This window comes from Odocoileus virginianus, chromosome 21, assembly GCF_023699985.2.
Source record: "Odocoileus virginianus isolate 20LAN1187 ecotype Illinois chromosome 21, Ovbor_1.2, whole genome shotgun sequence".
Lineage (NCBI taxonomy): Eukaryota > Metazoa > Chordata > Mammalia > Artiodactyla > Cervidae > Odocoileus > Odocoileus virginianus.
Genome location: NC_069694.1, coordinates 6035318 through 7132961, shown reverse-complemented (window position 1 = coordinate 7132961; position 1097644 = coordinate 6035318). Strand labels below are relative to the sequence as shown.

At 42.4% G+C, this 1097644-nt stretch overlaps 9 protein-coding genes, 6 long non-coding RNA genes, 3 other non-coding genes and 1 pseudogene across 56 annotated transcripts; 11 read left to right on the top strand and 8 right to left on the bottom strand.

The window, feature by feature from the left end:
- Window positions 1-33444: 33444 nt before the first annotated feature.
- Window positions 33445-41078, top strand: LOC139030257 (uncharacterized). The gene is made up of 2 exons (XR_011482564.1): window positions 33445-33643; window positions 39691-41078. It is a non-coding gene; the product is annotated as an uncharacterized lncRNA (long non-coding RNA).
- A 19619-nt stretch (window positions 41079-60697) lies between these two features.
- Window positions 60698-76890, top strand: LOC139030186 (uncharacterized). Its single transcript, XM_070451928.1, has 6 exons — window positions 60698-60839; window positions 61064-61124; window positions 61233-61688; window positions 66330-66393; window positions 74813-74895; window positions 76757-76890. The coding sequence occupies exons 1-6, from the start codon at window positions 60698-60700 to the stop codon at window positions 76788-76790; spliced, it is 840 nt and encodes a 279-aa protein (XP_070308029.1). The 3' UTR covers window positions 76791-76890.
- N4BP2 (NEDD4 binding protein 2) lies at window positions 76784-128314 on the top strand. 3 transcript variants are annotated; one of them, XM_020878971.2, is made up of 17 exons: window positions 77008-77096; window positions 79548-79640; window positions 81038-82178; window positions 86038-86162; window positions 88380-88468; window positions 91909-91985; window positions 96301-96453; window positions 98120-100479; window positions 101089-101174; window positions 101670-101715; window positions 103129-103325; window positions 106749-106867; window positions 111400-111538; window positions 115947-116135; window positions 117081-117249; window positions 123425-123548; window positions 124929-128314. In XM_020878971.2, exons 3-17 carry the CDS (start codon window positions 81049-81051, stop codon window positions 124972-124974), a joined length of 5049 nt encoding a protein of 1682 aa, XP_020734630.2. In that variant the 5' UTR covers window positions 77008-77096; window positions 79548-79640; window positions 81038-81048; the 3' UTR covers window positions 124975-128314. The 3 variants fall into 3 exon arrangements, with proteins under 3 accessions (XP_070308093.1, XP_070308094.1, XP_020734630.2); XM_070451992.1 differs by lacking the exon at window positions 79548-79640 and having other exon boundaries at window positions 76784-77096; XM_070451993.1 differs by lacking the exons at window positions 77008-77096; window positions 79548-79640 and adding an exon at window positions 76785-76806.
- Window positions 128315-141696: 13382 nt separating this feature from the next.
- Window positions 141697-166024, bottom strand: LOC139030199 (uncharacterized). 2 transcript variants are annotated; one of them, XR_011482482.1, is made up of 4 exons: window positions 165820-166024; window positions 162985-164998; window positions 162140-162195; window positions 141697-143804 (listed from the first exon to the last, which is right to left on the bottom strand). It is a non-coding gene; the product is annotated as an uncharacterized lncRNA (long non-coding RNA). The 2 variants fall into 2 exon arrangements; XR_011482483.1 differs by lacking the exons at window positions 141697-143804; window positions 162140-162195 and having other exon boundaries at window positions 162312-164998.
- On the top strand, window positions 162799-212564 carry RHOH (ras homolog family member H). 3 transcript variants are annotated; one of them, XM_070451994.1, is made up of 3 exons: window positions 162799-163120; window positions 208232-208352; window positions 208652-212564. In XM_070451994.1, exon 3 carries the CDS (start codon window positions 208868-208870, stop codon window positions 209441-209443), a length of 576 nt encoding a protein of 191 aa, XP_070308095.1. In that variant the 5' UTR covers window positions 162799-163120; window positions 208232-208352; window positions 208652-208867; the 3' UTR covers window positions 209444-212564. The 3 variants fall into 3 exon arrangements, with proteins under 3 accessions (XP_070308095.1, XP_020734635.1, XP_070308096.1); XM_020878976.2 differs by lacking the exon at window positions 162799-163120 and adding an exon at window positions 168960-169419; XM_070451995.1 differs by lacking the exon at window positions 162799-163120 and adding an exon at window positions 186789-187068.
- Window positions 212565-231646: 19082 nt separating this feature from the next.
- Window positions 231647-231717, bottom strand: TRNAG-GCC (transfer RNA glycine (anticodon GCC)). Its single transcript has one exon. It is a non-coding gene; the product is annotated as a tRNA-Gly (tRNA).
- Window positions 231718-263250: 31533 nt separating this feature from the next.
- LOC139030198 (uncharacterized) lies at window positions 263251-272660 on the top strand. The gene is made up of 2 exons (XR_011482481.1): window positions 263251-264776; window positions 270992-272660. It is a non-coding gene; the product is annotated as an uncharacterized lncRNA (long non-coding RNA).
- LOC139030197 (uncharacterized) lies at window positions 267998-329633 on the bottom strand. Its single transcript, XR_011482480.1, has 3 exons — window positions 329526-329633; window positions 325569-325676; window positions 267998-269616 (listed from the first exon to the last, which is right to left on the bottom strand). It is a non-coding gene; the product is annotated as an uncharacterized lncRNA (long non-coding RNA).
- On the top strand, window positions 278694-298397 carry CHRNA9 (cholinergic receptor nicotinic alpha 9 subunit). The gene is made up of 5 exons (XM_070451991.1): window positions 278694-280765; window positions 281085-281230; window positions 282134-282288; window positions 289791-290323; window positions 293911-298397. The coding sequence occupies exons 1-5, from the start codon at window positions 280534-280536 to the stop codon at window positions 294450-294452; spliced, it is 1608 nt and encodes a 535-aa protein (XP_070308092.1). The 5' UTR covers window positions 278694-280533; the 3' UTR covers window positions 294453-298397.
- On the bottom strand, window positions 328232-328335 carry LOC139030292 (U6 spliceosomal RNA). Its single transcript, XR_011482596.1, has one exon. It is a non-coding gene; the product is annotated as a U6 spliceosomal RNA (small nuclear RNA).
- An 11909-nt stretch (window positions 329634-341542) lies between the features above and the next one.
- On the bottom strand, window positions 341543-516979 carry RBM47 (RNA binding motif protein 47). Of its 13 annotated transcripts, XM_070451985.1 has the most exons (9): window positions 516843-516978; window positions 516536-516692; window positions 446107-446191; window positions 388650-388753; window positions 377311-377432; window positions 353204-354363; window positions 352170-352376; window positions 348985-349184; window positions 341543-344320 (listed from the first exon to the last, which is right to left on the bottom strand). In XM_070451985.1, the coding sequence occupies exons 6-9, from the start codon at window positions 354330-354332 to the stop codon at window positions 344081-344083; spliced, it is 1776 nt and encodes a 591-aa protein (XP_070308086.1). In that variant the 5' UTR covers window positions 354333-354363; window positions 377311-377432; window positions 388650-388753; window positions 446107-446191; window positions 516536-516692; window positions 516843-516978; the 3' UTR covers window positions 341543-344080. The 13 variants fall into 13 exon arrangements, with proteins under 13 accessions (XP_070308086.1, XP_070308091.1, XP_020734618.2 ...); XM_070451990.1 differs by lacking the exon at window positions 388650-388753 and having other exon boundaries at window positions 352170-352373; window positions 516843-516979; XM_020878959.2 differs by lacking the exon at window positions 388650-388753 and having other exon boundaries at window positions 446050-446191.
- On the bottom strand, window positions 361420-362793 carry LOC139030185 (nascent polypeptide-associated complex subunit alpha, muscle-specific form-like). The gene is made up of 2 exons (XM_070451927.1): window positions 362717-362793; window positions 361420-362626 (listed from the first exon to the last, which is right to left on the bottom strand). The coding sequence occupies exons 1-2, from the start codon at window positions 362791-362793 to the stop codon at window positions 361420-361422; spliced, it is 1284 nt and encodes a 427-aa protein (XP_070308028.1).
- Window positions 516980-566512: 49533 nt separating the features above from the next.
- On the bottom strand, window positions 566513-634844 carry LOC139030196 (uncharacterized). Of its 2 annotated transcripts, XR_011482479.1 has the most exons (3): window positions 634411-634844; window positions 612712-612836; window positions 566513-566618 (listed from the first exon to the last, which is right to left on the bottom strand). It is a non-coding gene; the product is annotated as an uncharacterized lncRNA (long non-coding RNA). The 2 variants fall into 2 exon arrangements; XR_011482478.1 differs by lacking the exon at window positions 566513-566618 and having other exon boundaries at window positions 611681-612836.
- On the top strand, window positions 594314-661277 carry NSUN7 (NOP2/Sun RNA methyltransferase family member 7). 5 transcript variants are annotated; one of them, XM_020878956.2, is made up of 15 exons: window positions 594314-594401; window positions 614741-614802; window positions 615697-616788; window positions 617089-617487; window positions 625968-626026; window positions 626409-626539; window positions 632991-633143; window positions 633472-633655; window positions 635762-635972; window positions 641097-641240; window positions 644485-644586; window positions 646819-646936; window positions 651718-651841; window positions 652356-652987; window positions 661082-661277. In XM_020878956.2, exons 4-14 carry the CDS (start codon window positions 617178-617180, stop codon window positions 652983-652985), a joined length of 2166 nt encoding a protein of 721 aa, XP_020734615.2. In that variant the 5' UTR covers window positions 594314-594401; window positions 614741-614802; window positions 615697-616788; window positions 617089-617177; the 3' UTR covers window positions 652986-652987; window positions 661082-661277. The 5 variants fall into 5 exon arrangements, with proteins under 5 accessions (XP_020734615.2, XP_020734610.2, XP_020734613.2 ...); XM_020878951.2 differs by lacking the exon at window positions 661082-661277 and having other exon boundaries at window positions 652356-653730; XM_020878954.2 differs by lacking the exon at window positions 661082-661277 and having other exon boundaries at window positions 615697-616839; window positions 652356-653730.
- Window positions 655989-1061658, bottom strand: APBB2 (amyloid beta precursor protein binding family B member 2). Of its 17 annotated transcripts, XM_070451963.1 has the most exons (19): window positions 1061503-1061658; window positions 1031482-1031711; window positions 941050-941205; window positions 906305-906410; window positions 874001-874119; window positions 846579-846647; window positions 836490-837299; window positions 768765-768973; window positions 759963-760025; window positions 759498-759583; window positions 759343-759403; window positions 725614-725760; window positions 722963-723090; window positions 668696-668810; window positions 668023-668110; window positions 667186-667269; window positions 665347-665462; window positions 663051-663230; window positions 655989-659402 (listed from the first exon to the last, which is right to left on the bottom strand). In XM_070451963.1, the coding sequence occupies exons 6-19, from the start codon at window positions 846595-846597 to the stop codon at window positions 659223-659225; spliced, it is 2286 nt and encodes a 761-aa protein (XP_070308064.1). In that variant the 5' UTR covers window positions 846598-846647; window positions 874001-874119; window positions 906305-906410; window positions 941050-941205; window positions 1031482-1031711; window positions 1061503-1061658; the 3' UTR covers window positions 655989-659222. The 17 variants fall into 17 exon arrangements, with proteins under 17 accessions (XP_070308064.1, XP_070308068.1, XP_070308067.1 ...); XM_070451967.1 differs by lacking the exons at window positions 1031482-1031711; window positions 1061503-1061658 and adding an exon at window positions 1015380-1015646 and having other exon boundaries at window positions 667186-667266; XM_070451966.1 differs by lacking the exons at window positions 1031482-1031711; window positions 1061503-1061658 and adding an exon at window positions 1015380-1015642 and having other exon boundaries at window positions 768765-768970.
- LOC110128261 (uncharacterized) lies at window positions 671631-672677 on the top strand. Its single transcript, XR_002311099.2, has 3 exons — window positions 671631-671804; window positions 671941-672139; window positions 672269-672677. It is a non-coding gene; the product is annotated as an uncharacterized lncRNA (long non-coding RNA).
- Window positions 698092-698944, top strand: LOC110128260 (large ribosomal subunit protein eL8 pseudogene; annotated as a pseudogene).
- TRNAE-UUC (transfer RNA glutamic acid (anticodon UUC)) lies at window positions 804452-804524 on the top strand. Its single transcript has one exon. It is a non-coding gene; the product is annotated as a tRNA-Glu (tRNA).
- Window positions 1061659-1061843: 185 nt separating the features above from the next.
- Window positions 1061844-1073539, top strand: UCHL1 (ubiquitin C-terminal hydrolase L1). Its single transcript, XM_020901998.2, has 9 exons — window positions 1061844-1061953; window positions 1062083-1062094; window positions 1062562-1062690; window positions 1065440-1065590; window positions 1067507-1067592; window positions 1067670-1067717; window positions 1068540-1068606; window positions 1069513-1069571; window positions 1073108-1073539. Exons 1-9 carry the CDS (start codon window positions 1061921-1061923, stop codon window positions 1073192-1073194), a joined length of 672 nt encoding a protein of 223 aa, XP_020757657.1. The 5' UTR covers window positions 1061844-1061920; the 3' UTR covers window positions 1073195-1073539.
- The last annotated feature ends 24105 nt before the right edge of the window (window positions 1073540-1097644 follow it).

Genomic DNA, 1097644 nt, shown 5'->3' with positions numbered 1-1097644 from the left:
CGACCCGGACCCGGACGCCCCTCGCAGCGGCGCGCGCGCGGCCGTCCGTGCTCCCGGCAGCCGGCGCCTCTCGCACACACCGACCGGTCACGCGAGCGGCGCGAGAGCACGCGAGAGCAGGGCGCGCGCCTCGCTCCCGCCCCTTCCTCCGCCGGCCTTGCCTCCGCCTCCCTCGGGCCTCAAGCGGCGGCGCGCGGAGCAAACAGCGCCGCCACCCGGTTGGCGCCAAGACCTGCCGCACCGAGCGCTTTCGGGAGGACCGGACCCAGAAGGCGAGCAGAGGAGGAGCCTGGCTGGCGGGAAGCGACCCGGCGCCCGCGGCCTTTTGGGGCCAAGTTGGATGAACGGAGTTTTTTCAGTGTTTGCCGTGGAGATGAGTTCATGCCTTTTGGGGTTCATCCTAAACGACGTGGATGGACACGGTTGGAAAATGGTTAATTTGTCGGTGATAATGAACTGATTTCCTCCCTAGGGACAGAAGATCTGCAACCTGAGGAAAAGTTTTGCAAAATGGCACAAGGCGTGCTGCTGATTCTTGTTTCTTTTGACAGCCACCAGAGTTTGCCCTCTCCTCTTTAGATCTCTAAAGTTAATATTTTGAAAACTGCAAAATATGAAAATTGCACTGAGTCCAGTAGTTCTCAAAGAATAGACGAAATTTCCTGGACGGCACTCCCAAACCTAGAAAATCAGGATTTCTGAGACTGGACTTCAGAAATAAGCATGTTTACAAATTGGATAGATAGGTCTTATGAATATGGAGTAACTCGTTAAAAAAATTTTTTTTTAAATATACCAAAGGATAGCTTTTTCTTTCATCCAAAGGAAAACCCGATGCAGTGGTGTTTGAGCAGTTTAAAATAAAAAGCTGAAGCAAATGAACCTCGGGAGCACATATATAATTTCCAAAGATGAAGTTAAAAAGAGAAAATAATTTGAAATAGTCTGCAGCTCTTGAAACTGATCGCTACTGTAGTTTAAAATGATATTTGATTATTTAAATTCTTGATGGATATTAATTGATCTTTTCCACATCCTTTGTTTGATCTTAAAAATATTATAGGGGCTGCCCTCACTGAACTGTTTTTCAAGTAATATACAAGGAAGCAATTATCTCAGAATCTAACACACCACAGTTGCTGATTTGCTAGAACTCTGCCCAAAAGTCAGAACTTTGTTCTTAGACATTTAGAGTAGCAGGCAGAATCCATTAAAGCTTCATCCAAACTATTAAACTGACAAAAACCTACACTGTTTTTAGGCTCTTTCTCTCCCATATGATTTTTAAAAATCTGTCACATTTAAATAAAGAGGGATTTTTATTTTCATTCTTGCCATTATTAATTTACCCATTACTAAATGGAGTTTTGTATATATCCATAAAATTGTAATTTTAACTACCTACTTCGTTAATAATGTTTGATTTTATAAACACTCAAAAGATAGTAAGCCCTAAGGATCGTAACACATCAACAGGTTGAACTTGTAAATTCTAAATTGTAGGAATTCTGAAATTTCTGTTTTTAATTCCTTTTGAAAAAACATTTCCACTTAGAGTAAATGAGAAGTGATACATTCATTTGTGAATAATTATGTGAAGAGGGCCTACTATACAGGGCATTGTTTTGAGCACTAAGAATAAAATCTGTAGTGGGAAAGAGAACATAGATCTCTGCCTGTTGTGGTAGAGCTTAATTTATTGGGGGAGAGATAGACAAAAAAATTAATAAATTGCTATGGAAGAAAATGAAGTAGAAAAGAGGGAGGATGCAGACCACATACAACCTTTTAGGCCTTCTACCTTTGGAAAGACTTTGGCACATACTCTGAGAAGGAAGTGCTTTAGAAAGAGAAGTGATATGATTTATGTTCTATGATCTAGGCAACCTTGGACAAACTGCTTAATCTTTCTGTGCCTCATTTTCCTCATCTGTAAAACAGGGATAATTGTTTTTATTTCAGAGTCATTGTGAGGGATAAATAAATGAACATTTGTAAAGTGCCTAGAACAGTAACTAGTACATACTAAGCTCTACATAATTTTTTAATATATGTAAAATGAAAGAGTAACTAGCTGCTAGGCTGAAAATAATGAGGAGATGCAAATGTAGAAGTAAGATAACCAAGTATAAGACTATTGCAAAAATTCCAAACAGAGATGGTAGGACTGGGTAATAACAGTGGATATGATGAAAAAAATTAAAAAAAAAAAAAAGAGTTAAGAAAATAAGGTGACTCCAAAGTTTTTGGCCTGTGTAGTGAAGGATGAAGTTATCTTTAACTGGGAAGGGGAGGAGTGTGCTTGGAATAGCTTTAGTCAGGATGTCTTTTAGAATATAAGCTATTTAAAAGTTAATTTAGCAAACAGTTCCTGAGCTCCTGAAGGCATTGTACTAGGCACTGGGCAAATATTTAGAAAACAAGAAGACAAAGTTCCTGCTCTTGACAGGATCAGAGTCTAATGGAGGAATCACAGACATATGTACCATAATTGAGGCAAGGCTGTGATTTATTCCACAATAGGGATTTAAATTGTATTGTCTAAGAGCCTAAGAAAGGAATGCTATGGGAACTTCCCAAAGGGAGGTCTATTTGAGGCTCGGCGTTGGAGGGTGAGTTGTTACTGAGTTGTTGTGGGAAGAGCAATAGCTAATAGAGATAACCACAAGGTGAAAAAAGGCTTGGAGGTAATTAAGTGCAATTTCTTTTTGAGGAAAAGACTTTGGTGTGATTAGAACAATAATTGTATAAAAGAGTGGCTTGACTTTGTGAGCCTTATTCTACCCTCATATAATTTCCATTCTGCCCCCCTCCCATAGACACATGTACAAACATACAATCTATGTACAAAATGACATCCAATGCAGCTTCAGGACAAACCCCCAACCCCCTATTTCAATCACCTTACCAACCATAAACTCTTCCTACATAGAAATTCTAGATCCAAACTCTGGGCCACCACAACAATGGAAATGTTTCACACTTGCTTTGTCCAGTAGGTCCTAACCACATGCAACTATAAAATGCCTGAAAAGTGGCTGATGAAATGGAGGAACTAAATTTTTAATTTAAAAAGTCTAAACAGCAATATGTGGCTAGTGGTTGCTATATTGGACAGTGCGGTTCTAGAGAACAGAGTTTGTAGGAGTGATTGACAGGAGAGGGTAGAGGATAAACTGTGTTCACACTAAATACTGCAGAGGTTGGACAGAGTGGCAGCTTCAAAGGATGAACTGGGGTAATAGGAGACTAAAGCCATTTATAGTGAAAGTGAGTGAAGGTAAAAATACCAACAGAAAAAATGCAAAAATATCTAAGATATTTAAAGCAGATTTTATAAATATGTGTTTTCTATTTATCTGAAATTCTTTATTTGCTTTTCAATTTAAAATGTATCTAGCTAAGTTTATCCTGAGTAATTTCACAAATTACAAATTTGAAACTTCCATGTACCTCTGGTCCCAGAGAAATTTTAATGATATGTCATAATTAGTGAAACTAAAAAAATGGTATTTTATTTTAGAGTCTTTCCAGATATCACTGACAGCTTGGCTAGAACAAATATATGTAGGCACAGGATAATACCATATCTATCTGTGGTGAATGAAATGAATTTTACATGTTTCACTGATGACTAAAAATATAAAGTCTGAATCATTTTGGCTTAGTATGATCAAGATGTTAATGATTAACTTGTTTGTCATGGTAATTTAAAGACTTTATTTGAATCCTGTCTGATATCTTTGACTTAATGCACATCTCTTTTCAATTTAAAGTGTGAAAGCTGACCTGCATCATTAATTGTATTAGCTTTCTTAAAATTGTTTTGATCAAAATTAAGTATTATTTAGCAAACTAAGACTAAATATTTTCAAATACAAAAGAAACTACAGATATAAACAACTTGGGTAAATCTTAGTGACATAATATGATAACCTGTTTATAAAGTTCAAAAGCAAAGCTCAAGATGTTGGTTACCCCTGAAGCACAAGGGAAAGCAGAGAACACAGGAAGACCACAGGGGAAATGAATATATAGATAGATATGTTCTTGTCAAAGCTTTCTTCTTCGGTGTAGTGGTGGCTTCATATATGTTCATTATGTGATGGGTGAATGGAAGGATAAGTGAATGAGGGCAATCCATGGGCCAATAAGGGACGTGTTTAGAACCCAAGTAATGTTCAGTCGCTCAGTCGTGTCTGACTCTTTGCGACCCCAAAGACTGCAGCACACCAGGCTTCCCTGTCCTTCACCAACTAACCTGGAGCTTACTCAAACTTGTGTCCATTGAGTCGGTGATGCCATCCAAACATCTCATTCTCTGTCATCCCCTTCTCCTCCTGCCTTCAATCTTTCACAGCATTAGGGTCTTTTCTAGGGAGTCAGTTCTTTGCATCAGGTGGCCAAAGTATTGAAACTTCAGTTTCAGCATCAGTCCTTCCAATGAATATTCAGGACTAATTTCCTTTAGGATTGACTGCTTCGATCTCCTTGCTGTCCAAGGGACTCTCAGGAGTCTTCTCCAACACAACAGTTCAAAAGCATCAGTTCTTTGGTGCTCACCCTTCTTTATGGCCCACCTCTAACATCCATATATGACTACTGGAAAAACCAAAGCTTTGACTAAACTGGCCTTTGTAGACAAAGTAATGTCTCCACTTTTTAATATGCTGTCTAGGTTTGTCATAACTTTTCTTCCAAGGAGCAAATATCTTTTAATTTTGTGGCTACAGTCACCATCTGCAGTGATTTTGGAGCCCAAGAAAATAAAGTCTCTCACTGTTTCCATTGTTTCCCCATCTATTTGCCATGAGGTGATGGGACTGGACGCCATGATCTTCATTGTTTGGATGTTGAGTTTTAAGCCAGCTTTTTGCACTCTCCTCTTTCACCTTCATCAAGAGGCTCGTTAGTTCTCTTTTGCTTTCTGCCATAAGGGTGGTGTCATCTGCATATCTGAGGTTATTGATATTTTTCCTGGCAATCTTGATTCCAGCTTGTGCTTTATCCAGCCCTGCATTTCACATGATGTACTCTGTGTATAAGTTAAATAAGCAGGGTGACAATATGCAGCCTTGAGGCACTCCTTTCCCAATTTGGAACCAGTCCGTTGTTCCATGTCCAGTTCTAACTTGCTTCTTGACCTACATACAGGTTTCTTAGGAGGCAGGTGAAGTGGTCTGGTATTTCCATCTCTTTAAGAATTTTCCACAGTTTGTTGTGATTCACACAAAGGCTTTAGCATAGTCAATGAAGCAGTAGATGTTTTTCTGGAGTTCTCTTGCATATTCTATGATCATTGGCAATTTGATCTTTTGTTCCTCTGTTACCAAATGTTATGATTAATCTTATTCAGGGAAGCTGAGATCCAGAGAGAAAAAAGACAAGCATGAGAAATTTTATATTACACCTTAATATGAAAAAGAAATTATATCCCCCCCCAGGGCTTACCTGTGGGTTCAATGATAAAGAATGCACCTGCTAACGCAGGAGATCCCAGTTCCGTCCCCTGGCCCTGAAGAACCCCACATGCCTCAGAGCAACTAAGTCTTGTGCAATTACAGCTCCTGAGCCAGTGCTCTAGAGCCTGTGAACTGCAACGACTGGGCCCACTCGCCGCAACTCCTGAGGCTGTGCACCCTCAAGCCCATTCTGTGTAACAGGAGAAGCCACTGCAAAGAGAAGCCTGCACACCACAGCTCGTACATTTTAAGAAATAATTTAAAAAATGATAGCCCCCAAAGTCAAAGAAATTCTGTCCCCGTGATAATTTTTTTCTAATGGTGGTAGTAAAATGAAAAATAATTTGGAATTATGTCTTACATGAATGCCACTTTGCAGCCCTTCCTTAAATTGCTAGTATTTGGATGATAGGTGATTAAAAAATGGAAAGAATTGTCAAGGTAATTAAACTTTCAATAATCACCTTAAAGTATATTTTTACTATGAAGTCTGGGATTCCAGCCTCTTAATGTTATATATGACTAAAATATACAGGAAAGTAAACTTATGACAAATACTTCCTTATGGTAAAGGCAGAAGAGATTCATTTCTGGAAATATGTTAGAGAGGATAATCATGGCCTCCCTCCCGCAAACTCTTTTAAGAGTTGTTCTGATCGTAGTCCTATATATTTCCTCTCTTTCTCTTTCCCTCCCTCTCTCTGCGCCCTGCCCCGCCATGCCCCCCTGCCCCACAGCCGACTGAGCCTGCAGTGGCTGAGCTGAGCCAAACAAAATATCACGAGAGGCTGTGAACTAAAACTCAGCAACAGATGGAACTTTTAGCTGAATTATATCAATGTAAAACAGTAAAGGTCTTCAGCTTTCTACACAGGAGAACAGAGCTGTCTTAATTTTTGTCCCAACTGTTCCATTTTTCCTGGACTCCACATAAGCGTTGTTTCTTTACAGTAAAATCTCTTTCACTTGCACTAATGTGAGTAAATTCCTGAACTTTAAATACCAAATATAACCTGATTTAGAAATAGCAATTGGACTTCATGAAATCTTAACCATGATCCAGGAAACTAGCTTGGCTGGGTCAATTTTGTCATTTAGTCCCGAAGTCGTGTCTGATTCTTCGCAGCTCCATAGACTATAGCCTGCCGGCCTCTTCTGTACATGGGATTTTCCAGGCAAGGATACTGGAGTGGGTTGCCATTTCCTTCTCTGGGGATCTTCCCTGGACAAGGGATTGAACCTGCGCCTCTGCGTTGGCAGGCAGATTCTTTACTACTGGGCCACCAAAGCTCAGACTGGGTCAAATAGTGCCCTCCAAATTAATGTCTACTTGGAACCTCAGGTCATGACCTTATTTGGAAGTAGGGATTTTGCACGTGTAATTAGTTCAGAGGAAGTCATACTGGATTAGGGTGGGCCCTAAATCCAATGGCTGGTGTTAAAAAAAGACAGACAGTGAACAAGCCCAGGGGATTAAAGAGGCAGAGATTGGAATCAGGCAGCTGCAAGCCAAGGAATGCCAAGGATTTCCAGCAAACACCAGAACTAAGGAAAGAGGCAAGGGAAGACTCTCCCCTTGAGCCTTCAGAAGGAGTATCACCATACTGACACCTTGATTTCAGACTTCCGGCCTCCAGAACAAGAGGAGAACGAATTTCTGTTGTTGTAAGCCACTGCACTGATGATGCTTTGTTACAACAGCCTTAGGAAATTCATACACCAGCCACATGTAAAACCTGTCCTAAAGTGGATTAGTAGCTATAAAGAAGTTTTACCTTCAGTAAGAAATTTCATCACTCTCATTTTTGGACCTAACATTTGCTTATTTGTGAAAGAGAAAATTTGTAGAACATTTATATATAAATGTTATATAGATAGATAGATGTTTATATATAATTGTTCTATATATGTTGTTCCCTTGCTAAGTCATGTCCAATTTTTTGCAACCCCATGGATTGCAGCACACCAGGCTTCCCTGTCCTTCACTTTCTCCAGGAGTTTGCTCAGATTCATGTCCATTGAGTCGGTGATACTATCGAATCATTCATGTCGCCCCCCTCTCCTCCTGCCCTCAATCTTTCCCAGCATCAGGGTCTTTTCCAGTGAGTTGACTCTTCGCATCAGGTGGCCAAATTATTGAAGCTTCAGCTTCAGCATCAGTCCTTCCAATGAATATTAAGGGTCGATTTCCTTCAGAGTTGACTGGTTTGATCTCTTTGCTATCCAAGGGACTCTCAGGCGTCTCCTCCACCACCACAGTTCAAAGGCATCAATTCTTTGGCACTCTGCCTTTTTTAAGGTCCAACTCTCACATCCATACATGCCTACTGGAAAAAGCATAGCTTTGACTATATGGACATTTGTCAGCAAAGTGATGTTTTTGTTTTTTAAAAGTGATGTCAGCGTTTTTTACGCATATATACAGAATCTAGAAAAATGGTTCTGAAGAATTTATTTGCAGGGCAGCAATGGAGAAACAGACATAGAGAATAGACTTATGGACATGGGGAGAAGGGAGGGGAGGGTGAGATGTATGGAGAGAGTAATGCGGAAACTTACATCACCGTATGTAAAATAGAGAGCCAGCGAGAATTTGCTGTATGTCTCAGGGAACCCAAACAGGGTCTCTGTATCAACTTCGAGGGGTGGGATGGGAAGGGAGATGGGAAGCAGGTTCAAAAGGGAGGGGATATATGTGTATCTATGGCTGATTCATGTTGAGGTTTGACAGAAAACAACAAAATTCTGTAAAGCAATTATCCTTCAGTTAAAAAATAAATTTAAAAAAAGTGATGTCAGTGTTTTTTAATACACTGTTTAGGTTTGTCATAGTTTTTCTTCCAAGGAGCGAGCGTCTTTTAATTTCATGGCTGCAGTCCCCGTCTACAGTGATTTAGGAGCCCAAGAATATAAAATCTGTCACTGTTTCCACTTTTTCCCCATCTATTTTCCATGAAGAGATGAGACTGGATATCATTATCTTAACTTTTTGAATGTTGAGTTTTATGCCAACTTTTTCACTCTCCTCTTTCACCTTCATCAAGAGGCTCTTTAGTTCCTCTTCACTTTCTGCGATTAGAGTGGTACATCTGCATATCTGAGGTTGTTCATATTTCTCCCGGCAATTTTGATACTGGCTTGTGACTCATCCAGCCCAGCATTTTGCGTGATGTACTCTGCATGTAAGTTAAACAAGCAGGGTGACAGTATACAGCCTTGTCATACTCCTTTCCCAATTTTGAAACAGTCAGTTGTTCCATGCGAGGTTCTAACTTGCTTCTTGACCTGCATACAGGTTTCTCAGGAGACAGGTAAGGTGTCTGCTATTCCTATCTCTTTAAAATTTTTCCACAGTTTGTTGTGATCCACGCAGTGAAAAAACTTTAGCTTAGTCAATGAAGCAGAAGTAGATGTTTTTACGAAATTTTCTTGCCTTCTCTATGATCCAGCGGATGTTGGCAATTTGATCTCTGGTTCCTCTGCCTTTTCTAAATGCCACTTGTGCATCAGAAAGTTCTCGATTCACGTACTGCTGAAGCCTAGCTTGAAGGATTTTGAGCATAAGCGTGCTATCATGTGAAATGAACGCAGCTGAACAGTAGTTTGAACATTCTTTGGCACGGCCCTTCTTTGGAACTGGAATGAAAACTGATCTTTTCCAGTCTTGTGGTCACTGCTGAGTTTCCCAAGTCTATATGTGTGTGTGCATATATATATATATATACACATATATATATATCATATATATGTGTATATATATGTAACATATATATATAAATGTTCTATGTCTTATACATGTAAATGTAGAACATTTGAAGAACATTTATAAAGCCATAAGTGCATTTTTCTCAATTATATTAAGTTTATGAGCCTCAATTTACCTGTGGAATCTGCATTTCCATTTTCCCATTTTCTCACATTCTTAGGAAATAATAATATGCTAGCAAATATTTAAGTAATTATACAACTAAGATGGAGAAACTGCAGAAATGGAACTTTTGCTTGGCAGACAGCTCCACCAAGCTTTGGCTCAAAGTATTCGTTGGCTAACACGGAAATGTACAAAATTGAAATTTTAAAAGGAATTCAGGAATGAGAATATATAATGTACTAAATGAAGTTATACAAAAGTGAATGGACTAAAGTTAATGCCTGGTTGTTTAATAATCAATTGGTTCTTTTCATTATGTTCACTTTATTAACTAAGAATTTTCATCAATGCAGTATTTTCTGACTTACAACCATCAAATGTCATTACTATAATAATTGGCAGAGTGTAAGAATAAGTAACTGAACATCAAATTTCTAGTTTAACTGGAACTGTAACCACATCAGAACTGGTAGCCAGCACCATTTTACTTGTCCAAGGAATGTGTCAAGAATTTGCGTAACTTTTGCCTTCTGAATTTTTCCAAGTAGTTCCAGAAACTGAACAGTTTTTGGAATGTGGACTACCTAGATAAATACTGTTTTGGAAAAACTCTTTAGAGTTCAATTATGCACAGACTTGTCCAGAGATTAAAGAAAATTAAACAGTGAATCTGTAGAAAATTTAATAAGAGCTGTTTTACCTTCTAATAATACAGGTTTATTATGATTTCCAGGAGATAGGAAGTTTCTTGTTAATTGAATTTTTTGACAAATTGAAACTTAATCAGAAAACTCCTTTCCATTCAATTAACTATATTACTAGAATACAACAGTTTAATTTTCATTCTTTAGGAAGAACAGGATACTGAACATAATGGAAAATATTTGGTATTTGAACATAACCCCTAGTGCTTCAGTGTTGAAAATCTGAAAAACACTTGAATTTGCAAAATGTGGGTATAGAATTAGAGACTGATTGAACCAAACGTGTGTGATAAAATCCACACCTAATCAGATAAAGTACCTGAACTGCTTGTCACAGTACCCAGCACATGGTGTACTGAGACTAGAATTTTCCATGAAAGTTAGTTTCATCTCTGTATGTATTGAGGTTTTTATTTGACTTTGCTTTGAATACAACAGGGGAGGCCAGTTAGGAACCTCTGTCAAATTGGATTTTGCTACCTTGATCCACTTAGCGCTTACTGTGTGCAGTTCTAATACTAAATGTTGGGGATGCAGAGGTGGATAAGATACAGTCCCCAACTTCAACAGGCAATTTGAAGTTTCCCTGTGTTATTATTATGTTATTACTATATTTGCATGCTTTTGTGCTATCTTAACTTACTAATTTGGAAAGCAGAAGTCTGTACAAAAGACAGAATGAAACTGGGGAGATGGTGGGGAGTGAAGAATTTTCTTAGGTATAAGCAAGGAGAAAATATTAACCATTATTGTCTCCTGTTAATGGGATTATGGGATATGGCTTTCTCTTTCTTCATATTTTCACATACTTGTCAAAATTTCTGAAAGTATGTTCAGAAAAAAAATAGTTTCAGAATGCTTAAGACTGGAAAATGAATTTATTTTTAAAACATGACAGATAAAATCTGCACCTAATGAGATAAAGTACCTGACGTGCTTAGCACAGTACCTGGCACATGGTGTATGATTAATAAATGTTAGCTACTATTGTTAATGTTATTATCATTATTGTTGTAAGTTAGTTCACTTGGTTGCAAGGAATGAAAGAAATTAACTGAAGCTAGCTTCAGCAAGAACTAGAGAGAGAGGCAGACAGACAGACAGATAGAGAAACAGGGTGGTACCCCAGGGAACCCAAGAGCAAAATTACAGCTAGGCTTCAAGAAAGAAATGGAAGTAAGAACTGAGGAGCTATCAGGATGCTATCTACTTTCCTCTGATATCTGCTTCATTCTCTGCTCTTTGAAGAGGGTCCTTTCTTCGCTTTTTAGTTCACATGACTTGAGAACCATCCATCTTCTTTACAACTCCTTCATCTTAGATCAGCCCAGACTAAACTAGCAGCTGTTAGTTCAAATTGCAAAAGCTAAGGACAATACATTTAATTCTTTTTTCTTTTCCCTGTAGCCCTTATCATCTAGCATACTAAATAATTCATTACTTATTATGTTTATTGTTTATGCTTTGTCTCTCCAGGTGCCCATAACTGGTCTCATCGGCTGGGGCCAGGTGGGCAGGGTCATGTCTAAGACATACTTCTAGATGAGCCACCACTAATGGATTGGGAGACCAACAGCAATTTCCAGAGAAAGGAAAGATTATTGAAAGGAAAGGAAAGGAAAGATCTCCTTCAAAGGTTTATCTTGTTGAAAGTAGTACCAAAGCAGTGTTCTTTATATTTATACACTTCTCTCTCCACACAAACACAAAGTTCCCAAGGTATCCGCCAACTTGTTGAAAAATAAAAACCTCTCCATTAGCATCAGCACTAATTATTTAAATGTAATTTTCAAAGGTTTGGCTTTTTTAATCTTAAAAATCAAATACATTCACATTTTATTAAATAACATTTAATATATAGTAATAAGTTCAAATTTTACAACACAGTATCTTTTTTCATATAATAAAACAGAAAACTATTATCTTCTGGATACTTAATTTCTGTACTCTATCTGCATCTCGGATTCTCTCACTGTTAGTGTGACAGGATAGACATCCTTTCCTCCCTGTAGGCTGTTCCCTTCTTGGGGCAGAGCACATACCATGGGGAACAGAAGGAGCATTTGGCAGTGTTACTGAATGCAGAGGAAGAGACAGAGACCCCCTCAGAATATTAACACATGAGGGAGTTCCGTTTTTGCAATGTGAAGTCTGATTGTATATACTCCACTGATAGGATTTGACACAGCCCAGGTCTCATCTAAAGGGGAACAGTCTGTGCCAGAGATAGAGAAGAAGACAGAAGATCATGGGGAAAGGGTGCAAGTGTCATGAGAGGTTATGAAAAGAAAGGGTGGGGCTAAATGGGAGGATTGGGTTTCCCAGGTGTTGCTGGTGGTAAAGAGCCTGCCTGCCAAAGAAGTAGACATAAGAGACACTGGTTCAGCCCTGGGGTTGGGAAGATCGCCTCTCCCAGGAGGAGGAGGAAATGCTGGAGGAAATAGTCCAGTATTCTTGCCTGGAGAATCCCATGGACCGAGGAGCCTGGCAGGCTACAGTCCATGGGGGTCACAGAGTCAGACACGGAAGTGACTTAGCACACAGTGGGGAGGATTTTCTTCTTTATTGATACGGTGCTTCCGTGGACTTAGATGGGAGAATCCCTGTCCACTCAGCGCTGGAGAGGCTGACGTGAAAAGAGTGCATGCTCAGTCTCGAGAGATTCTTTGAGACCCCACGGATTGTAGCCTCCCAGTCTCCTCTGTCCATGGGATTTCCCAAGCAAGAATACTGGAATGGGTTGCTATTTCCTTCTCTAGGGGATCTTCCTGACCCATGTCTAGGGATCCAACCCATGTCTCCTGAGTCTCCTGCACTTGCAGGAAGATTCTTTTATTACCACTGGGCCACTTAGGAAGCCCTAGTGAAAGGAGTTAGAGGGACCCTTCCCAAACCCTTACTCTGTTGTGAGTCTGGGGAGATGACACTAACTTGAAGCAAGGTACTGTTATGTACATTCTGCTAGATTACAAGCCACGTGAGGGCAGGAATCTGTGTTCATATTGTTCATGATGTATCTCAAATGCCTAGATCTGTGCCGGGCATCTGATGGCACTCAATAAATACTTGTCCAATTGATTAAAAAAATTCTGAATTATGTGTCTATGCCTGACTGGCTAACAGTATAGATATTTAATCTTGGGCTATATCACTGCTGTCTTCCCTAGGCATGGTTCTGCTGTTTCACTAGAAGTGAGCCCATACATTTGTCAAGTGATGTGCAGAAATAGAGGAGCAGAAGGAGACACTTTACAGGCCACAACAAAGTCTTAAACTTTTCACACTGTTGTATCTGACACCATTCCAGATATAGGAGAAATTAAGATCAACAATGTGGCAGAATTAGATGTTTACAATATTATTAAAAAAAAAATTTAAATACAGAATCAGTTGCTCTCTTCTTTCATTTTCCCAGTATTTATCCAGTCACGTCAACTCTGAAATGGATTGCCTCCACATAAGACCCAGGAGAAATGGGAGAGTGTTACAAATTGACCAAAAAGAAAAAAGGTTTTTATAAAAGTGTCATTGCTTCGGTCATGCATCACAATATAAAATATATGTAAATAAATAGCTTCTTTGGTTTCCCTGGTGACTCAGTCATAAAAAATCCACCTGCCAATGAAGGAGACATGGGTTCCATCCTGGATCCGGGAAGATCCAACGTGCCGAGTAACAGTTAAGCCCGTGAACCACAAGTATTGAAGCCTGAGAACCCCTTAGAGCCTGTGCTCCTCAATAAGAGAAGCCACAGAAAGGAGAAGCCTTCCCATCACAACTAGAATAGCCCCGGCTCGACACAACTAGAGAAAAGCCCAGGCAGCAATAAAGATTCAACACAGCCAAATATAAATAAATAAAACTATATAAAATTATTTAAAAAATAGCTTCTTATTGTATTTGGATGTGAAACTGCATAGGCAGAATTAAAGGTATTTTATTGGCTGATTCATGTGAATGTATGGCAAAAACCATACTTGACAATATTGTAAAGTAATTAGCCTCCAACTAATAAAAATAAATGAAAAAAAAAACTCATAAAAAATAAATATAAATAAAGGTATTTTATTATTCGGTCAACTGACCTGTTTTAATATTTGAGGCCATTGCTCTAAATTTTAAAATGTTGAGTTCTGGACTGAAGTTTTGGAAAGTTTTCTAATAAAATTTCCTTGGCTCAATGACTTGCAAGGTTATTTCACTGAAATAGACACTTTAGTACTTATTCATGATGCACCCCTCAAATGACTCCCACAAAGGGATGAGACATGGTGCTCATGGCTAGACAATAATCACCTCTTACTGTAGTCATCAAGAGCTTTGTTACTGAACCAAATATGTCAATCCTGCTTTTCACTTAGCATAAATTTTCTCACCAGGAACTCCTTCTGTTTCTGGCAAATGGGATTCTTTCAGCTCTTCCCATCAGGCTACTAGGCATCTCCAGACATAAATATAGTGGACAAAGCTTAGACTGAGGCTAAGCTAATACATTATTGTCATCATTTTACCTATGTGTAGTTATTTATAGTTTTCACCCCCAATATCTTGTTTACTGCTGTCAATAACTCAGAAAGGTAGGTAGACATGGATTTACTATGAAACTAATGAAGTTTAAATTTCAGTACCCGCTGGGAAGGACCCTAGTGAAGTCACACAGTCATAAGAGTTTGTAAAATTTGCAGTTTTTAACCACAGTAGATTTAGACGATTGCCTCTATCCACTGTGACTACACTTCCATACCACTTTTCTGAGAGACACTGGAGTGTCCTTAGGCATTCTGGGGGATCTGACTGAGGGGAAGTTGGATTTGGTACATTTAATTTGGATTTAGCAATGGGGAATTCCCTGGAGGTTCAGTGGTTAGGACTCTGTGCTTTCATTGTGGAGGGCCTGGGTTCCATCCCCGAGTGGGGAGCTAAGATCCCACAAGTTGCATGACGTGGTAAGAAACAAAACAAAATGAAGACAAAGTCAGACAAACCAAACCAACCAAACAAAAAAAAAAAAAGTAATTTGGGTTTAGCAAAATACGTTTATGTGGTTTGCAGTCACTTTTATGTACAGTTAACTTATTGCCAACTGTCTCAGTGTGGGAATGGCTTCCTGGAACTCTCCCTCTGCAAACTGTTGATGAATGTTGACAATGCAAAGTTTTCAAGGTTTGTCACTGAACAAGGAATCTTCAGATGCTTTGTGATCTTGCATTACATACACGAAAGAAACCTGATGGGTGCTTCAAGAATTTGACAACAATCGTAAAAGTTTATATGACATTGCTAAAACCCATTGTGGAGCTGAAATAAACTTTTTAAAAGCTAACAGGAAGTAACAGCTAACTTTTTAAAACAACAGGAAGGAACTTCCCTGGAAGTCCAGTGGTTAAGACTCTGCACGTCCATTGCAGGGGGGCACAGGATCCACCCCTGGCTGGGGAACTAGGATCCCACGTGCTGTGCAGCCAAAAAGTAAATGAAAAAATAACAAAACAACTGGCAATAGGAAAAAAAATTGCATAGCCAGATTGCTGTTGTTTAGTTGCCCAGTCATGTCTGACTGTTTGTGACCCCATGGACTGCTGAACTCCAGGCCTCCCTGTCCCCCACCATCTCCCGAGTTTGTCTAAGTTCATGTTCATTGCATTGGTGATGCTGTCCAGCCATCTCATCCTCTGATGCCCTCTTCTTCTGCCCTCAATCTTTCCCAGCATCAGGGGCTTTTCCAATGAGTCAGCTGTTCACATCAGATGACCAAAAAACTGGAGTTACTTCAATTTTAGGACGATATCTGTGCCTTGATTTATTTTTTAAATTGAATTATAATTGATTTTCAATATACTAGTTTCAGATTTACATCATAATGATTCAGTATTTTTACAGATTATACTCCACTTAAAGTTACTACAACGTAATGACTATAATTCTCTGTGTTATACAATATATCCTTGTTGTTTATCTACTTTATATACAGAATTAAATAGTTTGTGTCTCTCATTCCCATACCCCGATCTTGCCCCTCTTCCTTGGCCCCCTCACTGGTAACCAGTAGTTTGTTTTCTATGTATGTTTTGCTAAGTACATTTGTTTATTTTTTTAGACTCCACATAAGTGACATCATACAATATTTGTCTTTCTCTGACTAATTTCACTAAGAATAATATTCTCAAGGCCCATCTACATTGCTGCAAGTAACAGAATTTCAGTCTTTTTAATGGCTAACATTCCATTATATATATATATATATATATAATATATATATATATAATACCTCATCTTTTTTTTTTATCCATTTGTCTGTTAATGGATACTTGGGTTGCTTCCATATCTTGGTTATCATGTTAAATAAATAGTACTGCTGTGAATACTTGGGTCTGTGTATCTTCAAATTAATGTTTTCATTTTTTCCCACACATTTTGGAATGAAATTGCTAGATCATATGCTGGTTCCATTTTAGTTTTCTGAGGAACCTCCATACTGTTTTCCACAGTGGCTACATCAACTCACATTCCCGCCAACAGTGTGCACGCCTTCCCTTTTCTCCACACTCTTGCCAACTTTTATTATTTGTAAGCTTTTTGATGATAGCCACTCTGAAGGTATGAGGTGATATCATGTTGTTTTGATTTGCATTTCTTTAATAATTAGCAGTGTTGAGCTGCTTCTCACGTGCCTGTTAGCTATCTGTATGTCTTCTTTGAAAAAAGGTCTATCCAAAACTTCTGCCCATTTTTTTTTATTGGATTGTTTCTTTTTGATTTTCAGCTGTAGGAGCTGTTTATATAATTTGGATATTAACCCCTTGTTGGATATATCATTTGCGAATATTTTCTCCCACTCCCATAGGTTGTCTTTCATTTTGTTGATGATTTCCTCTCCTGTGCAAAAGCCTTTAATTAGGTGCTATTTGTTTATTTTTACTTTTATTTCTTTTGCCTTAAGAGAGAGATCCCCCAAAAATATTGCTCCAATTTATGTCAAAGAGAGTTCTGCCTAATGTTTTCCTCTAGGAGTTCTATGGCTTCAGATTTTACATTTAAGTCTTTAATCCATTTTGGGTTTATACAATTTTTTGTTTATGGTGTGAGTAAATGTTCTAATCTCATTCTTTTACACGTAGCTGTCCAGTTTTCCCAGCACTACTTATTGAAGTGATTGTCTTTTCTCCACTGTATATTCTTGCTTCCTTTGTTATAGATTAACTGACCGTGTGTCTGGGACTTTAAATTGAAGAACTGCACTGTATAAACATGACTGTGTGAAGAATATCAGTCTTCAGTGAATTTTTATTTCTCTCTCTCTCTTTTTTTTTTTTTTTTTTTTTTGCTGAATAGAGAAGTATCTTTCTTGTAGGAATTTTCTTCTCAGAAAGTATATTTATGGCCTTGAGTATTTTACAGTCTTTTTGTTTCAGCTATACATCTTCTTTATTTTCCACTTTTTTTTAGTTCAAAGTCAACACTCCATCCCAGCCTCCTAGGTAATTCATTCTTTTCATACATTTAACTGTACTTACTCTCCCATCATCTTCTCTAACCGTTCTCTCGATTTTTCTCAAACGAGTCTTTCTGGGCTACCCACCGGCAGGGATTTTCTTTTCAGCCTTTCCTTGTTAGCCTCTACCACGCTTGAGACTGTACAGTAATTGATAAAGATAGATTCTTTCTTTGGTAATACTGTGAACTGATAACTGGAAAAATCCTCCTATAAAATATGTAGAAGTGCTGGATAAAATAAAACAGACATTCTTTTAAGTAAAGATCTGTGGTTTAATGGCCATAAATTCCTCTTATCCCAGTATGCTTTTTCCTTTGCAGTGCGATTTTGTTGCTGTTTATGCAAGAGATGATCTTATACCTCACCCTTTATACCTAGACTGCTCTTGTCTTCTGACACCAACTGGTGTTCTTCAACACAGTTCAATTCTAATGCTAATTATTTGGCATTATGGTCAGAATCCACGGCTTAAAGGTCGCATTCTCCAAAAGACTACTCTTGGCTTTAGATACCAGCTGCAAGTGGGGTCCTCCAGCCATCTGCATTTCTGACCAACTAGTTACAAATATGAAGGGTTCCCATGAGCTCTCAGATTCAGTAATTCATTAGTATGACTCTTAAGTTCGAGAAAGCTCTATACTTGCAACGACAGTTTGTTATGAAGGATACAATTTAGAACCAGCCAGATGAAGAGACACAAAAGACGTAGTCTGGGAGGGATCTGAACACAGCACTTTCATAACTTCTCCTTGTAGAATCAGGGTGTCTTACCCTCTTGGCACATCAGTGTATTCACCAACCAGGAAGCTCAACTGGGATTTGATGTCTAGAATCTTCACTGTGGTTTCTTTATGTGAGCATGATTGACTGAATCATTAGCCTTGTGATTAAACTCAATGATCAGCCCCTCTCTCCTTTCTGGAGATTGCACTGGCTCAAAGCCCCGACTTCTTAATCATGTAGTTGGGTCTTTTTCATGACTTGTCTCATCCTGAGTCATTTTATCTCATAGCAAAGACTAAGATGGTCTATGCTATGAGAAAAAAGATAAGACTAACATGGGGCTTCTCGGGTGGCTCCGTGGTAAAGAATCTGCCTGCCAAAACAGGAGATGCAGGTTTGATCCCTGGGTTGGGAAGATTCCTTGGAGTAGGAAATGGCAACCCAGGCCAGTATTCTTGCCTGAGAAATCCCATGAACAGAGGAGCCTGGTGGGCTACAGTCCATAGGGTTGGACACGACTGAGCACACACACACCAGTTTTTTCATAGATTAAGATGGTATCCAAGGAAGTCACAAATAACAAAAACATTAGTACTTAGGAAGTACCAAGGATTTACAGCCTCTCTCCTAGGAACCAGGGACAAAGACTGGTCAAATCCTATATTATATAATGCCATGTAACCAATAGGATATAGTGAAAACGTATTACACAACTTCCAAGGTTAGGTCTTAAATCTTATAATACTTTTTGTACTTTTTTTTAAACACTGCTCTAAGACTGCCATGTAAGAAAATGGGTCTAACCTGGTGGAGGATGAGAAGTTGAGACGTAGGACTTCCCTGGCAGTTCAGTGGTTAAAAATCCACCTGCCGGTTCAGGAGGCACAGTTTCGATCTTTGGTCCAGGAAGATCCCATGCCACGGGGCAACTAAGCCTGTTGCAGCTCTGTACTGCGACTACTGAATCTCGAAAGCCGAGAGCGCGTGCTCCGCAATAAGAGAAGCGCCCCAATGGGAAGCCCAAGCACCACAACTAGAGAATAGCCCCAGGTCGCCACAACTAGGGAAAGCCTGTGTGCAGCAACAAAGATTCAGCGCAGCCAGAAAGGAAAAAAAAAAAACAACCCTGAAATGCACAAACCAATAGCCAGCACTGACTTGTTAATCATGTGAGTGAGAACATTCTGGACCCTCCAGCTGATTCATCATTGACCCCAGGCAAAATGAGCAGGGGGAACCCTCATTCAACCCACTGAAGTGTGAGATATAATCAATCATAGCTTCATGAAGCCATTAGTTTTAGTGTTGTTTGTAATGTAGCAATCAGTGGATAACTGATAGTTGGGAGCCAAAAAAAAAAGGTAAAACCAGAGCTGTAAGCAAGTAAGCTCTTATGCAGGCAGTCCTATGCTAACGTTAGAGGTGGTTTTCCCACTCTGGTAACAATGGGCTTAGGTTTTTAACAAGGACTTCACATCTCATGAGGTAGGGAGCTGGAATTAAGTCTGGTAAATAAAGTCAAGACTTCCAAAGGCTACTGTAAGTGACAGGTGAAGTAAGAAAAATTCCTCTGGCATAGGGAAGGGACAAGAAAGCTTGTCTGTCTTGGTCTGGGATCTGGAAAGTAAAAAGGAACCATTCTTTTTTAAATTTATAACTAGTAGCCTGAAATGATTCCACTTAGATTTGGAGTTTGAATGTGTACCACTAATATATTAGTATCTGTCTGGGAACTCCAAATTAGAATTTAACATAAAAAGTGATCTATGAGTAACATAATCATCTATGCCAAAAATCCTAAGGAATCTAAAAAAGTACTAGTTCTATAGGTGATTTCAACAAGCTCTCAGGATATAAGATCAATACACAAAAATTAGTTGTATTTCTTATTACCAATTGGAAATTAAAATTTTTAAATATAATTTACAATAGAATAAAAGTCATGAAAGGGAATTCCCTGGCAGTCTTGTGGTTAGGACTCTGTGCTTAACAAAATATGTGCAAGATTTTGTACTCTGAAAATTATAAAAATTGTTCTAAGAAAAACTTAAGATTGTTTAAGTAAATAGAGAGATATACTTTGTTCATAATAAATTAGAAAAGGCTATATTGTTAAAATTTAACTCTCACTAATCGATCTATAGATTCAATGTTATACCAAACAAAATCTCAGCAAACTTTTTTCCTTTCGGCCCCACTGCATGCAGAATCTTAGTTCCCAACCAGGGACCAAACCCATATCCATACCCCCTGCATTGAAAGTGTAGAGTCTTAACTGCTGGACCACCAGGAAAGTCCCTCAGTAAACTTTGTGTAGAAACTGGCAAGCCAGTTCTTAAATTAATAAATAAATGCAAAGGATCCAGAATAGCCAAAACAATCTTGTAAAAGAACAAACTTGGAAGAGCTCATGAGACCTGATTTTGAGATTTATTATAACTAAATTAATCAAGAGAGTGTGATATTGCTATAAGGATAGATGTATAGATAAATAGAACAGACTAGAGAGTTCAGGAGTAGACCAACACATACATGGTCAACATTCAAAGGTCAAAATTCCAATAGTCAATAGAAAATTAGAATCTTTTCAACATATGGTGCTGAAACTGTTGGATATCCATAAGCAAAAAATAAAGCTTCCTTCTCATGTCATATCATTAAAACAAAATAGTGACATTTAAAAAATCAATGGGGCTTCCCTGGTGACTCAATGGTAAAAAATCATGCCAGTGCAAGAGACGTGGGTTCAATCCCTGATCTGGGAAGATCTCACATGCCGTGTGACACAACTATTGAGCCTGTGCTCTAGAGTCCATGAGCCACGACTACGGAAGCCCGTGAGCCCCCGGAGCTCACGTCTGCTGCAGGAGAAGCCGCAGAAATGAGAAGCCCAAGGACCACAGCTGGAGAGTAACCCCCTGCGTGCCACAACTAGAGAAAAGCCCACGCAGCAGTGAAGAGCCAGCGCAGCCAGCAATAGATCAATACAATTCTATATGTTTAAAAAGTAGTTTAAAAAATAAAAATAATAAAAATCAGTGGCTGCTTTGGTATCAGGTGTGGGGGAAGAAGATTGACTTGAAAGGAGGCAGAAATAAACTTTCTGAGGTTATGAAATATTCTGTATCTTAATTTTGGTGATTATTACACAACTGTTTACATTTTTCAAAACTCATTGAATGCTACACTTTAGATGACTGAATCTTATTGTATGTAAATTATACCTCGGTGAGGCTGATGGAAGAAAGTGGCCTGCTCTTTGTGTGTTCCTAGCAAACACAAAAACTTCTCTGGAGGTACATACTCTTAACTCAGGCGTCAAAGGATTCTCAGAGATGAAGCCTGGTTGAACACGAGATAACTACACAAAACTCACAGGGATTCTAGCCTCAATTGATAGAGAGAAACAATAATCAACAAAATGAGATCCCCAAGATCACAAATACCTAGGCTATTCAGTAGGCAGTATAAATTAAGTGTACATTAAAATAATAAAGGCATATAATAAGGAATTGAAAGCATTAGAACAACAAAAAAAAAGACATGATTAGAAAAAGACAAAGAGCTTTAAAAATAACACTTAACCTTCTATGGAAGAAGAATAAGGAAGAGGAGAAGAAGAAAGAGAAGGAAAAAGTCACAAATAGAATTTCTAGAAAAGAAAAATGTAGTATCTGGAATTTTAAAAAATATGGACAAGTTTAACAGCTGATTAAAGCATCTAAGGAGAGAGTTGTGAAACTGTTAAACTGATATGGAAAATACACAGAATATGGTGTAGAGAGCTAAAGAAATAAAACATAAGAATTTGAGACATACAGAATAGAACAAGAAGACCTAATACATTTCTAGCAGTGGTTCAAAAGCAGAGAATAGAATGAAATAGAATATTCAGAAAGCTAATGACTCAGAATTTTCCAGAATCAATGGATGACAATGAATGGACATTTTAACATAACTTGCAAGACCTCAAATGATAGCCCCTCTAAAGCTTTCAAATTTTTTTCTGACATCACTTTTCCAATTTTATACTTCATTTATTGATGAGGATAAACAATACTAGAGAAGGAACAACTTGCTTGTGGAAGTATGAGGATATTATTAGTTTAATTAGTTTCAAATCAGTGTTTTCTTTTGAACCCTGAATTTTGTGCATGCTGTTCTCTCTGCCTAAAATATAACCTTTTATTGATGTTCCACTAAGCTAGTCACATTTCCCTCCCACCCCCCACCCCCCACCCAGTATTGCAATTAAATGCTGGAGCTTCCATTCTGTGGTGAGAGTTTCCTTACTCATGATATATCCAACACCCCCAAGGGTTTACTCAGGCCTGAGAACAATGGTCTCAAATAAACCAGAGAGCCTGATCCATTTGCTGTTTTTGGGTTGCTTGGTGAGCCGTGGCGGGATCCTGACCACTGAATTTCCAAAGGAACCTGGTGGGCTGAAGTTCAAATGTGTACCCTTGAAACTGAAGGTCCGCTACCACGGCCATAACGACCTCTGTGCCCTCTACCGTGGATAAGCAGGAAGACACTGGAGGTTCAGCATAGTGTTTACCTGGACCTGTGCCCAAAGATATGTCGCTTCTGTTTCTCCTCCCACAGTCTCAAGACCTGCTCCCCACAACCTCTGTCTGCATTTCCTGTATGACTGTGTGTCTGAAGGCTGACAACAAAATGACAGGTCTCTTTCACTCATAATAGATGGCCCAAATTGCCACCGAGATTCCTAACACTTGGTTCCTCACACACTCACAAAGCACAGAGCCAGTCCCCTTGCCATGGCATGTCCCCAGAGCTAGGACTGAGGTCACCAAATCACTGAGGTCAATGATAATTCTGTTTTCTCTTTTTTTCCAGAATCCCTTCTGCAATCACTGTGGCTTAGATCCTAAACATCTCTTTTCCAGAACACCACAGTAGTCTCCTAATTAGTCTCCTTGCCTTCACTCGTCATTCACACCTCTCTGCTTACCCCCTTGTCCCTGCCATACTCTTATTCTCCTGAATTCCTTTCATGCTGTCACTAGACAGATCTTTCTAAATTTCAAAACTGATTATTTTCTTCACATCATGGTAAGTTAAAAAGAGCCAGCAAATCCTGTTTCCATAGCTTACTCACTACTTAGCATTTCTGTGTTTTAATTTCCTCCCCGATAAGAGAGAAAAATATTAGTATCTGTCTCATAAGATTGTTTTGAAGATTGAATTATATAATGTGTTTAAAGTTCCTAGCACAATGCCTGGCATTAGTTAATACTCAAAATAACAGTGTCTCCATTTTCTCTCTTTTCCTTCTCATCACCCATCAGTTCAGTTCAGTCGCTCAGTCATGTCTGACTTTTGCGACCCCATGAATCACAGTATGCCAGGCCTCCCTGTCCATCACCAAATCCCGGAGTTTACCATGTCCATCGAGTCGGTGATGCCATCCAGCCATCTCATCCTCTGTTGTCCCCTTCTCCTCCTGCCCCCAATCCTTCCCAGCATCAGAGTCTTTTCCAATGAGTCAACTCTTCACATGAGGTGGCCAAAGTACTGGAGTTTCAGCTTCAGCATCAGTCCTTCCAATGAACATCCAGGACTGATCTCCTTTAGGATGGACTGGTTGGATCTCCTTGCAGTCCAAGGGACTCTCAAGAGTCTTCTCCAACACCATGGTTCAAAAGCATCAATTCTTCAGCGCTCAGCTTTCTTCACAGTCCAACTCTCACATCCATACACAACCACTGGAAAAACCATAGCCCTGACCAGACGGACCTTTGTTGGTAAAGTAATGTCTCTGTTTTTTAATATGCTGTCTAGTTTGGTCATAGCTTTTCTTCCAAGAAGCAAGCGTCTTTTTAATTTCATGGCTGCAATCACCATCTGCAGTGATTTTGGAGCCCAAAAAAATAAAGTCTGACACTGTTTCCACTGTTTCCCCATCTATTTCCCATGAAGTGATGGGACCAGAAGCCATGATCTTAGTTTTCTGAATGTTGAGCTCTAAGCCAACTTTTTCACTCTCCTCCTTCACTTTCATCAAGAGGTTTTTTAGTTCCTCTTCACTGTCTGCCATAAGGGTGGTGTCATCTGCATATCTGAGGTTATTGATATTTCTCCCAGCAATCTTGATTCCAGCTTGTGCTTCTTCCAGCCCAGTGTTTCTCATGATGTACTCTGCATATAAGTTAAATAAGTAGGGTGACAATATACAGCCTTGACGTACTCCTTTTCCTATTTGGAACCAGTCTGTTGTTCCGTGTCCAGGTCTAACTGTTGCTTCCTGACCTGCATACAGGTTTCTTAAGAGACAGGTCAGATGGTCTGGTATTCCCAGCTCTTTAAGTATTTTCCACAGTTTATTGTGATCCACACAGTCAAAGGCTTTGGCAAAGTCAATAAAGCAGAAATAGATGTTTTTCTGGAACACTTTTGCTTTTTCTGTGATCCAGCAGATGTTGGCAATTTGATCTCTGGTTCCTCTGCCTTTTCTAAAATCACCCATGGTTAGGTCTAAATGCTTCATGACATAAAAGATGTCTGCAACATCTCTAGCTCTAAAGCAGAGCTGACTCAATTCATACACAGTTCATCTGTGAGCATTAAGCTCTTGTCTCTGGTGTTCACTCAGAACATTTTTGTTTTTGCTGTCCAGATTTTTACATTTTTGATTCTTATTTACCAAATTTACATCAAACCTCTGGGTCTTTTGATCTGTTAAGCATCATTCCACCACCAAGCTGGGCTTCCCTGGTGACTCAGATGGTTAAGAATCTGCCTGTAATGTTGGAGATTTGATCCCTGGGTGAGGAAGATCCCCTGGAGAAGGCAATGGCTACCCACTGCAGTACCCTTGCCTGGAGAATTCCATGGACAGAGGAGGCTGGCGGCCTACAGTCCATGGGGTCGCAAAGAGTCGGACACGACTCATCGACTAACACTCACTTTCCACCACCCAGCTAGTCTCAGGCCAACTTTATTTGATTTTAAATTTAGACTCTCATGTGATTTTGGTGTAGTTGAAGCTTCAGATAGAGGCATCTTCATCAACCATCCCTGTCCAGGTATGGTCAAGACTGAGTTCCTCCCCCTTCTCCTGACTCCCAACCTCCACAGCCCCCAGAGTCTCCCTTCAGTTTCGGGGACTGCACACAAAGTCCTCCAGTGTCCTCCCCCGCCTCCCTAACTACTATGTCTCCCCTACATGCCAGCCATCATTTTTGGCATCTTTGCATATTATTCATGCTGTTGTCTCCTTGATCCACCCAGCAAACCCTAACTTAAAGCCTGTTTCAAGCCTTTCTTCTTTGGTTAAGGCTTACTTGACCTTCTTCCTTTCCCTCCCCTGAAGGAGAAGGATAGTGTTTGAGTGTACTGGGCTCAGGGTGGTGCCAGGCTTGTAGTTGGAGTTTAGTGAATATTTGTTGAAAGGCAGCCCTTGAAAGTATTGGTCATTTAGTTCCAGGTTCCAGGGGCTGCCCTTGCTGCTATCTTTTCAGATATTCATGTCTTCAGTTCTCTCTTTGATTCTGTGAACAACTCTGACACATTTCTGATAAACTTTTTTTTTTAAAGAATTTAAACAAAATTTGTATTATGCTGTTTGCAATTACAGACTCCAATTGGTGCAAGCATGCATTGCTTTCTTAACAAGAAAAAAAAAAGTTTGTTTTCTACATAGAAAGATAAACAGACTCTAATTTAATCAACCGTTCTTTAGCAGCTGTTTTTGAGTTAAGTGAGGATCTTCACATTCAGCTAGTATGGGAGAGCTGAAATGTGATGAGGGTTTTCAATAATGAAGTTGAGAACATGAGAGATAGAAAGCACAAGACCTCTGGCCAGGACACTGTGCCACAAAGCACAAAAACAGTACTGTACTCGGATCCTCTCCAGAAAGAGTGCAGTCAACTTAGTTTGAATTAAAAACTCTCCAAAAAAAAAAAATAATAATAATAAATAAATAAATAAAAACATCCTCCAGTAGGCATCATTAGACAGGTAACTCTCCCTGAACTCACTGGACATATGTCCAGAGAGAACTTTAATTTGAAAAGATATATATACCCCAGTGTTCATAGCAGCACAATTTATAATAGCCAAGATATGGAAGCAACCTAAATGTTCATCAACAGATAAACAAGTAAATAAGATATGATATATAGATACAACCAAATACTACTCAGCCATAAAAAGAATGAAATAATGCCATTTGTAGCAACATGGATGGACCTCAAGATTATCATCCTAAGTGAAGTAAGTCAGAGAAAGCAAATATCATATAATATCACTTCTATGTGGAATCTAAAAAATGGTACAAATGAACTTATTTATAAAACATAAACATACCCACATTCAGAGAAGACAAATTTATGGTTACCAAAGGGGGAAGGGGAAGGGAAGGGATAAATAAGGAGTATGGGATTAGCAGATACACACTAGAGTTGGACTGTAAAGAAAGCTGAGGGCCAAAGAATTGATGTTTTTGAACTGTGGTGTTGGAGAAGACTCTTGAGGGTCCCTTGGAATGCAAGGAGATCCAACCAGTCCATCCTAAAGGAGATCAGTCCTGAATATTCATTGGAAAGTCTGATGATGAAGCTGAAACTCCAATACTTTGGCCACTTGTTTCAAATAACTGACTTATTGGAAAAGACCCTGATGCTAGGAAAGATTGAAGGCAGGAGAAGGAGGAGACGACAGAGGATGAGATGGTTGGATGGAATCACTGACTCAATGGACATGAGTTTGAGCAAGCTCTGGGAGTTGGTGATGGACATGGAAGCCTGGTGGGCTGCAGTCCATGGGATCGCAAACAGTCAGACATGACTGAGCAACTGGACTGACTGACTACTATATGTAAAATATATAAACAGTAAGATCCCACTGTATAGCCCAGGGAACTATATATCCTGTAATGAACTAAATGGAAAAGCATATATGTATGTATGTATGTATGTATATATATATATATATATATATATATAACAGATTTCCTGCTTGCTAAAAGCCAGTGATGGTGACTAACTACTTTGCCATTACAAGCTCTGAATAAATAGTCTCTGACTGTTTTCATTTGGATGATCCTCATTAATATCTTGAGCAGAAAGGTTGAATTCATAATTTTAAAGGTGTATTTATAAACCTCTGAATGAGAGACTGAGGTGAAGAAAAGAAGTCTGTTCAAAGATTGGGATGTCAAGAAACTGCAAAGACAAATTTTTGATGAGGACTTCCTGGTGGTCCAGTGGTTAGGACTCTGAGCTCCCAATGCAGAGGGCCTGGGTTTGATCCCTGATGAGGGAACAAGATCCCACATGCCCCAACTAAAGATCTTGCATGCCACAACTAAGACCTTGCGCACCCAAATAAATATTTTAAAAATTTTTTGATGGATTCTGACATGTCTGTGTACATGTCAAAGTTCAGAAAATTTTCTGGCTTTAGGAGAAAATGACTACGGTCAGAACTGATGAAATCTTCAATAAAGGAGGGAAAGAGGCTGCAAAGTCCACAGTAGTTAAGACATTGGCGAGGTGTGGTCAGGATAGTATCTTTATATCAACTTCGAGGTAGCACTTTAAGTCCTCCCTTAAAGGAAGGCTTCCCTTGTGGCTCAGACAGTAAAGCGTCTGCCTGCAATGCGGGAGACCTGGGTTCAATCCCTGGCTCGGGAAGATCTCTGGAGAAGGTAATGGCAAACCACTCCAGTATTCTTGCTTGGAAAATCCCATGGTCGGAGGAACCTGGTAGGCTACAGTCCATGGGGTCGCAAAGAGTAGGACAAGATTGAGTGACTTCACTTCACTTCACTTCAGGAGGCTAAGGACCAACAGTGGAAAAGAGTAATTGTCTCTCTCCTAACAGAGAGACAGATAGGGAGACAGATATTGGAGAGAATGTGTTAAGTTCTGTGATGGAGAAGTAAGAGTGCTAACTTCTTACTTGTGGAAGCACCATAAGATGAAACCTAGTCGAGACTGTGAGGGAGGGGCAGTCAGAGAGTCTCCAGGGGCAGCTGCAGTCAGGTAGTATCTTGAGGGATGACCTCCTCTTCTGAGGGTGGCTCAGACAGTAAAGCACCTGCCTACAATTCGAGAGACCAGGGTTCAGTCCCTGGGTCGGGAAGATCCCCTGGAGAAGGAAATGGCAACCCACTCCAGTATTCTTGCCTGGAGAATCCCATGTATGGAGAAGCCTGGTGGGTTACAGTCCATGGGGTCGCAAAGAGTCGGACACGACTGAGCGACTTCACTTAGCCCTTAGCACTTAGTATCTTCAGGATGAGTAGGAAAGCACAGAATGCAGAGAGGGTTTCGTTGATCTGATGTTATTTCTGTGCCACAATCATAGGTCTTAATTATTAGAGTTTTAAAATAGGACTTGACAAGACAACTTTCTCCATCCTATTCATCTTCAAATTGTTCTGGGTCTTCTTGATCTTATTCTTTTAGAATGCGCTTGTCAAAAAAAAAAAATAAATAAATAGAATGCGCTTGTCAAGTTTCATGGAAATCTCTGATAAGCTTTTGGCTAGAGCTGCAGAGCATTTAAGCCTTTTCCTTCCTCTCAAACTCTTTTGTTATAACCCTTAAGTGGCAGCTTTAAATTTTACCTTTCTCAAGATCTTATTTGACTTCCTATGTAAGATTAGATTTCTTTGCTATTTCCACAGCACCCTGTACTCCCTGTTATGTAACAGATCAGATTTTAAATCTTAACTCAAAGTCTGAATTCTGGGAAAGTTCACGGGTGAAAGTAACTCAGTCGTGCCTGACTCTTTGCAACCCCATGGTCTATACAGTCCATGGAATTTTCCAGGCCTCTGGAGTGGGTAGCCTTTCCCTTCTCCTGGGGATCTTCCCAGCCCAGGGATCGAACCCAGGTTTCCCACATTGCAGGTGAATTCTTTACCAGCTGAGCCACGAGGGAAGCCATATCTGTCTAGTTCACCACAATACTCTCCAGTACACAGGCTAAAACAGTTTGTGTTTAAGACATACTTTTCTTTAAAAAAAATTAAAATTAAAAATTTTAAAGGATGTTGGGAATTCCTTGGCAGTTCGGTGGTTAGGACTCTGTGGTCTCACTGCCAAAGGCCTGGGTTTGATCCCTGGCCCAGGAATTAAAATCTCACAAGCTATGCATGATGCCAAAAAAAAAAGGTTAGCTGGTGGGGTGAGCCTTCAGCAAGTATAATCATATATAAGAGAGGAGCACTGTAAAAGAATTAGCCTCAGATAAGGGAAGAGATGTCTGTCTTGTTAATAGGAGAAGAAGATCAAAGAATGTTTAGCTAAGAGTTAACAGAGTTTTATTATTTTTATTATGTTTCTCCTCTATTGTTATTTCTAACAGCCTTTACTATTATTGGGGTTCCCTTGTGGCTAACTGGTAAAGAATCTGCCTGTAATGTAGGAGACTTGAGTTCGATCCCTGGGTTGGGAAGATCCCCTGGAGAAGGGAAAGACTACCCATTCCAGTATTCTAGCCTAGAGAGTTCCATGGGGTCACAAAGAGTCAGACACGACTGAGCGACTTTCACTCACTAGCACACTCTACTATTATTACCACTTCCATTTTCTTTCTATTGTAATCGACATGGAAATTTGGTACTAGTGATGGAGAGGCAGTAGGATTGGAGATGTGAGAAGAGTAAGGAAGATTTGTGAAGAATGGGTGTGCGAACAGGATGGGGGAGTCAGAGAATTCCTGGACAGTGTTATAAGGGCCCAGTGGAGACCAGAAGCCATGAATTCATAGCGGTGCTGGTTTTGTCCAGGTGTTCACAGCCGCACAGGTACTCAAACGGATAATAGGAACCATAGGGCTGATTGAGGACTGGGATTTTTGCCAGCCTGGTGCTGGAGAAGGACAATTGAGCCAGCAAGTTTGAAATCAAGCCAGAACTACTTGATATTTGTAAACCACAGAGAATTTTATTCAGTAAAATGGAGGCGGAAGTGTGGAAGGGGTATGTTTCTCTTAAGAAAAAGCAAGCTGAGCAGGAGACAAAACTGCCTCTCCAGGTTTGCCCGTGGGAGGGGGAGGGAAGAGGATGAAGCCCACCCAAGGACAGGACAGAGGGAGAGACTTGAGGGGAGGGAAGAAAGGCTTAGAGAGACAGGGAGGGAGGGAGGATGTAAGGAAGGAGAAAGGCACAGGCAGACAGACTAGAGACTAAGAGGGCGTTTGGGTTTGTTTGTGACAGCTTTCCATTCTTGGTTTCCTGGCTATGTTTCAAATCTGTGGGTTCAAGAGATTTCCTCTGTATCCTTACAGGGAACTTCTACTTTCTGACTGCAGTTTCTATCTCAACACTAGTCTTAACTAAGACAAGAAAATGTAATACAGACTCCTGTACTCTTGGAGTGGTTTTGTTTGTCCTGTTTTGGGGGTGGGGGTGGGGAATGCAGGGCCAAAGTCTTCAGTTTTTCAAGCCCTAAAGGGCCCTGCTGTTGAAGCCATCTAACAGTCATATTGCATAATGCTCCAAGAGTTGGGGCAGATGACTCCAAGAGTTGGAGCTTCTGGGGCTTGTCATCATCCGTAGGTTTACCCAGGGTCCCTGCTTCCTTGCCTCACTGATCCTATTTAGAAGCAGCCAGGACTTCATGCCTGGAGTTGCTGGGGAAGAAGGGTAGCTTTTTTGATTGGCTGAGGTTCTTGTCCTAGGAAAAGGGGAATGTGAGTCCTCTAATCTTGGATGTATCCAAGACCTTTCCCCAGTAATTTCCCATTGCACAGTGAATGAGGTCACTCCTGAGGTAGGCTGACATTGCTCCTGTCATCCGTCTTGTTCCAGGTGATGCAATTTTGAGTTCATGGTATTACTAACCCTCCTGTCTTTCTTCCCAAAGCCATCAGATACAGGTTTACCAAAACATCTACCTTCTGTTTCCTACTTCCTACCAACAATACTTAATATTAGCCACGTGGGGGCTCTGAGGCTGCCTGTTTGGGGATTTACTTGACTGACTGATCTTCCTGCAGGCATTTAATTTTAGTTTCCCACAATAGTAATAAAACACTTCACCTCAGATTGGGACTCGAACCCAGCCAAAACCCTACTTAGGGCTTGAAACCATAATCTCTTTATCGCTTACCTGTTCTCTAGATTTACTGAGCCTCAGGCTCTTTGTGTTTCAGTGCGGAAGGAATCCAGTGAGGGGCAAAGTGATAGGCAAGAGATAGATTTATTAACATAAATCTTGTAAGAAATGCAAGCAGGCAGGTGAGGGAGCTCTGCCCCAAGGATTAGTGAAAATGAAAGTTACTTCAGTCGTGCCGACTCTTGAGACCACATGGACTGTAGCCCGCCAGGCTCCTCTGTCCATGGGATTCTCCAGGCAAGAATACTGGAGTGGGTTGCCATTTCCTTCTCCAGGGGATCTTCCCAATCCAGGAATCGAACCCAAGTCTCCTGCATTGCAGGCAGATTCTTTACCGACTGAGCTATGAGGGAAGCCCACCCCAAGGATTAAGTGGGCTACAATTTTATAGTCAAAGGGGAGGGGAAGAGACTGCCTTCTTCAAGTAGACATAGCCTTGAGGCTTATACATCACTTGCTTCTTCAAATCAGGCAGGAGAGTGTCTGACCCTATGAGGTCAAACTAGGATTATCATATTAGCAGAAGAGTGGTAACATTTTCCTTTCACCTAATGGCCTGGGGCACATCTCATGCTTTTATTTATGGCTTTAGAGTTAAGCAAGTCTGCTTAATTCACCTTCCAAAAGCTTGAGTGATCATTAACTTAGAGTGGTCTCCCAAATTTTCCGAAGTTTCCCTCCTCATCTGCTGTTCCCTGCTGGGACGCCTACAACTACCTGTATAACTCTCCTATTCTATCCCTATCAGTAGCACACACAGCAACCCTCCTTCCCTTCTCTGTTCTATAACGTAAGCTGCTCTCAAGGCAGGTTCTATAAGGAACTGTTGCAATGAATTTATTAATTTAAATTCCATGAAGCGATAAGTCACAGTTTATTTAACTATTCCCCACTTGTTGGACATTTAGATTGCTTTCAATGTTTGATTTTATAATTAATTACTGTAAAGCATATCTTTATGCCTAAAATTTAGGCATATGTTTAGGAAAATATGAGATTCCTCCTTAATTTTCCAGTTTTCAATACAACTAGCATATTAATGTTTTACACATTTATGCTGTTTACTTCTTAGCCTGAGTATAGAATGATGACATTAACCTCCCCCACCCCACGTTTCCCCCTCCCCCCAGCTTAGTTTTCTTTGAACTTCTAGCTAGGTTTGAAGAATTTCCTTCCACTTCCTTCCTCTGTAAAGTGCCTGTGAATTCCATTTTTCACACTTTCATTGCCATTTCCTCTCCCTGTAGACCTCTCTCCTAGAGAGAAGTCTGGCCTCAGACTTGGATCTGTACTGATTTCTTTCTAGACCTATCACACAGCAGTCATCCTTGGACAACCCAGAGTCCTGAATCTGATGGCCTACGCTTTCTTGGCTTACTCTTTTATTTGCTGGAGTGCATCCCCCAGTAGCATCTGGAGCAAGGGTAAAAAGAAGGTAAACATTTTGATACTATACATGTCTAAATATATCTAAGTTAAAAATTTCTTTTCTAATTCTGAATTTTGATGACCATTATCCATTGTCTTCTAGCATCCATTGTTGCTGAGAAATTTAATACTATTTAATTTCCATTTTTTTGTATGTGATCTTTCTTTGAAAGCGTCTAGAATCATTCTCTTGTTGCATTCTGAAATTTCAAGTTCATATGTATTTGAGTTACTATTTTTAAAATTATAATGAGCACTCAATGTGGTCTTTTTTTCCTTAAAAAATGAGATATAATTGACACATAACATTATATTAGTTATATTAAGTGTACAACATAATGATTCCATATCTGTATATTCAATATACTCTTAAACTGGAGACTTGGGCTCTATTTCTGGGAAATGTTCTTGTGCTATTTCCTTGATAATTTTGTTCCGTTCTCTTTTGGGAACTCTTGGTTAAATGTTGAACTTCCTGGCTAAACTTTTGAATTTTCTTATATTTTTTACTCCACCCTCATTTTAATTTGCAAAAGCACCTTTTGTTCTCTAATGTCTTTTCCCTCTCCCTGTCATTTCCCTTCCTTCTCTCCCTTCCCTTCCTTCCCGAGAGAATTTCAGTCTTATTTCAGGAGCACAAAATCTTCTCTCCCTGAGAATGCTAATTTGCTTTTTGAAATGTTTGGCTACCTCTGCATTATCTGTTCCCCTGAGTTTTTCTTTACCCACTCTGGGTTTATTTGCTTTGGGCTCTGTCTGTGTTGTTGGAAACTTGCCTCAAAGATCTGGTGATCCTTGGATGTTTGTTCAGATTTTCAAATGAATGGCTGCAAAGCTGATTGGAAGCTCTGTGTGAGTAGGTAGGTCTTGTCAGTTTGTGGGCTTACTTTTAGATGAAGGAGATAGCCAGCGAGCTTGTGGGTGTGGGTGTGGTCCCCCAAATGTCAGCGTGTGTAGGTACTTTCTCTGGAGCAATTTAGTTTATCAAGAAAGAGTGCCTCTAATCCTCCGGGAAGGATGAGCTTGGCTGTTGGCAGCTGTAGCACAGTGAGGTTAAGAGGACTGGGGAATCTCAGTTCAGAATGCAGACTTTCATTTTCATTAAATCCTCACCTCTGCCCTCTTTCCGCCTGTTGCTCCCCAGAAAGCCTCCCCCCCGCCCCCCGACCCAGAAAGTACTGCGGGCGCGGGGGAGGGGTGGTCCTGGTGGACGGAGTGAGGCTTGTATCGCTAACTGCTTTTTCAGTCTTTTCAGACACCACTCACTGCTTTCAATTCCCTATTCCTTCCGCTACCTTCCAGAGTACTGCAGGTTTCAATCTTTCCCGAGGTAGTCTTGCCTCTTGAGAGTATTCTGCAAAATTCTGCTGACCATTCCACCTGCTTTTTGTCTTCCTATATTGGGGTTTGGGGATACAAATATATCCTAGCTTTATTGAAGATGAGGTTTATATTTCTGGGGTTTTTTTGGCCCCAGTGCGTGGCTTGCAGGAAGTTAGTGCCCCCATCAAAGCTTGACACGGGGACCTCTGCAGTGAAAGCAGAGTCCCAGCCTCGGCACCGCCAGGCAATTCTCTGTAGCAGATTTTCAAAAGAAGAGGTTAGAAAGGTCAGTGATCAGCCATCTTAATCCTGGGAATTGTGGAGGTGACTTCCAAGAAGTTGCTTTGATCATGACTATCCAGATTTTCTTGAGAAACAAAAACCAAACAGGAAAACCAAAAAGAAATAGTTTTCTAAACTATTTTCTAAGTTAGCTCTGTCTTCAGGTAATCTTGGTTCAGCGGTAGGACCAAGCAGTGATAATGCCTGTCTATACTGGTGCCTGAAACAAAAGAGCAAATTAGTAAAATTGATCCTATCTTTACAGTATGATATTTTGGTTTTTTTTTTATGGGAGTTTTTGCACCAATTTTTATTTTTTGAGTATTATATTAAATAGTATTCATCTTGATTACTGAGTTTTCTGGGCACCACTTAAATTTTACCCCCTAAAGGAGTAACTTACTTGCTTCACCTTAAATCCTGACCCCGGAGGAACATCACATTCTTCATCAGCTACCCTTGCCTGTGTGTGTCTGACTCTTTGTGATTCCCACGGAGGACCATAGCCCAGCAGGCTCCTCTGTTGGTGGAATTTTTCCAGGCAAGAATACTGGAGTGGGTGGCCATTTCCTACTCCAGGGGCCCTTCCAGATCAGGGATCGAACCCATGTCTCTTTCATCTCCTGCCTTGGCAGGTGGATTCTGTACCATTAGAGCCACTTAGGAAGCCCCACCCTCACCCCCATCAGCCACTGCAAATAAACATACAATCCAAGTAAACGTGGCCTATTCTTGTGCCATCTTTCAGCTTCAGGACAAATTCCACAGTAACACTTCCAATCAGTTTGCCTTTGTAAGAACACTTCTTGTAGGTATTCCTGAGTCTGTTCATAGCAAGTGTTGGTCTCTTTCTAGGAAATACAGGATTGGGTCAAATTAAATTTCTCCCAGTATATTTGAGATGCTTGAGCTCTATTGACACATGTTGCAAAAAGGACACGCGTGGCACTGCCATAATAATGAGTTCCACAGCTTTTCTTACTGAGATGATGTCACACCAACAGAATCAGAAGCATTTCCTCTAACCTCTTGTGTTGATTTCTCTCCTAAAACCTTGAGATAAAGTAAGAGTCTGGTCTGAGTTTGCTGGGTCCTCTGGTCAAGGTCTTGATGCTTGAACAGAATTGATGCCTTTGAACTGTGGTGTTGGAGAAGACTCTTGAGAGTCCCTTGGGACTGCAAGGAGATCCAACCAGTCCATCCTAAAGGAAATCAGTCCTGAACATACAAGTCCCTTGGGACTGCAAGGAGATCCAACCAGTCCATCCTAAAGGAAATCAGTCCTGAACATACATTGGAAGGACTGATGCTGAAATTGAAACTTCAGTACTTTGGCCACCTGATGCGAAGAACTGACTCATTTGAAAATACCCCATTGCTGGGAAAGATGGAAGGCGGGAGGAGAAGGGGATGACAGAGGATGAGATGGTTGGATGGCCTCACCAACTCAATGGACATGAGTTTGAGTAAGCTCCGGGAGTTGGTGATGGACAGGGAAGCTTGGCGTGCTGCAGTCCATGGGATTGCAAAGAGTCGGACAGGACTGAGTGACCGAACTGAACTGAACTGAACTGGTCAAGGTCTTAGCAGGCTGAAATCAAGGTGTTGTGCGCTTGCTAAAGCAGGAGACCCAGGGGACACAGTTTGATCCCTGGGTTGGGAAGATACTGTGGAAGAGGGCATGGCAACCCACTCCAGTATTCTTGCCTGGAGACTCCCTTGGACAGAGGAGCCTGGTAGGCCACAGTCCATAGGGTCGCAAAGTGTCACACACACATACACCAAATATAATCTTTTTGCTTGTTTGTTTAACCAAAAGGCCACCGATTAGTAATCTAATCACAGGAATAATATTCTGTCATATTCACTGGGCCCACACTTAAGGGGAGGGGATTATATACAAGGCATACACATCAGAGGGCAGGAATCTTTGCAGTCATCTCCCCTTTGTTGAAAGTCAGCAAATATTTTTCAGGATTTGTGGTGTAAGATAACCTTAAGTGGGGAAAAAAAATTATGTGTTTTTTTTTTTTTTTGTAGCAAAGAACTCTTTTTTTACTTTTGGTGGGGAGTGTAGTTGATTTACAATATTATGTAAATTTTAGGTGTAAAACAGTGATTCACAATGCTTAAAGAATATGCTCTTATAGTTATTATAAAATATTGACTATATTCCCTGTGCTGTAGCAAATAATTTCTCACATACAAAAAATTTATTTTTTTTTCTCAACTCAAAACAATAACATATATTTATATTCTTCTAAGACTATTTCTTTTGTTCCCATAAGTCATAAATTTATATATTTTAGGTTTGGTTTAAAGTACCAACTATACAAGGAAAATCCACCTCCAGTGTTCCTTATATTATAGCTGCAATGTGCCCTGGAAATGATACAATTTCAATATGATAGAAATAATAGTAAAGTTTAAGTATGTGACTAGGAACTCTTAAAACTATTTCTTTATTGGAAATTTTAAAGAAGTAAAAATTTAATGCTACAGAAGGCAATATTGTAAAACAAAATGTATGACTTTCATAGCATATATGTTTTGTCACATTATATAAGAGAAACCTATAATATAATAATAATAGTAGTAGCCAGGTAACAAAATAATAGGTTGGAAAGAGTATTGGCTTTTTAATAAAAAGACATACTTTGAGATATCATTCACATTACCATAAAATTCAACCATTCCAAGTGTACAATGGTTTTAGTATAATCAAAGAATTGTTCAACCATCACCATAATCTAAGTTCAGAACATTTTTGTATTCTGGAAAAGAAATTCCTTATGCAGTAGCAGTCACTCACTATTCCACCTGAACCTAGAAAAAGTCTTATCAACCACTAATCTACATTCTATCTCTTATTCTAAACTTTACTTATAAATGAAATCATAACGTGGCCTTTTATGCCTGGCTTCTTTCATTTTGCATAATGTTTTCAAGGTTCATCTATGTTGGAGTGTGAATTAATATTTCATTTCTTTTTATGGGCAAATTTTGTGATTCCATTGTATGGCTGTACCACATTTTATCTGTCCATTCTTCAATTCTGGACGTTTGGTTGTTTCCACTTTTTGTCTGTTATAAATAATGTTGCTACCAATGTTCATGCACATGTTTTTGAGAGGACTGATTGTTTTCATTTCTCTAGGGTGCATTCCTGGTAGTGGAACATCTGGATCATGTAGCAACTCTGTTTAACTTTTTGAGGAACTGCTTGCCTGTTTTCCAAAGCAGCTGCCTATTGTACATCCTCAATGGTGATGCATGCTGGTTTCAATTTCTCTGAATCCTTGTCAACACTTATTATTGTCCATCTTTTTTATTATAGGCATTCCAGTGGGTGTGAAGGTTGTTGATTTTAAAGTTAATTGGAATAGTATATTCAAAATGCAAATATAAGCACTCTCTTTCCATGGTCCTAATTTTTTTTAGAATTCCAAAAGCATGATATAACATAGGGAGTCTTCCATGTGACTAGCCCTTCCTCCCATCTCCAGCCTCACGTTCTGCCATTTCCCTTCATTGCATTTTATACTCTGGTGATACTGAATTGCATGGAGTTTTCTACATGCACTTTGCTACTTCTAACCTCTGAAACTGTTTCTGCTTTTCTCTCTGCCTAGATTTCTGACCCCCGCCCCCCACTTTTTTTGCCTAATTTTTATTCATGCTTTAAGACTACCCAGGGCCTTCCCTGCTGGTCCGGTGGTGAAGAATCCTCCTTGCAATGCAAGGGACATTGGTTCCATCCCTGGTCTGGGAAGATCTCACATGCTGCGGAGCAACTAAGCCATGTGCCACAACTACTGAGCTCACACGCAGCAACTACAAAAGCCTTGAGCCTGGAGCTGTGGTTCACAGGAAGGGGAGTCACAGCGATGGGAAGCCAGCACGCCACAGCAAAGAGTGGTCCCCGCTTGCCACAACTAGAGAAGGCCTGAGTGCATCAATGTAGACCCCACACAGCCAATAAATAAATAAATCTTAAAAAAAAAAAAATCTCTACTGAGATATTCATTTCTCACGGAGCTCTTTTCTAAATTCCCAAGTGTTATTATCATTTCTTTTTCTACTAGGTATTAGCTTATGAGTACAACCCTATGAGGCAGGAGCTATATCCTAATTTTATGCATAAGGAAGCTGTCCCTTAGAGAGAGAGAGAGATTAGGAACTTGCCAAAAATTCACACCAGAAGGTAGTGGTGTGATTAAATGCCATTCCTCTGTACTGTCACAGCAGCTTCTGCACACATGGGTTCTTTATCTCATTGCATTTATATTATCTCCTTATATATCCTCATCCAATCACTCATTCATTTAACTATTCACTCCTCAAATATTTACTTATAGTTTACCACATATCACGCATTGTGGCAAGTGCTAGTGACATAATATTGACAAGAGAGACCCCATATGGGACCTCATTAAACTTATATCTGTCGGAGTGTATAAATGATTTAACTCATGGATGTACGCTATGGTAGCAAATAGCAGAGGGAACTAATCAGTCATTAAAAAGCCCATTAAAAATGATTTTGAAAGTGATAAAGCTGAGAATGACTGGATATTAATGAAGTAAACATCTCATGATGTTTGGCTTTGAGGTGATAGGTAGCATACCGTGTTGTATTAGTTATCTCTTAACAAGAGATATCTTAACAAGATACAAGTTAAATGTGTCCAGATAGAAGCCAAATTCTGTGAGCAAGTTTATGATCTTGAAGGAAAGTATGCCTCTATCTGATAAGCCATTTGAGATCATTAATGAACCTACATAAGAAGAACGTGAATGGGAACCAGATGAGGAAGATGAAATTTTGGAGGGGCTAACAGTAAGTCAAGATTGAAGATGAGAAAAAGGATAAAGAGAAAGAGGACCCCAAGGGAATTCCTGAATTTTGGTTGACTGTTTTTTAAGTGTTGATTTGCTCAGGGTATGTTTCAGGAAAATGATAAACCTACGCTGAAGCACTTCCAAGGTACTCAAGTGAAGTCCTTAGGTACAGGCCAGCCTATGTATTTTGTCTTCAGATTTCACTTTGAACCCAATGAATATTTCACAAGTGAAGTGTTGACTAAGACACATAATATGAGGTCAGAACCAGATGACTCGGATCCCTTTTCTTTTGATGGACCAGAAATTATGGGTTACACAAGATGCCACGTAGACTGGAAAAAAGGAAAGAATTGTCATTTTGAAAACTACGAAGAAGCAGAAAAAAGGGACTTGGGTCTGTTGGTACTGTGACCAAAACGGTTTCTAATTTTCTTTCTTTCGTTTGTCCCTCCTGAAGTTCCTGAGAGTGGAGCTCTGATGCTGCTGCTGAAGCTATTCTTCCTGCACACCCTAAAAGTCATCATTTTTTACATGAATATATAATCCCAAGATCAGTATTATACTTGACTGGAGAAGTTACTGAAGAAGACGATGATGATTATGATAAAACAGTAGAGACGAAGACGAGGAAAGGGGAGAAGAAGGAGATGAGGAAAATGATCCAGACTATGACTCAAAGAAGGATCAAAACCCAACAAAGGGCAAGCAGCTGTAGCAGGATGTACATGGCCCTAGGGATAACCTACACTGGTTTACCCTCTGCTTCCTTGGAAAGGAGGAATTCACATAATTTGAAAAGCCTATTTTCAAAAGCAACAGAACAGGACAGGGACCAACAAACTGGTTCCAAATCGGAAAAGGAGTCCGTCAAGGCTGTATATTGTCACCCTGCTATTTAACTTATATGCAGAGTACATCATGAGAAACGCTGGGCTGGAAGAAGCACAAGCTGGAATCAAGATTGCCGGGAGAAATATCAATAACCTCAGATATGCAGATGACACCACCCTTATGGCAGAGAGTGAGGAGGAACTAAAAAGCCTCTTGATGAAAGTGAAAGAGGAGAGTGAAAAAGTTGGCTTAAAGCTTAACATTCAGAAAACTAAGATCATGGCATCTGGTCCCATCACCTCATGGGAAATAGATGGGGAAACACTGGAAACAGTGTCAGACCTTATTTTTTTGGGCTCCAAAATCACTGTGGATGGTGACTGCAGCCATGAAATTAAAAGATGCTTACTCCTTGGAAGGCAAGTTATGACCAACCTAGACAGCATATTAAAAAGCAGAGACATTACTTTGCCAACAAAGGTCCATCTGGTCAAGGCTATGGTTTTTCCAGTGGTCATGTATGGATGTGAGAGTTGGACTGTGAAGAAAGCTGAGAGCTGAAGAATTGATGCTTTTGACCTGTGGTGTTGGAGAAGACTCTTGAGAGTCCCTGGACTGCAAGGAGATCCAACCAGTCCATCCTAAAGGAGATCAGTCCTGGGTGTTCATTGGAAGGACTGATGCTGAAGCTGAAACTCCAGTACTTTGGCCACCTCATGCGAAGAGTTGACTCATTGGAAAAGACCGTGATGCTGGGAGGGATTGGGGGCAGGAGGAGAAGGGGACGACAGAGGATGAGATGGCTAGATGGCATCATCGACTTGATGGGCATGAGTTTGGGTAAATTCCAGGAGTTGGTGATGGACAGGGAGGCCTGGCGTGCTGCGATTCATGGGGTCTCAGAGAGTCGGACACGACTGAGCGACTGAACTGAACTTGTTTGTTTGTTTTGGCTTGATTTTGTTTTTGCAGACTAAAATGAAATTATCAAATTAAAAAAATTATCTCACCGTTTCTGTGGTCAGGAATTTGGAAGTGACTTACTCGTGTAGTTGTGGCTCAGTGTCACTCATGAGGTTGCATCGAGATGTGGGCTGGGGTTGCAGTCATCTGCAGGCTCGCTGAAGTCTGACTGGAGGATCTGCTCCCCGAATGGCCCACTAACATGGGCAGAAGGTCTCGGTTCCCCATTATTATGCATGAGTCTCTCCAGGGGGGGCTGCTGGAGTATCTCTGAAATATGGCAACTTCCCCAAAAGAGAGCAAGGAGGCCACAGTGCCTAATGACCTAGTCTTAGAAGCCATGCAAAATCACTTCTACCACTTTCTACTCATTAATGAGTCACTGAGTCTACTCTATATTTAAGGGCAGGAGAAGTATAGCTTCAACTTTTTAACAGGATGAGTGTCAAAGATCTTGTAGACATATTTTAAAACTACCAAACTTATTCAGGGAGATGACAAAAAAATTCAGCATGGCTAGAATTAGTGTAAAAGAGGAGGGTAATGACTGATGAAAAGGCCTTGTGAGTGATGACATTAGAAAAATTAGCTGGAGCTAGATTCCTTATTGCCTATTAATCTAAGTGATTTAGATTTTATTTTAAGGGCAGTGGGAAGCCATTGAAAAGTTTTCCTTTTTCAAAACTTTATTGAAATATAATTCATTAACCATGCAAATCACTGTTTAAAGTTCAACAAATGGCTTTTAGTATATTCACATAATTGTACATTTCTTTCTACAATCAATTTTAGAATATTTCTATTACCCCAAAAAGAAAGGCTTAGTTGTTACTCCTTACTGCCTGTCCCTAGGCAACCACCAATCTACTTTTTATCTCTATATATTTACCTCTTCTGGCCTTTCATGCAAATGGAATCATCTAATATATGGTACTTTGTGACTGGTTTCTTTTACTTATCATGTTTTCAAGATTCATTTATGTTGCACCATGTATCAATACTTTTTTTTTAAGAAACATTTTATTTACTTTTTGACTACACAGTGTGGCTTGCAGGATCTCAATTCTGGACCCGGGATTGAACCTGGGCCATGGCAGTATTATAAAAAAGCACCAAATCCTTACCATTAGTGTGTGCATGCGTGCTAAGTTGCTTCAGTCGTGTCCAACTCTTTGGCACGCTGTGGACTGTAGCCTGCCAGTCTCCTCTGTCCGTGGATTCTCCAGGCAAGAATACCGGAGTGGGTTGCCATGTCCTCCTCCACATGATCTTCCCGACCCAAGGATTAAACTCACATCTCCTGCGTTGGCAGGTAGATTCTTTATCACTAGCTCCACTTGGGAAGCTCCCATTCCTTTTTATGGATGAATAATATTCCATTGCATAGATATACATTTTACCTATCAGCTGACAGACATTTGGCTTGTTTCTACTTTTTGGCTATTGTGAATAATGTTGCTGTAAACATTCATGTACAAGATTTTGCATATTTTCTATATACACAGGAGTAGATTTCTGGGTCATGTCATAACTATGTAATGTTTTGAGGAACTGCCAGGCTGTTTTCCATTCATCTGCACCATTTTACATTCCTACTAGCAATGTATGAGGATCCCAATTTCTTCACACCTTTGCCAACATATGTGTTGTCCATCTTTTTGATAACTGCCATCCTAGTGGGTGTGACAAGGCATTTCATTTTGCTTTCAATTTGTATTTTTGTTTTAAAACATAGGTTTTATTCTTATTCAGGTATGAAAGGTCAACAGGTCAGATTGTCATTGAAAAGACAGCTGTAATGCTCAGAGATCTCAAGAGGAGGGGGCAAGCCATGTCATGGCAGAAGGAGCCCCCAAGCTCAGTCAGGCAAGGAGGGGAATGCAGGCCAGAACTTTTACTGTGATTTCTGTGAGAATGAGCAGGTGAGGTGGAGTAAGCAGGTTTAAGATTGGCTAGGTGGATAATTCCCACAGGCCCCAGGATAAAGGGGCTGCTCCCAGCTTGTCTGGTTCCTGGACCTGGACCTCCAGAGAAATAGTAACTTGGAGTATAAGAATCTGATAAAGAAGATGATTGAGGGTTTGGGCTGTAGATTATTTAGTCTGCAGATGAAAGGCATGCCTTACTATCTATAAATATTGGCTAACCCCAGGAGGGGCAGTTCTTCAGGATCAGCCAGTCCCCAAAATGTCAAATCATCAGAAACACAGGGTTAATACAATTCCCTTGATAGTTAATATTGTTGAGTTCCTTTTCATATGTTTATTGGCCATCATGGGAGAAGCGTCTGCTCAGATCCTTTGACCATTTATTTTAGTTTTTAAATTTTAAATGTGCTGGGTTTTCATTGCTGCATGCAGGCTTTTCCATGAGGTGCTCAGCTTTAGTTGCCCTGTGGCATGTGGGATCTTAGTTCCCTAACCAGGGATTGAACCTGAGTCCCCTGCATTGTAAGGCAGTTTCTTAATCACTGGTCTAGCAGCGTAGTCCCCTTTACCCATTTTAAAATTGGGTTATCTTTTTATTATTGAGTTGCAATTGTTTTTTGTACATTCTAGCTATAAGTCCCTTACCAGATATATGATTTGCAAAAAATGTCTCCTGTGGGGTTTTTTTCCCCCCTCACTTTCTTGATGATGTCATGAAGCAAAAAAGGGAGAGTTCTAACTGGAAAGTGATCAAAACAGATTTACATTTTAGAAAGAGTGCTCTGTTTGTGGTGTGGCTAGTTGTATGTGGGTAAGCAAGACTGAGGAAGTGAAATTAGTTAGGAGTCAGTTGCAGTGATCAAAGAAAGAGATGAAGATGCCTGGAAGACAGCAGTAGTGCAAGACCAGAGAGAACTGGGGCTTATACGAGCTGGAATGTCTGGGACTTGGAACTTTATCAATGAGAAGTACAAAGAATGTAATAAAGAGATAAAAATCACAAATGAAGTCTGAATATCTTTGGCTTTTGAAACTTTGGGACTAAAGGAGTACTAGAGGTGGATTTTCCTCATTAGTTGCTACTTTAAACAAAATTGAAATACACAAATGTCTAACTTTTGGAACTGAAAGGAATGCAATCTAAATGGAACATGTTGTTGTTTAGATACTAAGATTGAGGGCAGGAAGAGAAGGGGGTGACAGAGGAGATGGTTAGATGAGATGGTTAGATGGCATCAGCAACTCAATGGATGTGAGTTTGAGCAAACTCCGGGAGATAGTGATGCACAGCGAAGCCTGGCGTGCTGCAGTCCATGGGGTCACAAAGAGTCAGACACGACTTAGCAACTGAATAACAGTAAAGTTGTGTCTGACTCTTGTGATCCCAGGGACTGTAGCCTTCCAGGCTCCTCTGTCCATGGGATTTCCCAGGCAAGAATACTGGAGTGGGTTGCCATTTCCTCCTCCAGGAGATGAAGTTTAGATGCAAGGAGTTCATTGCTATAACAGTTTTTTTGTTTAAATTTTAGACTAATACAATTTAAATACTAAAAATTGTGTTGTTTTTAGCAATAGGTATCACATTTCAGAATTATGTTTGAACAAAGTATGAAACACAGATAATGACACATATCATATGAAATCACTTAAACCTATGTGGAACCTAAAAAAATTATACAAATAAACTAATTTACAAAGCAGAAATAGACTCACAGACATAGAAAACAAACTTATGAGAATTCCCTGGTAATCTAGTGGTTAAGACTTCAAGCTTCCACTGCAAGGAGCATGGGTTCCATCCCCATAAGGGGAACTAAAGTCCTGCAAGCTGGGCAGTGCATTAAAAAAAAAGAGAGAGAGAACAAGAAAAAGAAAAAAGAAAATAGACTTATTATTACCAAAAGGGATGGGGGGTGGGGCATAAACTAGGAGTTTGTGATCAACATATACATACTACTATATATAAAATAGGTAAACAACAAAGACATGTTGTGTAGACAGGGAACCATATTCAACATCTTAACCTATAATGGAAAATAATCTGAAAAAGAATATATATATACACACATATATATGAGAATCACTTTACTATACACCTGAAACTAACACAACATTGTAAATTAATTACACTTCAATAAAAAATGGTTAATAAAAATTTTAAAACAAATTATGAAAAGGATTAATTTCTTTATATCTGAAAGACTTGGACTAAGTGAAGGGAAAGAGACTTTTCAAAAGATTTTGAAAATAGGCTTATTGAAGAGAAGCCGGTCTAAAGTCAGGTTGATAATTGAACATGTTGAATCTGAAGTTCCTATGATATATTCAGATGAAGACTGTCTAATAAGCATTTGAATATATAATTCTGGTACTCCCTGGGAATGTCTAAATTGCAGTTCTAAATTTTAGAGTCATTTTCATACAGATAATAATTATAAATCATTAGATATATTGAGATTATTCAGGAGCCAGACGGTAAGAATCGAAGAGGATGCTGAAAGAATCAGGGAAGCATCAATGTTTAAGATCTAAAAAGAAAAAAAAATCCCAGTGCAGCCATAAATAAGTAAATAAGAGGGGGAATAAAGAAAGAAGAGGAACTTGTAAAGAACAACAAGGATCTGCCAGATAAGTAGTGGGAATACTGAAGACTTCTTACCATTGTTGTCAAAGAGAGAGCTCAACAGTGTAGTTTTGTTTGTTTTTTTTTTGAGATGTCAAGCAAAAAACTTCTAACAGAGGTTAGAAGTGATTGAAGTAGGAGGAGATTCTGGGGAGTAGTGAAGATGGAAGTCAGAGTGCAGTGACTTCAAGAGTAAAGATAAGAGGAAACGGTGATAGGGAATATAGAATTATTCAAGTGCTTTCAGAACTAAGGACAAAGTGGAAGGAGAATGAAGTCTTTTCATATAGAAGAGGGTTGACATGTTTAAATGCTGATAAGACGGCAATAAAAAGATATTAAAAATACAAGTGAACAATATATAGATTACATACTCCAAGACTGAACACAAAAAAATGCACAAATATTGCATTCTACTTAGTAAATCTATCTCATACTTTTTGTGGGTTAGCATTTTCTAATTACTTTATGTGTACACTAGGATTCAACAGATGTCTCTATTGTAGACAATGAGAGCCAGGCTTCCTCACTGTTAGAGAAAAATGTTATAAATAAGGAGAGGGGAAAGGCTAGAGTTTTCTGACACTAGATGACGTCAGAATAAACTCATGTCAAATAAACTCATACACAGATATAAATATAAAAGTGTGTGCATTAATACACATTCATAGGATCCCTTAGCTCTGTTCATTAGAAGGGCCTAGGAGCAATAATATCCAGTAGCAATGAGCACATCTAGCATCCAGATGAATTCCTAAGTAACATTCTTTAATAACAGGAACCTTGGGCTCCTCAGGGAAGTGCTTAATTCTAGGGCTGGTGCAGGATGAGTCTGGGGTATCTTGGGATACCAAAAAATAAGGGAGTGCTTGAAAAAGGAAGTGGACACATCAAAAGGACACAGAAACTAGCCTGAAGGAGCACCCAATGACAAAAGTAACTTGAATAACTTGAGAAACAAAATAAATAATGATAATATTGAGCTATAACCCATAAATTAAAATAAATATCCATGAGTTCATATTGACATAAATATAATTAGATAAATTAGAAAGAAGGAACAACTATTCCTTGCAGAAAATTTTCACTTAATAGGTGTAGAATGAATGAGGGAAATAGCCAATCTATATTAGACAAATACAACAGTAATTGTTGCAGGCAAGATCCACCGATAGACAGTAAAGTCAGATGGTGAAAGTTTGAGGAAAGACAGAATTTTTGCATAGTCTCAAAGTAACTTCCTCAAGATATTTATCAATATAAAGGAAAGAAAATGGTAATTTTTACTACCTGGTAGATATCAACTTAACCAAGTGATCAAGATTAATAGCACCAGTAATAAGATGTACTGATATCATGCATCTTCTGATAGGTGTTGAGAACATACTATGGCCTATGTGGTGGTGGATGTTATTAAGCCACTAAGTTGTGTACAACTCTTTGTGACCCCATGGACTGTAGCCCGAAAGCTTCCTGTGTCCATGGGATTTCCCAGGCAAGAATACTGCAGTGGGTTGCCATTTCCTTCTCTAGGGGATCTTCCGGCCCAGGGATGGAACCTGGGTCTCCTGCATTGCAGGCGGATTCTTTACGGCTGAGCCACCAGGGAACCCCATCGATGTGGTATTTTTGCTCAAAATGCACAACTTTAATTATTAGAAAATATCAGAGAAACCCCCGCCCTGGTGGCTCAGACAGGAAAGAATCTGCCTACAATGCAGGAGACCCAGGTTTGATTCCTGGTCGGGAAGATCCCCTGGAGAAGGGAATGGCTACCCACTCCGGTATTCTTGCCTGGAGAATCCCATCAACAGAGGAGCCTGGCAGGCTACAGTGTGGACTTGCAAAGGAGTGGGACACCACCGAGCGACTGAGCACACATCCACACAGTTTAGTTAACAGTACTATAGCAGAGTTAATGTCCAGTTTTGTTCATTGAACTGTGGTTATTTAGATTGTTAATATTGGAGGAAGCTTGGGTGAACTCTGTTCTATTTTTGTAATTTTTCTGTAAGTCCCAAACTATTTCAAACCAAAAAGTTAAAAAATAAATAATGATGAGTGGTGGGGTCTACAAAACAAGGGGAAAAGTAGCCTTGGAGGTAAAGCTATGTTGTTCCCATGGAACCAGAAGGGCTGGCAGATAGCACGAGTGGCCATGTAGGTAGGTTTACTGGCCTGCTGGCAGGAAGCTGATGGAGTTCTTCAAGGGAAGACCACCGCTGTATCCTCAATACCCATCACCAGCTTGCGTGTGTGCATGAAAGCTCAGTTGCTTCACTCGTGTGGGACTCTGCGACCCCACAGACTGTAACCTGCTAGGCTCCTCTGTCCATGGGATTCTCCAGGCAAGAATACTGGAGTGGGCTGCAAGAATAGAGGAGTGGGCTCCTCCTCTAGGGGATTTTCCCAGTCCAGGGGTTGAACCTGTGTCTCTTGCATTGCAGGCAGATTCTTTACCCGCTGAGCCACCGGGGAAGCCCCTATCCCCATCACAAGGCCTGCCATAGAGTAATGACTTATATATATTTAGTGAACTGAACAGGCTTAGGTTTCAGTCATGATTGCATCATGATTATATCACAATTTCTAGATATGAGCTTAGGAAAATTACTTCTCTCTGTGCCTCCATTTCCTGTGAAAATGGGGACAATAATCCCAGTCATTGAGTCAGAAACTAATATATATTCACAAAAATCTTTTCCTTTTCTTCCTGGACATGCAGCTAGATAATCCTTTGCAGTCTCTGGTTATATTAGGCACATATTGACTGGCACATCACTGGCTCTCAGTATGTGTTTAATGAGAGAAATATAACTGCTGACATATTCCATTATAAATTTTGTTGTGTCACCAGTTCTTTCTTTTCTTTATCCAGGTTGACATCTTGTCTGGCCACAGAGGTGGTTAAGACCAAAGGAAAATTTCCTGTGGATGATTGTTGTAAAGAATATGATTTCTCCTACACAGAACTAGTAATAATTTCCCCCTAATTATAAGCCATGAAGAAAAGCAAACATTCTTAATCCCATGACATTGGATAGAACTAGTGGAAAACAATATTTGTGGAAAAATTTGCCAGAGTATTTCTTCCTCCGCCCCCCATTTATTATAATTTTAGAATACACTATTATTAGTAGTGTGAAGGATGTTGTGATTAGAGAATGGGGAAATTGAACTGCAGCTAACAAAAACTTGCTGACTACTGAGGTGGAGTCCTCTAGGGTTGCCTTATAAACCATCAATGATTCAGATTTTTTTTGCCACGTCGAGAGGCATGAGGGATCTTAGTTTCCTGAGTAGGGATGGAAACTCTGTGCCCTGCAGTTGAAGCTCAGAGTCCTAACCACTGGACTGCCAGGGAATTCCCAATGGTTCGGATTTTGAACCTCAACTTTTCTAGTTCAGTAACATAACACAGTCAAGTCAGTTAAATGAATGAGTTAAATCCATGAATTCTCATGCCAACAAATTTCTTGTGAGAATAACATGTAAACCAGGATGCTTTAATTTACAATGATAACTGTAACCAGAGAGCAGGTTGTATGCCTTATCAGCTGCTTGATACACTCTTTCTTGGTAGGAAAATATGGAAGGCCATATAGCTATAATTGGTCTTCCCAGGTGGCGCTCGTCATAAAGAACCCTCCTGCCAATGTAGAAGATGCAGGTTCAATCCCTGGGTGGGCAAGATCCCCTGGAGGAGGGCATGGCAACCCACTCCAGAATTCTTGCCTGGAGAATCTCACGGAAAGAGGAGCCTGGTGGGCTGCAGTCCAGAGGGTCGCACAGTGTCGGGCATGACTGAAGCAACTTAGCAGGCATGCACACATAGTTAAAATCAGAAAGCTTCCGGGTAAAATGAAATCTGGAGCAAGAAGAATTAGATGAGTAATCTTCTAGTTTTTGCTCTAAGAAACGTGTTTATTTTTGGCTGCACCGGGTCTTCGTTGCTGTGCTCCGGCTTTCTCTAGCTTCGGTGCTGGGAGGCTACTCTTCATAGCAGTGCGAAGGCTTCTCACTGCAGTGTCTCCTCGTGTGCTGGAGATCAGGGTCTAGGTGTGAGGGCTCGGTACTGTGGACCACTAGCTGGCCGGAGGCATGCAGAACCTTCCCAGCCCAGGGACCCAACCCTGGCGGGTGAACTCTTAACCACTGGGCCACTAGGAAAGTCCTAGATGGGTAATCATACAGGCCAGGATTATCAGATTATAGTAAGTGAACATAATCATTTCAGTAGTAAGAAAATGCTTTCTAAGAGAGGTCTGCTTTTCTCTATCAATATTTCCTTTTATATGAACTGAACTGAGAAAGGTGTAACTCCTAGCTTCTTATTCCTTTACCCATCCAGGAGTGGAGAAAGTAACATCTCATAGGTAAATTCAGGAAGAATGACTGAAGCATGGTTGCCTGATTTCTTGTCTTCTCTCCTGAAAGTAAGGCTGCTCAGAGAGTACATGCTTCTTCCAGGATTTAAGATTTACTTCATCCAGTGTGCTTCCCAGGGCTAATTTCTCCATTAGGCACAGAGGGCCCAGTGTCCAGGAGTCAGGATAGTTTCAGGGGCCCTGAAAATGCTTTGATTCAATTTAAAATGGGAAGGAAAAAAAATGAACTTGTAAGCCAATGAAAATGTTTTAATACATAGTATTAATATATTTTTATCTACATCAGTGCAGTCCCTTGGACTGCAAGGAGATCCAACCAGTCCATCCTAAAGGAAATCAGTCCTGGGTGTTCATTGGAAGGACTGATGCTGAAGCTGAAACTCCAATATTTTGGCCACCTGTTGCGAAGAACTGACTCATTTGAAAAGACCCGGATGTTGGGAAAGATTGAGGGCAGGAGGAGAAGGGGACGACAGAGGATGAGATGGTTGGATGGCATCACCGACTCAATGGACATGAGTTTGGGTAAACTGTGGGAGTTGGTGGTGGACAGGGAGGCCTGGCGTGCTGTGGTTCATGGGGTCACAAAGAGTCGGACACGACTGCGAAACTGAACTGAACTGAACTATATCAGTGCAGTCATAAAATATGGCTTTCTTTTTTTTAATGATAGAAGGTAGCCATAAAGGCAGGAATTCCGTGCAAGACCCTTTGTAGCCCTGTGCTGTCTGTGCCACAGAGTAGGGAATTCTACCTAACTGAGGGGTTCGCGTGACAGGTCAGTCTGGTTCTCATGAGCTGCAGCCTGCAGTTGGTCCTTATCAGCTCAAGGAGATATTTGATCCCTCATCTACCTTACACTTGACCTTTATCCTCAGTTTAGACAGAGGAGAGCAATGATATTTACTGAGCTCCCTGAAGACTCCAACATCAATCACAGGAATATATATTTATTCAATTAAGTGAAAGCAGACTGGGGAATTTGTGTACTGAGCAGGGTTACTCTGATCAATGTTGGTCAGTTTCTGAGAAATTACTGTTACTTAACTTCCCATTTCTATGTTCTATGCAAATCAAATTCTTCTATATTTTGGAATCAGTCAAAAGAAAATGAAGAAACTCCTTGACATCATCCTACAAATTATCCTGATTTGGAACAGGCTTTTTGAGCTATCCATCAAAGCAAATAATGAGAAATTACATGAACAAATGTCCAATATAGGGTATAGTTTGAAATACTCGCATATATTCTGTATGGAACCCCAAGTAAACTCTGGAACTATTTTATAAATGGAGAAGTCACTTATGTGAGGTGATATTACATTCAGAGAGCAAGTTGGAATGACAAACTTTTCCTAGGAATGATAATGTTTTTTCTAGGAAAATAATGATATTTATTTATTTTTCCTTCTCTAGTTTACTTGATTAAAACTCTAGATATTGCTTTAAGTTTTAAAGTGATTAGAGTTTTGGTTCTCAAAATGATTGAAATTTTTAGCTAACTACAATTTTATTTTTATTTTTTATTTATTTATTTTTACAATTTTATTTTTAAAAATTTATTTATATTAAAATTTTTCTTCCTTTTTTGGTTTAAAAATTGTTTAAATTTTCATTTATTTATGCTAACTTCAATTTTAAAATTCACTGAAGCTTATTATAAATGGATCAAAATGAGAAAAATAGATAATCCTTTCAAGTTCAGTTAAAGAATAAACTAATAGTTATCAAGCACCTGATACATATTAAGCATTTACTTAACAATTTTCATTCATATTGTCTAATTTAATTCTTAAAATGGTCCTCTAAGGTTATGATCCTTATCCTCACTTTACTAATCGAGGAAACTGAGGTTGGGAGAGTTAAATGTCCCTGTAGAGCTCATGCATTAATGGCATGGCAGAACTGACAATGGGAATCTAGTTTAAAAGCCCATATTGCCAGTAGATGTTTACAGATGGCCATCCACGTGTCAGTCTGGGGATGCCCCCTGCGAGTCGCACTGGGGACAGGATGGGGTGAGGAACCAAGATGCTTGGGATCACAACCTTCAATTCCTGTGGGGGTTTCAACTGCAGACTTTCAAAATTGCTCTTTAATAATAAAAAATAAAGTAAGCCCATATTATTTTCCATGTCATCATGCTACTCCTCCTAGTGGAAAATAACAATGATGATGCTTTATGCCTGTCTGTCTTACCTCGGCAAGATTACAACAAAACTCCTTAAGGACAGGGCCTGTGTCTTTTATTTTTACAATATCTCAGATAATAAATTCTCAAGAAATATTGAGAAAGAATAAAGAATAGCTCCTGGTAGTTAAATAATAGTATTTAACTTTTCAGTGGGATTTTAATGATGGAAATAAACTGTGCTCTTCTACATCTTAGTATTTATATGTAATTATTTTGACATTTTACATGAGAGATAATTTCATCATCCTGTTTAAATTCACCCTATATAAAAGGTACATAAACATTTGTGAAGCTTCTATGCTGCCATCCCTGGAATGTGCATTATGACACCATGCTCAGATAAACTGTATTTAGCCTCATTTGCAAGCTGTTGAACTCTAGGAGTTGCTCTATATATGCATTCTGGGCCTTCTATGAATTTTCTGAAGTATTTCCTAGTTTCGCAGTACTAGGAAGAATGATATAAAATAAATAGTAAAATGATAGTTCTATCTGTAGATTTGAAAACGTGAACAAAGAAACGGACGCTGCTTTCTGAAAGGGTGAGTGGCGATGTATTAACTGGCCCTAAATCTTGGAAACTCGTATTTGAATGTGCTCAAATGACACCCACGTCTCTTCACCACAGGATTGATGCTCTTGCCCTGGTCCCCAGTCCCTTATCTATCAAAATATAAATCAGCCTAAACTAAAAATGTTCTGCAATCTTCAAACTCCATCCTAACTAGAAAAAGTTAAGAACTTATCTTTCAGGCAGGCTATCATGAAACACTAACTGAGACGTCTCAGTTCTCAGGCAGGGAACCGAGAGGAAAGTCTAGCAGGTCGAATGTGTTACTTGGCTTCAGGCCTAGTTTATATTTTCCATCAGCAAACACCACCTTAGCTTAGGGTGAAGGTCTTTCAGAATGTCCCTGAACTTGTTCACTTATCCTGTTTCAATTTGAAAGATTTAAAGAAAACAGTATAAACTTTGAGAGCCCAGATGGATTTCATTATAAAGAACTTCACATTTCATTTTAACAAAAATTTACAGAAAACCTACTATGATAGTTAAACTCTTTTTGATGCCACTTTAATAATTAAACTCTTTGGATCAGAAAACAACTTAGGTTAGCTTAGGACAAAAAAAGATTTATTATAAGAATATAGGAAAGTTGAAGGTATCACATTCCCTGATTTCAAACTATAAATATATAGTAAACAAACAGTATAGTTAACAATATACTGGCACAAAAACAGATGCATAGATCAGTGGAACAGAATCAGAGAGCCCAGAAATGAGCCCACACTTAGATGATTAATTCATTTACGACAAAAGAGACAAGAATATATAATGGAGAAATGACAGCTTCTTCAGTAACTGGTGTTGGGAAAATGGGACAGCTGCTTGCAAAATAATAAAAATGATTTGCTTTATCACACCACATTAAAAAAAAAACCTCAAAATGGATTAAATACTTAAATTTAACACCTGAAACCATAAAATTCCCAGAAGAAAACATATGCAACATGATCTTTGACATCGTCTTACAAATATTTTTTTGTATCTGCCTTCTCAGGCAAGGGAAACAAAAGCAAAAATAAACAAATGGAACTATATCAAACTAAAAAGTCTTTGCACATTGAAGGGAACTATCGACAAGAAGAAAAGGTCAGCTACTGAATGGGAGAAGTCATTTGTAAACAGTATATCTGATAAGGGGTTAATATGCACAATATTCAAAGAGTTCATAAAACTCAACATCATAAAACCAAACAACCTGATTAAAAAATGGGCAGAGGACCCGAGCAGACATTTTCCCAAAGACAGATGACCAGCAGGTACATGAAAAGATGCTCAACATCACTAATCATCAGGGAAATGCAAGTCAAAACCACAGTGAGACATCACCTCACACCTGTCAGAATGGCTATTATCAAAAAGAACAAATAACAAATATTGGCAAGAATGTGAAGAAAAGGGTGGTTGGGAATGTAAACTGGTGCAGCCACCATGGAACACAGTATGGAGGTTCCTCAAAAAATTAAAAATAGAACTATCACATGATCCAGCAATTACACACTTCTGGATATTTTGCCAAAGAAAACAAAAATCCTAATTCAAGAAAATGCATCACCCCTATGTTAATTGCAGCATTATTCACAATAGTTAAGTATGGAAGCAACCTAAGTATTCATGGATAGATGAATGGATACACTACATGTGTTTGTATACATACAATGGAATATTACCCAGAAAGAAAAGTGAAATCTTATCATTTCCTGCAATGTGGATGGGCCTTGAGGGTATTATGCTAAGTGCAGTAAGTTAGATATGACTTCACTTATTTGTGGACTCCAAAAAGCAAAACATATTAACAAATACAACAGAACAGAAAGACTCATCGATACAGAGAGCAATAGGTGACTGTCTGAGAGACTGAGGATGGGGGTGGGGGGGTAAGTGAAATAGGTGAGGGACATTAAGAGATACAAACTTCCAGGGACAAAATAAGTGAGTCACGGAGATAAAATTTAAGTATGGGGAATACACTCACTACTGCAATATCTTTGTGTGCTGATCGATGGTAACTAGAATTACTCTGGTGAGCATTTTGTAATGTAAAGAAATATCATACCACTATGTTGTGCACCAGGAACTAACACTGTTATTAAGTCAATTATGGGGCTTCCCAGGTGGCACTAGTGATAAAGAATCTGCCTGCCAATGCAGGAAACTCAGGTTCTATCTCTGGGTCAGGAAGATCCCCTGGAGTAGGAAATGGCAACCCACTCCAGTATTTTTGCCTGGAAAATCTCATGGACAGAGGAGCCTGGCGGGCCACAGTCCATGGGGTTGCAAAGAGTCAGACACACACACACATATGTCAATTATACTTAAACAAACAAGCTCATAGAAAATAAGACCTAATTTGTGGTTACCAAAGGCAGGGGTTGGAGGAAGGAAGAACTGGATGAAGGCAGTCAAAAGGCACAAATTTCTAGTTGTAAGAGAAATACAACAGATATGATGTACAACATGATTAATATAATTAACATTGGTGTATGTTACATGTAATAGTTGTTATGAAAGCAAATCCTAAATTCTCATCACAAGGAAAAAATATTTTTTTCTTTTATTTTGTATCTATAGGAGGTGATGAATGTCTGTTATATTTACTGTGGTAATCATTTCATGATGTCAGTCATTATGCTGTACACTTTAAATGTATACAACTATATCTCAATAAAACTGGAAGAAAAAAAAGGAATATAGGAATGTTTTAAAAGAAACCAAGTGGAGGGATGCAGCTGGCTCCAGGAAAGACTAGAACCAAATTGTTGCGAACCCAGACAATATTTTCTCTCCAATCCCTCCTCTCTGCATATCCCGTCCCTCTTGTCTGCTTATCCGCTTCAGTCTTCTTTCTAGGTCAGCTTCCTTTGCTCCCCAGGCTTCATGCAGAATGTAGTTGCCCTCAACTCCTGAGTTAACCCCACACTGGCTTAGCTGCACAAAGAAACTGCGTCTCTCTAGGACCCCAAATATCTTACTCCAACTTATTTTCTTGAATAGCAAATAGATTCTTTTGGTTCAAAAAAGGTACAGTGAAAACTCTTTCCAGCCTCTTCCCTCCAGCTGCTCAGTTCTCTTTCTCAAGTCTGCTCCATCTCCTCCCAGAGAAATTTTATGTATATGTGATAAAATCTGCCTATCTATTCTCTTATTCCTATTTTTTTATGATGGCAGTATAGCATACACAAACTTTTTTCACTGAGCAATTTATCCTGGAGATTGTACAGAATCAGCACTCAGAGAATGCCATTCTTTTATAGAATTCCAAAATTTGGAATTTAATGCTGCAATAGAAAATCAGAAGTATGTTTATAAAGTGCATATAGTACATAATCTCCAGTGTTCTTGCCTGGAGAATCCCAGGGATGGAGGAGCCTGGTGGGCTGCTGTCCATGGGGTCGCAGAGTCGGACACGACTGAAGCAACTTAGTACCAGCAGCAGCAGCGGCATAGTACATAATACATATACATATATACATTTTTAGGAGCCTTCTTTATGCTTTACCCAGTTTTTTTTTTTTCTGTTGGGTTGTTGGTCTTTTTAAAATTGGTTTCTAAGTGTTTGTATATTAGAGGAAACAGTCCTTTGTCTCTGATATGAATTGCACTATTTTTATTCATCATTTTCCTTTTGATTTTACTAATGCTAATTTTTGATTTTGTCTCAATCCTAAAATTTTCCAGGAAGGGGCTGTTAGATTAAGATACCCACCCCTGGTTCATTAACTATGGCCAGGGAAGTGAAGTCATTTTTTAATACCCTGAAGTCCACCCTATGGAATGAGGGCAGGTAAAGCTAAAGGGGAAATTGTGAGCTAGGAGGTACGCTAAAAGGGATATATATATTTCAATGTATAGAGGACATTCTCTAGTCACTGGAGTTATTTCTTATCTAGAGGAAAAGTTTACAGTTTTGATGAAGATGTATACCAACAGTCATCACTGGGACTGTAAAAGAGAGATATATACAAATTGCTGTGGTCTTAGAGGAAGAAGTAGTTCATTATATTTGAGGTGCCTTGGAAAACCACAGGAGAAAAGACACTTAAACTAGATTTGTAAAGAATGTGCAGCTGTCCTCAGTCCTCAGTTGTGTCCGACTCATTGTGACCACATGGATCATAACCCATCAGGCTCCTCTGTCCATGGGATTCTCTAGGCAAGAATTCTGGAGTGAGTTGCCATGTCCTCCCCCAGGGGATCTTCCCATCCAGGGATCAAACCCATGTCTTCTGCACCAACATTGCAGGCAGATTCTTTACCATGGAGCCACCTGGGAAGCCCAGAAGTGACAATGAATAACGAGGTTACCCAATGACTCAACATCATTGGAAGTTGGATGTGTGTGATTGTCACAAGTGGAAAAGTAATGCAATTGACAGAAAGATGTCAACAGGTATGATTATAGGATGTAACACTTCCTTACTGGTAAATGATATGAAATTTCACAGTTACATAAAGCTAGAGCTACCACAATACGCTTCTGGACTGAAGCGTGGCTTCCTATGAAAATTACTCACAAAGCCACAGTACAGTGGTTACCATCACATTTACAGAAGGATTATCCCAGGCACAAGGAAGCTATCTTTGCCATCTATTCTGTAGTTCTTGTTCTTTTTAGGTGTTTTTTTTTTTTTTTTTAATCTTCTCTTTTGCCAATTCCTTTTCTACCTTTCCTTGTAAGTCTGGAGACCGCCTGACTGGTACTCTGGCCATCCACTTATGGAGAAACTAGGTAAAGCAAAGGTACAGTTCTTGAGAGCATCTGTCACTGGATCTAGGCTCGAGGTCTTGAAGCCCATTTCTGTAGGAGGGCAGAATTTGGAAGCTACACTAAGGGATTTGGTTTTTCTGTTTGTCGGTTATTATTTTATCAACAGAGATTGATTTCTCCCCCACCCTCCTTACCTCCCCACTTACTATAGCTTGAGGTATAGTATGACTGGCAAAATTGTACAGAAAGTGTACAACATAATTTGATATAGGTGTATGTACACTGAGAGATACGTTATCACAATTAATACATCCCTTTACTTCTCATAGTTGTGTGTGTGTGCTGAGAACACTTAAGATCTATTCTCTTGGCAAATTTCAATTCTTAAAAGTTATCTCCTTAGTTCTTAGTATTTTATTCCTTCCTTTAAGATATGTTTCCTCACTATTTTTAAAGCCGCACTTTATGCCTGCCTTTTTATACATAAATTATTGCACAAAGAAAATTACTTCTTTTCATGATTGAATCCACCAATATCTGCAAGTAATAACTATCATCTTTTGAGCTTTTACTTTTACATGCTTTCATTATTTTAATCAATCATAAAATAGAAATGAGTGAATGTATTTGACAGATGTGAAAACTGAGTTTTAGAGGGTTTAAAGTAATTTTCCCAAGGTCACAGAACTTGTAGCTCCCGTTTAGTGTGGTAAAGAAATTTTTTTATAAAGATAAGCCCATTGATATTATTTACTTTAGATAATGGCAATATAACTCACTATCCAGTTTCTATCAGATTTAAAATGGAAAAACACAGGAGTTCCAGCATACGTTGGTTTTTACTTGTTAGTAAAATTCTTGCAAAGTGTTATTCTGTTTAACTGGGAATGAAAACAAGTATTTGTCAGCCATTACATAAAAAAGGAAAAAAAAATCCTGAGACCGACTTTCTTTTGATTTGCCATACGCTGTGCCATGGAGTAATGCTCATTCTTTTACTCATCAAATGTCCAAGAGGTGCTCTGTATAAGGGTCTGAGTTTGGTAATGAGGAATACAAGGCTGAATGGGAAACAGAACCTATCTTCAAGAGATTGATGACCTACTAAGCGAGATTATAAATATGCTGTGCTGTGTTGTGGTTAGTTGCTTGGTCGTGTCTGACTCTTTTCGACCCCATGGACTGTAGCCTGCCAGGGGGATTCTCCAGGCAAGTATACTGGAGCAGGTTGCCGTGCCCTCCTCCAGGGAATCTTCCCAACCCAGGGATCCAACCCAGGTCTCTCACATTGCAGGCGGATTCTTTACCATCTGAGCCACCAGGGAAGACCACAAATATGCAAATAATTATAATTAAGTAGAATGCTCCCAGTCAAATTCAAAGCATAGAAATACAAAGGTGGCATTGATTATTTGTGACTGAGATGAAATCACACTTAAGTTCTAAACATAAGCATGCTTAGAATTTAGCCATTAAACAGACCAAAGATGCTTTAGATAAATATTAAATACTCATTTATAATAAATTAAAAAATTTATTACAAAATTTGAGAAATTAAAAAAAATGTAAATTTTATTATTTCCTTAAAGGCCAGTCTTTCATCTAAAGAAATGCCAGGGTTCATCTTATTTATTTAAAAGGTTAAGCAGTAGCACTTTGCCATTCTTCATATTCACCTGGCATTTTAGAGAATTAAATATTGTAACAAAACCAACAGGAAGATTACAGAGAGCAGAATGTGACCAGTAGTAGCACCTTGCTATTTAAGTTACATCAAGATACTCAATAATTCAAAGATTCTTAAATTTCTTCTTTAAAATTAAAAGATACACGATCTGAAATGAGAATAGCATGATAAACAATCCGTTTATCCAATGTTTTAACCTAATGCTAATGTCTCACTCTTTAAAAGATGTGTTGTACTTTTCCTATTGGCTTAGAATTTAAACCAATAAGGAAGGAGGGAATCTTTATAAATACTCACAAACGAAGGCTAGCATAGTGAATGTTGAGTAAAGATTGCTTTGTTCCTTATTAGAGTCTGATTTTCAGAACTTTTATTTATGTTTTTTTTCCCCATTGATATACTAAGAAAACACTCCCCCCCCCCCTCCTTTCTTCCTAGGTGATGTCTTGCTGGCTTGAAATATATTTTCCAGTGTTAAGAATACTTTACCTCTTATTGTTCAGACCTAAGAATGTGATAAATCCTTAACAATGACCAAAGGAAAAATCAAGAATTTAAATGCCAGTTTTTAGTATCGTGCTGAACATATTTCATATGAACAAAATTAACTTTCTAGATTTGTTTTAAGTTTATAATTACTAGGATTCTTTCATTCCTCAAGTGGCATATAACACTGTTATTAGTCTCTTTTAATGGCTGTTAGGCAACATAATGTTAAGGTTATGTAGCTCTTGCGATTTGGGGTGCTTTGTTAACATTTTTGTGTTTCGAAATTAATAAAAGCGTTAATAGAGGTATTTGCATTGTAATTTCTAAACAGGGGCTCAAGGAAACTTTTCAAAAATACAAAATCACACAAAGGGGGGTAAAAAAAATCCTCCTTCCCAGTGTGGTTGGTTTCATTAGAAAATTGACCATCACGAGATCTCGGCTTAAATATTTCGAGATTATAAAAAAAAAAACCCTAGAATGTTTTCGTGAGTTAAGTGTTCCAATTAGACCTAAATGAAGAGAAAAAATTCACTTACATTCCCCCCTACATTTCCATTCAGTTTAAAGCAATTACTATAACAACATCGACAGACTGTCTCTTCTACGTCTGTCCGGGGACTATTTCGTTTCTCTACGAAAAACACTGATGACGGAGCAAAAAGTAATTTCAAAGGGAGGGGGACAGAGGGAGGGGCAAAAAAAGAATATAACCACAATCAGCACTACCAGAAAACAAGGGGGGGGGGGGGGAATTCGTGTACCTGAAAACACTGGACATTTCATGATAGAACACAGAAGCAGGGAACCAAGGAAGGTAGAATTTAGGAGAAAAAAAAAATGGAGCAGGCTTGGGTGACGGTCTAACAACACAGTGATGGCAAGAGCGAAGAAAACCTCGTTGCTTTTTCTCGGCACCTGAAGCTCTAAGCAGGGCAAAGGTCAGCGCCTGCGGTCCTACGTTGCCAGCAGGCTGTTTTTTTGTGCTTCTGTCAGCTCGTTCAGAAGGTACAGGGTTGGTACGAGGCAGACCTCCGTCCGTGCCCCGGCCGGCGCCGACCTCTTTGTCTCCCAGCTCCACAGCGGCCATGCCGCGTCCGCCTCCCGAGCGCGCAGAGGGGCGGCGGGCCGCGCGCCCGGAAACCTCCCGCGGACGGCGCGGCGCGCGCGGAGGCGGGGTTCGCGCGCCAGCCGCCGCCGCGGCCTCGCTCGCCCAGAGGCGACTGCCCAGTTAGGGCTACGCCGAGGCCGCCTGGTCCGCCTCGCGGTCGTTCTCAACTTGCCGCCGGGACCCGCCACCTGGCGGGCTCGCCCCGCCCAGCCAGTACGACCTTGCGTTTTCTGTTTTTGCTTTGGGGGAATTGGGAGAGAGGGAAAGTGGCTTAGGCACGGCTGTGGTTATCGCGCCGTTTATTTCCGCAGAAATTTCAGGCCCCTATCGCTACGTTCACTAGCTCACGACGACTCCCGCCTTCCTCGAAAACCCGACACATTGCAAAGGGCTTGCTCCTCCGTGTGACCCCACGACAGGGGAAGGGGGAAACACGTCAGGCTTTCGCTCGAGGCGGGGGAGGGCGGGCCCGATGCGGCAGAGCGGGCCAGGCCGGGACCCGCTCACTGAAGGGAGACGGACAGGCGGGAGCCTGGGGCCGGGGTCACCGGGGCCGGCAAGGCGGGGCGGGCCCACGCGCCCCAGCTGAGCCCGGGGACGAACCAGAGGTCGCGGCCCGAAGCCGGCGGGGGCGGGGGAGGCGGGGAAGGCGGAGAGCGGCAATCCACCTGGGCGACGTGGCAGCCATTCCCTGCTCGGCGAGACCCCTCCCCATTCGGCCGCCCACCCGCCCTCTCGCGGCTGGCTGCTGTGAGGCTGCTCTTCCCCGGCCGGACGGAGAGCGGCAGTGTCTCCCCGCCAGGCGCCCGCCGCGCGTCTCCCCCCGGCGGCCGTCGCGCTCGCCAGCCCTGCGCCGCGCCGGAGAGCGCTGTGGTGGCGGCGGGAAAGGGCTGCGGACCCGCGGCGCCGCGTCGCACACTCGACGACGCGGCCCCGGCCTCGACGCCCTCCGCCTGCTTCTGGAGCAGGTAAGGGCGGCGGGTGGGAGGCGGAGCGGCGGGGCTGGGCTGAGGCTCGGGAAGAATGGGATCCCGGGGGTCCCCAAGCCTGAGCGGAGGGCCTGAGGCAGCGGCGGGAGGCGCTGCGACCGAGACCCTAACCCCCGGACGTGGAGGTCCGGCGCGGCCGTCTCCAGTCCGGCCCGCGGGCCCGGTCGCCCGGACGGAGGGGAAGTGAGGCGTCGGTGAGAGGCGGGCCCTGGCTCGCCGCCCGAGGTCGGGCGAAGGCGGAGGCAGTGGCCGCTTTCCTGGCCTCCCAGTCCCAGGCGGGCCTCCGGGCCCTTGACACACCCCTCTCGCCCCCACGGGGCTTCCTCGTCAGTTCCCGCTGGGACTTGACCTGGCGGCCCTCCGAGCTCCTTCGGCTTTCCCAGGCGGAACCTTCTTGGAACTTGGGGCCACCCTCCGGAGCACGTAGTCCTAGCACAGCCTTTTTATTTACTCACTTCAAATCCAAACACAGCCTCTCCTCACGTTCCGATTGTGGGTACTGTGGGGAGGCATTCCCGGTTACTGGTATCTGTGTCTCTTTGATCATCGTCCATACCACCCTCCCCCACGGCAACTTTGATCCTACTGACTCCCTCCTTGAGCCCCGCTGTGATCCGGACTCTCTAGAGAGGTCCCTTTGAAAATCCGTCTTCGGTAGAGTAAGTCATCCGACACGGGGCAGTTTATTCCTTAAGCTCTTTTGGTTAAAACGTGGTATTTTTACTTTTATTCTCTCTCTCTCTCTTAGAGTAATTTAAAAAAATGTAAATGCCAGATCACGCTCAGTGTTGGCTTGGAAAAATCTTCTTTTCTGCCACAGTCTTTAGAACTAGGATCTGATATTTGTGGCACGGACAGGTTTGTACACATTCTCGCCATGCAGTGGTTGTAATGTCTCCATATCACAGTTCTGACTTCAAGGCAGGATTGGCTGGTTTTTCTACTCGGCATCTTTAGGCCAATCAAGAAGCGCTGCTTGCCTGGAGACTGGATAACTCAGAAAAGGTGGGGATTGGTTGAGCTCAGAGAAGAAAATCTTGGAGATAAACCTGGCTTCTCAGAAAACAGTGACTGATTTGCAGCTGCCTCTCGCCCCCCTCTTAAAAAAATTAAAAAAAAAAAAAAATCTTAACAGCAGCCTTTTCATTCTGTTTTTATTATTTCCATTGTTTTTCTCTCAAACGCCTGGTTCTCTTTTGTAACTCATTTTAACCCTCACCTTTCGATTTTCAATGAAAAAATTTTTTAAAAAGCGTTAAGAAATGTAAACGTCATGTGTTTGTGTTTTGATAGTCAGCGTGGTTCAATTTTCTTACTTTGCCCGTTTTGCAAGGTCAGAAATTAAATAAACGTTTTTTTGTTCCTTTGCCAGAGCTTTATTATTCAAGTGGCTGTGCCAGGACGGCGGGGTGTGGGGGGCTACAGTGATGGAGAGGGTGAAAAGAATAGGAAAGAAATGGCTGCTTTTCTATAAGAATACTACACTGTAGTTCATGAAAAGACTAATGTAAAACAAAACACGGGACAAATCAGCGTTTAGAACTTAACGAATGTCTGTGCACCTGTTGACTTTAGCTGCTTTGAAGGGGGTAGTAAAGAGGACTAAATACTGGACTTCATAGAAAAAGTGGGCTTAAGTTATGGAATGTTTTCCCTTTATTGAAGTAGGCATAGTATCTGTACATAATAGAGGCTAAATAGTATCAGTGAAGGGGCATTTTTAAAAAATACTATGTGAGGATTTTCTCTTAAAATCTCCCTTTTCTTCATGATTATCTATGGCTATGCATCTTTTGATATGCAAAGCAGTAACCATTTATAAGTCAGTGTGAATTTTAGAAAAGAGCTACCATCTTTGCCTTTCTTCTATTCAGCTTTTTATATGCAAACTCACATTGTAAGTCTTGGGAAGAATTTCAGTTTGTCAGATCAAACATTGGATTTTAGCAGATTAAATGCCTGTAGTGGTAGTTTTATTAGGAATTAAAGAAGAGATTGAATTTTTTTAAAATATATATTTACCATGCCAGACAATGAGTAAGCCAAATGTCATTAGGATTATATCTGGACTCTTAATAACGATCCTTCCATCCTTTATTGGATTTTTGTAGCTGTATCATTTAATCTTACAATGTTACTTAAACATGATATAGTATTTAGTAGAATGAACTTCCTCCATGTGTCCTTAAAATTTTTAAAAAATATGTTCGCTCTACTTATTAAATTTAAGAATTAGCTTGGGACTGACATGAATAATATTTAATTTTTCTGTTCTGAAGCAGGCTGTCTTTAAAAAAATTTTTTCTTTTGTCTTCAAATTTGTTTCTTCTGGCTGTAGTGTCTTTACTGTTCTCCCTGCCTTACCCACCTTAAACTCTCTGCTGACCTACTTCAAAATTTAGGTGGTATATGTTGTAAAGTTTGCTTTGCTTTCTTCCCCCAGCAGAGATAATCACATACTCATCATATTAGCTCTGAATGTTTAACATAGTATTTCCACTGTCCACTTACTGCTATATGGAGCTACCTCCTCCCTATAGTACCTGTGAGTTTCACTGAATTTTACTCAGTTTTTTTCCTTTAATTCTAGTTCCAAAGCTATAGTTGTGTAGGTATTAAATAAATATTGGCATGAATAAAGGAGATTTTTTTTCTTTTCTTTTTTTTGACTTTGCTGCATGACATGTGGGATCTTAGTTTCCCAACCAGGAATTGAACCCAAGCCCCCAGCAGTAGAAGTTCAGAATTAAAGAAGATATTTTGCTCTTAAAAAAATATTTCTCCCAGTTACTATCTGTATGTTGATAATTGTTACATCTCCAACCCAGAGCTTTTTTTTGATAAATTGACTCGGTTTATTATCTACCTTCATAACACATTCATTTGTATTCTCTCACAGGTGACTCAGACTGAGTGTATCCCAAACTATAGTTATTATCAACCTTCCCTTTCCCAGCCTCAAACCAAAAATATGAAAACAAACTACCTCTTCTTCCTAGGGGAAGATTATGAGATAATGCATATGTGGTAAGAATTTGGTAAATAGTAGGCACTGCTGACAATAACTTGGCAGAAACCTGGGCTGTTTCTGTCCTCCTCTTCATTTTCTCATAGATCACTGAGACCTGTTGGATTCTTGCTCCTTAGTATCTCCAAAATTTTTTGGCCACATTGTGAGGCCTACAGGATCTTCATTCCCTGACCTTCATGTTCCCTGCAGTGGCAGCTTGGAGTCTTAACTACTGAACTGCCAGGGAAGTCCCGTCTCCTTAATATCTCCTGAATCTGTGTCTTTTTTCCACTCCCCGGCTGCCATCCTACTCCGTAGTTAGCATCATCTCTTACCTGGATTGCCACAGTAGCCTCCTAAGTGGTTATCCCTGCTTCCAGTCTTGCCTTCCCATCATCCACTTTAGCCCACTGTAGCTGGAGTCATCTAACACATTTAAACCCTTGACTCCTCAGCTCAAAACCTTTTGTGTGTGTGTGGCTTTTCATTGCCTTCAGGATAAACTCCGAACTTCTTAATTTGGCTTTCAGGATCATGACCTGGCATCTGTTAACGTCTTCATCCTCTGTCACTTTTTCCTTTTGCCCTCAATATGCTAGTTACTCAGTTACTTCATTTCTCTCTCAAGATGCCAAGTTTGTTCAATCTAGGCTTGCGTACAGAAGCTGTCCTCTGTCTGGAATGCCTTCCCTTGCTCCCTGCTTCCCTCCCCTTTGGTTTTGTTAACGCATACTTAGCTTTCAGGTCCCCATAGAGGTGATGCCTCTCCTGGGAAGCCAGTCCTCTACTTTCCTTAGCATTCTACATTCTCCTTGAAATTGCTCATTGTCATCTCACCATGTCCTGGTTAGAGTGTAACAAAAGAAAGAAGTAAATTGACTACCTTAAACCATGACGTGAGGAATTCCCTGGCTTTCCAGTGGCTAAGACTTCTCCCTTCCACTGCAAGGGCCATGGGTTGGTTCCAGATCTTTGAACTAAGATCCCACATGCTGCAGCCACGAAAGAAAAGAGATGTGGTTTGCGGAGAGTGTATTCAAAGCGAATTAAATAGTAATATTGGGGTTTACCTAGTAGGGAAGAGAAAGACATATCTGACAGATGCAAGTTTTCTAAGTAGGAAAGGCATACTATTAGGTCCTTTTACAGCTTTAATTAACTATAACTTTACATATAAAGATGCAGATCTTAGTTTCCTGGCCAGGGTTGAAGTTGGCAGTGAAAGCGCAGAGTCCTAACCACTGGACTCTCAGGGAATTCCCAGTTCTTCCTGTGCTTATCATCTGTGACTCTGGCACCATCTCTCCTACTGCGGTATGCTTCTCCATATGCTGGGACCTGGTTCCTGAGCACAGACTTATCTACTTAGCTGCTCCCGTCAGAGGCTCTAGATAGATTTGGTCACTTGCCTGTCCCTTGACCAATTCCTGCAGCTGAGGGGATGAGGTATATGCCTAGTTCAGCCTAAATCATGTGATGTGCTTACTTATATGGCCAGGGTCTGTTAGCAGAAATTAGGCCCCTGCTGGAGTAGGGGAGAAGGAGTTTTGGGCAAAGAATATTCATTCTGAATCTTAACCACCCTTCTGATTTCAAATTTATTTTCCTAGATATTTTATTCATGGGAAAGAGATGCCGTGTATTATGGACCTGAGTAGTCTAGCTACTGAAATGGTAAGTCCCATATTTTAAAGAACTAAATTGACTTTTTGGTTTGTGCTGGCATATAACAAATATTTATTAATCTCTTGTTTGCTAAATAAGAACATATTGTGAGATGCTTATAGACTAGCAGTCTAAACAAATAAGTACACAGATGCTAAGATAGAGGTACATTTAAGGTGCAGTAGCAGCTCTGTGTAAATCAGGCTTCGGGATAGTGGAAAACTTTCTAGAAAGAAAGTTACTTGAGCCAAGAAATAAGGATTGGGTAGGATAGGGTAGAGGGACTTCTGCATGGATCATGTGTGAGGCACAGAGATGTGAAGTGGTCTACTTTGGGAAACAAATAATTAGATAAGGGAGAAGCAGAGAGTACCTGGGGAAGAACAGAGAAGGGTAGGGGTAGGTAAGAGGCCAAATCATAGAAGTCCTTGAATGCTTTACAGTTGGAAAGTCGGAACTTGGCCTTGAGAGCTGTAGCGACATTGAAGCATTTTAAGTTGAACTCTCACGACTGAAGTGCCAAAGTAGTGTCCAAGTAGATATGTCTGTGAGGCTGAACTCACAGGGACATCAGTGAGAAGTCCTGAAGAGAGATCTTAGTTCCCTGCCTGAGAAGGGAACGTGGGCAGCCTGGATGAAAACCAGGCTAGGAAACCTCTAGACCACCAGGGCTTGGTGTCTAGAAGCAAAATGGCCCTGACTGTTGCTTCTGTGTGAAAGCAAGGATGTTTCAAGGAGGCAAAAACTGTAAAAAACAGACGAAAGTTTACTGTTAGAGACAGCACCACACGTGGGAGAGCACACTTGTTTATTTTAAACTTGTTGATATAGGACTGAAGTAAGACCGAGCGCGCACACAAGGCAGAAATGCGCGTTGGGAGAGGAAGTGTGTGAGGGGAGCACAGTGAGGAGGTGATTTAAATCACTTGCACAGGATGGTCTTTCAAGGCCTTTGTTTGCCTTTGGCGAATTATCATCTTCCTTTTCCCCCTCTGCCCTGTCCCAGGCCCTTCTCCAACGTGTGTGTGCAGCTTCTTGCTAAAGTTGGATTCTGCCTCAGAGGCCTGTGGGGGTGTGTCCACACTTACTAAGGGGTGGTGCGCTCTCCTTTTTTGACCCCCAAGGAGCCTTCCTACTCCTGTGCAGACCGGGAAGTCTCCTCGACTCAGGAGTGGTTATCTTATCTGTTTACTTCAGCAGAGCTCACTTTTGCTGGTAGCCTTTATCCTTGGTTTGTCTGGGGGTAACAGAGCTTCAGTCTTACTGTGCTTGACAAACACCAACTGCCCAGCCCAAGGGCCTGTCTTATCTCCTACCTCAAGGCAGTTAACTATTGGAGTTTGGGAGAGGATTCTTAGCTGGAGTCATAGGTGTTGAAGCAGTGGGTTTGAGTGGACCTAGAAAAAGGTGACGGAGCAGATGGTTGGGAATAGAACCCGGGGTAGCAATGATACTTGAAAGAGTGAGCAGAAGAAAAGAGATCAATGATGGAAACTGAGAAGGGGCAGCCAGAGAAAAACTGCGAGATGTAGGGGACAGATTACATTGCCTCAAGAAGTCAACAGAAAGTGGGAAGTTGAAACAGTAAATGTAAACTACTTTTAAGAAACAAACTGCTTAGGAAATCCTGGGAGTTCAGATAGTCTGAGTTAAGAATTCTCCTATTAACTCAGTTAAGAATGCTGAGTTAATAATTCAGGGTGCATTGAGAAATCAGATTTCAAACAGTTTTTCCAGTACAGGAATTTGAACTTTTTAGAATTAGTATTTTTAAAGGTAGGAGAGGATAGAGACTTTTGGTGGGAGGTAGTTGGTAGGAAAGAAATGATTGAGTGGGGCTTAGATACGGTTTATGTACAATCAGTCATATTGGGATGTACAGAGTACATAGGGTATTTTGCATATAGTTTCTGGAGCTATAAAAATTCAGTAAATCTATTTTAGATCATTGTTTTTTTTAGCCTTTCTTTTCTAATATATGCATTTGTATACTCTTCTATGCATGACTTTAATTGTATCTTACAGGTATGGATGTATAATGTTTTTATTTGTTTAAAATATTTTATAATTAATAATTATTTTAAAATCAGTATTAATACGTAATTTGCATAATGAATTCATCTTTGATGTATTGATGTATGTTTCTCAATTTTCATATAATTGGGTTTTCTAGTTATATTTTTGCTATTGATTCTAGCATAATTCCATGTGACCTTGAAAATAATATTCTGTGGTTATTGGATCTGGTGTTATTTAGATGCTAATTCAAGTTATACTTACATGACTCAAATCTTTCATGTCATTACTGCTTTTTCTCTCCCTTTTCTTTCTCCTTCCTCTCCTCTGTGTGTGTGTGAGGAGCGGGTTAGTGGCTGAGGGTGGGGACCTCCTTGTTATAAAAGTTACAGAGCGGGAGCTTCTACTAGTTGAATACAACCTTAGACTTGCTTTATCTTCCTGGCAGAGCAGACCTTTTATCTCTGACTCCTGTCATTGACATTGGTTACTAGTGATACAGACATGAGCGATTTTTAGGATAGTGGTAGAAATGGTGGGGCAAAATCATGTTTAAGAGAGGATGAAGGGGGAGAAATTGAAAACAGTTACTCTGTGTTATACATGTTTTAACTTTTTTCTTGATATACATGTATTTTATATTTAAATGTGGCTAGATGTGTTTAGTACTTCTTTTTCTTTATGGCCTTCAGATTGTACTTTCTGTAAATAAAACTTCTTAACTTTCTAAAACGAGGTATTCATTTGCTTCATGGAACTTAATTCTAGAGCAGTGCTTACGGAAAAGTTCATATGTGACTTGATAGTCATTAACTACATGTAGCTATTGAGCACTTGAAATGTAACAAGGATGACTGAGAAACTGAATTTTTAGTTTTACATACTCTTTTTCAAAATTAAACTTTTTGAGATTGTAGAGTCACATAACTTTTTGTTGAGTCACACAACTTTTTGAGATTGTAAAGACATACCCATTTGAATGCAGATTTCCAAAGAATAGCAAGGAGAGATAAGAAAGCCTTCCTCAGTGATCAGTGCAAAGAAATAGAGGAAAACAATAGAAGGGGAAAGACTAGAGATCTCTTCAAGAAGATTAGAGCTACCAAGGGAACATTTCATGCAGAGATGGGCTCAATAAAGGACAGAAATGGTATGGACCTCTAACAGAAGCAGAAGATATTAAGAAGAGGTGATAAGAATACACAGAAGAACTATATAAAAAAGATCTTCATGACCCAGATAATCACGGTGGTGTGATCACTCACCTAGAGCCAGACATCCTGGAATGTGAAGTCAAGTGGGCCTTATGAACAAAGCTAGTGGAGGTGATGGAATTCCAATTGAGCTATTTCAAATCGTGAAAGTGCTGCACTCAATATGCCAGCAAATTTGGAAAACTCAGCAGTGGCCACAGGACTGGAAAAGGTCGGGTTTCATTCCAATCTCAAAGAGGGGCAATGCCAAAGAATGTTCAAACTACTGCACAGTTGCACTCATCTCACATGCTAGCAAAGTAATGCTCAGAATTCTCCAAGCCAGGCTTCAACAATACGGGAACCGTGAACTTCCAGATGTTCAAGCTGGATTTAGAAAAGGCAGAGGAACCAGAGATCAAATTGCTAACATCTGCTGGATTATCGAAAAAGCAAGAGAGTTCAGAAAAACATCTATTTCTGCTTTGTTGACTATGCCAAAGCATTTGACTGTGTGGATCACAATAAACTGTGGAAAATTCTTCAAGAGATGGGAATACCAGACCACCTTCCCTGCCTCCTGAGAAATCTGTATGCAGGTCAGGAAGCAACAGTTAGAACTGAACATAGAACAACAGACTGGTTCCAAATTGGGAAAAGAATACATCAAGGCTGTATACTGTCACCTTGCTTATTTAACTTCTATGCAGAGTACATCATGTGAAATGCCGGGTTGGATGAAAAACAAGCTGGAATCAAGGTTGCTGGGAGAAATATCAATAACCTCAGATATGTAGACGACACCACCCTCATGGCAGAAAGTGAAGAACTGAAGAGCCTCTTGATGAAAGTGAAAGAGGAGAGTGAAAAAGTTGGCTTAAAACTCAACATTCAGAAAACTAAGATCACCGTGTCCGGTTCCATCACTTCATGGCAAGTAGATGGGGAAACAATGGAAACAGAGACTTTATTTTTTTGGGCTCCAAAATCACTGCAGATGGTGACTGCAGCCATGGAATTAAAAGATGCTTGCTTCTTGAAAGAAAAGCTATGACCAACCTAGACAGCATATTTTAAAGCAGAGACATTACTTTGCCAACAAAGGTCCCCCTAGTCAAAGCTATTGTTTTTCCAGTAGTCATGTATGGATGTGAGAGTCGGACTATAAAAAAAGTTGAGCACCAAAGAATTGATGCTTTTGAATTGTGGTGTTGGAGAAGACTCTTGAGAGTCCCTTGAACTGCAAGGAGATCATACCACAGTCCTAAAGGAAATCAGTCCTGAACATTTATTGGTAGGACTGATGCTGAAGCTGAAACTTCAGTACTTTGGCCACCTGATGCAAAGAACTGACTCATTTGAAAAGACCCTGATCCTGGGAAAGATTGAAGGCAGGAGGAGATGGGGACAACAGAAGATGAAATGGTTGGATGGCATCACCGACGTGATGGACATGAGTTTGAGCAAACTCTGGTAATTGGTGATGGACAGGGAAGCCAGTTGTGCTGCAGTCCTTTGGATCGCAGAGAGTCAGACACGACTGAGCTCCTGAACTGAGAGTCACATGCAGTTGTAATAAATAACACAGAGAAATCTGTGCTCTTCACCCAGTTCCCCCAATGAAAGAAACATGTGCAGAATGACTTATGGCATCTCAACCAGGGTATTGATATTAATACAGTCAAGATATAGGACACTTCTGTCACCACAAAAATCCCTCAAATTTCATTTTCATAGCCACATCCACTACTCCCTCTTCCTTCCTCCTCCTTAACCTTTGGCAACTGTTAATCTGTTCTCTATTTCTATATTTCTGTCATTTCAAGAATGTTAAGCAAATAGGGATCATTCAATACATAGCCTTTTGGATGGGCTTTTTTTACTCAGCCTAATTCTCTGCAATTTCATCCAGGTCTTGTGTGCCAATAGTAGGTTTCTTTTTATTGCTGACTGTTAACTTCATGGGATGGAAGTAACATAGTGTGTTTAACTGTGTACCCATTGAAGGACATCTGAATTGTTTTCTGGTTTCTGGTTATAATAAATAAAGCTGCTGCAAATATTTATGTACAGGTTTTTGGGTAAACATAATTTTCCATTTCTTAGAAATGTCCATAAGTGCAATTACTTAATTGTATGGTAGTTGCAGATTTAGTTTAAGAGACTGCCAGACTGCTGTCCAGAGTGGTTTTATCATTTTGCATTCCTGTCAGCAGCATATGAGCCATCCCGTTTCTCTGTATCCTTGCCAGGATTTCCTACTGTCATTATTATTTATATTTGCTAACTTAAGAGATGTGTAAGTATTATAGTATCTCATTGTAGTTTTAAACTGCATCTACTTAATGGCTAATGATATTGAAATTCTTTCTGTACCTGTGTGCCATCTGTATATCCTTTTGGTGAAATCCCCCCCGCCCCCCACACTTTCTAGTTGAATTACTTGGTTTTTGTTTGTTTTTTTTACTTTGAGTTTTGATAAAGTTTGTTTATATATTTTGGATACTAGTCCTTTGTCAGATGCATGGTATGCAAATATTTTCTTTCCGTCTGTTGCTTTTCTTTTTATACTCTTAACAAGATGGTTCACAGAGTAAAAGTTTTAAGTTCGGATAAAGTACAGTTTAATCAGTTTTTCCTTTTATGGAACATACTTTTGGTGTTTTTGCCTAGCCCTAGATCCTTAAGATTTTCTTTTTTTTTTTTTCTAAAAGTTTTATAGTACTATGGATTTAAGTCCTTGATCCATTTTGAGTTGTTGTTGTTCTTTTTTTTTAAATAAAGTGTGAGACTTAGGCCAAGGTTTTTCTTTTTCTATCTGTGGGTGTCTATTTGTTCCATTTGTTGAAAGTTCTATTTGTTGAAAGGTTATATTTTCTCCATTGAATCGCTTTTGCATTTTTGTCAGATGTCACTTGGGCGTATTCATGTAGGTCTCTTCTGTTTCCTAATCTTTATGTGTTGTCAGATGTGTATGCCTGTCCCTCCACTGATACCATATAGTTTTGATAAGTGTAGCTTTTAAGTCTTAAAATGGAAGCAACTGAATCCTTTTACTCTTTCAAAGTTGTTTGAACTATTCTAGTTCCTTTGTCTTTCCATTTAAATTTAGGAATAATCTTGTCCATATCCACAAAAATTCTTGCTGGGGTTTTGATAGGAATTGTGCTAAACCGTGTGTCAATTTGAGAAAAATTGACATCTTTACTATATTGAATCTAACAGCTCATAAATCCATTCATCTACGTTTTCGAAAATTTTCATCACTATTTTGTATTTCTAGCGTATGTCTTATATATGTTTTGTTAGATTTATTCAGAATATTTCATTATTTGAGCATTTGTGAATAATGTTGTATTTTTAATTAAAATATTCATGTATTCATTAGTAGAATATATAAATACAGTTGCTTTTGTGTATTTATCTTGTATCCTTTGCTGAACTCATGTTGGAGATTTTGTTGATTCCTTGGGATTTTTCCCACATAGATAGCTATGTTATTTGCAAATAGGAAAGTTTTATTTTTTCCTTTTGAATCTGTATATCTTTTATTTCCTTTCCTTCCTTTACTTCACAGGCTAGAACTTCCAGCATTGTATTTCTTAAGAGCGGTGAGAGTGGACATCTTGCTTTGTTCTCAATCTTAGGATGAAAGCATACAGTATTTTACTATTAAATGAAATATAATCTGTAGGGTTTTGAGGAAGTTCTCATATATTCCTATTTTTTGGGTAGTTTTTATCATGAATGGGTATTGAATTTTGTCACTTTTTTCCTTCATTTATTCATGCAACTAAGGTTTTTCTTCATTAGCCTATTATAATGTGTTATACTGATTTTTGGATAATGAAGAAGCCTTATATCTCTGGGATAAACCTCATTTAATAATGGTGTATAATTCTTTTAAAATAAATTGCTGATTTCTGTTTATAATATTTTCTAAGGATTTTTATGTCTGTATTCATGAAGGATATTGGTTTGTAGTTTTTTTTTTTTTTTCCTCTGGTACTGCTTTGTCTGATTTTGGTATCAGGGTAACAGTACTGACTTAATAAAATGAATTAAGAAGTGTTCCTTCTATTTTTGAAAGAGACTATATATGGCAGACTTCTCCATTGAATGTATTTAGGCCTGAAATTTCTTCTTTGGCAATTTGTAAATTATGAATTAAATTTCGTTAAAAATCATAGGGCTTTTATCTATTTCCTGTTGGGTAAGTTATGATAATTTGTGTTTTCTGAGAAATAAATATTTCATATAAGATGTCAGACTTCTGTATATACGCTGGTTTATAGTATTATCTAAGTGTTTTGATGTCTGCAGGGTCTAGAGTGATTGTTTTTCTCTTTTCAGTTTTATTCATTTCTGCTCTGGTCTTTATTATTCTCTTCCTTCTACTGGCTTTGGGTTTATTTTGCTGTTCTTTTTCTAGGTTCTTGTAGTGGAAAGTTAAATCATTGATTTAAAATGAAAATCAAGATTTTCATCTTTTCTAATGTATGAATTTATATTTATAAATTTGCTATAAATTTTTGCCATTGCTGCTTTAGCTGTATCTTACAAATTTTGATATGGTGTAGTTTCATTTTCATTCATTTTTCTGTATTTTAAAATTTTCCTTTAGACTTCCTCTTTGACCCATAGATTATTTAGTATATTACTTACGTTCTAAGTGTTTGGAGATTTTTGTATTATCTTTTTGTTATTGATTTTGAGTTTGATTTCATTGTGGTCAGAGAACATACTTCATATGATTTCAATTCTTTCAAGTTTGTTGAGGTTTGTTTTATAGTCTAGGATATGGTCTATTTTGGTATATGTTATTTGGGTTCTTGAAAAGGATATGCATTCTGTTGTTGTTGAATGGAGTGTATAAGTGTTGATTAGATCCTTAAATGATGGTGTTAGTGAGTTCTTCTGTATCCTTGCTGATCTTATGTCTATTTACTCTTATTGAGAGAGGGGTGTTGAAGTCTCTAATTATAAGCTTGTCTATTTCTCGTTTCAATTCTGTCAATTTTTGTTTCCCTTAATTTAGTAGCTCTGTTTGGTGCCTACACATTTAGGGTTGCTCTGAATTCTTGTCAGACTGATCCTTTATAATTATATAGTGTTCTCTATCTTTGCTGATTTTTTTTTTTGCTCTAAAATCTACTTTATGTGATATTTATATATAAAATGTAATTTTACTTAATTTTAACTAATTTAAATTTAAATAGGCACATGTGGCTGGTGGCTGCCATATTGACATTGCAGTCCTGGAAGATGGAGAGAGCTATGACACAATAAATTTAATTAAAAGGTAAATTTTATAGAATGTAGAAGGTGTTAAGGGCAATGGGTGGTTAACAGAAAAGGGAGATTGGGAAAGAAAAAGTGGGGAAAATGACTTTAAATTAGATAATCAAGGAAGAAATCATTGAATGTGGTACTTGAACAAAGAGTTGAAGGGGTGAAAGAGTTAGCAATGCAAGTATCTTGGGAAAAAGTATATTAAAGGCCAAAAGTGGAAGTGGGCCATAGTAAGAAATGTAGCTTTCACTGTGAGTGATACGGAGAGCCAGTTGAGAATTTGAAGCACACTGTGACTCATTCTGACTTACGCTGTGCGAAGACCGTTTTGGCGGTGTATTGAAGATAGACTGTAGGGGACAAGAAGTGTGGAAACACGGAGACCGTTTAGGAGACAGGAATACAGATGGAGGATGACTGCAGCCAGACAGACTGTTTAGAGCAGGTGTCAGAGAAGACATCAGACAGCCGGTTTTAGATCCTGTTACATTTGCATTGTTCATCAGATAGATCCAAGTGGAGAAAGCAAGTAGACTGTCAGAATTCTCCAGATCTCTGAGTCCTTGCCCTGTGGAGCTTACACTTTGCTGGAGTGTGGGTGATAATGAAACAAGTGGGTGGAACACATGCACTGTTTTAGAAGGCAGGTTTTATGGAGAGAATTCAAGGAAAGAAGGGTAAGCGGTGTTGGACACCTGACTTCTGAGAAGGTAACAATTAGGTAATGATAGGAAAGACATCTTTTAGATACCTGGGATAATAGTAGTTTAGGTGAAGTGAAGTGAAGCCGCTCAGTCGTGTCCGACTCTTTGCGACCCCATGGACTGCAGCCCACCAGGCTCCTCCCTCCATGGGATTCTCCAGGCAAGAGTGCTGGAGTGGTTGCCTTTCCTTCTCCAGGGGACCTTCCCGACTCAGGGGTTGAACTCAGGTCTCCTGCACTGCAGGCAGACGCTTTAACCTCTGAGCCAGCAGGGCAGCAGAAGGGACCAAATATAAAAGTTCTAAGATGGAGCATGACTGATGTTTGAAGGACAAGGAGATGAAGTATGGCTCGAGTGACATGAGCAAGGGAAAGAGGAATAGGGATGACTGCACCAAAGTAAAAAATGTCTGGGTTTTAGGCCATTTTAAGGGTTCTGACTTTTATTATGAGTGTAATGGGAACCTAGTGGATAGTTTAGCAGTAGAGAGGTGTGATCTGACCTGTGGTTTAACTGAGTCACTCTAGTTGTTGTGCTCAGTAGACTGAAGGGGCAAGGGTGGAAGCAAGGAGATTAAGAGACTTTTATACTAATCCAGGTGAGACTGTTGTAGTCATGGAAATGGTGAGGAATGATCATATTCTGGATACATTTTGAGGGTTGCATTGACAAAATTAGCTTACTGATTGGATGTGGGATGAGAGGAGTCAAGAATTATTCCAAGGTTTTTGACCTGAGCAGCTGGAAGGATAGAGTTGCCTTAACTGAGATGGGAAAGACTAGGAAGAACAAGTGTGAAGTATGTAATAAGGAGCTCAGTTTTGGACATGTGACGTTTATGATGCCTGTTGGACATCAAAATAGGTGTTCAGTAGGCATCCTCATTATGAATATTGTGTTGTTGTTTTTTTAAATGAAGTAATTGTGCTAAAATAGTGTACTCACCATTCTGAAACTATATTACATTTGTTAATATCTTAATTTTTAACATGTTCAGTCCTGAAAAACTTGAATGTTTTGGAGAGGGAAATTGTTTGACTGCTCTTGGGCTTTGGTGCCCACCAGAGTTGATGGTACTTTCTTAGAGTTAAATAAAGATGTCATTCCAGTTTTAGATCTGAAACTATTAACTATAGTCTGAGTGTTTCAACTTGCTTTCTATTTTAGGTCCTTTTACTACTGGATTGTGCAAGATATTTAACCCTATTTTCTTTGAGGTATGACTTAAATATCAAACATCTTAAATAAGAAAAGGGAAACATTTTAGTTTTGGAAGTCAGAATGCCAAGGAGAAGGAAAAATCTTGGGGGAAATCCTTTTCGGAAGACCACAAACTCTAAGGAAGTTGTATCCAGTGTTACTAGTCATGAGGAGCCAACCACTACTCTTCCTTCCGTGTATGAGACAAAGGTTGATCAGGAAGAACTCTTCACCAGTGTCTCAGAGATGTTTTCTGATCTGGATCCTGATGTAGTGTATTTGATGCTTTCTGAATGTGATTTCAAAGGTGAGAAAAGTTTAGTTTGAACCCTTTACATTTTATAAAAAGGTTTTATGTACTATGCCATGACCAGTAGTAATATAGAAAATGACTACATTATTTCTATTTTGTTCATCACTTTTTGAATATCTGCTGTGGGTAAGGTACTAAGTTTAGTATTATGAGGGATATAAAGAAGAATAAAACATTGTTTCTTCTTTCAAGAAATGTATAGTTCTAGGTATAGGATGTATGTGTAGATTTCATCTTTTATGTTTTATTTCTTTTTATTTGCCCTCTCGAAAAGGTTGGCATTATTGACATTTTGGACCAGATAATTCTTTGTTGTGAATGACTTTCCTGGGCATCATAGGATGTTCAGCAGCATCTCTGGCCTGTACCCATTAGATGCCAGTGGCACATCCCCTATCCCACCCCCGCAGTTGTCACAATTAAAAATGCCTCTATATATCATCTTATGTTCCCTGGGGAAAATCATTCCCAGTTGAGAGCTGCTGACCCAGAGTACTCTATTAAAGAGAGGGTAAAAAACTGTTTTGTTGTACTGCTGTATCTCCAGCCCCTAAATACCAAATGACTCGCGAGGACCCCAGTAAATATTTATTGAGTGGAAAGGTAATTATAATTATGGAAATGAGAGCTGATTAAGAGTTGAGGCTAATAGATCAGTGTGATTTTAAATTTTCTTTGGAGTCAAAAAAACTAGGTTGATTTTCCAGCTCTACCTCTTAACCTCTCTGGGTTTCAGTTTTCCTATCTGTTAAAGAGAAAAGTAATAGTATATACCTCCCAGGACTTTTTCAGTAAGGACTGAGTTTTTGTTTTGTTTTGATAAAGTCTGCAGTGTAGTAAATTATTAATGACTTGTAATAGATTGTTTAGATATATGTTTGCAGACAGGGGAAAATATCAAATTTAAATGGATGAGTAAGTTAAATATTGATGTTTAGTATTGCTCTTGGCCATGATTAGTGTAAGTAAAGTTATTCTAGGTTTGGGGAATTGTGGTAATGGGGTAAACTTCAGTTTTTTGGGTTTTTTTACATTCCACAGTCTGTGATGTGAGCCTGTCTTACCTGTCCTATTACATATGCAGAAAACCAGTTTTCAGCAGTCTATATGATGCTCAGAAATAATAGTGTTTACAGTGTTACTTGTGGCTTCAGCATATATTTCTTAATTTTGGTGTGTTTAAAATTTACTTTTGCACATACACTAATAGCAGTGAAGAAGTACAAGGAAGATATCAGTATGTTACCTTTACATCCTAACAAAAAGCATTTTTCTTTTCCAGGATCTTCTCTATACCTTGTTGATAAATACTGATGTTTTGAGTAGTTTGAATAATAACATTTATGACGTTGTATATTTTACTTTTAAAACTTAACCTAATATAAGCATTTTTTTCAGTTTGGCTGCAGTCTTTATATTTTTTAATAGCTTTCTAATATTCTATTGGGTTATTATGCTCTAATTTATTTAATTATAGCTGTGTCTTACATGAATAACTAATATTGCAAAGAACATCTTGGTATGAATAACCTTTTCCGTCTTTTGGCTTTCTCCCAATTCCGAAGTTTTACTTGCTTCTATCACAGGGTAAGGACAGTTTTTGGCTCTTGGAAACGTATTGCTGAACTGCCTACTAAAGAGGTGTGGCAGTGGTTATCAGGGGTGAAGGCAGGAGGATGGATAAATTCGGAGACCTAGTTGACACATACACACTGCTCCGTGTGAAATAGTAACTGATCAAGACGGGCTGTGCCGAGCAGGGGACTCTTCTCAGTACCTGGGAGGACCTGTGCTCGAGAAGGATTAAATAGAGTGGATGTGTGTACATGTGTGACTGCTGCGCTTTGTCCTGCAGCAAAAACTGTAACCAACGTTGTAGGTCAACTACACTCCAATAAAACTTAATTAAAAAGTAAATTTACCTTATACAATAAAGAAATGTGCCAATTTGTAATGACACTAGCACTGTATAAGGGTTTCACTACAGCCTTATCAGCATTGAGTGGTATTCTTTTAAGATTTTAAGAATAAGGTTTTACCTTTTCTTTCATGGTTTTTTTTTTTTTTAAGATGAAGAGAAATTTTAACATTTTTATGTATGATTGTTTATTCGTTCTTGTATTGTGTGAATTGTTCATATGTTTTTCATTGTTTTATACCATTGTTTTAGTTTTTCTCAACACTGTAGAAACTTCGGTGTTTTATGTATATAGTTTGATCTTTTACTTCTTTTTACATATACTGTTTTTCATTATATACACATTAATTTTTTTGGTTGATCTTTTGTGATTTTTCTATCATGTAGTTTTTTCTTAGAAATTCTTCTTATATTTGCTTCCCCCTCCCCTTTTTTTTTCCTTTTTTCCGTGTTTATTGCTATAGTCTTCTAACTGGTCTCTCTGCCAGGCTTGCCCCCTCCAATCCCTCTTTGTTTTTCTTCTTAAGGGAACACTAATTGGGTGCTTACTAAGTGCCAGCCCTTGTGCACAGCCCTTTTTCATGGATTATCTCATTTAATCCTCACAACAGCCCTATGAGGTAGGTACTTTCGTTATCCACACATTGCAAATGAGGAAATCAAAGCCTAGGAAAGTTAACTAACTTGTTCAAAGTGTTCATGCCAGCAAGTAGGGATTTAAATGTCATTCTGATTCCCCACCAGAGCTTTTACCTACTGTGCTGTGCTGTTTCCACTTTTATCTTCCTTAAGATAATACACAAAAATAATATGAAAAAGCCTCAGATTTCAGATGCTTAACAATTGTAATTTCTCTGTATTTATGTTCTAACGGAAAGAGCTCAGCATTGGAGTCGACACACCAGTCCTGACTCTGACACTTATTATCTGTGTGACTTGGGCTAAGTTAGTGTACTTTCTAAACTTCATTGTCTTTGTCTCTGTGCTGGGAATACTGTAGCTTGTAGTATCATTTGAACATTCAGTGAGACGACAAAACATCTAGCCCAAATGCTGTGACAGGTAGTTTCCCTTCAAGTCCCCTTAGAAAATAAAATTAGTATTTCTTACCATGAAATAGAGGACCCTTCCCAATTTTACTTGATTTCCCTTTCCATTTTTATCTCCTTCTCTTATCTGCCGTATTACTGTGTACTCGAATTCCAAGAAACTCAATAGCTTAAACATGCTGTGTGTTTTCAGGACTGGGTTTGCCTTTCCCTTCTGTATTGACGAGTTTATTTTTGATCTTCAACTCCCAGTTTACATATCACCTCATGTGAAATCTTTCCTTACTTTCCTATAAGGCTGCTTAAACATTTGTATATTATTAAGAGTGTTTAGTATTTAATCTATATTATAGTATAATTGTTTCCTAACATCTTCAGCTGTTTCCATTAGACTGCGAAAATCATTTGAGTGTAGTAAAAACTATATCCATTCATCTTTGTACAAAGTATGTCTGATATGTAGTACATGCTCATGCATATTTTTTGTGTTAAGTGAAATTCATAGTATGGACCATATAAACAGATTAGATTTATTAGAATACTTATTAATAAATAAAATACTTCATACTTAAAGTAGCATGTAGTAGGTAAGTACTTGTTGATTAAATCAACTGGTTTTAGGATCTTGATAAACAACCCTAAAGTATACAGTTCCAGATATTTTTCTTTTACTCAATAAATTCATCAGAGAATATCTACTTGATGGCAGTTTATTGGCCTAGTTTATTACTGTTTGTCTGAAGGTAACAACATTGCATGTTTCCATTATTCAAACCTTTCACTATACAGACTTAAATATTAGTAAAGTGTGAAGTTAAAATGACTTGAATATTTATAAATTTCTTGACATTTCATTCAATGTAAAGTCAGTATAATTTTATATGAATTTTAATTAAATTATATTTTACTATTTTCAATCCATATAGATATATTTTATTGTTGTTATTGTTGTTCTTATTGTTGTACAGTTGAAAATGCCATGGATTGTCTATTAGAATTATCAGCCACTGATGCTGAGATAGAAGAATTGTCTTCAAAAACCTCCGTTGCTTCTGAGAAACAAGTAAATGCAGTGGAATGTGAAATAATGGAAAAGTGTCCTCCAGAAGAAGAGAGTGAAGATTCAAAAATGGATTCATTTTTGGACATGCAGCTAACTGAAGACTTAGATTCCTTAATACAAAATGCTTTTGAGAAATTGAACTCTTCTCCTGATAACCAAGCATACTCATTTTTGCCTTTGCAAGATGTTAATAATTTTAGTGACCTGAGTTCATTTATAAGTTCAGATTCAAGTAATATGACTCCCATTCTTTCTACCCAGAATGTGGATTTGAACAGTGAAAATTCAGAGCATTCTGTCTCTGCATTAAGTTCAAATACCTTAACTTCACATTCAGTTTCAAATGGGTCCAAAAGTTTTACAAAAGATAACACATTGGCATTGGAAGATTCTCATCTCAGTAGTTCTTTAAATGCAGATAATGACACTGTGATGGATGGCAGGAACCAAATTCAGGAAGAGCTTTCGGAATCTGAGTGTGTTAAGACTCAGTTCTCTCAAGCCCCTGTAGATTTGGATGCCAATGAGCTTCAGGCTCCTCTAAACCTTGCTGTCCAAAATCCAGGGCTTGGTTTAATAGGTACAGGTGGAGATCAGAAATCCACGCCTGTCCCTGATGTTTTTGTACCTCCTGAAGAATTCAGTTTCCCGCCACACAAACATGCTGAGCTGCCGCCGCAGGGGAAGGACGTGAATTACTGCCCGGTACTCACCCCCCTCCCTTTGCTGCTGCCTCCCCCCGCCCCTCCCCCAGTGTGGAACCCAGTGATTCCTGCTTTCGACCTCTTTCACGCAAACCATGGCTTTGTAGCTCCTGTTGTAACCACAGCTGCACACTGGAGGCCTGTCAGCTACACGTTTCCACCCCCAGTTATTTCTCATACTTCCCCAACAAAGGTATGGAGAAGTAAAGAGGGAACAAGTGCTTATCAGGTACAAGAAACTCCAGTTTCTCAGGTTGTAAGAAAGAAGACATCATCTTATGTTGGACTAGTTCTCGTTCTTCTCAGAGGCCTTCCAGGATCAGGAAAATCTTTTTTGGCAAGGTATGAGGTTTAATTGAGTTTAAAAAATGAGTGTAATGTGTGAACTTGAATATTTTCTAACAGCTTGAATATATGAAATGTTTTTACTTCATAGAGATGTTTACTAATTTTTTCTAACTTTGTAGCTAATAGCACTGTTTTCTCCAGAAGTTTTTATTGAATTCTTTTGTCTCAGAATATAATTTTGAGAGACAGAATAGAAGAAAAAAATTAAAGATGATTTCAAGATTGTGAACTTGTAAAATCAAAAGAAATAAGTTCATGTGGAAGAGAACTAATTTGAGTGGGAGAAAGATGAATTCAGCTTTGAGTATGTAGATAAAGGGCCATAATTGATTTTGAATTCAAGGAAGTCAAGAATTCTGCTGGTAGTTGGAAATTTGGAATTGTAGCATGTTGTTAAATAAGGTTTAGAAATGTATAATTTCATGGCTGATTCATGTCAATGTATGACAAAACCCACTGAAATGTTGTGAAGTAATTAGCCTCGAACTAATAAAAATAAATGAAAAAAAAAAAAAGAATGTATAATTTGAAGGAAGAGAACATAGGATGAACCATTGGTAATCAGAGAACTTCAAATTTTCAGTGATTTTTTTTTTTTTTTTCTTGCAAATGTGGTACCCTCAGTTTTATCCTGTGTATCCCATCCACGTGCTTTTTGTAGTTAAGATACATTGTGGATGTCTTCGTCCGAGAGACCAGAGTCAGTGTTAGAGGCAACTTCATTATACTTTCAGTGATACTTGCTAAAGGGCGTTGTTTTCAAAGTTTCTTCAATCCTTTTCTTTAAATTCCAGAATATTTGCATCTAATTTATTTTATTTGCCAGTTCTTCCCTTTTCCTTCTAAGTTTTATCTGTTTTCTCTCATGGTTTGCTGTTCTCAGCCGAGTCTTCTATTTGATCCTAGGTATATCTAGTCTTTGGGAATACTCATGTATGCCTTGATAAGCTCATTTTCAGTTGTTTTTAAAATGTCCTTTCTTAGTCTGGATTTATCTTCCAATAAATTTCCACATATTCTACTCATGTATTTATAAATATATTCTTCTGTAGACATAGGCTTTCTCTTTGATTTAATGACCACAGGATTGGAAATAATAATATAGATATTACAGTCACTTATGATACTTCATTTTGTGAAAGATTGAAACAAAGGGGGGTACCTTAAGAGATAGTAGAGCTGTGACACAGGTTTGAAGAAGTAGGTTTCAGAGGCCTTAGAGCCAGAAACAGCTACAGTAACAGATTAGGAAGAGAAAGAAATGCTTGTCACAAAGGTTGGAGCTTGCTAAAATTTGAATGAAAACAGAGAAATAACTGGCAAGTGCAGAGATAGGCAGCTGATTTTTCTCAGAGAGAGTGGACCACAGTGTTAAGCTGTTGTGCCCAAGGAAAATGAAAGATGAAAAAAGACTTTCAGATTTACTGGAAAGAAGGTCACAAATGGCTATCTTGAAAAACAATTTTGTTGCCCTGGAAAGGTGGAAGACCTTAAAACCTTAAAAAAGCATTTATACTAAAGCAGTTAAGGAGAGAAGTTGGGTAACAGTTGAAAAGGGATCTTTAAAGTGTGGTTAAAAATTCAAAAGATAGCTGAGATAGATGTGAAGTGTCAGAGGGGAAAGCTTAGAGATAAAAGAGAAGATAAATATAGGAGTCTTAGAAAGTGAGATCAAGTGAGCATTCACTACATTGCGAGCTTCATGAATGCAATTTACTGTTGGATACTCAGGGATTAAAACAGCACCTCTTTCTCTCTCTCTTTTTTTTTTTTCATTTATTTTTATTATTTGGAGGCTAATTACTTCACAACATTTCAGTGGTTTTTGTCATACATTGACATGAATCAGCCATGGAGTTACATGTATTCCCCCTCCCACCTCCCTCTCCACCCGATTCCTCTGGGTCTTCCCAGTGCACCAGGCCCGAGCACTTGTCTCATGCATTCCACCTGGGCTGGTGATCTGTTTCACTATAGATAATATACATGCTGTTCTTTCAAAACATCCCACCCTCGCCTTCTCCCACAGAGTCCAAAAGTCTGTAAAACAGCGCCTCTTTCTCTTAAGTGAGAGTGAAAGTCGCTCAGTCGTGTCCATCTCTGCGACCCTGTGGACTGAAGAGTCCATGGAATTCTCCAGGCCGGAATACTGGAGTGGGTAGCCTTTCTCTTCTCCAGGGGATCTTCCCAATCCAGGAATTAAACAGGGGTCTCCTGCATTGCAGGCAGATTCTTAACCAACTGAGCTATCAGGGAATCCCGTTTTTGCTTAGTAGATACTAATAAAAATCAAATTCAAAAGACATATTTTAATATGAGAAAAGAATCTAAGAGTGGATATATGTATATGTATAACTGATTCACTTTGTTGTACACCTGAAACTAATACAACATTGTAAGTAAATTATACTCCAATACAATAAAATTAATAAAATAAAAAAGATTTTTGTTGGCATATAATTGTTTTACAATTTTGTGTTAGTTTCTGTTGTACAGCAAAGTGGATCAGTTGTACATATACATATATGTCAAGAGGGTAGCACTGTTATGTCTCTGTGGATTCTCTTTGCTTATTTTTTACATGTATCTCAATTATATAGAAGATAAATTCCAGAGTCAAGAAAGAGAGATGGGGTACTTTCCTGGCAGTCCAGTAGTTAAGACTTCACGCTTTGGATTCTGTCTTTGGTTGGTGAGCTAAGATCCTGCAAGCTAATGTGGCCAAAAGAACGAGGGGAGTCAGAAAACCCCTATAAAACTATCTTTGCATTATTTACTTATTAAAATTTTTTAAAAGTTAAATTTATTTTTGGCTGCATTGGGTCTTCATTGCTGTGTGCTGGCTTTCTCTAGTTGCAGTGAGTGGGGCCTACTCTCCAATTGTGGTGCATGGGCTTCTTATTGCAACGACTTCTTATTGTAGAGCATGGGCTCCAGGGCCTTGGGACTTTGGTGGTTGTGGCACATGGGCTTAGTTGCCCTGTGGCACATGGAATCTTTCTGGACCAGACCAGGGATTGAACCCATGTCCCCGCTTTGACAGGTGGACTCTTAACCACTGGACCACCAGAGAAGTCCTTCAGTTCAGTTCAGTCGCTCAGTTGTGTCCGACTCTCTGCGACTCCGTGAACTGCAGCACGCCAGGCCTCCCTGTCCATCACCAGCTCCCGGAGTTTACTCAAACTCATGACCATCGAGTTGGTGATGCCATCCAGCCATCTCATCCTCTGCCACCCCCTTCTCCTCCTGCCCCCAACCTCCCAGCATCAGGGGCTTTTCCATTGAGTCACCTCTTCACATGAGGTGGCCAAAGTATAGGAGTTTCAGCTTCAGCATCAGTCCTTAACTTTGTATAATTGAGCAGATTAAATTAATAGTCTAAGACGTTCTTCTACTTTTGAAGTAGAATTGAATATCAAGGTACTCACCTACCTGGAAGTAACCTTCAGCTTAGAACGGGTAAGGTAGATCTGTGTGTATCAAGTGACCAGATGAGGGAGATGCATGTGATTGATGAGAATTTTGAATCATTGTTAGTTACTGGTTCTCTTGATATTTAAAATTGTGTTAATCTTCATACCTTTATAGTAAGGACAAAGGACTTCATAATATTTTTTAAAAGTTTCCAAAATAATAATTTACATAAAGCGAAGTAGACTTGCCTCAGATCGGTTTTCTTGGGAGTCAGGCTTCTGCTTCGAGAATTTCAGTGTGATTTGTTTGAGAAATAAAGTATCTTTATTCTTTTAAATAATGATACTTGAACTTTTAATTTGGATTATGACCTTGCAAAAATCAGGAGAGAGAATTTAGAAGAAAAATTAATGAAAATAATTATATTTATCATTCACAGGACTTTGCAAGAAGATAATCCAAGTGGAGTCATTCTTAGTACTGATGATTATTTTTACATAAATGGACAATACCAGTTTGATGTAAGATACTTAGGAGAAGCACATGAATGGAACCAGAATCGTGGTAAGGATAGACATCAGGTGATGGGTAATATTAAAGCAATATAAAGGAAAAAATCCACCGAGTGTTTTTGAGTGACATACAACTTTTAAGTTGTAATTAACTTTCATTCTAAATTATAACTAATAATATAGATAAAATTATAACTATAGCAATTATTATTACATAATAAGTGGAAGAGGTAGTCTCATAGATCTGTGATGAGGATTAAATGAGTTAATTTTTGTAAAATAGCTTAGAACATTGCCTGAAATGTTTAAGTTTTATTTAGTCAATGGAGATCTTGTCAGAAGTAAGTCAGATTTTTCTACATTGGTCTGGAAATAGCTCGAGATGGTTACAGTTGTCTGGCATGCTCTGGTTCCAGTTTCCTAAAATAGAATTTGCATTGTTAACCACTAGTCTTCCCTAGATTGGCTTAATTTTTGTAGAGGATTGTGTGAGAGTGGAAAATGACTTTCCTCAAACTGAACCTGCGGGAAGGTTATCGGTGAAACCTTAATTTCCCTATTAGTGCAACTGTTCACTGAAGATGGTTTTATCATGAAATGTTTAGTTATGAATAGTTTGAATTTTATATGGGAAATTCTTGTTAAGACATATAGACAATATTTTACTTAGCCTTTCTTTCGTGATAAATGCACTATGAAGGCTATTCTTGAGTTTGTCATCTTTAGACATGGTTAAATTTTTCTATATTCTTTCTTGAACTAAATATTAAAGTGAAAATCAGGAATATGAAACTACCAACACAAAAATAAAACAGTCTGATGTGATCAAGTGCAGTCTTGGATTTGCCAGTTACCAGCTGTGTGACCTTAAGCAAGTTATTTGTACTCTCCAGGATCCTGTGTCCTCATCTGTAAAAGAGTTTAATAGTACTAATCCCCCAGAATTCTTATAAAGGTTAAATGAGAATGAAGAGTGCTTATCAGTAGTTCAACTTGCCTTTCTGTAACAAAAACTGCAGCAATAATATTGAAATTAATTGGCAGAACTTTTTAAAAAGTTTGTTGAGATAAGAGTCAGATAGTTTTAAACATGTTCCTTGTTGTACAATCATCACCACAATCAAATTTAGAACATTTTTATCACTTCAGAAAAACCCTGTACCCAATAGCAGTCCCTCCTCATTTCTCCTTAACTCTCTCCCAACCCCAGGCAACCACTACTTTACTTTCCAGAGGTTTATCTATTCTGGACATTTTATCCAAGTAGAATCATATAATATGTGGTCTTTTGTGAATGGCTTTTTTTCACTTAGTGTAATGTTTTCAAGGTTCATCTGTGTTGTAGAAAGTATCAGTAGTTTATTCTTTTTTATGGTTGAATAACATTCCATTATGTGGATTTGCCACATTTCATTTATCCATTCATTAGTTGATGGACATTTGTATTGTTTTTATTTTTTGGCTATTATGAATAATGTTGCTATGAACATACCTGTCTGTGTTTTACCTTTCTAGGAACTGCCAAGCTATTTTCCAAAGCAAGAGCACCATTTTACATTCTCAGTAGCAGTTTATGAGTTCCAACTTCTCTTCATCTTTATTGACACTTGTCTTTTTTTTTAATTAAAAAAAATTTTAAAAATCTTATCTTTTGAACTATGGCTCTCCTGATGTGGTGGGTGTTAAGTGGTATCTCATTGTGGTTTTGATTTGCATTTCGCTGATGGCTAATGATGTTGACCATTTTTTTGTCTGTTTATTGGCTGTTTGTTTATCTCCTTTGGAGAGCTTTCTATTTACATCTTTTGCCATTTTTAAATTGAATTATTGTCTTTTTATTGGTTTTAATGAAAACTTTCCCCCATTTATGCTGTCTGTACATTTATTATACACATCAAACTTAGACCAGTTTTTAATTTATGATTATAATTTTAGTATTTAGGATTTATTATTCAGCATTTTCCTGTACTTTAGTTTTTCATATACTCAAAATAGTATTTAGAAGTAGTGATGGTTTAGTTGCTAAGTCGTATCTGACTCTTGTGACCCCGTGGACTGTAGCCCGTCAGGCTCCTCTGTCCATGGGATTTTCCAGGCAAGAATACTGGAGTGGGTTGCCATTTCCTTCTTCAGCGTATTTAGAAGTAGAATTGTGAGTAAAATTAGCACATATCTATGATTTTCAAATTATGAAATTTCAAATCTAATCAATAAGATTAGGTTTTAAAATATTGTTAATAAAAGTGGTTTCTCATTTTCTGTTTTTCAGCAAAAGAAGCATTTGAGAAGAAGGTGTCTCCTGTAATAATAGATAATACAAACCTACAGGCATGGGAAATGAAGCCATATGTTGCTTTGGTTTGTACCATAAATTGTCATAAGTCTTTAATAGTGGGTTTGGAATTTTGGGGGGATACTAATACTTAGGTGAATTCAAGAAAACAGTCCTGGGTTTTTAGTAAGTTCATTCACTTACTAAAAAGCTGACTTGGGCACTCTTCTTTCATGGCATCCTGGCTTATTTCTGTTATAGCACTAAGTACATTGTTTTTATCAGTAGGTTATGAGTTGAATAATTTTTGTCTAGAAAACACCAGATAGTCAATATTTTAGGTTTTGCAGGCCACAGTCTGTTGCATATTCTTTTTAAGCAATCCTTTAAACATAAATACATATATCTATTCCTTAGTTCCTAACCTGTTCAAATACTGGCTGATGGGCTGACTTTGGCTTTAAGCATCTGTTTTTCTTGAGGGTAGGGCTATTGCTTTCTTCGTCACTGAGTCTACAAAGTGTAGCACTGACAGATACTGAATATGTATTTGTTGAGTAAACTGATGAGTGGAGCTTTTGTGAGTGTGTGTGTTTGTTTTATTCTCCCAAGATGAGCCCCTGTCTGGCACATTGCAGCTCAGCCTGTTTCTTTAGTCAATGAGTGTTATCCTTGCTGTTCTGTGTTTTAACACATCCAGCTTATCCCCCTTTGCTGTGCCTGGTGTGTTGTACTGTTTTGAGGTGGTGATTCTTTACTTTGCTAAAGAAAATTATGTTTCCTTTGAAAGCCAGTGAGATTTTACTTCTGTGCAGCGTGGTAGAGGAAACAGACTTCTTTGGGAGCTGAAATTCAGTTCACTTTCTGGCCTTAGGAGTTCCTAATTTCTAGACTACGGGACGTGCCTCACCCTTAACCTTACTTGACTCCTCTGTAGGTTTTTCTTAGCTTCCTTCTGTCATCTTAGAAAATTTTTTAACACTTTATTTTCAGGTGTAGAAAATAAAGAAGTCCCCAAATTATGTGTTTCTGATTTTCATTTAGGCTTCAGCCTTCTATAATGTTATCTTTTCCCTTATTTATTATATAATAATTAAAAATGTGAATCTTTTTTCCAATACTGATTCCGTGACTCTTTCCAACTCTAGTTAGAAATATACAGGACTCCTGCTTATCTTAGATGCAGAATGCTTTTGTCTTCATAAAGAAGTAGATGCAGGAATTACTGTAGAGAAGAGGATCACCTTTTGCTTCTTTTGTCATTAAGATAATGAAAGGTGTAGAAGAATGGGATAGATTGGAGATAATAGTCTATTACCATCTTGACTGTCATTCAGAAAAGTAGCTAAAATAGTAAGTTAGGGATAAAGAGGGAGCAGTCAAGTATGCTTAGTTTCTACTGGTTAAACATAAATATATGTGTGTGTGTACACACACACACACACACACATAATAATGCATGGCAAAGTAGTATCTTCCCTCTGTGGCTGTCATATAGGTTGACCTAAGTCAGAATCCTCTTAAGTAATATAACTTATTGTTGAGATTTGTCCATTAATATGGGTGTTGAAAAAGTCTTTCAATGCTTAGTCTCTTTTTCTCTGTGTGTATGTGTGCATTTAAAATTAATTTGATTCTAAGAGCTAAATGTACCCCTTTAGGCGATTAGAGACCTGGACTATTGCCGGCCGTTGAATAAGGTACAGAAGTTTGGTGCTGAGGTGAGGAGATGGAAGTGAGCAGGCTCACTTAGGGTATCATGTCACTGCCTGCCTTGGTGTCTGGGTTGATCTTCCGACTTTTCTGTCAGGATGACAGAAAATAGCAGTGACCACTGTTGGCATCTTGTCATAAAACTGAAGGGATCAGTAGTGGGAGGTGAGGTCAGAGATGTAATGGTGGACAGGGAGATGGCAGGGCAGACTTAGGTAAGGGCTTATACATAGGTCTCTGTGAGGACTTAGGATTTTACCTTGCGTGACATGGAAGATACATTTGTCTGCTCAGGTTGCCATAAAAATCACTATAAACTGGGTAGCTTAAACAAGAGGAATTTAATTCTCTCACAGTTTTGGAGAGTGGATGTCCCAGATCAAGGCCCAGGAGGGTCCAGTTCTGCTGAGAGTTCTCCTCTTGCGTCCCAGATGGCCGTCTTGCAGGGTTCTCACGTGGTAGAGAGAGCAGGTTCTCTGGTGCCTCTTCTTACAGGGACACTAATCTTAGCAGATCAGTGCCCTCAACTTTTGACTTCATTTAACCCTAATTACTTCCATAAAGGTCCTATCTCCAAACGCAGCCACATGGTGGAGTGGGAGTTTCCACATATAAGACTTGAGGGGATAAATTCGTTAGTTCCTAAGACGGTTTTGAGCAGAATAGTGACATGATCTGACTGTTACAAGGGTCACTATAGGGCAGTGTTGAGAACAGACGGGAGTGGGGGAGAGTGGAAGCAGGAAGGAGACGTGTTAGAGGGCTGTCGTGGTAGTTAAAGTAAGAGACGTGGATCAGACCAGCACGGTAGCATGAAGGTCATGGTGAGTAGAGATTAAATTCTGGATATATTGTTAAAGTAGAGCCAATTGAATTTCTTATTGGATTGATACAGTTGTGAAAGAAAGAGAGGCATTAAGTATGGCATCAAGTTGGGTTTTGGCCTGTATAACTGAAGATTGACATCAGTTGAGATGGAAAAGTTCAGGTAGAATAGTTTCTCTCCTTTGTTTTTTTTGGCATTGCTGTGCCAAAATACTAGAGTTTTGAAAAATAGTTTCCCAGTAGCTGTCATTGGGAATTCCATGATTCCCTGGCAGACCAGTAGTTAGGACTTTTTGCTTTCACTGCCGAGCGTGTGTGTTCAGTCCCTGGTTGGGAAACTAAGATCCCTCAAGCTGTGCAATGTGGGCAAAATAAAAAAAAGAATGCGTTGTCATTTAAAATAGTTTTAATACTGTGAAAGTCATGTATGTATTCTGATAGGTAGTCAAACCATAAAAAAGAAAGCCTAAAGTCCTATTCCCTTGAGGTAGATGCTTTTCGTAGTGTTTTTGAGACTCCTTCCAGAAGTTTTCTATACCTATGCAAATGTGTGATTAATCTTTTTTTATTCTGGTGAAAATTCTGTATCTTACTTTCTTAACAATTTATATTAAGAACATTTTCTTATTAACACAGAGGATTTTAAAAGCCACTGTATGTATTTTCATTGTATGACTATATCTTCCTTTATTTAGCCAGTTCCATATTAATAGACACTGAGTTGTGAATATTCTTTTGCTGTTACAAATAATGATGAACTAGATATTCTGCTGTATATATAATTTTGCACTCTGACATAAGTTTTTATCAGTAGCATAAATTTCTAGAAGTTCGTTGTTGGATCAGAGACCTGATCTTGCCAGGTAACACACTCATCAAGATAGATAATCTTTTATATTCTTTCAGTTTTAACATGCTGTGAATTTGGGGAAGATTTAATTCCATGGAAGTAATTATTTAACAATGCATTTGTCTTTTTTGTATGTAGTCTCAAAAACATAAATATAAAGTCCTTTTCCGGGAACCGGATACATGGTGGAAATTCAAACCGAAGGAACTTGCAAGGTAAAACCTGGAACTTATATAAAATGTTTTAGTTTTGTGAGAGTGATAGAAAGTCCACCTAGATTATTTTCCTCTTGTAAATAATGAATAAAACAAAATGGATTAGATTGTGGTTTTGCCACTTAAAAATCGACAAATTTTGTTTTGCCTGTAGGTTCTCTTTTTCAGTTTATGAAGAATTTGTTTCTTTTTGTTCTGAAATTGCGTTAATAAACAGAAAAATTCCAGTTGTCTTATTTAGCTAGTACTTTGTTACTTATTAAAAACATAATGTCAGTATCTGAAGCTAGAAGAGACTGCTGCTGCTTAGGGTTTGGCAAACCTGAGCTATGTGCCACTGGAAGGAGCAACTTGTTGTAGCTGCCCGGTGACTTACAGTGCTGGAGGGACGTGAGAGCGTGTAAACAGAAAAGGTAGCAAATGCTCGCTGTCCGGGTTTTTCACTACTCACTCTGCTTTTCCCCATAAGATTATACGCTTTTCTTTAATTGTTTAATTTGGATGAAAATGTTACGCAGGACATGGACAGTATAATTTGTTTTTTGCTTTGTATTCCCATAGAGGTAGCCCTAAATTAATTTTGGTCAGGGTATTTTCTTCCTGGTAATTTGAACTGATTTCAGTACTAACTGAAGGACAGCTTATCTTCAGGATGTTTACAACATTGTGCAACCATCACGACTATCTAATTAACGAATGTTTTCCTCGCCTCAAAGAGAAACCCTGTATCTGCTACTGCTAGTCACTCCCAGCTCCACTCTACCCCTTGGCAATCACTAATCTGCTTTTCTGTCTCTGTTAATTTGCCTGTTCTGAACATTTCATGTAAGTGGAATCATATGTGAACTTTTGTGTCTGGCAGCTTCATTTAACAATGTTTTCAAGGTTCACCCATGTTGTAGCATGTATCAGTACTTTATTCCTTTTTATTATCCTCTTGTTACATTACTAGATTTGGTTTTCTAATATTTTGTTTAGGATTTTTGCATCTGCATGAATGAGTGAGATTGACTTAGAGTTTTTATTCTTTGCCCTGTCTTGCCGGTTTTGATATGATGGTTTTAGGTTCATAGAGTTAGTTGGGAAGTATTTTCTTTTTTTCTCTTTTCTGAATTTATGTAAGTTTGAATGTTTGGTAGGATTTACTTATGAAACTGTCTGTATTATGTGTTTTCTTTGTAAGAAGTTTCAGTTGGAATTTGTCCATTACACCAAAGTTTTCAAATTTGTTAAGACTTTTTATTAAGATGATTGATATTCTCTTAAAGTTTAAATCTCTGCTATATCTATACTTAGTTCCCCTTTTTAATCCTAATATGTTTATATGTATCTTCTTTTTGTCTTGGTTATTCTCACCAGAGATCAGATTTTTTATTAGCATTTTCAAATAAACATCTCTGCTTTGTTGAGCTTTCTAAGTTTGTTTTATGTTTAATTTCATTTCTGCTTCTCTTTTTTTCTACTTTCTTTGCTTTTTAAAAAAGAAACTATCTTTGCTTTTTAAAAAAGAAACTACTTTGCTTTGTTTATTGTTATTTTTGTAAGGCTTGAACTGAAAGTTTAGGTCATTTTCTAGTGTGAGCATTTAATGCTATAAATTTCCTTAAGTACCATGCTAACTGCTCCTAGAATTTTATTTTGTAATATCTTCTTTTAATCATTTGTTTTCTAGTTTGCATTACTGTTACTTTTATTCTTTAACCTTTGGATTGTTTAGAACTATATTTTGAATTTTTGAGTAGAAGGATATAAAATTTATTTTCTCAAAAAATCGATTTTAAACTTTTCTGCAGTAGATAAGATTGTGTGGTTTGTATCATACTAATTCTCTGATATTTTTAAAGATGTGTTTTACTAGTTCATTATCATTTGTTATAAAGTTCATATTTGCTTGATAAGAATGTATAATGGTTATAGTATATTAATATATCATTAAATCATGCTTATTAGTTTGCTCACATTATATAAAACTTTACTTTTTTGAAAATTTGCTTAATGTGTTAATCTTTAAGAGAGGGATGAGAAAAGTCTACCGTGAGAGGTGTGTTAAAATCTTCCTCTACCACTATTATGTTGATTATATTAGCCTTTCCCTATAATTCTATTTTTGTTTTAAATATACTGAGGATATTTTTTGAAGTCCATATAATCTTAAGACCTTTGTATCACTCTAATTGAAGCTTTTATCCTTGTCCACTGATTTTCTTTTATTAGTATTAATTTTTGTTATAAAATCTAATTGTCTAATATAAATAGAAATATACCAGCTTTTTTTAGTTAGTATTTGAGTGTTATTAATTTTTCTATACTTTTCCTTTCAACCTTTCAGTATCTTTGTGTTTAGGTGTATTTCTTATAACCAGTGTGGCTGGGTTTTAAAAAATTTACTGTGTCTTTAGCTTTTAATTATACTTTGGTTTTTTTTATAGTTATTTTGGTTATTCATATAATTGGTCTTGTTTCTTACTGTCTCATTCTATGTACTTTTTATTTATCTCACATTTTTTGTGATTGTTTTTTCCTATCACAGAAAATTAAATATTTGATTTTTTCCTCCTATCTTGCCTTACTTTGGATTTTTTAAAATTGAATGCAGATTTGCTTGCTCATTTTTTTCCTTTTCTGCTAGTTTGGAGATTACATATACTAAGTCTTTTAGTGGTTACATTAAAAGTTGTATCATGCAGACTTTTTTTTTCCAGACTTTTAAGTTGAACTATTTTCTTAGCTTTCCTCCTCCCACATACAAGAACTTTCAAACATATTAACTCTGATAATTAACCTCCCTTCTAGTTTACAGGCTCTGTCTAGAATGTACAGTAGTATTTGTTTTCACTCATTTAGTTATTGCTTTGTGCTTAATTTTTCTTTCATCATAGGCCTTTCATCTAAGAGTTTTCTTCTGCCTGACATTTATCTTTTAGAATTTTCTTTACAATTTAGGCATGCTTTATGTCAAACTTTTAAAAAAAAAATCTGGAAGTTCTTTTATTGTGCCCATTCTTGTAAGCTTTTGCTGAATGTATATATTCTAGATTTACAGTTTCTGTTATTGATAACATTTAACTGTCTTCTGGATTCCATTACTGTTGTTGTCAGGTGTAATTCTAATGGTTGTTTTCTTTTTAGATAATTCGTTGATCAAATTTCTATTTGCTTTTAACATGATTTCTATCTTTGGTGAATGACAGTTTCAGTACTGTGTTTCTAGTTGTGGATTTCTTACTTATCTTGCTTGGTATTTGTTGAACTTGTGAGATTAGGAGATTGATGTCTTTCATCAGTTCTAGAAAATTCTTAAACTATTTTTCTTTAAATTGTTTCTGTCCCACATACTCTCTCTTCTCTTTCTGGGACTTGGATAGATACATACTAGACCTTTTTGGTCTGTCCTCTATGTCTATGCCTCTTAACCTCTCTTTCATATTTTCTATCTCTTTGCTTCTTTGTGATCTGAAACCAGACAAGATGGAGGTATGTAAATATGAAAGCCAGATTTGCCCAGCTGGCAAATACTGATACTAGCCCCAGGATCCAGACACTAAACCTTGGATCCAACCTGAGATAGGAGAGTTGCAATTGAGATGTTTTCATTAAGATAAAACCCTTAAAAAACTAAAGCATACCATCTTGCCTCTTGGCAGATGCAACTCCTGATGATATATGAATGAAAGCAACCTCAGTTTCAGGCCTAAGGATTCCCATATATTAGATTCAGCTAAGTATATGAGCTTATAAACAAAAACAAAGGAATAAGCTACAAGAGTGAAAGCACAAATATAGCAGATTTCACATTTGGACATCCAGAAACTTCAAATACGATTTTTTTTCTCTTTGCTTGAACTTAAGATGTATTAAAGTGTGTGTTTAATTTATATGGGATCCAATTCTACTGTAATAGGAGAGTCCTTTGGGACATCTTGTCTGCTGTGCTGGTGTAAGTGAGAGCCTCTGAGTAGAATTTTTTTAGTCACTAGTTAGTAATTAATTAATTAAAATGATGGCCATATTCTTATGAGTTTTTTTTTTAATAGCACTTGCAAATAAGTTCTTTTAAAGTTATTAAGATTTGCTGGTTTTTTTCCAACTTGATAAAGGATGTTTGGAAAAGATTGTGTGGCATGATTAAGAAAATAGTAATTTAGGACATCCTGAATAAAATTAAAATCAAATAGTTTACATTGTGTAATAATAAACCAGTTTTGATATTTTTACATGTTAGAAATGTTTGTTTTTTTGACATTATATGAGCTGATTTTTTTAAAATGTCATCACTGATGTTCCTCCTTCCCTTTTTTCCCCCTGGAATTTTTAGGCGTAATATTCATGGGATAAGCAAAGAAAAAATAACAAGAATGTTGGAACACTATCAACGTTTTGTTTCAGTGCCAATAATCATGAGTTCTTCAGTTCCAGAGAAAATCGAACGCATTGAGTTGTGTGCATATTCTTGTGACAGAAGTACTAGGTAGGTTAAAGTCTCTATGTACCAAAGTTCAATTTAAAAACCTAATTTAAAACGTGTGATAATTTTTAAGGAATTCCCTGGTGGTCCAGTGGTTAGGACTCTGTTGTCACTGCCATGGGCCCAGGTTTGATACCTGGTCAGGGAACTAGATCCCATAAGCCCAGAAAAAATAAATTAAAAAGATAATTTTGAAACTTCTAAAATCACTGTGAAATAGCTTTAAAAATAAGTTAGGCATTTGTTGTTTATAAGGTTTAGGTATAGTTTTACCTAGAGCAGGATACTTAACAGTTAACAAGAGAAGTAAAAGTTTATGTGAGCGATGACATATGTGGGAGTTTCATTGTCTTCTGATTTATATAGGTCCATCTTTATGCTATGAATATTCCTGTCTTCTTTATTTAACTTGCTGCTATTGCAGTATTTATCTGTTACCTTATCCACCCTCTGTTGTTATTTTGTAGTTACATTACTTCTTAATTCTCTTAGATGTTAATAAAAATATTTTCAAACTATCATAAAAATTTATTATTCATGGTATACTTTGATTAAATAATACAAGTCATAGCCTTTGGAAGTTTGTAGTTCAGGATAGTACTGATTCTGTTAAAAAATATTTAGGGCACATAAACAATTGAATAAGTAGGTGAGGAAAGAGGAGCCTTAAATATGTAGAAAGGTCTGAATGCTCACATTTTTTTGATGGTAGGGGATGAGAGGCTCTGTTGAAAAGGAGTTAGGAAAAGAAGATTTGTAAATGCTGCACTGTTGCAAAATGGATAAGAATATGGGCTCCTTAGCTGTATTTCCTGGCTTCATATCCTAGAACTTAATCTTTACAGATTATAAGATCTCTGTATATTTCAGCTCCTCATTTGCAAAATGGCAATATCACTTTGCTTATAAGGATCTCGTAAAGATTATGAATTAATACTTGTAAAGGACTTATAGTAGCATCTGGATGTAGAAAACTGGCTAGGTGTGGTTTCACTTAGGAAGGCTTCATGGGAGAGGTGGGCCTTTGAGAACTGCAATAAAGAAAGCAAGATGAGTTGACAAATAAGGAAAATGCACTGAAGTTGGAAGTATTAATATGATGATTTGGCAAAAGTGCTCTGAGTCTGAAAATAACATTGACGGTGGTTTAAAAAAAAATTTAGCAAGTGACATCTCAAATGAGAGCTGTCCTTCCTTTCTCTCCTTTGACTTAATTGTGCAAATCATGCTGATTGGCTCTTTGTGACTTTGTAAATCAATCTTACGCATTTTCCTCGGTGGCAAATGACAGGTGGTACAGAGGCAGACCTAGTTTCTTATGTATTAAGCTTAAGTAAGTTGGAAAGGAGCCCAGGAGGTATCCTGTCCTGGGAACAAATTTAGAACCTTAACTTTAATATTTAATGCATAATAAACAACTTAACTGAAAATCTCCTGTTAATTATTCAATTTGAAAAAAAGTTTGAGTGCTTCTTGTATGCCAGATTACAATAAAGGGGTGTGTTCACCATGTATTAGGGAAAGATCAGGTATCTTGTCTTTCAGTTGAAAGATTCTTTAGTTTAAATCATAATGTTTAATGTTCTTTAGTTTAAATATTAACAGTATTAATATTACTAATCATAATAGTAAGAGATTTCGTTATAATACTTAAAAAAAAATCTTACAGCCCAAGAGACAATGAAGATATTACTTCTGAAAAAGAAGAAAATGTTTTATCCTCGTCTTTGAAGCATCTAGAGTTAACTGAAGAGAAGACACTCGATGTGACCAAAGAAAATATGTTACCTGAGAATATTGCATATCTCCCTAATGCAGATTTAAACAAAGGAAAAAAAGAAATAAGTGATATGAATCCAAGTATTCAGAATGCTTTCATTCAGGAAGCTCCAAACACTTACTTTCCTGATTCTGAAAGCGAAGTACAAGTTACAGACAAAAGTGAAAAACAAGAGCCAGTAGAAATGGCTCTTGAAAAAGAGTGTAGTGAAACCAGTGCAGATATTTTGTTAGAGAGAACATCACCAAGTAGTTGTTATGGTGAAAATAATCAAGGAGACTGTGGTCTTTCAAATCCTGTACCCCATCAAAATGAAAAATCTTCATCTAGTGAAATATTGGAAGAAAGAGTGGCAGTAAAGAAAAAAGCCTTTGGAAAACAAAAAAGCAAATCAACTTTGGAAAAGTTTCCAAGACACGAGCTGTCTTTTGTTGGTGACTGGCCAGTTGATAAGACTATTGGTCAGAGGACAAAAAGGAACCGAAAAATGGAAAAAGCTTCATCTGTACAAAATGACAAAAAGTATAATCGCCCTCAGTCACATAAAGATAATAGTTTATCTGTGAGTGTAGATTGTATCCAGCCACAAGGATCTCCATATGAAAATAGAGAGGATGACAGCAGCTCACAGTATGATGATGCCTCAGAATCTTTCAATAGCTGTAAATATGATACTTATAAAAACACTGAAAGAGATTCATTCAACATTGTGGGTGACTGGCCTTCCCCTGATTCTTTAGCTCAGAGAGAGCACAGATCAAGAATACCAAAGGCTGGCTTAAATGAACCCAACCTAGAATTTGGAACTAACAACAGTGTGAATGAAATATCCTTATACTCAGCACACGAGGTCTGTTGGGGCAGAAGCCCTGAAGAGCTGAAAACATTGGGTAGCTGTACTCGAGGAAGTTCTGAAATGTTGCCCAAGGAAATGACCTATGAGAGTAAGACTTGTCCAGGTAAAAAGATTCATAGGGAACATACATTGTCTCTTCCTTATATCAATAGTGTGCCAACTGTCCCTGGAGAAGTAGGACCACAAACTTTAGCTGAATTTTCAGAAGAAGAGACTAAAGGAGTCCCTGGAATAGAAGTAGGCATGTGTACCCAGACTGAACCACAGGATTTTGCTCTCTTATGGAAAGTAGAAAAAAATAAAATTAGTATTTCCGATTCTCTGAGAGTATTAACAGGAAGATTAGATGGATTTAAACCAAAAACTTTCAATATTAACACAAAATTGGATGTTCAAGAAACAATTCCATATAGGGTAATGTATGACAAAAGCACATATGTTGAAGAAAGTGAGCTTACCAATGCTGATGAATCTGAAAATCTTAACATTCTTTGTAAACTATTTGGATCTTTTTCATTAGAAGCCCTAAAAGACTTATATGAGAGGTGTAACAAAGATATTATTTGGGCCACAAGCCTTTTATTGGATTCTGAAACCAAATTATGTGAGGATACTGAATTTGAGAATATAAAAAAATCATATGATGAAGCACAAATTGGGCCATTTTCTCTGGGACTGAATTTGAAGGAAATTATTAGCCAAAGAGGAAGCTTAGAGGATTCTAATTTTTCTGTGCTAGAATTTAGCCACGGAATTGATATCAGTAACACTAGTGTACCGTCTGCCTGTAATTCTGAAAAGGAAAACTTAGAGCAGGCAGAAATAAGAGCTATAACTACTGAAAAACCTGGATTAATAGCAAGTATACTTCCTACTGTAGAGCTAAATAATAGTAATGAAGTACTTCCTAATAGTCAAACAGAACTTGCAGGTTTATATAATGTGAAGCAGTTTTTTCCGGATACTCTAAAAGCTACTACCGCTAAAAATGTGAGTGAAATGGAAAAGAATTTAGAAATTGCCGAGACTGGAGATCATACATCTTCTTTGAATTTGTCTGATATTTTGAACTCTGTATCAGGCACTTCAAATCTTGAATTACATGAAGAAACTTACTTTACTAACTCTTCTGAAATAAATAAAAATGAAAATCTTCCAAAGGACTATGTGAAATTTCCAAACACAGAAGAATTTATGATTGAAGAGGAGCAGGAAATGGAGACAATTCTAATGGGAGGGAGTACTTTGTCAGCTGGAGAAGATAAAGCTGAGACACTGAATCCCACTCCAGTGACAACCAAATCTCTGACCATAGACTGTCTTGAATTGGCATTGCCCCCTGAACTGGCTTTTCAGCTCAATGAATTATTTGGCCCTGTTGGTATTGATTCAGGTAAGGAAAAAGTAAATTATTACCTATACGTGCATCTTTCTGTGACTAGAATATAGATAGTTTCAGTTCAATTTTAAAATTATTTTGTAAGTTAACAAATGTAAAAGTATGTTGACTACATTTTTTGGCACCATGTGTTTGTAGAAGATTTTTAAATATATAATTTCAAGAAGCAGAGAGTATAGAGTTTGTGTTCATCCCATGCATATATTGAAAATTTTCTCTGGTATTTACCTCATACTGTTTGCACAGATACACCTTTTTAATCCTTTGATGCTACTCCAGATACACTTAAGGCAAGATAATTCCTTAGGACACATTTATTGAAAAGTCTTAACTTAATGAAGTAAACATACTAAATATATTTAGTGTAATGGACATGAATAACTTAAATATATGAAACATTGTATAATTGCATCTGCCAAGAAGTGTGACTACAATGACGTGTATTACATAAAAATATTCCAAGAGTTTTAAAACTAGAGACATAGGTTAGTAATTAAAAATACAGATTAGTTTTATGATGTGTAAGGTAGTTGAATATGTTTTCTGCAGATGTATAATGAGTAATGGGCATATTTTCTTTTCTTTTTTTCCTCTCCTCACAAGGGTCCCTAACAGTTGAGGATTGTGTGGTTCATATAGATCTGAATCTGGCTAAAGTGATTCATGAGAAATGGAAAGAATCTGTAATGGTTGGTAGGCTTCTTTTTATAAAGAGCTCCTTTTGTGTCCATTTTGTCTCCTTTGCTCTTCATTACAATCTGTTATGTTATATGAAAGAGTCTATTGAATTTTTAGTTTGAGAGAAAATGAATTTTACCAGTTAACAGATTACTGATTTTTTTTCTCTTTCCAGTATTTTAGATTATATCCAGATTGACCAAACTTTATAATAAATGATGGAGCTCAATATGATTGATTTTTTACTTTAGGGAAAAAAATCATAAATAGTTTTTTGCTCCTTAAAGACTTGAAATGATAACAAGTTTCATAAATAGTTTTTAAAAAATTACAGCATAAGAGCTCTATAAGTGGAAAAGATACATAGATATAATCATAATTTATATTTATCTAGATTTATTAGATTTAGCGAGAATGATTAATAGTTTTATAAGGTGAAATGAAGCATAAGCTTGTTTTCTAATGCACCCTTCTTTGCCAATCCCCTATTCTGCCTTTGTATTTAGGAGCGGCAAAGACAAGAAGAGGTATCTTGTGGCAAGTTAATGCAAGGTAAATCACATAGTTTCACTTCTGATGTTCTTATCTTGATGTTGAAACTTGGTGTGTGTGTATGAATTTCAGCTCATTTTAAATATACTTCCACAAAATATGTTACCAAAGAATTTTGATTTGTAGATAAGTTTTAAAAAATTTAACATTTTATATTGATATAAAACTTAAAGAAGAAAAAGTCCCTGTATTACATTTAACTTTCAGGTTATAACTGAAAACTAACACAACATTATATATCAACTATACTTCAGTTGAAAAAATTTTTTTTCAACTATGAGGCTATGAAACACCTAGGTGTACTCTAATGCATATATTCAGAGTGTTTCCTGTTAATGATTTTGTTCTGAATGATAGAAAACTGTTCTGAGAGCAATAAAATATTCCTGTCTTTGATAGCATCATTGAAATATTACTTTGGCTATTAAATTTTTATTGATGTTAATATGATTAGAGCATAAAAGTCAGCCTGCTTTTTGGGTATATCTGCCAAAATGAAAATATTTGAGTGAGTTTTGCACTCGAGTTTCCTCTAGATGTTTCTGTCCACTTCATACTAGGACTCCAGACTGAAGATTGTTAGAGTGAAGATTCTTAACTTTAATCCAGACCTGTATTGTAGCTTCAAGAACCAAAGTTGTTTGAGAGCTGGAGGTTCCTAAATAGTATCAGTTATTCAGATGACAGTATTAGCTATTTCTTCACTTTCCAGGAGAGCAAAAGTATGTATCAGAATGTGTTGCTTTTAGAAAAGCTGAAATATATGTTGTCTTACTGTTATGAACTTCTTAGAATGTTCAGTTCCTTCTTTATCTTGAATATCAATGTTCAGTATTTATTGTGTGCCTCCAGTGGGTTACAGATTTGCAAGGATATTTATCCTTTCAGTTCTTGGAGTGGCCAGGCAGAGCTGCCAGCTGCTCTCGCTGGTCGCTCCTGGCTGGCTGCAGCTCCCTCTGTTTATCAGTGTCTATGTGTGTTACTGTTTTCTCTGTTGAAGGGATATGAAAAAGAGTGGGAAGCATTGAGTTGATTTACAGTGATACTCAGATTGTTGGAGAAGGAAATGCAACCCACTCCAGTGTTCTTGCCTGGAGAATCCCAGGGACGGGGGAGCCTGGTGTATTACTGTCTATGGGGTCACACAGAGTCGGACACGACTGAAGTGACTTAGCAGCAGCAGCAGCAGATTGTTGCTCATTTGAAGTGTTCCTACATTTGTACATATTTCATACTTGTAATTATGTAAAGATATATTTTGAAATTTGCAAACTGTATTATAAGCAAAGAGTAAAAAGTCATGTTTTCTGGGCCTGAGGTAAATATAACAGAATGAATTGTGTTACATCAGAATAATTGTTAATTTGTACATTTATTATTCATGGTCTGACACTACTGATACTGCTTTTGTAGATCCTTCCCTGGTTGGGCATGTTGGTCTTGATAATTCAGAACAAAAATCATCTCAGAGAACAGGCAAAAAATTGCTGAAGACTTTAGCAGCACCTGAAATGCTACCCTTATTGGATCATTGGAACACTCAAACTAAAAAAGTATCACTCAGAGAAATAATGTCAGAAGAAATTGCCTTACAGGAAAAGCATGATATGGTATGAGTTAGTTTCTTACTCTAGTTTGATTATATGTTCAGTTTGTGATTTTCATTTGAGTCTACTTTTTGTAGTCTGGAATCTGTTTTAACCTGATTGAAGTTAGTGTTAAAATTGAAAAATATTTTAAATGTAGTTTGAAGTTGGAGGTTTTTACTTCTGGAAAATTAGTTGATATTCTATAACAGTAAGCCAGTTATGTTAAATCTGTTGTTTTGGATTTAATTTTGCAGATGTATATTTCTTGTCTATAATTTTACTTCTGTAATTTTTTCATTCTAGAAAACATGAAAGAAATATTTGATTTGAAGATAATTTAATTCATAAGTTACTAATAAGAAATAACTATTTTGCTATTGAAGAGTTCATATTTGAAGCAGAATTTTTTAGAGAAAAATTTTAGAAACTTTCAAATCTTAAATACTCTTCTTTTCCTATCTAACTTTTCAATAAGACAAGTTCAAACAGATAACTTCACTTTGCTCTGAATTTAATTTTTGTTCTTTTTCAACCTATCTAGCTATATGAAGTCATAAGAGAATATGGTTTCTTTTGCATTTCTTTTTCTTAACTTTTTTTGGAATTCTGAAAATTAGTATTAGAGAATTTCAAGATCAAAAGGGAAAAGACCTTAGAGATTATTAGTTCAATTCTCAAGGAAAAAAAAAATTCTTAGCTGGTGATCTTATAACATTTTACCTTCTTTTTCTAGTCATTTGACTGCTCAAAGTAACACCTTTATATTGGTTGAAATATATTTGATAGAATGGGGGCATAGAAAGAATGATGGGATTTTTCCACTTTCATGTTTATTTTCCCCACTTGTCTTGTTAATTAAGTTGGAAATATGCTACCGTTACCATCTTTACATGTTTATATAATCCAAGGAACAGTCTCTTCAGTAGGATCTTATAATTTAGTGTTGTTTCAGATATCCTCTTCAATTTACATATGTAATTAATTGGAGAAATAGATTTTCTTAAAAAATAAGGAAAGCCTAGAACTTAGGCTCAAATGATGAGACACTTTTTGTTGAAATGCTGTTTTCTGCTGAAACTTCTCTTTATGATTCTAACCTGCCTTTTTATCTCTTAGTATACCTGGGTTGGGAAGATCCCCTGGAGAAGGGAAAGGCTACCCATTCCAGTATTCTGGCCTAGAGAATTCCATGGACTGTATAGTCCATGGCGTCTCAAAGAGTCAGACACAACTGAGCAACTTTCACTTCACTTCACTTCACATAATGATGAACAAATAAGTTTCTTTGACTTTCCAACATAATTTTTTTTTTCTGTCAGTGATTTTTCTTGTCTTTCTGTGAATTTGATAATAGAAGCTATACTCTTTTGATCCTAAAGATATTCCTGCTTAAGTAGAGCCTCAGTAAGAGAATTTCTGGAAAAATTTCTCAGTAATTTCTCAGAATTTTCCAAAGGAGAAATACACTTTAAATTCTTTTAAAGCAAAGAATATAAAATAAACATTAGGCATAATGCATGAAGAGGATAATTAATTGTAAGATGATTATTGTTCAGTCGCTAAGTCATGTCTGACTCTGCGACTTCATGAACTGCAGCATATTGAGCTTCCCTGTCCTTCACTCTCTCTTGGAATTTGCTCAGACTCTTGTCCATTGAGTCTCTGATGCCATCCAACCATCTCATCCTCTGTCTCCCCCTTCTCCTTCTGCCCTCCATCTTTCCCAGCATCAGGGTCTTTTCCAGTGAGTTGACTCTCTGCATCATGTGGCCAAAGTCTTGGAGCTTCAGCTTCAGCATCAGTCCTTCCAATGAGTATATTCAGGGTTGATTTCCTTTAGGATTGACTGATTTGATCTCCTTGCTGTTTTCAGTTAATTGATAAGACCTTAGAATTTGTAGTTTAGAGATACTCTATGACCTGGCAGATGCTAGTAAACCTGATCACTGAGGTTTAAAAAAAAAAAAAAAATCACTGAATTTTTTAGTAAGATCAGATTATAATGTATATCTTAAAATAAGATGTGAAATATTTAAAATTCTTGAGGTAGCTTGTTTTCATCACTCTTGTGGTATTTGATATATTTGACTTCAGTGTTTTTGACTGGTCAGGTTGTTGCCTATTGTGATTCTTTTTTTGTTGTTGTTTGGTATTATAAATGGCCTAAATATGGCTAGGTTTCAAAACCAATAGCTATTCTAGGATTATCCTAAATTATTGTAATTTTTAAATTTTCAGAGACCCTTTGAAATTTTATAGGAAGTTATTTTTTAGATACTAGGACTTTTGGAATAAACTAAAATATTACATAGTTAAATCACAATGTCAACAAGTTGTCTTAGAGTTAGAAATCCCTTTACAGATGATTACTATAATCCTTAATTAGAATTAAATTAGCCCATACTAGAAAAACCTGTTTGGTTTGGCAATTTAAACAATCCAAATATAACTTTGAAAAAATAACAATTAGCAATTCTCATATAATTCTTTGGAATAAATAGTTTGTGAAAAAAATTTTTTAATGTGGATTTTTCTGTCAGCCTGAATTTGCAACTCATTTGTACATTGTAGTTTCTGCCCATTGAGGAGAATATGTTTCTAAGGCCGTTGTTCACAGCATGGACCCATGTGAGAAATTTCTCTCAGGTCTCAGTACCAGAAAAAGCTGTTCTTCTAAGCAGCCGGTTTGTTTTTATTTCATGGACACTGAGAATCTTTGTTTCCTCCTTTGCTTTGGCCATTGAGAAGCTCAGAACTGAATTTGTGACCTTTAGCAATTGTACAGGATTTTGTAGCATGCATTTATTTATACTAATTTTCTTGCTAGCTTTATCCTATAGTCTTACCTTTATTTTCTCTACTCTTTGATTTGTTCATTTATTTATATCCTGTTTATATGTATATACTTCATCCTTTTAATATGTGTAACATATGATTGAATGTGGGCTTCCCTGGAGGCTCAGACGGTAAAAAATCCACCTGCAATGCAGGAGACCTGTGTTCGATCCCTGGGTTGGGAAGATCCTCTGAGGAGGGCATGGCAACCCACTCCAGTGTTCTTTCCCGGAGAACCCCATGGACAGAGGATCCTGGCAGACTGCAGTCCGTGGGGTCGCAAAGAGTTGGACACGACTGAGTACTCAGCACATGTGTTAGATGTGTCTCGTGTGGGAGTGTATATGTACAAACGCACACAGGTGTATATGTGTGATTATGTGTGTGTGTTAATAAGCAGCTTCAAATACTTAGTGAAAAGTGGGATATAAATGAACAGTGCAAGAATACTTATATTGCTAATTTCAGCCTTTAATCAATGAAGAAAGTCTGTGGTTGCTTTTAAATTATTAGTGTTTTTGCAATGAAATAACCGTGCTTTTGGATCAGCATAACTAGTATTGTAAATTCCATCATAAGAATGAGTTTTGTCTTTTTTGTTTGTTTTAGAAAAGGGAGACGCTTATGTTTGAGAAAGATTGTGCCACCAAGCTAAAGGAGAAGCAACTCTTTAAGATATTTCCAGCCATTAACCACAATTTCCTGGTGGACATTTTCAAGGACCACAAGTGAGTACTAAAAGGATCGTCTGCAGTTTCTGTTGTGACGTGATTGAAAGTGCATGTCATACATTTTAGTTTCTTATTTTTATGTTTCTGATAACAAAGATAATATAGGTGTATTATAAACCATTTAAATGCAATAATGTAGAAAGTGAGGAGTTTTTGTCAATTTGTTCACATTCCTCCTCAATTTTTTCTCATGTTCATATACTAAGTATGTGTACACATGTATACCTATTTGTTTTGGTGACTATATATATAGTTACCAAAATAGATTATGTTTTATGTACTATTTTGTAGTTTTGTTATTTATTTTTTCTGTCCATACTTTGTGACAGAATAAATACTCTTTTCTTTTTAATGTCTACAGAGTATTCCATAGTACTCTGAAAGTGATTTCTTAAAGTACTGTAGTTTGATTAAACATTCTCTGTTTATAGGCTCTTTGACTATAAGAAAAGTTGGAAGCCATGTTGTACTGAGCAACATTGAACATACATTTTTGTGTGCATGGGCGAATGTTATCGAAAGCTAGTTTCTAAAAGTGAAATTTTCAGAGTAGGTACCCTAGAAATGTTTATAGCTAATGCCAGATTTCCTTTTATAAGGGCTTTCCATATTACTTCTGTGCACTGATTATGTAACTTGCCCTGAACATTAAGAATCTTTAATTTTTTTGCCAGTCTGGTGGGAAAAATATTTCATTGTTGCTTAAATTTTTATTACTAGTGAGGTTGAGCTTTTTTCCCATTGATCTCTTTTTCTATTAAATTTCTTGCTTTTTGCCTGTCGTCTTATGGCTCTTTGTATTTCTTTTTACATGTATGAGAATTCTTTATATATTATGTGTAGTTATCTTTGTTAATATAGATTATAATAAATTTTCTTGATAAAATCTCATTGGTCATATGCATATTTTAATTCGTGTTTTATCAGAAAATTGTTTCCCTTATTGGTTCAGAGTTAACTCTTTTTGAGAAAATCTGTCCTACCCCAACATTATGGAATTTATTTATTCCAGTATTTATTTTTAAATTTGCCTTTTTTTTAAAGGAAACTTTTTTATATATAATTCTGTTTATTTATTTATTTTTGTCTGTTCTGTGTCTTTGCTGCTGCTCAAGCTTTTCTCTAGTTGTGGCGAACAGGGGCTGCTCTCCAGTCTTGGCATGCAGGCTTCTCATTGCAGCGCTTCTCTCGTTGCAGGGCACAGGCTTCAGTAGTTGCGGCCCTCGGGCCCTAGAGCACGGGCTCAGTGTAGTGTGGCCCATGGGCTTAGTTGCTCCGAGGCATGTGGGATCCTCCCAGGCCAGGGGTCGAGCCTGAGGCTCCTGCACTGGCAGGTGGATTCTTTACACTGAGCCACCAGGGGAGCCCTTCATTTATTTTTATTTATTTATATTTTTGACTGCAGCAGGTCTTCGTTGTAGCACACAGAATCTTGGACCATCGTTCAGTATTTTTAATAGTGAAATTTAAAAAATTTACCTTTTTTGTGTGTTTAGTATGAAGTAGAGATTTAACTTAATTTTTTTGTGAATGATAAACTGGGTAGATAGGTTATCTTTACACCCTGATATAAAATATAATCACTAGTATTTCCTACATTCTCAAATATACATTTTCTTTTATTGACTCTTTGATTCCATTGAGCCATTTGGTCCTAAATTTTATTTTCAATATTGTAATGTAATAATGTGTTTTGATGTTCGCTATGTTAGGTATGCTTCTGGTTTGAGTAATATATAGTTTTGATCTTAATGTATTCCTTAAATTTCTATTTTAGCAAGAGTTGTTTTAAATAAATGCCTTTTTAGGCTCTTTGGAGAATCTAATACAGATTTTTTTCTTTAGTTTATTAGTATATTTCATGTCAATCACCATTAATTTCTAGAATAAAAATTCTCTCATATTTTTGTTTTTTTCCTTTAATGCAGTATCAGAATTGATTTCAGGCTTTTTGCAACAGTTGTTAAGTGAGATTAGTCTGTAATTTTCTGTTTCTTTGTTATCTTTGTCAGATTTGGTTTTAGGATTTTATTTGGTATTTGGCTTAATAAAAGGGTTTCCCTGGTGGCTCAGTGGTAAAGAATCTGCCTGCAATGCGTGAGATGCAGGTTTAGTCCCTGGGTCAAGAGGATCCCCTGGAGAAGGAAATGGCAGCTCACTTCAGTATTCCTTCCTGGAAAATTCCACGGACAGAGGAGTCTAGAGGGATACAGTTCATGGGGTCACAAAGAGTCAGACACGACTGAGCAACTTGCTCTGGAAAATTTAAATAAATTAGTACCTTGAAGGTTCTGGGGTTGTGCCTTTTTAGGGAAGTCTTTTAGAACTTTTCACTACCTTTTAAGGGCATTGCTTTATTCAAATATTTGCCTTTTTTTTTTTTCTTGTGAGTCTTTTCTGGTGGTTTGTCTTCTAGAAAACCATTAGTTTTACCTTGATTTTCAGGTTTATTGTTGTTAAGTTGTATATAATATTCTGTGATAATTAAAACTATTGTTTTGTATTTGATCATATCCTTTTTTCCTTTCCTAATATATATTTTTTTTCTGTTTTCTTTGTTTTTGCTATTTGTCAGAATGGCCCTTTTAAAGAGCAAGCTCTTGGTTTATTGATCAAAGTCTGTTTTATATTCTCTAACCATTTATTTTTGCTTTTATTTTTGGTAATTGCTTTTTATCTTTGTTGGTTCCTTTCTCTTTAAATTTGTTGACATATTTTCAATTCTTTGGTTAGTTTGTTTCCTTTTAGTATTTAATAACATATTTAAGGGTATGAATTTTTCTCTATATTATGTTTTTGATATGTATATGTAATAGTTTGACTTTGATATGTAGTACTTTCATTTTTCTCTGTAATAATCTAATTCAGTTTGATTTTCTCATTCATCCAAGAGTTTGAAATTTTCTAAATGGATCGATAGTTTGGTGGTGATGGTAGTGGTGGTGGTGGTTACTGTTTATTTTGTTCTGTTGTGTTGGGGTATAAGAATGCAGCCTGAAAGAGTCCTGCTTTTGGGAATTTGAAATTTTCTTTGTGGTTTAATACATGATCAGTTATTATAAATATTACATGAATGTGCTTTTGAAAAAGAATATTCTCTACTGAATATGCAGAGTTCTAAATATGTCACTTGAATCAAGTTTTTCATGGTATTATTTCAGTCCACAAATTTTCTATTTATTTTTGTTACCTGAGCAGCTGTTTTCTTAGACTTATGTGTTAAAATACCCCAGGCATTGGGGGTTAGGAGGGCTGTTGCTGGCATATGGCAACTGTCTTCTATGGGAACCTAGCGCAAGAAGGTCTGATGTGAAACTACCCTTGGTTGTGGGTCCCAGGTGAAGTTAGAGGACTGAGTACTTCATTTCAGTGCTCAGAATGATTGATCAGTCAGGTCCCAAGGGTGGGTATTATGATATTCAGTGATCCTCCATTTGTCTGACAACAGCTGGATACTTGTCTCAGCAGTAGTGTCTGCTTCACCCTGATAAGAAGGGTAGGTTCAGTCAATTACTCCATTATATGCCTGCAGTATAATCTTCCAGAGCCATATACTGTTAACAACACCTGTGGTGGAGATTGGCTTCCAGCCCTAGAAGTGGGCAAACTATGTGATTTTAAAGACTAGTTAGGATGTGGACAATTTCTAGTAGTTTCTAGCCCCCAAGAGACTCCTATTTGTTGAGTGTATGTTAGGCAGTAAGATGGGAGTGCTCAAGTGGAATTGGTAGTCCCAAATGATTCCCCTTCAGGGGTTGCTTTAATAAATTGAAGAATAGCAAAATATCACAGTATTTTGAGTAAGTATTGCATTTCAAAAACAATCCTTTGTGGTCAGCTTTTCATTATCTAACCTTTGGAAGAGATCAGAGCCATAAAAATAAGTATAAAATCATTTATAATTTGCTTTGGAATGAGTTTCTTTGGCTATGGGAACATGAGTGTTTCAGGCTTTTGTCAATTTTTGTAGAATTTCATGTTCCACATAATATGGTATCACCATGAAAATATGCCTAAATAATGTAGTGGTGGGAGGTAGGATAGTTTTTTACTTTTTCCTTTCTATATCTCTGCTTAGAATTTCTTTGACTGGAACCCCATGGTTTAAGTAAAATGTGAAATTTGACAGAATACAATGTCAGCGTAAAGATTTATTGTCTGTTTTTGATGTATGAAGGAAGCTGAAACGTGTGAATTCAACAAGGGGACTAAGTATGGGTGATAGATGAAAGAAAGAGTTGTGGAAAATCTATCTGGAATAAAAGATAAGAAAATGAATTAATTATTAATATGTTGCTTTTGGGTATTCATTTTAAAAATTAATTTTTGAGAGCCTCTAACTTTACACTTTCTGTTCATTCTTGAGTCTTAAGATGCACAATGAGCATTTAATTTTGATGTTTAAAACTAAGAAGTGAGCCAATTTTTCGTATTCTTCTAAGATGTTTTAAAGATTGCCTTTGTTAATATTTCCACATAACTTTTATTTTCATTCGTTGACCTCATATATGTACTTCAACTCCCTGCAGCTATTCATTAGAACACACAGTGCAATTTCTAAACTGTGTTCTTGAAGGAGACCCTGTAAAAACAGTGGTAGCACAAGAATTTGTTCACCAAAATGAGAATATCACTTCTCACGCTGCACAGAAGTCTAAGGAGAAAAAGGTATAGAGCTTCTTAGTTTTTACAATAATGGTAAATAATAGTTATGTATGAAATATAATTGATTTGTTAATGTTTATTTCTCACCATTTTTTGTAGACTAGAAATTTAGCCAATGATAGCATATTTGGTTAATAATATCTGCTCAAAATAATGAATTTATAGCTGATTATATTTTTTTCTTCAGTGTCTTTGTCCATGACAAACATTTGAATTTCTTTAACTTTTCTTGTGTAGACTACACATGAAACGTATGAGGTTTAATTGAGTAACTATGGAATGCAATATGATGGGTCTTAGAGTATAACTGTGTCAGACCTGGGTCTCCTGGATTGCGGGCAGAGCCACTGGGAAGCCCAGAAACGTTTAGCCGTTTGAGGAACTGCCAAACGCTGTCCCCAAATGGTTACATTCTTTCACGTTTCCATCAGCAGTGTATGAGGGTTAGACTCTCTCTACATCCTCTATGACACTTTGTTATCATCTTGTCTTTTTGATTAAAGCCGTCTGGGCAGATGTGAAGTTGTTTGATGGATACCTGGGATTTGTTTTAGTCAGGTAATGTAAGACACCAGGCATGGAAATGACACGAAGGAAGAAGTTTATTACAGTTACAGAGGCAGGAGGTATGGCCCACCACCCAGAGCCCCATGAGGAAGCACCAGCGTCAAGGAGACAGAGGGAAGGGGAAATGTGCACAAGAGTCTTTTTTCGTGGTTTCTATGAGGAAGACTTGGCAGAGCAGGGGAATAAGTATGCTCAGGATTGGCTCGTTTGAGTAATGTCAGCAGGCTCTGGGGCATAGGAACTGTGCCTAGTTCCTGGAGCCTGGCTTCGGTGATCAGGGGGTGTGAGTGGTGGCCAGAGGGTGAGAGCCCATGAGGGAAGTGGTTGTGGGTGTGGGTTCTAGGTCGGATGGTTTGCATGTGTAAAGTGTGCCAGCAGGCGGATTGTTTCCAGTCTCTAGGAATTAGCTAACCCCAAGGTGGGGGCTTTGTCTCTAGGCCTCATGTCAAAGCATCAGAATATAAGAAATAAAAGACAGTTAATACGGAAGTGGTATCTCATTGTGATTTTGATTGGCATTTCCCTGATGGCTGGTGATGTTGAGCATCTTTTGATGTACTTATTGGCCATTTGTATTATATCTTTTTTGAAGAAATGTCTATTAATATCCAAAGCCCATTACAATTAAAAAAAATTTCTTTAGTCGTATGAGTTTTTATATAGTCTACATGCAAGTCCCTTTTCAGACATATGACTTGCAGACTTTTCCCCATTTCATGGGTTGTCTTTTCACTTTTTTGCTGATGTCCTTTGAAGCACAAAAGTTTAAAAATTGATCATGTGCAATTCACTTCTTTTGTTGGATGTACTTTTGGTGTCATATCTAAGAAACTATTGCCCAATCCAAGGTCACCAAACTTACACCCAAGTTTTCTGTTCTTTCAAGATTTTTATAGTTTTAGTGCTTACATTTAGATCTTTATATATGGTGAGATAGGGGTTCAGGTTTATTCTTTTGCATATGGATATTAAGTTATCACAATACCACTTGTTGCAAAGATTATTTTTCCCACATTGAATTTTCTTAGCACCCTAGTTGGGAATGAATTGACTATAAATTTTTTTTACTAGACGCTCAATTTCATTCCATTGTTCTGTGTGTCTGTCATTATGCCCGTACCATAGTCTTGACTGCTGTAACTTTGTAGTAAGTTTTGAATTTGAGAAATGTGAGTTTTCAACTATGTTGTTTTTTTACCCCCAAGATGATTTTGGCTATTCTGGTCCCCTTGCAATTCTGTGTGATTTTTAGGATCAGCTTGTCAGTTTCTGCAAAGAAGCCAGTTGGAATTTTCATGGGGACTGTATTGAGTCTGCAGATCAATTTGAGGTGTATTGCCATCTTACCAATAGTGTCTTCCAATTTGTGAATGTGGAAGTACCTTTCAATTTATTTAGTTCCTCTTAAGTTCATTCAACAGTGTATTGTAGTTTTGAATATAAGTTATACATGACTTTTGTTAAATTTATTTCTAGGTATTTTATTTTTTTTGATGCCATTGTAAATGAAATTGTTTTCTTAATTTTATTTTTGGATTGTCCACTGCAAATAGAAATACAATTGATTTTGTATATTAATCTTGTATTAGTTTTAGACTTTTTTTTTTAAATAGTCCTCAGTCATCCTGCTTTCCTTGTGAATAAGACCACTCATGGATAAACCCGTGTGCTCCTTTTTTCCTTTGACTGTTTCACCAGAATTTAGCTGATAGGACTTGGGTAATTTTGGTGTTCATGTGATCTGTTAGTATGTACACAGAGCAGGAAGTATCTGGTACAGCTGATGCCTGTGTTCATCCTGGATAGGTGTGGTATGTTATCTATTAGTGTGTGCACGGAGCAGGAAGAGTATGGTACTACTGTTGCCTGTGTTCATCCTGGATAGGTGTGGTATGTTACAGGAGTCAAAGAATACAAGATGATGGTGAGACCTTCAGTGCCAGACTGGGAATAAAGATTCCTTTTTCTCCTGGTAATAGAGCCAGGCACTCTTGGTCATTATGGCAGAAGAGGAAGCGATTGGGAAGTGTGCTTGCTGAAAGTGGGAGATGGTTAGAAGATGTTAGAATCAAGAAAGGAGAGTTTGTGAGTTGTATACACTGGCCAAAACATAAGTTTGATTAAGTTATACCGGAGATAAGTTATACTTAGCCTTTCTCAAAAAAGTGTAGGCAGATGTCACAACACTGATACAAATATTGTTAAGATTTGTGAACAGAATAGTCTGTCTTTGATATCCCCGGACCTTAAAGGACCAGAGATACTAAAAGAGAGTATCGTGATACTGGTAACATTCTGGTTTCCCTGTTTTGTTCAAGAAACTAACATTTATTTAAAACTGTGTTTTGTTAATACTAGTACCTTTTCCCTTTAAGTTGTTAATGAAATTTGCAGGTTTGTTACCTTTGGAAATGGTTTTAATATTACAGTACATCATGCTTTCAAGAGAATAAGTGATACTAATTATGTGAATTCTTAGGAAGCATGTGTTTCACTTGGCCCTAGTTAATGAAGTTATAGTAAACCATATCACTGTGAAAGGGATATAAAAATAGATTTTGGTTTTATTTTAAAATGAGAGTAGCTCTTATTATATACTTTTTTTTTTCTTTTCTTGTTTTGGGCGTTGCCACGTGGCTTGTGGGATGTTAGTTCCATGAACAGGGATCAAACCCAGGCCTAGGAAGTGAAGGCACAGAACCCTAACTATTGGACGGCCTGGGAATTCCCTGTTTTTTTTTTTTCTTTTTTAAAAATAAGAAGTTAAGGGTCTCTTCCCAGAGAACCAAGTGTGATTTGCATTTTTTAGTATGAATACCAATAGAGACTTTAAGGCTATGAAATATTTATGTTTGTAATATTAGGCACTATGACTTTTCAAAGGTCATAAAAAGTGTTTTCTTTTTTTTTTAATCCCCTCTCTGCAAAATCTTTGGTTTTATCCAGAATGCAAGCTATATACTCATAGACTATTTAAACATTAGTATGAAATAGTTAAACAGTATGATTATTAGTGAGCATGACATAAGGATGTAGGGCCTATGAATATTCTTAGGTAAGGGAGAGTTGTGGGTATTGGTTGCAAAAATAAAAATATATTTATAGATTTTTGACTATAGTAATGAGTTAGGAATGTGGTGATACATTTATGTTATTCTTTTCTATTTGGTTTAGTGTTGAAGCTAATTTGCATAATTTCATGATCTCATGTTTTAAATTAGAGTTATTTAGTTTCTTTAAGTTTCCATATGGGTAACAGCTACTTGATCATATTTCAGAAAGCTCAAAAAGTCAACACTACCATAGTGGCTAGTTGGTTGAATTGATTGAAAACTGCCCTATAAACCTCCTTATGATTTTTACCTACTATCAGGCATGGTCATTCCATATGCTCTTCTGTTTTCAAAAGAATATTTTTCAATTATTTTATTGATTGGTTTTTTTAAAATATAAATTGCAATATGCCATTACTTCCTTCAGTGATTGGACTGACACTATGAATGGGTTTGCAAACTAAAATTTGGAAAATATTGCATTAGATAAATGAGTGTTATTTGAATATTTTCTCTCTTTTGGTTTGATTTTTTTATTTCCATAGTTTTAGAGAACTTTTTAACATCTCCTTAGATAAGAGTGGTTAAAAATGGAGTACCCTTATGGTATGAAAAAGTTAATGATGGTTGACAAGTGCATGACTTACTAGGAAGACAGTAGGGAAATACTGTGTTTTTTTAAGAAGAAAGATAAAAATTAGTAGAACCCAGTTTTCACGTACAGACTCTGAAGGTAAAGTTTGTGTGTTCTCCTTTTCTTTGGGTTGTCCTTATTGTGTAACACCTTGCAGGCAAAGAAATTGAAAGAGACTGAAGATATACCAAGTGAACCATCTTTCCAGGACTTTGAGTACCCAGAGTATGATGACTACAGGGCAGAGGCTTTTCTGCACCAGCAGAAGAGGATGGAATGCTATAGCAAGGCCAAAGAAGCGTATCGGATGGGGAAGAAGAACGTGGCCACGTTTTATGCCCAGCAGGTAAAGAGGAAGGCCAGTTCTTTTTTTCTTTGTCATTTATGATGTCTGAATAATCCTGAAGGAGATAATGCTCATATGTGACTGGATGAAGTTATTCTGGGGAATGTAGATGATATTCTGTAAGTGGTGTAAAGTGGCCTACTCCATAAGGACTGTGTGGCCTGAGAATCCCAGCAGTCCCGATCTCTTTTAGGCTGGGTTCCCTCGTTCAGTACTGCTTCTAAACAGTTACACGTTTTATGGAGGAAACGCAGCGGGATGTTAGTAATGGCCTTCCCAGGTGGGATTACAGAGGACTTGTGCTTTCTATCATGCTTGAATTTTTAGTTAGGTATCACTTTTCCTAGTTAGAAAAAGAAAGTTGCTTTGATATCTTCCAGCGAAATAGACTTTCTACCGAGGCTTATTTGGCATGCATGTGCTCTGTCACTTCAGTTGTGACCCCATTTGGCATATTGTTAAAAGAAATCTGATTGATTGACTCTTTGTTTTCTTGTGGTTCCACGTAGCTTACTTTTTTATGACTGAGCAGAAAAAGTATCAAACTGGTATTACCTAGTGAACAACAATAGCAGACCTTAAGGGATGACTTCAGGGGTAACTCTAAGTTGTTAAGAGGGTTGAGACTCAGGATTATCAAAAGGTAAACCACTGGATTCCTTCTTGAGATGGATGTTGTTTATTTGTCTCCCTCTTCTATGATTTTTGGGTCAGAGAATGTATTAAAAATGATGATCCAGTAGTTTAAGAACTATGTTATTAGTTCACTGAAATCCACCTAAATTTTTGGTGCATTTTTGCATATTAGCCCATTGCATTAAAAATTTTAGGTTAATTTTTCCATTTTTTTTGTTCTTCTTTTTACTAGGGCACTATTTGTTTTCTCATTGCCTGCTAAGTAGCAGATATGAAAAGTGATCACTGGTGATATGTTTATATTTAAAGGGTAGTCTCCATGAGCAGAAGATGAAAGAAGCTAATCACCTTGCTGCCGTGGAGATATTTGAGAAAGTCAATGCCTCCCTACTGCCACAGAATGTTCTAGACCTCCATGGGCTGCATGTGGATGAGGCTATAGAACATTTGACGACAGTTTTACAGCAGAAAACTGAAGGTAGGACTGTAGTCATGACACGTTTTTAATAGAAAGTATATCTTTGTTTATATTGATATAACTTGCAAATTCAAGGGAGTCTGAATGTGCAGGCTAAGGATATGTGTGCCACACTGATAGATGTTTGTATTAGACTCATTCTTCAAGAAAACCTTGGGAAAGAATTCTAACTGCCTTGGCCATTAACATTTTTATTTTCCTGCTTCAGTCTTGTTTGTATTCCTTTGTTATACTGGGCATGTATATATATCAAACCAACTTTTGGGCCTCAAAGGGAGGGCATGATGTAATCTGAGAATTCTCTGGACCTTTCAGGGATATTACACTTCTTTGTTCGTAGACATTTACTAGAGCTATTAGATACTTATTAGATGTCAGTTGCTCAACAGATATTTAATAAAATACAGAAGGAAATAAGGTGATAGGATTTTTATAGAATTATCATAAATTCAGGATTTCTGAGTGTTGGCATTATAATGGTGTGCCCTTCTCCCTTTCTGCTTGTATTTAGTCTTTGCAGGTCAATAGGAAAGCTACTGCCTGCCTCTTAAAATTGTGTCATGTAGTTTATATGCATTAAAGCATCTTGTTGGTTTATTATCTTGTTTCCTTTTCATCACCATATGGTAGCACTTACAAAAATTCAATCTCTGTAGTACCCAGACTAATACTAGGGAATCATCTAATACTAGGGAATCATCTCCTTTTACCACTGCTAAGATATTTTGAATTCTCAACTTGACTTTCTTTTTATCTTCCATTTTATTGTGGAGGCATAAAATCCATGCCTCAGTTATTCTTTGTGGTTCCATCATACTGCTCTGTCATTGATAGCTGTATTCTGGTTAATTAGTTTATATATATTTTAGAAAGTTGTATACTATACGTTATATACGTTTATCAGTTCAACACATATCAGTTGTATTATTAGTTAAATACTTGCTTAAATATAATTGATATAAAAGGTTGAGAATTCATCTTTTTATCATGCAAACCATGTGGAAAGATTGCAGAGTAAAATAAGAACACCTCTGTACCCATGAGTGTAAAGTAACAAGTGGTAACATTTTACTGTATGTGCTTCTTTATTTATTTTTTTTTCTCTTACCTTCCTGGTGGAAATAAACACCCTTCAGTTTGCATTCATCATCAGTCTATTTATAGTATTCCTTTTGTGAGTTTTAAAAATGAACATATATGGTGTCACACTGTATCATCAGCCAAGTTCCTTATTTTCACCCAATCCCGTTTTCAAGATCTACTCATCTTACTCATCTTAATGGATTTTTTTAAAAATTATAACTGCTGTATAGTATTATGTGACCATGTCATAATGTGCCCATCTCTCTATTGATGGGCATTTTTATTTTGCATATCAACATACATGTCTACTCTTATTACTATCTTTTTTTCCTAGCTTTTTATATTGAAAAATTTAAAACCCACAGAGAAGTTGAATGAATTGTATACTGATCAGTCATCAACATTTGGCCACATTTGTTTCTCTCTCTAAAATTGCTTTCTGCTGAACCATTTGAGAATAAGTTTTAAACATTGTGGTGCTTTGTTTTTGAACACCTCAGCATGTTTGTCACTTGAGGACAAATTCATTTTCCTACATAATCACAATACATTATCACTTTTAAGGCATTTGACATTGTTAACAAAGTATTGTCTAACATACCGGCCATACTTAGTGATTTCCAGTTGAATGGAAAGGTCTTATGTAGCTGTGCCATTTTCTACCCCCAATCCAGGATCCAGTCATGCATTGCATGTTCCAGTTGATGGTCCCAAGTCAGTAGCCTCCTGTAATATAGAGTAGTTCCTTTGTCTAATTTCTGTTTCCCATGTCATTGACATTTTTGAAGATTCCAAGTCAGTCGTTTGGTAGATTGTCGTACAGTTTTAATTTGTCTGGTTGTTTCTTTGAGGCTAGATTCAGTTTAGAATTTTCTTGGTAAAAATGCTGCATAGGTGATGTTAGGTCATCCTTGGTGAACTCATTAGAAGACATATATGGTCAGTTTTCCCTTATTGGTGGTGTTAAATTTGATTTCTTAGCTGAGGTGTGGAACTCTATCATATCAGATTTTGCTTTGTAAATGTACTTTTTCTCCCTTTGTAATCAGTAAATTTTGGTGATTGATTCTTTGTGACTGTGTGAATAACTGTTTTCATACAGCTGTTCTCATTTTTCCTTACGATTTTAGCATTCATTTATGATCCTTGTCTGAATCAGTTATTTTATTGGTGGTTCCATGATGGTGTTTTATAGTTTGTATTCCTTCTGTGTTTATTAGCAGACATTCTTTATTGATAGAGGATTTACCTCCCCCACTTGTTTTTTAAATATAATTTTGAAAATCTTGGAGAAAATCTAGAAAACAGCAACAAAGATTAGAAGAGAAAATTTAAGAGCAGCTTAAATACATTATTTAATCTGGAGAAAAGAAAAATTCCTATATAGAAGTATTATAAGGGAATATTTTGTCTACAGAGGATGAATATTTCATTTACTCAATAAAAACTTGATCATCTTCTATATTCTTGACATCAAAGATAAAGCAGTGAAAAAGACACACAATTTCCGTCTTTATGGAGTTTGCTATTTAGTAGAATAGATGATAGTGAATGACTAGTTACATAAGTTACATAATTAGCACTGTGATAAGGTTGCCATGTTTCATTTAGCATAATTCCCCACACCCCTACAAAGTTGTTTCTGCCCTGCGTCTTCATCCTTGTCTTGTGTTTGGCTTCTCTTCGATTTCTTTATGTTTATCTATGTTACCACTTGTTGACTTCAGACTAAATTAGGCTGCCTGTTAAAAACCTCTGCTAGTACTCTTGCGTATCACAGTATTTATAAGAAGCTTCTTATAGAGTTGACTTTTTGCATGGGGGCTGTGCTGAGTCAGAGCTGCATGTGAGCTTTCTCTAGTTGCGGCAAGTGGGGGCTACTTTTCCTTGTGGTGTGCAGGCTTCTCGTTGTCTGCTCATTGAAACGGCTTCTCTTCTCGTGGGGCACGGCTCCAGGCGTGCCGACTTTAGTAGTTGTGATGCCCGGGCTTAGGTGCTCCATGGCATGCGGGATCTTTCTTGACTGGGAGTCAAACCTATGTCCCCTGCATCGGCAGGTGGATTCCTAGCCACTGAACCATGAGGGAAGTCCCTGTAATTGATTACTAAATGTCCATCTTTTTGGCCGAAAATTGAGTCAAAGATAATTATTGAATCATTATTGTATATTCTGCTTTCCACTCAACACTTTAAAAACCTTTTGAGTAAGTGACTGAATAAAGAGTAGGTATTCCTCTCATTTTATAGATAAGGAAACTGATGACTTAGTAAGTTTGATAAAATGGAAAATAATAAGTGTTATTAAGGATTCAGAGAATTGGAACCCTCATATATTGCTGGTGGGAATGTTAAATGGTGCAACCTGTGGAAAAGGTTGACATTCCTTGAAAGGTTAAGCATAGAGTTACCATATGACCCAGCAGTTCTGGTCCCAGGCTTGTACACAAGAGAATTGAAATCATAATTCATCCACACAGAAACTTATGTGTGTTCATAATAGCCAAAAGGTGGAAACAACCCAGATGTCTATTCACTGGTGAATGGACAAAATGTGGTATATCGATACAGTGGAATATAATTAAGCCATAAATAGGAATGAAATGCTGACACATGCTGCAACACAGATGAACCTTGTCAGGATTGTGCAGTGTGAAAGAAACCAGATACAGAGGGCCACATGTGATATAATTTCCATTTACATAGATTGTCTAGAATAAGATCCATAGAAACAGAAAGTTCATTATTGTTTTCTGGGACTGGAAGGCCAGGGATGGAGACTGAATGCTAACTGGCACAGAATTTCTTTTTGAGATGATGGAATGTTCTGGAATTAGATCATGTTGATGGTTGCACAACATTGTAATGTACTAAACCGCACTGAATTGTACATTTTAAAATCGTGAATTTTATGTTAGGTGAATTTCATTTCAGTAGAAAAAATTATGAGAATGAAAGCGTTAAATAACTTACTTAAGGTGTTGCTTGGCAAGACCCAAGATACAAACCTTCTCTGGAAGCCAAAGCCCATCTTGTGCACGCTACCTGTGGTGACCTGTGGTTATGGTTGGCTACCACCAGATGGTAGTGTTTTTGAACAGAAATGTGTCCAGGGGAACAATCTGTGGCTCTGTCCCACATTGCTTTTAGTTGTAAAAGGTGATGGTCAAAATTAGGGATGGATTATTAAAAAAAAAAAATCTGACCCTTTTGTGTCTTCTGATTGAAATATATACACCACAACCACCCATGAAGGTTTTTGCCCCCAAATAACCAGAAGCAGATAAAGCCTTTAGATCTGACTACTGCTTTGTTCAGATTTGTAGGGAATAGAGGAACATGTTAGATGACACCATGGGGATACTAAATCCAGACTTTAAATATTTAGGATAAATGATCTTATTTTTCCAACAAATTGAAAAACCCCATCACACAGGGGGAAGAACCTTTTAAAAGTTAAGAGGTATATCAGCCAAATACACAGGGATCAAACCCTGGTCTCCTGCATTGCAGGCAGATTCTCTACCCTCTGAGCCACCAGGGATGCCCTTTGAAATATATCAACCAAATACAATGTGTGGACATGTTTCAACCCTGATTCAAACAAATCAAAGTAAAAATATGTTTTTGAGACTATTGGGGGAAATTTTTAGCCATTTTTAGAAACATTAAGGAACTACTTTTAACTTTGTAAGATGTGATTGTGACATTGTGGTTATGTTTTTTTTAGAGAGTCTTTATCTTTTAAAATACATACTGAAATATTTACAGTTGAAATGATAAGAAATCTGAGAAATGCTTTAAATGAGTTTAAACAGGAATTATAAATACAAGAGCAACATGTCCACTTTAATTCCAGACTAAATGTTGCCTTGGAGATATGAGACTTCAAAAACAATGTTTGTGGATCTGCTAGAGTCTTACGGCTGGAGAAGGCAATGGCACCCCACTCCAGTACTCTCGCCTGGAAACTCCCATGGATGGAGGAGCCTGGTGGGCTGCAGTCCATGGGGTCGCTAAGAGTCGGACACGACTGAGCGACTTCACTTTCACTTTTCACTTTCATGCATTGGAGAAGGAAATGGCAACCCACTCCAGTGTTCTTGCCTGGAGAATCCCAGGGACGACGGAGCCTGGTGGGCTGCCGTCTATGGGGTCACACAGAGTCGGACACGACGACTTAGCAGCAGCAGCAGTCTTATGGCAACTTAATGAACAGAGTAGGAGTATTTATGGGCGTATGTATTTTATGCTAAAGGTCATAACCTGTGCTGTTTAAAACTGAGGAGTGAATACCTACTGAAGTGTTAAATCAATTCTTATTATAAACAGGTTTTTTGTTGTTGCTATTTTATTGTAACTGTTACTTTCAGATTTACATACTTGATTTTCACAGGCTCATTTCCAAAGCAGGAGCTATGGTCTTTTAAGAGGCTCAGGTTCATTTGATATTTTAAAATCATCTATTTGGAAGACTTTCTTATGTTAATAATTGATTATCTTTAACAGTAAGACTGCAGTCCATCCTATAATTAGTGGGTTTGCTAATGGCTATTCCTGAGGGTGATAGCCTATAAAGCAGTTGCCTCATACCTCATTTTACTGACAAGAAAATAGGCACAGATAGGCTAAGAAACTTGTCCATGGTCCCAATACACAGTCATTTAGTGGCAGAGCTGCTTATAATAAAGATCAAAGCTGTCTAGCTTCGTAGAGTAGAGTTGTTGTAAAGATTCTTAGTTAATAAATGTGAGTCACTTAAAGTGATGCCTGATTCCATGTGTGTAATAATTGTTCAGTATCGTTAATATTATTGTTGTCATCACTGTTTCAGAGAGAAATTCCGGTAGCACATGCATGTCTCTCTCCCCACTCAAGTCCCACCCAAGTCTTTAGGTGGATCAATTGCTGTGAAGCTTCCATACTTAAAAGTATAGATGAAACATACATTTAAAAACATCGGTGTAGGACTTTTTGAAGTAATAAATCTTTAAATCCTCATGAAAACGATTTCGTATGTGTTTGAGTAAAGTTTGTCTTCTGTTGAGAATGTAAGATAAATAAATTTTAACTGTTCCAATTCCTGTTGTAACAGAATTTAAGCAGAATGGCGGTAAGCCCTATCTCTCTGTGATAACGGGGAGAGGAAACCACAGCCAGGGAGGAGTTGCTCGCATCAAACCAGCTGTCATTAAATACCTCACAAGCCATAACTTTAGGTGAGTATAGATTTCTGTTATCGATAATGACAGTTGCCCATATGCAGATAGTAAACACTAATAGTATGCTCAGAACAGTTGTTAAGATAGTTTACTAAATTTAGCCATCTGATTTTAGCCACAAATTTGTGATTAAATTATGATATGTAACATCCCTTCTGGATTTATGATGTCTAGTAAATCAGAAATGAAAGACAAATTGTTTGTTGTTTAAGTAGTCATTTGAAAAAGCTATTTCTATCATAAATTTAAAATTTAAAAGAAAATATTCTTTTTTTTAATATATAATTCAAAATAGATTATACATATCATCAGTTTAGTTCAGTTCAGTCGCTTAGTCGTGTCCGACTCTTTGCGACCCCATGGACTGCAGCATGCCAGGCCTCCCTGTCCATCTCCAACTCCTGGAGTTTACTCAAACTCATGTCCATTGAGTTGGTGATGCCATCCAACCATCTCATCCTCTGTCATCCCCTTTTCCTCCCACCCTAAGGTTATTGTTTAATTCTTTTGAAAAGAAGTACATATTTGTGGGTTTGGGAAGAATTTGGAGCTCCTGCTAAAATGTGATTATAATTTGTATGTATTTAAACTTTAGTGGAAATCTCTAGTCAGTTATGAATTTACACATCTTCATAAATTAAGTGCCGCTATTGGTCTTAGCTGGCAAATACTAAATGTCCTTTTTCATTAAGTGATTATTATTCAGTAACAGCCAAGAAGAAAGTCCAAGAAGAAAGACTTGTTGATGGATAGTTTCCCTGAGGAATCCCAGTGCCCTCCTTCCCTTACTTCTGGTTTCAGTTATTGTGGCCTGTTTTATTTATGTCATGTAATAAAATGTTGGCTATATTATAGAAGATGGTAGCATTAATTCTGAGCATGAGAACAGATGACATTTTAGGGTTACTTTTACAAAAGAAATAGGCTAGAACATTATCATATTGGAATTAATCATCTGTTTTAGAGACTGGTGGTATTTCTTTAAATTTCACACTGAGGAAGTTTCGTGTTCTGATAAATCATACTTAGCTATGGAAGTTTCTTCTTGGTACTGTTATAATGCAGAGAGAGAATGTAATTCAGACATCATCATATCCTTCATACAGCTTCATTAACGTCAAAATCAGGCTTGAGAATTTTTAAAAATCTTAAATTGTAATAACTGTTGTTAGGAGTAATCCCCAGCCTTAGTCATGTATTTATTTTGACAGTAGATTAAAAAGAACACAAACATAGATGTTAGTCCTTGATTTAACTTAAAGGAGAGTGCTTTGATGGTGAATATTATGTTTGGTATAGGCACTTAGAATTGGTTACAAGATATATTTCTTAGTCGGTTTGAAATTTTTATCTTTAACTCTTTTTTCATTTTTGCAGGTTCTCTGAAATTAAACCAGGGTGCTTGAAAGTCATGCTAAAGTAAAATAAACATCCTTGACTAAAAAGTGTGATGGTTTGTAGCTTAAAATTAGTTTTATTTGCAGTGATTTTGTCAATTTTACGTAAATGTATGTTTTATTAGTAGTGATGTCCAGTTATAAACAGAAAAACATGTTTTTCAAAATTCAAGAGAAGTTTAATTTTTACTGAATCAAATGCCAAATATATCATCTATTGAAGATATTAAAGAGAGTTTTTATTGATTACCAGATGTCTAAGAAAATTATCAGCTGTGGTTTTAAAGATTGAAATGCTCTGATACTTTCTCAGACAGAAAATTTTACCTTTATATAAATTGTTTGACATTTTGTAAAGTCTTAAAGGCTTCAATGAGAGGTATTTAAAGTGCTTTGAGATCTGGTGGTAGTAGCAGTACTGAAAGAAAGGAGATCTAACAGAAACCTTTGAGTGCTGTTTGATTTCAGAACGATACAAACAGTCATTTTGCCGTATTCTGCAGGAAGGAAGACACTGTTGCCCTTCTGCTTGGTATGTGGTTGTGATCGCTTACCTTTGTTCCTTCTTTCTGGGTGTGTACATTTCCTGGAAGTGAAGTTGGGGTCTGAGATTATGTTTCAGGTTTATACCTTCCATAGGCAGACAAGTTTTCAAAGGCGTGCTGCTGTCTTCTAGAACTACTCCTAGTCTTATAGCACTGCCTGTGTGATATTTATTGAAGACCGTACTAGAGAGCTATATTTTGTATTTGAGGCATGTAATTTCTAAACTAGAGTAGGTAAAATCCTATTAACTTAAAACAGATACAGAAAACATTTTTGATAAAGTCATAAAAGCAATTCTTACAATTTAAACGTTTTTTACCTTTATTTTTAAAAAGAACCAACTTTCTGAAAGGAAACTTTCACTGACTTCTTTTTTCTTGGTCAGCTGAAAAAGCCCTGTTAGTATACTTGTCAGTTATAACTTCCTTTACACAAGTTTAGTGTGATAAAGTATAATTTTCCAATATGAGACACTCGCTTAAATAAATCTGACTTTGAATATGAAGGGTATTTTCAACATACGTGGTTTTAGCAAAAGACTGTATTGATTTTTGATAAGCTTAAAAATTATTTGGACTAGAGGTGATAGGATTTAGGAATGTGCTATTACTGAAAGAATTCCCAGACGAGTAGACATTTTAATGAAAATAAAATTCAGAAACATGTTTTTATATATCATGAAAGCATGCTTGTAAAAGAAGAGCCATATCATTGAATTTATTTCCATAAAAATATATGTTTATTATTTAGAAATAGTGACTGGTGTTGAAGTTTTATTCACACTGTTACATTTGTGGTAATTTGTTAAAAAAATGCCAACAGTTTGGCATATGTTTTTTGTGAGGTCTAGAAGAGTTGTATACATTAAAAATAAAACAATTCCTTTCAACACATTTAATTATAAAACTACAACTGTTAATGGAATAAAACCTTTCTGTGTATAAATTGATATGATTTAAGAAATGTGTATAACAGTACTAAAACCTAGAATTATTTGAGCGTATGCAGCTGCATACTCATTTTCTGTGTTTCTATATTTCCTCATCCCAGTTTAAAAAAAGACATTGCTTTTGAGTGCTTCAACTAGACTTTACTTCAATATTAATTATTATAATTATGATTAATATGGGAGCAGTCAAAAAGAATAAGAAGTGAGGTATTTTGTGGGCAGAAATCAAATGAAAGAACCTATGTTTTGAACTGTACCAACTCTGATTTTATGCTTTATTTTGGTAAATCTAGGGCATTTCTTCTTAATCATCATTCATAAAATATATGGAGAAATTTTGAGCATTATAAATGTTTTTATAAAGTTGTTTTGTACCAAACTGGCTTCTAGCCCACTATCTAGTATAGTTTAAGCAACATGTAATTATGAAAGAAAATTTTATAATGGCTCTTTTCTTGTTTTGCGTGTTTCTAAATCCTGTATGCCAAAGGTAAACAGAGTTTGAGGATTATCAAATTTTTCTCTTTTACTCATTTCTAAATCCTGTGTGTCAAAACTAAAGATAATGTGGGGCTTATCAGAGTTTTCGTGTATGTTTTGGCATATTCGTTCTAATACATGACTTACTAGAATGGCTCTTTGCAAAGTTATTAATATTTTAAAAGTATAACAGGTCTGTAATTTTGGAGGATTTTAATAACAGTTATATTCTTTCGATAGTCTCTTACCAGTATCTCCCAGGGGAAGATGAGCACTAATGTCGAAACCACAGGGAAAGTGGGGTTGGACAGAGCGGACTCTGAACAGTATTTTCAGTCTGTTCATTTCCTTCCTTAAACATGAGAAATGGAAGTATTTTGTCTTACATTTATTGGCTGTTCACGTATCTCTATATTATTTCAAGATGAGGTTTCTTTATATTAGTGTTTCAATACTGCCTGTAATTTTAAGGCCTTTAAATGTGGGACATACTGTATAGTAGAAACCCCAACATAACACTTTAAAGTGTCTTGTGTATTATAACACATTTTGGAGAGAAATGCTTTATTTTGTCCTTTTTAAATTCAAGGGTTTTGTATGCTTAGAAAAAAGACATGTATAATAATAGCAAGATTGGTTATTTCTGAGCTGGAAATTGGAAACTTTGAAACTCAGGAAATTGCTCTGACAATGTTTTGACTGCTCTCAATTTAAGAAAATGACACAGTGTATAAAAAAGACAAAAATAACGTGTGCTGTTTTCTCCAATTGCTTTTTCATTGTGCAGTTGAGGTGAAGTTTGATAATTTTTCTGTGTTGTGGTTAAATATTGCTTATTTTTATTTACATGGTAAAGAAAACAGATTTAAATGTTTGTGTGGCCAAAAAACCTTGTCATTTAAAAGGTAAAGTAAGTTTAGGTAGAATGTATGTAAATGGTGCTTATTTTTAAATGTAATTCAAGTTTACAGTGTTACTTAATGTCTCTTTGCAAAATTTGTTAGAGAAATAAGGCTAGAATACATCTACACCCTGAAGAGCTTTTTATAACTTCACATTATATGGTGACAAATTTTACTGTTTTCCTTAAAGTTGAGCAAATGACTTTTATGGTCCAAATGATGAACCCATTTATTAACATATGATTGAGAATTAACCATGAGACTTCTCATTAAAATATAATATTGCAACTGTCTGTTGGAGAATATATTATAAGATTTTCAGACAGTCTGTTAGAAACAAAATCCTTTTATTTGTACTATAAAGAAAATGTAATTTTGCTGTTAACTCTGTACTTTTTTATTGAAACTGTTTTATAACTTTGCTTTTAAAATTTCTTATGAAACCATTTGCAAATTGCATACTTAATTTAATAAAATACTTTAACCACTGCTCAGTGTGAGGATATCCTTTATTTGGTGCAGTGGGGTTAGTGGTTTAAATATTAAAGTACATTTTTATGTGTAACTTAATATTTAATATTTCATATGGTCACAATCTCCACTTCCCTCCTCCTCCCCTCCATTCAAGCAGTTCGGCCTTTATTCTCCCATTGCTTCAGGGGAAGGATGTGACCAGCAGAAAGGAAAACCAAAGGAGTGTTCCTAACTTTCATTTGCAAAAGCATACACTCTTAGGGACCAGTAAAGACCAGCAGGACAGACAAAAGGATGAGACAGAGGACTTCTGTCACTCCACTCCACCCCATCCTCAACACAAAGACGTTTCGGATGATACTACTCTTATGGTAGTGAAAGTGAAGAGGAACTAAAGAGCCTCTTGATGAAGGTGAAAGAGGAGAGTGAAAAAGCTGGCTTAAAACTCCGCATTCAAAAAACTAAGATCATGGCATCCTGTCCTATCACTTCATGGCAAAGAGATGGGGAAACAGTGGAAACAGTGGCTGACTTTATTTCTGGGGGCTCCAAAATCACTGCAGATGGTAACTGCAGCCATGCAATTAAAAGATGCTTGCTCCTTGAAAGAAAAGCTATGACCAAGCTAGACAGCATATTTAGAAGCAGAGACTTTACTTTGCCAACAAAGTTCCATCTAGTCAAAACTATGGTTTTTCCAGTAGTCATGTATGGATGTGAGACTTGGACTATAAACAAAGCTTAGCACCGAAGAATTGATGCTTTTGAACTGTGTTGTTGGAGAAGACTCTTGAGAGTCCCTTGGACTGCAAGGAGATCCAACCAGTCCATCCTAAAGGAAGTCAGTCCGGAATATTCATTGGAAGGACTGATGCTGAAGCTGAAACTCCAATACTTTGGCCACCTGATGCAAAGAACTGACTCATTGGAAGAGACCCTGATGCTGGGAAAGATTGAGGGCAGAAGGAGAAAGGGACAGCAGTGGATGAGATGGTTGGATGGCATCACCGACTTGATTGACATGAGTTTGAGCAAGCTCTGGGAGTTGGTAATAGACAGGGAAGCCTGTCATGCTGCAGTCCATGGGGTTGTGAAGAGTTGGACAATGACTGAACTGAACTGAACTTGTAATTTCAAGGGAAAAGTGTCAAAAATTTTTTATTTTTATACCACAACTTTTATTCTAATTTAAACTATTTTGCTGTCACAAAAAAGGGCTTCCCTATAGCTCAAATGGTAGAGAATCTGCCTGCAGTGCAGGAGACCTGGGTTCAATCGTTGGGTCGGGAAGATTTTCTGGAGAAGGGAATGGCAATCCACTCCAGTATTCTTGTCTGGAGAATCTCATGGACAGAGGAGCCTGGTGGGCTACAGTCCTTGGGGTCACAAAGAGTTGGACACCACTGAGCAACTAACTACTACTACTGTAGCAAATAGGGGTCTGCCATAGAACACTTCCACTTACATCTTACTAGCCAGAACTCAGTCATGTGGTCACATCTAGCTGCAAGAGAGGCTGGGAAGTTGTCTTTATTTCATACTACCATATATTTTGCTAAAATTTGGGCATTCTCTCAAAGGAAAAAAATATATGAAGAGAATGAAGCCTAGTCTCTGCCACATTATTTTTGATTATTGAGTATAAATAATGTGAAAATTCTTATAAATTTTTTCAACAAGTCTTTGTTGATTACTATGTGCTAGAAATAACAAAGGAACTCACAGTTGTATGTATTTTAACTTAAATATTCAAATAGCAACCAACATTGCTGATGGAATGGGTTTTCAGTTGATGACTTAACTGCTAATGGGATCACTTTTGATCTAATGACTCAGTTGTGGCAACTAGATTAAGTATGTAAGTTATTTCTAGTGATACTGTTTAGTTAATATATTTGTATAGTGACATTTGTGTTTTCTTAAACATTCTTTAATCCATCCATGTATACAAGCTCAGTACTTGGTACAGGTGATGTAAAGCCAAGTAAACTGGGGTGCATGTGTACGCGCTTAGTCGCTTTAGTTGTGTCCAACTCTTTGCGACCATATGGGCTGTAGTTTGCCAGGCTCCTCTGTCCATGGCATTCTTCAGGCAAGAATACTATAGTAGATTGCCATGCCCTCCTTCAGGGGATCTTCCTGATCCAGAGATCAAACCTGCATCTCTTACGTCTCCTGCATTAACAGATGGGTTCTTTACCACTAGTTCCACCTGGGAAGCCCAAACTAGGATAGGGGGATATAAGTATGTAAATGTCCTGAGAATTAGAAGCTATGTATAAAAAATTGTGCAAGCATAGAGGGGAAATAAGTAATTCTTTCTAGAGGTGGTAAGCTTGAACTTTATTCTCTTGATTTTTTTTTTTTTTAATGACTGTAGGAAAAAGGTTAAATACTGCAAATTCATGACTTTTGTCCATGTATAACCATACAGTTACACCATTCATAGGTTCTGGAGCATTTCTCTGGGTAATCTTGATTTAAATTTAATTATGTGACTGGTGTAAGATAGGAGTTCCATTTCATTGTTTTGCAAGTGAATATACAATTTTTCCAGCACCATTTATTGAAGAGAGTATCCTTTTCCCCTTGCCTATTCTTGTCGGGTGTCATTGGGTTTATTTCTGGGCTCTCTGTTCAGTTCTGTTGGTCTGTGTCTGTTCTGATGATTACTATTGCTTTGTTATTTTAAATCGGGAAGTGTGATGTCTCCAGCTTTGTTGTTTCTTAAGATAGCTTTGGCTCTTCAGGATCTTTTGTGGTTCTATACAAAATTTAGGATTGTTCTGTTTCTATGAAAAAATTCCACTGATGGAGATTATATTGAATCTACATTGGTTCCTCCCTGTAGCTCAGACGGTAAAGAATCTGCCCGCAATATGGGAGACTTGGGTTTGATCCTTGGGTCAGGAAGATCCCCTGGAGAAGGGAATGGCAACCCACTCCAGTATTCTTACCTGGAGAATCCCACGGACAGAGGAGCCTGGTGGTCTTCAGTCCATGGGATAGAAGAGAGTCAGACACAACTGAGTGACTGACCCTTACTTCCTTACATTGAATCTATAGATGATTTTGGATAGTATGGACATTTTAATGTTAACTCTTCTGATCCATGAGCATGAAATAGTCTTTCCACTTGTGTCTTCAGTTTCTTTCATCAGCCTCGTGCAGTTTTCATGGTATATGCCTTTCACTTCCTTGATTGAATTTATTCCTAGGTTATTTATTGTTTCTGATGCTGTCTTAAGTGGATTTTGTTTGTTTGTTTTTGTGTTCTCTTCGGTTGCACTGGGTCTTCGTTGCTCTGTATGGGCTTTCTCTAGTTGTGTGCGAGCAGTGGGGGCTGCTCTTCGTTGTGGTGTGTGGTCCTCTCATTTTGGTGGTCTCTCTTCTTTCAGAGCACGGGCTCTAGGCCTGTGGGCTTCAGCAGCTGCAGCCCGTAACCTCAGGAGCTGTGGCTCACGGGCTCAGAAGCTGTGTGGCACAGGGCTGAGCTGCTCTGCAGCGTGTGGAGTCTTCCCAGACCAGGAATTGAACCCATGTCCCCTGCCTTGGCAGGCAGATTCCTGTCTACTTTGCCACCAGAGAGGTCCGTAAATGGGGTTGTTTTATTTTTTGGTGAAATAGTTCATTGTTAGTGTAGAGAAACACACCTGCTTTTTGTATGTTGATATTGTATCCTACAACTTTACTGAATTTGTTTATTAGTTCTAACAGTTTTTGTTGGAGTCTTTAGAATTTTCTATATGTAAGATGATATCATCTGCAAACAGACAATTTAGCTTCCTTCTGATTTGGTTGCCTTTTATTTCTTTTCTTGCATAATTGCTCTGGCTAAGACTTCAGTCCTGTGTTGAGTAGGAGTGGTGAGAGTAGGCAGTGTTGTCTTATTCTTTTTTTCTTTATTTTTTGCCACCTATGTTTGACTTGTAGGATCTTAGTTCCCTGACTGCTAATTGAACTCCAGCCTTTGGCAGTGTGAGATTTTACCGTTGAGCATGACATCAGCTGTTGGTTTGTCATATATGGCAAGAGTGATGACTAGTAGAGACAAGAGAACAGAAACAGATCTTTACAAACTATCTTTGTTGTAAAAAATTGATTAAAACATAATCATAAAAATCATGAAGGATCATAAAACATGGTCCTATGTTCTTAAGGACCATATATGCAGAAATCTTAACAAAATGTTAGAAAAATAAATCCAGTGGTATATAAAAAGGTTAAAATCACAACTAAGTGAATTTTTCAGGAATACAAGGATATAATTTACCACATTAACAGAAGGGGGAGAAAAAAGGAAAACATATTTATGATTAACTTCCTAGATACAGAAATGAGATGTGATAAAATTCAATACTTATCATGGTAAAATATTTCAGATAATTAAGAACAGAGAAGAATTACTTTAGTCTGATGAAGAGTATTATGTTAAAAGCACAAATATACTTAAATGTAAAATACTATAATCTTGCCTTCTGAGATTGGGAAACTGGATCTATATGAATTAAGATCAAACTGAATTCCTGTCTAACAATATACATATGTGGGCTCCAGAAGGATTAAAGACGATTGTGACAGTTGAAGTTATAAAGTTGTGCATGATATCAATTTTAAGAATTCTGATTTATTATTTCTGAAAATGGGATGAGCCTTACCATAGACTTAATTTTTATAATTGCCATTGGCCATTATTTTCTACAGTTAAGCATCTCTGAAATCAGTATGCATCTTCATATGGTGCATATGAGGTTTCATTAAATATCATAAATAGTTTAGAAAACATCTTTGTGACGTAGAGATGGAAAGGAATTTAAAGCTCTAGAAACAAAAGTTATAAGGCAAAAATATAGTGCATTTGATAAAAAATTAAAGTTTTCTGCCCAATGAAGAACATCATTCTCCAAGCGAGGCTTCATTAGTATGAGAACCAAGAACTTCAGATGTTCACTGGATTTAGAAAAGACAGAAGAGCCAGAGATCAAATTGGCAACATCTGTTGGATCACAGAAAAACAAGAGAATTCTAGAAAAACATCTACTTCTGCTTCATTGACTAGGCTAAAGCCTTTGTGTGGATCACAACAAACTGTAAAATTCTTAAAGAGATGGGAATACCAGACTATCTTACCAGAGCATTCTGGTAGTGCTTAGTTGAGTTAAAATGTTTATATATCCTGTGGCACAGCAATCATACTTCTGGGTGTATCCCAAAGGGATTTCTCCACAAGTTCACAAGAATGCTGGAATTTGGAGGTAATTTGGGTCTTTGTCACCAGGGGAATGTGAAAGTGATGGATAATACACTATTGAGGACTGTGAAGGGTTTAAAAGCAGTGGGCATGATGTACACACAGCAATGTGGACAAATCTTAAGAACAGTGGAGTGCGAAAAAAAGCTATGCATCACAATACTGTTTAAACAGTGTTATATAATACTGTGTAAATTAAAAATACATATAAGCAACAATACATGTGTTACAGCAGCAGATAACAGTGATACACATGGAAATAGAAAGTTTGCCTGGCGGTGAGGAAAGGATATGAAAATGAAGGCAGCAGAAAAGAATTAAATCAATAATATGTAGGGGCCTTACACAGATCAAAGATGATAGTGTGCCATGAACTAGGGAGAATGACTAACTGAACCCTCTGCTATAAACCCACTAAATACGTAACTTGTAACAGTGGGAGGAGGTCAAAGTCTGCTTATTTCTAGAAACTCATGCTTAGACATCTGCTAATGCTAACGTGGCATGGTGGGGTCAATGGTTACAGTAATTGAGATGTCTTTCTGAAAAAATACCTGGAATTGTTTTTGTTCTGTGACCTGAACCCTGACTAATAATACAGTGAGGTTGCTCAAATTCCTTAGCCTGGTTAGTAAAATGAAAAAAAGTTATCCAGGATCTTAAGCTATTTAAATTTTACTGGAAATGTCATGCTTCCCAGAAACAAGGAAAACAGTAAAACGTTTATCTCTTGAGAGACTTGTGCTTGGCCATAGCAGTCAACAATGAAATTAGACTTTTGGGTATAGTTACACATGTAATTTTGACCAGTTATGGAAACCATTATCCAAATGGCTTTTGGGAAGTTTTCTACTCTCAGCTTTATATAAGCTAAAATCAACAATCAAGGGAGTCTAGGAAGCTCGGACTTATAGTTTATCAAGAGAAAAACAAGACACATTTTACCTGAACTATCATAATAAGCTAATGAATTGGCTTCTTTTTAGGTGGGTCTTGGTAATACCATCTCTTTAGAGTATAGTGAATGAAAAGATCAATTGGATAATACTGTAAGGAAAGATTTACTGCCTTTGATATCCCAATGATGGGTCAGTTTGTTTATCCCCATTAACTTTACAGTTGTGGTCCCAATCTGATTGAATGCAGAATGTTCCGGTTTTTGTTTGTTTTGGTGACTTCTACTATCCCAGAAAGATATCTAATACTTAGAATCTGGTGCTCAAAAATAAGTGGAAATTACCATATATTGCCAAAAACAAACCCAGATACTGGTTCAAGCCTGTAGTTTATAGGGATTACAGAGGGTTGTGTCAACACTGTGGATGCAGCCACCAAAATACAGGCTGGGAGACAAACAGTCTCTTCAAAAATAAGAAGGGACCACCTCCCCACAAATGGAAAGGGAACCTATACATTGAGATTTAAGATGCACATTGGCCAGTCACAATTTGTAGTCCTTATTTGGGTGCTGGTTCAGAAAAGAAGTATAAAAATTTTTATGACAATAATAAGACAATTGGCAATGTGAAGATTGATTGGATACTTAATTATATTAAAGAACCTATTTTTAGAGATGATGTTACTGTGGTTGGTGTAGGAAAACCCAGGCTTTCTTTCTGTGTGTCTCTTTTCTGTGTGCCTCCTTCACCATTTGCATAGAAGGCCTAACTTCTGCTCGTCAAGTGTGTGGTGTTTCCCCCACACCGAGCGACTGTCTGGGACACCAGCAGGTGTTCTGCCGTTCAACTCAGTTTGACACTATCTACCCATAACTTGGCTTTTTAGCAGAGTGAGCAATAGCAATAAACACATGGCTTTCAACTTACTTCTGCCTGCCAGATTCATAAGAGTATATCTAATTGGTGGAAACTCTTTTATATTAAAAATTTTATGAGCAAGAGGGGTTTAGGAAATGTAGTTTTAGACTTTCCAGCCTCTACTACTAAAAGTCTCAAAGTGGAGCTGGAGGGTGAATGGTTAAGTGTACATATTTATAACACTGATGGTACTAGTCAAATCATGCACGAGAAATAAAGTAGGTCGATGTGTTTATAACAAAAGCCTTGTGTGTCAACTAAGATACATAGAGATATGCCAGGGGTTACCACAAACCCAGGGTAAACTTAGCACGTCTTTCAGGAGCATTAATTTTACTCGATGGCAAATAATGCACATTATTATATAATGTACCTTATTTGTATATTAAAACAAAAATGGATAAATTATGGAGAAGAATGGAAAACTCTGCCTTAATTTTAAAAAGTATAATATTAGGGTTCAATGAGATTAATCTTTAGGCCATTTACCTGGACTCCCTTTCCCCAAAGTAGCTTCTCAAACTTTAGATACACAATGTGTCAGTCATGTCAGACTTTGTGACCTGATGGACTGTATCCCACCAGGCTCCTCTGTCCATGGGATTCCCCAGGCAAGAATACTGGAGTGGGTTGCCATGCCCTTCTCCATGGGATCTTGACCCAGGTGTCAAACCTGGGTCTTCTGCATTGCAGGCGGATTATTTACTGTCTGAGACGCTAGGGAAGCCCCTTAGATACACAATAATTATCCACAAAATGCTCAGTTAAAATACAGAATTTTGCCTTCCTTCAGACTTCCTGAATCAGGAAGCTGGGCTCTGAATTTTAAATCAATACCACAGATGATTATAATGCAGGTAGGCCATACCTTAAGAAATGCTACCCTAGTTGAATAGCCTCTCATGAACAGTTTACTCTTTTCTTAGTTACTCAAGGTAGTGTTTCTTGGCTTCTATTGCAATCCTGGTTTGCAGGTCCTCAAACATAATTAACTCTGTCTTGGGACCCAGAAAGAAATAGGCGCTCTTTTTTTTTAATTTTAATTTTTTTTTAATTGAAGGATAATTGCTTTACAGAATTTTGTTGTTTTCTGTCAAATCTCAACATGAATCAGCCATAGGTATACATATGTCTCCTCCGTCTTGAACCTCCCTCCCATCTCCCTCCCCATCCCACCCTTCTAGGTTGATACAGAGCCCCTGTTTGAGTTTGCTGAGACATACAGCAAATTCCCATTGGCTATCTAGTTTACGTATGGTAATGTAAGTTTCATTTTACTCTCTCCATATATCTCACCCTCTCCTGCCCTCTCCCCTATGTGTGTGTATGTTAGTTGCTTAGTCGTGTCCAACTCTGCAACCCCATAGACTGTAGCCCACCAGGCCCCTCTGTCCACGGGATTCTCCAGGCAAGAACACTGGAATGGGTTGCCATTTCCTTCTCCAAAAGGAGCTATAGAAAGAAAGAAAGTGAAGTCGCTCAGTCGTGTCCGACTCTTTGGGACCCCATAGACTGTAGCCTACCAGGCTCCTCCATCCATGGAATTTTCCAGGCAAGAGTACTGGAGTGGTTTGCCATTTCCTTCCCTTCCTCTCCCCTATACTCTTTTAAATTTATATAGAGTAGCTTACTTAATTCCTATAACAATCCAGTGAGGGAAACTGAGGAACAAAGAGGTTAAGTGACTTGCCTAAGATTACACATTCAAGAGGTGATGGGACCGGGATTCACACGAAGGCAATCTGGTTTCAAAGCCTGTGTGTTTAACTGTGATGCATATTACCTCCCAGCAATGGTCCAAGAAGCTCAGACTTCAAATTTATCGAGGAGAACACCAAGATACACATTACCTGGACTGGCATAGTAAGCTGTGAACCTCTGCCCTCTCTGGCAGTCTCCTCAGAGCTCAACAGGCTTCACTAACAGTCTCTTCAGGACCCTTTAACTTTTCATTGATTTTCTCCTCAAGGTTCTTCCAACTTCTTCCAGATGCTAAGTTCCAAAACTACTCTTACATTTTAGATTTTTGTTATAGCAGAACCCCCTTTTTGGTACCAAAATTTGTATTAGTTGTCTATTGCTGCCTAAGAAATTATTCTAAGACTTAGTGGCTTAAAACAGCAAAAACACTTATTATCCTTAGAGTTTCCTAGGATTATGAGAATGGTCTATCTTGGGGATTCTAGGTTGGAGTCTGTTATGAGGTTGAAGCCAGCATGTTGATTGGGGCATCAATCATTTGAAGGCTTGTTTGGGGTTTGCAAGTCCACTTCCAAGGTGGTGACTCATTCACCACCTTGGTGAGTTGGTGCTGGGTTCTTGGCAAAAATCCTCAATTTCTGCCCATGCAAGCCTCTCCACCGGCTGCTTAAATGCCCTTATAACATGGCTGCTGTCCCCAGAGTGGACAATCCATGTGAGCAGACAGAAGCTGCAATGACTTCTGTGACTTAGTATTGGAAGTCTCAGGCTTCCCTAAGTGGCTCAGATGGTAAAGACTCTGCAGTGCAGGAAATACAGGAGACTGAGCTTCAGTCCCTGGTGGGGAAGATCCTCTGGAGAAGGAATGGCAACCCACTCCAATATTCTTGCCTGGAGGATTCCATGGCCAGAGGAGCCTGGCGGTCTACCATGCATGGGATCACAAAGAGTTGGACACGGCTGAGTGACATACAAATACACTGTTGGAAGTCTCACGTCATTATATTTTTCTTTTCCATTAGGTCTACTACAGGAGATTGAATATAGTTCCCTGTCCAATACAACAGGACCTTGTTTATCCATTCTACATGTAATAGTTTGCATCTGCTAACCCAAAAATCCATTTCTCCCTGAGCCCTGCCCCTTGACAAGCACAAGTCTGTCCTCTATGTCTGTGAGTCTCAACACCCTTATCTTTGCCAAATTCTATTTGTTAGAAGCAAGTGACTAAAAATAGACTCCATCCAAAGGTAGGGGAATTAGTCTACTTTTTGAAGGAAAGTTTGTCAAAGAATTGGTAGATTTCTTTAAAGAACATCATGTCTACCTTGTGCTAGGCACCATTAGGTACTTTGTAGATGTAGCCAACATAATCTTTATAACCATGCTCAAGGTAGGTATCATTACCCATGTGGCAGAAGTTGTTAGCCTAACAGCTATTCTTTGTTCTCATTATCCTGACTCTTTTTACTCAGGTATGTGGTGGCAATGTACTCAGGAAAGACTGGCCCCTCTGTAGCCCGAGAGGGTGAATCATGATTGGAGGGAAAAGGCCATCATGGCACTGCCATTTCCCTTTGTTGATGACTGGTTAGAGGGTGGATCCACTCCAGTGCTCTTGCCTGGAAAATCCCATGGATGGAGGAGCCTGGTGGGCTGTAGTCCATGGGTTTGCTAAGAGTTGGACACAACTGAGCAACTTCACTTTCACTTTTCACTTTCACGCACTGGAGAAGGAAGTGTTAACCCACTCCAGTGTTCTTGCCTAGAGAATCCCAGGGACGGGGGAGCCTGGTGGGCTGCCGTCTATGGGGTCGCACAGAGTCGGCACGACTGAAGTGATTTAGCAGCAGCAGCTTTCCAAGGCCAAACTCTGTGAGGTACGCATGGTAGAGCTTAAAGAGGAAAGACTTTGTCCTTTTTTTTTCTTTTCAAACTTTAAACTTGTTATTTTGTATCGGGGTACAGCCAATGAACAGTGTTGTGGTAGTTTCAGGTGAACAACAAAGGGACTCAGCCATACATATACAGTATCCACTCCCCACCAAACCCCCTCCCATACACACTGGCACATGGCATTGAGTGGAGTTCCATATGCTATACAATGGGTCCTTGTTGGTTATCCATTTTGAATATAGCAGTGTGTGCATGATCTTCCCAAACTCCCTAACTATCCCTTCCCCCCAGCAACCATAAGTTTGTTTTCTAAGTCTGTGAGTCTCTGTTTTGTAAGTAAGTTCATTTGTATCATGTACTTTTTTTTATTCCACATATAAGGGATGTCATATGATAGTTCTTCTCTGACTTACTTCACTCAGTGTGATCCTCTCTAGGGCCATCCATGATGCTGCAAATGCCATTTACAGGAACCTTTGTTTTCGATGACATCCCTGAGCCACTGAATTAACTCCAGAATATATCTTTTTTTTTTTAAGTTAATTTTTGGCTTCGCTGGGTCTGCGTTGCTCCCTGTGGGCTTTCTCTAGTTGCAGCGAGCGGGGGCTACTCTCGAGCTGTGTTGTGGAGGCTTCTCATTTTGGAGCCTTCTCTTGTAGCGCACAGGCTCTAGGTATGTGGGCTTCAGTAGTTGTGGCACAGCATCTTAGTTGCCCTGAGGCGTATGGACTCTTTCCAGACCAGGACTCAAACCTCTGTCCCCTGCATTGGCAGGTGGATTCCCACCCCCTGGACCGCCAGGGAAGTCCCCAGTCTTTTTATTTTTCTCCAGCAAAACAGAACTTTTACTATATTATCATACACTTTTGAAATCTAAATGATGAGGAAATAATGGTAGAATTTTAAAAAATAATATTTATTGGAGTGTAGTTGATTTACTGTGGAACAGATCTTAACCACCTTGTTATGGGAAGCAACATAGGTTGGTTGGGTTTTCTTTTAAGCTGAAAGCATTGTAATGGATGCACCCCATTTTACAGATTAGAAAACAGATGTTCAGAGAGGTTATGTCACTTGCCCAAATTTTCCCAGGTAATAAATAGCAGAACCAGGTTTCAGATTGAGATCTGAATATCCCCCAAACCTGGTATTTGTATGTTGTATTGATTAAGTGATTTTTTTCTAGAAATTCTTAGGAGTTGAGGAGAAACAGAGACATCATTTGGGTTAAGTAGAGTCAGTGGTTGGTAAGCAGGTCTGGTAGGGGGTCAGTGTGGGAAGGAAAGGAGAAAGAATTTAGAATGCTATATACGTGAAGTCGAAATGGCCAACTGTGAGATACAGACCGGGTGAGGAGTCGAGTGGCCCCCAGAGGGGACTGGCAGACTGGGGGAATGGAGCTGAATAGAGAAGATTAAAGAACAAACTCAGAGCATGTGAGGGAAAGTGGAAGGACATACAGGTAGGGAGAGAAATTTCGGAGAACAAGATATGAGGGATGCAAATATGTGTTGCCAACAGAGTTTGATTTGTGGCTGAGAATGGAGATTATGGTTATCAGAGTGGAGAAGGTCATAGAACTGATATCAAATTCCTGGATCATCTATTTAATATGCACGTTTCCCAGGAAGATGACAGGCAGTGGAGGGTAAAGGAAGATTGAAAGCCAATCTGCTGAAAATATGGATGGGTTAGAAAATATTTTCTTTATTTGCATGGTCCCCATCCTTCACACTGAAAGGATCTGACTCAACACAGCCACACTTTGCAGAAAGATTTGTGAGGATTATTCAGCTTTGATCTGCTGTTTTGCACCAAGTAAAGAGATGAGATGGATGGGGTCATTGGGAGGAGCTGAGAAGATTGTGGGAAATGGATAGTTTCTCCGGCCTTTCTTTTTTCTTTTTTTTGTGGGGAGGATCTTTCTGAAATAATTCTTTGCAGTAGGATTTCATGGTTGTGTTTGAAGCCACTCTTGTTCATTTATCCACAGAATATATGAAAACCAATGAAATATACTTTAAAAATCACTTGCTATTTTGGATTATCTCAGCTTCCCTGTTTGTATAAACAACTGAGAATTAATGGCACTCTCTTGAATCTCTGCTCAGACTCTGGAGCAGGTGGAGATGTATGGTAAGAAGTATTGTCTCTTGAAGGTCTGGGCTAAGTTTCTCTTTTCATTGTTCTGTCTTAGGTAAAATTAATTTCTTCCCTTTAAAAATAATGTCTGGCATTTGGTTACTTAAGAATCTGTTTTTAAAGTACCTTATTAATTTTTTATTACACTCATGAAATGATTTCATTCTGAACTTTCTGAATATACTGTCTCCCTTAGCCCTTGTTTTCTTGTTTCCGTCCTTGGAGTAATTTTAACAGTTTTCCGTCATGTGCCTGTGATTTCACTGTGAACTAACTCAGATCTTTTCAGAAAACAGGCAGGATATAAATAAATACATCTGTATGTTTAAAGGGAAAAGAAGCAAGGTGCAAAAGGGTACTTACAGTATGATCCCATTTGTGTTTAAAAATTTTATTTTTAATTGAAAGATAATTGCTTTACAGAATTTTGTTTTCTGAAAAGGATATATATAGATTCACTTATATTGTGTGCTGCAGTCCATGGGGTCACAGAGTCAGACACAACTTAGCAACTGAAAAACAAGAGAAATCCACTTATATACTATACCTCGCTTTCTGTGTACACACACAAACATGCACACACACACACACGAATGCAAACTCACACATAGAATGAAGGGAATAGAACCTGGGACTTTAATGACTCAGCCTCAGAGTGTTACTGAAGAAATGTGTGTGTAGGGTCCGGCTACGTGTCACTCGAAAGCCAATAAACAGGTCAAGTTTGTGTAAAGGAAAGTTTGCTTTGTTTCAGATGCCAGCAATTGGAAGGAGGAGGGTAGCGGACATCTGTCCAAAGCCTGACTCCTCCTCCCCTGACAGAGTGGGGGAGGCATGGGGGGCTACGTGTAGAAACAGCAGTCAGCTCAGCAGTCATATTCAAATTGGTCATCAGTGGTCTGGCCAGCATCATCTTGGTTGTTTTAGGTACAGTTAATCATCGGTTCCAGGGTCCATTTGTTCCCATTTCCTTGCGGCCATTTTTCGGAACTGTGGCAGCTCACGTCCTGGGTATAGTCTGATCCTCATGTAGTTACATTCTCCACTTGGTGTTCTAGTATCTACAAGACAGCTCACAGGTTTGGCTCAGAATGTTATCTGTCCCCTTGAGAAAGAACAAAAGGCCCTTGACTGTGCTTGATGGCTACATTATTGTTATTTAGTCTCCTCTGACTGTTTTCTTTGTTTCCCCTTTCTCCTTTCTCTGATCTTATTCTTTGACTAAAGTTTAACACAGGCAAAGGCAGGCAGAAGACATGGTGGGGGGCAAGGACCGTAGGATTCTACTCCGTTTCAAGAGGGTAGCATGTTCAGAAGATAGTAAAAGTAATTCCAATTTTTATTTGTATTCTTCAAAGAACTTACAGGAGCATCACTAGTATTTTATATAATGTGTTATGTAACTTGTATGAGCACCTCTTTAAGTCTGCATTCCTGTTGCAGATGGGGAACCCCCTTCCAGGGCCTAAGAGTGGACTCTTGTCTAACAGTTGGAAATGAACTGTCCGAGGAGACACATGTGCTGACAAAGCAGGAGACTTTATTGGGGAAGGATGCCTGGACAGAGAATAGGAGGCTAAGGGAACCCAGCAGAACTACTTGGCCATGTGGCTTGTGGTCCCCGGTCTTAGGGCGATGGGATTACTTTCCAGGTTGTCTCTGGCCAATCACTTCTGGCTCAGTGTCCTTCCTGGCAACTCATGCACCGCTCTGCCAGGATGGATTCCAGCGAGGAGGATTCTGGGAGGCTGGTAGGATAGATGGACTGGTGTCTCCTCACTCTTTTTGACCTTTTCCCAAATTCTCCTGGTTGGTGGTAGCTTGTTAGTCCTGCGTTCCTTAGCAGGACCTCCTCTTGTAAGATAACACACGTAAGCGCTTACCATTGTGTCTAGCCAGGGCAGGCGGTTTCCATCACTGGTCCCCTATACACTACCACAGAATTTCTTTCTGTCTCCCCTTCTCTCATATCCCATAGATACCCCAAAGCCTCTGCCCCATATTTCTTATTCTCCCTCTTTCGCCAAACCCTTTGATATCTTTGCCAGTACTAGGCCTCATCTGTTACCCTCCTTCTTTCTCTGCTTTTCCTTTCTTTCCCTCCACACAGAGAATAGGACAACTTCATAAAAATAAAATTAGAGTAGATTTTTATCATACATTTTCCAGAACTAGACAAATCTAGTAGACAAAAAAATAAGGCCATGCAAAAACTAATATAGTCAACATATGTGCATTATTAAATATGTATAAATCTTACATTCTTCAGAGAACACATATAATTTCCAGATGGCCATTGACCATATACAAAACCTGGCCATAAACTGCCACACACACACACACACCCACAAAACCAATGAGAAAATTTAAAAGTAGAGATTTTTACAGATCACATTATCTGATGAAATCAGAAGTAACTTGTCTGTCCGTTTGTTTAGTTTTGGCTGCACCGGTCTCCGCTGCTGCGTGCAGGCAGCCTCTGGTTTCAGCAGGCCAGACAGCTCTCCGGCTGCAGTGGCCTGGCTTCTCTTGTGGTTTCACCTGTCGCGCTGCGCCGGCACTAGGGCAAGCAGGCTTAGCAGGTGTGGCGTGCAGGCTTAGCTGCCTCCAGGCATGTGGATCTTTCCAGACCAGGGGCTGAACTCAGGTCTCCTGCGTTGGCAGGTGAATTCTTAACCACGGGATCACCAGGAAAGTCCTAGAAGTAAATTAATGAAATTGAAATAAATTTGTAAAAGATAACTTAATTATTTGAAATGTAAGACTACCATCCTGTAATCATTTCACAAGATACAGGTCATATCATTGTGATGTACCCTTGAAACTAATGTAATAGTGAATGTCAACTATACCTCAATGAAAAATATTAAAATGGAAAATAGTCCATCCAAAAAAAAGAAAGACTACCCTCCTAAATGGGCTTCCCAGGTGATGCTACTGGTAAAAAACCTGCCTGCCAACGCAGGAGACATAAGAGATGTAGGTTTGATCCCTGGTTCAGGATGATCCCCTGGAGGAGGGCATGGCAACCCACTCCAGTATTCTTGCCTGGAAAATCTCATGGACAAAGGAGCCTGGCGGGCTACAGTCCTTGGGGTCATAGAGTCGAACGATTCTGAAGTGACTTAGCATGCTCACACCCACCCTTCTAAATAACCTTTGCATAGAACTAGAAACTAAAATTGAAATTGTGAACTCTAGAGTGAGAAAGGAAACCCCAACAAAACCAAACCGACAAGACCCGACGAAATCTGTGTGCAAAGATGAGAAGTACAAGAACTCAGTATTCATCTTTAAAAATTAGAAAAAGAACCAAGAAGACAGTAAGAGAGGGAATTAATAAAAATAAAGACTTAATTTTGTGAAATGTAGAAAATAGTAGAAAAGATAAATCGAAAGCACCCCTCCCAAAATTAACCCCTTATGAACCAGAGGGTAAAAAAAAAAAAAAACCTAGTAAAAACTAAAATGCACATTTAACCTAGCAATTCTACTCTACAACTCTTATGAGAATAAAACTTAAATCTCAAGAAATATTATATATTCAAAGATATTTACTTAGTAATGTTCATAGTGACCAAAGTTTAGCTTCCTGATGGCTCACATGGTAAATAATCCCCCTGAAATGCAGGAGACCTGGGTTTGATCTCTGGGTTGGGAGGATCCCCTGGAGAAGGGAATGGCAACCCACTCCAGTATTCTTGCCTGGAGAATTCCGTGGACAGAGGAGCCTGGTGAGCTGAAGTTCATGGGGTCACAGAGTCGCCACGACTGAGCAACTAACACACACATAGTGACCAAAACTGGAAACAAAGTGTCCTCGAGAAGGCACTGCTTCAGCAAACTGTCACAGCCACCCTACAGAAACACTATAGAGCCATAGGAAGGATGAGTTCATCCTTTCCTGGTTATCCATTGCTGTGTAACATGATTCCCTGAAACTTCCTGATATAAAAAAACAATTTTATCATGCTCATGAATTGGGTGCAATTTGGACAAGGTATAGCAGAGCCTATAAGCACAATGGAGATGGTTTGTTTTCTGTGGTGTCTGAGGTCTCATTCAGAAGACGCAATAGCTGAGGATGACTTGATGGAAGAGATCTGGAGTTTCCTGAAGGCTCATTCACTCGCATGTCTGACTGTTGGCTGAGACTTCAGCTAGAACTGTCAGTGAGAACTTCTACACATGGCCTCCCAGGGTCGCCTGGGCTCCCTCACAAAATTGTCCTGGTTGAGAGAGAGAGAGACAGGGAGACAGGGAAAGGAAGAAAAAGAAGAGAGAGAGAGAGAATAGGTGGAAGATGTGTCATCTTTTCTAACTTAGTCTTAAAAGTCATACTGCATCAACTTCTACCACATTTGTCAAGATGCTCACAGGCACAGCTGGTTCAAGAGAAGGGGAAATAGAGTCCACATTTTTATGGGACAGCGGTAAGGTCGTGGAAGAGCATGTGGAACAGGATATACCATCGTGACTATTTTTGGAAAATAAAATATTCTACAGATCCTTACCAGTTAGGGCATCCCATGATGTATTGTTAAGCGAACAAACAATACAATCAGAAAAGGGTATACAATTCTATTTTTGTAAAACAGTTAATGGCAACTTGCATATGTGTGTGTACTTATGATTATATGAACAGGAAGAAGGCTATGTAAAGATTAAACAGTAGGTAGTTAACTTTGGCTGCTGGGTGAGATGGAGGGGAGTGGTAAAAAAAGAGAAAAAATACACTCATGAGATTTCCGTGGTGGTCCAGTGATCCATGCTTCCAATGCAAGGGGGCAAAAGTTATATCCCTGGTCAGGAAACTGAGGTCCTACGTGCCGTGCTGTGTGGCCAAATATATGTATATATCTACCTACATATGTATAAATATGAGAAAGTTCGGGTAGTAGAGATAACAGTTTGTAGAGAGGGTGTGGCAATGTTGGATGAATATGTAGGTTCTGAAGAAAAAATTTAGAACAGTAGAAGGAACTGTAATATAGACAAGATGCCATGAGCTTCTCAAGCAGCACTGGTTCTCAATCATAATTAAGATTGAGAGATTTGCCATTTTATTGCCTATGCTAACAGAAATAGATTTGAGTCAAAGTGATCACCCTATTATCTTAAGGGAATATAATTTGGGTTTTCCTGAAAAAGAAGTTTCTTCTCAAATTTTATATTTGCACTATTATTTTTTTTGCACTATTATTTTAATAAGAATATTGTGTCAATATAATTTTTGACCTATAGGGCCAGTGTTTGAATAGTTACATCCATCTTATGGTTTCAAAAAGTTTAGATTTAATTGGTTATAAATGATAGTGGAAGAATTACTTTCTGATGTCTAAATGTTGTCTTCCCTTTGGAGTATCATTATTGCTTTCTATTCTTGGAAACACCTCATTCAATGTTATGTCTGCACTTGTGCGCACTTACATGGTTATTGATTATCCACATCTTTCTTTCCTTCCTCTGCGTGCTTGTTTTTGGGTTTTCTACTAATCACTAGTACTCTAAAGTGGTTGGGGAGAGGAAAAGAGCCTGAAAATAAACCGAAAGACTGTTGCTTTGTCTGGAGTTCTTGGGTAATGCTTGTTTGCATGAGGCTTAAATCAGTGTTGAAATATAAGTCAGTCAACGAGTTTGCTAACATACTGAACGACCTGGAGTCAAAGAGGCCAGTGCCCGAGATTGTGGGTGACAGTCTTCCTCTTAATCCTTTAGAGATGGTTTCTCTCCACAGTGGTACCTGTAATTCCGAGTAGTGTATGATTTGAGGACCTTATTAAAACTTTACCACTAGGGGTCAGAATTTAGCCCGTGAATCCTACATGGTTTCATCAAGAGTATGCTGGTAAATAATGCTTTATGTATTTTTCCTTTGTTTCTTACTTTTGAGGAGGCTCAGAACACTAATCAGATAGGTTTGAGGTTTAAAGGGAACCCCTGTAACTTTTTTACACCATATTTTAGCAACTAGATTACTTGGAGTCTTCACTCTAATCTTACTCATTGAACACACTTAAATATACCATCCCAACATAAATGAACTATGTAGTCCTGAATATTCATTGGAAGGACTGATGCTGAAGCTGAAACTCCAATACTTTGGCCACCTGATGTGAAGAACTGACTCATTGGAAAAGACCCTGATGCTGGGAAAGATTGAAGGTGGGAGGAGAAGGGGACGACAGAGGATGAGATGGTTGGATGGCATCACCGATGCGATGGACATGAGTTTGAGTAAGCTCCAGGAGTTGGTGATGGATAGGGAAGCCTGGTGTACTGCAGTCCATGGGGTTGCAAAGAGTCGGGCGCGATTGAGCAACTGAACTGAACTGAACTGAGACTTCTAATAAGGAGCTCAGCAAACCTCATCCATTTTTTATGCTCTGATTGGAAATTGTTGACTCTCTATATATTTTCAGCTGTATCTTTTTGGCCAGATGCTACCAATGAGACCATTTCCTGCTCAATAGCTATATTGAGTTATGCATTAACTTAAATCATTGAGTTAATGTGTCATGGGTCATTTAACACAGTGCAACTGTATTTCAGATATCCTCCTTTTGTTCAATGATGTCTTTTCTACTTTGGTTCCTGTTTGGTGTTTGGAAAAGAATTGAAACTAAGAAACAGATTGTCACGGCAGTCCGAGCCTGGGTTGGAAAAAAAATTCCAGACACAGAGCATTTCAGAAGGGAGTAAGTTTATATGAAGAGCAAGGAGCAGAGATAATGAAGGCGCTGCAAATGCAGGGGTCTGACCTCCTGACAACCAGGCAGAGCAGACACTTTTCCTGGGCTAGTGGCCAATTTTTATAGCCTCAAGACAATGAAAACTCCTCCTGGAAGGTTGGCATTGGGTGATTGGTTAGGGCACTATAAGGTGAGTACTGGGTGGCATTTTTGCCTAATATGGGGTCATAAAGCTGTCTGGTAAGTATCAGGGGCACTTTTGGCAAGGTTACAAAGGGGGCTTAGTCAGCTTTGGAGGTGACCTTGGTTCTGGTCTGTGGCCTTGGTTCAAGGCCCTAGCACTTGTGACCTTGGGATAGGACTCCACACAAATAATATGAAATACATATTTTCCATGTTGACAATTGAGAGATGTAATTGTTTTTTTGTAACTTGTTTGAGAATTCAGCTTTCCTATTTCAGTGAACTCAGATTGGCATATTTTACTTAGTGATGTACAATTTAATGATTTTCTCATTTACGCCGGGGTTTGGCAGAGGCATCTGGATGTGTTGGCCTGTCTTGCTGAGTTGCATACATAAAAGACTGAGCTTCGACTTTTCTCAGGCTGTCTTCTGACCCTGGCAGAAGCCTCCGAAATGAAGAGCCAGAGCATGCTGCCACTGTCCTTGTTTGCTGGGGGCCTCTCCCTGCCGCCAGGGAAGAGAGCCAGGAAAATAGGATTTAAGCTGCGTGAGAAGGCTGCCAGCCCTTTGGCGAGATGAGAGAGCTTCTTGTGCTTTACCTGCTGCTGCTGTGACTGGGGTCCCTGCCGCCTTTGTCTCTAGTCCGGGTGCTAGTCCCCATGCAACACGGCCAGAGAGGCAGTTCAAGGCTATCTGATGGCGTTTGGCTTTACCTCTGGATTGTCGCCTAAGATGTGGCTGGGTATTACGGGTTGAATAGTATTCTCCCAAGAGTCATACGTTTAAGTTCTAAGCCCCAGTATCTCACAGTGTGGTTGTATTTGGAGATGGTGTTTTTACAGAGGTAACTGAGTTAAAATGGGATCCTTTGGAGAGAAGTTGGACACAGAGATATGCAGAGAGGGAATATAATGTAAAGAAACACAGGGAGGAGAGGGCCCTCTGTAACCAAGAGGAGAGGGGTCTGGAGCAGACCCTTCCCTTGCAGCCTCAGAAGAAATCAACCCTGCTGACACCTAGATTTTGGACTTCTGGCCTCCAGACCTCGAGACCATAAACTGCTGCTGTTGAAGCCACTCAGTCCATGGTCCTCTGTTAGGGCAGCCCTAGCAAACTATCAAGTTTAGAGCAGTTCAGTTCAGCTACGTTTGTTTAAGTCTGTGAGAGTGACCACTTCAGCACAACCGTCTCAACAATATATGTTAATCTCTCAACATCCAGCACACAGTGTGTATGGATGTTTGATGACAAAATGAAAAAATGATTATGGTAAATCTATGATGTTTCCAAGCCAAGAACTTTTTTGTCTTTTTGCAGAAGCACCACCAAGTTCCCCCTGTACATATCTCTGGGAGTAGGTACAGTTGACACTTCCCTGATGTTGTCTATTTTCTCCCCCACTCCCCACCCCAGTTGCTACATATATCTACTGCTCTCACCATCAGTAGAGGGCATCCCTTGCAATCAGGCCAACTTTCCCATGAGCCCCTTATCTCAGAGGAGAGGGCAGTTTAGCAAACCTGTCTGTTATCCCACTCAGTAGATTGCTCAGATCCTGGGTGTGAACAAGTCCACAACCCCAAATCGCAAGACAAAGTTGGCTGCCGTAACTCTGGGACCTCTTTGGAAGGTACCCTATGACAACAAAGGGTCCTTGCTTAGAAAATAGCTGGATGAGGACTTAAATGTGAGATCTCCACCGTGTTAGGCGCTGTGGGGATATGGAATAGGAGAAAAGACAGTAGGACACATAATTGCTATACTACGGGGCACCACTATTATGATAAATACTATGGGAAAAGGCCACAGAGAAAGATAAATTTACTTTGGGACAACCTGGAAAGTGTTCATGGAAGATGGAACAGCTAAGCAGGGTCTTGCAGATGGAGCTGGAGCTAAATGTGCTCTGTTCAAGGAGAAAGACTCAACGTGATGGTCAGGATATCCCCAGCAACACCTTGCCTAGTAAAGTAGCCTGAAATCAGGCTGATGCTCAGTGAGAATACATCAGTATGGGTGGATCCGTCAGTTACCGTTAAATTGTGTTCTCATGGTGTGGTGCCTGGGCTGGTCTCCAGTTAAATACTTTGAGTATCATTCCTACTAGCAAACCAACAATATTTCCTTTTCTTGTGTTGTAACTTCTCCTCTCCTCCCCTCATCTCCCTTTTCTTTTTCCCAGAACTAATTTCAAGAAATGGAAGGTACAGATTTGAAGTTTTACACATAAACCATTCTTGATTTATTTATGATTATAAAAGCAATGAAACTCGTGATAAAGAAACTAAACAAACAAAATTAAAAAGGACTTCCCTAGTGGTCCAGTGGTTAAGAATTCACCTGCCAATGCAGGGGACAGGAGTTCAGTTCCTGGTCTGAGAAGATTCCACGTGCTGAGGAGCAACAAAACCTGTGTACCACAGCTACTAAAGCCTGCGTACGCTGGAGCCTGTGCTCCCCGAGAAGGGAAGCCGCTGCGGAGAGCGGCCCTCACACCACGGCGAAGAGTAGCCCCTGATCGCCACAGCTGGAGAGAGCCCTAGCACAGCCAAACACAAACAGATGGACTTAGGTTTGCAGGGCTCTTATAAAGTTTCTCACCTCAAATTATAAGTAAAAAAAAAGAAATTTAAAGCTCTCCATTAATCCTATTCAAAACAAAGAACGGCTAGCATTTTGGTGATTTTCTTCTTCCAACTTTCTGCTGTGTATATAAATATTTAAATAGTTGAAATCACACTTTGCGTATGTTTTTGTATCCTGCATTTTACAATGAGAAGCCATGCATCTTTTTTTAACGTTATTAAAAGTCATGATAATGGTTATAAACATATTCTGTAATATGGGCTACTTAGCATAATATGTTGTCCTGTGTTTGACATGGAAGCAACCTAAATGCCCATCAGCACACGAATGGATAAGGAAGCTATGGTACATATACACAATGGAATATTACTCAGCCATTAAAAAGAATTCATTTGAATCAGTTCTAATGAGATGGATGAAACTGAAGCCCATTATACAGAGTGAAGTAAGCCAGAAAGCTAAAGACCAATACAGTATACTAATTATATATATACAGTATATATATATGTTTATATATATAATTATATATTATGTGTTTATATATATAATTATATATTATGTATATATATATAATTATATATGCAGTATACATATACTATATATATGGAATTTAAAAAGATGGTAACGATAACCCTATATGCAAAACAGAAAAAAAAAAGAGACAGATATACAGAACAGACTTTTGGACTCTGTGGGAGAAGGCGAGGGTGGGATGATCTGAGAGAACAGCACTGAAACAAGTATACTATCAAGGGTGAAACAGATCGCCAGCCCAGGTTGGATGCATGAGACAAGTGCTCGGGGCTGGTGCACTGGGAAGACCCAGAGGGATGGGATGGGGAGGGAGGCGGGAGGGGAGATCGGGATGGGGAACACATGTAAATCCATGGCTGATTCATGTCAATGTATGTTAAAAACCACTACAATATTGTAAAGTAATTAGCCTTCAACTAATAAAAATGAATGAAAAAATAAAAAATAAAAAAAAATGTTGTTCCGTGTTTGGACAGTTAGATCTTGTTTATCCTCCCAGGAGTGGAGTGTATAATTTCAACAACAATAAAACCCTCTCAAAGTGAGGGTTCTCATAGGCATAGCCTACCTCTCCCCGAGCTCCTTAACTGCAGGATTAAGGCAATGAGATCACTCTGTGGTGACTGTAGAGAAAATATGACAAGAGGCACTATAATAATGGCCCCATTAACTATGACATGCCTTTTTTCACCGAATTTCTTTAATTATTCAAGCTCCCTGTGTTTGCATCTAAACTTTGAAGTCAAAGTAGATGTCACCAACAGGCAGTGTCCTGCCTTCCAGGATTTTTCTCCAGGAAGGGAGGAGAGGGCTGGGGCCGTGCCCAACTGAAGCTCGACTTTGAAAACAGGATTGGCACAGTATGGACTTAGGGTGCTTATGAAAGGAAATGGTTTACTAGGTCCATTGTGGACTTTTAGGTGGTCTGGTATCATGCAGAGAGAAGGAAGGGAGGGAAAGACCATAGTTGTTCCTTGCTTTGCTTCTTAAGACTTCTTGCTCAACTAGAGCACAGACTTAGTGTGAGGATATCTGACTTTTTAATGTCAGACAAATTATCTCATTATCTGTCATCTGAGCCCTCATTTGTACCTGTGTAAGATCTTGGCTCGCCTCAAGGCTACTTCCAGTTCTATTATTTTTTTTCCAGCCTGTACACAGGTCTTTCTTATGTGTGTGAGAGCAGGTTTTAGTTTTATAAATCACATGTAGCCTAGATGTCTGTTGGGGTCACCCTGTCCTTTGAAATTCAAATAAAATTGCCACAGCTAAATGTTTTTATTGTGAAGTGAGAGTAACTGAAAAAGAGTTTAAACATTTAACTTAAGCAACTGAAGGAAACAAAGAACAAAATAAATCAAAGTAACAGAAGACTGAACTGTTTACTCAGAAGTGAGTACAATCGAAAAGCAGTCTACTTTTCTGTTGCCTGCCAGTGTCAATACAAGTGAAATAGATAGAATCAGAAATGAATGAAATAGAAAATGAAAATATAGCAAGAGTTGGTAAGTTAAACCAAAAGCTGTTCCTCAAGATACGTAAATGTTATAGAGAAAATTCTGGCAAAACTCACCAAGAAAAAGAGAAGAAAAAAATAATTCAACTTTAGGCATAAAAAAGATACTCACAGATATGGGAGAGAGAAAGGCATTACAAGAAAAACTAATGGGACCTGGTACTTGGGAACATGTGCCTTTTTAGCAGATTTTCGTGATTATTAACAAACATGGACACACTTTATCACTGTAAAATCAAGGAACAAGCTTGATCTTTAGCTACAAATTGTAACAAGAACAGTGATCAAACTCTCTAAATAGCATAGAGTTGCTCAAGCTAAACAAAGGTTTGCAGACAGGATCATCGCTGAGACTTGCTCAGTATATTAATATAGTATATTAAATGTGTAGGAAATAAGATTCCATTGCCTGTTAAGGGCACATTTGTCTCAGATAGGGTAAGACTGGTTTGTGCAGCTGCTGTCTGAGAGTCCTGCCTGTCAGGGCAAGACTCATAGTTAAAATATATAATTCCTACCGTAGGCTCTTCTATTTGCTTCTGACTTGTTGAGCGTTTGCAGCTGTTACTTCTATTTGATTTGTGTGTGACACTGATTTTCTCATTTGCAGTCTTCAGTTTTCTGTCTGCAGTTACAGAGTTTCATTTTACTGATCTAGGCAGGTGGTAGAAAGTTTAAGACCATTTTTAAGGGTTGGATGTGTTCTGGAGCATTTATTTTATGGGGTGTATCAGATATTAAAACATTTTGGAAAACTCTTGTTATCAAGACACAGCAAAATAATAGTAACTAACGTTGATTGAAACTTTATATGTTGCAAGGAATGTCCCAAGCATCTGGTATGTACTAAATCATTTAATGTTCACCAAGTCCTGTGACATATAGATACTAGTATTATCTCCATTTAATAGTCGAGGTAACCAAGGCACATAGAAATTAAATAAGTTTCCTGAGTTTACACAGCATAATCAGGCCTTGAACTCAGGCAGGTTTGTACAAAGGATTGTACTCTTAACTATTACATTATTGTCATGTAATTTTGAAAGAATGATCAATCATAACTATAGGAAAATACTGTTTACATTTTGGAGTGGTAAATAGTCTAATCAATCTTGGAAATTAAAAACTTGGGCACAGCCAAAGGCACCATAAACAAAACTAAAAGATAAGTAACAGACCTAGAGATATTTTTGTAAAATATACAGACAAGTTATTGACATCTTTAGCATATAAATAATTTTTCTAAATTAATATGAAAATAATAATTCAATATAGAAAAATGAGCAGAGGATATAGACATGCATTTCAGAGAAGAAATAGAAATGACCAGTAAATACGTGAGAAGATGTTGAATCTCACTAATTAATTAGCATGATACCACTTTTCAGCTGATGAAAATGAAAAAGATTTATAATACCTAGTATGGTGAGAGTACAAGGAAATAGGTGCTCCCATTCATCATTGGTGGACTTCTCTGGAATGTAATTTGATAGTATCTGCTACAATAAAAATATATCTGTCCAGCAACCCTGCAAAGTCTCTTCCTGTCATTTATTCCACAGAAGTACTTCATTGCTTATGCACAATTGCATTGAAGTGTTACATGTTTTGCACAAGTATAGCACTGTTTGCAACAGCAACAAAAAACAGACTAGTTAATTATGGTACTTCCATATGAAGGAATACTATGCTTTTATTAAAGGATGAGGTGCATCTATTTGAAAAGATGTCTGTGGCACATTGATTGGTTAAAACCCAGCCAAACCAAAAGAAAATATGTTGCAAAACAATATGTCTAGCATGGCTGTTTCTGGTACAATGAAAATTGATATGCAAAGTATATGTAAATATGTCATTAAAATTTGCTATTATATGCAAAATATTGACCCTAAAAATCACTCCATGTTGAATGGGAAATATAGCATTTATACCTATTTTTCTGGGGATTTGAGAAAGCTTATGCTTTATTGTAAGCTCTAATTTCCAGCTTCCAGTGAATGAACAGCTTTTCGGTTTTTTTTGTTTCTGCTGTTGTTTTTTCTGCCTTGAGCCCTTTGCCTTGATTTCCAAAAAACCCTGCTCACAGCAGGCTACTGTGTACACTAGATTTTTACTGAGCATTTGGTGGTGACATAAGGAATTACATCGTAGCAGAGGACACTAGGTGGCTCAATGTTTACTGTTAGTCATCTTTATTAAAATTACTTTAGTCAACTCTTTACCCTTATCGTCTCCCCAAGATAGTCATTGGTGGCTCTGGTTTTCACCATATTTCTAGTCCTACCACCCGCTTCTTCAGCCTTTGTTTTCCTTTGCGTGCCAGCCCCAAACCTCCAACTTTCAGTTCATGTCTTCTGGGTAGTGATTCAGTGATATTGTTGTCATTCCTCTTCTAGTTTTGTCAGGAGCTTCTATCATAAATTAATATATCAGTTAGGATAGGTTGTATATGACAGAAAACTCAAAACCAGTAGTGGGATATGCAAATTCTCTGTTTGTCTGTCCTGTGGAAATGAAACTGAGAGCTAGGCAGCCCAGGGCCGGAGTGGCAGTGACAGGCTCATCAGGGACCTAGCCTTCCGGTTCCTCCAAGCTCAGCTCAGGGCTTTCCTTCCACGCTCCAAGTTGCTGCCCAAACGTAAGCATCTAAGAAGGAAAGGACAAAGACGAGAGCAGCTTTCCTATTAGGGACATTCCTGGAGCTTGCCCACACTTCAGTAGCCAGAACAAAGTCATTTAACTACGACCAGCTGAAAGGAAGGCTAGGACATGTTGCCTTTATCTTTGGCTATGATGTGCTCAATTGAAAATCATTCTCTATTGAAGAAAAGGATTTGAGGGAATAATCAGCAGTCTCAGCCACATCTGGCAAGGTTTACCTTGCACAAAAGGAAAGACTTTTCAGCCCTGAATTGGTGTTAACTGTGGCTGGAACTGGACGTGTAGTGGGAGATGGGGCTAGAGGAATAGGCAGGGGCCAAGTTTGGAAGGGCTTTGAAAGTCAAGCTGGGAAGTTCAAGTTTGACAATAAGGAGTCAAACATATTCTTATGTTGATATAAATTTTTCCAGGGGTATATACTTCCATACCTCATTTTATTACACTTCATTTTACTGTGCTTCAAAGATACTGCATTTAAAAAAAAAATAAATTGAAGGTTTGTGAAAACCCTGCATTAAGCTAGTCTGTTGGTGCCATTTTTCAACAACATTTGCTTACTTCATGTGTCTGAGTCACATTTTGGTAATTCTTACAATATTTCAAACTTTTCATTGTTATATTCATTACAGTGATCAGTGATGTTACCACTATGACTTGCTGAAGGTTTAGATGATGGTTAACATTTTTTAGCAAAAAAGTATTTTTATTTTATTTTATTAATTTGTTTCTTGGCTGCTCTGCACGGCATGTGGGATCTTAGTTCCCCAACCAAGGATAGAACCTATGCCCCTCGTAGTAGAGGCGTGGAGTCTCAACCACTAAAATGCCAGGGAAGTCCCAGAAAGTATTTTTAAATTAAGCTATATACATTGTTTTCTAGAGACAATGTTATTGCCCACTTAATAGACTATAGTATAGACATAACATTTATATGCACTTTCAGTTTAGTTCAGTCGCTCAGTCGTATCCGACTCTTTGTGACCTCTCATGGACCACAGCACGCAAGGCCTCCCTGTCCATCACCAACTCCTGGAGTTTACCCAAACTCATGTCCATTGAGTCGGTGATGCCATCCAACCATCTCATCCTCTGTCGTCCCCTTCTCCTCCTGCCCTCAATCTTTCCCAGCATCATGGTCTTTTCAAATGAGTTAGTTCTTCACATGAGGTGGCCAAAGTATTGGAGTTTCAGCTTGAGCATCAGTCCTTCCAATGAACACCCAGGGCTGATCTCCTTTAGGATGGACTGGTTGGATCTCCTTGCAGTCCAAGGGACTCTCAAGAGTCTTCTCCAACACCACAGTTCAAAAGCATCAGTTCTTCAGCGCTCAGCTTTCTTTTTAGTCCAGCTCTCATATCCATACATGACCACTGGAAAAACCATAGTGTGTGACTTTATTGTGATACTTGCTTTATTGTGATGGTCTGGAACCAAACTCGTAATATCTCCTAGGTATGCCTATCTATATGAGTTAACTTTATTTTATATTTTTAATGTAAAGATTGTAACCTGTGAGGTCCAGTATTTAAAAAATAGAGGAATTGATAAAAACAATATATTGGTAATTCTATCCCCCAAGACAATTCCTGATAGTTATTTGGGGTTGTTTCTTCATAATCTTTAAAAACATTATTGTAATCATAGCGTATATACAATTCTAAGTCCTGTTTTTCTTTTTCCCCCCACATAATCTTACAGCATGTAACCACATGATTTTCCCACATGTTATTTTTAACTAACTTTGTGATATCCCAGTAAAATAATCTACCTAACCACTGTTTTTCTTTTCCAGATTTATTGAGACATATATGACATATGATGAATATCTAACCACATCTCTATGACATTCTGCACTGTTGGCCATTTAGTTTGGCTATTTGCTAATTTTTTTTTACACTTTGTAAGATTTGATAGCTTCAATTGGAAAAATTTTTGTATGTTATTACATCATTAGAAGACATTCAGTTGCAAATTTAGAATAACAAACTGTGGTTTAGATAATACACGCATTTAATTATCTCGTATAATAAAAATTGAGGGGTAGCAAGTGGGTCAACAGCGTTCTGGCTCTGTATCGCTCGGTGTTTTGGGGTTCCCCTCTTGTCCTGAGATGACTGCTGTAGCCCTCACAACGTCGAATTCTCATGTGACAACAGTCAAAGCATGAAAGGAGCATGGGCATTTTTTGGATGTTTCTCACTGTTCTAACCAGTGAAGAATACTTTTTACTGGAACAGCCAAAAAAACTTTCCTGAGTATTTCATTGAGTAGAACTGGGTCACATGGTTACCCATAGCTGCAAGGGAGGTCGGGAAGCCAGAAACCAGAGGCATCTCTCACACTGCCTTCAACTGGACATCATGATTCACGCCCTGATTCGGGACACTTTGCCTATCACCAAATGGAGATTCTTCTCCCAAGGAAGAAGAAATGGCTTTGGGAAGGCAGTCATCCAAGTGAACAATAAACTTTGGGACTTATTGCAGACACGAAGAAAACTGCAGAATTGGTTTTTCAGGTTGAGATCTCAAAAACCTGCCCTATATTGCTATATGGGCTAGAAGAGAGAACCAACTCTTCAGAATGTGGCACTGTGATTTCACATTACTTTTTAAAAAAAACTGCAACCACATATGCTTTTTTTTTTAATTAAAAATTCCTAGCAAACCAAAAAACTGAAGTGAAACCACATAGAGAATCACTGATGTCAATAAACTCTATGTTTAGATCACTTTATTAAAGAAAGCTGGTAATGTTTGACAGATTATAGAGTTAATCCTTACTTATAGCTAAAAATTTGAAGAATACAAAAAATTAGAGAAAAATAAGTGAAAAAATCTCTCCAATTTCACCGTTCAGAGATAATCACTATTAATTTTTGATATAATTATTCTCAGTCTTTTAGACATATGAATAATTTTTTCATATAAAATTAGGATTTCATTGCACAGATACTTTATTTTTGTATCTTCTTTATACTAGTAAATCTATGACCATATAAAAATAACAGATTTTCTGGATTTTTTTTTGCATATCTCTCTTCAATGTGAAGGACAGGGAAGCCTGACATGCTGCAGTCTTTGGGGTCACAAAGAGTTAGATATGACTGAACAACAACTTCAATATTTATTTCGTATAGTATTTTAATGAATCAATTGGTAAAAGTAATTTGCTTTTTGGCAGGGAAAATACTATAGAAGTGAATCGATCTAGAGAGTTCTCTTACTGACTGGTTGCGTGGTTTTATACACATTGTTTAATCTGTTTTAAGTTGCAGTCTTCTCATTTATAAAATGAGATTCCTGAGAATAATATTAATACTGGTTTTGCTATTTTACAGTGATCTTGTGAGGACCAAATACAGTAATGTACATAAAAATAGTTTGTAAGTTGTAAGTTGAATCTGAAAGACAAAGATTCAAAGTTATAAGAAACCTTAGCATTTTTCTTCCAAAGCATTAAAAAAACTCATTTTTATTTTGAAGGTTATTTTAAAAGATAGGAATTATAGAGAGCAAAACAATCTTATTTTATGTTTTGAATAATAAACATACCCTAGAAATAGGTTTGTTTAGAATTATTAAAACCATTTTGTTTCCAATAAATCTGAGAACTTAAAATTTTTATTTGGAAAAAATATTTTAATAGAAATTTTGCCTTTTTAAAGGTTTTTGTGGTAAAAAGAAAAGTAAAGGAAATAGACATTTGTGTAGGACTAATCTTGAAATTTTATGTATAATTTTAGGTGTCATTTAAACAGAAAATACTCATTAATGAGAATTTACAAAAATATTCTCTTTTCTCCAAAATGGTTAAAAAATGCAGCTATAATAATTTAGGCAATAATAGTCAAAAGAAAACAGCAGGTTTAGTTTGAAACCAAATCTTGCAATCGTTCACTGCCCTTGTCACAAACATGTTTACCTTTCGAAAGCACCAAGCATTTCCCACTACCTCTTTCTTTTTGAGCTCAGACACTGAATAAATTTCCCGGAAACCTCACTTTTATTTCTGAGTACTCCTTTATCTTTCCCATGAGAAGATAAAGTTACTAAATAGCCTAGGATCTTTCCCAGCTTTGATTCCTATTTTAAGGGAAATTTAAGATAGGATTTCTAAGAGGTTTAATGTGAAAGCCTTTAGAATCCCTTGTTTTTGAGTCTGTGTGGAAGTGGAATTTGCATTTGGTTGGAATCATTTAAATGTGACCCTGTATAGGCTGAGCAATGAGGAAGATGACTTTGCAAGGTTCAGCTTTGGTTTGATGATTCTCCTCTGGGAATCAACTGCTATAAAATCACTGGTTATTATGCAAAACATACTGCGACGGAAGCAGTAACAAGGGTTTATGGAGAAAAGTTAGGTAGACTTTCTCAATGCAATTAAAAAATCCAATACTTTCTATATGGCTCATATAGTTGTTTTTCATAATATAGAAAATTTGAGAAATACAGAAAAGGAAAACATAAAAATTAGTGGTGTCTTGTCACCTAGAGGGTTACTCTACTAATATTTGCATATGTGTGTATATGTGTTAAATTTAAGTTTTGTCCTGTTTTTCTTTAAATTAACAATATATTGTGTGCACATTTCCATGTTATTAAGCACTTTTTGATTCACAGTGAGCTGAAATTGCTTGCTTGTTAGGACTGAGTCACCATCAGCCAAGAGATGAAATCAGTGACTTGCAGAAGCAAGTAGTTGTCTCTACTGCCTACACCAGCCTCTCTTTCATTGCATCCAAAACTATCATTTCTAATAAGCAATGCCAACTGCTGTCAAGTCTCAGCTGAATGACATGATGCTTTGTTTGATCTATCGACCTGATAAATATTCTAAATAAAAACTTTTGCACATATGTTTCAAGCTAGTTCTCTCCCTGAAGGCTGCATCAGTAATAAAGTGAATAGAATTCATAATTTTACTTCATTGAGTCAACATTTATCATTTAAACAAGTGGGTATTTCCAACACAGGAAGTTGACTGTTAAGGAAGAAGAGTTAAGCTCATTTGAATCTGGCTTCCCAAAACTCAGGCCACATTATTCCAGATTTACCAAACAAGTCAAAAATAAATTTTCTGTTGAAGAAAACATAGGCTTAAGAAGTATTGCTACTTTCTAGTGAGCTTAAAGAGATCATGAGCTGGTTTTCTTAACCATTTGTAATACTGTAAACAGCATCTTAAACAAAAAACATTCATCTAAGGCCAAAAATCTACATACATTTCCGGTATTTGTGCAAAAAATGTTTAGACTGCTATATGTAATGAAAGCATCACTGGTCATCTTTTTTTTTGACTCAATATACCCTGACAAGCCACATAAATTCTAGTTTTATGTGCTTTTAAGACTAGTGAATTGCCTCTTCCATAAATCAGCATATATCTGTAACAGCTTCCAGAACTTTATTCAGGAGAACTTATGAGCGCCATTTTTACACATATTCTTCATGTTATCAGCATAACTTTCAGTAGTGGGCGAAATTCCTCTTACTTACTGGTATAGTGGCACTAACTAACAAAAATAGGACCTAAAAACAGAAGTGTCCAACATTCATGCCTATACATTGAGTCATCTTAGAAAAAAAAAAAAAGACAAAAAAGGGGCAAAGAACTATTCTTTAAAAGTAGAAAAAAACAATATATTATTTGAATGAGCGTAATGACAGCTTTTGAAATTTAAAGTCAATCTTCATCAACAAGCCATGTGAAAATTCAGGATCAGGCAAACAGGTTTGGGATGTTGATGTACCTGCTGTGAGAGACCCAATAAATAACATTTAAACGATATAACTGTATCCTGTAGTTAGGTTACCAAAGATATTGGCAAAATTCAACAGGCTACCGTCATAAAGAAATGCAGATGGAGTATGGAATCCAGATGTGCCATTTACTGCTTTGAGATCTTGAACAAGATTCATGACCTCTCTTGCCTCAAGTTTCCCTCTCTGCAAATGAAGATAATAATGCTACCTACCTCATAATTATTGGGATGATCAAAAAATGCATATAAAGTGCTTGATTGGCACCTGTTAAACGTGCAATAAATGGCAAGCCAGTGCGACTTGTTACTATGACTTGGTTAAAAAGATCAAGGGGGGAGAGAATAATAGCAAGTTGAAGGACAAGGCAGCATTGAGCCACTGTATCTGAAAAAACTCTTACTACTCTGGAATCTTCCACTAGGTACTTAGTTCTGGTCATGTATCTTTGGAGTTATTAGCAGTCTGTCATGAAAATGACTTACGAAGTTTCAGAGAAGAGAGAGTCAGAAAGGACTAGGAAAGGAAGAGAAGTGAGCGGTTAAGGGAAGGCCTGGGGTTGACAGGTGAGCACGCACAAGTTTCCCTTTCAGTCGAGGAAGGAAGGGGAGCTGCCCCCCTGAGGTGGGTGTTTGGCTCCTCTCTCCCAAGTTTGAGCAGAAGAGGAAGCAGATCTTGCATCACTGAGAAGGCCGATGATCATCAAATCTAGGGATGTATGCTGATGTTAAGGACCACAACCCATTAAAGTGGTTATTGGACCTTGAAAGACTTCACTTCCTTCATCTTCGCACCCAGGGTTTTCCTGAGACATCCTGTTTAAATATGCATCTCACCCAAGCTTCCTGTCCTTCTTCCCTGCTTTATTTTCCTTTTTTGTAATTAGCGCTCTGTAACATTTTATATTACTGAATTATCTCGTTCATCACTTTTCTCTCCAGTAGATATAAACATACGAGAGCACGCTGTTTTATTTTTGTGGTTGTTATTATTCACGTCTGTCTCCCTGGTGCCTAACACAGAGCTCAATAAATATTACAGCAAGGGTTCAATAAGTATTTGTTGAATGAGAAAGGAAAGAATAAATTCTCACTTACCTTAAGATGTTTGTAGGGTGGTGAGCAGATGACTTCAGAAGACGTTTCTGAAGATTCTGTGATTGTTCAAATTGTGCAAAAGGAATAAATTACCAGTAACAATTTGTTTTAAAATTTTCTAGACCCTTTAAAACTGTTGAGACAAACAACATAGGACTTAGAATCCTGTGCGTGATATATAAGCTTGTACAACTTTATTCAACCAGAATCTGGCATTAGCAAAGCTTCTCAAATTCTGAAAGTCAACAGTTGTCATTTAAACAGGGAGTAGGAATTGAGGGAAAAAACTCCAGCAGGCAAAAGTCCAAAACAGGATAGATTATGAATAGACACCACGTACTGAGCGTCTACTATATTCCAATGACTCAACAGCCATTTTGCAAAATCTTTCCCAGGGAGGTGTAATTACACCTATTTCTCAGTTGGGAAGATGAGGGCCTCCTCCTTGCTCATAAGTGGGGCTGAGATTTGAATCTTATTTTATCTGAATCCAAATTTATAGCTCTCCAGAATTTCAGACTGTTTTGAGTACAGGTTTTAACCTGATCCCTCTAGAACTGTGCAGGAGATCTGTTATTTTGAAAAGATGGCAAGTTAGTAGTCATGGCCCTGCCTTTTAACTGAAACATCTGCAACCCCCACTCAGCAGGTGTGCGGAGATGCAGTTACCCTGTGATGTCTGTGCCCAAACTGAAGATCCCTATCAAGACAACGAGTTAAATATGAATGCGAGAAGAAGCAATGATAGCCTTTTTCTTTTTTTTAATGAATCAGATATTCTACATCCGAAGAGGAACTCCCCTGGGAGTTCATGCATTTGACCCAACGACGCTCCTCTTACTCACATTACTTTGCAAACTCCTCTCCAGGATTTGCTTTCAAAGCCCGAGGCACATTCTTTCAAGTTTCTTCAATGATAGCCCATCTTTGTCCTTTTTGGGTGGATTTGATTTTGATTTGGACCTGTATCCAGTGAATAAGGTAGGTGAACAAACTAGATTATAATCTGAGTCAAAGGCAAGTTGTAAATAGAATGTAATACTACTGGTTTTCTCTTATAGTTTATTAAGCTGTCTCTAAAAGTTCTAAAAAGGTCTGAAAAGTGCCTTGCTTGATGTCAGCAGGGTTGCAAAAGTGCATTAACTAACCAGGGATGACTTTGAAGGGTAATGGGCATTAGATGATATTAACTCTGTTCTGACACTTAAAAAAAAAAAGAAGTTACACCACAGCTCGAATGATTACTTTGAATGCTATCATCTTTTGCAACAAGACCTTGCATTGTTATGAATTATGGCTCTGCAATAAAAAGAACCAGGATGTAAATTTTCGCTCAATAAATAGTTATACACAGCAAACAAATCAGGGTTAAAAAGGCAGTTGAGAATCCTGAGAACCTGACATTCACTGAAACAAAAAGCAATACATTATGTTACAGTAAAACAGTTAAAGAGAAAATAGATGATGAGAATCACAGCAAGGGAAATGGTTTTTTTATAGCTATGGCTAAAAGAGGGAAGCTAAAAGATGTTTGAAATGATACTCTTATCTGGTTAGGGAGGCTGATGTTTATAATGATTCAAAGTGCATAAGGCAGTAATCATTCATGTGATTTCTAGCCTGAAGCATTTCTAGGATATTTTAATATTTGGAATTTAATGGGTATTTTATATGAATGTATTTTTACACTGAAAGTGACACATACTAGTTAACCTTTTTCTCTTCTATAGAGCTAACATTTTACAATCCCCATCATGAAATTTCTCAATCAGAAGGAATGCATGTTTTGGTTTAATACAGTTGCTTATCACATAATGGGGAGCTGGGTAAAAATAATTACAGTCTGTCTAATGCGCTAGGTTTGAAACTCAAAACAGTCAAAGTTTTGGTACATCTTCAGAACCCACTGAAATATTTTATTTTATTGGGTGGCATATTGTGAATGAAGGTCTGTGTAAACATTGAAAGCTACTCACTAAATCTAAATCATTTCACTAACAGTAAGAAGAAGGGGGAGGCATCTTACTGACTCAGGGTTAAAAATAATTTGGTAAATGATTGGTATCACAGTTTCCAAGGTTTGCTATTCATGACAATTAACACTGCCATGAAGAGTTCTCTCTGGTATAAAAGGCAGAGACCTTTGCAATGGACAAAAATATTACTTATGTGTGGGTTCAGAGTACTCAGTTGTTATATTAAAACCCTCAATAAACGACGTGCTCATTCTAGGGGACTATTAAAGAGAAAATAAGCCATTGGTCTGCCATATCAGAGGACATCCCTTTTTTAAAATAATCAGCTTTTGGCTGCAGTCGGTCTTCACTGCTGTGTGCGGGCTTTCTCTAGTTGCAGAGTCGGGGCTCCTTTCCAGTTGCGGCGCGCGGGCTTCTCCTTGCCGTGGCTTCCTTTGTTGCTGAATACAGGCTCCAGAGGGCTCAGGCGGCAGAAGTTTGCGGTCCCCGGGCCCTAGAGCACAGGCTCAATAGTTGTGGCTCAGCGACTTTGCGGAATCTTCTTGGGCCGGGAATTGAACCCGTATCCCCCTGCACTGGCAGGCGGACTCTTAACCACGGGACCACCAAGAAAGTCCAAGACATTTCCAATGAAGATGTTTTGAGAAAGCAAGTCTTGACCTTTAGCCAACTGTGTTTGGCAGAGACTCTCAGGGGAAGGGTGCTCAGAAAACAGAAAATGGACCTGTGGCTCAGGGCTGAGGCTGCTTCCCCATCCCCGCTCTCCCCCTTGGGAGGCAGGGTGAAGAGCCACAACGGATGGATGGGTTGGGCGGGGGTCTTCTTCCACTTTTGTGGTCATGTACTTTCATGCAAATTGCTTAGCCCGCTGAGGTCTTCTTGGCTGTAAAAAATATATTAAAATATGCCTACCATGTAAGACTGTTGTGAAGATCCGATGAGAGAATCAATCTGTGGATCAGCAAATGGTTGTCAGTGGCTGACTGTGAGGTGCCTGAGATGCACCAGCGAGCAAGGCCAGGCCCTGGGCCTCAAGGAGGTGACAGGGCTGTTTGGTGAGTGCCTGACAGTTAACAGAAGGTGCTGTGGGAGCTTACGGGGGAGCGCTAGTCCAACTCACAGTGTGGTGAGTGCTTGTCATGGAAGCTTCCCGCATATGGCTTAGGAGAGGCCAGATCCTACTGGGAACTCCACCCCCAGGAGCTCCTTCCTTCCCACCACTCTGAACTCCCCAGGGTTTCCCCTCATCTCTGTCCCAAGGCTGGGCCTCATCTCTGTTCTGAGGCCTATACAGCCTCAGAGCTCACGTACCCACAGGGGTGTGTGTGTGTGAGCATGTGGCGCATACATGGATCTTAGGTTATCTGCTTCCTCCCCTCACCACCGCCCCTGTCTGTTAAAAGAACGAGAGAGCGAGCTAGAGTGAGACAGAGAGAAAGAAAGAAAGATTTCCAGAAGAGGGAGAAAGTTAGATAGCTGTCTCCCAACCTTCTCCCACCCCCCTTCAGAAGATCTCCTCTGACATTAAAATATCTAAGTGAAGAGTTTTATATATTGTTATATATATACATATATATAATAAATATGTTTAGTGAAGACTAAAGATATGTAAGAGGCAAGAGGAAAAACCGTTTCTTGCTGTCAGAAGCAAGAGGCTGCACAAAGCCTGACCCTACGAGGACATCTAAAACTACAATTACTCACGCAGAGAGGGCAAGGCCATCAGGAGAGACAGTGGGGGGAGCCGGGGAGCCAAGAAGGAAAGGAACATCTCCCAGCCAGCCGGCAGTACTCCTCCCAGCACTGGCCAGAGCAGGTGGGAGCTCTTGGGCCTTCGGACACACCCCGATTCCCCTGCCCCGGAGTGTGTGTGAAGGAAACGCACAAGGCCCAACGCCCTGAAACTACAAAGCACACTGTGGTGCCTTTTGCTTTGTTTCCCAAAGGGCAGAGTCTTGCCTTCTCCTGGAGGTGAAGCGGGGCTACCCCTGGAGGCAGCTGTCCTTGCCCAAGGACATGCCTCTGCTTTTTCAAGGGGCACTGGGGCACTGGGAAAACCACTGGATCTCTTCCTGGAGGTACTACCGATTTTCAGCTCCTTGCTGCCTTCAGTGTTTTAGAAGGTCAGATGAGAAAACGATTTTATCCTGAATTTGCAGAAGCATTTCTGAAGTCTAGTTTCATCTCTGGATTAAACTGGCATATCGAAGCGGACCTTCTCTGATGTGCCCCTGGGATTGCTTTTAGTCAACTTTTCCATGAGATGAAATCAACCTATTTTACACTGAGGAAAAATGTGAGGAGCCATCTCTTCAGCTTGGGGCTGGCTGTGTTCAGTCTAAGGCTGGTGCTTCACTTCGGTTGTGACGTCCTTCTGTGAGAAGGCAGGTGCCAAGTTTCTCTTAGCACCATCGAGCCAGGAAGCCCTCCTCATCCTGAGCAATGTGCTCAGTTTTCTGCGTGGTAGTGTTTACTGCTTCACACCAGTTGCTTAAATGCTTAGAACAACATGGTATTTTCATTTTCTCATTCAACCTTATCCCTGGCTTTAGCTTAATTTTTGTCTTCATTTCTTTTGGCTTCATCTTTCTTGTTTTCAATTTGCTTTATTTTGCTAAGGTGTATGTATTTTTATATGCTGCCCTAAATCTTTTGATGACCCAAACTAGAGGTAAATAAAGTATCCACCAACCATATGTTCTGCTTACCTAGTGACATTATGATGGTGATCTGACTTTTCTGGGAAATTTTTCTAAAAGGAGATATGTGCTTATGAGAGGGCTCAAGGCTCTCACCTCCCAGACTGAGTTCTTACTGCACCATAAAAACTGATGCCTGGTTTCAGGGGTTAATGAGTCTCCTATGGAGTTGTATGAGCATCTCTGAGAATGCTCATTTTTCACCACTTACTCCTGTCATCATTACACACCAGACACATCAATCCTCTTTTACTTCCTTGAACATGCCAAGCATTTTCCCATCTCAGGACCTTTACACATATTTTTGCCTCTGCTTGAAATGTCTTTCCTTCTACTCCCCTTAGTAGAGTACTAAGTATTAGAAAGTAGTACTACTCCCTACTTTCCTCCTCGTTTTCAGCAATAGAGAGGTAACTTCACATTATAATAATGGGGGGAGTTTATATTGATGCCCAAGCCCCAAATCAGACAAATCAAACTGGAGTCTCTGGCGATGGGGCCTAGGTACTGATATGCATATGTAGTTTTTTGCCTGTTGGTACTGCATTAGAGTTCTTAGTTCCCCGAGCAGGGATTGAACCCATGCCCCCTTGCAGTGGGAATGCCAAGGCCTGACCGCTGAACTGCCAGGGAATTCGCTAGGTACCGGTATTTTTCAAAAGCTTCTCAGTCAGGGGTGAGATCTATAGCTTCAGGTCTGACTCTGACTGTCAGATACACAAACAGGCCCTCCTTGACCACCACCCCTGGGGTGTGACACATCTTGTCTTGCTCTCTAGTTCAATTTCTTTTCTGATTCCTTCGCGGTGGTTATTACTGTCTGTCCTGATTGCATTTGTATGAGTATTTCCATCTCCCCTGACTAGGATGTAGGTGCTGAGAGCGCAGGGAATATGTCTGTCTCAGCCTTGGTGTTTCTCTTCAGCTCAGGGTATCAGGCACATGACAGAATTCTGAGTCTGCAACGCTGAGGGCATGAGGGTGGCCCTCGGACGATGCGTGCAGATCTGAGTGGCTCTCTGAAAGTCGGTCGAGGCTCCCTGGAATATTGCGAAAGAATCCGTGTTCACGTTCAGCAGCTATCCTAACTGGCTGAAAGGTTGTACACACTTTCCTTTCAACTGACTCTGGTGTCCCAGGACTTTTTGAGTGAGATTTTTTTTTTTCCTTTTGGCCGTGCCTTGCGGCATTTGGGATCTTAGTTCCCTAACCAGTGATTGAACCTGTGTCCCTGCAGTGGAAATGCGGAATCCTAACCACTGTCAGCCCAGGAAGTCCCTGGAGTGAGATGTGTAAATAGATCCTGACTCATAGCATTTCCTTTGTGTCCGCGCCTTTCCCCTTCACTTGAGTTTGACCATTCTGAGTGAGAGATTCCATCTTGGTGTACCCTCCCTTACCCTAGCACTGGACTTTGCACGCAGTAGGGGCTCTATAAATGCCTGTTTACTTGAGTGGAGTTGATTTTATCCTTTTGGCATGCAGGAATTTTGACCAAGACTTCACCCTGGGAGGTAGCACTTGTGATTAGTTAGGGATTTGAGGCGGGTTGGGGGGGGGGTGTAGGGGGGAGACTGTGGCCACATCATGAAAGTTTAATGTGTTGGTATAGGCAACTCAGTCACAATCTAAGTATGTGCAGATCGTCTCTACACCTGGACTGCCCTGGAGGACAGACCGTGTAAATTTGGGTTTGGAGGCAAGTAGTGAAACTCTGAGGAGTCTGAAAACAACTCTTGGTCACATATCTCATAACACAGGTGTGGGTCCATCCAAGGGTAAATGTGTGGCGGGGCTGTCTGAGCTCTCGCTAGGGCTGAGTCTGTCCCTTCCAGATTGCTGTTTGGTAGTTATTAATAAAACAAAGTGAATCACCCACCTACCGCTTTCCCTTCATAGTCAGTATGTTCACCAAGTTGACGTGAAGATCTAAGGTGCTTTTTCCTAAGCTTCAGTTAACCAAGACCAGTCTGTGGAGTGGCCCTGTGGCCCTTGTTTCCCCCCCTTGGTTTGTTTCACTTCCTTAAGGAATCATCTTGGTGTTTCACTTTTCCTTTCCACAATTTTAAGTAGGTGATTTGCTGGTGGGAAATGGGGGGAAGGGGAGAGGGAAATGGTCCCCTGAGAAGTGATAAATTCAACACAAATCTGCCATGCAGCAAAGGTCTTATTCTGTCTCTCATCTGGGGAAGTTTTCATATTGTCATGGAGGAAAACACACGTGCTCACACACATACACACATCACTAAACCCACACAAATGAAACCCTCTCTTCGGAGAAGCCAGCTACAGGAAACTGACTTATGCAGAGGAACTTGCTAATCTCTTTTGTCACATTCGGATCGTTCCTACGGCCTCAGTCACCGCTCACACCAAACCAGTCATCCTGGGTTTGATTCTCCACCAGCCCAGCTCTCAAAACTTTAGATCTTCCAATGCGAGAATGTTACACTCTTGGGGAGGAAGGAAAGATAGATCCTAGAAGGAATTCATAGCAGTGAAATGACTTGGGCTGCTTTTGTTTTTACTTACCTGCACTGAACAAATTTGACTTCCGGAGTCAGTCATTTTAGTGTCAAGAGATTTCTTCAACATTCTACAACAGGTAAGACTTTGACTTCTTTAAAAATATTTCTTCACTGTCAAAAATCTTTCTGATTTTATTTAGCTTTTATTATAGATTCAACATAGTGATTACTCTGTTCAACCTGTTGTGAAGTATAGAACCGTGTTACTCAGACAAAGGGAGTTAGTCTGATATCCAACTACTCCCCATGCCTGCCCAAGTCTTACAGGATATTAGTTTCTGAAACATTAAACATTATAATAGCTGGCTTTTTGGTTTTCCAGATAGTCTCCTAGGGAATTCATATGCTTATAATTGGCTATGATTGAGCTAAAATATTTCGGTGGTTTAAATATCATCCTATGTTTGATGAAGTAAATCCAAAGATCCTCTAAACTGTGCAAATATGAGTTTAAAAATTGTCTAATTCAGAAAAGAAACAGAACCCAAATCCAAATGATGTAGATTCATATCTGAAATTCCTAGCTTGTTGGTTTCACCTATTCCTAATGCTAAAGTCCTTTTTTTCTAAAAGTGATATTTGATGTGTAAGTACATATTTTTAAATGAAATCAAATTTAGTTTTTTGAAGTGGTCTGATTTCGAGATACGCTGTGAGGTACCACTTGGTAGCCTGGGTTGTAACTAAATAAAGTTAGAGAAATCACTGGTTTGGGGTTCTTTACTAAATTAAAGCTAATATTGAAATATTCAAGAAAGCAGCAAGTAGTTGATTATCACTTGTTGATTCTAAACTGGCGTTCTTACATTCTAAGGATATAAGAGAAATGTAAAGAATTCTGTGTTTTGAAGGATCTAGTAGATGTGATAAGAACTAAAATACAGGAAGCAGTGCAAGATGGGAATTACGGGATGGATGGAATGACCACAGTTTGTGAGAGTTACAGGAGTTCTGAGGGAAAGCTGGAGTGGTCTGAAAGACACGGGCCTTGGAAAGATGAGAGATTTGAGCAGGTGGAAAGGGGAAAATTGTGTGGGCAAAGGCACAGAAGTGAGACTGATGAGAAGATGGCCATCCCGCTTAAGGAGACTGCCCTGAGAAAAGATGAAAGCTTGTTTTACACTTTGGCGGGAAATAAGGTTGGAACATTAAGGTGTAGATGGGTTATGGAAGACCTAGAGAGGCAAGGCCGCTGAGGAGAAGAGTCTACTCCATTCAGTGGCTGTCTAGTATCCTCAGGCCTTTGGGCACTTCTTTCTCAGCACTCACAGCTCGAACAATTCCACGTGCGAGGCTGCCTCGGGATCCTTGCTTCTTCATGCTCCGGGCTTCCTCGTGTATCTCCCACATCTGTGATTCTCCACTTGCCCTCCCTCTGCTGTTTCCCCTTGTACATTGTTAATGCAGAGAAAGGTTTGTGTGGCTTACGGTACCTATAAGACCTCCATTTTTGGTTACTACCTGCTAAGAAGACCCTTCAGTCATTTGGTAATTGAAGTAGACTTCCTCTTGGGCGGACAAGCTGGTTGTTGACTAATTATAAGCAAGTCTCCATTCTTCAACAGTCAGACCCCAAATCTCATGAACTATCTGTTACTTTCTTCGCGTGTCTGCATGATATGTTGTGGACATGCTGCTGTTCTTTCCCTAATGATTCCAAATACTTTTTCCCCTGGACTATGAAATATCTGCATCCACATAATAATGAAAGCAGCTTCCAGAACACAAACCCAGACTTTGCCTTGTGTCAAATCCTGCTGCTGTTGCTTCTCACCTATGCGAACCTCAGACACATTACTTAATTTCTTTAATCCTCGTTAAAAAAAAAATATGTAAAGTAGCTCTAACAATAAATTAAAACATCTACTTCAGAGGGTGGTTGTAGGGATAAAAGAGATAAAAACATGTAAAGCATTTAGCCTAGTGCCTGGGATAAAATAAACCCTCAGTAAATGTAGCTATTACAATTCTTAGCTAGAATGGGGACGCTAGAATGAAGATGGCATGGTCCCTGGCTTAGGAACAACATATCTGTAACGTTACTTTTTTAATGCCAGTATTCCTTTCAGAGGAAAGTGCGAGTGATAGGTAGAGGCTGAGTTTAACATTTTTTTTGAGCACCAAGAATAGACTCGTCACAGGTTTAGATGTATTATAGTGGTAATGTACATGAGAAAAGGGAAACAAGATTAGAAATAGATTTTTTAAGCCTTTCCCTAGCAAATTCTCAGACTTATAAGACAACTCTCTGAGTGACTGCTGTACTGTTTGTGGGCATCTATGGTTCATGCTCATTGAATGCTTTCTGTGGAATTATAGAGTACTTGGAATTAGAGATAAATGAGTAACTTCCTTGGGCTGTTTAAGTGAAATTATGTATTTTATGATATATTTTAATTTTAGTGCTGAGAAGACACTGCTAAAAATCCATTTCTATTTAGGAATCAGGACCATTTTGACAATGAATGCCCATAGTGCTCATTTAAATTCTGGATGCTTGGATCTGGACAAAAGCCAAGATTAAAAAACATCCTGCTTTCCCATTCTGCTCTCCAGATCAGAGATTCTTTTGGCTTTAGTGAACGCCCTTTAAAAATGTGTATATGGCCAGTATGCTCATTATGCAGGAGATTCTCACCTGCACATGTAGATTACATTGGCTTTATTATATTATTATCTTTTTTAACAGAGCTCCACCACATTCTAAGGGAGGAACTTTGGGGGCTTTGTGTGTGTAAAGGGGGGACACAAGTCCGGATGGATGCCAAAGTGGAGCGTGCTATAAAGCAGCCCCACAGTATCGAGTGCTGGGCTGGGCAGTGAGGGCTGGGGGTCAGAGAAGGAAAGGATGGACAGAGGGATGTGGAAGGTGCCAGGATTAATGCTCCTTCTCTGAGGCTTTTCAGTCATTTGACTCCAATAGCTGCCTGAATGCCCTAAGCAACTGCTTGATGCCTCGTGTAGAAAAAGTCGTCATACTGGTCCCAGATTTGGACCCTTGTTCAGAGACGATTTGATTTGTCTGGTTCTGGCATGGAATCATAGTTCCTCAAGTTGGCTGGACATCAAAACCCTTTGAGAAGATTTTCAAAAATAGCGATTCTCTTGTATCATACCCCAGTCCTGGAGTGGGGTCCAGGAATCTGTGTGATAAAAATACACATTTTTTTTTCCCACTCAAGTGACTTAGAGACAGTTGTTCTGTAGGTGAGCATTTGGGAGCCATTGATCCAAAACCCTCCTACCAGGGCCCCAGCACCGAGATGGTAAGTTGATTAAGAGCTGAAAAGAGGTAAAACCATCTCCCCTCTATTGTGAATCATGTGCGTGTATGTTAGCCATTTAGTCATGTCCGACTCTTTGTGACCCCCATGGACTATATAGCCTGCCATGCTCCTCTGTCCTTGGAATTCTCCAGGCAAGAATACTAGAGTGGGTAGCCATTCTCTTCTCCAGAGGATCTTCTTGACCCAGGGATTGAACCCAGGTCTCCTGCATTGCGGGCAAATTCTTTACCATCTGAGCCACCAGGGAAGCCCTTGTTAATAACACATAAAAGCGTTTTCCTTTGTTTTGAATTTATTTCTTAGGAGGATTTCTGGAAGTGGGATGATTTGGTCAAGTATGTATGCTTAGAGTTTTTGTCGACTGTATTCACATGTTAACTTGCAAATGTAGGGTGCTACTTGAAAAATCCTGAAGTGTTACAGACCTGTAGAGGCTATTCTGTGTCACTCACGGAAAGCCCAGAGACAGGAATTTGCTTTCACATGAGATGGTGCCAAATCACTCTCCCACTTCTCTGTTCCAGTAAGACACAATACTAATAAATTACTTTTGGAAGAAAATTTCAGAGCATTACGGAATGCTCGATTGCTTCTTTGAGCGTAAGTTGAAGTCTTCTAATCACTACATTAATTTCTTGTGAAACTGAAGTCAGCAGTGACCTCTTCCCCATTTCGTAGAAAAGAAAACCGATGAAGACAGTGGTTAGGTAACATCAATATGGTTCTCATAATATGTGCCATGAGAACTACATATATTCATCCAGTCCTTGTTCGAGGAAATAAATGATTGAGTGCTTTTTAATAGGTGACCCATGGAAAAACACCAGTAAAATGAATGGATGAAGAGAGTATTACGCAAATTAGGGGAGAGTGGGCAGAATGAATTTACTCACATAGACCTCCTGTTCTTCTCTCTCTCTCTTTTTGATTATGTTTTATTCATTATGCATTATCATAATTTGCTAACTTGAAAGCATGGCACAGGTGGAATCAGGTGAATTTTCAATGGCTTCCATGAAAAAAACGACGTGCTTTTGCAAAATTTCTAGTGAGATATAGGCAGGAATGTGTGGGAGCCTGTACTTGCTTGCAAGAACTGATTGTGTTATTCCAGAAAACTTGCAAACCAGTTGTTAAACAGTCACTATTAAAAAATTAAATTCTATAAATCCCAGTTCAATAAATTATATTAAAAATAAATGTAATACTCAAAACTTATTACCCCGATTATTTACAATATTTTTCCGTCATCTGTGCTTTTGAAGTTATCATCCCCAATTTATCTGTGTGATAGCAATATTATAATGATGTGATATATATATTATATCAGTATATCATACAATGATGCTATGAAACATCTGTATTCAGTGATATCATGTTCATAACTTGAAATTGGACCCGATAGGTGTATTTACACCATAAAATGGGCGAATGCTATAAATCAAACTCTCCACCCTTTTTTCTTTTCCTCTGAGAAAAATCTATTAAATAAACATTTACCAGCATATTGCTGAGGAAATGTATAAAATACAACCATGGCAACTTGGCAATATGTGGCAAGAGCTATCCAAATGTTCATACACTTTGATCCATTAACTCTACCTCTGGGGATTTATTCTAGATAAATAATTCAAAGAAGGAAAAAAGTAACATGCATGAACTGTATTGTTCATTATGTATTGTTATTATGACACTGTATTGTTATTATGACAGAATGATCAAAAATAGCCTAAATAATAACCAAAAGTGATCTGGCAGCTCTAGTATCTGTGCAATATTTTATAGTCTTAAAGGTCATGTTAACAATAGTTATGAAAATATATTTGATATGGTGTTAAATTAGAAAATCAGGATTACAGTTTTCATGTCACATTCTGGTTTTGTTATGAATAAGGATGAAATGTGAACTTAAAAAAATAAAGCATTTGTGTTAGAATGGTGAGATACTAGAATTTTGTTCTTAGTTCATGTATCGTAGGAGTGGTGTGTGCCTTAAAAATGCGGAGAAAGACTGTAAATAAGTGGTTTTAAGTAGTCTTAATATTTAAGGGCAAGGCTAAGGGGAGTTTTGTGGGCCAGATGGGGCTTGCTTTTGACATGCAAATATGTACTGTGAACCCCAGGTAAGGTATTGTAAACAGTGTTAGGATCCAGGCAGTCTGAAGTGGTGGATGCTAAGGAGGTTTCCTTAGGGCAGCTCTGGAGGAAAGAAGCCACTGGCTGCCTGCGGAGATTGAGGTAGAGACCAGAGAAAAGCTACTGACAAAGGCAGGAGAGAGGGAAGAAGATTTCTTAGGAAGAGACAGAGAGATGCTGATCTCAGAGGTGAGTCAGATGAATATGCAAGTAGTTCCATTTAGATCTCAAAACAAGAGGGCTCAAATCAGGAAGAAAATGATTCTTGTAAATCATGGGTTCTCTAATCTCAGCTGGATGGATGGGGGATGTATTAACAAAAGCAGTTTTTACCTCCATGGATTCTGATCCAGTTGGTCTGGAGGTTGGCAGGAATATTTTTAACTAGTCCTCTGGCCTCATAAACATTCTGAAACAAATGGTCCGCACAGATCATACTTTGAGAAATGCTAATGGATTAAAGGTGATAGTTTGGGTTGGCTTAGAGAATGTGTATGTATGTGTGTGTGTGTTTGGGAGCAAGCCTACTAATACCTTAAGGCTTAGGATCAAAAAGAGGTGTGACAACAGAGAAAAAGCCCCAAAGGGACAAGCTCTTGTGCTGAATCTATAGAAACAAGCTAAAGACAGGAGACCACACTCATGATACTCCTTAAAGGGGAATGTAGATGATGCCATAAAATTCCCTCCTATAGGCATTTGGATCAACTGAAAGTAACTGAACGGGCGAACTACAAGAAGGGAAACACAGAGAAAAATGGTCAAATGGAGAGCCGAAGACCCATGAATATTCTATTTCAAATCATTGGGGAGTGCTCATCAAGCATAAACCTGGGGAATACACACTGCTATGTTTAGAAAATGCTTGAGCTGTAGTGTACAATAATATCACACTAAAGAAGTAAAGAAAGCCTGATGTTTGAGGAAATGTAGTATTTTATACAGAGAGCTATAGCCCTCAAAGTAATAACATCAGACATTGTGCCATAATAACAATGTATGTATCACAAAATAAACATGTTAAAGTAAATGACATTGCAGTAGTAGAAGCCATTGGTACTGAGATTATTGATTTCACCGGGCTTTAAAACTTTAGTGACAGTAATAAGCTCTCAAACCATCTTTACTATTTTGTGTTTTTTCTACTTTATGCTGACAATTCTTCAATTAAAAAAAAAATTCACATTCCCTATCATCGGGGCACTAGTCTCTCAGGACATTCATTAATTCCTTAGAGAATCTGATGAGAACCAAAGACCATATCCCTGAGAAAAAAGCCCATGTATAGAAACTGCATATTTGTCATGCACTTTTAGGAGATTTAGGGATATCCTCTAGAGTGCATCCTTGGTGATTCAGATGGTAAAGAATCTGCCTGCAATGTAGTAGAGCCCGGTTTGATCCCTGGGTCAGGAAGATCTCCTGTAGAAGGGAATGGCAACCCACGCTAGTATTCTTTGTCTGGAGAATTCCATGGACAGAGGAGCTTGACAGGCTACAGTCCATGGGGTTGCAAAGAGTCGGACACGACTGAGCAACTAACATTCAGAGTGCATCCATGGAAGATCAGTAGTCCAGAGGCCTCATATTAAGAAATCCTGCCTCAGAGACTGTCAACGAAACAGAGGAGGCCTTGCAGAAGGTGTGAAAGTCCTGGTCACTGCTGATGTTGGGCTTAGCTGCTAGAGAGAAAAATTGATAGTAAAAAGAAGACAAGAGGGCAGGTGCATGTACATTTTTATAGCGCTGGATCCTTAAGCTGGGTAAACATGTGGGGCTAGAGCTGGTTCTTGTCAGAGTGTTTATGACCAATGTTCTAAGTCCTTAATTCTAAATTCTCTTATGTGAGGCCAAGATCAGTAGCATTCAGGAAAGCCGTCTCTAAGCTTCTACTTTAATGTCTGACTGACTGTCATGTGGTACCTACTTGGCACAAGAAATGCAGGCAGGTTGCAAATACCGATCTAGCCAACTCCAGAGTGTAGCGAGTGGTCCTCAGTGAGTACTGGATACCCAGCCAGGCTACTTTTAGAGGCTAAAGGCATTATTAGCTGTGTGTAACGTGATCACTTCGGAGTGGGAAATGTTGGTTTTCCTATCTGAAGCCGAACATTTGTTAGGGCCCTGATGATTTTGGAGATAGTACTTTTCCTGTGTGGCCTCTAGACCACAGAAGCCCAGTTGGCCATTTTCTGTTAATGGGTACCTGACTTGCAATTTGGGGAAGTAGGTGTTTTCGGCTGAAAGCTCATGCCTTTGTAAATGTACTGTCCACTTGGACGGTGATAGGGAGTTAGGCAGGGTATGGAGACTTACCCCAAATTCATCTGTTTAAACTAGTCAACTCTGTTGATAGTGATAAAACCATACTGTCATGTCATGCTAAGAGAGCAGGGGAGATACAGGATGGGGAGGGGAACTGCACCATCTTCAACCCTCCAGAGAAAAACTATGTACAATTGGCTTAACAAATTGTGAAATTTGTGAAATTGTGATATTGAGTCAGGCTTCTCTTGGTCTAGCATAATGTAAGGATTATACATCTTCCTTTGAGGTAGAATAGGAAAATCTGTGACAAATACCAATATATACTTAAGTAATTAGTGTACTTCACCTTCTACAATCATCTTAATTATTGCAAACCCATGACTACAGCTTCTGCCAATTTCAACTCAGTGTATTCAATGTGTTTTTTGATGTATTCAGTGTATTTTATTATTATTATTTTTGGCCATGCCCACAGTGTGCAGGATACAAGTTCCCTGACTAGGGATTGAAACCATGCCTTCTGCATTGGGAGCATAGAACCTTAGCCACTGTACTGCCAGGGAAGTCCTCATTAAGTGTATTTTAATTTAATACTTATGTGTGCCTGGTCAGTCGCTTCAGTTGTGTGTGACTCTTTGTGACTCTATGGACTGTAGCCTGCCAGGCTCTCCTGTCCATAGGATTCTCCGGGCAAGAACGCTGGAGTGGCTTGCCATGCCCTCCTCTGGGGGATCTTCCTGACCCAGGGACTGAACCCAAGTTTCCTGCATCTCCTGCATTGAAGGTGGATTTTTTTCACCTACTGAGCCACCTGGGAAGGCCCTAATATATTTAATGCATTTAAATAATAATATTGCATCATAGCAGTCTCAGTTACAGCTCAGAAGACAGAAACGTCCCATGTGCTCCAGAGGCCACTGGCAAACTCTTCTTCCTCTTTTCTCCTGCAGATTGCTCGCCCCGCTCCAGCATTCTGCCTAGCAACCTAATTGCTGACGTGGGAAACTGACTGACATTCGTCTTTTTCTCCATACGTTTCCTTTCTTTTCAGAGGCTCCTTTGAAAAGTAGAATCCGTGCTTTTCCTCTGTTTTCCCTAGTACTATTCCACCTGCCTCCTTCTTGAGCACTTCTAAATACATATATCTTATCATGAATCTTTTTCTCAGTTGCCACAAAAATTTCTACCTGTCTTTGTTCCAGTCTTGAGCTGAAAATGATCTCAACCATGATTGAGAAGTATAATAATGCCTGTGATTAATCCTTCTAACAAAAGAGGGCCAGGTATTGGGATTCAAATTTAAATAATGTAAGACCATTGTCGTCTGCTGCAAATACCCTTAAAGAGTTCAGAAATCCCTTCTGGTGTACTTTTTGGGGGGATAAAACCTGACTTTCCTCAAGGTCCGGTAACTTTGGATTGTAACTTGCTGTAATTTATTATCGATAGTCACTCTCTCTGTTCGTCTGGCTGTAATAAGGAAGTAGAAGAGGGTGTTGGATGTATATACAGGAAATAGGAGGGGAAAGGCAGAAAAACCTTATATGTTGACAATACCACAATTTCCTATATTTGTTGATATGACAAATGATACTGTCACTCTATTCCTATACACAAACTATCTGGTAATATTAGAAATATCTGTAATGATGTTGACTTTGAAAATATAATGGGCTTCCCTGGTGGCTCAGAGGTAAAGAATCTGCCTGTCATTGCAGGAGACATGGGTTCGATCCCTGGGTTGGGAAGGTCCCTTGGAGAAGGAAAATAGTAACACCTATTTGTAACAAATGTAGCATATGCTTTAAACCTAAATATACATGTATATATTTTATTTATGAGTATTTAGGTTTATGAGTATTTAGGTTTATGAGTATTTGGTATCATTTATTATTTATTAGGATTAGTATTATCTATTATTTATTTATGAGTATTTAGTAAATATTATTAGTATTTATTTAGTATTTATAAATATATTTTATTTATGAGTATTTAGGTTACCGTAATGATAGTATTAAAAACACCATCATGCTAGTGCTTTCCCTCCAAAATGTGCAGAAACTATAGAAAGCCGCTTAAACGTTGCTTCTTAACATAAGAGAAAAATAGCAGATGATTAAATGGATCACGTGAATTAATGAAGGGCAAACAACTTTGCTGACTCCATTAGGTATTTTTCTTCCTTTTTGCTCTCTGCATCTCAGGAAAAGAGATTTCAAGATGTAGATTATGGTAATGTTTCTGTTAAATGCTAGAACCATGAAAACACACGGGTAGTTTTGGCATTGTGACGGGGAAGTTCTACGTAAACTTGGACCAAACATTGAAAACCCAAACCAGTAGTTTTGGATTTCCCCAAGGGCTACCCATTTGATATGTCATCCAGGAAAGACCCAACACACACAAATATGGAAGGAAAAACAAAAGCTTTGTCTTCCAACAGGGGCTAGACTGTTGTGGTTTTCAGTTTAGAAACTAAATTGTGCAATCGCGCTCATGAAAAAAAGTCACTAGCCTTTTCAGCTTAAGCTCATGTTCAACTTTTTCTTCCGACCTGTGACCAGTCAATCTTATGAAGTTATATTATCTTGAAGCTCTCTCGGATTTATTGTTCTTTTCTTTAGAGGACTTAAGTGATCATATTTAAAATTTTTCCTACATTTACCCTATTTGGAGTTTTCAGTGTTAGTGCTCCTTTGTATATTTGGTCGTGACTGGTTTTATTTCTCAACAGGTATGTATTTCATTATTTTACCTACCGATTATAACTACTTGCTTCTTTTGCCAATTTTGAGAGCACTTAACGATTCTTACATACTAGATCTTTAACAAAATAATTACAAAAATGTAGGGTAAATAGCAAAGCAAATTCACTTGCCTTCAAAGTGTTTAAGAATTTGATGAACTTTTAAATTATTATCAAGTTTTTCCTTTTCTTATAAAATATTGGCCAAAATACAATTTATAAATAATATCTCCAGTCAGGGAAAAAGAGATGAATGATACTTCTACTCACCATGTAATATGCTCTGTTCTAAATTATTATTTTAAATTACTTTAGGTGGCTATGGAAAGGCCATTCTTTTAAGAAAAATTATAAGTAACTGGGCAGTCTGAAGGAATAGCCTTAAAATGTTCCTATCCTGTGACTGCTTCTAAGAATTGTTCCTAAGAAAACAGCAAGTGTTTTACTATAAAAGCAAAGCTTTTAAACACAATAATTTTTTGAAGAGTGTTTAATAAGTGAGAAAAAAATTAGAGTTTAAAATCATATATTTTTATTTATAAAGGCTTATATATTCTTACATGAAGTCAGAATATGAAGTAGATAAACCAGTATGTTAAAAGTTATTATCTAGTGTATGACAAAATTATATATGATTTTTATGTTTCCTATATTTTCTGTGATTTGCATATATTATTTTTATAATAAAAAGGAAAAAATCTTTTTAAAAGAAAATCAATTTATGGTGTGAGGTTAATAGTGAAACTAGTAAAATGATTTTGATGTGAGAATTATTTTGACATCTTGAAGAAAACCTAATGCTTGATAGTCCTAAGCCTATAATTAAATTTTATCTTTTAAGATTTAAAGTATCTTTAGCTTTAAAGGGATTTCAAGCTTCTTTTATCTTGAACCTTGAAAATCACTTTTATGAGAGATGTTAGAGTTATTAAATAGGTTTATGTTTTTAAAATAAAAGAATTAGCTTTAACTAGTATCAGAATTTAAGTAAAATGCACAATGTTCAAGTGATGAATATAGATGATTATCTAAAAATTTTTTAACATGGGAAAAGATTCCCAGAGGGATCCTTTAAGAAGCACATATTCCTTATGTATCTTAAATATTTAATTTAGAAATAATTAACTTTCAAATATTTTGAAAGATGCTGCTGCTGCTGCTAAGTCGCTTCAGTCGTGTCCGACTCATAGCGACCCCATGGACTGCAGCCCACCAGGCTCCTCCGTCCATGGGCTTTTCCAGGCAAGAGTGCTGGAGTGGGTTGCCATTGCCTTCTCGGATTTTGAAAGATAACCTATTAGGCAAATCATTCGTTATAAAGTAGCAAAATTATCTTGTAGCCTTTCATGACCATTTTCTGCACAGTAACAAATATCTTAAAGTTTGTTAGTTTCAAATGCTAAATATTATTTCAAATGTATTAACATTTGTTTGAAAAGTTGATAAGTGAAGGAAAGCATTTTCCTTTAAAACAGGAACAAAATCTCCTGTTTGACGGCTTAATATTTCCGATCACATTTTTGTTTGCTTTTGTTTGTGCTTCTCTCTGGCTTTGGTTTAACAGTAATTCATGGTTATGTTAGACAAGTTATGGTTCATAAGACACATAACATTATCAGTTAGCAGAGCTTTCAGCTGCAAGTTGCATGATACCTAACAATAGCTTACAAAAGCTCTGGCTTCACTTCTCCCTCCTAGCCAGAAGTCTGGAGGTCTGCGCCCCTGCCCCTGGTTCAGTGGCTCAATGATATCGCCTCTGCAGTTTTCCTGGGGGTCATCACGGCTGCGGGACGGCTCCTGCCGCTTCCAGGCTTGGGCCTCCACTGAGAGTCGTAGAGTAGGGTGAAGGTAAAAAGGAGGCTGATCTGGCAGTGGCTGTTGCATTTTCTAGGAAAACAAGAGCTTTCCCAGAGATCTCCTAAACAGATGTCAACTATCTTGTCATTGCTAGGATTTGGTTACATGCCCAGCCCAGTCATGAGGAAGGTGAGGAAACAGGAAGTAGAATTGTTACATAATTGTCTTAGGCTATTGGAAGGACTGATGCTGAAGCTGAAACTCCAATACTTTGGCCACCTCATGAGAAGAGTTGACTCTTTGGAAAAGACCCTGATGCTGGAGGGATTGGGGGCAGGAGGAGAAGGGGACGACAGAGGATGAGATGGCTGGATGGCATCACCAACTCAATGGACGTGAGTTTGAGTAAACTCCGGGAGTTGGTGATGGACAGGGAGGCCTGGCGTGCTGCGGTTCATGGGGTCGCAGAGAGTCAGACACGACTGAGCGACTGAACTATACTGAACTGAATGCATTCCCAACAGGGAGGCAAGTGAGGAGTGTAGTAGGAATGAGGTATGGGTAGGGATGGGGTGAGGGTAGATGGGATGATGATGATGATAACTCCTATGGGGGAGAATTGTTTATTGGTGAGGAGGAGAGGCAGAAAAAAGATACTGCTCTTTTTATGTATGAAGCACAGGTATGCATACAATACATAGAGTACATTTATGATATTAAATTTTATTTATTTATTTATTTAGGTATATATATATCCACTCCCTTTTGTCTTTTTTTTTATTATTTGGAGGCTAATTATGATATTAAATTTTAATGAGTGACATGATTAGGAAAAAAGTGTCTAAAAATGCTTTGAGGCAAATGATAATGAAAAAAAGGGTGAGGAATGGTGGCTTGGGCCAAGCATGGTCCATTGCCTAAGGTCTTGCCCATTGTCTTACAACAAAATTGAATTCTATTTTTAAGAAAATATTATTTATATATTTGGCTGCACCAGGTCTTAGTTCCGACACGCGGGTACTTCGATCTTCCTTGTGGCATGTGGGGTCTTTAGTTGTAGCGTATGGAGTCTAATTTCCTAACTAGAGATTGAACCCGGGCCCCTTGCATTGGGAGTGCAGAGTCTTAGCCACTGGGCCACCAGGAAAGTCCTGGATTCTATTATTAATGACAAAGAGAGGCTCAGATATTGAATAGAAAACTAGTAATGCCTGCTACAGGTAATGTCATAAATTAAGGAACAACTTACATTACCTTGTAATTGGTGATCTTCTCTCACTGGATTGGCAATTTCCTAAGAATGGGAACTGTGTTCTGTTCATCTTTGTGTATTAGTATATAGACCCCCCAATATATATATTTTGTATGTTGAGTGGAAAAAACCGTTTTACCTGTTTTAAAGCTGGACCAATCACCCTAGGCATTAATTTGAACTTATTTCCCCACCCAAAAGCCTTCAGTAGCTTCCAGTTTCTTACAGGCACAAGGTTTACCTTCTCATTCTCTTTTCCTATCATCTCCTCAACTCTGGTCCAGGGTCCGGGCATGCTCATCTACTTTGTCCTTAAGCTCATCTTTGCTGTCAGTCCTCTGTGCTTTTCTGCAGGCCAGTCCCTTCCTTGTTACCCTCCCACTTCCTCTCCCCTTGAGACTCTGTTCTAGCTCACCTCCCCGGGAGTCCTTAGGCAGTTCCACTCGCCTCGAAGACCTTTTCCTTCATCTCCAACCTTTTTAATCCTTCTCAAAACCTAGTTTAAGCCCTGCTTTCTTACAAGTTCTTTTTTTAATTAAAAAAATTAAAAAATTAGAGGGTAGTTGCTTTACAATGTCATGTTGGTTTTTGCCATACAACAAGGTGAATCAGCCATTATGAGAAGGAAATGGCAACACTTGCCTAGAGAATCCCATGGAGAGAGGAGCCTGGTGGGCTACAGTCCACCAGGTCGCAAATATATATATATATATTATATACATATATATATGATTTACCAACTGAGCTATGAGGGCTTCCTGTCCGACACGACTAAACCACCAACCACCACCATATATATATATATATATCCCTTCCCTTTGCAAGTTGTTTACAGTGCCTCCAGCCCATGCACATTTCCATCCTTTTTTCTTTTTTGCCCCTTCCCTCCTTTTCTTTTTTAAAAAATAATTCCTATTCTTTTAAAATCCTATAGTGTTTACGATCTGTTTCACTCTTGGCGTACTTAATTAATGTGTGTGTGTGCATGTGAGCACACGCATGTGTGCTCAGTCCTGTCCAACTCTTGTGGCCCATGGACTGTAGCCTGCTAGGCTCCTCTGTCCATGGAATTTTCCAGGCAAGAATACTGGAGCAGGTTGCCATTTCCTACTGCAGTGGATCTTCCTGGCCCAGGGATCGAACCTGTGTCTTACATCTCCTACACTGGCAGGAGAATTCTTTACCACTGTGCCACCTGGCAAGCCCCAATTAAGTAATTAAGTGTAGTGGTGAAGAACCCGCCTGCTGATGCAGGAGACATAAGAGACTCAGGTTCTGACCCTGGATAGGGAAGATCCCCTGGAGAAGGAAATGGCAACACTTGCCTAGAGAATCCCATGGAGAGAGGAGTCTGGTGGGCTCTAGTCCATGAGGTCGCAAAGAGTCAGACATAACTGAAGTGGCCTAGCACACACACACATAATGTCTTTAATGTTAGTTACCTGACTTGAGTATCTATATCTTGTCCTCACAATGGGCTAAATTCCAGGAGAGCAGGGAATCTCACAATGTCCACTGTAGTGCTGTGCGTCTAGAAAGCAATTGCTAAAAGCTGGTTATAGTAGCTAAAAGGGACAAGTGTCAATAGATGAGAGCCAGTAAGTAGCTAGACATGGTTTTCTTTGCAGTTCTAAAACCCACTGTACACTATTTGTGTTTTAACATAAATAACCAACATCGTGGAAATTCACTTATAAGAGACAAGCCTAAAGGCAGGTTTAGGAGCTGGAAACGGTTCATTAGCTCGATTCTGCCTTCCATTTGCTGATCCACTCTGCATGAGAGAATTGGAGGTTTGGAGGCAGAGTGTAAAGCTCAGGATTTTGGAGTTAACCACGGTCAAGTTATTTAATTTCTCTGGCTCTCAGTCATCACATTTGTAAAATGAGGATAGTACTATTTTCCTTGTGGGACTGTCGTGCGGATAAAACGAGATCAGGTATGAAGGTGCTTGCCTCGGGCACCATGGCAGTCAATAAATGGAGCTGTGGATGGCTTGGTTTATCTACCTGATGCTTCAGGGGCAAATATGTCTCTGTTTTACTGAGTTTCCCTCTCAGCATTCCCCTGAAGAGAAATAGTCGCTTAGGTACACTTAATTAAAAGGTATTTCTACTTAAGGAGTTGGAATAGGAGTAGTATCTACATTTCATAACATTTCAAGCTGGAATGAAACCCTCCTATCTTATACTCAATGAAAGAAACACCGAGAGGTGAGTGGTTACTTCTGGTTACAAGGCCAATGACCGAGATGAAATTGAACCCAGATCTCCTGACTCTTGATTAGGGCTTTCCCCTCTAGGCTAGGGTTTTGTTTTGGGGGGAAAATTTGTGTGTGTGTGTGTGTGAGTGTGAGCCGAAGCTGCTTCACGTGTAACCTGGGGATGATAATATAATGACACTATTTTCCAGATGGTGAAGGTCGAATGAAAAGCTGTGCTCAGCTGTGTGACTGTTTCTCCAAGTTGTGCTTCTGAGTCACCCTCGTACTTTGAAAATAGCCTCTCTGGCTATTTTCCAGACCTGTTGAATGTGAATGTCGCCGTGAGGGGCCCAGGAAAACATTGTAAACCACCTCTGATTTTGCGGATGCTCCCATTTGGGGGTCTCTGTCCTCCTGGACGTTGATCGGTTGGCCTGTAAACCGAGGGAGCTCCCTGGTGGTGCAGTGCTTAGGACTTGGCGCTCCACTGCTGTGACTGCTGTTTCGATCCCTGGTTGGGGAACTAAGATCCTAAGTGGCATGACCAAAAAAAAAATTTCTTTTTAATCTGTGAATTGAGAATAATGATACTTCCCAGGGCTAATGGTACATCACATCACTGTAGGGCAAGTGCAGTGAATAAATACCAAGTTTTTCTTTAATACTGTAGTCAGTATTGTATTATACTGCCTCTAATATGGATCAGTATTATAAACCCAGTGATCCTCATCTATGGGTTGGACACTTGACTTTGAGATGGATTAGAATTCCTCAGCTTTCTCTATTCCCCGTGGAGCATTTAGCATAGTGCCCAGCACGTAGTTAGAGTGCAGTACCTATTGGAGGAATGAGCACATGAATGGTGTTATTGAGAATTGAGATCAATGACACTTCAGATTATCAGTCTGAGACAATACAGGAAACTGGTAGGCCACCAGTTTAGGAAGAGCCTGGATGTAGAAGGGAATGACCCAGAGAATGAGATTAATGACCAATAAAAGATATCTTCCAGTGTCTTACTTCTCTTTGTATACAGTTTTTGCTTTTTTTGTAAAAATTTCTCCTCCTTCGACCAAAAGTGGCTTTGACAATAGAATAAGACTTGAACACATTCTTATAAATATGAAAACTGTAAAAAGGGCTTTACTGGATATTTGCATTCCGACAAAGCACTGAACCTCTGGAGAAAGGACTGTTTCAATGGTGGGAGGATGCACAGGAGGGAGGGGAATCCCCATCGCCCAGATGTCCCCTGTGGAGGCGGTACCTTCTGGTAAGGCTGTCCCCCGAAGGGCGTGGACTGTACCTGCTGAACCAGCTGCTTGGGAAGCCCACGTGTCAGACTTTCTTGCTGGGGATCCTTATCATCCGGATGGCAGCTACTCCTGATAGACTGGGAAGCTGCTTCCTTTGCCATCTCCTTGTGGCTCGCTGAGCTGGGCCTCTGGATGATCCCAGATGGAGAGTTGTGCTGGGGGGATGTCACAACATGCTTCTGAATTACTGTCCTCCTTAAAAATGAGGAGCCCAGAACTGTCAGTTCTATGCACGAGAAGCAGTGATGACTCATAGTTGAAAAGACACTGGAATTCAGCCAGGAGAATATCATTAAAAGGAGAAGATGGGATAACAGATCTTGCATGTGGCACAGAAAGGAAGTCCTCTGTCTGTTTCTGTGCCCCATGATGCAAAAAAAAAAAAAAAAAAAATTACCTACTGATAGTTAACTCTGTGGTAGTCAAGTTTCCCGGGACGTGACTTTAGAAAAATAACAAGTGTGGGGAATTCCCTTGCAGACCAGTGATTAGGGTTCATGCTCTGACTGTCAAGGGCTGGGGTTCAGTCCCTGGTTGGGGAACTAAAATCCCACAAGCTGATTGGTGCAACAAAAAGTTAAAAAAAATAGCAAGTATGAGCCTCACTCTTCTAGTTCCTGATCGCATACTTACACACACACATGCGCCAGGCTAGTACAGCTTCATAGCAAATGGAATACTGAAGAGTTCATGAGGAGGCTTTTGAATTTAATCTTACAAGGTAAGCACTTTGGGCATGATAAACCCCAAAGAAGTGTTCTGATGGATGTCTGCATGAGATACGTGAGTGTTGTAAGATACAGACATAATGTACAAGTGAAGAGGTGGTTAGAGGAAGACGGAATGAATTGTTGCATTTCAGTTCACTTTGGAATTATGAACTTGAGACATTGGCTAATGCTGATATCCTGGGGTTTCTTTTGGAAACTTATTTTGTCTCTTGTAAGTAATTTCAGGTAGGCTTGTATCATTAAGGCAAGGCTTGGGTAGACTAGTACAAGAAGATGACTAGACAGTCATCTCCTGAGAAGATGGATTTATACAAAGAGATATAGACCAGAAAAAAAAGAGTTGGTGACCCATGGAAACATACAAAACAAGCGAGTCTGAGAATTGTACGCTGGCAGTGACCTTCCATGCACTGTCAAAGGACAGAGAATCGCAGCTAACAGACTTCCTGTATTAGGATCCATTCACAAGACCATGTTTTCCCCTGGTGGCTCAGAGGGTAAAGCATCTGCCTGCATCCAGAAGACCCAGGTTCGATCCCTGGGTGGGGAAGATCCCCTGGAGAAGGAAATGGCAACCCACTCCAGTAATCTTGCCTAGAAAATCCCATGGATGGAAGAGCCTGGTAGGCTACAGTCCATGGGGTCACAAAGAGTCGTACACGACTGAGAGACTTCACTTTCACTTTCACAAGACCATGGAGATGAAGTGAGCCTTAGGATAAAGCATGCCCTCCACCTTTCTGATACTCAGTAACAAAAAGAAATACATTCCCATGAATCCTAACAGTGGTAATCATCTCCACTACACCAGAAGCCTCTTCTCCTAGAATCTGAGTTCCCCCCCCGAGATTTTTCTGCCATGCTGAGCAGAGCAGTCTGGGCACAATCCACATATCACTGGAATATTCCAAAGTGTGTGTGTGTTTGCTTGCTTTGTTTTCACTTGAGTGGCATCTGAAAGAGGGCTGAGGACTTCCAGACTGAGTAAGAAAGGAACTTACAGTCTCAGTGAGACCCGCTCATCTGACAGATGAGGTCACTGTGGTGGTGGGGGGGGGAGGTCCTGGACTGGTTCCGGGTCATTTCATTAGTCTGATTCTGACCCAGGATCTGGGTCTCCTGTGTCATACTTTGTTGAAAGTGACGACAGTGTCTGGTGATACTAGCAAATGCTGTTTCTATCCAGGAAGATGCGTTTATATTTGCAAGATGCATGTATATTTTCTCTTACACAAAGAGTCATGAGTTACTTTCACAACTCCTTCTTGTTACAGAAGAAGTATATAGGGGTGTGTGTGTGTGTTTTTTTTACTGCACCATGTGACATGTGGGATCTTAGTTCCCTGACGAAGGGTCAGTCCTGCATCCCCTGCAGTGGAAGTTAAGAGTTTTAACAACTAGACTATCTGGGAAGTCCTTGGAAGCAGTATATGTTTTTAAAGGAAATTTGTAAAACATAGATAAGCTCACAAAAATCTGTGATTGCACCAATCAGTGCATCACTAACATCTGGATTTAGCTTCTTACTCCTTTCTCTAATTTTACTGAAAAATCAGGATCGTGTTGTACACACTGTTTTGAATTTGCTTTTTTTTACAGTGTTGTCATATACTTTTCTCCACATTATTAAACATTTTTCTAGAATCATAAGGAATTCAATAATAAGAACCTGTGTGTACTCCTCCTTTGAAAAGTTATCCTTTGTGACAAGTTGTCTTGTATTAGTTAAGACAAATGAGGGCGAAAATGAGTAGAAATGCAAGTCCATTCTATAGGGAGTGTTTTCTGGAAGTCTTTGCTATTAGAAACAGATTTAGGATTAAGCCTCCTCTCATGCATGTCGATAGTACCTGTGTGGAGGTGGGAGAGTCGGCCTAAAGGATGAACACCAAACTCCAGGTGGGAGCTCTGGATAATCTAGAGAGAGCCACAAGTTACCACGCCAAGAGAGGATGGTTACCCAGTCCCACTCCCTGCGAGGACCTGGTCATTTTGCTGTCACGGGGACCACGTTCACAGGGCCTGGGAACTTCTCAGCGTGGAGATTTGGGAGGTGAATGAGTGACGTGGCCAATGGCTGCTTTTTGTGCCGAGAAAAGCCGTGAGGATGCCTTAGAGAACGGCGGGGTTTTGTGGGATCTAGGTGACATTCCACCTTGGGTCTTTCTGACACCTTGCCTACCTCCTTGTTCTGCTGCTGTGGTCTGTAAACGGGCTGGGCGTTTCCTCCAGTCAGTCTCTGGAAACTGTCTAGAGTGCACAATGTTAACAGGTTCTTTGTGTTACAAGTTAGGCCAGTGGACACTAAATTGGACTGGTACCTGTTCCCAGGAAAAGAGGTGCAAATTCTCTTCCCATCTTGTGCACTGCTAAGGCGGGTGTCACTGAACACTGTCCTGAAATCAGACACCTGCGAGGGCCCCGCGTGCTTTGTTTGGCAAATGTGCCGGGGCTGAAGGCTTTTCAGGGCCTGTGTCTCTGCATCACGGGTGGTTTCCCGGGCGGCTCAGCGGTGAAGAATCTGCCTGCCAGTGCAGGAGACTCAGGAGACACAAGGTGGGTCACTGAGTCAGGAAGATCCCATGAAGAAGCAAGCAGCAACCCGCGCCCGTATTCTTGCCTGGAAAATTCCATGGACAGAGGAGCCTGGTGGGCTACAGTCCATGGGGTCACCAAAGAGTTGGATGTAATTGAGCATGCGAGCCTCGGTGTCAGGGTAGGAGATGGAAAAGGAAAGACAGTCAAAGACAGGTGAGAAGAAAAGTCGGGAAAGGCTATCAGAGGCAGGAAGGTTGAACCATCTGCACCTCGTGCTTTTCTCTACTAACATTTGCTCTCAAAGCAACCGCAGGGTTTAAAAGTGTTGACTCCAACTTTGAGAGAAGTTCTACTGTAGGTAAAATGTTATCAAACAGCACTGCAGGCTACAAAGAGATTGTTCGTGAAAGGAAGAGCCCATCCACGTGGCAGACTTCATTTTTGTCTTATTTTAAGAAACTGCCACAGCTACCCCGGCCTTCAGCAACTACCACCTCAATCAGTCAGCAGCCATCAACGCCGAGGGAAGACTCTCTGCCAATAGAAAGTTTATGACTTGATGGGGGCTCAGATGATGGTTAGCATCTTTTAGCAATACATTATTTTTTGATTAAGGCATGTGCATTACTTTTAGACATAATGCTATTGCACACTTAATAGACTTACAGTATACTGTAACTTTAAAATGCAATGGGAAACCAAAAAATTCATGTGACTCACTTTATTGCAATATTTGTTTATTGTGGTGGTCTGGAATCCAAATCCATAGTATCTTTGAGATATTGCCTGAAAATCTGCTGATAAAGAAAAAATTAATTGAGAAAAGCATCAGGGAGTAAAGAATAGTATGCTATAGTTTGTATATTAAGAAAAAGAGTGAATATGTGTCATAATTACACATATTCATACATAGATGTTTGTGAATACATGTCATAATGTAATAGCTTTGGGAAAATGCATAAAAAACTTCATATAATAGTTGTCTCTGGGAAAATGGCCTGGAGCCCCGGAAGGCAGGCAGAGGAGGGAGATGTATTTTTCACTTTTGTCCTCTTTGAATTTTACAATAAACATGTATTAAGTATTCAAAAGGTAAACATAGAAACACTCAAAGATTACATGTGAGCTCAAATAAGGGAGAAATACAATGCCTATGAGGAGTTTGAGGAAGGCCTCCTGGAGGAGGTGGCGTCTGAGCTGGGCTCGGGACAGGCAGAATTTTACTAGGAAGAGTCAGCAGGGAAGGTGTTTCAGGAGACGAGAGCAGCACACTTAGGATTGAAAGTGAAAGTAAAAGCTGCTCAGCTGTGTCTGACTTTGCGATCCCTTGGACTATACAGTCCATGGAGTTTTCCAGGTTAGAATACTGGAGTGGGCAGCCCTTCCTTTCTCCAGGGGATCTTCTCAACCTAGGATTCGAACCCAGATCTCCCACATTGCAGGAGGATTCCTTACCAGCTGAGCCACAAGGGAAGCCTACACTTAAGATTACTGAGTCAGGAAAGGCAGGGAGAGTTGGGGGATGTTACACAATCTGGAGGCAGCGATGGCTTGGTGAAGTGGGGCTGGCGAAGAGGAGAAAGGTAATGAGAGAGACGGTGGAAGGAGGTTATTTTATACTTGCCATGCAGAGACGAGCCATTTACAAACTGGCTTCAGTGTCCCTTTAAAAATGATCTCCCCCCCGTGCTTCAGTCTCAGAAGCTGACTCTCTGCCCTCCAGTTGCACAAACCCTTCTCCTGTGCACACCCGGACACGGGCCACTTCTTCTCTCTGGATGCTGTCCACCAATCCCATTTTCTCCCCCGCTCTGCAAGACCTATCTCAAATGTCACTGCTTTCTGCCTCTTCCACCCCCACCATCCTGGAAGATTTAAGCACTCTGTCCTCAGTATTCTCTTGGCATTTTGCATTACCTTTATTATGGCATTTGTCCATTTAAATTTTAATTTTTTTTTTTCTGGGAGGAAGCTGTGCGTGAGATCATTTGTGTGCAGAAGGCTGCTTCTTTTCTCTCTAATTTAGAATTTTTTTCTCTATGACCTCAGTTATGTGGGGCCTTATTATGATGAAGAGCAGCCACACTGGCTACCTTTCCATGGCCATCTCATTACCTCTTCCTAAGAATTCATTTCTTCTATAAAGAACAACCTCAACAAAGAAGTGAAGGTCAGTCATTAGCAAAGTAGCAAAATTTTTTTTTCAAAAACAAAAAACCTCTAGGCGTAAGCTAAACTATATTAACATTTTCTTTATTACCTTCTGTCCCCATTAAGCTCTTTAAAAGAATTCCTAATTTAAAGGCAATTAAAGTCAGATATCCTGTCATCTATTTTCAGACATCTATGGATTTGGAACTTGATAGAACATTATGTATGCATAAGCAATAAATTAAACAGTTAAAAGAATAATTTTGCTCTGGAGTATCTTGATAGTTTCAGGTTCATTAGGAACTTGTTTCTCCCAGTTTTTGTAAGACCTCCATCAGAAATTGAGCATCTAAGGAGATAGTTAATCCCACTGTTGTGTATTATAGCTGCAATATAATCAGTATGGGAAGTATAAACATTGATATCCCAAAAGGGGATTTTAAAAAACCTAAGACACGCTGTAGAAACCTGTGTTCTTAGGTTATTCCTCCTTGTTCCTCTTCTCCTTTAGACAACTTAGGGAGTAGCTGGGCTTCCCTTGTAGCTCAGTTGGTAAAGAATCTGCCTACAATGCAGGAGACCTGGGTTCGATTCCTGGGTTGGGAAGATCCCTTGGAGAAGGAAGTGGAAACCCACTCCAGTATTCTTGCCTGGAGAAGCCCATGGACTGCAGCCTGCCAGGCTCCTCTGTCCATGGGGTCGCAAGAGTCAGACACGACTTAGCAACTACACTACACCAGGGAGTAACTGCCCTGCCCTTAGTACAGTTTGTCTGTGGAGGGACGTGTATTGGAGGACTGGAATTCCTAGTAAGCCTCGTTGTGTCCACCATTGCACAGATACTTTTCTTCTGCATAGACCCTTTGTACCCACTGTACCTTGTAAGAGGTTTGTACCTCTTAATCCCCCTCACCTGTTTCACCCCCACTCCTATCCTAATTCTTTTTAATGCTGTATTGGATTACATCGAATGGATATGGCAGGATTAATTTAACCACTGACTTATGATGGAACTTTTAGTTAGTCTCAGTTCTTTTTTTTTTTTTGCTATTGTGACTTATGCTGCAATAAAATTCTTGCACATATATCTTCACCACTTATATAGGTGCAACAAAACAATGCATTTAAAGAATTAGAATTGTTGGGTTAAAAGGTATATGCATTTAAAATTTTGATAGCTACTGGCAGGGACATAGCAAGGACATAGGGGTGGAAGGGGTCCACTCCAGGCAATAAGGGAGTGAGTCATCTGTCAAGAATTTAAAGACAATAATAAAATCAGTGTGGGTCTGCTTTTTGTAATCACCACACACTGGCAGTGATAGAGTTAGTGCTTAAGGGAGTGTATGGATTCCATTAGAGCTGACTTCAGAGATGTATTGCGATTGCCTGTGTCACTGCATATTCCTGACTCCGAAGCAGTAGATGAGAACTAAAGAATGACAGCCCAATGATTATCGAGACTATGAAACAGAACTTGATTAACTTCAATTCTGCTATTCTCTGTGACTTTTTAGAGTTTTGTGTTTAGATTTAAAATAGTGAGTAGAGCACAAATTGAAGAGTATAATATTTTTGATTGATAATTACAAGTTTTAGTTCATACACAAAATATTTTACTGCACTTGAATAATACTTTAAAAGTTGAAACTTATCTTTGTTATAAACTGTTACTTGTTGATTTTAAAGCTAAAGAATGAATCAGGGAAAAAGTGATTGTTCCTGACTCTTATATACTATTACTGAAACTAATTTTGCCATGTAGATGAAAGAGGTTAAAAAATGATCAGCTCCAAGTGTCAAAAACAGTAAGTGTGCTGCTGGATTCTGTCAAATTGCCTTCTACAAAGATTGTGTTCTTCTGTACATCCTCCAATGGTGTGTGAGAGTGACTGCCTAAGGGAGAAATCTTTCATATGTTGTTAGAAACCAGGTCTGTAGTAAGAAAGAAATCACCTACCAGCTGAAAAATGTCTTTCTGAGTCTACCACCTCACCTCCTGCTTTTATTTTAGGATTGTGTCTTAGTCTATTTGAACTGCTATAACAAAATACCACAGACTATGCAGTTTGTAAACAAGAGAAATTTATTTTTCATAGGTTGAACAGTCTCTCATGGATATGATGTCTAAGGAGGGCTTGCTTCCTGATTCTTCTCACTGTGTCCTCATATGGTGGAAGGGGCAAATGAGCTCTCTGGGGCTCCTTAATAATGACAGTAATTCCATTGACGAGGGCCCCACCCTCATGGCCTAGTCACCTCCCAACGTCCCCACCTCCTATAACTATCATCATGGGGGTTAGGTGTCAACTTAATTCAATCTGAATTTTAGGGGCACACCAACATCAGGTCATAGCAGATTGCTTAGTTTCATCAAGATGGCAAAGACAGACAGACTTGTCCCAAACGAGAGACAGAGGGAGGGGAGGTTAGAGACAGCTCTATGAATGGACTTGGAGGCAAGCCCTCCTCACTAGCTTGTTCTCTTGGGCAAGTTACCTCACTTCTCTGTGCCTTAGTTTCCCCTGCTGTAGAATAACCACAGTGGTATTGAACACATAATATTATTGTAATGATGAATGAGTTAATTTTCATAAAGTACTTCAAACAGTATCTGACCAATGCTTAATACCTTGTGATTATTGTTATCCTTATTCACCAAATGGCTCCCCTGGTAGCTCAGTTGGTAAAGAATCTCCGGCAGTGCAGGAGACCCCGGTTCGATTCCTGGATCAAGAAGCTCTGCTGGAAAAGGGATAGGCTACCCACTCCAGTGTTCTTGGGCTTTCTTGGTGGCTCAGTTGGTAAAGAATCCGCCTGCGATGCGGGAGACCTGGGTTTGGTCCCTGGGTTGGGGAGATACCCTGGAGAAGGGAATGGCTACCCACTCCAGTGTTCTGGCCTGGATAATTCCATGGACTGTATAATCCATGGGGTCACAAAGAGTCAGACACGACTGAATAACTTTCAGTTCACATTTATTTACCTAGCAGTCAGGCAAGCTGCTAGGCATGGGAGATATAATTTTTTAATTGCCTTAAAAAATCCTCCCAACTATGCACTATTATCCACATCTTGCTGTTCTGGTTATATAACCTGCTGGAGGTTATACTTTTAGTCGGCAATGAAGATGAGAATCTAACCAAGACGTGGACTCCACAGCCCAGGCTCTGTGCAAATGATGTAATATTACCCATTTTATACTTTGAAACTGAAACTAAGTCACCTCATTTCATGCAGTGCTCTGGGATAAATTTCCAAGACAAAATACCTTTTTTTATAGTTTGAACAATCTGTAAATTAAGGGTTTACCCTAATTTTAGAAGATGCTGGAAGCCTTAATTATTGCCCTGGAAGAGAGATGATCAGTCTCTCAAAGAAAGTTAATGAGAAAGAGAATATCTGTTTGAAAATGAGTTTTATATTAAAACTGGCAGTTATCTTTTGAGTAAAAAGCCACCTATTTGAATTATAGATCTATCTATATGGGTTTACATTTTAAAATTAAGGAAACTAAATATAGGATATAAAATGTAGATACACATATTTGAAAAAGTACAATGTAGATGGAAAGAGTGCTGACTCAGTGATTCAGTTTCTGGGCTTCAAGTCAGCCTCCAGTAACTAAACCGCTTGTTTCAGGGCCTTGGTTTCCTCATGGGAAAATGAGTGGGCTGAACTAGATGACCTTTCAGGTGTCTAATCGTGCTAAGTTTCTTTCCACAATCAGGGGACATACTATTTCATATTCAATTTAGTGGTTGCTCACTGAGGGGGCAATACCAGGAGTTTGGGAAGTTCTCAGAATTCATGGACACAAAAATATATAAGGAAAAATTGCTACATATGTATTTAAATAAGAAAGGATCAATATCCTTAATCTCAAAAAGATTTTTAAAAATCATCATTTAAGAAATGATGGCCACCTTACTAGAAAAGTAGGCAAAGTAAGTGACTTATGAAAAGAGAAATATGTGGTCAATAAAAGATGAATTTTAATTTTCACTAGTCATAAATGAAATGCAAATGAAAACAGATCAAACAGGCAACTATTACACCCAGTGATGGTTGTGTGATGAAATGAACATATTCATATACAGCTATGGGGTACAAATTGATCCAAGTTTTTCATCTTTCTTATTCTAGTAATTGTGCTCATATCTATTTATGCTAAAGAAATAATTGTATATTTGTACAAATTTATTTTGTAAATGTTCATTCAGTGTTACTACAGTAAAAATTAGAAACAATTTAAATAATAGTCAATTGCTTAAATAAATAATGCTACATTTGTATAATGAAGTATGACGGTCATTAAAATTATGTTTGAAGGATCTTAATAACATAGGAAATATTAATGATGTAAATGTTAAATAAAAAGCAAAATGCCCAGCTGAATGTAAAGTATGATATTAGTTTTGACAAAAAAAAAAAAAAGAAAAAGGCACATTGAAAAAACGAAACAGGAAGAGGTACACTAATTTCTGCAGCTTTTGGTTTTAGGTGGTAGTTGCTTTTATCCTTTAGGTCATTTAGATGGTTTAGTACTTTTCAAATGTTCCATAATGTGGATGAACTACTTTTATAATCAGAGGGAAAAAAAAAGAATGCAGAGATGATCCAGAGAAAATGAGGGGAGAAGTAAGTCAGTGTGAGGAGGACATCTTCAGTCTTATTGGATCAGCAAACAAGGGAGGAAATGTTGTTACCACCAATGGTTTGAATGTGTGTGTGGAATGATGGTGGTGGTGATGGTGGTGGCAGTTCCGGGGTGGGGGATGGGGGAACCCATGGATGTGATGGTTTTCTTTGCTACAGATGATGCTCTAGAGCTGGGAGGTATTTTGGGCTTGGTGGAGTCTACTTAGATATCAGGTAGATTTCAAATTTTCCAAGTAAGTAAATATCAGAACTACTTTGTCTAAGGAGGAAACATAAAATCTAAAAGAAGAAACTCCTCACTGCCCCTTCACCTTTTCAGACAAAAAGGACCCCAGCGGTGAGGGTCTGCCTCACATTTAGAGTTACTTTGATTTGTCATCTGGTTTTATGCGGGTAGTCCATTTTCGCTCTGGAGTTTCTTTCTTTTTTTCTTTTTAAAAGTTATTTTCGTTATTACTGTTTGCATTTTTGCAAAGAGCTAATTCTGCAGAACTGGAGCAAGGAGGGCCAAGGGAAGTTAGGGAACATAGTTACACCAATTAGGAAGTTCAGTAACTTCAAGTTCAAAGTAACTTCAAGAGTATCCTTTGGCTGGAGTATTTTCTAGACTGGCCTTTACTTCCCAGAGACAGGTGGTGGTGACTTATTGAGATGCAGGGAGGGCTTGTACTTGAAGTTGAAGGCTCTCTTTTCATGACTTGGCTGGGAATCCTCACCTGGGCACGGCTTTCTCTCCTCTGCCTCCCTTCTACCGGAGGCAGGTTCTAAGCCTCTGCCCTGTCTACGTTTATGTCATCTGTTATTTGATGCATAAGTTTTCCTTCAAATACTTGAATAAGTCATTGTGGCATGAAGTATACTTTTTATTTTTTAGTGATGCTTTTCTGTATTCCCTCTAAAGCTAAAGATGAGAATGAAACCACAGCTTGGACAAAATGCTATAGAAAACTAAAGAGCCTACCCTTTAGAACCTTTATCATGAAAAATTTTGAGCATATATAAAGATAGTGAGAACAGACTAAAAGTACCCCCATATACCATCCTTCAACCTTAACAGTTCTCAATATTGTCCCGGTCTTATTTCATGCATCATCCTGACTTTTTTCCTCCCCTTTCCGGGATAATCTAAAAGAAATCCCAGATATCATATTCATTTCACCTGTCAGACAAGGACTTTCTTTTTTTTTTCTTTCTTTTTTTTTTTTTGGTTTTTGCCATACATGGAGGGGAGTTCAGGATGGGGAACACATGTAAATCCATGGCTGATTCAGATAAGGACTTTAAAAATGTATATGACCACAATGTGATTATCACCTAACAAAATCAGCAAGAGTTCCTTAATGCCATCAAACACCCAGGCCATATTCAAACTTCTTTAAATATTTAAAAAATACAGGAAGGATGGAATTTCCCTGGTGGTCCAGTGGTTAAGACTTCGAGCTCTCAGAACTTGCTGAGGGCCCATGTTCAATTTCTGGTTGGGGACCTATAATCCTAACATCCCACAAGCCACATGGTGCTACCAAAAATGCATATACATGGGATTCCCTGGTGATTCAGACGGTAAAGAATCTGCCCGTAATGCAGGAGACCCGAGTTTGATCCCTGGATTGAGAAGTTCCCCTGGAGAAGGGAATGGTACCCTACTCCCGTATTCTTGCCTGCAGAATTCCATGGATAGGGGAGCCTGGCAGGCTATAGTCTGTGGGGTCACAAAGAGTCAGACACGACTGAGCAACCAACCCATGCACACACACACACACACATACACATAACATATAACACACAGACATATAACATACAACACACACACATATAACATGACTGAGCAACTAACACACACACATATTTTATGTACATATAAGGGGCTTCCCAGGCCGCGCTTAGTGGTAAAGAACCTTCCTGCCAAGGTGAAAGATGTAAGAGACTTGGGTTCGATCCCTGGGTTGGGAAGATCCCCTGGAGGAGGGCATGGCAACCCACTCCAGTATTCTTGCCTGGAGAATCCCATGGACTTCCATGGGTTACCCTCCATGGGGTCACAAAGAGATGGATGTGACTGAGTGACTAAGCACACCGGCACATATATAATTTTAAAAATTCTCTCATAAGGAGAAAAAGGAGAGATGGGTGGCTTAGGACATTCTTGAGAATAGGTGTAGTACATGCAGCTTAGCTTGTCTTCTTTCCAGGATAGGCCTTGAAAAAAAGAACCAGAAGCCAGAGATGGTGCTTCTAGGAATTTTAAACAAATTTGGCTGTTCAGATATACAGAATTTTTGTCTTCAGACACTAATGGGAGCTCATAAACATTCTCTTGCCTCAAGGGAGCTCAAATCAGTCTTTTCTGCCCTTTCAAGCCTAAAACCTAAAAAACAAAGGAACACACACAAAGCACTTCAAAACTTTACACATAACTCACGTTTTATTTTATTTTCAAATGCACAGAAGCAAGGAGAAGAAAATGAGAATCAGCTATAATTCCAGGAATATAGACATTTCATCTTAACATGTTAGTATATACTGCTTTTCATACAGTTTTTCATAACTGTGCATAGTTTGGAATCATACTGTTCACATTTTGAAAGCTGCTTCTATGGGGGTGGGGGCTTCCCAGGTGGCGCTAGTGGTGAAGAGCCCAGCTGTCAATACAGGAGACACAGGAGACAGAGTTTCGATCTCTGTGCCGGGAAGACCCCTGGAGAGAGGAGTGGCTGCCGACCCCAGTATTCTTGCCTAGAGAATTCCATGGACAGAGGAGCCCGGTGGTGGGCTCCAGTCTATGGGGTCTCATAGAGTCGGGTTGAGTGACTAACACTAACTTTATCTCATTCAGCTTAGGGACCCTTTTCCTGTCTCAGTTCATGCGCTTATACTCTGCTATTTCAAAAGATATGGATTGTAGGGAAAAACTAGTTTATCCAAGAGCACATTTATTTATTTGGCTGCATCGGGTCTTAGTTGTGACATTTGGGGTCTTTGTTGCAGCACGCAGACTCTCTGGTTGTGGTGTGTGGGCTTCACTAGTTGCTGTGTGCAGGCCTAGCTGCTCTCGGCATTTGGGGTCTTAGTTTCCCGACCGGGGATTGAACCCACGTCCCTGCACTGCAGGGCAGACCCTTAACCCCTGGACTGCCAGGGAAGTCCCAAGCCACCTATTCTTGAATGAGTCCCCCCATTATAAACAACATAGATGAGAATATGTGTGTAACTGAATATTTTGTGTCAGAGTTTGTGGAAGAATAAGAACCCTCCTTGCTGCCGTCCTTCTTCCCTGCCCACACACTCTCATTCCTTGTGACGTGGCCACAGCCCCCTCGGCTCTCCTGGAATCTCTCTGGCACCCCAGTCTGAAATCCCTCCCTTTCCCCTTTCTCACAAACCAGTCTCTCCTCCAGCCTTTCCTGTTTGCCAGTGGCTCCCTCCCAGATCCCTTCTCGGGCCTCACAATCATCTTACTTCGGGCCTGCCGGCCAGCTCTCTCTAATAATCTTACAACAACCATTCAGGATAAATAATAATAACAGTAAAGACTTCTGTAGCACTCTGTGCCAGGCACCCTTCTATGTGCTTTACATTCCCTAATCCATTCAATCCCATACAGCAGCCTTCTATGACAGGTACTGTCAGTGTTGCCTATTTATCGTTAGAGAAGCGAAGGCTTAGCAACTTTCAAGGCCGGATGGTTCCAGTCCATCGTCTTAATCACTGTGCTATACTGCCTCTATTTACAAAGGAACTAAAGCTTAGAGAAGTTAAATAGTTCACCCAAGATCACACAGGAAGCAGCAGATGTTGAGGTCAGACACATGCTTGCCTGAATTCAGGAGTCTGTGCTCTCCTTCTTACTCTGAATTGCCTCTTTTTATTTAGCAAGTGTCAAACTTTTTCTGTAAAAGGTCAGATAGTAAATATTTTAGGCTTTGTGGGCCATAAAATTTCCATTGCAACATTGAATTGTAGCAAGAAAGAAGGCATAGAAAATTTGTAAATGAAAGAGCACAGCTATGTTCCAATAAAATGTTATTTACGGACATGGAACTTTGAACTTCATATGATATGCACATGTCATGAAATATTGTTCTTTTGGTATTTTTTTTTTCTTTTGGTATTTTTTAACCATTAAAAAATGTAAAAACCATTCTTAATTCGTGGGCTATACAAAAACAGATGGTGAATTTGACCTGCAGTTTAGCCACACTCTGACAACTTTGCTTTGCAGCATTGTTACTTTCTAGAATGGTCAGCCATACTTGTACCTGCCTCTTTCCTGTTTTTTTTTTTTTTTTTTTGCTTGAACAGTTCAGCTTGGGCCCCATATGTGCATGCCCAACTGAGAAAACAGGAGTCCTTCAGTAAATGAAATTTGCATCCCTTAGAAAGCTTTTGGGCTTTCCAGGTGGCTCAGTGGTCAAGAACCTGCCTGCAGGAGATGCGGATGCAGATTTGATCCCTGGGTTGGGAAGATCCCCTGGAGAAGGAAATGGTAACCCATTCCAGTGTTCTGCCTGGGAAATCCCATGGACAGAAGAGTCTGGTGGGCCACAGTCCACGGAATCACAAAGAGTCGGACAAACTTAGAGACTGGACAGCAGCGATAGAAAGCAGGTCAGAGACTAGGTGATCTTTCCTTGAGCACGTCTTGTAGGGGTTCCACCCTCAACTCCAAGCAGTTTTTCAGAAAATTCCTTCCAGCTGTTTTAAGAGAGGTTGCAGTAACTACACTTTCCCATCATGTAAATTTCGTGTTGAGATTCTAGTGTTTTTAAGGGTGCTCTGGACAGTTGCCTGGTTGCCTTGCCTTGTTTTTGACTCTAAACTTGGACCAAATTGAAAACTCTAGACCTGTGGTGAGAATCCAGTTATTGTGTTCCTCTGAGTGGCGTGGACCAATCAGGGCAGGGTGGGTGGGACAGAAGACGGGAAGGGTGCCTTGGTCCCCGCTTGGTGTGGGGTCAGAGGGGCAGGGCTCTGGGTTTGAAGAGGGATCAGGGACTGGCGACAATCCATTTTAATTAAACTGTAATGGGATTACATAGGCTTTAAGTTTGGGAATGTAAATACTGCTTAAATACATTCTGGAGAACACATAATAAAAGCCACAAACCATCTTGCAAGCAAAGTTTCAGAATAAAATCCAGAATAAAATCCAGACGATCTGTGTATAGAAATAAACTGATTTAAAAGTCATTTCCTTTTGTGATTTGGAGGAGGAATTTAATCATTATTTGTGGCAATTAGAAATCCACTAAGGGAAATTACTGAAGTACAGTTGAGAATTAGGACTTATCTGTAGCTCAAATGAAATGGTAAAGAATCTGCCTGCAATGCAGGAGACCGGAGTTGGATCTCTGGGTTGGGACGATCCTCTGGAGAATGGAATGGCAACCCACTCCAGTATTCTTGCCTGGAGAATCCCATGGACAGAGGAGCCTGGTGGGCTACAGTCCATGGGGTCACAAAGAGTCAGACGCAACTGAGCAACTAACTGCTACTACTACTATGACAGTTGAGATTTAGTGAAATAAACATCTTGCAAAATGAAAAATTTATGATAAAATACTCCTTCAGAAGATAATCTCTTGTAAAGGCGTAACCTTATTTTTATTTATTTATTTTAAAAAATATTTCTTTATTTATTTTCGGCTGTGCTGGGTTTTTGCTGCTGTGTGTGGGCTTTCTTGAGCTGTGGTGAGCAGGGGCTCCTCTCTAGCGGCGGTGCATCGCCTTCTCATTGTGATGGTTTCTCCTGTTTCAGAGCACAGGCTGTAAGCGCCCAGTCTTCAGTAGTTACAGCATGCAGTCTCAGTAACTGTGGCACCAACGGGAGTTGGTGATGGACAGGGAGGCCTGGCGTGCTGCGATTCACGGGGTCGCCAAGAGTCGGACACGACTGAGCGACTGAACTGAACTGAACGGAGTTTAGTTGTCTCGAGGCATGTTGGATCTTCCCAGGTCAGGGATTGAACCTATCTCCCCTATTCTTAACCACTGGACCACCAGGGAATTCAGCAGTAACCTGATTTTTTGAAAAATACTTTTTTACTGAAGTTTAGTCTTTGTACGGAAAAGTAAAAATGTCGTAGGTCCGCAGCTTGACAAATTTTCACAAGCTGAACACCCTTGTGGAACTAGCTTCCGGATCAAGACACAACACACTTCTCGTAAATCTCAAGAGCTCCTCATCTGTAGGGGTAGAACTGGAGCAGGGGCCTGGCTGGAAGGATGGCCAGAAACACTGTCTCGAAACTGGGATTGCTTAGGAAACTTGGTTTTTCTTGAGATGCCTTGGATTGGGCAATGGGAATTGTGGGGTGTGGGTGACGCATGGAGCTGCTGCAGTTTTGGGGTCATCCTCTATTTAGGTCTAACTTTGTTTCTGCCATTGCCTTGAACAGTGGCTGTAGGCAGGATTCTCAACCCCCTGAAGTCTCTGCAGTTCTGAAATGTAGATCTCCATGAACACAGCAGCCAGCTTGCTCATTACCGTGCTATTAGGACCAATACAATGCCTGCCACAAGAAGCCCCAAACAACTGTCTTTTTAAAAAAAATAAATAGAACAGCTAATGAATACTATGTACAGACCTAGAAGATGTTTAATGATGTAAATAAAAGTCTCAAAATGAACTCATTGATCCAGTAATGCCACATTTATGAATATATTCCCCAAGAAAACTGTCCCACAAAGAAATTACTTCCATAAATGCATATATGTTTAATATATAAAATAACATTTGTTAATGGCTGTGAAATACGGAAACTAATTCAAAGACTGCTAATAGTGGGAAATGGCTCTGCAGTTATGGATTGTTGAAACAATGGAAAACGATTTAGTTAAAACCTGCCAACTACGTAGACTGTTGAAAATAGAAAAATTTTTATGTTGAAAAAAATGTTTAGAAGATATATAAAGTGTATATTTACCAGTGAATGAAAACTGAGTGAGAATTTGGACTGAGAAAGTTTAGAAGTGACTCTACTTTTCCTTTATGAAGTTCCTTAAGATTTTTGAATCCATTCTCTTTTCCCAGAAGAAAACAAAGTGAATGAAGCACCAGCCCCACTGCCAACCCCCTATACCTGATTCATTCGCCCGCCCCCAGCAGGGCCTACTCTGCGCTGTCCCTGCCAGGGGCTGTGGGGGGACATGGAGAGAAGGCACTCACAGGAGATGAGTTACTGAGAAGCATGATGATCTCCTAATCATCTACGTGCGAGGTTCACGGCAGAAGCATTTCCTTAGTGAATGAACTGGCTGCTGCCAGAGCAGGTCCTTTGCCCAAAACTCTTTGAAGAGGGATGACATCCAGATGTATTCTCTGTAATTGACAGGCCATCCTCAGCTGATGGCTGCCATGGGTTCATCTTTTTAAAGAAAATAAAAGAGTTTTTATCAGCATTTGGGCTTTCCCTGGTAGCTCAGATGGTGAAGAATCCACCTGCAATGTGGGAGACCTGGGTTCAATCCCTGGGTTGGGAAGATCCCCTGGAGGAGGGCATGGCAACCCACTCCAGTATTTCTGCCTGGAGAATTCCCATGGACAGAGGAGCCTGGCAGGCTACTGGGTCACAAAGATCTGGACACGACTGAGCGACTGAGCATGTCAGCATTTTGAAGTAAGCCACCTCAATCAAAGCCCAGATAACCTAAAATGTGCAGTAACAATTATTAATTCAATGAGTCATAATTTCATCTTAGTTTTGTTTTGCTTTTCTAAGCAATAGTTTATATTGTCTACTATTGTTTTTCTTTTTTAGATTATTATTTTTTATGCTCTATCATTGTGAAGGAAACTTCTCATAAGACAATCAAGAGGTATTCTTGGAGGTAGAAAGTCTTATCAAAGTACAAGCATCAGTTATTGCTGTGTCGTTATCATTTCCATCTGGTCCTTATGAACTCCCTGTGAGAAAGCTCTCATTCCAGTTTTTCATGTGAGGGAGATGTGCAGGAGGACCAGCCATGTGAGCCGTGTGATGATGGAGGCACAGGGGGTATCATGGCAACACAGAGGGGGTATCTGATCTAGCAGCTTGTCAGGTGATCAAAGAAGATTTTTCAAGAAGAGGTAGAAGTTGGAGGAGTGAGTCTTCCCTGGAAAACAGAGTATCGGAGAATGTGTCTGAAGAAAGAATGATAGTGGAGAGTGGGAGTTGGGGTGAGACCTGAGGCTAAAGTGAAACGAGGGTTTCCTACTAGACAGCCCTCCAGAAGATGGAGTGGATTAGGACGCTTCATCTCCAAGGCCTCCCTTTTGTCTGTCTCTCTGCCTTTGCTATGATAGACGCTATTGCCTTTGCAAGATGAAGCCTCCCTGCCCTTTTCCTATCTCTGTGTGTGAACCAGGGGGCTCTGGGGAGGGCATCTTTTCTGTGAAACGGTGAAGAGAGGAGAGAGGGAAGTTATTGAGACCCGAAAGGCTCTGGACTTGAAGGTTCATTAATTCCAATCTGACTTAAGTCCTAGAAGGGTCACCCATGATGCTATCTGAAGTCACTTTTGGTAACTCCTCCGTAATGACTGACATATAATTGGAGCACCCCTGCCAATTAGCCACTAGTGAAATATCATTGAAAACCTGCTTCTATGTTTCACCCAGAGCTCCTTTGGGGAGAATATTTCTCTTCAGGTGAAATTCCACTGAAATCAAGCCAGTCAAACTTCCACACATTATGTCGTGACCTGTAGTGGCTCCGTTGTGGGCACGTTGTGGGCATCATCTGAAGGTGATCTATCACGTCTGTATAGGGTGTTGCTCCAGTTTAGACCATAACTCCTTCCACTACTCCTCTCCTAGATCCATATTTAGCCATCTGCCAAAGGCTACACATGTCATCAAGGTTTGTCATCTATCTTTGCTGCTACAGTGCTGCTCTGGAATAACGTGGAGAGTTATGCAATTGTATACATGCTGCAGGCTATAAAGTTTTCTCCTTTGACCTCAGTTTCCATTTCCCTAGAGAGAGCTAATCTTGCCCAATCACTTCATGGTTTGGGAAACTGAGGCCCTGACAGCTGGTTTGATGTGCCTTTTAGTACTAGAACTGCCTGGGAATAAAGGTCACTTGACTGAACAGAGCTTTTTTCTCCAGTCTGTCTTTGGAGCTCTCTGAGTGGCAAAGCTGAGGCACACATTTCTTTGTTCATATCATATTTCATTTTTATGCTCAGTTCAGTTCAGTCACTCAGTCGTGTTTAACTCTTTGCAACTCCATGTACTGCAGCACGCGAGGTTTCCCTGTCCATCACTAACTCCTGGAGCTTGTTCAAACTCACGTCCATTGAGTTGGTGATGCCATCCAACCATCTCATCCTCTGTCATCCCCTTCTCCTCCTGCCTTCAATCTTTCCCAGCATCAGGGTCTTTTCCAATGTGCTACAAGAAGAGTATATATGTATTGTACTCACAGCTGGCTATAAGACTCAGAGCACCCTTTGCCACAGAAACCTTTTTAGTGCTACTTTGAATTAATTCCCCACTGATAATATAAAATTTCTTCTTATTATATTTGATGAGACGGTTGGATGGCATTACTGACTCCTTGGATAAGAGTTTGAGCAAACTCCGGGAGTTGGTGATGAACAGAGAAGCCTGATGTGCTGCAGTCCATGGGGTCACGGAGTCGGGCATGATTAAGCTACTGAACTGAACTGACTATTATATTTAACAATTACTGTTTAACAATAATTTTAGTAATAAGGACTGTTTATTGTGTTTTCTATGTGGTGACTATGTACTTGTAGTATGTTTACTTGATATACTATGCTAAGGATTTTATATATTTAAGCACATTTAATACTCTCAACAACTCAGTATTAGTAGGTATTATCACATCACATTTTACAAGGAGGGAAATTGAGGCTTAGGGAGGTTAAAAAATTCTTCTAAGTTCACGGCACCGGTGGGTCAGTTCAGATTCAATTCCATACCTACCTGATTTTAGAGCCTGCATTCTTAACAATTTTGCCTCACCAACTTCCTTTTGTACATATATACTCAGGAAATTTGACTATTCAATCTCTTAGGAATTATTTAATAACCAAACACCTGACACATGCATATTTTTCTTGGTCCTGGTCCTACCACACTGGGGTCAACATGAAACTTGAAACTTGTCTTAAGTCTTGACACTGGACTCAGTAATGAGGAGGTCACAATTGCTTCATTAAATCATCCATAGGTTTAAGGAGCTGAAGTCTGAGACCCAAGGAGTGCCTAAGGGGACCTTACTCAAAGGTCTGGTGACAAAGAGGTGTCCAGGACCGTGGCGTATGAGAATGCCCCGATGTGGAGTTTTCAGACAAAGTCTGGGTGAATATCTGACATCCCACATCCCCTACACTTGGACATTCAATATTTGGCATTTTAAATAAACAGTAGTAGAAGTTGAAAAATATGGTGCCTGCCCATAGATTCCATGTGCCACATTCTGTGCTAAGCCAGACTCTCCATATACTGAATTGTTACAATAATTCCATCAAGAAATTGCCTTTCTTATTTTCATCTTTATGAAGAAACCAAGGCTCAGAGAGGTTAAGTAACTTGGCCAAGTTTACCCAGTTTATGTGTGGTAAAAATGAATATATGAAAATTATGTGAATGATTTATGTGATCAACTCATTTGTAAAGGCTGCTGGGCTATGGTTAGTCGCTCAGTCATGTCTGACTCTCTGTGACCCCATGGACTGTAGCCCACCAGGCTCCTCTGTCCATGGGGACTCTCCAGGCAAGAATACTGGAGTGGGTTGCCATGCCCTCCTCCAGGGCATCTTCCCAACTCAGGGATTGAACCCAGATCTCTCACATTGCAGGTGGACTCTTTACCATCTGAGCCACCAGGGAAGCCCAGGAATACTGGCGTGGGGAGCCCTTCCCTTCTCCAGGGGATCTTCCCGACCCAGGAGTCAAACCGGGGTCTCCTGCATTGTTGGCAGATTCTTTACCAGTTGAGCTACCAGGGAAAACAGTAAAGGTTATTATGTCTTATTAAACAGAGACTGTAGATGGACTCTGAATTTAGAGGAGTGATTTTTAAAAATTATGTTTTGAAGTAGACATATCCTATAGATCTGTTTTACATTACTTTACATGTGACCTGTCAGGAAGATTGCCAGTGGAGGAGGTTATAAGCCCAGATTGTACTAATAACCTTTACTTTGAAGTTTGGTCCAAAAGACCTTTCCCTTGTCTGAAGCCGGGCTGGCCTTGTGATGCCTTCCTCCAGCAGACAGGATACCGTCTCCAGGCTGATCTCATCATCTGGAGCTCTTTCACCTGCAGCGAATGAGAAGTTATTTCACCCTTTCATGAAATTTAGATGCCGTCATATTTATGCTCCTTGTTTAAGTGACAGGCACAGAATACAGCTGCTTTTAAGCACTTTATTTTGTTTAACCAGAAGCCTAGCAGAGTTCCTGATATATAGGTAGCTGTTCAGAAAATAGAGAAACAATTTTATCCCCACAAGATCTCTGAGAAGTGGCTCCTAAATTTATCACAATCTTGCAGATGACTAAACTGGGGCTACAGATTAAGCAAAGCCGTGTTGTTGCATAGGTAATGGAGTCTGACTTGAGATGCAGAAAATGCCAAGGACAGTGCCCTTTCCATTACATTTGTAGCAAGTTTTTGGAAACACCTCAAGGGAAAAAACCACAGCAAATTTTTAAAGTCTTGGTGATTTCTTCTCTCTGACCTCAGTACAAATTCCCTCATAAACCAAACACTAGCTGATGAGTCAATAAATGAAAGGAAGTGCTCATAGAATCTGAGGCTCATCACATTGCTCTCTTTTGCAGTTTCCAAAGTGGCTGGGATCCATTAGAAACTGAAGCGGCGGAGACCTCTGTCAGCTGTGGTCCCCACTTCTTGGAGCAGAAGGCCAGAGAGAGCTGTTCGAACACGTCTCATTCACACCAGGTTGCTATTGAGGTCTTTTTCATGTTACCGCCAGAGCAGCTGCTTGTATTTTTATCGCTGGGCTGATTTTAGAGATCAAATCAGCTTCTGCTTCTTGACTGGGTGGAGTTGTGGGTTCCAATGCTGGGGTATAACAGATTCAAGCTTTTGCTGCTGGGGTAAGAGAGGCTTAGACAAGCGGGGTCGGGCGGCTCCACAGAGATGGGACCCTTCATTGATCCGTTTGCCAATGAGGAAGATCCCTGTCATCAAAAAAGGGAAAAAAGACTCACTTTCTCCACTTCTCTTCCTTGTTCCAGTTGAACACCAGCCTTTGGATACTTTCAGAGTAGACTGTGTGTCTCCCTTGGATGGACCGGAAGAAGTAACATCCTGCAAGCGGCTGTCAGAGGTCCTGAGAACACAAAGCCGTCTGGCCGTCCTTCCCCGTGTCGAATGGCGTTTGTCTCAGTAGCCCACTGAGGGCTCTCCTCCCCAGGATTCTGAACTTCTAACTAGGAGTCTGGGCCGCGAAGATGCTGAGTTCCATCAAGTGTGTGTTGGTGGGAGACTCTGCTGTGGGGAAAACGTCTCTGCTGGTACGTTTCACCTCCGAAACCTTCCCTGAAGCTTATAAGCCTACAGTATATGAAAATACAGGTGTAGACGTTTTCATGGACGGGATCCAGATCAGCCTGGGCCTCTGGGACACCGCCGGCAACGATGCCTTCAGGAGCATCCGCCCTCTGTCCTACCAGCAGGCGGACGTGGTGTTGATGTGCTACTCCGTGGCCAACCACAACTCCTTCCTGAACCTGAAGAACAAGTGGATCGGGGAAGTCAGGAGCAACCTGCCGTGCACCCCCGTGCTGGTGGTGGCCACCCAGACAGACCAGCGGGAAGTGGGGCCCCATCGGGCCTCCTGCGTCAACGCCATCGAAGGGAAGAGACTGGCCCAGGATGTGAGAGCCAAAGGCTACCTGGAGTGCTCGGCCCTCAGCAACCGGGGCGTCCAGCAGGTGTTTGAGTGTGCCGTCCGAACTGCCGTGAACCAAGCCCGGAGACGCAACAGGAGGAGGTTCTTCTCCATCAACGAGTGCAAGATCCTCTAAACCCCAGAGACTTCATCCCACATTCACTCACCACAAAGACCGACTGGGACAGAGAGAGCAGGCAAGCCAGCAAAGGACTGATGCTCTTTCTGGGCATGGCCTGACTGGCTTTCACTACCGGATACAGTTGTTGATGGGACTTGGCCACTGGATGTTTTTATAATATGTACTCTACGAATGAACTCTTTGCCCAGTACAATCAGAAGATTCCTTGGGACACTGTAATGACTATTTCATCTTTGATTCAAAAACCACAATGAAGTGAGTTTTCCAAAGAATACCATATTTAAAGACACAGCTTATTTAAATAATAACAAATGAACAGCATTTGTATATAATTAGTTTTCACACTTGGAGTCTTTTCCTCCCTGCTCACAAACTGATGTGTGACTGAAATGACCTCACAGGGCTCTGACATATGTTCATAGTGTTAGCATTTTCACCTGAAGTAGTAATTTTGTTGAAATCACACTCGCCTGTTAGATTTTATTAGGTAACAATTTTAAAATCACTGTAAACTGATCCTTGCAATTAATTTTCCACTCATTTGTTGTTCAGAGTTGTATGTATAAAATACAGTTAAATGACATAAGGTTACTATAACACTGCCTAATGATTTTTAAACGACTATTATTTTATGTCTCTGTAATTATTGAAAAAAACTATTTCTTATGGTATTGCTTTTGACCCAAAGAATTTCAATTATACAGTAAGTATTCTGTCATTCACTGAAACAGACTGAAGGAACACTTATCAGGTAAAGAATCAGACTGCTCTAAGTGATAACCGCGGAACTTGGAACGGATGTGAGGAAGTCTTACTTTCATTTCAGAGACTGCTGCACTTTGCCTGCTTCCTGCCTGCTTCCTAGCTTATTGTAGGTCTGATGAAAGAGCAGGCTCAAAGTTCTCCATAATGGTGATTTAGCAGATTTGTTGTTTGAGCTCTAAACTGAGCTAGCATGCAACATAATTCATTAATTTGAGGGTCTAATCAGAATAATTGGGGCCGTGTCTACATGAATGATATGTGTTTAAAGGAAAAAAGGGAATTTATAGCTTTTATTATTTCAGGAGTATGAAACATCTGAGTGGAAAAAAATCACAAATTCCAAGGACAGGTAACAGGAAAACTGTATAGCAATTGTAATAAAAAGTTATCAGGGGAAAAACTGAATCAATAGGAACACCCCCCCCCCCCCCATTCTACCTGATAGCTTAAAAACAACAGTATTAACCATCTATTAAAGCTGAAAACAGAGGACTATGTTACTTAAGAAATTGCGAAGCCTGGAACCCATATGTTGCATTTACTTCCTTAATTAAATAAAACCTAGAACTACTCTGAACCACGTTTATTAAAGTCCATCACTGTTAGAGTGCAACACAACATTACACACCACTGGTAAGGCAGCTGGCACAAATGACTATGGTTAGACTTACACTGACGTAACCAAACCAATTTTCTAGTTTCCTTATGTGGTCAATTCTTTATAGCGCTAATCAGTGTCAAAATCAGAAGTGTGCTCATCTTCACACTGCCTTCTCTCTCTTTCCTCCTCTCTCACCCACCTCCAGTAAGACAGCTGGACCCGGGGCCTGGGTCTTTGAGCCTGAGGTTCCCTCACTTCCCTGGGGCAGACACATCTGCCCGGACCCAGCAGCTCCAGCTCTCCAGCCCCATGGCCGTCCTCGCCTCTGTGTTATCTGTTTCCCGTGACATGAGAGCTACTCGATCCACCTTCCTATGTTGGGCATCCTGGGAGTGGAGGCCTTCAGAGCTGGCCAGGCAGGGCCAGTGATGGCAGCACATCTCCTCCTGAGATGCTTGTTGACCTTCCTCCTCTTCTCCAACAATCGCAAATGGGCTTAAATAACTCATGCAGGTTTTCCGTCAGGGCCAGTCTTTAGGGTGGTAGGTATTGGTCTGGCGTGTCCGACTCTCTCCAACCACATGGACTGTAGTCTGCCAGACTCCTCTGTCCCTGGAATTCTCCAGGCAAGAATACTAGAGTGGGGTACCGTTCCCTTCTCCCAAGGGATCTTCCCACCCAGGGATCCAACCTGGGTCTCCCGTGTTGCAGGCAGATTCTTTACCTTCTGAGCTACCGGAGAAGCCTGAGAGCACTACATGCATGCTAAGTCGTTTCAGCTGTGTCCAACCCCGTGCGACCTTATGGACTGTAGCCCGCCAGACTCCTCCGTCCATGGGATTCTCCAAGCAAGAATGTTGGAGTGGGTTGCCATTTCCTTCTCTAGGGAATCTTCCCACCCAGGGATCTAAGCTGTGTTTCCCACACTGCAGGCAGATTCTTTATCTTCTGAGCCACCAGGGAAGCCCCATTTACTGTGATAGCAGGAATAAATTTCTAATGACAAAATGGGCTGTTTTCAAGCTTTTCTTTCTTTCTTGTTGAAGGGAGATTGGTGGGATGGTGGGTGGCGGAGGTAGGGATCTGAAAACGGGAAGGGCAACTGACTCTGAGGGAAGAGGAGATGATTCCACAGTAGAAGCAGGGCAGGAAGGGACGTCCAGAGAGACACAGCCTAATGACTTTGCCTTCGACTGGGCATGTAGATGAGTCCCCTGTCTGTTGGCTGGGGCCAAATTCAAGGACTCCCTCTGGGCACCCTCTCATCTGAGAACAGGACTCTATGTGGAAACCCTCCCCAGTGATGGGACCTGGCAGAAACTGAGGCCAATCGGTGTCTGTCTCCCCAACTAGATGATAGTGCTTGAAGTCAGAGCCACACCTCAGGGTTCCAGGGCCCAGCTCAGGGAAAGAATTGAAGTTGAACAAAGTCACGTTGAACTGGAGAGAAGGACAAGATTTGGGCTCTTGTGTTGAAAGTGGTTATGGGAAGGAACCCCACCTCGTGGGGGTGGGGGCAGGGGAGGGAAGAAGTGAAAAGAGGTCATTTTGTTAGAATTCATGCAATGTATTCTGCGTGAATGTTCTACGTAACTGTATATCTATTTCTTCTGCCTGGACTCCAGTATTTGTTTCTTACACTTCAAAACTTGCAGTACTTTTTTTTTCTTAAATTAATTTTTAAAATTGTATGTTGATTCTTAACGATCCTAAATAGCAACATTAAATATGCTCTTGTTTTACACTGAAGAGTTGGTTTGAGTGGTTGAATAACTCATCCCATTTTCTTTTACTTTATCCTGACAAAATGTGGTGGTAGAAGCTAGTGCAATGAAATTAGGCTGAGTGATGAGAAAGTAGAAAGCACTCCAACAGTTATCATTTGTTGAGGGCTTTGGAAATGCCAGGTCCTGTGCCAAACACTTGAGTGTTGTTATCTCACCACATGGTGTGAGTACCATCCTACGTGGGGAAACCGAGGCCCAGCACACTGACGGATGAGTCGAAGGCCCCTCAGCAGGTGAGTGGCAGCACCAGGAGTCTCGAGTGTGTTTGCTGAACTTCAAAGCTGTGCTCAAAACCGCCATGTCGAGAGCAGCCTGACTGTATATCTTTGCCACACGTGATCTCATATAACCTTGTAGGCCCCAGCCCTACCAGTCAAGTGGCCTGTATTTTAAAACTGATTTTTAATAAAATATTCCAAGTCTGATCTTTGTCCTACCTTTTTATTTTTCTTCCTGGCAATGAGAAAGGGACCCATCTAAGTCATGGAGCACCATCGTTTACAAAGGTGTCCGTGTCCTGACATAGAACTTAATCCTTAACGGTAGATAGACCGCCATAATGTGGGAGTTAAGAGGCAGATGGTTGTGACATATATTGGAGTCACAAAGTCTGTGTCATGTGTCTTTCAGCCTCAGTTTCTCTAAATTAAAGCAGATATTAATTCCTGGATTTCTCTAAGAATTCCTACAGTAGTGACTGTGGAAATGTTTTATGTCTGTGAACTATGGTTCATGGTTCTGTTTTCATGGTTTGGGTGGACCTCTATGCAGATACATGGGCTGAAGAATCTAGGTCCAATCAGAATATTCTAGGACTTGTTGATACTGGCCCACATAATGGGGAATTACGCAGAAACAGGTGCTGTTTGTTGCAGGGCTAAATAGGGTAAGATGAGTAAAATGGCACATAATGATAATAGCAACAAACTATATTTAATTCCTACTGGTTCCAAGTTTGTGCTAGGCCAAACTTTACATACACCGTCTAGTTAAATCCTCAGAACTACTCATAAGGTAGATATTATTCTCTTTCTTTTGATGAGAAACCGAGGCTCAGACTAATACATAGAGATATTTTCCTTGCATCTTTACTTTCCAAAGTGTAATTTTGGTGTAATGAAACTCCACCAGTTAAAAATTGTATGGTGAATTATATTTAATGTTCATTACACTTGCTACCTTAGCTAAGATGGTGAAAATGACTCGTTATATGCTGATGATTAGGGCTTGGCAGTCTTCCTTCGTGAGCTTCCTTTTGCCGCTTTTCCTATGAGAAAGTCTCAGATGGTTCCTATCACATGCTCGTGGTGGTCTCTGCTGGTTGTCCCCACCCCCCCCCATCTCCATTTTCCACCCTTGACTGCCCTCCCCTGTGGCTGAGAGGCTAATCCTCGGTCTGCATCACCCAGGGTCTCTTCCAGACTGGCTTTCACTGGGATGCAGCTGCTGGGAGACTGTCTGGAAGTCAGAGGGTAGGATGAGAGAAGAGTTGGGCATTTTTTCCTATTTGTTTCCTGCCTGGGCGATGCTTGTCCATAGAGTCCCTTCCACCTGCTGAGCGGCTTCTCCATATCTCCGCAGGGCCTCTGGACTGTATTTCCTCTGTCTCTCAGTCCTATAGGAGGTCCTGCTGGTGCTAGTCTTGGGATGTTGCCTTAATCCAGACCTCTCCCAGTCGTGCCTTCATTCACATCTCTTCATCTGAACCATCTGGAATAAATTTGGTTTCTATGGGATTTTGGTTGGTATACTCACCAAATATTCAAGGTCATCTGTATGTGTGGGCAGTCAGTGAGCACTCAAAACTCTTCTTATGTGTTTTATGCACTCTTGTGTGCCTGATCTATTTCATAATCTAAACAGTTTAGGTTTTTTTGTTTAAGTTCAGGTTGTACAGTCAAATTACCAGAATTTGAATTCCAGCTCTGCCACTCACTAGCCTGGCAGCCTTGTGCAAGTTAACTCTCTTTGTGCATCAATTTCCTCATCTGTAAAATGGAGAAAATAGCATCAGAAGGTGGCAAGGGTTAAAGAAAAGAATGAATACAGGCAAAGGCTGCAGTATGACTGGCACATAGTAAGTTTTCAACAGATGGCAGCTGTATCGTTCAGTTGGCATATTGTGTATCTCAGAGCTGGGAGGTTCTTCAGGGGACGAAGACATTATAATCCTGGACTGTTAAGTGACCTTACCGAAGCTCTGTGAGCTTGCGGCAGACAGGGTCCACCTCATTCTCGCTACCACCCTTTGGATTCTATTTCTCTCAGCTGCATGAGCAGAGAGGTTTTGTTTCACTTCTTCACTTTTCATAAGCTCACTTTCCAATCCAGGTTTCCTGTGCTTTGTAACTTGCAGTATTCTCTCTTAGCACAACACAGATGGCTTTCAGTGCCTTCCTGAAGAGATCTACAGAGCCTCCCGTCCCTTATTTATTCATCCATCATTTACGAGGCTCCTTGTGCTTCCATCACAGCTCAGACGGTTAAGAACCTGCCTGCAGTGCAGGAGACCCGAGTTTGATTCCTGGGTCAGGAAGACTCCCTGGAGAAGGGAATGGCTACCCACTCCAGTATTCTTGCTTGGAGAAGTCCATGGATAGAGGAGCCTGGCAGGCTACAGTCCATGGGTTCACAAATAACTGGACATGAGCAAGCACCTAAAACTTGATGTTCTTTAAAGGGGGTGAGTCAAAGAAAGTAGAGAACTCCATCACTAAAAGAGATATCGATCTGAGCATTTCTCCATCACTGGATTTATGATGTTATTTCATAATTATGTGTTTATATTTTCATGCCACCATTGGACCATGACCTTCTTGGCACCAAGACTGAAAATAGCCAAAGCTACTGCTTCTGTGGAGCTTAGGATCTAGTTAGGTAGGGATAGCTGTGTAAGTGCAGATAATAATTATGTAAACAAACCTGATAACTGTGGATGTGTGATCAGTGCTATAAAGAAACAAATTAGGAAAAGAGAGAGAGGACATTTGGTAGTTTATTCTCTGAAGTGAGGAGAAGCCTGGCTAATGTAGACAGACTGCACTGTTTAAAAATAAACCACCCCTCTGAAAAAGAGAGCAAATTTAACTTTGCCGGCCTCAAAAAAGGACATTCATGCTTTTCACAGTAATCAGTGTTCACTACTCAGTTCCCTCCAGAAATGACGGACTTACCTGGGGATTCCAGCCCATCTGGCAATTCCAGCCCTGTTGGGTTAGGGCTGTTCCGAGGGATGAATTAGCAGACTGGCTCAGAAAAGTGACACAGTTTACAGAAGCAGGTTGATGCTGGGGGCTTACACGAGCAAGTGGTTTCCAACGGATTCTGAAAACAAGGAAGGAAGTGACTTAGAACTCACAGAAGAGATAGGCCGCAAAGGAGAGCCAAGAGCTTGCCTGCTGCGTTCTGTGGACCTGTTCCAAGAATTGGTGCGTGTATGGCAGCACAGGCTTGAGAAAGAGCAGGGCTACAGCACACCGGAGCCCATCTACTGACGCAGCTGAAGTACTTGCCCTTTACGGCCGGGTTGTTTAAATAAAGCATAGCAAGCTGCCCAATCTGTCTTCTGTCTGTGGAACTTTCATGCAGAGGGAAACAGGCAGGGGTGTAATTTACGAGTGAGTCACTGGAATTAACCGAAGGGCAGTTGTTGGATGGTAAAGCCATCATTTCAGGGAACTAAAGATTTACTGAGGATTTTTGATTGAAGCTATTTTTTTTTAAGTTTTCAGAAAGTCTTCAATAAATCACTGCACGTGTGTACTTCTCAAATATCTCTCTCCCTCCCCGTTTTGTCCTCCTCATCATTTCCTTCTGCAGCCGGGTACCCCTGTCATCCATCTCCGGTTGCTCCAGCATCTGAAATGGGGCCTTGCTAATAGTAGACCCTGACCTCTATTTCCTGAGTGAATCAGTCTCCATGATCACCACCCCACATATTCATTTATAGAGCACTTTAAATGTGTCCAAAGTGCCTCTCCATGTCTTTCGGTACTAATTGCCAGTGTTTGCTTAGCATTCTCTAACTTTGCGCACATTTTCTCCCAGGACCTCACAATAACGCTGTGTGCTATTATTTGGCCCATTTTACAGGCCAGGAAGCTAAGACTCAGGAAGGTTGTTGCTGTTGTTCAGTTGCTAAGTCTTGTCTGACTCTGCAACCCCGTGGATTGCAGCACACCAGGCTCCCCTGTCATCCACCACCTCCTGGAATTTGCTCAAATTCATCCCCATGGAATCAGTGATGCCAGCCAACCATCTCATCCTCTGCTGCCCCCTTCTCCTGCCCTCAATCTTTCCCAGCATCAGAGTCTTTTCCAATGAGTCAACTCTTCACATCAGGCAGCCAAAGTATTGGAACTTCAGCTTCAGCATCAGTCCTTCCAGTAAATATTCAGGGTTGATTTTCTTTAGGACTGACTGCTTTGATCTCCTTGCAATCCAAAGGACTTTCAGGAGTCTTCTCCAGCACCACAGTTCAAAAGCATCAGTTCTTCAGGACTCAGCCTTCTTTATGGTCCAACTCTGTGATCCATACATGATACTAGAAAAGCCATATCTTTGACTATAGGGCAATGCTAAATGACCCCATCTATGTGCAGCTAGCTAATGCTCCGCAAAATCAGGATTGTGCTTAGATCTCTTGGTTCCAAACTCCCCTTTTCCCCACTCTATCAGGATTTCATCTGAGGCTCAAGATGACCCTGTGAAGAAGTGAGAGAAATGAGAGTCAGGAAGGTGACGTGATGTGTCTAGGCCGTGCACAGAGTTACTGTCCAGAAGTAAGGTCCCTTCTAAGCCCAGCTCATTAATATTATCATCTTTATTATCCGAACACATTAAAAAAATTGAACCCACTTCTACGTGGTTGCCTCTGAGCAACAAATTGAAAAGTCTGAAAGAAGGAAATTATCTGTAAGGGTCCCAACCGTATTTGCACTAATTCTCTGTACACTGCATGCAAACTCACACTAACTTTTTTTCTCTCCTTCTGTTAGAGTATATGCTTCTATTGAGGGTCTAATATCTAAATCAACATGGTTGTGTTGATTCTATTGTGTTATTCTTGTGTTCTCTATTATTTTTGTCTTATTGTTTTAATTATTATACTGTATAGTATCACTGCTTACATATTATACTATAATTGTTACATTATTATTAATGTGCTGTTACTAGACTCACGTGTTTGGAGGTGGAAGGGATCTCAGGGAGGATTTGGCCCAAGCTTATCACTTTGCAGATGAAGAAACTGACTCCCGTAGCTGCCCAAGACGCAGAGCTGCCGGCAAAGCCGAGACCTGGAGGTCAGGTCTTGGCTCTCAGGAGCTCTTCCAACTTCCCTCAGGCCTCAGACCTCCCAAGCTCTACCTTTGAGATTTGGACTCTGTGTTTACTTGTTTCAGGTTTCAATGATGGAATTTTAAAGGTTTACCTTTTGCTTAAAATGTCAGGGACATTGGCAGGTGATAAAAAAAAAAAAAGAAAATGTCAGCGGGCAAGGCCAACACGTGAAACCAGAAAGAGTAGAGGAGCAGGAAGGCATAGGACGCAGCAGCGGGTCAGCAGCGCTGCCTCGCATGTTATTAACAAGCTCAACAACCAGCGCTGTGAGCCCCGAAGACTCAGAGCTGGGCTTTCATGGGCTCAGGGGAAACCAGAGACACACTCTTCCTTCCCCCACCCAAATGCTCAGAAGGGAAATCAGCAAACCAGCCTGGTCAGGACAGGTTAAAAGAGGCATGAAGGAAAGAGATTCTTTACATAGATATGTATTTCTTTTTTTTAATACAAGTTTTGTTTATTTCTGACTGCATTGGGTCTCTGCCGCTGCGCGGGCTTTTCTCTAGCTGTGGCGAGTGGGGGTTACTCTCTAGCTGCGGTGCACCAACTTCTCACTGCGGCGGCTTCCCTCGCTGGGGAGCACGGACTCCAGGGCGGGTGGGCTTCAGTATTTGTGGCATGCGGGCTCAGTAGTTGCAGGTCCTGGATTCTAGAGCACAGGCTCAATAGTTGTGGCACATGGGCTTTGCTGTTCCACGGCAGGTGGGATCTTCTTGGATTAGGGATGGAATCCATGTCTCCTGTATTGTCAGGCAGATTCTTTACCACTGACCCACCAGGGAAGCCGAGATATGTATTTCTATGCCTGTCTTCCCAGATTATACAAGTATTGCATCCTTGTTGCTTAAAAAAATTAGAAAAAAGCAGAACAAAAGACAATAATTAAAATCACTGTTTTAATTATTATTGATAACACTGCTTATCACTGTTAAACCATTTTTTTCTGTATTTACCCCTCCAGAATTTTTCTTACACATGTATGTGTGTATCTTTGCAAAAATGGGATCATGAGGTCCAATCTGATTTCCAATCTGCCTCTTAAATATCACTGTACTGGGAACAGCTGTCAATGCCAGCATATTAATGAATATACATACTCCTATGCCGTTGTATGTAAAGCAGCGTGGTAACTATTTCAGATTTTTCCCAGGAACCTGAAACCACATATTTGTTAATTGCATCTATGGGCGTCTACTGAACTTTGGGATGTGTGTGTGTGTGTGTGTGTGTGGCCTTGCTTAAAGCTGTAGTAAAAACCACAGATATATCTGACACCATGTGCTTTATGTATGTTAATTAATTTTCTTGTAAGCACCCAAGATGAAGTTAATATTATTATCCCCATTTTACAGATGAGGAAACTTCCCCAAGGTCAGACACCTAGCCTGTGTAAGAGTCAGGATTCAGTCCAGGCTATGTGGGGCAAGCTTATGCTCCTGACACTACACTTCCAAGAATGGTTCCACCTGTTCGGTTTCACACTCCAGCTCCTGTTACATAACTGGGCAGGGGGTGCTGTAGGAACTCCAGTCCTAGAAAGAAAAGTCTTAGTACGACAGGTATGAAGTCCAGAGAGTTCTTGCTTTCCTATCAAGCTACCTGTAAGTTCGTCACAGAGTTTGACGACCATGCATCCAGGTCTTTTTTCTCTGGTCTTCTCTGACCATCGTTCCCCTCCCTGTCATCCCATCTTTTTCTACTTTCTCTGCCCTTCCTGCAGGCTTGGACTCCATGCAGAAGGTCTCCAGTGGAGGCTTAAGCCCTTCAAAGTGAAACAGCTCTGAAACAAACACACCTTTCCTTGGTTACTATTGACACCTGTCAGAAGTATTTGATGTTAGGCTTTCACAGTCACTTTCTTCCATTTTACCAGACTTCCTCCCAGGAAGGGCTGGGAGGGGGTCTTGGGGAGGAAGGAAAGAGGCTGAGGGGGGAAGAAAACCCCCATCCTGCCACAACACAGAGCTTCGGATTTTGCTCCGCTTTGATGCTAACGCCTCTGGTTCTCCCTGGTTCATTCTGAAGTTTGGGGGTGGGGGAGGGAGGAGAGCATGAGGGCCGCTGAGCCTCTGAGCCATGGCATGGCTTTGGGAAGCTGTTTGATGAGGACCCTTGAGTGGACACCTCTATTTCCCTCCCCTCCAAAGAATGACAGTCACCTTGGGTGAGTCTGCTGTTACAGCTGACTGGCTGGAGGTGTGTGTAGGACAGACTCAGGGTCTCATCTCTTCCAGGAGGCTTTCAGAATGGAACTTGTCATGTAAGAAAATCATCTGGCCTCTCCAGTGGGTTTGTGATCTTTCTGATTAAACCACTGTGGTAAAAGACCTTTTCTTTTTCTTTATTTCCAATCATTGCAGGCCAAGACTGCTTAAAAGTGCAATGAATTTGTGAAAGAAGAAGACAAAGATTTAATAGGAAAAAATGAAGTAAAAAAACACAAAATGCAAGTCCTATTTTTATTTGTAGATGCAATAGACATTATCGAATTGCTAAAAAACTTTCTAAATACATACTCTTGATTTTTCTGCTTATCTTGCTGTGGTCCAGTAACACTTTGCAGACCTGCCCTGCCTGATCTTTGGATCACACTTTGAGTAACTTTGATCTAGTTCACTTGTCCCGTCTCTGTTTGGAAAAGTTCATTCATTTGCTGATTCATTCTCTCAATAAACATTTATTAAACACCTGTTACAGGCTGGGCATATAGGTTGATCCTGACTTTCTCAGGTTTACTGTAACACCATGATTATATGTTATTTTTACATAATTAAATTTCAACAGTCCCGGGATACACAAAGATAACTTGATGTTCATCATAATAGCATTGGAAAGAAAAATTGTCTTAGACCTGGTCTGGGACAGATTCTTTCTGTGTGTGATGTCATTCAAAACCTCTTACTGGGGAGAAAATCAATGCTCCTGATAAAACACCTACACAACTTTCTGATAGACTGTAATGGGATTGAGACTTGTTCTGGGAAACCAGTCACCCTCGCACTTCCTTCCCCCCATCCCCTGTTGACCGTTAGACAACTGTGTAGTTGACATTTAGCCATACATTCTTTTCTTCCCTTTTCTAGTCTGATTATCTGGCCATTCCTATCACGTGTAAATCTTTGAAATGGACTCCTAGAGACCTCTTCCCTTGAAGAAAGCCCACAGCAGTTTGCCACACGATCATGTCTAAGAAAGGAGGAGACAGTTTTGATGGGTTGGGGAGTTGGCAGGAACTTGTGACCTTGAGCAAGCTTTGTAATATTTCTGAGTTTCATTTCATCTATGAAATGGAGAGCAAAATACCTCAGGTTGTGGGAATTAGGTGAGACATTGGACGGAAAATGTTTGGTAAGTAACGTGTGCACCTTGAGCGTTCACCATTGTCATCACATTATTGACCAGAGATGTATTAATATATATCAAGGTGTCTTTTGTTACCCAAACGTTATTAACTGGAGACGTTTCAATATTCACTTACATAACAAATTGCCGGCCACAGGCATAAGTTTCTGCAAAAATTCCCCTGGTCAGTAACGAGTTAAGACGATGCCTGTGGACTCTGGGTCTCCTTGCAGTCAAAAGGCCTGTGCTCCCGAGTAACTCTGCTCCAAGTCAAGCTCTGGGTCTTAGCTTGCTCTGGCGGGAATGACTGGAAGGGACAGACTCCAGCAGGGGGCTCAGGAAGGGAACTACCCCGGGCAGCAAAAGCCCAGTCCCTCGGGGGAGGAGGGGGCAGCCCGAAGTGGGGAAGTCGGCCAGGCTTGCTGGCTGACGGGGTAACACTCCATTTCCCACACCTTGAAGTCTCCCCCTGAGGTCGAGGGGAGGGCATTACGCTCGAACCCGCCCGGGGCCACTTCTGGCTGAGAGACTCACAGCAGGTGTGTGATCTGGAAGCCAGCCAGGCCGACTCGCCCCACAGCTGTGGGGGAAGGCAGCGGTCTCCTGCGGTTTCAGCGCTGCGGCTGTTACTCGGGCGCCGGTTATGGGCTGTCCTTTTTCACAGCTTTTCTCTTCGCTCCTCGAGGTTCGGGCTGAGGGGGAAGGGCGGTCTCTTGGTAGAAGAAGCACACTTGTCAGGTAGTGAATAATTTTTCTCCTTCAACCTCAGTTTATTTTTTCTGAGAGAGTAGAGTCTGTGTGTAAGAGGCTCTGGAACAGGCGTGAGGGTGAGATGGAAGGGTGGAGTCAAGGCAACGTGAGGAGGGGAGACAGGAGTCTGGCCAGTGTTCCCAGACCACGTAGTATTGTGGAGACGTATACCCTGACCGTTCTCTGCCATAGACCCCTCTCCCCATAGCAGAGGAGAAGGCAGCAGAAGAGAAAGCGTGTTATGCAGGTGGGACAGCGAAGCCAGCCCGCGGGGCACCCGTGTGAGGATTAGAAAATGGCGCCTGCCCTGGGTGCACATTGGCCCCGCTGAGCGCGGCAGACTCAGTACGTGTGGGCCTCTCTCCGGTCTCCACTGGCCCTCTGCCTAGAGTTTGGTTCAGGGAACAGCCTACACGACTGTGACCAGCACGTCTGGCTGGAGGACGACGGTTCCCAAATGCTGTGAAAGATGAGGCTTCCAAGAAACTGGTGTAAGATGTAAAAGCGGCCCTGGGTTACGGCTACCATGTCTGGTGGAGGTAAAGATACAGTGCGTTTCCAGAAAGAAAGCCTTACTTCTAGGCAGTCCCTCTGCTCATGGCCTACAGCCTTTACTTGCTCCACGAGGCATCAGTCAAACCCTGTATAACTGAGTTCTCCCCTCCTCTTTCACCAAACTTGGGCTCCGTCTCTGTTCCCCCTTGTATTGCTTCTTTTGGCTCCCCAGGAAGAGGCTTCCTGGACTTCAAAGTGAACTTTCTACCCCCAACATTTCTGCTACTAATACTGCCTCTTACAGGAAAACTCTGGTGCCTTGTTCTGCTGAAAGAATCTTTTTTTCCCCTTCTTACCAAACAGCACCTCTTTCAGAAAGGAAAAGAAGAAAAAGATAAGAGGGTAAAAGGGATCTGAGAGTGGAGAAAATCCTGCCTAGGCACACATAACTTTTTGCTTTAATTCATTCCCTGCCTCCCCCATTGTGGAGAGAGTGTCTAAAGCTTTCATCAGATTCTCAAAGGAGTCTACGAGCCTCAAATTTCAAAAGCTGCTGCTATCAAATGATTCACAGAATCCAAACGAAAGGGATGTAGAAAGTTCAGGGAGGGTTTATGAAATTAATTTTATCCCACTGTCTGATTTTCAGGAGATTATTTAATTTCTTTTAGACCTTGAGCATGAACACTGCCACCGAACATCCTACCTGGCTTGGATGGCCCCCAGAATCACATTATTCTAATTGCCAACTAGTAGGCAGTCCCGTTCTTCATCCCTCATCTTCCATATGTCACCAGAGTTACAATCCTAAAGTGTATCTTTCATTGTATCTCCACCAAACTCCAGGCAGCTCATCGGTGTCAAAGCCCTCTGTTGTCTGGCCCAGCCAACCTCCCTGACCTTACCTTGTTATGTTCTCTAGCTAGTCCTCCAATCCAGCTGGATTGGCCAGTGTACTGCCTGCCGCACGAACATCATGACCATGACATCATGACCATCAGTCTCTTTTTATCTTAACTTAGGTCCTTGTTACCCCTTTCCCCTCAGCTTTCCAGAACCTTCCCACCATTTAAGGCCAGCCCTCTGACGTGGCGTGCCCTGCTTCTGCGTTGCCACAGCGCCCCGTTTCCCCCGCCACAGACCCCATGACTGTGTATAGGGGGTCTTGCCTTCCCTCTTCACCTCTCCCGTTGGCCAGTGAGCTTCTTCAGGACATGGTTTGTGTCTGGCCAGCGATCTCAATATTGCCTGGAAGTTAGTATGTGCTTGGTAAACCTTTGTTGGATAACTGAAGCCTTCTCTGACAATTGTAGTGCACGCCTCCGCTGGGGCTGTATTTTCTCAAACTTTCAATATTTTTATTGTTTTTACCAGTGACTGATAATCAGAATTACTGGGAGAGTTCTTATAAAATACAAATTCTCAGAGCTCTATTCTAGCTCTACTGAATTAGAATCTAGACGGGTGGGGCCCAGATTCTGTATTTTTACCAAGTTCCCTAGATGATTCTGATAACCTAGTTTGCTTTAAATCTGCAATTCTCAAACTTTCTTTTTTTGTCTTGGGGCCACTTTACACTGTTAAAAATCACTGAAAAATCTAAAGAGCTTTTGTTGATGTGAGTTATAGTTATTACTGCTAACCAAACTAAAATTACAATGGATAAATGACAAAATATTTATATATTCACTTAAAGTAATGATAAATCCATTCACCATGAACATAAATGACACATTCTTGATTCAAAAATATTTTCCTAAACAGAAATTTTAATGAGAAGATTACCATTGTTTTGCATTTTTGCAGTTTGCTTTAATGTCTAACTTAATGAATGATCGCTGGGTCTTGGTCTGCTTCTGCAGTCAATCTGGCACAATTTGCAATGTGTAGTTTTGGATGCAACATACGAAGAAAATTCAGCTTCACATGAACAAAGAGAAGCACTTTAATAGGCTTTTTAGATCATTGTGGATATTTTTTCTTTGAAAGTACTCCAACAATTGATGTTATAATTTCTTAAAGGTTAGTTGCAATGTAAAATCTGAACCACATCGATGAACTCTGAACACTTGCAGAGAATGAGAGAAATAGGTCCGTCAGTCCTTAGTGTTATTAGAAAATAGTTTTGACTTTTTTTGAGGTTTATACAGTGATTATTGTTCACTTCTTTTACAACTTTTTCATGAGGATAATTCTCACATTGTTTAATTCACTCAGCAAATATTGCTGAGTGTTGTGTGGCAAGTGGTATTCGTGGCACTGAGGCTCTAAATGTGACCTATCCCACGGTGAAATTAATTGACCCCAGTTTCAGAATTGCCTCCTTGAGAACCCAATTTCAGGGTTGCTGCTAGGCCATCTGACACCTTTGTGTATATTAGAGGTCTCACAGGCACACACTTCTGCAAGCAGAGCCCCCTGCTTCAGGTGGGCATAATCTCACACTGGACACAGGGCTTGGTGAAAGGACTGTGGGTATAATTGTAGCTACCACTCACTTATTGGCTGAGTACTTTTCTGCAGTGAACAACTTAGGCAACTGCTCGAGATAGCCTTACATGTTGTATATTTCTCTTGTTCTCTAAGCCGGTTAGCCTCAGAGCCAGAATTTGAACCTAGGTGGTGAGGCTCCAGAAGGTTCCAGGAAGTCTGTGACCTTAATCACTGGACTGTGTAATCCCTGATGCATAGCAGACTCTCACCAAGTGGCAGGTGTGTGAGTGGTAGTTATATTACATCCGCTTAGACGTTAACAGATTTCTGTTGAGAGATTTATATGACTTGAAAAATATGATACTTCCTAAAGACTGGTAAAAAGAACTGAACTTATTTCATAGAGGGGCATGTCCACACCACTTCAACACAAGCAAATGTTTAACAACTACAAAGAACACTGGCCCACTTTGGTGTTAACTACTAAAACTTTGTCACTGGGGCATTGATGAACCTCTCAGCCAAGTGACAATATTACCTGGTCACTTACCCTGTCTTCAACTGTGTCAGATGCTACTGGGTTTCAACTGGAAGACAACTGAGAACTGGTTGTTGGATTTATTAACATAATAGTAACCTTATCAACAGCCCTTTCATCTGAAAGGCATTGGCAAAAACTTGATTAGAATGTGTTCAGTTGGGTCGAACTGAATTTTTCGATTGGATCTCACTGAAATGTCAAAGAATGGGCCTTCATCAGCTGTATTTCTACAGATCTCTGTATTTTGTATAATTATATTTCATTCCTTTACTACTTCATGAATCCTTGCGAAGTTTGGAGATGCAGGTCTGCAGACATCTCAGCTGCAGTTGTTGGTGGCCAAAGGGTGGGGGAGACCCACTGACTGCGGCAGAGTGATGAGACTACCTGGAATGTGGTGAGCTGAAAATAGCTGAGGTTTGGGGGAGCCTCTCTCCACCTGATCAAAGCTCTCACCTGCAGCCCTTCCTGCACCTGCGTGTGGAGCGCTATGAAAGCAGGCGGCCCAGCAAATACAAACAGCTTGACAGATGACCTGACCGAGGGACTGAGGATGTGGTTGGTGGGGGGTTGGGGGAGGGAGGGGGGGAGACAGAGATGGGGAGAGGGCAGGTGACTTTTTCAGCGCTTCCAAGAATCATCTGAACAGAGATTAAAGCTCTGTGGAAGGGGCCAGGAGAGAATTAACCAAGGACTTGCAAAATTAAGCTTGGACTAAAGCACTGTGTGGCCATGACCGTCTGTTCTGCCAGCTGCAGGATCTTCAATTATGAAAGGAGGTGACTGGTTCCTGTAACCTTGGATGTCCCTTCTGGTGCTCTGAGCTGATATAGCATGACTGTAAGTTTTATGAGTTAAGAACAAGTTTTAAAAAAGCAAAACTTTTTTTTTTTGTTTTTCTTCCCAGCAAGTAGGAAACAGTGTTTCAAAAATGAAGTTTGTTTTGGAACCTATACTACCTACCCAAAGTAATAACATAAAATGTCCTGTCACTAATCTTTTAACATGTCCCTTCCAGCCTCTTTGGATATGTAACATGCTTCCCTAGGATGTTTCATAAATTTACATCAAGAGTGTATGGTAGGAAGGTCAAAAGCCAGGTTTTATCATTATCCAATGGATCTGAGTTTAAGTTCTTTCATGGCCATTTGTTAGCTGTGTGAACAAAGGCAAATTATGTAGCTTCTCCAAATTCCTGTTTCTCAGATATAAAATTGGGGATAATACCAATACCATACTCATGGGTTTTTGTGGGGATGAAGTGACATAAATGAAGATTAAAACTTAACATAGGGTCTGGCACGTAGCAGGCTCTCATTAGCGGCTCTTACCGCCGTCATTATCATCATCACCTATGAAGTAAGAAAGAGCAGAAAGAATCATCCATTTTACAGCATGGAAAACCAGAGTCCATACTCAAACCACAAGATTCAGGAAGAAAACTGAGTTTTACCAACTCATCAATTAAGCTCTCTTTAGTCAGTAGCTCCCTTCCTCTGTGAAAGTGAAAGTGAAGTTCGCTCAGTAATGACACCATTAATTATGCAGTCCATGAAATTCTCTAGGCCAGAATACTGGAGTGGGTAGTCTTTCCCTTCTCCAGGGGATCTTCCCAACCCAGGGATTGAATCCAGGTCTCCCACATTGCAGATGCACCTAAACCCTCCTTTAGAGGAATGTCTGATGGATGGAGTGGCTTCTGCTCCTCAATGATACCCAGGGGGAGGGAGATCTTCCTTTCCACATGCAACCAGAGGAGGATTTGGTGAAAGCTGACTGACTGACACCCTGGGTGCGAATGTTCCATCAGACAACTTGGAACCCAGAGAACAGGGATTATGCTGTGTTCAGCCCACAGCATATTGTCACTGGTGAGGATGAACCTTTTATTTCCCTCTTATAGCCTGATTGAGAGCTAGAAGTGTTGGAATTTTGCTTTGTTCTGTTTGGTTTTTAACAACAAGAAGGAAGGAATGTGGTTTGGGAGTAGGAATGAAAGAATGAGTCCGAGTGTAAACGTTCAGATTGCAGGTTTTAAGAGCATAAAAATTTTGCTTATATAATAGCTTTTTCTTATGTCTCCCCATAAAACATATCAATATTCAATTACATTTATTGATAAATACCAATAAAATAACATATTGTGATTATTCACTTTGAGTAATAGCCTACAAATACACTTTTTATGATGGGGTAGCATAATGATCTGTATTTTCCAAACCTTAGAATTATAGTATACTTGATGATTTTCTTAAAATTTTAACTTTAAAGGACTATTTGTATTATTTAATATCCTCTTCCAAGTGTTTTCAATGTGTATTTATTATTTTGTGCACATGTATTTTCCCATTTAACACTGTTTTCTGAACAAATTTTCATGTTTTCCCACAGTGATATTTATTTTAAGGTTAAATGCTCCATTGCATGAGTAGATGCTGTAAATATCTAAAGTCTTTTTGTCTATGCTATTTTTCTGAAGTATCTTCAGAAGGTGTTTTTACCTTGATCAGAAGGTATAAATATTTTATAATTCTTATCAAAGTTATTTAGTACTCAACAAATTGACATTATTTTGGTCCCTATCAGTTCTTAGGATATTTCCAAATAAATAATCTGCTTTAAAATTAGCTTTAATAATAATTTACCAGAACCAAATAAACTTCAGAAATAATTCTTACAGGGGAAAGGGACTAAAGTAATTTCATTGAACATTAGAGACAGTTTGCATCTGTCTAGGCATTATTCATGGATTTAGTTAGTAAGTGGGAAATTTGGGATTTAAACTTTGTCAATCTATCTCCAGAATTTATGCACCAAATCATTGTCTGTTCTGCTAAACTTAATTCTTAGAGAATCCACCAAGGCATGTGTGCATGCTAAGTCACTTCAGTCATGTCTGACCCTTTGCGACCCCATGGACTGTAACCTGCCAGGCTCCTCTGTCCATGGGGATTCTCCAGGCAAGAACACTGGAGTGGGTGCCATGCCCTTCTCCAGGAGATCTTCCCGACCCAGGGATCGAACCCATCTCTCTTACGTCTCTTGCTTTGGCAAGCAGATTTTTATCACTAGCGTCACCTGGGAAGCCCAAGGCATATGTTTTTAATCTCATTTTACAGAGAAAACTGAAGCCTACAGGGTTTCAATCAAGAGCTCAAACTAAGGTACTCGTAGGGAGTGGGTGTAAGATGACGTTTTTCCCTTCACTAGTTTTGCTTAGAATATAAAGCTCTCTCAATCTGTATTGATAGTCATGGTTATAAGAACTCTTTTGGTTTGCTGTTAACCAAATGACTAGAGAAACAGCCACTCAAGAATGATAATGAGATGTTATTAGTGAGAGTTGCCGCTGCTGCTGCTGCTAAGTCACTTCAGTCGTGTCCGACTCTGTGCGACCCCATAGATGGCAGCCCACCAGGCTCCTGCCGTCCCTGGGATTCTCCAGGCAAGAACACTGGAGTGGGTTGCCATTTCCTTCTCCAATGCATGAAAGTGAAAAGCGAAAGTGAAGTTGCCCAGTCGTGTCCAACTCTTCATGACCCCATGGACTGCAGCCTACCAGGCTCCTCTGCCCATGGGGGTTTCCAGGCAAGAGTACTGGAGTGGGATGACATTGCCTCCTCCGACTAGTGAGAGTTAAGACCTCTCAACTAGTCAACACAAACAACTTGAAGTTTAAGATGACCATTCTTGTTAAAGATCATAGGTAAAGACAATGTGGCCAGGAGAAAGTTTAAGACATGATTTTGTCAAGCCTGCTTGTGGCTCAAACAGTTAAGTCACTTATGCTCTCAACCTCTGTTTCTTCATCTTCAAAATGGGAAGAATAACATCTATTTCATAGTGTGGTATAGAGATTAAATGATGTCATGCACTACAGCACATGTAACTGTTCAATCAGTGTTACCAACAATGCTGCTCAGACACTCAGACACCAACAGACACTCAGTCGTGTCTGACTCTTTGCGACCCCATGGACTGCAGCATGCCAGGCTTCCCTGTCCTCCACCATTTCCCTGAGCTTGCTCAAACTCATGTCCATTGAGTCGGTGATGCCATCCAACCATCTCATCCTCTGTCGTCCCCTTCTCCTTCTGCTTTTTATCTTTCCCAGCATCAGGGTCTTTTTCAATGAGTTGGCTCTTCAAATCAGGTAGCCAAAGTATTGGAGCTTCAGCTTCAGCATCAGTCCATCCAATGAACATTCAGGACTGATTTTCTTTAGGATTGACTAGTTTGAACTCCTTGCTGTCCAAGGGACTTTCAAGAGCCTTCTCCACCACCACAATTCTAAAGCATCAGTTCTTTGGTTCTCAGCCTTCTTTATGGTCCAACTCTCACATCCATACATGACTACTGGAAAGACAAAAGCTTTGGCTATATGGACCTTTGTCAGCAAAGTAATGTCTCTGCTTTTTAACACACTGTCTAGGTTTGTCATAGCTTTTTTCCAAGGAGCAAACATCTTTTAATTTCATGGCTGCAGTCACCATCTGCAGTGATTTTGGAGCCCAAGAAAATAGTCTTTCACTGTTCCCATTGTTTCCCCATCTATATCCCATGAAGTGATGGGACCGGATGCCGTGATCTTAGTTTTTGAATGTTGAGTTTTAAGCTTTTTCACTCTCCTTTTTCACCTTCATCAAGAGGTTCTTTAGTTCCTCTTTACTTTCTGCCATAAGGGTGGTATCATCTGCATATCTGAAGTTACTGATATTTCTCCCAGCAATCTGGATTCCAGCTTGTGCTTCATCCAGCCCAGCATGATGTACTCTGCATATAAATTAAATGAACAGGGTGACAATATACAGTTACCAACAACAAAACTTAGTAATCCTACCATTATTATGCCACAACTCTCACTGTTGTTCTGTACTTTGAGAAAACAGACCTACAAAAGAGCATATAACTCATTAAAAACAAAAAAAAAGAATGACAATTAGTGTCAACTATCACTCAGCTTCTGTGTCAGAAAGACAAGAGGGAACAGTGGCAGGAGCAGTGAGGAGCCACAGCATTCCAGCCTCCTCTCAAGGGGGCTGCTCCCCCCAGTGAAATATGGTCATGGGGTCAGCAGGCCCAGCATGGCCAGGTATGGCAGTTAGCTATTGCTACCTGACAAACTACCCCCAGACTCAGTGACTTAAAGCAATAAGCATTTATTATTTACCTACAACCTATGGATCAGGTAGGTAGTTCTTCAGTCTTGGCTGGATTCACTCATGCATGTGAGGTCATCTTTTGGGTCAGCTGTGAGTTATTTGCTGATCTTGAATAGGCTCTCTTGCGTGTCTTGGGCCTTGGCTGGGACAACGGAGATAACTTGTGTTTGTTTGATATGATCTCTTACTCTCCTATGGGCAAGCCTGAGCTTGTTCACAGGGATCTTGACATGTTTCCAAGAAAGAGAGAGCTATGTCCAAGGCCTCTTAGGTCCAGGCTTAGGACTGGCATGCTCATTTCTGTCATATTATTTTATTAGATAATTTTAAGATAGTTTATTATTAACCAAGAGCCATCAGGATTTACAAAAAGGAATAAGCATAGCTAGCTTAAGATAGCTATTGCCAAAGAACCCAGGAGATACCTGGGACCTCCACCGAGGACGCAGACGCCGACCACCTGCCAGCCTTGGGTCCACACTGAACAGAGCAGAGCAACTCAGTGATCCTGTTTCCCAATGACAGCCCGTACTCACGTGTGACTGTGACAGGAACCCCAGAAATACCCCTTTAGACTGCCCAAGACCTCTGGCACTGCAGCGGAAGTTTCCTTCTCACGGGACTAGAGAAGATTAATAAGTGACAACTGTTATTCTTAGATCCATTTTCCCTTACTAAAAATAGGATGTGCATTCACAGTTATGGAGAATGATGCCTGCAAATTTCCAGCAAAATGATCGTATTTGTCTCAAAATTCTTGTGTGTGTAGTTACTCAGTGGTGTCTGACTCTTTGCAGCCCCATGGACTGTAGCCCACCAGGCCCCTCTGTCCATGGGATTCTCCAGGCAAGAATACTGGAGTGGGTAGCCATTTCCTTCTCCAGGGGATCTTCCCGACCCAGGGACTGAACCCAGGTCTCTTGCACCGCAGGCAGTTTCTTTACTCTCCGAGCCACCAGAGAAGCCAAAAACACAGTGCGGTGCATCAGCTGGGAACTGAACCCAGGCCTCCCGCACGGCAGGCGGGAATTCTACCACTGAACCACCAGGGCAAGGCTCAGAATTCTCACTGGCATATTTCAGTAAAAGAATCGGGAGGATCTTGCATTTCAGGGGTCCACATGAGATCAGAGTGTTTGGATTAGATGTCTCCATGACTCATTTCTGTCATATTCTGTTGGCCAAGGCAACTCACAAGGCTTGATCCAGAGGCAAAATGTGGAGACATAAATGTCAACTGTTTATGGGAAGCACTGTAAAGTGACACTGCAGACTGTGTGGTCAAATGGAGGGGTGAAGAACTGGGGCCATCTTTGCAATCAATCGACCACATGCTGTCTTCCAAGTTTTCAGCAGAAGTTAGAAATCCAGATCGTTATATATGAAATCTCCTGAGTTTTAAGTACTATCAACTAATTTACAACTTTCAAGACAGTGGTGGGTCAACACTCTGTGGGCCAAACACATCAAGTCTGAGTTGGATGTGGTTTGTTGGCCGTTTGCAACCTCTAGGTAAATAATTTGCTGATGTTTCCACAGTACTTGGCTGAAAAGGAGATTTGAACCAGGGCTGTCTGGACTCCAGGCCCATATTCATTCAGCAAAATTTTCATGTCTTCCAAGTAAAGCTTTTGAAAAACAAAGATAAAGAAAACACAGTCCCTTCCCTAAAGGTCTTCCAGTCAAAAGTGGGAGACAATATGTAAACAAACATTTAATTCATGTGATTAAATTCTGTGCGGGGCTGAGCTTAATCGCTCAGTCGTGTCCAAATGTTTGTGATCTCATGGACTGTAGCCCATCAGGCTTCTCTGTCCGTGGGGATTCTCCAGGGAAGAATACTGGAGTGGGTTGCCTTGCCCTCCTCCAGGGAATCTTCCCAACCCAGGGATCGAACCCAGGTCTCCCACATTGAAGGCAGATCCTTTACTGACAGATTAAATGCTACAGATTGATTAATATAACTTTAGCTCTCTCTCTCTGCCCTTTCATATATGCCACACCCTGAGGATGGAGGGAGTGATCTCATTGGTAAATTTGGGGGAAGCACCTGGGTATGTTCCGCTGAGTCCTTCTGTGTGTGTGCTCAGGGCAGGGCCTGACAAAGGACAGTGCATGTTCTCTGAGCCTTCCTGCTGAGAGTCCTTCCAGAACGGTCCCTCCACGCTGTCCGCTCTCCACCCCCTACCTTGGTGGTGCAGAACTGCTGAGAATGGGCAGGAAAGCCACTTGATTCTGGGACTCAGGAAGCAAGCTCATTTAGCTCTCATGTTAGGCTATGCATTCCTACCCAACTTTATCAGCAGTGAAGGTGACATCTTGGCTTCTGACTTTCCCTTCTTTTTAAATTTTATTTCTTATTAATAACTTGTTCAGAATTGGGATAGGGAAAAGATATAGAGACAAGTTATTTATTGAGGGACAGCCTCAGAGACCTCAACGGTACTATGATTATTAGAGTATGTGGTATGTACTATATATATTATATATGTGTACTATATATATTATTGTAATACTATGTAAATATTACATGTAATATACATAATGTCAATATATACATATTTATATACATATATTGATATTATGTATATCACATTTGATATTTATATTACAATCAATATTCACATAATGTTACAATAATAGTTACATAGTATATGTAAATACACATCCCTGTGCATTCACACTCACATATACTCTATGGGCTTCTATACATTTATACACAGGTACGCACAGGCACTCTGAGGCCCTGACTGCTCAGACGCTTCACCATGCTGCCTCCTAGAACTCAACCTTGAGTTTGCGTGTACCTAAGTGGGGGTGTAAGTCTCACATTCAAGCAAAGGAAACAGAAATGTTCTTAACCCAAACAAAAGCTGGCATTGAAACCGTGGAACAGCACTTGCTATCATATTACAAAACCGCCTGTTATATTTGACACACACTTTTCCTCCAGGAGTCTCCTTGGATATCATCCGCTTCAGTCTCACTCTAGCTTCTGTCAGCATGTTGTTAAGAAGGGCTTATGTCTTCCAGGAGAAAACAGGTTTGATTTCAAAGGACTCTTAGATTGCCTTGTGGGTCTCAGAATGCCCTGCGTTTACTTATTTACTGGGTGTCCTGAGCACCCAGCACGTGGTGGGCGCTGTGTGGGGCGCCGGGGTAACTACAGAACACGGAGTCGCCTCCCTGCCCCCGGGGAGCTGCGATCTCCAAGGAGAACCTGAAGCCAAGAGAGAGAAGTGGGCGCCGACAGCACACCAGGGCCCGGGGCCGAGGAAGGCCTCAGGTCCTGGGATCTCCGGGCCAGGCTGAGGACCGATGGGCCTCTTGTTTCTTCTGACGAGATTCTCCTTTCACGGCGCTTGCTTTTCACCTGGTGAACGCTTACTGCCTGTTGTGTCCTGAGGACAGTTTGAGGGGGACTAACCAGCCCTTTGCATATTTTCCATCTATCAGAGGAGACTGCAGACTCTCAGGTTGGGCTGGCTGGGGAAGCCCGTCTTCCTCACCAGCTGCAGCCAGAAAGCTCACCCGCTCACCCTCCTTCATTCTCTTTGTTTTTCCTCCTCCCAGCATGCTGCAGCCAAGATGAGAAGGAATCGGTCCCATGGAAGGAATTTCATGTCTCTCTAGCAGTTCGGCAAGACAAGCTTGAGAAGGAAGCCACATCAAAACGGGAGGCTCCTGCCACCATGAGGTAGGTATCTGCAGTGCGAATGAGTCAGTCAGAGCCCTCATTTCCATGAGGCGCCTGCAGCTACCTTCGGGGCAGTTAATACTTTCCATTCGCAGAGCTATCTGTGGCCATTTACAGTATATGAGTAAGACTCCCCATGATACAACAACCCCCATGTCACCTCATGTTGACAAGTCAATTCTGGGCCCAGAGTAGACTTTGGTTTAACCAGTACTGTAATGTTCTAGATCCAGTCTCTGACCAGGAGACAACATCTGGGGAAGTAAAAACCATGGAGTCAGACGACCTGAGTTAATTAAAACCCCAAACGACTTTAGTTTTCAATCAACTCTTTTTTTTTTTTAGACTTATTACATATGAATCATTTTCAAAGGCTTTATTGAATTTGTTACAGTGTTGTTCCTGCTTTATGCTTTTAGTTTTTTGGCCATGAGATATGTGGGATCTTAGTTCCCTGACCAGGCATTGAACCCACACCTCCTGCATTAGAGGGCAAAGTCTTAACCTCTGGACCACCAGGGAAGTCTCCCTAAATGACTTTAAGGATGTTATTAAAGTTTTAAAATATCAGATTGTGGTTCTATAAAATAATTTTGTTGAATAAGATAATGATAATACCCATCTCACAACGTAATTAAATTGAAATGAGGTCATGTACTCAGCATGTGGGTGGGCCATAAGGAGGCTCAGTAAAAAGTTCACCTCTGTCATTCCTGGGGCATCTTCAGTCTTGCTGGTGACAGAGAAAGGAAAGAGGCAGGAAAACGTACTCCTCGGTCTGACAAAGGTTGTCCCCAGTGCGCAGAATGTATGTCCAATGCCCTCAGTACCACTTGAAGTTGGAATACTTCCCAATCCAGTCAGGTCTTAGAGAGTTAACTGGGCACATAGCTGCCAATGTCTTTTCCCATCCTGGAGACAACAGGTGGAGGAGGCAGGTCTCCAATTGCCCTGATACAACTGGATGGAGCAGGGAGAACCTGTATGACAAACACTTTAGGCCAAAGCACCAACCAGAGGGTGATCCTGAGAGGCATCAAGGGAAGGCTCTGAGGTCAAGCTGGAGAAGTGGACAAATGGAGAGAAAAACAAGAGCGAGAGTGATAATAGAGAAGGCTTGACTGAACTCTCCCTCTCTGCCCAATTCTCTCTTCCTTGAAAATGTGCAGGAGATGCTACCTGGCGGCACCGGGGCTTTTTTAGAAAGGTGGGCATGTCTACTGCCAGAGAACCTTCTCTGGGGAAAGGGGCAGGCCCAGGAGTGCACAGGAGTGCTCATTGAAACTTCTGCCTTACAGACGGGGAGTCCCAGGTGGGTGGTGGGCTGCCCTGCTGCAGGGGGCGGGGGAGAGCGCTTTGAGCTCCTCAGGGTGTGAACCAGCTGCACTCAGAGAGAACGGAACATTCTCCTCCTTACATTGATTTAGTCTGATTTTCACTGTCAGATTCTTTAATGAATGCCCTGGGAGTGGGTTGCCATGGTTATGCTGGTTTTAACATCTAGGAACTTAGGGCTAAATGGCTTCCCCCAGGCCCAGCAGCTTTTAGCTGCTGCGTTTAGATTTTTAACTTCTCCTCCTGGGAGACACTGTTCTGCAAAGGGGAAAGGATTGCAGACAGGCCTGTCCTGGGAGCCACGGGGGGAAGGAGGTGGTTTTGGTTTGAAAGAATTTATGCTTTCTCCATAGACAAGAGGTAGAAAAAGGTGGTGATCAAGGGAAAGGGCTTCGTCAGAATCCCAGCTTTGTCCTATACCGTCGATGAGACCTTAAGCTGATGTAAGCATTTGAACCGTGTGCAGTTGAAGAGTTAAACGAGATGATATCTGAGCCATGAGAAGATTCCAGTGAGTGTTCATTAGGTTCTTTCACTCCTGTTACCGCAAGGGCTCCTAAAACAACCCCAGATGCCGTGTCAATGGCTTCCCAATCTTAGGGAGGACAGAAGCAATTGCTCAAGGACCTTCCTCTCCAGCCTTTGGGACTTATGTGTGCCTGTTTTGACATCATCTCCCCCCACTGCCACGCCTGCCTGCCTCTCGCTGTCCCCCTCTTTTTGATCCTCAACCCTGGCTTTTCATGAGGACTTCCAGGTCCTTCTTGGGTTTTCAGCTGAAGTCACCTCCTCGAGAGGCCTTTTCTCTTTTTTAAAAAATATAATTTATTTATTCATTTTTGGCTGTGCTGGGTCTTTGTTCCTGTATGGGCTTCTCTGGTGGTGGAGCAAAGCTGGAGTTGGAGTGCATGGGGCTTCTCATTGTGGAGACGTCTCTTGTGGGGCACCAGCTCTAGGCTGCACGGACTTCAGTACTTGCAGCGTGTGGGTTCGATTGTTGTAGTTCCCCGGCTCTAGAGCACAGGCTCAACAGCATGTGGGATCTTCCCAGATCAGGGGTTGAACTCTTGCCTCCTGCACTGATAGGTGGATTCTTTACCACTGAGCCACCAGGGAAACCCAAGGGGGGCCTTTCCTCATCACTTTAATGGGGGTCGCAAACAGTCAGACAAGACTGAGTGCGCGCGCACACACACACACACACACACACACACAATCAACCACCCTACTTACTGCTCAACCTCTGTCACTTTGTTTATTTTCTTTAAATTCCTTATAGTCTGAATGATTTTGTCATCTTTAAATAGCTCATCATCATCTGAAGTTATTGTGTTTATTATCAATTTCCCCTGATTAGTATGCAAGCTCCTATTTTTCTTACTACATTCCTTGGGTTGAACCTAAACTTGAAGACCCTCTGGAAACTGTGCCTAGCATTTGGAGTCTATGAATTTAAATAAAACAAAAATTATGCCTTTATTTTCACTAACCCCTAACTGAAATGTAGCATTTCCTTTCGTTGTGAATGTAGGCAACAAACCACAGTCCTTGAACTGCGCTTGAGACTGTCACCCACTGCCCTTTTACATGTATCTTGAAATGTCATTTACGTTGACCACTAATTAGTTAAAGCGTTTTCTAGACCCACAGCTGGATCTTGTTATTTAAGGTAATAATAAAGAAACATATACGTTACTGTATCAAAATTTTAAAATGTTTTAATAACTATTTTAACACATTTGGCTTTTTAAAATAATCCCTTCTGTTCGTTCTATGAATTTAAAAAGCATTAGCCTGGTTCTTCCTGGTGGCTCAGATGCTAAAGAATCAGCCTGCAATGCGGGTGACCTGGGCTTGATCCCTACGTTGGGAAGATCCCCTGGAGAAGGGCATGGCAACCCACTCCAGTATTCTTGCCTGAAAAATCCCCATGGACAGAGGAACCTGGTGGGCTACAGTCCATGGGGTCACAAAGAATTGGACACGACTGAGCTGCTAAGCCGGAGAAGGCAATGGCACCCCACTCCAGCACTCTTGCCTGGAAACTCCCATGGATGGAGGAGCCTGGTGGGCTGCAGCCCATGGGGTCGCTAAGAGTCGGACATGACTGGGCAACTTCACTTTCACTTTTCACTTTCATGCATTGAAGAAGGAAATGGCAGCCCACTCCAGTGTTCTTGCCTGGAGAATCCCAGGGACGGCAGAACCTGGTGGGCTGCCGTCTATGGGGTCGCACAGAGTCGGACACGACTGAAGCGACTCAGCAGCAGAACTGCTAAGCATAGCACAGCCTGGGACATAATCCAACATACATAACAGCTCTCCTCTTCCGTCTTTAAAACCCTCAATGGCAGGTCAAGTCCCTCTCAAGTCTCAAATCTCTCCTACTTCTCCTTTCATCTTCTCTAACGCTTCCACCTTCCTTCCTTTTCCACTTTTAAGGGCACATTTGATTACACTGGACTCACCTGGATAATCCAACACACTCTCCCTATTGGGATAATCTTCCTATAGGTATACTCTCCCTAAAGTCCTTAATTTCATTTGGAAGGCTTTTTGTTGTTAGTTGTTATATAACAGCATATATACAGATTCCATGGACATTTTAGGGAAGCTATTATTCTGCCTCCCCTATCGACATTCATTGTAATCTTTTCATCTGTTTGTAATATGTTGGGGAAAAGAGGAGGTACAATAATATCTCCCTTATCGAATCAAAGTGGAGAGGTTCAAGTGAACTAAGTAAACAGTGATATAAAAGTGATAGTTATATAGAATTCATCATCCTAAAAAAAGAAGAAAGCACTGGCCTGAGAAATTGGTCCATAGGTATCAACAGAGTTCTAATAGAGGTCATGGCACAAAAAAGATTATTTATCTCTGTGGCCTAGAGCTTTGACATATAGTAGGAGCTTGATAAAAATGTTTTTGAGTGAATGAGTTAGTAGGTGAAAGGAGGTAGAGAAGGAAATAGTGTCCTAAGCAGAGGAAATAGCATTCAAGGGCTGGGGGCTCTGTACTCTGTTCTAGAAACAGAAAAACTGTCTGGTGTGGTCTGGGCTTTGAGAGCTGGGCGGGGGGTGGGGTGTTTTAAGCTGACACTAACAAGGTAAGCTGGCTGAACCTCACCCCAGGGCAATGGGAGGCTGACAGAAGGTATTAGGCAGGACAGGAATAATGATATTTGGGTTTAAAAAAAATCCCTATGACTTCCAAGAGAAGAGGAAAATGAAGAAAGCAAGGGCAGATGCCAATTAAGAGGCTACTGTAGGTGGTTTAAAGTACACTGGAAGTGAAGGTGGAAAGGGTGGATGGATTTGAGAGCGACTTCAGAGGTGAAATAGACACTACTCGAGGGCTGATTAGAAGTAGGGGGTGAGGGAAACAGGAAGTACAGAAGCCCTGTGGCTTTCCTGCCTGAGTTCCTGAGTGATGGGGGGGCTCACTGAGGTGGGGACACCGTGGGAAGGAGGAGCAAGGTGTGGGGACAGGTCCCAGAGCACCTGACCCTGCAGGTAGCAGTGTTCTTATTTTGTTCAGCCTGGCTTCGCTGAAATGCCTTCGACCGCAAATGATAGTGTGAGACCCCAGTTTTAGTCTTCGTTCTGCCACTAACTTGCTACCTCAGGCACTCTTCTCAACTTGTTTGTTTTCTCAGCTGAACAATGGGAAACACTTAGTCCTGAGACACCTTACACGCTGGAGGGATGCCCTGCTCCACCCACTATCCTTGGGTCAAGTCAGAAACATTTGAGCTTATGACTTTGCCAGAGAAGTCTCAAAGTTAGTGATTTTTTTCTAAGCCTGGATTAATAGCTAGGATCTTATATGAATATCATGCCGAAATTAATTAACATTAATAATAAAGGCCAGTCAATATTGTTCCATCATCATATCTTGCACACTCTGAGGGTTTTATATACATTATTCCTTTTAATTCCCTATAATAACCCTATGAGAAGGTTGTTTTTATTATACTCAAATTACAGATAAGAAAACTGAGGCTAGCATTTTAAGTTACTTCCCCAAAGTAACATAGTTGTAGTTGGTGGAAGAGAAATTGAAGCTCATTCAGTCTGACTCTAGAATCTGTACTGTTAATCACTACATATTCCTGCCTTACGGATTAATTACTGTTTCAGTCCAGGTGTTTGTAGTTGTCCTGACCCCTAGGTCACAGATTGAATTGAATCATCTCTCCATTCCATACCCTGTGTGATGTCCAGGCCCTGCCCGAGATGTTGGGAATTCGGGTTGGCCTGCACTGTCATGCAGTCTGGCTTGGAGCTCCTGCTTCCGTGGAATTCTTCTGGTCCCTGGGCCATCTTGCATGTGTTCTCTTCCTTGTCCGCATTCTGTCAGCCCAACTACGACCCAGATAATTTCCCTAATTTCTTCCAAGGCTCTTATTCACACATTGTAATATTTTGCCAAAAGTCAAAAGATGGAGGGTTTATAGCACAGAAAAATGCAGATTTAAAGAAACTGAATCATAGCTAGGTCCATTTTTTGGAAGTCCCTAGTGATTTTGCCATTGTATCAGTTAAGATTCAGGCTAAGCTGCTGAAACGAGATCCTCCCCCCACAACCCCTGCTGACTCTCCCACCAAAAAACACTCCGCTTTCTCTCGCCCCCCCGCAGTCTAGGCCGAGTGGCTGCTTTGCTTCCCACTGCGGTTGGAAGAAGGAACATCTAACCACAGTCCCTTCTGTCTTGTTGCTTTGCCATCCCCTGGAAGTGACTCTGTCCTCTTCTGTATAGGCAAAGCCAGGTCAAACCACAGCTACAAACAACCCATGAGAGAGAGAAGAAGAGGGAACGGAGGCCAAGGATTTCCTCCAGAGCAAGTAGATGCTCACATCATTTCCATTCTCATTTCATTGGCTAGAATGCAGTCACGTGATCACACTGGCTGCAATGGAACCTGGGAGATGTAGTCTCAGATGGGGTGGTCATGAACCCAGCTGGGATTCTGTTACTATGCCACAAGGGAAGAACTGGGTGTTGAAGGTAACGGGAGGTCTCTGCTTCGACCAAGCCTCTTGCCCTTTGCTTAAACTTTCTCTTCTTTCTTTCTTTCCACTTTCTTTAATTTCATCTGTCTGCCTCTGCCTCCCTGCTCTGCCCTCATTCTTATTTGTTTTTAAAGCACAACATTTTAGCCATCTCTTATTTCCACTCACCTGGTCTCCCACGACTGAGGGAGACTCATTTTCCATCCCAAAGGACCTATAAAGCTATTGTCCTAAGCAAAGTTATTTTATATGCAAATTCGGAGTTGGTGCCAGCTGTTAAGATTTTTTTCCTACCCTGGTACATGGTAAAAATAAAACAAGGCACCATTTAAAGACATACCCCTCCCCCAACCCCCCCCCTCACGCCCCCCCACAAAAGACTGAGTTAAGATCCACAAAAAATCCATTGATATGTCAGGTAAACATCCCAAATACTAAGTGACTGAATAAACCATCAGGAAAAAGAAGCTGCTCACTGCTTAAAATGAAACAGTTTCACACTGCAACAGAGCAGAAAATCTGGACTTCCAAGAAAAAGTTGCATGAGAGGCAGCTGTTACTTTTGTTACTTGAAAAGTAAAATGATCTTTGTGAGAGAATTTTATATTCTCCGTCCCCACCTTCCTAGACACCGTCTGCCCTTGGTTCTGCCAAACCACCCAAGCATTTCAAGTTTCTGCTAGGATGGGTGTGTCATGTCTGATTACATTTCACTGGGCAAAGCAAGTCATATGGACAAGCCCCAGATCAATGGATCAGGAATCTCTCACTCTGCCCACAGGGGGGACTACAAATTATAAGGCAAATGGTGTGGATGGACAGTGTTATTTTTTTGGGGGGTGGATATAATGCATAATAATCAATTTATCAGGTCATAAGAGGTAGGATTGGGAATGGAGACTGAATTCTGGACACGGAGACTCCTAACGTTAGACCATGTAATTGGGGCTTTATTGGAAGACTACAGAGAATCACTGAAGATTTTGAACAGGTTGCTGATGTTATCAGGAATGCCAGTTAAGGGCAGGACCTCTCCACCTTTTGAACTCACTTTCATGGGAGAAATTGTGATGACCTTGAATTAATGAGTTATTACAAATCAGCATTTTATTCCTGCCTCTATCTGGACAATGGGGTAACTGGACAATGGGATAAACCATTGTAATTGTCAGAGTTCTTCTGAGAAACCAATAGTATATATAATAGTAATAGTAGTATACATATAATGGAAAATGGAAAGAGATTTTAAGAAACTGGCTCATGCAGTTGTGGAGGCTCACAATTCCAATATCTGGAGCACAGGTTGGCAGGCCAGAGACCAAAGGAAGAGGGGCAGACTGCAAGGAGAATTCCTGCTTCCTCAGGGGATTCATTCTTTTTCTTTTTCACTAAGGTCTTCAATTGATTGCATGAAGCCCACCACCTTATGAAGGGCAATCTGCTTTATTCAAGTGCATTGATTTAAATGTTAATCTACCCTAAAAATATCTTCATAGCAACATCCAGACTCGTGTTTGACCAAATTTCTGGGTACCACTAGATAGCCAGGCCACCTTGACACATAAAATTCACCACACCAGCCGCAAATGTCTCAGCCTTTACCTGTAAGATAGGCATTGATTCAGCTGGGCTATGGGGATTGCATGGGTAAATGATAGCTGGAGAGAAGTTGGTAGGAATGAAGGGCTATGGTATGGCTCTAGGGCCTGACATCCACCTTAGGCAGCCAGGCCTCCCTCTATAAAAGCTACTAGTGGAGGGACTTCCCTGGTTGTCCAGTGATTGAGAATCTGCCTCACAATGCTGGGGACGAAGGTTTGATCCCTAGTCGGAAAACTAAGATCCCACATGCCGTGGAGCAGCTACGCCCGCATCCTGCAACTACTGAGCCTGTACACTCTGGAGCCTGTGTGCCACGACCAGAGAGTCCGTACACCACAGTGAAAGACCCCGCATGTGCAATGAAGATCCCGCATGCCACAACCATGACCAGCACAGTCAAATAAATGAATATTTTAAAAAAAAATCCTGAGAGTGGAAAATTGTCTTCTGAGAAGTAGTATCAGTGAAGTACTCCAAGGACCTACCCTCTTGGCAGGGCCTCTGCCCTAGTTCAAGCCTTTGTGACGTTTTCTCTAGATTAAGGCACTTCTTCCTTATGCTGCCCCTCCCTTTTCCCAAGCACAAATCTGAGCACACGCTCCTGAGAAAACCCCCCTCAGTGGCGCCCCACCACAGCCCCCCAAGGCTGTGTTAGGCCATCCAAGCCCTAGCTGCTGTGCACCAATCTCTAGATCTACTCAAGCGCCTGCCTCCAACACCACCACCCACCTCCCTTAGCCTCTCTGTGGAGTCTTAGGCCTTGTGAGACATGCGCCATCAGCCCCTTCTGGGGAGAGGTATCCCCTAGAGCCCCTAATTGTATCTGTTTCATCTGCTGGGTTCCCACGTGCGATTTGCTTGAAGAAAGGATTCTGTGTGGTGGGGGAGGGAGAGTTTGGAGCGTTTGAGAACACCAAGCTGCTCAGGATGCACTGCAGCCTCCGTGTCATTTCACACTTCCGCGTCTTCGTGCATGCTGCTCCCGCCCCTGGGAATGCCCATCTCGCTCTGCCTGGACGCACGCTTCCCTGGCTATGGGCAGAATGTTTGTGTTCCCCCTGAAATCATGTGTTGAAGCCATATTCTCCAGTGTGATGGTCTTCATATTGAAATGGGGCCTTTGGGAAGCAATTAGGCTTAAGGGACGCCTGAAGATGGAGCCCTGTGATTGGACTAGTGCTCTCCTGAGCAGGAACAGAAGAGAGTGCCCCCCACCCTGCACCGTGTGAAGATCCCCCGAGAAGGCAGCCTTGTGCAAGCCAGGAGGTGGGGCTTTCACTAGGCGTTGAGTCTGCAGGCACCTTCATCTCGGACTTTGCAGTTTACAGAACTCTCAGACATACAGGTCTGCTGTTGAAGTCACCCAGTATCTGGTATTTTGTCATAGTGTCCTGAGTTAACTAAGACACTCCTCAAGCCTTAGCTCAAGAAACTCTCCTTCCAAGAAGCTGATCTAAATCCCAGGGTGGGCTAATGTGCTTTGTCTGTGTTCCCACTGAAGCCTGCATGTGTAGCTATTCTAGTATCAGAATAGCTAATACTTTCCCTATTAGGCAATATATTCTTGAAAACAGGTATTGTTTCTTTATTCCCTCAGTACCTTGTGTAGGTGGGGTTTAAAACACTGTGTGTAAAAAAAAATTTTGTGTGTATTAATCTTTATATAGATATCCTTTTTTTTTTTTTTTTTGGTAGATGCTGAGAGCTGGAAGTTTTACATGCACAAGAGTTAAGATCAAGTTAGCTCCTAGAAAACACTTGGCAGTTGGCTGATGGTTTGCAGACAGCCTCTGCATCATTATTTCACACCCTGACATGCTGGGGCTGTCAAGGGATCAAGGTTCTGCTTGTCAGCTGGCTTCAGTTCTGCTTCAAAGAGGACTTCAAGGGTCAGTTAACCCTAGAGCTTCCCCATTTTTGATGGCATGGGGAGCTAAAGAATAGTCCTCCGGTTTATTCCAAGGAATGCCTACCTAGCTGCACTTCCCTCAGAACTCACATAATGTGACTAATGTATCCAGTTCTTGTTACAGTTAGATATTTAAAAATTGATAAAAAATAATTACTGTGGGCCATAGAAATACTCGATAAATATCCAACAAAAATTAATTATTTTGCATGATGAGAATAAGTGCTAAACTAATAGTTCCTAAGAAAGAAAAACTAAAGCTCATGGTAGCTAACCATGACCCACAGTTAAAGCTTTCTGAACTATATTGTAGTGTTTCAATTATTTATTGCAGTATACTGGGCTGAGGAGCTGGTTTTCACTTGGGGCCTCTCGTGAACTTGAAGTCGGGCTGTGACCGGGGTTGGAGGCATCTCAAAGGCTGGCTGTTGTCTAGGGCTCCAGTTGAAGCTGAGGACGGGAAGGTCTATTCTTGGCCTCACCATTGCCACCTGGGCTTCCTCAAAACATGGCCCTGAGCTTGAAGAGTAAGCATCCCAAGAGAGAACCAAGCTAGAACACCTTTTATAAACAAGCCTCAGAAATCACGCAGTGTCCTTAAGCATAGCCCATATTCAAGGGTAAGGTAATTAGATTCTAACTCTTTATGTGAGGAGTGCCAAAGAATACACAGACTTTTTTTTTTCCACTTTAAAGAATTTTGTTTTAACTTTCACAATGTTATGTTGGTTTCTGCTATACAACAATGCGAGTCAGCCATAATTATACACATGTTCCCTCCCTCCCTCCCCTGCCCGCATCCCATCCCTCCAGGTCATCACAGAGCGCCAGACTGGTCTCCCTGCACTGTACAGCGACTTCTCACCGGCCATCCATCCTACACCTCATCATGTATATATGTTGATGCTACTTTCTGCATTGTCCCCTCCTTCCCCGACTGTGTCCCCAAGTCCATTCTCTACATCTGTGTCTTCTAAAAGCATCATAGGCAGTAACTCTGCAAACTTTATGGCTTTCATCAGAGAACGATCATTCCTCTGTTGACTCTGACAGTGGGCTCATTCTCTGAACATCCTGGGGCACACACAGCGCTTCAGCACACATCCACCTGTTCTCAGAGGCCCCCGCACTAGGCGGATTACCCTGTAGGACAAACAGCTCTATGATGCCATCTATCTCCTGGTTTTTGTCACTGCCTTTAAAAACCCTTGATGGTTCTGAAAGTGCTTTCTGGGGTCCACCATGATTCTCTGCACACGGCTTCAAAGGGGAAAGGCTGTCTGCGGAGGCTGGATGAGTGTTCCTCTCTCTCTGGTGGACTTTCCCGCCCCAGAAAGCTGCATGGGGTGACTGGTAAAACGGAAGGCTCTGCTTAAGTCAACAGCAGGTAGCAACTGTAAGGAGGGCAGTCATCAGAGAAGTAAATAGGAAGTGGATCAACCCTTTTGGACCACGATTTCGTTGCTAATAATACTGAGCATTTATTGAGCTCTTCCTGTGTTCTGGGCACCACGCTTTGCATTACCTCATTTGACTACTCTTCTTACCAGCTTTAAGTGATAGGCACTATTTTAATCCTCACTTTACAGAAAAAAAATATTGGTCAGAATGATTGAGTGACTTCCCCAAGTCTGAACAGCTACTATCACATAGAGCCTGAATTCAACTCAGTTATGTCTGACTCAAAAGGCAGTATAGTGGTTATGAGTGTGACCATTAGGATCAGAGCCCTAATGCTTGGGCTTGAAACCTCATTTTGGGTGGTCTTTGACCATTAACCTCTTTGTGTTTCAATTGTCTCATTGGCAGATAGGGGATGGAAAATATAAATATGTAAAAAATATAAGTATATATAAATTCATCTCACCGAGGTTTTAGCATTAAAGGGGATGAGGTATATAAGGTGTTTAGCACTCAAAAATGTTAATTATTCCTCCTCCTCTATTACTTACCTTTACTTGGATGGTAACTTATTCAAAAGCATAATATGCTAAAGATCCAGAGGTCTAAGGAAATACAGAATGAGGAATCAGCCTTCGACCCGCTATCAGACCTCATTTCAGGTCTGAAATTTCAGTTATGACTCTATGTTCCCATCTGCAAAGTGGGCAGAATACTGAGACTTTGTGATGATAAATGGAGGCCTCCCAAGTTTCTCCACTATGGCATTCCAAGCCATCCTCTATTTCCAGATCTAATTAAGTTTGCAAACCAGGTCTAAACCAAATACAAATTATACATAATGGAAATTGATTCAGGGGCTCAGGATCAGAAAGGAGGGCTGGGGATAAGCCCTCTCCACCTCCTTTTTGGGTTTCAAGCACTTTCCAATCCCAAGTGGTCAGATTCTGGTCTCTTCTCTTTGAGTTAAAGTCTGAAGAGTAGGGGTATGGTTTTCTAAAATGTGTTTAAACTGCAGGAAAGCTGTAATCTGTTGCAGTAGGATTTCTTCTGCTGTCTATCTGAGTAACTTGGAGACCCTCGCTGGAAATGCCCAGTGCAGAGCCTGGTGGGTGGTGTGGGCCTCCCTCTGCATCAGTGTGGCTCAGCTCTCTATCAGCGCGGCCTCCCCAACCCAGAGAGGCTGGGCGGTTCTTACACCGGCCCCAGGCTGCCGATGAGTGCGGAACAGCCCCCTCCTTGGCAGGCTGATTTGTGAATGTGCTGAACTCTAGAACACTAGGCGGCCTAACCACAGAGAGAGGTGTTTTGTTTCTCTACCGGATACACCTGCCCAAACAGCAGCGTTGCCTCCTGCTTCAGACTCTGGTTTGTTTTATTTTGAAAGATTGCACCCTCCAGATAAACCATTGTGTGTGCTGAGAACCTTCGGAGGCCGAAAAGCAATGAAATCGGTTTTCTTTTCTTTGGGGGCGAAGGGACAATTGTTCAAAATTGTTTCTCCATCTAAATGAGCATTCTCCACTTTCCTGTTAGTTGGTATTTCCCAAGGCACACCAACACGACTTCAGGGGTTTGGGATACGTGGACGCAGAATAAAAGAGCATTGAGTCACAGGCTGAGAAATTTAGTCCCTTTTTATTTTTTTTTTCAATCCTCCTGATTTTGTCAGGAAAAATTTTTCACTTGAAGCTTGAATTTCTTTAACATCTAACACTTGTTAATCTCCCTTTAAAAACACATATACAAAATGAGTACCGACCTCAGATTTAGAGTCTTTAATTACATGTATTATAGTATCTACTATAATATTGTCTAGATAAAGTTTGATAATATTTTTGCTGTGATTATTTTTAGTATTACATCTTTAATTTTTTAGGGTTGTCTTTAATTTATGGCAATGGATAGCAATTTGCCATTTATTTTAGGGATATTATTTTTCTTTTAAAAATAAGTATATTCAAGTTTTAAAAATCATTTAAAGAAAAATGATAAGTAAATAATTGTACAGGTGCTATTCATAAATAGTGTAAGTCATGAGGATAGTTTGTGGTGGTGTTTCGATGTGCTAGAAATTGGCAAGTACACAAGTATCTGATATATGACCAAGTAATTTGCAAAATCATGAGAATGGCAGTTCATTACTCACTTTAGGTTTTGTGAAGACAGTGCATAAAATGCATGGTCCTGGAACATACTCAAGAAAGTTAGCCATTATTATTATTATTATTGTCAGGAAACTATGCTTGTGTAAGCAGTGCCTGGCACATAGTACACAGAAAAGTGTAACTGCTCCTATCATTGCTGTTTTTATCATTAGCATCGTGTGTTAGTTTGTGTCTGCTTTGAAGCAGGCATCCATATGGGATTAGGTGTGTAAGAGATTTATAGGAGGAAGGCCTGTGCAGGATGAAGGAGATAGGAGCAGGAGGAAGTGGAGACAGAAGTTCTGTGGGAAGTATGTGGCGTGGGCCGAAGGAGTCTCAGATTTCAGCGCAGTTGCAAGAAAGGTTTGGCCAGGTGGATGATGAGTTCTGGAGTCAAAGTTGACTCCTGGAGAAGTCTCCTTTCTGTGCTCAGTCATTGGTTGGGAGCATCTCACAGGACTTATATACAGAGTACATCATGTGAAATACCACGCTGGATTAATCATAAGCTGGAATCAAGATTGCTGGGAGAACTATCAACAACCTCAGATATGCATATGATATCATCATAATGGCAAGAAGTAAAGAGGAACTAAAGAATCTCTTGAAGAGGGTGAAAGAGAAGAGTGAAAAAGCTTGAAACACAACATTAAGAATACTAAGATCATGGCATCCAGTCCCATGACTTCATGGCAAATACAAGGGGAAAAAGTGGAAGCAGTGACAGATTTTATTCTTTTGGGCTCCAAAAATCACTATGGACAGTGACTGCAGCCATGAAATTAAGCCTTGTGCCTTGGAGGGAAAACTAGGACAAACCTAGACAGCATATTAAAAAGTAGACGTATCATTTTGCTGACAAAGGGCCATATAGTCAAAGCTATGCCTTTTCCAATAATTGTGTACGGATATGAGAATTGGACATAAAGAAGGCTGAGCACCGAAGAATTGGTGCTTTCAAATTGTGGTGCTGGAGACTCCCTTGGACAGCAAGGAGATCAAACCAGTCAACCCTAAAGGAAATCAACCCTGAATATTCATTGGAAGGGCTGCTGCTCAGGCTGAAGCTCTGATACTTTGGCCACCTTATGCAAAGAGCTGACTCATTGGAAAAGACTTTGATGCTGGGAAGGATTGAAGGTTAAAGGAGAAGGGGGTGGCAGAGGATGAGATGGTTAGATAGCACTACTGACTCAATAGACATGAATTTGAGCAAACTCTGGGAGATCAGTGGAAGACAGAGGAACTGGTGTGCTACAGTCCATGGGGTCACAAAGAGTCAGACATGACCGTGACCGAACAACAATGACAACAACTCATGGAAGTATGGTCTTCATGTGATCATAGCAGCATCTGGGTCAGTTCTGTTCCCTGCCGCTCCCCGCCCCCCCAGCAGGAGACCTGAGGAGCACTTTTTGTGACTGTCATGCAGATCCTCTTCATCTTACTCATAAAAAGGTGGCCTGAGCATTTTGTCTAATTCATTTATCTGGTTAACTAACACCTGGTCATTGCAACCAACAGAGAGATTAAAATTATTTTACACCTAAAATTAAAATATGAAATGAAGTGAAGTCATTCAGTTATGTCTGACTCTTTGCAACCCCATGGACTGTAGCCTACCAGGCTCCTCCGTCCATGGGATTTTCCAGGCAAGGGTACTGGAGTAAGTTGCCATTTCCTTCTCCAGGGAATCTTGCTGACCCAGGGATTGAACCTGGGTCTCCCGCATTGTAGGCAGACACTTTACCCTCTGAGCCACAAGGGAAGTCCAAAAATTGAAATATAATATTTGACTAATGATTTTCTTGTCTCAACGCTCAGCTAACAAACCAAACACACTATTTACTTTAAAGCATTTATCATGATCACAACTCTTTATTAACATTTCATCTTACAGCTCTAATTTTGGATTTCAAAAGTTTTGCATTTCAGGCAGAGAGTGAAGCACAGTTGACACTTTCATGCAAATTGCATCTAATAAAGGGTCTCAAATGTCAGTTCACATGTATTTGGCTCATACAGTGTTTAAAAAAATTTTTTGAGTCCACATTTTAAAAGCAGGAGATAACATTTTTTTAAATGTTGATATCAGGCTTCTCTTGAAAACCACAGATCTGGAACACTGAGCCTGCATTTGTGCATGTCAGTATTATCTAGAGAGAAAGCAGCTGCCGCTAAAGTGGGGCTCTCTTGTTTGCTATTAAAAAGCAGAGACGTTACTGCCAACAAAGGTCTGTCTAGTCAAGGCTATGGTTCTTCCAGTAGTCATGTATGGATGTGAGAGTTGGACTATAAAGAAAGCTGAGCACCAAAGAATTGATGCTTTTGAACTTTGGTGTTGGAAAAGACTCTTGAGAGTCCCTTGGACTGCAAGGAGATCCAACCAGTCCATCCTAAAGGAAATCAGTCCTGAATATTCATTGGAAGGACTGATGTTGAAGCTGAAGCTCCAATACTTTGGCCACCTGATGCGAAGAACTGACTCATTGGAAAAGACCCTGATGCTGGGCAACATTGAAGGTGGGAGGAGAAGGGGATGACAGAGGATGAAATGGTTGGATGGCATCACTGACTCAATGGACATGAGTTTGAGTAAACTCTGGGAGTTGGTGATGGATAGGGAGGCCTGGCGTGCTGCAGTCCATGGGGTCACAAAGAGTTGGACACGACTGAGTGACTGAACTGAACTTGTTTGCTTTAAGGCCTACGACTCACATAAAATATGCATATGCCCTTATACCCAGCAGGCTTCACTGATTTATAGTCACATCTGATCCTTTTGTGCAGAGAGTGCTAACTTTGCCTCAGTATTTAGTCTTCCCTTCTTCTATCGTGAAGTTATAGCTGCAGGCATGACTGCCCATCTAGGACTACACTTCCCTGCATCCCTTGCGACTAGGTGTGGTCATGTGACTAAGTTCTGGCCAGTGGTATGAAAATGGAATTGACATTTGAAACTTCCAGACTGCTTTTTAAAGAAAAGTCTCTTCTTTTTCTTACCAGCTGCAAAGTGAATGTGATGGTGGGAGCTGGAGCAACCATCTGCTATCAAAAGATGGAAGCTATGTGTATTGAGAATTAACAGCAAATAGGGAGAAACTGGGTGTCCAACATCAAGGAGTCACATACCAGCTCCAGAAAACTTATGCTCAGACTGTTATATCAGAAAAATTAACTTCCATTTTGTATCCCTTTTCCACAGCAGCCTCAACTGTATCTTAATTAACACAACTGAGTTTGCAGTTGAGTCTGTGGCATGTGGCTTAATTGGAACTGAGGTCTAAAAGAAAAGAAAATGTATGATTTGGCAGATTGTTTTTCCTTATAAATGAGACCTATGTGGCCAGCATCAGGTTGCACTGAAGGCTGAGATGAGGCAAAGTATTGCTTTATGGTTAAATCAATATTGGAAAACCCTGGCCACGTCTCACAGGCTCTGTCTGCAGGTGGTGCCACTTTCTGGCTGTGAATGATTTGTCCACATGGCTCCTCAGCGGTTTTTATATCCACAGCTACACATCTCAGGTCCACAGGCTACATTCTCATCCCTTCCTCATCTCTACCTTGTCTTTGAAGGCCACACTTGAGCAAGCAGCCCTCCCACCTTTTCTCAGCACAGCTCTTGAGTGGAAGACAGTAGAAATTTCTTGGTTGGTACGATTCTGGCTCTCAGGGGTCCAAGAGAGGCTTCCTAGTGCTAAACCCAAAACCACTGAGGATTCTCACTGTTTCAATTTGAGCAGACCCTGCTGTATTATGTGAGGGTAAAGGACTAGTTATAAAAATGATCTATGACCAAAAAAAAAAAAAAGAACTTACTGCCTCCCCAGAGGCAGGAGCCAAAAATGGCATATGTTCTTTAGAATAATGAATGAAAGTATTGAGTGGACTTTGGATAATAATAATGCTGAACAACTTAATCAATCAGTTGTGTCTGACTCTTTGTGACCCCCAAGGACTGTAGCCCACCAGGCTCCTCTATCCATGGAATTCTCCAGGCAAGAATACTGGAGTGGGTAGTCATTCCCTTCTCCTGGGGATCTTCATGACCCAGGGATTGAACCTGGGTGTCCTGCATTGCAAGCAGATTATTTACTGTCTGAGCTACTTAGATTGCCCATGAGTCTCCAGACTGAGACTAGTTTGGGCAACAAAGAGGGGAAGAAAAAACTTATTAGTGAGCACCAATGTGCCATGAATGTTACATACGTTTTCTTATTTAATTCTCAAAAATCCTATGGGGTGGTACAACTATTTTGTTTCTTCAAAGCAGAAATGCTAAGAAAAGACAACTGGTCAAAGATCATATAGTTGGGACATAAAACAATCAGAATTTTGACATTTTTTGACCTATGTTCATTCCATCTCATGTAGCCTCATGGATGCTCTGAGTCTGGCCTGATCAGGAGGAAGAGGCAAGCGTGATCACAGACAAAACTGATGGGGATGGCAGTAGCTGGGTGAGGAGGGTAGCCTGGAATGGAGGCAGGCAAACAAGAAAAGAAAGCGGGAGAGAGACCAGTTGGAGAGACTGTATACCTGCATCAGACCATCCTAAAGTCCCCGCAGTACAGAAGACCAAGATGAGTGCAACTGTCTGCTCCCCGAAGGAGAAGGGGTTCTGAAGAGGAAGCGGGCAGAGACACATGGCAATGGATTACCTGGAAGCAAGAGGAGAAAAACCTGAGAAAGAACATTTTCTATGCTCCTTATATTGAAGGATCTTGCTGAATAAATGGTTGGTATGTAGAGAAGGAATTACAACGTAATAGTTAGCCAGCCAATTTCTGCTTATTTAATTAAGTATGCTTTTCCCATTCCTGGCAAATTCTTTTGATTGACATACATATCCCCCTTCTTCTTTCATATATATATGCTTCTATGTCCATTCACACTGTTCCTCAAGACCAACAGGGAAAATAATTCCCAAAGCAATGTTCTGGAACAAGTAAAGCTGTCAAACATCAAACAAAATTGCATCATTTTTTTCCCCTTTTTAATCATCTCTTACCTTCTGCCTCTTCAGGGAAACAGTTCATCTTTATTTCAATTTTGTGATAAAGCATTTTCTAACCAAATCAGCAAAACTCCATTCAAAGTCGACAACCAGTTTTTTAGACATAAAACACACGCTAGTTCTGTCTGGCACCAAGTAACTCTAGCAGATCTAATATACTTCTTTATCTCTCAGCCACTGATGGGTATCTGATAGTTCCAAGCTCCATTAACATGAAGTCAATTAGTTAGATGGATAAAATCCTCAGAAGTGGAGACACTGCCTGTACGATGTAGCTATTTACATTTCAGAGATGGTGGGGAGACAAGCTGGGGTCACCAATGTCTATTTCAGGCTCTAAGGAGAATGATGTCCTCCAACCTGGGTCGATCAAGCTCTTTCTACAGAATGAGTCTCAGGTGACTGAATACCATTCTCCAGACGGGAGCAGGGAAGGATGTAAAACTGAAACATTAAGATGAAACATGCATTTAATATGCCTAACCTGACAAACCGGCTTCCCCCATGGCTCAGCAGGGAAAGAATCCGGAGGCATACAGGGAGACACGGGAGACACAGGTTCGATCCCTGGATCAGGGAGATCCCCTGGAGGGGGAAATTTGACAACCCGCTCCAGTATCCTTGCCTGAAAAATCTCATGACGGAGGAGCCTGGTGAGCTACCGTCCAGAGGGTTGCAGAAGAGTTGGACCTGATTGAGCACACACATGCACACGCGAATTACCAATCATCGTATCTTAGCCTAGCCTACCCTAAACGTGTTCGGAACACTTATGTAAGCCTGCAGCTGGGGAAAAACTCATGTCACACAAAGCCCATTTTATAATAAAGTATTGAATATCTCATGTAATTGACTGAATACTGTACTGAAGGTGAAAAATGGAATGGTTGCCTGGTTACAGAATGGTTGTTAAGTGCGTCAGTTGTTTACCCCAGAAGTTGAGGGGCTGGTAGGAGCTGAGGCTCACTGCCCAAGCCCAGCATCATGAGGCAGGATTGAACCGCATATTCAGTTCAGTTCAGTGGCTCAGTCCTGTCCGATTCCTTGTGACCCCATGGACTGCAGCACGCCAGGCTTCCCTGTCCATCACCAACTCCCGGAGCCTACTCAAACTCATGACCATCACGTCGGTGATGCCGCATATTGCTAGCCCGGAAAATATAAAAATTTAAAATTACAGTTTCTATTGGATATATATCACTTTGCAACATTATTAAGTTGCAAAATCGTGACTTGAACCATTGTAAGTCCAGGACTGTCTGTAGTTAGGAACTGGAAAGTACATTGCCTCACCAAGCTCTTTGGCTTAAGTCTCTCGCCTGCCTTCAACTGATAAAAGCAGAAATGCAGCTTTCAGTGTCATGGACAATAGTTCTCCATCACTGTGACCCTGGCCTAGTGGGGAGGAAATGAAACTAATTTGGGCAAAGACATATCCTGTCTGTCCTGTCCATTCTTCCTGTGGGGGCCCTGGTGTAAAAGCAAAGGGTTTTGCATGTTGAGCTAGAATATTAGGAAAGAGAAAACAGTGTCTCAAGCGGGACTTTGGGGTCAGGGATCGTTCAAAATAAACAATTTCCTATTTTTTTTCACCTTATCTTTTCTTTCATTTTTAAAGTGAAGTTTCAAGTAGAAAAGGCAATTTTTGCCAAGTGCCACAATTTGTGCTGATTGGGTTCTGAACATTAAGGCCCTCTTTACTATGGCAGTAATTTAAAATAATAATAATGGAAGAGCCCTGAGTTATAGGTGCCTCATTCAATGCTATGATAACCCTCTGAGATAGGGATTGTTCTCTGCTCCTGTGGGGAAATCGCAGCTCAGAGAGCGTCTGTGACTTGCCCTCAGTCACTCAGCTGGTAGGTGGCAGAGTCTGGGGTTTTCTCTTTCTACCACACTGATCACCATGACTGTCATGTAGTAGTAGCCACTTCAGATACATGTGAAGGGTTATTCCCGGCAGCCCCCTTGGCTCCGGGATGATGATAAGGAGCTGTTACTCTGCTTCCCACAGGTGTGTGGTGAGGCTCCCCAGAAACTTCATTTCTTCCTGTCCCCACGCATCCAGAACAGAGGGCAGTTGGACTTCATAATGATCACTTTAGAAGTGGTAAAAATTCCCAAAGAGAATTTTATTACTGACATGGAGTTGGCAGCCTTTTTTCATAAGCAATGCATTGGTGGCATGTTCTGCTTTGGTGAGGAGGAGACATTCTTAGAAACAGAAGACAAAGATGGCAAGGGGGAAGTGGGGAGAGCCAGAGGGAGCGTGTTCAGGAGGATCACGAGCGCTGGCTCTCCTTCCTCCTCCTGTTTAGCGTCAGGGGTCTCTGCCTTCCTTCACCTGGGAGAGAGGAACGCCACTGACTTTTAAGTCAAATATGTAGCTCTGTGAAAAAAGAGACAACGGGCCTCAAATGGAGTCACTTGTGCCAAGCCCGTGTCACCAAATCAAAACTTAAAACTAACCTAATTGCAATTTTTATATCCGCCAGGAATGTCATCTGAATTCCTGTTTGAAATTTTCTGGTGAGCACAAATGAAGGAATCTACCACGTAGATCCTTTCTCATCCTCCAGAGGAAGATAAGTTTGCTCTTTTCTTACCCCTTCCCTGTCTTGCCTGCAAAAGTCTTTCATTCCGTACAGCTCCTTGGAGATCCTTTTTATACGCTAGATGTGGTGCTGTCTGATTCATGAATTGTTGGGTAAAGACATTTTGAAATTCAAATTTACTGAGTTGAAGTTTGTTTCTTAACCGTTCAAACCTCAGCTCTGGTGAAAACTCTTGTGAAAGCTATTTAACCTCAGTTTTCTCATCTATAAAATGGACTAATATTAATATCTTCTTTGTTGAGTCATTGGGGGAACTGAATGAAATAATGCAATGTTTCTCCAAGGAAAATATTTATATGGTTTTCTGATGATACATTTTTTAATGTAATAATTAAGCCACATATAGATAACTAGCATGCTAAACCTTTCATTTCATAGGTCATATTACTTAGGGCAAGGCTAAATTAAAAAAGCAAAAAAACAATCCAATTTGAAGTATTTCTATTAAAAATAAGACAATCCAATTTATTTTTTTTTATTTTTATTTTTTTGTTTTGTTTTAACAATCCAATTTAAAGTCTCTTTTGATACAATGTTGAATGTGTGATACAGACATCACAAAAAGTATGTAGGGAGGGAACTCTGAGCCAGCATGAAAGCTGCTGGTCCAGCCTCCTCCCTTCAGGAAGCGACTCCTTTCCCACTAGTCTTGGTTAAGGAAGGCATCTTTGGACAAAGAAAAGCTGGAAGACTCAGGCTGGATAGGGAGGCCGAGTTACACTGGGGTCCTGGAGTTAGCTGCCCTGTGGAGGCCCTGGAATGTCACCTCCTGGGGCTACCCTCCCTGGTAAGGGCTGGCCCCAGGGTCCTGAATACAGGTCAGAGTTGACACCCAGCACCCCTGCACCTCCCTTTCTGCCCCCTTTCTCACCTCTCCTCCCCCTGCCTCCGAAACTCCCCCACCCCATCAGTCCCAGCCCGCCCGTCCTACCCTTCCGGAAGGCTCACTTCTTCCTCCAGCCTACTCACAACAACTGCCCTTCCCGAGATTCCTTATGAATCATCGGAGGGCATTCTGATTCTCAGGGGCACACCACCAATGGTGGCTTACCTTTCCCAGGGGACATTTGTTTTAAAAGAGGGGAACTGGTTTGGACCAAATGAAGTCAAATTGGCAGGAAGTACAGTAGCTGTAACACTATGATGGGGATCTTTCTTTGGCTCTCACCTTTCTTTATGAAACATAACCTTCTCTTTAAGTAGGCATCTAGATCCAAGAAGTAAAATCTTTTTATTTCTCTCCAGGAAATTCTGCAACAAACTTTCAAATAGTTTTAACTGCTGGTGTTAGAATTACAATATTTTGCTTGAGATTAAAAACCCAAAATAGCAATGGCTTAAAAAAGGCTTTTGATGGCATCACTGACTCCATGGACATGAGTTTGAGCAAGCTCCGGGAGACAGTGAAGGACAGGGAAGCCTGGCGTGCTGCAGTCCATGGGGTCACAAAGAGTTGAGCGATTGAACAACAACTACAAAAGATTTAAAAACATTTCTCTCCCACGTAAACAGAGGCAACCCAGGACTGAGATAGGTTCCTTCTACCTTGTTTTTTCACTTTCTTCAATGTTTAGCTTCCACCTTGTGGCTCAAGATGGCTGCTCCACTCCAGACCTTGGGTCAGCATTCCAGTTACTGGTCAGGAAGTCAGATCCCAAGAAGGGGTACCCTCTAGTCCTTTAAAGCACTCTCTACCTTCCTATACATCTTCTGGCCAGGACTTGGAAGTGAATTCATTGTAAAGCATACTAGGAAATGTGACATTTTTTTCCCTCTGAGCAGCCTGTGCCCTGCTAACATTTGATATTTTATTACTGAAGAATGGGAGAATGGGTTTTGGAGGCAATTTCTTCTCTTCCACAAGCCTATTCCTGGGATTGTGAGAAATGTTCAGGCACAAGTAGGAATCCAGGACTAAAACCAGGCTCTCATACTTTTTTCTGCCATTGTGAAAATGCTACTAGTGCTGGGGACAATGCTTTAGATCACAGCCAGGGTCACAGCTAGATCACTAGCTCAGGGTCTAGTTCCAGCTTTGCTGCTAGCCAGTGTCACTGCCTTGAAAGAGAAGTGTAACATTCCAGGACCGCAGTGTTTCTAAAACAAGGCTACATAATTTGCTCTCCAGGGTCCCTGCCTGCTCTAACATTATGACTTTATGTAACTGCCTTGGCATCTGTAAGATCGAGCAGTTAAATAGAAAATAAACACGCATTTTCCTTTTCTCTGTGGCCATTAAATGCCGCAGGTAATTAAGCATAGATTGCCAGTCCCTGGCCCCCAGGTATCCTTTTAGCCTTGCCAGCCTTCCACAGGACTCCTTCCTGCAGGAACTGGCTAGAGATGGGGTTGGTGGCCAGGAGGCCCACTTTATTTTCCCATTGAGATTTGGAAACAAGAGGACTAAAGTGTCCGAGAAGGAACCTCATGGTTGTAAAGTTTCTGTTTATATCCGGTAGTAGCGGCTGCAATCGCCCATCTCAAACCGCTGGGACAGGAAGCATTTGCAGCCGATTGATAAAGAGGGTACATGCTCTGAGCATGCTAATCTCGAGGAAATGGGGATCCCAAGGCACCTGGATTAGCCACACACCAGAAAGGGGCCCTTTTAGGGTTCCTTTCAGTTGCTAAGGCACACTGTGTTTGAAAAAACACCTCCTCCTCTGCCTAGAGGGAGAAAAACATGAGCTGTCATTGCTCAACTTCCTTACAAATAATCAACCAACACTGGCATCTGTGCCTTAATATGTGGCTAATCTGCAAACAAAAACATCACCGTGTCTGCTTCTGGGGGACAGAAAGTGGACTGGTTCACCTGGTAATCATCAGGGCTATGAGATAGCTACTTTTCTAGCTCTGTGAGACACAGCGAATGAGCCAAGGATGGTAACAGCAAGAGAACAAGGCTGGACATCCAACCAGAAAACGAATCTCCGGTCTGCAGGCGTGCCAGGCCCTTGGAGAGACACTCCTCAGAGACCGGTGGGTCTCACGGGGAGGATGGGCACTCCCCTGTGTGGTATCTGGAATAATATTTCCCTTTTGACTACAATAACTCCTCAGAGTCAGGAAGGCAACTTTGCATTTTTGGTTGGAAGGACTCTAAGTGGGGCCAGAAACACTCTTCTTCCATTTGGATCTACATAGCTTGGTGGGGGTGGGGTGGGGGGGGAGGGTCTCTTTTTGCAATGACAGTCCTTTAAGCCAACCATTGAAATAAGCTGAACCCAGAAAAATTGTAATAGAAGATGTTAAACTAATATTTTTAAATATAATGAAGCATAGTCAATCAGACTGCTCTTTTCAAAAGAGTAAAAAGGATCACTTTGCCAACAAAGGTCTGTACAGTCAAAGCTATGGTTTTTCCAGTAGTCATGTATGGATGTGAGAGTTGGACTGTAAAGAAGGCTGGGCTCCAAAGAATTGATGCTTTTGAACTGTGGTGCTGGAGAAGACTCATGAGAGTCCCTTGGATTGCAAGGAGATCAAACCAGTCAATCCCAGAGGAAATCAACCCTGAATATTCATTGGAAGGACTGCTGCTGGAGCTGAAGCTGAAGTTCTGATGCTTTGGCTACCTGATTTGAAGAACTGACTCATTGGAAAAAGACCCTAATGCTGGGAAGGATTGAAGGCAAAAGGAGAAGGGCATGACAGAGGATGAAATGATTAGATAGCGTCACCAACTCAATGGGCATGAATTTGAGCAAACTCTGGGAGACAGTGGAGGGCAGAGGAGCCTTGAGCGCTATAGTCCAGAGGAGCCTGGGGTTGCAGAGTTGGACATGACTAAATAACTGAAAAACAATATATAATTTTATCATTATAGAAATAAATAAGTTTAACTCACCCCCATTAGAAGTCCATGTTACTGTATGTTCTATCATGTAAATAATAATGTATTAATAAAGTATGCATGTATATAGCTATAGATAAATAAATATTCATAAATGACAGGGGTATATGTTCAAAATTTTAATCAACAGGGGTATAAATCAGAAAAGTTTGGAGATGAGGCTGCATAAAACTTACAAGCTTCTGCACAGTGAAGGAAATCATTAACAAAATTAAAATTATAGAATAGGAAAAGATATTTGCAAACCACATATCTGATAATGGGTTAACATCCAAAATATACAAAAAAACTCATACAACTCAACAGCAAAGAAACAAATAATCCAATTAAAAAATGGACAAAAGACCTGAATAGACATTTTTCTAAAGAAGACTTACAAATGGCCAGCAGCTACATGAAAATGTGCTCAGCATCACTTATCATCAGGGAAATGCAAATCAAAGCCCAGAGCGCGATATCACTACACACCTGTCAGAATGTTATTTCAAAAAGACAATAGGTAAATACTGGAGTGGATATGGATAAAAGGGAACCCTTTTGCCCTGTTGGTAGGAATATAAACTGGTGCAGTCACAATGGAAAGAGCATGGAGGTTCCTCAAGAAATTCAAAATAGAACTACATATGATTCAGCAACCCAACTTCTGGGTATATATCCAAAGGAAATGACATCATAACCTCAAAGAGATAGCTGAACTCCCATGTTCACTGCAGTATTGTTAGCAATAGCCAAATTACGGAGACAACCTAAGTGTCCATTGATGGATGAGTGGATAAAGAAAATGTGATATATACGTATATATATCAAGGGTGTGTGTGCAATCATATCTGACCCTTTGCAACCCCATGGACTGCAGTCCCCAGGTTCTTCTGTCCATGGAATTTTCCAGGCAAGAATACTGGAGTGGATTGCCATTTCCTCCTTCAGGACATCTTCCTGACCCAGGGATTGAACCTGCATCTCCTGTGTCTCTTGCATTGGCAGGCAGGTGGATTCTTTACACCGAGCCACCTGGGAAGTCCCGTGTGTGTGTGTGTGTGTGTGTGTGTGTGTGTGTGTGTGTATGGATTATTCTCTTATTCAACCTTTGAAAAGAAGGAAATCTTGCTATTTCAGATTCATGTGGATGAATCTAGATGGTATTATGCTAAGTGAAATAAGCCAGACAAAGACACATCACACATGGTATCACTTATATAGGGAATCAAATAAGTAAAGTTGAGTTCAGAAACAGAGGATAGAATCGCGTTGGCGTAGGGGAGGTAGGGGAGGGGTTAGTAAAAGCATCAACTTTAGGTTTAAAACACGAAGAAAACAAAAGAGGAAAAGCCTGGAGACTTCCACGGACCATAAGACTAACCCCAGGGGTAACGCTGGTGCCTTCTGTCACCAACTGTTCCTTCTCCCAGTGAAAGTGTGGTTCGAGGGGAGCGGTGTAGATTCAGACCCCCTGCTGGGAGCCCAGCTCACTCAAGATGCAGCGAGTGCATTAAGAAGTTCTGTCCATGCAAATAAGTGAGGGCATGTCACCAAATGGAATCTTATGCAACTTCTACAAAGAACAGATCAACTTAGGTTCATGTAGAAAGATGTCTAAGCTACAGTAAGTAAAACAAGTCATAGAACAATGTATAATGTCAAATAAACTAATATACACATATACTTCTATATTCATAGAAAATTTCTGGTGGCAGTGGTTACTCTAGGAAGTGGTACTAGATAGACAAGAGAGGGAAATTTACTTTTTTAAGGGACTGTTTAAATATTACATGAACGGGGAATTGCCTGGCAGTCATGTGGCTGGGACTTGGTGCTTTCATGGCTGAGGGCCTGTGTTCAGTCTCTGGTCCAGGGGGCTGGGACCCCACAAGCCACACAACATGGCCCCCCCCCAAAATCATAAATAGTTCAATATTTTAAAAAAAGATTTTTAAATGATCAGGACTTTTGAAATCCTTTTTATGATTTTTATCCTGAGGAAATATATAGTAAATGTTTGTACCAACATGATCACAACAGCATTTATTATTATGCTGTAAGACTGGAAATAACCTAAATGTCTAACATGAAGAGAATGGTTAAGTAATAATGGAAAATGGACTAAGACTCTTGAGAGTCCCTTGGACTGCAAGGAGATCCATCCTAAAGGAAATCAGTCCTGAATATTCATTGGAAGGAGTGATGCTGAAGCTGAAACTCCAATTCTTTGGCCACCTGATGCAAAGAACTGACTCATTGGAAAAGACCCTGATGCTGGGAAAGATTGAAGGCAGGAGGAGAAGGGGACGACAGAGATAAGATGGTTGGATGCACCATTGACTCAATGGACATGGATTTGAGTAAACTCCAGGAGTTGGTGATGGATAGGGAGGCCCAGCGTGCTGCAGTCCATGGGGTCTCAAAGAGTCAGACACGACTGAGCAACTGAACTGAATTGATAATGCTGTCATCTACAAAACCAGTTTTCTGAAAATTTTAGCCAGATGGGGAAATGCCGATACTCTACCAATGAAAAAAGCAAGCTCCATGTAAATTCAATATTAATATCAATGAGGTAAAAAACATAGGGAGAAAAATAGCCTAGAAGAAAACATCCCCAAGTGACAATAGTGATTGCCTCTAATAGTAAGATTATGGGGGATTTTTTTCTTTCTGGACCTTTGTATTTTCACATTCTTTTCAATTTTTTATGCAATGAGTAGGCATTATTTTGCAATGTGAGAGAAAAGGAAAGTAAAATACTGAGAAAACTATTACATGCATTCCTGGCATGAGTCAGGAGCTGAATTTTTATGTTTAAATTAGTTTCAGAAACACAGGAGTGGTTTCTAGGCAACCTGCTTGGGAAATCATGTCCCTTTCCATTGTTGCTGGAGTGTGCGTGAGTGTCTCAAAGAAAATGTACCTCAAAGACGAACCCTTGCGAAAGCAGATTCCTGTGAGGAAGAAACAAGCTTTGTCATGGAGGCTTGAGTTTCTGTGACCCCAGAGACACACAGGGACCCCGTGGTAATTTTTTTTTTCTGGCCGATGAGGGCTTGATTTTAATGAGGATTGCCATAGGTAGATAGAGTAGGACAGCTATTCAAGTCTCTGCAAATGGTACGGGAAATTGGGGTTGGAGAGGGAAACAGGGGCCAAAACCAATAACCCAGGAAGACGGCTTCCCTGAGAATCCAGGGCTGTGGATTCAGCTAGTGGTGAGTCTTTACAAGACAGATTGCAGCTCAAGATGTGACAAGATTGCCTCATCATCATGTGAGCCATTTACTATCATCATACACAATCCTGCTGAGCCAAAGGGCTTTTAATCAGGAAGAAACACTGAAAAATGGAATCGGAGCCTAGAAACCCTTGGCCCAGCCTGATGGGCTGTGGAGGATGGGCTGAGTCAAAAATGATTCTGAGCCTCGACGGAGCCACGTTCTTTACAAAGGGTTTACAAAGCGTTCTTTACAAAGGGTACAAGGGGCAGACGGTGTGGTTCTCAACCCACGATGTATGCTTGTGGACCTCAACTGCATTTTTCCAGCAAGAAAACAAAAAGCGTTCTGCCTGGTAAAGGGGGTCAGAGCTCAGCTTCTTGCTCCCCCACCCGCTGGTGGTAGTCTTTTGTAATTACAAAAATTAAGAAAGGAAGTAAACCGCAGGCGGGGCCTTCTTAGGTGGCGCAACGATACAGCATCTCCCCGACCACGCAGGAGAAGCAGGAGACACAGGTTCCACCCCTGGGTGGGAAAGATGCCCTGGAAAAGGACATGGCAACCCACTCTAATATTCTTGCCTGGGAAATCCTAGGATTTCCCTAGAGGAGTCTGGAGGACCACAGCCCATGGGGTCTCAAGGAATCAGACACGACAGGACAGAGCCCCAAGAGCAAGCGTTTGGGGTGATGACGGCTGTCGACTAAGGGTTGCTGCCTCTGACCTTGGCTCCCTCCAGACCTCGCGGGGGGAAGCTTCCGATCAGATCTGCCCTCAGGAGGCACAGATCCAATTCCTAATAGAAGGTGGAACCGGAGGGCCGGAATCCTCCACAGAGGATGTGAAGTGAAGAGCCTATTCTGTCTCCAAACTTGTGACCTCATGTCCTGAATTCCGCCTAGTCACTAGCCACTGGACCTGGCCGCCTGTCCTTTAAAGTGGCAGATGCCTCGCGGGGAAAGGAAAGGGCGACTGATATTTTTCTACCCCTCCTCATGTGGGCTTCCCAGGCGCTGCTGGTGGTGATGAGTCCACCGGCAGTGCAGGAGACAGGAGAGATGCTCAGTGATAAAGAACCTGCCTGCCAATGCAGGAGCCGCTGGAGATGTGGGTTCGATCCCTGGGTCTGGAAGATCCCCTGGAGGAGGGCATGGCAACCTGCCGCAGCACTCTTGCCAGGAGAATCCCACGGACAGAGGAGTCTGACAGACTTCTGTCCATGCAGTCGCAAAGAATCGGACACGACTGAGCGTGTGAGCACACACCTCGTGTGATAGACTTTAAGGGCAAGACCCCTCTCTTTCCATCTTTGTGCTCCAGGACTTCGCACATGTGTTTATGCACAATGTTTGTAGTCTTGAATGATGTTTGGAGCCCTGAGGTAGATGACATTACCCCTGTTTTTCCAGTGAGGAAACTGAAGTGCAGAGAGGTTCAAAAATGCCCAAGATACGTAGCTAATAAATGGCAGAGTAGGAACTCAAACTACAGGTTCCAAAGGATCTGCTCTTTTCTTTCCACCATGATGCCCCCTCCTGCCACCTCATGCCCTCTGGCTGGTTCAACTTGTCAGGTGAAAACCCCACTGTCTGTCCTTTGAGTCAATCCAGCCTGGAGCCCAACGTCTTCCTCTGTGTCTGAACTTCTCATTTGGCAGCAAGTCACCCCTTCAAGGCATATTCTTCTTATATCACTTGCTTGACTCTTTTACTATTATTCAATTCTCCTTAGAGGTTTGTCTTTTTCTCCAAGCAGTCCATAAGCATCTTGAAGGAAGGAGTAATTGATTCATTCTTCACTAAACTGTGCCCAGCACTCAGTAAATATCTGCAGGGAGAATGATTTTAGCAGCAGAGTTCTGGTCAAAGCATTACCTCCCAGGGCTTATTGGTACTGGGAAACTAGCAAACAATTTTAATTTTTATCTGAAAACTTTCTCATCAAAAACACCTAATTAAATGACTTTTTTACTGCCCCCCCCCCCCCCCACACACACACTGAGGGGCTAACTACCTAAGATAAGTTAAATCCAGATCTCTTTTTCTAGAAACTTAGCATCTTGAGCACATGTGTAGCTGGGCTGTTGCAACACTGGATTCGGGTCAGAGGTGGAATCTAAATTCAAATTCGCCTCTTCCATTCTAACTGGAATCTGTTGGTTCCCAGGCCAGATACAGGATTCTGCTCTAACAAGCTGCAACAGGGGTGGACCTGGGAACAAGTAGCTGGCTTCCCTGCCAGATGCGTTTACATCCGGATTTGTTTTGCCTTCCTCTTACGCTGCCCTCCAGGGAGCCACGCCTGGCACAGGTACGCACATAGTCAGGTTAAGATCCAAAGTGCTCAGCACCCAACATCCTCCCACAGTGCACACAGCACCAGTCCTCAGGGGAAGCAGGCCAAGACTGCCGGGGCAAACGTGGCGTGGGAGGCTGTCAGCTGCCATCCGGACAGGCTCTGGCCTCTCCAATCATATATTTCACGAACATTTATTGGACACTTCTTGTTTGCCAGACACTGGGGATACAGTGACAAATATGGCATTTGGGAGGTGCTAGTCTAACACATTTCCATCGTAAACAAACAGTTGGATACACGTTAGATTAGAAGTGTGTGTGCACTGGGAAGACCCAGAGGGATCGGGTGGAGAGGGAGGTGGGAGGGAGAATCAGGATGGGGAACACATGTAAATCCATGGCTGATTCATGTCAAAGTATAGCAAAACCCACTACAATATTGTAAAGTAATTAGCCTCCAACTAATAAAAATAAATGGAAAAAAAAAGAGAAGTGTGTGTGAGACAGTGATAAGAGAACAGACTCTGTATAATTTCAATACCTTTAGATCATGACATTTTTGCACCCTGTTTTATGTCCCTGGATATGTTCTGGTGTCCCTAGCTTATAGTCTATGGGAACTTGATTAGAATTTGTATCCTACTGTTGTGTGAAAATTGTATAAATCTTAATTATGTTGAATTGGTTCATGGTGCTCTTCAGGTCTATCATATCCTTCTATTTTTCTGTATATTCACTAGTGTTTGAGAGTTTGATATTGAAACTCCAACTGAGAATCTTAATTTATCTACTTAAAAAATGATTGTAATATATAGTGGAACTGTAAAAAAAAAAAAAAAGAAAGAAAAGAAAAAGAGAGAGAGAGAAATGTGAGAAACCTCAAGAACAAACATAGAGGGAATAGTACAGAATTCTGCCCCAGGAGGCTGGGAAAATCTTCATTGGTTAAGTGATTCTCAAAATGTCTTGAAAGAGAAGTTGTTCCTGGTTGGGTAAGGCAGGATGAGGGCTCCAGGCCGAGGAACAACATGCACAACAGCATAGAGGGGAGAAGGAATGTAGGGAATGCACCTCGTTAATAACACTGGGTGGGATGAGCCAAGATGAGAATATGAAGGTCCTCTTCGACTTAAGGTGGATCTCCATCCTATGGATGATGGGCGAATGTGGAAGGATTTCAAACGGTGAGGAGCTGTAACACAGATTTCAAAATATCTATGTAATGACATGAGGGTTTCCCTGGTGGCTCAGATGGTAAAGAATCTGCCTCCATGCGGAAGACCTGGGTTCAATCCCTGGGTTGGGAAGATCTCCAGGAGAAGGGAATGGCAACCCACCCCAGTGTTCTTGCCTGGAGAACTCCATGGACAGAGGAGCAAGGAGGGGCCATGGTCCTCAGGGTTGTGAAGAGTCAGACAGGACTTAGCATCTACACCTTCACTTTCAGTGACCATGTGAGGGCGGGACGGCAGGAGGCAGAGCCTGAAGCAGGGGGACCAGTGATCACAGGCGTCCAGGCCACACCACCCTGTCTGTGTCAGGAGAGATAAGAGGGGCGGTGTGGCCTTAGCTGATGGGACTGATGAATCCTCGCTAGTGACAGATGGGCTGTGGTGGTTTGTGGGGGGAGATTAGGACATGCCCAGTCTCGGCATGGGGAGATGCGAATGGTTGGCCCCATTCGCCAAAATCAGGAACGCATGGTGGAGGTCAGGGAAGAAGGTCAGGGTAGTGGGTGAGTTAAATTTTGACCACATCTAACTTTCATGTGGGACCTCCAAGCAGAGTTGCCTAGTAAGTGGTTGGTATGTGGGACTCTGAGCTCCCGGAAAAGGCTGGTTTCTGATGGTAGAGGCTGGATTAGGCTTCCATTTCTGCAGACATTCAATAAACATTGTTTTGAGAAGCTAATTAATGATTACAGGGCACTGGGAAAATAGAATGATGTTGCAGTGTAAATGTGGATGCTCTTACAGTAATGGACTGATGGTTGCAGAAAAGCTCAGGCTAAATAACACTAATTTTTTCCAGCTATAAATAGACCTTCTTCTGCAGTCAGGGTTTTCAATGGCACAGTGAAAAGAGATGCAGCAGTGGAAGCTAGGAAGAGAGGCAGAGACATCTTGTTTACAGGGAGCAAATGGTAGCAAAGTCCAGCCACAGTGGAAAGGTAGGGGTCTGACTTGGCGCCAGAGTTTAGAGCCTAATATTCTGGGTTCAAATATTGATTCCTCAACTAATTGGTTAGGTGTCTGTAATAGATTATCAGATGTGTAATAGATGTTTGATAACTACTTTTAGAGATACAGTCACAGTTTTAAGCTCCTTCAAACCTCAGAAAAACCTCACAGTATGTCCTTTATTAAGCTTCCTTTGGAAACTAGTAAACTGAACACAGAGCGTTTAAGTGATTTGTCCAAGGCCGCTCAGCTAAAAAGTGGCGTTTCCAATATTTGAACCCAGACAGTCTGGCCCAACTAGCGCCACCTGGGAAGTCTCAGAATCCTTTTAAAAAGAGGCAGTTAACTACTGTGTTATGTTGCCTTTCCATATAAAAAGGTAAAAATAAAGGAAACATCACTCTGCAGAGCTTTTGGTTTATCACTGCATGGATTTGGTAAAGGGCAAATCATTTAATTTACATTAAGGCCTAAATCACAGGTGGACATTTTCACTGTATTCTCCCATAATTGATCCTTCAAGGAAGCAGTGTTCAACAATTTGTTCCAGATCTTCATTCCACAAAAAGCTATGGGAGTTCCTATAATTGTGTGACTTTGTATTTGCAGACCGTGGCAGGCTCCCTGAGCAGCAGGACCATTCAGCAAGACATCTGTTCAACTCAGCGTAATCTCATTGAGGGCGTTCCAGATGACTCCATGGCAAAGAATCTGCCTGCCGATGCAGGGGATGCAGGAGACCCGAGTTCGATCCCTGGGTCGGGAAGATCCCCTGGAGAAGGGAATGCCAACCCACTCCAGTGCTCTTGCCTGGGAAACCCCATGGACAGAGGAGCCTGGCAGGCTACAGTCCATGGGGTCACAAAGAGTCCAGCATGACTGAGTGACTAAATAACAACAACAGTTATAATGATCATGGGGCTCACAAGTCAGAGAGACTTTGGTTCCATTCTGACTCTGCCTGGTTGTATTACTTAAAACTCTTTAAGCCTGCTTCCTCGTCTGTTCATGGGATGATATCAATTAACTGCATAGGGCCATGAGGGTTACAGACTGTGGTACAGAGTTCATGATCCAGACTAAGAGTCATTAATGGCACCAGGACACAGCTAGATATGCGGAAAGGGGAAAACGCGTTCTAGGAAAAAGGAACTTCAGAAGTCTTGCTTTGGCAGGGACCTCGCAGTGGCTGAGACACTAAAAGAATCAACAGGAGACTGTCTTGTAAATTTATTAAGCCATTAGCATTCTATTAATTCTTCAACAGCATTTCTCTCTCTATAGGATGTATATAACTATTAAAGCAAAACTCATGATTTTAAGAAAATAATTTCCCTCAAACACTTGAACGCTGATTGCGAGCCTAAATTAATAAATTTCTTTCATCCATTTAATTAAAATCACAACGTGAGCACACTGGATTTTCTTAAATGCGTCAGAAATCTTAAAAAACTGACAAGATGCACACTGAAGTTGCAGTGGTTACAGAAATTATCATGTAAAATGTATTTTAAAATTGCTGCTATCATGGAGTTAAGTTGGTTGTTCCTCATATCCCTTGTTAGCCATATTTTAATTCTTATTTTTATTTTATACCTTTCTGGAATTTCTATTTCTATATCAATTTGTAGCAACAATAATCATACACACCACCCCTACCATGCCAAAAAATTTCAGTCCCGCCAAAGTTGCAGATTTTGAATTATCAAATGATTGGTTCTTAGTGAGGAAACCATACCTAGCAATTCAAGCCTGCACAATTAGTCTTTAGGTTGAAACTTTTAAAACACTCAAGTCTCATTTTTGATGTCACAGAACTTTAACGTCCCTTTTAACTTCTAATAGATTTTGAGTTTTGAAAACCAAAAGAAGCATGGGTTCTTTAAAATGTTCATAGTTTGGTACACAGGGAAGGAGAGGATGGGATGAACTGAAAGAGTAGCATTGAAACATATATATTGCCATATGTAAAATAGTTAGTGGGAAGTTTCTGTATAACACAGGAAGCTCAACCTCGTGTGTTGTGACAACTCAGAGATGGGGTGGGATGGGGTGGGCAATGGGGTGGGTGGTTCAAGAGAGAGGGGCATATGTATACTTATGGCTGACTCACATTCCTGTAAGGCAGAAGCCAACATAAAGCAATTAGCCTCCAATTAAAAATTAATTTTAAAAAATGTCCCACAATTCAACCATCATAATATATTGATCTGATCTGTTACTAACTGCCAACTTGCATGTGCTTTACTGATACCTCATTATGATGGTAGTGTCATCTAGAATCTCACTACTCAAAGTGTGGCCCATGGACCAGCAGCATTAGCGTCATGTGGACAAAGAATCTTCACTTCAGACCAGCAGGCTCACAACCTGCATTATAGTAAGACATCAATCTACCCTGTAATTTGATTGCACTTTAACATTGAGAAGCACTAATATAAAAAAATTCATCTGCTTGGAGATGACGGGTCATCTGCAGTTGGCATTCCTCTTCTGGCCATGCAATTCATTTATCCTCTTGGCACCCACTCTTGCTCCCCCTCTTTTCTTAGTCTGAGCTTTCATTTTAACTGCTGAGATTTTCTGCGACACTGGCCAAGAGAAGCAGGTCTGGGACTGAATCCGAGGAATCCAGTACTGGAAGGAGTAGATGAGGTCGAGTTGTCCAGAAATCTAGGGAAAAAACCCAAGAGAGTGTGACTGTCATGGAAACCCAAAGTGGAGACCTTTCAAGGTTCTCTAGTCAGGTTCTCTTATCACACTGATGAGCACATAGGAAGTCCTCCATAAGCATCAGCCGTTGTTCCTGTGATTATTAACAGTAGTAATTGAAAAATGAAGAACAGATGTTGTGTTGCACAAGCTGGGGAAACCCAAGAGGCATCAGTACAGAGATTTCTCATAAGAGTAATATTCCTGGACCCTTTGAGAAAGGATTTATGATCCCTCCAGGGTATTGAATGAAGAAGAGCTGATTTGTAGAATAAACTCAGAAAAAAAAATTAAGGTCAGAGGAAATAGTCTGTTCACTGGCGTGTTTACATTCCTTTCTGAGGGCAGGATGAGTGGTGTGAAGGAAGAAGGTGATAACACATCTAAGTACACTGATTTTTGCAGAAGGGCACAACTTTTCCTCCACTGTGTAATCTGGACCCTGACCTTGAATTCTGTTTTCAAAATTTCCTGCCCCAAAGAAATGAGAGATCTAGTCCTACAAAACCGATGAAGAGTTAGTTTCCCAGAGACCCGAGAGTGCTCTGTTAAAAATTAATCTGGCTAAGGAATGAGGACAGAATAACACAGGAACATTCTAGAAAGTATATTGATTAGGACACACTAACTCTGGTAATAAACTATTTCATAGCTTAAATCTGTTGGTAGGTTTTATTATCATAAGCATTTAGCTATTAGCCAGAAATCCTAGGTAAACCGATGGTTCTCTGTAGATTTTGTATCTGATGCTGTTGCATTTCAAGCTGTGTGTGTGTGTGCGTGCGTGCGTGTGCGTGCGTGCGTGTGTGTGCGTGCGTGCGCCATCTCTTTAAAGTTGGCTGAAAACCAGATTTCACTTGTGACGTTATCTTTAATGCCCTGTGTGGGGATCTGCAGGGAGTTGACAGCGACACCTGGTGGCTGATACGGTAAAGTACCCTGGCTTTGTTAGAACAGAAAGGATTTGAATTGTGTCTAAAATTTGGTTTTTGATAGAGAATTCTTCATTCCAGTTCTTTTCGTAGAATTGCAGTTACATATTTAAAAAATAGGCTTTGATTCTTTTAGATTATTTTTATATCCTCCAGCCTTTCTTTCCTAAAGAAGCCATCAATCAGGTGGATTGACTAGCACCATAGCTGGGCTAAGGACAGGACAAGGCCCAGGCAAATGCAAATTTAAGGAGGTGCCAGAAACGTCAGTAATGAATATAGATCACATTCTAATGCAATTAATTTTAAAAGTCAGAATTAATGCAAAGAATTCATTATAAACAAAAATACTAACATTTTAAATACAGGACTCAGTATTACTGATTTTCCCTTTTTTATCTCAGGTTCCAATATGGCTCCAAAGGCACTGAAAAGAGCCAACAAACTCGATGGCCCAGCCCCTCCCCGGATCCACGCACGTTCAATGAATGCCTGGCAACCGCCCCACCTCCACCCATGGTTTCCTTGTTCCTCCTGCGTCTCTTCCCGTGTTCTCTCATTCTGGCCAAGGCTAAGGAGCCTAGGTCAAGGGCAGTGATCGAGAAGAAGGAAAAACAGAGAACAGAAAACTTAAAGGTGGCCCTGGGGGAAAAGTTGGGAATGGAATCTTCCATTTCTCCTGTTTTCCTTTAGAGCACCCTCCTTCCTCCAAGTTCTTCCCAAACCTGCTTCTCAGGAATGGGGCCTGAGTCACCCACTCACACCTAGCTGCTCTCCGCTGAGTGGGCCTGAGGTAGAGGAGGGCATTGTTCCAGTGAGAAAGCCCCTTCTTGCTTCTTTCTGCTTTAACACACTCGCTTTGTTCCCCTGTGGCCGGGACCAGGGCAGGGCATGGCGTAGGGGGAGGTGAAGGTCTGGGACTCGGGCTGTGCTGGGGTGCACGTCTGTGGGAGACGTTGAAAGTGAGTCCATCTCAAGTGGCCTGCAAGGGTGGGAGTTCGGTCCCCAAGTTTCCCCATTCCTCTTCGCGAGAACTGGCAATCCGGAAGTAGCCTGCTGGGTTCACAAGAGGAGAGGGTTCCCCTTCCCCTCCTGCATTCTCCTCATTTGCCTTTCACCTAACTCTGCCTGGTAATCAGACTGATGGTGACTGCAAATAGCAGGAAAAGATTGTGCAATTGGAACCACAGAAGCCACTGTGAAAAGAGGAAGTGAAGCCGGTGGGTTGAGAACTTACTGGGGTGAAAAAGGATCAGAAACTCAAGAACAAAGAAGAATTTCAAAAAAGCCCTGAGAAGCAAGTGACCCTGACAAGGAGGCCCAAATTGTCTCATGGACGGGGCTGCTCAACACATAACGAAGACAAACACCAGGAATAAGAGGAAGCTAAGAGGTACTCACGCTATACAATTGTGCCAGGTGTTATGGCTTTCCAGTATAACCCCCCTGGGGATTTCAGGAAGAAGCACAGGAGCCCTCTGACAAAGCACAGACATCAGAGCCGGCCCCAGCCCCCAGGTCCCTCACTGGGACACACCCGATACCCTAGATCACATATCAGCTGTTCTCCTGACCCAGAAAACTGCACACCCCTTATCACCTACTTGTGGCTCTTCATGAACCTGGCTCCTCTCTCGGCAAGGTAATGGGTCTCTTTTTACCAGTAGAGCTTTTGCTGACTGCTGGAGCCCATGTGGTCAGCAGGGGAATCATACTGACATTTATCCACAGCCTGCTATACACGAAGTATGTGTTTAGCGCTTTATCTGTTTTGTCTTTAATCATCACAATAAACCTTTTAAGTAAATATTATAATTATAATTTTTACTAATGACAAAGTGAGTGAAGTGAAAGTTGCTCAGTTGTGTCCGACTCTTTGAGACCCATGGACTATACAGTCTGTGGAATTCTCTAGGCCAGAATACTGGAGTGGGTAGCCTTTCCCTTCTCTGGGGGATCTTCCCAACCCAGGGATCGAACTCAGATCTCTGAGACTCAAAGAAATTATGTGATGTGCTCATGCTCACATAAATAATAAATGATGTTCCCAGAATCTGAACCTGGGCCACAGGACCGCTTACTCTGTCTTTATGTTCTTTCTGTTGCATTAGGTCTGCAGAAACATGGGGAGATGGCTCCCCACCCACCTCCAGCATCCATGGCAGACACTGCTAATGATAGTGGTGGTTGTTTCCCTTCGATCTAGGACTATATACAAGGCACCGTCTACATATAAAGAAGTGGAAGTTATGATCCATGTTATCAAGGAGTTTCCTTTGACACAGGTTAAAATATAATGCAGCTGCAGACTGGCAATATAAGGCCGTGAATAACACTCCAACCTTGAGTGCTAAAGAGATTCTGGCAAGCTTATGAATCATAGGAAATATATCCAGTGTCCTTTGTCTGAAAGCTGGCCTTTTCCCTGCATTCTAATTCCTTGGATTTCTTTTCTCAGCCTAGATATTACTCATTTATTCAATCAATAGAGACCTTCTCTGGGTCTAAGACTACAGCACAGAACGAGGCCAAGTCCCTGCTCTCAGGGAACTTAATTTCCTGCAGGAAGACAGACAATAAGCAAGCAAGCACACAGAGGCAGCCGTAAGTGGGATGAGACTGTGAAGCAGGGCAGATGGGCAGATGTGAGCGCAATGTTGCTCTGGGTAAGGTCATCTGGGAAGGGCCTTCTGATAAGGTGGCATTCTAACTGAACCCAGAGAGAGGAGAGAGAGGGAGCCAAGAAGATATCACCCAGGGTCTCGCAGGCAGGAGGAACAGGAGGAACAAAGGCCTGTTTGTGGGGTGGCTGAGACCAGCCCGGCTGGAGTGTAGTCAGTGAAGGGAGAGTGTTAGAGGTAGAAAGACGGGGCCTTGTAGCTGCTGCTAAGGATTTGGGCTTTCACTCCGAGCAAAACCAGAATCCACTGGGGAGAGCTGAGTGGAGGGCTGGCAGGGTCAGACGGGCGCTTTCGAATGCTCACCTGGGGTGTGGTGCCAGCATCATGTGGATGTAAGTAGGCCTCTTTGCCTGTTTTCTAGGAGGTCCTCTTTCCTTCCCTCTGGAATCCCTTTTGTTCTGATTTCACCTGCATTTCCCCAAGCCAAATGGATGTGGGCACAGCTGAGGGGCGGTGGGGTCACCATCCTTGAAACAGAGGAGGGATCTGGGGGGCTACTTAGTGAAGCTGCTGGAATCCTGCCCCCGGGGTGTCTCTGTCTCACTCCTGGGGACCCGAGAGGGTCTCACGTGTACTTCTGAAACATTCCTCTGCCGCTCACTGCTCTCAGCCCCTAGCCTGGCTGTTGCCGCAGGTTCTAGCACCACTGCATATGTCACCCATATCTGGGGACGCTGATTCCCTGCCAGAGTAATCCTACGGTCACTATGTGGAAGTGAGGAGAACTGTCAAGCCTCCAGACATCAGACAGGACTGATGTGGGCTCTCCAGTTTCCATGTGTTTCTGTTCAGTGGAAAGTCTACTTTTATGTGGGAGAGCTCCCTCTCTCTAGGAATCTGGTACAGGAGCCCTGGGAGGCTGCACTGGAAGACAGGTGGGATCTAATGGAACTGGCTGAGCTGCGTCCAGTGTCAGGTCCAGACTCACCAGGCATCTACCTACATCATGCTGCTGCCTCGGGACTCTTCTCCCTGCAGGCTATGATCCGTCTTCATCTGGAATGCTGACCCCTACTGCAGTTAGTTTGAGCCTGGTTACGTGGATTTAAGGGTTTGATGACATATATTAAGATCCAGCAAACACTGACCAGCCACCTATTTTTGTAAATAAAGTTTTATTGGAACAAGGCCATGCCCATTCATTCACATATTGCCTTTGGCTGCTTTTACAACATACCAGCAGAGAGGAGTGGTTGCTAGAGAGACCATATGGCCTGCAAAGCTGAAAATATTTACTATCTGGCCCTTGATCTAAAGAGTCTGCCACCCTCAGTGATGGATTTAGATCTGCTCACTCTCACAGAGCAGAAAGGAAGAGTAAGGACTTCCCTGCTGGCTCAGCGGCAAAGAATCTGCAGCTAATGCAGGGGACATAGAGTCTGTCTCTGGCCCAGGAAGATACCAGACGCCTTGGGGCAACTAACCCGATGAGCCACGACTGAGCCAGAGGCCTGGAGCCTGGGAGCCGCAAGAGGAAGCCCCTCAGTGAGAAGCCAGGCACCTCGGTGAGGAGAAGCGCCTGCTTACTGAGACTAGACAGAGCTCCTGCAAGGCAGCGAAGGCCCAGCGCAACCAAAAATAAGACAACTAGATGAACAGTGAGTGAATAAAGAAATCCTTAAAAAGAGACGAAAAGACTGCTACAAAAGCGTGTACATAATGAAATCCACAGTGGATTGGCAATAGTACTAATACTGCAATGAAAAAAGGAAGAAACAAGGCAATGGAAGCATTCCTGTTCTCCCGCTCATCGTGCAGAGTGCTTGTCAGATAAAATAATTATTCTCTAATCAGGTCTGTCAAGAAGTTGGAAGACAGAAAAAGAGGAAGAAGGGCAGGGGGCGGGGAGACGGGAGAGAAATGAGTAGATGATAGGTAAATTGTGGCTAGACTCTATGTGTTCAGTTTTTTAAAAAATGCTGCGGTTGCATTTTTCCCTTTTCATCATCACTTGTTTAGTCCTTTTTATGGTTAAACACTGTTATTAGGGTGTTACCAAGTCAAATTTGGGTCCTCTCACCCAGCTCAAAGCAGAGCCAATCTTCTGACACCATGTTGTGCTAAAGAAAAGTGTAGTATTCATTTCAAAGTGTCAAACAAGGAGAATGGGTGGATAATGCTCAAAGACCTAAATTCCCCAGTGGCTTTCAGGGAAGGACTTTTAAAAACATCATTAGAGGTGAGCAGCTCATGAACATTCTTCTGACTGGTTGATGGTGAGGTAACAGAGTAGTCTTTCAGAAGTCAACATTATCAGCCTTCTGTTTCCCATCTGGGGTCTCTGTGATGGTGGTCAGCGTGGTTAGTGTCTTCTACCTGGTGGCGGTCTTACTACCTACAAAACAACTCAGGGATATGGCTCAGGATATTATCTTTAGCCCTTGAGGAAGAACTGAAGCTCCTTGATTTTGTTTTAGGGCTAAAGTATTATTATTTTGCCTTGCTTGGCTTCTTTCCTCATTTTCTCACTTCTCTTATTGAATTTGCTCTTTAGAGCTCATGGAAGGCCAAGGAGGATAAATCTTTTCTACAGACAAAAGGTGGGGGGCATGTCGGTGTCTGTGGGGGGTGTCTGTCCCTGGGAAGGTCCTGCAAGAGTGGTTTCAAGAGTTTCACATATGTTAACTCATTTAGTTCTCAAAACAAGAGAGGCAGATACTACTAGACTTGTCCTCATATTGTAGATGAAAAAACAGAGGCAAAGAGTGGTTAAGGAATCCATCCAAAGTTAACACAACTAGGAGGTGCCAGGAAGGCTTGAATCCAAGCAGTCTGACTCCAGATTTGTGTTCTTAAGATCTATACTGTTTTCTTGATTACTAAAAGAAACCAGAAAATGTTCAGAGAGTATGGCCTCAGTAGGTAGTAATCCTTTTGGCATAATTTGACATCCTAGCTACCAACCCTTATCCCAAACTTTGGTGCATGGTAAAAGAATTTGGAGATTATTCCTTAAAAAAAAAAAGAAGAAAGAAAGCAAGGAAAAAACCTTGAATTTTAAATTTTGAGATACATGCTCAGATGAATCCATTAGAAAGTAGCATGAAATAAGGCCTCAGGCACAGAGGTCCATCGGGGCATCTCTTGAGATTTCAGTGAGTTGGGAGGAGGCGTTGGTCAGCAGGTGACAGCTCTGGGCACCCAGGATAGTTCTCCACCAGGAGCTTGGGCTCCGGGGAGGCTGAGGGGCTCTGACTTGGCTCTCGAAGGAAAGTTGTTGTCCTGTCCTGTCTGTGTCCTCTCTGGGTAGACCTGTCTTTTCATCTGTAAAACAAGGTAAGTCAGCTAGATGGTCTCCATGAGTTTTTCAAGGGTTAAAAATATTCTGATTCTAGACTTAAGGACATGGAGAAATTATTCATGCCATGTTAATTTGTAGGGGGGAACCCTTTACAAAATATGTTTTATTTTTGCAATTTTTATTTAAAAATGCATGTAACAGAATGAAGTTATTTGTCCTCTTCACTCTTTTATCTTCTCCCCATCTCCCCTCTCTGCTGCTGGGGAAGAGGGTGTTTGGGCAGAAGAGTTCATGAGGATTCTCTGTCCAGGGGAACTCTATTTCAAAGAGGGGAAGCACTGCCATCCTTCTCCCAGAATGGAGCCGGGAATGCCCTGAGAAGGCCTGACCTCATTGGACAAAGGGTTCTCACCAGTTTCAGCTAAAAAGGGTTGAGCAGGGACCTGAGGGAGGGAGGAGGTGGGAAAGGATGAGAGGCATTCAGGGCAGATCCTGCGTAAACTGCAGCGACCCCGTGAGAACAGAAGAGGGGTGTTGAGAGCGCCCTTGGTGCTTCTTTGTGCTCTTGATCTGCATGGAGTGAGCTTTCCTATTGACCTGGGTCCTTCCAGGTCTCATAGGATATGACAATACAGTTCCATGAGTGTCTAAAAAAACGGCCACAGCATGAACCCTGTCTCTGCCTGGATGGATTCTTCTGAGCAACCTTTCTTTTCCTTCATTGTGTTTCTCTATACTTTCTAACTTGCTGCACCAGACATATGTTGCTTATATAATAAAAATTGTGCTTAAAGCTATTAAGATCATATCAAATGTCTCTAGTATCCTAATATTATATTTTGGGAACAGACAAGTCCCCTGAAATTTGTCCATAGAAGAGGATTTGGCTCATAGCCAAATCTGAAAATGATTTCAAAGTCAAATCAGCTCTGAAATGACTGAACTACTTTATTTGGCAAGGAATGCTGCTTTTCAATACCTTGGCCACCCACCTGATGCAAAGAGCCAACTCATTGGAAAAGACCCTGAAGCTGGGAAAGACTGAGGGTAAGAAAAGAGGGCGACAGAGGATGAAATAGTTGGATGGCATCACTAACTCAGTGGACATGAGTTCTAGCAAACTCAGGGATATAGTGAAGGATAGGGAAGCCTGGTGTGCTGCAGTTCATGGGGTCACAAAGAGTCAGACATGAATTTACTAATGAATAACAACAAGCTGCTTCTCAAAAGATGCAGACATTGGAAGGATTTGTGCTCTCTAGAAATTTTCTGAATTGTAGGTCCCTGGCCAGGGCCAGGATATACTCCCTCAGATGGTTCTATCACACAAACTATGGTGAAATGCTGTTCGGAATTTCTACCCATGATCCAGGAAAGGTAACTGCTGGCCTGAATATCATGAACTTACCAACTTAAATAGTTTTGTGCTCTGTGAACCTGAATTAATACGCTAACAGATGTGACCATTCCAAAGTTAATGGGCTCTCAGGAAATGGGATGTAGCCTGGAGGTTCCAGATTTCTGGATGGCTGTGGTTTATTCAGATTATCTTCATTGCTTGAGAGTATGTTTTAGAAAGTCAGTCTGAATTATGTCTGCTTGCTTTTTAGCCTTATTGAACTCTAAGTGATGAACTTAATGGATTACTTTTTCCACTAGTTTCTTACAAGTTATAGGACCACTATGTTAAAGACTTCTCTGTCACTTTCTCTGTAATTTGGAGCTAATGGAAGCGTAGTCATTGGGTAAATATGTGTAGGTCCCTAGGAAAACACCTAGTGGTTGTTTTTTTAGTTTAAAATTTTCTTTCTTTCTTTCTTTGTGACTGAGCTGGGTCTTCTTCACTTTGCGTGGGCTTTCTCTAGTTGTGGTGAGCAGGGATAACTTTTCCTGGTAGTGCACGGGCTTCTCATCGCAGTGATTGTTTTTAGAATGAATTTAAGAGGAGTTTGCTTTCTAGTTATTAACATCTTTGCCCTTAAAGGCAGAATTGCCCCCCTCAAAAGTATTGGCTTAATGTGGTTTGTGTTAACATTGACAGATGAGCCTCAGGTAGTCAGTTCAGTTGCTTAGTCGTGTCCGACTCTTTGCGACCCCATGAACCGCGCAGCACGCCAGGCCTCCCTGTCCATCACCAACTCCCGGAGTTTATTCAAACTCATGTCCATTGAGTCAGTGATGCCATCCAACCATCTCATGCTCTGTCGTCCCCTTCTCCTCCTGCCTTCAATTTTTCCCAGCTTCAGGGTCTTTTCCAATGAGTCAGTTCTTCGCATCAGGTGGCCAAAGTATTGGAGCTTCAGCTTCAACATCAGTCCTTCCAATGAATATTCAGGACTGATTTCCTTTAGGGCTCTTACATTTTTAAAAAGAATTCCAAGTGACCGACTGAATGAACTGAGTTAATGGAAAGCAATCAGGCTACCAAAGGCGATTACTTTTGAGGCAGCTTACAAACAGCTGGAGCAGTAGCTAACACCATGTGTTTGTTCACTGATCGCTTACTCCCACGGCCGTCCCCAGTGATGAGGCATCAGACATAGAGCATCTCTCCCCATGAGAAGGAGAGGCCGAGTTAGCGTGGGGAGCACATTGAGCAGGGGTGGGTGGCCTGGATTCTGACTCTGGCCAAGGGCTGCTGGAGGCAAACCACTCGCATCTCTAGACATCAGCTTCCTCATGCGAAAATGAGGCACTTGACTCCATTTCAGAAGGACTTGCAGCTTCTGAGATTCCAGAGTGGATGGCTTTTTCTAGAAGGGAAGGCTGTGCGTGGGCACCAGGAACTGTGTCATCTGATGAATGAGTCAGACTAAGGGTGTCAGGAAAGTTACATCTTCACAATCAACACAAGGGCACAGGCAATTAAGAAACACACTTAGCTGGCGGCTTGAGTGTCTGTTCCATTCGGAGGATATATTCCTGAAGAGGGACGGGCTGACTCATCAGATAGCTGTAACCTGATGAAGTAGACCTCTCCAATTTCCTTGCTCTGATTCCAGGCAACCGAATGATCTTAATTTAGTTTTCCAAGGCAGCTTCCCCAGGCAAGAGAAGGGACAGACTATGACAACTGGAAACTGACATTCGTTTGTGTGAGCAGAATTAGATCACATATGAGAAATGCCTGAGAGGATATAGAGTGGCATCCAAATGCAAAGCACCATTGGTTATGAATCATTCTTATACATTCTTAGCATTTGAACTTTTTTTAAGTGCTAGTAAACCGTGGATGACTTGGTAAATGCAGAAATTCTGTATCTGCAAAGCTGATCAGAGGTGAAAATGACTAATATTTACATGAAAGTGAAAGTCGCTCAGGTGTGTCCGACTCAGCGCTTTACAATTTACAAACGGTTTCTACATACAGTACCCCAGTAACTCTAGCAGAGAGGGATTATTTTCCCTGTCTCCAGTTCAGGAAAGCTGTGTAGAATGAGGGAGGGTTTGGACTAGCAGTCAAACCTAGGTCGTCTACTGCTAGTCCAAAGCGCAGGACTGCTGCAGCTTGCGAAGGAAGTGAAGGCTCTGTTCCCATCCACGGGTGCCCGCCACCCACCTGCGCGCACGCATGCGCACACGCAGACTCACGCAAGTTACCGAGCAAGGTGCGCGCTCGGTGGGACGACTGAAGGAGTGATGAGAAGCAGAGAAGAAACCCAAGTGCCAGTCTGTTCAAAGATCATGGAACTGCTTCTCGTCCCCGCTTCAAAAGGCAGTCAAAGCGCATCGGGCCTTTCTGGATGGGCTACCCCACGGATGGGTCAGTTCAGCTTTTCTTAGAGCCCGAACTCAGACTGAGCCTACTCACTGCAGGTGTAGAAGATGCCTGGTCTGCACAGGTGGAATCTCGGGCGTGTTGGGCTCCCAGCTCTCTTCCCTGGAAAGATTGGTCTGGATATTCCTAGTGAAGGTAGCTGGGGATTCTCAACTGGGGCAGCTCCCCCAGGGCAGCACTGCCTGACCTAACCCACCCGGGGCTCCTGGTATCTTACCTGCTGGAGCCGCTAGTCTCAGATTACTGATGGACAGGGGACCTGGCAAGCCTGCTTTGTGCCTGGCAAGTCTGAGCTCCCCATCTGCTGTGCGGAGACAGAAACCAGGGCAGCCGTGTGCCCAGACCCTTCCCGCTGCTGGAGAATTGGAAGACCTCACTGCCTCGCTGGGGACTTATAGAGACTTAGGGGGAAAGATGAACTGGCCCCATTCTTGCATCTCCTTTTGCTGGATTTACTTTGCTGCCTCCAGACTGAGAGGTAAGAGGCTGGTGGGTGTGCAACGGTCTTAGCTCAGGGGTCACTTCTTTGGTGGAACATTGGGTGGGCCAGGAAAAGAACAGATGCTCTAACTGTAAGGAAGTATTTTGGCTTCTTACTGTGTCATGCTGATCCTGTAAGGCCTGCCAGAGAAACAACTCCACTTGACCCAGAGCTTGTCCCTAGCTGCTGGTAGGTAGGTAGGATGGTAGGATGGTAGGTAGGGATGATAGACCTAATGCTAGTCCTTGGTCTGTTGCTCTTTGCCTTGAAATACACATAACACTGAAGCTTGATCCAGATCCCTCTTTTTGAGCAGCTGTAGAGCCAGCAGATGGAAAATATGCTCAGAAGTTGTTTAATGACCTTTTTGAAGACTACTCTAATGCTCTTCGTCCAGTAGAAGATACAGATAAAGTCCTGAACGTCACACTCCAGATTACACTTTCTCAGATTAAGGATATGGTGAGTCACGTAGTGTTGACGCTTCTGAATGAAACTAACAGTGCTTTCTAAAGGGAATGTCTTGCCTGGGAATTTGAGAGAAAATGAGAACAGACAGCTCTGTGTGCAAGCTGGTGGGAGAAGGGAATTGCAGGGGAGGAACGCTTTCTACAAAATTAATTTCACGAAATCACCTAAACCTTTCCATGAACATTAACAGTCTTAGAACATCTCAAGAAAGTTGGTTACACATTACATGTTCCATTTCTATGAAATGTGCAAAGTCAGCGAAACCATAAAGACAGAAAGCGGAGTTAGGTTGCCAGGAGCTGTGAGAATGATGGGGAAATAGTGATTGACTCTTTGATTGCCATAGGATTTCTCTTTTGGGATGACAAAATGTTCTGGAAGCAGAAAATGGGGATGGTTGCATGTCATTGTGAATAAACTGGAAACCACTGAATTGCACACTTTAAAATGGTTAAAGTGGTGAGTTTCGTGCAATATGAATTTTATTCCAATTTTTAAAAGATGTTTTAAGATGACATACATTAATGCTCATATGTGTTTAGTTACACAGAGTTATGAAACTTCAAAATTTTTTCTTCTGTACATTGTTGATGTTTGCTGACTTTTTCATTCAAAAAAAAATAATTCATCAGTTGATCAATTTTCATAAAAATTTTAGCAGTTGACCCATGCATCTGATGATTTAAATATTTGTCCACTTGATGTTCCAAACACTAAGCAAGCAGGAAAAATATGATCTTGAAGTCAATCAAGGGGATAGACTTGAAAAAACTCTCACTTACTGGAAATGGATTAGTGCTCTTGGAATTGCTGTTTTGAAGACAGGTGTTTTACAGACAAAGTGTGTTTGATTGAGGTGTCTACTGGACAGTTATATCTGGGTTAATTGTGCAGGATGAGAGAAACCAAATCCTGACTGCCTATTTGTGGATCCGCCAAATCTGGCATGACGCATATCTCACGTGGGATCGAGACCAATATGATGGACTGGACTCCATCAGGATTCCCAGCGACCTGGTGTGGAGACCGGATATTGTCCTTTATAACAAGTGAGTGCAAGCCAGTAGCTTCTCGGGAATGAATCTGTTGACTGAACAGAACGTAAAACATAATGGGGCTTCCCTGGTAGCTCAGCTGGTAAAGAATCCACCTGTAATGGAGGAGACCCAGGTTTGATCCCTGGGTCGGGAAGATCCCCTGGAGAAGGAAATGGCAACCCACTCCAGTATTCTTGCCTGGAGAATCCCATGGACCGAGGAGCCTGGCGGGCTACAGTCCCTGGGGTCACAAAGAGTCCGACATGATTTAGCAAGTAAACCGCCACCAACCACCACCACCACCACCAAACATAATGGAAGAGGAGAGTTTGAAGCACGCATGAGGTTAAGTCAATTCGTGTTCCTAGATCCTGAACTGATAGTTATAAAATCTCAGATAATAAAATAATAATGGTCATAAAAATCTCAGAGCTACGTTCTCCCTTTCAGGTGAGAAACGATATTGGAAGTCATGTTTGTTCTCTAGGGCTACTGTAACAAAGTACTACAAACTGGGTGGCTTAAACCACCGGAACTATTGTCTCACAGTTTTGGAGGCTGGGTATGAGATAAAGGTGTTGGCAAGGTCAGTTCCTTCTGAGGCTGTGAGGAACATTCCATGTCTCTGTCCTAGATTCTCGGGTGGTTGCTGGCAATCTTTGGCCCCTTGACTTGTAGAAGCGTCACCCCAATCTCTGCCTTCTTCTTCACATGGTACCATGTTCCCTGTGTGTTGTCTGTGTCCATATTTCCCCTTGCATTGAAGACACTAGTCATGTTGAATTAGATGCCTACCCTACACCAATATGACCTCGTCTTTTTCTAAAAATTAAAGATAATTTTATTGTGCTTTTCTTAACACCAAAAAAATTATAGATTTACTGTTTAAAAAAGATAAAGTCTAAATTAAGGCACTAAGATAAGTAAAAATTACTCATAATCCCACAGAATATGACCTCTTCTTTTAAATACTTTTAACTACTAATTACATCTGCAATGACTCTGTTCTAAATGAGGTCGCGTTCTGGCATGCCAGGGGCTAGGATTCAACATGTGAACTTTTTGCAGATGCAATTCAGCCCATAGCAGTGGTGCTTCCTTGTCTATGATCATATATGGAAAATACATGATACTGTGACGATTAGGGGGCTTACCAGGCAGTGCAGTGGTAAATCTGCCTGCCGGTGCAGGAGATGCAAGAGACAGGGTTCAATTCCTGGGTTGGGAAGTTCCCCTAGAGTAGGAAATGGCAACCCTCTCCAGCATTCTTGCCTGGAAAATTCCATGGACAGAGGAGCCTGGCGGGCTACAGTCCATGGGGTCACAAAGAATCAGGCACAACTGAGTGACTGAATACATTAATATTAAATCAGAATGGACCAGCAAGAGGCTGGCCCATGGATTTTGGACTTTGTATAGAGTGGAAGATGAACTGGAGATCACCAGTTGGCCTTTTCCTGGTCTGAGAGTAAGGGGTCTTAGTGAGTGGGCAGGTAAAACTTAAGTTTCTCAAATTGTAAAGTGTGCATGAATCACCTGAGGAACCTGCTAAAATACAGATTCTCATTCATCAGGTCTGGGGTAGAGTTGGACGTTCTGTATTTCTATGAGCTCCAGATGGTAGTGCTGCTGACCCACGGACCGCACTTTGAGAATGAACCAGATCACTCTGTCACAACTCGGGGTCAGCTGCTCCACCTATTGTCAAAGGGGCTCTCTCTCTTTTTATCCTGGAACTCAAGTTTCTCAGAGTTAGGAAAATTTTGCTAATTTTGCTAGTTTGCTACAATTTCTGCTCTTTGAGCAGAGAGAGATGAATGAGGAGCGACTGGAGAGGGGGACTCTCCTGGGAACTCAGCCTTCTACTGGGCGTGAGTTTCCCTTTAGGAAGCCACACTGGTCGGTTGCAGCCTGTATTTTAGCCTTAGTCCCTGCTCAGCTTGTCCAAGGGTCACAACCTTGTGAATCATACTTCCGATCCTGCTGACCATTCCCCACTCTGAGTGGCCAGAGGTGTCTTCTGTATGCCTTCCTAAGCAAGATGACATCCAGTGCTAAGTCTCTTTCAGTCATGTCTGACTCTGCAACCCCATGGGCTATAACCCACCAGGTTCCTCTGTCCATGGGATTCTCCAGGCGAGAATACGGGGGTGCCTTGCCATTTCCTTCTCCAAGTACTGGTGCTTTACTACCATGGTTCACACCCTGCCCCCCCCCCCCCCCCCACACACACACACATACACATACATAGAAGGCAAGAGAATGAGGCAGGATGTCCATCACGTCCTCCTGGAGAATAATCAGAGGAGACACTTTACATAGAACACTCACAGCATTCTGTAAGTTCAGATTTCTCCCTGAAAAAAACAAAATGCTGGTTCTCCTTTTCATCTTGCTTGATTGACGGAAGCAGTGACCAGCTCTTACTGAAAGGCTTCTTTGCGAGCTGACGTGGTGACCTAAGTTAAGCCTGCCCCAGACCTCCTTTATCAGAGAAGCCAGTTATGCACTTGTGAGCTCCCAGAAACCCGTGGTGGCTTTGGTAAATTTTGTCCCCAGTCTCTATCCTTCCCCTCCCTGCCCAGATCACTGGCGTCCTTGAAATGTGTGAGTTCTGGTCCCCACACTTTTCCACACAGACCTTTCCTACTATACTTATTCATCAGTTCTTTTCTGTTCCTCTGGGTTAACTCTAGTCTTCTTTGCTCTCCTCTTATGGACAGTTCTGTTTTGAATCCTCTTTTCTCCTGTGTATTCTCCTTCTCAGTAACATCAGAGTTTTACTATCAATATGTAGAGGAAACCCTAAACGTAGCTGTGATTGGATGTCATTTGCATCCCTTTGAGCAGCTGAAATGAGAATGGAAGAGGGTTAGAGTATCAGGCAGAGGAGGTACCCCGGTGATAGCTGTTACCCTGACCCTGGTCCTTCTAGCTGAATTCCTGGACCTGTAGAATCTTCTGATCTCGGATATAATAATCAGTTCTTCTCAGAAACCGGTACCGAACCTTGTAGACCCCAGAATGAGCTTCCTGAGTGGTGGTAGGGAGAATAAAGAGGGGTGTAAGACAGGTGATCCAGTCGTGTGTGATAAAGAGAGTTTGGGCAGGAAGATGCTGAACATCTAGATTCACCACTGGTGCCTGAGTCCATGGGTTAGATTATCTGGGGAGTGATCAGGATGGTGATGTGCCTGGAAGCTATTTCATGTGAGGAGCAGTTGAATTTATTGATGCTTATTTAGAAAGAGAGAGGTCCTTAGAAAGACTTGATGGCTATCATAGGCAAAATCGAAGAGAAAATAAGGTGGAGGGAAAAGAGAAAATTCCTCCAGAAGACAAAACAATGAGTAGAAGTTAAAGGGTTTTAAAATTGCATTTTAATTCAGCTAAAAGAAAAACTAATAATTTGAATAATGAGTTTTCCTAAGAGGTAGTGAGCTCTATAACAATATAATGACTCAAGCAGATATTGGCTATTAGCAGTTGAGTAAAGGAATAAATAAACTGGGCTCAAAGTCCTGGTGGGGTTGTTTAGTATAGGTCTATGGCCAATATAATGGTTGGTGTAAGAGACTGCGAGGATTTCTGACATTTTAAAATTAGGTAAAGAGTGGATTACAGAAATTTCAGATGTGTGTTTATTATGAGATAGTTTTAATGGTTGGATTTTAATGAACAGGTTTAACACTTGGATTTTAGACCTAATGAGAAATTGAGTACCCTGTTGAAAATAGATTTGTCTATAATTTAGCTTTAAGTTCTGCTTATGTAGCTTAGATGATGGAAAGGGTAGGAAAACTTTCAACTGAGATTGGATATGCCTGTGTCAAATTTGATCAAATTTTACACTTTAAACATATGCAGTTTATTGTATGCGAATCGGTAAAACTCTTTTAAAAAAAAAAAAAAGATGAGATTGGTAGTAAAGGAGGGAGAAGAGGAACAGGTTTGGAGAAAAAGGTAAGGATTTATTGTGAGACCTGTTCAGTTTGGGAGGCCAAAGGAACATTCACATGGAGACGGCCAACAAAGAGATTGTAAAGGCAAGTTTAAAGCTTGGAAAGGGTCAGGGATAGAGCTATCAAAACCCCTCTAAGCGCTTATAGAACTGCTCAAGGAGATCTGGAAGCATTGGTGGGCAATAGGAAACCGCTGCAAGTGCTGAGCTGTGAAATAATGTGATCAAGAAACCAGGGAAATAAAACAAAGTACTGGTCATGAAGCAATTAATAGTAATGTCTTCAAACTCGTCCTGAGTAGCTGGGGTGATGTTTTCAGACAGTGGGCTCCTTTGCCCTCTGACTTCTGGTTGGGTTGGCCCAATGAGAAAAATTGTGAGCAGTTGAGGGAGAAAAGAGAGTAAGGTTGGGGCATGTATTCTCTTGCTCCCTTCCTATAGTTATTATCTTTCGCTGGCTGTGTCCTTTGACAGAAGGTATGTCTCCTATCGGAGAAGGAAATGGCACCCCACTCGAGTATTCTTTCCTGGAGAATCCTGTGGACAGAGGAGCCTGGTGGGCTGCTGTCCATAGAGTCGCACAGAGTCGGACATGACAGAAGCAACATAGCATGCATACATGCATTGGAGAAGGAAATGGCACCCCACTCCAGTGTTCTTGCCTGGAGACTCCCAGGGACAGAGGAGCCTGGTGGGCTGCTGTCCATAGAGTCGCACAGAGTCGGACATGACAGAAGCAACATAGCATGCATACATGCATTGGAGAAGGAAATGGCACCCCACTCCAGTGTTCTTGCCTGGAGAATCCCATGGACAAAGGAGCCTGGTGGGCTGCTGTCCATAGAGTCGCACAGAGTCGGACATGACAGAAGTGACTTATCATGCATACATGCATTGGAGAAGGAAATGGCACCCCACTCCGGTGTTCTTGCCTGGAGACTCCCAGGGACAGAGGAGCCTGGTGGGCTGCCGTCTATGGGGTCGCACAGAGTCAGACACAGCTGCCGTGACTTAGCAGCAGCAGGTCTCCTGTCGTGGTGACCCACTTCTGCCTCTCTTCCCTCCAGCATTGGTAATTGCACCTTCCCTTCATTTCTCCAGGCCCAGGAATGGTGATAACTCTGCTGTTACTAGTCCTAGAGTGGTTGCCCTATACTTATCTTAGTAGATAATCCTTTTATTAAATCCTCCTCAAGCCATCTAATTTGAATGTGCCATCCATTTCCTGCAAGGACCATGACTAATAGAATTTTCTAGCTCCAGATATATTCTCTCTGACTCCTAGATCTCTTATACCAAGGTAGGATAGGTGAGTGATGCTCCAGTTCTCAATTCTGGGATAGCTAATTTTGTATACTTTTTATTTTTACAGAGGGTAGGTTCTTGCATTTTCAAAAATGCCATTTTGTTGTCTTCACAAGACCCACATTAAAGATCCCCTCTTTAGACTTGCATTAATAATTGAGCACCACAATTCAGCTACAATACTTTGATTAGAGTGGACACAATCAGACCGTTGTATTGTGGTACCTAAAGGTTAATAAGCAGGAAAAACCTTGTAAAACATGTCAGTTCTTAGATCTAATACATCATCTTCTAGCAGTTTAACCTAAGGAAAGAGTCAGTGGATAAATGCAACAGCTTGATGACAGGGATGTTCACTGTTGCATTGTTTGTAAATGTAAAAAATAGAAGCAACCATAATGTTGAACATCAGTGAGCTGGTTAAATTACTATGGCACATCTCTGACAAGGAGTATAATTGAATATCATTTACCCATGAAAATAATGTTGCAGAAGATTATGGACAGATGACCACCTACATTTTAAAATTGTCTCAGTCTTGTTTTTGGTAAACTAACTTTTTTATTTCAAGATAATTTTACTGAAAAGTTTCAAAGATGGTACAGAGTTCCTGTATACTTTTCACGCAGTTTTCCTTAACATCATGTCTTACATAGCCATAGTACATATGCCAAAACTAATATAATACTATTAATGGTGCTAGTGGTAAAGAATCTGCCAGTCAATGCAGGAGACACAAGATATGCATGTTTGATCTCTGGGTCAGGAAGATCCCCTGTTATAAGAAATGGCAACCCACTCCAGTATTCTTGACTGGAGAATTCTGTGGGCAGAGGAGCCCGGTGGATCACAATCCATGGGGTTGCAATGAGTTGGACACGACAGAACGACTGAGCACACAACTAAACTACAGCTGTTATTTGGACTTCATCAGCTTTTCCACTCATGTCCTGTTTTCTGTTTCAGGATCTAATCCAGCATATCACATTACATTTAGCCATAATACAATTTATAGGGAAAAATTGTAAGAAACACTCAGAAAAATATGCACTAAATATCAACAGAAATGTATCAGTTAAAGCGGAAAGCACTGAAAACTGACTTTGTCTATCTTGTCAAAAAAGGAATTTGTAGGAAGGACATGCTACAGCTCACTAAATTAAAGGAGAATAGCCACTGATAAGGCCTTGGAAAGGACAGACTAGGACTACTCCATCTTCAAGACAAGGGGCTATTGAATTTTTAAAAAAAATTTAATTAATTGATTTTTCTAGGAATCCATTACCAGATTGACTCTTTTTGGTCTTTGGGTCACTCTGCTTAACATTTAAACTCCAGGGAGTGTGAATCAGTTGGACCTACCTCAGGTCACAAGCCAGCCCCTGGCCAGGGGAGCCTAGGGTACCTTGATCATCATTTCATCTGCCTTACAATGGTGGTGGAAAAAGAGTCATTCCCCAAAGCGAAATAGAAATTTTGTACCCCCCCCAAATGCCAGCCATAAATGTTGATAAAGCAAAAACAAGATATATCTAGAGTAAATTATTATCTTTTATAGATGAATAATTTTTTCCTCTGTGTTTTTCAGATGTGTTACAATAAGCATGTAAAATTCTTCCAACAGCAACAAAGAACTACTTTAATATTCTTGTGCCCAAAGTTAACAGAATCATTTAGGCAGAGCCTCTCTGTCAGATGTTAGCCTCGTTTACTTTTTGTCTGGGTGTTTGAATCATTATACCTGAACTGAGAGAGTGGCATCAGGAACGGAGAGGAAGGAATAATAGGCAGAGCTGCGTATTTGTTTAATTTTGGTTGCACTGGGCCGCGCGCGTGCTCTCTCTGTTGCGGTGAGCGGGGTCTACTCTTCGCTGGGGTGCGCTGGCTTCTCATTGCGGTGGCTTCTGTTGTGGAGCACGGGCTTAGTTGCCTCGTAGCTTGTGGGATCTTCCCAGTCCAGGGATTGAACACGCGTCCCCTGCATTGGCAGGTGGATTCTTAACCACGGGGCCACTAAGAAAGTCTGGCAGAGATGCTTTAAAGGAAGAATCCAAGAGAACTTGGCCCTAACTAGTTATAGGAGATGGAGAAGAAGGGCAAATCAGAGTTGATTTTGGACTTTCAAGCCAGGGTGACAAGAATGGTGGTCCATTGCCAAAGACACCGAAGTGATGGTGAGCTGTCTGGGTTAAAGAACTTAGTGAGTTGCCCTGGCAAGCAGCTCTTATTTTCCTCCTCTGACCTCCAGGGCTGACGATGAATCTTCTGAGCCCGTGAACACCAATGTGGTCCTGCGGTATGATGGGCTGATCACCTGGGATGCACCAGCCATCACCAAAAGCTCCTGTGTGGTGGACGTCACCTACTTCCCCTTTGATAATCAGCAGTGCAACCTGACCTTTGGCTCCTGGACCTACAATGGCAATCAGGTGGACATATTCAACGCCCTGGACAGTGGAGACCTCTCCGACTTCATTGAAGACGTGGAGTGGGAGGTGCACGGCATGCCTGCTGTGAAGAACGTGATCTCCTACGGCTGCTGCTCAGAGCCTTACCCGGATGTGACATTCACTCTCCTTCTGAAGAGGAGGTCCTCCTTCTACATCGTCAACCTCCTCATCCCATGCGTCCTCATATCTTTTCTGGCTCCCTTGAGTTTCTATCTCCCAGCAGCCTCTGGGGAAAAGGTCTCCCTGGGAGTGACCATACTGTTGGCCATGACTGTATTTCAGCTCATGGTGGCAGAGATCATGCCAGCCTCCGAAAACGTCCCTCTGATCGGTGAGTTCAAGTCTCTTACACTATTGAGTCAGCTTTCTGGTGACTGTGGCTGTATCAGTGCTTTTAAACTCATAACAATTAAGTCAACTACAAACTCAACACAGGCTCCTGTAGTGTCTTCAGTTGGCATCTCTGAACAGGGATGTGGCTGTTCAAGACAGAGCTGGTCTCGAGGTCTCCAGGTTTACCCCAAAGAGGAGTGAGAGCCGTGTGGTTTAGAGCGGTGGTCCTTGAAGCATGGTCCTGGGCCCACAGCATCAGCCTCGAGTTGGCCCACCCTAGACCTGCTGACCAGGGTGGGGGTGAAGCCTGCAAACTGTTTTCACAAGCTTTCTGGGTGATTCTGATGAGCTTTTTGTTCAAGTCAAAAAACGACTGGCTTTTAGGCTAAGGCCCTGATATTGAAGTCAAAGAAATTTGCATTTGAACTCTGACTTTACCATTCCTTCCTTGACCAACCTTAAGCAATTTACTTAATCTTTGAGTCTCTGCTTCATCATCTTCAAAATTTGTGTAATTGTTATCTCACTGTGTCGTTGCTTAGCACAGAGCCTGGCATATGGTGAGGACTGAACCAACAGTGACTGTCAGTATCTTATCACATCACAAGGGGTTTCTTCTTTGGAAAAAATGGTATACATGATAGAAATGATGAGCTAGATTTTTAAGCCTGCCATCTACCCTTGATAGAACAATTCTCAACCTTTACTGGGTATAATAGGTGTGAGAGAGACTGTTAAAAATACAGGTAACTTGTGGTCCAGTGGTTAAGACTCTGTGCTTCTACTGCAGGGGTGCGGGTTCGATCCCTGGTCAGGAAAGTTCCACATGCCATGAGGTTTAGCCAAAGGAAAGAAAAAAATACAGGTTCTCACAGCAAAAGAGGTTTTTTTAAAAAGCAGTCTTGGACAAGATTTGGGAGTCTGAGGTGGTTCTAAAGTAGATCACATTTCAAACATCTGCAATAGTGAAATGTTCCTCTGAGGGCAGAACTGTAGACTGTGGCTGCCGTCACTGCCTTCCTTTTCCTTTCTCTCTCTTGTCGTGAGACCCCTCCTGATACCTTTAATGCCTACTTCCTGCCGCCAAGGATAACACCCAGATCCACCACCTCTGCCTCAGTGACTTCTGGTATAATAGATGCTTTGAAGAATCAGAAGCTAGATCTAGTTTTTAGTTCTGTAAAGCAATCAGCGGGGGGAAATTTCAGAACACCAAGAGACTTAGTGACCAATACAAAAGAGATATTATACTGCCTTTTCTCTCCCGAATGTAGTATTACCCATCTGAATAACATTCAGATGTTATTACATTGGTTTCTCTGTTAGGAGATTTCTTCCTTGTTATGTTTCTCCAAGCAAGCCACATACACACACTCACACTCACACACACACACACACACACACACACACACACACAACACACACACTTGCACTCACACTCATGTACATCTTTTTGAGAAATAGAGACAGAAAGCTCTCTCCTTTCTCATCACCACTAATAAAGCAGAAGCAGTGTATTGGTTCTTTCATTACTTCTCCTAAGGCAGAAATGATTGACAGTGATGACATCAATCATAACCCTGTTTGAGGCAGGATCAATAAGCAAATCCCGCTCTCTGCTTTACCAGCGACATTCAACAGCAAGCTGGCTCAGTTTCTGAAGAAAGATGTCTCAGAACATGTCTCATGAATTTTACAAGCATTACTTTTCCTGTCTCCGTGATAATATGAAATGTATCTTTTTAGGAAGGGTGCACACAGATCTTTCTTGAGAGTTTTTAATAGCCACAATGTGTGATTTGTAGCACCTATGAAATAGAGTTCCAGTTTTAAGAAACGTATGTACATTTCCTGCATTAAGTATAACATTTGATCCAGGCTTTTGACCCATAGCCTTTACAATGCTAAGAAGGATTTTATTTTTAGTTTACTCAGAGCTTTTAACAAATAATAAACAGATGATGAGCATTATTAAATGTATTATTTTCATCTGTTAAGATAATCATGTGAGTTTTTTCTTTTCCTCCATTAGTGTTGTGAATTACAGTTTTCTGTTGTTGAACTAAATCATTTATTGTGATGAGTTATCAATTAAAGACACCATAGGATTTAATTATCCAGTGATTTTTATAGGAGTTTCTCAAATGTATCTATAAATGAAATGGCCTTAAAATTTCCTTTCTTGCTTCTTTTAGAATCAAGGCTAAATTTATTTCATAAAATGAACCAGTTAGGCAGTATTCCCTCTTTTCTATTTTTGAAACAACTTGCATTAAGATATGAGTTATCTGTTCCTTAAAAATTCAATGAAACTCACCTGTAAAACCTTTTGGTTCTAGAGCTTTTTGGAAGATGGGTGGGTAGAGGTATTTAATTCCTATTTCTATTCAAGCATTCTTTCCTCTTAGATCTTCTAGATGGTAAAGAGTCTGCCTGCAATGTGGGAGACCCAGGTTTGAGCCCTGGGTTGGGAAGATCCCCTGGAGAAGGAAATGGCAACCCACTCTAGTATTCTTGCCTGGAAAATCCTATGAATGAAAGAGACTGGAGGGCTACAATCCCTGGGGTCACAAGTGTCAGTCATGACTGAGTGACTAACAGACATATTTATAGAAATTTCATCTAGGTTTTTGAATGTATTATCATATGGCTATTTGTAATGTTATTTTACTGTTTTCTAAATTTCTATCCTTTTATTTTTTCTATTGCATCCTTTTTCTCTCTCCTGCCACTATTCCATGAATGGCCTTATCAAATGTTTATCAGTTTTATAGATCTTTTCAAATAACTTGTTTTTGTTCATCTTCTAGGTTCTTTGTTCTGTATTTCTGAAATTTGTTCACTTATCTTTATTGTTTCCTTCCTTAATTTTCCTTTTTCATGACTATTTGCTTTTTGCAATTACGTATTAAAGACTATCTCCTTTCTTTTCCAGTAGGAGTGAGATTCCATATTAACAAGGTTTAAAGACAATTCTGAGAACTGACCAAGATCATTCATGGTTTATTTATTTTGCTGAATGTAGAAGTTTTTCACATAGTGAGAGCAAAAATTAACCTTTTAACTCAAGGAAGTGGACATGCTGAAAACTTTTCCTGTGTTTTTTCAATTAAGTTTCACCATACTCTTGTGAGTTAGATATGAATAGTATAGTCTATAGAGAGAAGAAAGCTGAGGCTTACCGGAATTATGTAACTTGCTGTAGGTCACCAGCCTACTGAATGGCAGAGCTGAGATTTGAACCCAGTTTTATTCAAAAGTCTATACTAGTCGCCATTAATGTGTACAACTTCCAGTTGTTTCTTCGTGAGTCAAATATGAAGACAGTTTTTCTCCCTAAATAGATATTTATTTATTTGGCTGCTTCAGGTCTTAGCTGTGGCACGTGGGATATTTCATTGAAGCACACGAATTCTCTAATTGAAGTCCGTGAGCTGAGCTTCTTCTCTGAATGTGGAATCTTAGTTCCCCAGCCAGGGGTCAAAACCACATCCCCTGCATTGCTAGATGGATTCTTAACTGCAGAACCACCAGCGAAGTCCCTTGAAGACAGTTTTAAGCTAACTGGGTTGCGTTGTTTTCCAGGGAAATACTACATAGCCACAATGGCCTTGGTCACAGCCTCCACTGCGCTGACCATCATGGTGATGAATATCCACTTCTGCGGGGCCGAGGCCCGGCCAGTGCCGCCCTGGGCCCGGGTGGTCATCCTGAAATACATGTCCAGGATCTTGTTTGTCTACGACGTGGGTGAGAGCTGCCTCAGCCCCCACCAAGACAGGGAGAGAGGCCGTCTCACAAAGGTTTATGACAAACTTCCAGAGCCTAACCTGAAAACATCCAGAAATAAAGGCCCTTCCAGAAAGAAGGAAATGAACAAACTCTTAAAGAATGACTTGAGGTACCAGGGTGAGAACCTGGAGGATGGTGACAGTTACTGTGCCCGGTACAGAGTGTTGACGAGGAATATTGAATACATTGCCAAGTGCCTCAAAGACCACAAGGCCACCAATTCCAAGGGGAGTGAATGGAAAAAGGTTGCAAAAGTCATAGACCGATTTTTCATGTGGGTTTTTTTCATTATGGTGTTTGTGATGACTATTTTGATCATAGCAAGAGCAGATTAGTGAGCATTAGATATGTGGGAATAAATCAGTATAAGTCCCTGTGATCTACTCTAATGCTCTTCCAAATCAGAAACATCTATATCCATATTTACACACAGATACACAAATATATATAAATTACGGGTTATGTTGTCTTTACTTTTTATTTTTAACTTCAGATCAATATTATATCTGTCAGTTTAAATTATGCAGGAGGTTCAAAATTTCAAGGGCAAGACAATGGAGGAAATAGAGAAGGGTCACTGTTTTATCCTACCAGAGTGGTAGGTGGCTTCTAGATCACACAATTATTCTCTCCTTCAGCAGTGCATTTACAAAGCATACCGCATTCTGTTTAAAATTTAAAGCAAAACAAAAGAAATTGAGTCCCCCCTTAGCCCCTACTAGAACATGCTTTTAAAAAAAGGAAAATAGTCTTATATTCCTTAGTGTTAATTTAAGTCTCCATGTTACCTTTCTCATTTCTCTGGTGCATTTCAAGCTGTATTTCAAACGATGGAATAAAAACATTTTGCACCACATAAAGAAAGTCTAAGGATCGGCAATTCATTGGGGGAAAAGAGCTTTCTTTGTATTGATGATGTCATATATGTTGGTTATGTATTATACGAACCTTAAAGATGAAGTCATTCCTACATTTAATCTTGGGTTTAAGTAAAATCACCCACAAACTGGGCTGATTTTTTTCATTCATTCAATTATTCACCAAACATTTATTTTCTCCTACCTATAGTAAAGCTACATGATTCACATTTGAAGTGGGTGTTGTACCGAATCTTATGCACAGGTCTGATCCTTGCTAATCTTCACCACTATTCTGTGAGCTAGGTGAACAGGTGTTTCTAGTCACCTTTCTCAGAGGAAGAAGCTGTCTCTGAGGAATGTGGGTGTTAAGTGACCTGCCTCCACATCTACCTAGGTGGTAAGTAGAGCTGGGAGATAAACCCTTGGCCCTGTGAATCTAGGCCAGGTCTGCTAAAGCCACACTGCTTTTTGGCAGATCATGATTTAGGATGGTAGTGATTGAGAGATTTTTTTTTTTTAAGATTTTTTTTTGATGTGGATCATTTTAAAAGTCTTTATTGAATTTTGTTACAATACTGTTTCTGTTTTATGATTTGGTTTTCTGGCCGTGAGGCACATGGGATCTTAACTCCCTGACCAGGGATCAAATCTATATCCCTAGGATTAGAAGGTGAAGTCTTAATCTCTGACCACCAGAAAAGTCCTGATTGAAGGATTCTTGTTCTTAATTCTGAATTTCTGCTCTAAATTACTGCCTATGCTTCTCCGGTTTTTTCCTACTTTGAGTCAAATATGTCTTCAAATTTCTTCACTTGCATCTTGATTAAAATGATCCAAGTACTAATACACATGCCCTAACTTCCAGCCCCTCAATTATTCTTTTACCAGTAAAAAACAAATGCGCCAACATGGAGAGAAGACAAGGGTTAAGCTAGAAAAGAAGGTATTTGGTTTAAACATATATACATTGTTTTTTAATCTTGTGTTTACTTATTTGTAAACTATTTATTGTGTACCTACTACATACTGAGTGCTGTGTCAGCTTTGAAGCAAACAAATACAAAATGTGATTTCAACGCTTTGGTTTCTCATATGGTGCTTGTAGTTCAGTAGAGGGGATAGTTAAGAAAGCAGACACATACAACATAGTGTAAAAGTGCTATCATAGCAGCTTGGACAATATGCCGTGGAACAACGAAGATTAATCTGTTTGAGGGAAAGCTTGGGAAAGACTTTGTCAGGGTGTACCATTTGAGCTGGGTTTTGAAGAATGCATAGGCGTTTGCTAAACAGAGAAAGGAGTGAGTTGCGTTAGGAAGATTTGGGGAAATATAGTTTAGAATCAGATTGTTTTTTTTCTTTAACTATAGAAGTACTTTTATAAGTTACAACTGCATTTGGCAATACATAATAGAAAACCCGATGCACCGTGACTTAAGCAGATAGAGGTTATTTACTACACAAAAATAAATCCAGAGTTACAAAGTCCAGGGATCTAACCATCTTCCCTTTGTGTTGTTTTAAGGCACAAAATTCTAAGTTTGTAGTAATTTATTATAACAGCAGTAGAAGACTAGTACAGTACTCAATGAGCAATTTTATGAGTATAACTTTTTCTGTATTTTAGATCATTTGTCTTAGATAGATATATCTATAGCCAGATTGAGGCAGTCCTATTGAACCATGTGTCCAAAAATGTTGAATTTTTCCTAAAAACATCTGAGAACATGGAAGAATTGCAAATACAGAGTGATAGAGTCAGACTTGTATTTCAGAAATGAGACTGGGGTGAAAGTCAGAAGATTGCAGAGAAAAGAGAGAAAAGATAGAGAGATCTACTGAAGTTTTTTAAAGACCAGTTCAGGGAATTGATAGTGAAGGCTTGACCCAAGACGGTGGAAATAAGAGAACGAATCACAAAGTATTTATGACTTAGACTGGACAGGACTTGGTGACCTGTTGGATGTGGGTCTGGGGAGAGGGTGACATTGAGAATGATCCGAGCTTTCCATCTCAAACAACTGAGGTGAAGAGTGAAGAAGGACCAGGTTTTGGAGGAAAGAATTCTGTTTAGGGTGTCTTGAGTTGGAAATGCTTGTGGGGCATCCTGGTGGAGAAATTCGGGAAGTAACTGAAGATGCATTTGGAACTTCTGAGAAGTGAAAACTTCACTCAGGTTAGTTGTTAAAGTACTCATTAAATGATTTCAGTGGGTAAGACACATGTTACAAACAGTAAGAGACTCAGATGAATAGAAATGCATTATTCACCAGAGTTCCAGAAGCTTATAACTGTCCTGCAGCACTAAAGCAATTCATTTCTCCATTCACAGATCTACTTCCCCAAGCACACTGAGGTCCTCTCCAGGTCTAGGGCCCAGAAACTCTGGCATTATTCTCTTTGTATCCTTTGTGATAAGGATATTCTCTTTTTATTTTTTGTGGCAATAAAGGGTGTAGTATGAGGTCATTAGCCATTAAACGCTTATTGAAAGAATGAGTAAAAGGAAGACAAGGTTCCAACAAAGTGCCAACATGTTTAGACTGTTAAAGAGCCCCCATCCTATGCAATGTACAAAAATAAATTCCAAATGATTCAAGACATAGATGTAAAAATAAACAAAAGCAAAAGGCATGTAAGAAAACCTACTTGACTTTCTGAATAAAATTCTCCACCTCCATAAAATTTAAGACATGGTTACTGCTTTGAAAGAGGAGTCTAGGGGATTCCCTGAAATGGGTGAGGGGTGGGGACCAAAGGGACTGGGGTGATCGGCCTGCTGAGGAAGTGACTTTGAAGATGAGCTCTGATCATAGGAGGGAGTTAACCAGGATAAGACCTGGGGAGAGTGCCAGGTTGCAGGCAGTGGAAAGGTCAGAATTCAAGCTCAAGGGCAGAACAGAGCTTATTGTTATTTGAGAAAGAGAAAGGAGGCCCTCAGGGCAGAGATGGAATCAGCGACCTGCAAAAGAGGAGACTGCAAGGTGAGCGAAGTGAGCAAGGCGGGGTCACATGGGGCCTGCAAAGTTCAGAAAACACCGACTTTACTGTCTGGCTGTCTTGGTACAGTGAGGGGTGCCTGGGTTTGTTGAGGTCCCAACCTTTGTTTTTTCTCCTTTTTCAGCCTTTGTGTCTTTCCCATCAGTTCATCGCTCAGACCAATACTTGCCAACACAACCATGAGCAAACCTGGCAAATGGATTGTCTTGGTCAAACTGGAAGCACAGGTTCCAGAATATCTTGAGCAACACTGGTGGGGCCACTTGTCATCAACTCCAGAGGCAAGCAAAGAGCTCTCTGCCTACTTCTTTCCTATCAGATTACACCTTTGAAATAGGCCCCGGCTGTTAAAACTCCATGAGCTTGTCGGTATACCCAAGGTTCTCTAACTTAAAAAATAAACTCTGCAATGAAACCTCACTTGTCTTTGTGTATTTCTATCTCTCTACTCTTCCCAGCCAAGGTCCCCCACCCTCTTGCATCTTTCAGGGTTCCACCAGGACACAAATGATATTCTCAAATTTGGATAATTCAAGGAAGGTTTAATAAAGGACTATTTACAAAGGTGTGGGCAGGATGTAAAGAAACACAAAGGGTGGAAGGAAACACTAAGACTAGCAAAGCAGAGGTATTTCCACTCTGGGGCCCAGAGGAGGCAGGAGAAGTAGTTACCTGAACCCAGCTGGAGAAGATCGTGAACTTTGGTTGAGTGAATGCAGCAGACCCCATGAGCAGAGAGTTGGGGGAGTCCAGGGAGGTGGAGTTATCTCCACCTCACTCTCCTTCCCTTCAATCTCCTCCCAAGGCTCACCATTGACCAAACTCAACACAGTCATGGAAACTTATTGATGTTAGCATATATCTGGGACAGATGGCAGAGTGGTGAAGGGTAGAGCGTGGATCTGGACGAAGGGAAGTCATCTGGGGCATTCTCTCACTTTTTGACTTCACTCTAAAATTACAAACCGACTTTCTCTCACTGCACTCAACTGAAACTACTTTCGCCAAGTTCATCATTTGGGAACTGCCAAATCTGCTGGATGCTTCTGAGACCTCTATGCTGCTGTCAGCACAATCGACCACTTCCTCCTTCTTGAAGCTCTTCTCTCTGGTCTTCTGAGCTACCACTTTCTGCTTCTTAAGTGGATTGTTCTCAAAAACCTTTGCTGGCTCCACTCCCCTCTTCTGGTAAATGTCGGTGCCCTTCACTGTTCCATCCTCAGCTTTCCTCCTCATGGTTTTTACTACCACATATATGCTGATTATTCTCAAGATCGCTTGTCCATCTTGCTCTCCCTTTAGCTCTAAATTCAATATACTCTTCATGTCAACCAAGTATTGCCAGTTGAATGTCTCACAGACTTTCAAACTCACTGTGCCCCAAAATAAGCTCATTATCTACACTATCATCTAAGTCTACTCCTCCTCCTCTGTTTTATGGCATTTATCTGTATCGTCATTAATTCTACCATCTAGGCTAGAAATCAGGCAGTCATTCTGGATAACATCAAACCAATCACTCATCCTGTTGATTCTACCTGCTAAATGGCCTTCAAATCTGTCCTCCTCTCTCTACGCCCTGGCAATTGCCTTATTTCAGGTCTTTGTCATCTTTGCCTGGACTGTTGCAGTAGCACTTTAATTGGGCCTCCTGTTTATTTTCCTTCTATTCATTCTTCCTCACTGCTGCCAAACTAATCTTGTGACTCTTGCACCTAAAACTTTCAAATGGCTAACTAAATACCTACAAGTTGAATAAAGTCCAACTTCCTTAATATGATACAGCAGAGATTAAAAATGTTTTTTTTTCTTTTCCACTGCTCTAGTAATAGATGTTCTTTTGTTCACCCCAGGAGTATAAATTATCTTCTTGGCATGGAAAGTAACCACCTTACTATCTCTTACAAGAGAGTTGTGAGAGTCTGAGACCCTCTGGGTCTTTAGAGACCTTTAGTGTTTGATGGTTAGAAAAGAAACAAGCAGACTGACTTCCTATCCTGGGCATGTGATTCAGAGTGAGCTAGACATGTACCCCCATCTGAGACCTTGATTCTTAAAGTTTATCTGGAAGAATGAATACTAAATACCAATAGCCAAGAAAAATATGCAAAAGGAGACTGGAGAGTGCTTACCTGAGAAGATATTGAAGGCAAATAAAATTGGGATTAGGTTAGGAACAAACAAACAAAATCAGTAGAAATGAGCTGAGAATCCAGAAATGTATCCCAATGTGTGTGACTATAATATATGATAAGAAGGGTAGTTCAAATCAGTGGGGAAAGTCTATCCATTAAAAAACGGGGCGGGGGAGGCTTTGTCTTAATATTAACTCAAAATTGCTTAAAGACTTAAGTGTAAAAAAATCAAAACATATAAATTCTGTAAGAAAATCTGGAAGGACATAGAAATTCTGTAAGAAAATGGTGAAACAGGGTGTCGCCCACTCATATCTGTGCTCAGCAACAATAATTGGACAGCTTTTCACAGATGAAGGTGCCTTTGTGGGAGCACTGTGGGACCCAGACAGGAGACTATGAGACCCTGGTGGAGCTCGAGGCTGAGGAGAGCCGTCTGAGAAGGCAGGCACGTATCCAGCTGGCAGATCCACCAACTGTGGATCTGTGGTCTTAGTTATAGACGTGGAAACAGCCTGTGGGCTCAGCCACAGCCCCACGTGGCCTTGACCCTGACACCAGCGCCATCTGACAAGGGCCTTGGCCAGAGACATGGCCATCTGTGTCCCTGTAGGTAGGCTTGCCCACCTGAGCTGGACTACAGATGCTGGAATGGCCTGTGTCTGGGTGACAGCTCCTCTCAGCCGTGGCCAGGAATACTCCTGTTGGCTCAGGGGCCCGAAGGAGACACGCCCCTCTGTGTCTCCTGAGGCCTCCTGACCTCAGTCCCACCATGATCCTGAAGCAGCCCTATGACTTGGTTCCAGCCCCTTTCAGCTGCCATCAGTCAGAAGCAGTCCTGTCCACCCAGGGACCCAGTGGGAGACACGCTTCTCCACGTCCCCAAAGGCAGGCCCACCAACCTTGATCCAACTGCGATTCTAAAGCAGCCCTGTGACTTGATCAGCTCCTCTCAGCTGTGGTCTGGGACTGACCCTGTCCTACCAGGGACTTTACACCTCAAGGAACTAGAAAAAGAGAAGAAATGAAGCCCAAAGTTAGCAGGAGGAAGGCAGTAACAGAGATTAGAGCAGAAATAAGTGAAATAGAGATAAGAAAAATAATAATAAAGGTCAATAAGACTCAGGGTTGGCTTTTTGAAAAGATAAACAAAATTGACAGACTTTTAATTTTTACATTAATTAAGAAAAAAAGGTCAAAGGACTTAAATAAATAAAATCATAGATGAAGGAAGAGACATTACAACTGATGCCACAGAAATACAAAGAATCATGAGCCAACTGTAAACAATTATATGCCAACAAATGAAACAGTCTAGAAGAAATAGAAAAATATCCTAGAAACATACAACCTACCAAGTCTGAATCCTGAAAAAATAATCTGAAATGACTAATAACAAGTAAAGGGGATTTGATTTTCAGATAATCAAGATACTTCCAACTAAGAAAGCCCATGGGAACAGATGACTGACTTCACTGCTGAATTTTACCAAACATTTACAGAATTAATACCAATTCTCTTCAAATTCTTCCCCAAAATTGAAGAGGCGGGAACACTTCCAAACTCATTTTATGAGACCAGCATTACTTTCAAACCAAAGCCAGGTAAGGACCCTACAAGACAATAAAATTATAGGCGAATATCCCTGATGAACATGAATGCAAAAATCCTCAACAAAATACTGGCAAACTCCAGTCAGCCATGTGTTAAAAGGATCATGCACTATGATCAGGTGAGATTTATTCCTGGGATACAAATCAATAAACATGGTACACCACCTTAACGAGAATGAAGGATTAAAATCTTCACCTTAAGTGTTCTAGTCACACATATGAGAAAAATAGTAACTATGTAACACTTGTTAATTAACGAAATTGGTAATCACTTTACAATGTGTGCATATATTAAATTATCACCTGGTACACGTTTGAAAAATCACATTGTACTACCTAAATACATATAATTTTCATTTTTAAACTATACTCTAATAAAACTGGGAAAAAAAGAAAATTTAGGGGGCTACATGTAAATGGCAAAGGTTTTATTCTTAATTGGAGGTATAATTGATACGAGTTTCCCAGGTGGCTCAGTGGTAAAGCCACCTTAACTTAATGACATTGCAAAGACCCTCCATCCAAGTAAAGTCACACTCATGGGTATGGGGACTTCGACTTTAACACTTTTTTTGAGGACACAATTCAACCTATAATAGTCATGTAGTCAATACTTGATAGAATAATGCTTTAATTTAATTGAAGTCACGGGTTCTTCATATTAAAAGAAATTGTCATAGAACAAGCAATAAAGTTCTAGTGATCTAAGGGAAAATGTAGTAAAAGCAAAATGCGTGCTGATTTGTAGCCAGTAATTCATGCCAATGGAGAGGGTGAAGTAATTAAAATAAGTAGATGTGAGAAAAGTAAGGATGGAGATTATTAAAGATCTTTTTCTTTTGTACAGGTTTTCTTTCCAGGTCACAGAAATCCAAATATAATAAAATTTCTCTTTACAGAGAATGTACCTTATTCGTATTTAGAAGTAAATGACTCACTACAGATTGAAAGTGCAAGGATTAAAACTAGAACACACATTCTCAAATCGGGGATGGCGCACTGTCTCCAGGGGATGTTGCAGAATGGAGAAGTGCCTTTGATTCAAAAAAGATAATTCCATACAGTTATTGTTTTCATTTATCAAACCATAGGAAACAAAACTAAGTCTTGACTGGTAGGGATACAAGGAATTTAGAAAGATTTTGAAAAAAAAAAAAAGATTTTGAAGGGGGTCTGAGTTAACTTTGTAAAAAGTTGAGAAACCTCTGGCAAGAATAATTCAGAAAATCATAAACTACAAAAGAGTTCAGCATCTTCATGGAGACAATGAAAGTCTGGTTCTTCTTTGAGTCTGAGGGCAACAACATTTTGACAAACTCTGGCTATGAGGTCTCCTTTCTGGCTATAACCAAAGAAAAGTCTTCTTTGCCCTGTGTCTGGCCTTCAGACTGTCACTGGACTCTGATTTCTTTAGTCATTTATCGATTGATAACTCCACTTGCAGTGAACTTTCCAGATCTTGGAGATTTGAATCAGGGCTCCTCCCCAGTCCTTGAGAATCTTGGGCTGAGATAAAATGAATTCCAGGCCAAAGTTGATGCTATGTTCCTTATTTTCTTGTTAATTTAATAATAACTGTAGTAGCAATTAAACAGTTGCAAGGGCCTCAATGTAGCCCAAATGAGTCCCTGTAATCCAGAAAACCTACCTATAGATAGAGATTTGTCTTGTTCTGCACCAGTCACGTTGAATTCTTAATGGTTGATACTGGGAAAAATTATTTAAGCCTCTCTGAGCCTTCATATGTTATTTAGCTGTAGAATTACGTGTAGCAATTGAGATTCTCACATCAGATAACTGGACCAATGTTCAGAGACTAGCTGCTGGGCAGAGAGCTGGCCGATAGCTAGGTGTCTTTGTCCCTGGGAGTGGACTCCAGGCATCCCAGTCCCTGCCGCATGCTGGGCACCGCTGTAGGGTCAAAACTACAGAACTCAAGATTCTCTCTTTCTTCAGGGAGACTAGTCTTACCATTGATTCAACTCTTACTAGAGAATTAGGCAGTACCTTACACTGTTTTTAAAAATGTTCTGCAAATGGAACAAATAGTATAAAATTTTTTGCAATGAGAAATAAAAAGAAGAATAGCTTTCCTTACTTTTATCAGGGAGCAAAATCTTTCCCAGAAGCCCCGGCAGTGTTCTTTGTATTACATCTCATTGGCCCAAACTTGGTTACATGCACGCCCCTAGACCAATCACTGACAGAGCTTAGACCACACCTTTGCAATAACTGGTTTTAAAACAATCAGATTTTTTTTCCCCTGGGCTGGCAGAGGTGGTGGGGGGTGTTGGTCCACTTTTACCTCACCACGTTGTTGCCCTCCCAATACTGAACAACAGCAGGGTTTGTTGCCAAGGAAGATTTTGGTTGGTACTCAACAGTGTGGACCGTAACGACATTGGGGAAAAAATAGAAAATAGGGCACCAGTTAATCCAGGTACCTGCATACCATTCTTTATGTAATAAGGACAAATTAAAATTTGTCCCTATCTTGTCAACATAGACAGCCGTCTTGAATGAGAAACATAAACTCTTATCTGGGTCCTTACATGTTGCAAGCGGCCCAACTAAACACCCTACCAATTCTGAAACTAGTTGATAGAAATACAAAGTTGGCTCCTACAGTCAGTTAAAATTCTGAAGCTTAAACCCTTTACTAATTTTTCTCAAAATTTACCTGGCTTGATAAATTGAAAAAAAAAACTTTAAAAATGAAGTAAATATTATACCAACATGAAAATCAGAAAAGAAAAAAGAACTGAACATAAACATTGAATAAGACTTCAAAACTACATTCATTAAGTCATCCCTAATGACTGTGAATGGCCAAATACTACCAAGTTATCAGTGACAGAGAGCTTCCTGGTGGCTAAGTGGCAAAGAATCCGCCTGCAATGCAGGAGACGCGGGTTCAATCTCTGGATTGGGAGGCTCCCCTGGGGAAGGACATGGGCAACCCACTTCAGTATTCTTGCCTGGAGAATTCCACGGACAGGAGAGCCTGGCAGGCTACAGTCCATGGGGTCACAGAGTTGGACATGACTGAAGGACCGAGCAGCATGAATGACAAAAATAATATAAAATGAAAGACACTGCCACAGAGGTTAGAATGTTAGGTTCTATTCAATGCAGGGGATTCAGTCTCTTCTTTAACATAAAGATACATGTGCCAGATATGTATAATTCTATTAATAGAAAATCTGTTTCACCTGTCTCCACTAAAATGAATGACAAATATTTACTAAACACTGCTTTGAAGAGGTCCTCAATTTTTACCCTCTCTAGCGCACCCAGTGAGACAGTGGGTATAAAAGGGCTTTGGCATTCAGCAAGCTGGTTGGGAACACATGTTGCTTACTTCCGCTTCTGTGAACTTGAGCAGGTCCTTAATCTTGCCATGTGTGCATACTAAGTTGCTTCAGTCGTGTCTGACTCTGTGCGACCCCATGGACTGTAGCCCACCAGGCTCCTCTGTCCATGGGATTCTCCAGGCAAGAATACTGGAGTGGGTTGCCATTTCCTCTCCAGGGGATCTTCCCGACCCAGGGATCTCTTATGCCTCCTGCATTGGCAGGCAGGTTCTTTACCACTAGCACCACCTGGGAAGCCTTAAGTCTCGTTGACTCTCAAATCCTGAGTTGTAAAATGGGAACAGCCGCTCTCAGAGTTGCTGTTCTTGTCAAGTGCCTGATAAAGTCTAGCAGATACAGTCACTTTTAACTTCTTATTAGAGACAGGGTTTTCAGTATGTGGTCCCCAGACCAGCAGCATAGCATATTTAGGAATGAGCTAGAAATGTAAATTCTGAGGTTCTGTCTAAGAGCTACTGAGGCAGAAATTCTGAAGTGGGCCCAGCAGTCTGTTTAAACAGGCTCTCCTAGAATTCCAATGTGCACTCACGTTTGAGAAGCACTAGTGAAGGAAGGGCAGCAAGCCACACTGCTTGTTTGATTGCTTACTGTGTGATCTTGAGCTTACCCAGTTTCCCTCCACCTCAATTTCCTCATCTGCAAAATGAGGACTATGGTCATATCTGTCACATAATGTTGCTGTGAAGATTGAATGAGTTAATACATATGAAGCGCTTAAATAGCCCACAGGGTTAAACAGATGACAGCTGGTAAAATTAATTACTAACAGTCCTATTATAGTTCTTGTTCTGTTACGAATATTTTCAGGCCAAGGTCATTTGAGATGAGGTGACAGACCCACTGTGATGGAGTTTTGTATCCCTAAACCTTCATCCTGTTGTGGAACTTCTGCTCTACGCCCATCCACAGGGGTCTGAGGCAGTGGTCCCCAATCTTTTGGCAGCAGGGACCAGTTTCAGGGACAATGATTATTCCATGGGCAGGGTTGGGGTGGTGTTCAGGTGAGCAATGGGGAACAACGGGGAACAGCGGATGAAGCTTCACTAGCTCACAGGCTGCTGACCTCCGGCTGGGCAGCTCGGTTCCGAATAGGCCACAGACTGATGCCTGGTTGGCCAACCCTGGGAGGGAACTTGGGAATGATGGCAGTATACAGAAAATATGTCTTTTCCAAGGAATCAGTAAGTCTTACCCTGTTTAGACAACTGAGAATCATGTTTGAACTGTTAATTGCTGTGATCATGTGGGTTCAATCAAGTTGAACTGGTTCTTCTGAGTTCATTTTATTTTTTAATAATTGTATTTACTTATTTTACTCCTCACTGTGCTGGGTCTTTGTTGCCGTGTGAGGTTTTCTCTAGCTGTGGTGAGTGGGGGCCACCCTCTAGCTGCAGTGCTTGGGCTTCTCATCGCAGTGGCGTCTCTCGTCTTGGAGCCTGGGCTCTGGGGCATTTGGGCTGCAGCAGTCGCAGCTCCCAGGCTCTAGAGCACAGGCTCAATCGCTGTGGCACGTGGCTTTTAGTTGCTCTGTGGCAGGTGGGATCTTCCCAGACCAGGGATCGCATGCGTGTCTCCTACATTACTGGCAGGCAGATTCTTTACCATGAAGTGACCAGAGAGGCCCCTGGCCTTTTGAAATTTAAGAAGCAAGTTATTACTGTACATCAATTAATTACACACCAATAAAGTTATTAAAATATTCTGAGGGAAAAAAAGAAGTAGTTCATAGAAGAACAAATACTGTATGACTCCACTTAAATGAATACCTCTAGGTATTTTGGGGAGGACAGCATTTTGCCAAACACTGGCTATGAAGTCTCCTTTCTGGTTATAAACCAAAGAAAACTTTTCTTTGCCTTGTTTGGTTTGAAGACTGTCATTGGAGCCTAATTACTTTAGACATTTACAGGCTAATAACTCCACTTTCAGGTCTCAAGTTTAGAAGGTTGATATATAAACCCAAAGCGAGTGAATTGCCTATTTTAAGATCTAGAAGATTTGAAACAAGGCTCTTCCCCAACCCTGAGAACTGGGCTGGGTTGAAATGATTTCCAGGCCAAACATTTTTTATATCCATCATAATCTCTCCCCTGAACTTCACACCCATAGATACAGCTACCTTTTGGATGCCTAACAGGGATTTCACATTTAACATGTTCAAATATCAGAGATTCTGATATCACCCACTGCCCCCTATCCCCCCACTACAAACCTTAGTCTTTTCCCCCCATCAGTAAGCAGGAACTGTTTCCCTGGTTGTTCAAGTTAAAATCCTTGAAGTCATCCTGACTCCTGTCTTTTTTCTCCTACTCAGGATTCAACCCATCCAGTCAGCTCTAGCTATCCTCAAAATGATCAGAATGCAAGCCCTTCTAACTACCTCCACTTCTATTACCTGGGGACTTCCCAGGTGGCTCAGTAGTAAAGAATTTGCTTGCTAATGCACGAGATGCAGGAGATGTGGGTTAGATCCCTGGGTCAGGAAGATCCCCTGGAGTAAGAAATGGCAATCAACTCCAGTATTCTTGCCTGGAAAATTCCATGGACAGAGCAGTCTGGTGGGTTACAGACCATGGGGCTGCCAAGTCAGACAGGACTGAGCGACAGCATGTACACATGCCTGTCCTCCCGTCACCCGGCCCAGCCACTGTTATCTCTTGTCTGGATTGTTATGATAACCTTTAACTGGTCTTCTGGCTTCTGTGCTTGAATCTGTTCTCAGCCCAACAATGAGAACAACGCTGTTAAAATGTAAATCAGTTGCAGGGGGCTGAATTGTGCCTCCCCAAATTTATATGTTGAAGTTCTAACTCCTAGTACCTTAGAATATAACTATGCTTGGAGATAGAGTCTTAAAAGAAACGATTGCAGTGAAAACAATGCATCCAGGTGGTCCCTCATCCAATTTGACTGGTGTTCTTATGAGAAGAAGGAACTTGGACAGAGAGAGAGACACCCCTGCGATGGACATGCACAGAGGAAAGGCCAGGTGAGGACGCAGCAAGCCCAAGGAAGAGGCTTCAGGAGAAACCTAGCCTTCCCACACCTTGATCTTGGACTACCAGCCTCCAGAAAATGATGTGAGAAAACAAATTTCTGTCGCGTAAGCCACTTTGTCTCTGGTGTTTTGTTATGGCAGCCACAGCAAACTGATACATCAGTGTATACTCTCCTCTCCTCAGACCCTCCCAAGGCTTCCCACTGCATTACAAGTCAAAGCTGAAGTTCTTACAAAGACCTACAGGGCCTTTATCACCCGGCCTTCACATCCTTTCCCTTACTTTACTCCTCTTCCTCTCTCCCTTGTTCATTCTGTTCAAGCCACTCAGCCTTTCTACTGATCCTTCAAAACAGCAGTCACATTCTGTCCTCAGGGCCTTTTTACTTTCTGGCATCTCTACTGAGAAACCCATGCCCCAGATACCTGCATGACTCACTCCTTCATCTCCTTCAGTTTCTTACTCATCCCTGGCCACCCTGTCCGAAGGAGCACTCGTTCCTCCCCATCGTTAAGGCCCTTCCCTCTCTGGATTTCCTTTTCTTTTTAGTACTTATCACTATCAACATACATTTAATGTGATTTTTAAATTTCTCGCCTCCACGTTAGCATGAAATCTCCTAGAGGGTGGGTTTTGTGTTTACCTTGGTCACTGCTGAAGCTCCAGGGCCTGAACAGGTTCTTGTATGTAGTACATGCCCAATATTTATTTTTTGAATGAATAAATTATTTTTTAGTGTGATATAATTGACATATAACATGATATTAGTTTCAGGCATGCAACATAATGATTTGATATTCATATATATTGCAAAATGATCACCACAATAAGTCTAATTAACATCATCTCACGTGCTACAATTTTTTTTCATGTGATGAGAACATTTAAGATCTACTTTCTTAGCAACTTTTAAATATACAATACATATGAATAAATTATTTGACAACCAAAGAATCTTTTTTTTAAATATAAATTTATTTAGTTATAATGAGGCAGAATATTTCTTTCAAAAGCTTTTTAAGTCATTTACATTTACTCTGTCTGTTTTGTCTACTCATGTTCTCTGGCCATTTAAAAAATTATGGTCCAAAGACAATGTTTTCTCTATATAGATTTTTTTTCAATCTAAATATTTTACTTTGTATTGGAGTATAGCTGATTAACAATGTTGGAACAGCCCAAGGGGCTCAGGCATACATATACATGTATCCTCCTCCCATCTAAGCTGGCATATAACATTGTGTTTTCTACCCAGAACATTACTAACTGGTATAAGTTATACATTAAAGAGACTAAGTTTTTTGTCTGCCATATTTTATAACATATATACTTTGGTTTGTAGCTAGCCTTTTATAATTTTTTAAACAAAATAATTTATAGTTAAATCCATTGTGAGTTCTTCCTCTGAGGCAAGTTTAAAGTGGCAGCTTTTTATAATTCTGTCAGTTTCCCAGAAAATCTCTCTTTATTTCCAGCGACTCATTCATCTCAAATTCACTCACCTTGGGCAGGTGACATTAAGCTGTTTTCCTTCAAGGAGTGACTGTAAAGAGGTTTTATAGTATTGACTGCAAATGGGTTTGCCCTCATGACAGTGTAATTGTCAGCCAACGGTCATTCGATTTTAGCACGTTTTAAAGGTGTATGTATTCAGGGCCCAGTCTGACCAGACAGGCCTTGGGTATATGGCTGGTGGTCTCTTTGAGCACCTACCTGCAAGGTCATTTCATTTTTTCAGCTTCCTCTGACCCATCTTCAAATGCCAGTCACTGCAATAAGTTGCCTCCCCTACTCTGACCCCAAAGGGCTTTGTGGCCTCTGGCAAAAAGACGAGGAAATGGAGGTACAAAAATGCTTAAGTAACATGCTACAATTTAAAATACTTCCTACCAGCATGGTGCTGATTACTGTGGTTTAGTTGCTAAGTCATTTTGGACTCTGCAACCCCATTGACTATTGCCCACCAGGCTCCTCCCTCTGTGGGATTTCCCAGGCAAGAATACTGCAGTGGGTTGCCATGACCTCCTCTAGGGGATCTTCCCGACCCAGGCATCAAACCAGCCTCTCCTGCGTTAGAGGCAGATTCTTTACTGCTGAACCACTGGGGAAGCCCCATGGTGCTGATGGTGGTGGTTTAGTCACTAAGTTGTGTCTGATTCTTGCTACCCCATGGAGTGTAGCTTGCCAGGCTCCTCTGTCCATAGGATTTTCCAGGCAAGAATACTGGAATGGATTGCCATTTCCTTCTCCAGGGAATCTTCCCGACCCAGGAATCGAACCTGGGTCTCCTGCATTGCAGGCAGATTCTTTACAGACTGAGCTATGAGGGAAGCCCTATGGTGCAAGCATAAAATAGACACTAGCAGAAGTTGACCAATCAGAATACATAGGGCATGACTTCTAACCAATCAGAACAGAGGCCACTGTAAACAACCAGGATGCCCCGCCCTCACCACCAGGCAAAGGCTCTTTTCCAGTAGGGCCAGGACTTGGGCTCCAGAGTCTCTGCTCTTGAATACACGCCACTATACTAGCTCAGCACCAGACTTTCCAGCGGCGAAATCTGATTGCCGGTTTCAAGCCCTCCTGTTCTTTAGTAATCTGTTCCTCCTAAGCCTTCAGCAGCGATCTGTATCCAAGTCTGGGCATAGCACTGTCACGAAGGGAGAGGACAGAGTGAAGCTATGTGTACACTAGAACAGATATGCGTGCACCAGTGTTGGGGTGTTTGGGGTGAACCACCGCCGGAAGGAAACTTACGAGAAGCGGGGGGGGGGGGGGGGTCGGGGGGCAGGCGTTGGGACAATCCAGGAAATAGCCTGGAGCAGCCGTCCACAGTGAGGAGCATTCTCCCTTCCCCAGGATCTTGAGAAATTTTTGGAAGGAAAATACATTTTCTGCAAATATAGAAGATGTGATTTCAAAATACGATGATGCTGACTGTTATTAAAGGAACTGGTGGGTGGAAACATCGAGAATGCTTGGCATGGACATGAGGAGGACCCAGGGAAAGGTTTAAGAACATCATCTTTGGAGTCGGATAGAACTCTAGGCGTGGCACTGACATTTAGAGGTGAAGTGACCTAAATCAAACCTCCTTCCCTAAAGCTCCTGAATCGGGTGTGTGTGTGTGAGAGAGAGAGAGTTGCTCAGTCGTGTCTTACTCTTTGCAGCAGAACTCTAGCCCTCCAGGCTCCAGAATACTTGAGTGGGTTGCCAAGGGGATCTTCCCACCCAGGGATCTAACCCACCTGGGAGGCCACTCCTTAGTCTATAACATAGGTGTAATAACAGTGCCCAACCCCCAGGGCAGCTGTGAGGGTTAAAAGGGTATGTTTCCAGTGGCTGAGCACAGTGACTGGAATGTTCAGGCAATGCCAGGCATCACTGCAGAGAGCATTGACTTCATCACCTTCGTCATTACCACACTCTGAAGTCTGTTGAGTCCTTAAACACACACACACATCCACAGGAGAAAAGCCTAAGGTAGGGATGCTTGCATATTTCCACCTAATCTCCAGATGGCAGAGGAAGAGAAAGCAATGTGGTAAATCAGGAATTCGAGAGGCCAAATTTGAGAGCTGTTGAGAAAGTTGCCATGGGCAGGGTAGTGGGCTCTGAGCTCAGAAAATTCCTAAAGAGTTCATGCAAGGAAATTACCAAAAAAAAAAAAAAAAAGAGAGAGAGAGAGAGAGCTTAATTTGGCTTTAGGGAAGAAGAGAAGCCTTTGGTACAAGGGTTTGACTGGCCACAATCCAACAAGAGAGGAAGTGGTTAATGGTGGTTATAGAAGACAAGGCAGGTAATGAGAAACACTTTTTTTTTTTTTTTTAGAGTTAAGAGGGCATCTCAAACTGTCAGACTTTATCCCTTGCCTTTTCATTGCCCCTCTGGGAATATTAAGGTGGTCAGGAAGTAATGCTAGTTAATGCCATCTTTTTACACAGTGTTTCGATTCAAATATTTTCAAGGTGATTTTGGTTGGCACTGATGAGGTGAGGGCAGGTCAAGTAAGGTGAAGTGAGTTGAGGAAAATGAGGCCAGGTGAAACCAAGTGAGGTATGTATTGTCCTACCCTGTGGGAGAGAGTGGAAACTAGTATGACCTCTCTGTAAAGCAATGAGGCAGTGTATCTCAAAGTGCCTTAAAATGATCATTCGTTTGAGCGAAAACTTCGGAGTAGTATTCTACAGAAATGATCAGAAATTTTGCCAAGGAAGGCCATTGTGTTGTTTATGTGAGTAGCAAAAAGCTAATACAACAAAAACTATGAAGAAACATAAAAATCTGAGCAGTGGTTATATCTGGGTATTTTGATTATGAAAAACTGTTGTTCCAGTTTACTTTTAAGATTGTCCTAAATTTTTCCAATACGTTGCTTGTAAGAAAAATAAACTCATTACACAAAAATCCACTTCCTGCTTTCAGTTCCTCCTCTGCCTCCCTCCCTCTGCAAACTCAGGACCGAGTTATTCTGGTAATATCAGGCACAGAATGACACATTGGGGATTCTGTCCTTGATCCTCTCTCTTTTGTTGATTTTGCTGTGGACTGGGGTTGTATGGCCTTTCTCCACTGTGGATGGACCCCTGCGGGATATGTTCTCAGTGTCACTGATCCACAAAAACTCTGCCACATTGCTTCTCATCAAAGCCAAACCGGGCAGGGCAACTTGCCAGTGGCATGCTCAGGTTTCATTCAGCATATGCTGCTTAGAGTTCATCTTGTTTCAGAGGAACTGGGAAGGGCTAGGGAAGAGGGAAGGAGAGAGAATAGTTTTCCTATTCACTAATATTTCTCTTTAGGAGATTAAAAGTCATACCTGGTGTCCTTGGCTGGATATATCTTGGCTGTTGATAACCTGCTTTTTGAGTCTCCGAGATCAAGGAAGATCAAGAAGAAGACAGCATGGTTGAGCCGACCATGTGCAGAGAAGAGGCTCTTTCACTAATTCATTCATCCATTTGCAACTATTTGTTGAATTCCCCTTCTGGGTCAAGCACTGTTCTAGGTTCTAAGAATATAGCTGTGAACAAACTAGGAAAAAATCTCTGCCTTGATGGAGCTTCTGTTCTAGTTGGGGTGAGAGTCAGTGACAGTCAACAGTGCAATGAAGAAAAATTCAGCAGGGTAGAGCAGGATGGGGGATGTGTGTTTCTCACCTGTGTTCAGTGGCCAGCTGCTGAATAGCAAAACTGGCGTCAAATTAGATTTCTTCAGGGTTGGAAATTTATGAGGAAAGAGATGTGGGGCGGGGGGGGGGGGAGACGGGACAAAGGAAGCTGAAGATGTATGTTTGGGAACGATGACAGTTTTCTACTGTAGAATATGATCTGGGAAAGTCGGAAGGTCAGAAGAGGAGGTCAAGGGATAGGACTACTCAGATAGGTCCGGGGGGGATCTAAGAAATGTTGGAGTGAGAGTCAAGACAGAGTGAACTGGGAAAAATGAAAGTGGGCAGTGGTTGAGATGCTTAACATTAACACTGTGAGTGGATTGTTAGACAGAGTCTAAGGCAGGACCACGGCAGTGGCCGAGGTAGGATGGAGGACAAAGTTATTGAAGGAGAGGAGGAAACAGTGACAATGAATAGAGGGCTTGATTTGGAGTCGGGAATCCTGAGTCTGAGTCACAGCTCAGTTACTGCCTAGCTGTGATCTTGAAAAAGTCACTCTACCATTCTCAGCCTTTATTTCCCTGACTGTAAAATTCCACTTCAGTGAGCAATGTGAAGTTTTAAATGGTTTTAATATATGTGACAGTATTTCAAAACCAGGAAAATGCTTTCTGTATGTTAGGGATTGTATCCACTTGCCGACTGATGCAAGATAACTTTTCCATAGTTAGTGAACCAAAACAAGAATCAATAGAACTCCAGACTTTCTGTTTCTGGGACACTGAAAAATCTGCGTGAGTATCAAAGGAAAATAATAAATCAGTCAAATGGATGACTCGTTGGGACTGTCCTGTTGACAGTCTTTCCAGTTCTTTTTCTGTGATGAATAGTTCTAGATGTATGGTGTCTAATGACTTAAAATCTTTTTGCAGGTGAGAGGCGTGGCTTTTAGGGCAGGGAGTAGGCACAAGAACTAGGAGGAGAAAGGTGGTTAAGTAATTCAACCTTTCAGTCAAAGAATAATTGCAATAAGCTGCTTTGTTCAGTTGTTTTAAAGGAATTTGATTTATCCTCAAATACAACCATTAGGATGGGCTTCCCAAGTGGCTCAGTGGTAAAGAATCCGCCTGAAATGCAGGAGCCACAGGAGACAAGGGTTTGATCCCTGGGCTGGGAAGATGCCCTGAAGGGGAGCATAGCTAACCCACTCCAGTATTCTTGCCTCAGAATCCCATGGACAGAGGAGCCTGGCAGGCTATGGTTCATAGGGTCACAAAGAGTCAGACACAACTGCAGTGATTTCAGCACACACACACACACACAACCATTAGGACAACAGAGATGGAAAAGACAGAAACACTGGAAGAAGGAAGTGCTTACTTTGGAAGGTGTTGCTGGGAAGAGCCATTTAGCACACCTGCTAAAGAAGGCCCTGTGATAGAGGGATGCAGAATCATGAGTATTTTAATATTTGTAAGCACCATGTTCTTTCATTTTCTTTACTTCCTTCGACTTGTTGTTCAGTCACTAAGTTGTGTCCGAGTCTTTGTGATCCCACGAACTGCAGCACAGCAAGGCTTCCCTGTCCTTCACTATCTCCCAGAATCTGCTCAAATTCGTGTTCATTGATTCGGTAATGCCATCCAGCTATCTCATCCTCTATCGCCCCCTTCTCCTCTTGCCCTCAGTCTTTCCCAGTGTCAGTCTTTTACAGTTAGTTGGCTCTTCACATCAGGTGGCCAAAGTATTGGAGCTTCAGCTTCAGCACTAGTCCTTCCAATGAATAATCAGGGTTTATTTCCTTTAGGATTGACTGGTTTGATTTCCTTGCTGTCCAAGGACTTTGACTTAACCTCAGCTCTAATAATGCAAACCTTGCTTGTGCCCTCATGACCAGCCTCTAAACTTCTACTCCCCATTTTAAGAATAGGTGCCTGGGACTTCCCTAGTGGCCTGGTGGTTAAAAGTCCACCTTGCAATGCACAGGACTCAGGTTCCAGGTAGAACCCAAGGACCATCTGAGCCAATTCCTTAAAGTAGCCCTCCTCTAAAGAATCACTGCAAGTTCAGTTTCCCAGGTCTTAGGAGAATATGAAGGACTTCCCAGGGGGCACCAGTGGTAAAGAATCTGCCTGCCAAGCAGGAGATGCAAGAGATGTGGGTTAGATCCTGGGTTTGGGACGACCCCCTAGAGAAGTAAATGGCAACCCACTCCAGTATTCTTGCCTGGAAAATCCCGTGGACAGAGGAGCCTGGTGGGCTACAGTCCATGGGGTCACAAAAGAGTCAGGCATGACCTAGCGACTAAACAACAACAACAAAGGAAGATAAGAAGAAATAGAATCTGAGAAGTGGGAAGAAATCACAGAAGACTCAGCACAAGAAGCTAAGCTAATTTACATACTAAAGAGCTAGCAGAGAGAGGAAAGGTGGAAGGAGGAAGGAAAAATATAGGCTGAGTATTGGGGAGAATTTGGATTTGGGAAATTTGCTAAGGCTTATGAACTGGATTTCTGTTGATATTCTTTGAGAGATATGAATAAAGATTGAAATTGAGTCTCTATTAATTTTGAGTACAGTAATATGCTTCCTTATCTGTGACTATGTAGAGACTTGGTCACACTGGCACATGGCTTTTATTAGGGTTTGTTTTCGTTCATTTGCCAAGTCATGTTTGACTCTTTGCGACCCCATGGACTGCAGCAGGCCAGGCTCCCCTGTCCTTCACTGTCTCCCCGAGTTTGCTCAAATTCATGCCCATTGAGTCAGTGATGCTGTCTAACCATCTCATAGCATCGCTGTTGTATTTAAGTAAAATAAAATGTTTAGCATGCTACCTGCCCACCCCAACAAATTAGGTTTAGACTTGATTGCTTTTTATGTTAGGGAAACTTGACGATTTCTTTCACACTTCTGTTTCTCATATCCAAATACTAGTGTTAGTACTATAGACACTTTAAAAAGCTATCCAGGAAGTTTTAGGCAGTGTTGGAAAATTCTTACATACTTGTTTTCATCCATCTAAAGAATTGATTTCTTACAAATCCCCTCTTCTTTGGCTCTGGAAAAGTCCTTCCTTCTGACTAAATTGATTTTTTGTTTCGTTTTTAAAAAGATAGAATAAGTATTCAACTTATTGTTCAAGAACTTATTGTTCAAGTATAAACAACACCGGCTTTAATCTCTCTTCGTGTATGCATGTTGTTGTTGTTTAGGCCCTAAGTCGTGTCCGACTCTTTGTGAGCCCACGGACTAGTCTGCCAGGCTCCTCTGCCCATGAGATTTCCCAGGCAAGAAGACTGGACTCTCCTCCTCCAGGGGATCTTCCTGACCCAGGGATTGAACCTGAGTTTCCTGCTTGGCAGGTGGATTCTTTACCACTGAGCTACCTGGGAAACCCCAGTGTATGTATGTGTCTATGTATATACTCAAAAAACAAACAAAAAACCCAACCACTAGCAAGGTACATCAGAAATTAATAGAAATTATCTATAAGGGGAAAATTATCTGTAAGGCGAAGAAGGGATGGGAATAAGAGGCAAGGATGGAAGTGAGTATTATAAAAATAAAATTTAAGAGAAGAGCACTAGATCTAAAGTCAGAGAGACTTGAGTTCCAATTCCAATCCTGCAACTAACTACCCTGAGAGTCCCTTGGACCGCAAGGAGATCCAACCAGTCCATCCTGAAGGAGATCAGTCCTGGGTGTTCACTGGAAGGACTGATGTTGAAGCTGAAACTCCAATACTTTGGCCACCTGATGAGAAGAGCTGACTCATTGGAAAAGACCCTGATGCTGGGAAAGATTGAGGGCAGGAGGAGAAGGGGACAACAGAGGATGAGATGGTTGGATGACATCACCAATTCAATGGACATGGGTTTGGGTAGACTCTGGGAGTTGGTGATGGACAGGGAGGCCTGGTGTGCTGCGCGGTTCATGGGGTCACAGAGTCAGACACGACTGAGCGACTGAACTCAACTAACTACCGACTGACCTTTGAAAATTAATCTCTCTTGGCTTCAGTCCTATTAATAAAATGCAAGGGGTTGCTGGGAATATAAAGTAAGATAAGCGCAATGGAATACTTAGTCCAGTGCCTTGTAAATAATAAATGATTGGTAAATGTTAGCTATAGTTAATAACATCTTGGCTCAGCATGAAAGGTCCAAAATTATGTGAATCTTGTAAGATTCTTAAGCTTTGTGACTACCTCTTTGTTTGTTGGTTGGTTTTTGTCTCCCTGTTTGTTTGTCCTACATTCTTAGGAGGAAAATCCTTGAGAGAATAGGTTTATATTTGTCTTTGAGGACAGCAGGAATGCGATGTTCTTACTCTGTAGCCATTTTGGGGTGGGATGAAAGAGTGATAAGAACTCTAAGGGATAGAGAGAGTGAAAGCAGCTTTAGAGAGGAAATAGAAACAGGTTAACATTTCGGGGCTTATTGCAAAGAAAGAAGAGGGAGTTGGGAGTCTGGACTAGAGGATGGTAGCCTGGTAGAAGATCGGAGGGTATTTCCATATCCACTATGGATTTCTTCCTTCTTCCTCTTTTATTTTAAAGTTTTCTCCCTTCCTCCTGTTCTAGCATGGAAAGCTAGGAGAGAGCATGGCTATGGATCTTTCTCAGCGTGGCTTAAAAATCCTAGGGGTTGTTTTCTTTGTTACCATCAGGAAATAGCTCTTGACTCCCTCTGTCCGGCAATCAATGCTTCATTGTTTATGAAGCTGAGGAAGTCCTTGGTGCAGATTGTATAATCCAGCCCAGACCTTTAGCATCTAATGCCTCTTTTAAAAAGAAACCAAAGCCTCTTTTCTTCCTGACATTTCAAGGTCCGGCTGAACCCAACAGCTTCCAAGAATTCTGCCCCTTGGCTACCTGTGTGATACTGGGCAAGTTTTTAAACCTCCAGCTTGAACATGGGCCTGTCCCCAGTGGAGACCAGCTGTGGGAGGACCATTCAGCCAGGTCTCTCTCCCAGCACCAGATTAGTGGTTTTAGCAAGTTAACAGAGGATTTTGTGAATGTGTTTCCACTGTGTGTGTTCCCCCGTGAACATCTCAGTCTTCCATCCCATTCTCACATCTTTTCCCTTTGTAAGATTCACAACTGATCTAAGTCAAAGCCTTTTAAAGCTTCATGGCTCCTTCTGCTGCAGATGAGGGCATGGGCCTATAGCAGCCAGGTATCTGTGGCTTGGAGGCTTGCTGACAGTGATGGAAAATGAGTTAATGAAAAGTTGCTCACGGAATTTGTAAGAAGGTGGGAGAAACAGGCTTGAAACCAAGGAGGTTAGGCAGCAGACACAGTGTGGCCAGGATGCCACCACTCTTACCAACCATGGCCACCATCCTTGGACATCAATCTTAATACAAGCCTGCCTCCACCACCACCATGGATCCAACACCATTGTTCCTATGACTTTGCACAGTTCAGAGTCCTAGATGGTGGTATCCTAGACAAGAAGTGCAAGATTTTCCATCTTTTCACGTCTGTATTATACATATGTTGGCTACTCCTCAGAAGATACAGGGCAGCTACACTGGGTTCACGTCCTCTGGTTAACTCTTGAGATGCTAGAGCCAGAAGAAGATTCTGGCTCATAATAGGGGAGGGAATTCCTCAAAATTTGGAAGGAGGATTTAGATGCTAAAGAGCAAGGGGGAAAAAAAGAATCTCCACTGATGTGCCAGAATCTTTAGTGTTGCAAAGTGAGTTTTTTTTTTTTTTTTCTCAACCAAGCCCTTTGTTCTGCCCTCCTCCACCGTCTCTTCTGTTGAGTTTGAGCCTGGCCAATTCCTGTTATGCTTCAGTACCTGAGCAGGTGGATTTGCTCCCTTTCAGCGCCTGGATTCCTGCCACCCATTGCTCAACTCCAACTGCTTGTTGTTTTAACATTGGGCCTCCACCCCCGGGGCCGCCTTCTGGCTGGTCTTGGAGTCAAGTGTCCTTTCATGAGGCTGCACGTTGCCAGCTGATCATAGATCTTGGGACTTGGATTGCAATGCACTTTTCCTTCCTTCTTGACTCTTCCCTCTGAGGGTCTTGTCTCTAATCCCCGGATGAGGCAAGAGTGCTGGATTGAAGAGAGACTCAAACTGGCTAACCATGGACTTGGACAAGTAATCTGACTCTATGAGCCGCAGTTTCCTTTCCTGGAAAACCCAGGGAGTGGTGGCCGTAAAGATTTCTCCAGCTGCTGAATCACAGTGATGGTGCTTCTAACTTCAGAGTCTTATTTTTCTCAACTGCACTTCCGGGGTTTCAGCCTCTGCTGGTTCTCATACTCTTAATTCTGGTCTGCATTATTTCTATCCCTTTTGTTCATGTCTAACACACCAGTTATGGAGTCACAGTAAAAAGGGGAATTTTCCATTCTTCACTCAAGCCAGAGTCCTCCCACTCAGTATCATGCATACATTGCCCCGGATCACTCAGCCTGAGGACTCCGACTTCCGGGATCACAGGAGAACAGTAGAGAGGCTGGGCTCTCAGCACGTGACCCTCACCCTTGCAGCATGGGGTTAAATACCCTTGTCATTTTCTCAGTAAACACCCAGAGGATCCTGGTTACATTATGTTCCTTTTAGACAATATGGACTGCAACTTTAGAATCGGATCTCTGCTCCTTGGTTTTACCTAGAAGGAGGAAAAAGGGCCAGACAAAGAGACCTTTTGTTTATTTTATATACCAGAGGATTCTCTTGCAGGTTTTTCCACTCTGCCGTCCCTGTATTCTTTCTTTCCAGGTTTCATGAAAAATAACGGCTGTCATAAAAACGGCCACCGTGTACCGACAACTGGCATGGTAACAGACCTAGTTCTAGACGCTGGATCTCCGTCACCCCGTGTCGCCCTCGCAGTGAATGCAGGGGTTTGGCATCGACACCCTCCTTCTACACCTGAGGAAACTGAGGCTTCGAGAAGCCACTTGACCTTATTCTCGGGACCCTCTCTGCCAGAGGGTCCCCAATCAGCCCCTCGAGTGGGCTCGGTTTGCGCCCCACAAGGCCCTCTCAGCTTCCCCGCTCCAGGGGCGGAGGAGTCTCGGCTGCCTTTCTGACTCTCGTCTTCCCAGAAGGCTCCACGCCTCCTGACGTTTGCCCAGCTTCAGCTGCCTTTCTGGGAAGGATGCCACAGACTGTGCGGGGCCAAGGACTTCTCAGGCCTACCACGCTCCTGTCCTCACAGAGGCTGGCGTGCTGGGGGCGGGCCCTGGCCGCAAGTCTACACTGGGCTCCAGGAACCGTGGCTCCAGCATCCTCCCTGGGCCTTTCTGGGGTTAGAGCAGGAGTGGGGTCTACAGATTTTTTGCAGAGGTCGTTTAGCTCATCCCTTCATTTTTACCCCGCGGACCCTTTTTCAGCCCACTTCTCAAGTTTGGTGATAGGCTCAGCTTCTCTCAAGCTGCTCAAAATAGTTTCCATTTTGATTGAAACAAAATTGCCTTGTTCTACCCTATCAAGACCAGCAGTAATTAGTTATGACCCTCAAAATATTAATTTCTTTCCCTCTTTTTTCTTCCTTCCCTTAAAAAATATTAAGCAAGTGCTTTGGGGAGTTGCCTTTGCCTGTTAAGAAATACACAGACTATTGTTATGGGAGTTATAATTGGGGGGATTGATATGCTTTTCTTTTGCTTTCTCTCTACTGGTTGGAGGAATCATTTTATCCAGAGAAGTGATTAAAATGGTTCGTGAAGAAATTCAAAGAGAAAGAGAGTTAATACATCAAAAATGGCATTTCACAGCAAGACAATAACTTGAATGCTGGGTCTTTCCCAGAAGAGGGAAAGGATATTTCTAAATAATTTAAACTCCCATGTGGTCTAGAGCATAGAGTTTCTCCCATAGGGCAGAGAAGATAACTCTGTTTTTGATTTAGGTTTAGCCAGGAGTCTGTAGGTTGTACCTGGGTTAGAGCCAGGAAACTATAAAGCAGAGGAAATAAATGAGTTGCCTCTTCTCCTCTGGGGCATCATGGGAAGAAGAGGCCATAGAGAGAATCTAAGTTAGGAGGGAAAGTGGTGAGATACATGTTCTGATGAAAGGCATATTGGATCAGCCGAGAAGAGACCTCTGTTAGCAGACTCTGCTGTGGGCCAGTGGCAGGGTAGGCAGTCCAGTGTGGTATGAAAAGCAGGCTGTGTGTCAGGCAGAGAGAGAGGAGGAGCTCCACAGTCCCAAGTCTCCCTTCATCCCCACTGGAGAGCCAGTGAGCCAGCCCTGATGCCCACTGCACCCGCATGGCAGAGAGAGGCCAGGGCAGAGCTCTGAAGGGCCAACAGCTCATGAAGGAGCTTAGATAAGGCCAGTGCCAGGGGACAGTGGGTGGCAGGGTGGGGGTGGGAGGGAAGACCAAGAGCTGTGCCAGTTGTAGACATCAGTAATGGGGCCAAACACCTACTAAGGACCTGCATAAATTCAAGGTGCCTTGTTCCCAGCATCATTGCCAGAACCCAAAAGGGACCAATTGAATAAACATTCAATTGACTAAGTTTTAAGCTGGTTTGGGCATTCAGTTGTCTTTCTCCTCTTTACCTAGCAGGTAGCAACAAATAAGACGAGGATACAAAGAAAACACTTTCTCTGCATATCCAAATTGTATGGTGAAGATATTTAAGTCTCAGTTCAGTTCAGTCACTCAGTCATGTCTGACTCTTTGTGACCCCATGGACTGCAGCATGCCAGGCTTCCCTGTCCATCACCAACTCCCGGAGCCTACTCAAACTCATGTCCATTGCATTGGTGATGTCATCCAACCATCACATCCTCTGTCATCCCCTTCTCCTCCCCTCTTCAATCTTTCCCAGCATCAGGGTCTCTTCCAGTGAGTCGATTCTTCGCATCAGGTGGCCAAAATATTGGAGTTTCAGCTTCAGCATCAGTCCTTCCAATGAATGTTCAGAATTGATTTTCTTTAGAATGGACTGGTTGGATCTCCTTGCAGTCCAAGGGACTCTCAAGAGTCTTCTTCAACACCACAGTTCAAAAGCATCAACTCTTCGGCGATCAGCTTTCTTTATAGTCCAACTCTCATATCCACATGTGGCTACTGGAAAAACCATAGCTTTGACTAGATGGGCTTTTGTTGGTAAAGTAATGTCTCTGCTTTTTTAATATGCTGTCTAAGTTGGTCATAGCTTTTCTTCCAAGGAGGAAGCGTCTTTTCATTTCATGACTGCAGTCACCATTTGCAGTGATTTTATTTAAGTCTATTATCCAGTATTTCAGTGGAAGAAAATCAGCTTTTTCTATTTCGTGCCAGTGATTTCATTTTTTAAAACTTCTTGGTCCTGACGGCTAACCTCTGGGAAGTTGCTGAGTGTTTATATCCTCTGAAATTATAGAGTATGTTCCTCTTTTCCTCCTCATCAACATCAGTAACAACAGAAACTAGGGAAGTTTACTGTTACGAGCTGAAATGTGTCCCCACAAATACATATGTTGAAGTCCTAGCCCCTAGTTCTTTAGTCTGTGACTGCATTTGGAGAGAGGGTCCTAAAGAGGTAATTAAGGTAATGTGAGGTATTAGGGAGGACTCTAAGCTGATCTGACTGGTGTCCTTATAAGAAGGCAAAATTACAACGCAGTAAGGAACACCAGGGACATACACACAGAGCAGAAAGACCATGTGGGGACACAGCGAGAAGGCGGCCGCCTGCAAGCCAAGGAGAGAGCCCTCCGCAGAATCCTGCCAACACAGTGATCGTCAGCTTCCAGCCTCCAGAACTGTGAGAAGTAAATTCTGTTGGTTGAGCCACTCACTTGGTGGTCTTATGTTACAGCAGCCCTAGCAAATGAATGTATTTACCTTTCTTTGTTTTTGCCTGGATAACAGAATTATGCAAGTGAGTGTCCCACGGTTTAAGAGAGCCCCACCTGGAGTCCCTTATTGGCACATTTTTCACAGTTGCAGAGTTCTGAGGATATTGCTAAGTATATGCCCATCATTTAGCATAAAAGTGCAGCCACGGCATGATGGATCAGTGGTGGTGTTAACTGAGAACATACGGTCTGAGGCTCCTTGCCGCTCTCACCCTTCCGAGTGCAGGCAGGCGACAGAGTGACAGAGGCACACGAGGATGGCAGCTGGGTGCCATCCTTACCCATTTGAGCCATTTTTCTGTGACAGATGCTTCTTTTATACTAACGGGAGGCATGGAATTGGTAGCACAAAATGAGAGATGGTAAAAAAAACTGAAATGTAATCTTGAAAGTTGATCACAGTACAAGATGTGTAGGGAAAAACTTCAGGAAGTTTGTCATTTAGCAGAAATCTTCCAGCTGGGAGAGGGATAGAAACCCGTTGACTTGTCATCCAAAGGCCTGGGGTCTTGTGAGTATTCTTAATGAGCAATGCTTCCAAGCAGCTGGAGACCAGCTCCTTAACCGACATCTGGAAATCACTCACGGAAATCAGGGGGCCCCTCATAGAAATGAGGCTCTGAGAAAACAGCTCTGAGAAAGAGGCTACAAATGAGGTTCTGAGAAAGCCATTTGTAGAAAATGCACCCTGTACATAGTCAATAGGCTTTTTTTTTTCTTTTCCGCTTTTCTGTTTTTTGTTATGGAAATGGGGTTGACCCAAGATATTCTGGGAATAAGGCAGCCTGAAGCCCTCAGCATCCTGCCCTAGGGGTCCGGGGCTGAGGGAAAGAAGTCTTGCCCTGTACTGTGTCCAAGGTACTCAATTTTTGTCATACTCTGTGTCTGAGCTAAGGACATTAGCATGACTTGAAATACAAGGCAGGACTAAGAGCATTAATAGGGTGCCACCTGCCTTCAATCTATCTTTCTGTCCCCTCCAGCCCAGAGATAAACTTTGACTTCATCTACCCAACTCTCTCTGATAATCATTCACAGGGTCTTTTTCAAAAACGAAGACTTTCTCCCATTCAACTGGAGTCCAGAGGGGAATTTTTTTCTGGAGGTGGAGAACTGTCTTTCCCACTCAGTCACCACTTATTTTGGGGGTAGAATACCAGGAGATGGTCCTGAGAAAATGCTGACATGTCTGTTTTGACTTTGGCCCAAGAGCACATTTATTTCCTCCTCTAGGCTGGGAAAGATTGAAGGCAGGAGGAGAAGGGGACAATAGAGGACGAGATGGTTGGATGGCATCACTGACTCAATGGACTTGAGTTTGAGCAAACTCCAGGAGATGGTGAAGGACAGGGAAGCCTGGTGTGCCGTAGTCCATGGGGTCACAAAGAGTCAGACACAACTGAGCAACTGAACAACCACATCCAGGCAGCATTTCAAGGACAATTGTTTTCAATACACCCAGGTCCTGCTGCCCAGCACCTTGCTTCTTCTAATCCTGTGGTTAGAGAAACACCCCAGTTTTCTCCTTGTCCCAGAGCCTTGGAACTCCTTCAAGGGGATGGATGGACAAGCCTTCTGGGCTGTCAAAGGTCTTTGCTACCTGAGTATTGCAACAGCAAATGGTCTGATCTCTTCCTTTGGATAAGCAGGGCCAGAGTTGAGGCAAAGAATCTTGTTTGTCAGGAAATAACAGAATGCTAGAACCAGAGTTGCCGCCCAGGTCATCTGGGCCACAAGACACAAATAAGAAAACTAAGACCCAGAAAGAAGAAATAACCTTGCCAAGTCACATGGGCAGTCGTAACAACACCAGCTGCTCCCATTTATTGAGCACCTACTACATTAGCTACCGCTACATTAGCATTTAACTCATGTTAGTTCTCCCTAAAACAACTTTCCAAGGTAGGTACTATTGCCTCTGATTTATAGAAAGGGTATGAAAGCCAAGAGAAGCCAAGTGGCTTGCCCAGGGACTCCCAGTTGAGCACAAAGCCAGGTTCCCAGCTCATACTTCGCTACTGCTCTCTGAAGTAAGACCCTGTTTTGGTGGAATTGTCAGAATGCTGGATTTTCCATACCTAATATATGATGGACAGGTTGCTGTTGTGGTTTCATAAGTGACCACTATATACTAGGGTGCAAAATAAATAAATAAATAAAACCCAAAACTGGTCTTCCCAGGGTGAAAGGATTATACCTCTCAGTTCATCTTTCCTCGGGCCTCTCCAAAGAGGCTGTGAAATGTTGACAAACGAGATCAAGTGCCAGCCACTATGCATTTACTTCCTGATGAAGTGTACCCCTGGCATTTGCCGCTGAGGACACAGAAAAGCAAAGAGGATGTCAGCTTTCTCACGAGGTGGTGTGAAGTCAGTCTCCATGCAGGTCTGGGAGGTGGGGCAGAACTGGTTTGTGCCTCTTCTTGACCCTTCCTTCTCACCACCAGAGGTGTCTCTCCTTCCTTCACATCCCAACAGCCCCCCACAAAGCCCTCCTCCAGGCCGGGAGCTTCGCCCCGCAGCGACATACCTGTCCCAGGTGACACCTCTCCGGGATCCTGCTCTCTGCCTGCCCCAGGCTGGCTGATCCCTGTTCCCTGTGCTCAGGGCAAAGCTTCCTTCCTTTTAGGCAACACATCTGAAATTTAAAGGGTGGAACAATTAAGTTTCTGAGCAGTCTGTCGGGACTGTATTTGGGGACGCAGGAAGGCTTTGTGGGGGGGACATATGATCAGAATCTGATTTCCCAATTTCTAGGGTTGCCATGAGCCTGAACTCTGCTTCCCTCCTCCCAAACTCCGGGGGGCAAGATTTCCGAGGCTCTGCCCATGCCAAGTACATAGTAAGTGACACTTATTTGCATTTGTGTCCTCGCACAAACTCTATGCCCTGTGTGTGTATGTCTCTCAGTCTCTCAGCTGTGTCCAACTCTGGACTGCAGTGTTCCAGGCCTCCCTGTCCCTCACCATCATCCCATTTTACTGGTGAAGAAACTGAGATTTAGTGGCTTACCAAATTCTTATCAGGAGGAAATCTGAGGGAGGTCTGCGGGAGCTCATAGCGTGCTCTTGTGTCCTGGGCACAGATCCGTCAGCTCAGAGTGCACCTGTAGCCCAGGCTGAAGTGACGTGTACTAACCCGTGAGAGCTGATCATTTGACTTTCAGGAATTTTTGTGAGCCGACTGTTAAACACAGCCATTGTTAAAACAAGAAATGCTATAACTTATAAGAAAACAAATTCCAGCAAAAACAAAGGTAATAAATAATGAAAACTGACCACTATTATCTATGCTGTTATTCAAGCCTGTTTTATCTGTACAGTGGAAATGCTAAATAATGCTGGACTATTGCACTGTCTTCCTAAGTGGGTGTTTGGTGATAGCACCTTGGTATCTTGAAATCAGCCATGGTGGGATCATTCATACCATGGAAATTGGCAAAGGCTCAGGGCTTTTTCTTTCTAGAGAGCCAGTTGTTAAACATTTACTAGCAAGCCAATGCTCTAGCTCATTACCTCCTCATCTCAGACAACAAACCTTTATATCCTGGGGCTAAAAGAACACATAAATCTAATTTAGTATTCTTCAGACTTATTTTATATTGGGCAAAACTATTGTGTCAAATACCATGCAGAAACCCAGGGACTGAAATAAGGAAAAGCGAAGCTCAATTAGTTGTTATTTCAAGACTTTAAGCTTTGTGGTGGACCTCTACATATAACATAGCAATAAATGATGAAAGATCTTTGTCAAACCTTTTCTTCGGCTTGAGAAAGAAGCTTTTCTGGTCTAAGAAGTCATTTCTATGAAGCCAGACCCCTACATGAATGACTGCCCCCTAATCGTTGATATTCACTAAAGTCCCATTCTTGATTCCTCCTTTGTCAGTATGTATACTCTGTCTGATCTTCATTCTGTGTCCTCAGCTACCCAATTCATATGGATCAAGTGTTGGTTTCTGAAAGATCCCAATAAATAGAAATTTTTCTCTTCCATGTCCTAAATAAACTAAGAAATTAAACAAGGCTTTAAAACAGATGCTAAAAATAAGGAACAAGGATACGTTGTATTGCACAGGAAATTATAGCCATTATCTTGTAGTAACTTTAACAGAGTATAAACTGTAAAGATACCAAATCATTATGTTGTACACTTGAAGCTAATATAATATTGTAAATCAACTATACTTCAATAAAAAAGATACTGAAAACATACAAAAAATCAATTATATTTTCACGCATTAACAATAAAAAAAGGAAACAAACAATTCCACTTGCAATAGCATCAAAAAGAATGAACTACTTATGAATAAATTTAACCAAGATTTGTATACTGAAAACAATGAAACATTGCTGAAATATATTAAAGAAGACGTAAGTAAATGGAAGCACACTCTGTGTTTATGAATTGGAAGCCTTAATTTTGTTAATTTGGCAATACTCTGCAAAGCCATCTATCCAATGGGATTGTCCTTGCAAAAAAAAAAGGTTTTTTTTGGCGGGGAGGGCAAAAGTGTAAAAGCTGACCTGAATATTCATATGGAATTCAAGGGATCCCAAATAGTCAAAACATTCTTGAAAAAGTAGTACAAAGCCATAGGATTCACTCTTTCCAATTTCAAAACTTACTACAAGACTAAGGTAATTAAGACTGATGCTGACGTAAGGGTAGACATAGATCAATGAAATAGAACTGAGAGTTTAGGAACAAACCCATACCTCAGTAGTGAATTGATTTTTGACAAGGATGCCAAGACAATTCAATAGGGACATAATAGTTTTTCCAATAAATTGTAGTGGGACAACAAAATACCCAAAGAATGAAGTTGGACCCTTATCTCACACCACAGGCATAAATTAACTCAACTTGGATAAAAGACGCCTCCGATTTTTTTGGATTATATAAAGAAAGAATATGAAAAGGTAACCCATATAATGGGAGTAAATACTTTCAAATCGTGTATCTGATATGGGTTTGGTATCCAGAATATATAAAGAACTTTTATAACTCAAGCCAAAAAGGCAATCCAATTAAAGATGGGTAAAAGACTTGAATAGATGTTTCTCCAAAGAATATACACATATAAGTGGCCAATAAACACGCAAAAACATTATTATTATTATTATTATTTTACAGAGCAAAGAAAACTTTATTCATCCACACTGCTCCAGAGAAGGGCAGGCTCACTTCAATAAAAATATGGAACGCTTCACGAATTTGCGTGTCATCCTTGCGCAGGGGCCATGTTAATCTCTGTATTGTTCCAATTTTAGTATATGTGCTGCCGAAGCGAGCATGCAAAAATATTAGCATCGTTAGTCATCAGGAAGGGACTTCCCAGGTGGCGGCTATTGGTATCACCTGCCAATGCAGGAGATATGAGATGCAGGTTTGATTCCTGGGTCGGGAATTTCCCTGGAGGAGGGCATGGTGACCCATTCCAGTATTCTTGCCTGGGGAATCAATCCCATGGACAGAGAGACCTGGTAGACTACAGTCTATACGTTTGCAGAGTCAGACAGAACTGAAGCTACTTGGCAAGCACACAGCAGTCACTAAGAAAATGCAAATCAAAACCACGACACATACCCCTTCACACCCACTAGGATGGCTATAGTTTAAGAAAAGAGAGAGAGGAAAAAAGGGGGGGAAAGGACAAAAAGCTCTGTGTTGGTATGGAGAAATTAGAGCCAAAACACTAGAAACAACACAAGTGTTCATCAGATGCTGAATGGATAAATAAATGTGACATGTCTATACAAAGGCATAAAAAAGAAATGAAGTACTGGTACATGCAATAACATGGGTGAATTTTGGAAATAAGCTAAAGAGAAAAAATGCCAGTCATAAAAATCCACATGTAATTTGATTCTATTTATAGGAAATAAGCAGAGTAGGCAATTCTGCAGAGACTGAAGGTAGATCAGTGATTGCCAGGGATGGGAGTGAGAGGGTATGGAGAATGACTTCTTACTGGGTAAGAGTTTCTTTTGCAAGGGGCGGGAGCAGTGATGAAAATGCTCTGGAATTATACAGTGATTATAGTTATCCAGCATTGTGAAGGTAATAAAAGCCACTGAATTGTCCACTTTAAAAGAATTGGTGAATATTATATTATGTTAATTTTACCATCTGTTTTTAAAATGGAGATGAAAATGTCATGTTTATTACTGGTGGAGGAGACTGGAGGACACTGGGGATCTTAGCTTAGCATAAAATCCAAATGGGCGTAGTGACTGAGCCCCCGAATTCCACAGGTTTACCCTATCTGGTAAGCAATCCTCCCAGGCAACAGTGGATCTGGGAGGATTTCGGAGAGCACAGAGGGGAGCTTGTCTACTGTTAGGCTCCCTTTCAAGAGGGAGGGGAAATTGCATCGCCACTAAAGCCCACTCATCCCCAAAGTTATCAATCATATGTGCAACTACTGCTCCAGAAGCGAAAAGGAAACAGAGGCAGAGAGAGGCCAGGTGCCCACTGAACTCACCATCCATGAAGGGAAGCATCAGAAGTGATGACACTTCCTCGTTAGTGACACACAGTCAGATGCAGAAAATAAATAGGGTTTCTTTGCTTTACATAATAGCTTGTAGTTTGTTTTCTTGGGGAGCCAGAATAACAGTGATACTTAGTCTTACAAATGAACCTATCTATGAAACAAATAGACTCACAGAACAGACTTGTGGTTGCCAAGCGGAAGGGGGTGGGGAAGGGCTGGACTGGGAATTTGGGATTAGCAGATGTAAACTATTATATAACACAAGGAACTATATGCAATATCCTGTGATAAACCATAACGGAAAAGAATTTGAAAAATTATATACATACATATATATATATATATATATATAACTGCATCACTTTGCTGTACAGTGGAAATTAAACACAATACTGTAAATCAAGTACAGCGAAATCAACGTTTAAAAAATAGTCTAGCAATTAAAGGCATCTTGGACTCTTTTGGTTTACAATAACTTCTTTGCAATTAAAAGCCTCTTTTAAGTAAATATTCAGTTAATTTAAAGTTCATCTCCCTGCCTGAACTCTTTTTCCCTCTTGCTCTTTTTCCTTCAAAATGACTATGTTTAAAGACGCTCATATAATGTCACGGCAAGAGGGAGGAAGTTCTGGGTCTTCATGTTGGCCCATGTGAGGCTTCTGATGCAGTGAGGTGATTTAACCCCATCTCGAGAGTTTGGTCCTGCTGCCAGTCGATGAAGGGCCTGGTTTTCTTGGCCATGCACAGGGAGCTGAGCTCTATCTAGCTCATGAGAGCATTTGATGGTGCTGGACCTGCAGACCCTTGGAGTTGCAGTCACATTCTCTGCCAAAGCCCTGCCTCAGTCATGTTTTCTGTGGGTAACCCTGGTTTCATTTCCTCTGCTGAGCAAGTGGGACATGCTGGCAGTGGGGTGGTGGGAGGATGTGGGAACACATCACAAGAAGACAATGGAGAACCCAGAACTACTAGCACTAATGCAGGCCTTAGAAAGCATCACTACGAACAAAGCTAGTGGAGGTGATGGAATTCCCGTTCAGCTATTTTGAATCCTGAAAGATGATGCTGTGAAAGTGCTACACTCAATATGCCAGTAAATTTGGAAAACTCACCAGTGACCTCAGGACTGGAAAAGGTCCGTTTTCATTCCAATCCCAAAGAAAGGCAATCCCAAAGAATGCTCAAACTACTGCACAATTGCACTCATCTCACACGCTAGTAAAGCAATGCTCAAAATTCTCCAAGCCAGGCTTCAGCAACACGTGAACCGTGAACTTCCAAATGTTCAAGCTGGTTTTAGGAAAGGAAGAGGAACCAGAGATCAAACTGCCAACATCTGCTGGATCATCGAAAAAGCAAGAGAGTTCCAGAAAAATATGTATTTCTGCTTTATTGACTATGCCAAAGCCTTTGACTGTGTGGATCACAATAAACTGTGGAAAATTCTGAAAGAGATGGGAATATCAGACCACCTGACCTCCCTCTTGAGAAACCTATATGCAGGTCAGGAAGCAACAGTTAGTACTGGACATGGAACAACAGACTGGTTCCAAATAGGAAAAGGAGTACTTCAAGGCTGTATATTGTCACCCTGCTTATTTAACCTATATGCAGAGTACATCATGAGAAATGCTGGGCTGGAGGAAGCACAAGCTGGAATCAAGATTGCCGGGAGAAGTATCAATAACCTCAGATACGCAGATGACACCACCCTTATGGCAGAAAGTGAAGAGGAACTAAAAAGCCTCTTGATGAAGGTGAAAGAGAAGAGTGAAAAAGTTGGCTTAAAGCTCCACATTCAGAAAACTAAGATCATGCCATCTGGTCCCATCACTTCATGGCAAATAGATGGGGAGACAGTGGAAACAGTGTCAGACTTTATTTTTGGGGGCTCCAAAATCACTGCAGATGGTGACTGAAGCCTTGAAATTAAAAGACGCTTACTCCTTGGAAGGAAAGTTATGACCAACCTAGATAGCATATTAAAAAGCAGAGACATTACTTTGCCAACAAAGGTCTGTCTAGTCAAGGCTAGTGGTCATGTGTGGATGTGAGAGTTGGACTGTGAAGAAAGCTGAGTGCCCCAGAATTGATGCTTTTGAACTGTGGTGTTGGAGAAGACTCTTGAAAGTCCCTTGGACTGCAAGGAGATCCAACCAGTCCTTCCTGAAGGAGATCAGTCCTGGGTGTTCATTGGAAGGACTGATGCTGAAGCTGAAACTCCAGTACTTTGGCCACCTCATGCGAAGAGTTGACTCACTGGAAAAGACCCTGATGCTGGGAAGGATTGGAGGCAGGAGGAGAAGGGGACAACAGAGGATGAGATGGTTGGATGGCACCACCAACTCGATGGACATGAGTTTGAGTAAACTCCAGGAGTTGGTGATGGACAGGGAGGCCTGGCGTGCTGCGGTTCATGGGGTCACAAAGAGTCGGACACAACTGAGCGACTGAACTGGACTGAACTGAATGCAGGTATGTGCGTCCAGTCCCTGCCTTTGACACATCATTCTGCCTTCCCCTGCCAAGTGCGATGTGATAGGGAAACACAGCTCTGGCTGCAGTGTTCTATGACTCTCTTTGAACAAGTCTGGGGTCCCACTTGATTTTGCAGTCTCTTCTTGCTGCTCTGTAAAAAATATTTTTTTTAATAATTGCCAGTTTGTTTTTACTCTGGAGTGGGACATTTGCCACTGACCTCCTGTCCTTTCTCCTAAACTTAGCTTCCCTTTTCTCCTTTCCAGTTGATCTGACACATAACCCATCAAACAGAATGGATGCAGATCAGAGTGAACATTGGCTGTTACCCAGGTGCTGTCAGCAGAGCAATCTTGACAGTGCTCAGTGGGCTGACTTGATGGGTTTGGACCTTTGAAAAGGGAGCTGCCACAGTTCAGAAGTTTTGCTCATCTTTTGATACGGCCTTTCTAAACTAGCGTCTCACTATGGACAGAAAAGAAACCGAGAGTCAAAGCTGAGTGATGACTTGGACACCTGCCTGGCATCCTACTCTCCCCTCCCTGAAGCATTGAATCACATTGATCCCATCAGGAGTCCCAAAACACCTGATTAAAGGTAAATGAAAAAGACATCCATTCAAGATTTCTGAATGTAGTAATGTTATAAAGCATCACTTTATAAACTCATAGTTTTAGCCCATTTTCATGTATCCAGATACCTTCTGGACTTTGTCTGGGTTCTCTACACGCATCTCAAGCTTGGTATGTCCCAGGTTACTATGGGGAGCATTCTGAAAAGTGGAAGCGAAGCCTTCAGTGGTTAATCTTTCTCCCACCCTTGGCTTATCCAGCTCTATCCAGGATAGTGTTTAAATTAGGGCATTAAGCTATTGTGGCATGTTTTCTATTTATTATTTTTAAAAAAATTTTATTGGAGTATAGTTGATTCACAATATTGTGTTTTATGTGTATAGCAAAGTGAATCAGTTATACATACACATATATACATGTATACATACACATCCCCTCTTTTTTAGGGGGGATACATCCCATTCTTCTCTCATATAAGCCATTATGCCGTATGGAGCAGAGCGTTCCCCTGTGCTATGTACAGTATGTTCTTATTAATTTGGGGCATGTTTTTTTAAAACTTTAGATTTCAAGGACTTTATTTCTAGTTCTGTTTGAATGGATGTTTTTAACATTTAAGTGAAAAGGCTATTCTGTAAGAGATGCACAGAAACGTCTATTTAACCTAAGAGGCAGGACTTACATCAAGCCAGCTAAGTCACTGTACAGCCTCCAGAGAACCAAAGAGCTCTTATCCTATTGTTTACAACGGAGTCAAAACTCTTGTGAGTTCTATTTAGGGCCCAGATGGGCCAGTTATATCATCAGCAGTTGAATCTACAAGGTAATACTTAACACAAGCTCTCATTTCTGGAGTCAGACCAGCAAGGATCCAAATGCTGGCTCTTCTACCTACACAGCTGTGAGACCTCAGGCACTCATGTAAACTCTCTGACCTTTAGTTACTTCATTTGTAAAATGGGAGGTAAAATAACTGCTTCACAGAGTTGTTGTAAGGATTTAATGAGACACTGCATTTAAAGTACTTGGTGCAGGGTAAACACTTGCACCACATTATTTAATTTAGAGTAATGATCTGATCTTGGGCAAGTCATTTATCCTCTTTAAGCCTCAATTTATTCCTTGATAAAATGGAGATAATGCTCACCATTCTGCTTTTAGGTTCCACCACAAAATCTGGCACAGTAGATGCTCAAAAACATTTCTTAATAAACAAATGGATGAATGAGGGGGAAGAGAGAAAGAAGAAAGTCATCTGTAATTATCTTACAGATTCTCATGAGGCTTAGGCGACATGTGGCTGAAGAAAGTCTTCTGTGGACAGTGAATGCTACTCAAAAATAAGCTAAAATTATGAGCAGTGTTTTAGGGCAAAGGCAGTTCCTTGACTAGAGTGACTTTCTTGAATTTTATTCAGTTCCTCTCACATCTGGGACACTGCTCTTAGCCTTGTTCAATGAATTCTCCAGGAGTCTGATTATTTGGTCCCTGTTGTTGTTCAGTTACGAAGTCACGTCCCACTCTTTGCGATTCTGTGAACTGCAGCATGCCAGGCTTCCCTGTCCTTTACTGTCTTCCAGAATTTGCTCAAACTCATGTCCACTGAGTCAGTGATGCCATCAAACCATCTCATCCTCTGTCACCCTCTTTTCCTCCTGCCCTCAATCTTTCCCAGAATCAGGGTCTTTTCCAATGAGTCAGCTCTTTGCATCAGGTGACCAAAGTATTGGAGTTCAGCTTCAGCATCAGTCCTCCCAATGAATATTCAGGGTTGATTTCCTTTTGGATTAACTGCTTTGATCTCCTTGTTGCCCAAGGGACTCTCAGGAGTCTTCTCCAATACCATAGTTCTTTGGTGCTCTGCCCTCTTTATGATTCAACTCTCACATCCATACATGATTACTGGAAAAATCATAGCTTTAACTATTCAGGTCTTTGTTGGCAAAGTGATGTCTTTGCTTTTTAATATGCTGTCTAGGTTTGTCATAGCTTTTCTTCCAAGGAGCAAGCATCTTTTAATTTTGTGGCTGCAGTCACTGTCTGGAGTGATTGGAGCCTAAGAATATAAAATCTGCCACCTTTACTTTTTCCCCATCTACTTGCCATGAAGTGATGGGGCTGAATGCCATCATCTTAGTTTTTTGAATGTTGAGTTTTAAGCCAGTTTTTTAAATCTCCTCTTTTACCCTCATCAAGAGGCTCATTAGTTCCTCTTCATTTTCTGCCATTAGAGTGTTATCATCTGCATAGCTGAGGTTGTTGACATTTCTCTTGGCAATCTTGATTCCAGTTTGTGATTCCTTCATACAGTACTTATATGTACTCTGCATATAAGTTAAATAAATAGGGTGACAGTATATAGCCTTGTCTTACTCCTTTCCCAATTTTGAATCAGTCCGTTCTTCCATGTAAGGTTCTAACTGTTCCTTCTTGACCCACATGTAGGTTTCTCAGGAGACAGGTAAGATGGTTTGGTATTTCCGTCTTTTTAAGAATTTTCCACATTTGTTGTGACCCACACAGTCAAAGGCTTTTGAGTAGTCAATGAAGAAGTAGACATTTTCTGGAATTCCCTTGCTTTCTCTATGATCCAACAAACGTTGACAGTTTGACCTCTAGTTCCTCTGCCTTTTATAAACCCAGCTTGTGTATCTGGAAGTTCTCAGATCACATACTGACTGCTGAAGTCTAGCTTGAAGGATTTTGAGCATTATCTTACTAGCATGTGAAACGCGTGCAATTGTCCAGTAGTTGAACATTCTTTGGCACTTTTTGGCCCCTAGCAACTCAGAATTCCTAGCTCAAGCTCCCTAGATTGGGCTGCCTTTGTGGTGACATGCCTGCTACCATGTCATGAGTAGGCAGAGGACCTCTTGACCCTTGAAGTGAATATCTTTTTTTAACTGGGTAAGGCCTTACATTCCAAAATCAGAACTTTGTTCTTCAGTTTATTGAACAAGGGGTCTGTCCTTGGTAAAAATGCATTACTCACCTCAGTGTGAATTAATTCGTTACTTCCCTTACTGAGAGGGAAGTCTGATAATGGGAATGTCCATGGGCAAGAGATTTGGAAGCCCCCAGGGAAAAATGGACTTGGGAAGGTAATCCTTCAAGGCCTGGAAACTCCAGGATTTATCCACGTTCTGCCACAAGGGCTGATCTTTCACCTCTGTTTCCAATGACCCTCGTGGTCAAGTGACTCTGTGAGACCAGTATAACTTCCGGAAGAAACAAATGACTTCAGGTCCTCACAAAATGAGTGAATTATAATTCTACTTCCCCACCGCATCCCCAGGTCAGAGTTAGACAATCCATGTTCAAATTCCAACTCTTTTAGCGTTGAAACAAGTATACTATCAAGGGTGAAACAGATCACCAGCCCAGGTTGGATGCATGAGACAAGTGATCAGGGCTGGTGCACTGGGAAGACCCAGAGGGATGGGATGGAGAGGGAGGCGGGAGGGGGGATTGGGATGGGGAACACATGTAAATCCATGGCTGATTCATGTCAATGTATGGCAAAAACATTGTAAATTTACATTGTAAGCAATGTAAAAAACACTGTAAACTTTACAATATTGTAAAGTAATTAGCCTCCAACTAATAAAAATAAATGAAAATAAATCTAACTCTTTTAGTTACCAGCTATGAGGTCTTGCGGGGTTGGGTTTTCCAGGTTGTTTAGTGGTAAAGAATTTGCCTGCCAATGCAGGAGCTGCTGGAGATGTAGGTTCAGTCCCTGGGTCAGGAAGATGCCCTGGAGTAGGAAATGGCAACCCACTCCAGTATTATTGCCAGGATAAACCCATGGACAGAGGAGCCTGGTGCACGACAGTCCTTGGGTCACAAAGAGTTGGACACAACTGAACAACTGAGTGCTCACGCATGCAGTCTTGGTGAAGTTACCGAACCTCTCTTTGCCTCCTTGGTATTTATCTGTAGAATGGGGGTGATACTAGTAGCTATCTCAAGTATGGAAAAATAACCCATGCAAAACTAATCTATACTGTGAGAAGTCAAAGTGGTGACTTCTTTAAGAGGAGGGAGTGTGACTGGGAAGGGCCATAGGGAAGCTTCTGGCATGCTGGTCATATTTTTCATCTGGATGCTGGTGACATGGATGTGCTCAGTTTGTGAGAATTCATCATGCTGTATATGATATTTGCATAATTCTGCATCTGTATTACTTTTTAATAAAAAGTGTTTTAAAATCCATGTAAATGACTTGACATATCATAAGTTACTATCAGCCATTACTTTGATCAGTGACCACTGTCTAAGCTTTAACATTATTCCCAAACACAAGGAAGGGCTTCCCCAGTGGCTCAGGGGTAAAGAAAGTGAAAGTGTTAGTCAGTCAGTTGTTCTGACTCTTTTGTGACCTCCTGGACTATAGTCGCCAGCTCCTCTGTCCCTGGGATTCTCCAGGCAAGGATCCTGGAGTGGGTTGCCATTTCCTTCTCCAGGGGATCTTCCCGACCCTGGGATTGAACCTGGGTCTCCTGCATTGCAGGCAGTTTCTTTACCATCTGAGAGAACAGGGAAGTCCCCAGTGGTAAAGAATCTGCCCGCAATGCAGGGGACACAGGTAATGAGGGTTTGATCCCTGGGTCTGGAAGATCCCCTGGAGTAGGAAATGGAAACCCACTCCAGTATTCTTGCCTAGAGAATCCCACGGACAGCGGAGCCTGGAAGGCTACAGTCCACACGGTCACAAAGAGTCAGACACGACTGAAGTGAGTGATCAGGCATACACACAGAGATAAGGAAAATGACAAATGAAAATAAGTACCGAGGGCAGGCCTTGACAGGGACCTCAGTGGTTTAATTAGATATTTGTACTTAGGGGTTGGGAAATCATGCAGAACAGGTTTATTTTTGCTATTGTCTCATGCTCAGAATGTTTCATTCTATAGATGTTAGAGCACATTTAGAAATAGTCACATTTCCAGAATTTCTCCTCTTATGAGAGCATCTTATTTGGAAAGAGGGGGGAAGGTGCCTTTTGGGAAACTGAGTTTGCGTTATCATTTTGTATGATTGAGATAATGTCAAATGGACATATTTGAATTGGGGTGGGGGTGAAGCTGGTGAAGCTGATAGAAATACCGTTCTCTGGTGCCACCACTTCTTAGAATACAAATTCTGAAAAAGGAGAGAAAGAGTCCCAGCAGAGGGAACTGGCAAGGCCCAATGCTCTCATGACACCATGAGCTCAAAATGTCTTGACCCAGCACCCCCAGCAAGGTCATCTCAGAAACAACTGGGCTTCAGCAACTTGTCTTAGCGGCCTCAGAATGACTAAGGCCTATTTAAGCCTCATGGTTGGTTAATCATTAATGAAGATTTTTGACAAACAAAGTAGAACAAGCCAAGAAAGAAGCGTGGCTAAAAATTAGCTCAGAAAAGGGCCCATTTCTTGCAAATGAAAGGTCTGGTGGTGTTTTTGATTGTGAGTATAATTGTGTGGAATGGAGTCACAAGGATATACAACCCTGCGGAGGAAGCCAGTGTGCCTTCAGGAGATTCTGCTTAGGACCTTCCTCCACACTCACATTGATCTGCAGGACTCTGGGCCTCCATCACCTTTCCCAAGAAGGCTGCGTTCTTGTAGGGCTTCCCAAGCCAGAGTGGGGAATTCGGCCAACCCTTGCAGCTGCTATGTGACTCCAGACAGGAAGGATGGAAGGTCCCAGAGGGTGGAACCTGCCTCTAAAGAAAGAAGGGGTGAGAACTCTCAGAGCCTCGGCTGGCCCTGCAAACTCCCATGGAAAAATCAGCGTTGGTGGGCATCACCTGGTGCCAGGAAGGCCGAAGAGAGACAGTTAGCCACCAGGGGGAGCGCTCAGATGCAGCATGCTACTGATTGTTAGACAATCCCTCAGTCCTTCAGTTTAGATAAAGGCAGTTGCCGCCATTTTCTAAAAGAAACTCAAAGTCCTAAATTGAAATGATTTAGGGTTCTTCCTACTTCCTTGTTATCCAGGCCAAATCTCTTCCTTCCAGAGTTAACATGGGCCTATCAACCGTGTTTAGCGATTGTGGGGACAAAGGTTGTGTTTCTTCACTCCACACCCTTTCTCTTTTCTGAGGCTGCCCCACTGAACGTCTTTCAGGCTCTTGCTTTTTCTTCTGGGCCTGGGCACTTCCTGTTTCCTCTTCTTCCTGCTCATCTGCCCACCCTCCCCCCCCTCAACCCATCCTGTTGTTCTTTGCTTAGATGCCACTTCCTCTCCAAAGTCTTCTTAACCCCTTGCCCAGGCCAGGTGGGTGTCCCCTCCCATTTCATAGCCTTTTCATCACTGTCTTATCATGCCTGGGAGCTTCTGGAGGACAGAGGGGGGTTGATTTTGATCATCGCCGCTCCAGTGCATCATCCAGTTCTGGTAGAGAGCGGGCACTCGACACGTGTTTACTGAATAAGTAAGTGAACAAAAGCATAGGAAGGTGTAAAATGGAAAGGCTTAATGCAGTTAGGACAGTGGAAGGCATTCACGCTAGTTTATAAAGAGGGAGAGAAAGGAAATAACTTTCTTGTCTATGATGTACCCAGCTTATTTAAACATTTATTTATCCAGGCTTTTTAAAGATTCATTAACTTATTTGATTTTCACAGTAACCTTATGAGTGTATCTCTTTTACCAATCAAGAAACTGGTGCTCAGAGAGGCAAGGTGCCTTTTCCAAGGTCACAAGGCTGGTAAACAGCAAAGCTGGGGGTTCACCCACTAGGCATCCAGACTGCAAGCCCAGCCTGTTCCACCAGGCCACAGTGCTGGGCAATCACTGAGGAACACTGGGCACCTAGAGAGGGAAGACTAATGAGGGGAAAGAGGAGGCAGGCCCTGTCTAATCTGATAGCTTAGAACTTGGAACTGAAGCAAAACATGTCTCCTGAGTTTCATTCTGTGTTTCAGCCTAATCATGCCCTTGACCTTGAATGGTCAGAGAGGAGAAGTATGTCAAGGAAGTGGCAGGACAAAGATAAAATGAGTACATCTGTGTTATCCTACCACTAATTTTTTTTTTAAAGCTGAAGATGCTTTTTTTTTTCTTTAGGGTCGTTGTGTCAAATGTGATTTTTTTCAAAACAGCCACGCTGAAATGTCACATTTCATATTTTTTTTTTAAACTCAACTCTCCCCAGAACACTTTATAATAAAGATAACATATAATATACTATATACATCTCTTTAAAATAGTCAAGTACCATAATGCCCTTAAAACAGGGTTTGGTAAGCCAGTAAGGTCAATTACAGTTGACAAAATACACTCAGCATGGGGCATGCCTTGTCACAGCACCCAGTAAAATGCTGGGACTGTTCACAGGATTATCCTTCATTAGGAAAGAAAAATTAGAACTTCTGTGTTCTAGCTGTTTGTACTTCCACCTAAATAAGTGCCTATGCATGTTGTCTTGACAGATATTTTTGGAATTTAAACATTGGGGATCTAGTCTAGTGAATCAGATGGGCATAGTTGACTGCCTACAGTAGGTTTTTAGTCCCGTCCATAATCCTTGACACAGCATCCTAAGTCGAATTCCTTCCATCTACCAGACAATTTTAGCAGCTCACTTAGTGCTACGTCTTCCGAGCTGAACGTAGGCATCCCGGCCATCCTACCTTCAGTTCCTATCCCTGAGAAAAGAGGCTGCATGTGAAAACACAGTAAAAGCCAACGGAAACTACTTTTGGAGAAAAGTTTTTCTTTTTGTAGGCTGTGAAGCAGGCTGTTGGTACTACTAAATCTATTTCCAGGGTCAGTGTGCTGAGACTTGGGAGTCTGAATTTCTGCCCTGGTTCCTACCAGCTGTGGGACCCTGGCCAGTCACATATCTGTTCTGCCTACTTCACTAAGCGCTTGGGAGGTCCCGAGGCAATGGAAACCAAACGGCCGTAGAGCCCAATGAATCACACAACCATAGCATTTCTCCCCACCCAACACACTGTTTACCTGCTTATGGGGTCTGTGTTCTCCCTCTTTAATGTAAGCTCTACGTGTACAAAGTTTTGTTGGTTTTGTTCATGCTGTACTCACCACAGCACCTAGAACAAAGTGGGGCATTTAGTAGAGGTGTAAGAAATATTCTGTAAGATTCATTCTTTTAATTCATTTTCTGACAAGAGCAATCAAATTGATTCTGCAACTTAAAGGACACCTGTGCTCATCTCCTAAAACTAGATGGTATCGGCAAATCGCGTTGATCTCTCACTTTGGGAAGTTCCCTGGCCTTTCCTGTCTGTGAAAAAGACTTTATCCTTTTAAGAGGAAGCAGGAAGTTAGAATTCCAAGAACTGTGGGTTGGGAAGGCCCATAACCCAGGCTACTCAAGACTAACTAGGTAAAATTCTTAATCAATGGCAAAGCTTCGTGGAGCAGTTTTTAGAGGTAATTCCACTGACAAGCTACCACTTTCCCTTGAATTATTAATTGGCTTTACTGATGGATCCCACCTGAAGTTAGCGATGATCTATAGAGAAAAAGGCAGTGTCTTGCTAATCTCGCTGCGTGCTGTAAAAAATGGTGAAACACAAGACTTTGGTTTCCATTGTGGTGACCAGCATACAGGTCACACCAGTACTTTCATGAGACCATCGAACAACTCAATGTCACATCAACTGAGTCCATGTAGATATCTAAGTGTAAAGCTCTTGGGATCATAAACAAACTTCAGCACTGACAACAGTGATAGGCTTTGCCACATCCTACTCTAATCCAGATGCTAAGTAGTAGTTGAGTGCTCAACTTTCTACTACCTGGACCCAAGGCTGAGAACACTGATAATTCCCAATTTTTACTATGTACCTCATCTTCATTAATAATTCCAAATCAAAGATATGATTTTCTCAAGCCAGAAATGGTCAATTCCTTCTATGCTATAAAGGTTTTTTCTAATTTTGTTAGGGAAAAAAAAGTGTATAAAGAAAACACAATTTAAAATAAGGTATTGAAATTGCTTTAAAGAAAGTTTTATTTACTGCATACATCCTAAGAATGTATTGTAAATGAAGCAAGATCTAAATAAACTTAAAAGCTTTTCAAATACAAAGCAACTAAAGATAACAACTAAACTGCCAGCATGTTTGAAAACAGAGAACTCGAAAGCTTTTTTTTTTTTTAAACATTTTTATAGTTTGTTCTTAACCCTAAAAAAAAGTTCACATTTCAAGTTACAAACTTACCTCAGTAGTGTACATATGTGAAATGGTTTTGAAACAACAGGAACAGACAGACCACAGGTAGGTAGGAGGCTCACTGATACTTAACTGGCTATGTCACCAACATTTATTTTTAAGGTAGTTTGGTAGTTGCCATGTTAAGACACCATTTTTTCCTTTTTTTTTTTTTTCCTTTTTTGCAAATAATTTACAGGCACATGTAAAATACAGTAAGACCTCTGGATCAGTCTCATCCAGTGAACCTCTGTGCTAATTAACCCCCCACTGGAAGGAGAGTAAGAGAGCATTTCTTTCATACAAAGTCAAGGGATGGGAACTGAACGCAAATTGCATTTTGTTGGGTTACTCATTACAACGGACTTAAGTTTGGATGCAGCTCGCTGGGTACATCATCAGATACATTGCACAATTACTTTCTGTCATTTAACAATGATGGAAAGGAAGGCTAGGAATGTTTAAAGGCCTTTGCAGGCACGCAATAATCTTATAGAATAGTTAAATAAATATTGCTTATATATAAAAAATTCATCCCACCCTAAGATGAGGGAAGAGAGAGCATCTGGGAATCTCTTAATTTAAAATGTAAAACAGAACTAAAACATCTGCTAAGGGCATGATCCTATTATTAATCCACAATAAGAATTCAGCCATCAGCAAAATTCAGTGAGTGGGAACATTTGATGGAATCTCTAATATGACGTAAAAACACAACTATGTCCTTGCCATCTATTGCACACCTCACTTCCTTGTTAGAACCTTAAAAAAAAAAATTCCAAGTTGATGTATTTCATAAAGTAGATGACAATCTTAACATTTTACTGTATTTTACATTCACTCTGCTAAACAAAAGCCTTTAAACAGGCACAAAACACTGCAACAATACATTTACTTCCTAATAAAACAGAACTGTTTAATAACATTGAAATAAAATGGTTTCGTTTTGCATTCAACTATATACCATGAAATTCTGCAACATAAAACAACTAAAAATGAGCATTAGGAGATATTTACAAACTTTTACTCCTATAGGTCTCTCCTCCTCCTCCTGGCTGTGCACGCCCCAATTCAGTTCACTTGCCACATGCACGCCAACAACGGAGGGAGGCCCTGTTCAATAAACATAATATTTCCAACACCCCTGACAACCAGACATTGTGCATGAAACATGATAAGGCAACTAGAAGCATAACCGTCTGCTAACAAGAGCCTTTGGGGTCTTGTCTATAATAACATTCTCTGTCTCTACAAACTTAGACTTCAAAACAAATATATAATAAAAGCATTAAGAAAGGAGTGAAGGTTTCATATTGGACAATTAAATAGCTATGCAAAGATGCCTTATGCAAACTATTAAAATCTTGTGCTTACACATACTCTGCTATTGAAAATAGCTCCCCAAACAAACCACAATCCCCCCAAAACAAAAACCCATACAAAACAAAAAACCCTAACAAAAAGAAGTATAAAAGCCATCAATGTTCTCTGTCAGAGTAATTAATTTGTCCTTGACTTGCCAAATATGAAGGTGGGGTGGGGCGGGGGGGTGGGTGAGTGGAGGGTAGCGGTGGGTGGCGGAGGGGACATATCTAAGAGCAAAGGCACATGGACAGTGAGAAGGGGCCCAGGACGATGGCAGCAGGTGACCGCGCCTTCCAGTGTTCGGACTCAGAAGTGTGACAAGTCTTTTCAATATTGGCTTAAGGAGAGGTCGAGCGTTTAAAGAACAGAACCATCATGAGTAACACGTGGTTAACACCCGTCAACCCTTAATTCCAGCAGAAATAGAGGTTTCACTCATTTTATAATTGCACTTTCCAGTATAACTTTTAAAATAATGTTTTCTGTAGTATTTTTAAAGCACTATTGTTTGTATCTTTAAATATTGAATATATTTTTCAAAATAGTTCCCTAGCTGCTCAAGTGTGCTTTTTTTTAATATATACTTGATATATTATTGAAGGTACTACAAAATAGAACTCTCTGGAGTGCAGAAGTTAAGAAAATAACCTTCATAACTGAAAATATATCCTTAAAAATACAAAAACAAAAACCTCTATACAAATGTACTATCGGTACAAATTTTTAAGAGATGGTGTTTAAGGCACAAACCATTCCAAGTCTCTTAGAAATGTATGAACACAGGTCTGCTAAATTGAAAACAGTCTTAAAAAACTAGTGAAAACTTCATGTAATATAAAATATTCCAGTATGGTATCTGATAACATTCTTCGCGTGCAGGTTTTGTGTGTGCTAACCCAACACGCTCCTTCTTCATAAATAGTAAAGCGTTCCTTCGGCGGCGGCAGCAGGCCTCAGTAGGTCTGGTACACGTCGTGGATGGGCACCTGGATGGCCGCGGCGGGGAAGGCCTGAGGTATGTAGCCTGCGTATCCGCCGTACACGGCAGCGGCAGCAGCTGCGTTCTTCTGTAGTGTGGCGATCGTGGCCGTGGCGGGAGCAGCAAACGGCACGTAGCTGGCTCCGTAGATCCCGGCAGCGGGGATTCTCTGAACATTCGGAGCCACCGTGTACACTGGAGTTATTGGGCGACCCTGAGGGGAGAGAAAGCATCTTATTGATCACCCGTAGGTATCTAACCAGACAGGCGGAGGACCCCACCCTAGTGGCAGAAAGAGAAGAGGAACTGAAGAACCTCTTGATGAAGGTGAAAGAGGAGAGTGAAAACACTGGCTTAAAACTCAATATTCAGAAAACTAAGATCAGGGCATCCGGTCCCATCACTTCATGGCAAGTAGATGGAGAAACAATGGAAACAGTGACAGACTTTATCTTCTTGGGCTCCCAAATCACTGCAGACGGTGACTGAAGCCAAGATGTTAAAAGATGCTTGCTCCTTGGAAGAAAAGCTATGACAAACCTAAATAGCATATTAAAAAGCAGAGCCATCACTTTGCCAAAAAGGTCTGTATAGTCACAGCTTTGGTTTTTCCAGTGGTCATGTATGGATGTGAGAGCCAGACTATAAAGAAGGCTGAGCATCGAAGAATTGATGCTTTCGAACTGTGGTGTTGGAGAAAACTCTTCAGAGTCCCTTGGATAACAAGGAGATCAAACCAGCCAATCCTAAAGGAAAACAGCCTTGAATATTCGCTGGAGGGACTGATGCTGAAGCTGAAGCTCCAATACTTATGGCCAGGTGATGAGAAGAGCCAACTCACTGGAAAAGACCCTGACACTGGGAAAGATTGAGGGCAGGAGGAGAAGGGGGCGACAGAGGATGAGATAGTTGGATGGCATCACTGACTCAATGGATATGAGTTTTAGCACATTCAGGGAGATGGTAAAGGATAGGGAAACCTGGTGTGCTGCAGCCCATGGGGTTGCAAAGAGTTGGACATTACTGAGTGACTGAACAACAACAACCTATCCGTTCATTCAACAACCCCATTCATTCATTCAGCTCCCAGGGGTGAGGCAATGACAAAGAAACAAAAGTTTCCATTCTCAGGGCAGACGGACGGACAATCGTAAGGGACAGACAGGAGCCGCTGAAGTGGAGCTGCATCCTCGAGGCACATTCAAAGCCAACTGGTGACCATGACAGAACTGGCATGTTCACGGAAAGTTCAAATACCCTGGAATCTTCTGCCCACCATTCTACTCAATCAACCTATGCACCAGAGTGAGCTAGAGATGGGAGCTGAGGTCTACTCTTTACTCAGTTGATCTCACTGTAATTATGAATAAGTATTTTTCCTAAAATACATGCCAGCTGCCTCAACTCATACTTAACTGAAGGAGCATGATGTATCAGCAATGGAGAGGAGCACAGTCTATGACTTTATGGAACAAAATACACAGCTCTCCCAAGGGCCAGCGTCGTGAGCTGTGACCTAAAAAGACTGTGATCATACCGGATCTTCAACAAAGGCGCTCGCTTCAACTATCACCGACTGAAGATATGACACCACTAAATATACAGCTGCTGCGGAAGCTTAGAGAAGAAGCCAACTACCTTGAGAAGCATGAGGAAGCGTCTCTGAAGCGGAAAAATCTGAGCTGGGTTTTGAAGGGTAAGTGGGGCTTCCCCGGTAAAGAATCTGCCCGCAATGCCAGAGAGCTGGGTTCTGTCCCGGGGTCAGTCAGATCCCTTGGAGAACGGAATGGCTACCCAACCCAGTGTTCTTGCCTGGAGAGTTCTGTGGACAGAGGAGCCTTGTGGGCTACAGTCCATGGGGTCGCAAAGAGTCGGACACGACTGAGCGACTAACACTTTCACTTGGATAAGGTGGGATTTCCACATGAGCAGGAAGTGGGGAAAGAGGAGCTATCCGAAGCTCCCTTACTGTAGATGCCACGCTGGCTCTGAAAGTCCAGGATGCTTCCCTCCCTCCACTTGAGAACATACTACATTTTCAGAACAAACAGGGGTAGACGAGGAAGACTGTGGTTCAGTATTTTCCAAAGTGTTTGCTATATGGAGTCCATTCTGTGGACCGCTTTAGGGAAAAGGAGATTTTTGGTAAAACAAAACATACATTTATGTAACCAAACATCTTGTGTAACTTATGTTCCATAGAATGCCCTGTGGCACAAATAGTTAGGGATATGTAAAAGGGAGAATTATATTTTAAAAAATTATTTCTTCCTGGGTCTTATAAAGGAATTACTTATCATTCCTTTACAAAAATCTGCAATTCAGAGTCACAAAATTATGTTCAAAGCAACTTCAGAATTGAAGAGTCATTTTTTTTTCAACTGTAATCCAAATAATAATTACAAATAATATCCAAATGATAGCAGTAACAGAGATGACCGTCTGCTAGGCACTATTCTAAGTGCCTTATTTAAGTGACACTACTGAGACATCATCACAACCACCAATGAAGCTGGTGGATTACATGGAGAAGCTCTGATGCTTTAAATGACTTGCGCACCGTGACACAGCTTTTAAGCAATGGGATGTGTGAGTCTGGCACCTGTGCATTTAGCCTTGCATTATCCTGCCTGCTACAATGCAGCCACAATGAACGTTAGTAACACTTTACAGCCAAGGAGGGAAACTTTGGAACTGGGAAGACTGTGGTTCACAGCAGGACACAAGCTGCCTTCTGCAAATCTGTGGACATCTCTTTAGTGACAAATGCACAAAGGAAAGGATCACCAGGAAGGTGAGATCTGAGAGGAACCACTCCATGTACAACAGTGCAAGCCCAACACCTGAGCCCAGGGGAGTGTGGTGAGGTTGAGCTGAGTGTGGGGAGCTGTGGAGGAGGAGAGAAAAAGCCCTCAATTTCCCCTCCTCTCAAAAAAGGGATGGTTCTTGCTCTACCGATACCACTGACTTGCTGTGACGATTGAGACACTTTGAGAAATAAAAGTGAAAAAAGGATTGTCTACACGTGCAAGCTTTTTTTTTTTTTAATTGCCTCTGAAGGCTATATGACATTTTGGATTTAAATGGCTACAAAGGAACATCTCTGAGCTCCTGCAAAACAGAGGAGGAAGATGGAAGGTGTTACCCAGGAAGGTCACTGGGAACCGATGCGTGGCTTCACTCTGAAAAGTGTTCTTTTACCAATCCATGGAGCTTAAAATGCTCCTTCCTCTGTTCCAATTTGGCAGAGAACACAGAAGAGGCGGAGGACAGAACGTCTCCGAGAACCCAGGTCAAAGAGCTGAAGGCAGGACAGACAGTGCTCAGCTTTGAGGGAGAGCAGTGGGGCCACACGCTCAAAGAAGACATTCCCACGTTACGGAGGAAGTAGCTCCAGGCATTCTGCAGAACACACTGGAGGAGGCAACAATGGCCATAGGAGTCTACTGATGATGATAGCACACCGAACAAATCCCAAACCACAAGACCCCGACGGCAGCATCCAGTGCAGACTGATACAAGACAGAAACAGTCTGCAATCCAGGATGTGATCACGAAGCCTGAAATCTGGGCCGAACCACAACGGTGACCATGCAGCAAAGACCAAAATTCACAAGTTTCCTAATAAAGAGGAATTAGAACTAGCAGAATTCCACTAGGTAATGCCTGTAGGTTACTATATGTATTTATAGTCAGGACACAGTAATAACTACCTTGTGAGTCATTTCCAATGCAAGACTACTGCCGGGGTTCACAAGCCTAGCTGTTTCAGCGTTACTGAGGAGGTGGGACAAAATATGGATTCTAGACCCCAAGCCCAGCTCCGCTGAACTGGAATCTTCTGGGGTTTGAATCCAAGAATCTCTGCTTTATAAACATGTCTCCTGGATAATTCTCATCCAGTTAGATACAAGACATCCCTGCCCTGAGTTTTTATGCTTATGGATTGATGAGATGTTTGATATTTACTGCTTCACAAAGGATAACTTCAACAAGATTATTTCTCTGTCTAGGAGAATGATATATTGTATAGGTATTCCCTGTGTGCTGCATATTGCAGAAACAAAGAAATACATCTAAGATGTGGCTCTTGGTCTGGAAGCACTTTAACTGGGGAGACAGAACACAGAACTTGACTGGTAGTCCAGTAGCCAATACTGAGAAGTACAGGACAGATGGTTTCCAAGGTGAGGTAGATGGAAAAGGTTCTAGAGAAAAAACCAGAGAGAGGAGAACACTATGAGCAAAGGTGGGGAAGAAGGATGGAACGGTCAAACTGGATTGGGAGGAGAAATGGGAATAGTTGGCTATGGTTGGGAGAGAGGATTAAAGGCAGATTTTGTAAAGTTTCATAAATCTTTATCTCTATAGACATTTCTGTCTCTCTACAGGTACTCACACATACACACACACATATATATATACATATACATACACACATATATACGTATGGATATACTCAGAGAGAGAGATGGAGGGGAGGAAGAGGGGCAGAATTTTAAAAAACCTTTACTGAACTATAATCTGGAATGCAAAAACTACAATCTGGCATGAACTACCCCCTGGGACCCCATGTGTCACCTCTGTAACAATAAGTACATGAGTTAAAAATTATCCTGTGTCATTAAAAAAAAAAAGGATGTATAACATCACTGTGAGAAATTACATATGTCATTTTTGCATATTGCTTCCTATCTTTAAAACAGTGGCGATTTTGGGATAGTACAATTATTAGCTAACATTTTCCCGTCCTGTCATGATTTATCTTACAAAAATACTTCTATCACTCAGACCCACAGTTCCAGCAGAAGGCCAGGCACAGTGTCTTGAGTCCGTGATACTGGAGACCTCACACCAGCACCGCAGCAAGGCGCTTACCTGGAAAGGCGGTGGGGTGGACACGGCAGGGATGACGGCCGCGGCGGCTGCGGCGGCCGCAGCAGCGCTGGCTGGGTCGGGCTGCACGGCGATGGGGCTGATCATGTGCTCCATGGCGTGGATCTTCCCATCCTCAATCATTTTAGGGGCCGGAGCTGCCTGAAACATGGAATACTGGGCGCCGATGGCAGGGATGGCCACTGCGAGAGGAGGAAAAGGGAAGCACAGCTCAGTCACGTCCAGTGGCTGAGGGAAGCGCCATCGCTTTCTCAATATCTTCCCAAACAAGGGTAGCAGCTGGGGGCTCTGCCTGCAAACGAATGCTCTCTCACTACAGGTGCCATCCAAGAGGAAGAGGGGGGAGGCGGAGGCAGCCCGTATCCTGCTGGACTTTCTAAAGGAACCATGTGGGCAACGCGTGGGATCTCCCCACGGATCCTCAGGGCAGGCAGGCTTCCAGCTGTTTCTGCACCCGCATTTTCTACTGCTGCCAACAGAATTTAGAACAGAATAGCATTTAGACTCGCATGCTTGAGGTCCTACAGGGCAAGAAGGGCCTTGCAATTTTGAGAAAACAGGCTCAGAGTGAGAGCAGAGGCTTGAGGCCCAAGAGTGTGAAAAGGGCCTGCCAGCTCCTTATCACCTGTCTGACTCAGTACCAGCCCCACTGCCCTTTTCACTTTCACCAGGTTTTACAGAGCAGGTGCTGCTGAGAGTTTCATTCTGAGAACTCAGAGGTCAGTGTACATCCTCCCCGACCTGCCAATGCAAAGACATGTTTCTGTGAATAAAGTCCCAAAGCACTCATTTCAACCAGAGGCTCAGACAGATCACAGTTTTCGAATGTCAATGTATGATGCTGCCGCTGCTGCTAAATTGCTTCAGTCGTGTCTGGCTCTCTGCGACCCTATGGACTGTTCAGCCCTCCAGGCTCCTCTGTCCATGGGATTCTCCAGGCAAGAATACTGGAGTGGCTTGCCATGCCCTTCTCCAATGTATGATAAGGAGAGGTAAAAAGACAAAAAAAAAAAATTAGCCCTGATTTGGGGGAGTTTGTGTGAGTGTGTGCTGTATGTTTCGAGGATGGTAAGAATACTGAAATGCATACAGCAAAGTATACTTTCACTTGTTTTTATTCTCCAACTGTAGGTGACGTCTTCTAATAAAAGCCGATTTGATATCAGGTAAAGAGAAATGCTTGCGTGCTGTGTTCTCAGTCGCTTCACTCGCGTCTAACTCTTTGTGACTCTATGGACTGTAACCCAGCCAGCTTCTCTGTCCATGAGATTCTCCAGGCAAGACTACTAGAGTGGGTTGCCCTCCTCCAGGGGGTCTTCCCGACTCAGGGATCAAAGCCGTGTTTCCTGCTCTGCAGGTAGATTCTTTACCAAAGAGCCACTGCGGAAGCCCAAAGAGAAACGACTGTAGGCCAAACAATGGTACAGTCATTCAATAAAATATATCTAAAATCTAAACCAGATCTTTTACCTGCCTTTCTACCTATATGATCTTGTGCCTAGATACTTCAGTATTGCCTGCTGTTCCTCCTAAAATACAGAGTTCTAATTTTTTGAATGAATCAGAAATAGAGGTCCAGGGGACAGGGCCCAGAAAGGGCTGTAAATCAGAGCTACGTCTGAGTTGTACTAAGCCACTCCAGATTGTTCTGGCTACCAGCCACCGGAACTTCTACCCCATGCCTCAGCACACAGTTACATGCTTCAAGATCTTTGAGTTCTTTTCTCTGGGCTTCTCTGGTGGCTCAGCTGGTAGAGAATTTGCCTGCAATGTGGGAGACCTGGGTTGGGAAGATTCCCTGGAGAAGGGAAAGGTTACCCACTCCAGTATTCTGGCCTGGAGAATTCCATGGACAGTCCATGCGTTTGCAAAGTCGGACATGACTGAGCGACTTTTCTTTTCTCTAGTTAAATATTAAACTACTGCCAATGGGAATACCTTTCCCAACAAGTAGACGTGACAACTCCTGTATCCAGGTTCTGCTTTATGGAATTAGAGAGAAACAGGATAAGTTTTATATTGCTTGAAGCATCAATGACATTTGCAAGGAAATCCAGTCTAAGGAGTTACTTAACTGCAGAAGTGGCATATTTTTTTTCACAGGCATTTAGGGGGAAAAAAAAAATCACTAGATTACTTCAAAAGGAAGCTCTACTGAGAAAATGCCTTGTAAGCCCCTATGTGGCCAATGCCAGCCTATACCCCTTATACACAGCTCCCTTGAAACTGTTTCAGCCAGGGGAAGGAGTGTAGTCCTCAGCCAACACGAAGTCAGAGGAGCTGCGCTTCGAAGTGAAGATGCTCTCAAAGAGCTCTTCAATCTACCCTCCAGGAGGCTGGGGGTCTGGAGGAGCATCATGATGCAATCTCCCATGTGTCTGGGTGCTTGTGTGGTGTGTGCACAGAGGGAGTTTGTGCCCTGCTCACACTGCGCAGTTAAATAAAGCTCCTTGCAGCTGAGGATCAGAAAGAAGGCCTGTCTCAGACGACTAACGAGCCTTAACAACGTTGGAAAACTGCTTTGTGGGGCCTGGAGGGTGGAAGCAAAGTTCAAGGTCCTTGGCTTCAGTTACTTGAGTGCCTCTACCCTCCATCTACTGATCCAGCAAGAGGCGGAAATGAGAGCTGGGAATTAGCTGCAGAAAGTTTCTCTGCGGCCTTACTCCCAGGCGTTCTGGTTGGTTAAGACCACGACAAGGGGCAGCAGCGTTATTTGCTCCTGAAGGGGAATTTCCCAACAACTCTCAGAACTGGCAGAGTTGCACCTTCTGGCTTCTGATTGACTGGGGTTGAAATAGGCTTGAGTAAGGAATAGAAAGCTTTTAGCTGGTAGAAGATACAGTAGAGCCTCATATTTTTCTACCCTTGTACCCCTCGCCCCAACCTCCCTAACTGAGAATCTGCCTAATTGAGAAAAAGTCTAACAACCGGTGGCATCCATTTGGGAAACCCACTATTAAGAAAGTTTGACTTGAACATGGTCAAAATTAGATCATCCCCCAAGTTCTAGATAAGAAGGCCCAGGAGGCCACAACCCTTGCCTAATCTCCGGCTGCCTTTGAGAAGAGGAACCCATGTGCAGATGAAAGTGCCGAGGGAGTCACCTCAAAGAGAGAGAGCTGGGGTTCAGGCTGAATAAACGCATTCTCACTCCGGTTGATACTGACCTGTACCAGGCTTAATGGCAACTGGATTGACGGCAGAGATTTCCAAATTCGGCACAAGTTCAAATCCTTTTTCTTGCGGTTTTCCTTTTCCTTCATGATATCGGCTATATATACCACGGCCAGCAGAATATCCCCCAAGGTAGGAACCCCTGGGACCCGGGGCTCTGTTGCCAGCTGCGCCTCGACCCCGGCCTCTTATGCTGCCTGCTTATAATAACAACACAAAAAATGATGAGCTACCAACTGCGACAGTACGGGAGGTGGATCTTAACCCAGGGTTCTTAGCACTCTGGTATCTGTCCTGGCTCTAAGCTCTGCTCTTTAGAGAGCTCGGAAGATGCTTCAGACTTTCTGGCTCCAGCCTAGATGCATCCTAAGATGTCTGCTTAGTACACAAGATGAACTTGAAGGGTGAGTTCCTAGGATTGTAACTGCCACCCCAATAAATAAAAATTTTCGAAGACGGTCACAAAACTAGATGTAGAAGGGGAACTGCTAGTTCATCTTCCTCATTTTAGGCGTGAGAAAACAGGCTTCCGGAGCTTAAAGGGGCTGACTAAAGTCACAGAGCCAGTTCATCAGAGGGCAGGACCCAGAACCCAAGTATTTTGCTTTCCATTGTAATGCCTGCTTTCAGGACAGGCGAGTCAGCGACTAAAAACAACAAAACAACACAAACCCAACACTACTGTGCCCCCTAAAGGTTTAATTTCACAAGCAGGTTTAAACCTAAGAACCCAGAGACTTGCCGTCTAGCCCCCCGTTGGATAAAGGCCCTGGAAGGGCAGAACGCAGGAAAAGCCTGCATGCTGCGCGTGATGGTCACGTTACCTCACGCTGTATATATGAACCATCTACGTTTTCCTGGATGCGGCAGAAGTGAATGCCGGAGTGGAACCGACACCCCAAGGAGGGTGAGTGGGGGGGATCGCCGTCCACCAGCCCAGTAAACGACAGCCTCCACCCCGCCCAACGGCAGCCACCGGCCGACGCGGCTGCCCCGTCCGCCGCGCAGGCGAGGAGCCCCCACTAACCTTTCATGAAGTAGTCCCTGTTGGGCCCGATGAGCGCGTTGTAGGGGTAGCCGTAGTAGGCGAGCGTGTAGGGGTCGCAGGAGTACACGTAGCTGGGCGGCTGCACCACCGCGGCCTCCGCGGCGCCGCCGCCCTTGGCCGCCTTCTGGTAGCGGGAGTACTGCTCCTTGTCCACGGGCTTGGCCAGCGTCACCTCCAGGCACGAGCCCTCCAGCTCGGTGCCGTTGAGGTTGTTCATGGCGTGCACGGCGTCCTCGCGGCTGGCGAAGTGCACGAAGGCGTAGTCGCGGATCTTCTTGACGCGCTCCACGCAGCCCGGGTTGAACTGGCCGAAGCTCTTCTTGATGGTGTCCTCGGTGGTCTCGATCATGAGGTTGCGCACGTAGAGGATCTTCACGGTCTCCATCACGTCCTCGTCCACGTCGATCTCGGGCTCGGCCCAGTCCACGGCGATCTGGTGGCCCCACAGCTGGATGCGGCCGGGCATGAGCTTGCGGCGCGCCATGGCGGCGGCGCGGTGGCTCTCGTACTCCACGAAGGCGAAGCCGCGGTTCTTCATCTTGTCGGCCGCGCTGGCGTAGACGATCACGTCGAGCACGCCCTCCGTGACCTTGGCGATCTCCTCCAGGATCTCCTCGCGCTTCTTCATCTTGGGGATGCCCCCGATGAAGAGGCGGCAGTTGTCGACGCTGCAGCACACGCCCAGCAGGCGCCCGGGGCGGATCTCGTAGTTGTTGAGCTCGCGCACGGCGCGCTTGGCCTCGTTCTTGTGGCAGTACATGACGAAGGCGTAGCCGCGGTTCTTGCCGTCGAAGTCCATCATGAGGCGCAGCTCGTAGATGCGGCCCACCGCCTCGAACACCGGCACCAGCTCGTCCTCGTAGACATCGCGGGGGATCTTGCCCACGAAGACCTCGCAGCCGCGCTGCGGGTGCGGGCCTTCCCAGCCGGGCGGCGGGCCGCCGTATTTGCGCTGCCCGTTCTCCTGCACCATGCTGTAGCCCGTGCGCGCCAGCAGCGCCAGCAGCGCCGCCTCGTTGGGCGCGCCCGCCACGCCCTCGGGCACCTTGGCAGAGGACCCGGCGGCGGAGTCGCTGCTCATGGCTGCGGTGGAATCCTCTGCGGTCATAATGTCAAAGGCATCCACGGCCGGTGGAGACCTGGGGACGGCAGGAGAGAGACGGTGAGCCTAGAATCTACACCAAGTTGAGCCACAACCTGACTACAGGTTTTTTTTTTTCTTCTTTTTCTCTTTTTCTTCTCTTTTTTTTTCTTAAAGCCATCCAAGACTCACGCTTAACTATCGGGTGGTTAAATGAGAAAGAAGATGGGGACTTCTCTGGATGAGCGGCAGCTCTAAAATAGTCTAAATTAGGCAAGTTGTTTTGCAGGAAAAACCAGAAGTGACTCAGGAAAAAAAAAAATCAGAAGGAGCAGGTACTTCCGCCTAATCAGTACCCCCAACAGCTTTGAAGCATAGAGAACCTGCTGTCATTGTGGGTGCAAACCTCATGTTCTTGAGGCAGTTGGCAAGATCTTTTGCTTAATTCCTGCACTGTCAACTCAGATTGATTTCCTTTTAGTTATAGCATTTTACCCCCTTTATTTCTTTGGCAGACAAAGCCTGCTTTCTTTTTAAAGAGGATTTTTCATTTAAGAATGGAAAGAGGGCAGTGTATTTATATTGTTAAGGAAAAAACTGAGGAGGTGTCATTATAGAAGATACAGAACTGTGTGCTGAAGCTTTTTACAGGGAAGAAATGGAACATCCACAATAACGAAGGACTTGGGTGAGGAACTGTGCGAAGAGCTGGTAAGTCTGACTTTTTAAGGTGTCACTCCCTGTCAGCAAAATTCTTGATATGAACCATTCATGGATTTGGAATCAGTGCACAGAGCTAGATTAGGTTCAGGCTGGGGATTTTTGAAACAACAACTATCTGGTAAACTACAGGATAGTTTTCAGAGAACTGTCACATGCATTATCTTATTTGATCTTAATCTCCTTTCATGGTAAGTGATAGTATCATTAGTCCCAATTTGTCTATGGGGAAATACACTCAGAGAGGTTGAATAAATTACTCATTTCACACAGTAGGTATCAGCTCCTATCGGGACTTGATTTCAAGCCGTCTTGTGTTCTTTCTTCTAAACCAGTGCTGGGCAATAGAACCTTCTGTGATGATGGAAAAGCTGTCAGTAGGCACTTGTGGCTACTGAATACTTGAAATGGGATAATTGCAGAGTTTTTCATTTTTTTCTAAAATTAAATAGCCACATAAGTGCAAGTCTAAACCATGCCACCTTCACTTCTTCAGATCAGGGCCCTTAGAAATAATTTAAAATTATACAGTGAGATTATCACTAGGTGCTTCTTATTGTGCCTTTGTAAAGAATAGCTCTGATTAGCTTTTTTTAATGAAGTTTATTTCATTTTTTTGGATTATGAAAGTATTCAGGTAAATTTTATGGAAATTAAGAAAAGTAGGAAAAGAAGTTATTCCTAATTCTCCTACCCAGTGGTAGCCACATAAACTTTCCCGTCTTTCTTTTGATAGTTTCTTTGGGGGGAATGGGAGAGGTGGAGCTAGGCTTCCGACAAATTTACATCTGCTGCTTTACTTCATTTTATAAGCATTCCTCCACATTCTTAAAACTGTAAAAATACGATTTATAATAGGAATATGGTTTCATCATTCAACTAAATTTTTATAAATTGACTACTGGGAATTCTACACAAGGATATTAGGGGAAATTTCAAGGTTAATTAAAGTACATTTGCTCATCTAAAGAAAAAAAGAAAAAGAATGATAGGGACACAACAGAATGTATGTTTTTGCCTCTTGGCCAACAAGTACTACTTTGGTTCATCTGCTGAAACAGTAAGCAACAGTACAGTTTCATGGGTTAGTGGGTGGCCACTGGACTGATGCTGACGCTGAAACTCCAGTACTCTGGCCGCCTGATGCGAAGAGCTGACTCATTGGAAAAGACCTTGATGCTGGGAAAGATTGAGGGCAGGAGAAGGGGACGACAGAGGATGAGATGGTTGGATGGCATCACTGACTCACTGTAGATGAGTTTGAGTAAACTCTGGGAGTTGGTGATGGACAGGGGGGTTCACGGGGTCTTAAAGAGTCGGACACGACTGAGTGACTGAACTGAACTGAACTGGAATCAGAGTGCATGACTGTGTGTGAATCCTAGCTTGAACACTTCCTAGTTGTATGACCTGAAAGGATATTCAGCTCCTTCATGCCTCAGTTTCCCTATCTATAAAATGGGAATGATGATGATAGTATTAATTTTGTTAAGTTTACAAAAGTGAGTCAATACATACAAGCATTTTGAACTGTGCCTGGGAAATTGTAAATGCTCAAGAAATGTCAGTTATTATACTTCATCCAAACTTCTGGGTAAAACTCAAGACCAATTTAGTTTTAGAGTAATTTTGACACTTTCTCAGTTCTTTAAAAACATCTGTTTGCTATGGCTGCTATTCTTATTTTTAATTTTCTTTGCTCTTCAGTTGCTTGAAAGCTGTTTTGGCAACATATCCAATTATTATGAAGCCTTTTTTTCTGGTTTAAATTTGAAAATAATACAGTTCCTGGAGTTTTGTGTTGAAGCAGAAATTTCAGTATCAGATTTGAACATGAAGATCTTTCCCCCCTTCCAAATGGAAACTAAGGATATATTCTTAAGAAGATAAGAAGATTCTTTGCACAAACACATGTGCATTTATAATCTGTGACCTGGGAAGGAAATGGCAGGTATGTATAAACACGTATGAGGGAATTCAAGATCTTAACATGGTTTAACTACATAAAACAGTGATTAAAGTCCAAAGGAATAGTCCTTCCCTCTCTTCTGAGAGATGTAGAGTTGACTTTTAATATTTTCATAATGGTACTTTGAAACTACTCTTTAACTCGCACAAAATGCTGTATAATGCCAGGCTGAGGGAGTCATTTTCAATTCCAGCCCTATTAATTTCACCAGAAAATCTGTTGCTTTCAGTAAGTAGTTATAGCTTAGTCTCCTGCACCTGCAAGCCAAGAAAAGCCTTTTTTCCCCTGAGCTTTCATCGTCTGGGATAAATGAGTCATGTTACTGGCCCCCTTTCTCTTTTTACTTTGGCTCCTAGGAGGTTCAGAACTGAATTTGTCACTTTAGTTTCTTATTGTGTAAGACATTACAGCACACTCTCAGGTTCATCTGATCTTGGCTATAGTTTCATTTTTTTAGTCTCCTATATCCCCAGTACCATGAATTTAGCTATGTTTATTATTCATCTTACTGTTTTCATGTCCTTGGAAGCCATCTCTCATAATTTTGGAGTTAGGAGAGGAATAAATGCATATACCCATGAAAAAAAAAATATATAATTTGCATGAAATATAAATTAGTGTGGTATTTAAATGAACTATTTTTACACTAGAGATACATAAAAGCAACTGAGAACTGCAATGAGATTCCACTCTGCATCCATCAGCATGCTATTGTGTTTGTGTGTGCACGCACATGTGCGCGCTCAGTCATGTCTGACTCTTTGTGGCCCCACTGACTGTAGCCCGCCAGGCTCCTCTGTCCATGGGATTCTCCAGGCAAGAATACTGGAGTGGGTTTCCATTTCTTCCTCCAAGGGACGTTCCTGACCCAGGTATTGAACCAGGGTCTCCTGCACTGCAGATTCTTCACCACTGAGCCACTTGGGAAGTCCTAGCATGCTATTATAACCAACCAAACATACAAACTGATGAAGTAAAATAAGTGTTGACAAGAATGTATAAAAACGGCAACCTCTGCTCATTGCTGGTGGGAATGTAAAATGGTGCAGCTACTGTGGAGGACTGTATAGCGGTTCCTCAAGAACATAACAGTTATCATATGATCCACCAATTCCACTACTGGGTATATACTCAAAAGAACTGAAAATTGGGACTCAAAACAGATATTTGCACACCATTGGTCATAACAGTATTATTCACAGTAGCCAAAAGGTAGAAACAACTCCCAAGTCCATTGAGACATGAATGGGCAAATGAAATGCGGCGTGTGTACTCAACAAAATGTTATTCAGTCTTGAAAAAGAAGGGAATTCTCACATGTGCTGCAGCATGTATGAACCATGAAGATGCCCTAAGTGAAATAAGCCAGGCACAAAAGGACAAATATTGTATGAGTCCACTTACATGAAGCACCTAAAGAGTCAAATTATAGCAGAATAGTGGTTGCCAAGAACTGTGGGGAGGGAGAACAGGGAACTACGGCTTATGGCATTCCAGCGAGAGATGGCAAGAAAGTTCTGGAGGGGGGGGTGGTGATGGTTGCATCAGTTACTACTTAATGCCACTGAACTGTACATGTAGAAACAGTTAAAATGGTTCTTTCTTATCTAAAGGTTAACACACATAGTGAGAAGGCTCAGAGATGCAAAAAGGATAAAAATAAGATTCTGTAAAGTTAGGATTTCATTAGCGGCCATTACAAATGGTATATTGCATTAGTTTAACACATTCAAGAAAATCTTATGGTCTACAAACTCCATTCTTCTTATCTATATGTCTAAGATGCCATAGTTAAATAAATTACCATGCTGTTTAATGAGTTTTCAAGGCCAAAGGCTTAGATATGTAAAAGATATATGGCTTATTTAATGTCTTAAAAGCAGGGGAACTATATAGCATTAGCTGTATGACCCTTCTTTCAGAGATGAAACAGAAACATTATTATAACTAGACATGCTTTAGACCAGGGCTTGGAAAATTACATCATGGTCCAAATATAGCCTGCCATTTGTTTTTTTTAAATAAAGTTTTATTGGAACAGTCATCCTCCTTTTTTTTTTTTTAAAGATGGCTCTTTTTCCATTTCAGGGGCAGACTTGACTAGTTCAGACAGAGACTGCATGGGCCATAAAGGCTAAAATATTTACTCTCTGGCCAGGTATAGAAGAAGTTTGCCAACCGTTGTTCACAGAGAACATCAATGAGGCTAAATAACAAAGATTCTTCTTGCTAAGGTATTACAATCACTTTTCCCTCTGTTTCCTATGCTGAGTAATTACTTACCAGTTTTAAAGAGTCTTCTCAAACTGCTTGTCCCACCCCAACCTGCAATTCTAAGCTGTCTTCCATTTAACTACACAGTCAAATTTATGAGACCAGAAGAAGAGACATCTGCTGAAGAATGCTGGCTCAGCTCCTAACACTTACATGTGAACACAATTTCTTAAGATTTTAAATTCATTCATTCTGCACATATTAATTGAGCACCTGCTGCTGCTGCTAAGTCACTCAGTCGTGTCTGACTCTGTGCGACCCCATAGACGGCAGCCCACCAGGCTCCTGGCCCTGGGATTCCCCAGGCAAGGACACTGGAGTGGGTTGCCATCTCCTTCTCCAATGCATGAAAGTGAAAAGGGAAAGTGAGGTCGTTCAGTTGTGTCCGACTCTTAGCGACCCCATGGACTGCAGCCTATGCAGGCTCCTCCGTCCATGGGATTCTCCAGGCAAGAGTGGGTTGCCACTGCCTTCTCCAAATTGAGCACCTACTATGTGCCAAACACCAGTGGCCCTCGTCCTCACGGGGCACCGTGAGCCCTGACTGTCTTACGAGGCTGCACGCCAGCCGCCCTGAGTGGCTCCTGCCGTGAGCTGGAATGGTCCACGCAAAGCTCCCTGTGCGGGACCTCGGGCCAAGTGCTCAAGAAATGTTGGCCTAAGAAATCTGAACTTAGAAATCTTACCCAGTCTTAAGACTGAGTTAAGAATCTTCCTTGTGTTTACAGGGAAACAAGAGGCTACCCCAGCCAACCTTAAAACCAGGCAGAATGAGAGGCCTAGCCTGTGAATTCTGGTGTAGACTGGCATATCAGAGCTTCCCAGAGTCCGTTCATAGCAGGTAAGTTGTCTGGCCGTGTGATTCTCCACTGGTGACGTGGCTCAGCCATCCGAGTGTAAGCCTGTTTCTTGCCTAACCTTTGGCTATAGCCGTTTGCAAGAGGCTCTTCCAGAAGGAACCTGCAGAGACCTGCTGCATTGGGCTCAGATGGTCCTGGAGCCCACATGGATGCCAGATCCCTGGCAGCAGGACCTCCCCATGCAGCCATGCTCACAAACACTGAAGACGCATCAGTCTTCACTGAAGGCTGCTCTCATTAAACAAACAGGGCATTATATTCAAAACTGCTCATTTATTCACAGTTTGGCATGTAAAACAGCAGAATATACTATCAAATCAAGCTATTATTATTTTGAACTATTAGCTAGAATTTTTGTTGTCTTTGTTTTAGGTTGAGTTTGGGCTTGTTAGCGTAAAATAACATCTCGAGGTTAACTCAGGCTTAAAGCAGAAATCATCAAGGATTTGAATTCCCTTAAAACTGGTTTAGAGTACCTTTCAGTAGGATTTTAAGTTTGCAGTGGGACATTTTTCTTTTGGCTCTGACACATGGCTTGTGGGATCTTAGTTCCCTGACTGGGTATCAAACCTAGGCCCCCCAGCAGTGGAAGCATGGAATCCTAACCACTGGACTACCAGAAAATTCTCTGAAGTGGGACATTTTAGAGGGCAAGGGCTAACACTGTACTAGGAAATATTTCCAATGTTTACCAACCAGTCTACCTGGGATCAAAAGCAGGCATGAGTTTACACTCATGGTAACGCAGACTACCAGTTAACTTTGGTTCAGAGCTGTGTGTGTGTGATAAATATGCAATTTGGAATTGGAATTCTTGGGGGAGTTTTATTTGCTCACTAATAGACACACTGCAACTTGAAGATAATACTCAGTGGTGATCAGTGTCTTCCAGCACTAGCTGGAATTTAATCCAGTGGAAGGTTTTAGAATTTATTCAAGAGGTAATTCTGGCTCTCTTTGCAGTTAGGGTTCTATTTTTATGTCCCCTTATTTATAACATAAAATGTGTCTTTACTAATAGTCACTTCTTAGGCATGACTCAGCATACACAATGTATAGATATAATACATCCTGTACTGGAGACAGCAAGGACTTTGGAGCTGAAGAAACATGAGTTCAAGGTCATGACTGTGCCACTTCCCTGCCATGTCATATGAGGTTCCATGTCTACATCTCCAAGATGGTTCTAGCAATAGCACCTATCTCAAGAGGATTGGTTCCAAGATTAAATGATATTTAATATCACACATGAGGGGGCAAAGGATTGAAGACCAACTTCTACAAAAAGTTTTCAAGATTTGGCCTCACCCTGGGCGGTTACCTTACTGCTCTGTGCCAAGTTACCACCACCCATTACAGTAAACAGCAGAGTAGACACTCCCCCGCCCAGCAGGCCTCTGGGCAGAGGACAGGCGGGCAGGCCCCCGGGCCCGAGGACAGGCGGGCAGGCCTCTGGGCAGAGGACAGGCGGGCAGGCCCCCGGGCCCGAGGACAGGCGGGCAGGCCCCGAGGCCCGAGGACAGGCGGGCAGGCCCCCGGGCCCAAGGACAGGCGGGCAGGCCTCTGGGCAGAGGACAGGCGGGCAGGCCCCCGTGCCCAAGGACAGGCGGGCAGGCCTCTGGGCAGAGGACAGGCGGGCAGGCTCCCGGGCCCGAGGACAGGCGGGCAGGCCCCCGGGCAGAGGACAGGCGGGCAGGCCCCCGCGCCTGAGGACAGGCGGGCAGGCCTCTGGGCAGAGGACAGGCGGGCAGGCCCCCGGGCCCGAGGACAGGCGGGCAGGCCCCCAGGCCCAAGGACAGGCGGGCAGGCCTCTGGGCAGAGGACAGGCGGGCAGGCCCCCGGGCCCGAGGACAGGCGGGCAGGCCTCTGGGCAGAGGACAGGCGGGCAGGCCCCCGGGCCCGAGGACAGGCGGGCAGGCCTCTGGGCAGAGGACAGGCGGGCAGGCCCCCGGGCCCGAGGACAGGCGGGCAGGCCCCGAGGCCCGAGGACAGGCGGGCAGGCCCCCGGGCCCAAGGACAGGCGGGCAGGCCTCTGGGCAGAGGACAGGCGGGCAGGCCCCCGTGCCCAAGGACAGGCGGGCAGGCCTCTGGGCAGAGGACAGGCGGGCAGGCTCCCGGGCCCGAGGACAGGCGGGCAGGCCCCCGGGCAGAGGACAGGCGGGCAGGCCCCCGCGCCTGAGGACAGGCGGGCAGGCCTCTGGGCAGAGGACAGGCGGGCAGGCCCCCGGGCCCGAGGACAGGCGGGCAGGCCCCCAGGCCCAAGGACAGGCGGGCAGGCCTCTGGGCAGAGGACAGGCGGGCAGGCCCCCGGGCCCGAGGACAGGCGGGCAGGCCTCTGGGCAGAGGACAGGCGGGCAGGCCCCCGGGCCCGAGGACAGGCGGGCAGGCCTCTGGGCAGAGGACAGGCGGGCAGGCCCCCGGGCCCGAGGACAGGCGGGCAGGCCTCTGGGCAGAGGACAGGCGGGCAGGCCCCCGGGCCCGAGGACAGGCGGGCAGGCCTCTGGGCAGAGGGACATTTCTGTTACCCCAGGGCTTGACCGTGTAAAAGCAGCTCTGCTGAAAATGGAGGCAGGATACTTGGAAATTACCTCGGGGCCCAAACAGAAAGCTGAAGCACAGCAACCTTTTCGACCTCGGCCAGCAGCCTTGTGCTATTTGAAGGCATGGCCCTTGGGACACACAAAAGTCCTCCCGTGATTCTCTTTTATTTAGGGAAAATCCTGGGAGGATAAAGAGGCCCTACAGTAGTGGCACTCTGGGCCATACCTTCTGTCCGCTCCTGGCTACTTCTGAGAAGAGTTAATTCATAATGGGTCTTCAACCGCACTGATGCCGGTACAGATTTTGTTACGGTAAAGCACATCATTCAGTGAATGACTGATGACCAGGTGAAAGCCGAGAGGTTCACTTTTCCCAGGCATTTCTATCAACATGTCCCTGAAATGAGGCACTTGGCTGTGGGTTCCCAGGGACATTGGCTGTGTACCAGGAGGGGGTAGAACCACCTGCCCCAGGGGGGTGGCGTGGGGGAACTTTCTGCGGGGTTTTGGCAGCACGTAAATACCTGTTAAGAATCTGCTATCTGTACTCAGCCGTTAAAAAGAATGAAATAATGCCATCTGCAGCACCATAGATAGACCTGGAAATTGTCTTACTGAGTAAAGTAAGTCAGACAGAGAAGGAGAAATAGCCCTTGACGTCTCTTATATGCGGAATCTAAAAATTAAAAAAAATTAATACAAATGAACTTATCAAAACAGAAAGAGACCCACAGAGGTAGAGAACTTAGGGCTGCCGGGGGGCAGGGGAAGGGATAGTGAAGGAGTTTGGGACAGACATGTACACACCGCTGTATTTAAAATGGATAACCAACAAGGACCTACTGTATAGCACATGGAACTGTCTGTGCTCGATGTTATGTGGCAGCCTGGATGGGAGGGGAGTTTGGGAAGAGTGGACAAGTGTACATGTATGGCTGAATCCCTTCATGCTCTGCTCTTCACTTGAAATTGTCACATTGTTAATTGGCAATTGACCGCCAGTACAAAATAGAAAGTTAAGAAGAATATGCCATCTGGTTAAATAAGCATTACACACGTATACTTCTTTCTCAACAGGTCGATGGGTAATGCTGGAAAAAAAAAAAATGAAACCTGCAAATTCGGACATATCTGCTTCCTGAATTAATGTTCTCCCAAGCTGTGAACAAGCAGTAGAAGGAACTTCTAGTCTCACCCCTGTCTTGGCTCTTCTGACCTACACCTTTGAGGCATCTGGCTCAGAACAGAGAGGTTGACAGGCCCACAAATCCTGGAGAGGAGAAGGAAAAGAAGTGATAGCTTGTATCCTAATAGTAGCTTGAATGTATATAGTGTTTGGCAATGTAGAAAATTCTTTGATGAATGTAATTTAATTTCCTAAAATCCAGAATTTGAGCTGCAAAGGAACCTTGGGTGTCATTTAACCCAAAGTTTCTGAACTGGATTCCCTGCTGCCATTGTGGGTGTGATAATTCTTGGTTTGGGGTGGGGAGGTCTCCTGCAGACTGCAGCATGTTTCATAGGATCTCTGCCCTCTACATTCCCAACCCCCTACATGTGACAACCACAAACGTCTCCTGAGAGGCAAAACCGCTCCCTGTTGAGAATTACTGATCGAGGCTACCTTGGAGTTATAAACAGATTATACACTTACACATGTGTGCATGCTAAGTTGCTTTAGTTGTGTCTGGCTCTTTGCGACCCTAAGGACTATAGCCCACAAGACTCCTCTGTCCATGGATTCTCCAGGCAAGAATACTGGAGTGGGTTGCCATGCTCTCCTCTGGGGGATCTTCCCAACCCAGAGATCGAACCCAAGGCTCCTGCACTGCAGGTGGATTCTTTACCGCTGAACCACCAGGGAAGCCCAGACACTTACACATGAAGCAGTGTAAGTTTCATGTACTAATGAAACAGTAGTATCTCCACACTCAGCATGGGCTTGGTGTCTTGACCTGGCTCTTCCTGTCAAGGCTATCAAAACTGAGACATGTGCAAGAGATTTCAAAGGTCCAAAGCAATGTCTCTTTGATACAAAACTACTCAAATTAATTTGGTTGGAAATATATCAATTTAATTTTTCAAAGCAAAGAACTACCCCCATGAAGCCCTATCACACTGATGCTGTTGTTAGACTGACTTGCCATCCAGGAAACCGACAGGCCTGCGTCACACAAACAGCACTTTTGCAATCAGGCTAAGGATCCGCCGAGCTATAGAAATGCCTTATTAAATCCAGACCCCTTGGCTTCATGGCCATGTGAAAACTGCTGACAAGCTGGTTTGTAAGACTCAGACCTTTTTCTGGTGTCACTGCTGGTTTCTAATTATGTCAAAAGCTTCACTTAAGATTCAGAATTTTGTTTTTTGACAGGCTATGAACAACCATTGCCTCTGGAACAAATCAGTTCACTGATACTAGAATCAACCTCTGTACCCCTTAGGCAGAAGGCAATGGTCTGATAAAATAGATGCTCAAACAATGTTTGTGCATGCATTCATTCAGTCATTCATTTATTCATTCATGCGAACACTTGCTGACTAAAACGACTGAGCACTTGCTGACTGCCAGGCTGTGTTGGTGCTTGGTGATCCAGTCGTGAATGCTGCACAGTCCTTGGGGTTCCCAGCCTAGCAAGGGTGGACGAAGGAGGGAGAAAAGAGGGCAGAGGAAACACCATGAGCAAAGACGGGCAGCCACATAAGGTTCTTTAACCCTAGGACCTCCCGGGTGATGCAGTTGATAAAGAATTCGCCTGCCAGTGCAGGAGATGCAAGAGATGCTGGTTTGACCTCTGGCTTGGGAAGACCCCCTGGAGGAGGAAATGGCAACCCACTCCAGTAGTCTTGCCTGGAAAATTCCATGGACAGAAGAGCCTGGGGGGGGGATTGCAGACCATGGGGTTGCAAAGTTGGACATGACTGAGTGCGTGCACACACAGGAACACACATGTGTTCTTTCAGCAAACATTGAGTGCCTAAGGTATGATCATAGCTTTGTAAAGTTTACAAGCAACAGTGGACTGTGGGTCAAAACAGAACCCAAAGAGCGACCCAGCTTTAACAGGTGGGTGAGGACTGAAAATCTGCACATCTGGCTAATTGTATTTAGAGACAGATGGAAATTCTGCAAGGGTAATCCACCTTATCCACCTACACCTAAAACTACATTATCATATATTGATTGCATTACTGCAAATGTAATACCCAATGATTTTGTAATAGAATGAATTAATTAAAATCATGAAGATCAAAATCAATTTTATTGAGCATCTTTACAAGCCAGACACTTTGCTCACTGCTATCATTTACCGCAATGGGACGATTTCAGAGGAGGACTGTATTCCACAGCATCTCCAGCATTGCTGGGAAAGTGGTTGGAGAGTGTTACTTCCCTCATATGCTAAGAAGAGAGTGGCATAAAAGAGAACAGATGACTTAAATGCAACTTAAATGCAATAGATGATATAAATTCCCTGGAGGGAAGGAGATGGACTAGAAATAATCTCTTATAAAATTTCTGTAATGTATGGTTTAAAAACTCTCGAGTTGAGCACCTACTGTGTGCCATGAGACACCTTAAGGAAGTTATCTGATTTTTCGAGATGTCCCTATGAGATGAAGTTTAAAATGTGGGCTTTAGAGCAGGGAATCTGATTCAACCCTGTGGCTGTTCTCATAGAGTCTTATTGGACTCAGTTTGTTTACATGTTGTCTATATGCTGCTCTGCTATGAGTTGAATCCTTCAGCAGAGACAGTATGGCCCACAAAACCTAAAAGACTGACTGTCTAGTCCTTTCTAGCAGAAGGCCTGCTCTCTTTGGTCAGATTTCCTGCGTTTGAGCCCCAAACTGTGAAGCCATGTGACAGTGATGTAGTTATTTATTTAAAGTCTTTGTTCCTCACCAGCCTCATCTGCAGAATGAGACTGGACTGGCGGTAACAACAATCACTATCTCAAGGCGTCACTGTGAGGAATAAATTAGATAATAATACCAAGTCCTTAGAACAAAACCAAGTATACAGTAAGAATTTGATACACGTTAGCTATTATTGCCTCCTTTTTAAAGGGCAGGAACTCGAGGCTCGGAGTGATCAAATAACTTACCCAAGACGGCTCAGAATTGAAATTTAGCTGATGACAAAGCCCAGGGTCCCTTCTGCCACGATAACTCTCTTTGCTGTGTTATTAGTAATAGCGGAGTTGACTGCAGCCAGTGTTTATAGGGTAAAACTATCAGTGAGAGATGGACTTTGGTTGACAGAGTTGAAGGAAACTCAGGCACAGGTCCACAGTAAAATTGCTGGAAAACCGTTCCTTTCTATAATACCAAATGCCTCACTGCACCGCCCCATGCCCCCACCCTCCAGAGAGTGCTGCAAACTGCTCCATTAGCCTATTTCTGGCCCTTTATAAAGTAGTTAATAGGTTCAAATTAGACTTTTTAGACTTGAAAAAGAACTATTAAATTCTTAACTGGAAATGTTTAAGGACTAGAATTCACATAATCCAAATGTTTAAGTGAGGATATGGGACCATGATATAGCAGTGGGAATGGGGGCTACTCACCCAGGCTCTGGAATCAGACCTAGCTTCATACCCTGGCTCCCCCACTTGAGAAGCAAGTGTTGTCACACCAGCCATTTGATCTCCCTAAGCCTCAGTTTCACCATCTATAAAATGGTGATAATACACCTCACGATGTTCTGAAGATTAAGTGAAATGATATATAGAAAATACTTAGAAAAGTACTTGGCTATATTAAGTGCTCAAATTTATTATTTTGTATTTTATATACTATATGATTTTTAAATAATCTTTATTTCAGTTGAGCAAAATAGATGTTTTTCAAGGGTGTACTCTTGGGAATACAGCCCCGTGTCTAAGTCACACCTAGGAATCACAAATTTTCTGTTTGACAATGTAATTTTAAAAGCTAAAGAATCTGAAGGAATTTACTCCCAGATTTTTGTGTACAAACTGAAAGGGAACTTCTGTAGCTATTACCTTCTATATTGATATAGGAAATGCACCATCGTAACCACACATTTCACATGTGGTTATAATGATGCCTTCTTCAAAGCTACTGATTATGCCAAAGAGCAAATACTATGTTCTTTTTGATATTTGTTCAATTGTTTATTACCTTTTCATTACTACATTGTAGTGTGGTGTACCTACACTAATGCTTTGTGTCTACCCATTGAATGTAGTTGTAAATACTGTTTATTAACTATGATATATTCAAATTACTACTGCAAGTTTAAGAAAGTTACCTGGGAGTAATATTCACAGAAAAGCTTCATGTGCCAGCACTGGAATATATGAACTGGTGGTTTGATGGATGGCAATTTTTATCATAAAAATATTCTTTAATTTGCAAAGGGATTTATCATAGAGTTCCTTTAGCTAAAAAGTCCTCTGTGTCATCTAGAATATGATTCAAGTTATTGAAAAATTGATCTCCCTCTATATATATCTTTCCTGAATATACCTTCCCTATATCGATATAGACCTATAACACTGTGCCAAAGTATCGGTCCCATTTTCTTGATGGAGAAACTGGATAATCATGTGCTTAAGCTCAAAATCACAATTACACAGTGATAAAATGGGAATCACAATTTAATAAAGGAGCTTCATCTTTGGGAGTACAGTCTCTAGTTTAAATTCTGTTTGATAAATGGCCCATTTATCTTTAAGACAAATCTGGATAGTCCAAATATAGAACATATATATATATACATATACACACACACAGATATTTTGGAGTATATACCCATATACATATTTTAGAATATATATATTACATATATATTCTAAAATTTGTGTATAAAGAGTATTTTCCATTCAGTTTCTTGAATTTATACCAAAATAGAAAGTGAACTTTCCTAAACATAAGTGTATGTAGCTTAATGATGGTGTGTAAATGCTCTTCCTTTCCCCCAGTTTCAAAGTATATTAGCAAGTGATAGTTATATAGTAATAGTACAGCCATTATTATTGCTCCATATTATACATGAGTACATGTTCTATGGGTTATGTTCTTTTATTACCTTCTGGTGCTATGTCAAATCATAGTATACAAGAATATCATAGGTCTCCTTGTAAGAAAAATGACAAATTGCCTGTTCTGAAACAAAGACTCTCTAAGATAGAATGACATAGACAAACATTAGTTTCAGTTTTAGGTGTGACCTTCTGATTTTGTTTGGTTAACATTAGTCATCTCAGTTCTGACTAGGGAACAGTATCTGCCAGCACAGAAAAAAATCAGATCCTGTTTAATGTTGATGTTCTTGTATTTCATTGACAAGTATCCCAAGGCACTAGGTACAGTGAAATAGAAGTTGGCCAGAAATACTCTCAACACTGATTAAGCCATGGGCTACTTTCTTCTACAAATATTTAAGTTGAATGTGGGGTATTTTTGAAGTTAAAAATATTTTCAAATACCACAGCAATATGACTATAATAGGCTCTTTGTGAGAAAACATATAAAAGGAAGTAAACTTTCTAGTGGGAGGCAGAGACAGTATGCATTAAAATGCAACTTTAAACTAACCCCCAAATTAATTTTCTTTTTATCCACTAAACATTTAAATGTTATTCTCCCTTAACTAACTTTCTAGCTTTGTTCTTCCTCTGGTGATACTTCGTTTATTATTATTGCTATTATTATTTTTGCATATAGTGAAAAATGAAAATGATAGTCTAAAGAACATATGCTTCTGGCAAAAGTATGCCTAAAGTTAAACCCTAGTACTTAGTAGCTTAATTCTTGTTATAAAAACTTGGACTCTATTAGAAATGGGGCCATTTGAGAGAGGGCCCTTTGTAACAGAGAAAGTAAAATTTACTTCCTATTGTGAAGGGATTGTAGACAGTCTAGCCTATTTCCACTTTATGCTTCACTGTTTGAAATGTATTAGAAAAAATAAAGAAACATAGTTTATTTCATTATCTATAATTGAAACTTTTCAAAGGCAGAGACCTTAATTGGTATCCCTAGTGCCTAGCACAAAATGAAGAAATGTTTCAGTAAAGGAAAAAAATTAATGAAAGAACCAATGAATGAGCACCGTCTTTTATAAGAAATGGAGTAAGATAAAGCTAGAAAAAGAATTGTAATATTATATATAACTACCAATAAATTGCTTTGGATATCCTATTTATATTTAACTTTTGTGTTTTACCTGCATTTAGAACTATGTCCAAATAGCCATACAGAGTATTGTCCAGGGAATAGATAGGGGAAATTCCCTGGCAGTCCAACGGCTAGGACCCCACATTCTCACTATTGAGGGTCTGGGATCAATTTCTGGCTGAGGAATTAAGATCCCACATCCCATGAGCCACAAAAAAAAAAAAAAAAAAGAAAGAAAAAAGAATGGATAGGTCCGTTTTGGCATTGTTGTTTCTGTTATCGAGTTGCTAAGTCGTGTCCAACTCTTTTGAGGCCTGCCAGGCTCCTCTGTCCATGGGGTTTCCCAGGCAAGAATATTAGATTGGGTCGCCATTTCCTTCTCCAAGGGATCTTTCCAACCCAGGGATTGAACCAACATCTCCTGCACTGGCGGCTGGATTCTCTAACACTGAGCCAGTAGGGAAACCCCAGCTTTGGCACAGGAGCTGGCATTTCTGAGACACAGCTCAGGCATCAGCAGGGTCAAGGGGAGAAGCCCCACCGATCATTGACTGGTGGACTATAGCCAAGGCTCCCAAGAGCCTGCTGGGAAAGCAGGCACTGGTCGGTCAGGCAGCTGGAGAACTTCCGTGACTTTTTTTTTTGCCTGAGCTGATATGCTTCGCTTCTACTGTATGGTCTCAGAGATTCGGTAGAGATTTTATGCTGCCACAAGGAAGGAGATACGAAGACAGGGCATGACCATGAGGGCAGCTTCCAAACGCCCTTTCATGTGCGGGCATCCTAAAAGGCTGGGTGTTCAGTGCTTGAGCTCACAGTGTTGGAGGGTCCTTCTCCCCCTGGGATTTCTCACCCATGCAGTAGTGAGTCCTGATGACTTGGAAGAGAAATCACAAACTAATCTGATGCTGGATATAATACAGAAGTTCATAAACGTCCACACGGGAAATCTCCACGATCCAGTATGTCACTTATGTTGCCACACAGGCACCCACAGCCTCTTGTTCAGGGGGCAAGAAATGGGGAAGCAGCAGTGGGTCTCTGGTCTTTGGGGAGGGGAAAAAAAAAGCACTACTGCCATTTTTCCTGTTTATTCATATTTCTTTCATCTTTTCTTTTTCTTAATTATTTTTTTCTCTTTCTCATCTTAAACAGTCACTTTATATTCCTGGCTTTCAAATGTAAATACACGGTTAATAAGTACTCCAGATGATCATATAGGAATAGAGTGATGCTACTGTCTGATTAGTAGCTGTTTGCTTTAATTCTTGTTTAAATAACACACACACACACCTTTTAACCAAGAATTCACCACTTGAACAAAATGTGGTAACATGGTTTTAAGCTAGGGAAAGGAGAAGAGTTTGTCATTTATGAATTATTTAAATGCTAAACGTCTAATCTTTTCTCAAGGTAGAATTTGCAGGTTTGGGGGAGGAGAGGGAAGTTGTTCTATTCTGAGGAGAGATATATTTTAGAAGGGAAAGTGGGGGACGGATGGAGGAGAACCAGTTTTCCCAGTGTCTATAATTTAACTAGGCAGTTAAAGTTAGTTGGAAGTGTACGTAAAAGTTACAAAGACTATAAATATGCTACACAGAAATCAAAACTATATCAGTTAAGCCCATGAAATACAGACTGAAATTTAAGAAAGGAAATGTGCAGAAACTTACATCCAGAGTTTTCCTGAACTTAGGGTGTTTAGAATGAAAGGGTCAAGTGTCAGGAAGTTTATGATTTTTCAGGTATAATAAACTTCTGGGACTGTTGTTTTGAGACATAATTGCTGTTCACGCCTCAGTCTGTGCTTTCCTTGTGTGTACTCGGAGTTAATATTTCAGTTGAAAAACTAGCATACCAGCAAAAACGTCTCTGATTTAAGCTAGTCATTTATCCCCAGTCTCACAGGAGAAGACTGGATATTCTCTGAGTTGATAAAGTGTGAAATGACTTTAATGCTTCAGGGAAAATACACTTTATCAGTCTTGCAAACTGTTTTTAGAAAGCGTGGCTTAGTCAAACCAGAAGATTTAACAGGCTTAGTTATTTCTTTTTTCTCCAAATTGCCTTTTATGGCATAGAGGAGATAAGGACCTACAGCAACCAACAGTTTATCTCTGTAGACCAGTCGCCATGAAAGACAAGAGGGGACAGACTGAGTCAGCGTGTTTCTCATAGGTCTTGAAAAGTCAGTCTTAGCAGATTTAATGCTAATTTATTTGAGATTTGGATGCCCCGTCGCCAATCCTGGGTTCTGATGTAGAGTTTCTAATTCATGTGTGTAGTGTGTGTGCTCAGTCGTGCCTGACTCCTTGCAACCCCAGGGACTGTAGTCCACCAGGTTTCCCTGTCCATGGGGTTCTCCCAGCAAGAATACTGGAGTGGGTTTCCACGCCCTCCTCCAGGGAATCTTCCTGACCCGGGAACTGAACCCTCATCTCCTGCGTTGCAGGCGGATTCTTTACTCCCTGAGCCACCTGGGAAGCCCAGTTCACCTGTAGAAACCTGCAACTGTGAGTTACATGAGTGGGGTGCTGTTATCTCCAAGCCCATCAGAGCAGCCCGCCCAGGGAAGACCTTTGGTCCTGGTGATACTGGGTGAGGCAGCTTACATGGCCTGGTAGTTTCTTCTTACTTCTCAAGATTCTGCAAGTGAAGGGTTAAGCAGACCTTCACATTTTACACTGTAAGCACTTTTAGGTTCTGTCCACTGTAAAACAGAACTAGGATGACTGTTTGGAAAACACAAGTTGCCCACATAACAGTGGTTAATCTAGTTTGATTTTTCTAAAGCGGCACAGAGAGAAACTTATTTTTGCACGAACATAAATAAACATGTGCTGTAGCCTGCAGTTCCCAGCCACATCCAGTATCTAGTGTGGGGTGACCTCACTCTTTCCCTTTGCTGCCTTACATGTGCACATACATAACACACACAGGACACACGCTCCCTTTTTCCTTCCTACCCTGAAACGCTACCTGCTTCTGCTGGTCCCTTGCTGGGGATTTCACCCAGAGTCTTGACATCAAAATGCTTGCTGATCCCGGCCCCTGCCTCACTGCTCTCACCACTGTATCCTAGCTACGGGAGGTAAGCCAGCTGAGCTGTTAGTTTTCCAACCACTTCAGCTTTCTCTCACTTGTCTATTGGGAAACCACCGAAGCCTAGACTGGAAGGCAACGTGAGTGAGGATGAGCATGTGCGGGAATGTGTGTGTCAGTCGCTTAAATGACACATGTCATCAGTGAGGCGTGGTGGGATTGAAAAGTGCCCGTTTACAGGAAGACCCCTGACGAACCCTAACTCTTACCATACACCATATACAAAAACTGACTCATAATGGATCAGAGATCTAAATGTAAAAAGCTAAAATGATAAAACTCTTAGAAGAAAATATGGAGGAAAAACTTTATGATACTGGATTTGGCATTGATTTCTCAGACATGACACTAAAAGCACAGGCAAAAGAAGAAAAAAATGGGTAGACTGGGCTACAGCAAAATGAAAACTTTTGTGAACAAAAGGATACTATCAGCAGAGTGAAAAGGCAACCCATGGAATAGGAGAAAATAATTTCTGAAACTATTAAGGAATTAATAGCCAGTGTATATAAAGAACTCCTAAAATGCAACAATAACAAAGCAAACCAACCAACTTAAAAATAGGCAAAGGAATAAACAGGAGATTCACCAAAGATGATACACAAATAGCTAACAAGCATAAGATGCTCAACTTCACTAACCATTAGGAGCGTGCAGATCAAAACCACAGTAACATATAGCCACAATAACATACCACTTCATGCCCATAAAGATGTCTATTATTTAAGACAAAACAGAAATAGGAGCTGACAGGAATGTGGAGAAGTTAGAACTCTCGTGCATTGCTGGTAAGAATACAAAATGGTGCAGCTGCTATGGAAAAATTCCTCAAAAACTTTATCACATGATCTACTAGTTCCACCACTGAGCTGGTGGAACTAGTTCCAAAAGAATTGAAAATAGAGATTCAAACAGATAGTAGTACACCCGTGATTATAGAAGTTTTATTCACATAGCCCAAAGGCAGAATTATCTCATATGTTCATCAGTGCATGAATGGATAAAATGTGGCACATATACAAAATAGAGTATTATTCAGCCTTAAAAGGGAAGGAAATTCTGAAACATACTACAATGTGGATGAACCATAAAAAGTTAACACTAAGTGAAACATACTAGGCCCAAAGAATAAATGTTGTATAATTCCTCTTATATGAGACTACCTGGAATACCCAAATTTATGGAGACAGAAAATAGAATGGTGGTTGACAGGAGCTGGGGAGAGGGAGAAATGGGGTGTTATTGTTCAATAGGTACAAAGTTTTAGGACAGGAAAATGAGATAGCTCTGGAGATAGATGATGTTGTGATATTTGTACAACAACGGAAATGCATTTAATGTCCCTGAACTGTACACCTAAAAATGATTACAGTGGTAAATTTTATGTTATGGATATTTGACCACAGTAAAAAGAAAAAAAAAAAGAGAGTCGTGGAAAACCGGCAGAGTTAGTACGTGGAATAAAAAGGAGAAAGGAATGCAGGTTTTTAAGAGAAGATGGGAAAATTATTAGAAAAAATGATGTTCTAGATTATGCAGCGTTTTCTTCATGTTTATGATTCAAATGGCAAAGAGAGAAAACTGATCAATGTATTGGCTTATCAAATGAGACTTTTCAAGTGTGTGAAATCTAGTCTGAAAGTGTCCTTGTTCTAAGATTAAGAGTAAAGTTAGCTTGAGGTACTACTACAATTCCTTCATGCTTTTAGATATTGGAATCTGTTCCAACATATGTGTAATTTTTTTTCTAAGTACAGGACAAACCGATACTACAAGGTGACACAAAATCCTAGTAGAAAGGAAGCCAGCAAATATTTCTATCTATGATGTGTTAAAATGGAAGGGACAGTCTGCTCCAAAGAGAGGGCTCAATGGCCAGTGACATGCTTTCTTCCAAAGTTTGGTCCAGTCTTCCTGGCATTGCTCAGTAGTTGAGTCAAACCATCTTAACATTTCTGGTAGGTATAAGTGGTAATGGTGAAGCATAACTAAATATGCATGAGCTTAAACCTGTTACTCCTTAAACCTGTTCGATGTCTTCCAGTGTTTGAGAATCTGATTATATTTATGATCAGTATTAGTAGACTTTCAGTGTGTTTGTGTTGAGGGGGGTGGCAATTGGTGAGGATGCCAATTAGACAGAACTAGTCTGTAGAAACTATCACCTTAAAATTCTAGTCGTGTGAATGCATGCTAAGTTGCTTCAGCCACGCCCAACTCTTTGTGACCCTATGGACTGTAGCCTGCCAGGTTCCTCTGTCCGTGGGATTCTCCAGGCAAGAATACTGGAGTGGGTTGCCATTTTCTTCTCCAGGGGATCTTCCCCACACAGGGATCAAATCCAAGCAGACACTCCTTAGATACAGACAAATTGAACCTCTTTAAAAAAGAAGAAACAGGTCTTGATAAGTTGTGACCCATCCAAGTTTAAGTATTTTTGTTTGTTGTTTGTCTGAACTCACCAACTGAATTAAGCTTCTTGTAGACAATGAAAAGACCTTTTGTTCCCTGGAAGCAGGTGGAACAGATATGAACACAAGTGGTGGCATAAATGGCAAGTGAGTGACTGCAAGCCTCACGGGTGCATTCCCCTGTGAACAGGTCAGAGGCATTGAGGTGGACACAGCATCAACTGGATGATATTGTCTACTTCAGAGGCCTGGCATTAGTTAGGGCTGGGCTGGGTCAGGGGAGGGAACAGGCTTATATTTCCTAACCTTCTCAGATCTATTTATGATTTTAAATCTTAATGTGAAAGAATGCAATCTGTACACGTGTACAGTGGTATGAACCTTGTCATATGTCATGTTTGGGGATGGGGATGGCAAGTATCCTTTAGTACATTTCTGGAGGATAGTTTGACAACCTCAATTACAGTAGTCATTAAATTAACAGTTCATCCTCAAAAAAATTCATTCTCATTAATTCCATTTATAGAAATTTAACCCAAGAAAATAATCAGAGACATGGGTAAAATTTATAGTTAGGTATGTTCACTACTGTGGTATTCATAGCACAAGGTAATGAACATCATAGTATGTATTTATATGTGATGTAACAAACCTTCAAAAATATGAAAATGGCTATAACAATTACAGCATAATTGTAGGCTAGAATATTTATTTCATGTTCTCAACTATGTTAATTTTGTTAAATTATATTTTAGAATATATGAAAATTTTTAAAAGGGCTTCCCAAGTAGCTAGGTGGTAAAGAATCTGCCTGCCAACGCAGGAGATGCAGGTTCCATCCCTGAGTCGGAAGATCCCCTGGAGAAGGAAATGGCAACCCATTCCAGTATTCTTGCCTGGTAAATCCCATGGACAGAGGAGCCCAGCAGACTACAGTCCACGGGGTCTCAACAGACTCAGACATGACTTAGTGACTAAGCAACAACAATTTTTAAAAACTTAAAAAAGGAATATACTACAGTGTTAATTGTGGTTATCTTTGAATTTTCGGATGGCAAGTAATTTTATATTATTCTTTAACTTCCAAGTTTCCTTTAATGAATATGCTCTGATAAAAAGAAAAAAAATATTTAATTAAAAACAATTTTAGCTCTCTGTGTCCCTGAAGTCAGTGGGCTATGTTCAGAACCCAGCCTAGAGGATGTGAAGAGAGACGTGGTGAGGCAGGGGGCTGGGGGTGGGAGGGGGAGGGAGAGAGTCGGGCGGCCAGTGTCACTAGTAGTTCCTCCTAACATGCAGGGATCTGCTGTCTCTCCTCTCAGAGCCAAAGGAGGGCTGTGGTTCCGGCTGGGAGGGCTGGCCGTCCAAGACTCGGGGTGAAGCTGATACAAGTAAACTTTTTCTTCTATGCCCCCTATCCCTACCATAGCATACCTGGGATTGTCACCCACAGAATAATGCCTTCTGACTGTGGAGGATTATAGAGTTGTCAAAGTGCATTTATATATATTGTAGTTCACAGGATTACCATGATTTGGAGAGTCTAACATAGTTATTTTTACCTTATATGACAGGTGAGGAAACAGAAATTAGAGGAGGCATACGGATTGTTCAAGGACATACCAGTAGCTCTAGCTTTTACAAAGGACCTTCCTTGCAAAAGTAATTTCAAAAGACCACTCTGAGTGAAATCGCTTGAACTCATTTGGGGGAGGTTGGGGAGGGTGAGGGAGACAGATATAGATGCAGTACACAATTTCCCTTAATTTCTAAGATGCTCACATAGCGGCAGCAGTAGCTTCTCGTCTTGGTCCTCAAAGATGTAAACTGAGCAAAGAAATAAGGATTTATATTGTTGGTTCAAAATGACTTATCACGTCGTATGTACTAATGTTGTCAATCTGGTACACACTCTCTATACAGCAGATGTACTGGTTGATAAGAATGAAAACTTATCAAACTTTGGTAAGGTGTACTTACCAAAAACCACCAACTCGATTTCTGATCCTCTACACGATATAGAATAAGAATACACAGGAAGATTCAGGCAGCTTTCTTGGGATTTCTCAGTTCAGTTTTTGGAGTGCCCCTTGAGACAAATCCTAAGGAGTTAAAAAAAAAAAAAATCGCTAGGAATGTTTTCTATTTCAATAAAATTTTCATACATGCATTATGAATTTGGGGCCATTTTCTTCAAAAAATTAAACTAGTATTACTCTAATTAACATACTCTCTTCAGATCAAGAAACGCAACCTTTTATTCCTCCCCCTATCCTTGAAGAAACAGGGAACAGCCATAAGAAAATGACCAATTTCTTCCATTTGTGGTATTTCCCCCTCTGTCTGATTTAGAACCCTGCCTCCCCACCCCTGACTCCAAGATGAACAACACAGCGTTTAGGAATGAATACAGATGTAGCTTATATTTTATGCTTATAAACCCACAAGAAGAAGAGGTGGTACCCCTTTAAAGAGATGGTACTATCTAGCTCATGGACTCCCCCACACCTATTTGGGGGCTTATGTCACACATCACTATGGATCATCACAGTCTTTCCTGTGAGATCCAGAGGGTCTCAAAAACCAGTGAAACAAGCACTTGGGCCCACCACCAGCAACTGATCAGAGCTGGTGTAAAAGAAACTTGTTATTCTGCCCAAAATGTGTAAGACTCTTTGGAGGATGTTATTTGCATGGAGTACTACAAAAAATAGGATTTAGAGTCCTAGGATAATCTTGAAAGTCATAATATAGAAAGCATTCAAAAGAAACTTAAGTTCAAGAGAAAGGTATCTTAAAAGGGTATGTGAAAAATATGTATCCTGAGCACAAAACTTTTACCTTTATTTCACACCTGGAAAAATTAATAGAATCTGCCAAACTTCCGGGGTGTTCTCACCTAACCACGGAGGGCCCTCATGAAGCCACCTGGAGACCAGGATGACTGCCACAATCCACTATGGTGCAGCGGCTGCTACGCCACACTTGGAGCACCTGAGAAGGCTGGGATTTAATTCTAGCTCTGCCAGGCTTTGCTTTATGTTCTTAGGCAAATCATTTTACCTGGCTGAGCTAAAGTTTGCTCCCCTGAAGAAAAATAAAAAGAGTTGGATTACCGGTGGTTTTCAAACTGGTTTTTTAATAGCTGTTTTGCTTTGCTTTTTTTTTTTTTTTTAAGGTGTAGCGTCCTTTCTTCCACCAAAATTTTCCCTAGATACAGAAACAAACTGATGAAACAGGGGCTGGCTAAGCTGAAGTGGGGGATGGTATGGGGAAACATCTCCACCCATTCTGCTCCATCGTCCATCCAGGCTGTGTGGGAACACCATAGGTTCTTTAGAACCACAAAGCACAATTTAGAAGCTGCCAATGAAACAGCCTTTTAAGTCAGTCACAGGCCTCCCAGGTGGCGAAGAACCCGCCTGCCAGTGCAGGAGACATAAGACACATGGGTTCAATCCCTGGGTTGGGAAGGTCCCCTGGAGGAGGGCATGGCAACCCACTCCAGGATTCTTGCCTGGAGAATCCATGGATAGAGGGAGCCTGGTGTGCTGCAGTCCATGGGGTCACAAAGAGTTGTACACGACTGAAGTGACTTAACACGCATGAACACAGTCAGTTACAGCTCCAAAATTATTCCACCATAACTATCTTTACATTGCAGTGACTGGCAAGGCATTCAGTGGGATCCATAACATTATAGGAACACAAGCAATAAAACTAAGCCATGAGCTGGCTTTAATCCTAATTATTAATGATCTACTAAAAATAAAGCCACACCCTCAAATAAATCATAGAATAATTGCTGTTAAACTCTGTACATCTCAAAGCATATAACCCTCATCTTTCTTAAACGTTGCATCCTAGATAATACCTAATGATCATCGTCACAGTGTTTGATAAAGAACAATAAATGTGGAAATTACAAGGTGTGTCCTGAAATTAATTCTGCCCTATCAAGACAACAGAATAAAATGTAAACTCCTGCACTATTCATTTACTATTTAAGTGAATCCTGACAAACTTACTCAACTTTTCTGGGCCTCAGTCTCCATATCCATAAAGTGGAGCGAATTCCTTGTGGGACTGTATGGAGAACAGAGAAAATACTTATAAAAAAACCCACTATTCCTGGCACATAATATTGGTGCAAAATTGTAAGCTTTCTCTCTATAATGGCAAATGTTTCCCTTTGAAAAATAATATCATGGTAATGGAGATGTAAACTCTATGAAGTGGAAGCATATTATTAATATATAAATGAAACTATAGATTTTACATAGTTTTATGCTAAATCTTAATGATGGAAAGGATTACTGAAGTGCCTCTCATGGCAATTCAAGTAACACAAAATTTCCTGGGGGGGAAAAAATACTTAGGACTATTTATTTACCGAAAAACCTGATTTTCCAGAATGACTCCAAACAGAAGTCATCTCATAAATATTTTAATACTATTTTATCATGAAAATCTTCAAGCAAAACCCAAATGCCACTTTTTTCCTGTCACTCCACACTCATCCTGACACAATATTGGGTGTCCTGGGGCACCCCATTTAAGAAGTCCATCTCTAGTTTAAGTCCTCCATTTTACTATGGAGTAAACTGTCTTACTGAAGGTCACGTAAGATTTGTGGGGAAGTTCATAGAGAAACAAAATAGTTTACAGACAGAAACTGGGTTAATGCATTCACTCCAACCCCTCACTCCTTGTTCTGTGAAAAAGCTACAGATAGTGTCCATCATAGGCTTCCTGGGTGGCACTGGTGGTAAATTACCCACCTGCCGATGCGGGAGAATAAGAGACACGGGTTCATTCCCTGGTTCAGGGAGATCCCTGGAGGAGGGCACTGCAACCCACTCCAGTGTTCTTGCCTGGAGAATCCCATGGACAGAGGAGTCTGGCGGGCTACGGTCCATACGGTCACAAAGAGTTGGTAGGATCCGATGGCAATCTTCTGTTGAGCTTACGACACCTATGGCATCATCTTCATTTGCCTGCCCTGATTTCCGCCCTCTCTATTTTGTCTACCATATGTATTTTTGAAAGCTGTTCAAATCTATTTTTGGAATGAGGTGCAAGGTATAAATAAAAATGTGAAATTAATAACTGTCTTTTTTCCAAAAGGAGGCTCCAGTCTAGTATCAAGTTTCATGTCACATTCTGCTTCTTTCAACTCTCAAGCATAAACTGAGGCTAAAAATAACTTTCTCAACCACAGTCCTCCACCAAGGAATGAGAATTCTGTTTCTTAAAAAACACACTGGGTCTAAACATAAACCAAATGTCCACACCCCAGGACAACAGAACAAGAGTCTGAAGGGAAGGGCTTACCCACTCCAGTGTTCTGGCCTAGAGAATTCCATGGATTGCATAGTCCATGGGGTCGCGAAGAGTCAGACATGACTGAGCGACTTTCACTTTCACTTTTCACTAAAGCTACCCGGAGTCTACCAGAGCGAGCATCTGGTTCGGGCTTTGCCAGCAGCAGTCTGAGGCCCTGTATGGGCACGCCACTTAGCTTTCTGGCCTCAGCATTCCTTACCAGCAAACTGAAGCTGATATTAATGCCACAGGTGACAGTCGTTACAAAGATAACACGAGACACTGCATTTTGACAGCATCTTGTAAGCTGCCAGCCATCGGCTCCTGCCTGGACAGCTGCCGCAGCCTCCCAGCCGACTTCATCCCATCCACCCTTGCCTGCTGCAACCAACCTGGCTCTCAAGGCAGGCAAAGTGACCTTTTAAAAACACACAATTTGGACTTTGGAGACATGGGTTCAATCCCCGGTCTGGGAAGACCCCGCACGCCTTGGGGGCAACTGAGGCCGAGCACTGCAACTAACTGAAGCCCTTGCACCGAGAGCCCGCGCTCTACGAGAGAGGCCACCGCAATGAGAAGCCCGCACCCCGCAAGCAGAGAATAGCCCCTGCTCCCCGCAGCTAGGAAAAAGGCCCGGGCGCAGCAACGCAGACCCAGAGCAGCAAAATAATTAATTAAGTAAAACCCACACAGTTTGATCATGTCACCCTCCTGCTCAAATCTCCACCCTCTCTTCCACTACCCTTAGAATAAAGTCGATGTCCTCAGTAAGGGACGTGAGGGAGACTTTGGCTCCTTCCCCAGCCTCATCTTGTGTCGCTTTTCACCAACACCTGCTACTCCTAGAGCTTTAAATCTTCACCAACGCCCTGCCTAGCTAGCTTGTTCTCATCCTTACACTTCACTCCTCAGAGGTCATCTCTGGAGTCCCTCTCATAACACTGGCTTGAATCTAATGGAATTGCCCCTTGAGGGAACAAAAACAGTAGAATACTGGCCATTTTACTTGGTTTAATCTTACAGTAGTTGGTATAATGGCAGTCTTCTCCAGTCAATTATAGACTTGACCAGGGCAGGATCCAGATCTGATCACAGCTTTAATCCCAGTGTCCCACACACAATCCTAGCACACAGTAGGTGCTTCACAGTTTCATTAGTGAGAGGGATTGTTACTACCTTTTCAATACTAAGCACATAATTGATACATTGTCATTGGGAGTATCATGTTTTTGTTCAAATGCTACTGTTCCATAGTAATAAAATATAGCCAAAAAAAAAAAAAAAAAGATCACCTTTTAAGACTTTCCTGACATTTCTGGAAACCATGACTTTTAGTAAGTATAACACATATCATCAGGAATAGAATTGAGCCCACTGATAAGGTATCATTTATGAATTTTTTTCTTTTTCAACTCAAATGTTTCTTACCAAAGGGAAGAATGAAAACTCTCAAAGGAAACCAGATGATTTGGATTTATCTTTTATATATATATATATATACACATATCTTTTGCCATGTGACGGCAAAGCAGCTGGGGGGAAACTAGCATACAAAAGGATGTTGGACTTGAAATTGAGGAATTTAAAAACACACTTCCTCATGATATTAAAAAAAGAATACACCTAAAACATCCCCAGATCACCTTGCCAAGTATACCTTATCTTATGTCTCTCCTGAAATGAACACAGCAAAGACCAAGTCCAAACAAGCTGGGATGGACTTCCCTGGTGGTCCAGTGGTTAAGACTCGGGGCTTCCAATGTAGGGGGCCTGGGTTCAATTCCTGATCTGGGAACTAGGTACCACATGCAGCAACTAAGACCTGATGCAGCCAAATAAATAAATATTGAAAAAATAATAAACAAATTGGGATGATTTGCAGGGTAGAGGAGGCTAGTCCCAATAGTACTAATTACAACAAATATTCACGGAGTGCTTATTAGGTGCCAGGCATTGTGCTAAGTGTTTTATGTATACTTATTTAATTGTTACTACAACTCCACGAAGCAATTCTATGTTTATGCTCATCCTGAACATGAGGGAGACTGCTCATTTGTTCAGGTTGCTTAATTGTAAGTGATGAAGCTGGGATTGAAACCCAAGAGATCTGAGACCAGAGTCTGTGCTCTTAATTATTGTGCTCTGTGGAAGAGTCCAATTGCTTCTATACCCCAGTTTGGGAGTAGAAAATGCAAATTTGTGTTACAACAGAAAGGACAAATCACTCTGTATGTATTTATATGGCAGTTTCAGAGTCAGTTATGAGAAGTCAGAAGTGTGAACAGCAAACCATGGGTTGTCAAGGCCCACCAGCTAAGGGTTTTCTGAAGAATCTCAATATCCACCTTCAAGCAGTAAAAGATATGCTTGGCTTGGGTTAGAAATAAAGCTAGGAGTGTAACTTTTTAGATGAAGAGTAGAAAATGGGATACTCATAAATATTATGGGCTCAGAAATACCTGGTTACCCAACTTGTTCCCTAGATTCTTGAAAAACTGGTATGCTTGGGGAAGTTCTCGAGAAACCCTATGAAAGGCATAATCAGAGCCTGCAATTTCACTGCCTATGACTGTCAATAATCTCTAATCAGATTGTTCTTTCTCGCTAACATTTAACAAAATTATCCATGTCTTTTCGTCTTTTCATAGCAAAGAAAATGAACACAGAAACATTAACATCACAGAAATCATTTTTAAAATGAACACGAATTACCAATTCTTTATGCATGATTCATAAATGGTGGTTACTGCAGTCTCCCCTACCCACTCCCTCCACTTCTTGTGTGTGACATTTGACCCTTTTTATAATGTGCACCTTGTACCAGTGAAACCTAAGGCACCAGCTAGTTACTCATTAAACTTGGGTGCCAAGGGCTGACTTGTACAAATTACGCTGTTAACTGCCCGGCCTGGCCTGTGTGCAGAAGTGGAAAAAGCAATCATCATAGCTGTGAAATTCTGTCATATCGGCAGAATTGAACTACAAATTGCAGCAATTCGTGCCTGACCTCTGATCTGTGAAGTTAAGTCTAAACCTTTGAACCTCAGCTTGGAGTTGAGAAACAGTATTTACTTGTGCCCAAGAAGATGGCTGCTGTGAATAGTTAACCCCGGTGCCTGGTGCTCCATCTATCTCCACCTGCCCTTAAAGTCAGGAGGGAGATCTGGAGGGTAAACTTCTCACAAAGTGGCATTATGAAAAAAATCTAGTAAAAGCAGAAAATTTCAGGATCTAACTTTTTTTTCCCCCAGGATGTAACTTTTTTAAAGAAGCATATAAAAACAATTTTTAAAAAGGAGAGAATCTGAGATAACTGAAATTATTGTTTTTTTTCCCAGGATGTAACTTTTTAAAAGGAGCATATAAAAATAATTTTTAAAAAGGAGAGAATCTGAGATAACTGAAATTATTGGACATTTAGGCCCAGTGAGAATGTGTGCTAAAAAAGTTTTCTTTATAAATTAGGCAAAAATAGGGTTTTGACTATACATTAAAACTTTAAAAAATTTTAATCAAATGATACAATCTCTTATGTTATATTTTTAAATAATTATCTAATTTCTGAATAAAATACAAACTCATATTAAGTCAGCTCTATGAAAAAGCAATCTTGGGAAACCAATTTTACTTTTTGAACCTAAGCTTACCTTCTCATACTAAACATTAGACGTAGGCTAAGGAATAAGTATAATATCAGTAATAAATGTATTTATGTATACATTTTGTTATAACATTGATTCATCATATTTTATTCATAATGACCAGGGTTTTTCTTTTTAGGATTAGCTTCAAATGCTATCCAGATCACTCCATTTCCAGGTAGAAAGAAGCAAATAAAGACTCTTTATATCTGGCTTCTTTAATATTAGAACAAATCTAAACAGCACATAAAATATAACTAAATTATTCCTTCTAATAAAAGTGAAACTAATTTATATAGTGTTTAAAGTATATAAACCTACACTTAATTAATTCCATTTCAAAAACTTTACTGTTGGCTTGAAAAAAGCAGTACGACTGATATGAGTCCTTTTATACCTGAACTTTTCTCAGTCATTATCAGTAACCTTTACATAGTAACTCTCAAGAGCTAATTCTATTAATTTCATAGTTTTCCTTATCACATCTCATTTAAATAATCACACAAAATTCTTCTGTAACGACTGAGTCTGAAATGACTTTGGAAAACAAATGTGGATATTACTGATAAATTCCTGCTTTTAATCCCAGAATGAAAATAGCCGCAATCTATGAAAACATAACTTTTTTTTCCACCTAGTTTTTTCAAGTGTGATAAAGTGAAGAGATGCTAGACAAACTGTTTTTGGCTTTTTTTTAATGTTCTTAAGAAGTTTGGTTTTGCTGCTGGTAAGGCAAACTGTGCAGCATTCGAAATTCTCACAAACTTCTAATTTTTTTTTTGCCCTCAATTAAAAACAAACAAAATGGATCACTTGTTTATTCAACCTGATCTAAATTACGTTAACTAAACAAAACCATCTCCTCCTCTCTTCCAATTACAACAAATAAGGTGTCCCCTACCTTTCCAGTCTTGAAATCTGGATGCGACAGGCTAATGGTAACAAAAGCTTTGCTTAAGCAAACTTTGCTCCTGATCCAGGAACTGCGTAACTCTATTATACATGACACACACCTCCTCATTGGTCAATGAGCTTTGGCCACTTAGATGCCTTGGGAGTCATTTGCTAAGGGCACCTGGAATGAACTTGAGTGGGTGGTACAGAAAGAAGGGAGGTGTTTAAATCACCAGATACCAAATGCTCCACAGCAGCATGACACTTTAATAGCAAACTTACGGTAGCAAATGGATCTGGGGAAGACCCAAGAAGACAAAAGTTCTGACATTTCACAGAGAAGGAAATGTACCTGAAGTATTTTATTCTAAAACCAATACTAACTAAAGGAAACAATTTTTTTTTTTTAATTCACCTTCCTAGAAATAAGGTGGGTGCCGATTACATTGTTCTGCTTGCTACAAAAAAAAAACAATTCTTACTTCACCTGAGTTGTTGAGTTTTAAGCACTTCATGAAGCGCTTAGAAAATTTCCAAAATAGAAAGTCCTCAAAAAATGTTACCATGATTTCCTAGAAATGTTCTATTTTTTAGTATTTTAAAAAATATATATACATATATATATATTTTTTCCCTTCTCATTGTATCTGGGGTAGGTAACTGGGAGTGAGTACCCTTTATCTTTTCTCCTAATCACTACCAGTAATAGGGTTTAGATAAGCCTGGTAGAAAAAAGAGAGAGGCAAAAATTACATAAGAACTAAACCCTCATTTATTTTACTTTATCCATTTGGAGCTGGCAATGGATTTACTGGTAAGAGGCAGGGGAAAATAGAAGGGGTAGAAAGAAAAAGGGGTAGTAAAACATGATTCATGGATAATAAAAACAGTCTGTACATAACAACGGGTTGGGAGGACCAGAAGCACTTAAGCAGAGTAAATATATTCCTCTTCAAGCAGTGAAGAGATGGCACCGCTCTGGGGGTTGAGATTGCCACTTCAGGCAGCCGGCAGATCAGGGGAGAAGGGACCAGAAGATGGACTGCAGGCGGGTTCCTGAAAGCTAACCAGTGACATCTGGGACCACCTGAGCCAGAATTAACATGAGCTCCAGCTCAGGGGTAAAGAATCCACCTGCCAACGCAGGAGATGCAGGTCTGATGCTTGGGAAGATCCCCTGGAGAAGGAAATGGCAACCCACTTCTTGCCTGGGGAATCCCATGGACAGAGGAGACTGGCGGGGATCACAAAAGTGGGACAGGACTTAGCATACAAAGAAAGCGCCCCACAGGGTACAAAGAAAGAAACAGATCTATAACTCTATAACTTATCTATAAGTCTATAAATGTTTGAAACAAACATTTCAAACCTGTGGTCTTGAATTTTCCCTTAGTAGTTATTTTGTAAATCCCATAAACTTTAGCAATTTGAAGTAGCCGGCATGGGAAGTAAAAAGGCCAGAGTGACAAGTTTTAAATCTATCTACTTAAATTTTTTAAATGAGAGACAGTTTTATTACTCCAAAATGAAATAATCTAAAGCTATCAATAGTGACAATAAAATTATCAACAGGTTCCTTAGTAAAGGGTCAAAATCCAGAACAAGTCTAAGATTATAATCACATTAAATATTATATAAAACTAAATTGCTAAGTTCTGATTAAAGGAAAATGGAAACAATCTTGCAATGATACTAAGGCAGTGTTTTGAAAAAACTACTGAATTTACACTGAATTCCTTTTGACTAAAAAGGAACCCAGAAAATCTGCCTTTTTATATAAGTGGAATTGAGTATATTATGTAAGAATATTATATAAGAATTTGTATAAATTCTGGATGTGTGACATGCTTTAAGCATTAGGAAGAATATTTTTGGCTTAAAGGTTTGGTTTATGAATGCCTGTTGGTCAAGTGTGTGAGTATACATGAGAGAGAAAGAGAAAATGTGTGCGTGTATGTGTGTGTGTGTGTGTGAGTGAGTGAATTCTTATACAAACATTACCAAGAACACAAAAACATAGGAAACAAAGAATCTCCAGATGATAAATTTTCAGAGTAAGGACAGGGCAGCTTTTCACTGAATATCTAAAGGCGTAATTGCAATTACAGCCTGCCCTAAACAAAGATGAGCAACTTCTCCCTGCTTCTGCTTTGAACAGAGTTAATTTTAAAAGTATACATGGCACACCAATATCTATGGTCTTGGCAAAAACAAGGCACACAAGTTATCATAAACACACACAATATAGACAAGTACACAAGAAAAGTAAAAGTCAGCCCTTCTACTGGTAGGGACACCGATTCCTATTACAGACACCTTGGTGAAGGCAGATGTACAAAAACTGTATGTCTGTGGCATCCCAGTAGACATGTGCTACATTTGCTGCCTAACTTCTGACAGCTCTGGCGTGCTTAAGTCATCCCTGGAGGAGCATCCTTTGTCTTAACAAGGCAACTTTGTTTTTAGAGTGGACCAAAGAAAAGAAAAAAAAAGAAAGTGAAGTCGCTCAGTCATATCCGACTCTTTGCGGCCCCATGGACTGTAGCCTACCAGGCTCCTCCATCCATAGAATTTTCCAGGCAAGAGTACTAGAGTGGGTTGCCATTTCCTTCTCCAGGGCATCTTCCCGACCCAGGGATCGAACCCGGGTCTCCCACATTGGAGGCAGACGCTTTACCCTCTGAGCCACCAGGGAAGCCTTGGAGTGGACTGACAGCAGGCAAATATGAGATCTGAGACTGTGACAAAAAAACCCTACTGGGGCAAAACAGAAGCCTGAGACCAGAGGAGCTCTAAGGCAGATCTGGAAAAAGGAATAAGAAATAAGATTCAGACAGGTCATGCAAACAGAAGTTGTATCATGGATGGGGACCTGGTAATAAACCGGGAAATTGTCATGTGCGTTATTTTAAATACAGGTAATATCTACCAGAGCTTCCCTGATAGCTCAGCAGCAAAGGATCTGCCTGCCAATGCAGGAGACTCAGGGTTCGATCTCTGGGTTGGGAAGATCCCCTGGAGAATGACATGGCAACCCACTTCAGTATTCTTGCTTGAAGATCTCCACGGACACAGGAGCCTGGCGGGCTGCAGTCCATGGGGTCACAAAGAGTTGGACATGATTTTGTGACTGGCCAACAACATTTATTAAAGTCCCTTTTACATCCTATTAGGAGAACATTATTTTTTTATTTTATCTTACCTAAAGACTTAAAGATATAGCCAGTGTGAAGATCAAGTGAATGTGTGTGGCTTTGTATTTAATAGTAGTATATAGTTTTCCAGAAGTAAACTTTACACCAAGTATTTAGAATTTCAAAACTTATGCTGAAATTGGTTACGGTATTAACTCATGACTAATGCAGAAGAGGAATAAATGACACACACACACACACACACACCCGAGGTACTAGCCTTCGTATGAAAAAGTGTCAATTATCAGCACTGAAGCCATATTACCTGTATGGGTGGTGTCAGCAACAATAGTTGGTCATGACCAGTAACTAATCAACATTGGGAAGGTGGCTTCAAAGAGTTGAAGGCATGCAGGGATGAGAGTCCTCCTAAAGAAGGATAAACACGGAACCCACCAAAAGAATGGCAACATTATTAAAGGATTAACACCTCCAAACATCTTTTGGTTTCCACATACACCCAACATACACACACCTTGGCCTCAGCTGCATGCACTGTTAACACCCCTTTACCTACAGGAATCTTCACTAATTCTGAGAAACTTGCTAGGTTTGACACTTTCTGCTCCCCTACCACAGCAGACCGTGGGACCTCGTAATTACCAGTCTTTTCCTTACACATCCTGTGGTAGTTTTACAGACTTCTTATTTTGTAAAAGAAGTTAAGAAGAAATACTGAATGCAGGTGGAGAGGAGATATCTATGACAAAGTCATAAATGATGTGTAAAATCCAAGCCCTGTGTTCCACTTTTAACACAAAGAAAAGTCACGCTGTAAAAAGGAGACCCCCCTCCCCACAATGAGCAATCAGATTAACAAGAGCTCTGGAAGTGTGTGATTTTGCAAAGGAATATGTAGGTTTTACTCTTTTATAGTTAAATGGTATTTTAATTTCCTCTAAATTACCACAGAAATCTCCTCCCATTCTGGATTTACCAAGCACTGTGCGTTTCTGTCCAGATGTGGTTTTTTTCAATAATGCTCTGGGATATAGTCAAGTACAGAGGGAAAAAGCAGTCAAAGACCTGGACCCTGACGTGGGCTCTATGAACTGGGAGCTAATAACTAACAGTCTTTTTGGAGACAATCAAATATCAAACAACCAAAACACATAAAATACGGGGTGAACGCGGCACCACACGCTATGCAGAGGGTAAGCACTGCAGTCAGGAGGGAGCCTCATCACACTGCCCAGAGTCCACGGGGACAGCAGCCATCTGGGGGTGCCGGCAGGCTGCCTTCTGATTCACGGTCATCTTAGGTCACTTACACGGCCATCACAAGCCTCACAACTCGAAAACACGCACTTCTTGGGGCTTCTCTAGTGGCTCAGTAGTAAAGAATCCACCTGCCAAAGCAGGAGGCACAGGTTTGATCCCTGATCTGGAAGGATCCCACATGCCTTGCAGTGACTAAACCCATGCGATGCAACAAGTGACCCTGCGCCCTGCAGCCGGAGAGCCGAATCTACTGAGCCCGTGAGCCGAGACTACTAAAGCCTGCGTGCCCTGGAGCCGTACTCCGCAACGAGAGCGGCCACCGCGATGAGAAGCCGGTGCCCAGCAGCTGGGGCCTGACCCCTGCTCCCTGCGACGCAAGAAGAGCCCACGCAGAAACACAGACCCAGGGCAGCCACAGCCAAAACTCAAAAAATAAAATAAAATCACACTTCTCTGTCTGCTTTGTGATTTAAAAAGCCAAAACCTCTTTGCTGAAGAATTTTTCTTATACCTAATTTATTCCAAGAATTAGGAATAAATAATATTGGCATTAATCTTAAATTAATGTATTTCATAAGTACAGTACCTCAATCAACCAAGAAATTGAATCTTATCTGGGGCTTGAATGGCTGGCAAGGTACTAAATAAGTCATGTTGTCTTTAAAAGACTTTTTTTTTCCCCCTTAAAACTCTTGGGTTCAGTTCTTGTTTAAGCTTAATTATCTGATCAATATACTTTTGCCATTTTCTAAAAGAAGCACTTACGTTTTGAGAACATAGAAGCAGATATTCTAGAGAAAAAATTTAATATGGAAACAAGAGAAATCATGCAAAAAAAGAATGTAGCAGATTAAAACTTTAACTGCTGTGCATCTATAAACATTGGTTAAGTCATTAATTAGAAACATGAGGACATCTTTAATAGATCTAATTGCAAGGCTGGTCAATTTAGATAATGCTAAAATTAGCAAGCAGTGTATGTTCAAGAAAAAGAACAACATAAAATAGTACTGAAGCAAATAGTTTAGACATAATGAACCTAATTTTCTATGAGCACATGGTAACTTCTTGAGATATTCAATTTTAATTGGTTAGATGAGTCATTCAGTCATTCAACAAATGGTTACTGTCATTGACTGTCTTTGTTCTAGACCTTGAAGATAAAGTGGTGACTAAGACAGACATGGTCCTTCCTGTTATGCTGGAGAAACATAATCAAAAAGAAAATATATACATTTGGAGGAGGGAGCACAGTGACAAATACTAGGAGGAAGAATAAAGCAGAGTTAGGAGGGAAAGGGGGAGCTATTTTCAGTAGGGTGGTCAGGGAAGTCCTTTTTCTCTCAAGGAAAGATTGCAGTGGGGTATCTGAAGACAAAGCTGGTGAAGCTGAAGTAGAGTGATCAGAGAGGCAGGGGTCAAACGTGGGGCTGACAGGCAAGGATTTTGGTTCTATTGGGCTTAATGGAGGATTTTTAGCAGAGAAGTGATGAGATCTGATTTTCTTTTTCTTAAGATCACTCTGGGGTGAAAACGAGATCCCAGGCATGCAGATGAGGAAGCAGAGAGATGGACTGGAGGCTGTTCAGGCCTGGTAACCCTGGGGTCATGAGCAGAGAAGTTGACTTTGAATTACATCATAAAGGTAGAATGGGCAGAGCTGACTAATGGACGACCTGTAGGACGGCAGTGTCCAGGATCCCTCACACTGCAGCCTGAGCAGCTGGGGTCAGGGTGGTTCCATGACAACATGTCAGTAATACGGGGTAAAACATTTTGCATGGCATGGCATTCAGTCATAAGCACTAAAAGTGCAAATGTATAGTATCAGTGATGTTGACCATCGGGCAGCATCTTGGAATATTATTTTTAAAATCTAGGTTTAAGCCAATCAATTCAGTCTTAACTTCACTGCTAAATGTATTGTGCGTAAACTCTGCAGTCCTCTCCATTTCTAGTTTCCTTTGGTACTTTTATGTTCTTTAACTAAAAAAAAATGTGCATGCTATGGAAAGCTGACTTCAGGGCCAAGAAACAATAAATACACAAAATACAGTCCCATCGACTTCCTTATTAAAAGAGACATGCTGGGTGGGTAGGAGAGGGGATATACAAAAAGATGTTATTGAAAACTTCCAGATTTGAGGGAGACACAGACTTGTATAAACAAGAGCCTGCCTGGAAAACCGGGGAAGCTCCCAAGACCTCCTGGAGGGGAAGGTGGAGGATAGTACTAAGTGGGTGCCTCCCTCATTAACGGTCTGGCCTTCATCTCCACCAGGCCCTTTGAGTTCGCTGCTCTTTTCTATTCCATACTCTTTCCATCTTGGGCTTCATGACCTATCCTACTTAATTCCCCTCGTGACTATGATCCGCTTTGGAAGACCTCTATTACTGACTCCTCTCTGTCCCCCAACACGGACTACAGTCTAGGATCTTCCGCCCTCATCCGGTTACACCACTTGGCCTTTACTTTCTATTCTTCCACTTGAAAGAATAGTCTACAATCTTTTTTAGATGTCCTGTTAGTTAATAATATGAAATATGCCAGCTAAATACTTATCATATATGCATGGCATATGTATTTTAATCTCTCACTTCAAGAATTACAGATGACTCAAACTTGACAAGATGTTCAGTCTCATTGGTAAGCAAATAAATGTAAATTCAGGCAAGAAACATGCTTAGACTATCACTCTTAACCAACAAAATTAGCAAATATTTTTAATGAATAGTGCTAAAATGTCACTCTTTAGTAAGACAAATATAAATTGATCAAAACCATTCCTTTAAAAAATTGTAATATATATGAAAAGCATTGAAAATATTTATTCTCTTCACTTGGCAATTAAATCATTAAGATCTATCTAAAGAAATAATAAAAATGAAGTTTACATACAAAGATGCTTATCTCAGCAATACTTATAATACATTTAGGAACTATCCAAACACTTCATCTTGAGGGAATGGTTAAATAAATGATGGTAAGAAGCTACTAAAAATTATATTAGTTCTTCAGCCACTAAAAATTACATTTACATAGAATTTTAATGTTATGAATAAAAATTTATGATATGTGAGAGTAAGAAAATAGTACAGAAAACTATATGTATAGCATGATCTCAACTGATACTATAGATGTAAAAACTAGAAAAATATAATAAAATATTGATAGTGGTTGTCTTTGGATAGTAAGAATATTAAATATGGTTATTTAAGTTTTTCCACTTTGTAGTCTATATTTTAACATTACATTTGGTTATTAGAAAAATTTTAATGATTTTATAAAATAATTTCTTGCTTTAGCCCCTTTCTCTCCTTTCACCCCATCATTTTAAGTTCTTAATGCCAATTATTTCTCTTTCTCTTATCAATTTAGCTAACACTAACCACACACATGAGAAACACTGGGTTGGAAGAAGCACAAGCTGGAATCAAGATTGCTGGGAGAAATATCAACCTCAGATATGCAGATAACACCACCCTTATGGCAGAAAGTGAAGATGAACTAAAAAGCCTCTTGATGAAAGTGAAAGAGGAGAGTGAAAAAGTTGGCTTAAAGCTCCACATTCAGAAAACTAAGATCATGGCATCTGGTCCCATCACTTCATGGCAAATAGGGAAACAGTGGCTGACTTTATTTTTTTGGACTCCAAAATCACTGCAGACGGTGACTGCAGCCATGAAATTAAAAGACGCTTACTCCTTGGAAGGAAAGTTATGACCAACCTAGACAGCATATTAAAAAGCAGAGACATTAAATGAAGAAAAAAATAAAAAGCAGAGACATTACTTTGCCAACAAAGGTCCGTCTGGTCAAGGCTATGGTTTTTCCAGTGGTCAGGTATGGATGTGAGAGTTGGACTGTGAAGAAAGCTGAACGCTGAAAAATTGATGCTTTTGAACTGTGGTGTTAGAGAAGACTCTCGAGAGTCCCTTGGACTGCGAGGAGATCCAACCAGTCCATCCTAAAGAAGCTCAGTCCTGGGTGTTCATTGGAAGGACTGATGCTGAAGCTGAAACTCCAATACTTTGGCCACCTCATGCGAAGAGTTGACTCAATGGAAAAGACCCTGATGCTGGGAGGGATTGGGGGCAGGAGGAGAAGGGGATGACAGAGGATGAGATGGCTGGATGGCATCACTGACTGGATGGACATGAGTTTGAGTAAACTCCGGGAGTTGGTGATGGACAGGGAGGCCTGGCATGGTGCGATTCATGGGGTCGCAAAGAGTCGGACACGACTGAGTGACTGAACTGAACTGAACTGAACTGAACCACACACAACCTCTTTCCTTCCCATTCGATAGCCACTTTTCCTGCTAACCATCCAGAAAGCAGTAAGAACTATCTATCTTAAGTGTGGCTGGGATCATATTACTCCAGTGAAAGGAATCTGATGTGATCCTGATCATCCATAACATTACGAGCTTTTTGATCATGAACTGCAAATCTTAACTTCTGACTACAGACCACTGCATAATTTCCCTTTGTTCCTCTCAACCTCAACAGACACACACCCACATACAAAATCCCCGACTCCCTTTCTACTTTCTATGTCTGAACAGACCTGTGTTTTCTTTCACAACTCTTCTCTGGAATCATCTTCTCAGAAAGGCTTCTTATGCAGGTATCTGCCTTTCTCCACATGGCTTTCTTGCCACAATTCAGCATTTCTGCTTATATATGTATACATACACATATATATATGTGTGTATGTGTGTGTGACTATTTGACAACTGTGTGTCATTTGTAAAATGGTTTGGAATTTCTTTTATCACAGCATTGCATAAACTTTAATTCCACATTTGAAAATTAAAACTTACACACAAAGTTTAAGATTTTCTCTTGATTTTTTTTTTTTTTTTTGGGTGGTTGTTGTTGATTTACATGGTTGCCATTCATTTGCATGACAAGCTGATAGTATTAATACCTTACAAAAATACATCATATACAAGCCATCTGCTTTCAACGTGTCTCCCTGCCAAGGGCATACACACGGAAATTCACTAACCTGGGTGCTCAATGCTCTTGATGAAATTCCAAACTACTGGTGAAATATTTTGACTTACCATATGGAGCCATAAGTCATAGTTAGAAAATTCAGCTTAGGAAGAATCCTTGTGAAACAAAGACCTCAAAGCTAAATCTCTTTAGCACTTTGGTGAACAACTATGAAGACAATTAGGAGGAAGGAAAGTCACAGTAACAGATGCTACTTCTGTGTAGTAAGGGCATGCATGTGTGGGCCTTTTCTGTTCTCCTACCATATTTGTTTCAGGCTTCCAATCTGAAATCCATATGTGTCCCTGACACCGCAGTGCATTGAGAAGCACCTCACTTCTCTGGCACTGTTTTACAGAAAAGGAAACAAAACAAAACAGCAATGGAACAACTTATTAATACAATGTGTTTTTAGAAACACCAGCGCTGAAATTACCAGCCCCAGTTAGTTACGACTGAAACTATGAAAGGATATATGTATGAAAATCACTTTGATCTGATGTTAATGAAAATAACAGTGTCAGTTATGACTCCTTATAATTACTCAAATGGACAATTTTTTTTTTATTGGAAAAACACATTACTGTGAAAATGTACTTTTATAATGAGGAAGTAGACACAGCCCTCAAACTTACAAGCATGTGATTAACAAAAACTGCTTATTAGATTTCTTTTGAGTGACTGTCTCTAATGCATTTATTGGAAGTAAAACTACAAAATAATAATTAATTGAAGTGACAGAATACCATTTATAGTACTTAGTTCTCTTTCAAAAATGAAAGGAAAATTATAAGAAACCTCCATTTTAGATTCCGTTAATAATTAAACTTAGGACGGAGACATATCAGTTAATAACTGAACTTAGGTTGGAGAATTAAATAACTAAATGCAGTAGTTAAGATTAAAACTAATTTTCAAGTCAAACTAAAAACTGGTCCCGATCATTAGTTTTTCTTTCAACCAAGAATTAAATGGAATTTAGAAATATTTATTAAGGGAAATGCTACCCACTCCAGCATTATGGCCTGGAGAATTCCATGAACTTTATATAGTCCATGGGGTCGCAAAGAGTCAGACACGACTGAGCAACTTTCACTTTCATAGCATTAAAACAAAGTCAAAAACAAACTACAAATGGGATGGACTACAAGACATATAATGAAAAGTCAGTTTCCTTACTGTGCGAGAGCTCTTACAAACCAATAAAGCAAATGGAACTCAATAAATACAAGCAAAAATATGAATAGGCAATGTGCAGAGAAATTCAATGGCCAGTACACATTAAAATAGGTTCCACTTTATTCACACCGAACTTTGTTCCATTAAATAAATGTAAATCTAAATTTTAAAAGCCCTATCAAATCAGCAAAAATTTGGAAATTTATAACACCCACTGGTGGTGAAAGGTGGGAAAAACAGGGATTCACATATACTCTAGTGGGAATATAAGCAGGTATAAGGACGTGATCAAGAGTTCTAAGATGCCTAAGGACACAGAGTAAATTCTTTTTTTCTTTTTAAAGATCATTTTGGATTTTTTTTTTAATGTGGACCATTTTTTTTTTAAAGTCTTTATTGAATTTGTTACAATACTGCTTCTGTTTTATGGTTTTGGTTTTTTTCTTTTGTTGGTCTGAGGTATGTGGGATCTCAGCTCCCTGACCAGGGAAGTCCCCAGAGTAAATTCTTTCATGTCCATATTCTTTGTGCTGCCTGACCTACTGGCTTACTCATACACTACAGACCCTCAATTCAAAACCTGTTAAATAGCAAAAATATATTAATTTTTTCACTTGCATAAGAAAACAATCTAGCTCCTGTCCTATCAAAATGAAGAAGAAATGTTTATCTATTCAATAGTAAGGATAATTACTAATTTGTATAGTATTGTATAACTTATAGAATTTGTTCTTATCCATACTTAATCCCAGATTGTGGTGGAGTAATTAAAGTTCTCATTAACTTGTAGAAATGGACTACATATAAGGAATATTTATGATAATGTTACACCCTGGGATGGGCAACAGACTTAATTGGAAGCTGTAAAATCCGCAGAGGAAAGAGGCCAGAGGGTGGTGCAATGAATGCTGAGTAGAAGAGAAATGGGTTGAGAAACACTGGCTTGTGAATTTAGAAGTTCTGGTAGGTCCGATCCCCCATATGACTATGCTTCAACAGAGCACACATGTGCCCTGTTTCACTGTAAAGGCACTCACCTAGCATTTATGCGGCTAGTCTCTGGGTAATTTAGATAATTAAACATAAAGTTTAATCAACTGTTATCTGTTGGGTGATCCCTGATTGTTACTGTTTTCTGTAAGTCACCCCTAGTCTCCTCACAAGGATTCAAATTTCCTTCGGATCCCAAAGTCAATGCCAGTACTTAGGGTGGTCCCTGGTGGTCCAGTGATTAGGGATCTGCCTGTCATTGCAGAGACATAGTCCGGAAAGATCCCGTACACCACGGGACAACTAAGCTTGTGTGCCGCAATGACTGAGCTTGCTAGCTGCAGCTCAAGAAATCCTGGGTCCAGCAACAAAGTCCCAACTAACCCAAACAAAAATAAATAATAAAATTAAAACCTATATATATATTTTTTAAATGCCAGTATTTACTCATTCACTGGAGTGGACGTGTCTTAAGATTTCAGTAGTCACCAAAAATTACTCCTTGTGCTCCCCCAGGAGGGAGCAACCATAGGATAGCCAAAGTTGATTAGCTCTTTTACACCAGAAATCTCTTTTAGAAACCTTTATTGAGGATTGGCAGATGGAATTCAATGCGGCAAAGAAGAAAACAGAACGGGTCAGAGTCTCAGGAACTGACATGGTCCTTGTGGTCCTTATTATTTGATGATGCTAGTGATTTCACCTTAACATCATGCATTTCTTTCCTGCTAAAACTAGTATCTAGATATAATGTATAATAAATACACACACCGTAACAGCTGCTTCAGGGTGTGTGGCTTAACTTAATGTCTTGGCACTCTTTGAAATGATCATCTCCAGGGTTACTGGTCTCTTATTCTGGCTGGCCTAAAGTTTTTGGAAGATAGTAGACAGCCAATAACACTTACAGGTTGGTAATAGAGAGCTACAAAATATATTGAACCTAAAGCTTTTGATAATATATTCTCAGCATATCACAGAAAATTCTATTGGATATTTAAGTGTTTAAGGAGCTCAGGCCTGGAGAGGTACCTGTGGTGCTGACCCCAGGCCACCCTAACTGCCTAATTTAGAACTCGTGGCCCATTACTCATGGCCCTCAGCACATCTTCTGTCCCATCTTTCACGCCCTTCTATCTGTAATCATGCTACATGAAGAACAAGAGTGGCTTGGCCCCACGCATAAAGAGACAAACAAAATTTAATTGTTATTAATATAACTGCATCTTTGACTAATTCACACTAAGTTCAATCTTCCAAAAAATAAATCTACTTTTTACCCGTCCTTGGATAAAATTCATCTGATTTTATATATCATAAAGAAAGCTGATTGTCAATTTATAGACTAATGAGTCCTTTTCTTCACTTTTTCCCTACGTATAATCTAGTATTCTTGAATTTCTCTGTACCTACGAGGCCAGAGGAAGAAAGGGGGATATCCACATCCTTTCTAATGCTTAGTGATGCTTCTAATAAAAAATTTTAATGAGGGAAAAAAAAAAGGGAGGGAGGGAGAAAGACTAATTCAGTAATTGAGCACTGGTTGTACTTACTCTACTAACTAGAAAATACTGGGGGAATGTCTCAAAAATACTTTATTCTTCTCATGGGTAAAATGGGAATAACTATTTCCCTATAACAACCCAAGAGATGTTGTGAAGGAAAAAAATATACGATATGCATGAAAATGTTCTGAGTGTTCAGGAAAAGAAGCAATGTATTAAATATTAAATCTAAATGTATTAAAATAATGCTCACCTATTGTTTTAATAGTAAATACTTATATTCAAATGGTAAAAACATAAAACTTTTGGTATCTAGTTATAGTCAATAAAATATTTTTATTAAAATATTACTTTGCTTGAAGGTTTTAGGATTATCTTAACTATTATCATTCATAAATAACAAGAGATTGGCTATATTTTCATTTTAAAGGAAGCTAACTGAAGGTTTCCTGATGAGGATTGATCTATATCTTTTTTTCTTTCTCTGAAAGTAAGAGCCATCCTTTGGCTGAAGGATGGGAATAACCTGTATGTGTTTTTAAAAATTCCATTTAGGCCCATGTCTTGAAGCTTCAATGGGAGAACGTGCTACCCTCATGGAGCCTAAGGCACCAGAATCTTAATGTTAGCTCCTCTGTCGAGTTCAGAGAAGGCATTTCTATCCCCACTTCAAGAGGAGAACTTGACATACTATGAAACTTAAATTAGAATTTTTTAGTGACATGATTTTCATATCTATGGTACTCCCATCCTGACCTTATCTCAAATTTGTTTAGGAAAATACATTTCTTGGGACTTTCCTGGTGGTGCAGTGGATAGGAGTCTGCCCGTCAATGCAGGGGACACATCTTTGATCCCCGGTCCGATAAGACCCCACATGCCTCCGAGCAAGTAAACCGCTGCGCCACAACTGCCGAGCCCACGCCTGAGAGCCTGGAGCTGCAGCTCGTGGGCCCCTGCGGGCGCCTGAGCACCCTCGAGCCAGCACGCCACAGCTACTGGGCCCGAATCCTGCCACTACTGAAACCCGAGCGCCCGGAGCCTGCGCCCTGCGGCGGGAGAAGCCACCTCAACGAGCAACCCCCCCACCGCCGCTGGAGAGAGCCTGAGTGCGGCAACGCAGACCCAACATGGCCAAAAGTAAATACATTTTAAAGACCTGCGATTGTTCTCATAGTCTCATTACAATATAGATAGATGGATGATCAGATAAGTTAAATCTGCAATCCTTTGGAGAAAAGAAGATCTCCTGTTTGGAAGTAACAGCCAAGGTGGCCACATTTCAGTAGGAAATGTGTCTTGGTGGTAAATGCAGGTGAGGTTCATCCTGGTAGCACATTGGGATGAGGTCATGGATGATTGGCAAAGAAGGGCAAACTAATGGAAACACAACTCCAAGTTCTGCAGTTACTTTACATGGAAGTAGCTCAACACAGACCCATCTGACCTGACAACAACAGCAGCAGCAGAATAGCTAACCTCAGTTGAGCATTTGCCATGTGCCAACTCTGGGCTTCCTTGGTGGCTCAAATGGTGAAGAATCTGCCTGTGCTGTGGGAGACCTGGGTTTGATCCCTGGGTTGGGAAGATCCCCTGGAGGAAGGCATGGCAGCCCACTCTGGTATTCCTGCCTGGAGAATCCCCATGGGCAGAGGAGCCTGGCGGGCTACCGTCCATGGGTCACAAAGAGTCAGGCACGACTGAGCGACTAAGCATAGCAACTCTGGCCAAGACTTCACGTGTTAGCTCATTTAATCCTTGCAACATCACTATGAGGCAGTAACAATCTTATGCATGCTTTACATATATGGAAACTGAGGCTTAGAGAACCTGTATAAGTTGCCCAAAGTCTCACGGCTACTAAGTGAGAGAGAGAACTCACACCGAGGCAGCCAGATTCCAGAGTTCATGTTTCGACACCAGAACCACAATGCCACCTAGACTCCATGATAGGGAGAAGCCAGCATTTCATCAATTAGTTAGTCTCTGTGTGCCTGCCTCATGGATCCAGCTGCCTTGTGATTCTGTCCCCAGAGGAGGGTCTGAATGCACTGGCTCAGACTTGGCATTGCTCACCCACACTCACAAACTGAGATAGAAAATGAAGACACCAATTAAAAGGCAGTAAGCAATCTATCCTTCCACTTTAAGACACTGGAAAAAGAAGAGCAAACTAAACCTGAAACAACACAAAGAAGGAATTGAAATAAAAAAGAACAAAGACTCAAATGGAAATAAAGGAAACGGACACTAGAAAAATAATAAAGAAAATCAATGAAACTGAAAGTCGATTCTTTAAGAGAAAAGAATATGCAAACCTTTAGTTAGAATGACCAAGAAATATGGGAGAAGACTCAACTTACTAAACTCGGGAATAAAAGAGGGGTGTCACTACTCACCTCTCAGAAATAAAAAATCATAAGGGAATACCATGAACAACTGCATGGAAGCAAATCTACGACCTCGATGTAATGGACAAATTCCTAGAAAGACATTTCTATCAAAACAGACTCAAGAAGAAATAGAAAATCTGAAGAGGCTTATAGAAAACTACAAATCAACATCTCTTATGAATAATACAGATGCAAAAATCCTCAACAAAACCCAAATTGAACACAACAACATATAAAGGATTATATATCATGACCAAGTATGATATATCCCAGGAATGCGAGATTTTAACATAAGAAAATCAACCAGTGAAACACACTGTTGTTTAGTCCCTAGGTTGTGTCTGACTCCATGGCCCGCCAGGCTCCTCTGTCCATGGAACTTTCCAGGCTGCTCTTCTGTTTTCCCGACACAGAGATCGAACCCGTGTCTGCTGCATTGGCAGGTGGACTCTTTACCGCTGAGCAACCAGGGAAGCCCTAATGCAATACATTACACCTTATCAATAAAGGCCAAAAACCATACAATCATTTTAACAGACACACATAAAAAAATCTGACATTATGCAACCTTTAATGATTAAAACACTCAACATACTAGGAACCAAGGGAACATCTTCAATCTGGTTTAAAAAAAAAAAAGAAGCATCTACAAAAGCCCACAACTAACACCATGCATCCTGGTAAAAGAGTGAATGCTTTCTCCCTAAAATCTGTGACAAGATAAATGTGCCCATTCTTTGTCACATTTACTAAAAACTGTGCTGGAGATTTTAGCCAGGGCAATCAGGTAAGAGAAAGAAATAAAGGGCAATTGTATTGTAAAAAAAAGAAAAGAAATAAAACTACATATATTCAGGAATTGGAGAAGTAAATGGCACTCCACTCCAGCATTCTTGCCTGGAAAATTCTATGGACAGAGAAGCCTGGCGGGCTACAGTTCATGGAGTTGCAGAGAGTCTGTCACGACTGAGCAACTTGAGCATATTCAGGAATTCCCTGGCAGTCCAGTGGTTAAGAATTCGCACTTTCACTGCTGTGGCCTGGGTTCAATCTCTGGTTGGAGAGCTAAGATCCCGCAAGCTACACAACTCAGCTAAAAACAACAACAAAAAACTACATGTACTCACAGCTGACATGATCTTGCATGTAGATTATCCTGAAGAATCCACTAAAATACTACTAGAACTACTAAACATTCAATAAGTTTAACAACGTTGCAGGATAGAAAACCAATATACAAAAGTAATACAACTGTGTTTAAATTAAATTACAATTTAAATTAAAATACAATTGTATTTCTATAAACTATCAATGAACGGTCCAAAAAATGAAATAAAAAAATTTCATTTAAAATAGCTTCAAAAATATCATAGTACCATGAAAGCTTCAAAACACTTGAAAGAAATAAGACCTACAAACAGAAAAACATCCATGTTTATGATCAAAGGTGTAATATTGTTAAGATGGCAGTCCTCCTCAAACTGAACTATGTATTCAACACAATCTTTATCAATAGTCCAGCTAACGTCTTTGAAGAAATTGATAGCTGATTAAAATGTGTATGAGAATTAAAGGGGCCCAGAAGCCAAAATGATCTTGAAAAAGAATAGCAAAGTTGGAAGACTCACATTTCCCAACTTCAAAACTTAGTATAAAGCTATGGACTTCCCAAGTGGCACTAGACCAGTGGTAAAGACTCTGCCTGCCCATGTAGGAGCTACAGGAGATGCCAGTTTGATCCCCGGGTCGGAAAGATCCCCGGGAGAAGGAAATGGCAACCTGCTCCAGTATTCTTGCCTGGGAAATCTGAAGGACGGAGAAGCCTGGAGGGCTACAGTCTGTGGGGTTGGAGAGAGTCGGACACGACTGAGCGACCAAGCACTTGATGGTAATTAAAACAGTACAGTACTCGAATAAGGATAGACATACTGATCAATGGAATAGAACTGAGAGACGAGAAAACAAACTAACACACCCAAACCAGACATCTACAGTCAACTGACTTTTGACAAGGGTATGAAGTTCACTCAATGGGAAAAGAATCGTCTTTTTAAGAAACGATGCTACAACAACCATCCAAATACAAGAGAATGAAGTTGGACCCGTAACTCATACCATATATAAAAACTGAATAATATGAGTCACCCAACTATAAGAGCTAAAACTATAAAACTCTTAGAAGAAAAGACAGATGTAAATCTTCATGACCTTAGATCAGGCAATGGCATTTTAGATATAGCATCAAAAGTATAAACAACAGAAGAAAAAAAATCATTAAATTGGACTTGGCCAAATGAAACATTTTTGTGCCTCACAGCTCATCAATGCTAAAGTAAAAAGATAACCCGCAAAATGGGAGAAAATATTTGCAAATTATATGTCTAATAAGAGACTTGTATCTAAAGAACTCCTACAACTTAATAATAAAAAGACAATCCAATTGAAAAGCAGACAAATGATCCGAATGGACTTACTTCAAAGAAGATATACAAATGGCCAAAAAGCACATGGAAAATGCTCAACATAATTAGCAACCAGCGAAATATAAATTAAAACTGCAATGAAATATCAGTTTTACACAACCACCAGGATGACTAACCAAAAAGGCTGATCAAAACGAGTGTTGGAAGGATGTGTAGACATTGCAACTCTCATACTGCTGATGGGGATGTAAAACGGTGCAGGCACTGTGGACGGAAAGCTGTCTGGCAGGTCCTTAAAAGGTGAAGCACAGGGTCACCATAACCCAGCAATTCCACTCCATAGTATACACCCAAGAGAAATGAATACTCTCTTCATCATCCCCTTATACTTCCCCTCCTCAATCAGCTTCCTCACTCCAGCCAGCCTTCCTAACAACCCAGAGTGGTTTGGCATAAAGGAAATAAGCCTTCGAGTCTGGTATGTGTGTGCATGCTCAGTCGTGTCCGACTCTTTATGACCCCATGAACTGTGGCCTGTCAGATTCCTCTGTCCATGGGGTTTCCCAGGCAAGAACACTGGAGTGGGTTGCCATTCCCTTCTCCAGGGGATCTTCCCAACCCAAGGATCAGACCCGGATCTCTGCATCTCCTGCATTGGCAGGCAGATTCTTTCTCAAAAACTAACCTTAATCACTTTCTACTTAGTAACCTTGGATGTTGATTTGTAAAATAAAGATTACACAATACCCAAATTGTTAAAAAATATTTCCAGAGTTCCCACTGTGTGCTGGGTACTGAGAATACATACCTGAATAAGACAGACTCTGCAGCTGAAAAACTCATAGTTTAGTGGAGACCAAGAAAAGAAGCAAATAATTACTGCAATACAGTGTGATAAATGCCACGACAGATGACATCAGGAAGGAGGGAGTTGAGAAAGAGGAGGGCTTTATGGTATGGCTGTGGGATTTCAATTAGACAATGTGTCCACAGAACACTTGGTACACGGCAAGTGCTCAAAGTGTGTGAAGTTCCTTCTCCGCAAAAGGTCCTAGGAACACACAAGAAAAAATTTTTAAGTTTTGTTAAGAGAGATAAGAAACGGGAAAGGACTGTTCACTGTTTCAGCCTGTTACTGTTCTTGTTTTAGTCACTAAGTCATGTCTGACTCTTTTGTGACCCCCAGACTAAAGACTGCCAGGCTCCTCTGTCCATGAGACTTCCCAGGCAAGAGTACTGGAGTGGGCTGCTATTTCCTTCTCCAGGGGCTTAATTTAACTGAAGAAAGGTGGGCATCAATGTTTTATTTCTTCTTGCTTATAAATATAACTAGAAAGATATTATTGTAATAAATCAAAGTTATAACAAATAAATGTGGGTGTTTGGGGGTAATATTATGAATTTTAACCTAATTCTAATTTGGCCAAATTCAGGAAAATCATTCAAAAATTCCAGACTCTTCAATCATTCAATACATATTTTTTTATTCCCTACTATGTGGTACTAGGGAAGAGAGATATAAAATTGAAACTACCACAAGCTTACAAATGACTAAGAAAGAGAAAACAAATCCTTAATAATTGCAGTGTTGACAGAATAGCATGCTGTATCTATTCCCTGAAAAGGGTTATTCAGGAGGTTTTCCTGCTCTTGAAACAAAGCAGAGAGATAATGCTCATAATACTGGTTCCTTCCCAATCAGATCTGTACTCTTATGCCAATTTCTAGAACTAGACATTTGCAAATAGGCTTTCACTTGGTGGGGGGGTAAAAAAAGAAATGATAAAAATTTCTCAATATGGACAAGTCAAGTACTCACTGTTCTCAGAGTGAAATCTTGCTGAAATGATAAAACCTCCAGCAGTTATCAGAGTCTCAGCTGCATAGAGAAACAACCCTAATAATCAGGAAATCCATGCTAGTGCAAGGGAGGTGGTGTAATTCAACTGTGGCGTCTGGGGCATAAGATGTGGGAGTCAGCGGAGCGCCAGCACAGAGGAGGGGAGCCCCCAAGCACAGCAGACACCTACTTTCTCCTGCCCGTCCACCCTTCCCCGTCTCCCGGTCACGGACCCTCCAGGGCCCAGGACTCAGGGGCAGATCCAGGTGTGTCTCTGTGCTGGTGAATCGGAGTCCTTTTGGATATGAGAAAGCTAAAACTAAAAAGCCAACACACAGGACAAGAGCCTGAGAGAGTGAGGGAGAAAATCAATCCTGATGACCTCTTTCGATTCCTCTGATCCAGTCACGTTCTACCTCCTTAGAATTTCCAGCTAAGTAAATATATATGTATATATGCAATTTTAAGTGATTTTAATTTGGTATATTCACTGATTTGATTCCTTAAGCTATTTGGGATTGGATTTCTGTCACTTGCAACCAAATGAATTTTTAAATGGCAAAGGGTCTCACTGCAGCTCTCCTTCCCAGTATGTATTATCATGGGGTGGGGTAACCCAGGTCACCCAGCAATCTCACCTAACCCCAATTCACTCTTCTCACTCATTTTTACAGTTCAACAAATGTACTCTCCAGGTCTTGTAAAAAGCTTTCATTATTCCTTTCTGAATTCCTTTAGTAAAATTTTACTTTATGCCTTTTTGCCCTTATTGAAAAGGGCATTTCATTGTTTTGTATAACAGAAGAGTGGTGCTAATGTATCTCTGAAGAGAAATGCTGACATTCAAACAGAAAATTAACCAAGGATTGGATTGGATTTCATTCCAATCCCAAAGAAAGGCAATGCTCAAACTACCACAAAATTGCACTCATCTCACACGCTAGTAAAGTAATGCTCAAAATTCTCCAAGCCAGGCTTCAGCAACACGTGAACCATGAACTTCCAGATGTTAAAGGTGGATTTAGGAAAGGAAGAGGAGCCAGAGATCAAACTGCCAACATCTGCTGGATCATTGAAAAAGCAAGAGAGTTCCAGAAAAACATCTATTTCTGTTTTATTGACTATGCCAAAGCCTTTGACTGTGTGGATCACAATAAACTGTGGAAAATTCTGAAAGAGATGGGAATACCAGATCACCTGACCTGCCTCTTGAGAAACCTATATGCAGATCAGGAAGCAACAGTTAGAACTGGACATAGACCAACAGATTGTTTCCAAATAGGAAAAGGAGTACGTCAAGGCTGTATATTGTCACCCTGCTTATTTAACTTATATGCAGAGTACATCATGAGAAACGCTGGGCTGGAAGAAGCACAAGCTGGAATCAAGATTGCCAGGAGAAATAGCAATAACCTCAGAAATGCAGATGACACCATCCTTATGGCAGAAAGGGAAGAACTAAAGAGCCTCTTGATGAAAGTGAAAGAGGAGAGTGAAAAGGTTGGCTTAAAGCTCAACATTTAGAAAACTAAAATCATGGCATCCGGGCCCATCACTTCATGGCAAATAGATGGGGAAACAGTGGAAACAGTGGCTGACTTTATTTTTGGGGGCTCCAAAATCACTGCAGATGGTGATTGCAGCCATGAAATTAAAAGACACTTACACCTTGGAAGCAAAGTTATGACCAACCTAGATAGCATATTAAAAAGCAGAGACATTACTTTGTCAACAAAAGTCCATCTAGTCAAAGCTATGGTTTTTCCAGTAGTCATGTATGGATGTGAGAGTTGGACTATAAAGAAAGCTGAGCACCGAAGAATTGATGCTTTTGGAACTGTGGTGTTGGAGAAGACTCTTGAGAGTCCCTTGGACAGCAAGGAGATCCAATCCATCCTAAAGGAGATCAGTCCTGAGTGTTCATTGGAAGGACTGATGCTGAAGCTGAAACTCCAATACGTTGGCCACCTGATGTGAAGAACTGACTCATCTGAAAAGACCCTGATGCTGGGAAAGATTGAGGGCAGGAGGAGAAGGGGACAACAGAGGATGAGATGGTTGGATGGCATCACCGACTCAATGGACATGAGTTGAGTCCAACTTGTGGGTTAACTCCGGGAGTTGGTGATGGACAGCGAGGCCTGGCATGCTGCAGTTCCTGGGGTCGCAAAGAGTCAGACACGACTGAGCGACTGAACTGAACTGAACTGAAGTCCAATAAAGAAGGCGCCTTTTGGAATTTCCTTTGTGAAAAGTGGTAGTCAGGTCTCGGGGCTTCTCTCTCTGTCCTAATAGAAAATTCTCATATTCCTGGAGAGAATTCTTTTCCAGTTATTACACTCAAATGCTACTGATGTGTGGTCCCTTAGAGGCGCTGTTGCCTGTCACCTCCAGTTGTGTGCCTGCTGTCCTGAGCGGCGTTAACTGGAATCACTCAAAGGAACAGAACCAGGCCTCTCACCTTCCAAGACGGCCCACACTGTGGAGCGTGTATCTCTCTCAAAAAATCTACTTTTTTTTTTAAACAAATCTACTTTTTAATCTATCAAAAAAAAAAAAAGGAACAGAAACAATCCTCCTCATTTTCTATTTCCTTTTATTTTATCTTCCTTCTCCTGCTTCCCTCTTAGAAAAAAAGTCAGAGAGGACAGATAAGAATAAAGAACAAAACCATGTGGGAAGTAACTTTCACAGCAAACTGTGGAGAATCCATAAGAGAATTTTCAACAAGGGTTGAAGCAGATCAGCACCTGCGTGGACTCAACAGTGGCTCACTCAATATATCTGTTTATCTAGAGTGCAAAGCAGGGCTATCAGCAGAAACTATGGCTTCTAAACTATCATTTGGTCTTAACTATTACACGGCAACCTTGGATGAACACCCTTGGCTGGAGATCTTTTCAAAACAAAACAAAACAAAACTAGAATTTGTGGAGGGTCCTAGCCCTTGGTCACTTTTAAAAGCTCTTCTTGGTGATTTTAACATGTAGCCAAAGTCAAAACCACTCATCTCTACCGACATCGAAACAAACTCTTTATCCAACAGTTGCCATTATGCTGGGCAATTTGGGCTATAACCAAAATGACCAGTAACAATGCTTCTGCACAAGCAGATAATTAAAGCTATCAGTTCTAGCATTTTTACTGCATATCAGTTTGTACCCAGCACATTACAGACGTCATCTCTAACATTTGCAACCACCTTGGAAAGTAGACAGTACATTCCCAATTTCAGCACAAGAAATGGAGAAATATAGTGGTAAAGGAATTTACTACACAGCAAATAATTAGCACAGAGACCCCAATCCAAGCTGGCCCTCTCTCCATTATAAAGATAGCCCCTTGTCTTCATGTCTTTAATCCAAAATTGCTATTCTTCTAATATTCTACCACATGTGCAAATATGACTATTTAAAAACTGGTGAAAACTCAGAGAAATATATGTTTGAAATATATATATTCAAAACAAGTTTTCTTCATTTTATAAACTGTTAATGCTTATTATTTAAAAAAATTTCTCTAATTCTTGGGACTTCCCTGGTGATGCAGTGGTTAATACACCGGCCAATGCATGGAGTCCAGGCTGAATCCCTGGTCAGGGAACTAAATCCCACATGCTTTAACTAAAGGTCTTGGGTGCCACAACTAGGACCTGGCACATCCAAGTAAACAGACAGATGATAGAGAGATAGGGCCATCTCTGGTAGTTGAGTGGTTAATAATGCACATGCCAATGCCGGGGACACAGATTTGATCCCTCGTCTGGGAAAGAAGATCGCACATGCCGAGGGCGCTAAGTCCTTGTGCGGCTGCTACTGAAGCCCATACGCTCTGGAGCCCGTGCTCAGCAATAAGAAGGGCCACTGCAACGAGAAGCCGGCTCACCGGAACTAGAGAGTAGCTCCTTTTCTGCCACAACTAGAGAAAGCCCCAGGTGCTGCAACAAAGAGCCTGCGCACTGCAATGAAGACCCAGCGCAGCCGCTAAAAAATACTTAGAAAAAAAAAATTCTCTAATTCTAGAAAGAGACAAACGTCAAGATCTGTTACCAGCCTACCTTCCCAACTCTAATGTCCATTTGCAATGTGAACCAACTTTGCTGAGCAAGCTGGTTTTGCTTAGTTTGGTGAATACACAATTGATTTGGGCCATGTATCAGTAGCAAACCTTCTAGCAATACATATCCCTAAAATCACAGTTACCTAAAATTGATGCTTCTTTAAATTCCTTTTCCTGAAAAATGCTTAAATTACTGGTAAATCTGGAAATTCCCCTTAGAGATCCTTGGAAAGCAAACTATAGCATAGTATTCTATTAAAACTGTTGACATAACAGCTTCTAATTGCTAGAAAACATAAGGCGCACACACACACAAACACACACACACACACAAACACACACACACATAGAGGTTTTCATTTCTAACACAACATACAAATGTGACTGCAATTTGGTCCCTTTATAAACTGGAGCAGATCTTAACAGTCAGCTTCAGATAGGTGCTGTTCAGTCACCTCCCTATGGCATGATCACCTCATATCTCATGGTAATAATAGGCACTCAATAAATACTTGTTTTGAATGAATACATAAATGGGGAGGGGAGGACTGACTGAAATGCAAAATTCAGGGAGAAAGCCTACCTCAAACAGAAAAACAAAACCCCACACATTCATTCAAAAATAAATCGAAAAGGGTGAAACTGAAGCTCCATAGCTGTGCTGTGCTGTGCTTAATTGCTCAGTCGTGGCCGACTCTTTGCGACCCCATGGGCTGTGGCCCGCCAGGCTCTTCTTTCCATGGGGATTCTCCAGGCAAGAATACTGGAGTGGGTTGCCATGCCCTCCTCCAGGGGATCTTCCCAATCCAGGGATCGAACCCAGGCTGCCCACATTGCAGGCAGATTCTTTACCGTCTGAACCACCAAGGAAGGCCAAGATCCACAGCATATGGCTCTTACAGACTACCAAGAGGGCTTTTAGATTCCAAAATGTATCCTTTATTTACATTTTCAGGTACATGGAAATAGATGGAGAAGTTTTCCCCAATCAGAAACGTGACTCTCTTCTTCCTAAAGACTCTATGAGGGGGACTTCCCTGGTGGTCCAATGGTTAAGAATCCACCTTGCAATTCAGGGGATGCAGGTTCCATCCCTGGTTGGGGAACTAAGATTCCACGTGTCAAGGGACAACTAAGCCTGCGTGCCACAACTACTGAGCCTGAGCACTTTGGAGCCTGCGGGCCCAATGTAACCAAATGAATAAATAAATATTTTTTAAAAAAGACTCTATGAGGAAGCAGTTCACATCTTCAGAATCACATCTTATTAGTCATTCCTTCACTGTTTCCTAAGAACACTGAATCTTTATTATAGCAGACAGCATATTCTGCTTTATATTATAGCTGGTTGTAGACACAGAGATAACCATAGCAATTTTAGCAATATTACAATGTTCTTAAGGTTGGGGGTTTTGCTTCTATTCATTCATTCATTCATCCATTGACTATATTGTGCTTTGCCCAAGAGGAGGTACACAATTAATCAGTGATACCACAGACACTTTCCAGCTAGAGAACACCATCTAGTGCTCCTACATTGTGAACAACTTGAAGTCCAAAAGATATGTCTTATTCCTAACTGTGCCCTCAAAGCTTAGCACATATCTGAGTAATGTTGAATGACTTGAACCATGCCTTACAGAACATCTAGCTGAACTCTTCATTTCCTCTTGGTGACTGGATTATTTCTCAAAGTGAAAAAGCGACTACTAGTTAGTGGTAAGGCTAGGACTAAAGGTCAGATTTCCTTTCTCCTAACCCAAAGTTCATGTAAAATCAACTCAGAACTCAAGTGGCACTGTGATACTTTATTTCCCTTTAGCTCAAAAGCTTGCTAGTGTCCTTAAAACCACATCCCTTCAAAGCTCCAATTTACTGGCAAAACACTGTGTTCATGGGAATGCTCTTCACAATTGAACACTTTGAGTTTTTCTACTTAGGTGAAGTCCTTAACATTATAATAATGAAGATTAGTAATAAACTGTGCTATATGTAATATTCTGTTACAAGTTTTATTATTACTACTATTTAGTATTATTCGGTACTCCAAGGTATTTATCCAAGAGAAATAACAACGTATGTCCACAAAGTCTTGTACAAGTATGCTTATAGCAGTGTCATTTAAAATAGCCTAAAATGTCTGTTATTTATCAATAAGAGAATTGATAAACTGTGATACAGTCATACATGGAATACTGCTCAGTTACATCACATACACGCAACAACACAGCTCACTAGCTCATAAGCATAGATCTTAGCATAAAACATGCTGTTTAAAAAGAGTCTTACACAGAAGAATACATGCCAAGTAAATTCTATTTATACGAAATTCTAAAATAGGCAAAACTAATATATGGTAGGGAAAAAATCACATCAGTGGTTGACTCTGGGTGGTAGGGGTAAGGCCAGCAACTTGGAGGGGGCATGAAGAAAACTTTCTGGGGTGATGGTACGTCTTTATCACGATAGGGGTTTGGGTTATACCAGGGTATGCTTTTGTTAAAGCTCAGTAAATATACACCTAAGATTGTTGTATTTCATTATATGCAAGTTTTACCTTAAAAAACTGAAAACAAGTATTGAATTTTAGTTAATGAAGTGGCTCAGGTTAAGCATTCTGATGTTTAGCACTTTATTTTTGAAGACCATCAAAAAACTACAAAGAATACATGGATGGAGGAATGGATTGAGGGGTAGATAATGACAAAACAAGAACAGTAAACCCTAATGGCAGAATCTAAGTTTTGGGTATGCAGGTGTTCACTGTAAGATCCAAATGTGCCCTATGTTTGAAATTATAAATATAAAAGAATAAAATGTTGTTTAAAAAAAAAAGAGAGACTTAAAACAAGCATTCTCTGAGGGCCCTGTTCAAAACCTTAATGAAGAAATTAACTGTAAAAAGAAACTATCAAGACAACTAGTGCACATAATTTTTTGAATTATTTGAGTTTATTTACTTTGAGTATTAGCAAGAGAGTTCCAGAAAAACATCTATTTCTGCTTTATTGACTATGCCAAAGCCTTTGTGTGGATCACAATAAAGTGTGGAAAATTCTGAAAGACATAGGAATACCAGACCACCTGACCTGCCTCTTGAGAAACCTGTATGCAGGTCAGGAAGCAACAGTTAGAACTGGACATGGAACAACAGACTGGTTCCAAATAAGAAAAAGAAGTACGTCAGGCCATTTACTGTCACTCTGCTTATTTAACTTACATGCAGAGTACATCATGAGAAATGCTGGGCTGGATGAAGCACACGCTGGAATCAAGATTGCTGGCAGAAATATCAATAACCTCAGATATGCAGATAACACCACCCTTATGGTAGAAAGTTTAGAAGAACTAAAAAGCCTCTTGATGAAAGTGAAAGAGGAGAGTGAAAAAGTTGGCTTAAAGCTCCACATTCAGACAACTAAAATCGTGGCATCTGGGCCCATCACTTCATGGCAAATAGATGGGGAAACAGTGGAAACAGTGGCTGACTTTATTTTTTTGGGCTCCAAAATCACTGCAGATGGTGATTGCAGCCATGAAATTGAAAGACGCTTACTCCTTGGAAGCAAAGTTATGACCAACCTAGACAGCATATTAAAAAGCAGAGACATTACTTTGCCAACAAAGGTCCATCTAGTCAAAGCTATGGTTTTTCCAGTGGTCATGTATGGATGTGAGAGTTGGGCTATAAGGAAAGCTAAGCACCGAAGAATTGATGCTTTTGAACACAAAAGAAGACTCTTGAGAGTCTGCTGGACTGCAAGGAGATCCAATCAGTCCATCCTAAAGAAGATCAGTCCTGGATGTTCATTGAAAAGACTGTTGTTGAAGCTGAAACTCCAATACTTTGGCCATTTGATGCGAAGAGCTGACTCATTTGAAAAGACCCTGATACTGGGAAAGATTGAGGGCAGGAGGAGAAGGGGATGACAGAGGATGAGATGGCTGGATGGCATCACCGACTCGATGGACATGAGTTTGAGTAAACTCCGGGAGTTGGTGATGGACAGGGAGGCCTGGCGTGCTGCGGTTCATGGGGTGGCAAAGAGTCGGACACGACTGAGCGGCTGAACTGAACTGAACTTTGAGTATTACAAAAAAGGGAAATTGACAAAAGATGGCAGTATTTGTTTATTTCTAATCTCTACCTTTAGACTTAAAAAAGAAAAACAGGAGCACTCTTGGGAACGACTTCTAATTCACCTCTTCAACGTTGAGACCAGGCCCAGAGGCCCCTCTGGGGCCTGAAGGCCAAAGCCCCCAGCCCCGTGGCCATGCATTCCCTGGTTCAGGGATACAGCACACACCATCAAACAGCTGCCCCAGTGATATCACTTACGTACAGAATCTACAAAAATGATACGAATGAACCTATTTACAAAACAGAAAGACTCACAAACAGAAAACACAGGTTCGATCCCTGATCTGGGAAGATCTCACATACTGCGGAGCAACTAAGCCTATGCTCTAGAGCCCACGAGCTGCAACTACTGAAGCCCCAGAGCCCTGGAGCCCGTTCTCTGAAACAAAAGCAGCCACGGCAATGAGAAGCCTGCAAATCTCAACTAGGGAGTAGACCACACTCACCGCAACTAGAGAAAAGCCCTCAGCAACAAAGACCCAGCCAGTCAAAAATAATGTAAATAAAATTTAAAAACAGCAGCCATATAAAACAAGAGGTCTAGGTGACTGAAGGTTTAATTTGGAGGCCAAATGTGCATAGGAGATCAGACGATGGTTTCATTTATGATGATGAGTAAAATAAAAGCAAGGAAACACTCCTGTCTTAATTTGAGCATAATCTAAACTTGACGTTGATCGTTTGGGTGGGTCTGTCGAGTTGGACAAATTGCCTGGTGTATTGTAATCATGTTGACGTTATTTTCCACAGGGTATTTTTTAGATTGGTCCTTGTTATTTTGCTCAGAAAAGAACAGCACTTCATTCGATGAATGAGCCTGGTCTGAATTGAGGAGAAGTCAAGTATGAATGAGGAAGTGGATTTGGATGCTCCAAGTGTTGTTGAGAAATGAAATGAATGACCAGGCTAAGCCCTCTCTGATGGGGAGGCGGGGAAGAAAAGGCGGGGAGTGAGGTTAATGAGTGTGTGTGAAAACCAGTCACTGTTCAAAGACATGGAACTTGAAAACAGTTGAATTTGGTAAGGCTGAACAGACCTAGGGCAGTGTTTCATCACAGAACTGGTGACTAAAATCCATGCTTCATATCTTCCCTGTTTTCTTTTTTTCACTTCCTGTCTTTGAAATAAGAACTACAAAGCCTTGAAATCAGAGCCTAAATCAGAGGGAAGAACAAATGTAATGGAAGGACTACGAGTCTGCCCTGGGCAGGGAGGGAGGAGGCTACAGAGAGGCGAGGTCTGCAGAGGGGTTTGGTGGCTGCGGGTGGGCGACAGTGGGCGACAGGAATTGGAAGAAGGCTTCCTCCAGATCATGGAGGCAGATCGTTCATGAAAAGTGAATTGCAGGCTGGACTTCAGGGGAGGAGAGCTGTGGGCATAGGTAACACCAGTCCCTAACATTCCGAAAAGACTCAGAGGGGTCAAGAGTTTGAAAGGCTTACTAGCAGCGTATAACTGGAAGGTCAAAAATCTTCTTCCCAAGGTCACTGCTTTCTGCTCCCTTCTCCTTGGACTGTGTTTCCTATCTTGACTTGTGGCTCTGATAGCAGGAGACTTTGAATTTCAGTGATTTTTAGAAACAATATTTTCAAATGCTGCTTCTGATTACCCAAAAAAAAATCAGTGTTCACCATGGAAAATACAGAAACCGCCCACCACCCCACCCCTGCCCCACAGACATACAGTCTGGGATAGATGATTTCTTATGAAAAGCCATAGGGAAGAAAGAGGATATGAGTTGGAAATATGGATAATTAAATGTAAAATTGTAAACCCATCATGAGTGGGAATTTGGATTCTTCAGTGTTCTTCTTCTCTATTCCTCTACATTATTTTTTTCAAACAGAGTACCATCCATGGAATTTGATTAAGCATTTCTAGATTAAGATTAAGCATAACTAGATTAAACATTTCTAAGGTTCCCGATACATACTGCCAAGCTGTTTTCCTACGAGGTCATACCAAATGTGTGTCTTTGTGTGGCCACCAGACATGCCTAAGGAAGCTGGATTCTTTCATGGAAGGAAAATGGTACATCACTGTTTTAATTTGCAGGTTATCTGTGATACTGATTTTCTTCCTTATGGTATATATCAGTACTGCTTTATTGTTCTTTTTTTCTGTTGTTTGACTTCTCAGATTCCATGATAAGGCCTTGTGAATAGAATAATGAATTAATAAAATTATACTGAATTACTTCTCTGTGTTGAAAATCCTTCCCCACCCAAAATTATCATCATTAACTTAATTTGTTCACATTCCACTCACATTTCTTATTTTGGTCACCACTTTTATGTGACCCAGAAATAGCCCACTTGTGAAATATCTGTAAATGGCAGGTTCTTTACCAAAGAAGAGCTCAGGAAAGGCAAAGGACTGTTAACTTCTGAAGGCAAATTACAAAAATGAAAGGTCATTTGTTGTCTTTTTATTTTTCAGAATAAGAAGAGTCCTTAATTTTTATTACGGCGAAGATGAAGAAGAGTTGGACTAAACTTCGTAAACCAGGATCCTCTGATATTTCTCTACAGAATAACAGTATAATATATCCAAATCAGTGCTATTTCCTAGAGTTAAAAGCAAAACAAAGCTTTTCACTGCACACAGACAGCAGAATGCTCCTGGGAAGCATACAATGTGTGCGAGCACCACAGGTGAGATAGCAGGAGCGTGGAGAAGTTTCTCGAAGTCACAGACTAAATGGAAGAGGGCCCGGGAATAAACCAAGTCCATGGTTCTGGGTCAGTATTCTTGCCACCGCAGTCCCCCAGAACCTGACATTTTCTACAAAGTATATCACTTTAAAATTCCAATGAAAACATCTATTCTTCTGAGCAGCAAATAAAGCCCTTACCATATTAACTTCTCCATGCTCAAAGACGTTCAGTCGTGTCCAGCTCTTTGCGACCCCACGGACTGTAGCCCACCAGGCTCCTCTGTCCATGGGATTTTCCAGGCAAGAATACCGTAATACAAGAATATGGTTTCCATCTCCTCCTTCTCCAGATTTTTTCCCAACTAGGGATCATATTATGAATGGGATTATATTCAATCATTTTCAATGTGTGCAGATGCCCATGTGTTTATTAACACCTTCATTATATGATCTTACTTTCCCTGACATATCTATTCAAACAAGAGCAGGCTCTGTGCCTAAGAACTTCTCTAATATTCTTTATTAAAAAATGAAAGAGTGGGCATATCTTACAACTTTCTTATAAGAAGCCATTTAATTAGAGTAGAATAAAAAGCCTTTGTTTCATTTCTACTCAAAGTTTGCATTTGTGATTGACACAGAGATCAAGCTTACTTCAACAATGGCAAATTTAAATGGGGAGGTTTCACAATCGTTAAGGGGGAAAAATGTCACACGTGACAACGTCCAACCTACTGAATCCACTACTAAGTAAGAGCCCAGTTCCACTCACGTGTGCCAACTTCCTTCCAGGGAATCCTCTTTGAGACGAAGGCAAACTGAGATGCCCTGTGATGTGCCAGATACTTTTATAGACTTCATGTTATCTCAAGTAATCCTAACAGTAACTGCTGTTGCTGCTAAGTCGCTTCAGTCGTGTCCGACTCTGTGTGACCCCATAGACCCCAGCCCACCAGGCTCCCCCGTCCCTGGGATTCTCAGGCAAGAACACTGGAGGGGGTTGCCATTTCCTCCCCCAGTGCATGAAAGTGAAAAGTGGAAGTGAAGTCGCTCAGTCATGTCTGACTCTTAGCGACCCCATGGACTGCAGCCCACCAGGCTCCTCCGTCAGTGGGATTTTCCAGGCAAGAGTACTGGAGTGGGGTGCCATTGCCTTCTCCGACAGTAACTGCTAGAGGTTGGTAAATTTGCTGAGAAAGTAAAGACGCTGCACAGAGAAAGTAAAGACGCTGCACAGAGAAAGCCAGTGCACTGGGAGAAGCAGAGCTACTGGCCGTGCTTAGTCGCTCAGGTGTGTCCGACTCTTTGCGACCCCACAGACTGTAGCTTGTTAGCCCTCTGTCCACGGGGGTTCTCCAGGCAAGAACACTGGAGTGGGCTGCCATGACCTCCTCCAGGGGCTCTTCCCAACCCAGGGATCAAACCCAAGACTCCCGCACTGCAGGTGGATTCTTTACCACCTGAGCCGCTAGGGAAGCTGGCTGGCTCTTCTTTTTTTTTTTCCTTAATTTTTTATTTATTTTTTTCCCATTTATTTGTATTAGTTGGAGGCTAATTACTTTACAATATTGTAGTGGTGGCTGGCTCTTCTTTTATCACGAAGGACAACATCAGCAGGAGGTTAACCTCAGGACGGTGTTTTCTTGTACCCAACTGGCTTCTGAGGTGTCTTTCTGGCTGACTCATTGTCTTTGAGACCATTCTACCTGCAGCCACATTATAGTTGTCTTAGGTGTTGGAAACCACATGCTTCTATTGCAAGACTCGGTTCTTTGGTGAAGGTAAACAATAACTTTGATGGAAAGAAATAAACTGTGGCTTTGAACACTTCTTTCCAATTTTCCATCATGCAATTGTTGTTTAGAACACAATAATCTTGAGAATTAGTGAGATCTTGAGAATCACATGGACCAATCTCCAAAGAAGAATCTTCCAGCTTCCCCATCAGGGGTCTCCCAATCTCACTGATGAAGCGAGGACACTGCACGCAAAACCTGACAGCATGGCAACCTGATCAGGTTTTCTCGCAGCTCCAAGAGTTAAAAAAAAAAAAAACAAAAACTGAATCCCACCCAGTACATGTCTTTGTTTAGTTCTAAACAAAATGCCCACTTGTCAGGAAGGTATATTGAGATGAGTAAAGACTTGTCAACAGTTTTAGGGCTCCTGCACCTGCCTCACTTGTAATTGAGAAGACGAAGGACATTTTTTTTCTGATGAGAGTCAGGATGGCATGAGGAAACCGAATGGACTTTGGGGTCAAGCTAATCTGAGTGTGAAGGCAGATTTAGCATTTACTAAAAATGGGGCTTTATTCAAGGTTCTTGAGCTCAGTGACTCAGTTTCCCCATTTGCAAAAGGGGTTAATGATTCCTAGCTTGCAATTTCAAGAACTGGGGATGATATACATATAGCAGCCAGTGCAATGCCTGGCACATGGTACGTGTGTGATCAAATGGTGTGGCTTGAGCAGTCATCACAGACCAAAGAATGTCCTGAAAGAGAGCAGATTTTAATGGCTTATGCAGTTCACCAAGCACTGCCTGGGTGCCACCTGGGCAGTGGGAAGAGCTGGCGCATGCAGGCAGAAAATCTGAATGTCTCCTCTTTCACAAACCAGGTGTGTGACAGATTCCCTATTTCAGCTGCCTCATACACAAAACGGGTAGATGTTACATCTCAGAAATTTTTTTTAAAGGTAAGTATAAAATTATTTGGGAAAGTATTTTCTTAAGTGTAAAACACAAGATATTGGTCCTGTGATTGTTCATAAAATTAAAAAGAATCAAATCAAATCTTTGATGTTCAAGCATCCCATACGGAAGGAGCTTTCTACTGTGAAAATAATGATGCCTTTGAAGCAAAGAATCTGGGCATCTCTTGTTTTTCTAGAAGTGACTCAAAACATTTGACTGTGACAGTCAGGGTATTCTCCTGTCTGTCACTGGGCATACAGGACTGCTTACCTGTGGCCTCACTGAAATGGTGACCTGATCACACTGATATGCCTTCCAATATTAATACAAAATTAAAACCATAACCTCTTTCATTCCCAACTCAAAACAAAAATCTAAAAGGTATATTCTCTCTTTTGTTATTCTGACCAAAGGGCATTCTGAGCAAGTTTCTGGTAACTTTGAAGAATGAGATTGTGAATGCTTATACTTGTAGGATGAAAATCAAGAAAGGCACTAAGGAGAGGAAATTTAGAAATTTTGTTCATTTCAGCCAGAGACTTTGACATATAGACCCTTCTGCGAGTTAGAATTTAAAGCACTTCAAACCCCACAATGAGAGATGTGACTTTTGCCTCCCAGGAAATTTCTTGCCAATTCTGACTTGAAATTCATCTACCTTTCTTATAGTGATTAACATTTCTTTATGCACAGATATTGAAACCTGAACTTATGTAATTCCCTGGTGGTCCAGTGGTCAATGGACATGAGTTTGAGTAGACTCTGTAAGTTGGTGGTATACAGGGAAGCCTGGCATGCTGCAGTCCATGGGGTTGCAAAGAGTCAGACAAGACTGAGTGACTGAACTGAACTGAACTAGTGGTTAGGATTCGGTGCTTTCACTAGTGTGGCCTGGGTGTGGCATGGCCAAAATTTAGTAAAAAAGAAAGAAAATAACTGATCTTTATTTAAAAAAAAAAAAGAAAGGAAAAAAAAAAACCTCAATAGTTTGCTGAATAGATTTTAGATTCAGATATGAATCTGAAAAAAAATCATAAGCCACAAAAATTTATTCATAAACAAAAGTCAGAATGAAAAATATACAAGGGAGACCTCTTTTCAAAGCAAGAAAAACTCTGAAGGGAAAGATAGAGAAATTGAATTAAGAAAAGTCAGGTCAATTGCCAGCTTTCTGACCAGAGACAGGTCTGTGCTATTGTATAAATGCTGAATCTTCGTTAACGAGGTAGCACAGCCTCAAAAGCGAGGGCATGGTCATTGTCAGGGAAACACTGCTTGATGCTGTAACCAACGGCTTGGGTGTTAAGACCGACTGTGCAGTTAGGAAACTCTTCTCGGGCTCAGCTTCCTCATCTGCAAATGATGGCTGTCACCTAGGGTAATGGTTTCAGTTAAATGAACAGCTCATGCAGAGGACTTAATAAATCCACTCCCAGAAGGACTTCTTCTCTTTTTCCGCCTTTTCAAGTTGATAACATTTCCAACCCACCTTTTATGAGATCATGCAACTTTAAAGGGCTGGCACACATGGAATAATTTTCAGCTCATAGAGAGTCATGTTTTTAATCTCCGCGTGCCCAATTTATTAAACTGTGGTGTATTCTTACAAAGAAATACTATGCATCAGTGAAGGACTACATTACAGCTACACAAATCAATGCTGCGTGAAAGAAGCCAGACACAGAAGAACGCAGATATGTGATTCCACTTTTATGGAGCTCAAGAACAGCGAATGCAGGGGCTTCCCTGGTGGCTCAGCGGTAAAGAATCTGCCTGCCAACGAAGGAGACATGGGTTTGATCCCTCACCCCAGAAGATCGCACATGTCGCGGAGCGACTGAGCCCACATGCCACAACTCTTGAGGCTGTGCTCCGCAATGAGAAGCCCGTGCACCACATCTAGAGAGGAGCTCCACACTCGCCGGGACTAGAAAAAGGCCCTCGCAGCAGCAAACACCCAGCACAGCCATAAATAGATAGACAAAAATTATTTAAAAAACAGATAACGTGTGGCGATAGAAGTCAGAATAATGGTTACCCGGAACAGGGTGGGTGGGTGGCAGGGAGGAGAAGCCCGGGGAGCTTTCTGAGACACGGAAAGTGCCCCATACTTTGAACTAAGATTGGTGGTTACACAGGGATACGTAAAAACCCAAGCTGTATACTTAAGAGGTGTCCTTTGACTGCCTTTATGTTATACTTCAATAAGTGATATTTAAAATAATATTTTTCAAAGCACTTGTTTGACTTAATTGCATCACATAGAAGTTTCTCCCTTATTGCATTGTTCTAGGCTCTTTTAGCATTTTGTTTAAGTGCTCAATTTTTTTCACTGGTAGGAAATAATTGTAGGAATAAAGAATTACTCATATATTAAAATTTCCAAATAATTGAATATATCTACTTAAGTTAGACATTAAGTTACTATTACTTTCTTGGAAGAAAATCTTTATATAAAATGATTTGTGGTCTTCAGTGTTATCTTAAACAAATGTTACTGAGCACATTTTCCTTGGTGAACCAAGGCTATCCTTAGAAGTTTACATGGTTGAGCTGGGCTGAAATGAAAGGATGGCTTCAGGGGCTGTTTTTCATTGCTCTGTGCCTGCCTCTAACCATCCTGGTCCTTATCCTCGCTTTCATTCATTCATTCATTTGGTACCTGTTTTTAGAATGCCCAATATGTGCTAAGCACTGAACACAGAGTGATGAATAAGACAGTCACAATTCATGACGTAAGGGGGACTTACTCTTTGGCAGAGGAGGCAAGTATAAAACTAGTGTGATGACTATCTTAAAGGGATAGGACCTAATTTAGGGTATTTGGGAAGGTCACCTTGAAGAAATGACATTTAAGAACTGACAGGTAAGAACCTAGCCTAGAATGAGATCTTAGTAAGCATTTGTTGAATGAATGGATGATTGATCATTAGCCAACAAAGAAGAGTTCTGATTCATTGTGCATTAAGAAAACAGGAATTCTAAACCAAAAGCGAGTAGGCACAGAGTGAGGCCCTGATGGACTTAATGGCTTGAATTTTTTGAATGCTGGGAGGACTGCTTTTTGCCTTACTTAAGACCTTGTGTTACTAGACAAGGATTTTTTGCCCTTCTTTTTTTTGGCCCCACTGTGGGCACATGGGATCTTAGTTCTGCAATCAGGGATCGAACCTGTGTCCCAGTCAGCAGAAGTCTTAACCACTGAACTGCCAAGGAAGTCTCAAGTGAAGGATTTTTAATCATTGCTCGACTAACCTATACAAATGCAGTTTTTACCAAAACAAAACCAGCCCCAAATAACCCATGTCTTTATGATAATTCCCCTAGTCTGCCTGATAGTTCTGATCCCAAGTCCTGGCACAGTCACCCAAAAATCTTGAAAGGTGGGCGTTACTCACCCATACCTTTTCGTGACAGCTCTGTCCAAGCAAGCCAAGACAACCCTGACTCCTTGGGCATTCCTGCATGTTGCAAACCGCCACTTAATTTGGGGGCCAATTACTGTCCCTAGAGATTTCACCTTCACGACATATTACAAACCAAGAGCTTGCTGTCTAAAGGAGAGAAGGAGCAGATGACAAAATCTTTGTGGAGAGACTTTACCCAAATATCTGCCTGATGAGGATTTCCCTGTAGCTCAAATGGTAAGGAATCTGCCTGCAATGCAGGAGACCAGGGTTCGATCCCTGGGTCAGGAAGATCCTCTGGTGAAGGGAATGGCAATCCACTCCAGTATTCTTGCCTGGAGAATCCCATGTACAGAGGGACCTGGCGGGGTACATTCTGTGGGTTTGCAGAGTCAGACACGACTGAGCAACTAACACACACAGGCCTGATAAAGCCAGCCTGGTACTATTAACATATCACATGGAATAGCAGCAAAGTTTTAAATGCCAGAGATAGGGGCCAGTGTATCCAGAGTTTAATTTGACATCTGAGTGGATCCATTCACAAACTGCCCAATAACTGCAAGCCCTCCTAAAGAGAGATGGAAATGTAGACTTTGTGGATCTTAGTTTCTTACAGTTCCATGCAGAGCTTTGGGACTTCTGATTTTAAATAAGCAAACAAAGGAACTCACTGCGTAGGATTTTCCCAATGAAATAGTGGGAAACAGGGAATGGCAAATATCTGGAAATGATTGATTTTTAGACTTCTTTCCAGTCTTCCTGTTCCTCTGATGAAATTTCAGACATAAAACTCTATCCATCTACCTGAGACACAGTGGAATTAATGCATGAGTTTCTTCACTGGTCAGGATCTATTTTGGACTTCTGCAGTATTAATAACATTGAAGGTCAAAAGTTTGACAGACCCTTAAGCAATCAAGGTGCGTCTATGGGACGGAGAAGTAAATAGCAAGTATTCCTACCTCTGTTTCAAAATTTGAAAAGAGAGATAAGAAAAAGGTAATACACTTGTGGCAAATTACATAAGCTTACAGTGGTCGGGGTAGTGAAATGACGCAACGTAAAATTCAGTTTTCTGACACGCATATAAAAACAATCAAATCTGCCTTCCCTTGGGTGAACTGATGTCTTCTGCCCTTTGAAATTGTAGATTTAGTCCTATTTGCCTAAATACACAAAGCCATACTGAACTTTTTCCCATGAAGGAAGTTTCCTCTAATTTTGAAACCATCATTTATTTCAACCATTTTGCAATGACTGGGAACCTGTCAGAAGAAAGACTCTCAGCTTCTGACTGCTAGCGTCACCGGTGAAGAGTACGCTAATAATGTTCCTTCATAACCAGTGCTGTAGTTCATGGGGTCGCAAAGAGTTGGACATGACTGAACAACTGAACAACAACATGCTTGCGGTTTAATCTTAACTTCAGTACCGTCTTTATGATTAGGTTTCCTGCCATAAAATAAAAACACACTAAAGATTCCACATGCTTGCTACATTGCAAATAACATCCAGCAACTTCTTTTCCCAGGAACTGGCCATTAGTCACCTTCTGGAGTTACCCTTTTTCTAGATTTTCCTACCGACTGTTTGAGTTTTAACCACTAGTAACACAGTTCCAAGTATCTGTGTCCAGGATATCATTATTACTCTTGATCAAATGTAAACATCTGATTATGGCTCTAGTTTTTATCATAGACGCTCATGTTTTCTACAAAAGGAAAAAAAAAAGGTAGAATACTTAGCATTCCCAAGAAGCATTGAGTCATTTGTTTCTCCAAAACTATGTATGACCAGGATATAAAGTTATTCCTAGCAAGTTATTCCTGTGTTCTAAAAACAAAAATTTGAGGATAGGAACAGTCTTTCAAGCTGAACTTTCACAGGGGCAAGGCGTGGGTAAGAGAGAAAGTTTAAGAGTATTTTCACAAAACCCAAGCCACCATTTAGCAAAAGCTTTTCAGGGAGTGAGTCACGGGGTATAATGAAACGCAAATCACAAGGTTACACATTGCCTCCTAGGAACACTGCACCTGGTTCTGAATTCTTTGCTAAAGCAAACGGTAAGTCCTGATTCAGGCCGTGGGGAAGGAAACCTCAGCGCAGGTAGGTTTTACGTCCTTCTGTGTGACACACACGTCCCTGGACTAAAACCGAAAACAACATTCAGCCGAAACTGAAGATCACAATTATCCAGGGACTGCGAGCCACAGGAAAACACGGTTTGCAAAGCAGTTCTTTGGCCCCCTTCCTCCCCATTCCCGCTCGTTCAGCAGAAGGAACGCGTATGTAATCGAACATTTTAAACGTATAAAAACTAAAGTCTGAAACGAGTACCTGCCGAACACCTGGCGCGCCCTTTCCCCTGCTGGCTCTCTCCTCCCACGCTCTGGCAACGGAATGCCCTTCAAAACCCTGGCTCGATGCTTCTGGTAAATGTTTCACGAGACACTAAACAGCCTTGCGTCCCACCCTCAGAGCAAACACCATTGAGAGAACACAATATAATGCTCGAAAAGATAGTGTGTGATGTGCTGTGCAGTAATGCAAATGAACAGGCGGGCTCTATTTCCACACTTCCCCTTAAGGGGGAAAAGAAAATCCCAAACTTCCAAGGGATGGGGGTGGGCTCGCAGATACAAACTTGGAGTTTTGTGTGGGTTTTTTGTTTTTTGTTTTTTTTTAAGCCTCATTATGATAAGCTCATTGTTCTAATCCCCGAGCAAGTCTTGGCTTGTTAAAATGAAAAAGTGTCAAAGGCAAGAGCTAGTAAAGGGTAGAGGTCAGGAGTGACTCTGTAGAGACTGCCACATCTAAACATGTAGCACGTATTTCTATTTTTCAGAGCAAAGCGGATGCCAAAAAAGCTTTAGAGAAACCATTTTCCACACAAAATAAAACGTACTTCCCATTTTCCATACCCTTCAAGTAATTCACAGTTAAAAACCAACTCTGCTCCAAACCAGAAGTTTTGCATTCCATTCAAGTTAACAATTACAAGTGGAGGATAACAGAAACTGCCTGGCACTGAATTATTAGCATACCCAAGTCAGGTGCCTCTTGGTACCACCAGGGTTAACACGATAAAGAGAGAGCACCCGGGGATCATCCACAGCACACATGTCCGTCGATGAAGTGGGGAGCTCCCGTGGGAAGCGCGCACCTACCTGCTCTTGGAGCTGAGAAATGAGAAAACAGAATTATCCCGTGACCGTCGCGCCGACTCCAGAAAAGAGACCAAGGCCGTGGAGAGAAGGAATTGACTTTGGCTTTGGAATCTCACACACAGCCAGGTTAGGCAAATAAGAAAACCCATTCTCTAGTCCCCACCCCCACCGGAGTCCCCAGGAATACCTAGAATTCTTCATTTCATACCTTTAGGATCTCCAGTGGGGTAGAAAGAAAACTGAACAGGGAACTGCGATCAAGGCTTTTGGGCACACCAGCTATGTGACCTTGAGCCAATCACTTAACCTCTCTGAGCCTGTTTTCCTCATCTATAAAATAAAAATGTCTAAAACCAAGGAAGATTTACCCAAAGAACTGCCAGCCCTCTTAATCTGGGAGCGCAGAAAATGGCATATAGACATTTTCAAGGTAGTTGTCCATTTTTCCTCCCCCACCCTTACCTCTATAGGTCCTATCTTGTTTTCAGTTTCCTCAGTATTACAGATGCCTCAGGTTAGTGCTGTGACTAATCCGCCTTGGGTGGGTATCCTGAAGGCCGGTTATCTGCATCCCAGAGGCGTGGTGAGCCGACCTCCCAGGCCTCCAGCCCAGGCTGCTAGGCCTGTGCTTTCACAACATCTCTCCTCTTGAATTTATCTTGCCCTCTAACACAGATACCTGCATGCTTGCCTCCCTCCCCCTTTCCTGCTCTCTCTTATTTTTTTTTTCTTCTCATTTTCTCTTTCCTATCCCCCTTTCTACCCTTCCTTTTTTGCCTGACTCCTCGACAGAGCGATGATGGGTATGTGGACATCAGCCGCTCCTCTCACCCTCTTTCTTCTTTTATTTTATGTGATAAACAAGCTGGTGAGGGAGTGAAACGGAAGTGCTATCATCCAGATTCTACTGAAGAGAGATGGGAAGGTTCGACAGCTGGCTCTAGGTCACGAGGCTGAAGCTGGACTTCCCTGGCAGGTCAGGGTTTCCCCCTCCTTCACGGCCAAGACCACCCAATTCCCGCCCTCAGACCCGCCGTTCTCAGAGCCCCCAATTCTCCACATGGTGTGACTGCGTCTCCCCGCTAATCCTGGCATCTTCTCATCTTCCTCCCTCTGGGTTCATCAAATTCTTATCCTCTTCGGGGGGCGGGGGGTCTATCTCACTTGACCCCCACAGCCCACCTCCCCTTCTTTAAGCAAACCAAAGAGGAACACATCTGCAAAACGACAAACCCACACAACTGGGGAATAATTATTCACTTCCTAGGAGTCTTTCTCTTCATTGGTACCTCTCCTGGGTACCCAAGCCACGTGGTACCACATATCCACACACATGTCAACCACTTTCCAGACCGTAAAAGGGGCCCCCTCTGCATCCTTAGCACGCTGTCCAGTGCTTATGCTTAAGGAACATATTTGAATTCTGAAGAAAGAAAAGTATGAAGACAATATCAGAATCCAAAGCAGTGCCTAATGGAGTAGACTCCAGGTATGACTTGAGAGTTTGGGGTTTTGCTGTAGTAGCTGTGTTTTGTTCTGTATTCAAAGAGGATGAGAAAAGTGGATTATAAAGATAAGGTGGCAAATAAATTAACCATCAAATCATGCCATGAAACAAGAACCAATGATTAAATGCCAGACAGGGAATCCTGGCATGCTGCAGTCCACGGGGTCTCTAAGAACTGGACACGGATCAGCGACTGAACTACAATTACCGGTTACCTGATAAGCAATCCTGGTGACGGACAGGGAAGCCTGGCGTGCTGCATTCCATGGGGTCACCAAGGGCTGGACATGAGGACTGAGTGACTGAACTGAAGTGATCTACAACCTCATTTAATTTAATCTAACAGAGGAGGAGGAGATAGGTTCACAGAACCTGCCCCAGGGCATGCTCTTAGCTGATAAGGGCAGAGCTGAGAATCAGAGGAGATCCAATCCAGTTATTGCTCTTCATCTGAGCCACTCTCCAGCCACAAGACCCTGGCTCCAGGGAGGATCTGTTGCTCAAATCCAGTCACCTGTGCATGCTTTCCAGGCTCTACAAGAACACATATTGGCCCTGTTTTTCTATTCCTTTTCCTTGGGTTCCCCAATCCTTCTTTTCACCTTTCACCCCAAGACAATCTGTCCTGCTCACTTTGAAATCTATGGACAGACTCTACTATCGAGGATCTCAGTTCAGTTCAGTTCAGTTCAGTTACTCAGTCGTGTCCGACTCTCTGCGACCCCATGAACCGCAGCACGCCAGGCCTCCCTGTCCATCACAAACTCCCGGAGTTTACTCAAACTCACATCCATCGAGTTGGTGATGCCATCCAACCATCTCATCCTCTGTCATCCCCTTCTCCTCCTGCCCCCAATCCCTCCCAGCATCAGGGTCCTTTCCAATGAGTCAACTCTTCGCATGAGGTGGCCAAAGTACTGGAGTTTCAGCTTCAGCATCAGTCCTTCCAATGAACACTCAGGACTGATCTCCTTTAGGATGGACTGGTTGGATCTCCTTGCAGTCCAAGGGACTCTCAAGAGTCTTCTCCAACACCACAGTTCAAAAGCATCAATTTTTCGGCGCTCAGCTTTCTTCACAGTCCAACTCTCACATCCATACATGACCAGTGGAAAAACCCTAGCCTTGACTAGACAGGCCTTTGTTGGCAAAGTAATGTCTGCTTTTTAATATGCTGTCTAGGTTGGTCATAACTTTCCTTCCAAGGAATAAGCGTCTTTTAATTTTCATGGCTGCAATCACCATCTGCAGTGATTTTGGAGCCCCAAAAAATAAAGTCTGACACTGTTTCCACTGTCTCCCCATCTATTTCCCATGAGGATCTCAGTTGACCACAAAAACTGAGATATGGATACTATGGATTCCCCCACTTCAAGTAAGTCTTTCTGTTCATTTTTTCCTACGGCCACAAATTTGATATTTGACTTTAAACACTGTGGGCTGTGTTAAAATTCCCTGTGTCAAATATAGTCCTTGGTGTTCTATTGTATTCAAATATTTCACCTCATGCTGCTCAGAGGATAAATTCTTTGTCCCTGAGAAAGAACTGTGCATTCCAGGCAATATAAATGTTTGATAATAGCATTTTCCCACTTCCAGCCATGCAATTCTAAGTTGGGTTTTGTGCTATTGTTTTGGGTATGCCAGCATTGAGGTGTCCCCCTGGTACTTCTAACTGCCAAGTTCTGTTAGGGCAGAAAAATCAACCTCTCTCTGTTCTTTCACCAGAGCGTCTATTGTTCCAGAGGCCCACCTCTACCTTAGACATATCTGAATCTAGCAAGTATTTGGTCTGCAAGATGGTTCCAGATTCTGAAAGGGGTTTTGAGTTCTCTCGGACACTAGTGATAAGAAGGAGGAAGCAGCAAGAGGAGAATGTTTTATTTGAAGCGAGTAAGTCTCGCAGAATCCTGGAGAGGTCTTTCCTCCCCTGACTCGTTCAAGCCCCTTCAGTTTTCTGGAGAGGGCATCCAAGAGCATCCTGAAGGCAGCCTCAGAAAGTTCTGGTCACCCAGCCCAGCCTAAATCAAACCCTAAGAAGGGTCCCAACAGTCCCTGGTGTTTTTCCAAACTGCTTATGGAAGGAGATATTGGAACAGATGAGGGGAACACATGATGAATCAACACACAGTCCATCATTGTCTTTCACTGGGACATTAACAGTTTCAGTGGGACCAGAAGGTTCTCAAAGTGAGGTCCCTGGATCCCCTGGGAGACCCTTTCGGAGGTCTGCAAAGTCAAAACAATTTTCATAATAACACTAATATTTTTGTAGTTTTCCACTGTGTTGACATTTGCACCAATGCTGAAAAGGCAGCGGAGGGTAAAACTGATGGTACCTCAGCACAAAAGAAGACAGTGGCACAAGTCTGCACTAGCAGTCACAGCATTTTTCTATTAGCGGGCACTAGGAGTTGTCTTTATTATTTTTTTGAATGTACTTGAAGCAGGAAAATATTAATTCCATTATTTAATACATCTTGACTCTTGAGCATATACCTTTTTAAATATTCTGTGTGATGAAATGGGAAGCATGCAGAAAACACTCTTGCTGCATACTTAATCATGACCATAGACTCAAGAAAAGTCACCTGTGTGACAGTTACAGGGCGAACTACAGCTGCTTCTGTCACAGGACACTGTTTTTACTTAAAGAATGACTGACAGCTAAACTATGGTTATCCAGATACAGGGTATTTAGTAGATACTTTCTGGAGAAACAAATGAAATGTGCCTGTAACTTCAAAGAACACAACTAACAGTATTTGTCTCCAATGATAAAATTGGAGCTTTCAGGCAAAAGTTAAATTTTTGAGGAACTTACATTCACCACCATGAGCTTAATAGCTTGCCATGTTAAATGCTTTTCTGATGAAATTAGTTGTGATATTAGTAAATGTGATTTTTAATGACAGTATATAATGAAATGTGTCAATATTTCAATGATCTTCACAACTCAATAAACCAGTATTTTCTAAATGACCAATTCATAATGTTACAGAACCACTCATAATAAAAGATCCATCCATAGTACAAGTAAACCAGTGGATTTTAACATGAGTATAAAAACTTCACTGATATGGTTTCAGATTCCATACTACAAACCAATCTTTAAGAAACTATCTGTTTAGAGTTTGGCTTTAGTAGCAAAGAAGAATGTTCTCAACTACCTGAGAGGTATACCAAAACACCCCTCTCTTTTCCAACTACATATCTTTGTGAAGCTGAGTGTTCTTTATTTACTTTAATAAAAATAACATATTCACCAGATTGAAGGCAGAAGCAGATATAAGAATAGAGTTGACTTCTATCAAGCCAATAATTAAAGAGATTTGCAAAAATATAATGTGCTTTCTAGCATCTATTTTTTTTGAAATACAGTTTTTCATAAAATGTTATTTATGTTAACATAAGAAATTCCAATTATTTTTGAAGTACTTAATAAATATTTTTAACTTCTTAGTTTGAATTTCTAATATGGTAAATAGTTACAGATACAATCCACATAAACAAGAGCACTCTGGGTTCCTCAATAATTCTTAACAACGTAAAGACAGGGTTGCCAGATTCAGCAAATAAAAATGCAGATCCCAGTTAATTTCTGTTAATTTTTATTTTATACTGACGTATAGTTGATTAACACTTGTGTTAGTTAAATTTGACTTTCAGATAAACAACAAATAATATTTTAGTTTAAGTATCCATGCAACATTTGGGACATATTTATACTAAAAAAAATTACTTTATTTTTTATCTGAAGTTTATATCTGAGTGTCCTTTATTTTATGTGCCTGTTAAGATGTGCTGAGCCCAGAAAGTTTGAGAAAAGCTGCAGGAGACCATGCCCCACACACAGGTGCCAACACACTAACATGTATTTAACACCCACTGTGTACCAGACCCTGCACTAAATTCTTGACAAATACTACCTCTTTAATCATCTCCAAAATCCTATGTGGCAAGTATTATTGAGATCCCTAGTTTAAGTAAAACTAGTTACTGGTGGAAGGCAAGACTGGAACCCACTCACTCAGACACCAAAATCTCAACTTGTAACCATGAGGCTTACACTGAAATCTAAGGGAGAATCCCAAAGATGATGAGTTTTTCTGCATATTTGCATCTCCAAATTTTAGCAAAGCGATTTCTTTTTTTCTCTGTCTCACAGCTGTGTATATATTCTTCTATCAGTAAAATGATGGAAGCCAAGGCTGTGTGTCAGGAAATTCTATCCAGAACTGGCTGTGAGTATTTGACTCAGAGCAAACTTTCCTAATGGATGCTTCCCTGGGCATGACAACTGCCTTTTTCCGGGCTGGGAATTCCAGAATGGAGCATTGGTGCATGGGCACTGCTCGTTACTATTAACTGGAAGCTGCTGGGAGCTTTGGTGCTGGATTGGAATCATCCTTGAGAATTGATAATTTCTCCAAATGAATCTGTACCAACTGAAGCAAAGGCAACTATTGTTTTAAGTGAGCCAAGGTCCTATTTTTCGTACGATCATGACCCAGGCCACTGGATATATTTAATGAGCTAGGTTTGACAGTAAACAAACTAGGGAAAGTGAGTTTTTTTAATGATACAGCATGGCAGCAAGGGTATATACTCACTGCACCTCAAGATCTGCAAATACAAAAATGAATTTGCTTGCAGGCAACTTGGACCATCCCCCCATTCACCAAGGGGCTTCCCAGGTGACGCCATAGTAAAGAACGGCCTGCTTATGTAAGAGATGTGGGTTCAATCCCTGGGTCAGAAAGAACCCCTGGAGGAGGGCATGGCAACCCACACCAGTATTCTTGCCTGGAGAATCCCCATGGACAGAGGAGCCTGACGGGCTGCAGTCCATGGGGTCGAAAAAGAGTCAGACACGACCTAGTGACTTAGCATCCATGCCCTAGTCGCCTTTCTTCTCCTCCAGTTTCAAGAGTGTGTCCCCGTCCCCCCTGACCCCCGCCCTGCTAGACACAGTCTACACAAGTCTAGACTGCAGGGCAAGGGGCAGGCCCCTAAGGCGCGGTAAAGAACCAGGCTTAATCCTTGTGTTTGTATTTACTTTATCCGGGCTGTCAATACGATGAGGACAGCAATACTCGCCTGGCAAGCTATAGTCCACAGGGTTGCAAAGAGTCGGACACCACTGAGTAACTAACTACTACTGTGCATAACGACGTGTAGAAAGTGAGGAACACGCAAGGGAGGCAGAGAAAGATAGAGACACTAGTCTTTCAGACAGGAAAATTTCTTTAACAAAGGGAAGACTTACCTTTCAGATCTTTTGTTTTGCAAATTTGGATTTTTATTAGATGTGAGGCACACCAGATTATGCTAAAGGAGGTTATGTATACAGAAGCCAAGGAGGATAGAATTTAGAAATTAGCCTGGAGGAGAGAAAGGGACAAAGGGAGGAGGAAAAAAAAAAAAGTGTAGATCTGAAAGATTTTCCAGGCAAGAGTACTGGAGTGGTTGCCATTTCCTTCTCCAGGGGATCTTCCCCTCCCAGGGTCTCTAGCACTGCAGGCAAACTCTTTTACTGACTGAGCAACCAGGGAAGTTGGTCACAGGACTGGAAAAGGTCAGTTTTCATTCCAATCCCAAAGAAAGGCAATGCCAAAGAACGCTCAAACTACCGCACAACTGTACTCATCTCACACACTAGTAAAGTAATGCTCAAAATTCTCCAAGCCAGGCTTCAACAACACATGAACTGTGAACTTCCAGATGTTCAAGCTGGTTTTAGAAAAGGCAGAGGAACCAGAGATCAAACTGCCAGCATCCATTGGATCACTGAAAAAGCAAGAGAGTTCAAGAAAAACATCTACGTCTGCGTTATTGACTATGCCAAAGCCTTTGACTGTGTGGATCATAATAAACTGTGGAAAATTCTGGAAGAGATGGGACTACCGGACCACCTGACCTGCCTCTTGAAAATCTGTATGCAGGTCAGGAAGCACCAGTTAGAACAGGACATGGAACAACAGACTGGTTCCAAATAAGAAAAGGAGTACATCAAGGCTGTATATTGTCACCCTGCTTATTTAACTTACATGCAGAGTACATCATGAGAAACGCTGGGTGGGATGAAGCACAAGCTGGAATCAAGATGGCTGAGAGAAATGTCAATAACCTCAGAGATGCAGATGACACCACCTTATGGCAGAAAGTGAAGAGGAACTAAAGAGCCTCTTGATGAAAGTGAAGGAGGAGAGTGAAAAAGTTGGCTTAAAGCTCCACATTCAGAAAACTAAGATCATGGCATGTGGTCCCATCACTTGATGGCAAATAGATGGGGAAACAGTGGAAACAGTGACAGACTATTTTGGGGGGCTCCAAAATCACTGCAGATGGTGATTCCAGCCATGAAATTAAAAGACACTTACTCCTTGGAAGGGAAGTTATGACCAAACTAGACAGCATATTATAAAGCAGAGACATTACTTTGCCAACAAAGTTCCATCTTGTCAAGGCTATGGTTTTTCCAGTGGTCATGTATGGATGTAAAGAGTTGGACTATAAAGAAAGCTGAGCACAAAAGAATTGATGCTTTTGAACTGTGGTGTTGGAGAAGACTCTTGAGAGTCCCTTGGACTGCAAGGAGATCCAACCAGTCCATCCTAAAGGAGATCAGTCCTGGGTGTTCATTGGAAGGACTGATGCTGAAGCTGAAACTCCAACACACTGGCCACCTGATGTGAAGAACTGAGTCATTTGAAAAGACCCTGATGCTGGGAAAGATTGAAGGCAGGAGGAGAAGGGGACAACAGAGGATGAGATGGTTGGATGGCATCACCGACTCAATGGACATGGGTTTGAGTAAACTCCGGGAGCTGGTGATGGACAGGGAGGCCTGGAGTGCTGCAGTCCATGGGGTCACAAAGAGTCAGACAGAACTGAGCAACTGAACTGAACTGAACTGACCAGGGAAGTTAGATAATTAAGAAGTACACTTTAGGAACCAAACCTTGGTGAGAAACTAGAGAGCAGGCTTAGGCAGAGACAGAGTTTGGAGAAATCCAAGGGCCTTTTCCATGGGGCGTCTGAAGGGAACGTAAAAGAGTAATTAAAAAAAAATTTTAAACAGTCAACTTCACCCTGTGTCTCCAGCCCTCATGGCAGGGCTGCTGTCTGAGCTCAGACACCCGCCAGCCCTGCCTGCTGACCCCTGTCTCGGCAGTCTCTCTCTGCACATGCAATCCAGATCCCTCAGGCACTGAAAGGAGGGTCTGCGAGGACAGGGAAGAGAAAAAGAAAAACAAATGGAGATGCAAGCCCGGCTCCTGCCTCAGAGAAGCCTGGAGGACCACGGAGTGCAGCTTTTCCCTTCAAGGGGCCTTCAGAATTCATCCTCCTGAACACTGAATGTCAAGGAAGACACAGCCAGCAACCGTGACTCACCAAATTTCCAACGTCAAGACCAGAGAGCACAGACTGGATCCAAGGACTGGCTTTGCACTCAGAGTCAAGGCCCCTGCCTGCTTCCAATAGAAAGGAGCCCTGGCCCAGCCCTCGCCCCCAGCCGTCTGCCTCCCCCTGACTTCCGCACCGGGAGAACGGGGAGTTTTATCCACTGCGCTTGAGCCACAGGCTATTACAACATTTCAGAAAGCGGTCTGCCTTGAAAAGCGGTTGGATCCGTACATGAAGGTCACTCACTGGCCCTTCGTGTAGAGCCACAGTAAATATTTTCAGCTCTGCAGACCAAATGGTTATATATGTTTCTTTTTCTTTTTTTGAGAAAGCATTAAAAATGTAAAAACCATTCTGAGCTGCATACAAAAACGGGCAGCAGAGTGGGCCTTAGTTTGCTGGTCCCTTACTTAGAGCAACAGCTAGAGGTGGGCAGCATAAAAGAGGGGTTTCTGCCTGCAGTTTGCAGAGCCCCTACAGCCCATGAGAAGTCACTGCATCGAGAAGCCAGTGTACACAGCCAGAGAGTAGCTCTCGCCCGCCGCAATTAGAGAAAGCCTCTGCACAGCAAGGAAGACCCAGCACAGCCAAAGTAAATAAATCAATTCATTAAAACAAAACAAACCATGAGGCAGCTGTTACACTGCCTTGTTGCTGACAAAGACTACTAATTCTCTGTCGCACTTGCCTGGCCTGACATTCTCTGCTTGTGGAGTCATGTTCCCTTTGCTGTGATCCTCTTTAAAGAAGAATTTAGCTATAGATCTGGTGAAATCAAACCTTAAAATGATAGTCTTGTATAGTCAGAAAATTAGATCAATGGGATGGCATTTTAAATAAGTTAGAATAATCTTAACAGGCTAGTTCTCATTTTTCTTTCAGGTGTATCTGTGTGTGTGTGTGTGTGTGTGTGTGTGTGTGTGTGTGTACATGACTGCATTTCTGCCTAAAAGTAAACACTCCATGCTTTCATAGTCCTCATACTTGCGTGTGTGCTCAGCTGTGTCTGACTCATTGTGACCCCATGGACTTTAGCCCACTGGGTTCCTCTGTCCATGGGATTTTCCAGGCAAGAATACTGGAATGTTCTTATTGGGTTGCCATTTCCTACTAGGGGATCTTCCCAACTCAGGGATCGAACCTGCATCACTTGCATTTCTTACCTGGGCAGGCTGATTTTTTTAGCAGTGACACCACCTGGGAAGCGTGCGTACGTATCACAAAATTCTAAACATGGAAAAATCCTCTGACAGCGCCTGGCCTGTAACTGTTTACATCTGGGGAAACTACAACCTGCCTCAGTTAAATGAGACAGTCCGAGTTACACCATGACTGGCAGAAGAGCCGGGGCCAGAAAGTTGGTTTCTAATTTTCCAAATTAGTTCTCTTTCTACTACTCTTCTTCCTTGCAGATTGCCAAGCTGGTACTAAAAATTCAATTCAACAAATACTCACAGGATTTCCATACATGCCCAGCACTGGCTTGTGCCCTGGGATACAAAAGAAGTGCAAGGTAAGAGTCCTGCCCGCGAAAAACTTCTCAGCTCACTGAGAAAGCAAGGCAAACACAGACTCATGAAACAAATATATTGTCCGACAGTATCACGTCATGGCGGGGCTAAAGCCGAGCCGACAGAGCTTCCTGCGATGGGGGCAGTTTCTGCTTCTGCTGTCCCACATCGCGGCCAGCAGCCACATGCGGCTGCTGAGCACTCCCAATGCGGGTCCCGGGGCTTCCCGGGCGGCTCCGCTGGTCGATGCAGGAAGACACGAGGTCAACCCCTGATCTGGGAAGGTCCCACCTGCTGCGCAGCAGCGAAGCCCGTGCGCCACGACCGTGGAGCCCACGCGCCCCAACTACCGAAGCCCCTGCTCTGCGGCACCCGTGCTCCACAGGAGAAGCCCCGCAGTGGGAAGCCGGCCCGCCTGAAGTGCAGAGCAGCCCCTGCTCCCCGAGGCTAGAGAAAGGCCCGTGCAGCGCAGCCAAAAAGAAAAGTAATTTTTAAAAAAATGTGGGTAGCTCCTGGGCTCTCTAATCAAGAAAAATTAATAAGAGGCGAGAAGAGGAATTCAGGCCAGGCTTTCATTAAGACTCCTGCTGCAGCATAAGGGAGTGAGGGGGGCTGAGCCGGTCCCTTAAATGGGTGAGGGGAGGCAGGGAGCGGTGGACAGGCCAGAGCGGAGGCTTGGGTGGCCAGCCCAGCCTCGTGGTGGTGTGCATGCAGGGATCACGTGCAGAACCCTGCTCTGGCTCCCGGCACCTCAGAGGCAGCAGCTGGCCTTTTTGGTTTTGGCCTTTCAGTGTTTTGTTCATAATGTGCCTCGACTGAGGATGTGCACAGTTATTTTTAGATCCTCACAGTTTCTTTGCATTTTGTTGCTCAAGGAGACGTTTGTCCAGGAGCAAGCACTGCAGGAAAAGGTCCCAGGACCCAAGACCCAGACTGCCTCATGACTAAGGAAGTGGCCTTTTAATGGTATTTAATTGTAATTCCCTGGTAGCTCAGTGAGTAAAGTCTGCCTGCAGTGCAGGAGACCCGAGTTCGATCCCTGGGTCAGGATGATCCCCTGGAGAAGGAAATGGCAAACCACTCCAGTATTCTTGTCTGGAACATCCCCATGGACAGAGGAACCTGGAGGCCTACAGTCCATGGGATCCCAAGAGTCAGACAGGACTTAGCGACTAACCCACCACCAGAATTTTAATTAGCTTAAATAACCACATAAGGCTAGTGGCTACTGTACTGGGCACCACAGGTCTAAAAAGGCAGTTAAAGATATGGATGGAAGCTATATAACAAACATCCTGTCACCTCTCCCCCTTGCACCTCTGGCAGAAACCACTGTGGCTCACAGAACCCGTTCCCTCTGAGCAGGGACGAGCTCTCAGGATTCTCCATATTTTCACTTGCCAGGATCTGGCGTATATAATGAAACCTATTTGCCATCCTTGAGACAAACAGAAGGTGACAAATGTAGCACAGGAAAGAAGTACTTGGGCCAAGCTTAGAAAGGCAGCGTATAGACAGACACAGAGAAAGGGGCAGATTGTGTGGGGCTCTCCATGGGGAGAACAGCATGAACAAAGCAACTGACCGAGTTCTCCTGGTCCCAGGACAAGGGGGATGCTGGGCTGGCCAGAAAGGGGGCGTCTGGTGGAGATAAGGGGTCATGCAGAGGGTGGGACTAGATGAAGGAGACCTTTGGATTCCAGGAGGTTGGACTTTTTCTCAAGAGCAGTGGGAGCCCCTGCAGGTTTAAGCGGGCTAATGACAGGAGAAAACCATGTTTTTTAAGAATTCAATCTGATAGCGAACCACAGATAGGATTGTATAATGGACACATACATTCAGAGACCGGTAAGATTAGAATTGATGTGGTTTGGAGAAGACTCCTGAGAGTCCCTTGGACAGCAAGGAGATCAAACCAGTCAATCTAAAGGAAATCAACCCTGAATATCCACCGAAGGACTCATGCTGAAGCTGAAGCTCCAATACTTTGGCCACCTGATTCGAAGAGCCGACTCACTGGGAAAGACTGGGAAAGATACTGGGAAAGATTGAGGGCAGGAGGAGAAGGGGGTGACAGAGAACGAGATCGTTGCATGGCATTACCGAATCAATGTACATGAGTTTCAGCAAACTCCCGAGAGATAGTGAAGAGCAGGGAAACCTGGTGTGTTGCAGTCCATGGGGTCGCAAAAAGTCTAACACGAATGAGCAACCGGACAACAACAAAGAAGGCTATTCTGCTAATGGTTCTTGGTTCTCCTTTAGGAAAGTAACACTTGCTTATTAAAAAAAATGAGTAAATCCCTGAAAAGCATATATAAAAATTAAACTAGACCTCTACCTTTCACACTCAACCATAGTTGGCATTTTGAAGTAGCTTCTTCTAGGCTATTTTTTTTTTTCCCTTCCACGGCTATTGGAATAAATCAGGAATAAAGTTAGGACTAGAACTAGGAAGGTGGTAGTATGAATAAAGAGGGAAAGCTACAAAAGGAATTTTTAAGTGAGACAGCAGAGTGATGAGTAAAAATAATCTCTTCTTATTGGTGTCTACTTAAAGGACAGATGACATTTTCGAGACCTCCTCTAGACCTAAAATGGAACTAAACTGTTTATATGCATGTCTCTGTGCATTTTGGAGAAGGCAATGGCAACCCACTCCAGTGTTCTTGCCTGGAGAATCCCGGGGACGGGGGAGCCTGGTGGGCTGCCGTCTATGGGGTCACACGGAGTCGGACACGACTGAAGCGACTCAACAGCAGCTCTGTGCCTTTTGGTGAACACACAGACAGCGGCAGTTGTCAAGACAATAAGGTTTCCTTGATCATTACACTGTCAATAGCATAGAGTCCATTGTAATCTGTAAGACTTTAGGTGTAAAGTAATTAAAGTGTATGTTCTCAGCAGTGTTGTAGGGAGGATGTGTAGATGTGGTTCCCAGGATATGTCATGGGGTGGTGTAAACAGGGGATCCAGTCTCAGACAGCACTCCTCCAAGCAGTGATAGCGTCTTCCTAAGACCCAAAGATTTTTAAGGCCCAAACCATCTTCACAGACTACAGGGAAAAAAAACAAAACAAAAAACCAAAAACAGCTGCTAGAGAACACAAATTACGCTTTCCAGAAAAAGTCCTTCACCAGGTTAATAAGCAAAAGTGTAAACCAGTTGTTCTCCACATGGGACCTACACGAGACTCAATCCTGGCGTTTTCAAAAAATACTGATGGTTGGGTTCCTCCTCAGACCAATGACATCGGGGTCTCAGTAAGAAGGGCCTATGCACTGGTTTTTTTTTTTTTAAAGTTCTCAAGATGACTGAAGCCTGAAGCACTGGCAGATATCCCAGGGCTAGAACAGTTCAAAGGGTCTGGGGGCAGCGAGTGATCCAGACCTGAAAGGCTGTGTTCTTAGCCACGCTGGTGAAAAGCTGCAGCCAGTTCCTTAGTGAAGGGGAACGAGAGGCCAAAAGAGAACCCACCACGACACTTTTAAATTTGCATATTAAACTACACATAGCTTCTATTTTCAGAGCATACGATCTGTCATTTTCAATACACCCTTTCATCATTTTTCACTGAACCAAGTGTGACTGAACTCCTGGGGACTGTGGCTAGTCAATGAACTCCGGCCAATGAAGCATGCCTTTCTCTGAGGATCCCTTGCCTTCTGAGGGGCTGCTATTTAAACAGTGAAGACGCTGGCCTCAGATGGACCTCGGTGAGCATGCCAGGTTTGCTGCACACTCACTAAAACTCTGTGACCTTGTGGAAGTTACACATTCTGTTTCATACCTCAGTTTCCTTAGCTGCCAAATAGGAATCTTAATGCCTTTATGGGATTATTGTAGAAATTAACTGAGGCCATACAGGTAAAAGGCTTCCCTGGTAGCTCAGATGGCAAAGAATCTGCCTGCAATGCAGGGGACCCGGGTTCAATCCCTGGGTCAGGAAGATCCCCTGGAGAAGGGAATGGCAGCCCACGCCAGTATTCTTGCCTGGAAAATTCCACGGACAAGAGGAGGCTAGCAGGAAATAGCCCATAGGGTCATAAAGAGTCGGACACAACTGAGTGACTAACATTTTCACTTTCATACAGGTAAAAGAGATAATACCATTAAAAGACTTCTTTAGTGCCTGGCACAGTAAGCACTCAATAAATATTATCATTATTGCCATTATTTATCATTTATTTTCATCATCACCTCTGGGTTCCTTCTAACGCCAATATTTTATGATTCTAAGAATCGCTGGCGACTGCACAGAAGGAAATTGCCAAAAATTAGCAAGTACTAACAAGTTAAATAGAAATTAAAGCCTCTTGACGAAAGTGAAAGAGGAGAGTGAAAAAGTTGGCTTAAAGCTCAACATTCAGAAAACTAAGATCATGGCATCCGGTCTCATCGCTTCATGGCAAACAGATGGGGAAACAGTTGAAACAGTGTCAGACTTTATTTTGGGGGGTTTCAAAATCACTGCAGATGGTGATTGCAGCCATGAAATTAAAAGACGCTTACTCCTTGGAAGGAAAGCTATGACCAACCTAGATAGCATATTAAAAAGCAGAGACATTACTTTGCCAACAAAGCTTCATCTGGTCAAGGCTATGGTTTTTCCAGTAGTCATGTATGGATGTGAGAGTTGGACTGCGAAGAAAGCTGAGTGCCGAAAAATTGATGCTTTTGAACTATGGTGTTGGAGAAGACTCTTGAGAGTCCCTTGGACTGCAAGGAGATCCAACCAGTCCATCCTAAAGGAGATCAGTCCTGGATGTTCATTGGAAGGACTGATGCTGAAGCTGAAGCTCCAATACTTTGGCCATGTCATGTGAAGAGTTGACTCATTGGAAAAGACCCTGATGCTGGGAAGGATTGGGGGCAGGAGGAGAAGGGGAACGACAGAGGATGAGATGGCTGGATGGCATCACCAACTTGATGGACAGGAGTTTGAGTAAACTCCGGGAGTTGGTGATGGACAGGGAGGCCTGGCGTGCTGCAATTCATGGGGTCGCAAAGAGTCGGACACGACTGAGCGACTGAACAAAAGTTAAGATTTAAATAAAGGCCCAGACTGGATTCAGCTCCCTTCATCCCTGACTCTTCAATAACTACTTCATTCTTTGCTTAAGCTGTCCCTTATATGTTGCAGATGCTAGTTTTAGTTTCAAAATGATGTCACTTATTTTGCAGGCACAGAACGTGGGTCATTCTTGATGAAAGCAATGTAGTTCTTGTTACTGTTATTTCTGGGCAGCACAGACACCTGCGAACCTGGCTGAAGTGAATGTCAGATCTTCTGCCTCCATCTGTCCCTGCTGCACCTGCACCCAACTGCTAACACCTGGGGGCAAACTGCCTGAACATCAGCCCCCACCCCTACTCAGCATAATTCTGATGCTTGTCTAATGTCGGGTATGAAGATGTTGTTCTTGGAAACTTCGGTGTTGACATTTGAGTGTTGCCCATGAAATTTGCCTAAAGGCTCAATGCTGACGTTAGCCACAGATGTTAGCCTCATAACCGTGAAATGTTCTCTTTGCTTTCCACCATACCAATACCCTCCTACAGAGCATAATGCCATCATTGATCGTCATTCTGCCAAAAGACACACATCCTGTTGATGCCCATAGCTTTCTTTTTCTTCGTCCATGATGGGAACAAATCTCTTCCTTTTAGGAAGACAGTCCTCCTTTTGTAGGCAAACATCCGCCATGATGTTATTGGTTGAATCATGGCCTACATCCACCTCGTCACCTTTTCATTTTTTGAAAATGGGTAACCTTGTTTTGCAAATAGCAAGTCATCAAGCAGGTTGCCAAAGGAACTACTGGCTCTGTGAAACTTTTGTCCAGGTGATGAAATAATTTTAGTAAGAGAAATTATCAGTTTGGGATTAGCCACAAACTCCCCATGAAACCCAGTTTTTCCTTAAGAAAACCAGTTTTTCCTAACGTATGTTGATTTGGATCCAGAAAACACACCTCAGGATCATCTTAATTACAGGAATGACATGTCGTGAAGACACTGGTTGATTATATCCACAACAAGCTAAGTGTGAGTTGGGCGTAACTGCTTTGATACCAAGTCTTGGAAATTTCTTTGGCATATATCACCATTAGTCTTTATAAATAGCAAAGGACTTTGGCTACACAAAAAGTTACTTTTGCATAAATTCTCAACACCAGCCAGCCCATACCTGAATTAGCACTTTTATTAAACTGGATCAGATATCAGACAAAACAAAAGGAGACAAGAGGTCTAGACAAGAAAGTGGTAAATTTGTTCTCTGGTAAATCTGAATATAGATGAGAAAAGAGACTCATTAACTTCTACTGCATTTTCAAAAATACATTAAATATATGAATTATGACGTTGCTTGTTACTTGATTCATTCCTGCTTTATTAACATTTTCTCATAACTAAATGGTCTTCCCTGGTAGCTCAGCTGGTAAAGATTCTGCCTGCAATGCAGGAGACCCCGGTTTGATTCCTTGGTTGGGAAGATGTCTTGAAGAAGGGACAGGCTACCCACTCCGATATTCTGAGCTTCCCTGGTGGCTCAGATGGTAAAGAATCTGCCTGCAATGTGTGAGACCTGGGTTCAATCCCTGGGTTGGGAAGATGCCCTGGAGGAGGGCCTGGCAACCCACGTCACTATTCCTGCCTGGAGAATCCCCATGGACAGAGGAGCCTGGCGGGCTACAGTCCCTGGAGTTGCAAAGAGTCAGACATGACTGTGCAGCTAAACACAGCACAGCATCACTAAACGGCTTAGCTTTCCTCCTGAAACTCTCCTGGGGCAAGGGCCATGTCTGAACCATCGTTGTAATCCTCACACTCCTGCCCCAGCATCTTTCATTAAGGAGTACTTTTAAGTTTATTAACCTGAATCAAATTAAATTATGGGCCTTTTCCCCCGTCTCTGCAGTAATAAGTTATATGGTACAAAGTAAATACTAAGAAGTAACGTGCGATGGGAAAAAACATCTATTTTCAGAAGAAGCATAAAAGTCCCAATCAGAACCTGCCTTTGGAGACTGACTTCAGCAGCCTGGGGCCATTCTGTGAAGGTCCCCATTTGTAGTTGAGCAAATGAAAGAGAATTTGTTTCTACTCACTTGCTTGGTCTTTTGTGTACCTTTTCTTTAGCAACTTCCCTTCATATGGACCACATGAGTGAGGTGACTGTAAGGAGCCTAAGTCCTACTTGAGTTATAGCATGCCTTCTCAAAACAAAATGATGGCAAGATCATTTTCCAGAAGGTAGCCCTTCTGGTAATTTTTAGGGATTTGAGGAAAATTGCTTCTAAGAAATTTGTGATCTCATCAAATGAAATCATCAGTAAAGGAACATGAAGAGTCATTTCAGCAAAGAAAACAGTATATTACACTGTTAACCTTTTCCTCCTTTTCAAAAGTAACTTGCATCTTCAGCTTACAGGTTAAACAATATCCACTCCAGAATTTATTAACTTACTTGGAATGGAAATCTAGGCTATGATGACTAGGAAAGGTCAGCACTCAAAATATTTCTTAAAGGTCTATTCTATTTTACTTAAAGGTCACCAGAAATTCTGCAATTTTCCCCCTTTGCCCTTCCTAGCAATGTCCACCACCTGATGTCCTATCTTGATGGAGGTGCACACACTTCCTGTGACTTGAGAAAAATCAGATAATGACCTAGATGTCAACTTTTTAAGAGGACAGGCCAAAGAGGTCACCAAAAGTTCATACTAAAAGTTTAAATTTCTATATATCAATCATGGCCAGTGATTCCCTTTCTTTCTGAATGGGAAAAACAGATCAATCTTATCTCAAACTGAGGTAGAAAAATCTTGAAAAATAAAATTAGAAGTTCTGTTAAAAAGATATATCTAGCCCTGGTCAGCCCCTACACTCAATAGATCTCTCAAAAATGACATCAAATTCATTCATGACTAAGAAACCAGCAAGTTTGGTCAATTCAATGGAACTGGGGTTCCGTATGGTATGTGGTATGTGCACATGTCTAAATGCACAGGTGTGAATTTCTAAAGCTGTCAATTAAGTTACTCAGTTGCTCAGCAGTACTCTGGATAGAAAATGTCAACATAGAGCATGAAGATTTGATATCTGAGAATCTTATAATGGTCCAAAATGGAAGTAGGATCAGTAGCTGACCTCTGTCCATTCTAATTAAACCATATATATATATATTTTTTTTTTCTTTTTCCTTTTGGTCATGTCACACAACATGTGGGATCCCAACCCAGGATCAAACCTGACCCCTGCTGCAGTGGGAGCATAGAGCCTTAACTGCTAGACCACCAGGGAAGTCCTCCATCTTTTTTTTTTTTTTTCTTAAATCTGGCTTTTCGATGGAGGAATTATATATTCCATTACCAGTAATCACCCCTTCCTGATGCCATTAAATAAACAAAGAAAAAGAAAAGTGGACACATTTGTTCAAGAAAACAATCCCTCACTAGAAGCTGATCACTCTCTGTGAGGGGTAGATGAGGGAAATTAAGAACACAGATCTGAGAAGAATTCAAAAGATTGGTAGGAAAATAGAACCTGGAATCCAGCTCTAGGAAATGATGCTAATCGGAAAGGAAAAATATAAGTCAAACCACAAAACCAAAAAAGTCTCTTAAAGGTCTTTTAAAGACATTCTTACAGACATTTGATGAAGTCAAAAGATTCTTCCAGAATTTGACATCTGTTCATCTGAAGACACTTTCCTTTACTTCTTTCCTCATTAGGTTCATGCTTGTTTCTTGAACCTGATGCTCACTGGCCCATTTTGAAACCCTCCAGACACTCCTCATTTGACAAGTCGCTACTGCCTGCCCCCAGTCTCCCATGCCTAGTAAACCATTCCTTCTTCTTTGGGTCCCAGTTAAAACAGCACTGAAATTCCAAGAAACCTTCCCTGATGTCACTCCTTGCACTAACATTCAAAGTAGGTCCTCTCTTAATTCTTTATAATTCTTCTTCAGCCCACTCACAACTCTTTCATTATTTACTGTCTGCCCTGACTACCCCTGGTGGCTCAGATGGTATAGAATCTGCCTGCAGTGTGGGAGACCTGGGTTAGATCCCGAGGCTGGGAAGATCCCCTGGAGAAGGGAGTGGTTACCCACTCCAGTATTCTGGCCTGGAGAATCAGACATGTCTTTCACTTTCTTTTTGACTACTAGACCAGGTTCCTGGGGGCAGAAAACCAATCTTTTCTGTCTTAATTACCCAGCATCTAGCACAGAGCCTGGCACTGTGCTAGGGAAAACCTCGGTTAACTGATTCACCCACCGACTTTAGGGTTAAAATACTATCACATATGGCTCCCTACAATATAGAGGTTCTGAAAACATTAAAATCTATATAAATCAGATCCATGTGATTTGGAGAATCCAATCCATACCGTGGCATTATACTCTACAAAGATGCTATTTACCCATGCATTTAACATGAATGTGAATTTGGACTCATTCACACATAAATGTGAAGAAGGAAATGCCAACCCACTTCAGTATTCTTGCCTGGAGAATCCCTATGGACAGAGGAGCCTGGCCGGCTACAGTCCACAGGGTTGCAGAGTCGGACACAACTGAAGTGACTTAGCACAAGCACTCATGCACACATAAATCATCCTGACAAATCATTCTGGGGCGAAATATTCCAAAATAGAGCATCTTACTTGTAAACGTCACGATGCCAAGCACTGGAGAGGAAGCAGGTGCTGGATAAGAGAGTTCTAGGATCTGCTATCTAATTGACTGTTTCATGAGACCACAGGGGCTGTTCTGAAAGCCAGCACCACTACTAAAGAGGCCCACGGGCTACTCGTCTCATCATATGGAGTAACAAAGATACTAGTTTCTGAAGGCATTTGCACTTTGTGAAAAATAGGACACAGAGAACACTTAATGCTAGTCATCTGGGGGTTATTAGAAGAATGCTGTATTTCACCAAATCAGAATCTCCGCAACATGCATCCCCACTTTAGACATGTTAAATTATGAGGGGAAATTATTTTTAGAGTTATGAAATGCAGTGAACTACAGGAGAAACTCAGTATGAAAAGACTTCAAGCAAAGTCATTCACATATAGCCTTGGTCATTTTTTTTACTATGGGAGTCCTCTGGGGCCAACAGTACTTATAAACATACAGGACACTCTGGCCTAGTAAATTAAGCAAATGTCCAGAAGCAAAAAACAATCAATGTTGGTTAAAAAATGAGAGAGAAGGGCTTCCCTGGTGGCTCAGTGGTAAAGAATCCGCCTGTCAGTGCGGGAGATGTGGGTCCAACCCCTGATCCAGGAGGATCCCACATGCCACAGAGCACAACTGCTGAGCCTGTGCCCTAGAGCCCGTGGTCAGCTGCAAGAGAAGCGACCGCGATGAGAAACCCACGCAGCCAACTAGACAGCAGCCCTGGCTCGCCACAACTAGAGAGCCCACACAGCAACGAAGACCCAGCGCAGCCAAAGATGAACGGAATAACCTTTGAAGTACACAAACAACGATAGAGAGAGAGGGTTAACATTCGGTGTCACTAGGTAATGTTCACCTACTTTTCTCCAACGCTCGGTGATGCTTGTTTGAAGGGAAGACGGAGTCAGATGACTTACCAAACCTCCTCGGCGAGCCCGGGAGTGGCTGCTCACTGCCAGGGGACCCGACACAAGGTGTCCTGATGCCGTTGTTACCCGAACTCTGAAATGGAAAAGATAACACTGTTAACCCAGAGATGGCTAACGAGGAGCGTGCAGTTAATGACGGCTAAGTGGACGGAGGGGAGGTGGGAAAGAGGAGAAATGTGGCGCTTGGATTACGGCACACCTTTTGTGTGTGCACTGATTACGGGGAAAGCTACATAACCAGTCAGTACACGAGATCTGCACTGGCTCACATACATGGAGAAAATAGGTCATGTCCTTTTGCCAATTCCACAAGGCTATTCGGGTTGCTATTGACTAAAGTATATTCAGGGCTTCCCAGGTGGCGCAGTGGTAAGGAACCTGCCTGCCAATACAGCAGACGCAAGAGATGTAGGTTCGATCCCTGGGTGGGGAAGATCCCCTGGCGGAGGGCAGGGCAACCCACTCCAGTATTCTTGCCTGGAGAATCCCATGGACAGAGGAGCCTGGCAGGGTACTGTCCATGGGGCTGCAAAGAGGCGGACATGGCTGTAAGCGATAAAGATGCTGCACCAAAGGGTATTCAAGTGAAAAACATCTCAACTCTGACAAGGACAGAAGAGGAAAACATATAAAGAGGTGGTGCAACTGGGAGGGGGAGCTCATGGATTTCCCTAGGTGTTCAAACTCTGCTCTACTGCTTGCTAGCTTGGAGACTTTGGACCTTTTACTCAACCTCTCTGATCCTTCTTTTTCTCATCCAATATGAGCCTGCTATCCACCTGTTAGGGACGCTGACAACAAACAAGACAACAGGGCTATGAAGGGCTATGAACCTCTTAGGGCCCCGTGAGAGAGACCATACAATGGAGGGCAGCTATGATTATTATATTCCTTTAAATTGGTTTCTGCAGGGGCACATTAAGTGTGGTCTTTTAGGGTAAAGCACCAAACACTCAAGATGGTTTGAAGTCTGTGAGCTGTTAGCGTTTCAAAATATTTCTTTACCGGAAGCCCTTTGCAGCTGGCTTTTCTGCCCATATATGAACAATATTCCTTAAGTATTCAGCGTCATCTTTATGTAAACGCATTTGATTAACTAGGTTCTGTACAGCGGACTTCATCATGCTACTAGTCCACCAAGAATTAAAAAAACCGCACAGGAGTCTCGCTCCCTCCCTTTCCAAGAAAGACTAAGTCTGCAACCTACCTCTGGGAAACAAAACACTGAGTTCTGCTAACTCCTCTAGTTGAAACAGGTAATCATTTGTTCCAAAGTTCTTCCCAACTCAATGGCCTCATTAACCAAGGTTGAGCTTTTGATTAACATACAGTGCTTGAAGGAACTTTGACCCAGAAAGCTGGCATCTGACTTGCTTCTGAGCCCAACTTGTGTCACGAGTGCAGGTTTCAAGGGTAATAAAGGATCCGGCTGTTTGCTTACAGCAAACGGAGGAGGTGCCATGTCATTACACAGCTTTTCCCAACTGTCCACCCAACCCTTGGCAAAGACAGTTTGCAGCCTGCACGTCGGCTTTCGGAGTGAACAGAATGAAAAGGTGTGTATTACCAAACTGAAAAGCACCTAAGTTCTACCTGGCATTTTACCTAAATGTCAGTTGTTTAAGAAACCTGAATATGATCCCCAGATGACAGTGATCAGAGCAGAGATTAGGTGTCAGGGCAGGTGCATGCTCTATCTATCCAGATTCTGCCTCAGTGAGCAAACTGCCCTCTCGGAAGGCTCCGGAGTTCTGCAACACTCATCAGCCACAAGGCGGAGACCACAGCACCTGAACGTTCACGTTCTTGCCTATTTTAAGATGAACAGTGTTCTTCCCAAATTCACATGTTGCAGTGCTGACATCATCTCCGCCTCAGCACCTCAGAATGTGACAGTATCTAGAGATGCCTTTTGAGAAGGTAATTAAGGTGAAAAGAAGTCACATGGGTGGGCCCTAAAGTTGCTCACTGGCTCAGCGGCTAAAGAATCTGCGGACAGTGCAAGAGACAAAGGAGATGTGGGTTCGATCCCTGAGTCAGGAAGACACCCTGGTGTAGAAAGTGGCAACCCACTCCAGTATTCTTGCCTGAGAAATCCCATGGACAGAGGAGCCCAGCAGGCTACAGTTTATGGTGTCACAAAAAGGAGACTGAACCCTGCCATAGTACTATAGTTATAGTATAGTGCCTAGAATCATTCTTAGCTTCTATTTAGGTGGTGCTAGTGGTAAAGAACCTGCGTGCCAATGCCCGAGACACAAGAGACACAGGGTTTGATCCCTGGGTCAGAAAGATCCCCTAGAGGAGGGCATGGCAACCCACTCCAGTATTTTTGCCTGGAGAATCCCATGGGCAGAGGGGCCTGGCGGACTACAGTCCATGGGGTCACACAGAGCCGGACACGCCTGAGCCACTAACACACATACAACCCAGTCTGACTGGTGTCCTTATAAGAGATTAGGACATATTCACATTCAGACCAAGGGGAGACCATGTGAGGACACAACGAGAAGGTGGTCATCTGCAAGCCAAGGACAGAAGCTGCAACAGAAATCAAACCTGCCAATAACTTGATCCTGGACTTCCAGCTTCCAGAACTGTGAGAAAATAAATCCCTCTTGTTAAAGCCCAGTCTATGGTATTTTTTTATTGTAGCCATAGTGATCTAAACCACTACCCATCTCTCTGTACTCCCAACTATATGTTCCAGGACCAGGCAGATAATAAATGAGGAAGCTGACCAAGAGCAAAATAACAGGAGAGGTGTCAAATTTTAAAACTTTTAAAAATACTGGGTGGCCACACAAAGTTATGTCCATGGATTGATTATATCACGGGCCTTCAGTGGCAACCCCTGGGTTACATCATGCAATCAGATACTTAAAAGCGCCCACTATTCATCTTGCAACATATATTAATTGAACACCTACTACAGGATAGATCTTATACCAAGACACTGGGCTTACCAGTGTTGACTAATATAAGGTGTCTTCTTTGTCTGCATGGTATGCGGTGGTCTGGGACAGGGAGCCCAGGTACTGAGCTAGGCAAGAAATGCCAAGTTGAAAAGACAAAGGTGCTGCCTTCCAAGGCGCCGCAGATTAGCAAACCATAGACAAGGAACAAGACAGTCATGAAATAATGGGACACCAGCAGCTCGACACAAGGGGCAGTGGAAAGTGAAAGGAAGACTGCCGACGTCCGTCAGAGCTGATCCAGGAAGACATGAGCCCAGTTCTGGAGGATGAATAACAGTCTGCTTGTCAGACAGGCTGTCTGACAAAGCAAAATGGGTGTCTGAGGAGGCCTTACAAATAGCTGTGAAAAGAAGAGAAGCTAAAGACAAAGGAGAAAAGGAAAGACAGACTCATCTGAGTGCAGAGTTCCAAAGAATAGCCAGGAGAGATAAGAAAGCCTTCCTCAGTGATGAATGCAAAGAAAGAGAGGAAAACAACAGAATGGGAAAGACTAGAGATGTCTTCAAGAAAATGAGAGACACAAAGGGAACATTTCATGCAAAGATGGGCTCAATAAAGGACAGAAATGGTATGGACCTAACAGAAGCAGAAGATATTAAGAAGAGGTGGCAAGAATACACAGAAGAACTATACAAAAAAGATCTTCACGACCCAGATAACCACAATGGTGTGATCACTCACCTAGAGCCAGACATTCTGGAATGTGAAGTCAAGTGGGCCTTAGGAAGCATCACTATGAACAAAGCTAGTGGAGGTGATGGAGTTCCAGTTGAGTTATTTCAAATCCTAAAAGATGATGCCATGAAAGTGCTGCATTTAATATGCCAGAAAATTTGGAAAACTCATCAGTGGCCACAGGACTAGAAAAAGTCAGTTTTCATTCCAATCCCAAAGAAAGGCAATGCCAAAGAATGCTCAAACTACCACACAATTGCACTCATCTCACACGCTAGTAAAGTAATGCTCAAAATTCTCCAAGCCAGGCTTCAACAGCATGTGAACCGTGAACTTCCAGATGTTCAAGCTGGATTTAGAAAAGGCAGAGGAACCAGAGATCAAATTGCCAACATCTGCTGGATCATCGAAAAAGCAAGAGAGTTCCGGAAAAACATCTATTTCTGCTTTATTGACTATGCCAAAGCCTTTGACTGTGTGGATCACAATAAACTGTGGAAAATTCTTCAAGAGATGGGAATACCAGACCACCTGACCTGCCTCTTGAGAAGTCCGTCTAGTTAGTTCAGTTCAATCACTCAGTTGTGTCCGACTCTTAGCGACCTTATGGACCACAGCACTCCAGGCCTCCCTGTCCATCACCAACTCCCAAAGTCTACTCAAACTCATCTCCATTGAGTCGGTGATGTCATCCAACCATCTCATCTTCTATTGTCCCCTTCTCCTCCTGCCCTTAATCTTTCCCAGCATCAAGGTCTTTTCAAATGAGTCAGCTCTTTGCATCAGGTGGCCAAAGTATTGGAGTTTCAGCTTCAGCATCAGTCCTTCCAATGAACACCCAGGACTGATCTCCTTTAGGATGGACTGGTTGGATCTGCTACAGTCCAAGGGACTCTCAAGAGTCTTCCCCAACACCACAGTTCAAAAGCATCAATTCTTCGGCACTCAGCCTTCTTTATAGTCCAACTCTCACATCCATACATGACTACTGGAAAAACCATAGCCTTGACTAGATGGACCTTTGTTGGCAAAGTAATGTCTCTGCTTTTTAATATGCTGTCTAGGTTGGTCATAACTTTCCTTCCAAGGAGTAAGTGTCTTTTAACTTCATGGTTGCAATCACCATCTTCAGTGATTTTGGAACCCAAAAAAATAAAGTCAGCCACTGTTTCCACTGTTCCCCGTCTATTTCCCATGAAGTGATAGGACTGGGTGCCATGATCTTAGTATTTTGAATGCTGAGCTTTAAGCCAACTTTTTCACTCTCCTCTCTCACTTTCATCAAGAGACTCTTTAGTTCTTCCTCACTTTTTGCCATAGGGTGGTGTCATCTGTATATCTGAGGTTATTGATATTTCTCCCAGCAATCTTGATTCCAGCTTGTGCTTCTTCCAGCCCAGAGTTTCTCATGATGTACTCTGCATATAAGTTAAATAAGCAGGGTGAGAATATACAGCCTTGAAGTACTCCTTTTCCTATTTGGAACCAGTCTGTTGTTCCATGTCCAGTTCTAACTGTTGCTTCCTGACCTGCATACAGATTTCTCAAGAGACAAGTCAGGTAGTCTAGTATTTCCATCTCTTTTAGAATTTTCCACAGGCTATGGTTTTTCCAGTAGTCATGTATGGATGTGAGAGTTGGACTATAAAGAAAGCTGAGTGCCGAAGAGTTGATGCTTTTGAACTGTGGTGTTGGAGAAGACTCTTGAGGGTCCGTTGGACTGCAAGGAGATCCAACCAGTTCATTCGGAAGGAAATCAGTGCTGAATATTCATTGGAAGGACTGATGTTGAAGCTGAAACTCCAGTACTTTGGCCACCTGATTTGAAGAGCTGACTCATTGGAAAAGACCCTGATGCTGGGAAAGATTGAAGGTGGGGGGAGAAGGGGACGACAGAGGATGAGATGGTTGGATGGCATCACCGACTCAATAAAGATGAGTTTGAGTAAAGTCTGGGAGTTGGTGATGGACAGGGAGGCCTGGCATGCTGCAGTTCATGGGGTTGCAAAGAGTCGGACATGACTGAGCGACTGAACTGAACTGTCAGACAGGATGACAGATGAAGTGAGTGCATTTTCCAGAGAGAAGAAACAGTCAGTTCCTGTGTGCGGGATGTGAGAAAGTACAGGCTCTTTGGAGAATGAAGACTAGCTGGACTGAGGGTGGGCAGTGGAGGGAGCAGCAGGATTCGCGGCTGAACAAGGCGAGGAGCTCACATTTTATTGCACAGTGAACCACTGGAGAATTTTAATCAGGAAGGTGGCATGACCAGGACTGCTTGTTGGAAAGATCACCCTGACCACAGTGCAGGGGACTAAAGGCAGGGTGACCCAAAAGGAGAAGATGAAGGCAGGAACCAGGGAAACAGGCACAGGGATGCTAGGCGGTCAAGGTCAGGAATGCAGAACTGAAACTGTCATGCGTTGAACCGTGGCCACGGGTGTCACTGTCCAAGAACATCACGTGCGTCAAGAGAAGCACTAAGTTCCTAAGGGTACCACTTCGATTAATAACACACATTTCCTAGGAAGCTTTTAATTTCATTTATCTTACATTTCATACCAAGAAACTAACTCTAGTCCTTTTTATCTGTCAAGGTCACACGTGACTGTTCCTCAGTGTCCTCATCGAGACATGGGTAATAACGGGACCGCCTTCAGACTCCTCGAGTTCATTAATACAAGTAAGTAAAGTGCCAGAAACGCATTATTATTAAATCAACTATTATGAGAGCAGAAATAAACTTTAAAGGACACACGGATAATTATTGACTGTGCAGTTAAGGATAATCCTCCCACTCAGTGAATCCGAGGCAGATTAAAACCACTACCTACAACCACAAAGAGTAAAAACTTATATAACTGCCTTGAAAAGGAGTTGCCTCCAATTTCCTTAATCTCTCCAGAGCCCTCACACAGCCTTTCAGAAAGGACCCTAAAGTGCACGAGCATTACCTTCAGTTTATAAAATGCTTTGTCTCAGGTATAAATACACACACACACACACACACACACACACACACACACACACATATATATAAAATTAATGATCCAAGGGGATGTGCGACCTGCAAAGGGAGACCCACTGCAAAGAGGCACTAGAGAACCTTCCAGAGAGCTGAAAGTTCCTATATCATGATTGGGGCAGTGGTTCCACACCTGCATGCATTCCACATGGCACTGAAACCTGTGTGAATGTTATTATATGCAAATTATAGTTCAATAAAGACTGAATAAGGATAAAAGGGCTGAAAGACGGGGGAACTGGAGACTCAAGGGGAAATGGAAACTCATATTTCAAAGAAAAGGGAAAATAGATAGGAGTGAAAGAACTTGCCTTAAAACATTTAATTTCCAAAAACACTGTCTCTTAGAATGGATGAAGCTGGCTAAGAATATAAAAACTCTTCCTTATGCAAGAAACATTTTGAGAAATTCAGCACTTCATCCTCTGTCTAAAGAACAGAGCTTTTTACCCCTAGATTCACTGGACAAGCTGCCCTCTTGTGGCTCTGATATATATCTCCCAAGCACAAAAGTGGGCAGTTACTAAGTTATTTGGGTAGCAAGCCCAGCCTGGCTGTAAATACTCCTCAATGACTGAGAGTGGGTATGCTGGCTGCTTGCGTACAAGAGGTACACGGGCCATCCTGGCTTGTGTCACAGCTGACCTTTAAATAAATAAGAAAATAGGGTTGCCACAAACTACATATTTTTGAGGCTAACAAACTCAAGAGACATTTTAACTCAATTTAAATTTCATTTTTGTAATATGGTTATCAGCATGTCAGAAGCAAACATCTGTCTCAAGGTGAGTGCAAAGAAAACAGAACCGAAAGTTTCATTTCCACCATCTGTGAATACTTTTCAATATTCCCAAGATAATGTTTGCAGGAAGAAAGAAAATAACAAGGCAGCAAATACCACCCAAACACTGGTCTCTATTAACATTGGTGGGCATCCCAGGTGGCGCTAGTGGTAAAGAACCTGCCTGCCAATGAAAGAGACAGAAGAGATGCTGGTAGATCCCTGGGTCGGGAAGAGTCCCCTGAAGGAGGGCATGGAACCCACTCCAATATTCTTGCCTGGAGAATCCCAGGACAGAGGAGCCTGGAGGGCTAGTCGACAGGGTCACAGAGTTGGACGAGACTGAAGCAACTTAGCAGGCAGGCAGGCAGGGAATCTAAGTGTCTTGTGAAACATTAAATGTTTGTTTAAAAAAATAAGGGAGAGAGGGAGGAGCAAGTAGCATAGCTTTTCAAAAGTTACACTAAAAAAAGAAAAGACGGCATAAGCATTAACTCAAAAGATAATGTTTTCTCTTTAGAAAGCAACACATCTGAATAGAAGACCTTTTGTCAAAGAAATACATAAAGAAAAGACAAAGACATAGATGGAAATAGATGCTGAATATTTCAACTGTTGAGATGTTAAAAATGCACCTAGTCCAGATCCAGTAATATCAGGCTGGACTAAGTTAACCTACACCAGGGTTACAGTCATTCCTAAAGAATGACTGCTAAACCCATATTCTAGTAGAGCAGGCTTTCTTGAGCCTTCTTGACCCTCTGTTTCCTTCCCTGCCTCTCTACCACTTCCTCACTCCAATGTGCTAGCTTTCTCAGTTCCCAGCCTTCCCTGTCTGGCTCTCCCTGCAACTGGGCTCACCTCCTCCAAGCAGTCTTCCCAGATCACTCTGTGAAGACAGCCCTCCAACCACCAGTCCTGTACTCTCTCTTCTTTCCAAGATATAGGAATTTCCATCTCTCTAGGAAGTTCTTTATTTTTCTTTGATGCACTTTTTATTATCTGGAATTACATTGTGTATTCATTTTTATCACTTTTTGTTATCTCTCTGCCCCAAAGAAATGTGAGCTCCCTGGGAGAAGGGGCTTTCTCTCCTGAAACAGAGCCTGACACTTGTCAGTCCAAGATAACAAAGCCCAATGTGCTATGTTTCAACACTCTATCACCAACAAGTTCTTCCTCAGACCTATCTCAAGTCTCTCTTACTGCAACAAAAGCAAATATTCTGGATTTCCCTGGTGGTCTTGTGGTTAAGACTCTACACTCTCAGTGCAGAGACCCAGGGTTCGATCCCTGGTCAGGGAACTAAATCCCACTTGCTGTAAGGAAAATATCCCACATGCCACAACAAAGATCGAAGACCCCAAGCGCTGCAACTAAGAAAGTCAAATAAATAAATACACACTATACATATATATATTTAAAAGCCCACACTATCCTTTATTTGAATCCTAGAGTGAGGGACAGGGTTGACCAGCAAGCTGTTAAATAATTCTTTAGGACCACAGACTTTTGAAGGTGAAATGAAGCTTTTAGTTACAACTGACTCCAGTTTTGAAGATAAGGACACAGGCCCAGAAAGGTTGACTGGTTTCTCTAGGCTCACACAGAAACAGTGAATATCAGCAAACACCACATCACATCAGGGGCACAGAGTGCTCACCTTATTCATTCCTATAGCCCCAGCAGCCAACACGATGCCTGCCACCGAGGGGTGTGCCAAAGGAACAAGTGTCCCCCTTCTACTCTCACGTGCTCATTCAACCGAACCAACTTCCTTGCTCTCATCACTGTCCCACCTGTAAGTTCCCAACTGAGAGCCATTTCCAGTCACTTGTATCATATGTCATCATTTCCTGTCCTCTGTATGTATGCAGGACAACATACCAGACACCACAATTGTCTATCTGGGGGCTGATTTGATTCTAACAGAATTAAAATTGTCTAGCATGGGAAATACCTCGAAAAAGTGGAATAGGCAAATAAAAAAAAAGGAGGTCGGTGGGCAGGAGGGCGGATCAAAAAGCTAGCAGTGTCTCCGACCATGGGTGCTGTGGCTTTAATGCAAGGCAGCAGCCCTAGATGGTCCATATGTGTTTTCCTTAGCTCCTAGCACTGTGCCTGGCACGTAATCAAAACCTATTTGTTGAGAGGAAAAAGACAAGGAAATAACACCGCAGATTCAGCTCACTCTCAAGTCTGTGCATGTGGGTGCTCAGTCATGTCTGACTCTTTGCGACCCCCCTGGACTCCAGCCCACCAGGCTCTTCTGTCCATGGGGATTCTCCAGGCAAGAATACTGGAGTGGGTTGTCACTTCCTCCTGCAGGGGATCGTTCTGACCCAGGGACTGAACCCACAGGCGCTGAGTCTCCTGTTTTGGCAGACTGGCGGGTTACCCCGGAGCCCCTTGGGAAGCCTGACGTGGCTCTGTAATAACAAACGCTTTAAACGAAGAGCTCACAGTTTCATGGTGTCTTCTGTCTGCAGCACTGACATACCCTCTCATTGATCCTTCTGAGACATCCATCTCACCTGGAAGGGAGACGCTAAACTCTGAAAAACCAAGTATTTTTTAGGTCATTTAGCAGTCGAATCGAGACTCTCTGGTCTCTTAACGAGACTCTGCAGATTTCCTTTCTTCTAGTATACAAGCATCCACATGCTCTGCTGAAGAAACAGTGATGTGTTTGCTTATGGGATGTTGCCCCAGACCCAGCTCAGCTAGTGATGTTAAGCAATGTGCAACAGACTATGTGCAAGAAACTATCAGTATCTAGAATCTGAAATGACCTGGGTTCCCAAATGCATCTGATCCAGTTGGTTTCAGGTGACGGTGTCTCAGATTGACATTAACGCGGAGGAGAAACCTGCCCACACTCACTCAGGGAGGCTGAGCTTCCCATCCGGACAGTCTAATTCTGCAGGCTGTGCTCGCGGCCACCACGTTATCCTGCCTCTCTAATTGATGATGTCAGTGTGATCTGAAAAGCAATACTGCCTCCAGTATTTTTCGGGGGGGCTCCAGGAAATAGGATTAGGAAAGGGGAACAGCGGGGAAAGACTTATGTCGTCAAGCATGAAGACTGATTGGGACCAGCGAGATGCCAACTAAATGAGGGCTTAGGGACAGTAACCCAAGCACAGAGGACCTCCTGGGAAGTCATGGCCACAACTGGGAAGAGGGTGCATGCTAAGTCGCTTCAGTCATGTCCAACTCTTTACAACCCCATGGACTATATAGCCCGCCAGGCTCTTCTGTCCATGGGATTCTCCAGGCAAGAACACAGGAGTGGATTGTCATGCCCTCCTCCAGGGGATCTTCCCAATCCCGAGATCAAACCTGTTGTCTCTTCCGTCTCCTGCACTGGCAGGCGGGTTCTTTACCACTAGCGCCGCCTGGGAAGACAGTACACAAAGCTTTCGGCAATCAAAATTTCACCTCCCTGAAGGCATCCACAAGAGCTTCTGGGAAACACTGAGACAGATCTGCTAGGAATCTGGAATGATCTTTTCCACATTCGTTTGCGAAATTACTCTACCAAGCTGGGTAGGAGAGCTGTCGGTGGGATGTGAGCAGGACAACGTTTAAGAAGAAAGGGTGTGAGTGTGTGTGTACATGCGTGCAAGCATACGCTCACTGCAAAAACTTCAACAATTATAAATTGCGTTCTGCCTTTTCGCTAGTGGTACAGGATCTGCCCGCCAATGCGGGAGACCCAAGAGACGTGGGTTTGGCCGCTGGAGTAGGAAATGGCACCCCACTCCAGTATTCTTGCCTGGAAAATTCCATGGGTACAGCAGCCTGGCGGGTTACTGTCCCTGGGGTCACAAAGAGTTGGACACGACTGAGCGACTAAGGGAAGCACTACCCTCTAAACTAATCTTTGTGGAAATAAAAGATGCCACTTAATTGGGTCCAGCAGTGTTCTTACTTCACGAAGTACTTGAGGGAAACGCTTCAGCTCTCAGTTCAAACGTTCCTTCTTCAGGGTAGCTTTCCCCTTCAGCAGCCCTAGACTGTCTCCCCTGTTTCTCACCTGGGTGTGAGCTTCCCTTGTAGCACTCATCATGATGTGTGATGAACGACTGTCTGCTCACTGCCTGGCTGTCCACCCCAAACTGTAATCTCCGTGAGGGCAGGGCCCTTTCCGGTTCACTCACGTCTGTACGCCCCGTGTGCAGGACAGCGCCTGGCACAAATACACATTTGCTGAATGAATGAGGGAGCCCTGAATATCACAACGGACATGCAGGAGGTGGCCAGCACTTCACCGGCAGACACACAAGGGTCTGCTCCCGCCTCTCAGTTGCGAAAGCCGTATTGCCTGTGCAGTTCTATTTGGCAATTCATCGCCCAATGACGTGTTATCTCTACAGTTGTAGGCTGTCTCTTCACTTTATTACTCTTATTTAACTTTCAGCCTGTTTAGATCTTATTTTCACAACTAGATTTAGAAGCACATCAAGTGTAAGCTATCCTGTCTTGAAGTCCTCAAAGCTCCCTCCCTGGCACTCTTTCCAAATGCTTGCTTTATTGAGTGCTCAAAACAGGTATTGTTGCAGGTAGTGCTACTGAATATTGAAGCCCCCAAGGTCAGAAGAGTGTCTTAAAAAATGTTTTTAAATAAATCAAGAGGGCCCAGGAAGACTTGAGTATTGTTTAAATATAAAATATGGTTCTAACTTTGCTTATGTGAGGGACTCGCACAAGGGCAGAGAACATCTTAATTCAGCAGAATTCTTTTTAGTTTCATGAAATATCCCTTCCACCATCCTTCAGGTTCCACCCAGCTCAGGAAAACTCTCCGTGGTGCAAAAGCAGGATTTTTTGTTATTTTGCTAAGTCAGGCCCTTTTTTAAAGGGTAGAAAGAACACTTGTTCCTTATTTCTCAATTCCTCATTTCTGCTGGCAGCACAAAATATGTCCTAGCCCTGACTCTCAAGCACAACAAACCACAAATGAAATAGATAACTCCATGTGCCTTCAAATCTGTATTTCAAGCAGTTTTAAATGGCTATTTTTTTAGTCTAATTACTTATGATAGATGTTAGATGAATTAACAAACAGGCCTGTGAATCACTCGTCTCTAACCAAGCACTCACTTGCGAGCATTACCCTGTTCTCATTTTCTGCTCCGACCCTCACAGAAGCAAAACAGTGAAAAACCAAACTCATCAGCTAAAATGCGGTTGTCAAAACACAGCCAAACCACTCAGAATTTTCACAATTTGGGGGCGTTTCTTAACATGGCAAGGGTCACTGACAGTTAATGGTTTTCACCAATATCACCTGCAGAATCTGAATCCACTTCGTGAAAATTGCAGAAAATCCCCCAAATGCTTTAAAATACTCACTAAAGGCAGCCTTTAAAATAGAAGGGCATACATTTCTGAGTTATGCTTATCTTTACTTTCCCGAGGCGCAGGTGCTTTAGAACTGAGATTCTACATGGCCCAGCATTTCCTTCCCACCCTCAGAGGACCCACAGAACTCAAAGCATTCTTGCCAGGTTCCATTTTAAAAAATCTAATCAGACCTCACCATATAACCAGTTCCCTGGGGGGGGTGGGGGGCTGACAGATGACCTGGTTCACCCTGTTCCTTCCAGTGCAGCCCATGCGTCACTTATAAGCTGAGCAGCCAGAAGCTGGCCCTGCCTGCCCCTTCCTTGCATCCTCCTGCATTTCAGTTTTCAACATACTCTCTACATTGTGTTGGCCTATGTCCTCTTTGACAGCTGCCCACCGTGGCAAGTCAAAAGCTGATGCTGCTGGGACTTCCCTGGTAGTCCTGTGGCTGAGACTCCGAGCTCCTGGTGCAGCGTGCCTGGGTTTGATCCCTGGTCAGGGAATTAGATCCGACATGCCGCATCTAAGGGTTCACACACCACAGCTCAAGATCCCACGCACTGCAACAAAGATCGAAGATCCTGAGTGCCACAACTAAGGCCCAGCGCAGTCAAATTAATTACTGGTATTTTTAAGTTGATGCTGTTCTCTTTTCTTGCACTCTTTCTTTTGGGGGGGGGGGGGGGCAGCATGTTTTTACCACTGACTATGTGCCAGAAACTACATTACAACAGACCATGTGTCTGGTTTTAATTCTCCAACAACCAAGCCAGGTGGGAACTGGTAAGCCTACTTTCAGTGAAGAAAACTGAGGCTTGGAGAGTGTCTCGTTTAAAAAAAAGAAAAGGCTTCTATGAAGTAGACTGGGGGGAAAAAAAAAAAAAGTAGGGTGAGGTTTAAACTTTGGTCTTTCTGGTATTAATATTATTTCTTATCTTAAAATAACAGATTCTTCTGCTAGGAGATCAGAAATCTCTGTTAGTCATCAGAGGTCCACAGTGCATGGTCTGCTCAGTAACTGGAAACAATATACCAAGTTTTACATTTTAACATCTCCCAAATAACCAATCTGTATCTTTAAGCTATCACTTAAATCAGTTACATGTTTTACAATCTGTACAGTCAGATTACAAATCAGGGAACAAGCCCCTTAAGAGAGAATCTTCCAGATCCACTAGAGTTAAAGATAGGCAAAAACAACAGAAACAGACTATTGGTCTACTGGGCTCCAAGACTATAAGATAAAAATGAATAAAGAAAAAAATGTATTAATAACTAGCAATAAGAAGAGGTGGGCCCCAGTGGGAAGCCCAGGAAAAGCTGGACAGAAAAAAATTGATGGTGCCCACTGGAACTTCCAAAGTCACTGGACTTCAGTAGGTTTTCGGCTGCCAAGACAACAAGCTCACCCTACTGTGAAACAGGCTGGGGTTGCACCGGGCCGAGGAAGAGGGTGCAGTGAGATTTTAGGTCCCTCTTCTCCTCAGCTCTAGTTCCGTGCTCTCCCAGTAGTCTTCCAAAATAATTTGCTTCTCCCTATCCACTCAAGATTGAGACAGAATGTGCTCATTTCCTCAAAGTAACCTTGTCTCCAACAGTCAACGAATATTTACGGGGGGCACGCTGCAAGCCATCACCATGCTAGATGTCCCTCTAGACCCTCTGCCCTGCCTCGGAGCAGGAGCGTCCTCATCCCCATGGCGCCCCTCAGAGCAACCGTCTTCTGAAAGGTGGAGCACCACTGCCCTGGATCAGTTTCTCAAGCTGACCCAATTACCTGGAGAGCTTGTTAAAAATCAGACTCCTGACTTTGCCTTGGACTTTCTGCATCAGCAACACCCAAGCAAAGGTCTGGAAGTCTCTCATCTTAAACAGTGTCCCAGTAATTCTATTCACGAAGGAACTTTTCAACTACAGTCCTTTGGTGATTCATTTAACCTATTGTGGGTGTGGGCTCAGAGGCAGTATATTTAATGCAATGGGATACACTGGGGATGGACTTCCTTGTAGTCCAATGGTTAAGGCTTCGCCTTCCAATCCTGGGGGTTCAGGCTCCATTCCTGGTTGGAGAGCTAAGATCCCACATGTCTCTTGGCCAAAAAAACCAAAACAAAAGACAGAAGCAATATTCAATAAAGACTTTTTAAAATAGTCCACATTAAAAAAAAAAAAAAAAAAAGACCGAGGAGTCAGAGTATTTAAAAACTGCTTTGAGAAATATGGGCTTTCCTGATAGCTCAGTGGTTAAGAAATCTGCCCAAACAATTCAGGAGACCCTGGGTCAGGAAGATCTGCTGGAGAAGGGATGGGCTACCCACTCCAGTATTCATGGGCTTCCCTTGTGGCTCAGCTGGTAAAGAATCCGCCTGTAATGTGGGAGACCTGGGTTTGATCCCTGGGTTGGGAAGATCCCCTGGAGAAGGGAAAGGCTACCCACTCCAGTGTTCTGGCCTGGAGAATTCCATGGGCTGTATAGTCCATGGGGTCACAAGGAGTCGGACACGACTAAGCAGCTTTCACTTCTTTGAGAAATAATAGTATAACAGCTTCTATGATCAAAACCAAGGCTCTTTTCTCCTCATTCCTTTGCCCCAAATGCTACCAAATGAAGTCCCCGAAACTTAGATCCTATCTCACTGAGAGCTCAGATGACATGATATTCAGAAGACCCGCAAATGTTAGGTAGCCCACACTGATGGTAATAATGTGAATTAACACAGCCCCTACCCAACACTTTGAGCAAGTGAGCACTCAACACTTTGTCAACAGCCTGCCAAAGCCCAGGGAAGAATTTATGTGCACAGAGCACTGCTCCTTGCAATGGTAACATAATTTGTCCACAAGATGCTTCCTTTCTATGACTTCTCCCTGGAAAGAAAAACTTGTTTCACTGATAATATATTTTTTCCATACTAAGTAGTGTTGGTTCAATACACAAGGATGCTCAGAAGTAATATTATTCCTAGAAGAGACATCAGTGAGGACTTCGCTCCAAGGGTTGAGAGTCATGTCGGTGGGTGTGAAGCTCCAAATGAAACATCCCAAAGAGGGTCAAATCCAGTGATAAACTGGCAGCTTAAAATCAAAGTGCATGAATCCATGTGCTACATTAGATTGGCATCCCAAAGTATATTTTAGTATGATCTCGGACTTCTAAACTGTTCACCACTCACCTAAACTGGCTCCAGATAAATCTTTTTTGCTTTATAAACAGCACTTAAACAATGGACACTTTGATGATCTGTGGTTCTTTTTTAATTTTTCTTTTTTTCTCTCGTGATTAAATGGCTTTAAAAGCTGTAAAATGTTCTCAGAACTTTGTGGCTGTGTTGTGATTACCCTACGGGATCCCCAGAGGTCAAATTCTTCTGAACCATGCCATCTTAAAACATTTAAATACCTTAGATATTTACTAGTTTAGATAAGAAAACTGAGATTCAGACAGGTAACTTGCCCGAGGTTACACGGTCACCCAGACCTGGGGACTCTCCCAGGGCATGCAGGGTGGTCCTCAGAGATGGTAATGCCCAGTAGGCAGGACCTGGGTGGACTCTTCCTGGTATATTTGAAAGTTACAAAAAATACAAGGTATAGAGGTCGTTCCTTTCTATAGGCCAGAGTTAAGAGCGCAGTTCTCACATTGCAGTGGGGTGTGACCATTTGACTTAGCTCTGAGCAATGAACAGAAAGAAAATGATGTGTGCCATGATGATGAGGTGTGGACCTAGCTCTAAAAATCTATTCCCTTGGGTTTTTTACTTGTCTGGATGACTGGGATAGCAATGCCTAGGCAACTCTGGACAACACGTGCTAGAAAAGGCAAAGCTATTCTCAGTTCTATTGAAGGACTTCCTTGATAGCTCAGTCGGTAAAGAATCTGCCCGCAATGCAGGAGACCCTGGTTCAATTCCTGGGTCGGGAAGATCCGCTGGAGAACGGACAGGCTGCCCACTCCAGTGTTCTTAAGCTCCCCTGGTGACTCAGATGGCAAGGAATCCGCCTGCAGTGCGGGAGACCGGGGTTCAATCCCTGGGTTGGGAAGATCCCCTGGAGAAGGGCATGGCAACTCTTGAAGATGAAACTCCAATCCTTTGGCCACCTGATGCAAAGAGCTGACTCAGTGGAAAAGACCCTGATGCTGGGAAAGATTGAGGGCAGGAGGAGAAGGGGACAACAGAGGATGAGATGGTTGGATGACATCACTGACTCGATGGACATGGGTTTGGGTGGACTCCAGGAGTTGGTGATGGACAGGGAGGCCTGGTGTGCTGCGGTTCATGGTGTTGCAGAGTCGGACACGACTGAGCGACTGAACTGAACTGAACTAAACAAAACAACAGGAAGGAATCAATGGGATTTGGGGAAGAGTAAAACATACCAGACTTAGTTTCTTTCCAGAATACAAGAAAAATCCCAATCTTTTTTCAAAAAATTTTTATCTATCTATTTGGCTGCTCTGGGTCTTAGTTGCACACATGGGATCTCTGATCTTCATTGCAGCACGTGGGATCTTTAGTTGCAGATACAGGATCTAGTTCCCAGATCAGGGATCAAACCTGGGCACCCTGCATTGGGAGTGTAAAGTCTCAGCCACTGGACCACCAGGAAAGTGTTAAAAAAAAAAAAACAACCTATCTCGATTTTAGAAATGTTCATTTGTAAGTAGCTTTTTGAAACAGAAAATGCCTTTTTCAAAGAAAGAATGTTAGAAATGATGTTCAGAGCCCCAGGCCCTACAGAAATCTTTTTTCACCCAAGTGCAATAGAAATGATTCTAAAGTTAATACCAGTCTTGTGGGCCTCTGAGGCCTGAAAACCCTCCGTGGGTGAAAGAGGCGTGGAAAGGGGCAGAAGAGCTTCTGAGCAAAGGCCCCAAGGGCTGAGGTGTGGAGGAGGGCCCTGGCATAGGTGGCTTGGCCAGACTGGACAGTGGGAGTGAAGCCGGGGAGGGGCTGAGAAACACTTTCTCTTTAGCAACCTTAGTCTTGGTGAGAACACAAAGTCCATTTGTTCACATGGGACATTCCTCATCTTGTACTTCATCAAGGGAAGCAATGAATTCAACTAAGCTTCCACCGTGTTTCTGACTTGATCCCAAATGGCAGTTTCATTAATGAGCTGTGAGGTTATTTTCTCATTCATCCTGAGCTACCCTAGTGATATTAAGCAGTAGTCAGCATGATACTTGATTCTACATAGCATTGTGATAAAGACAAGGACTGCAAAGACGCTGACGCACATCTGCCAGCCGGCCTCGGTGCTGGAGCAAGGTCTTTGATGCCGCTGCTGGACTGGATGTCAACTTTCACTTGTTGGCTTATGTGAAGGTCTAGATGTCCTGGGGAGGGGGCTTGGCAGGCCAGGTGGGTGGTGGCAGAGACACAAGGGAGACGTGGAACAGCAGCTATCCGTCAAGAGGTTCAGAGAGATTGCACTGTTTTAACAACCAGCATGGCCGGGTCAAGTGCACACAGCTGCGTCCCAGCGCTGGTGAAAAGTACAGGCTTTGGAAACAGACCTAGGCGCCAATCGCAGTTCTGTTACCATCCAACTGAGTGAACGTAGGTAACTTATCACTTATATTCTCTGAGCCTTAGTTTGCTCAACTGCAAAATGAAAATGAAAACAAAGATATGAAAGCAACCAATACAGTGTGTGATTTTAGTAGGTGCTTAGAAAAAGCTAGTTTCCTTAAAACCTCCTCAAGTTATACCATATTCAGAGCAAGCTCAAGGTACAAGGATAAATGATAAGGACATATAATGAAAAGGGTAAGAGGATAGAGGGAGAGACGGGAGGTGCGAGAAAAGGGCAGAAAGAGGAACCTGGAGGGGGTTGGTACCCATTGTTGAGATCTGCTGCCAGCTGTAGGGACTCCCAGACCAATTAGACCTTTGTGTTAGAGTTCGATTGTCTTGGTTCAAATCCTAGCTCTGTCATTACTAGTTGTGTGTACCTGATTTAATGTCTCCATATCTCAGTTTCTCCATCTGTACAATGGAGATAATTTTAGTATCTATCTTCTGGTTAATAAGCATAAACTGAGCTATAGATAAAGTGCTAAGAATGGCGCCGACCAGATAGCCTAAAAGGGAAAGTTAGTTGCTCAGTCGTGTCCAACTCTGTGACCCTATGGACTGCAGCCCACCAGGCTCCTCTGTCCATGGAATTCTCCAGGCAAGGATACTAGAGTAGGTTGCCAATTCCTTCTCCAGGGCATCTTCCCGACAGAGGGACTGAACCCAGGTCTCCTGCATTGCAGACAGATTCTTTACCTTTTGAGCCAGCAGGGAAGCCCTACCTGATAGCTATTCTGATAGCCTACCTGGATAGCTATTCTTTATTCATACTATTCATTGGTGGCACTGTGAAAAAAAAAGAGCACTGGACTCAGAGACGAAAAGCTCTGCCACTTCCTCAAATCCCAGGGATTTTAGGAAAGTCATGTAAATGACGAAACCTGAGCACAAGTATCTATAAAATGAGGGCAGCACATTATAGCTAACACTTATCGACCACTTAATATGTGGTTCTCTCATTTAATGTTCGCAATACTTCAATGGAGATTCCCTTATTACGTCCATTTTCCAGAGGAGGAAACTTGATCTGAAAAGGTGAACTACCTAACCAAGCACAAAGCTGGAAGAAGTCCAGCCACCGCTTCAAAGCCCGTCTGGTGAGACAGCAGATCCTGCTCTCTGACCCCGAGATCCTGTGAAAGCAGTGCAAGCAGGCTTGCGGGGTATCGTGAACAACGCCGGAGCACAGCAAATGCGTCTGAAGAAAGGACTGCAATCCAGCGTCCCTAAAATTCTATTAGGGCTAGCCTAGTAGAATCAAGATAAAAGAGCTTTCAGTTGCCTGACGTGACTCAGGGTGGGGCAGCACTCAGGAGAGAGAGAGGTATACAAACAAAAGCTAATGCGGGAGAATCAAGAGGCCGTGAGTCTAATGTAACAATAGCCTTGATAAAGTCATCATGCTTTATAAGTAAGACAATCTAAAATGACCATTTATATATTGAACCATACCCTAACACTGACATCTATTATGACCTCAGTGAATGTTTCCAAAGTCCCAAAATGAATAAAATGAATAAACACCTGAGAATCCCAACAACATTCCTTTTTTAAAAATGTTGTCTCTACCATATTTTTGAATGGAAAAACTTGACATCACCAGATGCCATTTTGCATTAACGTATATATTCAACATGTCCACCTCCAAAAAATTAACAATGGAAAATTTTTTTTTAAGGGAGGGGCGGTTTTGAACTAGTTAAGTGAGTCCTAAAATTCATAACCAGGAGACTCCTGATAGAAGAGCCACTAGCACACCAAAACACAGCAGAAAGTTTTAACAAAGAAATAATCTGACCCAGAAAGAACATAAGTTAATGCTAAACCTCAAATAATTTCTACAAAAACATTTTCAAATACAGGATCCAGCATCCAGTCAGAGAGCCAGGTGCAACACAACATGTGTGAGAATCAGCAGCAATACAGGAAATAAAACTAAACTCACACAACTCTAGAAATAATTATTTTGAAATGTGACTCTAGAAATGAATAATTTTGAAATTATTAGACAGACTATAAACAATTATGATAATCATGCAAAATACAGTATTATCATCAAAAGGCTTAATAGACAACTGCCCTCTCAGCACTAACAATGGAAACCAGAGAACAGCAGGATGATATCTTCAATGTGTGGCAAATCAACCTTATTATTCTATTCTTATCAAAAATACCTTTCAAAAACAAAGCTCAAAATAATGACATATTCTGTAAAATGAATAGTGAGGTTGTCACAAGTAGACTGCCACTAAAGGATGCTCTAGAAGCAGAAGGAAAATGGTTCAAGATGGAAAGTCAGAGAATACAGGATATAATGAGGAACAATAAAAATGTTAAATTTAAATGAACACTGACTACGTAAAACAATCATGATCATGTCTTATTAAGTTTTAATATAAAAATATTTCATAAATTAAAAATACTATAAAGAGAATTAAAACACATGACAAGAGTAGCACATAAGTCAGTAGGTGGGTAAACGAATTTAAAAGCTGTCTAGTGGCTTCCTCGGTGTCTCAGGGGTTAAGAATTTATCTGTCAATGTAGGAGGCACGGGTTCAATCCCTGGGCAGGGAAGATCCCACATGCCACGCAGCAACTAAGCCCCTGCTCCACAACTACTGAAGCCCGTGTGCCCTAGAAACCACACTCCACAACTAAAGAGTCGTTCCAGCTCGCCATAACTAGAAAAAAGCCCGTGAAGCCACCAAGACTCAGCACAGCCATAAAAAATAAATAAAAACTGTCTAGTAACATACAAAGTGAAGGCTAAATACAAACAGGATTCCAAACTAATAGAGGGAAAAATGGAATGATAAAATATAGACACCTATACACAAAAATCAAATTCTGGCACATAAGTAGTCACAGCAATGACTGAAACAGAATAGAAAATCCAGAAATATATCCAAGACTACATGAAAATTTATTAGACAATGAAAGGCACATCTCACACCAATGGAGAGAGGGACTATTCAACAAATGGTCTAGGTGTTGGGACATCTAGAATTTCATCTAGAAAAGTTGGATTTATACCTTATATCTCATATCAGGATAAATTCCAAATGGATCAACTATAAGTTCTGCAAGAAAACATGGGAGAATTCTTTTAAAACCTTGAAATGAGAAAGGCCTTTCTACTGTGACTCATAAGCCAAAAGCCATAATAAAAGACTGATAGATTCAACTAGGTACAAAATTTATTTAAACCACAAAACAAAAACAAAAGATGAATAATCAATGAGAAAATATTCACAATTCATATCACCAAGAGCTCATTTCTGTAATACCTAAAATGCTTATACAAAGCATTGAGAAAACCAGTCAATAAACCAACAGACAAATGGGCACAGAAGACAGAGAGAGTTGACCGAGTACAGATTACTTTAACCTTTATGAAAATACACATATTGAAAATACACTGAGATATCATTGCTCATGTATCAGATTGGCAAAACTCCAAAAATATGTTACAAATTTACTGTAACATATTAACATATTATGTTGGCAAGGCTATGAGGAAACTGGACATCTCACACATTTCTTATGGGAGTATATATTGTTACCCCCGTGAAGGACACTTACCTATCATATTATATATCTATTATAATTATTATTATTGCATATACTTTTTAACCTAGCAATTGTACTTTGGAGAATTATCTTACAAAAGATATATTTTACACTTGCAAAATGACGTGTACAGACAATTTCTTTCAGCATTGTTTTTAACAGCAAAAGACTAGAAACCAATCGAATAGGATTCTAGTTAAATAAATCATGGTAAATCCATACAATGAAATACCATATCTCTGTTTTTTTAAAAGTCAATATGGGGGCTTCTCTGGTGGCTCAGGGGTAAAGAATCTGCCTGACAATGCAAGACACTCAAGTTCGATCCCTTACCCAGGAAGATCCCACATGCCAGAGAAACTTAGCTGGGTTTTTCCACAGCTAAACAAGGCTCACCTGTGACCTGCACACTACACGTCTAGCACTTAGAAAACAGCTTTGAAAACGCGTCCAGACAACCTATCGCACAATTACACACAGCAGCTCTACTTGTAACAGCTAAAAAAAAAGTCAATATGAGGGACTTCTCTGATAGTCCAGTGGGCTCCCAATGCTGGGGGCCTGGGTTTGATCCCTGGTCAGGGAACTAGATTCCACATGCAGCAATGAAGATGGAAGATGCCGCAACTAAGAGCCGGTGAAACCAAAATAATAAAAATAAATATAATAGTCAATGTGAAAAATCTCAATGTACTGAAATTGAGAACTCCAAAATGTATTGCTAAGTGAAGAAAAACAAGTTACAAAACAGTTCACCTAATAGTCTGCCTTTTGAGGAAAAGGGGAGAGGGGAGTAGATGCTATATGTATTTATAGCATAAGACATTCCCAAAGGATAGATAAGAAATTAAGACAACTGATATCCACATCTAGTTTATTTGAACAAAACAATTAACTTAATAATGAAATAAGTACTGTGTCTTCATCATGATGCATTCTGCCAATTTAATGTTCCTGTGAAACACTTTATTCATTTAAAAGCAGAGGACAGGGTGGCCAGGTGTGCGGCTATCCATGGGATCGGAAAGAATCAGACATGACCTAGCCACTGAACAACAAAAAGTACAATATTTCAAAATTCGCCACAAAACTGTGGAAGTGAGAACGGAACAGGAGAAGACTTAATCTGATAAGCAGATATCATATGCATCTTTAAAAGATGTACAACTTCAAAAACATTATCTGCATTATCTCCGGGTTGTGGGCTTAAGATGATTTTTATTTTCTCCTCTGTGTTTTCAGCTTCTTTATTGGCCTGCATGATTTTTATAATTGGATTAAAATTTACTCTAATAAAGTAAACATTATAAACGCTATCTTCAACATTTAAGAAAAGGAAGAAATGTTGATTTGGAGGGTAGTTAAAAACTGGAACAGTTTAATAAAGATAATTGGAATTTCTATGTCTGCAAAACTTTATAAAAATAGTATTAGATATCTTTGATTTAAATATTCATCTGTTAAATGCTAAAAGGTGGATCAGATGATCTTTTGTCACAAAGCTGTCATAGTAACTGAAGAGTGGCGTTTAGGATACTTTTTCTGTTAAATAATTAGAATGAGGCTGAGTGAATAGGTAGAAAAATCTAGGTTGCACAAACAGCTTTCAGTACTGAAGCCTCTCTGTAGGCGTTACAGATTATTTCAATTCTTCTCCAAGAATCTAAGTTCCTCCAGAAGGTTTTACAGAGAATACAGTTTCATTGTTTCAGAGGTGGCCCAGACAAAACTAGCACCATGAGAAGAAACAAGCTTCCTAGTAAGATCAAAATTAATTATGGTTTTTCTAAAAAAACCTAAGACTTATTATATACTCAATTCCAGTAAACCTCAGAGGACACCCTACCGAAACAAAAGAAGTGAAGACAAGAAAGAATTTCCACAGATTTGAGAAAACTCAGTGATCCTTTCAGTCTGTTAGGCAAACTTGTGTTCTGTAGGTATGTTTCAGAATTTTGTAAGTAATCATGTGATCACAGACAATAGAAGGAGGAGAGAAGAAGAGGAGCAAAATTGTAGAGAATGAACAAAAAACTTAAGAGAAACTCATATAGATTACACAGACGATCAGGAGGTCAATTTTCTAAAATGTGGGCACTGTTATCGACCTCAGGGCAATGGTCCTCAACTGTGGTCCTTTTGCCCCCCAACCCAGAAGTTACCAGGCAACGGCCAAAGACCTGGTAGCTCAGACAGTAAAGAATCCGCCTGCAATGCCGGAGACCTGGGTTCGATCCCTGAGTTGGGAAGGTCCTCTGGAGGAGGGCATGACAACCCACTCCAGTATTCCTGCCTGGAGAACCACATGGACAGAGGAGCCTGGCAGGCTGCAGTCCGCAGGGTCAGACACGACTGAGCGACTCAGCACAGCACAGCCCATGAGACACTTTTGGTGGTGGGTGCAAGCAGCATCTAGCGGGTGGGGGCTCCTGAGGCTGTTAAGTGTTCTACAAGGCACCGGACAACATCCCACAACAGTCCAAAACATCAATTTTGCCAGGCGGGGTTAAGACATCCTGACCTCGGTGGAGGGGGTGAGCGAGTGGGGGGCAGGGTGTGAACGGCCACACAGAAATACTCAACCAATATTACAATTCACAAATGGAGTATTATTACCATAGCTACCTATAAGGAAGTAGCTATCTAAAAAAAACATCATCAAGGTGCCTGGCCCTGAAATTTGAGTAACAGCTTGTCTTCGGCCTCCCTTTAGGCCACTTTGATCAGGGCCTGCTGTGCGCCAGGGTGACCGACTCCCGCGGATTTGCCCAGTACTTCCCCAATGGCTAGCCATTAAGAATCCGCCTGCAATGCAGGAGACGCAGGAGACAAGGGTTCAATTCTTGGGTCAGGAAGATCCCCTGGAGTAGGAAATGGCAACCCACTGCAGGATTCTTGCCAGGAAAATCCCATGGACAATGGAGCCTGGCTGGCTACAGTCCGTGGACAGACTGGCAGGCTACAGTCCGCAGGGTTACAGAGTCAGACACGACGGAGCTCGGCGCAGCGGCAGCAGTCCTGACTTCAGCACTGAGAGAAGGAAAGCCACTCTGCTGACCCAGAGCGCAGTGCCGCTGGGTCACAAGGGAAGAATCTGGTTCCTTCATGGATTTCTCTGATCCTTTTCTCATATGTAACAAGCTCCTAAGATCTGCCTCCAGGAGGGAGAGACAGGGTTTGATCCTTCAGATGCTCTCTGTATCTGAAGACTATCTTGGCATCAGTCCCAGTGGGAAGGATGGAGCCTCTTGGGTCTCTGGCTTGTCAAGAGTTCATTGTTCTACCCCCACCCAGGCCAGGGGTCCAGAATCTCCTTTGGATAGGAGCCCAGGAAACACTGCTGCCCCGGAGGACCACATACCTTGCTAAGAGGGGGGGTATGCAATCAGCACTGGTTTACCTTTCTTAAACTCCCCCTGGGGAAGCACTCCAGGCAATGGAATGCATTTCTTGAGAGTAGAAACCTTTCCCCTTATCTTTCCTACATTATACTCTCTCCTACTTCTTATGAATGTGAAACATTCTAACTACTGTCTATCCTCTGATCAAAAGACATCATGAAATGTCATAGGAAAGCAATTCACAAATCGGGAAATAGAAAATAAATGTAACATACTAACCTCTCAATGAGAAATCATTTGTCTGAGGTTAGCAATGGGCAGTTATTTCTCTTTTTTGCTAAACATTTACAATTAGCACATGGTAGGCACTGTTATGGGGCTTCCCTGGTGGCTCAGATGATAAAGAATCTGCCTGCAATGTGAAAAACCTGGGTTTGATCCCTGGGTTGGGAAGATACCCTGGAAAAGGAAATGGCAACCCACTCCAGTATTCTTGCCTGGAGAATCCCAAGGACAGAGGAACCTGGCAAGGAACCTGGGGTCGCAGAGTCAGACACGACTGAGCAACTAACACACAGAGAGGCAATGTGCATGTGTTATCTCATATAATATTAACAAAAATCCTATCGAGTATTACTATGATGATGCCCATTTTACAGATGAAAACACTGAGGTAGAACAATATTAAATAACTTTGCCAGGGTCGCAGAGTTGGCGGTAATGGGAGATTAGATTCATGCAGGCTGGCTCTGAAGTTCATGCTGGATGCTACTACCTATCACTCAAGCCATTTCAGGAGAAAGAAAAGTGGCTTAGAGAAAATGCCCTCCCACCCCAATGCCTCATAAACTTTGAACCCACACCATGCAGTTGGTTGCTTGAGGGCCATGTGCTGGAGCAGGCACCCTGAGTGCGTCACTTATAAACACATGACTGTGCTCTTAGTTCCTTGTGGGTTTGCTTCCTGAAACAGCCTTTTTCGAGTGCTGAGCCAACAAACGGATGGGGACCAGTTTCAGTTCTGGGAAGAGGCCAAACCCCGTCTAGCCAATAACTGCCTCCACTCTCCCACTCTCTGTGAGCTGGTGACCCCAGTCAACACAGGCCACGGGGACTTCCTCAAACGTGGAAATGCCTGCTCACGAGGGTCCTTGACTAACACCCTATTAGCAGACTAGACACCTTGCAGGCAGCCTCAGAAAGACCAGGGAGTTAACAGTTACATGAAGACTGTTCTGGAAACAGTTCACATGTCTGACAATCCAGACAAGTGCAGATAGTATAATAGGTACCTGTCAGATTTTATGAAAAAAGAAAGATGTTCCTCTCTGCCATTTATTCTCGCCTCCTCTGTCCCAACGTTTAAAAAATCCTGTGTTCCCTTCCCTGATCCTCTCTTTTGGTGTTTCATGCTTAAAAAAAAAAAAATGTCCAGAATAACTTTATAGTTACAGAGCGACAGGAACGCAGCCAAATCAGAAACCAAAAGCCCCAGGTCTCTGCCTTATCACAAGCACTTTCAAACTCTGGGGTTTTCTCCTACCTCAGCACAAATCTTGAGATTAGATAGATATAGTACCATTGTGTTATTCCCTGGTCAAGAAACCAACAAATGCCCAAGTATGATCTTTTTTCCTCCCTAGCACTTACTTGTTGATTAAATGGGTTCCCTCTGACTCCATTTTCTACTTTCATTCATTTTTAGTTTTCTTAACATTATATATACATATATATATATATATATTTTTTTTTTTTTTTAATTTCACCTTAAACTCTTGAGTGACTATATTACTTAGGATACGGAGAGGACAATGTCTCAAAACCTTAGGTCTGACAAAGATAATGCTCATAAAATGCCTGGTATAATGCTTGGTGCATAGTAGGTGCCCAAAACATAATAGCTACAGTCAATGAACAAAAGCCCTAAATTAAACAGAATTTACTAGTTCTGACTGTCTATGTAGGTAAAATGCCATTGATAACATTTTAGAATAATTACAAAAAATAAGATCTGACTTCAGGAAGAATTAGATAATTCACTGGGCCCACTTTATGGAGGTCGCTCAAATCAGATCAACTCTGCCACATGCATGGGTAAATCCACATGAACAAGAAGCTCTGGGGAAATTTTCTGAAGTATTTTCCTCTGTGGATCTTTCTTTCCAAAGATTTTGGAGTTACTATGTTGAGAAAATGGATGTTAGGGTAGTTACTGATCAGCAGAAATAAAAAGCATTTTCTCCCAAACTTCTCATTATGATACAGAAAATTTTAAGCAATATCTAATAATTTTTTGATCCCAAAAATGCTTTTTAGGGTGCTCCTAAGTTCTAGTTCTGTCTAAACTCCAGCGTGCCAAATACCATGAGCTTCTCTCCACTAGGAAATCTTTTTTCCAACTAAATTTTGCTTAGTTAGCAAAGTCAAATAATTCCACCTCATGGACATTTTCTAAATTTGTTTACTTCCACTTAAAAAAAAAACAACAAACCACAACTAGAATCCAAGTGACTTACCTGTCTGCTTAATTCCTTTCCTCTTCCTCATTCTCCTCCTCCAACTTTATAGTGCCTTCTCTCAGTTGCGAAAGATAATCAAACTGCACAACAAATGAGTCTGGGTTCCTCATTTGAAACCTAAAACTCTAGATCCTCTTCCTGGTTTCAGGGCTCCAAGAATTCCTCAGAACATCACAGGAGGGCCTTGTGGACAAGCAATGAGGAACCTGCCACATGTGGCAGAGGCTCTGTGACCACAGCACAGTTGATAGTCGATCTGCATGTGGAAGGGAGACCAGGCTTGAGATGATGCTTGGCGGCATCTGCCAGTGAGTCAGGCAACTGGGGCTGGTTCCCAGGCATTCACCAGCGGCGTCAGTCACCGGTCCCCTGGTCCTGGCCGCACCACCTCCTCCTAGCGCTGACCTCCCACGGCGTGGCAGAGCCAAAGTGAGTCACGCACGTCCTCACCCTGTCCTCCTAGCTGACCAGCTCACCCCACCCTTACCCCACTGCAGGTTTCCAGTATGGACTCCAGCAGTCCTGTTTAAGGGAGTCTATGCACGTGGCAAGAAGCTGGCCCTCAATTTCAGACAGATGTGAATCCTGAATCACCCTTTCTTGCTGATAACTTTACGTTCATCTCATATATAAAACTGTGACAATAATAACAACTCCATGAGCTTGTGAGATGTCATGTCAAGGACTCCAGGGCCTGGTACACAGTAGAGGCACAAAAGAGTCAGCTATTAGTTTTGTTACACTGAGACTCATGGTCTACCTCAAGAGCTTTCAACAAACAGTAAAAAACAGATTATTTATGTTAGAACAACTTTTATTTTACCATCAAATTGAACCACTTTTTTCTTCTCCTAAAATACATTACTTGACAGGGCCATTATGCATCACTAACTCTCTAATAATATTATCAGCCTCAGACTGGAGTCAGCCCAGATACAGAAAATTGCCCTGGAAGATTCATCAAGTGTTCACTTCCTTACAGAGAATATTTTCTGACTTAGGAAGCAAATGGGAGTTTTCTGACTGTGGCTATAAGTGATACACCAAAACAAGCAACCAAACAACATGACAATAACCACATATCATCCTTGTGTCAAGCTGGGGTACTGCTGAAATGCTGTTATGGAGGGTCATACTGAGAGGCCGAGAGGAGCAGAAGGTCAGTGCATTTATTCTCGAGGTTACCTCCCTTCTGGGTGACACAGGGTGGCTGCAGCCCTTTACCAAAGGCCCCTCCTGCCAGGGCCTCTCTTTTCTCTGGGTTCTTGGCAGTACTTCACAATCTTTGCTGGCTTCCCTAAACCCTGATAATCCCTTTATTAATCTCTCCTCAATTACCCTGGTGAGTGTATATCTGTTTCCTATGGGAAATCTGACTGATGTAGCTGCTCCTAACCCACTCCAAAAGATAGAGTCACTCCAGGAGCTAGTTTGTTTCAAAACAACTTAGCAGAAGCAGCTCGCGGGGAAACACCTTAATTTGAGGATGTTTCACCAAGATTTCAAGCTGCTAGAACCAAAGTCTAATGACGGCCTGCTATGATGTCAGCACTGTGCTAGGTGCCGGAAATGGGGGGAACCTTGAGCTTACCTGCTACCACGGAGGACCAGGTATACAAATTGAAAAAATTCAGGCAACAGTAAGCTCTACCCAGCAGTAAAACCCAGGCAATGGGATGGAGACATCCGGGGATCAGAGAAGGCTCTGAGACACTCGTGCTGAGAACTGGAAGAAGCGGAGGGGCACTAGTGGAGATCTGAGGAAAGGACAATCTAGGCTCAGACAAGCACAAATGTCCTGTGCAGATGTCTGCCAGGAAAATGTGTGTTTGTTTGCTCGTATTGCTTTTAATTCAGGAACAGAAATCTGGTGATGGAGGCAGAGGTGAAAGAGCTGAGGCTGGGGAAGTGGCCAGAGGTTCTGTGACAAAGAAGCCATGGTGAGAAGTTTGAGTTTTATTCCAAATACAAGGAGATGCCACTGAAGAGTGCTGAGCTTTGCAGGGCGCCATTTGGGAAGATAGAGAATTTGAAAGCACCCGAAGAGATGGTTTGTTTGCTTTCCTAGCAGAAGACTTCTTCCTGGTACAATCTGTTTCTGAAAGGATGAGAAGGGGTAGAGTGGAGAGTGAGATTGAGTTAGCACTTCTTCAGAAGAAAGCTCATAACCCACTGACAGAAAACGCTTTGAAAGATAACCTAGAGAGCATTCAAAGTATGTGATTGGTTGAAGAGGGCTGGTGGTTGTGGTGGTGGTTGTGATGGAGGAGGTGGAGGTGGTGATGGTGGTGGTGGTGGTGATGGAGGTGGTGGTAGTGGTGGTGATGGTGGTGATGGTGATGATGGTGGTGAGGGTGATGGTGGTGGTGGTGGTAGTGGTGATGATGGTGGTGGTGATGGAGGTGGAGGTGGAGGTGGTGATGGTGGTGGTGGTGATGGTGATGGTGGTGAGGTGGTGATGGTGATGATGGTGGTGATGGTGGTGATGGAGGTGGTGGTAGTGGTGGTAGTGAGGGTGATGGAGGTGGTGGTAGTGGTGGTGATGGTGGTGGTGGTGATGGTGGTGGTGAGGGTGGTGATGGTGGTGGTGATGGTGGTGATGGTGATGGTGGTGGTGAGGGTGGTGATGGTGATGGTGAGGGTGATGATGGAGGTGATGGTTGGTGGTGATGGTGATGATCGTGGTGATGGAGGTGGTGGTAGTGGTGGTGATGGTGGTGATGGTGATGGTGGTGGTGATGGTGGTGGTGGTGAGGGTGGTGATGGTGGTAATGGTGGTGATGGTGATGGTGATGGTTGGTGGTGATGGTGGTGATGGTGGTGTGGTGGTGATGGTAGTGATGGTGTGCTGGTGGAGGTGGTGATGGTGGTGGTGGTGGTGGTGGTGGTAGTGATGGTGTGCTGGTGGAGGTGGTGATGATGGTGGTGGTGTGATGGTGTGGTGGTGGAGGTGGTGATGGTGGTGGTGGTGGTGGTGGCAGTGTGTGTCTCTGTGTAGAGGGGGTCGGTGGTAGTACATGTGACAACAGGCCTGCGGTAGGAAAAAGAAACAGCAGAGAAAGCCACAGCTGCCCTGCACTGCAGAGGTCACGAGCCAGCTCCCTTCCAAACTCCAGCCCCAAAGAGCAACTGCTTGCTGGGCCCACCTCTTCGCCGTGCCTCCGTCTCTGACATTCTCTTTCCCCAAAACCTGCTTCCCCTCCTCTGTGCCCACCTTAGCAAGTGGACCACATCCCCCAGGTTACTACCCAGAATCTGGACGGCACCTGACGCCCCTGCTTCCTCACTACCCTCACCCCATCAACGGCTGAGACTCACAGATTCCATTCCCAGTCCCTATTCTTTTTTTTTTGGCGGCAGGGGAAGTAGGAGACGGATTAATTTTTAAATTGAGATAAAACTGACACACAGCACTGTTGGAGTTTGACTGCAACACAATGATCTGCTATGTGGAGATACTGTGACCAAAATAAGATTAGTTAACATCCATCACCACAGAGTTATCTTGAATCTCCAACATCTCGTCCCCCGTTTTTTTAATCTCCACAGTCACCAACTTGTTTCAAGCTTACAAAGTTTCACCCAAGCCCTTGTTGCCAAAGGGATCTTTCCAAAACTTAGTGTCTGATGATGTCACTCAATACCAGTTAGTTAGCAAAGCATGCCAAGCCCTCTGGGATGGGTTCCCTGTCCCCTCTCCTGTCTGATGACTCCTCCCAATGCCAGCTTTCTGTACTATGACCCAATTATTCCTTACAAACTATTGACATTTCCTGAACACATTATTCTGGCTCCACGCTGTATCATGTGTCTACACCAGACCCCCTAAGTGTTTCTTCTCCAATTTTAAGTCCTATTCTCAATACCTGTTCATTTATTAAAACAATTCAACTGTCACTTCCTCTAAGAAGTTGTTCTAATCACCACCCTGGTAGAATCCATTTTCTCATTACTGCCCCTGCCCACACTGAACTCTCCTCCAACGTATGGACATTTAACTGTCTTTTTTAAACTCTCCCCCTGGACTAACTGGTCAGTGAGCATCTTGAAGGCAGGCGCCTTGTAATAATATTCACCTTTGTATTCCGAGCACCTATCCGAGGGCCCGGCACATAGGAAGTGCTCATACATACTCCTAAATGAAACGTTAGGAGAGTTATGGAGTGTGCCAAGTACAGAGTAAGAGAAGAGAAATTTCAGGATCAAAGGCTAACTGCAGAATGGGGCAAAGAACAAGGAGGGAGAACAGGAGAAGAAAGAAAAGTCAGGAATGAGGCACAAAGAGAACAAGTAATTTTAACATTAAACCCAACTTGCAAATGAATGAAGCTCTGCCCAAGCCTTGCAGATAACAACAGCAACGTGGCAGACTGGGTCCCCAAGGACAATGTTGGCTACTTTATAAGGCCCTTACAACAACAATAATAACCTCCTAATCAGTAATTATGAGCAAACTGAGTGCTTCTCATATGCCTGGCGCTTTATATGGGTTACATGTTTTAATCTTTGTAACAATGCTATCAGATCGGAACTATTATTGTCCCATTTTATGGATGAGGAAATCAAGGCTTAAAAAGTTTAAAATACTAGGCTGAGGTCACACAACTAGAAAATGGCAGATCAGTAATCCAAGCCCAGGTCTGCCTGACTCCAAAATTTGAGTTTTTAACCACAATTTTATCTTTTCTGTGTGTGGAATTTTTGTCTTCTCTTTTCTTTTTGGCCACACTGCAAGACCTGTGAAACTTTCCTGATCAGGGATGGCACCTGTGCCCCCTGCAGTGGAAGTGCAGAGTCTTAACCACTGGACCACCAGGGAAGTTGTAATCACAATTTCTATGGTCAAAGCTGTGTTTTGCCACCCTGCTTATTTAACTTACATGCAGAGTACGTCATGAGAAACGCTGGGCTGGAAGAAGCACAAGCTGCAATCAAGATTGCCGGGAGAAATATCAATAACCTCAGATATGCAGACAACACCACCCTTATGGCAGAAAGTGAAGAAGAACTAAAGAGCCTCTTGATGAAAGTAAAGGAGGAGAGTGGAAAAGTTGGCTTAAAGCTCAACATTCAGAAAACTAAGATCATGGCATTTGGTCCCATCACTTCATGGCAAATAGATGGGGAAACAGTGGCTGACTTTATTTTGGGGGGCTCCAAAATCACTGCAGATGGTGATTGCAACCATGAAATTAAAAGACACTTACTCCTTGGAAGGAAAGTTATGACCAACCTGGATAGCATATTTAAAAGGAGAGACATTACTTTGCCAACAAAGGCCTGTCTGGTCAAGGCTATGGTTTTTCCAGTGGTCATGTATGGATGTGAAAGTTGGATGGTGAAGAAAGCTGAGCACCAAAGAATGATGCTTTTGAACTGTGGGGTTGGAGAAGACTCTTGAGAGTCCCTTGGACTGCAAGGAGATCCAACCAGTCCATCCTAAAGGAGATCAGTCCTGGGTGTTCATTGGAAGGACTGATGCTGAAGCTGAAACTCCAATACTTTGACCACCTCATGCAAAGAGTTGACTCATTTGAAAAGACCCTGATGCTGGGAGGGATTGGGGGCAGGACAAGAAGGGGACGACAGAGGATGAGATGGCTGGATGGCATCACCAACTCGATGGACATGGGTTTAGGTAAACTCTGGGAGTTGGTGATGGACAGGGAGGCCTGGCGTGCTGTGATTCACGGGGTCGCAAAGAGTTGGACACGACTGAGCGACTGAACTGAATTGAACTATAGGATTAATAGTCACTAACTGAATTAATTATAGGATAAAATATTATTTAAGTGCTTTATAAAGTTTTCTATAATTAGATTCATTAAATCATACTGTTGATTGGCTCTTTTAACCAATTAAAAGTTATTTAAAGTTCCGAAGTTTAGATTGAGATTCTCCTAAAATAAATGGGATTAAATATGTGATGCAGTTTTGGAATCAAAAATATCCAAGATCACCTGGGTTTGGCAAGCTTAAAAAATAAAAAACCAGAATTATTAAATATATGTTATAATTTGCTATGACACAGAATTCCCTGTTTGTGTTTTAACCGAGCTCATTGTGATATTCTCACAAAGTAAGCTGGTGAGAACCCTGTGGACCATGACATGGAACCTTTCGTTCCAATCCAACAGAGGAGTGCTGTTCTATATTAATTCATGCGAGACATTTATGTGATTTTAAGTTTTATGGTGGTCACTTTTTAAAAGTACAAAACCAGGTGACGTTCATTTTAATATATTTTCTTTAACCCTATATATCCAAAACATCATTTCAATATGTAATCAATACAGAAATTAGTAACTACTAAATGAAATTTTTACATTTTTTTATGAAATCTTCAAAATCTAGTGTGCATTTTACACTGATAGCACATTGCAATTTGGATGCTACATTCTCATTGGAAATAATTGGTATTGCATAAAATTTACAATTGAAACCGTAGACTCACACATCCAGGTGGCTCCAAACATAAAGTTTGTGTTTAACAAACAAAATACAATGCTTCCATTTTTACATTTCATTAAAATTTTAAAATTCAGCTCAGTCACACTAGCCACACACATTTCAGGGGCCACAAGTAGCTGGTGGCCATTATATTAGAAAGCATGACTGTAGATTGTGGTTTTTTCCCCCACATGCTCAGAATGGAAAGGTCAAAAAGCTGAAAGTAATGCTGGCTAATAATGTGAAGCAACTATTCTCAATTTACAGGATGAATTAACTTTGTGTTCACTAATTCCATTAACATTGCACATCCTGTGGCTGAAAAATAAGGCAGAGAAAATGACTGTGAGGAATATTATTAATTCATTACTTTGCTTTTCCAACAGGTTGTACTTGGGGCCATTAAATGAATACCTAGTTCATGTGACTGGACTGCTTAAAGATTTTATCCCAACAAATCCTTGTTTGCAAAATAAAAAAAAAACTAAGAGGATTAGATGTTTCCATGTTAGTTAAACTAGGAAAACAGAGTTGCTGCTGTTTATTTTAAAACTTTACTATGCACAGGAGAAAAAATTGGTATGAAATGGAACTCATGTGCCAAATAAAAAATGAAAAGGGGAAAATAAATCAAGTTTTTGAGCCTCATTCTTAGTATCTTTTTCATTTCAGAGCAGCAGAACTAGTTTAAAACTTAGTCATCCAAAACTGTGACATTTATTGTAGAAATAAGGAAGCAACTAAATTACCCCATATATATCCCTAACTGTTTCATTAGGCTCTAATAAACTGACCTTTAGAGATCTCATGTAAAGAAAAGCACATCCGTTACATAACCACCTATTATTTTCTTGCCTCACACTGGCTGTGCTGGTTAACCGGAGTAACCACATTGCTGGGGCTTCTCAGGACAAAACTCATCTTAGCATCCATGCTTCACAAGAAATCAAAGTAAACCCAGGCATCTCCAGAAGATGAGGGTGTCTCAGCACATGATGGAGCATGGTTTATTAACCAGGCTCCGTCGTCTACTAATGAGGTCACAACGGGTCATCCGTCAAGCACCATACAGAGAACATAGCTCTTTAGGGCAGGCACAGAGGCTATTTTTTATTCATTTTGACGCCCAGCACCAAATATAATTCTTGGCAGGTGGCAGGCACTCTAGAAATATTTGTTGAATGAATGAATGAATATATTCAGGGACAAAAGTGGAGTGGGCATTCTTTGGCAGTCTGGAAGGCGGTGAGCAGAGTGGTATTCTCTTCCCACACCACCCTCCCTCTTTCTCCTACCCTGAGCTTCCTCCCTAAAATACAGTCCATGGTTCAGATCCACTCAGTTCAAACAAGATTCACTAAGTGCTCAGCACCTACAGCTTAAAGACATAGGACAGGAATCCATATGAGAACAGAGGTGCTCATCAGAGAATTAACGTGTCAGGGAGATGCCATAAAGGCCAGCTCCCTGCCTCCCACTTTTCTGCAGAACATGTTGAATGTGAAGATAATTGTGTTGTGATCTAATTGGTTCACCCTGTTGAAGTTTGCAGTTAAAAAAAAAACAACTCTTGTTGAGCAGTGGTGGTGCTGGGCGGCTTCCCTAAAGATTGTGTTCCCTAATGTTAGACACGCTGAAAAGAAGAGGCACCTCACATCAGAAAGAGAACCTGGAAGATTAGCCTTTGACCACCAGGAACAGAAACTCCTAAGGCTTGGGATTTTCTCTTGGATGTGGAGTCACACTTCTAGAGGGTGTTAATGGCACCTTCGTTTCACGTAAATGTGAAGGAAGGAGACTAAAAGTAAAGGTCCAACTAGACGAGGAAAAGCCTTACGTTGTTAGAGTATCTAGCTGGACGTAACTTTCGGTGCTATTCCACTCCCTCAAGTATCCTATATCCAGCTTGGACTCAAAATGTGGAGAGAACGGCTGCTGGGAACAGCTGGGTAGGGAAGGGGGTGATAGTGGTAACTGGGGACAGCTGTCCAAGGAGAGGGCGGTCCTGCGATGCAAGTCTCCGCGAGAAGGACCAGGCACTCCTCCCCAGGGGTGACCCTTTCCATTGCCACTCTGGAAGACCTGAGTTCCTTTTTAAGGGTGTTCTCTGGGTTTTCCCGGCAGAAGACAGTGCATACACACACACAGCAGGTAAATGCAAGACGGCACCACGGTAGGGTGAATGGGGGTTGGGGAGACTCAGGACAGCTGAGCACAGGCAATGAAGCCAGTTTGAGACGGCAGTGTGCCCCTGGGCACATCACATGACTTCTTAGTCTTTGGGGTCCTCATCCATAAAATGAGGGGTTTGGACCAAATGTTACCAAGGGGAACTTCCTGCTCTGCTGTGAGCTAAGATGCGTGATACACACTAACTGCTCGAAGAGTCAAGAATGGGGAATTCTAGTGTGCTGGGAGAGTGGGAAGGCCCTGGTGGAGGAGGCGGGACTTGCAACGGGATGGAGGATAAAGAGGATTTAGCTATCTAGGGAGACAAGCGGAGGGAAAGGGACAAATGGAAGAACAGTTCAGGTAGACTCAGAGCCTCAGACCGGAGAATCCTTGAGGACTGGAAGCACGAACGGGTCGGGACCAGACGCAGGGAACTTAAGCACGGCTGAATGAGGAGCTGGCGGGCGAAGTGGGGAGTCACACGAAGGAAGAGACCAGAGGCCCCGACTCCTCAAACTGCCCTGTGGTTCCAAACATTTGAGTGAGTTTAGTCGCTAAATCGTGTCCGACTCTTTTGGAACCCCATCGACCAGGCTCCTCTGTCCATGGATTTCCCAGGCAAGAATATTGGAGTGGGTTGCCATTTCCTTCCCCAGAGAATCTTTCTGACCCAGGGATCCAACCTGTGTCTCCTGCATCACATGAGAATTCTTTAGAACTGAGCTACCTGAGAGGCCCTCGAAACATTTACCCGTTCAGTAAACATATTAAAACTGTGTGCCAGGCACGAGAAAGGAGAACATGGACGCTAAGAATGAAAACAATAAGTGGACTGCTCTTTCCTTCCACTTCTATGAATTCTTTCTCCTTTCGGGCATGTTTTGGGGTTTAATTTCATTTGATTTCACTAAATAAAATCTTGGAGAGAGCTGAGCGGCTTTCTTTCCTTAACCCTTCAGAGGTTTGTCTACATAAGGGGTATAATGACACTCTTCAAAGATAATTGTAAGAATTAAATGAGCGGCCCAGGGCAGGGAGGGGAATGCCACACTAATTAGGGTTGCTAATTACACTAGACAAGTAAATGGTAAGTGCCCTAAACAAATGCTGGTTACTGGTATTTCCACTGTTTTCATTTCAAAGAAGTAAAAAGATGAAAATGCAGTTCCAAGGAATTACAGTGACTTGCCTCTGGTCAAGGTGATGGAGTCAAGCCCAAACTTTGGGCTGCTGCCAGACAGCACCATGACTGGCATCTATCTTTTTTAAATCACTCTTTTGCCTGGCCAGTTCAAGGGGTCTGGCCATGTCAACTGGATAAGGGACCCCAGCCTAGTGCCTGCCCCACTGAACCTGCACTGCTTTGAGAAGCATGCAGAGCCCTCCCAGACCCTGCAACTCAGAGGACCAGTGATGCACAGAGCAGACGTGGAGCCATGAGATGCATCGGACTGTGGACAAAGAAGGCTGCCACATAAAACGGAACATCCAGGGGCATTTGAATTTCAGACAGACAACCAATAATCTTCACTTGCTAAACAAGGCAAGCTGAGGCCAACAGGAACATAAGACAGCCTGCTAGGTGAGTCTGGCAGGATTTGAGGGGGAACATTCCAGGACCCCTGAGGCTTCCTCATTTAAAATTCAACGGTTCTTCCATAAGGTAATTATTTCTGGGGTAGTCTCTCTTTCAGGATCCAAAATATCACAACTGAACCCTCAGTGAGAGTAATGACAACACATGGAAGGTCTTTACACATGTCTACTTCCAACTGAACTTCTCACCAGATGACCAACTGTATCTTTTTGTTTTCTAAATTGAAGTATAGTTAATGTACAATATTATCAGTTACAGGCGTTCAATATAGTGATTCATAACTCTGAAAGGTTATACTCCACTCACAGTTATTATAAAACAATTGGCTATATTCCCAGTGTTGTACAATATTCCAATATATCCTGGTAGCTTATTTTACACCTCAGTTTGTACCTCTGAATCCCTACCCCTGTATTTCCGCTATCCTTTTCTCTCTCACCTCTGGTAACCTTTAACTTGTTCTCTACATCAGTAAGTCTTTTTTGTTATGTTCACTCGCTGTTGTATCTTTTAGATTCCACATACAAGTAATAACACATAAGTATTTGTCTTTCTCTGTCTGACTTATCTCATTTGTCATAAGACCATCCAAGTCCACCCACGCTACTGTAAACGGCAAGGTTTCACTCTTTCTTATGGCTGAGTAGTGTCACCTCGGGGCTTCCCTCGTTGGTCAGATGGTAAAGAATCTGCCTGCAGCAGAGAAGACCTGAGTTCAATCCCTGGGTCAAGAAGATCCGCTGGAGAAGGGAATGGCAACCCACTCCAGGAGTCCTGCCTGGAGAATCCCATGGACGGAGGAGCCTGGGGGGTTACCGTCCATGGGGCCACAGAAGTTAGGACAAAGCGTATAGAGAAAGGACCCCACAGCGCACAAAGGAAGGAACAAATCTATAATCTTCCTGAAACAAACGGTTTTGTTTCTGAAATTCACATAGAAATTCACTGGCTGGGATGAGAACCTACAAGCTTCCCAGGTGGGGTGGTGGCTACACTTGGATCAAGGAGATTTATTTTAGCTTCCATCATCTCCATCCTCACCCCTTCTGAGCGAGGCCAAAGTACTATAGTGATGAACTGCTTGAAAGTGAAAGTGTGAGTCGCTCAGCAGTGACCGACTCTTTGCAACCCCATGGACCACAGGAAAGTCCCTAGCATTGCTTCCCTTTCAACCCCTTCTGCAGTGCCATTAAGAATTCTGATATTTACGAATTCCCTAGCAGTCCAGTGGTTAGGGCTCCACACTTCCATTGTTGAGGGCATGGGTTTGTGATCCCATAAGCTTCGAGGTGCAGCCCCGCCCCCACCCCACACCAAAAAAAAAAATTCTGATATTTGATGGGAGATTGCTTAGGTCTGAGAGAGAGTAACGGGGATAGAGGTGATAACTAAAGGTTTCTTTTCAAGGTGATGTAAATGTTCTAAACTGACTGTGGTGATGGCTGCACTCGGTGAGTATATTAACATCCACTGAATTGGACACTTTAAATGGCTGAACTGTGCAAAGTATGAATCATATCTCAATAACCCCCCCCCCTTTTATTTTTCTTATTTCTAGTACTTAGGAAAGCGATGAACACTAAAACAGAATCCTCAGGGCCTGTGGGGGCATGCAAGTCCTCGAAGGAAGCAGCTGGTTTCATTTCTTTTTTCTACTTTTGATAGAGACACGAACCCATCTTTCACTTTCCTCTAACTCCGTTAATTAGAAAAAACAGCAACTCAAATGGTCTAATCTCTGGCCTTGCTAAGGAGGGGTGAAGGCTGTGACTACCTGGAAAGGGTAGTGGGCAGAAGGTGGAAGCCCACACCCAACTCTAGCTGGTACTTGCTAGGTGGATATAGGCCAGGTATTGATGAAGCTTTGTTTTGTATTGTTTTTGTAACAAGACAGAAGCCCAGGTGCATTGAGTGGGGAGGAAGGGATCGAGGCAGAGAGAAAAAATTCTCTTAAAGTTTGAATGTGTGCAACTGATTCAACATTTAAAGACTGGGCAGGACAACAGTACACGGAAGAACAAACACAGACACAACAGGCTTTGGGAGCTTCGTTTTCCTGTGAGCTGCCCATCTGCCACCTCTTACGTAGGGTGACTACTTGGTCCTGGCAGAGGTCCCTCCTGGAGCAAGGGCCCCTGTGTCCAAGCTGAGGACACACTGCCTCACACTTGATGTGCACCACTTGGTTGTGGCTATCTTAAAAAGCAACACCCAAGGGCGGAAACAACTCAAATGTCCATCAGCAGATGAGCAAACAAACTGTGCTACATAGAGCCACACAATAAAATACTAACCAAACCTGAAAAGGAGGGAAGTCTCAACGTATGTTAGAACATAGATGGACCTCAAATACACGATGTTAAGTGAAAAAAGCCAGACACAAAAGGCCACATATTGTATGACTCCATTAATACGAAATATCCAGAATAAATCAATCCACAGAGACAGAGGGCAGAGGTCCCCAAGGGGTAGGGGCTTCCCGAGTAGCTCAGATGATAAAGCGTCTGCCTACAGTGCCGGAGACCCAGGTTCAAGCCCTTGTTCTGGAAGACCCCCTGACCGAGCGACTAACACCCAAGGAGGAGGGGAAAGTGCGGTGAACAGTGATTTCTTAAATGGATACAGTGTCTCCTTTGGAGGTGATGAAAATGTGTTTTGGAAGTAGATAGAAATGATGGTTACATTACATTGTCACTGTTAAAAATAGCATGGTGATTCCTCAGAAAATCAAACAGGAAAATCAAACAGTAATGATTCTGAGGTATAGTCTCAAAGGAATTAAAGGCAGGGACTCAGAGCGGTACTTGCACATCAGTATCCACAGCAGCCAAAAGAGGGATAAAAAGATTCATCAAGATGAGTGGGCAGACAAAATGCGGGACTACACATAGATTAAATATTATTCAGTCTTAAAAAGGAATGAAATTCTGACACGTTACAAATGAACCTTGAGGACACTACACTAGCTGAAATATGCCAGCCACAAAAAGACAAATACCATGTGATTCTACTTTTGAGTTATCTGACTAGTCAAATTCATAGTAAAGTGAAATTGTGGTTGCTAGGGGTTGGGGAAGGGAAAATGGGAAATTATTGTTTAATAAGTTTCAGTTTGGGGAGATTGACAAATTTCCAGAGTGGATGGTTAAAATACTAAATTTTATATTATTATATTTTACCACAATAAAAACATTTTAAAAAAAAACTCGTTTCAGGTATATATCAAAATGCAGATTCCAAGGCCTTGGACCCAGAGTGAATCTGATCCAGGACTCAAGCTGTACACACCTGAGAATCATTGCCCCTTCCTCTCCTCACTGAAATCACATTTTGAACCTTAATTCGATTTACTAACCTCCCCATCCCATTTAGTATCAATGGAAACTTTTTAGGATATACATTATTATAAAAAACACTATATAATTTTTGTATTCAATAAACCCCAGCCTCATAGATGGAAACCTTGAATCATACCTGACTACTATACTAAAAGAAAGAGACCCCTGGAAGACCACTTCAGAGGTATCTGAAACCCTCATAAATGTATGTCTCTAGCAATGCAAGGGAATAGTTTAGAAAAATCTCTTATTTTTCTCTCCTCCCCTCTTCCACCCGCTTTAAACATGAAAATTTCCACTCTGGCCTCTTTTCTGACCGGAACGGTGGAAGAGTGAGGAAGACAAAGGGCAGCAAATTCCGCTACAGTCAGGGATATTTCTCCTGATCTGAAATGATACGGGAGCGATGGGGGCCCTTATGCAATCTGCTCACCCTGGCTCTCTGGGAGGCATCCTGTGAAACAGCACGTTCCAGGGTCTTTAACATCTCCCGTACTGAGATAGCAAATCTGCGTGTGCGGAGTGACAGTGACCAAGACAGGAAAAGTCAAGGCCTTGTGGTACTGCCGTCTTCTGGAACAGAAGCCAGAGCTCAGACTCTAATCATTCTGCAGGCACTGCTATGTCAAACAGGAGTAGATACACTGTCATTGCTACCAAACTCCTCTGCCTGGCATTCAAGGCCTTGCCTCACAGACACGCTCCCTCATTCCTCTTCTCATCTCTCTGTTTGCCTTCACAGAAGGTCAGACTAATCTGTCACCCACTTGCCACCTCATATCTCTGCCTCACTGCCTTTCTTCATGCTGTCCCCATGGCCGAGAAGATTCTTGCTCTAAATTCCACTGATCCGAGTCCTTGTTGTCTTCTCCTGCCACCTCCTTCAGGAAGTCCTCCCGACTGTCCCCAGAAAGAAATCATCTCTCCATCCCTTCCAGTCCAGTAACTTTCCTTACCTCTCTTACATTCTCATTCTCTACTTTGTATTTATCATTTTCTATTGTTCAGTTTTTATTTCACTTACTTAAAAGCTCCTTCAGACTGCAGGCTGTATCATTGCTCTCTGTATTCTAACTTTTGCGGCAGACACCCCAGATTGCTATTCCCCTCTTCTATCCTAAGGGAACTCCAGAGTCTCCCCAGTAACAGACAAGCTGCCTGGCTTCAAAGTCCATGAAGCTCGCCATGGGGCACCCCTGGACAGCACAGCACCATCCATTATTCACCTATTATCAGAAGAGGAAATCATCAAGTTGGAACAAATATGTTTAATTCTGGCTTAGGAAAGGAAAAGATCCATTGTTAAAAAACGAGGAAGAGGTATCATTATTTTTGCAAAAGGAACTGAAATTCCTCATCAACTTTTTATAAATTTATGTTTAAAAGGGCATTTGTTCAATTACTCTTTGCTGACCTCCGCCTGTCTCTGCAGCTGGCGTGTACATAATCTCTTAGGGTACATAAGCCAGAACTCTAGGAGAATGAAGACAAGGCAGGTCCAAGGAACTCAATGTGCCAAGTGAGAGACAGTGAGCACACTGCTCCGCCGAGAACTTTCTGGAGGGAGGAGGCGACTATCCTTGGAGCTGTTCTTTCTGTCACAGGACAAACAGAATTTGCTGGTTTTGTAGGCATGGGGGTGGGGAGAGCAAGCATAAGAGGAAAAGAAGCTTCGAGCAGAGGAACAAAATGTCATCATCCAGGGGAGTGGGGGTGGGAGGGCAATGGTCAATCACCGCTCTTGTCAAGAAACCAGAGAGGGAATTCCCTGGCAATCCAGGGGCTAAGAGGGTGCCCTGGTCAGGGAACTGGATTCCACAAGCTGCAACTAAAACCCGGTGCAAATAAGGTTTTTTTTTTTTTTTTTTCAAAAAAAAGCTTTTTGTCCACTTCAGCCTGCTCCCAGCCAAGGCACACAGACCTTCATATCAATCTTTCTCTAGCCAAATTTTGTACTCTGTGTTTATTTGTGTGTGTGTGCTGGACAAGGGGTCGGCATATATTTTTTTTTGCAAGGATCAAATCGTAAATATTTTAGGCACTGCAGGCCATACAGTTTCCGTTTCAGCTACTCAGGGCTGCCAAGTTGCACAAAAGCAACCAGGGACAGTATGTCTTAACACTGTGTGCCAATAAAACTTTATTTATGGAACTGAAATTTAAACTTCATATGATTTGCAGGTGTCACAAAAGAGTACTCTTCTTTTGACTTTTTGCCCCCAGCCAGTAAGTAAGCCAACAGGTTATATACAGCTTTATACCATATGTATTATAGCAAAGGCAAGAAGCCATGCCAGGCGGTGATAATCCCTACATTTTGGGTGAGACCCCTCCTGTGAAGGGAGGAAGGGGATTGGGATTGGGTGCAGTTTGCAAGGGCTTTCCGTTCCCTCATGTTTTATTCCTTATGTTGGCCTGTGGACACAGGGCTATTTGGGAAAGCATCATTCCTTGTACTTTTCAGTAGGTCTGAAATACTTCAATAGAAGTAAAAGCGAAGGCACATAAAATGAGTGTGCTCCAGTTCATTTCTATGTGCACTAATGACTACATCAGTAACAAATAAAAACAACATTTACCCACGAGAAACTTTTTTCAATTTTTGAACTGCTATATGAGATTTTCCTCAGGATCTTAAGCACAAAGAACTAGGTACCTGGCAACAACGGATTCACATCTCTTATCCAAAGCATCTTGATTTTACTTCTGCCTAAAGCACCTTCTGTTTTCTAAAACAGCACCTTATACAACTTCACAAAATGGCACATTTTTAAGGCAGGGAGCTATGCTAGGTGTCCAACAGTTGCTTTCTGAAAATTCTTTTGTGTATTATTGCATAGCAGAGTAGTGTGACAGGGATCAAAAGATTAGAAATAATTTCAATTAACTCCTTCTACTAATATAAGCAGCAGAATAACCATTGAATTTTGCCTCCATTTATACTGGAAAACAAGTATCATTGACCAAAATTACAGAACTTTTAAAATGCTGTTTTAAAGAATCAAAACATCACAAATACTCTGCAGGAATGAAAAGCTGAAAATGATGTGATAGGATAAGGCAATAAACTAAACTATTTCTAGAAACCCTTTGATTTAGGGTTTCTATATTCGTCTTCTACCCAGTCTCCAGCATCCTTCTGTTCGCTACTCATATGTGCTTCACCTGCAAATGTATTATATCAGCGTGTCTTCTGTCTGTCAGTCAGAAGGAGAATCTATCCTTATAGAGCTCTGATACCAATGAGTTCATCATCTTTAACTTCAGCAAATAATTAGAACTGATAAAGATTGTGCTCTATAACTAAAATCATTATTAGAAAAAGATATTCCCAGAGTTCAGATACCCCCGCAAAAGAGAAAGCAGTAAGTTCAGCAGGAGGACTTTAGAACCCAAACAGGAAGTACCACCTCCAAGCCAGGAATATGGGGATTAAGTTAGGCTGATCCTTAGTACAGAAGATTAAAAATTACGGCAGAGCCTCTGTCACACTCCCCCCGCTGAACGGTGGAGTGTGTCTCCCTCCACTTGAACTTGGGTGGGCTCTGGGCCTGCTTGGACCTGAAGGTGATCCTGTGCCAGCTTCCAGGCCCAGGTCTGCAGAGACTGGGGGCTCTCATGGCCTCTCTGGGCACATTCACCCTTGGAGGGCCTGGCTGACATGAAGAAGTTCAACTACCCTGTAGGAGAGATCTTGTGAAGAGGTTTGAGATTATCCCTGCCAAGGTGCCAGACATGTGAGAGAGGCCAGCTTGGATTCTTGGACCAGACAAGCCACAACTTGATCAACTCGATCAACCTGATCAAAGGACCAACAGGTCCCTTTTGATGCATATATCCACACAAAGAACCTCCCTGCTGAGCAATGCCCGAATCATGAGAGATGACTGGTACTCACTGGTGTTACTTACCTACTAGGAAATCAGAGCAATTTAATGTACACCAAGAGATAACTGGGCCTACGGCTGATCCACACTGACGTATGGCAGAAACCAACTCAGTACTATAATTATCCTTCAATAAATTTTTTTAATTTAAAAAAAGAGATAATTGAAGCCCTCGCATCACTCTGAAAAGTACAGACTGATGTAACCCCTCACTTAAAATTTCTGGAGAGCAAATTCTCTGGTGGTCCAGTGGTTAGGACTCTGTACTTTCACTGCCCAAGGCTCAGGTTTGATCACTGGTCAGGGAACTAAGATTCCACAAGCTGCACAGTGTGGTAAAAAGTAATTAATTGATTAACTAAAAATAAAAAAAAAAATTCTGGAGAGGTGTTTTTCACCCACAACAAGGAATCTTAAGCAGTATTACTCTTGAGAACAAAACTAGGCCCTATATAGATGAAAGTTTTTATAAACAGGCTATAAATCAAAAGGTTTTTTATAATTAGGCTAATTTATTCTCTTATCCTATTACATCATTTTCAGTTTTCCATTCCTGCATAGAGAAGAAAGATTGCAGCTAAATATAAGGGTTTCCTAGTAGGGCTCTCCATTCCTAGCCTTAAGTGTCTCATGGATGAGGTATCATGATGATGCACCCACCACTCTAAGAATTCAATGCCAAGACGGAAACAGGAAGCACAGCGACAAAACCCTGCAAGTTTGGAGTCAGAAAGACCTGTGTCTGGATCTGTTTGGCTATAATTACCTGTGTGTTCTAGAGCAAGATGCTTAACCTCTCAAAGTCCACTTGCTTATCGGTAAAACAGAAATATTAACAACAGCAACTCTGGCAGCTGTAATGAGCACCTGGTCCTAGCGCACGTGTTATCAGAGCATGATTATCACCGATGATGCAAAAGCATTCCTACACTGGACGGAATGTCGAACCAGAAAGCCCCTGTGGTCCTGTCCAGCTGAAAAATGCTAGATGTCCACCCATGGACAATTTGCTTGCTGAAAGCTAACTGGAAGCAGCCAAAAACATTTTCAATTACAACTCAATCAAGTCAATGGCATTCTCTTTCTATTAACTTGAGGTCCTTTAATTTGTACACAAGCCCTTAATTATTTAGGCAGAAAAGAACAATTAATTTAACTCACGTGTCAAGAAAGTTTTGCTTTACTTGTTGGTTGACTTGACACAAAGCGTTACAAAGCTCCATTGTGGATTTATCATGTAGATGGCACACCATTCCCCCTCCCAGCTTCCTCTGTTCCTGGAGACTCAAAGTGCAAGTAAAACTGCCATTCCCAGATGGCCCTGAGTCATGGACAGGAGGAACAGTTTCAGTTCAGGCACTTACTAGTCCTGTGACCTAGGGCACATTAAGAAATCTCTCTGGGCCTCAGCTTCCTCATCTGGAGAATGGGGATAATAATGAACCCTCATAGAGATGTTCTAAAGATGAAACAGAATAATGACTCCATATGGTTCATAGGTTGTAAAACAAAATGCCTTTTTCTTAGTAGTTTCTACTTTTACAGCAAAATCATGGCAGATAATAAATTCCAAGACAATGAAGCCAAATGAAAACTCAGAGAAGCAGCTCAGGATCTTAGATTCACCATTAGTTTCTCTTCTTAGTTTTCATAGTTTGCTGTTTCTTTCTTTCTGGAACAAGATGTTTTAATTTAAAAAACTCTTTTTGGGGGCTTCCTTGGTGGCTCAGTGATAAAGAATCAGCCTGCCAATGCAGGAGACACAAGTTCGATCCCTGGCCGGGGAAGATCCCACATGCCTCAGAGCAGCTAAGCCAGTGCGCCACAACTACTGAGCCTGGGCTCTAGGGCCCGGAAACAGAACTACTGAGCCCCCACGCTGCGGCTACTGAGGCCCGCGTGGCAGAGCCTGTGCCCCAGGAGAGGCCACTGCAATAAGCCCGCACGCTGAAACGAGGAGTTGTCCCCACTCTCCGCAACTAGAGAAAAGCCCGCGCACCGAAAACCCAGCACAGCCGAAAACAAAATTATTTTAAAAATTAAAAATCCTTTCTGTTAATTGCTTTTATTTTCTTCGTATTTTTTAAAATAGAAACTTCACTGAAGCATTTCACATGTACAGAAAAGGCACAGACTAAAAGAGTATTTCTCAATGAATTTCACAAACCGAACACACGTGTCACCAGCACCCTATAGATTCCCTTCTAGTCATCATCCAGCCAAGGTTGACAGCTATCCTGACTTCTAATTCCACAGATTTGTCTCTTTTTGAATTTTAGGTAAAAGGGACTCATGTATTTTATTAAGCCAGGCTTCTTTCACTAAAAATTAGGTTTGTGAACTGTGAACACATTTTTACATGCAGTAACAGTTGTTCATTCTCATTGTATATAGGATTCTATTGAATGAATGTATCATAGCTGTTAAATTCATTCCACTATTGATGGATATCTGGGTTGCTTCCAGTTTGGGGATATTTTTAATGATGCTTCTAAGGGCATTGTGAAACTTACCTTTTGGTGAACATATGTAACAGACTTCTGTTGGGAACATACCTGGGAGTGAAACTGCTGGCTCATAAAGTATGTATACTTTAAGGTTTAGTGGGTCCTCTTTTAGGCACCTGGCATTTTAATCGGTGCTTATTTGATATCTCCTCTCCCTGCTTCCAGGATCTTACTCTTCCATTTGATCTCATACAACAAACCCCACTTAGTTTTGTTAAAAACAGAATCAATCATGTTTATTTCAAAACATTCTATGATTTGGAAATGTCATTCATAACACTGTCACAATCAAGGTCTTTCCTCCTTGGCCCTCACCAATCATCTACTGATTCGACAAGTTCCCAGCCTTGAGGCACCTCGAATCTGACAGGGGCACGCTAAAAAAGTAACAGCAAAGTAAGGCATTCTAGAGCCAAGTCCTGGAGAACCCAGAGAATCTGAGAAGACTTGAGAAAGGAGGAATTTTATGAGCTGGTGATAAGAAAGAATGGAGAGAGAAAAGGAAAGACAGTCAAAAGAACAACATATTGTAATGAAAAAGCATGAATCCAAGGAGAAGGGAAGCATGTCTGATGTGACAACTCCATGGGGTACTGTTGTGACAAGCCACATATAGGGCTGGAGCATGGACTGGAGCGGGGTTTTGAAGGGCCCGTACGCTGTCCAAAGCTTACCCCGCTAGCCTCAATTTCTCAATAAATATGACACATCCTATTGGTGTGCAAGCTGCTTTTAGGTGGTAATAAGTGAAGGCACTTCAATTTAATGGTCTGGTGAATTTAACGTGCATTAGAAAAATACTAGTTTTCTGGTTAATGTAGGGAGATAAAGTTCCACTTTAAATGTGCATAAGCAAAACAAAATTGAGTTGATTCAAAGAAAAAATTAAACTTATATAGGTAAAACATAGGGGAAAAATTATAAAGGCAGTAAGAAATGACTGGCATTGGGAAACTAACATAGAAAGATGGAGAACTAGGGGCAGTTTTAAAATAGGGGAATGATGCAGTCAGATGTGTCTTTCACAAAGACAATTGTTGAGTACAGAGTACTCAGTCTCTGGCCTCATTTATCACACTCTCCTGCATCCCTCTTGCCATAGACAGTTCTTCAGAACAGGCTTGTCTCATCCCACAACCCTGGCTTCACAGCATATCTAGGTGTTTGAGCAGTGAACTCCAAAGCCTGACAGTCTGGATTTGGTCCCCGGCTCTCCATCTGGTAACCTGGCTGGTAGCAGGCTGGTAACTTGGGCAAATTGTCTTTCTGCTTTATTTGCCACCTCGCTGGGTTGTAATGAGGATGTGAAATGTGCCTGGCATTCAACAGGTACTATAGCACATACATATGTGCTAATTTATATGATGGGTTTTATCTACCATAAAATACACCCTCCTTTCTATGCCTTGCAAACACTTGTTCATTTATTCAAACTCCAGGTGAAACCAAATGTCCATCAACTGATGAATGGTTAAACAAAATATAGTATATCCATACAATGGAATAGTTTAAGTTATAAAAAGGAATGAAATATCGATATATGCTACAACATAGATGAACCTTGAAAACATACAGGCTAAGTGAAACAAGCCAGACACAAAGGCCACGTATTATATGATTCTCTTTATATGAAATGTCCAGAAGAGGCAAATACATGGAGACAGAAAGTAGATTAGTGGTTGACAGTGTGTAGGGGAAAGGGAAACGAGGAGTGACTACTTGAGAGGCACAGCATTTCTTTTTAGGATAATGAGAATGTTCTCGAATTAGATGGTGGGATTAGATTGCACAGTTCAGTTCAGTTCAGTCATTCAGTCGTGTCCGACTCTTTGCGACACCATCAAGCGCAGCATGCCAGGCCTCCCAGTCCATCACCAACTCCCGGAGTTTACCCAAACCCATGTCCATCGAGTCTGTGATGCCATCCAGCCATCTTATCCTCTGTCGTCCCCGTCTCCTCCTGCCCTCAATCTTTCCCAGCATCAGGGTCTTTTCAAATGAGTCAGCTCTTCGCATGAGGTGGCCAAAGTATTGGAGTTTCAGTTTCAGCATCAGAAGTGAACACCCAGGACTGACCTCCTTTAGGATGGACTGGTTGGATCTCCTTGCAGTCCAAGGGACTCTCAAGAGTCTTCTCCAACACCACAGTTCAAAAGCATCAATTCTTCGGCGCTCAGCTTTCTTTATACTCCAACTCTCACATCCATACATGACTACTGGAAAAACCATAGCCTTGACTAGATGGACCTTTGTTGACAAAGTAATGTCTCTGCTTTTTAATACACTGTCTAGGTTGGTCATAACTTTCCTTCCAAGGAGTAAGCGTCTTTTAATTTCATGGCTGCAATCACCATCTGCAGTGATTTTGGAGCCCAGAAAAATAAAGTCAGCCATTGTTTCCCCACCTATTTGCCATGAAGTGATGGGACCGGATGCCATGATCTTAGTTTTCTAAATGTTGAGCTTTAAGCCAACTTTTTCACTCTCCTCTTTCACTTTCATCAAGAGGCTCTTTAGTTCTTTGGATTGCACAACTTTGAAATATACTAAAAACCACTGAATCTAACACTTTAAAAATGGTGACATTTAGGGACTTCCCTGGTGGTCCAGCAGTAGAGACTTTGCTTTCCAGTACAGGGGGTATAGGTTTGATCCTGGGTGGGGAGCTAAGATTTTACAATGCTTCATGGCCAAAAAACCAAAATATATTTTTTAAAAAAGCAATGTTGTGACAAATTCAATAGACTTTTAAAACGGTCTGTGTTTAAAAAAAAACGGTGACATTATGGTATGTGAATCATATCTCCAAAAACAACTACAAAATTTGGCTAAATGTAAAGTAATTAGCCTCCAACTAATAAAAATAAATGGAAAAAAAAAATTTGGCTAAGGTATCTGCCTGGTGGTCCAGTGGCTAAGATTCCTGGGGCCTGGGTTCCATCCACGATTGGGGAACTAGATCCCATATGCCACAACTGGGAGTTTGCATGCTACAACTAAAGATCCCACCTGCTGCAGCTAAGACCTGGTGCAGCCAAATAAATAAATAAAAAGAAAATATATTTTTTTAAAAAATCCAGGTAAAAGACCCTGTTCCTTCCTGAGCACCCCCTCCTCTGGGGCTCTTGTCCAGAACGTGTGCCCTGTTATATTATAGTAAGTTGGGAGAGGTCTTGGAAAAGACCTTGACGCTGGGAAAGACTGAAGGCAGAAGGAGAAGAGGACCACAGAGGATGAGATGGTTAGATGGCATCACCAACTCAATGGACATGAGTTTGAGCAGACTCCGGGAGTTGGTGATGGACAGGGAGGCCTGGGGTGCTGCAATCCATGGGGTTGCAGAGTCAGACACAACTGAGCGACTGAACTGAACCAGGAGACGTCAGCTTCCCCACTGGAGTGTCAGCAGCCTGAAAGGCAGGTAGGGTAGGTGGTTCATCTACAATTCCTCAGAATTTATCAGAATGACCAGTACCCACTAGTTGCTCCAGTCCATGCCCACTGATAGAGTAAGTAGAACCTTACCATTTGTGGGAAGAGCAGACTCGGAGAATACTTAATGTCCCCAAGTGTCCAGGCTCTGAAGTACCAATCCAGTGACCTAAGATCTTATGCCCCCACGCGAGGGCCCAAACGCTGTTGAGTATTAAGACTGTGTACAAAACAGCATAAAAAGCCCTTTCTTTTGCCATCAAGATTGAAACAAGCTTAGACTTGGATTTCTTTTTCTCTCCTGTCAACTAGGCTTGTTTGTGCCCAGCAAACATGCAAATCCTGAACTTAGAGATTGTTGGAGCAATGACAATCTCTGCTCTGATAATCACTAACCTGCCACAGCCGTTGTTAGTAAAGCAGGTACAATTCTTAAGATCCTGGCAAGGAAGCCACACTCTGTGTGAATGCATGTTATGAAGTAAATACAAGTAGCAGAAATCCTGCAAGCAGGGCACTGGTGAATGAAGTAGTGTGTCTTACGTGAACATTCCTTAGAGTTAGTCTGCTAATCCTGCTGTCATCGCTGGTTTGGAAAAATAAGATTACATGAAACACGTGAGTTATCTGCAGTGTTTGTATACATTTCCATACCTCTTCTTATAACCACCTTTGTTTCGGAAGGTAGGTGTGAAATAGAAAAAAAAAAAAAAATCAGAACATCAATTTAGAAGGGCTGAGTGAGACTGTGGGTTCCCTGTGAGCCTCAGTGTCCACCTCTGTAGGATGGAGACCCCGAATATTTCAGGGACAGTGCAAGGATTAAGTGAGCTAACATGAAGGAAAGTAATACAGATTTTCATTTATGGTTCAAGGATAAGTATGTAAAAAACACAAGCACATTACTCAAAGTTATAAAAAATTTTACAAGTAGGAACCCAGGGGATTTTTCCTTCTTTTTTATTTACTTTCTATAAATTACATGTTCTGCCTATGAGATCAAGTTCTATTTCTAAAGTTTCTTCCCACCTCATCTCTTTCTGGGGTTAGGGATTCCCCCTCTAACTGGCAACGACCTGTTTTTCATATCTCTGAGTCTCTTTCAAGACTCAAGAATCATACCCACCTAGAGAGGTGGGATGGGGTGGGAAGCGGGAGGGAGGTTCAAGAGGGAAGGGGCATATATATACCTACGGCTGATTCATGCTGAAGTAGGGCATATACCAACACAATACTGTAAAGCAATTATTCTTCAGTTAAAAATTAATAAACTAAAACCAAACAAAGGAATCACAGCTAATCCCAGAGCCAAACTGCCTGGCTTTGAGATCTGGTTCTGCCCTTACCAAGCAATGTAACCCGAGCCATGTTACTGGATCTCTCTGAAGCTCAGTCTTCCAGGCTGTAAAATGGAGATAATAATTCTATGTACCTCAGAGTGTTTTTATAAGAATTAAACGAGTTCATCTTTGTAAAGTGCTTAGGATAGGACCAGGCACTTAACACATGCTATGTAAAGGTTAAGTATATTAAAGGTCTCATCTTTATGAGGAGTTTCCTAAGGGTCCCTCTTCCCCGAATACGCCTCCTCAGGTTAAACTGATGCTACTGATCCCTAACAGCATCTAGAAGATTTCACAGCACTCATTTTTAATGTTGTCAGTCTGTCTGTGCTAGCCTACAAGCTCCTTTAAATCATATCTGTTTTTATTTCTAGAAGATAAATGTACGTGACACAAATGTAATAGACGCAATAAATGTAGACAAAATAAATGGTTTTCAGTGAATCAATGGATGAATAAATAAATACCTCTATCACAAAAGTGGGGGAACCAGGTTCGATCCCTGGTCAGGGACCTAGATCCCACATACTACAGCTAAAAGATCCTGCACACCACAATGAAGACTGAAGTTCCCAAATGCAGCAACTAAGATCCAGCACAACCAAATGACTAACAATAAAAGAACCAAGAGTACTGAGAGGATTTCTTATCCATTTTGTATCTCTAATGCCTGACATAGAACCTTTTACTCCGTGAATAAATGGCTGAAGTTATCACTACCAGGAAGTCCAATAAATCACATAGAATTTTGAAGAAGAGTTTTGGAAGCAAACTTGAAAGTATTATTTGATTCTTGGGCAAAACTGCAGATCATCTTAGGTTAACTGGGACAACTTTCCATCATAAGAAAAATATCATAGATGTATACATCTGCATCTCCAGGGCCACGAGAGGAGCAATGAAAATAATCAAGCATTCAGAAAACTAAGATCATGGCATCCAGTCCCATCATATCATGGCAAATAGATGGCGAAACAATGGAAACAGTGAGAGACTTTATTTGTTGGGGCTCCAAAATCACTGTAGATGGTGACTGCAGCCATGAAATTAAAAGACGCTTGTTCCTTGGAAGAAAATTTATGACCAACCTAGACAGCATATTAAAAAGCAGAGACATTACTTTACCAACAAAGGTCTGTCTAGTCAAAGCTGTGGGTTTTCCAGTGATCATGTATGGATGTGAGAGTTGGACTTTTTATAAAGAAAGCTGAGCACCGAAGAATTGATGCTTTTGAACTGTGGTGTTGGAGAAGACTCTAGAGAGTTCCTTGGACTGCAAGGAGATCCAACCAGTCCATCCTAAAGGAAATCAATCCTGAATATTCATTGGAAGGACTGATGCTGAAGCTGAAACTCCAATATTTTGGCTACCTGATGCGAAGAACTAACTCATTTGAAAGGACCCTGATGCTGGGAAAGATTGAAGGTGGGAGGAGAAGAGGATGACAGAGGATGAGATGGTTGGATGGCATCACCGACTCAATGGACACGAGTTTGAGTAAACTCCAGGAGTTGGTGATGGAGGAGGCCTGGTGTGCTGCAGTCCGCGGGGTCGCAAAGAGTCGGACACAACTGAGTGACTGAACTGAACTGAACTGAACTGATAGGACACAAGCCTCTTCAGAACAGAAAGATGAAGACTGAAAAAGAAAAAGACTCATTTCAAAGCATGAAGGATCAAGAGAGCCATGTGCAGGTAAATCCGCTACCTTGAGAAGCCTGAAAGTTAGCTTCAGAGGGAAGAAAAGTAAGCACTTCTTTAACATGACATAGTAAATTGTAGGGGCTTCCCTGGTGGCTCAGACGGTAAGGAATCTGCCTGCGATACAGGAGACCTAGGTTTGATCCCTGGGTCAGGAAGATCCCTTGGAGAAGGGAATGGTTGAGCCAGTTGATCTTAAGGGTAAAAGGAGGGAAATGGATGGAGATAAGGTCCCTGGAATTTGAGAGAATTCACTGATCATGAATCCATAATGTGTGGAGTGTTGGATAATGGTATCCAGGGTTTGAATGTGACATTCAAAGAGTGTAACTAGAAATTCACAAATTACACTATACAAAATATATCTTAGGAACTCTGCTAGAGGCAGGAACAAAGGCCCTGATCTAACAGGGTATTTGTAGAGCTTTGGGGACCTTAAATGACCTGACCCAGCATAACAGAAAAAGGTGTTCTTTGATTGTAATTCATTTCTTATGGAAACTAGTTTAAAAACTAAGCTTCCTTTGGCCAGGAACAACTGTAAACCTAAATGCATTTATCCTTTTCCCCTAAATCTACAGGACATCACATACTGACCAAAAAGTTTCTTCAGAGGAAAATGTCAACAAAAATACATGAAGGAACTTCACTGGTGGTTCAACGGTAAAAAACCCGCCTGCCAATACAGGGGACACAGGTTTGATCCCTGGTCAGAGAATCCCACGTGCCTCGAGGCGCCTCACGCACCACACCTGCTGGCACCATGCCACTGAGCTGGAGAGCCACAACTACTGAAGCCTGGGCGCCTAGAGCCGTGCTCGGCAGCAAGAGGCTACCTCATGGACAGCCCAGCACACAGCAACTAGAGCAGCCCTCACCAGCCATAGCTGGAGAAAGCCTGTGCACAGCAACACAGACCCAGCATAGCCATAAATATGAATAAATAAATTAAAAAAAATAATAAAGGTGAGAACACTATTTGTTGCACAGACTGTAGTGGTTGTGGAGAGCAAAGACTCACCTAGAACAGGGTTTCCAAATCCTGGCACTACTGACTTCTGGGTCAGATAATTCTTCATTGTAAGGGGCTCTCCTGTGCACTTCGGGATGTTTAGAAGCATCCTTGGCCTCTTCCAGAGATGCCAGTATCGTTCCACCCCTCCCAGACTGTGACAACCAATAATGGATCCAAACATTTGCCGAATGTCCCCTGGACAACAATCTCCTGCAACGGAGAACCACTGGTCTAGAACCACCTTGCACACTTAGTCGCTCAGTTGTGTCTGACTCTTTGTGACCCCAGGGACTGCAGCCCGCCAGGCTCCTCTGTCCATGGGGATTCTCCAGGCAAGAATACTGGAATGGGCTGCCATGCCCTCCTCCAGAGGATCTTCCCAACCCAGGGATTGAACCCAGGTCTCCCGCATTACAAGTGGATTCTTTACCGTCTGAGCCACCAGGAGCCTAAGAATACAGGTGTAGTATCCCTTCTCCAGAAGATCTTCTCAGCCCAGAAATTGAACCAGAGTCTCCTGCATTGCAGGTGGATTCTTTACCAGCTGAGCTACCAGGGAAATATATCAGTAATATTCACTCTCTCAAATGGGATTCAGAAATGGAGAATCAAGCCTGTAAGAACTTTGTAAGGTTTGTTGTACAGGCCATATAACTTAGCTGTTTCCTTTCTGTGACTTAACGTCAGGGGACTGCCCTTCCAAAACCATTCCTACCCCCCATCCTCATTTACTCCCACCATCTTGACCTTCTCTTTAGAAATCCTATGAATAGCAACCTTTTATAGATTTGAACCATGAAAGTAAAAAGACTTAAGAGAAATTTGGGACTGTGAAAACATGTCTAGCCCCAAATCTCCCCTCCCTTCTATCCAATTTTAAAGGCAAGGAAGTTGAAAGCCATATCAAAAGTCCCCAGTCTGTTAAACCAAGGGCAGATCTTGGTAAGAAGACTGGTCCTGGTCCAGGGATTTTTCCCAAACCCAACCTCCTTCAGGAAACCTTACGAGAATCTACATCCTGACCATTATTTACCTTGAGCAAACTGCTTGATCTGTTAGTCCTTCATTTCCATATCTGCTAGATGAGGTAATGTATGTGTGCTTACTCATGCAGTCATGTGCAACTCTTTGTGACCCCATGGACTGTAGCTTAACAGGCTCCTCTGTCCATGGGATTCTCCAGGCAAGAATATTGGAGTGGGTTGCCACACCCTCCTCCAGGGAATCTTCCCAACCCAGGGATTGAACCCAGATCTCCCGCACTGCAGGCAGATTCTTTATCATCTGAGCCACCAGGGGAGCCCAGACAAGGATAATAGTAGGACCTGATTCTTACAGTTGACTCTGCTGATTAAATAAAGTCAAGCCTGGCATTACAGTAGGCACTCCTTAACGTCAGCTCTTATTGTTAGCCATTATTATTTTCTGCTTTTAACTTTCAACTTCAAATATTTAGTTACAGATAGCTATTAAGCAATTACTCAGGCACAAGACTCTCCTTTTCTATCATTGATGACTGTAGGTACACACAGACATAATTTGCCATCAAAGTATTTTCCTTATTAAAAATAAAATAGAAATAAATGTGAAATCTTCAGATACTACATATCCTTTTGAGCAGTGACCCATCTTATGCAAAACCAAAAACCACACCATTTGGCCCAATTAAGCAACAATAAATTTTATCACACCTCATGGGCATCACTGGTGTTGACAAACCAGAATGAAAAGCTGCAGCCGTTGACAGTTTCTGTAGCCGTGATTGCAAAACATTATCCATTGTAACCTCCTCTCCTACCTCCACCCAAATGTAATGGTTTATGACTTTCTGAAACATTAGTTTTTTGGACTAGAGTTTTCTATTGCTTCAGACAATATAGTGTTTCATTCCTACAAATTTGGAAATATAAGCTCGATCTTCTTATTTTTAGAATAACCACTGGTAGGGGAGGGGTGTTTGCAGGGGTGATACAGATATAGCTTCCAGCCCTCCAAGCTCCAAAGCCTCATGGCTTATTTGTCAACAGATTCCCAAGCACTTGCTCCAGAAGCTCAAAAAATGGATTTGGGGAGGGGGGATCGGGATGGGGAACACATGTAAATCCATGGCTGATTCATGTCAATGTATGGCAAAAACCACTGCAATATTGTAAAGTAATTAGCCTCCAACTAATAAAAAATTTTTTTAAAAAAAGTAAAAAAAAAAAAAAAAGGATTTGTTAGAGATACAAATCAGCCTTTCACAATGTAGTTTAAAGTGTGTCCGTGCTGGCTTCCAGTTTCCACTCACTTACTAGTCAGAAGTGTTACAGACCCTTCGTCAAGTTAGGTAAGGAAGAGACAAGAAATATATTTGCATGTCCTAAATGGATCCATTTGTATGTGCCAATATTTACAGCATGAATTTGCATGCCTCTAAAAGTGGTTGTACCTCACAAGGAAATCAACTGTACTTCATGTTGTAGTATTTTCATCTTTTATAATATGGAATGAGTCTTTGTTCATGCATGATCTACACTAACTTTTCAATATTAAATAAGCTATTTAATATAAATTCAATATATATTAAACATATCTTCTACACTAAATATATTAAATATAATATTTAATTCTTAGCATATACATATTTCTGGAGAAGGAAATGGCAACCACTCCAGTACTCTTGCCTGGAAAATCCCATGGATGGAGGAGCCTGGTAGGCTACAGTCCATGAGGTCGCAAAGAGTCGGACACGACTAAGCGACTTCACTTTCTTTCTCTCTTTTCATATACATATTTATAATATAGTAGCACATCAATTGGAGGAGGAAATGGCAACCCACTCCAGTATTCTTGCCTAGAGAATTCCTGTCCCGTGGACAAAGGAGCCTGGTGGGCTGCTGTCCGTAGGTTCGGACAGAGTCGGAGACAACTGAAGCGACTTAGCAGTAACAGCAGCAGCAGCAGATCAATGTGCTAACTATATAATGCAAATATCAAACCTATAACACTGAAATATTAAATATGTATAGGATTAATTTGAATTAGACAATTCTTAACGGCTGAAACTATACTTAAAGATTTTCAGCATTGACCCACCCTAAGCCATGCCCACATTACCACATACCACATTACCACATACACTGAGGATGGCTCATTTGTTAGAATACTGTTCAGCCATGTGTGATGTAAAGGTTACACACTTTATCTATATTTGCTAATCTGGACACAGTGATAAAAAGAAATAATGAAATCCAAAATAGCTGCCTAAAATAAATGCCTCTCACTCTTGCTAGAAGTGCTGGATACAAAAGGGAAACATTTCCTTGGGGTGTTTAACAGGCATCTCAGTAAACATTCCCCAAACTGAGCTCCTGGTTTCCCCAGCTCCCCTTGAAACCGTTCTCCTTCAGTCCCTCACATCAAACCCAGTAACTTTAGCTAGAATCCTCATTCCTTCCCTCACCCCTACATCCAGGCCATCACTAAGTCTGGCTATTTCTTCAAGTCACTGGCGAAACCCTGACCACAGCTGAACTGAGTCTGTAACCCAGGCAGGAGAGCGCAAAGAAGAAATGGCACACGGCTGACCAGCACGCCTCCACTCTCACCGCCACCTTCAGAAAGGAATCTTATTTGTCTGCCACGGCATCCTCCCTCCAATTCAGTCTTTCCCTAAGAGTTATTATTCAACCAGTAAGTCCTTTTTTCAGGCTTTCCACTGGATGGGGGTAACAAACTGTTCTGGGGTCGAAGGGCCTGCAAGCTCTAAGACCCAGTTACCCCCGAGACCTTATCTTGTGCCTCTCTGCTCCCTGCTCCCAGCACTGGGGCAACACTGGTCTCCTTTAAGTCCTTCAGCATGCCCAGCTGCTTCCTGCCTTAGGATCTGCATAAATGCTACACCTGAAGCACCACCTCACATCCCAGGGGAGCCTTCTCAGACCACTCCGCCCAAGAGTCCCATCTTCTATTGCCAGAACCTCTCGGTTCCTTCAGAGCACTGAATCCCATCTCCACCCCTAAGGAAAGCCCCAGGAGAACAGGGAATTTTTCTTCTCCGCTGCACACCTAGTACCTGGCAGCTGGCACATAGCAGCTACTCAATAAATAACAGCTGAGTCTGTGTCTACATAAGGAAAATAGGTTTTTTCAAAGTCGGCTTTAAACCCGTTTAATCCACATTCAGCTCCCCTGATGGTTCAGTGGTAAAGAATCTGCCTGCCAAGTATTCCATAGTCATCTTTTTTTTTCAAGTATACCTATTAACAAGGCCTATATTTTGATAAATTGTTCTAATTCATAAAGAATTACCACTAGCTCCACCTACATAGTATATTGTTTTTTCTAAAAAAAAAAAAAAAAAGTTGCTCAGTCGTGTCCAACTCTTTGTGACCCCATGGACTGTAACCTGCCAGGCTCCTCTGTCCATGGGCAAGAATACTGGAGCGGGTTGCCATTCCCTTCTCCAGGGGATCTTCCCAACCCAGGGATCGAACCCAGGTCTCCTGCATTGCAGGCGGATTCTTTATCCCCTGAGCTACCAGGGAGGCCCAGTGTATTCTTAAACACAGATCTGACTGAACATTTACATGCTACTCATTCTTAATGTCCCATTCGGTACATGTGATAAGTAATACAATGATTTGCAGAAAGTACTAGAAATATTAGCTGATTATTAAGTATACTCAGGGTTTTTAAAAAGTTCTTGAATTGTCCATTTTACTATCAATTATGATGACAGTTTCCAAATCAACTCAGAAATGAAAAATATCCAGATAATTGTAAATCAGCCACAAGCCATGATCAACAACAGTCAAAAATAACTATATCCACGATCTTCACGTACCTTCAGCAGAATTTATACACTATTTTTTGTTTGTTTGTTTTTGGTTGTGCCATGCAGCTTGTGGAATCTTAGTTCCCTGATTAGGGATGGAACCCAGGCCTCCTGCAGTAGAAGCACCGGGCCCCTAACCACTAGACCACCAAGGAATTCCGGTTTTTTAACTGCAAAGAACCTTCCTGGAGAGCACACTCACCTTCAAGACCACTTCTAGGGACTTAACTTGGTGATCCAGCAGATAAGACTCTGAGCTTCCAATTCAGGGGACATGGGTTCAATCCCTGATCAAGAAACTAAGCTCCCACATGCCTCGTGGCACAACAACAACAAAAACCCAAACCCAGGGCCCCCAAACCCAGTAGCCACAGGATCCCACCAGCCAGCAGGGAAGACCTTTACAGAGTTATAGATCTAAAACTAACAGGAGGACACACAGAGCAAGCTGCACCTCCAGGCACCAAGAAATGCAGTTTTATTTAACCAAGGAAAACCGTGCGGAGGGAGGGAATGCGGAGGGAGGGAATACGGCAGGGCCTAGCAAACCAGTAGGACAGATCAGAGGGTTGTGCCACCCCGTAAATGCAAGGCCCGAGTTTTGTAAAAGGTTCTGGAGAGAGATTAACAACTCAGACAACGACACTAGCACTCATGTCATGCCAGGTCAAGGGGAAGACTTAACTGAGCTCTGCAATCGAGAAAAGAATGGAGATAGAATCCAGGAGGAACAGCTTACATTCGGCAAAATCGCAAAGGTCTCAAGAGACAGTTAAAAAAAAGTGCAAGCTGTCTTGACAGTTACTTTCAGGGCAATCATTAATTATAATTAAATGACAATAGAAAAAGTGATAAACAATATAGTAACATGAGTTAGTTCAGCGTAATTATCTGTAGGGCATGCAATTCACAAGACTGGTTCAAAACAGAGCTGTATGATTTACATGGAAATCACAAAAAGATTGCCAAAGACTAGGCTTTGATTTGGAAACAGAAGTGCTGAAATGATTGCGCCATTCCCATGCCTTGCTTGTTACTTAGTCACTGGCCTCCATCAAATGCTCCTGGTGGCACAGAAATTAACGAAACCAGAGAAAATCTGGTAGCTTAACAGGAGAGGTCTGGGGGAAAATCATGCTTATTCAGAAGGACGTGCTTGCAGTTATATTTTGAGCAGAACACACAAGTACTACCTTTCCACTGTACTTGTGCTGTGTAAGGGTCTGTGCTTTATTCACTTCTTTGACAAATATTTATGGATTACCTACTCTGCGCCAGGGGCTTCCCAGCTGGCTCAGGGGCAAAGAATCCACCTGCCAATGCAGGAGATGCAGGAGACAAGGGTTCAATCCCTGGGTCAGGAAGGTCTCCTGGAGGAGGAAATGGCAACCCACTCTGGTATTCCAGCCTGGATACTCCCATGGCCAGAGGAACCTGGCGGGCCACAGTCCGTGGGGTTGCAGAGAGTCGGGTGCAACGGAGCACGCACGCACTCTGGGACAGACTCTGCTCTACGATGCCTGACAAACATCAATAAATGACGCAGATGTCCTAGTAGGGGACAGACAGACAGTAAGCCACACAACCATAAAATACTCTACAAAGTACAGCATTAAAAACAGAGCAGGGTAGGGAGAGAGAGTGCCAACAGGAAGGAGGAATTCACACAAAGGGAGGAAGAATAAAGACTTGCAGGAGGTCGAAAAGTGGAGCTTGGGTGTATTTGGGGAAGACAGTGCAGGGAGAGGGAGTAGTGAGCGCAAAGGCCATGAAGCATGAAGCTGTGGCTAAAGCAAAGCGATAATGGGGTGGCTGACAGGAGATGAGATTTAAGAGGTAATGCGGACTTTCCTGGCATTTCACTGGTTAAGACTCCATGCTTCCAATGCAAGGGGCACGGGCTCAGTCCCTGGCCAGGGAAAGAAGATCCCACAAGCTCTGCGGTGTGGCCAAAAGAAAAAGAGGTAATGGGACTAGAAATATAGTGCCTTGTTGGCTTTTGAGAGAGATGGAGAAGCTCTGGAAAGTTTTCAGCAGGGAAATAACATGATCTGACTGCTCTATGAGTCACTCTGGATACTGTGTCAAATACCCAGCCTGTGGGATCAGGGCAAAGGTGGAAGCAGGGAGAAGAGAAAAGCAGATTCTGCCGTTCCACTGACAATTTCATCGTTTAACTTTAGCCGATGGGGAAAGGACAAGACCCTTCACACCTCAGTAGGATGTGTGAGAACACGGGTGTCACCATTTGACTCAGGGTCTGTGTGGCTCACCCTCTTCCCACTGGGGGAGTGACTCCCAGGTCCCACTCTGGGAAGGGTGCTGAGCGAATATTCGAAGATTCCTGCCTTCCCAGGGTTGGTCTCAGCCACTGGGAGTGACTGTGGATACGGAGCCCACTGCAGATAGAAGGCACAAATTCCAGGGATCCTTAGTAGTAAGTAGTAGTTTCTGCTTATTCACTGGCAAATCTACAAGTAACCTGAGGTGGATCGTGGAACCCACAATCTAGGGCAAAGAGCAAAGCAGGTACCTGGGACAAACTATTGTTTGCAGTAGCTAGCTTGTTATAGGATTCCCTTTGCCCTGCAAATAGGATTTCACTGGAGGCAGTTCTCTGAACATAAGTCTTCACCACTTGCCCTCCTTCCTCTTAGCTGAGAATACACCAACAGCCGTACCAGAAACACCAACCGCTGGGGCTCAGAGCTGTGCACTCCCTTGAGATTGTTCTTCCTCGGTGGATCTCTGTTCACTCTCCCTAATTTTGAGAAAATGCACTTTTCCCTGATAATTATCTAATAAATTCCTTCTAATTTGAGAAAATACATTTTCCCCTTCTCACTGTTACCTAGTAACAAGTCTGGGCCTTCTAAAGGCTGTTAAAGAGCAGAAAAAAAAGAGATATAAACATTTAAATGTTTGCCAGTGTGATGGGCACCTAAACACTGCAACAATTCAGCCCCTCCCTTCCCCATCCAGATATGCTTTTCAGAAGCTTGGCTGTGGATAAAGCTTCCATTCTGGTTGCTTTCTGGATATTTTCTCTATCCAACAATTTTTGCTAAAATGCTTGTGGAAAAATAGAGGTCATCCAAATAAATATGATTCCATAATACATGCCCATGAAATGAAAAAAAAAAAAAAAAGCTATCATTTTAGATGGTAATGAATTTGGGCAAAGAAATTCTTATTTATTGAGCACTTAACTATAAACTAGGGACATTGAGGAATGCAAATATTATTTACACACAAATCCTGCCTCCAAGGAACTTAATGTCTGTTTGGCAGGGGAAAACAGTATATGTACAAAAAGTATCAAATGATATAAAATGCCATGAGAAGTGCACAGATAAGACACTGGCAGTTCTGAGAAAGTCTCATGCTCTGATTATGAATATGACCAGTTAACACTAACCAGCAGAAGTCATAATAGGAACTACTTAAGTTTGCTGTCTTAAGGTCTTTTACATGGAGTATTTCTACTTTGCATTAGCCATTTCCAGATCTATACTTTTTTCAGCAGAACATTTGGCAGTCTCTCACTTAACAGATATGATAGCATCATTCTTTTTGCTTCTAATAAAACATCATACAGTTGATGATCATATATAGAGAGGAAAGGAAAAGGCATGTTAATGATTCACAGTTAGTTTCTTTCTACAACTAAGTTACAAAGACCAAAAAAAAAACTTGCAAAAAATAGTGCCCGCCTATAATGGCAATGGCATTTGGTCAAAAGGAGTGATCTTAAGAAGAGAATCCTAGATTACCATCACCAGAATAAGTCACAAAAGGAGTAGGGTAGTGAGATGAGAAGGCGGCATCCTAAAATGATACATAATAAGTGAGCAATGCAACACATCAGACTGACTGCATGCCAGGTACGGTTCTGAGCCCACTTTATACAATAGATTGATTTACTTAATCCTTGTAGACTCTGTGAGACAGGCATTTTACAGCTAAGGAAACTGAGTCATGGAGAGATCAGGTAGTCCGTAAGTGGACAAGCTAGGATTTGAACCAAGGTAGGCTGTATTCTTAGCCACTTCTCCACGGAGTTTGAATTTAATGTGAATGGTCATCCTTTCCCCACAGGCTGTCATCTTCATGCGGGCTAACCACTCCTTCTTTCTCTTCACATGTGACCAAAGTTGGTTCAGATAGTAAAGAATTTGCCTGCAATAAGGGAGACCTGAGTTGGATCCCCGGGTTGGGAAGCTCCCCTGGAGGAGGGCATGGCAACCCACTCCAGTATTCTTGCCTGGAGAATCCCCCATGGACAAAGGACCCTGGTGGGGCACGGTCCACAGGGTCGCAAAGAGTCAGACACGACTCAGACTGAACACATACCCTGAGAACGAACAAGCCCACGGAGCTGGGACCTCCTCTGCATCATCACGCTGCAGCTTTGCCTTTTATAATCTAACTAAATTCCAAGGTAAATTCTCAACCACTGCACTCTTCCCTGGGAAAAGAGTAAGATCATCTGCACATAGAAATATATCATGATTATTAGCTGGAAGAATAAAAACAACAACAATAACAACAAAAAACCCATCAGACCATTGAATTTTCTGTTAATAATAAGCTGCGGTGCCTCACTGAATTTTCCCTGTCACCAAATTCTCCCAGTTGTAGTTACACAAAGGCAACTTTGTCTTGAGACAGCTACTAAGAAGATGGGCCTTATCTTGGCAAGGGCTTGGTGTACCAAGAACCATGTTATTATTTTTGAAAATAAATGACAGCAAACAAAGAGAAATATTATTTAAGCCATCTTTTCAAAAGACACAGTGCTATCATCATCATGGACATGGAACCCCAGTTTCGGACACATGAATATTTTACCTGACCTCAAAAAGCCCAAATACACATTTTCAGAATGGCAATCAAACTGATCTAAGAAAATTAACACCTGAAAAAAATCTTCCTCACTTTATTAAGTACTTCTTTTGTTTTCTTTTGGCATGATATGTAATGCTTTACAAAAATGATTGAGTGAAGACTCAGTGCTCTGAAAGGTAAATACTTTTTATTATAATTTGTATAGGTTGGCATTTCCTTGGTCAGGTAGAGGTGTCTTGTTTCTGTTTCAGCTACACAATGCCCCACATTCATTGTACATCCACCCATTGCCCATTGGTATGTATACTTAACCCTTGCTCATCCACGTGTGGACTACCCATTGCTTCTACAAACCAGCTGTTTTTTTCCCCCAGTATATGGAAACTCAAGGAATATGACCAAAATTGACTATTAGCCAAAGCAAAGCACAATCAGGAAGCAAACACTGTCAGCAAATCCCCTTTCATCAACATACACCCACCAACTATGGTCTTGGCACTGGGACATTATGTTCTCAACAGCTACAAACATACAATATTCCCAAAGACAAATATCGTGATTTGAGGCCAGTGACTGTTTTCTTGACTAATGTAAATGGCTGTAATATATAAGCATACATTTTGCATTGCCGAGAATCCGCTGAGACCAAAGGACTGATATTTCCTCAAAATCACAAAGCATTTTCAGGGTTACACCAGCACTTTGTCTTCTGGTGTCATCTCTCTTAAGTGGCCTTCAGAAAGGTAGAGATTGTTCTTCTGATTTCTAAAATGATCCCACTCTTTAAAACCTGGTAGGGTTTACCAAAAAGAGAAACTATAAACTACAGTCAAGCATTTCTACTGTAGTCTCAGTTTTGTTGTTTTGTATTTTACAGATGTATAAACTGTTTATATCTAAACACTCCCACAAATCACTTCTGCATAAACTAACTGCCTAAGATGACAAAATCTCCAGATTCACAGTGAAAAAGAATGCTCATATTATACACCTAAATTACCTAAACTAAGCTGCGGGTTTTTGTTTTTTCTTTTCAGGTATCATTTAAACCACTGCAGAAAGTAGATGAAAGCCAGAGTGCAGTGTGGTTGAAGGGCCTGTGCCTTTTGTAATCCATTTACTTTAGGTTGTACCTAGAGACAACATCTTGAACGCATTCAAATGAGTCATCTATTGCAGTGCTCTAGGGCCATTTGAATTACAAAAGTGGGGGTGAGCCTCAGATTCCTCCAGTTGCCAATTCACCTGCAACAGTTGGAGGGCATTAAATCCCACATTATTTCAGGGGCTTGGAGCTCACTTGTTTCTTGGCCATTTATTCCTCCAGATACTCTGTACCCTTCTACTTCTGCTGGAAAATTCCTTCCTCGCCCACTTCTCAGGGCAAAAAGAGAGGTTCTGGAAAGAGGGGGTACAGTGACTTGAAGGGAAAGATATCCTTTCCCTCTGAGTCCTCTCCCCATACAGATGCTGACAGAGCAGAAGGAGATGCAACTATCAAGAGGCAGAAACCATCAGAACGCAAGCTCAGACCATTTCAGGAATCTTTTACTGACGAGATGATTCAGGACCACACACAACAAGTGGCAAGGTGCCATTTCCCCCTAAATCCCAGTATGAGAGGTTTCTAACTTGAGGTGGCAGTTGAACAATCGCATATTATCATCGCTATGCTATTCTTCTCGGGAGTTTCTAGAAGCCTTCCATCTCATAACCCAAGTCATCCCTGCATTGCCATTATTGACAATCCTTTTCTGGTTGTTCTTTGAAGCAATGACCCTGAGCAGGTGGTTGTTTGGACTAACACACACGTCTCACAATATTAAATCAGAAAATCAACATCATCATAAGACACAGAGACTGCTCCCAAGAGGAAAAACATATCTTCTAATCGGGCCACTAGCTGAAACGTTCCAATATAACCTTTAACTTGGAATCATTCTGACAAACATTTTTTTAAACTGCATTTATGTATTCAATGTAACTTTACAAACGTTTGGCACACAAACCCTAGGTTCTTATAAAATCTATCCTTTAGCTAAGTCGTATGAATCCCACACTTAAGCCCTCTTCAGAGTAAGTTTTTTTCTAGGATTATGCATCCTCTGGGAAAACCGAATCAGAGTTTCACTTGAACCTCAGGCCAACTTTGAGGAGATCTCCCTCCCCCCACTTGCACCCCTGTATCCAGTGCTGAAAAACCAGAAGGGACTTGAAATGTAGAGGTGGAAACCTGTCTGAAATAGGCAAATACTTCCCTCTAGCAGTCAAAGCTCAATCATTTGGGACGTGATAGATTTTAATCATCAGATCAAGAGTAGAATTTGGAAAGCAAGTTCATTTTGTAAGAAAATTATTTTATTGGCTTCAATCTTCTAATCTTTGTTTAAATTACTGAGAACAGGTTCTGTTACTAGTATACTAATCACAGAACAGTCTAATCTGAATGCTCTTATCATGTGAGGGGGAAAAAAAAATGAGAGTCATCCTAAACACCAGTCAGAGCAAGTATGAGGACACACGTCCTGAAGCACATAGTCTCCTTGCTGTCTATCTTGATTTCATCGTCAGTGTTACCAGCTGTTCTGGGCAAAATTTAGTCTACAGCAGCATAGGTAGGAATAAAAAATACGCTGACAATTAAAACTATAGAGATTGGAGTAAAGTGATGATGCCAAATTTTCAATCTAACAAGTTTCTGAAAACTCAAAAACCAAGAAAAAGATAAAGAATCTTCAAAACTTGATTCATTTTTGGCATCTGTTCACAAAAGACTTGAGCAGATGAATTTAAGTGTACCCTTGTCAGGTAAAGAAGCGTGAGAGTCAGACTAGGAGCTTGGTTTTTGTCAGTTTATTTCTTCCTTTAACAAATATTGAAAAAATAACACTGGGCAGATTTCTCATTCTCCCTCTGTGCAGTAATTAAGTCAAAGAGGCCAAAAAGGTTGATCAGAACAAGGTGAAGGGTAAGGTAGACAAGAAAGGATATGAAAACCGAAATTCCTTTCTTTCCTTCCTCCTGTTTCCATTTTGGACTGGGTTAGTTTTGTTTCCCTCCAAGATTTCAGATCATCAATCTGACAAGGATTATTGTTTAATAGTCCACCAGGCTCCTCTGACCATTGAATTCTTCAGGCATGAATATTGGAGTGGGTAGCCATTCTCTTCTCTAGGGGATCTTTCTGACACAGGAATTGAACCTGGGTCTCCTGCATTGCAGACACATTTTACCATCTGAGCCATGCCGAACAGCAATACAAAATCCTGCAAAATGCTATCTCATCGCCTTGATTGGATACTTGGCTTTGTCTAGAGATTGTGTTTTACGCTGTTGAAAATCTTTTACCTTTTAGAATCGGCACCTACAACTCTCAAATGCACTTGGTCTAAATCGCAACTGTGCTTAAATCTGTGGCAACCTCTTCACATTTATGCTTTTCTCTGCCCTAAAAAATTCTTGTGATTCTAGCATTACAAGTTTTAAAGAACACATTTCTAATCTATATTCATATTAAAGAACACTGGGTGAGCCATTAGAATATGCTACGTCAGTAACAGCACAAATCAGTACGGCAAAAATCAGCGCGGCCTATGAGTAAAGTACCTTGAGGACACGATCTTAGATAAGCCTCAAGAAAGAAGACACATCCCCAAATGCTTTGGGACAGTACCCAAGAGTAGATGAACTTTTACCTTAATAAAAAATGAATCACTATTTGAAAAATTCCACTTCATTTACTTTATCTGATTTCTTAAATATCCAGTGGTGGATTTGTCAGCTGTCATAGTTCATCAGCCCTAGACTTTTATGCAGATTGAATTTTTTAACTTTAAACAACTAAGCCTGTGCTCAATGTTACCTTGGGAGGTAAATGACTCGAAGATATTCCCCTCATATCCTCCCCCAACACAGATACCCCCAGTAACCCTCCCCTCCTTACCACTCACTGTGAGATGCCTGTCATAAAAGTTTTCTCAATCTCACTTTAATAATCTGAGTCTAAAAAGTCACCTGTGCCTCTGGACAGCCCAACCATACGCTTTCAAGAGCCCAATCATACTGTTTCAAGAGGTGGGGGGCGGGGGGGGGATTGTTTATTGCATGGAAAAGGTTTCATCACCAGAGGAAACGATGGGGCTGACTGTATATAATTTTCTGCTTTTCCAGAAGCTGACGTTTTAAAAATCTTATTATAAACCATTTCTTTCCAATTAAATATGCCAGAGTCAGAAGAGGGAAGGTAGAATAAGGGAAGATAAGGTCTAAAGAGAGAGGAAAACAAAATTTCAAAATCTGGACCCACAGGTAAGATTAAGGGACAGTGGTTAGAAAGATCGCCAAAAACGACCTTACCTTTGTGATGTATTTGCAGCCGCCCACTCCTGAAATTAACACCATTCAGAGCGCGGTAGCGACTGACACAGCTAGGAAGTAACCTACAACATCTGCTCGGCCTCCCTCTTTTTAATGTAAAACCAAAATAAGGAGTGTCCAGCGACTCCCTACCGCGCCGCTTAAAGCCACAGATCGTTTCAGGCTTCTCTCCCAGGCTCCGGGAATTCCAGTTGGTCAGAATCTCTTAACCTTGGAAACCCGCAGGAGAGAAACTCTCCGAGGACAAGTCCCCGAGCCCCAACTTCTCACTGTCCCAAGCTGCGCATTCCAAAGTGAGAAGCCGGCGCGATAACCAGAAGGCGGTTCTCTCGGGGCTAAATTTCTGGCGGGAGCGAGCACTCGAAAGCGCGGCGGGTCCCCTTGGCCGAGCGGCGCCGGCCCCGCACCCGCGGGAGAGCGGCGGCCCCGGAGCCCTGCGTGCGTCCGGCGCTGCGCGCGGGGAGCGCTCGAGCCGCGGCTCCGGCTCTTCCCGGTTCCCTCCTCCCGCTGCGGCCCTCCCCCATCCGAGGCCGTCCGCCTCACAGTAGCAAGGTTGTCTCCCGTCTACTCCCTTCCCTTAAACTCACCAAACCAGATTTTTACTCCCAACACCGGCAACTTCCCGTAAATCTGCTCTGAAATTTTACCCTGCTCGCTGAGCCGCCGCTGGCTGAAGGCCAGCGCAACATTCCTGTTGTTTTAGGAGCGCAGATACCTTTGCTGAAGGTTGGGGGGGAGAAAACAAAACAAATCTGCCTCGATGGGGGAAGAGACGTGGGGACTTCACCCCGCAGGCTCGTCGCTCCCCGCTCAAAAAGTCACATCCATTTTAGACGGCCAAGACACAGCCCCAGCAGTGGCACCTGCTCCACCTGAGGACATCTGCCCGAAAGCAGACGTCTGGCCCCCGGCTCGGGGCGGCCGAGGGGAACCAAGCAGAACCACGCTTGAGGAATAAGGAACCCGCAGCTGAATCACGAGCCGGTCGGTACACCCCCCCGCGTGCTCCCCCGCCTCCCCCAGTAAGAAGTCGGGTAACCAGGTAGGATCCCGGCGAGCTCGGCGGCGGGCCTGGAGGAAGGGGGCGCCTCCCGAGAGTGTCCTTACCTGGGGCAGAGCAGCTCGGACGGGCACGGGAACGAGCGTCACGCGGACCAAGCCCTGACCTTTGCCGGGGCCTTCGCCGCAGGGCCTGGGGCCTGGGCGCTGCTGGTTCAGAAGTGGCTCATTTTAATACGCTCTGACCTAAAGTTACAGCTGGTTTCTAGAAAGGGGACAGAAGAACACGGCATCTGAAAACAGCAGCCAAGCCCTCCCTTAACCTCGGCCCGGTCCTCTGGGGAGTCGGTTCTAGCCCCCCGCGCAGCCCCATCCTCCAGAAATCCGCAATCTCTGCCCCACCCCTTCGCATTACCTGTTTACACAGGAGTTAAGGAGCCTCCCGCATTTCAATAGAGCGCTAAGCCTGTTTGTAGGCGCGGAATCGGCCAACAGGAATCGAGTTCTGTGACTAAACAAACGAGAAGAGGAAGCCGGCACCACCAGGAACCTGAAACGGAGTTGTGATTTCGGGTTGCGGTGTCATTCAACTGAGGGGAGGAAAAAAAAAGTGCTGCTTCTCATTGGGCTGCTTTACCGAAGGAATAGTTAAAATCTTTTTTTTTTTTTTTTTTTTTTGCGGGTTAAATGAGTTAATACATACAAAAATGTTAGAACAGTGCTTGGCACGCTGTGTTAATTGCCACTACTGCCACTATTTTTTAAAATTATTATTATTTGTACTATAGCTTTTTTTTGAAGAGGTGGGATCGTGATCAGAGAAGTGAGCCAACACTGCCACTCTCTAGCTATAAAGCCTTCAGTCAGTTTCTTTCTTCTTTTTATTTTTTTAAACCTCTCCCAGCCTCCCCAACGGTGAAATTTCTGCCGTTTACATTCATTGAATATAATGAAAGTTAAAGATCCTGTAAAAATAGTGTTTAAGTGATCTCCATTTCACTTAAAATTTGCAAGATGGACAAGATACATGAAAATAAATTGACCTGTACGCTCCATGAAGTTCTCTGACAGCGAGGAAACTCAGAATCTAGCCGTCTACACAGACGTGTGTTTCATTCGAATTCGGATTTAGGCACCTAATTTGCTGTCTGACACCCGGAGAGTCACTTATCCTAGCCAATGCTGGACACACAGTGGCCATTGCCATTTGAATATCAGCGTGAAACGGGGGGAAATAATTTTTAAGCTCTTCATAAATATCTGAAAGTAATTATTGACGGCTAAGATGTGCAGTGCTGACACCCTTTTTTCTCCACTTAACTTCACTCTTAAAGAAATCATAGCCCCTTTACCTGAATGAGGCCTTTAGTACTTTGCCGCACTTTAACCCACCTCATTTTACCCTACAATTCTATCCTATGGAGTACTTCATTCCGGTTTTGCAGATTGAAGACACTGAGGTCAGTTAGAGCACATTTTCCCTGAGTGTTGAGGCCGAGATAGTTCTCTGCTCCAGTGAAATCTGAAAGCAGCGTTTGCCACCTTTTGGAAGAATGATTCCTTCAAACCAGTCAGGAATTCTGAAACATTTTAAATCTCTTTGATTTTTTGTCTTCCCTATGGTGCAAGACTTAACAGATCAATGAAATGTTTTCTGACTTTTAGATTCATTCCTTGTTACTATATAAGCCATGAAGATCCGGCACTGTGACCCCTTCAAGGTTCTCTCACCATATCTAAGATGCCAGGCACAGACAAGCGTTCCACAGCCTCCAAACAACTTAAAAACTCTGACTCCACATAGCTCAGATTTTTCTTTTCTTTTCCGTAAGTATCAGGATTGTTACCTTGAGAGCCTCACAGTGTCAGGGACCTTCTGAGTTAAAGAATTCAAGAGGGGACATTCTCAGGCTCACAGATTTTCCCACCTCCTTTTCCAGGCTTTTCCATAGAAAGCAGTGGGCCAAACCTGGGGAATGATGGCTAGGAATAATCAAATACGTTTGAAAGCGTGGAGGTCAGTGAGTGCAGGTGAACTGGGGCTGGAATCAGGGAAGATGGCCCTCGAGGAAGCCCAGCACCCTGGCAGCAAGTCCTTATGGCAGTCCTCAGTGGTTCACTTTCTCTCAAATGATGCCGGGCACTGCTCCTTCTTTCTCCGTTTTGTACACTGCCACCTATGAAGTGGATATCATTCTTATTCCTACCACTTCCCACTGCTGCTCCTAGGAACACAGAGAAAATAAAACATTTTTTAAGTGACAGTCTATGGCAAAAGAAATATGAATGTTTGTTAGGACTTCTTTGTGGTTGACCTTGATGTCTGTTCTTCGTCTTTACTATTAATATCATTATCACCATCATTATTTTATTCTCCGGTAAACCCCATGACCCTGGGGCATTTGAGTTCTGCAGACCCTCCCCTTTTGCTTTCTGTTTTCTTCTTTCCCTTCTGCCTAAAAGGCAGAGGGCTAGAATGAATGCCAATAGCATGGAAATTGCTTCCCCATAGTTCCAAGTTTGAATCTCAGTTTTACCTCTTAGTTATGTGCTGCTGGGTAAATTGGTTAGTTACTTTTGAGCTTCAGTTTGTGGTGGTTGTTCAGTCACTAAGTCATGTCTGACTCTTTGCAACCCCATGGAGAGCTTCAGTTACTTCATTTATAAAATAATAACACCTCCCTCTCTGGATTTGTATAAGAGTCAAATGAGAGGTGAAGTCTCATTATGATCACTGGCACATAAGTAGGTACTCCAGAAGTGGTATTGCCTTTCGTACCTGGAAAAAACCTACTCCATGGCTCACAGAGAATTGTCTTTCATATGTTTGAGATCAAATAGTACTGTTCCTAAGACAACCTTATTAATAGGCACAACCCTCTGACATCTGTAAAGAACCAGAGTATAGGACTCCCCTGGTGGTGCATTGGATAGGAATCCACTCGCCCATGCAGGGGACACAGGTTCCATCTGTGGTCCAGGAAGACTCCACTTGCCTCGGAGCAACTAAGCCTGCGAGCTGCAGCTCCTGAAGCCCACATGCCTAGAGCTTCTGCTCTGCATCAAGGGCCACTGCAATGAGAAGCCTGAGTAGCCTCAGCTTCTCACAGCAAAGAGTAGCCCCTGCTATCTGCACTTAGAGAAAGCCCAAGCAGCAAGGAAGACCCAGCACAACCAAAAATAAACAAATATTTTATTTTTTTAAATCACAGTATAATAGTAACGCATCTAACATAGACTTTCCAGCAGTGATGTCATCTTTGGTCATCAAAATTGTACAAGGTATGCATGCTACTGCTACTGCTAAGTCACTTCAGTCGTGTCCGACTCTGTGCGACCCCATCCCTGGGATTCTCCAGGCAAGAACACTGGAGTGGGTTGCCATTTCCTTCTCCAGTGCATGAAAGTGAAAAGGGAAAGTGAAGTCGCTCGATCGTGGCCGACTCTTCGCGACCCCATGGACTGCAGCCCACCAGGCTCCTCCGTCCATGTGATTTTCCAGGCGAGAGCACTGGAGTAGGGTGTCATTGCCTTCTCTGAAGGTATGTATGAGTGAAACACAAATCATCTGTGTCACTCCATTGCTCAGATTAGGAGACTGAGGTTATCAAGAGTTGTCCAGGTGCTAGTAAGTACCAGAGGCAAGGCTTTTTGCTTTGGGCTTCTTTTTAAAACTTCTGTTTTATATATGGATTTTAGAAAGATGGTAATGATAACCCTGTATGTGAGACAGCAAGAAAGACACAGATGTACTGAACAGTCTTTTGGGCTCTGGGGGGGAGGGCGAGGGCAGGATGATATGGGAGAATGGCATTGAAACATGTGTATTATCATATGTGAAACGAATCTCCAGTCCGGGTTCGATGCGTGATACAGGGTGCTCGGGGCTGGTGCACTGGGATGGCCCAGAGGGATGGGTGTGGAGGGAGGTGGGACGGGGGTTCAGGATGGGGAACACGTGCACACCCATGGCGGATTCAAGTCAATGTATGGCAAAACCAATACAATGTTGTAAAGTAAAATAAATAAATTAATTAATTTAAAAAAATAAAACTTCTTTTCACTATTTCCTATAGCTAGAACTATAATCACTCTATTTCTATACCCAGTTAAGGAACAAGGAGTTCCAAACAATTATTTTATCTCCCACCTGTGGGGAGAAATCCAGGAAATTCTAGCCAGAGTTTCGGGACACTTCCCACCTTAGAGGCATGGAAAGCCACGAAGAACCCCATCAAAGGCCTCTACGGGAGTGAGGCTCGCTGAGTCTATGCAGTGCGCGTTCTATTCTGTGACAGACAGAAGGGCGGCAAGATAAAGAGCTCGGGCTTGATGTCAGTAAGACCAGACTTTGCATCTTGGCAATTGTGGGGAGCAAGTTACCTAACTCTCTGAGCCTCAGTTTGTGGTTGATGGCTACACCTAACTGTGAAGTCATCATGAGGATTAAAAGAGGCGATACACATAAAAACACTACTCGGGACTTCCCTAGTAGTCAGGGGTCATAACTCTGAAATCCCACTGAAGAGGGTGCAGGCTTGATTCCTGGTCCTGGAACTAAGATCCCACATGCCGTGAAGTGTGTCCAAGAATTAAACAAAAAAAAAAGCGTAGTGCTGGACACAGTCTTAAGTTTTCAACACATTAGTTGTTTTTTTTAAAAGGCCAAAGACCATGCATTAAAATGATACATGTTAGGCCTAAATTAGGAATGTAATAAATGCAAAGAGCTTACAACGATGCCCAGAAGATTATAGCCCAGTAATTGCTATGTAACTGTTTTCTGTTATTACTGTTATAATTATTTCCCTATACAACAACTCCTTGTAACAGTGGCTATATGATAAGCAGTTGGCTATGTGTATGTATATGTTTGTTTTGGTTTTTTGTCTGTTGAACCAGGTCTCAGCTGAGGCATGTGGACTCTAGCTCCCCAACCAGAGATTGGAGTCTCAGTCACTGAACCCCCAGAGAAGCCCTGGAGCATCTGACTTTGGGGGAGGGAGCCTCCAGTGTTTCTTTCTTATGGGAGCTGAGATCATAAAATGAAAAAGGCAAATATCGTCTCAGTGGATTTACTTTCTACCAGTTTCCCTCGTTCCACCTAATTTTACCTGAAACAGAAAATTTATTAGTAGATGGGATAAAATCACCAATCAAGCTTACTGTTGAGGCTATGGATATTTTGCTCAACAGAAATTATTTTAAAAAGTAACCCTCTGATGTGGCTTCCCTCATAGATCAGTTGGTAAAGAAGCCGCCGGCAATGCAGGAGGGTTCTAAATTATCAACCCTCAGGTAACTTAGAACATGCAACTCAACCCAGGGAGACCTCTCATCCCGTTTCCAGTTTTGCATTTCCTCATATGGTGGCCACTAGCTACTCAGCTGTATGCAGCTCTTGGCGACCCCTGGGGTTGCAGCCCGCCAGGTTCCTCTGTCCATGGGGATTCTCCAGGCAAGAATACAGAAGTGGGTTGCCATGCCCTTCTCCAGGGGATCTTTCCAACGCAGGAATCAAACCCAGATCTCTTGCATTACTGGCGGATTCTTCACCGTCTGGGCCACCAGGGAAGCCCTAGCTACTCATAGAAGCCTTTTTTAATGAATTTTTTATTTTTAAATGTTTATATTAAGTCCCCACTGGACCTAATGTGTGCAAATTCAAGACACGTTATTTCTGAGCACACTTTAACCCAAAGAATTCAGCACAATGATTAATCCTAGAATGCAGTCAGCAGTCCATTGGGTCAAAGGATGAGGGAGGGCAGTGTGAGCTCCGTCAGAAGGGCGTCTGGGTTTGTGGTTTCCATGCCACACCATAGGAGGGCCTCTAACTGAATCTTAAAAATGTACTGAGTTTACAGAAAAGGGAATTAAGTATAGCAGGGGTTCACTTCGAACATTAATCTCGGAAGCCAAATCCTTCATTTTGAGAAAGGCCTTCAATACAAGGAGTCCCTTGACCTCCGTACTTCTGCACAAATAGCTCTGCCAAAGCCCGCCCGCTTACACGGCAGGTTTTCCCCGACTCACCCGCCTGCTGGGATGGAAGGAGCCCTGATGGAAATTACAGGCCCTTAAAGGCCCGCTCGAGACCAAAATATGGTTTTGTTAGAGCAACGAACGCTGTTAATTCCTTTATATCCCTTTAAGGCTTATTCCCCACCAGAGAAGGTCTCCAGATTTATTTTTATTTTATAGTGGAAAACAGCCTCACATAAGAAGCTCAGCTGTTCAGCAATAACTAATTGAAAATCATTGTCAACATAAAATTACTAACATTTATTAAGTGCTTCCTAGAGTTTTTGCTAGATGCTGTGTTAAGCACGTCACACATGTTAACTATTTAATCTTCACAACAACCCCAAGAGATAGGATAGAATTTTTGTTATACCCATTTAATAGTTGAAGAGACCAATGCATTGGACAGGTGACAATGCTGAGGTCCCACAACTAGAAAGCATCAGAACTGATTTTTAACCCAGGCAGTCTGGCTCCTGAGCCTGTGATCCTAACCACTATACTCGACAGCTTCAAAAAAGATTCTGTATTGCCTACAATTACATCATATATAAGTGTATATATCTAGAAGCAGGAGTAACAGTGTAAAGACAGGGCCTGGCACACAGTAGGCATTCAGAAAATATTTGTTAAATGAATAAGTGAATGTGGATATACATTTGAATATAGTGATATCACTTTGTAGAAGTGGGTGTCAAGGAAGATAGGGTTTAGCTCAGCTAGGATCTGAGCTTAGAGTCACATTGGAGATTGAACCCAAAATAAGATTTTAATTTGACACATTGTACAAGATGAATATTTTACAGGACAGAATTCATTTCAGGTTTAGTCAAATTTACTGATCATAACAACCACATAAAATAATATGTGTTTTGCTTCTATTGTTTCTCTACTTAGAATATCCTTGTATACATCTTCCATCCATCCAACACTGGTTTAAGCCTAGTAGTTAGAAATATGTGGGCCCAGATACCTAAGTCTGAATCTTGTTCTCCTGCTTACCAACTGTGTCACTGTTGTCAAATAACCATCTAGGACCTTTAAGCATCTTACCAGTACCCTTAGCATTAGGATTATTGGGAATTTTCCATGTGCTACTACAAGTAGGGTCCTGGGGAGAGCACCAGAATATTATAAGCCCAATGTAAGTATTTCCTGTTAGAATTCATCATCCAACTGTCTACTTTTTGTTTTAAAAAATGCAGTACTTGGATGCAATCTCAAAAATGACAGAATGATCTCTGTTCATTTCCAAGGCAAACCATTCAATATCACAGTAATCCAAGTCTATTCCCTGCCCAGTAATACTGAAGAAGTTGAAGTTGAATGGTTCTATGAAGACCTACAAGACCTTCTAGAACTAACACCCAAAAAAAAAAATGTCCTCTTCATCACAGGGGACTGCAATGCAAAGTAGAAAGTCAAGAGCTACCCGGAGTAACAGGCAAATTTGGCCTTGGAGTACAAAATGAAGCAGTCAAAGGCTAACAGAGTTTTGCCAAAAGAATGCACCGGTCATAGCAAACACCCTCTTCCAACAACACAAGAGACAACTCTATACATGGATATCACCAGATGGTCAGTACCAAAATCAGACTGATTATATTCTTTGCAGCCAAAGATGAAGAAGCTCTATATGGTCAGCAAAAACAAGACCAGGAGCTGACTGTGGCTCAGATCATGAACCCCTTATTGCCAAATTCAGACTTAAATTGAAGAAAGTAGGGAAAACCACTAGACCATTCAGGTATGACCTAAATCAAATCCCTTATGATTATACAGTGGAAGTGAGAAATAGATTCAAGGGATTAGATCTGATAGAGTGCCTGAAGAACTATGGACGGAGGTTTATGACATTGTACAGGAGGCAATGATCAAGCCCATCCTTAATAAAAAGAAATGCAAAAAGGTAAAATGGTTGTCTGAGGAGGCCTCACAAACAGCTGAGTAAAGAAGAGAAGCTAAAGGCAAAGGAGAAAAAAGATATATCCATTTGAATGCAGAGTTCCAAAGAATAGCAAGGACAGATAAGAAAGCCTTCCTCAGAGATCAATGCAAAGAAATAGAGGAAAACAATAGAATGGGAAAGGCTAGAATTCTCTTCAAGAAAGTGAGAGATACTAAGGGAACATTTCATACAAAGATGAGCACAATAAAGGACAGAAATGGTATGGACCTAACAGAAGCAGAAGGTATTAAGAAGAAGTGGCAAGAATACACAGAACTATATAAAAAAGATCTTCATGATCCAGATAACCACAATGGTGTGATCACTCACCTAGGCAGACATCCTGGAATGCAAAGTCAAGGGCCTTAGGAAGCATCACCACGAACAAAGCTAGTGGAGGTGATGGAATTCCAGTTGAGCTACTTCAAATCCTAAAAGATGATGCTGTGAAAGTGCTGCACTCAATATGACAGCAAATCTGGAAAACGCAGCAGTGGCCACAGGACTGGAAAAGGTCAGTTTTCATTCCAATCCCAAAGAAAGGCAATGCCAAAGAATGTTCAAACTACCACACAATTGCACTCATCTCACACACTAGTAAAATAATGCTCAAAATTCTCCAAGCCAGGCTTCAACAATATGTGGACTGTGAACTTCCAGATGTTCAAGTTGGATTTAGAAAAAGCAGAGGAACCAGAGATCAAATTGCCAACATCTGCTGGATCATTGAAAAAGCAAGAGAGTTCCAGAAAAACATCTACTTTTGCTTTATTGACTATGCCAAAGCCTTTGACTGTGTGGATCACAACAACTGGAAAATTCTTCAAGAGATGGGAATACCAGACCACCTGACCTGCCTCCTGAGAAATCTGTATGCAGGTCAGGAAGCAACAGTTAGAACTGGACATGAAACAACAGACTGGTTCAAAATCAGGAAAGGAGTACGTCAAGGCTATATAGTGTCATCCTGCTTATTTAACTTATATGCAGAGTACATCATGTGAAATGCCAGGCTGGATGAAGCAAAAGCTGGAATCAAGATTGCTGGGAGAAATATCAATAACCTCAGATATGCAGATGACACCACCCTTATGGCAGAAAGCAAAGAACCAAAGAGCCTTTTGATGAAAGTGAAAGAGGAGAGTGAAAAAGTTGGCTTAACACTCAACATTCGGAAAACTAAGATCATGGCATCCCGTCCCATCACTGTATGGCAAATAGTTGGGGAAACAGTGGAAACAGTGGCTGACTTTATTTTTCTGGGCTCCAAAATCACTGCAGATGGTGACTGCAGTCATGAAATTAAAAGATGCTTGCTCTTTGGATGATAAGCTATGACCAACCTAGACAGCATATTAAAAAGCAGAGACATTACTTTACCAACAAAGGTCCATCTAGTCAAGGCTATGGTTTTTCCAGTAGTCATGTATGGATGTGAGAGTTGGACTCTAAAGAAAGCTGAGCCCCAAAGAATTGATGCTTTTGAACTGTGGTGTTAGAGAAGACTCTTGAGAGTCCCTTGGACTGCAAGGAGATCCAACCCATCCATTCTAAAGAAATTAGTCCTGAATATTCATTGGAAGGACTGATGCTGAAGCTGAAGCTCCAATACTTTGGCCACCTGATGTGAAGAGCTGACTCATTTGAAAAGATTCTGATGCTGAGAAAGACTGAAGGTAGGAGGAGAAAGGGTCGACAGAAGATGAGATGGTTGAATGGCATCACATACTCGGTGGCCATGAGTTTGAGTAATATCTGGGAGCTGGAGATGGACAGGGAGGCCTGGTGTGCTGCAATCCATGGGGTCGCAAAGAGTCGGACACGACTGAGCGACTGAACTGAACTGAACCAACATATATCGAGCATCTACCATATGTTAGTTTCTGTACATCATGCTGAATATAGAAAAATAAATGAGATACAGTCCCATTTTCAAGGAATTTGGGTTCTATGGCAACAGGTAAGAGACATCCAATGGCCTTGCAGTGTATGAGCGCAAGAAGTGCATGGCAGTTTAACTTTAGCTCAAGGAGTCCACCTAGGAGAGATGATGTCAGAGCTGAGAAGTCGAAGTTAGCTTAGGAGCTGGCCAGGTAAAGAAGGTGGAGAGGTGGATTTCTGTTTCCCCAGAACAAGAGAGATGGTGGATTCAGGGGTGTGAGACAAGGAGCTCCCTATAGCCAGAGGGTTAGATGGCAGTAATGTAAGATGAAATTGAGGGACAGATCAGGTCCTGAGAACCATCTGTCGTGCTAAGGAGTTTCAGAAGGGCTTTGAACAGGGGGTGCAGAGATCAGAGTGGAAACCTGTGAGAGGCTATAGCAGAGGCAAAGTAGATGGAGAGGAGGGGATTGAGGATATATTTAGAAGGGAAGAGTCATGCGGCTTAGTGACTGATCAGATATTGGGGGTGAAATAGGAGACACAGAAAGATTTGCAGTAGAGACAATCACTCATTCCACACACATTCGTTGAACACCCACTATGCAGTCAACAAAACAGGCACAACCAAATATTGTCTTCGTGGAGTTTGCATTCTGACTGGGAGAGATAAAAAGTAAATATGCAAATAAATAAAAATATACAGCAGGTTTAATGATGGTAAGTACTACGAAGAAAAATAAAGCAGGAAAGCAGGGAAGGGAATAGAAGAGTAACGCAGGAAAGGAAAATCAAGCTGAGGGAGGTGGCAGTATTTCAAAGGTGGTCAGAGAAGGCCTCTCTGAAAAGGCGACAATGAGAGGGATGAAGATGGTGAGGGGCAGAGCAGCTCGAATGCCCGGAGGCAGTGTGCTCCTGGCAGAGCCAGAGTCGGGGGGGTTTAGTCACTTGGTCACCTCTGACTCTTTGGGACCCCATGGACTGTAGCCCGCCCGGCTCCTCTGACCGAGGGAGTTTCCAGGCAAGAGTACTGAGTGGGTTGTCATTTCCTTCTCCAGGGGATCTTCCTACCCGAGGATCAAACCTGGGTCTCCTGCCCTGCAGGCGGATTCTGTACCAACTGAGCCAGAATGTTGTGGATCAATTCGAGAACATCTGGAGGGCTGCTACAGCTGGAATGGAGAGATGGAAGGAGAAAATGATAGGAAATGAGTTAGGAGTATAATGGGGCCACGAGACCTCCCAGAGTGTTTCGAGGACAAGAAGAAGACAAGAGACAGGATCTCTGTCCCAACCGAGGGAGAAGAGTCCATGGAGAAGGCTAAGGAGGAAGTGTTTGCCCAGGAAAGAATGAGATTCAGGAAAGAAGGCATGTTCATGAAGTCACGTGAGGCAAGGGGTAAATGAGATAATGATGGAAAACTATCATTTTTTTAGCAACCAGGAGATAACTGGTGACCTTGACAAGGGTGCTTTCAGTGGAGGGGTAAAGCTGGGTGGTGAAGGAGTGGAGATAGCAGGTGTGGATAACCCTCTCAGATAACTGGTCTTGAAATGAAGAACAGTGATAGGATAATAGCCAAAGGATCAAAGGAAAACTTGCTTTTTGAGAGGAGGAAGGCCTCGGAATGTCTATACGCTGAAGAAAAAAACTAGTCAGATGGGACTGGGTATCCTAGACACACAGGACAAGTCATTCATTCATTCATTTGTTCAACAAATATTTATTGAGTACCAAGAGCTTGTCGTGTTCAGTTGCTCAGTTGTGTCCGACTCCTGGCGACCCATGGACTGAAGCGTGCCAGGAATCAAGCCCTGGGTATAAACAGATGGATAGAACACACAGTCCATGTCCTCACTGGAAAGACAGACGTGTATATAACTATATACAATACAAAGTGAGGAAGGCAATAGGGAGAGATGCAAAATGCCAGGAGAAACCCATTAATTCTCCCTGTGTGGAAAGAGGGGGAAAGTGAAGGAAACTTCGCAGAGGTGGAATTAAAAATAAGAAAATGAAGGGTAGTGGGCCTTCTAGTCAGGAGAAGCTCACAAACAACAGCAAGATGGGGGAGAGGTGGTGAAAGCTTTTAACTCCCTGTGCAGCCAAAGCCGAGGGGGTGGTGAACTAGCAAGATCTGTAGGTGGTAAGGTGAGTTGGGGTCAGATGGTTCAGAGACTTGAATGGAAAAATGGTCCTTATGCTTATGGGTGACAAGATATTGAGCAGGAAAATAACAGGATTACAGGTGTGTTTTAAGCACAACACAGAGGATGGATTGAAGAGCAAAAAACGGGAGCAGAGAAACTAGGTATGAAGATATTGCAATGGTTCAGGTAAGAGGGTCCATAGGGCAGTGGCGGTTTAAGAGATGATGCATGTGGTAAATTATCTCATTACACTCTCCTTCCAGTGTACCTCCTTGAAAGGCTGAAAAGCTAAAACCTCCATTTCCCAGACCCCTTTCAGTTAAAGTTCCAAATGCAATGTGAGTTCTGACAAACATCCATTTTGTGCAAGATTTGTTAGCATTGAGGAAGGGGGCAGGTTTCTGGCTGCTTCTGCTGTTTCTTCCAGGCAGCACAGTCATAAACACATGCTCCTGTGGCATCAGCCCATGGGCTGCTGGCCTTGTGGGGAGGTCACAGGGCACAGGGCAGAGGCAGTCTTTGTTGCTGGGGTGGATCTGGCAGACATAACATGCCCTTGTTGCAAACATGGCGGGAGTAGCTTTCTGATCCCAGAACGTGGTGTGTCCCAGAACTCAATAGTTCCAGCGGTGGTTTCTGACTCCTCACCTTCCTGATTGTGGCAATGCAGCAGCTGCCCTGACAGGCTGGTTCTGGCAGTGTTCCTGTGGAAGGCTGACCTCCAGGCCCAGTGGAATGCCTGCTCTTCCAATCACTGTATAAGGACTTGATTGCATATATTAAAGGCCTTCCTTGGTGGCTTAGACAGTAAAAATCTGCCTGCAATGCAGGAGACCCAGGTTCCATCCCTGGGTCAGGAAGATACCCTGGAGAAGGGAATGGCTACCAGCGAGAATGATTTCTATTTACTGCAGTTGAACACTCCCTGATTGGTTGAGTAAATAGAACCGAGAGAATTTTATGTCAACCGAATGCAGAAAGGAAGAAGGATGGGGGTGGTAGTGAGAAAAAGAGAGGCGGCAACTGCTTCCAAGGTTTCTAGCTTCTTGTGGCCATCCATCAAAATAGGGATTCACAGAGAGAACTGGAGACTTGTGGATAGGAGAGCGGGGCATCTCATGAGTTGTCGGGAACAAGTTCTCTGCAGCATCTAGCTGTGGGGCAGGCAATTGAAGCTGGGTCATTACTGACTAATAGGGGAGCAGAAGGAGATTTGGTTCCAGAAAGTAAGTTTTTATTGTGATGCATCACTGACTTACACTTTCCAGTTCAATTATTGAATGAAGAGTCAAATGAAATAACAATGGCAGAGTTAGTGAAATTTATACACACTTACCTGTCTGTTCCCAGGGACATTTTCCCCCTCATATCTTACTATTCAGAGAGCTATCATTCTGGTAGTATCTCGTTTCTTAACTTTGGTAACAATAGTGCGGTTTTTTGTTTTTAGAATAAGATGCTAGTCTAGCAGCATGTTTCTTTCAGGCCCTAAGTGACAGTGCTGCTCAAATAAAATGACATTTTAACTTCAGCCTATTGCTTTCGTGATGACAACCTGTCCATGGGCTAGTGACTCATCGTGTGACTCCTCCTCTCAAAAATATTGTGTTTCACAAAGCGGATGACCAACAAGGACTTACTGTGTAGCACATGGAACTCTGCTCAATGTTGTATGCCAGCCTGGATTAGAGAGGGGTTTAGGAAGAGAACGGACACATGCACTCGTATGGCTGAGTCCCTTTGCTGCTCACCTGAAACTACCGCAACATTGTCAGTTGGCTATATCCCAATACAAAATAGAAAGTTTAAAGTGTGAAAAAAAACAAACAAAAAAAAAGATATGTGTTTCACTGTGGAGGTTATAGTAAACCTGGACAAGTAGTAAGAGTTCCTTTTTCTTTATTCTTATTTACTTTTTTTTTTTTTAGCATCTGATTCTGTTTATTATCAGCACAGTGACCGTGTTCCTAAGGTTGTAGGCAGTAGGAAGGTAAACAAACCTCAGTTCAACTTCCTTAACTCTTTGGACAAATAATAACCTGACACTGCAACTTGAGATGGGAGCATGTGCTTTCTGGTTTTACCATAAAATTCTGGTATTTACAAAATTGTCCTTAAGTGTGTGCCTAATGAAATGTGTACATTTGTTAATGGACATGAGGACTGGAGGAAGAGGTAGAAGTAGAAACGTTTGCAATCTGTTGTAAATATTAGCACCTATTTTTTTTAAAAAACGAAAAAGACCCTTGGTAAGGTTTCGAGACACATTTGAATATGCCTTTATTGTAGCATTGGTGACATTTGGTTGTAGTTAATTAAATGCAAATATCTCTGCTCAACTGGCTTATGAGTCCCCCCTGCAAGTGCAGAAGCTATCTCATTGAGCTGTGTTTTCCCCCATTCCGACTAGAGGTCCACATGGTGGGCACGCAAGGAATGCTTGACGAGTGATGAAAGGAAGTTTCTAAACAGGAGGTCAAGGGACAGTGTTTTAATGCTGGCTTGAATTGAAGCTTGGCTTCAGTTTCCTCAGCTATGAAATGAGTTTCCAGGTCATAAGTTCTGTTATTTCCTTGAAGGGCTTTTTAACCATAAAATTTCTTGATCGCTAATGGGAAAGGATAAATAATCTCCTTCCTAGAATGTTTGAAGTATCACTGTCTAATGGGTTCAGTTTGGTTGTGCCCACGGCAGAGTCATGGATTGCATAACCTCTAGAGGTTCTCTTTGGATTCTGGGTGGTGGGATCCTATTAACTCTCCTCTCCTTTTGAGATCTGGGTCAGAATTACTGGGTGTGGAGTCCCTTCCAGAAACAATTTAGCTACTGAATTGTTTCTATTTTCCTCTTGTTTACCATCAGAATATTTCCCCTTTCCATGGGGATTTTCTAAAAAGGTCACACAACCACCTCAGAACCCAACCTCTTGTTGAAGGACAATGATAGGCTCTTTCTCTGGTTGGCAACCAGAAGCAACTGCTGTCTGATTTAGGCCGAAAGAAAGGGCTAGGACACTCAGTTGGCCAAGGCCAGAGGGAAAGTCCAGCCTCTGGTGATGACACAGAGACTGTGGCAAACGTCTCCATGCAAGTGACGATTAAGTAAAGTTCCATCAAGGCCTTGCTAAAGCAGCCCAGGGGGAGGGGGCATCTTCTGTGACCTGCTCTGGGCTTTTAGAGGCGACCCCAAATACTTCAGTGTCCTGCCAGCACCCCTTTTGCAGTCCAGTTTCAACATGCATACACAAAATAATCTAGTGCCCTTTGGAATCAAGGATAATCCTGCTGTAAGTGCAGATAATAGCTCTGGGTAGAGCTATCAGTATAAACCAACCTCCCCTCCATCCATCAAACACTTCCTGAGTACCTGCCATGTGCCCGACCCTGCACTAAGTATTGGCCTCAGCATGGTGCGTGAAATCAGAGACCATAGACAGATGGTGTGGTTAAGTAAGCACACACAATTATTATAATCGCACAAGGGCCCTGTTTTGCTTAAGTTCAGAAGGAACAATGAATTCGACCCTGTAAGTCTGCCGACTCACCCATCTAGTATGACGGCAGGTCCAGGGTTTGGGTGCTGCTTTGCCTTCCCATCTCACAGCCTCTCCTGCTTCTGTGGCACTTGGCTCATCTGACCATAGCACTCGGCTCCCCAGATCCCTCAGTGGCTCCCATCCCTGTTGAGTAAAGATCCAACCCCTTAGCAAGGCATTCTCTCTCTTTTCTTCTCTCCTTCTTTTTGATTGCTCTTGGTGTCCATTGTGGGGCATAAGCTCTTCGACATTGCATGGGCTTTTCTCTAGTTACAGTGCCTGGGCGCTACACTCCAGTTGTAGGGCAGGGCCTTCCCGTTGCAGCGGCCACTCTTATTGTGGAGCGTGGGCGCCAGGGCGCACGGGCGCTAGGGCTCGCTGGCGGATTCTTAACTGCTGGACCACCAAGGAAGTCCTGACTCCCACTTTCTTCTTCAACTCTACCTCTTGCCCCTTCACTGACGGTCCATAATTCATGGACCACTGAGACTTTTCAGGTCTCAATGCCTTTCATGTCTCAGGGTACATGTACCTGTCCACACTGAAAATTGCTGCAGACACCTGTCCCTCCCATTCTGTGGCTCTTCTTTGGCTGTGGGAGCAAGCTGGAAGTAGAAGCGTCCCTGGAAGCAGCTCCTCCCACTGCAGCTTCTTTGCTCTTTCGTTGAGATAATTCTGAGCCAGACGCTGTGTTACATGGACTCCCAGGGCTGCGCAAAGGAGTTGAGCTCCCATTACCCACAATGGTAACTCTCTCGATAATACACCCTCCTTCCATTCCAGTTGCATTCTCCATTCTCCTATAGCTGTTTCCTGGGGTCATCTCCCAAACTATCACGTTCAGGTCACTGTCTCTGAACCTACTTCTGCAGGGATCCAAACCAAACGATCTCTCCTTTCTTCTCCACGTTGGCCCCTGTGCCACAGGTCTCCAGTTGGCTGAGCTCCTCATTCTTGAAGTTCGGTCAGACAGTCACGTCCGTGATGCCCTCTTCATCTACCACACTCCGCCATCCAGCGTGAGGGCCTCCTTCCCCTGAGGTCCTTGGCCCTTTACAGACCTCCTTTACAACGTGCAACAACACGGCAGGAGCTACATTTAGGTGCATCTGCCTTTGCCCACTCGGGACTGTGACTTCCCCACCTTGTCAGCTCAGGCCCCAGCAGAGTGCCTGGTACGGAGTAGATGCCCAACACATGTTTGATGGAAGAATACCTGAGCCTTCTGCCATGGTTTCCTGGCTATAATTCCTGGGTACACAGGAAGAAGCTGGCAGCCATGTTCCTGACCCTGCACTTCTGGACCAAGAAGAATTCTTCCACGTCTTGAGAGGTGGTTGGGAAACCTTTCCTTGCCCTTCTTGTGGGACTGACTCTGATTGTGATCTTATTGCAAAAATAATAATAATAGAGTCCTTTCACTTCAGGCCAGTCGCCAAGCAGACTTACCCGGTCATTAGGAATCCAAGGAATAAATTCCAAAGGTGTGAAAAACCGGTGAGCTGAGGCCTGAGGGCTGGTGGAATGGCTATAGGAAAATGGCTGCAGATAAGCCTTAGGTAACTCAAAGATGCCATCCATCTTTAAAAAAGCGGGCTATCTTTGTAGTTTTTACCACAGGGTGAAAACCAGCTTTGTAGTAAGCCGTGGGCTGAGCAAATAGCCCAGAAGAAGATGTAATCTTGCAGAGGAATCCAAGACTTTTGATTGAGCAGGCAGCTGGTCTTTAGGCAAGGCTGGTTTCAGCTGAATTTCAGCAATGCTTGGCCTGCAGTGTTATTTTAAAATCTCACTGGCAAGGAAGACCTGTCCCTCTGGACTAGCAGGGATTAGATCGAAGGTGCGGGCTGACACCCCACAGCGTTCAACTTCAAACAAACAAAGAGGAACACAAATTCCAGATCCATGAGAAGGAAAGTTGGTCTTCCCTGCTGAGCAGAAATGGAAATGAACTAAGCAGCTTGCAGTGTAAGAAACAGGAGTTGGCAGAGGAAAATGACCCTAAGTTCTACCATGGTGCTAGTGGGAATCAGGAGAGAACTAAGGAGGATTTGAAGAGGGGCAGTAGGGATACTGAGGAGGCAAGGGAGGAAAGAATATGAGCGTTATTTAAGGGCTGTTACGTGCCAGGCGTAGCTCTTCAGTAGCTCCGTCGTGTCCGACTCTTTGTGGCCCCATCGACTATAGCCTGCCAGGCTCCTCTGTCCATGGAATTTCCCAGGCAAGAATCCTGGAGTGAGTTGCCATTTCCTCCTCCAGGGGATATTTGCAACCCAGGGATCGAACTCGAGTCTCCCACGTGGCGGGTGGATTCCTTACATCTGAGCAACCAGGGAAGCCAGACAAGTAGCACTTATATATTTCTCCTATTGGCCCTCAGAGCTATTATCACAGTCATGAGCAGATGGAAAAAATAGATCCCAGAGAGGTCAAATGACTCACCCAAGGGGTAAGGGATGAAATTTAGGTTTAAGTGACAAGATGAATTTGAAAAGAATTCAAACCAAGTTCCAAACACAAGACGACCATCACTGTTTGATTTAGTTGATATGCTCAGGACTCAAAATTCAAAACTGGGCACATGTTTTTTCCTTCTCTGTGCATTTATTCATTCACTGCCTTTGGGTAGGCAGTGAGGTAGGCACTGTGACTGTAGGAGAAAGGAGGAGGAAAGGATCTTTCAGAGGATCAAGTTTAAAGAGGCCTCACTCCTGGAACATCTCCAAATTTGGGTTTAGCAATGTATTTGGCTGGGGTAGGAAGGAAGGGAGAAAGGAGAGGAGGGAGGGAGGGAGAAAGAGAGAGAGAGGGGCTGCAAGCACAGAATTTAAGTTTTCATACTTCCTAATGTTGGTTATGACCATAGGGAGACACTGAAATACCACGGGATTGGCAAGTACTGCCCTACTTTCAATTCTGTCCAAAGCAGGAAGGCTTAGGTAAGTCACGAGAAAGCCTCTCGTTGCCACCCTAAGACCAGAACAAAAGCGCTGGGAGGAGACTCCCATCCTGACACGATGATTTCAAAAGAAGCTGTGCTGGTCTTATGACTGATGTCTCGAGTGTCACAATTGTGTAACCAGCTGATATTTTAAATGATCATCAAACCAAGTACATAGGATTATGAAGATAATGTACATTAGTTTTAGTAAGAGAGGAGAGGAGAGATAATACTCATTGAAGAGCACAGAGAAGAAGAAAGAAACGTGGCCTGGGATCCTGGACCTGCGGGTTCTAGCTCTGGCTCCTTTGCTAGTTTGAGCTTCCTGTGCTGACTCTTCTCTGTTTTCATCAAGGAGCTGTGCTAGATGACATGGAAGAGAGCTTCTGGCTCCAAAGCTCTAAGGGAACCTTTGGAGACGTTGAAAGATGGTAGGTACCTGAGTGTAATTTGGAGCTATTTGGCTATGAGTCAGAAACAAATCCAGGGACTATTTTTATTGCTCTTTACTTCAAATTCCCTAATTTGGGTTCTGCTACATGACAGAGAGAGAGAAGGAGGGAGGGAGAGACAGAGAAAGAGAGGGGAGAGGGACGGGGAGGAGAACTATGAAGAGGTCAGGGGAGGAGCTCCTAGCAACCCAGTGTTTAGGACTTTGTGCTTTAACTGCTGAGGGCCAGGGTTCAATCCCTGGTTGGGGAACTAAGATCCCAGAAGCCCCGTGGCCAAAAACGAGGGAAAAAAAAAAAAGAGGTAAAGAGGAAAAAAGTAAAAAAAGTAAAATAACAAATAAAAAACAAGTGGAATAACAAAGCTAGGCACTTTTAGTAGACTAAAGCAGTTCTTTGATTGGCAACGTCACAATGTGGGAAGAACACAGACAAGTTTTGAACCCAAAGCCCTACATTTGAATTATAGCTTTATCACTTATGGCTTAAACAACCCTAGGTAAATCTCTACTTCTTTGAGCCTCAATTTCCTCATGTAGAAAAAGAGAATAATGATAACAATAGTAGTAATAGCCACTATTTATTGAATGCTTTATGTGCCAAGCACTGAACTAGGCTTTTGTATTATGTCTCCAAATCCACCCACAACTGTATAAATTGGGTATTATTACCGCCATTTCATAGATAATGACATCGAGGCTAACTGAATCTAAGGGTAGAGCTGGGATTCAGACCCAATTTGGTAAAATTCTGAAGCTTATTCTCTTATCTACAGTCCTACACTTCCCCGAAGGACAATAACATATATCAAATAAATTACTATTTTAAAAGACACTTTGTGAATGTGGAAGTATTCTTGTTGTTCCGTTACTCAGTCCTGTCCAACTCTTTGTGACCCGATGGACTGCAGCATGTCAGGCTTCCCTATCCTTCACTCTCTCTCAGAGTTTGCTCAAACTTATGTCCATTGAGTCAGTGATGCCATCCAACCATCTCATCCTGTCACCCTCTTTTCCTCTGGCCCTCAATCTTTCCCAGCATCAGTATCTTTTCCAATGAGTCAGTGGTGTGAAGTATTCTACACAATATTCATTATCAATACAACAATGATAATGCAGTAGTAACAACAATAATATCAGTGAATTTTTAAATGTTTGTAATCAAAGCGAGGATCCAATAGGAATGCGTATGATTTTGTTTGAATGTCTAATCAAACAGCAACTAGATGATGTCTCCAAGTTAATCAGACTCTAAGGGCTTCCCTCATCAGTTTTCATCACTGAATGCCTAAGCTTCTGGGTTCAGAAAAGTAATCTGCAGAGTAGACATGTTATTCGAGAAATGGGCAGAGAAGACACACAGCAAAGTGAAACCTCTTTGTGTTGTGCAGTTTTATCACTGAAAGTGCCATCTGGCCAAGCAGATCAGAAAATAACCAGAGATCACCAGCTGGTAAATTTTACCTTTAAAAAAAACAACAAGCAACAGACTCAGTAATCTATCAGTGCTGTAATCCTGGACTGTCATCAGTAAAATAGGTGGCAAACTGTCCCTATGGGTCATCAAGGCCAACAAAGAATCTCTCTGGCCTTTTAGAACTGGACCATGTGAACTTGAAAATAAACCTCAGTGCAGAAGAATGGTGCATAGCTCCTTTAAAAGAGGATGTGGGAAACCGGATGACTCAAGCAGGTGGCACAGTTGACCTAAGAGTCTCGTTTCCACTCAAGTATCAACGTCTGTCTGAGGAACCCTCCTCCCTACCTGCTAATTTGATTTCTTCAGTTCCCTTAAAAAGTCCTGGCACCTCTTAAACCTGTTAGAGACAGATATAGAATGTTAAATGTGAAGCAGATCTTAGATTTCATCTGGTCAAATGTTCTCATTTCACAGGTGAGAAAACAAAGGCTCAGAGAGGTAACGCCTGAAGGCCCCAAAGCATGTCAGCAACACCGGAAGATCAGCAGTCTTCAGCTTTCCATACCGTGTTTTCCCAGCACCTGCTGCTGCCTCACCCATGCCTCATCCTCTGGTGCTCCCACACTGCCTGCGACACGTACACAGTCAAACATCACTCCTGTGTGCACTAAGGTCTCCAGGAAGACAGTAATCCCAGGGTGTTACTCACAGGAAGTGGATGGCACTTCCTTTATGCACTTTATACGTATGAATGCATTAATCCTTACAATAACCCTGGAGGTAGGTACTACTATTATCCGTACAGAGACATGAGTTTGTGCAAGCTCCGGGAGTTGGTGATGGACAGGGAGGCCTGGTGTGCTGCAGCCCATGGGATTGCAAACACTCATATACGACTGAGTTACTGAACTGAACTGAATGGTTCATAGTGTTGTAAATGGGCTTCCCTGGTAGGTCAGTTGATAAAGAATATGCTCGCAATGCGGGAGACGAGGGTTCAATCCCTGGGCCGGGAAGATCCCCTGGAGAAGGAAACGGCAACCCACTCCAGCATTCTTACCTAGAAGATTCCATGAACAAAGGAACTTGGCAGGCTACAGTCCATGGAGGCATGAGAGCCGAACACGACTGAATGACTAAACCAAAACCCACCCTGATGCCACTGAACTGTCCATTTTAAAATGGTTTAAACGGTACATTTTATAATATGTATATTTTACCCCCTCCCCAAAAGGTTCTAAAGGCCTTTTGGCAGTGACAGAGAATACTGGGGCAGTGTTTTCCAAGACTACAAGAAGCATATTTGGGTCTGGAACCTAAGCATCTTATTATAACTCAGTAAACATTTATCGTCACCTATTATATCTAAGGTTCTATGCAAGTAATGTCAGGGTATATGAAAATAATAAGGCCACAATTTTCATTCTCAAAGAATAACTGGGAGGCAGCTTGGTTGATGAAAACACAAAGTCAAGAGAAGGAGCTGGGAATTCCCTAGAGATCCGGTGGTTAAGATTCTGTGTCCTCACGCCAAGGGCCCAGGTTCAATCCCTGGCTGGGAAACTAAGATCCCACAAACCACACAGTGAGGACGAAAACACAGAGGAGTTGCTTTTTGTTGAACCATGACACGCTCGGCACAGCCACACAGCTGGCCTGTAGTAGGAGTTTAATCAACGTCAGCTATTATTACTGTTATTTGACTCTTCTGAGACTTATTTTCCTCTTTGGTAAAACTGTTGCTTAGTTGCTAAGTTGTTTCTGACACTTCTGCGACCCCACTGCAACCCCACGGACTGTAGCCCACCAGGCTCCTCTGTCCATGGGATTTCCCAGGCAAGAGTTCCCGAGTGGGTCACCATTTCCTTCCCCAGGGGATCTTCCCAGCCCAAGGATTGAACCTACATGTCTTACGTTGCAGGCAGATTCTTTACCACAGAGCCACCCAGGAAGCCAGGTAGACCAGAGGCTTGATATTAGATCATCCGCAGACTATAACCGGAATAGGGATGGTCTTCTCTCTGTTCTGTAGGTGAGTAAAGCAAGGCAAGACGTTCTAGAATGACTGTGCTCACAGAATGAGAAAATAGAAGCCTGAGCAGCAATGTGTGGCTTCGTTTGGAAGTAACAGGCCTATGAGTTCCTCGGCGCCTGGGGCCACATGATCAGCGGTGCTGGGGTAGCCTTGTCCTGGCTCTCACAGCTGCTGAGCCAGTTGTTAAACTTTCAAGGGCTTCCCTTGGTGGCTCAGTGGTAAAAAATCTGCCTGCAATGCAGGATATGCGGCAGGAGCCATGAGTTTGATCCCTGAGTCAGGAAGAGTCCCTGGAGAAGGAAATGGCAACCCACTCCAGTGTTCTTGCCTGGGAATTCCCATGAACAGAGGAGTCTGGTGGGCTACTGTCCATGAGACCGCAAAGAGTTGGACACAACTTAGTGACTAAACAGCAAGTTGTTTACGAGTCACTATTAAAATCACATGACCATTATGTGTGCTATGATAGTCGCTCAGTCGTGTCTGACTCTTTGTGACCCTATGGACTGTAGCCTGCCAGGCTCCTCTGTCCATGGAACTCTCCAGGCAAGAAGACTGGAGTGGGTGGCCATTTCCCCCTCCAAGGGATCTTTCTGACCCAGGGATTGAACCTGGGTCTCTTGCACTGCAGGAGGATTCTTTCCCATCTGAGCCACCAGGGAAGCCACCAGGGAAATTGCATGACGTGAACTTACAATTCAATAAATTCCACTTAAAATGAAGTTACAAATACTCAACACATCATCTCCTAATGATTTCTTTACTTTGGCCATTATCTCTGTTTTTTAAGTTATTTACATCAACTGCGTTTGAGTGGTGGAAAGGGTAAATAACAGCTGTGCTACCGTGCATTCATCTTTTCCCAACTCCTCGTTCAGTGATGTCGGGTGAGTAGCCTGAAATCTGTCAAGGTAGGGGTATTTAACACTGTAGATATCTGCAAACACAACAAATCAGTCTTCAGCCTCTCCCAAGGCTGGTTGTTAAACATTTCCCAGTGCACCCCTGGCTTGAACCAGCATATGCATTTGCACTCTCTTGGAAGGACTCAACTATTGCTCTCAGAGAGAAGAGCATAGTTATCATCTGACTGCATGTAACTCAGGGACACATGAAGAAACAGGCTATTAGATGCGGCCCTCTTCTCCTCTGTCTCCTTAAGCAAAATAAAATAAATAACTCTGAGTGTTTGGCCCCCAGCCAAGGAGCTCTCGTGTTCGATTCTTCATCCCTTGCCTGCAAGAGCTAATTACAGCGAGGGCTGTGCAAAGCAACAGAGCTCTGTGTTCCAAGTGAAATAATGGCTTAGTCACCCCTGAGAGTACGAAGGCTCTGTACTTCTCCTCAGTGCAGGGAACACGAATCCCAATCTGATGGCATGTGACTTTTTCTTTTCCTAAATGAATCAGACTTTGTGAATAGAAATGTAGCCTTCCTCCGCCCACTCTGGCGCAGCCATGCCAGTTAGCATATTTTCTGTTTTTCTAGTTGAATTGACTCACCGATAGTCGTAGGAGCCAGTTGGTTCGCATGTTCAGTTCTGGTACTGTCACAGGGAAATGAAATCCTTACTTTGCAAACTCACTGATTACATAGCATAAGTTTGATTTTGTTTTTGTGTAGAGAAAATAAAACCCACTCCCAAGATAGAAAACTGAGACCCGGGCTCAGAAAGGGAATCTTTTCTCTCCAGGTTTCTGGGGCAAAATTAGATCAATGAGTCAACATGTTGGAGGTTTCAGGGCCTTTTCTGTGGACCCAGGACATTGCAAGGTGGGTGTGAGTTGCATACCAGGCCATGCCTGGACATATTTTAGGGCCTAAAAAGTATAGGCGTCAAGGCCCTAAACGTTGACCAACACTGGTGCTCCCTAAACTGTAGCTGATTCAAAATAAGTGTTTCAATAACAGTGGAAGGCAATGTAGAATTTTGGATAAGCACATATCTCTGACTAGAGTCAGACTGCTTGGGTCTGAATCCCAGCTTTCCCATTTTTCAGTTTTGTGACCTTGGGCCAGTCACTTAAAATCTATGTCTCAGTTTCATCATCTGTAAAAAAGGAATAATTAATAATAACTACCCTCATAGGGTTGGTGTGAAGATTAAATACCTTAAAATTTGTAACATGCTTGGAGAGGGGCTTAGTGCATAGTAAGTCCCATATAAATGCTAGTTATAACTAGAACACTGACATGCTTTCTAATTGTTTTTGGATTGAAAATTTGTTAATAGGTTAATTGAAGGCAAATTTTTCCTTCTTCTTCTTCTTATTTACTTCCAGGTGCCTTAAACACATGATTTCACTCTGAGACACTAGGCAGGTGTCTTGCAGTGCAGTTCCAGAAGCAAATCATCAACCAGTCTTTATGTAGCCTGGGCCTAGAATTCAAAGTACATTCTGGTGGTTAGGAGTCAGGGCTTTAAAGTCAGACACAGAGAACTCTTTTGGCTTTTTGTTTACTTTTTATTTTTAAATAATTGTGGACTTACAGAAAAGTTGCAAAAATATAGGATTCACAACTACCCTTTGTCCAGCTTACCCTGATGTTAACATCTTTTATAACGATAGTATAATTATTAAAGCCAGTTAACAAATGTAGACCCAAGTCTATTAACTAAATTATAAATCTTTTTTTCTTCTTTTGTTTTTTTATTTTTTAAATTATGAAACTATGATAACACATTTATAGGAGACTTGGAAAATACAGAACAAAGTTACATATAGTTCTGCTATATAGCATAGTTACTTTTATAAGTAGATGAATTAAGATTTTTTAGTTGGAGTTTGAATATCAAGCTCTCAAATATTAATAGAAGAGATAGAAAATAGAAGGATAGTATATCTGAAAAGCACTGTGGACCAATTGAACACAATTAAGTAAATCTTTTTTGGGGGGTCACAGAGAAAACCTAGTTTCAAAGTCAAGGATTAAACCCATGCCCCCTGAGGTGGAAGTGTGGAGTCTTAACCACTGAACTACCAGGGAAGTCTCTAAACTATAAATCTCATTCAAATTTCAGCAGTTTTCCATCAAAGCCCAGGATCCAACACAAGATTTTACATTGCATTTAATTGTTGTGTTGTCTTAGTATTCCCCGGACCATAGCAGTTGTTCAGAAGTTGCATTTCTATCCTGCGCTTGACACGACAGATGAGTATCGGCTAATTACTGTATAGAAAGTCTCACAGTTTGGGTTCACTGGATATTTACTCGTGATTGGATTGAAGCTTGCCCTTTCAGTGGGAGGCACGCAGCAATGATGCGTCCTTGTTGTATCAGGCTTTCTCAGGTGGCTCAGCTGGTAGAGAATCCACCTGCAATGCAGGAAACCCTGGTTTGACTCCTGGGCCAGGAAGATCCACTGGAGAAGGGACAGGCTGCCCACTCCAGTATTCTTGGGCTTCCCTGTGGCTCAGCTGGTAAAGAAGCCGCAATGTGGGAGACCTGGGTTTGATTCCTGGGTTGGGAAGATCCCCTGGAGGAAGGAATGGTTACCCACTCCAGTATTCTGGCCTGGAGAATTCCATGGAGTGTATATATAGTCCATGGGGTTGCAGAAAGTCCGACACTACTGAGCGACTTTCACTTTCACTGCTGTATCATTTGGGGGGAAGAGGAGGTTAATATGTCTTTATTAATGGTGATATTAACTCTGATTGCTTGGCTAAGATTTCTTTACTGCAAAGTTATACACTGTTTTCTAGAACAGAAGACATTGTTAGCAACCTTAGAATAAAGGGGAAAAAATTTTTTTTGGCATGCCAGAGCTTCTATAACAAACTTTACATTTGCATCCTGCTCTAAGAAAGATTTTGTACATATTACCCAACATCTCAATGTGCTTTATTATTTGAAGTAAAAGAGACAAAAAACTACCTTATAATTTGAGTAACAGCTCAAACGAAAAATCATTTTGGTTACTTCTATGCAATGCTCATTTGAACTGGGTCTAAAAGCTTTATCATGGAATAACACACCAATGGAACAAAATTGTAAACTTAACACATATAAAGGAAATTTTGCACTGTAATGAACATGTGAGACAAAGGGAAAAAAAGCAAACAGTAAGGCCTATGTATTAGGTATGTGCCATGTATAGTCATTAGATATAAGTAAGTCTTTGGGTGGAAAAAAATTAAGCCAGTGAAAGAGTCTAGAAATCCATTTGGAGGAAGGATAATACTGTAAATGCAAAATATCAGAGCTTGATATTCTAGGCGTATGTGGCAATATATAACATAATATACATAATCAAGCCCATATCATCTTCACGCACAGTATCGTTCATTTTCAGAATTCAAGAGCTAGTCTTCTCAGAAGACAGCAGGAGGCTAACCTGACATCATTGCATTAGAAAGTGAAAATGTTAGTCTCTCGGTCGTGTCCAGCTCCATGAGACCCTGTGAACTGTAGCCCGCCAGGCTCCTCTGTCCATGGGATTTCCCAGGCAAGAATACTGGAGTAGGTTGCCATTCCCTTCTCCAGAGGATCTTTCCAGTCCAGGGACCGAACCCGGGTCTCCTGAATTGCAAGCAAACTCTTTGCCATCTGAGCCACTAGGGAGAACTGTATTATCTTTGCTTTGTTTTCTACCAACAGATTATATGTAGCTTAAGTTAAACGTATATTTCATATTAGGAGTAAATAATAAAAAAATCGAATTATGGCATTTTAAGCTATTCTCTAGTGAAGACTTAGGAGAGAAAGAAAGAATAAATGTGGGGTGATACTAGCTGCCATATGCTAGGCACGTTCACTAACTGCAAGTGTTAATTAATCTAATTTTTATAACAATTCTATAGTATATTTATCACTATCATCACCTCCATTTTACACATGAAGAAACAGTACAGAGAACCTAGATAACTTGACCAGCATCACACAACTAGTTAAGTGTCAAATTGGGATTTGAACCTTCAAGTTTGCTCTAGGATACTGAAGTTCTCGTCTGCCACAAAGCATGGTACCTCAAAAGACTAATAACCTTTGATATTCACACAATTTTCTTCTTTGAATACTATGTATCCAATACATGTATTTAAAATATCAGTTCAGTTCAGTCACTCAGTTATGTCCAACTCTTTGCAACCCCATGGACTGCAGCACACCAGGCTTCCCTGTCCATCACCAATTCCTGGAGCTTGTTCAAACTCATGTTCATCAAGTCAGTGATGCCATCCAACCATCTCTTCTTCTGTCAACCCCTTCTCCTCCTGCGTTCAGTCTTTCCCAGCATCAGGGTCTTTTCCAATGAGTCAGTTCTTCACATGAGGTGGCCAAAGTATTGGAGCTTCAGCTTCAGCATCAGTTCTTCCAATGAATATTCAGGACTGATTTCCTATAGGATTGGCTGGTTTGATCTCCTTGCAGTCCAAGGGACTCTCAAGAGTCTTCTCCAACCCCACAGTTCAAAAGCATCAATTCTTCAGCATTCAGCTTTCTTTATAGTCCAACTGTCACATCCATACATGACTACTGGAAAAACCATAGCTTTGACTAGATGGACCTTTGTCGGCAAAGTGATATCTCTGCTTTTTAATATGCCCTCTAGGTTGGTCATAGCTAGTTATATATTTAAAACATGCTGTATATAAAATTTTTAATATACCACAAATTGAATAATATATATATATATATATATATACCTTCTCTTCAATATATGACAAATCAGTATTTCTGGCATTTGCCTTTTTCCCCTTCACCCCTTTCAACACCGCTGCATCTCTATATACTCTAAACCATAGAAATGAGTACTCCACCATATATCCAGGCCTGGATTGTTTTCTAACTGGCTTATGAATTGGGAAGTTCTATGGAGACAAGGATCAAGTCCTAGATGTACAGTCCATTCCTCGCAGGACACTAGGACAGAATTAATTGTAAGAGCTAATGTTTATGGGTCACCTCATTTGTGTCTGGCAATAGTCTAAGTTTTTCACAGCCATACTATCATTCCTCAGAACTGCCTCTGAGGCACAGGTCATTATTACCCTAATTTCACACATGGGGAAACTAAAGTTAAGGGACTTTCCCGAGTTAGCCAGCTGCTGCTGCTGCTGCTAAGTCGCATCAGTCGTGCCGACTCTGTGTGACCCCATAGATGGCAGCCCACCAGGCTCCCCCACCCCTGGGAGTCTCCAGGCAAGAACACTGGAGTGGGCTGCCATTTCCTTCTCCAGTGCATGAAAGTGGAAGGTGAAAGTGAAGCCGCTCAGTCGTCTCCGACTCTTCGCGACCCCAGGGACTGCAGCCCACCAGGCTCCTCCGTCCATGGGATTTCCCAGGCAAGAGGACTGGAGTGGGGTGCCATTGCCTTCTCCCCTAGTCAGCCAGCTAGTGAAGGGCAAATCCAAGATTTCAACCAAAGCATGTCCAACCCCAGAACTGACCCCTCGACCGTTACGATACGCCACATGCTGGCTGGTGCTAAATACATGGCAGATCCTCAGTAAATGCTTGTTGACTGATTCATTGATTGACGCTTCATTCGTTTATTCTTTCTTCTTGGCTGTGCTGGCTCGTGGTTGCTGCTCTGGCTTTCCTCTGGTTGCGGAGAGTAGAGGCCGCTCCCTAGTTGCAGCGCTCGGGCTTCTCATCGTGGTGGCTTCGCTTGTTGCGGAGCACAGACTCAGGGTGTGGGAGCGTCAGCAGTGGCAGCGCGTGGGCCCAGCTGCGGCCCCGCGGCCGCCGGGGCCCCAGAGCACGGGCGAGCGTCAGTAGTGGCAGCGCGTGGGCCCAGCTGCGGCCCCGCGGCCCCCGGGCCCCAGTGCACGGGCGAGCGTCAGCAGTGGCAGCGCGTGGGCTCAGCTGCGGCCCCGCGGCCCCGGGGCCCCAGAGCACGGGCGAGCGTCAGTAGTGGCAGCGCGTGGGCTCAGCTGCGGCCCCGCGGCCCCCGGGGCCCCTGAGCACGGGCGAGCGTCAGTAGTGGCAGCGCGTGGGCTCAGCTGCGGCCCCGCGGCCCCCGGGCCCCAGAGCACGGGCGAGCGTCAGTAGTGGCAGCGCGTGGGCCCAGCTGCGGCCCCGCGGCCCCGGGGCCCCAGAGCACGGGCGAGCGTCAGTAGTGGCAGCGCGTGGGCCCAGCTGCGGCCCCGCGGCCCCCGGGCCCCAGAGCACGGGCGAGCGTCAGTAGTGGCAGCGCGTGGGCTCAGCTGCGGCCCCGCGGCCCCCGGGGCCCCAGAGCACGGGCGAGCGTCAGTAGTGGCAGCGCGTGGGCTCAGCTGCGGCCCCGCGGCCCCCGGGGCCCCAGAGCACGGGCGAGCGTCAGTAGTGGCAGCGCGTGGGCTCAGCTGCGGCCCCGCGGCCCCGGGGCCCCAGAGCACGGGCGAGCGTCAGTGGTGGCAGCGCGTGGGCCCAGCTGCGGCCCCGCGGCCCCCGGGCTCCAGAGCACGGGCGGGCATCAGCAGTGGCAGCGCCTCAGTTGCGGCCCCGCGGCCCCCGGGCTCCAGAGCACGGGCGGGCGTCAGCAGTGGCAGCGCCTCAGTTGCGGCCCCGCGGCCCCCGGGCTCCAGAGCACGGGCGGGCGTCAGCAGTGGCAGCGCGTGGGCTCAGTTGCCGCCCCGCGGCCCCCGGGCCCCAGAGCAGAGGCGAGCGTCAGTAGTTGCAGCGCGTGGGCTCAGCTGCGGCCCCGCGGCCCCCGGGGCCCCAGAGCACGGGCGAGCGTCAGTAGTGGCAGCGCGTGGGCTCAGCTGCGGCCCCGCGGCCCCCGGGGCCCCAGAGCACGGGCGAGCGTCAGTGGTGGCAGCGCGTGGGCCCAGCTGCGGCTCCGCGGCCCCGCGGCCCCGGGGCCCCAGAGCACGGGCTCAATAGTTGTGGCGCCTGGGCCTAGCTGCCAGAACATGGGATCTTCTCAGACCAGGGATCAAACCTGTGTCTCCTGCTTTGGCCAGTGGACTCTTTACCCCTTTCCCTGGTGGCTTTTTGATGAAGGAGTGAAGATTAAAAAAAATCAGGACGATGGGGAAAGAGACAGTTAATAACATGCAAGTGGCCAGAAAAATAACTGAGCTGAGAGTTAGTGACCAAGTAGAGATGAATGCGGGGAGTGCAGGGGAGAGGCAGAGAAGACAATGACTGCCTTGGCTGATGTCTTGGTTGGAAGTCACACTGGCCTCATGCAGAGATTATGCTACTACATCCATCTGGTGTGACTGGAGACCAGAGATTGCAGTTTCCATCCTGTCTCCCTAAACTCCAACAAACTTAGATTTTGTTTAATCTTGGAGTTTCAGTTTCATTCACTATGATGGGATAAACTATGCTGTGGGCCTTGGGAAGATAGAAATGAACAAAATAGATAACAATTTCTATCCTCATGAGGCTTATGTTTTAATTGGAGGAATACAGACAACAAACAAATAATTATATAATAGCATTAAGGTAGCAAAAGTTGTAAAGCAGTGTAAGGGAGACTAGGAGGGGTTGGGGCTGGAGGGGGTGTGGTCAGAATAGATTTTACCTATAGGGTGGCATTTGAGCAATTATTTAATAATTTGAGCAATAATTTAAGCAAGAATTTGAGCAATTATTTAAAGGAGATGAGGTTAAAAGAAAGAAAATGATAAGAATAGTAAGACCCATATTACCAGAATAGAGAAGTTAAGAGTGAATGTTTTACAAGAAAATTACTACTGAGTAGTTGAGTACTTTTATAGAGGAAAAGTAACTTATAGCTTTCCCATTCTTCCCTGGAAGGTCTGGGAGATGACAAAGCATCTACAACTCAATTTTCATTTCAATTGCTTAAAAATACAATTTCCACCCTAAAGTGGTGGTGGCATACTTTTGAACCTTCAGTCAGTTTTGTTTGTTCACACATATACTGTTTGTGAGTCAGTGCATGAAGTGGTTTGTTCTTATGACCACATAACTGTAAACCACAAAATGACAATGAGAATTACCACAGAACAGCAAAGACATTGCTGTACATTAATCTCTACAATAATCAAGTGAAGCACAAAATTGGTAGGTATGTTTTCAAGTATAATCCAAACATTTATCTTTATTATAATATACAAAAAACACTGCTAACACAGTTTCTTAGGCAAGGAATATATAAACTCGAGTGTGTTGCTCAATTTTTATTCTGATAACTATTATTGAGTTCCTACCATGGCAGGTATCCAGCAAAGAGTTTGACTGTATGTAAAATTTTGTTTAGTTTATTCACTCATTTCAACAACGATTGAGCCCTCTTTTGTGCCAGGCATCAGTCTAGACACAACAGGGAACAAAACAGAGAAAATCCCCGATCTTATGGAAATGGATATGTAACAGACCATGTGGTCATAAATGCTACAGCAAAATCAAACCAGGCTAAAGTGGGTAGAGAATGCTGTTGAGTGGGGGTGGGGGGCTGCTAAATTATTATAGGGTGATCAGAGAAGCTCTCTATAATAGGATGACAGTTGGTTTTCTGGGAAAAAAATGTTTCTAGGTCGGGGATACAGCAGAAATAAGAACATATCTAGTATTTGACTCTATAAGTATTATTTTATAGGAACCTGAAGGCTTCAGTATATTATTATTACATACGCGTCCATATCACATCAGTAACAAAGGGCAAAGCCAAAAGACGACTCAAGATCTATTAACCTTAAAATCCATGCCCTATTCTTCCAAAACACCATTTGATTTACTCATCCTACCCCAAAGACTTGTTCTTTAAAAAGACTGGCAGAGCATAAGACTACCAGGAATTAATTGGTGCTTCTCTTATTTCTCTAATTTACTCCAGCCTTAGGCACATTACTGACACTTGCTCTTCTCCAGAGCCTGTAAAATGGGGTTCGGGTAATTAACAACCCAGAACAACTGTTATGAGAACTAATTAGTTTCTGCTTACAAAATACTTTGAACATTAACAATAAGAGTGCCTTCACTCCAAGTATTATATTTTCCTCCCAATGAAACTCTAGATACCTCCATTCCCCCTCGACCCCAAATTCTACCCCTAGTCCTTCTCAGATTGCCCTCTGTTGAAAAAAAAATGACCTAGTTATTAAAATCAGAAGTCCAAGAGTTAAAGTCATTTTTAACTCCTTTCCCTTCACTAACATACATTCCTGAGTCCTATTCATTCTACCTCCAAAATGTGTCTTATATCCATCCACATCGCTCCATCTTCAATGCCACCAATCTACTTCAACCCACTATCCTCTCTTGCATGGAACATTGCAATTGGCTAGTTTGCCTCCTCTTTTTCCACCTTTTGTTCTTTTCCAATGCATTTGCCACACAAAAGCCAAGAGTGACCTTTGAAAAAGAGACAGCAAAACATATCATTTCCCTACTTAAAACCGTTCAGTGACTGCCTATTGCAGACAGGATAATATAGTACAGCCTCTACCATGATGAGGGTGACCCACTCGTCCCTCGTCTCACCCAGGACTTCCCTGATCTAAGCACTGAAAGTCGCACATTCTCAAAAACTCCCCAGTTCTGGACAATAGTGGTGACTGACCATATTCAGCACGTGGAGTGGCTCCTCCCTGCCCCACGGCCCCATCTCATGCGCTGTCCCCTCGGCCGCTATACCCTTTGCACGCTGGCCTTTGTCAGGCCCTAGAATGTCACTTTCCATTCTCAAGGCCTAGATAGGTAGGCCCTCCTTCCCCTTGATCTGGAATGCTCTACCTGTAGCTGGATTTTTCTCATCCTTGAAAGCTCCAGAAAGGCCTTCCCTGATTCAGGTTACCTCAACAGGTCCTGTCTGCTATTGTCTATTATAGCATTCTTTTGCTTCCTTCCTAGAACTTACTTGTCTTGATTCATTTATCATTTTACCTATGTATCGCCCACTTCCTACCATTAGAATGTAAGAGGGCAGGAACCTTGCTGGCAGCGCCCCTGTGGTATCCTCCAGCACACAGCATATGGCAAGTGCTCAGAAAATATTTACTGAACCAGTCTTGAGCCTCACCCCAACCAAACAACTGGTGGACCCGTGCCCTGAAGAGACAGAGATCAAGGTCTTACAAACAGCAGAAGATCTGGTTGACCTAGCTCCCCACCATTCCCACCCTACTGGTGACAACGACCTGACCTCATGGGAACCTCAAAAAAAATGTTGGTTTCTCTGAAGTCCTAGAGAGTTTAAAGGACTCGCCCGGGGTTACATACTCAGTTTGCATTTAACATTGGGAATGGTAAAACTGATATTTCCTGCTTCCCTACCAAGTGAATTTAAATTTCAAAGGATCTTAGTGTAGGAAGAAACCTCTAGATCCCATTTGCTTCGATCTTTCAAAGAAGATTCTATAGTTTGCAAGCTATAACACAGGGAATATAGCCAGTATTCTGTAGTAACAGTAAATGGAATATAACCTTTATTTATTTAATTAATTTTTATTGGAGTATAGATGCTTTACAAGTGTTGTGTTAGTTTGGAATATAACCTTTAAAAGTTGTGAATCACTATGCTGTACCTTGTAACTTAAGTAATACTGTAATTAACTATATTTCAATTTTAAAAAAATGAAAAAAGACTCTAATCTCTATTTAAAAGATAAGACATCTGGAGCCAAGAAAAATAATGGCTTTTCTAAGGTCACACAGCTATTGAAAGGCAAGGAAAAACTTCATTATTAGTTGGTTTCTGGTTTTGCATCTTTTTTTATTCTGGACTTTGTATAATCACATGATCAAGTATCTTTTCTGCATTGAGTAGGTTAACAAATGCTTTAAAAAAGAGAAAACAAAGTGGATGCAAAGATACCTCAGGAATGACAAGTTGGTTTTTTGTGTGTTTTTAGTTGCTAAGTCATGTCCGAGTCTTTTGCGACCCTATGGACTGTAGCCCTCCAGGCTTCTTTGTGGGACTTCCCAGGTAAGCATGCTGGAGTGGGTTGCCATTTCCTTCTCCAGGGGATCTTCCCGACCCAGGGATCAAACCTGCGTGTCCTGCGTTGGCAGGTGGATTCTTTACTCCTGAGCCACCAGGGGAGCGTTTAAACAGATGCAATGCTTCTGTTCCTGGTGTATTAATTCATTCAACAATTATCTGAGTCTCTGTTATTTGCCATGAATTGTTCTGCATACTGGATATATAGTAAAGAATAAAACAAAGAAATGCGCTCTGCCCTCCTAGAGCTTACATTCTTGTGTGGGCCACAGAATATAACAAAGTGATCAAAGTGCTATCAAGAAAAATAAAGCAGAGTGACAAGAGAGTGACAGACAAGGAGCACAGCTGCTTTAAATAAGATGGTCAGGGCAAGACACTTCAGCAAGAGGCCACTGGAGCAGTGATCTGAGTGAATTCAGGGCAGACACTAGAGGAAGAATGTCCCAGGCCAAGGGGAACAGACGCACAAGGGCCCTGAGGCATTATAGGGCTTGGCCTGTTCTGGGGAATGCCAGCGGCCCTGTGGTTGGAGTGGAGGAAGCCGGAAGGAGGAAGAAGGGTCACACAGGGCCATGGGACCAGATCCTGGTGGCAACTGCTCTTCCCTTTTAAACTGACACATCTTTATAAAGCAAATATTTGCAAGGCTAGGCCTTGGAGAGGGGGGTTTTATTGAATGCGTTTCAATATTTTAACAAATGCCACAGGATTCGCTTTTCTTCCATTTCTTGTTGTTAGAATGTTAATCTGTTTAAATCCTTTCAGCTCCACTTGTTTGGAAATCAGTCACCTAGTGCTTGGAGCTAAAAAAGGAGGCCAATACATCTCCACAGAGCAGATAGGGCCACCCCCAGCCCAAGGTCTCAGTAGAAAACCTAGCTATTGTTCAGCTAGACAGTTTCACGTTGGTTTCTAAAAATAAGGGCCTGAGTCATCCTTTCAGTCAGAGAGAGAACTTTATTCCTTTTCCCCTCTTGGCTCCTGTTGGTTAAGGTTACTCAGCAGTGGGTGGACAGGTCTGTCTGCTCCCTCACTGTGGGTGGTGTGGCAGTGAGGGAGAGAGGTGAACAGACTGCGAAGTCAGGCCTAAGCCAAATCCTGTTCTCACCACAGTCACTAGATATTTTTACGTTTTGGTCGCACAGCTTATAGGATCTTAGTTCCCCAACCAGGGTTCTGAATTAATTTCAGGATACTGGGATTGACTGTGTTAAACATGATCAAGGCCATAGTTTCCACATTCATGAGATCATGCAGTTTTCATGTCATGACATCATGATACACAACATAGCATCCATGAGAACATAAACTCTAGACTTGCCGCTGGGGTTCAAGTCTTGTCCCTGCCACTTGCTTTCAATGTGGTCTTGGGCAAGTAGTTATTTAACCTCTCTGTGCCTAGTTTTCTCATTTGTAGAGCATCTGCTTCATAGGGTTGTTGTGAGGATTGAATCAAATAGTTATGAAATGTTTATAATAGGGCCTGGCATTGAGAAGTAGTATACAAGTGCGTGTTAAATGTATTTCCCCCATCAACTTTCAGCAGAGCTGCTCAGAAGTAGCAAAAATGAGTCACTTAAAGCTTCTCTCCTTCCCCAGCCCCGTCTACCCTCTTATTAGACAGTGGCATGGATTTTTCCAAAACATAACATCCTACAACATTTAACAGGGAACAAAAAGATGAACAATAACAACTAAGTTTTTCTCCCATCCCCTTGGGCATCCACACACTGGATGCCCAGAAGTAATCACTGATACTAGTCTCTTGTACATCTTCCTAAGACCAACTGTATACTGACAATAGTGTAAGGTACAGTTCTGGCGAGGCAGAAAAGGAAAGACGACCTCAACAGAAGTAGGTTACCTTTATTCAGGCAAGGAGGGGTGACAGTCGGCCTAACGACCAGGCTGAGCGCCGAAAGGGATCAGGGAGGCTTCATACTTATAGGGAGGTTTGTGGAAGCGATAATGGGAAACGTCAATCAGGCGGGATATTTTGAGTATTCTTTTGTTGAGATGACACTTATAGTTGGGCAGGGGGTGATAAGTCTTCTGGGCGGGTGGAGGGGGTGGTAGGTTTCCGGACAGGGGGAGATAAGTCCCAGATAGATGCAGCTGGCCTGGAGCATCAGGATGGAACTAAAGTTATGCTTTGTTTTCTCCGAAGTTAGATGATTCAGCAAGGGGCCTTTGAGACTGCTGTTCTCTTTTCTAGACCCAAAAGACTCCTTCAAATAGTATGGATATTGCTATGATAATATATCATGTAAACCATTTTCACAGATATGTTTTTTAACAGAGATGAGGCTGTGGTATTCTGTTCTCTACCTTGCTGTTTATTGGAGATCCTTTCGCATTAGCACATTGAGAACTGCCTCATTCTTTTTGATGGCCATGGAGTATTCCACTGAATATATATATCATATTTATTTTACCAGTCTCCTACTGATAGATATTTAGTTTTCAAGTTTTTCCATTACAATCAATAATATGATTACCCTTGAACATGTATTGTTTTCCATGTCTGTGAGTATATCTGCAGGATAAATTTCTAGAAGTGGAATTTCTCAGCCAAAAAAATAGTGTTGACGCCTATTACTAAGTTGTCTTCCAAGGAGGCTGTATCAATTTACACTCTCTCTACCATACAGGAGTGCCTATTTTCCCACCCCTTCACCAAAATTGTTGATTATGTCAAAGTTTTTATCTTTGCTGTAGACTCTAAGTCTGACTTTGACCTTCTGATATCAATATGGTCATTCATACTTACTAGCAAGAGTGACATTAAAAATAAATAGGAATGCTCTTAGTCATGATTGTACAGACAAACTGACCTCTGGAAATCAAGATCCTTTAAGGCATGGTTAGTGAAATGTGGCTTCTGTATCATTCTCTGTAAGAAATTTGTCAATGCAAGACTGTGAAGATTCACATATAAACAAGAGGGACCCACTGTATATAGCACAGGGAACTATATTCAATATCTTGTAATAACCTCTAATGGAAAAAGAATCTAAAAGAGAAGATAAATAGGGACTTCCCCGGTGGTCCAGTGTCTAAGACACTGTGCTTTTAATGCTGGGGGCCCAAGTTTGATCCCTGGTCAGGGAACTCCTTTCGGTGAACCAAATGCTGTAGCTAACAGTCTGCACGCTGCATCTAAAGATCCTGCATCCCGCATGCCACAATGAAGATTGAAGATTCACTGTGCTGCAACTAAGATTCAGTGCAGCCAAATAAATATTTTTTTAAAGAGAAGATAAATATATCTTCAGATATATTATTTATTCAGATATACATATCTGAATCACTTTGGCATACAACATGGTAAACCGACTATATCTCAATAAAATTAAAAAAAAAAAAAGACTGCAAAGACTTGATGAGGACAGAGATTCCTCTAAGACCAAAACAATCTTCCATAAGCAAATAAGATAGCTTCTGCTTTGTCCGTTTAATGTAGATCACCTCAGGTTTATATGGCATGGGGACATATAAATGGAACAGCACTTGCTAATTTGGAATATGGACTTGGGCTGTTTTATTCTGAAAATGGGCTCTCATTAGGTATGACAGAGCTCTTTGAACTCAGAAACCAGTGCATTAAAAACATTACACTGCAAGCCAATCAACAAGGAAGAGTCGATCAGGAAAATGCTAGAGTCGATGATTATTTAATTTGCGTTTGTCAATATGGCGTATCTGGGACTATTTCTTGCTGAGAAGCAGCAGTCCCCATGCCTGGGAGGGGCCAGTGCGTGCCAAGGTATTTAGCAAGTGAAAGAAGTTTCCTTCCTGAAGCTCATACTTAAAGCTACTCATTTCTGGTAATATTATACTTTATGATATTATTCATGTGATAATTAACAGCAGGCAATACCCTAAAAATGATTTTATGTACCAAAATGTGAAAAACTTTGTTTACTTGGGCACCTAGTGGGGACAGAAGCTGTAAGACCAGATAAAAATCCTTTATCTGGATAAAAACCTTTCTAAAGTAGTAAGGTTTGAATTATAGATACTACATATTGGAATTACATATAGCTGTAGTTTAGATTTTCTTGTACCTTAGCCTCGTTAGGTAAAGCCTTTTCAGTTTTTGAATATTTGTCTTTGATTTGGGAGTTCATATACAGCAGACCCTTGAACACCACAGTTGTGAACTGTGCAGTCCACTTACAGCAGATTTTTTTCAGTAGTAAATATGATGGTAATACACTCATACACAACCATGAGGTTGGCTGAATCTGCAGATGCCAGATTGCACATGTGGAGGAACCACATATAGGGAGAAACCAGGAACCAGGGATCCGGAGGGCCAACTATAAATTATACACATATTTTTCACCTGAATGGAAGTTTGACACTCCTAATCCATGAGTTATTTATAGGTCAACTGAATTTTTTTTGAATCAGTCCAAGTTGGTTGGAAGTTTGGTAAAATTCTAAGTCTCAATGCTTTTTCTTTCTTTTCTAGATAAGATTTTGTTCAGTTTTCACTAAATAACATATAACTCTTCCCTACCTCCCTTATCTTTTCCCCATGACAGTGGCATTCAAACCTATAAGGACTGATATTATATCATTTAAAGAAAGAAGTTGGTTGAAACCAGCCATGCATGTAGTGTTTCCTTGTTTTCCCTAATTTGTAAGTCAAAAAACAGATGAATGAACTATTTCAATTTGGTCTTAAATATATTTTATGTGCTATTGATGCCAATTGATGCTTTTAAATTGTGGTGCTAGAGAAGACTCTTGAGAGTCCCTTGGACAGCATGGAGATCAAACTAGTCAATCCTAAAGGGAATCAGTCCTGAATATTCATTGGAAGTACTGATGCTGAAGCTGAAGCTTCAATACTTTGGCCACCTGATGGGAAGAGCTGACTCACTGGAAAAGGCCCTGATGCTGGGCAAGATTGAGGGCAGGAGGAGAAGGGGACAACAGAGGACAAGATGGTTGGATGGCATCACTGACTCAATGGACATGAGATTGAGCAAATTCTGGGAAATAATGAAAGACAAGGAAGCCTAGTGTACTGCAATTTATGGGGTTGCAAAGAGTAGGCCATGACTTAACAACTGGACAACAACATATTTTATAAGAATTCACAGATATTAAAAAAAAATTTCCATACAGACGTCTTGAAACGCATGGAATTCCTTGCTGACTGGGACTTCAAAATGAGCAGCTAGTGAAGTAGTGATACTTAAATCTGCCAGGAGATGTTCCTGTAAAGTGTGACATTCTGGGGTCAATGCTTACTTGGTGTTCAATTCTGAGTTATCAAAATTATATTATCATACCTACTTTAGAAGGTGCCCAACTTGGTGGGATTCTTGTGCTTTTGGCCAATAGCAGTTTATAAAGTCTACAGAGAAAAAAACAGATACGGTACCTATTACAGACTAAATTGTGTCCCATAAAGATTTATATGTTGGAGCCTTACTCCCTAATGTGACAGTATTTGGAGACTGGACCTTTAAAGAATTAATTAAGGTTAAATGAGATTACAAGGGTGACCCCAATCCAGTGTGGCTACTGTTCTTATGAAAAGGAGGAGAGACACCAGGGATATGCAGACAGAGAGAATGCCATGTGGAGACACAGTGAGAAGGTGATAATCTGCCAGCCGGGGCAACCAATCCTGCTGGCACCTTGATCCTGGATTTCCATTCTCCAGAATTCTGTTAAGCAACCCAGATTGTGTAATTTTGTTATGGCAGCCCTAGCCAACTAATTCTGTGTGATTTTCAGGGAAAAAAAAGAACTTAACTATAGAATTTGAGTGAGTTTTTGAAGATCTTACCCATGTGGAAGGATGTAACTCTGTGGAATGAGCTGACTCTTGCTGTCAACTAGAAAAATAGAATGAAGCCATGAGCTGCCACTGATCGTGACCCTTGCCAAGGCCTGGGGTGCATCTCTTCCTTGGAGCCTTTTAATCTATTCTGGCCAGAGTTCGTTATTTGCAACCAAAAGAGCCTTAAGTAAAATGGGTCTTCAAGTCACGTCTGAAGATTGACTATGTTTCATATATAACTATTCTTTTTAAAAATACCTATAGAAGTTGATTAACAAGCTAATCTCAATCTCAGGTTGATAGTAACTGTTTTCTTTTTTGCAGTTATGGAGTTTTCTCACTCAATAAAAGTCCAAATAAAATAGCAATGTGGTGATGCTAATGAGATTCTGATAAAGAAGCAGGTTGGAGACCACTGATCTAGAGTCTTCTGGCCTCTTTTGTGAGGCAATGAAGCCTAAAAGGTTGATGGGCATGCATTTAGGGCAGGAAGTCTAGTGATCCAGCCAGACCGACTGCCCGGCGCAGCGGAAGTTCTGGGTGAAGACGCCTGGAAGCACACTTGTACCACTTTGCAGCCTCAATCTGACCCTGTCCCCCAGAGAGAGCTCTAAGGGAGCATTCAGATAAGTCGCTGTGCGGTTAGGCAATGTGCCTGAAAGGGTCTGTGAACATGTTTTACGAGGCACCGTGTGTTCTGGAAGCTTGCTCCCAGTATACTGTTCTTTTTGAACACAGCCACAGTGTGAGGTGGGTAGAGGCAGCTGGTGCTTTGAAAGCAGATAGACTTCACCTTCCTGTGGAAAAGGACCACCGGGACATTGGCTATGTCCCTTTCACCCTTAACAAAGATAGATACTTGGAAGAAAGGGCAGAAATCCTTCCAGAGTAAAACTTGAGAGTCACTAGTGGTTAGATAGAAGGATATTGACTTTATTGTTGCTCTGGAGACTATAGTTTAAATGATTGTAAGTATTGTGAATCATGGCCAATCCATTTGAAAGGTCTACCATGAACTCTTTGCAAAAAGGAGTCTAAGGAGGGGGCCCTCAGTGGTCCTCATGCAACATGTGCATATCTAACCAACATATTTATTTAATCAATATAAAGATCACATCTCCTGCTTTAAGATTACTTGAAATTTTAAGATAAATTATGCATAATCATTAAAATTATATAAAATCAATAGTAATTTTGGAGTATGGTATTACCAACTACATGCCATCACCCTTTCCCCCACCTGACTCCTACACTGCACTCTTGTTGACCCACATGAGTCAGAGAAGCAAATACCCTCTGAGTTTAGGGGCATTGCAAACAATCATCGTGCATAGCTGTTAATCCTCAATCTCACCAATTTGCTGACTTCTTACATTGGCATGCTCTTAAGGCTTTTCAAGTGTATTTTGAAAATAGACTTCCTTCATCTCTGGTCTTCCTTGCAAAAAAAAATTTTCACCTTGGCCTAATTCTCTGTCACAGTAAATTCCTGAATCCCAAGCTAATCCAGGGGCTCCAACTTTGGTGTTTCATTCTTTTCACTTGGGGAAATACATGTCTTGGTCAGAGTAATATTTGAGTTGCCTTCCAAGCTACCATAGAGCCAACAGATGCCCCACACAGGGAGCAGACATGTCCCTCTCCTTGGAACTCTGACTTAACACCAGCAAATAATTCCACAGAACCCATCACTTCTTTTTTATTCATTGATTTTCATCTGAAATAATGAAAAATGATCAGATTCCCTCCTGAACTACATGAAGCAAGTTTAGGAAATAGAAGTCCAAAACCTATAGTATCACAATCTGGATTGATCAATGTTGGGAACTCCTGGCTAATTAGATTTAATTTTGTTTTGTGATCTGATGTGACCTCTCTCTAAAACACATTTCATTAGTAACAATAAACAATTCATATGTTCAAAGTGTTTCAGACCCAATCCAAGAAAGAACTGACTTCATAACTACATTCCTTTCATTGTTCCTTGTATCTAGGCAAGTTTCTTTATAAAAATAAAAATAGTTATTTCCATTCAGTGATCATTAAATGTTTAATTTGCCAGTTCCTCTGTACTGTGTGACTAAGCATATTCTGTTAAAGATGTTATACACTTGAAAGAAGTGGCTACTTGGATACAAGGTGCCACACATGAAAAATAGCCCATGAAAACTCCAGGCTTGTTTTCAATCAAGAACATGTTTTCTTGCAGACACAATATGCTAAATGCTGGATGGGTCCCCTTGATAACTCCACAGATTATGGGAACCTACAATGCCAGTGCAGCCACATGACATAACACGTTTCTCCACCAAGGCTGACATGGCTGCGCCATTGCTCTGCCTCTTTCTGTTCATGGAATTTACATTTCCCTTTGGAAATCACTGACTACGGCTGAAGTCATTCTTGTCTTTGGCAGGTCAAAACACCTCTGTCCTCGGTGTGTGAGAAGAGACGAGTATTTTTGGAGGTGTCCTTTTCTCGCCCCAGAACTGTGCTTCTGCTCTTCTCTGTCCTCCTCTCTGCTAAGCGCAGTGACCCCAGCTTCCAAGTCTAAAGACAAGCCCATGTGGGTGGTGCCACGATTTTTTCTCAGAAGTGCTGAAGTTGAGCCGTGCCTTTTCCTAACTGGGAGCTATACTCATCTCATCATTAACCATGTTTTCTTTTGTCTGAAGATCTAACCTGCAGAGGCAGTTTCCTATATGCATACCTTCTCCCAGCCACCCTGGGTCCCTGCACTCCACCGCACGCTGGTTGATTTTGCTGCTCTTGTCGTTGTTCAGTCGCTCAGTAGTGTTCGACTCTTTCCGACCCCATGGACTGCAGCACACCAGGCTGCACTGTCCTTCACTAGCTCCCAGACTTTGCTCAAACTCACGTCCATTGAGTCAGTGATGCCAACCAACCATCGCATCCTCTGTCGCCCCCTTCTCCTCCTGCCTTCAATCTTTCCCAGCATCAGGGTCTTTTGCCATTTAGGTCCACTGCTTAATTGGTTGAGATTGCTCCTTGCCCAGGAGTCCCACCCTCTCAGTGCTGACCCAGCCCCCTGTCCTGGCCATCCTTGTTCCTCCCCTTCTCCTGGGCATGCCTATTCCTCTATGGAGATTACCTATTATGATTTCTTTCTTTTTTTTTTTATGATTTTATTTTTTGGCTGTGCCGTGCATTATGTAGGATCTTAGTTTCCCGACCAGGTATCAAACCTGTGTCCCCTGCATTGGAAGCTCAAAGCCTTAACTACTGGGCCACCAGGGAAGTCCCACACATAGGTTGATTTATATTCAGGTTTCAAGATTCCTTTTCTTACTGATTATCGCATGCCCTCCTAACCTCAACTTCTGCTCCATCTGATCTTAATAAATCTTTGAGATATATTTCTTAGGTTTTTAGTGTTCTCTTATTTAGAAATTTTGCTATTGGTCTATCTCAGTCTTGCAAAAGCAAGATAGTTTGATAGCAATGGGCAATATAGAAAGTGAAATGGTTAGTCACTCAGTTGTGCCCAAGTCTTTGTGACCCCTTGGACTGCAGCCCACCAGGCTCTCCTGTCCATGGGATTTCCCAGACAAGGATACCAAAGTGGTTTGTCATTTCCTTCTCCAGGGCATCTTCCCAACCCAGGGATTGAATCTGGGTCTCCTGCACTGCAGGCAGATTCTTTACTGACTGAACTACCAGGGAAGAAACATAAGCATTTTGGAGCTTATTATGGTCCATAGAAATCAAGTCACAGACTCAATGAACAGAAAGTTTTGTTGGAAAAATCTCAGATAATACCCTTTGTAATGGTTATGAGTTTTATGGTGAACATGGAGGTAAAAAGTTCTGAAAACTCAGGGCTTCCCTGGTGGCTCAGTGGTAAAGTAGCTGCCTGCTGATGGAAGAGGCATGGGCTCAATTCCTAGGCCGAGAAGATCTCATATGTCTCAGAGCAGCTAAGCCCATGAGCCACAACTCCAGAGCCTGTGCTCTAGGGCTCAGAAGCCACAGCTACTGAGGCCACAAGCTCTCACAGCCGAAGCTGGAACTCCTAGAGCCCGTGCTCCACAAGAGAAGCCGCCGTCGTGAGAGACCCGAGCACTGCAACGTGAGAGCAGATCCACCACATTCAACTGGAGGACAAACCTGGGCAGCAAGGAAGATGGCACAGCCATAAAGTAATCAACTATTTTTTAAGAGTTCTGAAAGCTTGACAGGAAAAGGCTACCCTTCTTAACAAGAGAGACAAGGAAGAACTCTCAAGGAAGCTGCAGATGAAAGCAGAGTAAATATCTGCTATTGAGAGGGTAGCAATCCTACCAGAAAAGTGACTAAGATGTTCAAGGGAGGAGCTAAGATGGCAGAGGGATAGGACGGGGAGAAAGTGGTCTTTCTCCCCTACAAATTCATCGAAAGAACATATGAACGCTGAGCAAACTTCACAAAACAACTTCTGACCGCTAGCAGAAGACATCAGGCGCCCAGAAAAGCAGTCCATTGTCTTCGAAAGGAGGCAGGACAAATATAAAAGATAAAAAGAGACAAAAGATGTTCAAGGCTATTAAAACCACAATTTGAAAAAGAAAATGCACCCATAGAATACTAATTAGACACATGTTCCTGAGATGCTTTATCTATTGATGGTTTGTTTTTTTATTATATCAAAAATATTGTCATATAAAGTACCTCAGGTAGTCAGAATGTCAAGAAGCAAGCATTATATTTAACAGTTATCACCTCTACCTATTACATTACCCTGCCACTTATGTGACAACCATGGTACTGAATTTGGAGATCAGTACTGGACTCTTCAGAATAAAAAAATATGTAATTACAAATTACATTAGTTTGTTTTGCTCTTGTTTTGAAAATATTTTCTATTTTTAGGTTCTGTCATGTCCAAGAAGAAAAGTTGGAAACTTTGCCCATGGTGGTGTGCCCTAATTAATGACTTGTATTAGAAACAGTATTTCAATAAATATTCATTTATTCACTCTCTCAATTTAGGGCTTCCCTTGTGGCTCAGTGGTAAAGAACTCGCCTGCCAATGTGGGAGACGTGGGTTCGATCCCTGGGTCAGGAAGATCCCCTGGAGAAGGAAATGGAAACCCACTCCAGTGTTCTTGCCTGGGAAATCCCAGGGACAGAGAAGCCTGGTGGGCTATAGCCCATGGGGTCACAGAGTCAGACACAACTGAGCAACTAACACAGAAGCACATATTTGGCTCATGGAAGGCATAGTACTAGGCACTGGGGGTACGAAAATGAAGTGGGCAAAATCTTTGCCACTGAGGGCCGCAGTAGAACGAAAATAGAGAAGCAAGCAAACCATCAGGGCATAACAGGGGACTATAGCTAACTCCTACCAAGTGTATCAGAGTAAATACACAGAGGAGGTGATCCTTGAGCTGTCTGGAGGAATGATAAGCGGTTTGCCTTGTGGGTAAGTTCCCTTGGAATGGAGGAAGAGCATTCCAGGCAGAAGGAACAGCATTTGCAATTATATGAATGTAAGAAGGGCATAGCAAGAACTGGCTGCCTGACGTGGCCGACCCCAGGGCAACTTTGAGGGGTGAGTGCGCAGTGAGACTGGAGAGGTAGGCAGAGCTCAGGCCATGGCAGGTCTTGATCCCTACAAGAGAATTTAAGGTTTATCGAAGTCAGGAGAAAACTGAAGATTTCAATTTCATCTGAAGGAAGAGAACGATTAGTTTAGCATTTTAGGAAGATGTCTCTGGAGACAATGGAGTGGATGGTGAAAAATGGACAGGGTCAGACATCATTGGTTAGGAGGTTAGTACAAGAGTTTAAGCAAGAATGGTAATTACTAACACACACTGAGGGCTAATCATGTGCCAAGCCTTTGACAAAAGTTATCTCATTTAATCCTCACAATTATTCTTTAAGCTACTATACTAGTCAGGACAGGTTAGGTTATGCTGTGACAAGAAATAACCCCCAAATCTCAGTGGCATAAAGCAACCAAAATAATTCTCTGCTCCTACCATATGTCACACGCAGGTTGGCCAGGGAGCAATTCTTCTCATAGTCACATAGAATCCTGCAATAATGGAGACTTCACCTCAATACATACCTCACAGGAGGGAGGCGGGGGGCGGGTGTCACCGTCCCAGTAGCAGCCCGGAAGTGTGGTTCATTGTGTATAGACTCCAGACACTTCTGCCCCAGTTTCACGCAGCCACAACTGACTCCAGGAAGGCAGGGAAGTACAACCCTACCATGAGCCCAAAAGGAGAACCGGAAATACTTGGACACCAGCAGTAATTCCTGCCACATCCTGTTCAGAGCATAGGATAAAACTGTACTTTCTGACCTGCTTCTGAAGTTGGACATGGCTGGCTGTGTGACCCAGTTCAGTCAAAGAAACAGAGGAGACCTTGAGAACTAGGGGCCTTTGAGAACTAGAACCACAGTTGCTTGGCCCTTCCTCTCTCTCTGCCATGGCATCTGGCAGTATTCCACATAGTGGCTTCTCGTTTAGCCCAGGTTCCAGAGTGAGAACAACTGATGGCAGAGCTCCCGCTGACTTCCAGCAGGCACGGAGAGTTAGTCACCGTTGTGAGTCATTGCGATTTGAAGAATATCTGTAGCTGTAGCATAACCCAGTTCACCCCGGTTATTATGGAGGAGACAGAAAATTTCTGTGCAATCTTAAAACCTCTATAGATAGGTTTATGATGGTGGTGGTGATGATGATGTATTCCCATTTTATAGATCTGGGAACCGAGACTCAGAGAAGTCAAAGAATATGCACAAAGTTACACCTAATAAGGCAAAATTCAAACTCAGGCAATCTGACTTCTGAAGATTAGGTAGGAAGAGCCTGACCTAAAGCAATGGAAATTGGGATGAACAGGTGGGACTAGTTTAGTGACATTTTAAAAGGAGGATCAAAAGATCTGCTGGGCCATTATATAAGGCTAGAGGACAAACAGGTATCTAGAATGGTTCCCAGTTTTCTGACTTGGAAAGTCAAATGAACAGTCACCAGGAATTCAAATAGGGATTTGAGAATGATGAGAAAACCGAGGGGCGGGGATGGTAGTGAACTTGGGGAAGGGCTCTTTCAGCACTTTGAAACTGTCAATCATTGTCTTGTGTTTTCTCAATTTCTGACAAGAAGTTGGTCATCTCTGTGTGGTTGTTGTTCTATATGTAATGCATTGTTCTTCTCTGGCAGCTTTCAAATTTTTATTTTTCTGTTTTTCGGCAATCTGACAATGATGTATCTAGGTATAGTTTTTCTTTCTAATTATATTGCCTGGAGTTTGCCGAGCTATGGGGGTTTAAGTTGACCATTTCAACAACTTTGGGAAAATTTTTTCTTTCTATCAAATTTCTGTCCCACTTTCAATGTCTCTTTTCGAGACACCAATTATACATATGTCTGATATTGTCCCAAAGGTCTCAGAGGAGCTATTCATTTTTCTCCAATTTTTTTCTGTTCTTCAAGTCAGATAATTTCTATTGATTAATCTTGAGGTTTACTGACTCTTCTACCATCTTCCACCTGCTGTTAAGCCACTAATGAATTGTGTATTTATTTTACTTTAAAAAAGTTCTAGAGCTTACATTGCTTCTTTTTCATAGTTCCCATCATCAAGATTCCCTGTCTATTTCCTATTTATTTACTCATCCAGATCATATTTTTCTTTATTTTGAACATTTTTGCCTTTAATTCTTTGAATATTTTTATAATAGCTATCTTAATGTCTACTAAGTAATCTACTAAGTAAAATGTCTGAGTAATCTTAAGGTCAATTTCTATTTTCTACTTTGTTTTCCTGTGTCCGTGTGGTAATTTTTTATTGTCATACTTAAGCCTACAGATGATGCACTGTACAAATTGTGGATTCTGTAGTTATTTTTCTCCGAAAAGTTTTGATTTTTGTTCTAGTAGGTAGTTCAACTATTGTTTGACCACTTTGAATTCGTGTAGACATTTGTTAATTTTTTTATTTTGGAGGGTTTTTTTTTTCTTTTAGGGGAGATCTTTGGAAAGTCCAGTCTGTCTTCCGAAGCCCTCTGACAGCGTGCTCAGCCTTCACACAGTTCCCCTGTGATCTCGTCAAACTTGTTCTAGTCGTAGGTCTTCCTTTAGGGCAGTTGTTCTTGAACTTTAGCATGCATCAGAATCATTTGAAGAGTTTGTTAAAAACACATATTTCTAGGCTTTTCCCCTTGAGTCTGATTGAGCAGATCTGAGGTGGGACTCTAGAATTATTAGTATTTCCAACTGTATGTCTAACAAATTTCCAGGTGATGCTAATGCTTCAAGCCTGGGAATGACCAACTGAGAAATACTGCTTTAGAACATGATCTTTATTTTCTTTTTTTCCCTCAGAGAACAGGCTCTAGGCCTTGCGGGTTTCAGTAGTTGTGGTTTTCAGGCTCTAGAGCAAGGTTCAGCAGTTGTGGAGCACAGGCTTAGCTGCCTCATGGCATGTGGGATCTTCCGAGATCAGGGATTGAACCTATGTCTCCTGCACCGCAGGCAGATTCTTTACCACTGAACCACAGGGGAAGCTCCCATGGCCCTTTGGAAATGTGTTCTGTCTGGCGTCGCAGCTGGATGCCTGAGCTGTTATTAATGTAAGTGTTACTACGGCTCTCCTCTTAGGCTGCACCCAAACTTCTATGACCCTATCACTGTTAGAATTCTAATAATCCTGCTTGGCTTTCAACCCCACAGAAGCTGCTATCTGATAATCCTAGGATAGTCTCACCTTACACATGTCAAACCAGCTTTTAGTTAAGCACCAACAGGGGATTCACACAGGATTTTGAGAGACCTCCCTCTGCAAAGCTCCCTCCTCTTAATGCCCCACCTTGCAAATCTTAACTGCTCAGTTGCTCCAGACTCCAATCTCTGCCTGCTCAGCTCAGCCAGTTCCTCAGTTCACTGTTTCTTAGTTGGGATATATTCCCCAGATAAAAAGCCAGAGTGATTCTGGACCTCACCTCTTCAGTTTCTCTTAGGGACCACAGACTCGTACTGTCTGAAACAGTTGACTCAAATATTTTGCTGAGTTTAGTGATTTTTTTTTTTTTTAAGTGGTGGGATGGCTCATCTGATACTAGTTTCAACTTCATCATAGTCAGGGGTGGATATCCTAATTTTAGACCTTTTGAATTTAGGGAACTTTGGACTATCCAGATAGAGATACTCTAGAATGGAAAGGTAGCCCAGAGAGTAATTAAGATCGTGAACACAAATCATATAGGAGGTAACACAAAATAAGAAGTGTAGAGGGTCTGAGGTAGAACCTTGGGGGAACTGCTGACTTTTCATGGATGAGTGAAACAAAAGGGTTGACAAAAGAGGCACAGAAGGTGTAGTCTAATAGGCAGAAGAAGAGCCACTGTCCCGGAAGTCAGTGGAGAAGAGTTTTAAAATATTTTGAATTCTTACTATGTCTCCCCATTGTGCTAAGAAAAAAAAAATTTTTTTTTTTTTTACTATTTCAAGCAGCCCAATAATTTAGCACTATTATCAAATCCATTTTATAGATGAAGATGAAACTCACCAGCCAAGTAACTTGCAGTGGGTCATGCAGTTGGTAAGTGGCAGAGCCAGGATTCCAGTCCAGGCATTCTGGCTCTAATGCTTGCAAAACCCACAATGCCGTGGCTTGCTCCTGCCTCACTCCTCTCCTATAACCCAGGAGAGAGTTACAAATGTGACAGGGCCCTCTAGGAAGCTGAGGACTGAAAAGTGTCAATTGGATTAGGAGTGAGGGTCACCGTTGAGCTTGGCAAGAAGTCGCTGGAATAAACAGTAGGTGCTAATTAACTGCTCACATGATCACTTCCTGAGTTTAGCTCTTCGTGTGAACCAGCAGGCTGCCATACACATGGCATCTCTCAGGCCCTGGCTGCATTGTTCTCCTCAGCTTTCCGCTCAGAAAAAGGAGACTCACCCCCTAACTGTGTGCAGACAAGACCCACTGCTCCAGTTCCTAAGAGGTGAAGAGAAGTGTGAGGTGCCCATTAATACACAACACAGGTACCGAATACAGGTTTATGCACCTCTGAACATATCAACTCAATTACCTGTGTTCAGATCAGCCTCAGCAAATCTTTAAGCGCTCACAGCTGTCTTCAGGTGTCCAGGGGATTATTATGAGGAGATGTTGATCAGTTGTTCTCCATGTCTCCTGTGGGCAGAACAAAAGGGAAGAGGCTTAAATGTCAGCAGGGGATTTAGATGTAAGTGAGAACTCTGTGAGGCAGGGAGGTCCTGTGTATTTAAGTAAGTTTCCAGACTTCTGCCTTAGTTCGCCCTAAATATTCCCTTTCCCACCGTATCGCCCTTATTTGTTTTATAACAGAAAAGGACAACAATAACAATAATAGCAAATGCTCATATAGTTCTTCCTTCGTGCCAGGCACTGTTATTAAGTTTTCTACTCAGATTCATTCCTTCAGTACTCAGAACAGCACAATGCGGTAAATACCATCGCCATCTCCAGTTTACAGATACAAAAAACAAACAAAGCTGAGACCCGGAGATGGTGAATAACTTGCCAAAGGTCACGTAACCAACAAACGGCAAAGCCAACATTTGAAGCCTCCTGCAAAAGTCTGTCCCCTTACCTACAACCCTACCCAGCTCGTCTTAGAAACTGCACTAGAACAATTCACGATACGCAGAGCAGGGAAGATGCCGCCAAAGTGGCTTGGAGGCCGCGGCAGATTGTTCGAAAATGGCCCTCCATGAACCAAGCCTCCCCAGATTCACGCCATGTGCTGGCCCCTTTCACGCTGAATCTGAGCCAGCATAATGGTTCGCTTGGCCGACAGCACACGATGGAAGCAGCCTTCTGGGACTTCAAGCCCGTGAGAGATCGGACGTGTGTCACTTCAGTGGGGTCCGACTCTCCGCGGCCCCAGGGGCTGTAGCCCAGCAGGCTCCTCCGTCCGTGGGATTCTCCAGGCTAGAATGCTGGAGCGGGCAGCCAAGCCCTCCTTCGGGGGACCTTTCTGACCCGAGGACCAAACCTGCGTCTCTTGGGTGTCCTGCATCGGCTGGCGGGTTCTTTACCTAGCGCCACCTGGGAAGCCCTGAGAGATCCGGAGCGTCCGCTTTCTCTCTCAGAACCCGACTGCCTTGTAAAGAAGTCCAGGCTATCCAGCTGTAGAGAGAGGCCACAGGTAACGAGATGCTTTGGAGGTTGAGAGCCACATGGAAAACAGAGGCACCGCAGCCTAGGGCCAGCCTCACAGTGGTCAGCGAAGCCGTCCGAGCTGCCCGCTGAGACATCGCGGAGGGCAAAGGTGACCCACAGCGGCGGAGCGCTGCCCCAGTCCTGACTCTGAAAGGGTGGTGGTTCTAAGTCATTCAGTGTTTCTTTTCTATCATGAAACGAACATAACAGAAGTTACCATTTTAACCATTTGCTAAGCGTACAGAGCTCTGAGGCATTCACATTGTGCAGCCATCACCGTGGTACATCTCCAGAGCTTTTACCATCGTCTCAAATGAAACTATCCCCGTTAGACACTAACTCCTCACCCTTCCTTCTTTCCAGCCCCTGGTAGCCGCTGTTTTACTTTCTTTCTCTATGAATTTAAATCATTAAGCTTTAAGGCACTTTGTTAGGTAGCAACTTATAACTTTATATAGACACTGATAGATTTAATAATCTGCTTTTAGAATATATTCATGTATTGTGAGTTTATTAAATACCGGAGAATTGCAGAAGCATTAGGAACCCTCTCAGAGCTTCAGTTCACTTTGTCATTGTACATTTAATGTGTCATGCCCTACAGCGTTATAGGTAAAATTATAATTATACGTAACATTTACTTTAAAGTTGAGAAGGCAGTTTCTCATTTACCTTTTTTTTTTTTTTTTGCCTCTCACAACAGCTTTGTGAGGTGGAATGAGAGTTTTCATTTTATACATCAGGAGACTGAGGATCAAAGAGTTTAAGTGACTTGCTCAAGGTCACAGCATAGAGTAGAATGGGTTGGTTGGCAACCATTTATTGATTACTCCTATTTGGTAAGGGAGATGGAGAGAAGACCCAAAAGATAGTTCAGCAGCTTGAAAGAGGAGCTTCAAGCCCAGTCCTCAAAGAGCATCTGCTCTCCTAGGACACACCCGTGCCCACAGGAAATCTATTTGATCATGCTGAGTACCGACCAAGATGGCTCCCAATGAAATGTTTTATAGCATATGGCTGGATCCACATTAAGAAATAAATATGCTTGGTTGTATTTGGGACAGGAATAGCATGATGAGGAAAGCCAGATACATCCCCACTGAGTAAAGCCTCAGGCTGATATGCCTTTCATTAAAGGGGCATAAAATCAATTCAGTGGGTCACAAACTACATATGTGTGTGTGTGTGTGTGTGTGTGTGTAAAATAGAGCTAAATTCATTGAAATAATAAAGGTGAGTGTTTTTCTATGGGATTTATTTCAGTTACATTGTATACATACACTTGCATCTTCATGGTCAAGTTACCTGGGATTTGGATCACAATATAAAATTTATTTCTTAATATGGCTAAACAACTTGAAAACCATTGCCCTACCCCACCTCTCTCCTGGCCACAGCCTTTCTCAAAGTGCAGAGATATTCTGCAGCCTTAGGGGGAGTGTGGCCTATCTACACGTACTGGCCTTGTGCAAAGTAGAAAACACAGATGTTATTTTAGCCCAAGAACAACACTCCAGAGGCCTGTATGGAGTAGCTGAAAACGTGGCATCTAAAATGTTGCCCGTGTTCCCAAGGTGGTTTAATGACCCAGAGATACGATGACACAATGCTGAAAGTGCTAGGTTAGACACAGGGAGTCTGAGGTTCCAGCGCAGTTCTTTATCAGACGCCTATAATTCCTTGAAACTTTCTGGGCTTTCCTTCTTCATCTGTTGGATAGAGGAATCAGACTAAATTATCTTTAAGGAAAGTCTCCCACCAAGAGAAGGTGGGAGGTGCTGATAAGGTTTATGTCACTGCCTCCTCTTTTCCCCAAGGAGAAGCAATGGCATAAGGAAGGTAGAGGAAAAGTCAGTCTCTCTTCTTTAAAAATGTGTCCATCTTTTTGTTTGGTTATATTTTATATTTTTGAGGTCAAGACAAACAAGCATGATCTTTGAAAGACAGCTAATGTCCATTTCTGGTTTGAGGCAAGGGACTTACCCTGAGTACCCCACCCAGGTCCATATGTCTATAATCAGGAAAACTTACATAGCTTTATTCTCACGAATTAAACAGTAAACTATAATCGTCTAGGTTCAAAGTATGATGGTGAAGTCATGGCACCTCAATCACATATAAAATCCATCCCTATAATTAAGCCGTGGATATAGGAAGGTAGTTGAACTCATGGAGTCAAAGCATGGAATCATGGTGATTCTCTAAGCTGAGCCAAGGAGACACGAACTCCTTGATGGCTGGGCTTCAGTCCTGGAGTCTAGGCAGAGTCTAGGAAAGAAAGAGAAGGACTGTGGCAGAAGAGAAGGAGCTTGGATAGTGCCAGCAGACTTTTTTTTAAAATAGTTGTAGAATATAATATATGTTTTAATTCATGTCAGTATATGACAAAACCCACTACAGTATTATAAAGTAATTAGCCTCCAACTAATAAAAATAAATGAAAAAAAAAGATTCGCAGGTTAAAAAAAAAAAGAAAGCTTATGAATTTTTGCCCTACTAAAAAATTTATGACATTTTGATTCCACTTATTTGACTTAGTGTGAATAGAATGCTAGATTTCTAATTTTAAAAAATAGGTATGCAACAAGCAACAAAGGTTTACTCTATAGCACAGGGAACTGTAGTCAGTATTTTGTAATAACCTATAATGGAAAATAATTTAAAAAATAATATATGTGTATATGTATAACTGAGTCACAAAAAGAAAAGAATTCTACTTTTTGAAATTTAGTAATGTTTATCTTTTTGCCAGCTTTTAAAACTATCATATAGAAATCTAATAACAACATTATGAGATACAAATTTTAAATATATTTGTGTAGGATATGAGAAGGGCACGGCAACTCACTCCAGTGTTCTTGCCTGGAGAATCCCATGGACAGAGGAGATTGGAGGGATATGGTCCACAGGGTTGCAAAGAGTTGGACACAACTGAGCATGTATAGGATATAAGATTAATATGTGTAAATCTATTATATTTAAATTATTGATGAAATCATTCAAAATGCTCCTATTCTTATTTTTTCTGCACTTGATAAAATATTCTCAGAGACATGTTAATCTGTCTCACTATGGTTACATTTTTTTCTTTTCCCTTATATTTCTTTTGATTTTTGCCTTATGTATCTTTGTTTCTTTGTAGTTAGGTGTCCTTTTTTGTGAATTGTACCTTTTATTATTAAAAATATTCATCTTTGTTTCATTTAAAAATAAATAAGTAATTAAAAAAAAAGAACTGTAGCACCTCAGCAATAATGGCTCGCTTCTGTCAGTGTCGGCAGGGAGCCAGGTGCAGAGAGCTCTGAAGAGCTCTTTCAGCCATAGATGAGGCCCAAGGAATCTCCCAGAAGCCTGTGCTTCTTGCTATGCTGGGCTGAATCTGGAACATTTCCAGGAATACGCAAATGGGTCCAGGAGTGACATGGGAACTTAGCAGATTTGTCTGAAACTTAAGAGCAGAAATTGGTTTTCATCTAACAGAAAACACCCTCATCTACTTGATTTTCAGACAAAGTAATGCTGTTTGGGACTGATAAAAGTAAATGCATTCTCATTGGGAAACCCCACATATTTATTCAATTTAGGGAGAATGTAAGGGAATGGTTCAAATTGCTTCATTTATATTTTCTCATGGTGTAGAGAAATGTGTGTGATTTGATGACTAATTTTTTATCATGATAATTTTTTTAGGCATATTCAAACAAGATGACTTTTAATTGACTTGAATACTGCCTAACTCTCTGGATATGATAAAAATCATTGAAAGGCACTAATTGAAAGGGAAAGCAAGAGAAGATTTATTAAAGGGCAATAAATTATATTATTAGACCAGTGATCCCTTCCCTCCCCCTAAACTAACCCCAAGCCCAGTTTATCTAAGTAAACCAAAGGAAATTCAATCTTATCCTCTACTATATATTTAGTACATTCTGGCTGATATTTTAAACCCTGTTCGAAATCTGGTTGGCTTCCAGGCACATGCAACACTAGAATGGAGAAATAGTATAGATAAGTATCTCATTTTTTCTTTCTTTCTGAAACACTGACAATGATTCTTTGTAAAATGTCCCAGGATACTGAAGGAAGTTACCAACATAGATTTTGTAGAAATCTGCCAAGAACTGATTATTGCAATTATATAATATGGATATTTCATTTCACAAGCTTCATGTATTGCATGATTAAGACATGCATGGAAGACAATGGGATCAGTAGGCTGGTAAACATATGAAAGACCTGGAATCAAGGGGAAGGTTTGAAGAGTGGAGTTTTCAGCTCAACAGGGGACAGAACGACCTCAAGTAACACAGGCCAAACCACCAGATACACACGAATCCCCTCCCAACCAGAGTAAACATCACCCAGCAAAAAAAAACCTATAGTGCATCTCATAGCTCAGAAGCCTTGCAAATGTGCCAGTTTCAGGAAATGAGAGACACATTCAAGTTCCACAGACGCTTGAAATTCACAGATAAACTCAAGCCCTTCTCTCGGCAGTTTGGTTTTACTCTTCTTGTCACCACAGCACAGCTGTGACCAAGGTCTACACTGCAGGCAGGAGTCCGCCCTCTTCCCCATCCTCATCCTGCAGAGAAATGACTGAGTCAGGAAATGCCTGTGGACAGATGCTGGGGCCATGACTCAGTCCTTTAGGGGTGATGACCCTTGGGAACCTGAACACTGGGACCTCATGTTAGGATTACGCAGATCAGGAGGCTTGCCTTCTCAGAATCAACCACCCAAGGCAATTTTAGATTTTTCTCTTCGATAAGTCTCAAATCTTCTCTGGTGTGTGGTAAGAGACATATAGATCACTTAGTTCTACTTGCTGCTGAGTTTTCATTTGTGGATTTCACCTGTGCCCACCTACTCTTTTTCCCAGAAACAGTAGACCAGTCGGGCCACTTCTCTAGATTTACACAGTAACCTCACGCTGGCAAATGACAGGTAAATACTATGTTAAAGCCGCTTTCATGCTCTTAACAAAGATGATGACATTTTCTTTCATAACATTGTACTTTGCCTGTCAACCTTAATTAAACTATTGTGTTTAGGTTAAAATTACGTGGAGTATATTTTAAAAGCACTTCTGCATGCAGACTTATTTAAACTAAGCATACACACACACACACACACATACAGTCAAAGCAACTGTTTTTAAGGAAGTAAATTCCTTCTGAGAGCCATAATTTCAACTAGTCACCATGACTCTGCGAAACCATCTTTTTTTGGTTAAGAGAACTTAAATAACTAAAGGTAGTCCATTTGTCTATGCCATAAAGACACACCTACAATTTATTATCTCTCTACAGACAGTAGGTAGTGTGCTGATGGTTCCACGGAAACGCAAAGCCCAAAATGCATCAAGATTCCTTCTGGGGAATCTTTCCGCTCATTACTGGATGAAGAGCGATCACTCTATTGGGCAATTGAGCGAGGCTACCATTATATTTCTGCTCATGAAAATCTCTGTGTATGAAGAATATTGTACAGTTCACCTAATATGCACCCAGTTAGAGTGTCACGATCCCCACAACACCCCTGAGATGTTGGGTAGAGTAGAAATAGTTATTCCTATTGATAGATGGGAAACTGTAGCCAGGAGAGGTTTAGCTACAGGATCGCAGAGAACAGTATCATAGCTCAGATGGTAAAGAATCTGTCTTCAATGCAGGAGACTCTAGTTCGATCCTCGGGTTAGGAAGATCCCCTGGAGAAGGGAATGGCAACCCACTTCACTATTCTCGTCTGGAGAATTCCATGGATAGAGGAGCCCGGAGGGCCCCAGTCTGTGGGGGTCACAAAGAGTTGGACACGACTAAGCAACTATCGTATCATATCACCCAAGGCTACATCACAAGCCAAGACACAAGCTGGGATTCAAGCCCAGATCTTCTGAAGCTTCACCCACCTTGTGTTCTCTATTTCATGCTTCTATAAAAGGAAAATGACTGGTGCTTTGAGACAGACTAACAATCCCATTTGTTTGGTTCCTCCTGTAAAATCTAAAGACAATAAAGGGCTCACCAGGTAAGTTCAACGCATGTGGAACATTTTGCTACAGCCAGCGTGGAGGCACCCCCCTACAGGACTGGCAGTGTAGGCATTGTACTGCCAGGAAGGTTCTCTGTGGTATATGGGAAACAGGTTTATAGTCTAGCAGCAGCTGCCCTGTGTGTGTCCTTGGAGGCGTTCCAAAGCCCTGCAATCGGGCTGCAGCCGCCAAATGTGCCCCCCAGCTCAGCCGTTCTCAACTGCTCCCTCATCCTCTGGTGAAGCACAGGAGTCTGGGAGATGGCAGTTGGCACTGGAAAGAGCTGGTACTGGGTGAAGGGTTGACACAGTTCCTCGTAGATAACTGCGCTGGGGAAAGAAGTAGAAGATGGGAGAGACTGGCCACAATTTTTAGAACTTCCCCCAAAGGGTAGGGGGTGGGGGCAGGAAGCTCCCCCACAAAGGAGCAGAGCGTGATGTGTTGGTCATGGCTCTCTAAGCTATGGTCAGTGAGCAGGGGAAGAATTGGAGTTTGTCGAGTCCATCCCTCATTCATGCAACAAATAATTATTGAACACCTACAGTGCTGGGGCTTTCCTGATAGCAAAAGTGGTAAAGAATCCGCCTGCAATGCAGAAGTCACAGGAAACGTGGGTTCAGTCGCTGGATCAGGAAGAGATCCCTTGGAGGAGGAAATGGCAACCCACTCCAGTATTCTTGCTTGGAGAATCCCAGGGACAGAGAAGCCTGGCGGGCTACAGTCCATGGGGTGGCCAAGAGTCAGACAAAACTGAGCACCCACGCACGCACAATGCCGAGGATATGCGGGAAACAAAGTCCCTGCCCTCATGGAGCTTATATTTTAGCTGGGGAGAAACAGCAAGCAAATAAATAAATAGTATATCTGCTAGTTATAAGTGCGGGCTCAGCCATTCAGTTGTGTCTGACTCTCTGCGACCCCTTGGACTGTAGCCCACCATGTTCTTATGTCCATTGGATTTTCCAGGCAAGAAGTACTGGAGTGGGTTGCCATTTCTTCTGGACACTTCTCTTGTGTCTTCTGCTTGGGAGGCAGATTCATCACCACTGTGCCCCCTGGGAAGCCCCAGTAAGTGCTGTGGAGAACAGGATAAGAGGAAAGGGATTCTTGGGAGGTGTGGGGTACTCTCTTGTTTAGGGCTGATAAGGAATTGCCCACTGATAATGACAATTAAACAGAGACTCAAGAAAATGAGAAGCCACGGGGATACTGGGGAAGACAATTCCAGGCAGAAAGGACGGCAAACGAAGTGTGCTATGGAGAGAGCTTGGCATGGTTAAGGAGCAGCTAGGAGATGCCAACAGTGGTGTGGGTGTGGCATGAGGTTGGAGAGACGGTAGGGCACAGATCACACAGGACCCTATAGGCCAGCGTTAGGCTTGAGTGAGATGTGGGCCCATTGGAGGGTTTTGAGCAGGGAAGTGACAGGATCTGACTTTTTAAAGTATCTGTCTGGCTCCGGTGTTGGAAAACATTTTGGGGTTGTGTCATGAAATGCAATAAAAATCTATTTTATTCTTGAAAGATTTTGTGTATGTGCCCTCATATTTCCCAGATTGGTTCCTAGGCTTCTTCCTAGGCAACTTTCCATCCATTTGTTTTATTTCCAATCACCAGATTTTTAGAAATAGTCTGATCTTGTCATCAACCCCTTTCAACCCCCAACTTAAAAATTTTCAAATGATTTTCACTTGCTCTTAGGTGAAAGTTCAAGTTCCATCCTCTGGTCAAAAAGGTTCTGTAAGATTTAGCTTTCATCCACTTTTTCTTTTTCTACTCCTCTCCATCTGTCTCTTTCTACTCCAGCCACATTGCTCTTGTTTCAGTTCATTGTAGTACAAGGCCTTCTCCCAGGTCATTTCTACTTCCCGACATGTCTGTTTGGTTCTTCCTTGCATACCTTGAGTCCAAGGGCTCCAGAGATTTGTTGAACTAGATAATTTATCAGCTGAATGTGGTACATAAAATGAAGTCATCAGTGAATCGACTATTTGGAGTTATTTCTGTTTTGGGAGAAAGCTCAGATTTCACCAACCTGAAATTCCATTCAGTATTATTTAAAATTCTGTGAATATTTTGGGACTTCCCAGGTGGTGCAGTGGTAGGGAATCTGCCTGCGAAGCAGAAGACACGAGAGATGTGAGTTCAATCCCTGGGTCGAGAAGATCCCCTGAAGTAGGAAATACAAACTGCTCCAGTATTTTTGTCTGAAAAAAAAAAAAATCCCAAGGACAGAGGAGCCTGAAAGGCTACAGTCCTTGGAGTTACAGAGTCGGACATGACTGAGCACAGCACAGAATATATTTTGGAATAAATATGTGTAATATTAATAAATTATATGATTACCCTTTGGAATGCCTTTCCTAGATGTTATAATTCAAATTCACCTTCCCTCATCATAGCAGCATGATCAATTACATGAAAAATCTTGTCAAATAAAGGTTGTTTATCACAAATATGATGTGGCTCTTTATCTATTATGGATTACACCATTTTTGTATCTTAACAGGAACTCAATCTCCTTTGTTACCAATGCTATGTTATTTTGTCTGAACCGTTGTCATATATTTAAAAATTCTGGAGTCATGCTGTTTAGTTTGACTTTAAATTTTAAGTTATTTAAAATTTTAAAAATATATATATTCCTGGGTTCACATGTGGTTAGTGGCTATGATATTGGATAGCCCAGATACTATAATGTACATTTTTTATCATTACAGAAAGTTTTACTAGACAACATTGTTCTAGAGCCTACCTTTTTTTTTTTTTTTTTTTGCTGCACCGTGGGTCTTGTGGGGTCTTAGTTCCCTGACCAGGGGTTGAATCTGGGCTCAAAGAAGTGAAAGACAGAATCCTAACCACTGGATGGCCAGGGAATTTGCTCCATAGTGTTCTGATATAGCTTCTCTTTCTAAGAAGCACCTGTAGCACAGTGGCAATAATTATTAATATATCAGTTGCTTTACTTTCAGGGCCTACTTTGTGCCAAGCAGTGTGGTAGTAGAGAGGTATATATACATGTGTGTGTGTGTATACATACATATATGTATCTACATGTGTGTTTACTATATATGTATGTGTATATATAACCTTATTTATTCCTAATTAGGATAAAACCATGAGCCAGCTCAAGGAGGCTATTTTATAATATCACTGTAACAAATTGGAAAGTTGATGCCCATTAACTCAGGTTTCCATATTTAAGTCCTTGTTGCTGTTGCTGTTGTCCAGTCGTTCAGTTGTGTCTGACTCTTGGTGACCCCATGTATTGCAGCACGTTGGGCTTCCTTGTCCTTCCCTACCTCTCAGAGTTTGCTCAAACTCACATCCACTGAGTCATTAAAGCCACCCAATTATCTCATCCTCTATTACTCTCTTCTCTCCCTGCCCTCAATCTTTCCCAGCATTAGGGTTTTTTCCAATGAATCGGCTCTTCGCACCATGTGCCCAAAGTATTGGAGCTTCAGCTTCAGCAACAGTCCTTCCAATGAATAGTCAGGGTTTATTTCCTTTAGGATTGACTGCTTTGATCTCCTTGCTGTCCAAGGGACTTTCAAGAGTTTTCTCCAGCACCACAATTCAAAAGCACCTATTCTTCAGTGCTCAGCTTTCTTTATGGTACAACTCTCATAGCCATACATGACTACTGGAAAAACTTCATCTTTGACTATATGAACCTTTGTTGGCAAAGTGATGTCTCTGCTTTTTAATACGTAGTCTAGGTTTGTCATAGCTTTCCTTCCAAGGGTAAGCATCTTTTAATTTTATGAGTGCAGTCACAGTCCACAGTGATTTCGGAGCCCAAGAAAATAAAATCTGTCACTATTTCCACTTTTTCTCCATCTATTTGCCATGAAGATATATGGGACCAAATGCCATGATCTTAGTTTTAAGCCAGTGTTTTCACTCTCTTCTTTCACCCTCATCAAGAGACTCTTTAGTTCCTCTTTGCTTTCTGCCATCAGGGTAGTAGCGTCTGCATATCTGAGGTCATTAATATTTCTCCTGGCAATCTTGATTCCAGTTTGTGACTCATCCAGCCCAGCATTTCACATGATGTATGCTGCATGTAAGTAAAATAAGCAAGGTGACAATATACACCCTTGATGTACTCCTTTCCCAATTTTGAACCAGTCCATTGTTCCATGTCTGGTTTTAACTGTTGCTTCTTGACCTGCATGCAGGTTTCTCAGGAGGCAAGTGAGGTGGTCTGGTATTCCCATCTGTGTAAGAATTTTCCACAGTTTGTTGTGATCCACACAGTCAAAGGCTTTAGCATTGTCAATTAAGCAGAAGATGTTTTGGGGGAATTCCCTTGCTTTTTCTCTGATCCAATGGATGTTGGCAATTTGATCTCCGGTTTCTCTACCTTTTCTAAATTCAGTTTGTACAGCTGGAAGTTTTCAGTTCACATACTATTAAAGCCTAGCTTGAAGAATTTTGAGCATTACTTTGCTAGCGTGTGAGATGAGTGCAATTGTGCAGTAGTTTGAACATTCTTTGGCACTGCCCTTCTTTGGGATTGGAATGAAAGCTGACCTTTCCAGTCCTGTGGCCATTGCTGTTTTCCAGATTTGCTGGCATATTGAGTGGAGCACTTTAAGAGCATCATCTTTTAGGATTGAAATAGCTCAGCTGGAATTCCATCATCTCCACTAGCTTTGTTCTTAGTTATGCTTCCTAAGACCCACTTGACTTCCCACTCCAGGATGTCTGGCTCTAGGAGAGTGATCACACCACTGTGGTTATCCGGGTCATTAAGACCCTTTTTGCACAGTTCTTCTGTGCATTCTTGCCACCTCTTCTTAATCTCTTCTGCTTCTGTTAGGGCCTTGCTGTTTCTGTCCTTTATTGTGCCCATCTTTACATGAAAAGTTCCCTTGAAAAAAAAAAAAAAAAAGAAATGTTCCCTCAGTATCTCCAATTTTCTTGAAGAGATCTCTGGTCTTTCCCATTCTATTGTTTTCATACATTTCTTTGCATTGTTCAGGTAGGAAGGCTTTTTTATCTCTGGCTATTCTCTAGAACTCTGCATTCAGTTGTGTGTGTCGTTCCTTTTATCTTTTGCCTTTCACTTCTCTTCTTTTCTCACTATTTGTAAGACCTTCTCAGACAACCAGTTTGACTTCTTGCATTTATTTTTCTTTGGGATGGTTTTGGTCACCACCACCTGTACAATGTCATGAACCTCCCTCCCATAGCTTCAAATCCTTAATCAATAAGTAAATGTAAATTGGTTCCTTACTGAGAAAGACCAATTTGTCCTTTATCATCTAAGTTATAAAACTTTTAATATGTTCCTCAAGAAATGGTCTGCTTTAAAAAATTATATACACAATTCACATATGTGACTACACAGATACACAAATGGAGACAAGATGGGAGACATTTTGTAAGACAGAAAAAAAGAGACTTTTAAAATGTATTTTGAATGATATTTAATAAATATATCCACATAAATTAGCTTAATACCTAGTGGCTGAGAGTAATAGACATAGTTGTCAGTGACAAAACAGCTGCAAAGCGAAATGTGACTGCAAATAGGTTAGTGTATGAAATCCCTTATTTTGAACATAAAAAAATAGGGCAACTCATTATTGTCCATAGAAAATCAATTTCTCTTTAGTCCCACTAACGATAGTAGATAAGTGAAGAATATGGTTTGAAGCAAAGGCTCTGCACTAAATTAATATCTGTGGTGCCCTCATGCCTGGCCTGGCCTTAGAGGTAAATGTGGTTACTGTCACTTAACAGTTGGGAACACTGAGATGGGAAGATGTTAAATACAGAATTTCTTGGGTAACACGTGGTGGAGCCAAAACTGAAACCTGATCTTATCAACTCAAGAATTCCATCAGGCTGAACTGACTCTGACTCAACTTTCCTTGATTTTGGGGTTAAAGCTCTAAGAGAACTAGAATATTAGAACACACCAGAGCATCAGTTTAAAGAAACCGAAAGAAAGAGAAATAAATACATACATACATACATACACACATAAATAAACTGAAAGTACTTGAAGGAAGCAGCCAGGACATTTTTGATGCAAAATCAGGCTTAGCTTTTCATTCAGAATATTCTTTTATCTTAACCAAATTCATTTTAAAGATTATCCCTCAATCCGTGGGAAACATCTAAAACTGTTTTTAATTTACTTAAAAGCCTGCATATATTTTAATTTCATATAGTTTAATCAAGTTCTTTCATCCATTAAACAGCCTAAAGAAAGGTTAGCAAACCTCTTCTGTAAAGGGCTGGTTACTACATGTTGTAGATTTTGAGAACTCTGTCATAGTGACTCAATTCTGCCATTGTTGGTGTGAAAGCAGCTAGAGAAAATACATAAACAAATTAGCCTGGCTATGTGCCAGTAACACTGCATTTATGGACTCTGAAATGTGAATTTTAAAATTTTGTACACCGTGAAGTATTCTTCTTTTGATTTTTTTCCAACCATTTTTAAATATGTAAATATAAAAACTACTCAACATCACTCATTATCAGAGACATCAAAATCAAAATCACAATGAGGTACCATCTCATGCAGGTCAGAATGGCTGCCATCAAAAAGTTTACAAACAATAAATGCTGGAGAGGGTGTGGAGAAAAGGGAACCCTCTTACACTGTTGGTGGGAATGCAAACTAGTACAGCCACTATGGAGAACAGTGTGGAGATTCCTTTAAAAACTGGAAATAGAACTGCCATATGACCCAGTAATCCCACTGCTGGGCATACACACCAAGGAAACCAGAATTGAAAGAGACACGTGCACCCCAATATTCATTGCAGCACTGTTTACAATAGCTAGGATATGGAAGCAATTTAGATGTCCATCAGCAGACGAATGGATAAGAAAGCTGTGGTACATATACACGATGGAATATTACTCAGCTAATAAAAAGAACACATTTGAGTCAGTTCTAATGAGGTGGATGAAACTGGAGCCTATTATACAGAGTGAAGTAAGTCAGAAAGAAAAACACCAATACGGTATATGAACACATACGTATGGAATTTAGAAAGATGGTAACGATGACCCTATATGTGAGACAGCGAAAGAGACACAGATGTAAAGAACAGACTTTTGGACTCTGTGGGAGAAGGCGAGGGTGGGATGATTTGAGAGAATAGCATTAAAACATGTATATTGCCATATGTGAAAAGATGATCAGTCCAAGTTTGATGCATGGAACAGGGCAAAGTCAGTGCACTGGGACAACCCAGAGGGATGGGATGGGGAGGCAGGTGGGAGGGGGGTTCAGGATGGGGGGACACATATACACCCGTGGCTGATTCATGTCAATGTATGGCAAAAACCACCACAATATTGTAAAGTAATTAGCCTCCAATTAAAATAATTAATTTTTAAAAAGAACATAAAAATGCTACTCTTGGCTCATGGGCTGTATAAAATCAAGGTGATAATTTGAATGGATAGCCAGCAGCACCTGCTGTGGGCACGTGGAGCTCTGCTCAGGCTATGTGGCAGCCTGGACGGGAGGGGCGTTTGCGGGAGAGTGGATTCGTGTATACGTACGACTGAGTCCCTTGGCCGTTCACCTGAAACCTTCACAGCATTGTTAATCGGCCTTACCCCAGTACAAAATAAGAAGTTCAAAAGAAAAAAAAAATAGTGTTAGGTAAGCCTTAAAAAAAAAAAAGGTGATAGGTTCAATTTGGCTTGTGATCCATAGTTTGCCAACTCCTACTCTAGAGCCTAAAATCAAAACCTGCAGAAATGAAGAAACTTAAGTTTAAGAACATGGAAGAAAAAAAAGGAAGACCAAAAAAAGAATATGGAAGAACCAGGACTGTGCTCTATTTTTTTCCTGCTTACTCAACTTCATGGGTTGTACCCTAACATAAAGAAATGAAAATAATGAAAGCTACAAGGAGGTAATTTAATTATATGTGGGAAGGGGGCATTTTAAAGCCAGGAACCATGGCTGCTATGAAACATTCTTAATTAAAGCCAAGTCAGAATACCTGTCATTATTACTCCACATGCCTTATCTATAATACAACATACTAAAATACAATACACTCTTTCTATTAGTAATGTTCTCTTCCCTCTGCCACAAAATTGTGTATTATTACTAACTGCAAACTCTGCACATCTAAGCTAAAGGGTGATAGGGGAGGAATTGTTGTTTAGTCGCTAAGTCATGCCCGACCCTTTGCAGCCCCATGGACGGCAGCATGCCGGGCCTCCCTTTCCCTGTCTCCCAGAGTTTGCCCAGTTCACATCCATTGGGAGAGGAAAGCACTAGGCTGAATTTTTACTTTACAATAGTTGTTGTCCCACCCTGGAATTAGTGGATGTAAAAGGAAGATTTGCTCTAATCTTGTCCATTAATGAAATTTTATGTATAATTTATATCTAATTAATATAGCGTTACTTTGAAGAGGTGATGATTGGGCTTTTATATCATTTAACATTTATTGAAGGTAGCCCACGTTCCAGAAAATATTCTAGGCTCTGAGTGCATGTCCATGCATGCGTGCTAAGTCACTTCAGTCGTGTCTGACTCTTTGCTATTCTATGGACCATAGCCCACCAGGCTCCTCTGTCCATGGGATTCTTCAGGCAAGAGTACTGGAGTGGATTGCCATGCCCTCCTCCCGGGGATCTTCCCAACCCAGGGATTGAACCTGTGTCTCTCATGTTTCCTGCATTGGCAGGCAGGTTTTTTTTAACCACTAGTGCCAGCTGGGAAACCCAACTACGGTGAACAAATCCTCTTAACACCTCTTTCAGCGGAATGCACAATATAAAGTTCTTTACATTGACAAACTTGAGCTACCATTTTGCTTTCTATATGACAATAAAAAAAAAATAAAACCCACTAGTAACAGTTATTTGATTAGTTCGTTATTTATTACAAAGTACTTTGAAGCATAAGGAACGATACCAACTCCAGATGAATTCAAATCAATAAGCATTCACTTGCTATTTGCAAGGCAAACTATAACTAGTAGAAATTATATGTCTGTTCAACTTCTCAGTAAATACAAAAGAACTTCAAACCAATTTTCTCTCTCTCCCACTTCCTTCATTCCTCTCACAATCTCTACGTCAATAGTTCGAGGAAATTCAAGCACAGCAAAATACAAGGACTCATATAACAACGTAAGTCACACAAGTATCAGTGTTAGAACCCAGAGTTTCTGTTTTTAAGACTCTACCTATTATATACTATACTAAAAATATAAGTAAAATATTAATCAGAAAGGCAGCTCCGGCTGTATAGCAAATTCTGTTTGTCACACACAGTTTAAGCTGAATTAAAACAAGGAATCTTTTTTCCTTTTCACTCTCATTCTACAAACATAAAAAACTAGAAATACCAGATGGACCCGGAGGTAATTAACACATAGTAAGTTTAACCTTTTGCCTGCAAGATCACTTTAAATGTACAACAAACAGCTATAACTGAAATGTGACGGTTTAACTAAACCACTGTAGTAGATGGCTGACTTTTCCTTGAGCAAATTATCTTTCTGTCTTTCCAGTACTCCTGGTCCAACCACTGAAATGACATGGCTTGTAAAACTCATGGCTTCATCAGTATTATTCTTCTACGTCTGCTTAGGGTTTGGGATGGCTACTATCTTTCCAAGGTATTTAATGGAAAATTAAGGCATAAATGCAGTGATGGCACTGGTGATGGGTGAACTCCAGTCAGAATGTGCTAACCCATCTCACAATACCAGAGCTTGGTTCAAGGATGAAAATCTGAAATCAAGATGATCCAGGGCTGGAAATCGCTGGTGGTACAATGGATAAGAGTCTGTCTGCCAAAGCAGGGGACACGGTTTTGATCCCTTGTCCAGGTGATCACTTGCCAGAGACCAACTAGGGTCCGTATGCCGCACCTACTAAGCCTGTATTCTGCAACTATGAAGCTTGTGCTCCTAGAGCCTGTGCTCCGCAACAAGGGAAGCCAGACTTCTGCAATGAGAAGTCTGTGCACCAAAGAGGAGTAATCCCCACTCATTGCAACTAGAGCACAGAAGACCCAGTGCAGCCAAAAATAAGCAAATAATTTGGGGGAAGAAAAAAGAAGATCCAGGGTTGGCTAAGGGTCACTCTCAGTTTGAATCTAGCTTTGGCAGATCCAGAGAAGAGTTTCAAGTAAGTTTTCAAGTTGGTCACAGGTCAGCACAAGGAATTCTGTCATCTCAGCTTCTGGACTGGGGCTATCCAGGACCTGGTGTTCTGCTGGATACAGAAACTGGCATAGTCCCGTTCAAAACCATGGGGCATGTTCAGTGACGACACATAAGTAGCCCTCTCCCCCAGCACACGTTGCAAGTCTCACTGTACCTAAGCCTGTATTTGCTGAGTTCTTAATCTTTTTTGCACCATAGATTTCTTTACTTGTTCTAAGAGAAATTGTTTTAAGTGTATAAAATATATATGATTAAAAAATATAGTGAAATATTAATATGATTTTTTATACTATAATGTATGTGCTTCCTTATTAACACATTAGATAAGATTGGGGTTCTAATGCAAATCAAAACTACAATGAGTATTACCTCACATCAGTCAAATGGCCACAATTAAAAAGTCTACAAATAATAAGTCCCGGAGAAGGTATGGAGAAAAGGGAACCTTCTTACATTGTTGGTGGAAATATATATTAGTGCAGTGCAGCCACTACTCAAACAACATGGAGTTTCCTTAAAAAACTAAAAATAGGACTTCCCTGGTGGTGCAGTGCATAAGAATCTGCCTGCCAATGCAGTGGACACAGATTTGACCCCTAGTCCAGGGAGATTTCATATAGCGAGGAGGAACGAAGTCATGTGCCCCAACTGCTGAGCCTGTGTGCCATAACTACTGAAGCCTGTGTGCCATAACTACTGAAGCCTCTGTGCCGTAAATACAGAAGCCTGTGTGCCGTAACTATTGGGGCCTGCGTGCCATAGCTACTGAAGCCTGTGTGCCATAACTACCGAGCCTGTGTGCCGTAACTACTGGAGCCTGTGTGCCGTAACTACTGAGCCTGTGTGCCGTAACTACTGAAGCCTGTGTGCCATAAATACTGAGCCTGTGTGCCGTAACTACTGAGCCTGTGTGCCATAACTACTGAAGCCTGTGTGCTGTAACTACTGGAGCCTGTGTGCCGTAACTACTGAGCCTGTGTGCCATAACTACTGGAGCCTGTGTGCCATAAATACTGAGCCTGTGTGCCGTAACTACTGGAGCCTGTGTGCTGTAACTACTGGAGCCTGTGTGCCATAAATACTGAGCCTGTGTGCCGTAACTACTGGAGCCTGTGTGCCGTAACTACTGAGCCTGTGTGCCGTAACTACTGGAGCCTGTGTGCCGTAACTACTGAGCCTGTGTGCCGTAACTACTGAGCCTGTGTGCCATAACTACTGAGCCTGTGTGCCGTAACTACTGAGCCTGTGTGCCGTAACTACTGAAGCCTGTGTGCCATAACTACTGAGCCTGTGTGCCGTAACTACTGAGCCTGTGAGCCATAACTACTGAAGTCTGTGTGCCGTAACTACTGAGCCTGTGTGCCGTAACTACTGAGCCTGTGAGCCATAACTACTGAAGTCTGTGTGCCATAACTACTGAAGCCTGTGTGCCGTAACTACTGAGCCTGTGAATCATAACTACTGAGCCTGTGAGCCGTAACTACTGAGCCTGTGTGCCATAACTACTGAAGCCTGTGTGCCGTAACTACTGAGCCTGTGTGCCATAACTACTGAGCCTGTGTGCCATAACTACTGAGCCTGTGTGCCGTAACTACTGAGCCTGTGTGCCATAACTACTGAGCCTGTGAGCCGTAACTACTGAGCCTGTGTGCCATAACTACTGAGCCTGTGAGCCATAACTACTGAAGTCTGTGTGCCGTAACTACTGAGCCTGTGAGCCATAACTACTGAAGTCTGTGTGCCGTAACTACTGAGCCTGTGTGCCGTAACTACTGAGTCTGTGTGCCATAACTACTGAGCCTGTGTGCCATAACTACTGAGCCTGTGTGCCGTAACTACTGAGCCTGTGTGCCATAACTACTGAAGTCTGTGTGCCATAACTACTGAGCCTGTGTGCCGTAACTACTGAGTCTGTGTGCCATAATTACTGAGCCTGTGTGCCGTAACTACTGAAGTCTGTGTGCCATAACTACTGAGCCTGTGTGCCATAACTACTGAGCCTGTGTGCTGTAACTACTGAGCCTGTGTGCCATAACTACTGAGCCTGTGAGCCATAACTACTGAAGCCTGTGTGCCGTAACTACTGAAGCCTGTGTGCCGTAACTACTGAGCCTGTGTGCCGTAACTACTGAGCCTGTGTGCCATAACTACTGAAGCCTGTGTGCCGTAACTACTGAAGCCTGTGTGCCATAACTACTGAAGCCTCTGTGCCGTAACTACTGAGCCTGTGTGCCGTCACTACTGAGCCTGTGTGCCCTAGAGCTGGACAGCACACAACACAACTACTCAGTACGTGTGCTGCAACTACTAAAGCCCTTGAACCTAGAGACCATGCTCCAAAACAAGAGAAGCCACTGCAACGACAAGCCCGCCTGCGGCAATGAACAGTAGCCCCTGCTCATCACAACTAGAGAAGGCCTGCTTGCAGCAACAAAGACCCAGTGCAATCACAAAACTAAACATAGAGTTGCCATGGTGGGCAGTGGTTTAGCCACTAAGCCTGTTCGACTCTTTGCAATCTGGTGAGGACGGTAGCTCACCAGACTCCTCTGTCTATGGGATTTCTCAGGCAAGAACACTGGAGTGGGTTGCCATTTCCTTCCTCAATATGATCCAGCAATCCCATTCCTGGATCTATATCCAGAGAAAATTCTAATTTGAAATAATAAATGCACCCCAGTGTTCAGAGCAGCACTATTTACAATAGCCAAGGTACGGAAGCAACCTAAATTTCCTTCAATAGATGAATGGATAAAGAAGATGTGGTATATATACACAATGTAATATTATAGAGCCAAAAAAAGAATGAAATAATGCCACTTGCTGCAACACGGATGACCCTAGAGATGATCATACTAAGTGAAATAAGTTAGAAAGAAAAAAACAAATATATGATATCACTTATAATCTAAAATATACAAGTGAGCATATTTAAAAAACAGAACAGACTCACAGACACAGAAAACAAACTTATGGTTAGCAAAATGGATAGTGGGGAAGAGGGGAGGAGAGATAAATTAGGAGTTTGGGATTAGCAAATTATTATATACAAAGTAGATAAACAACAATGTCCTACTATACAGCACAGGGAACTATATTCAATATCCTGTAATAAACCACACTGGAAAAGAAAACAATCTGGGCTCTCATAACTACCATAAATTTGAAGTAGCTTACACAATACTTCTACGATATCTGTAATAACTGGAATATGATATGAAAATATCTGGTTTCTTTTCATGAAAAGTCACAACTACTGCTAATACTAGCATCATATGTTGCCTACATTCACTACTGAAGGAAATGCCAACTTTTATTTAGGGGTTAGTGAAAACAAAATTTAATTTTTTCATCTAAGATCACTTTGAATCCTATCAATGGATTGTTAGCTAACAACCCTCAATTGTTTGAAAGCAAATAAAAACCCAACTAAGTGAGTAAAGGCCAGTCACTCTGATGAAAAAGTTTTCAGGCTGGAGATGCCCCTTCTCTTTACTTTCATTTTTACTTAAATATAATTGACCTACGATATTATATGTTTCAGGGGTACAACATGTTGATTTGATATTTTTGTACTATAAAATGATCACCACCACAAGTCTAGTTACCATCTGTCATCGTATAAAGTTATTATAATATTATTGACTATATTTCCAATGCTGTTCATCACAGCCCCAGGACTTATTTTGTAATTGGAAGCTTGCACATCTTAATCTCCTTCACCTATGTCACTCATCCCCCGACTCCCTTTCTCTCTGACAGTCACCAGTTTGTTTTCTGTATCTATGAGTCTGTTTCTGTTTTATCATGTTTGCTTTTTTTATTTTTCACATTCCACATGTAAGTCATACCATGCGGGGTTTGTTTTTCTCTGACTTGTTGCAAATGGCAAGATTTCATTCTTTTTTTTAAGGCTGAATGATATTCCATTACACATATATATATTTCATCTTCTTTATTCATTCATCCAGTGGTGGACACTTAGGCTGCTTGGGGATAGTCTTTCTTTTCCGACCATTTTACTTGCAAATCTCAGTCCTAGTTACCCAGTGAAAAATTATCCCTATGTACTCTGTCTCCCAATTATCCACTGCTGTGGGTTTCAAGTATGCACTGGTGTTTCTAAGCATTAGAAAGCACCCTCAGAATATATCTCTTTCTAAGAGACATGCCACACAAAGACGATGATTCAGGTAATTTACTGCAAAATGTCCTTGAAAACTTAGGAAATGTAGGGCACTTACCTTACAGATCTGACACCACCAATATTTTGCTTTCAGCTCTTTAATTGTGGGAAAGAGCCATTTGTACCCCAGCCAAATATTTTTTTGATGAACCTACAATTAAAGGTCAGCAGACAGTATTCTAGAGAAGACTAACTTTGGGGGATTAAGATTGGGCCAAGGTAAAAGTCCTGAAGATTACAATCTTGGAGTCATCTTTAACATTAATTTTTAATCTATCTTATTAGCAGAAATGAAACAGAGTGACAACCGTTATTAAAGACAGTTATTATTGATAATAGGGAACAGGTAAAGACAACTGTTTTTAATGCCAGATGTAAGAGCAGTATCAACAACATTAGTTAAGCCACTATCCTCAAACAAGTAAAATACTAGCAAGAAGAGCTTTTAAATCCTAAACATAGACAGTGATTCTTTGTCAAAATAAGTTTAAAACTATCCTTTAATAAGTGAATAAACATGATTTCATTCATATTCCTGATTTTAAAAGAGGTGCTACAATATGCTGGTCAAAAGAAATACTAATATGAAACTATAATGTATAACAACTTTAATAAATGATCAGTCTAGTTAGTACTACTAACAAACTGACATTTATATATGAGTGTGTTACAATGCTGCAAAAAAATGTGTAAATGATTTTAAAAGCTTTCAAGAACACAACAGCTTAGGGAGACAAAAACTGCTTTATTCTGGAGCAAAGTATAAATACAGAAAGTGTGCTCATATCAACAAAAGCTTTCACAATAATTATCCTCCACTGAAATAAATCATTTATTTTTAACATACTGATGTAAACTGGGGCCTTGTTCTTTGAAACTAATATCTTGATTAATTTAAAAAGTTAAAGAAACTATAAAACGCTATGCTTGATATAAACCTTGACATTTAGACTGGGACAATCTGAATTCTATCTATAGCTGTCCAGAATCATAAGCAAATGAGTTACCAGATTTTTACAAGGTTACTGACAAACCAAACAATTAAAAAACTGTTTGTTAGATAAGTAAACTTGTTAGTGAAGTGCAAAACTGTTTTATTTAATTTGAAATCGTGGCAAAATAAATTTTACAAATTACAGTTTGCTTTTTAGTACTGTCTTTATATTCCCTTGCTTTCAATTAATTTATTGAAAAAACAATAAATTTCCCTGAACACTGTGGCAGAAAAAAAACTTGGTGTGAAAGCCACATTCGTTAATAAAATGTTGTATTAATTGGAAATTGATTCCTCTATGCCCTCTACTTCAGTAATTCCAAATGGTAACATTTGGCAACAATTATAAACCCTTTTGGTTTGTAATTTCCTGGTTCAAACATAAGGAAGCAAAACATAACATGATGAATAACTACAGCAAGGTTGCAAAGTACAAGATCAATATAAAAAAATCAGTCATTTTTATATACTTGGCAATATACAAACTACAATGAAATAGAGAAATTATTCCATTTATAACAGCATCAAAAAGAATAAGACATGTAAGAATATTTAAACAAAAGAAGCAAAAATGTACAGTATGAAAATTACAAAACAGTATTGAAAGAAAAAATTAAGAAGATTAAGAAGGAAAGAAATCCCATGTTCATAATTGGAAGTCTTAATATTCTTAAATGGTAATGCTCTCCAAATTGATTTACAGATTCAACACAGTCCTTATAAAAATCCTATGTTGTTTCTTTGTGGATATTGATAAGAATATCCTAAAAAGTCACATGTAAACTCAGGGGGCCGAGGATAGCTAAAATCATCTGAAAAGAGATGAACGTGATTAGAAGACTCACCTTTTTTTATTTCAAAACTTATTACAAAGCAACAATATTTAAGATAGTGTGGTACTGGCATAAGATAAATATGTAGATCAATGAAATAGAATTGAAAGTCCAGAAGTAAACTCATATGATTTATGGTCAGTTGGTTTTTGACAAAGGTATTAAGACCATTCAACAGGAAAGGACGGTCTTGTTTTTTAACAAATAACTCTGGGACAATTAGGTATCCAATGCAAAAAGAAAAAAAAAAAGAATCAAATCCTATATCAGCCTATATGTAAAAATGCAAAATGGATCAAAGACCTAAATGTAAGAGCCAGAACCATAATACTCCTAGAAGAAAATACAGGAGTAAACGTGTGACATTAGATTGGGTAAATTTCTTAAATATGACACCAAAAGCACAAGCAACAAAAGACAAAAAGAAATTGGACTTCATTAAAAGTTTGAATATACATCATCAAAAATGAACGCTAGTGATACAAAGGATACTATCAAGACAGTGAAAAGATAACCCACAGGATAGAAGAAAATATTTTCAAAGCTTATACCTGATAAGGGACTTGTATCTAGAATTCATAAAGAACTCTGTAACAACAACAACAACCCAGTTTAAAAACGCATAAAGCAGGGACTTCCCTGGCGGTCCAGTGACTGAGACCCTGTGTTCCAGCGTAGAGGGCCTGGGTTCAACCCCTAGTCAGGGAACTAGACCCCATATGCTGCAACCAAAACCTACTGCAGACAAATGAATAAATAAATACATTTTTTAAAAATGGGCAAAAGATCTCTAAATGGACATTTCTTCGAAAAGAATATACAAACGGCCAATAAGCACAAGAAAATATGCTTAACACCATCAGTCACCAATGAAATGCAAATCAAAACCACAATAAGATACTACCTCATACCTACTAGGATGGTCTAGAATAATAACAAAGCAAAATAAAACCAGAAACGTCATTGGTGGTCCAGTGGTTCAGACTCTGCACTTCCATTGCAAGGGGCCTGGGTTAGATCCCTGGTTGAAGAATTAAGATCCTACTTGCCGTGTGGTGTGGCCAAAGAAAACCCAAAACCTGAAAAATGGAAAATAACCAGTGTTGATGAGGATGTAAAGAAATCAGAGTCCACATCCTTTGCTGGTGGGAATACAAGGTTGTGCAGCCACTATGAAAACTAGTCTGGCAGTTCCTAAAAAACTAAATACAGAGTTGCCATTTGACCTATCAATTCACTTATTTTAGAAGTATGCATCAGAGAAATGAAAACATACGTCCACACAAAAACTTATACATGAATATTTATAGAAGCATTATGCATACATAATAGCCTAAAAGGAGAAACAACCCAAATGTCCATTGACTAATGAAGGGATAAACGAAATGTAACTTATCCATAGAATGCAAAATTATTTGTTCAAAAAAAAAGTAACAAACTACTGACACATGCTACCGCATGGGTAAATCTTGAAAACATTACACTCAGTGGAAGAAGACAGTTACAAACGAGCACATAGTATGTGATTCCATTTACTTAAAATATCCAAAATAGGCAAATCTACAAAGATAGCAGTTGCTTAGAACTGGAGAAGTTGGGAAGATTGTGGTGTGATAGCTAAAACGTGCAGGGTTTTTTGGAAGGACATGATGAAAGTATTCTAACATTTATTATGGTTAACATTGCATAACTGTGAACACAGTAAAAGTCATGAACTGTATACTTTAAATGGGTGAATTATTTGGTGGGTGAATTACATGTTAATTGCTACACAGAATATAACAGGACCCAAATGACTCAAATGATCTTGGTATCAGACAAAGCATTAGGTTTCTATGAAAAAAAATCCAAGTTCATTCATTCATTTATTTATTCACTTATTCACCCATTCATAGGCATCGAATTGAAAATAGGAGGAGAACCAGGTTTGTGGGTAAAATAATTTCAGACACACCGAGTTTAAAAAACCAGTGAAATATAACCCAGTAAGAGAAGCCCAAATCATCACTTCAGGGGAAAATTTTGCACTGGAAGTCACAAGTCTGGAGGCCGTTTGTATTAGCTTATTAAGTAGTTAAAACTATGTGTAGAAAATATGTAAGGCAGGGATTTTTTTTTATAATTGTGGCAAAATACACATAACATAAAATTTACCATCTTAACCATTAAAAAATACAGGATATAGGTCAGTAATGTTCAGTATATTCACACTGTCATGTGACCAGTTTCAAAAATTTTTTCATCTTGCCACATTGCATCTTCATTACCATTAGACAAACATTCTTCATTTCCCCTTTTTCCTAGTTCCTGGAAACCACCAATTCTACTTTCTGTTTCTATGAATTTAACTACAGTAGATAACTTATATAAATATTTGTCTTTTTGTGATTGTTTATTTAGCATAAAAGGATTCCCAGGTGGCTCAGTGGTAAAGAATCCACCTGCCAATTCAGGAAATGCAGGAGACGTGGGTTTGATCCTTGGGTCAGGAAGATCCCCTGGAGGAGGAAATGGCAACCCACTCCAGTATTCTTGCCTAGAAAAAATCCCATTAACAGAGGAGCCTGGCATGCTACAGTCCGCTGGGTCATGAAGAGTCAGAAATGACTGAGCGACTGAGGTCGCACACACATATTTAATTGAGCATAATGGCTTCAAGGCTCATCCATGGTGTAGCATGTGCCAGAATTTCCTTCCTTTTTAAGACTGAATAATTTTCTCTCTTATGTATGTACCACATTTTGTTTATCCATTCACTTTGTCGCAGGATTCTTGGGTAGCTTCCACCTCCTGGTTGTTGTGAATGATCCTGCTGTGAACATGGATGTACTAAGATCTCTTTGAGATCCTTCTTTCATTTCTTTTGGTGAACTGAAGTGAAGTGAAGTGAAAGTCGCTCAGTCATGTCTGACTGTTTGCAACCCCAGACTATACAGCGCATGGAATTCTCTAGGCCAGAATACTAGAGTGGGTAGTCTTTCCCTTCTCCAGAGGATCTTCCCAGCCCAGGGATTGAACCCAGGTCTCCTGCATTGCAGGCGGATTCTTTACCAGCCGAGCCAGAAGGGAAACCCATTCTTTCTGGTATATATTCAGAAATGGAATTGCTGGATCATACGATAATGCTATTTAAAATTTTTTGAGAAACCTGTTTTCCACAGCAGCTATACCATATTCTTTCAATATGTGAAAGAATAGTTTCTTTCAATTGTGAACCAATAGTTCACAAGCATTCCAGATTCTCCATATCCTTACCAAAACATGTTATATTGTTTTAATTTCTATATAACACCATCATGAGTGTGAGGTGATATTTCATGTGGTTTTAATTTTCATTTTCCTGATAATTAATGATGCTGAGTATTTTTTTCATATGCTGTTGGCCACCTTCTTTCTCTCTTTTTTGCCGCACTGCATGGCGTGTGGGATCTTAGATCCCTAACCAGAGATCGAACCTGCACCCCTGCATTGGAAGCATGGAGTCTTAACTATTGGACTGCCAGGGAAGTCCCTGCTGTTGGTCATTTTCATATCTTCTTTGGAGGAATATCAATTCAAGGGTTTGGCCTATTTTTAATTTAGGACACATGGAAGAGGGGCAGTGAGTGCGGTTTAAGCAGACCCTGATACTGTCTGTGCTTTCTGTTTCCTCAGAGATTCTCTAGTTCTTATCAGATTTGTTTTCCACAGAGAAAATAGTCTTTTCCATTTTTCTTTTTCTGAATGTGTAAATAATGTATCTAGGACAAAACAAAGGGTGAAACTATGTTACCAACTCCACTGCTTGCTTATTGCTTTGTCTTCTGTCATAGGAAAACAGCCATTTTTATATAGTCAAGTATATCTATCTTTTCTTTTAGAGCTTCAGAACTTTCCAGCCACGGTTAGAAAGAGTCCTTCACCCTCTAGGTTGTTCCTGGTGGCTTAGAGGGTAACGCGTCCACCCACAATGCGGAGACCCGGGTTCAATCCCTCAGTCGGGAAGAGCTCCTGGAGAAGGCGACGGCACCCCACGCCAGCACCCTTGCCTGGAAAACCCCAGGGACGGAGGAGCCTGGTGGGCTGCCGTCCATGGGGTCGCGCAGAGTCGGGCACGACTGAGCGGCTTCACTTCACTTTAGGTTGAACATAAATAATAACCCAGATTTCTTTGTGTGAAATCTTCACTTATATTTCTACTTTTTAAATCTTTAATCTTAATTTTAAGCTTTTACTCTTCCAAGGATGTATTTAATATTAGTGTATAGTGGAGCTCCTTTTTCATTTTCTCTGAGATGCTGCTGCTGCTAAGTCGCTTCAGTCGTGTCCGACTCTGCGACCCCATAGACAGCAGCCCACCAGGCTCCCTCGTCCCTGGGATTCTCCAGGCAAGGACACTGGAGTGGGTTAACACTTCCTTCTCCAGTGCGTGAAAGTGGAAAGTGAAAGTGAAGTCGCTCAGTCGTGTCCGACTCTTCGCGACCCCAGGGACTGCAGCCCACCAGGCTCCTCCGGCAGTGGGTATTCCAGGCAAGAGGACTGGAGTGGGGTGCCATTGCCTTCTCCGATATGTAAATAGTTTCCTTCTATTTATTTTTCTAAGATTTTTTTTCAGGAATGGTTGCTGAATGCTATTGAATTTGTTTTTAGTGTTTATTGATATGCTTATATTTTTCTCCTTTACTGATGTAACAGATTATGTAGTAGATTATTTGCTAATTTGCTAATTATTTGCTAGTAAATTATTTGCTAATTTGCACTTTTATATTCTCGAATAACTCCTGTTTGGCCATAGTATATTATTGTTTCACTACATGATTAGATTTGCTTGCTAATATTTCATTTTGAAAAATGAGATTGGCCTGTACTTTACTATACTATTGAATGTATTTTTCAGGTTTTGATATTAAAGTTTGCTGTTTTATACTATGATTGAAAAGAATTTCATCTGGAATGATAAACAACTTGGTAAAATTACCTCCTCTTTTAAAGTTAGATAAACTGGGCAGGGAAGCCGTATGGTTTCAGTGGCCTTTTTGGATAGAAGACTTTAAGTCATCTTTTCAATCTCCTCTAAAGTAATTGGTCTATTCACATTTTCTACTTTCCTAGCAGCTAATTTTGCTCTATTGGTTTTCACCAGGAAATCATTAATTTTGTCTAAAATTTCAGACTGCTGCCATAAAATTGCATGAAGTAATCCCTGTAAATAGTCCTCTAACTTCTCCTGTATCTGGGAATAGGACTTCTTTCTCATTTTTCGTTTTGTGAATTTCTGCTCCTTGCAACGTAGGAGGAGGGAAAAGGGGGAAGAGAAAACATCTAGTTCATTAATTTTTTCAAAGCACCAGATTTTTTTTTAAAATTTCTATTTATTTATTTTTTGGCCATGCCGCACGGCATGCAGGATCTTATTCCCAAACCAGGGATCAAACCCATGCCCCCTGCTGTGGAAGTGTGGCGTCATAACCACTGAACCACCAGGGAAGTCCTTCAAAGCGCCAGATTGCAGATTTATTTGTCTTCTCTATCATTTTTGTCTTTTGTTCAATTGGTTTTGGCTGTTAGCCTTAATAACTCTTCCTTATTTCTCTGGTTATTTTGTTTTCCTTTTTCTCATTGCTAATTTCTTAAAATAGATTCCTAGTTCCTTTAACGTTCATTGTCTAATAATGATTATGTCCATAATAACCTTTTGTTATCTTTCATTCTATAAATAATTTTTTTTGTTTTTCATTTTATTTATTTTTTAATTGGAGCAAAATTGCTTTATAATGTTGTGTTGGTTTCTGCCATGCAACAATGCAAATCAGCCGTAATTAGACATGTATCACCTCCCTCTTGAGTCTCCGTCCCTTCCCTCTATCCTACCCCTCTAGGTCATCACAGATTTTAAAACTTACAAATTTGTTTACCTTGTTTTATGTGCTTACACAGTCTTCTTCATCTTGCTTGGTGCTTTCAACCTTAATTTCATCTGTTTGACATAAACATCACCAGCCTTTTCCCTTGAATATTATTTCTTTTTTGTAATTGAAACATGGTTGATTTACAATGCTGTGTTGACTACTCCTATACAACAAAGTGATTCTGTTATACATATAAGTACATTAAAAAATATCTCACACTATGATTTCTCATTGGATATTGAATGCAGTTCTCTGTGCTATGTAGTGAGATCTTATTTTCTATCCGTTCTGTATATAAAGGCTTACCTCTGCTAACCCCAGCCTCCCACTCCATCCCTCCCCAACCCCGTCCTCCCTGGCAACCGCCAGTCTGTTCTCTGAGTTTGTGATTCTGTTTCTGTTTCACAGGTAGATTCATTTGTGTCATATTTTAGACTCCACGTATAAGTGATACCAAATGGTATTTGTCTTTCTCTTTCTGACTTACATCACTTAATGTGATCATCTCTATTTGCAACCATGTTGCTGCAAATGGCATTATTTTGTCCTTTTTATGGCTGACTAGTATTCCATTGTATATATACATAACACATCTTTATCCATTCGTTTAGGTTGTTTCTATATCTTGTTATTGTGAATAGTGCTGCTATGAACATAGGCGTTCAAGTATATTTTTGAATTATCATCTTGTCTGGATGCATATGCTTTTTTGATACTTTGTTAAGCATGTTCCTTGTAACTATTACATGACTGATCTTGGATTTTCTTCCACATTTGACAGTTTCTGCTTTTTAAAGGTTATATTCAGCTTATCACATCTAATGTTCTCATCTTATACAATATTGATTGATTTGATTTAGATTCTGGTTCTCTCTCTTTATCCTCTACATTTGCTCATTTCAATAAGCTAATATGCTTTCCATCATCCCCTTCCTTAATTTGGCAAATCTCCTATATTTTTTCTCATTCTATCCCTTTCCCTTTCCTCTATATCCAAACATATGTTTTTAATATTATTTGAAAAATCAGTTACCTTCTGAGATACAGTATAACCCTCACTACAATGTTCTAATCCAGTCCCAGTGCCCCATTATGCAAACCCTAAATCCTCTGCAACCCATAGCTAAGACCTTTAAGATAGTTCTACTCACGTTCCTTTTCTACTATTCTCCACATCCCCCTGGATCAGCTGGGACTCCTTCACCCTTTCTCCACAGACCCCAATAGCCAGAAGACCTATTGCCCCCTGGCCTCATGTTTTAAAATCTTCCATTTAAATCAACTGATAAGTCCACCCTTATTTATTTCATGGACTAGTTGGAGGTGAAAATAAGAAACCTATGCAAACACTTAGTGAACTGTGAAATGCCGTCCAAATACTAGGGAGGGAGGATGTGTAGGGACGACCTGGCTGGTCTTGATCACAATGGACAGTTGTGGACAAGGTGGGGTTATAGTCTCTATGTTTCTGTGCCAGGAAGAAAAAGTCCTCCAGCTTTATTACTTAGCACAAAATCACCACTACTTGAGATTGGTTTTTCTCAGCTAAGGTATTTTATTAAAGGATTATTGTTGTTGTTCAGCCGCTAAGTCATGCCCAACTCTTATGCGACCTCATGAACTGTAGCCCGCCAGGCTCCTCTGTCCATGGGATTTCTCAGGCAAGAATATGGGAGTGGCTTGTTGTTTCCTTCTCCAGGGGATCTTCCCAACCTAGGGATCAAACCCACATCTCCTGCAGTGGCAGGCAGATTCTTTACCACTGAACCACCAGGGTAGCCTATTTTTTTAAATTACAGGGTTCATGCATTTAATGGACACATTATAAAAGATGATATCCTAAACTATCAGAATCTATTAACATCTTAGAGAGCTAAATATCTCACAGAAAAGGGACTCTGAGCAGTGAAGTTCTTATAGGATAGGACAGCTTTGAAGTATGGAAAACTGCTTGGAAATAGCTCCAAAAAAAGTATGTGAGAGGAGGAGTTATAGGCCAAATACTGAGGGATAAGACAGTACTTAAAAGAAGAAACAGGTAAAGAAGAAGCCAGCACATTTTCGCTTTTTCCTAGTGTGGCCTCCTGCCTATGCTGGTTAAGAAGGTTGTGGTGTTTCATGGACATGAGTCAGGATGTAACACTGCACCAGCGCTGCCGTGCAAAAACAATGAGAGCCACATGTGTAATAATAAGGGCTCCCCTGGTAGCTCAGCTGGTAAAGAATCCACCTGCGATGGGGGAGACCTGGGTCTGATTCCTGAGTTGGGAAGATCCCCTGGAGAAGGGAATGGCTACCCACTCCAGTATTCTGGCCTGGAGACTTCCATGGACTGTGTAGTCCCTGGGGGTGGCAAAGAGTCAGACACGACTGAGAGACTTTCACACATGTATAATATTGAAATGTTCTAGTAGCCACATTTTAAAAAAGTAAAACATAAAGTTAAATTTAATAACATTTCATTTAACCTAATATATCTACAATATTATTTTATTATGTCATCAATATGAAAGTATTATTTCGCAATTATTATTCTTGTTTTCTTACTAGGTCTTTGAAATCTAGTGTGTACTTTATACTCTTAGTATATCTCAATTTGGACTAGCCACAGTTCAACAGCTCAGTCATCACATGTGGCAAGTGGCTACCTGACTGGGCAGCACTGCTCTCCAGTGAGGATGGCAGATACAACACAGTCCAGGACTCTTCCACACTCGTCCCTGACGGAGATCGCCTGAGAGCCACAGCATCCTTTCTCAGTGAGCCCTGGTGTGGTCTCCTGATTCTTGTCACCAGAGCCTGACAGTCGGGCCCTCCATTAGATCAGGCATCTGGACAAAGGGCAAACCTCAACTGAAGGTCAGTTTCACGAGGGTGGGTCTTTGGTTTGTTTTATTCACTGCTATATCCTAACACCTAGAGCAGTGCCTGAAACATAATGGACATTCAGTAGATACTAATTCAATAAGTTCCGTCTATTTGCCATTCTCATTATGCAGCTGGTAAACACAGCTCATTTCCAGTAATTATTATTATCTGAGAATAATTTTAAATTAAACCTGAACATTACAGACCGAACATTTTCAAAATTTGTAAACTGAAAGAAAACTATCAGTTTTAAAATTAAAAAGAACCAATTCCTTTCTTATTTCACTCACTGCGCTACTATTAAAAATAAATTTTAACCTTTTCAGATTTTCTAGTAGGTGTTACACTATGACATAAAAAGAAAAGAAATCAGCCCAAGACTGTATTTATCACAATGCCTATAATCTCATTGTTTGCTGTTTGCAGAATATGTGACTGCAATACTGTATAACAAAATCTAACCTTTTACAAATTTCTCTATACTTTCAGTCTATTTCTTAACAAATTCTCTGAAGAAGCACAGAATCACAGAAACAGGTGCATTCAGAGCAATTGGTCATACCATTTGAGTCAAGTCATTGCCTTTCAGAGTTTTTCTTAAAAACGCCCTAATAGAACCTTAATACTTAAGATCATTATCATGGTTATTATCATGACTATTCTTTGTCGAGTGCTTATTACATTCTAAGAAGGAGGCTGAGGATTTCATGTACATTATCTCATTAAAGCCTTAAAACAATGCTAATAGTCACTTGCTTAAAGACATCTAGCTAATACATGAAATAACCAGGATTAAAATCCTGCTCAGCCTGACTCTCAAGTCTGGAATCTTGTCCACTGAGTTTGTCCACCCTCCTCATTTTTGTAGTGAGAACACTTAAATTCCATCAAATCATGTGATTTGTCCAAGACTGTAGAGCTATCAAATGGCAGAGTCAAAACTAAAATCTACATCTCATCCTCTCAGGACCAGATTCTTTCCTCCATGCTATGCAATGTTTGTTCATTAGCAAAGCATGGATCATAATTTATTCAAGATATATACTTAAAATAATCTAACTTAGAATTTGACCTTCACATAGAGAAAACTAGTGATTACGAATTTTAGTGTGTTTTGCCACTGACAGCAAAGTGTTGTTTTCGGTAGTCAGGGTGGGGTTTGGGGAAGCAGAATCAAGGCACTAAGGAGGGTACATGATCATTGCTTCTGGTCCCAAAATAAGCAAATGAAGTGAACCATTATCTGTGAGAGTGGCCAGATATTAAAATGTTATTAGTAGAGGGATTCCACTGAGGACCACAGAAAGGCTTGGTTGGAACTAGTAGTGCAGTTGGTAAAGAATCTGCCTGCTAATGCAGGAGATGCAAGTGACGCGGGTTCAATCCCTGGGTTGGGAAGATTCTTGGAGGAAGAAATGGCAACCCACTCCTGTATTCTGGCTTGGAAAATTTCATCGACAGAGAAGCCTGGTGGTGTACGGTTCATGGGGTCACAAACAGTTGAACACGGCTGAGCACGGATTCAGACTGTCATACAAGAATCATGGAATGTGATTTAAAGGCAAGAGAGCGCTCCTGGGTTGCTCAGAGAGTGGAAACTGTTTCTCCTGATCCCTCCTGACGGCTCTGTCCACACCTTCTCCCCATGTCTTTGAATCCCTAGCACCTGACTGGCTGGGGGCCAGAGGCCCGGGGGCATGTTCCAGCCCTGGGTGTTTTCAGGACTGGCCTGAAATATTCAGCTCTGGAAGGCAGCAGGTGCTTCTTCAATCTCCATAAGCCCCAGGAGAACTCAGAACAATGGCCTTCTCAGTCCTGGCAGCCTGGGCGACTCTCCTCAAGGCCACCTCCCTTCCATTTAAGTCCCTTTTTATTGAAGCCAGTTGAATGCTGCCTTATCTGCATTAAGGGGGCTTGGGCTGCTCCCGGCTACAATTAGATTTTTATGCCACCTGGGCATAGAAACTCACTTCATTTCCAGTGTTCCACCATTCTGTTAGATTTTTTTACTTTGAATTTCACAATTTTTCATCAGCAAACTATTAGATGAAAGAAAAACTATACGGGTACACGGAAGTAGAAAACAATTCTCGCTGAGATACACAAGAAAGTCCAGTGCAAGAGACGTGGTGACTTCACTGTGGGAAGCAAGTGTCTCAGCTCAAATCCCTGAAATTGTTCCCATAACTCCCCTTGCTGGCCAACGTGGAGAGTGACAAGAGACAGAAAATCGTCTGTATACTTCCTGCTATCCAAGATATTTCTTCCTCTTACTGCGTATCCAAAAACCTCAAAGTTAGAAAAGACAAAAAGGTCAGGTGGGGAAAAAAAAGATAAGAAAAAAAATCTAGTACGAGGGGACTAAAATCAATAGTTTTGTTTGCTATGTTTTTGAGGGGTCAGCTATTCCAGTGGGAAATGTAATGATGTGATCACTTTGAAGGAGAAGAAAGTGCCTTCCTCAGTATGAAAACTGCATGCCATTCACCCTCACTTATCTCATAAAAAAGAACATAAGTTACGTTGGACCAGATTTATATCTATAGCACCAGGGAGTCTAGCTTTTTCAAAGCCATGACATCCAGCTAATCTCAAGGTAGTGGGTGAAAATGAATTTTATTTATTGAATCTGGCACTAATCATGATGAATCACAAACACAAGAGTACCATGAATTCACTTATCTCACTGAAAAGACGTTTTTAATTCAGGCAGAAAATTCCTGTAACATATACATATTGAGAAATAACACTGGCACTCCACTCAATGTATTCAATCTCAGGGAAAGACGACATGGCAAATGTGGTCACCAAGTACATAGATTTTTGACAGTTAGACTCTTATTATTTTTTTCTTTAAAATTTCTTTTTCTGAGGTCAGAGGTGAGCAGGTGCCTGGCCCGTAGGGCCCTCCTGTCTGTCACATGTAGGAATGTGACCCAGAGCCCAACATGGTCTTCCAGAGTGGGGGACATCCCAGGAGGGGCCTGCTCCCCCCAACCCCTTCTCCGCCACACAGAGTGGCCTGCCCTGCGCCTGTCTGAGTCCTGGTGACATCTAAGTGACAAAACATGCAAACGTGGGAAATCCTCACCACTCAGTCAAGGCCACTTGGTTTGAATCTAGACAGTTATACTCTTTAGTATGTTTGGGAAGATGTAAACAGGTGTCAGCTAGGAAAACCCATTGTCATTTGATATTACATTTATATTTCATATGCCCTGAGTCTTGTCTTATGATAGCCAGTTTGTTCTTTCTTGAGGTTCTGCCAGTTAACAGTCCCATCACTAAGTCAGCTTCTGGTCATATCGCATAAACAATAATCTAGAAAGGATTTTCCTGCTGGTGGTTAGATTATTGTAAGAAAATAAGCTTAGCTGAAGGTTATTTAGAAATTTCACATTAACTCTCTGAAGTTCTCCCATGTTACTTAATACTTTTATGTTCTAATAATTTGCAAAATGATGTTCTCATGATTATTGCTGACCTAGAGTGATTATATATAGGACAGGATACTAGTCATTGTTCACTGGTGATGTGCATCAAAATGATGAGCAAAGATTTCTGATCACCCCCCCTAAAATGGTAAAAATCTGCCTATCCCTGCTTCGGTTTCTTTATCTTGTGTGGTTAATAATGCTGTTAGGCTCTTCCAGTGACACTGGGCACTGCAATCTTTAAAATATGATGTCTAAAATAGGGATGTGTGCGTGTGTGAGCTAAGTTGCTTCAGTCAAGTTCAGCTCTTTGCACCCCTATGGATCATAGCCCACCAGGCTCCTCTGTCCATGGGATTTTCCAGGCAAGAATAATGGAGTGGGTTGCCATGCCCTCCTCCAGGGGATCTTTCTGACCCAGGGATCGAACTCATGTCTCTGGTGTCTCCTGCACTGGTAAGAAAATCGTTTACCACTAGTGCCACATGTGAAGCCCAAAATAACACAAATATAACATTGGGTGGTTAGATGAAGCCAGAGTTTCATATAAGATTGAGGGACCTGGATCTGGATTCACATTCTAAAAGTGACATTGTCAAATGGGAGGACCAAGTTACAAAGGTGAGACCAGGCTACAAGAAGAGGTCCCAAAGCATATGATACCAGGAAAATACAACTCCTCCACCTTCTTCTTACCCATCACCTTCTATTTCCACCTCTCTCCCTGGTGGCTCAGATGATAAAGAATCCACCTGCAATGCAGGAGATGCAGGGTTTGATTTCTGGGTTGGGAAGATACCCTGGAGAAGGGTATGGCTACCCACTCCAACATTCTTGCCTGGAGAATGCCATCGACAGAGGAACCTGGTGGGCTACAATCCATGGGGTCGCAGAGTCGGACATAAGTGACTTTACACTTTCCCTTTCCCTTCACCATTTAGGCCCCATGGCCCATTTCTGCAGCTACTTTCTGTAAACAGCTTTGTCATCCTTTCTGCATTAGTTCTTCCATCACAACTGCCAGGCAAAAGACTGGCTCTGGATCAAACCACTTATCCCCATCTCTGCTGAGCTCCCCAGGTGGCTTAGTCTGCAGGAGAAATACAACCGCACGGATTGATTCCACTGAAGACTAACGGTCTCCAACCTGAGTTGGTCCCTCAATACAGCCTGGTAGTCATTTCATATTTCCTCGATGGCTCTCTCTCTCTGCCATGCTTCATAGGATTCAACTTCTATTCACTTTCCTCAAACCTCTGACATTAGCATGAAATCTGTCTTCTTATCCAACAGAGAAGACAGTGACGTTTAGATGGGAGTTCTTTGTCTTTCCTGCCCGCCAGGGGTGTGATAGTAGATGCCTAATAACTGATAATCTGCAGGGTGGGATGCGGGGGAGTTCTGATTTGTAATGTTGCCAACTTCCATGGGATAAATATTCCCATTATAACTGAATCCAAGCTATCAGTATAAGTTAACCAGATCTCAAAATACCTGAAAATTTAACAACTGGCTCCTGTTAGCTAGTAGAAGCTGGCTCCAGCACACATTGCCTGAAGCTCAGAAACTTAAATGCATCCAAAATATCCTCTCCTTTCCTCTCAGTAACAATGAAAGAGCTGTCTGTCCTTTTCTCCTATCTGAAGTGAATGTCTCCTGCCTTCTGTAATACCTTTTTCCATCTCTCAAAAACTCAAATCATATCATGTCAGTTGCCTCCTTTAAAACTTGTGATGGTTCTCCATTGTTTAGGGGATAGAATTGAAACTCCCTGATATGACCTACGAGTCTCTGTGTAGTCGTTCTGACTCCCATCCCAGGTTTCTCTCTGCTTCCCCTGGTCCCATTGATCTAATTTTTTCTCAGATTCCTTAACATGCCATGAGGTGTTTCATCTCTGAGCCTTTGAATATTTATTTGGCTGGGAACACCATAACTTACTTCCTGCTGCCTCCCATCCTTCTGCCTCTGACTAACTCTTACTCATTATTAGAAGTTACTTCCTGAATAAATGCCACTGACTTTGCTTCCTTCACCACTCCCACTGTTTCATTTAACACACTGTACTGCAATGATTGTTTTACTTGTCTATCTCCTTCATAAATAAATCTCCATGAGGGCAGGAACTGTGTCTAGTCCCGTTACCATCCCATTGATTTTAATCATGAAACCCCATATTCATTAACAGTCACTCCTTATCCACTCCCCACCCCAGCCCCTGGCAAACATTGACCTACTTTCTTTCTCTATCAAATTCATCTCTCTCAGCAAGTTCACAGCGACAAGTATTGAGCCTGGACCTAACTTTAAAAAAAAAATAGATGTTTAGGGGAACTTAAAAAAAAAAATTAATCAATTAAGTAGGCTGCAGCAAGTCTCAGTCATAGTCTGAGGGCCTCTCTAGGTGCAGAGGTGCCTGAGTTTAGTTGCCCCAACGCATGTGGAATCTTACTCCCCCGACCAGGGATCAAACCCCTAACCCCTGCATTGCAAGGCGGATTCTTAACCTCTGGACCACCAGGGAAGGTCCCTAGCTACTAACTTTTGAAATAAGAATATTAAGATAGTGACTAATGGCAAATTAGAAGCATTCTTGTGTTTTATTTTCCTTAACTTGGAAAGGATGCCTACTCATGCAAGGAGGCAGGTCATAAGATGACCTACAGTTTTTAAGGAAGGATGCATTGCTCAGTTTCTCGTCTACTTCTTTGATCAATTTATAGAATTTTCAATTTCACGAATGTTGGTTTCTGCTCCCAGAAGTGAAAGCTCTCGTTTAAAACCTCCTGTTCTGCCATGGCTGCTCCTCAGGTCCCTTCCTTCTGCCCAGAGTCCTCTCTGTTCTATAAACATGAGTTTCTTCCACTCTGATCTCATGAAACTTGGATGCCTATGAGTTAACTATTTTAAAACTTGTTGTACACACAATGTTTTACTGTTCCCATTTAAAGCCTGTCTTTTAAGAATTGTTTTAGATGTTTTGTTTTCAGAAATATGTAATGATAAATAATAGTGAAAATATAATAAACATTAATGTAAAGGAAACGTGTATCTTATATTATTTGTAGGAATGATTTGAAGCCTAGATGAAGGGTCCCTTCCTCAAAAGAAGATTTTGAGGAATCTTCTAGTGGATTTATTTTTTCCAGGTCCCTGGGGGCACAGCCAACATGAGACCAGTGGGTCCAAGACTTGCCCAACTCACACAGGAAGTGTGCTAGAAGTCTCATTTACTTCTGGTTCAGCCTGACCCTAAGAGTATAACCTTTTGGGCTCTCAGCCTACTGTGGGAATGGTCTCTTACTAGACTTTGCATCTTCTGTAGACCCAGTGCTTTCATTTCTGACCTCCTCATCAATCAAAGCCATCTCAATGAAGTTTCAGATTTGCGGGGATCAACAAATGCTCTCAGAGTAAAAGCAGATTCTGTATTCTGATCACCTTTATTGGTTCCTGCATTAGCTTTAGCCTTTTGATTCTCGACTATTTTGAAGCATCCAGTTACTGTTTTCATATTTTTCCAGGAATATTTTTTTTCCTATGAGAACACTGATCTGAAAAACCTTGCCCACCATTACAGGAAATGAAAATTCACCCACACCCACCCAAACTCTTTAAAGAGGAAATAGAACCAGAGGAAACCAAACAGAGTCTATGAAAAGCAGCAGGTCCTTCAAGTGTACTGTGTGGCACTGTGCAGAGCAGAAAGGTGAGAAGTGAGGGGACCACAGACCACAAAGCGAGTGTATGCAATTGTGGTGAATGAAGACGAGAGACTCCTAGAAGCCTCTGGGCGCAAGAGAATTTTAAATAGTGAGGATTATTTATTTATCTATACTTTTAAAAAATAGTGACAAATTTAAATGAGCTACTTTAGACCCCCTTAAATGGTTGGGAGAACGAAGAGAAAATCTCTATTTTGGCTGACTTCTTTCAAACAATAGCATTCTATGGTTGTGCTACAGAAATCACTGCTTTACCAACCTTACATATACTTGTTTACTACAGCTGATTAAGAGAGTGAAAAGGGCGAACACAGAGCGAGGGAGAGAGGAGCAGAGGTGCCAAGAGCAAGGCTGTGAAGACACTCATTGTATCAGGAGAATTAGTACCTGTTTCATGAAAGAGAGGGGGCCTCAATGAAGCATTACCTCTGTCCTGTTGAAGCTCATTGTCCAGTGACAGGCGAAAAGAATATATCATCAAAGAATCTGAATACAGTCTAGATCTAATCAAGTTTTATTGAGCATCAGCTAAGTGCCAGATGATTTCTAAGAAAGGAAAAAAGCAACCCCTGACATCCATCAAGTGACCTTAAACTTTTAGCTAGACTTGCGTGTGTTCTGAAGCTGGCCTGGAGCTCATTGCTAGGTCAAGTTATTCTCCTTTGGATATATACCACTTCACAAAACACCCAAATCAGTCAAGGCCGCTCTGGGATCATGAGCAAGTGAGACAAAACAAGACAACTTCTTAATTTTGTCTAAGCATGGACAAAAACAAAGTCACTCTACAACCCACAAGATACCAGACGGCTGTTTTCCCAGCTCACAGGGCTCAGCACTGCTTCTTTACCACTCTACCCTCCCCTATGGGGCTCCCCTGGTGGTTCAGATGGTAAAGAGTCCACCGGCGATGTGGGAGACCTGGGTTTGATCCCTGGGTCGGGAAGATCCCCTGGAGGAGGGCATGGCAACCCACTCCAGTACTCTTGCCTGGAGAATCCTCATGGACAAAGGAGTCTGGCAGGCGGGCCACAGTCCACGGGTTGGCAAGAGTTGGACATGATTGAGCGACTAAGCACACAGCATACAGCCTCCCTTATAAACAAATTTCAAGTTATCCAGTCATTAATTGTCCCTGCGTTCTAACAGCACGCAATCCAGAGGAAACCCTGTTTCATCGGATCATCCCACAAACCGTCCAACCACAGCCCAAATCCTGTAATAGGTCCTTTCCTCCTACTGAGAGGCCTCCCTCCAGCCCTGGCATGCATTCTGCCTTACTGCAATGAGTGATAAACCCAGCTTGTCCAGCAGGTGTGTTCCTAGCTTTGGCTGGAGGGCATCACCATTTCAAATATACTATTTAATGCCATGTTCAAAACAAGAGCATAAGCCTGAATTTACAGATGATTTTAAGACTCCTGAAAGTCAATTTAATCCAGAACTACAAACAGAATGAGACAAACAGGTATTTCAATATAAGTTGTTTGAATGCATGTCACTATCTCAAATGACTGAAGACAAGATAGTGAGGGAAAAAAGTGTCCAAAACAGACAAAAGACTTTTTTCCCTCACCCTCCTTAACTACTATTTTCATGAAGCGATATCTCCCTCTTGTGATATTTTATAACACGGGTTTTTAATAGTTTGAATTTTGCAACTATAGGCAATTATTCGAATGCTACCAAGATTTAAGAGAATACATTTTCTAGATATTTGCCCCATAGGCAAAGTAAAATTGAGCCATTCAATTAAAAACTATAGTTTATGAAGAAAGAAATGTCTTTTATTGTCACCTACTTTTTTTCCCTTGAGAGACAACCCTATTGCCTTCTTTTACTTTAAAATAAATGACCTTTCTTAAGATGACTAAGGACCACATAAGATATATTGGTTGTCTCTATGTCAAAGACAGGAGTGAGAGAAATTTTTACTGGAAATTCTCTTGTATTTAAAAAAAAAAATTAAAACCATGTGAATAAATTACCAATTAAACACAAAATGTTAAAGGTTAAAAATAAAATATATATGTATACCCTTTTACTTTTTAAAAGATAAGTGGAACTTGCAACAGGTATTACAGAAAATAAGATGAATTCTCTTTTGGTTTTCCATTTTTCAGCTATAATTGACCCAGATTCCTTTTCTTAAAAATTTAAAAAATTTTAAGCCACACCATGCCACATTTTAGTTCCCCAACCAGGGATTAAACCATGTTCCCGCATTGGGAGTGTGGAGTCTTAACCACTAGACCACCAGGGAAGTCCCCTAGATTCTTTAAATATGAGACTGCAGCAGCAGGAAAGAAATACACAGACTAGGAAAAACTCAAGTGAAAAATAACAGAGACAGATAAAAATACAACAGAGGAAGACAAACACATCATGCTGGAGCATGTGAATATAGCAATGAATACCTTGGCTCAGACAGTAAAGAATCTGCCTGCAATGCGGGAGATCCAGGTTTGATCCCTGGGTTGGGAAGATCTCCTGGAGAAGGGAACGGCAACCCACTCCAGTGTTCTTGCCTGGAGAATTCCATGGACAGAGGAGCTTATCAGGCTAAAGTCCATGGGTTGCAAATAGTCAGACATGACTGAGCAACTAACACACACACACATTCCTAAATAATCATACTATCTGAATTTCAAGACAACCTTTTCTGGATCACTTAAAAGAGAATAATTATAAACTTAAAACAAAGTAGTGTTGGAATATGAAGCAAGTACTGCCCTGACATATTTATGCTAAAATAATTATTTGTAGTTTATCTGAAATTCAAATCTAACCGAAGTGAAAGAAAGTAAAAGTCACTCAGTCTGTCTGACTCTTTGCCACCCCATGGACTATATAGTCCATGGAATTCTCAAATTTAACTGAGCATTTTGTGAATTATCTGGCAACTCTATTCTTTAAAAAAGTCAGACAGCTCATCAATTTACCAGCAGATGGCTCCCTAAATCTAGTTTTAAATAGTACACTCAAACCTAGTGAGGAGTCCTTGTTTTAGGCTTTTTATTGTTATGAGTGTTTACTCATTTGATCGGTCTGTTGTGGGTGGGTTACTTTGTTGGGGGGTGGGGATATGAGAATTTTTACTTAGTTATATGAAAACATAAAATATCCCTTCCAGCCATTTCATATGATTCTTCATAATCCTTAACTTTAGAATTAAAATGAAAACAAAATTCATTTTTAATATCTTTCTTTTATATTTGCTCAAGCATTTAAACGCTAAGGTTTAATGCAATTTCAGTGTAAAGTGACTCTGACATTTCACAAAGAAATTTCATACCAATTAAAATTATGTATCCTGAACTTTAGGGCAAAGATCTCCATGAAAACTAAACTTTTACCTCTTTCATGCAGTCTGATTTGCTAGAATAGTCTAGCATTGAGTCTCTCTGGATTCCTCCATGATTCAGTGGTAAAGAATCCACCTGCAATGCAGGAGACGTGGATTCAATCTCTGCATCAGGAAGATCCCCTGGAAAAGAAAATGGCAACACACTCCAGTATTCTTGCCTGGAAAATCCCATGGATAGAGGAACCCATGGATAAAGAAAGCTGAGCGCCAAAGAATTGATGCTTTTGAACTGTGGTGTTGGAGAAGACTCTTGAGCATTCCTTGGACTGCAAGGAAGATCCAGCCAGTCCATCCTAAAGGAAATCAGTCCTGAATATTCACTGGAAGGACTGATGCTGAAGCTGAAACTCCAATACTTTGGCCACCTGATGCGAAGAACAGACTCATTGGTAAAGACCTGGATGCTGGAAAAGACTGAAGGCAGGAGGAGAAGAGGGTGACAGAGGATGAGATGGTTGGATGGCATCACTGACGCGATGGGCATGAGTTTGAGTAGGCTCTGGGAGTTGGTGATGGACAGGGAAGCCTGGTGTGCTGCAGTCCATGGGGTCGCAAAGAGTCAAGACACGACTGAGCAACACAACTGAACTGAACTGAGAGGATCCTGATGGGCCACAGTCCATAGAGTTTCACTGAGGCACAAGCTCTGTTTTTTAAACTTATTTATACTTTTTTAAAAAATTGAAGTATAGTTGATATATCAGTTACATGTGTACAATGTAGTGATTCACAATTTTAAAAGGTTATATTTCACTTAATGAAAGTCACTCAGCTGTGTCCAACTTGCAACTCCATGGACTATACAGTTAATGGAATTCTTCAGGCCAGAATACTGGAGTGGATAGCCTTTCCTTTCTCCAGGGGATCTTCCCAACCCAGGGATCGAACCCAGGTCTCTCTCATTGCAGGCAGATTCCTTACCAGCTGAGCCACAACGAAAGCTCAGGAATACTGGTGTGGGGTGGCCTATCCCTTCTCCAATGGATCTTCCTGACCCAGGAATCAAACCAGGGTCTCCTGAATTCCAGGTGGATTCTTTACCAACTGAGCTATCAGGGAAGTATATTCCATTTATCATAAAATGTTAACTATATTTTCCATGTTGTATAATATATCCTTGTAGTTTATTTTATATGTAATAGTTGATACCACTTCATACATGCTGTACTGTGACCTAAAATACATATCCAATGCTCCCAATGAAATCATTGATTCAATGGAATTTTTTGACATGCCACAAATTTACTAACATTTTGCAAATGCCAGAAGAGTGTATTGAGATATTCAAGTATGTTTTCTAAGAAAAACATATTATAGAAACAACTGTTATCTTAAAGTCTAGTTTGTTTGATAATAGTATAGCCAGTCTCTGAGGCTCTCTTGGTTCTATTTTGCAAGGCTAGTTTCCCATCCTTTCACTTTCAGTCCACTTGAATCTTTGAATCTAAACATGTCTTTTGCAGCCAGCTTACAGTTGAACTTTTAAATCCATTTTACTAACCCCTTTACATTTAATGTAAATACAGATTAGGTAGAATTTATATCAACCATTTTCATATTTGTTTTCTATATGTTGTATATCTTTGTTCTTTTATCCTTCCATTTCTGCACTTTTTGTCAAAATAAACTTTTAAATGGATATTTTCAATAGATATTAAGTAAATATTAAAATATATATTTAAATATCTTTCCCCTATAAACTGCCAATCTTTTCAGTCTCAATAAATCCTTCCCCACTCAGTTTTTTCTTAGTAAATAAATCACAGACTTGAACATGCACGCATTCCAAGTTGCTTCAGTCATGTCCAACTCTTTGTGACCCCAAGGACTGCAGCCCACCAGGCTCCTCTGGCCATGGGATTCTCCAGGCAAGAACACTGGAGCGGGTGGCATGCCCTCCTCCAGGGGATCTTCCCAACCCAGGGATTGAACCTGTGTCTCCTGTAGGCAAATTCTTTACCTCTTAGCCACCAGGGAAGCCTGATTTGAACATGTCAAAGAACAAATAGAAAGAATGAAGAGATTTGCCTAGGATTACGCAACTAAACGGCAACTCACTCCAGAATTTTTGCCTGGAAAATCCCATGGACAGAGGAGCCTGGAGGCTACAGTCCATAGGGCTGTAAAGAGTTGGACACGGCTGAGTGACTGAACACACACACACATTAAGACTAAAATCAGGTCTTCTGACTCTGGTTTCAAAGTCCCACTACCACTGTGCCATTGCTGCTGCTGCTAAGTCGCTTCAGTCGTGTCCGACTCTGCGCGACCCCATAGACGGCAGCCCACCAGGCTCCCCCGTCCCTGGGATTCTCCAGGCAAGAACGCTGTGCCATTAGATCCTTCTAATTCTTTTTTGATCAATTTCAAATTACTTGCATTTTCTTCCTCTTATTTCAGAGACAGCACTGTTTCTCTAATTCTTGAACTCAAATCTCTTAGTATGGTATTTCCCCAAGTATGGGGTCAGTATCATCAAAAGTACGAGAAATGATTTGAAGGGATATGCCAATCTAGTGTTGAAAACACACACACACAATGAGAAAGTTGCTTTATCCAATTCTCTTTTATTCCCTCTGTCAAGGAGAAAAGTGTCGTTTATACTAGTGTTTAACACCCTGCTAACATTGCCCATCTTCCTTTTTCTTCTCTTTCTTCTTTTTTTCTATTAAGGCACATAGGCTTAGTTGCTCTGTGGCATGTGGGATCCTCCTGGATCACAGATTGAACCCCTGAATCCTGCATTGGCAGGAAGATTCTTTACCACTGAGTCACCTAGAAGCCCACCCATTTTCCTTTTTAACCAAGAACAGTCAATCTCAAGCCTGGAGCTTTGGTACAACCATTTCTAACTAGAATTTAATAGTGTTATTTTGCTTTTGTTGTGGTTATTTTCATTTATGGCAAATGACTATGATTTTCCATGCACAAGTTTTCTATTTAAGAAAAACCATGATTCTGAGTTAAAATAAAATACTGGGTAAGTAATATAAATGGTAGTATATGAATATGTAAAAATAATTCATGAATGTGGTGTTTGAATGACTAACTCTGGGAAACTACTGTATGCCTGAAATTTATTACAATGGTTGTCTGTTGTAACCCTTGTTTCTCTTGGGCCACAAGAACAATCAAGGGCTAGGGTTACAAGTCTCCCGAATCCTCTTTTCCTCTTGCGTCTTAGGTAACAAACTCCTCCTTAGTTGCTGTTGTCATTTTTGGCTTCTAAATCTCAAAGTTATTCCTAATGGCACTTTTGCTCAATTGGACTTTTGTTCTTTTTCACTTGCCTACCCTTCAATACTCTTTGCTCCATCTCAGTTTTCTGCTGCTTCCAAATTAAGGAAGATTTCCCCATCCCTCTGCAAACGGTTATGGCTCTTCTGCTTAATCTTTGACTGTCTCATGGTAAAGAACCCACGATCATATTTTGATTTTTCCCAGACGGATCTTTGCATTTCCTTTTCAAGTTGCTTGGGACAAGTTTCCATAACGACTAGGAAAGGAAACACTTGAATAATGCAAAATATTCCTTCACATCGACACTCACACAGCATCAGAGGATTGATGCTCTTTACCTCAGAGTGAGTTTCCTGCCTTCTTGGGTTATCTATTCCTCCTCTGGAATGGGCTATTTCAGCATCTATCAGCTCTAAAGTTCAGAGTTGGGAAAAGCTGAGGTCCAGGCTGGAACACTAGATAGCTGTGTCAAATAAAAAAGAATAAGGGAAAGAATTATTGTACCAAAAAAAAAAAAAAAATCAGTAGTACTATTTCTCAGTAGCCATAATGATAAATTGTGTTGTGATGTTTAAGAACATAAGTTAAAATCCTTTGTTTCATACACTTTTTACATTTCTATAACAAGTTGCAGTGGAACTGAGCACAACTTTTTATGCCCAGATCAAACTGAAGCATGAGCAAATGTGTTTTTTGTTTTTTTTTAATTTATTTATTTTAATGAAAGGATAATTGCTTTACAATATTGTGTTGATTTCTGCCATACATCGACATGACTCAACCATGGGTTTATTATTGTATATTAACGCATATATATGGAATCTAGAAAGATGGTACGGATGAACCTATTTGCAGGGCAGCAAAGGAGATGCAGACATTGAGCAAATGTTTTTTGAATACCTACTTGACTAACATACAGAAGCTGCTCTGATTCAAATACAAGGAATGTTAATTTACAAATATTTAAAAATACTCTACCCCCTGGGGAAAGAAAATCACTCCTTTAAGTTCCTTTTGCAGAAAGCTCCAGGTAACTAACCTTTAATTTTCTACATCATCTCTGACTTAATGTTCTGATCATACTACAGAGTGCAATTTAAACAAAGGCTGGATTTTTTTCATACTCGCTTTCACAACAGCTGAATCCACATACCTATCGCTCTGGTTACTTTTGTAGAGTGCTCACTGAGATTTGATATGCTTCCCTCTAGTCCTCCCCTCCAATACTTTATGTCCACAATGAGCCCGTAAACCAGGACTGAAGGTAAGGAGGCAGGATTAGAGTAAATAGTAACCACGAATTCACTAACCCACAACTGCTGGCCTAAGCTTTACTTTGGGGATAAAGACTCTCCTTAAATCTCGTTTTCAACAGTGAGTTGTCACATTGATATATCATTAAAACAAACAAACAAAAAACCAAACAAGAGCTACTCAAACTATATTTTGAAAGACAATAGTATTTTAAAGTTTATAGATAGCTTTTTATCTCACATTTTCCACAGATCATACTGTGTACTGTGTGATGCATAATAAAATATACCATGACCCCTAAAGACACCTTCATATTTGTAATCTGTGCATGTGAAAGAGTGATATTTTGCTCTTTCTGGGAATAAAAAGATATAACAAAACTTAAAAGACACAATAGAACTTTTTAGAGTGTGTGTATTGTTTGGGTTGTGCAAGTAAGGATGGCAGAAGTGGGGAGTACAGAGACACACATAAATATATACAATAAAAAATACAGTGTTTCAAAATACAAGTATACTTATCCATTAATTTCCTGAGGGTAAGGTCCCCGATCATTCTATAAATTTTTTTTTTAAACTTCAAGACTGAGGAAAGTGTGAGGCACGTGATAAGAATTTAATATACATCTGATAAATGAATGAAAGCATATATGCATGCAAAAAATATTATAGGAACATAAAGTAGGGGAGACTACACATTGAGATTAATGGGAGTGAGTGAAATGGTGGGTGATGGGGTCAGGGCAAACAGATTTGTAGAAAATTGCTACTAATAGTTCCCCAATATCCATTCTCCCCTTCTTAACAATAGAGGGGGAAAGGAGGAATTAACTATTGAGCTACTACTTTCCAGACAATCTTGACATACATCATTCCACTAAATACTCACAAACCTCCTCAAAGGCAGCATTATTATACAGTCCGCCTTATAGGTCCAGAAACTGAAGCTCAGGGATGTAAGGACTTGCCTAAGGTTACACAGATAATAAACTTACCAAATGCCAAAGTCTAGCTCTTCCTGTTTAACACATGGAGAAAGAACCAGTGAACACAATTTAGAATCTCTTGAGTGACCATACTGATCTTAGTTACATAAATTATGCTTCTTTTCCAGATTGGACCACTTCTACAAAGAAGACAAACCAAATTTGAGATTCTCAACCAGCAGCAAATAAGGTATTTACTCAAGTGTATTTATCACACTTCTTGCTGAATTTGGGGCTTGCACTTGCAAGATTTTCCTGTGACTTTGATCTCAGTCCAAAATGAAGAACTTCATTCAACTTGCAGGCTTTGGTTTTTGCTTCATATAGAAAATGGAGACCAAGTATCTAGCAGATGTTTCTTTCTTTTAAGTAGATATTAGCATCTATTTTATTTTCAATAAAATAAAATCTTATTTTAAAAATGATTTCATGATTTTTTTCACTTAAAACTTGAAACATAATTTGTCAAGTTGCACAATCCAACGCCCATTTCTGTTTTAAAATCTAGGACTTTTTTAAACCAGGCAAGAAATGTGAAGTACATATATGTTACTTTTCATCACATGATCTTTATATATTCATATTTGCATTTGTTCATTGAATCTTACCGTAAGAAAAATTTGAGAGCACACAGAAAAGCTGTAGCTATTAGGACTGGCATTTAAGTCATTAGACTATTAGACCTATTGAAGTCTGTTGGAGAAGTTTCAAAGCAGCAATACAAATGGTATAGAGTAGAGGAAAAAAGCAATCTCTTCTTTTTCTCCAGTTTTAGAACAGGCACTTTGGAGATAGGTTAACAGGCAATCAATGAAAAGCTTAAGATGCACGTAAATTTAAATCTCAGTCATTTGGTTTTTATTCTAGAAATTAAAGTATTTTTCCACTACCTTTAAGACTGAGCGCAGCTGGTTTTTCCTTGGTGAGTTAGGATGCAGACTTCTCTCCAGGACACTCAAAAATTAAAGTAGCCATATTAAAACCCTTTGGGGGAACTTTATACATATCCCCAGCTCCATTCAATACGTTCAGGGGTGTGAATTTGTTGTTTGTAGGCCCATTTCAGCAACATCTTTCTTTGCAGGCAACTCCTGGGAAGGAGGCTGGCACGTCTTTACAGAACTTGCCCTGGAAGGCTTCACCCGTGGCTCGCGGGTAAAGAATCTGCTTGCAATTTAGGAAAACAGAAGACGGGGTGGGGGTTCCATCCCTGGATTGGGAAGACCCCCCTGGAGAAGGAAATGGCAGCTCTCTCCGGTACAGTATTCTAGCCTGGAGAATTCCACGGACAGAGGAGCCTGGAGGGCCGCAGTCCATGGGGCCACAAAGAGTCCACCACGGCTAAGCGCGCGCCGTCAGTCCTAGAAGGGGCCATCTAATGTGATATCTGTGGTATCTACTGTTCTAAAAAGCGTGGAAACACAGTCGACTCGTCAGTTTTTTTACCTTTTTTTTTTCTTCAATAGTTCTACACTGAGCCGTTTAACATTTCCTGCGTGCCCGCTAACCCGCTAAACTGGGTGCTGTCAGCAACACAAAATTCTTGCTTTCAAGGAAATCACAGGGGACGAGTTGGAGAAGAAGGGTCCCTTGTGATCGATTCTGGGGAAGTCGAGGATCTCCAAGCAGTCCGATCATGCAGGGCCCTCCCACCTGAGGAGGGGCAGGCACAGGTGTCCGGGGTGAGAGAGCAGGAGCAACTCCGGAAAGAAAGGAAGCGCCGCCAAATCCCGCGGGAACTGCCCTCTGGCAGCGTTCCTCCCCCCGCCGCGCCCTTGGTTGCCACGGAGACCCGGGTCGCGGGCCGGCTGACTGCGGCAGACGGGGGAGGCCTACCTTTCCGCGGCCGGAGCCGGCGGGCCCACCAGCCTCGTGCTCCACCCGGCTCAGCTGCCGCCTTCGTGGAGACGACCGCGCGGGCGGGCGAAGCCCTGAGGCGCATCCTCCCTCAGGAACCCGAGCGAAGCGAGAGCCGGGGGTCGCGACCCCCCTGCCCCGACCCCGGCGGGTGGGAGAAGCTCATTTGAACCAAACTGCCTGCGCGACCGCCGTGGCAGCCCAGTAGTCCCGGGGCCGCCGAGGGCGCTGTGTGAGATACCAGCCACCGGTGCCCGAAGTGCTGCCGCGGCTGCCGCGTCTCTGTTCCCAAAGCCCCGGGGAACATCCGCCCTCTGGGGTAAGGGAGGACTCGCGGGAGCCAGTGAAAGCAGCGCCCGAGGGGCCGCAGGTGCGGCTCTTGGGGGAGCGCTGCACCCAAACGGGCCTCGGTTAAGGTCTCGTCGCTTCGGAGGCCATTCGGAGCCGTCTCCACCCCTCTCCCTTTGTGAGTGTGTGGAGGTTTCCCGGCTCGAAGTAAGGGATGCTCGGGGCGGCCAGGGAATGCCGCCGCTTAGTCTCTAGGGCCACACGAGGTGGGTCACCAAGTGTGGTCTTGCGGAAATAGTGGTTTAAGCGGGATAATCTTTTGTTTTCACAGAGACGATGCTTGAACAGGGAAAACCCTTTCCCGGAACATCTGAGCTGTAATTCAAGCTTGAGTTACCTGGGACAGTCAGGGGGGCAAACATGTTTAACTCCGCAAATGAACTGGAGGTTTTGGAAGAAACAACTGCGGAGATCTCCCAGCTCTCTTCGCTGGCACTGGCAGGGGACCCACCATGCAGCGACAACAGCTCAACTGGTTCACCCGAAAAAACTGGCTATCCGGACTCCGTTTACATCCTGGCAGCAAATATTTTTCAGGGCATTAGACTCGAAAAGTCACCAGAGAAAGCCTTAATAAAGTATGGGAATGAGCCCCTGCCGTCCTCAACCGAATCCGAGGATGAATCCTTTCAGCGTTTGTCCTATGAGTTGGCTTTCAGTGCACTTAAGTGTGAGTAGTACCGGTTTTGACAGCCCTAAACGAGAATAATGAGAGAATTTGTGAGGTGCATCGAACCTCCTCCTCGCACCCTCACACACATACACCAGGTTTTGTTTTTAGACTTCTGAATATCTTTGGTCCGTTGCAGATGTCAAGCCTTTAAGGAGAGTTTCCAAAACAATCTCTTTCAGTCAGATATGTTTTCCACTGTAGATTTCCCTGTGCTTAGGTGGGTCAAAATTAAGATGATCGTTTTCACTGTCATTTGCTTTGTTTAGTTTTAAAAGCTTGTAAATTTATTCTTCCAAATTTTTGTCGAAATCCCTTTTAATTTGCCTCCAGGATTTGAGGTGTAATATTTCAGATTTCTTCGATGGTGCGTAATTATCAACTTTTGAGTATGGAGTTGATTCCAGTACAGAACCAAATATTTTTACTATGAGAGCAGTCAAAGGGCCTGGAGACAGGTTTTAGTACTAGCTATCAACTGTAATACAGTATAAACTAAAGTTTGTGTTGATTTGTATACTGACTGAAAAGAAGTTCCAGAAATGTTTGGAGTATTAGCAACATGGCTAAAATGATAAAACTTCCTAAAGAGACACCTAGAAAGGGCATTACATGCATCATTTACTTACTGTTAGTACTTATTGGGCCTTGGACATCCTTGCTCAGAGTTGGTTAACAATTGTTCAGTTGAATTAAAATGTCCCATTAATTACTCAGCTATAAATGTGTGTTTTTGGTTGTCTGCAGACATGATATAGCTCATCTCTGAAGCCAGCAATTTGTTATCACAGAGAAAAATTTGTGTGATGTTCAGAGGCAGCTTCTCTCTGAGTTTCATTTCTTTAGTTTCAGCTTGTGATATTTTTCTTAAAAAATCTGTCTTAGCCATTTTTCCCTCCTCCAGTTTAAACTTTCAGATTCTATTTCATCCCTTCCCTCCTCTTCTGTTTTAAAACTTAAAGACCAACCAGAGTGTTGTACTTTAAATCACCAGTCAAATTAACATTTTAAGATTTTCTCCTTGCAACAGTGAGATGCACACTAGGCATCTGTGTCAATTAATGGATGTTTAATGTTAACGCCGAAACTCTATTATAGACAATTTTTTCCTGATAAGAGTACTGAATCTTACTTTTGTGTGTGCTGTGTGCTTAATTGCTCAGTCATGTCCAACTCTTTGTGACCCTGTGGACTGTAGCCCACCAGGCTCCTCTGTCCAAGGGATTTTTCAGGCGGGAATAAAATTATTATTTTATTACTGAGATTATTTATTACTGAGATTATTCTTTATAAAATTAATCCATTGATTAGATGGTCATGTTGTAGTAATGTGTATGGTAGATTACCGTTTTCTTTCTCTCAATCTTTATTTCTGTTTTTTGAAAGTGTCTTGTGACTGACATGTTTTAATAACGCAGATCCCGGTTAGATAAATTATTGTTATTTGTTGTTCAGTCACTCAGTTGTGTCCGACTCTTTGCGGCCCCATGGATTGCAGTATGCCAGGCTTCCCTGTCCTTCACTATCTCCCGGAGTCTGCTCAAACTCATGTCCATTGAGTCGGTGATGCCATCCAACCACCTTGACCTCTGTCATCCGCTTCTCCTCCTGGCTTCAGTCTTTCCCAGCATCAGAGTCTTTTCCAATGAGTCAGCTCTTCACATCAGGTGGCCAAAATATCGGAGCTTTAGCTTTAGCATCAGTCCTTCCAGTGAGTATTCAGGACTGATTTCTTTTAGGATTGACTGGTTTGATCTTGCAGTCCAAGGGGCTCTCAAGAGTCTTTTCCAATACCACCATTAATTCTTTGGCACTCAGCTTTCTTTATAGTCCAACTCTCACGTCCATACATGACTATTGGAAAAACCATAGCTTTGACTAGATGGACCTTTGTTGGCAAAGTAATGTCTCTGCTTTTTAATATGCTGTCTAGGTTGGTCATAGCTTTTCTTCCAAGGAGCAAGCATCTTTTAATTTCATGGCTGCAGTCACCATCTGCAGTTATTTTTGAGCGCAAGAGAAAGCCTGTACTGTCTCATTGTTTCCCCATCTGTTCACCATGAAGTGATGGGACCGGATGCCATGATTTTGGTTTTTTAAATGTTGATTTTTAAGCCAGCTTTTTCACTCTCTTTCATCTTCATCATAGGCCTTTATAAACCTACTTTTCCTTGACATGTTCATTTTTCTAAGTTCAAATTCTAAGATGAGATGGCTTTGGTTGTTTAATGATAATAATACCTTGCTTTAAATTATCATCTGAGTAATTTCTGAATGTTCATATGGAATAAAGCTAGAATTCCTAAATGCAGTAGATTTCCAAGGTAATTAAGAGCCTGATATTTTGCTTTAAAATATTGGAGGTTTTTATATATTTCACTTTTGTCTTTTGTATTATCAGTGTTCTTTCAGTATTTTCACATGTGGTATTTTATAAACTCAACATCTGGCTTATATAGCATAGGTTCAGGGAATCATGGTTCAGGAAAGAAAACTCAGGATTTCTTCTCTAAGGTTTTATAGGAGCAGTAAAGCTGAATGGTTAATGCACAAACTAAAGAGAGCTTGGGTAATGATAATCTTTTTTAATTTTTACAATTTCCAGTTTTATTATTTGCCCTTTTGTTGATGTCCTTCGTGTGTAAGTTCTTTCAAAGCAGAGAGTGTGTTTTTTTGATTAATTGTTTAAAGGGTTCAGAATAATGATTTTTGAAATGATAACCACTATTCTTACTCTGCTAAATAAGACACAAGGTCAGTTTTCTACTAAAGAAGGTAATGAAGAGTAGTAATGAAGAGTAACCTATTCCTATTAAGTTTGACTTATGTCAGAGAAGTAGAGTATTAGCAGCTAATTTATTTTTTCAAAGAATCTCTGGATGTTTCAAGGACTACCAAATATTAAAACAGAAGAAAAACTGGCAAAATGATTTCTTAAAAAATAAATTAATGAACAACTCATTAAGAAAAAAAATTGAGGAAGAAGGTGTTCCTGAAATTGTTGATCATCAGTTCAGTTCAGTTGCTCAGTCGTGTCTGACTCTTTGCGACGCCATGAATCGCAGCATGCCAGGCCTCGCTGTCTATCAGCAACTCCTGGAGTTCACCCAAACTCATGTCCATCGAGTCGGTGATGCCATCCAACCATCTCATCTTCTGTTGTCCCCTTCTCCTCCTGCCCTCAATCTTTCCCAGCATCGGGGTCTTTTCAAATGAGTCAGCTCTTCGCATCAGGTGGTCCAAGTATTGGAGTTTCAGCTTCAACATTAGTCCTTACAATGAACACCCAGGACTGATCTCCTTTAGGAGGGACTGGTTGGATCTCCTTACAGTCCAAGGGACTCTCAAGAGTCTTCTCAAATACCACAGTTCAAAAGCATCAATTCTTCGGTGCTCAGCTTTCTTCACAGTCCAACTCTCACATCCATAGATGACCACTGGAAGAAACATAGCCTTGACTAGACGGACCTTTGTTGGCAAAGTAATGTCTCTGCTTTTTAATATGCTGCCCAGGTTGGTCATAACTTTCCTTCCAAGGAGTAAGCGTCTCAAATTTCATGGCTGCAGTCACCATCTGCAGTGATTTTGGAGCCCCCCAAAATAAAGTCTGTTACTATTTCCACTGTTTCCCCACCTATTTGCCATGAAGTGATGGGACCAGATGCCATGATCTTAGTTTTCTGAATGTTGATCTTATTTCTGGCTTAATTCTTTCTCCAACCTCTTCAGGTGTATATACTAATTGGTGACCTCTCAGTCCAAGGAATTGGTTGTGTCAGTAATCTGGTCATTTCAGAATCATGTAACCTGTCGGTGAGAAACCTGGCAAATACTTAATGTATGATTGAGTTATGGCTTTGGGAATCACTAACTGTAGTCACGGATCCCTAAGACCACCCTCAGGTTCAGTGATTCACTAGAAGTACTCACAGAACCCAGCAAAGCTATTATATTCATAGTTACAGTTTATTACAATGAAAGGATTAAGATTAAGGTCAGCACTGGAAAAATGTACACAGGACAAAGTTCAGAAGAGATCAGGTACAAGCTTTCTATTGTCCTTTCTCAAGGAAGTCTTAGGGACAGTACTTAATTCTCCTAGCAACAATGTTTGACAACATGAATGAAGGTTGTCAAATTACCCTCTTTCCACAGATACAAAAACCCCATGTGCCTATATAATTATTCCTTTTTAAAACTGAAGTATATTTGGTATACAATATCCTGTTAGCTTCAGGTTACAGCTAAATTATTCAGTTACTTATTTTTTCAGATTATATTCCATTAGAGGTTATTACAAGATATTGAATACAGTTTCCTATGCTATACAATAAATTTTGTAACTTATCTATTTTACTTATAGTAGTTAATCCCTGTTACTCCCATATTCCTAATTTGTCCCTCCTTTCCTCTCTTGCCCCTTTAGTAATCATAAGTTTGTTGTCTATGTCTGTGATTCTGTTTCAGTTTTATATATAGATTCATTTGCATTATTTTTAAATTCTACATATAAGTGATAGCTTACTTGTATTTCTCTATCTGACTTCACTAAGTATAGTGTTCTATAGTTCCATCCATGTTGCTGCAAATGGCAGTAACATTCTTTTTTATGACTGAGTAATATTCTGTTGTGTGTATATATACATATATATATATATATATATATATATATAGTCTGCATCTTAAGTCAGTCATCTATTGATGGGCACTTGGGTTCTTTCCATGTCTTGGCTGTTGTAAATAATGCTGCTATGAACATTGGAGTGTGTGTATTTTTTTTTTTAATGTTAAAAACTTTTATTTATTTGTTTGATTGAACTGGGTCTTAGTTTTGGCGTGTGGGATCTTTGGTCTTTGTTGTGGCATGTGAACTCTTCTTAGTTGTGACATGTGGGATCTAGTTCCCCAACCAGGGTAAAACCCAGGCCCCTCCCAGGTATTGGGAGCACAGAATCTTAGCCATTGGACACCAGAGAGGCCCCTGGAGTGCATTTATCATCTTGAATTAGAGTTTTTGTCTTTTCTGGATATATACCCAGGAGTAGGATACTGATGATATAGATTTTCTTTTTTTTAAGGAGCCTCCATATGATTTTCCATAATGGCTACAACAATTTGCATTCCCACCAATAGTGTACAAGGGTTCCCTTTTCTCCACACCCTCTCCAGCATTTGTTATGTGTAGACTTTTTGATGATAGTCATTCTGACTGATGTGAGGTGATATCTCATTGTGGATTTGATTTGCATTTCTGTAATGATTAGTGAAGTTGAGCATCTTTTCGTTCCTGTTGGCCATCTGTGTATCTTCTTTGGAGAAATGTCTATTTGGGTCTTCTGCCCTGTTTTGATTGGATTGTTTGTTTTTTTTGCTACCTGTTTTATGAACTCTTTGTTTATTTTGAATATGAAGCCCTTGCTGGTCATTTTTTTACAAATCTTTTCTCCCATTCCATAGGTGTGTTTTTGTTTCGTGAATGGTTTCCTTTGCTGTACAAATCTTTTGACCAATTAGGTCTCATTTCTTTTTTTTTTTTGGCCTGGGGAAATTGACCTAAGAAAATATTGCTACTATTTATGTCCAAAAATGTTTTGTCTTGGTTCTCTTTTAGGAGTTTTATGGTGTCATGTGTGGTATTTAGGTCTTTAGGCCATTTTGAATTTATTTTTATGGATGGTGTGAGGGAGTGCTGTAATTTTATTGATAGAAATAGCTGTCCAGTTTTTCTAACATTGCTTGCTGAAGAGGCTGTCTTTTCTCCATTGTATATTCTTGCCTTCTTTGTCAGCTTAGACGAGCTGACCATAGGTATGTGGGTTTATTTCTGGATTGTCTGTTCCATTCCACTTATCTTTATGTCTGTTTTTGTGCTAATACTGTGCTACTTTGGTTACTGTGGTTTTGTAGTATATTCTGAAATCTGGTAGGGTTATACCTTCAGCTTTGTTCTTTTTTCTTAGGGTTGCTTTGGCAGTTCTGGGCCTTTTTTGGTTCCATATACATCTTAGGATTATTTGTTCTAGTTCTTAAAAAATGTCATGGGTATTTTGATAGGGATTGCATTAAATCTGTGCAGTGCTTTAGGTAGACTGACCACTTACTTTAGCAATACTAATTCTTCCAATCCAGGAGCATGGACTATCATTCCATCTCTTTGAATTATCTTCAGTTTCCTTTATCAGTGTTTATAATTTTCAGTGTATAGGTCTTTCACCTCCTTGTTTAAGTTTATTCCTAGCTGTTTTTAATGCAATAAATGAGATAACTTTTTAAAAAAAACTTTCCCTTTCAATCGTGTAAAAATAGATTTATGTATTTGGCTACCTTGCTGAATTCATTTATTAATTCTAATAGTTTTTGTGTGAAGACTTTAGGGTTCTCCATGTACAGTATCATATTATATCCAAGTAGTGACAGTTCTACTGCATCCCTTCCAATTTGAATACATTTTGCTTTGTTTATTTGGCTGTGTTGGGTCTTTGTTGCGGCATGCAGGATCTTCGTTGAATCATGGGGGTCTTTTGCGTGGCACACGGACTCTCTAGTTGCGGCTCAAAACCTTAGTTGCTCCATGGCATCTGGAATCTTAGTTCCCTGACCAAGGATTGAACCCACGCCCCCTGCACTAGAAGCAGATTCTCAACAACTGGACCATCAGGGAAGTCTTGATTTCATTGTTGAACTCACTGGGTTTTTAGTAGCATGTTGTTTAGTTTCCATATGTTCATTTTTTTCCAATTTTTCTTTCTGTGATTGATTTCTGGTTTCATAGAATTTTTGTCAGAAAAGCTGCTTGAAATAGTTTCTACCCTTTTAAATCGTGGAGTCTTGTTTTATGACTTAGTATGTGATCTATTCTGATGTTCCATGTGCCCTTGAAAAGAATCTGTCTTCTGGTTTTTTTGGATATAGTGTTTTGTAGATATCAGTTAAGTTCAAATGATTGTGTCATTTAGAACCTCTGTTACCTTATTGAGTTTTTTCTATGAATAATCTCTCTATTGATGTCAGTGGGGTGTTAAGGTTCTTTATTATTGTATTATCATCATGGAGTGTTAAGGTCTATGATTACTGTATTATTGTTAGTTTCTCCCTTTATGTCTGTTAGTGTTTCTTTTTAATATATATTTAGGTGCTTCTCTATTGGAGGCATTTATGTTACCAAGCATGCTATCTTCTTGCATTGATCCCTTTATCATTGTATAATGCCCCTCTTTGCTTTTCTTGATGGGCTTCGTTTTAAAATCTGTTTTGTCTGATGTGAGTATGGCTGTCCCACCACCCCTGCTTTCTTACTGTTCCCATTTTCTTGAGCTGTTTATTTTTTATCTCCTCCCATTTGGTCTGTGTAGGTCTTTCACCCTGAAGTGAGTCTCATGTAGGCAGTATATTGCAGGTTCTTGGTTTGGTTGTTTTTCCATTCAATCTGACACTCTGTGTCTTTTGATTGGAGCATTAGTCCATTGACATATGAGGTAATTGTGGATAGGTATGTACTAATTGCCATTTAATCCTTGTCATTATAACAAATGGAACACTCATGTGCCCTGTGGAGGTTTCAAAATATGTCTGTATGTTTTTACTTATTACCTTTGTAATTATCCCTGTGACCAGAATGCTGTCTCATCCTGGATCTTTACATGGGTAACTCCTTATCATTTGGGTCTTAGATTAAGTGTCATCTTATCAGTGTCTTCACTAGTGAGTTTTATCAAATATTTAAATAAGAAATAACACCAATTTAGTGCAAACTATTCCAGACTAGAAGAAGAGGGGATATTTCCCACAAATTTTATAAAGGCCAACATAACCCCGATACCAACACTGACAAAGATATTATGAAGAGAAAATTATAGGCCAATATCCTTCATGAACATAAGCATAGAACAAAAATCCTAAATAAAATGTTAGCAAATTGAATTCAACAGTACATGAAAGGTAAGACATTATTAATTAGATCCTCTTTAATGTTTTCAAGGCTGTAAATTAGAGATGACATTCCTTTATCACTGCCCCGGTTATCAGATAACGCTCCTCGGACTGTGACTCCATGTGGAGCCCGGGCTTTCCTGGTGGCTCAGTGGTAACGAGTCTGCTTAGCAAGGCAGGAGATAGCAGCTCGATCCCTCATCTGAGAGACCCTCTGGAGGAGGGCCTGCCAACCCACTGCAGTGTTCTTGCCCAGGGAAACCCCATGGACTGAGGAGGCTATGGGGTTGCAAAGAGTCGGACACAACTTAGCAAGTAAACAATAAACACCACCACCACCATGTGGAGCCTGGGTCACAGGGGTCTAGGATTCATAAAGATTACAAATATTTCATTATGCCATTGTAATTTGGGTCTTTATCAAGAATTAAGGTTTGTTTTGGATATGAAAGTAAAAGTATTTTGCAGTATTGGCTAAAGTGTGTTTTGATTCCAGAGTTTTCATTTTCAGCTTTGGTATTTTCATAACAGAAATTTTCTTTGTTTTGCAGATCAAGATATTTTGGAAACTATATTAATAGATAGCTATATCTTCCCAAGTACCACAATAGTAAGTGTATAACTTTTATAAAATTAGCTGTCTCATGAGTGTTATTTAGAAAGTACTAAAAATAAGCCTTGGGATTTAAATAACTAGTTTGTTTAATGCTAAGACATCTTCAAAACACAGCCTTAACTCTTTCCTGCTTCTAAGTTTCTAATATAGATCCTACTCCTTTCATTTTGATGAACATGTCAGAAATTGTCCTTTTTGAAAGTCTTATTTTTTACTGAATTTTTTTTTCTAGTTTGCAGTCCTTTTCTATCTCCCAGTTTAATCAGATGATGTGAAAATAGTCATACTCCTGCTCTCTTGAAAAATAATGGAATGGGAAATATTGCTGTTAGATATTATTTGTATGCTATTCCTTCTCTGTGTTTCCCCTTGGTAGCCACATCATTTGAACAGTCTTATCATTGTGATGCTATATGATTTCCAAGACAGAAAATTTCAAGCTCGTCTCCTTTCTAATAATGAAGCGTCTATAGCAGAAGTTCTAGAAGTGGAGAACCTTCTTAACAGGTAACTGTGAAGGTTAAAAGGATGTTTTATATGAATTTGTGATTAGTATTTCACTGGTGAAATAGTATACAATATAATGTGTGGATAAGGGTTAAAATTTTATAGAAAAAAATGTAAAAGTTCATAAGTTTCTTGAGTTCCTTTAAAAACAGACTTGAACAAAGTAAATATTCTACTTAAATTCAAGTTGTTTTGAAAGCTTGAATTTTAAGATCCAATTTGTAAGTATTTGGAAAATCATGAAAAATTCCTGACAATTCTTAGCACGTACATAACTTACACTTCATTTAAAACATCTATTATTTATTTACTTGGCTTTGTTTACAGCTCTTAAAAAAAAACTAACATGTATCAAACAAGAAAATTCTAATTAAATAAGAACCCACCACTTTGCCAAATTGAAAAAAGAAGAATCTACAGCTTTTACAACTTAATGTCAGTAGTCAAGAACAAAACTAACATATTTAAAGTTTGTTTTCCTTTTACCCTAAATATCAGCAGAAGCCTAGCATGAGGACAATAATAGCACCTACCTAAAAAGGTGGTTGGGAGAACTAATGAAAGTAATGTGTGTAAAATGCTGAGCTAGAGCCAGACACATAGTAGATGATAGTAGATGGTCATTCATGAAATGCCGCTATTGTTAGGGCTTCAGGATCCTAGTTCCCCAGCCAGGAATGGAACCCATGCCTCCTTCTGTGGACACACAGTGTCCTAACTGGACCAGCAGAAAAGTCTCCTGTGCTCTTAAGCCTTAATAAAAAGCACAACATAGCAAACAACAGCAATCCTGTAGGAAGATGTTTACCTGGTGAATAATCTGAAACAGTTGTCATATCTCATTTTCTATTGTTAGGGAACACTCGAGCAGTTTCATTTTGAAGGTTGAGACTGAAAGAGTCACTGAATGGAGTTACAGTAATAACTTACCTTTATCGAAGAACACTTAATATGTATCAATCACTATTACAAGAAGCTGTTCACATTCTTTGAAGTGAATATTGTTACAACCTGTATTTTTACACAGAGGAAAACTGAAGCACAGACATGTTAAAGGAACCTGTCTAATGCCATAGAGCTAGAAAGAGAAGTGCCAGAATTCAAATTCAGGAAGGCTAACTCTAAAGAACTTCCCTGTGGCTCAAACGGTAAAGAATCTGCCTGCAGTGCAGGAGACCCAGGTTCGATCCCTGGGTCAGGAAGATCCCCTGGAGAAGGGAACGGCAGTCCACTCCAATGTTCTTGCCTGGAGAATCCCAAGGACAGAGGAGCCTGGTGGGCTACAGTCCACAGGGTCCCACAGAGTCAGACACAACTGAGTGACTAACACTGTCACTTCCACTTCAGAGCCCAAGATTTAACCATTTATATGCTACTGTTCCTTCCACTGAAGCTGGTGAATCTTGGGTAGAGTATGCTGGACGATGACAGATAGGACATAGTAGTATGTCAGTTGCAGCCATGAGAAATCTGGGGATGGAGAAAAGCGACAGCAGTTGCGTGAAGGCACCTTAGACGAGCGAGGGTCTTGCTCCTGTTTACTCCGCAAGTTGCTGGGCAGCCACGTCACCCCCCGTACCAGTGCTAGGAGCCTGCCTTTGAGGATGGGTACCCAGGATGGGTGCAGGTGCACTGGAGACAAAGTGGTGGGGCAGTGTGCTTTGAGACAAGCTCTGAGTTTCAGCTTTCCTGAACTGCTTTCAGTTTCCATTTGACTTAGGACTAAGGAGATTCATGGAAATCTCAACTTAGTCTTAGTGTGCGTAATGAGAGCTGAGGTTAGGCTAAAGCGGCCAGGAAAGCCACAGAGCTCTAGCCAAGTAAGAAAGACCAGACTGTGGTTTCAGCAGCAGCAGATTCTTAGCTGAGAATGCTATAACAAGGCAGGTAGGAAATAGGACAAGCAAAGACCATGGCTCACGAGGCCAGAAGAACCAGAAGATACTATTGTCTAAGGTTCCTGATTCCTCAGATTTTTACTTTTCCCTGTAATACATACCGTGCTACCTCCTGTCTGGAGGAAGTTATCTGGTTACATTCCTGTCAGTGCAACAGAAACTACCCGAACCAGTCGAGCTTCATATAATACAGATCTTATTCCCACATTAGTTATTTTATATCCCATTCATAGTATGTTATAGGAGAAATGTGTGTATTTAGTGGTTGAATTGAAGATAATAGTAGTGTAATATACTTGTATAATGATAACACTGAGAAAATCAATGTATGAGAAAGATAATGCTGAAAAAACACATGTATAAAGATAACCGAGAAGGTTTTAATCAAGAATCACAGCTTTCAAGTAATAGAAGCTATTTTCAGTTAGCGTGAGCAAAAATGGAAAATGTTCTTAAATAGATCCTGGAATGTCTCAAGCAATTCAAAGACTCAAGAAGAGGATGAAATCAGGAATTGGAAAGATGTCAGGATTTTCTTTGTCTCTTTTTTTCTGCTTCTCTTTTAATATCTGCTTCATTCTCTTTTTCTCTCCTGATCTGCCTTCTCTGTTTCTAGCCTACAAGGAAAAAGCCTTACTGCTGTACCCCAGGTCTTAAGCTTACTTGTTACACTTGTATGTTAGTTTCTTCACTTAGATTAATTTATTATCTCTACACCCAATTCTAAATTCTACCCCCTTCCAGGGAATTTGACTCCTCGTGGGTCAAGTGCATTCCCTTGGGCCAGTCCTCCATAGCTAATGGAGTAGAATTCTGAACTCCGAATGTTGGAGGCCAGCCTCTATAGATCATCTGGGCCTTAGGGCTGGGCAGTATTGTCCCCAGGGCAGTAGAATCATTTTAAGCTTGAAGTATACCTTAGTATGTTTCTACAAGACGATGAAGACTAATTTTAAGAGGTGATAGAAGAAGAAGCAGTTATTTAACAAGAAACTGAATGAGAATCACTTTCTCCTTATAAAAATTGTGTTTGATCTTTGTTGTTGTCTCTACCTGAGATCCTTGTGTTTTATCCCTCTGTGTACGAACCCGTATCTTTTTCTTCATTTGTTCATGGCTCTAGGGATAGAGCCCAAGATGAACCTATTATCATTCATTTCTTTATTATTTTTGGCTGTGCTGGGTCTTTGTTGCTGTGCGGGCTCTTCTTTAGAAGTCTGCGGGCTTCTCATTTTGATGGCTTATCGTGGTGGCTCCTCCTGTGGAGCACAGGCTCTGGGGCGCTCAGGCCTCCGTTGCTGTGGCCCATGGGCTCAGTAATCGCAGCTCCTGAGCTCTCGGGCACAGGCTCAGCAGTTGTGGCGTGTGGGTTTAGTTGCTCTGTGGCATGTGGGATCTTCCCAGATCAGGGGTGAACCCATGTCTCCTGCACTGGCAGGCCGGTTCTTTCCTGCTGAGCTACCAGGGAAGCCCTGTCTTTTTGATACATGCAAGGGCTCTAAGAATTCATTTCTTGTACAAATGCAACTATCTTTGAAATAGTGTGACCGGATTAAATAAAAGGAGACCACAGCTTCTTCCTTTCTTTCTCTGCATGAATCATACTAGCTCAAGAATCTGATTCTGCCAGATAATTTGTTGGACTTTGGTGAGGCAAAACTAGAAAATGGACAGGAATATTAGAAAATGGGCAGTGAAAGACTGGAGAAACAACAGGAGAGGAAGAACTGAGTAGCCCTTCCTCCGAAATCACCCAAAACTGTCCTGTTACAGTCAAGGCACCACCAGCTTCTTAGATATTACCCTTGATTCTTCTTTCCTGCCCTCCCCGGCGCCCCTGCCATACCTGTTACATCGAGGTCTGTGACTCCAGTTGGAGGCCGTATGCTGAATGTGACTACTTGTTTCCGTTTCCACGCCTACTGTCCAAACCCAGGCCATTTATCATGTCACTTGGACTACTGTCCTAGTTTCTTCATTCCCTGCCTGTAACCCTTCCTTCTTCACAATATCTTCCATAGATAAAGTGATCTTTTAAAAACGTAGTTATATAGTCATGACAGAGTGTCTTGGATCAAACTTATTCATTCCTCCTATAAATAACTGTGCATGCTAAGTTGCTTCAGTTGTATCCAACTCTTTGCGACCCTATGGACTGTAGCCTGTCAGGCTCCTCTGTCCATGGCATCCTCCAGGCAAGAATACTGGAGTGGGTTGCCATTTCCTTCTCCAGGGGATCTTCCAGACCCAGGGGTCGAACCCGCATCTCTTACATCTCCTGCATTGGCAGGCATGTTCTTTACCACTAGCGGCCACCTATAAATAACTAGGTGGACAAAATATATGAGGCAAAGATTTTGGACATTAGACAAATAGCAGCACAGAAATTTAATCCTTGAGAAAATGAAAAAAATGAGGTGAGCCCTAGAATAGTCCTGGCTTTATGCTTACGGGTACTTTCCAGCTGCAATGCAGGAAGGAGGATCTCTAGAGAAAGCTGTAGTCTTACTAAATTAACAAAACAGAGATCAGAGTTTTGGTATGATCATTTTTCTTCTTGATTTTATTAATGTGGTAAGGTTATTTACCTTGAATGATTCATGAATGTTAAAACATTTTTAACATTCATGGATTTGGGGGATAAATCACATTTGCTTAGATATCCCTTTTCTTCTATTCCCAATTTTCTCATTCACATAATGCTTTAGAGTTTCTCATATGCCAGAATGCTTCTGAACACTTGTTCATGGGGTTTTATCTCTCATATTCTTTCCACCTCTTCTTTGGAAACTCTTAGCCCATTTTACTTACTTAGTGAATATTGTGAAACAGTTCTCAGTATGATGTCTGATTTTTTTTTTTCCCTTGGGAAATTCAAGCAGTTCACTGAAGATTATCTTTTGGCATTAAGAAAATAATTTATATTTAAATAGAGCCACATTTCTTTTGTGTTAGGCATTACTAATGGCACTTCAAAACTTGAGATATTTTGAGAATTCCCTGGTGGTCTAGTGGTTAGGACTCAGTGCTTTTACTGTGGAAGGCCTGAGTTCAGTTCCTGGTTGGGGAACTAAAACCCCACAAGCCACGTGGCACAGCAAAAATCAAAGACAAAACCCACTGCCAGCAACAGCAAACAACAAAACAAAACAAAACAAAAAACCCCTTGAGATCATTTGTTCTTTGTATATAAAATTTCTGATAATTTTAAGCTAAAAAGGAATAAAACCCATTTCTTTTAAAAAATAAACTAAGAGAAAATGGTGTACTAGGTAGGATTCCTTTTTGACAACCAGACAGGAGTCCAACTCAAACTAGGTTAGGCAAAGGAGAAATTTTATTATAAAGTATCTCCCCCAAGAGTTGCACAGTGAGGCTTGCAGGGAGGACGCGGCTGCCTCTCCTGCCTGCACCCTGTGACTCGGGCGCCCTCGGGACTGTCTTCCGCTCTGGTCTCTGCCTCATGGTGCGCTTCAGCTTCATGCTTACATCTCCTCTTTCTCTTTGTAGAGTGGGAAGCTCGGCTGCTGTCCACTCATTACCACAAACCAGAAAGACTGACCTGGAGCTCTGTTACTACACACAAAAATTCACTTGACTGGTTTGGGTCAAGTGCCCACCCTCTGCCAGTCCGCTGTAGTCAAGGAGACAGAGTCTCCCAGTGATTGAGGCCATAAGATTAAAAAAGAATCATTGGGTTTTCGTTTTATGCTAACCAGTTCTTGTTTTTCTTTCCTGTTATTTGTAACTACGAGATATGAGATAATCAGAACTGGGAAGGACCTGGTACCAGTTCATGAAAGCTCCTTAATCTTGTCAAGACTGCACTCTCGCCATCTCTGATAACACAGACTGACCTATGGAGAGTGCCCGCCAGGCACGGTGCTTGGTGACTCGATGGTACCAAATGAAAGTCACTCAGTCGTGTCCAACTCTTTGCGACCTCATGGACTATACAGTCCATGGGATTTTCCAGGCCATTACACTGGAGTGGGTAGCCTTTCCCTTCTCCAGGGGATCGTCCCAATCCAGGGTTTGAAGCCAGGTCTCCCACATTGCAGGTGGATTCTTTACCAGCTAAGCCACCAGGGAAGCCCCATGATATTAATACCCACAGTAATAGCAAGGTAAGCTGGTCACATTCTACAGATGAGAAAACTGAGGCTGGTGAGCGCATCATATCTGAGGTCACACAGCTAGTAAGTGACAGAGCCTGAATTTAACTTCAAATTTGTCTGACTCCAAGCCCTTCACCTTTACTACATAAAATTTGTTTTTCAACCAGCAGTTGTTATAAACAATTAAGATATACAACTATACAGAGACAGAAAAACCTGAAAAAAAAAGAAGCAGAATTATTGGGTTTCCATTTTTAAAAATTTGGGGGGGATTCCCATTTTAAAATATGGCAAATTTTAACTTTAGACTTCAAAAATTTGAAATAGAATTATAGAGTATTATAATTCTAAATCTAATTGTTAATTTTTCAAGTGGAAAATTGATAGTCTTGTCTTCAATGCAGTAGTTACCAAGGATGGATTTTCTATCTCTAGTTTTAAGACAAAATTGGCTGCAGCATTGGCAAGATGTCGAATCAAACATGATGCCCTTTCAATTTACCACATTCTTCCAGAAACAGTTAGGAACCAAGAATTAAGGGCCTCCACTTTGCCACTTTATGCTTGGATAAATACTTGTAAAATCAGGTAAGAGTTCTAATCAATTTCTTTACTCAAGTCACTTGCCTTTCAAAATAATATGATAAAAGTATTTTTAATGGATGAGGGGCTCATCTGAGGGAGTGACTGGGAATCATAGTTTCATTCAGGATTTTATCACCAGATTACCAAAAGTAATTTAATAAATGTGTTAACTTTTTTGTCTCTAATTTTTTTTAACTTACTGATGGCTTAAATTATAAGTTCCATTAGATGCAGTATATGCAATGATACTTGTATTTATTGTAGGAACAAGATGCTGATATTAAATACATTTTTATGTATTATATTTGTAATTATAACCCTGTATTTACAGCCCTGAAGAAGTTTATTATACTTTGAAGAAAAATGGCTATAATAAAGTCAAATCTGTATTGCATATTGATAGTAAAGTCTTTGCTGTGGATCAGCATTGTTCTGATGTCTTAATTTTTCCATCTCATCTTAAAAGTGATCTTCTAAATATAGATCTTTTTAAAGATTATAAACTTATATTTCAGGTAAACAAATTTTTACTTTCACTGTGGTTCTCAATATTGTGATTCTCTCAATAATCCTGCTCACTCAAAGAATTCCTCTACTTAAAAATAAAACCTAAGAAATTGATTATATTTTGGATAGGTTATCAAGGAGGTTTATAAGGCCTAATTTCCACATAGAAGTATAAAATTAATACTGCTACATCAGTGTTCCCGTCGTACTTTGGCATCTTTGCCCCATGTGAAGTGGGCATATTGTAAGGAACATATTCTCCTTCCAAGACACCACAGGTGGGGGAACTTGTATTGCACATAGCTGAAAAGCTATATTTTTCTCTCCCAAGGGAGGATTCAAGAGACGGCATGGTGATTCCCTTTTCTCTCTTCATTTCTGGGGAAGATGCTGGTGCCAGCCTGCATTTGAAAATGCAATGTGTAATACGTTCCCATTATCTCTTTACTAGTCTTACAGCTTTGATTTGTAAGATACATATAATGGCTATCAATACAGGAAGAGAATGTGAGTTATAATGGTATTTCAGTAGAATGAAAAATAAAAGGTTCAAGAAATTGAGTTAAATTAATTTTTATGTCCTTAGATTCCAATTCTTGCCTCAGACTCACTTTGATCTTGTAAGGTTTATCCCTTCACAGTACCTGCATTCTTGGGCAGTGTTTCATGGCCTTATCTGGTGGTTGACACCTTATTGAACACTGAGATCAGTTGCATAAACTCATCTGCTTAGCCCGCTTTTTAAACTTGTCAACCATCTTACCTTTAGTCTCTGTGAGCTAGCAGCCAGTTAGATGACAGTGTGATGGGGAAGAAAGAATGGCCGAGGCAGATGAGTACATTTTCATGAAGGTTTAAGAATGGGAGCTAAGGCAGGCATCAGTAATCTGTTAATCACATCTGGGGAGTTTGGCATTGCCTTATCACTGTCAGTTCAGTTCAGTTCAGTTGCTCAGTTGTTCTGACTCTTTGTGACCTCATGGAGTGCAGCACGCCAGGGTTCCCTGTCCAGCACCAGCTCCTGGCGCCTACTCAAACTCATGTCTATCGCATTGGTGATGCCGTCCAACCATCTCATCCTCTGTCATTACCTTCTCCTCCTGCCTTCAATCTCTCCCAGCATCAGGGTTTTTTCCAGTGAGTCAGTTCTTCACATTAGGTGGCCAAAGTATTGGAGTTTCAGCTTCAGTCCTTCCAATGAATATTCAGGACTGATTTCCTTTAGGACAGACTGGTTGGATCTGCTTGCAGTTGAAGGGACTTTCAAGAGTCTTCTCCAACACCACAGTTCAAAAGCATCAATTCTTCAGTGCTCAGCTTTCTTTGGAGTCCAACTCTCACATTCATACATGACTACTGGAAAAACCATAGCTTTGACTGGACAGACCTTTGTTGGTAAAGTACTGTCTCTGCTTTTTAATATGCTATCTAGGTTGGTCATAGCTTATCTTCCAGGGAGCAAGCGTCTTCTAATTTCATGGCTGCAGTCACCATCTACAGTGATTTTGGAGCCCCCAGAAATAAAATCTGTCACTGTTTCCATTGATTTCCCATCTATTTGCCTTGAACTGATGGGACCAGATGCCATAATCTTAGTTTTCTGAATGTTGTGTTTTAAGCCAACTTTTTCATTCTCCTCTTTCACTTTCATCAAGAGGCTCTTTAGTTCTTCACTTTCTGCCATAAGGGTGGTGTCATGTGCATATCTGAGGTTATTGATATTTCGCCTGGCAATCTTGATTCCAGCTTGTGCTTCATCCAGCCCAGCATTTCACATGATGTACTCTGCATATAAGTTAAATAAGCAGGGTGACAATATAGAGCCTTGGTGTGCTCCTTTCCCAATTTGGAATCACTCTGTTGTTCCATCACTATATAACAATTAAATGATAACAGTCATAATTTAAGCTAAACCAATTTTGTTTGTTAATTTTATAAATATAAACATATAAATATAAATTTATAAAGTTTATAAATATAAACTGCTAACTTTATATTTTAACATATAGTTAAGGTGTTTTAAACTCAAAATGGGCTAGAGAACCTCAAGATTTCTGCCAATGCCTTGTTTTACCTAAACCCTTTGAAATTCTAATCACACTCTTATCTTGTAGGACAAATCTCGAAGTCTCGCTGTCCATTCTGTAAAGGCTTTATTAAATATGGATGATGATATCTTAATGGTCAATACAGGTTCTTGGTACACAGTTGCCCATATGTCAATCTTAACAAATAATAATACTTCAAAAATATTTGTGTGTGGAGTACAATCACAAGCTAAGGATCCTGACCTGAAGAATCTTTTCACAAAAATGGGATGTAAAAGTATGTACAAATACTTATTTTCTTGGTGTTATGTTCTGTAAGACTTAGAAATGTTAAAAACATTTGAATTTGTTATTTTTTTGTAATGCAAAACTCTGTATATGAAATATACTCCTAAAATCCCTACTATGTCAGACTATATCCCCACATCAGACTACTGTTGCTTAATATTAGTTAAACAATTGCAGTTTAAATTAATGAATATATTGGCACTTTGGTATATTGCTTAATGTTCAGCTACTACATAATTTGAGGTTCAAACAATAATTAAAGTAAATGGTAGAAATTGTCATCTCTTAAAACATAAGAACACAATCACAGGAGCACTTAAGGGATAAAGCTATTATCTAGGACCAGATTCTAAGTCCTTAGGCTTCTTATTTTTAAAAAATGTTTCCATTGGATCAAGCTGTGACAAAAGATAACATTTTATTATAGGTTCAGTGGAGCTGGAAACCTAATCTTTTGACAGATTCACAGGGTCAGAGAGACAATAAGTAGAATTCAGGGCTTAACATGGAGAGGTAGACTGTAAATTCCCGGGATTTCATTGGAGCACAGAAGTACACTCTGAGTGGTGATCAGTCCTTTGATGAACTAAAGCCCAAATTCCAGTCATCTCAGTTCCCAGTTGAATTAAGGTGATGTAAGTTTTCTAGTGCCCAGGCTTCGCTGCGTACCAGAGGCAAAAGTAAATTCTCTTTGGAAGAAAATAACAATATCCTGAATCTCATATTATCTCCTGAATTTTTTCAAATACAGTGTCTGGCACTCAAAAAAAAAAAAAAAACCAAAAAACAAAAAAAACAAGATAGAAGAAAGATGTGGGTGAAATAAAAAGAAAAATACTGCAATAGAAGAAAGCCCACAGAAGGTTCAGGTGCTGGAGATACCAGATGTGGATTTGTGATTAATATGCTGAAAAGACTAAATGGCAAGTTGTAGAATTCCAGCAAAGAACTAGAAACTTTTAAAAACTTTTAGAGCTTTTAAAAAGCCAGAAGAAAAATCTAGAACTGAAAATACAATATGTGAAATTAAGAAATAGATAGATTTTAACAGTAAATTAGTACTAAAAGGAGGAATCAGTGAACTGATGAGTCAGAAGAAATTATTCAGTCTGAAACATCAGGAGGGAAAAGGATGAATAATATGGAAGAGATCATAAAATACACATGAGACTCAGTGATCCAGTGATCTCATGTATGCTGTGATTAGGAACCCAGAAAGAGAGGAGAAAAGGAGTTGAGAAGAATCAATATGTGAAATTCAGGTGGCCGGGGGGGGGGGGGGGGGGGGGGTGGGGGTGGGTGATGTTTAAAAATTGATGAAAGTCACAGATTCAAGAAGCCTATGAACTCCAACAAAAATGAATGTGTGAAAAACATGCTAGGCACATCATAGCATAACTGCTGAAAACAGAAGATAGAGAACAATGTTCAAAGCAGTGAGAGAGAGAACACATGTTACCTTTAAAGAAATAGGAATAAAAATAGAGTTAGCTACTTCAACAGAAACAGCTGAGGCCAGAGATGGTATCTTCAGGGCAGAAAGAAACTGCCAGCTTAGGTTTATATACTTAGCAGAAATTTCCTTTGACATAAAATACATTCTCAGAAAAGAAAACCTGAGTTTGTCACCAGCGGATACAATAAATGAAATACTAAAGATTATTTTTTGAGTAGAAGGAATATTATCTCATACAGAAAGTTATAGGTGCTAGAAGAAAGGAGCAATGGAAAAAGTTAGTACATAGGTAAATCTAAATAGTTGTAGTCTAATATCTTGTGGGATTGTAAACTAATGTCTTGTGGAGGTAAAAATATGGGTCATGTGTAATTAAAACAATGGTATATAATTTAGAGAAGGAAATGAATTAATATGTTCTCTCATCCTTGCTTTGTCTAAGATATGATAAAGGTATCATATCATTGGGTTGCAAAAGAGACACAATTTAGTGACTAAAACAACAATGAATGTGTTATAATATCGGAGGCAATCAATCAATAAAGAATGTAAAAATAATAGCTAAGGGGGAGATGTGGAATATGGAATTGGAAACACCATATTAACATATACAAGGCAAAATACATAGAAAACAAGTATGTAAATTAAACTTAAAATATGAATATATAAATCAGTTAGTAAACATATTAACTATGCATGACTAATACTTAAATTACAAGACAGCATCAATACTGGATTTTTAAAGATCAACTGTAAAATTCTGTTTGTAAGAGATACCCCTAACATAAAAGGATATTAAAAATTGGACAGAAAAAATATCCAGTAAACATTCTAATGAAAAGAGATACCGGAAAGCAGTGCTAAGTCAAGAAAAATTACTAGAAATACAGTTAGAACATGTTTAATTCATCAGGTAAATATACAGTACTAAAGAAGACTAATACAGTCTCAAAATATATAAAGCCACATTATCTAGAATCAGCAGATAAAATGCTCTGTATATAGAAAATTCTAAGGAATCCATGAAAAAAATGCAAAGTTAATGTAATCCCTATTAAAAAACCCTAGGTGGTATTTTTCAGAAATTGACATTCTGTCTTAAAATTCACATGGAAATCGAAGGGACGTGGAATAGCTTTGAAAAGAAACAAAGTTGTAGGACTCATACTCCTTGATTTCAAAGCTCACTACACAGCTTTAGTAATCAAGACAATGTGGTACTGGCATAAAAGATAAACATAGATCAATGGAATAGAATTGAGAATTCAAATGTAAACCCCTAATTATATTTATGGTCAACTGATTTTCAACAAATGTACCAAAACCATTCAACAAGGAAAGAATAGTCTTTTCAACAAATGGTGCTGGGATAACTGGATATCCACATGCGAAAGAATAAAGTTGGACTCCTACTTCATATCATACACATAAACTGGGTAAAAAACCTATTTATAAGAGGTAAAACTATAAAACTTTTAGAAGAAAACACCAGGTAAACTTTCATACCTTCAATTTGGCAGTGGTTGTTTAAACACCAAAAGCACAACAAAAGAAAAGGTAAATTGAGCTTCATCTAAATGAGAACCTTCATTCTTCAACGATGGCCATACCATGTGCTGGCGAGGTACGGAACACTCGGAATGCTCAAGCACTGCTAGGTTGATTATAAATTTGTACAGTGACTTTGGAAAACTAGCATTGATCACTAAAATTGAAAATATACATGCCTTATGATCCAGCATTTCACTTCCAGTTTTATTACCCCTAGGCATTTTTACCTAGTTAAGTAGACAGAATAGGAACCACTGGGTAACCAAGAAGTAGAGGAACAGAAGTGTCTCATTTTAGAAGCATTCCGACTGACAAATGATAAAAAGAAGACGGAATTAGAATGTGACTATTTTGCAGCACCTTTACTCATACCATAAAGGCAATTTAATGAATGAATATGACACCACTTGTGAATTAGCTTTGTGCCCTCCACCTCCCAAGAAAAAAAAGAGAACTCGAGCCTAAATTAAGCTCTAAAGATCCAACTACTAATTTACAGGAAGTACAGAAGACAAGAACATGTTAAACTACTCTCTAGGAAACCAATGTACAAAATCCAGGCTCTGGGAAACTAGTAGTACAAGTGACCATGTTACATTAAGAAATAAATGCTAAGAAAAAGATGGAAAGGGTACCTGTCTACAAGAAAATTTAAAGTAAGACATTGACTCATTGCAGTGTGTGTACCTATGTAACTCCTGATTTAAACAAACTAAAAAAATTTTGATGTGTGAGACTTGGAAAATTTGAGCCATGATTGGATACTATTATAATTTGATGACAATAAGGAATTACTTTTCAAAATGTATGGGGTTATATTTTTAAAGGAGTTCTTATCTTTTAGATAAATGGTGAAATATTTCATAGTTCCAAAATAATATGGGGGGTTGGAAGTGTGTGCAGATATAGATGAAACATGATTGGGCATGAATGTTTCACTGTTGAAGCAATATAATGAACATTTGAGAATTCACTATATATTATGGGTTTTTTTGACATAATGTTTGAACTTTTGCAATGAAGAGTTAAAAATGGGAAAAAGGAGAAAGGTGCACTTGATTAAATTTTTTTTTTTTTCCCAAAGAGACACAATAGAAGATTGATCAGACAAGAGAAAGGGGTAGGGTTTTGCAGTTTCAGGAGTGACTCCTCAGCAGATGAGGAGAACGAGAGCCGTTGTGGGACTGGAGGGGCTGCCCCCATGCAGGGTCACAGACGGTTACAGCCTGCGGGAAGGCAGACGGTCCTGAATTACAGGTCCCCGAGGACCTTCAGACTGCGCCTAAGTAAAAATTATAAAATGCTAATAAACACGTAAATGCTAATAGAATGTTTTCCAGGGAAAATAGAATATAAAAGGGGATTAAAAAAATGGGAAAGGGAAGTAGCCAGTACCGAGCATTTGTTGTATAGTAGGCACAGTGCTAAGCCTAACTGCTTTATAACCTTCACTACAATTAAACCAGGTGTGGACAGTAATATCCCATTTTACAAATAAGGAAATAGGGGCTTGTCACAGATACAGTAAATAGTGAATTTGGGAGTCAAACTTGGGTATTTCTGCCTCTAAAACCCTGTTCCCTCCACTACACTGGGCGTGCCTGCTAAGTCGCTTCATTGTGTCTGACTCTGCGTCTCTCTGGACTCTTAGCCCACCAATCTCCTCTGTCCATGGGATTCTCCAGGCAAGAATATGGGAATGGGTTGTCAGGCCCTCCTCCAGGGGGTCTCCCTAACACAGGGATGGGTTGTGATTCCTTCAGTGCAGGCGGATTCTTTGCCACTGAGCCACCAGGGAACTCCACTACACCATACTGCTTTAAATGGAATCTGAAGTTCAGGATGGAAAAATTTAAATTATATTTTATGTAGAAGATATTTAACCTTCAAAACCATTCAAGTGAAGGAGGAAGGACTCTATTAAAAGAATTCATGTGTTAACTTCAGGACTTATCAGAAAATAATCCTCTTTTCTGGCTGCATTAAGATGGCATTTTGTGTGGTTGAGGATTTAAAAATGAATAGTGATAAATAGATACAACTACATACTGCATTAAGATTTTTTAATGAATATTTTGCATACATTTTCTGTGTTTTTTCTCCCAGATATTGAGATACTTCATGAGACATTTATGAATCTTGACTTAAAGGATCATCGATTACAGAAAGTTAAAGTGATTCTGCTGTTACCTCGTTGTTCAGGACTGGGTGTTAGTAATCCAGTAGAATTTATTTTAAATGAGCATGAAGGTACTTGCTTTAATTTTTAATTTCTAAATTATTTAAATTTGTTAATATTTTTTAAATGAAGTTACTTAAAATCATTATTTAAAAATGAAATTATTTAAAATCATTAAAATGATAGATACATCTGATCAATGAATAGCTACCATATATAGCTTATATGTAGAAAGTATTTAACAACCATTATATTGTTTAATCTTTACACCAGTTCTGTGAAATATGGACAAGGGGGATATTCAAAATATTTAGTAATTAGAGAGATGTAGGCAATCAGAACAGATGCTGGCCAGTATACTATTTTGCTATACACCAGAGCTCAAGATACAGGCATTAAAATTTATGAGAATTTTATAAATAAAACTAAGACTGAGAGACATTGATTCTTTTTTATAAGGTTACATAACTCGTTGGTAACAGAGTCAAGATTAAGATTTAGATCTACCTAACTCTAGAGGCTGTGCCCTAAGATGATTCTAATCAAATTGTAAATAGACTTTCAACATCAAGACTTCTTTAATCTGCAGTATGTATGTTTTAGATATATCTCAAATATTAATTCTGAGACTATTTTATTTGCTTTTTTAATAAATTAAATATGTTTAGCATTAACATTTATTGAGCAGTTACATATAAGGCACTGAACTGAACACTTTGCTTGGATTATTTCATCAAGAACTCACAAGAACTCAGTGAAGTGGTTAACTCTTACTATTTCTCTTTTACAAATATGGAATACAAGCCTCAGAGAGGTTGAAGCCTCTTGGTGTTTTGACTTGTAAGTGTCAGAGCCTGGATTCAAACACTACTGCTCTGACTCTGGCCCTTTGAATAATGCTGTTAATCACAGTATGTTAACTGAAATTGATCCTTACTTTATTCCCTTGTTTATAGTGAAAGGCATATATAAGGTTAACAGAGAAGACATTCCACTAACATTCAGAATATGTTGAGTAACTGTTTGTTATTTCTAGCAAGGAAAGAATTTAAGATGAAGGAAAAGAAATTGAGGGAAAGTAATATTTATGGAGTATAGCTATGCCCCAATCAATATTCCAGGAAGTGTTCCTGCATTATAACTTAATATTCACAATAACTTTGTGAAGATAGTGTTCTTTAATTATCTCTGTTTTATAAAAGGGGACAAAAAAACAAAGATTCAAAGTTAGCAAGTTGCCTGAGGTCATGTAGCTAGATTCAAAGCTGAAATTCAAATTCAGCATAGTTAGCATATTCCACTATAGTACACTATAGAAAGAATTCCACTATCCACACAATTTTTAACTGGGCTTATACGGAACCATGTGGAATTCTGTCTTGCTACAGAAAATTTCTTTCCATGAGAGTTAAACAGAAGAATAACCAGCTCAGAGGGGAGTGTGGTAGACTGAGAAAACTCCTACACTCACTTTGGAAAATGATCAGAGAAGAATTAAATTTTGAAAGAAGAGAGGAAGTAATAGCAGCAGCTACAATAAGCGCTGCAGTCAAGAGAACTCAAGCTTAGCACTCCTGTGAGACTGGCCTTATCCTGAGCCATCCTGAAGTGGGAATGCAGAACAAAATAAACCATTGGCAGAAATAATCTAGAGTCTAGCGGAGAAAAGGCCAAAGGGAACCACAAATGACAAAAAGGGAAAGTAAAGTTTCCTAGATATGGTAATATTTTGAAATCCTTGACGAGGTGACCAGCTAAGCCAAGAAGTGGTCTTTGGCAAGCTTGGAAAAAAGGAGGGTTTTGAAGGAAACTTCTTTGGGGAGGTAATAGCCAGAGCAAATAAGGAGCTGCTGACCTAGTGATTATGGTAAAAATATTTTACCATAAATTTATTTTTTATGATATATATAATATATATATATAATATATATATTATATATATAATTTATATATATATTTATTATGATATATATAATTTATTTATCATAAATTTAGTGATCATAAACTTAGATTCATGAGAAAGCATGAATTAGTTTGACAAACATTTTAATATTGAAAAACATTACAACCATTTTTAGAATGGTTAAAAAATTTCCTATATTTGAGGAATATATGAAGTTGATCTTTGTTAACCACTTGAAATTATTTTAAAGTGGGGTGAAAAAGGTAAATTGATACGGTTTTAGAGTATAATAATGTATAAATAGTCCTTTAAAAAGTGATTAAAGACTTAGAAAAATGTGAAGGGTAAAGCTAAATTGGAAAGAAATGAAGTTTAATTAACCTTTAGTAGTATTACTGGAATGGCGACCAGCCCAGTATATGGTATAAATAATTGCCTCTCATATTCCCAGGGGGCTTCCCCGGTGGCTCCGTGGTAAAGAACTTGCCCGCCAGTGCAGGAGACATAAGAGACACAGGTTCAATCCCTGGGTCGGGATGATCCCCTGGAGGAGGACATGGCAACCCACTCCAGTTTTCTTGCCTGGAGAATCCCATGGACAGAGGAGCCTGGCGGTAGCAAAGAGTAGGGCATGACTGAAGTGACTTAGCACATATTCCAGGGAGTTACCGAGAGGCAGAATAAAACAGGGTTTGGAGGTTTGGTCTGATTGCCAGGCTAGAACCTGGCTTTGATCTAATAGCTGTATGACCTTAGACCAGTTATTTAATGTATGCTTGAACAATTTTCTCAGTGTTAAAAGGGATAATAATGCTTCAAGGGGTTGTTGAATAAAATAATCTATATAGAGTAGTAGTCAATATATCTTAGTTAATATTATCAAGAAATATGTTAAAAATAGTTTTAGAAATTTAAAAGATTACTGTAAGAATTTCTTGATCCTTTGTTTTTTTAATCTATTATGAAGACATATAGTTGCTTCCCTGAAGTTTTTTCTTCCAAGATTTCTTTTAGTAAGCTAATGTTTTTAACTGTATTCTGTTGTATTCTTTCTTACTCAGATCTGAATGTAGCCCATCAGCTTCTGCCTTGGAAAATAAATCTTTTTTCCCTTTATTTGTACTCAGGCTGACTGCCTTCTATCTTTTGTGCCTGAATAACTTATTTTGGCTGGTTACATAACTATGATAAGAATTTGGAGAATAAAAGAAAAGTAATATTAAAACTAAGCAAAATTATCAATTCAGATTTTAAAATTTTAAGTCAGCATTTTTATAGTACTGTATGTCTAATAAATATTTTCTATGAGAATTCATTAATAGGGAAAATGATTAAAATATTAAATAATGTGATCACAGCAATATATGAAAAATCTAATAGTGATATATTTAAAAGCATTTATTTGTTTTTAGATACAGATTTACTTAAAGATTTCTCTCAAGGAGGCCCATCAGAAGATAAACTTCATGTTCTTGCTCAACAGCAATATGAACAGCTAACACATGCCATGAAATGTAAGTTTGCTATCAGCACAAACTGAAAACATGTTGTAAATCTTAGAAATGTTAATACTTAATTTATCATATTCAGGCAATGATGTGTGAGCCATAAGTGGATTTTCCAGAAGCCTTAGTCATAGTTCCTTAAAATAACAAAATATTTATTTTTACCAATCTAAGTCTCAAAAATATATGCTTTACTATCATTTTAAACATAGGTTAGCAAGAAGAATTAACAGCTTCTTAATGCTGAAATGAAATAATTATGTACATCAATTGTTGTATAATTTCATCTTCTGTTTCACTTGTTTGGCTTTTTGATGTAACTTTTCTGTTTTGTATCTGCCCTAACAACTCTTCTATGATCCCAACTTTAATCACACTCTTGCTTTTCTTAATACTAAAAAGAAAATAAATGAATTAAAGATAAAGCCTAGATCTCTTAAAGTCTGAGTAACAAGGCCATGTAAGTGTTTATATTATTGCTTCAATTCCTACATTTAGATTTTGAGTACCAATGCCCTTTCACACTTAGATGTGGAAATCTAGAAGTCTGAGAAATTACGTCAACTTTTATTAACTTATTGCATGTTTATCAAATGTCTTCTCTGGGTCAGGTATTAAGTCGGTTGTTAAGAATATGAGTTTGGATAAATCCTGACCTCCAAAGGCTCAAAGGTTAGTATAGGGTATAGATGATTTAATATATAAAGATATAGCATATATGAGGTAGAAATAAGGCAAAGTAGAAAAACACGGAGGAGTTCTGTCCTTTTAACTGATGCTATTAATAAATACTATTTTGAATATGATAGTATGTATATGATCAATGAAATGAGTTGGTTGGAAGATTAGGGAGCTGATAAATAATACATTTAAAAAATTCTTTCTGTGATCACTCTTTAAAATTGCAAGCTGATCTCTTGAAACTAACCATCCTCCATATCTGCTTTGATTTTCTCTATAGCATTTGTCACCTCCTAATGCTTTAGTTTTGTTGGGGGGGGTCCTCACTGCGCAGCTTGCAGCATCTTAGTTCCCTAATGGGAACTAAGAACCTGGGCCCCTGGCAGTGAGAGCGCTATGTCCTAAGCACTGGACCACCCAGGAATTACAAAATTTCTTATTTATTTATGTCTTTTCGGAATTATGTATTATTTTTGACTGTGCTGGGGCTCCATTGCTGTGCGGGCTTTTCTCCAGTTGCAGAGAGCAGTGGTGCACCGGCCTCTCATTGCAGTGGGTTCTCTTCTTGTGAAGTAGGGGCCTAGGCACATGGGCTTCCGTAGTTGCAGCTTGTGGGTTCAGTAGCTGCAGCCAATGGGCATTAGAGCTCAGGTTAGACTCACGGGCTTAGTTGCTCCATGGCATGTGAGATCTTCCTGGACCAGGGATGGAACCCGTGTCTCCTGCATCGGCAGGTGGATTCTTTACACTGAGTCACCAGGGAAGCCCTGTTTATGTCTTATGTCAATGAAACATAGAAAATAAGCTCCCTGGGGCCAGGGTTTTTGTGTGTATGTATTGAATAGTAAGAACAGTGCTTAGCATGTAGTACATGCTTGGTAAATGTGAATAAGTGAGTGAGTTGCTGGTAGTAATATTACCTCACTTAAGAGTAGAAGAATTGGAGAGGTAAGTAACTTTCCCAGGTTCATAAATCAGTAAATAACAGAATTGGGATTCACACCTAAGTCTGTCTCTAGAGTCCTTTTAACTAGTTATGTGATATGGCTTTTGGAAGAATGGCTGGAAGTGTCAAGCTATGGTAATCTGCAGTATTTATTTGCTTGTGTTTGTAGTAAGGTTGGTCATATGGATTGGATTTTCAATTTCTATTTGATCCAGTTATATTTACTTCATTTATTGGCAAGACTATATTACTAATACATGCTTTAAAGGGGAGCCATGCAAGCATCTGTAGACATCATACCCATCAAAACCGTGTGGTATTAGTACGGATATCTGGGCTTCCCTCATACCTCAGTTGGTAAAGAATTTGCCTGCAATGCAGGAGACCCAGGTTCGATCCCTGGGTCAGGAAAATCCCCTGGAGAGGAAATGGCAACCCACTCCAGTATTCTTGCCCAGAGAATTCCATGGACAAAGGAGCCTGGAAGGTTGCAATGAGGTCACAACAGTTGGACACTACTTAGTGACTAAACCACACCACCACTGAAAACACAAGAGATTTGTTCACGATTGTTAATGGAGCCATTATATTATTTCCATCTTCTTTAAATACAGTTACTAGAGCTCAAGCTATTGTTTACTGTACATGTTCAGTTTATCCAGAGGAAAATGAAGCTATTGTTAAGAAAGCACTGGAATTTCAAGACCACGGGATTAAAGTACAACCTTATAGGTAAGAAAGAAAGAATTCTTCTAAATAACTCAAGTAAATATTTTTGAAAGTGAAAAATTACGATTTTCTAAGTTAGAAGGCATTTCATTTCTTTTTTATTAGACTTTAATACGTCCAAATAGCCTAACTTCTTACAACTTTAAAGTAGATTCTGTAAATGGCTTGGTATGTGAATTGTATTCTACACTAAAAGATTTGTTTTGTTGCTGTTATTATTATTGTCAAATAAGGCTAAAGGCATTTGAGCTTCGACTTGATTGATTTCTGGGTAAATTGAATATAAACTTTATATCCTGAGTCTTAGATACATGCTTCAATAGAAGGAAAGTATAAAATAACCTTAGAAAGTAGCAAGAAAATTGGGTGTTTAATATCTGAAAATATATGTTTCTTAGACCCGTTTAGCCTTTGGCACCCACAAGGACTGAAATAAAAATAGCCTGAATAACCATAATAGCTTCTGGGTAAAATGGTATGTTAAACTAGGGGTAGAGAAGAAAAACCGTAATACTCCATCCAGACTCTGGACATCAAGATAAGGGGTGTCTATTAATAATATATGACACCAGTTATTTCTTCAAGACTGTGACAATTAATAAGGTATTTAAAAATGTCTCAAATTTTTAACTTATTTCCCTTGTTCTGAACTCTTCCTGTAATTCTTTTTTTTAAATTATTTATTTCTTTGGCTGTGTTGGACTCAGTAGTTGTGCTGTGGGCTTAGTTGCTCCAAGGCATGTGGGAATTCTTCCCTAACCAGGGATTGAAACTGCATTCCCTGCACTTCAAGGCAGATTCTTAACCACTGGACCACCAGGGATGTCCCTGTAATTCTTACAGTAGGATCTTAATAGGTATATGGTTTGCTCCCTCCTTTTAATTTGATGTTTTTCCTTTGCCAGTTCACAGGTGGATATGTTAACCACATCTATATTTCCCTTCTTTCTTTACTTTCTTACTTAATAATTCTTGGTAGTTAACAGCCAACCTTATTTCTGCCAGCTTCTTAACATACCAGAAACTAAACCACCATCTAGTAGCAAAGAGAATTATTGCACAATATAACCAAATTCATCAGTGTGAGTGATTTGATGTGTCTGTCAGGAATGATGTTTCTAAGAATGTAATATGGCAAAAATAGAGGAAAATCTGTATGTATTGTATTTCATTAGATTTTTAATTTATTTTTAAGTTGAAGTATAGTTGATTTACAATATTACATTAATTTCAGGTATATAGTAACGTCATTCAGTTATATATAACTGAAATATATTTATGTATATATATGCATGCTTAGTCACTCAGTCCTGTTTGACTCTTTGCGACCCCATGGACTGTAGCCTGCCAGGCTCCTCTGTCCATGGAATTCTCCAGGCAAGAATACTAGAGTGGGTTGCCATTTTCTTCTCCAAGGGAGTCTTCTAGACCCAGGGATTGAATCTGGGTTTCCTGCATTGCAGGCAGATTCTGTGATCACTTGGGAAGCTCACATTTGTATAAATAACTGAATATATATATTTTTAGATTATTTTCCATTATATTTATTTATATATATATATTTCCATTGTTACAAAGATATTGAATACAGCTCCCTGTACTTACTATGCAGTAAATCCTGTTGCTTGTCTGTTTCTATGTATTATAGTTCAGATCTGTTAATCTTGTATTCCTGATTTGTCCCTTCCTCTGCTCCCTTTTCCCATTGGTAACCCTAAGTTTGTCTTCTATGTCTGTGAGTCTTTCTATTTTGTGTATAGATTCATTTGTATTATTTTTAGGTTCTACATTTAAGTTATAGTATTTGCCTTTCTCTGTCTGACTTCACTAAGTATAATATTCTCTAGTAGGTCTACCCATGTTGCTGCAAATGGCAATATTTCATTCTTTTTATGGCTAATATTCCATTATATATGTATATAGGATTTCATCTTCTTAAGCCAATTATCTGTTGATGGGCACTTGGTTTGTATCCATGTCTTGTCTATTGTAAATAGTGATGTTATGGACATTGGGGTACATGTATCTTTTTGAATTAGAGTTTTCATCTTTTTCAGAATACATACCCAGGAGTGGAATTGCTGGATTATATGGTAGCTCTATTTTTAGTTTTTTTAAGGAACCGCCATCTCTATTTTATTTACTTCCACTGTGATTTTTATTATTTCCTTCCTTCTACTGATTTTAGGTTTTGTTTGTTCTTCTTTTTCTAATTCTTTTAGGTAGTAGGTTAAGTTGTTTTAGATGTTTCTTGTTTCTTGAGGAAGGTTTTTATCACTATGAACTTCTCTCTAAGAACTGCTTTTGCTGCATCCCATAAATTTTGTTGTGTTTTCATTGTCATTTGTCTCAAGGTATTTTAAAATTTCCTCTTTGATTTCATCATTCACCCATTGATTTTTAAGATAACATGTTTTGTCTCCATGTGATCATTTTTTTTTCTCATTTCTTTCTCTGTGATTGATTTCTAGCTTCATGCCATTATGGTCAGAAAAGATGCTTGAGATAATTTTTATACTGTTAAATTCATTGAGACTTGTTTTGTGCCCCAGTGTGTGATCATCCCTAGAGAATGTTGGCTGTACATTCTTAACTGTTCTTTTATCATTTAGGATCTGTTACCTTATTGATTTTCTGCCCAGAAGATATGTCCATTGATGTGAGTGGGATGTTAAATCTCCTACTATTATTGTATTCTCATCAATTTCTCCTTTTGTGTCTGTTAGTAGTTGTTTTATATATTTGGGTGCTCCTATATTATGTGCAGGGCTTCCTTGGTGGCTCAGTGGTAAAGAATCCACCTGCCAATGCAGGAGATGTGGGTTTAATCCTTAGGTCAGGAAGAGCCCTTGGAGAAGGAAATGGCAACCCACTCCAGTATTCTTGCCTTGGAAACCTCATGGACAGAGGAGCATGGTGGGCTGCAGTCCGTGGGGGTCACAAAGAGTTGGACACAACTTAGCAAATGAACAACAATGATAATATTAGGTGCATATATGTTGATGAGTGTAAAAACCTCTTCTTATATTGATTCTTTTATTATTATATATCTCTTTTTGGCCTTTGTTTTCAAGTTTATTTTGTCTTATTTGGTTATTGCAACCCCCACTTGTCATTTCTGTTTGCATTAAATCTTTTTCCATCCCCTCATTTTGAATCTGTGTGTTGTCTGTCCTAAAGTGGGGCTCTTGAAGGCAGCATATCGTAGGCTCTTTTTTTAAAAAAAAAAAAATCCAGTCTACCACTCTGTCTTTTGTTTGGAGCAATTAGTCCATTGACATTGAAGGTAATTATTGATATATATTTATTACCATTTTAAACCTTGTTTTCCAGTTGATTTTATATTTCTTCTTTGTTACTTTTTCCTTTTGTTTTCCTTTTTGTGATTTGGTGATTACTTTTTGTGTTCTCTTGTCTTTTGTAAATCTGTTGTATGTTTTTGACTTGTGGTTATTCTGTTTTTCAAGTATGTTTGCCCCTTTTGTTATCAACTTGCTTTAGACTGATAGTAATACAGGCTCAAACAGATTCTAAAAAAAAAATCTACATTTTCTTACTCTCCTCCCCAACATTTTATGATTTTGATGTCTCTTTTACATCTTCATGTTTATCCTTTAGCTGGCTTACGTGACTTATTTTCCAGTTGGGATTTTCTCTTTTTTGTAAATTCTTGCTCCTGTTCTATTTAGAGAAGACCTTTCAAAATTACTTTTAGGATAGGTTTAGTATTACTGTATTCTTTTAGTTTTTGCTTGTCTGAGAAATTATCTCTTCTTCTGTTCTAAAGGACAATCTTGCTGGGTATAGTATTCTCGGTTACATATTTTTCCCTTTTAGGAACTATCTTCTGTGGCCTTAGAGGGCCGTTTATATGTGGGAGCAGCCCTGTGTAGCTTCTGTGGGTTCAGTGTTTTTTGAGTGAGGGTTGTTTTCGGTATGAACGCCTGCTGCCTCTTTCCTCAACGTGTGCTGTCCATTATCCCACTGATGGAGTGTGTGCAGATGCAGTTGCTGGCATTCTCTCTCACAGTAACACCTAGCGCCCACTCGCGGAGCTCTCAGTGGCAGCTTGCTGATGCCCCTGGAACTTGTGATGCTGTCCGTGGCTCATGCCAGTTCCTGGAGCTCACCTGCAGTGATTGGCACCTGCTCCTGGAACTCCTGTAGCCTGAGTCCTGTTGTCTTGGAGCACGTGTGCGGGAAAGAGGCTGCTAAGGCAGGTTCCGCCCCTCCCTTCACATGCCCTCAACAGTGGCACATCACCACTGTGGTGGGCTCAGGCTTCCTCTGCATACCCTGTTGGCTGCAGTCGCACCAGGATCCAGCCCCTCCAGGCTGTTTCTGCACAGCCAACCCCGGTCCTGTCCCCAGGTTGGCCCTTTGAAGCCCGAGCTCCAGCCCGCAGCCCCTGCTTGCACCAGTGGGCGTGTGTCTCGGGCCGGGGAGCGCACAGCCGGCGCTGACCATCTGTGCCCGTCTTTGGCTGTCCGCCTGCTGCGGCAGGTTCTGCACTCTGCTTGGGAAGCGCCCTCTCTGTCCCAGTGACTCCCCCTGCTGGTGAAGGGACTTCACAGGGGCCGGAACCTTTCCTCTTAGACGGTTCCCTCCCAGGGGCACAGGTTCCGTTTCGATCCTTTGTTTGCTCCCCTTGACATTTTATTCTTATTTGGAATTTTTGTTTAAACAAATGGTGCATGCATGTGTGCTTTGTTGCAATTTACTGTCTCCCTTGATTGGCAAATAAAGCATTCTAACTGTTAATTATTTGCTGTTATCTATTGCAGGCTTAGTCCCCCTGTCCTTCCACTGTGCTCCTTAAAGGAAATACATTTGTCTACTGACAAATTTTTTAGAATGGAACCATCTGAAATTACCAATGGTTGTTTTCTTTCTGTTCTAACAAGGGAGGTAAGGATAAAACCCCAGTCCATTTCATACTTAGGGATTAAGAAACAACAAAGCCTCATACAAGGAACCTAGGAATTTTATGAACATTTCATAATGGTATGCTTATTTCATAAATACCTAAAGGGCATGAAAAGGAATTATTACTGTGTGGCCAAAAATCCCTGTTTTTTTTTATCTTTATGCTTCTCCTGAGTATTCTTCCCTTGCTTACTCTCTACCCCCACCTCTCTAAGCACTTGTTAACATCTAGTTCATTTTAGCTCACAGATAAGAAATAAACTGTAATTGTTTTTTTTTTTTTTCTTTTCTATCAGGTTCACAAATGGGGAGGTTTAAGTATAATGAAAGTAATTTCCTGAAGCTTATGGGATATAGTAGGGACTGAAGCCTAAAAACTATTTCTTTTAGTGTAATAATGATACTGTTTTATCTTTACTGAAACACTGATAAGTATTTGTGGTGTACATGGTAACAGGTAACCCCCCCCATTTACTAGCTGCTTCTTCCATCATAGCGGGACCCATCTGAGACGGTATCTGTGAAAGATGTTTTGGCCCGTGCAGCGGCGAAGGGTCTCCTGGAGGGGATGGAGTTGGGTGAGCCTTCAAAACGGGAGAAGAAGAAGAAGAAGCAAAGGATGTCGCTGCCAAAATCTTCCATCGCTGATAACAGCGGCATCCAGATGAAAATTGCCGAGTTCCTGAGTCGAGAAACTACTGCGAGCGCTAATCAGTCGGAGACATTAACAACAAAAACATCTCTTCCTCAGAAAAATACAAGTCAAGTGGGGTCTTCTTCACAGGTCAGAAAACCCAGCAAGCCCACCACCAATCCTTTAGTGCCTACAATTATGAAGAACACATCTTCCAGACCATATGAACGGCCAACAAACTTCGTGAGACCTCGGCCAGAAGACAGAATGATTCCACTGAAACCCATAGAGATTGCCTTGCCTCCAGTCATGCTGCCGTTTCCCAGTCCGCAACGGATCAGATCTCACATACCAACTCCGCATTTTTATTATCGTTGGGTTGGGCCCAAGACCGTCTTGCCTGGCTATCTTTCCACACCATCAATACCCAGAAGAGGGGAAAAACCTAAAGAAAACTTTCCTTCCTCTCTACCCAGGCATCCTCGACCATAGCTGTGAGTGTCTTGCATTTTTTCTACAGGGTCAGGAATAGATCCCCCCTCCCCCCCCAGAGTCTGCAGGTTAGACAGCTGTTAGAACTGGTTTCACTCTTGGTAACTTTCAGTCTGGACTTAGGACACTGGTTTTAAAGCTGCAACAATTTTTCCACAAGGGAAACAGTGTGTGCCTTGTAACAGACTTCTTTTCAAAGTTAATTTGTGAGGTGGTTTATCAGCATAAGTATGGAAAAGATGCTCTTGCATAGACCTTAGATCACTCTTCAGTATCGAGTCAGCTGTAGTTTAAACATTTCAGTCACTGTCGAGGTTGATCTTTTGTAATGTGATTGAGGTTGAGTAGAATTAGGAAAAACAGAAAGGCCCAGTGTTCTAGTTCCTATGTCCATTCAGGGTGAAAACTTTCTCACTGGAAGAGCTTCCAGGATCCTAAGCACAGTGAACATAAGCTCTCCCTTCTGACTATTTATGCCAAATACTGTTGTTAAAAAAAAAAAAGACTAAGCAAATTTCCATCTAAGTAGTAATTCTGAGGACAAGGTCAAACTGTTGAATATAAGTGACACACCTATTGTTAAAGAAATGTATACAAATTTCTGGGTCTATTCAAAGATCAGGTGAAAACTTTCATTTCAGATGGCGCACAGTAGTGAAGCCCTGGTAAATCATTTCTGATGCTCAATTAAAACATATTGTAGCACTATTTTAATTATATTAAAAGTCAGTTCATCTTGACTGTATTATCAGTTGCCTTCCAAGAACTGGTTATGGTTATTATTTCTGGGTCTACTGACTTTTTTTTCATCATGGCAACAGAAATTGATATTAAATCAAGTAAGTTACAACTATAAATCCTGCTGTTTAAGAACATGTTCATAGACACATTTATAAAGTTTGAATTTAAAGTTCTATTTTCAGAATCCACTTGTGTTGAATAGTGTTATATAAATTCCTAAATTTCAATTCAGATGTCATGATTTTAGGAGAATATTATCTTATTTAAGATGAATATTTAGGTCTGTTTCAGCTCTAGTGTTCATTTCAGCTCTAATTTCCTCACTTGAAGTGAGGATAAAAATGGTGGACTTCATTTAGTAGTAATAAATTTCTTTAGCTGACGATTTATACTTATCAGTAATGCATGTCAATGAAACATGACTTTTTATACTTGAACCAGACATATTATTTTTAAATCCCCAAAGAATTTTCATGTTAACTATGACTTAAGAACTATGGAAATGTTTTAAATGCTCAGCTTATTTTACTAATTTCAAAAATCAAAAACTATATAATCTTTGCTCTGATACCAGAGTATGGTTTCCTCTTGCTGCCACTGGCTCAGAGCCTTCCATGCCTCTGGGAGGCAAGCGCAGCTGAACTGAACTTTGTTCAGTGAAGACCTGATACTTTATCCCAGGAACCTTTTATCCCTTTCCTGTCCTCACCCCTCCGCCCCAGGCTGAAGAGCACGCCACTGTCCAGAAGTAGCAGGTCCAAGATTTTTACTTTCTGTGATAAGGTATAAGAAGAAACTCACCCTATTATGGAGTAGTTCAGGATGTTTTTCTGAGCTCTATAGCAGTGTATAGTTCATGTCATGTCACAGCGTTAGCAACTCCAGTATCTCATAACATGAATCTTGTTATAAATTATTTTTCTCTTTATAAGTATATGGAGATTCTATATTAAACCATTCCTTCATTAAGCCTGTGGTTTTCTTCTTTGAGAATCTTCTAAGAAGGATGTGATCAATTGTTTAAATATTTTAGTAGAGTAAAAAGGGAAAAAAACTTTGGATAAAAACAATGCTAGAATTCTAGTGAAAAATACTGATTACACTGACATTTTTCTTTCTTCAGCTTAAGAGAAAAATGCTGCAAAAACTAAAATAATGAAATTACTGGTATTTAGATATCCCAATAGCAAATTCAGATTTTTAATCTGTAATTATTTACCACTGTATAATAACTGAAACCAATTGAAACTTTGCTCTTTGAAGAGTAACTGCCTTTGAGAAAAAAAGATAAACTATGGGAGGAAACGCAAGATGAACAAAAAAAATGGGTATACACTTTAAATTCCATTTATTTTCTTCTATATGCCTAACAGTTAAACCAGATTCAAATACTGTTTTTCCAGTTACTTTTCGTTTTGGATTTAGTGCCTGTAGAACTCTTTCATTCTTTGACATCAGGGTCTTAAAGTAAAAATGGACTTTCTTAATACTAGAAAGAGTGCATACACGAGCATCAAGTTGGCGACTAAATAGGCCGCTAAGTCCAAAATGCCAGATGTCCTTCCTGAGTAACAAATAAGGACAGTGTGATGAGTTATTCAAAATTTAGTTACTTTCTAGTTCTTACCAGGTAGAAATATACAACAGCTAATCAAAGCAAAATCTTACATTACTAAAATGGTTTTAAATTTAAGAATAATTTGAAAATAAAATGGCTGGCATGGAGATTTTTATTGCTGTGCCTGGATATGTATAACTGATGTCAGATAAATGAGCCGAACATTTCACAGCTAAGTTTATTCTCACAACATATTACATTTAAATGTGTAAAGTGGTCAACAGCAGAAGTGGCCAAAAGCAAAACCAAATGTTCTTTTGGGATAAACAAGCTGCTCTGGATGGTAGGGCGTGCTCTCACTGATAAAGTGTGTGCAGTATCTTTTCTCTGAAGGTGAAATAAATTAAACTTCATTTTACAGGCTGTGTAACACATGTTAGCTGTGTATTGGGTGGAGTAACTCTGGCAAACTAGAGAGCTAATGCTTTTACTAGTTAAGCTGTGCTAATATCAGTTAGGGAAATGTTTTTCACATTGTTAATGAAATCTTTACTTTGTGTTGCAGTGCTTATGAAGTGAGTGCGTCATGTAAGAAAAGGAGGAAAGACTTAGGGCTTCTAGTAAATGACCTTGCGTAGACTTGTACAAATGCTCATCATAAAATCATGAAAGTGGCATTTTAAAAAAAGTAGCAGTGCCAACAGTTTATCACCAAGAACTTATTTTAATGAGAATGGGTCTAATGTTGCTTCATGCAGTAAGACAGACATAAACAAAAAACAATGGTCCCAATTAGCTATGGTTGATCATATATTCAGGTGGAAACAAAGGGCATGAGGACATGTGTGTGTCTCTAGATAAGTTCACACGTGTCGTGAAGGATATAAAAATGAAGCACCAAGCAGTGCTTTAAGTTTGCAAAGTAAAGTTTCTAGCCATAGGCATGTTGGCTATTCCCCTTGATGTGGCCAAGGAGCACATATATGAGGTGGCAAGTATGCGTCTATCTAGCTGCTTTTAAAAGATAAAAAGAAACTTCTAAGTATTTTGCCGTTTCTTCTACATATTCCAATAAAAATGTGACTACAAATCATTACAAAACCACCTTTGAGGCAATGTATAGTTCACTGAGATTACTTAGACCTGGATACATTGAGAGATAATATCCAGTGAAGATAATAATACATTAAACACAATAATGCAGTATATTTCAGTAAAAATAGAATAAATAAAATAAAAATATTTTAAGCTGTATTTAACAGGTTAATTAAAAAAATGATAAGACATACAAGGCATAGTGAACATGGCCGCCTGTTTACCGAATCACAGATACAAAGAATGCATAGATAACTGAAGTGTCACTACAATTTCAGGTAAAACACTGGCACCCTTTCACAGAAAATACACACACACTTTCATACATACTTTTTGGCCATGGCAGAAAGTGTCTGAACATACGGCTTAACATAATTAGTTTTACAAAAGTAATTGCATTTACTATGCAAAGCTATTTTTGAAACAAAATATCGGCAGTAAAGTTTTCAGTATGTAAAGGCTATCATTCATCTTAATGCATCCTATAATTGCATATATAAATCAGTTTGCTATTTAAAGCTAGCTCAGTATTCTTGATCCTGAAAACAAACATATGCCTTAACAATGAATGCAACTCTGGTAGAGATTTCCAATATAAAAGTGGCTCACTAGTTAAGAATTTTGAAGTTTATCACACTAAAATGTTTCACTGTGGAGGTCAAGATGAAAGATCATCATGATTGAATTCTGAAGGGCACAGTAAGGACTCCTTTAATGACATAATATCTTAGGATGTTACTGGTAACTTCCATAGAATAGTATATAGGCTGGTGAGAAGTATACTTCATTGCTAGAGTGGCATCTTTTTTGTCATAACTCTAGGGTGCTAGCAAACAACTCCAGTTCTGAGAGGGAACAGGGGCGGGAGGCCACCTACCCACTCCGTCATGTTCTCTGGCGGCTAAGGGTCATGAAATAGGAGTATTTCTACCGCACGTAACATCATCTCTGGATAGTCTGTGGATTGAGCAGGTTGTGCTGCACACAGAATCCTGTCTTCACAACACATCTGAGGCACAATGCAGGGAAACAGTCCTGGACTGAGAGGGCGTTGGTTTTATACTTAATTCTACTGCACAAGTAATTTGGCCATACTTCCCTGCCTATTCAGGGAATCTTAAGATTGCTTGACAATAACTGGATATGCTCAGAGTAAGTTTGAAAAGACTCCTCCTGACTTGCGTGTAAGCAGCGTAACTTTAATAACTGGGAGTTGAGATGCATGAGTTCTAGTCCTGGCTTTCTCACTCACTTTCCTGAGGTTTTAGGCTAGGTGGTTGAGCCCCTTTAATTCATATTTTTTATTTCTCAAATGTGTTTATTACCTTCTCTACCTCATAAGGCTCAAATGTGATGATAAAAATGTGGAAACCATTCTGACAAGTACATAGCAGTAGATAAACATAAAGCATTGCTTTTATAACTGGATGATGCTATAAAATGATAATTTTATCACTGAAAAGTAAACAAAACATGTTTAGATTTAGCTTCTTAGCGACTTCTTTTAAACAGTATCAACAAGAGTCTAAATCTGTGTATCTTTACAGCTAAGTCTCTTGTCTATTGATAAAGAAGCAGGAAAGTGCTATTTTTGGGAAACCTGTTAAATAGTACATTGTTCCTACGTATATTTTGCTCTAAGAAATTCTTAAATCTTGAAGATAAATGGAAAAAATATAGATTTAAAAATATATCTAAAGTTCAACAAATTTTAATATTAAACACATAAATGCAGAAAGGTTCATTGTAATGCAGTTTGTTGCCATGGACAATACATGATGGACAGACAGCTTTCTGGGCAAAAAGCATTAGGGTAAGACTGAGCTAGATGTAGAATCCTGGCAGAACGTTTACCTAGAATGGGGACTGCAACATGACATGGTGGAGATCATCTACGATAGAAAATGGCATTTCCTCAACTCCAAATTGCATATTGGCTAATTATCAAATTAAGGATGAAAGGCTTACGAGGAATATTTCGTTTTAATGTTGTTTATGTAGAGAATGGCCATAGTGAACTATAATTCTGTAGCTGCATTGTACAATATAAGGCAGAAGTTTGAAATAATGTCCCACCCAAAATGTATTCTGATTTTAGAAATCTCTTTCTTTTTCTTAATCAGTTTGAAAGCCACCTAAACAGAAAGGCTATTTTTGTTCGATTTTAATTTCTGAAATTTAGTTTTTCAATTGTGAAGCTTCACTTTCCCCCCCAATATCCCACAAACAGCTGTAGACATGAAATGGTGTCCATGTGTCAAGAAGCTCGTCAAGGAAAGCTGCCAGCTGGTCTCTATTCTGATGCCAACAGCCAGTTCTGTCAACCAAAGATTCGATTTTATGAAAAACTAAAACAAAAATTTGTCATCCAATTTTTATAGCAATTCAATGGTATCCAGTATGCAGTGTCTAATCCAATGCTGAAAACAGGGCAAGGTGCTGTAGGACTTAACAGTTGCTTGTGACAGATCCAGTCAAGAAGACAGTGAAACTAACTCAGGTGTCATTCACTCCAAGGATTCAGCATCTTCACTGGGAGGGATGTGGCCACATTCTTCCCCGTGTGTGTGTGTGTGTGTGTGTGTGAAATTACATAAGGTTTACGATATTTACAATAGGAAAGGGACCTTCCACTGCTCATGATGTAACTTACCAACAGCAAAAAAAATTAGTCATGCTTCTTTTCATATCACACGATGGTGGCAAGACGAGAGAACATGCTGTCTAACACTGTTTGGTTAAGGATAAATTCTCTGAAGACAAAGCATCAGCAACCGAATGGAAGGCCAGAGATCAGCTCCTCTTTAGTGTGTTCAACCTTCAGCAAATAGCACAGAGTCCTCTCACATGTGCAGCTGTGGCGTTTCTGTGACAGGGCGTTTCTGTTTCAAAGTGTCAATGAGGGATAAGACCCCTCGTTTGACATTGGTTGTGACTCTTCTGGTCATAGAGTCTGCTGGTGGGGGAGGCGGTCGAACTTTCTGTGAAGGTGGCCTGGCTACCAAGCACTTCTGGTATCGTAACTGAAAACAAAAAAAAGTTTTACGGTTGTTAATAATGTATCATTCCTTCCTGTTTAATGTGATTTTAATTCGTCAATATATTTACTCCCAGAGGTTCACACCCTAGCTCCTAAACATGAATCCAAGAGTTTATTAGTTTTGTCCTTAATGTAGAGTGCTTTAAATTCTCTTTACGTTCTCTGTATTGATAGGCTGTGATTAATACAGCTCCTAGTCAAAGGATGAGCTGATGAAAAAGAAAAAGGATTGGGAGAGGGTGAACTGTTTCCTTAGGCAAGTAATGAAACGGGGTGCTCCCAGCTAATTGAGAGGCAGAGTTGTAGAAAGGGCAGGGTTTGGATCTGGTGCTACCACGTGTGAACCGTACGGCCCCAGGCAAGTTACTAAAGCTCTCTGAGCCTCCTTTCCTTCATTTGTTAAATGGGTAAAGAATGGGGACCTTAAAAGATAGTATTACAATTAAGAAATACTTGCAGAATGCCTAAAAGAGGCCTAGCAGAACAGAAGGCATTCAAAAATGTTTGTTCTCATTCCTGTTTCCTGCTTTAACTGAAAAAAAAATTTGTATTAAGATTTCAGGATACATTAATCTTAATAGATTAATTTTAAAAAATACATTAGCACTGGTACCAAGGACAGGTCTATCCTTCAGAAATATAAAGACACAATCCACCTGTTTTTGAATCAATGAAAAGATAACTAGTTCTTCAAAATTAGATTAGAAGGTTAAAATGAATCAGTTTTCCTCTTTAATCCCAGCACTTTAAAATCCAAGCACTTTAAGGTGATTCTGAAAAATCTACTGAAATATTAATAGGTTCCTCAGAACAACTGTGAAACAGGCTGATGTCTCTGAGAAGCATGAACTTTCCTACAGCGAGACTCTTGTCACAATGCTCTGTCATAGCCCATGGGCTACAAAATTAGCCCCTTTCAACCCAGTCACGTGAAAAACAGTGTATCACGTCTCCTGTGTGTAAAGTATGTTTCTAGGTTTGCATCGCAACCAGAAGCACACACCTCCAGAGCGCAGTTTTATAAACGGCAGGTATGGCCCACGGGACACTGGACGGGGAGTTCCCAGGTCAGTTATGTTACATCCAGGGTGGGTCAGAATTGTGCCTGATGGGTTTCACTAAGAGGACCCCTCTCCCTCTCACCCTGAATTCCATCAAAACATTTTCAACTGGGCCTCTACCACTCAGCTGCAAAACATGCCTAACAATTAAGTAAATTCAGAATGTGTTAATGCCAGAGACACTTCAGATTGCATGCATTCACACATAGGTATTTCAGATGGGGAACCATGCAGATCTGAATCAAGAGGCAAGACACCAAGTTAGAAATGCTGGACCCAGAGTGTAAGAAAAGGTTTATCCCTAATGTCTTACACTAGACTGGCTGAGTCACTTTAGCTGGTGGCCCTCCTACAATTCAAATAGTAAATGAGTAGGAATTATTTCTAGAGAAGAGACAATGAGTCTTGGAATCAGAACTACAACCAGTGATAAAGCTAATTATTTAACTGTCACCAGCATTTAAAATGTATAATTAAGACTAAAAGCATTCATTTTATGACTAAAATCATCTGTTACGATTTGTTTATAATTTCACACACACACAGTTGCCATCCATTTTTGCTTGGCTGGATTCTTCTAATTTCTGTTTTCTCCACACAGTCCCCTCATCCCGTCTCAGCTCCCTGTGTCCCCTCCACTGGACCCTGGCTCTTCATATGCAGGTGGATCTGAGATGGAGTCCTGGCCCCACAGGACACGAGGGGAAACTGTTCCCTGACAAAGGACGGCGGTGGGGACGAAGCCCATAGCCAGTGCCCAGCACAGACCTCCGTGCCCCCGCCCGCTCCTTTCAGAGGCGTCCGCCTCTGCCCCTGCCGCCCACCCACCCCTTCCCTGCCCCTCAGCCCAGCAACGCGCCGCGCCGCCTGTAAAGAAAGGCGAGCGCCTGCACCGCCCCCAGCTGGCTCCGGCCGTTCTGGACTCCTGGCATCTTCTGGCGGGTCTCACAGTCACTCCAACCCACTCGGCAGGCTAAGCCCAGCCCCAGGATCTTCACCTGCCACCGAGACCTGACGCCCGCTTCAACCCGGCTTTGCGGGCTCATTTCCCTCAACCTCAAAACCGTGTGGCTCGCTCCCGCCCCAAACAGAGGAGCGGGCGCCCCACCGGCTCCCCCTTCACCTCCGGCCTGACAGCGACCCTTCTTCAGGGCCGCCTTCTCCCGCCAGGCCACCTGCACCCAGCGCAGTCTTACACTTCGAGCGCTTTCGGCGCCACAGGCGAAGAGGTTTTCGCACCTCCCCACGGCCCCAGACTCCAGAGTTCAAGGGTCGCATCCTAGTCCTCCTCGCACTTCCCGGAGTCCGGCCCAGCGCCGGCGGGCTGAGCGCAGGGACGCGCAGGTGCTTCAGGTTCCCCGCGCCTCGTCGCCGCCGTTGAGTCTCCATCAGCGGCTTCGGTCTTGCCCCGCGCCTCCCCTGGCCTCCGGCGGCTCCCCCTCAGCCGCGCCCTCTGAGCCCGCCCCACTTCTCTCTCCTTGGGAGCGTGGTCTGCTCCCTCTCCTCTGAACTCTGCTGAAGGTGACACCGTGGCGTGAGACCACAGGCCCTCACCTCCCTCCCCCGGTCCCACCCACCCCGCCTGCTGCTGGAGGTACGCGAGCGGCCCAGGCTTGGAGGCCTCCGCTCAGACGGCTCCCTCCTCCTTTCTAGAACTTTCCCGGTGGCTGGAGTAACAGGAGCTCAAACGGCATTTGTGGAATGGATACCACGGTATTTCTGCTTGAAATCACACATGTGGTACAGAAGCACTGGCTTTATTGCCTGGAGACCTGGGGGTGAGCACAGGCTCTGTCGCTCACCAACGCTGCCCTGGGGCCGGCCCTTTCCCCAACAAGTGACCAAGTGCCCCGACGGCATGCTTCCAGCTACCCCTTCACTTGAAACTTCAGGAGCGAGCTATTTTCAGGGCCCCCGCTTGCTCTGGGTCACTCCTCCATCCAGACTTGGGGGCAAACACAGGCTCCATCACTTAACAGCTCTGTCCCGGGGCCTGCCCCCATCCCAAACCAATAAGCAAGCGCCCCAGGAGCGTGCTTTCCTCTGAGCCTCTATTTTGTTATAAATAAAAAAGAACTACCTAATAGGGCTGTGGTAAGAATAGAGTTCATAGATATAAAGTAAACAAGAACAATGCACTTAGACCAACTATCTAAAATAAAGACCATCTGATACAGTGAATTAAAAAAAAAATTACTGATCTGGTTCCAAAAATGGCACCAATTCACACATGACCAGCATCTCCTGATCACACACTGAAATTAACTAGGGATCAAGAATTGAGAATCCTCAGATCCTTGGTTTTGAAGGGCATCGTCTTCAGGGCTCCTGGAGTCTCTAAGAAGAACTGGGCTCCAGCCAGTCCTGCTGCTTCCCGGTGTCCTGGCCTCTTAAGACAGCAAACTGCTCATCATGATCGATTCTGTCCACAGGAACGGGGGTGTCAGACAGCAAGGCCTTACTTTAGAGCTTTGATTTAGCTTCTTTTAAGTAGAAATTCTGCTCTAACTTACGGCACATCAGACAAATCAAGGGCCCGAGGGTGGAACCCCCCCAGCGGGCTGACTCACCATGCAGGCAGCCTGCACCGCCTCCGACACGTTAGCGGCGTTGGGCTCACACCAGAAGACGTGGCACTCAAAATGTTGGTTCCCAGTGTCCATGATGAAGGCGAACGTGTGAACGTCCTTCCCGACGCCCATGAAGGACAGGAATCGCACCCGGCACTCCACCAGGACGTCCTCTTCGTTCTGCAAGAGACCCGGCCGCGGTCACAGACACGTTCGGACCGTGAGTCACAGAACTGGCTTACAGTGGCTGCGCGGAGGAAATGGTGTTTAAAAACATACAGCCAGGCTGAACTTAGAATGGACTTGTATTTTTCTAGAAAGGGAAGTTTCTAAATGTGTCTGGACAGGCCTCACTGCTGTGGGTGCCTCGTTCTGACATTGAGTCTACTCTGAACCACACGCAAGCAGGTGCGAGTGTTCTGGCCTCTGTCCACCCCACTCCAAGCCTGTGACTTCACTGTGGGCAGGAACGGTGTCATGGACACTTTTCATGTATTGCCCATACATAGAATCCACTTGCCCTGGCAAACCCACTGGAAACCCCGGAGGATCAAAAGGAAAGGATTCACGGGATCTTTTTCCACCCAGGTCTTCCCAACCCAACAGCACATCGAATGCTGAGTGTTAGCTGCTCAGCTGTGTCTGACTCTCTGCAACCCCACTGACTGTAGCCCGCCAGGCTCCTCTGTCCGAGAATTCTCCAGGCAAGAATACTGGAGTGGGTGGCCATTCCTTTCTCCAGGGGATCTTCCGGATCTAGGGCCTGAACCTGGTCTCCTGCATTGAAGGTAGATTCTTTACCGTCTGAGCCCCCAGGGAACCACTGAATCATACTTCTGTCTAAAACTGTGTAAAACAAAAAGTCACCAAATGCTTTTTTTCTTTTTCACAAACTGATATCCATATGATGCTGAGTGAAGAAATGTTCGGAACTCATTCTAATGAACCCTATGTCCTCTGCAACCAGCCATCTGTAATTTGTGAAAATTAGTAAATACATCCAGAAGGTTGACTTTTGGCTCATGAACATCTGGACTTATGAACTATTCACTCAGGTGCTGTGGGATCGCTTATCAGGCAAACTAAGCTGGTCTGAGAGGTGGGAAGCTTTCTTGGAAGAAAGGCACTCCTGTTGAGATCTGGGCAGGCCAAGGGGAGCCGCGTCTGCAAAGGCGCTGGGGTAGGAGAAGGCACCCAGTGTTGCAGACCTGGAGAAAGTCCAGCGGAGCAGGCCTGCAGGCTCAGTGACATCTGCGGAAACTGCACGGGGTGTGAAGGTGGGCTGCTAGTGGACAGAAGCCAGAGCAGGCAGCACGTGTGATCTCTCCACGGCAGGGCCACACAGAGGCAGAATGGACAGCTGACCGGCTGCTTCTGGCTGTGTGCCTGGGGGCAGCTGCTAACCACTCCGTGCCTCAGTTTCCTCAACCACAAAGTGGAGATAATGTGTGTCTGAGGCTAACGCTGGCCTCTTTCCAGATGACAGTGGCCCCTGCTCCCACAGGACCGTTCCACAACAGACGCACCTACTGCACCCCAGCCCCCGGGGGACAGCCCGTCAACGCTGGAGCCTGGAGAGTGGTCAGAAAACCAATACTGCACCCCAGCCCCCGGGGGACACAGCCTGTCAACGCTGGAGCCTGGAGAGTGGTCAGAAAACCAATACTGCACCCCAGCCCCCAGGGGACACAGCCCGTCAACGCTGGAGCCTGGAGAGTGGTCAGAAGACCAATACTGCACCCCAGCCCCCGGGGACACAGCCCATCAACGCTGGAGCCTGGAGAGTGGTCAGAAAACCAATACTGCACCCCAGCCCCCGGGGGACACAGCCCGTCAACGCTGGAGCCTGGAGAGTGGTCAGAAAACCAATACTGCACCCCAGCCCCCGGGGACACAGCCCGTCAACGCTGGAGCCTGGAGAGTGGTCAGAAAACCAATACTGCACCCCAGCCCCCAGGGGACACAGCCTGTCAACGCTGGAGCCTGGAGAGTGGTCAGAAAACCAGCCCCATTAGCAAGTTACTGCTAACATCATACAGTCACCTCTGGCAACTGATTCCCATCTCCTGGACAAAGGAAGAAGGAGGAGCGCTAGAACAGAGTCCTCTGAGGTGTGTGCACGGATCCAGACACAAAGGGTGTTTGTTTTTTTTTCCATTAAGTTATCTGAATCACAAGCAAGCACAGCTCCCCAGAGGCCAAGCCTTGGCACATGCCTGGGTTTCAGGGAAGCTTATCGTACGCGAAACCCGCACTCTATCCCAGACAGGCCAACTGTACCTGCCACGCCTCTCACCTTCTCACTGATGACGGTCACAGTCGCGTCGGCCACGCTCATGTTCACTGACGGCCACGCCTCCTTGCTAGAGGAGGTCATAAGACTTTCTATGGCACTGTTCAGGGTATCCATTCCTGTGGATGGAAGGGATCATTGAAAAAGGCCCTAAAGCTATTCCTGACTCTCAAATATGGACCCAAATCACCCAGTAGCAGCTATGTCCAGACTTTTTTTTTTGTAGCCCCAGACGTTTCATTTGAGCATTTCACGGCTCAAAAGAAATGCCAGCGTTTTCAACAGAAAAAACGGTCATTGGAGAATCTCCAGAGATGCAGTGTGTGATGTCCTGTCTAACCAGACTGTCACTCCTAAGATCCCCAGCTCCAAGTGTAGAAACAGCATTCAAATGCTGCTACCTTTTTTCTAAGCGAGGAACCTTGCAAAGGGTTGGGGGGCGGGGGTGTGTCCAACAGAAGCCAGCCTCTGCCAGATTACCCTGATCATGTTTTACTGTGCCTTGTTACTTAAGTAAGGCCAAGTTTAGATGGCCCCTGGACACGAAGAGTATGTGTTGTTCAGTGGGGCCTTCTGGCTGAGTGTTCCCACAGCTATTTTCGGTGGGTGGTAATAACAACTTCATTTGAGATGTAATTCACATACCATACAATTTACTCAAGTAAAGCAAAATTCAGTAGTGTTTAGTATATTCAGAATTGTGTGACCATCACCATGGTTTTAGAATATTTTCATCACCCCCTAAAAGAAACCCCACACCTTCCAGGAGTCACCCTCCATCACCTCCAGCCTTCTAGTCCTATCTTTAGAGATCTGCCTGCTGTGGACACATTTCACGTAAGTGGAACTGTAGAGGGTACAGTCTTTTATAACTGGCTGCTTTCATTTAGCATGATGTCTTCAAGGTTCAGCCATGTTGCAGCAAGTCTAACACTTCATTCCTTTTTATTGCCAAATAATCACCACTGTATGAAAATGTTTTTTCTTCATTGTTCAGCTGATGGGCATTTGGGCTGTTTCTGCTTTTTGACTATTATGAGTGATGCTGCCGTGAATGCTCCTGTATGAGGTGTTTTGTGTGGACAGATGTTTTCATTTCACTTGGGTATATGCCCAGGAGTAGAACCGCTGGGTCAAATGATAATGCAAATTTAACTTCTGAGGAGTTGCCAGACTGATTTCTAGGGCAGCCACGCCATTCTGCATCCACCCCAGCAGTACATGAGGGTTCTGATTTCTCCATAGCCTTTTTTATCCAGAAAAAGGCGACATCCCTGTCTCCTTCCAGCGTAGTATGGCCAGGCAACTGAATTCCACCTACGAAATACAGCTGATTGCTGATGCTGGGTGCACTTCTGGGACACACCTTGACGGGACAGCGTGAAGCCTCCCGTCCCCGCCTGGCACTTGACAGGGACTGAAGCAGGTGCCCCGGCCCAAGACAGATGCTCTGATTCGGAACAGCATGGCCCTGCCACAGCCCTGGCTTCTGCACCTCTGAACTGCTGGGTGGATGAGAAATCAGGTCCTCTTCGTTCAAGTCCCTGTTTTCTGGGAGCATGAGTCGGGGGAGTTTAGCCTGTCCTGTTCTTTTGTTATCATTTTATTTTGCTCCGCAGCACGTGGGATCTTCCTGTGTCTCCCGCACTGGCAGGCGGGTTCTTCACCGCGGAGCCACCAGGAAGCCCTGCGCTGCTCTTCGGGCCAGGACTGTTGTGTGCTGGCGACAGGGTGAGGGTCTGGCTCAGGACAAGGCAAAGGAGTGAAACAGCAGATGCCGCCCTCACGGGGGGTGAACGCCAAACACTTGCCCGGCGGGAAGACCGTGAAGGTTTCACATACCGACCGGTTTGTCCACTGGTAGCATGCCCAAATACTGCACGTGGAACTTCTGGACCAGCTCAGTCTTTGGTGTTGGAAAATCTACTACAGGGAAGAAAACAACACATCTTTCTCAATGGTTCCAACAGACACATAAACATCCTGTTTCTAGAGGTGAATGTGCAATCACTCTATAGGAACAGCGCTTTTCCTGCCAGACTCCGGGGCCGTCAGTGTAACCCCCTTCACCTCTCATGGACACGTGTGTGTGTGTACGGCTGGGTCGCTCTGCTATGCACCTGAAACTATCACAACACTGTTAACCGGCTGTATACAAGAGAAAATAAAAAGCTTAAAGAAACCCCATTCACCTTTCACTTCTAGGTAGGCAAGCAACTGAAAGAAGGAACTGGAATCTATGGGTTAAGTTGTGACGGTCTCTTGGAAGTGTGCTAAGGAGCATCTTCGTGTGTTTGGTTTATTAGGGGAGCCTGGGGCCCGGAGGAAATTTAATGACAAAGGGGTGCAATCAGAGATAGGAAGAATGACTAAACAGAACCCCCCAAAATATTAACCCACATATTTTTAAACTAGCTGGTCCTTGCCCCAGGCTGTACGTGAGTTACAAAGCCACGAAAGTTAATTTTCTTCAATTTTGCCCAACAGCAAAGCTCATCCTGGTTTAGTACCTAACCCTGGTGACACAGAGTCAGCTCTAAGCCACACCCGAGGCCCCGAGTGCAGGCTTGGCCTGGGTCTGGTGGGTCCCGCGTGGTTCTGAGGGACACATGTCTGAGACCCTGCGCCTGGCGACTCCGACGTGGCGCGCCAGCACCAGGGCGGTGCGCGTGGACCTACCTTGCAGGGGGACGTCGAGGTTCCCGTGGGCCCTTTCCTGTAAGGAGCTGCAGGCCAGGGCCTTGGCATTCTTCCGTTCGGCCATAATCTGATGAAGAGAAAACGGAGCTTTGGCTCGGGGTTCTGGACCCTGTGTCCTCGGCTGTTCCAGCAGTGGGGTGTCTGCTTCCTTTCCAAGTTAAACCAGCTTTAGTCCACTGCCGGGCCGCCAACCCCCATCTCCGGGCCGCCCACTTTGAGAACTGTGTCCTTTTCTCTGGGGGGGATAATGAGTAACAGTACCCTAGAGGAACTGGCATTCTCCTGATTGTTCAGAATGCCTTCTTCCATTGCTAATGTAACAACCCACAACAACCCTGGTCTTCTGTAGACCTCCGGGCCCACAGCCATCAGTGAAACACAGAGCAAGTGACAACCCCCGGCTGCTGCCACGAGGCCACTTTTCGACTTATCAGACCCAGCGGACTGCGGAGGGACCAAGGCCCTGCTCCCTCTGTAGGAGAAGCGCCATTTAGAGCGACAGCCGACCTCGGAAAGACAACGAACGCTCTGGTGGGCCCGGCGGTCGGCGTGCCGTTCCCAGAGCTTGCCCGGAGTGTGCCGACTCCCGTCCCCACACCCCTTCCTTGCTCAGCAGCGAGGAGGCTGGCCTCCTGCGCCCCGACCCGCTTACCTTGGAGCAGATTTCGTGGAGACTGGTGGCGATGGCTTTTGCGGGTGTATCACATCGAAACACATGACATTTCAAAATTCTGGTATCTCTGTCTCTCGCTACATAAGCAAAATCTCTGTGCAAACAAAGTTTAGCAGTGCATCAGAACGAGGAGGCTTTACAACACACACTCTAGTTACGAATGTCAACTGAGCTAGGAGCCGGCGTGTCAGGCAACAGAGTTTGCGGTGGTTAAAAAAAATAAACAAGTGTCAGCAGCCACCTCTAACAGCGGAACAGTTGTACGGATGTGAGGAATTCATTTCTGACTAAAATAACTACAATGTTCCCCAGACTCTGTCTGTTGAGCTTCTGGAATCTTAATGAACAGCACATAATGAAAATTGAACTTTATGGGAACCTTCTATCTAGTAACAACAAATGTCATGGTTATCAATATTTTGATCACAAAACAGAACACAGGCTTGAGCGGAGCATGAACTTGTATGTGTGATACTGTGACACGGACAATGATGCAGCAGAAGCAGAACAGGCTCTGATGTGTAGACATGTGCCCAGAGACTGGATCCGACCCACGGCTGCACAGCAGGCTGACAGGCAGTCACAGGGACGCGGGAGGACACCACAGCCCGGAGTCCCGTCACAGACGCTTGATTCTGCTAATCACGCCTCTCACTACAGGGCTTGGGGTGGTGGTGGCAGCATCACCCCATAAACTGTCAGCTCAGACTCTGCGGTGAGCCTGCGGCTGGCACTGGATTTCAGGATCTGCTTTACTGATGGAAAGGACAGTGCCTGTCCTTCAAAAAAACCATGCCACACAACTAAATTTCTCGCTGCTATTACTGAGGACAGCAGTTTAAAAGATCAGAGGGTTTATGAGAAATAAACGCTCATACTTCCCCATCTGGTAATGGACCACAGTGATTTCCTGGCGGGTGTTGCCAACCCTGGATCCCCGTTTGTCGGCATAATCACAGATGAATTTATTAATCACTTCTCAATGCAAGAGCTGGTGATGTTCTAGGACAGATTTTCCCCAACAACGATTTGGCTTCTTTGGGAAGGAACAGGAATCTATCTGCTGAAGGCAACTGGCCACTGTGAAGGCCTGGCCAGAAAAGCCTGTCCTATCGCCTCACTGTACCCCGGGAGACCGTGCGGCGGCTCCTGGCCTCCCGCGGGCACTTGCATCTCCACGTGTGCACACCGGCCCACAGACCTGCTCCGCACCACCTTCCTGTGTCTGCACCTTCCATCGCAGCTGGCATCCTCCATGCTACAACCAGGGGCCATCCTGACCCCCACCACACCATCCCTAGCCCCCGCATTCAGCCTGCTTTCCTGCTGACAGTGTCTTGAGTCCACCCCTTCCTTGCCAGCCCTGCCAGCGCTCAGGATGTCTAGGCAGGTCTCGCCTCCCTGCCTTTGCTCACACGGTCCCAGGGTCTGGCCACCACTGAAGACCTGGATGAAGCTGGGTGAGCTCCCTGTCCAAGGCTGGCGTGCTCCTTGCACACACAACACTCACCATGAGTACCATGAGTGTCTGCTTCTCACCACGAGTGAGTTCTGTCTTCCACACACCCCCTCGAAGCTCTGTGAAGATGACTGTGTGCCTTATTCACCCTCAATACCCAGTCTCTGGGCCTGGCTGTAATTGGTACTGAGTGCCCCCCTCTCTCAAGCACAGGGCAAGCAGCGTGCACCCTATTATCCACTAAGAAAGTTGGCCTGTGGTCAGAGGTATGAATCGGTACTCTGACAGTGGGCTGAGGTTGGGTTTGGGTGAGAAGCTGGACCCAGACTCTGGGGGTGAGCACAGCCTTACTGAAACTCCCAATACTTTGGCCACCTGATGCAAAGCACTGACTCACTGGAAAAGACCCTGATGCTGGGAAAGATGCTCCTCCTGGTAGGAGGAGAAGGGGACGACAGGGGATGAGATGGCTGGATGGCATCACCACCCTGATGGACACGAGTTTGAGTAAGCTCCGGGAGTTGGCGATGGACAGGGAGGCCTGGCGTGCTGCAGTCTATGGGGTTGCAAAGTGCTGGACACGACTGAGCGACTGAACCGACAGCCTCGCTCCACACTCTGCTCCCGGGGCCCTTCCTAGTCCCAACCCTTCCTAGTCCCAACCCCCATCGAGACAGCACATGACTTGAGAAATGATGAGAAGGCATCACTCTGGTTGGAGACCAGGCTTGAGGGAAGTCATTTCAGGCCTCCTCCTTCTGGCTACTTCTCTTTTCTGGACAGTTCCTGAAGTGGTAACACGCAGTGTCTTGCCACACACTGCTCTTCCCCTTCAAAATCCCATGGTCAGTCAGCATTTTTCTGATGCTAAGCCTTTGAAGTTCTTGTGGTCACCCATGGAAAGTCCAAAAAATTTTGTCTGGGTTTCTGGAGTTCCAAAGTGTGTCCCACCAACTCTTCCAGCATCCTTAGGCCAACTAAGCAGCTCTCCCCTCTGCCCCAGAAAGCTGGGTCTCCATGTCTACGCACAGTATCTGCCCTTGCCTGGCCAGGCGTGCACTCGCCATCCTGCACGCTCTGTGGCTCACTACACCATCTGCTCTGCATGGCCCCGTTCAAAAGCCCCCTGGCCCTCTGGCCCCCAGCACCTTGCCTGTGTCTGAATGCTGACAGGGTCTGCGTTCTGGACCACAAAGCATTACAGCTCATTACACCCCACCTTTACTAGAGACCTCACCAGCATCGGTCCTCTCTGGGAGAGTAAGGGACAGCCAGAGGGCAACGGGGCAGAACCCAGGCACCCCAACTTCTAGCCCCATTCCTGGCTCCACTGAGCTATACGGTCTCGGGCATGAAGTCAAAAGAGATGGAATTCTCCAGGGTTCCTTTCCAGCTCTCATAATCTATGATGTAAGCATCCAAGATCCACCCTGCTCTGTGACTGCCGGCTGGCCCACAAGTGTAGTAAGGCCACAGGGAGGGCCAAGCCGGCCCTGATCGATGAGCAATAGATGATCCCTGCCATCATGCTTCAGCTCGGGGCCCTCTGCTCGTTCAGACGCAAGCCCTTAGGAGCAATTTTTTAAAATTATTATTATTAATCTTCATTTTCTTCTGGCTCAGGAGAAGGTGATTAAGGCCTAAGGCGACCATCTGATCCACATTTTCCCAAAGGGGCGGCTTAGCAGAGCAGGCTCTGTTTGGGGCATTCTGTCTCCTTTTTTTTTTTTTTTAAACAGCTTTGTCTTTTCCTGTTCCCTCCTAGGTACCGGGCTAATAGATCAGGGAGGCGGAGATCTGTTGGTAATTTAACCTCCCAAGAGAAAACAAGTTCCCTCGTCTCTTCCCTGTGGAGGGGTCAGGAGATTTGCATGTCTCTATTTACCTGCCACGAAACATATCCCAAGTCACCCTAAAAGAGCAAAAAGCCCCAGGCATTAGGATTTGTAAGAACTCACTTTCAGGTCAGTTCACAGACAAGTCAGACAACTTCCTTCTTGTGGGTGAAATATATGGCTGAGCTAATCTCATCATTGTTCAGAATGAAATCCAAAAACCTATTAACTGGTTGTTGTAAAATCTTGCCTTTTCAGCACCTGATTTCTGAAAACGGCTGCAGCTATAGACAACATAACGACCCTCGCAAGACATTCCTGTCCCAACCCCCAGAGTCTGTGAATAGGTGACCTTACAAAGAGGACTCTGCAGGTGGAACTGAGGGAAGGATGCTGAGTTGGGCATTACCTGGGTGGGCCTGGATTACCTGGGTGGGCCTGACACGCTTCCAAGGGAAAGGCGGCATTTACCTCACAAAGGGAATTATCAATAAAAGAATAGGCACAAGGGCTACAAGCCAAGGCAGGCAGGCAGCCTCTGAAGACTGGGAAAGTGGGGAGGCTTCTCTAGAGGGAAGACAGCCCTGCTGACACCATGATTTTTCGCCTCTAAGACCAGATTTCTGATCTCCAGAACTATTAAGAGAATAAACCTGTGTGACTTTAAGCCACGAAGTTTGTGGTAATTTATTATGGCAGCAATATAAAACTAATACACTTGCCAGTAGGCTTTACATTCTAACCAAATTAAGATACAGTATAAGAACTTACGTTTGAAAGTAACACTCAGTTCACTTCCACAAACACCTCTGAGCCACTGTGACACAGCAGGGATGCAAACACAGACAGACAGGGCGCTGGCCTCGGCGGCCAGCTGTTCAGTGAGAGATGCTCAGTGAGACCGCAGCTGCCTCTCGAAGCGCAAGCAGCTCCCCAGGGTGAGCGGGCAGCGATGGGTCAAGGAACACTCAGCGGAGCGTGAGCAAAGGCACGCGGGTGAGCAAGCCCACAGAGGGTCCGGAGGAACACTCCCAGTCCGAGGCAGGACCCCGGCACTATGGTGAGGGTCCAGAAGAACTCCCAGTCCGAGGCAGGACCCCGGCACTGTGGTGAGGGTCCAGAAGAACTCCCAGTCCGAGGCAGGACCCCGGCACTGCGGTGAGGGTCCGTGGCTGCAGGGATGCTGGACCATGTCTTGGCAGGAATCTGGCTCTTACTCTGAGCCATCAAGTCTATCATACGACACGTGACCCCACCTGACGTGTGTGTTAAAACTTTCCTTCCGGTAGAACAAAGTGGGTCATGGGAAGGTGGGGGAGACAGGTGGGTAAGGGGCACTGGAAGGATCCTGCAGGACCGCCGGGTGTGGGAGCTGAGAAACAGAGTCCAGAACAGCCCTGGAGTCCCTGCTGGGACAACTGCGCGCCCTCACACTGGGGATGGGAGAGGGAAGGATCTGGGGAAGGAGGCTGGTGAGCTCCGGGTTGGACAGGATGCGTGAGGGGTTTGGGGGCCCACTGATCAGGTGGACGCTCAGTCCCTGGGCTGAGGCCAGGTCTGGAGCTGGGCGGGTGGAGGGGGGTGTGCGGGCGGCTGAAGACAGAGGAGGAGGTGGAAGGGTAGGGAGCAAGAAAACACAAAACAAGGCCTGGGCCCCGGGAGGAAAGGCATTTGAAGGCCTGTCTGAGGCCAAGGGCCCAATGAAAGGCCAAAAAAAGGAATGCTGGGAAGGAGGAACGCCCAGGACAGGCTGGCCCCGAGGACACACAGGAAGGGGTTGCAGAAGCAGCCCCCAGGGCCACAGGGGCTGAGCGGCAGGCCACTCAGCCTCAGCGCCACGGACGTCCGTGGCGACCTTGGCCTCTCGGGCCATCCCCTGGAGGATGGTGTTTGGGTCCCGGGTTCAGAGTGAAGCAGCTGGGAGAACACAGTGCACTGCCTTTCCTTCTCCTTTCTTAAACGTCTCACTCTGGAGCTTCTCAAATACACATTAAAGCAGAGAGGACAGTCAATGACGTGCACCCGGCTTCACGCTGACTCAGACATGGCCTGACTCAGCCTTTCAGACGTTTTTTCTGACCAGTGCTATGATCCTAAAAGTCCTTATACCCGTATGTAAATAGCACCTTAACATTTTCTAGAGCTTCTGCTGTATCCTGAGGGGACAAGAAATTGCTTTAATTGCCAAGCTCCGCAGCTACAGGATTCCTGATCAATCAGCCCAGCACCACGGATGGGGGTTTGGGAGGGCAGAGCTCCGGGAGCTGGGGGCTGTCGGCCCGGACCCTGTGAGCGTGCGGTCAGCCTGCTGCAGCACACTGCAGGAGCCTCCCCCCTGCGAGACCGCAGTGTCTCGCCCGACCCCGACTTTGCCTCCAGAGCCCCCCGCGGCACTCGGGCTGCAGCTACCTGGGGGTCACAGCCCCCAGAGCGTTGCATCTCAGAGCTGAGATGGGCTCGGAGGGGCTTCCATGTCCCTCTGCTCCCTGCCCCACCCCCGGCTCACGCCTCCTCCAGGGCCTTGGCGTGGTCGCCCACAAAACCGCACATCTGGCTCAGATGACCCCCGAGGCCCAGTCACCACAGGCCGTCTTTTCTAACACATCCTCCGAGATGCCCGTCTGTCTGAGACACTGAGACAGAAGCGCCACTTCTGTCCTTTGCTGCAGCTCTCTCCTGGAGGGAGCAAACGTCTGCTAGAGAGGTGCTAGGCCCCTCTGGAGTTTCGCCTCGCCTATTTCCCGCAGTCAGGGGATCACTGCATTTCCTCCATCAACCAGGAAGTGGAAGGGTCACAGCTGTGTCTCTTCCTTAAGGTCTAACAGAAGGGAACACCAGGAATCAGCTGCTTTCACCGTTAGTTGAAAACCCGTGTGTTTCCAGCTCTTTTTGTTCCTCGCCTTTTGCTCCCCAGTAATGAGTCCCCCAGCGGACCAGCGGTGAGTTCCGTCAGGGAAAAATGTCAGTGCTAAGACATCTTACACAACAGCCTCAAACTTCCTCATGGCAAAGGGAAAGGACAAAAGAGCGCTTTTATTGTCCTCAGCTGAGCAGCATTTTAACCGCCCTGCCGGGGCTTAATCCATCCGTACAGAATGAATGAATCAATGATTCTTTATTCAAATGGGTTCTATTAAAAAGCTGCCAAGACAGAACTGCTCACCCTTTCCCTAAATCCCTCCCCTCGCAACTCTTACATAAATGAAAACTGGCTTATGCGCTTACCCCTCGTCTAAAGGAATGTAAGAGGCAATTACAGACCTCTTAGTGGTTGGTTACCCAGGCTAACGTTTCTTCCCTCCGACAGCAACGCAGACAGGGGGTACTTAGAATTTATCAGTGGTACAAAACCTCACTTACTTAACAGATCAGGAGGCGCTCCACTTCTGGGACACTCCCACAAACCAACACCTATTTTCTCTTAATGATGAATAAAAACTTGCCTCCCCACAATGTGTGCCCATGGGCCTGGGCTCTGCTTTCCGGACAGCCCTCGTCCTGCACGCGACAGCCCGGACGTGTCCGGCAGCAGCTCTCGCCTTTCCTTTCTGTTAGATTCCCTGCCGGTCTCTCGCTAAATCTTTCCTGTTAGCCCTCCTGACGAAGTCTCCACAATTTGGTTGCTCAGGTCAAATACACGTTATGTCTGACACGTTGGCACGTGGAGGACATAGATTAATATTTGTTGTTATTATAAATGAGGACAAAGAAGTAAAAAGAAAAAAAAAGTCCACTTTGAAATACCGTCTCCTACAGTCTCCTTATCCACAAAGGACATTTTAGTAAATCTTTGCAGGGGTACGAATACAGTAACACTTGCTGAAATGTCCCTGAGACCCTCTGCTCCCAGCTTATCTTTCTGTAGAGGCGACAAGCGAACAGAGCTGTCGCCAGTGCAGAGGCCAGGCCCCAGCTGCAAACACGGACAAGAGAGCAGCAAGGAGGTCTGGCCAAACATCCCATCTCCAGCCCTTCAGGACAAGGGGCTTTCTCGCTTCATCTCACCTGCAAAGGGCCGAAAAGGAGGAGTCCTGCTTTCAAGGCTGCCTGCCCTTCTGTGCCTGACGGCTCTTCTTTTCTTATTGCACTTTGAAACTATTGTTTTGGGGGCTTGGGGAAAGGAAGAGAGGGAAAGGGGGTGAGAAATGCCTTCCTCCTAAATGGCTAATTAATCCAGAAGGTTACACATACACACTGGCTACACACACGGACGAGCCACTTTGCTTTTTCTTGTTTCGCCCAGTGGCGCACACACCACATGCAGGCATTACTAATTTCACAAAGCTCAGGCTGCAATTTGGTAAACTCAGCTTTCTTTGCAAGCTTAAGAAGATGCTAAGTTTGTAAACTCTGGAAGGGGCATTCTAGCAGCTCATCACCTGTGTAAACACACATTCTCCACAGGGAATCCTTTCTTTACCAGGTGCTTTCATGAGCCACACAGGCTGTGTACACAGCAAATCTGAAAAGCGACCGCCTGCAAATAAATACTACAGGTGGTGTGGGCAAACCAGTTTGTAGCCCTCTCTAGAACGGCCTTGGCTGTTAATATTCAGAGCAACTGGTTCCCAGAGAGGAGCCCTGAATAAACTCGGAGGTAGGACCTACCAAACACGTGAGCACATTCTCACCATTGGCTCCCACAGACTTGGTGGGGACTTTAGACCAGGGAGCTGGTGTCCAAACCCCCGGCCCTCATCCTCCAGAAACTCCCACCACCTCCAGGGGCCAGGGCCGCCTCAGAAGGAGTGAGAAAGTCAATCCAGCTCCCCCAGTCTCCTAAGCATGCCCTCCGGGAGACGGACCGTGGAAACGTCACCAGCTAGCCTGTGCAGTCGCCCTCCCCTCGGGCCGCTGAGTGAGGACCGCAGCTCACCCTCAAGGAGGACGCGGCCGCGGGTGGAGCCCAGCCTCTCCCCGCCTCCTCCCGAGGGGGCGCCCGGGCCGGCGGGGGTCTCTTCACCTTGCCGAGCAGCACCGACCGTCACTCTTTCAACAGGAAAAATGCCCAAAGGTCCTCCTTGCAGCAAAAACGGAGCTTTTATGAAGTTATAGAGCTAAGAGTTGGACATGACCGAGCAGCTTCCCTTTCACTTTTCACTTTCACGCATTGGAGAAGGCAATGGCGACCCTCTCCAGTGTTCTTGCCTGGAGAATCCCAGGGACGGGGGAGCCTGGTGGGCTGCAGTCCATGGGGTCGCACAGAGTCGGACACGACTGACGCGACTTAGCAGCAGCAGAGCTGAGGAATCACGGGGCTTAAAGCCCCCAGTCAGCCAATGGCATTCGGAGCACCCGGAAATACACACATCCGAGGTACAAATACCTTTCACTGGACGCGCAGCCTTTCCATCGTTATGTTCTTCTAGATGTGAGAAGAGAGGAGAATTCCATATATTTTAGCTAATAATCCAGACTGAAATTGAGTCAGTCCTTCTGGCTATTGTCCTAGAGTCAAACCTTACGAACAAGGCTCTACAGAGAAGTCCTAACAAGCCAGTCCTAGCATTAGCTCTCCACAAAGCGCGAAAAGCCTCCTTACACAACCTGGTGCCTAGCCTGGCATTTCTACCGTGCCTTCTCCCCGCACGCTGGCCAGATTCTGCTCAGCCAGCAGTGAGAAGGACCCAGTCACGGCTCTGCCCATCGCCTTCCCCAGACAGGGCCAAGCAGCAGGGGCTCGCGGGCCCAGAGGCGTTTCCACAGGTTTGAGCGCAGGACACAGAACAATGATGATGAGAAAAAGTTAACACAAAGTTCCGCCTGGCAAAGACAGCGATGGCTGTGATGAAGGCGACAGGGGCATGAGGAAAGCAAATGAGCTTCGCTAGACACTGGAGACAGCACGGAGACGGGGAGAAGTGAAAATCGGCTGGTTACCTCTCTCTGAATCCGGGCAGGCATGAGGGAACAGAGCAGAAACAACACGTTAGCATTCACACGGTAGCCGGTAAACAACACAGTCCCATTAACATCGACTCTAAGCGCTGGCATTCCATCTTATTTCCCAGCTTGGCTGTAATTAATAGCCTTTCGGTGCTTATTTTAGCTGAACTCCCTCACACAGGAGCGTGTATTTTGAGCCACTTCACGATGGAGCCAAAAGATGCCAGCTGAGCTGACAGAGGCGCGTATCAACCGAGGGAGGTAGTCAGGCCTGAAATATCCAGTGAAACACGGGGGGCCGTTCGCAGAGAGCAGCAGCACAGTGCTTGTCTTCTTCCAGCTCCACCTGCTCCCGATAAAAAACACGGAAACGGTCACGTGGCAACAGCCTGGCCTGCGCGTTATTAGTAGGGCTACAGCGTCACAACCCAGGGATTTTCCCGGCACTGCACCCAGAGAGCGCGACCAAGCAGGAGAGGCGAAGGCGGAGCTGCAGGCCAAGGGCAGAGGCGGGACGCGGCCCGGCCAGGAACCGAGCTCAAGGGTGAGAAGACAGATTTGTGCCGGGGGAGAGAGGGAACGGAACGTGGAGAGCAGCCGGCGGCATCTTGGGGTCTGGGGCTGAACGCTTTGAGTTCCACCCCCGGAGCTGCTCTGAGTCTCCACGGGGACCCTGATGAAGCCACGTAGCCTCCCGGCCCAGAGTGCTCACCACCTGTCTGGTCTGGGCACAGCCAGCGTGAAGGGGCCCGAGGGCAGAGCCCCACGCCGGCCACAGGGAGGTTCACACTTGACCAAACTGAAGAGGCTGGATAACAGAGAGGAGGACAGCCAGACGCCTGCCTCCGCAGGGGCCCTGTGGCCAGGGTCACGGAGCGGCCAGCAGGACCCTGAGGAGATGAGAGCTGAAATCAGAATGTGAGAGATAGTGGGGTACGGTCCCTGGGCAGAAAGGTGGGGCTGTCCACCGGATTCTGCACAGAGACTGTGGCATCTTATTCAACGGGGGGGAAGCAAACAAGCCAAGTCACAGATACACGGTCTTACAGGAAAAGCCACAAAAAAGTTTGAGTGTGAATTTCAATATATACATGGCCAAATATCTGGAACAGCTTAACATCCAAGCCATCACCTCTGATCTGGAGACGGGATTACAGAGGACTGTATTTAATATAGTCATTTGAATACTATGCAATAAGAACATATAACTTTTGTAACACAAATCTGTAAGCATCTGCCTCAACACTTGAGAAAAGCATTGTGGTACGCACACTCTAGTCTCAGGTAACCACACTGCAGTGCATGGGATGACCAGTCACGCTCCAGTCAGGAGCAACTACCAGACGACCGTCTACTGAGGGCTGGCCCTGTGCCACCCTGGCAGCAGCCTGCTGAGGTAAATACCACGTTCTCCCCGAGTTGAGAGAGGTCGAGGGGCATGCCCAAGGGCACCCAGCAGGACCTGGTGAAGTCAGCATCTGACTGTGGGCCTGCAGGACGCGATTCTGGTCTTCTGAGAATGCAGCTAAGACACGGGCCCCACGCCTCTTCACAGTCCTGCAGAACCGCCTCGCGGTCTGTCTCCCGAATGAGCCACAGGTTACTATGCACAAGTGTTCAAAATCGGGCAACTGGTTTTGCAACTGGGGTTTTAGGTAAACAGAGGAGCAACATCCCCCCTCCGCCCCCGTGTGGCCTGTGAACTTCTGCAGGGAGAGAAGGCAGCTGAAAATTCCCAAGAGAAGCCCTCTGGCTAAGTGAGTGGTCAGAGCTGTGTTCAAATCCTGCTGGTGACTTGCCCTCTTTTTCCTGGGCTTCCTCTCTGTGATCCTCGGGAGCTGCTTCCTAGTCAGTGAAAAAGGGACAAGGACCCCTGGCTCAGGGTAATCACGAGAACCCAGTTCAGGGAGATGGTGTGTGCAAAGAACGTCTGTTGCGTCACAAGTGGAACAGACTGGATCGCCACGGTTATGTCACCAGGTCATCTGACGGTGTCATGATCCAGCTGGGTGGGGCTGGGCAGCGACTGAGACAAAACACGTTCCATGGCAGGGAGGTCACTTGGGGGTAAATCTGCGGTCTCTCCTCGGATCTGCTGGGCACCACCTTCCACAGCATGGGGTTACCTCCCCTGCCCCTCTGCACTGCCCCCTATCAAAGCCAATGTCTGCAGGCAACTTAGCTCATCGGCAAAGGATCCAAAGGTCTGGCTTCTAGTCCCGGTTTGAGCAAACACTGGGCAAGTCACTTACTCTGAATCCTGGGTTTTTCATCTAAGACAGACAAGGACAATGGAGAGCGAAGAGGCTACGGCCTTCACCTGAGGGCAACCAGGGACAGGAAAACGTGAACTCTCCTGACATTCAGACTTTTAGGATTCAAGTGCTTTGACTCTTACTACAAAGATGCACGGGCAGCATTTCCTTGACAAACTTTTGATTTACACCAGGTGCTTTTGGTTCTTGATAAAAAGTTTATGCCTAGTATACGGATTATGCTTAAGTAACCTTAAGTCTAGACACCCGAGGATGCAATCTGTTTCTTTTGTGTATATTATTGGTGCCTTGGCTATTTAAAATCAGAATTATTACTAGTGGTTCACTTAATGAGATACATCTATATGTACCTATTATGTTTTTCCCTTGAAGGCAGGTCTCAGAAAAATGACACTGTGAACTTCTAACAAGGTCTGTTTATTTGAGGTTCATAGACACTGCTTGACTTAAGGGTTGAAGAGAGAACCAGCCGTAACTGGGGACACCTCACAGTGATCTCTGAAATGTCATGCAAAAAATGCAGAAGAGTCTGGGAGCAGCTGCTTCACCAGCTCCACACTGTGCAGTGTGCTGGGGGAGAAACATCAGCCCAAAGTTGGGCTTCTGTGTGAGACGTGCCATTCTGAGAGCGGGAAAGGCTAAATTTAGAGTCGGGCGTAAGCTCACTCCCCCTTCTCACAGTACAAGATGCCAGTGGGAAGAATTCAACCCCAGGATCAGTTCCACACCAGCCACACAGGCGAACGCTGCCTGATCAAGGCTCTCGGCGACGGTTTCTTGGGAAAATAAATGGAGTAAGTAATTGGCAAGGTTTTCATTAAAAAAAGCCTGAAATAGCAGAACTACTTGCCATGTGTAACTGGGCATCCAAATGAATAGAAAATTCCTAAAAGAAAAAAAAAAACCAAATAGCATGCCAGAATCACAACGTCTACTCTACTTTTGGAAGAAGACGGATCTCCCCAGCACAGCCACCTACTTCTTATGCTGCGCACACTGTCCGTGCTTCACAAACCAAGCACGTAAAGCAAAGGCTTGCCAGGGCGCTTCTCGGTCCGCGTCTGCAGAACTCACTGCTTCGTGCACTTTCCGATGCTCGTCTCTCATCACTGAGAGTCTTCTGAGCCATTTGAGCGCCAGCATAGACCAGCATTATCCAAGTGGCAATGAAGTAAAGACACAAAACTTCGTGTCATGAAAACTCTCGTGCCAACTCCTGAAGCTAACAGTCTCCCCTTTCCTCCAGCTCCAGACTTCTTGTCCCTGATACTTATTCACTACTTGCCCTCTGTCAAGGCCCCGAGCTTCTTGGTTCTTCAGTTTTCTCATCTGTGAAACGGGAGAATACTGGTAACTCACCTCCGAAGGTGTTGGTGCTGGAGGGACAGAGCCTGTTGACCAGTGTCAGACTCGCGGCGGGACGGCCCGCAGTGTGGACCTGACATGTACGCCGCCGGGTGTGCTTACCAGTTGACGGGGAGCAGGGGAGGAAGGTCTGCCAAGAGGAAGGTTCCTAACCTGTTTTGGATCATGAAACCTTTGAACTCTGATGAAAACATTCCAGAAAGAAATGTCTACAGGCCCCCACTTTGACACACCATCTCAGGGGGTGGGGGAGAAAGTTCAATAACCCCAGAAACTCATTCATGGACCCCTTTAGAATCCACATGCTGCAGGTGAAAGATCTCTGAACTGAATTCTAAATTTATGCAAATTCACCATCTGGTGTCTTCGAAGTTTCAGGCAATCCAGCTCAGGGAAAGCCTCTCCTTCCCAAGACCAAACGGCAACAGGAATACCTCTGACAAGTGTACCTTCCTCTGCAAAACGAGCTCCCTTCCCAGCACCACGCAGCCTGTTAACTGCTGACTGGCAGACACAGGGGCTAACGCTCCAACTGGAAAAAGTGTGAAGCTGAGGATCTGAAGTGATTTAAGAGTATTGAAATTCAAGGCACATTTTCCTAAACAAAGGACTTTCTCATGCCACTAGAGAGAAGACACAATAGTTACCAGTCAGCTTACTAATGAGGCAAAAAAGGATATTTGAGAGCAACCAGGAAATGAGAAATTTTCTAAAGTCCATCTTTGAAGAGGGCAAGAATTAATGAGCATCTGCTTGCATCTGTGCTGTATTACAATTAAAAAAAAAAAACAAAACACAACCACCTTGCTTCTCTGAATATCTGAGCAAAAAAGAGAACACACATATTTATGTTTAGTTCTCAAGTGAGAGATAATTCATGCCATGTTCAAGATATAAAGTTTAGGGCACAATCAAAGGATAAAACTAATGTAAAATATGCATGAATTGTAAAGCCGTGGGCTGGCTTCCTTCCTGAAAGGAGAGATAGTAAACAAAAGCAAAACAGTTGATTTTTTTTTTTGAAACACAACAAAACCCAGAAAGCCTCTATCTGTCAAAGTTCAAGAACAAGGGGCTCTCTGGGGGAAGATGACAGCTCCCTACGCCAGGCAAGTGGTCTTCATGCAAAAAGTGCCATGAGGGCACCCACCACTGGCTGGTACAGACCAAGCTCTGGGTTAAAACCACGAGGGACTTCCCCGGCAGTCCGGTGGTCAGGACCCCACACTTTCACTTCAGGGCTCCGTCAGTGGTCAGAGAATCGGGATACCGCAGAGCCGCAAGGCGTGGCCAACACACACACACACAAGCCCAGAAATGACCCATGGTGAGCCTGCGGGTGGATTCCTTTCAGTCCACGCACCCAGCCTCATCGAGAGCCTCTTGCGAGGAAGGTACATTCTTAAACCTGTTTCTAAACTTTCAAGAGGTTTTAGTGAGAGTGCCAGTCGCTCAGTCATGTCCAACTCTTTGTAACCCCGTGGACTGTAGCCCACCAGGCTCCTCCGTCCATGGGATTTCTCAGGCAAGAATACTGGAGTGGGTTGCCATTTTCTTCTCCAGGGGAATCTTCCCAACTCAGGGACCAAACCTGTGTCTCCTGCATTGCAGGCAGATTCTTTACCGTCTGAACCACCAGGGATAGGCTTTAGTTCAGTTCAGTTCAGTCGCTCAGTCGTGTCTGACCCTTTGTGACCCCATGAACCACAGCAAGCCAGGCTTCCCTGTCCATCACCCAGAGTCCCTCAAGGCCATGTCCATCAAGTGGGTGATGCCATCCAACCATCTCATCCTCTGTCGTCCCTTTTCCTCCTGCCCTCAATCTTTCCCAGCATCAGAGTCTTTTCCAATGAGTCAGCTCTTTGCGTCAGGTGGCCAAAGTATTAGGGCTATACTTATATAGACAATCCCAATTCCTTTGTGCAGAGAGAGGGAATACTAGTCTGTCTGTCTGCTCAGTTATGCCCGACTCTTTGAGACCCCATGGACTGTGAGCAGGCGGGCTCCTCTGTTGGAACACTAGTATAGATAACACAAAAAGCTGAGACATTCTACCGTCATTGAATTTTGGAAACTTACTGTAGATACAAGTATCCCTGATGCTCTGTAAACCAACATAAAAATAGACATCAACACTAGGATGATTGATTGCTAAAAGCAAATAACACTAGTGGTTCCCACATTATTCAACCTGCCACCCAGCCAGGCTCTGTTTTCCATGCACTTCATCACCAGGCCATACAATAACCCTTCATGGGAGCCTCACGACTCATTTTATAAGAGACTCTAAGGTTCAAAACCCACACAGCAAAAAAAGCGGTAGATCCACAAATGGAGGACAGGTTGTCCTGGCCAGTCTCATCTCCGCTCTGTGTTTGGGGGGGGGGGGGGGGGCGCCTGGCACCTGAGCCTGCCTCCCTCCCAGTGAATGGGCCCTCCCCAGGATCCCACCCCTTGATGAAGAAAGACGGCCTCAGTTCTCCGATCCTGTCTCCGACGCTGTTGGAGCTTTGGTTCCGCCTCAACTGGACCTGGTAACAAAAACTAAGTGCTGTGCTTGGTCTAAATAACTTTCCAGGGCAAAGGCAGAGAGTTTCCTTCTTTACACACCAGACACTTGCCCTGCTGCTACCCTGCTCTGCCCCAGCCCCCAGCCCACCCCGTCTGTCTCTCTGACCTCACTTCCTGCCTCTTCCCTGGCTGCTGGGCTCTGGCTCACCCTGTCCACAAACACACCTGCTTTTGGAGCCTCTGTGCTCACCGTTCCTGCTGCCTGGACACTCAGTCCCCTAGATCTCCCACCAAGGACTTCTTATCGTCATCACCTGGAGAAGACCCCTCCAGACCACCCAGTCACCGCCAACTCTCAAAGCAGCTAAAACTACCCTGCTTATTTGTTTACTGTCTGTCCTTCTTTCTCCCCCCACAAAAAAAGTAAAATCTGTGTTCACGGGGAACCTTTCTGCCTTGCTCACTCACCACCTGGGTAAGTGTTCACTCATCACTGCCTGGCACATAACAAGTAATCAAATATTTCTGAATAAATAAGTAGTGTAAACAAAGGTCTTTCCCCCTTATCCCTGATCATGTTGATAAGGGAATAATGCTGTGAATAATAGGGACTTGGCTGGATTTTTCTCCTGCTATTGTTTATTACAGTTGGCGCTTTAAAAATGACTTTGGTTCACATTCAGTTCTCATGTCATCTGAAACAATGTTAATAAAACATATATTTTATCTGAATAGGCAGGAGCCAAGTTCTGAGAAGATTATTAATCTTCTGTGACTGAATATGAAGCAAAGCAAATCTATACCCTGATCATCTCCACAGAAAGTGTTTCCAGAGCCCCTAACTAGATTCCTTCTTCGGAACATTTGTCTAAATGAAACATGGCTCCTCTGCTCCTAAGGAAATCAATATATAAATTTCCCTTGTATGTTGATTTCTATCAAGATTTACTGACTCCCCAGATAACTGTCTTCATATTTGTATTCTTTGAGAAATAAACTTTTGTTTATCACTTAAAGAAAAGACCCCAGACAAGGCATTTCCATGCATGCTGAGGCAGAAGAAGGATGCAGAGCTGGGCTACACACGCACACACACTCAGCAGGAGTTAACTTCTTGATACAATTTGAAAGAAGACACACCTTTCCTATTTGGTAAGGTTACTTTTTATACACAGCTAGCCTCCTTATAGCAAGCATCTGTTTTTCTTTTCCCTCAAATATGGTAAGTCTTTAAAAAAACAAAACCACAATCCCATCACAGTGGCATCCTATTTTTACTGTGAGTTTACCTTCCTTTTATTGTCCATATGTCTTTATACTTGACAAATAGAAATAACACGCCTTCATCCAGAAGCAGCTCACGTGTGGGCTGGGGGATGTGTGAATGACGGTCTGTCACAGAGGTATCCTACCAGCCAGACCTGTTCAGGAACGCTCTCTGAAGACTGGCTTTCAGAACACCATGAAGCTGTCCAAAGGTGACTAAGCCTTCTTGATTCCAAAGGCCAAGGTCTCCATTTGAGTCATCACTGTGGTTTCCACTCGGGTCGTTTAAGTCAGGGGTCGCAAACGAGTGCTTGAGGATCACGGTCCATCTGCTCCCTGCCTGCTCTTGCGAACAGAGTGTCACTGACCACAACTGCACCCCTTCACTTCTCTTGTCAACGGCCGCTTCGGAGCCACCAGGATAGAACTGAGGGGCTGCAACGGAAACCACAGACCCCCCGAATATTTAATACCTTCCCCAGAACAAGTCAGGGACCCCACTTTAGATGTCAGCCTGATTCAGGGGTGGAACATACAACATGAACAGTGAGACTAGGACCAGTTCAGTAACTTTGCAGAGCCTAGTGCAAAATGAAAACGCAAAGCTCTGCCTGCATGAAAAATATTATGAATTTCAAGGTGGTAAGAGCAGAGCAGTAAACCAAGTGTGTGTTAAACCTGTGCAACTGGCTGAGACGCTGGAATAATCCTTGTTGCAGGCGATAAACTCCAGGGCCAGCTGGAAACTATTCCACCCTGAAGCAGGAGTAAGAGCTCTTTCAATTTGTAGTTTTAGAGCCAGAATACCTTTTGCTCAATTAAAATCTTACATGGATGCCCAGAATGAGAACCAGAATCAACATGGGTCTCTGCTCCAGCCACTTTATTTTGAAAGAATCACTAGCAGGCTATGACTCTGCTTAGAATGTTTTTCCATTTTTTTGGGGGTGGGGGTGGGGTGGGGTAGATAAACTACACACACTAGACTCCTTGAAAACAGCATTTTCATGTAACCTGGCAAACAGATGCATGCTTTCCCATGACAGAATCAGGTCAAATCAGCCCCAACTGTCAACTGTGTTCTCCGTAGCGGCTTTTCCTCTATCATAATTATTTCAACTGTCATAATTTATTCATCCCCAGACACGCTTACATGTTCTAGGGTAACCAGTCCAGGCTTCTAGAGCAGAAGGGGTGGCAGTCTCCACCACTTCTGCCTCTTTCATCTGCCTAAAATTCTGACTGCAGAAGGAGTATTTTCTGCATCAAAACTTTGCAAACCCAAACCAAAGTTGGCTTCGAAACCAAAGTTAACTGACAAAGACATTGTAAGATTTCATGTTCACAAATCTGTAGCTAGAAAGAGGGGCCAAAAAAAAAAAAAAATCCCATCAGAGACCAAATATTTCATTTCTCTACTTTTCAGATACAAGGAAATGGCTTTCGAGCTCTCAGAAATGCAGTGAATTTCTTGCATTATTAAAGAATTTTACTCTTGCTGAGTTTAAACAGATATAGAACTAGGCTTATTTACAACTGAATATCTGTTGCTGGAAAGTCAGAGGATATTGGATATGAAATTAACAACTTCAAATGTAATTATCAATGGTATCTTATAAATCTGGAAGCCCAGGCAGAGTAATTCCATATGGATTAAAGCTTAAACCTGCCTTCTTTCTTACTTGGATCCTTTATTTTTATGACAGAGCAAAGAAAATGCTCCAAGGTCTGATAGGCCACTGAAGGGTGAACTGCCCTGGACAAAAATGGCCAAATGCACTGTACTCCTATAGGCAGCGCTGCTCATCCACACTGGAGAGATAGACGAAATAAGTCAAGGTCTTGGAATAATAGAAACTGAAAGTGAATTGCTCATTGCTTAATTGTCTTTATACAATCATTATTTTCCAACAGGAAACAATGAATCCAAAAATCCAGCTGGGTCCTAGATGACTCCTCTCCCTGCACCTTCTACTGCTAACCGTGCCGGTTCCATCCCCACAACCCGCTCCTCTCCATCCCCTGCCACCACGCTGCTGTTTCTGGACCAGGACTTGCTAACTGAACCTGCAACTTCCATACCCTGTAACAGCATTCACTGGCATCTGTCTTTATGAAATAAGATAGATAATGGCACTCTCCTAGATACCACCTTTCAGAGATTTCTTATGGAATTAAAAAGAAAATTCAGGGACTTCCCTGGTGGCCCAGTGACTAAAACTCTGCACTCCCAATGTAGGGGGGCCCAGGTTCCATTCCTGGTCAGGAAACTAGATCCCACATGCCACAAATAGCAGTGTGTGTGCCACAACTAAGAGTGTGTGCCACAGCGAAAAGATCTCACATATTACAGCTAAGACCTGGCACAGCCAAAATAAATTAAAAGACATATTTTTAAAAAAGAAAAGAAAATGGAAACCTTCAACGATAACCCAAAAGCCCTGTGTGATCCTGTCCCTCTGCCCCCAACCATCTCTCTCATCCAGCATGTATCGCTGGCATTCCCACTCCAGCCTCCAGCCACACTGGACTCTCTTGTATCCGTGAACATGCTGAGCACCCCTTGTTCTTCCTCCAGCTCCCCCCACACACCTGGCTTCTTCCCAGCTTTCGGCTGAGCTCAAAGGTCATCTGCGAGGATGGGCTGCCCCCTGGGGCCCCCTTTCCCCATGGAGATACTCTCTCTGTTGCACTGCTGTTGATTTCACAGCACTTACCATAATCTGTATCATCTTGCTTCCTGAATTGTTTTTCCAGCTTACCTCCTGCCTGTTTGAAGCCTGTCTGTCTCATTCCTTCATGTACCTCACGAGACACCTGGCACACAGATGTTCCACGTCTGTTGAAGGGCAAATTAATCTACAGATCTTACATAAATCTATCAAGTATATGTGATGATCACAGTTAAATCTTAAAAAACAATTCAATTATTTATGGAGAGCATCCTATCCTAGGCACTATGTTAAGGACAGAGAAATTCAAAGGGCTAAAACTTTCTAAAAAATATTTATTTGTGTTTAAAACAGGCACTTGAACAAGTTACATTACTATTTAGTATGTTTTCACATGATCCTAGGGATTTGTGAAAAAGCCTGAAAAGACAGACAAGTAAGAAAGTACATATTATCAGGACACTCTCCCAAATCCACAAATAAAGTAGAACAAGCTTGACAGGTGTTTTCCAACCACGCTCTAGGTCTCTAAACCTAGGAGCCACCTCGACACCTGGGAGACTGGGGCCAGATAAAAAGCTTTGCTCAGTCAGTGGTATAGAAAGAAATTCATTTCCCTGAGGAGCTGTTCAAGATGAAAGCTGCTGAGGTGAGACTAGGAGACTGCATGAACAATAGCTTTTGAAACAGCCTGGAATTACCACATCTTAAACAATGCCACTGTTCAAACTCTTTGAGAACTCAGCTCTGGCCCACCTTGCAGTCCCAGGCTCCTCTGAGAGGTATCCACGATCATGGCAAACAGGTTCAAGAAGACAGATTCCAGTGCACAATGACCCACTGTATGACTAATACCTTCACTCCTGGGACAGAGGTGACTTAGGTCCCACCTGTTCGTATCTACATCCTGGGCTCAGCTAACCTCCAGGGCAGCAGCCAGCAGCAACATCTTGGTTCACATCAGGGTCAATCCATCCACAATGCTCCCAGGGATGCACCAATTCAGAAGCCCGAAATGGGCTCTATGCTGGCACAGTACGAGCTCCAAAAGAGCAAGAAGGTACTTGATGCATTTACCATTTCACCATTAGTGCCAAAGCCAAGCACACATCAAGTGTTTAATAAATACTTGTTAAATAAACTGCCCCCGTTGTTCAAAAGCCAGGGCTTGCTAGAATGACAGAAAAACTTATACATGAACCAGCAGCTGTCAGAAAGATGACCAAACCAGCCCAAAGCCTACGTCTTCACTCTGAGCCAAGTCCAACAGCATCTTCTACGACGACAATGGCTGATCCCTTGTAGAAAGTCTTTCCCCTGTTAAGCTTGCTATATACATCTCACTTTGGACAACACAGCCATTGATAACTTAGAAAAATTACAGATGAAATTTATAAATAGAGATTTAGGGCTGTTCCCCTCACAATGCACTGTGTGTCTAACTTCTTGCGAAAGGCCTCAAGACACGTTTGTCCTGAAAGGCTTCACAAGGCAAATAGCAACTCAAAGGCAGTAGCAGAGATTGGGAACTTTAAGGTGAAAACTTACAAACTGCTTTTGTGTCAGAGTAAGGCTGGAGGAGGAGCTGACTGCTCCATGATCTGAGAAAACCAGAAGGAGAACACCACGAGGAAGGCAGGCGGAACCCACCATTCATGACGCTAGTCAAAGCTAGCCTGCAGCTGCAGTTATAAAAAGAAGGAAAAGACTAATGGGATTGCCTCCTCACCGGCCTTCTCTCCTCCAAAGCAGTAATGAAGATTCACAGCTAACACATTAATTGGGGAATCGATAGGCGTGCCTGGATCCGATATTGGTACAGGGAAATAGATAACAGGAAAGACGCAGATTCCCTGAGAATCCAATTAAGTGTTGTGCGCAATATTTAAATCACATTTTTCTTAAACAAACAAAAATCTACTTCTTTTCAGTGCCAAAACAAGCCCGTGATAAGTTGGCTGTTTTTCCACATTTTGGGAATTTGAGACATTTTCCCACATGCAAGTCCAACAATATTTGAAGTCACACAACTAAAATTATTTCAAACTGCACAGTCTTTCTACACCCAAATATACTGCTTTCAATGAAAAAATCGGATCACCAAGATCCTGCAGTATTTTTCACTCCTAATACAAACAAGAGGACATAAACGTGGATTCAGAGGTCACGCGAGATGAATGCACTCATTTACTCAGTCATAACAACAGAAATCCCCAAAGCAGACCATCTCAACAGCTCGCCCCTGTCAGCTTCCTGCCACGCTCAAAAGACTCCTCCGCCTCCCCCTCATTCTATCAATTCCCATCCTGGCCTCCAGCAAGGCAGAGAGACCCCTCCCCAGCCCTCCCGGCCGCCCTCGACCTGCTAAGCACTGCCTCTAGGGATGGGAGCATGCAGCCTTTGTCCCGCGGGTCGGGTCTCCGCGAGCTCCGCGCCCACCCCGCGGGTTACCTGCAGACAAAGGCACGCCGCCCCGTGCTCACACCCCTCACCTCGGGCTCCGGGGCGGCCCTGGGACTGGGCGCGGATGCCGCCCCCCGTGCTGGGGGCGAGTCCAGGCTGCGGGCACTGGCCACCCCGGGGCGGTCCTCGCAGCGGCAGCAGCGCGGGTCCTTCTGTCTCAAGTTGAAGCGAGTGCCGCCCGCGCCTCCCGGCGCCCGGCCCGCCCGCCGCCGCCGCCCATTGGCTGCCCGGCAGGCACGTGGCCGCCGGCCCCGCCCACCCGCACCCCGCGGGCAGGTGCTCTCAGGCTCTGGCGTCAGTCCCCAGGCCAACACAGCCCCGTTCGACGCCGGGTGTTCCTCTTCTGCGACTGCCAGGACCTGGAAAATGCCTCCGAACCCCACCTCTTTGGAAAGTTGGCATCCCGGGCCTGGGTTTCCGATTTTTTCACAGATCTGCCTCATAGATCCCGGGGAGCGGGGCCATACTGAACCCGCGGTCAGAAAGCCTCTGCAATACCACAACTAAGCAGAAACAAACTGCAGTTTGATCCATCAGGCAGCAAGTTTTGAACTGAGCGTAAACAGTTTTTGTTTGTTTTTAAAAACAGATCCCCTGCCAATTTACAAGAAGCACTAACCGCTGTTCGTGCTTCCCCATCTTCCCCATCCCGTGGTACCTCTCTTAAGGCACCTTTTGTTCCCGCCTCCCTCAAGATGCCTTTTGCTCACTGCTGATTAAAAGCCAAGATGACACTAGCGCCCCACGGCTGCTGAGCCGCTTCAGCCGTGTCCCACTCTGTGCGGCCCCACAGACGGCAGCCCGCCAGGCTCCCCTGTCCCCAGGATCCTCCAGGTAGGAATACTGGAGTGGGTTGCCATTTCCTTCTCCAATGCATGCATGCATACAAAGTCGCTTCAGTCGTGTCCGACTCTATGTGACCCCATGGACAGCAGCCCACCAGTCTCCTCTGTCTACGGAATTCTCCACGCAAGAGTACTGGAGTGGGTTGCCATTTCCTTCTCCACGGTACTCCAATACTGTCATCTTTAACTGAGAGCTCCCCTCCCTCTACATATATGGAAGCAGAAAAGTGTCCCCTCGGCTAGATAACAGTATTTTAAATAAGAGTGCTTGCCAGCTGCTGGCCAAAATACTAGTTTTGAAAGGAAAACCCAAGGTCTTCTACTGAGTGTGTTCTATATTTGTGCCTCAAGTATTTCCTCTCTCTGTTTCTGGGCAAGAATAAGTTATCTGATTGAGCAATTACAAAATGAAAGAGGCAGGGAACATCAGCCATGGTTTCTGCCAAATTCAAAGTTCAATACACTCCTTTTGTAGGGAACAGAAAATACAAAATAAACATGGAAAATCAAGGGAGTATGTAACTGAAAGGGCTTGTCTGGGCTTAGTAAAACACCACAGATATACTAGACACTCTTTAATGTTCCTGTTTTAAAAGAGGATTAAACATCTCACTCATTCACCATTTATGAATTCCTAAGTGTCACGCTTTGTGCTGACAATTTTATATTAGGCTTTTCTGGTTAGCAGTTGTCTCCCAAGGGGAGCGTGATTTAATTCATGGTGTATTCGATCTATGACCAGTAATACCTCAGTTACAAAGAAGAACTGTTGACAATGAACTTCCGGCAAACACAACTGTTTGGAACATGGCCCATTTTAGAAGTTGAGGGGGTGGATTTAGTATTGGGGTTCAGCAGTCAGAACAGGTCCCACCAAGTCTAGAAACATGAACCGACTTCACAGGACTGCACCTGTTATCCTGTCAGAGGACGCCCTTCCTGCCGTCCACGCAATTCTGGTCGGTGTGGTTATCTGCTTCTCCGCCTGCTGCCAAACGGAAGCCACAAATCAGACAGGACGGCCAGGCACGCACAGTGGCAGCACAGAGCCACAGCCAAGGGTCTGCATGCTTAACAAGCCCGCCGTCTCTCCCTCCTGCTACCGTCTCAACCCCTCCTCCTCTCTCCTCCTTCACGGCCACCCCTTGGCGCCAGCCGCTGACTCCTCCTGCTGGGGTGGGCACAATAGCCTTGAGTCTCCCTGTTTTGACTCTGGACCCAACTGGCCATTCTCAGAGCAGCCACACACACGACCCTTTAAATAGACAAGTCACAGATCTGAGCACCCAGGCTCCTGCTTTCAAACTTTACAGCGGCTTTCCATCGATTACGGAAATAAAGTCCATAATCACTTTCAGGGTCTCTGGGGCTACCTGGAATCTGGTTCCTACTTCCTCTCTAGTCAGTGCTGCAACCACATTCCTTCCTCCTCCTATCTGCTCTGGCCTCTTCTCCTTCCAGTTTCCGGAACATGCTCAGCTACTTCCCACTTCAGGGTTTTTGCACCAGCCACCCCTTCCTCTTGAAATGCTCTTTGCTGCACTACTCACCTGGCTATGTGAGAGTTGGACTATAAAGAAAGCTGAGCACCGAAGAATTGATGCTTTTGAACTGTGGTGTTGGAGAAGACTCTCAAGAGTCTTCTCCAAGGAGATTCAGCCAGTCCATCCTAAAGGAGATCAGTCCTGCGTGTTCTCTGGAAGGACTGATGCTGAAGCTGAAACTCCAATACTTTGGCCACCTGATGCAAAGAACCAACTTACTGGAAAAGACCCTGATGCTGGGAAGGATTGTAAGTGGGAGGAGAAAGGGACGACAGAGGATGAGATGGTTGGATGGCATCACTGACTCAATGGACATGAGTCTGAGCAGGGTCTGGGAGTTGGTGATAGATAGGGAAGCCTGGCATGCTGCAGTCCATGGGGTCGCAAAGAGTCCGATGCAACTGAGTGACTGAACTGAATGTCATAACTGATATGAGTGTTTTTGTTCCCCTAAGGGTCTTGGGTCAGACTAGATAGTCTAACAGCATGGCTTAGGGTCAGGGCTTTGGGTCATTGAGCATTAGTTCCACCTCTGGCTTAGTCACATGTGTGGTCAACCACACCCACGTGATGGGGCCCCCCATAGAAATTCTGGACGCCAAGGCTTGGATGAACTCCCCCAGTTGGCAATGCTCCATGGACACTGTCACACATCAATGCTGGGAAAGCTATGCTGCCCACGACTCCACAGAGAGAGGACACGGAAGCGCCACGTGTGGGTCTCTTCTGGATTCGTCCTATGTGCCTCTTTTCGTGGCTGAGTTTAATTGTATTTAGCTGTGAGTGAGTTCTGTGAATCATTATAGCAGACTACCAAACCTAAGAGTGGATTTTTGGACTGTTTTCCATTATATTTTCAGAAGCAAGCACATTTCCTGACACAAAGTGCTTAATACATTTAATAATGATAGAACTTAATAGTTAATCTTTTTATGGGTACTTTTAAAACAAGGACACAATCAGCATGTGATGCCTTTATGATTTAAGGAATAGATTGTATTACAATTTAAATATCCATGTAACTCCTGCTTCTGAGTTGAGGTCCAGATCCAAAGTCACCTCTTCCCTGCAGCCTTTCCCCACTCTCCAGGGCTTGCCATTCTTGCTTCTGTGTTTTCTGGCCCATAGCTCCGCTTTCAGAGCTGTCAGTGGTAGGACATATCTTTGCTGTGAAGGACCTATGCTGGGTCAACTCTGAGCCCCTAGCATTGGGCATGGTGCTTACACAGAACAGATATACAGAAGGTGTTTGCAAAATAAAGGCAGCTTTTTAAAAACAAGGGTTTGGTTTGTTGAAAGATAGGTTCAGTTATCTGTGAAATTCTGGTACATATTACAGCTCATTCCCTGAAAAATAGGGTAGCTGTTACTGTAGTGACTGAGTATTATAATGGTGTTTGACTCTATTATTTTCTTTTCTTTGTAAAAATAAAAATGTTCCTCAAAATTACTATCCATGTTAAAACCTGACATGCTTTAAATAAAAATATGAAAGCAGATCACCAAACTTTTTAAAGTCATCTACCTCCCTAATTAGAATGAAATATCAGTTTATTTACATAATACATTAAGAAAATTTTTTTAAAAGTCCAAGCACTAATCTTATTCTCCTCTGTACAACCTAATTGGAAATTCAAACAGCACACCAATAACCTACAGTGTCTGCAAGTACCACAGAAAAATCAATTTTATTTCCTTCAGACCTGCATTTAAACTGGATAATAACTGCTATAATGTGCAACAGCCATAATCCAATTTCAATTTGTTTGATTAGATGAGTATAAACATTAAACAAGAAAGTCACGGGATTGTCATAACAGTGTTCACACTGTTAACTCATAATAGAGCAAAGGATTTTAATTTGCTCTTGGAAAACATGCTGCTAGAAAATATATACATGTGATCTGAACAATCTTTAAATACTATCCACAAGACCCTGACATTGCCTCACCCAAAGATAAAAAAAGCAGCTTTGAGTTTTGGAGGCCATGTGAAACTCCCCCTGAACTTAGGATGAGGAAAGCTCTGAATGAGTCCTTGAACATTTGAGATTATATATAAACATCCCTTCCTATCAAAATGTGTAATAATTGAGGATATCAAAGCTGTACCCGTGTCAGTGGCCCTCAAATTATACTGTGCATAGTGATTTTTTAAATGAAGATGCCTGGGCTCACTCCAAGGGTGTGATCCAGAAGGTCTGCAGTGACCCTGCGCTCTTTTCCCAGAATCCCAGGACTGGGAGGCAGGTGGCCTGTGGACTATACACTGAGAAACTGCTTTCAGAGAAGCGGGCAGGAACTCTGGGTGGGTGAAGGAAGGCAGACGACATCATGACGTGGTGCTAGGGCACTAGACTCTGTGTCCCCGCTAGACTCCGAGCTGCTGGGAGCTCAGCGATGCCTTTTGTGGGTTTGTGCCTTTGGGGCCCACGCTGGCACTGAGCACTGACTAAATTGAGTTCATAGCAAAGTGCAATGCACCCACCCTCACACCTATCCGGACATCAAGATAATTCACCAGGGCTGCACTCCTGAGGGTCACACGTGGTCCTAACAAGGTTATCAACAGAGCAGGTGTGAGATTTGGGCAGGATGGAAGCCTTTCAAACTTCAATGTGCAAACGCATCTCTGAGGATCTGTTAAAACGCCAGTTCTGACTCAGCAGGTTTGGGGTGGGTCCTGAATGTCTAAAAGAAAGCTCCCAGGCGACTCTAATGCTCTAGTCCAAAGACTCCACTTTGAGTGGCAAGAACCCAGAGATAAATCAGCCAAACAATGGCCACAGTGACAAAGAAACAGCAGAAAAGAATGCAACTTCAGATCTACAATGAACCCGGGCAACGAAAACCAAGAGTAATATTCCCCAACTTATTTTAAAGGACAGGGTACTTGATGGCTGCTCTTGGAAGAAACTATACTGTGCATTTGTCAAAGAAAACCTCCACTGCTGTATGAAACATCAGATACACAGAAAGAAAATATTGGGGGAAAAAGATTATCATGCTCAATGGCCTGGAACCTTCCTGTCCCGCTCTAAAAAATGCAAAGGCTATTTATAATAAATGTGTACAGTAAAAATCTTTGTAAGAGGAGGACATTCCCAAGCCCTAGGCAGGGAGCATAACCCATCTTCTTCACGCAATATTCAGCAGACAGAGCCTCCCTCTAGACTGAAGACCGTGGGCAGCTTCCTGGCACTCAGTGGGGTATAGAGAGACTTGACTTATCTCTCTTCCCCCGACCTCTCCCAGCAGTCCTCATGTTCCCAACTGCTAGGGGTGGGAGCTGAGCATCAGTCGTTACCTTGATGATTCAGGATCCTAACAGAAGCAGCACAGCACTCAATTCTTACAAGGCATCTGCTCAACTGTCTCCCTTCTGAGCATCCCCTGGCTTGCTCTCTGGGACACAGAACTGCAAGGTGGTGCGGGGCGCTGTCAGCAGGCTGACGGACACAGCCAGGCCGCCCTCATGCTCGCTCGGCAGTGACACGAGGGGCCACGGGCAACGCCTGCTCTCTGCAATTTCCATGATTAAAATTAGAGAAAAATCACATTTGTGTTTTGCAATATAAACTCTACCTTAAATTGATATTAAATCCATGACAGGGAAGATGGGCACAGGGGTAAGAGGTTAGGTGGTGGTGGAGGGAAGCCAAGTTCTTGAAAGAAATTACATTTTCCTTCTCCTTGAGCCCACCACTGGTCTTGTTTACATATCTACAGTTTTGTCTTTTAAAAAATCGTATCTATGTAATCATGTCATATATAGCCTGTGAATCTTGCTTTTCACAATTAGCATAATTTTGGGGGAGGAGGATAAATTTTATTATAAGACTCAACCTCTTTTTTCTAAAAAAATTTTTACTTCCAGTTTTATTGAGGTATAATTGACATACATCCCTATATAAGTTTAAAGTGTAGAGTATAGTGATTTGACTTACATGCATCATGAAATGATTACCACAAGTTAACTGACTATTCATCATTTCATACAGATACAAAAGAGAGAAAATTTTTTCCTAGGCTGATGATTCTTAGGATTTACTCCCTTAACAACTGTCATATATAGCATACAGCAGTGTTAATTATAGTTATCATGTCATACATCACATCCCTAGGACATATTATTCTTATAACTGGGAGCTTGTACCTTTTGACTACCTTCATACAATTCCCCTTCTCTGCACTCCCCCACCTCTGATCTCTTTCTTCTATGAGTCTATTTATTTCTGAAGTATTAATATAATTGCCCCTTCAAACTACCTTAGTACCTGCTTCACAACAAAGGCGACTGGATATTTCCATGTATTTCAAAATGATCACCAGGATAAGTCTAGTTATACTATGTCACCATACAAAGATATTACATAGTTATTGACCAATTATCCCCACACAGTACATTTCATACCCCTGACTGATTTATTTTGCAACTGGGAAGTTTGAACTTCTTAATCTCCTGCACCCATTTCTTTCCCACCCAACTCTTACCTCTGGCAACCACTTGTTTGTTCTCTATTTCTGTTTCGTTATGTTTGTTTCATTTTTTTAGATTCCACATATAAGTGAAATCATACAGCATTTGTCTTTGACTTAGTTTACTTAGCATAAACCTTCTACATACATCCATGCTGTCACATAATGGCAAGATTTCATTTCTTTTTCATGACTAACATTCCTTTGTAGGCATATATATGCACACATCTTATTGATCCATGCATTTACTGATAAGATGCTTACGCTGCTTTGACACCTTGACTATTGTAAGTAACGCTGCAATAAACAGGAGGGCATGTATCTTTTCTTACTAGTGTTTTTGTTTTCTTCAAATAAATACCCAGGAACGGAACTGCTAAATCATAGGTTAGTTCTATTTTTAATTTCTTCAGCAATCTCCATACTGTTTTCCACAGCTGCCACACCAATTTACATCCTCAGCAACACTGCACAAGGGTTTCCTTTTCTCCACATTGTTGCCAACACTTGTTATTTGCTGTCTTTTTGATAACAGCCATCCTGACAGGTATGAAGTGATACCTCATTGTGGTTTTGATTTGCATTTCCCTGATGATTAGTAATGTTAAGCATCTTTTCACACACTTGCTGGGCATTTATGTGTCTTCTTTAGAGAAAGAGCAACTGAACTGAACTGAAAACTCCTTTATTTTAGTTTTCCAAAGTTCACAGATCTGTGCATCTCAGTGATCTTTAAAAATAATTAAGAGATTAAAAAACAGCTCTCTATGCCAGCCTTTCAAGATGCCGAAGGGAAAGAAGGCCAAGGGGAAGAAGGTGGCCCCGGCCCCAGCCGTGGTGAAGAAGCAAGAGGCCAAGAAGGTGGTCAACCCCCTGTTCGAGAAGAGGCCCAAGAATTTTGGCATTGGACAGGACATCCAACCCAAGAGGGACCTCACCCGCTTTGTCAAATGGCCCCGCTACATCCGGCTGCAGCGGCAAAGGGCTATTCTCTATAAGCGGCTGAAAGTACCTCCTGCAATTAAGCAATTCACCCAGGCCTTGGACCGACAAACAGCTACTCAGCTGCTTAAGCTGGCCCACAAGTACAGACCAGAGACAAAGCAGGAGAAGAAGCAGAGGCTGCTGGCCCGCGCTGAGAAGAAAGCCGCCGGCAAAGGCGACGTCCCCACCAAGAGGCCACCTGTCCTTAGAGCAGGGGTCAACACTGTCACCACCCTGGTGGAGAACAAGAAGGCTCAGCTGGTGGAGATCGCTCACGATGTGGATCCCATCGAGCTCGTGGTCTTCCTGCCTGCCCTGTGCCGCAAGACGGGGGTTCCCTACTGCATCATCAAGGGCAAGGCCCGGCTGGGGCGCCTGGTCCACAGGAAGACATGCACCACCGTAGCCTTCACACAAGTCAACTCGGAGGACAAGAGTGCCCTGGCTAAGCTGGTGGAAGCCATCAGGACCGATTACAACGACAGATACGATGAGATCCGTCGCCACCGGGGAGGCAATGTCCTGGGGCCGAGGTCAGCGGCTCGCATCGCCAAGCTGGAAAAGGCTAAGGCCAAAGAACTGGCCACCAAGCTGGGCTGAGTGTACACTATTGAGTTTTCTGTACATAAAAGTAATAAAAAGGCTGCTTCAGCTGGTAAAAAAAAACAAACAAAAAAAAAAAACCAGAACCACCTAATTTCTTGGTGGTTAAAAATCTCTATTCTTAGGCGCTTGCTATTGAGTCTGAATCCCAGAGAAGGAGGTCACCCTGTTATCACCACTTCCAGAGCCACGAAGCAGAAAAAGAAAGAAGGTGCCATTTGACCCCCAATTTCTTAACCCTGACTGCTTCCTTCACCTCACTTTGCTCATCCCCCAAAGAGATATCAGATACATCAGGAACTATGGAAAGTAAAGCAGATAAAATGCGCCAGCATTTTGATTCTCCAAAATTGAGTTTAAATGAAACCATCATTTATAATTGCTAATATTTGTTTTACCTTCTGCTCAACTGGAAATCCCTAATTGGGAAGGACTGTGGCATTTTGGGTCAATTTTGGTACATCATCTAGCATAGCTGCCCTTGTTTTTATAAATAAAAATAAAGCTTTATTGGAACATAGCCACACCCATTCATTTATATCATCTCTATAGTTATTTCTGCCTAACAGGGGCAGAGTTAAGTAGTTGAGACAGAGACAGAATGATCCATACAACCTAATGTATTTATAGTCTGGCCTTTTATAGAAAAAGTTGCCAAATCCTGATCTAGCAGAATGGCCGTTGTACTACTGGTATAGCATTGTACAGCTACTGGTTACTAACATTGTGCAGCATTTTATATCTTCAGATCAGAACAAATGCCTGTTCATATCTATCCTTTCATTACAGAATCCAATTATCCCTATTAAGTCAACTATTATTATTAACATCTCCCTTTACAGATAAAATAGGGTCAAAAAGAATGAATGAATTTATTTATAAGAGGTGAAGCCAGACTGGGACCTAACTCATTTCTCCAAAATTTCTGCTATCATCACAAATAAATAAAATGTAATACAATACGGACTTCCCATGTGGCTCAGTGGTAAAGAATCTGCCTCCCAATGTAAGAGACGTGGGTTCATCCCTGGCTTGGGAAGATACCCTGGAATAGGAAATGGCAACCCATTTCAGTATTCTTGCCTGAAAAATCCCATGGACAGAGAAGCCTGGTAAGCTACAGCCCATGCGGTCGCAAAGAGTTGGATATGACTAACATGCACACATGCAATAAATAAAGTATAGCACACACAAGCTGATCAAACAGTACACAAGCTAAGACCAACTTGGATTTTCATCTACTTAATGTTCCATCTAACTCTTTCAATTAAAGTAAGTTCACATGTCCTCTGAGATGACTATCCACTTACCATTATTTCTGACATGTTTAGAGATTGCCTAACCTATTAAAAAGAACCTGCTCTTTGTTACAAACTATGTTCCTTTTATACATTGTTAGTTAATTATATTAATTAATTATCAGAGTTGATTCAGGTTTTATGGGACCTAACGCTGAGACAACTTCTGGGGACGTCTTTAAGAAAATGAATACAAAAATATCTTCCTTTCGCAAGTTTTATAAACACCATGTGAACTCATCCCTAGGCCCCCTCCCCAGGGCCTTGAAAGGGGCCCTAAATTTTAAGGTTCATTATCATAACATTAAATCCTCCTCTGCTTTTTATCTTTCCCCCTAAAGAAAGGAAAATCATATATTCCAAATTGAGTTCCTAGCAAAAAGCCGGAGCCTAGTGACTAGAGAGACTAATTACTTAAACCTGGCACCCCCACCACTTTCTCTTAAAGCTACAAAACTGCGAGCATTATTCCCAGCAAATTCTTTCTTCAGCCTAGAGCACTGGTTTTCCAAGAGCGGTCTGGAGCGAAAGTTAGCCTCACCTGGGAACTTTTCAGAAACGTAAGATCTCAGGTCCCCCCGGCAGACCGCCTGAACCTGACCCTTCTGAGGGTGGACTCAGCTTTCTTTTCTGTTTTCCAGTTGTGGAGGGCCTTTGCTGCCGCAGGGCTTTCCCCAGTTGCGGCGAGTGGAGGCGCCTCCCCAGCAGCGGCGGCAGCATCCCACTGCGGGGGCCCCTCTCGCTGCGGACACGGGTTCCTGGTGCGCAGGTTGCAGCAGTTGCGCCACGTGGGCTAAGTCACTCTGCAGCATGCGGACTCTTCCACGGACCAGACACACGCCCCCTGCCCTGGCAGGTGAATTCTCAACCACTGGACCATCAGGGAAGTCTAGGGATTCAACTTTCTTTGTGTTCATAAAGATCTACAGCTGATTCTGATATGTGTTCAGGTCTGAGCATCACTAGTCTACGAGGCTATAGATTCCACCTTCTCCACTCATAGAAAACATTTTTTGAGGAAAAGAGGGGAGACTGCATCATTAAGCAAGTCAAAATTTTATCTTCAAGAACACAATAATCTAATGATCAATTTTAATAGGGAGTAATCTCATTTTTGGGATTTTGGAAAACTATGACATGTGAGATGTGTCAGGATTAACCAGAAGGAGAGAAGCCAATGTTCACAGCTCAAAATCTCCTTTGATGATTTCTGAGTGCACTGATGATAAATTTAAACATATTCATGAGTTATTAACTGAGTGGAAAAATGTATATTTAAACACTCCTGATATAGTCAGAAGACTAAGTCAGTAATTTCAAGCCCTGAATCATCTCAGAAGCTGAAGAAACTTTCCCACAAAAGAGCTAAATTACTTACCTCAAGCAAAATTTCTTATTTTCAAAGTGGGAGTTGGACCAAATTGATCCAACATGCTGTTTTATAATTTTAACCACCTAAGATCTTTTAACACACATTTCTCACACAAATACAAGCTACTTTGATTTGTCCCCACTCCACTTTTCCCTGTTAATCAAAGTTACACTTAGCCACTAATCATATCTTCTGATCAGCATGAGCAAACCAGTGTTGCCACTCTGAGTTAATGTATTTTAAGCAAAGTCCCTTACCATTTCAGTTGCCCTGTGCCGCTTATACTGCACAAATGCATAACTTTCCCTTTGTCCTCTCCTCACCCACAAAATGCAAACAATAAGATCTGACTCCTAACGCTGTTATTAAGAATTAAAATTAAAAAAACAAACAAAACAAGATATAATGTGATTAGCACTGTGTCTGGCAGGTGGCGGGCACCCAAATGTGGCTTCCTATGATTATGAACTAGACTGTTGGAAATCTTGAAGTGAGCTCTCTAGTGCACACTTGTGACCCCCTTTTCTGGGAAACACCACACTGCCCCAACCTATGTGGCAGCGGCAGGCCCCTGGCTGACATCCTGTATGAAGTGACCTGGCCAGGCAGTGTGACCAGGATGGTCTATGCCTGGTCTATGCTGAGTATGAGTCTCTTCCCTTAGGGATTTGTAATTGAGACACTACACTCACACTGGCTGGAAAAGGAGTATGCAGGGTCAATTCTACCATAAGAATTAAGAAGCAGAGAGGACGAAGCCAAGAATCGAGATGGAAGATAGATATGATCCTGACACTTCTTCAGACCCTTCTCTATCAGCTTGGTCATCTCCCTGCCTCAGTTTCAGAAGACAACCAAGCTGTCCTTTGCTTGTGTGTGTGTGTGCACCCAGTCACAGTCACTTCTGACTCTGCACCCCCATGGTCTGCAGCTCTTCAGGCTCCTCTGTCCATGGGATTTCCCAGGCAAGAATATGGGAACGGGTAGCCATTTCCTCCTCTGGGGGATCCTCCCGACCCAGGGATTGAACCTGTGTCTTCTGCATCAGCAGGTGGATTCTTCACCAGTGCACCACCTGAGAAGCTGTGTCTTTTGCTTAAGATCACCCAATTTGTTTTCTGCTGCTTGTAATCACTGATCTTTAGTAACATCCCCACCCTCTACTGTGGTGGAACCCACCCCCTCCCATGAAGACTGAGGTCAGTTCTGGCTTGGTGATGTGTGATCCCAAAAGCAATCGCTGGTGGTGAGGATGGCTGTTTCTCAGCATATGTGGGAGTCAAAAAGGAAGTGGGCCCCTTTTTGGGGCAAGACATACATTGTATGTTCAGACTAATTAACAGTCAGAGATATTAGCCCATCCAAAGGCTGATAGGAGAGATCGAGTGAGAAGGGTTTTATGCTGAAGTCTGTCACCCACCAGCTACGGGATCCCGGTTAACTCATTTCACCTCCAGAGTTGCCTCTGAAGCATGAGACAGTGATGACAGCAGGAATGACGACGACAGTAGATGTTTACAGTCTATTAGCAAGGGCACAAGAAGGAACACAAAGACTGCTCTAAATATTTGAAACATACTGGTGGTGGAAGAGCTGAAAAGCAAAGAGGAGACAGAACGGCACTCAGAATTAGCAACGGCAAGAAGCAACTTACCACCTCCAGGCCGAAGGGCCCACGGAGGAGGTGGTAAGAGGCTCCCAGCAGAGCTACAGCCTTGGCAGCCTGGGCAGGGGTGGCTGGGGCCATGGGGAGACACAGCCTGGGGGCGAACAGAGGGGAGAGGTGGCACGGTTTCCCTGCCCCCAGCCTTCCGCGCTTCCAGTGGCCAAACTCGGGTGAAAGCTAGAGGCAGCCTGCAGGGTCAGAGGCCAGCAGGGGAGGAGAGGCGCGGAACTGAGGGGAAAAGGACTGGGGCTCTCACTACGGATGTGCCAGACACTGTTCTCAACTCTTACCAAAAGTGAAGCAATTATATTCCAATTAAAAAAAAGTGAATCAAAGAATATGAAAAGAATGTGTATATATGTGTAACTGAGTCACTCTGCTTACAGCAATAATTCACAAAGCATTGTAATTCAACTCTCTTCAATTAAAAAATAAGTTTAAAACAACAGATTAAAAAAAAAGTGTCACCTGGTTAGTCCTAGGTGGGACGCAATGTTCTTCTCTGATGAGGAAATGGATGCACTGAAGAGGTTACATAACTTGCACAAGAAGACCTTAGCGGTGGCGGGGCTGGGATTCAAATCTTAAAAGTCCATCTTATCCCTTCCAGCGATGAGGCAACCAAAAACAAAAGACCACACTGTTGCCAGCACCGTGCATCTGCTGTCAGACAATGCAAATGCTTTAAGGATTTAATATTCGAACACTGCACTCATGCTGTTTATCCACGAATGAAAGCTACAGGACGTTCTTGGTCGTTCTGAACCCTGCAAACCTCTCTGTGCCGGGAGCCGCTACAAACTCAAAGTCAGGTCCTGGAAACAAGTTTTCCCACGGCACACGCGGTCCCAGTACTCTCGAACAATTCTCTCCTTCCTTTCTTCCTTCAACAGATATTTATCAAGAAATCATCAAGTTTCAGATATAATGGATAAGTATTGAGAGGAGTCAATATTTGACCACTCTCTTTTTTCCCCCCATTTCTTTGCCTTTCCTGTGTAAAAGTTGATGCTAACCAATGACTCTGGGTCAAGCTAACTGTGATGGCCTCGATGGAGCACATTCCCATAATGACTTGTTCGGTAGCCATGCTGCGCAGCGCCTGTTTTGCGCCTTGGCAGACATGACTAGCAGATCAAAGACACCCTCACCCAAAGCTGGTTTTGGTTTCCTGGTTCTTCTCCACCCAGCATTTCAGACCCCTTGTGTCCTTAGAGACAAGACGGCAAATAATCCCTATTTACCAACCTAGCATTAGGATCAATATCTCCTAAAAATAAGGCAAATGTCTAAAGGGACTGCTTTATAAAGAAACTAGGCTAGCATTTTAGATTCTGAAGGCAGACACGTATGTAAAACCACAAAAATGGGTTTGAGAAAAAATGGCTTTCATATCTTTTTTTTTACTTTTGCATTAGTTTCCTTGCCAATTATATAACTGTTTAATTTTCTTCACAGGCTTAATATTATAAAGGCTTGCTACCTATGGTATTTATTAGTACTCAATATTTACTAAACATTAAAATTTATTGGCATTCACACACACTAATATATCAGGTTTTACACACTATTTTAGAAATGGAAAAATATGAACTTGCTTTACTATGTGCATCTGTATCTCTAGAAAAGAAAAAAAGTGCAAACAAATATGCACTACATTACCTTCAAGTTTAACTGGCAGAGAGAAAAAAAAAATTCAAGTGTCTAAAAATGTAGATACTAAATCATGTTATACATCATTTTGGAGGAAGACATAGTTTCTCTGGCAATAAACTGTTCACCCATGAAATGAAATAACCCTTCCAGGAAAGGATGATTAATTATTTAATAAACATTGTGTATTTTTAGATTCACTAAGAAAAATAAATGGGAGGAGGCGCTCCAGGAATGTCGACGGGCAGCATCCTCTCCTCCAGACCACCACGCCCAGCCCTGCGGGTGCAGAGGATGCGCAGCCTACAATGAGGGACAACGCAGAGCGGGGCGGGGCTCCGGGCCGGTGCCCACTGGGGCCAGGGGCCCCTGCCAGGCCCTCTCTCATTTATCATCTCACACCAGGCTGCACGCAGGTTCTAAGGCCTCTGTCTCTACACAGGAGGACACTGAGGCTCAGGGTAAGTAATGCACTCGCCAAAGTCACACAGCCAGGAAGAGGCAGATCCAGGAATTAACTGGATGTGTATCAGACTCCAGAGATCCTTCCCACACACCATATAACCCGTACCACTTGGAGGGGAGACAGAGATGGGCGAGGATGAAAGAGGGGCAGGGCAGGGGAGAAAAGTGTTGGAGAAGCAGGAGGCTCCCGCCACTCTAACGGTCCCAAAGGCATCAACATGAGACCCTCATCTCTGGAGCCCGTCGTTGCTACCTAATATGGAAAAGGGATCTTTGCGGATATGATTAAATTGATGATCTCTCTTTAAAAACTTTTTATTTTATTTTGGAGTCTAGTTGACAAACAATGTTGTGATAGTTTCAGGTGGAGACCAAAGGGACTCAACTGTACATATAATGTATCCATTTGCCCCCAAACTCCCCTCCCGTCCAGGCTGCCCTGTAACATTGAGCAGAGTTGATAATCTTGACATGGGGATATTTTCCTGGATTATCTGGGTGGGTTCTAAATCTAATCACACACATTCCTACCAGGGAGAGTCAGAGGAAGATCACAAACTTAGAAGAGAAGCCTAGAGAAAGAGGATGCGGAGACAGGGGTGAGGGCACAGCCAAACAATGCCAGCAGCCAGCAGCAGCTGGAAGAGGAGGCAAGGAATGGATTCTCCCCCAGGAGCTCTGGAGACAGTGAGCCTACAAACATCTTGATTTGGGCTTCAAGAAACAGATGCTGAACTACTGGCTTTCAGACTGTGGAGAACAAATTTATATTGTTTTAAACCAGCAAGTTCACGATAATTTGTTACAGGAGCTATAGATAAACTAATACACTGGCCTGCTGAATTCAAGCCGGGAGTTTTGCTGTGTGTCCCCCTCAGCTTTGCTATCCCCCAAATGCCAGGAGATACATCTCCGGCTTTCAATTCTTTCTGAAGTTTCCTTTTCCCTTCCCCTGTGTGAACCTCAGCAGAAGTTAAAAATCGGGGTGTTCACATTAACAGTCGACTACAGGAGTAGGAAAAACCACTGGCCCAGGATTTAGAATTCACGGTTTCAGATATAGCTCAATCACTTTCTTTTTTATTTTTTTTGGTGCAATAGTAAGCAAGTCATGTACAACGTCTGGGTCTTACTTTTCTCATCTCTTAAAGGCATAATATTATGTCCTTTGGTCCTTGAAAACATTAAAGGAGAGACAGTGTACACATATCCTCAGTAGACTATAAAGCATTATATTAAAAAATGGAAAGAGTTCTCATTATTCTCTCTTCTCTCCTTCATACAATTTAAAATCATTTTTAAGAAGCTAACATAAGGACAGCATCATGTTGAGTTACACATAAGGAAGTATAAAACATGTGCTAGTTATCTGGGAATTCATAATCTAACTGGGGAGATGCACACATTTACAGGCAGTAACTACACAGGGTTGAAAGATGCAGTGTCATTTAAGATCTCCATGACTGGAGAGATCAAAGAGATCACAGGGCAGTGCAGTGATATGAATATCCAGTCCCTTTCCTAGGGAAGTATAGCTCCCCATCCCCTGAAGTCACACTTGGACATGTAACTTGCTTTGGCCAGAGAAATGTGAGGAAAAGTGTTAGGTGTTGTTCCCAGGCAGACGTTTTAAGAGTCAGTGCATTTTTTCCTCCCAACACCATGGCTGGCAATGCTTTAAAGACTGGTACCATCTTCTGCCTTGGATACAGAAGGACGACAAAACTACAAGGAGCAGTACCTCCAGGCAACAAGGCACCGGCATTTTGTAGAATGAGGACTGTTTTAAGCTGCTGGGTCTTGATCGTTACTGAAGAATAACCTAGACAGCGCTGACTGATACAAACGGTAACGAAGAGAAGAACAGAGGACGTGGGACCTGGGCTAAGTGATAAGGACAGGTCATACTTAGACAGTTTGGTAGTTTGAGCTCTTGAGAGTTACACTACAAAGTGCTTCATGGGACTTAAGAACTCATCTAATTACTTACTATTGCTATTCCGTTTAGTTATCACCCATGAAGACAGGGACCATGAAGTGCTTGTTCATAGCTACATCCTTGGTGCCAAGCACTGTGGCTGACACATATTGGGGACTTAATGTATGGGTGTCTAATAGGTTCTCAGAGAGGTAGATGGGACCACACAAGAGAGGAAGGAGGAGGGAGAAAAGAAATTCCACAGTCGGAAACTTCAAGGCAGGAACAAGGGCGATGTGGCCCTGGGCATAGAGAAAGCCACCCTGAAAGAGCATTTAAAAATACACAGGTACAATTATGGTTAAATTATAAAGTTAAAAAAACAAAACAAGACACAGTGCCCCCTCTGGATGAGGACAACATTTCTACTCTCCTCCCGCCCTGATTAACACACCTCTTTGCTGTGATCTGTCCTAATGAGTCCAAGGCCTATGAAATGATTAACAACATGATCATTAAAAGTGACCCAGGAATCAAAGACTTAAGATATACACCTTCTCTTTTTTTAAGAGAGAGGCACTCTAAACTGTACAGTATAGATATATTAAAACCTTACCTTTTATTTAAAAAAATTTCCCTCCCTTTAATTTCAACCTTTGACTTAATGAATTTAATGAATAGGATTAGGTTTTATCTTTTTTAATAAATATCTTCTATAGTTTCTTCTAAGTTAAGAAAAAAACAAAACCCAAAGGAACTCTTAAGCTAGAAGCTATACAGAGATAAATCAAAATATTTCCTCTAGATAATAAAGGGCTCACCCATTACTCTAGGCCACCGACTCTATGGAGGAAATATATTAAGAAATTCCACACCATCCATTAGATGTAATGTTTGTAGTAACTGCTGCTTATCTTTGTAATGAGATCTCTGGTGGAGAAAACTAGCTTGGTGAGCAAGTACCTTGAGGGCTGAGGTGGCTTCTATGACAGTATTATTCTCTAGTTCATGCAGAAAGCAAAAGTGTTATTTGGACTGGTCAATAAATATTCACTGCCTCCAAAGATATATTTTTTAATTTGTTGTTCTCATAGCCACCCAGGGATTGTACGGGGGAGGGGGGGGGACCCTCAAAATACTCCTCATTGCAGAATGCACAGCACTTACCAACTATTGAATAATAGGGAGATTAGGGAAAAATCTGTATTTTAAACACTCTATTGGTTAATGGGACATTACAGCTGGACTCTATTTACTTAAGAAGGAAGTGATTCTATAAATCAGCTAGGCTGAATATTAATTTGAACTACATCCAACCATTTCAGATCCTCAAAAAAGGCAGTCATATGGTTCAATGGAATATTACTGCAATTGAGAGTTTGCTTTAACTCGAAACTTCCTGGCAAAAAGAGAAACATGACAAATTATGCAATTTTCACTGTAAACCAAATTCTTTTTTATTTAATTAATTTATTTTAATTGGAGGCCAATTACTTTACAATATTGTGGTGGTTTTTGCCATACATCGACATGAATCAGCCACAGGTGTACATGTGTCCCCATCCCGAACACCCTGGACACCTCCCTCCCCATCCCATCCCTCAGGGGTGTCCCAGAGCACCGGCTCTGAGTGCTCTGGTAAACCAAATCCTTTAAGGAGAATCCGCTGGCGGCACCGAAAGCTGGGCTTCGGACAATACCATGCTTCTCCATGCAGGCATGGCGGGTGGAGTGCTAGGCAAACGAAAATCTACACCAGAGGTCTGTGATGACAGACTGTGAAAGACAGTCATCATTCAGAGTCCCTAAATCAGTGCACTGCAGCCTTTTCTAATCCGGTGGGCCTCAGAAATGCCGCTGGTTCCCTGAAGTTCATTGGTGGGAGGTAAATAATGTGCTTTACGCTCACAAAGTGTTAAGTGCAGGACAGCTTGGGAAGCCTGGTGGCTCAACAGTAAAGAATTTGCCTGCCAATGCAGGAGACGTGGGGAAGATCTGGAGAAGGAAATGGCAACCTACTCCAGTATTCTTGCCTAGAGAAGCCCATGGACAGAGGAGCCTGGTGGGCTACAGCCCATGGGGTCATAAAGAGTCAGACGTAACTGAGCATGCGCACAGGAGAGCTGAGAGCCTTAAACAGGTAAGCTGTGAGTCCGGGGCTCTCTGAGAATAAGATGTTTCCCAAAATTATTTGTTTATGCAATCTTTTTAAATTTAAACACCAGGTATTAGGCTGGTAGAGTGGTCAGTTCAAGGACTTTTTGGAAAAGGTAACCAAAGATCAGTGTAATTCAGACCATAATCAATTAGTGGTAACAAACAGCATTCAAAAAGTTAAACAGAGTGTAGCCAAAAAAAAAAAAAAAAAAACCCAAAAAACCAAGGAACGGAACACCCTGCAAAGGTGAGTACTGTTGTGTGCAATTTTGTGTGAGTAAAGGGAAGGTGGGGAGGGGAAAAACTAGATCGTGTCATAAACTATATTTCTTACAGGTTAGGACAAAATAGCTTGAAAGCCAATGACACAGTAAACAGATGGCTACAAAGAATGTGGGGGCTCACACAACCAATTTAACAAAAAATCTAACAACTCTCCTTGCAAAATTTATTTTCATGTGAGTGAACACACACGCATAATCATCAAGTTAAATAAGGCTCCCTTTAGAGGGGCTGGGATTTAAGTTCCCATTGGGTTGGGTTGTGCCCTGGGGGAGGGGATGGCCGGTTCAATCCAAAGAAGCAGAAAGGCTTCATGAGGAGAAAGTGGGCAAGCGGGCAATGACAGCAGATAAGGGAAGGGACGGGCAGGGTGAGGCCTCAGCCCAGCGCAGCTGGACACGTGCGCTTGGCCACCATGCCGGGGGACGGACAGCATCGCTAGCGCCTGACCACTCCCGATGTGTTGGTGGGGGCAGCGAGTGGCTGACTGTGCAGCTGATTAGACGGCAGAGCCACGAACCACAGCGCACCATGGGCCAAAGTGACCTGGCTGTAGGTGGGCCGAGGATGCGCTACGCACACACCACTGTCCACAGCCTCAAGGTTTTTGCATAAGGAGAGACGCTTCCTTCATGAGGCGGATGAATTCACTGGAACTCAGACAGATTCTTACAGATTCAGGAATGACTTATGCTCTCTCATCATTATCCCCATCCCAATGCATTCCAGTTATGTTCAGAGACTGAGGGGTGGGAGGGCTGCTGAGGGGTCAGGGCCAGGGAGAATCAGATACTTTCAATCTAGGCCAAATACCTACTACACAGATTCGGTAATCAAAGAAATGATGGGTGCCTCAACCGGTGCCATTTGCAAAATTCTTGCACAAGTGACCCCACCCTAAAGGCTGTCGTTCCCTATTTAGTTTGTCTCCTGGGACTGACCTGCTTTCAATGCCTTCATAGAAACATTTGGTTGTACTGGGCTTAATAACTGAGACTTTGATTTTTCTGGCTTTGCTTTCAACAAATTTATACATAGCAGTACTCCCTTGGCGGGGGGGGGGAAGCCAAGAAAAGATTCAGGGATCAAGAGGCAGGGGCCACAATTTCCCAGTCATAAAGGGACCCTCCACTCTACCATGACCTGCCCTGCTCTCAGCTGGGTGGTCCAGAATCCGGGGCCTGGGTGCCTGAGTGCTGCCCGAATGTGGATCTCTAATGGGCCAGGGTGCTCTGTGCGCAAGAAAAGAGGAGCCCTTGAAAATGCAGCTGGAGCCACTCATCCAAAGAGGCAGACTTGGCAAGACAGGGCCCAGAGAAGCAATTATAAACGCAAGGTACTGCCTTCAGAGAATGGTGGCCTACTCATGGCCGGTCCCCAGCCCCAGTACCTGACTGGTCTGTTTGCCACGCCAGCAAGCCCTGAACGCAGCCTCCTGCAAGCCTGGGCTCCTGCAGAGGCTATAATTGTGCACCCCTACCCCACCTATCCCACCCCAGTATTTTCAGACTCTTCTTCCCTTTTGGCATGTTTCTGGTGTAAAATAGCAGGCAAAATAACAGACTTTTCTAGGTTTTCTTTTTCTTACTCCCCGCTTTCTCCCCATTTCACTCAACTTTGCTGGATATGTGAATGGTGCCAGATAAGCCTGTCACTGCCTTTGTGCTCCTTTATTTATAATCTACATGATTCTTCCTGGGTTTATCAAGATTTACCCTTTCCACTAAAAATGAACTCTTTGGCTCATGTATTTTTATTTGGCCCCAAGTCTAATCTGGAGAAGGAAATGGCAACCCACTCCAGTACTGTTGCCTGGAAAATCCCCTGGACGGAGGAGCCTGGTAGGCTACAGTCCATGGGGTCGCAAAGAGTCAGACACGCCTGAGCGACTTCACTTTCACTTTCTGATCTGGTACTTCTAATCTCTGACCACTGAAACCATGCCTGCCTGACTCTGTTCCGAGGACTTTACCTTCAGAAATAAGTCCTTGTTTGAGGACCCTGACTTCAATTTCCTAATTCTTATTTTTTACTTCCTTCCTTCTCTTCCTTTTTCTAAAGAGTAGTTCCCAAGAGCACTCTTTGGGAACTGCCTGGAAAAGAAGAATTCCCAGTTGAGGTTATAATAAAGCAACAGGAAACCCGGTGCTGGAGCCCAAAGGCTGTGTGCTGCTAAGAGGAAAAGCAGCGAACATGTTAATAAAGAAGGGAGCGTAACTCGGTTGTCCTCTTGCCGGAGGAGAGAGGCAAGCGAACTCGAGAAGCATGGACCCCAGAGGCAGCTGGTGTGACTCATGCCAACACAGGCATGAAAGTGCCTTCATGCCGGAAGGAAGGATGGAAGGAAGTCATGGATCCCAAGTGACTGGACTGAACTTTCATTACAGGATAATTTTTACAAATTCTCACTTGTGTCTATTAAAAAAATAACTCCCGCATGTGCAACTCATTGCCAGGCTTTAATTCACAGTTGTGGTATGTAAGCATCAAGTCTAGTTTAATAAGAGGGTTAGGGACACACTAAGCCACTTGGCTGTGGTAGGGGGCCAGGGGATTCGCAACATTAATGTTAGCCTGGAAGAGGCATCATCTCATCAAGTCAAGACTCACAAGGAACCAATAACAGATGAGTTTTAGACATTTAAAGTCAAAGACAAAATCATGCCAACATCCCATGTTTTAAAATTACTACTGATTTTTATAATCAGTTATGATCGACCCAGGGTAATACTTTAAGGAAATATTGCTATTCAGTTGCTAAGTCATGTCTGACTCTTTGTGACCCAATGGACTGCAGCATGCCAGGTCTTCCCTGTCCTTTAGCATCTCCCAGAGCTTGCTCAAACTCATGTCCATTGAGTCAGTGATGCCATCCAACCATCTCATCCTCTGTCACCCCCTTCTCCTCCTGTCCTCAATCTTTCCCAGCATCAGGGTCTTTTCCAATGAGTTGGTTCTTTGCACCAAGTGGCCAAAATATTGGAGCTTCAGCTTCAGCATCGGTCCTTCCAATGAGTATTCAGAGTTGATTTCTTTTAGGATTCACTGGTTTGATCTTCTTGCTGTTCAAGGGACTCTCAAGAGTCTTCTCCTGAACTACAATTCCAAAGCATCAATTCTTTGATGCTCAGTCTTCTTTATGGTCCAACTCTCACATCTGTACATGACTACTGGAAAATATTACATTCTCAATAAAAGTATTGCCCCTGGGAACAATGCCTGACAGTCCTATGAAGGCACCTCCACATCTCTGCCATTCCAGCAATGATCCCCACTGCAGATGGACAGGCTGGGATGCTAAGTGTCCCCAAGACCAGTGCAAGGGAAGAACCATGATTATTATTAAATTGCAAACAGTGGGATTCCTACTCCAGTATTCCTTCTGTTGATCACCCTAGCTCTCAAAATCTTGACATAATTATATATGGTGAGACACTTTTGAATTCCATCTAATGTCCTCAAGTTTGTCTTCTCCAGTGACCAACTGTGCACTGTGATATTATAATATAATAAGAAATATGTATTAGTTTTTGTCCTGGCACAAAACTCCTAAAACCCTTGTAATTCCCTGAGTGGTAGGAGTGCCTTTTGTTACAACAGTTGGTCTTAGTCCCTGGTTCCTGACACAAGAGCTTGTAAAACCCTTGAAACATGCAGAGTGACAAGCAGATTTTTCTGTACACGAATGAGATGTCTGGAGGTCCCCTACATAGCTTCAGGATGGAGGCTGGTCCCAGAAAAACCTCACTGTGATTAAAGGATGGGAATTTACAGTTTTACCCCAACTTCCAGGGAGGTGAGAGGGCCTGGAGATCGAGCTAATCACTATGAGCCCATGATTTCATCCATCAGCCCATGTAAGGCAACCTCCATAAAACTCCTGAACAATGGGGTCAGGATAATTTTGGGGGTGAGGGGTGAACACATCCAGGGGCCAGGAGGGTGAGATACCCCCAAACTCCAGGAGGACAGAAGCTCATAACCCTTCTGAACCTCACCCCATGTGCTGCTTTTTCTGGCTGTTCATTTGTATCCATTATAGGAAACTGGTAATAGTAAATAAAGTGTTTTCCTGAGTTCTGTAAACTGTTCTAGCAAATCACTGAACCAATGGAGAAACCTCTCTGGGAGCCTCCGATTTACAGCGGCTCTGGCAGATGTGGGGGTGGCCTGGACTTGTGACTGAGGTGGGGGCAGTCTTGTGGGGACTGAGCCTTCAACCTGGAGGTCTGGGCTAACGATAGTTAGTGCTGGAATTGAGTCACATTGCAGCACACTTGGTTACTGCTGGCAGAGACCTGGAGAGTTGCTTGGTGTGGAACACTGACACGCTTGCTGTCAGAAGTGGTTCTGCGAGTAGAAATGAATCATTCGTTGTTGTTGCTCAGTCGTATCTGACTCTGCAATCCAATGCACCGAGCACCCCAGGCCTCCCTGTCCTTCACCATCTCCTAGAGTTTACTCAAATGCATGTCCATCGAGTCGGTGATGCCATCCAACCATCTCATCCTCTGTCGTCCCCTTCTCCTCCTGCCCTCAATCTTTCCCAGCATCAGGGTCTTTTCTAATAAGTCAGCTCTTTGCATCAGGTGGCCAAAGTATGGAGCTTCTGTTTCAGCATCAGTCCCTCCAATGAATATGCAGGATTGATTTCCTTGATTAATGAATTCAGGATTGACTGGTTTGATCTCCTTACAGTCCAAGGGACTCTCAAAACTCTTCTCCAACACCACAGCTCATAAGCATCAATTCTTTGGCGTTCAGCCTTCTTTACAGTCCAACTCTCATATCCATACATGACTACTGGGAAAACCATAGCTTCGACTATACAGACCTTCATTGGCGAAGTAATGTCTCTGCTTTTGTAATACACTGTCTAGGTTTGTCATAGCTTTTCTTCCAAGGAGCAAGCGTCTTTTAATTTTATGGCTGCAGTTGTCATCTGCAGTGATTTTGGAGGCTAAGAAAATAAAGGAGTTGCATTATACCCTCAATCACTGTATCTACCATGAAGCCAAAAATCTCAGATGATTACATTTAAGTGTAAGAGTTCAAGGTGATGGTTTGTGTATGAAAGTAGTGACTGCCTATTCATCTGTGGTAACACAGGGCTTTTAGCGGCTTATCAAACAATCATTTTTTTAAGTACATCAGTTCAGTCGCTCAGTTGTGTCCGACCCCAAGTATCGCAGCACACCAGGCCTCCCTGTCCATCACCAACTCCGGAATTTACTCAAATGCATGTCCATCAAGTCGGTGATGCCATCCAGCCATCTCATGCCCTGTCGTCCCCTTCTCCTCCTGCCCCCAATCCCTCCCAGCATCAGGGTCTTTTCCAATGAGTCAACTCTTTGCATCAGGTGGCCAAAGTATTGGAGTTTCAGCTTCAGCATCAGTCCTTCCAATGAACACCCAGGACTGATTTCCTTCAGGATGGACTGGTTGGATCTCCTTGCAGTCCAAGGGACTCTCAAGAGTCTTCTCCAACACCACAGTTCAAAAGCATCAATTCTTCGGCAATCAGCTTTCTTCACAGTCCAACTCTCACATCCATACATGACCACCGGAAAAACTGTAGCCTTGACTAGATGGACCTTTGTTGTCAAAGTAATGTCTCTGCTTTTCAATATGCTGTCTAGATTGGTCATAACTTTCCTTCCAAGGAGTAAGCGTCTTTTAATTTCATGGCTGCAGTCACCATCTATATACAACAGTCCAATAACTGAGTGACACCATGGGTTACAACAGTTACAACTTTTCCTGCTAAGATGAGAATCCATGCTGGTGTGGGTCATTAGGCTACGTTGTCACTGATACTGTACTTCCCTCTGGTTTCGGAAGACTCCAGTGTTCCACGAAGATTGTGGCACTTTCCAGACTGACAGTGAATCACTGGAGCCTAGCATGATGGATCACCCCTCTGCTGCATCCAGAAAGGGCCATCCCTCATCCGACTCGGGAGTCAGGGGAAGCGCGAGAGGTGGAAGTTGCTCAGGGATCATCATCACAATTTTTTGCTTCCCTTTGACATGACAGCCGCAAGCCCCCATGTTTCACAGCCTGGTGATGAAACATGCTTATGAGAAACAGTGGACCAGTTATCAAAACAGAAGATGCATTCCTCAGAAGAAATTGTCTTTCATATATCCAACAGGGACAGCACCACCAAGACAGATCGGCTTGCAAACAGCCTCCACACACTCCTCTGAGGGACCTCTTAGACAATCACTTACAGTGTCTTTCTGTAAAGGTTATTCTAGACTGAAAGTATTAGCTAGCATCCTGGCATGATTAATAGAAGGCAAGGAGGCCACTTTCACAGAGATAAAATACAACCAAGGTGTAAGTCAGCAGAATGGTCAAGTAAATCCTGATGCCTCTGCTTATTGTGTGTCTGTATTAAAAAGAAATTAACTCTAGAGGTCAAGATAACATTGGAGCAAAGGGAGAGATTACTGCTGTCTCCCTGAAGACTTTTCTCCCTGAGGCAAGACAGCATATACCTTAGATTAAACTTTTATCAGCAGACCTCGGAATTCCATCAATCTTTCATTACCGGCTGGCTCAGAGAACCCTCTGACTACTTGTCATTAGGAGGCTTTCCATCCTCCCGGTGAGGACCCAGCTCCCCCCATCACCCCTAGGAAAAGAAACAATGGCAAAGTGAAAATAGCGGTAAGTTTCTGATTAGCTCAGAAACCAAGAGGCCCATTATTTCTAAGCCCCCAAAAGAGAACTGTCCTTTACCACTGACAGCTTCTACCAACTCAGAAAGGATGTTTCTGTGGCACCCCATGTGCAAAGCTGGACAGAAAGAATCGCCGCACTCAACCTGGTCGCCTGAAAGCCCTCTTCTTGGCAGGCACGCCCTCCACACTGCCTCCTGCAGTCAGGGCTAATTCAATTTAAGGGTCAACACCAGAGAGTACACGCAGGAGACAGGAACCACACCAGTTATTGGAACAGAGAGAGAGGATCATATGAAGAATGGTGACTACACAGCTGAAAAGGGAACAGGAAGAAGCCATCATGAAGGCAGCCACTGCGAGAGGGGGCTGTGACCCGGAAGGTGGAGAGAACGAAGGCCGAGGCTGGAATTGGTAAAACCCAGAAGTCTGGAGAAGCCCCATGGAGCAAGACCTCCGACACTGAGGAGGTGGTATGCTGGGCTGGTGTCTCTGGACTTGAAGGAGGGCCAGGGACCCGGGCCTTTCCAGGGGGTGCCTGAGCCAGTCGTGCTGGTGGCTCTGCATTTCTGTATTGGGAAAACTGTGTCACCACTGATGCCCCGAGATAAAAACCCTATTCCAGGAGGAAGCTCACAACACAGGAGCTAAGTCCCGCCCTTCCCCCAGCCACACAGTCCCGTCAGGTCAGCGCCTAACGGCAGCAAACAGAGAAGCGGCAGTGTGGTCCGCCGGGCCCGGCTCCGGCCTCACAAAGCAGGCAGACGACGGTGGGCGTGGAGCTCAGGGACAGCAGCTCAATAACCGGTGCCGGAAGCAACAGGTCACAGGCTGGGAACACCAAGGTGATCCGAGCCCAGGCTGTCAGAGGCCTGCAACAGGTCACAGGCTGGGAACACCAAGGTGATCCGAGCCCAGGCTGTCAGAGGCCTGCTTGCTTCACCGCTTCTTTGGCAACTGTTGGCCCAGCCAGAGACTCCGCTTCCCAGAATCCTTTGCAGCAGCATGGGGCCACAGGGATGTGACCAGAATGTGGGCGTCACACGACGCGTGAAGCCTCCAGGTCGCCACCAACTTAGAGACAAGTGCCTTGGCCGGTCAGACTAGGAAGACAGCGGACAGCAGAGCAGGGCTTGCCGCTTCCACTGACTTCCTTCAGAAGTCTCCGTGACTGCCTGACTCAGTAACAGTGAACGCACTACTACTCTTTCTGTAAAGAGCCACGCCATATTGGGTCCACCGCATTTGAGTCTCATACTGTTTTTTACCTTTCCTTTTTTAAGTAATCCATTAACGATGGAAAGACACTTTTAGCTCGGGGGCCTCTACTTTTAATTCACACCCCTGGTTTTATCTCATTAAGGAAATGGACCAGGCCTAGAGTGTGAAGTTCTTAGTCTCCCTGCTGACCCCAGGTTACTCTGGACCATCCATTATGTCTTGTCAGGATTAACAGAGGAGCTCCTGCTTGGACAGAGGACAATTCCTGGAGCCTGTCTTTGCCCAGTTAGCTGGGTCACTTAAGGCAAATCACACTCTCTGACCTCAGTTAATCCCTAAAATAAAAGGGTTTAAAGACAGTGGTTACTCAGCCATCTTTTACATTTAAAAGCCTGTAAATTACAGTTTTACATATTTTAACTAATTTACAGTCAGGATGCCCCATGCATCAGCCCCCAACCCCATCCCACCCCAAGTCTCGAAATTAAGTAGCATTTTTCAGAAGAATCAACACAAAACAACTGCTGGCAGGAAAACAAAAACACGAACTCTGTGTGGTGAAGGACTTCTAAAGCAACTTAAGCCAGGAGCTTGGTGGATAAAACCAGCTGGAAATATCCCAAGAGAAGAGAAAATGAAAAAAAAAAAATACTCAGTGCACTTGAGACTTACTATGTTATTTAGATAAAAGTTCCCTGAGATCTTAACTAGATCAAACAGTTAAGCCAAAGATAAACATTTGAAAATTTATGAATAATCTATCACAAGGTAAAAATTGTTCATCCAAAAGAGAAAAAAGATGCATAAAACACACTCTCAGAAGAGAGGTTCTGCTATAGAAGCTATAAACACAAACAGCATCTCAGGGCTGAGATTCAACCTGCAGAAGAAAGTGCTTTGTAAAAAGAGCTTGGGCCCAATGGCTGCGAGGGTCGCTGTTAACCAGGAAGGAATTTTATTTCCTTAGAGCAGGCCCAGTGGGGGTCTCCACGTACAACAGTTATTTATTACAAGGAATTCCAATTCTTCCTAAAGACAAAAATAGCGACCTAGCATTGCCACTAATTTATTTTTTTATTTATATTCTTTTTTCACTTATTTTTATTAGTTGGAGGCTAATTACTTCACAAAATTTCAGTGGGTTTTGTCATACATTGACATCAATCAGCCATGGAGTTACATGTATTCCCCATCCCGATCCCCCTCCCCATTGCCACTAATTTAAATTAACAAGTTTATTGACCAGAGCAGCATTTCCTAAAGTGTGTTCCATGTGATGACATTTCCATGAAGAAAAGAGTCCTAGTCCACATAGGCACAGGAGAACCTGTGAGAGGGTCCAGAGCAAAGGGGCTTGTCACACTTGGTTTAACACACTCTTCCAACTGACTCTAGAGCCTTTTTCTCCCCATTTCAAGGGAAGTCTATGAACATCTGACCTGATTAGCACTCCATGCTACACGACCTGGAAAATCCCACTCATGGGGTCTGAAACCCTGCAGCTATACCACTTTTCTTTCTCGTGGGAAACAAACGGGACTAGCAGACTATCGGCAACACCCAGAGGATCTGTGCGCCCCTTCCTAGACCTGCCACAAGAGGCGAGGAGAGTCCCTGTCTCAAGTCTCCTGTGTTCAGAAGTTGTGTCTGCTTGCTGCTGACACCTCTTTACATGAACGAGGAGCGTGCTTTCTCCCAGGGCCCAGTGAGTAAACAGGAGAGCTGTGGCCAGGATTGGCAGAGCCCCTGAAACTGTTAAGTCCCTCCCAACCCATCCTTGGAAGAGAAGCCTGTAGGTCCACAGAAACAAGATGCAAGGTGTCACTGGGGTCGCCTGCTCCAGTCCCTGGAGGCAAAATGCCAGCTCTATGACTCAGGTACAGATGGGGACAGCCTCCCCACGGGAGCAGGTCTATCTGAGTGCCCCCTGGGGCTGCAGTTCCAACTTTGATTGGAAATACAGGGCTCTTTGTGAAACCCCTTTCCCCAGTCTGCGCCTCTGGGAGCCTTAACATTTATTTCACTGTGGTCAAAAAGAACCAAAGTATAGAACAGTCAAGAAAGAGGAGGGAGGCCTCCCTCTGCCTAGTAATCGTGCTTCCCAGGTGATACTAGTGGCAAGGAATCTGCCTGCCACTGCAGGAGACATAAAGAGGTATGGGTTCAATCCCTGGGTCAGGAAGATCCCCTGGAGAAGGAAATGGCAACCCACTCCAGTATTCTTGCCTGGGAAATACCATGGACAAAGGAGTCTGGTGGGCTACAGTCCATGGGGTCGCAAAGAATTGGACATGACCGAGCGTCTGAGCGTCATGCAAATGGACTCCAAGAAGCACCGTACTTAAGGCTGGCAAGAGTCTCAAGAACAAGACAAAAACTTCAGCCCCGTCCAGCAACCACTGACACCCTGGGTGCCAAGGAGACTTCTTAGCTAATCATAATAAGAGGCTGCTCTGAATCAACCTGAGGGATCAGCAGGGGGTGTCACGGCTGGATCACCGCCTTACCAAAGTAGACTTCCTCCATAAGGAATTTCTGCAGAGCCAAACCAAACCCACTTGAAAGCCTTAAGAAAATGCTAAACCCCAAATAACTTTATAAATTCTGAAATTACATGGCTCAGTGAAGCACTCAGAATTTCAAGAGAAACTGCCCTTCATGCCTCTGGTATACATACTTTTCATATTCACTTTAACCACATCAAGAAATCCCCTAAGAGATTCCATTTTCTCAGCAAGGGAAGTTACAAAAGAGAATTCGAAATGGACTTGTTTTTGCAAGCAAAATCAAACACTTTTATGTTTTATTCATGCAAAGTGTAAGTCCCTTCGCAGCATTACAAATTGAATTTGCTCTTGTAAATTGCTGTAAAGGAAAAAAAGAAAAAAAGGAATCAAAAGCAAAACCAAGTATCTTTAAAAAAAAAGAATAATAATCAGGAATACAGAGGTCCCTTCTTTCAGAGAATGAAAACTGCAATGGGGAGAAACTGAAACTTTCCCTGACAGACATGTTTTTTATTTACTGCTTCTAAAAGCAGCCCAGCTCAACGGCCCCCAACCAACGCAGGAGCTTCTGAGGTCCTGAAAGCTAATGTGGAACCCTCAGTGTATTTCTAAATTACACTTACCTGCTAACATTGAGTAAAAACAAGAAGGGGTTTAAAAACCATGAGTAACTCAGTGCACATTTCAGAAACATAACCAAGGCTAGGTAACCTAATTTATACCTGTATCATTGGGTACAGTGGAGTGGTGGGGAGTTCTTTCCGCTTTGTAGGACAACTGAACACAGCATCTAGAACAGCCTCTGGCCCTCTGTTATCAAATGATAAACTGCACTCAAAACCTCCCTGAGGTCTGATCCCTCCCTCACCCTCTCTGTCTTTGAAAGGAAACCATGTAATTAGCTCTCTCTCCGAGTGGATGTTGCTTTAACAAATCAAAGCTAACATGCATTAAGCATTTTCTATATCCCCATCACCATGCCAATTACTATACATACACACAGGCACAAACATACGCATGCTGTGTGGTCCTTATTATCATCCCCATTTAACACACGAGAGAAGCTGAACCCATGGCTGGAATAATTCTATCCACTGGAATTCGAATCATATTTTTCACCCTGAACAGACAGCATCTGGCCTTAAAGAGGTGGGGTGACCTGAAAACCTCATTGATGAAATCCACTCACAAGCCAACCTTAAGAAAACACAGCCCCATCCAGTTGGACATGCATACAATGATCTTCACCTTGGCTCCTGTCTTAAAAACAAACATGGAGGATAGGAAGTGTAGGGAGGGATCAAGCATCTTACACTCTTCCATCAAGGCTAAACGGTTTTGAATATGTACAAACATCATCATGTATTTTCCTTTAATTTCAGTGCTCCAGCTCTGCCAAGCAAGTGAATGACAGGTGTGGATGCATAATCTAGCTACTCACTCCCTTCAAAGCACCTGGTACCGCTGTCACTGTTCATCACTGTTACAAATGCTCAAAGATACAGCTATGCTCCCAGGAAGGTTTATCCAATCAGCCATCAAAGGACACTCCATCTCTCTCTCTTGTGACCATTTCTATGTCTGGTTCCAGCAAAAATGCTTGTTCTTTGATGAATGCTTATCCATTTTCCTTTCAGGCTTAGCACTTGGAACTGAATCAAAACACTACTGAATTTGCTACTGCCCGAGGCTGGGTGAAGTCAAGGCTGAACCCCCTAGAGGACCACACAACCCAATAAACCAGAAAACCCAGGGATGGAGTCAGGTTCTGTCGTCTGGGGATTTCACCAGCTTCCGCAATGCTCTTGTCCATTTTCAACCAAGTAATAAATCATCCTACAGCTTGTCCCTAAATGCTAGGAGATCTGCAGGCACCTTGAGAGTTGCCAAAGATTAATTATAATTCAAGAGTTAGATGCATTTCATGCAGCCTAATTTACTTAATAAAGTATCAAAGTCTGATGTCTGTGATACCAGCCACTTTATTACTTAGAACAGGTACTTGAAAACCAGAAGTTCCCTGTTTCCAGTCACTCTGGAGAACAAAAAGATTCACAGCACATCTAAGTAAGAAGTACTTGCTTGAAATGACAAACATTCACTAGAATTTCAGAAAAATTACACATTGAATGGAATGTTGGTTTGACCAGACATTTCAAATGTTAAAAACGTTCAGCCAACTTCAAACTCCAGGAGTTCCTGATAAGCATGAGTTAATGACCTAAAGCTTGTGATCTGGATAAACAAGGTTCTACTGCATAGCACAGGGAACTATATTCGATATCCTGTGATAAATCACAATGGAAAGAATATGAAAATCACACACGTGTTACTGAATCACTCTGCTATATGGCAGAAATGAACACATCACTATAAATCAACTATACTTCAATAGAGTAATTAAAAAAAATATAGCTTGTGGTTAGAGGCGGTTCAACCTCTCCCTTCCAACAAGCCCTCTCCAAAGAAAATACCAAGAGCAGAGCATCTGAAATAGCTGAGACTCGACTCTAAAACGGACTGCAGAGAAGAGGAAAAAAACCAGGTCAGAGTTCCGAGAGCCTGGATGAGCTGGGAACTTGGATGGGATGGGAGGTGGAGAACCGTGCAGAACCAGAGGCGGGGCCCAGAGCTGAAAAGGGCCTGAGGGACGGAGACCGGGAGCGGAAGCAGCTGGTTTAGGAGGCTGGGAGAGAGATGTGCCTTCACTCTACATTTCTGCGGAGAGCTCACTGTCACGTTTCATGCACCGACGTGCAGCAACAGCAAGGCTCCACGCTGGCGCTGAAACTGGGCCACCCGGCGAGGTGACACAGGACGCGTGGGGCACTCACCGGCCGTTGTCGCGGCCCACGCCCCACACGCGGATGCTGACGATGGGCTGGGCGTGGAGCACGCTGCGGTCCATGGGGTCCACCAGGCTCAGCGTGTCGTTCTCCAGGACCAGGTACATGTCCTTCCCCTGGGATTCAACGAGAAGACTGCTTACCTTCTGCACAAAGCTGTGCATCCTCAGGACGATTGTGGCTACCAAGGGATGTCGGTTCAACGATCAAAATATCGCCCCCTGGGTCTGAAATTTGTTTTTTAAGGGACAAACATCCTCTCCTGATTAAAATATTTATAAATCCTTCATCTTCCCCTCACATGCCCAATTTCTCTCTCCTTCTACAAATCCTCTGAAATGTGTCCCTAGCCTGCTTTTGAGCTGGCTCTTATTTTTAATTATTTACACTTTGAATCTTTACTCTAAGAAAACAGGCTAATGGCAGGTTCCCTGGAGTCTGGTCTCTGACTAACTCCGGGTCGGCCGGCCTCTTGTAGCCTCTGTCCCCATTCCTTCCCCTCTGCCCAGACCCTACCAGCCGTCCCCATGATAGCCTTCCTGGACCCACAACAAGGGCTGTTTCTTCTCAGCTCTTACACCACCTCTGATCTGTGTGATCTGCCCGGTAAACAGCAGGCACGGCTTGGCGACACTTCTCGGGGCTTCAGGAGCTAATGCTGATGTGCCTTTGTGACATCTCAGATGTTACAGCACACGCTTCAGGCTCCTTGGCTCATGAACGCTCTCACTTGCCTCAGAGCTTGCTGTGTTATTATCTCCAATTAGCAGATGGGGAAACTGAGGCTCACAGGCCAAGTGACTTGCTTATGGTCCGACACAGAGGCCGAGACGCCTTTAGCCACAGGGAGGGTGGGGGCGGTGCTGCGGTGATACCAACACGGGAGGAGGAGGTTTCCAGCATCACTGTTCAGGTTCTAGTCTCCTGTCTCCCCACATACGAATGGCTCTTTGAGGGCAGGAACACTAGCCTATCCAACTTCATTCCCCTTGCAAACCCGCAGGCATTTTAAGAAATTATTAAATGTTTGCTGCCTGACAGAAAGGCTGTGTCCACTGAAGGTCACGGTCAGCCCAGATGCTAAGGCGTGGATGCCAGGGAGGTCTAGGCTACGCTATGCGAGGCTGAGTCGCTTCAGTCATGTCCAGCTCTTCGTGACCCCCTGGACTGGAGCCTGCCAGGCCCCTCCGTCCATGGGGATTCTCCAGGCAGGAATCCTGGAGTGGGTTACCACTTTCTTCTCCACCAGGACAGTCTGGCGGGAAAGAATGGTGAGGCTTCTTGGCCGATCTTCAAATTCCAAAGCAGGACAGAAAACCTGCTCCTTGGTCTGGGTTTTAAGAACGATGTCCCATCACGGGTTCTCAGAGTGAACATAAGCTCTGCCGCGGGGGTGGCAGACGTGGGTGTTGCAATGCCTCCGCCCATCAGGGTTTAGTTAAGCCAAGCGTCTGCAACTGAGATCCAGGATGATTGGAAATCTTCCGAAAGGGGAAGAGAGCCACTTCCAGGCGAGAGCACGGGCGGTAAATAAACTTGTGCAGGCTGTCGTACCTGCAGACCCTACAGCGCCTGGGGCAACAGACAGCAGGCCGCCTCCGACCTGAAGCGGCCCCCAGTGGGTTTTGGGGGAACTGCAGCTCACGTGACTTGCTGTGGGCAGGGTTTCTTTCTACGGACACATTAAGGTCACAGTTGTGTCCAGGCCCTGGGCAAAGAGCCAGCTGCTAATTAACCAGCCTGTAGATTAATCAGGACTGAGAGGCAGGTCCTGGAGAGATTCTGCCTCCCAGCACCTCGCGGAGGCTGGGTAGCCGGTGAGCAGTTAAGCGATGGTTGGCAGCGCCAAGAGGACAGGCCAAGCTCGAGGGAGGGCTGCAGTCCCCCACCCTGTCCCCCCAGTGCAGGCCAGGCCCCCTTCTTCCCGCCTTCAGCTGAGGGCTGCCACGTGCTCAGGAGCTGCGTCACCACTGAGTCCTGAGGAGCTGGGGCCCCGTGAGCAGGGCAGGTCCTGGGGCCCCCGGGGGCCAACCAGGCGACGTGCTTTCAGGTAACTGAGAGCTGACTGGGAATCTCTGGAGCCTTTTCCGTCTCTCTTTGTCCTTTCCCACCAGGACCTGGGTCACTGGCTGCAGCCTAAGAGAAATCTGCAGCCAGACGCAGTGGGGAGTGGCCCCCAGCGTAATTCCTGCCCGGTAACCACTTCTCCGGCAGCGGCTTCCTGGAAAATACCTCAATGGTGCTGAGAGACTCTAAAAGGGTTTGGGCTGACATTGTCACCCATGTTAAATATGTTCTGTAGGACGTGACCCACAGGGAGATCAAATCCACGCCACCCCTCCCTGCCACACACACACACACACAGTGCATTTCCTTGGGTCCTCACAAAGGCAACAGAGGCCGTCTTCATCAGTCAACCCTACCAACAATCTCCATGTTACAGGACAGAACCAGGGACCACTGCTGGCTGATAACCTAAACAGCGAATGGTTGGCTGAGCATGGAATATCCCCGGTACCCGATAAACGCCTTCAGCACTCCTCAGTACTGTGTCTCTCAGCTCTTAGGGCTCTGGGGTTTCATGAGGCACAGCAGGAATGCAAGCAAGTCCGACATGAGTGACTTCCCCCGTAACTTACCTCTCCCCAGATGCCGACTGTATCTCGGATGTCATTTTTGCAGTAGGAAAGCTGTCTGATGCAGTTGTTGACGGCAACGCTGCTCTTGCCGGGAGCGAGGTCCTCCTCTGCCATCTCCACCCACCCCAGAGAGCGCACAGCGAAACACTAGGAGGAGACCAGAGAACCAGAGATTACTTGCTGGCCACACGGAGCCCAAGATCCTCGACAAAATGCGCTTAATGTGTCTTCAGTGACTACAAAACGTTCAATCATCTAATTTAATAACTAATTCTTGGCTGCAGAAAAATTTAATTGTGGCTCTTTTTTACTACTAAAAAATGTAGTAGTAACTATATTCTTGCCTACCTTTCTGTGTGTGTGTTCAGTGTTTTTCTTAGAACCAATTATTAGAAGTAGAATGATAGGGCTAATGGGTTTCAGCATTTGTAAGCTCTTTTTTCTAGTATCTGGCAGTATCAGTATCTTTTATCTAGTATCAGGCAGGATTTTTCAATAGTAAGAACCTCAGAGGGTTCTCACAAGGAGTAACCTCTATGAGATTTGTTACTTGCTAAGCACCTAGGAAAAGGTGATAGAAGGGAGAAAGAATTAAATACATGTTTGGCATTTGTTTCCAATGGGGCAAAATGTATTCTCTAATATCCAGAAATGAAGGAAAACAGAGGGTGGGGGTGTGCGTTCACCATAACAAATCTCAGTGTTTGTTATTAGCACCAAATCCTTAAAAGTCTACAGAATAATTAACCTGTAAGAAAACAGAGCACAAATGCAATTTATTCTTTTATCATTTAGAGGTATTCAACGTGAGATCATGCTCCTCATCTTCTTTTTAAAATTAAGTTCAGGTATTCAATTTTTTTTTAAATATGGAAAGTATCACATGCATGTTGCAACAAATAAAAAATCCAAAAATTTACAGAGAAGTTCACGGGACATATGAGGGCAATTTGGATGCAGCAGCTATCTAGCTGTTAATCGCCAGGGCTACCAGGTGGCTGGAACTGCACTCTCTCACGGCAACCTGTGATGCAGGTCCCCTCCTGAGCTGCACATCAACGGAGGAGGCCACGTGCCCAGAACAGGAGGGGCAAGCAAGGTGCCAGACCCCTGTGGAGCCAGCAGGCTGCCTCTCAGCATCTTCTGAAGCTTCCAAAACTGCACTTCACGACAGAAGGAAGAAATGCAGCGAAGTGTCCGTAAGTGGCCACATTCAGGCTACTTTAACCTTCCCTGTCTCAGCGCCTATTCCCAGATGGGGTGCCTCCTTCCTGAACTGTTAATCACTTTCTCAAAAAAAAAAAAACCCCACCAAAATACTGAAAACGTTAACAGAATGTGGATCCTCAGGTCCTAGAGGTACCTGGGCCCCGGTGTGGACCCCATGTGGAATGGAACAGCTCCCGCACACTGACGGTGCCCGTGAGGCCTCTTACAGAAACACCAAAAAGAGAAGGTCATTGCTCCAACAACTGCAAAAGGCACTCAGGCCCCCGGGCCCTGGGGAAAGGTTCTGGGAGACGCCGTCACAGTGCACGTGCGCGTGTGTATCTGGGGGAGAAACACTGCCCAAGGGGAAGATGCTACCGGAGCCGGGGCTGCTCCTTCTGAGGCCCTGCTCCCTTTATCCTGCGAGTGGGCGTGTCAGAAACGCCGCAGGAGGACACCACAGCGCATCTCTCCACGTTTCATTAAGACCAACAACTTCAAGGGCCATGCCTGTAAATACGCATTTTCTGCTTCCTGCAGGTGGCGCCGTGCAGCCCAGTAACTTTTCTTTGTTGGCTCCCAACATAGTCCCTGGTGAATAAAATCACAATGCCACAATCTCCCTGCTTCCATCTGCCATTTTGATCTTGTTATGCACCACCTTATAATGGAAAATCTCACCTTTTCCACCTTCACCAAATGTGCGGAGGTTTTCCTCTACGCCAAAGAGCAGTTCTCAGTCACCAGCAGGGTGTCTGAAAGTTCAGCTCAATTCTGACACTCTCTACCTGGAGACAGCATCAGATCCCACAGGTTTAGGGCTCAGCCCTACAAGACCCCGTCTCCCACACCCCTGCCAACTTCACTTGCCAACTGCAAGCCTGTTATCACCTGAGCCAACCAGCTACAGCTTGAATGTTCTGCTGGACCGTCCTCACTGGGTTCACTTTATTTGCTAGAGTGGCCAGCAGAACTCAGAGAAACATTTTATGTACTAGATCACTGATGCAATTGTTTGGTCACAAAGTTGTGTCTTTGTGACCCCATGGACTGTAGCACGCCAGGCTCCTCTGTCCTCCGCTGTCTCCCAGAGGGTTAGATAAAAGGACACAACTCAAGAACAGCCAGAAGGAAGAGATGCACAGGATAGGTACAGAGGAAGTGTGCCGAGCTCCCATGCGCTTCCCAGGGGCCACTCTCCCCGCCTCCACACGCGTTCCAGCCTGGAAACTCTCTGAGTCCTGTCCTCCGGGTCTTACGGAGGCTTCATTACATAGGCGTGATTGGTTAAATCACAGGCCACTGGTGACTGAACTCAACCTCCAGCTCCTCTCCCTTCCTTGGGGATGGGCATGGGACTGAAAGTTTCCACCCCCTGGGACCCAGTGGGTTCTACTGGCAACCAGGTCCCACCCTTAGGGGAGTTCTAGAAGTCATCTTATAGGTATTTACTCATTTACTCCTCACCTCAACCCTACCAGGTTGATGCTAAGTTACTGCATCCATTCTACAGAAGAGGGAGAGTGAAGCGCAAGGCTGATAAATGGGGGACTGAGGCTTCCGGCCCAGGCAGCCGGGCCTCTGGGCTCTCTCTCTTACTGCTCTGCCCTATGCCCGAGGTGCTGCTGGGGAAGCAGAGCCCAACTGGGCGGGGCCCATGAGAGGCCAGGAGCACCGTCAGAGAGGTCAGCACAGGCGAGCGTATCAGGCCCAAGAGCATGTGTGCTCCGTCGTGGCCGACTCTTTGCAACCCCATGGACCACAGCCTGCCAGGCTCCTCTATCCATGGAATTCTCCAGGCAAGAAGACCGGAGCGGGTAGTGATTTCCTTCTCCAGGGGCTCTTCCTGACCCAGGGATGGAACCGCATCTCCTGCACTGGCAGGCAGATTCTTTTACCATCTGAATCACCAAGGAAGCCCAGCCCAAGAGCAGGACAGCCTAAATTAAAATTTTAGCTCTGACTTAAAGGTACGGTGATCTTGGCGGTGTAACTTACAAAGTCTCATTTTTTTAATTTGCAAAAATGGGATTAACAGCAATACTTACCTCAGAGGGTTCTCACGAGGAGAAAACAACATAGTACAGGTGAAAACACACCATGAGCACTGCTGAGCGAAAGTGCAAATGACCACAGTGCCGCACACACCTTGAAGGGAGTCAGCCAAGGGGAAAATGAAAGGAGACTGGGAGATCTGCAACTAGCGTGACCCCCATGTTCCAATGACCCCCAGGATGGCTTTGGTTTATGTCTGTTTTCTGGCAAAATCGTTAAGAGCAGCTCCTTTTATTCTCGAAAGTGTCCTAGTTTGCATAACAAATTATAGTCACTCCAGTCAAAATTCCAGTGAATTCACCCTCTGGCACAGAGACTGAGGTTTGAATGTATCATATGCATGAGATACGCCCAGGTGGAAATGGGTTCAATACGGCAGGCTGTGTGTGTGTGTTGGGGGGGTGGGTACAGGGCATAATACCCTAATACACCAGCGGTACTGTGGGATGGTGCTATGCCCTAAAACTAGAAGCCAGGAACACATCTCCCCACTTCTTATACAGCCTATTACAGAATCCTACAGTCTGTGAAGACTCAAAGAATTTATTAACATTAAGGAAGGTGAAAAAGAATACCGGCTATTTTGTCTTTTGAGTCCAAGAATGCATGGATTTCAAAAGACAACAGTCCTCACAATACAATTAATTTCCTGTATGCATTCAATACTTCGGCTGTTGTAACTTAGTTTCTGGTGGGAAAAACTCCACCACAGGTCCCCACGGCCACAGTAAGAGGACGTGGACGCGCGCGGGAGAAGCCCCACCAAGGAGCCGGCTCCATTTCCTCCCAGAGCCCAGCGGCAAAGAGCAACGCGCGCGACTTGGTGCTGCCCCCGTGTGGCCAGCAAGGTTCATCGCCACCGCTTTCCCATAAAGTCAGGAAATCATGAATCTATAATCAGCTTTCCAAATAAACACCCGCAGAAGAGGAGGAACTCAAAACAGCCAACCCAAATACGTAATCAAATATCTAACCAATTTGACTGTTTAAACACTTTTTTCAAACTTTGAAGAAGAAAAAAGTCAACATTTGTACTCTGATGCTCATTCTTCAATAGCTCTTTACCAAAAGGGTAAAAATGAGTCATGAATGGTTCAGGGTACAGACTGTAACCTAGATCTAGATCAGGAGGATCTGGATTCAAGTCACGACTTTGTACCTACCAGCTAGTGACTTTGGGGAAATCACTGCCGGTCTCTAAGACTTAGTTTTTTATCTGTAAAATGGGAAGAATAATAGTACCTATACTTTATAGTACTGTTGTTGGACTGAGATAATATAGGTAAGACCTTTAGCATATCTGGCATATAATAAGAACTCAATAAGCATTTATCATGTTATCGATACATTTTATGTGTGGATTTCAAAGATTTCTTCTAGTTTAACTGATGTCAGCCATAGCTAAAACACTCAGAAGGCTCTGTTAAAACAGAGAAAACCAGACACCATCCCCACAGTTTCTGATTCCGTGGGCCAGCATAGGGCCCTCAAACCTGCATTTGGAATAGTCTCCCAGGTGATGCTGAAGTGGCAGGTCTGGGGACCACACTTGGAGAATTTCCTTACTTCTTGTCATGCTGGTTCCCACGGCTGATCCTAAAAGGCAGATCTAGGCTCAAATCTCAGGACTGCCACTTACGAAGCGTGATCTTGGGCATGCTCATTCACGGTTCTGTGCCTCAGTTTCCTCGCCTGTAGAACAAGGGCACTGAAGTCCCTGTCTCACAGTAACCTGCGCGTACTGTGAGGATGGGCTGGGCAGAGTCTGCTGCTGTGCGCGTTGCCGCCATCGGTTATCACGGGCGTTTAGGGAACCGAGGTCACGGCTGAACCGGGAGGGATGCGGCTCTCGGTTGGGGCTGCTTTCTCCCCCACCTGCTCTCTCCCCCCTGCACCAACGGTCGTGTCTTGCTGGAAACACACATCCCCTGTCGCCTTCTGTTAGAGTCCTCCAGTAACAGAGACGGATGCCTGCGGAGAACCTCTTCCTGGGACACACGTCGAGGGGAAGAACACAGTGCCAAACCTTGGCTTCTGGGGCCCGTCAGTCATGTCTGCACGCCTCGAGACCCAGCGGTGTGGCTCAGCCTCCAGGAACCCACGCGTCCTCAGCTGGAGACGACAGTAACACTAGGCTCAGAGCACCAGAAGACCCACAGTGGGCAAGGACGCTCAGGGAAAGGGCACTGCAGGCCTCAGCAAACGCTCCCTTCTTCTCTCTCTGGCTCCAGGAGACCCTCTCACGTCCTCCTCCCTTCTCCCACAGGCCTTCTCCTCCTCCTCCTCCGGAGTTTTAACAAGGACAAGCAAGATGAGAGCCTGAAACTGGCAGAGGGGAGAGACGAGGGCACGGGAGCCAATGGAGTTACAGTCAGAGCAAGCCTCGCCTCCAGCCAGCTGAGCCGGCTCTGTGCATGGCTCTGTGCTGCCGCTCAGACCAGCGTAATCCACGGAGCGGCGCCTTCGACGCCCAGAACACAGTTAATGCTCTGCCTGAGCACTCAAGGATGATGACAAAAAAGTCAATGACACCAGAACTGACAGCAACACTAAATTATACATATTAAAAAAAACTAAGAGAAAAAACCTAAGAAAAAAAACTAAGAAAAAATCCAAGAGAAAGGCTACAGTTTAGTTTACACCGCAAGGGTAACCCTAATGCATACGCATTTACTGGAAGAGCTGACCACTCAGCTAGGTTACTCTGCAGCACGATAGCAACTGCGCAGTGTATACACATCAGGAAACGCTTACTGAGCGCCTGCCGGTTCCCGGAGACACGCGGAATGAGCAGGATGTAGAGCAGACATGAAGCAGGAATCTGCTGCGTGGCAATGAGCAATATGGGGACAGAGGGGCACGCGCATGTGCTGGGAGTCTTAACTCAGAGAGAGGGAAGCTTACTGAAGGACATGGTACTGAGCCTCGCCTCGCAGGATGGACGGACTTACTCATCTAACAGAGATTTTCTGACAGCTGTGATATGCCAAGTACGGGAGGCACATCAGTGAGCCTCAGAGGCTGAACGCTCTGCTCTGAGTAGTATTTCAGGAAACTGGAAGGGCGCATTCATTGGCTGTGACATCAGAGGTCGCACGGCTCTGCCGACGTGAACCACGAGGAGCGAGGCACAGTGGTGCGGGGGGGAGGGGACGGGGACAGGGGTTGAGGGCCGAGGTTTTCAAGTCGCTGACTTGGGGTCAAACCCCACACTGGCTACTATAGGCGGTGTGATTGGAGCCAAGGTTCTGAATGTTGGTGCGCGTCAGTCTATTCACCTGCTGCAGTAAGGGTGGTGGTGTGCGCCGCCTGGGGGTCCTGGCATGACCAACGGGAAGCCTTAGGCTAAGAGCAGGGCCTGGCCCAAAGCAGATGCTCAAAAGTGGCTGGGGTTTTCACAAGGTCTCTGGCTCAGGGGGTGAAGAATCCACGTGCAATGCAGGAGACACAGAAGATGCAGGTTCAATACCTGGGTTGGGAAGATCCCCTGGAGGAACTGGCAGCCCCCTCCCGTTTACCTGAAAAGCCCCACGGGCAGAGGAGCCTGGTGGGCTACAGTCAAAGGGCCGCAGAGTCAGACCAGACAGCCACTGAACAGGAAGGCCCCCTGATCCCTTTCTAAAGAGTCACGCGCGTGCAGAGTCGCTCAGCTGTCGGCCTCTGTGAGACCCCGTGGGCTGCAGCCTCCGGACTCCTCTGCCCATAGCATTTTTCAGGTAAGAAGACTGCAGTGGGTTTCCATGTCCTCCTCCAGGGGATCTTCCTGACCCAGAGATGGAACCTGTGTCTCCTTCAGCTTCTGCAATGCCAAGTGGATTCTTGACCACTGATCCACCTGGGAAGCCCAGTCAAAAGCATCAGGACTGGGGAATTCTACCACTAGTCAGTCAGTCAATTCTGTTTCATTTTTTCCAACTTATGATCAAACATCACTACAGCTATACCGTGGGTGGCTGGGGATGGGGAGAGGCCCGAGGCATGGGGAGAAGGAGAGGAAGAAAGCCCCCAGGTTCCATCATCTCATGAGCCCACCTAAGAGTCCACGGACCCCCGCAGATCCACTGATGGGCTTTAAGAAGTTCTAAATCTCCTACAAATACATCCAAAATCATGTGTGTCTGCATGCAATTGAAAGAGGATCCAAAGCTGTCCAAAGGGTCTGGGAATATAAAGCACTTTAAAAGAATCCCAAGGAGTTTGGAAATCAGAGTACCCAACTCATCAAGACATCAATTAAGGTAACATGTGTTCAGGGTAGAAAAAGCTGAGTAGCTGGCATCTGAGTTCTTTTTTTGAGAAGTGGATGAGAAAAATGGTCAGACAGCTCTACATGAGAAAGGATCAGGGATTTAGGGGAGAAAGGGAAATGGGGGAGGGCCAGTGAGAAAGGGCTGGAGCGCCTCTGGGGAAGTTCTGAAATGGCAGGCAGTGCCTGAATGACGTATAAAGGTGAAAGAAGTCCAACACTCAGTTTTGAAAACCAGTGACTAACTTCTGATGCAACGTAAGCCCCCTCTGTATTATCCTTGGTGCTCCAGCAAAAGCCTGCTAGAGAGATAGCTGACATCGTCAGGAATGAAGAGAAGGGTGAACTCCGGCCCTGGGTAGATGCTTGGCAGAGGAGAATGGTGGCAAAGCCCTCAAGAGTGGAGCACTGGGAGTCCACAGAAGAGAAACAAGCCCAGGAAACGGGCAGAACTGGCGGGGGGGGACCCATGAACTTTGCAGGATGTGAGACAGGGACTCAAGCCCATCTCGCCTGCATCCTGAGAACATAGAGATCCTGCTGCTGCCTGAGCTACGCAGAGCTGCTCTGCGGAGGCTGTTTATATCTATGTTCTTGGGGTCAGGTGGGAAAACAATATATGTAGCCTTGTTGTATGTGACTATGAGGAAGGACCTTTTGAATAATCATACAGCCTGCAGAGAAACTGAGAGAGAATCCGATTTTACTTCATACTGGTGGCTGCCGTAAGGTAGTCATCACGTTTGACAGCCTACATCCTGGGATGTTTCCCTAAGAATCTGGAACTGTCCCCTGCCCTTCTCCTCCCCAGTTACTGCATCAGAAACAGCGTGGACCTGATTTTTGCTTACAGGACTGTCCAGATTTTGCTGAGAAATAAGGCAGCCAGTAATAAAGAAAGGGCTGTGACCTCAAATGACTTGCAGAGCGTGTTCTAAAAATGCACAGGCGTTTCAGGGTTCCAAATATCTTCCTTAGATTGTGGTTTCCATAACACACAGGGAAGTCGTCAGCAAATCAGAGCTTGTGGTCATGATATATAGGAATGTAGACCACTGTCATTATGGACACAGGGTGAAACAAAATTGGGCTTCACCTGCCACTGGTTTTCCTGGAAACACTGAAATGCTTCCTAAATTCAGCACCTCGGTGGGCCCCACCAGTGAGGTGCCTGGGGACACTGGGGTGGAGCCTGACCTAGTTCTCCATCCGCTGAAGCGAGGCGTCAGCCTGATTCATTATTCAGCCTGGCGACAGCCTGGGCAGCCAGGGAGGACCCAAAGAGCATTTCGACACCGACCCAGTGAGCACATCGGCTGTTCCTGCTGTTTCTCCCCAGACTGTCTGCAACGTGGAGAGCAATCGAGCAGAGAACAAGACACCCGCCCCCTGGGGCCACGGGCCCGCGAGCACCGCTTACTTAACTCTCCCTCTTCCCTACTTTTCAGAGCAAGATCACCCTACTGGAAAAATCCGCCCTATGCTAACACCCCATGCTGACAGCGTATGCTGTCAAAGTGGACACTCATCATAATGACCAACACGCACGTGGTGACGACAGCGGGCCAGGCACCAACAGCTGACCTGTCACTGAAGCATCGTCGACAACGCCCACCTCTCTGCCTGCCTGCCTGCTCACCACCCCTTACCAGGGGCCAGTTCATGGAGGGGGGTTCCCAGCCCAGCTCACCTCCGTCTCTAGTAAATAGCAGGCTCCGTCCCTAGTAAACACTCCAGAGACCTGCGAGGTCAGGGGCAGGAACACCAACCACCTTCCCTACAGTCGGGAGATGCTCAGAGCACGCACAGTGATGGAATCAGAGCTCAGCTATCTAACAGAAGAGGGGAAAGACGTGCCGCGGTTTAGAGGCGGTGGCTTTAGTCGTCTCATGGACAGCGTGGGTCATGCAGGTTTCTGAGCTTTAAGGCTTCGGTGACTTTAAATCCTTAAATGAAAACGTAAGCATTCTTTCAAAGCCCCGAGCTCTGATTTCGCCCCTCTGGATGCCATTCCAGCCGGCGATGACTCTTCTGCAACGGCTCCCTCGGCTTTATAAAAAGTGCTTGCTGACTCACCGCTCTACCACACGGAGAAAGCAAGAGTCCTGAGATTTAAGGGAACCCAGGTTTGAACCACGGATGTGCTGAAGAGCAGGCTCAAGGGAAGGTCACACTTGGGGGGAGCGGGGCGGCAGGGCTGAGATCTGACTCTGCACGTAATACTTTAAATATTCAACCATTGCTGGGCTGTCTTTGCATCCTCACTCTTACTCAGGGGAAGCAAAATCTCCCCATTCTTCCTTACCGAGTGGTCTCTTTGGCAGATGAGCCAGTTCAAATGGGCAGAGCTGCAGCCTGGCCTCCTCCTGTCCCCTCAAGCGGGGGTGGGGGCGGACTCATGCTGGAGAATGGGACAATACTATTGTGCTGGATTCCGACTTTTTCCTTAAAACACATGTGAGCAGCACTGAAGTCATGAAACCAACGTGTCTTGCTTTTAACACTGAAGATGTGCACTTTTACACAGCAATGAAATCATGACATCCATATGCTTTTAACATATTTCTAAGTATGATTATCTTGAAGAGCGATATTCTCACTAGTGTTTAAATGGGATTGCAGAGTGAGGGAGGGAATTGCCATTTATTGCACTCCTATGTTAGAGACTTTTTATTAGTTATCTAATTCAATTTAGTTTAATTCTCACAACCAAGTAAATGAGTTATTCCACTGTTTTTGAGAAGAAATAAACTCCCAAAGGGACCCTGGCAAGTCTAAGGCTACATAAAACGTTTTGCAAAGTCTGACTCTGGTCATCACACCTAATGCTGACACTTGTGACGTGGGGGTGAGGAGGCGATGGGAGCAGGGGGACTGAGGCGGGGGACAGGAGTGTCACATGCAGCCTTTATTATGGTGTCTGTGCGTACATACTGAGTGGGGAAAACCCACTTCTCTCTCACTACCCACACAGAACACGTCACTTCTGACCCATCCACTCATCAGACGTGCAGGAGGTCTGCTGCACACCGAGCGCGTCTCTGCGACACAGAGGGCTGCGCCACGACTCCACCCAAGCCTGACGGCCGCTGCTTAGACAGTCAGATCCACAGGCTGAGGTCTCAGACCCACAAGGCTGCTTGCCCCCACCCCACGCCACCCCTCAGACACCGACCACGAAGCCCAGGTTCTCATCTGCGCTTCTAGCCAAGCAGTTACAAACTGGAGACTCCCCTGACCCCTCATCAGGTCTGACTTGCTGGAGAGGTTCACAGAACTTGGGGGAAGTTTACTTACTAGATTACCTGTTTATTATAAAAGTATGTAACTCAGGAACATGCGAGGGAGACGAGGACAAGGTATGTGAGAGGGCATGGAGTTCCCAGGCTCTCTCTGGATCAGGCCACTGTGCCAGCGCCTCCACATGTTGATCAGCTCAGAAGCTCTCTGAGCCTTGCACTTTAGGGGTTTTTATAGCAATGTCATCCAATAGGCATGACTGTTCATTAACTTCCTTTCTATCGCCTCTTCTAAGCTTCTAATCATGGCTTGGTCTTTCTGGTGACCAGCCCCTACCCAGGAGCCTACGTAGAATCACATCATTAGAACAAAAGACATTACTATCATCCAGGAAACTGAAAAGGATTTAGGAACTCTGTGTCAGGAACCAGGGTTAGATGTGTGTGTGTGGGGGGGGGTGGGGGGGGAGTGGGGGCCCTTTCTTTTACAATATTTAATCAACTCATGGCAACATATGAGACAGATGTTATTACTATTCCTATTTTACAGATGGGGAAATTAAGGCACAGAGAGGTTGTTATGGACTGAATTGTATCCAAAGCTATGGTTTTTCAAGTAGTCATGTATGGATGTGAGTTGGACCATAAAGAAAAATGAACGCTGAAGAATTGATACTTTTGAACTGTGGCGTTGGAGAAGACTCTTGGGAGACTCTTGGGAGTCCCTTGGACTGCGAGGAGATCCAACCAGTCCATCCTGAAGGAGATCAGTCCTGAATATTCATTGGAAGGACTGATGCTGAAGCTCCAATACTTTGGCCACCTGATGCAAATAACTGATTCTTTAGAAAAGACCCTGATGCTGGGAAAGATTGAAGGCAGGAGGAGAAGGGGACGACAGAGGATGAGATGGTTGGATGGCATCACTGACTCAATGGGCATGAGTCTGAGTAAACTCCGGGAGTTGGTGAAGGACAGGGAGGCCTGGCGTGCTGCAGTCCATGGGGTCTCAGAGTTGGACGTGACTGAACATCTGAACTGAACTGTCATACGTGATATGAGCAACTGAACTGAACTGAACTGAGAATTCATATATTGAAGCTCTAAGGCCCAATGTGGCTGTATATGGACACAGGGCAGTTAAAGAGGTAACTAAGATTAAATGAGATCATAAAGTAGGCTTAATGCAGTAGGACTGGTGTCCTTATAAAAAGAAAAAGAGACACCAGGAAAGTGAGGACACACAGAAAGAATGCCGTTGTCTGCAAACCAAGGAGAGAGGCTCCAGGAGAAATGAAATCTGCCAACACCTTAACGGTGGACTTCGAGCCTGCAGAGTGTGAGAAAACTAGTTTCTGTTGTTTAAGACACTCGATCTATGTGGTATTTTGTTACAGGAGCCCGAGTAGATTCATACAGTGGTATATAAACTTCAGGCGACCAGATAGCATATAGTGAAGCTGGTATTCAAACCCCAGTTTCAGTTCAGCTCAGTTGCTCAGTCGTGTCTGACTCTTTGCGATCCCATGGACTGCAGCACACCAGGCCTCCCTGTCCATCGCCAACTCCCAGACTTTACTGAAACTCATGTCCATTGAGTCGGTGATGCCATCCAACCATCTCATCCTCTGTCGTCCCCTTCTCCTCCTGCCCTCAATCTTTCCCAGCATCAGGGTCTTTTCCAATGAGTCAGTTCTTCGCATCAGGTGGCCAGAGTATTGGAGTTTCAGCTTCAGCATCAGTTTATGTACCAACAAATTCCTGCCGCCACGCTGTCTCCTAGGAGCGGCAACAATGTTGGTTTTCCTAAAGCGGCGAGAGGGAGGGGGGTCAGGCATGCCTCACTCTACACCCACGGACGTCAGAGAGGGCCTACAACCCGCCAGGCGTGCACCTGGGCACAGCCCCTCCATCTCAGTCCTAGGTCAGCTAGAGGAGGCTGATACCAGAGGTCAGGAGGCCTGGTCCTGCTCTGACAGGCCCCAGAGAAGTCAAGGGCGGGAACACGCGGAGAAGAAGGGAAACCTCCTTGAACAGAGAATGAGGGTCTCAAGCCCCCTCAGGCCTAGATTTATGGCTTCCAGCTGGCTCCGCCTCTGACGGCTCAGAGGTCTAGCGGAGCCCCCTGCAAGTCCCGAGGCGGTCTAGGTGCTCTTGCTCACACTGTCCGCCAGGGGGCACCATCGCACATCTCCCTCTCCCTCCATCGCCTGGTCACAGATCCCTGGGGGTAAGGAGTCTCCACCGAGATAAAAGAAAAAAAACAACGTAATCAACTGCCTGATGACGGTGACTCATCCCTCCAGGCCACTGACTGCTGCTCACACTGTGTTCTGGGAAGTCCTAGGGTGGTCAGACTCGGCGACGACCTGCGGGAGGGGGCAGCAGTGTGGGCCGAGGCCGCCGGGGTCCCGCTCTTCCTCTCACAGGAAAGGTCCCTTCAGACGAGGACAGGCCAGCATCTCCTGGGGATGTCCACAGTGACGGTCGCTAATCCAGTGCTGAACAGGGCGACTTATGACATTATGAGGAATTTAAGTACGTTTAAAAACAAACACCGGAACGCCCATTTACTCATTTACGGAGAGAAGTGTACGTCTCACGGGTTGCTCAGCCTGGCTCACAAGACGATTCGTCCTCTGGAGGAAATCCACTCAGTTCTGACCACCCGCTGACCGCAGGCTGAGCAGAGAGGCAAGCAGAGGAACCTGCTTCCACATCCTAATGGCTAGGATCCTTGGAGATTGATGGCTAGTGCGAGACACAGGCCTCCGGGCTGTGATACAATACGTAAACAGTTGACTGTATTAGTCATTTCCCGCACAGGAGCCAGCCTGGCATTTGGAGGCCTATTTTTATCAATGGAAAAGTTGAGTGGAGGTGGGTTCAACCAGGAGATTTGGCCCAGTGTTTCCACGATGTCACAGAACAAATTGGATATACGTGCATATTTAAACATACCTGCAAGCACAGTGCATCCAACAAATTTATATGTAGTCGTCATCATCCTTCTAGCAGTCACCACTTGGCCAGTGCTTTCTCTGTGCTGAGTATTTTGCATTAATATATAAAATTAAGAGCCCGGGCTGGGCAGGGAAAGCAAGGCAGCCCTGACATTTATAGATCACTTTCGCAACGCTTCATAGCTTATGACAGGGAGCACAACACGTGTTCACAATCCTACGGAGCAGCAGCTCTTTATTTTACATGTGAGAATGGAGTCTGGAGAACCAAGCAGAATCACCCCGGACCACACAGTAAATAAGCAGCAGCCACAGTGCGACCTGAGGCTGAGTTCTCAAGGCAGACTGCTGTGCTGTCCCGACTTTTCAGAAGAGGAAACCACAGCAGTGAAGGCCAGCAAAGGGACACATCTGGGGACTGGCTGGCTCTCCCCACTGCCTGCATCAGCTATTCTGGAAACAGAGCATCCATCCATAGGAGGGCCTCCAAGAACAAGCCCCTTCTGTGGACCTCTGAATGCCCGCCACCCCAAAGAGGGCCTGACATGTGCTACATGCTCAGTAAACATCTGTCAAATGAAGACACTCGAGCTGGAGACAGACTGAAGTACGGTGGCAAGAGAGCGACGGAACTGCCTGGAAGTCTGGGCTGCTATTCTCTGGCTGTTCCCTTGGCTAGTTAATTGATCTAAGTGTCTGCCTCTTTGGAGGGATAACCCCACAGGTGCTGGTGAGAATTCAAGGCGGTGTGTGCAGAGGCAGGGAGCCTAGCACAGAGCAAGTAGAGCCTGGACTCTGAAGCCTGAGCACCTATGTCTGAATTCCAGCTCCCCACTTAATTCTTGAGTGACGCGGCTTTCTCATCTGCAAAATGGAGACAAGACAGTCGTATGACCTAAGGAATGTCGGCAGCAGTAAATGGACCGACACCTCTGATGTGCTTAGAAGGGCACTCGGTGAGTGTCCCATGTGTCAGCTATCATTATTATGATTATCTCTGAATTTTCAACAGATCTGATCCAGGCCATGCCTGGTGACTTAAGGGCTCCCCTGGTGGCTCAGTCAGTAAAGAATCCACCTGCAACGCAGGAGACCCAGGTTTGTCCCCTGGGTCTGGAAGATCCCCTGGAGAAGGAAAGGGCGACCCACTCCAGTATTCTTGCCTGAGAAATCCCATGGACAGAGGAGTCTGGCAGGCTACAGTTCATAGGGTCACAAGAGTCGGACATGACTTAGCAACTAAACCACCAACACCAACATAAAAGTCATATAAAAATATCCATTTAGCCAGTAAGGTGAGCTAGGGTCAGATATCACTTGCCTCCAAATGCCTCCATTCTGAGACCAGAGGGCCAATCCTTCCATAGGCTAATCCATGCCCAGTGTCCGATCCATCCTTACTGGTCTAACAGGAGCCCCATCTTCACTACCTGGTGGGGCCTGGACACAGCCCTGCAGACCACAGCCCACATCCAAGGGTTCCGGGACACACGGACCGAGGAGAAGCCTGAGTCCCGGCTGTGTTTGCAGCCCTTCTCTCCGGGCCTCCAGCTGCTTCCTGACTGACAGCCTGGGCTCCCAGCAGCTCTGGGAGTCCTGTCCCAGAGCGGTGTGTGGTGCTCACGTCCCCTCTAGGCATCAGTGGGACCTGGACGCCTCCCTGTCATGCGGGCCCTCCATCCCAATCCTGACTCTGAGCTGAAGACCACCGAGATCCTACAGGGACGGGCTCATGAGATGGGTCCTCGGACACGGGGCAGGCCTGCTGAGTCTTTGGAGAGTGAGACCGGGACCATTCCTGCATTCATCCAAGCAACCCTGGACAAGAACTCATACTTCAACCGCTCAAAAATTCAAAAGCTTCCACAGAAGATGATTGCTAATATGCTATGAAACAATGGATCTCTTACAAAGGGAGGTGGGATATGGGCAGAAGGGGGCACTTCTTAAACTTATTGCCTGACCCTTCTAGCTAGAGCACCTTCAATCCCACCAGCCAAACACCCAGTCATACCCTCCTGCAGATGGCCCAGCCTGCTGCAACCCAAGGCCCGGGAGACCTCTGAGTAGCCACGAAACATCTCTAAGAACCTTGATCTGACAGTAACCACAGAAACTTCTTCTGGTGGGACAGTGGGACAAAAGGGAACTTCTGCTGCTGGAGACACTCGAATGCCAACAGAAGCTGAGTCTATGGCAGTAAACATCGGCTCACAGCCCACACGCTCAGAGCCTGAGTCAGAGCCCACACCCATCCAGGCCCAGCAGCGAGGCTGGCAGGAGCCGTTCCTATTTCTGCAGAGAAGTGGCAGATGTCCTCACTCCTGGGAAACTATTCTTCTTCCCCAGGAGTGTGAATGATATTTTAGTTCTCCCCTATGGGAGTCTTGGAAAAGATCGAGAGGCGAGTTGTATGGTCCACATGGTTGATTTACACTATTGATTTTATTTCTGCTGCTGCAGAGTTGAGAAGCCTTATTTACAGAGTAAGCATAGAGTAAAACCATAATGAATACCCAAGATCTGCATGTAAAGTTGGCCATTTTATCTTGCTGGGAAAGCAAGATGACTGTGAACTCTAGAGGGGTTGCTGATCCAACAGGAAGTGCAGAGAGAGCCTGAGGTCAGGAGACAGGCTGCACCCTCTGGGCTGCGGGCTGGAGACCCGGGCCTAGGCAGGGCTGGGACACTGCTGTCTTTTGCTATTTCTCTCTCCCCCCCCCACACTGTAACACAGATGACAAGAAGGCACAGGCTTGCTCTGCAGTCTTCTCTGCCCCAAGCACAGAACAAGATCGCTCTGAGGGTTGAATGAGTTCACATGTGTCACACAGGCTTCGCACAGGATTTGGTGTCTGGTAAAGGCCACACTCCAGCTCCCCTGGTGGCTCCGTGGTGCGGAATCTGCCTGCAATGCAGGAGACACAAGAGAGGCAGGCTCGATCCCTCGGTCGGGAAGATCCTCTGGAGGAGGGCATGGCAACCCACGCCAGTATACTTGCCTGCAAAATCCCATGGACAGAGGAGCCTGGCAGGCTGCAGTCCATGGGGATGCAAAGAGTCAGACACGACTGAAGCAACTTAGCATGCACGCAAAAGCTATACTCATCATCATTATTGGGACTGATTGTAGTTTTCATTGTTGGCTTAGAAGAAAGGTTTTTTAAAAATTGCACTGCTCACCAAGAAACAAAATATCTGCAACCATTTACAAAGGGTCTGAGATGAACACAGTGAACTCATAGAGTGTGAAGACTTACAAAGACTGCAGTTAGAAGCAAAGCTGTTGATTTGATCAACCCTAAAGAGAGATTTACCAGATCCTCGCGCGCAAAGCCGACTCCTAGAAGTCTACACAGCAAGCACATGGAAGAGCCTTTGCCCACAGCACAGAGGCCGAGCACATATGGGCCCTGGGGACCTGGAACCCAGCCACCTCATTTCACGAACAAGTAAACTCGAGTCCCGAGACCGCTGCAGAGCTGCTGAGAACAAGGATGAGTTTCTGCCTTGGGGGGACAGTCGTGGGCATGGAAGGTCGTTCATCAAAGTCTTCCTTAGTCACCACCATTTGCTGAGATGGTCCCTGGCCAACTGGCACCAGAGTCCGCTGCAAAGATGAAGGGAGTGTGAGCAGATGCTCTTCCAAGTCATTTACAGCAATTCAAGAAGAAAAGAGAGTTCTAAGTAATTGTTTTAAAGGCTTTGCTTAAAATTAGCTCTGTTGAATTCACAGGGTAGGAATGCATGTACACAGAGCTGAAGAACTAAAAAGGAGCAAATTTCCAACAAAGACCAGAATAAAGGCTAAAAACCTACTCCCAGAGATGACAACACATCCGAGGAACAGATGTATCTAGGACTACAGCCGAAGACGGACGGACCAAAAGGACTTCTTGTGGCCCCTCCTCACAAGCAGGTAACACGCCAGTGTCTCAAATAACTCAGACTGTGTCCTGTGAGTGTGGGGACACAAGGGAAGAGGGAGCCTTAAGGAACCGTGTAACTTCAGAACCTGGAAACTACTCTAGGATTAACCCTGGTGATCCCACGAAATAACCATGGAGGGGCCCGGAGAATGCTTAAGGCAATGGATCCCCAAAATTCTACGAGAAGTGACTCTGCAGGCGATGCTGTCACAAAGCTTTGAGATGGTAGTAAGAAAAGTGACAGAGACTCACAGAGAGGAGCAGAGAGGAGTTCCTAGTGGGAAAGGACAGGAGGAGGGAGAGAGAACCTCGCATTATTCAGGGGACCCAGCCTCGGGGCAGGGGACCCCAGGTCTCCGCAGCTCTGGATGTTGCCCAAAGCTCATTACACCATCTGTGTGACGGCTGCAGCTGAGCCCCCTGAAGGGACCTGGGGTGGAGGTCCAGTGATTTGGGCCAGGCTGCTGGTCCAAGTGCAAGGAGAAGACTCATTCCCAAACTCACCTCCCTCTTTTCTGGGGTTCCACTGTAGAAACAGCAGCTCATCTCTTAATGCTCTGCTGTTCTTTGAATTAGGGCCCCCTCAGCCTCTGAGCCTTGTTTTCAGAGCCAAAGTTAAAGCTCTGCTCGTCCCTTTTGCTTGATGGACGAGGCCCATCAGGGGGTGGTGACTCACCCAGGGTATGTCACTCTCCCAGCCCATGAGTGGCAGGTATGCGTGGGCAGTGGGGTCTTCTGATTCTCCCTCCGCCACCTCCCCCAGGAGCCCCCTGAGATGAGACCCCTTATGAGTGCTGCTTCTCTTCTCCCACAATGCACCTAATACCTGCTGATTCATCTTTTTCCTCTAATGAGAAGATGCAGGGTCTCCTAAGAAAAGTCACTAAAGCTAACCAAAGCAATACAAATTATAAAGAAAGGCGGAGGAAGTCTGGATTAACTTTCTTAGAGGAGAATGAGAAAAGCCATGGAGAAGTAGCTGGAAAAGTGTCGGCGAAGACGCAACGCAAAGTCCTCCTTCTACACGGGGCATCAAGTAATGAGCGGGAGCTCTGGGACGACAAGAACTTGGAGACAGGGAATGATGAACTATGGCTTACAATACTGTGTTGGTTTCTGCCATGCAGCAACATGCATCAGCCACAGGTGTACATAGGTCCTCTCCCTCCTGACCCCCTCCCACCCCCAGCCCCATCCCACCCCTCGAGGTCACAGAGTACCTGACTGGAGCTCCCTGCGTCACACAGCAAATTCCCCGCTACCTATTTTACATATGCTAATAAGTATGTTTTAAGGCTATCAGTTCATTCCATCCTCTCCTTCTCCCAGGCTTCCCTTGTGGCTCAGCTGGTAAAGAATCCGTCCGCAGTGCGGGAGACCTGGGTTCGATCCCTGGGTTGGGAAGATCCCCTGGAGAAGGGAAAGGCCACCCTCTCCAGTATTCTGGCCTGGAGAATTCCATGGACTGTATAGTCCATGGGGTCGCAAAGAGTGGAGGGCCCCAGTGCTGGCAAAAATCACATTACCTTAACTCTACACAGCTTCCTCTGGGGAGGACAGGGGCCAGCTTCACCTAGCACAACCCCACCCGGCCAATGTGAAGTTAGCGCTGGCATGCGCTCATCTCAGCAGACTAGAACCTTCCAGAGAGAGAGGTCTGCCAAGAACTCCAGAGGAACACGGAGGTTTTGCATAAATGTGATGCTAAAAAATACTATGGGCCAATGGTGAATTTCTGAGTTTCCTGTGTCAGTTTCCTCCCCGCCCCCATGTGTTAACTTTTTAATAAGTTTTAAAAAAAGATTTTGGGGAAAATGTTTTACAGGTGCTACATTATTTATCAACACTTATCTTGCGGACAATATAAGTGCTTTAATGCTGTTAACAGCAGCAGGCCAGACTCTGCGGCAATCCCCCACTTTTTGGCAGTGTTTGTAATCTCTGAAATCACTGCAAACCAGTGGGGAGAAGGAGCAACCACGGGAGGAACAATCTAGAGTTTCCTGTAAAAGGAGGGCAACTCTGATGTCAATAATACCGAGAACCTTGGAATTTTTGTTTCTGCTTTGTTTTAAAGCTAATCTAAAGCTCCTGGTGGCTGAAGCCCAAAGCTTCTCAACCAGAACTCAGAGGTCTGAGACTGACCTCAGGCTTGGCTTCTCCCTGGGCATTGGAAAGAGAAGACTCTCATTACTGAACTCAAGTCACTGCCGTCCGGGCTGAACCATGGAGGGATTCTGCACTGATGCAGGATTTACATAAACGTGCCTTAACATACAGAAGAAGGGGAGAGTAATATGCTCTGTGTAAAGTGAGAAATCACACACATACACACACAACTGTAACTAGTTAAAAAACAGTTTCAGGATTTGTTTTGTCTATTAAATGAAGCACCACACACTCAGCCCCATTGACACAGAGGAAATTCTTTATTCCTATCATCACTGCCTCCTTTCTGAAAATTAGATTTAAAAAAATCCCTCATATAACTTGTATAAGCTGGTACTGTCTGCATTTTCACTTATAACCACTGTGTTACCATACATTATTTGTTTTATTTTCTAAAGTCTGAAAAAACGAAAGTAATCCTGCTTCACTTAAGCTACAACACGTTATAATATGCCAACTGCTGAAAGGATTCCCAAAGCAGCTGGATTAGAGAGAGAGGGAGGGTGGTCTAAAGACAGCATACTTGGGACTGGCCTCAGCCCCACACGGCCTCTAGCTGACGGGACCTACCCAGCACCAAAAACAAGTAATTCACCGAGACCGATTGGTCTGCTGGGAACCATCACATCAGGATTTTCTAACGACACTCTTGGAAGACCAAAATCACATGTCATATACATCAAAACATTTCTATAACATCTTACTCGGTCTTCATAGTAACACTGTGAGCTTCCCAGGCTAGGCATTGGCACCATCCCATTTTACATATGAGATAAGTGATGTCCAGAGAGGTTAACAAAGTCACACAACAGTACTGGTGACAGAACCTGGGTAGTCTCGCTCCTATTTCATACCCTCTCCCCTTGTAACATGGCCCTACATTAGGGACCAAGGCTCTGGCTGTTCTTTCCTCTTTGGTCATTCACTGGGAGTCAGCTGCTTTGACAATCCACTAAAACAAATACACACACACACACACACACACACACACACACAAAGGATAACTTTTTCCTCTCAATCTTCCAATGGCATGCTTGCAAGGCCACGGGAAGGCCCACCTCCATGAGAGGAAGCACAGCCCAGAAATGAAAAGCTCGATCTCTGAAGCCAGGCTGCCCGGGTTCACATCTCAGCTCTGCCATTTATCAGCTGTGGAGCTGTGGGCAGGATTCCGTCCCTCAGTTTCAACTAAATATAGGAGAAATAAGAACACAGCTCATGGGCCTTGTGAAAAGCAGGCGGTGGAAGCAGGATGTAGGTGTTCGCAACTGCCTTTCACAGAGGTGCCAGATGAGCCTGAAAGACAGAAAATGAGCTTTTTCTGTCTTTAGCCCCAAACCACCTTGGTATATGTGTATCCCATACACACTAAGCATGAATTTGAGCAAGCTCTGGGAGTTGGTGATCGACAGAGAAGCCTGGCGTGCTGCAGTCCATGGGGTCACAAAAAGTAGGACAGGACTGAGCAACTAAACTGAACTGATACACATTAAATGTTCAATGAACATCAGGGATCATCACTGGTATTATCAGAACATAGGCTTTAGAGTCGACTTCAATCAGGTTCAGATTCATCCACAGAATAGACCTGTCATTTCAGGAAAGTGACTTGGGGTCTTTGAACTGCGATTTGCTCATCCATAAGATGGGAGGAACAATGTCACCCTCCCTTGCAGGGCTGCTCCGAGAATCAGATGGCCTGCTGCAAGTAAAGCGCCCAGCACATGGCTGGAGCCAGAGCTGTTAGTTACCTTCTGCACCCACCCTCTACCACTGCCAAACGATGGAGGTCTATGTTGGGCATCCATTCATTTCATTGTTTCCACATTTCAAGCAAAACGTGGCAGACATGTATTAGAATACCTGAAGCAGGAGAGATGTCTTCTTTATAAGCTATTTTATTTACTAAGTGGCATTGCCTCATAGCATTAGGTGAAGAGGGAAAACTGACATTTTCTATAAAAATAAGCTCTAGGTTGCTATCGCTCTCATTTGAACTCATAGCTCTGACAAAATCACAGCTCTCAGAAAGGTTTTTTGAGAAATCATATATTCTGGCTTCTAGGGTCCACGTGTCATTTACAATAGGCCAATGTTTCAGCTTTGTTAGAGACAGGGGTGATATGCTGGTCAAACTGACCATTGGGAATGTGGCTGGAGCAGAAGAGTGGGCCTCAGCTGGGCACCTGGGTCCCCTTCTTGAGCAGCAGGTCTGCTGAGAGAATGAGGGACTGTAATGGAACCTGAAGGGACACATTTCTGCTCTGTGCCCACAGGAGGTGAACTGTAGCATTGTTTGGCTGGAGATCTGGGTTAAGAATGTCTGGTTCAGTTTTACTGAAGTGATTTTCAGTCTGAGGATTTCTTAAGGTCAAATTGAATTATTTTTAAATATTCAAAAATTGAGCTGTAATTGATATATAACATTATGTAAGTTTAAGGTACAACATGCTGATATGTTATTATATTCCAGTAAGATCAACACTATAGTGTTCATTAACCCCTCTATCATGTTGCATTTTTATCATTTCTCTTTTCTGGTAGGAACAACCAAGGTCTAGTCTCTTAGCAACTTTGACATTTTCAAAACAGTATTGTTGACTATAATCACTACACTGTATTGGATCTCCAGCATTTATTTACCTCCTAGTTGTAGGTATGTACCCTTAAACATCTCCCATTTCCCTGTTCTCCAGCCCCTGGCAACCACCATTCTACTGTTTCTATGAGTTCAGCTTTTTTAGATTCCACATATAAGAGACATCATACAGTATTTGTCTTTCTCTTAGTATAACACCCTTAAGGTCCATGCACATTGTCACAAGTGACAAGCTGAATAATATTCCATTGCATAGATACACTACATCTTCTTCATCCATCTGCTGATGGACACTTACGCTGTCAATTTAAACTATTTATGGATTATGCTTAGCGAACTGATCTCAAATGTCTCCTTCAACATAAAGCAACTGAAATTCCACTTATAGCTGCAAATTATCTCTCACTTCTTTAAGTTCAATAACATCATAACTGTCATTCTTAAATGAGACCACCACTGTCTCTGCTATTATTTTCTTTTGCTCCCCTCCTTGATCTGATTGATATCATTTTGCACACCACAGTCGTTGACTAAGTATAGCATACACAGAACGACTGGATGGATGACTTGGTTGCAGACAATTTGAGGGCTGTCGCTCTTGGTGGCAATTTAAGAGACCGAAAATGCGCCAGCCTGACTATGAAAACCATTTCCGTAAAAGCGCCAGAACCTGGAGCAGAGAAAGGCCTCAGTCTCCGATTCTCGTGGCTCCGCACTCTGATGAGATCTTAAACAGGAGGCAAAAGAGTGACAGAACAGTGTGGCTCAGTTAAAATGCCTCCGTGTCTGAATCATCCTAATAGTGCTCTAGGAGGAACCATGGTTTCTTTGTCAATTTCAGTAACTGAAAATAAATAAGAAATAGCCACGTACTACATCAATCCTGGCACCAGCATTAAGTACTGAGAAGCTAATGCCCAGTACGTGTTGCCTGGAATGCGAGCTTCAGGACCCCTAGGGTCCTGAGCAGCTGGCTCTCCCCGGACGGCCGGGCCCTGCTGGATGAAGGCAGTGCTGCCGCTGCTGTTTCTGCCAGAGGCCGTTCAGCTCTGCGACCACCCACAACCCAGAATTCTCGGCCAGGATCTCAACGGGGCCAGGACGCCCACCTCTGCCACTGCTGCTGGGGGCCGCCCATCACCTCCCTTGCCTCCTTCCTTCAGGAAGAGGAGGAAGTCTGCCTCTCCTTAATTAGCCTTCCAGGCACCTGCCCCCTGCAGGGCGCAGCTGCCAACAGTGGGATAACAACGCAGCTCCTTTCAACAGCGCCTTTCAAAACCCAGGGCGCACACGGCTGCCAAGTCCTCGACTGCTCGTGCAGGCAAGCGAAGTGACCAGAAGTTAGTAAGGGAAAAGGAGACGTGGTTCCGCTGGAAACACAGCATTATGCGTGGTCATGTTGGCAAATAAAGAGAGGAAAACAGCTTTAGAAACACAAAAGCTGTCCTCTGGGCTGGGAGACAAAATGGGAACCCAAGGCCACTGGCTCAGAGTCCAGGAGGCTGCGAGGGTCGCTCCGCTCCGCAGAACAGCGTGCGGGTCCACAGTCAGGAGGCTGGCTCGAGGCCTGCTCCCCCCAGACCAGCTGGACACGCCCGGGCAGATGACGCGGCCTCTGGGTGCGCCGCCCTCCTCTCCTAAGGTTAATGAGACGGTCCTCGTCTCCTCTTTGTGAATGTCAACCTGAAAGCCATCGCATGTGGCCAGGACTTGGCACGTTCATCACTGGCTCTGTGCCTTGGTTTCTTGATTCACCGGTGTTGACAGCCCTGCCCTTCACTGGGGGCATTTTCACCGAACGACTAAAACACGAGAATGACGTGGGCTGTCCGTCCCAAAGAAGCCAATGATAACGCTCCCCCGCCCACACGCTCTTAGCAGTGTGACCCTGGCGCTCTCCTGAGGAGGCGGAGTCCGCGTCTCGTCCTGGCTCCGGGCGGGGCGCTCTGAGCGCTGAGGAGGGCGGAAGTGACGTCGGGCTGTTTCCTGCCTCCCCAAAGACCACTGGTCTGTGAGAAGGCCGGGCTCCACGCAGAGACTCTGGAGGAGGAGATGCCGCGTGAAGAGGGGCAGCGGCCGAGGAACACCGAGCCACCAGGCCCGTGAGTGAAGAAGCCATCTCGGAAGTGGGTTCTCCAGCCTCGCCGGCCCCCAGGTGCCCTCGTGTGGGTTAAAAAGGAACGGCACCACTGAGCCCTTCCTAAACTCCGGAAGCCACGAATTTGTTTCGTGAACAGTTGTCTTACGCGACCATGTTTTGGTATGGTTCACTACACATGTGCATAGGAAAAGATAGGAGAAAAAATTGTTATCTGCGGTCATGGACAAATACAGATGGTCTCATTTTAACAGACCTGTTCCTGGAAGCATTTGCTGAAAATCAACACAAAATTACACATGAAATCATTACACAATCTTCTGCATGTACATTTAAATTTTGGAGGATTGCCCTGGTGGCCCAGTGGTTAAGAAAATCCACCTGCCAGTGCACAGGGGTCATGGGTTCGATCCCTGGTCTGCTGAGCTCGCAGGCCGCAAATGCTAAGGCCCATGCTCTGCGTCAACAGAAGGAGAAGCCCTTGCAAGGAGAAGCCCACGGACAACAACGAGAGAGTAGCTCCTGCTTATTGCAGCTAAAGAGAGACCTCACGCAGCAGCAAAGACCCAGTGCAGCCATAAGTAAATCTGGGAAGAGAATCACCAAATCCCATTGCAATCCAAGTACACTCATTGGTTTAGGCATCATCTCCTTCTGGAAAGCCATATAAGCCATCCTTACTCCCACCCAGGGTTGATGTCCCTTGCATAGCATCCATTCATGGCACTAGAGCTCCACGCTGAGCACAATGCACTGAATTTGCCTGTTTGCTGTCTGCCCCTTGAAGGCGGGGGTCATACCCATTCCTTCTTGTAAGAATTGAATCACAATGGCTAATGCATAAAGTATGACTGAGATAGTTCCAACCACCTGACATATTATCTTATGTGTGTATCAATTCACTATGTTCACCATAGCTTTGTGGGGTAGGTACTATTATCACACCCTCTCCAGAAGAGGAAACTGACGTACACAGAGGCTAAGTAACTTGCCTAGTGTTACCCAGCTAAGTAAGCAGCAGAGTCTGGCTTTGAACCCAAATAGTTGGGGTCCAGAGTCCATGCTCTTGGTCATTATAACACACGACTTCTCCTTTAACATTCAGGATTCAATAAATGTTTTTGACTCAGTTAATGAATCAACAACAGAAATCAAACCCAAGCTTCTCACACAGATGAGGATTTCTGGAAGAAAAAAAAACCAGTGCCATGTGAACAAAAATCAATTCTAAGAACTATACGTACACATAAAAAATCCCATATAAATGCTAAGTAATGATAACAAATTTGCTACAAAGACCAGAAATAAGCCTGAATGAGAAAAGATACTCTCTACCCCTTCCTGTTTATCTATTAGTGCTAATCTAGTCAGTAGCCACTAATATAATTACTTCAGGAAAATCTATTCTAATAGGAACCAAGGGAGGACACAGATAAATAAAGCTCACATACAAATACTGGAATCTCAAGTTCATTCACCGTTCATTTCTGAAAGTGTCTCTACCAGACCTGCTGATCTATATCATCTCTTGCCCCTTTCTCTCCATCTGGGGCAGGTTATAACAAAAGAGGAAGGAGATAAGCAAAGCTTTCCCAAAAAGCAATGCCAGGGAAAAACATGCTTGATATGCTGAGAACTGGCTGCAGTGGCCGCAACGGAACCGGGAGGCACTGTATACAAAGACTGTAGAGATGCAGGAACACAAAGCCTTGTGGACCAGATTTCAAACTTTTTACTATTGCTACTTGACATGTTGTGTTCAGACCAGCAGCATCAGCAGCACGCTGGAGCTTAGCAGAATTGCAGTACCTTGCAGTCTGGCCGCAGGACAACTAAATTCGAATCTGCCAACGTGGGCAGGAAAGTCTGAAAGCACTGAAAAGGACGGGACCACGTGAATGTGGGGGCGGCGGAAAGGCAGGGAGGGGGTCCGTCCTGAAGCAGTGGCTCTCTGGTCCCCCTACCCTGCCTTACCTCCAATATCCCTGCTACCTCCATTCCAAACGCCACACAGCCAGTGACCAGAAAGCTGACGGAAATGGTCACTGGGAGTGGGTGGACACCAACTCAGACTTCGTGGAGTCAAATGCAACAAACCTAGAGTCCCAGTTCCATAGGCTGTGATAAAAGAATTATTTAACCTGTTTGAAGCACCAATTTCTAATCTGTAATATGTGGGAAATAACCATGGTGCCTTGCATTTGCAGGAAAATTGCATCTTAGTGCCCAACACTGGGGTGCAGGAGGAGCGTGAGGTCAGAAAAGAGAGCCAGCCCTGCCTCCAACCCTCCAACCCAGCCCTCTCTCTGGATCTGGAGACAGAGCAGACGGAACTATTTCATCTCCAGATGCCAGAGATCAGGACTGCTCATTTCACTTTAGATCTCAGAACCAGACTTCATTCCTCAGAACCAGAAGTGACTTAATAACACTTTCATTTTACAGCCAAGGAAGCTGAAACCCAGATAATTTAATACTTGGGACAAGACCATCTTCCTTACCAAGCTTCTCTGTCGTGGATGCCAAGGAGCAGTGTTCTAAATGCAGATTTAATTACTTCTCCTCACAAATATCCTGAAAATGATTTGTCATACACTCGGAGAAGACAGTAAGATGGGGTGATCAGAGGCCCAGAAGACCACCTTCGAATACCGTCTCCACCACTGATTATGTGACCCTAGTAAAGTTATGTACTCAAAATTTCTGGAGCTTACCCTTTCACCTGTAAAGGAGGCCCATCAGATCATCTTCAACATCATTTCTAGCTACAAGCATCACTGACTCAATGGACATGAATTTGAGCAAGCTCCAGGACCATGGTGAAGGGCAGGGAAGCTTGGCACGCTGCAGTCCATGGGGCCGCAAAGAGTCGGACACGCCTGAGCGACTGAACAACAAGCTACAAGCAATTCAGTCCAAATGAAATGCCAATTTCTCTAAGGATGTATTTTTCAATACTGTCCACAAGATGGCAGAACACTTCCTTTAGAGAAGTCCAGCACACAAAGGGAAGAATTCTAAGGAATTAGTACATATTTTTCAAAGCATTCAGTTTTCAACAATTTAATCATAACTGGATTTATCTTAGTGTTACTCATTCTGGTCAAACATTTGGCCAGCAATAAGCCACATGCCATGAGAAAAGGAAAGTTGTAAAGGACTAAATTAGGATTTTAAGGTACGAAAGGAGAAGGAGCACAGTGGCAGACTGCAGAATGATGGAGATTTACAAGTGCAAGCTACCTGGCCACCCAAACAGGACAAGAGATTGCCTTCTTGACAAACTGAAGCACAAAAGGCAATTATCTACAAAATGTTTGGATATACAAACATTTAAAAAGCATTTTCACATAAAGAATCTGAAAAAGAAGAGATGCATGTATGTGTATAACTCAGTCACTCGGCCGTATACCTGAAACACAACACTGTTAATCAATTATTCTCCAATATAAAATGAGAAGCTTAAAAAACACGTTTTCACATGGAAAAGTGACACAAAATAGACAAAGAAAAAAATAATTAGGTTACAAACAGAGCTTTGAATTTGAAAATGCAGAGAGATTAAACACCCTGTGCTGTCCTGAAACCAAAGAACGATGTAGAAGAGTGACTGGTAAAATCAGAATAGAGTGTTTAGTTAACAGCTTTGTACCACTGTTCAGTTTTGACAAGGACACTACAGTTATTTATGCAAAAGAAAGGGACGCTGGGTGACGCGGACAGGGGAACTCTGTACTATATTTGCCTCTTTTCTGTATATCTCAAATTATCCCAAACCGAAGTATTCATTTTAAAAATGGATAGAAAAGCAAGAGGAAAAAACAGCCAAGAAAGGACAGAAACACGGAGTTCCATAATAAACGCAGGGTTTTGTAACTGACAAAACTAATGTCCTGTGCTGGTAACTTAGGGGGAAATTTAAAGTAGGAGGTAGTAGCGTACATCCAATACAACTAATAATGTGAGTAAATAAAAATGACAAAGCCTAGAGAGCAGTGGGCAGCGGACAAAGGTGTCTTCTGGGCTATTAGAGATGGAATTACATGCTGCTGCAGCCTTTCTGAAAAACAATTTTGCAGTAAGTGACAGAAGCCATAAGCTGATAGCCTTTGACCTGGTAATACTGGTTTCAGCAATCTGTACCAAAGCAATGACTTAAGGGGAAAAAAAGCCACCTATTTTTATGAAGTTGTAGCTCTGCTCTGTAGTTGAAATTGTATGACTACTGGGTGCCTAGACAGATTATGGCGCAATTAATTAAGTGGAATATTATTAATATAATGGAATAAAGAATAATAAATCTGAGAACTGTGGAAAGGAACAGGTAAAATAATTTTTTAAGAGCTCAGTACATGCAGTGTAGTATCCTGGATTAGGTCCTAGAACAAAAAAAAGGGTATCAGTGGGAAAAATTGGAAAATGGGAATGAACAAAGCCTATTTTAGTTAGTAATATGGTCTCAATATTATTTTCTTACTTTGGATAGTAGTCCATGATTATGAAGATGTTATTATGGGAAGACAGGTGGAAGGTAATATGGGAACTCAGTCTTGGTGACCTTTGTATGAATAAATAATTATCTTAAAAAGTTAAAGAGCTGAGAATTATATACAAACTTATACATACACGGCAATCAACTAAAAAACACATTCCCTGTATAAAAAAGTAGGTCGGCTCATAAAACACTGTCAGAGTTATAAAAATACTTTGCTCTTGCAAGAAGGGGGAGGTGGTGTGGGGAGAAGAGATCATTTATGCTGGTACTTAGATTTTCACTGAACAACTGATTATCAGGTTGTTTAGACTCAGAATGGCTGGAGGGAATTTTGAAGTATTCACATCCTGATAGCCTAAAAACTTTTATTTTTCCAGCAACTCGGTTTCATTGAAGGAGTAAGGAAGACACTTTCTCTAACAATCTATTTATTCCTCAGGGACTATATTTAGAATTCCATCTTACATGAAATTAAATATTTTTTTCCCCTAAAGAAAGGACACCTTCTGCTTGTTTACAAGGCACTCAGTGCCTGGGTTGTTGGCAAATTAAAAAGACTGGAAAGGGTTAACGAAAGATACCCTTAGGTATCTTTAGATCTATGGAAAGCTTGAACATCTGGGAACCTAGATCTTGCCACTTCTGCCTCCTTAGGGGCCCCAGCAGCACGAACAGGCAAGGAGACACCAAGAGGCAGATGGGACAGGCCGGGGGTGGTGGCGATGGGGAAGCCCTCCAAAGTGGCCTCATCAATGTCAGTTCTAAACCAACGGACTTATTCCCAACTTGCAAAAAAAAAATTTCATTTAGTGTTGTTGGAAACAGCACTGAAGGATTATCTTAAGTCTTCCCTGCAGGGCTTCCCCTGGCCCACTTCCATCGCAGGGTGGCGAGACCCTGCATCCCGAGGAGCACAGCGAGACTCCTCAGTTTCCCCAAAGGGGCACCATGTGTGTGGGGCTCTGCCAGCTGCCAGCCACTCGGTGAGCCCCACTCCCGCCACCACAGGCGCCCCCCGCCCCCCCGTCCTTCCTCCTGTTTCGGCCCAACTTTTATCAAAAGCCTGGCTGAAATGACACCACTGATGGATGGTCTGAAAAAACCTGTGGCCCATCCATTTCACCTCTAGACTTCACCTGTGACTCAGGTCAGACCAGAAGGTTGGTCCACACTGTCATAATTTTCCACCAATTTACTTGAAATGGGTTTGCCCTTTGCTTCCAATGAGCAAAATTCAAATTTCTCTCTCTGTGTGCATAAATACATGTGTGTGTTCAGTCCAGTTCAGTCACTCAGTCGTGTCCGACTCTGCGACACCATGAATCGCAGCACGCCAGGCCTCCCTGTCCATCACCAACTCCCGGAGTTTACACAAACCCAAGTCCATCGAGTCGGTGATGCCATCCAGGCATCTCATCCCCTATCGTCCCCTTCTGTCTCTCTGTCATCCCCTCCTGCCCTCAATCCTTCCCAGCATCAGGGTCTTTTCCAATGAGTCAGCTCTTTGCATCAGGTGGCCAAAGTACTGGAGTTTCAGCTTCAACATCAGTCCTTCCAATGGACACCCAGGACTGATCTCCTTTAGGATGGACTGGTTGGATCTCCTTGCAGTCCAAGGGACTCTCAAGAGTCTTCTCCAACACCACAGTTCAAAAGCATCAATTCTTCGGCGCTCAGCTTTCTTTATGGTCCAACTCTTACATCCATACATGACCACTGGAAAAACCATAGCCTTGACCAGACGGACCTTGTTGGCAAAGTAATGTCTCTGCTTTTTAATATGCTATCTAGGTTGGTCATCACTTTCCTTCCAAGGTGTGTGTGTGTATCTATTTACAGACTTCAAATATATATATGAATATTTGGAGTATATTGCTAAGGACACTGATCATATTAATTGACGGTGGTCCCTAAGTGAAGCTCCAATTGAGACTTTTTTGGGGGCAACCTAGTGAGCATGGGCTCTGGAGCCAAATCCTGACTCTGCTCTTTAACTGGCTGCTTAACTTCCTATGCTTCAGTTTCCTTATATGCAATAATGATACTGAGTCCCTTAAATTTTTGTGAGGATGAGAGTTAACAGCAATGAAATCTTTAGGACTATGGCAAAAAGTGAGTACTCAATAAACATTCATTATTACGAGTGTTTTATAATAGAGCCCTGGAAAATCCATTACATTCCATAAGGACCTGAGATGCTTCCAGCTCATGCACAGTGCAGGCATAGAAGGCAGGGGTCTGAAACCCTTCTCTCCTTCCAACAGGCCTGGGGTCGCCAAGAGTGCCAGTGACTCTCTATAGCAGGGGAACCTTCAGAATCTAGGGTGGGGTGGGGTGGTTAGAAGCATGTGTTGTTTGCAGAAGTTCGTACAGGATTCTGAGATGCCCTTACAGGAATTCATACCATTTACTGTCAGAATCCTCAATGTAAATAATCACCAGGAGGCACAAAAATGAACCCAAAGGTCAATGTTCACAGTTGTGCCAAGTCCTATACGCTGAAAAACCATGCTTTTTCCTTCTCCCCAGTCTGATCTGTCCTAACTCCATCTACTGTCCCAGTACAGACAGATGCACTGATTATTCCATTATGTATTCTGTGGCTTCTAATTGTTCTTATAAGTCTCCTCAGATCTTTTATGGAACAAAGAAGTATATAAAATAAATAATACAATGCACACACTTTTTGTTTTGAACTAAGTACAACTTCAGTTACTTATGAGAAAGCTGAGCCTCCTTATTCACACGAATTCCTAATAGGTGCTGGAATAGACATGCTGGCGATAGAACAGGAGAAGATCAAGGATTCAGTAAGCAATAAACTGGGGGGAAAAAGAGAAAGTGTCATCTTAGGTAACAGCTCAGCCAGGCCTCCTATTCCTGTTACTAATTTGATCTGCATTTTCTGTTCATCCTCCTCCTGGTCCCTCTCACTTTCACACTCAGCTTTACAGACATCACTGGTCCAGCCCTTCCGGGTAAAGCAAAATAATACTGCTGCTCACCCTTCTTCCTCCAGCCTTTGCTGATAGCCCTTGTAAAACACCTGGCAGAAAAGCAAATTATTCACAGCTCACCTTCCTGTGTTACTGCGTTCCTTCCCTTTCGAACCATACAATTTATCTTTAAAGGTCAGGGTGTCAGCAGCAGACCAAGAACTTGTTCAGAACCCCGCTGGCTCTGGAGCAGGCATCATCCAACCAGTATGTGCTTAGAACGAAGCTCCACAAATTAAGAGCAACGGAGATTTCAACTGCGAGCCCTGGGATTCTCACAGAACCAATGGCAATATGGCAGCTTCTAGCCTAGGAGCCAAGGTTTTGAACCTGGGTGGTGTTCCCCACTTAACTACTGCTATAGGAACCTATTTGCTGTTTTATGCATAGACATAGATCTGCTTTGGGGTTCAGAAGAATATCTAGGTCCTGCTACATAAGATGCAAATGAAAATGTGTTAAAAAGCAGTGGGAAAAGAGCTATAAAAAAGTATTGACATGAAGCTTTTTCCTTTCTTCTGCATTCTTTCTCTAGATTTCTAATGGTGTTTTTTTAACATTTATTCAGTGTTGTGCTCTCTTGAGGATGGGGATACTTACAGGGTGAGTGCAGACCACCACAGGCCGCTCATCACCACAGACCATCAGCTGCTGGGCTGATGTACCATGCCCTGGCCAAGAGTGGGGAAACTGAGCCAGGAATCCCCTTTCCCATGGACCCACCACCCCAGCTCACAGTAAACGGACGACTCTCCAGTCTATCATAACATCTGTGTCGGGGGATGCTAGGTACCTGGATTGGGAGTGGGCGGGGCCCCACGGTGTCACCCACTGAACACATCGCTATGCTGTCTGCCCGGGTTGGGCAGGTGACTACTTGGCTCCTTCCTAAGACACTATGGAGACCATGTGCCCGGCACAACCCTCCCTATGCTCACACCCAGCCCCATACAGGGGCTGAAGGCAACAACAAGGGGTGGGTAGGGGCAGGGATAGGGAGGCTGGCAGAGCCTGAGGCGCCAAGAAAAGGGGAACAGGTAGCCGAGAAGCAGAGGTAGGGAGGTGGCAGGACTGCGCATCAGCCAAGGCTCCAGCCCCCCAGCGCACGCTCCACCGCCTCACTGGACGTTGCTTAGAGAACACAAAGTCCAAGACAAAAGCTTAAAGAGCACCCGGTGGGCGACTGCACAGAGAAACACAGGGCCCTGACTCTCGGGGATCAATGGGCAACTGTAACAGCTCACACCCAGCACCAGAAGTCCAGAGCGAGCTCACTCTCATGTTCCACATAAAGCAGGCCAGTGTTTATGACAGGGATGGCAAGGAGCTTCCACTGTGCATATGGATGAGGCTGCCCTGCAGGAGATGGGCGTGAGGGGTCCAAGCACCTGTTCAATTCCCCGTCCTCTGCATTACAGGGCAGAGCCTGGCTTATCTTCAAGGGCTTCTGGAGCCCACCTGTTCAAACAATAATCTTATCACGTTGCACAAAGAATTGATGGAGTGAGATACTAAGCAGAGTTGTGATGATTACAGAAACCCTCCCAAACCTAACTTGGCCGAAAGGATTTACTTTAAGTGTGAGGGAGATTAGGAACCAGAGAGGACTCAGGGATAATTGCTTATTAAGTGGCTCTAGGTTGATAGTTTGTAAAAACTGGGCCGTTATCCCAAGTCATTATTCTGATGCAAGAATATAGCCTGGTCACTGAAAGCACGTTTCTTACAAACCTTAGCTTCTGGGTCACTGTTGATACTACAAGAATCATCATCATCGGCATGTGGAGCATTTCTAGAAAGAAAAACAGAAAATGGAACTTAGGATTCTATCGCAATCTCCAGCTGCACAAAGCCACACCTCCTGGAGGGTGCGTCCAACGCCCTACCTGAGTTTCAAGGATGCATAGCGCAGGGTGGCTCCTTCAAACTCTTTTAAACTGGGGTCCGGATTGACTGTGGCCGCATGCAAATCCTAGAGGAAATGAGATCCCTGTTAATGCAGAAAGGCAGAAGGCCTAGTATGCGGCCTCAGATATCAGAGGGGAGAGAGAGGTCCTCCCAGCGCGAGGCAGAGAGTGTACGTGAGCTCAGGCAGAAAAAAAGGCATGCATGGGCTGCTGATGCCGGCTCAGTGCAAATGCCAGCTCTTACAAGACAGCAGGAACCTGGGGCGACCAGTCTGAAGTCATTCACAATGGGAGACATCAGAAAAAGCGACATGTGTGAGCCCCACCGCCTGAGCCAGAAGCCCCTCAGTCCGTCCCTGCAGAATGCATGATGTTCACAAAGATGCCACAGCCATGCAAAAAGGACAAGATATTGAATGAGCTAAAATCTGACCATATACTTGCCTTCCAAATGTCACTATTAATCTTTCCCCCATTCAGAACAGCAAAATCACTCCATGGCTGTTTCTAGACATATAATTATTCACATAGGAAAAAGCACATTGATTTAAAAAAAAAAAAAGAAAATAATAAAAGGTAGAAAAGGAAAGAAAAGAAAAGAAAACACACACACACACACAAGACACTGTTGTTAGCATTGATATTCACGGATGGGTTAGGGAACAAATTCACTTCGACAGCAACACGTAGCTTGCTCCCCCTAGATCCACATCGTCACTAGAGGCCCAGGGCAGGGGGCGCTTTAATTACTCACCAAGACAAACGGCTGAACGCTATTACCAGACAGTGAAGTTACTGTCTACATGTGGTCTTAAAAGCACACAATATGCATCAAAGTATTAAAGGCCTCGCATACCTAATTCCATAAGAATTTTTTTCTCTTCTATTGACCAAAGAACTGTTTTCTTGAGGTATGCTGGTCAATGAGCGGGTTGAAAACTGGGGAGTGTCCATAGCTAGGGGCATAACAAAACTAGGGGCCAAATTATCTCCACTTAGGAAAAAAACAATAATAAAGGAGGGTAAGGAACCCTGCCTGACCTCATCTTGCTGAGATTTAATCTAATAAAAAAACAGTCTAGACAATCTAATGTAAATTCCCCTCATTCATACAAAGCTCTACCTCCTTGCCACCCAAGCCTCTTCACAAATTAATATTCGATCACAAAATGCTTTCCTAAACATAGTTATAGGACAAAGCGTGAAGCCTTGCCTTGCTGGCAAACCCCTTACAATAGACCTAGAATCTAAATGACTCCTTCATTAACCTTGGATAAATGAGAACATCTTTTTTCTTTCTATTCCATTAACTGAATATTCAAATATTTTCCATGTGACGTTCAGGGAATTAAATGATACTAATAAGACACCCAGGTACACTCTCATGAACTTGTTTCACTGATTTGTCAGGCAGATCTCTTTTCTTGAATAAATCAACAGGAGAAACTCTTCCACTAAGTAACTTTTCAACTAAAGTTCTTTGAAAATGAGACGGTAGTGTTGACCCATAGCTTCGGCACACAATGAATACAATTTTCAAAGCCACTCAGAACAGAAGTGGCCGAGTTCAAATGTCCCAGGTGTTGACAAATGCATTTATTTGGCTCTGAAGGCCTCTCTGAGGGAAAAATCATTGCAAATTTGGATCTATCATCACTGCACAGCTGGCGTTACTGTTGCTTTCTTTTCTGGATTAGGCAGCTGACCTGCAGTTTTTTAAACTTAGACCACTGTCTCTATTTATTTTTTAAAATGATCTCTTTTACCGAGCACGGAACAGGAAAGTTGTCCAGCCCCTCACCTCTTTCCTCACTCCATCCTCCAAAAAGTATTCAGTTTTCACTGAGGAGAAAATACTACAGGAAAATCTTCAACCTGTCAGTTGGGGGGACCTATGAACCCCCTAACATGGGTGTGGGGTTTTGTGTTCTATCCCTAACTGCATTCTCGTGAAGAAAATTTTTTAAAAGGCATGTGTCTGACAAAAGCAATCTGAAATCAGAAATCATACTCCAAAAACACTGTGCTGGGATTATAGAGAGTGAAAGAAGGGCATTTTTAAAAACAAGTATTCAGAAAAGGCCTCTGGCATTTAATCAAACATTTCTTTGTACGTGTGGGTTTAAATTTTTTTACATATATATTTACTCTTTGGATGCAGGAGTCCCTGCAAAGTAGAAGTTGATTATGCGTCTAAGACTGTATGAATTCAGCTCTCATGCTACGGAGACATGAGTCAACGGGCAAACTTCCTACAATCACCTTTCATAGATTTAAATAAACAAAGGTGATATACAGTGATTTTGCAAAATCTTAAAATAACATGTAAGTATTCCTAAATAAACCCTTTAGCACGGAACTCAAGCAAAGAAATAAGGAAACTAGTGTTATTTACTATGAACAAGCCAGAGTCTATTTTTCCCTCCCAAATTTAAAATTTTCACTGACAATGAAGATGAGAAATGTTCTCTTTCACATAAGTGACCATAATTTTTCTTTTTTAAAATCAAGGGCAATGAAGGACAAAACAACTTGTCTAAATTTTAAGAACGATATCGCCTATTCATCTGTTTTTTTTTTTTTTAATGAAGAGAGAATACAACATTTTAGCTAGTAATTTAAAGAAAAAAGAAACCAACAGAGATGCTTGGGTTCTACAGAAAGTCTGTAGTTTGGGTGATGGGAGTGAGGGATGAAAGAAAAGAGGAAGATAATCAGAGGAAAAGGCAGGTGGCGTAACATGTCCTAGAAAAGACAGACACAGGACAGAGATAAAGGGAGGACAGAGACCATCCTCTGTGAGCAACGACCTCTAACTGATCACCTCTCAGGCAATGCAGCTAAAAAGCCTTGCACAGCTGAGAGATGCTGGTGTCACTTCATGGTGGGCACACACTCTCCTGCTGCTTGCCATGACCCTGGCCAGGCTGCAGCAGCCCTTATCCTGATTATGGTGACCATGCTCAGGTCTGAGAGCCCCAAAATCTGAGCGCTGGGGGACTGACCCGGCACCTGGGGCGTGGCAGCTGCCGTGACCCTTCACGACCTTTCAGCACGGTGCTCTTCATGACCCCTTAAGGTAATATGACTGTGTAACTTCGACTACTGAGAGTTTTCTTCTTCCAGATTTCTCTTCCAGGATCTCAGAAAGCGGTTCCTCAAATCAAACAAAAATGATGCACTGTCCTTCTGCTGGAAGAAAACTAAGAGCTGATCCTTTGACAAGATCAACAGAGTTTTCCTGAGGATGGGGTCCAAGGGGATGAGAAAGTCCCTGGAGGTGCTACGAACGTCTCTATGAAGTGGTATCAACATGCAAGCTGGAGCGCAAGAGTGAAGGGCTGAACCCGCTGACGGCTGGGCAGACAGGAAAGCACATGAACATTCCACAGTGGTCTTGATGAAGCCATGATCACATCACTTCTGCACGCTCTTCAGAAGCTACGAAGTCAACACAGCCGTCTGGGAAGCTCGGGCTCAAACCCTGCCTCTGCCCTCACCTGCTCTGTGAACTGTTCCCTACATATCAGACAGGGCTAAAGAGACTTCCCACCGGAGCGTGGATGCCATGAGGTCAAGAATGTGAGCCCTTAGCGCAGGGGCTGGCTGCCCGAAGGTGCCCAGGAAACAGCACTGTCCTTATCCTCTACTCTTGCCACGGAGAAAATAAAAAAAGGCATTTAAGAACAAAATGTTTCAGAGCCCAAGGACTAGAGAGCATTATCAATTATGCTTCATAATCCTCTTCTGTCAAGATTTGAGCTGTGGTCTTGATCGTAAATGGCAGAGCACCTGGAATTCTGAATAGGCCAGTCAGTGTTAATGAGCACTGTATCCATGTACACGGGTTTATTCTTTCCTTCTTTTAAAACTGCTTTCTATGTTTTGTCGGATGCAACACTATCAAAAGAACAGTTATGGTTTGTCATGCAAACATAATACAAGCAGTTTTTTAAAAAAATCTAACTAGAAAACAGATTGACAAACGCTTGTGGAATTAAATTAGTCTGTGTGAGTAGCAGCACAATTTAGAAACTATAAACTAGAGAAAAATCAGGGGAGTCCCGGCTCCACTGCCGGCTCTGGGGCTACAGTCAGTCAGTGAAGAGCTCCCTCCCGCTACGAAGCCAGTTCATTCCTTCATTCAGCAAGTATTTAATGAACGCTGCCACATACCAGGCACTGTGCCAAGTGCTGAGGATGCGAGATGGGGGGGGGGGGGGGGGGTAGGTCCCAAACCATCAAAAAGGGAGGCTGACATACCTCAAGTAAGAATACTACAAAGAGACACAATGCAATGAAGATCAAAGGGCTCAGAAAGTAGGCAAACGAGAGCAATGATTCCCAGGAGATGCTAAGACGAGGCCAAAGTATTTAAGCAGAAGTGACACATAAATAAAAACAGACTAGATTCACTAGAAGACCAGCTTTTATAATCCCTTGGCATAAAATTTCCTGGAAAGCATAAGATTTTCTTTTTCCCCCTTTTTTGGAAAAGTGCAAGTTGTTCAGCTGTGTCTAACTCTTTGAACCCCCATGGACTATAGCCTGCCAGGTTCCTCTGTCCATGGAATTCTCCAGATAAGAATAATGGAGCCATTCCCTTCTCCAGGGGAGCTTCCCAACCCAGGGATCAAACCTGGGTCTCCTGCATCACAGGCAGATTCTTCACCATCTGAGCCACCACCAGGGAAGCACCCCTCCTTTTGGGGGTGGGGCAAAAGCATGTGATAAAGGCAGATTCTCAGGCCTCAGCCTTAGAGACTCTAGCTCAGTGGCCTAGGGTAAGACCAAGGAGTCAGCATGTTCTGCAAGCCCCAGAGGTTACCCTGGCCACAGCCTTTGGTTCAATGGGCTGAGAAATACTGCCGTAGCTCAAAGGTTCCTGCCAGTTCTGAAATATCAAGGCTCCCGGAGCAGGTCAAGAAGTTCAGGAAAATGATGACAGACCGGTCCCTTTATGCTGCCGTCTTATTTCTCAATGGACGTGAAAATCCTCAGGTTCCAAAGCAATGCTCGGACACTGTTCTCCTGGGGACTTAGCTGCACAGGCCCCTCCCAGACACCAGGAGAGATGCAGCAGGAACACAAAGTTAGATCACAGCCCCGAAACGACTGGGCCCCTCCTTGCTGAGGCCACTTTTCCCTCCTTGCCCTTATTCTTAAGGAACTGGGAACGCCTTCAGCTGGGAAGAGTCTGGGGAAGACTTGCTCACGGGCCAACAGTTACTCATTAAAGTATTTTGTGGAGCTCCCTCTTCTCTCTAAGACGCAACATCTAAGTAAGTTGGAACAAACTGATGGATTGGGGGGAGACCGTTGCTGGGCCAAATTTCAGCGGCAAGTGCTTCCCGTCCAGTTTATAAACTTGCAAAAATACTGCTGGCGTCTGCAGAGGAAACACTATGCGTTGCACTTAACACTTCCCTGGTGAACTTTGGAATGTGAAATGTACAATTTTCAAACTGTAAGGAAGCCTTCAGTCCTAGGCTTTTGTGAAGCTTAGTCAACAGATTTGGCACTTACTTTTTTTTTAAAGCCAGCTCAGGAAAAAGCTGTATAAAAATATGCATTTCTAACACGACATATTACAAGTTTCTTGTCACCCTTAACATTTTGCTTTCTCTCATGTTTCCAAATTAGTCAAAATAGATTCTATTTAGGGATCAAAGAAATGGCATTGGAGAAATAACCATTTTTTCTCAACTGTTATTAGCACCTGCGGCTGAGTACCAAAGAATTGATGCTTTTGAACTGTGGTGCTGGAGAAGGCTCTTGAGAGTCCCTTGTACAGCAAGGCAATCAAAGCAGTCAATCCTAAAGGAAATCAACCCTGAATATTCACTGGAAGGACTGAAGCTGAAACTGACGCTCTAATACTTTGGCCACCTGATGCGAAGAGCCGACTCATTGGAAAAGACCCTGATGTTGGGAAAGACAAGGCAGGAGCAGAAGCAGATGACAGAGGATGAGGTGGTTGGATGGCATCACCAACTCAATGAACATGAGTTTGAGCCAACTCCAGGAGATGGTGAAGGACAAGGAAACCTAGCATGCTGTCGTTCATGGGGTCGCAAAGAGTCAGACATGACTTAGCAACTGAACAACAGCACAATGTTATGAAAAGAAGTCATTTTCGAGATGGCTCTGCATATGTAACCACTCTCCCCTGGAGTGAGTGAAGACATCCAAGGCTCTGCAAAGCCCCTGATAGACACAGGGTGAAGCCTGGGGTGAGGCCAGGGGCCAGCACGCCTCCACTCAGGCTTGCCTCCACTAGGGGGTAGGTGTGTAATTCTGGGTAAGCTCCCTCACGTCTCCATGTGGGTTGTCAAATACAAAAAAGGAATGACAACTATTGTACAGATACACAGGGCTTTCTGAGGAGTAAGGAGACAAGCCATGAGGCTGGTGCTGTAAATACTTGACTCCCCTTAGCGTCTCTGCTTTAATACCCTTGTCAGCACCTGGGAACAGGGAAGGCTGGGTCTCCCCCAACCTCTTCTCTCTGCTACCTGCTTATCCCTCTGCCCCTAGGATTTCAATGTACTGCCTTTATATCTGCTTGGTTCTTTGACTCTGTGGATGGCCGTATGTACAGGGAGCAATGTGTATGGAGCAAACAATCAAAAGGTTGACCTGAAGAACATCATGCCACTGGTTTATTAAAGTGCTGGGTATGAGCCTGTCTCTGAAATGTCAAAAAGCTACACATCTGTTAACATGTGTCTTGGAGGGATAAGACTTTATCCAACATGATGGCTACAGAAGAGAGGAACAGAACCAACTTCCAAGGTGGAATTTCACCCAGTACTGGGGCAGACCACAGGATCTGGAATTGAGAACTGGGCATCAGCCCACCCTGACCTGGTTACTCAGCTCACTGAGTCCCAGTTACCTCTTAAAAGTGGGAAACAGAACAGCTGTGTTCTCTGCCACATGAAGAGTCTTGAAGGGAACAAATGAAGTGACATTTATGAAAATACCCTGAAAGCTACAATAAGTCATGAGTAGCCGCTGGGAGGCCGAGCAGTGCAGATGTGATGGAAATACTGAATTCCAGGAGAGGAACTGGGTGGGCAGGCAGGCAGGCCTTGGGACATAGTTTGAGCTGGGAAGGGGGCTGGGCAGTGGGGGGGGAGAAGGGAGGGAAGCAGGCAAGACTAGGGGCAGAGCAGGTGACAGTGGGTGTCAGAAGGAGGCTCAGGGATGCAAATGTGGACTCTGCCACCTGATCACCTTCCCCAGGGTCAGCAGCCCACCTGCGCTGTGTTCTTCCCAAGACTTTATGCAGAAAATATGAAAACAAAAAGTCTCCCACGTTAACCACAGAAGTAGAACATCTGAGTCACTTAAACCCCGAGATGCCCACCTTGGGCCTCACCCCACCCACGCCGCAGGATGCGGGCTTCAAGACAAACTTCATTTCTTCCATATACGGAAGATGAGAGGCTCACTGAACAGAAAGTCTCTCAAACTCAGTCTGATCATCTCACCTCTGGACAAAGAGAAAGCAGGTGGGCTGAAATCTCAGCCAGGGAAGCCCCGTGAGGACAGCTCTGGCCTGGAAGTCGGGAGGATCTGGGAACCCTGAGTTCTGGACCCAGCATGGCTGCCGGCCACTGGCCTCTCTGCTCGGCTTCCCTGCATGTGATGAATGGACACTGGTGCCGGACGCCCCCTTCCCACCCTGGCATTCTCAGGTTGCAGGGCTCTCCCTGGCGGTGAGGATGGTAAAGGGTGCAATAGGAGAGCCTCTAACAGAGATGCCAAGCAGTGCAGGGGAAGATGAGAGAGGACCCCTGCGTCTCACTGAGGGCCCAGGGGTGTCCGGGCCCACTCGGCTCCTGGGAGCCGCTCTGAGACCCAGGGAGAAATGCCAAGAGGCACCTGGGCTGGCATGAAGGAGGACTCCACTTCCTGGTAGGCTGAAGTTGGTTCATCTCCACCTCCCAGCACACCTCACACAAGGTGAATAACAGACTGAATGGGATTTGCTCTGGGAGGAGGAATATTATGCTAATAAAAAAAAAGATCAAAATTGCCCAGTGATAAGCAATGAAATCCTAAGTGGTTCAGTGGAACTGAAGCGGGTGTCTGACCATCAGGGCCCCGTACCAACAAACCGAAGCCCCAGTCTATCAACAGGGGGTCATAGCTCGCCCTAACCGGCACTTGAAAGATGGAGAGTTTGAGGCCCAGGTGGAGTGAGTGAGATGCTGAAGCCCAGTAACAGCAAGAATGTGGTTGGAATGTAGGTCTTCCTGCCTCCTAGAGAAGAGCAAGTAAATAATGGAAGATGTTGTTTACTTTTAAAGACAGGAAGGTTAATAATAGCAGCAAATATGTAGAGAGGCTTTCAGGTAAGAGATGCAGTTCAAATTCCTTCCATGTCCTCAAAGTAAAAGAAAATAAGTTGTTTAAAGAACAAAAGACTGTGGTCAGGGAAAAGGCAGAAGTGCCTGTGTGCCAGGAATCAAATCTCTTTTCTCAAAAACAAAAAAAGAAAAGAAAAAAAAAAGCCATTACTTAACTGTGACCTTTTCCCACTGTAATTCTCTTGAATATTTTGTTATCAGGATTCACAAAGGTTCACTGCAGGAGTTTCCGTATTAACAACTATCATGATGGAATTTTTTTTAATGCCTCAATTCTTTGTTTAAACATCAGATTTCTTCCTCAGGGACAGAACAAATTTCTGCTGCTAATTATGTCTAAAATAATGTCACTTCCGCTAAATAAACAGAATTCTCTTTATTTTTTATTAGGAATTAAACATTTAAGGGTTCTCAAGGGTTATTCCTGCAGACGTTCTCTCCGCGCAGTCAAATAAGCCCATGGATATTAATAAGATGTGTGGTGATTATAACACGTCAGGCCAAGAGACGCTCTTCCCCGTGTAAATATTTTATGGAACCAGCAGTGTGAAGTGGTACCTACAGAGTCAAATACTGCCTCAGTGCGCCCCAGGGAATCTTAACCACTTCTCATTAATCAGCCTCTCTTACTTTCTGTACCTGGAATGGTATTTAAAGAGACCAAAAGCCATTAAAAAATAAAAAGATCCCTGAAAGATGATATTAACACTATTCACGAAGAGGAAGCATTTCAGAGGTTTCAAATGCAACATGCATAAAAATCGGAACGCTTACCTTGATGACCTGTTGGGGCAGAAGCAATGAGTCTAAAGAGAAATCACAAGATACATCCACTCTACTAAACCATTAAAAAGACACTCCATTTTACCTCGTTCTCTGGGGTGGGAGATGACGTTACAGAACTAAGGGACCCTTTCCTTGAACCCTGAAGATCTGCCGGGATGGAGACAGGGCGTTCCCACTGAGTCGTCCCTGTGGGTATGTGCCAGTAATAGGTCCCAGCGATGTCACTGACCCTCTTCCAGCCAGGTGGCAAATCTGGATCAGTCTGAAAGGAGTGGTCACTCCATATATCTGCTAGAAAATGGAAGAGAACAGAGAGAGAGAGAGAGAGGGTTTTATTAAAAGAAGAAACAACTACAGTCTCCTGGTCTTAGTTCCAATAGTGAGGAGAATTCCGCAGGCAGATGTGTCCATGGCCCAAATGACAACTAAAGCCATCCTACAAACACCAAGGATGGTAAGAAGGAGAATACAGGAAGGAAGAGAGAACTGGAAGGTTGACACTTGATAACATGGATATAAAAGCACCCATTATCGTCATTTTATAGTTCCAAGGACCCTACGAACAGGCTAAAGCTCCATTAGTCAGAATCAACTACTCAAACAAAATTTGCAAGATTACACACAAAATCTGCTGAACCCCTCTGTAAATTAGTAAGACTTACTGTTTGGGATCACACCCCCAGCAATGAGTACAATTCTAGTTTTCTTTGCTTTCTGGATGAGTCGCTGGATTTATGAGTACTGCACTGAACAACTCCTCCCATTTGATGGTAAACATCTAAAAGCAGCCATGTCTTTGTAACACTCTGGAATTCCAAACTGTACACAGAAGATTCCCAAAGAAGACAGACTGAAACAGCCTTGGAATTCAAAAAGTAACTCTAAAAAACAGACCAGTAACGTAAATACAGGAAGGAGCGTAGTGTGGAACACAATAGAGAATGGTGGGGACTGTGGCAAACCGGTGAAAGTTGCTCATTCGTGTCCAACTCTTTGCAACCCCAAACACTATACAGCCCATGGAATTCTCCAGGCCAGAATACTGGAATGGATAGCCTTTCCCTTCTCCAGGTGATCTTCCCAACCCAGGGATTGAACCCAGGTCTCCCACATTGCAGGTGGATTCTTTACCAGCTGAGCCACAAGAGAAGCCCAAGAATACTGGAGTGGGTAGCCTATTCCTTGTCCAGTGGATCTTCCCAACCCAGGAATCAAACTGGGGTCTCCTACATTGCAGGAGGATTCTTTACCAACTGAGCTATGTGGCAAACCAGTAAGCATGTACAAGTCCAAAGGCCTTTAAATTCAAAAAATAATTCTTTAGGCACTGTGTGTGTGTGCGCGGGGTGGGGTGGGGGCAGGGTGGGACAAATAAAATACATTTACTGGGCAATTTCTGCCATCTCAGGACCATATCAATATTTTATTAGTTTACTGGATAATTATTTGCTTTTCAATGTCTCATTTTGGGCTTTCTCATAAAATGAGCTAAAGTACTAGAGAAGAGAGGAGAGAACAGGAAGCACAGTAAGAAATCCATAGAGAGAGGCATGATGGAGAAATTGCAAGCAGCTGGATGAATATACATAGGTAGGAAAACATAATCAATTTGCACTCTACATTTGGGGATCACTTTATTCTAAGGAGAGGCCTTTCCCGATGTGTCATTCGTAAGAGGCTGGAGCCAGTACACGAACTCAAAGGAAGTAGGCTGGCCTTGCCCTGTGCGAATGTCACCGCATCAGGTCACTGAGACTGCTACCGTCGCAAGATGAGAAAAAGAAGCCAGACAAAGAAGCTGATTAAGATGACGACACAGATGTGCATTCATGAGGGTGTTTGGCAACCCAGCATTTGCTTTTCTCATTTAAATCTGTCAGAGACAAGACTGCCGCTTGTCTCAAATTATGATGGAAACTTCCCCTCCCCCTACAGGAAATTAAGCGTGATTAAATAATTTCAAGTTACCCACATCTTTCACAAACAACTTGAAACAAATATGTGCATACACTCCTCTGTCTTGTCTCCTTATTAGGGGGTGTGAGGGTTGTTTCTGCTGTTGTTTCATCGTATTTCAACTAGGATGGGGAAAAAATACACAGGCCTTGGGAGTCAGTTGGAGAAAACCCCACCAAGGGTGTCCCCTTCTCGAATTCCAGCAGCTCACAGACAACAAGCTCAAGATGGAAACTAATAAAAGAACAAAAGGAGGATGCTAGTAAGCTTTTCCGTGGTTTTTAAGGTCCGAGGGCCTGAATTTACACATGTCCTAGTTGTCTCTAGAGCTGGGACACTAGCATCCACGAAGGATAGCTACATGCCAGCATGAACTATGAGAACATGATACCATGTCAGACCAGGGGGAGAGACCAAGGTTGGCAGCCTTCGAGTTTGGCTGTCTGAGGTGATGGAAAGGGGCCTGGGGCTACAGGGCAGGAATTGGGTTGTTCGGTCTTCAATCAGATCCAGTCACTTATATTTGGTTTAAATGCTGAGTTTCTGCTGACATTTTGTTGGAATAAAAATTCAGTTCAGTTGCTCAGTTGTGTCCGACTCTTTGCGGCCCCATGAACCACAGCACGCCAGGACTCCCTGTCCATCACCAACTCCTGGAGTCCACCCAAACCCAGGTCCATTGAGTCGCTGATGCCATCCAACCATCTCATCCTCTGTCGTCCCCTTCTCCTCTTGCCCTCAATCTTTCCCAGCATCAGGGTCTTTTCAAATGAGTCAGCTCTTTGCATCAGGTGAATAAAAATTAAAAGGGAGTTATTTCATTGCTAAAAATTGATGATGAGATGATGGTGGAGGAAGTGAGGTGGGAACGTTTACAATACAATTAGCAATTAGCAGCTCAGAACCATTTAGAGAATCCCTTCCACATCACTCTATACTGTTTGTAAGGAATGTAAGTCCCATGAGGGCAGGCAGACAGCATCCCTGTCATGTTCACCATCCTATTCCCAACACCTAGCATAGCAGGTGTTCAATAACAACGAGCCGGATGAATGGTGGAGAGATGGCAGATGGATGGATAGACAGATGGACAGACAGAAGAAAGGAAGATAGGAAAGAAGAATGAAGAGAGGAGGAGGGAGAAATAAATGAATGAAGTCCCAAATGATGGGAATTGAACTTGGCACTTGGCAAGAGAGGAATCCTGAAGAAATTAGTTCTGTGCAATCTCATAAAACTGAGCAACTTCACAGAATACTCTGGAAAATGAGCTTCTCATTAAGAGCAACGTCTACTTCCTTTGATGGTGTATGTGAATGTTCTTGTGGACAAAAAGAAATAAGATGTGATAAAGTGGGAAGAGTTTTGGTCTGGAGTTGAGATTGTGTTTCTTTTTTCATTGATAGGTTCCAAAGGAATCGTAAGAAACGTGCCTTCTGGGGCACGTCAGTGCCGCTACCCTTCATTTTGTTTAATCTTCAAAGCCCCGATTTGCTGAGTTCTCCGATACAGAACTATATGCACATTTAAATAAGTACCCTGGACCTTATTCAATAGGTCAGGGGTTTCCGAATGTTATTAGATTAGGAGGAAGGACAGGGTTGCTGGCAGGTGGAACTCCAGGCCTGTCCAGAGTCTTCTGACCGTGCACACTAAGTCGTTTCAGTCCTGTCTGACTCTGTGAGTCCACAGACTGTAGCCCACCAGGCTCCTCTGTCCATGGGATTCTCCAGGCAAGAGTACTGGAGTGGGTTGCCATTCCCTTCTCCAGGGGATCTTCCCGACCCAAGGACTGAACCTGCGTCTCTTACGTCCCCTGCATCGGCAGGCAGGTTCTTTACCACGAGTGCCACCTGGGAAGCCCCTTTTGACCACAGCAGCACCATTTTTACCTGTTTTAAATAATGGTCTTGTATGTATGATTTTCCTTGAAAAAACAGGGGTCAGTTAATGCTCACATCAACCCGCCAGAAGGCAAGGACAGTGCAGCCAAGATAGGAAGTCAGGCTTTGCGGTTCAAAGCCAAGCTCTCTTAATGCTGCCACGAGGTTCTCAGGGGCTGGTAATGACAGCAGCGCTGACAGGAGCAGGAAGTCACAGGCGCGCTGGCACAGACTGGGGGCTGACCCGCCCAGCTCCTTTACTGTGGGGACTCATGGGGTGTCCACTGCGGCCTTATGAAGGGTGCACTGCTGTTACCCCGTATCTAAGGCCAGAGAGGACAGCAGTAGGTTTCAACCCAAGGGGGTAAAGTGGGTCCCAATGTAGAAATGGATGCTGTTTTTTCAGAGACCCGAGTAAGATCAGTTATAGTCAGCTTGGGGGAATTTAGAACGTGAGTATATGGGGATGGGGACAAAAGAAAGAACACAATGGCTTCGAGTCTGAGGCCTGCTGACCTGACCAGGGTTACAGAGCTGGTAACTGACCACACCAAGGTCCAGCCTGGAGCCTGGGTGCATCAGTGCCAGGACACTTCCACTGTAGGCTCTGCGTAGGGGCCTCCCTCCTTCACCTCCCTCACTGAATCTGCATCCAGTAAACTGAGGCTGGCTGTGGATCTGCAGCCTCTCCCGTTAGAGGCCTGAGCTTCAAATCCCACCCCCAGACACACAGCGGAGGCTGAGGTCCCACTTGTTCCCCCCTCCGCCCTTCCCTACAGGATCTCACACCTAAGAAGCTTTTCGGTCTTCTGTCCTGTCATCACCGCATCCCTGATTCTTACTGAAGGTGCCTTCAAGGAGAAGAGGTTCAGTAGGAGGAGTGGAAAGGTACAGGCATCCTTGCCAAGTGGCCCACTTCGTTGTGTGCAGTTCTGTCCCAGAAGCAGGGCCTGCAAGTCTGAGTGTAAAAATAGCAAGGCTGAGAGCCCCAAGAAAGTCCCTCCTGTGCTGGGAATCTCTTGGGCCAAGAGCCATACTTGGCATGGGAACAAGGGGCCTGTCTGTGAGCAGCAAGGAGCCGCCCCTCCAGCCGCCTTTGGGCGCCAGTGCGCTGGGCTGGCTCCACCCCTGCGACTGGGCTCTCCTCCGCAGTTGGGTCTGTGAGTGAGGCAAGGCAGCCTCTCCTCACCCTCTCCCTTGGGCTCACTAGCAGGAACCTAAGGGTCAAATGGAAACAAATGAGCATCTAGCAGCAGCTGGAAATTTCCCTTTCTGCTCTGGAGGCCACAGGAAGGAGGCGTGGGTGAGCTGGGATTCTAAATTTGGTAACGTCTGCAGCGCAGAGCACAAAAGCCTCCCTCTGGTCCTCTGAACGGCCCTCACCCCCTTCCTCGACAGCTGCTGTGTGCCCAGCGCCTCCGTGTGTGAGGCAGGGGGTGAGGACCTTGTGAACAAAGAGGAGACAGATGAACTCCTTCCACAAACATTTCCTGCTTACTCTGCGCCAGGCATTGTTCCAGGGCTGGGGGCACAGAGGTCATCAGATAGACCTAGCCAGACCCTGCATCCGAGACCCGGGTTCTCAAGCATCAGTCACCTGGAGAACCTGCTAGAACACAGATCGCTGGGTGCCATCCTCCCACCCTCCACCCCCACCCCAAGCTTCCGGACTCAGTCGCTCTGAGGTGGGGCCTGGGAATCTGCATCTCCAATAGTTCCCAGGTGCTACCGATTTCACGCTGTTGGCTTTGGGAACCAGACTTTTTAAGAACAACTGGTCTGGGAAAACAAAAGGTAGTCATTCTTATCTACCAAATCCCATCTGACCGTTGGCTTCAGAAAACAGAAAATGTGAATTATACTTCATTCATTCATTCACCCACTTATTCACGCATTCTCTTGCACAGAGGGATTCTACTACATACCAAGCACTATTCTAGAAGCTGAGAATACGGCAATGAATAAAAGAGGCAACTTAGGGATAATGGGGTCAGTTGTGTCTGGTGATGGGCTGTTTGGTAGGATAGTCTGAAGAAAGAACAATGTCACCCCCAAACAGAAGGGGCTGGCCTTGGGAAGAGACTAGGAAACAGCATTCTTGGAAGAGGGAACCTCAAGTGGAAAGTCCCCATGGAGGAAAGAGGCTGTCATGTCATTACAACAGAAGGTCACGTGAGTGAGATGAGTGGTCCAGGATATGACTTAACTCCGTAAGAGCTAAGAATTCAACCTCTATGCAAAGGAAAACTTGTGAAGTTCTTTGTGGTCTGTGTTTTCAAAATCAGAGGAGGAATCTGCACAATGCTCCCATTCTTGGAGAAGAAAAACTCTCTCTTCCGAAGTCTCAGCTGCAGCTGCTGCTGGCTACTCTTTCTGAGCAATGTTATTCCCAAAGGAGCCAGGCGTCTAGGTCCAAACTGCTGTATGTAAATTTAGCGTTAAAACCGTTTCTCTGCTCACCGGTGGTCTGCTTCCATTGCCTCTCTCTCTCTCTCCTTCTCTAACTCACTACTTAGCTCCTTTATTTTCTCTGGACCTAGAAATTTGTTGTCAGGAAACAGCAAGAAGGCCCTTCATCCCCTACAGCTTCATCACTGACATCTGGCGACAAGAGCACAGAGCCAGGACTCCAGGTCAGGATCATTTATTATAGGTTTGCTGAGGGTTCCAGGCAGCACCCAGAGGCTGCTTAGAATGTGGTGTGAAACTGTCCTAAATCAAAGGAACTGGCAAAAATGATGACTATGGAGACAAGGGGATGAGCCCCAAATGCCCCAAACCCGTGAATTCTCAGAATTCTGATCTGCTGGCCTGCTGGACAGAGGGGAGGAAAGCTTGCCCCAAATAGTTTAAGTGCCTCTGCTCTTTATTATATTTATTTGCAGGGCCCATCTAGGACTCTGACGTGTCTATCACAGCCTCAGAAAAATTACGCATTTTACTCCATTGAGCTTTCCCGTGGCTGCAGTCTTCTGACAGCTCTAATAAAACTAACAGTTTTGAGAGTGTTGATTTTCTAACTTTCTCCTATATTTTCTTTTAAAAAAGTTAAGATTTTTAATGTTTTTGAAATAGGGAGTTCTTTGTAACTGAGGATTTTCCTGTTAAAGATTCTTGGGTAAATGTTTCAAGAACTCACAATTTAAATGGTTCTTAAATTTGGGCCTTGTAATACTACATACTTTGTGTATTTTTATCAAGTATTTTGGCATAAGGTCAACACAATATTTAATTTAAACTCACTAGGGACATAAGTCTTTGCTAGGCTTACTCAACTAAATTTGTTTCAAGGCTATATTACTATTACAGACAAGAGCTCTAGAGTCAGTCAATAGCCTTGAATCTCAGCTCCAACACTGGCTAGCCGTGTCAGCTCAGACAAATGGCTTAATTTCTAATGGCTTGTCTGCTTACTATGACAGAACTGATGACAGCTTCTGCGCATGCAGCTGATGCGGAACACAGCGCTCAGCACAAAGCCAGGCACGCAATAACCACTCAGGAAATCTCGGTCGCTGGTCGCTATTACTTACTTCACTCAGATGTGGCTTTGGGGGAGAAGACTCTGGAAAAAACACATTTCGAAATGGCATCAACCACAGTGCATTTCCCTGAAAAACTAAGATTCCCAAGAGTCTGCATCCACCAAGTTGTGTTTTTTTACTAAAAAGGTAGTTTTTATTTAGATCAGGAAAAGCAGATGAGGACGTTGGCCACTCACATGTCCATTCAGAAACAAAGCATCACATGAGGACATGCTGGTTTGAGTTTGTGGCATCTCTTTAAACAGCATGTGGCTGCTTTATGTCATGCAGCTAGGCCATTAAAGAAGTAGAGATGAAATGAGAACAAAATAGCTTATGAAGTCCACGTATTATTTCAGGCACCCTTCTTTAGAGACTGCCCTGCCTCAGGTCCTCAAGAAAGTATGCAAAAGGAACTGATCTGATGATGGTGGAAAATAAAAGGGAAATTATGCCTCCCTGTTCACTGACTGTTAACCAAAATCAAAAGAGTCAAGGGGACTCTGCAAACACAAATTTAAAGACTAAAGGGCATGAGATGTAAACCACTAAAAATTATCCAGAGGGAAAATTGGTATTTGTAAATATGAATTCATCCATTCACACCTATACAATTCATATGATTGAAGTTAATAATATGACCTGGCTACAGAATATTTACTATATCATAAGATCTCATTCAACACACTTACACAATAAAATGTGCATTTTCTTACAAATTATAAAAAGGGATATTAAAATTTTAAGATATGAAATATAACCTAAGAACAGTACTTCCTCTTACAGTGTGCACAAAGTAGCATGATTTACAATAACTACTGAGAAGCCACAGGCTTAAACGCCCCAGCCCTCTCCAAAAAATTAAAAATAAAACATTAAAACTTGAATGTGGAGTTATATTTTAAGAAAGCTACAGACCATTGTGATAAGCTCAATTTTGTTTTTCTAAGAAGCACTGGGAAACACCTGTGATGAAACCAACGCAATCTCCAAAATTCAAAAGTTTAATCACAACACAAAATGAAGAATGTATACAGGTGGGCATGCTCTTGAACCAGCAACTTGTTGGGTGATTTTAAAAGTAAAGGTTGCAGCATACAGAAAATTGCTAGGCAGGTTTATTACTTTTCCCTCCAGCTGTCTGACCACTTGTACGCTGAAGGGCAGCAGTGCCTCCTGCTCAATAGCAGGTGGGATTATTCAGGTTTGGCAGGCTGATCAACAAGTCAGCCCTAATATTCTTTGCTTTCAAGTTTGGGCATTTAGTCCCTGAATACAGTGTAACAGGGATATCTATGATCAAATGATTAAGCAACAATATTCAGAGAACGTGTCCAGCTGCCATGCCAGCAGTCAATCCAACCACATACCTTCCTCATTTGATTATTATTTCACAGTGAGCAGCTGGAGAGGAGAAGACAAACATCTACCTCGGGCAGCAATCTCTGTTTGGCTTCCATTCAGTCAGTCAGACGCAATGCCTACCAGCACCATGCTCTTTCAAGGCAGACAGGTCTGAAAGTGTGTTAAATAAAGCCCATTTTCTAGCCCTCCACTGTTCTGGCAGGGTCTTCAATACATTCTTTCCTTAGAGCTGTGGTCCTTTTTAGGCTGATGACAAGAGCACTGATGACAAGGTGGAAGCTATTCCGGAGGCTGCCAAGACCAACTTCAAGGTCACTGTTACTCTAAATGGTGGCATGCAAGGACTTGACTCCTCATCTACATTAAGTATTAGGACAAAAGATGATTAGGGAGAAGCTACGAAACTGATAACAAACTATATTGGACAACAAACTATCATCTGGTCTTTTGCCAGCAGATTAAAAGGCAAACTGAGGACTTCCCTGGTGGTCAGTGGTTAAGAATCTGCCTGCCAGCAAAAGAGACACAGATGTAAAGAAGAGACTTTTGGTCTCTGTGGGAGAAGGCGAGGGTGGGATGATCTGAGAGAATGGCACTGAAACATTTATATGACCATGTGTGAGACAGATGACCAGTCCAAGTTCGGGGCATGAAACAGGGCACTCAAAGCTGGCGCCCTGGGACAAGCCAGAGTGATGGGATGGGCTCGGGATCGGGGACCCATGTACACCCGTGGCTGATTCGGGTCAATGCATGGCAAAAGCCACCACCAGAGTAGTAACTAGCTTCCAGTTAAAATCCATCAATTAATTAAAAAAGACTCTCCCTGCCAGTACAGGGTCCATGGGTTTGATATCTGGTCTGGGAAGATCCCACAAGCCATGGAGCACCTGAGCCCTTGTTCCACAACTACTGAAGCCCGTGCACCCAAGAGCCTGAGCTCTGCAACAGAAGCCGCTGCGATGAGACGTCACCCCGCTGCAAATTGAGAGCAGGCCCTGCTCACCACAACTAGACAAAGCCTGCGTGCAGCAGTGACGCGACCCAGCACAGCCTCAATTAATTTTTTTTTTTTGGTAAAGCACGCTGAAGTGGATGCCATCTTTTCTAAAATCAAAATCTATGTGTGGAAGCACACAGAACTATACTCCCATAGATTAAAATGTGTATATTTTATTTCTGATATAAAAACAAAAGCAAGCACTCTAGAACCCTACAGAATTTTCAAAGTCCTGTAACTAATCCGATCTCATTTGATCCCACACAATCTGAGAAGGAGACAGGAGACACACTATTCCTATTTTACAGGTGAAAAAACAGATTTTAGCAGAGGCGGAGAAACTGGTTGTCATTGACAGTGGAGAAATCTCAGTGCATTTTTTTGTTTGCGAACCATTCTATTTGCTATGTGTATTTTTAAAGGTTGTGTCCTTAAAAAAAATCAGCATAACTGAAGTAATTTGTTCAGTATGCCTGAGTGGTTAGTGGACAAGTTTTAATATTTGATGTAAAATGTAAAACAGGATTTTTAGGCTATGGATTGGGTGGGGGAGTTAAGAGGGAAAAGTTTTTCGGAGATTAACACATCATAAAGGATCAGGGTAAAAGCTGTTCTTTTATTACTCCTCTGAGGTATTTGTTCTCCATCTAAGTTAAAAGAGAGTTTGATATAAAAGATATATTTGAAACAGTAAAATAACATGAGAAAATAAGAGCCATGAAGTTGAGAAGAAATTTAATTTCTTGCCCCTAAAATTTACAAAGTTTTAGTTATCTAATAGAAGAAGTTTACCAAAAAGGAAACTTTTCCTTAAACATCAAATCTAAGAGGAACTGAGCATATGGTAAACAGCACTGGAAGAAGAAAAGCAGTAAATGATATGGCTTCACATTGCATACAGGTGGTTTTATTTTCTAATCTTGTTATAAATTATAATATAAATTATAAATTATAATCACAGTATACAATAGGTAATCACGTGTAAACTTTTAAAAATAATAAAGTGGGCAAACTCTTCTGTATCTTCCTTTTGTCCATGAGAAGCCTGGTGTCTGGGTCTCCCAAATAAGGTAGCAGACACTGCAAACTGTTCATCACTTCTGAGTGTTTTCCCTCTTATTGGACACTTGGCCATCCAGAATACATTTCCCAGCCTCCCAAGCATAGCTAGGTATGGCTATGCAGGTTACATTCTAATATTGGGAGGTAAGTCCAAGGACTGTATAGCAGCTTTTAAGAACCTTCTTCATAAAATGGCTTGCAGGCACATTTTTTCTTGCTGTCTGGAACAGACAAGCCTTCTTGGACCATCAGTACACTGGTTACCCTAGGGATGCTGGAATGGGAAGGCCAAGGAACTTGGGAACACAGCCACTGCATCAGTGAACTGCTACTACCAGGCTTCTAAGTGAAAGGGAAGTACATTTCTATTGTAAATAAGCCACTGATATTCTAGAGTTTTACATTACTAACAGCTGAAGTTGATCCTAATTCATCCATCTAATGGCAGGAAAGTGAATTCCAGACCTGGTACCTAGGAAAGAAATTAGTACCAAGGATTAGCTTTGCAACTCCATATTCAATACCAAACTTACAGGCATATAAATTATAAAGTTGAGTTCAGAAACCCAGGCTCCTGAGTCCCAACTTCTTCAACATTTCCCAAAACCGTGTACTGCTGGAATATAACTTCACTGGTTATCATTCATTCATCTTCACCACCACCAGTGCAAGCAAGCATCTTAACCGCATCGCCAACTCTTGTAAAAATACCAAATGCAGACTCTATGTTGGGTCTAATTTATCACAAACCTCAAAACAAGTGTCTATCAGGATTCAACCAACCACAAGCAACATTCAGCCATCCATCTGATTCAAGGCTTTTGATTCTCTCACTTGTACCATCCTCCTCCCCTACTTCTTTCAATTCTAGGTCAGGAGAGAAAAGCAAAGATTCTCCAGGGAAAAACAAAATGACAAAACCAATTAGCTGATGCACACCTGTGCAACAGCTTGGTTTTTCTTTTCCAACAATGAAAGCGTGGTACACAGAGCCCCAAGTTTCTCAGAGATGCTGAGGCTACTGGCAGAAAAGAGGCAGGGGTATTTGTGGATCCCATCTGCCAGAGATGCACGTGTACAGAGTGTCGTTTTTTTTTTTTTTTTTTTTTAACTCTTCTCAAAATAGAATGTAGCATAAGACAATATTAGATATTTGGGCCAAAACTCCAGGAAAGGACAAGCAAACAGAAAAATTATTCTCAGAAACCTCAAACAATAAATTAGTGCTCACAGTTTAGAAGGACTTCTTTAGAGATTAGGGTGTGGAACTGTTTGGTATTTAAGTTGTGGGTCCTCAGTAGTAAAGAGTTTAGAAAAAGTGTCTAGAGATGCTGTTTATCACAAATTAACCGGATCAAAGTTCCTTAAAGTCAAGATCAAGCGTGCTCCTCTTTTTTTTTTTTTTTTAATCAACCAGTGTACGGCAAACATGTCATACACACAGTAGGTGTGCGACGTAAGTTTTCTGAAGGTAAGTGGATGTAGCGGGGAGTGGCTCCCTTTTCCATATCTTATCCTCTGAAGGACTTTCCTGATGACTCAGTGGGTAAAGAATCTGCCTGCAATGCAGGAGACACAGGATTGATCCCTGGGTTGGACAGATCCCTTGGAGAAAGAAATGGCAAGCCTCTCCAGTATTCTTGCCCGGGAAGCCCCACAGACAGAGGAGCCTGGCAGGCTACAGCCACAGGGTCGAAAAAAGTTGGACACAACAGAGCAACAGGGCTTCATCTTCTGAAACCCCAGAGGCTGCTGAGATAACAATTATACGAATGAGAACTATAGAAAAGCAGAAGACAGAGAGAAAGGAGGACGAAAGAAAGGGAGGGAGGGAACGTGAGGGTGTGGTCTGTACCACTAAGCTGCCAGCCTCCTGAGTTGAGTCCTACTTTACACTGACATTCAAAAAGAATGTAGAATTAGTTTGCTAGCTTTTATTCACCCACAAATGTACTGGTTAACCCACCAGGTCTCAAATCCCAGACAATATGCTAAAATTATCTTCTTACTAGAAAAATGCTCCCAAAGCATTAGAGGTTTCTCGCTTGCAGGGTGTCTGGGAAGGAGTCCAAATTTATTATGCTACAGAAATAGGTTTCTTTTCCCTAGTCTCAAAATCTAAGCCGCTCACTTGTGAAAATTCTGGTTCATACAGTTTCTGTTCTGGGTTAGCTCCATTTCCTTCTTTCTAGATCTACTGGTAGTTTAGTGTCCGCTTGTAAAGGACGGTCTATCTGTTCTTGAATCCTCGTATGCTCTAATAAGTATCTTCCTCCTCAACTCCGTCCCGTTACTTCCTCTCTGAAATAAATTACTATACCCTTTGGGTCTCTGGAGAGAAGACTCTGCTCATCACACACAAGTGATCCTTAGATCTCAGAAGTGGGTACAGAGGAACATTCTTTGGAAGCAAATGAATTGGATGCTGTGTCAAAGTTTTCCTTGTTGCAGGCAAATAGGCAGAGATCAGCAGGGACAAGAGGATGACTATGTGGAGAACTTCACCCTAAACAGCTGCTGTGCTTCCTTCCTTGTAGAAACAAACTGTGTGTGTCTTTCCGGGTCACAGATGCGCTCTGATGAATGAACTAAGAGCATCTACTCCTCCCTTAAGAAAATATTATAGTGGAAAGTACCAAACCTTGAAGCCAGGAACAGAAAGAAGCTGAGTAAAAGAACACATTGTATTTTTGTTTGGTTTTGTTTAGTTCTCTTTGGAGAAACAAAGAGTATTAATTACTTTTGAAAGCAAGAGTACATTTGCAGCGTAAATTTTCCATGGGTTTTTTTCCTTAAGGGTAATAATATTTTTCTTCCACTTGCTGCTTTGATGATTGACTCATTTTTTAAAAATATATTCTACTCTGACAAAGCAAGAATTTTTAACTTTCTTATTGCAAATAAAGGCTACTTGCACTTAGCCTAAATTCTAACTGGTCACCCTGAGAAAGTTGACCTCTTTTCATGGCCATTGGGTCTGTTTGAAAAACAAATTTACAAGAACTGAATTGGTTAGCGACAACTTAGGGAAAAAAAAAACCATAATTTGGAGTAGAAAACGGCAACCCATTCCAGTATGCCTGCCTGGAGATTTCTGTGGACAGAGAGGCCTGGCGGGCTATAGTCCATGGGGTCGCAGAGAGTGGGACATGATTGAGCGGCTCACACACACACATACCAGTCAAAAGGATCTGACTCAACAAACAATTACAATGCTCTATTTTCACTGAACAAAATTAAAGTATATCCATCAATAAGATAAAGATATCTTTTTTTTTTAAACAAGTAAATAATATGTACCCTACGAGCCAGCAATACTATGTTCAGAGCTCATACACCTCCTCACATCCTTACACTGGAGGAGGGGCTCCGTGTGAGATTGCGTGCAGGGCTGGGAAGAGCAGCGTCCCGGGAGTCCATCGTTCTACCAGGGGAGAGGCGGACCCAGACTGCCACGCAGTCAGCAGCTAGAAACAATGCATTAAATGTCGGCCCAGCCCAATGGATAGACCTTTAAAACACAGCACATGGGGGAAAAATGCCTGTAAATAAATTAAGAACACACACACACATACTAAAACAGCAATGTGTTTTACCTTTTAAAAAACTTCTTGTAATGTGGCTATTCAAAATACTTTATATTACATATGTGGCTCACATTGTATTTCTAGTGGATGGCAGTGGTCAGAGGCTTCCAGTAAGCCAGAGGTACAAGAAGGCTTCTATCCATAAAAATTCTCTGGAGTATCAGGTTAGAAGGTACTGATGAAATGACTTGTTGTTGTTGAGTTGCTAAGTTGTGTCTGACTCTCTGAAACCCCATGGACTGCAGCACACTAGGATTCCCTGTCCTTCACCATCTTCTGGAGCTTGCTCAAACTCATGTCCATTGAGTCAATGATGCCATCTAAACATCTCATCCTCTGTCATCCCCTTCTCCTGCCCTCAATCTTTCTCTGCATCAGGGTCTTTTTCAATGAGTCAACTCTCAGCATCAGGTGGCCAAAGATTGGAGCTTCAGCATCAGTCCCTCCATTGAATATTCAGTATTGCTCTCCTTTAGGATTGACTGGTTTGATCTCCTTACAGTCCAAGGGACTCTCAAGAGTCTTCTCCAGCACCATAATTCAAAACGATCAATTTTGAGGGGGCCCAGCTTTATGGTCTAACTCTCACATCCTTACATGACTACTGGAAAAACCAGAGCTTTGACTGTACAGACCTTTGTTGGCTAAGTGATGTCTCTGCTTTTTATATGCTGTCTAGGTTGGTCATAGCCTTCCTTTCAAGGAACAAGTGTCTTTTAATTTCATGGCTGCAGTCAACATCCACAGTGATTCTGGAGCCCAAGAAAATAAATCTATCACTGCTTCCACTTTTTCCTCATCTATTTGCCATGAAGTGATGGGACCAGATGCCATGATCTTAGTTTTTTGAATGTTGAGTTTCAAGCCAGCTTTTTCACTCTCCTCTTTGACCTTCATCAAGAGGCTTTTTAGTTCCTCTTTGCTTTCTGCCATTTGAGTGGTATCATCTGCATATCTGAGGTTACTGATATTCTCCTGGCAGTCTTGATTTCAGCCTGTGATCCAGCTGGCATTTCACATGACGTACTCTGAATATAAGTTAACTAAGCAGGGTGACAATATACAGCCTTGATATACTCCTTTCTCAATTTTGAACCAGTACATTGTTCCATGTCCAGTTCTAACTATTGCTTCTTGACCTACATACAGCTTTCTCAGGAGACAGGCAAGGTGGTCTGATATTCCCGTCTCTTTAAGAATTTCCCACAGTTTGTTGTGATCCACATAGTCAAACGCTTTAGTGTAGTCAATTAAGCAGAAGTAAATGTTTTTTAGGAATTCCTTTGTTTTCTCTATAATCCAACAAGTGTTAGTAATTTGATCTCTTGTTCCTCTGCCTTTTCTAACCCAGCTTGTAAATCTGGAAGTTCTTGGTTCACATATTGCTGAAGCCTAGCTTGAAAGATTTTGAGCATTACCTTGCTAGTATGTGAAATGAGAAAAATTGTACAGTAGTCTGAACATTCTTTGTTATTGCCCTTCTTTGGGGCTGGAATGAAAACTGACCTCTTCCAGTCCTGTGGCCACTGCTGAGTCTTTCAAATTTCCTCACATATTGAGTGCAGCACTTTAACAGCATCATCTTTTAGGATTTGAAATAGTTCATCTGGAATTCCATCACCTCCACTAGCTTTGTTCATAGTACTGCTTCCTAAGGCCCACTTGACTTCACACTCTAGGATGTCTGGTTCTAGGTGAGTGATCACACCATCATGGTTATCTGGGTCACTAAGACCATTTTTGTACAGTTGTTCTGTGTATTCTTGTCACCTCTTCTTAATCTCTTCTGCTTCTGTTAGGGCCTTACTGTTTCTGTCCTTATCATGCTATCCATGCCCAAGAAATGTTCCCTCGATATCTCCAATTTTTTAGAAGAGATCTCTAATTCCCCATTCTATTGTTTCCTCTTTGCATTGTTCACTAAAGAAGGTTTTCTCATCTCTCCTTGCTATTCTCTGGAACTCTGCATTCAGCTAGGTATATATTGCCCTTTCTCCCTTGCCTTCCACTTCTCTTTCTTTCTCAGCTATTTGTAAAGCCTCCTCAGACAACCACTTTGCCTTCCTGCATTTTTTCCCCTCTTTGGGATGGTTTTGATCACTGTTTCCTGTACAGTGTTACAAATCTCTGACCATAGTTCTTAAGGCATTCTGTCTACGAAACTAGAAGGATATAAAAGCAGTTTAAGATTAAATATTAAAATCCTAAGTCTGGTACTACCAACATTTTTGAACCACTCACAACCTTCCATTGCTCTCGTTTTAAAACTTTTTTAGGATTAATGCGGCTCTTCCGAATTTCACACCCAGTCCTTGAAACTATAGAACTTATCCCAAAGCTATGACTTAGAATAATAAAATACAGTTGTAAAAGTATGATATAATTTATCAATACAGTTGCACAAATACATGATTTAACCATCCACTCCTGGGAGGTGCTTTTTTAAAAATAATAATTTTATTTTTATTTATTTATCTTATTTTTGGCTGTGCTGGGTCTTTGTTGCTGCACAGGTTTTTCTCTAGCTGTGGAGAGCACGGGCTTAGCTGTTCTGTGGCATATGGGGTCCTCCGGATCGGGGATCAAACTCATGTCTCCTCCATTGGCAGGTAGATTCTTAACCACTGAGCCACTGGGGAAGCCCTGAGGTGCTTTTCAAAAATCAAAATGAGGGACTTCCCTGGTGGCCCAGTGGTTAGGACTCTGGATGTCCACTGCAGGGAGCTGCGGTTTGATCCCTCATCAGGGAACTAAACCTGCAAACCTCAGGTACAGCTCCCCCTCCCCGCCCCCCCCCCCAAATCACTAAAAATAAAATGAAAATGACCGAGTAACAATTTAGAGAGAACATACTCAGTAATCCCCCTCTCTCCCACGCTCTCTCTCTGACATGTGTGGTCACATGTTGCACATGGACTATTAATATTTCCCCTGCACTCTTTTGTATGGGGCATTGGCCACCTGTTAAAGGCCTCCGGGCTCCTTCACAAGACCCTTGCATTTTTACCCTTGTATCCCTGGCACTGAGCACAATGCTCAGCACATAATGGAGGGTCAGTAACTACCCACCAAACCAACTGGACAGTTTCGAGACGGGAAGACTGAGATGCTGAGAGAGAAAGAGTCAGATAAGTTATTTTGCTTAATAAAATTATAAAAAAGTAACAAACACTCAGCAATGATTCCTCATTAACACCAGCATTCACATTAATGTTTACTGAAGTGCTGCCCATGTGCCAGGCACTGCTCGAAGCACTGTACAGTTACCTGTTCATTTACTCCTCACTGGAACCTTTCAAGGTTGGGTTATCCCCATTTTATAGGGGATGCTCAGAGAGGGTAACTGGGCTTACCAGGTGGTGTTAGTGATAAAGAATCCACCTGCCAATGCAGGAGATGCGAGAGACACGGGTTCAATCCCTGGGTTAGACAGATCCCCAGTATCTCATGGACAGAGGAGCCTGGCGGGCTATATAGTTCATGGGGTCGGACACAACTGAGCAACCCAGTACATACACACACCCACATACCCCGTAACTCAGCAGTCAAGTGCGCGCGTACACACACACATGGTAACTGACTGACCCTTGGTCCCAGAACTAGTAACGGCAGAGCTGGGATTCAAGGCAGGCAGTCCCACACCTGAACCTACGCTCCCAGGCACCTGTTAGCCAATACACAAAATTATCTATTTCAGGAAATGTGTTGGGAGGAATACAGGGCTCTTATTCTCACGGCTTGCATTCCAACCCCACAGCACTGCATCCATCCAAGCTCTCAAGAGCCTCACCGGGACTTGCAAACGGTTCATGATCAACTGCTGTGGCTACACTGCTGCTGATCGCACCCCCGCTGGCGATTTCCCAGAGAACACCCACTTCAACCTCTCTCTGCCCCTCTTCCTGCACAAAAGAAATTGACCTCTCTGAGCACACCGGTGCACCCAACGCCCTCTGTCCTCCTGTTCCCTGCTGCCTCTTCCGGTCCAGGCCAGCTGCACACTCAGCGGTCTCGACATGCCGTGCATTTCTGCACCCCTGGGCCTGTGTGTGTGCTGTTCCCCTGGATGGGAATCTGCTCCTTCTCTACAGCCTCCAAACTAAAACCTGGTCATCTTTCCTCTATGGAATTTTTCCTAATCATCCATTAAAAAAAAAAATTTAACCAGTTCCGCCCTGTACTATTACCTCCCTTTGGTGACAAAATCATTTAGGGCAATTTTCTACTTAGTGTAAAACAAAGAACATTGCCCACCATCCAGTTCTCCAAGGATCAAGCCATTAACCACTACAGTTGCTGCCTGAAACAGTACACCCTGGAAGGAATTCAAGACAGAAAAAACAGGATAAGGCACTTTGTACTTTGGAAAAATAGGCCCCTAAGATGGCTGCAGATATCTCAGGGGAAAAAAAAAAACAAAGAAACGGCCACACCGTGAGACTTGCAAGATCTTAGTTCCCCAACCAGGAACTGAAACTGGGGCAATGGCAGGGAAAGTCCTGGGTCCTAACCACTGGACCACCACGCAAGTTCACACCAAGTAATTCTTTTCATGAACCCAGATTCCCGCATCTTCCCATACACAGAAAGCACCAAAAGCAAGAACTGAGCTTTCCGATCCCCACAGCTCCCACTGCACAGATCCCCGGCCCAAACTGTGTCCACACTGGTCGCCCTCCGCCCCGCTCTCCTCGGAGCTATCTGAGAGGCTGTCTCCTGGGATATTCTTCGGTAAGACCCCGGATAAAATTCAGCTCACAGCTCTGCCGCTGTGGGTTTTCTTTCATTCGATGTGAATATTATGGTTTCCAGTGCGACACCCTGGTCTTCTCCCCAGCTCCTGAAGACTGGAGTCAAGGGTCATACATGTGTGGGACCTACAACGGCTGCAGTTGAGAGAGAATGCTGAATGTGAGGCGGAAATTATTTCACAGGGTCCCATACACAACCACATTCTTAAGTTCAGAATTTATTATATAGGCAACAAAGTGCTATCAAAAATTTTGAGCAGGAGACTCCATATATTTCGAGATTATTATTATTGACAAGATAGAAAATAGATGAGATATAGCATTATATGTATTGTTATAAAATTTATGTATTATGACACATGTTCAAAAATTACACATCAGTAACAGAAGTGAAAATATTGAGCCAAAAGAACATATAATTACCAGTTCTCCATCCCTATTTAATTTTGCTATCAGTATAAATCAGTGGTTAAAAAAGCAGCCACTGGCCATCTGAAAGAGTCTTTCTTCCCAGCGTGTAAGTGTTGTCATGACAACATGATTGCCTGCTGTATCTCTGTGAACAAGCTTATGTTTAAAGGGAGAGGATGAGGATCAATCAGGTTAAATAAAGACTAAACTGACCAACTTTGAGATGTTTCAACCAGGGTTACCCAATATAATATTATCTCTTTAAATCCCATTAATAAGAGAACCAGGCTGGGAGTTTTGAATCAATAAAACCATGCTTTAGCACCTACATTCTTTACAGATAATAACAACATGCACTTAAATTCCACACACTAGCCCTGTAATTAGTGAGGAATTTTTCAAAACATATTCTGTCCTTACATTTACTGATGTTATCCTACATCATTCCAAGTCAGATGTCACCCTTCTTCTGTCTCATCTCTTTTGAAGGATGTACTCTCATTAGAAGCTGATGCTTTGATTCCAAAAAGACAGGATCGGGGTGATGGTGGTGGTCCACTATCTCCTCTATGCTTTCAAACTATCTAAATGTTGGACACCTTGCACAACCACATCAATTAATTTGAAAATTCTGTGTGAACCAGTATTTGTGAATAAGAACCACAAATGACAAAACCTTGACTAGAAGTTTATAAACAGAATCAATTTTCTTAATTTTTAACATGCACTGGATTTTGGATTCACATCGTCTATTAGGAAATCTGTTGAGATCAATAAATCTAATCTTGAAATTAAAAACAAACCATAACATTGCCACCTCCCACCTCCCACAATCCTGTCTCGAGTCAAAGGCGTTTGGATCCTTGCTGGTTTGAAGTCTGAACATGGTCTCTGGCATCCACCTCGCTTCAGCAATGATCTCACCAAGAGCACCAGGGTGTGTGAGCACCATGGGTTAGACTCTGTGGTCTCTTATCCCCAGGGGACACCTGGAAATACATGGGAGTGTCTGGAGTTCTCACAGCGGGTGGGGGTCAGAGATGCTGAATGTCCTGCAATGAGGCGGTCAGTCTACCAAGGGTGCCCAACTGCCCTGGCTTTCCTACCAGAAGTCCTGAATCCTGCGAACCTGCCCAGCCCCAAGCAAACCACCACCTTAAATCCAGCACAAATAAAGGACTGTCCCTGCTAAAGACCGGAGAGCTTCCTCTCTCAAGGACAGTAAGGATACACTGACCTCTCTGTCCTCCAAGAATTCTCTATGGTTCTACAGCTCACTAGTTCCTCACAAGGGTGAACCTTCAGGCCAGCATTTCTGAGAATAATTCCTATGCCAAGGCTATGAAATGTCCTTTTATTGCTTGGCATATTTCTATTGACTGAGAAACTCCATCGAAACCTAACAAAGGGGAGCATAATTCTTCCTTAGGAGACTCAAACTCAGGAGGAAGGAAACATTTTAAACCTAAAACTCAAACTACACATTGAGAAACAGACCAGTGGCTTTTTGAACCTGCCTCTTCTTATCTTTGGCTTCCTTCATTAATTTTTTTTACAAGTAATTTCCTCGATCACTCTTAAATAGAGAACCTTTTATACCACTGACAACTATAAGAACTAGATTCTGAACTTACTCATTCGAATAAAGGACTCAATAATGGAGTGAGACTCTCTAGGGATAACATTATACATCTTTATGCAGAAATAGCAGACACTCGCTGTGGGAAAATGGTTAAGTCAGCCACTTTTCATTCTCTTTAAATTTCCTCATCCTGAGGCTATTAGATACCAGAGCTGCTCAAGGATTCTACAGTATTTTTCCTAGAAGTGTTTTCCTTATATGGTAATCAAAGGAGTGCTGCTTTCTGTTTAGTGATGTTCCTCTGGAGGCCCAAAGGAGTTAATACCCCTAATTTCATACCGAAAATGTTTCAGTAGCAGGAAAAGAAAGTCTGTCACATAACTGCTCCCCTTGACACCTTTTGGTGCTCTAATCTCACAGCAGGTGGCACATATTCTGCATTAAAATTAGTACAGGCATTTGTGTAAGCAGATAGGCTAGGGGGTCCCAAAGAAGCAGAGCCAGGCATGGCTCTCTTGACATGAGAGAAGCCATTATTGGCCTAAGCCATCTTGGGCTCTAAGCCTGGCCACAACACTTGCCCTTGAACAGGTCTCAGAAATCAGTGATCTCGAGGAAAATGAGGAAATGCAGGAACAAAGGGAAACCCAGCAAGACACGACAATTCAGCATAAACCGAAGTCCCAGTTCCTCCTCAAGGGAAATACAAAACAATCTGATACCTATCTTTGAGTTCTGCAGGAACCAACAGTCCTATTCAGGTGGAGGATGCAATGATGCTTGTGTATGCTTTCTTTTTTAAAAAAAGTTTTTATTGGAGTATAGTGGCTTTACAATCTTGTATTCGTTTCTGCTAAAAAACAAAGTGAATTAATCAGTTATGTGTATGCATACATCCACTTTTTTTTAGATTTCCTTCCCATTTAGGGGTGCTGACTTTTTCTGACTGTCATGACTTCAATCAAGTAAAGCCTGGACTCTGTTAACTTTTGCTCCAAGTCTATGCTGAATTCTTCTCTGCTCAAGCCCCTTCAGGTATATGCATGTACCCTTAGCTTAAAACTTCCCCGGTTTTGCTGTTGGGGAGATATGGCTTTGGGAAAGATCCCCAGTGTTCTTCTTACTTGCTGCAAGTAATAAATCCTTCCTTCTCTTGACTGTGGCTTGGCTGTGTGTCTTTTGGCTTGATACCAATCAACAGGCAAACTCATTTTTTTTTTTTGGTAACATTCCTCCAAATTCTTGGTCTAGATTTAAACCATCGACATGTTTAGCTACGTTGAGTCACTCAGTCGTGTCTGACTCTGTGACCCCATGGACTGTAGCCGCCAGGCTTTGGTCCACAGGGATTCTCCAGGCAAGAATACTGGAGTGAGTTGCCATGCCCTCGATGTAGATGTGAAAAGACAATACTGCATAGCAAATCTTTTCATGTTCACATTCAAGCTTTTATTTATTCATTTATCGTTGGGGCACGGGTTCTTCACTGCTGCGCCCCAGCTCTCCCTAGCGGCAGTGAGCAGGGCTTCCCATGCTGGTTCCTCGTCTTGGGGAGCACAGGCTCTAGCACGGGCCTGTGGGTGCACGGGCTTCAGTTGTCCCGGCACACACGTGGGCTCCAGAGTGCAGGCTCCGTAGCTGTGGCACGTGGGCTTAGCTGCTCCACAGCATGTGGGATCTTCCTGGACTGGTGATCAAACTCGTGTGCCCTGTGTTGGCAGGCGGATTCCTACCCACTGTGCCACGAGGGAAGTCCTGAAGGTTCCCTTGAATTTCACTTAATATTCTTATTGGGCTTCCCTGGTGGTTCAGTGGTAAAGAATCCGGCTGCAATGCAGGAGACGCAGGTTTGATCCCCAGGTCAGGAAGATGCCCTGGAGAAGGAAATGGCAACCCACTTCAGTATTTTTGCCAGGGACATCCCATGGACAGAGGAGCCTGGTGGGCTACACTCCCTGGAGTCACCATAGAGTCAGACATGACTTAGCAACATGATTAAACAACTATATTCTTATGGACCAATCAGTTTATGAGAACAGTGACCAAAGAAAATAAAAAGAAAACTCTTGATTTCAATCTCTAAAAATGAACAAAAGCACTCTCAACAAAAAATAAAACTTTCAAAAACTAGAGCTATTAAATTGTAGACTGCTTTCTTTCAGCACATTTGCTTTGTAAATGATCCATCCAAATAATCCTTTCAAATATTCCCTAATGAAATTATTTTGCCTAATTTTGTATATTTTAAGCCACTCACTAGTTTCCAAATACTCCTAAATAGTGAAATGAAAGGGTCTAGAATAAGCTGAAGTGGCATAGAAATAATTTTGAGCTGAAGGCATTTTAGTTTTTGAAATCCTTTATCTGCCTAAAAGTAGAGCCTCCCAAAAGAACTCAGTAGACATAAATCCCTTTCCTGGGAGCAATTTTAATCTCTTCTGGGAGATGAGAAATCCACACCCAAACCGACTGTCATCAGACTCTCGTATCTGTCTATTCTCCTAAGAACCAACTTATCTTTCAAAAATTATTTGTTTTTCCAGAGTCCCCTTTCTCCCTTCTTCTAAAGTCATTTCTTCTCCCAGAAGTATCCTCTGCTCCTCCCATCCTCTACTAAGACTGTATATAAGCCCCAAATTCTAACAGCCTCTTTGAGTCTCATTTCTTTGTGAACTCTCCGAAGTAAGTAGGTAATTATATCTTTTTTCTCTTGCTAATCTGTCTGAGGTCAGTTTAATTCGCAGGCTCCAATCACTGACTCTAAGAGTGTAGAGGAAAAGTTTTTTTTCCACTGTGGCAAATACAGGGCACTGTGTCATTCACTCACCAGTTCATTCAGTGAACACCTGCCAGGAGCCGGGCTATGGGCTAGGTGCTGGGACCTAGCAGTAAACACTCATGACTGGCCTCACGGAGCTTGCAGTCCACAGGGAAAGAGTGGCATCTAGTTTGCATTTTCAAATTACACTGAGTGTTATAAGAAAAGTAGAGGTGTGTGAGAGGTATAACCCTTATTAATACAGTTGGCCTGCCAGACCCTTCGGGGTAAGGACAGAGTCTAATCCGCTCACTGCTTATCTTCAGAGCTACCTAGCATCCCACACCACATTAGGTGCTTGATAAGAATCTGTTGAATGAATTCCACCACCTTAAACCTTATACTCCAAAATACACAATTCTGGGTAGCCTCTACTGGAAATCATAGTGTTTGTTGAGAACCAGTGGTATGCACATACTGTCTTAGACATTAAATTCTTTCTTTCTCACAGAGAACAGATACCTGTGAATGACACATACCCCTTATCCCAAATGTGTGAGATAGTCTCTAGTTCCCCAGCTAGATCTACTAGCCACTTTTTCTACCCTGCTCAGGGCACTAAGAGTTAGATAGATCCTTTGTAGATTTGGCAATGAAAGGCCTAGCAGGTGAGAGGAGTGTCGGAGAACAAAGAGGTTTGAGTATGAATTCCCCAGCTCCCTCTCTGCAAGAGCAGTCAGGCCAAAACAGGAGGAAGGGGCAGGGCACAGACTTTAGAAGAATGACACAGCCATTAAGGATACGATAAAAAAAAAAATTCCTCCCACAGCCATTCTCACTTTCTGAGAGGACCCCATGCCTGGGGCCCCTCTCACCTTCTAGACTGCATCTGGTTATGGAACATGTACCTCTCTAGATAAATCCACTTCTTACCTATCACTTTTATCTCTCGTTAAATTCTTTCTGTGACAAGACATAAAGAACCTGAGCTTCATTAAGTCCTGAGACCAGGTGTATCATCTCAATTGAAAGACAGTGGGTTCAAGTCCCCAGCCTGGGTTTTGGCCAGGTCTGAGTCCTGGCCTGTGGCTTCAAGTCCATCTGAGTTATGCAGTTTTAACACCACCGCTCTCCTATGCTCAGAGCTGCAAATGCAGCTCTGCCTGGATTTCAAGAACCTTCCTTCCTCTTGGCCTTTTCAACCTGGATATGCTGATAAGAACCTGGCTGCCGCCGACTTCAGAAGGCTTCCCCAACCCTTGGAAATTCTTCTTAATCTTGCCCAAACCTCTGTAAACAGTGCTTCCTGTTAAACTCTCCTCAGTTACTCCACTGAAGAGATCACCTGTTTCCATCTAGAACCCTGATTCACAGAGAAATGTATTATAATTGTATTCCTTTCCTAGGGGTGCTATAACAAAGTACTGCAAGGTGAATGACTTATGACAACAGAAACTTGTTTTACAGTCCTGGAGTCTCAAAATTCAAAAATCAAGGTATTGAGGGAGTCATGCTCCCAAGCCTCTAGGGGAGAATCTTGACCAACTTCATCCAGCTTCTACTTGCCCCAGATGTTCCTTGGTTTGTAGAAGCATCACTCCGATCTCTGCCTCCAGCCTCATAAGGCCACCTTCTTTCTGTGTCTATGTGTATGCGTCTTTATGCGGTCTTCTCCCTGGGTATGTGTCCAAATCCCCCTCCTCCCAGAAGGGCGGATTTGATGATCTCTGCAAGAACCCTATTCCCAAACAGAATCATACTCAAATGCACAAAAGGTTAGGATTTCAACATATCTTTTTGGAGGACACAATTCAACCCACAACAATATGTAATGTATCAGTGATATCTTCCATACCCAGAGTTGTTAGAGGGCAGGAAGAAATCCTCATCAATCTGCCCCACAGGACCTAGCCCAGGGCTGTGCCCACAGAAGGTGCAATCGCTGTGTGCTTTCACAGACCCAACAAAACAGTAAACTGGTAAATGAACAGCATGTAAGAGCTATTTAAAAAGAGAACTGTGGTTTTATTATAGCTAAAAACATCATGTTAATAGAGCCTAAGAGTTGTGTGACTACTTCCTCTGCATCAGAGCATTCTAAGGAGGGGTGCTGAGCTTACAGTTTGCCTGTACATCTAGCTTTGCTGTTGTTGTTCAGTCGCCCAGTGATGCCCGACTCTTTGAGACCTCATGGACTGCAGCACGCCAGGCTTCCCTGTCCTTCACCATCTCCTGGAGCTTGCTCAAATTCATGTCCATTGAGTCGGTGATGCCATCCAACCATCTCATCCTCTGTCGTCCCCTTCTCCTCCCACCTTCAATCTTTGCCAGCAACAGTGTCTTTTCCAATGAGTCAGCTCTTTGCATCAGGTGGTCAAAGTATTGGCGCTTCAGCATCAGCCCTTCCAATGAAGATTCAGGACTGATTTCCTTTAGGATTGACTGATTTGATCTCCTTGCAGTCCAAGGGATTCTCAAGAGTCTTCTCCAGCACCACAGTTCAAAAGCATCAATTCTTCAGCACTCAGCCTTCTTTATAGTCCAATTCTCACATCCAAACATGACTAGTGGGAAAACCATAGCTTTGACTAGATGGACTTTGTTGGCAAAGTGATATCTCTGCTTTTTAATATGATGTCCAGGTTGGTCATAGTTTTTCTTCCAAGAAGCAAACATCTTTTAATTTCATAGCTGCAGTTACCATCTGCAGTGATTTTGGAGCCCCCAAAAATAAAGTCTGTCACTGTTTCCATTGTTTCCCCATCTATTTGCCATGAAGTGATGGGACTGGATGCCATGATGTTAGTTTTCTGAATGTTGAGTTTTAAGCCATCTTTTTCACTCTCCTCTTCAACAAGAGGCTCTTTAGTTCTGCTTCGCTTTCTGCCATAAGGGTGGTGTCATCTGCATATCTGAGGTTATTGATACTTCTTCTGGCAATCTTGACTCCAGCTTGTGCTTCATTCAGCCCAGCATTTCGCATGATGTACTCTGCATATAAGTTAAATAAGCAGGGTGACAATATACAGCCTTGATGTACTCCTTTCCCAATTTTGAACCAGTCCATTGTTCCATGTCTGGTTCTAACTGCTGCTTCTTGACCTGCATACAAGTTTTGCAGGAGGCAGGTAAGGTGGTCTGAAAGGTCAGTTTTCTTTCCAATCCCAAAGAAAGGCAGTGCCAAAGAATGCTTAAACTACCACACAATTGCATTCATTTCATATGCTAGCAAAGTAATGCTCAAAATTCCCCAAGCCAGGCTTCAACAGTATGTGAAGCAAGAACTCCCAGATGTTCAAGCTAGATCTAGAAAAGGCAGAGGAATCAGAGATCAAACTGCCAACGTCCGCTGGATCATAGAAAAAGCAAGAGAATTTAAAAAAAAAAAAATCTGCTTCTTGACTACGCTAAAGCCTTTGTATGGATTACAACATCTAGTTTTAGACATACCTAATTCTAACATCTCCACAAAGATCTGTCTAGAGAAGTAACCCTCTTTAATACAATCAGGGAACATCTATTGAACAACTCCCGCTTTTGGGCTGGACCCTAAGATAAATCCTGACAAAACAGACATGAAGGAGCCACGGCCACTGCCTCCAAGGAGTTCACGTCCCGGTGCAGCCAGAACTGCCTCGTGCGCCAGCGCTGAGGCCGTCGTGCTCACTGCACATCTCTGCTTTCTTCCCGCACCCAAGCAGACTTATACCTCTTTTTTGGTGACTCAAGGCCATTACTCCAAACGTCACCTACCACAATGAGAGGCACTAAACATTTTACCTATATCCCTGCTATTCAACATGCTCTCTTGAGCACTGAAGATTTGTTCTGGGTTCCCTCCTCCTCACCCAGCCCCAGTGCTGAGCTATCACCTTGCTAATATTGGAAGGCGTGGCTCTATCAGCTCCTTTTTTCCCTTGATCCTTCTTTCCACCTCCCAGTTCCCTCCTAACCCATTAAATCTAACCCCGTGTCTACTACAAAGCCACGTTAGAAATGTGTAAATTGGAGTAAATAGGCTTGGAGCAAGCACCTGGATATTCTTAGTAAGTGAAATGAAAGCAGTTCAGTACAGAGACAATGGAGCCTCTATTTGTGACTTCTCAACAGGCTTCTGCCCTTGTTTCAGCTTCTCATCATTGATGTAGTCCTGCCCCCTACACCTCTCCACTAGGGTGGTTTTCTACAAGGAGCAGTAATCACAACTAATTCTATCTGATTACATGGTTTTATTATTGTCTGATTCCTGCAATGGAATTTCAGCTCCTTGAGGCTATAAATGGGGTAGATGGATCTAATGGCATATCTTTAACATCATGTACATATTTGGTATACACTACATGCTGTTAATAAGCATATTCATCGCCTAACATTTATTACTTCTTGCTACTCTAGGCTTCCCTGGTGGCTCAGTGGTAAAGAATCCACCAGCCAAGCAGGAGACATGGCTTAGATCTCTAGGACAGGAAGATCCCTTGGAGGAGGAAATGGCAACCCACTCCAGTATTGCCGGGAAAACCCCATGGAAAAAAGAAGCCTGGCAGACTATGGTCTATAGGGTCTCAAAAGAGTCGGACATGACTTAGCAACTAAACAACAAATACAGTTGCTCCAGGCACCATACACTTTATCTCATATAATCTTATGGCTGGCCTAGAAGGAAGGGCATTATGCCATAAAGTATCTTGTATAGTGCACAGAAACAACTTTCAGGTAAATAAGAGATTTGAGTGCAGTAAGAAAAGAAAGAAACCCTACTTTCCCCTATATAAACCTCATTCTTTACAAAACGGACAGACATTCTTTACTTATTCAAGGGAATCTGATAAATATCTGCTTTCCTGTTTAATCCAAATCAGTAAATTTAAGTCGCAGGCGGACTCTCTCCTATCTGGGCTTCCTTGGTGGCTCAGACAGTGAAGAATCTGCCTGCAAAGTGGGAGACAGGGGTTCACCCCTGGGTTGCAAAGATCCCCTGGAGGAAGGCATGGCAACCCACTCCAGTATTCTCGCCTGGAGAATCCCATGGACAGACGTGCCTGACGGGCTACAGTCCATGGGGTCGCAAAGAGTCAGACATGACTGAGCGACTAATCCCACACAGTAAATTTAAGTTACTCCAAGATTTTAATTTTGGGGGTCTTTATTTTTTCATGAATTTTTATACCTTCTTCTGGACAAACTAGGAAAACTATCAGCAGTAATAAGGTCTATGCAAACTCATGAAATATTAACAATGTTTAGGCTATTTTTGCTTCACATAAATGTTGTTCTTTTCTCTCTTCTATAAAATTCAGTGCTATAGAGTTAACAGTATACAGAAAATTTACTACATTTAGACTTTAATTCCAAATTATTTTTTACATCTGAAAAAAATCCAAAAAATTTGAACTCAAATCCAAAAATTCCAGCTTCAAAATAGCAAATTAGACAATTTCAGAATGGTGCTTACTGCAATTTTATGTGAAATGTATAATTTACTGTAATAAAATGATAACATTAATGGGACTCACTAGGTATGAGAGTTAACCAAGATGCTAATTCTTCATCTGACACCAGGTGGCAGACATTTTAACATTAAAATTAGCTATTTTCATAGGTACTTCTCTAAATCCTTTGATTCAGAGATTGCATACCTTTGAGGACCACATTACTTACTCTAGGAATTCCCAAAGTGTCCCCATATTAAAGAGTGGTCCTAAGACCACTTAGCAGTTGCGGTCACAAAGCCTTTGACAGTGAACAGGTGTACTGAACCTAACGTGTGAGGGCCATTCTGCTATGCAGTGGGTCTGGGCATCACAGGCTTTCAAGTCTACGGGTGGGGTTAATACTAATCAGATGTCATTCAAAGAATTAAAGAACTGAACATTTTATTTGTGCTACGAAGGAGAACCTCTGTAAGTTCTCTTCACACACCTCACAGATGAACTGTGCCAGAAGCCTTGCCATAGGGAGAATATCCCAAGTGTCTCCAAATGCAAAGCGCCTTGCTCTTAACATGCCAGCAGGAGGGTGTCTCGTATTCTTACTAAGCACTCGTCAGGAAAAGACCCAAATTATAATGAAGCCAGTGTACCTTTAATGAGATGTGTGCTTTATTTGTCTCAAGAGCATCTAAATACATTTGAAAATGAGTCCCACACATATAAATATATACTCGGGACACATGGAAATGGAGCGTCTGAAATGTCTCCTTGTTCTCAGAGGTCTGAGGCCCGCAGCCTTGGAATGACTACAGTCTGTGACAGACAGAAAGATGACCGCCAGGAAGACACTGGACCGTCCCAGACCTCAAGGAACCTGCTTTCCAGTGGAGATTTAACAAACCTCAAAAGTAAGGCTTCAGATAAAGTGGAAAGTGAAACACAAACCCAGGCTCAGCAGGGCGTGGCCAAGGATAAGAGGCTTCAGAGAAGCTCTGACAGAACGATTTGGCCATTCTCGTGTGAAGGTTACAGATGTCCTTGTGCGTGCCCATAACCAAGGGCTGATACACATGAAGATGCAAGAGACGGGACTCAGAAATAGCCTGTGGTTGCCCCGTTTTCTCTGTTTGGCAGATTTTGCCCACCAATATTCCTTGACAACAGCCAAAGATGTGTGCTCCGACCCAAACTGGCAACTAGTCCAATGCTTCACCCCAAGTCAGGCAGCTCTGAGGCTGGGCTAAGCCTCACCGCTAGGGAAGGCCGCTCTGCTTCTCGTCAACACATCCACCATCTCCGGGCTGGGACAAAAACCAGTTGATTTGGTAACAGTCAATTTTCAAGCTAAGGGTGAGCCTATCCTCCTGGGAGGTTACTTAGCAGTGGGCAGCCTGAAAAGGAAGCTTGAATACAAACCGCTACACAGAAACACTGCCTTGCCAGTGGTAAGATTCTACTACAGAAGAAGAAATGGAGAAAATATTCAAATATCTTTATACTTAAATAGATTTTTTTAAACTAGTATCACTAAATATGGGAAAAAAGCATGGAAAATTAGTTAATGCATATTAATCCAACTGTCCATCACAGTTAAAGGGTTTTTTGGTGAGGCAGTTGACTCGTAAAAGCTTTCTCTGGCTCCTCTCCCCAGCCTCAGCTCTACAACTCCTTGCCTGTATGAGTCATCACGAAAATTACGAAGATGACAAATAACAACCAATCAAAAGCTCATTTTATCCAAGATTCTATTTCATTTAGTAACTAATTCATAAACACATTAGAAGAAAAATGTTCAAATTCAAGATAATAATGGCAAATAAGGAAAACTGTTTATTAAAGTCAATGCGTCCCTGACTAATAAGAGTACTTGAAGCTTATCCTTTAGAAAAATTCAGAAACACATGAAAAGACAAGACAAAAAAGGGCCAGCAGACACCTCTTTCCTCTACTCCACGACCTTGGCAAGCTGTCTCCACGGAGACTGTTTTCTCATCTGTACAAGGAGTTCAGATAACTAACTGGATGAGTGAGCTCCACGGTTTTCTAACACTCTGTGATTTTACATTTGGAAAAGAAAGGCTAGATATTTTATTCTGCTTAACATTTCCCCAAAAGTTGCACATCAGAATCTATACCTAGTCAGAGATTTCTAGAAATTAATACTGTTACAGAGTTTCTAGCCAATTAACAGTTAAGATTTGGTGCCCAACATACAATAAACAATCTTTGGAGATGTAGTAGGCAGATTTCTAGGAAGGTTCCAAGATTCCTGCCTCCCGTGATACATGCTTTGGACAGTTCCCTCCCCTCAGAATGGGCAAGACTGAGAAACACGAGGGGGTATCACTTCTGTGATTAGGACACATTGGAAGGTGAAGGATTCTGTAGATTTAACCAAGATCCCTCACCAGTGAACTTGGTTGTTTTTCAGTTGCTCAGTCATGTCTGACACTTTGCAGCTCCATGGACTGCAGCACGTCAGGCTCCTCTGTCCTCCACTATCTCCTGTAATTTGCTCAAATTCATGACCATCGTCTCAGTGATGCTATCTAACCATCTCATCCTCTGCTGCCCCCTTCTCTTTTTGCCTTCAATCTTTCCCTGCACTGGACTTTCTTCCAATGAGTCGGCTCTTCTTTGCATCAGGTGGCCAAAGTACTGGAGCTTCAGCATCAGTCCTTCCAACGAATATTCAGGGTTGATCTCCTTTAGGACGGACTGGTTTGCTCTTCCTGCTGTCCAAGCACTCTCAAGAGTCTTCTCCAGCACCCCAATTTGAAAGCATCAATTCTCTAGTGCTCAGCCTTCTTTACGGTCCAACTCTCATATTTGTATATGACTACTGGAAAAGCCATGGCTCTGACAACATGGACCTTCGTCGGCACAGTGATGTCTCTGCTTTCTAATACAGTGTCCTTCTAAGGAGAAAGAGGCTTTTAATTTCATGGCTACGGTCACTATCCACAGTGATTTTGGAGCCCAAGGAAATAAAATCTGTCACTGCTTCCACTTCCCCCCCTTCTATGTGCCATGAAGTGATGGGACTAGATGACACGATCTTAGTTTTTTCTCATGTTGAGTTTCAAGACAGCTTTTTCACTCTTTGAAAGGGAGATTATCCTGGATGGGTCTCACCTAATCAGGCGAGCCCTTAAATGAGACAAGCAGCGCAGACCGGCCTTGAAAAAGCCAGCTGCCATGTGCAAAGGAGGGGACCACGTGGCAAAGACCTCAGTCTAGTCTCCAGAGCGGAGAGTGGTCCTGGCCGAGAGCTGCCGAGAAAACAGAGGTGCTGGTCATACAACTAAAAGGGAATGAACTCTGCCAGCAATCAGTGAGCTGGGAAAAGGACCCTGAGCCTCAGACGAGACTGCAGCCTTGGCTGACACCTTGGCTTCAGCCTGTGAGGCTCTTAGCAGAAGACCCAGCTAACCTATACTCATAATCCAGACCCACAGGACCTAGAGATGCTTGTGAGCATCTGTTAGTCAGCGACAGAAAACTAACACAGGACACTTCGGACTTTAGGGAGGGCTTCCCTGGTAGCTCAGTTGGTAAAGAATCCGCCTGCAATACAGGAGACCCCGGTCCAATTCCTGGGTCGGGAAGATCCACTGGAGAAGGGATAGGCTACCCACTCCAGTATTCTGGCCTGGAGAATTCCATGGACTACAGTCCACGGGGTTGCAAAGAGTCAGACATGATTGAGCAACTTTCACTAGACTTTGGGGAACAAAACCAGGGGGTGTTTCTCCATTTTACCACCAAGTAGACCTTTTCCAGGGTTTTCCAGTCCACATTTTCCTGGAAAGCACTGTCTGCTTACTCAAGACTTCTTTCTTCTGAATCCATTTTGGATTCATTGAGTCTTGTATAACCTTGGCCTGAAAGACCAGTAGCCATTCCACTGTGGGCATGAGATAAAAGGAAGAAGGTCCACATGTGGTCCACAAAGGGATACAGCAGAGCCAGTGAGTGTCCAATAAAGTATGACCATGCAGTTCAAAGATATGTGACACTGTAGAGGGGAAGGTTTGGTACAGTTTCAAAAGCTGTAGAAGTTATAGTCCTAAAGTTAGATCCCTTCTCCATTTTGTGCAATCTAGTAGACAGTATTTACAGTCTCATAGCTTGATAGCTGTATATGGGCACAGAATAAAACTTTAAATTGTGCAGCTTTGGGATAAGGACCAAAAAGGCAGCAAGACATATCCAAAATTTACTATTTCTTAAACTCAGACTTTTTCTTAAGTCTATTCCAGCTTCTAGTCTTTTTTTCTTGACTAGGAGAAATCTCAGGTTCCTGAGGTGGGATGGGAGAACCACCTGTGTCAGATTCACTCAAGGATACCTGCCAACATGGAGACTCCTGGGCCCCAAAGAGCCAAGAACTGGAATCTCTGTGGGGAAGGACCCAGGGAACATATACTTCAACATGCTGAGTCTTGCACAGTCATTCTGCAAGCCAGCAATCTAACTTGGCTAATTCCATCCATTTATAGATGAGGAACACAAGCCTAAGCAACTTGTTTACAGAGACATGGTGAGCAAGGAGGAGAGTTAAAATTAAAATCAGGAATGTAAAATCTACTAACACAGACTAGGAAGCTGGAAATGAATCAGTGTCCCTGTGTTTTCCACATTAATATTCTCCCCAATTAGTAGAGATAATTAAGCATTGAAGATAAAATGACTCTAATGACAGAAATATGTAAACACATTAGGGGAAAAATTCCATTTCACCAAGATCTGTGATTAGTTAGCATGGTATGGCTGGTGCAATTTGACAGTACACTGAGTTATCATTGGAATGGTTTGGGACGAAGGTTCCTCATTGAACCTTATCTTCCAACCACCCATTAGCTCCAAACAATGAGTATCCATTCTGGTTTTAGGTGTGGTGTCTGCTCTCTGCAGACAACGAGGCTATCACAGTGATGTGTGCAGGCTGCCTCCACCCTCTCCAGGTGCGGTCCCCATAGCACTTCCACTGCAGCAGTCACCTTTGGGCTTGGGACCACCCTTCCTCAGGTGCAGAGCAGGCAGAAAAGTAGAGTCTGCCTGAAGATAATCCCCAAGCTCACTCCATCACCAACTGATCACAAGCTGTTGCTGTGGATTTATATGTATTCCTTCGTTAGGATAGCACTTCAACATTACGTTAAAATCCCACCCCCCGCCCCAGTTCCTTAGAATGTGACTGGATATAGAGACGGAGCCTTCAAAGAAGTAATTAAGGTTATATGAGGGTGTTAGGGTGAGCCCTAACCCAACAGGACTGGTGTCCTTATAAGAAGAAGGATACCAGGGGTGCATGTACAGGGAAAGACTACATGAGAAGGAAGCAAGAAGGTGGCTATTTACAGCGAAGGAGACAGACCTCAGAGGAGCCCAACTCTCCCGCCACCGTGACCTTGGACTCTCAGCCCACAGAACCGTCAGAAAATTCACTTCTGTTGTTTAAGCCAAAAAAAGAATAAAACACATATTTCTGCAAATCTTACATATCAGGAACTAATAAACATTTCGCAAATACTCTCTTCCTATTCTAGGAGGTGGGTAAATATTCTTTGTCTCAGTAATAAACAGAGCAGCCAGAGCTGCCTTAGTACCATGTCACTAAGTCAGAGTCCAAATCCAGAGTTCTGTACACTGTTGATGTTGTGATCCCTGAATCATGAAGTCTCTTGTAAGAAAAGGAAAAACAGGCATTCTTATTTTGCAACACTGCTAGTGAATTCACCGGTTAATGAAATGATCCAAAGAAAGCCCTGGCTCGACAAGCATCTGGTTAATATGCTGGGGGTGGACTAGTCCACAGATTCATAACTTGGTCTTGATCCTTGGAGGCAAAAGAAGGCAGCAGTGCAGAACGACCAGTGCAAGGGATCACTGGGTGAGGCTGGGAAACTGATGGCTCATCAGTCTCCATAAATCACACACCCAGGAGGTCTTCCCCAGCCGTGCCAGGACAGTGATCAAGTATGAAACCCACAGGTGGGCCGGCCACCTAGGGAGCCTGCCCATCTCAAGATGGTCAGAGTTGGACCATAAAGAAGGCTGAGAACCAAAGAATTGATGCTTTTGAATTGTGATGTCGGAGAAGACTCTTGAGAGTCCCTTGGACTGCAAGGAGATCCAACCAGTCCATCCTAAAGGAAATCAATCCTGAATATTCATTGGAAAGACTGATGCTGAAGCCCTAGAACTCTGGCCACCTGATGCGCAGAGCCGATTCATTAGAAAAGACCCTGATGCTGGGAAAGACTGAAGCAGGAAGAGAAGGGGACCACAGAGGATGAGATGGTTGGATGGCATCACTGACTCAATGGACATGAGTTTAAGCAAGCTCTAGGAGATGGTGAAGGACAGGAATGCCTGGCATGCTGCAGTCCGTGGGGTTGCAAACAGTCAGACTGAACTGAGCGACAAACAACAACAAAAATAAAAGTTCAGGGAATTCCCTGGTGGTACAGTGGTTAGTGCTTGGCGCTTTCACTGCCAAGGGCCTAGGTTCGATCCCTGGTTGGGGAACTAAGATCCCATATGCTGCGTGGTGTGGCAAAAAAAAAAATTTTTTTTAAGTAAAAGTTCAAGTCACTGAACCTAGAATCAGGTATCTTTGGGTGAGTTCAGAGCTGTCTTTTCCTTTCAGGGATCTTAGAGGCCTACTTTAAGATGAGAGAATGGAGGGCAAAATAGATTAGGTAAAATTAAGCATGGCATTAAGGGTTTTGGAAGAGGGTATATGGTCACTGGTCAAATGAACTGCTCCACCAAGGAAGTCGAGCGCTGAGCAACAGGTGGGGTCACGGAGGTAGTGTCCCCTGACATCCCTGCTCAAGGGCATCTCGCTCTGTTCTGACACTGCGGGCTAGACGTCCATGTGGGTCACTGCAGAGTGAGTGATGGGCTCCACACTGTCCAGTCTCCTGGAGCCCGAAGAGGTGAAACGACAGCTAACAAGCAGCGAAGAGGCAGAGAAAATCTGCCCGGAGGAAGTTGGGAATTGAGTGCTGCTGCTTCTTCCTTCTTTTTTTTTTTTTGGTAGAAGGAATAGTTTCTAGTAGACATGTTAATATGCTGCAGTATTCATATTATAGGGAATATAAGAAATTAATAATACATTTTAATAGATTTTTTAAAAAGACACTACCATGGTGATGAATGCCATATTTAACATTCTTGCTGAGACTCACACACGAGGAAACAGACTCGGGAACCCACCATTTGTCACAGCTTTGTTTACAACAGCAAACTTTCTTGGCAGTGGGATCTGTCAAAAATTCTTTATCTGAATAGCTCCTCTAGAAAAATACTTGCACATATTCATGAGATGTGTAAGAGTATTCATAGAAGACTAGTTTGTTGAGGAAAACAAGAGCAAACCTAAGGCCTGGCAACAAGGAACAATAAAATAAACGGAATGGACCTAAATTTGAGATGATGATGCAGCAGCATGAGGAGGTCTTTGTACTGAACGTGGAGCCTTGGACTAACCCTAACCCTAACCCTTCCTGTATTCTAATCCCAGCTCCACCGATGCCTCTTACAAGGTGTATGGCTGTGAACGAGGCTGTAACCAGCAGTGGTCCATGAATCGCTGTTTCCCTGTTTAAGAGACCGGCTACATGACCTTAGGAAAATTCTGTAACGTCTCTAGGACTCAATTTCCCCATACTGTAAAATGCAAATAATAACAGTGGTCTACTTACAGGGCTCATGGGAGGTTTATCAGTAAAGTGCTTATAACACTGCCTGACATAGAGTAAGGGTCATTTAAGTGTTAGTTTTTAGTAGCACTATTCCCCAATACATATTGTGTGTTCAAGGGGAATGCGGGAGAGAAAAACACTTATAGATTATCCCATTTATAGAAAATAAAACCAGTAAGCCCCAACACAGCTCTCCTATTCCCCCTGCTTTCCTCCTACCTCAACACACACACACATACAGACAGAAGAGAGATGGGGAGACAGGAATGGGTGTGAGAGGAAATTCTGACTGACAAGTCTAGCCTTCAGAACTGTAATCTTTTGGAACCTGAATCATCTACACTGGCTTTCTCCGTTTTTACCTCCTACTCACTCCTAATGTTACATCAAACTGCATTCTGCTCATATCACATCTCCAAAATTACTCTCTAGTCGTTAATAACCTCTTACTGGTAAAACGAAAATGTATTTTTTCAATTCTCATTTTATTCCACTTCTTTATGCCTTTCAACACTCTTTTAAGAGCGGGTTCCAGGAAGCCACACCTTGCTGTTTGCCACACCTGGCTCTTCTGCTCCGCTCCCAGGTCCCCGGTCTCCCTGGCATTCTCCTGCCCTCCACGGCGGCCTTGGGTGCTTTCTCTGGACTCTTGAGTCTACTTGTAGGCAACCTCCTCAGTGCCCAGGGCTCCTGTTACGATTTCTGGGGACATTCCTCACATTTGCACCCTCACTGCAGATCCTTCCTGAGCACCTGACGACAAAAACTGCCCACTGGGCATCGCTGTCTGGATATTTTGAATGAGATATCGTGTTGAGGCCCAATCCTCCGGCTTCCATCCTTCCCTACCTCATCCCTTCAGTTACGGAAGCCACATACTCAGGGCCCCTCTCGACAAATCCCTCTTCTTCACAGTGGATTCCTCTATCCCCCTTTCATCCATCTCCCCCCCTCCTTCCAATCTCAGTAGCTACCTTCTTCAGGCCAAAACAATCTCTCACCTGGGACTCTGTGACTGCCTCCGAACTGGATTCCAGATTTTACCCTTCCTCCCAGAGGTTCTTAACCAGGGTCCAGGATCTTCAGAACTATTACATTTTTATTTTCATTAATCTCAGACTGAAATTTAGCATTTCCATGAGTCATGAACATTAGCAACAAACCATGCTAGTATTAATACTAGCAGAATGCTAATATTAAATAGTATTGGGAGAATACCAATATTCCAAATACTGCTGTGATTTTGCCAACAAAAGAAATCAGGTATTTTTGTATAACATGACAATTGTTAGATATATTGTTCACTGTCATTATTACTTTGAAACTGTGGTAGCTATTAGACCCCCCACTAAATCTGACTATGTAATACATTAAGAAGCACACACACCATGACATCACATGTGTCTTTACTTTGTTGACAATTATATTTCAATACAGTTGGTCTCCTTTTGTAACCCTTTGTGTTTTATGTTATAGGTTTTAAAACATTATTCTTAGAGTTTTCCTTGAGCATCACCAAACAGCCTAAGCTATCAATAGCACAATAAGAGTCAAGAACTCCCGATAGCTAATTTTCACACCATGGTCAAAGTTATTCTCTCAAAACACAAACCGTATGTCACCTTCACATTGTCAACGTCACCATCACCTGGTTTCCCCCTCCCTTGCTAATAAAAACTACTCAATAATCTGGCCCTCCCTACCTCTCTGACCGCACCTGGCATCAACCCCTTGCTGCTGAGGCTGTAGCCACACTAGCTGCCTTTAGGCAGTTCAAGTTTGCCATCCTCCACCTGCCCCAGAGACTTGCTTCTCTGCCCACTCACCCCTATCTACTGCCTCCACCTGTTGACACAGCTAACCCTTTCCCATCTTCAGACCACCCTTACGCATCTCCTCAGTAAGGCCCTCCTGGGACCCCAAGGCCATCCTTTCCCTTGGCTCTACATTCAGGCCTACCAGAGCTTTCTCCCCACCGCACTTTTCACAGTTAGTATAACCTCCTCTCCTCTGTGAAGATATCAGTTCCACAAGACAGGAACCATGAGTGCTTTGGCTCTATTTCACTGCAGACCATTGCTAGAAAATCAATTAACATTTGTCCAATGAACGAGTGGCAGAAAAAAACCAACCTAAATATCCAATGATGAAAGCAATTAAATAGGTGATGGCATTACACAACCCAAGTTACTAGGCAGCCTTTAAAAATAATGTAGTAGAAGTATATTTACTGACATGAAAATTTATCAATATATCTAATACTTAATGTAATAATAATTGTAAGGGGCAAGCTACCAAGCAACTGTTCAGCAATTTCATCCTTATTAAGAAGGGAAAAAACAGATACATAAACATATGAAAAGATAGTGCCACAGAACAAAGTCTGAAAGGACAGTCATAAAATACATAATAGTCCTTACCTCTGGGTAGCAGAGTTGGAAAAGATTTTAAATTGTACATTTATGTCTACCTTGTGTCTCCTTATCTAACCCTGTCTTTAATGAACACTTATGCAGTTAATAAATTTTTAAAATTTCAAACTATCTGCTTTATTATTTTTTTTAAATAATTAAACAACCCACAGGTGGTACATTATGTTTAATTAACTAGGATCCATATCAGCAAGATTTATCTTAGGAGATGAGCAAAACTCTTCATGAGGGTACATAAAGGACTGCAGAACCCAAATATATACCTCACAGTCAGCACAGTGTCCATGGTGAGATAACTAATATCAGGACAGGTCTTTTCAGGTTAGTACTGACTTCATTACCTTGTAAAATCCACTTTAGTTATAGTCAATTTCATGTTCAACATATTGACTACTCTACCAACCACAATAAAAGAAAAGATAAAAATCATGGCAATTTCTGTTACTATTAAAGGCAGATTTCTTACCAGATATATTGAAATTACAGTAATATTTTTTTCATCCTGCTACAATTTAACCACCCACGTTATATCTCCAAGTATTAAAACAATAAAAAGATAAGATTAATTAATTTGAGATAGAGTAAAGCTGGCTAAAATAATGAACATTAATATATTCTGGAAAGTTGAGCAAAGTAGCATTTATAGATATATGTCAAACTGAGAGATGGGTCAAGGGTAATGATGATCTTCAGATCCAGTTGATATTCCATTAACGGCAAAAAAGTTACTTTGTCCTGCACTAGTGGGTCTGGCTGGAATGAACTTGCTGATTCATATTATCTTGAGTACAGACTTTTTCTACTTGGATAATTTAATAGGCTGTCCCAGAGAAGAAATTAGTGACACATGAAGGGGAAAAAAGAAGTTTTCTAAAAGACTCTAGCTCTGTTTGAAAACCTTCAAGCTCCATGGATCACAATTTCCAAGCCTCACCACTCAGACCATAAGAAAGCTAAGAACTTTATTTTGAGACCACTCTTAAAGCTACTCCATCAATTCAAAATTGCTCATTTCCTTTTTTTTATGATTCCCTCACTGCCAGCCCAACAAAATAATAAGGTAACAAACAGAGTTCCAAAACAATCCAGAAGCAAGCTTTAACCAACAACATACCGTAGGTAATAAAAGAGCACTTACAACCTCTCACTGGGACAATGCAATCCACTCTCAGCGTATCTGCAGCCAGCATCCTTCAGGCTTCGAGCTACATTTCTCAGCAGCTTTCTACCCTTCTCATGCCTGCAGATCAGCTCCTCATTAAGTGAGGCACACCGTTTTGTGTTAATTAGCTCAAGCAGAATCCATTCTGTAGGGAAGAATGAAATCACCTCTCCCATGCACCTGGGCCTGGACATCACACTGCTGAAGCTCCAACATGAAATGGCATCAATGCCTCCCTGCCTGGATGGGCTGGGAACACAGCAGCTAAGAAAAGCGCATTCACCACCGAGCTGCTTCCAGCTTGAAAGACACTGGTGCATGACCTGACTTATTCCTTTAAGAGACAAGATCAAGAAGCAGGGCATTTGATCATGAATCTATTGTATTAATCCATCACCCATGATTGATACCAAGTAGCCGCCCAAACAGCAAACACTGCTCACATACACACTCCTCTTAGAGCAAAAGAAGCCGTTCAAGAAGAAGATCTTCACTGCAGATCGTCTGGCTAAACATGGAGGAGAAAAAGGGAAGAAACAACGAAAAATAATAAAGACAAATTAAGGAGACACAATTCTTCCCCGGGTCCCTAAACTTCAGTGCTTCACAGGAGCAAAACAGGAGTGGTAGAAATTTATGTTTGTGAAAGGCTATTGAAGAGAGCGCTGTTCTCATCAGAAAGTCCCTCCCCTTTTTAACCATAATCAATAATTTAAAGCAAAGCCAAAAATCATGTCAGCCAAAATGACCAAGGAAACTTTTTTTGCACAATGTAGGAGTAAAATTAAATTAGTGTCCATTAAGAAATGACAACGCTTAAGAGAATTACTAGGTAAAAATATTAACTCTTTTTCACAGTGTGCCAATATACTAACTTGAAAAGTTTAGTGTTAAATAATAAGATATCAAGTATATGTATCAGGTGCTAAATAATAAGATAGCAAGCATACGGATCAAAAGAATAATAAATTTATCTTTTTTATTACTTGGACATTTGATTTACTGTCAAAGTTTAAAAGGTTGATTTGGAATTTGATGGCAGAAAACAGGCTTCAGAACCTGGCCATGTAATGGTAAAAACTTGTTTCCTTCCTCTGATCAGCAAATTTCTTCAAGTTATAAAACAATCAGCAGGAAGCTCTGATGGTCTGATTACAAATTACCCTGAGCCAGTTCTTTATTTTACTGTTCCTTGTTCTCTTAAGGTAATGATTTGTACCCTGAGGGATAAGAAGGTCTATTTAATATTTCACAGGCCTTTTTCTTTTTTTTTTTTAGATCCGACATTCCATTCTAATGACTAATTCTTTGAGACGTCTTTAAAATTAAGATAGTCATCACTTCTCAAAATGAAGGATTGAACATAGTTCTCTGCGTACAATTTGTAACTAGGGAATGAGAATTCTCATGGTGTTTCTGGCTGGTGATCACAAAATGGAAAAAGCTGAACTTTGGCAAGTAGATATGTAACACCATGTTTGTGACTGCCCCTGGTTCTAGAACTCTTTATTAAAAATGATTCTCTGAGTCTCCCAAGACGAAATAAAAGCAAAAACAAGCAAATGGGACCTAATTGAACTTGTAAGCTTTTGCAAAGCAAAGGAAACCATAAACAAAATTAAAAGGTAACCTAATTATTAGAGATAAATAATCAAAACTACAGTGAGACATCATCTCACACCAGTCAGAATGACCATCAGTTCAAAAGTCTACAAATAACAAAGGCTGGAGAGGGTGTGGAGAAAAAGGAACCCACTCACACTGTTGGTGGGAATGTCAATGGGCTCAGCTGCAATGAGAAACAACATGGAGGTTCTTTAAAAACCTAAAAATACAGTTACCCTATGATACAGTAATCCTACTCTTGGGCATACATCTGGAAAAAATGAAAACTCCATTTCAAAAAGACGCATGTACCCCAATGTTCATAGCAGCATTATTTACAAAAGCCAAGACATGGAAACAACCTATATGTTCATCAACAGAGGAATGGAGGGTGTGTGTGTATCTACCTCTCTGTATCAACATATATAAGGGAATATCACTCGGCCATTAAAAAGAATGAAACAATGCTGATCGCAGCAACACGGATAGCCCTGGAGATTACAAGTAAATCAGACAGAGAAAGACAAATATCATATGATACCACCTACATGTGGAATCTAAAAAATGATTCCAGCACAAATATATTTACAAAACCAAAACACACAGAAAACACACTGATGGTGACCCAAGGGGAAGCAGGGAATAAATCAGCAATTTGGGACTAACGTGTAAGACCTCAGTTTATCAAAACCAGATGAACAAGGATCCATTGTATAGCACAGGGGAACTATATTCAACATCCTGTAATAACCTATAACCAAAAAGAACCTGAAAAAAGATACACACACACACACACAAACAAAACAGATCCACTCTGCGGTACACCACAAACTAACATAACACTGTAAATCAACCACACTTCAATTTAAGAAAAAACAGAAGAAAAAAGAATTACCCTGTGAGCCACACAGCATCTCTCCGAGAACCTGGTGGATTCATCCCACACGTGTGCTTAGTGACCATTCTCTGGATGGAGATGAATGGATGGAACAGAAAGGAACTAAGAATGGATAAAATCTAAAGTCCCTTCAAATTCCAAGTTCTACGGTCTTTCACTACAGTAAAATGAGACTTCACATTCAGACATTAGCATTCATCACACAGAATGACTCTCTCCAAACTTCAGTTTCCATGTCTGAAAAAAATGGCAACAAATATATCCAGGAATGTCTTGCGAACTGAATGAGATGCTGGATGTGAACACACTGTTCATACAGTGGGCGAGAAACAAATGGTCAGCATGACTAAGTGAGTGTGCCCCCAGGATGATTCAAAGCCAATTCTGACAAGAATTTCAAAGCCGTGTTACAGCTACACACACAATCCAACAGTTGCAGAACCAGACTGGGCCCAAGGGTGATATTCCCATTGCATTTGTGCTGAAAACCCTTATTTCTGTTCCTTCCCCCCGTGGGAATTCAGTTCCCCAAGCAGTGACTGAATCTGTGCCCCCTGCAGCAGAAGCACAGAGCTGTTACCACTGGCCTACAGGGAAGTCCGAAAGTCCTCCTATTTCCATACCCACTATATTCGAATGCAAATGATTGCAGCTTAATTCCTCCCAACAATCCACTTTTTTGGCTTGTAAATGCCAGACATGGTACACATACAATTAACATTACTGTTAAGAATGCTAAGTAAATGAAGTTTTCTTCTCCTGTCCAAAATCTTTTCCTAGGTTTGTCAATGTTTTTATAGCAGATGACAAACAAATGGATTTTTCAGTAATACAGAAAAGAGAGAGGAGGTTGATGATGAAGCCACCTTTTCTACCTCATTGACCGCTGCTCAGGATCAAGAGTCATGTGACCATTATTACCTGCTCGGATTTTCAAAGGTGGTAGCTAACCCATGATGCCTTGCCTTTCCCTGCATTTTCCAGGGCTTTGGGGCAGAAGGAAAGTCATACTAAGCTCAGACAAGATGCTTCCTCTCCTCACCTCTTCACAGAAGCACACCAGAATGCATATGAAAGTTGCCTTCAGAGGTGGATTTTTCTCTGTAGAAAGGGTTCATTTCCAGAAAGCAAAACCAAAATCTCTGCATCTAAAATCTGTGCTTCTAAAAATTACGGCTTTCCTTTCATTATTTAGCTTTTATTAAAAAAAAAAAAAAAAACAATGTGCAGATGAGCTTAATGGAAATCAATAAAATGAAAGGGGTTTTAATTTCCCTTGAGTCGACTAGAAAGTACAATTTTTCCCCAAAGCCATCCCAAGTGCAAGTGTGTTGGATTTTCAAACTAGCTACATGTTTGTTTGCTAATACACCTGTTTGTTTGTTTATCCTCTCATTACTCTAATAAATGATTTAGAGTGACTCACAGAAGTGCCTGCATCACAGACATGATGAAACCTCCCCCTGAATCCTGGTCTCTGCTGTGGTGAACTGGAGTGATCACTGTGTCACAAGGCCTCATCTGAAGGGGGACGTGTCTGCTCTCGGGGTGGGGGTTGGGGGTGTTGTCACAGAAGCCACATCCACAGATGAAATAGCATGCCATCGCACTTTCTAATCCAACGGCAACAAAGCTAACAATCACTGGGTATTCAGGAAGAGCAAACCTGACCTCAAAGAGATCTTCAGTGGATTGTCTGCTCAAGTAGAAAAGAAGATAACAAAAGAACATATTCAGTTCAGTTCAGTCACTCAGTCGTGTCCAACTCTTTGCGACCCCATGGACTGCAGCATGCCAGGCTTCCCTGTCCATCACCAACTCCCAGAGCTTACTCAAAGTCATGTCCATCCAGTAGGTGATACCATCCAACCATCTCATCCTCTGTCATCCCAACCTCCTCCTGCCTTCAATCTTTCCCAGTATCAGGGTCTTTCCCACTGAGTCAGTTCTTCGCATCACGTGGCTAAAGGATTAGAGCTTCAGCTGCTGCATCAGTCCTTTCAATGAATATTCAGGACTTATTTCCTTCAGGATGAACTGGCTGGATCTACTTGCAGTCCAAGGGACCTCAACACCACAGTTCAAAAGCATAAATTCTTCGACACTCAGCTTTCTTTATAGTCCAACTCTCACATCCAAACATTACTACTGGAAAAACCATACTTTTGACTAGAGGGACCTTTGTTGGTAAAGTAAGTCTTTGCTTTTTAATATGCTGTCTAGGTTGGTAATAGATTTTCTTCCAAGGAACAAGTGTCTTTTAATTTCATGGCTGCAATCACCATCTGCAGTGATTTTGGAGCCCAGAAAAATAAAGTTTCTCACTGTTTCCCCATCTATTTGCCATGGAGCGATGGGACCAGATGCCATGATCATTTTCCGAATGCTGAATTTTAAACCAACTCTTCACTCTCCTCTTTCACTTTCATCAAGAGAATTTTGCTTTCTGCCATGAGGGTGATATTATCTGTATTTCTGAGGTTATTGATATTTCTCCCGGCAATCTTGATTCCAGCTTGTCCTCTTCCAGCCCAGCGTTTCTCATGATGTACTCTGCATATAAGTTAAATAAGCAGAGTGACAATATACAGCTTTGACGTACTCCTTTTCCTATGTGGAACCAGTCTGTTGTTCCATGTCCAGTTTTAACTGTTGCTTCTTGGCCTGCATACAGATTTCTGAAGAGGCAGGTCAGGTGGTCTGGTATTCCCATCTCTTGAAGAATTTTCCAATTTGCTGTGATCCACACAGTCAAAGGCTTTGGCATAGTCAATAAAGCAGAAGTAGATGTTTTCCTGGAACTCTCCCGCTTTTTCAATAATGCAATGGATGTTGGCAATTTGATCACTGGTTCCTCTGCCTTTTCTAAATCCAGCTTGAACATCTGGAAGTTCATGGTTCACATACTGTTTAAGTCTGGCTTGGAGAATTTTGAGCATTACTTTGCTAGCGTGAGGTGAGTGCAACTGTGCAGTAGTTTATACACACAACATGATAAAACGATGTCAATTATCAAAGAAAAGGTCCAAAAGATGGACCTGAGAAATTAGTGCTCCAGAAACAGACCCCAACCCCCTTAGTGTTCCCTGCTCAAACATCTGACTTTCAACCACATTTTCAGCAAAAGGGAAACAAGAGGGATCATGCACTTCGAAAAGACAGATCTGGTGTGAATCCTCATCGTTCCAGTTGCCCAACTATGTAATTTTAGTCCTAATTCATACAGCTTTCTGAGCTTCACTGGAAGGAAGAAAGGGAGGGAGGGAGGGAAGGAGATCTTCCCTGTAGGATTATGATGAAAATTAAATTACCTCAAGCTTGGATAGAGACTAACACACAGTAGGTATTCGAGAAATGGTGGCAATTAACACTCCAAAAAAACATCTATTTCTGTTTTATTGACTATGCCAAAGCCTTTGACTGTGTGGATCACAATAAACTGTGGAAAATTCTGAAAGAGACGGGAATACCAGACCACCTGACCTGTCTCTTGAGAAATCTGTATGCAGGTCAGGAAGCAACAGTTAGAACTGGACATGGAACAACAGACTGGTTTCAAATAGGGAAAGGAGTATGTCAAGGCTGTATATTGTCACCCTGCTTATTTAACTTATATGCAGAGTACATCATGAGAAACACTGGGCTGGAAGAGGCACAAGCTGGAATCAAGATTGCTGGGAAAAATAAATATCAATAACCTCAGATATGCAGATGACACCACCCTTATGGCAGAAAGTGAAGAGGAACTAAAAAGCCTCTTGATGAAAGTGAAAGAGGAGAGTGAAAAAGTTGACTTAAAGCTCAACATTCAGAAAACTAAGATCATGGCATCCGGTCCCATCACTTCATGGCAAATAGGTGGGGAAACAGTGGAAACAGTGGCTGACTATTTTTTAGGGCTCCAAAATCACTGCAGATGGTGATTGCAGCCATGAAACTAAAAGATGCTTACTCCTTGGAAGGAAAGTTGTGGCCAAGCTAGACAGCATATTAAAAAGCAGAGACATTACTTTGCCAACAAAGGTCCGTCTAGTCAAGGCTATGGTTTTTCCAGTGGTCATGTATGGATGTGAGAGTTGGACTATAAAGAAAGCTGAGCACAGAAGAATTGATGCTTTTGAACTGTGGTGTTGGAGAAGACTCTTGAAAGTCCCTTGGACTGCAAGGAGATCCAACCAGTCCATCCTAAAGGAGATCAGTCCTGGTGTTCATTGGAAGGACTGATGTTGAAGCTGAGACTCCAATACTTTGGCCACCTGATGTGAAGAGCTGACTCATTTGAAAAGACCCTGATGCTGGGAAAGATTGAGGGCAGGAGGAGAAGGGGACGAAAGAGGATGAGATGGTTGGATGGCATCACTGATTCAATGGACATGAGTTTGGGTGGTCTCCAGGAGTTAGTGATGGACAGGGAGGCCTTGCATGCTGCAGTTCATGGGGTCGCAAAAAGTCAGACACAACTGAGCGACTGAACTGAACTGAACACTCCCATAAAGTGAGGATTGTCAATGGTGTTTCTTTAATGAAGAGAGTAAATTCATAAAAGGTAATCAATGATTCTCAACCTTGTCTGCATGATGGAATTATCTGGAGAGCCTTAAAAAATATTGATAACAGCGCTTTAAATAAATACTGTTCACAGACCAATGAAATCAGAGTCCATGGTGGGAATGCCCCAGCATAAATAATTCTTAAAGTTAAGAGGTTATATTGTAGGCCAGAGTGAGAATCACAGAGTTGATTCCTTAGCAAGGACATCTCCACATCTTTTCTTATTACTCATCCTATGCTTATCTCTCATACGTCTTTGCTACACCTGCTACACCAACAGTCTCAAGTTTGGGAGTGGTACAATATAGAAGCAACCCAAGTATCCATCAACAGATGACTGGATAAACAATATGGGGAATACACACGAGATGGAATATGACTCAGCCTTATAAAGTAAGGACATTCTGACACTTGCTAGACATGAAACCGAACCCTGAGGACACTATGCCAAGTGAAATAAGGTAGTCACACAACACAGATGTGGTGTGCTGCAAGTTGTATGAGGCAACCAGGGGAGTCAAAATCACAGAGACAGAAAGTAGCGTGGCGGTCGTCAGGGGCTGGGGGACGAAGTTAAGGGGGCTACTGTTGAATGAAGGCAGTTTCACTTTTACACGAGTTCCAGGGATGGGTGGCAGTGGCAGTCACAAAAATAAGAGTGTCCTTAATATAACTGACCTATAAATTTAAAAATGATCAAGATAGCATACTTTGTGCTATGTGTATTTTGTTTTAAAGTGGGAATTGTGTAAGATAGTCCACTGGGATTATAAAGAAAATACATCTTCTATTTATACTTAATTGTACTGTATTTTTTTTAATTGGAGGCTAATTACTTTACAATACTGTGGTGGTTTTTGCCATAATACACATGAATCAGCCATGGGTGTACATGTGTCCCCATCCTGACCCTCCCTCCCACCTCCCTCCCCACCCCAGCCCTCAGGGTCACGCTGAATCTATGCATAAAGCATGTTAGCATGTTGTAAATCTGTGGGGTTTACAAACACACACACATATGATCACAATGTATGTTTAACTATCAGAGAGGACAATGAAAAAAGTATGGACATTACCTGATTCCCTGGGAAGAATGTGAATCCCAATGCCACCTTAGAAGGCGGCCCTGAAACAGTAAAGTTTACAGGCTCGAGGAGGGCAGGTGTGGGAGGAGGAAGGACTCACAGCACACAAGCAACCGGAGCAACAAAAGACGTTCATCTGACAGAGCAAACAGTGGATTTCCGATCCGTAAAATCTGTTTAAGTGTAAGCTCCGTTGTGCTGGTTATAAAATAATAACTGAGACCAATGCTAACACCAAGTCAAAGGAATCACCAATAAGCATTACTGAATTTTTAAGGAAACTAGGTTTTTATTGACTCCTATCATGTGCCAGAAATAGATACACAATTTGCACGGATTTTAGCACATATACTTCCCATATATTATTAGTTCAATCAATCATCACAGGAATTTTATGAGGAAGGTGACATGAACTCACTTTATAAATGAAGGAACTGAAGTCTTGTGTGTGTGCGTGCTAAGTTGCTTCAATTGTGTCCGACTCTTTGTGACCCCATGGACTCTAGCCACCAGGCTCCCCTGTCCACGGGATTGTCCAGGCAAGAATACTGGAGTGGGCTGCCATGCCCTCCTCAGGGGATCTTCCTGAGCCAGGGATCAAACCCACTTCTCTTATGTCTCCTGCATTGGAAGGTGGGGTTCTTTATGGGCGCCACCTGGGAAGCCCATATTTGACTCTAAATACCACTTTTATTCCCACTACATGATCAGAATGTGGTGAGAGTAAGTAATGCATTTTCTCATCATAATCCAGTAGCTATACATGCATTTATCCAACTGTAAAAACTGTCTCACAAAATAATACTTAACCTAAAATGATAGACTTTGACTAGATTGTTACTGAGCATCACAGAAACGTTCCAGCTGTATTAGGTATCTAACCTGAGACAAGTGTTCATCTTACAAAAGCGCCAAGGATGAGTAGTGAAATTCATCCAAAGTTGGTCATTACTCACGCAAGCTTGTGCCATGCCATTTTATACCAAAAAGGAAAAAAAAAAAAAGAACTTAGCAAACAGCTCAGCACTTCATTTGCTCACCACTTCAAACCTTCCAGATTCCCAAAAGGCTCTTGACAGAACTATGCAAGCTCTTGGGGGAAACAGTTTGGCTAGACAGAATCCAGACCAAACATGCCATCACGCAGGAAATGCATGGTGGGTCCAAAGGCATCCATGTGGGCAAAGTAAGGCAGGTTAAACAGTGATTTATTCTAGCCCAAACTACATCCATCATTTTAAAACTATGTTTCACCATATTACTCCAAACTGTATATGGCATCTTCTCTTCCACTTCTGCCAAGGAAAGCAAAGACTCTGAGATTCAGCTCATAAAGCTTTAAGTAGGGTTTATATGCTCTATGAAGACAGGTGGAGGAAAAAATAAGCAAGAAGAAATTCTGAATAGTGAGGGGAGGGTTGGAGGGTTTAGTTGGCTGACTATAAACAGATCTCTGGTAATTTTAAATCAGGTTCTGACTTTTAGATTTATTTGGCTACCTGGTATTGAGAGTCCTCTGGAGAATGTCTTGCACTCTGAAATGTTCATACCCCTATTGACATTAACCTGTTCTTTCTTAAGTGTAAGAATACAACCTACAAAACACTTTAAATGAAATTATAGCAGGCCAGAGTAACTTATAATGAATGATCCTGATTAGTTTTTAAAAACATATGCCAAGAACACAAGAAAAAAAAACACATGGAGTTCTAACTATAGTAATTTTCTCCTGCTTCTTGGTACTGAGTCTGAAGTGATATGATTTTGTTTGTTCATTTTTAGTAAATGAGGGGAGAAAAAAGCAAAATGCACAGAAAAGCTCTAGGCTTTTTAACTTCTTTCCTAGATAGACGCACTTTTTAATTTACAGCTTTGAAAATTCTCTTTCCTGAATTACAGCTTATCCCTTGGTTTTCCAGGTTTCTTTTAGAATCTTCAGAACAACAGGAAGTATTTTTCAGCTGAGGATTCTACTCATTTCAGCTTTTCATAAGGTGAACTGAGGCTTCTTTTAAGAATCTTCTTTGAGAATGTTCAGGATGGTATGAATTAGAAAGTTATAAACCCTACCAGATGATAGCACTCTACAACCAGGAGAAATTTTGTTTTAATCCCGACTCTCTCTACTTCTGTCTCTCTCTGACACAAGCACATACCATAAATTCATACTCAAAGTAATGTGAAAACTGTCAATTAAGGTAAAAAAAAAATAAAAAATAAAGCACCTTTGCTAACTCAGCTAATATTCAGAACACCTTTGCTAACTCAGCTAATATTCAGAACACCTTTTTGGAAATGAAAAGTATGGTACTTCATCTGACTGGTTATCAACACAGATTTTTAGTTCATTTTAGCAGCTACAGACTCCTGATACAATTCAACAACATCTTCAATATCTCCTGTATAGTACTCTTGGATGACTCATAAATATCAATATATAGTGAGAATAATAAGGGGCTTCCCTAGTAGCTTAGCTGGTAAAGAATCCACCTGCAATGCAGGAGATCCTGGTTCGATTCCTAGGTCGGGAAGATGCCCTGGAGAAGGGAAAGGCTCCCCACTCCAGTAGTCTTGGGCTTGCTGGTGGCTCAGATGGTAAAGAATCTGCCTGCAGTGCGGAAGACCCAGGTTCGATCCCTGGGTTGGGAAGATCCCTTGGAGGAGGGCATGGCAACCCACTCCAGTACTCTTGCCTGGAGAATCCCCATGGACAGAGGAGCCTGGCGGGCTACAGTCCACGGGGTCACAAAGAGTCAGACACGACAGTGCCTAAGCACACAGCACAGTGAGAGCAAGAGCAAACCGACACTTGGGAAGTTGCTTCAATGAGGAGCATGGTTTGATGGCTGGGTAAAAACACTGGGACTCCAGGCAAGTAACCCTGGAGTGCGGCGGGGAGGGACAAGGGCAGAACCCACGCCTCCTGATGCCCAGACCCAGGTGACCTCACCACCCCCAGGAGGCACGCCTCTGTCCCGTCTTTCCAATCAAGGTTGGTTCTCACGGGCAAAGACCGACAAAGCAAACTCTACAGGGCCTTGGGGGAAAGCCGGCCAGCCTGCAGTTTGCCAGGACTTTATTAAAGCTGTGTTCTTGTCCACGCATTTAGTTTGTGCTGTGTGTACAATCCTGGCCCCTCTTACCGCACACTCAGAGCTGTGCTAAGTGCTCCCCACACGTGAGTCCATTTAGTCCTCCCAGCCGCCAACGAGGCAGGCGCCGCCATGCACCCCGCTTTACAGGAGCGGAAATGCACGATACGAAGTGACTCAGCACAATCATCCACTAAATAAGGACAGAGTTGGGATTTTAAATATTCAACCTGTATGCAGCATCAAAGTTTGTGTCACAGACCCATTTCAGGGTCAAGAACCAGAGAAAAGACTTCCAGTGGCTTAATTTCTGGAGCCTACACTAATTAAGAACGCCTCTTGCGTCTACCAAAAACAAAACAAAGCACTGTTTTTAAAAGGGAATGTATTTTTACACATGCTTTTCATTAGAATTATAAATCTTGTTAAATTCTGGCAGACCAGTACTGACTCTAAGAGGAACATGGCATTTTAAACACAAGTGCAAACCCAGACTAAAGCAGACTCTGTGTCAGAAACCTAGGTAGCTTCCAAAAAGCATGGACTCAAATTTCAAAGGAGAATCTTAGGCATTTCAAGGATTCTAGGTACCTTGAAGCATCAACCCAAGGAGAAAAGCAGGACATAGCAGACTATTCTAGTTTGATACCATTTAAACATAACATTAATCTGATTCTGCTTCACCTAAGACATGCTCCCCAGGCAACCTTCCACTTCTGCCTGGTTTTCCTGAAAGCTTGCCAAAAGGGAAAGAATGCTTAGTCCTGTTGTTCATTGGCTAAGTCATGTCTGACCCTCTACGACCCCATGGACTACAGCACACCAGGCTGCCCTGTCCTTCACTATCTCCCAGAGTTTGCTCAAACTCACGTCTATTGAGATGGTGGTGCTGAGTTGTGTTGTTTAGGGCAAATCAGATCATGTAATTATTATTTCTAATTAGGAAATAAAACACTGGCACTAACAGTGTGCACTGATTGTATAAAGTCAAGAAATTCAGTTCACGGAAAAATAACCATTCTTATCAGAAATTAGTAAATTGATATTTTTGCTGGAGTATTTCAGTCTCATGAACTCCATCCCTAAGAGACAGATCTGCTTTTACAGCCTATCAGCTAGAAAGGTCAAAGTGCTACTTGGTTAAGGACTGTTTGATGAACAGTGAAGAACTGATGCTTTTGAACCGTGGTGTTGCAGAAGACTCTTGAAGAGTCCCTTGAACTGCAAGGAGATCCAACCAGTCCATCCTAAAGGAAATCAGTCCTGAATGTTCATTGGAAGGACTGATGCTGAAGCTGAAATTCCAATACTTTGGCCACCTGACGCGAAGAACTGACTCATTTGAAAAGACCCTGATGCTGGGAAAGATTGAAGGCAGGAAGAGAAGGGGAGGACAGAGGATGAGATGGTTGGATGGTACCACTGACTCAATTGACATGAGTTTGTATAAACTCCGGGAGTTGGTAATGGGACAGGGAGGCCTGGCATGCTGCAGTCCATGGGGTTGCAAAGAGTCAGACACAACTGAGTGACTGAACCGAACTGAACTAAGGACTGTTGGGTGTCTTACCTGGCACAGACTCTCAACGTTAACTTGTCAGTGGAAAACAATGCTTGTCTTTGTACATGTGGCCCCTTCACTTTAGTGTAGAGAAGTAAAAATAAGAAATGGAATGGATCATCCCTGTGTTTAATAGCTCAATCGTCAGCAAACATGGTATCTAGCCACAATTCCAGAAGTGTGGCAAAATCAGGTTTAATATCTAAAACGGGAAAAAGAGCAGGCTGGTTCAAAGCATCGTAACTATTTCACAGTTGTGTTTTTGAGGGCAGTCCTCTAACACCACTCGACCCAGTTAAGACACCATGTGCCCACTGCATCTTCATTCTCTAGCTCTTCTCAATCTAAGTGTGGCTAAAACAGCACAGCAAAAGAGCGGGTAAAGTCCCAGACCCAGTGGGAGAACTGTGTCCAAGCAGCGTCAAAACTCCAACTTCAGGACATTACCTCAAAAGAACAGGTACAAGTCCCAGGCCTAGTGGGAGAACTGTGTCCAAGCAGAGTCAAAACTCCAACTTCAGGACATTACCTCAAAAGAACGGGTACAAGTCCCAGACCCAGTGGGAGAACTGTGTCCAAGCAGCGTCAAAACTCCAACTTCAGGACATTACCTCAAAAGAAAGGGTACAAGTCCCAGGCCTAGTGGGAGAACTGTGTCCAAGCAGCGTCAAAACTCCAACTTCAGGACATTACCTCAAAAGAACGGGTAAAGTCTAAGACCCAGTGGGAGAACTGTGTCCAAGCAGCGTCAAAACTCCAACTTCAGGACATTACCTCAAAAGAACGGGTACAAGTCCCAGGCCTAGTGGGAGAACTGTGTCCAAGCAGCGTCAAAACTCCAACTTCAGGACACTACCTCAAAAGAACGGGTACAAGTCCCAGGCCTAGTGGGAGAACTGTGTCCAAGCAGCGTCAAAACTCCAACTTCAGGACATTACCTCAAAAGAACGGGTACAAGTCCCAGACCTAGTGGGAGAACTGTGTCCAAGCAGCGTCAAAACTCTAACTTCAGGACATTACCTCAAAAGAACGGGTACAAGTCCCAGACCTAGTGGGAGAACTGTGTCCAAGCAGAGTCAAAACTCCAACTTCAGGACATTACCTGTGACTATTGCTACAACGTCACAAACTCACACACACAAAATCAAAAACAGCATCTTTCTCCAAAAACTAACTTCCTCCACCCAGCCTCACCATTTCTGAAAACCAGCATCTTCTTAGTCTTCAAACTGAAGATCTGATGTTGATGCGGCTCTCTCCTTCATCACCCATATCCACAGAATCACTGAAGCCCAGAGACTCCTTTCTTCCACCTCCGTCCTGTTTTTAAAGCTACTAGTGTCCATTCCTTACGGTCTCTAGTGGATGACTGTGAAACTCTCACAACTGCCCACCCCCTTTGCCCTCTGACATATTCTAAGCACCAATGTCTGATGTGCTTTCTTCAAACCCCACCTTGCAAATGACACTCCTCTTCACATAACTATTATTTTTCACTAGCAAAAAGCAAGTTCAGAATTAGGCATTAGCATCCTCCGATATGGCCACCACCTACCCATCTGATCTCTCCCACAATTAATCCTTCAGAGACTCTCCTCCCCAACAAATCTGCTGCAAGCACTAACCCTCACATGGAGAGCAAAAGTTCCCAAAAGGGATTCCAGGGGGCTTCTGAGGTCAAAATTATTTTCATAATATTAAGAGGTTATTTATAGTCTTTTTCACTATGTTGACATGTAACTGAGAGTGCAAAAAATATGGATGAAACTGCTGGCATCTCAGCATGAAGCAAGAAAATGGCACAGACTGTACTAGAAATCACCATATTTCCAATAATATTATACATACTCCTACTGAAAACAATGCCAGCTTCACCTAAGAATGTCCTTGAAGGAGTAGAGATACTTAATTTTATTAAATCTCAACCCCTCTATACATTTCTTTAATGTAATTATTCATAAAGCACTCTTGCTGCACAAAGAAGCATGACTGTTGTTTCAGGAAAAAGCACATGGAACACACTTTAAATTAACAGAACCACTGACAGACAAGCCATGGTTATTCGAACCTGAGTACTGGGCAGACATTTCCTCAAAACAAATGAGGTGAGCCTGTAACTTCAAGGAAAACAACTGACAGTATTTGTTGCCAATGATAACATATGAGCTTTCAAGCAAAAATCAGAATTTTGGAAAAACTCGTAAGCACCACTGAGAGCTTGACAGCTTCTCAATAATTAAAGACTCTTCTGATGAGATAGGTGGTGAGATTAACAAATGTACGGGTTTACAATGTATAAAGAAATGTGTCAACATTTGGAAGATCTTTGTAACTGGAATCGACAGTTTCTAAGCCACCAATACATGGTTACAAAATTATGTATGACAGACCAATGGATTTTAATAAAACAGAGTACAAAAAGTTTATTATAATGGTTTCAGATTCTACACTGAAATTACCAATTATCAAGCTCTGATGTAATACCCCCCCCCAAAAAAAATCCATAACTGCCTGAAAAGGTTATTTCTACCCATATATCTGTAATAGGCCAGCAGGATTTTGTTTATCCCCTTCAACCAAAACAATTTACTAAGATAACACTAAAAGATAGAAGCAGGTAAGAGAACCCAGATGCCTTTAGTTAAGCCACACATTAAAGAGATTTTTAAATAAATAAAACAATACCACTACTCTCATAAATTGTTGATTTTTTGGGGAAAATGGTTGTGCTTCATAAAACATCCTATTTTGTTAATATTAAAGGGTTTCTTAATTCTTTTTTAAAATGAGTAACTTTTCATAACAACTAAGCTTTAGTTTCTAATATAACAAATATTGATAGATATAATCCACATAAACAAAAGACCTTTGGTGTTCTTATAATTTTTTCAAAGTGTAATGAGGTCCTCAAGACCAAAACTGGGAGAAGAGCACCTTAGAGCCAACATTTCTTTTGATTTCTTCCAGTTTTTTCTGTGTGTCCACTACTTCTTTACTTCTCTAAGCTCCCACCTTTCAATTCTGTCCTCCTCTTGTGTCACAAGAGCCCTTCAGGTCAAGAAATACCTCATCTGGAACTTCATGACCCTGATCTGTTCTCCATGCTTGGCAAAAACCTACCTGGTATCAACAACATAAGTTTTGAGGTCAGTGTATTTGTTCCATGTCATTTTTTTTTTTTTTTTTTTTTTGGTTTAACACAAGCACATCCCAGGGATTGTTTATCCTGTATGCTCAGGATATAGCAGTGAATAAAACAGACTGGATCTCTTCCTTCTGCAGCTTACAGTCCAGTGATGTTACCACTCAGAGTGGTCAGCCAGAGTTATGAGAGAGCTTACTAAAAAGGCAGAATTTCCAACATTGAAAAAAAAAAATGTTTTTAAATTTTTAATGCAGAATCTCAGGCCTTAGCCCAAACCGACTGAATCACAATCTGCATTTCAACACAATCCCTAGGAGATTTTCCTGTACATTAACTTTAAGAAGCAGAGGATTTTTTACTGTGACCTTATTAGATGTAAACTAGTGTATCTTTAATTTGTTGCACTGCTAGTATGAAGGGGCTTCCCTGGTGGCTCAAGCGGAAAAGAAATCTACAGATGGCAAAACAAAATGGAGGAAAAAAAGGGGAAAACTCATGTACTAATAAATATCACATCCCTTCTTAGATACTGACAATAATGTTTTAGAGTCCCATTCTCTCACTTTCTGACCCTTACACATGGAATGCTGACTACATAGGATTTTCTAATAGTTAAATGATTCAATCTTCCAGTCAAATCTGTTTGGATAGGAAGCTTTTATTTAACTGCTTTGAACCCAAGGAATCTCAGAGGGAAACACAATATAAAAATTAAGAGTAGCTGGTAACTACACTCACATTTATGAAAGCAAACTGGGTGTTTAACTGAGCCAGACTTGAGGCACAAAAAATTTATGAACCACCCACATCCGAGCTCTTGAAAAGCGAATGTTTCCCCTGCTCTAACCAGATTAACACATGGAGAGCTCTGAGAAGGCATCTGAAGATGTCTCTGGAAATTTTAAGCATGTTTTGCTTAACAGTTCATGTCGCACTTTATAATTCCACCAGAAGGCACGGGGCTGTGACCAGGATGACTGTGATTAAAAGCAGTCTGTGGGTGCAGGCACGCTGCTACTACCGCATGAGATGCCTGCAGCTCTAACAGGCAAGACCAACTGCAGCCAAGTTCTTTCTACGATAATAGTTTCATGTGAATGTTGTGGCTGAGTCCACCAACACTCAGCGCAGGGGTCCACAGGCCTAATGTCTTAAGCCCCAGAAGACAGGACCCATCTGAAGGCTGCCGCTGACTGGGACTCCATGGCATTTGAGTACAGCATTGTGAGACATCTGGATTAAGAAATGGGAAACTCCTATCTTTACGTAAAAGCTACTAATTTCTAAGCATTGGCATCTAACTCAAAACATCATCTGGTAGACAAAACCTGTCTATGGGTTTCCTGTGCGCTCCCTAGCACGACCCGTTTGTGACCTCTGGAACTTTCATGGCATCATATTGCCTTTGCATTGTCTCAAAGTTAGAGTCACAGGTTTTCTTTTATACTCTGCCCAGCTCCTAAGAACATACTGTATGTTTGGTAAGCAGTGTCTCTTAAACAGAGGTAAGAAAAGCATGGCTACAACTGTACCCCAATTTAAAAAAAAAAGAAAGAAAAGCATGGTTGTTACTGACATCCCTGTGTCTCTAATTTTAAGTTTGGACCCAAAGGAATAACACCATCTCCATATCGCCACATTCCCTGAACTATCCTGTTCAGAACCAAGCAACACCACTGAATGTAAAGCTTTACTATGCCTTCATCGGGTTTTTCCTGCCCTTTCCATAGTCACCCACCAATCTTGGTTGGGTTTGTGGTTTCAGATTCACCAGTATCAGGTCCACACTTAAGTTCCTTCATGGGAGAATTTGGACGAAGGCTATCCCAAATTATCTTGAGGTCCGTTGCAGCATACTCTACTCACTTATCCATTCTGACAAGATCTGCAAGTATTAATTTTCCTTCCTAAAAAACCTGAATACAGTAATTCCTGCGAATACCCTTTCACGGCTCCTCTGGGTTGCAGAGGTTAAGAAATTAGCCACTGTGCTAGGTTGAACAGAATTCCCCTAAAATTCATATCCACTCAGACTCTCAGGATGTGATCTTATTTGGAAACATGGTCTTTGCAGATAGAATCAGTTAAAAGTGAGTCCATATTGGACTAGGGTAGGCCCTAAATCCAATGACTGCTTGTAAGAAGGCTGTGGGAAGACACCGGCAGACACTGCAGTGATGCAACAAGTCAAGATGCGCCAAGCACTGGCAGGACCCCCGGAAGCCTGGAAGGGCCAGCAAGAGCTGTCAGAGGAGCACGACTCGACGGACACTTGGACTTCAAACTTGGAGCATCCAGAACTGTGAGAGGACAAATATCTTTGTTTAAGCAGTCACGTGTAAGGCAATTTGTTGCAGGAGCCCTGAGAAACTGATAAAACGCCTAAACTTCTCCCCTTCTTTGCTTGAAAACTTACATTGCCCAGGATCTGAGAACGGGCTTTATCTTTCCATACTTCCTGAGGCCTGACATGTAAAATGTGACCAAGAACCCAGGGACACATCCCAGAAGGCAACTACATGTATGTGTGTGTGTGTGAGAGGGGAGTGCTTCCTCCAGGGAGACAAGAAGCTGTGTGTGAGCTATCTGAGGTTACAGGCTGGTTCTAACTTAATTCTACGTCTCGGGGACCTAGCACAGTCCACAGAGTAAACTTTTAAAAAATAACTGTTCTGTGTTTGTATACATGGATTAATGAAAAAATGAATGAATTAATTAAAACAAAGCAATGGTGAACAAACTCACCATAAATCTCTCTATGAGTTTATTAACTTTAGGTTCTTTTGTGAGAACAACAGGTTAGGAGAGAATGTTCATGATGATATTTGACCAGAAAGCTTCTGAAAGTGGCCAGTAGTATTTTTGTCTCTATAATCCACTAAATCACAATCTTAGAGGCTACATGTCCTTCTCCAAGCAGGCATCACCTGGCACTTCTGGGAGCTCCTCACACAGGACTACTAGAGGACTCCATCCAGTCGTTTCCTAAGCAGCCACTCTCTGTCTCTGCCCACATCCTCTCCCCAGACACTAAGCAACTGGTGAAACTGGGTTCTAAAATTTTTATTTTCAACATGCCATTAAAGCAGACTGAGAGAGGAGGAAAAATCATAAATTACACTTCTTCAATGGGCTTCCCAGGTAGCTCAGAGGTTAAGAATCTGCCTGCCAGTGCAGGAGATGCAGATTTGATCCCTGGGTCAGGAAGATCCCCCGGAGGAGTAAAGAGCAACTCACCCTAGGATTTTTGCCTGGACAGACCCATGGACAGAGCAGTCTGGTGGGCTATATGGTGCACAGGGGTCACAAAAGTTGGACATGACTGATCGAGTAAGCACACACACACAGTGATTAATCTAAAAAAGAAAAGGGTTCCTTATGCTCTATCAGCTCTGAAGAGCAATGGTCTCCTGCAGGTCTTCATCTGTCAAAAACTTATTCAGTCTTCAGCACAGACAACTTAATGCCCGAACTTCCATGTCCCAAACAATTAAAGTTTCTTTCTCCTCTAAGCTCCCTCTATCCCATAGCAAGCCAGCATTTCATAGCTCCTTCCTGGTTCCATCTTGACTATACCAACAGTCCTGTGTTCATGACCAGACTGTTACAACTTTTGTGGTCACTCATTTCATTGTATCTATTTGTAGCATGTGCCCTAAAGTACCTCATATAATACTTCATAATGGAAAGCAACCAAAATCTATCTTATCATTCAAATGAATATATAGATATTTTTTTCTGGATCTTTCCAAAAATAATTAATTGAGCAAAACAATTTTCTTCCTTAAGTTCATGGGGTGAGATAAAAAAGTCTTTTTATCCATCTGAGCCCTGAGGTACTATAATCTAATTTGGAAATCACACCATCCACCCGGAACACAATCCATCCGAGCTATTTTGGAGACATTTCACATGTGTCTTCTTCAATTCCTCCTGTCACATCTGGGAACTCTCAATTGAGATGACAAGAAAGAAAGGCGGGTGAATCACTACAGGGTGTTTAAAAGATTAAAATGAATGCAGCAGGACAAACCAACTGAACACTGGGCCTTTTCTATATTCTGGATGGTTGTTTTTTTATTTTTTTCCCTTAAGGGATGAGAGCTTTCAAAAAGCAATTTAAAAATACTTTATGTTGAAATTGCCAAAAACTATTGACAGAAAATTTTATAATTTCTACAAAGTGTTAATAATATCAGCTCACCCGAAGCTCTAACACTCTTGAGCCAGCGAAGGCCAGATAGAGTCAGTGCAGCCACCTGCGCCGACACGATTCATGCCTTGGCTCTTGCCCTCAGCAGCTACGCAACTTCCAAGAGCTCCACTCTGCTTGCCTTAAGACGGGAAACCAAGCAATTTAAGACATCAAAGGGCTTAAACTCTTAAGCAATACACATCAACTCGCAATGAAATCAACTCACAAAGTATGCAGGCACGTGAAAACGAAACGGTCTGTTTCTCTGGCTGCTCTGAATTGTAGACTTACGGTAGCTCAGCTGTGTAAAGAATTCACCTGCAATGCAGGAGATCCCTGTTCGATTCCTGGCTGGGGAAGATCCCCTGGAGATGGGATCCCTGTTCGATTCCTGGCTGGGGAAGAGCCCCTGGAGGTGGGACAGGCTACCCGCTCCAGTATTCACGGGCTTTCCTGGTGGCTCAGACAGTAAAGAAAATCTGCCCACAATGCGGAGACCTGGGTTCGATCCCTGGATTGGGAAGATTCCCGGAGAAGGGCACAGCAACCCACTCCAGTATTCTTGCCTGGAAAACTGGGAGCCTGACGAGCTACAGTTCATGGCGACGCAAAGAGCTGGACACGACTGAGTGAACGCAGCACAGAGACATCTAATACAAAGAGTGTTTGTGATGGACTGAAATGCTGGCCCCAACTCTTCACCTCTCCCTGGAGCCCAGAATAAAATAAGAGTCACCCTAAACAGGTGTTCTGGACAACTCTTTTATATAAGTTGTGCTTACTTTTTCTTTTTTTTTTTTTGGCTTCACCATGCAGCATGGCCAGAGATTAAACCCATGCCTTCTGGAGTGGAAGCGCGCGTGTGTCTGTGGCGCTCAAGTGTACGCATGCTCAGTCATGTCCGACTTTGCAACTCCATGGACTATATATAGCCCACCAGGCTCATCTGTCCATGGGATCTCCCAGGCAAGAATACTGGAATGGGTTTCCATTTCCTACTCCAGTGGAAGTATAGTGTCTTCACTGCTGGACCGCCAGGAAAGTCCCTTGCTTTTTCTGTTTTTATAGCTAGACTGATGCAGCAAACCTCAGAGAGTATGCATGTTTGTGGTCCAGCTCCATCTGCCCCACCAGCAAACGGGTAGGGTTGATGGAGCTTGTCACCATGTGTTACCTACTGTGAGAAAAGATTCGTATCCACACATTATGAAGACTTTGCCTCTGCTTTCACAGAGCTCCAAGTCCAAATAAAAACCTTTCAGTAAGGTTACAAACTGCTGAGAGGAATGTGATAACCCGAGACTTGGAAATATTGCCTTGAGGTACAGAAAAAGGACTTTCAACAGCTCAGAGCGCCTGGAAAGATTTCACAGAGGAGCTAAGAGTTGAGCTGAAACTCTACTGCTTGTAAGAATGAAAAGATTCTCTAAAATATAATTTTCCATCTTCTAGATTATAAAGACACTCTGGTTGAAGTGCATAAAGTCTGATGTATTCAGCCACTGGTGCCACAAGCCAAGGTCTCACAACTATGATCCAGTGGGGAATGTTGGATGCTGTGTCTAGAGACCTTGGTTCACATCCCACCATGGTCGCCTGAGTACGAGAAAGTCCCCAAACAAGATATGGAACCCAGAATTTCACTGTGCCCTCCACAATAACTGATTAATCAGTATTTCCCCATTATGAAGAAACATTTTCAGTTAAGTTATAAAATAAGCTCAGTTCAGTTTAGTCACTCAGTTGTGTCCGATTCTTTGCAACTCCGTGAACTGGAGCATGCCAGGCCTCCCTGTCCATCACCAACTCCCGGAGTTTACTCAGACTCATGTCCATTGAGTCGGTCATGCCATCCAACCACCTAATCCTCTCTCGTCCCCTTCTCCTCCCACCTTCAATCTTTCCCAGCATCAGGGTCTTTTCCAGAGAGTCAGTTCTTTGCATCAGATAGCCAAAATATTGGAGTTTCAACTTCAGCATCAGTCCTTCCAATGAATATTCAGGACTGATTTCCTTTAGGATGGACTGGTTGGATCTCCTTGCAGTCCAAGGGACTCTCAAGAGTCTTCTCCAACACCACAGTTCAAAAGCATCAATTCTTCTGTGCTCAGCTTTCTTTATAGTCCAACTCTCACATCCATACATGACTACTGGAAAAACCATAGCCTTGACTAGATGGACCTTTGTTGGCAAAGTAATGTCTCTGCTTTTTAACATGCTGTCTAGGTTGGTCATAACTTTTCTTCCAAGGAACAAGCATCTTTTAATTTTATTGCTGCAATCACCATCTGCAGGGACTTTGGAGACCCCCCACAAAATAAAATCTGTCACTGTTTCTATTGTTTCCCCATCTATTTGCCATGAAGTGATGGGACCAGATGCCATGATCTTAGTTTTCTGAATGTTGAGCTTTAAGCCAACTCTTCACTCTCCTCTTTCACTTTCATTAAGAGGCTCTTTAGTCCTTCTTCACTTTCTGCCATAAGGGTGGTGTCATCTGCATTATCTGAGGTTACTGATGTTTCCCCTGGCAATCTTGATTGCAGCTTGTGATTCATCCAGCCCAGCGTTTCTCATGATGTACTCTGCATAGAAGTTAAATATGCAGGGTGACAATATACAGCATTGACATACTCCTTTCCCGATTTGGAACCAGTCTGTTCCATGTCTGGTTCTAACTGTTGTGTCTTGACCTGCATACAGATTTCTGAGGAGGCAGGTCAGGTGGTCTAGTATGCCCATCCCTTGAAGAATTTTCCACAGTTCGCTGTGATCCACACAGTCAAAGGCTTTGGCATAGTCAGTAAAGCAGAGGTAGATGTTTTTCTGGAACTCTCTTGCTTTTTTTTTTCTTGTAGGTCTTCACAGAACTGTTCAGCTTCAGCTTCTTCAGCATTATTGGCCGAGGCAGAGACTCGGATTACTGTGATATTGAATGGTTTGATTGGAAACGAACAGAGATAGATTATTCTGTCATTTTTGAGATTGTATCCAAGTACTGCATTTCAGACTCTTTTGTTGACTATGAAAGCTACTCCATTTCTTCTAAGGGATTTTTGCCCACAGTAATAGATATAATATATAATATATAATATGAGTTAAATTCACCCATTCCAGTCCATTTTACTTCACTGATTCCTAAAATGTTGATGTTCACTCTTGCCATCTCCTGTCTGACCACTTTCAATTTGCCTTGATTCATGGACCTAACATTCCAGGTTCCTATGCAATACTGCTCTTTACAGCATTGGACTTTACTTCCATCACCCGTCACATCCACAACTGGGCATTGTTTTTGCTTTGGCTCCATCTCTTCATTCTTTCTGGAGTTATTTCTCCACTGATCTCCAGTAGCATAAAGGGTACCTACCGACCTGCGGAATTCATCTTTCAGTGTCCTATCTTTTTGCCTTTTCATACTGTTCATGGGGTTCTCAAGGCAAGAATACTGAAGTGGTTTGCCATTCCCTTCTCCAGTTTTTTTCAGAACTCTCTACCATAACCCATCTGTCTTGGGTGGCCCTATACGGCATGGCTGATAGTTTCATTGAGTTAGACAAGGCTGTGGTCCATGTGATCAGATTGGATAGTTTTCTGTGACTGTGGTTTTTAGTCTGTCTGCCCTCTGATGGAGAAGGATAAGAGGCTTATGGAAGTTTCCTGATGGGAGAGACTGACTGAGGGGGAAACTGGGTCTTGTTCTGATGGGTGGGGCCGTGCTCAGTAATATATCAATATCAAATCAAATAAAGTAAGTACCTGATATCAAAATCAGACATTGATTAAAATATAACATCAAATGATTTACTCACTACATCAGGGCCATTTGGGGATATGTAGATGACCTCCATTTTTATTCAATTAATCAGTATTTACTTACTAAGTTCACCTGCTTTATTTCAGGCATGTCATGACAGTACAAAGATGAAGACAAATCACCAATCCTTTCTCTTAGGGTACAGAAAGTCCTAACTAAAATCAGAGACCAAAATATAAGTAATTCACAATTAAGACACAAGTAAACTTTTATATCCCACTGCTGCACTGATAATGATTATCGCCAATAAAAACAAGCACTGATATTTATTAAGTCCTTAGTATATGCCAGACACTGTTCTAAGGGTGCTTCAAAGATGTCTTCATTTAATCTTCACACCAGATCTATGCTAAAACATTACCAGCACCCCCACTTTACAGTTGAGAGGCTATGCCAACTGCCTACGTAGAACCCAGCGAGATCTGAACTCAGGCAGTTGACTCAAGAGCCCGTCCCCTTAATGCTAAGTTAGTGAAGCATTAGGCCCACTGTCATACCATCTGATTTGGTTTTCTCTGTGTATATCCTGCCTTTGTACACATTAGGAATGAACCAAATTTTGAAAATGGCCATTCCATAGGACCCAGTCAGTTTCATACTCTATTAAGCCCCTATGAAATGTCATCAAGTTTCTTCTTTTTTTTTTTATGGCCACACTGCGTGGTCTGTGGGCTCTTAGTTCCCAGACCAGGGATTGAACCCAGGCCCATAGCAGTGAGTGCGTGGAGTCCCAATCACTGGGCTACCTGGGAAGTCCCAAGAGGTATTTTCTCAATGGGGGTTCACAAGGGGCTCTGAAGAAATTCCAAAAGAATTCCCAAATATTCATTCTGAAGGGATGGCTTCTAATATTTGTTTTAAAAAACCCCTCAATCTCACAGCTTTAGAGTCGAGTCACAGCTAACACATTTTTCCAAGCACATCTAAATCAAAACGTCTATCCTTAGCGACCCATCATGGACCATCATCATACCGTCATCCTTACTCCAAAATTCAAGGTTGTCAAACGTGACTTGAAGAATGAAAAATGAACCTGACCCCTCAACAAGTCAGAAAACTCTAGCCCAATACACATCACATCACACGCCAAGCGCTCTAATCGGTTCTGGAGAGACACTCAGCAAGTAACACCGGACACTGGGCACATGAGCGGCGAGCTGGGGAGACCTGGCAAGGATCCCTGGAGAGAAGAGCAGCGGGCCGGGACAGTGCATGCGGTCAGCTCAAACTCTTTGCTCTCCGCCAGCCCTTACTGACACCGGCACTCAACAAGCAAAGGGGTTGGGACAGAACTACCCTAAACACTGAGCATCAGGGGAACTGTTAAGCCACGGAGCTTTAAGAGGGTGGAACAGCATGCTTAACACTTAAACTCAGCCTGAGGTAGAACACTGCTATGTCCTGATATGGACTGATCTGCAAAATACATACTTCGGCAGAAAAAGCGAAACATTCATAAAATAATGTCAGTCATTTTTTAAACTTTTTACCATGGAAAATTTTAGGCACACAAAAGTAGAGAGAACATAATAATAAAGCCTTGTGTACCCACCTTTAGCAAGGATTAGCTTATGGACAAAATGCCATACACATATTATTTCAATAAGAATATATTACACTATATATTTTTCTACGATATTCTAGTATGTATCTCGACAAGGTAAAGACTCTTTAAAAATATTATGAAATGGGGGGAAATTTTAAAGTTTATTATAAATGTGGGTGTATGCCTAAAATGGCTCCTGAAAAAAAAAAATGCTTTAAAAAAAAAAGTAGTGGCTTTCATTGGAAAAAGGCCAACACAGTGAGGAACAGGGGAGGCTTTACCTAAAACATTTCAGTAAGATTTGAAGTATAACTACAACAGGAGCGCTGGGCTCAGAAGAGCAGCAGAAAGGCTGCCATGACCTGAGGAAGGCAGTGTGGCCTCAGCGGAGGACGCTGGACACACGAGGTCAAGTCTGAACCAAGATACTCAAGGAGTCGTTTATATAGATTCAGAGGCTAGCAGGCGACAGTTTCCATCGGCTACAGGATATGAATTCTCTAAATGTAAAAAGTAATAGAGAGTTGTGAACTCAGTGACATTACTAAACATAATTATAATTCCAATAATGTGCAGGCCCAGACATTTATGAGATGAAATGGGCTCATCTCAACTTCCCTACTGCCATATACCCAGCAACAGGAAGCTGATGAAATCATGTAAAGCACTGTGATTTTAAAGAGCACTTCAAAAAACCTTTTTTTTTTTCTTTTTTTAAACAAGGTAATGTCTTATTTTCTCCTTCTCTTTTCCTATCTGTAGTCCTTGTAATTTCTCTGCCTTATAGGTTGGGAAAATGTCATTTCCTTCCCTGGTGGTTCTATCTGTAGCATCTGTATCACATTAACACAGCCCTGGGAACCACGAGATGCAGGGTTAGGGGAAAGAAAGAAGCCTTTGTGTATGCTTGTTTACAGTGAACTCAGAGACAATTCAGTTCTCCAATCTTTTAACCTTATGATCAGTAAAAAGGGGACTATGAGAAGATAAGACAAAAAGTGGCTCAGCTTTAGGACCCTGCTCATTTCTGTGGCAATTTTCAGTTCTGTGAAAAATCCAAAGATGTTACAAACATAGACAAAAGTCAAGAAAGACTGGTCTCAATTAGACTAGTTAAAATCCAAAACTTCTGAAAATATATTAAAAGAAACACCACTTTCTCACTTTCAAATATCACTTGCACAAGGCTAATAACATATTTCCCAGTAAAGGTCAAAAAGGAAATGTCTTTAATGAATAGACTTTCAACTTCTTAAACTTTATAAACTTTTCATCAGCTTGAGCATAAACATGTTTTCCTGAGAAGTTTAAAAATAGTTGTTCTCTTTATCAGGTTGCGTCCACCCCTGGCAACTATCTTATTATTTTCCTTACAAAACCCATTGTTTCGAGACAGTATGTAGAAATGGTTCACCTAACCACTGGCAGTATAATTTCCAAATAAGTGATGTTTTACTGTATTTAATACTAGGGACTTATTTCTTTTATAAAAATGCTTCCCAGGACAAACAACTTATGTATGAATCAAAATGAAAAGGCTGAGTACTTTTCACATAAATAGCCCAATTTTTCCCTAAGAGGTTCAAGTTCTTCTCCACCTGCAAATGAAAATTTTGGGGGAGGGGGGGGTCACTGCAGAGATTAATTCCATCAAAAAGGGAAAGTGCCACCGCAGGCTACACCTCTCCCGGGTACCTGTCTCGTCCGGGGAGCTGGGGGAGGCGCTGTCTTGGGACAGAGTGGTCCAGCTGGACTCCTCATCGCTTGGCGCCAGGTTCTGGATCCGGTGGAGTGCGCAGTCGGTTTTGGCCCCCGTTTTAGGATGATCCTTCTTGGTCTCTGGGCTGGATGATACTGTGGCTGTGTGGCCCTCCTCAGGGCTAGGCTGGGGCTTGTTTGGTTTCTGCAGCAGCACGCCGCCGTTCCCGACAGTGGGGGAGGCCTGGCCGGGCTGGGCCTTCTCTCCCACAGCCCCAGGCTGGTTGCCCACATTCTGCTCCAGTTCCCTGGTGGAGGTCTCCAGGTCTGCATAGTAGTTCAAGAAGCTCTTGGTTCTCCGGGGCTGGGAGGGTAAAATCTCACAGTCCGGGGAATCCCGAGGGCGGGGCTCTTTACCCTCTAACTTCTCAGAAGTGATGCTGATGACCGTGGTGGGGCTGACGTTCCTGTTGGGGTCCTGCTGCCCTTGTTCTGCGGCCTTCCGGAGCTGGTTCTCCCCATTTTTCACCAGCTTGATGTTGGCAGAGCCATTTCCCAGCAGGGGCTGTGCAGCTGGATCCGAGAGGCCCATGGCCGCCTGGATATTAGTTAGTGCATATTTTTTCCTGCATTTGGGGGGTGTGCTATTCTTGGTTTCTGCGTGTTTTATTTCGGCGTTCAATAGTTCATTGTGGGAGGACCGGAGATTGAGGGTGTTTGGTGGTGTGACTGGGCTGTTCCGATTCGTGACGTCTGTGGTTCCGCTGCTGGCCATAAACACTGCCAAAGTGTCTACACCTGAGTCAGCTGGGAAAAAAGAAGAAAGCTGGTCATTAGATGCCTGGCATGATCAAATGACTTAGTGTACAGACTGAGCAAACATTTCTATACAGAAAATTGAAACAATCAATGCTTCCACTGCAGTTTTCTAGAATTGACCCATCTTCCTCTCTCTTTTCACCATGTGCTCATACATTAACCAGGAGCAAATAAAAGGCTTAACGTGGATACACAAAAGCCAATTTATAGAAAAGCGTGGTGGTCTGAGGTTTCAAATTTTACTTAGAATTAAAATGTATCTCTCTTTTGAATTCATAAAAAAGCACTTTCTTCCCATAGCTGGTCTTCATTTTTTTTTACAACCTCGAAAATCATCTGCTTTCTAAACATTTACACCACATTTCTATTTTGTTGTTACCTCAGGCAACAAAAAGGTTGCTCAGAAAGCCTCTAGGGCTCCAGCATTCTTAATTAACCTTAAAGGTCACTCTTCAGTAAGGCACCAAGCATCCAAGGTAATTTTTCTCCACCATATTTAGAAATCACGTTCTGAACGCCAGAAAAAACCAAGCCTGCATTAGAGTTTGATAATGTCTTGTGAACATTTCTCAGCTGGGTTTACTGTGGGCACTAACCATGAATTTCGGAGAAACGGCTTAATTACTCAAGAACATACAGATAAAACAATTTATAATAATGCAGCATTGAGCCCGAGGCTACAGACGTGTTAGAGCCCCCAAAGGAGTCTGAATATATCCCACTGAATTAAAACACAGACTCAGCAGTTCGCAGGCATCACGTGCCCTTGCAGAACTGCTGGGAAACTGTCTAGCAGTTGCATTTATCTCAAATACTGTTCACACCATCAGTGATTTGTTCCATGTGTCTCTTGCTAGGAAGAGAGAAAGATTCCTCAAACTAGAGAGGAACAAACTTCATCAGGGGGAATTCCTGAAGTTTCAGATTTCTCAGCCTATGAGGAATGACTTCTTCCTTATCTGATCCCTTGCCCTCCAGAGACCTCATCAGCAGTAGATGAACCAAAGCACAGCTCCTAACATTCCTGAAATTGTACTGTGACAACCCCCTGCTTCTCCATCGAGCAAAACAGAGGCCTCTGCAGGGGAGGAAGGTAAGAATATTCTCCAGTTTGGGAGCTTAGCAATATCCCTTTCCACAGTCCAACACTCAGGATGAGATATTTTAGGAAAGAGTCCCCACTAGAGCTTGGGTGCTTCTCTGAAGCTAGGCAACATCTGTACCCTCCAAGCCTTGTCCATATTTACAACGAATGACCACGTGGCCCACAGGGATAGCTAAGGCTGCAGCCCAAAGGATCCCTGCTTACCCACACCTATCCCAGCACTGGCGCTTCACTGAGGCTGGAGGGTCTAGGATCTTTTAAACAATACTGAGAACTACATTTTAAAAAATTATTTATGCTGCTTTGGCTAGTACTACCATTTTACAGAAAACATGTTTTAATATATAATTTAACCTCACTCCAGAGCAGCATTTGGTATGAAAAGGGTCCACCTTGAACCCACATAACGTTTTCCCTGAGACATAATACCCATAACATAGGACAGGAGAGAAAATTATATTTAGATTCGGGTATTTGGAGTGACATTATTATGAGAAAGCTGGCAATCTGCTGGCTTTTAAAAAGGTGTGACAAAAAAAATTTCTATGAGGTTGTTTTATGATGTTAGATAATATATTCTAGCAATGTTATTAGGGAGAAATTTTTATTTACTTTGTTTATAACCATAAACACTTTCACAAAGAATACCATCAAAATTTTTGGGTGATTTAATACTTAAGCAGCTTTTATATCTTGGATGTGACAGATAAAACCTTTGAGCCATGTTTTCACCATCCTTTTGGATCCTACCACCCCTTCTATGCCCACTGTACTGTAACTCTCCTGCTTGCTAGAAATCACAAATGCAAAATTTAGGAGGGCTAAGTTAGAAAAACAGGACCAAAAATGGCTCTGTAGATGCTGTTTTTATAGATCAAAGCCTGAACACAATTTGAGTGTGTTTTAAATATTAAATGATAGTATCATCTGGAAGCAAACTAAAAGGTTCAGATCTAGAACTAAGGCAGTCAGTTAACCCTACGAAGTACACAGTTGTCCCTAGATGTTACTACATCAGCCAGCAAATCCTTTGGGCTCACAGGGCCCTGAATCAGGTAGAGATCAGCAACTTCCTAGAAAGCCAAGGCAGCAGAAAGGAGGCTCCCGAAAGGGAGGAGGCACTGCCCACGAGGATGACTGAACAGAACTCAGGTCAAAGACACGAGGTACAAGCCTGGTCCACGCTAACTCCTAGTTAAGTGATCCAGGACATCAAACTCTCAGTCTCCTGGTCTGAAAAATGGGGACGATAATAGCACTTGGCTGTTGTAAGGATTAAAACGTGAAATGGTGCTAGGAGGTTAGCACAGCGCATAAACAATGAATCTGAGTGACCTTCAGCCTTTTAATCCAAGTGACAGAGCATAAAGCTGTCTGCTGTCGGGCCCCTAGATTAATCAGGCATTTGATCTGAGTTGTAAAAATGGTCTTGCTGCAGAGACGCAGCGAGCACATGGACTAACAAGAAGGAATAAAGAAGCCGAGTCCAGAGGAGTTTAACCACAGAAGAAAGCCCTCAGATGTGAGAGAAAGGAGGCATGTGATTCTTTCTTTATAGGAAAGAAAATCTTATAATGTCTTTTTAAATCTTCTAAAATTTAGTTATTTTCTTTATGGTCAAAAAGCCTACGTGTTAAGTCCAATCTCCTTGACATAACAAAAGACTTGCCTAAACTCTTCATTTCTCACCAGGGTAATACTTAATAGTACATCGCTGAGCTTTGCCGAGGACTGAGAGAGACAGCCGTCCAGCACTGAACCTAATGCCTGGCGTCCTGTAAGAGGCCAACACCCATTAGGGAGGACCATCCTGTCCCAGCTCCGTCCTGGACCACACTCTCGGCCCCTGACCTCCATACCTCCAGCCGTCACGTCCCGAGGACGTTCCCGCCTGGTGCTGTGGCTGGGAATTCGGAAACCAAGACACACAAGGTCCCGCCTGCTAAGTGCTTTCAGCCTCAGACACACAGACAGAGTGACAGAAAGCAGTCAGGGTCCAAAGGGGCAAGTGATCCTCCCCCTTCACACCGCAGAGGATCTGATACCATCTGGGGGATCTGAGCAAATCAAGACGTGAAAGGAGAGGTGGTAAAGAGAGAGGGGGAGGGATGGGGCAGAGAGTCCTGTAAGACCTGCTCCAAGAGATGGACTGGACCCTGAGGGAGAGAAGATTATCAAGCACTTCAACAGCTGCAAGAATGAATGAGGCTCACGTGTGTGTGTGTGTGAGGCTGGTATTCTTTGCTTTCCTCCAACATACTCTGCAAGATGGAGATGACTCTGATAAAAGGCAATACAGAAGCAATGAAAATCTGGCATTAAAACATCAGTGGTTGTCAGGGAAAGAGCAGAGTAAGGTAGACAGAGGGTGTCTCCCTAACTAGAGAGCAAGGCTGACTCCATCTTCATATTCTTCTATCTGGCGTTAGAGACTGACCTGGGGGGACAGCGCCCTGGCGTGGAGACTCGCTGGAAGGCCGCTGGACAGTCCAGTCAGGGGGCAGGGAGGACGCCTGTGAGTCTGAGCAGCAGAGGGGACTCGACTCTGATGTGAGGTGACTGAAATGGGAAGGAAAGCTAAGCAAGAGCGGATGTATGAATGACTGAGTCACTGTGCCGTGCAGCAGAAATTAACACGGCATTGTAAACAACTCTGTTTCCACGTGAGAAAAAGACAGGGAGGGGACGAGGGGGCCTGAGAGACCCGGGTGTGGGGAGGCACTCCCAGCGCCACAGTGCCAGCTCTGGTCAGTCAGCTCCTGACCGGGCTGTGCAGTGAGGGCTCCGGGAGCCGCCTGGATTCAGAGACTAGGACGGAAAAGAGCCAGGTGCAGCGAGTGATTACAGGACTGCGGTGTCTCCTGTTAGATCAGCGCCAGGGGGGTGGCAGCGCTGGGCAGGCAGTGACCTTTACGGAGCTTCACTAGAAAACAAGCAGAAGGAGAAAGAAGAACGGCTGGAGGATGATGTGGGGACATGGGAAGGAACCTCTGTGTTTTAAAGGGAGAGTCCAAGCCACGTTTCATATTTTTACAGGCCGGGAAAGCTGAAGCTGGCACGGGGGGAAGAACAGAAACACAACAGAGGGAGGGACCACTGGGGGGACCCCCAGAACAGATGTGGAAACGTCAGCCCTGTCCAAGACGGGGGCGGAGCGGGAGTCAGGATGGGGTCAGGCACATAGGTCACTGTGGAGACACAAATCCAGGGAGAAGCAAACCTGAGAACCTCAGTTTCTCCGTAAAGATAACGTCTTTCCCTGAGGTCTAGGGGGGACATGAGGAGAGGGACAAAGTTTCGCAACAGTCACAACAGAGAAAAACAGAATAAGCAATTTTAAAATAAATAAATAAAAGAAGGCTGGTGGCACAAAAGCAGACACGTAGCTCAATGGAACAGAATAGAGAGCCTAGAAACAAGCCCACACATATACGGTCAACTAGTCTATGACAAAGGGACCAAGAACATACAGTGGAAAGGACAGGCCCTTCAATAGAGGTGTTGGGGAGAACTGGACCGCTACAAGTGAAAGAACGAACCTAGAACACTATCTTATACGATACACAAAAACGAACTCAAAATGGACTAAAGGTTTGAAATTAAGGCCCGGAATCATAAAAGTCATCCAAGAAAATATAGCGGGGTGAGCCCCTTGACACAGATCCTGGCAATGGTATTTTGCACTTGACACCAAAAGCAAAAATTAACAAGTGGGACTACATCAAAAAAGCTTTTGCTCAGAAAAACATAAACTTATCAAGCAAATGAAAAGCCAACCTATGGAATGGGATTTTTAAATAGGAAAGAAATAGGCACAGACATGATTAAGGGGTCAGATGTGAACAGTGAGGAATGCACTCCAGGATCTTGTCTGGGTTGGGGGGCAGGAGATGCGGCCAGGAGGAGGGTGAAGAACTGCGGGAAAAGGCTGAGGGGTTGGAAGTCCCTGACAGACAAGAAATAAGTGTGACGGGAACAAGGAACCGCTCCAATCCTAGCTGCATGCAAACTTTGGGGAGCTTTTAAAAAGCACAGAAGCCTAGGCCCCACCCCCCAAGACACTCCAGCAATCTGATTCAATTAGTCTGGAGGGCGGATGGGACCCATGATAGTGCCATCACCTCCACGCCCATTCATCATGCTGTTCTGAGCGTAACTCACAAAGATTCAACATCAATTCAAGAGGATGGATTCCCACAGCAGAGATAGGTACATGTTCAGAACTCAGAGCGTGCCAAGGGCTTGTTACAACCACTGTCCCCCTCCTGCATGCACGACAGACAAACGTCTACAACGGCCTGGCAAGTACTTCCTCCTTATCTAATAAAAGTTTCACCGTCTTTCTCAAGAATCAGCCGTCCTCCATGCTCATTCGTTCATTTGACAGGTATTTTTTCATGCACTAGCCACAGACACCATTCTAACTGTTGAAGAGACAGCAGTGAACAAAACTGACAAAAATATCTGCTCTCATGGAGCTCACATTCTAGAGATCCAGCCCCCGTGTTCAGGCAGAGATGACCCTGCCCTTGATTGATGAGTTCCCTGGCCCAAGCCCAGCCAGAGGAGCAAACCCCCATGGCTGTGGTGAGTGATTCAAGGAAAGCATGCCTTTGAGCCGCAGTGCTGGAGAAGACTCTTGAGAGTCCCCTGCGCAGCAAGGTCAAACCAGTCAGTCCTAAAGGGAATCAGCGCTGAATATTCATTAAGCACTGAAGCTGTAGTTGAAGCTCCAATACTTTGGCCACCTGACGCGAAGAGCCGATTCACTAGAAAAGACCCGGATGCTAGGAAAGACGGAAGGCAAGAGGAGAAGGGGGTGACAGAAGATGAGATGGCTGGATGGCATCATCGGCTCAATGGACATAAATCTGAGCTAACTCTGGAAGGTAGTGAAGGACAGGGATGCCTGGCATGCTGCAGTCCATGGAGCTGCAAAGAGCTGGACACGACTGAGCAACTGAACAACAATCCTAAGACTTTTTCTGGAATAATCAGAAGAGAAGCGTGCTCTTTTCTAAAGAGAAATAGATTTTCAGCTTAAGTTAATATAATGCACAAAGTATTTTTTATGAAGCCTAACCAAAATTAGGTAAGCCAGGGTCACTTTAATTTCATGGCTAACAAAGCTTTCCTCAAACCCTGAGTCACAAAGATCCCAGCACTGAGATGCAACCCCTGTAACTCAGATGACATCCTAATATAAACCCATCCTCCCTGCTTCTCTTTGCTGAGACGTCTAGCCTCCTGTCGAAGAAAACTTGTCAGTAATGGCAGGAAACGTATCTCTTCAATAACCTACTGCTCTTCCCCTGCTCCTGTCACATGCTTACAAAATTGGAGATTGACAAATGGGCCCAGGGAAGCACAATGTCTGCCTAATTTCTAAATGGGATTTCGCGTCTTCTTCATTTTTGTTTTCTGCTATACAATTTCATTTCCACTGAGGGGTTAACAGTAAAACTTCTACCCTGAGGAATGTGGCCTTTTGAACTAGACCTCAAAGAATTAAGGAAATGAAGTAAACTCAGATTTTTTTTTTTCTTTTAGGAAGGAGAGGCAAAATAAAGCTGGTTCCTGAAATTACTCATGAAAGTAAACTCTCAATGTGGCAAAAATGATAAGAAGTTCTCTATGAACAAAGAAGGCAAAGGTTATTGGGAAGCAGCTAGGGTCCCTGGGTCAGAGAGGTCACAGGATTAGAACCTTGGACGTTTTCAAACTGGGAGGACAACCTCACACAATTGGTTCATGGAGCACCTTTCCCAGGCACTGAGATAAAGGAGTGATGTCAACCTGCAGCTCTGACCCACCTAAGGGTTTCCCATGCCCTATTCAGCTAAACTGCCTGAGGGCTCACTCCGTTCAACAGCGCAAGTGAATCTGAGGAAAGTCAAGAGAGACGTACCAAAAGCTTTCCCTTAAGAAACTGGGTCGGACAGGGCAGTGGGAAGGGGAAGTTGCTAACCAACCTCCCCATGGTTAGAGCAGGCAGAAGGGCTGACAAGCAGAAGGTATTAGGGACGCGGAGAGAGGTGCAGGGAAGACTCTCACGAAAGTAACAGCTGAGCTGGGTCTTGAGGATGTGCAAGTAGGACTCCACCAGTCACAAGGAAAAGAAAGGATTACTCCAAGTAGGGGAAACCCAGGCATTCCAGCATCAAGCCTGGCAGATGTAGTCACCTTGGGAAATTACACGCTTGTACCAATCATATTTTCTTTGCTCAATTTCTAAGCTCTTTTCATCATTTCATCTTCTTTAAAATAGTGTTTTTTTTTTCCTGAAGATGACTGTATTTTTAAAAATATAGCTTAGAGTTATATGGGGGAGTTTGATGAATATAATCAGTGGTCAAGCTGGTGTAGATGGAAAAAAAAAAAGGTAAGCTAAAGTAAGGACACAGGTTTTCTTGAACAACTGACAAGTCAATCCCAAAAAAGAGAAAAAAGAAACATTAAACAATGGCAGAATCCTTGGAATAGGATAATTACCCAACTATGTCACAGGCTGAGACCTCCTCACCAGGGACTTCTGTGCTGAATGCTGAAGGCTCAGCAGGAATTTTCCAGGCATATAAGGTATATATTCTGGTGTGTTTTTTGTTTTTTTTTTTTTTTAAGGTTCCCAGTAGTCACAGCTCCTCAGAGTTGGAGAACGAGACTGAAAACCAAGCCTTATCCCATGCGCTCCACTAGCTGCTATTGTATTTTCAGGTAAAAAATGACTGGAATGACACTCCACTGAAATAAGAATACTGTTCGTTCTCCTTATAAAATGTGTTATGTCCTACACCAAATGCAGGACAGCAGTAGCTGTTATTAAAAGCCATGCTGGATAATGGTTTCATTATCTCTTATATAACTACTAGTGAATAAAGCAATCTCAGAACAGGAAATGTACATAATTGGTATGACAAAATATGGCAACAGTAAGAAATTTCTATAGGTTATTTGATTAGCTTATCTCTACTCAGAGGAAGTCAGAAAACACATCATTTATATATTTGCCAGCTTAATTCTTACATTTCCATATTGAATCTATCTTACAGTGTAATAAGAGACTTTAAATACTAAAGAATTCCTAGAAGGAATTCATCTCAATACTTAACATGCATTTTCTAAAGGACATATGTATTTGTTTTGATTTTGCAAAATTAACATACTTATTCAAATATGTATTTACAAAGAAAATCTAAGCTCTGTCCCTAAATTGGCCTCTGAAAATTGCCCCTAAGCTCCTAATTTTCTTGTATGAATTTAGGTTTGTCACATTGTTTTTAGCCGTTTTTAATAAAAGGATATTTCCTGCCCGTCATCTACCTCTGCTGAGCTTAGTGCTTATTTTATTGTGTTTTACTTTAGCTCTCTGTGAAGATGGAACATGCAGTGTTATGTAAAGGAGAAAAGGACTGGGACATGCTTGCTGAGTTTAACTTTTGAATTTAGAGACATTAACATCTATTTGTGCATGGTTTGAACTTACTTACTTAAAAGCAATCTGCTGAGTGGTAGGTGTCCTAACAAAGCATCTACCCAGATCTGCCACTTGCAATTTTATGTTACGTTTAATTCAAAACGTCACTGCAATTGCTGTTTTTATTAATTACTGTGAGGCTAAGAATGAAATTCATACCACATTGTATGTAGACTAGCATCCATGGTGACACAAAGAAAGGGGCATACAATAAAATTAGGTTGGTATTCTTAAGGCCTGAAATTAATCAGCATTAGATTCAGGAAGAATACTGAACTGGGAGCCTATTACAGGCAAATCCCACAATGCCTAAGAGGCTATTTATGGAGACTCAACACCATTGTCTCCATTGTTCATATTTAACAGTTAACAGGCTATAATGTACAACAATAGATGGCAAAATCTGACAGAGTTTTAATTTTCTGTTATAGTCAATTAAAATATTTTCACAATACAGTATTAGTAGGATCATGCAAATAATAGATGAATGCAGTTAAGTTCAATTAATTCTTCTTATTGTAAAGATCCACTTTTCTAGTACATTAGTGAAAAACAACAAAAAGCAAAAAACATGCTATTGTAGCAAATCATAAGTTTAACATTAAAACAATTATCTAGTGTATATATATGCTAAAGTTTTAATACTCAACTAGTACAATGCATTGAAACATATGAAAGTGTATCTGACCTGGAAGTACTTCTGACATGGGTCTCTGGATGTCAGCAATGGTGCAGGAAATAGGTTATAGTTTGAAATCTGAAAAGAAGGATCATTTGAGAAATTAAAATCCCAAATAACAAAGAATTAAAGGAAAAAACATAACATTGAAAATTCTTCTAAAAGCTGTTAAAAAATATTAAACAAACCTTAACAATGTCCAGATTTGGTTTACTTATAGTTGGTTAAACCACTTTTGACTAAAATTTGAATTCCTGCTTAATCACATTTATTTCTTGAGAAACCACAAACATTTCTTGAGATTTTTTTTTTTCCATACCAGGTTTAAGTTATCTTTCTCAAGTTTCCAAATGATTTTTCTCATTAAGAACACACAATTCAGAAGCCAATAAGGAAAAACTGGCAAATTTCAGGACAAAAAAATTTAAACCTTCTGGGGGTAAAACCTCAAGGGGATAAAAATGGCTATAAACACAACAAAGACGAAAAAACCTGAAAAAAAATCACTGCAAATAAATTTATTTACAAAACAGAACCAGACGCGCTGACAAGGAAAACAAACTTACGGATACCAAAGTGAGAAGGTCAGTGAGTTTGAGATTAACAGACACACAGGACTATATAAATTAGGAGTCTGGGATTAAAAGACACACAGGACTATATAAATTAGGAGTCTGGGATTAATGGACACACAGGACTGTATAAATTAGGAGTCTGGGATTAACAGACACACAGGACTATATAAATTAGGAGTCTGGGATTAAAAGACACACAGGACTACATAAATTAGGAGTCTGGGATTAACAGACACACAGGACTGTATAAATTAGGAGTCTGGGATTAACAGACACACAGGACTGTATAAATTAGGAGTCTGGGATTAACAGACACACAGGACTGTATAAATTAGGAGTCTGGGATTAACAGACACACAGGACTATATAAATCAGGAGTCGGGATTAACAGACACATGGTACTATATAAATTAGGAATCTGGGATTAATGGACACACAGTGCTATATAAATTAGGAGTCTGGGATTAACAGACACACAGGACTACATAAATTAGGAGTCTGGGATTAACAGACACATGGTACTATATAAATTAGGAGTCTGGGATTAACACACGGTGCTATATAAATTAGGAGTCTGGGATTAACAGACACATGGTACTATGTAAATTAGGAGTCTGGGATCTGGGATTAACAGACACACAGTACTATGTATAAAAGATAACCAACAGCACCTACTATATAGCACAGAGAACTATACTCAATATCTTGAAATAGTCTATAATGGAAAGGAATCTGAAAGAATATGCATACATACATACATATATATAACTGAATCACTTTGCTGTATACCTTAAACTCAGCATTGTAAATCAACTATACCTCAATTTTAAAAAAAGCTCATACTATAGATGACATAAAAAGGTAAATTTCCTTTATATAGAAAGAACTCTTTGAAATTATTAAGAAAAATATAAACAGACCTGAAGGAAAATGAGAAAAGGCCAGAAACAAATCTTAAGAGAAACACAAATGTCCAGTAAATATAAATAACTAACCTCACTCAATATTGAAGAAAATGCAAATGTAAAGGAGTTACTACTTTTCCTATAGCAGACTGCAAAGATTAACAGGCTCGATAACAAACAATCTAAGGCAAGGACACTGAAAATAGGAATTTTCAGTTCCTGCTGGTGGGAGTAAAAACTGGCAAAACTCTACAGAGGGCCTTTAGAAATACGTGAGCAAATTTAAAATGCACGGACCTTCTTGTCTACCAATTCTTTTCCTAAGAATTTATTTTACAAATAAACTTACATAGACTATATTTTTTTAAATGCAAAGGATCAGTAACAACATAGCTGTTCATCAGTAGATAACTGCTTCATTAAATTATAATACAGCCATTCAGTGGAATACTGTGCTGCGATTACCGCCCCCTCTAAATAAAATGAACTGAGTCCACGTTAGCTGATACGAAAAGGGCCTTAAGACAAATCACAAAGAGGTAAATAATATGCATGATTGAATCTAAGTAAAATTTTTTAAAAAATATATATATACACATACATGTGTGTATACACACATGTCCATACTTGTGTTTACATAGATACATGCATACACACGCATACACAGTTGTATTTACATAGAAAATGTCTTAAAGGAATAATAAACAACTAGATACACTGGTAAACTGCCAGTTTACCAAATTAGATAATAAAAAGGAAAACTGAAAACACACCTTGTTTTCAGTGAGTTGGTATCAGGAACGTCCATTAGAATAATAATCCATTATATTAGTTCAAATGTGGATACTGCCTGATTTCATCTATATAAAGTACGAAAACAGGAAAAGCCTATCTATGTCAAGATAGTAGTTTGCCCTGGAGAGCAGGAAACGGGAAGAAGCAAGAAAGTAGCCCAGAGGATGTTGTAATGGTGTATACTTTCTTGATTCGGATGTGAAAATTTATCAAGATGTATCCTTATGTGCACATTTCTGTATGCTTAGTATACTTCCATAATATGTTCAAAAAAAAAAAGAGAGTCAAATGTTAGTGGTTTTCTATAGCATTATTCAAGTTGAGAAACTTTATATTTGCAAAGACTAAATTTTAATCTAACCTTTCCAAACTAGTAACCTTTAATGGGCATTACCTTCCAACTTTATGGTTCACATAATGACCTGACAACCTGGTTTACCGGCCCGCTGTACATTTTTTAATTATATTTTCACATATCATGGGTAAGGCTCATTAATCTGGTATAATTAAAAGGGTGGGCTTAATTTAAACCGTCCTGAAACACCAAGAGATGTTTCCTCTATGCACTTTCGCTTCTGCCCTATATCTTTCTCAACTCTTTAAAAGTATTTCACAATTCACTTTTCCTTTTTTTAGTTTTTGTCTTCAATATACCTTCAGATATAAGCACAGCAGATGTGAGGTGGTAACTATCAAGATAATGAATGTCCATAAAGTAGAAAGGAAGCTAAGAAAAGGCTTATTTACAGAAGTATTCTGAAACGACTTGAACAGAAACTGAAAATATGCATATTTTACTGTGTATTATCCTTAAAATATTCCCCTGTGTTGGGGCAAAAGGAATATTTTAAGGATAATACACACTAAAACTAGCAACTAGAATCAATCTAGCAACAAGTTTTCTTTTCAGCAGCATTTTCATGCATACCATTAATGAAAATCCATAATGCTTATGTGCCTGTGACAAGGCCATTGGAGCTCAATAAATCTGCAAGAGGACCACAGAGAAGCAGGCTAAGCGGAAATCATGAAAGCACCCGTAACCAAAGAAGTGAACTAGTAAATTAAATGCCCACTGGAATTTTGATTCAGTATGAGATGCTACGTACTTCCCCCTATCCACTGGACGTAAGTATAAAAATTCAGAATTATACACATATATATTAATTCAGTGTTTTATATGATAACAATCCAATCTTCAAGGCCTTTATTTTTGCCAGTATGATACCCCTGACCAAGAATGCTACGGTAAATTATCTCACTGTAATCAGGTTCTTATGTGTTTCATTTGACTTACTATTTTTTTATTTGTAATAGTGTTTGTAATTTAGAATAAAAAGACTTTTCTTCTTATTTTTATTGTGTATTTTACCTTTTTTCAATATGTAATTTCACATTGTACCCAACAGGTTTCAAATTGGAAATAGAGAACATTCAAATTGAGTCTTTTGAGAAGAATTTAATTAAGGAACTATTAAAAAAAAAAGTTGGCAGGGTAGGGAAACCAGAAGGGATAACACAGACTACAGGGCTAATAAGAGCAAGCTGCCACCCCTACTCTGAAGGAACAGAGAGCTGTGTGTAGGGCGGGTACTGCCTACCACCCCCACCTGCACTGAGGTCCACAGCCAGCATTCAGCAGTCCGGTGCAAAACTGCTGCCTCACAGCCTAAGCCTCTGACTACAAGAATGAGAAATGCTTCTTTAGTAAGCTAAAGCTGTGTGTTAACTCCCCTTTTACTAAGGAATAAACGAAAACTGATTCGAAGAACTGACTCATTGGAAAAGACCCTGATGCTGGCAAAGATTGAAGGCTGGAGGAGAAGGGCAAAACAGAGGATGAGATGGCTGGATGTCATCACCGACTCGATGGACGTGAGTTTGAGTAAGCTCCGGGAGTTGGTGATGGACAGGGAGGCCTGGCATGCTGCAGTCCATGGGGTCACAAAGAGTCGGACACGACTGAGCGACTGAACTGAACTGAAATGAAAACGCACAAGTACTTAGCCACTTAGATCCAGCTCAAGTATTACATCCCTGATAATATGTCTTTTGAAATATCTACTTGTTCCATCACTATTACCCCACTATTAAACTTTCTACAAATTTCTATGATTACACTTAACATGACATTAAATTTTTATCTTTCTTGCCTATAGAGGGTAAATAATTTGAAGAATGCTGGAGTAGACTCTTGAGAGTCCCTTGGGCAGAAAGGAGATCAAACCAGTGAATCTTAAAGGAAATCAGCCCTGAATACTCACTGCAAGGTCTGATACTGAAGGTGAAGCTCTACTACTTTGGCCACCTGATGTGAAGAGCCGACTCACTGGAAAAGACCCTGATGCTGGGAAAGAAGGAAGAGAGGGCGACAGAGGATGAGATGGTTGGATGACCTCACCAATGCAATGGACATGAACTTCGGCAAACTCCAGGAGATGGTGAGGGACAGGGAGGCCTGGCGTGCCACCATATAGCTCACCGGGCCATAAAGAGTCAGACACGACTTAGCAACTGAACAACAACTTGAAGAGAAGACTTCCTTATTTTTATTTTTTAAATTGAGGTATAATTGACATAAAACTGTATTTCAGGTATATAACAATGATTTCATGTTTTTATACATTGTAAAATGATCACCACAATATGTACAGTTAACAACAATCACCATCACAGTTACAAAACTTTTTATTTTTATCTTGTGATGAGAACCTTCTGTGTACTTTAAAGGATGCCAAAGAGAAACAAAAAATAAAGACAAAGAATTTCACTCTGTCTTCCCCAAATAGAATTTAAAAAAAAAAAAAATCTGACAAATTCCTTTCAACTTATTTTGCTCTCTGTCCTGTCCACTCACTCTTTAGACCCTTAGTACTTCACCTGGTTTCATGAATCCTGTCCTGGCCTCCATCTAATCCCTCCTAACAGCCCCCAACCCCCTACCACCGAAATCCACCCCAGCTGCACAGAGCCAGATAACCACCACTCTGTTCACAATCGCTCCTGATTCAAAGGCCTCCAGAACCAAGTTCTTTCAGTTGATTCTAGAACCTCTCACTTACTCAAATTCTTCACTAACTTCAAACAGCTACCTTCCTGAAACTCTGACCCAACGCAATCCTTGCTCTAACAGTCTCTTGCGATAGCAAGTATTCTATGAAGTCCCCTTTCCTATCTTAAAGTGCAAATCATATATAATGTAACCTATTTACACGGATAAATTCCAGAAAAGGGGAAATAAAGGGAGAGAGACAGATCCCAGTGAGCAAGTCTCAGGCCTGACAACACAAGAGGCCAAAACCAATAACAAAATAGCAGTCACAGGAATGCTCGAATCTGCGGGAAGAAACACTGTGAGGGCAAGAGCGATGCGTGCAAACTGACAGAAGTGTGCTTTTGTGCCCTCATCCCAGATACAACCTGTATGCACTTCTGTTACTGATGCCAATTTCAAAAGGTTGAACAACTCTAAGAAAATTCAAACAAACATTAGTACAATTATCTCTCAATTAGGAGTTTCCACTTCTGGAATACAGTATACATTAAAGCCACAAAGAATACTTTATGCTTAGAACTTCTGGCTCAGATCACTGTAAGCATGCTGTTTACCTACATGAAAATCTGGTAAGGGTACTTGTAAGCTTTGCAGGGTTAAGACACTGTTTATTTTATTTATTTTTTTTTCCATTTATTTTTATTAGTTGGAGGCTAATTACTTTACAACATTGCAGTGGTTTTTGTCATACATTGAAATGAATTAGCCACGGATTTACATGTATTCCCCATCCCGGTCCCCCCTCCCACCTCCCTCTCCACTCCATCCCTCTGGGTCTTCCCAGTGCACCAGGCCCGAGCACTTGTCTCATGCATCCAACCTGGGCTGGTGATCTGTTTCACCCTAGATATACATGTTTCGGGTTGTTGGGGACTGCAAGACATTTTTCATTCCTGGTCTCCACCCAAAAAAATACAAGTAGGGGGCCCTTTTCCTAAGGGGTGCTCTACATACTGGCCAACCTCCAACTTTGAAAACTGTAAGCTCAGCACAGACTTCTCTCTTCTTAACTCATTCAATACCTTGGTCCTATATGATTCTGAACCAGTACTTAATATCTAAACTGTGTCTTATTCAACTGCAAATTGCAGTTAACATCTATCTGAAAGTTACTATGAGGATCAAATGATGTATGATAGATAGGTTGCCTGCTTGCTTTGCTTAGTTAGCCTGGCAGATGCTAAACATTCAGTAAATGCTAACTGATCTATTATTTTTTATTTCTCTTACATATAGGACCTGTTTTTCTCAACGAGGTTGTAAGCTTTCTGAAGAAAAGCAAAGTGTCTTGGAGATCTTTGCACATTCACCATAAATACTCAATAAACCTTAGTGGTCCATGGCCTCTGCCTTCTCTTCCTGCCCCATCTTGCCCTGTTGTGAAGATGTTCACAAATAATGAATAAACTGAGTCTAAGAATGAAGCAAAGCACTGTAGTTACAATGGAAACTTTTTTTCTGCCATTACTGAAATCTTTTCTGTAACCTGCTGAGCACAGGAAGGGCTGTCAAAGAACTGTCATCTTAGCCTTGCTGTTGAAAATCTACAGGGTTATATTTGTTGATAAATATCTTTTATTTTTAGTATTTATTTATTTATTTTGGTTGTGCTGGGTCTTAGCTGTGGCATGCAGGATCTTCACTGCGGCATGTGGAATCTAGTTCCCTGATCATGGATCAAATCCGGGCCCCTGGTACTGGGAGTGTGGAGTTCCAGCCACTGGACCACCACGGGAGTCCCTCGTTGGTAAATACCTACATAAAATAGGTACTGCATTTGAGGATTAGACCTGTCTCCAAATTCACACTGATTCAATCTTAAAGGTTTTAAGTATTTTCCCCTAAAGAATGTAATCTCTGTTTCCCAATCTATACAGTGGAGGAGCTGCACCAGATACCCAGGTTCCTTCTGGTACCAACGCTAGGTACCCATTCACCCATCACTTACCATGTACCCAGCACTGTGCTGAGTGGGTACTTTACAAGGATTCTCTCATTTAGCACTTCCAACAATCTTATGAGAAAGGAGCTATTATTACATCAATTTTCTGATGAGGAAACAGGCAAGGAGGGTTAGGTAACCCACCCAAGGTCACTGAGGAGGCAAGTGACAGAGCTGTTATCAGGAGCCACATCTGTCTGCATCCAAAGACCAGGCTCATGACCACTGAGCTACGTTTCTCAGGACCCTCTCTCTTGAAGTTGATTCGAATTGTCTGAAATTCATTAATTCGGCAAGATAATTCATGCCACATTATTATTCTTTTGAAGTTTATGTCCAACTTTCTGATATACAGGTAAACTGAAAACGAAGGGCCTCTCAAAAAAAGACCCCAGCTGCTCCCTCTAGTTTGAACAATTAGTGTGTGCAATTTTATGATGCATACACAATAAAGAATATTTAATAAAACTCTAATACTAATATATTAATACAATATGTATGTGCAAATTTTATTGCAGCATTTTGTTTTTTCCACAGAGAAGAGAGGTGTGACATGTAATACTGCAAACTATGGAAATAAACTTAATTTGATTTTTCTTTTAAATTTGAGATATAATTACTAGTAATAATTTCTTGCCATCTGTACACCTGGGTGCAGGATATCTGTTGCTAAACATCACTGTTACAGAACAGCCTAGATTTACTACTTCTACAACTTAAAACAAGGGGGGAAATGCACCAATATAGGTGTAAGGACTAATTATATCTCTCATGTCTATATCTTAAGCAAAAACAAAAAGGCTGATTTGTGATTTTAGCTTTTCAATCTTACTTGAGTCAATGCTCTCAAAGCCAGATTTCAAACCCAACTCCAAGAATAAAGAAAAATAAACACAGACAGCGAAAACGTTGTTTCCTGAACTATATCCCAGGGGAAAACATCAACAACTAGAAAAGAAATATTTTCAAGACAAAACAATAAATGTAGGTTTTTCCATTTACATGTTACCTTGACTACTCTAAACAAGAAAATTTTTATGCTCTTCTACAAACACACTTGATCCCCATTTTTCATATTTCAAAGGCATAACATCTGCAGTTTAGAAATAAGAGCAATGTTGAAGGCTTCTCAGAAGCACCAACCTAAAATACGCCGATGAACTGTACTAACAGCCTCAGCCAACAACTTCTCCGCGTGCTCACCGTCCGCTCTGCTGCGGCACAGTCCCTCTCACGGACTCTGGCCTGGCTCCGTCACCTGCGATGGCCAAGGGCAGGTGAGCAAGTGGGGTGGCAGAGAAAGTCACAAAGCACGGCCCGTCTCCAGCCCCGAGAAAGATACGAGCTGCACCACTGCCGGGTCTGCACCCAGGCTGGCCGGACGGAAGGATGCTGGAGACTTGGGTAGAAGAGCTGAGTCCTCCAGGCCAGGCCACTGAGATCAGTCTGAGCCCACCGACCCATGAGATGGTGGGCGAGCCCAGCAGAGCTCCGCAACTACGCCTCCAGCTGACGGTGAGCCCCTCACTGGACCCAGGAGAGGCTGTCGGAAGGATTCGTCCATTCTGTAGAAACTGATGGCTACTGCTTAAGCTACCGAATTTTGGGGTGGTTCACAGACAAGCGGTAACACTAACTATGCCACCAGCAACCAAAGTGAGATAACACAAGAGCCACTGGGATTAAGCCTGAATTGATCCAGGGGAGGCATGATGTTCTCTGAGGATCCTGCTTCAGGGAATCAAGTTCTTTCTTGGAGATTTATGCCCTCTGTCAGTTACACAGGGCATAATCTTGATCAATATAGGCTGCATCTTTGGTTTCCACAGACGTCCGTTCATATCACAAAACCATTTACACATTGCGCATCAGAATATTCTGCGACAGCAAATTCTAGGAATTTGTCATGAGGATATACGAGCATCAGGATTTCCACTAGGAACAAGTTAAATGTCCATCAATAGGAGACTGATTTCATTTATACAATGAAATACTATGCATCATTTATTTAAAAGTGAGGATATTTCTATATTTAGTTTTACAGAAAGATCTCTACTAAACACTGATTAAAAAACGAATGATAAAACAGTATGATGAGTATACTGGCATTTCACACACAATGCTTGTTTGAAAATTATAACAAAAGGTTGGAAAAAAGGCAGCATGTACAGTGCCATTCAATCATAAATTTTAAAAAATACTTTTATGGTAAAATAAAAGAGATTTAGAAAATCACAGAAAACAAATAGTGTGTTATAAAGAAAAAAGTTTGTAATTATCACCCAGATCAAGAAACAAGACTTTTCTAGCTAACTCAAAATGTATTCCATGAATTTCTTCCTTTCCTCTAAAACTAAACTATCTTGAATTTATTATATCCACTTTCTTGTGTTTTTTTTTTTTTAAATGTCATTACCCAAGGTCACAACCCTGGTCAATACAATTAATTCTTACCCATTAAAAAAAAATGTGACATGTATTTTAAGTAATTTTAAGTGATTCTATGTCCCCCATTGGGGCTTTTCTGGTGATCAGATTTTAAAGAATTCCCCTGCAATGCAGGAGGCCTGGATTCAATGCCGATGTTGGGAAGATCCCCGGGAGAAGAGAACGGCAACCTACTTCAATATTCTTGCCTGGAGAACTCCACGGACAGAGGAGCCTGGCGGGTTACAGTTTATGCCCCCCATCATCTTTATCTTATAATTTATCCCTGGAGAATCTGGGCATTTGAGCTATGGAGTTTCCACAGCATAAATTCTGATGGTTGCATGTCTATGGTATAAGTGAGCATGTCCCTAATCCTCTGAATTTCCTGCAAACTGGCAGCTGGACTCAAAGGCTTGAAAAAAACTGAGATTCAATCCATTTGGTTATATGATCTTTCACTAGGAAGCACACAATATCTGGTTTTCTAATGTTAGAAGCCACTGTCGCTCAATGCCCGAATCTGTTAAATTGACAGGGGCTGCAAAATAATGATAGTCTAATCCTCTCATTTCATTTTCATTTACTGGTGGAAAGAAATTTAGGAAGTGCCTCCCCTCACCTTTTCTGTGCTTATCCAGTGATCCGTTCATATAAGAAAGGCAGGGTACACATTTGGTTCTTGACTAATTTTCAGACAATGAATAGGTATCCCATCAACCTCAGGTAACCAATAATCTTTTTTTTCTTATTATCAACCCTCACAGATTTATATATATTTGCAATTCTTATTCTTGAAGCTCTAATTGCCCCATGCGAGTAGAAGCCTCTTCAAGTTGGCTTCTGAAACCTCTTGACATGGTCCTAATAATCTTCTTTTTTTCTAATAATCTTTGATAATGTCCTTGCTAGCTATTATCTTGAGATGTTCAGGCTCATGCCACATCTCACCAGTTATTTTTGTTGTTTAAAGCTCATTCTCCAGGAGATTCCTTAGGAAGAGTTCATAGGAACAATTATTTCCTCTTCTCACTTCTTGCACCTGAAAGTAACGTTAGTGTTTTTCACATGTGCAAGTCAATTTTGCTAGACGTAAAAAGTATAGGCTCACAGGACTTCTGGTGGTCCGGTGACTAAGACTCCTCATTGCTGACACAGGGGGCCCGGCTTTAACTCCTGGTCAGGGAACTAGCTCTCACATGCCACAGTTAAAGAGTTCACATGCTGCTACTAAGCCCTGGTGCTGCCAATAGATAAATGTTGTTTTTAAGAAAAGTACAGGCTTACATTTTCTTTTCTTGAAGTGAAGTGAAAGTGAAGTCGCGCAGTCGTGTCCGACTCTTTGCGACCCCATGGACTAATGTAGCCCATCAGACTCCTCCGTCCATGGGATTCTCCAGGAAAGAATACTGGAGTGGATTGCCATTTCCTTCTCCAGGGGATCTTCCCGACCCAGGGATCAAACCCAGGTCTCTCGCATTGCAGGCAGATGCTTTAACCTCTGAGCCACCAGGGAAGCCTTCCTTAAAATGTTATGCCATTTTCTTCCAACATAAAGAGTTTCTATCAAAAGTTATGAGAACAATCCAGTTCTTCTGTTGCTGTTTTCCTCTTTTTTTCTAGATGTCAAAAGGACTTTTCTTGCTCTTCTTTTTAATCCAGTAATTTTACTAAAACATCCTGGCATCAATTGTTCTAGGTTGATACCCTAAAGTACATGATTTGCTTTTTTAAAAATGTGGTTTAAAATCTTTTTTTGGGAAACTTTTCTTGAAACTCAGTATTTGTCTGTTTCCTTGCTTCAGTTTTCTTTTCCTATTATGGTATATTCAATCTTCTTTTCCTATTTTTAATATTGGTCACCTTTCCCCAAATTTTATTTCTTTCTTCATTTCCTTTCAGTTTTTAACTTCTTTCTCCTTTTCACCCTAGAATTCTCACCCTTGATTTCTCTTAGGGCAGTATTTGTGGTATCTACGTGATTTTGTGTTCTAACTTGAATTTATTCCTAAAGTGACTTTTTAAAATTTCAAATTCTTTGAGCTCTGTCATTTTGTCTGAGGTTTTTCTAATTCAAATGTTTATGCTGTTCTTTCGTGTGTTATATCATGCTTTAATAATATCTTTTACTCTGAAATAATGTATTAGTTTTATTTTTTTAGCATACCATTTTGGCACCTTCTAAAAGATATCTAAAAGATATCTAAAAGATAATAGTCTAAAACATATTACTGTGTTTACTGTGTTCCTTTTTTTTTAATGTTAAGTCTGTATAGGATTTAATTTTCTTAATGTTTTATAAAATTTCATGTTAAGTACAGAACACTGGCAAAGTTAATACGTAGTTGATTAAGGACTGAATAGACAAATTCGTCAAAATGTTAACAGCAGTAATCTCTGGGTGGCAGGATTTAGGAAAGTGTCTCTCATGTTTCATATGTTGCTGATTTGTGTAAACTTTTTTATGATGAGTAAGAAGCGTTTTCATATTCAGAGCAAAAGAGTTATCTTCAACTTGAAAGAAATAAAGGGTGCACATGGAGATACAGGAGTGTGCTCCGCCGCTCACTTGTGTCCAACTCTGTGGACTGGACCCTGACTCTCGGGGCTCCTCTGTCCATGGAGTTTTCAGGCAAGAACACGGGAGTGAGCTCCTACTCCAGGGGATCCTCCTCACCCAGGGACTGAACCCGTGCCTCTTGTGTGGTGGGCAGACTCTTTCCCACTGAGCCACCCACATATCATACACATTCAAAAACAGATATGTAAAGCAGCAGCCCAGCCCAGGCCCCTACCTGCACCACCTGTCTCCTATTCACAAACGAAGGCTCTGGGGTAAACGGCGATAAGGCTGAGTTTTACTAAGGAAGACGGGTTTAGAGTTTGTGAAAAGGCAGACAGCCACCACCCATCTGCTTTCCATGCTATATTTGACAGATTTTACTCTGCATCTCAGAAAACATGTTAATAGAACTTCTCGTGGTGAGAGGAAGGGATTAAAAAAGCAAAGAACCCTGTTGTGATAGTTTGGCACTATATGGAAATGGCTCGCAGCGCCTGCAGTTCACGGAACAAAGATAACATCTTTTCATAAATCTACACTCCAAGACACGCCAAATATACATCCGAGAAATGCCGATGGCAGAGACAGCAAAGCACCGAACAGAACAACCCCAAACAAGTGAGATGGAGACGCAATTGGCTTAACGGGGCCTTCATGTATCTATTAGGGAGAACATGAGAGATGAACTGCCTCATAAAGCAGATGGTCTTCTCCAGGTTTCTTTTTTTTAAAAAAAAACAAGATAATTAAAGGAAACGAAAGAGCAAGGATCTTGTTAAATTGGCCAAGGAAAATGATTTCATCTGAAATAGAATGAGTGAGTTTTGGAAGAAAGGATTTCAAGTTTCCCAACAGAGCTGACTCAGGTCATTTGGTAATGCCTACTTCAGAAAGGGAAGCCATTCCACGGGTAACTGCCTTCTGGACAGCATGGGATACCCTGGCAGCCTCTACCAACAGGCAAGAGCGGGGCTGGAGGGGGACTGTGGCCTTGCTGGAAGAGCACGGGAGTGGGGAGTGAGGACACATGGCTCTGACATCTCGACTTGGGATTCTGAGGAATCTAGTTCACTCTGCCACCTGCTATTTTATTTTTTGGAGAAGCCCATTATTCATTCCCCTATATCCTACCTCAGCAGTGAGAACAAAGGAAGTAATGAGAAAAATCTGTTTAACAAAGACTATAAGCACAAAATTATCAGTTGAGATTTTGTCTCAACTGCTAAACATCAGAGTCCCTGGAGGGTATTGTGAATTAAAAATCAGAGGAAAGGGGCTTCCCTGATGGTACAGAGGATGGGAATCTGCCTGGCGATGCAGGGGACACGGGTGTGATCCCTGGTCTGGGAAGATTTCACAAGCTGGGGAGCAACTGAGCCCATACGCCACAACTACTGAGCGTGTGCTCTAGAGCCTGAGAGCTGCACCTACGGAGCCCGTGAGCCCATGCTCCAGAACCAGAGAAGCCAGCAGTGGGAGGCCCGCACACTGGAGCTAGAGCAGCCCCCGCCTGCCACAGCTGGTGCAGCAACGAAGACCCAGTGCAACCACGGCAACAAACAAGCCCACCAAAATCAGAGGAAGGGAAATGGGGCTCAGGTCGTCTGAACCCAGCAGAAGAGCCTGTGTCATCTTTGTTCTCTTCTGAGCTCTGAGACCCTTTTTTGAGGGAAAGGAGAGGCAGATAAAAGTACACCCCAAAGGCAACTCAATCCATGTCGGATTCTTGACGGAGAGTGATAAGAGCCAAGGTCTTTTATGGTTTTGGCTGGGGTTCATCCAGAACAGGCTATGCCCCCAAACGTCACCATGTGTGGTTTGCCTACTGAGCCTGAATTCCTAACCAGAGCTCCAAGGATAACATTAAGCACTGGATAACATGAAGTAACCAGCAACTGCTGAAGGCCTCCTCTGAGCTACACATACTCACCATGCACTACTGTCCTCAGACTCACAAGCCCTAGGAGGTAGAAATACCAGTATCCTCCTCTTTTTGAGAGTAGGACATGGAGCCACATCAGGGTTAAGAAACTGGCAAAACATCACGTAGCTAATAAGCTCCAGAGCTCAGGCTCCAAGTCTGATCTACTGATTGCAGAATCCTTGGCTTAATAGTTACTTACTGCCTCTTCCAGGAAGTGAAAAGAAAGAGGAAGCTGGCGAAGCAGCGATTCCAAAGGTCCCATTTACAGAGTTTACTGATCGCTCACCTGCCGGTTCCAGGACAAGGTGAGTATCTTAACCAAACCATTAGGAAATGGCTCCTTTCGCACCACAAAACAAAAGCGACACAGCTTTCCTCCTGACCCGTCTCCTCTGATCTCTGGAGCTCGCTCTCTCCCTGAATTCTTGATTCCTTCCCCATCTCTCCTTTGGACTTTTCCTGATGGTTCTAGCATCACTTCCCCAATCTCTCTCCATGAAAACCAAATCTGCTCTACACTTCAAAAACTGTAATTAATCCCATTTCAACACATAACAATGCATCAATCTTGATTTCACCATGGAGTGGCTTAGAAGAGATTTGCAAACTGAGTAATTTCTAATACTTTTATCACATTGACTATTTACCAGGCATTGTTTTAAGACAAAGATGTTAACCACTTAAATCCTTAAAACCACCCAGTGAGGAGGACATTATCACCCCCATGTTACAGATGAGGAGCATGTGTGTGTGCTAAGTTGCTTCAATCGCGTCCAGTTCTTTGCGACCCATGGACTGCAGCCCACCAGGCTCCTCTGTCCAAGGGATTCTCCAGGCAAGAACACTGGAGTGGGTTGCCGTGCCCTCCTCCAGGGAATCTTCCCCACTGAGGGACTGAACCCACGTCTCTTACGTTTCCTGAACCGGCAGGTGGGTTCTTCACCACGAGCGCCACCTGGGGAGGGTAACAGGCAGTAAAATACTGAATAATCACTCCAGGTCACACCTGAAGCAGGCAGTGATGCTACTTTGTTTATAACCTCTCTGACCTTCAGCTCTCTCATCTTGAAAATAAGAACAGTAGAAACATGGTTACTAGAAAGAAGTGAAATAAACATGCACAAAACAGTTGGACACAATACTTAGATTCCCTCCTCGCCCTCCAGCATTTCTGGGATCATTCTAAGGTACAACCCAGAAAACTAATTGGATGAGAACAGAGAGGTAAGAGAAGAGCTCAGCATTCAGAAATGCTGTTCCATTTGTGCATCACGACACCCTTCTGATACAAATATTACCTCCTCCATTTTACAGGTGAGAGACAAGAGAACCTACGCATGGACTTTTCATGAATGACTAGACCGGACTTTGAACTCACATATGCATCCTGCCTTTCTGAGGTTTTTAAGGGGCTTAAGGACAGAGACAGCGCAGTCTTCTAGTCCCTTCATCTTCCCCTTATAGCCAGACCCTGAGCAGTGCACCCTATATGAATTCCACATACAACCAATGCTTATCTGACTTGCCAGGGTTACCTTTCCCCGGGAAATCAAGATGGAAAACCAAAATCAAATACAATAGATGCCAACCGCACTTACTGACCCAGCACAATTAGCAACTCCTCCGATTAGAAGGGGAAAGAAGGATGGAGGGAGAAGGAATGATAGAGGGAAGGAAAGAAGGAGAGAGGGAAGGAGGAGATGAAAAGGAGAAGAAAACACCCCAGACTGCAGAAAATGGTGATGAAACAGAAACCCAAATGGCAACTGCCATGTTCTCTCTTCCACTTCAGGATTTTTTTTTTCCTACAAGGGTATCAGCTACCCATCTTTCAACAACTGCAGTCCCCAGAAGGGGGCACTGGGGCCTTCAGCTGGGACCTGCAGTTAGACATCTCAGACAAGATGTGCCTGGACACAATGGCCTTTCTCAGAAGAGAGGAGGAAAGAACACTGCTCTCAGCCCTGACCCGTGGACCAAGACCAGAGCAGGGTGTGCCTCCCAACACCGGATGCCCGTTCACAAAGGAACACCACCGCCTCCTACATCTCCAGCCGTGACCCGCCCTCCCATCAAAACCTAAGGGCAGACAGGAAAGCGGAAGGCAAAGATCACTTCTGGGGAAGCTGAAACAAAGGTGACCCCCACCCATCATCTCTCCTGTTCTCCCACCCAATATTATTATGCTGGGAAGAGGACAAGCAGCCTCAGAATTGTGAAGGTCACAAAGTGAATTAAAAATAACCGCTTAGACCTACACCAGGCTAACACAGATAAGCTCGGGAGGGTACATAAACGCTGAAATTTGTTTGGACACGCTAACATGGATCTCTCTCCGCAGACAGTTTTACCAGGGAGAGACGAGGGCTCTGCACAGATAAACCGTCACCTTCCCATCAAATCTCCTCCTCAACCTCCCTGGTCCAGGCCAGCAGACAGCCGAGCAGCATTTCAGTCATCTGTGACCCTGCCGCTCCCCAGTCCCCATGTGCAACTGGGGACCTGGCAACACCGATCCACCTCGGAAGCTCCTGGGATTCTCCTCCTTTCATTTCCACGCCACGCTTTCATTACTCTCCTGGAAGCCTTCAATCATCTCCTGATCGCCCTTCTGCCCTCACCCCAGTCTTCCCTGCTACAGATCCATCTTCCGAAGAGAATTCATCCCCTTGATCACCACCAGACCACATTCCCAGCGATTAAAAGTAGGACTCTAGGGCCAGACATGGGTTTGGATCCTGTCTCCATCACGCCCTCCCATCAGGGTCTTTCTGGGTTAAGTCATCTAACCTCCCAGTGCCTCAGTTTCCTCAACTGTAAAATGGAGATGAGAGTGCCTATATCAAAGGCTTCTCGTAGGAATTAAGCAGGCAAGGGCAGGTGAGGTACTCAGAAGGCTGGTGGCAGAGTCAGGGCTATGTCAGTGTTAGCTGTCAGCATCACCAGTATTGTTTTAAGAGCACCCCACTGGCTCCCAAATACAACCCCCACTGCACTGACGGGCTCTCGGGGTACTCCATGCACTGGCCCAAGCTGGCCTGAGCTGCCCCTGATCCCCTCTGCCGCCTGGCCCCAGAGGGCTGCCAGGCTGGGCTCTGCGCTCTCCCCTGAACTGCCTGAAATCGTCGCACCCCCAGGCTCCAACCAGTGCTCTGCCCGGACTGCCTGCCTCCCACCAGTGCCTGTCAAGCCCTCCCCGGCACTTAAGGATGAGCCAGAAGCAGACTCACCCAAGGTCATCTATCTGCCATCTGGATTCCAACATACAGCACTGAAGATGTCAGAGTCTAGAGAGTTTCACGGTCCTGATCCTACCTGCCCAAGAGTTATTAATACTTTCTAGTCCACCTGAAAGAAACAACCTTTGTCCTCTCCGGGCTTCAGCTTCCTACCTGTAAAATGAAGAAGTCAGAACAGATGGCTTCAAAACCCTTCTTCTGAAGGCCCTTGGATTACGCAAACATGGTTTCCCTGTTTCTTTGGGAAAATCTTTCATCAAAGAAGAGGGTGCACAGGGTAGCCACGTGCATTATTATTTTTTGAATGAATGACTCATTGTTATAGGTCAAGTTCTAAGATTGTGAAAAAAGTGGGACTGTATTAGATGATGTCTAAAATTCCTTTCCTGTTATAATTTGATGACCCTGTGACTTACAGTCCCTTTTTTTCCTAACTGCTTAGAATGCAATTTCATTTTATAACTTATATTATTCTCTATGATGCATACCAGAGGGCCATTTCTGTTTTCCCCGTGGAAAACAATGTGCTACATCCAAAGACTAAGACAGTTAAAAATAAAATCCAAATTATTTCCCCTATCCCTCAATTCAGCAATCGAAAGTTCCAGAGTAAGTTTTTTTTCCCCCCCATAAAAATACAGAACAGCCCCCAAATTTCTTGAAACCACCAGGGTGGAACTGAGCCATAAAAAAGTTTGAAAAGAAGCAGAAAATTTAATAAGACCATTACCCTGAAATCCAATAAAGCCTGTTGGAGCTTCACATTTTTAAGAAATCAGACTATTTATGCTATTACCTCTAGTACTATTATAGTTTCCTACAAAGCCATAAATACACAGTGGAGCTCACCAGAACACTGACTAAGGGGATCATAAAAAAGACCGTAAGGGAGATACTGGCCATGAAGTATGGCTCCGTGATACTCGCTACAGCAGGTTCACACAGACAAGTTCATTCATTTTGAAAATTACATTTCTAAGGCCACAACTCATCACTTTCAAACTTTCAACAGAAGTTAAAATGTCCTTCTCAGAAACCGCTTTCCTGTAGGCTAAAGGTCATATCAAGGGGCGTTATCAGCTGTCACAGCGCTTGGGACAAAGCTTAGAACACCACATCTTCATATCTCCTTCGGTCAGCATTGAGTTCACCTTCAAGTACCAGAAACCTAACAAACACTGGGTTCAACAAGCTGGAAGTGGCGGGAAGGCTCAGGGCTGCTAGGGTTGGTCTGACAAGCATGATGTCAGGGCAGGTATCTCTGTGAGGCTCTTGGCTTTTGCTTTCTGCTTGTTGCCTTGTGGTGACCTAAGGGCTGCTGTGCACTCACCCGTCTTCCCAGCACTGGAGGCAGAAAGCAGAGGAAAGCAAGGGCTGGCACGGACAGGCTCATTTGTCAGGTTTTATCAGGACAGTCAGTCTTTCCCAACAATCCCATCCCTATCCCAGTGGAATAATTCTCAGGTCCCACTGACCAAGACTAGGTCACACGGCCACACTGGCTACAAGGAATGCTCAGAAGTCAGGGGTTGGAACTGACACGTATCTGAGGCTGATTACCACACCACCCTGAAATAAACCCAGGTTCTGACAGTGAAAGTGTAGCAGGATATAGGCACTGAGTGACTAAGCAATTCACTGCAACTCCATTTTGAGTCTCCATCCCAGAAATAAAAAAGTCATTCATGGACTAGAGAGGACAATGAATTACAATATTTCCAAAGTGTCTTCTGCTCCCCACCCCAAAAGCATCTACTACATATAAAGTAAATTTAAATTTTATAAATTCAAGGCCTATATAAAAGCAAACAAACAAAAACTGTCTCATCTTTAGGTTCGTATGCTCTGGAATTTCTCCCTATATGTAAACAGGTATAAATCGGCAGTGAAAAGGCTAAAATGTAGCCATCAAGTCTTGCTGCCGTGAAGCCTGATCACAACCCAAACACTCAAAAGCTCTATCTCAGGTGGGGTTCATCTTCCCCGAGCCAGAAAGGCCACATTAGCTGCAGCTCAAGCATTCAAGGTGCCAGATGGGGGAAAGCATTCCAAATGTTCTTTCCCCACCTTCCGTCCCCTCTGCTCTCAGCCTCCCCGCTTCCCCTGCCTGCTCAAACAGCTGCATCTATTTGCCCCCTGGATCTCCCAAGGGACCAGGCCACCCATCAATTTCACGTTCACTGGGTTCCCACTGCTCTGAGGAAATGATCCAAACCCCTCACCAAGGCCCTGGAGTCTGCTTTAGCCCCACCTCCTTCCCCATCCTCACACCCCCCCAAGCCCCACCACGCCCCTGTGCCGGGCCCAACCCGGCTCCCTTTGCACCCCGTGAACTGTGCATACTCCCACAGCCTGCACCGGGCTTTTCCATTATCCACGTGGCTCATCCCCTCCTTCAGATCACAGATCAAATGCCACTTCTCCAGGGACGTCTTTTCCTACGTCACTTCGTGTCATGTGGGCCCTGCTCACTAACACTCCATCATGCTACTGACGCCTCCACAGCACATTCCACAGTCCATAATTATGTTTCCTGTCAGGGAGCTTCACCACTCTCTGCCTCCATCACCAGAATGAATGGAAGTTCCCAGGGAGCGCTGACCTCACCCACCTTATTCAGGGCTGTAGCCCCAGAGCCCAGCATCCAGCAGGTGCTCCAGACCGTTGCCTCTGCCCCTGCTTCCAGGACAGGCTAATGCGGCTGACCTCTAACTCCCGTCTGCATGGCTAACACCTCAGGTGGTGGTTTAGTCGCTCAGTCATGTCCGACGCTTTGCGACCCCACGGACTGTAGCCCACCAGGCTCCTCTGTTCATGGGACTTCCAGGCAATACTGGAGTGGGTTGCCATTCCCTTCCCCAGGGGATCTTCCTGACCCAGGGATCAAACCCATCTCCCGCTTTAGCAGGTGGATTCTTTGCGGCTGAGCCGCCAGGGAAGCGCAACACCTCCATATGGCCACCAGACAGACACTGCCTCCTCAGAGCCTGCTCCTCGGCAATCTGGACCCTGGAATTCCCTCTCTCACCAGCCTGTGACCCGTCCCTACTCCTCTCACACTGACCAGAGCCGGCAGCACAGTGGATAAGAGCACACATCCAGGAGCCTCACCCTGGGGCTCAAATCCCAACCACACCACTTACTATGTGGCCTTAAAAAGCTGCTCATCTCGTCTGTGCCCCAGTGCCCTTGGCTGTGACGGAGTGATAAGGGAGCCATCTGTGTCACACACACTTGTTGGAGGATTCCAAGAACACACCTGACGTGCTCAGAATAGTGTCTGGCTATGTAAGTGTTAGTCATCAATAGTAACAAAAGCAGGCATTATTATGAACATGCTTTGTTCTCACCAGGCTATGCGCTCCAGTGGACCCGTACTGTGTGACCCCGCTCTCCACGAGTTCCTTCCATGAGATCCCATTTCATGTGCCCTTCAAACACCACCCACAGCACCTGCAATCCAATAGCTGCTCTGCCATCTACACAATCAGAATCAGACCTATTCCCAAACCTTTGTGCCTGATTGGAGAAAGATGTTCTCTACATTTGATTTTTAGATCTTGAACTTCACTGATTACACATATCTTTACTAGCCTTCCTCTCCTCTAAACTGCTACATCACACAATTTGAGTATATCTAATGTGGTTACTTGGAGAAGGCAATGGCACCCCACTCCAGTACTCTTGCCTGAAAATCCCATGGATGGAGGAGCCTGGTGGGCTGTTGTCCATGGGGTCGCTAAGAGTCGGACACGACTGAGCGACTTCACTTTCACTTTTCACTATCATGCATTGGAGAAGGAAATGGCAACCCACTCCAGTGTTCTTGCCTGGAGAATCCCAGGGACAGGGGAGCCTGGTGGGCTGCCGTCTATGGGGTCACACAGAGTCGGACACGACTGACGTGACTTAGCAGCAGCAGCAATGCAGTTACTACCTTTAGTCATGTCTACCTATGAAAACATCAACTGTTTAAGGGCCATATGTGACTCTTCTCAACCCTCCAGAAAAGCCAGCACAGCACTGTGAGTGTAGCATCAATGCATCTGCTGACTGGCTCCGATCACCTGTCCAGCCTCAACTCCACTCTGTCACTCAACCAGGAAAAAAAACAGAAGTCTAGTCTGCTGACTCAGACACTAAAGAATCTGCCTGCAATGCAGGAGACCCAGGTTCCATCCTTGGGTCAGGAAGATTTTCTGGAGAAGTAAATGGCTACCCACTCCAGTATTCTTGCATGAAGAACCCCATGGACAGAGAAACTCAGGGCGCTACAGTCCATGGGGCTGCAAAGAGTTGGACACAACTGAGTGACTGAAGTTTTGCTTAAATTGGACCCTTCAGTGTGAGAAAGAGTGACTTCAAAAAAAAATCTTCTATCTCCTGATGATCAGGAAATCCTCTTTACTGCTAACCAGGCCCCAGTCACAAGGATAAGATGGTAGCAGGTATGCATGATTTAGCCAAGTCATGGTGGATTTATTGGTATCAAATTCCAAATGAGCAATATATAACTTAAGCTTTTTGAGGAAAGTTCTTGTACCCTTAAAGATGGGAATCAACTGTTTTTCCCGTAACTGGACAGGCCCAAGAAAGAATTCAAAGGAGAAATCGAGTAAGCCCACGGATTTAAGTATTTTCCATCAAACTGAGAGAGAGAAAATGACTAAAAAGTCTAAATATAGCTTTAACAAAACATTCTTAACAGACTATTCAAATAGCTTGCTAGTTTCTATTTCTATATACTCTATTATCTATCTATCCATCCATCCATCCACATTCTCATACAAGGAAGGTCTAGAGGTACAGATGCTAACAACAAATGGACCTATCTCGTGAGTCTGATATATACCAAGTCATTCCTTTCAGAGTTCTATGGGTTTCATTCTGTGCTGGTTTTCATGACCTTCATTCAGTTCACCCAAGTCCACTTCCCCAAAGAACAATTCCGAATTTGCATAAACGAGCCAATGTCCAAGAAACCTGGAAAAACAATTCTATTTGCTTTGGCTTCAAAATTGCCCCATAAAGTTGCTCACTTCTGTTCTTTCCTTTCCAGAGGCTCCCAGAAAGTGAAAGAAAGTGAGGTCGCTCAGTCGTGTCCGACTCTTTGCGACCCCTTGGACTGTAGCCTACCAGGATCCTCAGTCCATGGGATTTTCCAGGCAAGAATACTGGAGTGGGTTGCCATTTCCTTCTCCAGGGGATCTTCCCGACCCAGGGATCGAACCCGGGTCTCCCACATTGTAGGCAGACTAGCTTTAACGTCTGAGCTGCCAGGGAAGCCCCAGTCTGGCTGGGACATTTTCACCCAGTTACTCACTCCCCTGGCAGAAAGTGCTCTGGCCACCTCCCCAAGGATAACACACCCTTCTTCTCTCTCCCTGAGTCAAAGCCTACCCACGCATCCAGAAGGCGATCCATCCCCACCAACCCAATCCTCTTCACATGGGGTGCGAGGAAAAGGCTGCTCAGAACCCCTACAGTTACCCTAGAAATGCAGGTATTCACTACACTCTACCAACAGGTTCCCTTGCAGCGACAAAGCCAGTGTTTGGAAATAGAAAAGGGACGCACACTCAGCTCTCCAAGAACTATCCTGCCGTGTTCTTCAGGGTCTCCTTCTGCAGCTGGCAGAGACACCAGGCGGGCTGCCTTCCAGCATGCTGACTCCTAACACTGAAGACCTGACATGAGGCTACTTCGCTCCCTTCTCCCTGTTCCTGCAGAGGAAAGCACTAGATCCACAGCATCCTTGTAAAAGGAGAACTTTTTTTTTTTTTAATGACAACAGAACAAGACCTCAAATCTCGAGCTCAGAAGAAACAGATGAGAGAAGGATTTTTTTAAAAAGAAAAAAATTTACAAAGAAGGGATTTTAACTTGGACGACTGAACTTTGGATGATTCTTCTTCAGAGAAAGATAAATATATAGAAGTAACCTTTCTTTATTACTCGTAAAGTCAAGATAGACCCTTACTTACTACGACATGAAATATGTTTCTGTGTTTATAAATAACCTAAAAATACTGCTAGGAGACAGGCTTCATAAAACAATTTCACAGCTTCGGTTCACATAACATCTGACAATCTAGAGCCTAACGTACTGATTTCGAGCTGTGCACGGAAGGTGGTATTCCACGAAGAATGAGGTGTCCATCACTGAGACTGCAGTTCACTAAACTACATAAGAGCGGTTACTCAGACGCAAGGCAACTCAGTAAAAGGATCCGCAGAACACCCATCCACTGAAGGAATATTTATTTAACACCTATTTCTATTTAAAGTTCTAAGGAAATCAGGGATTACAATCAGATGATTCAAAAGGCTTAAAAATCCTTTAATCAGACTGCAGCGGTGAAGTTTCTAGTCAATACGGTAAGCAAAGATGACAAAAAAAGACTGCCTGTTTCAAATACATGAAAAAATTGAATAAGATCTAACAACTTTTTAAATACAAAGAAAACAAGTCAAAATCATGAGAAATAAATCCTTGGGCCAGAACTGAAAATGGAAATCAGAGTCAGTGGAGAAAGTTGAAGCTTTGAAGACTTAAAGCCTCCTACAGTTACTATATGATCCAGCAATCCCACTTCAGGGCGTATGTCTAGAGAACACCCTAATTCTACAAGATACATGCACCCCGAAGTTCACTGCAGAACTCTTTACAACAGTCAAGACATGGAAGTAACCTAAATGCCCATCAACACAGGAATGGCTAAAGAAGACATGATACGTATACACAATGGAATATTACTCAGCCATGAGCTTCCCACGTGGTGAAACGGTAGAGAATCTGCCTACCAACGCAGGAGTTGCAAGAGGTGGGGGTTCGATCCCTGGGTTGGGAAGATTCCCTGGAGAAGGAAATGGCAACCCACTCTAGTATTCTTGCCTGGAAACTTCCATGGACAGAGGAGTCTGGTGGGCTGCACTTCACGGGGTCACAAAGGTTTGGACACAACTAAGCACCCATGCATTACTCAGCTATAAAAAAAAAGAATGAAATAAGGCCACTTGCAACAACAGGGATGAACCTATCACACTAAGTGAAGTTAGACAAAGACCAACATCATATATCACTTATATGCGGAATCTAAAAATCTGGCACCAATGAACTTATTTACAAAACAATAACAGACTCAGAGACTTAGAAGACAAACTTCTAGTTACCAGAGGGGAAAGACGTAGGGGAGGGATAAGTTAGGAGTTTGGGATTAACACACGCACACGGCTATATATAAAATAATCAATGCAAACACACTACTGTATATAAACTAGATAATACTGCAGAGCGCAGGGAGCTTTATGCAGTGTGCTGTAATTACCGACACGGGACACCAGTCTGAGAAAGGATGGGTTTATGTGTATATGCACAACTGGTTCCCTATGCTGTATGCCAGAATCTAACACAACACTGAATATAACTCCCAATATAAAACAAAAATCAAGCTAAATTTTTCTATATTAAACATATATGACTTGCAAGATCTTTAAAGTGCTGTTACTATATTATTATACTCTCTCGATACAAAGTTCTCTCTGAGGGCCTACAGATTTACCTGCAGTAACTGGGTTCAAATAATGAATTTTAAAAAAAAGGAGATTTGAGACAGATATCAGCATCATTTGATGCTGAATCTTCTAAGCTTCTAAGACCATATTACTAAAAGATATGGCATGGGGAACAGAGAAGTGGACAATATCTAAACAAGTGATCACCCAAGTGATGAGCGGGTCACCAGCAAGTCTGGTGGGAGGAGAGGACACAAGCAGAAGGCAGTGAATCTAGACTCACACTGCAACTCTACACGGTCAAGTTACTTTGTGGCTTCAAGCCTCAGTTTTGAGGATGATAATACGAACTTTCCAGAGCATATCCCACTTGAAGTACAGAATTTCTAGTAAATTCAGGACACAGAGAGTGGCGCAGAACAGAAGAACAAACAAAAGCCACGTCTTTCATCACTGAGAACAGAGGAAGTCAAGGAGAGAAGCCAAGAGAAACGATCGTATGTGCCTAGTACTGTGGAAGCTTTTTAAACGGCCATTTCTTAAGAAAGGGAGGAAATGTCCATCCCATGAGCGGGAGAGAAGGCAAGACAGCCAGGGCGGGTGAGCAGTAGGGGGCCCAGCACAGTGACGGCCCTCGAGGCCTTGATCACACCCTCCTGGGCTTGGCCCAGACGAGCAGGCCAACACTTGTGAATTTTCCAAGGTAATTCACTTCCTCTGCTCCAAGAACCCAAATTTTAAAATTTAAACCACGTTAAAGGAAGAATTTCCTTGAAATATCTTAGACTGAACCATAAGCAATCATGGGTTTCCCTGGTGGCTCAGTCGGTAAAGAATCCGCCTGCAACGCAGGAGAGCCAGGTCCAGTCCCTGGCTGGGGAAGACCCTCTGGAGAAGGGAATGGTTACCTACTTCAGTATTCTTGCCTGGAGAATTCCACGGCCAGAGGAGCGTGGCGGGCTACAGTCCATGGGGCCACAGATCAGACATGAGGTGGTGACTAAACCGCCACATAAGCAATCAGCAATTTTGTAGGTCAAAAACAGTTGAATATTAGCAAGTTCATATGGTTCAATTGTAGTACATGCCTTCAAAGTATTTCTATCGCAGAGATAGGTAAAATTTCTTCTCAACAGGTCAAACTGTAGATATTTCAGGCTCTGAAGGCCAAGAGGCAAAAACCACAGATTAGGCAGGTAGCCATTCAAAAACATGAAAATCTCTGTCGGTCCCTACAAAAACAGGAATGGGCTTGGTCTGACTCATGGGCCACCCTGTGCCAATCTCCGTTTTACAGCATCACAAGGGTAAGCTTTCTCTGATTATGTTCACTGTGAAAATCGCTGATTTTAGGGTAATATAGCGATGCCCTTGAAGGATACGAAAGTGGAGGTGCAAAGGCCATGGCTCCCACCCAGGGGCTCTGCCGCTGGCGAGCTTGGTCTGAGGCTGTCAGTCTCCCTCCCGCTGCTGCTTCTGATGGCCTGGCTTATTTCAGAAGCAACTATCTGGGAGAAGGGTTGAGGGGGGTTCTAACTTTTCTATGAAGGCAAAAAAAAAAAAAAAAGAAGGGAAATGTACACGGCAATGGGGCTTAGGGGCGACTGTGAATAAACCTAACTATGGAAGGGTGGGGAGCACAAGCATCCCAAGGGACGACCCAACACACATCCCTGATTTGAAGCCAAAATTCCAGAGGCCCAAAGGGATGCAAAATAAATAGGTATGTAAATACCTAAAGAGCTGGCCTAAGGTTTAGAGACTAAGGGGGGGAAGAAAACAAGTCTGAGACAGACTATACTTTATAGAAATAATTTAATTGAATTATTCAATAAATTATAAATTAAACGCACAACGACCATTGTTCTCCTAAGTTAATCAGAGTGGGACCAAACAGGAAAAGGCTGCATTTGTGGACACTCCCAAAAGACTAATACTGGCAAAAGGGAACTGCTGTGAGACACACAAGTCCTCACTGGGGGAATCAACGCTCCCCTCCTGTGGAGAATGGTGAGGGATCAGAGGTGGGGACTCTCGCCAACATGTGTTCAACCATGACATACCCTGAGGACCTCTTCTGGGTCCATGAATTTTTTTATTTCAAAGCTATTTTTTAAGTCACTGGGAAGTGTTTCTAATTTACAACATTGCTATTGTTTCAAATGTTATATACTGCAATGAAAAAGGAAAGCTTCAACAAACAAGCAAAAAAAAAAAAAAAAACCTATGTGTAAGTGGATATACTGAAACAGAAAAGAGAGACTGCTGATACACACTTCTGGTCTGTCTTATAGGGCCACTGATTTATAAAAACCCTAATTTAGATAACACTTCCCATCATTCAATATTAAAAACTCACCCTAGAGCAATCCATTCTCCTGCATTTCTGAATACTCTCATGTATATCTTATAAACCGTCACCAGTTCAGTACCCTGCCATAGTCGACAGGGAAAATTAAAGGGGGAAAAGAGAGACAAACCCCATACGTACATGAGCTGCCTGGATGACAGTGAGCCTCTAGGTACCGTCTGCCCATAGCGACGACCAGTCAGCACATTGTCAGGGACCCCGGCAGTTTCCAAGCACTCAGGAAAGACTGAGATGGTAAGCTGTTACAGGAGGGAGACAAAAAGAAGAAAAAAAAAAAAAAAAAGGCAGATATTAAAAAAACAGATTTAGGATAATGATTGCAGTTTTTTTCATTAAAATGCTAATGATGACCACAAATTTCCAGATAACCAGGTTGATGAATTATTCATGGTCACATCCAAGATAAAGTCTCCCTGCCACTGCCTGAAGGCCCAGAGCACACTGATAATTAGCATGTGGTCCCTCTATTGAGTGTGACAGAAGCACAGGTGACCAAAAGTCTGTCCATCAGTGCTGGCCCTCACTGGCCCTCTTGAGAAGACCAGACGACCCCACCCACGCTGATGCTTTGTCATCTCAGTCTTCTTCACATCAAGGAATAGCACTAGCCTGGCACTTTGCTGTCACATCTAAACTCATACCTACAAAAACTTGAAAAGCTTGAAAGGAGACATGAGATTTTCTGTATTGAGCAACAAAAATATCTAATTTTTTTAAAACTTTTCATTGAAGTAAAACATACAGAAAATGACACATACCACACATGGACAGCTCAATGAATTTTCACACCAGATCAAAGCCCAGAGCACTATCAGCACCCGGAAGCCCCACTCCGTGCCCCCTGTAAGGGTACTACTCTGCATGGATTACTTGTGCCCAGTTTTGTAGACAAATTGATTCACTGTCCTTATCAATTTTTCACTTAAAAAGCATTCACTGGACGCCTCCTATATGCGAAGCACTGTGCTAGGTTCGCGAGCTACAGAGATAAGACACTGTCTCTGTCTTTAAGAAAGCAAAGTCTATTGGGACCGAGAAACACACAGAAATGATCCCCAAAGGGCAGTGGGGTGCACACAGTGACTCGGATTAATGGCAAGCCGCCCAGAAATGGAAGCCCTGCTTCCAGAGAAGCAGGGAAGACTTCCAAATACAAGGGATGCCTAGCATGTCCTCGGGCTGAGCAGGACTTAGCCAGGCTGGGAGTGGGAGAGCGGACAACGGAAAAGGCAGAAGGAAGAAACTGCACAATGTAATTCAGTGTTGCTAGACTCTCCAGGGTGAAGCCAGGAAAGAAGTTGGAGCCAGACCGCAACCTTGCACACACATTCAAAACCTTTGAACCGGCTGCAGAGAGCCACTGACGGCTCAGATCTGAGCTTCAGAAACATTACTTTCTGGATGGATTCACAGAGGGCAGAGCAGAGGCAAGGAGACCAGTAGGGCCAGTTTGGTTGTCAGGTAGGAGAGGAATGGGTAAAATTAGGGCACGGAGGTGGCGGGGAAGGGAAAAGGGGAGAAGAGTTGGTACTTGAACCATCCAGACACTAAAAGCAGAACAACATGGTACTTGACTCCATGTGGGTGGATGATAGTGATGATAGAGGTAGAGAATACTAGTGAATGAACCAAGTTTAATAAGGAAGACAATGGGTTTAGTTTGTGCATTAGAAATTGAGATGTAGAAGATCTGGGTGAGGACTTCCAGATGTTCTTGAGTGTGAAGGTTGGCAAAGAAACCTTAGCAAAACGTAAAAGTGGTTATTACATAGGAAGTAGCAGGAATTAGATTTGCGGGTGAGATCACTGAAGGAATACGGGTAGAGAGAGATGACTGGAGGATTAGTGCTAAAAGCAGAAGGCTAGAGAACACAATGATAGAATGGGGAGAGGAAAAAGACCTTGTGAAAAAGACCAAAGAAGAAAGTCAGAGAGGTACCATGGAAGACAATGAGATGATTAAAGATAAATGAAAAATACAGCTTTGGATTTGGCACTTCAGCAGTCAAGGGCCACCTCGACTGAAGGTGGTTTCACTGAGGTGGTGGAGGCAGAGATAGCAGCAAGTGAGAGAAGAGAAATGAGAATGAACAGTTGTTGGAAGAGACTGGTGCTAATGGAAGTCCACTGATTAGCTGAAGCAATCAGTAGAGAGAGAAAGGGTGAGAGTTCAAGAGGAAGCGGTAAGAACAGGATAGTGACCCAAAGAAGGTCAGGAAGACAGGTGAAGGAACTGACCTTAAGAGGAAGCAGAATCCACAACCCTCTGACATTAGAAGAATATTACAACTAAAGGAATAAAACAAACGTGGTTATAGTAAGTTTGACGGTAAAGGATATTAAAGACAATGGACCAAATGACATCAACATTGTAGACAAAATAGTTGCCATGGCTCTTTGCTAAGGATAAGCTGACACACAAATGGTTTGATGCCACAGATCTTGAAAATCTTGGTATTGGGCTATCCTCTAAAATTAAAGTAGTCTAACCCTGTTTTCAGGTAAACAAACAGCCAGTACGAATCAAGACAGGAAGGGGCGTTTGCAAGATCAGCACATCCACAGCAGAACATATCAGTGCTAAAAGAAACAGTTCAGCAGCAGAAGATTCAGGTGAATTCTCTGCTTAAAATGGTTTCTGACCTCAGGGCCAACCTTTCCAAAGATTTACACATAGTTTCAAAGTGAAACCACGACCCACTACCCTACAGGCTTCTTAAGATGCTTCCATTCAGACACCTTCTAACATGACCAATCTAACGAGAGTAAAGTCAGGCACCTCAAAGAAAAGGCAAGAGGAGGAGAATGGAGCTGGCACCTGCCCGTGACTCCCCAGTGAAATGTCCCTGAAGATGTCACCCTGCTCCAGGCTCCTGCCCACGCTTCCACCTCAGCTTCTGGCGAGCCTGGAAGTGGGTGGAGTAACTCGGCTCTTGAAAAGAGCTCCAACAATGCCAAGCGTAGCAAGGTTCATTAGAAAGTCTAATGCGATGGAGAACACCTTATAAAGCAGCTTTTCTGTTCTCCAAGCAACCTTTGTGATCTCACAAACTCCAAGGCTGCTCCAGAACTAGCCTGTTTTGGTTACATGACCATATCTACCGGCCATCGTTGGAGGATGACAGAATTTCAGAATTGTAGATAAACACATGATTATCCTTAAAGTCAGCCAGGACAGAGAAGGTTCCAGAGCCATCGGATGCCTACGGACTGTGCCATCCATCTCCGCGTCCCTGGGGCACAGGGGATACAGCAAACAGTCCATAAATATGGAATCAATCGATAAATCAATACATAAGTGAAGAGTTCTCTCAGCCAGGAGATAAAGAGGCCAATTAAATGGTGAGGACAGAATTACTCTTTCTATTCCTTCCTTTCCCACCCTGATGTCAGAGTCAAGCTGCAAATCGCTTTCAATTGCACCGACTTTCCTCTTTACATAAGAAACTCTTTAGGAACTCATAAATAAATATTGTGTAAGTAAGACAGTTCAGAAATCATGAAAAACAATACGCCTCTTAAAAGGGAAAATAAGTAGGTGCGAACATTTTGTGCATACAAAGAATAGAAACTGCCCACTTTACATCCGTCTGCCTTTGTCATCCTTCACCGAGGACAGAACATCATTACTCTCAACAGCAGGGTGCCTCTCCTGCTACTGCTCATCCACACGGCCACCCGCTCAGCTCAGCCCACTGGGGCAACAGACCCTAATGAGATAATCAAGTCTCGCTTCCTGGAAAACTCTGATCCCGACATGTATTTGTATTATTCATCATCTCACTTCTTTTACAGCACGTAAGCTCTGAGGCATCGCCGATCACAGTGAACACATTTCACACACGACAAGAAGCACACTGTGGTTATTGTCTGGAGACAACTTTAAGGACAAAGTCCCCAGAAGTAAGGAACTGTAGGTTGTTGTTTTGTCAGTTAGTACGCACTCTGCGCCACGCCTCTGAACTGTTAAAAAAAATCACTCGGTCACTCGGTCCTGAAACACGGACTCTGTCTCCGCCCATCTAAACAGCAATACATCGAGAAGGAAACAGATCTAGAACACTGCCATCCGTTTTTCTATTCTTGATTAAGGATCTAGGAGACCAAGGCTTCCCTGGTGGCTCAGTGGTGAAGAATCTACCTGCCGATGCAGGAGACACGGGTTCGATCCCTGTTCTGGGAAGATCCCACATGCTGTGGAGCAACTAAACCCATGACCCCAACAAATGAGCCTGTGCTCGGGAGCCCATAAGCCACAACCACTGAGCGCCTGCCCTGCAGCTCCTGGAGTCTGAGTACCCCGGAGCCCGCAACAAGGAGCCACCGCAGTGAGAAGCCAGAGCACCGCAACGAGGGAGCAGCCCCTGCTCGTGGCAACGAGGGCAGAGCCTGCACAGCCAAAAATAAACGAATTACTCAAAAGCAGAGAAGAGGAATCCAGGAGACCAAGATGAACAACACACTATTCACCTGAATGCAAGCCACCAAGGAGAGGGAAGGAATATTTACGCCAGTACGCAAGTGTTTAGGGTGCAACTTTCTAATCACTACATTTATGATACAATCCATAATATATTCACTAACACAGATGCTCTCTACAGGGACATTAATCCTCAACAAATACATTAACGCTTCCCTTCTCTCCCCCAAACTCTTATTATGCTGACATGGGGCAAAAAGGCCAAGAATTCTCTCCAAAATAAACATTCCATGTCAACAACCACGTGTTCTGCTATCTCCCTTTCTATTTTATGATAACATAATCACTCTACTTAAGTACTTTCTGCTACTGCCCTAAAAGACAAATTTGTAAGTGAAATATTTTCCTAAAGGGCTTTGTTCAATGTAACATCTTCTTTGCTATGAAAGAGGGTTCAAGCTACTATAAAGTTGATTATGCTAAATTCTATCTCATAATTCTCTGATATCACCCTGCATTATAATACTGTATAATTTCTGCTTTTTAGAAACCTCAAGGAGTAAGACATGATGATGATGAAGATTTTCATAATAGCTAAAAGACGAACCATCTAAGTAATAAAACGGGTTTCATTTCAATCACATTGGATTTTTTTTCCCCCTAAAAGATAATGCCTTCTCAGAGAGTCCGGAAAACGATTAGTCTCTGGTGGCACAGAATCATCAATATGACTATCAATTATCTTGTTCTATTAGAACACAAGAAACACTGGCTGAGGAAAAGACGGGGGCCCGGTGGATACTAAGAAGATCTTCAGTCTCTACCAGCATGAGCTGGATGGGGAGTTCCTACCAAAGCAACAGGACTCTGGGAACCAAAAGGAAGAGGCTGCTGAAATTCAAACACCAAGAAAAAGGAGAACAAAGGTGAAATATGAGCCAAGATCCAGGTCTCGGGTTAAGTGGAGTCAGGCTGAGTGGAAGATGGTGGACGGGACAGAGGGGCAGGTAGAAAGGCTGGCTCTATGCGGGCGCTGCCGGAAACCCACTGATCCCACCCAGAGCGGCCAGGGGGGAGACCACCTTTCCAGGCACAGAGGGATGTCTGCTCCTCCACTCAAGGGTCGTGAATGCTACGTTTTGGGGAGAGGTTTTGCCTGCCAAGTTTGGTTATCTTCTCTCCCTGGCTATCAGGAGGTGAGTTTCATTACTGTTAAAGTATCAATCTTTCCCTTCCTCAAGTCAGCTATGAGTCTGGAAACCAAATAAAATTAAAAAGCCTAAGAGAACTAAAACTTAAAATACCAAGTTCCAGATAAGCTTTGAAGCACACAGTTCACATTCTGAACCCATACTAGGGCAGCCAAGATGTCTTTTTTTGTTTATTCCTTGGTTCTTACAGAATTCAACTCCTATTCCTTAAGACTCACAGGAAGTCCTCTAGTACAAACACATCCAAACCCAAAATGTGCCCTGGGGTGTTATCAGTAAGTGACCATGCCTCAGTTTCCTTATCCATAAGATGGAAATAATAGTAATATTTACCTCCTACAGTTGTTATGATGCTTCTCAGGTGGTTCAGTGGTAAAGAATCTGCCTCCAATGCAGAAGACTTGGGTTCAATCCCTGAGTTGGGTAGATCCCTTGGAGAAGGGAATGGCAACCCACTCCAGTATTCTTGCCTGGAGAATTCCATGGACAGAGGAGCCTGGGGTACAGTCCATAAGGTCGCAGTCGGACACGCCTTAGCGACTAATTAACACACGCATGCCCGCGCGCTCGCGCGCGCGCGCACACACACACACACACACACACAGAGTTATCTAACAAGGATTTCCTTTAGAGACATGTAGTAAGTTGAATATCCAGGAACACAACTAAATCAACTGCTCTGATGTAAAGTATCTGTGGAAATGTGGAAATAAACTCAAAACCTGGAGAAGGGAGGGCTTTGCCACTGGATAAGTAGCTTCAGGCAAGTCAATTAGCCTTCTACAGCCATCTGTAAAATGGGTTAATGATGCCTATCTTGCAAAGGCATGAAGAACAATAAACGACAATATAAGCAAATGTAAATGAAACCTTAATTAACGGAAACACAGTCCCCAATGCCCTATGACACACAGATCTTTATTTAGAGCTGAGAAACTCATCTGTTGGTGGTTTCTATCCAACTCTCACCACATCATATGATCAGATCCTCTTCCCAAATTATTTTCAACAATCTTTCTTTGCATGTGTTAGTCGCTTAGTTATGTCCGACTCTTTGTGACCCCATGGACTGTAGCCCACTACGCTCCTCTGTCCATGGAATTCTCCAGGCAAGAATACTGGAGTGGGTTGCCATTTCCTTCTCTAGGGGATCTTCCTGACCCAGGGATCGAACCCGGGTCTCCTGTATTGCAGTCAGATTCTTTACCCTCTGAGCTACAGGAAAGCCCCTGTTAATAAAATGTTTTCAACATAACTCTTTAAACAGAAAGTACAAGTATTATTGCATTTTCAGGTTAAAAACCCAGATTGTAAAAAACTCTGCCTGCTCCCCAGAATTATGATATTCCCACTTTATTTCTTTACTTTTTTTTAATTCAAGTGATTTCTTTTCCCCCTTTCCCATTTTTCCTTATTAAATCTTTGCTTTCTCACTGGAAGTTATATCACTGCAATAGTAGTAACTACCATCTTTATGTTATTTAGCAATTTACATGGCACTCTCATATACATTATTTCCTTTATTCTTTCTTCCCTTTATTTTCCCTTGCTCCACTATTCAAAACACAAACAGAACTTCCTAAAATCAGCAAAGAAGCCATTTCTCTCCTTCTGACTACCAATACATTAACATACAATAGAGATGTCAAAAGCAACTTCAGACTATATACTGTATACTTAAATCCTGACACATCCAAATCTTCTTGCAAGTAATTTTTTTCTTCCTTAGTGATGATCTATTGAGGTTAAAATAGTGAAAATTATGTATATGTACCAACATGTTAAAATTTTATTAATTTTAATAAATTAAAGTACCATCAAAAATAGTAAATGAAAAATAAAAGAGAAAAGAAGAGGTAAAAAGATTTATGGAAAGAAAAAGAACAAAGTTGATGTTGCTTTAACTTTCAGGAAAATTTCCATTATCTGTCTCACCAGACCTATTTTTCTCCAAGCTCTGCATTAAATAATCTGATCATTAAATCTATGAAAACCACAAGGGATGCGCCCATCTCATTAAAAAAGATGATCCTTTAAGCTATGATAATGAGAAAGAGCATCTATTTTTGGTTTTAAGGGCAGAAATACTTTCTGCTTGTTGCTCTGGAGGCAGCAACACTTCTAGGAAGCTTTAGCACAAAACAGATGCCTGGCACTCTTGACTGATGATGATGAAGACAGGAACCTTCAACTAGAAATGTTTCCTCTCAGAAGCTCTGCATGCTCTCAATCTTGATCTGTCAACAAAGAACATGAGGTATCTGAAACAGAAAAGTATTAATTCTACCAAGTGAAGATAAACAACAGTTTCTTTAAAAAAATTTTTTTTAAAATGGATTCGGCAAACTCTAGGTGGAAAGACCAAACTTGAAAAGTTAATGATTAGAGATTTTCAGGATTGAGTAGTGGATTACAATTATATTCTTAACTACATTCCCTCCAGATTCCACTAAATAAAGAGTCAGGGATAAACTCACAGGAGAATGGAAGAGGGGGAAATTGATGGAAAAATTTTTTGGAAAATGGATAGCATATGAGCTAATGATGAGTGAATTGTCAAAGAGGGACAGACAAAACTAAATGTGTACTGGCAGAACTGACATAAAGAATGTGAGGCACAGATCCCTAGAAAAGTACTAGTCCAGGCACAGTTACATCTAAAGTGGGTGCATGAATGGAGAAGGCAGCGTGGAGGCAGCAGTGAAAACTGGAGAACTGCTTGTAGGACACTTTAAGGAGTAAACCTCCAGATCCATCCTGAGCCATGAAGCTTGGGACTCAGGGCCACAGGGAGGAGTGGCTGAGTGGAGGTACCATTCTCAAATAGAGGACTGAGGAAAAGCATACACTCTGAATGGAAATAACTCCATTTGCTGGATTTCTAACCAGCCCAAGAAGAGAGATCTCCAGTTACCAAAACCAGGGAGAAAGGGGGCTCCTGAAAGTGGAAAACACTTCATATCCATTATTAAAAAGATACTTGCACCCATGAAGAAAAAAGGAATAAGATGCCATAAAATAGAAATATTGTGAGAACAAGAAAGAGCTACTGGAAATTAATATTGTGATCACGGAAATTAAAAATCATAGAAGGGACAGAAGATAATAGAGATAAGTGTTCCCCAAGAGTAGAACAACAACAACAAATCAGAGGATAGAGGTCAGGAGTTTTTTTTTTAAAAAACAATAAGGAAGTTGGAGGGAAAATACAAAAGGTCCAGCATGCCTGACAAGTAAGTTTCAGAAAAGAGAATACAGAAAACAGCACTAAGAAAATTACCATTCACTACCTCCTGCAAAAACAATCATCATGGATGAAAAAAGTTACACACCAAGGCAAATTATATGAAACACTAGGGGATTAAAAGCAAAAGATTCTACAAGCTACCCCCTACATCAAAAAAAAAAAGTCACATATAAAATAACCATACTCAGAAAAGCATCCAACAATTCAAGAGCAGATTTGCAAGTGGAAGAAAATGAAGCAAGGACTCCAAAAGTCTCAGAAAAATAATTTCCAACTTTAAATTCTGTATCAATCATATGTGAGGAGAGACTAAGTGATATCTTCACACATGCCAGATCTCAAAAAAATTACATCACATACACTCTTCTCTCTCCAGAAACAAGTGGGCAGTGAGCACCCTGCCCCCAAAGAAAAAGGAAACCGGGAGAGATGCTGTTCAGTAAACAGGTCAATCAAGAATTCCCAACGAGGCAGTAAAGGAAAGTTCCAGGTCAGCAGCTGTGCATAAGGCCTCAAGAGCAAACAGTCCAGGAGGGAGCAGGCAAACAGAAGGCTCCCGGAAAAACGTCACACACACACAGAAGTGAGAGCCCAGCCACTGCGTTTGACCTTATTTGAGAATTTGGGGATGAATAAGTAGCACATAAATAGAATGGAAAGCCAAAAAAAAACAAAGATTTTTTAAACATGCTGTACAAACAAAGAAAACAAAGCCATATTACACTGCGTAACTCAGCTATGGGAAATAGTGATGGAGACACAGCTGTCTCAGAGAGTGAGGAGCAGGTATCTGAGGGAGAGAGTGTAAAAGAAAGTTAACTCCCTCTCTGCCTTAATAGAACCTCAATATTTAATGTCTAAAAATGAAAAAGAAAATTCTAGAAATATCAATATAAAGATATTAGCTACATGGAAGTAAATATCAGAAGAAATGCTAACTGAATTGAAAGCAGTTGCTTCTGAGAAACAGGAAATGATAGAGCAAATATGCAAGCAGTAACTTGTAACCTATATACATGTACTAGGTTGATCAAAAAGTTAGTTCAGGTTTTCCTATGTGATTTTACAGAAAACCCAAATGAACTTTTTGGCCAATCCAATATTACTGCAAACAAAAAATACATTTTTAAAAGGGTATAAAGTTATGAATAAAATATATAAACCACCTAATTGAGGACAAATTGATAAGGTGAAGTTTCACTTTATACTATAAATTAAAAAAAAAAAAACATAATCTTACTCTACTCCTAGTTAATCAAATTGTTAAAAAATTCAGTTGAATGCATTTCACCTTAAACTAGTAAGGGGCACTCCATGAGAGACCAGTTACACGTAAATTGTCAACATGTGGTGAAAGGTCCCTGGATGCCAGGGCACAACGGGGGCTCTTCCATCTTTGTGATCATAGCATCATTAACCACAACTGCAAATGGATAAACATGTTCTCCGCTCCTCATCTACCAGAGATCCGACTGTGCTTTCTTACAGTGAAGATTTGTCCTTATAGAGGGAAGAAGAAGGGAGAATGTTCAACATCAGAACTCTTTTCCTATATTCAGGAAATTTCTCATCATAGGAGTATTGAAAAGACACACCTTTCAACACAGAGACAAAAATGGCTGGACCTTCCTGGACTCCCTTGCAGCTAAGGCATGGGACCTAGTTTTGGCCAGCCCTGCATTGAGAGCTGGACCCAGAGGCAGGACTAAATTACCATAGGTGAGGGCAACATCTAGTGCCCAGAGGTCAGTAAGGCGACAGATCTGGTAGCAAAAGTCTGGTCGCAGTGGTGTGGTCAGTGTAAACGAGCATGATCCTGTGTTCAGGATCTGTGATAAGAGTCCACCCTGCATTGAACTCATTACAGCATATGACCTTGGCTGTGAATCTGGCTGCGTAGTGTCTAATTGCTCCATCCTGCTCCCAACTTCCAGCAGTTCTAGAAACTACCTACTATCAAATTACTTTCCTGTGTAAACCATTCAGCCAGTCTCTACTGCATCTATCTAAGAACTCTGCCTGATCCACTGCCCCAGAATACACAGGTGGAGATAACTGACCATCTACTGAGGTTAAGAAAGAAACATTTATGTTCCTTATGATACTAAAGCAGAATTAAGGACATTTTTCCACGGGGAAACATGGGGGGAAGGTTAAGCTTTAAGTTACAAATAAAACTGTACTGCTGGAATGTTATGGGTTAAAAGTTTCAATGGGCTCATCTATTCTTTGTTTTCTCCCACTAGAAAACACACTCCAAGCACAAAATCACAAGCTGACTTCACAATAAGCCATGAGAATATAATCAGTTTGTGAACTGTCTCTACTCACATTTGGCAAAAGACTTGTGCTCACGATTTTTGTTGTTGTGAGTGGGCAGAAGAGCAGTGGGTGAGGTAGAACAATTTTCTTTGTCTTTCTACTCAACACAGAGCTTTCTGAGAGATGAAGCCGTTTGAAAACCAGTGGTCAAGAACTGCACATGAATATGAAAATGCAAACCAAGGCATGCAAAGATTTATACTCAACAGCAGAAACATCAATACTGCTGAAAAGCTACATCCATCAGCTCAGCCTACTGCAGCGTATTTAGTCCCAAGACTGAGAAAGCCAAACCCCAGGCAATTTACATGCATGTGTGTCAGGCTACCACACAAATTCTGCAGATGAAGCTAGAAGTTAAGATAGATAGATTGGAACGAACTGTTGATGTGACCAAAAGGGCCTCAGAGTCAAATGCAATGATGACATTAATAAAAATGTGGATGCAAAGAAAGAAAGGCTCTTTCTGTGGTGGGCATTGTTTTTGGAAATTGAGGCAGTGCTTCAAGACAAAGTATAGCTACAGTTTTTGTTAACTGTACACAACAAGATTACACCCACCCTGTAAAGAAAGCTTACAAAATAAATTCAAAGCCGGATGTACGCACATAGCTTTCCTTTCTGTGGTGTTATTTCACAAAGACTTGCCAAGAGATCAATCCCTCAGTCACAGAAGTCAGGCTATAAGGTCACCTTGGAAAAAAATTAACTGTATTTCAGTTGGTGATGTAAATGCTACCTCAAATTCTCTCAACTGCCAAAGCATCTTTACCATAAATTCTTCTCTTGTGCCGTCAGTTCCCATGAAATATCTAATGGCTGCTAAAACAAGAGTTTCATTCCACAGTTGTCCAAGTGAATTATATTGTGCTCACGCAGTGTTTTGAAAAGCTGAGATAAATTTATTTTAGTCAATCCCAGATCAACCGCCTCACCATCCCCCCACTCCCTGTTTTTCTTTGGGATTACACTGGACAGTGATGCCACACGGTAACGTGTGTATGTATCAGAGTAAATATGCAATCTAATCAGCACAGCTCTGGACACAGCAAAGCACAATTCTGCTCCTTCGGTTTCAGAAATCAAAAGAGAAAGGCAGGGGGATTCCAAGAAATCAGTCTCAAAAGCATTTTCCATGACTACTTTTTTGAGAAATTTTGAAATTTCCGATATATAATATAAAGGAGGCAAATTCATAGCTAGCTAATGAATTTCAGAACTGTGAAACTCTGCTATTTCCAAAACCCACCGGGTCCAAAGCCTGAATTAAAGAAGTGTTTCTTTGTTCTTCCCCTTCTCCGATGGCTTAACGGATCATCCGGAAATTCACACTGAGGGGTTCTATTTCATCCTGTGTAGGTTATGCTTTCAACCATCGTAAGCAGCACATTTTTTTAAACTTTTACGGTAAGAATCTCTATATAGAGATTCCCTGGGGGTAGAGCAGATAGGAATCCGCCTGCCAAGGCCAGGGACACGGGCTCGATCTCTGGCCTGGGAAGACCCCACAAGCTGTGCAGTGACTAAGCCTTTGGGCCACCACTACCGAGCCCGTGCTCCGGAGCCTGGAGACGGCAAGTACGGAACCCAGGCACCGCAACCACTGAAGCTCTTCACCTGGAACCCGCGACTCGCGGGAAGAGAAGCCACCGCAGTGAGAAGCCCACGCACCGCGATGAGAAGGCAGCCCCTGCTCACTGCAGCTAGAGAAAAGCCCGTGCACCACGATGAGAAGGCAGCCCCTGCTCACTGCAGCTAGAGAAAAGCCCGTGCACCGCGATGAGAAGGCAGCCCCTGCTCACTGCAGCTAGAGAAAAGCCCACGCACTGCCACCACGATGAGAAGGCAGCCCCTGCTCACTGCAGCTAGAGAAAAGCCCGTGCACCGCGATGAGAAGGCAGCCCTGCTCACTGCAGCTAGAGAAAAGCCACGCACCGCAATGAGAAGGCAGCCCCTGCTCACTGCAGCTAGAGAAAAAGCCCACGCACCGCGATGAGAAGGCAGCCCCTGCTCACTGCAGCTAGAGAAAAGCCCGTGCACCGCGATGAGAAGGCAGCCCCTGCTCACTGCAGCTAGAGAAAAGCCCACGCACCGCAATGAGAAGGCAGCCCCTGCTCACTGCAGCTAGAGAAAAGCCCGTGCACCGCGATGAGAAGGCAGCCCCTGCTCACTGCAGCTAGAGAAAAGCCCGTGCACCGCGATGAGAAGGCAGCCCCTGCTCACTGCAGCTAGAGAAAAGCCCGTGCACCGCGATGAGAAGGCAGCCCCTGCTCACTGCAGCTAGAGAAAAGCCCGTCGCACCAGAGGCAGCCCCTGCTCACTGCAGCTAGAGAAAAGCCCGTGCACCGCGATGAGAAGGCAGCCCCTGCTCACTGCAGCTAGAGAAAAGCCCGTGCACCGCGATGAGAAGGCAGCCCCTGCTCACTGCAGCTAGAGAAAAGCCCACGCACCGCGATGAGAAGGCAGCCCCTGCTCACTGCAGCTAGAGAAAAGCCCGTGCACCGCGATGAGAAGGCAGCCCCTGCTCACTGCAGCTAGAGAAAAGCCCGTGCACCGCGATGAGAAGGCAGCCCCTGCTCACTGCAGCTAGAGAAAAGCCCACGCACCGCAATGAGAAGGCAGCCCCTGCTCACTGCAGCTAGAGAAAAGCCCGCGCACCGCGATGAGAAGGCAGCCCCTGCTCACTGCAGCTAGAGAAAAGCCCGTGCACTGTGATGAGAAGGCAGCCCCTGCTCACTGCAGCTAGAGAAAAGCCCGTGCACCGCGATGAGAAGGCAGCCCCTGCTCACTGCAGCTAGAGAAAAGCCCGTGCACCACGATGAGAAGGCAGCCCCTGCTCACTGCAGCTAGAGAAAAGCCCACGCACCGCGATGAGAAGGCAGCCCCTGCTCACTGCAGCTAGAGAAAAGCCGGTGCAACAAGGGCCCAGCACAGTGATTCTCCAGGCAAGAGTCCTGGAGCGGGCTGCCACTTTCTTCCCCAGGGGATCTTCCCGACCCAGTGGTCGAACCCGGGGCTCCCGCGTTGTAGGCAGATGCTTTACCCCCTGAGCTGCCAGGTAAGTCCTCACAATAAATAGAATTCTTTAAAAAAAGAATCTCTACAAGATTATATAATCTCTCAAGTACCTTCTTGATCTAAATTTTTTAACAAATATGGTGGTGTTAGTTGCTCAGTCATGTCCAGCTCTTTGCGACCCGTCAGACTGTATGTAGTCCACCAGGCTCCTCTGGTCCATGGGATTCTCCAGGCAAGAAGATTGTACTGGTTTGCCATGCCCTCCTGCAGAGGATAGTCCCGACCTGGGGATCGAACCCAGATCTCCTGCACTGCAGGCAGACTCTTTACCGTCTGAGCTACAGGGAAGGCCCAACAAATATGGCAAGGTGTAATTAAAAGGGCACTGAATAAACCAGTACCGCACAGTGTAAACTGATAGCCAATCACATTCTAAAGGAAGTATAAAATGGTGAAACGCTGTTGCTCATTTGGAAAAACTGTAACTGACAGCAAGTCAGATGAAAATCAATCCTCCCACAGTTACTACAACACAGCAGTCTGCAGCAGGTACGGAAAAGGAATGAGGCACGTGACTCACTCACTGCCAACAGGGAACTCAACATCCTGCAGAAACACAACACGTGGAACACGGATGCACACCGGACCACAGGCCCCCAAAGAGATTTAAGTGTGAAGGAGGCTGGACAGGTCAGACGGGACCAGTTTCTGCCATATCACTAAGCTTATCATACACACTTAAAAAGTCTTATGTAACATGACTATAGCCACTCTTCTTTTACCAAAGGATATGAGTCAACAATACTGTCAAAGTAACTTCATGCAACTAAGAAACTTTACCACATCTTCTGTACCACACCTTTCCAACCTCACTCATTAAACTGCTGTATTTACGTTTGACCAGTCTGAGTCTCCCACTAGAGTATGAGACAATACAGGTCAGAGGTACGCCCCACAGAACTTTTTTAATACTTAGCTCTTCACACTACTGAACACATAATAACCAATGTATTAATGATGAATGGATGAATGAATGGTAGGTACTACAACAGTAGATATTTATTTGGTGATTTATCTAAATACAAAGATCGATTCTTGACAATAAAACAAAGTTCAGGAGGTTTCTACAAAGCTATATTTCATTAAGAAAATGGTCAAAATTAAGAATAAAAAAATACACAAAAGGGCATTCACTGAAGCATTGTTTATCATAGGAAAAATGCAATATTCTAAAGTCTTCATAAATTGGGCAATGTGCTGTTTTATTATGGTCAAACATGGGATAGATTATGCAACTACTAAAAATGACAAATATGAAGGCCTATATCAGAGGAAAATTAAGATAAAACAATAATAAAATATAAAAGGTCAAAATAAGATGTATACTACAACTATGAACAAATAAAAATATACACATATGTAAAAGAAGAGTGGAAAGAAATGCACACAAAAACACTTGCTTAAGTACTTAGACTTGGAGCTTATAGGTGATTTTTCCACTGTAAACATTTTGTAATACTTTAATATTTATATAATCATTTATAGATCCTATTATAAAACTATCTTGCCATTTACAAATTCTTGTAGCATTTTAACATTGTGTCCAATGGTAATTGTTACAATGATTATTAATAGCGACTTATTTCATCAATCTAACTGCTATTGGAAGATACACTACTATTTTATGTACTAATAAAAACAGAAGTGCTGCCAATAATAGTTGTAGATGGTCAGCAACTGCAAGATACATCAAATTTCAAGAATGTCAAGATGTGAAAGATCTATGTCTTAGAATCAATGAAAAAATAAAGAATAAACAGAATAAAGCAACTGTAAAATAAAAATTAGGCAAGAAACTAACAAATCTATGAGGAAACCGATAGGAATCTCTTAACAAAGTAAATTATTTGAGTCACAAATAAGTCTATATAGAGACTGGGATAATAAATGGAACAAGGACATCATACAACAGGAGTCAAGTCGTCCTCATACCTCTGAGATCAAGTATCTCTGGTCCAAATGGAAATGGATTATTGTTGCTCAGTTACCCAGTCATGTCTGACTCTTTGCAACCCCATGGACTGCAGCACGCCAGGCTCCCTGTCCCTCACCATCTCCCAAAGTTTGCCCAAGTTCATGTCCACTGCATCAGTGATGCCATCCAGCCATCTCATCCTCTGACACTCTCTTCTCCTTCTGCCCTCAATCTTTCCCAGCATCAGGGACTTTTCCAATGAGACGGCATCACATCAGATGACCAAAATACTGGAGTTTCAGCTTCAGCATCAATCCTTCCAATGAGCATTCAAGGTTGATTTCCCTTGAGACTGGCTGGTTTGATCTTGCTGTCCAAGGGACTCTCAGGAGTCTTCTCCAGCACCACAGTTTAAAGGTATTAGTTCTTTGGCACTTTGCCTTCTTTACAGTCCAGCTCTCAAAACCATACATGACCACTGGAAAGACCACAGCCTTATTTGAGTAAATGGATTGTCAAGAAGTAATTAAGGTAACCAACAGGCCTAGACAAGATCTTTTTAGCTTGGGATGGGGGCTTTGAAATGATTGGCTTTGAGTGGCATTCCACTGAAAGCAACGCTGAAACTTCCTATTGGTTTTCAATCACAGAGAGGACCACTGATTGGCTTTGGGTAAAATCTCGAATTCACACGCGAGGGAGTAAGATGGCAAGAGGCAGCAAGTTCACATCAGAGAATGGAATGCCATAGCTCACGAAAGCAGCCTTAAAACTCGCAACTTTTCACCTACTAGCCCTCTAAATTTTCCTCCCTAGGTTCACCTGTTTCATAAATAATTGGCTTTTTTATTTAAAATAATGAAAACTAATCTCATCTGAACTTCTATCAGTTTGGCATGAAGAAAATATAAGGAACTTTACAGTTGGAAACCAAATCATGGGACAGTACTTAAACTATCCCTGAGACAGTAACCACAACAATGCAACAAATTTTAAGAACAAATGTACAATAAGCAGTGAAAGAAAAATATCACCCAAGAAGAAAAAAACAGGCAAGTTCATAATTTTAAAAGCAAATATTATTTAAATCCTTTATACACCTACATATATAAGGTAAAGGGGTCTTATTCACTGCCAAAATGACAAAAACAAAATACAGAAGTCTAATATTAAACTAATATAATTATCAATTTGGTTAGTAGTGTAAGAATGAATAAAAGTCATAAAAGCCAACCTCAGAAAAATCAACAAAGCCAAAAGTTGGCTCTGTAACAGCCCAACAGAACTGACAGAGCTTTAGATTAAAAAAAATAGAGAAGATTCAAATAAAATCAGAAATGAAAAAGAAATTACTACCAATTTTAAAGAAATTATAAAAGAGAATTTAAAGAGAATTATAAAAGAGTACTATCAACAATTGTATGGCAACAAATTTGATAACCTAGATGTCACAAAATAGGTATCTTTCTAATTACCCCTACCAAGATGGAATTATGAAGAAGGAAAATCAGACCTATAACAAGATTGGTCAGAAATCTCAGAAAGAAAAGCCTAGGACCAATGGCTTCACTGGTAAATTCTATCAAACATTTACAGAATTAACATCAATCCTTCCCAAGTCCTCCTAAAAAAAAAAATAAAGACACTTCCAAACTCATTCTATGAAACCAGTATTATATTGACACCAAAGACAGTGCTCTTCAAAAAAAAAAAAAACATGTCCTACAGACCATTACTCTTTATGAACATTGATGGAAAAATCCTCAACAAAATACTAGTAAACAACTCAACAGAATATTAGAAGTAGGATTTATTGCTGGAATGCAAAGATGGTTCAACATATGAAAATCAATCAGTGTAATACACCACATTAAAAGGGGAAAAAAACCACATGATCATCTCAATTGAAGCAGAAAATAAATCTGAGAAAATTCAACACTATTTCATGATAAAAAAAACACTCAACAAATTAGGAACAGAAGAAAACTACATCAACAAAATAAAAGCCTTATATGAAAAGATAACAACTAACAATATACCCAACAGATTAAGATCCATTAAGATCAAGAACAAGGAAAGACTGCCCACTCTTATCACTTTTTTTTCTTGCCATTTCTGTTCAATATAATACTGGAAGTCCTAGCCAGAGCAATTGAGAAAAAAAAGGGGGGAGGGGAGGGAAGCATCCAAATTGGAAAGGAAGAAGTAAAATTATCTCTGTTCACAGATGACATTAAAACCCATCACAGATGTAAAAAACACTAACAATTTCAGGAAAAAAAAATGGTAGAATAAACAAATTCAACAAAGTTATAGAATATAAACACAGAAAAATCAGTTACATTTCTATACACTAATGATAAACAAACCAAAATGAACATTAAAGACAATTTTATATAATAGAATCAGAAAAGAACAAAATATTTAGGAATAAACTTAACCAAAGAGGCAAAAGCCTTATACACTTGAAACTACAAAAAAATATATGAAAGAAATTCAAGTCAAATAAATGAAAAGATATCCTATATTCCTAGATCAGAAAACTTAATATTTTATGTCAATACTACCGAAAGTGATATACAGATTCAGTGGAATCGTTATCAAAACCTCAAAGATATTTCTTTCCAGAAACGGTGAAATTTGTACCTATTTTCTTTTTTAACACATTTCAATGGTGAACTGCTCCAAATTACCAACAAACAATAATAGTTAAATAATCAACCTACAAAGTAACATATTGAGCACTGCAAATTCGAAGCCACCATTCAGCTACACAGAAGATCCAACATTTAAAATACAATGGCATCATCACTAACATTCAGGCTGATAATGGACCAAATTCACAACTTTTTGCATGAGACAATCACAGGGGATACTGGAAAGCCTGTTTGCCACTGCACGTGAAAAGCACACCAACAGAGCAGAAGAGTAGCAGATAATGGGTGGAACGGCTCCTTCCAGCAAGATCAACGCCCGGGTCTCCACAGAGCAGCTAGAGTCACAGACCGGGGCAGTGTCTGGGAAGGTCGTCACCATCATCAGATACAGAGTTCAATTATAGAGAACTATATACCTACAGAGCGACATATAACCATATAGATATATAGAGTTCAATTATATAGAGAACTATATACCTACAGAGCGACATATAACCATATAGATATATAGAGTTCAATTATATAGAGAACTATATACCTACAGAGCGAAATATAACCATATAGATATACAGAGTTCAATTATATAGAGAACTATATACCTACAGAGTAAAATATAACCATATAGATATATAGAGTTCAATTATATAGAGAACTATATACCTATAGAACTAAATATAACCATATAGATATATAGAGTTCAATTATATAGAGAACTATATACCTTAGGAATGAAATATAACCATATAGATATATAGAGTTCAATTATATATAGAGAGAGTTCAATTTGTTCAAAAATTGTTCTGTGTATGATTTTTAGGAGTTATAGATGCACAGAATTCCTGACTGACAAGGACCTTTAAAATCATATTGCATGTGAAAATCATTTTCAGGATAAGCAAATGACAACTCCTGGAAGGAATGCTTGCTTATACAATGCTAGGTCACACAACTAGCAGTTAGCAAAACCAGGCCTAGAACTCCCGTTTCCTGTGTTCCTCCATCTTTCCTAATAAAACTCTTTAAGGTTGGGAGTACCACTTTAGTTTGCTGGCAGAAAAAGTCTCCACACAAAATGATTTACTTGGTCAGTTTTCAAAATGATTACCACAGTAAGTTAGTTAATTGTCTATTCCCCAATACAAAATAAAAAGGTTAAAAATTTTTTTCTCTTGGGATGAGAGCTTTTAGGAACTCTTAGCAGCTTTCAAATACATAATACAGTATTGTTAACTACAGTCACATGCTGCAGATTACATTCCCATGACTTATTTATCTTATAACTGCAAGTTTGTACCTTTTAATTACTTCTCCCTACCCCTAAACCCCTCACCTCAGACAATCACCAATCCGTTCTGTTTCTCTAAGTTCAGGATTTCTTTAGATTCTACATATAAGTGAGATTCATACAGAATGTGTCTTTCCCCGTATGACTTATTTCACTGAGCATAATGCCGTCAAGGTCCATCCATTCCATTACAAGTAGTAAGATTTTCTTTTTTCTTGATGTCTGAGAAAACAGTTGATTGGATATATATGTCACAGCTTCTTTACCCATCCGTTCAGCTGTTGATGGACACTTGGATGTCTTAACTATTGTCAACAATGCTGCAATGAACATGTGGGTGCAAATCTCTCTCCCACACAGTGATTTCAATTCCTCTGGACATATACTCAGCAAATGGAACTGCTGCATCTCATGGTGGCCCCATTTCCAGTTTTTTGAAGACCTCCATGCTGTTTTCCATAGTGGCTACATGATTTTACAATCCCATCAGCAGTGCACAAGAGCCCCTTTTTTCCACATCCTCACCAACACTTTCATCTCTTGCATTTTTCTTAACAGTTTGTTCATTTCATTTTCGGTTGTGCTGGGTTTTCATTCTGCATGCAGGCTTTCTGTAGCTGCAGTGAGTGGGGGCTACTTTTCATGGTGGTACACGGGCTTCTCACTGTGGCCGCTTCTCTTTTTACAAAGCAGATTCTAAGGCGCGTGGGCTTCGACAGCTGCAGCACACAGGCTCCGCAGTTGCAGCATAGGGTCGAGGGTGTGCGGGCTTCAGGAGCTGTGGGAGGCAGGCTCCACCGTTGTCGCGCACGGGCCCCAGAGCATGCGGGCTTCAGGAGCTGTGGGAGGCAGGCTCCACAGTTGTCGCGCACGGGCCCCAGAGCATGCGGGCTTCAGGAGCTGTGGGAGGCAGGCTCCACCGTTGTCGCGCACGGGCCCCAGAGCATGCGGGCTTCAGGAGCTGTGGGAGGCAGGCTCCACAGTTGTCGCGCACGGGCCCCAGAGCGTGCGGGGTTCCGCAGTGGTGGCACACAGGCCCCGCAGTTGTCGCGCACGGGCCCCAGAGCATGCGGGGTTCCGCAGTGGTGGCACACAGGCCCCGCAGTTGCAGCTCACGGGCCCCAGAGCATGCGGGGTTCAGGAGCTGTGGGAGGCAGGCTCCACCGTTGTCGTGCACGGGCCCCAGAGCATGCGGGGTTCCACAGTGGTGGCACACAGGCCCCGCAGTTGCCGCGCACGGGCCCCAGAGCATGCGGGGTTCCGCAGTGGTGGCACGCAGGCCCCGCAGTTGCAGCTCACAGGCCCCAGAGCACAGGCTCCGTAGTCGTGATGCACAGGTTTAGCTGCTCCAAGGCAAGTGGGATCTTCCCCTACCCGGGATCAAACCCATGTCCCCTACATGGGCAGGTGGATTCTTACCTACCATACCACCAGGGAAGTCAATATCTCTTGTATTTTTAATGACGGCCATTCTAATAGGTATGAAGTGATCACAAAACATTTTCTTTAAGATTCTTGACCACATCAGTATGTGCCCAATATGATTAAACCGACTCACCCCTGCCTTAGGAAAGGAACCTCCTAGGATTATATGGAAGCCTTCGTATTGACTCTCGACTCTTTGATAGCTGTGGTGCTTGTCATCTTGTGTGCGCTCACTCAGTCATGTCTGACTCTTTGTAACCCCATGGACTGTAGCCCACCAGACACCCCTGTCCATGGGATCTTCCAGGCAAGAATACTGGAGTGGCCTGCCATTTCCTTCTGCAACATTGTCATCCCATTCCTGGCGAAAGCAGTTAGGATCTGCCCTGTGAGAGGTGGACTTGCCAATGTCAACTATCCTGGGAAGAGGCAGAGCTAAGAAATTAATATGAGAAAGCAAAGACCTGGCAGAAGGAAGAGGGAAACGCTCACTCTTCCAGAGCCTTAATCTATTCGATGCCTGGGCTCTGCAACCAAATATGCTGACAGTCACTTCTGGAGGGGGCGATGGGGGCGGTGTCGAAGCCAGAGAGGCAGGCTCGTGAGGGTTGGTCTCATTCTGCCACATCTAGTAGCCAATTTTATGGGACTCTCAGGGTTTCGTTAAAAATCATAAACTCAACTTTTATCTACTATAGGGAATTAAGGACATGTTTCCAAGCTAGAGGTGTGGTGTAAAATGGGAAAGCAGAGGCCCCCATTTGCGACCCCATGGAAAGGAGCCCATGGGGTTGCCAAGAGTAGGACACAACTGAGCTTGACTAGCATGAAAGATAACCCTGGAGGGAAAAGGAAACTGCGGGACCTGAAGGTAAATGCGTCATCATCTCATAGAACACGGAAGAGACTGGTCCTAATGAGCATGACTCTAATCCTATCCAGCCCTCATACTGCAATTATTGTCAAGCATTTCCTGAATACCTAAAAGGCTTTTACGTACATCTGTGTGACAAAATACTAGTTCATGTCTTCAAATATACGTATACGAACTATAAAACCAATTTAATCCTATTTATTAGGAGAAAAACCCCAACATATATTCTATTAGTACGCTCTGAGTCCCTATGTGAATGCCTCATTTGATTTTCAACAAAAGACACACCTAAACAGACTTAAGAAAAAAACCTGAATTCAACAATTTCCCCTCCACTCATTTATTTAAACCTCTGACCAAACCTCTGTTCTAAGAAATTATTTCTACTATCTACTTGGAAAACAAATGAGAATGCATCTAAATTAAATTACCACTGTTGTGGAAACACTGAAACTCTAAATAAAAACTAGTGATCATGACAAAATTTTCTCAAAGGATGCTAGATTACCCCAACACCATTCATCTTCAGGACAACCTTTAAATGCCCATTTTCATATGGCTGTGCCAGCTACTGGTGCTTCCTCGGTAGCTCAGCTGGTAAAGAATCCAGGACCTGCAATGCAGGAGACCACAGTCATACTCCCGGGTTGGGAAGATCCCCTGGAGAAGGGGCACACACTCCAGTATTCTTGGGTTTCCCTGGTGACGCAGTCAAGTAAAGAATCCACCTGCAAGGTGGGAGACCTGCGCTTGATCCCTCAGTTGGGAAGATCCCCGGGACTGAGGGAACGCCTACCCACTTCAGTATTCTGGCTTGGAGAATCCCCATGGACAGAGGAGCCTAGCAGGCTGCAGTCCATAGGGTCGCAAAGAGTTAGACACAACTTGACTGAGTGATTATGCACATGCCAAACATTAATTAAAGTTCTTTTTGTTGAAATTGGCTTATACCTCTCTACATCCGAATCTTTTCAGGTACTGCCTATTTTCTCTTCTTTCTATTTATGAGAGATCAGACAGTAGTCTAATACATAATTTTATGAGTACTACATCCACATTCATTCATCAAAGCAGCCTGAACACTGTAAAGATTTTTTTTTTTTAAAGATACAGAATGCCACCAAATCCCCTTATCAGTAGGGTGGCCATTTAATTTATCATCCAAACCAGAACACTTGATACTGAGAGGGGGCATCATCAAAAACAATACCAGGCAGCGGGCACAGTCAGGACCGCCCCAGCAAACTGACACCTATCGGCCACCCTACTTATTAAAGAGCCATCACCGCACTTAAAAGCTGAAAGTCTCAAAAAGGTGAAATAAAGTTCATGATTGGAAAGGGGACAAGAGTGGGTTCACACGTGAACAGAAAGTCAGAAGAGTCCAATTAGAAGGTGACAAGAAAGCCGAAGCCTCTCTCAAGCATCCACACCCAATGGCATTTCCAGGTTCCCTAAGCACCACTCCTCCCCTCCTCAGACATTAACACGGTTTGTCCACGTGAATCAAGTCTGTCTTATGGCAAGTGCTCCCCTTGCTTATTTATCGGCTTATTTCACTGCGACCCTCCCACTCCTCTTTGATACCACCTTATCTCACCCTTCCTACCCACCAAGCATCCGAGTTTCTTGCCCCTCTCTTCCTTATTTTATGTCCCGTCACTGAACCAATAAACCAGAGTTACTGGGAACTCAGCACAGGCACTGTGCTAAGTTCTCCAACATAAAAAGGGGATTCCAAAGGTGAATTAGATTCAGTCCTCGGCAGCTCGCTGCTCAAACTTTTGTTCACCACACTGTTTAAAACTCCATAGAGTTTCACTCCAGCCTCCATTCCTGCATGTCCTAAGCAGCCCAACCAAGGAGTACAGATGCCAAGCTTCCTAGTGAAGCCACCCCTCTGTTTATTTGTGGATAATCGATGAAAAGAAGAATAAACTCTACAACTTTGGTTAAGGCCTCAAAATTTCCACATCTGAAAAAACTTTATAAAAGCTATTCTGCTCTCCCACCCAAGACACTGAGGTTCTGGGGGGCAACAAACACTCTTTCTTGCATTCCTAGTTCCTCCTTGAAGCTGGTGAAGGATTATGACTTGCCCACCACTGAATTTCCAGCACCCTGCAGAGTGTGTCCAGCACAAAACAGATAATAAATATCTGCTGAATAAATGAATGAATCAGGGCTCATGATTTATCAACTGTTTTATATTCCAATCCTCAAGATCTTTGCTCCATTGATCATTTCCTCGGAAAAGTCAGTCCCATCTCCCTATCCCACCAGCTCCATCTCCCCGCCATAGAAACAGCTTTAGTTCAGTTGCTCAGTCGTGTCCGACTCTTTGTGACCCCATGGACTGCAGCACGCCAGGCTTTCCTGTCCATCACCAACTCCCAGAGCTTGCTCAAACTCATGTCCATTGAGTCGGTGATGCCATCCAACTATCTCATCCTCTGTCGTCCCCTTCTCCTCCTGCCCTCAATATTTCCCAGCATCAAGGTCTTTTCTAAGGAGTCAGCCAAAAACCCAAGATCAAATCCCAGTCACTCAATAGCAATGCAATCCCTGAGCAAGTTTTCTCAGCATTTTCTATGCCTTATTTCCCTTATCTCTAAAATAGAGATGGCACTATCACATTTGCAAGGCTTCTGTATATTTGTGAGATCTGAACACACTTCATGTAAAGGTCCAGGCAGGAACCCAATAAATGTGTGTCAGATGAAAGAATAAATTGCCATTCTGTTCTCTGGCTCCAGATCAAAATATAACCATCAAAACGTAATTTGCCAAAGCTGGTCTTCATTTAACCACAGATATGCACTTGGAGTCGTAACACACAACTGGAGCCTGTCCACTGTGGAACATCAAAGGGACAGCGTAACATCTGCTCTTAAATGCAGGGAAACAACAGTTAGTTCACAAGTAAAAGGGAAAGGGATAAGACGGGATTTTATTTTCCCTGCCAGGGTATCCATGTATTAAGGGACTACCAGCTTACAGCAGACTGAAGCTTTTTTGCAAGGTCACATAGTTGGGGGAGGTAACCCTGGCAGTGGTTTTTAAATTCAGTGTTTATCGACAGCTCCTGCTTTCATGATCAAGAATGTACCGGCCAAGTCTGCCCTTCCTTCGAAGTGCAGAACTTAGCAGTCAAGAAGTGCAAGAATCAGACTGAGACTAAGGAGCATTTTCATCCAATGTGCTCGCTCTTCTAGCAATCTAAGACACTAAACCTCAAGAGGGAATAACCTCACAGATCTCTGTGCAAGCTGAAATTTATGAAATGCATGCCTGCGATGGCCAGGACACATTTGTCTCTGTTGTAGAGCCAGGCCCTGAGACCCATTCTCCTGCGGCCTCCTTCCCGCCAGGCTGAGCAGCAGCCAGGGGAATGGCTGCCTGTGCTCTCAGACACCTGGGCCTGCCAGGAGAGCTATTTACGAGCCCTCACCTTCCTCTTTTCCAGTAACCGAGGCAGAGAAGCTACGAACATTCCCCAGGGTTTGCTTTCCTCCCTCACTGCTCACTTGTGCTACTCACTTGGAAGATGAAAGAAACCCCAGAGCTTTTCAAATCCCAGTGGCAATGTTGATCTCACATAACATTTTCCATTTTCTTTGGAAAATGTTTTCTTTCCTACTCTCTCCAGCATACAGAACATGAAGCAGTCTAAACTACCTCCTTGGAGCACACAGAAGTAAACACAATAGTTACAAGAGAAGGTGAACGCTGGCTTAAAAACAGCCAAGGGTCATCGTAGGATAAACATGTGCTCTAATACAGAACCATCACGTTCTGTCTTACAAGTTCACAATTCTGGCCTTTCAAGAATATCTGAGCAAAAGTGGCTCCCATCTGAATACAGGTATTTTTTCCCCATATACTCAATGAACCAGGTACACGAATCTACTATCATAACCTGGTTTCTTATCCATTCTCATGTTACAGATGTTTTCTTGCTGTGAATCACAGAGTTCGTAAGTCAAGAAACTAGGGTGCCTGACTCCAAGGATCTCCTATAATCTGCCCTGAACCAGAAAAGTACTACTGTGTGTTGCCGAATCTGAGTCCAGCCACTCCCCAGCTCTGTGACATTAGACCAGTCACTCAACAGTAGTGCCCGTCAACACAAGGGCTCCACTTATTTTTAGAAACTGAGGTCCTCACCTACATGAATGAAACAGTAGTATTTTTTTATGGACTCAAAAATATTATTTAAGACAGTTTCATACCTACCATAGCAGAGGAGCAGCAAGACAGCTTTACAGTCTCCAAAAGGCATAGAAGTGTGTTTTAGTCTCAGCTTCCAAACTTAGTCCAGTTTTGGACAGCAAGTCATAAATTAATTTTCAGACAAAATGGCAATCAGGAATTTCCTGAAACTTTCGAGATCAATCTAGATATCAAACTACTAAATAAGTAGGTAGATAAATAAATATTACACTAAAATCCAATGACCTCCCCCCTTTAAAGTTACACTTGACATAACTGCGACAGAAGCTTTACATATATAATTTTAAAATATTGAATTTTAGGAGACAAAATATCTTGAGATTATTTACTTTACCATTGCAAAATTTACTGAGCAAAGAGTTATGAAAAACATACAAAAAACGTGAATGGGACTGGATCCCAGTGCTCAAGACCTGTGTGTGTGTGTGAGTGTATGAGTGAGTGTTTGAGTGTGTGTGTGAGTGTGTGTGTGAGTGTGTGTGAGTGTGTGTGTGTGTGTGAGTGTGTATGAGTGTATGAGTGATTGTGTGTGAGTGTGTACACATGCACGTGCATACACACACTCTCAGAGCTCTGTGGTGTCCGACTCTTTGCGACCCCATGGACTGTAGCCCACCAGGCTCTTCTGACCATGGAATCTTCCAGGCAAGAATAATAGGGCGGGTTGCCATTTACTCCTCCAGGGGATCTTCCCGACCCAGGGATCAAACCTACACGTCCTGCTTGGTAGGCAGATTGTTTACCCCTGTGCCACCTGGCAAGTCCCCCTCAAGACTCCAGTTTATTAAACATTATGTAAGTAACTATACCCAAGTTAAAAACTATAAAAGAATCAGAACATATCATCAGAGAGATTCAAATAGGGTATTAAGGGAGTTTTGACACAAAGAAAAGATTACTTCTAAGAATAGCAAGGTAGTTAAAACCATAAATGTGAGAGTCATAGAGAATTGGGCTTAAGTCTTGACCACTCCACTCCCCAGCTATGTGACACTGTGAGTGAAGTGAAAGTTGCTCAGTCATGTCCGACTCTTTGCAATCCCATGGACTATACAGTCCATGGAATTCTCCAGGCCAGAATACTGGAGAATACTTTCCCTTCTCCGGGGGATCTTCCCAACTCAGGTATCAAACCCAGGTCTCCCACATTGCAGGCAGATTCTTTACCAGCTCAGCCACAAGGGAAACTAACTTGTCTAATGTCTAATGTGACATTAGACAAGTTATTTAACCTCACGGAGCCTCAGTTTCAAAATCCTTATAATAGGGCAATAACATCTACCTCTCAGAACTGATGTAAGAGTAAATAAGATAAAATATGTAAAATTCTTAATACAGTTCCCAGCACACTCCCAGGGTTAACTGCTAGCACTGGCTTTCAGTCCCAAACCTATTATTTCTTCTTACCAGTTAACTGCTCTGGTCCAAGGTCCTGCTAGACCCTACTAACCAGTCTCCTTTAAAAGCGGCACAATGGACTTTGAGAAAATAGGGAACATGCCGAAGGCCATGTAAATCCCCTATTCCTCGGGGAATGACTGCCCCTCCTCCACGGGCTCGTGACGTTTGTGAGTCTATCTTCTCTACCAGCTCTCCGGAGTCGGATGGGCACTGCCTGGGATTTGAAGTTAGACAGATTACAGTTAGAATCCTAACTCAAACAGTTTTTAGCTGTGTGAATGTCGGCAAGTTCCTTTCCCCTGAGTTTCAATGATCTCTACCCCAAGAATTCCTGGGACAATCCAGTGACTCAATCCTTTGATTTCCATACTTATTCAGACAGTGGAACCAGTCTAAGGGCAGATCAGAATTCTTAGTATATTTAATTGTACCACGTGAACTAAGAACTATCCTACTAGGAGAAATGACAACCACCTTATACGCATTGTTGTTTTGTTGGTGATGTTTAGTTGACAACTCTTTGCAACCCCATGGACTAGAGCCCACTAGACTCCTTTGTCCATGGAGTTCTTCAGGCAAGAACACTGGAGTAGGTAGCCATTTCCTTCTCCAGAGCATCTTCCCAACCCAGGGATCGAACTCACGTCTCCGGAATTGGGAGGCAGATTCTTTACCACTGAGCCATGAAGGAAGCCCCATATTATATGCATACTGGTTCCCAAATTTTATGTGTGTGTGCGCCCACATGCACATATGTGTATAGATACATATACACACATGTTTTTTAAATCACTGTTCTAAATTGATCAATTAAATGCTTCTTGTTTACTAACTTATTTTCCCATTTGCTAATTTAACTTAACAAGTAGTAGCGGATACCAAAAGTTCAGGAAAAAATAATAAAAAAACTTAAAGATGAGAAAATTCTACTCATGATTTATTTTGGAAGAGATGGATCAATGAATATCATTACTGATGTTAGTGGTCAAACACCTCATTTAAGAATATCCAGCTCACTGTTCGTCACATAGTACACATTGAATAAATGTAATTTGAATCTGAATTTGAAACTCAAATTAAGTTCTTTGAAAGCAAGAGCGCATCTCATTCATCTCTGAACAATGAGCTCTGAACACGGTGCCTGGCCCAAGGTGGTCGTGCAAAGAATATTGGTTTAATAAATGAACCTAAAACTGAGAAGGCGGACAAAGATCTGTAATACATTTTGCATCTCCAACTAATGTGAATTTCAATCTGTTCCAATAAATTATATCCCAAAGTCTACGAAATGTTCCTTCTGTACCCATCACCTCTTCTGAGATATTTAGAGCTTCTTGGGAGTGAGGTAGAATCCTTCCTTAGGCACAGAAATATGGATGAAGACAGCTAAGCAGGAGGAACATGTCACCATGCTCCTGTAACATAACAAAGGGACCAAGAAGACGCAAAGCTTTATACACAGGGCCTGTCAAACAGGGACATTTACCACTCTGAACTCATATTTAGTCCCACAAGCCTCCTACTCAGAACATGTCTGGTTATAGTAAACACCCTAGAGATTGTAGAAGGCGAATTCTAGTCTATTACTTGTTTGCAGATGAAAAACTCTCACCATATACTTCACATATTTATACTCCCTTCTAACTGAAAGCCAGGATCACCTCAAATTAAACAAAAGGCTAAGATCCACTTGTTTCTCTTTCACTAAAAATGATATTGTAGACAAACATTTATTAGCATGGGAATTCATGATTTATTAAGTGAAAAAGAAAAGGTACCAAATAATTCATAGCATATTCTACACTGGCAGTATTAACATAAAAATAAACACACATATATATTAAACACGAAAATAAAATAGAAGCTACTTTCTACTTCTTTTTTCAAAAGTGCATCTCATCTTGTCATAGACTCAAGTTTTCAGAAACCTACTTCAAATAATTTAATACTTGAAACAAGGAAGACTTTGAAAACATGTTTGTGATTAGGAAAAAAAAAAACTCCAGGACAAGTGGGAGTTCAAAGGAAGCAGGGCGGCTGTTCAGGGTTCTGAACTCCCCCTAAAACTGTGCATTTACCCCCCAAGGTAAGTCACTAATTCATTTACGTATCTCTGATAAGGGCTTCCCAGGTGGTGCTGGTGGCAAAGAACCTGCCTACCGATGCAGAGATTTAAGAGACGCGGGTTTGACCCCCGGGTTGGGAAGATCCCCGGGAGGGTATTCACCCATACCAGTATGCCTGCCTGAAGAATCCCACGGACAGAGGCCTGGCAGGTTGCAGTTCACAGAGTCGCACAGACTTGGACACAACTGAAGCAACTTGGCACGCATGCACGGCTTCCAAAGCGCCATCAGAGACATCCACCTGTGACGGCTGTGCATTTCAGAAGGGACCTGCCTCTACCTTCCCCTGCCCTGCCTTCTCCGCTGTTTACCTCCACACAGCTAGTCCTTCACCACTAGACCTATGTGTAGCACCCACATTATAGTCACCTTCTCTTTACACTTCAGAGTCACCTGTGAACATCCTTTGTGCATACACATTCTCGCCTATGGCATCCGTTTCAGTAAGCAGGGATTCTCCTGCCGTGGTCCCTCTGCTAACACAGGGACTGTCTTGAGTTTATTGCGGTGATCGAAGGTCCTACCAATGCCTTGCTTCTACAAAACGGAAAAGTAACTTTTACAGCAATGTCACAAAGGGAACATTCTGGTGTAACAGAAGGAAAATATTTCACCAGGGACTATGTAAAATTTTAAAGAAATGCTAAATCATTTGAAATGCAGTCTAAGTAGCTCACTTTCTGGGGTTGTTATATTTCCAATCCAAACACCACTGCAAATATTGAGATCCTAAAGCCCAGAGAATTAATCTTTTGCTCTTTTCGTTCCACTTCTGTGAACAGATTGGTGACTTGCAACATAATCCTCTTTCAAATATCCTTCCAGGATGGAATAACAACTAGACCACATAGGATTTCCATTATTTTAAGGTCAATACGTGAATACAAACTAAAAAACTCAACTATTAATAAACATATTGCTATTCTTTTTTAAAAATTCCACTGAAATTTTAAAAAAATACCACAGTATATCACTACTGCCAATATTTCACTATAAACAGAAGAGTGTTTTTGGAGAAAATTTTCAAAGTCTTTGCTTTCAATGAATTTATATTTTAGCAGACTTCATACCTCTCAGAAAGTGTTTTCGTGGTGTGTGTATATTCTGTGGTGTGTATAATATTTTTTCAGTATGACTGTCTTACTTAACTTCAAGAGAGTCATAACTTACCTTACTGTAATTATTTCCATATAACAAACAATTTAGTTATAAATAAATCTACATGACAAACAACATAATAATAAGATCTGATCTTACTGTTTAATGCTTCTATGAACCTTCTAAAGTTCTTTTATCTTGTTTTGTTTTAGGAATGTTTCAACTATCTCATTTGTACTGTCAGAAATGTAAAGGAGTTACAATACACAAAAAATACAAAGTTTAGAAAACTATCTAGTGATTTACGGAGCAAACAGTTCCTATTGTCAATGATATTGTTTTTGGAACACACCAGAAAGGAGGTGTGGGTGAGCACACGTGAATGAGCCTGAGTGTGTGTGCTATTTTGTTCACATTCTTAGGGGCCACTCATATTTCCAAGTAATATCTACAAGAAAGCAGACTCATTTTATTATTCTTAGGGCCCATTTTACCTTTCTTTTCAAAAAGATCAGGGAATAAAACTGAACTTTATGGCACTAAATAAGTTTTTCAGTCAGGGCATTCCTAAAAGTGTCTCAAACTATCTTCAAGTTTCTCTAAGTTGTAAAATAATAAAACTGACAGGTGCATCAATTCTTCCAAAGCCAAGCTACATGAGGGACTTACTGAACAAGTGAATTTAAACTTTATTTTCCTTTCCAGACAAGAAAAGAACCAGATGGATTTCATTCTAATCCTAAAGAATTCAGAACCAAAGAGCTTATTTAAAAGTCTAAAATACCTGAAGCTCAGAAAACTGGACTTGCTTTTCTATCATACCATATTACACTCTTACCTTCAGAATTTATCTTCTGAACACCTGGTAAAAGATTTTATCACAACCTTGAGGACTCAGACTGTGAAATCCCAAAGAAATGACACAATGCAGAAAGTCAGCCCAATATCTTGGAAGGTTTTTGTTTTTTTTTTAAAGGTTCCTGAGTCCCTTTCCATGTTTCAAGCCCATAAGCACATATAAAAATTTATAAAGCCAGGAAAGAAAGGAAGCAGAAAAGTGACAGACACATTGTTAACTTTCTGAGAGAAATGTAACGGAATTTTTTAAAAAGCAAGTTAGAAAAACACTTACTTTTCCCAGGTCTTTGGTGCGAAGCTCAGAAGGCAAGTTCCCTTTTCCCACAAAGTCCTGTTAATTGCTAGCAATGACTCAGGGAGGTCAGGCAGCCCCAATATATCTAGAAATTGTGTAGAGACAAAAAGTTAACGAAGTCAGATTACAAATTAAAAATCAAAATACCACATAGCTATTCAGAGTCTCTATGCATAATTAAAATACAGATTTCACTGGAATATCTAAATGATGAACTGTGTTATCTGCTTTTCTTTCAGAACAGTACTAACAAGACTTGCTAAATCTAGGTGGTGTTTTGACTTGTCGCCTTATTAAAGCTACTGAAGCGGGAACCAGCAAGGCTCTTGGCAACCATTCACGGTAAAAATGTCCTTCTCGGGGAGTCATAAAAAGCGACTGAGGGAGGATCTGGACTTCTAATTATACTTCGACTTGGGAGGGAAGGTCTTCTGAAATCACACTTGCCTGCCCCACCTTCCAAAGATGAGCTCATCTCACAAACACAGAAGCAGGTTGTAAATAGACATGAACAGTAACAACTTCAGAAATTCATCAACAACTTATAAATGCCAGTCAGATGTGCCCACTTAAGCACACTTCACTTTTGCAGGTGGGAATGAGAAGAGTCTTGTTAACTTTTTTCTAATGAAACAGAAAATCTGAAAATTCTGTGTGATGATGATCTCACTTAAAACATCAGTTACTTCCTCCCACAATCTTGCACATGAATACATAGGTAGTAACTCATTCATAAGATAAACGAGTTTCAGTAGGTATCACAGACGCCACAGGTAAATCACAATCTGAAGTCAAAACCTGTCAGGCTCTCCCGCACTGACCAGGCTGCACACAAGACGTTATTTTAAGAAGCGTGATAAACTTGTTTAAACGTTGTAGGGGACTGAGAAACACGTCCATGAGGAGGAGGCAGGAGGTGCTGTCACCACAGGCAGTCAGAGACCCACAGGCATCAACGGGCATCACTTGCGATTACGGCCCCGGTCACAGTTTAGAGTGTTACATGACGCAGTGTGGACTCCCGAGCCAGGTTTTTCTGTTTTTACAGGAACATCCCTGAGACATCAGTGAAGTACCACACGGCACACTCAGTTCTCCTCTAACTCTCGTGTTTGATATCACAGGGAACAACTTGAGCATAACTCGACGTTCTCATTTGTTTAGGCATGATTTCACACTGCAGGAAACACACGGCAACAGCAGGAGGCTGCACGGGGCGGAACCCAGCTGCCCAAGGTTGCAAAGAATGCACCAAGCCACACCTCAAACACCTGCCAGTGACCGCAGCTCCCCGCGAGGGTGCCAAGCCACGGTCCTCCACGCCGGCTGTCCCGACTTTGCTTCTGATTTCAGATCACCCACCCTGCCACCACCTCACAGCGGCTCACAAGCCGTAACCCTCCCAGGGCCTCCGTCCACAGGAGATGTCAGGGTTTGCTCAAGGTAAAGTGCTGTACTGTGCTCTTTATCTATTTATTTCTTAACCCAACAAATATGGGTAAAATTGTGCTCCAATTTTTATCCAGTTCCCATTCTTTTTTTTTTAACCTTTAACCAACAAAGGTTTTGGAGTGTATGTCCCTAATCCCACTTTTCCCTTGAGCACTGGTAGGGGGAGGGTGGGGCGGGGCGGCGAGGCAGCGTGTTATGATTCTGCGTAGCATGGCGGTTTTTAGAAACACATGCATTGCACTTTAGCAGAACTGACTGTATAATAACCACTGTTTATAAGGATGCTTGTGATTTAAATCAGAGGAGTTAAATTATGATTTTCATATATTTTCATTATGTTAAAGACAATAGCAATATATGTCATACAATTTTAGAAAGAATCTCACTCACATTTCAGTGAGTAACAGTAACAGTAACCTAGTGTGAACACTTTTAAGGGTGCTTCAGTTACGTGAAAAATTTATTTATTAGAAGTTCCCTGATGGTCTTATTAATAAATAGGGCGTTACTGTACCATTCTGAGAGACCAACATGATGGTGTTATAAAGACAGATTCTCGCAGAGGAGGAGTTATCCGGAATTGCTAGAGAGGACAAACTGAATTACTTGTCATTCCTTGAAACCAATAAATCTTTAAAAGATTGAATTTATCCTTTAAAAAAGTCCAAGATGTACACAAAGATATGTACAAAAAGTTTTCCATTACAATAACATATTAAACAATTTTAAAACAAATGTTTGGCAATGGATAAACAGTTTTTTTAAATCTGTAAGATACTTAACAAAATGAGAAAATGTTTCTAAGCAGTGTTCACTGGGGAGTGCTGGCTATAGGATGGATGATACGTTCAATGTGATCCCAATTTTTTTAAAGTATTTATATCTAGAAAAAAAGACTCTAATGAAAACAAGTCAATATTTGAATAGTTGCTAATTAAAGATAACAAAAATAGAGTAGAATAATTTTTACTTTCTTTGCATTTTCCTGTGGTATCCAAATTTTCCACATAATCAAGTCTACTTTTACAGTTAGAAAGAACAATATGCTATATAAAAATAGGACGAAGGCATCTGGTGGGAAAAAACTCTTTTTATCCCACTTTAATTTCGAATGTGAATCCAGCCAGTAAAATGAACACCAGCCCAAGAACAAGGACACCAGATGCTACCTCCACAAGCATCAACAGTCACAGAAAGTATTTTCCATCTCATAATCCAAAGGCAAATACAGTCCCAAAAGAGATGTTCAAAGTATGTAGATCAGTTATAAAAGCCAAAATATAATTTCCTTTTACTGGCTAGAAGAGTTATGGATTTAGTAAAATCCAGATTAAGGAAGATTTTTAATTATATAATTACATATAAGCTGTTTTAATGTCTGAAAGAAATTTAGTGATGAATGAAGAAACTGTGCTCTGGATATAACTCCTTTCAAACAAGATCAAGATTAAAGAAATACAAGAAGCAATGGCTTTGGTTATGGGGATGAATGCCTCACCACGGGGAGCTTTCAACAGAAAGTAAGAAAAGAGAAGTAAGAAAAGAAAAGAAAAGATCTTTATGACCTCCAAAAGAACTGTTATATTACAATTTCCCCGATAACCATAAAACTGGGCTTTGAAAATAACTCATTTGCCAGAAATGGTGATTCCTTAGTCATCAGTCCGCTTAGTTTAATCCCGTGCACTGAAATCCCGTAAGACCTGAATGGGCAAAGTACTCAGGAGTCAAGGGCTAACGTGGGACAATCTGGCCACCACACACTTGAGTTCACTTCCTTATGCCCGCCAGCAGCACATTTAAACCATGCGCCCCTTTTCATTATCAGTGTGACCTGACTAGCTTATCAAATACCAAGGAACTATTTGGTGTAGAGCAATTGCTTTAGTCACCACTCTCCATCCTCAAGAATGCACTGAGCGATAAAAATCAGGGGCGGGAGGGGTGCTGTTTCACAAAATTACAAAGCATCTGTAACATGTAATGTATACATCTGAATAAGAACCATAGTCCTGTTGTACATAGATGTACTAGTCTCTGTTCTTTTTTTTTAACTTCCAGAAATGCTGACTTCAATGAAAAACAAACAAAAACAAAACCCTTCTGCTTCAAATTCGCTTTTGTATTTTTAAGCATTTTTGAAAGTTCCCCATCGCATGGAAACAATTAACTACTGGCTTCATGTTTTGTTTTGTTTCATAGAATAGAAAAGGCAAATTGAACATTTTAATTACACTCTCTACAAAGAGAGATCATGGAGGTGATACTGAGTTCTAGAAAAATCAGTCGGTTCAAATTCAAGAGCAAAGGCTTCATTTTATCAAAAGCATGTTGATTACTTTAGAAAATAACTTAAAAATTTTTGGCTTCTTTGTTTTATAAGTTGCTGCCTAAAATGCTGCACATATGCAGCTTTAATAATTTGCAACCAAATATTATAATCAACAAGTAAATTCAAATATTGCTTTCAATTAGGAGTGTTGAAAATAAAAACTATGAGTTTTAATTTTTACAAGAAGACATGCTGAAATATACATTTACCTATACGCACCTCACACTAAGGGATTCTCAGTATGGAAACCATATTTCTTAAACTGCTCTAAGAATTAGCATACGTGTAGCTCATGGGGATACAGTCTCTCAGCATTACTGGATATAAAAAAGGGCAACCAATTTTCAGAGTCTACCTGGAAAATAAGCAGAAATTATTTTCTCAGGCTCTCCAGTCACTCCCTGGGCAGAATTCCAACATAATCTAAATTGGTCTTGGCACTATCTCACTCCCCCTTTTGCATCACTGAGCCACCTCTGGTCCAAAGCCCAGTGACCTTCAATTTCCATGGCCTCTTCCTTTCACTGGTTCTTCTCCTCCAACTTCTAGACTCCGGCTGACTCCATGTGAATATCTCAGCAAAGCTGGGGATTGAGAGACTTTAAACAAATGACTCATGAATTTTAACTTTCTCTGGATTTTATGCATTTTTAGAGAAAAGCTTGAATACCCAGATCCTGTCTTTCTCAATACTGTAACTCACTGGAGAAATAGTTGAATCCAGGCCTGGAGGGCAAGGAAAGTGCAATACAAGCCTAGAACATCTCACTATGCCAGAAAGCAAGAAGTGCTCAAATATTAACGCACACATGACATGGACAAAGGAGCTGCCTTGAAGGGGCTCCCACTAGCCACATGTGGTACAGTCTGAACAAGGAAAAGAATGATATGGATAAACGGTAACACGTTCAATTTAAAAAAAGGAACCGTAAATCCACGGATCTTCATGCAAAGAGGGATACTGGAATGCTCTTTACAAAGACAGCCAGCTAACAAACACCAAAGGGACAGCAGAAACAGAAAATCCCACTTTGCAACCACTGAGGCAATAATTGATTCAGTCAAGGCTCATTAACAGACACCAAGACCATTAGGGGAAGGGTTGCTGTGGAACAGGATACTCACACAGTCTCACCCTTTGGATTACGTATCACTTACCTAGGGGAAAAGGTATCCTTATAATGGAGAGCTCTGGCAGACCACCTTACCCAAGTGATGGCTGGTGTAAGCACTTATAGGGTAACTGAACATCACATCTCCACTATGTAATGTGTCTGTCAAAATGCTTAATCTGTATCTTAGCATAAATTGTGATACTTTTATGGTCCAGACTGTGGTACTTTCTATAAGAAAATTATCTTGGAATTTTCCAAGATATCAGTGCCACGAATAACAAAAATAAATGAAAACAGGGTGATTGTTCTGGATGAAAGGAAAAGAGACAAAATGCAATGACTGATTGTTGGTGAACTGTGGATGAGGAGAAGGGTTATAAAAGACATTACTGGAAAAAAAAAAAAGACATTACTGGAATAATTGGGGAAATCTGAATCAGTATTATGGGCTGTGTGGGAGAATACACTTGTGCTTGTGAAATAACATGTGAAAGTAATTGAGGTAAAGGGTCACGCATGACCTCGATAATTAATTCAAATGGTTCAGTGAAAGTATTTTTAAAGTATAAGTATTCAGAGACAGAAAGAAACAGAAAACAAACTTGGCAAAATGTAAGCATTTTATATGGCAGGCTATAACCTATAAAAGCCAGGAACTATGGTTACTTATAGGTTAGGTCTACTCCATATAAAGAGATAATATAGGAGCTTATGGTTGAAACTGACACAAAAAGATTAATTCTTGTAACACAAAAATTACAGCATTTGCTACTGCTGCTGCTGAGTCACTTCAGTTGTGTCCGACTCCGTGTGACCCCATAGACGGCAGCCCACCAGGCTCCCCCGTCCCTGGGATTCTTCAGGCAAGAACGCTGGAGTGGGTTGCCATTTCCTTCTCCAATGCATGAAAGTGAAAAGTGAAAGTTAAGTTGCTCAGTCGTGTCCAAGTCTTTGCGACCCCATGGACTGCAGCCCACCAGGCTCCTCCATCCATGGGATTTTCCAAGCAAGAGTACTGGAGTGGTGTGCCATTGCCTTCTCCTACAGCATTTAGTCTATGCCAAAAAAACCCAAACTTTCTCCAATTCAGTTTTCTTCTGTAGCGGTTAATAGTCATTAGGTAGAAGGAAGAAGATTTAGAAAGAAAAGAAACCTAAGGCAGAGGATGACAACAGATAAAAATTAGGCACAGTTCAGTTCTTTTCCACACCTCTTCTTTTGAAGAAGAGGTTAAGTTCCAAGGTTTAAGAAATGATGCCTTGTTTTCCATCCTGATGACCCCGGGTAGATGTGAACCTTTCTGATGAGTGAGAAAGAGTCCCACTGCAAGATGGAAACTGAACACCGAACCAGGGAAGCTGAGCGTTTCACTTCATGCTCAGCCCTGGCCAAGCCTAGAATGGAGGGGCGTGCATCTGAATACCATCCATTGAGCGAACTAGCACCCCAGGCTTGCCACTTTCAGCACCGCCTCAAACTGAAAGTGCTGGACGCAGAGCTCTCCACCACCGAGCCTGACCCCGCGTCTCCATCACCTTTCTTCTTAGTCTGTGGTTGTTGAGTCACGCAGTCGTGTCCCGCTCTCTGCGACCCCAAGGGCTGTAGCCTACCAGGCTCCTCTGTCCATGGGACTTCCCAGGCCAGAGTACCGGAGTGGGTTGCCATTTCATTCTCCACTTTCTGGTCCATCCAGTCTCAGAAGCGCAGTTTCATCTTTTACTTCAGTTCCCACCTGCCCCGTCTTCCTCATTCACATACTCAGGTCCATATTAGCCACAAGGCCTCTCGAGGTCCAGGCAGAAACAGCCTCTCTTTTCTCTGTTTCTCCTCAGTATTTTTATCTATGGCACTTACTTGGCACTTTTACAATATTGTTGCCACACAGAACCGATTCTACACTCACTGTAAGTAAGAGCTTTATTATGTCACCTCATTTAAAAAAAGAAAAAAGAAAAAAACAACACTGTAATTCTGTGAAGTACTTTATTATTTTGCTATTTACGGAATGGATAGTCAGGCGAAATAGCTTGTCTGAGGTCACAAAGTTGATCTACCCTAATACCAAAGTGCTTCAGATTTTATTTATCATTTTAAACACTGTCCCCTGTCCTTAAATCAAGCGCAGACTCCTTGAAGAAGGGGATCATTTTATCTGGCTCTGTGCTCTCTCCAGAGTCTAGCAACCCTCATAACTCATGTTCACAGAATTATATTTCAAGACTCAGCTCAGAAACCATTTTTCTTCCTGACTTCCTGACTCCTCCTGTGCCCTTCCCCCTCGCCCTCTGAAGGCTTCTCCTGCAGTGTAGGCACGCCCTAACTGCGGGGTTTGTGGGAGCCACATGTGTGCCCTGGAACACAGTAGGCATTTAATGCATGTTCACCCGAAGAAATGTCTATGTATGAGACAGCTGGGTTCCTTATCAAGGCTGCTACGCCTTGCCAGAAAACTGATCTCCACTTTTATCATTATCACATACTGAGGAAATTATTTTAAGAAAGAGTGACAGTGGGAAAATGGAGATAAACAGTCTTGGTCCTTGGGTCCTACTCACTTCATCTGCTGTCCTGGGTATACTGCGTTCTGCAGAAGTGCTTCTGAATTTTAACATATACAAAGTATCACTCAATACAAATTACAATTCAGTATGTCATAGGGCTTCCCAGGCGGCACCAGCGGTAAAGAACCCGCCTGCCAATGCAGGAGACCTAAGTTAGATGGAGGTTTGATCCCTAGGTTGGGAAGATCCCCAGGAGGAGGGCACGGCAGCCCAGTCCTGTATTCTTGCCTGGAGAATCCCATGGACAGAGGAGCCTGGCGGGCTACAGTCCGTGTAGACCAACAGGGAGCTGGTCACGACTGAAGCGACTCAGCAAGCACAGAGTATATCGTGGTACAGTCTGAAATTCTTTACTTCTTTTTTGGGGGTGGGGGGTGGGTAAAGGATGCAAACGAGAGGCTAACCAAGGTTCTGTATTTCTAACAATGGGGGTGGGGGGTGGGTAAAGGATGCAAACAAGAGGCTAACCAAGGTTCTGTATTTCTAACAATGGGGGTGGGGGGTGGGTAAAGGATGCAAACGAGAGGCTAACCAAGGTTCTGTATTTCTAACAGTGGGGGTGGGGGGTGGGTAAAGGATGCAAACAAGAGGCCAACCAAGATCCTGTATTTCTAACAAGCTCCCAGGAGATGTCTGTGCTGCTCATCTGTGGACCACACTTTTGAGGAACAAAAGTCCTAGACTGTAACAGTGAAGCTGTTCCCATCTTAAGAGAAAGAGCATGTCGGCTAAATGACCAGACATGAGTTCACAGTGTTAATGCTAGTTATCTCTGGGTTTCTTCTTCCCACTTTTCTATAATTTCCAAGTACTCTATAAGGACTCTTGCTGATGGAAATAAAAACTTTAAATTCTATATATACCCACGCATAAAAAACTCTCCATTTGGACACTTCTACTCTGTTCAGCTACATCTTTGTTTAAGCAACAAATATACTTAAAAGGACCAGACTTGGGAAATAACAAGATGGTGAATTTAGCAATTCTGTGTCTGCTCATTTTAACATGTAAATTAACATAAAATAGTAATCACCCTTAACAAGCAGTCACCACCACAAGCATTGTTTTGTTCAAGTTCCTTTCCCTTAAAGGAAAGAGAAAGAACTCATTCAGGTAGAAAACAATAAAAAGCAAACCAAATTAAGGACAGGAGAAAAACCAGGCAGGCGCTCCACTGAACCTCGTCCAAGTGGGTCAACAGAACCTGGTGAAGTTGAAACGAAGGTGGAAACGCGTTCTCCCGGCAGAAGCAGGGTGGGCTGGGTTCCCCACCAAGGCTAGGTGGAATAAATTAGAGTGGCACTCACCAGGCACCTGCAAGTGAGGCGGAAAGAAATGGTCCTCAGAGGAGCTCCCTTCCAAAGTGTAACAAGGGGAGATCGTTGGGAAAAGGCAATTAGAGGATGCCTGTTTGCAGGAAAGCACTCCCCAAAGACCCGACTCCTCTTCCATGGAGTTCCAAAGGATGCCAGGTTTAGTCTATCCAGCTGCCGAAGTTGCAGCCCTGGCAGGCAGGCCCCTCATAACCACTCTGTACCTGCAGCTATTCCAGACACTTGCCCAGGCCACCCGTGCCTGTGAAGTGACAAAAACAAAGGAGGCGTCCAAGCACCGCTCCTCTGTAACCAGAGTGTTCCTGGTTAGAGCAGGATGGACAGGGTTCTGCATTCTCTGTTTCCCAACCCACAGTTCTAAATGACTTTTTCCTGTAAAGAAATATCGTGAAACTCACTGTGAAATTACCTGAAAGGACGGGAACTTAAGAGTCTGGAAGGCTTATATATACACTAGGACTAAAAATCACTTCTGTGTGTCTATTAAGAATGTGGTTTCATATCTGTAAAGTTTAGACATGTTAGACATTCAGCTCAACTGAAAACAGTGAGTCACTGTTTCTTTGCTGAATCCTGTGAGTCTAGAGCTGGACCATTCAAGGCAAATAAACATACGCTGAGGTTTTTTAAAAATGTGATCATTTGAGATTTCAAAAGTAATGTCAAAGTCATCGTCTTGATGGGAGGAAAAAAAATCTGAAATCTACTTGGACTTCCTTACAGTTCTTTTATTGAAATTCAAATTGTTTTTACTTTGAATTACAGGAATTGAAGATCGCAAGGGAGAAAGCACCATAATCTTCTTAGTGATCCAAAGCCTACAAGTCCTAATATCTTAGTTGGAATTTTAGATTTAAAGAGACTTAGGAGCATGACAAATAAAATGCAACGCATGGTCTTTAGCTTGGACTCTGGTTTTTAAAAATGTTTTTAATACTAAAGACTTAGAAGACTAAGTCTCTGGGAAGTTTGACTATGGATTGATAATAAATGATATTTGGGGATTATTATTTAGTTTGCTGTTCATCATAATAGTACTGCATTTACGTAAGGCAGCTTCTGTATTTTTTGGAAATGCATGCTAAAATATTTAGGGGTAAAATGCCATGAATTCTAAAATTTATTTTTAAGTGGTTCAGCAAAAAATAATATATGTAAATTTATACACATGAAGTAAATAGGAAAAATGTTAATAATCACTGAAATTAGATAGGGGTTCTATGGGGGTTCATTGCAGTATTCTTTACACTGTGTTTCTATTTGAAAATTTTTAGAAGAAAAGTTTAAATTTATTTCAAAAACACATATGGCCCTAATAGTTTTATCTACCCTGTCTTGCCATACTAGACCACAGTCTTTTCTCCAGAAGACCTCTCTCCCATCTTCCACCTCTGTAACTTTGTGCATTACATGCTCTCAATTTCTCCCTCTGGTCACTCTGCCTCTGGTGAAGGCTGATTCATTCTTTCAGGTCAATCTCAAATGCTACCTCCTCTTTCCTAACCTCTGTCCAACATGATGCATCTCCCCTTTTCTGACTGCCTATGACACCTTGTACCTCTCATCACACTTACCACATTCCATCCTGCAAGATAAACGCTGACTCTGACCTTTACTGAGTGCTTCCCACACGTGAGGCTGTAGTCACAGGCTCTCACATGCATTCCTTCCTCTCTTCGTTTCTTTCCTACCCCACTGCGGTAGGAATTGTCATCATTCTCTTTCCACAGGTGAGAAAAAAGGTATGAGAGGCTGAGTGACTTATTCCAGGGTTAGTAAGTGCGGTTCCTGCGTCATTCAAACACAGCCCACTGCATTCAGACGCTCAGGCACTCGTGTGCATGTCATCAGCACGGTGGCCTGAGCCTTCCCTAACAACAACTTAAGGGCAGGTAGAGCATATTATTTATTTATTCACTCAACCAATAATCATTGAAAAGCCACTATTATCCAGAAACAACTGCCCTATGTGATGGGGTCAAGTTGTGAACATCAACATTTTAGCAATCAGCGAACTAAATTAGACTGGAATGGGTGAATTGAATTCAGATGACCATTATATCTACTACTGTGGGCACGAATCCCTTAGAAGAAATGGAGTAGCCATCATAGTCAACAGAAGAGTCTGAAATGCAGTACTTGGATGCAATCTCAAAAATGGCAGAATGATCTCTGTTCGTTTCCAGGGAAAACCATTCAATATCACAGTAATCCAAGTCTATGCCCTGACCAGTAATGCTGAAGAAGCTGAAATTGAATGGTTCTATGAAGACTGACAAGACCTTCTAGAACACACACCCAAAAAAAGATGTCCTTTTCACTATAGGGGACTGGAATGCAAAAGTAGGAAGTCAAGAAATACCTAGAGAAACAGGCAAACTTGGCCTTGGAGTACAGAATGAAGCAGGGCAAAGGCTAATAGAGTTTTGCCAAGAGAACAGACTGGTCAGAGCAAATATCCTCTTCCAACAACACAAGAGAAGACTCTACACATGGACATCACCAGATGGTCAACACCAAAATCAGACTGATTATATTCTTTGCAGCCAAAGATGAGAAGCTCTATTCAGTCAGCAAAAACAAGACTGGGAGCTGACTATGGCTCAGATCATGAACTCCTTATTGCCAAATTCAAACTGAAATTGAAGAAAGTGGAGAAAACCACTAGACCATTCAGGTATGACCTAAATCATATCCCTTATGACTATACAGGGGAAGTGAGAAATAGATTTAAGGGACTAGATCTGATAGACAGAGTGCTTGATGAACTATGGATGGAGGTTCATGACATTGTACAGAAGACAGGGATCAAGACCATCCCCAAGAAAAAGAAAGGCAAAATGGTTGTCTGAGGAGGCCTTACAGATAGCTGTGAAAAGAAGAGAAGCAAAAGGCAAAGGAGAAAAGGAAAGACATACCCATTTGAATGCAGAGTCCCAAAGAATAGCAAGGAGAGATAAGAAAGCCTTCCTCAGCGATGAATGCAAACAACTAGAGGAAAACAACAGAGTGGGAAAGACTAGAGATCTCCTCAAGAAAATCAGATACCAAGGGAACATTTCATGCAAAGATGGGATCAATAAAGGACAGAACGGTATGCACCTAACAGAAGCAGAAGATATTAAGAAGAGGTGGCAAGAATACACAGAAGAACTGTACAAAAAAGATTTTCATGACCCAGATAACCACGATGGTGTGATCACTCACCTAGAGCCAGACATCCTGGAATGCGAAGTCAAGTGGGCCTTAGGAAGCATCACTATGAACAAAGCTAGTAGAGGTGACGGAATTCCTGTTGAACTATTTCAAATCCTAAAAGATGATGCTATGAAAGTGCTGCACTCCATATGACAGCAAATCTGGAAAACGCAGCAGTGGCCATGGGACTGGAAAAGGTCAGTTTTCATTTCAATCCCAAAGAAAGGCAATGCCAAAGAATGCTCAAACTATTGCACAACTGCACTCATCTCACATGCTAGCAAGGTAATGCTCAAAATTCTCCAAGCCAGGCTTCAACAAGACATGAACTGTGAACTTCCAGATGCTCAAGCTGGTTTCAGAAAAGGCATAGGAACCAGAGATCAAATTGCCAACACCCGCTGGGTCATAGAAAAAGCAAGAGAGTTCCAGAAAAACATCTATTTCTGCTTTATTGACTATGCCAAAGCCTTTGACGTGTGTCAATCACAAAAACTGTGGAAAATTCTGAAAGAGATGGGAATACCAGATCACCTGACCTGCTTCCTCATAAATTTGTATGCAGGTCAAAAAGCAACAGTTAGAACTGGACATGGAAAAACAGACTGGTTCCAAATAGGAAAAGGAGTACATCAAGGCTGTATATTGTCACCCGGCTTATTTAACTTATACACAGAGGACTTCATAAGAAATGCTGGGCTGGATAAAGCACAAGCTGGAATCAAGATTGCTGGGAGAAATATCAATAACCTCAGATATGCAGATGACACCACCCTTTGGCAGAAAGTGAAGAACTAAAGAGCCTCTTGATGAAAGTGAAAGAGGAGAGTGAAAAAGTTGGCTTAAAGCTCAACATTCAGAAAATGAAGATCATGGCATCTGGTCCCATCACTTCATGGTAAATAGATGAGGAAACAGTGGAAACAGTGGCTGACTTTATATTTTTGGGCTCCAAAATCACTGCGGATGGTGATTGCAGCCATGAAATTAAAAGACACTTGCTCCTTGGAAGAAGTTATGACCAACCTAGACAGCATATTAAAAAGCAGAGACATTACTTTGCCAACAAAGGTCCGTCTGGTCAAGGCTATGGTTTTTCCAGTGGTCATGTATGGATGTGAGAGTTGGACTGTGAAGAAAGCTGAGTGCCGAAGAATTGATGCTTTTGAACTGTGGTGTTGGAGAAGACTCTCGAGAGTCCCTTGGACTGCAAGGAGATCCAACCAGTCCATCCTAAAGGAGATCAGTCCTGGGTGTTCATTGGAAGGACTGATGCTGAAGCTGAAACTTCAGTACTTTGGCGAAGTACTGAAGAATTCACGCGAAGAGTTGACTCATTGGAAAAGACCCTGATGCTGGGAAAGATTGAAGGCGGGAGAAGGGGACGCCAGAGGATGAGATGGTTGGATGGCATCACCGACTCAATGGACGTGAGTCTGAGTAAGCTCTGGAAGCTGCTGATGGACAGGGAGGCCTGGTGTGCTACAGTCCACGGGGTCACAAAGAGTCGGACACGACTGAGCGACTGAACTGAACTGAAAGTTTTGAGCAAAAAGGACAGTTTTGACTTAAGTAAAAGGAAATCTGAACAAACTATGTACTTTAATCAACCCTGGATATTCATTGGAAAGACTGATGCTGAAGTTCCAATACTCTGGCCACCTGATGCGAAGAGTCAGCTCATTGGTAAAGACTCTGAGGCTGGGACAGATTGAAGGCAAAAGGAGAAAGAGTGACAGAGGCTGTGATGGTTAGATAATATCACCAACTCAGTGGACATGAATTTGAGCAAACTCCAGGAGATAGTGAAGGACAGGGAAATTTGATGTGCTGCAGTCATGGGGTCTCAAAGAGTTGGGCTCAACTTAGTGACTGAACAACAATAAAAGGAACATAAAGGTGTTGATAATAGAGGAAATAGAATGAGAGGGTTAATGAGAACTCTGCACTACCATCCCAGTCTGTCTGCAAACCTAAAACTGTTCTACAAAAAGATAGTCTGTTTTAGAAAAGGAAAAATAGAGTGTGACTATGAGATCAGTTTTCTTGATTGGCTCATAAACTACCTATATCATCAGTTTCAAAGAAAAGTGATTAGGCCATTCTAGCAAAAGGATCAATATTGTATTAATGACTGTGATTTGGGGAGCGAATCAGAACTAGGATCTCCAACTGAATGTGTGGAACATGTTTTTTAAACCTAATATCATACATGTATGTCCTTCTCCTTATACAACACTAACATGCTTCAGGCTCCAGGTTCTCCAGCTTAATTCACAATGTTTTAATGAACATACCCAGGAAGGAATTTACCACACCTCCTACTTCTCTAAGTCAACTCAAGTTCTTAAAGTCTCAGAAAAACCCTAGGAAGTTCAATTTCTGTTTTAAGTATGGGTTTCTGTTTTCTTAAAGAATCACAGTTTCAAGTCCCATGCTATGTAGCCATCTCAAATCCAGAACTTTAGGCACCTACACATTAACATACCCAACCATTCTATGCCTGATTCTTCCCTAAAAAAGAGAACTCGGCCTTTCAGATCCTGTTCAGAGACATCTCTCAACTTTAATCAATGGCTCTCTTCACTGCATGTGTGATATCAGCTACATTTCCATATACAAAAACTTTCCTAAGGGGAGTTAGTCTAATAAATCACCATGAGTAACAGTATCTCCTTTTTTAGATCTAACTCCTGGAAAACTACAGATCATCACAGTTATGTAAATATTTAACAGACACCATTTGACAATATTAACCACAGTAAGAACAACATTGAGAATATTTCACTGTGGTACATTTTGGAAGTCTCATAAAAAGTACTGCAATATGGATGGTAAAGATACCATTACCAGAGGCTTCCCCGGCTGGCTGCTCCGCCTTCCACTGCAGGGTACACAGGTTCCATCCCTGGTGAAGGAACTAAAATTCCATACACCAGATGGTGCAGTCAAAAAAAAGTGGCACCATTTTATAAAAGAGGAAAATTGAGGCTTACAGTTGAAATGAGAATTCATTCAAAGACAGCACTGCGTGACTTTGTTCCACTGGGGATTCTCCAAGGCCTGGCTGAAGGCCAACTATGCCGCTGCTGTCTTCAGTCAGAAAGCCAGGGCCCCTCCCTGAACTTGTCCACAGAGCTTGCCCTTCTGTGCAGGCCACACGCCGGCTCATGCACTCAGTCTCCGGAGGAGAGCTGCATAAACCGACTCAGGACTCGGGCCCTGCCTCACTCACCCGTCACCTGGCCTGTGTTGACACAACGCCTCGCACTCCGGGTGCTCCCTCGGCCCAGTGGCCCCTGACCACATAAACGATCCTGAGTTGCAAAGCTGATCCACGAGCCAAAGCCACAGAACAAAAACACCCTGTTCTGGGGCTTGAAAACTAAAAGTTCAAGACAACTTTTTTTCATTGACCTTAAAGCAAAATAAATTAAGTTTTACAACATGGCTGATAACCATAAACAGAAAAGAGAGGGTGTTGTTTCCCCCATGACTCCTCAGCTAGGCCTCCAACTGGGGGCTGTGGACATTCAGGGAATGTGCCACGGGTCTTGGTTCCCATCCAGATCCCAGAAAAAGAGCAGAGGAAAGTGAGTTTTACCAGCAATATAGTGTGAGTTCCTCCTACAGGAACCACCCTCTACAAAGTAACACCTAAACCGACTTGTGCACATTCCTCTTTCTATAGCTTTGTTGGCCAAACTGACCATTCTGTTATTAGAACCTCAGATTCTCTAAGTTGAATGAAAAGTCAAATATTTTTAAAATATCAAATCATTAAAAAAAAAAAAATTCTCTGCTCCCCTGGTACAAAATATAAAGGTTCTTCTGATTTTGCAGAGAGAGGAACTGATTTGGAGTTAACTGCTCCTGCCTTGAAAGGAAACCAAAGGCTTCTAGTGCCCCAAGACATCACAGAAGCTGCTGAAAGAAGCAGTTTACTGAACAGTACTTCTGTGTCTTCAAAGTTTTAATATGTCTAACAGTGGAAAACTAAAACCATTTGGATCAAAGAAGCTAAAAAAAAAAAAAAATCAATGCTTCCTTTGTTTGTTTTTAACCAGAATAACCAAAACTGAATATAGTTCACCAGAGTATTAAATTTCTGTCTCACTGTAATTTTCCTTCTGTGTCCAATGATACAAGAGACTTTTAAAAAACTAATAAAATGTTCAATCTTACCATCACTAATAATATGCTTTGAATTTTTCAGAAAAGACAGGATTGTGGGTCTCTCCAAACCCTTTCTTGCGTGTCCAGTGGCATGTATTATAGGCTTGCTCTCCTGCACTCATGAGAAAAGTGACCCGGGAACACCAGAGGGAACTAAGGGAGGTGTGTGTGTGTGAGTGTGTGTGTGAATGTGTGTGTGTGTATGTGTGTGTGTGTATGTGTGTGTGAGTGTGTGTGCACGCGCGCGTGTGCGTGCGCGCGTGTATGCGTGTGTGCGCATGTGTGTGCGCGTGTGTGTATGCGTGTGTGCGTGCGCGTGTGCATGTGTGTGCGTGAGTGTGTGCGCGCGCGTGCGCGCGCGCGCGTGCATGTGCATGTGTGCGTGTGTGCGTGTGTGTGCGTGAGTGTGCGCACGCGTGTGTGTGTGTGCGCGCACGCCAAGCACTGAGCCACAGTGCGTCTGTGGGTGGGGTCAGAGTGGAGCAAGGCAAGCAACGAAGTTGGCATTCTTCAATAGTGTCACAGGGGTCTCCTAAGATCTGAAATTCGACTTGCCCCTCCACTTTTCCACTCTGTTCTTTGCTCCAGGAAGCTGACAACGTGCTTCCTCAAAGCAATGCTGAGGAAAAAGAACAAAGCTGAAAGCATAATCCTCCCAGACTTTAGACTAGATCACAAAGCTACAGTAATCAGAACAGCGGAGTACTGGCATAAAAAGAGACACCAGGACAAACGAACAGAACCGTGAGCCCAGAAACCAGCCTCACCCCTGCGGCCACTGTTCTGCTCTCCAGTTTTCTCTTTTTGAGTCCACATTTATGTGATACCATAGAGTACTTGTCTTTCTTTGTCTGGCTTGATTTACTTAGCGTAATACCCTCAAGGTCCATCCACATTGTCACAAATGGTAGGATTTCCTTCCTACTCAAGGCTGAATAATACTCCAGTGTGTATGTGCATGTGTGTGTGTGTATATGCATGGATCACACATATATGTGTATATATGTGTGGTCCATGTAAAACATCTCATCTTTAGCTATTCCTCTGCTGACATCCATTTAGGTTACTCCCTATCTTGGCTACTGTGAATAATACTGCAATGAATGTGGGAATGTAGGTATCTCTTCAAGGCCCTGTTTCAATTTCCTTGGGATATATACCTAGAAGTGGGATTGCTGGATCATATGGTAGCTCTATTTTTAATGTGTTGAGGAACTGTCATACTGTTTTGTATGGTGGCTGCACCAATTCACACGCCAACCAACAGTACACAGGGTTTCCTTCCCTCCACATCCTCACTAACACCCACTGGTGCTTCTCTTTTTGATAACAGCCATTCTCACAGATGTGAGGTGATTATCTCACTGTGATTTTGGTTTGTATCCCCCTAATCATTAGTGATGGTGATCAATTTTCATGTATCTGCTGGCCTTAGACCTTCACCACCTCTGGTTCACAATTGGGAAAGGAGAATTTCAAGCCTGTATGTTGTCACTCTGTTTATTTAACTTATATGCAGAGTACATCATGTGAAATGCCAGGCTGGGTGAAGCATATGCTGGAATCAAGATTGCTGGGAGAAATATCAATAACCTCAGATATGCAGATGACACCCACCCTTATGGCAGAAAGTGAAGAATTAAAGAGCCTCTTGATGAAGGTGAAAGAGGAGAGTGAAAAAGATGGCTTAAAACTCAACATTCAAAAAATGAAGATCATGGCATCCAGTTCAATCTCTTCATGGCAAAGAGATGGGGAAACAATGGAAACAGTGAGAAAGTTTATTATCTTGGGCTCCAAAATCACTGTGGATGGTGACTGCAGTCATGAAATTAAAAGACGCTTGCTCCTTGAAAGAAAAGCTACGCCAAAACTAGACAATGTATTAAAAAGCAGAGACATTACTTTGCCAAAGGTCTGTATGGTCACAACGATGGTTTTTCCAATAGGCATGTATAGATGTGAGAGTTGGAACATAAAGAAAGCTGAGCACTGAAGAATTGATACTTCTGAACTGCGGTGTTGGAGAAGACTCCTGAGAGTCCCTTGGACTGCAAGGAGATCAAACCAGTCCATCCTAAAGGAAACCAACCTTGAATATTCATTGGAAGGACTGATGCTGAAGCTCCAATACTTTGGCCACCTGATACGAAGAGCTGACTCATTTGAAAAGACCCTGATGCTGGGAAAGATTGAAGGCAGGAGGAGAAGGGGACGACAGAGGATAAGATAGTTGATAGCATCAATGGACAAGCAAGCTCTGGGAGATGGTGAAGGACAGGTAAGTCTGTCGTGCTGCAGTCCATGAGGTCACAGAAAGTCAAACATGACTGAGTAACTGAACAACAACCAAAACAATACCTCTCATGCAGCCTTCTCTTGCCTCTAGCTCTCTCCTTTCCCATAACTTTCCTACACCATGCTTATTATCCTGATACACTATACATTTATCTGTTTATGGCCATCTCCTCCCAGGAGAATGCATGGTCTCATGCCTATTGTTTGAAAAATGGGCAGTGCACAGTCTGCACTCACTACATTTTTGTTGAAGAAATGCTTTGGTTAGGGAAAAATAAAAAGAACTGCTGGTCTGCTTTCCTAGTGACTGCAACTAAATTTCCAGTGACCAAGATTTTCAATGGCCATCTTTAGAGATGCTATGGAAGGAATTCTGTAAATTAAAAGGGGAGTCTACATGAGGATTTTCTACACTGCACATCAAAGCCAGCAGAGTACACAGTAAATAATAATAAAAAACAAATAAACCTAACTGTTTAAACCTGAGTGGCAAAGGGTCTCTGTAAAGCACCAGAATAAGCAACTTTCACTCTGCAAGTCACAGAACCTCAGTCACCATTACTCAACTCTGCTGCTGCAGGATATTAAGAGCCAGAAACAATACATCCGTGATTAAGCACAGCTATGTGCCAATAAAACTTTATTGATAAACACTGAACTATGTATAACTTTCACATGTCACAAAATATTGCTATTCTTTTAATTTTTTTCAAACACTTAAAAATGTGAAAACCATTCTAGAGTTGTGAACCATATAAAAACAGGCTGTGGACCAAGATTTGACCTCTGAGCTATAAGTTTTCCAATTTACATCCTTTCTAAGAGTGGTTTTTATTTTGTTTTTTCTACAAATGAAACACATTCTGGCCCATGAATCTCTTGGATATATAGTCTACAATTAATTAAGCATGGAATAGCTTTTGTTAAAGAGTAATAAGCTGGATAAGCAGTTTATTTAGGTGAATAAACATTACTAATGCACCTTTTCAGGGCTGTCTTTCTACACAGATTTTGGTCGTCTTCAAATGTCTGTCACCATCTTTTCCCTTATCTAAGTATTTTCATTTTTCAGCCTGTTTAAGAAATTTCAATCTGCTCTTCCTTCCTTTATAGAGAGGAGAACTGTAACAAAACCTCAGGACAGAGGGGAGAGCGGTTCCCCAAGGATGTGAGGCCAGGTGGATTCCAGTACAATGTTCCCTGATGTGAGGCAAGGTGGATTCCAGTACAATGTTTCCTGATTTGAGGCAAGGTGGATCCCAGTACAATGTTCCCTGATGTGAGGCCAGGTGGATCCCAGTACAATGTTTCCTGATTTGAGGCACGGTGGATCCCAGTACAATGTTCCCTGATTAAGTGTACAATGTGTTCTTCATACTTTGCTTCCGAGTATTCTCAAACGCACTCTGTTGTGTGGGCCCTGGAATGAGAACTATTTAGATTGCAGGCACTACTAGCACTCAGGGTCACCTGTCCCCATGAGCCATAAAAATTTGCTGAAAATGCCAGGCTGAGAGTAACACAGCCAAAACATGTTATTTCATAACTTAAAGCAGAAGATTTTCAATTCCTCTCATTTATAACGGTAGCCTCATCTCTCTTCCAGAATAGCAATATATGAAAATACGGGATTTGAAGAAGCACTCTTCATGGTGTGACTCAGAAAAGTCGGCCAACATAGGGAAGAGGGATATTAACATCAAACACACCTACTGGACCGTGGACACACTCTAGGGGATGGGAACACTTCACAATAGCCCTTCGGATGCTCTCAACATCCTGATGTTGGGTGTCCCGGAAACCCAATCAAGAAAGAATTCAAGAGGAAAGTTACCCCCAACTGTGTTCTCTAAGCATAGGAGACATGGAACAAAACCCCGATTTATTTTAACCTAACTGATTACATACTCCACTTGCCCTACTCATCGTGCAAGCAGATCTATTGGAATGTGGGGTGAAAATTTTTTCAGTTTTCTGCAATGCCTCTGGTGCTCTTGCTTCTCAAATTTCCCAGTAAATCAAATTCAAATAATCAGGCCAAAGGAAGCCAGTGGTTTTCCGACTCCTACTGTAAGCAACACAGCCTACAGACTGACTGTGAAAACCACAGATTAAATTAAGCTTCACTTGAATCTCAAGATGCCAGAGATGGTCTCCTGAGAAAGAGGACTTGGCTTGAAACCCCGGTGCCTCACACGCATGGTCCAATTCACAGCAAAGACGGCCGTCCACAAAGCCTCCCCGTCTTCCCAGACCTCTCCTCCATTCTGCAAAGCTTGGGATACACACATCAATGGAAGCTGAGACATCAAATCACGGAAAGTTGTAACATAAGCACCTCCACCTCATCTCACACTCTTCATTGAGTTTCTGAAGGAAACAGAAATGCAGATGAGGCAGGCTGCTTCCAGCAAAAATAATCAGAAGTGAATAAGTACACCAAAGAATCACCACTTTGGCTGCCTGGCAACCCCATGGGCACTTAGATGACACGCCCTGTTGGGGAATAACCAGGGCCCCAGGGAGTCACCCTCTTCCACACATCCAGACTGGGATGCTGAAACAGGTGATGGATGAAGTGGCGGTGAGGACACCTCCCTGAACAAGCCTGGCTTCTGCCTGTGTTCGTTTGCTAGGGCTGCCCTAGCCAACCACCGCAGATGGCACAGCTTCCACGACAGAGATCTCCAAGCCCTAGATCAAGGTGTCACTATCAAGGTGTTGACAGAGCTGTTCTGTCCTAAGGCCTCTCTCCTCGGCTTGGAGACGCTGCCTTCCCGCTGTTTCCTGCCCTGGTCTTCTCACTACACGTGTCTGTGTCCAGATTCCCTTGTCCTGTAAGAACACCAGTTATAACGAATTAAAGTCCACCTCCATGACCTCATGTTAACTTAACTGCTTCTCTGAAGACCCGGTCTGCAAACATACAGTCACATTAGGCCTTCCACACAGGGATCTTGGGGGACACAAGTCAGCCTCTAGGCCTGCTGGAATCACTGCTGTGGCAGGGCTCTGTTTCCATTCATTCTGACCAGTGCAGGACGCTTGACAATGAACTGGTAACTCAGCTCTCACTATTCTGAAAATTAACTATCTTTTTTTACAATGAAAGGATATTACATTCAACAATGTCCCAATGCCACTCTCATTCTGATAACAACAACAACAAAAAAAACAGTATGTAATTTTCACTGCCCTTATAAAACACTTTGTCACATACCAAATACAATCATAAAGAAAAGTCATTGGCAATGGGGCACACTAAGCCTCAGCTGCTTTCTTTCTTTCTTTTTTTTTTTTTTTTTAGCAATTTGCACTGCAACAAAGATCACCACAAGAAAACATCAGGATACTCAGCTGACATTTATCATAATGGATGGCAAGTGTGAAAAAATACATTCTCACTTATTTCATGTATACCTTTTCATGCAGACATTCATGTCCTTGCATGAAGGATTACTTACTGCTGTGTTCATCTGTGCTGCCAACTCTGGATATCAAATGGGTTTAGAAAAATAACACTAAGTGTTGTATACCTAAAACTAATTTAATATTGTAAGACAACTTATTCTTCAATAAAACACACATGCCCAGACACATACTGAAATCAAGACTTCTATTCAAATGAGGTGTGTGGCCAGGAATATCATCAGTGAAATATAACATTTAAAAATCCTGTATCTAACTGATTGCCAACTGAGCTACCAGCTACCAGCTCACTTGGTAAAGAATCCACCTGCAATGCAGGAGACCCAGGTTTGATCCCTAGGTGGGAAAGATTCCCTAGAGAAGGAAATGAATGGCAACCCACTCCAGTATTCTTGCCTGGAAAATCCCATGGACAGAGGAGCCTGCCCACCAAAATTTGGCAAACCACAAAACGATTACCAAAGCTCTTTTTAAAAGAAATACCAAAACCAGTATCATTTAAAGGTGAGCAACTTAACTGAACTAAATATCAATTTAAGCCTCCACAATTTCTGACCTTATAACCGTTTACGTCCTCCAAATTTAACTACGTTATTTATCAATTCCATAAACATTTACTGAGTCTGTACTATTTAGCAGGCACCATTCGAGGTGCTAGAGATATGTCACTAAACCAGATCCCTGCCCTCATGGAACTGAGTCTGATAACATAGACACATCACTTCCCCTACTGTTCTGCAAACACATTTTCCTTCCCAACTTCCCTGATTAGGACATGGGTATCTGCAGCCTCCTAACTTCCCAAATACAAAACCTTGGCGCTATCTTGTATTTCTCATTCTCCATCACAACCCTCCTGGGGTCTCCAGTGGCCACTTCCAACCTTGCCTCCTCAACCTGCCTTTCTTAATACAGACAATATTACCACCTTCAAGCCGTGGCCCTCAGCCCTGTGCGCCTCATCTTTCAACAAATCCTGTTAAGCCCACCCCTGGGATCCCTCCCCAGTCACTTCCAACCTCTCCACTCCATCACCACAATCCTGGTCATTCTTCTCAACTTACATCACATCCTCTCTAGAAGATGAAACCTATAAAGCAGGAACAAGTGATCTACTCACCCTTGTCTCTGCACTGTTCCTTGTGTTTGCACAGAACTCTGGACACACTGTTAACTCAATATTTTGTATTCCTGGCCATCTCCCCACTAGACCATGTGCCCTGAGGGCAGGGCTTCTTATATTTTTAAAATTCTCAGCGACAAACACGACAGGCCAGTAGACACTGTGTGCCTCTTGAAAGCCACGTATTCATTTGTGCAATAAGTAGGTATCAAGCACCCACTTCCCACCAAGAAACTCTTCTAGATGTTGGGTATATATAAGCAAATACAAACCCTCAAATCCCTGCCTTTTGCAATTTATATTTAAACAAATTCCTACCGTACAAATTTATGTTAGAGTGAGATAGAAAGACAAACATTTAAAATGTAAGGCAATGTGTTATAAAAGAATAAGCTCTACAGGATAAAAATAAAGGAGGACAAGAGGGATTTGGGGAGGAGGGGCAGGAAAGTCTGCAATATTCAAGGCCATCAGGGTTAGGCAGGTAGGTTTCACTGGACGCTAACATCTGAGCAAAGGTTTAAATCAGAGAGAAAGTTCACCGTGTGGGTACCTGGGGAAGAGGATACAGGAAGAGGAAACAGCAAACGTAAAAGCCCCGAGGCAGACATGTGCTCAGGGTGTTCAAAGACCAGTGTGGCTGGAGTGGACTTAGCCCGGGGAGAACAGGAGGTGATGAGGTCCAAGAGGGAAGGAGGGGGCTTGTTACGGAGTCCGTCAGGTAACTGGAAGGACTTGCACCTTTTACTGTGAGGACAAAGAAATCACTGCAAGCTCTGAGCAGAGGGGTGCCCTGGAGTGACGTGAGTCTGAACAGGATCACTCTCCGAGAACAGAGAGAGAGGTGAGGACAGAATCAAGAAATGAAGTGAGGCGGCCCCTGGAACAACTCAGGCAAAACGGAATGGCGGCTTGGGTCAAGGTATCCATGTGGATATGTTCTGATGGCTGAGTCAGTATGGTTTCTGACGGACTGACTGGACCTTGGAAAAGTGTCTACATTTCTCCCTGAGAATGACAGTTCACTTCACCGAGAATACCAAAGCCCCAGCCGAGACCCTGCTCCTCGTCCCTTGACGGCTGCGGAATTCCAGGATTCGTTCTCCGCCTGCTCACTCCTCTCGTCTCCTGTCATCCTACAAGCGCAGGGGGACCGGTGCTCAGAGTGCGGCCCCATCACAGCATCACCTCTCACAGTGCGTCCCCTTCAGGGCACAGACCTGCTCCACGGCCCTCCACCATCTCCTCGCGAGCTCAGCCCTGTCTCGAGGCCTCAAACCTGTCCATCCACCCGCCTCCGCCCTCCAGGGCCCTGCCTGCTCCCCTCCAGGGCCCCGGGTCGCCGGTCCTTGCTGCCCCCTCAGGGTCACTGCAGGGCCCATCTCCTCTAGGACTTCTCCCCGGGACGGGACGCCTCATGTTGCTTTCCACCTCCTCGGGGCTCCTGTGGTCTTCAGCACTTGTACCAACCATCCACACCACACTGGCCCATCTAAACTGTGTGCTCTGAGAAGGCAAGCGCCAGGCCACAGGCTTCCCAGGCCTCCCATCACCTACTCGACAGGAAGCAATCGTAACCCTTGCTGACAAAGATCATCACAGGGGAAAGTCCTAGAGGACAACGTTCAAATTATTTTAGGTGCACTGGTAACATCTGAAAAGTGGGAGGGGTCACATAAAAATCCAAATGTCCGTCTTCTCTCACAGTATGAGAAGATCACTGGAAGATCAGGCAGCACTGGCCCTTGGTCCTGAACAGCGGAGTGGGAACTGTGCCTTCTTCCCCCTTTATGCTCCAGTCCGCCTGCTTACTTTTCTGTCAGGTCCTGGCAGGCATGTGAGTTTCCAGTCCCCATACCAGGCACTGGTTACCCTGAATTTTTAAAATATCAACTTCTTTTGGGAACTGAGTATTAACTGAAGGTAGTATCAGTTTTTCTCACTTATAATATACGGGGACAAACTTGTTTGGACGTTTCTATATTTTTAAAAAATGACATTCATTCTATACATACACAAATACATACACATATGTACTTTGTACTAATCTTCTAACAGATTACAGTTCACATACTCTGGTTCAAATACCTTCCAATATTGGGGGGGGGTATAATTCTTGTGGTAATTAAGTATAAGAGGGTCAGATGTCAATACAGAAGCCATACAGAAAGAAAGGAAGACAAGGCAAAAATAAATAATACCGATGAGCTACTCATCAAGTCATTTTAGGGGGAAAAAAGTTACTAAAATTATTGTGGAAACTAGAAAAATGTCCGTGGATTTGTAGATTTTTAAAAATAAAAATATCAATGATAAGACACTGAAATATGTACAGTTAAGGAATGTTACAATGGATTTGCTCTCCAGACCACAACTGCCTACATGCTAAAGAAAAACTGTTATCTTTAAATTATTAAATTTCAGCATCCAAACTAACAGCACAGGAGGAAAAGTGAAAGCCGCTCAGTTGTGTCCGACTCTTTGTGACCCCATGGACTATACAGTCGTGGGATTCTCCAGGCCAGAGTACTGGAGTGGGTAGCCTTTCCCTTCTCCGAGAGGGGATCTTCCCAACCCAGGGATTGAAGCCAGCTCTCCCGCACTGCGGGCAGATTCCTTACCAGCTGAGCCCCACAGGGAGCCTAAGAATCCTGGAGTGGGCAGCCTGTCCCCTCTCTGGGGTAAGTCACCATAAAGAAACGGATACAAAGGTTTCCAGAGCACCTTAAGAGTCAGCAGTCACTGCTACTGGAAGAGTTTGGGGAGTCACCTCCCTTGACCTATGACTCGTGTCCGGGTGGCTTTAATTAAGAGGAAAGCAAAATCCAGACACAGAAGTCAGAAGTTACTTAAAAGGCACCCTGGCTTTATCTGTGCATCAGTCATTACGTCTAGTCCAAACAGGCAGGCCTTTCTCAGCAAACAGCTCTCCTGATTAGCAATCAGATTTTGGAGACTTCCACGGCCACCTCCAGCCTTGTGGTCTGAAAAGCAAATACAATTCAGTCCAAAGCTCATATTTAAAGCAAACAAACTGAACATAAGAGTACACTTTCAGACACACTTCAGCACGATGGGATTCTTTGTCCTTCAAACCACATTTAGTAAATATCTTTCTCTTTTCTCATTCTCAACTCAACGTTTTAACCAAAAAGCTTTCAAGGGAACGTTCGCTGGCTTAGCATATACTTTACTACTCTGCCCATAAAAATTACCTCTCTCTTCTGCATGTAAAGAGGCAAGAAAAGGGGGAAATTTACAGTGTTTTTAAAAACATTCAGTAAGGTTTTATAAACTGTACTAAAAATACTGTGAATGGTTATGGTCATGATCATAAACTGCCCAGCTAGCTCTTTATTCTTGTTTAAAAGGAAAGAAAATGAATAAGTGAAAATGGCTAGAAAACTCAAATAATACAGAAAAGAAAGAGAAGTTTTTCGGTGTAATAACAGTACATATTTTTCCATGGGGAAGAAGATATAAGTACCAGCATATATATCTTCATTAAAACATTTATACAAAAGGAAATGGTATTCACATGATTTGGAAAAGACTTCTTTCATTTTATATAGATAAATGCACATATATACATATACAAGTGTATGTGTGTGTATATATATATAAATGATATAATTACAAATTGGCACACATATAGAGCTCCTTCATTCTTTACAAATAAGCTATGAGAGTAAAACTTGTACAAATATCTTGGCACAGAGTTAACAAAACCTATTTATGAAACTGCTGGTGATGTTAAATTTTGAAATATGTTACCAAATTGCCCTCCCGTGGCATCTACTTTATAAGATAATTCAATCTCAAACAGCAGTCCCTTTTCTGCATATAATGTAAGTATCACTACTGACCTGCTTTGTCTCAAACCACGTCACGGAACTGCCAGACAATCAACCCATCACAGAACAAGTCACGCTCTTCAGACAACACAGATTCTACACACCAAACCAGAAGCATCATGGATCAAAGCTGGAGGCTGGCAATCACAGCTTCGTGAAGAGTACCATGCAGCTGGCCTTTCACACTTTTCTCCATTCTTTGTCTAAGACACAACTGCAGGAATGGCTGGGTATGGGTAGAGAGATCACCATCTCCTAGGTATTTACCCCAGTGCACGCGGGATGCTATGATAAACCACCACAGAGGGGAGGCTCACAGACAACAGAAATGTATTCTTTCTCACAGTCCTGGAGGCTGGACGTCCAGTTCAAGGTGCTAGCACAGACACCTTCTGGTGAGGGCCCTCTTCCTGATTCAGTGCGGGAGTTCTCACGGTGTTCTCAAATGGCAGAAGGAGCCAGGATGTCTCTGGAGCCCCTGTTATACGGCAGTAATCAGGGCTCCACCCTCCTGACTGAAGCACCTCCCAAAGCCACCACCTCCTCATACCATCACCTTTGGGGGTTAGGATTTCACCATGTGCATTTGGGGAGGGGATACATTTATCTGGACTTCCCCAGTGACTCCGTGGTAAAAGAATCCGTCTGCAATGCTAGAGACACAGGTTCAATAGCTGGGTCTGAAAGATCCCCTGGAGTAGGACATGGCAACCCACTGCAGTATTCTTGTCTGGAGAATTCCATGGACAGAGGAGCCTGGCAGGCTGAAGTCCAAGGAGACGAGAGCGTTACCCGACTATGAACACTAGCAGACGGAAACACTGCAAGTCTGAGACCATCATAGAGTTGAACACCTTGATCCCTCCTCATGGTCAAATGCCACAGGGCCTCCATGGCAGACAGTGCCAAGAAGCTCGACGCTCCTCAGACAAGAAGTGCGGAGTCAGGGTCAGGGATAGTCAGGGATGGTCAGGGAAGCCCAGGATGACATTCTTCCTTCCTTCTCTAAGTAAGCTGCTTGGGACTGTCTCATTCCCTCAGCAACCAGACGCCTCCAGGCAACTGACGCAGGTTGACCAAGCACGTGGCTGGGCCACGTATCTTGGCTGTAAAATCAGGGATAGACCTCCAAACAGTCGTGCATCTTTATTTCTGCCTCTGAGGGTCTGATTAGGTATTTTCCTCAGGTAAAAAGCCTTGAAAAACCCCCATCCACTGACAACCTCCTACCTACTTATTTATCAAAAATAACGAAATGCCACTTCTCCAGATTAATCTACACCCATGTTAACCACTCTCTACTTGGCAATTCCAAAGCATCCTACTCATATAGTACTTAGGGCCTTTATTACCTCATTAGTTATAGAAACAATGCAAGATACACAAAGAGACACACACAGACTTTTGTATACAGACCAACCACTTTGTAAGCTGTGCAAAGCCTTTTATTTACACAGGTATATCATGAAATTTGAGAAATAAGTTTAGATTCAAATTTAAATCAGTAGCTGGGAGACTCGATCTCTCAGCTCCAGAGCATCTTCATCTGTAAAACAGGTAATGCTGTCTATCTTGTAGGATGCTTGTGAGGATTCTCCCCACCCCATCCAGTCCCACCAAGAGCTGAGAAAGCGCCTAAGTTCTCGGCACACTAGACAAGCTCAATAAAACGTCAGCTCTCCCACGAGGGCTCGTATTCTGGCTGTCTCTCCCCTAGGACACTTTATTTCGTTCCCTCCAGCAACTACCGAAGTTGACTTTGTTAATACCGTTAACAGGTTCATTTGGAATGTAACTGAATCGCACTGAACCAAGTAAAACTAACTCAGCATCTCTTAGCACTCACAAATTAACGCCGCCCTCAAGACCGGTGGCCATTTTTTCCTCCAACTTTAGAATCATCGAGGGCCTAAAGTCACGGCTGGAACTCCAGACTTTCTATTTCTGAGATATGTCTCTGGCAAAGCCACTAACTGCGTCTCACCTGCCCAGGCGCTGCCGCTGGGGACACTAGAAAAGAGCCACAGCACTCACAAACTATTTACAGCCTGAAGTCGTCAAGAAAACCACCCTTAAGAGACCAAGCATGGACTAGCTGCTATCTAAATTCTGTCCTCAAAGGGCCTCAGCAGCATGAAGAATGCAAGAAAAACTGTTTCCTTTAATTCTTAAAAAGAACACAGCAGCAAACTATATAGAGCAATTTCCTAACGAAAGTCAGACTGATGTTGACATTCATTTTCAAAATGAATCACTGGCTTGGACACTGTCTATGCAAAAACATCCAACAGACTTATTTTTGTTTATAAATGAAGAACAATTCTTTTTTGAACAGTAATAACTAATTTGCAAACTTGAGAATTTCTTAACAGTTACCATATATAGGTCATATTCGGACAGTATCATCAAGATTAAATGTTTCCTTCATTATAGATCATGACGGGACTGAGAAACCACTGCTTGTTCTTACATCAGTAATTATACTAAAATAAATGACAACTGACTACATGTCACTGGAGTACGATACCTTTGAAGGCCTTTAAGGGAAACCTAGTACCTTATAGGTTTTTTTAAAGACAAATATAAAGACACGCAAAAAATCAAAAGATGCAACATTCCAAACCCTATTAATACACACATTTACCATAAACATCCTCATTAACGGTTTCACAGGAATGTGGTTTCTCCTAATGAAAGCCAGTTCCAGACAAGCTCTTTATTCTTGTACCAGCCTCACCAAATGTGGCCACACTGACCTGATTTTGGCTTTATCTGCAACCATGTTATTATAAACAAGCAGGAACCATCACAAATGTAACTGCACCACAACCCCACCTGCAGCAGCTCACTCACTGCAAACCTCTAACTCCAGACTGCGTAAGGCCCCACTCAAACTCAAGGGCAGCTCAGAAGTTACCGGCACTCAGCCCTCCTGTGCTTCAGTTCCCTAACAAAAGCAAGGCCAACGGGACCACAGCCTCCTGGAACATTATACTACACTCCCCACAGGGCCAGTCATCATTCTGTCACTAGGTCACAAGGACTTTTTAAAAGGACACCAAAGAGAAAGAAAACACTGAAAGGAGAGACCGGGTTAAAAAATTCACGATACCCATTTCCAGCTCCTAGAGAAATAAACGAAAGCTTACCTACTGTTTTTTCTCTTAAATGAAAATAAAATGGGTAATTCCATGTGGCTCCGTGGATGTCCTTCTATGAAGTGACTTTATCTACCAAAGGACTGCAAGGAGAGCAAAGGGACCAGGTAACAAGCACGTCAGCCCCGCAAGGGTGGGGATGAGAAGGTGACAAAGAAAGAGCAGGAGGCAGGTAGGCCGGCCTGGAGCACTGAGCCCTCCGGAAGACAGCAGGCAGGGCCTGACCTACTAATGGAACTGCAGAAAACATGCTCTAAATCAAATCGTGTGATTTTAAAATCTGATTAAAGTCCAATAACAGATGTCTGCTTTTAGCTATATGACAGGGAGGAGAAATGTCTCTGAATCTCACCAAGACAAAATTAATATTTTTTCACTTTAAAAATAAAAGTCAAAATTGTAACTTTACCAGAAAATAAAGTGGCCAACTAGAATCCAAACATCACAATAAAGCACCTTTTTCCTTTTCTGATCTTTATGCATTCACAATTTTTCCAAGTCATAACTAAAGAAGAGACAAAAATGTGCAGTCCTTATGTTTCTAAAGTAATTAATGTCTTCACAGCAAGCAGTCTATTGAGAACCATACCAACAAAAGGCAAAAACAGCACACTTAAAGATAAAAGTGTACCTAGCACTTTATATTACAAAAAAGGTCCAATCTGCATACAACATAAAACCATACTATAATCTCCAAACCCAAGGCATTTTAATTGATAGTTTTCATATAGTAAAATAATCATTTTATAACATTTATCTTTCTTTGTATAAAGACTCAATTCATATAATCATTAACGAAAACACTTTAAATTCTTGAAATAATATACCAAACATGTAAATCCTTCAGTCAGTAATCACTGGTAATGATTAAGACAGACATAATCTTACCTGCCTCCTGAGAAACCTGTATGCAGGCCATTAAGCAACAGTGAGGACCAGACACAGAACAATGGACAGTTCAAAATTGGGAAAGGAGTACATCAAGGCTGTACATTGTCACCCTATTTAACTTATATACAGAGTACATGTGGCCAGATGCCAGGCTGGACGAATCATAAGCTGATATCAAGAACGCCGGGAGAAATATTAACAACCTTGGATATACAGATGATAGCACTCTAAAGGAAGAAAGTGAAGAGGAACTAAAGAGCCTCTTGATAAAGGTGAAAGAGGAAGACTGAAAAAGCTGAGTAAAAACCCAACATTCAGAAAACTGAGACCATGGCATCTGGTGCCATCACTTCATGGTAAACAGATGGGGAAACAGTGGACATAGTGACAGGTTTTACATTCTTCAGCTCCAAAATCACTGTGGATGGTGCTGACTGCAGCCATGAAGTTAAAAGACACTTGCTCCTTGGAAGAAAAGCTATGATAAACCTAAACAGAGTATTTAAAAGCAGAGCCATTACTTTGCCGACAGAAGTTCGTAGAGTCAAAGCTATGATTTTTCCAGTAGCCATGTACAGATGTGAGAGTCAGACCAAAAAAGAAGGCTGCGTGCCAAAGAATTGACGCTTCTGAACTGTGGTGTTGGAGAAGACTCCCCAGGGTCCCCTGGAGACCAAGGAAATCCAAACAGTCCACCCTAAAGGAAACCAACCCTGAATATTCACTGGAAGGACTGATGCAGAAGCTTCAATACCCTGGCCACCTGATGCAAAGAGCTGACTCACTGGAAAAGACCCTGATGCTGGGAAAGATTGAGGGCAGGAGGAGAAAGGAGTGGCAGAAGATGAGACGCTTGGATGGCATCACTGACTCAACGGACATGAGTTTGAGCAAACTCTGGGAGATAGTGAAGGACAAGGAAGCCTGGCGTGCTGCAGTCCACGGGGTCACAAAGAGCTGGACCCGACCTAGAGACTAAAAAACAAAAGGCCACAGAGCACGGAAACTCCACTTTCAGCTCAACTTTTCTGAAACCTAAAAGTGCTTCCATCAAACAAAGACTATTAATTTTTTTTAAGTCCAATAAGGTCAATTATAAAAAACACAAAGTAATCATCATAAAGCCCAACCTTGAGAAGAGGAAACCAATCGGTAAAGTTCATGACGCATTTGGAATTCTGCTTACACCAGAAAGCCAGCTCTTGTTTTTGGTGAGAAGAGCAGCTGTTCCCCTCCGGTGTTGAACTCTGGACAACTTTTTGATAACCTCTCATTTGGCTGCTCCCGAAACAATTGTGTTTACAGTAAATACCAAGATTCTACTACTGGTGAAACTCTGAAATTATCTTCCTTATCTGCAATTAACTATAGGCTCTGGAAAGCCTCCCTTTCTTTCAGACTCAAAAAAGCAAGTAATTGAATTAAATATAGTTCTAAATATGTGCCTGCTCGTCCTCTGTGAAATAACAGCTCTCTCTGCTCGCCTCTTCCCAAGCCAGCAGAATAATAATAATAATTCTGCATTCCTTTGACGCCCACAGAGTTTTGCTCTTAGCTCTGGTGATACACTTTCACTTGGGGTCAGCTGGCCTCACACTCATCTGATCTGGCCGATCGCTACAAGCCCCTGAGGACAGGGGCGGAGCCACGGTCACTTCATGCGAAGACTTCACACTGAAAGGTATGGCAAAGCAGGATGCTTTTGGATCGAAGTGATGGACCCGTAATTCAAACTACCTAGCTAACCTTCTGGGAGAGTGAAAGTGGAGTTGCTGGCTTTGGGGGCTGCTGGGTCTGGGCCCACCACGGAGGGTGTAAGGTGGGCGTACGTGTGCATGTGTCCCCCTGCCCCATTCCCTTTCCTCCATCAGCCTACTCTGATTTCCTCTATGCTGACTTCACTCTAGGGAAGGGTCTTCCTATGTGGTAGCAAAGAGGGTCACTAGCAGCTCCAGCTTAACAAACCCACAGACAGGAAAAAGCTCTCTGCAGCAGTTTCATAATTCCACACCTCCACAACGGGTCCTTGGGACCCTGACTAGCCAAGCTGATGTCACATGCCCACGACAGAAGTGATGGAGTCATCGCCTCCTCTGACTACATGGGCTGAGAACAAAGCAAGTGACTGATGGCCCAGGGGAAAGCCGCGTGATTTACTGAAAGGAGGAGGAGGAGATGCTGGGTGGGCAAAGCCAACACTCAGTGCTTCACAGGCTCTGAAGACCGCTGACTCGTTCCCTTCCGCTATGACGTGTAACCCCCTTCTGCTTACCGCATGCAGCACTGAACACTGAACACAAGGTGTTTCCAGCGCCTGCCCCCGTCTGATCTTTCTCAGAGTGAACCCTTTCCCGCCGCACTGCCACCTGTGGGGCGGGCTATGCAGCTTCCTCCTCCTGCTTCACGGTAGGCTGTGTTGCGTTTAGTTACATTCCTACTGTCTGCAGGACGTTTCTTCTCCTTCGTCCTGGGTATCTCAACACCACGTGCACACACTGTTGAAAACAAATGTGTTGCTAGCTTTTGTTTGGAGAGAGATTTAAGAGTAAGACACCACCCTTATGGCAGAAAGTGAAGAGGAACTAAAAAGCCTCTTGATGAAACTAAAAGAGGAGAGTGAAAAAGTTGGCTTAAAGCTCAACATTCAGAAAACTAAGATCATGGCATCCGGTTCCATCACTTCATGGCAAATAGATGGGGAAACAGTGGAAACAGTGTCAGACTTTATTTTTTTGGGCTCCAAAATCACTGCAGATGGTGACTTGCAGCCATGAAATTAAAAGACACTTACTCTTTGGAAGAAAAGTTATGACCAACCTAGACAGCATATTAAAAAGCAGAGACATTACTTTGCCAACAAAGGTCCGTGTAGTCAAGGCTATGGTTTTTCCAGTGGTCGTGTATGGATGTGAGAGTTGGAATGTGAAGAAAGCTGAGCACTGAAAAATTGATTCTTTTGAACTATGGTGTTGGAGAAGACTCTTGAGAGTCCCTTGGACTGCAAGGAGATCCAACCAGTCCATCCTAAAGGAGATCAGTCCTGGGTGTTCTTTGGAAGGACTAATGCTGAGGCTGAAATGCCAAAATTTTGGCCACCACATGCGAAGAGTTGACTTATTGGAAAAGACCCTGATGCCAGCAGGGAGTAGGGGCAGGAGGAGAAGGGGACGACAGAGGATAAGATGGCTGGATGGCATCACCGACTCAATGGGCCTGAGTTTGAGTAAAGTCCGGGAGTCTGTGATGGACAGGGAGGCCTGGCGTGCTGTGGTTCATGGGGTCACAAAGAGTCGGACACGACTGAGCGACTGAACTGAACTGAACTGAAAAGTTTGCCAAGCAAACCAAAGGAACACACACAGAAGTACCCCGCCTCCCCCAGAACGCGGCAGGTCTCCACAATCCACCCTTCCTGGTGTGGAAACACATGAGGGCAAGTCTCTGAGAGCATCGGGACAAGCCCAGGCTCTCTCCCCAAAATAAAGCCAAGATCAGAGAGTAACTACGGGTGACCTCTGGCTGTGGTTTGCTGTACATTTGCTAAGTAAGACCTTCTTCTCTTCTCTGTGAGAGAGAGGATGGGACAGAGGAGAGGGGAAAGGAAAAGAAAGAAAGGAGAATAAAATGCACCATATCCAGAAGTTTGTCAGGCTGTCTGCCATTTGTACAATAGCCAGGAGTCCCTCAGATAACTGGGAATGATTATTTAGGGGTTGTCTCAAAAACACTCCATGAAATGAACAAAACCACCTTCCCCGTGTGATCCAATCCCCTTTACCCAGCCTCTCTGATCTTATACCAACCTGATCTTGCTTACGTTATCGTCTGTCTCAGGCTTTCACAGGAGCTTTCTTTTATGGATTTTCCATCCAGCAAACGTTTCTGTTCCCCGGCTGGGCAGGTCCGACCACAGCATGCTTGGCTACGGACGGCAGCAGCTCACTCACAGCAGCTCCAACCTGGAGGGGGGAAGGCCGGAATCCATTAGAGGAATTCACAAACACTCTCTCTCTCAGGACTGGATGTCTGCCAGGAGAACCCCCAGCATCGCCCAAACGTTTAAAATCATTAATGAACAGAGACAAGAGTTTATAAGGTCTCCTAAAGACACCTTACAAGTTTGGGCTATTCTGAGGGGGAGGATTGAAGTGCTTAATTATTACTAAAAAGGTTTGGCCAAATGCTTATGCTCTGTTTGTGGAAAATTTAAAAGCCAGATGTTTTAATTAACCACAGAAAACACAAGCTACAACTAAAATTTCATGAGCACACTGATCTGCCCTGTGGAAAACCACAGGAATGTTCTGGCAAGGCTCAGACTGAATTCTTGGGACACAGAGGGCTGGGATCATTCCCCTTAGGAACCCGAACAGAAAATTAACTTGCTCAATATGTTTTAAAAAAAGTAAAATGAAACCCAGATTTAATCTCAATCAAATACAAAAGCATTTCAGGACTTCAAAGGGCACCACCAAAAGACACCAAAGGGAAAGGTCACAAAAAATTCCAGTGTGGTTCAGGATTTAGAATGTATTTTCAATGCAAAGTGAATAGTGTAGCAGAAAAGTTCACAGGCTCAATAACCCAAAGGAGAAACTAATCATCTTTCATTTCCTAATAGAGGAAAATGATGCATGAAAACCAGTATTCAAAAATATTATCAAATGTAAAATATGTTCAGGCAAAAGGAATCACTTAACTATCCTACTTTAGGCCAAACCTACAGCCTGGCCCACACTAGCTACTATGCTTCAGCTGGAAGAATCAAGGCATCCAGAAAAACTGCTAAAATAACTTAGGCTCACTGAATTTAGAAACAGAAAAATGAGGGAATCTTATAAAAGCAATTAGTGAACAATTAAGAACAGATTAAAAAGTCTTTTGTTAGTTATGGTAATAGTTATGACAGCATCAATATACATCAAATATCAATTCAAGAGAGAATGAAACATATGTTATTTTCAGATACTAGGTCCACAATTCTATTTCTGTAAGTCACAGACCTTGACACAAGTGTGCCAAGCATAATATTACATTAATCTCCATCTTCATTTGAAACCTTTGTGGCAAAAATAATTTCAAAAGAAACACAGCAGGAAAAAAAAGATATCAAGTTATCTATCTGTGGTATAATCCCAGTTTTGTTCTACAAATTGAGTGTATATAATCTAAAGATTTCAAAGCATGAACAATAATGGCTGTTTCTGGATCATAGATTTAGACATATTTGTGTTTACATCTTCGTGTTTCTCCAAGTTTTCTACAATTAATATGTATCATTTTTAGAATTAGAATATTTTTAAATAAGGTTTTTCTTATTAAACAACATGGGGACACGAATCAGAAATGGAATACCAATATAATATATTAGCCTCATTTGTGGACTTCCTCTTATCTGAAAAATAAAAGCTAAAATCAAAAAGACTTCTTTATCTGAACTCTGTAATTCTTTATTTAGAAGTTCAAAAGCCACGTGTCCAATAATACCCCCAGGGCTGAACAACTACTTCTCTAGAAACAAGAAATTTTTACTGATCTTGCAAACCTGTCACAAAGAAACAAGAATGTACTTATTCCTCTCTCTTAACTAATGCATCTAAATTTCTCTATCACTAGCCATGCTATACAACTGTCACTTAATGAAAACTGTCCTGATGTTACTTAAGATTTCACAGGAGCAGAGCCCTTGGGAAACACCGCCACATGCCATTTCTGATATTCCTGGCATCTCAGAAAACACAAAACACAACGGTGGAATCTTAAGGGCACGGCAACCCACTCCAGTATTCTTGCCTGGGGAATTCCATGGTCAGAGGAGCCTGGTGGGCCGCAGTCCGTAGGGTCACGAAGAGTCGGACACGACTGAGCAACGAACACTTTGACTAACACTGGGGTACTTGGCAGTCCATCATTCTAAGAAGCCAGCATCCTCAGGTTACAAATGAGGACACTGTGGCCCAGAGAGGTCAAATGTCTCTTCCAAGGCCACACAGCTGGCGGGGCAGGGATAAGTCCAGATCACCGGCTCCACTGAGATCAAGTGCTCAATCCACCACTACAATGTCTCAGCACGTCTCCACCACAGGTTAAATTCACATTAGCAAAACGAGTAGAACAGGACAAGAAATGTATTCCGTCAAAAATGAAATGCACGCAGGAAAAGAAAACCAGAGACTCAAAGCTGCGCTGAACTAGATGAGGCTCTGCCCACAACCCACTCTGCCGGAGAAACAACGGCTGCAGTGTGAGCGGGCAGCAGGTGCCTCGAACAGAAACCGCCTGCCGTGCCAAAAGCTCTCTGGTCCTAGGACTTGTCCTGCTGAAGACAGCAGGGCTTCACTGCTTGAAGCAGGACAAGAGGTTTTCAACACGAGAACACAACACTGGCCCCTGTGAGCCGCCTGTGGGTGAGACAGGGATGCGTGCTCACCCCACTGATGGAGGTAAACGATCTACTAAATGACCAGACACCGAGTCTGAGCCACCTCCTTCTGAAACAACTCAGGTTTTAGGGAAGAGATGTTACTGATTTCACAAATTAACAAACAGGGTGGGGATCACTTTGTAAAGTACAGAAACAGCAAATCTTTGTTATGTACCTAGGACTAACAGTGTTGTAGGTCCATTATACTTTAATAAAACATTGTTTGAAAAGAAAGGAAGGAAGGAACAGGAAGGAAAGGAGAGAAGAGAGTCACCAATAACTAAAACAAAATAATCCTAACGCTTCATGTCTTACGCCAGATACAACTGTGGGGGTAAGCAGGACTTCTCACTTCCTCTAAGTGACTCTAAGTGACAGTGTACGAACACTGCTCCTCTTCACTTTTTTCTCAGCATCCACCTATAGCATCCACACAGGTCAGAAACCTGTATGTCCCACAGATGTGAACAGCCTGATGAGTTGGGGAAAGGAGAGGACAGATGGCAATGACGAACTCAGAAGTGCTCCCTGAAAAGCCTTCATTGAGTTCCCTCCCGTCACCCCGTGCCTACTGGGCATCAGGACCACAAAGGCAGGAACTGTGAAGCCGCTAAATAAAGCTGCATCCAAGGACGATGTGAGCCGGCTTTGTAAGCGCTGGGACCAACACAATGGCCCCGTCCCGCCTCATCTCAGGAGTCAGGCGCCCGAAAAAAACACCTATTTTTTCCACCCCAAACTGCTCCTTCTCCACTATCTATTTCCATGACTGGACCCTGGAGGAAAGACAATATTGACAGTTTATTCATTCCCTTCTGTGCCTCTGCTCTGATGCTAAAGGTTAATATCCACAGAGGGCAAAAGGAATCAGATTCTTGTTGCTGTTTCACAATGAAATCAAAGCTTGGTAATGAGTGTTGTTCTAGGAACTCTTGGAAAGTCATTTGTAAGGTAGTGACAGTAAGTTTAAATTTAGCAGTCTGGTACAATGAACTCTGACCTGCTAATCAAATTTGGCACAATCTTGCTGAAATCAAAATTATCCTTCTCAAGGAGAGACTAAGCAGAACTCAGACCAGACTCACTGATTCTGAAACCCTGTCTGCTGGGAACCGTGACTGTGTGCTACTTGGCTCTTCACCTTCACTCAATGTCTTTGGTCAAACACGCCCCTAGATACTGCCACGACCTGAGAATCTTAAATGGACGGTCAGCACTTTTCCCCCGTTTTAACAGCACAGGGAAAGCTGGTCCTTCCTGAGCCTGATTCCAGGAATATTAGCCAAGCCAATTCAATACTTCTAAAATTTCTCTCTCAAAATGATCAGGAGGACCAGGCAAGACTATGCCAGAGAACATTCCTTTCGTGGTGCGGGAAATCTTATTTTAAAAACTTAGAATGAGAGTATTAATAACTTCACATCTTAAAATATTTGGGAGAGAAGAGTATAAGTTATTTGAAATAATGAGGGCTGTGTTTTAAATCACGCATCACCAGCAACTGAAATCTATTCTAAATAAGCGAAACTGGCACCCAATGAAGTCTATGGAGACATGACAATTTTGAAAAGGTTTCATACAGTAACGCCCCCTGTCATGCGCTCAAGTAAAGAGGGTTGCAACAGTTTGGAAGGGGCGGAATTTATGCTTTCTAATGTTCTAAAAACTATTCTTCAGAAGCAAAATTGGTTCAAAATTGGAAGAGGGATACAAACGACAAGGCTGTATACTGTCACCCTACCTATTTAACTCATATGAAGAGTACATCATGCAAAATGCCGGGCTGGATGAATCACAAGTTGGAATCAAGACTGCCAGGAGAAATATCAACAGCATCAGATATGCAGATGATACGACTCTAATGGCAGAAAGTGGAGAGGAACGAAAGAGGCTGCTGGGCTATAAAATTAACACACAGAAATCTCTTGCATTCCTATACACTAACAATGAGAAAACAGAAAGAGAAATTAAGGAAACAATACCATTCACCACTGCAACAAAAAGAATAAAATACTTAGGAGTATATCTACCTAAAGAAACAAAAGACCTATACATAGAAAACTATAAAACACTGATGAAAGAAATCAAAGAGGACACAAACAGATGGAGAAATATACCGTGTTCATGGATTGGAAGAATCAATATTGTCAAAATGGCTATACTACCCAAAGCAATCTATAGATTCAATGCAATCCCTATCAAACTACCAATGGTATTTTTCACAGAACTAGAACAAATAATTTCACAATTTGTATGGAAATACAAAAAAACCTCGAATAGCCAAAGTAATCCTGAGAAAGAAGAATGGAACTGGAGGAATCAATCTGCCTGACTTCAGACTATACTACAAAGCCACAGTCATCAACACAGTATGGTACTGGCACAAAGACAGAAATATAGATCAATGGAACAGAATAGAAAGCCCAGAGATAAACCCACGAACCTATGGTCACCTTATCTTCGACAAAGGAGGAAAGGATATACAATGGAAAAAAGACAACCTCTTTAACAAGTGGTGCTGGGAAAACTGGTCAATCACCTGTAAAAGAATGAAACTAGAACACTTTCTAACACCATACACAAAAATAAACTCAAAATGGATTAAAGATCTAAATGTAAGACCAGAAACTATAAAACTCCTAGAGGAGAACATAGGCAAAACACTCTCCGACATAAATCACAGCAGGATCCTCTATGACCCACATCCCAGAATTTTAGAAATAAAAGCAAAAATAAACAAATGGGACCTAATGAAACTTAAAAGCTTTTGCACAACAAAGGAAACTATAAGCAAGGTGAAAAGACAGCCCTCAGATTGGGAGAAAATAATAGCAAAAGAAGCAACAAAGGATTAATCTCAAAAATATACAAGCAACTCCTCCAGCTCAACTCCAGAAAAATAAATGACCCAATCAAAAAATGGGCCAAAGAACTAAACAGACATTTCTCCAAAGAAGACATACAGATGGCTAACAAACACATGCAAAGATGCTCAACATCACTCATTATCAGAGAAATGCAAATCAAAAACACAATGAGGTACCATTACACGCCAGTCAGGATGGCTGCTATCCAAAAGTCTACAAGCAATAAATGCTGGAGAGGGATGTGGAGAAAAGGGAACCCTCTTACACTGTTGGTGGGAATGCAAATTAGTACAGCCGCTATGGAAAACAGTGTGGAGATTTCTTAAAAAGCTGGAAATAGAACTGCCATATGACCCAGCAATCCCACTTCTGGGCATACACACCGAGGAAACCAGATCTGAAAGAGACACGTGCACCCCAATGTTCATCGCAGCACTGTTTATAATAGCCAGGACATGGAAGCAACCTAGATGCCCATCAGCAGACGAATGGATGAGGAAGCTGTGGTACATATACACCATGGAATATTACTCAGCCATTAAAAAGAATTCATTTGAATCAGTTCTAATGAGATGGATGAAACTGGAGCCCATTACACAGAGCGAAGTAAGCCAGAAAGATAAAGACCATTACAGTATACTAACACATATATATGGAATTTAGAAAGATGGTAACGATAACCCTATATGCAAAACAGAAAAAGAGACTCAGATGTATAGAACAGACTTGTGGACTCTGGGAGAAGGCGAGGGTGGGATGTTTCAAGAGAACAGCATTGAAACATGTATATTATCTAGGGTGAAACAGATCACCAGCCCAGGTTGGGTGCATGAGACAAGTGCTCGGGCCTGGTGCACTGGGAAGACCCAGAGGGATCGGGTGGAGAGGGAGGTGGGAGGGGGGACCGGGATGGGGAATACAAGTAAATCCATGGCTAATTCATTTCAATGTATGACAAAAACTACTGTAATGATGTAAAGTAATTAGCCTCCAACTAATAAAAATAAATTGAAAAAAAAAAAGAAAGAGGCTGCTGATGAGGGTGAAAGAGAAGAGTGAAGGAGATGGCTTGAAACTCAATATTCAAAAAGCTAAGATCACAGCATCCAGTCCCATCACCAGATGGCAGATAGATGGGGAAAAAATCGAAACAATGGCAGATTTTATTTTCTTGAGCTCCAAAGTCACTGAGGACAATGACTGCGGCCGTGAAATTAAAAGACACTTGCTCCTTGGAAGAAAAGTTATGACCAACCTAGACAGTGTATTAAAAGGTAGGAACATCACTTTGACAACAAAGGTCTGTCTACTGAAAGCTCTGAATTTTCCAGTAGCCATGTACAGATGCGAGAGCTGGACTATAAGGAAGGCTGAGTGAGGAAGAATGGATGCTTTTGAACTGTGGTGTTGGAGAAGACTCTTGAGAGTCCCTTGGACTGCAAGGAGATCAAACCAATCATTCCTAAAGGAAACCAACCCTGAATATTCATTGGAAGGACTGATGCTGAAGCTCCAATACTTTGGCCACCTGATGCAAAGAGCCGACTCATGGAAAAGCCTCTGGCGCTGTGAAAGACTGAGGGCAGAAGGAGAAGGGGGCGACAGAGGATGAGATGCTTGTGTGGCACCATCGATTAATGGACATGAGTTTGAGCAAACTCTGGGAGATACTGAAGGACAGAGAGCCTGGTGTGCTGCAGTCCATGGGGTCACACAGAGTGGGACACGACTTGGTGACTGAACAACAACAAAAGCTGTTCTGGGAAAAATACGGGATGAAGAAACCAACAGATGTAGAGGTTGTGGTCCCAGCTCTGCTCCTTATGACCCGAGGCTTTCTGGGATAACTAACATGCACTCTTTACCTTCTGTTTCATCATCTGCAACAGTGGGATGATACTACTGGCCAGTTTCATGGGACTCTCAACCAATAAAACCAAATAAGAAGGCATTACGTAAGTTTTTAAAGCACTGTGTATTCATTCAACGCATATTTACTAAGAAACTACAAAGCTGCCAGATACAGCCCTGTGGATTCAACCACAAACAAGAGACCCAGCCCCTTCCTGCAAAGACCTAGGTGATGAGATGCAGTTAAATCTGTAAGAGGCACCGGGAGTTATGGGACATGCAGGCAGCTTCCAATCCGAACATCAGAAAAATATGATATACTGTTACCTTCACAAACTCTTGGGGAAGTTTCTCAAGAGCTTGTAAAGGTAGCAGGAGATGCAGTTTTTAGTTCGGGTTAATTGTTAGCTCGTTCTTAGTGCATTTTTACTAAACACTCACAACGTGCCAGGCACTATTCTAGGTACTGGAGATCTAGCCCTGAACAAAATTTCCGCCCTAATTCAGCTGATATTCCTCATCCACATGAAGTGTAAGAAGCAGGAACTAAACAGAGTTAAGCAGCAAGGATGCTTCTGCTGCAATATAATGGTTTCTTTTTCCACCAAAATAGCCACACATGAAAGTTAAAAGGAATATTCCAATTGACCTAAATACACTAAACATTTTATTTCTTAAATCTCCAGGCTACATTTTACAATATGCCAAATAACTGCCACCATATGAAAAGCACTCTTGGGTCTGAGGGATTATGATTTGTATCTTTTGGCATGGAGAACACTCTCCATACCCCCCCCCCACCAATGAAAACGAACATATGCTGGAATCCATCCAAACACAACCTCAGTTTTAACAAGGGGAATATCAGTTATTTTAGAATCATTTCCTGTAGTCATTTTTTTAAAGGATAAAAAAAATGAACTCTATTTTTTTTTTTTTTTTTTAGAAACTAAACTGAACATGCCAAATGTCTGCCTTCACAAAGTGTCCTTTAAAAATCTATCTAAGCCAAGGGGAGGGCATGAGAACTAGGATGTCCAGAAGATAGTTGACCCAACAGTCTAAAAATTCAATATGGGATGGAGGTGCAGGGGATGAGGAAAGGAGAAAGAAAAATGAAAGGAAGGTACAGGAGTGAAAAGTTACACAATGATCTCCAGGATTAAAAACCTGAAGCGTTCACATGCTCAACAAATACCAAGAGCTAATGTTCAAAATACTGTATAGCAAAGAAAAGGTTTTTAAAAAAAAAAAAAAAAAAAAAAGACCAAAACGCTACTCAGCCCAAGAGCAAGGGTTCCTAAACTGGGAGGTTCCTACCACAAAATACAAAGTCCAAAGCCCGGGTGTGCAGACGATGTACAAAAGCTGTGGAAGAGCCCACGGACCTTCACTTTTCTAGCTGGCCCCAAACGATGCTGATCCACAACAGTCCCACAGCTGGGAACCACTGACTTACTGTATTTCCTTGTTGAAAAAAGTTCTGGAATGTTTTTATTATAATAATGGATAATTCTTTTGCTAAGTACTTTCCACTAATCCTTCATCCTGAAGTAGGAACTATTACTATGCCTATTTTTTTAAGTGGAGAAATTTGAGGCATGAAGAGGTCAAATGACGTGATTGATGTTACACAGCTTTTAAATCAAGAACCTGGGATTTCTGGCCAAGTCCTATCTGCCCCGTATTTTCTTAGCACTCTGATCTGGTGAACTTTAGCAAGCTAAATCTGCTTCCCATTCGCTAGTCTAAGGCTGTCATGTAAGTAATCATCTTAATAATATACTACAGGCATTAATACAGAACTTAAATCCCCAAATTCAGTAATAAACTGTGTAATCTGAGAGAGTGCTGGGAAAATCATACTTAAAACGTGGTCTCTTCAGAGTAGTAGGGAGGTACCTGGCCAGGTCTGAGTTACTTTAATTACCTTCCATTCCATCTTAAGATCAGTAAAAGAATGCTTATGATCTTAAGGAACATATGCTCCTTCACCAACATTAGACTTTTTCCTAGAAAAAAGCTGGACACAGCAAAGTCAGGTTCATTAGGAATTACTGCCAAGAGTTTCACATCTTCTCAACAATTTCATGCTTTTTTTTGGTGTTATTCCATCTGCCTAGACTGCCTCACCCTACTACTCTGATGTGCCAGCTATTTGTCCTTTGAGGCCCAGCCCAAATATTACCTCCTTCATAAAGCCTTCTCAGACACTCTGGCAGAAATAGTAACATTGAAAATTTACGATCTTCAGTGCTTCTCCTACTGCATAGGACAGGCTGATGCTTACTCAGGTATACATACGCCTTATCTTAACAGAGTCCTGGCAGCAACTCACCCTTTCACCCTTTGTTCTCAGGGGGCCTGAGCTCTTTCTGGTTCTTCCCCATCTTTCCTAATCCCTTCTTGGGCTCCTTTGTATATGATCACTAGAATACTAACAATGGTGTTCACAAAGGCTTCATCCTGACTCCCCTCACAACTTCACATAAACCTTCTAGGTGACTTCAGCCATGTTGCCAAGTCCAGCTACCAGCAGAGTCTGATGACTCCCCTTCACCCATCCAATAAAATCATCCATTCATTCATCAAACATTTACTGAGACAGACTCTATGCCAAATACGCACCAGGCATCCTCTCCAGGTCAGACCTCTCACTTGACTGTTCTCGGTCCAACCCACTAGGATCACAGCTCCTGGTTCATTTATGCCCTTGCTCCCTACTGCATCCATTCTAGGAGGCACATCTCTTCCAGTTTCACAGAGGTAACAGTGATATGCGTCTTACAAAACAAGCACATTTCTTCCAGTTTCACAGAGGTAATAGTGATATGTATCTTACAAAAAATGGCATCTTAAACACTTTTGGCAATGTTTTCTTAAATCTTATACACATACCAAAACAGTGGCTCTTAGAAACAGTAGCATCTTAAAGTCTATGAACCCCAGACTATCTTAGTATATTTCCCTCCCATTATTCTACAACAGTGCTGTCCAAGAGAACTTTCTTTGATGGTGGAAATGTGTCATATTTGTGTTGTCCAATATAGTAGTCACTATCCACAAGTACCTTGAAATGTGACTAGTATGACCAAGGCACTGAATTTTTATTTTTATTTAATTTTAATGATATTTATATACATGTTTACCAATTTCCTTATCATTCCTTTTTGCATCTTAGACTTTCCTTCTGGAATCACTTTCTTCTTCATGAAGTACATCCTTCAAGTTTCTTAGTAAAATGTGCCACAGTAAGTTTTTAATTTTTTGCAAAGTATATTTTGCCTTCTTCTTGAATGACAGTTTTGCTGATATACTATCAATAGTATTTTCTTTTAGCATTCTGAAAATACTTTTCCAGCATCCATACTGCTGTTGAGAAGTCAGCTGTCAGTCTATTATTCCCTTGATAAACAATCTATCTTTCCTATCTGGGTATTCTTAAGATCACCTTCCTTATTTTGGAATATTGAGGTTTCCTTATGTCTAGATATGAATTTCTATTTATTTATCCTTATTGGTATTTGCTGTGTTTCCCTCATCGGTCCAGAAATTACTTGGATTTAAGGAACACTGGTCATTTGTGTACTTCATGAACTCTCTCTGGAAATTATTTCTAACCTAGATTTTCAAATATTACTTCCTTCTGTTTTGTCTATTATCTCTCTGCAATTCTGAACAGATCTCATTATGGCTTTTATATCCTTCAACTACGCCTTCATGTTTTTCTTTTTATTGCTAAGTTACATTCTAGTTAATACCTTCACATCTTTTTTTCTAGTTCATTAATTGCTTCTCTAGTTGTTCCTAATCTAGTTTATTGTGTTTTTAACAGTTATATTTTTTTCCCTTACATTTTGTTCTTGTTTCTTTTTCTCAAATCTACCTGGTCAAAATTTTTTCAACAAAAACAGAACACCTACATTTATATTGCTCTTTGCACACACTCCTCTCCATCACCACATTGAGATATAACTGACAAACATTATATTAATTTAAGGTATACAATAATATTTGATATAGGTATATATTGCAAAATGACCACCATAATCAGTTTCATAACATCAATTACCGCACACTGTTAACAAATTTTTTTCTCACAATGAGAACTTTGAAGATGTACTTTCACAGCAACTTTCAAATATACAATATAGTTTGGTTAATTACACTCACCACGCTGTACATTATCTACCTAGAACTTATTTTCTTTGTAATTGGAAATTTGTATCTTAACCACCTTCACCCCCTTCCTCCATTCCTGACCTCTGGCACCTAATTTGTTTCTAAGAGTTTGGCGTTTGTTGTTACTGTTGTTTTCTTTTTAGATTCCACATACAAGTGAGATCTTTCTGTGACTTATTCCTTTAGCATAATGTCTTCATGCTGTTGTAAATGGAAGAATTTCCTTCATTTTTATGGATGAATAGTATGCCTGATCATTTTTTTTAAATTGAAGTATAGTTGATTTACAATATTGTGCTAGTTTCTGATATACAGCAAAGGGATTTAGTTATACATATATACACATATTCTGTTTTTCAGTTCTTTTCCATAATTGTTTATACATGATACTGAATACAGTTAGCTGCGTTATACAGTAAATCCTTGTTATTTTATATACAGTAGTGTGCATTTCATACTCGCAATTTATCCCTCTCCCACTCCTCCCCACCTAGTCAATTTTTATCTCACGCTCTTCGCACTTATTTGTAATTATATTTTATCCCTTAAAGTATTTCAAAATGGTTATTTTATATTCTGTATCAGATAATTTTAATATCTGAAGTCTTCAGGGTAAAGTCTATTCTTCTTCATTTGTTTCTGATGACTCTGGCCCCTGGTGGTTTGTTTTCTACAAGAGTTAGCTATTTTTGATTCTGAACTCTTATTTGGTTGATACTGATCAGGAGAATCCTAAGGTCTAAAGGAGAGATGTCTTCCTCCAGAGAGATTTTTATTTGGTTCTGTCAAAGGCCCATAGGCACCATCTACCTGGGCCACTTTAGATTCTTTTACAGGTCCTAATGGGATACAGGCTCTTCTGACACTGCCACTCACCCAAGGCTTAGCCTTCAACACCGATGGTGAAGGCAACCGCCTTTCGTGTTTGTTTGCACAGAAAGCTTCCAGCTTGGGTTTTACCTTACTAACTGGTGGTTGGTTGAGACTCTGGAGTCGTCTTAGTTCCATGATCCCAAAAGTACATAAAACATGTTTTATCCAGATTACAGTGCTTTAGTTGGGAAATGTGACTGATTTCTAGCCACACTGCTAGAAACCTAAGCCTCAAACTGATCACCTTTTCTCAAAGCCTACTTTTCCTTCGTTTCCACACTTTGCTGAATGCCACCATTCACTCTCATGCAGATCTGAAAGTCAGCGCAGCAGGGACCAGTGACCCCAGTCTTTCCTCCCCCAGCCCAATAAAACGAGGCTCCAAGTCCCAACTTCTGGCTTGATCAAAAGTGGGTCTGCTTTTATGTTTCTGATCATCGCAGCGCCTAGTAGTATAAATCTAACCATGAAGGACAAGGAAGCAAATTAAATGAAGCTAAATTAAAACCAAAACCATACATTCCATTCAAATAAAGGTGCTTTATATGAGGGAAGGTCTGAATTCAGGGGAAGTGGAAGGAGAAATGAACTGGGACTTTGGCTGACAGCACCATGATCACATTACCAATGAAAGGTTTAATGGTAGTCCAAAAAATTATATGTCATGATAAATTAATGTTAATTTGAGTGTTATTGATTTTGCTTAAATTTATAAATCTGTCATTGTTTTATAGTTACATAAGAGCTGGAAGCATAAGGAGTTTATACCTAGTTTTATGTTCAGGCATATTTAAGCTACTTCATAATAAAAATATTTATGTCAGCACTGGGAGTTTGCGAGTAATTTTTTCTTTTAAATGAAGAGGTCCATAAATTACTGAGGTTTAAGGAGCACTGGTCTTTACATACTTCGCCACCTTTGATATATTCCTCATTCTCTCCATAAATGAATAGAGAAGTGGAAAACAGCAGCATGAGCAAGAAGTCATTTACTAAACTACAATTTCTTCCCCTAAGTCTCCAGCTGTTTGAAATGGCTCAATACCGAGGAATCTTTTAAGGCAGCATGCTTTGCTTCTTTCCTCCAACAGTGGTGGTTCCTAATAGATGAGAAATAGGCTTCTAATATGCAAACTCACTGCTCAGGCCACCTCCTACCACCACCCGTTTTATACAGGACGGTATGAAGCGGCACAATCATACCTCCAACAGGAGCGCAAATGCGTCGAATGCAGTGCGTCCAACAAGGGCTGGCCTTGCCTTCAGGAAGCCCCTTTCCCGGCTGGGTTTCAACAGCCAGGAATTGCGCTGAGGACAGCACTGTTGTTCTGAATGAGTACAAGAAACTCCCGATCATTTCTTTTTAATTTGTATATTCTTGATGGATCGATGGGCTGTAGTTCCTTCAATCTCTAAATATTTCATTTTAAAAGTCCCCCTACTGAGAAAAAAAACTCCCTCTCTCCAACATACTGGCGCATGTGTCAACATCTTGTATCTCTCTTCTCACAGAGCTTGACTCAGAACAAGGAGGTCACAGCGATCCGTCACTGGAAACAGGAGCAGACCGGAGTCCCGAACGGTGAAAGGCTTACCAGGGACATACGCTGATGGGCAGCGACCAGAACCTGGCTCTACCAGTCTCGCCACCAAGACCCAAGTCTGTGCACCTGTCGTCTGGTTCATTTTAAATCATTTGTGGTTTGAACTAGAACTTCACAGTGATGCCTCTGGTCATCATTAAACTTTTTTTTAAGTCAAGTAATTTGATATTTTACTAGCAATAATTCAAGGATATTCAGTGTATGAAACAGCTCATATTTCAATAAACTTGTAATGAAAGTTTCTCGAATGCTGAATTCTAATTCCAAGGTTCTTATTTGAAAGTGGCTGCTTTCGTTTTTTATTTTTAATCAGAGTATATTAACTTGGTGGTGGGGGAGGGGGAGGGGATGAGATTACCTTTTCATTCAAGAGAGAAATACAACATTATACTGATAGTTTAAAGATATCAGCGATCACATGAAACTCAAATTCAGCAGTTCTCGAGTTCAGATCCGGGGTGGGGCACAAAAACATGCTTTCTAAACAAGAAGTATTATATAGCTGTTGGTCTGAAAGGGAAACACTGATCTGTTCCATTTTCTTTTAACTTAAACTAATGTTGGTACTACTTCTACTCAGTCAAGAAAGAAAGCGAATGGAAAGGAGGAGGAGAAAAGAAGACGAGCGAGAGAGAGCGCAGGAACACACGATACAGCCAGACACACACACAGACATGCTGTTACCTTTGAGCACGTGGGAAATGGGCTTTCATGGAATAACATTCCTAAACTCTGACCTAAGAAATTATGTTGAGAGCGGCTGCAAGAACTTAAAAAACCAACTCAAAGCATAAATGGGGCTATTACCCAAAGAATAGGTGAAATTAGGGTTTGGCAGATTTCAGACCCCCAAGAAATATTTGTTTAATTAAGAAGCAACTCTAGCTCTAGCTGGAAATCTATTTAACCACAGAAGTGAAATCATAATTAATATGATTATATCTAATTTTCCCCCTGTGTTTGCTTCCTCGGGGCATCTGTAATGGCTGATGTGGAAATGGAATCATAAGCATTATTATAAAAATAACATTTGTTGGAAAGCTTATCCTATATCTTCACAGCTCATACACTGATAGATATGGCTCTATTAATTCTTCTCAGGCTTTTTCAGAGAAATCTGAACTGTCAGAATTATACACATTATGAGAATCCCCTGGCAGTCCAATGAGTAAGACTCCATGCTTCCAATGCAGGGGCGCAGGTTTGATTCCTGGTTGGGGAACTAAGATCCAGCCAAAAAAAAGAAAATTACGCACGTTACCCACTTTAAACCAAGTGATACTGGCAAGTGAAACCTATTAGAAAGGAGAAGTGGGAGAAGACAAGAGGGGAGGAGCAGGAACACAGTTAACTGAGGAGGAGAACTCAAGAGCAAGTCAGGAATTCAACGCAGCTAAGAAGACAAATGACTCCTCATCCAGATTCGATGTTACTTTAACAAAAGGAGGGGAAGAAATCCCCAAGAGACACAGTTCTGAAGGAAATTACCAAAGTTCCTGAGGACACTGAATATCCCCGTGCTGTCTAAATCCATCACCAGTCCAACTTCACCAACCCATCCACCCATTTATTCATTCCTTCTTCCTCTTTTCATTTCAGGATAACATTTAGCAGTGTTAATTTTATTCACTTTATCCAAAAGTAAGTCCTGAGGTTATACTAGGAAAGAAAACTTTCATCTGCAAGTTACTGTCCATTGTGAAGCTGAGTGCACAGTTTTAGGAAAGTTCATAGGCTTTTGAGTCTTGAGAGAAATGGGTTCCAGTCCCGACTGCATCGCTAATTTATCTGTGTGACCTGGAGACTGGTTCATCATTTAACTTTCTGAGTCTGACCGCTCCTCTATAAAATGGGGGCCATACATCTGGGCTTCCCAGGTGGTGCAGTGTTAAAGAATCTGCCTGCTGACAAAGGAGATGCGGGTTTGATTCCTGGCTTGGGAAGATCCCCTAGAGAAGGAAATGGCAACTCACCCCAGTATTCTTTTTTTTTTTTTTTTTTTCAGTGTAGCTAGCTCATTGGTTTGCAACATTTTATTATTTTTTTCCATTTGTTTTTATTAGTTGGAGGCTAATTACTTTACAATATTGTAGTGGTTTTTGCCATACATTGACATGAATCAGCCATGGATTTACATGTGTTCCCCATCCCGATCCCCCCTCCCGCCTCCCTCTCCATCCCATCCCTCTGGGTCTTCCCAGTGCACCAGCCCTGAGCACTTGTCTCATGCATCCAAGCTGTCACCCCAGGATTCTTGCCCGGAGAATGCCATGCACAGAGGAGCCTGGCAGCCTGCAGTCCACAGGGGTCGCGAAGAGTCAGACATGACTGAGCATACACATGGCATCTGCCTCCTGGATAGCATGGGATGAGGGCCAGCGTCCTAAAGGACCATTCCTGGCACACAGCAAGGGCCTGTTTCAATTGTTCTTCCACACCTGCTGCGTTTGCCTGAGGGCTCCACAATTTTGTCTGGGCAGGTCAGTCTGAAGTGAGTATTCTCTAAACTATCAAGCTCTCAGTTCCAAGTTGAAAGAGCTCCCACACGAAAGCCCTTCTCGAACAACCATCCAACACCAGGCTTGTTAAAGCCGAGAGACTGCAGACCCTCAGAACTATGTTCTGCTTTCCCCAAGTACAGACAAAATGAAAGCCACTCTCCTCAGGCTTTCTCAAACAACCTGGCACCCTCGAAGGGCGCTTAGGAGGGCATTTTAGCTATAGTGAAAGAAGTCAAAGAAATGACCCCCAAAATTTCCACCCCTGGAGCAAGCTAATCCTCACTGAATAATAAGTGGGGGAGTGGAAGGAACAAATACGCGAGGTGGGCTTGTAAACGTGTTCTGCTGCGCTCATCCCTACCTACCAGGACACACAGGGCTCCAATGTATGAGTCCGCGTGAAACCTGAAGCCAGCCAGGACATACCAAGAAATAAAAGTGTCAGCAGAGCAGGAAACTGCTGGTCCGGGCCGGTTTCCCCAGCCCTTCGCCAAGAGTATACGCCCCAAAGCCCACTCCCAAGGCCATTCTGTCTGGAGGAGGAGGGGCAAGGGCGCGGACTCCAAGGCCAGGTGGCCGGGGCTCAAAACCCGGCTCCGTCCCACCCCGGCCGTGTGACCGCGGACATGTCACGCCGGAAGGACATCACCACAGCACAGAACTCGTAGGGCCGCTGCGAGAACTGGGAGGGTCAACAGTCACTCTGGTTTGTCTCAAGCCATGGCTCAAAGCCAGGGCGGCCTCAGGAGCACCTAGGAAGCTTTTCCAAAAGGTACGTGTCTGGACAGTAGGTCTGGTTTAGAGCCCAGAATGTGTATTCTGGCAAAACCATGTCCCTCTCAGGCCCACCCGGAGGTGAGAGACACTGGCTGAGATCAAGTCCCAGCTCTACCCGACCAGGCTTTCTTGGCAGGGCAGCGCTGGTCCAGGGTGCTTCAAGGCTACCACTGCCCACAAAAATGCCTCTACAACCTGAGTGCTGCTGCCTGAAATTCCTTTAGCAGGAGCTTTCCATTGCACAACTCAGAGACACATTCTAAATCAGGAAAGGAACCGCCTTGGGGAGGCACCTACGGTGCGTCAGGCCCTTTCTGAGTCCTGCTCCTCAACACCGTCTCCCGGCACAGCTCCCGCACAGCAGGAGACGGAGGGGCAGAGAGCTTTCGCAGCAGAGCCGAGAAGGTCCTGCAGGAAAGCGGGCAGGTCTGCCCAGGGCACCACGCTGCCACCTGGCCTGCGGCCTGCTTTCAGGAGGCCTGGACATGGCTCTAAATCAAGGACAATGAAAGCGGACTGGAGGAGGAGCTCTAGACACACAGCCCACCCCACCCCCAGGTCTTCTCAGGCGGTACTGAACCCAGCCTAAGCCGGAGTATAAGGATGCAGAGAGGAGTCCTCCACTTAGACCTCAACTCTTCTTCGAGGAAAGGGTTTTAGACAGATCTCAAACTCATCAAGCCTTCATGCTACATCTATATGAAAGAAATGTATGAGCCTTAACTCTCTCTCCCCCTCCCCCCCCCACCTTTTTTCTAAGCAAAGGAATAGATGCATTAAGGAAAATAAAGAAAATGACCTGATCTACCTCAAAAAAATTACTATACTGGGAAGCTTGATAAGATCACAATATCCACAGTAATATTAGCTAGTATTTATTAAATCTTATCAGTACCAAGAATACATCATCTCCCAACAACCTCTAGAGATTTTGATTTTTCAAATGAGAAAACAGAGGTAGGAGAAGGTAAAAATAACTTGTCCAAAGACCCACCATTTGTGAATGGAAATTCAAACCAGGGTAAAATCTAGCCTTCTCAACTCTTAAGTCTAGTACGTTATTTTCTCTATGGGCTCGCTATGTCATCTGTCAGGTTTTATACAGACATTACTTTCCTTGTCATTAGGAAATTTCCATGAGCTGTTAAGTGCCTCAACACTGCAGAAAAAAGAAAAGGGATATGAATAATCTATAAACTGGAATCTCATCCAGGGAATAAACAAGAGAAGCTTGTAAACCTATTTTCAGCTTAATGAACACAAAATAAATAGAAGCATCCAAAGAAAATGAAGGCAATCAAGAAATAACATTAAGGAGGAAAGCAATAGGCTTAAGGGCAAAAATAAAAATAAAAAAAGACAGGATGCTGCTTTGTGGGTGCTGGAAAACAATGTTATTTATTGGGAAACATCAAGGATGAAAAACAAAGACAGGGACATGATTCAGACAGCTACGAGGCAGTGATCCAGGGACCAGGGCAAGCTGGCTGTAAGGAACCGGCAGGGGCTTCCCAGGTGCTGCCGGCCTCGCCAGACAGGACAAGGGTCTGAGATCACCAGGCCTTAGAAAGGAAGTGACGGAATCCCTGCTGCTTAAGCAATTAGTCAGCATGCCTGAGAACACCACACTTCCTCTGATCTCCCTGCCCTGCGAGTGCTAGGGCATTACCAGGTTTCCTTCTCAACACAGGGGATTTTTTAAAAAATACTAGACAGATCAGAAAGACAGGGAGAATTCCTCTCTCCCTACCACCACCCCATCATCAATGAGGAACCAAAGGAGACGTGAGGAAGCTGAACACAGCCACTGAAATAACCAGCAGCCAGGAGAGTGGATTCCAGAGGCGGCTCCACTAACACCCCATCTCGGCCCTCTCAGCCGAATTCCTCAGCAAGTCTGCCCCTGAACAGGCAGGTGACGGGCAGAGCAGATAGGATAACCTCGAAGCGGCGGGTTCTGATCACTAGCTCCCTTCCCAGACTACCCTCTTCTGTCCCATAGGCTGCGCGAGCTCTCCAATGTACTCCTACCATTGGAGAGAGGGAGGAAGGGAAGAGTCTGAGTGTAACGAATGTACTTAAGCCTCAACGAACCTGTGAGAACTAGAAATACAAAATACAAGCAGAACTACTGGTGGCTCAGTCAGTAAAGACTCTAACTGCAATGCAGGAGAGGTGGACTTGAACCCCAGCTCAAGAAGATGCCCTGGAATCCCCTGGAAAAGGGAATGGCAACCCACTCCAGGATTCTAGCCTGGAGAATTCCACAGACAGAGGAGCTTGGCAGGCTGGGTCACAAAAAGTCAGACATGACTGAGTGACTAACACTCAATCCTGGAGCCAACGACAGTATCCACCATTGACTGAGCCATCATTATGGGCTAGGCACCGCTCAAACACACGGTAGGCACTGACTCATTAAACTCTCACAACAACCCTCTGAGGAAGGGAGGCTGAGCCACTTGCCCAGGGAACAGAACCCGAGCTCACCTTAATCACTACACAGGCAGCATCAACTTCATGGATAAGACTTCTCGGCTCATGACAGGAGGTTGCTTTGTTCTTTGCCTGAAGTTCTATCAACTCAAACTGACAATACATACTACAGAATGCTGCCAGCTTCCCTGGGGAAAAGGAGATGACAAGTCTAGAAGCAGGATCTGGTAAATACACAGCTTGAGTGAAACCAACCATGCCCTTCAGAAACACAACTCCTTGATGCCAGACTCCTGAGCGCAGGCTCCAAGTCTCTATCAAAAGAGCAGCATTCCAGGTGACCAGTGGCCATGAGGACCCATCCAGTGAACTCACGAACTCAGGAAAGCCTGTAAAACCCGGGAGTGCTGAATGGGTGACTCCAAGTCACATGGGTTCTCGGAGAGCAAGCCAGGGCTAGAACCTGAGCCTCCCAAATGCCAACTTCGTGTCCTTTCAATTCTTTAAAAACAAGCTTCATGTCTTACCCCTTAGCTCATACCTTCTATTATGGAAACTTTCAAACACACAAAAAGTAGAAAGAATGAACTCTGCGCCCATGATCCAGCTTCAGCAATTATCAACTCATGCCCAATCCAGTTCGTCTTCATACCCACACACTCCCTTCCCCTCCACCACGCACGCCAATTCCAAGCTGTCTGAAGGCAAATCCTGGGCACCACATCCTTTCATCCACAAATATTTCAATGCGATTCTCTAACAAATAAGGATACGCTAAAGTATAAACACACTACCATCATGCCTATAAAAATTAACCATAATTTCTTAACACCAGTTATCTGACCATTGCTCAAATTTCCCCAATTGTATTATGTTTTTTACTGTTTGTCTGAATCAAGAATGCAAATAAAGTATATACATTGCAACTGGTTGATATATTTTCGTAAGTTCTATTCATCTCCGTCTCTCTCTTTTTTAACAATCTATTCACTGAAGAAACCAGGTCGATTGTCCCGTAGGCTTTCCCAGAGTCTGGACTTTGCTGAGCTTTCTTTTCATCTCCCCACAATGCTCCACACTATACCTTGTACAAAGGGAATATGCCTGGGCTCACCCACAGGCATTTGAATTTATTTTTATATTGTCCTTCGCTCCCTCCCTCCTTCTCCCTGTTTTAAAATAGCAGATTCCATTTAATTGTTGATTCAGCTCAACAACTACCTTCTGAGTGCCAGGAAGGCAAGGCTGACGAAAGACCAAGGTGACTGAGACAAAATCCTTATCTCTGAGCATACACAATAAAGGCCATCATGTTAATTCACGGGGGACAGATGAGAACTACCTGAGAAGGCCCTAGAAGAAATTCAAGGATGTGGTGGGATCGAAGCTAGACTCTGCAAAAGGTGGTTTGGGTCCATTTAGAACAAAGGACAGTATGATGCAGAGGACAACCCGAGGGATGTCGGTAAGGGGGGAATGTTTCTGGCCAGCTTTAAACAGCCAGCCAGTGCTGGCGGAGAAAACATTTTTCAGGAAAAGAGTTTGGTAGGAAAAGTTTCTGAATGTCTGCTGGGGATCTGAGGATCATCAAATGAGGGGAGGAGCTCTAGACCCCTATTAGACAGGATTAGCATCAGCACTGAGAATGTATGAGAGGCCAGAATGCAGGGTGGGTTCCAATAATCCAGTTAACAGGGCCCTGAACTAGGCCAATTAGTGTTTGACTAATTAGTCAAACAACAATTAGTGTTTCTGACTCCGTGCGACCCCGTGGACTGCAGCCCACCAGGCTCCTCTGTCCACGGAACTCTCCAGGCAAGAGTACTGGGGTGGGGTGCCACCCCCACCCCCCCTTCAGGAGTCTTCCTGACACAGGTATCAAACCCTGGGCAGATTCTTTACTGTGAGCCACCAGGGAAGCCCCAACTAGGCCAATCAGAAAGGAAAGGAAGTGACGTGATCCGCCACTTGCATGCCCAGGGCCATAAGGCAGGAGAAGTGGAAGGTGTGAAAGACTGCTCTGAGAAAACAGAAACAACGATCTTGAGTATCCCCATAACACTGCAAGTCACATGCTTTCACAGCTCTGCAGGGCTCCCCTGGTGGCTCAGACGGTAAAGAATCCACCTGCAAAAGGGGGAGACCCAGTTCGATCCCTGGGTCAGGAAGATCCCCTGGAGAAGGAAATGGCAACCCACTCCAGTGTTCTTGCCTGGAGAATCCCATGGACGGAGGAGCCTGGCGGGCTACAGTCCATGGGGTCGTAAAGAGTCGGACACGACTGACCGACTACGCACACACACAGCTTTGTATTAACATTCACATCAATATAAACATTCTCCAATGTTTCAAAAACAGGGATCATGGAAGGAAGAAAAGGCACTGTAAAGATAAGTCCTAAAGGCCTCTATACTTATTTTATCTAGGGATAAAAACTTCAAATCACAACCTCAATGTTCGAATTCTCAACCAATTTGAATGCACACACAAAGTATAATCAGTACTTCAGGGTCATAAATTTCCAAGGGGGACACAGGGCACAAAAGAAGCCTCCTTTGATTTAGAGACAATTTCAAAACACATAATCTCCCTTTATCTAATTAGAGAACATACTAATTTCTCCTAATACCAGACAGCACAAACCCTATTAAGTACTTAATAGATATGTTCTGTGATGATAAATCCCCTTAAAATACAAACCAAAAACACCTACCATTTATAAGGATTGTTTAAAAAACAGAAGTATCATTTCTCACATTAACTTTTAAGTAACTCTAATAGCTGTTTTATCCAATGGATTTCAAAACATCTTTTTAATATTTATTTGTATTTGTTTCTTTATTTGGCTGTGCCAGGCCTTAGGTCCTTAGGCGTCAGGTCCCAGTTCTCTGACCAGGGAGTGAACCCAGGTTCCCTGCACTGGAAGCATAGAGTCTTAGCCACTGAACCACCAGGAAGTCCTCAAATAGTTATTTTATCCCCTGGATTCCAAATCATGTATCACATTAGCTTTAAGCACAAAAAGTAAAGTTCTGGATGATTTTAGAACCCAGAGAAAGTTGTAACTTAGAGGTTGATTCTTTCCACTTAGGAATATTCCTAAATGATCCCTTAAAGTATGCCTGTTCTTTGGAGGACAACATTAAATCCAGGTGTTTTAGCACATATCTAGGTTAACATAATGCCCACCTTCTAGGGTGTAATTTTGGGTTTTCACTCTCCTTTTTAAGGTTTATTCTATAAAGGATTTTAAGTGGGTATATTTTCCCTTCAGCCCCATTTTCAGAAAGTTTCACCATCAAAGTAGTAAACCACTTCCTTAAACCATTAAATTTGAAATAACTCTCTCCCAAAAAGATCAAGAATTTTGTGTTTCACTTGACTGTTTGAGATGGCTGCAACACACACACGTCAAGGAATACAGTTTGAGATTTGGAAGCCAAAGAACCTGAGGTGTGCAGATTTTAGCTGCTCACCATTGGGCAGGTCACTTGTCTATGTCTTCACTGTATATTAGTGTCACATCAGCACCTGTCTCTGGAGAATGCTGAAGAACGATCTGGTTCTCTGATGCTCCAATGCCAACTGGGTGACCTACAATTCAATTCCGACATCAGCTACCCAGAGGGAGCACCAGACCCACAGGATTAAGGACTCAGCCCCAGAAAAGAGACCACCCTCAGGTGCCAGTGATGAACAGCAGACCCACAAGGCTACTGCCTCCGGCCCACGAGAGCAGCTCACAGAACTCAGAAGACGCCTTGCTTGCATTTAATGGTTTATCACAGGTGACTCCTGCCAGTGGGGGAGATGTGGCTTCGATCCCTGGGTCAGGAAGATCCCCTGGATGAAGAAATGGCTACCCACTCCAATATTCTTGCCTGGAGAGTCCCATGGACAGAGAAGCCTGGAGGGCTACAGTCCACAGGACCGAGAGACTGAGCATGCAAGCATAAAGGACGTGACTTAAGAAAAGCTAAATGAAGAGCCGCAGAGGACCAGGGCTAATGGCCCTGTCCAGGCGTCCTGCCCTCCCAGCACTGCAGTGTTTGCCAACCCAGTCACTGGGGGTTTTAAGCAGGTTTCATGACCTAAACATGCCTGCTTAAGCCACTGGCCACTGCTGACCGAACTCTAACTCAGGCCCTCTCTTCTCCCCTTACCCCGAGTCCAGGGTGGGCTGAAAGCTCGACCATCGACTGATGGCCTGGCGCCCAGCCCTCATCCAGAAGCTCCCTAGCACTGCCCTCCCACCCGCTAGCCAGGAGTCATCTCATCAGTAGACAAAGACATCCTGAGCACGCAGAGAGTCCAACGATTCGAGGAGCTCTGTGCCAACGACCTATGACAGAGACCAAATCCTCGCTTTTTGTTACACCGCAGACTACATGTCAACACACACAGTGGCCATGGGTGTTTTTCTTAATACTACACAGCAGTCAGTTCTGCCGATGCTTCCCCAGCACTGAGTGGCAGGCGTATGGCCTAAGTGAGACTACCCACCCGCAACCCCGTGCTCCTGTCGTCCTTCTGACAGTTAGGGGCTCAGGAATGAACAAGTAACAGACTTCCTGGGTAGTTCAGTGGCTGGGACTCTGCACTTGCAATGCAGAGGACCCAGGTTCAGCCCCTGGTGAGGAAACTGGGCCCCACATGCTCAGCTGAGACCAGGCGCAGCCAAATAAACACTGTTTTTTAAAATGGATAAATCCTATGAACAAGAATTCAGTGGCATTCCCCCGAGCACAGTGAAGGCCTCTGAGTTGGTCCAATCAGTATGAAGAGCAACACTTCTGAACAATAGTTAGGCAAACTCTTTCCCTGTAATGTGAACAAGGATCTAAACCGTTCTGGAAGCTACTCGCAGCCATGTTCCACACTGAAAAAAGCTAGAAGAGGCCAGTCCCAGGGCAGCACTTATCAATAGCCTGTTACAGTCTATAACAAGGTCAGACTGAAATAAGCTGTTGAGAAACATTTACAGCAACTTGGCGGAAAAGTTTTGTATCTGTTGAATTTAACTTTAAAGATATGGGATATATTTGTCTTTTTAAATCTCCTTTTTCTAGTAATTCATTTGTATTTGTACTGTATTTTATGAAAGTGTTGATCTGTACTGGTTCAGATTTTTTACCTTAAAAAAGTTCCTTTTCTCAGATAGTTTGATAAGCATGGCCTAAAAATCTGAGCAGTGAAACCACAGTCTTGATCAAATCTTACCCAAACCCAGCGCTTCATCTCTCCTTTTTAGTTCAGTGAGCCAACAGATAGTCTTTACTGCTTAGGCCTATCTGAGTTGAATTTTCTGCCATTTACAATAGAATATATCCTACCTGATAATCTACTGATTACCAACCCAAAGTAAGGTGGAAGAGTGGACAAAGATGGAGGTAGGATGCAGCGCAGACAAAGGTACGAAGAATTCCAATCATTACATGAAACTGAAGAAGAAAATACCCATTCAAAGATGTTTAATAAGATAAAGGTTTCAGAGCCCTGAAATTAAATGGCCACCTTGGAGGATTTCCTTTCTTTAAACAATGAACCCATGGAAACATCTCACTGTTTCACTCATTTCAGCAACTGCCAATTTTGAACCAAACAAATTATCTTCAAGCAAATGTCACACACAGTAGGGAGTGAGTTCATTTTCCTAAACTGTTGTCAAAGCTTTGCATACTGAAGCTTCCAAAAAAGGAGAACTGGAAAAATGACAATTTAGAGGTGGGAAAGAAACATGAGTTATTTCAAAGCAGCAGCCTGTGATATGGAGAAATCTTTCTTCTGAAGTGCCTCCATCTAACATTTTCCAAGTTGCAATCATTTCAACTGCTGGCTTTCACTGTATTTATGCTAAAATTTAGCTGATTTATTTTAGTAGTATTTTACCAGGGTGAAAAGCCAAAAATGAATGGTGGGGGGGAAGGAGAAGAAAACACTACTGTTGGTTTTAAGTGAAGTTGCTCAGTCGTGTCCGACCCTTTGTGATCCCATGGACTGTAGCCTACCAGGCTCCTCTGTCCATGGAATTTTCCAGGCAAGAGTACTGGAGTGGGGTGCCATTTCCTTCTCCATGGGATTTTCTGGACCCAGAGACTGAACCCAAGTCTCCTGCACTGCAGGCAGACGCTTTACGTCTGAGCCACCTAAAGTAAAGATAAAACTAGAAATGGAAGCAATTAGGAAAGAAAGAACTTTGTTAAGAAAACTGTAGACTAGTTTTATTTCTTCTATTAATCTAAAACCACCCAAGGTTACTCTAAGTTAGAAAGTCTATGTATAACAGGTGAGGTGAGTAGATTATGGGGTAGGGGTTACCCATCCACTGAGGCAAGTTAGTACCCACCCTAAATAATCAGTTCAAGGCCAGGCAACTCCTAAAACCCTGAATAGGATAGTACAGTCTCTGTTGAGTAAAGCAGTTAGGAAGGGGAGAGTCACAGCCTCCTCCAAAACTTCCCTCACTGTGGGGGTCCATTTATTTAGCTATATATCTTCACAACATATTTATTGTGAATGGATGGGCACTTTTTGTCAAAACTGCACAGACAATGAATATCAACCATTTGCACTTTCATAGAAAAACCTACCTATTTTGAAAATACATCATTCTTGTCTGAATGAAAACCATCACTTATTTTTCACACGGTAATATTAGAAAATGCTGTGCTTACACAGGGCTTCCCTCAGGGCTCAGGCAGTAAAGAATCTGCCTGCAACGGAGGAGACCCAGGCTTAATCCCTGGGCCGGGAAGATCCCCTGGAGAGGGAATGGCAACCCACTCCAGTGTTCTTGCCTGGAGAATTCCATGGGCAGAGGAGACTGGCGGGCTGCAGTCCATGGGGTCACAGAATGGAACATGATTGAGCAAAACTTTCACTTTCTTTCATCCTGAAAGCACAGGGTATGAAAGAGAGGAGAAAAACAAATGGCATTCCCTGAGGTCCCATGGCGTGCTCAGATCTTTACCTAGATCTTGTTTTATTTGGTGGCAAACTTAAAAGTAGGTCTTGCAGTCTACATTTCTAGAAGTAAATAACTGGAGAGTTAGCTTAAGCACTTAACCCAAGAGTCCTCCACTACTGTCAGAGCTAGAGTTGAGCTGGGTGTGTTTTACTCAAAACTGCTACCTTATCCACTCAGCATACCATTTGACACACATTCCATGATGGCATAGTAATGAAGTTTCTTTCAATTTTTTTTCCCTTATCTATAAAGGAATGAAAGTGAAAATTAAAGTGTTAGCTACTCAGTCGTGTCTGACTCTCTGCAAAGCCATGGACTATAGCCCGCCAGGTTCCTCTATCCATGGAATTCTCCAGGCAAGAATACTGGAGTGGGTTGCCATTCCCCTCTCCAGGGGATCTTCCCGACCCAGGGATTGAACCCACGTCTCCCGTATTTCAGGCAGATTCTTTACCATCTGAGCCACCAGGGAAGCCCTATAAAGGAATAATTAAAAATTTAAAAATCTACAAGCAGGTATGTATCTTTGTAGAAAAGTTAGAAAAAGGGTTTTATATTATTATTATTTGGGGGACATTTTCCCCCAGGAGTCTGAGATTTAGAAACATTCTGGGTTTTTTTCCCCCCCTTTTTTTTATGTTTTTAAAATATATAATAATATAAGCATACTTTAAACCATTCACATCGCAACCTTCTTACAGTCAAGTAATCTCAATACCTACAATAGTATTTATAAGCATGCTGTACCAGGATCATTCAAAATGATAGCATATAACTCCAACTAGTATTTCTCAAGCTGCAATGCATGCTCCCAGACACAGTCTCAGAAGTCCACATTTTCTCAAGTTTGAAGAACTTGAGCCTAGTTAATTCTACCATATCTCTTTAGAAGGAAGAACAAATAAATTACTTTATAGTTAAAACAGAGTAATGATATGAGACCCTGAGAAGCATTCATATCCCTTTCATAATATTCTTAACAAAAATGCATAACACATGAAGAATCAACCAGCAAACCCAAAATGAGGGGCATTCTACAAAATAACTGGCCAATACCTTTCAGAGTGTCAAAGTTATGAAAGACAAAGAAAGGGTGAGGCATTGCTCCATATTAAGATCACTAAGGCACTATGACAACTGAATGTAACTTATAATCCTGGATTGGATCCTAGACCAGAAAAAGGGATATTAATAGGGCATTTAACTGGCAATATTTAAATAAGGTTCCTGGATAGTAATATTAGCCCAAAGTTTAGTCCCTGATTTTTGATTACTATACAGTGATTATGTAAGATAGTTACCTTTAGAAAATCTAGATGAAGAATGTAAAGGAATTCTTTGTACCTTTCGCTATATTTTTAACACTTAAAATCTGGGTTTTTTGAAAGCCTAAAATTATTTCAGAATAAAAAAGTTTGAACACTAAAAAGTTTTCAGAAGACAAAGAAGGGTATGAAACAACAAAGAAGAAATCCAAAATAGCAAAACCTGTGCAATGTCTATTAAGGTACAATGGACCAAGGGCCCGTCTCCTCTACAGAGATGGCCCTGATGGAGATCGAACAGACACGAGATGTCAGACTCTCATCTGGCTTCTCAGGCAGGTCTCCCTCCAGCACGCATGTCCGGACTCCTTCCCAGCTCTAGTCTTTAACATTAACCAACTGATTTTTATTTTATATGAAGCTCTTGTGATCTGAACTAAGAACCCGTTCCCCAGAGTCCGATCCTTTTATAGGTGTACTGAGAAAAGACCGATTTCCCAGGTTATTAAAGGTAAAAGCCAGACCCCAGACTTTGGTGATAAACAGCCACTTGCCCTGTGGGCTGCCCAATGACCATTCTGCAAGACTCTAACACCCAAAGTTCCTTACTGTTCCACACTTTGTTACAAAGAAAATACGCAGCTCCCAACAAAAAGAATGTACTCAAGGTACAGTCACCTTGTAAAGCAAGAGAGGATGTCAGCAGCCAACTCTGAATCTTGTTGAATAAAGGATTGGGGAGGACAAAACAGCCAAAGACCAAGAACCAAACTCATACACAACTTGGCAAAGGTTTAGCAGACTGTTGGTGTGAACTGAATAACACTTTTATAAGACTCCCTTAGAACCTATATCCACAGTGGCCCAGAATGATCCTTATAAAAGGTAATCCCCAAAAAAATAAAAATAAAAAAAATAAAGTGTAAAAAAAAAAAGGTAATCCTACCCATGTCTTTCTCCAACCTAAAGCTCGTACATAGTTTTCCTGGGCCCTGCCCACCACCCCAGCTCTTCATCAAGGCCCCCTCTGCCTTGCATGCTGAGTCAGTCTTGATCTTCACTCCAAAGACTCAGTGCAAACTGTGCTCTTTGTCTAGAATGTCTTCCCACTCCCATCACCCTGACATACACACACACTCACACACACACACACCCAGTCTAGCTAACTTTGATCCACTCATCAACATCATTCAGGTTTCAGCTTAAGTATCATTTAATCAGGGTGGCTTTTACTGACCAATCTTGAGAATCAACAGAATCAACATCCTCTGTTGGAGGGTGTTCTCACAGAAGCCTATGGTTTCTCGTCACAGAACCTACCACCGTTTCCAACTACACACGTAAAGGCTCTTGGTCTCCTATTGGAGTAGGAGCACCGAGAGGACAGGGATTAAGCCTGGTTTGCAGCCACTGCATCCTGAAGTCCAGCACAGCATTCTGCACGTCGGACAGAGAGGTGGATGATCCTGCCCAAGTCCTTGACTTTCTCAGCGATTAAATGAGGCACTGTATGTCAAGCATATGGATATGATAAGCACTCATCAATGAGAACTATAAGAATTACGTCAAAAGGTCTTTGCTCCAAATATGCTTGAAATTTACCACTGCTTTTTCTTTCACCTGATGGAGGGGAAAACAGCCCAGCAAAAGATGCCAAGTTGTCATTTTTTTGATGATATTTCTTGACTGCCAAGTCAGCTCATTTTAGGATTACTGAAAAACTTCAAATTGCAAGGTATCATCAAGAAAAGAAATGCTTCTAAAATTAACACACTACACTTTTGTTACTCTGAGGTAAATCTATACTCATCATCAGTTCATTTTTACTTCCCTCTATAGCCTTCAACGTCACCATCTCTTTCAAACTTCTGGTTATTACTACAAGGACATTTGCTCCTTTTTCAAAGACTCTACTAATAACCTCATGAAAAGGAATTAAAACTATGGCCAAAGTTTCATTTGCTTTAAAAACATGAAAAGCTTGCTTACCTCAACTATGAACTCGTGAAAGGAGGATAAATCAGTTACCTTGAGCAGTCCTTGTTCATAGGATTTAGAATCATTTACAGTGGTAAGTCAGTGAAAAGATAAAAATAGGGGACTAAAACACCCAAACTGATCATTTTTTCAAAATATGTTTCACTGTAACAGCAGCGAAATTCTCCTGGGCCTAGACAATATGCTCAGGCAAAGGGAACAGGGTCCAAATACTGAGATTTCTTAGGAGATAACTAGACAAATTCCTATTGACCAGAAGAGAAATCAGAATTCAAGAGTATGTTACTTCCTTAGAAGTAAACTACACTTTAAAGAAAACGTCTCCACTGAAATTCCAGATCTATATATTATATGCCGTGATATCTAGCAGCTGCAAGCAAGGTCCAGTAAGAAATTCAAAGATGGACAAAGATGGGAGTGGGGGGAGACTTTTCTTCTTCCCTCCTAAGTTTGATAGCTGGGTCTATGAAATAAACTGAGAACAGGCAGATTAACAGGAGAAAAGGTTCACGAATGTATTGATTTTTAATATAACACACACTGGAGACATCACAGGAAAAATAAAATGACTACCCCAAAAAAGCAGTGAGATTTGAGAGCTTATATACCATCTTACCATGGAAAGGAAAGGGAAGGATATCAGCCTCTCTGGAGAGAGTAAACGATTTTTCAGAAGATGAATACGCCCTTAGAAGAATAGATGGGAGACATGATAGCTTGTCATGAAGTCTGTCTGGATGTGGAGTATGTGAAGAGGCAACCCTTTCGCGGTTGATGGAAGTCGTGGGGAGGGGATCTGTGACATCCGAGTTCGTTCTGGAGGATCTGTCTTCAGGTAGATGAGGGGAGTTCAGAGAAAGCCTCTCACTGTATTTGCTGTTTTTCAAGTGCCTTTAGGTTAAAACAATCAATATATCAAAGTAGCACATCTTGGGGGACATGTCGGTGAACTCCTTCAGATGGAAGCATGATTGGTATCCTCAGTCATGGGATAAAGAGATACATAATACATACAAAATACATACAAAACTGTGCATGCATCTGATACTTTGAATCTCATGAAAGCTAAGAATCTGCGCCGGGTGGGGGGGGGGGGGGGGCGGGGCGTGATATTTAAGCAAAAAAAGCTCTCTTAATTTAATCTCCCTGCCAGACTAACCAGCACACCCCACTCCCTCTCCACAGCACAATGACTGATGTTTCAGCACACCAACAGCTCACAACCAGTAGGAGGCACTACTAGAGCCCAGAGCTTCTCCAAGTGTGGTCCAGAGATAAGACACCAGTCTGCAAACTGTGATCAGCCGCCCAGGAAATGAAAGTGAGCATTTACAATAAAAATGTGCGTAGTCATCAGACACAGTTGTCACACCCAAGTGCATGAATAGCAGACTCATCTCAGTGACCAGTTTTGGTGATGATGACCTTGTGAGGAAAGTTGTTGAGTGTTGTAGAACCATGGGATCACAAGTGAAAGTTTAAGGTTACCTTCTCAACAGTAATATGAAATGTATTAAAATCGAAACCCACACTTCTTTCATTGAAAGATCATTTATATTTGACCATAAATTTAAAGGACAAGTTTGAGCTGGCTACTGAGGAAAAACTGAAGTTGAATTTTGACATGAGCATCGCTTGCTTCATTTTGGAGAAAAGTGAAAAATGAAGATCTTGGGCTTTTTTCATCCTTATCAACATCCCTCTACAAGGCCAGTTCCTCGACCATGGGTGTTACTAAAACAAAATCATAATCAATTGAGATATACATTATTCTTTAACCCTGAGACAAGCTATCACTAACCCAGCCTAGAGTAGATAGGTTAACAAGCAAGAGTAAGTTCATCTATGACATCAAAAATCTTAAAACACTGATTACATACAGTCATGTCCAACTCTTTGCAATCCCAAGAACTGTAGCCTACCAGGCTCCTCCATCCATGGAATTTTCCAGGCAAGAGTACTGGATTGGGTTGCCATTTCCTTCTCCAGGGGATCTTCCCAACCTGGGGATTGAACCCAGGTCTCCCACATTGCAGGCTGAGCTACAGGCTTTTACCATCTGAGCTACAGGGTTATTTAATATAGAGAATCACCACTTTACTCATAATTTTCTGTTCAGCTATAACTGGATTAACAAATTAGCAAGCTATAGTGAGTCATTATATGAATTACCTATATTCATGCTTTTGAAGGAGATGCACAGATTTTGTAATTTTCTTTCTGATATTTGCTGTGTTTATATTTAACAAAATGTAATTTTATTTATGTTGTTTCTAAAATATTTTTTAAAAAACCCTAAGGCTTGCATAACTTTTTTTTATTTCTTCCCTTTTTTGTTAATAAAAGAACAGATCCATGACAGATTGAAAATAAAAAGACTAGACCTTCACCACATACAGGTGGAGATGCAGAGGTCAGCTGCCCAGTAAAGCTGGACCTTTCTCTAGGCTCAGATGTGTTCACTTCTATCTATGCTGGTTGTTTAATTGTATGTAAACACATAATAAACAGTAAAAAAACACATAAAATATGAGCTCAGAAAAATGTTTCTATGAAAATGAAGTTGAACATCTGAATACTGTGGAGTAATTCAATGAAAGAGTAACACTAAAATAACTGCTGTCAAATTAGGCATGAAAAAGTGGCAAAGGATGGGGAGGCAAGTGGGAAGAACCTGGAAGGATTCTCAACTCATAGCTCACAAGTATCCTAACACTCTTAAACAAGCCAAACTGAAGACCAGGTAGATCAGGCATTACAGGTTATGGTTCATGTGCCAAAAAACACATGGAAACCACTTATCAGGCCCTACTTCAGAAATCAGCAACATGGACGTACATTTATATGTCTAAATTTAACATAAAATGTTTAAGATATAAATAAATGTAGTATTTTTTACACTTCTCCACTTCAACTGAGCAGTTGCTGGTCATAATAGTCCCAGATAAGACAGCTTATCCTATAAACACAAAATTCTGCACTGAATATTCAAGAGATTCTGACCTCCTGGCTCTATTAATGAGAGGTGACTGGTAGACACAAAACAGGGACAAAATACAATGTATAGAAAGACACACCAGCCACAAAAAGCATAAGGAGTCCAAAGAGAGATTCTAACCATATAAAGAAAATGAAACAACTTATGAAATTGCAAAGCATATGTCTCTTTTTTAGTAACACTCTATCCATACTGAATTCCTGCAGAGAATGTGCTTTTTAGCAGTTAACAGCATTAACCAAATAAAAGCAGAGCACTTGGGGGACTTTTTTCCAAAGGTCAAGAAACAAATGCAGAATCAAAAAGTAATATATAAAAGTCCTTTATGACATACTGCAAAACATTTTCCTCTTACTATCAATACAGAAAATTGTTTTGAACCATAAACCAAACTAATCCACGGCCACAGGTTTAGCTTAATTCTGAATCAAACCTTTTAGAGCTTATCCATGGAATAAATGCAGGGGAGGAAAGAAGAATTTTCCCTCCACATTTCTGAGTTCTTAGCTGAAACTCTTGTAATAAAAGACAGATTAACAAGAAAAAAAAAAAAAATAGAAACTCATTAACATGTATACTTTGTATACATGGGAGATACCCAGAGGAAAATGAATAACTTGAAGGGGTGGCTTAGAATTCAGACTTAAATTCCATGATAATAGGGAAAGGGGAGGGGGCAGTTGGCATCTCAGCGGACAGATGAATGGGTCTTTAGAAGAAGAGGAGGGATGAATGATAGTTTGTGACAGTCTGTTTGGGCCTGGTGTTGACTCCTAGTCCCCTTTCCCTTGATAAGGGTCAATCCCTTCTGGGTGATGAAAACTCCTGGGGTGGGGCTCTAGGACAAGTGAGTTCCTTTTGGAGGATCTGTTTTCAGGCAGATAAGGAGACACCTGGGACAAGAGGCAGACTCTCCCTGAATTTACGAGGCTCAGAGCTTCCCTTGTGGCTCAGCTGGTAAAGAATCTGCCTGCATTGCGGGAGACCTGGGTTCAACCCCTGGGTTGTGAAGATCCCCTGGAGAAGGGAAGGGCTACCAACCCCAGTATTCTGGCCTGGAGAATTCCATGGACTGTACAGTTCAGGGGGTCACAGAGTCAGACACGACTGAGGGACTCTGACTTTCACTTTTCAAGGGCCTACAGTTCAAAATAATCAATATATCAAAGTGGCGTCTTGGGAGGCGGCAGGTCCTAAACTTCTCCAGCCATGGGGCAGCATGCGCTACTACCCTCCACACACGAAGCGCAGGCGGTGGGGGGTGGACACTAGGTGCATATTCCAGGCCCTGCCCTCCAACTGTGGCTCTGCCAATAATTAGCACCATGACCCTTAACTTTGGGTCCCCATTTGCGACCTCAGGGAGTCAGCTTATGTGTACACCACACGTGCTACCCACGCTAAGCTTCTATTACTGTGGAGCCAAACGCAACAGTGAAATGGAGAGGAGCTCTCATGGGCAATGAAAGGCAAGAGGCAAACCTAAAATCTACTAGAGTGACAGATCTGGACACTCACCGCCTTGGTTATCAAACAAAGGAAAACATAGGGAGACATGTGAGCCAGATAGCAATGTCCAGGACAACCAGACTTTTATAATCCCTTCTGGGAAAACGAACAAACCCACAATATAACTTCTAAAAAAGGAATTTTTTTTCTTGCGTTCAAATAAGTTTTCTTCCTTATTTTGTAATTAGCAAAAACTTATTTTTAAAAAACAAGGAAAAAAAAAACCAAGAAGGAAGTATATTGAGACTAGGGATTCACAGTGGTTATTTAAAGACTGCTTCACTGGCATTTTTATCTGCTCTTACAGAACGTTAAATTAATTCTTTCTTTTTAAGTGAAAAGGTGATAATGAAGTAATTAGGAACATACACTCAGAGCTAGGTGGCCTGGATCCAAGTCCCACTTACCAGCTGTCCAGCCTGGAGGAAGTTTCAGTTTCCTCATCTGCAAAATGAGGGAAACACGGTCTCATCATCTCACACAGCGGTTGGGGGTTAACAGGAGTTAATGCACGTAAAGCACTACGCGCAGCATTTCCGCACACGCAAGCACCTTACAAGTGTCCGCTGATATTTCACGGTGACTTCTTCGTGTTTAACCACAAATAGAAGCTCCCCAACACACCACATGAAAACCAAACAAACATCAAGACCCTAGAAAACCTCACATAAAAAGGTCAACATTAAACATGTAAAACATTAAAATAATTCCAAGAATATAATGACATATACAATGTCCTATGACAGATGTGTGCTATGTATGACAGTACCTTCATTTAAGTATTTTCCCAGGCTCCAATCCTTCACCAATTCATCCTACGCTAGAGGAAACTTCCGAAAGCAATGCTGGGCTTGAGTCAGTCCCTCCAAGAATCCCAGTGACTCCACACAGTCCCGGGTAAACCCCAGAACCAGGCAAAATGAGCCGTTCGCGCCCTGTACTTCACCGCACCTACCAGTAACAGGCTGTGGCTATACACTTGAGTGTTTGGTTAATACCCTTCTCATCACTAGAATGACTGACAGCCCAGGTAAGGCCTGCGTTTTGCCCACCCCTGTCCATCACCGGCATGGCCTGCTGCAAGTGCCTTATGCATTTGATGGATGACCCTCAGCATCCATCAAGGCTCACGAAACACCCCACTGGAGTGACCTTTCACGGCTTGCAAAACACTCACATAAATTTTCCTACCTGAGCCTCACAGTAAGCCTTCAGGGAAGGCAGAGGCCCCAGAATTCAGAGTCACCGAAGGTCACATTCAGTGTGCATCCAGCCTGGAGTTCCTTCCAGAACATTCTCCCAAGTTAAATCCAACAAATCAAACGAAGGCTTTGACCTCTCCTTGTACTTTTCAGCGTCTGTGGTTTTTACTCTTCCCTTCTACTGATCTAAAACTTCTCCTGCCTCCTTTCCTGATTTTCGTTCTATTAAGGACAGTGACTGATGGGCAAATGGTCCACGTTCCCTCGGGAGTCATACATGTTTCATTTCTAGTGCATGGACATCTGTGTATTTAGTCACTAAAATGTTTTTCAATGTATGGACATGTCAATGTAACAATGAGCACCTACTAAGTGTTCGACTGTGTGGAACTGCAATGAGAACCGCACAGTTAGGACACCCCTGTCCTGATGGTTAGAAAAAACACTGAAGTTTCTAGAAGAGAATAACAATGTAAATCAACATGCTTTAAAAAGCAATACCATAGCTGCCACTCAGCCTGAGATATCTCAGTTACCTTAGTTAAAAAGCAAAGTATCTGCTAATTCCTACTAGGTAGATTTTATCAATTTCTACATCATTTTGAAAAAGAATATAGATTAAATTAATTTACCATCATTTTAAAGAAAACTACTCATACAACGACATTCACAAGCCAAGTACCCCCAGGTCTACTCCATCAAAATGGTTTTTGTCCATAAGGTCTGTTACACAGTTAACGGTCCTTCCCACACTTGTCAGCTCAAAAGCACACACAATTAAAATGGAAACAAGAAATTCAGGAACCCTATTCCTCTGAATTACTAGCACAGAACCACAACTCTCAATAGTACAGCAATAAACCTACAACAATCCTCGTGAAATATAGTATCAATTAAATGTTGGTGCAAGAAATGTAACGCAGAATTACTGCCGTATTAACACTCTCTGAAGATAAATCACCAAAGACTTTAAACAAGTGCAAATCGATTCTATGAATATTTAACACAGCTGGCTGTATTTAAAATTTCCCATAGCAGACATACACTGGCATCAAAAAGAGCTGCAAAGGGTTAAAAGTGAGAGATTATGTATGAATTCAGAAAAAGGAAAGGCAGCAGCCTGTGAATTTTTCTTATCTTGGAAATGACAATATTTTACTGCCTCAGGGGAAAGAAGACAAAACAGTATTCCATAATGTTAACTTATTACAGGATTTAATAGAAACACCACCCAACTAATTTCACTGCTGAATTTAAGAGTAAAATCTCAGATAAGACAAGAAGGAAAGTTGCAAGAACACAGTAACGAGAGGAAAAGACAAAAACCTGAGATATTGTTTGTCTCAAGGCAAAGGTGCGGGTCCGTGAATCGGTATAAAACTGCACGTCTGTCTCCAGCTCACCGTCTCCTCCGAGGACACAACTGCTTTCGAACACCGTGGGACCACAGGTTTTGAACGCGCCTGAGCAAGCCTGCAGAACGGTGGGGCTCTGCTGGTTGTCTTGGTTGAGGGTCTTTAACAGTAGAATGAAACTTGCCCAGTTGTTTACTTTTGTCTTCCAACAGATCAAGTGGCCTTCGCACACCCCCTCCAATTAAGTTTCTTGATCACTCTGCCTTTCCCGCACCTTGACCATCTACAAGGCAGTGGATTTATAAATAAATCCCGCAGAGAAGCCATCACCAACCTCTAGAGAGGAGCCTCATGAGGAAAAACTTCCCTTTTATTAAATCTAAAGCTCTTCTCCTTGTACAGTTTAATTCCACTTCCCTCCTTTTTTTTCCTCTGTGAACTCAGGAGAAGGGAATAAATCCTTGAAAGAAAAAAGAAAATCCCTTTCATCTCACAAAATAATCACATGTGTGAATTCTATGAGTTAATAGCTAATAGGTGTGCCCCTCAAAGGAGGGAAGACATCAATGATCAAATTTAATTCTATCATTTGTGTTCAAAAGATTCAGACCTAACTTGGCCTTATAGAAACAAAGCATTTAATTATCTCCTTTGATTCTGAAACTGTACCTATCTCCCTGAAAGTTTAAGTTCACACCTTCACCTACATTCAATTCCCAGCAAGTGTATAGAGTTTTTCCTAATAGTTTCACTAAGTCACTGAGGGAGTTGGAGTAAAACCCAAGGTCCTTCTGTTGAACTCCACTGAGTTGCCCTTTTAGCTCTTCTGCTCCCTTACCTTGGCAGACTGGGAAGATGATATAAAATTCAAGTCTGCTAATTATACCTTGCTCCTAATTCTTGATTTTAAGATATGCAAAGGAGAAAATTGCGATGCTACTAAAATTGTTTTTGGAGGTAAATTATCCTGTGGACTAATTATGTATAATTTCTTCATTTTCTTTATTCAAGCAAATGAATTCCAGATAAATTTCCTTTTAGGTCAAATTTTTCTTCCCTTGAAAAAATTCATGACTAAGCCTATATAACCCTAACACTGCCTTACTCAACCCTCAAGAACTCAGTATTACTACATATCCTGTTAGGAGGAAAGGAGCTAAAACTTGTCTGAAGGGCGCTAACATTACATACTTTGTCATGAAGTTGTTATTACTGAGCAGAGGTAAGACTAAATAACCCTGTAAAAGAAAAAAGGAGGGCTGCCTAAGAAGCATCAATACCTGACCTCCATCCTAAGACAATTACACAAAGGTTTTCCCATTTCCAGCATCCTAGTTACTCTTCATCTCTGCTGTGAACATGGGCCCTCAACTCCAGCAAGCTAGTCATAAAATTAAAAGCTGCCTGTGTTTAGTCTCCACATTGTCTCTTCCGAGTTCACTCCAATCAGGCTTTCATTGACGTCATTCTATCAGAACTGCTCTTGTCAAAGTCACCAATGGCCTCCATGTTACCAAAGCTAGAGGTCAACCTGGTTCTTATTCTACTGGATGATTACTTTTGAAACACATTCATTACATGCCTTCTGAAACCCCTCTGCCCTCTTTCTTTGGGTTTACTTCCTACCTCACTGACTCCTTCTTCCAGGGTTGTCTCTGCTGGTCCCTTTCATCTTTGAACTCTGGATTCCAGAACCTCTCATACATCCAATTGCCTGCTCAACCTCTCTACATGAGCATCTAACAGGCATCACAAACTTAAGCCCTAAATCCTAAATCCTAAGTCCTCCTGCTGTTACCACCTAACTGGCTCCTTGCAAAACCTTGCCCATCTCAGCAAATGGCAACTCCATTCTTCCAGGGGCTCAGAAGTCATCCTTGCCTCTTCATTTGTTTCTTTTCTTTCTCTCTCTCCTTCCTCCTCACCACATCTAATCTACTGGGATAACAGCTCTTCCTTATTATATCTTAAACCTCACAACTCACTACATCCCTCTCCAGCACCCGGCACAGTGAACATCATCTCCTGCCTTGATTATAGTAATGCCTCTGCTTCCTCTCTTCATTCTCATCCCCACAAGAGAGTGATCATTTTGTAAAAGATAAATTTGATTATTATATTATAAACCTGTTCAAAACCCTCTAAGGGCTTCCCACCTGCTATGGGTTGAAGTGTCCCCCCCACCCCACCCCACGAATTCACATGTTGAAGTCCTAACCCCCAATACCTCAGAATGTGACCTCATTTGGAAAGATGGTCGTTGCAGATTTATCAGTTAAGATGAGGACATTAGGGTGGACCCTAAACCAATATGACTGGTGTCCACATATGAAGGGGAAATTTGGACACAAAGACATACGCATAGGGAGAACCCCATGGGAAGGTGAGGGTTGAGACCTGCAAGCCAAGAACACCAAATACTGCCAGCCAACAACCAAAAGCTAGAAGAGAGAGACGGAGCACAGACTCTCCCACCACCATCAGAAGGAACCAGCCCCTGCAGGACCCTGAGGGCCTCATGACATCCAGAACCATGAACCAATACATTTCTGCTGCTTTTCCCACCCATTCTGCAGCACTCTATTACAGCAGGCCGAGCAAACTAATACACTATCTCACGCAGCACTAAAAGGTGAGTTCTGCAATGGCAGAAAGATCCCACCTGACTACCCCGACCCACACCCTGGCCCCCTCGACGTTCCCCCAGTAGGCCAGGCGCACGTCTCAGGGGCCCTGCGACGGCGCGTCCTGCGGCCTCCCTGCTCGGCTCCGGAACCATCCATTCTTTCACATGTCTGTTTCAGGGCCTCCATGAGGCCTTCTCCTCCCTCCAACACCCCCACGCCCCTCACCAAGTCTTGTCTTTCTCCACAATGGTGTCCCCTCCGGAAAACTAACTACCTACCGTGACAGACTGGGAGAGCCACTGGCAAGGCCCGCGGCGCAGCTGCAGGTGGGAGCACCCCAGGGCCCAGCTTCCCGGAGGCCGGAGAACTTCCTGCCGGAGGCCACACCCCTTCCGGGGCAGCGCGCCAGGGAACCCACCTGAGGGCAATGAGCTCAGCGCAGAGCGCCTCAGCCCGCCGGGCGATCCGTGCTCTCTCCACGGTGCTCAGGCCGCTGGGGCCTCCGTCAAACCCGCGCCACAGCTCGCCTTCTGCCTCTGCGCCATCCCGTTCCCACCCGCTTCTGTTCACTGTGCTGATCCCAAGTCAACACCTTGTTCCCCAACCTCCAGCTCAGCGCCTACTTCAAGAAAACCCAACCCTGAAGCACTTACCCGCCTCCGCCACTTGAGTATTATCCTGTTGAAGGTAGAGAGTTTGTTACAATGTGTCGCCAAAGCCTAGAACACTACCTAGTAGGGATAGGAAAGAACTGAATGGGGATGGCGGAAGGAAGAAACGGAGAGGAAAAAAGAAAGGGAGGGAGAGAGGGAAGGAGGGCGAGCACTGACTCTGTGGATAAGAGACTAGACCCTGGATAAAATAAACTCTTAAAATGGTCATTATCTGTCACAGAGCAAAAGGAATACATACTATGACAATGAAGCTGTGCGTGAGGTTTCCAAAGTGCACGTGTCTGTTTTATTCCAGAGGAACTTTAAAAAACTTGTGTACAAAGTTTCTGAGATTCACTTAGTATCTTTATACTCCTGACTCCTCCCCTCCTCCTGGGATTTTAAATTTTGCAACCTCAGGGTCTACCATCAAGAGGATTTTAGGACCCGGAACTTTCAGGTAGGAAAAATACTGTGTAATTACCGTTCAATAGCTTTGTGACATCTTATATGTTAATTCTTAACTCCCACTAACAACAAACTCTGCTTGGCATTGGATGGTAATAAACAGTATATTATAGCCTTTCTCTTTATTGACTGTGTCTTATTTCAGGCCTCACTCAATGTATTTTTTCCCCCTCAGAGAACTGCCTTTCACTTTATTGCAAAACTAATTGCATTCAGCTCTGACAAATGACATAAAATATATTTTCAATGCTCCATAATTGGCTACTTGTTTGGACCCAAATAAGGCTGATTTCCACCTGGTCACGTACTTCATGCCAGTTCAATCAAGAATATGCAGGTCTAACTACAAAGTAACAAAGCTGAGAGGGTTGTGTGTGCTTGATTTATAGAATCACTTCCATTTCTTTACATATCATTGCATGATGGGATTCTAAGGGGAAAATGTAAAGACATGTTTAACAACAAAATCACCACTAAACTAGAGCTACTATCACTCTGCTGGTCTGAATTACTCTAAGACAAATGGATTCAGAACACTGCTTATAGCACAGAAACGTCATACATAGTTGTATGAACACATAGATAAACATAAATATTCCATACATAGAAATATTTTATAACCATAAATATGAATAACAGGGTCCTCCCAGTCAAACCTATCTAATTTCATCAACCTTCTGAAATTACATCTTTCACTGAAGCAGTCCCAGGGCACAAATGCAATAAGATAACATGAATTAAAATACATAAAACCATCCAAGAGTAGCAAAGAATATACTATCCAATTTTTTAAGGGTAGAAGTTGAACTAAAAATAGTAATCAATGTTTTACCAGCTTAAAAAGCTAAGTCTTACATAGTGCCTGAAGCTACAACTCTACCAGACTTTCTCCAAGGTAGAATAATAATAATAATTAGCATGTTATTCATCCGTCTGGTATGCACCTAACTTGGCAGTGTACGTGTGCACGCTCATTTTGCAACCACAAGCTTCAGTTCTCTGCTACCTACGGCCATTAAGCAGAATCTGGGAACTTCCAAAATACAACATGCCATCCCCGATCACTATGCCAACATTTGAAGCACACACAAAAAATGAAGATTCTATGTAATCCTAATGAGTCCCTCATAATTATTACTGCTGAAGTTCAGCTCTCCACTTCATGACATCTGGGGACTGAAAACAGAAAACAGATTCCTGGGACATTTCAGAAGACTGGCCATTCCTGTTGATGATCTTAGATAAGGCAGAAGAAAAGAATCTCAAAGAGGCAGGAAGGTCTCCAGCTTTGGTGTCTGTGGGGACAGTCATGCTGCTCACTATGGCGGGGAACACAGCAAGTCCTAACAGGGTTAAAAAGTGCTGGCATCACACACCGTTGGCAGGGATGTAAACCCGAACAACCACTTTCACAGACTCCATGAAGGCTGGACAACCCAGCAATCCTATGCCTAAGAACACACTTGGCAGAAATGCGTGGTATGTGTCAAAAGTACATACAAGAATGCTCACAGCACCATTATTCTCAACAGCCAGCGATCGGGAAACCCAATGTCTGTCAACAGGCACGTCGGTAAGTGGAAGTACATTCACACAGTGGAAGACCACGCACAGAGAAGAATGAACTACTGCTACTCACAGCAACATGGGAGGCTGAGCGTTAGCCCACCAATATGAAAGAGGACATTCTGTATGACTTCATGTTTGTGAAACCGAAAACTCAGCCACAGTGACAGAGGTCCGATGAGAGGGATCTGCTCTGAAAGACAAGAGGAAAGCGGCAGAAAGGATGGAGCACTTTCTATCTTAATCTGATGAATGGATACACAGGTGCACACTTATGGAAAAACTCACCCAGAAGTTCACTGAAGTTTTCTGCACTGTCCTACAAAGAAAGTGTCAGTCGCTCGGTCATGTCCCAGTCTTTGCGACCTTAGAGACTATAGCCTGCCAGGCTCCTCTGTCCATGGGATTCTCCAGGCAAGAACTCTGGAATGGGTTGCCATGCCCTCCTCCAGGGGATCTTCCTGACCCAGGGATCGAACTTGGGTCTCCTGCATTGGCAGGCAGATTCTTTACCGTCTAAGCCACCAGGGAAGTCCAATACCTTAATTTTTTACATTTCATGAGTAAATTAAATTCTCCGAGGCCTGCAGCTTTATAGAGACAACAAATGCCCATCACTGAGCTTTCCCGAGGAAGTCATGAATGAAATGTTCTGGATGTGGCTCATATTCTTCAGATGCAGAACTGTATGGCCCTGACAGAGTATGTCATTCCTCTCCTACTTTTTCTAAAACCCGCCCAGACATAATTTATTGGACCCTTTTCTGTGTTGAAGGAACAGGGATCTCTATCCTGACACTGCTGTCTGTGAGCCGCAGGGAGACAAGCTGGGGCTCACTCACTTTTGTCTCCTAAGCACAGAGCAACAGGTACTGGATTTTGTTTGAATAATTCAACAAGCCTTCAGTAAAATTCCCTTAAAAGTTCACAACTAAAGATCATGTGTCACATCTTCCCTTATAATTATCCAAGTAGATGCAATCCTACACCAGCTATGATTTTTTTCCATAAAAAAGTTGATTTAATCCTCTAATATTATCATCCTTGAGAAATAAAAATGCTCCACAGTGGCACATATAGCTTAGCCTGACTTCATGCAGTACTTTTGTTTTCTAAAGCAGATCATAACAAAAGAATTTCCTACATAAGCTCTTTCTTTATTTATTGAAGTATAACTGGTTTATCATATTTTGTTAGTTTCAGGTGTATAGCAAAGTGATTCGGGATATAGTCTTCCTTTTTTACTCTTTTCCATCATATGCTATTACAAAATATTGAATATAGTTTCCTGTGCTATACAGTAGGTCCTTGTTTATCTACTTTATATATTGTAGTAAGTATCTGCTAATCCCATATTCCTAGTTTATCCCCCCGCCACCTTTCCCTTTCATAACCATAAGTTTGTTTTCTATGTTGTGAGTCTATTTGTTTTGTAAATAGGTTCATTTGTACTATCTTTTAGATTCCATATATAGGTGATATAATATTTATCTGACTTACTTCACTTAAGATGATAATGTCTAGGTCCATCTATGTTGCTACAGATAGAATTATTTCATTCTTTTTTATGGCTGAGTAATAGTCATATGGTGGTGGTGAAGACTCTGGAGAGTCCCGTGGACTACAAGGAGATCAAACCAGATGATCCTAAAGGAAATCAACCCTGAATATTAATTAGAAGGACTGATGCTGAAGCTAAATCTCCAATACTTTGGTCACCTGATGCGAAGAGCTGACTCATTAGAAAAGACCCTGATACTGGGAACGACTGAAGCAGAAGGAGAAGGAGGCGACAGAGAACGAGATGGTTGGAGGCCATCAGCAACTCGATGGACAAAGTTTGAGCAAGCTCTGGGAGATGGTGAAGGACAGGGAAGCCTGGTGTGCTGCAGTCTATGGGGTCGCAAAGATTGGACACGACTGAGCGGCTGAACAATATTCATACACACACCCCCCACATCTCCACTCATTCATCTCTCAGTGGACAATCAGGTTACTTCCACATCTTGACTACTGTAAACAGTGTTGCTAGGAACATTGGAGTGCACATATCTTTTCACCTTAGAGTTTTTGTCTTTTCTGGATATATGCCCAGGCGTGAGATCGCCAGATCATACAGTGATTCTGTTTTTAGTTTTTTAAGGAACCTCCATACTGCTTTCCATAGTGACTGCACCATTTACGTTGGTGCAGTGCAGGAGAGTTCTTTTTCCTACACACCCTCTCCAGCATTTATTGTTTGTTGACTTTTTGATGATGGCCATTCTGACCAGTGTGAGGTGATACTTCATTTTGTTTTTCATTTGCATTTCTCTAATAATTAGCTAGGCTGAGCACCTTTTCATGTGTCTGTTGGCCACCTGTATGTCTTCTTTGGAGAAATGTCTACTTAGATCTTCTGCCTATTTCTTTGATTTGTGGCTGTTTGGTTTTTTTGATGCTGAGTTGTATAAGCTATTAGTATATTTTGGAAATTAAGCTCTTGCTGGTCACATCGTTTGCAAATATTTTCCCCTATTCCATAAGCTGTCTTTTCCTTTTATTTATGATTTCCTTTGTGGTGCAAAAGCTTGTAAGTTTGAGTTAAGTTCCATTTGTTTATTTTTGCTTTTATTTCTCTTTGCCTTGGGAGACTGTACTAAACAAAAATATTGTTACTACTTATGTCAGAAAATGTTTTGCTACACAGGCTATTTCTTAAAGTTCTGTCTGTGATCATCTCATCAGAAGAAGTGAGAAAAAAGCAAATGCCAGTCATGAAAAGAAGACTACAAGTCCTCCTTTATATAATTAGGTTTGGCTACTGGATGTGTTATGTTTTGCAGTATTTCGTCGTGCAGGTCATGCATCAGAGACAATTTCATACTAGTCTTATACAGTTGGCCATTAATATATGGCTTCATTCCTGGAGGTAACAAAAATTCACCTCCTAAGAAAGATAAAGCAGTTGAACCAAAAAAAAGTAAGAATTTTCTCTAAGAGGAACTGAAAAGGAAGCCAGTGAATGCTAATCTCCCACTCCTGATTAAGGAGCTTTGGAGAAATGGAGAAGGAGCCAGTGGTCTCTTTCTGATGGACAGAAGCAGCAAGAGGTTGGGAGAGGACTCGGAGATGGAAAGCACAGCCCACTTTGGCCAATGAGCAACCTCCTCTCTGCCTTACCAATGCCTGTGTGGCACCCATGATCAAACCATGGTTATGAACAATCAGCACCAGCCTATTTAGTTCATCGGCTCAATTCAGGATCCACTGAAAATGTCAATAGCTATTCAGTTCTTTTTAAAGTTTATTACCAAGCATTCATTTATTTTTATTCTTCCCTCAACCCTCTCCAGAATACCCAAGTGTCAAAAAAGATGGTTCTTACCCCTCACCAAGTGGGGTAACCAGTCTGAGAAGTACAAGTGGGCAACCACTGACTGTGCCTCTGGGGTGCTGGGTAGTCCTGACTCAGCCACACCCTCCACTGCAGCGGCCAAGGCATCACAGTGAATTTTTGGCTTTGCAGGACTCATTGTGAGTGCTAAGTCACTTTAGTCGTGTCTGACTCTTTTCAACCCCATGGACTGTAGCCCGCCAGGCTTCTCTGTCCATGGGATTTTCAGGCTAGAATACTGGAGTGGCTTGCCATTTGCTCGTCAGGGGATCTTCCCAACCCAGGGATCTAACCCACATCTCCTAAGTCTCCTGCATTGGCAGGAGGGTTCTTTACCACTAGCGCCAGCTGGGAAGCCCCTGCAGGACTGATTACTTGTGTTCGATGACAAAACAAATGAAGCTATCTTTCTCACGTCTTCATTTTCAACTCCTTCATTTCACCACCAAAATTAGGGACCTGTTTTCACAAACCATAGCTGGTAGCATTAGTCAAATGATGTTTTTGACAATGGAGACCATACCATCTGAGGCTGAGATGGGCCTTCTGAAATGTTATTCTTCCCTGAGGCAGGAGGATAGCATAGGTGGGGCACAGTAGTAGTAAGACCAGATTATGAGGTAGTTTTTTGGAGAAGACCTCCAAACCTCTGAAAGTGAGCTTGACAGTGAACCTGTTCACAGTGAAACTTAAAAGCTTACTGGTTAAGAAACTTGGATTTACAAAAACAAAAATAAAAACAAAAAACTAGTAGAATTCTAGTCTTGCTTCAACCACTGCATGTACTATATTCTTTAAACTCTGTATTCCTTTCTAGATAACCAGAATATATTTACTTAGATGATATACCAGCAAGCCTTTTTCATCCACCAATTACCTTGACAGTAAAAGAGGAAAAAGATGAGAAAGACCTGGGGGAAAGAATGAATGTCACTGGTACTCATTAATACCACGTGATGGGCCCTCTTAGGCACTTTACTTATATATATGACAGCCTACAAACCTCACAGCCTTTTAAGGCAGAAACTGGTCTCTGCAGCCCGTAGAAGAAAACTGAGGTGTGATGTGTCCGAGACCACAGTTAGCAGCAGAACCAGGATTTGAGGCAAAGACAAAGGACGCCTCAGACCTTCCCTAGACCGTGATCCTCCCACTGGCACTCCTGAGCACGCCAAATGGAATCCTGGGCCTCCCCAAGGCGACTTCCACCAGCAAGCTTCCGGTGTTCCTTGCGGAGGCTGCCGTTTTCTGCATCAGTACTTCTGCAGCTCTCCCAGGACCCAGCTGGGAACAGGCCCGCCGCTGCCGCTGTTACCGCGGCAGTCTGAAAAATACAGCACAGCCTTGAGCAGGGCAGAAGAGCCTGAATGGGGAGAGAGAGAGGAACAGACACGTGCGTGCACGCAAGCCAGAAGGTGGGTGTGTGCGTATAAAAATAAGGACGGTGGAACTGTAAAAAAAAAAAAAAAAAGGAAGTAAAGATAAGTTTTAATTCATACAGAAGAGTGGTCACATTTCCTTAATACAGTATATCAGGATCTAATACTTAGTGGAATATTTGAATATTTGAAACATTTTGTTATGACAAAACTTTACAGATAGATATAGGTGCATAGATATCAATATGATGTATATAATTAGACACATCTAGAAGGTTACCCCGACTATTAACAATGCTACCGCACAAGGAGCAGGAAGAAAGAATGCGGCACTTATACTTAATTCTGTATATCTTGAGAGGTAAACAAGATAAAACCTAAAGAACAAACATAAGTTTTCAATAGTTACTACAGTTTTACGTGGAGATGTAATTTTAGATTTGACCCAGCTGATCACACCGCTCCCCTGAAAGATATCCTCGTTTGGCTTCTAAGACATCACACCCGCCATCAGAGCCCAGTCCTTCTAGGTCTCCGTTGCATCTTCCTCTGTCTCCAACCCTAACATGCCAGTGCAAGCCTTCTCTAACTTCACTGCCTTCCTGGATGATCTTTATACAGTAAGTCTACAGACAAATGAGTCCTGCTGTAAGAGCATATTCATGAGTCCAACAAAATTAGCCTGCTAAAACAGAGGGCAAGCTGTAATTTCACTAATGCCTGATGCTGATAGAATGCATGCTGACATCTTTGAAAGCTTGCAACTTAAAGGTTCTTATGTAGGGGACTTACTGTACCTCCAAATCTGTAAAGACCTCTATCCCCTAAGCTCCCATTGCTGGGTTCATATCTCCAATCAAGGTCTGTTCAACACCTCAAACTGTCCTATTCAAAGCTGAACTCCAGATCCACCCTGTCTTTGCCTGTTTGGACTGCTATAACAAAATACCATAGACTGATGGCTTAAAAACAACAGAAATTTATTTCTCACAGTCTGAAGGCTGGAAGTCCAGTATCAAGGCACCAGCAGACTCAGTGTCCAGTGAGAACACTCTGCCAGATGCAGACTGCCAACCTCTCGTATCTTCACGTGGCGGAGAGCAGAGAGGGTCAGCCAGCTCTCCCGTGACTCCTACAAGGGCACTAATCCCATTCATGAGGGGTGCACTCCCGTGACCTTACCTAAACCTAATTACCTCTCAAAGACCCACATATACTAATGTCATCACATCAGGGAGTAACACAAATTTGGTGGGGGTAACACATTCAGTCCGTGACACTCCCCCACCCAAACCTGTTTCACGAATCACAGTCTTCCCCATTAAAGCAGCCTTATACTTCCAACCACTCAGACTAAAATCCTTGGAATCATCCTCGACTCCTCCCGTTCTATCACACCCCACATGCAACCCATCAATAAATCCCACTGGCTCCACTTTGAAAATATATTAAGAATCCAATCACCTCCACTGCTACTGGCCTTTTCCAACTCTGCATCATCTCTCAAACCAGATTACCACAGTCACCTTGGGACTAATTTCCCTGAGTCCAACCCAACACTCCTAAAGTCTGTTGTCACACAGCTGCCAGATGACCCATGTAAAACGTAAGTCAGACAGTGACCCTGGGCTGGGAACCCTCCAGTGGCTTCGCATCTTAGTTGGCTCTAAAGTCAAGGCTGTTCTAATGGCCCAACCAACCCTACAGGATGCTTCACCACCTTCACCCCACCTTTTTATCTACCTGCCCCCGTCCACTCATCTCACCTCACCCCAGCCATGCTGACATTCTCCTGCTCCACAAACACCACTGCCTGAAGCACTCTTTCCCAAAGTATGCATAGCACAGACCATCCCTCCTCACCTCTTTCAAGGGCTGACTCAGAGCACCTTCTCTGGAATGTCTTCCCTGACTGACCCCCGTTGAAAACCACTCCGAATATAAAAGAAGAATGCCTATAACTGAGTCCCTGTTGCTGATCAGCAGAGACTAGCACAACACTGTAAATGAGCAACACTTCAATTAGAAAAATAAAAACTAAAATCACATCCCCCCTTCTCACCCTCCCCAATCCCCGCCACCATCCCTCTGGTCCGACTTATTTTTCTCCGCAGTCATTCTTTTTCAGTCGCCAAGTCGAGTCTGACTCTTCATGCTGCAGCACACCAGGCCGCCCTGTCCTTCCCATCTCCCGGAGCTTTTGCTCAAACTCATGTCCATTGACTCGGTGATGCCATGCAACCATCTCATCCCCTGTCGCCCTCTTCACCTTCTGTCTTCAATCTTTTCCAGCATTGGGGTCTTCTCTAAAGAGTCAGCTGTTCACATCCAGGTGGCCAAAGGATTGGAGCTTCAGCTTCAGCATCAGTCCTTCCAAAGAGTATTCAGGGTTGATTTCCTTTAGGATTGACTAGTCTGATCCCTTCCTTTTCAAAAGTCTTCTCCAGCACCACAGTTCAAAAGCAACAATTCTCAGCGCTCCACAGTACTTACACCTTATAATGTCGATTACTTATCTCCTTTAGTTACTGTCTATAATCCTGACAGTGGAAGCGAGCTCCACAAAGGCTCGGATTTCTATCTGCTGTTCCCTGCTTTGTCTCCAGGATCTCACTGGCCCTCAATAAATACAGTGAATGAGTAAATAGAACCTTTGTTCAGCCACTTATTCTCACCACCATCTTCAACTAGTTTAGTGGAAAACAATTCCATGCTCACCATTATGTTGTTCCTGTCCTGAATTTTCTAATTAAACATCTCCCCAAAGGTCTCCCTCACCAGGCTGCCCTGTGTCCAATGCTAGCCTGCCCTCGCAGTGGAGAAAGGCCTAGTTTTTTTTGCAAGTGGGAGAAGACTTAAAAGGCTCTGCCCCAAGTGTTATTATTATCTCCAAATGTTGACATATCTGGTGATGTTTATTTTTTATTTTCCTTCTGCCTAAGCCTTGTCATAATGAATACATAATGAATGACTCTCATGATAAAAGAAAACCACAACTGGAAATGATTCCCCCCTTTAAAACTAAAAATAAGAGTAGACTGGACCACAGCTGAAATAATTCATGCACTAGCCATCACAGCTCTGAGCAGTGTAGCCAAAGAAATCCTGAGGCCACACGCCTCCTCTCCCCTCTGAACATCTACCAGCTGCACGGCACCACCAATGGGCCGCCTTCCGGGGGTGCTTTTTCTAAACTTACGCAGGTTCAGAACATAGACTAACGTCACTGAGAAATTTGGAAACAATTAACAAACCCATCTTTAAATTGATTACTTAAAGATACAGGTGGTTCACCAGATTTAAAAACAAAACCATGTTGGCTCAACATGCGGGTTTATTTTTTTTTTTATTTTGCCTAATCAGCAATCTGCACAAAGCTTTGTGCCAATGTCTGGCCTATTTTAATCACTTTTCCCTCTATTTAAACAATGTGATTTTTTTTTCACCTCCTAATCCAAATGTTCAAACGGTGAACGCTATTTTCAAGAGACTGTATGGACCCAATGGTGCAGCATTGATCCAAGCCCACAGGAATCGTTGAAACTGAATATTAAGTGAACCTTCTCAGCCCTTGTAGTCTTTTAGCAAATTGAAGAATAACAACACTAACAAGAGCCAGTGCTTTTTGTTTGTTTCAGGACCTACTTTGGACAAGCACCAGTCTAAGCACTTCAAGTTAATATGCTCATTTAATCCTCCCGAAGTCTTTTACCCCTATTTAAAAAGATGGAAATACAGAGGCACTGAGAAGTCAAGAAATTACCTTAAGGAGACACAGCAGTTAAGTGGCAGAATTCAAACCCTGGCTCTAGGACCGAAGTCAGGCACCAGAGGAAGTCTTGTGCCTCTGGGAGTAACCCCTGGGGCTATCTCCTTGCATGCCACGCCTCTGGATACACTACTCCCATTACCCCTAATGTTACTTATTTGTTGCCTAGAAAACTCCAATTCAACCTCCAAAACCTGAAACCCTGAGAGTTAATCGTGCTCTTTCTATCACCGTTTGCCTTGTTTATATACTATTTTATTAAAACGTAAATAAATTCATCTTCCCTGACTTCACTATTCACTTAAGCGAAAAGGGCTGTATCTGATTCACAGCTCAATTCTCCACACTTAATATCAAAAGAATGAATTAATTTACAAATTTGAAAACTTTCGAGGTTTATTTAATAATATAACAACATTTATTACATGCTTACTATCCCAGGCGCTTCGTGTATTTTAATTCACTTAATCCTTGCATGCCAAGTTGCTTCAGTCGCGTCTGACTCTCCTACAGCCCCATGGACTGTAGCCTGCCAGGCTCCTCTGTCCATGGGAGTCTCCAGGCAAGAATACTGGAGTGGGCTGCCATGCCCTCCTCCAGGGGATCTTCCCAACCCAGGGATAGAACCTGCATCTCTTAGATCTCCTGAATGGGCAGGTGGGTTCTTTATCACTAGCACTACCTGGGAAGCCACTTAATTCTGACCATAACCCTACTGACAAAAGTACAGTTAACATTTTGGAGACAGTGTTAAAGATTCTATTACTGCCCACAGTCAAAGCTAGTAAGAATCAGAATTTGACTCCAGGCAGTGTGGCTTCATGGCTCACTGCCTCCCCAGGACACACGTCCTGTACTGGACTCCCCAAGGTCCAGAGGAAAGGTCAGAGATAGTTCTTGCCCAAAAAGATGCCACACGGAATCTACTTTTCTTCTTCACATTAATGGAGGGAATGATCACCTGAAGGATTTATGTTCACCCTGAACACTCACTATCTAGCATGAAGTTTGCTATTAAAAAAGCTCAGTAGATATTAGTTGAATGATCAAAAATCATTTCCATATACTTTGTTGTTGTTGTTTAGTTGCTATAATTATAATACATTCATATATATATATGAATACTGTTGTTGTTTAGTCACTTAGTCATGTCCGACTCTTTGAGACCCCATGGACTGCAGCACGCCAGGCTTCCCTGTGCATCACCATCTCCTGGAGTTTGCTCAGACTCATGTCCATTGAGTTGGTGATGCCATCCAACCATCTCCTCCTCTGTCACCCCCTTCTCCTCCTACCCTCAATCCTTCCCAGCATCAGGGTCTTTAGCAATGAGCCAGCTCTTTGCATGAGGTCACCAATGTACTGGAGTTTCAGCTCCAGCATCAGTCCTTCCAATGAATATTTAGGGTTGATTTCCTTTAGAGTTGACTGGTTTGATCTCCTTAGAATGACTGAATTTTTCACATGTAATAGCATCAGGAACTGGTCAAAGTATTAAACACATATTTTATCTTCAAAATGGCTATGTGAGGACTTCCCTGGTAGTAGAGTGGATAAGAATCCACCCAATGCAGGGAACAAGAGCTCAATCCCTGATCCAGGAAGATTCCACATGCCACAGAGCAACTAAGCCCATGTGCCACAACTACCGAAGCCCATTCGCCCTAGAGCCTGTGCTCCACAATAAGAGAAGCCAGCACAACGAGAAGCGCCATGAACCACAACCGCAGAGCAGCCCCCACTCGCCACAGCTAGAGAAAGCCCACGTAGCAACGAAGACTCAGTTCAGTTCAGTTCAGTCGCTCAGTCGTGTCCGACTCTTTGTGATCCGACGAATCGCAGCACGCCAGGCCTCCCTGTCCATCACCAACTCCCGGAGTTTACTCACACCCATGTCCATCGAGTCGGTGATGCCATCCAGCCATCTCATCCTCTGTTGTCCCCTTCTCCTCCTGCCCCCAATCCCTCCCAGCATCAGGGCTTTTTCCAATGAGTCAGCTCTTCACATGAGGTGGCCAAAGTATTGGACTTTCAGCTTCAGCATCAGTCCTTCCAGTGAACACCCAGGACTTATCTCCTTTAGGAAGGACAACACAACCAAAAATAAGACAATTTTTTTTTTAATGACTATGTGAGGAAGGTATCCTTTTTAGCCCTACTTTACAGATGAGGAAACTGAGGCACGACACATTTCAAAAACTCGAGGTTCAGGATCACAACATCAGACTGTGAAACCAGGATTCACACTCAAGCAGTCTGACTCTGAAGACCTGTCGTTTCCTGTGGCTACTGGAACAAACACAAATTATTTGACTTAACACAACAGAAACGGATTCTCTCACAGTTCCAGAGGCTTGAAATCAAGATATTGGCAGGACCATGCTCCCTCCTAGGCATCTAGGAGAGGATCCTTCCTAGCCTCCTCCAGCATCCAGTACTCAGCTGCTTCAGTTGTGTTTGACTCTTTGCGACGCTATGGGCTGTAGCCCATCAGGCTCTGTCCATGGGATTCTCCAGGCAAGACTACTTGAGTGGGTTGCCATGCCCTTCTCCGGGGGATCTTCCCAACCCAGGGATCAAACCCAGGTCTCCTGCATCACAGGTGGATTCTTTACTACTGAGCCACCAGGGAAGCTCCCCCACCCCCCAGCTTCCAGTAGTCCTGGTGAAACTCTAATCTCTGGCTTCATCTCCATATAGTCATCTTTTTTCTGCGTCTGTGTATCTCTGTCTTCACATGATATTCTCCCTCTTTATGTCCAAATTTCTCTTCTGATAAGGACATCAGTTACAGTGGATTAAGGGCCCACCTTGCTCCAATCTAGGATTTCCCTGGTAAAGATGGTAAAGCATCTGCCTGCAATGCGGGAGACCTGGGTTCGATCCCTGGGTTGGGAAGATCCCCTGGAGAAGGAAATGGCAACCCACTCCAGTACTCTTGCCTGGAAAATCCCATGGATGGAGGAGCCTGGTGGGCTACAGCCCATGGGGTCGCAAAGAGTCAGACACGACTGAGCAATTTCACTTTTTGCTCCAATCTGACCTCATCTTAACTTAATGACATCTTCAAAGACCACTTTTCAAATAAGGTCACCTTCAAAAGTACCAGAGCTTAAGACTTCAAGGTATTGGCTGGGAGGTAGGAGGCAAATAGACTATACAGAACTGACTCCAGAGATGCAAGGAAATGACTCCGTTTTTGTAGCCAGTTAATTCTCTTGACTGGAACAAGATTTGTTAGTTCTCAAATCACTTGTGAATACAGAGTGCGAGCATGCTGAGTCACTCTGGTCTTGCCTGAGTCTCTGTGAGCCTCTGGACTGTGGCCCACCAGGCTCCTCTGTCCTTGGCATTCTCCAAGCAAGAATACTGCAGTGGGTTGCCATGCCCTCCTCCAGAGGAAGATCCCCAGGAATCAAACCCAGGTCTCCTGCATTGCAGGTGGATTCTTTACCACCAGCAAACCCCTGAATACAGTAAGTGAAAGTGAAAGTTGCTCAGTAGTGTCCGACTCTTCACGACCCCATCGACTATATACTCCATGGAATTCTCCAGGCCAGAATACTGGAATGGGTAGCCTTTCCCTTCTCCAGGGAATCTTCCCAACCCAGGGATCGAACCCAGGTCTCCCACATTGCAGGCAGATTCTTTACCAGCTGAGCCACAAGGGAAGGCCAAGAATATTGGAGTGATTAACTATCCCTTCTCCAGGGGATCTTCCCGACCCAGGAATCAAACCAGGGTCTCCTGCATTGCAGGTGGATTCTTCACCAACTGAGTTATCAGGGAAGCCCTGAATACAGAAGGAAGTGGTTAAATGTTTGAGATTCAAGGATTTCTTTACATACGAGATAAACAGAACACAATCAAAATGTAAAAATATTTTAAGCAAATTAGAAACTTTATCATAAAAGAGTATTTCCCCAGAATGGAAGTCAGTTAATATACTAGAAAAATTCAAAGCAAAATACTTATAGTCTGCATACTTTCCCATTCTCAATTTGCTATACACCAACCACCCTTTCTTCCTTCAAAGCAATACTTCTGAATTTTGACAATGGACAATCATCAAACAATATTCTATAATAGTGACTTATAATCATCTGATACTTTCTTTTAAAACTCCTAAGTTTCCATTTCTTTTGATTCTCTGGGGTCCACAGCTAACAGTTTAAGATTACATGCAGCCTTCAAATTTTCACTAACAAAAATTAGTGTTCAAGGAAACATGTAAATGAAGTACAAAATTTTTGCAAGTAAATGGATGTATTTCAAATTTAACCCATTGACAGTTTCCCTATATCCTTCCAGAGTCTAGTGTCAGACTCGTGCATTCACCCTACATCAACTGTGGTTTCTTCATCTGTTCATCACCACACAGTGGAAGCCTGATTTTCTCTGCATGCTAAGGAAACAACTAGAAATTTCCAAACAGGCTAATTCACAATTTTTTGGTCCTTTAAACAGATTCTCTGGCAAGAATAATTGCTAACCAGCTCAGTACTCAAGAATTATTCTTCGAGATGGTTTCCTTAGATGACATCATTGATAACTAATTAAATGAACACATTTTTACTAGCATCACCTGGATGACAAAAAGACCACAAAGCTGCCTTAACTCATTTTAAATATCAATATATAGCATTTAACACAGGATGCACACGCACAGTATGCCAAAGTTAGTCAAAGCAAACACCACAGGCAAAATGATATTCTCTAAAATCAAATTCTTGACCTGAAATTCTATCTGCCTTTTTGTATTCCATCAGTATCCTAGCTCAAATCAGAAGTGGAAGTAGTAATAGATTATTCCAGAGGATGGTTCAATTATTTTGGAAGAAACAAATGAACTGTATTTTTTTTTAAACAAAGTAACAGACTTCCTGTAGAAAAAGACCACTATTAACATGGAATAATTTGGCAAATAAAATCCAATTTTGCTAGTACACCACATTAAAATGCAATTTTCAGACTAATATATTTACAGAACATTTCGAGACGGCCAGTTGCTCACCCCTGGAGGCTGGAGCTTATCCTCTCTAATTATACTGAGTGCATTCTCAGGACAGAATGCTCAATGATTAGAGAAATAACTTACTTTTTTCCTAAAGAAAAACATCTCAACCCCAGTTACATCCTTTAAAAGCATATATCACCCTACAGAGAGTATCCATTTTCTTTGTTTAAAACAGCAATTAGGAAAAAGATGCAAAACAGCTACAATTACAACACTTTGTGCTTCTCACAAGCTTTCTCGCACTGGTTGGTCCTTAGACTCTCCATTCTCCTGGGAAATTTCCTAATTTTTGCAATCTAGTAGCTCTTGTGTCTCAGGGAAATATTCATTTAAGGGGGGGTGTGTGCGTGTGCATGTGCGCGTGCAAGCATTAGCATTCACATTTACTGAGTGCCTTCCCCATGCCAAGTTCTGTCCTCATAATCTACATTCAGCCCAGTCCAGCACCTGCTCCAGCTGTGTGCCCTGGAACAACCTGGGTGAGCCTCAGCTTCCCCACCTGTATTTGCAGATGATGACAGTAGCTGCCTCATAGAGAAGCGAGGCCAAATGATCTCCACGTAAGGCATTCATCACAGTGACTCACAGGAAATGAGTTGTGTCACAGGAAATGCTCAATAAATAAACATTAACCCTAATTAATTTCTGGGCTTCCCTGGTGGCGCAGATGGTATAGAATGACCCTTCAGTGCTGGAGGTCGGGGTTCGATCCCTGGGTTGGGAAGATCCCCGAGAGATGGGAATGGCAAGCCACTCTAGTATTCTTGCCTGGAGAATTCCATGTACAGAGAAGCCTGGCAGGCTACAGTCCATGGGTCGCAGAGTCGGACATAACTGAGCAACTAACACTCTCACTTTCACTTATAATTTCTATAGGATCCTTCTTCCTGTAAGAAAAAGGAGGTAACCTTTTCTGATAGAGACTGACCAGGATCAAATCCCAATCTGCAGGTCTCCAAAATCTATCAAACTATAATACAAGGCAGCAAATGCACTAAGGAACTGTCATCCACATTCTCTTTAGACAATAAAAGGGGACAGGGGAGATAACAGTCAACCCAAGGCCATGTAGTTGAATACACAGCATTAAAAACCAACTATAGGACTTCCCTAGGGGTGCAGTGGATGAGAACTGGCCTGCCAATGCAGCAGACACGGGTTCAATCCCTGATTCTGGAAGATTCCTCATGCCTCATAGCAATGAAGCCCATGAGCCACAACAATCAAGCCTGTGTTCTAGGGTCCGAGAGCCACAACGACTGAGCCCACGTGCCTAGAGCCTCGAGCCCGAGCTCTGCAACCAGAGGAGCCCCCACGAGGAGAAGCCCGAACACCACAAACAAGAGTAGCCCCGGCAAAGTGGTGAGGACCTAGCGCAGTCAAACCCAGTGCAGCCAAGAAGTTAAATAAAATTTATAATTTTATAAAAGCCTACTACTACCAATTATGAATGTCTTCCCACCAGCCTTTGTTTAAAAAAGAACGATTTTTTAAACATTTTAATCCTAAACCGTATGTCAGTTTTTGATCAAGGACCATCTTCCATAGCATAGTTAACAAATGTGGAGTTCATCTAAAATGTCTAGTCCACCTACCAACCATTTCCACATGAGGAAATCAAGAAAGTAAATAAGTTGATCACTTTATAGCACACATGTTCACGTGATCACAGTAAACCGTCCCACCCAGGTAGTTATCATTCTGCATATTTCATAGAGAAACTGTGGCTCAGGCAGGGCACCTACCTATATCCAGCAACCCCAGGGCTGGGCCCAAATTGAAACTTGGCTCTGTCTAGCTCTAAAGTCTACGTTCTCTTTAGAACAAAATGGTCATGGCAAAAGAAGGGTTAGGCCAGCTGGTCACCTGGCTATGAGGGCATAATCAACTAAATAAATGGGAAAGGTACCACAGTTTTTGAGGACACCCCAATTGAAGATTAATTTTTATCAAATCACTTCATCTCCAAAGTAGAAGTCAGTAATATACATGGCCAAAAACATGACCCAAATAACGTGTGTGCATGCTAAGCCGCTTCAGTTGTGTCCAACTCTTTGCGACACTATGGACTGTAGCCCGCCAGGCGCCTCTGTCCATGGGGTTCTCCAGGTAAGAATCCTGCAGTGGGCTGCCATGCCCTCCTCCAGGGGATCTTCCTGACCCAGGGATGGAACCTGCGTCTCTTAGTCTCCTGCATTGGCAGGCGGGTTCTTTACCCCTAGCGCCACCTGGGAAGCCCTGATCCACATAAGGCATACCCAACTGATTATTTCAAATTGGTCTGTGTTAGGGTTAGTTCCACAGTGAAGAAAGCTTTTGAAAACACAGGACTTCGGGATCAGGTTCAGGTGAATGGTACCTATTCCCTCTCAAGCTGCCAGGGTCCTTGTCCGCCTCCCAACCCTCAGAGTCTCAGCCCCGGTAGCATACTACACAGATGTTAGAACAGGCCCCCAGGTTCCAAACTGATAATAAGTCAAAATTCCTCAGGTCACAGTACCTGGGCTGGTGAGCGTACGGGATCAGTTCGATATCTTTTAACTGCAGTAAAATGTACATAACAAGATTTATCATTTTAGCCATTTTTAGGGGCACAGTACTGTGGAACTAAGCAAGTTCACACTGTTGTGTAACCATCACCACCATCCATCTCCACAACTTTTTCATCTTCACCACCTGACACTCTGGACCCATTCAACAACTCCACATTAGCCCTTCCCTCCACGCCCTGGCAACCACCTTCCACTTTGTCTGTATGAATCTGACTTTTCTAGGCACCACATGTAAGGACATTCGTACAATACCTGTCCTTTAGGACTGGTTTATATCACTAAGCATGATGCCAGTTCTCTTCTTGCTCCCAGTTCTCCTTGAGGAAACATCCTTGAAATTCACACTCTTTAGATGAATTAAAAGTGAATACACAAAAATTACATTTCCCTTTTAACTCATTGCTAAAAGGATACATTCAAAGAGCCAACTCATTGGAAAAGACCCTGATGCTGAAAAACATTGAGGGCAGGAGGAGAAGGCGGCAACAGAGGATGATGGTTGGATGACATCACCAACTCCATGCACATGAGTATGAGCAAACTCTAGGAGATGGTGAAGGACAGGGAAGCCTGTGTGCTGCAGTCCATGGGGCTCCAGAGTCGGAGGTTACTCAGTGACTGAACAACAAAAGGATATAAAAACCACTAAGAATGGCTAGGAAAGGATTGAGAGTAAGCCAGCAGAGCCACCCCCAACTTCATGAAATCTCTACTTGTTCCTATTCGTTCTCTCAAAATGTTTCACTCTATGCAAATAAAATGTTTAAAACTGCATCACAGTAGGTATACTCCTCCTTTAACTTAACCATCTACCAAAAAGATATATCTCTAAGCATTTTGAAAGTTAGTTTTCAAGGTCAACACTGAAGGTAAAGCAAATGTGATTTCATGAAAATATGTATCCACCGAGCTCTCCAATGCAAAGAAACTGTTTCGGGCATGCTAGTACCACACTGCTTAATAGCTGGTGCTACAAAAAGAAAGTAACAGCTTTATAAATGTTCATACAAAAATCATTTAAATGTTAAGCAAAAATGTATGTAAACTCTGAATGGGCCATCCATCCCACTGTTATCTCTCTCAGTGGAAAGCAGCACAACAGCATCTAATGAAAATCTTGTTTCCTTTACAAGAAATAAAGATAATAATGCCACAAATCAACACTTTCCCTTATTGTCTATTTTTATTGGTTTTTCTTGCAAGCCACATGTTCTCAGAACAAAAGAGGGAAAAAAAAGACAAAATTCAATAAAATGCTACATCTTATTTTTGCTTCTTATTTCTGCTTGCAGCTTGTAAAATATATACATAACAGCAGGATCTAGTACCAGTAAGGGAAAATGATTTAAGCTAAAATAAAACTCAAGTCAGCAGGAGATGGCTTTGATCGGGAGACCATTATACGTAAGTTGAGGGAATGCAAGACTTCCTTTATTTATTTTAGTACAAATAACCTCAAGTCCTGGAAAAAAGACACGTTTAGAAACTGACGCTGACCCAACTGCTGAGTCTCATGGATGAGCGTGGTGAGCATTTCTTCTGTTGCAGCCCTGCTCATGCAGTTTCTGCTCAAATCACTGGGATCCATTTAATTCAAACGTGGGAGTTTCTTCTCCCTGAATTTTAGAATAATAGATGGCTGAAGACACGGAGATCCTGACCACAGCAATTGTGCTCAGACGCTCAGTGGTGTCCGGCTCTTCGTCACCCCATGGACTGTAGCCTGCCAGGCTCCTCTGTCCATGGGATTCGCCAGGCAAGAATACTGCCGCAAGTTGCCGTTTCCTTCTCCAGGGGATCTTCCAGACCCGAGGATCGAACCTACGGCTCCTGCTTTTCCCACATTGGCAGGAGGATTCTTGACCACTTCCCAGGGCCACCTGGGAAGCCTGACCATAGTAATGGTATCCAACAAGACCGGTCACACTCAATTCCCCATCCCATTTAGGGAAAGCACCAGTGCCAAGAAAACGGCACCCTGACACAAAAGACACAAAAGCACCGATTCCCAGAACTAAGAGGGACCCTCTGGGACTCCCAGCCCTAGTTCTCCTCACGTTCCAGGAGGTTCCTTCCTTGGGGGGAGGGTTTTTGTGGGCTCTTCCATCTCCAGCTTCTTTTAACCCCCTTCTCAGTGAAGTATTACTGCATCTCTCTGGGAGTTTCCCCAAATACAGAAAAGTCAGCAACATGGGTCAGGGGCCTTTCCCCACCCCTGACAACAGAGCCAAATGCTCTTTCGCTCTGAATTATGCTATCTACACTAATATCCTTTCAAAAAGACTCACTCTGGGCTCTCCCTCTAGGGAAAATTTTCAGTGAGCTCACCCCACCTAGCTCCTTTCCTGGCCTCTGTGTCAAACTAGAACCATCAACATGATTGGAGAATAAAACTCTCCAAAAACATAGACCTAGTCCATCTTCCCTGACTTCAGGGAGGACCAAAACTAAACACACCTCAACAGAAAAATAATCCAAAGCCAGCAGTTTTTTTAAGTTGGAAATAAGATTCCAACATCTCAGCAAAAACCCAGGTCAGGGTTAACCATGTCATGACCCCAAATTTCTTTTTCTCATACCAAATGCTCAGCCTTAGCGACTCCAACTGGTCGCTCCTCTCTCTCTTTCCACCTGGAGTTAGCTGACCTCCAGGACAACATCTCCGTACCCCAAAGAAGACAGGATAAAGTCATAATTTGAACAATGGAAGTCAAAAACCACCCTCCATTAGCCAGTTCCTCCCCTAAATGCACCAAACGAGCAACAATCTCTCAGGCTCAAGATGCCATTTATCTTTGGACCCAAGCCAGGGGGACTGATCAACTGATCAGGCATGAGGAAAATCAGCAAAAGAAATCCTGTCCCAACTGAAGATCCTGCATGTGTGAGTGCTCAGTCATGTCCAATCTGCGACCTCATGAATTGCACCCACCCACACTTCTCTGTTCATGAGATTTCCCAGGTAAGAATACTGGCGTGGGTTACCTTCCCTTCCTTCAAGGGTCTTCTCGACCCAGAGATCGAACTCGTGTCTCCTGCATCTGCTGCACTGGCGTGAATGTGAAAGTTGCTCAGTCGTGTCCAACTCTTTGTGACCCCATGGACCCTATACACTCCATGGAATTCTCCAGGCCAGAATCCTGGAGTGGGTAGCCTTTCCCTTCTCCAGGGGGTCTTCCCAACCTATGATTTGTGCATTGGCAGGCAGATTTGTTACCACTAAGCCAACCTGTAGTCCCCTACAATGATAAGAAACAGGGAGAAGAAGGGGGAGCAGAGAGAAATCTGCCTCACATGAAGCATTCCTTCAGGTGCGTGCAAAGCAGAACCTTAAGAGCAGGCTGTTCAACGTGTGCACCAAGAAACACCTGTTCAGAAGAGGCCGTGCAAATACACCCACAGGCAAGTGCTGGGTTAAAGAAAGCTAACAAATTTCTTTGCAGCAGGAAATCTTGAGTACACTGATGAGTAGGTACACACAGCTTTCTGAATTTAACACAGAAGGCTTTATTCACAACGTATTTCCAATGATTCAGGTTTCCAATTACTTTGAGAAACACTACTTTAGAGGCTGTGGAAGCAAGGCAAGCCAGAGCTGAGGCCTGAATGAGCAGAAAAAATAATAAGGCAACATCAATATAGTTTTTGGACAATAGGAGCATTAGGGCTCCTTGAAGAGTTTTTTTATTGTTGGGGGGATATATTCCTTGATTATCTTTTTTTTTTTTAATTACTGATCTATTTAGTTTCAGGTGGACAGCAAAGTGACTCAATTTTACATAAACAGGTATTCTTTTTCAGATTCTTTTGCACTGTAAGTTATCACAAGATACTGAATATAGTTTCCTAAATTGTTTTTGTTTATCTATTTTATATGTAGTAGTGTATATCTCAGAGAAGGCAATGGCAACCCACTCCAGTACTCTTGCCTGGAAAATCCCATGGGCAGAGGAGCCTGGTAGGCTGCAGTCCATGGGGTCATGAAGAGTTGGACACGACTGAGCGACTTCACTTTCACTTTTCACTTTCAGGCATTGGAGAAGGAAATGGCAGCCCACTCCAGTGTTCTTGCCTGGAGAATCCCAGGGGCGGGGGAGCCTGGTGGGCTGCCGTCTATGGGGTCGCACAGAGTCGGACATGACCGAAGTGACTTAGCAGCAGCAGTGTATATCTGTTAATCCAGAACTCCTTACTTCTCCCCCTCCCCACTCCACCCTCCATCACCAAAGAGATGTTTTAAAGTGAGGCCCTCTGCACCATCCTTCTGGCCTGAAATTGCTCATCTCCATGATCCTGACCCTGATAGCTCAGTTGGTAAGGAATCCGCCTGCAGTGCAGGAGACCTTGCTTACATTCCTGGGTGGGGAAGATCCCCTGGAGAAGGGATAGGCTACCCACTCCAGTACTCTGGCCTGGAGAATTTCATGGACTGTATAATCCATGGGGTCACAAAGAGTCAGACATGACTGAGCGATTTTCACTCATGATCCTGCCATGACCATCACTTACTGCTACTCGGGTCATAGCTTAGTAGTCACCCATCAGGGCCACTTGATCAAAAGAAGCCCACTAGGATTCTACATCACATCACCCATCTCTGTTATTTCGCAGAGCCCCCCACGAAAGCAGCAGAGAATGTTTTAATCACTGCCGTACCCTTAGGCCCCACCAGCACACAGTAAGTGCTTAATAAACATCTGCAGAATGAATGAGGAAGTGAAGTATTCTGGCTATCCCTCTCTCTGGCTTGGAGAAAAGATGAAACATCTGGTTATATTTAATTTCAGTTCAATATGATTTATTAGTTCAAATAGAGAGGCCATGCTTATGCTGCGGCTGCAAAATTAAATATCTCCATTTCCTGTGGACACGTTTTCATTCTGAGCCAGGATAAGAAAACAATGTACTTTTGAGCCCTTCTAGAAACAACGATGAGTTTAAACTGAGCCCCTCCTCTAGACCTCTCTAGAATTTGGACACAAAAATCACAAAAGTTAATCAGCTCTTACATGAACACATACCAACCCCACTAACATCATGCTGTGAGTGTATACCATCACATCTGGGGGTAAACTCTCAACGAGCTGCTGAAAATGTCCTGGGGCATATTTACTGAAGCCGCCAATGATCACACTCACATTCTCATTCTTTGACAAATGCTAACTGAGTCCCCAGGACTTCTGAAGCAGCGGGAACACGACGATGGAGAAGTCACAGTGCTGTCACTCAAGGACCTGCAGACCAGAAGAGGGGCCAGGGAAGTAAATGGATACAACTCTGCGTGGTAACAAAGGTGGGCTGTAGGTGGGGGTGAGGAGCTCCCGTGGGAGCCCGAAGAGCCAGCTGCCCTGTCCTGGGCACACCAGTGGTCTTCCAAGCGTGGACCCCAGACCGGCAGAATCAGCATCTCCCGGGCCGCTGTTAGAAGTCAGGCTTTCATCAGGCCACACAACAGGCCTGTGGGATCGGCCTGTGGCGGGGCCGGCCCTGTGTTTTAAGACACCCAGAGGTCCCTGACGCACACTGAGCCACACGATGATTAAACTGCTTCCCGGAAGAGTTGCAGAAGTCAAGCAGGTAAAGAACAGAGCCACCTAAGGATGGCTGCAGGCGGTGGGAACAGGATAAAAGGCCAGAGAAAACCTGGCGTCTATAAAAAGCGTGAGGCGTGAGCTCAGGGCGTGAGATGGAGAGCACGGGAGACCGTGAGGTGGGGCAGGTGGGCCACGAAGGAGCCAAGGCTTCACCCCGAGGGCAGCGAGGAGCCCCTGAGAATGCGGTGAACATGCCCAGACCTGCAGATTTCAAAAGATTTCACCTTGGAGGCAGTGTTGAGAACAAGGAGAGGCGCCGGAGAAGGAGCTGCAGGCTCCTAGGTGAGAGGTGAATAGCAACGGTAACGCAGTGGAGGCATGCTGTCAGAAACAGCGGGCTCGGAGTGGGAGCCGGGGGTCAGGGACGCCTCACTCTGCCGCATAGATGGAGGGGCCGGATGGCGCACCCCTCCTCCTGGGAGGTGGGGCCTGACCCACACCCCACACCCCAGCAGGGTAGGGGCTCTTCAGGGAAGCACTGAGCACTTCTCCCGGGAGTACACATCACGTTTTATGTAGCTATTCTTTAGCTGTCAGAGCCAGGGGCCATCGTGGTCGGTTTCCACGTGCATCATTTGGAACAGCGCCCAGGGCTTGAGAAGCCAAACTGAAAGGATGGACAAGCCAGGAGGCCACTGAGAGGCCACTGCTCTCATTCAGCAGAAAGAGGACCGTGTCATGCGGAAGGAATTAGAAAGCTGTATCAATTGAACTTAATTTTTCTCTAGTCTGTTGATACCATTCAAAACACTAAATGAAAACCTTTACAAGTCAACCACCTTATGAAAATTCAACAGTTTCTGATCTGTTGCATAGTCCACAGGGCTTCCCTGGTAGCTCAGACAATGAAGAATCTGCCTGCAATGCAGGAGACCCGGGTTCGATCCCTGGGTTAGGAAGATCCCCTGGAGAAGGCTACCCACTCCAGTATTCTTGCCTGGAGAATTCCATGGACAGAGGAGCCTGGTGGGCTACAGTCCATGGGGTCACAAAGAGTCAGACAAGACTAAGCAACTAACACACAGACACACACACACACACACACACACACGAGTTCACAAGCTCACCTTCCTGCCGAAAGTCAGAAATGACCATGAAGTCAGACTCACACTTGCAAGTGAAAATATTGATATGACAAAGCTCCAGGTCACAGAGAGACTGCCACCTAATTGAGACAAGTCTGCTCTGTTTTCAGAATAACTCTGCAAGGTCCCAAAGTACGGGACAGAGACATCTCAAAGCCCGCTGAGACGGACTGAGTGTTTGCTTTGATTTTTAGAAATGATTTCCAGCAGGCAGATAATGTTGTGACCCAATTACAGGGTATTTTGGAAACAGCAGGCACCTAACTTGCGGGTGGAGCTGGTGGGTGTAGCAGGAGGAGTTACTGAGCAGGCAGTACCACCTGCCCCTCAATCCTGCACAGAATTGTATGGAGAAGGGAACTGTGGCAATCAGAAGCAATGCAGCTTCTCCCTTGACCTGCTTCCCGTTTTCTCACCATTCCCAAAATAGACAGAGCTAAGGAAAATCCTAAGTATATTTCCCAGCCCTCTAGGGGGAAAGTTCACGAAGGGCAGAAATTTGGGTCCCTGGGGAAAAAAAAATGGATGAAAGGCAAAGTCCTAGCATCAAGAGGTGGAAACAGTGGAAAATAAAACCCACAGACAAAAAGGAAGCACAGAAACAAAAACAATGGCTAGTTCTTACCCCATAGCATACTGACAGGCGGCACACAAGCTCAGCTCTCCTGGATTCTCCAAACTCAAGCTCTTCAGAGTCGCAAATTAAAGTTTCTGCTTGAAACTAAAATAATAACTGATAAGGTCTTACTAGAGACCGAGTGCTGTTTTCTTGTTTGGTTGGTTTGGGTTTGGGAGGCGGGGGTTTTGTTTTGACCTCAGCATGCATCTTGCAGGATCTCAGTTTCCCAACCAAGGACTGAACCCAGGCCAGGGCAGCGAAAGTGCCGAATCCTAACCCCTAGACCACCAGGGAACTCCCCCAAGTATTGTTGTAAGTATTCATCTCATCATATTCACGAAACCCTCATAACAACCATGTTCTGGGGGAGCTGAGGCACTGTGTAATTCTGCGGTCCAACTGTGCTGTTCAAGATTATACGGTTATGGAGCCGTAGAGCAGTACTGGAATGCTGGGAGTCAAACCGCCAAACCTCGACTGCCTCCCCAGGGCTGTCCCGTGCACTCACTGCAGGATATTTACCAGCATCCTTGGCCTCCACCCACCTGATGCCAGTCATACCTCTTTGACAATCACGACAATCAAAAATGTCTCCAGGAGTATTGCCAAACGTTCCCTAGGGGGCAAAATCGCCACCACCCCCCACTCCCGCCCCACACGGAGAACCACAGCTATAGAGATTTGAAAGGCCAAATCTCTAGGTCCTTTATAGAAGCAATAGCAAATACCAGCGGTTGGATAGAAGAAACAGGCCACCACACTTCCACTAAAGCAAAGTAAAATTGAAAAGGACGCAGCCGAAGGGCTCTCTGTAGCAGTGAGTTTTACTACAGTCCTTTGCCATGGCTCCTAGAAAGCCTGTAAGAACTTCCTGCTCTCCCTTCTCCCCTTCCTCAGAGCCTCACAAATGCCTCTACTGAAACACCTTATAATGACACTCCAGGACATCCCTGTCTTCCCCAACACTTTGCGCTGTACCTGGCACCAAGTCTATACTCAATAAACACTTGCTGAGCAAAGGCATGGACAACGAGGCTGAGGTTTCTGGCTGTCCCTAAACAATTGCATGTCTGTCTGCACTAGCGATCTCGAAAAGGCATAAACAAATCAAGTTAGGTGAGCGGGGAGGATGAGAGGCTCTGGTCAGAATCTGAGGTTGAATCAGTGCTTTTCAAAGTATCTACACCCCTCTCAGTTCACTTTAAGCCCAGGCCATGCCTCAGTTCTGTTCAGAAATTCAGCTGTATTTGTTCACTGGGGAACGAACTCAAGAAACCTAACTCGTGCTAAGGAAATTCTACTTATTCACATTATAACTTGAACTGATACACAGTCTGCCAAGCAAACAGAGATACTCATTACTGCAGGTCCACTGACTGACTCTATTGCCCAGGACAAAGGTCTACTTGGGAAACCAAATGAAAATCAGAAGGTAAGAACAGAGCCAGCAGCCAGCAGCACGCAGGCTGCTCCCAGGAAGGAAGGCATGCCCACCACCCTCTCTCCAGCAGCCAGAAGTCTCAAGTCAGCCTCGGGGCTGCTTGGAAAGGCCCTGAAATCCTCAGGTTCCTCCAGTCATCAAAGGTCTAGTCACCCCAACACTGCCCATGATTGACATGTGACAACTGATCAGATTCTGGGGCGTTTTATTTACAACAGAAATATCCTCGACCAGAATCTGCCCAGAGAGATTCAACACAGCAACCCTTAGATTCAGACATATTTATAAATTATATTTGGATTTTTCTACTATTCAACATGTGTTCCGATGAAAGCAATGCACATGAGGCTATCATCTGGAGGCAATGGCTCCATCACTAAGTACACAGATTGAGGTTAGCGGGATTCTGTAAATGGATGAAAGGTGAAATTTTCACCTCTTCCCAAAGGCTGAATCTAGGAAAGTTTCATGTTGTGGTGGAAAGAATAATGCAGGCTTTGTTTAGGGCCTGGGCAAGTCCTTTCAAGTGTCTGAACCAGGTTTCCTCATCTATAAAAAAGGAAAAAAGAAGATACCCCAAAAAACGAAGTGAAGTGTTTCCTATACAGCACCAGGCAGAGTTCACCCTTGATAAATGTGATTTCTTCACCTCCTGAGTTCTTCAGCAACCCACAGACTCCTCTGGGTTAACAACAGTTGCAAGGCAAGCATTCCTGTCCACCATGTAGCCTTTGGGCTTCCCAGGCAGCACTAGTGGTAAAGAATCCACCTGCCCATGCAGGAGATACAAGAGACACAGGTTCAATTCCTGGATCGGGAAGATCCCCTGGAGAAGGAAATGGCAACACACTCCAGCATTCTTGTCTACAGAATCCCAGGGACAGAGGAGGCTGGTAGACTACAGTCCATGGGGTTTCAAAAGAGTCAGACACAAGTAAGCATGTGCATGTACACACACGTAGCCTTTAGTGAAAAGGACCTCAGTTTCCTAATCTCTAAAATGGGAACAGCACTACAGTATCCTGTAAGAATTAAATAGGGTAACAGCTTAAACAAGCTCTTTGCACAGAGTTCCAAAATAATATACTATTAAGACCAGTGAGATCCAAATATTCGTAAGTACAGATTTTTAAAGTATCTGAAAATTATTTTCTTAAGCTACTGTTAAAACTCAGAAGTAATTTGTGTTTTTCTCCTCACCTCCCACCCTCCTAACAGTACTCAAACCAAAGGTGAACAATACCAATTCCATGAGCAAATTATCCATAAACCTCCAGCGATTCATCAAGGCTCACCCTGGAGGGCATGATGCTGAAGAGGTGCAAACCAAGCCGGCTGTAACACAACTCCCAGTTCTGTGGCTCTAACTCCAACACCATTTCCTAGAATCACCCATCCTGAATCGCTAACGCATGCCGTTTGGGCAGAAAGAAGTCTGCATGCAAAAAAAAACAAACCCCACAATCTGTCATTCTGAGGCCCTGCCTGCTAAAATTCACATTTTAGCCACTTGTCCTTTCTGCTCTCTCAGAACCTCATCTTTCATCTTGGCACTTTCCTTGTCATTCTTGGGCTATAACTCAAAAATACTTGCTGGTTCCCAGAGCACTTTCGAAATTAACTTCTTCTCGGCTCCTAGGACCTTGAGTCTGTACCAATGATTCCACATTCCTGGAAGGCCCCATCAGCTCACCCACAAGCCCCAGTGTGTCTGGCCTCCACTAGTCAACTTGATCCTGAGGGCAGAGCTCCCTACATCTCAGGCCCAGATTCCCAGATTTATCAATTTCATGGACCATTAAGCTGCCAAATAAAAATATTCCCATCAGTTCACAAAAGAAATCTTACCCCCATATCAGAATGGCATAATCTCAGAGAAGAGGACAGATCTCCTCATTTGAACACACTTAGAAAATATTCAGTACATGGTCGTCATCATCACTCGGATAAGGAGCGTGAAGACCTCACGGACAGACAACAGCCCTGGCGCTGTGATGTGCATAGACACTCCACTAACTAAGCGCTTACTCACACGGCCGCAATTTGGGACACGCTGCCTTCCAGACCACCAGTCACGCCAAGACTTCCTTCTTCAACAACGGCATTTCCTTCACTCTCTGGAGCCCCATAGGTTCTCCTCAAACTCACCCTCCTAAGTGCATACTTCCCCCAGCTCCGTTCCAGAAGTGCATTCTTTTTACTCAACTTGAAAAGGAAAAATCAAAACAAAACCACTCTGCCTCCTACTTCAAGCATTCCTGAAGCATACTTTCCAAGAGAGTTATACTTCAAAAATTTTAGTTAAACCTAGCAGACAAAATTTTGTAAGACTTCCACAAGCAGCAAAGGACAGAATGGTTCACTTTATTTACAACAATGACCAAATCATCAACAAACAATAAAGAAAAACCTTAATTCATATTCCATCCCATTCATTTTTTCCATATTCTCTTTCCATGGCTGTTCATGTGAATCTACACATTTTACATACCAATAAATAATACGCTGTGACTTTTCCCTGATTACAAAAATAATGCCTGTCCTAGCATTTGTTCAATACTTATAGGACCAGGTAAGATTCAAATATTATGAAACAAACATTATGTAGAGAGGGGACATCTCCTGTAACTCTAGACCCTATGCCCCCTCATACCTTGAAACAGACCAAGGCTTCTTACTTCTTGCCAAGTTGTGATGACTTGACTTTCTGCCCTCATGTACTGCCTCTCTTCCATCTCTCATTTGGCGTTTGCAGTTACTGCCCTCCTCCTACCACGGGCCCAGCAGCCCTGGAGCCTAGTTATGATCAGAAGCACTAGACTTACCGTCTACTTATTATCACTTATTTAAATCCTGGTAACAACTCTGGCTTCTCTTCACCTGACTCACTTAAAGGTTAATGAGGCTGAGTTTTGAGAGCATCTTAAAAGCAAAGTATATTACAAACATCAAATTAGATAGGTTTCCTTTGACCCATCACAGATTCCCCCAAAAAAAAAAGTTCACGTAGGTACATTTGGACAGACATCATTCCTGGTACTACAGCATGGGTATCTGCTCAATACAGTGATGGTGCTAAAATGAAATGATACTGATTAGTTTATTCCGAGAGACCAAGGGCTGCAACTCTGATCAAGAGCTAAAGAGACAGGCAGGGACATGGGAAAAGTTTGCCCGAAGTTCATACAGGTGCCCCGGCAACCAAGGCACAGGATAGCCTCCTCCACAGCCCCTGAAGAGACTTATTCCTTAGACCACCTGCACGCCCTGGAGCAGGATCTCTTCAGAAGATGCTGTAGAACAGTTTCAAATACCTAAAGTGCTCTACCCAAATCTAATTATTACCTTATCTCCTACCTAAACTGCAGCCCCACAAAGAGCTAGTTTTATGACAATCATTCTCTGACAATCAAAAACTAGAAGGGATGTAGGAAATGGTCAACAAAATGAAGGGCATTCCACACAGCAGGGCTCCCTGGTGGCTCAGTGATAAAGAATCCACCTGCCAATGCAAGGGACCTGGGTTCAATCCCTGGGCTGTGAATATCCCCTAGAGAAGGGAATGGCTACCCACCACAGTATTCTTGCCTGGAGAATTCCATGGACAGAGGAGCCCGGCAGGCTGCCGTCCATGGGGTCCCAAAAAGTTGGACACAACTTAGCAATTGAACAACAATTCCACAAAGCAGGATGACCCAGACTTAGTGAAACAAAAGCAGCTTCATCTAAGGCTTCACCTGAAGTCCTCCTTTTCAAACGGCCCCTGGGCTGGGACCTAAAAGCTCGAAAGACACCACGAGGGTGACTCCTATGGCATCACCCTTATTTTACAGATGGGAAAACTGAGCTTCCCAAGATCACACAGTAAATTTAAGTAGCAGACAACCCTGGCCCAGAAGGCAAGTCTTGGGATTCCCTGGCTGGTGGTCTTTTTGTGAAATCCCACTAGACATTTATTATGGAGCATCTGTCACTCTGCCTCTGACAAACTACTTCACACCATCAACACGTAACAACATGCGGAATATGCATCGTGTTTAGTCACTCAATCGTGTCCCACTCTTTGTGACTCCATGGACGGTAGCCTGCCAGACTCCTCTGTACATGGGGATTCTCCAGGCAAGAATACTGGAGTGGGTTGCCATGCCCTCCTCCATGGGATCTTCCCAACCCAGGGATCAAACCCAGGTCTCCTGCATTGCAGGCAGATTCTTTACCACCTGAGCTACCAGGGAAGCCCAAGAATACTGAAGTGGGTAGCCTATCCCTTCTCCAGGGGAACTTCCCCACCCAGGAATCAAACCGGGGTCTCCTGCATTGCAGGACAATTCTTTACTAGCTAAGCTACCCGGAAAGCCCCAGAATATGCGCTAATAACATACAAAATTAAAATGGGTAATCTGGGCTTATCTTCCTTACATTCATTTGTTAGTAGTACAACAACGTTGAAAATAAATGAACATAAAAAAAGTTTTTAAATCTGAATAGAAGCTTCTTAAAAACATTCAAATCATTCTGAAGACATGCTGCTCCAGTCAAATCTAATTCCAAGTAACAAATCAAATATGTTTTACAAGAGAATGCTTATTGAATAATGAAAGCAGTTAAACATAGTCTCATATAAAATAAAACTCGGAAGTTCTACTGCTTTACAAGCAATGAACTGTCCACCTCCTCAGAGGGATTTTCTTGGGACACTGACATTTATGTCAGAGATAACAACATATAAGATGTGTAAGAGTCTGAATATCAGACTTGACACATAGTAAGTAATGAACAAATGCTACTTTCCTTAACTTGGGGGAGGAAAATAAGCATCACCCTCATAAGCAGTAGTATTTTACAATATTCTTACAACACTTTTCTAAAAGTCTGTCCTGTGCCCATGAAAAATGTAAGGGGTTATACTACAACAGGGCACTGAATGTTTTAAAACTGAAGAAGGTATAGAGACAACATCCCATTTCTTTTAAGACACAAATTTAGATATCCTGAAATCAGGATAGTCAACATAATACTGTTCCAACACAATGGCAAGCCTTCCTGTATTCCTGCTGTAACAGAAAAGAAAAAAAAAATGATTTCTGTTGTTTCTCTGGTGGCAGGAAAAAAAACACAGTCATCAAACTTTGAAACATGACATAAAAAGAGTAACAGATTTAAAATATTTTATCTTTGTACACGTGGATTCCTCCACTATTTAGCAGACTTTTCCTAAATGATTTTGTAGTCAGGATTCTTATTACTCCAGTTAACTGTAAGAAGTCACTCTTTTAAACTTCAGCTCGTGCGTTTTTCCACTAGCACTTTATAAAAGTTTCAGAAAATGGGACTGTGCTGGCTCCATGCAGGTGAATTACTTAGTTAAAAGTATTAACATCCTTTTGAAGAGACAATGAAAGAAACATTTCTTTCCTTTCCAGTTCCCTGGAAAAGGATCTTAACTTTAGAATTCCTTCTCAAAGGCTCTGAGCAAATATCTAGACCAACTCCAGCCTATGGAGTCTCTGAGCGATTTTTCCAGGTCATAAAATTAGCCAAGGACCAAAGCACAGCTATTGAGATCTGCATCTGTTATCCCCAGGTGCTCTGACTGCCAGCCCACTGTACTCTACCACCACCTGTGTTCTCTCAGCATTCCAAAACCAACCCACCCCGAGGTTCCTCATCCTCTTAACAAATGTCACCCTTTCAAAACTGCCATCTCTAGGACTCTGCAAGTTACCATAAACAACTGCTTAACAAATATTGCCTCCAAGCTACAAACCGAAAACACCACAATGTGGGTTCCTAAAGAAACCCCCCTTCCTGAACGCTCAGCTACCCAAATGCAGACCCTCTTAATGATCACGGCCATTTGAGGACAAGATGTGAAATATAAATTCATGACAAGAAAAATAAACCAAAGACTCAAGAGACCCAAATCCAGAACAACAGATCAGGATGCCACTGTTTGCTTTTTAAATCAGTGAAATATTAAAACAAAGGACAAACCAATGCCAGCCTCACAAAGTTTCCCCATTTCTTGGAATTCAGACACGACTGCTGGCATCATTTTAAGAGAATCCTTTGAGTATTTTGCCTAAGTCTTCAAGCACAATGTAAAGCCAGTGACGGAGGGACTTCTAATCACAGCTGAGCCCAGTCTTGTCGGAGCTTCTGACACTGACCTTATTCTCCTCTCAGAGTTTGGCCCTCCCCAACCACTCAATCCATCCGAAACAGTCTGGGACGGTCATGGCTCTAAACTGCCCTGAACTTGACTACAAAACGGCCACAACTCTGATTTCTTCAATTGTGTGTTTTTTTTTTAAATTCAGGTCCTGCGCTCCTTCGACCCTTACCCCCTGACCCCTCAGTTCTAGCCCTCTTCGCCGATGTCAAGATCACCTTTGATTGTTTCTACGGCACTCCTCCATCCCTCCTCCGTCCAGCAATGTTTTCAACACACAAATGTCATTTCCAGCGTCCAGCCCTCCATTCTGTCCGGAGGGCAGCAGAGTGGATTTCAGGATCAGCTTCCCTGATTCGGTCCCCTTCGCACAGCCATTTTCTAGTTAAAACGCTCCCTGCCTCCGAGAGGGAAATGAACTTTTCCCCTTTTGATCTCCCAGCGGCTAGGCTCTGAACCCCCTAGAATCCAGCCCAGTCTTCAAGTCCCCGGCAGGAGCGCGCTGCCGCCGGTGGAGGGAGAGCCCAGCCGCACAGCGGAGGCCGGTGCCAGGGCAAGGGGGTGTGCGCTCTTCCCCGCCGGCGCCCACCCTCGCTTTTTCCCCGCCGCAGCACCCCCAGCGCACCCCCTCTCACCCCGTCTCCCCCGCCTCAGGCCCTGCCAAGCCCCGGCTGCCGAGGGAAGGAGGGCGCCGAGAAGCCAAAGGGATGGAGTCACGGAGTGAGCCCGCAGTCGCCGCGCCGCCCGGCCCTGCGGCGCGGGAGCGGGGCACGCGAGACTCCGCAGCAGACGCCCGCTGCAGATGCTGTGGCAGCTGCTGCAGCTGTGGCTGCGGCTAGGCGAGTGGCAGTGGCCGCGCTGCCCTCGGGGCCGCGAGCAGAGGAGCAGCCGCCCGGGCTCCGCGCCGCCGCTCGCCCCGCGCCGCTGCTGCGGATCGGCTCTCTCCCCAGCACTCCCGGGCCGCCCCGGAATCCAGAGCAAAAGCAAGCAAGAAAGCGGGGCTCACCGGCAGCGCGCGGCGCTCGCCTCGGCTCCGGCGCCCGGCAGCTCTGCTCCAGTCTCGCCCTGCCGGGAGCGCCAGGATCAGCTGCCGGAGCAGCGCACGAGCTTCCTACTTGAGACCAGGACGGGCTCCGGCGACTGAGCATGCCCAGTGCCGCCCCGCCAGTCCCGCGCAGGGAGCGGCGCCGGCGAGATTCCCCTTCTCCGGGCTTTGGCGGCGGCTGCGCGGAGAGGCTGGAGGGGCCTGACCGGGCGGGGGCCGATCCCGAGAAAGGCGGGGCCGGGGGCGGGGGCCGAGGGAGGGGGCGGGCCGCGCGCCTCGTGCGACCCCTGCAGGCAGAGGCTTCGGGGCCGCTCGAACTCACAGTCCCCTAACCCTCCGGGAAGATGGCAGGGAGACAACGCGGGCCAGAACGTCGAGCCCCAGCGCGATGTAGCCCGGCATCCCCTCCTTGCGGCTCGGTGTCTGTCTGCACCAAAAGGCAGCTGGGTAACCTTATCCCTGGCTAGTCTTTTCTCCCACACGTCTGCATTCCCGTATAACGGGAAAATGTCCTCAGATGAGAGCGGCCCACGCCCATCCAGCTGCAACTTTGTGGGCGAGACCTTCTCCTTCCTTCTGCCTCCTTATCTAGAAACCCAGGCATATGGCGCGTGAGCACACACACCATTTCTCCATGTGACGATCACAGCAAGATCACCTCAACGGAGGAACACACCTGCAAGACAGTCAAAGCATAATCTCCCTTTCCCCTCCGGGAATATTAACTAAAACTCAAACAGACAAGCAAGATCCTGATAAGAAAGAACACCAAGGAGCCACCAGTTTTCTAGCCCCCAGACACTGCGTAACATCCCCAAAGCATCTTTAGGATTGCGCTTCACCAGTGCAGTGACTGTCAACCTTGAGCCTCCATCAGAATAGCCTGGGGATTTATGGAAACTCAACTACTGAACAGAATCTCGGAATGGGTGGGTCTGTGATGCGCCCAAGCATCTGTACATTTAACGACTTCCCAGGTGATGCAGGTGCTGCTGCTGGTCTGAAGACGACGCTTTGGGAACTACTGCTCTACACATACGCACAAGCCTTTCTTACGATCTCCTTCAGGAGGATTATGCTGAAAGTAATTGACTAATAATTACAAGGTAATGGCTGCTCCTCAGTCATCCTTTTCCCTAAACCTCCACAATGCAGTCCTTCTTCAAAGAGCAAGCTCACTGGTCCCTGTTCTTCATGAGAGGACTCTATGTGGTTGGGGCCCTCATTACTTTTTTCCTTCAACATCATCAATTTATTGAGGACCCACAAAATCTTACAGTTAGCTTAAGGATAGCAGTGAATAAAAAAGTACAGACCCCTGCTTTCATAGAGCTTAGTCTAGCGAGGTGGACAGAAATCCATTAAATAATCACTCAAAAATGTCATTTCAAACATGAAGAGTGCTAGGAGGAAATCTACTAGGTGTGTAGTAAAGGGTGTATAATGGGACCCTGATGCAGTCTCGGATGGGGTTGGAAGACATGAGTAGTGGAGGAAAGCTGCTTTGCGGAATAGGAGTTTCTGGCATTTACACCCCCCAAACCTCTCCCATAAACAATTTCCCTCAGACCAATCTGGAGGCCAACAATTATGTCACTCCTTCCGCAAAAGAAAAACAGTATTGCCGCTAAGAATTCCCTATAAATCCATGGACGTGCTCATCCCCGGGGCTGTCTCTGCCTATGGAGTTCGGGCACCACCCAGGTAGTCGACGGTTGCCGTGTAACCCACTTTGGGAAAATGCGGAAAGCTCTCTAGTTCTAGTCTACGTCCTCCTGGTCTAAAGAAGCGAGGAAATTAGCCCAAGACCACTCCGCCCATCAGCAGGGGACCACCGTCAGCCTTCCAGGCAGGTCCTCTTTCCGCAGGTACTCTATTCCCTCGGACTCAGCTCCCCGCGGCTCCCCGGATGTCCATCCCTGCCATCCCCTCTCTCCGGGGTCCCAGAGCGGTAATCTCGGTGCACCCCTCCCGGATCGATCTCATCCGGACCGAGAGGAAAACCCGCGGTGGAACCCTCGGCGGCGGGGCGGGGCGAGGCGAGGCGCGCAGGCGCAGTGGCCGCCAGGTTGGGCCGAGGAGGCGCCCCGCTCCACACCTGATGCAATCAGCCTTCCGGAAACGGGCCCAGTGGCCGCGCTCGCGCAGGAAACGCTCCTGCGCCCTCCCCCGGCCGCGGTGTCCCGGGCCCGGCTTCCGAGCCTCCTGGCCACTTGGCTTCGCCTGGGGTGGAGGGCGACATTCGGCGACCCGCAGGGGACCAGCAGAGGTTGGGAAATCACCGCCAGAAAAAGCAGAATCTCTGGCTGCCCTAATAGAGACGAGGAAACGGCCACCGAAGGCTCCGTAGCTGCAGGAGGAAATTCCCTTAATTGTGTATATCCAGAGAGGATAGGCGGGGTGGAAGAGTGGAGGGGAGCTTTTAACCTTGCTTGGTTGCTTCTTTCTTTCGCCTCCCGACACATTTTCTTTCTCCCTCATGGAAAGGAACGTTTGCAGTAATAGCCGTTTTAAGGCAATAGGAAGAGAAGTCCCTGACCGCCACCCCCTGCCACCCCGATCTTACTTGATATGTAACAGCACGTTAGCGCAGCTACATAAAACCTTCCACCATGCGTTTTATAAATAATTGGTTTCTCTATGCATCATCATTTCAGTTTACAAAGAAAATCATTTTTTTGTTTCATCACCTCGTGCAATTTTGATATCTATTGTGATTTGATTTTTTTTTTCATGCTGACTCGCCAGTGAATTGTTTTTCAAGGAAATGAAGTATTCCAAAAGCGTGTTTATAAAAGCATGGAAGTTAAAAAAAAAAAAAAAGTCATTTAAGACTTTAAGGGGGAAGAAAAGGCAGATACAAGGAATTTTAGTTGGAAGGATACTTAGATCATTCTAGAATCAAGTCAGGATCAATTTTTAGATGTTACAGAGGACCTCTCTGTGGTCCAAAGAGGTAAATGATTTTTCCTTACTTAACAGACTACTCAACAGAACTAGTACTTGAACACAGATTTCTTGACATCCCAATCTAATGAAAAAATAAATTTTTTTGCACAAATAATACACGAAATGCAAGACATCACAATTTTTTTTAATCCAAAGGTTACAAAGTACAAAATCGGTGGGAACAAAAGAGATCCTATTACTTATTCCTGCTTCTGAAGTCATTGGTCTTTAAACAGTCCTTGATGTATCCAACCACTGTACAGTCTATCCAACTACTTTTAAGATAACCAGACACTAAGCATTAAATGCTTCAATTACAGTGGTATGAAATTCTTCAGAACTTCCAAACATCAAGAAATCTTTTGAGTCAACATTTACAGCTTCTAGTAGCTTCACTTGATCATGTGGTGTATGAACAGTTGAGGTTAAGCAAAGGGAATTTTTTTTTTAATATTTATTCATTTATTTGGCTGCACCAGATCTTAGTTGCAGCATGTGGGATCTAGTTCCCTGACCAGGGATCGAACCTGAGCCCCCTGCATTGGGAACTCAGAGTCTTAACCACTGGGCCAGCAGGGAAGTCCCAAGCAAAGGGAATTTTAACGATCACAACAAAATAGCAGAGTTAATATTTTCCACTATACTGATTTAAAATATCAAAACAAATCAAAGTGAAATACAAAAATAGTTGCAAAATTCATACTACTACAATAAGAATTTTTCAGAATCATATCTACCTTTTTATCTTGATGAATGTGTACTTCTTTTTTGAAATGTTCTGACATTTAGAGATCTGGGAGAACACCTTCACTTATGCAAAAATAGAGTCAAGTAAATGTCAAAACACAGAGGTGCAAAGTACAAACTCATCACAATAAGGTACTAGTTACAGAAGAGCCAGCCTTAACTGGGTGCTAAGCCAGGGTCCCATACTGCCTAAAAGTTTTACATAGGTTATGTAACTTAATCTTCACAATTACCCCCTGAGTTAGGTACTTATTATCCTTGTGCTAAAGTGAAGTTTGAGAATGTGAAGTAACTAATTCTAGACACAACAAACCAATTCAATGGCAGAATTTCAATTTGAACCCAGGTGTTGGCCTAGAGCTTGAGCTTAAGTAACACTCTATACAGAAAAATGTAAATACAGAGAAAATGATTGTGATTTTTGTCCATACAGGAGAAGAGAAATTCCTTGGCAGTCCAGTTCAGTCGTTGGTTAGGACGCTGCACTTTCACTGCCAAGGGCCTGGGTTCAATCCCTGGTCGGGGTATTAAGACAGCCACAGGCTGTGAGGTACAGCAGAACAGGGAACCACAAGAAGAGGTGGAGTGTTAGACTTACTCTCTTTTCGAAGATGAGTTGGTAAAATTAAGTTGTCTGCACTGGGAAAGAGCCCTTTCTTCGTTGATGGATGACAGCCCCCAGTCTCAGGACCAGGCTTGCATGCTTGCGTGCTGTGTGCTGGGCGGTGCTTAGTCTCCCAGGCATATCCACCTCTTTGCAACCCCTGGACTGGAGCTGGCTGGGTTTCTCTGTCCATGGGGTTCCCCGGGCAAGAATACTGGAGTGGGCAGCCATGCCTGCCCTCCAGCGGATCTTCCCAACCCAGGGATCAAATGCCAATCTCTTTTCTTCTCCTTCGTTGGCAGGTGGGTTCTTTACCACTGGTGCTACCTGGGAAGCCCAGGACCGATCTTCCTCACAGACAGAAAGCAGATGATCTAATACCTAGTGCTTTGGCGGCATTACCAACAGGGCCTCTCCTCTGATGAACTGCCTTCATGTCTAGCTGGGTCCTCTAGTCCTAAATTATACAATAGGGTCGTTGCTAGCCATATATGGTTTTTTAACTTATACTAATTAAAATTAGAATAAAAATTTCAGTTCCTCAGTCATATTAGCCCCATTTCCAATACTCGATAGCAGTGTGGGCTAATGGCTACAGGATTGGACAGTGCATGAAATATTTCCATCACTGCAGAAAATGTTATTGGGCAGTACCCCTCTAGTTCTTTATCCCAGTAGTGTGAGAGTTTACTCTCTCTTCATTCTTCATCATTCTGACTCTAAGACAAACCGTGTTTCTAGCTTTATCTAGCTTTCCCCTGAGCTTTAGTCCTATTTTCAAACTAAAAATTATCATCAGAGTGTAGAATACCATCACGGAAAGATATGACTTTGGAGTAAAATCTTATTTCACATCCCAGCTTTTTTATTTGCCATTTACGTGACCTTGGCAAGTTATTCAATCTCACTGAATCTTGATTTCCCTATCTAGCAAATGAGCATTCTAGTCTTTTCATCATCAGTTTGTCTAGGGTTAAATGAAATAACACATGTAAATCTACTCATAGGCCTCCCAGAGACTTCCTTCCTTCCATTCCTATTTCAGTTAATAACATCACCAATTACTCAGGTTTCCAAACTAGAAACCTCAGTCATCTTTAATTCTTCCTCCTCAACCACCCGCAACAAATTAGTCATCAAACCCTGTTGCTTCCACCTTAGAGACTTTTCTCGAATCTGGGTCCTCCTCTCTGTCTCACTCCCACTGTTCTCACTGACTTGTCATGCGCTGTTTCAGTATCCTGCTAACTGACCTTGGTGACAGTCATCACTCCCAGCCCAAGTACCTCCTCTGTGCTGCTGTCAGAGGCTTCCAAAAAAGATGCTGATGACGTCACCCCCTTTCTTTAAGACTGCTGATGACTTTCAGTTGCTTAAGGATCAAAACTACTACACCTAAGGACTCACAGGGTCACTCGCCATTCCATTTCAAACCTTTATTGGGACTCCTCTTACCAACCTCCCTTTCAGCCACCCCCTCCCCACCTCCAAACCCCACCATCCACTCCACCCCCTACACTGATCATCAGTGCTCCTTGAGGCATTCCTGGAACAGGTAATGGCCTTTCTTGTCTTTGCCCTTGCACACTCCCTTCTCAGGCTAAACAGACCCTATTATGTATCCCTTACCTGGCAAAATCTTTCTTATTACCTCCAGTACAAAAGCTTAGTCAACTCTCCTATGAAAAATTGACTAGCTTATCCATGATGCCATAGGTTAAGAAGAATAGGTGCTGTGTTCCGGGTACCCAGGTTTACATCCTGGCTACACTACAGTGCCACAGGTGGTTTGACTTACCCTCCCCCAACCTCAGTTTCTTAACTGAAAAGGTTAATAATCATAGTATGCACAACTTAATGTTATCATTACACTCAGATAATGCAGATAAAGCTCATAATATTGCACCTGGCTCAGAGGGAAGCATTCAATATGTATTACCTTAAAATTATTACCATTATGAATAATATTTATCCATTTTATCCTGTTATCATTATGTGGCTCTTTTTACATTCTAATTAAGTTTTTTACTTTCAAGAATTTTTATATTTCACATTTATATTTGATTTTACATTAAATAAAAATGTTTTATTACAAAAGTAATTGATATTCATTGAACAAAATTTAGGTGACACTAATGACAAATCAAAAAAAAAAACAAAGACATTTTCTACTGTTTAAGACATTTCTTGGTTGCAAACAAAAGGAACTCTCTCTAGTTAATTTATCCAGAAAATTAATTATCCAGAAAAAAAATATAGGAGGGCTGTCAAGTGGCCCACTGTGTCAACATATAGATGGAGAATTGGTTCAGAAAAGGGTCAGGATCTATGTAAGGCTGGCAGCATGTAACAGAGACCAGACCATGGCACACTCTGTCACCAACGCCCCACTGCTCTGGCCACTTGCTGTGGCCACTATTCCAGGGTCTCAGCAACTTAGCATCACTACCTCCCTACTCAGGTTCACAGATGGAACTATCCAAGGTCACAGGCCCATGCCTCAGCAGTCAAAAGGCAGGCAGAGAGAATGTTTGCCTCCCTGCAGATTCCCTATTGGAGGCGGGGCCCTCTCACAACCCAAATTCATGCAATAGAGGATTCATCAAAAATGGAAGGGGAGTCTTATCCCCTCTCTCACGCTTCATCACTCATTGGCAAACATCAAGCACTTCCATGCTTTTGAGACTTTCCTTATGTTGATTACTTTACACTCCCTGTTTTACACATTCACCTTGTCCACTATTCAAAATCATACTTTCCTTAAAGGCCAAGATTTCTTTTTGAATCTACTGTACAGTAAGTTATGAAACTGAGACAGACCCTGCAGGACCCTCCCAAGTTCAAAAGCTCCTCCAAGTCCCTTGTTTCTTGTTTATACAAGATACATCAGATTCCTAGGCTCCATGAGTTCCGAAGACAAAGTCCAAGCAGTTACTAATTACACAAGTGGGAGAGTGAAGAAACAAAGGAAAAGCAGTTAAATATAATGACAATAATTCAGCGATAAAACGGTCTTACTTCCTCCTCCAGGAATATGGATATACAGAACAATCTGACAATCTTGAAGTTGTTCTGCAGGAACTACGACCACTCCCCCACAAACCTAGGTGGAGGATGGTGACTATAAGCATGTGGCCCCCAGGTGGGTGGAACCAGAAGGTGGATGATAAAGATTCTGGAAACATCACCCTGTTATCTCGCCAACCAATTAGAAAAGAGTCACACACACTGCAGCCCTCACCCCAAATGCTGCCTTTCAGAACCCCTCACTGAAAGCTGCTGGGAAGTTCAGATCCTTGGCGCACGAGACACCCCCATACTCCTTGCTCGGCTCCCTGCAAATAAAGGCCAGCCTTTCCTTTACTAAACCCAGATGTCCCGGCTGCGCAGCCGGTGAGTGGACGCAAGGTCCTTTCGGTAATAGTTAACTGCTCACTTCTCGACTGCAGAGCATGACATATATTTTTGTAGCACCCCATACATACAGTTTGGAGAAGGAAATGGCAACCTACTCCAGTATTCTTGCCTGGAAAATCCCATGGGCAGAGGAGGCTAGCCGGCTACAGTCCACGGGGTCACAAAGAGTCGGATACGACTGAAGCGATTTACCCATGCATACATAGAGTTAGATGTTGTATCATTCTTTGTTGTTATACTGTGAACTTATATTTCTGGCCTTATCACATGGAAGACAATAAATATCTGTTTAATGAATGAAGGAAAGTTAGCTTTTATTAAGGTGCTGAACTAAGCACCTTACAATCTTAACTCAGTTATTCTCAAGTTATAACTCAGTTTTTCCTCAGGCTGTATCACTATTTTATAACAAAGGAAATGGGTACAGGGGAGTTAGGTCACTTTTCCAAGGTCACACAGCTATTAAAAGACAGAGGCAGAATTTGTTCCAAACTGCAAGGCTTGTTCCAGATCTTAGCTCTTATCTAAATGAAATGTTATAACTCTATGAAATGTAGTACATGGTCCTTTTTCTAGGGAATTCCACTGCAAGTTTTGGTTTTGTTTTTAAAGTGCGGACAGCTTCCTGGTAAAAGGAGAAAGCTGATTAAATTTATTTGTAAATTTTCACTATTAAAAATATATTTTGTAAATCTTATAAACACTTATTCTATGATTCTTGAACAATGATAATGGATGGGCTTTACATTAATGACATATGTTTACTCATAATAAAAATCTCAAGTCAAACAGATCATTAGGTCTTTCCATTTTCCCTTTTCGTCTGTCTCTCTCTGATAGTCTACCCTACCTCCTTCCCTCCCTCTCTTCCTTCCTTCCTTTCTTCATTTACTTAGAAACTCAGTTTATAAGCACATAAGCACATGATAAAATTCATCACATTCTTTGTCTCTGCCTTTCTTCCAGGTTACCATGAGTTGTTGCTGCAGACACCAGCATTTATTGAACTGGCTCTGGCTACAAAAAACTTTAAGTTCTTATGCTCAGGGCAATTCCCTTCACTGGCTGTATGATATCCTCTCACCCCTTCTAAAATCCTTGTTTTGCTTATCTTGAGACAGTAGAAATTTGAGTCCAGAGTACCAAAGTATCTGATGTATCAACATTAATTGTCTACACAGATAAGGGCAAGAATTTAAATCTTATAAATGGAGGAAAACCATCACCTTCATGTTCAAAGGATACAACATATATAATACCATCCAAATCTGGAAAAGTATTCAATTTTAAATTCATAAAAACATAATTAAATAGAAAGGAAGAAATCTGAAATAAAGAATGCTGAAAGATTAAAGAGGTTATAAAAGAACAACAAGAGAAAAAATGCTCCGCTCATACCAGAGACCGACAAGAACTATATCGCTAATTTGCAAAGGGATTGATAGTCTCCTGGATCAAAAATTTGTTTTCTCTGTTCTCTACTTGTTCCTGTCAAGTACTTTCCACTTTTAAGCACCCAATTGCCCAGTCTACAAAAAGAAAGTAAATGAGAGGAAGGAAGGGAGAGAGGGAAGGAAGGAGGGAGGGAGGGTAGGGTATCAGAGACAGACAGACAAAAAGGGAAAATGGAGAAAAAGACCTAACGACCTGTTTGACCTGAGATTTTTATTATAAGTAAACTTATGTCATTAAGTTAAATGAAGTCTAGCTTCTTACAAATATCTGAGAGTATAAAAACAATTTGGGAGAAGAGGAATTACTATAAGAAAAAGAAGGGTAGTTAAAAGCAATAGCACAGAAATAATAACTAACGTGGCGGTGAGATATTAGAAAAAAACAAGGTTCTTAGGAAGGTCAATTATATAAAAGGAAAGACTTCAAAGGCCTATAACAAGTGCTCCATCCCTTGAGACACTTAAAAATTAACCTGGACAAAGAACTAGAATATATTCTGTAGAAAGCAATCCTTTCTGACAAGCTGGTAGATTAGCTCTAATTGATTTTTCCACCTCTAATTTCTTTGAACTTCTGAAATGCTATTCTTAGAAGACAAATGAGTTTTCTTTGAGGATGAACTTTCTGTCTTTGTTTTAAGGAAATGAGTTATGATTTCTCAGGAAAATAGTTTCTAAGACAATGGTTTTGCAAGTAATAGTTGTTATTTAGGTTATAAAAGTTAAAAATCAAATTTGCAGGCACCTGAAACTAACATAATATTTATGTCAGCTATATTTTAATTAAAAGGAAAAAAAATCACAGTCACAACACTAGTAAACATGATAAAATACAATATATTTCCTTCCTGTGTACTAGCAATAGTCTTGGAATAAAATACCCAAGTGGGAAAAGAATAAATTAGGAATTTGGGATTAACAGATACATGCTATTATATATAAAATAAACAACAAAGACCCACTGTATGGCTGTATAACACAGGAAACTATATTCAATATCTTGCAATAACCTATAATGGAAAAGAATATATATGTGTATAGTACACTTTTCCATCAAGCCCCAATAGTCAGGCTCACAAAAGCAACATTCCCTGCAGTTTCCAAGCAGTATAAAGACACACCTAGGACAAACTGCACCCTTACACATGTATATATTATTTTCCAGATCCTTTTCCTATATATATATATATATGTATATATATATATATATACACATATAGTTCAATTTTTAAAAAAAGTTCTCAAGAAGTGGAGGAATAGGATAGAGTCCAAAAACAGGAAAGGTGGAGCAAGCAAATATTCTATCAGTTTTCACCTGTTTTTTTAAGTTCATATTCTGTCTAGAAAGTTATCACTGAGAGAAAAACATTTAGTTTCATTGAAACTATATCAAATTTTGTATTATTGAATCAGATAACACTTTCGAGGATATGGGGACAATATCATCATGTACATGTAACTTATTGTAAGAAAAGAGCTAAATTAGAAATGTACTAGAAAAAACTTTGCCTAAAGTCTTTGAATTTTCTTAGAGAACATTTTGCTGGGGGAAAAAAAGGGAAATAAGTGAAACAGGAGATATACATGTTTCTCCTTACCTATATTATGGTTTTCAAAGCATTTCTATCTACATACTTGGATAAATTTTTTTTTTCCTGTGAATAAAAACATGCTTGGCCAACAATAGTCTTAAGAATTTTTTTAATCCCTGGGCAAGAAATATATTTTTCCCTATTATATTCTGAAGATTTCAAGTTTTGTATTTTTTTATATTTAAATCTTTAATTTCTTTTCTAATATGGTATAAGATACAAATATAATTTTACAAGGCGAGAGCCAACTGCTCTAATGCAATGTACTGAAAAATCCTTGTCTATAATGCCACTTCTACCATACCAAGATCTCACTGATCTGTTCCTAGGCTCTCTATTCCCTCCTAGTGGTTAATATTTCTATTACCATGCTTAATATTACACAATTTTAGCATTGTTACCTTTGTAATATATCTCGATACCTGGAAGGATGGGCTTCTCTGCTTTCTTCTGCCTTATTAAATCTGCCTTAGCCCTTCACTCACAGTATCTCTTCCTTATAAAATTTATAATAAATAAATCATTTTGATGAAATACACTTAGAATTTTGATTAATATTATATTTCATATAGATTAATTTGAGGAGAACTGACATTTTTGCTTTATTGAGTAACCTCATACATAAATGCATTATATTTTTCCATCTAAGACTTCCTTATTTTAACAAATTACTCTCTAAGCTACTAAACTGTAAGCCCATGAAACCCATGCATCTTTTCAAATTTGAGAATGATATTAGAAAGAGGACTTGATTTTTATATTGCCTATTTTCAATTTTACTTTTGCTTTTGAAATATAGCTGATTTACAGTGTTGTGTCAATCTCTGCTGTACATCAAAGTGCCTCAATTATATACCTATAGACATTCTTTTCTATATATTCTTTTCCATTATGGTTTATCACAGGATACTGCATATAGTTCCCTATGCTATACAGTAGGACCTTGTTGTTTATCCATCTTACATATAATAGTTTTTATCTGCTAATCCCAAACTCCCAGTCTGCAGTGTCCTAAATCTGATGCTAGTTCAGCTGAGACAAAACTCCTGTACAGAAGTTCATTATTCTCACTTTATTTTTACTGGATTTGATCTTGAAAAAAGTCAGTGAGATGAAGAAAGCCAGTCAAGCACGTTGCCTTTGTCAAGTGACTGGTGTTTATATAAATCCAGTGTGGTTAGGATTATTGGCCTCAATTCCAGTGACATTTAAGATGACAGTCCCTCATTTATATTAATCTCCTAAAATTTGCAAAGGGAGACTCAAAGAAAAAATAAACAAATTTCTTTCTTTTAACCAGTGTGTTTACACTGCTTACACTTAACAGTACCCAGAGTAACCACTAAAAGAGAAAGGGAGACACTGCTAAAAATACAATACGTGAAGTAAGATAGAATACTTAAAGTATTCAAATAATCCAAAAGAATATGGTGAAGGAACCAAAACACAAAAATAATGAAATCGTGGACCTGCCCAGTCATATGAATAATTATATTACATATAAGTTCTCTAAACACTCTAATTAAAAGACAATTACTCTCAGATTAGCTATAGAAATAGTTACATGCTATATTTTATCTACAGGAATGAATGAATGCTCAGTCACTTCTGTTGTGTCTGACTCTTTGCGACCATGGAATGTAGCCCACCAGGCTCCTCTGTCCATGGGAGTATCCTGGCAAGAATACTGGAGTGGATTGCTATTTCCTCCTCTAGAAGATCTTCCCAACCCAGGGATCAAGCCTGTGGCTCCTGCATTGGCAGGCAGATTCCTTACCAGTTGAGCCACCTGGGAAGCTTATTTAAATATAAGAAAGCCAATTTAAATATAACTATATAGATAAATTAAGTGAATGGGGAAAATATATGATGAAAACACTAATCAAACATTATTTTATTATTACAGTATCTAACACTGCCATGACAAAATATCAAAGATGAGGTGGCTTAAACAACAGAAATGTATTTCGCTTACAGCTGTGGAGACTGGAAGTTCAGGATCAGGGTGTCAGCAGGCTTGGCGAGGCCTCTATCCTGGGCTTATAGATCACATCCTTCTCTCTGTCCTCACTTGACCTGTCCTCTGTGTAAGTACCTGCCCAGCGTCTCTTCCTCTTCTTATAAGGACACTAGTCATATCAGATTGATGCCCACATGACTCCATTTAAATTTAAGTACCTCTTTACAGACACTATCTCCAAAATACAGTCACATTTTGAAGTCCTGGGGGTGGTTAGTGCTTCAGCATGTAATTTGGGGGGTTTGGGGCACAATTCACTCTATGACATCAAAAGAAGCTAGACTTGTTACTATGTAAGATAAACGAGACTTCAGAATGGGCTTCCCACATGGCACTAGTGGTAAAGAACCTGCCTGCCCATTTGGGAGACATAAGAGACACAGGTTCGATCCCTGGGTCAGGAAAATCCCCTGGAGGAAGGCATGGCAACCAACTCCCCTGGTGGGCTATCATCAATAGGGGCACAGAGAGTTAGACATGACTGAAGCGGCTTGGCACACACACAGACCGCAGAATAAGGAAAATCACCAAGGTTAAACAAAGACATGACATAACGAAAGTGGATGGATTTGTCAGTAATAGAACAACCTTGACGTGTGTTTACCTAAAAATCCAAGGTCAAAAATACGCAAAGCACAAGTTGATAGAGGTGAACAGATAAAGAGACAACTATACAATTATACATGGAGTCTTCAACACTCCTTTCTCCACTGGGGTAAAACAAGTAGACAAAAAATCAGCAAGGATATAAAAGATCTGGAAATTAACAGAACATTGTAAATCTACTATGAAAAGTGTTAGTTGCTCACCTGTATCTGACTGTTTGTGACCCCGTGGACTGTAGCCCACCAGGCTCCTCTGTCTATGGAATGCTCCAGTCAAGGATACTGGAATGGATTGCTATTCCCTGTTCCAGGGGATCTTCCCAACCCAGGGATCAAACTCGAGTCTCCTGCATTGCAGGCAGATTCTTTTCCATCTGAGCCACCAGGGAAGCTCTACCAGGGGATAGAACAGGATACTCAAACATGGTCCTTAAGTATGAGAACTTAAATGGAGATGAGAAACAATAATGACTTACTTATAGGAGATCAGAAGAACATCATTAAAGACACGACCACTCTAGGGATGATGGAGTTGGGAAGATGCTGAAACTCTAGGGATGGTTCCAAATTGGGAAAGGAGTACATCAAGGCTGTATATTGTCACTCTGCTTATTTAACTTATATACAGAGTACATCATGAGAAATTCTGGGCTGAATGAAGCACAAGCTGGAATCAAGATTGCTGGGAGAAATATCAATAACCTCAGATATGCAGATAACACCACCCTTAAGGCAGAAAGCAAAGTGGAAGTAAAGAGCCTCTTCATGAAAGTGAACGAGGAGAGTGAAAAAGATGGCTTAAAACTCAACATTCAGAAAACTAAGATATGGCATCTGGTCCTATCACTTCATGGGAAATAGATGGGGAAACAGTGGAAACAGTGGCTAACTTTATTTTTTGGGCTCCAAAACGACTGCAGATGTTGATTGCAGCAATGAAATTAAAAGACGCTTGCTCCTTGGAAGAAAAGTTATGACCAACCTAGACAGCATATTAAAAAGCAGAGACATTACTTTGCCAACAAAGGTCTGTCTAGTCACGGCTATGGTTTTTCCAATGGTCATGTATGGATGTGAGAGTTGGACTGTGAAGAAAGCTGAGCACAGAAGAATTGATGCTTTTGAACTGTGGTGTTGGAGAAGACTCTTGAGAGTCCCTTGGACTGCAAGGAGATTTCAACCAGTCCATCCTAAAGGAGATCAGTCCTGGGTGTTCATTGGAAGGACTGATGCTGAAGCTGAAACTCCAACACTCTGGCCACCTGATGCGAAGAGCTGACTCATTTGAAAGACCCTGATGCTGGGAAAGATTGAAGCCGGGAGGAAGAGGGAATGACAGGATGAGATTGTTGGATGGCATCACTGACTCAATGGACATGAGTTTGAAAACTCCAGGAGTTGGTGATGGGCAGGGAAGCCTGGAGTGCTGCAGTCCATGGGGTCGCAAAGAGTTGGACACGACTGAGTGACTGAACTGAACTGAACAGATGGTAAAGAATCTGCCTATAATGCAGGAGACCTGGGTTCTAAGCATCTAGTTAGACTGATTAAAGAAAAATAAAATTTACAAATTACCAATATCAAGTTAATTAAAAGAATATTAACAACTTTATTCTAATAAATTTGATGTCCTGAGTGAAATGGACAAATTCCTTAAAGACAAAAATTGCCAAAACCGACCCAAGTGGAAAAGGAAAACTTGAAAAGCCCTATCTGCAGTAAAGAAATTGAAAACTTCAAGCTACTAGTGAAGCTTTTAAAACTTTAAAAGAAGAAATAGCTAAACTTCTAAACAGATTTTTCATTAAATAGAAAAGGAAGAAAAACTTCCTAAGTAATTTTATGAAGCCAGAATCACTCTGATATCAAACAGAGAATATAGGTATAATATCTCTTAATAAAATTTGAGCAAATTGAATACAACTACAGCTACACATACACATATTGTTGTACCTGCATCTATGCATGTGTGTTAGACATATTAAAAAATTCAGATTAGAAAGAAATAAAATTTGTAAATGACATAATTTATATAGCCAATCTAATTGAATTTATTATAGATAAAGCCACTAGAACCAAAAAGGATATGTAAAAAGGTCATAGGAAACAAGGCTAACACACATACAAAAACTTCTTAATTTCTATTTACAAAAAGCAATGAGCAATTAAAATTTTTTTTAATTATGGTAGTATCAAAAAAATAATTATTTATACTTACCAGTAATGATAGAAAGTTTTTTTAAAATGTGTATAATACCATAAAATATCAGGAATAAAAATGATGAGAGATATACAAAAGCTCTATACCTAAAACTACAAAATACTGGTAAGAAAATTAAAGAAAACCTAGTTAAATGAAGAGATATATTACCAAGTTTGTGGATTGGAGGAATCAACATTGGTAAGGTGGCAATGGCCCCTATGTTGTTCTACAGATCCAATGAAATCTCAGCCAAAATCCTAGCATACTTATATAAAGTAATTGACAAGCTAATTTTAAAATTTATATAGGAAGGTAAAGGACTTAATTTCTTTAAAAAGCCACTCCCATATTTTAAGTTTATTTTTATTAAAGCATCATCCCATTCCCAGGTACCAATATCTATTTTAGCTATGAATTGCTCTGTAACAAATGACCCCTTGCAGCTGAAAATCACAAACATGAATTGTCTCACCATTTCTGCAGGACAAGCGTCTGGGAGCTGGGGTGTCTCATGAGTTCTCAGTCAAACTGTTAGCTGAGACTTCAGTCATCTCCAGGCTGGGCTGGGGGAAAATCTGCTTCCACACATGCTCACATGATTTTTGGCAGTCCTCAATTTCTTACTGGCTGTTGACCAGAGACCTCCGTTCCTCCTCCACATGAGTAGCCTGATGAATCTTCACAACACGGCTGATGGATCCCCTGGAGCAGGTGATCCAAAAGAGAGTGGGGAGGGAGAGTGAGAGGGACCAAGACAGAGGCCGTGGTGTCTCTTGGGGTTTATTTTTCATCTCTGTGTAAATAATATTAGCAAAAGTCATGCGCTTTTATCAAATATCACGTTTTTCAAGAAAAGAGATTTTGACCATTTTTCTCACGGAAAAATGAGAAAACTATAGGCCTTCATTTTAGATAAATGACAATAATATTCATAAAATAAAAATAAGCAAAATGTTTTGAGCATTTACCATGTCCCAGGCATTCCACTGAGCACAGAGATCAAGCTCAGACTGCCAGGTGTTGCCTTGCTAATCCACCACTTACTGATTATGTGCCACTGGGCAAGTTACCAAACTCTCTATGCCTCAGGTTCCTCATCCATAAAATGGAGGTAAAAGTAATATTTACCTCCTACAGCTGTTATGAAAATCAAGTGGGTCATAATATAGGGATCACTAAGGGCTGACATCTAATAAGCATTTTGTAAGATTTAGCTAACATCGATATTAGGAAGAATTTATAAATATCACACCATTGACTCAAAACACTCTGGAAGGTAAGAACAATTATCATTTGACTTTATAGGTAAGGCAGTTTAGCTTTGATAATGTTTACTAAGTAATTTACCTAAATGCACACAAATGAGTGGCAGAAATGAGTTCTATGCAATTCTCTAGCTAGAGGTTACTTAAAAAAAATAAGAAGTCTCAGATGTGGGAAGAGAGAGATGAAAAGTGAAGGTAGAATCTAGATTAAAGAACTCACAAGCCACTGTAATTTTTCAGAAGTTATTGTAAAAGAATATAGAAGTAGAACACATTTTATATGCATACCATTAAAGATCACCTATAGTTCTTACAGAAAAAGTGAACATAAAATATCAGATCGTAGATAACCTGGCAAGAGTATAGTGAAGCAGAAGAAAGACATTGGAGAACCTGCTACCCATCGCCAAAGTCTGACCAGCTGACACTGAAGTCAGTTTCTATAGTGCTAAATTGGAATGTCTTCAATGATCAGTACTGCTTCGGCTTTTAGACACCCATCTGCCACTCAGGGTGTGGTCGACATTAGGCCCGTCTACAAATATTCCAGCTGTTTTCCTAGGAATATGGTGGAGCTGCACTTCCCATGCCCCTTTAAATCAGGAATGGCTGTATGGCTTGCTTCGTCTGATGAAGTATGAGTGGGAATGATGTGGGTCCATGCCGGGTGGAAACTTTAAGAACCAGTATGCCTTTGGCTCATGTCCAAGTGGTATCCACCTCAGCCTAGATCCTTGAGGGACTATTATGGGCAGAGCATCTTCTTGACCTTCTGTGGACGTATGGTGTGAGCACCTAGGAAACTGCTGCTGTTTCAAGCCACTGGGAAAATAATCCATTTTCTCTGGGACGATCATGCACAGTTTCAAAACCTTTTTTTAAAGTTGTGATACCAATGAAACATTAGTGCAGAAAACATTTTATTGGGAATTCCCTGCTGGGCTGATGGTAGGGACTCTGTTTTCACTGCCGTGGGCCTGGGTTTGATCAGAGAACTAGGATCCTGCAAGCTGCCAAGGTACAGCGAAAAAAAGAAAAGAAAACAACCCTAGGTGGGTGGTGTAAACATTTTGCTGAACTCTATTACTAATTTATGTTTTTCTAAGGTACCTGCAGCTAGCACTTAGCTCATAAACTGGCATCCCTGGAACTGAAGGGATTTGTTAGCTTTCAAGACTCTTCTTGGGTTTCCCTGATAGCTCAGTGGTGAAGAATCCGCCTGGCAATTCAGGAGACAAGGGTTCAATCCCTGATCCGGGAAGGTCCCACATGCCGTGGAGCAACGAAGCCCATGAGCCACGACAGCTGAGCCTGTGCCCTAGAGCCCGAAGGTCGCGGCGGCCGAGCCCACGTGCCGCAACTGTGGACGCCCCATGCCCTAGAGCCCGTGGTCCGCAGGAGAAGCCCCTGCAACGAGAAGCCCGAATACCGCAACAGAGAGCAGCCCCGGCTCGGCACGACGAGAGAAAAACCCCCGAAGCAGCAAAGGCCCTGCACAGCCAAAAACGATAATAATACAGGAAGACTCTTCTTCACTGTGTCAGCTAAGCTGGAGCACAAACTCCCAAAAGTCGGCAGAGCTTACAGTAAAGAAGACCAACATTAAACATTACCTATGTTAGAGCGGTACAGCCATCAAAAAACAAACACATCGGCTCCTGTTTTAACTGTCTTAAAAACAACTACACGTGACAACAGCAGCACTTTCACAGCATCATCTCTTAGGATCTGAACTAGCTCAGCTGGAATTCCATCACCTGCGCTAGCTTTGATAGAACCCAGGCCCGTGGCAGTGGAAACACTGAGTCCTAACCACCTTATGGCAAAAAGTGAAGAGGAACTAAAGAGCCTCTTGATGAAAGTGAAAGAGGACAGTGAAAAGGCTGCCTTAAAACTCAGTGCTCAAAAACTAAGATCATGGATGGCATCTGTTCCCATCACTTTATGCCATGTAGATGGGGAAACAATGGAAACAGTGAAAGACTTTTTCTTGCGCTCCAAAATCACTGCAGATCATGATTGCAGCCATGAAATTAAAAGATGCTTGCTCCTTGGAAGAAAAGTTATGATCAACCTAGACAGTGTATTAAAAAGCAGAGACGATGCTGACAAAGGTTCATCTAGTCAAAGCTATGGTCTTTCCAGTAGTCATGTATGGATGTGAAAGCTGGACTATAACGCAGGTTGATGCTTTTGAACTGTGATGTTGGAGAAGACTCTTGGTGTTTGAGAGTCCCTTGGACAACAAGGAGATCAAATCAGTCAATCCTAAAGGAAATCAGTCCTGAATATTCATCGGAAGGACTGATGCTGAAGCTGAAGCTATACTTTGGCCACGTGATGCAAAGGGCCGACTTGTTGGAAAAGAACCTGATGCTGGGAGGGATTGAAGGCAGGAGGAGAAGGGGGCAACAGAGGATGAGATGGTTGGATGGCATCACCGGCTCAATGCATATGAATTTGAGCAAGTTTCAGGAGATGCTGAAGGACAGGGAAGCCTGGCGTGCCCCAGTCCATGGGGTCACAGACAGTCTGACACAACTAAGTGACTAAACAACAGCAACACATGACAGAGACTGGAGGGGATCATCAACAAGCCACGAACACCAGGATCTAGGAGGAAGGCATAGAACAGATTCCACGTCCCCCCCCCCCCCCCGCCCCCGCCCCCTCAGAATGAGCCAGCCCTGCTGACATCTACCCTCCAGAACTGTCCCGGAATGAACTTTTGTTGATTTGATCCATTCAGGTTGTGGTGTTTCAGTGCGGTGGCCCTAAGAAACGAATACACCTTCCACTGCAAATAAAGACCTTTCAGAACAGATAAAACACCATATAGAAACATTCTTATAAACGTAAAATAATATCTTGAAACTTTAGAGATTGTCAAAGGTATCAAAGACAAAAATAAAGCCTAAAAAGGGCTTGCAATTCTCATTTTATGGGACGACACATTGATGACCCACCCTCTCTAGGTCCAGAGGTACTCAGAGTTATTTTACCTCCATTTTATTTCGGTATTGATTTTGTAACAATATGTAGGATGAACAGCAAATCTGATAAATGGATCCCCCAGCGTCATCTGCAGTAACAAGAAAGGCACAATAAATGTCTCATATTTAGAGTTCAATTGCCCTCTGGTATTAGCCTCACACAGCCTTCGATATCTACAATATAATGAAAGCTGCAGCCAGGGGCTTGAAGGAGGGAGAAATAAGGAGTTATGTTTTCAGAGTTTCATTTTTGCCAGAAGAAAAGAGTTCTAGAGATGGACAGTGGTGATGAGTGCACTACAATGTGAACGTATTCAAGGCAACTGAAGTGTACACTTCGACACAGTTCAGGAGGAAAAGTTCATGTTATGCGTATTATACCACAGTTTAAAATTTTTTTTAAGGAAGTACACTGAAAATAAATAAGAAATAATGCTATTTCACTGTATCTGAGAATGTATATATATATATATATATATATATATATACACACTATAAATACAGTAATCTATACTTAACAAAATAATTCTCACTTTTTCATTGGTGTTGGGAAGTAGAAAGACATTAAAGATGAGAGCCTATTACATTAGTCAGGGTGTGTGTGTGTGTGCAAGCTCAGTCCCTCAGCCATGCCCAACTCGATGCAAGCTCATGGACCATAGCCTGCCAGGCTCCTCTGTCCACTGAATTCTCCAGGCAAGAATGGAGAATGGGTTGCCACTTCCTACTCCAGGGGATCTTCCCAGCCCAGGGATCAAACCTGCATCTCTTGCATCTCATGCATCGACAGGTGGATTCTTGACCACTGTGTCACCTGGGAAGCCTATTAGTCAGGGTACTTCAAGTTATAGGGCCAGTGCAGGCTAGGGAAAAGAGAAGGCACTGGCACATATAACTAGAGAGGCTGAATGGTGTAGGTTGGTGACGACGGGGACCAGATTGGTGACGACTGGGACCAGTGGATTCCGAGGATATCATCAGACCTAGGTCTTTCTCCAACTCCACGTCCTGCCTCCTTGCTTCTGTCTGGATGAATCACCCTCTAATTCATCACAGGGCCTCTTCCCATCGTGGCCACCAGCCGCTCCACTGGCCACTCTCCTGACCAGTAACCCCACCAGCTTTGGCCAAAGTCCTAGAATTGAGAGCCTGGCTTAAGGTTCCTGCCCATCTTGAAGCTAGATAACATCAGGGGAGTGAGGGAGTCCAGCCCCACTAAAGCAAAAGCCTGGGAATTAGTGAGGGTCTTTCCCCTCTCCCTAAAAAGGATGTGTTGTTAATAAAATGGGAATGAATGCTGAGCAGGCAAAAACAACAGCTGTCCACAACATGAAACAATTGAACGTCCTCTAAAAGTAATGTCAGCTAATTATATTTGTTAAACATGAAGAAACAGCCTCTATACTCTCAAGCTACCAAATGTCTCCCTAGCTGGTTATATTAATGTACAGATATGTCCAACTCTCTTAGACTAGAGAAAATACAAATAGTGATTAGGAGAGACTAGCACAAAGGTAAAAAAAAAAAAGAAAACAATTAAAGTGGGTTACTTCTTTTAATCAGGGTCAACACATAAAGTAGCTTAGCAATTCCGTGATGAGCACAGGTGCTCCTCATCCTTACAGCCACTTCAGTGAGAGTGAGATCTTTCCTATATCGGCCTGGGAGAGCAGCTGGGCCAGGGCCGGTCCTCCTTCCCACCTTCCCTTTCACAGCCACTCTTCATCTTCTTTACGGAAGCAAGGCACATGTCTGTCCCAGGCTGATTCTAACGCTGATGTTTCGCCTCAGGTGTCAAACTAAGCAAAGGTACAGTTCAACATGCTGCCAACAGCGCCGAGGTAGCTACGACTATGAAGGCTGTATTGGTGCACAAGTCTGGTGATTCTGACTCTTCGCAATGAACAAAATTGAAGGTAGAAGGAATGAAGACATCAGCTAACAGATGACCGAACATAATTTGTATACGATTTTGGCATATAACAGAGGAAATGCAAAAAAAATGTCGTGGCATTGGTACAACAAAATTCCTTCTATTTCCATGTATTCTTTTCACATGAACAAGATTTCTCCTAGCTATATTTGTAACCCTGACAAACAGGAATGGAACTGATGTTAAACCCTGTCTCAATAGTAGAAGAAAAAGGTTTATTATCATTACTGTTAAATCTTCTAACAATGGTAGTACCTTTATTCATCCTCAAATACAAAAGCTAATTTTAAAAAATGGAGCCTCAGTCATCTCATTGAGACGGACTTCTAAACAGATTTATTTTATTTTTTGTAGATTTTTTGTGTGTTTAATAATTATCCATGAGATCTGTAACATGTGTACATACTTTAACCATCTGCTGGTAGTAATAGTAACAAACTGCTGCTGCTGCTGCTGCTAAGTCACTTCAGTCGTGTCCGACTCTGTGAAACCCCATAGACGGCAGCCCACCAGGCTCCGCCGTCCCTGGGATTCTCCAGGCAAGAACACTGGAGTGGGTTGCCATTTCCTTCTCCAGTGCACGAAAGTGAAAAGTGAAAAGGAAGTCGCTCAGTCGTGTCTGATTCTTAGCGACCCCATGGACTACAGCCCACCAGGCTCCTCCATCCAGGAGGTATTCTAAAATATTTACAGACTTAGGTCACCGGAAACAAAAATTAACTTCTATATTGTAGAGAATTATGCTCGAATGATAAATGAAATACTGTTAGGCACAAAAATACACTATATTTGGATAAAATTTTCTAGGAGAAACAGAATGGAAATGTGTAAAGAGCAAAAAGCAACAATATAAAATTTCCAACTACTAATGGACAGCCAGCTTACATATTTTAAAAATACATGATAGTGAGGATCAGATCGCTATAGTATGTAATTCTGTTGGATACATTTAAAAGAATAATACTTTGTAGATAAATCTAATGCATCAGAAGTTATATTGTTTATATTGATTTAAACTTGAGAAAAAAAATTTGGATGTCAATTTTAAAATGTGTGAGGGCAGGTACCTTGTTTATAGTCCACACTAGTCAAAAATACTTAAAGCAGACTGGTCTAAAGGAGGAGACAAGATGGATACTCAAAAAGAAAGTAATACAACAGTGTAATATATGAGTCTTAAGGGAGCCTGCACAGAACGAAGGCTTAAGAAACCATCAAACATGCAGTGGTTTGAGAGATGGTACAGGGGGAGCTAATGTTCCCAGAGGTAGAAGCAGGCTGGCTGCCAAACCTGGGTCAGAGTTTTAGCTGTTAGTCTCAGGGTCTTAGTAGAACACCTTATAATTTAATACTTCATATTCGCCACACATGGAAAGCAAAAGGAGAAGAGGGTGGCAGAGGATGAGATGGCTGGATAGCATCACTGACTCAATGGACATGAACTTTGGCAAACTCCAGGAGACAGGGAGGGACAGGGAGGCCTGGCGAGCTGCAGTCCATGGGGTCGCAAAGAGTCAGACACGACTTAACAAGTAAACAACATTTACCACCCTGGCAGATAACTTAATCTACAATAAGAATTGCAACTATCACATCCAGGACAGAGTGTTAGAAACCAAATTACAACCAGAAGGTCACGGCTAGTTCTAGAGGAAGCAGGAGAAGGGTTCAGAGTGGTGTGATGTGAGAACTTAAGGACCTGAGGTTCCAGCAGCTTCTGTGTGTATGCGACTGCAGCAGGGGACCCCGGCCGTAGGCCCTGGAAGACTCCAGTTTAGGGGTCAGGCTGTCAGCATGGGCAGGGCTAGGAGAGTCCTGCCAGCTTCTGCCTTTGGGGGCTTCCCGGTCTATGCAAGGCCATGCTTCCCAGATTGAATTTACCAGAATACCAGGCTCATATTAATCTCAATCAAATTCTAATCCTGTCTCCTTCCTTTGACCTGCTGGTCACCTAAACTGAAGTTCTGGGCAAACTCATTCCTCATTCTCACATTTATGGATGATATCTGGCTTTCTTCCAACATAAGATGAATTACATCCAGGGTTTTTTCTTGTTTAAACATAAGGTAAAATTTTATCTTGAAATCTTTGTGGGAATAGAGATGATGGGGGTCTCATTCCCAGGCATTGTCTACAAAATGTGTAATAAGTGCAATTATCAATTAATGTATGAGAAGAAGAAAATTGAGCATATTAATTATGCAAGATAAGGGTTAATTAAGATCCCTCGCACTGCCCTGTACTAATCACAGCCACTTTGAAGACAGCTGGCTAAGAAGGAAGCTTAATTAATTCAGCACACATTGACTGAGCTCCGACTGGGGCACTGAAGCATGCTCAGATGAGGAGATAGTGTTACCAGACACGAAACGCAGAGTGAGGCCAAGCACACCAAAACGTCGGAGTCTGGAGCAGAGAAGGATCATCACAGGGCTGAGAAAAGAGACCCCAACACGCCGAAGGGTTACAGCAAAGCGTTTTTAAAAGCAAGGTGACAGAGGGGCCTCCCAGGGTGTGTGATGCACAACCCTCTGATTGGTTGATGGCAGTCAGTTCTTAGGTGCCAGAAGGTCCAGGGCTTTGTGCTCATCATCATCAAGTAGTTAACTTCTCCCATTTGAAAGCACATAAAAGCTCAGGAAATATGCATCAGATATTATTATCCAGGTACTTCTGAGAGGAGCTAAAGTGGAGAATTGGGGGTGGGGGGGTCTGTCCCAGGGACGGCCCCACAGGGTCCTGCTTGGTTACAATAGAAAGAGCAATAAGGCAGACTCTGCCACTAAGCCCTCACGTGGAAGCAGGTCATTCTCCTACCGTGTGATAAATGCACCATCAAGGAATAAGAGAGGATTATAGGAGCACAGAGGAAGAGGATGAGAGATGGGCTTCACAGAGGAGACATTTTACCATTGTTTCTTGGACAAAGAGCAGAAATTTACTAGGAGGGTACATCCAATATTGAGAGAGTGTTATTGGCATCTGGAAACCTGTAAGGGCATTGCATCTTTAGAGAATGGTAAAAGTACAGTGTTTTTAGAACTTAAGGTTTGTGGGGGCAGTGCAGGAAGAGAAGGAAGTTCATATTGTCTCAATCTGCAATGGGAATATGATTGTGATTTCACATGGATTGGACTTCTGGGCAAGTAGGAAAGTATCAACCATCCTAGACACCTTGGAAGAGCACATGGGGCCAGATGGTGGATAGAAAACACAAAAATTCAGGAGCCTACCATCTCAGTGACATTTCTAGGAGTCCAGAGGTGTGGGCCACATCAAGATATCCAAGGATAAGGACACGTTGCTGGTGTGGCCCCCTTATCAATGAGAAAAAAACAGAATGCCTCCTAGAGTATTTTAGACAGAATATACTTACTTAGGATTGCTACCTGACCCATTTATCCAACAACCAAAAAGTCTTTCCCATTTTTGAGTGGAGTACAGACAAAGGCATGGCTCTCCAACAGGCTCAGGCTGCTGTGAAAGCTGAATGGCCACTTGGGCTGTGTGATCCAGTAGATCTCAAGGTGATCAGTGGGTCTGTGACAGAGAGGGATGAGGTATGAAGAATTCTTGCCTGGGAAATTCCATGGAGAGAGGAGTCTGGTGCATTACAGACCACGGGGTTGCAAGAGTCAGACATAAGTGGGCAATGAAACCTCCACCACCACCACCATGAAGTCTTTGGCTGGCTCCTCAACTCAGACCTCTAGGACTCTGAGGAAAGCTATGTCATCCTCTGCAATTAACTATTCTTTGAGAAACAGCTTCTGGCTTGCTATTGGGCCATAGAAAAGACCGGACCATTCAAACTGAGCTGTCCATCATGCTCTGGGTATCTGCTGAGCCATCAAGCCATAGTGACAGATGCGCACAGCAGCGCCCTGTCATCAGGTCTGAGTGCTATGTCAAGACTGGCCTCTAGTGGGTCCTGTAGGCACGAGTAAGTTCTGCGAGCAAGTGACCCAGATCCCATGGCTTCTGCTTCCTCCTGTCGCTCAGTCTGTGCTTGTGGACTGTAAGAATAGAAGAAGGAAGTCATAAATACAAATAATGCTCACATGACCAGTTGCAGAAACAAGGACTGTAGTCGTTATGAATATTTCTTCCTTACCTTGATAAGAATATATTTGTGTGTATATTTTTTTTTCTGTCCCATTTTCCTATTATTAAATGTAACATGTTAATCATGGTCAACTAAATATCAGGATTTATGTTACAGAATATAAAAGAGGGGCTTGACTCAGTTGAAAGAAGAATGATGTAAATAACTCTGATATGATATGGATAAAGTATAATTTTGTGTTTTCAGTTGCTTGAGAAGTAGTTGCATTATGTTAAACAGATGCATGTTTTTGCTGCCGTCATTATGTGAAAATTAAATGTGCTTAGAAGAACAGCCAGGAATGGCCCCAGGCCCACCACCAGACCCTTGGCTGGAAAATCACAGAGGCTGTAAACTACACAGAAAAAAAGAGATTCCCACCCACCTCCTCACAAACTCCCCCTCTGTGGTCCTCTTTAGTGGCTGAATGTTCCTGGCTTCTCAGATTCCCCTCAGGCTCTGTCTTGGACCAGGGTTTCAGGAGAACTGGTTAGTGACTGCCTGATCCTCCAAATTCACCCTTCCAGACTTTCACTTCCTGAGCTGATCCCGCAGCTGTGTAAGATCCAATTTCAAAAACAAATCTCTTGTCTCACAACACTCACAGTGGTTCTTCTCCCATGACTAAACCCTGACAATTCCAAGATACTTGAGCCAAGGCCTGAAGAAGACAAGGGAGTGGTAATGAGGCTACCTTGAAAAGAACGTTCCAGGTAAAAGGAACAGCAAGTGCAAAGGTCCTGAGGCATGAACATGACTAAGGAAGTAGTGTGGCTTAGTGAAATTAGGGAGTGGGGCTTCCCTGGTGACTGATGGTAAAGAATCTGCCTGCAATGCAGGAGACTCAGGTTTGATCCCTGGGTCAGGAAGATCTCCTGAAGAAGGGAATGGCAACCCACTGCAGTATTCTTGCCTGGGAAATCCCATGGACAGAGAAGCCTGGTGGACTACAGTCCATGGACAACTGAGAATGTATGACAATAGGAGGAAATAAGATCAGAAAGATAAGGAGAAGAGAGTATCTACTGAAACAAATATATACGACTTAAAAGTTAAGATCTATGTTTTATTTGGGGACATTATTGAGGACTATATCACCTGGAATATATCCTCCCAGATAGCTCTGAGGAACTGTTCCAAAGAAGCCAGGATATACAGCAGTTTTTGGTTTTGTTTTTTCCCAGCAATTTTTGCTGAAAACAAAAATCAAACATCACAAAAAACACACATATCTCTAGTAACGATTTTAATGCTTTTCGATGTATGGGAAGATGTAGGCTCATTGAAATTACTCCTTTGATGTGCATCTTAACTATCTAAGGCCAGGATCCTGTTTATCTCCATCTTCAGTTCCCCACTGGGCACAGTGTTGGGATGGTTGCAGTGCCTAATAGCTTGACAGCAGGCATAACTTACTGTGTCCAGAATGGCAGGCAGCAGTCTTTGTTTACTGAAAGGGCAGGCAACAGTTTTTTGTCCACAGCAGCAAGGTCATGTAGGGCCTTGTAGATAACTGGAGGAGATTTGGCCTTTTCTCTGCTTGAGATTGGAAGCAGAGTGACACGATCTGACTTATTTTTAATGAGCTCACTCTTGCTGCTATGTTGAGAACAGACTGTAGGAGGCAGATAAGGGCAGAGGCAGGAAGATGAATTAAATGGCTGATGTAATAATCCAGATGAGAGATGTTACTGAGTCAAATCCAGCTGTAGGCACAGAGTGAGGTGATAAGTTGTTAGAATCAAGATATATTTTGAATATAGAGATATCAAAATTTGCCATCAGATGGAATATTGGGTGTGAGGGAAAAAGAGGAGTCAAAAATAACTGCAAGGCTTTTGACTTGGGCAACAAAGAATGGGTCTCTATGTAATGGAACAGAGAAGGCAAGGGGTAAGATATATTTTGAGAGTAACATCAGTAGTTCAGATTTAGTCATTTAACTTTGCCATTTCTATTAGATCTGTAGGGCAATATGTCAAGTAGGCCTTTGGGGGAGAGATTCAAGGTGGAGTTACACATTGTGGAGTCAGGTAGGTAAGATCATTAGGTTTCCCAGGTAGTAAAGAATCCGCCTGCCAATGCAGGAGACACAGGTTTAATCCCTGGATTGGGAAGATCCCTTGGAGTAGAAATGGCAACCCACTCCAGTATTCTTGCCTGGGAAACCCCATGGGCAGAGGAGACTGGTGGGCTACAGACACAACTGAGCATACACACCAAAAATAGGATCATTAAGGGAATGAGAGTATTGGAAATGAAAATGTTCAGAACTGAGCTCTGAGGCAGCTGGAAGGGCTAAAGAGATGAACAGTGGCCAGAAGATTAAGGACAATCAGGAAACTGACCTCAGGTTCCTGATTTTGTGTTATTCTACTTTTCTTGTGGGCAGGGAATATGTCTTCTTGACCTGCATACTCCTGACATCTAGCATAGTTTTAGTCATTTACCAGATGCTCTATAAACAGATTTTAAAGTGAGGGCTCTGCTAGTTGACCAAGCAGAAGGATAACCCCCAAGTTGGGAGAAAATATGTGTTGATCATATATCTGATACATGACTTGTATCTAAAATATATAAAGAGCTCTTACAACTCAATCATAAACAGATAACCTAATTTTTGAAATCTGCAAAGGATCCAAACAGACATTTTTGCATAGATTTACAAACGGCCAAAACACACATGAAAAGGTAACTAACATCATTAGCCATTAGGGAAATACAGATCAAAGCCACAAGGAGATGCCACTTCACACCCACTAGCCTGGCTGAAACCAAAAAGAAAATGCTAAGTATTGGTGGTGACAGGGAGAAACTAAAATCCTCCAACATTGCTGGCAGGAATGTAAGATGGTGCAGCCATTCTGGAAAACAGTCTGACAGTTCATCAAAAAGTTAAACAGAAAGTTACCACTTAACTCAGCAATTCTACTCTTAGGTATATAGCCAGGGGTTGCAATTATAATAACTAGTAAGTTCAGATTGGCAGTAAAGAAGCAGTCTGACTCGCAGTGATTTATGGAGACAATGGGACATGGTGTTCCCTAGGAGCAAAATAGATGGATGACTGACAGGGATTACTGCTTACTAGTAAAAGAGATCAAGGATAGGAGAGCATGAGCCTAAGAGAGGGTACAATAAGACATTACAATTCCTCGTCTGGTTTCCGGGTCAGAGTGTCTTCAGACCTCGACTCAGCCCCTGAGGCTGAGGAATGAAGCTCCTGTAGCACCGCAGTGAGTATGCATGGGAATTACAACCCAAGTCCCTCTCAGAAGGGACCCGTGGATATTTGCATACATGAATGTACACTGGGGGAAAGGGAACACCCGGACATTTCAAGGACTGTTGGACACAGGGTGTGAATTGAATTGCTACCTTATCGCAGCCCCCGTTACAGTAATAAAAGGAGTTCAGGCCAAGGCCTGGTTTACAGTGGGTCTACTAGGTTTGCAAACCTACCCAGTGGTCAGTCTTCTGATTCTGAAATGCAAAGTAGGAATTAATATACTTGGCTGCTCGTGCAATCCCCTCATGGAGTCCTTGGTCTGTGGGCTAAGAGTTCTGAAACCATAATCTTTGGCTAAGATAGTAAATCAAAAACAGTGGCATAGCCTGGGAGAGGGGGATGGTATAGACTAGCAGCATGCTTTGGGATTCAAGGGCTCCCCTGGTGGCTCAGAAGGTAAAGAATCTGCCTGCAATGCAGCAGACACTGGTTCCATCCCTGGGTAGGGAAGATCTCCTGGAGAAGGGAATGGCTACCCACTCCAGTATTCTTGTCTGGGAAATCTCATGGATAGAGGAGCCTGGCAGGCTACAGTTCATGAGGTCACAAAGAGTCGGACACGACTGGGCAACGAACACTTTCAGAATTCAAAGAATGCAGATGTGGAGGCCCCTATCCTGTCTCCAGTTCACTGGTCCGACCCCTGCAAAAACCAGATGGATGCTGGAAGACCCCAAGTATGCGTAGCTGCCTCTCAGGTGTGGTATCTCGGCTAGAACAAATTAACACGGCCTCAGGTATGTGGTGCTCAGTCACTGATTTGACAAACATGTGTTTTTCTATTCCAGTCCAAAAAAGAAGCACAGAAACGGTTTGCACTCACATAGAACTGGCAACAATACATACTTATGGTTTAGCTTCAGGGCTACGCTTCCTCATCTTCCATCATAATAAATATACTGTGAAGAGGTCTAGGAAGACTTTGTGCACACTCCAGAGGACATCACACTGACCCATTACAGTGACAATATTACGTTGACAAGGCCAGATGACCACAAGATGCTGGCATGCTTAAAGCCTTGATGAGCTTCTGACGTGGTGCCTTTACCAACAGAGACCAACCAGTCACATGGTGGCAGAATGTGGACCACACTGAACCCCTTCCATCCTGAGGGTGCCAGGAGCTCATGTTAATAGAAACAAACATGTTCGACGGGAGTGGCTTGGTATTTTACGCTGACAAGTCTTCACTGAACATCACTACCTGAGGACTTACGGGTGGCTTGATTTCTCCTGGCATGGGGACAGCAGGCCAGGAGACCCAGGAAATGTGGGAGGGAGGTCAAAACTGCGGGACCCACTGGTTGTGCTCCAGCCCACACCTGGAAGCTGACGGCCTGGTGGAGCATTCACAGGGCCCAGCCAGACAGCACAGCTGACACCTGAGAGGTACAAAGACCTCTCTTGTCCCGAAGGGCAAACAGTTCTGCAGGGTGGTCCATGACCCCAGCTTCTCCTCTGTGCATCAGGCCGAGTCAGACTTTACCTGAGACCACATCCTTGCCTGGTTCTTTCCCTTTCCTTCTTTCTTTCTTTTTCTTGAGACATGAGAGATCTTAGTTCCCCAACCAGGGATTGAACCCTTGCTCCCTGCCGTGGAAGAGTGGAGTCTTAACCATTGGACTGCCAGGGATGCCCCTCTTTCCCTTTGTTTATCTTGCTTCCTTCCCTCCTTGAAAAGCTTTTCCTGGAGAAATGCTTTTCCATCAACAAATTATGGTGCACTGAATTCCTTTTCCTGGCTCTGCTCTTTTAGAACCCAACATAAGACAACCTCCCCACTCCCATCAGAAAATGCTCTTGAGAGAGGCAGCATCAGGAAATGAAATCATGCCTGCTCAGGTGACTAAAGAGGCTGAATTCCTGCTCTAGACAAAGGATCTGCCTTCATCAGTTCTTTCTAACTAAACAGATCCTGAGGCCTGGGAGCCAGTCTGTTTCTCTATCTGAGTTTTTACACTCTGGGAACACAGAACCACATTCTAGGAGTTGTTGATAATCATAGATAAACCCACATCCTCCTGGAGTGACAAATGTCACTAGAAAATTTGGGGTAAATATTTTACATTATGTACATGTATTATGAGGGCTTTCCTGGTGGCTCAGATGGTAAAGAATCTGTCTGCAATATAGGAGACCTGGGTTTGATCCCTGCGTCAGGAAGATCCCCTGGAGAAAGGAATGGCAACCCACCCCAGTATTCTTGCCTGGAGAATTCCATGTACAGAGGAGCCTGGCGGGCTATGGTCCATGGGTCACATAGAGACAGACACGAGTGAGCAACTAACATTTCCACTTTTGTGTATTATGAAGTAGAGTACAAGATGGGCAAAAATTTTAGATGTAACAGATGACCTTAAAAGGCATGTCTCTCCTGAAGCAGGCAATGAGGCCCCCCCTCCATGTCCAGGTTCCTTCTCTATGGGGGTGCTGAGGTGGGAAAGTTTGATGCAGGTCAGAGAGTCTGATGAGCAGAGCTGGTGAGGGCTACTTTCAGCAAGGGGCTTCCCTTGTGGCTCAGCTGGTAAAGAATCCACCTGCCATGTGGAAGACCTGGGTCCCTGGGTTGGGAAGATCCCCCGGAGATGGGAAAGGCTACCCACTCCAGTATTCTGCCCTGAATTCCATGGACTGTACAGTCCATGGGGTCACAAAGAGTCAGCAACGACTGAGCAAGGTTCACTTTCCACGAGAGAAGGAAACAGCCTTCAATCCTCAGATCAAGGCAAGAAAAGGAAAGGAACTGGAGTTCCACCAAACCAAGTTACGTTTCTATTCCTTCCCTTTATCATGACTAACATGCTCAAGGGCTTCTTATTTGCTCAGCACTTTACAAGCATAAGCTTATTTAATCCCAGCGATATTCTGTGAGGTGGGTACTGTGAGCAGCCTCAATTTACATGTGGGAAAAGGGAAGTTCAGCCAGGTGAAATCACCAGCAGGGGAACTGGAAAATATGTGGGTTTTGGCATCCACCTCCACATGCTGTGTCTTCTCCACTCTTTGTGCTGAGAATGTGGGACATATAAAAATAGAGAGAGCCAGGAACTTGATATTTTCCAGGATAAAATGTCACTCACTGAACTCAAAACGGGATGAAATCCTGCCTGAATTAGAACATTTCATTTCCTATCTTTTACCCTAATGATCACTTGATATTTCTGTTCTCTCAGTTTTATATTTTTCAGTTGGGTATTTTAAATGGAAAACTTTGACTTCTTTCTCTTGCCCTGCTGTATTTAGTTCTATCTTATCATCTGCATCAATTTTGCCCTGGATATAACCTCTTAGGCCTGGTATATTATGTAAAAATAAAGATAAGTTTGAAAATACTAGAGATAAGAATAAACACGCTTCACAAGTCTAGAGGTCATAAAGAATCTCTGCATAAAGGTAATATTTTATTTCTTTCTTAAAAATTTGCCAGGTTCAATGTATACTTTTCATCTGCCTGTGAAAAAAAGATTTAAATGCTGTTTCAGATCTCATAAATACAATCTCAAACTTATAACCTCAAATCTTACAGGAGAAAGGATGGAGGGTTGACTTGTTTCTCCCTCATCAATATCATTTTTAAAAAATGGTTCAGTACTTTCTTCCTACTCTGCTGAGTTGCTGGGCATAAATCCAGGAATATGAGGCATATCTAGCTAGACTCCAAAGATGATTTCTATTCCTTTCCGGCTTGCAGTTTTATAAGCCAGTCTCATGTATCAATTAATGTTCATATTGATATATTTCCCCAGAGTATTCTAGCTTGCATTTGTGATATGGGAGCTGCTGTCACAGTTTCTTGTATCTCCTTAAATAATTTGCCCTGGTGGATACAGAACATTATTTTTTTCATAGGTAAGTTAGCCAAGATCCTCAGAAATTTTCTCAAAACATATGGCTTCTAACATTTAAGTTTACATGCATACAGTACAATAGTTACACACAATTAAAATCAATTTTAAACAGATGATTTAAAACACTATGAAGTACAGATGGCCAGGAGGCACGTGAAAAGATGCTCAGCATTACTAATTATCAGAGAAATGCAAATCAGAACTACAATGAGGTATCACCTCACACGGGTCAGAATGGCCCTCATCAAAAAGTCTACAAATGATAAATGCTGGAGAGTGTGTGGAGAAAAGGGAACGCTCTGACACTGTCAGTAGGAATGTAAACTGGTATAGCCACTATGAAGAACAGTCTGGAAGTGTATATATACACACACACAATGGGATAGTATGGCTGAGTCCCTTCCTTGTTCATCTGAAACTAACAATTAACAATTGTTAATCGGGTATACCCCAATACAAAATAAAAAGTTAAAAAAAGAATGAAAAACGTCATTTGCAGCAACATGCACGAAACTAGAAACCACCATACAAGTGAAATAAGTCAGACAGAGAAGGACAGAAATCTCATGATGTTGCTCACGTGTAGAATCCAAAAGAAAACAAGATACAAATGAATTTCTTTCCAAAACAGAAAGAGACTCACAAACACAGAAAACAAATGTACAGTTACCAAAGGGAAAAGGGGGTGAAGAAAGGGATAAATTAGGAGGCTAGGATTAACATATATACACTACTATGTATAAAATAGATAACCATCAAGGACTTAGCTCAGGGAACTATACTCAGCATTAGGTAATAATCTATAGAGGAAAAGAATATGAAAAAGAATATATCTATATATGAATTGCTGTGCTGTATACTCAAAGCTTGGGTTTCCCCAGTGGCTTAGCAGTCAAGAATCTGCCTACAATGCAGGAGATGCAGGAGACATAGGTTTGATCCCCGGGAAGATTCCCTGCAGGAAAACATGGCAACTCATTCCAGTGTTTTCGCCTGGAAAATCCCATCAACAGAGCAGCACAGTGGGCTACAATCCATGGGGTCGCAAAGAGTCAGACAGCACATACACACACCTGAAACTTACATGATATTATAAATCAATTATACTTCAACAAAAATTTTAAAACATCACTTGGAAGCGTTCTGACAAGCGTTCAATAATTTCAATACATTTTTCATGGTATCTTCTTATTGCTTATTATATAAATTCTTCTCCATCTTTTTAAGCTTGTTTTTGATACATAGACAACTCCTAAACTACTAACTAAACTTTGCAGATACTAACACTTATGTGATCTCTTAGATACAAAGACATCACATAAGCCTAATAAATATAAATAAAGAATAAATATAAATATATTAATTGGAAACCAGGCTGTAACTATGTGGCAGTTTTAGATAATCACCAACCAAGCATCTTGTTTGGAGTTCCACGCATTACTCTGGCAGTCTAGGCCTCTTAGAATAGAAAGTAGTGGTAACAAAAGTGATGATGAAGATTCACTGCAAATGAATACTCTGAAGAGTAAAACTGGAGGGGAGAAAAAAGAAAGGAAGGAGGAAAAAGGAGCAGAAAAGGGAGGGAGGGATGAAACGGGAAGGACCCAAGCTACAAGCAGGTCCCTTTAATCTCAGTTCAGGTATCTTCTAAAGAGGACAGCAATTCAAGGAAAATCAAAGGCAGTTTCTAGAGAAATAGATTTCTTTGTTCTGACAAGTTGAAAGATGCTGTGTTGAAGGGAGCTTTTGCCAAGACATACCACATTGGATTTTCTGTCCAAGGCCATCATCAAGGTCAAGCTAATGGCCAGGACTTCTGAAAAATGCGGTCTTAGTGAAATCTAAAAGGAGACTTAATGCTCTTTCCAATAGCCACATAAATCAAGAGGCATGTGGCACAGTGGGTTTTTGCCCTACTTTGACCACTCATTGGTATTATAACTCTCGGCAATTCATATAACCATCTGGAGCTTCACTTTTTACATGCTGAGGTGACAAGCAGGCATGGGGTGAATTCCAGGTCCACCTCTCATTACTCTGTGATTTTAGGAAAGTTATGTAACTTCTATGAATTGATTTCTTCAGCCATAAGATGTGAATAAAACATAAAGAAATGGTTCAGAAGTAGCCTGACCAAAAAAAAAAAGTACATAATGTATGATTCTATTTATATAAAGCTGTAGAAAATGCCAACTGATCTACAGTGACAGAAAGCAGATCAATGGTTGTTTGAGGAGCTAGGAAGCAGGGAAAGATGGGGAACAGAGAGAACTCTGAGTTGGTAGACCTGCCTGTGATCTTGACTTGGTGATGGTTTCACCAGTGTACATGTATGCCAGAACATCAAGTTACACATTAAACATTGTGGACATTTACCATTTGTCAATTATACCTCAAGAAAGCTATTTTTTTTAAAGGGCAAGAGGGTTAAATGAGACAGTATGTACAAAACAATTAGCTCAGCATGTGGTACAAGTAAAAGTCTCCAGAAATATGAGTTCCCTTCTCCACTGATGTCAGAGGGCCATTTAAAATGGTACTGTACCCCATAAACATCCACCATTTCTATCAACACTGAAATCTTTCCAGAAGTTTTGCAGCCAGATAAATATTTTCAAAGAAAAATAGGGGACAACATGAAAATAACTCTGTGACTTTTTTAGGACATTATTTCTGTGGCTTTCTTTCAAACATTTATTAGAAGCATATTTTTATTGTTGGAATCACATTGGATGTAAGACTTGCATGCTACTTTGCACTCCCTGTTTTATAGTAAAATGTCTTGTATGTTGTTTTCAATGACTGCCTTGTAATTTTTTTCAGTGGTAAGAATTCTGGATATGTTTTGAAGACAGTGGCTAGGATTTGCTGACAGATTGAGTTGGGGCATGAGAGAAAGAGAACTCAGAGATGAGGCTGAGGTTTCTGGCAGGAGCCAGAAGTTCTGTGAAGTTTCTGGGATGTGGAAGAGTGTGAAAAGGACAGATTTGAGGAGAGGATGAGGAATTTGGTTTTGGACAATTTAGGTATTAAATATCAACATGGAGATGTGGAATGGATAGTTGGACTTAAGAGGGGAGGTCTGGTTGGAGATAAAAATTTGGGAGTCTTCAGTAGGAAAATGGGTTTTAAGGCTTTAGGGCTGAATGAGTTCTTCAAGGGCATGAGATAAATAACTGAAGAGGTTCAACTGCTGAGTCATGGGGGCCATCTAGAGTCAGAGATCTTGGAGCCGAACAGGAATCAGCAAAGGAGACAGAAAAGGAGTGGCAATGAGGAGAGAGGAAATCCCAGAGAGCTGGTTGTCCACATGTTTCAACAGAGAATGCTGCTAGACATTCAAGTAAGAGGTGGGGAGAAAAAATCATTCTTGAAGTAAGGAATGGCTGTACCAAGGTCAATTTTGGTGGAGTTTTATGAGCCAACCTATTATTGGAATGGATTCCAAAGTTCACGGTAAATAGAAGTTTCTCCAAAGAAGAATAAGCACATGAAAAGATGCTCAACACTAGCTGGTCTCAGGGAAAGACACATCAAAATTACAATGAGATACCACCTTACGTCTGAGGATGGCTGCAATCAACACGGAAATAAGTGTTGGTGAAGATATGGAGAATCACTTTTATAAACGGGTACATTTTCAGACATTCTTACACTGTCATTTTCCCTGATATATCAGCTAGCATTCCCTCTTTTATTTTCCCAGGAATGGTTAATGTAAGAATAGAATGATCTTTTCCACAAATATTTGGTAAGACTCACCATAAAAGCATTTAAGTCTGGGAGTCTGTGTATTTCTTCTTGGAAAGATTTAAAATGGCAGATTTATTTGGGTTCACAATACAGTTTTCTATTTTTTTTTCTAGGTATTTGAAAATTTTCTCTGTTTTGAAATATATTGGCATAAAATTGTTCACAGTAGTATACCCTCTCTTTTAAATTTATAACGTATATGTGATTCCCACTCTACATCCTTAATATTGTCTTTTTGTGCATTATCTCTTTGACCCCCATAATCCAGATGATTTTATTACTCTTTTAAAAGCTTTGGGGTTAGGATTAGGGTTAGGGTTTTGGTGACTTCTACTGTATTTTCCTATATCATCTATTTCTGCTCCTTATTACTTACTTTCTTCTACTTGCCTTGAGGCTATTTTGTTGTTCTTTTTCTAACTTCTCAGTTGGATGCCTAGCTCACTACTTTTCCACATTTCTTCTTTTCTAATATAAGCATTTAATGTGATGAATTTTCTTCAAACATTACCTTCATTGCATCTCCTAAATTTTGACATTAAATTTTTATGATTGCTTAGTTCTAAATATTTTCAAATTTCAAGGATGACTTTGACCCATGATTTACTAAAGAGTGTGCATTTAATTTCCAAAGTTAATTTTAAAACTCTCCCTTGTCATTTTAGTATTCGTATTTGAATTAATTGCATTGCAATTAGAAAACGTGGTCTGCATGATACTGATTCTTTAAAATCTGTTGACTCATGCTTTATGACTCGGCATTTAATCAATGTTTGTAAAGGTTCCACAAATGCTTGAGAAGAACACACATTTTAAAATTGTTGGGTGCAGAGTTTTACATACATCCATTAGATTAAGACTATTTATTGTGGTATTTAATTTTGCTTTTTAATCTTCTATATGTCACAAACTCAGGTGAGCTGGGGGAGACACAGACAGAGAGAGACAGGGAGAGAGGGAGAGGAGAGAGCTGCTAGGCGTCAGAGTGGCTGATGAAAATAAGCCAAAAATAAGAGAGGTAAGCCTTTAACCCCTTCAGGCTTTGGTACAAGCAAGTGGATAAACTGGACCAAGCGCAGTCTCCTCCGGTTCTGGTCCACGGCAGCTGGGTCAGTGCCGATGTGGGGATCATCCCACTGCTGATGGAGCCCTAGAACAAAAGCCTCCAATAGGCTTATGGCCCCTGGGGTCAGGGCTGAGGGAGGAAGGAAGGGTATGACATGGAAACTGCTGAGTTAGCCTAAGCAAGAGTGTCTGTGAGCGTTCCCCTCTGCTCCCCATGAGGAGGCCTCAACCCAGGCACCCAAAGACCTCTGCCCAAGGCTTAGATAAAGGCTTAGAGATAAAGGCTCAGGTGTAGGAATGCAAATATGCGAAAGAACACGATCAGCCAGAGGCGCCCTAGTCCTTGACTAGGAGTCCTAGTCCTTGAGACTCCGCTCAGAGGCTGCAATAAACACACTGGCTTTGCCCCAAGTCTGGTGGAGGATGGCACGCTTCCCCAAGAGGCCTGCCAGGCAAAGCCTTGGTAACAACTGCCTGTGGTCAGACCTGCAAAATCAAACCAGATACTATACTCACTCTCCGCTAGCCCTCCAGGTGGCTCAGTGATAAAGAGTCTGCCCACAATGCAGGAGACAGGGGACACACAGGTTCGATGCCCGTGTTGGGAAGATCCCTTGGGGTAGGAGGTGGCAAACCACTTCAGTATTCTTGCCTGGAAAATACCATTGACACAGGAGCCTGGCGGGCTTCAGTCCACGGGGTTACAAAGAGTTGGGCACGACTGAGCACACACACATACTCCTCACTATATTGTCAGCTGGACATAAATAACTGAGGAAGGGGAGTTCATGGTAATCGTGGATTTATCTACTTTCCCCTGTAGTTCTATCAATTTTTGTTTTACACATCTGAGGCCACTTTATTAGGAGCATGCATCTTTGCAATTGCTGTATCTTCCTGCTGAATTTAATAATCATAATGATAACCTTTATCTCTAATCATGCTATGTCTTAGCAATACATTATGCTATTAATAAAGTTACACTAGGTTTCATTGGTTAATAATTTTGCTGGAAATCTTTCCCTTCCTTTCACTTTTGATCTTGCCATATCCTTAGGCTTTAGATATGTCTCTTAAAAATGACACATATTTAGATTTTAAAAACCTAATTTGATCAAACACCTAAGTTTCGTCCATTTATATTTAATATGATTTTCAAATTGGGGCTTTTTTCTATTTTTATATCTTACCTGTTATTCCTATTTATCTTGGATTTTCCATGTTTTTTTCCCTCATATTTTGCTTGTTGGGGGCAACATATTATTTTAATCCCTTGTGTCAGACCATCTACTGGATCATTTTCTTTCATTTATCTCTAATTACTTGGATTTATGTGCTTTTTAAAATTTTCTTTATTAATTTCCTTTGAGATGTTACCATGACTAAATAACTTACCAAAGCCTAACAAATAATTTCTTAACCTCTGCCAGAACAATAAAGAAGCTTTGAATACTTTCATTCTCCTTGCATTTGTCACATCATACAATTATACAAAATAGAATTTTAGCACTATTCTATTTATTGATATTTAGATTTACATGTATGCTATTATTTTTTAATACTGTTTTTTGAAAGACAGGTTTTATTTATTTATTTTTGGTCACATAGTGTGGCATGTGGGATCTTAGTTCCCAGATCAGGGATCAAACCTGCACCCCCTGAAATGAAAGTTCAGAGTCTCAACCATTGAACCACCAGGAAAGTCCCCCACTGAGGATCTCAGACCATCTACTGGGTCATTTTCTTTTTTCTTTTATTACATCCTTTAGAAGTTTATTTTGTATGAGTCTCAAAGTAGTAAACTCAGCTTATGTTAATACATACATTTTTTTCACCTTGGCTTCCCTGTGGCTCAGCGGGTAAAGAATCTGCCTACGATACGGGAGACCTGGATTTGATCCCTGGGTTGGGAAGATCCCCTGGGGAAGGAAAAGGCTACCCACTCCAGTATTCTGGCCTGGAGAATTCCACGGACTGTATAGTCCATGGGGTCACAAAGAGTTGGACATGACTGAGTGACTTTCACTTTCACTTTTCACCTTTGTTTTTGAAACACAGTTTTGCTGAGTAAGTTCAAGGATGACAGTCATTCTCTCTCAGCACTTTGGAGTTAAGTATTATTTCAGTGCTTCCTGGTTTTCTTGGTTGAAGAGACTGATGTCATTTTCATTTATGCTTTCTTTGTGGGCGATTAAAAAATTTCTCTTTGTTCCTTCTTGAGATACAATGTGGATTTCTTTTTACTTTTCCTTCTTGAGATACAGTGTGCTTCCCACTCTCCTTAATTGATTGGGGTGCTCTTACTGATAGGTGTGAGGTTCAGTTTTGGTCAGTTTTCACAAGGGCAGGTTTCAAGACGTAGGGGCTCTTGATAAAAGTTTGGCAGCTGATAAAAAGAAACAAGGAGAGTATATGCTTCTGGCATCATAGATGACCTACGCCCTTCCAGTGAAGGTCTACTGATACATTACGTAGGAAACACTATATGAAATACTGCTGATCTCATACGAGGCAAAGGAGTTCTCCAAGAACAGCTTCCCTTCCTCCTCTTTGCCCTCAACAATCCCCCAGAAGAGTATAGATTTGAGCTGGAGTCTAAGAGAGCCGTATGGAGTTGGGGCTAAAACAGTGGGCATCCAGGTTAGAAAGCAGAGGAGGATAAATTTCAGTAGGAACAGGGTTTGCTACACAAAGCCTGAGTATCAGAAGGAATATATGGAGAAATGAAACTGTAAATTTCTTAGAGTATTGAATTTATGTACGAATTGAGGGTTTTTGTTTTCATTCCTTCATATTCTTAGGCCACTGAAACTAAATGTCCAGGTAAAACCAAGACACTAGACATCTATAAATTGATGTATTCACTCAAAAGTTTCTGGAAAAAATGCCTGGTTAGGTCTTAAAACTCAGCAGTATTCTTGAGAAGGTATTTCTTCTTGGTATATTTATAGATATAAATTTTTTCTGCTTAGCATATTCCTCATATGCTAATCTCATGGTAAAAGGATGTATGTAACAAACAGCTCTGAAGCATCCTTCATAAACCACTTTTAACAGATAAATCTTATTTATTATATCCGAGCCACATAAAACAGGCCTAATGGCTAAAGTTAAGGAATTAGGGGCTTCCCTGGAGGCTCAGTGATGAAGAATCTGCCTGTCAATGCAGGAGATGCAGGTTCGATCCCTGATCCGAGAAGAGCCCACATGTTGCAGAGAAACTAAGCCCCTGATCCACGGCTATTGAGCCCGCGCTCGAGAGCCCAGGAGCTGCAGCTGCTGAAGCCCTGCCACCCCACAGCCCATGCTCCACAAGAGAAGCCACGCAATGGGAAGCCTGTGCGCTGCAACCAGAGCGGCCCCCGCTCGCCGCAACTAGAGAACAGCCAGCTCAGCAAGGAGGGCACGGCGCAGCCTAAAGTAAAGTAAAACCAGTATAATAATAATAAAGTTAAGGAATTAGAGATGAAACTATAGTTAGCCCAGGCTTTTACAGGATTTGGACTATATGTCTTTCATTTTCTGCTGTCCGAGTTCCGTGGGATGCTAGGATTGGGAGAAATCGTAGTGTTCATGTAATTTTAGTGTGTTTTTTTTTTTTGCTCATTTTACTGTTGAGGAAACTGGGATGCAAAGAAGTTAATTAAACAGTTAATTAAACTATTTACATGTCTGATGGCTGATCTAAGCCCACCAAAGCCACCTGATTCCAATTTCATAGCTCCGCAAGAAACAGTAGCTGAGGAACCGGAGGGCATGGTCTGTTTCACTGGTCCTGAGGTCCTCGTGTTCTCCGCTACCACGTGCTAGCTGTGTCTTATTACTCCTAAGTACTAAAGCCCTTCCTCTATACCTTAAGAACATAGGCATTTGTTTGTCACTGTGGACAGTGCATGCTGCGAGCTCTCCTGAACACAAACTGATCACGAAGAGCTTGATGAAAAAAGAAGACACCAGTGTTTCCTTGTGTCTAAGATACACTTGTTTTTCATATTTACACATTTTTGAAAAGAGAGATGCCTGACAACTGATAAATACATCTGATGCACTGGATCCCGCCTCCCTCTCGAATGAAGCTTTATCTTAAAATTGATGATGTTTAAAAGCCCAGAATGCATGGTCTATGCCTTATGGCTATTATCTGCTAACCTCAACCCCCAACCCAGGTAAGCCTAGTATGGTGACTGACACATAGTAGGTGCTCAAGAAAACCTGCGTTGAATGAATATGACTCTATGAAGGAAGGTATAATTCAGTGAGGACATGCATGCTCCTCTCTCATGTTTCTCTCCTTTTGGACACACTTATGAATACAGAGTTAGGGAACTGCTTTTAGGAAACAGGAGGAAACCTGATTTTACCATAAGGACTAACTGCAGTAACGTCTTTGCATTATATAAAATTCTATTGTGTTATTTTTAACTTTAAAATATCTGGATGTCAGAACCTTGCTTAAACATTATTGACAGAGGAATTGCTAAGTAAGTTTAAAAAAAGGTTGAGGCAGTACTCTGTCAATAATTTATGTGCTAATTATAAATTCAAACTAAACTCTTAGACCTCAAAGTGAGCCATGCTTTTCAGAGAGTTGGGTGGCTTGCTCCGGCCCTGACACTGTGGAAATTAGTTAAGTTCCTTCTCAGAGGCTGATCTTCATGCTTACTATGGCTAAGGCTGTAAGGCTAGCCCTTAGAAGGAAGTAAGCAGGAGAGTTGAACATGCACAGGTTTTTAAACCAAATGAAGTTGGGTTGCAACCCAGAGTCACTTAGTAGTTGTGTGACTTCTAGCAATTGCAGCCTCTCCAAGGCCTCAGTTTATTTACCTGAAAAATCTATGTAGAAATATGAACATCAGAGGGTTGGCCTGAGGATTCAATGGGGATGACAAATACAATGTCCATTGTATAACAAAAAGAGCGAGTGCTCTTCCTATCATCTCCCTCCTTGGGTAACTTCTGACTTCAGTCGGAAATACCCACTTCTCAAAATATTTGGGGAGTACTGTTCCAGGGCGCAAGTCACGTGCCTTCATAAAGACAAGGTGTACTCTACCCCTTCAACTTCCCCCGTGGCGCTAGTGGTAAAGAGCCTGCCTGCCAATGCAGGTTAGATAGAAGAGACACGGCTTTGACCCCTGGGCTGGGAAGATTCCCGGGAGGAGGAAAGAGCAACCCACTCCGGTATCCTTGCCTGTAGAATCCCACGGACAGAGGAGCCTGGGGGACCACAGTCCATGGGTTGAAAAGAGCCGGACACGACTGACGACTTTCACTTTCGACTAACCATTCCACTTTCACAAGAACATACAGCTTTTATGATGTGCCTTAAAACAATTAACTGTTCCATGTTCGTGATTCACCTAAAATCACTTCATGTACCGCTACTGACACGACTGCAGTATACCACGCAGGAGTCCAAAACTCCTGTAGGTATTTTAGACAGAATGGGATTTAACACAGGGAAATACCTGTTTACAAAACCACTGGGAGTGCTGAAAGACTGACCTTAGGGGGGAGCCTTCAGGATTGACTTCCGTACACTCTAGAACTGTTCTACCAAGATCATTTGAATATTTGTCTTATTAGTGATCAAAATTAAAGAGAGGTTATTTTTTAAAGGCTCCATCCCAAATCTTCATTGTTGCTAAAAACAAAAACCACTTATAAAAATCCTACTTCTGGTGAATCAGAAATGTCATCTTTAGTTATGAAGGACAACTTATTCACTCACTGATTTTATTTTTCTACCTATAACAGGTCTGTTCCATGTTTACGCTGCATGTTTAATTGATTTTTAAACATATTTTTCCTTCTCATCTTTGTCTATTAACTTTTAATGATTATAAACAAAATGTTGTGGACTTATTTTTCACTTGATATTTTCCAATTACATACTTTTAAAACCACAGAATCAAAAACAAGTGACTATCTATAAAGGCCAACTGTACGGTGATGATTGATGCGCAGAGCTTCATACATATCCCCATTATATTTTTAACAGCTTTGCCAAGATATATTCACCCATTGAAAGTTTTTTGGTATATTCATAGGGAGTACAACCATTTCGTACAACCAAAAATCTCTATCAAATTTCACCATTTTCTTTTAACTTATTTCTCTTAGCCTCACAGTTCTGCTATTTAGATTGCTTGTTCTTTTTTTTTTTTTTTTAGATTGCTTATTCTTGCTTGCATGTGAGCACTCTCTCTCGGCTCCAGTAAAACTGCACAAGATGGGGTCAGAACGATTCCCAGGTGGCTGCAGGCTGAGACTACTCCATTCAGCAGTACTTCCTTTTTTAAAGGTAAAGTAACTTAAATAAGCTATACAACCACTTCAACTACAATGTCAAGGGATGGCAACTCAGGCAGTGTGAAGAAGGAAGACACTGAGCAGGGTTCTACCAGTCCACGTGGCAAAAGTCCAAAGAAAAGGAGGTAAGTACCGGTGGACGTCACTTGTTCCAGATGCAGCCATTCTATTTTTCCTAAGAGTTCGTTAATTACGAGTCTGAGAATTTGGCTAACTACTGATACTAAATCTCCAGAGCTAAACATATTCTCCCTTTATCATCGCTGTTTGTTTTTTAAAGATCAGAATACAGTTTGTTCATGTCCAGCCTATGGCATCTTCTTGTAGGCAGGGAGCTGTTTTATTCATGGCTCTGATGCTTCCTGACACATGGTAGGGCCCTGATATATATATATTTGTTGAATAAATAAATTAATGAATGAAAACCTTTAATAAAGATTCCTCAAAACGTTATCATTACTTCTTTTACTATCTACTTTGGTAATAACTGTCATCTGCTAACTTGTATGGGTCCATCAGCCTTATCTTAAATGTCGCCTCCTTTGGGAAGCCCTCCTGATTCCCTAGGCTAAGTGCTCCTGAGCTCAACTTCCTCCCACACCCCTCTTATTAACTGATAAGAGCTCCATGTCAGAAGCTACTTTGTTCACCTATGTATCCCCATCACACAGTAGGTGCTTAATCAGTGCTTGCTGAAAAAAATGATGTAAATTGGGATGTAATTTGTCCTGTCTTAAAGGCAAGAATGAATTTAATGTAGTCAACTATTCTTGTACTACTATTCATCTGTCCTGACTTTCAAGTCTTTTTTTTTAAGAAGCAACTTTATTGAGGCATAATTTACATACAATAACATTCATCCATTAAGTTCTTCTTACAAATATCTTTTCCTCTCTTATTACCCATGTGAAGGTAATTTTTTCTGATGGCAAAAATGGGAAGAAAATAGAAGTGGAATGTAGTAGAGTTTTGGATAGAGAATGGATTCCTTGAGCCCAGTTTACCAGGGTTTACTTCTCAGTCTTCCCTTTGAATTGTGATCTTAAAGGAAATTACCCTCCCCAAGCCATGGATTCTGAGCTGTAAAACTGCACTAAGAGTTTCTTCACTGTCTCCTCTAAGGGTTAAGTGAGATGACATGCAAAAAATCAGATCCACTGTAAAGGTTAAAAAAACTGTAAAAAAAAGAAAAAAAAAAAAAGGCAGATTCCCCTCCCTTCTCTCGCATCTTTTAACCTTGAATTCCCTAAATGGTAAGTCTGTTCTTTCACCATTATCATTGTTTTGTTCTGAGTATAAATGAAAAAATACCCAATCTTCTTGTTTCCTTACTATTCAGCAAGCCCTACTTCATTCTGAGGTTAAGCTTTCCTGTACTATTCTTACAGATTTTGTTCCACTTTTTATTCATTCTTAGGCATATGTAGTCTCCATCTTTTGAATATGCTGGTAGAAAAACCCAAACCCCACTTGAGATCATTAAAGAACAGTGGTTTCTTTAGCTGCCATTACCTTTCTTCTTCTACTGTATCATGAACTTAACATTTTATTTTCAAAGCCTCCCATTCCTTGAAAGAAAAAAGTGCTTTTCCTTTTACAGCCTCTCGTCTTCAAATCATACCTGTCTTTTCACTGGATCTGTTTTCTAAAGGCTCCGACAGCCTGCCTTCTCTCTGTCTTGTATTACAGTCACATTCTCCCGTCTCTAACCGCTTCCCCAAGACCAACCAATTCCTCCCTGGGAATCACATTACATCAGCATTACTAATGCAATAAATGCTATATTACAGACTATGTTTTCTTCTAGGCAGTCAATTAAAAACGAATCTCAGTGCTTGTTTGATTTAACATGGAGGATGAATTCTTTAAGGTCAAATGCAAACTGCGACTAGATTTGGAAGACATATTTATATTCATATTAAATATATACCTGTTGAGTTTGTTTTTTTTCTCAATGCTTCAGAGACTCTAAGCTTTCAGGTAATTGGGATGGTCGAAAGCGTGGTTTTCCAGAAACTTCGCAAAAAATTAGACTGCATCAAAAGGACTGCTCCACACATGCAAGAAACACCTACCAACAAAATCCATCTTCACAACCACCAGATTATCTCACCAGCAAGTGAGACTGCAAGGTTTGGGGGCTAGGCCGTACCACTTCGCGCTGCGCATGGGGGGATTCGTGCCCATTTGGCTGCGACTGACCGCTCCCCCTCGCTTGGTTTTGCCTTTGCTCCCCCTGCGCAGGCACCCACAGTGCGTCAGGCCGGCGCCTTATAGCGGCAGCCTGGGCGGCTCCGCTCGCCGTTTTCTCGCTTCTCTCGGTTGTGTTCTTTTCGACGTCCGCCAAGATGCAGCTCAAACCGATGGAGATTAACCCCGAGGTGAGCGCCAGGTGCACGGTTACCCGGGGGTGGCGGGGAGCGCAGGGCCGAGGCTCAGCCCTCGCTAGGTAGCGTATCGCTGACTGATTTAATCTTTGCATTTTTTTTTTTTTTGCATTTGCTTTTCAGATGCTGAACAAAGTGAGTGACGTCTCGCGCTGCCTCTGCCCTCCTCCCCCCGGGAGCACCGAGGCGCCCTCGGCTGTTTCGCGGAGACCCAGCGGCCCCCTGCGCACTCCAGAGGCGGCGGGGCTGGGGCGCGGCCGGGCGCCGTCTTCCTGCTGCTGCATGGGGGGCGGCGGTGACTCTGCGGAACCGGTGGGAGGTGGGCTGGAGGAGGCCGGGCCCAGAGGCGAGCGCCAGGCCGCGCTCCCGAGGGCGTGGCGCGGGGCGCGCGGGCTGGGATGCCCGGGCGTCGCGGGAGCCACGTGTGGGCCGCGCGCTTTGTGCTGTGTCACTGCGCCCGGCTGCGGTGGGGGCGGGGCGGGGCGGCGCCGGGCTCCGCCCGGGCCCGGGGCGGGGCGCGGGGATGCTCAGCCGCCGCCCCTCCTCCGGCGGGGCTCGCCCTGGCGGGTCTCCGCACTCGCCGCCGCGTCTCCTCTCCGCAGGTGCTGAGCCGGCTGGGGGTCGCCGGCCAGTGGCGCTTCGAGGACGTCCTGGGCCTGGAGGAGGAGTCTCTGGGCTCGGTGCCGGCGCCGGCCTGCGCGCTGCTGCTGCTCTTCCCGCTCACGGCGCAGGTAGGGCGTGGGGCCCCGGCTGCGCAGGCTCCGCGCCGCCCCCGAACCCGAGCGAGGCGTTGAGGACGGCGTAGGGTCTCCTCCCGTCCCGGCCCCCCAGGCCTGGCACACTGCCTTTTCCTTGTCGGGGATGGAGGGAGAACTCGCACTTTCCTGGTTCCTTACTCCCTGGGGGTCCTGTTGATTGAGTTTATTGCGTTATCTCGCGTCCATCCGCGTTGCCTTAAACTTGGAAGAGAAACAACATCTCAGTTCCATCATCCTCGTTATCCCGGAAGATTGTTCATCCTACTCGTGAGGCAGGTTGAACCTAGGCTTTTCCAAGCTTTTCACGCCAAGGAGTGGCTGGCCGATTGTTGGCCTTTAAGGCCTGTGATCTGTCGTTTTATTGTCGGGTTCTGTCTCAGACTCTCACTTTGGTGTAAAATGGAGGGATCCCGGCATGCCTAAACCCCGAGAAAACAATAGGTTCTTTAATTTTACGCCTCTAATGCCTGGGCCTTCAGTGGGTGCAGGGGTTTCTTACCAACCCCCCACTCCCTACAACTTGCACACTTGTGTTTTTTAGTTTCTTACATGTTCTTCTAAAGCTTAATCACTGTGCCTGGTTCCTGTGTGGAAATCACCTTCTAACTCGCTGACCTTGTAGCTCATTGAACAGGTGGACATTAGACCTGTCTTGGAAATGCTTTTTCATTTCTCTTTAGGTGGTCTTCCTCCTGCAAATGTGCATGGATGTATCTCAAAGACTGAGTATCAGATATAAAAAGGTAGCTAGGGTGATGGTCTTTGGTGTACAGAATCCCACTGATGAGCATGGCTTTGTCTGTGTTCAAGTGCTGCCCCTCGATCCCTGATTTAGGAGTGGTTGAATTTTGCTTGATTGACACTCTGGGGGCATTAGCCTATGGGGCATCATTCCAAACAGTGAGTTTAACTCAAGCAGCATCCTAAAGCGACATTTCTAGAAACATCCTCAGCATAAATTAAACCTATGGAAAGTTCAGGCATTCGTCCAGTGGGCCAAATATTGGGGGTCAAAAACAGTTACTCAAAGCTATTAGGATAATCCCACTGACATGTTTGTTACTGAATTTTCACTTAGGTGAAAATGGAGTTCCTGGATAATTGCAAGTCAAAGTATCCTCCCTGTAGATCAAATCAAATGCAGTTTTCTCTCATTTGAGCCTCTCACAGAGGAACCATGATGACTCGGGGGTTTTTGAGCAGCAGCCTTCAAAAGGCAAGGCCTCTGGGAGGCAGTGGAGAAGCATATTTGTCTTACAAAAGCCCATGGTCTCATTTTGCTGGATCAAGCAGCTCTTGGTTAGAGACCATTCTGAATTGAACATTTTGTGCTTGAGAGAGCTTGATACTTTTTCCTTTAGCTCTAGTTAAGTCTATCGGATTCAGTGAATGCCAATTTTGCAGCGCAAAACACCTGGGCTAAGCAAAACACCTCCTGGGCTAAATACTGAAGCAAATTCAAAACCAGTTGAGGTTTATAGGTGGACTTCCAAAAAGCTAATGTTAATTTAGAAAGCATCTAATTTTGTCAAAGAATATTGTGAAATCCTAAATGGACTACTTCTAAAACATTTTAAGTGATCATGAAATATTTACAGAAGTCTCACCATGCCAGAGTTCAGACAACCATAAAGGATGATGCTACCCCATTATGAAAAATTAAATCTTTTTTTAGAAAAGTGAAAATCCTTAACAGTCGATGGAAGCTCAGTTCAAGTACAGTAGATAGATATATGATGCTAGAACTTCCTACTCCTTGGAGTTTGTTGATCTTATGTGGCAAGAGAGCTTATTCCTCTGATGGTACCACAGACAAAGCTGAAACTTCAATTCCATGTAAAATAATGCAAGGCTACTAGAATAGAAATACATGTACTTCTGGGGTTCTGTACGATTTATACTGGTTGTAAACATTAGCGTTTCTCTGGTGTATAATTGGTAAAGAAACAAGTGTCTCTGATTTCTTACAAATTTTTGTGAACTCACAATCCAGCATGCTAGACCAGTTGTCTTTCCTCCCTGAAAGTTGTTTAGTTGCTCAGTCGTGTCCGACTCTTTGCAAACCCACCAGGCGCCTCTGTCCATGCGATTCCCAGGCAAGAATAACTGGAATGGGTTGCCATTTCCTTCTCCAGGGGATCTCCCTGACCTGGGTATCAAACCCGTGTCTTTGCATTGCAGGCAGTTTTTTGTTAAAAAGATGAGGGAGTCGTGAATTTCTTTAAATTGCTCCTTTCTGTAGTTTTGTTTTTGAAGTGACACGTGCTTGGACTAGAATAACTTCAGAGAATAATGAGGTCTAAACTAGTTGGTGCTCTTGGGCTTTCAGTTGACCAATGCTTGATGGGAATGCACGTGTGAGATGCAGTTGTTGGCGTTAAAAGGAAGGAAAGAACGAACTTGTCTGTTTTTCTGACTTAATCACGCCATCCATCTCAAGCTAAAAGGTGGCAGTGGTGTCTAGACAAACTTGGGCTACAATCCAGGGCTGCTACTGCAGTGCAGCTGCGGGCTGGGGTGTCTGCACCTCTCAGAACCCCACGCGCTGACTTGGTACGGGAGGCAGACGGGCCATCCTCCAGGTGCCGGCCAGCACCTCGGACCGAGACTCCTGGTCACACATCCCTCCTGTGTCTCCGTTTAGGCACTGTGACTCACTGTGCTGCCGTCTGTGCTTTGCGTTTGCATTTTGAGGTGTAAAAATGTCTTCTTGAACTCACAGCATGAGAACTTCAGGAAAAAACAAATTGAAGAGCTGAAGGGACAAGAAGTCAGTCCCAAGGTGTACTTCATGAAGCAGACCATTGGCAACTCCTGTGGAACCATCGGACTCATTCACGCGGTGGCCAATAATCGGGACAAGCTGGAGTTCGGTGAGTGGGTTTTGAGGCCAGTTATCCTCTAGTTGATCTTCAGTTAACCGCAGTGCTTCCTTCCAACACTCGCAAGGGTCTACTCGGCAAAACCATTGCCTTAACCTTTTTTTTTGGAAAACCTGCTTAGGCATATAGGATCAGCAGGTGAATTCTCATTGTTCCTTCTCTTTCGAGGAAGGGAAGCTCCTTTTCTAAGAAGCATGGTGTGGCTTCCTCCACCTGGAGTGGCAGACTCTTGGGCTCTCCTGTGAGCAGACAGCAGAGTGTTGTGATTCTCATGTGCTCCTGGTCTAGTCTCAACAGTTCTAAAGAGCTGGAGTTGATGTTAAACCATAAAATACCAGCCTTTAGGACCTTTGTTTAATGATGCAGTGTCTCATAAGCAACAGGAGAGCTAACATGGCCTAAAGCAGCAGGAGACCGTGCAGGGGCATAGCCACAGCCCAGCACCTTGAAAGGTCCATCTCTGAACAAAGCTGCGTCAGGGGTTCTAGCCTGCCTCCAGCGGGTGCTGTGGAGGGCATAGAAGAGATGAGTCTTAGCCCTGAAGTGGGCAGAAGCTCAGTTAACAGTGCTAACAGTGCTAAAGTTCATGGCATTGGATTATGAGTTAGGCCAAGGGTCAGCACATTTAAAAGCTAGAGAGTAAGTCTAGCTTACTCTGGCGTTTAGGCTTTGAGGGCCCTATGTTCTCTGCCCTTGTAGCGCTAGCAGAGCGGCCTTAGACAAGATGTAAAGCCGTGGACGTGGCTGTGTACCAGTAAAACTTGATTTACAAAGATAGGCAGCGGCAGTTTGCCAACTCTTGATTTAGACGGTGGGTGGGGGTGGCTGAGAACTGAATAACTTCATCTAAGAGTCCATGCTGTTGTTTGTCGCAGGTCAGATCCTTTTTTAACAAAGGAATTGTGGCCAGACTCTCTACTCTTTGTATAATTTTGAAATTAAAAAGGAGGGGGTTATCCAGCCATAAAGGGACCAGATCTTCTAGAAGCTACTTTTTCAAATAATTGACTCAGCATAGTCATATTGAGAAGTTGTAGCTTGGTCCTTTTTACCACTTCTGCAGTGAGGATCATTCTGTTTAGAATGCTCTATTCCAGCAGCCGCAGATACTGTCATTCTGTAAACATGGTCCTGACGGTGCCATAGGCTTCATCTGAGTCATAGTCCTCATGAAGTTACGAGGAGTTTCCTGTAACTTCCGAATTTTGATTGGTGTGCATTTAGCAAATCTGATGAAGTTTAGAGCTGAAAATTCAAATCGAGGTCTTTTGAAATACCAGTTGTTGTTGCTTCATACACACTGAGCAATGGAAAAATGTTTACACCAACCATCGGCTAGTCAGCTATTCTAGGCCAAACTGTTAGGCACTTCACATTTCAGGTCTTTAGGTTGATGTCTATCTGGATACCCGTATTACCAAGATTGCTCTTCTTTGCCCTGAAATAAGTCTTGGTTTGAGAACCATTACTCGGTTTGAATGTTGCATCATGTATGCAGTAAACATGCATTATGTGTTGGTAGCTGCTGTAGATGACAGGACTAGACAAGACAGTTCTGCTTTTATGGCATCAAAGATCTTACAGATACGTACTACAGTTGGATCAGTGCCGTAACAGATGTGATCAGAGAGATGAGGGTGAGGTGGAAGATGGAGGGGTTGGGGAGCCAGGGAGAAGATGTAAGGAGGAGCCTGAACCCTAGAAGGGAGAGTTCTCTGGTTTGAATGCAGCGAGAAGAGTGGTTGGAGAAAGAGGCTGGGGAGGGGACAGCTCATTCCCATCGTTTGAGGCCATGGTAAGATCGCAGGTTGCCAAACATGACCAAGGATGCGATGTCTTCGGTGATCAGTAAACGTGCACCCGTTCACACTATACCCGTACTGATGATGCTTTTTTTCCCCCCTCAGAGGATGGGTCCGTTCTGAAACAGTTTCTCTCTGAAACAGAGAAGTTGTCCCCTGAAGACAGAGCAAAGTGCTTTGAAAAGAATGAGGTAGGAAGGGAACTTCTAGAACATTGATTTTTAGTCCTCTGGAGGTTTCTGTGCTGACTCTTCTCTGTTTTCCGCAGGCCATTCAGGCAGCCCACGATGCCGTGGCACAGGAAGGCCAGTGTCGGGTAAATACAAGTTAAAGCCAGGCGGTCCAGGTGACCTCTGTTTCCCCAGAAACATGAGCAAAAACCTCTCCCCAGGATCCAGCACATGTGTCTACTCAAGGCCGAGGAGTGCCAGAAAGTTCTACCAGAATAATGCCCTGACCAGACCTGTTCATAAAAATGGCTCTGCAAAATGTCCAATTGGCAGTTGACACAGTCTTGAGTAAATTCGGGCTGATAATGTTTTATGTAGACTCAAATGGGTCTAGTAGAGTGAGTAACACCCTTCTTAGTAATGAACATTTTAGATACTCTTAGTTGGAGAGCAAGCTAGACCAGCAAGGACTCACAGTTTCTAGATGACTTACGTACCAATAATAACAGAGCCTTCGAGTCAACTGTTAGATTTAAGTTTGTGCAACCCTAGTTGGCTCTGCCATTATCTGGTCTTGACCTTGGGTGAGATGCTTATCCTCCTGAAGTCTTCATTTCCTCCTCAGTAAAAAGCAAGTCTTAAGAGTTCTGTTAGTTACTGTGTATCTACTTCAATGGTCTTAGAATAAAACCTAATATATAGGAAATAGATATTAGCTCTAATCATTTAAAATAATACATAGGCAAGTTGGTTCAAGGATATTCCACTTAGGGACTTTATTTTTTAACAAATTAGGTCCTGCTTATTGTGTATTGCGAAATACAGGCATCAGATCAACAGATGTACACCTTAAACTTATGCAGTGCTATGCCATTTATATCTTAATTTTTTCTTTCAGCTTTATTTTTAAATGCAGTATATAACAATAAAAATTCTCATTTTCGAAAATATGTCCTGATTCTCTTCAGGTAGATGACAAAGTGAACTTCCATTTTATTCTGTTTAACAACGTGGATGGCCACCTCTATGAACTTGGTATGTTTCACTTTTGGAATCTAATCTAACTGCATTCTCACACAAAGTTCCTCTTACAGTACTGGTGTGGGCCTTTATGGCCGCACTTAGTATATCTTTAAGAAGCCGGAACACCATGGTATTCTTATGGGGGCGTTTAACCCTTCTCATGCCCAGGATACCTCCCTCAGGCAGCTGACCAGTGGAATGAATGGATTTAGTCACAAATCAGTGAGGAGAATTGGTCAGCGGTCAGCCACTTCAAGATACGCATTCAGATTCTGTCTTCTACCTTCTACTGTAGCATCACCAGTATAGAGTCTCCACCATCATCCTTTTCAGACAAGGAATACTTTTAGAAGGAAATAAATACTTAAACATGACCTGATCTGTGTAAAAAGAATTTAGATATGTTGGGGTAATTCCCATTAGCTGGCAACAAGGAAGATCATCCATCTCTGTTTTAGGAGTCATCCCCTTTATTAATGGGGAAAGATTTGGAGCTGTGTTATCTCAAGCCAAGATACTACCTGTGGGCAAGCGAAGGGCAAAGAAAACTTGGGGCCAATCAGCAGTTGTTGAGGGACACATGAAATCTCAAAGATCCCTTTGTCTTGCCTCCGCCTCCCCTGTATCTCACAGACTGCATCTAACTTTTGCACTGTGGTCCTTCCCAAGAGATGGGCACAAGCCCGGATGTTGGGTCACTAGGTTGGGCTTGTGTGGTCCTGGCGCTTGTTGATTAGAATGCCTGGGATGGATGTTAGGAATACTTGAACCTCATTTCCAGCCTGTTTGTAGGCAGCCTTCCCTTGGTGGGAGTGGTAGTTGTGTTTGGAAGAATCTAAAGCTTGCCTTTACGTGGGACAAGCACAGTGGCCAGAAAACACGCAGAGAGAATCGACGTGCCTGGCTTCTCTGTTTCAGATGGACGGATGCCTTTCCCGGTGAACCATGGCACCAGCTCAGAGGACTCGCTGCTGCAGGTAATCTTCGGCATCCATTTCCACTGGGGCCCACATTGTGTTAGCCAGTTTGTCTCTTCTGAAAGGCAGACTTTTTTTGGTACAGCCAGCATCAATCACCTGGGATAAGAGCAGTCTCTCGGGCTTAAAGATCATCTTAGTAATTCTTTCTACCTCACTTTATGCTTTAGAATGGCACTGATTAATAATCTGTCTCATGTTCCGTCTTTAGCCCACAGTTAGAATTAGCCTGAAAGTCACTCCTTACTTCCTGTGGGATTAAGGTGACAATTGTCCTTTTGTCAGATTACATCATAGCCAGTGACTCAGACTCACGGAACAGTAACCCAAGCCTTGCCTAATCCCTCTCTGACAGCTGAGTGTGGGTCAGTCTTGAACTGTGAATTCTGGTTAGGTAGTTAACTCTGGAGTTTTTTCTTCCCACATGGTTGCTCCACTGTTAACAGGTCAAAAGAAGCAAATTCACAACATGCCTGAAGAGGACTTTAAGATCCAGGGTCACTGTGTAACCATCCTGGTACAAGTGACTGCAGACAGCTCTTAATTCTAAAGCAGAGCTGGCGGACTAGTCCACTTCACCCTAAAAATGAATCTAGAGTTGATTCAGTTTGCTCTTATAAAGGGAAATTGCTTAATTGTAATAAAATTGAACATGATGTTAAGATATAATTTCTTCGTCGTAATAAAAGCTAAACTCTTCTGCTTGCTTATGTGCAGACAGGGAGTTGGCAAAAACTTATTCTGTGATGAGCCAGGAAATATTTTAGGCTTCCTGTGGCATATGGGCTCTGGTGCATGTATTCACTTCTTCTGTGACGGCTCCAAGGCAGCCCATAGGCAATGTCTAAATGAATGCGTATGGCTGTGTTCCACTTAAACTTTATTCACAAAAATAGGCAGGCTGGATTTGGCCCACACGTTGCAGTTTGCCGACTCCAGGCTAGATGCTGTTCTACTTTAATTACCTGTTTCACAGAGTCCTTTTAATGATGCTATGAGGTAGTTATTCACATTTTACAGATGAGGAAGCTGAAGTGCAGAGGTAAGTGATGCCCACGGTCAATGACAAGCTATCGAATCAAGCTTCAAATCTAGTTGGTCTGTCTTTAGAGTCTGTGCTCTTAGCCACTGTGCGATACTGCCTTTATAATAGACCTGTCTTTGGAATGTCATAAACCTGGTGATCTCAAAGTGTTAGTGGACCAAATGATGCCATTCTTGGAGGGGGGGTCACTTTCTCTAGCCAGCTTTCATATCCACCTGCGATGAGTCAGAGCTAATTCTTGGATATACCAGGGGTACATGAGAATGGTGATATGGAATGAGAAATAGACCTAGAGAAACAGGATGGAGGTTTGCATGAGAGTTGGGATTCACTTATGGGAGAGAAAAAGAATAAGGGCAGTAATTCTTGTTGCATCCTATTTGGATTAAAGTTTCCCAGGTGCATACTTAACTCCTGTCTAAGGTTATCCTAATAAACAGGTATGCCTCACATTGTGGGTTCGGTTCCAGACCATCACAATAAAGTGGGTATCTCAAGAGTTGAATTTTTTTGGTTTCCCAGTGTATATAAAAACTATGTTTAGGTGTACAATAGTGTTTTGTCTAAAAAAAACAATATGCAGAGCTTAATTTAAAATACTGTTAAGAATTGCTGTGATCTGAGCCTTCAGTGAGTCAGTATTTTTGCAATAGGAACATCAAAGATTACTGATGACCATAACAAGTTTAATATTAATGAAAAGTTTGAAATACTGTGAGAGTTACCAAAATGTGACACACACAACCAGGTGAGCAAATGCGCTGGGGAAGTGCTGCCGGGAGACTGACTCCATGGAGGCTTGTTACAAACCTTCAATTTGTGTGAAAAGAAAATGCAGTATCTTCAAAGCGCAGTAAAGTGAAGTGCAATAAAATTCAGTATGCCTGTACCATAAAACGTGCTCTTCATAGAGTACCTAAAACTGTTCTGTGAGTAGAATTTGGTGTGGGGAAGGTAAAAACCTTTTTGTTTTAAAAAAAAAAAAAAAAAGCTATATTACAGTCAGCCAGCATCTTAATCAGTGGGAATTCTTTTCCTAAGACTGGTCCTACATGGTTAGAGGTGTTTTAGGTTATCTAAGTGAAAGTCACTCGGTCGTGTCTGACTCTTTGCCACCCTGTGGACTATACAGTCCAGGGAACTCTCCAGGCCAGAATACTGGAGTGAGTAGCCTTTCCCTTCTCCAGGGGATCTTCCCAACCCAGGGATCGAACCCAGGTCTCCCCCATTGAAGGCAGATTCTTTACTGCCACCAGGGAAGCCCAGGAACACGGGAGTGGGTAGCCTCTAGCTTTTACAGCAGATCTTCCCGACCCAGGAGTCGAACCGGGGTCTCCTGCACTGCAGGCAGGTTCTTTACCAACGGAGCTGTCAGGGAAGCCCTAGGTTATACTCCAAATAAACTTGCTCAACTGGTGAGAAAATACAGAAACTTAGCCCAAGGATCTTAAATTTGAGTGAATTAGGTCACTGCTTATTGTGTATGTAGCAGTTGGCTACTGTCTTTACACTCTTAATGTTAATGGACACTATGGGTCCTAAAGGAAAGTGGATTTGGGGAAGGCAGTCTGTAATACCAGTGTATTAAAAATTCTCATAGAATGTTACTTTAGATCCCCTACAGTTTTTCAGAGTGGTGCAAAACCTGGAAGAAAACCAGGATATGGTTGATGCTTTTTAAGGGCTGAAACTCATCAAGTTGGTGATATTTTAGACCTTGGGAACTGGTGTTCCGTGGTTGTTTTCTGTCAGAGTATCCAATAGCCTCTTAAAGGTCTTATATTTAATATTTTGGTTGGACTTTCTTTCTACTGGACTTTTTACAAATTGAACAATGATCGATACTCTGATTCCAATACATTTAAACCCTAGCATTCAGCAGGTAACATTGGGATCAATTTTCTGTCCTTATTCTTTGTAATTTGGGTTTTAAAATTAGTGATTCATGGCATTCCCTAAATATGTAAGCAGTTATCATTTACCTGTACCTGGAATACCAGCTATTTAAATTTTGTAGAATGTTTACTTTTCCCTGGAGAAGGAAATGGCAACCCACTCCAGTATTCGTCCTGGAGAATCCCAGGGACAGAGGAACCTGGCGGGCTACAGTCCACGGGGTCGCAAGAGTGGGGCACGATATCACCACCAAAATGTTTACTTTTCCTTAATGAAGAGAAACCAATTTTCTGTCTCTGGATTTGAGGGAAAGAGGGTGTACTTGTCAAAACCAGGCCCACGGTGCAGGCGCACAGAGCATTTGCTAGTGGTAATAATCAGAGCTTCTGAAGCCACGTCTGTGATGTGGGTCCTTGTCTTTCCCATCACCTGATTTTTTTCCCCCTCTTGTCTTACGCCCTGGTTTTCAAGTTTGTTGGGAGGTTTAGTGTTGGTCAGGGTGCACTTTGCGGGTCTCAGTGACAGTTTTCCCTTGAAGTGTTCGTTGTGAGCTGGTGGTGTTCGGAACTTAATTCCCAACTCTCCTCCCCCCCAGGACGCCGCCAAGGTCTGCAGAGAATTCACTGCGCGCGAGCAGGGGGAGGTTCGCTTCTCGGCTGTGGCCCTCTGCAAGGCAGCCTAATGCCCCGCGCGGGCACTCTGCTTCGCCCCTCTTCCCTCCGTTGTGAGCGTATCTCCCCCCAAAGCTGGTGTACAACGCTTCAGTGCTTGCAGAGCACAGCGTCCTCCTTCGGGTCCGCAGACCAGCACCCACCCTCCACCGCGCCCCCGCGCCGGCAGAGCTCGGCTGTCGACGGAGCGCGTTTGGCATCAGCCTGCGATGGCGAAGCTCCCCGCCCTGTGTCTTGCACCTCAGTATCTAATGCTTTAGTGGCTACTTCGGTTTGTGTCTGTAAGTTAAGGCCTTGGATGTGGTTTGTCCTTCAAAGGAATAAAGTTTTTCTGCTGATAAAGAGATAAGCCTAAACTAGTTTTCATTTTTTCTTCCCCCCAATATATCCCAAAGTTTCATAGAAATTACATACATACCTTCTGTATAAGAACTTATACAGTACTGGGAATAAAATTACCGTGAAAATACTATCAGTTCAGTGTGATTTTAGATTTTTCCCTATCAGTCCAGTCGCTCAGTCGTGTCTGACTCTTTGGGTCCCCGTGAACTGCAGCAGGCCAGGCCTCCCTGTCCATCACCAACTCCCTAGAGTTTACCCAAATGTATATGTTACTGTGTGTTCCTATAGGTTTTTTTTTTAATTAGACTTTTTTTGGAGCAGTTATTTTTATTGAAACAAGTTGATAATACATTGTTAGTTTCAGATGTACAACATAGTGATTCAACATTTAAATAACATCATGAAATGACTGCCACGGTAAGGCTAGTAACTACCTGTCCCCTTAAAAGGTTAACGCAGTGTTAGTGATCATGTTGCTTATGCTATAAGTAATTTTACGGAAAAACAGATGATATTAGAGTTCTCATGTACCCCTCATCCATTGGTGGCGCAAATGCTAAAACATCTGCCTGCAATGCAGGAGACCCGGGTTCATTCCCTGGTGGAGAAGATCCCCTGAGGAAAGGAATGGCAACTCACTCCAGTGTTGCAAGGAGAATTCCATGGACAGGAGCCTGGTGGGCTACAGTCCATGGGGTCGCAAAGAGTTGGACACAGCTGAGCAGCTAACACCCCCTCATCCATTTACCCCATTTCATCTTCACATTTGTCGCAATTAATGAACTGATTGATAATATGGGCTTCCCTGGTAGCTCAGCTGGTAAACAATCTGCCTGCGATACGGAGACTTGGGTCAGGAAGATTCCCTGGAGAAGGGAACGGCTGCCCACTCCAGTGTTCTTACCTGGAGAATTTCATGGGCAGAGGAGCCGGGTGGGCTACAGTCCATGGCGTCACAGAGTCGGACATGAACGGTTTTCACTTCACCTTGAAAATACTGTTGACTGAAGTCCACACCTGATTCAAATTGCTTTTGTTTTTACCTAATGTCTTCTTCCTTTTGAGGATCGCATCCAAAATACTCTTTAAGGTTCCTCTTGGCTATGACAGTGTCTCAGGCTTTGACAGTTTTGAGGAGTACTGGTCAAGTGTTTGGTAGGATGCCCCTCTCGGGATTTGCCCAGTATTCTCATAACTAAGGTTATGAGTTGGGGGGGTGGAACACCACAGGTAAAGTGCTGGTCTCAGCACGTCGTTTCAAGAGTGCATACTAACTTGCCTCATGTTTATGTTGGCCTTGATCACCTGGCTGGGTAGTGGTTGCGTTTGTGCATAGTAAAGCTCCTCCCGCCCGGACCCACCGTATAGCAGAAGGAGGTCTGCACAGCGCCGCTTGTAGGAGCAGGGAGTTGGATTAAGCTCTGTCTCTCTTTGAAGGTGGAGTGTCTATAAATTATTCAGACTTCTTTTGTAAGGGAGCTTTGTCTCTTGTCACCTGTTTGTGCAATCAGTATGAACTGGATATTTTATACTCTGGGTTATCATCTAGTACCTCGTGTTCTAACTGTTCTAGCTTTGGGCATTGAGAGCTATTTCAGTTGGCTCCTGTGTCCCCTTGACATGCCTCAATCAATGAGGCTTTTGCTTTTTTTCCCCTTTATTTCTTTTCAGAAGTTAGTTTTTTAAAAAACTAATGTATTTGCCATTTTAATAAACCTTAACTAATTTGTAGATAAGGGTACACTAATTAATTTACAAGCTTGGATTAATGTTAAATGACATTTGTTCTCAACGATTGATACTTGAATATAGCACTTCCTTTCTAGTTGCAGGAATTCAGGACCTCAGGGAAGACCCCAGACCACCCCCCTTAGTCTGATCTTCACAGAAGCACTTTATCTTGTCTGTTGCCAGAAGCCCAGGTAGCTTGGGTCTCAGCTGCCTTAAAGTTTTCAGCTCTTGTCTATTCTATGGTGATAATACTTCGGATTCCAGCTTCTAAGTGAAGGATATTTTGGTTCCTAGGAGCAAAGTGATCACTGCTGTTAACATTCTTCTAATGTAGACAACTAAATACACAGTTACTCAGGTGATTTTTAAGTGCCTGGAGCTGAAACCAGGGTGATGCATTTTCAGTTCTGACTTGGTGTGTGAATTTCATGGTCACCATTTAGATTGACTTAGGAGAAAGGAAACAGAACAAGGCTCCTTTCCATTAACAGAAGCTGGTGAAAATACTGCTTTTCGTCTTAGAAATACAAATTATACCACTAAATGTAGCTATAAGACTTTATGCATGAGAAGCGTATTTATTAAAATGCTCTCAAACTCTAACACACCTTAGCAAGTCACACCATGGAGGGTCATGTAATAGCTGATGTATGTGGGTGATTGCAACCCTGAAGGTGCAGAGAAATTTCACTTTTACTGGGGACCCACAGAGAGTAGTTTATGTGCCCAAGGTCTTACTGCTAATTACTGGGCAAATCAGGACTTAGGCTGTGGAATGACCACCTAGAGGAAGTTGTCCTCATTTCGGAGTCAGTATAATAACTCCACTCTGCCTCTTGGTAACTTTGGACAAAGGAATTACCATCTTCCTCATTCATTGTTTCATGTTAAAATGGACAGCACAGAGTGAAAATGTCTGGGAAGGGCCTGGCTTCTAGAAGTTTCCTTCTAGTACCAGCATCTTGCCCACTGCCCTCCCTGAGACCTCAGCCATGTGTAACTCCAGGAGGTACCATCCGCTTTGTGTTCTGTGTGAGGGCAGTATCTCCTGGAGCTGTGGGACTCAGAGGTTCTGTTTCTTCAATGAGCCTTCTTTATTGAGGACTTGGATTTATTAAGGATCATGTCCAGTTGGCTTATTCCTTAAAATGGTATTAATCTTTGGCTATGAAGGTGACTTTGGTCTTTTTTAAATTGAAGTATATAGTTGCTGTATAATAGTATATAAGTTAAGGGTGTATGATATGCTGGAGAAGGGAATGGCTTTCAAAGGTTATATACTCCCTTTATAGCTATAAAATACTGACTACATTCCTCTTGTTGTACGGTGAATCCTTGTAGCTTATTTTATACCTAATAGTCTGCACCTCTTAATCCCCCTCCTCTACACCGTCTCTCCTCTCTTTCTGTGAGTCTGCTGCTTTTTGTTATAGTCACTAGTGTGTTGTATTTTTTAGATTCCACATGTAAGTGTTGTTATAAATACTTGACTTTCTTTGTCTGACATTTCACTCAGCATGATGCCTTCCAAGTCCATCCATATTGCTGCAAATGGCAAAATTTCACTTTTTTTAATGGCTGAGTATTTTAGTGTGTGTGTATATATATGTGTGTGTACACATAAGCACACACACATATATTTATGCACACACACCACATCTTCCTTATGCATTCATCTGGTTCATGGACACTTAGGTTGCTTCCCCATCTTGGCAAATGTCAATAATGCTGCTATGAGCTTTTAGAATTAGTGTTGGGTTTTTTTTTTCTGTCTGTCTGTATTTACAGGAGTGGAATTCTTAATTTTTTGAGAGGCCTCCATACTATTTTCCATAGTGGCTGCACCAATTTACATTCCCCTGCAGCCGAGTATGAAGGTTCCCCTTTCTCTGCATCCTTGGCAAGACTTATTATTTGTGTTCTTTTTGATGACAGTCATTCTGACAGGTTTGAGGTGATATCTCATTGTGGTTTTGATTTCCCTGATGATAAGTGATATTAAGCATCTTTTCATGTGCATTTTCTCTTAGGAAAAATGTCTTTAGTACTTTTGCTCAATTCTTAATTGAATTTTTTTTCTTGTTGAGTTGTATGAGCTGTCTACATATGTTAGATATTAATCCCTTAACAGTTACATCATCTGCAAATATTTTCTCCCATTCAGTAGGTGTCTTTTTGTGTTGCTAATGGTTTCCTTTGCTGTGCTAAAGCTAAATTTAATTGGGTCATATTTGTTTATTTTTGCTTCTATTTCCTTTGCTTTAGGAGACAGATCCAAAAAAAAAATTCTGTGATTTATGTCAAAGAATGTTCTACGTGTGTTTTCTTCTGGAATTTATAGTATCCAGTCTTAAATCCTTAATCCATTTTGAGTTTATTTTTTTATGTGGTGGTCAAGAATATAATGAAAGTGACTTTTTAGTGTCTTCAGCAGGCAACAGGAGAAGCCACCTGATGCTAAGTATCCCCACCCCCCACCCCCCACTTAAAAAAGTTATTTTTGGCCACAGCATGCCCCATACGGGATTTTTTTCCGCTACCGGGGATCAAATTCACACACACCTCCTTCAGTGGAAGCCAGGAGTCTTTATTTACTTCAAAGAAGATTTTATGCTTTGGAAGTAAAGTCTTATCCCAGGAAATGAAGGACACTTGGTAGCTTGGAGGAAAAGGAGAGATGGATCAAAGATAAGTGGTGATGAAAATTAAAACCATAGCACTTGCTATATTCCAGCACTTCACAAGTATTGTCATGTGCTAGGAGCTGATGGCACAACCCTCAGCTCTCAACCTCAAGCTGTGCTGCTGGGAGCAGCCCCAGGAGACCATGGACAAGGGGGATTGTCAAGAACCAGAGCTAAAGTAGTAGCACCTGGATCATGTAATTGGTTTTAGTTGAATAGGTCACAGCTACGAGTTGCCTAGGGAGACAGGACAACCACGTGTCCGTCCATTTTTGCCTCATTCTTTGCAGTGAGTGGGTTTCATTCTATTTCACACCAAGACATGAGTAATACAAGTCTACTCTCTTGTAGGCCACTGATTTTTAAGAAGGGAAGCATGATTTGAATTTTAGAGTATAACTTTCTAAGGACAGAAGAGGGGTTTTGAAAATGAAGATCCATAGGTTTATTTACTATCGTCGCATAGAAGTATCTCTAGTCATTACAAGAAGCAACATTTAAATGTCCAGTGCTTCAGTATTTAAGTTCAAATTGAGTGGCTAATACTGAATCCTTAGAATTCGCAGTGACGTCCGACTCTTTGTGACCCCACAGACTAACCTGCCATGGCATTGTCCTGGCAAGAATACTGGAGTGAGTTGCTATTCCCTCCTCCAGAGGATCTTCCCAACCCGGAGACTGAATCCATGTCTTCTGTGTCTCCTGCCCTGGCAGATGGATTCTTTACCGCTGAGCCACTGGGAAAGTCCCTTGAAACAATAGGAGGAAGATTAAAGCGCTGTTTAAAACTATGCTCGTCTTATCCAGTAGGTGGCAGCAAAGGAAAGCGTATGGCAACTTCAAAGCTGCGGGGTGGTGGTGGCGGTGGGTTAGCTGCTCAATCCTGGCTCTTTGTGACCCCGTGGACTGTAGCCCACCAGGCTCCTCTGTCTGGGATTCTTCAGGCAAGAATACTGGAGTGGGTTGCTGTTTTCTTTTCCAGGGGGATCTTCCCAACCTCAGGGATTGAACCCACGTCTTCTGCTTTGCAGGCAGATTCTTTACTGACTGCACCATGTAGGTTTATATAATGTCCGGTGCTGTCCGGCGGGGAAAGAAAAACCAGTTGCTTTTGGTGACTGGCCCTCTGGGAAAGATGAAGTGTGATAGTGATTTGGCCTCATTTTTGCCCAGTGTTTTGAACTCATCTAACCAGTCTTGGTATCAGTCAGTTTAGTTCAGTTCAGTCGCTCAGTCGTGTCCGACTCCTTGCGACCCCATGAATCGCAGCACGCCAGGTCTCCCTGTCCATCACCAACTCCCGGAGTTTACTCAAACCCATGCTCATGGAGTCGGTGATGCCATCCAGCCATCTCATCCTCTGTCATCCCCTTCTCCTGCCCCCAATCCCTCTCAGCATCAGGGTCTTTTCCAGTGAGTCAGCTCTGCGCATCAGGTGGCCAAAGTACTGGAGTTTCAGCTTCAGCATCAGTCTTCCCAATGAACACCCAGGACTGATCTCCTTTAGGATGGACTGGTTGGATCTCCTTGCAGTCCAAGGGACTCTCAAGAGTCTTCTCCAACACCACAGTTCAAAAGCATCAATTCTTCGGCACTCAGCTTTCTTCACAGTCCAACTCTCACATCCATATATGACCACTGGAAAAACCCTAGCCTTGACCAGACGGACCTTTGTTGGCAAAGTAATGTCTCTGCTTTTTAAATATGCTGTCTAGGTTGGTCATAACTTTCCTTCCAAGGAGTAAGCGTCTTTTAATTTCATGGCTGCAATCACCATTTACCGTGATTTTGGAGCCCCCAAAAATAAAGTCTGACACTGTTTCCACTGTTTCCCCATCTATTTGCCATGAAGTGATGGGGCCAGATGCCATAATCTTAGTTTTGGTATAGATTGGCCAAAATCAACCTGTATCAGAAAAGTAAATAGAAATTAGCAGGAATAATTTCAAATCACAAGTTCATTAAATAAATGCTTCCTCTGCTGATATTGAGTTAGATAGTATCCCAAATACAATTGATTTGATATAATCAGTTCTATAATCAACCCTACATCTAGTAGAATCTGGCTTTCAACGTTTTAACCAAAAATAGTGGATTTAATTGTATAACATTAAGTTGTTATAATAGATCTTTAGCAAAATATTTTTCTCAATACTTCAGTTACAGAATGTTAATTTTATTTTCAAATAGCTTTTGTCTTTTTTTTTTTTTTTTTTTTGGAACTGCGTGGGGCAGCTTGCGGAATCTTAGTTCCCTAACCAGGAATTGAACCTGGATGTGAAAGCTCCAAGTCCTAACCACTGGACCACCAGGGAATTCCCTTTCAAGTAGTTTCATGTGGATGGATTTGACCTTTTCTTTAAGAGAACTGGGCCTGGGCCAGTATTAACATTAAGTAGTTGGGTGACGTTAACTAATGCCCTTTTCTGACCTTAGTTTCCTCTTTTTTTAGATAAAGTAATTAAATCGACTCAAGCTCGCAGAAGACCCTCCCCCTCTGAGAGCTTACAGACCACGTGCCCCACCATCCCCACTGCGGGCCGATCCCAGCTTCAGGAGGTGCACACAGTAGAGTTTTAGTTCTCAGCTCTCCAGACTCACGGCCCCTCATCTCAACCACTAGGTTGAAATGTCTTGTTTACCATCCCGAAAGGGTTCATACTAATATAACCTACCGACACACATAATCTTAAGAAATCAATTTCAGGAAAATGCTGCAACACGTGAGTGCTCAGACATTGCCACGTGAAAAAAGGTGAAGTGAGACGAGGCTGGTACTTGGAATCCTGAAGACAGGGCCGGTGACAGCTGCAGGTGGAGCAGGGATGGTGCGCTGATCATTCAGGTTCCACGAGTAGCCTTGTCATTGGTCATGCAGTGTGCCCCCTGCCCGGGTGGTGAAAATCTTGTGAAAGTCCCAAACAAAATAATTACATTCTTCCCCTGGCTCATCCACTACTGTATTTATGTAAAATTCAGCACACACACTGTGTAAAAAAAAGTTGAAGTTCAGACAATAATACACAGATTTTCCATTGGCACGAAGGCCTAGAGGGACATTTGAAAGCTGAGTAACATGCAGCCTAATTCCTCATTGTGTGAGGCTGTCTTCTCACAACCTGGCCCCGAGCACCAAATGCTGGTGGAACCTATCCCCTGTTACCGCAACAAAATATTTGCATGGGAATTTCCAAAACATCCATTAGGTCTTGGTACCACCTGCTCTGAGGATCACTTAGCTACTCGGAGCAACTTCCCTAAGTAACTTGCTGCAAGCAGAATCCTAGAGTGGCCCCCAGCATCCCAGGCCCTGGTGTGTAAACACCTTCTCCCGGGGAATTAATCAAACACTAATCTAGGTGCTGTTTGAAGGGAGTTTGCAGATGTAATTAAGGTCCCAAATTAATTGGCATTAAGATAGATTATCCTCAGTTGGCCAGACCTAGTCCTTAAAAAGGACTAGGCTTTTCCTGGCAAAGGAATGTGGGCAGTCTGTGGGAGGTGGGAGTGCCCGTAGGCTGGCGCTGGGGTAGTGAGTCTAAGTTCTAGAGCCTGAAGGAGCCCGGATGCAGATTCTTTCCCAGAGTTTCCAGAAAGAAACACAGCCGACCTTGTAAGACCTTACCTTCACTTCAGCCGTGTGAGACCTCTTGTACGACAACCCAACCAAGCCACGCTGGACTTCGGGTTTATAGAACCCTGAGCTAAGAAATGGGTGTTGATTCAAGCATCTAAGGTTGTATAATCTGTTATGTAGCAGAAGGAAACACTTGCTCCTTGGAAGAAATGCTATGACAAACCTAGACAGTGTATTAAAAAGCAGAGACATACTGTTAAACCTACAACTGTTTATGTTTTTCTTTTGACAAACTAGCCAAAGACAATCAGCAGAAAGTATTTTCTGCAAAATAAAGGCAATGTGCAGAAAAAAAAAAAAAAAAGCAGAGACATCACTCTGCCGACAAAGGTCCGTATGCTCAAAAATCTGGTTTTCCCAGTAGTCATGTATGGGTGTGAGAGCTGGACCATAAAGAAGGTTGAGTGCTGAAGAATGGATACTTTTGAATCATTGTGCTGGAGAAGACTCTTGATAGTCCCTTGGACAGCAAGGAGATCAAAGCTGTCAATCCTAAAGGAAATCAACCCTGAATATTCATTGGAAGGACTGATGCTGAAGCTCCAATACTTGGCCACCTGATTTGAGGAGCTGACTCATTGGAAAAGCCCCTGATGTTGGGAAAGATTGAGGGCAGGAGGAGAAGGGGGTGACAAAGGATGAGACGGGTGGATGTCATCATCGACTCAAAGGATATGAGTTTGAGCAAGCTCTAGAACATAGTGAAGGACAGGGAAGCCTGGTGTTCATAGGGTTGAAGCTGCAGTTCATAGGGTTGCAGAGTCGGACACAACTTAGTGACTGAACAACAGAAGGAAACCTAGGTATAATTTAATAAAGCGACGCAACACATTTGCGAGTCTCTGGCCCGCCCAGATTGTCCTGTCTAAACCACCCTTTGTGGTCCCCACCACTGACCCCTGTGCCTGCCCCACCCCCAGGAAGAAATCACATTGGTTCTTCTCATTTCCTTGCCCTCCTCACATTTCCAAGCACGAGGGTGTGAAGAATCTGCTGATGTTCCAGGAACTGAGAGCCTCCCTTATATTCTGCATCCTCCCTGGGGTGTGTGGACAGTCAGTTCCCCGACTCAGCCTGCAGCCCAGGTTTGCCCCGGGACCACACTGCCAGCTCTGCCTGCACTTGTCCTCAGGAGGCACCGGTTTGGTGAAACATGAAGAGGTAAGAGAAGATCGCCTGAAGGAGCTGACCACCTGCTCCAGTATTCCTGCCTGGAGATCCCCGTGGACAGAAGAGCCTTCCAGGCTATAGTCCATGGGATCTTGGAGAGTCAGACATGACTGAGCACTCCTGCAAGCAGGTAAGGTGATGTGTAACCTTAATCACTTACTGGAATCTGATCTGTACATTTTACTCATTGCTACAGAAGGCCACAAAAATCCAAACTGCATGAATATAATTTTTAAAAAATGATGTCCTTAAAATGCATAGTACTTGGGAGTTCCAGGGTGGTCTAGTGGTTAGAATTCAGTTTTTCACTGCAGTGTCCAGGGTTTAATCCCTAGTTGGGGAACTGAGATCCTGCAACCTGTGCCTTGTAGCCAAAATGACAAAAATAAAACAGTACTGAAAATTCTCATTTTGTGTGCAATGAAGAATTCCAGACCTACCAGTGTGACCTGCTGTCTGCTTCTCTCTGGGACTATTTTGTCTGTAGCTCCTCCTGGAATCCTCTGCACCCACCTCCCACTCCTGCCCCCCACAATACTGCTCAGAAATGCCACCAACAGAGCCACCTCAGTCTAGAAGGCTCCCTTTTTAAAATTCCTTTTGAAAACATGGAAGCCACCTTTGAGAGCTTTATAATAATAATGATTTTAATATTTAAGACCCATAAATTCTCCTTTGAAATAATAATAGTTAGTGGCTAGGAAACCAGGCCTAGTTTTTTTTTTTTTTAACCTCTGTGACTTTATTTGCTTCTGTGGGACACTATGAGCCCATGTACCTCTTCTTTAAAGACACTTGCTGACAGTATAGAGGCTGTAAGTCTGTTATTATTTGCGCAAAGTCGACTCACTCATGGCTTTTCCGTGGGTCTCTTCTAGTAGTCTTGAGCCACCACAAAAGGCGCCCGGCAGCACATGCATGATATTTCTCTCCATTCCCTTTCCTCACTTCTTCCTTTCCTCTCTTTCTCTCCTCCCACCCTCCCTCCTTCTTTCTTCCTTTCTCTTATGCTATACTTTCTTTCCCTCAAACTGTTAAAGTCACAGCACGCATGTTATATGAACTTTCTTCCTAATCTTTCCCTCTGATTATATTTATTCCCAGTCCCCTAATGACTTTGTTAAGGTGTAGGTTTACGTACCATAAAGTTAACCGTTATAACTATGCAATTCTATTATTTCTGTATAGAGTTGTAAAACCATCCCCACAAATCCAGTTTTAGAACATTTCCACCATCCCCAAATGTTTCTTGTGTCTGTTTACAGTGACTCCCTGCTCCTAACTCAGCCCAAAGTAATGACTGATCTGCTTTTTGTCTCCTCAAATGTGCTTTTTCTGGACATTTCTTGTAAACAGAAGCATGCAAATGTAGTTGCTTGCATCTGGCTTCTTTCACTTAGCACAGGCACATTCTTTTGGTAGCATGAACCAATTGTTCTGCCCTTTTTATTGCTGAGTAGTATTCCATGGTAAGAAAATACCTCCTCTTGTTTATCCATTCACCGTTGGATAGACGTCTCAGTTATTTCCATTTGGGGACTATGATGAAGAACGCTGCTCTGAACAGTCAGATACATGTGTTTGTGTGGATGTGTTTTCATTTCTTGTGGGTAGACTCCTAGAGTGGAATGGCTGGGACACATAATTAAGTTTATAGGCTGCCCCCAATAGGAAAACATTGCTTCTCAACAAGCATATATTATACAAAAGCACGACAGGAAATCAAGTTTGTAATAGGCATCAAAAGTCTTATAAGTATGTAACATCTGATCAAGTGACTCAAATTCTTAGAAATAATCAAAGGTCTATGTGAAGATTTATGTCATAAAATATTATTCTTAACAATATTATAGTGAAAAAGGAAGCAATATAACTGACTAGGGGAAAGTAGGGGAAACACTTAACAAATAGCTACATAACCACAAAGTAGACAAAAATATCTGGAGGTGGGCAGCTGGTGCAGGCAGGAGATAGACAGTAAACAATAAACAAGTAAGTCAAGTATCTGGTATGATAGAATGTGAGTGTGTGCATGCTAAGTCGCTTCAGTCATGTCCGACTCTTTGCAACCCCGTGAACTGTCGCTCACCAGACTCCTGTGTGCATGGGATTCTCCAGGCAAGAATACTGGAGTGGGTCGCCATGCCCTCCTCCAGGGGATCTTCCCAATTCTGGGATCTAACCCGAGTCTCTTACATCTGTTGCATTGGCAGGCAGATTCTTTATCACTAACGCCACCTGGGAAGCGCAGAAGGTGACGAAAGGTATGGAAAAAAGAGAAAATTAAACAGCAGAGCTTGGTAAGGAGGTGGGGGAGAGGCACGTGGTTGAATAGAAAGGTCGAGGTCAATTTTGAACGTGTTGAATGACGCAGTCAAGGTGGATCTCATTGACAAAATGACTCTGAGCAAAACCAAAGCATCTGGGAAAGAAGATTCTGCACGGAGGGAAGAGCCAGTGCTGAGAGGCCAGCGGGGTTTTAGTGAGTGAAGGGGAGAGACGTGATGGGCGGGGGCGGGTCACAGGAGACCTCGTGGGTCTGTAAGGACTTTGGTTTCATTCTGTGTGATTGTTGGGAAGCCATTTCAGGATTTCAAGCTAAGAGGTGACATGGTACGCTCTTGTTGTGAAACAATCGCCCTGGTTGCCCAGCAGAAAATGAACTATAGAGAAATGTCTAACTCATGTCCAACTCTTTGTGACCCCATGGACTGTAGCCCACCAGGCTCCTCTATCCATGGAGTTCTCCAGGCAAGAATACTGGAGTGGGTTGTCATTTCCTTCTCCAGAAAGAAGTGAGAGAGAAACAGTGAACAGAGTTACACAGTGAATGCTATCCAGGTTTGAACGGGATGAGAATGGCTAGGTTACAGAACCGGCATTGCCTACCTTCCCTCTCACGTCTGCTTCTCTTCCTTGCCCTTCGGCCAACACACAGATGCACCCCAACACACACACATTCCCACAGACACACACCCCAGCAGTTAGGGGTGGTAGTGTGGTTGGGATTGTGATCAGAAGCCCACCCTCCTTTTCCCGACTTTCTTATCTTCAGTAAAGTCATGCACGAACATGGTGCTCATTCTGGAGACACAGAAATAGCAGCTCATAGTCCCTGAAAGAGAGGAAGGGAGAGAGACAGGGAGAGACCGCGACAGACAGAGGGAGGGAAGGAGAGGCAAGTAGCTCAGCGGTGACGTGGCCCGATGGCTTACAGGTCTCTGCAGGGCGAGGTGCTTTGAGACGAGAGTGAGTCTCTAACTCTGGGGGTGGGGGCTGAGGGAAGCCTTGAGGAGAATCCCAGGAAAAGCTGGTGGTGGAGAAGGTGGTGACGGGCCAGGCAGGGCGGAGTCCCGGCCACAGGGGAGACAGAGGTCGCGCTCTTCTGGTTCAGAAACTGCAGGCACTTGCGGAGCGGCTGGCCCAGGGGAGGCCAGTGCAGCGGGAACAGCAGGGTTTGGGAGCCCACGCTTAGGACTCTGGCTTCCGGATCTAGGCAGAGGGGAGCTGTGAGCTTTAAGCAGAGGAAGGAGCCCAGCTGGTTTTCCATGGAACCTGTGATCCTCACAGAGGTGGCAGCCCCTCGGCTTTTCCATCAGGGGCGACTCGGAATCAAATTCAGTTAATGGGCGCTGGCGCCACTGCCCTTTACTGCGAGCGTCTCCAGCTGGGTGGTTTCTCCAGTAACGCAAGCCAGGCTCGGCAGGGCAAGAACGAGGTAAATCTCCTTTGTGCAGTAACGGCAGACTCTATATTGCTGCAAAAGGGCAAGGCCACATTTCTTGCCTTCTGTTTGCTAGACTCTCTGTGACAGAACAGCAAGCAGCGCCCTGTATTGATACTGTGTTCCCAGCACCAAGGATTATGCCTGGAGCTCAGGAAACAGACACGACGTAAGAGATCTTTTAAAGGGTGGAAAGGCCAAAGCCCTGTTAACAGGAGAGTCGTCCGTGCCTCTGCATGAGGCATGGGTGGCGTGTTGACTGCATCGTGGGGAGCTGTACTTCCTGCCTTAGGTGCCTGGAGGATCATCCACCTCTCTCTCTGGTGGGAGGAAAATACAGTATTTACAGCTGCGCTTGTTCACAGCCCCGAGACCCCCACCCCACCCCAGCTCTCATCTCCCCCCAGGGCTGCCACTGAGCATAAGACTCTCAGCGTTCTCAGCCCTGAGTCTGCAGCGCATGTGTGTTAGCTGCCAAGTCAAGTCGTGTCCGACTCTTTGTGACCCCAAGGACGGTATCCCTCCAGGCTCCTCTGTCCATAGGATGTCCCAGGCAAGAATACTGGGATGGGGTGCCACTTCCTCCTCCAGGGGGTCTTGTGTACACATATATCCTCTGTTTTTTGGATTTCCTTCCCATTCAGGTCACTAGAGAGCATTGAATAGTTCCCTGAGCTGCACAATAGATTCTCGTTGGTTACCTATACCCAGGGAAAACCATAATGCCAAAAGACGCATGCAGCCTAATGTTCATCGCAGCAATAGTCACAGTAGCCAGGACATGGACGCAGCCTGAATATCCATCAGAAGAACGGATGTGGTACATACACACAACAGAATATCACTCAGCCATAAAAAGGAACAAAACTGGATCATTTGTAGACATGTAAGTGGACCTAACCCTTGGATTGCAAGGAGATCCAACCAGTCCATCCTGAAGGAGATCAGTCCTGGGTGTTCACTGGAAGGACTGATACTGAAGCTGAAACTCCAATACTTTGGCCACCTCATGCGAAGAGTTGACTCATTGGAAAAGACCCTGATGCTGGGAGGGATTGGGGGCTGGAGGAGAAGGGGACGCCAGAGGATGAGATGGCTGGATGGCATCACCGACTCGATGGGCATGAGTTTGAGTAAACTCCGGGAGTTGGTGATGGATAGGGAGGCCTGGCGTGCTGTGATTCATGGGGTCGCAAAGAGTCAGACACGACTGAGCGACTGAACTGAACTGAACTGAAGTGGACCTAGAGACTATCATACAGAGAATGTCAGAAAGAAAAAAGCAAATATCGTATATTAACACACATTTATATGGAATCTAGAAGACCCTGTTTTAGAATGCTTTCTATTTTTATTTGGAATTTACAGTGAGAGACAGTGTAGGCCAGTGAGAGCTTCGCATTCGGAAGACTCGGACTTGAATTTTGCTTCTGATATTAAGTATATACATTTCCTCGATAAAACAACTCAATGTCTCAGGATCATTATCTAAATGGGAGAATACTTAACTAGCGGGTTGTTATGAGGATTAAAGGTGAGGGTGCTGGTAATACACTTAAAAAATTAGAATAAATATACTTTATTGTTTAAACCTTTTAAATTATAGTATATAACACAGAAAGACCTATAACATAATGGTCCAACTTGATGACAAATATTTGTAAATAATGAGTGATTTCCTAATCTTCTATTTCTAGCAGCAAATCTGCCCTTCTAACATGTTATTTACCTGCCTCAGCACTCGTTCAAGGTAAAATTGAGATGTACCAAGTGTTTTGGATGGCTTTTCTTTCCTTTCCTGTGGTCCTTCCCTTCTTGTTACCTGTGAGTGAGATGGTCTGTGATCAAGTTCTGTAACTCTCCAGGCATCAGGGATGGACAGTAAGTTCAGGCATCCTTAGAACATCGTACATGTGATCGTTTCCATGCTTCTTCCTAAAGGGCAGCTGTCTAGCTGCTGAACCTGGGGTTGCTTTTTCTCTCTTGACCAGATCAAATATTTTTTAACGTCTTCTTGTTTGCATTGAAATGGATATTTTGGGATACCAAGTATCAGAGTCCTTGATTTTCTGTTAAATGCAATGCCAGCTGATACCCATGTCTTGCACGGCTTTCAGCTGTCTGTCAAAAAGCAGGATCTTTTATTGTCCCCAAAATCCTAAGCCCCTGAAGGTAGAATTAGTCCTTGGGTGATTACTGATGCACTATTATAAAGCAAGCACATTTGAAATCACCAGCCAGGTGAAGAAACAGAACTTTGCTAGTCATCCGAAAGTCCTCTGTGTGCCCCATCTCAGTCACAGCTTTCTGCCCTCCCCCAAAAGTAACCGTTATCCTAACTTTAAAGATAACCACCTTCTTGCCTCTTGTCACCAAAGCGTGCATATCTAGATGCTATCATTTTGTCTTAAAAAAGTATGCCTCTTAAATCCCTTTTTACCAACCTGCTTTAAAAAGGACTATATTTTAAAAAGAACAGTTTTAGGTTCATAGCAAAATAGTAAGGAAATACAGAGATCCTCAGATCCCCCCTGCCCAACCCCTATGCACAGCCTCCCCCACTGTCAACACCCACGCCACCAGAGTGGTACCTTTGTTATAACTGAGAGACCACACTGGCATAATCACCCCAAATCCATAGTTTACATTAGAGTCCAGTCAATGCCATACATGCTAAGAGTTCGTACAAACATGTAATGACGTGTCTACCATCACAGTGTCACACAGAGTAGTTTCATCGCTGTAGAAATTCTCGGTGATCCACCCATACTCCCTCTGCCCCGATGCATCTTTAAATAACGTCTCCAGCTGCCTCCCTGACATGTTCTGAGGATGAATGCGAATAGAGAGGGCTAATCAAAATCTTCAAACATAACAAGTCCAAAGACTGCAGCCCCATTGGCATTTTTTTGTTTATGCTTTCCCTATTCTTGAAACCACCTGAGACCATCCATGCCTCAGTTCCTGTGCGTAAAGTTGCCTCCATCTGACCCACTCTTCCTCCACGCCTTTGAAACGCAGACTCTGTCCCATCATTTAAGGCGCAGCTCCGTCATCGCTCTGATGACCGGGATCGACATCAGCACCGCACTGTCCTCTCTCCTTTTCCCACATCGCTCTCACTCTCTACTTTCATCTTGAAATTTCCCTATTCTCAGCAATTAAAATCTCCCCGAGGCTTGTGGAGGTTGCCTTTTTACTCTGTCAATTGTGTCCTTTATGAGCAGAATTAAATTTTTTTTTGGCTGCAGCATGTAGCATGCGGATCTTAGTTCCCTAACCAGGGATCAAACCCATGCTCCCTGCAATGGAAGTCCTAGCCATTGGACTGCCAGGGAAGTCCCAGAATTTAAAATTGTTGGTGTTACCCAATTTTCTGCTTTTTATTTTGTCATCTGTGTGCTTTAGCTGTCACATACAAGAAATCATTACCAAATCCAGTTATCATGAAGCTTTCCCTCTGTATTTTCTTCTAAGAGTATGGCTTTACCTCTTACTTTTGGGTTTTTTAATCGATTTTGAATTCATTTTTATATATGGTTTAGGTAAGGGTCCAGTGTTATCCTTTTGTGTGTGGATATCCAATTTTCCCAACACTACAACCTCTTGAATGATAGACTTGCTTTACCTTGACCCACCTAATCCATTCTCATCCACTGACCAGGGTGTCCATTCACAAATATTTAAACCTCTGTTTATTGCTTCCACATACAATCTACACGTAGCCTAATAATCTGGCCCCTGTCTTCTCCAGCCTCTTCCATCCTCACTTCTTCACAAGATTCCCAGACTTAGCTACAGTGAACTGAAAATTTGGCAGGACAGTCTCTCTCTGCCTGGAATCTTTCTCCCCCATCTCTGCTAGTAAACTTCAAAGAGTACTTCAACTCTTCCGATATTGTTTAATTAATTAAAGAAGGAGGTCATTAGACTAAGTGTTCTGATGCCTTAGCAGATCACAAGGGCAAGCCAATATCTAAGGGCAGACAATCACAAACAGCCAACTTGGCTTTCCCGTAAAGAAGGTAACTGGTTAAGCTGCAGCCAATCCAATCATCTCCTTGCTTTTCTTCTGCATCTTCTCTGTAAAGTCTAGCCCCATCTCCTGTCTGCAGAGCACTCCTAAGCACATCAGGTTTGATGCTGCCCAATTCAAATGGATTTCTACTCAGATAAATAACTGAAAAATTTAACATGTCTCAATGTGTCAGTTAACAATTTTATTTTCCTGAAACACCTTCCTCCCTTTCCTGCTGCTGTGAAGTCACTTCAGTCGTGTCCGACTCTGTGCGACCCCATAGACGACAGCCCACCAGGCTCCTCTGCCCCTGGGATTCTCCAGGCAAGGTACTGGAGTGGGTTGCCAGTTCGTTCTCCAATGCATGAAAGTGAAAAGTGAAAGTGAAGTGGCTCAGTCATGCCAGACTCTGCCTGACCCCATGGACTGACTGCAGCCCACCAGGCTCCTCCATCCATAGGATTGTCCAGGCAAGAGTACTGGAGGGGGGTTCCATTGCCTTCTCCATCCTCCCTTTCTAGCATGCTTTAGATCAGGAGATGGCAAATGTCAGCCCTCAGGACAGATCCAGCCCACCACTTGATTGGGGGCATTGCCATGCCCAGTCACATATGTATTGTCTGTGGCTGCTTTTGTACAAAGTGGTGATGCCAGGACTGAACAGGTGTGACTATTGTACATAACCCCAAAAGCAAGGAAACCTATTCTTGGCCCTTGACAGGAAACGTCTCTGGATCCTGGTTTAGATACTTCTGTTGAAGTATTCCCATTTTCATCTTGCTGTGATGGAATGTCACAGTTTAGGCCATCTTGTCCTACATCTGCCTTTTTTCTCAGTTCCCACCGTGAGCATAGGGCCTGGGCTAGCACAATGCCTGGCACCAAATTGGTACTCCATCTCTGTTAACCAAGTTAGTTAAAAATAATTCCTCCCTATAAATATCATTATAAGGTTATTCTAAATAAATTCATTCAACTGAATGTGAATCTTTGAAATCATGCCCGTGACTAGGCCCCTGGGAGGGGTACAGAAGCAATAGGAAACCTGGTCATCATTTGTGAGAAGGACATAAGAATTTAAGGGTCTGGATGAGGCATAAGAATCAAATGTATCAAAAAGAGAATGACATAGAGCAAAGTAAGGATGTACTTACGGAGCAGAGGACCAGGATGAGAGACCCTGGTGGGACTAATTAACAAAGGCTTTTAGAGTGTAGGAATCCCAAGTGGTGCCAAACTTGACTGTGCTTTGTAATCAGCGGGAATGCTTTAAAGAGCACTGAAGCCTGAGTCCCACCCTGGGGAGTCTGATTCATTTGATTGGGGTACAGACTAGGCATCTGGATGTTTTAAAAATCCCTAGATGAGTGATGAAAATGTTCTGGAGCTAGGCGTGATGATGGCATGACATTGTGAATGTATTAAATGTCATAAATGTGACACTTATGTGTAAATTTCATGTTTGCATATTTTAATACAGATACGTGCAATCACCCACATGCTTGTGTCTGGACATGTGCAGACACACACACACACACTCACACACACACACACACACACACACACACACACACACGCAAACAGTTCCCAGGTGATTTTAATGACAAGTCAAAGTTGGGAATCAGTGAGCCTTTATTACAATTTCTTAGATAATAAGAGTCAAGTGGAGGTCTTTATTAAATAATTAGGCTGCCAGAATGCTGAGCCAGAAATTTCTATCCTGTTGGTCTTGTTGGGAGCAAAGAAATTTTCTTTCCAACTAGATCCCCAGGTGATTCTTATTGCAAGAGAAGTTTGGGAAATCCAGTCTAGTTTAGTGCTTCCCAAAGTTGCTCAATCTATAAAAAAAACTGCCGGGGCTCTCTTAAGCTCGATTCTGGAACCAACATGGGAGAGTGTCCAGAGTAAAGATGGGACTCAGCAGGTTTAAGCTACCCAGCTGATTCTTTGAACCAGGCAAATTTAAGAAGCACTGTCTAGTTCAGTCCTTGATATTGGTTGGCTCTTCCACAAGACTTCTGAAGGCTTAAAAAAGAATCAAATTCCCTTCTCCCAGAGATGCTGATTCTGGGGTAGGGTCTAAACATAGACAGCTTTGTCCTTTAAGGTACTACCTCTGTGTATGAAGAATAACCAGGGTGAATTATTACTGTGGACATTGTTTTGTCTTTCTACGTCCCGATTTTCTCCCTTCTCCCAGTTTTATTGAAGTATAACTGACAGAATTACAAGGTATTCAGAGTGTACAATGTGGTGATTTGGTATATGTATGCATTGTCAAAGGACCCCTCCCCTCGAGTTAATTAACATATTATTCTCCATTATCTCACCTATTTACCTTTTTTTTGGAGAGAACATATAAGTTTTACTCTTTTAGTAAATTTCAACTACACATATGTTGTTAAAAAATATAATTAGTATGTTATACATCAGATCCTCAGACCTTATTTTTCTCATAACTAAAAACTTGTACTTTATTTTTTAACCAGCCTCCCTCTGTTTTCCCCACCTCAGAGCCTCTGACAACCACTTTTCTACTCTCCGTTTCTAGGAGTTTGACATCTTCCCCCTCATATAAGTGATATCATGCTCTGTTTGTCTTCGTTTGGCTTACTTCACATGGCATATGTCTTCCAGATTGTGTCATGTTGTCACAAATGAGAGGATTTCTTTATTTTTTAAGGCTGAATAATATTTCATCGTTTGCTGACCAGTGAGTGAACCCAGGCCACGGCAGTGAAAATGCCAGATCCTACCCACTTGACAGCCAGGGAATCCCCAGATACTCTTTCACTGGACATGTAGCAGGAAATAGACACAGGTGTGGCTGTTGTCCCACAGGGCCTTCAACAGTCCTCAGAGCAAATACATTCCAGACCCAGGCAAAGAAAAGTCCAGCCAAAGCAGTAACGCACGTCAGCGCCACCTATCTATTAACGGCTTGCCTGATCTGGTCCCTAGAATCTTGGTGCCGTGGGCAGGTAGGGTTCAACAGTTCAGAGGTTATTGAAAGTGCTTAGCTGTGAAGGAGACAATTATATTGTAAGGATTAGTAATCTCCCTTCAAATTCCTTATGTACGTGTCTGTCTCCTGGCTAGATGGAGAACTTCTGGAGACAGGAGCTTTATTTATTGTTTTATCTCCAGCAGTTACCTCAAGGGCTTGGCATAGAATGGAGATTTATAATTGTTGATAAAATTAATGATTGGAATAGACCATGTCTCTTTGGGAATACAAACATGATGGTAAGTCTAAATTCATAAGAGGAATGTAAACAGCTGTACAGATAATAATCAAGGCATTTTGATGTGTGTATGTCTGCATCCTGCAAATTATGTTCCAGTGGTCTCGCCATCATCAAATAAACACTTTCTACTTCTACTCCTGTTGTTAATTATTAAGATCTGCTTCACATGACTTAATTAATCCTTTTATTATTTTTGGTTCTACTCTCCATTATGCTATTTGAAAAAAAACTCACCGTTTCATAATGTACTTTATTTTGTTGATTGTCAAGTTTTCCCCCATATTTTTCATTTGTTGAATTTTATTTATTCATAGTTTGATTTCTCTTCAGATCAACACATTTTGATCTACCCGCGAGATTTCCATCTTCAACAATAATAGAGTATGAAGGTGGAGCACAGAGAAAAGTAAACATTAAATTTCAGCCTAAAAACACAATAGGGAACCTCTGAGGTTTTTGACTGACCGACTGCCACGCGCAGCGGGAACCGACCATAGCAGTCACCAGCGGAAAATGTTGGTGTCGCTGGGATCAGCGCTGGTGAGCTGTTTGGGCGGAGATAGCTGTTGTGCTGTCGCATCCTTCCAACCTAGCGCCCGAGTCAGCGCTTTGGGAAGAAAAACGTACTCATTTTCAAAGTGAGCTTGAACTTGAGTTTTATGTGCTTAATAGTGGCATCCCAGTGTTTGCTACAGTTCAGTTTTTTCCTAAAGAACCTCTGTCCCTAGGCCTTCATCTAAACTAAAACTGACATTATTGTACTTAAAATAGGAAACACTCACAACTCACAGAGAGTAGAAGGAATGGCCTGACTTTCTTGTATGTCCAAAGACAATGGGGCGTATTGACTGCCATTTTATTTGGGAATCTGACCCACATGCTAGGATTTTTCAATATGGAAAATTCAGGCAGTTTGGCCAAAGGTAGAGGAAATCTTTTGTCCTGTCTTCAGGTCTATGTGGAGATGGAAGAGAAGAACCTTCTCTTGCAAAGAGCTAGGAAAGCTGTGCTGACATCCTTTAAAACATGGTTTGCTAGTGAGCAGGATCTGGTATGTATTAGAGAACTTCTGCCTTGCAGTTCATAAACCCCTCATTTGAGAGTGTGATTTAAAGAAGCACCAAGATGCAATAGCCCATTGGTAGTTTGGAGTGTGTCTCAAGTACATCTCAATTCCAGGGTGGCCTTCTCTCTTGGTTGCAGGCTCCAGTGATCTATTAGTATTTGTGTCTGACTGTTGTTATGTCTGGTTGGTACTGAAGGTTTAGCAGAATATTTACTAAAGGACTTTTCAACACTTACATAGGTTTTCACTGGCCCAAACATCAGTGACTGACAGCTCTAGTACCCACTCCTATGAGAGCCGGGGCCCTTCCTCACCCACGTGGCCACTGTGGGTCATTTCCTTCTGTGAACCCACACCCCAGTCTAGGCTGAGCTGGGTCTCTTCCTGGAATTTATTGTACTATGAAGAAAACCAGTCCACAGTGACAACCCGCAGAGCCGAAACAGGGAGACTAAGAATAGTGACTAAGAGAGAGAAAGGACCACTGGCTGGTTTTAGGGCCCCAGTTCCAGTCTTGAGCTCAGCCACGCGCCTGCTGGGTTTGGCTGTTTTAACTCTTCTTGAGTTCTGCAAACCAGTAAGTTCTTTCTCTCTCTGTTGCTTAGAGAAGTGTTTCTATCACTTGAAACCAAGCAAATAAACATCAAGAACAGTTTATGGTCACCACCAGGCAAAATTCTTTTTCTGGCACTTACTTGAATGATCTGTATCTCTCGACTGTGGTTGCTAGAAACTGTTATCTGAGTTACTCTTCTCATTAGAAATTGCTGGTGAAGATAAAATGGGAGAACTAAGCTCTATGAAGATTTGTTTTACTTAATCCAGAGATACAAAAATATGCCATTACAGACACATGATAGAATGACTTTTTTGAATAAGTTTTCTAACAATTGTAATGAACTTTTATGTACTTCCAATAAAAAGCAGACATGAACACCTCCTACGTGCTAGGCATAGCATATCCAGAGATAAAAGGCCAGTTTCTTCTGTAGAAGAAGTTCACGGTCCAGGGCAGTAGTGCTCAAAGTGTGGTGTTTGAGCTGGCTGGCTTAGCATCACCGGGGAACCTGTTAGAAAGGTAAGTGATCACACTCTGGAGGTGAGCCCAGCGGTCTGTTTTAACAAGCCTTCCAGGTGATTCTAACGTTTGAGAACAACTGGTCCAGGGACTTATTTATATATACCCAAGTGTCCAATCTTCCTCCTCACTAATGGCACAATCTTGGACTCTTCTGATCTATAATTAGTGCAAACCCATGCCTCAGCCCTGATTTAAATGATAGAAAATGGAAATCACTTTGAGCTTTCTGAACAATAAAGCCCAGTGCAAAACTCCTGGGAAAATCTCTCATCTCCTTGCTCCCCGGCCAACAGGAAAGGAAGGTGTGTGCTCTAGACCTGTCTGAAGTGGCTCCAGTTCATAGTTGCAGATTAGAGAACACATGGAAATAAGTGTGAATGGTGTTTTCCTGCCGTCCTGGACTCTATCCTGGCACCGCCTCACTCAAACCAATCTGAGCAGGGTCTGTGCCAGAGCCTCTGTGGGGAGGTGTCAGAAAAGTCAGTGATACCAGCCCTCAGACCACATCACAGGGCTCTTCACCCTCTATTAAAACTTACTACTTGGTTCAAAACGAAATAGAGGGATAAACTGAGAACCAGCTAGTGTCAAAGTGCTTAGCGAATGTAAGAACCCTTCCTCTCTGAGAGCTTCTATTGACTTTGTCTTTCTGAAGACCCTGTCTCCTGGCTGCCTTCTGATTTGTTGTTTTCTATCCACTGGCTTTCTCAGTTCTTCCCTTTTCTATTTCCCATCAGTCAATTCAATTAAATCCTCAGTGAATACCTGTCATGTTCCTGGCTCTGAACCAAGCACAAGATGAATAAGATTTAGTGCCTGTGAAATCGTGGGTAATCATTAGTCAATGACTCATTTCACTTACCTTCACTAATTAGGGTCGTTTTAATTGTCGCTATAACAGACTGGCATGTCCTCCAAGCAGGATATAACCTAAACAAGAAGTCTGCCCAACTTGTATTCCAGGGAACTTGGAGTCAGCTGAGTCTAGCTCAAGCTGACCTGGTTAGGACTGGCTCGGACCACTGGCCCTCCAACTAGGCAGGTGTGTGTCTGCTCAGTGACCGTTTGGTGCCAGAGGACAGATCACGCTAAGTGCCTTCATTTTTTCACATGCAGCGGCTTGGGACCTAGTTACAGCTGTGCAGAAAGGCAGTTACTACACCTTTCCCAGTCACTTTCCCCCATGCTCCCCACACCTCCTGACCACCCTGCTTCTTGGTTCTTTATGCCATCAACACCCCAAGCCCCTTGCCTGGGGAGGCAGGGCTAAGACCTGTCCTCCCTGCTCCTTACTTGGTTGCCTTGTAAGCAAACCGTCTCTTTGCTGCAAACCTTTCCTCTCAGCATTTTGGCTTGTTGGGCGGTGGGCAAAACGAGCCTGTTTCAGTAACACCTGCTCTCAAGAAGCATGTAGTTGGCAATGCTCCACAGTCAAGTCAGCCACCATCAAGGCTGAACTACATGGCAGGCATCGAATTAGGTTCTGGGGGTTTGCAAATTAATACAACGTGGCTTCTTCAATGACGGGGTTTGTCAGGAGCAGGAGGTGGGCACAAGCCAAACGTGATAAGAATTGTAAGGGAGATGAGAAGACGCAAAGAGACCGGCGGGGTGGGCTCTGTCTGAAGGAGCTGAGGTGGGCTTTCTGAGGAGAGTTTACCCTCGGAACGGGGGTGAGGGGTGAAGAAGGGTGGAAGGGATGGCGTGTGACAGCGTGGTGGGACCAGAGTAAGGGGGGTGGGGAGCTCATGGTGGCCAGA

Excerpts from the sequence above, each read along its gene's own strand:
- CHRNA9 (XM_070451991.1), top strand. The coding sequence starts at position 280,534 with ATGGACAGGGGACCTGGCAAGCCTGCTTTGTGCCTGGCAAGTCTGAGC. Across the intron at positions 280,766-281,084 it reads TGCTGCCTCCAGACTGAGAG|CTGTAGAGCCAGCAGATGGA; the intron begins GTAAGAGGCTGG and ends CTTTTTGAGCAG. Across the intron at positions 290,324-293,910 it reads CGAAAACGTCCCTCTGATCG|GGAAATACTACATAGCCACA; the intron begins GTGAGTTCAAGT and ends GTTGTTTTCCAG.
- RHOH (XM_070451994.1), top strand. The coding sequence starts at position 208,868 with ATGCTGAGTTCCATCAAGTGTGTGTTGGTGGGAGACTCTGCTGTGGGG.
- UCHL1 (XM_020901998.2), top strand. The coding sequence starts at position 1,061,921 with ATGCAGCTCAAACCGATGGAGATTAACCCCGAG. Across the intron at positions 1,062,691-1,065,439 it reads TCTTCCCGCTCACGGCGCAG|CATGAGAACTTCAGGAAAAA; the intron begins GTAGGGCGTGGG and ends TTGAACTCACAG. Across the intron at positions 1,069,572-1,073,107 it reads CAGAGGACTCGCTGCTGCAG|GACGCCGCCAAGGTCTGCAG; the intron begins GTAATCTTCGGC and ends CCTCCCCCCCAG.
- LOC139030186 (XM_070451928.1), top strand. The coding sequence starts at position 60,698 with ATGCCGCGTCCGCCTCCCGAGCGCGCAGAGGGGCGGCGGGCCGCGCGC. Across the intron at positions 60,840-61,063 it reads CGCCCAGAGGCGACTGCCCA|CTCACGACGACTCCCGCCTT; the intron begins GTTAGGGCTACG and ends TACGTTCACTAG. Across the intron at positions 61,125-61,232 it reads CAAAGGGCTTGCTCCTCCGT|GGAGACGGACAGGCGGGAGC; the intron begins GTGACCCCACGA and ends CGCTCACTGAAG.
- LOC139030185 (XM_070451927.1), bottom strand. The coding sequence starts at position 362,793 with ATGCCTTCAAATAGCACAAGGCTGCTGGCCGAGGTCGAAAAGGTTGCT. Across the intron at positions 362,627-362,716 it reads CTTTCTGTTTGGGCCCCGAG|GCCTGCCCGCCTGTCCTCGG; the intron begins GTAATTTCCAAG and ends CTCTGCCCAGAG.
- N4BP2 (XM_070451992.1), top strand. The coding sequence starts at position 76,871 with ATGCCAAGGAGAAGGAAAAATCTTGGGGGAAATCCTTTTCGGAAGACC. Across the intron at positions 86,163-88,379 it reads TGAATGGAACCAGAATCGTG|CAAAAGAAGCATTTGAGAAG; the intron begins GTAAGGATAGAC and ends TCTGTTTTTCAG. Across the intron at positions 101,716-103,128 it reads TTGTGGCAAGTTAATGCAAG|ATCCTTCCCTGGTTGGGCAT; the intron begins GTAAATCACATA and ends CTGCTTTTGTAG.
- NSUN7 (XM_020878956.2), top strand. The coding sequence starts at position 617,178 with ATGTTTAACTCCGCAAATGAACTGGAGGTTTTGGAAGAAACAACTGCG. Across the intron at positions 617,488-625,967 it reads GGCTTTCAGTGCACTTAAGT|ATCAAGATATTTTGGAAACT; the intron begins GTGAGTAGTACC and ends TTTGTTTTGCAG. Across the intron at positions 641,241-644,484 it reads TATTTTAAATGAGCATGAAG|ATACAGATTTACTTAAAGAT; the intron begins GTACTTGCTTTA and ends ATTTGTTTTTAG.
- APBB2 (XM_070451963.1), bottom strand. Across the intron at positions 759,584-759,962 it reads TTAATAGTGACATTTGGAAG|GATTTGCATGCGGCCACAGT; the intron begins GCAAGTATATGG and ends CATTTCCTCTAG. Across the intron at positions 759,404-759,497 it reads TATGCATCCTTGAAACTCAG|AAATGCTCCACATGCCGATG; the intron begins GTAGGGCGTTGG and ends TTTTCTTTCTAG.
- RBM47 (XM_070451989.1), bottom strand. The coding sequence starts at position 354,332 with ATGACCGCAGAGGATTCCACCGCAGCCATGAGCAGCGACTCCGCCGCC. Across the intron at positions 352,377-353,203 it reads CAGGGACTACTTCATGAAAG|CAGGCAGCATAAGAGGCCGG; the intron begins GTTAGTGGGGGC and ends TGTTATTATAAG. Across the intron at positions 349,185-352,169 it reads TGCCATTAAGCCTGGTACAG|TGGCCATCCCTGCCATCGGC; the intron begins GTCAGTATCAAC and ends CTCCTCTCGCAG.